General features: G+C 42.4%; 4 protein-coding genes across 5 annotated transcripts; 2 read left to right on the forward strand and 2 right to left on the reverse strand.

Moving 5' to 3' along the window:
* The first annotated feature begins 65,259 nt into the window (after positions 1-65,259).
* LOC115106750 (eukaryotic translation initiation factor 3 subunit L-like) lies at positions 65,260-89,324 on the forward strand. Of its 2 annotated transcripts, none has more exons than XM_029629780.2 (15): positions 65,260-65,368; positions 65,961-66,003; positions 66,238-66,448; positions 73,742-73,821; positions 77,231-77,292; positions 77,486-77,555; positions 77,665-77,738; positions 83,693-83,864; positions 84,094-84,248; positions 86,551-86,721; positions 87,635-87,768; positions 88,072-88,245; positions 88,432-88,621; positions 88,765-88,845; positions 89,087-89,324. In XM_029629780.2, exons 1-15 carry the CDS (start codon positions 65,339-65,341, stop codon positions 89,168-89,170), a joined length of 1,731 nt encoding a protein of 576 aa, XP_029485640.1. In that variant the 5' UTR covers positions 65,260-65,338; the 3' UTR covers positions 89,171-89,324. The 2 variants fall into 2 exon arrangements, with proteins under 2 accessions (XP_029485640.1, XP_064864129.1); XM_065008057.1 differs by having other exon boundaries at positions 77,231-77,286.
* Positions 89,325-113,884: 24,560 nt separating this feature from the next.
* Positions 113,885-692,338, reverse strand: LOC115107209 (cadherin-23-like). Its single transcript, XM_065008058.1, has 67 exons — positions 691,996-692,338; positions 629,131-629,228; positions 627,040-627,114; positions 570,059-570,201; positions 569,866-569,913; positions 569,128-569,220; positions 496,452-496,646; positions 496,026-496,154; positions 477,029-477,107; positions 429,473-429,585; positions 426,908-427,096; positions 399,869-400,018; positions 393,460-393,618; positions 368,712-368,776; positions 367,282-367,519; positions 361,915-362,020; positions 354,105-354,232; positions 334,900-334,972; positions 319,521-319,637; positions 312,774-312,886; positions 312,458-312,565; positions 301,632-301,821; positions 300,541-300,686; positions 299,903-300,122; positions 299,344-299,496; positions 299,021-299,134; positions 297,002-297,150; positions 293,491-293,551; positions 292,869-293,017; positions 289,034-289,169; positions 288,280-288,668; positions 287,877-287,978; positions 287,321-287,470; positions 287,079-287,207; positions 246,625-246,753; positions 223,895-224,122; positions 222,101-222,322; positions 208,893-209,012; positions 201,253-201,433; positions 200,864-200,997; positions 200,466-200,675; positions 199,334-199,441; positions 198,455-198,557; positions 190,506-190,631; positions 190,050-190,253; positions 187,265-187,723; positions 177,723-177,839; positions 177,210-177,434; positions 160,454-160,623; positions 159,482-159,619; positions 156,715-156,834; positions 155,251-155,428; positions 154,698-154,909; positions 154,286-154,480; positions 153,967-154,080; positions 152,827-152,956; positions 152,367-152,630; positions 152,091-152,252; positions 151,477-151,733; positions 151,244-151,341; positions 147,068-147,268; positions 143,810-143,850; positions 143,609-143,669; positions 143,253-143,382; positions 121,881-122,000; positions 121,581-121,691; positions 113,885-121,163 (listed from the first exon to the last, which is right to left on the reverse strand). Exons 2-67 carry the CDS (start codon positions 629,213-629,215, stop codon positions 120,816-120,818), a joined length of 10,110 nt encoding a protein of 3,369 aa, XP_064864130.1. The 5' UTR covers positions 629,216-629,228; positions 691,996-692,338; the 3' UTR covers positions 113,885-120,815.
* A 25,808-nt stretch (positions 692,339-718,146) lies between these two features.
* LOC115107210 (phospholipid phosphatase 4-like) lies at positions 718,147-864,978 on the forward strand. Its single transcript, XM_065008059.1, has 7 exons — positions 718,147-718,392; positions 780,625-780,733; positions 819,476-819,566; positions 846,555-846,618; positions 847,787-847,911; positions 857,855-858,025; positions 864,699-864,978. Exons 1-7 carry the CDS (start codon positions 718,304-718,306, stop codon positions 864,908-864,910), a joined length of 861 nt encoding a protein of 286 aa, XP_064864131.1. The 5' UTR covers positions 718,147-718,303; the 3' UTR covers positions 864,911-864,978.
* Positions 788,283-791,870, reverse strand: LOC135563958 (putative nuclease HARBI1). The gene is made up of 9 exons (XM_065008060.1): positions 790,997-791,870; positions 790,734-790,909; positions 790,582-790,643; positions 790,413-790,499; positions 790,042-790,325; positions 789,859-789,894; positions 789,207-789,760; positions 788,816-788,927; positions 788,283-788,721 (listed from the first exon to the last, which is right to left on the reverse strand). The coding sequence occupies exons 7-9, from the start codon at positions 789,273-789,275 to the stop codon at positions 788,363-788,365; spliced, it is 540 nt and encodes a 179-aa protein (XP_064864132.1). The 5' UTR covers positions 789,276-789,760; positions 789,859-789,894; positions 790,042-790,325; positions 790,413-790,499; positions 790,582-790,643; positions 790,734-790,909; positions 790,997-791,870; the 3' UTR covers positions 788,283-788,362.
* Positions 864,979-1,111,308: the final 246,330 nt, after the last annotated feature.

Consider the following 1,111,308-nt stretch of genomic DNA (forward strand, 5'->3'; position numbering starts at 1 on the left):
CTTTATATATTTCTATGATTAATCAACCTGATCTGAGAGCACTTTGTATTATTCTGTACATAAATTCATGAGACTACATTTAGTATGATAACACCCACCCGTAGCACACTTCGATCATCCCCAAAGCAAAAACCTCATTTGGCCGCCCTTTCCTTCCAGTTCTCTGCTGCCAGTGATAGGAACGAATTACAAAAATCGCTGAAGTTGGAGAATTTTATTTCCCTCACCAACTTTAAATATCAGCTATCTGAGCAGCTAACCGATCGCTGCAGCTGTACACAGGCCATCTGTAAATAGCCCACCCAATCTACCTACCTCATCCCCATATTGTTTTTATTTACTTTTCTGCTCTTTTGCACGCCAGTATCTCTACTTGCTCATCATCATCTGCTCATTTATCACTCCAGTGTTAATCTGCTAAATTGTAAATTTTCACTCCTATGGCCTATTTATTGCCTACCTCATGCCTTTGCACACACTGTATATAGACTTCCTTTTTTCCCTACTGTGTCATTGACTTGTTTATTGTGTTATTGGCTTGTTTATTCCATGTGTAACACTGTGTTGTTGTCTGTGGTGAAAGGTGAAATAAAAAAATTAAAAAATGTTTTTTTACATTTCACATTGTTTGTATTACTTTGGATGACCAGCACTCATTTCACATGTCACAAATTATCATTTGTATTATATGTAACAAATTGGCAAAATGTATGTGTTATGAATTCTAGCTAGGTGGCTAACATTAGTTAGCTAGGCTAGGGTTAGGTTTAAGGTTAGTGTTAAGGTTAGCTAAAACGACTAAGGTTAGGTGAATGAGTAAGTAAGTAGTTGAAAGTCGCTAATTAGCAAAAATGCTAAATGTTGTCCGTGCCTTTACAAAAATGAATTTGTTACGCCAAACTTCCCGTAAGTTTGTGGCAATTTTGCTGTAAACTAAATAGTGTCCCACTAGTGCTAAATCTATGGCAAAACTTTGGCAACAATATGTATGCCACTTGTGGCAAACAGTTCACCTGAGGTTTTTTTCTGGCAGAAAATTCTCTCAAGATTCAATTTGAAACAACATTTTATTGACACTAGTGGCAAATGGTTTACCAGGACTGTTTCTGGTGAACACGTGCGTTCCAAGACTAGTAACTGTTGACCAATCAAGGGGATTAGAAAAATCTGTTGGCAAATGGAAACCAAGTTATCTAGCCATTTACCTACCATAGTAGTCCAGTGAATGCCTAACTTATTAATTAATTATTTCCTGATAAACTTTAACATTTTATTAGCAAATTAAGCCTAGTTAGCAACGTCATGTTATATGAGATAGAGTGAAATACATTTTGGTGATACCAGTTTCAACCCTTCAGTGACACTGACTGGCTAGCACTTAGCTAGCTAATGTTAGCAATCATAATTTTGCACAATTAATGTGATGGGTAGCTGTCTATCTAATGATTTGCCTAACACTTATTTTTAGGTGAATAAGTTGCTGTCTTTTAAAAACAATATATACATGCATGTCAATATGCTAGTATCACGGTTTAGTAACATGTTAGCTAGCACAACAGCTAAGGTAGCAACAATGGATACTGTGGTGGAATTATTGTAATCAAAAGGAGAGACCAAGATTTTTTCAAAACGATCAACATTTATTATTTCATTACTGCAGTAATGGGGGTAGTCGGTAACCACCCCTGCAGGTGATCACTGAGAACTCAACGAGCTGGTTTGAGCCACAGCATTTTATAGCAAAGTCCATTCTCCTTCAGTCTACATAACACAGAACAGATATATTTATTTTTTTATTTTATTTATTTTTTATTTCACCTTTATTTAATCAGGTAGGCTAGTTGAGAACAAGTTCTCATTTGCAACTGCGACCTGGCCAAGATAAAGCATAGCAGTGTGAACAGACAACACAGAGTTACACATGGCGTAAACAATTAACAAGTCAATAACACAGTAGAAAAAAAATGGGCAGTCTATATACAATGTGTGCAAAAGGCATGAGGAGGTAGGCGAATAATACAATTTTGCAGATTAACACTGGGGTGATAAATGATCAGATGGTCATGTACAGGCAGAGATATTGGTGTGCAAAAGAGCAGAAAAGTAAATAAAACATTTAAAAAAAAACAGTATAAAAACAGTATGGGAATGAGGTAGGTGAAAATGGGTGGGCTATTTACCAATAGACTATGTACAGCTGCAGCGATCGGTTAGCTGCTCGGATAGCTGATGTTTGAAGTTGGTGAGGGAGATAAAAGTTTCCAACTTCAGCGATTTTTGCAGTTCGTTCCAGTCACAGGCAGCAGAGTACTGGAACGAAAGGCGGCCAAATGAGGTGTTGGCTTTAGGGATGATCAGTGAGATACACCTGCTGGAGCGCGTGCTACGGATGGGTGTTGCCATCGTGACCAGTGAACTGAGATAAGGCGGAGCTTTACCTAGCATGGACTTGTAGATGACCTGGAGCCAGTGGGTCTGGCGACGAATATGTAGCGAGGGCCAGCCGACTAGAGCATACAAGTCGCAGTGGTGGGTGGAATGTATATGGAATGGGTCACAAGGTTAAGATTTGTATTGAAGATACTATCTGCTGTGAATTATAAGTATCCGCTGTAACAAGACTTTTCATTGTGTAGAGACCAGTGTATGGCCCCCCAACTCCATACTGGAGCCATGTTTCCCTGGTACCGTATAGAACAGAAACATTAACTCATGCTCTGGAATGCGGTATTCCCAAAGACATCGTAAATCTCATGTCCGTGTTATCTCCCAGAGGCCCACTTTCAGTTCACCCAGTCACAAAAGAACAGTAATAACCCTCTATTCTGTTGCATAAAACAACCATTTGATGCAATAACAGTATAACATAAGCTTGTAATTTCCACCGTAATACCCTTTCCTACCTGTGGTATTGGAATAGGTTGTATTGGGAGAAGGATAGATCAACACCCTGGAGTGATAATTATTTGTGTGATTAAGTCATCTTCAAGATTGATTATGTTATCAAATGCCTGAATTATTCTCATAAATGTTGCCCATACATTTATTTTTGTAACGAGTATGTATTTTATTGCTTTAAACTAGTATCTACCTTAGCTCATCTTGATGATGTGTTGTTCATTCTCCCTTTCTAGAAGCAATCAGTTGCATGGCAAAAATACAGATTGAGGCCTTAACCTTTTTGGGATAGGGGGCAGCATTTTCACTTTTGGATGAATAGCGTGCCCAGAGTGAACTGCCTCCTACTCTGTCCCAGATGCTAATATATGCATATTATTATTAGTATTGGATATAAAACACTCTGAAGTTTCTAAAACTGTTTGAATGATGTCTGTGAGAATAACAAAACTCATATGGCAGGCGAAAACCTGAGAAAAATCCAACCAGGAAGTGGGACATCTGAGGTATGTAGTTTTTCAAAGCTTGGCCTACCAAATACACATTGAGATATGGATGAGGTTGCACTTCCTAGGGCTTCTACTAGAAGCCCTAGGAAGTGCCTGCGCCTCATGAAGATGGATTACTGGGCAGAACACGCTAACAACAAGTGGCTATTTGGACATAAATGACAGACTTTATGGAACAAATCAGTCATTTATTGTCGACCTGGGATTCCTGGGAGTGCCTTCTGATGAAGATCATCAAAGCTAAGTGAAGATTTATGGTGTCATTTCTAACTTTGTTGATTCCAAAATGCCGGATGTCCCTCTGTCTTGAGTTCTAAGCACCGTTCTCAGATTATGCTTTTTCCGTAAAGTTTTTTAAAAATCTGACACAGCGGTCGCATTAAGGAGAAGTCTCTTTAATTCTGTGAATAACACGTGTATCTTTTATCAATGTTTATTATTAGTATTTCTGCAAATCACCAGATGTTTTGGAATCAAAACGTTACTGCACGTAAGGTGCCAATGTAAACTGAGATTTTTGGATAAAAATATGCATTTTATCGAACAAAACATACATGTATTGTGTAACATGATGTCCTATGAGTGTCATCTGATGAAGATCAAAGGTTAGTGATACATTTTATCTATATATCTGCTTTTTGTGACTCCTATCTTTGGCTGGAAAAATGGCTGAGTGTTTTTTCGACCTGGCTATGACCTAACATTCATTTGTGGTGCTTTCACTGTAAAGCATTTTTTAAATCGGACACGATGGGTAGATTAACAAGATGTTTCTTTCATTTGCTGTAGTGGACTTGTTTATGTGTGAAAGTTACATATTTCTAAAAAATATTTTTGAATTTCGCTCGCTGCCTTTTCAGCGGAATGTTGTCGAGGGGTTCCGCTAGCTAGAAAGGTTAATCAAACTAAGGACAGAGAAATATGTGTGCTCCTGACAGGTCAATGCTTCTTGCATACATGGCTTTGATATGTAAGTTACAAAGGTTGGGTTGTTTGGATGACCCAATTGCTGGGTTGCAGGCATTGGGTCAATAGTTGGGTTGTTCCTGTTAATATACGGGGTTCAGGAAAATACAATACAGCTGCTTTTCATTGAGTCTCCCCATGTTCCAGGTGTATTGGGATTTTCTTGGTTTAAGAAACACAACCCCTTTATTGATTGGACCACAAGTTCAAACCTGGGTTGGTGTCCGTTTTGCCATTCCCATTGCCTCAAAGCAGAGCAGCCTTCCCTGAGACAGCCTCTTCAGGGTTTAAGTCAAGTGTCGGATTTCTCTACCGTCACCACAGTACCACGAACTCCTGAAGGTTTTCAGCAAGGCACGGGCTACTTCTCTTCCCCTGCATTGTCCTTAAGATTGTGCCATTGATTTCCTCCCAGGCACTACACCACATCGTGGTAGGTTAAATTCTCTATCTGGGCTGGAGACCAAGGCCATGGAGGAGTAATTAGAGGAGCCTCTGGCTACTGGGGTTGTCAGTCCGTCTGCTTCTCCTGCCGCGCAGGGTTTTTCTTTGTGGAGGAGGACAAGACCCTGCATCTGTGCCTCGACTACTGGGGTCTTCATGATATTATGATTAAGAACCATTACCCCCTACCACTCCTCTCCTCCACTTTTGAACCCCGCTAGGGGGCCACCGTTATTTCAAAGCTGGACCTTCGGAATGCCTACCACCTGGTTCAGATACGCGAAGGACATGAGTGGAAGACCGCATTCAACACAGCCAGCGGACATTATGAGTAGCAGGTCATGCCGTTTGGACTCACCAACACTGTCTTCCAGGCCCTGGTAAACGATGGGCTCCGGTACATGCTAATCCAGTTTGTGTTTGTATACCTTGACGACATCCGTTTTTTCCCCCCGGTCTACCCAAGATGTTCTGCATGTCAGACAGGTCAAATCAAATCAAATTGTATTTGTCACATACACATGGTTAGCAGATGTTAATGCGAGTGTAGCGAAATGCTTGTGCTTCTAGTTCCGACAATGCAGTGATAACCAACAAGTAATCTAACTAACAATTCCAAAACTACTGTCTTATACACAGTGTAAGGGGATAAGGAATATGTACATAAGGATATATGAATGAGTGATGGTACAGAGCAGCATACAGTAGATGGTATCGAGTACAGTATATACATATGAGATGAGTATGTAGACAAAGTAAACAAAGTGGCATAGTTAAAGTGGCTAGTGACATAAGGATGCAGTCGATGATCTAGAGTACAGTATATACGTATGCATATGAGATGAATAATGTAGGGTAAGTAACATTATATAAGGTAGCATTGTTTAAAGTGGCTAGTGATATATTTACATCATTTCCCATCAATTCCCATTATTAAAGTGGCTGGAGTTGGGTCAGTGTCAATGACAGTGTGTTGGCAGCAGCCACTCAATGTTAGTGGTGGCTGTTTAACAGTCTGATGGCCTTGAGATAGAAGCTGTTTTTCAGTCTCTCGGTCCCAGCTTTGATGCACCTGTACTGACCTCGCCTTCTGGATGATAGCGGGGTGAACAGGCAGTGGTTCGGGTGGTTGATGTCCTTGATGATCTTTATGGCCTTCCTGTAACATCGGGTGGTGTAGGTGTCCTGGAGGGCAGGTAGTTTGCCCCGGTGATGCGTTGTGCAGACCTCACTACCCTCTGGAGAGCCTTACGGTTGAGGGCGGAGCAGTTGCCGTACCAGGCGGTGATACAGCCCGCCAGGATGCTCTCGATTGTGCATCTGTAGAAGTTTGTGAGTGCTTTTGGTGACAAGCCAAATTTCTTCAGCCTCCTGAGGTTGAAGAGGCGCTGCTGCGCCTTCTTCACGACGCTGTCAGTGTGAGTGGACCAATTCAGTTTGTCTGTGATGTGTATGCCGAGGAACTTAAAACTTGCTACCCTCTCCACTACTGTTCCATCGATGTGGATAGGGGGGTGTTCCCTCTGCTGTTTCCTGAAGTCCACAATCATCTCCTTAGTTTTGTTGACGTTGAGTGTGAGGTTATTTTCCTGACACCACACTCCGAGGGCCCTCACCTCCTCCCTGTAGGCCGTCTCGTCGTTGTTGGTAATCAAGCCTACCACTGTTGTGTCGTCCGCAAACTTGATGATTGAGTTGGAGGCGTGCGTGGCCACGCAGTCGTGGGTGAACAGGGAGTACAGGAGAGGGCTCAGAACGCACCCTTGTGGGGCCCCCGTGTTGAGGATCAGCGGGGAGGTCCTTCAGCACCTCCTGGAGAACCAATTGTTCATAAAAGCAGAGAAGTTTAAGTTCCACCGCTCTACCATCTCCTTTCTGGGATATGTGATTGCTGAGGGAAATGTCCTGATGGATCCTGGAAAGGTGAAAACAGTGGTGGATTGGCTTCAACTCACATCCAGGGTGCAGTTGCAAAGTTTCCTAGGTTTTGCTAACTTCTACCGCCGTTTCATTCGGGGTTACAGCACTCACCTTTACCAAAGTACCGTTTGTTTACATGGTCTCCAGGTGTCAACAAAGCCTTTCGGGTTACATCGGGTCACATCGGGTCACAACAGCACCCATCCTCATCCATCCGGACCCATCCCGTCAATTTGTGGTTGAGGTTGATGCTTCTGATGTTGGATTGGGGGCCATCCTGTCCCAGCGATCTGCCCAGGACCAAAAGCTTCCTCCCTGTGCCTTCCTGTCCCATCGACTCAACTCTGCAGGAAGAAACTACGATGTGGGTAACCAAGAACTTCTGGTGGTCAAGATGACACTGGAGGAGTGGAGACACTGGCTGGAGGGAGCTGAATATCTGTTTTTGGTCTGGACCGACCAAAAGAATCTGGAATATCTCTGCACAGCCAAATGCCTTAATCCCACGCAGGCCCAGTGGGCTCTGTTATTTACTAGGTTCAATTTCACCATCTCCTACTGCCCAGGGTCCAAAAATGTGAAGCTGGCGGCTCTCTCCCGTCTATACAGTTCCTCTGCCATTCCCTCTGAATCTGAGACCATCCTCCCTGCCTCTTGTTTGAAGGCTGCTGTTTGGGGAATTGAGGCTCTGGTCCGCAAGGCTCGGCGTTCACAGTCGGACCCTGGGAGCTAACAGTCTGTTTGTACCTGATGCGGTCCGGTCTAAGGTCCTGGAATGGACTACCTCCTCCAGGCTTACCTGTTTTCCTGGTACTCGTCAGACCCTGGCCACATGCATGGTATGCGTGCAAAGCAAGACTCCGATGCAAGCTCCATCTAGCCACCTGCAGCAACTTAATGTCCCTCATCGCCCCTGGTCCCATATTTCTCTGGATTTCGTCATTGGGCTTCCTCCGTCATATGGCAACACCACCATTCAGATTCTCTAGGGCCGCCCATTTTATCTCTCTTCCTAAGTTACCTTCAGCCAAGGAGACGACCCAGCTTATGGTGCAGAACGTCTTCCGTATCCATGGACTCACAGTTGACGTTGTCTCAGTCCGGGGTCCTCGGTTCTCATCCCAATTCTGGAAGGCGTTCTGCAATCTTATTGGGTCGTCAGCCAGCCTGTCCTCTGGGTTTCATCCCCAATGAAGATATGGAGACAGTACTCCGTTGTCTGGTTGCCAGTAACCCCAACACCTGGAGTCAGCAACTGGTCTATGTGGAATATGTCAGGAACACTCTCCCTTGCTCGGCTACTGGACCATCCCCTTTCGAATGCTCCATGGGGTATCAGCCCCTTCAGTTCCCAGAGCAAGACGTTGAGGTCAATGTATCTTCAGCCCAGATGTTCATCCGCCGCAGTCGGCATACCTAGAAAAGGGCTAGGGCGGCTCTTCTCAAGACCACCTCCAGGTATCGTCAACAAGCGGACCACTACCAAACTCTGACTCCTCGCTATCGGATCGGGCAGAGGGTATGGCTGTCCACTTGGGTCCTACCCCTCCAGGTAGAATCCCGCAAACTTTCCCACCGTTTCATTGGTCCTTTCCCCATCTCTAGAGACATTAGTCCCACTGCTGTCCATCTGCTGTTGCCCCGTACTCTCAGCGTACACCCTACTTTAAGTTTCCAGGATTATACCCTTGCCTCACTTTCCTCTGTCTTCTGCTTTTAGGCCCATGCCTCCCCCCGTGTCATCGATGGCCAGCCAGTGTATACGGTGAGACGCCTCCTGAGGGTTCGACCACGGGGCAGGGGTTTCCAGTATCTTGGTTGACTGGGAGGGTTATGGCCCGGAGGAGAGGTGCTTGTTTCCCGGCTAAAAGACATCCTGGACCCGGCCCTCATCGCCAATTTTCACCGTCGACACCCCGGCCAGCCAGGTATGCGCCCAGGTAGGAAGCCAGGTGGTGTCCCTAGAGGGGGGATACTGTCACACCCTGATCTGTTTCACCTGTCCTTGTGATAGTCTCCACCCCCTCCAGGTGTCACTTATTTTCCCTGGTGTATTTATCCCTATGTTTCCTGTCTCTCTTTGTCAGTTCATCTTGTATGTTCAAGTCAACCAGCAGGGTTTTCCCGTGCTCCTGCAGTTCTATTCGCTTTTACTAGTCCTCCCAGTTTTGACCTTTGCCTGTTTTTCTGGACTCCATTCCCACCTGCCTGATCAGTCTGCCTGCCCTGACCTCAAGCCTGCCTGCCATTCAGTACTTCTGGAACTCTGAACTGGTTTTGACCTTATGACAAATGTCATGTAATTTCACAAATGTTGCCATGACTTATGCCATGATATCTGAGTGAGAGTGAGTGATACAATTAATGGGGGCCTCCTGGAGATCCGGGCCCCTGGGTAGGTGCCCTGCATGACCGGTCAGTATTCGGCCATGATTAATATAAGTTTAGATAGCTGGCTAGACTAATTTACCAATTACAAAATTGTTAGCTGACATGACTAATTGATTGACTGTCAGTGACTGACATAAAAGAGAAACCACTGATGCACAATCCAATTTCGAACTTGCATGGTGTGTATTCTACTATTATAACTCTCAACAGCACTCGACTGAGTTCCTGGGTCCCTTACGTCACTTATGCCTGAAGCCAGCCCTGCTACTACCATCCCTATTAAGGTTTCTGTTACAAATTCCCAGAGCCAGCAAAGTGGAAAAATTGTCCGTTCTGCCCTTGAGCAAGGCATGTTAACCAACAACAACTGCGCCCTTGGCGCCGAAGGCGTGGATGTCAATTTAAGGCAGCCCCCCCCCTCTCTGATTCAGAGGGGTTGAGTTAAATGAGGAAAACACATTTTGCTTGAATGCATTCAGTTGTGCAACAGACCCCCTTTCTCTTTTGCAGTGGAGGAGATAGACAAGGAAACACTCTTGCTTTTGTACGACTCACCTATAGCCTGAAGACATGAAAGACATACATGCAGTGACTATCCTATAAACACCACCTTTTTATACAGTTAAGAACAAATTCTTATTTACAACCACAGCATACCTCAGCCAACGCTGGGCCAATTGTGCGCCACTCTATGGGACTCCCAATCATGGCTGGATGTGATACAGCCTGGATTCAAACCAGATACTAAAGTGGTGCCTCTTAAACTGAGATGCAGTGTCTTAGTCCACTGCACCTCTTGGGAGCCCCAAAGTAATAGCTCCCGAGCACCTACCCCTTCTGAGTGTGGCTCTGCATGTGGGTGTTTGAGTGAGAAAGACATAGGAGAGCCAACCAGTAAAAGCACAGGCCCCTTCATTATTGACGCATTGTGCCAACAACATCAAAGAGCTATTCCAGACTGAGGCCTACCAACAGCCCTAAACATAACTAAAATGTAAGAAAAAAAGATGTAATATATAATCGTAGCCTACTCCGTCTCCTGTCTCCACTGTCTTATTCCAAATCCCCTGCAACACACAAATGCACACAAACACGTTCACATTGCTACTTGCTGAAATTTACTGGCATGAACATATCAAACAAATCAAAGTATATTTTATATTTGAGATTCTTCAAAGTAGCAATTTGCCTTGATGGCAGCTTTTCACACTGGAGAGACTTGAAAGGAGAGATTCTCATGAACACGAAGGTGTCGGTTGTTTTGCTCTACGACACACAGGCTTCAGGGGAGTTGTCTGGAGGCAACCCAGGACCGGGCTGTAAAAATGGCACAACATGCATAGGGATATCATGACCAAACATGGGTCTAAAAAGTATACAAAATCCCAGAGATTTCTTATACACTGAACAAAAATATAAATGCAACATGTAAAGTGCTGGTCCCATGTTTCATTAGCTGAAAAAAAATATCCCATAAATGTTCCATACTCACAAAAAGCTTATTTCTCTCAAATGTTGTTCACAAATTTGTTTACATCCCTGTTAGTGTGCATTTCTCCTTTGCCAAGTTAATCCATCCACCTGACAGGTGTGGCATATCAAGAGACTGATTAAATAGCATGATCATTACACAGGTGCACTTTGTGCTGGGGACAATAAAAGGCCACTCTAAAATGTGCAGTTTTGTCACACAACACATGGCAATTGTCATACTCACTGCAGGAATGTCCACCAAAGAGGTTGCCAGAAAGTGTAATTTTAATTGCTCTACCAACGTTGGTTTAGAGAATTTGGCAGTACGTCCAACCAGCCTCAAAACCACGTGTATGGCATCATGTGAGCGAGCGGTTTGCTGATGTCAACGTTGTGAACAGTGGCCCATGGTGCTGGTGGGGTTATGGTATGGGCAGGCATAAGCTATGGACAATGAAAACAATTCCATTTTATCGATGGCAATTTTAAAGCACAGAGAAACCGTGACGAGATCATGATGCCCATTGTCGTGCCATTCATCCACCGCCATCACCTCATGTTTCAGCATTATAATAGACAGCCCCATGTCACAAGGATCTGTATACAATTTCTGGAAGCTGAAAATGTCCCAGTTCTTCCATGGCCTGCATGCTCACCAGACATGTCACCAATTGATCATGTTTGGGATACTTTTGATCGTCGTGTACGACAGTGTGTTCCAGTTCCCAGCAACTTCGCCATTGAAGAGGAGTGGGACAACATTCCACAGGCCACAATCAACAGGCTGGTTAACTCTATGTGAAGGAGATGAGGCAAATGGTGAGGCAAATGGTGGTCACACCAGATACTGACTGGTTTTCTAATCCCCGCCCCTATCTTTTTTTTGTAACTCTGACCAACCAATGTATATCTGTATTTCAAGTCATGTGAAATCCATAGATTAGGGCCTAATGCATTTATTTCAATTGACTGGATTCCTTATCTGAACTGTAACTCAGTAACATCTTGGAAATTTGTTGCATGTTGCGTTTTATATTTTTGTTCAGTACACTTCAAAACCGTATTCCTTATGATGAAATGTTTGACTGTCTGCTTTGACATGTACAAATGTGTTATTCAATGCATTTCTATAGGCTATAGCAGTAAAGGACAAGATCAATGTTCCATAAAAATATCAGTATTTATAACATTTTTTCACCATCCTAAAACAATGCCATATGTGAGCTTAGTAGATATTGTGATCTGAAGGCTTAGAACTACCACCCTACCTTAAATTATTGGGCTTAAATTACTGTAATGTTGTAGTCTGGAATGCCTAATTTGCATATTATGTACCTAATTTGCATAATACCCGATTTTCATTTCATACATTTTACTTTTATTTGAATCATTTTAGTGTTCTACATCAGCCCTGGAAATGTCATAAAAATATGACCAACCTATCTTGAGATATTTGACAAAATGTGTTGAATTAAAATAAATCACAGGTGAATTGGTTCCATTATTAAAATGAATTATCTTTGACTTGTCTGTGGCCTTTTTATCTTAGCAATGATAGCACAGCAATCTCAGCAATGATAAATCCTATCCTCGTGAAATGAAGTGTTCTGTGTTCCCGAGAAGCTATAACTTGGAATACAAAGTATAAAACCAGACCCAAGTTTCATTTTGATATGATATGATGCTTACTGGACTGTATCACTCTTCGGAAGTAACACAGCAGTCTTCAGTTTTCCTCGACGAAGACACTTTCGAATAATCTGAAACAACCAGAAGCCCTGCGTTATACAACAATTACAAAGTATTTCCCCCCCCCAAAAATCTACTTATTTGTGACCAAGTAAACAAATTAGGCCTTTAAAAAAAACTTGGAAGGCACACTGGCTCCCCCATGTTTTGACATGTGCGTGAGTGAAGTCAAGCTTTCAATCTAAGATGATTTCTCGCCTTCCTTTTTTCCCCTCCCTCCACCTCTACTTTTTATTTTTCATGAAAAGCCCTAGTCTGAACAATGCCCCAAGGCCCCCCTGTCTCAACTCCAGTAAAGCCACACAAAGACCACAGGCAGTGGGGGCCCTTTACTTCCATTAATACCAGTCCAGTTCATAGCTATCACAGACCTGCATTCGCCCTTCCTGCATCTTACACCATGAAGGGGCGAGAAAAAACTGGGAATAAATTCAATTCCAAAAGGAAATGTGTTGCACTGAAAGAGAAAGAAATAATAAATACAGCTTAACTTGCAATTGATCAGGCCTACTTCCACAGTAATACAACAATGGCTAGAGTGTTGGGTAATCAGAACACTGAGTAACTATCATGACAGTTATCAATAAAAAGCACATGTTGCTGGGGTAAGAAATTGTCTGCAGTCCCATTTAATTTGTTACAGCAAATATACCCTTTGACTGCTTACTCATTCCTGGTTCATTAAACCCCACTGATTGGCCGACTGCTTCATTAGGTGATTGGGTTGGGAGGGAGACTGTTTCCCTGTGCACTCTCTCGCTCCTAAAAGGGAGTAAAAACACATCCATCCAACCATCCTTCACTTTAGAGGACAAATCTTGACAGTTGTGCCAAAACAGCAATCAGCAGATTGCCTTACTGCGCTGCCTCTCCTCGCCCAACCCGGGCCCAAGACAATGCTACTGTAGCCAATAAGCAAAGTGACAAACACTCACTCAATTAGAGGATAAGAAGAGGGGGATGGAGCGGAAGGGTAGAGCCAGCTCCATCTGAATTGATGCTAACATTATTACACAGACCTCCCCACTTAGACTGTCTGATCGCTAGCTGATGTGGAGGGAGACACTGGAGGAGATGCTAGCTATACACTGCTACTGCCAGACAGAAGAATAAGATGACCGAAAAGATGTTTGGCAAAGTGGGCTTACAGTCAAGATAAAGCATAACATTTTGAACAGATAAGAGGGTACAGACAGAACTATAGAACAGGTTCTGCCCTTTCCGAAATCTATATGTCAGCTTACATTTTAGTCTTTTAGGAGATCTCTTGTGTAGAGGTAGTTGCAGAGAGTCTAGACACAGCTGAGTCTATAGTTCGTGTAACGATTCTCATTGGTGGAAGGAGAGGAAGACCAAAATGCAGCGTGGTAAGTGTTCGTCATATTTTAATTGAACAAACTGAACACTACACAAAATAACAAAGAGAAAACGAGGTGAACAGACACTAAACAGAAATTAAACACCCACAACCAAAATGGGGAAAACAGGCTACCCAAGTATGATTCTCAATCAGAGGCAGGTGTCGTTCGTTGTCTCTGATTGAGAATCATACTTGGGTAGCCTGTTTTCCCCATTTTGGTTGTGGGTGTTTAATTTCTGTTTAGTGTCTGTTCACCTCGTTTTCTTTGTTATTTTGTGTAGTGTTCAGTTTACTGCCTACATACTAGGCCAAACGCATAGAAATATAACATCGGTTGGTCAGGGCGTGAGTCTAACAAAGAAATAAAAAATGAACTAAGGTCAGAACGTGAAAGTACCCCCCCCTGGACTCCGGCCGCAAAACCTGAACCTATAGGGGAGGGTCTGGGTGGGCGTCTGTCCGCGGTGGCGGCTCTGGTGCGGGACATGGACCCCACTCCACCATAGTCTTTGCCCGCTTAAGTGGTGCCTTTGGAGCGGCGACCCTCGCCGCCGACCTCGGACTGGGGACCATTGCATCGGGCCCCGAATAGATGGGAGACTCCGGCGGCGCTGGACAGGCGGGAGACTCCGGCAGCGTCGTAGTGAAGGGCGACTCCGGCAGCTCAGGACAGACGGGCGGCTCCAGCAGCTCAGGACAGACGGGCGGCTCTGGAGGGAGGAGACGGAGAGACAGCCTGGTGCGTGGGGCTGCCACAGGACCCACCAGGCTGGGGAGACCTACAGTAGGCCTGGTGCGTGGAGGAGGCACCGGATGGCTGTGGGGGAGCACTGGAGCTCTGGTGCGCAGCCTTGGCACCACTCCTCCAGGCTGGATGACCACTTTAGCCCGGAATCCAGAGTGCAGGCACAGGTTGAACCGGGCTGTGGGTAAGCACTGTAGATCTGGTGCATACCACTCGCACCTCTCCCTTAGGCTCAATGCCCACATTCGCCCGGCACAGGGGGAGCGCAGGCATAGGACGCACTGTACCCTCCCAGTGCCCCGGAGACACAGCATGCAGAGCCGGCGCAGGATACCCTGGGCCAAAACGGCGTACCGGAGACCAGACACGCTGAGCCGGCACAACACGCCCTGGCTGGATTTTTATTTATTTATTTATTTTACCTTTATTTAACTAGGCAAGTCAGTTAAGAACAAATTCTTATTTTCAATGATGGCCTAGGAACAGTGGGTTAACTGCCTGTTCAGGGGCAGAACGACAGATTTGTACCTTGTCAGCTCGGGGATTTGAACTTGCCATCCTTCCGGTTACTAGCCCAGCGCTCTAACCACTAGGCTACCCTGCCGCCCCACACTCGCATGGCACTTGCGGAGGGCTGGCCTATAGCGCACCAGGCTTTGAAAGCATACTTGCGACACCTTGCGCTTGACCTTATAACACGGTGCCTGACCAGTCCTTTGGCTCAGGTCTCCAACCGGCCTCCCCCTTCCCCCTGTGCCCAGGGTCCCATACCGTCTAAAATCTCCTCCCATGTCAATGAGTCCTCGAACACTGCTGCTCGATACCACGCTGCTTGGTCCTTGGTTGGTGGGTGTTTCTGTAACGCTTCTCATTAGTGGAACGAAAGGAGGACCAAAATGCAGCGTGGTAAATGTTCATCATATTTTCATTGAACAAACTGAACACTACACAAATTAACAACGAAGAGAAAACAAAACAGTTCTGCCAGGTGAACAGACACTAAACAAAAATTAAACACCCACAACCAAAATGGGGAAAATAGGCTACCTAAGTATGATTCTCAATCAGAGACAACGAACAACACCTGCCTCTGATTGAGAACCATACTAGGCCAAACACGAAAGAATAGACTACCCACCCCAACCAACCTAACACAAAGACATAAAAAAGGAACTAAGGTCAGAATGTGACAGTTTGGTGTATTTGGAGCAAGGATATGAGAAAAATCCTGGGTTTCTAAACCCTGTTAATAAATGCGGAGTTTGTAGGTATAGCTAAGAGGCTTTTATAACCCATTAGAGCTGGGTTTTGCTAAGGGCAACAGTTGCGTGAGTTAGTTAAACAACTTGATTGTTTTTTATACATTCAACCAGATGTAGAGGGGAGAATAGGAGACAAAATGTTGTAAACTACAAGCAAACCATTAACTCATGCTGTGTCAATTGACAGAGTCTGCAACACCACTAAGCAAGGGGCACCATCAAGCAAGCGGCACCACGAACACCAAGGAGCTCTCCAAACAAGTCAGGGAGAAGTACAGATCAGGGTTGGGTATAAAAAAAAAATATCCAAAACTTTGAGCATCCCACGGAGCACCATTAAATCCATTATTTAAAAAATGAAAGAATTTGGCACCACAACAAACCTGCCAAGAGAGGGCCGCCCACCAAATCTCATGGACCAGGCAAGGAGGGCTTTAAATCAGAGAGGCAACAAAGAGACCAAAGATAACCCTGAAGGAGCTGCAAAGCTTGGAGTAGCGGAGATTGGAGTATCTGTCCAAAGGACCATTTTAAGCCATACACTCCGCAGAGCTGGGCTTTACGGAAGAGTGGGCAGAAAAAATCCATTGCTTTAAGAAACAAATAAGCAAACACATTTGGTGTTTGAAAAAAGTCATGTGGGACACTCCCCAAACATATGGATGAAAGTACTCTGGTCAGATGTGACTAAAATGTTGCTTATGGACCATCAAGGAAAATGCTGTGTCTGGTGCAAACCCAACACCTCATACCCCCGGGAACACCACCCCCAATATCCATGGGGATATTTTTCCATTGGCAAGGACTGGGAAACTGGTCAGAATTGAAGGAATGATGGATGGCGCTAAATACAGGGAAATTCTTGAGGGAAACCTGTTTCAGTCTTCCAGAGATTTGAGCCTGGGACGGAGGTTCACCATTCAGCAGGACAATGACCCTAAGCATACTGCTAAAGAAACAGTCGAGTGGTTTAAGGGGAAACATTTAAATGTCTTGGAATGGCCTAGTCAAAGCCCAGACCTCAATCCAATTGAGAATTTGTGGTATGACTTAAACATTGCTATACACCAGCACAACCCATCCAACTTGAAGGAGCTGGAGCAGTTTTGCTTGAAGAATGGGCAAAAATCCCAGTGACTAGATGTGCCAAGTTTATAGAGACATACCCCAAGAGACTTGCAGCTGTAATTGCTGCAAAAGGAGGCTCTACAAACTATTGACTTTGGGTGGAGGTGAATAGTTATGCATGCTTAAGTTCAGTTTTGTCTTATTTCTTGTTTGTTTCACAATAAAAAGGATTTTGCATCTTCAAAGTGTTGTGGAAATCAATTGATACAAACCACACCAAAAATACATTTTAATTCCAGGTTGTAAGGCAATTAAAAAGGAAAATGCCAAGGGGGTTGAACACCTCCGCAAGCCACTGTATGTGAGAGTGGATTCTCAGCACTCGCCTGCATGAAAACTAAATACAGGCATAGACTGTGTGTGGAAAAGGATTTAAGACAGACTTTTTCCAATACCTCATTGCAGAGTTATGTGCATCCTTTCAAGCACACCCTTCTCATTAACCTTTGGGGAGTTATTCACAATTTGATTGAACAAAATGTTTTATATGTAAGTTGGCATATAAAGAGCAAAATTATTAATTATTATTATATTATTTGTGTCCTGGTCCTGTAAGAGCTCTGTCACTTCCCACGATCCCGGTTGTGACAAAAACTCACTCATTCTTATGGTTAATAAATGGATCGTATAGTGTGTGTGTGGCAGGCTTACAATAATGGCAAAAAACAACATTTGATTGTGTGTTGACTCTGGTGGTAGAAGGGGTACTCAGCTGTAGGTTGAATGTTTGAAGGGGTACGGGACTATAAAAAGTTTGGGAACCACTGCACTAAATAGTGAATAGAGTGCCATTTGGGACACAGACAATGTTTTCAGATTCTTGTATTTCGCTTTCGTCAATGTAGGTTATATCTTTTATTTTATTTAACTAGGAAAGTCAGTTAAGAATATATTCTTATTTACAATGACGGCCTACCCCGCCCAATGCTGGACGACGCTGGGCCAATTGTGCGTCCCAATCATGGCCGGATGCGATACTGCCTGGATGAAAATACCAATAGATGTAAATACATTTGACCATGCTTACCAGTCTATGGGTTAATTTTCATGATTATTATAATTAAATTGGTGCCTGTGTATTTTCGTTAGTCGTTATGATTCGTATTTATCACATGCACACAACATACAGATACAGAGCCTTAAGCGGAAAATCTGTCAGACAGCGCAGGGTTTACTGCTACCACTCCTGCTGGAGTGAAACATGCTTTGGTAAGCAATTGTAAATTAAATTGTGTGTGTTATAACTTGTAATTTTAAGCGCACTTCTCATTCGCCATTAATGTGCATATGATGGTAGGCAGGCTTCAGTGCGTCAAACATCACTTTGCAATTAGCTGAAGGGGGTATTTATTTTGAAAACATACAGTTGTGGCCAAAAATATTGGCACCCTTCCACATTTTTCAAATACCTTACAATTTTCCCAAAACATAAGTGGAAATTGACCTAAGTTTTTGGTCTCCAAAATGTTTTATTTCACTGTTAATAATTACAGAACCTTTGTTTTTGATTCGAAACTTAATATATCCATTTTAAATCAGAAAATGAATAGAAATGGCATTGACAAATTTATTGACACCCTAGACTTAATATTGGTAGCACAGCTTTTGGTCAAAATTTTACCTTTATTTTACTAGGCAAGTCAGTTAAGAACAAATTCTTATTTTCAATGACGGCCTAGTGGGTTAACTGCCTGTTCAGGGGCAGAACGACAGATTTGTACCTTGTCAGCTCGGGGATTCGAACTTGCACCCTTTCGGTTACTAGTCCATGCTCAAACCAATTAATATTATGGTGTTTCGATTCCAGGAAAAATGAAAAACGAAACCCTCAGGTAAATATGGCGCTGTACAATGTGACCGATCGGGAGTAGGCTACTAAGTGACTGCGAGTGAAAATAATCGTAAAATTTCCACACCCTAATTGTAGGCTTACCAATACCCAAACGGAGATTCAGTGAAAATAAAAATCAGATTGATTTATCAAGACCAGTCCCCATGCTTGTCTCGGAGCAGCGGTGCTGAAATAGTTGACCACACGCAGGTAAGGCTATTGCTTCAAATCATATTATAACAATTGGATGACTTTGGGTGTTCCAGTAAGCAAAAATGGGTTGCCTTCATTAGCCTACTTTATTCCAATATTTCTGTCATTCAGTGATATTTATTCCCAGAGTAATTATTTTCTATTCTTAAAAAAACTCCAGCACAGAGAAGAGAAATGATCCTTGAATAATTAAACATCTTGGTAAAATACTGTTAGACTTGGGGATTATGGTCACGGACAGTGCAATTCGCCTGTGTTATGCAGAACATGAAAGCCCAGGAAAATGAACAGGTACAGTAGGCTACAATAATAATGCTAGAAATAATGCTGAAATAAATCAACTGCTGGTCTTTACTGTGTGCTGCACATTTTTACATTGTATTCCATTTCCAGCAAGGCTATTCAAGCCATCGACTCACTGATGGTTGAAGATGAGCGATCAGCAAAGGAAATGTGTAATCTGCTAGCATTACGGCACAACATCAACATTGTTCTAATCACAGTCAGAAGACAGTTGAAGAAACTTGAGGGGACTAATGGAAATATATATTTCTTCCAGAACATTAACCGTGTGTGTTCTCGTTTTGTACTGTTCTGTAGTTTCGACTCAATGATTCGTCTGACAAACAAAGCACTTTGCGTCCTGCAGGCCCAGGCATGGTTCAAAGCTGGCGAGACATTCAATGACAAGAGATCTGCTGGATCCCATGTCAGAGAGGTGTTTTTGGGACCACATCGTGTCTATTGTCCTGCTAATAGCCCTTGTGAAAAACAAGTGTTTGAAAACATGTTATCTAATAACTAAGGGGCTTTTATATAATTATTATGCAGGGCTAGTAATACAAATTATTGGATAAGCGATCGGCTATCTGAACACACATTGCAGGCCATACTCGTTATTTCTCATCACTGGATTTGCGTTTCATGACGATTGAGCTAGGTCAGAACTTGTGGCTAGCTTGAGTCCATTTCATGACAGCGGTAAGTGATTGCGTGTGGGAATGACAAGTCAGTGGCTGACAGCACATAATCTGCTGCTGAATGACAGAGCTGCAGCATGTGGGTCGTGGAGTGATCTTCAAGAAAACTACAGAAAAAATATCCAGTAAACTGACGAAGCACACTGGCATCTCCTCCCACTCGCGCAGCTGCCAAACTGAGCTGAGATACTGCTGCTAAACAGAGATCGATAATTATACATTTACTCTGACACGTCACATCCCACTATTAACAGGTGGGTCGCGATCCATACTTTAAGGCTGATCTAGATTCATTGCTGGCCACTTCAGAACAGTCCAGTGTTTTGTCTTGAACCATTGCTGGGTGCTTTTTGAAGTGTGTTTGGGGTCATTGTCCTGCAGGATGACCCATGACCTTCGACAGAGACCCAGCTTTCTGACACTGTCTGACATAGTGCTCCAAAATGCCTTGGTATTCTCCCGATTTCATGATGCCATGCACACATTCAAGGCACCCAGTGCCAGAGGCAGCAAAGCAACACCAAAGCATCACTGAACCTCCTCCATGTTTGACTGTAAGGAAGGTGTTATTTTCTTGCTTTACCATAAAGCTCTAATCTGCCCACAGGACATTCTCCCAGAAGGATTTTGGCATGTTCAGGTGTGTGTTGGAAAATTGCAGTCTAGCTTTCTTATGTCTCTCTCTCCGCAGTGGGGTCCTCCTGGGTCACCTACCATATAACCCACCTTCATTGTGTTGGTGACAGATGGTGCGAGTTGAAACTGTCATACCTTGTGTCAGCTTGAATCTGTGGCAGTTGATCAAGGTACTTTCTCCAGCATTCGAACAATCCTTCACTGCAACCTTCCATCAAGTTCTCTTGTGGCCACATCCAGGGAGGTTGGCTACAGTGGCATGGGCCTTAATTTAAATTGATTGATAACATTATGTACGTTGGAAACAGGAACATCAAGGTCTCTGGAGATGGACTTGTGGCCTTGACATTGTCCATGCTTGGCTAATCTTGTCTGACCACAGATAATTCACTGTTTTTCTATCTTTTCTCCATGCTCATTGCAGTACACACAGTGACAAAACAGGAGAATGAGTCCTTTTCTCTATTCAAACTGGTTGAATTAGTGAGTTTTATATTGCACGCACCTGCAACTCACAATTCCAAAGTGAAGGAGAATCATCTGCTTGAAAACAAATTATTTAGGTGCCATTAATATTGTCCGGGCCATTTTAAGATTTCTTTGTGGATTAAGCTAACATTTAGTAAATTATTCAGATGCAAACCAAATATATACATATGTTGATATATGAGAAATAATTTCCCATTTCAAAAGTTTCCTGGAAGAAATTGTGCATTATTTGAAAAAGGTGCAAGGGTGCCAATATTTTTGTCCACGACTGTACTTAATTTTTGAAACCTGAACATTTTGCTATACTGTATATCATGAGGCATGATTAAACTTGCTCCAAAGTAGCCTCGCCAAAATACAACCAAACGTGGAGACGATTAGTCTATAGACTTCCATATGCCATTGAAGCCAGTACCCATTTCTCTCATGTTCTATTGGTTTTCAAATCAACTTTCTTTCATTGTCCAGTAGCCAAAAGGCACAATTCTAGTCAATTTAGCAACCCATGCTAGTTGTTGGATCTTCAGGCTCCCCTCTTTCAAAATGTCTCATGAAAACACTCATATGTAAGGTGTGCTTTTGACAAAGATGTTTCCCCAATAATTGCATTATTGTACTCACGTAGGCGATTGCCTTGTGCGCATTGCTGCACTTATAATGTGAAGAAAGAATAGTTTATCAAGATTTTAAGCTAAACATTCTGAACTGTTGCATCATCCTCATTGCTTAAAAACCTGTTGGGGCTAGGGGGCAGCATTTTCACTTTTGGATGAAAGGCATGCCCAGAGTAAACTGCCTCCTACTCTTTCCCAGATGGGAATATATGCATATTATTACTGGTGGATAGAAAACACTGAAGTTTCTAAAACTATTTGAATTATGTCTCTGAGTATAACAGAACTCATATGGCAGACAAAAACCTGAGAAGAAAGCCAAACAGGAAGTGAGAACTCAATTTTGAAAACAGTGCCATTTGATGTCCATCTTAGATATGGATGAGCATGAACTTCCTAGGGCTTCCACAAGATGTCACGGTCTTTAGATTCTGGTTTTATGATTCTACTATAAAGGAGGGGCTCATAATAGCTCTTTGAGTGGGTGGTCTGGCAGAAAGCCTCGGTCTCATTGCGCGCAGTCACGAGAGAGTGTTCTTGCGTTCCAATGCGTTTCTTCAGACAATGAAATTCTCCGGTTGGAACCTTATTGCTGATTAATGTCATTTGACTTGTTTCTACGACCTGTAACGGAACTTTGAGTTTTTGTCTGGAGTATTTGCTCGTGCTTTTTGAGGATTGAATGCTGGGCTGAACAAGCTAACAACAAGTGGCTAAATGGGCTTTTTGGAACTTTATGGAACAAAATCAGTCATTTATTGTCGAACTGGGATTCCTGGAACTGCCTTCTGATGAAGATATTCAAAGGTAAGTGAATATTTAGTGTTTTTTGTAGCGTCTCTTGACGCCAAAATGGCGGCTATTTCTTTGGGTTCTGATCGCCGTTCTCAGATTATTCTTTTTCCGTAAGGTTTTTATTTATTTATCTGACACAGCGGTTGCATAGAGGATACGTTTATCTTTAATTCTGTGAATAACACTTGCATCTCTTATCAATGTTTATTATATCTGCAAAATCACCGGATGTTTTGGAATCAAAACATTACTGCACCTAACGCGCCAATGTAAACTGAGATTATTATATATATATATATATATATATATATATATATATATATATATATATATATATATATGCACATTATTGAACAAAACACATGTATAACATGATGTCCTATGAGTGTCATCTAATGGAGATAATCAAAGGTTAGTGATTCATTTTATCTATATTTATGCTGTTGAGACTGAAAAATCGCTGTGTGTGTTTTTGAATTTGGTGGTCGCTGTAAAACAATTTAAAAATCGGACACGATGGGTAGATTAACAAGATGATTCTTTCATTTGCCGTATTGGACTTGTTAATGTGTGAAAGTTAAATATTTCTAAAGAATATTTTTTTCAGCTGAATGGGAAGGGGTGTTCCCTTTAGGAAACTCCTTGTGCCCCCTAGCCCCAACAGGTTAAAACAAAATGGAGCCTAAGTCTACCTGTTTTGTGAATTTGGGTTCTATTATCCCACAACTATCCCAGAAATGGTTTGGAATAGGCTATTTATTTCTTACACAGAATGACAAGCTGACCAATATAATAGATACACTTTTCTACTATGGTGATAGTAGATGTACTTAGACTAGTGTTTTTGCTGTTCATTACTCATCTTGTTGGCTGAGGAAAAGTAAATGTATTTGTATTTTGCGTATGCGCATCAGAATTCGGTAAGAAAGACACACTTTGTTGCATCCTAGAGTTCAATGATCAGTTAAAATGGATACCATAATCTAATTTTCTGAGCATTGTGGATCGACGCCCTGGCCAGGTTAAGCACCCAATGCACATGGGTCTGGTATATTTCTCAAACGTCTGGTAAGTCTCTATGGGGATACCACAGGGTTCAATTCTCGGGCAAAATCTTTTCTCTGCATATATCAACAATGTCGCTCTTGCTGCGGGTGATTCCCTGATCCACCTCTACGCAGACAACACCATTCTATATACATCTGGCCCTTCTTTGGACACTGTTAACAAACCTCCAAACGAGTTTCAATGCCATACAACACTCCTTCCGTGGCCTCCAACAACTATTAAACTAGTAAAACTAAATTGGCATCCTATTTCGCACCAAAGCCTCCTTCACCCACGCTGCCAAACATACCCTCGTAAAACTGACTATCCTACCGATCCTCGACATCAGTGATGTCATTTACAAAATAGCCTCCAACACTACTCAGCAAACTGGATACAGTCTAGCACAGTGCCATCCGTTTTGTCACCAAAGCCCCATATACCATCCACCACTGCGACCTGTATGCTCTCGTCGGCTGGCCCTCGCTACATATTCGTCGCCAGACCCACTGGCTCCAGGTCATCGATAACTCTATGCTAGGTAAAGCTCCACCTTATCTCAGCTCACGATAACAAAACCCACCCATAGCACACGCTCCAGCAGGTACTGTGGGGCAAAAAAGTATTTAGTCAGCCACTAATTGTGCAAGTTCTCCCACTTAAAAAGATGAGGCCTGTAATTTATCATAGGTATGGTTCTGGGATAAAAAAAATATGACAGACAAAATGAGAAAAAAAAATCCAGAAAATCACATTGTAGGATTTTTATGCATTTATTTGCAAATTATGGTGGGAAAAGTACTTGGTCACCTACAAACAAGCAAGATTTCTGGCTCTCACAGACCTGTAACTTCTTTAAGAGGCTCCTCTGTCCTCCACTCTTACCTGTATTAATGACATCTGTTTGAACTTGTTATCAGTATAAAAGACACCTGTCCACAACCTCAAACAGTCACACTCCAAATTCCACTATGGCCAAGACCAAAGAAACAAAAAATTGTAGACCTGCACCAGGCTGGAAAGACTGAATATGCAATAGGTAAGCAGCTTGGTTTGAAGAAATCAACTGTGGGAGCAATTATTAGGAAATGGAAGACATACAAGACCTCGATCTGGGGATCCACGCAAGATCTCACCCCGTGGGGTCAAAATGATCACAAGAACGGTGAGCAAAAATCCCAGAACCACACGGGGGGACCTAGTCAATGACCTGCAGAGAGCTGGGACCAAAGTAACAAAGTCTACCATCAGTAACACACTACGCCGCCAGGGACTCAAATCCTGCAGTGCCAGACATGTCCCCCTGCTTAAGCCAATACATGTCCAAGCCCGTCTTAAGTTTGCTAGAGAGCATTTGGATGATCCAGAAGATTGGGAGAATGTCATATGGTCAGATGAAACCAAAATAGAACTTTTTGGTAAAAACTCAACTCGTCGTCTGTGGAGAACAAAGAATGCTGAGTTGCATCCAAAGAACACCATACCTACTGTGAAGCATGGGGGTGGAAACATCATTCTTTGGGGCTGTTTTTCTGCAAAGGGACCAGGACGACTGATCCATGTAACGGAAAGAATGAATGGGGCCATGTATCGTTAGATTTTGAGTGAAAACCTCCTTCCATCAGCAAGGGCATTGAAGATGAAACATGGCTGGGTCTTTCAGCATGACAATGATCCCAAACACACCGCCTGGGCAACGAAGGAGTGGCTTCGTAAGAAGCATTTCAAGGTCCTGGAGTGGCCTAGCCAGTCTCCAGATCTCAACCCCATAGAAAATCTTTGGAGGGAGTTGAAAGTCTGTGTTGCCCAGCAACAGCCCCAAAACATCACTGCTCTAGAGGAGATCTGCATGGAGGAATGGGCCTAAATACCAGCAAGTGTGAGAAAACCTTGTGAAGACTTACAGAAAACGTTTGACCTCTGTCATTGCCAACAAAGGGTATATAACAAAGTATTGCGATAAACTTTTGTTATTGACCAAATATTTATTTTCCACCATAATTTGCAAAAAAATCCATTAAAATGTGATTTTCTGGATTTTTTTCTCATTTTGTCTGTCATAGTTGAAGTGAACCTATGATGAAAATTACAGGCCTCTCTCATCTTTTGAAGTGGGAGAACTTGCACAATTGGTGGCTGAATAAATACTTTTTTGCCCCACTGTATCTCACTGGTCATCCCGAAAGCCAAAACCTCATTTGGCCACCTTTCCTTCCAATTCTCTGCTGCCAATGACTGGAACGAATTGCAAAAATTGGACACTTATATCTCCCTCACTGACTTTAAACATCAGCTATTTTATCAGCTAACCGATCGCTGCAGCTGGGCACAGGTCATCTGTAAATAGCCCATCCAATCTACTGTAAGGGTGTGTGCTGGTGGCAGGGAAGTCAGCTGCAGGAGATCGAACTTGGTATAAAACGGAGCAGTTTAAGTGCTCAAAACTCAGAAAATCATAATATACAAAACATTACAAAAGGGTACAAACCCTTGCACACCAGAACAAATCTTGCACATAGCTTACAAACAATCACAGACAAGGACAAACAGAGGGTAAAATACACAACATGTAATGAATGGGATTGGAAACAGGTTTGACAAAAGAAAAGACAAAACCAAAGGAAAATGAAAAGAGGATCAGCGATGGCTAGAAGGTCAGCAACTTCGACCGCCGCCTGAACAAGTAGAGGGACCAACTTCGGTGGAAGTCGTGACATCTACCTACCTAATCCCCATATTGTTTTTGGTGGGGGTTTTTGCACACCATTATTTCTACTTGCACATCATCATCTGCACATTTATCACTCCAGTGTTAATTTGCTAAATTGTAATTACTTTGCTACTATGGCCTATTTATTGCCTTACCTCCTCACGCTATTTGCACACACTGTATATATATACTTTTTTTTATTGTGTTTTGACTGTACTTTTCTTTATTCCATGTGTAACTCTGTGATGTGATGTTGTTTGTGTCGCACTGCTTGGCTTTATTTTAGCCAGGTCACAGTTGTAAATGAGAACTTGTTCTGAACTGGCCTACCTGGTTAAATAAAGGTGAAATAAAAATGACATATATATATATATATATATAAAAATGCTGCCAGTCAAATGTCTGGCGCCACATTTTCCCAACAGAAACCCTGGTGTGCGAGTGTGTCCTACACCGGAAAATAAAAATCTAAAAAATATATATATATTTATTTGTCACATGCTTCGTATACAACAGGTGTAGAAGAACTAGTTTGTCTTATTTTACTAAATCAGAACGTATTATCCTAGGTGACCTAAATTATGATTCAGACAATCTAAAATACATCTGTAATGATCTAAATGTAACCCAGCAGGTGACTACGCCTACACGGCCCAACCCTAAAGATCCTTCAACTCTGATTGTAATATGTTTCTACTGGTGTCCTCACCCAGTAGAACCATTGCCCAGTTGTTTGTGTTAGAGATGTGAGAATACAAAAATCTAAGCCTCGTGTCATCACAAAGAGGAACTTTAAAACTTTACATGATCTTTTTTACACAATCTTTATTTTAGTGACCTTGATTGTACTTCAACTACTTCTGAGCCGGATTTAGATTGCAGCATTTTTGCAGTCTTCAATACTATTGTGGATGACCATGCTCACTTTAAAAAACTAAGGATTAAAGTTCAATCGAATGCCTGATCAATGGATACAAGATGCACCTGAGCTCAATTTCGAGTCTCATAGCAAAGGGTCTGAATTCTTATGTAAATGTATTATCTGTTCATTAAAAGAAAAGAAAAAATACTAAACCCGTTTTTGCTTTGTAATTATGGGATATTATGTGTAGATTGATGAGGGAGGGGGCATTTCCGGGTTGGAGCGAGCCGGTCGCATCCGCGCTTCGGTCTGCAGGTTGTATAACTTTCTCATTACATTTCATTACATTTCATTATAGTACAACGGTCTGATTTGTCTAATCTTAGCAATTTCTTCTTAGCTAGCTACATAGTCGTCGTTGTATCAAAGATAATTGCGTAATTATCGTATTTCGTCGTCTCCTATCTGCCCAACACGTTCACCGTCTACCGTAGCACTGTAGTAACTATCACACTCAACTGAACGACTTGATTAGTGTAGTATTAGCTAGCTACATAGTTGTCTTTGCGGTCTTCGTATCAAAGATAATTGTGTAGTTAGAGTGTGTAGTCTTAGAGTGATTATCTTAATTTACCGAGGTTAGCTAGCCAGCTATTTTGTCGTCCTTAACGTAGGAGACACTCCTAGCTAGCCAATAGCCAGCCAACGTCTACTGAATAGAACTTTCGCATTCCGGTCGCATTCCGCTTCGCTCCACAGGTAGTATCATATTTTCATTTCATTACAGTCCCAACGGTGTGATTTGTTTGATCGTAGCTAGCTACATAGCTAGCTACCTAGCCGTCTTTGTTTCAAAGATAATTGTGTAGTCTAGAGCGATTCTCTAGGTTAGCTAGCCAGCTATTGTCGTTCTCCTAACGCAACGTAACGTAACCAACACTGCTAGCTAGCCAGCTAGCCCCCGAAAAGCAGCATTGTAGAAACTTCACACTCAACGGAACGACTTGATTAGGGTAGTGTCAACAACACAGCTAGCCTACCTCAGCAGTATTGTATCATTTTAATCATTTTAGTCAATTAGATTCTTGCCACGTAAGCTTAACTTTCTGAACATTCGAGACGTGTAGTCCACTTGTCATTCCAATCTCCTCTGCATTAGCGTAGCCTCTTCTCTAGCCTGTCAACTATGTGTCTGTCTATCCCTGTTCTCTCCTCTCTGCACAGACCATTCAAACGCTCCACACCGCATGGCCGCGGCCACCCTAATCTGGTGGTCCCAGCGCGCACGACCCACGTGGAGTTCCAGGTCTCCGGTAGCCTCTGGAACTGCCGATCTGCGGCCAACAAGGCAGAGTTCATCTCAGCCTATGCCTCCCTCCAGTCCCTCGACTTCTTGGCTCTGACGGAAACATGGATCACCACAGACAACACCGCTACTCCTACTGCTCTCTCTTCGTCCGCCCACGTGCTCTCGCACACCCCGAGAGCTTCTGGTCAGCGGGGTGGTGGCACCGGGATCCTCATCTCTCCCAAGTGGTCATTCTCTCTTTCTCCCCTTACCCATCTGTCTATCGCCTCCTTTGAATTCCATGCTGTCACAGTTACCAGCCCTTTCAAGCTTAACATCCTTATCATTTATCGCCCTCCAGGTTCCTCGGAGAGTTCATCAATGAGCTTGATGCCTTGATAAGCTCCTTTCCTGAGGACGGCTCACCTCTCACAGTTCTGGGCGACTTTAACCTCCCCACGTCTACCTTTGACTCATTCCTCTCTGCCTCCTTCTTTCCACTCCTCTCCTCTTTTGACCTCACCCTCTCACCTTCCCCCTACTCACAAGGCAGGCAATACGCCGACCTCATCTTTACTAGATGCTGTTCCTCCACTAACCTCATTGCAACTCCCTCCAAGTCTCCGACCACTACCTTGTATCCTTTTCCCTCTCGCTCTCATCCAACACTTCCCACACTGCCCCTACTCGGATGGTATCGCGCCGTCCCAACCTTCGCTCTCTCTCCCCCGCTACTCTCTCCTCTTCCATCCTATCATCTCTTCCCTCTGCTCAAACCTTCTCCAACCTATCTCCTGATTCTGCCTCCTCAACCCTCCTCTCCTCCCTTTCTGCATCCTTTGACTCTCTATGTCCCCTATCCTCCAGGCCGGCTCGGTCCTCCCCTCCTGCTCCGTGGCTCGCAGACTCATTGCGAGCTCACAGAACAGGGCTCCGGGCAGCCGAGCGGAAATGGAGGAAAACTCGCCTCCCTGCGGACCTGGCATCCTTTCACTCCCTCCTCTCTACATTTTCCTCCTCTGTCTCTGCTGCTAAAGCCACTTTCTACCACTCTAAATTCCAAGCATCTGCCTCTAACCCTAGGAAGCTCTTTGCCACCTTCTCCTCCCTCTTGAATCCTCCTCCCCCCCCCTCCTCCCTCTCTGCAGATGACTTCGTCAACCATTTTGAAAAGAAGGTCGACGACATCCGATCCTCGTTTGCTAAGTCAAACGACACCGCTGGTTCTGCTCACACTGCCCTACCCTGTGCTCTGACCTCTTTCTCCCCTCTCTCCAGATGACATCTCGCGTCTTGTGACGGCCGGCCGCCCAACAACCTGCCCGCTTGACCCTATCCCCTCCTCTCTTCTCCAGACCATCTCCGGTGACCTTCTCCTTACCTCACCTCACCTCGCTCATCAACTCATCCCTGACCGCTGGCTACGCCCCTCCCGTCTTCAAGAGAGCGAGAGTTGCACCCCTTCTGAAAAACCTACACTCGATCCCTCCGATGTCAACAACTACAGACCAGTATCCCTTCTTTCTTTTCTCTCCAAAACTCTTGAATGTGCCGTCCTTGGCCAGCTCTCCCGCTATCTCTCTCAGAATGACCTTCTTGATCCAAATCAGTCAGGTTTCAAGACTAGTCATTCAACTGAGACTGCTCTTCTCTGTATCACGGAGGCGCTCCGCACTGCTAAAGCTAACTCTCTCTCCTCTGCTCTCATCCTTCTAGACCTATCGGCTGCCTTCGATACTGTGAACCATCAGATCCTCCTCTCCACCCTCTCCGAGTTGGGCATCTCCGGTGCGGACCACGCTTGGATTGCGTCCTACCTGACAGGTCGCTCCTACCAGGTGGCGTGGCGAGAATCCGTCTCCTCACCACTGGTGTCCCCCAGGGCTCTGTTCTAGGCCCTCTCCTATTCTCGCTATACACCAAGTCACTTGGCTCTGTCATAACCTCACATGGTCTCTCCTATCATTGCTATGCAGACGACACACAATTAATCTTCTCCTTTCCCCCTTCTGACGACCAGGTGGCGAATCGCATCTCTGCATGTCTGGCAGACATATCAGTGTGGATGACGGATCATCACCTCAAGCTGAACCTCGGCAAGACGGAGCTGCTCTTCCTCCCGGGAAGGACTGCCCGTTCCATGATCTCGCCATCACGGTTGACAACTCCATTGTGTCCTCGTCCCAGAGCGCTAAGAACCTTGGCGTGATCCTGACAACACCCTGTCGTTCTCAAATAACATCAAGGCGGTGGCCCGTTCCTGTAGGTTCATGCTCTACAACATCCGCAGAGTACGACCCTGCCTCACACAGGAAGCGGCGCAGGTCCTAATCCAGGCACTTGTCATCTCCCGTCTGGATTACTGCAACTCGCTGTTGGCTGGGCTCCCTGCCTGTGCCATTAAACCCCTACAACTCATCCAGAACGCCGCAGCCCGTCTGGTGTTCAACCTTCCCAAGTTCTCTCACGTCACCCCGCTCCTCCGCTCTCTCCACTGGCTTCCAGTTGAAGCTCGCATCCGCTACAAGACCATGGTGCTTGCCTACGGAGCTGTGAGGGGAACGGCACCTCAGTACCTCCAGGCTCTGATCAGGCCCTTACACCCAAACAAGGGCACTGCGTTCATCCACCTCTGGCCTGCTCGCCTCCCTACCACTGAGGAAGTACAGTTCCCGCTCAGCCCAGTCAAAACTGTTCGCTGCTCTGGCCCCCCAATGGTGGAACAAACTCCCTCACGACGCCAGGACAGCGGAGTCAATCACCACCTTCCGGAGACACCTGAAACCCCACCTCTTTAAGGAATACCTAGGATAGGATAAAGTAATCCTTCTCACCCCCCCTTAAAAGACCTAGATGCACTATTGTAAAGTGGCTGTTCCACTGGATGTCATAAGGTGAAAGCACCAATTTGTAAGTCGCTCTGGATAAGAGCGTCTGCTAAATGACTTAAATGTAAATGTAATGTAATGCATTTAATAAATTTTAGAATAACGCTGTAACGTAACAAAAGGTGGAAAAGGGCAAGGTGTCTGAATTACTTTCCGAATGCACTGTAAAACAATAGCATTATACCACTGCTGGTTATTTATGAGTAACTTGTAAAGTAATCCCTTGTCACTTTGCCTTTGGCTCTCCCTGCTGATTGGAAACAGAACTACAGCATAATGAAGGTCATACTGCAGAGAAGTGGTTGCATGCCAACAAACTCTAATTTCTCCTGAAGTGTGCTCTTGGATTTGAAAGGAATGGACTGTTATATGAAAACTTCCTCTAGGATGCCCATGCCTACACCAATCCAATGCTTTCACATTTGCTGGAATTAGTGAACAAGTGCAAACTTCAGATAGGAGAGATTATTGGTGTAGTTTCCACAAACCTCTTCCCAAATGTCGGAGCGCAGGGATGATTCCAGAGTTTCCCACTTGTAATTACGAGATTGAAGGTTGTATTTTTACAAGTTTCCAACATGTCATGAATGCGGCATTAGTCCTCCATGGTTAAATGCCTGAGCAGTAAGGGAGGGAGAGAAGAGGGAAGAGAGAGGGAGGAGAGAGTAGGAAAGGAAGAAGGAAAAGAGGGATGAGTTAGCAGTGAAGGAGGGAAAAGGAACGAGGGAAGAAAAATCACATCGCTCATTGCTTTAAGTGGACAGTTGGAGTCAGTTGGAGTGGCTGACGCAACAGAGCAACAGAGGGGGCTGCACTTTGCAGATTGCCTTACTTAGCGTCCTCATAGATTTAATAGGCCCTTTTTTAATTAATTAAATTGGACTAAGCCGTAAAACAGCTGCGACAGCTATTGATCGCCCCCAGAGAGCTCTCTCTCTCCCCCTCTCTTCCTTATTCCAAGAAATTATTTTGGGAATGAGCAGAGAAAGAAAAGCACTTAGATGGGACCGGGCATTTGTCTGGGTGATTAATAAAGAAGGGAGGGAGAACAGGGGGGGGGGGGGGGGACAGGGGAGTGGACCATCCATCTGGGAGTAAGAGCTAAATCAACTTCAACCACTTTCTTCGGTACTGTAACAGACCCATTAGGGAGATTCCTCCATCGTACCACCACCATGGCTGAAACCTGCCCCTAAACTTTGCCCCTGATGTAATTACAACCACAGAAATAGAACATCCAGAAAGACTCGGGATGGGAATGGGAATGTCTGTTCCATTCATTCTATTTCTATGATCACTTCAAAATGCCTGGAATCAAATGCCAAGTCACTAAACCAGTAATTTCTGGATTTTAATTGATTCCACCCATATTCAAACACTCAAAGGATGTGTCTCAGACGCAGTTGTCATGTGTCAGTGCTGCTGCTAACTGCAACAGAAGAAACATGCCAAAAGAGATATCTTGACATCATTGATAGTCATGGTCTATGAACACGGTCTTGTTTTCAAAACAACTACATGAATGTAGATGCTACCATGATTACAGATAGTCCTGAACTAATATCGAATAACGAGTGAGAAAAGGTACAGATTCACAAATATCATACCCCGCAAAAATGCTAACCTCCCCTGTTATTGTAATGGTAAGAGGTTAGCATATCTTGGGAGTATGAAAATGATGCGTCTCTAACATTCTCCCTTATAATTATTCATTCAGGATCATCCATAATCATGATGGCATCCACATTAATGTAAAACTATTTAGAAACATATTCTATTCTTATTTACAATAAAAGTGAATACAAAATTACACAATACATTATTTACCATGGGCACAAAATCATCTGAAACACAACCAAAACAAACAGCAAATGCATCCAACTGTCACGCCCTGACCTTAGAGATCCTTTTTATGTCTCCATTTGGTTTGGTCAGGGTTTGATTTGGGGTGGGTATTCTATGTTCCATTATTTGTATTTCTATGTTTTGGCCGGGTAAGGTTCTCAATCAGGGACAGCAGTCTATCGTTGTCTCTGATTGAGAACCATACTTAGGTAGCCCTTTTCCCACATGTCTTTGTGGGAAGTTGACTTTGTTTATGGCACATAGCGTTTAGCGGCACAGTTTGTTTTGTAGTGTTTATTGTTTTGTTCGTTGTCTTTTCTAAATAAAATAATATGTACGATCACCACGCTGCACCTTGGTCCAGTTCTTTCAACGGCCGTGACACCAACAAGTCCGTAGAGTCACAAGCTTGACAAAGTCATTGCGTGCCAATTGTATGCTAACTTTTTACTACATTAACACACATAAGTGAATACGTCCCAATACTTTTTCTCCCCTAAAATGGGCGCACTACGTACATGAAGTGCTGTAATTTCTGAACAGTTTACCCAAGATAGAAAATATCCAAAAATTAAAAGCTGACAGTCTGTAATTGAAACTGTATTTTTATTTATGGGGGGGATAAACATTTTCTCCCCAATTGGTAGTTACAGTCTTGTCCCATCACTGCAACTCCCGTACGGACTCAGGAGAGGTGAACATTGAGAGACATATTTCACGACCTTGCCAAGCCACACTGCTTCTTGACACACTGCCCACTTAACCCGCAAGTCAGCCGCACCAATGTGTCGGAGGAAACACCGTACAACTGTCGACCGAAGTCAGCGTGCACATGCCTGGCCCTCCACAAGTAGCCGCTAGAACGCGATGGGACGAGGACATATTGGTCGGCCAGACCCTCCCCTAACGCGGACAACGCTAGGCCAATTGTGCATCGCCTCATGAGTCTCCATGTCATGGCCATCTGTGAGACAGCCTCGGATCGAGATTAGCTTTAATATTGCAGATAGATTGTGGCTACTATTAGTGTAATTGTCTGCATCGTTTCCAATCCCCCATATATTTTTGGGGTAAATATAAAGTACATAAAATGCATTCGGAAAGTATTCAGACTTTTCCACATTTTGTTACGTTACAACCTTATTCTAAAATTGATTAAATACATTTTTTTCCTCAATCTACACACAATACCCCATAATGACATGTAAATGTATTAAAAATATAAAACTAACATTTATTTTTACTATTTTCTACATTGTAGAATAACAGTGAAGAAACTAGGAAACTAATCAAAAACTATGACATAACACCTGATGTAGTAACCGAAAAAGTGTTAACCAAATCAAAATATTTTTTACATTATGGATCCCCATTAGCTGCTGCCAAGTCAGTAAGGCAGTTTTTCCAATTTTAAAAACATTACAATACATTCAAAGATTTCACAACACGCTGTGTGCACTCAGGCCCCTACTCTACAACTACCACATATCTACAGTACTAAATCCATGTGAACGTATGTATAAGGCGTATGTTATCGTGTGTGTATGCATGCGTCTATACCCATGTTTGTTGCTTCACAGTACCCGCTGTTCAATACGTTTTTTTTTTTTTTTTTTTTCCCCCAATCGGTTTTATAAATCTGATTTTACTGCTTGCATCAGTTGCTTGATGTGGGTGGAATAGAGTTCCATGTAGTCATGGTTCTACTTAGTACTGTGCGCCTCCCATGATCTGTTCTGGACTTGGGGACTGTGAAGAGACCTCTTGTGGCATGTTTTGTGGGGTATTTTTTCTATTCACCTTTATTTAACCAGGTAGGCCAGTTAGGAACAAGTTCTCATTTACAACTGTGACCTGGCCAAGACAAAGCAAAGCAGTGCGACACAAAACAACAGAGTTATATGTGGGATAAACAAAAGTCCAGCAATAACACAATAGAAAAATCTATATACAGTGTGTGCAAATGGAGTAAGGAGGTAAGGCAATAAATAGGCCATAGTAGCGAAGTAATTACAATTTAGCAAATTAACACTGGAGTGATAGCTGTGCAGATGATGATGTGAAAGTAGAAATACTGGTGTGCAAAAGAGCAAAAAAAAGTAAATAAAAACAATATGGGGATGAGGTAGGTGGTTGGATTGGCTATTTACAGATGGCCTGTGTACAGCTGAAGCGATCGGTTAGCTGATGCTTAAAGTTAGTGAGGGAGAACTTCAGCAATTTTTACAATTCGTTCATTGGCAGCAGAGAACTGGAAAGAAGGCGACCAAATGAGGTGTTGGCTTTGGGGATGAACAGTGTGACATAACTGCTGGAGCGCGTGCAACGGGTGGGTGTTGTTATGGTGACCAGTGAGCTGAGATAAGGCGGCGCTTTACCAAGCAATGACTTAGATGACCTGGAGCCAGTGGGTCTGGAGACGAATATGTAGCGAGGGCCAGCCGACGAGAGCATACAGGTCGCAGTGGTGGATGGTATATGGGGCTTTGGTGACAAAAAGGATGGCACTGTGATGGACTGCATCCAGTTTGCTGAGTAGTGTTGGGAAGCTATTTTGTAAATGACATCACTGTTGAGGATCGGTAGGATAGTCAGTTTTACGAGGGTATGTTTGGCAGCGTGGGTGAAGGAGGCTTTGTTGCGAAATAGGAAGCCGATTCTAGATGACATTTTAGATTGGAGATGCTTAATGTGAGTCTGGAAGGAGAGTTTACGGTCTAGCCAGACACCTAGGTATTTGTAGTTGTCCACATATTCTAAGTCAGAATCGTCCAGAGTAGTGATGCAAGTCGGGCGGGCAGGTGCGGGCAGCGATCGGTTGAAGAGCATTAATTTAGTTTTACTAGTGTTTAAGAGCAGTTGGAGGCCACGTAAGGAGTGTCGTATGGCATTGAAGCTCATTTGGTGGTATCAAATCAAATGTATTTATAAAGCCTTCTTACATCAGCTGATATCTCAAAGTGCTGTACAGAAACCCAGCCTAAAACCCCAAACAGCAAGCAATGCAGGTGTAGAAACACTGTGGCTAGGAAAAACTCCCAAGAAAGGCCAGAACCTAGGAAGAAACCGAGAGTAACCAGGCTATGAGGGGTGGCCTGTCCTCTTCTGGCTGTGCCGGGTGGAGATGATAACAGAACATGGCCAAGATGTTCATAGGTGACCATCAGGGTGAAATAATAATAATCACAGTGGATGTTGAGGGTGAAATAGATCAGCACCTCAGGAGTAAATGTCAGTTGGCTTTTCATAGCTGATCATTCAGAGTATCTCTACCGCTCCTGCTGTCTCTAGAGAGTTGCAAACAGCAGGTCTGGGACAGGTTGCATGTCCGGTTAACAGGTCAGGATTCCATAGCCGCAGGCAGAACAGTTGAAACTGGAGGTGCAGCATGGCCACGTGGACTGGGGACAGCAAGTAGACAGGAGAAATACTCCAGATATAACAGACTGGCCCTAGCCCCCCCGACACATGAACTACTGCAGCATAAATACTGGAGGTGGGTCGGGAGACACTGTGGCCCCATCCGACAATACCCCCAGACAGGGCCAAATAGGCAGGATATAACCCCACCCACTTTGCCAAATTACAGCCCCCACACCACTAGAGGGATATCGTCAACCACCAACTTACCATCCTGAGACAAGGCAGAGTATAGCCCACAAAGATCTCCACCACGGCACAACTCAAGGGGTGGTGACAACCTAGACAGGAAGATCACGTCAATGACTCAACCCACTCAAGTGACGCACCCCTCCCAGGTACGGCATGGAAGAGCACCAGGAAGCCAGTAACTCAGCCCCTGCAACAGGGTTAGAGGCAGATAATCCCAGTGGAGAGAGGGGAACCGGCCAGGCAGAGACAGCAAGGGCGGTTCGTTGCTCCAGTGCCTTTCCGTTCACCTTTTTACTACTGGGCCAGACTACACTCAATCATAGGACCTGCTGAAGAGAGGAGTCTTCAATAAAGACTTAAAGGTTGAGACCGAGTCTGCATCTCTCATATGGGTAGGCAGACCATTCCATGAAAATGGAGCTCTACAGGATAAAGCCCTGCCTCCAGCTGTTTGTTTAGAAATTCTAGGGACAGTAAGGAGGCCTGCATCTTGTGACCTGCATCTTGTACATGTAGGTATGTACGGCAGGACCAAATTGGAAAGATAGGTAGGAGCAAGCCCATGTAATGTTTTGTAGGTTAGCAGTAAAACCTTGAAATCAGTCCTTACCTTAACAGCAAGCCAGTGTAGAGAGGCTAGCACTGGAGTAACATGATCAAATATTTTGGTTCTAGCCAAGATTCTAGCAGCCGTGTTTAGCACTAACTGAAGTTTATTTAGTGCTTTATCCAGGTAGCCAGAAAGTAGAGCATTGCTTTAGTCTAACCTAGAAGTGACAAAAGGTTTGTTAAGTGTCCAAAGGGCCAGATGTATACGGAATGGTGTCGTCTGCGTAGAGGTGCATCAAGGAACCACCTGCAGCAAAAGCGACATTGTTGATATATACAGAGAAAAGAGTCGGCCCGGGGATTGAATCCTGTGGTACCCCCATAGAGACTGCCAGAGGTCCGGACAACAGGCCCTCTGATTTGGCACACTGAACTCTATCTGAGAAGTGGTTGGTGAACCAGGCGAGCCAGTCATTTGAGAAACCAAGGCTGATGAGTCTGCCGATAAGAATACGGTGATTGACAGTGGAAAGCCTAGGCCAGGTCGATGAAGACGGCTACACAGTACTGTCTTTTATCGATGGTGGTTATATGATATCGTTTAGTACCTTGAGCGTGGCTGAGGTGCACCCATGACCAGGTCGGAAACTGAATTGCACAGCGGAGAGGGTACGGTGGGATTCGAAATGATCAGTGATCTGTTTGTTAACTTGACTTTCGAAGACTTTAGGAAGGCAGGGCAGGATGGATATAGCACTGTCTAACAGTTTGGGTCTAGAGTGTCACCCACTTTGAAGAGGTGGATGACCGCGGCAGCTTTCCAATCTTTCCAATTCTCGGACGATACGAAAGAGAGGTTGAACAGGCTAGTAATAGGGGTTGCAACAATGGCGGCAGATAATTTTAGAAAGAGAGGGTCCAGATTGTCTAGCCCTGCTGATTTATACGGGTCCAGGTTTTGCAGTTCTTTCAGAACATCTGCTCTCTGGATTTGGGTGATGGAGAAGCTGGGGAGGATAAGGCAAGTAGCTGCGGGGGGTGCAGAGCTGTTGGCCATGGTTGGGGTAGCCAGGAGGAAAGCATTGCCAGCCGTAAATTCTCGATTATCGTGGTGACAGTTTTTCCTAATCTCAGTGCAGTGGGCAGCTGGAAGGAGGTGCTCTTATTCTCCATGGACTTTACATTGTCCCAAAAGTTTTTGTAGTTAGAGCTACAGGATGCACATTTCTGCTTGAAAAAGCTAGCTTTTGCTTTCCTAACTGACTGTGGGTATTGGTTCCTGACTTCCCTGAAAATGTGCAAATGTGCAAATCGCAGGGACTATTCAATGCTAGTGCAGTACACCACGGGATGTTTCTGTGCTGGTCAAGGGCAGTCAAGTCTGGGGTGAACCAAGGGCTATATCTGTTCTTCGTTCTCTATTTTTTTTTCTGGGGCATGCTTATTTAAGATGGTGAGGAAAGCACTTTTAAAGAGCAACCAAGCATCCTCTACTGACGGGATGAGGTCAATATCCTTCCAGGATAAATAGGCCAGGTCCATTAGACAGGCCTGATCGCTGAATTGTTTTAGGGAGCGTTTGACAGTGATGGGGGGTGGAGATGGGGATGGTATTCTCTGTGTTAGGTTTGCACATTTTCCTTGATGGCCAAAAAGCTCAATTTGAGTCTCATCTGACCAGAGTACCTTCTTCCATATGTTTGGGGAGTGTCCCGCATGACTGTTGATTTAATTTATTTTTACAATGCCTTTTTTTCTTGCCACTCTTCCGTAAAGCCCAGCTTTGTGGAGTGTACGGCTTAAAGTGCTCCAATACTCCAATCTCCGCTGTGGAGCTTTGCAGCTCCTTCTGAGTTATTATTGATCTATTTGTTGCTTCTCTGATTAATGCTCTCTTTGCCTGGTCAGTGAGTTTGTTGGGTGGCCCTCTCTTGGCAGGTTTGTTATGGTGCTAAATTCATTCAATTTTTTAATAATGGATTTAATTGTGCTCCTTTTGGATGTTCAAAGTTTCTGATCTTTTTTTATAACCCATCCCTGACCTGTTTGGAGAGCTCTTTGGTCTTTATGTTGCTGCTTGCTTGGTGGTGCCCCTTGCTTAGTGGTGTTGTAGACTCTGGGGCCTTTCAGAACAGGTGTATATATACTGAGATCATGTGACACTTAAATAAAGTCCACCTGTGTGCAATCTAACTAACTATGTGACTTTTGAAAGTAATTGTTTGCACCAGATCTTATTTAGGGGCTTCATTACAAAGGGGGTGAATACATACAATGGGGCAAAAAAGTATTAAGTCATCCACCAATTGTGCAAGTTCTCCCACTTAAAAAGATGAGGCCTGTAATTTTCATCATAGGTACACTTCAACTATGACAGATGTAAAGCCATAACACATACGTTTTTCCAGCAGCAAACTATGATCGATAGTGTCAAAAGCACTGAAGTCTGACAAGACTGCCCCCACAATCATTTTATCATCAATTTCTCTCAGCCAATCATTAGTTATTTGTGTAAGTGCTTCGCTATAAGCGTGTTGGATGTCTGTTGTTAATTTGTTTACTGTGAAATAGCATTGTATCTGGTCAAACACTATTTTTTCCAAAAGTATACTAAGGGTTGGTAACAGGCTGATTGGTCAGCTATTTGAGTCAGTAAAGGGGGCTTTACTATTCTTGGGTAGTGGAATGACGTTAGCTTCCCTCCAGGCCAGAGGGCACACACTTTATAGCAGGCTTAAATTGAAGATGTTGCAAATAGGAGTGGCAATTTCGTCTGCTATTATCCTCAGTAATTTTCCATCCAGATTACCAGGCCCCGGTGGCTTGTCATTGTTGATAGAGGTGAGAAAATTGTCTTCCACACTGACTTTACGGAATTCAACAGTACAATTGTCTTTCATAATTTGGTCCGATATACTTGGATGTTTGTTGCTGACATGTCATCCCTAAGTCTACTAATCTTGCCAATGAAAAAGTCATTAAAGTAGTTGGCAATATCAGTGGGCTTTGTGATGAATGAGCCATCTGATTCAATGAATGCCTAGTTGGCTTTTTTCCCAACATTTAATTTAAGGTGCTCCAAAGCTTATTATCATTATTTATCTTTGTTTCATGGTATAGTTTATTTTTATTTAGTTTAGTCACATGGGGTAGCCTAGTGGTTAGAGCGTTGGACTAGTAACCGGAAGGTTGCAAGTTCAAACCCCCGAGCTGACAAGGTACAAATCTGTCGTTCTGCCCAGTCATTGAAAATAAGAATTTGTTCTTAACTTACTTGCCTGGTTAAATAAAGGTAAAATAAAAAATAAAAAATTGCAGTACGTTTGCTAATCAGTTGGGCTTCCAGACTTATTTGCGATAACTTTTGCCTCATGCCTCGCAACCATACAATTTTTGAATTCCTCATCATCCAAGGGGATTTAACAGTTTTTACAGTCATTTTCTTAATGGGTGCGTGCTTATTAGTAACTGGAATAAGCTATTTCATAAATGTGTCAAGCGCAGCGTCTTGTTGCTCCTCATTACACACCACAAAATGTCTTTACATCATCATCATCATCAACATATAAGCAGTAATCACTAACTTAGACTAAAATCACTGGCCACTTAAATAAATGGATCACTAGTCACTTTTAACAATGCCACTTCAATAATATTAACATATCTTACATGTACAGTATAATTGTCCTCCAATATTCCACCCGCTAAAAACTCCTCATCCCAGTTACTGGCTGACCGTCCCTGTACACATAGATCCTAGGGGCTGTAAGAGATAGGGCCCATCCTTTAAAAAGAGCACATGGTGCCAAACGACAGTACAGAATTAGATCCGCAGCCAACATCATTTTGAACGCCCTTGCCTCGGTTGTACTGAATCTAGTTATACATCTTAATTGATTTCCACAATTGATGAATAATATGCCTAATAATATAAGCAAATCTACGAAGGACTGTTATCCATAACAAGGGCCTGTAGTAAGAATTAAAAATGTTGAACAGATGTAGAGTGCATACACTCACTCACCCTACCCCTCCCAAACAAACACCTATGCCCCTCTCCCCTTCCACCCTTAGATTGACACACACACACAAATGTTCAACAGTAGTTCCATCACAGAGACCAACTCAAGAGAATACTGGATGTGTGAATGCATATAGAGTTTGGTTGTTTAAGAAAGCATGCCAAATTAACCAATATCTAGTCGTAGCTGATTTAGCTTGGATACCCCCCTACCTCCCAACACCCACACACGCTGGGCCCCCGTTGTGACACATCTGCCCAAGCACCTCTGTGCAGTCAGACCATTTGATTATCCTATGCCAAAACTTGAGTATAGAGCCAAAAGAAGAAGCAATGCTTCACTGTCCCAATAATTACAGAGGGCACTGTATATTATATATGATATTACACAGAACAAAAAGTTGCTGCAGGGGGTGCTGAGATGTTGGCCAGGGTAGGGGTAGCCAGGTGGAAAGTATGGCCAGCCGTGGAAAAACGCTTATTGAAATGATCGATTATCGTAAATTTATCGGTAGTGACAATGTTTCCTATCCTCAGTGCAGTGGGCAGCTGTGAGGAGGTACTCTCTCGGTCCCAGCTTTGATGCACCTGTACTGACCTCGTAATTCTGGAAGGTAGCGGGGTGAACAGGCAGTGGCTCGGGTGGTTGTTGTCCTTGATTATCTTTTTGGCCTTCCTGTGATATCGGGTCCTGTAGTTCTCCTGGAGTGCAGGTAGTTTGCCCCAGGTGATGAGTTGTGCAGACCTAACCCCCTCTGGAGAGCCCTGCGGTTGTGGGTGGTGCAGTTGCAGTACCAGGCGGTGATACAGCCCGACAGGATGCCCTCAATCTGTAAACGTTTGTGGGTTTTAGGTGACAAGCCAAATTTCTTCAGCCTCCTGAGGTTGAAGAGGTGCTGTTGCACCTTCTTCACCACACTGTCTGTGTGGGTGGACTGTGTCCGTGATAGGTACCCTGAGGAACTTTAAACTTTCTTCGTCCTCCACTGCTGTCCCGTCGATGTGGATAGGGGGGTGCTCCCTCTGCTGTTCCTGGGCCGTAACCTCGTCCTTTATTTTCTTTGTTACACCGTGCATGAACATGTCGAACAATGCTTCTGGGTTAAGGCACTCTCAGCCGCCAACGTGCAAAAATCCACCGCGTAGTCCGCCACCCTACAGGAGTCTTGACGTAGCTGGAGTAGCTAACAAGCAGCCTCTCTCCCAGACAACAGAGAATCAAACACCTTCCGAACTTCCATCACCAACTCCTCCAGACTGAGGCAGACGGCAGATTGTTGCTCCCACACCGTCGTGGCCCAGGCGAGTGCCCTACCAGACATCAGCGTTATGGTGTACACTATGCTTGAGCGGTCCAAGGGGAATGAAAAATGCTGCAGCTCGACAATGAGGGCGCACTGGGATAGAAAATTCCGTCAGGTTCCAGAATTTCAAGCGTAGCGCTCCGGAGGTAAGCAAGGTTCTCGGGACACTAGGGTAGGCTGGGAGATTACTGGTGTGACCCGCTGCCCAGTGTGGTATCCACAGGATTGCTCCAGCAATGTATCGAAAGCCTGGTCATGGTGTTCTGCCAGGGTATGGAGTCCCTCCATAAGACATTGAAGTAACTCCCCATTTCTTCCCATGGTGGCTCCTTGCAGGGAGACAACATTGTGGAGCTGGTATTAGTCTGCTGTGTCAGTCATGGCCAGTTCGTACTATCCCATTTTAGGGAAGACCCAGATGCAGACAGTGTCGAAGTAACATAAGTTTATTACTAGAACAGAGGGCAAGAAAAACAACAGGTCAAGGGCAGGCAGAGGTCAGTAATCCAGATCAGAGTCCAAAAGGTACAGAACGGCAGGCAGGCTCAGGGTCAAGGCAGGCAGAATGGTCAAAATCAGGTAAACTAGAAAACAGACAGGAGCAAGGGGGAAAACGCTGGTATCCTTGACGAACAAAACGAACTGGCAACAGACAAACAAAGAACACGGGTATAAATACACTGGGGAAGATGGGTGACACCTGGAGGGGGGTGGAGACCAGCACAAAGACAGGTTAAACAGATCAGGGTGTGACAAACTCAAGAGTTGGCATGCTGTGATAACAATTCTAAAATGCAATCCAGAAAGTAGCAGATGGAGATTCAATATTTAAAGATAGTAATTGAAGTCAGAACGACCGACGAGAACTTATCTTTTACGTATACAGAAACACCACCACCCTTAGATGTATGATCTGCATTAAAAAAATGATTAAAAAAAAAAAAGTATTTATGCATATTGGGTTTGAGTGGGAAAGGTCCATTTCAGACGGGGTCAAACTTTTCCGACCCGTGAAGACCTCTAATGAGAAATTCTAATTTCCTAGTCTTCTAAGCCTCTGGCCTAGTAGCCATCTGTTTTATTCTTTATCTTCTAACTCTCAAGATTTATGCCTAGAATAATGTATTCTGTTAATGACCTGAATGAGGTCACCACTGATTGAGGCCAAAATTACAGACCATGTAACCTACAATTAGCAAAATAGAAATCAATTGATTGAACATGACATTCATTTCAATATGTTTGAAATATATAAAGCGCATACTGAAAGTATTCAGACCCCTTGACTTTTTCCACATTTTGTTACGTTACAGCCTTATTCTAAAATTGAGTTATTTTGTGTAAAAAGTGATGTGGAAGGGCAAATAGTCATCTAACGACACAAGTACTTTTTCTAATTAATGCTTTTTTTTAACCTTTATTTAACTAGACAAGTCAGTTAAGAACAAATACTTACTTACAATGACAGCCTACTGGGGAACAGTGGGTTAACTGCCTTGTTCAGGGGCAGAATTACATACAGTATATTTACCTTGTCAGCTCAGGGATTTGATTCAACAACCTTCTGATAACTGGCCCAACAGTCTAACCACTAGGCTACCTGCCTACCCAGATGATCTCTGCTGGAAAGGGAAAAAAAGACTAAGAACTACAAGTCAAGAGTGAGGGAAAAACAGAGAGAGAGAGAAGGATGAGAGAAACATGAGGCCTGAGAACCAGGTATTTCTGATTTACACACACCCTCTGTCTCCTTTTCACATCCCCCTGGTCTGTCTGCAGCAGCTGCTGATGCCATGCTCTGTGCACGTCTGTCATAATTGGATGGCACGTTACACGTCTTCGCAGTGAGGTCCTCCGAGACCCATGGGCACCAGAAGCATACCAAACAACCAGGAATGGTGTATGTGTGGTGTGCATGTATGTGCACAATGACGCAGTGAGCGCTGTTCATTAGCATTAGCACACTAGCTCATTAGGGGACGTGACGGTGAGGCGGGCAGGCTGACTGAACCTCTCAGCAAGAGAGCTCTGGGGGACACTACTGTCACCACCAGGACACACACTGCTTGCTGCTGCTTCATCAGGACATGGGCTGTTTATGTTGCTGTACGCAATTGTTTATAGTTGGTGTCAAACCAAATGAATATGTGCCGGAATCTGGTGTAGTGGTAGTGCTGCCAGACCACACAATCCTCTATACGACATGGGTATGGAAACCCTCCCTGCGCCTTTATGTCTATATTCCTCTACCTATCTTTCCCTCTCATTCATGATTGTCCATCTCAAAGATAAAAATGTATTAACTTCTTCAATGACAATGGATCTATTAAAAAAAAGGTAGGCTATATAACATAGGCAATGCTTGACTGAACTTCTCTGCTGTAAAAGGTGCATAGAATGTCCATTATGGATCCAATGCTAATGCATATTAAAAAGTTTAACTGCACTGCAGAGTAGGGGAAAACATTTGTTTCAAAGTGGATGGAACTGCACTGCCACCATCAGAGGCATATTTCAGAAATGTATTTCATTATTTTAGGGACATTTTCAAACAGAATGACTACAACTGTAGATAAATTCTAATGTGCAAATACTTATGGTCAGTTTTAGTTAGTTTTATTCCCCCAGTGATTGTCCTCAAGTGTGACAACATAACAGACGATCAGAGATGAGTGATAAATCAACGTAATATATATATGTATATTTTTTACATACACACACTACCATTCAAAAGTTTGTGGTCACTTAAAAATGTTCTTATTTTTTAAAGAAAAGTCCATTGAAATAACATCAAATTGATCAGAAATACCATGTAGACATTGTTAATGTTGTAAATGACTTTTGTTGCTGGAAACGGATGATTATTAATGGAATATCTACATAGGTGTTTTTATTATTTTATCTTTATATAACCAGGTAGGCTAGTTGAGAACAAGTTCTCATTTGCAACTGCAACCTGGCCAAGATAACGCATAGCAGTGTGAACAGACAACAGAGTTACACATGGAGTAAACAATTAACAAGTCAATAACACAGTAGAAAAAAAAGTCTATATACATTGTGTGCAAAAGGCATGAGGTAGGCGAATAATTACAATTTTGCAGATTAACACTGGAGTGATAAATGATCAGATGGTCATGTACAGGCAGAGATATTGGTGTGCAAAAGAGCAGAAAAGTAAATAAATATAAACAGTATGGGGATGAGGTAGGTAAAATTGGGTGGGCTATTTACCAATAGACTATGTACAGCTGCAGCGATCGGTTAGCTGCTCAGATAGCAGATGTTTAAAGTTAGTGAGGGAGATAAGTCTCCAACTTCAACGATTTTTGCAATTCGTTCCAGTCACAGGCAGCAGAGAACTGGAACGAAAGGCGGCCAAATGAGGTGTTGGCTTTAGGGATGATCAGTGAGATACACCTGCTGGAGTGCGTGCTACAGGTGGGTGTGGCCATCGTGACCAGTGAACTGAGACAAGGCGGAGCTTTACCTAGCATGGACTTGTAGATGAACTGGAGCCAGTGGGTCTGGCGACGAATATGTAGCGAGGGCCAGCCGACTAGAGCATACAGGTCGCAGTGGTGGGTGGTATAAGGTGCTTTAGTAACAAAACGGATGGCACTGTGACAAACTGCATCCAGTTTGCTGAGTAGAATATTGGAAGCTATTTTGTAGATGACATCGCCGAAGTCGAGGATCGGTAGGATAGTCAGTTTTACTAGGGTAAGTTTGGCGACGTGAGTGAAGGAGGCTGTTGCGGAATAGAAAGCAGACTCTAGATTTGATTTTAGATTGGAGATGTTTGATATGAGTCTGGAAGGAGAGTTTACAGTCTAGCCAGACACCTAGGTACTTATAGATGTCCACATATTCTAGGTCGGGAACCATCCAGGGTGGTGATGCTGGTCAGGCGTGCGGGTGCAGGCAGCGAACGGTTGAAAAGCATGCATTTGGTTTTACTAGCGTTTAAGAGCAGAGGCCACGGAAGGAGTGTTGTATGGCATTGAAGCTCGTTTGGAGGTTAGATAGCACAGTGTCCAAGGACGGGCCGGAAGTATACAGAATGGTGTCGTCTGCGTAGAGGTGGATCAGGGAATCGCCCGCAGCAAGAGCAACATCATTGATATATACAGAGAAAAGAGTCGGCCCGAGAATTGAACCCTGTGGCATCCCCATAGAGACTGCCAGAGGACCGGACAGCATAACCTCCGATTTGACACACTGAACTCTGTCTGCAAAGTAGTTGGTGAACCAGACAAGGCAGTCATTAGAAAAACAGAGGCTACTGAGTCTGCCTATAAGAATATGGTGATTGACAGAGTCGAAAGCCTTGGCCAGGTCGATGAAGACGGCTGCACAGTACTGTCTTTTATCGATGGCGGTTATGATATCGTTTTAGTACCTTGAACGTGGCTGAGGTGCACCCGTTACCGGCTCGGAAACCAGATTGCACAGCGGAGAAGGTACGGTAAGATTCGAGATGGTCAGTGACCTGTTTGTTGACTTGGCATTCGAAGACCTTAGATAGGCAGGGCGGATATAGGTCTGTACCAGTTTGGGTCCAGGGTGTCTCCCCTTTCCAATCCTTGGGGGATCTCAGACGATATGAGAGGTTGAACAGGCTGGTAATAGGGGTTGCGACAATGGCGGCGGATAGTTTCAGAAATAGAGGGTCCAGATTGTCAAGCCCAGCTGATTTGTACGGGTCCAGGTTTTGCAGCTCTTTCAGAACATTTGCTATCTGGATTTGGGTGAAGGAGAACCTGGAGAGGCTTGGGCGAGTAGCTGCGGGGGGGGGGGGGGGGGGGGGCGAGTAGCTGTTGGCCGAGGTTGGAGTAGCCAGGAGGAAGGCATGGCCAGCCGTTGAGAAATGCTTGTTGAAGTTTTCGATAATCATGGATTTATCGGTGGTGACCGTGTTACCTAGCCTCAGTGCAGTGGGCAGCTGGGAGGAGGTGCTTTTGTTCTCCATGGACTTTAGTGTCCCAGAACTTTTTGGAGTTAGAGATACAGGATGTAAATTTCTGCTTGAAGAAGCTGGCCTTTGCTTTCCTGACTGACTGCGTGTATTGGTTCCTGACTTCCCTGAACAGTTGCATATTGCGGGGACTATTCGATGCTATTGCAGTCCGCCACAGGATGTTTTTGTGCTGGTCGAGGGCAGTCAGGTCTGGAGTGAACCAAGGGCTATATCTGTTCTTAGTTCTGCATTTTTTGAACGGAGCATGCTTATCTAAAATGGTGAGGAAGTTACTTTTAAAGAATGACCAGGCATCCTCTACTGACGGGATGAGGTCAATATCCTTCCAGGATACCCGGGCCAGGTCGATTAGAATGGCCTGCTCGCAGAAGTGCTTTAGGGAGCGTTTGACAGTGATGAGGGGTGGTCGTTTGACTGCGGATCCGTAGCGGATACAGGCAATGAGGCAGTGATCGCTGAGATCCTGGTTGAAGACAGCAGAGGTGTATTTGGAGGGCCAGTTGGTCAGGATGACGTCTATGAGGGTGCCCTTGTTTACAGATTTAGGGTTGTACCTGGTGGGTTCCTTGATGATTTGTTTGAGATTGAGGGCATCTAGCTTAGATTGTAGGACTACCGGGGTGTTAAGCATATCCCAGTTTAGGTCACCTAACAGAACAAACTCTGAAGCTAGATGGGGGTCGATCAATTCACAGATGGTGTCCAGGGCACAGCTGGGAGCTGAGGGGGGTCGGTAGCAGGCGGCAACAGTGAGAGACTTATTTCTGGAGAGTTCGAACTGTTTGGGTATGGACCTGGAAAGTATGACATTACTTTGCAGGCTCTCTCTGCAGTAGACTGCAACTCCTCCCCCTTGGGCAGTTCTATCTTGACAGAAAATGTATGGATATGTTGGGTATGGAAATCTCAGAATTTTTGGTGGCCTTCCTGAGCCAGGATTCAGACACGGCAAGGACATCAGGGTTAGCAGAGTGTGCTAAAGCAGTGAGTAAAACAAACTTAGGGAGGAGGCTTCTGATGTTGACATGCATGAAACCAAGCATTTTTCGATCACAGAAGTCAACAAATGAGGGTGTCTGGGGACATGCAGGGCCTGGGTTTACCTCCACATCACCCGCGGAACAGAGGAGTAGTATGAGGGTGCAGCTAAAGGCTATCAAAACTGGTCGCCTAGAGCGTTTGGGACAAAGAATAAAAGGAGCAGATTTCTGGGCATGGTAGAATATATTCAGGGCATAATGCGCAGACAGGGGTATGGTGGGGTGCGGGTACAGCGGAGGTAAGCCCAGGTACTGGGTGATGATAAGAGAGGTTGCATCTCTGGACATGCTGGTTGTAATGGGTGAGGTCACCGCATGTGTCGGAGGTGGGACAAATGAGGTTTCAGAGGTATGAAGAGTGGAACTAGGGGCTCCATTGTAAACTAAAACAATGATAACTAACCTGAACAACAGTATACAAGGCATATTGACATTTGAGAGAGACATACAGCGAGGCATACAGTAATCGCAGGTGTTGATTGGGAGAGCTAGCTAAACCAGTAGGTGAGACAACAGCTAATCAGCTAGCACAACAACAGCAGGTAAAATGGTGTTGACTAGGCAGAGAGGGTCGGATTAACTACACACAGAGCCTGAGTGCGGCTGGGGCCGACAGATAAAAACAATCACGGTACTCCATTCTGTTTGTTTAATGGACAGTCCAGCAGGCATCAGCTATGTAGCCAAGTGATCACAGTGTCCAGGGGGCAGCGGTAGATGGGACAGGGAAGCTAGACTGGCGAGTATTATTATTTAAAAAACTGGCTGGCTGTGCAGAAGGTAAAAGCCGCTAGCAGTGGCTAACAATGACTAAATAGCTTGTAGCTAGTTAGCTTCTGGAGGTTCTTGAATGTGTTCTAAAAATTAAAAAGAATAGCGATTCCGTATGACATTGGGTGAGGCAGGTTACCGTAAGGTATAATTGAATTAAAAATCAAAAAGAGATTGAAAATAAATATGGGTCCAGTGAGTAGTTGGGCTGGTTGGGGATGCGGCGATTGACAGTTAGCAGGCCAGTGCTAACAAGCTAACAGTTAGTAGGCCGGGGCTAAACAAGCTTGCAGTTAGTAGACCGGGGATAAACAAGCTTGCAGTTAGTAGACCGGGGATAAACAAGCTTGCAGTTAGTAGACCGGGGCTAAACAAGCTTGCAGTTAGTAGACCGGGGCTAAACAAGCTTGCAGTTAGTAGACCGCGGCTAAACAAGCTTGCAGTTAGTAGACCGGGGCAGGATAGCAGTTAGCAGGCCGAATTAGCAAGCAAGCAGATAGCAAGGGCTAGAAAGTTAGCCTTTGGGGGACGTCGATGGTGTGTATAGAGGCCCATTATCAGTAACCATCACTCCTGTGATCCAATGGCACAGTGTGTGAGCTAATCCAAGTTGATCATTCTAAAAGACTAATTGATCATTAGAAAACCCTTTTGCAATTATTGCTTTGATAAAGATGACATGTGAAGTTATTTGTCTAAAATTGGATTTGAGTAAAACCTAGACCTTGCTCTTAACTTTGTACGCCCAGAGAATTTCCCTAAAGGCAGTTACGCCCACTTCTTACACGGGGGGATAATACCTGTGAGTAAAGAATTTACAGATAAGACTAAGTGACCCCAGCTGCAGCCAAGATCTAGAAAGTCAACAAACCTAAAACGCAAGTTTGAAGACAAAGAAATATTTTTCCACCCAAGCTACGGATAAGTAGCTGTGTCTAAGCGGGTGAATTCAAGTCGAACCACCTAGCCTCCATCTCCCATCGATTCGTGGTATCTACAATGTCTCATTCCTAAGTTGTGAGCTCTGAGCTACAGAGCGGTCTGTCCTCAGAAGAGCCCTTCCAGAACAAGGGTGGGGGAACAGACTCCTAAGCCAAAAGGACCCTGACATCAGGAGGACGACCAGAGAGGTGCACTGGAGAAGTGAGTCATTGAGCAGCCTGAACGGTCCACGCTGAGAATCCACAGAGAACTTCCCCACATAATTACATCATTATATTCTGACCCATAAGAGCGGCAGTTTGGGGCAAGGCTAGGGTTAGAATAGCATAGCTGACAAAATTCACCCAAATGTATATTTCTCTCGTGTACTTTCTTTTCTCCCTCTTTGAAATCCCCATTTTGGGTAACACGCGCCATAGTGTATTGGCACGTTATACTAAGTTCTAATCAATAGCCTATAATGTGTATCTTATCATTTTATCTTTCTAGTAAATAAATATTCAACTAAGATTGGTGTGGTACGAACTCATTGGTGAGACCCGGGTCCGTGCAGATTCACGGACTATACGACGTTCAGAACGAGATTGTAGAGGTAACTGATTAATTAGAGGCTGTTGTAAAATCAATATTCTTTGAGTTAATTTGGGAAATAGAAACTCAATAAAAACTAGTTTTCCCATGGTGCCCCAGGTTAATGAGTTAATAATTAATTAACTTATTAACAGTTAATCACGCAATTAGAAACTTTTAATCATTCGATGAACAGTCGTCACATTAACTAATACAACGTCACGTCTACTTTCTTGTTACACGTCATAGCTCATCTTATTCACCAGATTTTGGACTGTATGAAGTTCAAAATGCTATTCAGAGCATGATGTGTCTTAATGCAGAACTATGTTTGGATTACTACCCACTTTCTGCATATGCTTTCTATAGAACAAGAGTAATTTCAATGAAATATAGCATAGTAGATGCTGAATAGGAAACAGAAGTGGTAGAAGTAGACAGTTCAAATAATACAAGTTTGTACAAAAATAGTTATATCGAGACCATGGTGAAAAATTTGTATTAAACGGTAGTCTTTTTTATCTTTAGTAGACATGGATGATCAAGATAGTGCTCTTGCATCATTTTTATATTATGTGCTGCCAAACTCATGTGGACATCAGTCAGTGCTGAATTCTCTTAAGACATTGGGTGTGGAAGAGCTGGAAGAAATGAGTATGTCCAGGAGGCAGATCTTCCCCATGTCCTGCGGCCAGTAGAAGCAAGGAAGCTTATAGGCCAAGTGAACGCTAAATATGAGTGCATCAGTTTATTACGTAAAGAACTCGTGATAAGTGTCATTAAAACATGGTATTATCAATATGTAAAATGTGTTAAGCATGGTGAGAAAATTAGAACATGGTACACAGCTTGATTCCCAGCCTCTTATTTTTATCCAAGGTGAAAAGGATAGTACTGAAAGGAATGATCCAACACCCAGAAGTGTGTCTGGTTGTCCCCAAACACCCCGCAGCAAGGATTGCTACTTTTTTTTTATACGTAAGTACATAAGAAAATGCTAAACGGGCTATACATTTACCGTGTAAAAAGTGCATATACACCCAAAACTTAAATGGGCTCTATGATTATGACGATACGATTGACAAGAAAATATTTTCAAGGTGGGTGTCAAGTCAGGTAATATTTGTCGAATTCAAATAGTTCAAATCATAAATTTTGGAATGCTTTTCAAGCTGTACTACCAATGATTTCAATCTACACAGACATTAGAAAGGTCTCATCTTGGCTCAGTTTCTCAGACTCTGATTTAGCCCTCCTATTCATAATGTCAAAAATGTAGTTTTATGGCTTTTATCAAATGTTTTATGTCATAATAATCATTATTTAAGCAAGCAGACATTTTGTAGCAAGATGTAGATGTTACAATGGGAGTTATGTTTGGATTAGAAACTCAGTGATGATAATGTATGTGGTGTCAGGGAGTAAAATGTGGAGTTAAGAGAGCACCAAATGTGTTTGTGCGCATTCTCTAGCCCCAGTAGACGGACAGCAGTGGACTGGCACTTCAGTTTTGTAATTCCTTGGAATCTAATGCCATCTGAGGTTACAAGAAAGCTGGAGAACAAGGAGCACCCAAATGGAAGGGAGTGATGTGATTTGCCTGATTGTAGGTGAAATTCTTACGGTTGGTCCAATGCCAGCAAATAAGCATTTGAGTGAGGTAGAAAGATGATGCTGACTTATCCTAAGGCATTCCAAGATGTTATCGAAGGTGAAATTGTTGGTAGTGGACACGACTCCTTCACTAAGCAGGTGCAGAGCAGAGCAGAGCTGATAACTTTAAGCGAGGGAACACCCCCCTATCCCTAAGAAGACAGTCAAGTGAGTCTGAGGATCCACCATCCAAGAGAATATGCCTGGATGTTTATGGCTGTATCAACTGGCGACCAGGACAGCTACCAGCCAATGAAACTACAGAAACGTACACAAGAAGAACTAAAGAAGATGTACAAAAACAGAAGCAAGGACAACAAGAGTATTGAAAAGAAAGTGGCAGCAACATTCTACTCCCAGAGGAAAGACATCATTTTTGGTATGGAGTCCTCTGACATTGCCCAAGAATGGCCATATCTACACGAGACCCATGGCATCAAGACTCATTTTAGAGAACTAACTGGTGTTGATCTCAATGAAGAGCAAGAGAAAGCCATAGCGAGCAAATGTGTAAGAATTGTGTCTTACTTCAAATCTCTCTCGTGAGTGGAGCAGCAAGATTGACAGTTTCTATATCTGACATTGTCTTGGCAAAGAGAAGCCAGAAGCCAACCTACCTGGGTCTGTTTTGCTGCTACTTAACTTCTTCAATGAAGAAGAGAACAAGATGTTCCTCAACGTTGATGAAACTTGCCTTCCATCGGAAATTGACAGTACAAAGCTGCCAAACACATCGTTGTTTGTGGTAAGACATATTTTGCATTTCCACTTTACATACCCAAGCGAAATCAGCAGTTTTCCTAAAGTGTATTATTTTGGAACCACGTACGTTTTACTTTAGTACACTGAATAGCATTAAAAGCTATTTTAAATTGGAAAACGTAGTTTGATTACCAATATTCTAATCTTTTGAAGGGTGTAAGACACTTGCATTTTCAAAAATGTTTAATGTTACGACGTTGTATTTTTTGTTGTCACCTTGAAATTTCACCTGATGTTGATCCCTGTACAGGGATTTCTTGCTCTCTCTGTGAGAGCAAGAAATCTTGCTTGTTTGTAGGTGACCAAATACTTATTTTCCAACATAATTTGCAAATAAATTCATTACAAATCCTACAATGTGATTTTCTGGATTTCTTTCTTCTCATTTTGTCTGTCATAGTTGAAGTGTACCTATGATGAAAATTACAGGCCTCTCATCTTTTTAAGTGGGAGAACTTGCACAATTGGTGGCTGACTGAATACTTTTTTGCCCCACTGTATGTGTGTTCAAAATAAACCTAATTATTTTATACTTCAGTATACTTATAATACAGGATTGAAATAGCATTTTAATACTCTTCAAATATATTCTTAATTTAAACTAATAGCTTATTTTAAGTGTACCGAAATACTATTTGTAATCTTCTATTAAAAGTATTGTGACTGTTACGGAGTCTAGTTGATAGGTAATCGACTAGCCGGACTGTTCCCCGGACTCCAGTTGTAGGGATTCGTACAATGCACAAACAAGGCTATTGAACCTGACATTGGTGTCTGTCGTTATTCCTTTATCTAACATATCATACTGAAACAGTGACCTGTCTTGCATATAACAATAAAGCAGGACAAATGGAAAAGGATCGAGACAAAAAGAACCAAGGGCAATTTAAAGTGGTTTAAATTAAATAAACAAGGCGTTGAATTTCCAAATAAGCAAGTCGACTTCTCTCTAACCATTAAGGGAAATAAAATAAACAGTAAACCAACATGCACTCTAAGCAACAAAAAGTAGACTTAACAAAAGCTATACTAATGAATAGGAGGAGAGGAGTTCGACTCCAGTCACGTTGTTGTGTGAGGCCCGAAGCTTCAAACGTCATTAGGCATGTGGTGTTGTAACTTTGATATCAAGCTTCTGGTTTACTGCATTGGATTGGTAGCTCTTTGAAAACTGAACTGGGCATCAGAGCTTGTTTTTTATATTCTTCCCATCACTACGTATTACTACTTAAATAGTATTCTAATGTACAACTTAAGGGGTTCCAAAATATTACAAGTATACAGCTTTTTTTCACTTGGGTAACAATGTGTCAGACCTGTGTGGGTGTGTGTGAGGGAGATAGAATAGGAGTTTGAGGGAGAGGGATAGAGCAGGATCAAAAGAGGGAGATGAAGTGGGCGAGGTTGCAGGAGGTAATGAGAGAGATGGGTAAAGAGAGGAAGAGTTTGAATGGAAGACAAACAGTGGTAAAACATTTCACCCATGGTCTGTTATTACCATAGGGAGTTCTCCTTTGACTGCTGAAAACTTCATGGTTTCTGTGGACCAGATCATCCTGAATGGCATTCTTACCTTCAACTATGCCCTAGTAATGAGGTTTGTGGCATATTATCATAAATTACCCCTCTGACCTGGCAGCAACATTGGAGTTCCTGCAGAAGTATGAATTCATCCCTTTATTACCCACTACAATTTAATTTGAAGTGACTGACTGTATATTTCTTCCAGAATGTATTTGTAGCACTTGGGAAAGTGGCGTGTAATGTTATATTGCACACCTATTGCAATAGACATTACTTTCTTTGCACACGTTATAACTAACTCTAGTCGTGTTGTCATCTAGGATGCCTTATTGTTAACTACAACTTTCAATTTCAATACAGAACCACACCAGTCCCTTATTGGCCAAAAGACATGTAGCATTTCAGGATAAACTTTCTATGCACCCAATATACTTTCTTGTGAAAAAACATTGTGAAACATTGTCGTTCCACTGTTACTTTATCTGTATCATAGATATTTTCTAATACTACATTGTAAGCATTCTAAATTAGATAAATAGATTTTTGCAGGTACATTTGTTTGTCCACAAATCAAATTATTGTATCTGAAGGGGTAGAGGACCACTGCTAGTGATTAAGAATGTATTTCTCTGATCTCAAACATTTCAGATAATGAATGGAGGGAGTAGCCTTGCGCACGCACACATACAGGCACTTAAATCCACCGACTGCAGCACACAGTCAAGAAACAGGCAGATGATTAAAAAAAACACTTGACAAAATGTTAGAACTGAAGGTTTTTACATTAGCATGTTGTAAATTGCTTTTAAGTGGATGTTTGACACAGTATATGTAAAGTTGGAGATCAATAAATGTTTTTTCACTAGGATCAATATACCTTGTCCTACACACATCTCCCATCCACCCCCCATATAGTTGTGGGTTAGAATGACAATAATAACTGGACCTAAATTTTATAACCAAAATGTAAAAATACTGATATTTTTTTGTAAAAAATAAACGTGCTTGTCCTCTTGCTCAGTTGTGCACCGGGGCCTCCCACTCCTCTTTCTATTCTGGTTTGAGCCAGTTTGCGTTGTTCTGTGAAGGGAGTAGTACACAGTTGTACGAGATCTTACGTTATTTATTATTTTTTTTACAATTTATAGCATGGAATAGCCTTCATTTCTCAGAGCAAGAATAGACTGAGAAGTTTCAGAAGAAAGTTTTGTTTCTGGTCATTTTGAGCCTGTAATCGAACCCACAAATGTTGATGCTCCAGATACCCAACTAGTCTAAAGAAGGCCAGTTTTATTGCTTCTTTAAAAATCAGGACAACAGTTTTCAGCTGTGCTAACATAATTGCAAAAGGGTTTTCTAATGATCAATTAGCCTTTTACAATAGTCATTTACAACATCAACAATGTTGACATGAAGTTGCCCTCTTTGGGTACAGCGAGCACCATCCCCCGCTCTCTGCTCCTAAAACCAGGCTGCTGTGGTCAGAGAGGTCGTAAATTCCTGAGGAGAGGATCTCCTCATGGCCACACAGTATAGAGATAGTGTGAGTTTTCATAGAGAACAAAGGAATTTCTTCCACCTCACAGAACTTGAGGTCCGAACATTTACGTTCCAGAGAAGGTATTAAAGATTGGTGAAGAATCCAGCAACAAACTGGTCCATTTGTACAACTTGGGGAAGCTCATGGGAGACGGTGCGGCCACATTACCATAACGCGGTTTATATAATAGCCTCAGATATAAGGTTTACGTCTAATTGTTGTATAAGATGAATGAGTGAGGATGATACTGTTTGTAAAATAATTGGGTAATGTGATTTTGGACTGTTTAATGAAGGAAACTCCAATTCACTTTTGAGTTGAACTAAATCAGAGGACCGCCCATGAGCCCAGTTAGGGTCAGGCATCCTGGAACAGCCCCTTTTCTGCAACTCCTGAATAAAACCCCAACTTTGAGAAACAATCAGTAGACCATGTTTTTCTCCATTACTAGGGGACAAAGGTTGCAGACCATTGCTGAATCTTTTAACCATACCACGTGGATCAACTCTTAGACTATCGATACCGACAGAATAAGAACAAGTCTTTGATATTAATTACTAGTCTGCAGCCAGGAATTCGGTATCATTGAACGCGAAGAACGACAACCGCCAAAACATTCATTCTATAACGAATGAATGTCACTCTGAACAATCCATCCTAACCAGGACACACAGAGAGACAGACAGAGACAGGAGAGACGGGGGACGGAAACGCTCCAACAGAAACTAACTTTTCAAGACGACACACTGAGCGTAAAAATATATATTGATTGCATATGTTCCCGAATGAGTGAGCGTTCATGTGCAAAGGGTTAGCATTTCAATTGTTATAATTATCAACTCTGTAGTGACTTCTCAGCTGACCCCTACTCCCCCTTTTGTCCACCAAGCCGCGATGCCGGTTTAGCCCACTAGGTCACATTCTCCCATCATTTCTTGTAACCATATTTACTTTGTTTGTGTGTGCACTTCTGTGATTATTTAGTTAGTTAATAAATAAATGCTTTAAGACAATTGATGTATGGATGACTCATAGTGAAGACTGGGTTCGTGCAGATATCCAACAATTTACCATGTTTGGAATGAGACTAACGTAAAGTAAATCATTTATTAATTCGAAGACTAATTGATCAGATATAAAATATCTGAAAAGTTATTAGGAAATTATAACTTTGTAATCTCAATATTTTCCTTGGTGCCTGACTTCCTAGTTAATTACAGTTACATGATTAAATCAGTTTAATCGCGTAATACTAATTAGAGAATCTTTGATAAATACTAAAAGTCTTTATTTAATGATAGTAAAGACACGACAATGTCTACATTGTATTTCTGATCAATTTGATATTATTTCAATGGACAAAAAAATGTGCTCCTCTTTAAAAAACAAGGACATTTCTAAGGGACCCCAAACTTTTGAACGGTAGTGTATATTCAGAGTAGGTTTTTGTAATATGACAATTATCTGTTTTTTAGCTATATTTTGGCATCAAATCAGGAGTCATTTCTGGGTTTAAGCTGTCTAATTCTCTACTTTCACAACTCATAACAGTTAAATTGACAGTAGTTTTTTGTAAAATTATGATTATAGTCGGTGTTCTACCTGTATTTTGTCATCAATTAAGGAGTTCTTTATGCTTTTTAGCTAGCCAATTCTTTATTTTCACAACCAATGCCAGGCTACCTGGGGAAACAGGTAGCCTAGTGGTTATAGTGTTGGACTATTAACCGAAAGGTTGCAAGATTGAATCCCCGCGCTGACAAGGTAAATAAATCTGTTCTACAAGGCAGTTTACCCACGGTTCCTAGGCTGTCATAGAAAATAATTATTTGTTCTTAACGGACTTGCCTAGTTATATAAAAAGGTAAAAAAAAAAGAAGAAAGATTCCAGTAAAAAAATAGGGGTTAATGTTGTAAAATTGCAGTCATATACTTTATTTGATGTAAGGTAAATCACAGTTTATGTACATTTTTTTGTCTGTAGTTTTACAGTCTATTTCTAGCACCCGTGCTGCCAGACCTTTACCGTGAACTAACAGGATTTTTCTTTATAGTGTGGTTCACTGTTTGATTCACTGTTCCGGGGCTAAACTGGGAAAAATATTCTCTGATTTTTATCCTACTTGTGTTCGACGTAAAACGGAACCAGCCACACTGTTTCATATGTTTTGGAACTGTCATAAACTGTCGGGTTTCTGGGAATTAATATTTAAATGTTTCTCTGATATATATGGCACTGTTATAGATCCGTCTCCCCTTAACAGCCGTTTTTGGAGTACCCCCGTTAAGAATTCAGTCAGTGCTTATACAAACAACTCTTTTAGCTAGACAGCTAATACTCCATAACTGGAAGATGGTAGTTCCCCTATCGTATAATTATTGGGTGGGAGATGTGTTGTGCTCTCTGAAATTAGAAAATAAAAAAATTGTATTCAATACACGTGGGAACACCAAACTGTTTTATGATACTTGGGCTCCATTCCAGCCTTTGAACATTCCAACCTCTGATGGCATTCTTATTAAAACAAAACTAAGTCTGAATTGACACTCCTGTGACTTACTGGCTGGAGGAGCATTTCTTTGTGGGTCTTTTGGGAGGACATTGTGGTTGGTGATGTGCTTATTGAATCAGACTTGTGGATGCCTTATTTCTCTTGTCCTGTAAGAGCCTAAAATGTGAGCTTGTTTTGACCAGTTTTTTTTATTTGTTTACACTTGCATTTCTCCAACTACAGATTGCCCTTTAATCTCTGTAACCTTCTGCCCAGTGTGTTTAACTTGTCTAACGGTATCATTATAGTATTCCTTTTTTTTCTTCCTCTAGTTGAGTATATTATTTAAATAGTTTATTGTGCGGTCTTATTAGGTGTGTAAAACTGAATAAACAGAGTTGCTTCAAGTTCCTTGGTGTCCACATCACCAAACTAACATGGTCAAAACACAACAAGACTGTCACGCCCCGGCCTTAGTTATCTTTGTTTTCTTTATTATTTTGGTTAGGTCAGGGTGTGACATGGGGGATTTATGTCTTGTCTAGGGGTTTTGTATGTTAATGGGGCTGTTTCCTTTCTAGGTAGTTTTGTATGTTTATGGGGCTGTTACCTGTCTAGGTAAATTGTATGTCTATGGTTGCCTAGATTGGTTCTCAATTAGAGGCAGCGGTCTACCGTTGTCTCTGATTGGGAACCATATTTAGGCAGCCATATTCTTTGGGTATTTTGTGGGTGATTTTTTCCTGTGTCAGTGTTTGTGCCACACGGGACTGTTTTCGGTTTTTACGTTTGTTTTGTAGTTGTGTTCATGTTTAGTGTCTCTTATTAAAGAACCATGAACTATAACAACGCTGCGTTTTGGTCCTGAAGGGTTGCATCACTGCCTGGTATGGCAACTGCTCGGTCTCCGACCACATGGCACTACAGAGGGAAGTGCGTACAGTACATCACCGGGGCCAAGCTTCCTGCTATCCAGGACCTCTATACCAAGCGGTGTCAGAGGAAGGCCCTAAAAATGGTCAAAGAATCCAGCCACCCTAGTCATAGACGGTTCTCTCTGCTACTGCACAGCAAGCGGTACCGGAGCACCAAGCCTAGGTCCAAGAGGCTTCTAAACAGCTTCTACCCCCAAGCCATAAGACTCCTGAACAACTAATCAAATGGCTACCCAGACTATGTGCCTTGCCACACACACACACGCTGCTGCTACTACTACTCTGTTATTATGTATGCATAGCCACTTTAATAACTACCTACAGTTGAAGTCGGAAGTTAACATACAGCATAAACTCAGTTTCACAATTGCTGACATTTAATCCTAGTAAACATTCCCTGTCTTGGGTCAGTTAGGATCACCACTTTCTTTTAAAGCTTGGTCGCAAATGTGTCTTCCAAATGGACAATGACCCCAAGCATACTTCCATAGAAAATCCCATAGAGAATTTGTGGGCAGAACTGAAAAAGCGTGTGCGAGCAAGGAGGCCTACAAACCTGACTCCATTACACCAGCTCTGTCAGGAGGAATGGGCCAAAATTCACCCAACTTATTGTGGGAAGGCTACCGAAAACATTTGACCCAAGTTAAACAGTTTAAGGGCAATGCTACCAAATACTAATTGAGTCTATGTAAACTTCTGACCCACTGGGAATGTGATAAAATAAATAAAAGCTGAACTAATTTTCTCCACTATTATTCTGACATTTCACATTCTTAACATGTCTTGAGATGTTGCTTCAATATATCCACAATTTTCCTACCTCATGATGCCATCTATTTAGTGAAGTGCACCAGTCCCTCCTGCAGCAAAGCACCCCCACAACATGATGCTGCCACCCCCGAGCTTCGCGGTTGGGATGGTATTCTTCGGCTTGCAAACGTCCCCCTTTTTCCTCCCAACATAACTATGGTCATTATGGCCAAACAGTTCTATTTTTGTTTCATCAGACCAGAGGACATTTCTCCAAAAAGCACGATCTTTGTCCCCATGTGCAGTTGCAAACCGTAGTCTGGCTTTTTTAATGGCGGTGTGGAGCAGTGGCTTCTTCCTTGCTGAGCGGCCTTTCAGGTTATGTCGATAAAGGACTCGTTTTACTGTGGATATAGATACTTTTGTACCCGTTTCCTCCAGCATCTTCACAAGGTCCTTTGCTGTTGTTCTGGGATTGATTTGCACTTTTCGCACCAAAGTGCATTAATCTCTAGGAGACAGAACGCGTCTCCTTCCTGAGCGGTATGGCGGCTGCGTGGTCCCATGGGGTTTATATTTGTGTACTATTGTTTGTACAGATGAACGTGGTACCTTCAGGCGTTTGGAAATTGCTCCCAAGGATGAACCATCCACAGGTACACCTCCAATTGACTCAAATTATGTCAATTAGCCTATCAGAAGCTTCTAAAGCAATGACATCATTTTCTGTAATTTTACAAGCCATTTAAAGGCACAGTCAAAACTTCTGTAAACGTCTGACCCATTGGAAATGTGATAGTGAATTATAAGTTAAATAATCTCTGTTAACAATTGTTGGAAAAATATCTTTAGTAATGCAAATGTCCTAACCAACTTGCCAAAACTATAGTTTGTTAACAATACATTTGTTGAGTGGTTGAAAAACGAGTTTTAATAATGACTCCAACCTAAGTGTATGTGTACTTTTGACTTCAACTGTACATGTACAGTACATAATTACCTTCGACACAGGTGCCCCCGCACATTGACACAATGACTCTGTACCTGTACATAGCCTCACTATTGTTATTTACTGCTGCTCTTTAATTATTTGTTATTCTTCTCATATTTTATTTTAGGTATTTTCTTAAAACTGCATTGTTGGTTAAGGGCTTGTAAAGTAAGCATTTCACTGTAAGGTTGTATTCGGCACACATGACAAATCAAATGTGATTTGATATTCAACAACAAAAAAACACTACCCCAAATAGAAGCACTTATGAGCTATGGAATCAAAGCTTCTGTTTGAAATCATCTGAAGGTGTTTTAAAATCGGCAGAAAAAGGCCAGTCAATATTATAGCTAAGACAGTAATATTTGTGTAAACTCTGCGCAGTTGTGTTCACTGAATAGGCTGTAACCACATTTCATGGGTGCACCATCCATAGTTTAGGCTGTAAAGTGAAATATGAATGTTCAATACAAACAATAGACTGACTTGGATGGTGATTTCCCACAGTCAAAGTCCTGCAATAAGCGCTAAGATGCTAATATTTGGGTAAACACTTGAGAATTGTCCCCTGTGGCTGTCACTGAGTAGGCTGATACCCCATTTCATGGGAGCACAATCCATAGGTCAGGCTGCACAGTGCAATATGTATGTTCAATACACACAATAGACTGACTGGAAAGGTGATTTCAAACAGCCAAAATCCTTCAATAAGCACTAGACAGTAATATTTGTGTAAACTCTACACATTTGTGTTCTCTGGGTGTCACTGAGTAGGTTGATACTCCATTGTGTGTACCATCCATAGTTCTGCTGTACACTGCAATATAAATGTTCAATACACACAATAGACTGACTGAGATGGTGATTTCACAGTTAAGTCCTGCAATAAGAGCTAAGGTGCTAATATTTGTGTAAACTCTACATAGTTGTGTTTTGTGTCAGTTTCAATGAAGGCATTAAGGCGATCCGCCGATTGCACTATTGTTGCTCAAGCAAAAGTAGTTCATGACACACACGTGCCTGTGCCTACCATGCAGGCATTTGGTACATGAAAAATGTGTGAAGTTTTATCACTCAGTGCACACCGATCATGTCGAAAGAAAGGCCTAATGGATATAATCTGTTTCATTTGAGACAAACTTTGTTAAATAAGCATAGACAAATAGGTTGTACTTAATATAATAGCGTAATACAAAGAAAAACAAAATACTGTCCATAAAGTGTTAAAATGTGTGTTTGTTTTTATTTAAGAAAAATGCCTAAATTGTCTGGATGTCTATGTCATAGAGTAGAGGAAAGAGTCATGTGCATTTAAATTCCATCTGACACATCGACAACTCACAATAAGAAATGCAAGGTTACAGCCAAGGGTAAATGTGTCTGCATAAGGTATACACCAAGTCACTTGGCTCTGTCATAACCTCACATGGTCTCTCCTATCATTGCTATGCAGACGACACACAATTAATCTTCTCCTTTCCCCCTTCTGATGACCAGGTGGCGAATCGCATCTCTGCATGTCTGGCAGACATATCAGTGTGGATGACGGATCACCACCTCAAGCTGAACCTCGGCAAGACGGAGCTGCTCTTCCTCCCGGGGAAGGACTGCCCGTTCCATGATCTCGCCATCACGGTTGACAACTCCATTGTGTCCTCCTCCCAGAGCGCTAAGAACCCTGTCGTTCTCAACTAACATCAAGGCGGTGGCCCGTTCCTGTAGGTTCATGCTCTACAACATCCGCAGAGTACGACCCTGCCTCACACAGGAAGCGGCGCAGGTCGTAATCCAGGCACTTGTCATCTCCCGTCTGGATTACTGCAACTCGCTGTTGGCTGGGCTCCCTGCCTGTGCCATTAAACCCCTACAACTCATCCAGAACGCCGCAGCCCGTCTGGTGTTCAACCTTCCCAAGTTCTCTCACGTCACCCCGCTCCTCCGCTCTCTCCACTGGCTTCCAGTTGAAGCTCGCATCCGCTACAAGACCATGGTGCTTGCCTACGGAGCTGTGAGGGGAACGGCACCTCAGTACCTCCAGGCTCTGATCAGGCCCTACACCCAAACAAGGGCACTGCGTTCATCCACCTCTGGCCTGCTCGCCTCCCTACCACTGAGGAAGTACAGTTCCCGCTCAGCCCAGTCAAAACTGTTCGCTGCTCTGGCCCCCCAATGGTGGAACAAACTCCCTCACGACGCCAGGACAGCGGAGTCAATCACCACCTTCCGGAGACACCTGAAACCCCACCTCTTTAAGGAATACCTAGGATAGGATAAAGTAATCCCTCTCACCCCCCCTTAAAAGATTTAGATGCACTATTGTAAAGTGGCTGTTCCACTGGATGTCATAAGGTGAATGCACCAATTTGTAAGTCGCTCTGGATAAGAGCGTCTGCTAAATGACTTAAATGTAAATGTAATAAGGCTACTAGTTACCATGCAACACAAGTCAGAATGTTACCCTGTCAATGCAAATTCATGCCACTAGGTGTCAAGTTAAGCAACCTGATTTGTAGGGCGCTTACCTGACCATAGATAGCAATAGTGATACAACACAGCAGGTCGGTGGCACCTTAATTGGGGAGGACGGGCTCATGGTAATGACTGGAGCGGAATAGTGGGATGGTATCAAATACATCAAACATGGTGTTCATGTATTTGATACCATTCCATTCACTCCGTTCCAGCCCTTTATGAGCCATTCTTATTTCAGCAGCCTCAAATGTAATATTTGTAGACACTAAGTCTATTTTTAGGCACCAACTCCGCCATGATTCGTTGGACAAAGCCTATGGGGAAATGAATGGAGTTTTGGGATAAATGCCGAGCTCCATTGCAACATTTCAAAATATATTTTAAACTAGTATCTAACAATAAAAACTTATACTGTCAATGCCTATAAAAATGTAGTGCATTCAGTATGCATATAAAAACACTGGACTATTGCATTTGAAAATATTTACATCAGACACTATTTAATATTATCAAATTATTCAGTTATATTCAGTTGTTAGCGTGGAAAGTTATTACAATCATCTTACTACTTTGATAGAGGACTCTTCTTTATATCTGTGCCATAGTGTCTGTGACATAGATAATAAACACAAGTTAAATAAATAATACAAATTAACTGTAAACATTATACTCACAAAAGTTCCAAAGGAATGAGTCATTCTCTATGCATAACATAACGGGTGCATCAAAGCAGGGAATGACGGAAAAACAGCTTCTATCTCAAGGCCATCAGACTGTTAAACAGCCATCACTAACAGAGAAACTGCTGCCTCTCATTGGTCACTTCAATAAATGGATCACTAGTCACTTTAATAATGTTTACACACCTAGCATTACTCATCTCATATGTATATTTTATACCATCTATTGCATCTTGCCAATGCTGCTCTGTCATTGCTCATCCATATATTTATATTTTCTTATTCCATTCCTTTACTTAGATTTGTGGTTATTAGGCAGTTGTTGTGGAATTGTTAGATTACATGTTAGATGTTGCTGCACTGTCGGAACTAGAAGCACAAGCATTTCGCTACACTCGCAATAACATATGCTAACCATGTGTATGTGACCAATACAATTTGATTTTAACTTATTTTCGGGCATAACAACCCCCGTGCCAATATATCCACCAAAAAACACTGGCTTCTCCGGCATTATCACTTAAATACGGTCAATCGATTCCACGCCAGTAGCTCATCTGATCCTAATTTCATTCCGCCACAATCCCAGCATGCTGCAGTCTACTATTTGTTCTAGTTGCAAATCCATTTCCGGTTCCTTTCCCCGCTAGCTGCGTGGCTTTGTTAAGCACACACTTTTGTACGAGATTGGAAATATCCTAACATGTCGTACCAAACCGAAGAAACCGAAGAAGTACATACCCATTTTATGTTCTACAGTTTATTTTAGGTTATAGCGCGGTAACCTAATGTTGGCTATCCTCACCGGCTCATTACGAAGTAGAGGACGCCACATTAACTAGCTAACTATAGTTGCTAACATTAGCGGCATAGCTACCAAAGTTAGCTAGGCGGTTGATTTGATTATATTTTTTTCACATACTCACAAACAATTGTTGCTTTTCATGTGCTTACTAGTGTTTGTTATGAATTAGCTAGTTAGCCAGTCATCCAGTTGGCGAAAACCACCTATTGTACCTTGCCTACGCAACGCGTAGCTAACGTTAACTCATGGGGGAGTAATGTCTGTCTTGCTTCTGAGTGATTAAAAAAAATATACCAGATACAAATATTTGCTGTTATCTCATTGAATAGCTTTCAGAAGAAAAATACCCGAAACGTTGGGCCGTAATTAGTTATTTAACTAGCTAAATATGTTGACATTTTAATTACCCTGGTTTCACCAACTAGGATTTGGACTTTTGACTGCTTTTGTTAGTTAAAGAGGAAAGTCTCAACATATGTCATGTTGATTTTAATTGACATACTTTTCCATCTCTCCACAGTATGACCCTTATTCCTACACAAATGATGATTATCTCCATACTGGTGAGTGTAGTTTTGTCTAGATATGAGTGCATAAACTACTCAAATGTCAGGCATGTGTTTGGTGTGTAGTCACTACATACGCCTCGCTCCATCAGTTAATTATACCACTAAGTAGACACCAAAAAAATAATCACATCAATGATTCTATGGTAGAAACTTATTGCACATATCCCACCATTATCGTTTCAGTGCAACACTATTCCTTAACCTCACCATTCCTCAATCTTCTTGCAGGTGACCCTAAAGCTGACCTGGCCTACGAGCGCCAGTACGAGCAGCAGACCTACCACGTCATCCCAGAGGTGATCAAGAACTTCCTGCAGTACTTCCACAAGACCATCTCAGACCTCATCGACCAGAAGGTGTACGAACTGCAGGCCAACCGTGTGTCGAGCGAGAGTATTGAGCAGAAGATCTACGAAATCCAAGATGTCTATGAGAACAGGTACTGTCTTTTCTGTAGTTATCGTAACATTAATACAGTGCTGTCCCTTGATAAAATAAATCTGATGGGTCTAAATGTTGTATTTTCCAAATAGACACATTCTGTTTTAATAAAATCAACTATATATGCATTCTGATGCTTTTAAGGGCACTTATGTTGAAATAAGACACAGATGACTCGAGGGAGCCAGAGATAAGGATAACCAGAAGAAAGAAACCTTACCGTAATCAAAATTCCATCCAGGTTTAAATGAATATGATACAATCCTAAAAAGTAACTTCTTATGCGAATACAAGCATTGCAGCCTGCAGGTAGAAAATATCCTGATTAAAAAATAAATTTCTTATAAAAAAATCACTATGGCTACAAATGGTCTGTCTGCAACAAACTTGAAACATATCAACTAACTTGAATCCGGTCGAAGCTCGCGCTAGCAAACTTGCAACATTGTATAACATATTGTGGGCCTTCAGTTCTCATTCCACACCAATGAGCTTGGGACAGACACAGCTGTTGGTTATTTGTGCAAGGGATAAGAAGTAATCAGGTAGGTGTTACATTTTTCCCTTTCATGCCGAGTGGTTAACGAAAGGGAGATTTTTAAAATACATTGAGGAACTATTGTCATTCTCAATGGATATAAAACATACTTTGTTGGCTTGCTGTTTAAGGTGAAAACATTACTTTGAGAAGCTCCACAGCTCATTGGTGGTGGTGTTAAGCCAGTCAGAAATGCTATCAGTTCCCCAAATGGGCACATTTCTATGCCTACATTGGCGTGCAGGCCTACTTTGCATAATCGGGTGCGCATCCTTACTCAACATTGACAGGAGAACTCCAAACAAAAGACAATGACTAAATTGACAAGTTGTAAATGGAAGGAAATAAACCAAAACTTGTTTCTCAATGGTAGCATAGGTTGTGGACTCAGCAAACAGTGTCCACTCCGACAATGAGAACGGTAAAAGACTGGAATAATATGTTGAATGCATTAACAGAAATGACCGTAACCAAACAAACATTGGAGATTTGATATTGGAATTAACGGTAAATGTACTAGTGATAGAGTGCATTCTGAAATTTCAGAGCCCTTAACTTATCATTGTTACGTAAAAATTGCCTTATTCTACACACAATACTCCATATTTACAAAGCAAAAACAGTTTTTAGAAACATTAGTGAATTTAACATACCTTATTTACATAAGTATTCAGGCCCTTTGCTATGAGACTTGAAATTGAGCTCAGGTGCATCCTGCTTCTATTGATTATCCTTCAGATGTTTCTACAACTTGATCTTCCATTTAAGAATGATTGAAACAGTTGTCTTTGGAACCTTAAATGCTGCAGAGAAGTTTTGGTACCCTTCCCCAGATCTGTGCCTCGACACAATCCTGTCTTAGAGATCTACAGACAATTCCTTCGACCTCATGGCTTGGTTTTTGCTCTGACATGCACTGTCAACTGTAGGGCCTTTATATAGAGAGGTGTGTGCCTTTCCAAGTCATGTCCAATCAATTGAATTTACCACTTGATTGGACTCCAATCAAGTTGTAGAAACATCTCAAAGATGATCAATGGAAACAGGATGCACCTGAGCTCAATTTTGAGTCATAGCAAAGGGCCTGAATACTTATGTAAAAAGGTATTTCTGTTATTTATTTGCTTACATTTCTAAAAAGCTTTGTCGTTATGTTTTTTTTAAATGTTTTACATCCATTTTAGAATAAGGCTAACAAAATGTGGAAAAAGTCAACGGGTCTGAATACTCCACGAATGCACTGTATATATGGGGGGAGGTTTTAGTGGGTGGAAGATTAGGACAATCCGAGGTTTACACAGTTGCAGCTACAGTATGCTTAACAGTGCAAATATTATAGTACAGCAATATGGACACTTAATCATCATGGGGCTTTTTAATGTTAAGTTTACCAACATTGGTTGTGGTATCATTATTGTAAGCGGGGAAATAAGCGTGTAACCAGTTAAAATTGTAATTGCTTAGCATATCATAAAAAATATATATTTTTTACCTGGCTAAAGTAATATAATATCTATTGTTTACAGGAAATATATATATTTTTTCTCATGGGCCAAAGAAACTCAAAAGGGGTGATTTAAAAATAAAAAAAATATCAAAAAAATGGATCCTTTAAAATATGCTATTGGATAAAAAACAGATCTGGCTAATTAATCTATCGGGGCAAATAATAATGATCCACACTGCTTTGAAAATGTATCTAATTAATCTATTGGGCTCACAAGCAGCAAATTAATCTGTTATTATGATGGGAGATTATAATACGGTTTTAAGTGCCGCAATGGATCGTAAAGGAAATCACACTACAAACCATCCACCTCAAGCACTTAAGGAGATTATGAATATCATAAATACTTTAGAACTAGTGGGTATATGGAGCCTGAAAAACCCTGACCTAGTAACATATACATGGAGGAGGCTTAATCAAGCTAGCCGTCGCGATTACTTCCAGGTCTCATTCTTGCATCCCATCAAGTTAAAGTATGATGGGATTGAATATGATCGGCCCACCATCTAATTGGCCTCCATGTAACTCTTAAAGAATTTCCACTTGGACGGGGATATTTTAAAATTAATCACAGCCTGCTGGTTGACAATTTGTTCTTAACTAAGACAAAATAATTCAGAATTCACTTTCTACACATCATGGGTACCACAGATTCTCTTATTGTATGGGATACTTTTAAATGTACATTTAGAGGCAATTCAATGCAATTCTCATTTCAAACAAAAGCCTACAAACAAGCAAGATTTCTGGCTCTCACAGACCTGTAACTTCTTCTTTAAGAGGCTCCTCTGTCCTCCGCTTCGTAAGAAGCATTTCATGGTCCTGGAGTGGCCTAGCCAGTCTCCAGAACTCAACCCCATAGAAAATCTTTGGAGGGAGTTGAAAGTCCGTGTTGCTCAGCAACAGCCCCAAAACATCACTGCTCTAGAGGAGATCTGCATGGAGGAATCGGCCAAAATACCAGCAACAGTGTGTGAAAACCTTGTGAAGACTTACAGAAAACATTTGACCTCTGCCATTGCCAACAAAAGGTATATAACAAAGTATTGAGAAACTTTTGTTATTGACCAAATACTTATTTTCCATCATAATTTGCAAATAAATTCATTAACAAACTGACCCTAGCCCCCCGACACATAAACTACTGCAGCATAAATACTGGAGGCTGAGACAGGGGTCAGGAGACACTGTGGCCCCATCCGATGAGACCCCCGGACAGGGCCAAACAGGAAGGATAATAACATCACCCACTTTGCCAAAGCTCTAAACAATATTGTGCTGCTGAGGTATAATAAATAGATATACCGTAATTTCCGGACTATAAGCCACTACTTTTTTCCCACGCTTTGAACCTCGCGGCTTATACAATGACGTGGCTAATTTGTGGATTTTCCCCGCTTTCACAAGATTCATGCCGCCAAAAAACTGAGCACTGTCACATAATGTGACGTAAATCGAGCGCGCTCAAACTTCCCATCATTCTTGATTATACGGTAGTCATTTTGTCACCCTCATCATGGCAGACACGGAGAAATGCATATGGTGCAGCTTTCAAGTTGAAGGCGAGCGATCTGGCTGTTGGAAACAGCAGCGTGAGGAACTGACTCAGTGCAAAAAGACAACAAAAGCTTTCAGAGGGAAGAAAAGCAGATGGCCCGAACTAGAAAATGAGCTTGAAGACTGGGTCAACACACAGAGAGCAGATGAGGTGTTTCAACTGTGCAGATCTGACTGAAAGCCAAAACAATTGCCACCGCAATGAAGTTTGAGGATTTTAGAGGTGGACCATCGTGGTGTCTCAGATTTATGATAGGTAAAGGCCTGTCCATCAGGGTTACGGACGAGTCTGTGTCAGCAGCTCCCTCCCGACTACGAGGAAAAAGTTTCAAACTTCCGGAAATTCACCGATGCAAAGATAGCGGAGCATTCCACAATATCATAAATATGGATGAGGTTCCTCTGATGTTTGACCTGCCTTTCACTCGGACTGTCAACAGGAAAGCCGAATCATCTGTCAAAGGATGGATGACGGAAGGTCTAATGTATGAATGGCATACAAAGTGAGAATCACTCTGAGAGCATCAGGTGACCACTTGCGCAATGTAGCCCCCTTACGGGTGTTCTTCAACAAACTACGTCACAATGCTGTAGACACCTTGGGGAATACAGAGAAAAAGTAATCTGGTTGATAGCCCATTCACTGCTCAATAGGGACGCATTGGAACGCAGTGCTTTCAAAACATTGAGCACTTCCGGATTGGATTTTTCTCAGGCTTTCGCCTGCAATATCAGTTCTGTTATACTCACAGACAATATTTTTACAGTTTTGGAAACTTTAGTATTTTCTATCCTAAGCTGTCAATTATATGCATATTCTAGCATCTTGTCCTGACAAAATATCACGTTTCCTACGGGAACGTTATTTTTCCAAAAATGAAAATACTGCCTTTTAGTCACGAGGTTAAAAGCCTATTTATTTTTGTAACAAGCCGTGTTTAGTTTAAAAGCCTATTTATTTTTGTTACAAGCCGGTGTTTCGTTTAAAGGCTGTGTAAAGTTAATTTGTTTCAATGTACCGGTAAACACCTGCGGCTTATAGACATGTGCGGCTTATTTATGTACAAAATACATATATTTTTTTTAATTCAGTGCGTGCGGCTTATATTCAGGTGTGCTTAATAGTCCAGAAATTACGGTGTGTATATATAGAGTACAGGGAAAATAAATAAAATATTATTTTAAACCTACTACATCTACTGTCTCTTTTATATTATGACATTTCAGCTAGATCTACTGTCTCTATTATATTACAACAGACCAGCTGTATCTACTGTCTCCATTTCACTTTGGCAATTGTTGTGGGTCTGCCCTCCCCTCAACAGCCTCAAATAGGCTATTTCATTTGGGGGTGGGGTGGGGCGGCACATTTCATGACATTACAGGTTTATATATTGCTACTAAAATGTTTCAAACAAGGGCATTAGCATGAGAAGAACTTACCAGTCCAAAACAGTGACATTGTTCCTCTTTTGCAGGCACGTTACAGATTATACACAGTGGCTAAAACGGTGTCCTCTCCGTTCCAAAAATATTCCTCCACTTGGGAATCGCTAAATTAATCCTCCTACAACAATCTGTCTCACTTTTCCGATCAATTTCTTCTAAAATTGTGTGTACATCTGTATATCTAGACTTAGATTTAGCTTTCCCTGACTTAGTCGCCATAATGATTGATATATAAACAGCTGAATCTGCGCGTTTACCAAAACAACTCGTGTGCGTAAAATGCGTAGCTCCTTCCGGGAATAAAACTCTCTAGCAAATGACTCTCTTTACGCTGGAGTTTACGACATGGGTTGGTCTTCCAACACACAACCATTTCATACTGCCGTTTAGCTCAGCTCATTGGCTATCTACCCAGCTAGATTTCAAGACGATCAGTGGTCATTGGGTTAAAATACAGTCAATCAACAAAACAGCGGGCAAATCATTGGTGCACAATGATGTCATTACTTGTTGTCTTCAAATCGGTTTCTTTCAGTCAATACGTCCCGCGAAATGGCCCATCAGGTTTGGTTGTGTTACAAACAAACCAGTTGATTGCAATGAAACCAAACATGACTGGAAAAGTCACGTTCTGTGTGGGTTATTTACCTGGAATGTGTCGTCGAAAATGGAATGAGACGGAATTCACGACACAAGCGGTTCACAAAATGTTTTGTGTTAGGCTATAAAAACGGATTTTATCAAACAAAAGATCATTCATTGTGTAACAATGAGCATTGGGCTTGCAAACGGACGAAGATCGTCAAAGGTAAATTATTTATTATTTATTTATGTGATTTTGTTATGCCTGTGCTGGTTGAAATTGTTGGTTTTTATGGGGCTCTATCCTCGGATAATCACGTCGCAGTAAATCCTTTTTTAAATCTGACAACGCAGTTGGATTAGCAAGATTCTAGGCTTTCTATACATGTGAGACACTTGTATTTTCATGAATGTTTTATATGACTATTAATGTAGCGATCACCGTATGTTGTGGAATTTCAGCCCGCTACCGGGTTCCGTGCTCAGAGAGGTTAAGCAATGGCTTTTTTCTGGCCACTCTTCCGTAATCACTAACCTTTGATCTTCATCAGATGACACTCCTAGGACTTCATGTTACACAATACATGTATGTTTTGTTCGATAAAGTTCATATTTATATCCCAAAATCTCAGTTTACATTGGTGCGGTATGTTCAGTTATGTTTTGCTTCCAAAACATCCGGTGATTTTGCAGAGAGCCATGTCAATTTACAGAAATACTCATAATTAACATTGGTAAAATACAAGTGTAATGCATGGATTTATAGATACATTTCTCCTTAATTAATGCAACGGCTGTGTCAGATTTCAAAAAAGCTTTACAGAAAAAGCACACCATGCAATAATCTGAGTATAGCGCTCAGAGACCAAAACAAGCCATACAGATACCCACCATGTTGTGGAGTCAACAGAAGTCAGAAATAGCATAACTATTCACTTACCTTTGATGATCTTCATCAGAATGCACTCCAAGGAATCCCAGTTGCACAAATGTTTGTTTTGTTCGATACAGTCCATTTCTGTCCAAATACATCCTTTTTGTTCGCGTTTAGTTCACAAATCCAAATTCACAAGGGGCACGCACTTAGTTCAGACGGCGTTTCTACGAACTGTAATGGAACTATGTCAAACGATGTATAGAATCAATCTTTAGTCTGTTTTTATCATAAATCTTCGATAATATTCCAACTGGACAATTCCTTTGTCTTTTAGAAAGGAAAAGGAACGCAGCTAACTCTCACGGGCGAGCGCGAGACTGAGCTCATTGCTTTTCTTCCAGACACCTGACTCAAACAGCGCTCATTCTCTCCCCCTTCACAGTAGAAGCCTGAAACAATGTCCTAAAGACTGTTGACATCTATTGGAAGCCTTAGGAAGTACAATCAGACCAAATTTCTCACTGTATATTGGATAGGCAAAGACTTGGAATAACTACAAACCTCAGATTTCCAACTTCCAGGAGAGTGCATTCTGAGAGAGATGTTTATTTTTAGCCACACTCCCCTTGTGCTGTGCCCACCCTGCGGCCATCTCGTGTGTTGTGTGTATATATGCTATTGCTCGGCCCAAAAAAGTTCTCAGTCAACTAATTGGGGTCTGTCATTTTGAAACGCTTAAGTTTAAAGTTGTAATTTTACACATTTTTCCCTCTCTCCTCAGCTGGAACAAGCTGACTGACCGCTTCTTCAAAACATCTCCCTGGCCAGAGGCTGAGGCCATCGCTTCCCTCGTTGGAAACGGTGAGTGCGCCAGTCTACTGCTGTTTCTCCTTCCAGTTTGGGCACAAGCCCGTTCAGATGATCGTGGACACGAGTGGTGGTAGTTAGTAGTACTAAGTAGAAGACATTATTATCTCTCCGGGGTTAATTGGTTTTGCAGCAGAATCATATCCAAAAAGACATCATACAAGAAGTGTGACACAAAATAACGTGGACCACACATTTATTTGTTACTCTAACTTCCGCGACGCATATAAGGCCCTGCCCCGCCCCCCTTTCGGAAAAGCTGACCACGACTCCATTTTGCTGATCCCTGCCTACAGGCAGAAACTAAAACAAGAGGCTCCCACGCTGAGGTCTGTCCAACGCTGGTCAGACCAAGCTGACTCCACACTCCAAGACTGCTTCCATCACGTGGACTGGGGCATGTTTCGTATTGCGTCAGATGGAAATATTGACGAATACGCTGATTCGGTGTGCGAGTTCATTAGAACGTGCGTCGAAGATGTCGTTCCCATAGCAACGATAAAAACATTCCCAAACCAGAAACCGTGGATTGATGGCAGCATTCGCGTGAAACTGAAAGCGCGAACCACTGCTTTTAATCAGGGCAAGGTGTCTGGTAATATGTCCGAATATAAACAATGCAGCTATTCCCTCCGCAAGGCTATTAAACAAGCTAAGCGTCAGTACAGAGACAAAGTGGAATCTCAATTCAATGGCTCAGACACAAGAGGCATGTGGCAGGGTCTACAGTCAATCACGGACTACAAGAAGAAACCCAGCCCAGTCACGGACCAGGATGTCTTGCTCCCAGGCAGACTAAATAACTTTTTGCCCGCTTTGAGGACAATACATTGCCACTGACACGGCCTGCAACGAAAACATGCGGTCTCTCCTTCACTGCAGCCGAGGTGAGTAAGACATTTAAACGTGTTAACCCTCGCAAGGCTGCAGGCCCAGACGGCATCCCCAGCCGCGCCCTCAGAGCATGCGCAGACCAGCTGGCCGGTGTGTTTACGGACATATTCAATCAATCCCTATACCAGTCTGCTGTTCCCACATGCTTCAAGAGGGCCACCATTGTTCCTGTTCCCAAGAAAGCTAAGGTAACTGAGCTAAACGACTACCGCCCCGTAGCACTCACTTCCGTCATCATGAAGTGCTTTGAGAGACTAGTCAAGGACCATATCACCTCCACCCTACCTGATACCCTAGACCCACTCCAATTTGCTTACCGCCCAAATAGGTCCACAGACGATGCAATCTCAACCACACTGCACACTGCCCTAACCCACCTGGACAAGAGGAATACCTATGTGAGAATGCTGTTCATCGACTACAGCTCGGCATTCAACACCATAGTACCCTCCAAGCTCGTCATCAAGCTCGAGACCCTGGGTCTCGGCCCCGCCCTGTGCAACTGGGTTCTGGACTTCCTGACGGGCCGCCCCCAGGTGGTGAGGGTAGGTAACATCTCCTCCCGCTGATCCTCAACACGGGGCCCCACAAGGGTGCGTTCTGAGCCCTCTCCTGTACTCCCTGTTCACCCACGACTGCGTGGCCATGCACGCCTCCAACTCAATCATCAAGTTTGCGGACGACACAACAGTGGTAGGCTTGATTACCAACAACGACGAGACGGCCTACAGGGAGGAGGTGAGGGCCCTCGGAGTGTGGTGTCAGGAAAATAACCTCACACTCAACGTCAACAAAACTAAGGAGATGATTGTGGACTTCAGGAAACAGCAGAGGGAACACCCCCTATCCACATCGATGGATCAGTAGTGGAGAGGGTAGCAAGTTTTAAGTTCCTCGGCATACACATCACAGACAAACTGAATTGGTCCACTCACACTGACAGCGTCGTGAAGAAGGCGCAGCAGCGCCTCTTCAACCTCAGGAGGCTGAAGAAATTCGGCTTGTCACCAAAAGCACTCACAAACTTCTACAGATGCACAATCGAGAGCATCCTGGCGGGCTGTATCACCGCCTGGTACGGCAACTGCTCCGCCCTCAACCGTAAGGCTCTCCAGAGGGTAGTGAGGTCTGCACAACGCATCACCGGGGCAAACTACCTGCCCTCCAGGACACCTACACCACCCGATGTTACAGGAAGGCCATAAAGATCATCAAGGACATCAACCACCCGAACCACTGCCTGTTCACCCCGCTATCATCCAGAAGGCGAGGTCAGTACAGGTGCATCAAAGCTGGGACCGAGAGACTGAAAAACAGCTTCTATCTCAAGGCCATCAGACTGTTAAACAGCCACCACTAACATTGAGTGGCTGCTGCCAACACACTGTCATTGACACTGACCCAACTCCAGCCACTTTAATAATGGGAAATGATGTAAATATATCACTAGCCACTTTAAACAATGCTACCTTATATAATGTTACTTACCCTACATTATTCATCTCATATGCATATGTATATACTGTACTCTAGATCATCGACTGCATTCTTATGTCACTAGCCACTTTAACTATGCCACTTTGTTTACTTTGTCTACATACTCATCTCATATGTATATACTGTACTCGATACCATCTACTGTATGCTGCTCTGTACCATCACTCATTCATATATCCTTATGTACATATTCCTTATCCCCTTACACTGTGTATAAGACAGTAGTTTTGGAATTGTTAGTTAGATTACTTGTTGGTTATCACTGCATTGTCGGAACTAGAAGCACAAGCATTTCGCTACACTCGCATTAACATCTGCTAACCATGTGTATGTGACAAATAAAATTTGATTTGATTTTGATTTGATTTATTGGACAAAGTTGCTGGAATGAACAAAATGTCAAGTTATAGTAGTGTGGCGTGCAATAGTAACATGCATCTTTAAAAAAAAAAAAATGCTATAGCAGCATGAGTGAATGTCTTTATTTGTTGTTTTGGCAACGGTGGACAGAGAAATATGGACCTGATGGTAGGAGTTTAAACTTTAAACAGGATGTCTAGTGTCCATTAGGGTGTTCTCTGCTTTCTTTAGAGCTGTTTGCTTTTAAAGTGGAGACTGTGGTTCACAAACTAGATTGCCGCCTCTGTAGAGTATTCATGTTGTTGCTGTTTTCCATTGACAATGAAGTGGGAAGAATGCATAGGTTAATGTTTGTCATGAGTCTTGCCTTGGAAGCGGAAAAAGCCATTTCTGCTCAATGGGCCAGCTGCACTCAAAATGGTCTGTATTGTAAAAATGTGTTATTTGGTTTTAATTTAGGGTTATGCATTAGGGTTTAAAGTGTGGTTAGGGTTAAAATCAGATTTTATGACTTTGTGCCAGCTGTTGACCACTGCAGAGCTGCCTCCAGGCCAAGATTCATTACAATAAATGCCAACAAGTGAAGAAGGCAAAGAATGTTGTGCCAGTCTATCTTGTTGCGCTTGCTCACTTTTGCTGTTGGCCCATTCAGATGCTGTGTTCCTGATCCTGTATAAGGAGTTGTACTACAGACACATCTATGCCAAAGTCAGTGTGAGTATCTATCCTGCCACAGAACCATTGTTTAACCCCTATCAGCTTTAAAATATAAATCTTACATCTCCTGTCCTGGATGGATTTAATCCAATGGATTTAATCCAATGGATTTACAGTGCACAGAACTATAATAATGTCACTACTTGAAAGACTTTACTTAAATAATGCTTTTGTGTTCTTTGACCATTAGGGAGGACCCACTCTCGACCAGAGATTTGAGTCTTACTACAATTACTGCAACCTCTTCAACTACATTCTAAGTAAGTTTGAGTACTAAATATTTGTTGTCTTAATATATTTTCATAATACACTGTGTTACATTGGACGTTTTCAATGCCTCAATAAGAAGGTATATATTGTTCTATATAGATGCAGATGGACCCGCCCCCTTGGAGCTACCCAACCAGTGGCTCTGGGACATTATTGATGAATTCATTTATCAGGTATGTTGCATGTGTATTAGTTTTTCAGCTTCAAAATGTACACTACCGTTCAAAAGTTTAGGGTCACTTAGAAATGTCCTTTTTTTGAGAAAAGGCTATTTTTTGTCCATTAAAATAACATCAAATTGATCGGAAATACAGTGTAGATGTTAATGTTGTAAATGACTACTGTAGCTGGAAATGGCAGAACATCTACATAGGTGTACAGTGTCCCGTTATTAGTAACCATCACGCCTGTTCCAATGGCACATTGTGTTAGCTACTCCAATTTTATCAGTTTAAAAGGCTAATTTGATCATTAGAAAACTCTTTTGCAATTGTGTTAGCACAGCTGGGAAACTGTTCTGATTATAGAAGCAATAAAACAGGCCTTCAGACTAGTTGAGTATCTGGAGCATTTGTAGGTTTGATTACAGGCTCAAAATGGCCAGAAACAAAGCACTTTCTTCGGAAACTCATCAGTCTATTCTTGTTCTGAGAAATGAAGGCTATTCCATGCGAGAAATTGCCAAGAAACTGAGGATTTCGTACAATGCTGTGTGCTACTCCCTTCACAGAACAGCGCAAACTGGCTCTAACCAGAATAGAACGAGTGGGAGGCCCCGGTGCACAACTGAGCAAGAGGACAAGTACATTAGTGTCTAGTTTGAGAAACAAACGCATCGCAAGTCCTCAACTGGCAGTTTCATAAAACAGTACCCGCACAACACATTTTGAGCCTGTTATCGAACCCACAATTGCTGATGCTCCAGATTCTCAACTAGTCTAAAGAAGGCCAGTTTTATTGCTTATTTAATCAGCACAAGTTTCCAGCTGTGCTAACATTACTGGAAAAGGGTTTTCTAATGATCAATTTGCCTTTTAAAATCGAATTTGGATTAGCTAACACAATGTGGACACAAGAGTGATGGTTGCTGATAATGGGCCTCTGTACACTTACATTTACATTTAAGTCATTTAGCAGACGCTCTTATCCAGAGCGACTTACAAATTGGTGCGTTCACCTTAAGACATCCAGTGGAACAGCCACTTTACAATAGTGCATCTAAATCTTTTAAGGGGGGGGGTGAGAAGGATTACTTTATCCTATCCTAGGTATTCCTGAAAGAGGTGGGGTTTCAGGTGTCTCCGGAAGGTGGTGATTGACTCCGCTGTCCTGGCGTCGTGAGGGAGTTTGTTCCACCATTGGGGGGCCAGAGCAGCGAACAGTTTTGACTGGGCTGCGCGGGAACTGTACTTCCTCAGTGGTAGGGAGGCGAGCAGGCCAGAGGTGGATGAACGCAGTGCCCTTGTTTGGGTGTAGGGCCTGATCAGAGCCTGGAGGTACTGAGGTGCCGTTCCCCTCACAGCTCCGTAGACAAGCACCATGGTCTTGTAGCGGATGCGAGCTTCAACTGGAAGCCAGTGGAGAGAGCGGAGGAGCGGGGTGACGTGAGAGAACTTGGGAAGGTTGAACACCAGACGGGCTGCGGCGTTCTGGATGAGTTGTAGGGGTTTAATGGCACAGGCAGGGAGCCCAGCCAACAGCGAGTTGCAGTAATCCAGACGGGAGATAACAAGTGCCTGGATTAGGACCTGCGCTGCTTCGTGTGTGAGGCAGGGTCGTACTCTGCGGATGTTGTAGAGCATGAACCTACAAGAACGGGCCACCGCCTTGATGTTAGTTGAGAACGACAGGGTGTTGTCCAGGATCACGCCAAGGTTCTTAGCGCTCTGGGAGGAGGACACAATGGAGTTGTCAACCTTGATGGCGAGATCATGGAACGGGCAGTCCTTCCCCGGGAGGAAGAGCAGCTCCGTCTTGCCGAGGTTCAGCTTGAGGTGGTGATCCGTCATCCACACTGATATGTCTGCCAGACATGCAGAGATGCGATTTGCCACCTGGTCATCAGAAGGGGGAAAGGAGAAGATTAATTGTGTGTCGTCTGCATAGCAATGATAGGAGAGACCATGTGAGGTTATGACAGAGCCAAGTGACTTGGTGTATAGCGAGAATAGGAGAGGGCCTAGAACAGAGCCCTGGGGACGCCAGTGGTGAGAGCGCGTGGTGAGGAGACAGATTCTCGCCACGCCACCTGGTAGGAGCGACCTGTCAGGTAGGACGCAATCCAAGCGTGGGCCGCGCCGGAGATGCCCAACTCGGAGAGGGTGGAGAGGAGGATCTGATGGTTCACAGTATCGAAGGCAGCCGATAGGTCTAGAAGGATGAGAGCAGAGGAGAGAGAGTTAGCTTTAGCAGTGCGGAGGGCCTCCGTGATACAGAGAAGAGCAGTCTCAGTTGAATGACTAGTCTTGAAACCTGACTGATTTGGATCAAGAAGGTCATTCTGAGAGAGATAGCGGGAGAGCTGGCCAAGGACGGCACGTTCAAGAGTTTTGGAGAGAAAAGAAAGAAGGGATACTGGTCTGTAGTTGTTGACATCGGAGGGATCGAGTGTAGGTTTTTTCAGAAGGGGTGCAACTCTCGCTCTCTTGAAGACAGAAGGGACGTAGCCAGCGGTCAGGGATGAGTTGATGAGCGAGGTGAGGTAAGGGAGAAGGTCTCTGGAAATGGTCTGGAGAAGAGAGGAGGGAATAGGGTCAAGCGGGCAGGTTGTTGGGCGGCCGGCCGTCACAAGACGCGAGATTTCATCTGGAGAGAGAGGGGAGAAAGAGGTCAGAGCACAGGGTAGGGCAGTGTGAGCAGAACCAGCGGTGTCGTTTGACTTAGCAAACGAGGATCGGATGTCGTCGACCTTCTTTTCAAAATGGTTGACGAAGTCGTCTGCAGAGAGGGAGTAGGGGGGGGGGGAGGATTCAGGAGGGAGGAGAAGGTGGCAAAGAGCTTCCTAGGGTTAGAGGCAGATGCTTGGACTTTAGAGTGGTAGAAAGTGGCTTTAGCAGCAGAGACAGAAGAGGAAAATGTAGAGAGGAGGGAGTGAAAGGATGCCAGGTCCGCAGGGAGGCGAGTTTTCCTCCATTTCCGCTCGGCTGCCCGGAGCCCTGTTCTGTGAGCTCGCAATGAGTCGTCGAGCCACGGAGCAGGAGGGGAGGACCGAGCCGGCCTGGAGGATAGGGGACATAGAGAATCAAGGGATGCAGAAAGGGAGGAGAGGAGGGTTGAGGAGGCAGAATCAGGAGATAGGTTGGAGAAGGTTTGAGCAGAGGGAAGAGATGATAGGATGGAAGAGGAGAGAGTAGCGGGGGGAGAGAGCGAAGATTGGGACGGCGCGATACCATCCGAGTAGGGGCAGTGTGGGAAGTGTTGGATGAGAGCAAGAGGGAAAAGGATACAAGGTAGTGGTCGGAGACTTGGAGGGGAGTTGCAGTGAGGTTAGTGGAAGAACAGCATCTAGTAAAGATGAGGTCGAGCGTATTGCCTGCCTTGTGAGTAGAGGGGGAAGGTGAGAGGGTGAGGTCAAAAGAGGAGAGGAGTGGAAAGAAGGAGGCAGAGAGGAATGAGTCAAAGGTAGACGTGGGGAGGTTAAAGTCGCCCAGAACTGTGAGAGGTGAGCCATCCTCAGGAAAGGAGCTTATCAAGGCATCAAGCTCATTGATGAACTCTCCGAGGAACCTGGAGGGCGATAAATGATAAGGATGTTAAGCTTGAAAGGGCTGGTAACTGTGACAGCATGGAATTCAAAGGAGGCGATAGACAGATGGGTAAGGGGAGAAAGAGAGAATGACCACTTGGGAGAGATGAGGATCCCGGTGCCACCACCCCGCTGACCAGAAGCTCTCGGGGTGTGCGAGAACACGTGGGCGGACGAAGAGAGAGCAGTAAGGAGTAGCAGTGTTATCTGTGGTGATCCATGTTTCCGTCAGTGCCAAGAAGTCGAGGGACTGGAGGGAGGCATAGGCTGAGATGAACTCTGCCTTGTTGGCCGCAGATCGGCAGTTCCAGAGGCTACCGGAGACCTGGAACTCCACGTGGGTCGTGCGCGCTGGGACCACCAGATTAGAGTGGCCACGCGGTGTGGAGCGTTTGTATGGTCTGTGTATGGTCTAGACAGACACATAGTTGACAGGCTACAGAAGAGGCTACGCTAATGCAAAGGAGATTGGAATGACAAATGGACTACACGTCTCGAATGTTCAGAAAGTTAAGCTTACGTAGCAGGAATCTTATTGACTAAAATAATTCAAATGATACAGTACTGCTGAAGTAGGCTAGCTGGCAGTGGCTGCGTTGTTGTTGTTCTATCTCTCTATAGTGCTGTTTCTTGTATTATGGTCTCTTGTTTCTTTAGAGGTTTCACTTTGTTGTCCTTTTTCTTTTCCTTTTTCTTCTGTCCTTATTTTGTCTTCCTTTCTTCTGTTAACCTGTTGCCTCTACTTGGGACGCTTGCGTCCCAACTAGAGCTCTGGAAATGCAAATGCGCTACGCTAAATGCTAATAGTATTAGTTAAAACTCAAAAGTTCATTAAAATACACATGCAGGGTATCAAATTAAAGCTACACTCGTTGTGAATCCAGGCAACAAGTCCGATTTTTAAAATGCTTTTCGGCGACAGCATGAGAAGCTATTATCTGATAGCATGCACCAATACACTACAACAGAAAAGCACAGCAGGGGACGTAAACAAAATAATTAGCATTTCGGCGTTACACAAACCGCACAATAAAATAGAAAACAGTCATTACCTTTCACCATCTTCTTTGTTGGCACTCCTAGATGTCCCATAAACACTATTGGGTCTTTATTTCGATTAAATCGGGCCATATAAAGCCAAGATATCGTTATATGTAGACTGTGTGATAAACAAAAAAACTGCGATTTCACAACGTAACGTCATTTTTAAAATTCAAAAAGTAGACGATAAACTTTCACAAAACACTTCGAAATACGTTTGTAATGCTACTTTAGGTATTAGTAAACGTTAATAAGCGATACAAATCATCCGTAGGCGATGTAAATATCATTAGCTGTCGTCTTGGAAAAAATTTCAGGAGAGAGCTCTTCCGGAATGATCTGGGCGGAGACCGGAGGTAAGCGGTGCCCCTCTTTCGGTTCAACCAAGAATCAAAGATGATTAAATTCACAAGATACTCGACAACATGGGGATGCTGTGGGAGTTGAATGCTCGGTCTTATCTAATTCGGCTCACTGTTAACAATTGCTGGAAGTGGCGCAAGGATATTTTATTTCCATTTTCTGTGATCAGGTTTTCCTGCGCTTTCCGATGTAACGCACGTTATGTAATAGCCACAGTCGTGATTTAACCAGTTTTAAAAACGTCCGAGGGTTTCCTATCCACACATTCTAACCATATGAACGTACTATATTCCTGGCATGAGTAGCAGGGCGCTGAAATGTTGCACGATTTTTAACAAAATGTTCAAAAAAGTAGAGGGTCGACTGAAGAGGTTAACTAGATATTTTTTGTTGTTATTCTTTGTAAGCTAGCTAGCTTCTTCCAGGAGAGTCCCTAGCAACAAGTAAACAATTCAGCTAGCAATTCAGCTAGCTAAGATAACTGTACAATTTTATGAAAAATAGTTACTTCTTCAAAAGCCTGTCTTTTTGGTTTGTTCCTTGTTTTGTCTTCTATTGAGTCTTGCAGTTTTCTCTTGATTTTTTCGATGTATTTCACTCTAAAAAAACATTTAAATCTCAATATATACAGGAGCTCATTTTTCAGCAGCTGCTCAATTTGGAACTCCGGAAAACACCTATGTAGATATTCCATAAAAAATCTGCTGTTTCCAGCTACAATAGTCACTTACAACATTACACATTTCTACACTGTATTTCTGATCAATTTGATGTTATTTTAATGGACCAACATTTTTGCTTTTCTTTCAAAAACAAGGACATTTCGAAGTGACCCCAAACTTGTGAACAGTAGTGTACTTTTCTGGCAATTTTTTAAATCTATGGCATTCATTTGGTACCCCTCTGTCTTGAAGCTGCTATGACACATGGAATTGTGACTGCATTTGAATAACAAGTTCACTCTTCTTCCCCAACCAGTTCCAGTCGTTCAGCCAGTATCGCTGCAAGACAGCCAAGAAGTCTGAGGAGGAGATTGAGTTCCTGAGGAACAACCCCAAGATCTGGAATGTCCACAGCGTTCTAAACGTGCTCCACTCGCTGGTGGACAAGAGCAACATCAACCGCCAGCTGGAGGTCTATACCAGTGGAGGTAAAGAAGTTACAGCTGTAGATGCATTGTATATGCATTGATATATTGTTGCTTATTGTTGTAACAATATATTGTTTGTGGTGATATATTATGACATAACGATATAGAATTTGTAGCAAAATATTTTGACATTTTCTTACACCACATTCTTCTCAGTGATCAATACTGAATGGTTGATGCAGTCCATGGTTCCTGTGCGACAGCTCTAACAGGTTGTGTTTTGTCGCAGGCGATCCAGAGAGTGTGGCTGGCGAGTATGGCCGTCATTCCCTATATAAGATGCTGGGGTACTTCAGCCTGGTGGGGCTGCTGAGGCTACATTCTCTGCTCGGGGACTACTACCAGGCCATCAAAGTCCTGGAGAACATCGAGCTCAACAAGAAGGTACACTGGCCACTGTATAGTAGTACTGTCGATGTTCGTACAGTACAGCTGAAGATGCATCTCCAAATCGAAGCAAATGTATTAGTCAGGTACACATATTATACAGATGTTATAATGGGAGTAGTGAAATGCTTACGTTCCTAGCTCCAACAGTGCAGTAATATCTAACAATAGGAAAGGAATATAGGAATATTAGAACGAGCAATGTCAGGGTTCGGAATATATGTATATGATGGTGTGTGTTATGGACAGTATATGAATCGAAAAGGTGTGCACAGCAGTAATTATATAGGATGAGCCTTAACTAGAATACAGATATATACATATCTAGGGTTTCTGTTTGGAAAATGTGGCGCTGGATAACGTGACCGTGAAGGTTTTAATTTTCCGGACTCATATGCACCCATAGGGTGTCCACCCTCGGTGCTCAGAATGACACAAATCACATTTAGAATATGGTAATGCATTTTAACAGAACAGGCAGCTCATGTAATGAAACAGCCAATAAAACATGTTCTAACATTTGTCAAAATACAATTCGCGGATGAACACCTTTCTAAAACAGCGCACATGAGAAAACGCCATTCTAAACAGTGTACCTGATAGCAGCTCCATATGTGACTGGTGAAAATCTCAGTTAAAATCTTAGAGGGGGAATCTAAAGATGCAACAACTAGGATGGGTTGCTAATAAGACTAGGATTGTGCCTTTGGATTCTGGACAAAGAAAGAAAGTTGATATGAAAACAAATATAACAGGACATAAATGGCATGGCTGGGGGTCAAATAGAGAAGTACAAGTACTTTTTAAATGTTGTCTTGTTTGGTGTGCTCCATATGAGCAATGAGATGGCTTGTTTCTCTGAGCACGCATAAGTACCTGGCCAATTGAAGGGAAATGTAGGAAAGGGTTTTTTAAACATCTATTGCGAATGATATATTAAAACTCTAGTTCCTCACAGTACACTATTTAAAAAATCGTTCCAACAAGCTCCCCCTCGATAATCACCACTCTGTGAAAGAGCTATACTACTAGGTGTACTACTGCATTGGCCTATAGGCTATGAGTTCTATGCGCTCATTTATTTAGCACCAATGGATCACGGTGTATCAATGTGTCTATATGGCAGAGGCTGGTAATCTTGAAATAGTTGACTTGACTTTTAGATATTTGTAATTCTAATTGAGATTTTTATGATTAACCACCTGGCAATGATTTGAGAAATGAACATGTTATTGAAATGATTCATGAAAACGTGCTGTTCCATGAAAACGTGCATATAAAAATCATAACTGGAAAGCAGAACGGTAGAAATGGTAGGATAAATTGTTATCTTCCCCAAACTTGAAACTCACATGCTGCCGATTAAGTCTATAAAATATTTGCCTCCACATTTCCGTAGTCGGATTTTGCCTATAGGCTACTTTGAAGCAAGGTAAGACATGCCTCATAATATGAAATAAGACATTCACGTTTCAAATAAAGTAAGTTTTTTTTAAACGCATACGGCCTCCAGCTCACATTGTAAAGTGGTGTGAGGCACACTTCAATTACCCGTTGAGAAGTCAAAATAGGCTCTGTATGCTGTGCGTGTCTGATAGTCATCATGCATCTTATTTATCAAAAAGCTAACAAAGATACACACAGAACAATGTAATTCCCCCCAAAAAATAAATATGCAAATTCATCTATAGACTGATAAGCATGACTGTCAAATGTGTTTTCCATCAACTGGTATTTCATCAATTAATAAAAAGCATTCTTAAACAGTTTTTTTCCCCTCCTGGTGATTTTGGCCGGCAACAGTTTAATTAAACGGCTTTTCATATTTAAAAAATTTGGCCAAGTGGTTAGAGCGTTGGGCCAGTAACCGAAAGGTTTCTGGATCATATCCCCGAGCTGTAAACATTATTAATTACTAAGCGACTATGACTATGTACATAGGGCAGCAGTCTCTAGCGTGCAGGGTTGAGTACCGGGTGGTAGCCGGCTACTAAGTTACTGAAGTTCAGGGCAGGGTACTGGTCTGAGGCCGGCTAGTAGTTACTATTTAACAGTCTGATGCCCTGGAGATAGAAGCTGCTTTTCAGTCTCGGGTCCCAGCTTTGATGCACCTGTACTGTCTCCGTATCTATCCCCAAATGCCCACTCTCTGATATTGACAGACCTACGAATTAAGGAGTGGGCCTTAACTGTTGAGACACCTCTATCCATATTTCTACTCCATATTTCTCTCTCCAATTGATTCCCTGTTTGCTCTAACCCACTCACTGCCCTCTACTTTATATTTAATCTCTCTTAGAGTATGTACTCTCGTGTGCCTGAGTGCCAGATCACCACCTACTACTATGTGGGCTTTGCCTACCTGATGATGAGGAGGTACCAGGATGCCATCCGTGTCTTTGCCAACATCCTACTCTACATCCAGAGGACCAGGAACATGTTTCAGAGGTCCACCTATAAATATGAGATGGTCAGTGACAATGTTTGTGCGCATGCATCTTCAGGACTGCCGCATAGAAGAAATGCCAGCCCGCGCAGATGTTGATATTGTTAGCAAATTATTGCCATGTTATAGCTATTTCTTTGTTCAGCCATGGGCGAGTGATTGCTTCCATCAATTACTTTCTTTGAAAAGTAAGTTTGGCAAGAGCTTTGTTTTTGTCTTAAAGGGGTATTTTGAGACACGCTTGAATTTGAAAATAAGCTAATAGGCAGAGGGTATAGCCTACATTCTGATTCTGTGTAAGGATAATAATAATGGTGTTTTTATTTTGTAAAGTACTTTCTTGCATCATAAAATTCCATTTCCAGTCACGTATTAGGCCCATGGTGTTAACACACCATTTTCTATTTTTAGACATGTGACTTGAGCTTTCAGACAACTAAACAGAAAAAGGTTTATGTCAAACCCTTCATAATGTTTTTACATCTAATAGAATAAGCCAACATTGAACACCATATAGGCCACTATAGGCTGAAATCAATAGCTATTGCCATATGAAAATGTTATGGGATGCATTTGATCCCTTGTTTTTGTTAGTAGGCCACTGATAGGCCTAATAGGCTCATATAGCCTCAGTAGTTTACTTGGCAAATGTCTAAAATTAACTGGAAGCGGGTACATCGTCCGTGTAAGTAAATGCACACAGGAAGTTGCACAGAATGCTCACAATGTTAAAGGTTCTGCTCACAAGACTTACAATGTTCTCAGTGATATATTTTTCTTAGGGGAATATTGGTCAGTGGGCCTAACTACATTACTGATTATGATTAACATCTCCCTCTCAGAACTGGGTGATGTTCATTAGTGCACATAATGGAAAACTTTTTAAAATGAAGACGACCCTGGTAATTGGTTGAGTCGCTTCTTCCTGCTCCTCCAGATCAGCAAGCAGAACGAGCAGATGCACGGGCTGTTGGCAATAGCCCTGACCATGTACCCCATGCGCATCGACGAAAGCATCCACACCCAGCTCAGGGAGAAGTATGGAGACAAGATGCTTCGCATGCAGAAGGGGTGAGTGAGAGAGAGTCTACACTTACTACCACACTGTGGGAACTCTAGGGGCTAGAGGAATGTATAGGCCCAAGACCTATGTGGAGATCTGACAGACAGGATTTGTTTGGTCTAAGCAATATAGTGAAACTTCCACCTGGATTATCAGAGGGCGAGGTGGAGCTATTACCATATTGCTTACTTACACCTGTCAAATCCACTCAGATTGCCACAGGTGCACAGGGTGTAAGGGTCTACAGTTCGATTTTGAATTGGGCCATAGTTGGTGTTTGAGACTTGACTGACATGACTTTGTGACCTCAGAGACCTGCAGGTGTTTGAGGAGCTCTTCAGCTTTGCCTGTCCCAAGTTCCTGTCCCCGGTGGTGCCCAACTACGATAATGTGCTCCCCAACTACCACAAGGAGCCCTTCCAGCAGCAGCTCAAGGTGTTCGCAGAGGAGGTGCAGCAACAGGCCCAGCTCTCTACCATCCGCAGGTAACGAGTTATCTCTGAGAGTCTGGTGAGCTGCTACAGTCAGTCAAGTTCAGCACCTCCCTGTTTCACTTCGTTTAAAAATATTTCTCCCTACTGAACATGACCCAGCTCTCTAGCATTGCTCTCTAACATGGTTCCTTGGTTTCCCCATCTAACCTCACACTGCTCCATTTCTCTGCTGTACAGTTTCTTGAAGCTCTACACCACCATGCCTGTGGCCAAGCTGGCAGGGTTCTTGGACATGACTGAGCAGGAGTTTCGCATCCAGCTTCTGGTCTTCAAACACAAGATGAAGAACCTCGTGTGGACCAGCGGCATCTCTGCCTTGGACGGAGAATTCCAGTCCGCCTCCGAGGTCGACTTCTACATCGACAAGGTGTGTGTGTGAGATGTCGTTACACAGAGCCCACTCACCTCGTTTTAGATTCTGTTTAATGTATTAACTCCGTCAATATGGAATTAACTCTTTGGACATAATGTAGTGAAGTAACCTGTATTCATTGTCTTATGTGCCTGCAGGACATGATCCACATCGCAGACACCAAGGTGGCCCGCCGCTATGGAGACTTCTTCATCAGACAGATCCACAAGTTTGAGGAGGTGAGAAATTATACATTTTCAAATTACATTACAGCAGAATTTCCAGGTAGCAACAGTCTGTTTACCTTTATCATAGTATTTCTGTTACATTGCAGACGTTTGCTTCTGTATTTAATTATATATTTTTAGGTCACAGAATAGGAACGTTAAAGGCTCCTATCTGCTATTGAATTTGGTTTATTCCAGTAAAAATGTAAAATAAATGTTTAGTCAGTTTGTACTTGTGTTATTCGCCATGCAGTTGAACAGAACGCTGAAGAAGATGGCCATGAGTGGAGCCAGCACCATTGCCACAGCCGCCACCACAACCACCCGGGCCACATGAGTCTGATCTCTGATTTACAGCCGCTAAATCTGGCCTACCTGGCTCTCTATTTCTTGGCTCTGTTGATCCTCCAACAGAACGATCGATAATGCTTTTTTAATTTAACAATAAAGGATGAAGTGGTGAGCTAAAAGCCATGTTTTGTTGGGTTGCACATGGAGTCATTGTGATAATTTATATTATCAAATGGGTGTACTGTGATTTTAGTACCCTCAAATAGTACAGTAGTTAATCAACTAAATCAGAACCACTAGATGGCAACATTTAGCTATCAAGTACCCTCAAATAGTACAGTAGTTAATCAACTAAATCAGAACCACTAGATGGCAACATTTAGCTATCAATATCTTTACTCAAGTGCCACCAGTTATTTATAGGACCTCAGAGTTTTGTATTCTATTTTATTTCAACTGCTATGAGATTAGATATTAATTTACACTGAACAAAAATATAAACACATGTACAATGTTGGTCCCATGTTTCATGACCTGAATTTTTTTTTTTTGTGCACATTTGTTTACATCCCTGTTAGTGAGCAATTCTTATTTACCAAGATAATCCAGCTACCTGACAGGTGTGGCATATTAAGGAGCTGATTAAACCCCATGATCATTACGCAGGTGCACCTTGTGCTGGGGACACTAAAATGTGCTTTGTCACACAACACAATGCCACAGATGTAAAGTTGAGGGAGTGTGCATTTGGCATTTTGACTGCAGCAATATACATCAAGAGATGTTGCCAGAGAATTGAATGTTAATTTTTCTACCATAAGCCGCCTCCATTTTAGGGAATTTGACAGTACGTCCAACCAGCCTTACAACCACGCCAGCCCAGGACCTCCACATCCGGCTTCTTCACCTGCGGAATCGTCTGCGAACAGCCACCTGGACGTTTGATGAAACCGAGTAGTTATGTTCCTAATAAAGCCCTTTTTGGTGGAAAAAACTAATTCTGATTGTTTGGGCCTGGCTCCCCAGTGGGTGGTCCTCCAACAATCTCAGGCCTACCAATGGCTGTGCCCCTGCCTAGTTATGTGAAGTCCATAGATTAGGGCTTCATTAATTCATTTCAATTGACCGATTTCCTTATATGAACTAACACAGTGAAATCGTTGCAATTGTCACATGTTGCGTTTATTTTTGTTCAGTGTATATAACACATTTCAACTATAAATTGTCATCCAATATCTTGAGCTGTGTATTGAGAGATTGTCAGCATTCACGATTTACAGCATTTTGTGTGCCCCCCCAATCTGTCAAAGGGTCAACGTCATGAAGATAGTCATTGACAGCTCAATCAGTAGAAGTAGTTACCAGCTCAACCTCCTTAGTGTTTGCCAGTGTCTTTAATACCCAGCCATTGTGCTCCAATGGTGAGAGTTGAGCCAACGTATCGAATTCCTATCAACCCACTGACCCTGGGGCGGAGGAAGTTGCATATGTTTTTTAGCACAGATCATCCAACATTAGTCTAGTGGTTAGAGCGTTGGGCAAGTAACCGAAAGGTTTCTGGATTTGAGTCCCCGAGCTGCCAAGGTAAATCTGTCATTCTGCCCCTGAACAAGGCACTTAACCCACTGTTCCCTGGTAGGCTGTCATTGTAAATAAGAATTTAACGGACTTGCCTCGTTAAATAAAGAAACATTCCGAAAACGTAGCGCAGGACTGGTGATAATGATTACCATAGAAAATGTACAAAATTAGAATATAAAAATAAATAAATGCTAAAAACACGACACTTAGATTCGGAAACGGTTGCTATACAAAAGGAAAACCGACAAATGTCTCAAGTACAATGTACACCTATTCCAGACATCTCTACTCTTCCCATTTTGGTAAAGCAGAATGTTTTTTAAACTTTTTTTTTCTCCGTACCATTTTCATTAAAGTCCAAGTCCCCTTTTAGGGGACCTGCATAGTTCTGGTATCTGTTCCGACCGACATTTATTAATTGATCTATGGACACTGTCGATTGAAATGGCTTGCGTTGAGCGTTAGTCCTGGTTCCTACAGACAGTAGAATCTTTTTTGAGCCTGTGACACATGGTGTGAACCCTGAAACCACTTGAAGCTGGGATGTCCCTCCTAGCACTTCATTCGCTCTTTTCTGACTGTCCAACTCCTGACTGAACCCTACATCACAGCCACTGACAAAGCACATGTCCGCAATCCTTGCAGCGGAGCGGAGAGTGGCTTCATCACTAGCACATTCAATCGATTTATAGCCATTAATCTGAAATAATTAATTGATTTTGAAGGGGAAAAAACATTGTCATAGTTGGACAATATTCATATGATAAGCGAGTTCAGGAAGCCAAGCTAGAGTGCTGAGACTTTCACGGCGATGGGGCAGACGTTTTGATCAAGAGACCTTTAGAAAATATGCACAACACTATAAACATGCAAAGATGTATTTTACAGTTAAGGTGAATTCTTATAGTTGGTCGTTTAATAAATTGATTGTACTATATTTAGAAAGCATGTCATTTCAACCCTTATTCATAGTTTTGTTGAATAGGTACTACAGAATATTTCATTTGTATCATATTTGGCTGTGTGCTGAGGCTGTTGTCCTGTTAAAATGGCGACGGAGAAGTGTCCTCTAAAGTGACTACACCTCAGCAATTTAACTATTTTTACCAGAAAGGTGAAATTTCTATATTTTCTAGTTACTAGTTATTGTTTATGGGCCTCTCATGATATAACTTTTGGGGATCACATTTTCAATGACATTTAATCGGTTTTAGGCTTAATCTTTGAATTTAATCTTAATATTTTTATAAACAAATTAAGCAAATGCTACTCATTTTGACCATGAACTAACTCTCTCTTTCTGGTGGCAGTGTCAAGTTTCTTTGTGGGTCAGCATGCCATCTTATGTTGCCCACAATTGGGTTTTCTTTATTTTTTTAAATATACTCCCACCCGTAGCCTCCTGGCAAGGAGGGCTAGAGCCAATCCGATGATTGTTTGAAAAATGTTCAAGACGATTGTGGGAGCTGTACTGTTATATTTCAGTGCAGCATTTGATATTGTTGACCATAACCTGTTGTTGAGAACTTATGTTAGGGCAGAGTTTGAAAAGCCATATCATTGATTCAGAGTTATCTATCAAATAGAACTGAGGGTTTATTTTATGGAAGCTTTTAATGTCAAACACGTAAAGTGTGGTCTACCCCAGGGCAGCTTTCTAGGCCCTATACTTTTTCCTATTTTTACCAATGGCCTGCCACTGGCATTAAACAAAGCATGTGTTTCCATGTCTGCTGATGATCTAACCATATATACATCTGCAACCACAGCTAATGAAGTCACTGAAAACCTGAACAAAAAGTTGCAGCCTGTTATGGAATGAGTGGCCAGTAATAAACTGGTCCTGAACATCTCTAAAACTAAGAGCATTATTATATTTGGTACAAATCATTCCCTAAGTTCTAGACCTCAGCTGAATCTGGTAATGAATGGTGTGGCTGTTGAACAAGTTGAGACTAAATTACTTGGTGTTACATTACTTGGTGTTACATTAGATCATGGTCAAAACATAAACAGTGCATTCGGAAAGTATTCAGACCCCTTGACTTTTTCCACATTTTGTTACATTACAGACTTTATTACATTAGACTTATTCTAAAATATATTCCTCATCAATCTACCCACAATACCACATTACTAAGCAAAAAAAAAAAATACAATCACATTTACGTACGTTTTCAGACCCTTTACTCAGTACTTTGTCGAAGCATCTTTGTCAGCAATTACAGCCTTGAGTCTTCTTGGGTATGACGCTACAAGCTTGGCACACCTGTATTTGGGGAGTTTCTCCCATTCTTCTCTGCAGATCCTCTCAAGCTCTGTCAGGTTTGATTGGGAGCGTTGCTGCAGATATGTTCAATTGGGTTCAAGTCTGGGCTCTGGCTGGGCCACTCAAGGACATTTAGAACCTTGTCCCGAAGCAGCTCCTGCCTTGGCTGTGTGCTTAGGCTGTTGTCCTGTTAAAATGGCGTCGGAGAAGGCAGACGTTTTACGTGCCCCCAACCAATTGTGTTTTTTTGTTTAATTTATTTGCGTTTAACTTTTTGATTTAAAAAATAATAATTTTAAAACGTATTTTGTACATAATAGACCGCTACCGTCTCTTATGACCGAAAATAACTTCTGGACATCAGGACTGCGATTACTCACCACGGACTGGCAGAATCCCTTTTTTCCGTTAAGGAGTCTGACGAGCCCGACGCGAACGATATACTGCTTTCTCAGGAACAGGCCCAGGTCCCTGTGATTTGCGTGAAGAGGAGGCTGCCTTCTGAGTATTCGTAGCCGATCGAATAAACCCCAACTTCCTTCCATTCTACTAGCAAACGTGCAGTCTTTGGTGAATAAAATAGATGACATACGCAGAAGATTAAACTACCAACGGGACATTCAACACTGTAGTATCTTATGCTTCACGGAGTCGTGCCTGAACGACAAACTATCAACATACAGTTGGCTGGTTATACGTTGCACCGGCAGGATAGAACATCGGCGTCTGGTAAGACGGGGTGGCGGACTGTATTTTTGTAAATAACAGCTGGTGCACGATATCTAAGGAAGTCTCAAAGTATTGCTGGACTGAGGTAGTGTGGTCTACAGCTTATGAAATGAGTTATCTGTATTTTTCGTAGCTGTTTACATACCACCACAGTCAGAGGCTGGCACTAAGACAGCATTGAATGAGCTGTACTCCGCCATAAGCAAACAAAAAAAACGCTCACCCCTGAGGTGGTGCTCCTAGTAGCCGGGGACTTTAATTCAGGGGGACTTAAATCTGTTTTACCAAATTCCTTTCAGCATGTTAAATGTGCAACCAAAAAACTGGACCCCTTTACTCCATACACAGATCCATACAAAGCTCTCCCTCGCCCTCCATTTGGCAAATCTGACCATAATTCTATCCTCCTAATTCCTGTTTACAAGCAAAAATTAAAGCAAGAATCACCAGCGACTAGATCAATAAAAAAGTGGTCAGATGAAGCTGATGCTAAGCTACAGGACTGTTTTACTAGCTCAGACTGAAATATGTTCCGGCATTGAAGAGTTCACCACATCAGTCATTGGCTTCATAATAAGTGCATCGATGACGTTGTTCCCACAGTCACCGTACGTACATAACTCAACCAGAAGCCATGGATTACAGGCAACATCCTCACTGAGCTAAAGGCTAGAACTGCCGCTTTCAAGGAGCGGGACTCTAACCCATTAGCTTATAAGAAATCCCGCTATACCCTCCAGTGAACCATCAAACAGGCAAAGCATCAATACAGGACTAAAATCTAATTGTACAACACCGGCTCTGACGCTCGTCGGATGTGGCATGGCTTGCAAACCATTACAGACTACAAAGAGAAGCACAGCCGAGAGCTGCCCAGTGACACGAGCCTACCAGACGAGCTAAACTACTTCTATGCTCGCTTCGAGGCAAATAACACTGAAACATGCATGAGAGCAACAGCTGTTCTGGAAGACTGTGTGATCACGCTCTCCGCAGCTGATTTGAGTAAAACCTTTAAACAGGTGAACATTTACAAGGCCGCAGGGCCAGACGGATTACCAGGACGTGTACTGAGAGCATGCGCTGACCAACTGGCAAGTGTCTTCACTGATATTTTCAACCCCTTCCTGTCGGAGTCTAATACCAACATGTTTTAAGCAGACCGCTATAGTGCCTGTGCCCAAGATCACTAAGGTAACCTGCCTAAATGACTACCGACCCGTAGCACTCACATCTGTAGCCATGAAGCGCTTTGAAAGGCTGGTCATGGCTCACATCAACACCATTATCCCAGAAACCCTAGACCCACTCCAATTTGCATGACGTCCCAACAGATCCACAGATGATGCAATCTCTATTGCACTCCACATTGCCCTTTCCCACAAAAGGAACACCTATGTGAGAATGCTGTTCATTGACTACAGCTCAGCGTTCAACACCATAGTGCCCTCAAAGCTCATCAATAAGCTAAGGACCCTGGTACTAAACACCTCTCTCTGCAACTGAATCCTGGACTTACTTACCTCCTGCCCCCAGATGGTAAGGGTAGGTAACAACACATCCACCACACTGATCCTCAACACAAGGGCCCCTCAGGGGTGCGGGCTCAGTCTACTCCTGTACTCCCTTTTCACTCATGACTGCACGGCCAGGCACAACACCAACACCATCATTAAGTTTGCCGTTGACACAACAGTGGTAGGCCTGATCACCGACAGCCTATAGGGAGGAGGTCAGAGACCTGGCCGTGTGGTGCCAGGACAACAACCTCTCCCTCAACATGATCAAGATAAAGGAGATGATTGTGGACTACAGGAAAAAGAGGACCATGCACGCCCCCATTCTCATCGACGGGGCTGCCGTGGAGCAGGTTGAGAGCTTCAAGTTCCTTGGTGTCCACATCACCAACAAACTAACATGGTCCAAGCACACCAAGACAGTCGTGAAGAGGGGACGACAAAACCTATTCCCCTTCAGGAGACTGAAAACATTTGGCATGGGTCCTCAGATCCTCAAAATGTTCTACAGCTGCACCATCGAGAGCATCCTGACTGATTGCATCACTGCCTGGTGTCGTGTCTTTACTATCATTAAATGGAAGACTTCGTTTTATCAAAGATTCTCTGTAATTAGTATTACGCGATTAGACTGATTAATCATGTAACTGTAATTACCTCATATCTGAGGCTATTATATAAACAGCGTTATGGTAATGTGGCCACACCGTCTCCCATGAGCTTCCCCAAGTTGTGACAAACAGACCAGTTCGTAGCTGGATTCTTCACCGATCTCTTATACTTTATACTAAATCAGGACCACTCAAATTAGTATAATATGTTACTTTTGGTATGGTTACATAAGACCGATTGGTTACTTAAGGCAAAAATGAAAGTGAATGTCTAGCAACCTAAAGATTGTGAGTTTGAAACTCAACACAAACAACTTTAGCATTTTTGATAATTAGCAACATTTCAACTACTTACTAATTTTTAGCTACTTTGCAAATACTTAGCATGTTAGATAAACTTAACTCTTCCCCTAAACTTAACCCCTAGCCTAGCTAACATTAGCCACCTAGCTAGAATTTGTAACGTATATTATTTTCAAATTAGCAAGATATATTGTTAGGTTCTTATTTTTCAGAGTAAATAACTCACGGACACTAGAGAAGCTTTAACCAAGTTTAATCTTTCCCAAAGGTTCTGTTCAGCTGAAATCAGACGGCAAAAGATTTCAGACATCACAGTTTATATGCATCCTACTTAAGACACTCCTCTTTCTCTCCAATCGTTACATTTTATGGCTCTCCACAGGAAAGAAGGTAACCAGATACCAACCCTGATTACTCCCTTAGGGGAGTAACCTCACTCCTCACCTCCTGACCTCAACCCATCCTTCACCTAATCCACAGATGTCCATCTGTCTTCCCTATATCAACACATCGCTCTCCTCCATCAAACACATTCCAACGCCTTCTGGCTTTTTACAAACTCTTTCTATTCAAGGCTTTGTCTCTCATTTATTTAATATCTCAATGTTCAAAGTTTAGCCAATTCCAACAATACATATGGCTCCTGAGTGGCGCAGCGGTCTAAGGCACTGCATCTCAGACCCTAGTTCGATCCTGGGCTGTATCACAACCGTCCGTGACCGGGAGTCGTATAGGGCGGCGCACAATTGGCCTAGCATTGTCCGGGTTAAGGGAGGGTTTGACCATGGTAGGCCGTCATTGTAAAATAAGAATAAGAATTTGTTCTTAACCGACTTGCCTAGTTAAATAAAAAAAATTATGTAATTTTTTTGAAATACATAACATACAGTTGTCAAAAGTTTTGAGAATGACAAAAACATTAATTTTCACAACGTTTGTTTGCTTCAGTGTCTTTAGATATTTTTGTCAGATGTTACTATGGAATACTGAAGTATAATTACAAGCATTTCACAAGTGTCAAAGGCTTTAATTGACAATTACATGAAGTTGATGCAAAGAGTCCATATTTGCAGTGTTGACCCTTCTTTTTCAAGACCTCTGCAATCCGCCCTGGCATGCTGTCAATTACCTTCTGGGCCACATGCTGACTGATGGCAGCCCATTCTTGCATAATCAATGTTTGGAGTTTGTCAGAATTTGTGGGTTTTTGTTTGTCCACCCACCTCTTGAGGATTGACCACAAGTTCTCAATGGGATTAAGGTCTGGGTGTGTTTCCTGGCCATGGACCCAACATATTGATGTTTTGTTCCCCGAGCCACTTAGTTATCACTTTTGCCTTACGGCAAGGTGCTCATGCTGGAAAAGGCATAGTTTGTCACCAAACTGTTCCTGGGTTGTTGGGAGAAGTTGCTCTCAGAGTATGTGTTGGTACCATTCTTTATTCATGGCTATGTTCTTATGCAAAATTGTGATGCAATCCTCCAATCCTGCAGCTGAATCAACTTTAGGAGACGGTCCTGGCGCTTGCTGGACTTTCTTGGGCACCCTGAAGCCTTCTTCACAACAAATGAACCGCTCTCCTTGAAGTTCTTGATGATCCGATAAATGGTTGATTTAGGTGCAATCTTACTGGCAGCAATATCCTTGCCTTTGAAGCCCTTTTTGTGCAAAGTGATAACGGCACATGTTTCCCTGCAGGTAACCATTGCTGACAAGAGGAAGAACAATGATTCCAAGCACCACCCTCCTTTTGAAAATTCCAGTCTGTTATTCAAACTCAATCAGCATGACAGAGTGATCTCCAGCCTTGTCCTCATCAACACTCACACCTGTGTTAACGAGAGAACCACTGACATGATGTCCGCTGGTCCTTTTGTGGCAGGGCAGAAATGCAGTGGAAATGTTTTTTGGGGATTCAGTTCATTTGCATGGCAATTAATTGCATTTCATCTGATCACTCTTCATAACATTCTGGACTATATGCAAATTGAAATCATACAAACTGAGGCAGCAGACTTTGTGAAAATGTATATTTGTGTCATTCTCAAAACTTTTGGCCACGACTGTACAGCTGTGTATCGTCCGCATAGCAATGAAAGTTAACATTACAGTCACTTGCGAAAGTATTCACCCCCCTTGGCTTTTTTCCTATTTTGTTGCCTTTACAACCTGGAATTAAAATAGATTTTTGGGGGGTTTGTATCATTTGATTTACACAACATGCCTACGACTTTGAAGATGCAAAAAAAAAATGAAACCTTGAGCGTGCATGACTATTCACACCCCCAAGTCAGTACTTTGTAGAGCCACCTTGTATAGCAATTACAGTTGCAAGTCTCTTGGGGTATGTCTCTATAAGCTTAGCACGTCTTGCCACTGGGATTTTTGTCATATTTTAATGCAAAACTGCTCCAGCTCCTTCAAGGTGGATGGGTTCTGCTGGTGTACAGCAATATTTAAGTCATACCACAGATTCTCAATTGGATTGAGGTCTGAGCATTGACTAGGCCATTCCAAGACATTTAAATGTTTCCCCTTAAACCACTTGTGTGTTGCTTTAGCAGTATGCTTAGGGTCATTGTCCTGCTGGAAGGTGAACCTCCGTCCCATTTTCAAATCTCTGGAAGCTTGAAACAGGTTTCCCTCAGGAATTTCCCTGTATTTAGTTTTGCCAAGAGGAATGGGCAAAAATCCAAGTGGCTAGATGTGCTAAGCTTATAGATACATACCCTAAGAGACTTGCAGCTGTAATTGCTGCAAAAGGTGGCACTACAAAGTATTGACTTTGGGGGGGGGGGTGAATAGTTGTGAATAGTTTCAGTTTTTTGTCTTATTTCTTGGTTGTTTCACGATATAAAATACTTTGCATCTTCAAAGTGGTAGGCATGTTGTGTAAATCAAATGATACAAACCCCACAAAAATCTATTTTAATTTCAGGTTGTAAGGCAACAAATAGGAAAAATGCCAAGAGGGGTGAATACTTACGCAAGCCACTGTAGATATTCCATTAGAATCAGCCATTTCCATCTACAATAGTCATTTACAACTTTAACTATGTCTGCACTGTATTTCTCATCAAATTGATGTTATTTTAATGGACAAACAATGTGCCTTCTTTCAAAAACAAGGACATTTCTAAGTGACCCCAAACTTGTGAACGGTAGTTTCCATATTAGCTCAATTACCTCGACTAACTGGTGCCCCCACACACTGACTCTGTACCGGTACCCCCAGTATATCGTCTCGCTATTGTTATTTTTCTGCTGCTCTTTAATGACTTGTTCCTTTTATTTGTTATTCTTTAAACTGCATTGTTGGTTAGGGGCTTGTAAGTAAGCATTTCACTAAGGTCTACCTACACCTGTTCTATTCGGCGCATGTGACTAATAATATTTGATTTGATATGTGTTCATATTTAAGTGACATTGGCATTTTAAAACATGTTCCAAGATCAAATAAATGCCCCCAATCTGAATCACTGTATATGGAATACATATTAGTGTAGAGCAAGAACTATTCTGGGTGCAACAGTAATAGTATTGTGAGGAATTCTCAGTAGGGTCTGTATAATGTATATACTGTATGGTGTAATTTCATGGGTCTCTGAATAATACGGAGTGTTGCTGGCCTTTTACTCCACCTATTCCATTGGTGGGCAAATCACATCATGTGTGCTTACTGCACTACAGAAAACCCACTAACTAAACAGTGCAAGGCATGCTCACTGAATTAAAGGGAAATACACTAAATGATCACTCTTAGATTTTTCCCAAAAGTCATCCCCTGATGTGGTTTAAGCATTGTTTTGAACACAGAAAATCAAATTTTGTCCATAGAAAAAGTCTAACATTTTTTACGGTGAAACCAGAAAAAAATTATCACATTCGAAACCAGGAAAAACAAAACGAAGAAAACGGAATTTGTGAATAAACTGAAGTAGGCAAAAAAAAATCAAAAACGATTTTAAAATCCATACCAAGCTTTTTGCTGTGCAATACTCCACTTTAGAGTGTGTGTCATCCTGCAGCACAGAATTTTGGGGGAAGTTGAGGTCAGGTCCAATATTGACTATGCACCCAATAGGGAAAGCGGTTTGGCCATCCTATAAATGTTTTAGTGAAATAATATATCAAATTTAGCAGACACTTTTATCCAAAGTGACGTACAGTCATGAGTGAATACATTTTTACGTATGGGTGGTCCCGGGAATCGAAACCAATATCCTGGCAATGCTCTACCAAGATGCATGACAGGGTTCTAAATGCTTTGTGAAGCCTACATTTTATATGATTTATAAGGCCTTTATTAAGTGGTGCTTATGCCACCCTTTTAAAAAGCAAACGTTTGTTATTTGACATTGTGGTTTGTCACATTGGACATTGGTGGTTATGTCACTGTTACGGTTTCTTCCGTCGAAAGAGAGTCGGACCAAAATGCTGCGTGGTTAATTCGATACATGTTTAATGAAGACAAAACACGATTAATACAAAACAACAAACGGAACTTGAAAACCTATACAGCCTATCTGGTGACTACAAACACAGAGACAGGAACAATCACCCACGAAACACTCAAAGAATATGGCTGCCTAAATATGGTTCCCAATCAGAGACAACGAGAATCACCTGCCTCTGATTGAGAACCGCCTCAGGCAACCATAGACTTTGCTAGAACACCCCACTAAGCCACAATCCCAAAACCTACGAAAACCCCCAATACACAAACACACCACAAAATAAACCCATGTCACACCTGACCAAATAAATAAAGAAAACACAAAATACTAAGACCAGGGCGTGACAGTCACAGTTATGCCACATTTATAAACCCTTTATAAAGCATGACATAGATGATTTGTAAAACATTTAAGTAGTGTTTATGAAGCCTTTATACGCTGCACGTCATTTAATGCGGGACTACTTTTGGTCCTCCATACAAATTGTTTTCTTTGGGGCAAATTCAATACAATACATTAATAAATATAAGTTTATGGGCAAGCATGAAATCCTTAAGGACTGGAGAATTTTTCAGGATAAAACAGAAACTGAATAGAGCTAAGCACAGGCAAAATCCTAGAGGAAAGCCTGGTTCAGTCTGCTTTCTTCCAGACACTGGGAAATGATTTCACCTTTCAGCAGAACAATAACAAGAAGTCAGTGAATGTTCCTGAGTGGCAGAGTTACAATTTTGACTTAAATCTGCCTGAAAATTAATGGAAATACCAGAAAATGGTTGTCTAGCAATGATCAACAGCCAATTTGACAGACCTTTAAGAATTTTGAGAAGAATAATGGGCAAATGTTGCACAATCCAGGTGTGGAACGCTATTAGAGACTAACCCAGAGACTTGCAGCTGCCAAAAGTGATTCTAACATTGTATTGACTCAGGGGGTTGAAAACGTATCGAATCAAGATTAATGAGGGTTTTAGGGTTTTAGTTTTCATGTTTTAATTTTTCTTCCACTTTGACATGATTTTTTTGTGTAGATCGTTGACAAAAAAAATGAAATTAAATCAATTTGAATCTCAATTGGTAACACAACAAAATGTGGAAAAGGTTAAGGGGTGTAAATACTTTCTGAAGGCACTGTAGGTGGTTAAAGGCAGAAAACGCAATAGACATTGTGTCATATTTGGATCTGTTGGTACAGTATGCGAATTGGAGTGGGTGCAGGGTGTCTGGGATGATGGTGTTGATGTGTGTCATGACCAGCCTTTCAAAGCATTTCATGGCTACCGATGTGAGTGCTGCGGGTCGATAGTCATTTAGACAGGTTACCTTGGCGTTCATGGGCCCAGGGACCATGATGGTCTGCTTGAAACAGACTGGGTCAGGACGAGGCTGAAAATGTCAGTGAAGAAACTTGCCAGCTGTTCAGTGCCTGCTCTGAATAAGCATCCTGGTAATCCGCCTGGCCCTGCGAATGCCAACCTTTAAAGGTCTTACTCACATTGGCTATGGAGAGCAGGATCACACAGTTGTCCAGAACAGTTGGCGCTCTCATGCATGGTGCAGATGTTGCCTGTAATCCATGGCTTCTGGTTGGGATATGTACATATGGACGCTGTGGGGAAGACATCATCAATGCACTTATTAATGAAGCTGCTGACTGAACATATTCCACTCTGTGATAAAGAAACAGTCCTGTAGCTTAGCTTCTGCTTCATTGAACCACTTCCGTATTGGTACTCCCGGTTTGGTGATCTTGAGTTTTTCCCCTCTGGTTGTACAGGTGACATGTTGGTAGAAATGAGGTAAGACGGACTTCAGTTTCTCTGCATTAAAATCACAGGCCACTATGTGAGCCACCTCTGGGTGAGCATTTTCTTGTTTGCTTATGGCCCTATACGGCTCATTGAGTGTGGTCTTGGTGCTAGCATTGGTTTGTGGAGATAAGTAGACAGCTATGAAAGGTAAATAGTATGGTCTACAGCAGGCTTAGGCAACCGTGGTCCTGGAGTACTGCAGGCACTTCATGTTTTTGATTTAACCAACCTGGAAGACCAGGTGTGTTGAATTTTTTCAATCACTGAACTGATCATTTAGCGCAGTTGGTCGGTCGTGATACCTAGTTAGAACAAAATCCTGCGCTACCTGTGGCACTTCAGGAACAGTGTTGCCTACCCCTGGTATACAGCTTATCATGAGGTATTCTAACTCAGGTGAGCAGAACTTTGAGACTGCCTTAATATTAGAGATCGCACACCAGCTGTTAACAGAAGAGACACACACCACCCCATCGAGTTCACCCGATGTTACCGTTCTGTCCTGCCAATGTACAGAAAAACCAGCTAGATTTATATTTTCCATGTCCTTCTTCAGCCACGACTCGGAGAAACATAGGATATCCCTGTTCTTCAGATCACGTTAATAGCATAGTTTCAAACAGAGCTCATCCAGTTTATTCTCCAGTGATTGCAAGTTCTCCGATAGAACAGAAGGCAGAGGCGGTTTATCCACTCCACTTATCCACGGTTTATCCCACACGTCGGCCTCTATAACACCGCATCTTCCTTCTTCGATTGTCGGGGGATTTGGGCCTGGTCCGGGATAAGCAGTATGTCATTTGCCTCCAACTCATTTAAGTATAAATCATCATCCAAATCGAGGTTAGCTCTTTTACGGTGAAGGGAAATTATGACATAAACATTAAGTACAAAAAATGTTAAGATCTAACTTCAGGGACAGATACAATGTTTTAATTGTAGGCCTATATGTGACCCGTTTCAGGAAACTAGGAGTATGCCTTGCGTCACTACTTCACAGGAGAGCCGTTTGAAAGTAAACTTGTCAAATTTGTATCAACATGTGTTTTGGGAAGAAATGTCTTCTGGAACATGTGAACTTTCATGTGCCTTTAATATCAAACTTGTATGCCATCTGTAAATACAAATCAAATTGTTAAATTACAGGCCTTGTTGGTTTAGCCACAGAAAAATACATATCTTCCCGCTAGCCATGATTGGCTGAGATAATGAGTGGGATGTACATGCCGAGAGATGAGTTTGGATTGGTCTGCCATATAGCACGCTTCTGCCTTTCAGCTGGTCAGTATGTCTAGGTAATCCTGTCTAACGCGGCTTAAAAAAATGTATTGCGAAGTAAAAATGCATAAGCCTAATGTCAAGTTAAAGTATACTGTTAGCTAGAGATACAGCTGTGTCTCTCCACTTTCTGGAGGGCCGAGCTTTGAAATCAGTGGAATTCAAGTACGATGGCTAAGGAGATGGAGAAGACACCTGTCTCCGGAGTTACATCTTCAAACTAAGGGCAACCATGGCATCCGACAGGAGACACGTCCATCCATGATGTATGTGGGTAAGATAGTTTAGCTAGCTACTTTTTCAGATATTACATGTTTCTAATTTTGACAAAGTGTTTTCATCATGTACAATATGTACATAAAGATATATGAATGAGAGATGGTACAGAACGGCATAGGCAAGATGCAGTAGATGGTATCGAGTACAGTATATACATATGAGATGAGTAATGTAGGGTATGTAAACAAAGTGGCATACATGTGATACATGTATTACATAAAGATGCAGTAGATGATATAGGGTACAGTATATACATATGAGATGAGTAATGTAGGGTATGTAAACATTATATTAAGTTGCATTGTTTAAAGTGGCTAGTGATATATTTTACATCAATTTCCATCAATTCCCATTATTAAAGTGGCTGGAGTTGGCAGTGTGTTGGCAGCAGCCACTCAATGTTAGTGGTGGCTGTTTAACAGTCTGATGGCCTTGAGATAGAATCTGTTTTTCAGTCTCTCTGTCCCTGCTTTGATGCACCTGTACTGACCTCGCCTTCTGGATGATAGCGGGGTGAACAGGCAGTGGCTCGGGTGGTTGTTGTCCTTGATGATCTTTATGGCCTTCCTGTGACATTGGGTGGTGTAGGTGTCCTGGAGGGCAGGTAGTTTGCCCCCGGTGATGCGTTGTGCAGACCTCACTACCCTCTGGAGAGCCTTGTGGTTGTGGGCGGAGTAGTTGCCATACCAGGCGGTCATACAGCCCGACAGGATGCACTCGATTGTGCATCTGTAGAAGTTTGTGAGTGCTTTTGGTGACAAGCCAAATTTCTTCAGCCTCCTGAGGTTGAAGGGGCGCTGCTGTGCCTTCTTCACGACGCTGTCTGTGTGGGTGTTCCAATTCAGTTTGTCCGTGATGTGTACGCCAAGGAACTTAAAACTTACTACCCTCTCCACTACTGTCCCATCGATGTGGATAGGGGGGTGTTCCCTCTGCTGTTTCCTGAAGTCCACAATCATCTCCTTTGTTTTGTTGACGTTGAGTGTGAGGTTATTTTCCTGAGACCACACTCCGAGGGCCCTCACCTCCTCCCTGTAGGCCGTCTCGTCATTGTTGGTAATCAAGCCTACCACTGTAGTGTCGTCTGCAAACTTGATGATTTGAGTTGGAGGCGTGCATGGCTACGCAGTCATGGGTGAACAGGGAGTACCGGAGAGGGCTCAGAAAGCACCCTTGTGGGGCCCCAGTGTTGAGGATCAGCGAGGGTGGAGATGTTGTTTCCTACCCTCACCACCCAGGGGCGTCCCATCAGAAAGTCCAGGACCAGTTGCACAGGGAGGGGTCGAGACCCAGGAGCTCGAGCTTAATGACGAGTTTGAAGGGTACTATGGTGTTAAATGCTGAGCTGTAGTCGATGAACAGCATTCTCACATTGGTATTCCTCTTGTCCAGATGGGTTAGGACAGTGTGGTTGAGATTGCATCGTCTGTGGACCTATTTGGGCGGTAAGCAAATTGGAGTGGGTCTAGGGTGTCAGGTAGGGTGGAGGTGATATGGTCCTTGACTAGTCTCTCAAAGCACTTCATGATGACGGAAGTGAGTGCCTAGCTTTCTTGGGAACAGGGACAATGGTGACCCTCTTGAAGCATGTGGGAACAGCAGACTGGGATAAGGATTGATTGAATATGTCCGTAAACACACCAGCCAGCTGGTCTGCGCATGCTCTGAGGACGCGGCTGGGGATGCCGTCTGGGCCTGCAGCCTTGCGAGGGTTAACACGTTTAAAAGTTTTCCTCACGTCAGCTGCAGTGACGGAGAGTCCGCAGATTTTGGTAGCAGGCCGTGTCAGTTGCACTGTATTGTCCTCAAAGCGGGCAAAAAAGTTATTTAGTCTGCCTGGTCTGTGACGGGGCTGGTTTTCTTTTTGTAATCCGTGATTGACTGAAGACCCTGCCACATACCTCTTGTGTCTGAGCCGTTGAATTGTGACTCTACTTTGTCTCTATACTGACGCTTAGCTTGTTTGATTGCCTTGTGGAGGGAATAGCTACACTGTTTGTATTCGGTCATGTTTCCGGTCACCTTTCCCTGGTTAAAAAGCAGTGGTTCGAGCTTTCAGTTTCACGCGAATGCTGCCATCAATCCATGGTTTCTGGTTTGGGAATGTTTTAATCGTTGCTATGGGAACAACATCAATGCACTTTCTAATGAACTCGCTCACCGAATCAGCGTATTCGTCAATGTTGTTGTTGGACGCAATGCGGAACATATCCCAATCCATGTGATTGAAGCAGTCTTGAAGCGTGGAATCAGATTGGTCGGACCAGCGTTGAACAGACCTGAGCGCGGGAGCTTCTTGTTTTAGTTTCTGTCTGTAGGCAGGAAGCAACAAAATGGAGTCGTGGTCAGCTTTTCCGAAAGGAGGGCAGGGACATATATGCGTCGCGGAAGTTAGAATAGCAATGATCCAAGGTTTTACCAGCCCTGGTTGCGCAATCGATATGCTGATACAATTTAGGGAGTCTTGTTTTCAGATTAGCCTTGTTAAAATACCCAGCTACAATGAATGTAGCCTCAGGATATGTGGTTTCCAGTTTGCAAAGAGTCAAATAAAGTTCGTTCAGAGCCATCGATGTGTCTGCTTGGGGGGGAATATATACGGCTGTGATTATGATCGAAGAGAGAATTCCCTAATCATTCGGACGACATTTGATTGTGAGGAATTCTAAGTCAGGTGAACAGAAGGACTTGAGTTCCTGTATGTTGTTGTGGTGACACCACGTCTTGTTAATCATAAGGCATACGCCCCCGCCCCTCTTACCAGAAAGATGTTTGTTTCTGTCGGAGCAATGCGTGAAGAAACCAGCTGACTGCACCGATTCCGTTAGCGTCTCTCGAATGAGCCATGTTTCCGTGAAGCAAAGAACGTTACAGTCTCTGATGTCCCTCTGGAATGCTACCCTTGCTCGGATTTCATCAACCTTGTTGTCAAGAGACTGGACATTGGCGAGTAGTATGCTAGGGAGTGGTGCGCGATGTGCCCGTCTCCGGAGCCTGACCAGAAGACCGCTACATTTTCCTCTTTTTCGACATCTTTGTTTTGGGTCGCTGGCTGGGATCCATTCCGTTGTCCTGGGTGGAAGGCAGGACACAGGATCCGCTTCGGGAAAGTCATATTCCTGGTCGTACTGATGGTGAGTTGACGTTGCTCTTATATTCAGTAGTTCTTCCCGACTGTATGTAATGAAACCTAAGATTACCTGGGGTACTAATGTAAGAAATAACACGTAAAAAAACTAAAAACTGCATAGTTTCCTAGGAACGCGAAGCGAGGCGGCCATCTCTGTCAGCGCCGGAAGTATACTATGTTAGTCACCATTGACTAACATGTTAGTCACCATTGACTAGCACAGTTAGTCACCATTGCTCTGGATAACATGAAAACAGCATAACCAGCTCTGCAAGGGTGAGTAAAATGGTCAGAGTGGGGTGTTCTCTCATTATGTGTCTGGAAGTAGCTAGCAAACTAGGCAATTATAGCCAGTTAGCTTGGGTGCTTGACTACCGTTGTGAGGTCAGAATGTTCGGATCAACCCTACTCATCGTCCAGAGTGTCCAGTGTGGGCTCTGAACCCTCAGAGAGGGAAATGCTCTGAATTCACAAACGGGCAATCTGACAGCACAGTTGCAGTCACCAACGCTCTGAATATCATAACAGCCTAACCAGCTCTGATAGGGCGAGTAATGTTCAGTGAGCTGTTCTCTCATATGTGTCTGGAAGTAGCAAGCAAGTTAGCTTGGGTGCTGGACTGCTGTTGTTAGTACAGACTGCTTGGATCAATCCTTAAAGAGATGGGTGGGGCTAAAGCTTAAGAGGGTGTGAACGATGCTGAATGGGTGTAGACAAAGAATGGGTGTAGACACACACACACAGTTTTTGAATCAGCAATAAGTACAGTGGATTGATTCTTCACATAGTCTGCGCCATCTGATGTGACAACGTAGCCATTTGTTTGTGGGGCACCGCCACTCACAACTGCTAACCTAACATAGCCACAGGGCGTCTGCAACCTGACAATTTGTCCAAGCGCCAATGGACTGAGCTGCCGTGCACTATGGTCATAGTACACTTTTCCCCTCATTCTCTGTTGTGTCAGAGCCTCCTTTACCGTGTCTCCATCACAGGGTGAAGCATCTCTGTGGTGTGGGAAGCATTGTCCCTAGTCCTCCTGGAAAACGGTCTCTACGCAGGTGATGGCAGGTCATTTTGGCAGGTAATTTTCAAGGATTAGAACACCTAACCTGACAGCATCTCAAGTTCTTTAATCACTTTCTCTTTCATTGCCACTGGCACTTTTCTGGGCACATAGACTGGGCATTACTCATTCAGTTTCATGTGAAAAACCACTGGTAGATTGCCAATCTCTTCTGTGTTAAATAGGTCACTATACTCCTGGAGCCTATTGCTTCAACATGTGCACATCAGGAGGTAGTTGTATGAGCCCCAATGCTATGCTGTCTGACAACCCAAGTAGTGGTTTCACTTCCTGTTCAACTACATTAAAGTTAAAGTTCCCTTGAGTGCAATGAAGGGTGGCTGTGTACAGATCATCTGCCCCCCATAGGCAGCCAGGTTAACTTTTTCAGCAGTATTAACAGACACAGAAGGTTCAATGTTCTCCAGCATTTGTTTCGATAACACATTGCACTTTGCACCAGTATCCATTTTCACTCTGAGCTTGGCTGCAGTGTAGTTTACTATTAGAGTAGTGAATATCTCCCCCTTGTTAGTAATCAGATCAACACGATGTATCCTCAGCTTCATTTTCAGGTTTACATTCCAGTTTATTCATTCTGCTGAAGTTCTGTGCTCTGGGCTGATATGAGCCAGGCTGATGTGCATTAGTATGGTATCTGTTACTGTTAGCATAGCTGCCTATTGGTTGCTGTTGTGCTCATTGTTGATTTGACCTGCAGCACTTGGCAAAAATATTAATCCTACCCGAGTTATTGCACCGTTTGTTAAATGCAAAACGTATGTTTCTATCAGGGGGGCGTGCACCATTACAGTTTGTACAGCGTTGACCTTGAACGGCAAAAACTTCTCCTCCCTCCTCAGTTCCTTTTTACTCCTTTCAGACTGCTCATTTAGCATGCACAGATTAACACTGACCCGAGATGGCATAGCAGTTCAGACGTCTTTTGTCCTCGTCTTGTCGTGTCTTGTATATATATATATGTACAACTTTTTTCACATACATTTTATTTTTATTTTCCATCAACTCATCTTCAAAACACTCTCCTGCAACCCGTCTCACCAATTTATATTTATAAATAAGTATTATTTACCTCAACTCTGCAATCCTCCAAGAAGCTAGCCAGAAACTCCAAGAAGCTAGCCAGAAACTAGCCAGAAGCTAGCCAGGAGCTAGCCAGAAGCTAGCCCAGAAGCTAATCAGAAGCTAGCCCAGAAGCTAATCAGAAGCTAGTTCAGAAGCTAGTTAGCTTCTTTACTGGCAAATCAAATCGTTAGTATTCAGCTAACCACGGTTTGTGGTCATCAGCTATCCTTTAGCTCGAAAATCTATCGCCAGTTTTGTACGGCGGAGCGCGGCTCGGAACATACCGGACCAATTTTTCTCTCCATGTCCCTGGATTTCAACTGGATTTCAACTGCTCTCTGGACATTCATACCCGGATCTCACAGCTATCTAGCTGCTATCCGTGTGACTCGGCTTTCGTCGATTCCGGAGCAAACATCAATTACTCCGGAGCTAACCAGCTCCGTCAATCACTCCTGAGTTCCATCAATCACTCCTGGGCTGCAGTCACCTATCCGGACCCGTTTTACTGCCTACGCGGAGCCCCACCGGGCCTTCACAACTGGACTGCCGACGTTATCTACCCGAAGGAGATCCGGCTGGCTCCTCCGTCGCGACATTACCTGAACGCTCATCTGCGGCCTGCTAACCGTTAGCTGTCTTACCGGCTGCTCTCAGAATAGACAATCGGACAATTTATTTATTTTTATTATTATTATGTTTCTTCTTGGGCCTCTATAACTATATCTATTGTTTTTATTTTTTTTGTTATTGTGTGATTTGGATTAATCCCCTCTACCACACGGAACCCCACTAATCTACTGACGGAACGCAAGAGGTGGCTAACAACAGACCTCCATCCTATGCTAGCTTGCTACCGATGGCCTGGCTAGCTGTCTAAATCGCCGTGACCCCCAACCAATCCTCTCCACTCACTGGACCCTTTTGATCACTCGACTAAGGATGCCTCTCCTTAATGTCAATATGTCTTGTCCATTGCTGTTCTGGTTAGTGTTTATTGGCTTATTTCACTGTAGAGCCTCTAGTCCTGCTCACTATACCTTATCCAACTTATTAGTTCCACCACCCACACATGCAATGACATCTCCTGGTTTCAATGATGTTTCTAGAGACAATATCTCTCTCTTCATCACTCAATACCTAGGTTTACCTCCACTGTATTCACATCCTACCATACCTTTGTCTGTACATTATACCTTGATGCTATTTTATCGCCCCCAGAAACCTCCTTTTACTCTCTGTTCCAGATGTTCTAGACGACCAATTCTTATTGCTTTTAGCCGCACCCTTATTCTTCTCCTCCTATGTTCCTCTGGCGATGTAGAGGTGAATCCAGGCCCTGCAGTGCCTAGCTCCACTCCTATTCCCCAGGCACTCTCTTTTGATGACTTCTGTAACCGTAATAGCCTTGGTTTCATGCATGTTAACATTAGAAGCCTCCTCCCTAAGTTTGTTCTATTCACTGCTTTAGCACACTCTGCCAACCCGGATGTTCTAGCTGTGTCTGAATCCTGGCTTAGGAAGACCACCAAAAATTCAGAAATTTTAATTCCAAACTACAACATTTTCAGACAAGATAGAACTGCCAAAGGGGGCGGTGTTGCAATCTACTGCAAAGATAGCCTGCAGAGTTCTGTCCTACTATCCAGGTCTGTACCCAAACAATTTGAACTTCTACTTTAAAAAATCCACCTCTCTAAAAACAAGTCTCTCACCGTTGCCGCCTGCTATAGACCACCCTCTGCCCCCAGCTGTGCTCTGGACACCATATGTGAACTGATTGCCCCCCATCTATCTTCAGAGCTCGTGCTGCTAGGCGACCTAAACTGGAACATGCTTAACACCCCAGCCATCCTACAATCTAAACTTGATGCCCTCAATCTCACACAAATTATCAATGAACCTACCAGGTACCCCCCCAAAGCCTTAAACACGGGCACCCTCATAGATATCATCCTAACCAACTTCCCCTCTAAATACACCTCTGCTGTCTTTAACCAAGATCTCAGCGATCACTGCCTCATTGCCTGCATCCGTAATGGGTCAGCGGTCAAACGACCTCCACTCATCACTGTAAAACGCTCCCTGAAACACTTCAGCGAGCAGGCCTTTCTAATCGACCTGGCCGGGGTATCCTGGAAGGATATTGATCTCATCCCGTCAGTAGAGGATGCCTGGATATTTTTTTAAAATGCCTTCCTAACCATCTTAAATAAACATGCCCCATTCAAGAAATTTAGAACCAGGAACAGATATAGCCCTTGGTTCTCCCCAGACCTGACTGCCCTTAACCAACACAAAAACATCCTATGGCGTTCTGCATTAGCATCGAACAGCCCCGTGATATGCAGCTGTTCAGGGAAGCTAGAAACCGTTATACACAGGCAGTTAGAAAAGCCAAGGCTAGCTTTTTCAAGCAGAAATTTGCTTCCTGCAACACTAACTCAAAAAGTTCTGGGACACTGTAAAGTCCATGGAGAATAAGAACACCTCCTCCCAGCTGCCCACTGCACTGAAGATAGGAAACACTGTCACCACTGATAAATCCACCATAATTGAGAATTTCAATAAGCATTTTTCTACGGCTGGCCATGCTTTCCACCTGGCTACTCCTACCCCGGTCAACAGCACTGCACCCCCAACAGCAACTCGCCCAAGCCTTCCCCATTTCTCCTTCTCCCAAATCGATTCAGCTGATGTTCTGAAAGAGCTGAAAAATCTGGACCCCTACAAATCAGCCGGGCTAGACAATCTGGACCCTTTCTTTCTAAAATTATCTGCCGAAATTGTTGCCACCCCTATTACTAGCCTGTTCAACCTCTCTTTCGTGTCGTCTGAGATTCCCAAAGATTGGAAAGCAGCTGCGGTCATCCCCCTCTTCAAAGGGGGGGACACTCTTGACCCAAACTGCTACAGACCTATATCTATCCTACCATGCCTTTCTAAGGTCTTCGAAAGCCAAGTCAACAAACAGATTACCGACCATTTCGAATCTCACCATACCTTCTCTGCTATGCAATCTGGTTTCAGAGCTGGTCATGGGTGCACCTCAGCCACGCTCAAGATCCTAAACGACATCTTAACCGCCATCGATAAGAAACATTACTGTGCAGCCGTATTCATTGATCTGGCCAAGGCTTTCGACTCTGTCAATCACCACATCCTCATCGGCAGACTCGACAGCCTTGGTTTCTCAAATGATTGCCTCGCCTGGTTCACCAACTACTTCTCTGATAGAGTTCAGTGTGTCAAATCGGAGGGTCTGCTGTCCGGACCTCTGGCAGTCTCTATGGGGGTGCCACAGGGTTCAATTCTTGGACCGACTATCTTCTCTGTATACATCAATGAGGTCGCTCTTGCTGCTGGTGAGTCTCTGATCTACCTCTACGCAGACGACACCATTCTGTATACTTCCGGCCCTTCTTTGGACACTGTGTGAACAACCCTCCAGGCAAGCTTCAATGCCATACAACTCTCCTTCCGTGGCCTCCAATTGCTCTTAAATACAATTAAAACTAAATGCATGCTCTTCAACCGATCGCTACCTGCACCTACCCGCCTGACCAACATCACTACTCTGGACGGCTCTGACTTAGAATACGTGGACAACTACAAATACTTAGGTGTCTGGTTAGACTGTAAACTCTCCTTCCAGACCCATATCAAACATCTCCAATCCAAAGTTAAATCTAGAATTGGCTTCCTATTTCGCAACAAAGCATCCTTCACTCATGCTGCCAAACATACCCTTGTAAAACTGACCATCCTACCAATCCTCGACTTTGGCGATGTCATTTACAAAATAGCCTCCAATACCCTACTCAACAAATTGGATGCAGTCTATCACAGTGCAATCCGTTTTGTCACCAAAGCCCCATATACTACCCACCATTGCGACTTGTACACTCTCGTTGGCTGGCCCTCGCTTCATACTCGTCGCCAAACCCACTGGCTCCATGTCATCTACAAGACCCTGCTAGGTAAAGTCCCCCCTTATCTCAGCTCGCTGGTCACCATAGCATCTCCCACCTGTAGCACACGCTCCAGCAGGTATATCTCTCTAGTCACCCCCAAAACCAATTCTTTCTTTGGCCGCCTCTCCTTCCAGTTCTCTGCTGCCAATGACTGGAACGAACTTCAAAAATCTCTGAAACTGGAAACACTTATCTCCCTCACTAGCTTTAAGCACCAACTGTCAGAGCATCTCACAGATTACTGCACCTGTACATAGCCCACCTATAATTTAGCCCAAACAACTACCTCTTTCCCAACTGTATTTAATTAATTAATTTATTTTTGCTCCTTTGCACCCCATTATTTTTATTTCTACTTTGCACATTCTTCCATTGCAAAACTACCATTCCAGTGTTTTATTGTGCTATATTGTATTTACTTTGCCACCATGGCCTTTTTTGCCTTTACCTCCCTTCTCACCTCATTTGCTCACATTGTATATAGACTTGGTTATACTGTATTATTGACTGTATGTTTGTTTTACTCCATGTGTAACTCTGTGTCGTTGTATCTGTCGAACTGCTTTGCTTTATCTTGGCCAGGTCGCAATTGTAAATGAGAACTTGTTCTCAACTTGCCTACCTGGTTACATAAAGGTGAAATAAAAAATAAACAGCTGATTCCAGTGTGAAATTTTTTTCATAGCAGTTTATTGTCACTTTGTTCTCTAACCAGTTCATCAGTTAGTGGACCAAATTCACATTTCTTTGCCAGTATTTTCAGCATAGATGTATAGGACTGAATAGATTCATCAGGTTTTCGGTTTGTAGAATTTAACGAGTCTGTCCATTATTACATTTTTCACTTGGAGACATACAGTAATCTGTTCAAACTTTGTCAACAATACCTCCTCATGATTCTCTTCCTCTGCAAAGACAAATGATTTTCCATGGTGTCCGGTCCAGCCAGGTTAAGTAGAGTGCACACTTGAACCTCTTTGTTTTGTCCGATAGACCCGCATTGCAGTAAATCCACCATTCCTTCTCAATTTTTTTCCAGTTGTCTGCAATGTTTTCATTGAAAACCAGCTGGTTGATACGGCGCAATCCCAATAATCCCACTGAGTGAGTCTGACAATGTTACTGCCGATGTACAAATATCCAATGTTAACTTTACCCTCTGCATTTCATACATATTATTAGGCTATTATCTACTGCCTAAAATAAACTTTTAACAAAATCTAATAATAAAAAGACAAAGTCATAACAGTTTTAGTTAAAAGCCCATCTTTTATTTATGAAGACTTTAACATCTCAGGGGTTAGGAGGGAGAACCGGGAGGGGGTTGTTAGGTCAGGTACAGTGCCTTCAGAAAGTATTCACACCCCTTGATTGAATTTAAAATAGATTAAATGGAGATGTTTTTGTCATTGGCCTACCCACAATTCCCCATATTGTGAAAGTGGAATTGTGTTAAAACATTTTTTTTAGCACATTATTTAAAAATATAAAGCTGAAATGTCTTGAGTCAATAAGTGTTCAACCCCTTTGTGGCAAGCCTAAATAAGTTCAGGAGTAAAAATGAGCTTAACCAGTCACATAATAAATTGCATGGACTCACTCTGTGTGCAATAATAGTGTTTAATGAGTTTTGTTTAATGAGTTTTGAGTGACTACCTCATCTCTATACCCCACACATATCTGTAAGGTCCCTCAGTCAAGTAGTGCATTTCAAACACAGATTCAACTGCAAAGACCAGGGAGGTTTTCCAATGCCTCGCAAAGAAGGGCACCTAGTGGTAGATGGTAAAAAAAAGAGCAAACATTGAATATCCCTTTTTATTTTTATTAATGTGTTTATTAACCTTTATTTAACTAGGCAAGTCAGTTAAGAACAAATTATTATTTACAATGACGGCCTACCCTTTGAGCATGTTGAAGTTATTAATTGCACTTTGGATGGTGTATCAATACACCCAGTCACTACAAAGATACAGGTGTCCTTCCTACGTCGGTTTCCGGAGAGGAAGGAAACCACTCAGGGATTTCACCATGAGGCCAATGTTGACTTTAAACAGCTACAAAGTTTAATGGCTGTGATAGGAGAAAACTGAGGATGGATCAACAACATTGTAGTTACTCCACAATACTAACCTAATTGAGTGAAAAGAAAGAAGTCTGTACAGAATAAAAGCATTCCAAAACATGCATCCTGTTTGCAACAAGGCACTAAAGCAATACTGAAAAAAATGTGGCAAAGCAATTAACTGTCCTGAATACAAAGTGTTATCTTTGGGGCAAATCCAATCCAATGCATTACTGAGAACCACTCTCCATATTTTCAAGCATATTGGTGGATCCATCATGTTATGGGTATGCTTGTAATAGTTACAGACTGGGGAGTTTTTTTAGGATAAAAAGAAATGGCATGGAGCTAAGCACAGGCAAAATCCTTGAGGAAAACCTGTTTGTCTGTTTTCCACCAGATACTGTGTTATATGTGCTCCCTCTCTGGCCTCTAGGTCACCAAGCTGCTCATTATGGTGCACACCTGTCACCATCATTACGTGCACCTGCGCATCATCAGACTCTTCCCTGATTACCTTCACAGTGGGGAGATCAAGTATTTAATACACTGCCGATTTTGCAGGTTTTCCTAATTACAAAGCATGTAGAGGTCTGTAATTTTTTTTTATCATAGGTACACTTCAACTGTGAGAGACGGAATCTAAAACAAAAATCCAGAAAATCACATTGTATGATTTTTAAGTAATTCATTAGCATTTTATTGCACGTCATCAGACTCACCTGGACTCCATCACTTCCCTGATTACCTTCCCTATATATGTCACTCCCTTTGGTTCCTTCCCCAGGCTTTATTCTTTCTGTTTCTTGTCTATGCGTTGTTCGTGTTTCTTGTTTTGTGTTATCATTTTGTTTATTCACTCCCTGAACTTGCTTCCCGACTCTCAGTGCACAACGTTACATACTGGGAGATGAATTCACCTTTCAGCAGGACAATAACCTAAAACAACACAAGGCCAAATCTACACTGGAGTTGTTCACCAAGAAGTCAGTGAATAATCCTGAGTGGCCGAGTTACAATTTTGACCTTATCTGATTGAAAATCAATGGCAACACTTGAAAATGGTTATCTAGCAATGATAAACAACTAATTTGACAGAGCTTGAAGAATTTTGAAAGAATGATGGTCAAATATTGTTCAATCCAGGTGTGCAAAGCTCTTAGACTTCCCCAGAAAGACTCCTAACATGTATTGGATAGGGGTGTCAATACTTATGTAAATGAGATACAGAACCAGTCAAAAGTTTGGACACATCTACTCATTCCAGGGTTTTTCTTCATTTTTAAAAATATTTTCTACATTGTAGAGTAATAGTGAAGGCATCAAAACTATGAAATAACACACATTGAATAATGTAGTAACCCAAAAAGTGTTAAATGTGAACCGTTTCAGGAAACTAGGCGTACGTCGCGGGTTTTCACACGAGCCATTTGAATGTAATATTATTTTATCAAAATGTTTTTTTTTTGGCAGAAATGCCTTCTGGAACATGTGAACTTTCATGTGCCTTAATAACAAACGTGTATGGAATCTTTAAATACTAATAAAATTGTTACATTTCAAGTATTGTTGGTTTAGCACAGAAAATGACAACCTTCCTGCTAGCCATGATTGGCTGAGATAATGAGTGGGATGGACATGCCGAGAGATGAGTTAGGATTGGTCTGCCACATAGCGCGCTTCTGTCTATTTGAGCTGGTCAGTATGTGTAGGTAATCCTGTCTGACGCAGCTTTAAAAATATATATAATGCTTAGTAGAACTGCAGAAGTGTTGTTCTCCACTTTCTGGAGGACTGAGTTTTGAAATCAGTGGAATTAGAGTATGATAGCTAAGGAAATGGAGAAAATACCTGTCTCCGGATTACATTTTCAAACTAAGGGCAACCAGGGCATCCGTGACAGGGAGAAGCGTTCAACCATGATGTATACAGGTAAGATAGTCTAGCTAGCTACATTTGAGGATATGACACATTTAAAATTTTGACTTTGTCTTTTAATTTCAAGTTAAAATGTATGGTTGGCTAGCTAGTTAACGTTAGCTGACTCGCTAGCAAACGTTACATTTATGATCTTATTATTCGTATCTCAGAGACATTTGCTTGGCTAGTTATAGCCTAATGTTAGCTGTTAGGGTAGTAACGCCATAAGTTGGGATTATGGTTCATTGTTTAGCTAGCTAGCTAGCTAGCTACATGTTTTAACAAAATACTCCATTTTGCAAGTGTCCATTTTATAGAATGTCATTGTGACAACTTAGCTTGGGTGCTTGACTGCTGCTGTTAGGACGTTTCTCATAAGTGAGAATACAAATGTATTAGCTTTCAAAGCAGAATTACTTTCCCGTTGTTCCTCAAATGCAGTGTATGATATACCATTTAATAGTTCCGTGTCTGCTTTTATCCAATGTAAAAAACACTTCAAAGTAGCCACACTGCCTTGATGACAGCTCTGCACACTCTTGGCATTCTCTCAAACAGCTTCATGAGGAATGCTTTTCCAACAGTCTTGAAGGAGTTCCTACATATGCTGAGCACTTGTTGGCTGCGGTCCAACTCATCCCAAACCATCTCAATTGAGTTGGGGTTTAATTGTGGACGCCAGGTCATCTGATGTGGCCCTTCATCACTTTCCTTCTTGGTCAAATAGCCCTTACACAGCCTGGATGTGTGTTTTGGGTTATTATCCTGTTGAGAAAAAAAAGTATAGTCCCACTAAGCTCAAACCAGATGGGTTGGCGTATCGCTGCAGAATGCTATGGTAGCCATGCTGGTTCAGTGTGCCTTGAATTCTACATAAATCACTGACAGTGTCACCAGCAAAGCACCATCACACTTCCTCCATGCTTCACGGTGGGAACCACACATGCAGAGATGATCCGTTCACCTACTCTGTGTCTCATAAAGACACGGCGGTTTAACCACAAATCTCAAATTTGGACTCATCAGACGAAAGGACAGATTCCGCCAGTCTAATGTCAGATTTCCATCGGTCTAATGTCCATTGTGGTGTCTTTTGCAGCAATTTGACCATGAAGGCCTGATTCACGCAGTCTTCTCTGAACAATTGATGTTGAGATATGTCTGTTACTTGAACTCTGTGAAGCATTTATTTGGGCTAAAATCTGAGGTGCAGTTAACTCTGCAGCAGAAGTAACTCTGGGTCTTCCTTTCTGTGGCGGTCCTCAGGAGAACCAGTTTCATCATAGCGCTTGATGGTTTTTGCGACTGCACTTGAAGAAAGTTCTTGAAATTTTCGGCAATGACTGACATTCATGTCTTGAAGTAATGATGGATTGTTGTTTCTCTTTGCTTATTTGAGCTGCTATTGCCATAATATGGACTTGGTCTTTTACCAAATAGGGCTATCTTCTGTATACCACCCCTACCTTGTCACAACACAACTAATTGGCTGAAATGCATTAAGACGGAAAGAAATTCAACAAATTAACTTTAACAAGGCACACCTGTTAATTGAAATGCATTCCAGGTGACTACCTCATGAAGCTGGTTAAGATAATTCCAAGAGTGTGCAAAGCTGTCATCAAGGCAAAGGGTGGCTACGTTGAAGAATCTCAAATATAAAATATATTTACATTTGTTTAACACTTTTTTGGATACTACATGATTCAATGTGTTATTTCATAGTTTTGATGTCTTCACTATTATTCTACAATGTAGAAAATGGTAAAAATAAAAACTCTTGAATGAGTAGTTGACTTGTACTGTATTTCTGTATTTCAATTTCAACAAATTTGCAAAAAATTCAAAAAAAAATGTTTGCACTTTGTCATTATCAGGACTTGTGTGTAGTTGGTGAGAGAAAAAAAATCCAATGAATCCATTTTGAATTCAGGCTGTAACAAAACAAAATGTGGGATAAATCAAGGGGTATGAATACTTTCTGTAAATTACCTGGCTTATCTAACGCCTCATGCAGCCTCCTCTCCTGCAATGCCAGGACATCCTGTAGAGGCCTGTGGATGCTTTCTGTCATTGACTACGAATTACTTTTAGATGGGTCAGGGGTCCCTTTTATAGGGCTGGAGGAGGAGCGAAATTATGCTGTAATGTCATTAACATGACACAATAGTATCCGTGCCAATCCAAACACAAAAACTGAAAAACCAAAACCCAGCTTAATATAAAGTGGTCTACCGGATGTAAAAGGACGGCATGCTTCTTTCGAGCCTGAAAATGAAGAAAATAAAATTGTAGGAGTAGTCCCTTTTGCAGTTTAGAATAATTAGCGTATTATAATATTAGATATTCTGAGAACATGGCAACCATGCTCTGTGTATGTTTGGTGGGACGACGTTGATTGAATATTCTAACCCTCAGAAAACTGGACACAGGAATGTCCTTGCAACATTCCCAATGAATGTGTCTTGAACATTCATATTGAATATTCTGAGAACATGCAAACTACGTTCTGGGAAAGTTCTGTTTGACATTAAAAAGGAATTAAACAGTCTTTGCACATCACTGGAACAGTCCTATGAAAACATTAGGTAATGGCAGTGGTGGAAAAAGTACCCAATTGTCATACTTGAGTTAAAGTAAAGATACCTTAATAGAACATGACTCAAGTAAAAGTGAAAATCACCCAGCAACATCCTACTTGAGTAAAAGTCTAAAATAATTTGGTTTTAAATATAATTAAGTATCCAAATTCCTTACATTAAGAAAACCAGACGGCACTTAAAAAAAAAACGTGGATAGCCAGGGGCACGCTCCAACACTCAGACATAATTTACAAATAAAGCATGTGTTTAGTCAGATCAGAGGCAGTAGGAATGACAAGGGATGTTCTCTTGATATAATTGTGTGAATTAGACAATTTTCCTGTCCTGATAAGCATTCAAAATGTAATGTACTTTTGGAAGTCAGGGAGAATGTATGGAGCAAAAAATACACACTTTAACTTCACTACATTACTAAAGAAAATTAAAAGTAAAGTACAGATATCCCCCCAAAAATGACTAAAGTAGTACTTTCAAGTATTTTTACTTAAGTACTTTACACCACTGGGTAATGATCTAATGAGACTCTTAACGGAATGTTCTCTAAAAGTGTGGGAATGTTGTTAGCTGGGCACCTGGATCTTAGCTGAATGTGTAAGAGACCAAATAATATCCTGCAAGAGATAAGCTGGCCATAATGTCCTATTTATCAAAATGTTTTATCTTAGAAGTCTTTCAGTTTGCTTTGCTATTTTATGTTCCAGGTCTTCAATTGACACACAGGCCTATGCATTTGATCCACCATCAGGCATTAAATGAAATTAAAATCCCTTACACATACCTTCCATGGCTCACAAAGATCTTCACTGGCATTTGAAGTTCCCAGACTATACACACACTCCACCTCCTCCAACCCCTGGCCCTCTGCCCGCTTTCCCAAATCTCTCCTGGCTGTATACTGGTCACAGTGGTCAGTGTCTGACACTCAGTCTATGAGGAGAGGATAGAGGAAGAGTCAGGGGGACAGGAGGACATTCCACTCAGTGGTGGATCTTCTCAGACCAGCGAGGCTAGTCATAACTCCGTGATCTCCAGCGGGCTCTGGGACAGTGTATCATCGACCTTGTTGTTGTGGTGCAGCGGCGTGGACTTGGCCGACTCAGTACGGGCATTGCGCTCGGTGTACAGCCCCCTGTCGGTGGCGTTAAGCGCCTCCATGGAGCGCGCCAGGGCCAGCTGGTTGTCCTCAGACAGACTGTTGAGGTCAGAGGTCAGGAGCGTGCCCATGCTGCCGTGAACAACGTGCACGCCGTCGGGTCCCCTCATCTCCATGGGGAGCTTGTGTTTGAAGCGCAGCGTACCCCAGCTGCCACCCATGCCCACTCGCTCATCCTCGTCATCATCCAGGTCACTCTGGATCAGCTGGGAGAGGAAAGAAGGTAGAGACATGGAAGAGAGGAATAGGCAGATTATATTACAGGGTAGAGGGTTGAAGGAAGTTGGGGAATAAGCAAAAAAGCAGCACCAATTGTCTCATTGAAATTAAGTAACATTGAAAGTCAGATGCAATAATGTTGAAAAGGTGCAGCAGTCAGAAATTAGCCTGAAAGGAATTCTGAGGGGAAAAACAGCAGTTAGCACTAGCAGTCGGTGGCAACATCCTATAGAGCAGTAGAGTGGGGTGGCAGTGGCCTACAGGAGTCATGCAAGCAGAGGCAGTGAGACGGAGAAGCGCCACTGGGGAAAACAGAGGAGTGATATAGCGCCCTCCAATGGCGGTGGCAGGGAGCAGGACAGCACACAGCAACAGGATTGGACCTGCTTCTTCTCACGTCCCACCTCTGTGACTGACGATTGGTCGCCTTGGATGGTCGACTTGGTGACCAGTCTGGCTGCAAAGAGCTTTTTGAGCCTCAGGTAGTCGTCCAGAACCACATTGAGCAATGTGCCCTAATAGGACAGCAGTTAGGGTCACAATCACAGTCAATCAAAATCACATTCACCGTCCCAATATGTTTAGATTACCGCACAGCACCTCAAAACCAATGGTTGTTTTACAAGCAGAAATATTAGTTCCCAACAGGAATGTGTGGTCACTGCCACCTGAGAGGACATATTGTGTGTTTGTGTGTCCCTTACCTTAACGGGCCCCTCTCTCATGATCTGGCCCAGCTTGGCGATGTTGTCATACTCCTGGATGGCTGCTCTCAGGTAACGGTCATCCTCAGGCTTGGCCTGAGGCTTGCGGCCAAATGTTCCCTGCAAGGTGTAATACACACACACAGTTCAGTGAAAGACAAATGCCTGGCCTAGGAGGGCAGCACTGGGGATACGAGAGACAAAGAGATCCAGAGCTGACTTTGGCTGGGATTCAATCAAATGTGTACTGTACTGTCGACATGCAGGCGATTTCCATGATGTTCGCTGAGATTGCATACACGGTAAACGCTGTGGATGTCAACTCAAGTGTAAGTTACCTTTAAAGTCAAGTGCAGTGCGCGTGTTGATAGTGATTTGATTGAATCACTGCCTGAGGGTCACTCGGAGGGCGGGAAAATGATGACTAATTGGAGCTCATGTAAACCTGAGACAAAATGTGGTGTCATCTTCCCTAGGACTATATACAGCGGGTACTGTGAAGCAACACAAACATAGGTACAGACACATGCATACACACACACGATAACATACGCATTATACACACACGTACACATGGATTTTGTATTGTAGATACAGTGGGGAGAACAAGTATTTGATACACTGCCGATTTTGCAGGTTTTCCAACAAAGCATGTCTGTAATTTTTATCATAGGCACACTTCAACTGTGAGAGACGGAATCTAAAACAAAAATCCAGAAAATCACATTGTATGATTTTTAAGTAGTTCATTTGCATTTTATTGCATGACATAAGTATTTGATACATCAGAAAACCATTTGATCATCATTTGATACATCAGAAAACCAATATTTGGTACAGAAAACTTTGTTTGCAATTACAGAGATCATACGTTTCCTGTAGTTCTTGACCAGCTTTGCACACACTGCAGCAGGGATTTTGGCCCACTCCTCCATACAGACCTTCTCCAGATCCTTCAGGTTTCGGGGCTGTCGCTGGGCAATACGGACTTTCAGCTCCCTCCAAAGATTTTCTATTGGGTTCAGGTCTGGAGACTGGCTAGGCCACTCCACGACCTTGAGATGCTTCTTACGGAGCCACTCCTTAGTTGCCCTGGCTGTGTGTTTCGGGTCATTGTCATGCTGGAAGACCCAGCCACGACCCATCTTCAATGCTCTTAATGAGGGAAGGAGGTTGTTGGCCAAGATCTTGCGATACATGGCCCCATCCATCCTCCCCTCAATACGGTGCAGTCGTGTCCCCTTTGCAGAAAAGCATCCCAAACGCATCCCAAACAAACTCCCTCACGACGCCAGGCCAGCGGAGTCAATCACCACCTTCCGGAGACACCTGAAACCCCACCTCTTTAAGGAATACCTAGGATAGTATAAAGTAATCCTTCTCACCCTCCCCCCCCTTAAAAGATTTAGATGCACTATTGTAAAGTGGCTGCTCCACTGGATGTCATAAGGTGAATGCACCAATTTGTAAGTCGCTCTGGATAAGAGCGTCTGCTAAATGACTTAAATGTAAATGTAAATGTAAATGTTTCCATCTCCATGCTTCATGGTTGGGATGGTGTTCTTGGGGTTGTACTCATTCTTCTTCCTCCAAACACGGCGAGTGGAGTTTAGACCAAAAAGCTCTATTTTTGTCTCATCAGACCACCTGACCTTCTCCCATTCCTCCTCTGGATCATCCAGATGGTCATTGGCAAACTTCAGACGGGCCTGGAAATGCGCTGGCTTGAGCAGGGGGACCTTGCGTGCGCGGCAGGATTTTAATCCATGACGGTGTAGTGTGTTACTAATGGTTTTCTTTGAGACTGTGGTCCCAGCTCTCTTCAGGTCATTGACCAAGTCCTGCCGTGTAGTTCTGGGCTGATCCCTCACCTTCCTCATGATCATTGATACCCCACGAGGTGAGATCTTGCATGGAGCCCCAGACCGTGGGTGATTGACCATCATCTTGAACTTCTTCCATTTTCTAATAATTGCGCCAACAAATCAAATCAAATGTATTTATATAGCCCTTCGTACATCAGCTGATATCTCAAAGTGCTGTACAGAAACCCAGCCTAAAACCCCAAACAGCAAGCAATGCAGGTGTAGAAGCACAGTTGTTGCCTTCTCACCAAGCTGCTTGCCTTTTGTCCTGTAGCCCATCCCAGCCTTGTGCAGGTCTACAATTTTATCACTGATGTCCTTACACTGCTCTCTGGTCTTGGCCATTGTGGAGAGGTTGGAGTCTGTTTGATTGAGTGTGTGGACAGGTGTCTTTTATACAGGTAACGAGTTCAAACAGGTGCAGTTAATACAGGTAATGAGTGGAGAAAGGGAGGGCTTCTTAACTTCTTATGGTATAGGCCAAAAGCCAGGGAAAATGCAGTGCGGCAAATTCAAATAAAATTATATGAAAATCAAACTTTCATTAAATCACACATGCAAGATACTAAATTAAAGCTACACTCGTTGTAGCCAACATGTCAGTAACTGAAAACCAGTGCCTAAGAAATATCATTTTCCAACAAGATCTCACTGAACAAAACCTAACTCACTGAACACTGAACTGAACAGACAGAGACCTAAAAAAAAAATACAATTCGGAACGGTTCGTCCTCTGGGTTTTGCCTGCTACATAAGTTCTGTTATACTCACAGACATGATTCAAACCATTTTAGAAACTTCAGAGTGTTTTCTATCCAAATCTACTAATACTATGTATATCTTAAATTCTTGGCATGAGTAGCAGGAAGTTGAAATTGGACACGCTATTTATCCAAAAGTGAGAGCTGGAATTCTTACTGGTTGGTTGGTGATCAAATACTTATGTCATGCAATAAAATGCAAATTAATTATTTAAAAATCATACAATGTGATTTTCTGGATTTTTGTTTGAGATTCTGTCTCTCACAGTTGAAGTGCACCTATGATAAAAATTACAGACCTCTACATGCTTCGTAAGTAGGAAAAGCTGCAGAATCGGCAGTGTATCAAATACTTGTTCTCCCCACTGTATGTGGTAATCTGTTGTGAATGCATTCTAATGTTTTTAACTTCTTTGGGATAGGAGGTGGTATTTTCACATCCGGATTAAAAGCGTGCCCAAAGTAAACTGCCAGCTACTCAGGCCCAGAAGCTAGGATATGCATATTGGTAGATTTGGATAGAAAACACTCTAAAGTTTCTAAAACTGTTAAAATAATGTCTGTGGGTATAACAGAACTGAAATGGCAGGCGAAACCCAGAGGACAACCCCCCCCCCCCACCCCCCAAAAAATTAATAAATAATCCTACCACTGATTTCAATGGCTGGCACTTTTACAGTCGTGCCCGATTGCAGTTCCTAGGGCTTCCACTGGATGTCAACAGTCTTTAGAAAGAGTTTCGGGCTGTTTTGGGGGGTAAATGAGGGAGAAGAAGTAGTTTTTCTAAGGGCTCGCATTTTGTCTGTAGTGTTTCCATGCGCATGGCCGAGAGAGCGCGTTCTTTTTGTTTATCTCCGGTAAAGACAATAACAATTCTCCGTCTTATATTGTATTGTTTATTTGCGTATTAGGGTACCTAAGGCTTGATTATAAACGTTGATTGACTTGTTTGGATAAATTTATTGGCAAAGTTTGGGATTAAATTTGTATGCATTTTGAAGGGGAGAAACCGAGTGGATTATTGACGGAAGCGCAACAGCTAAACTGAGTTTTTATGGATATAAAGAAGGACATTATCGAACAAAAGGACAATTTGTGATGTAACTGGGACCTTTTGGAGTGCCAACAGAAGAAGATCTTCAAAGGTCAGGCATATATCATATCACTATTTCTGACTTTCGTGTCGCAACTCCCCGGTTGAAAATGATTTGTCATGCATTTGTGTCCTGGACGCTGTCCTCAGATAATCGCATGGTTTGCTTTTGCCGTAAAGCATTTTAAAAATCTGACACCTTGGCTGGATTAACAACAAGTTAAGCTTTATTGTGAAGTATTGCACTTGTGATTTCATGAAAGTTTAATATTTATAGTAATTTAATTTGAATTTGGCACTCCGGATGTTGGCCAGGTGGGACGCTACCGTAAATACAAGTATACAGTGTTAGTAGCATAATACCTGGCTAGGCCAGAGGAGGGATTCACTTGTGTATCATTTTTCCTGTGTTTCCTGTGTTTTCCCAGCTAACAACAAACGCTTCCACAACTTTAGAGAATGTTCCCTTAAGAGTCTCATTACGTTTTCACAGGAATGTTACAGTGACATATAAGGACTGTTTCCAAGAGACCATTCCTTTAAAGTAAAACAGGACTTACCCAGAACATGATTCAAATTTTCTCAGAATATTCAATATTAATATTCTAGGCATGTTTCATGGGAACGTTGTAAGAACATTCCTGTGTCCAGTTTTCTGTGGGTTAGGATAATATTCTATCAACGTCCCACCAAACATACATGGTTGCCATTTTCTACGAATATACGATATTGATGTTCTAGACACGCTTCATTGGAACTTTGCAAGAACATTCCTGGGTATCAGACATCACCTGATGGTCCCAAAGAAACAGTCTCGAAGAAAACACCTAATTGTTTATCATTGCAAATCTCCCCTTGTTACTGTGGCCATGCCCATTTTAGGCTCTGATTGGTGAACCACTGATCCATTCACAGCTCTTTGTTTGTTGGCAATCTTAGGGACATTCACACAGAAACAATGTTTTAACAGTGTTTTCAACGTACATGATTACATTGTGCATGTTCATTTATATGATAATTATTATTCAGCATGTACTCCCCTGGGATTTGAACTCAGAACCTCTTGGTTCACAGCATTCTGAGCTTTCTGTTATGTCACCATGTTAGTGTCAGTTTATTGATTTGATTGACTTATTTAAAGCAATTTTAGGGATTTTTGTATACTTCTCTGATGTTGGTAAAACCCTGTTTTAATGTTACCCCTGAATCACTATGGTCAATAAAATAGTTTTTCTTGACTGTACTTTTAACAGAGCTGAGATTTACTTCAAAGTGCATTCACCTTATACCTACAGTATCCAGTAGTTTCAGATCTGCCTAGCAAGAAGGGTTTAGGGTTTGCTTCTCAACAGTGTCTAACTATACTTGCCCAATAAGCATATGCCCTAGGGATATCCCATATTGGGATAGTGCATAGGGCATTCGTCAATGGGTTTGAGACCTGCTAGGGGAGTCACACTACTCTCACGTTCTAAGCACTATAAGTCATTGTCATTATTTGGCAATAGATACAACACCCCTAACTGATCAAATAAAAAAACAGTTTCTCATTGAAATATGCTCACCTGTAGGATTGCCACTTAAATTGAAATTATTACCACATTTCCACTATCTCATAAACTGTCAGTAGTTAATTAATTTTATATAGTTTGAGCATCTCTCCATCGTCTTCTTGAAATCCACACCACATACCGTCATGACATTGTTCATTTAAAAATTTCACAAATCAAATGAAATTGATTTACATAGCCCTTCGTACATCAGCTGATATCTCAAAGTGCTGTACAGAAACCCTGCTTAAAACCCCAAACAGCAAGCAATGCAGGTGTAGAAGCACGGTGGCTAGGAAAAACTCCCTAGAAAGGCCAAAACCTAGGAGGAAACCTAGAGAGGAACCAGGCTATATGAGGGGGGCCCAGTCCTCTTCTGGCTGTGCCGGGTGGAGATTATAACAGAACATGGCAAGATGTTGAAATTTTCATAAAGGACCAACATGGTCAAATAATAATAATCAAAGTAGTTGTTGAGGGTGCAGCAAGTCAGCACCTCAGGAGAAAATTTCAGTTGGCTTTTCATAGCCGATCATTAAGAGTATCTCTACCACTCCTGCTGTCTCTAGAGAGTTGAAAACAGCAGGTCTGGTGAACTAGGGCTCAGGTCCTCCGAGAGAAAGAGAGAATTTAGAGAGAGCATACTTAAATTCACACAGGACACCGGATAAGACAGGAGAAGTACTCCAGATATAACAAACTCAAAAAGGATGTAGCAACTGCAGATTTCCCCTTTAATATATTGTCTTTCGTGATTTGTCCCACGTGATATTTATATTTGTTTCCACATTAAAACATGGAGATGGATCTCTGTGTTGTGTATCGTTTTGGTATAACTGGTGATGAACTTTAAATCCTTATTAATCATTAGTTGTAATAGAGAAATGAGGGGTGCCATAACCATTAACCTCTGGTGTAGCCCCTCGGCTATCTGTAGGAGGAAGTATATGGCGAGGGAAATTAAGCTTGGAATGTACTGAGTGTAGGGAAAGCGATCACGTGGCAGGCATTGACAAGGGGAGAGAGCCATGGATTAGTGATGAAGGGGGGTCGAGATCAGGTCAGGTCATGTTAAGGGAGAAATAAAAGTTTTTGGCCCGTATCACTCAGTGTCCTGCCTAGCAGTAAATTACAATATTTGTTCAGATGTGTAGGAGGAGACTCAGCCTAGAAGGAAGGGTTAAATATCAGTGCTTGTGTGAAAAGGTTCTTTGTCTAATGCATTGTCTAATGCAGCTGTATTGATCCTCTGGGAAGAATACACTTGCTTTAACTTTTTATTGCTGCAGGGGCAGTATTGAGTAGCTTGGATGAAAAGGTGCCCATTGTAAATGGCCAGCTCCTCAGTCTCAGTTGCTAATATATGCATATTATTATTAGTATTGAATAGAAAACACTCTGAAGTTTCCAAAATTGTCAAAATATAATCTGTGAGTATAACAGAACTGATATTGCAGGCGAAACCCTGAGGAAAAACAGGAAGTGGCTTTGATTTTGAAAACTCCATGTTCCATAGCCTCCCTTTGCTGGATTTAAAGGGATATGAACCAGATTCCTTTTCCTATCGCTTCCTCAAGGTGTCAACAGTCTTCAGATATAGTTTCAGGCTTTTATTTTGAAAAATTAGCCAGAACAATAACATCACGTCAAGTGGTCAGAGTTTTGCTCGCGCAACAGAATTTGGACAGCCATTGTTTTCCCCTCTCCTACTGTGAAAGACATTTGCGGTTGATATATTATCGATTATATATTTTAAAAACAACCTGAGGATTGATTATAAAAAAACTTTGACATGTTTCTGTGGACATTATGGAAACTATTTGGAATTTTCGTCTGCTTGTCGTGACTGCTCTTTCCTGTGGATTTCTGAACATAACGCGACAAACAAACGGAGGTATTTTGGATATAAAAAAACATCTTTATGGAACAAACGGAACATTTGTTGTTTAACTGGGAGTCTCGTGACTGAAAACATCCGAAGATCATCAAAGGTAAACAATTTCTTTGATTGCTTTTCTGATTTTCGTGACCGAGCTACCTGATGCTAAGTGTACTTAATGTTTTATCGTGCGATCGATGCGACTTACACAAACGCTTGGATTCCTTTCGCTGTAAAGCATAATTTCAAAATCTGACATGACAGGTGGATTAACAAAAAGCTAAACTGTGTTTTCCTATATTGCACTTGTGATTTCATGAATATAAATATTTATAGTAATATTTATTGTATGCGCTATGCTATTCAGCGGTTGTTGATGACACTTATCCCGATATCGGGATTGCAGCCATAACAAGTTAAGCTTTCATAGTGTCCGTCAAGTTTTTACTCTGAAAATTAGAACCAAACACTGGCAACATCATTGCTTAAATGGCAAATGAGAGAAAGTATGCTACTGTTAATATACACATTTCTAATATTCTGAGAATATGGCAACCATGTTCTAGGTACTGTGTGTTTCAGAATCAACGCTACAATTACATACATTTACATTTGAGTCATTTAGCTTTAATCCAGAGTGATTTACAGTTAGTGCATTCATCTTAAAATAGCGAGGTCAGACAACCACATATCACAGTCATTGTAAGTACATTTTTCTTCAATAAATATCAGCAAAGTCAGTGCTAGTTGGAACAGACAAGGTCATCTAATGCTCAATTGTGTTCTTTCCCGCTATTCATTACATTTACATTTAAGTCATTTAGCAGACGCTCTTATCCAGAGCGAAATTACAAATCATTCATTTTGATGCAGCCCATCCTCTTATCTGATTATCAAATCAAATGTTATTTGTTACATGCTTCGTAAACAACAATGAAATGCTTACTTACTGGCCCTTCCCAGCAATGCAGAGAGAAAAATAATAAAACAAGGAATAAATACACAATGATTAACGACTACATACACAGGGTACCAGTACCGAGTTGATGAGCAGGGGTACGAGGTAATTGAGGTAGATATGTACATATACAGTAGATAGGGGTAAAGTGTCTAGTCAACAGGATAGATAATAAACAGTAGCAAGCAGCGTGATGAGCCAAACGAGTGCAAAAAGGGTCAATGCAGATAGTCCGGGTAGCTATTTGGATAACTATTTGGCAGTCTTATGGCTTGGGGGTAGAAGCTGTTCAGAGCCCTGTTGGTTCCAGACTTGGTTTATCGGTAAACTTCCCATGAGGTAGTAGAGAGAACAGTCTATGACTGGGGTGGCTGGAGTCTTTGACAATTTTTAGGGCCTTCCTCTGACACCAGCTGGAATAGAGGTCCTGGATGGCAGGGAGCTCGGCCCCAATGATGTGTACTCGGCCGTACGCACTACCTTCTGTAGAGTTTGCAGTCAGATGCCAAGAAGTCGCCATACCAAATGGTGATGCAGCCAGTCACGATGCTCTGAATAGTGCAGCTATAGAACTTTTCAGCCTCCTGAGGAGGAAGAGGTGTTGTCTTGCCTTCTTCACAACTGTGTTGGTGTGTGTGGACCATGTTAATTCCTTGGTGATGTGGCCCCCGAGAAATTTGAAGCTTTCAACCTGCTCCACTAGAGCCCTGTTGATGTGGATGGGGGCGTGCTCTGCCAGCTCCTTTGTCTAGTTGACGTTGATGACCTCACTGACCTCCTCCCTATAGGCTGTTGCATTGTCTTCGGGGATCAGGCCTACCATTGTTATGTTGTTAGTATACTTATGTTCAGTCCCAGGGTCCTGAGCTTACTGATGAGCTTCGACACTATTGTGTTGAATGCTGAGCTATAGTCGATGAAAAGCATTCTCACATAGGTGTTCCTCTTGTCCAGGTGGGATAGTGCAGTAGAGATTGCGTGTGGATCTGATGGGGCGGTATGCGAATTGGAGTGGGTCAAGAGTGTCTGGGATGATGGCCTTTTAAATAATTTCATGGCTACAATTGTGAGTGCTATGGAGCGATAGTCATTTATACAGGTTACCTTGGCATTCTTGGGCACAGGGACTATGGTGGTCTGCTTGAAACATGTAGATATTACAGTCTTGGTCAGGTAGAGGTTGTAAATGTCAGTGAACACACATGACAGCTGGTCAACGCATGCTCTGGTAATTCGTCTGGCCCTGTGAGCTTGTAAATGTTAACCTGTTTAAATGTCTTCTCAAATCAAATCAAATCAAATCTTATTTGTCACATACACATGGTTAGCAGATGTTAATGCGAGTGTAGCGAAATGCTTGTGCTTCTAGTTCCGACAATGCAGTAATAACCAACAAGTAATCTAACTAACAATTCCAAAACTACTGTCTTATACACAGTGTAAGGGGATAATGAATATGTACATAAAGATATATGAATGAGTGATGGTACAGAGCAGCATAGGCAAGATACAGTAGATGGTATCGAGTACAGTATATACATATGAGATGAGTATGTAAACAAAGTGGCATAGTTAAAGTGGCTAGTGATACATGTATTACATAAGGATGCAGTAGATGATATAGAGTACAGTATATACGTATGCATATGTGATGAATAATGTAGGGTATGTAACATTATATTAGGTAGCATTGTTTAAAGTGGCTAGTGATATATTTTACATCATTTCCCATCAATTCCCATTATTAAAGTGGCTGGAGTTGTGTCAGTGTGTTGGCAGCAGCCACTCATTGTTAGTGGTGGCTGTTTAACAGTCTGATGGCCTTGAGATAGAAGCTGTTTTTCAGTCTCTCGGTCCCAGCTTTGATGCACCTGTACTGACCTCGCCTTCTGGATGATAGCGGGGTGAACAGGCAGTGGCTCGGGTGGTTGATGTCCTTGATGATCTTTATGGCCTTCCTGTAACATCGGGTGGTGTAGGTGTCCTGGAGGGCAGGTAGTTTGCCCCCGGTGATGCGTTGTGCAGACCTCACTACCCTCTGGAGAGCCTTACGGTTGTGGGCGGAGCAGTTGCCGTACCAGGCGGTGATACAGCCCGCCAGGATGCTCTCGATTGTGTATCTGTAGAAGTTTGTGAGTGCTTTTGGTGACAAGCTGAATTTCTTCAGCCTCCTGAGGTTGAAGAGGCGCTGCTGCGCCTTCTTCACGATGTTGTCTGTGTGAGTGGACCAATTCAGTTTGTCTGTGATGTGTATGCCGAGGAACTTAAAACTTACTACCCTCTCCACTACTTGTTCCATCGATGTGGATAGGGGGGTGTTCCCTCTGCTGTTTCCTGAAATCCACAATCATCTCCTTAATTTTGTTGACGTTGAGTGTGACGTTATTTTCCTGACACCACACTCCGAGGGCCCTCACCTCCTCCCTGTAGGCCGTCTCGTCGTTGTTGGTAATCAAGCCTAGCACTGTTGTGTCGTCCGCAAACTTGATGATTGAGTTGGAGGCGTGCGTGGCCACGCAGTCGTGGGTGAACAGGGAGTACAGGAGAGGGCTCAGAACGCACCCTTGTGGGGCCCCAGTGTTGAGGATCAGCGGGGTGGAGATGTTGTCGCCTACCCTCACCACCTGAGGGCGGCCCGTCAGGAAGTCCAGTACCCAGTTGCACAGGGCGGGGTCGAGACCCAGGGTCTCGAGCTTGATGACGAGCTTGGAGTGTACTATGGTGTTGAATGCCGAGCTGTAGTCGATGAACAGCATTCTCACATAGGTATTCCTCTTGTCCAGATGGGTTAGGGCAGTGTGCAGTGTGGTTGAGATTGCATCGTCTGTGGACCTATTTGGGCGGTAAGCAAATTGGAGTGGGTCTAGGGTGTCAGGTAGGGTGGAGGTGATATGGTCCTTGACTAGTTTCTCAAAGCACTTCATGATGACGGAAGTGAGTGCTACGGGGCGGTAGTCGTTTAGCTCAGTTACCTTAGCTTTCTTGGGAACAGGAACAATGGTGGCCCTCTTGAAGCATGTGAGAACAGCAGACTGGTATAGCGATTGATTGAATATGTCCGTAAACACACCGGCCAGCTGGTCTGCGCATGCTCTGAGGGCGCGGCTGGGGATGCCGTCTGGGCCTGCAGCCTTGCGAGGGTTAACACGTTTAAATATCTTACTCACCTCGGCTACAGTGAAGGAGAGTCCGCATGTTTTCGTTGCAGGCCGTGTCAGTGGCACTGTATTGTCCTCAAAGCGGGCAAAAAAATTATTTAGTCTGCCTGTGAGCAAGACATCCTGGTCCGTGATTGGGCTGGTTTTCTTCTTGTAGTCCGTGATTGACTGTAGACCCTGCCACATACCTCTTGTGTCTGAGCCGTTGAATTGAGATTCTACTTTGTCTCTGTACTGACGCTTAGCTTGTTTGATATCCTTGTGGAGGGAATAGCTGCACTGTTTGTATTCGGTCATGTTACCAGTCACCTTGCCCTGATTACAAGCAGTGGTTCGCGCTTTCAGTTTCACGCGAATGCTGCCATCAATCCACGGTTTCTGGTTAGGGAATGTTTTAATCGTTGCTATGGGAACGACATCTTCAACGCACGTTCTAATGAACTCGCACACCGAATCAGCGTATTCGTCAATGTTGTTATCTGACGCAATACGAAACATATCCCAGTCCACGTGATGGAAGCAGTCTTGGAGTGTGGAGTCAGCTTGGTCGGACCAGCGTTGAACAGACCTCAGCGTGGGAGCTTCTTTTTTTAGTTTCTGTCTGTAGGCAGGGATCAACAAAATGGAGTCGTGGTCAGCTTTTCCGAAAGGAGGGCGGGGCAGGGCCTTATATGCGTCGCGGAAGTTAGAGTAACAATGATCCAAGGTTTTTCCACCTCTGGTTGCGCAATCGATATGCTGATAAAATTTAGGGAGTCTTGTTTTCAGATTAGCCTTGTTAAAATCCCCAGCTACAATGAATGCAGCCTCCGGATAAACGGATTCCAGTTTGCAAAGAGTCAAATAAAGTTCGTTCAGAGCCATCGATGTGTCTGCTTGGGGGGGGATATATACGGCTGTGATTATAATCGAAGAGAATTCTCTTGGTAGATAATGTGGTCGACATTTGATTGTGAGGAATTCTAAATCAGGTGAACAGAAGGATTTGAGTTCCTGTATGTTTCTTTCATCACACCATGTCTCGTTAGCCATAAGGCATACGCCCCCGCCCCTCTTCTTACCAGAAAGATGTTTGTTTCTGTCGGCGCGATGCGTGGAGAAACCCGCTGGCTGCACCACCTCCGATAGCGTCTCTCCAGTGAGCCATGTTTCCGTGAAGCAAAGAATGTTACAGTCTCTGATGTCCCTCTGGAATGCTACCCTTGCTCGGATTTCATCAACCTTGTTGTCAAGAGACTGGACATTGGCGAGAAGAATGCTAGTGCATATCGGGTGCACGATATGCCCGTCTCCGGAGTCTGACCAGAAGACCGCCTCGTTTCCCTCTTTTACGGAGTCGTTTTTTGGGGTCGCCGCATAAGATCCATTCCGTTGTCCTTGTTGAAAGGCAGAACTCAGGGTCCGCGTCGCGAAAATCATATTCTTGGTCGTACTGATGGTGAGTTGACGCTGATCTTATATTCAGTAGTTCTTCTCGACTGTATGTAATGAAACCTAAGATGACCTGGGGTACTAATGTAAGAAATAACACGTAAAAAAACAAAAAACTGCATAGTTTCCTAGAAACGCGAAGCGAGGCGGCCATCTCTGTCGGCGCCGGAAGTGCTCTGGAGATCAGAACAGCGATCACTAACCTCGATTTGGATGGCAATTGACTAAAATGTGTAACACAACATAACACAACATTGTCATACAAACATATAAAACATGTCCACTAAAACACTAACATTGAACAGGAACTAAAATTGTTTTCCTAACCACACTGATACGAACACTTTAAGCGGCATTGCACTAATAATGGCGCTGACTAGGGAAATGTTCCAGATGTTCTGTTGTTAGTGCCAGTCTGCATGTTCAAACTAAAACAATATAACTAATAATGGCATCTTTATGCTTTCATTAATAAAATAATGATAAAAATACTTGGCGGAGAGTCAAGTCATATTTTTCAGATATACTGTAGGCCTACCTAGGTGACATGAGTCTCACTAGTGTTGAGTAATGTGCTGTTAAAAGTGGTGTAGGTATTATTTATTTAAAGAGCATATATGATTTGGAGCAATAGCCTACAACTATTTTAGCACTGTTTTGCGCTACTATGAGGCAAGCATGGGGACAGGTCTTGATAAATCAATGAGATGTATATTTGAACTGATTCTCCATTTGGGTATAGGTTAGACTAGAATTAGAAAATTAGGGTGTAGAAATGTTATGCTTTTAGTGTAATGTTTATTTAACTAGGCAAGTCGGTTAAGAACAAATACTTATTTATAAGGACAGCCTACTCCTTCCTCCCTGTTGGGGAATTGAACCCCAGTCTCCCGCGTGCCTGCAGGACACTGGATTCTTTCGCTAAATAGCCCAGTACTGTGCTCCCGACCGTCAATCCCAATGGAAAATAAGTTTTTTTTGTTTTCCTTGGAATAGAAACACCGTAATATTAATCATCTTAAGAGGTCATCTTAATGGGAGATTTTAACATTAATTATGAAGACAAGTGTTGTAGGAAAACGCTCAAACGGATCACTAATACCTTTGACCTTACACAGCTAGTTAAAGGGCCAACCAGGGTGACTTGTTGCTCTAAAACACAGATTGATTTGGTGTTCAGTAATAAACCAGAGAGAGTGACTAAATCATTCAATATGGTTACTGGGCTGTCTGATCATAATCTGACACTTATAGCCAGAAAGCTGTCTAAGAGCAGGTTTAACCTCTCTACTGTTAGAAAGCCGGATCAACTCAGAATACCTAAGAGTGAATTAAACTATTTTGAAAAAGCAATAATAAACTGGAATGATCTCTTGTCCTATACAGACGTGGAAGCTGATAGTCAGGTTTTTCTATCCACAATCCAGACTACAATAAATGGCTTCCTAAATAAAATAAAATCAAATCCAAACCTGGCCAAAAGAGCACTCTTCCTTGGCTAAATGGAGAAATCTGGAAATTGATGAAAGAACGAGATTATGCTCTAAAAATAGCCCTAAAATCTAAATTAGAGCATGACAGACGTAGGTTTACCATGTTGAGAAATAAGGTGATAAAAGAAATCAGACAGGCCAAGGCAAACTTTTTTATTAACATAATTGGTGAGGCGAAGGGAAATTCTAAATTGATATGGGAGAATCTAAAAAAGTTAACAGGGAAAGACCATAGTAACACTGCAAAAAGACTAGAAATCATGGTGAATAACAATCTAACACAGGATGCAGTTGAAATAGCAACAGCCTTCAATTCCTACTTTATTGACTCTGTCAGGTTACTGACACAGAACCCCTCCACTGATTTCTTGGGCTCAGTGCTAGTGAATGACACTCAACCTGTCTTCATCATAAGGTAGGTTTCTGAGTCAAAGGTGAACAAGGTGATTAGCTCACTAAAGAACTCTAAAGCCAAAGATGTGTTTGGGATGGACTCTACCTTTCTTAAAAACTACAAAGAGTCACTCATTGGCCCCATTACTAAGGTCACCAACACATCTATTGGTCTCGGTGTGTTTCCAAGGGTATGGAAGTCGGCCATAATAACGGCCATCTTTAAATCAGGCGACCCTGCTGACGTGAGTAACTACAGGCCCATTAGTATACTACCTGTGGTGTCAAAGGTTGTTGAAAAGTGTGTAGCAGAACAACTGATTGCCCACCTCAACAACAGCCCCTTCACATTACACTCCATGCAGTTTGGCTTCAGAGCGAAACACTCCACAGAAACGGCCAACTGCTTTCTTCTGGAAAATGTGAAGTCCAAGATGGACAAAGGGGGTGCTGTTGGGGCTGTGTTTCTGGACCTAAGGAAGGCTTTTGATACTGTTAACCATGAGATTCTCATCACAAAATTGTCCAAGTTCAACTTTTCCCCTGATGCCTTGAGATGGATGAAATCATACCTTGAAGGCAGAACTCAGTGTGTCAGAGTGAGCAATGAGCTGCCGCCCACTCGTAGCTATGATGTGGGCGTGCCCCAAGGGTCAATACTGGGGCCCCTCCTGTTCAGCCTGTACATTAATGATCTGCCTTCTGTCTGTACTGGGTCTGAAGTTCAAATGTATGCAGATGATACAGTGATATATGTGCATGCAAAGAGCAAACAACAAGCTGCACAAGAACTCACTACTGTAATGGTCCAGGTTACAAAGTGGCTCAGTGACTCGTGTTTGCATCTCAATGTGAAAAAAACTGTTTGCATGTTCTTCACAAAGAGGGCAACAGATGCTACTGAGCCAGATGTCTATGTGTCAGGGGAGAAGCTCCAGGTGGTATCCGATTTTAAGTACTTTGGCATCATACTGGATTCCAACCTCTCTTTTAAAAAGCATGTGAAAAAGGTAATTCAACTATCTAAATTCAATCTAGCTAATTTCCGATTTATACGAAATTGTTTGACTACAGAGGTAGCAAAACTGTACTTCAAATCTATGATACTCCCCCACTTAACATACTGCTTGACTAGTTGGGCCCAAGCTTGCTGTACAACATTAAAACCTATTCAGTCTGTCTACAAACAGGCTCTCAAAGTGCTTGATAGGAAGCCCAATAGCCATCATCATTGTCACATCCTTAGAAAGCATGAGCTCTTGAGTTGGGAAAATCTTGTGCAATACACCGACGCATGTCTTGTATTCAAGATCCTTAATGGCCTGGCTCCCCCTCCACTCAATATTTTTGTTAAACAGAAAACCCAGACATATGGCAGCAGATCCACAAGGTCTGCCATGAGAGGTGACTGTATAGTTCCCCTAAGGAAAAGCACCTTTAGTAAATCTGCATTCTCTGTAAGAGCTTCCCATGTCTGGAATACACTGCCATCAGACACACATAACTGCACCACATATCACACTTTCACAAAATGCTTGAAGACCTGGCTAAAGGTCAATCAGATTTGTGAACATGGTCCCTAGCTGTGTGTTGCCGCTTTCCATGTTGTCTGTTGTCTGTAGCTTGTGAGGTGTGGAAACACTTTGTTGCTTTTATGAATATTGTCTTGCTGCTTTTTGTTCTATGTTGCTCTGTCTGTATGCTATGTCTTGCTTGTCCTATGTTGCTATGTCTTGCTTGTTCTATGGTGCTATTGTCTATATTGTAATTGTTTTTAATAACCTGCCCAGGGACTGCGGTTGAAAATTAGCCGGCTGGCTAAAACCGGCACTTTTACTGAAACGTTGATTAATCTGCACTGTCCCTGTAAAAAAAAAAAAAAAAAAAAAAAAAATCAAATTAATCCCAAACTCTAAAAGTAATTGGAAAGGTAGATAAAAATTCTAGAGATTTTGTACATTTTGAAATGAGGCCGAGTATGAAAGTGAAGTATCAGGTTCTGACAGTAGAGAGCTGCTCGCAACCTATTGGCCATTGAGAACCCTTAATCTGAGGACCCCTTTCCCACCGACAAAGTCCCTCTGAAGATGCTGGTGGTGATGGAGGCAGACAAACAGTGGGTGAAGTACGGAGGGTCTGCGATTGTTGCAAGGCCGCCAGCCATTTCACCCTTCCTGGCCCTGCTGTTGAGTCCCAGTCCCAGTCTGGAGTGAGCCCCTTGCCATCTCCCTCTGAGGCTTAGTGCTTCAAACTGTTTGTGACAGAGGAGCTGGTGGGAGACATAGTGGAGGAGACCAATTGCTATGCCTTGGAACTACAGGAGAAGAGAGAATCAGGGGAAACTCGCTAAATGTGTGACAACCACAATTAGTTAAATGTACACCTTCCTGGTGAACTCCTTAAGGGAATACTGGCACACGGATCCTATGTTTGCAACTCCCTTCTTTGCCAAACTCTTTCCCCAAGACTGCTTCCTAGTTCTGCTGCAATGCCTGCATTTCATCAACAATGCTGTTGCCAACCTAAATTACACAAAATAACATTAGCATTTTGTAGGGTCTTTGTGCCATACAAGGACCTATGCAGTGACACGACCCTGATGGTTTGGAAGGGTAGGCTGGCATTCCGTAAATATATTCCCTACAAAGGCACAACTTTGGGGTCAAGTTCTTTATTATATACGACATGAAGACAGGATTTGTCCCGGACATTAAGACTACACAGGGTCCAACACTGACATCCTACATTATGAGGTGATAATAATGCTGGCTCCTCATCTCAAGAAGGGCCACACTTGGTATGTGGACAGTTGGTACAGCAGTCCCACACTCTTCCAGCATCTGCTCTCCAACAGCACATGGGCCTGTGGCACAATCCAGTTGAACAGGAAGGGGATGCCGGCATTCGGAAGCAGGAAGATGCAGAGGTGGAGTTCAAGGAGAACGGTCAACAGCTGGCACTAAAGTGGCATGACAAACGAGACATCAGTGTACTCTCCACTGTCCATACAGCAATCATGTTGGCAACTGGAATGTTGGACCACCTGACGGGAGAGAGAAAGATCAAACCAGACTGCGTGCTTGACTATAACCTAAAAATGGGGCATTGGATAAGGCGGACATGATAAACAGCTTTGTGGAATGTGCTCTGAAAACAAGTGGTACAAGAAAATATTTTTTCCATCTAATCGACACTGCTGTCCTCAATGACCACATAGTTCACCACCAGGTAATAGGTGAGACGATTACGGAACTATGTTTTTGTAATTTGACATACAAATCACATACAGTTCCAAAATGCAATTAAATGTACAATATCTCATCCACCTACCCCCTCATCATCCTCACCACTCCCTCTTCCTCCCCACTCCCTCTCCCCCATAGGTAAGGTGATTACCTACCAATAGCACAGAGAGAACCTCATGAGAAAGTTGCTGGAGGAGCATCACACCCTTCGGCGTTCATCAACTTGGGGCTGCAGACAATCCCCTACGCCTCAATGCACGGCAAGTCCCCCAAACTGCTGCTCAAGGGGTGGGGGGTGGGAATGCAGTTTTTATTGTTCAATCACTGAATATTGAAATATGGGTTATGCATATTAATGAGTTGTCAGTCTTTTCTTGTTCTTTTTTTCCCTCTAGTAAAACTCGTTTTTATTTTTGCTGTTCAGCCACTACCAATACTTCAATAAAATAGACAACCATTACATATATGCCTATGTCTTTTCTTGTTTTTTCTTCCAGTAAAATGTTGTGCTGTTCAAAGAGTATGTTGCCACCATACAAAAGCTGGCCTCTTTCTTTGGCAAGAAAGAAGTCCAATTCGAGTTATGATGTTGGCAAATAAGATTCAATAGTTTGTGTGTGCGGTTTCTGAAAGTACAGAATAAAGTGGAATTATTAGTAATTACAATGCAATATCAGGATATAGCAATAAAACAATATTACAATGAAGTAACATAATAACATTGCTATAAAAATAATCATTTGAATTAACAAAATCATAAATATGAATGATATAAGACACAGTAAAAAACAGTAACTGAAGAGCTCCAAAAGGGGGCAGGGCAGTGCAGAGAAGGGCTATGCTAAACAAGCCAAATTAATACACAGGCCATGGTCATGATGAAGCCTGGGCAGCTTCAAAGGATACAACAGAAGCTAATACAAGAATGTTGCTAGCTACATAAGCACAGAATACTTTATGTTCCATATATAGCTACATAAGGTGTGCTACAGAAGAAACAACATAACACGATATACAGAAACTATTATGCTAACATAATAAAGCACGCCACTTACTTTGATAGGAACACACAAATGTCCAAAATAGTTATTAGTAAGGAAAACAGCAATGAAGGCAATGGGGGCGCCAGCCGGAAAATGCACCAGGGGTAAAACATTCGGGAAGGTTCTGACTGGAGATGTGTAAATGCTTGCATACTTGACCTGGGGAAACACTGGGGGAGTGCTTGGGCTCTCATCAAAGAGAGAACTTTGTCCGGCTCAGCTAGCTAATATTCATCTTAAATTAAAATAGCATGCCTCAGATGTAAATTTTCTGGCACAGTGAAATGGGCTACTTCTTTGTGAATTAATGAGTAGGTGGAACGCACCTCATTTCAAACCGTTGTTTGAAATTAATACTGTTGGTTGAAAATAATTTGAAATTGACAAGTTCAAACATAGATAATTAGCAGGAAGATAATTGGTTTGAGGGCAGCATGGGTTAACTGTCCTGTTGCGTGACAATCAAATGTTGGAACAGTGAGCGCATTCTGACATCACGCTCATAAAAAAAACTCACGCTGGGGGGACCGCTAGAGATATTTGGATGTGAAAATATTAAGGGAATGCCCTGTGCAACGTAACTTAAACATTGTATGAATGTCATCACAACTGAGGATATTTTGTGCTTTGGGAACCTATATCTTGTAATGTACCCACACTTCTCCCACAACCTAATGAAATGTTCTGGGAACCTTTAAATAACTTAGAAAGGCTGTTCTGTCAACATTCTTGCAACATCGAAGGAATGTTTTGTGCACCCTGATACAAACATTGTCTGAATGTTAGCACAACTGGACAGTTTTAGTGTTTTTGGAACCAAAATCATGTCATATCCACACAAGGTTCCCACAACTTAAATACATGTTTTAGGAACTTTTAAAGACCATAACAAATGTGCTCTGGGAATGTTCTTGTAACATAAGGGGAATGTTTTTGCACCCTTATGCAAACATTGCACAATCATTCGTACAAATTGACAGATTATTTTGTGATGTCCCCGCAGTGTTTCCACCAGACTGTTCCCACAACCTAAAAAAACATTCTGGGAACCTTTAAAGAACAGACAAAATGTGTTCTGGGAACGTTCTAGCAACATGGCGAAAGTTTTATACAAACATTGCGTAATCATCAGCACGGCTGGACAGTTTTTGTGTTAGGAGAACATTTTTCACAACCTAATGAATGTTCTGGGAGCTTTCACAGAACCAATTGTGGTTTGCTGGGTGTACTCATAGAAATGCATGAACATACATAGATAGCAGTGGAGCCTCCTCAATGGAGGCAGGGGAGGACCATCCTCTTCAGTGAATTTCATAAAAATAAAAATGGTATAACATTATTAAAGTTATCCTAAAACTATACTGAATCTACAGTATTCACAGGTCACCAAATAATTGATTAAAACACACTATTTTGCAATGAAGGTCTACAGCCTCAAAGCACTCGGTAAGGTAGCACCATGGTGTAACCGGTGTATCCGGAGAACAGCTATCTGTCCTCTGGGTATATTGACTTCAAGTACAAAACCTAGGAGGCTCATGGTTCTCCTCCGCTACATAGACTTATACAGTAACTATGACAACTTCCAGAGGATGTCCTCCAACCTATCAGAGCTCTTGCAGCATGAACTGACATGTTGTCCACCCAATCAAAGGATCAGATAATAAATATAGTACTTAAAGCATAAGCTACAGCTAGCTAGCATTGGAGTGCATATAATGTGGTGGGTAGTTGACTCAAAGAGAGAAAGAGACAATAGTTGAACAGTTTTAAACACATTTATTTATTTACTAATTTTTTGCCAATAGGGCCCGCCGGTGTAACTGCTAAACTGCTTACTGACTCTATCATGACTGCATGATTGTAGCGGGTTTACTAACGCATTAGGTCTATTAGCTATGTTGACTATGACGTTACAAATAGCAAGTATGGTGACAACGATGTAGGCTGTGTTTAGCGGTTATAATATGGTTTTGCTTGGAAAGTTTTTTTCACCTGGTCTCATACAGCTGATGTGTTGTGCATTGAAGTCCACAAGCGAAGGCAAAAGGTAAGAGGAGGAGAGTGCATAGATGCGAGAAGGAATACAATATGGCTGCTATGAAAGTGAACTGTCTTTCCACGTGATCGGGGTGTATTCATTCCGCCAATTCTGTTGAAGGACATTTCTTAAATGGAAGCAAATGGAACGAAATGGCGATAAACATACCTGAATATGTCTAATAAAAATTATTGTTTGCAACTGTTGGACTTATGATTGCCCCCTAGATCAGCTAGATACAGGCAAGTGTGAAGGAGGTACTAAATGTGTCACTGTCTGTCCATTTGTCACCTCAACATTTTCTCTCAACCTGTGTGCACCAGGTTGTAAACTTTCATTCGTAGGCTAGGTTGTAGGGAAAAGTTGAGTATCATGTAGTAGCCTAAACCTATCAATGTTAAAATGGAATATGAATGAAATCTTAAACGGCACCGACCGCCGCTGTTTAATAGCTGTACTCACGTGAGTAGGCACGGGGCTGTTCCACAGGTCAGTGATCTCACTGAGGTTTTCCGGCAGGTCGTCTTCATGCTCTGCCTGGGCAGCTAGCTCCAGGTTCCGACAGAACGGGTCTAGCCACACAGGGTTCGCCCTGAGAGTCAACAACAGTCTTAGCTATAACCTTACCCAGCTAACACTTCATCAGTCTTATTAAATATTGTATACACAACTGTCAGATATTTAAGATCAGCACTGCATGTATCTGTGATCCTGCAAAAGGAATATGCCCACACATACATCATATCAATGACATGAGTCAAGTGCAATAAAGTACTGTAGGTTTTAAAATGCATAAACACTGTAATCTATTGTCTCACCCCTCAAATGAGTATTTATTGGTGTTGGGCAAATCCAGGATGTCCATGAGACCTTGCTTCCCTGGAAGACAGAAGATAAACAGGTGAATTATGAATTACAATCACGCACACACACACACACGTACACACACACAGCTAGTCAAACTAGTCTATAGTTTGCCACATCCTTGCAGGGACTTTCCCCTCGGTGCTGTCTCTCACCTGTGGATCCTGCTACAATGGCTTTCAGCTTCCTCTTGTGTCTGTAGCATAGAAAAACACACAGACAGGTGGTGAGATGTTCAACATCCTGACATAGCCATGTCAAAGTATCTATCATAGCCAGTTTGAAGTAACACCATTACAAATTCCATTGACATGAAAAACATGTTTATATATTTATTTATTTTATTTATCCGTTATTGTACCAGGTAAGTTGACTGAGAACACGTTCTCATTTGCAGCAACGACCTGGGGAATAGTTACAGGGGAGAGGAGGGGATGAATGAGCCAATTGTAAACTGGGGATTATTAGGTGACCGTGATGGTTTGAGGGCCAGATTGGGAATTTAGCCAGGATACCGGGGTTAACACCCCTACTCTTACGATAAGTGCCATGGGATCTTTAATGACCTCAGAGAGTCAGGACACCCGTTTAACATCCCATCCGAAAGACTGCACCCTACACAGGGCAGTGTCCCCAATCACTGCCCTGGGGCACTGGGATATATATTTTTTTAGACCAGAGGAAAGAGTGCCTCCTACTGGCCCTCCAACACCACTTCCAGCAGCATCTGGTCTCCCATCCAGGAACTGACCAGGACCATAGAGATGAAGTGAAAGAGCAATCTATACTTTGATACACAAGAACATATTGTAAAATGAAGTGGTTAAGTATGAGTAAGCTTATTGGATTGTATAAGTTAAAGTGGATCAGTATGCTATGTTTGACAATGAGGGTGAAAGGGTGACAGAGGGTGGTGCGAACAGCCCAGTATATCACTGGGGCCGAGCTCAATGCAATCCAGGACCTCTATATCAGGCGGTGTCAGAAGAAGGCCCAAAAAATTGCTAAAGACTCCAGCCACCCAAGCCATAGACTGTTCACTCTGCTACCGTCTGGAAAACTGTACCGGAGCATCGGCTCTCGGAACAACGGGCTCCAAGACACCTTCTACCCCCAAGCGATAAGACTGGGTACGATTAATTGACTATCTTGCACTGACCCTACGTACACTCACTAGACTATACAAACCATATACATTGACACTCCCACACAAAAGCCACACACATTCATGCACACTACATACGCCCACACACACATTGCACACACACGCAGACCAACACAACACAAACACACATACATACATATTACACACACACACACTTTTACACTCATCAATTGCTGCTGCTACTTTGTTATTTATTTTACTCTTATTATCTTTCCTGATGACTAGACACTTAACCCTGCCGTCATGTACATACAGTATCTACATCAAATACTTCATACCTCTGCACATTGATTTGTACTGGTAATCCCTGTATATACAGTTGAAGTCGGAGTTTACATACATCTTAGCCAAATACATTTAAACTCAGTTTTTCACAATTCCTGACATTTAATCCGGATAAAAATTCACTGTCTTGGGTCAGTTAGGATCACCACTTCATTTCAAGAATGTGAAATGTCAGAATAATAGTAGGAGAATGATTTATTTCAGCTTTTATTTCTTTCATCACATTCCCAGTGGGTCAGAAGTTTACATACGCCCAATTAGTATTTGGTAGCATTGCCTTTAAATTGTTTAACTTGGGTCAAACATTTCGGGTAGCCTTCCATAAGCTTCCCACAATAAATTGGTTGAATTTTGGCCCGTTCCTCCTGACCGAGCTGGTGTAACGGAGTCAGCCTCCTTGCTCGCACACGCTTTTTCAGTTCTGCCCACAGATTTTCTATGGGATTGAGGTCAGGCGTTTGTGATGGCCACTCCAATAGCTTGACTTTGTTGTCCTTAAGCCATTTTGCCACAACTTTGGACGCATGCTTGGGTCATTGTCCATTTGGAAGACCCATTTGGATATAGATACTTATGTACCTGTCTCCTCCAGCATCTTTACAAGATCCTTTGCTGTTGTTCTGGGATTGATTTGCACAAGCAGTACGATGGATGCGTGGTCCCATGGTGTTTATACTTGCATACTATTGTTTGTACAGATGCACGTGGTACCTTCAGGTGTTTGGAAATTGTGGAGGTCTACATCTTGGCTGATTTCTTTAGATGTTCTCATGATGTTAAGCAAAGAGTTTGATGGTAGGCATTGAAATACATCCACAGGTACACCTCCAATTGACTCAAATGATGTCAATTAGCCTATCAGATTCTTCTAAAGCCATGACATCATTTTATGGAATTTTCCAAGCTGTTTATAGCCCACAACCATAAGGCTCTCCAGAGGGTAGTGAGGTCTGCACAACGCATCACCGGGGGCAAACTACCTGCCCTCCAGGACACCTACACCACCCGATGTCACAAGAAGGCCAAAACGATCATCAAGGACAACAACCACCCGAGCAACTGCCTGTTCACCCCGCTATCATCCAGAATGCGAGGTCAGTACAGGTGCATCAAAGCTGGGACAGAGAGACTGAAAAACAGCTTCTATCTCAAGGCCATCAGACTGTTAAACAGCTATCACTAACATTGAGAATCTGCTAATAACATACTGACACAAATCTCTAGCCACTTTAAAAATTGGATGTAAAAAATGTATCACAAGTCACTTTAAACAATGCCACTTTATATAATGTTAACATATCCTACATGACAAATCTCATATGTATATACTGTACTCTATACCATCTACTGCATCTTGCCTATGCCGTTCGGCCATCGCTCATCCATATATTTAATGTACATATTCTTATTCATTCCTTTACACTTGTGTGTGTATAAGGTAGTCGTTGTGAAATTGTTAGATTATTTGTCAGATATTACTCCACGGTCGGAACTAGAAGCACAAGCATTTCACTACACTCGCATTAACATCTGCTAACCATGTGTGTATGACCAATAAAATTTGATTTGGTGTCAATTTCTGACCCACTGGAATTGTGACACAGTGAATTATAAGTGAAATAATCTGTCTGTTAACAATTATTGGAACAATTACTGGTGTCATCCACAAAGTAGATGTCCTAACCGACTTGCCTAAACTATTGTTTGTTAACGAGAAATTTGTTGAGGGGTTGAAAAACGAGTTTTAATGACTCCAACCTAAGGGTATGTAAACTTTAGACTTCAACTGTAGCGCCAATCTTGCGTATTTTATTTGATTCCTCTTGCGTTACAATTGTAATTTTTTTCTTTAACTCTGCATTGTTGGGAAGGGCTCGTTAGCTAGCATTTCACTGTAAATTCTACATTAATTGTGACATGTGACAAATAAAATTTGATTTGAATTACAGTGGGAGGCTCTTACACTGTGCGATAGTACCAGTTCATGAAGATGAATGACATGGCTGCCAAGAAGAGCAACACAGCTAAGATAATGATGGCCATCTGTAGCGTAGTGAGGTCATCAGGTGCTCTCCCGCTGACGGCAGGCTGGACATCCAGGATGTTGTAATTCCTGAAAAGGTTCTTCAGCTGTTCCTTGTTCTCATCAATCATCTGAATCACCCTGTCCATCACAAGACCAGGGAAGGGGAGACAATGGGCTCAGCACAAAGAGGAGTATACTTATACAACATGTTTTTTGTGTAGTAACAATGTAATGACATAGAAATATAATTACTATGATGGGTTCTGACTCCTAAACTTGAAATAATGAGTGCCATAGTCTGGTTTCTACACCATAAGTTAATGGTTATCTGAAGGAGGAATGTTATGGTGTGGCAATTAAGCTTGGAATGTACTGTGTAAAGGAAAGGCAATCACATTGTTGCAGTCACTGATAAGGTTGGAGAGAGGTGGTTTAGTGAGGAATGGGGGTCGAGGTCAGGTCACATTAAGGAACAGTTTACTGGCCACATCACTTGACTTCCTGCCTAGCAATAAAGATGTAATGTATAGAGGGAAGGAGGACACCACACCCAAATGGAATATATATACTGGGGCTGGTGGAAACATATATTTTATTTATTTTTATTGTACATATTTATTTTTATTTTTAATATTGCGAAAAGATTGTTGCTTCCATCAATGTAATTGTCTAAAACATTTCCAATCCCCCATGTCTTTTTTTGGTAAAAATATATATATACATATACATACAGTGGGGCAAAAAAAGTATTTAGTCAGCCACCAATTGTGCAAGTTCTCCACTTAAAACGATGAGAGAGGCCTGCCATTTTCATCATAGGTACACTTCAACTATGACAGACAAAATTAGAAAAAAAATCCTGAAAATCACATTGTAGGATTTTTAATTAATTAATTTGCAAATTATGGTGGAAATTTTGGTCATCTACAAACAAGCAAGATTTCTGGCTCTCACAGACCTCTAACTTCTTCTTTAAGAGGCTCCTCTGTCCTCCACTTGTTACCTGTATTAATGGCACCTGTTTGAACTTGTTATCAGTATAAAAGACACCTGTCCACAACCTCAAACAGTCACACTCCAAACTCCACTATGGCCAAGACCAAAGAGCTGTCAAAGGACAACAGAAACAAAATTGTAGACCTGCACCAGGCTGGGAAGACTGCATCTGCAATAGGTAAGCAGCTTTGTTTGAAGAAATCAACTGTGGGAGCAATTATTAGGAAATGGAAGACATACAAGACCACTGATAGACTCCCTCGATCTGGGACTCCACGCAAGATCTCACCCCGTGGGGTCAAAATGATCACAAGAACGGTGAGCAAAAATCCCAGAACCACACAGGGGGACCTAGTGAATGACCTGCAGACAGCTGGGACCAAAGTAACAAAGCCTACCATCAGTAACACACTACGCCGCCAGGGACTCAAATCCTGCAGTGCCAGACGTGTCCCCCTGCTTAAGCCAGTACATGTCCAGGCCCGTCTGAAGTTTGCTAGAGAGCATTTGGATGATCCAGAAGAAGATTGGGAGAAAGTCATATGGTCAGATGAAACCAAAATAGAACTTTTTGGTAAAAACTCAATTCGTCGTGTTTGGAGGACAAATAATGCTGAGTTGCATCCAAAGAACACCATACCTACTGTGAAGCATGGGGGTGGAAACATCATGCTTTTGGGCTGTTTTTCTGCAAAGGGACCAGGACGACTGATCCGTGTAAAGGAAAGAATGAATGGGGCCATGTATTGTGGGATTTTGAGTGAAAACCTCCTTCCACCAGCAAGGGCATTGAAGATTAAACGTGGCTGGGTCTTTCAGCATGACAATGATCCCAAACACACCTCCCGGGCAACAAAGGAGTGGCTTCGTAAGAAGCATTTCAAGGTCCTGGAGTGGCCTAGCCAGTCTCCAGATCTCAACCCCATAGAAAATCTTTGGAGGGAGTTGAAAGTCTGTGTTGCCCAGCAACAGCCACAAAACATCACTGCTCTAGAGGAAATCTGCATGGAGGAATGGGCCAAAATACCAGCAACAGTGTGTGAAAACCTTGTGAAGACTTACAGAAAACGTTTAACCTCTGTCATTGCCAACAAAGGGTACATAACAAAGTATTTTGTTATTGACCAAATGCTTATTTTCCACCATAATTTTCAAATAAATTCATTAAAAATCCTACAATGTGATTTTCTGGATTTTCTTTTCTCATTTTGTCTCTCATAGTTGAAGTGTACCTATGATGAATATTACAGGCCTCTCACATCTTTTTAAGTGGGAGAACTTGCACAATTGGTGGCTGACTAAATAATTTTTTGCCCCACTGTACATACTTTTAAATTTATTTTAAATTTTTAATATACCTGTATCAAACCTTTACCACCCTTCCCCAATTGGAGTAAACTAATATACAATAACACGTAGGCTTCTACCTTCAGTTTATACATATTATACACATTTTACAGACACAATCTATTTCACCATAGTTAGATTTAGTTTGTTTTTAGTCCTTCCTCTATTTCTGATGTCCATCCAGTTTGATTTATTTTTGTAACTGTGCTATTTCTCAACATTTCTGAACCTATATACATTTTACAAACCCCGTATGTTTTACATTGGTTATCTTGTTATTTGCCCCACCCTTCAGCTCCATTCAACCCCTCCCATCTATCTCTTAACATCATCCATTTTGGATTTGCCATATATTTTTTAAATGTGCTGTGATGCTTCACAAAAGTAATATTCTCATAGCTTCTACAGATTGTAAATTAAAGAGAAAAATGTTTGCTAAAATAATTATTATATTATTGATTGATTGACTATGGCTTTTCAAATCACCCAGTATTGCTATCTGCAGCGTTAGTTCTAGGCAAATGTCGCAATTCTTCAGCCATTCCTGGACTTGTGACCAAAAACGAGCTACAATATAGACAGTACCAAAATACATTGTCTAATGACTCTGCTTCCCCACAGCAAAATCGGCAGAGCTGGGAAGATTGTATCCCCCATATAACATTCTATTTTCTGCAAGAATTTTGTGTTTTAATTTAAATTGAAAAATTTGAAGTTTTGAATCTGGCGTTGTTTTGCGTGTCAATTCATAAACCATGTGCCATGGAATGGGTACATCGAAAATCTCTTCCCAACTATTTTGCAATTTTTCCCAACTATTTTGCAATTTATATGGCACAGCTGTCAATTTTTTGGTCCTTAAAATGAAATTGGTTTATGTTTTTATTTATCACACTTTTCTTTAACCATTTATGTAGGGCCGACAGACAATGATGCAATTAGTTGGTTGTATTTTGGGTAGAGCAGACATTTCCATATGTCTGTGTTAGCTGCATGTGTGACATAACTCCACCAGTCCTATTTATGATATAGTTCATAATATTATACTTTTTAAAAACATTTCATCGAATTTTTTAATTTTTTATCAATTAATATATTTGAGTTTAACCACAATATTTGTTGTATTATTTGTTCTGTCTTTTCAGGTGGATTAAACTGAAATTGCAACCAACTTTCTAAGGCTTGTTTGAAAAAAAACTATATTTTGGAGAATATTTCCTTTTCAAACAACCGAAAGTGAGCAGTTGTAATCTGAATAAAGTGAAAAAGGCCATTCTTGAACATGGGGTGAGACATTCCCACCAATCTACTAGAGAACCAGTTTGGATTTAAGTATAACGTTTGTATGACTGATGCCTTTAGTGAGAGGTCTAATGCTTTATTATGTAATAATTTCTGCCCTCCAAATTCATATTGGTTATATAACTAGGCCCTTTTAAGTTTGTCTTGCTTGCCATTCCTATATTTTTTGTTCATATAATTTAAAAAGCATGTCACTGGGTGTAGGCAAAACCATAAGCAAATAGGTAAACTGTGATATGACTAAATCAGGGTGTTTTGTCTTTGTTTGGAAACATGTTTTTGTCTTATGCAGCTATATGACCCAGTGGGTGAATAGACTTGGTTTGAGCATTACTAATCGTCTGTGAGTTTTTACTTGGTTCATTTAGAACCTACACTAAATATGGGAATGGGGACTGTCCGTTCTAGTAATTATATTTCTATAGGTAATAACATGATAATAAACTATACTGCCAGGCAGCAACTGACTTTTCCACATCCAGGATGCGGTTGGTGTGCTTGTTGACCACGTGTATGAGCACATCTGTCTGGGCAAAGTTCACTCTGCCCTTCTTGTCCACGTGGAACTGAGCAGAAACAGAAGAAGAGAATGACAAAGGGGGTTATGGGAGATACACATTTCATACGTAATTTTATACACATGCATGCACACACGCACACACATGCACACACACTCACACATCCCTCACACCCTTACCTACCTGCACATCGTCCGTGTTGACAATGGCTCCGGTGATGTTGGACAGCAGGTTGATAAACTCCTCCTGGAACTGTCGTACCCGCTCTGGTATCTCGTTGATGACGATCTTCACCCGCTGGTCGTCCCGCAGGATGTAGATGCCCACCATGGCGATGTCACTGTGGCCCGCCAGGTCCCGTGCCAACACCTCCACCACGAAGTAGCCCGGGTCGTAAGCCGTGAACAGGTCATAGGTACGGATGATCCCATCTGTCTCTCCTAAGGGTTATCAACAGGTTCAGGGTCAATTTCACTGTGATTCAAATCAATATTTAGAATTGAAACAAATATCCCCTATAGGTTATCAACATTGCTGGAGCCCAATTCCATTTAAATGATTTAGTCAATTCATCACCTTGATTGAAATATAATTGATCCCAACCTTGGTTATCAAGGAACAATAGGCATTGAAGGTTAACAACATGCCAGGGGCCAATTCCTTTTCAATTCAATTCATCTCCTCAATTCTGAAATGAAATTGAATTGATTCTAACATTGGTTATCAAGGATTAACAAGGGATACTATACAAACACAGAGTAGATAATAGTCATGCTTGGCAGTAGGCAGTGACTGACCTATGATGAAGCTGTTTCCTATGTCCTCAGTGTCATTGGACTGGAGTTTAATGTAGCGGATGGACAGGACATGGTACAGCACCAGACTGTTGTTCCCTACATCGTTGTCTATGGCCTGTACCCGAATCAGATCTGAGCCTACCTTGGCATCAGCAGCCACACCTGAGAGAGAGAAAGAGATAGAGAGAGGGGGAATAAAAGTGAGAGAATGCACATAGACACACAACCTCAACACACACACACACATTTACCCCTCCCACAGTTTATGTACTGTACCTGTAGTGTACTCTAGCTTGGTGAAGCGTGGTGGCTGGTCGTTGATGTCCTCCAGGTAGATTCTGACCTCCTGCAGGGTTGGGTCACGGCTGGGGTCAAGTGCTCTTCCCCAGGCTGACGTTTGACCCCGTGCAGGGGCCCAGTTCCTGTGGCTGGAGGCCTTGATGATGATGGAGTACACTGAGATGTCCTCACGATCCAGATCCTTCTTCACCTTCAGTACGCCCCCTGGGCTCAGGCCAAAGTTACCTTCAGTATCTCCCCCTATAAGGGCACGATTGGAAATCAGTGTTATGTCCATATTCAATAGACAGCAGCACCAACATGCAGCAACCAAAAATATATTTAATTATTCCGTATTAGTACTAATGGACTGATATTTCTGGATTGTCCGGTATGGATGAATCAGTGTGTTTATTTGTGTCTGTGTGTGTAGCGTAGTGTTGTCCTCTCCACAGACCTGCTATGAAGAAGTAGACTACAGCGTTTGAGCCTTCATCTGCGTCCACAGCTCCTGTCACGTTACCCACTACTGTCCCTGGAGTAGAGTGCTCTGCCACAGACAGAGTCTGGTACGGCAGGCTGCCTCGCTGAGAGTCAGTCAGTCAGTCAGTCAGTCAGTCAGTCAGGCAGGCAGGCAGGCAGGCAGGCAGGCAGGCAGGCAGGCAGGCAGGCAGACAGACAGACAGACAGACAGACAGATGAGCACACACACAGATACATGGCCCAGATGTAAGAAAAAATCGTCACACATGAAACAGAGACATTAGCCTTGTTTATACTTGGTTCTAACATGCATCTTCTGTCCTGATCATTTCCACTTTCAGATTATGCCCACATTTTCAGACAGGTGTAGAAGATTAAAAGACGCATTGTGATCCGATTGTGATCATGTCTTCCAGACCAGGCACGCTTTGTATCTGGATGTCTTAGAAGTGTCCTGTAGATGGATCTGGACAGTGAAACCATTTAAAACATCATAATCCTGCCTTCTAAAATCATTGACAGGTGGCACCATTTACATATGGCATCAATTTGGGTCTTAGAATAAATAAATACTATTTTGAAATAACAGCTGTCAAATAATTTGCATACAGGGAGGGATCAGTAACATGTGGCCAGAATGCGGACACAATGGACAGATATGAGACACATTGTAATACCATCTGTTGGCATTTTTCTGAAATTGTGGGCACAATCAGAATGTGGACAAGATCAGGACAAAGGACGCATGTTAGCGCTAGGTATAAAGAAAGCTATTGACTAATATACAAACACAGTACAAAAAACTACCAAATAAAACACAACCCTAATCACAGACAAACATCAAATATCTAGAGATTTAAAAAGGTGGTTTGATCACACAAAAGAAACATAAAAATACTTGGTATAGAAAAAATATTATGGTAAGTTATCAAATGGTAAGGTATAAACCCAGAGTTATACTTATAGCTGAGGAGTCCAGGGCTATGTTTCATTGCAATAAGATGAGTCTGAATTAGGGCAGACTGGCGGGAATCTTCCATGCATGAGACACCGCCCAGACTGACATCTTCCTTGCATGAGACACCGCCCAGCTCCCTAACTCTCCTCCACTCACCGGGGGCTTAAAGAAGACAGGCTCGTTGTCATCAATGTCCAACAGCGCAACCTGTAAGGGCTGGGTGGTCTCATAAGGCACGGGCTGACCCAGGTCATAGGCCACAACAATCAGCTGAGGGACAGAACACAGTCCTTAAGTCAGACATAAACAATACACATACACACATTCCTGTCTGGGCTGAATCCTGACATGAAATCCAGCAGGCCTACATTAAACTTGAATGCATATCTCCCATTGACATGAAGGTACATATATGATTCAAGTTAGCTACAAGTGCATATCTCAAGTTAGAATTGGGCCCAGTCACTCCACTCACACTGTGCAGGGCTTGCTTCTCTCGGTCCAGTTTGATGGCGGTGGTGATGACTCCTGTAATAGCATCAATGTGGAAGTTATCCCAGTCTCTGTTCCCAGCTCCTGTCTGGAGGAAGGCATAGCGCACCTCTCCATTCACCCCTTCATCCCCATCTGTCGCAAACACCTCATACACCAGCAGGCCTGGGGGCTGCTCCTACAAGGGGGAGGACAGACACATCATTGAGATTTTAGATATTCTGTTTGTATGCAACTGCAGAGAATTTTACAATAGCAATGTGTGTGTGTAGTGGAGCAACACATTCGTACTGTACATGCCCAAAAATAATTAATATGTTCTTCAATTATTGCTATCCTGCTAGGGACCACTAACAAACATCATACTGTAGTGCCACCAACACACACACACACACCTCCATGATGTGCATGATGGTGCCGTTGGTGGGCCTGACGAACATGGGCCTGTTGTCGTTGACGTCTATGATGATGATGTGTAAGGTGGCGGTGCCCCAGAGGGGTGGTCTTCCCTGGTCTGTAGCCACCACCGTCAAGTTAAAGTGCTCAAAGGACTGCAGCAGACGGAGAGAACGCACCAGACCTGTGTCAGCATCCAGAGAGAAGGCATCTGACAACACCATAGAGAGGGAGAGAGAGAAAATAGTGAGAGAATGTAACCAACAGTTAATCAAAGGCAGGGAGAAATTGAGACAAAACATGTAAATGTTAAACAGTGGGCATACAGGATTTTGTTCTAGCCCAGCACTAACACACTTGATTCAACTAATCAATTGGTCATGAAGATCATTATATGTTGAATTAGAGGTGTTAATGCTGGGCTGGAACAAAAGCCTCTCTCTCTCGCTCTCTCTGTGTGTGTGTGTGTGTGTGTGTGTGTTGTGTGTTGTGTGTTGTGTGTTGTGTGTGTTGTGTGTTGTGTGTGTGTGAGAGTGAGTGTAGGGCTCCAACCTGCCCCCGGGCCCTGCATGCTGTAAGAGAGCAGGCCGTTCTGCCCTTCGTCCAAGTCAGTGGCAGTCAGCGTGATCACAGACGTCCCACTGGGCTCGTTCTCAAATACACTGGTCTCAAAGGCCCGCTCTGAGAAACGCGGACGGAAGTCATTCACATCCAGAACGGTCACCAAGACCTGAGAGAGACAAAACAAATATTATGTGGTCCTGTGTAGATCAGTTGGTAAGAGTGTGGCTGGCGCAAGCAATACCAATGTTGTGGTGTCAGGCCCCACAGGGATCATAATAAACATACTACCAATGCTGTGATATATTTTGAATGTACACTACCGTTCAAAAGTTTGGGGTCACTTAGAAATGTCCTTGTTAAAGTATATTAGAGTGTCTAGTTTGAGAAACAGATGCCTCACAAGTCCTCAACTGGCAGCTTCATTAAATAGTACCCGCAAAACACCAGTCTCAACGTCAACAGTGAAGAGGTGACTCCGGGATGCTGGTCTTCTAGGCAGAGTTGCAAAGAAAAAGCCATATCTCAGACTGGCCAATAAAAAGAAAAGATTAAGATGGGAAAAAGAACACAGACACTGGACATAGGAACTCTGCCTTGAAGGCCAGCATCCCGGAGTCGCCTCTTCACTGTTGACATTGAGACTGGTGTTTTGCGGGTACTATTTAATGAAGCTGCCAGTTGAGGACTTGTGAGGTGTCTGTTTCTCAAACTAGACATTCTAATGTACTTGTCCTCTTGCTCAGTTGTGCACCGGGGCCTCCCACTCCTCTTTCTATTCTGGTTAGAGACAGTTTGCACTATTCTGTGAAGGGAGTAGTACACAGCGTTGTATGAGACCTTCAGTTTCTTGGCAATTTCTCGCATGGAATATTTCTCAGAACAAGAATAGACTGACGAGTTTCAGAAGAAAGTTCTTTGTTTCTGGCAATTTTGAGCCTGTAATTGAACCCACAAATGCTGATGCTCCAGATACTCAACTAGCGTAAAGAAGGCCAGTTGTATTGCTTCTTTAATCAGCACAACAATTTTCAGCTGTGCTAACATAATTGGAAAGGGGGTTTCTAATGATAAATTAGCCTTTTAAAATTATAATCTTGGATTAGCTAACACAACGTGCCATTGGAACACAGGAGTGATGGTTGCTAATAATCGGCCTCTGTACGTCTATGTAGATATTTCATAAAATATCTGCCGTTTCCAGCTACAATAGTCATTTACAACATTAACAATGTCTACACTGCATTTCTGATCAATTTGATCTTATTTTAATGGACAAAAATGTTTGTTTTTCTTTCAAAAACAAGGACATTTCTAAGTGACCCCAAACTTTTGAATGGTAGTGTACATTTACATTCACATTTTAGTCATTTAACAGACACTCTTATCCAGAGTGACTTACTGTCAGTGCATTCAGATAAGTTTACTTATGTTCTACTACAGTATGAATCCCACCTGAACAGAGTTCTCTCGTCGGTTGTTGGGGCTGCCGCCAGGGTTGTCCCTAGCGATGGCTGTCAGGGTGAAGTGGTCTTTAGTCTCTCTGTCCAGTGGAGACAGAATGTAGATGTCACCCTGAGAAGAGAAGGAGGAGGAGAAATATCATTATTAAAATAAAGTACAGTGAACGGGCCAGGAGGTGTAGTAAACTACGGAAGAGTATTAGGGGGCAAGTGAAGTTAAAAAATTAAATAAAGTTTATTTTTGCATGATAGTACTTTAAATTGTCAACACTGAGAATAGTGGGAATATTTAGAGAATAAAGTCTGAATTACATTTTTATAATAAAGTGGCAATATTTAGAGAATAAAGTGGCAATATTTAGAGAATAAAGTGGCAATATTTAGAGAATAAACGTGACATTTGATATTGAGAATAAAGTCGATTTTTTAAAATTAAGTCACAGTTATATTTCAAGATTAAAGCAGGGGATTTGGTAAATTGCATGTTTCCCTGGCTCCCTGTTGCTGTGCTCACCACCATTGAAATGCCTGCAGATAGGTGACCTTGTGAATCTATACCTTATAATTGGCCTAATAACAAGGACATCCTTTCTCTTTTAGCACATAATAACCATATGATTATAAGTAGGCCTATTAGGACCTGGAAGAGGTTGTGCCACAGATTTGGTTGAGAAGGAGGAACCACACGGACTCAGATAATATATATCATCCAAGTCTGTGTGGTTACATGCAGTACATAGGTATAGACAGGTCGGTTGTGTGTGTATGCAGGTGTGTGTGTGTGGGGGTGGGTCTAATACACTCGTTCAAACAGGTGTCACACACACGTACAATATCCTCAAACCAATACCATTCTAACGACCATCATGCATTGTCAGACTGTCAGACATTCAGTTGTTGTTTTGATACATGCCACCTCTGGGCAGCCGAACGTTCTAGGCAGCTGAGCGTGTTTCCGGACTGGTAAAAAGAGTCTGACAATGTGAGAGATCGTTTTGCATCGCCGGGTGCCATAGTTATGCCACATACTGTATGGTGCCACCAGTCTGCTTGCAGTTGTCAGTTATCGTCAGGTATGTGGATGATTTTATTCAGGAACGTTTCTTGGGCTACTTTGATGTGTCAAATGGGCGAGATGCACAGTCTGTTTGACTTTGTGAATTATGAGATTTAATTTAACTTCATGGAGAAACTCATTGCCCAAACCTACAATTAAGCACCTGTAATGGAATGGTGATCACCACTCCACTCATTGTTAACTCTCTCCTGACATGAACTATAGCCACGTCTCATGTGCCCACTCATCCACTGGCACGTTGAATGTTTCCTCTCCAAGCACTGTGAGTACCCCTATCAATTTTATCTCATTTACTAGTCTGAAGAGAGAGAAAGAGAGAGAGGAGTTTCTAATTGTTTTATTTTTTATATTGTTGATATTGATTTTGTTGATATTGTACTGCAGAGTCAATCACACACACACAAACACAATCATATTATTACACATCAATGTTTTTACTCCTTGCTTGGACTAATTCATTATAAGCTCCTTTTCTAACATTGTAGTGTATTGTGTTATTGTTTTTTGTCTTCTCAGTCAAATCCTGTCTTGCCCTCAGTGGAAGAGTTGAGCTCTTCTCCAACACCATTCATCCATGATGAGCCTGTCCTGCACTGAAGCCTAATTATATGTGTTATTGTTTTTACCATCAAGGTTCCACCAGCTCGTACCAGCGTTTTAATGAATACTTTCAAGTGATATCCCAAAATAAATTATATTTAATATGAACATCTCAACCCCTGTCCTGCACTGAAGTCAAGCCTCTGAACACCTCAACTCATGCGTCATACCCTCATTCAATCACTGATCCATTCCCAACACTCTGTAAGTAGCCCTCTCATTCCCCATAATATTGTACTATACATGTATTTTTTTATTTAACTAGGCAAGTCAGTTAAGAACAAATTATTATTTACAATGACGGCCTACCCCGGCCACACCCTAACCCGGACAATGCTGTGCGCCACCCTGTGGGACGCCAAATCACGGCCTGTTGTGATACAGCCTGGAATCGAACCAGGGTCTATAGTGATGCCACTAGCACTGAAATTCTATGCCTTAGACCGCTGCGCCACTCGGGAGTCTTTATTAAATGCTTTAGTTTAAAGTAATTCGTTTTGACGATTTTTGAAACACGCTTTGTCATCTCTGTGCATTCCATGCCTATATCGTGGATCTCCCATCCTCCTAAATGTTCAAGTCACAAACCTCCATTGGTATGTATAGGCACTCCATTATTATTTATCGCCTCCCAATGATATCTTCAGTGTGTACAGACAAACGGTTATTTTTAGCCTTCTGAACTCCTAATTCATTAGTTGTGTAATACGTCAACTTAGATGAGTTAGTTCATTTTCTTTGAAAAAGAAAGAGTACAAGAGAGAGTGAAAATGAAAGAGAGGAGAGTGTTTTGTGTGTGTATGTGTGTCTGTGTTTGTGTGTGTGTATGTATGTGTGTATGTACGTAAGTGCAGTGCTTGGATTGGACAGGTGCACACCGGTACTGAGTAACAGCACTCTACTGTTTGAGTACTGGTACTTCTTATAGAATATTGGCTTAAAAGTTCAGGCTCCTAAATATAAACAGTACTATCACTCAAAAATGAGTGTCAGCAACAATTTGTGAAGTGCATTGATACGTGAAGAAAAAAGTGAAGTCCACTTCATGCACTACAAAGTGTGTGTGTGTTTTAGAACTCACAGTGGAGGGAGTGATGCCAAACTTGCCCTCTCCATCTACTAGGCTGTACTCGATGACAGAGAAGAGGCCAGAGTCTGCATCTGTGGCTCTGACTCTCACTATGACCGTGCCCAAGTCAACATCCTCAAACACTGGCTTCTGCAAAGGGACATTAGCATACACACAGACACACACACAAACTGAACACCTTGATGTAATTGGCTCAGAACAGGGCAGCAAGGCTGGCCCTTGGATGTACACAGAGAGTTAAATTAATATTATGCTTGTCAATCTCTCCTGCCTCAAAGTGGAAGAGAGATTGACTTCATCACTACTTGTATTTGTGATAAGTATTGACATATTGAATGCACCAAGCTGTCTGTTTGAATTACTGGCACACAGCTCGGACACCCACGCAAACTCCACAAGACATGCCAACAGAGGTCTCTTCACAGTCCCCAAGTCCAGAACAGATCTTGGGAGGCGCACAGTACTACATAGAGCCATGACTACATGGAACTCTATTCCACATCAAGTAACTCATGCAAGCAGTAAAATTTGATGAAAAAAAAAATGATAAAAATACACCTTATGGAAAAGCGGGACTGGGAAGCAACACAGACATGTGGTAGTAGAGTAGGAGCCTGCGGGCACACACTTAATATGTTGTAAAATCTGTTGTAAATGTATTGTAATGTTTTTTTTTAAATTGTCTTAATTTTGCTGGACCCCAGGAAGATTAGCTGCTGCCTTAGCAGCATCTAATGGGATCCATAATAAATACAAATACAAATGTCACTTTGATGTCTTGACTAATCAAATTAAATCAACATTCATTTCACAAATACATGATACAATGTATTTTACAGAAAACAAAAAAAAGAGGACAAAAAAGGGGATGGGGCAGACCATCACAATAGAAATTATATCAAGTGAGTACTACTAATGGTGAAGCATTTTGCAGTGTTTGTTATGAATCAGTATTTTTGGTACCTGGTAAGAGGGTTGTGTAAAGATAGGGTTGTTATCATTGACATCTACTATACGCAGGTAGACAGGAAGCTCAGCCACTTTGGGTGGACTGCCGTGGTCCTGGGCTCTCACTGTGAAGTTCAGCCACTGCACCTGCTCAAAGTCCACCGTCCGGTAGGCTACGATCTTACCTGCACAACAACACAATGGTTACCACAACATTTCTCATCATAAATATACTAATAGAATGAATGATGTTTGCTTATAAAGGCTCATTACAGGCTTGGGCTCTATTATGTGTGTGTGTGGGTGCGGGTGTGTTTGTTTGTTTGTTTCAACTCTGGGTTCAATGTAAAACAGATTTTACATGATGCACAGTATGCTACATCCAATAATTTCATTATTTTTCATTGTCATGGCAATTCTGAATGACAGATGCAAAGTTTGCAGAATGTTTGCATTTTGAATGTTTGGTTGATAAAAAAATATATATATAGCTTCAATACCAAGCTATTCATTTTCATAATTCTATGAGGAATCAAAGCTCTGAGTAAATAAACCGCCTCTATCCTCCGTTCTACTAGCAAATTTACAGTCACTGGAGAAACTGGACAAGCTATGTTCGAGACATTACTATTAGTGGGACCTGAAGAACTGCAATATCCTATGTTTCTTAGAAACTTGGCTGAACAAGGACATGGATAATATACAACTAACTAGTTTTTCTATGCATCGGCAGGACAGAACAGCAGCGTCAGGTAAGGGGGTGGTGTGTGTCTCTTTGATAACCTCTTAAGAGGTGGCACTCCTAGTGGCTGATGATTTTAATTCAGGAAAACTGAAATCCATTTTACCTAATTTCTACCAGCATGTCACCTGTTCAATTACAGGCAACATCCACATTGAGCTAAAGGCTCAAGCTGCCACTTTCAAGGAGCGGGACACTAACCCGAACGCTTATAAGAAATTCCGCTATGCCCTCTGATGAACCATCAAACAGGCAAAGCATCAATACAGGACTAAGATCGAATCCTACCACAACGGATGTGACACTCGTCGGGACATGACAGGGTTTACAAACTATCACGGATTACAGAGGGCAACTCAGCCGTGAGCTGCCCAGTGAAATGAGTCTACCAGACCAGCTAACCCTAACCCTATCCCTGACCCAGTCTGTAATATCTACTGTACATGTTTCAAGCAGACTACCCTAATCCATGTGCCCAAGAACGCCAAGGTAACCTGTCTAAATTACTATCACCCCATAGCACTCACATCTGTAGCCATGAAATGCTTTGAAAGGCTGGTCATGGCTCACATCAACACCATCATCCCAGACACCCTGGACCCACTCCAATTCGCATACCACCCCAAAAGACCCACAGATTACGCAAATTATATTGCACTCCACACTTCCCTTTCCCACTTGGACAAAAGGAACACATCAATTAAAATTATATTAATTAATCAACACCATAGTGCTGTCCAAGCTCATTACTAACCCTGGGATGAACACCTCCCTCTGCAACTGGATCGTCAACAACATATCCTTCATGCTGACCCTCAACACAGGGGCACCTCAGTGGTGCATGCCCCCCTCCTGTACTCCCTGTTTACCCGTGAATGCATCGCCGCGTACTACTCCAATACCGTCATTAAGATTGCCAATGTCACGACAGTGGTAGGCCTGATCACTGTCAACGATGAGACAGCCTAAAGGGAGGTGGTCAGAGACATGGCAGTGTGGTGCCAGGACAACAACCTCTCCCTCAATTGTCACGCCCCAATTCACATCAACGGGGCTGAAGTGGAGCAGGTTGAGACCTTCAAATTCCTCGGTTTCCTCATCACTTACGACCTATCATAGTCCAAACACACCAACAGAGTCGGGAAGATGGCACAACAATGCCTATTCCCCCTCAGGAGCCTGAAAAGATTTTTCATGGGCCCTCAGATCCTCAAATTTCTACATATACACCATTGAGAGCATCTTTACTGGCTGCATCACCACTTGGTATGGCAACTGTTTGGCATCCGACTGCAAGGCGCTACAGAGGGTAGTGCATATGGCCCAGTATATCACTTGGGCTGAGCTCCCTGTCATCTAGTACCTCTATACCAGGCCAGAGGTATAGAGGTACAGAGGAAGGCCCTAAAAATTGTCAAAGACTCCAGCCACCCAAGTCATAGACCAGGGGTCTCCAACCCTGTTCCTGGAGAGCTACCGTTTTGTAGGTTTTCACTCCAATCCTAATCTAGCGTTCATAATTCTAATAATTAGGTGGTTGATAAGAAGAATCAGGTTAGTTTCAACTGCGGTTGGAACAGAATCCCACTGTAGGGTAGTTCTCCGGGAACAGGGTTGGAGAACCCTGTCGTAGACAATTCTCTCTGTTACCGCACAGCAAGCGGTACCAATACACCATGTCTGGAGCCAACAGGACCCTGAACAGCCATAAGACTGCTAAATAGTTAGTTAAATAGTTAACCAAATAGCTACCCAGACTACCTGCATTGAACCTTTTTGTACCAACATTTTTGACTCATCACATAAAGTATGCTGCTGGTATTGTTTACTATCTGTCTCTTTATTCCTAGTTATATGTACATATCTACCTCAATTACCTCGTAATCTTGCACATCACCTCATACTGATACCCCTTATCATTACACATTGTGTATCTATTATTACTTTTATTATGAAGTGTTTTACTTTTCTATTAATTTTCTATTTTCTTTCTCTGCATTGCTGGTAAGTGTCCGTAATTAAGTATTTCACTGATTGTTGTTTACAAAGCGTGTGGCAAATTGAATATCACAACACATCTGGGTGCATTTCTGTGAATTTCAACTCTGCCACTGTTAGTGGGTTCAATATGAAATTGATTTTACATGATACACAGTAGCTACTGTAAATACATAGACCATAGATAAGTGTTTCTTTTTCTGTAGTGTATTGGCTACATTCAAAGCCATTAATTAGAGATGGAAGATTCTGCGCTATATTTTCTTTATATGACACTACAAAATGATATGGCAGCCATATTAACAGTACATGCCGGGGTATATGAATACTATAGTACTACTAATACTATAGTATATGAAGGGTTTATTTTTTAATTTGTTAATTTCATCTTGTAGGCTATACATTCACAGCTAAAAGCTGAGTTTCATAGGCCTGCAGATAACAAGAAAGCATTTAAGTAGACATAACAATTAGGTAGACAAAACAAAGACATTGATTTTGATGGTGATGAAGCCAGCTTCGGAGAGTTCCTTCACAACATGTCGGAGACTGGTGCTTCTGGCAAATCACTAGAGTTAGATGAGTTGATGATGGTGAAGCCAGATATCGTGGAAAATTACAGAGTTAGTCATGCTATCCAGTGTTTTACTTTTTAAAGAATTGTCTCTTGTTATATGCTAATGCTTTTTCTAACCTGATACAAATTTGTCTTTGTGGGACTTAGTCATAAGACTGGGCGTATAGCTAAGGTCATTCATGTGACATCCCATTGCTATCTACAGAAAGTCACATGTATGGAAACTTGCAGAAAGAAGCACACAAAAAAAAAATCTGCACAGACAACTAATTGATTTTTACACACTATCTGTTGACTGCCGTGAATGCAAAGAGGATGTGCTTCTCTATAAAAGCTGAAAAGTGACAGTTTGTTGGGCATTAACTGCGCAACTGTTGAAGTGCATAGCTAACTGCTCCATTTTTGCAGTTAGCTATTATTAGAAAACCCTTTTGCAACTATGTTAGCACAGCTGAAAATTGTTGTGCTGATTAAAGAAGCAATAAAACTGTCCGTCTTTAGACATCAACAAGATGTTGATGTTGAGACTGGTGTTTTGAGGATACTATTTTATTGAAGCTGCCAGTTGAGGACTTGTGAGGTGTCTGCTTCTCAAACTAGACACTCTAATGTACATGTCCTCTTGCTCAGTTGTGCACCAAGGCCTCCCCACCCCTCTTTCAATTCTGGTTAGAGACAGTATGCGCTGTTCTCTGAAGGGAGTAGTACACAGCGCTGCTTCTCTAATCTGGACAACAGTTTTCAGCTGTGCTAACATAATTGCAAAAGGGTTTTAAAATGATCAATTAGCCTTTTAAAATGATAAACTTGGATTAGCTAACACAGCGTGCCATTGGAACAAAGGAGTGATGGTTGCTGATAATGGGCATCTGTACGCCTATGTAGATATTCCATATAAAATCAGTCATTTCCAGCTACAATAGTCATTTGCAACATTAACAATGTCTACACTGTATTTCTGATCAATTTGATGTTATTTTAATGGACAAAAAAATGTGCTTTTCTTTCAAAAACAAGGACCTTTCTAAATTACCCCAAACTTTTGAACGGTAGTGTAGGTAGAGCAAATCCCCTTATTGTATGGGACACTTTCAAATGTGCATTTAGAGACAGGTAGATACCAATAAAAACTATACCATAGAGGCACAGAATAAGTTAGAGGAAAAACAAAAAGTGCTGATGGAACTTATTCAAGAAAGATTTTGTGTAAGTTATTATAAAAATAAAGAAACTGGATGGAATATGGGTGAAAATGCAGCAAATTATTTTCTTATCATTAACATAGATTTGCTACCATAAATAACTCCCAAAAACGTGTTAGAAATGACAGAGTCCTCCACAATTCACCAAATTATATTTTGAAAGAGAAAGAAAAGGACTTTAAGCACATGTTTTCATTTTAGTCTCCTCCATCTCCACTAACTGAAGTTAATTGTAAGGATATTGTTATTAATAGTGTATAATTGACAGCTGTACAGAAAGACTCATGTGAAGGCCAAATTACAGAGGAACTTCTTGATGCAATTAAATACTTTAAGTTCGAGAAAATTCCAGGGCTGGATGGCATACTAGTTTAGGTATATCAAATATTTGTCCATGTACCCAGAGTTCCATTATTAGCATATTTATACCACTACTATAAAAATGTTACACTATCAGATACTCAGTAAGAAGGTCTGATTTCACTATTATTAGAACAGGACACAGGTGGAAAATATAAAGCTCCAGTCCGCCTAAAGGACTGGAGGCCCCTTACACCTCAGATGCAAAAATGTGATGTAAAAATTATAGTAAAATGCATAGCGCATAGAATTACAAAAGTATTGTCGGATGTTATTCATCCTTATCAGACAAGTGTTTTCACATGGGATGATACATTGGAGATAATATAAGAGAAGTACTGGAAACAATAGACCCCTATGAACATTTTGGGAAACCGGGCCTAGTGTCACACCCTGATCTGTTTCACCTGTCTTTCTGCTTGTCTCCACCCCCTCACTAGATGTCTCCCATTTGTCCCTATTATGTCCTGTGTATTTATACCTGCGTTTTCAGTTGCCAGTTCATCTTATCCCGTCAAGTCCTACCAGCGTGTTCGCCTGTTTTCTGTGCTCTAGTTTTGGTTTTTCTTAGTCTTCCAGTTCTGATCCTTGCCTGACTTGACCTACCACCTGTGGTCCAGTACGTGCCTGACTCTGATTTGGATTATGACCCTTTGCCTGCCTTGATTTACCTTTTGCCTGCCCCTTTAACTATAATAAACTCTGAGACTCATACTATCTGCCTACTGTGTCTGCATCTGGGTCTTAGCATGAGTCCTGATAGTATGAACTGACCACGGCTGGCCCCGCAGACTCAGACCCGCTCCACAATGCTGTCTCCTTCCAAGGAGCCACTATTGGAATACAACAAGGAGATACTGCCTTGCCTTATGGAGGGACTGCATACCCTGGCAGAATGCCATGACCATGCATTCAATACATTACTGGAGCAATTCTGAGTATTACCTACTAGGCAGTAAGCCTCAACACCACCAGCAGCGCTTCTTCCCAGCCTACCCCGGTGTCCCAAGAACCTCGCTTACCACCTCCGGAGAACTCCATTAGAGATTCTGGAACCTGCCGGGCCTTTCTCTCCCAGTGCTCCCTCATCTTCGAGCTGCAGCCTTCTTCGTTCCCCTCGGACTGCTCGACGATATAACACTGATGTCCGGGAGGGCTATGTCGGTGTGTGAGCAACAGTCCTCCGTTTGCGTCAGTCTGGAGGAGTTTGTGGCGGAGGTACGTAAAAGTCTTTGATTCTCTGTTGTCTGGGAGAGAGGCTGCTCGTAAGCTGCCCCAGCTATGTCCAGACTCCCGTAGTGTGGCAGACTACGCAGTGGATTTTTGCATGATGGTGGCTGAGAGTGCCTGGAACCCGGAAGCCCTGTTCGACATGTTCCTTCACTGATTATCGGAGGTGATTAAAGATGAGCTCACAGCCCAGGAGCTGCCCATGGACCTTGACTCCCTCATAGACTTGACCATCCGGATCAGTTGGCGGCTACAGGAACATAGGAGGGAAAGGAGTCTGTTCCCTGTCGCCCTCGATTTCCACCTCGCCCACGAGGAATCCCAGAAATCCCTGAAGTCTACATTTCCGAGTCAATCCGATGTCACCCGAGTTCTCTCGGGAATCACAGAGGGCTGCCGACTGCAACTGGTCAAGGATATATGATCTCCTGCTGACTAAACACCAAGAGCTGCCTGTATTGTGGAGCTACGGGACTTTTCTTATCTACCTGCCCGTTAAAAGACCAGGCTCATTAGTAGGTACGAGTACACTGGTGAGCTGTACTGGGAGTTTCCAATCCCTTACTACTTGTAAACCCCTCTATGCTACCCTGTTGTGGTGAGGCCAGTCCAAATCCATCCGAGTGCTCATTGACTACGGGGCCGATGAAAGCTTTATGGATACTACCCTGGTGCAACCACAGTGATAATTTGCAAATAAATTTATAAAAAATCCTACAATGTGATTTTCTGGATTTTTTTTCTCATTTTGTCTGTCATAGTTGAAGTGTACCTTTGATGAAAATTACAGGCCTCTCTCATCTTTTTAAGTGGGAGAACTTGCACAATTGGTGGCTGACTAAATACTTTTTTGCCCCACTGTATACATACCTATATAGACATACATACACACACATACCTATATAGACATACTTTTTTTAGAATATAGCTTTATTATTCCCCGCAAACCCTACCACTCTTCCCCAATTGGGAGTAAACTGATAAACAATAACACTTAGGCTTCTACCTTCAGTTTATACATATTATACACATTTTACAGACAATCTATTTTATGATAGTTATATTTTGTTTGTTTTTAGTCCTTCCTCTATTTCTGATGTCCATCCAGTTTGATTTTTTGTAACTGTTTCTGAACCTATATACATTTTACAGACCCCGTATGTTTTACATTGGTTATCTTGTTATTTGTCTAACCCTTCAGCTCCTCCCAACTATCTCTCAACATCATCCGTTTTGGATTTCTATTTGCCATATATTTTTCAACTGTACAATGATGCTTCACAAAAGTATTGAACCTTTCTATTCTCATAGCTTCTACAGATTGTAAATTAAAAATGAACATTTTTGCTAAAATGGTTCTCCAGCGTCTCCTGGAGAACCAGACTTTCGTGAAGGTGTAGAAATGTGAGTTCCATCGCTCACTGCAGGGAATATTCAGATGGACCCTGACAAGGTGAGAGTGGTGGTGGAATGGCCTCAACCCACATCGAGTGCAATTGCAACGTTTCCTGGGGTTTGTCGATTTCCACCGTCGTTTCGTTTGGGGTTACAGCACCCTTGATTCCCCCTTGTCTGCACTCACCTCTCCCAAGGTTCCGTTCATATGGTCTTACTCGATGTCAAGATGGCGTTGGAGTGGAGGCACTGGTTAGAAGGGGTGGAACAACCATTCTTGGTGTGGATGGACATAAGAACCTGGAATATCTCCGCACTGCCAAGCGCCTCAACTCCAGACAGGCGAGATGGGCCCTGTTATTTACTCGTTTCCATTTAATTTAATCTCCTACCGCCCGGGGTCCAAGAATGTGAAGCCTGTACAGCCCCACTACTACACCATCGGATCCAGAGACCATCCTCCCTACACTTCTTGTCTCGCGACTGCTATCATCTGGGGAATCGAGAGTCTGGTCCGCAAGGCACAGACTCTCGGCTAACCAGATGTTTATCCCGGACTCTGCCTAAGCTCCTGTTCTGGAATGGGCACATTCCTTGAAACTCACCCGTCATACTGGCTCCCGTCGGACCTTGGCTTTCGTCCAACAACGTTTTTGGTGGCCCACCATGGTTCCTGACGTCTCTGTGTTCGTTGCCAACTGTACTGTGTGTGCACAAAACAAGACTCTGCAGAAAGCTCCGGCTGACCTCCTCTGGCAACACTACCATCTGTACGGTGGTGGACAGGTTTTCCAAAGCTGCCTATATTATTCCCCTTCCTAAGTTGCCCTCAGCTAAGGAGACGGCCCAGCTCATGGTGCAGAACGTCTTCCAGATCCATGGACTTCCGGTTTACACGATCTCCGATGGCAAGTCCTCAGTTCTCGTCCTGGTTTTGGAAGGTCTTCTGGAAGGTCACCTTCATTGGGTCGTCGGCCAGCTTGTCCTCTGGTTCATCTCCAGTCTAACGGCCAGTCGGAGCAAGCCAATCAGGACCTGGAGACGACTCTTCTTTGCCTCGTCTCCACCAATCCCACCACCTGGAACCAGCAACTTGTTTGGGTGGAATATGCCCGCAACATCCTTCCCTGTACTGCTACAGGTCTCTCACCCTTTGAGAGTTCCCTGGGATATCAGCCCCCGCTTTTCCAAGAGAAAGAGGTCAGCATAGCCTCTGCCCAGAGAATAATCCATTGCTGTTGCCATATCTGGAAGAGAGCCCGGGTCGCTCTTCTCAAGACCACCTCCAGGTATCGACAATAGGCAGACTTCCACCAGACCCCAGCTCCCTGTTACCATCTTGGGATCTTCCCCTCCGGGTGGAGTCCAGAAAAATGTTCCCCCGTATTATCGGACCTTTCCCTATCGCTAAGATCCTTAGGCGCTCTGCTGTTCGCCTTCTGTTGCCCCGCACTCTCCGTATACATCCCACTTTCCATGTATCTAGAAATAACCCCTGTCTCACAGCCATTTGTCCCCATTATCTCCTGTGTATTTATACCTGCATTTTCTGTTTGTCTGTTGCCAGTTCGTCTTGTCCCATCAAGTTCTACCAGCGTGTGCCCGTGTTTCCTGTGCTCTAGTTTTTGGTTTTCTTGCCTGCCTTGACCTAGCGATTGTCCTGTACCTGCCTGATTCTGACTTGGAATAAATCTATGTATAGTAAACCCAGTTGTACAATAGTTATTAATGGCTACTTCTCAGAAAGTATAAAACTATCAAGAGGAGTGAAACAAGGTTTTCCTCTATCAGCATATCTATTTATTATGGCTGTTATTGCCGATTTGGACATATTTGTATAAAAGACTGAACATACTGAGCTCAATGTATATTTGTGTAAATATATGAAATATTAATGTACATGATGAAATATTAGGTACGTACCTTTATGATTTATATTTTCCTGAATGAGATATATTAATTTGTTACTGTAACTCAGTTTTTGTCCACCCCCCTCTTGCCCATTCATTGTATTGTGGTAAGTGTGTTAGGATAAAGGCAGGAAGTTGGGCCTTCGGGGGAGGGAGTCCTTGCTAGATGCGGGAGCGGTATAGTTTTTTGACCTTACAGACATACAGACATACAGACAGGTCATAATATGTATTTTCCATATCAAGTATTCTATGCTTTAAGTTGATTGGAGAATCATTTATTTGTTAGATATAAGAAGAATAAACATTTGTGTTGCACCATATCCTTGGATGTCATTGAATGTTTGGCCGTTTGGAAACCTTGAGTGTGGACTGTATGCGTACCAAACAACCCCGCTTCAGGCTTGGGCAGTGGCTATGGTAAAGACGAAAGGAAGCCACTACAATGGCCATTGAAATGTTAGCTATTGAAATTAGATACAATAATAATATCAAGGGGATAGAAATCCAGGGCTTAAAAACAAAGGTGTCATTGTATGCTGACGACTCATGTTTTCTTTTATATCCATACTTTGGATCCCTGCACAGCCTCATAGAGGATCTAGATAATTCCTCTAACCTCTCTGGATTACAACTGAGCCGAATTGTACCATAATACGTATTGGTCGAAGAAGAAGCAAATCTAATCACATTTTATTGGTCACATACACATGGTTAGCAGATGTTATTGCCAGTGTAGCGAAATGCTTGTGCATTTAGTTCCAACAGTGCAGCAATATCTAACAATTCCACAACAAATAGCTAATGGAATAAGGAATGGAATAAGAATAAAAAAATATAAATATATGGATGAGCAATGACAGAGCAGCATAGTCTAAGATGCAATATATAGTATAGAATACAGTATAGTCAAGTGAGATGAGTAATGCAAAATATGTAAAAATAGTTAAAGTGACATTATTTAGGTGACTAGTGTTCCATTTATTAAAGTGGACGATTATTTCAAGTCTGCATGTAGGCAGCAGCCTCTTTCTGCTAGTGATGGCTGTTTAACAGTCTGATGGCCTTGAGATAGAAGCTGTTTTTCAGTCTCTCGGGCCCAGCGTTCATGCACCTGTACTGGCCCCGCCTTCTGGATGGTAGCGGGGTGAACAGGCAGTGACTCAGGTGATTGTTGTCCTTGATGATCTTTTTGGCCTTCCTGTGACATCGGGTGCTGTAGGTGTCCTGGAGGGCAGGTTGTTTGCCCCATTGATGCGTTGTGCAGACCGCACCACCCTCTGGAGAGCCCTGCGGTTGTGGGCGGTGCAGTTGCCGTACCAGGTGGTTATATATATATTTTTTTTTTAATTCACCTTTATTTAACCAGGTAGGCAAGTTGAGAACAAGTTCTCATTTACAACTGTGACCTGGCCAAGATAAAGCAAAGCTGTTCGACGCATATAACAACACAGAGTTACACATGGAGCAAAACAAGCATACAGTCAATAATACAGTAGAAAAATAAGTATATTAAACCAAGTGAGCAAATGAGGTGAGATAAATAGGCCATGGTGGCGAAGTAATTACAATATAGCAATTAAAACACTGGAATGGTAGATTTGAGTGTGCAAAGTAAAAATATTGAGGTGCAAAATAAATAAATACTGTACAGTAGGGGAAGAGATAGTTGTTTCGGCTATTTATTGACGGGCTATGTCCAGGTGCAGTGATCTGTGAGCTGCTCTGACAGCTGGTGCATAAAGCTAGTGAGGAAGATAAGTGTTTCCAGTTTCAGAGATTTCTGTAGTTCGTTCCAGTCATTGGCAGCAGAGAACTGGAAGGAGAGGCAGCCAAAGAAAGAATTGATTTTGGGGGTGACCAGAGAGATATACCTGCTGGAGCACGTGCTGCAGGTGGGTGATGCTATGGTGACCAGCGAGCTGAGATAAGGGGGGACTTTACCTAGCAGGGTTTTGCAGATGACCTGGAGCCAGTGGTTTTGGCGACGAGTATGAAGCGAGTGTCACGACTTCCGCCGAGGTTGGCTCTCCTACCCGTTCGGGCGGTGCTCGGCGGTCGTCGTCACCGTCCTACTAGCCACTACCGATCCCTTTTCATTTATCTGTTGGTTTTGTCTGATTGGTTTCACCTGTGTGTTGTTTAGTTAATTAGTGTCTGTATATATTGTAGGTTGTCCCACCCTTGTTTTGTGCGGGATTGTTTATGTTGTCATTATTTTCGTCTATCGGTGTTTTTGTGTTTCTTATTCTCCGGTTACTCTGTTATCCTGTGTTGGATAATTTCACCCTGTGTGTGTTTGGGTTCACCGTGTTTGTTTTGTTCAACGGAGAATAAACTTTATATTGCTATCTGCTCTCTGCGCCTGATTCCACCCACCTTGATTAGACGTGAAAGAATCCCGCACCACCATGGAATCAGCAGGAGCAGCAGCGTCTCCTCTCCCATCGATGGAAGAGAGGGTCCTCCATCATACCAGCGTGCTTCACCGGATTGGTTCTGCTATGGACCAAATGATGGAGAGAATGGATCGATGGGAGAGGAGTGGCCTCCCCACCTCATCTCTAGCAACTCCTTCTCCAGCACCTCCTGTTTCTGCGACCACATCTGGCTCTGGGGCTCTTCGGCTGACACTCCCACGGGAGTTTGACGGATCGGCGGCTGGGTGCCAGGGTTTCCTCCTTCAGCTGGAACTATACCTGGCTACCGTGCGTCCTGCTCCCTCTGGAAAGGAGAGCGTGTGCGCCCTCGTCTCCTGCTTGACTGGGCGAGCCCTCGAGTGGGCCAACGCAGTGTGGAATGGTCCGGACTCGGCTAAGGATAATTACCCAGAGTTCACCCGCCGATTCCAAGCTGTTTTTGACCATCCACCCGAGGGTCGGGTGGCGGGTGAACGGCTGTTTCACCTGCGTCAGGAGACGAGGAGCGTACAGGATTTTGCCCTAGAGTTTAGGACTTTGGCAGCAGGAGCAGGATGGAACGACAGGGCCTTGATTGATCATTTTAGATGTAGTCTCAGTGAGGACGTCCGCAGGGAGCTGGCATGTCGGGACACCACATTCACACTGGATGGACTTATCGATCTGGCTATCCGTCTCGACAACCTGCTGGCTGCTCGCGGGCGTTCGGATCAGGTCCTGTCGTTTCCTATCCCCAGCCCCCCTGTTCCTATCCCTATGGAATTAGGAGGTACGGCTTCAAGGGGGACCAGAGGAGGAGTGTCCTCCTGCACCAGTTGTGGTCGACGAGGGCACACGTCCGACCGGTGCTGGAGGAACTCGTCTAGGAGTCGGGAGGACAGGCGGAACACTGCTCAATCACCCCAGGTGAGTAAGCACCAAACTCATTCAGAGCTTCCTGTCGGTCATGTGTTTCCATTGATTTCTTTCCCTGGGTTTTCCCCATCTTTACAGCATAAGGCGCTAGTCGATTCAGGCGCAGCTGGGAGTTTTATGGATCGTGGGCTTGCGTTAAGGCTAGGGATTCCCCTGGTGTCGTTAGATCGACCTTTCCCCGTGCACTCCTTAGATAGCCGGCCATTAGGGTCAGGAGTGATTAGGGAGGCTACGGTGCCACTGGACATGGTAACGCAGGGTGATCATAAGGAGCAGATTAGCCTGTTCCTTATAGATTCACCTGCGTTTCCAGTGGTGTTGGGGGTTCCCTGGTTAGCTCAACACAACCCGGTGATTTTCTGGCGACAGGGGGCTCTTAAGGGGTGGTCAGAGGAGTGTTCAGGTAGGTGTATAGGAGTTGCCGTTGGTGCAACTACGGTGGAGAGTCCAGACCAAGTTTCCACCGTGCGCATTCCCTCTGAATATGCCGATTTGGCTATCGCCTTCAGTAAAGGGAAGGCGACCCAATTACCACCTCATCGTCGAGAGGACTGCGTGATAAACCTTCTGGAAAACGCTGCACTTCCTAGGAGTCACGTGTACATATGTTTCCGAATCACTGGGACAGGGGTACATTCAGCCCTCCATATCACCCGTCTCCTCAAGCTTCTTTTTTGTGAAGAAGAAGGATGGAGGTCTGCGTCCGTGTATTGATTATAGAGGTCTAAATTCCATCACAGTGGGGTTTAGTTACCCACTACCTCTCATCGCTACGGCAATGGAATCATTTCACGGGGCGCGATTCTTCACAAAACTGGACCTGAGGAGCGAGTATAATCTGGTACGTATCCGGGGAGGAGATGAGTGGAAAACCGCATTTAGTACTACTTCTGGTCATTATGAGTACTGCGTCATGCCATACGGGTTGAAGAATTCTCCAGCCGTTTTCCAATCCTTCGTAGATGAGATTCTCCGAGACCTGCTCGGGCAGGGAGTGGTAGTGTACATTGATGACATCATGATCTATTCTGCCACACGCGCGGAGCATGTGTCTCTGGTGCGTAAAAATACTTGGGCGACTACTGGAGCATGACCTGTATTGCAAGGCGGAGAAATGTGAGTTTTTCAAACAGTCCGTTTCCTTCCTGGGGTATCGTATTTCCACCTCCGGGGTGGTGATGGAGGATGATCGCGTTACAGCCGTGCGTAATTGGCCGACTCCGACCACGGTGAAAGAAGTGCAGCGGTTTTTAGGGTTTGCCAATTACTACCGGAGGTTTATCCGGGGTTTTGGTCAGGTGGCTGCTCCCATCACCTCACTGCTGAAGGGAGGACCGGTGCGCTTGCGCTGGTCAGCAGAGGCGGGCAGAGCTTTCAGTCGTCTGAAGGAGCTGTTCACAAATGCGCCCGTGTTGGCGCATCCGGACCCCTCTTTAGCGTTCATAGTGGAGGTGGATGCGTCAGAGGCTGGGGTTGGAGCCGTGCTGTCCCAACGCTCGGGCGTGCCATCCAAACTCCGTCCGTGTGCTTTCTTTTCAAGCAAGCTTAGCCCAGCGGAGCGAAACTATGATGTGGGGGACCGGGAGTTGTTAGCTGTAGTCAAGGCTCTGAAGGTGTGGAGACATTGGCTTGAGGGGCTAAATACCCTTTTCTCATCTGGACTGACCATCGTAATCTCGAGTACATCCGGGAAGCTAAGAGACTAAATCCACGTCAGGCTAGATGGGCCATGTTTTTACTAGGTTCCAGTTTACCCTCACATATCGGCCAGGCTCCCAAAACACTAAAGCTGACGCACTGTCTCGCCTCTATGATACTGAGGAACGGTCAGTAGAGCCAACTCCCATCATTCCACCGTCATGTCTCGTGGCACCGGTGGTATGGGAGGTGGACGCTGAGATAGAGAGGGCCTCACGGTCAGAACCGGCTCCCCCTAACTGTCCTGTAGGGACCAAGTACGTGCCGAGGGTGGTCCGGGACAAGCTGATTAGGTGGGCTCATACTCTTCCCTCCTCGGGTCATCCTGGTATTAAGAGGACAGTGCAGAGTCTGAGAGGGAGATACTGGTGGCCCACACTGGCTAAAGACGTGAGATTTTATGTCTCCTCCTGCTCAGTGTGTGCTCAGAGCAAGGCTCCTCGGCACCTACCTAGAGGGAAATCCCCGCCCCCGTTCCACAACGGCCGTGGACACATTTATCGGTGGATTTTCTTACCGACCTTCCCCCGTCCCAGGGAAGTACTACGATCCTGGTCGTTGTGGATCGGTTTTCTAAGTCCTGTCGTCTCATTCCGTTGCCCGGTCTTCCTACGGCCCTGCAGACTGCTGAGGCTTTGTTGACCCATGTCTTCCGGCACTATGGGGTGCCTGAGGACATCGTCTCTGATCGGGGTCCCCAATTCACGTCCAGAGTGTGGAGGGCGTTTATGGAGAGACTGGGGGTCTCGGTTAGCTTAACCTCAGGTTTTCACCCCGAGAGTAATGGGCAGGTGGAGCGCGTTAACCAGGATGTGGGCAGGTTTCTGCGATCTTATTGCCGGGACCGGCCTGGTGAGTGGGCTAGGTATGTTCCATGGGCCGAACTAGCCCAGAACTCCTTACGCCACTCCTCTACTAACTTGTCTCCTTTTGAGTGTGTGTTAGGTTACCAGCCGGTCCTGGCTCCATGGCATCAGAGTCAGACCGAGGCTCCTGCGGTGGAGGAATGGGTACAGCGCTCCAAGGACACCTGGAAAGCCGTTCAGGACTCATTACGGTTAGCGGGAGAACGGCAGAAGAGGAGCGCTGACCAACACCGCAGTGAGACCCCCGTGTTTGCACCGGGGGACAGGGTCTGGCTCTCGACCCGAAACCTGTCTCTCCGCCTGCCCTGTCGGAAGCTGGGGCCACAGTGTGTGGGGCCGTTCAAAATCCTGAGGAGAATAAACGATGTGTGTTATAGGTTACAACTTCCTAGGTATTACCGTATTAACCCCTCGTTTCATGTGTCTCTCCTCAGGCCGGTGGTGGCTGGTCCCCTGCAAGAAGGTGAGGTGTCTGAGGTCCCTCCGCCCCCTCTGGACATCGAGGGGCCCCCGGCGTATACAGTTCGAGGCATTCTGGATTCGAGACGCCGGGTGGGGGGCCTACAGTACCTCGTGGACTGGGAGGGGTACGGCCCGGAGGAGAGATGCTGGGTTCCGGTGAGGGACATTTTGGACCCTTCTCTCCTGATAGATTTCCACCGCCTCCACCCGGATCGCCCAGCACCTCGTCCTCCGGGTCGTCCTCGAGGACGGTGGCGGCGCTGCGGGAGCCGCGCGTCAGGGGGGGTACTGTCACGACTTCCGCCGAGGTTGGCTCTCCTACCCGTTCGGGCGGTGCTCGGCGGTCGTCGTCACCGTCCTACTAGCCACTACCGATCCCTTTTCGTTTATCTGTTGGTTTTGTCTGATTGGTTTCACCTGTGTGTTGTTTAGTTAACTAGTGTCTGTATATATTGTAGGTTGTCCCACCCTTGTTTTGTGCGGGATTGTTTATGTTGTCATTATTTTCGTCTATCGGTGTTTTTGTGTTTCTTATTCTCCGGTTACTCTGTTATCCTGTGTTGGATAATTTCACCCTGTGTGTGTTTGGGTTCACCGTGTTTGTTTTGTTCAACGGAGAATAAACTTTATATCGCTATCTGCTCTCTGCGCCTGATTCCACCCACCTTGATTAGACGTGACAGCGAGGGCCAGCCAACGAGAGCGTACAGGTTGCAGTGGTGGGTAGTATATGGGGCTTTGGTGACAAAATGTATGGATGGCACTGTGATAGACTGCATCCAATTTGTTGAGTAGGGTGTTGGAGAAAACATTATACCAAAAGGCCAAAATCTATTGTTGAGGTTGCTTGGTGTTTGGACTAAGGTTGTATTTTTACAAGGGGTACAATTTCTGTTGTTCCGGTTACATTGTAAATCAAATATGTGTGTCTTAAAAAGTTATGATGTGCCCTTTTTGATTGAGATGTGTGTGTGTGTGTGTGTGTGTGTGTTATACCAGTTGATGGATCCTCCAGTCTGAGGTAGTCCCCTCTGGGAAGGTGTAGCAGCTGGTAGATGACCTGTCCGTTAGGGCCTTTGTCTGGGTCCACAGCTGACACGGACAGCAGAGTGGTGCCTGGCTGAGCACCTTCCAGAATCTTCTCTGAGAAGTTGGCCACTCCAAAGGGTCTGAACCGCGGGGCGTTGTCATTCACATCCAGCACGTTCACTATCAGTCTCGCTGTTAATGGTTGAGCGGTAATTGAGAGGGTTATTATTGTAATGAGACAGGAGAGATTAAGAGCATTGTCGTTCAACCTATTTTGAGTCTATTGTACTGATTGAGGTTTGTTTGTAAGGTAAGTATGCTTGTTTTTATCATGAGCTGCAGTAAGTCAATTCCTATCTACTTCTGTTAGTTTGACAAAGTGTTGAATCTTGAGAGACATATAGGGCCACAAAAAGGTGATGAAAAACCAAACAATTCTTTAAAAAAATAGAATTAAGGTGATTTTAGATGAAGACTCACCATTAGGTACGCTGACTGACATGTCAATGACATCACTGGCGTTGTCATGCACCGACACAAGAATCTCAAAGGTGGCCACCAGCTCTCTGTTGAGTGGGTTACGCACAAACACAGCACCTGTGGGAACACACATGCACAGGCACACATTCACAGTTCACATATACAAGCATATAACACAGACACACGCACGCATAGACACACATGCACAGACACACACACACACAGACACACAAGCACAGACACACACACACAGTTTACATACAGTTGACTTATACTGTATACCATGGGTGCCTGTCTGAAAGTGGGGGTGCAAAAAAAATATATAATCCTGCAAATCCGCGCTGTTTCTTCACAAGGGAATCCATATTTATGAACAGAACAAACAAAAAATGTTTAGGTTCTGCCACAATAAATTATACTGAAGTCGATAACTTTTTCTTCATCTAGGCCTATATGCCAACAGTGCACAACTAATTTATTATAACCATTACAGATAACACATCCCAATTGAATATATATTCAGTCAATAAAAAAATCAATACAAAAAAGTACATTTTAAGTGAAATTTTAGAAATTCTAAAGCTAATTTGACCCATGCACTAACAAGTTTCTTCAGTATAAGCAGCTTGACTACTGCTAGTGTACTGTAGCTTTATTCATCTACTGAACTTCAACAAAATATGTTTGTTGAACATTGTTCATTAAGAATTAAACCTCTGAAACAGCCTAAAAACAACCTCAGAGTAGATTTACCCCATTAATGTACTTGGTCATGTAAACTTGTTTTTTCATGTAAGACATCATGCCATTGCACTAATTTAAACATTATGGGGAGGTTATCCTGGACACAGATTGAGCATAGTCCTGGACTAAAAAATGGAAAAAATTATTTCTGGTCGAGGACTAGGTGTAATTTGTGTCCTCGAAACCGCTGCTTAACCCTACATTTGACCGAGCCAAATACATAAGTTTACTCTGATGGTAAATGGACAAGGTAACTTTTAAACATGTGTGACTCATTTCAGGGAACTAGGCGTATGTCCCGCATCACTACTTAACAGGAGAGCGATTTGAACGTAAACTTTTTTTTTGTCAGAAATGTCTTCTGGTACATGTGAACTTTCATATACCTTAATAACAAACGTGCATGCCATCTGCAAATACAATTATTAAATACGAGCCTAGTTGGTTTAGCCAAGGAAAAAGTCAGGAACCTTCCCGCTAGCCATGATTGGCTGAGATAATGGATGGGCTGGACATGCCAAGAGATGAGTTCAGATTGGTCTGCCATGTAGCATTCTTCTGTGTATAACATGAGCCGGTCATTATGTGTAGGTAATCCTTTCTAAAGTAGCTTTATTGGACAATATCCCGTAGTGGAACTGCAAAAGGGTTGCTCTCCACTTTATGGAGGACCAAGTTTTGAAATCTGTGGAATGCCCAGTGGAATTAGAATATGATAGTTAAGGAGATGGAGAAAATTCTGGCGTTTTGATTGCAAATATGCATAGGGAGTCGAAAAGAGAACACACAGAATGCTATTATATAAAACACCTGTCTCTGGATTACGTCTTCAAGCTAAGGGAAATGATGGCATCCGTAACCGGGAGAAGCGTCCATCCATGTATATGGGTAAGATAGTCTAGCTAGCTACATTTTCTGATATTACACATTTCTGATTTTGTCAGAAAGTCATTTTAATTTCAAGTTAAAGTGTACTGTTAGCTATCTAGCTAACGTTAGCTGGCTGGCTCGCTAGCTAACATTATGTGTATTATCTGTGTAGTAAAATGACTCGTATCTCAGAGCCATTATTATGGCTCATTGTTTAGCTAGCTAGCTACATGTCTAAACAAAAAACTCCACTACGCAATTAACCATTTCAATAGAATGTTCATGATGTCACTGTGACAACTGTCGATAGACATAGCTGGTAAATTAGCTCTGGATATTTTCTCCGATTTCAGAGCACTCGTGTCTGAGGGTGCCAGAGCGCAAAATAACTGACGAATTTATGAATTCTCAACACCGTTGAATATGACCGGTGTCAGTAAAAGTTGGCAAAAAAAGAGTATTTAAATTGTTGCCAGTAGCACAGTTACAGTCACCAATGCTACTTGATAACATCAACACAGCCAAACCAGCTCTGCTAGGATGAGTAAAATGGTCAGTGTGAGCTGTTTTCTTCTTTGTGTCTGAAAGTAGCTAGCAAGTTAGTCAACATTAGCCAGTTAGTTTTGGTGCTTGACTGCTGTTGTTAGGTCAGAATGCTCAGATCAAACCTAGTCTTCCACCAGAGAGTCTAACATTCATCTTGAAATCTTTGGTTGTTAAGTACATGGCCTCCCATGTGACCCTTAAAGAGATGAGTGGGGCTAAGGTATAGTGACAATTAGGCACGGTAGGCTTTTGGTTTCTCTCCCTCTAAAAAAAGAAATAAATAATTCTAAATAACAAACTGGCTTTATTTACCACAGTGTGAAAGAGTGATAGCTCCTCTATATGAAGTGAGTTTCTGAAACATTGAGTCCTTATTTGTTGATGTGAAGAAGAAACTGAATAAAAGAGTCCAGCAAGGATAGGGAGGGGAAAAAGGTCGCCCAAATTTTCAAGACCTGATCTACTATATTTATTTGTGAATTTTACTAGTGTATTTAGGCAATTTAATATATTTGTTCAGGCTTGGCCTATTTAGTAGGCAATTTCGCAGCATATTTCAAGCTATATTTGTCAGCGTAAAGTGACTCACTCATTCGTGGCTTTGGATCAAAATAAATAAGTACCAACATTCTTTCTGATAGTCTTTAAAATATAACTGTTTTGACCAAGGTAATCTGCTCATGTTGTGTGTGTTCATTTATTTGTGACATTGTGGTTACAATGAAGAATGTAAAAAAAAGAAAGAAAAAAAGATCCTATTCATAATGATAACCAGATGTGTGTTGCTTGTCATTTTATATTTTGAGGCAATACAAAGCATACACATACAAACATCAACGACATCACACCTTCCCAGACCCAGATCCTGTTTCCTGTATTTATTAGTCTGCATGTCTATTCAACATTTGGCTAAAAATAAACGGTTTATTTTTAGCGAGGAGAACAAGTATTTGATACACTGCCGATTTGCAGGTTTTCCTACTTACAAAGCATGTAGATGCCTGTAATTGTTATCATAGGTTCACTTCAACTGTGAGAAACAGAATCTAAAACAAAAATCCAGAAAATCACATTGTATGATTTTTAAGTAATTAATTAGAATGTTATTGAATGACATAAGTATTTGATACATCAGAAAAGCAGAACTTAATATTTGGTACAGAAAACTTTGTTTGCAATTACAAAGATCATACGTTTCCTGTAGTTCTTGACCAGGTTTGCACACACTGCAGCAGGGATTTTGGCCCACTCCTCCATACAGACCTTCTCAAGATCCTTCATGTTTCGGGGCTGTCGCTGTGCAATAGGACTTTCAGCTCCCTCCAAAGAGTTTCTATTGGGTTAAGGTCTGGAGACTGGCTAGGCCACTCCAGGACCTTGAGATGCTTCTTACGGAGCCACTCCTTAGTGTTTTGGGTCGTTTTCATGCCACGACCCATCTTCAATGCTCTTACTGAGGGAAGGAGGTTGTTGGCCAAGATCTCGCGATACATGGCCCCATCCATCCTCCCCTCAATACGGTGCAGTCGTCCTGTCCCCTTTGCAGAAAAGCATCCCCAAAGAATGATGTTTCCATGTCCATGCTTCACGGTTGAGATGGTGTTCTTGGGGTTGTACTCGTCCTTCTTCTTCCTCCAAACACGGCGAGTGGAGTTTAGACCTAAAAGCTCTATTTTTGACTCATCAGACCACATCACCTTCTCCCATTCCTCCTCTGGATCATCCAGATGGTCATTGGCTAACTTCAGACCGGCCTGGACATGCGCTGGCTTGAGCAGGGGGATTTTAATCCATGACGGCGTAGTGTGTTACTAATGGTTTTCTTTGAGACTGTGGTCCCAGCTCTCTTCAGGTCATTGACCAGGTCCTGCCATGTAGTTCTGGGCTGATCCCTCACCTTCCTCATGATCATTGATGCCCCACGAGGTGAGATATTGCATGGAGCCCCAGACCGAGGGTGAATGACCGTATCTTGAACTTCTTCCATTTTCTAATAATTGCACCAACAGTTGTTGCCTTCTCACCAAGCTGCTTGCCTTATTGTCCTGTAGCCCATCCCAGCCTTGTGCAGGTCTACAATTTTATCCCTGATGTCCTTACACAGCTTTCTTGTCTTGGCCATTGTGGAGAGGTTGGAGTCTGTTTGATTGAGTGTGTGGACAGGTGTCTTTTATACAGGTTACGAGTTCAAACAGGTGCAGTTAATACAGGTAATGAGTGGAGAACAGGAGGGGTTCTTAAAGAAAAACGAACAGGTCTGTGAGAGCCGGAATTCTTACTGGTTGGTAGGTGATCAAATACTTATGTCATGCAATAAAATGCAAAAAATCATACAATGTGATTTTCTGGATTTTTGTTTTAGATTCCGTCTCTCACAGATGAAGTGTACCTATGATAAAAATTACAGACCTCTACATGCTTTGTAAGTAGAAAAACCTGCAAAATCGGCAGTGTATGTCCCCACTGTATGTTTTCACAATGCAATGTGGCACATTGACAAGTCAAATTGCTTTAAAAACTTATTCGGAATCAGTGTTCCTTCCATGGGACGGTTGAGCTAATGTAGGCTATTGCGATTAGCATGAGGTTGTAAGTAACAAGAAAACTGACATTGGCAGAAAGCTTAAATTCTTGTTAATCTAACTGAACTGTCCAATTTACAGTAGCTATTACAGTGAAATAATACCATGCTATTGTTTGAGGAGAGTGCACAATTCTGAACATAAAGAGTTATTAATAAACAAATTAGACATATTTGGGCAGTCTTGATACATTTTTAACAGAATGTAATGGTTCTTTGGATCAGTCTAAAACATACACTGCTGTCGTCTAGTGGCCAAAATGTGTATTGCACCAGGGGCAGGAATAATACATTATGGCCTTTCTCTTGCATTTCAAAGATTATGGTACAAATAAGAATACAAAAGAACGGTTGGTTGTTTCTTTGTGTTATCTTTTCCCAGATCTATTGTGTTATATTCTCCTACATTCTTTTCACATTTCCACAAACTTCAAAGTGTTTCTCATCAAATGGTACCAAGAATTTGCATATCCTTGCTTCAGGGCCTGAGCTACAGGCAGTTAGATATTAGTATGTCATTTCAGGAAGATATATATATTTTTAAAGGGGCGGATCCTTAAGAGGTTTTAAGTAGCCTTCTAATATTAGACAACAAATAAATATACTAAAACAATAACTTCAAAATCAGTCCATTCATCACTGGATTTCTTCAAATTGCTGTGCAGGAAAACGATGTCTTCCACCATGCCTGGTCGCAGGCTCGCAGCTGGCTTCTCTCTGAAACCCACAAATCCATCTGAAGGTGACGCTTTATCCTCTGGAACCACACAATTACCAGGTGGACAGTAGGCCTCTTGAAGTGATAGAGGAAATCAACAAATCCACAAGTATTCTTTCATAATAAGCTGGCCTTATTTTATTTGCAGTTTTGAGCTGCACTGTCCCACTCCGTGGTGGATAACAGCCACTCTTCATTATGTAATGTGCTGTCAGGCACAATAATCCTATTTTTCCAAAATTGTCAGTCCACATGTCAAGCGTAATTGCGCCATTGTATTTACTCAACTCCGGGACCACCCTCCAGCTGATTTTTTTTGCCTGATGCAGGACTCTAGCGCAAAAGGAGAGATGCTGACTGAAACATTCACACCATTAATTTACAAAAGGATAGTCTAATAGCTCGGCTTGGTCTGAAAACTCCAAAAATGTCTGTCACAGTTTAGACTGCTGATAGATGCTGTGGCCAGTCTGTGTTGAGCTCTATTGTAAAGTGTAGCCTAATAGCCAAAAAAGAGCAAACTTTCAATGTACTCTAAAGATTTACATTTCTAACTCAATATCACAGACCACAGATCACAGGCCCCCTATTACAGAACAATCTGGTGGCATTGGTAGAGAGTCGGGCAGAGAATGGAGTGAAAGGGCATTGTACTGTAAGTATGCAACAATTTTGTGGGCCAAGTGTAAATGGTTTTAGCAGCCTTTCCAATAAATTGGAAAACAAAAGAAGCCATCCACCCTTGATGGGCTATCAGCAGGACAATAGACTCTTGCTGAGTTTAAGGACTTTAAATGTATTAATGGATGTTTGTGAGGCATGTCACTTCTCCCATCACTTTTGCATAGCCCACCAAATGCACTGTTTTCTAACCACATCGTGATGGATCCATAACGAATTACTATGGGAATAAATATAATTGAATGACAGAAATATTGGAATAAAGTAGGCTAATGCAATTGAAGGCAACAAATTGTTGCTTACTGAAACACCCAAAGTCATCCAATTGTTATAATAGGATTTGAAGCAATAGTCTACCTGCATTTGGTCAACTATTAAGGACCATTTCGTGTTGCTTTAGACAAGCATGGGGACAGGTCTTGATTAATCAATCACATTTTATTTTCACTGAATCTCCCTTTGGGTATTGATTAGCCTACAATTACGGTGTGGAAATGTTAGGATTAGTTTGCTCTTCACTCGCAGTCGCTTAGTAGTCTAGGCCTAATCCAGACTGGTCACGTTATACAATGCCATATTTTCCGAATGGAAACCCTGAGGCCAACATAGGCTACTGTAAAATGCATTCTAGTTTTTCTTGGAAGAGAAACACAATAATATTAATCAATTTAATTAACCTCTCTAGGATAGAGGGACGGTCGTGTCTCACTGGCCACAAGCCAGGGAAAATGCAGAGCGACAAATTCAAATAAATATAAAAGGCTTTTCGGCAAAAGCATAAGATGCTACTATCTGATGATAGCACAACAGTAAACAAAGAGAGTAGCATATTTCAACCCTGCAGGCGCTACACAAAACGCAGAAATAAAATATAAATCATGCCTTACCTTTGACGAGCTTCTTTTGTTGGCACTCCAAAATGTCCCATAAACATCACAAATGGTCCTTTTGTTCGATTAATTCCATCCATATATATCCAAAATGTGTTTGATCCAGAAAAAAACAGCTTCCAATTTGCGCAAAGTCACTACAAAATATCTCAAAAGTTACCTGTAAACTTTGCCAAAACATTTCAAAATATTTTTGTAATACAACTTTAGGTATTTTTAAACATTAATAATTGATCAAATTGAAGACGGGTCTATCTGTTTTCAATAGAGGACGAGAGGAAACTAACGCTACTTTTCAAGTCTTGCCCAACTCTCAACGGCGTTACCCTTTTCCAAGATGGCCGTACTTCTTCATTGCACAAAGGAATAACCTCAACCAAATTCCGAAGACTGGTGACATCCAGTGGAAGCGGTAGGAACTGCAAACAAGTGCCTAAGAAATATCGTTTCCCCATGAGAATCCATTGAACAGACAGTGACCTCAAAAATAAATCATTCTGAATGGTTAGTCCTCTGTTATACTCACAGACATGATTGAAACAGTTTTAGAAACTTCAGAGTGTTTTATACCCAAATCTACTAATAATATGCATATCTTATATTCTTGGCATGAGTAGCAGGATGTTGAAATTGGGCACGCTATTTATCCAAAAGTGAAAATGCTGCCCCCTATCCCAAAGAGGTTTTAAGCTACATTTCTAATAGTTTACAAACAAATTATAATCAATCCCATATAATCGGTTTTGTTGTGAAGAGGGCACAACAAAACCTATTCCCTCTCAAGAGGAGAAAAGATTTGGCATGGATCCTCAAAAGGTTCTACAGCTGTACCATCGAGAGCATCTTGACTGGTTGCATTACTGCCTGGTATGGCAACTGCTCAGCCTCCGATGGCAAGGCACTACAGAGGGTAGTGTGTACAGCTCACTGGAGCCAAGCTTCCTGCCATCCAGGACTAATGTACCAGGCGATGTCAGAGGAAGGCTCTAAAAATTTTCAAAGACTCCAGCCACCCTAGTCATAGACTGTTCTCTCTGCTACCGCATGGCAAGCGGTACTGGAGTGCCAAGTCTAGGTCCAAGAGGCTTCTAAACAGCTTCTAACCATAAGACTCCTGAACATCTAATCAAATGGCTACCCAGAATATTTGCATTGTCCCCCCTCTTTTACATCGCTGCTACTCTCTGTTGTTATCATCTGTCATCTAATTAGTGGATCACGGCGCCATCTGCTGACCATTTAGGGTATTGAGTTCTCAACCGGTGTGCAAAATTTAATTGACGGGGAAAATCTCACTTCAGCATGAATTGCTGGAATTACAATCTTCAAAAAGTCAGTAACCTTAGCAGTGTTAATTGCTTGTGGAAGCCTATGGCTGTACAATGGCATAGACTTGTTTTGGTAATTTAGCAAGCAAGACGCTCTTATTGCCCAAACCCTTATCACAGTCAAGACACACCTATTTTATAGTATAAAACATAATAAATAGAACAGAATATTTTTTCCAAATGAAAAAAGTTTGCAGTGCGTCTCGCGTCTGGAACAGTAATTCTCAAAGACTGATAATTTGAAACGCGGCTCAATTTTGTGAGTTTAAAGAAAATATTTCAGGGTTACAAACTAAAATCTGTCTTCTTTTCGATATACAGTCATTCGATTTAGTTTATTCTGCCTGTTCTTTGGAACGTTCTAAATGGACAATTCCATATTGAACACTGTATGGTGATGAATTACACCCACAACATCTGTTTGGTGAGGAGGCTTAATGATTCTGTTGAAAATATGCTCTTTCTTTATCAAACAAATGTTTTTGCATATGCTTAATGTGGAACCTATCTATGTTTAGGGGGGTTATAGCATAGCACTAGGCTAACCAATTCTAAATGGCACTAGGTGTTCGCAAGAAAATCGACCAGATGCAATTATTCCAAAACTGCAGCTCATTGCTGGAACACATAATTCCCAACATAACTTTTTATCCCATCCGTTAGATGTATTTCTGTAGGCCAAACGGGAGCTTGTGCGCGCAGGACATGTCAGTTAACAACAAATTCGTATTTACAATTACGGCCTACCCAGATGACACTGGGCCAATTGTGCGCCGCCCTATGGGACTCCCAATCACGGCTGGTTGTGATACAGCCTGCAATCGAACCAGGGTCTTAGACCTCTTTGCCACAAATTCCAATTAGTTTGTTTTTTGTGTGTAAGCTCAACTACAATCTGTTAATTATATAAAATTATATAAAATTGAATGATCTATTTCAATACAGATTAGCTCAAAACATTACTTATCATTGAAAATGACAAATTACCCAATATATCATGATACTTTTCTGGGGAAAAAAAGTGGGGGTGCAAAAACATACTATTTTGAAAGTGCAGCTGCTCCGTTTGCGACATTGTTCAGGCGCCACATATACACATATTTAGAAAAACATCCACACAATCTGACAGGCAACTCAGTAAAGATACAATACTAAACATGATCGACTGTCTGTTGACTACTAACCCGTGTGGAAATCGATGCCGAATGACTCTTGCAGCCCACCAACAGGGTTATTTCCATCATCCTTCGCCTCCACAGAGATGATGTAATATTCCAGCCGGGGTCGTAGGTCAGGGTCCTTCGCGGTGAGCGTTGCCACCACCACGCCCGGTGGTGTAGACTCGTTTATGTTAATAGTTGTCACGGGTTCCAGGAAACGTGGTCGTGAGTCGTTGACATCATCCAGGATGACCGACAGGGTAGCCGTGCCCGACAATGAGGGTGTGCCACGGTCAGTAGCCACGACAACCAGGCGGTAGGAGCCACGCTCCTCGCGGTCAAGGGTGGAGTTTCCCACCAGGACGGCACCAGAGAGGGAGTCAACTACGAAGCGGTCCTGGGCACCGCTCTCCAGCCGGTAAAGCAGCCAGGCATTAGAGCCTGAATCAGCATCACTGGCGGACAGCTGGGTCACCACCACACCTAGAACAGAGAGAAACGAAAGAATAGAGGACACAGAGGTTAGGATTGAAAACAAGGGGCATGTTTCCCAGACATAGATTAAGCCTAGTCCTGAACTAAAAATAATGTTCAGTGGAGAATCTCCATTTAAATAGATTTTTTTTGTGTAGGACTAGGCTTAAAAGGGAAATCTGCAGCTCAAAAAATAACAAAGCGGCACCCCGCCACTGTTTCAATACACAGTTGGGACTGGAGAAATGTAACCACTCTCAAATAGACAGAGCTATGGATGCAAGGGTTTACCATCCATGATATAGAAAGTATAGTTTGAGGCTATACAGTATTTATTTACAATTACATTGTTTACAAAAAATGGAGTAAAACAAGCTTATATTTCGCGTTCTGATGGAGTACGACAGTTGAACTAAGCCTGAGGCATTTCTAAGTTATATTCTCAAGAATCAATGGGTATATATCATTAATTAAAAAGTCAAAAAATCAATGTAGCAATGAATGTATTTGTGGATGTATCAAATCAAACTTTATTTGTCACATGCGCCGAATAGAACAAATGTAGACTTTACCGTGAAATGCTTACTTACAAGCTCTTAACCAACAGTGCAGTTCAAGAAGAAGAAAATATTTACCAAGCAGACTAAAATAAAATGTAATAATAAAAAGTAACATAATAAGAAGAAAAACTTAGGACACTAGAGAGGCCTTTCTACTGACTCTGAAAACCACCAAAAGAAATATGCCCAGGGTCCCTGCTCATCTGTGTGAGAATCCTGCATGGAAGCATGAGGACTGCAGATGTGGCCAGGGCAATAAATTGCAATGTCCGTACAGTGAGATTCCTAAGACAGTGCTACAGGGAGACAGGACGGACAGCCGATCTTCCTCGCAGTGGCAGACCATGTGTAACAACACCTGTACAGGATCAGTACATCCGAACGTCACACCTGTGGGACAGGTACAGGATGGCAACAACAACTTTCAGAGTTACACCAGCAACGCACAATCCCTCCATCAGTGCTCAGACTGTCCGCAATAGGCTGAGAGAGGCTGGACTGAGGGCTTGTAGGCCTGTTGTAAGGCAGGTCCTCACCATACATCACCGGCAACAACGTCGCCTATGGGTACAAACCCACCGTCACTGGACCAAACAGGACTGGCAAAAAGAGCTCTTCACTGATGAGTCATTGTTTTGTCTCACCAGGGGTGATGGTCGGATTCACGTTTGTTGTGGAAGGAATGAGTGTTACACCGAGGCCTGTACTCTAGAGCGGGATCGATTTGGAGGTGGTTGATCCGTCATGGTCTGGGACGGTGTGTCACAGCATCATCGGACTGAGCTTGTTGTCATTGCAGGCAATCTCAATGCTATGCGTTACAGGGAAGACATCCTCCTCCCTCATGTGCTACCCTTCCTGCATGCTCATCCTGACATGATCCTCAGCATGACAATGCCACTAGCCATACTGCTTGTTCTGTGTGTGATTTCCTGCAAGACAGGAATGTCAGTGTTCTGCTATGGCCAGCGAAGAGCACGATCTCAATCCCATTAAGCACGCCTGGGACCTGTTGGATTGGAGGGTGAGAGCTAGGGCCATTCCCCCAGAAATGCCTGGGAGGTCTTGGTGTCTTGGTGGAAGAGTTGGGTAACATCCCACAGCAAGAACTGGCAAATCTGGTGCAGTCCATGAGGAGGAAATGCACTGCAGTACTTTAATGCAGCTGGTGCCCACACCAGATACTGACTGTTACTTTTGATTTTGACCCCCCCCCCCCACCCCCTTTGTTCTGGGACACATTATTCAATTTCTGTTAGTCAGATATCTGTGAACTTGTTCAGTTTATGTTTCAGTTGTTGAAACGTGTTATGTTCATACAAATATCTACACATGTTAAGTTTGCTGGGGGAAAAAACACAGTTGACAGTTTTTATGCTGAGTTTATTTACATGCATGCATGCACGTACATACACATGCATGAATGCATGCATAGTCACACAGACACACATACACATGTTGTGTTCTTCTATCCTTGTGGGAACCTAAAATGTATTGCCATTCAAAATCATATTTCCCTAACCCCTAACTCTGAACCTAACCCAGAACGACAACATAACCCTAATCTTAACCTGTAACCAAATCCCATAATCCTAACCCCTAAATTTAAAAATAGCCTTTGTCCTCAAGGGGAAGCAGGAAATGTCCCCACGAGAGAGACATTTTCTTCTTTTACTATCTTTGTTGGGACTTTGGAGGACTTTAGGTCCCCATAAGGATTGAAGAACCAACCCACACACACCACCATCCATCCACCCACCCATCAACACACTCACCAGTGGGGCTGTTCTCAGGGAGGTGCACAGTGAGGCTGGGGGGGTTAAAGACAGGAGGGTTGTCGTTCTGGTCCATGATTGTCACAGTGAGGGGCACGCTGCTGTTGAGTCCTCCCACATCCTCCCCCACCAGGAGCAGCTCCACCCGCGGCTCCACAAACGCCTCGCGGTCCAACAGAGCCTTCTGTCGCACACGAACTACACCTGCAGGGGGGAACAGGGGAGAGGTACAAGCAGTAGGATAATTGGTGATGAAGTAAGCATGTCACTGTTAGTCTGCACCTGTTGTCTACGAAGAATGTGACAAATAAAATGTGATTTGAATTGAAAATGATGATTAATGATATGTGTGTGGGGTTGTGAGTGAGAGTGTGTGTATGTGTTTGAGTGTGCATGTATTATTGGTGTGTGATTAAGTGACCATTATGTGTGTATGTGTGTGCGTGCGTGTCAGACCTGTATCAGAGTCCACAGTGAAGAGGTCCAGTCTTGTTCCCAGCAGACGGTACCTGACCACAGCGTTGGGCCCAATGTCTTTGTCCTCAGCCAACACTGGTCCATTCAACACTGACACAGCACTGCCTGAGAGAGGATGGAGGAATGGATAGGGGGAGAAAGGGTGATGTTTAGGATGGCAGATTGGGAGAGGAAAGTTAAATACAAGAGTTGAGAAGGGAAGGGCAAGAATGGTTGATGAATGAAAGAGGAAAAGATCGAGATTGGAAGAGAGTGGGAAGAGAGAGAAGCATGAGTCATCGAAGCATAGACGAAAGCACATATAAAGACAAGAAAAGCGTAAGAGGTATTGAGGGCCACGCAAGGGATAGAGGTAGCAGAGGAATTAAACATTGTCAATTGAAACAGTAAGAGAGACCGAGCCAGTTAGCCAGCCAGCCAGCCAGAGCGACAGGGAGACAGACAGACATCCAGACAGACATCCAGACAGACATACAGTACCTTCAGAAAGTATTCACACCCCTTGACTTTGGACACATTTTGTTATGTTACAAAGTGGGATTCAAATTGATTTAATTGTCATTTTTTGTCAACGTTCCACATACAATACTCTGTCTACGATATTTTTATTTATTTATTCGCTATGATATGAGAAAACTGAGGATGGATCAACAACATCGACAGCCAATAGAAGCTCATCAGGAATGAGCTTCGATAGGCGCCTTCTTACATGTGTCTTTTCGGGTCAATCTTCTCCAGGTGAACCAGGGGCTTGAGCTGCTCAGCGAAAATGACAGTGAATAGAAGGAAGCTTGTAGAATGGTGCCGGAGGAGATGGCTGCTGTTTTACAATCCACTAACCAATTGTACTATTGTGTGTGTTATTTCGCGTTATTTATAACTTATTTAGTGCATAATGTTTCTGCCACGTGTCTTATGACCGATAAGAGCTTCTAGATATCAGGATATTGATTACTCACCCCGTACTGGAGAAATACTTTTTCTTTAATCTTTTGTGACTAGGAGGCAGTTTTATCATTTTTGGAAAAAAAAGCGTTCCTGTAGTAAACAGGATATTTTGTCAGGACAAGATGCTAGAATATGCATATAATTGACAGCTTAGGATAGAAAACACTCTAAAGTTCCCAAAACTAGAAATATTGTCTGTGAGTATAACAGAACTGATGTTGCAGGCAAAAGCCTGAGAAAAATCCAATCCGGAAGTGCCTCATGTTTTGAAAGCGCTGCGTTCCAATGCGTCCCTATTGAGCAGTGAATGGGCTATCAACCAGATTACTCTTTCTCCGTATTCCCGAAGGTGTCTACAGCATTGTGACATAGTTTTACGCATTTATGTTGAAGAATACCCGTAGGCGGCTACATTGCGCAAGTGGTCACCTGATGCTCCCAGAGAGATTCTCGCGTAAAATACAGAGGTAGCCATTACTCCAATCGGTCCTACTGAAAAACCAATTGTCCCGATGGATATATTATCGAATAGATATTTGAAAAACACTTTGAGGATGGTTATAAACAACGTTTGCTATGTTTCTGTCGATATTATGGAGCTAATTTGGAATATTTTTTGACGTTTTCGTGACTGCAATTTCAGGGCGATTTCTCAGCCAAACGTGAAGAACAAACGGAGCTATTTCGCCTACAAAAATAATATTTTTGGAAAAAAGGAACATTTGCTCTCTAACTGGGAGTCTCGTGAGTGAAAACATCCGAAGCTCATCAAAGGTAAACAATTTAAATTGATTGCTTTTCTGATTTCCGTGACCAAGTTACCTGCTGCTAGCTGGACAAAATGCTATGCTAGGCTATCGATAAACTTACACAAATGCTTGTCTAGCTTTGGCTGTAAAGCATATTTTGACAATCTGAGATGACAGGGTGATTAACAAAAGGCTAAGCTGTCTCTCAATATATTTCACTTGTGATTTTCATGAATAGGAATATTTTCTAGTAATATTTATGTCCGTTGCGTTATGCTAATTAGTGTCAGATGATGACAACGGTCCCGTTGTCACGGGATGGGGTGTCACTAGAGGTTAACGAGTCTGACGGGAAGGATTTACTTCAGACGCCCAAAAAGGCCCTCATCCCCGTCATTCGTAGGAGGAAGAGACGGACAAATGGACGACGAATGTCTGGGAGCCTTCTAAGGATTCTGCGGTGAGCAGGTACTCTCCCTTTACCATCGGTCCTATTAGCCAACGTACAATCAATGGAAAATAAATAGACAAACTATGATCACATAGTTTTGTAATTGAACAAAACTATGCTACATTTTATCTCTGGGACCCTCAGGATGACAAATCAGATCAAGATTACTCAATGTAAGTACATTATTTAACTTCAGAGGTGAATGTATCAAACCAGTCGCCGTGATACACATTTTTTTTGTTGTTGTGCTCTCTCCTCAAACAATATCATGGTATTTTTTCACTGTAATAGCTACTGTAAAATGTACAGTGCAGTTAGATTAACAAGAATTTAAGCTTTCCGCCCATATAAGACATGTCTATGTCCTGGGAAATTTTCTTGTTACTTACAAAGTCATGCTAATCACATTGGAGGTAAAAAAAAAACATTAGTGCACGTTAGCGCAACCGTCCCGGTCTTTGTGGTTGAATATGTGCTTGAAATTCACTTCTCGATTGAGGGACCTTACAGATAATTGTATGTGTGTGGTATAGATAGGGCTGTTGCGGTCATGAAATTTAGTCAGCCGGTGACTGTCAAGCAAATAACTGCCGGTCTCACAGTAATTGACTGTTAATTAACATAAACACATTTAGCATCTCCTGGCAGCCTACCATCCACTGATGAAGACCTTTGGAACATCTACTTTAAAAAGAAATCGAATAAATCCATGTAATATAGCCTACACTTTCACAATAAATCCATTAATTATTTTAGACGGTGTAAAGAAACATGAAATGAAAAAAATGTAGTCTATTTCAGAAGAACAGAATAGCATACTCTGAGTTATATTAGGCCCTGATCTGGCTATGCCATATGGCTGTGGCCTACACTAGTTAATATAGCTGACAAGATTTGCTTAGAATTCTCTGGCATTATTTTATATTATTTTATAGTATGAAGAATTGCACTTCACACTGCCCTCTCCCAACTGGACAAGAGGGGAAATAACTGCTTAGAATGCTGTTCATAGACTACAGCTCAGCGTTCAACAAAATAATCCCCTGTAAAATCATCACCAAGTTAGGGACCCTGCAACGGGATCCTGGACTTCCTGATGGGCTAACCCCAGGTGATGAGGGTAGGCAACAACACCTCCTCCATGCTGACCCTCAACACAGGGGACCCTCAGGGTTGTGTGCATAGTTCCCTCCTGTACTCCCTGTTTACACATGACTGCGTTCATCCACGACTCCAAAACTATCATCATGTTTGCTGACGACACAACGGTGGTAGGCCTGATCACCAATGGTGATGAGTCAGCTTACAGTGAGGAGGAAAGATACTTAGCAGTGTGGTACCAGAGAAAAAACCTCTCCCTCAACGTCAGTAAGACCAAGGAGCTAATCATGGACTATAGGAGAAAGAGGGGAGAGTTGATGTTACAGAGTGGGTCGAGAGCTTTATGTTCCTTAGTATCCATGTCACTAAGGGCCTAACATGCTACCCACACACCCACACAGTTGTGAAGAAGGCACGGCTGCGCCTCTTCCCACTCAGGAGGCTGAAAAGATTTGGCATGGGCCTTCGGATATTTAAAACGTTCTACAGCTGCACCATCGAGAGCATCTTCACAGGCTTCATCACTGCTTGATATGGCAAAGACACCGCCCTTGAGCGCAAAGCACTACAGAGTGTGGTGCGGACAGCCAAGTACATCACTGGGGTTGAGCTCCCTGCCATCCAGGACCTCTATACCAGGCGGTGTCAGAGGAAGGTCCGAAAAATGTCCAAACACTCCAGCCACCCATGTTCACTATGCTACGATCCGGCAAACAGTACCGGAGCATCGGCTCTCGGACCAATAGGCTCCGAGACAGCTTCTACCCGAAGGCATAAGACTGCTAAATAGCCAGACTGCTAAATACATTGAACAAAAAAATAAACGCAACATGCAAGTATTTTGAAGATTTTACTGAGTTACAGTTCATATAAGGAAAAGGGTCCATTTAAATTGATTTGTTAGGCCCTAATCTATGCATTTCACATGACTGGGAATACAGATATGCATATGTTGGTCACAGATACAGTACCTTAAAAAAGGTAGGGGCATGGATCAGAAAACCAGTCTGTATCTGGTGTGACTACCATTTGTGACATGCAGCGCGACACATCTCCTTTGCATACAGTTAATCAGGCTAATTGTGGACTGTAGAATGTTGTCCCACTCATCTTCAATGGCTGTGCAAAGTTGCTGGATATGGGTGGGTGGGAACTGCAAAAAGCAGTCGTGCACAGCAATCCTGAGCATCCCGAACATGCTCAATGGGTGACATGTCTGGTTAGTGTGCAGGCCATGGAAGAACTGGGACATTTTCAGCTTCCAGTAATGCCCATACCATAACCCCACCTACACCATGGGGCACTCTGTTCACAAAATTGACATCAGCAGACCTACTTGCCCACACAACGCCATTCACGTTGTCTGCCATCTGCACGGTACAGTTGAAACCGGGATTCATCTGTGAAGACTAAACTTTTCCCCTCATGCCAGTGGCCATTGAAGGTGAGCATTTGCCAGCTGAAGTTGGTTATGATGCCGAACTGCAGTCAGGTCAAGACCGTGGTGAGGATGACGAGCACACAGATGAGTTTCCTTGAGATGCTATCTGACAGTTTGTGCAAAAATTATATGGTTGTGCAAACCCACGGTTTCATCAGCTGTCTGTATGGCTGGTCTCAGACAATTCTGCAGGTGAAGAAGCCGGATGTGGAGGTCCTGTGCTGATATGGTTGCATGTGGTTTGCTGTTGTGAAGCCAGTTGGACGTACTGCCAAATTCTCTAAAACTACGTTAGAGGTGGCTTATGGTAGAGAAATTATAACATAGCATTTTCATTAGTTTGTTACTGTAGGCTATGTAAAAAATAAACACCAATTCAACTGTTCAATAAATTTAATTTGTGGAATTATATATATATATATATACAGTACCAGTCAAAAGTTTGGACACACCAACTCTTTCAAGGGTTTTTATTTCCTGCCTCACACAGGAAGCAGCGCAGGTCCTAATCCAGGCACTTGTCATCTCCCGTCTGGATTACTGCAACTCGCTGTTGGCTGGGCTCCCTGCCTGTGCCATTAAACCCCTACAACTCATCCAGAATGCCGCAGCCCGTCTGGTGTTCAACCTTCCCAAGTTCTCTCACGTCACCCCGCTCGTCCGCTCTCTCCACTGGCTTCCAGTTGAAGCTCGCATCCGCTACAAGACCATGGTGCTTGCCTACGGAGCTGTGAGGGGAACGGCACCTCAGTACCTCCAGGCTCTGATCAGGCCCTACACCCAAACAAGGGCACTGCGTTCATCCACCTCTGGCCTGCTCGCCTCCCTACCACTGAGGAAGTACAGTTCCCGCGCAGCCCAGTCAAAACTGTTCGCTGCTCTGGCCCCCAATGGTGGAACAAACTCCTCACGACGCCAGGACAGCGGAGTCAATCACCACCTTCCGGAGACACCTGAAACCCCACCTCTTTCAGGAATACCTAGGATAGGATAAAGTAATCCTTCTCACCCCCCTTAAAAGATTTAGATGCACTATTGTAAAGTGGCTGTTCCACTGGATGTCTTAAGGTGAACGCACCAATTTGTAAGTCGCTCTGGATAAGAGCGTCTGCTAAATGACTTAAATGTAATGTCAATGTTATTTGTTTTACTGTTTTCTACATTGTAGAATAAACTATGAAATAACACATATGGAATCATGTCGTAACCAAAAAAGTATTAAACAAATCAAAATATACTTTATATTTGAGATTCTTCAAAGTAACCACCCGTTGCCTTGATGACAGCTTTGAACACTCTTGGCATTCTCTCAACCAGCTTCATGGAATGCATTTCAATTAACAGGTGTGCCTTGTTAAAAACGTATTTCCTTCTTAATGCGTTTGTGCCAGTCAGTTGTGTTGTGACAAAGTAGGGGTGGTAGACAGAAGATATCCCTATTTGGTAAAATACCAAGTTCTTATTATGGCGAGAGCAGCTCAAATAAACAAATAGCAATGAGAGTCCATAAGACATGAAGGTCAGACAACACAGAAAATTGCAGTCGCAAAAACCATCAAGCCCAATGATGAAACTGTCTCTCACGAGGTCCGCCACAGGAAACGAAGACCCAGAGTTACCTCTGCTGCAAAGGATATGTTGAGTTACCAGCCTCAGTAATTGCAGCCCCAAATAAATGCTTCAGAGTTCAATTGACAAACACATCTGAACATCAACTGATCAGAGACTGAGTGAATCAGGCCTCCATGGTCGAATTGATGCAAAGAAACCACTACTAAAGGACAACAAAAATAAGAAGAGACTTGCTTGGGACAAGAAACAGGAGCAATGGGCATTAGACTGATGGAAATATACTTTGGTCTGATAAGTCCAAATTTGCGATTTTTGGTTCCAACCGCTGTGTCTTTGTGAGACGCAGAGTAGGTGAACGGGTGACCTTTGCATGTGTGGATCCCACCATGAAGCATGGAGGAGGTGGTGTGATGGTGTGGGGGTGCTTGCTGGTGACACTGTCTGATTTATTTAGAATTCAAGGCACACTTAACCAGCATGGATGGCTACCACAGCATTCTGCAGCTATACGCTATCCCATCAGGTTTGCTCTTAGTTGGACTGTGATTTGCTTTTCAAGAGGACAATAATCCAACAGACCTCCAGGCTGTGTAAGGGCTATTTGACCAAGAAGGAGAGTGATGGAGTGCTGCATCAGATGACCTGGCCTCCACATTCACCTGACCTCAAACCAATTGAGATGGTATGGGATGAATTGGACCGCAGATCGAAGGAAAAGCAGCCAACAAGTGCTCAGAATATGTGGGAACCCCTTCAAGACTGTTGAAAAAGCATTCCAGGTGAAGCTGGTTGAGAGAATGCAAAGAGCGCATGTAAAGAGTGTGCACAGCACTGAGATGCAGTCCCTTAGACAGCTGTGCCACTCAGGAGACCTACTTGATTTCATATATGTTATTTAGTAGTTTTGATGTCTTCACCATTATTCCGCAATGTAGGAAATAGTAAAAAATAAGTAGGAGTGTCCAAACTTTTGACTGGTACTATATATATATATATATTTTAAAAAAAACATATATATATGTTTTTTTTTAATTCCCCAACCACGAAGACAAACAGTCAGCAAAACACAATGAAATGAGGGAAACAGTACCCTAAAATCATTTTATGCGTCAAGAGTGCTTGATAAATAGTGAAAATCAGCACAAAGCAATAATGGCATTGCATGCGTCGATATTACAACAGTCAAAAATAGTCAATTATTGTCTGCTCATGCTTACACGGTCTGCGTTTTCACGCAATGTCATCCGTTGGATTTCATTTATTGGTTAGCCCTTGTCCTAGCAGTTGACACATCTTTGCCACTTTCCTTTGCTTGACACACTTCCCACAAAAAACATTTCTTGTAGGTGACATAGCTGTGCACAATTTGACTCGGGCAAAGGTTCATGTGGAATCTTTGCTGCTGCCTTGACCCTTGTATGTCTCTCACGTACCCCATATGCTAGACTCATGATGAAGTCTCTCCTGTAAAAAAATCTAAAAACAAAATTCCACTTTGACGTTATGGGGTAATATGTATAGATCAGTGACACAAAATCTCAGCCAGCCCTGTAGTCCTCCAGAAAGCTAGCCAGACAGTCAAGACAGTTCCCCCGCCAGCCAACCAAACGCACCGAGTGACAGATACAGAGAGAAAGTCAGAAAAACACACCAGTGAGGTTGGTACCTGAGGGGGAGTTCTCAGTGATCTCAGCCCGGTAGCTGGTCTGTGTGAATATGGGCCTGTTGTCATTATCATCCAGAACTGTGATCACCAGCATGTCTGAGTCCTAGAGAAAGGGATGGACGGAGAGAGAGAGTGATAGATTGGGGAGGGAGGGGTGAATTGGGTAGAATAGGACGGAGGGGCAGGGAACAAGGTGAGAAATGTTCTCAATCTAAAAGCAAATAGCTGTCATTCCATGCAATATTTGAGAGGCACATGTGTGCCATTGAATAATGCCATCTATGTAGAGCTGGGCAATATGGACAAAAATCCATATCACAATACTGGACAATACAGAGGATCAAACATTGCATTCACTCCACATTACTGGCCTGTATGATAAAGTGTAAAGAAGGAAGCCTGTGTTAAAAATCCACTCCAAGTCATCCATTGTTTGCAGCAAGGCCATTTAGTGACACTGCAAGACAACACGGCAAAGAAACACACTTTTTGACCTAAATTAAAAACGACAGGTTTGGGTCAAATCCAATACAATACAGGCATGAGTGAAACTGTCTGAATTTAAGTATTGTGGCGGCAGCATCATGTTAGGGGTATGCTTGTCAACGACAGGGCCTGGAAGTTTGTCAGGATCAAACTAAAAATGAAAAGAGCAAAGCCCAGGTAAAAAGTTGGAGGAAAACCCGCCTCAGTCTTCTGAGAACCTCAACCTCACCCTTTATTTTTCAGCAGGATGTTAATGTTAAAGCCAAAAACACACCAGAATGGCTTTCCAAGAGGTGTTGAGTGGTTCCTGAGTGGTCCAGTATCAGTCCTGACTTATTTGAGAGTGAGTGAGTGTGAGAGTGTGTGTGTGTGCTTGTGTGTGTGGAGCAGTACCCGGCGAGCGATGCGGGGATTCTCAGGGTTGTCTTTAACAGTGATGGTCAGTCTGTACTCCCCCACCCTTTCTCTGTCCAGAGGCCTGTTCACCTGCACCATCCCTGTCTGAGAGGGGGATAGAGAGATCATGGGGGAGTGATTACGCACAAGATGGAGGATAGACCTGACTTATCAATTATACCATATCCTTCTCTTTTCAATGTCTCTCTATAACCACGTTTCCATCCACAGTTTTTATGTGAGTTTTTAAGTCATACCGTATATATTTAAAATAATCACGACAGCAGAGATGGAAAAAGGAAGTTTGGTACAATTTAATAAATGGCGACAGATCATTTGTTTGTTCTACATGGTGGCATCTTTTTGTGTCTGTAAAATTCTCGCTCTCATCCATAATAATCTAATCATGTAGACTAGTCAACCCACATAGGCTACCAGCACTGTATCTGCGAGCTGTTGGCTAGAGCGCACATGCCAAGACACATTTACATTTACATTTAAGTCATTTAGCAAGACCAGAGTAGGCACATTTGCTACTTAATTCAACAGTTTTTGTGAAAAAACTATTGTTATTTTTTTATCCTTTATTTAACTAGGCAAATCAGTTAAAAACTATTATTTACAATGACGTCCTAGGAACAGTGAGTTAACTGCCTTGTTCAGGGCCTGAAGACAGACTTTTACCTTGTCAGGTCGGGTTTCAATCTAGCAACCTTTCGGTTACTGGCCCAACGCTCTAACCACTAGGCTACCTGCTGCCCCAAAATGTGATGGAAACACACCAAACTCTCAATTTTTATTTGGTACATGAACACTTAATTAAGTGAAAAATTACATTTTGTGCGCACTATGTTATCAAACGCTGATTTTCATCCGCAACATTTCCATTTGGTGGAAACCACTGGAGGGAAAATTAGCATATTTTCTTATTTTCTTGGGGATTTTAGAATATTCGCATGAAAGTCTGTCACCAATTGGATCCTGACTTTTTATAAATTTATTTTGTCTACATTTTCAGGACAAGCCCTTCTTCTCACTTCTCTATCCTTTCTGCCCCTTTTACTCCCTCCATTCCTCCCCCTCCCTTCCTGTCCCTCTCTCTCTCCCGATCTCTGTCTCTCTCTCTCACAGTGTCATTGATGTAGAAAGCTCCATCGTGGTTTCCGGCAGTGATGTTGTAGGTGAGCAGGGCATTGCGTCCACTGTCCATGTCTCGTGCTTGGACCGTGGTCACCAAGGTGTGGATGGACGCCCCCTCTCTCACACTGGTGTTGTGGGGCAGGTTCAACAGAATGGGGTCGTTGTCATTGATGTCCAGCACATGGACACCCACCACCACCTGGGAGATGGAGAGGACACAGGATAGTGTCACACTTGGTCTTAGTATGTGTGTGTGTGTGTGTTTGTGTGTGGACGCACACATGTGTTGTGTTCATATTAGTGTCTGAGCATGTCAGCAGGAAGCACCACAGGATCAGTGCATGTCTGTACGTGTTTGTGTTTCTGTGAACATGTGTATGAACATACAATGCTGATGCGTGGTGGGTTGCCCAGGTCTTTGGCCATGACAGTGATGTTGTAGAAGGGTGTGGTCTCTCTGTCCAGCTCCACATCTCTTCTCACACGCAGCTCTCCCTCCACTGGAGATACCACAAACTCATCTAACAGAGAAAGAGAGAGCAAGAGAGGGGAAGCATGATTAGTTTGTTACTAGCCTTATACTGCAAACACACACACACACAACACACACACACACACACACACACACACACACACACACACACACACACACACACACACACACACACACAAACAAACACACACGCACATGCACACACACATGGATAGTAGCTCACCTGCATATATACCCCACCCCCTCCCCCACAAAGACACACACACACAAACACCCTACTCACTCTGGGGGTCTCCGGCAGTGATGCTGTACTCCACTTTGCCGTTGAGCCCAGAGTCCTGGTCGATGGCCTTGAGGGTCCAGACCCGAGGCCCCGGCTGGCCCTCTGTTATCTCAAAGGGCCCCTCATAGGGCTTGGTGAATGTGGGGGTCACATCGTTCACATCCAGGACATTCACCAACACCTGGAAAAGACCGGTGGAAACAACCTGAATAGAGATCTTTATGGTCTATAACAGTGGTTCCTGAACTGTGGGGGTCGGCAGGGGGGGATCGGGGGTCCATATACAGTGGAAGTCGGAAGATTACATACACCTTAGCCAAATACATTTAAACTCAGTTTTTCACAATTCCTGACATTTAATCCTAGTAAAAAATCCATGTATTAGGTCTGTTAGGATAGCCCCTTCATTTTAAGATTGTGAAATATCAAAATAATAGTATAGAGAATGATTTAATTCAGCTTTTATTTATTTCATCACACTCCCAGTGGGTCAGAAGTTGACATACACTCAATTAGTATTTGGTAGCACAGCCTTTAAATTGTTTGACTTGGGTCAAACGTTTCGGGTAGCCTTCCACAAGATTCCTACAATAAGTTGGGGGAATTTTGGCCCATTCCTCCTGACCGAGCTGGTGTAACTGAGTCAGGTTTGTAGGCCTCCTACCTCCTGCTCACACATGATTTTTCAGTTCTGCCCACACATTTTCTATAGGATTGAGGTCAGGATTTTGTGATAGCCACTCCAATAGCTTGACTTTGTTGTCCTTAAGCCATTTTGACACCACTTTGGACGTATGCTTGAGGTCATTGTCTATTTAGAAGACCAATTTGCGAACAAGCTTTAACTTCCTGACTGATGTCTTGAGATGTTGCTTTAATATACCCAAATGATTTCCCTCCCTTATGATAACATCTATTTTGTGAAGTGCACCAGTACCTCCTGCAGCAAAGCGCCCCCACAACATGATGCTGCCACCCCCGTGCTTCACGGTTGGGATGGTGTTCTTCGGCTTGCAAGCTTCCCACTTTTTCCTCCAAACATAACGATGGTCATTATGGTCAAACAGTTCTATTTTATTTCATCAGACCAAAGGACATTTCTCCAAAAAGTACGATCTTTGTCCCTATGTGCAGTTGCAAACCATAGTCTGGCTTTTTTATGGTGGTTTTGGAGCAGTGGCTTCTTCCTTGCTGAGCGGCCTTTCAGGTTACGTCGATATATAAGACTCGTTTTACTGTGGATATAGATACTTTTGTACCTGTTTCCTCCAGCATCTTCACAAAGTTTGTTGCTGTTGTTCTGGGATTGATTTGCACTTTTCGCACGAAAGTACGTTCATCTCTAGGAGACAGAACGGGTGTCCTTCCAGAGCGGCAATTGTCACGCCCTGGCCATAGTTTGCTTTGTATGTTTATAGGTTTTGTTTGGTCAGGGTGTGATCTGAGTGGGCATTCTATGTTGTATGTCTAGTTTGTCTGTTTCTGTGTTTGGCCTGATATGGTTCTCAATTAGAGGCAGGTGTTAGTCGTTGTCTCTGATTGGGAACCATATTTTGGTCATTGTGGGTTGTGGGTGATTGTCTATGTTATGTTGCACGTTAGCACATTTTTTATATAGCGGTCACGTTCGTCTTATTTGTGTTTTTGTTTAAGTGTTCTTTGTCTTCTTCATTAAATAAAGAAGAATGTATTCTAACCACGCTGCGCTTTGGTCCACTCCATACGACGATCGTGACAGAATCACCCACCACAAAAGGACCAAGCGGCATGGTAACGGACAGCAGCAGCGGACGGAATTTCAGGACTCCTGGACATGGGAGGAGATTTTAAACGGAGAAGGACCCTGGGCACAGGCTGGGGAATATCGCCGCCCCAAAGCAGAACTGGAGGCAGCGAAAGCTGAGCACGGGCGATATGAGGAGGCAGCACGGCAGTGCGACAGGTACGAGAGGCAGCCCCAAAAAATATTTTTGGGGGAGGCACACGGAGAGTGTGGCTAAGCCAGGTAGCAGACCTGAGCTCACTCCTCGTGCTTATTATAAGCAGCGCGTTAGTGGTCAGGCACCGTGTTATGCGGTTAAGCGCGGTGTCGCCAGTATGTGCCGATAGCCCGGTGCGCTATAGGGCAGCCCCCCGAAAGTGTCATGCGAGTGTGGGCATCCAGCCAGGGTGTATGTTGCCAGGGTACCCTGCGCCGGCTCTGCGTGCTGTGTCTCCGTTCGTGCCGGGCAATTGTGGGAGTGGAGCCTACTACTCCACTCCCAATTGTGGGAGTGGAGTAGTAGGCACTAGATCTCCAGTGCTTACCCACAGCCCGGTTCAACCTGTGCCTGCACTCTGGAGGGTCCGGGCTAGAGTAGTTATCCAGCCTGGGGGAGTGGTGCCAAGGCTACGCACCAGAGCTCTAGTGCTCCCCCACAGCCCGGTCCTTCAGGTGGCTCCTCCTAACACCAAGCCTCCTGGAGGTCTCCCCAGGCTGTCTCTCTGTCTCCTCCCTACAGGTGCTCCCGTCTGTCCAGTGCCGTCAGAGACGCCAGTCTGTCCTGAGCTGTCAGAGCTGCCATTCTGTCCTGAGCTGATAGAGTCTCCCATCTGTCCAGCGCCGCCAGAGTCTCCCGTCTGTCCAGAGCCACCAGTCTGTCCTGAGCCGCCAGTCTGTCCTGGGCCTCCAGAGCCGTCAGTCAGCCAGGAGCGGCCAGTCAGCCAGGAGCCACCAGTAAGCCAGGAGCCGCCAGAGCCGCCAGTCAGCCAGGAGCCGCCAGAGCCGCCAGTCAGCCAGGAGCCGCCAGAGCCGTCAGCCAGCCAGGAGGCGCCAGAGCCGTCGGCCAGCCAGGAGCCGCCGGAGCCGTCGGCCAGTCCGGAGCTGCCCTTCAGTCCGAAGCTGCCCCTCAGTCCAGAGCTGCCCTTCAGTCCGGAGCTGCCCTTCAGTCCAGTGGGGCCCTTTAGTAGGGTTGCCAGTCCTAGGTTGGCGGCGAGGGTCGCCGTTCCTAGGAGGCTTCCTAGGTTCAGGTTTTGGCATTCTATATTGTATGTCTAGTTTGTCTGTTTCTGTGTTTGGCCTGATATGGTTCTCAATCAGAGGCAGGTGTTAGTTGTTGTCTCTGATTGGGAACCACATTTAGGTAGCCTGTTTTGTCATTGTGGGCTGTGGGTGATTGTCTATGTGTAGTGTTTGTGTCAGCACGATTGTTCATTAGCTTCACGGTTGTCACTTTGTTGTTTTGTAGTGTTTGGTTTTTCCATTAAAATGACGAACACTTACAACGCTGCGTATTGGTCCGATCCTTGATACACCTCTTCAGACGAAGAGGAGGAAATCCGTGACAGGTATGACGGCTGCATGGTCCCATGGTGTTTATACTTGCATACTATTGTTTGTACAGATGAACGTGGTACCTTCAGGTGTTTGGAAATTTCTCCCAAGGATAAACCAGACTTGTGGAGGTCTCCAATGGTTTTTCTGAGATCTTGGCTGCTTTCCTTTGAGTTTCCCATGATGTCAAGCAAAGAGGCACTGAGTTTGAAGGTAGTCCTTGAAATACATCCACAGGTACACGTCCAATTGTAGTGGTTGAAAAACAAGTTTTAATGACTCCAACCTAAGTGTATGGAAACTTCCGACTTCGACTGTATAGTATTATTATTATTATTTTGGGGGGATTGGGACTCAGTTCGGCTTTCAACTTGCTCTAAAATTGTGATAGTAGAAATAGCTGAAATTGTTTTCCTTTTGTCATGCCAGTCATACGTTAGAGAGTTATTTATAACTTGTCAGAAATGCCCAGATCAACTTGCCCATGAAAATTAGTTTAAAACTGCAAAATGTTCTCTGCACCCTATGATAAAATGTGTAGAATTGCAGGAAATATGCTTTGAACCTATAACATTTTCGCTTCACCAGCAAGAGGGGTGTAAACCGTTTGTGTCATGAACAATGCTTGAGCCCATAGAAATCGACATGGCATGGGCGGAGGGGAGGGGGGTGTTCCCCAATGCTGGAAGGCGGGAGAAAGTTTGGGAACTCCTGGTCTATACGTATGTCATTCACACGACGGTCCGGGTGCCTTGTAAGGATCAGTCGCCGAGAAGGTAATCTACCTTTATCATCGGTCCTATTAGCCAACGTACAATCAATCGATAATAAAATAGACAAACTACAGCACATATATCATACCAACTGAACATTAAAAACTGTAATATCTTATGTTTCACCGAGTAGTGGCTGAACGACACCATGTTTAACATACAGCTGGTGGGTTTTAAGCTTTTTCGGCAGAATGGAAACGCGCCCTCTGTATATTTGTAAACAACAGCCGGTGCACAAAATCGAAGGAAGTATCAAGGTTTTGCTCGCCTGAGGTAGAGTATCTCATGATAAGCTATAGACCACACTATATACCAAGAGAGATTTCATCTGTATTTTTAGTAGCTGTCTATATACCGCCGCAGACCGATGCTGGCACGTAAGACTGCACTCAATGAGCTGTATACGGACATAAGCAAACAGCAAAACGCTCATCCAGAGGTGGCGCTCCAATTGGCCGGGGACTGTAATGCAAAAAAACCTAATCTACCTACCAATCTCTACCAGCATGTTAAAACAAAGACTAGAACACCTTTAATCCACACACAGAGACGTGTACAAAACTCTCCTTCGATCCTCCATTTGGCAAATCTGACCAGAATTATATCCTCCTGATTTCTGCTTACAATGCAAAAACTATAGCAGGAAACACCAGTGACTCGGCAAATAAGAAAGTGGTCAGATGAAGCAGATGCTAAGTTACAGGACTGTTTTGCTAGCACAGACTGGAATATGTTCCGGGATTCTTCCGATGGCATTGAGGTGTACACCACATCAGTCACTGGCTTCATCAATAAGTGCATCGATGACGTTGTTGTGGCATGGGATTGCAAACCATTACACACTACAAAGGGAAGCACAGTCGCAAGCTGCCAAGTGACACGAACCTACCAGACGAGCTAAATTACTTCTATGCTCGCTTCGAGGTAAGTAACACTTAAACATGCATGGGAGCACCAGCTGTTCCGGATGACTGTGTGATCACGCTCTCCGTAAGACAATGTGAGTAAGAAGTTTAAACAGGTCAACATTCACAAGACCGAAGGGTCAGACAGATTACCACTATGTGTACTGCGAGCATGCGCTGACCAACTGGCAAGTGTCTTCACTGACATTTTCAACCAGTCCCTGACTGAGTCTGTAACACCAACATGTTTCAAGCAGACCAACATAATCCCTGTGCCCAACAAAACTAAGGTAGCCTGCCTAAATGACTGCTGACCTGTAGCACTCACATCTGTAGCCATGAAGTGCTTTGAAAGGCTGATCATGACTCACATCAACACCATTATCCCAGAAACACTAGACCCTCTCCAATTTGCATACTGCCCTAATAGATTCATAGATGATGCAACTCTATTGCAGTCAACACTGCCCTTCCCCACCTGGACAAAAATAACACCTATGTGAGAAGGCTATTCATTGAGTTACAGCTGAGCTTTCAACACCATAGTGCCCTCAAAGCTCATTGCGAAGCTAAGGACCCTACCTCTGCAACTGGAACCTGGACTTCTTGATGGGCCGCCCCCAGGTGGTAAGGGTAGGGAACAACACATCTGCCATACTGATCCTCACACGTGGGCCCTTCAGGGATGCGTGCTCAGTTCCCTCCTGTACTCCCTGTTCACTCATGACTACATGGCCACGCACGACTCCAACACTACCATCAAGTTTGCTGACGACACAACAGTGGTAGGCCTGATCAGCAACAACGATGAGACAGCCTATAGGGAGAAGGTCATAGACCTTTCCGTGTGGTGCCAGGACAACATTTTCTCCCTCAACGTGATCAAGACAAAGGAGATGATTGTAGACTACAGGAAAAGGAGGACCGAGCACGCCCCCATTCTCATCGACGGGGCTGAAGTAGAACAGGTTGAGAGTGTCAAGTTCCTTGGTGTCCACATCACCAACAAACTATCATGGTCCAAACACACTAGGACAGCCATGACGACAAAGCCTCTTCCCCCTCAGGAGACTGAAAACATTTGGCATGGGTCACCAGATCCTCAAAAGGTTCTACAGCTGCAACATCGAGAGCATCACTGCATCACTGCCTGGTATGGCAACTGCTCGTCCTCCGAACGCAAGGCTCTACAGAGGGTTGTGAGAATGGCCCAGTACATCACTGGGGCCATGCTTCCTGCCATCCAGGACCTCTATGCCAGGCTGTGTCAGAGGAAGGCCCTAAAAATAGTCAAAGACTCCAGCCACCCTAGTCTTATACTGTTCTCTCTGCTACTGCACGGCAAGTGGTACCGGAGCGCCAAGTCTGGGTCCAAAAGGCTTCTACCCCCAAGCTTCTACCCCCAAGCCATAAGACTCCTGAACAGCTAATCAAAGGGCTACACAGACCCCTCTTTTACGCTGCTGCTACTCTCTGTTTATAATCTATGCATAGTCACTTTATCTCTACCTACATGTACATATTACCTCAATTACCTCGACTAACCGATGTCCCCGCACATTGACTTTGTACTGGTACCCCCTGTATACAGCCTTGCTTGTTATTTTACTGCTGCTGAAAATTGTTACTTTTATTTTCTATTGATCATTTTTTTTCTTAAAACTTCTTGTATTTGGCGCATGTGACAAATAACATTTGATTTGATGTTTATGATGTGATTAAAGGGATAGTTAACTTTTTGGAAAACATTTTTGTGGTCATTCATTTGACTAAACCAAAACGCCTGCATATGCCACAGATTGCAAGTACAATATGATGTGTGTATAAACTACATTAACCTGTTAGGAATAATATGATGTTTCAATGCCAGAATAAATCAATTATCATGAGAGGGCCATGAACAGTACCTAGTAATGCTGCATACTGCTAGAAATCTCAGATGGTTAGCTTTTTCAAATCAAAAGATCCAGTAAATAGTATGAAAAATAGTAAATCTTATGAAAATATGATAGACCCTATTCCTGAAAAATGAGGGAATAGGGCCTGAATATTTTTTCTGATAATATACATACATTTACAATCAACTTTACAAATTACATCCTAAAAGATTTCAGCTGCCTTAGTACTGTAATAAATTATCATATAACATGGTTAGCACAAATGTACATTATTTATGGTTCACGGCTTTCATTCATTCTTGTGTCCCTCCCCTACTGAAACTCAGAGTTGGTTAGCCATTCTATGAATTCGTTACGATCTTAGCTTTCATATCCTATAAAAGTTGTATGTCTGTGATGAACACAATGTGGTTTTGTTTCACATCGACAAATAATGTTCACGTTTTTTAAATTAAACTAGATATAGAAAAACCAAATTGACGGACAGTCCAACCAGTGAAGGAAAGTGCAAGTAGGACTTCCCAGCTGTGGATATGAAACCCAATACCCCAGAGTCTTCAAAGGCAAACTCAAGCTGGGAAGCGTGGCTATCAGCCAAAACTGTTGCAAAGCGAATGGCTTTAAATAGGCTGATTTATAAGTAAATTACCTTGATAAAACAATTAAATTATAACTGCATGTTATGATGAACATGCAGTGTAAAAAGAGTTACTGTCATGTTGTGTGTGTATGTGTGTGTCATTGTCATCACCGTGGTGCTGGAAGTCAGGCGGAGGGCATGGATAGGACACTGGTCCGTTGCTGTGACGATAAGTGCGTAGTGTCCATTGCTGATCTCAAAGTCCAGCTCCTTCACTGCAACAATCCGTCCCTGGACACATACACATGCACAAAAAGACAAATACTTTAACACTCAATGCTATTCTAAATACTGTACACTCACATCCTACACATAGTACCAGACCTGGGTTCAAATACTACTTGAAATCTTTCAAATACTTTGAGCGGCTGCTCTTGAGGATAGGGAGACGCTAGCGTCTCAACTGGCCAATTCCCTGGGGAAATGCAGAGCGCCAGATTCAAATAAAATGTTATACAATTCAAAATTTCATGAAATCACACATGTAAGATACTCAATTAAAGCTACACTCGTTGTCAATCCAGCAAACATCTCAGATTTAAAAAATGCTTTTCGGCGAAAGCATAAGAAGCTATTATCTGATAGTATGCACCCATCTGACAGCAGTAGTAAACAAAAGAGCTAGCGTAGCAGGCGCTACACAAAACGCTGAAATAAAATATAAAATATGCATTACCTTTGACGAGCTTCTTTTGTTGGTACTCCAATATGTCCCATAAACATCACAATTGGTACTTTTTTTTCGATTAATTCCGTCCATGTATACCCAAAATGTCCATTTATAAAGCACGTTTGATCCAGAAAAAAACAGCTTTCCAAAACACAACGTCACTACAAAACATTTCAAAAGTTGCCTATAAACTTTGCCAAAATATTTCAGACTACTTTTGTAATACAACTTTAGGTATTTTTAAACGTTAATAATCAATCAAATTGTAGACTGGGCAATCTGTATTCAATACAGCAAGTAAACAACTCTCAACAGTGTAACCTTGTTCCAGCATGTGCTTCTTCTTCGTTGCACAAGTGATTAACCTCAACCAAATTCCAAAGACTTGGTGACATCCAGTTGAAGTCTTAGGAACTGTAAAATGGTCCCTATCAAATATCCCTTGGCAAAGACAACTGAGGGAACGGTCAGAGGCAAAAATAAAACATCTGAACAGTTAGTCCTCTGGGTTTTGCCTGCTACATGAGTTCTGTTTTAGTCACAGACATGATTGAACCAGTTTTAGAAACTTCAGAGTGTTTTCTATCCACACCTACTAATCATATGCATATCATATATTCCTGGCATGAGTAGCAGGAAGTTGAAATTGGGCACGCTATTTATCCAAAAGTGAAAATGCTGCCCCCTATACCTTAACAGGTTTTAACCTTCCTAGTGTCCCTGATGGGCAGGGTTAGCACTTCTGCAACAATTCTGATACTAAAAGATGGGCCGATGGGAAAATGAGTTTTTGTTTTGTTTATCTAAAACAATTTTTACAGAAAGTTCATAGTATTATCACATACAGTGGCAAGAAAAAGTATGTGAACCCTTTGGAATTACCTGTATTTCTGCATGAGTCATAACATTTGATCTGAACTTCATCTTGGTCACAACAATAGACAAACATAGTGTGCTTAAACTAAAAACACACAAATTGTGTTTTTCTTGTCTATTTTGAAAACATAATTTAAACATTCACAGTGTAGATAGGAAAAAGTATGTGAACCCCTAGGCTAATGACTTCTTCAAAAGCTAATTTGAGTCAGGAGTCAGCTAACCTTGGAGTCCAATCAATGATAATAAATTGGAGGTGTTGGTTAGAGCTGCCCTGCCAAACAACAACACTCACAAAATTAGAGTTTGCTATTCATAAGAATGTGAACAATGCTTCGAACAAAAGAGATCTTAGAAGACCTAAGACTAAGAATTGTCGATTTGCACACTGCTGGAAAGGGTTAGAAAAGTATCTCTAAAAACCTTAATGTTCATCAGTCCACAGTAGGACAAATTGTCTATAAAGTTCAGCACTGTTGCTATTCTCCCTAGGAATGGCCGTTCTGCAAAGACGACTGCAAGACCACAGTGCAGAATGCTCAATGAGTTTCAGAAGAATTCTAGAGTGTCAGCTAAAGACTTACAGAAATCTCTGGAACAAAATGCTCTGTGGACAGATAAAACTAAAGTTGAGTTGTTTGGAAGGAACACATAACCCTATGTGTGGAGAAAAAAAGGCACAGCACACCAACATCAAAATCACATCCCAACTGTAAAGTATGGTGGAGAGAGCATCATGGTTTGGGACTGCTTTGCTTGCTCAGGGTCTGGAAAGCGTGCTATAATCAACAGAAAAAATATATTCCCAAGTTTATCAAGACATTTTGCAGGAGAATCAAAGGCTATAGTGGCTAGCGGAAGTTTTCTCCCACCCTTGGCATTTTTCCTTTTTTCTAGCCTTACAACCTGGAATTAAAATAGATTTTGGGGGGGTTGTAATCATTTGTTTTACACAATATTCCTACCACCTTGAAGATGCTAAATATGTTTTATTGTGAAACAAACAAGAAATAAGGAAAAAAACTGAACTTGAGCGTCCATAACTATTCACCCCCCCAAAGTCAATACTTTGTAGATCCACCTTTTGCAGCAAACACAGCTGCAAGTATTTTGGTGTATGTCTCTATAAGCTTGGCACATATAGCCACTGGAATTTTTGACCATTCTTCAAGGCAAAACTGCTCCATCTCCTTCAAGTTGGATGGGTTCCTGCTGGTGTACAGCAATCTTTAAGTCCTACCACAGATTCTACACTGGATTGAGGTCTGGGCTTTGACTAGGCCATTCCAAGACATTTAATGTGTCCCCTTAAACCACTCAAGTTTTGCTTTATTAGTATGATTAGGGTCATTGTCATGCTGGAAGGTGAACCTCCGTCCCAGTCTCAAATCTCTGGAAGACCGAAACAGGTTTCCCTCTAGAATTTCCCTGTATTTAGTGCTATCCATTATTCCTTCAATTCTGACCAGTTTCCCAGGCCCTGCCGTTGAAAAACATTCCCACAGCATGATGCTGCCACGACAATGCTTCACTATGGGGATGTTGTTCTCGGGGTGATGAAAGGTTATGGGTTTGCACCAGACATAGCGTTTTTCTTGATGGCCAAAAAGCTCAATTTTAGTCTCATCTGACCAGAGAACCATCTTCCATATGTTTGGGGAGTCTCCCACATGCCTTTTGGCGAACACCAAATGTGTTTGCTTATTTTTAAATGTTCTTATTTTTTCTGATCAAGACAAAGAAGATGATTGTGGACTACAGGAAAAAGAGGACCGAGCATGCCCCATTCTCATCGACGGGGCTGCAGTGGAGCAGGTTGAGAGCTTCAAGCTCCTTGGTGTCCACATCACCAACAAACTAACATGGTCCACCGTGACAGTTGTGAATCGGGTACGACAAAACCTATTCCCCCCCAGGAGACTGAAAACATTTGGCATGGGTCCTCAGATCCTCAAAAGATTATACAGCTGCACCATCGAGAGCACTGGTTGCATCACTGCCTGGTATGGAAACTGCTTGTCCTCCGACCACATGGCACACAGACGGTAGAGTGAATGGCCCAGACCTCTATTCCAGGCGGTGTCAGAGGAAGGCCCTGAACATTTTCAAAGACTCCAGCCACCCTAGTCATAGACTGTTCTCTATGCTACCACACGGTAAGCGGTACCGGAGCGCCAATTCTAGGTCCAAGAGGCTTCTAAACAGTTTCTACTCCAAAGCCATAAGACTCCTGAACATCTAGTCAAATGGTTACCCAGACTATTCACAATTGCCCCCACCCCTCCACACCACTGCCACGCTCTGTTGTCATCTATGCATAGTCACTCTACCTACCTCAACTAACCGGTGTCCCCGAACATTGACTCTGTACCGGCACCCCCCTGTGTATATTGTTATTTTTTACTGCTTCTCTTTAATTACTTGTTACATTTATCTCTTATTCTTATCCATATTTTTTGAAACTGCACTGTCGGTTAGGGGCTCATAAATAAGCCTTTACATTTTTTAATTGTACCTTTATTTAACCAGGCAAGTCAGTTAAGAACACATTCTTATTTTCAATGACGGCCTGGGAACAGTGGGTTAACTGCCTGTTCAGGGGCAGAACGACAGATTTGTACCTTCAGCTCGGGGGTTTGAACTCGCAACCTTCCGGTTACTAGTCCAACGCTCTAACCACTACGCTGCCGCCCCTTTAACTGTAAGGTCTACACCTGTTGTATTCGGTGCATGTGACAAATAAAATTTGATTTGATTTGAAGCAATTACTTTTTTTCTGGCCACTCTTCCGTAAAGCCCAGCTCTGTGGGGTATACGGCTTACAGTGGTTCTATGGACAGATACTCCAATCCCCGCTGTGGAGCTTTGCGGCTCCTTCAGGGTTATCATTGGTCTCTTCGATGCCTCTCTGATTAATGCCCTCCTTGTCTGGTCAGTGAGTTTTTGATGGCGGCCCTCTCTTGGCAGGTTTGTTGTGGTGCCATATTCTTTAAATTTTTTAATAATGGATTTAACGGTGCTCCGTGGGATGTTCAAAGTTTCTGATATTGTTTTTATAAACCAACCCTGATCTGTACTTCTCCACAACTTTGTCCCTGTTTGGAGAGCTCCTTCATGGTGCCCCTTGCTACGTGGTGTTGCAGATTCTGGGGCCTTTCAGAACAGGTGTAGGTGCTTCTACACCTGCATTGCTTGTGGTTTTAGGCTGGGTTTCAGTACACCACTTTGATATATCAGCTGATGTAAGAAAGGCTATATAAATCTATTTGATTTGTGTATATATACTAAGATCATGTTACAGATCATGTGACACTTAGATTGCACACAGGTGAACTTTATTTAACTAATTGTGTGACTTCTGAAGGTAATTGGTTGCACCAGATCTTATTTAGGGGCTTCATAGCAAAGGGGGTGAATATATAAGCACGCGCCACTTTTCTGTTTTTTATTTGTTACATTTTTTTAAACAAGTAATTTTTTTCATTTCACTTCACCAATCTGGACTATTTTGTGTATGTCCATTACATTAAATCCAAAATAAAATCAATTTAAATTACAGGATGTAATGCAACAAAATAGGAAAAAATGCCAAGGGGGATGAATGCTTTTGCAAGGCACTGTATATGTCCGCCAATTGAAGCTCAACAGAAGTCGGGTGACGCAATAGGACAACGAACCAAAACACAGAGGTCAATCAACAAAGATTGGCTTCAACAGAAGGAAATACGCCTTCTGGAGTGACCCAGTCAGAGTCCTGAACTCAACCCGATTTAAAATGCTGTGGCATGACCTCGAGAGCGGTTCACACCAGATATCCTAAGAATATTGCTGAACTGAAACAATTTTGTAAAGACCAATGGTTCAAAATTCCTCCCGACCGTTGGACAGGTCTGATCCGCAACTGCAGAAAACGTTTGGTTAACTTTACTGCTGCCAAAGGAGGTCAACCAGTTATTAAATGCAAGGGTTCACATATTTTTTCCACCCTACACTGTGAATGTTTACACAGTGTGTTCAATAAAGACATGAAAACATATAATTGTTTGTGTGTTATTAGCTTAAGCAGACTGTGTTTGTCTAGTGTTGTGACATAGATGAAGATCAGATCAAATGTTATGGCCAATTTATGCAGAAATCCAGGTAATTCCAAAGGGTTCACATACTTTTTCTTGACACTGTATGACCGCCAAATACTTCTGGACATCAGATCGACATTTATTATTAACCTTGATTTAATTTCAAATCCGACTTTAACACCAACTCAGCTGTTCCCTTGTTCATACCGGACCCCATTCCTTTGTTTCATGGACTACCAAAACACTGCAGGCGTAGACACATGAGACGTGCCGGCATCCTGATGAGATTGAGACTAAGAGAATATCGACCAGCACCCCCCTCTGTTCTATTGGCAAATGTCCAGTCACTTGAGAAAAAGATGGATGAGCTTCGTTCCAGAGTTTCCTATCAGAGACTTGAAAATCTGTAATATTATATGCCTTGCAGAGACGTGGCTGGATGATTCTATGTACGTAGGACTCAGTGGTTTCTCCATGCAGCGACACGATCGGACGAACGCAGCCTCTGGCAAGTCCAAAAGGAGAGGGCTATGTCTCTTTATAAACAACAACTGGTGCGCAACTTCCAGTGCGAAGCAAATCTCAAGCTGTTTCTCACCTGATATAGAATACCAAGAGAGTTTTAGTCCGTAATCATCACTGCTGTATACATAACTCCACCACTTTGGCAGTCACCGAACTGTATTGGGCCATAAACAAACAAGAAACCTCTCACCCAGAAGCAGCATTTCTGGTGAACGAGACTAATACCAGAAGACTTAAAACCGTTCTCCCTCACTTCTACCAACACATCTCCTGCGCTACTATGGCTTCTAAAACTTTAGACCACTTATATTCCACTCCCAGAAATGCATAAGGCCCTCTCTCGTCCCCCCTTCGGCAAATCTGACCATGACTCTATTCTCCTGCTTCCTGTTAACAAACAACAAGCTCAAACAGGAAGTACCAATACAAAAGCGATCAGATGAAGCAGACACGAGACTACAAGACTGTTTTTCTAGTACAGACTGGGTAATTTTCCTGGATTCATCCTAGAGCATTGAGGAGTTTAACAAATCAGTCACAGGTGTCGTATCAAATCAATTAACTACATTTAATTCATCACGTAACAATCCAAGATGGTGCAGCAGTCAGACGTCTTTGACTTTGTCTTGTCCCGTGTATACATCTTTTTTATCTTCGTATATATTTTTTATATTTTTAACCTCAATTTCAAAATACTCTTCTGCAACCCGCCTCAACCAATATGGTATGGATCTGCTATTTTTTATATTTTAGAACCAGAACCCCCAACAGAAGCTAGCCAGCTAACTAGCCTAGCTACTAGCTAGTTGTCAGTTAGCCACTGCTAGTGGTCATCAGCTAGCCTCAGGCCGGTCAACTCCTGCCAGTCTGCACAGCGTGATTCAACCCAGAGCATATCGGACTGCTTTTTCTCTACCATATCTCCACATCTCCGGATTCCTATCGCAAGCCTGAACCTTTTCACCTTGATCATCGCAGCTAGCTAGCTGCTATCCGAGTGGCTACTCCTGGCTAACGTCTCTGTCCCGAAGCAAGCACCAGTTAGCCCCGAGCTAGGCCCATCTCCCGGCTAGCTGAAGCGGTCCATCAGCCAATACCTATTTTGCCAAATGGCCTGGACCCCTTTACTGCCTACATGGAGCCCCGACGATCCATCACGACTGGTCTGATGACGTAACCGTCCGAGGGGGTTTCAACAGACGCTTCCATCGCGACGTACCCCTAAGGCCCTTCTGCTAGCCCCGGCCCGCTAGCTGTCTGAATCGCCGTGTCTCCAGCTCGCCTAGCTACTCACTGGACTCTATGATCACTCGGCTACGGATGCCTCTCCCTTATGTCATTATGCCTTGTCCATTGCTGTTTTGGTTAGTGATTATTGTCTTATTTCACTGTAGAGCCTCCAGACATGCTCAATATACCTTAGCTAGTCCTTTTGTTCCACCTCCCACACATGCGGTGACCTTACCTGGTTTAAATGGTGTTTCTAGAGACAAAACCTCTCTCGTCTAGGTTTTGTCTAGGTTTACCTCCACTGTATTCACGTCCTAGCCTTGTCTGTACATTATGCCTTGAATCTATTCTTCCATGCCCAGAAACTTGCTCCTTTTACTCTCTGTTTTCCGAACGCACTAGACGACCAGTTCTTATAGCCTTTAAATGTGCACTTATCCTACTCCTCCTCTGTTTCTCTGGTGATGTAGAGGTTAATCCAGGCCCTGCTGCGCCTAGCTCCACTCCCATTCCCCAGGCACTCTCATTTGTTGACTTCTGTAACCGCAAAAGCCTTGGCTTCATGCATGTTTTATTCAATGCTTTAGCACACTCTGCCAACCTGGATGTCCTAGCCGTGTCTGAATCCTGGCTTAGGAAGTACACCAAAAATCCTGAAATTTCCATCCCTAACTATAACATTTTCTGCCAAGATAGAACTGCCAAAGGGGGTGGAGTTCAATCTACTACAGAGACAGTCTGCAGAGTTCTGTCATGCTGTCCAGGTCTGTGCCCAAACAGTTCAAGCTTCTACTTAAAAAAATTCACCATTCCCGCTTGTTATAGACCACCCTCAGCCCCCAGCTGTGCCCTGGGCACCATATGTGAATTGATTGCCCCCATCTATCTTCAGAGCTCCTACTGTTATGTGACCTAAACTGGGACATGCTTAACAACCCGGCTGTCCTACAATCTAAGCTAGATGCCCTCAATCTCACACAAATTACCAGGTACAACCCCAAATCCGTAACCATGGGCACCCTCTTAGATATCATCCTGACCAACTTGCCCTCTAAATACACCTCTGCTGTCTTCAACCAGGATCTCAGCAATCATTGCCGCATTGCCTGCGTGCTTAATGGGTGGCACTGCATGCGTAATCCACGGTGAAATGACCACCCCTCATCACTGTCAAACGCTCCCTAAAACACTTCAGCGAGCAGGCCTTTCTAATCGACCTGGCCCGGGTAACCTGGAAGGATATTGACCTCATCCCGTCAGTAAAGGATAACTGATTGCTCTTTAAAAGTGCTTTCCCTTCCATCTTAAATAAGCATGCCCCATTCAACAAAATGTAGAACTAAGAACAGATATACAGTGCCTTGCGAAAGTATTCGGCCCCCTTGAACTTTGCGACCTTTTGCCACATTTCAGGCTTCAAACATAAAGATATGTTTGACGTTCTGACCCTAGTTCTTGTGTTATTTCTTTGTTTTAGTTGGTCAGGACGTGAGTTGGGTGGGTATTCTATATTTTGTGTTTCTTGGTTGGGTTTCTTGTTTTCCCTGATATGGTTCTCAATCAGAGGCAGTTGTTAGTCATTGTCTCTGATTGGGAACCATATTTAGGTACCTGTTTTCTGTTTGTGGGTGGTTATTTTCAGTCTTTGTGTGTCTGCACCAGATAGAACTGTTTCGGTTGTCACTTTGTTGTTTTGTGTTTTTGAAGTGTTCAGTTTTCCATTAAAACGATGAACACTAACCACACTGCGCTTTGGTCCTCTCTATCTCCAGACGACTGCCGTTACAGAACCACCCACCAAAAAAGGACCAAGCAGTGTGGTAACAGGCAGCAGCAGCAGGAGCAGCGCGATAAGGAGGAATGGACATGGGAGGACATTCTAGATGGCAAGGGTTGCTACACATGGGAGGAGATTCTGGCTGGAAGGGATCGCCTCCCATGGGAACAGGTGGAGGCAGCCAGGAGAGCGGAGGCAGCAGCTAAAGGGAGCCAGCGCTTTGAGGGAACACGGCTGGCAAGAGAGCCTGAGAGGCAGCCCCAAAAATGTATTGGGGGTGGGCACACGGGGAGTGTGGCTAAGGCAGGTAGGAGACCTGCACCAACTCCCAGTGCTTATCGTGGACATAGAGGGCTTTGTGTCGGGCAGGCACCGTGTTATGCGGTGGAGCACACAGTGTCCCCGGTGCGTGAGCATAGCCCGGTGTGGTACATTCCAGCTCCTCGTATCGGCTGGGCATCGAGCCAGGTGCCATGAAGCCGGCTCTACGCATCTGGTCTCCAGTGCGTCTCCTCGGGCCGGCATATATGGCACCAGCCTTACATATGGCATCCCCGGTTCGCCAGCACAGCCCAGTGCTGGCTATTTCACCTCGCCGCACTGGCCTGGCTACGGGGAGCATTCAACCAGGTAAAGGTTGGGCAGGCTCGGTGCTCCAGATCTCCAGTGCGCCTTCTCGGTCCGGTCTATCCGGTGCCATCTCCACGCACCAGCCCTCCGGTGGCACCAGGCTTCCTGTGCGTCTCCAGAGCCTAGTACACCCTGTTCCTGCTCCTCGCACTCGCCCTGAGGTGCGTGTCCTTGGCCCAGTACCACCAGTGCCGGCATCACGCACCAGGCCACCAGTGCGCCTTCAGGGTCCAGTACTCCCTGTTCCTGCTCCTCGCACTCGCCCTGAGGTGCGTGTCCCCAGCCCGGTACCACCAGTGCCGGCGCCACGCACCAGGCCTACAGTGCGCCTCGTCTGTCCTGAGCCGCCAGAGTCTCCAGTCTGTCCTGAGCCGCCAGAGTCTCCCGTCTGTCCTGAGCCGCCAGAGTCTCCCGCCTGTCCTGAGCCGCCAGAGTCTCTCGCCTGTCCTGAGCCGCCAGAGTCTCCCGTCTGTCCTGAGCCGCCAGAGTCTCCCGCCTGTCCTGAGCCGCCAGAGTCTCCCGCCTGTCCTTAGCCGCCAGAGTCTCCCGTCTGTCCTGAGCCGCCAGAGTCTCCAGCCTGTCCTGAGCCGCCAGAGTCTCCCGTCTGTCCTGAGCCGCCATAGTCTCCCGTCTGTCCTTAGCCGCCAGAGTCTCCCGTCTGTCCTGAGCCGCCAGAGCCGCCAGTATGTCCTGAGCCGCCAGAGCCGCCAGTCTGTCCTGAGCCGCCAGAGCCGCCAGCCAGCCAGGAGCCGCCAGATCCGCCAGCTAGCCAGGACCCGCCAGAGCCTTCAGTCAGCCAGGAGCTGCCAGAGCCGCCTGTCACGCCGGCGATGCCGGAATTGCGCTTCAGTCCCGGAGCTGCAATTCAGTCCGGAGATGCCCCTCAGTCCGGAGCTGCCCCTCATTCCGGAGCTGCCCCTCAGTCCAGTGGGGCCCTTTAGTAGGGTTGCCAGTCCTAGATTGGCGGCGAGGGTCGCCGTTCCTAGGAGGCCACAGAAGCGGACTTAGACTACGGTGGAGTGGGGTCCACGTCCAGAGCCAGAGTCGCCACCGCGGACAGATGCCCACCCAGACCCTCCCCTATAGGAGGGGACTCGTTTGTCACTTTGTTGTTTTGTGTTTTTGAAGTGTTCAGTTTTCCATTAAAAAGATGAACACTAACCACGACTCGCTTTGGTCCTCTCTATCTCCAGACAACAACCGTTACACTCGTTCAATTTGCAAAGACAGGAAACTGTGAAAATATCACCCTAAATGTTGTTTCAATGAGTCAAATCACGTTTGTATGTATTCCTAGGAGATCCTAGAAGGTAACACGACTTCACTATATCATTAGGGGTGTAGTATATCCTATAGGACACCATATTTGGTCACAGAGTGACGCCTTCATGGCACGCCGATGAAGCGGGCGGTCATCACTTGAACGATTGTATCTTTGTCAATTAAGCGCTAATCGGGGTCAAACAAAGCTAGCTAGATAGCCAATGAGCTGTGATTTACGGGAGTATCTGGAAACCATGCATATGTCATAAAATGTAGCTACTAACCTTGTACGACAGCAGGCCTTTTCATTTTGGACAAAAATTATAACAATATTAAGAGTTATGAAGTTATGAAAACTAGTTATTTTGCAAATGTTGAACTTATAATATGGAAATAACACTTGAAAAGCTAAATCAAAGTATAGAGATTTGAAGATATTCTTGAAGGAAAATGTAATATGAATGGGAATGGCTCCTTCACGATTTGCCCAAATGTACCTGGGGACTTCACACTAAAAGTCTCGTAGTTCTCTCATACTTCAAGTTATCCATCCATCAACTTTGCACATACACTGCTGCCATCTTGTGGACTATCGGAATTACAACCAGAGTGATGGCTAGAACTGGCTAGAACCTTTCTCTTGCATTTCAAAGATGATGGTAGAAAAAGACCGGTTGGTTTTTTCTTTGTATTTTCTTCTACCAAATCAAATGTGTTAAATTCAAAATTACATTCAATTCACATTTCCAAAAACGTCAAAGTGTTTCATTTCAAATGCTACCAAGAATATGCATATCCTTGCTTCAGGGCCTCAGCTACAGGCAGTTAGATTTGGGTATGTCATTTAGGCAAAAAATAAATAAAAGGGGGCTATCCCTATAAGGGATAATGCCCGAGAAGCCAGTGTTTGGGGGACATATTGACACGATGTTTTTCACTTTTATACAACGGGTTACCAACATATTCAAAGAATTATTTACATATTTTCATTAACTTTATTTTGATGAATTTATTCATACTATTTCATCCTTCCACAAGATACAGTCCAGACACAAATATAGAGTTGCTACCCAAGCCGGCTGGTCATTCATTCTATTGGTTTGGTTGCCAGAGACTCGACCCAGTCATTCAGTCTTTTTGTTCTGTATCTTTGGAACAACCCAGTCGTTCATTCTAAATGTTCCATTGCCAAACTGTCTGGCAACGTTTTTATCTCTTGCTTGCTAGCTAGCCAACTATGGCTAACTTACAGTAACGTCAAACAGTGCATCTGTTTTCTAGTGACATTTAATTGGATAAACCCATAACAATGAGCTAATTGAGGCGTGATTTTGCCTGGTGTAGAAAACGTGCTCTCTCGTCAGGACATTGTTGTTCAGAGGATCTATCCAGAAACACAGCTAACACAATCACTTCAAACTTAAGCCGAAAAGACTTCAAACTAGCTGCACTTCATTTGACCTGTTTTTTATTTGTATATATCCATACAAATTATGCTGATTCATGATTTCAGCTAGCTGAGAAAAGATGCCTACCTGTCTGTCTCATCCCGACTCCCAACACGTTCATTACTATGGGAAAGCTGGGGATTGAATTTCAATATCGAAACAATGTTGCAAATGCCGGAGAGACAGACAGCAAGGTTTATACAAATCTCCGTTATTGAAAACTAAACTTTAGTCTAAAAGAAATGTGAGATAATGTCTAGATGCTTTTTATAGTGGAGATCAAATGTATAAATTACCTGGCTGGGCTGAAGTGACAGTGGATTGCGTAGTCACATGGAATAGAGTAAATTGGTATTTTAACGTCATCGATTTAGCTGGTGGTAAATGTGGAAGAGAAATCAGCTGGAATGCTGTTTTAACCAATAAGCATTCAGGATTACAACCAACCGTTGTATAAATCTAACTCAAATACCTCATACTCCTGCACATTGATCTGGTATATAGCACTCCCTGTATATAGCTCCATTCTTGTGTATTTTATTCCTTGTGTTACAACTTTTCTTTTTATTATTATTATTTTTAAACTCTGCATCATTGGGAAGGGGTCATAGACAAGCATTTCATGGTTAAGTCTAGATCTGTTGTATTCGGAACATGCGATGAATAACATTTAATTATATTTTTCTATTTCTTTGAATGCGCAAGGAAAGCGCAATCAATCACAGCTAAACTATCTGAAGGGTTTTCAAATAGTAGAAAAACCAAGGTCTGCACAGAACAAAGTAGGTTAGGTATCAGTGTAAAATATCTGTCCATATTCTTACGGTAGTGTGATTGATGTGGAAGGTGATGTCCAGGTTTCCGTGGTTGATGGCATATCGCAGGGTGCCATTGAGGCCCTCGTCTGGGTCGATGGCGGTTACCGTGGCAATAATGGCACCCACGGTGTTGGGGCCCTCGCTCAGCACCGTCACATACTCTTCCTCTGGAAACTCTGGCGCGTTGTCGTTCTCATCCACTATACGCACGTAGATGGTAGTCGATGACTGGTGATGAGACAGAAAAGGGTGTAGAAAAAGCATGCTGAGGGCACAAACTGTACATTATTGAAAAAAAATAAACTCCAGCACACAAATAATTTTGATACTCCATTTTTAAAAGATCTAGAGTACCAGTCAAAAAGTTGGACAAACCTACTCATTCAAGGGTTTTTCTTTATTTTTTCTACATTGTAGAATAATAGTGAAGACATCAAAACAATAGAATAACACATTTGGAATTATGTAGTAACGAAAAAAGTATTTTATATTTGAGGTTCTTCAAAGTAGCCACCCTTTGCCTTGATGATAGCGTTGCACACTCTTTGCATTCTCTCAACCAGCTTCATGAGGTAATCACCTGGAATGCATTTAAATTAAAAGGTGTGCCTTGTTAAAAGTTAATTTGTGGAATGTATGTTGCTGTGTTTGACCCAATCAGTTGTGTTGTGACAAGGTAAGGATGGTACACAGAATATAGCCCTATTTGGTAAAAGACCAAGTCCATATTATGGCAGGAACAGCTGAAATAAGCAAAGAGAAATGACAGTCCATCAGTACTTTAAGACATGAAGGTAAGTCAATTTGGAAAATTTCAAGAACTTTTAAAGTTTCTTCAAGTGCAGTCGCAAAAACTACCAAGCACTATGATGAAACTGGCTCTCATGAGGACCGCCACAGGAAAGGAAGACCCAAAGTTACGTCTGCTGCAGAGAATGAGTTCATAAGAGATACCAGCCTCAGAAATTTCAGCCGAAATAAATGCTTCACAGAGTTCAACTAACAGACACATCTCAACATGCTGCCACCACCGTGCTTTACGGTTGGGATGGTGTTCTTCGGCTTGCAAGCCTCCCACTTTTTCCTCCAAACATAATGATGGTCATTATGGCCAAACAGTTCTGTTTCATCAGACCAGAGGATATTTCTCCAAAATGTACGTCTCCTTCCTGAGCGGTATGACGGCTGCGTGGTCCCATGGTGTTTATACTTGCGTTCTATTGTTTGTAAAGATGAACGCGGGACCTTTTGCTCCCAAGTATCAACCAGAATTGTGGATGTCTACAATTTTTTTTCTGAGGTCTTGTATGATTTCTTTTGATTTCCCCATGATGTCAAGCAAAGAGGCACTGAGTTTGATGGTATACCTTGAAAAACATCCACAGGTACACCTCCAATGGACAAAAATGATGTCAATTAGCCTATAGGAAGCTTCTAAAGCCATCAAATAATTTTCGGGAATTTTCCAAGCTGTTTAAAGCCACAGTCAACGTAGTGTATGTAAACTTCTGACCAACGGGAATTGTGATACAGTAAATTACAAGAAGTTACAACAAGAAATTTGTGGCATGAAATTAGCTTTTAAACTGCACCAAAAATGTTTTTGTTACATGGAGAAATTCGTAGAATTGCAGGGAATTAGGGTCAAAATTCAAAACAACATCGACAGTGTCAAGTTGAGGGCCCCCAAAAAAATCTCTAAAATGTAGCCACGCCAACGGCGCTCATTACCACGCCCCCTGCCATGCTCACCACCTAAGCCTCTTTTTGATCCCGAAATAACCCTGCTCTCCGACTCACCGATAGTGACGGCGCGCCGTCGTCCTCCACCATCATGATCAGCCGGTACTCCTGCTGGCGCTCACGGTCAGGTGGGGATGGTCGTGTCACCATCTCACCGGTCATGCGGTCCATCCGGAAGGTGAGATCATTGTTACCCGAGGTGATGTAGTAGAAGAGCATGGCGTTGGGCCCGATGTCACGGTCTGTGGCCACCACGCGCAGGACGGACGTACCGCCTCCCACATTCTAGCAGGCAGACAGACAGACAGACAGACAGACAGACAGACAGACAGACAGACAGACAGACAGACAGACAGACAGACAGACAGACAGACAGACAGACAGACAGACAGACAGACAGACAGACAGACAGACAGACAGACAGACAGACAGACAATAACTTATCAGCATCCTGTGAGTAATACACAATCTTTTCTATGTACAGCAAATATTTGTTTTTAAAGCAGAGTGAAATTCTACTCTCCATTCATTGGGGGCTTGTATTCAGGCAGTACAGCATGAGAGGTTAGAAAGGGTAGGGGAACAGAATGGGCAAAAGTTGGTTGAAGGGATCGAACCTACAAGTGTTGGGGAGTAGCTCCACTACATGTAGTTCAACTACACTGAACAAAAATACAAATGCAACATGTAAAGTGTTGGTGTAAAGTGTTTCATGAACTGAAATAAAATATCCCAGAAATCTTCCATATGCACAACCATATTATTTCCTTATTTCTTTAAAATGTTGTTCTCAAATGTTGTTAGTAAGCATTTCTTCTTTGCCAAGATAATCCATGCACCTGACAGGTGTGGCATATCAAGAAGCATGAAACAGCATGATCATTTCACAGGTGCACCTTGTCCTGGGGACAATAAAAGATCACTCTAAAAGGTGCAGTTTTGACACACAATACAATGCCACAGATTTCTCAAGTGATGAGGGAGCGTGCAATTGACATGCTGACTGCAGGAATGTCCACCAGAGCTGTTACCAGAGAATGTAATGTTAGTTTCTCTACCATAAGAAGCCTTCAATGTCGTTTTAGAGAATTTGGCAGTACGTCCAACCGGCCTCACAACCTCTGACCATGTATAACCACGCCAGCCCAGGATCTCCACATCCAGCTTCTTCACCTGCGGGATCGACTGAGACCAGCCATTCAGACAGCTGATGAAACTGTGGGTTTGCACAACCGAAGAATTTCTGCAAAAACTGTCAGAAATCGTCTCAGTGAAGCTCGTCTGTGTGCTCGTCACCCTCACCAGTTTCTTGACTTGACAGCAGTCGGCATCTTGACTGACTTCAGTGGGTAAATGCTCACCTTCGATGGCCACTGGCAGACTGAAGATGTGTGTTCCTCACGGATTAATCCTGGTTTCAACTGTACCGGGCAGATGGCAGACAGCATGTGTCGAGTCGTGTGGGCGAGCGGTTTGCTGACGTCAACATTATGAAAAGAGTGTCCCATGAAGGCGGTGGGGTTGTGGTATGGACAGGCATAAGCTACGGAAAAGGAACACAATTGCATTTTATTGATGGCAATTTGAATGCACAGAGATACTGAGGCCCACTGTCATGCCATTCATCCGCCGCCACCACCTCATGTTTCAGCATGATAATGCAATCATGTCGCAATTCCGGGAAGCTGAACATTTTGCAGTTCTTCCATGGCCTGCATACTCACTAAACATGTCACCCATTGAGCATATTTGGGATGCTCTGGATCGACGTGCACGACAGCATGTTCCCGTTCACGCCAATATCCAGCAACATCACACAGCCATTGAAGAGGAGTGGGATAACATTCCACAGGCCACAATCAACAGTCTATGCGAAGGAGAAGTGTCGGGTATGAGGCAAATGGTGGTCACACCAGGTACTGACTGATTTTCTGATCAACCCCCATATTTTTTTAAGGTATATGTGACCAACAGGTGCATATCTGTATTCCCAGTTATGTGAAATCCATAGATTAGGGCCTAAGGAATTTATTTCAATTGGCTGATTTCCTTATATGAACTGTAAATTGTTGCATTTATATTTTTGTTCAGTGTAGTACTTTATCTACATTTCCAGTAGATTGGTGGTATTTTAACTAATTAGTGTTTTCAGCAACAGTTAATTACCTTTTAAAAACACAGTTGGACATCCCGTTCAGATAAGATTCAATTGAAGCAAACACAGACAAACGTTTTTTAAAATTTGAACTCTTACTTACATTAGTAGTCTGTGGGTGAACATGTGAATAATTGAGAGCTGTGTGTGTGTGTGTGTGTGTGTGTGTGTGTGTGTGTGTGTGTGCGATTGATGTGTGTGTGTGTGTGTGCGATTGAGTATGTGATTGATTGACTGACTTGTGTGTGTGACAAATTAACATTTGGTCTGTCATTTTACTGCAAGAAACAGTTCATTCTAAAGAAGTTAATATTATAATAGTGAGGCCTTACTGTCAGTGTCCAGATTTCAGTTACTGTCCCAAATATTAGGCTCTTGTTACTGTCTAAACTTCAAAGATGCGTAAACCAAGGGGTTTTACCACATGTTCTCTGCCATTTAGAGAACCACTATCAACTCCAGGGGAGATACTAATGGGTCAGATCCGCGGATCAGAAAAGCCCAAATAAGACTTGCTCTCTTTCAGATTGGATTTCATAGAAATCGCTGTGTGTCTTCCTGTAAGGAAACTTTTAGTAGGCTAATATACAAGCATGTTATATTTTCCATTAGTTTTTTAAAATGAAAAAAAAAAATCTACTTTGACATAACAATGTATTTTATCCAAAAATGACAATTAAAACCATTCTAACCCCACTTTTTAACAAAATGTTGTACCATATAGGCCTACCCATGGGAGTATAAGCTGATTGTGCACTTACTGTGGTCTTATGGTCTCATAGGCCTATTTACGATATTGATAGACAATGATGCACTGAATTCATTATCACACAGATGGTTTTGCCATGATTTGATTATCATTTTTTGATCATGTTTGCCAAGGACAAGTAGGGCTTAAGCAAATGGAAGCATGTTCTCCATCCATGCATGTATTAATAAATCAAATAAAATAAAATGTATTTATATAGCCCTTCGTACATCAGCTGATATCTCAAAGTGCTGTACAGAAACCCAGCTAGTGGAAAACATATTAACATAACATTTTTATAGATCGCTTTATACCTAGGCCGAAATATTTCACCTCTGATTGATTTTAGCGATACACGCAAGAGTGGCAGTTCTCCTGTAAACTCAGCAAAAATCGAACATAACAAGATTCAACAACTGAGACATAAACTGAACAAGTTCCACAGACATGTGACTAACAGAAATGGAATAATGTGTCCCTGAACAAAGGGGGGGTCAAAATCAAAAGTAACAGCCAGTATCTGGTGTAGCCACCAGCTGCATTAAGTACTGCAGTGCATCTCCTCCTCATGGACTGCACCAGATTTGCCAGTTCTTGATGTGGGATGTTACCCAAATCTTCTACCAAGACACCTGCAAGTTCCCAGACATTTCTGGGGGGAATGGCCCTAGCTCTCACCCTACAATCCAACAGGTCCCAGACGTGCTCAATGGGATTGAGATCCGGGCTCTTTGCTGGCAATGGCAGAACACTGATATTCTTGTCTCGCAGGAAATCACGCCCAGAACAAGCAGTATGGCTCGTGGCATTGTCAAGCTGAGGGTCATACCAGGATGAGCCTGCAGGAAGGGTACCACATGAGGGAGGAGGATGTCTTCCCTGTAACGCACAGCGTTGAGATTTCCTGCAATGATAACAAGCTCAGTCCGATGATGCTGTGACACACTGCCCCAGACCATGATGGACCCTCCACCTCTAAATCAATCCCACTCTAGAGTACAGGCCTCGTGTAACGCTCGTTCCTTCGACAATAGACGCAAATCCGACCATCACCCCTTGTGAGACAAAACAGCAACTCATCAGTGAAGAGCACTGTGTGCCAGTACTGTCTGGTCCAGCAACGGTGGGTTTGTGCCCATAGGCGACATTGTTGCCAATGATGTATGGTGAGGACCTGCCTTACAACAGGCCTACAAGCCCTCAGTCCAGCCTCTCTCAGCCTATTGCGGACAGTCTGAGCACTGATGGAGGGACTGTGCATTCCTTGTGTAACTCGGGAAGTTGTTGTTGCCATCCTGTACCTGTAGGGGTGATGTTCGGATGTACCGATCCTGTGCAGGTGTTGTTACACATGGTCTGTCACTGCGAGGATGATCAGCTGTCCGTCCTGTCTCCCTGTAGCGCTGTCTTAGGCGTCTCACAGTACGGACATTGCAATTTATTGGCTTGGCCACATCTGCAGTCCTCATGCCTCCTTGCAGCATGCCTAAGGCATGTTCACATAGATGAGCAGGGACCCTGGGCATCGTTCTTTTGATGTTTTTCAGTCAGTAGAAAGGCCTCTTTAGTGTCCTTAGTTTTCATAACTGTGACCTTAATTGCCTACCGTCTGTAAGCTTTTTATGTCTTAACGACTGTTCCACAGGTGCATGTTCATTAATGTTCATTAATTGTTTGTGGTTCATTGTTTGTGGTTCAACAAGCATGGGAAACAGTGTTTAATCCCTTTTCAATGAAGATCTGTGAAGTTATTTGGATTTTTCCGCATTATATTTGAAAGGCAAGGTTCTGAAAAAGGGACGTTTCTTTTTTTTACTGTTTATATGTCATGGATATATTTAAACTTATATTATTTTGTGTAATTTAACTTTCACATCAGTGGCAAACATTTGACCAGAACATTTTAAATGAGGTGGCCAATGTGGGGCACAGACCCAGATTAGAATTTTGAACTTTAACCTCTCTTGGGTAGGGGGCAGTATTTTGACGTCTGGATGAAAAGCGTGCCCAAAGTGACCTGCCTGTTACTCAGGGCCAGAAGCTAGGATATGCATATAATTGGTAGATTTGGATATAAACCCCTGTAACGTTTCTAAAACTGTTAAAATTATGTCTGTGAATATAACATAACTGATATGGCAGGCGAAACCCCAAGTACAAACCATCGCCAAAAAAAACAAATGTCAGCCTACCATTATTTTCAATGGCTTTCACTTTTATTATAAGGCCCAGATTGCAGTTCCTAGGGCTTCCACTAGATGTCAACTATCTTTAGAAAGAGTTTCAGGCATGTTTTTAGAAAAATGACCCAGAAATTGTAGTGTTTCTTAGGCGGCTCCGATTTTGGCTGTAGTGTTTCCAAGCACGTGTTGTTATTTTTCTCCGATAAAGACAATAACGATTCTCCGTCTTAAATTGTATCGTTTATTTACGATTTAGGGTACCTAACGTTTGATTAGAAACGTTGTTTGACCTGTTTGGAAAAGTTTATTAGTAACGTTTAGGATTCATTTTGTATGCATTTTGATGGAGGGAAACTGGGTGGATTATTGACTGAAGCGCGCCAGCTAAACTGAGTTTTTACGGATATAAAGGACATTATCAAACAAAAGGACCATTTGTGATGTAACTGGGAGCTTTTGGAGTGTCAACAGAAGAAGATCTTCAAAGGTAAGGCATTTTTTATATCGCTATTTCTGACTTTCGTGTCGCACCTGCCTGGTTGAAATATGTTTTTCATGTGTTTGTATGTGCGGCGCTGTCCTCAGGTAATCGCATGGTTTGCTTTCGCCGTAAAGCCTTATTGAAATATGACACAGCGTCTGGATTAACAAGAAGTTAAGCTTTATTTTGATGTATTACACTGGTGATTTTATGAAAGTTAAATATTTATAGTACTGTCTTTTCTATTTCGCGATCTGCAATTTCACCGGATGTTGGCCAGGTGGGACACTACCGTCCTACCTGCCCATAAGAAGTTAATCGATGCAAGGTGGATTTAATAAATATAATTATGATAGTTCCACGCATTAAATGCTTCAGCTTAGGTTTGGTACATTTCCCTGTTCAAATAAACCATAAATTAACATATTTTGGACTGGGGGGCAGTATTGCGTAGCTTGGATAATAAGGGGCCCAGAGTAAACTGCCTGCTACTCAGGCCTAAAAGCTAGAATATGCATATATTTAGTAAATTCGGATAGAACACACCCGGAAGTTTCTAAAACTGTTTGAATGATGTCTGTGAGTATAACAGAAATCATATGGCATTCAAAAAAACAGAGAAAAAATCCAACCAGGAAGTGGGAATTCTGAGGTTTGTAGGTTTTCAAGTCTTTTGCCTATCCAATATAAAGTGTCTTTGGGGTCATATTGCACTTCCTAAGGCTTCCACTAGATGTTAACAGTCTTTAGAACCTTGTTTCTACTGTAAAGGGGGAACAAATGAGTGCTGTTTGAGTCAGGTGTCTGGCAGAATGCCATGAGCTAAATCATGCACATGGCCACGAGAGGTACCTTCGTCCCTTTTCATTTGCAATTGCCAGGTTGAAACATTATTGAAGATTTATGATAAAAACATCCTAAAGATCGATTCTATACATCTTTGACATGTTTTTAACGAACTGTAATATAACTTTTTAAACTTTTCGCCGGAACTAACGATCGCGCATTGAGCATTTGGATTACTGGGCTAAACGCACGAACAAATAAGAGGTATTTGAACATACATTATGGACTTTATATCTAACAAAACAAACATTTATTGTGAAACTGGGATTCCTGGGAGTGCATTCCGATATAGATAATCAAAGGTAAGTGAATATTTCTAACGCTATTTCTGACTTTTCTGAGACCTCTCCTTCTTTGGAAAATGGCTGTATGTTTTTGTGGCTAGGTGCTGGCCTAACATAATCGCAAGGTGTGCTTTCGCCGTAAAGCCTTTTTGAAATCTGACACAGGGGTTGCATTAAGGAGAAGTGTATCTATAATTCCATGCTTAACACTTGCATCTTTTATCAATTTATCAGTTTATTATGAGTATTTCTGTAATTTGATGTGGCTCTCTGCACTTTCACCGGATGTTTCTTTGAGACAATGCATTTCTCAACATAACACACCAATTTCAAATGAGTTTTTTTGACATAAAGATTAACTTTATTGTCACTCATTTATTGTGTAACATGAAGTCCTGTGAGTGCCATCTGATGAAGATCATCAAAGGTTAGCGATTAAGTTAATCGCTATTTCTGACTTCTGTGAGCCCTCTCCTTGGCTGGAAAATGGCTGTATGGTTTTCTGTGACTAGGTGCTGACCTAACATAATCGTTTGGTGTGCTTTTGCCGTAAAGCTTTTTTGAAATCGGACACTGGCTGGATTTACAAGAAGTTTATCTTTAAAATGGTGTATAACACTTCTATATTTGAGGAATTTTAATTATGGGATTTCTGTTTTATTTTATTTGATGTCCTGCAATTTCACTGGCTGTTGGCGAGGTGGGACGCTACTGTCCCACATATCCCAGAGAAGTTACTTCCAAAAGTATTGTTATAATGATTGCATTCAAGGTCAGGATATTATTTATTGGTATAAGCATACAGCAGTAAATTAACTTGAAATGACCATCAGGAGTGTGAATTATACCGTGACATTTGGGGGTCACTTTTTTACTGGGACCTCCTATTGCACACATTTCTTTTAACTTCTTGGTGACAGGGGGCAGTATTTTCACGTCCGGATGAAATGCATGCCCAGATTCAACTGCCTGCTACTCATCCCTTTAAGATACGATATGCATAGTGTTAGTATATTTGGGTAGAAAACACTGAAGTTTCTAAAACTGTTTGAATCATGTCTGTGAGTATAACATATCTTATGTAGCAGGTGAAACCCAGAGGAAAAACCCTTCAGATATTTTTTTTTTTTTAGGTCATTCTCTTTTCAATTGTTTTCATTGGGAATCCAGATTTCTAAGGGAACTTCTTGCAGTTCCTACCGTTTCCACTGGATGTCACCAGTCTTTAGAAATTGGTTGTGGTTTTTCCTTTGTGTAATGAAGAAGTAGCCCTGTTCAAAACTAGGGTCACTTCAAGTGTACTGTTAGATAGAGGCGCATGACCAGAAAGGTAGTGTCAGTTTGTTTTCTTCCTGTATTGAACAAAGATTATCCCGTCTTCAATTTTATTGATTATTTACTTTAAAAAATACCTAAAGTTGTATAACAAAAGTAGTTTGAATGTTTTGGCAAAGTTTACAGGTAACTTTTGAGATATTTTGTAGTCACGTTGCGCAAGTTGGAACCGGTGTTTTTCTGGATCAAAAGCGCCAAATAAATTGACATTTTGGATATATATCGAAAGGCATGATTTATATTTTTATCTCTATGTTTTGTGTCGCGCCTGTAGGGTTGAAATATGTTTTCTCTCTTTGTTTACGGAGGTGCTACTCTCAGATAATAGCATTGTTTGCTTTCACCGAAAATCCATTTTGAAATCTGACACGTTGGCTGGATTCACAACACGTGTAGCTTTAATTTGGTATCTTACATGTGTGATTTCATGAAAGTTGGATTTTTATAGTAATTTATTTGAATTTGGCGCTCTGCATTTTCACTGGCTTTTGGCCAGGTGTGACGCTCGTGTCCCACACATCCCAAAGTTAATGGGGTTTTATAGTTAAGACATGTAGGCCAAATTTAACAAAGAAAATGCTTTACCGTTAACCTCTCTGAACCACCCATACCGGATCCGATATAATTATCATCAGCAACGCTGAATAGCATAGCGCCACAGTCAAATAATATTACTAGAAAATATTCATATTCATGAAATCACAAGTGCAATATTGCAAAACACAGCTTAGCCTTTTGTTAATCCAACTGTCATCTCAGATTTTGAAATTATGCTTTACAGTGAAAGCAATACAAGCGTGTGTAAGTTTATCGATCGATCCACAAAACAATAAGCACACTTAGCATCAGGTAACTTGGTCACGAAAATCAGAAAAGCAATCAAATTAATTGTTTACCTTTAATGATCTTCGGATGTTTTCACTCACGAGACTCCCAGTTAGACAACAAATGTTCCTTTTGTTCCATAAAGATACTTTTTATATCAAAATACCTCCGTTAGTTTGGTGCGTTATGCCCAGGAATCCACCGGAAAGAGCGGTCACAACAACGCAGACAAAAATTCCAAATTATATCCCTAATGTCCACAGAAACATGTCAGACGTTTTTTATAATCAATCCTCAGGGTGTTTTTCAAATATCTATTCGATAATATATCAACCGGGACAGTTGGCTTTTCACTAGGACCGGGAGTCTTTCTCTTTTGCACACAATTCACTCTGAGAGCCCCCACCTATCCACTTACGCAATGTGGTCGTTCACACTCATTCTTCAAAATAAAAGCATGAAACTATGTCTGAAAACTGTTGACACCTTGAGGAAGCGATAGGAAAAGGAATCTGGTTGATATCCCTTTAAATGGAGCAATGGGAGGCTATGGAACATGGAGTTTTCAAAATAGAAGTCACTTCCTGGTTTGATTTTTCTCGGGGTTTCGCCTGCAATATCAGTTCTGTTATACTCACAGACAATATTTTGACAGTTTTGGAAAGTTTAGAGTGTTTTCTATCCTAATCTGTCAATTATATGCATATTCTAGCATCTGGTCCTGAGAAATAGGCCGTTTACTTTGGGAACGTTATTTTTCCAAACATAAAAATAGTGCCCCCTAGCTTCAAGATGTTAAATGTGTCATGAACACAAACAGTCATGATGTTTCATCTGGTTGTCAAACAAATTCCTTTAAAAAGTAGGTTAACTTGGTTCCATGAGCATTTTTGTCTAATCCAAAATAAGTCCAGCATCCGGACAGTGCTCTGTGCACACACCATTTGATTGATCTATTAAACACCATAAGTGAAATGACCTTCAGCCCACAAAGTTACAGGTATTCATGGATGTAAAGGTAAGTGAGGCTTCCCAAAAAATGTTAACAATAAAAAAGAAACAAACGTAAACAATTATTTCTCATTTCTGTCTATCCGTGTTTCATAATTTTCATTCAATTCGCAAAGAGGGGTTAACTGTCAGTTAACCTCTTACCTCTACCTGGGACGCTTGCGTCCCAACTAGAGCTCTGGAAATGCAAATGCGCTACGCTAAATGCTAATAGTATTAGTTAAAACTCAAAAGTTCATTAAAATACACATGCAGGGTATCAAATTAAAGCTACACTCGTTGTGAATCCAGGCAACAAGTCAGATTTTTAAAATGCTTTTCGGCGACAGCATGAGAAGCTATTATCTGATAGCATGCACCAATACACTACAACAGAAAAGCACAGCAGGGGACGTAAACAAAATAATTAGCATTTCGGCGTTACACAAACCGCACAATAAAATAGAAAACAGTCATTACCTTTCACCATCTTCTTTGTTGGCACTCCTAGATGTCCCATAAACACTATTGGGTCTTTATTTCGATTAAATCGGGCCATATAAAGCCAAGATATCGTTATATGTAGACTGTGTGATAAACGAAAAAAACAGCGATTTCACAACGTAACGTCATTTTTAAAATTCAAAAAGTAGACGATAAACTTTCACAAAACACTTCGAAATACGTTTGTAATGCTACTTTAGGTATTAGTAAACGTTAATAAGCGATAAAAATCATCCGTAGGCGATGTAAATATCATTAGCTGTCGTCTTGGAAAAAAATTTCAGGAGAGAGCTCTTCCGGAATGATCAGGGCGGAGACCGGAGGTAAGCGGTGCCCCTCTTTCGGTTCAACCAAGAATCAAAGATGATTAAATTCACAAGATACTCGACAACATGGGGATGCTGTGGGAGTTGAATGCTCGGTCTTATCTAATTCGGCTCACTGTTAACAATTGCTGGAAGTGGCGCAAGGATATTTATTTCCATTTTCTGTGATCAGGTTTTCCTGCGCTTTCCGATGTAACGCACGTTATGTAATAGCCACAGTTGTGATTTAACCAGTTTTAAAAACGTCCGAGGGTTTCCTATCCACACATTCTAACCATATGAACGTACTATATTCCTGGCATGAGTAGCAGGGCGCTGAAATGTTGCGCGATTTTTAACAAAATGTTCAAAAAAGTAGAGGGTCGACTGAAGAGGTTAAAGTCACCAAAAATTAGAATATTATCTGCTATGACTACAAGGTCCGATAGGAATTCAGGGAACTCGATGAGGAACGCTGTGTATGGCCCAGGAGGCCTGTAAACAGTAGCTATAAAAAGTGATTGAGTAGGCTGCATAGATTTCATGACTAGAAGCTCAAAAGACGAAAACATCATTTTTTTGCAAATTTTAATTTGCTATCGTAAATTTTAGCAACATCTCCGCCTTTGCGGGATGCACTGGGGATATGGTCACTAGTGTAACCAGGTGGTGAGGCCTCATTTAACACAGTAAATTCATCAGGCTTAAGCCATGTTTCAGTCAGGCCAATCCCATCGAGATTATGATCAGTGATAAGTTCATTGACTATAACTGCCTTTGAATTTAGGGATCTAACATTAAGTAGCCCTATTTTGAGATGTGAGGTATCACGATCTCTTTCGATAATGGCAGGAATGGAGGAGGTCTTTACCCTAGTGAGATTGCTAAGGCGAACACCGCCATGTTTCGTTTTGCCCAACCTAGGTCAAGGCACAGACACGGTCTCAATGGGGATAGCTGAGCTGACTACACTGACTGTGCTAGTGGCAGACTCCACTAAGGTGGCAGGCTGGCTAACAACCTGCTGCCTGGCCTGCACCCTATTTCATTGTGGAGCTAGAGGAGTTAGAGCCATGTCTATGTTGGTAGATAAGATGAGAGCACCCCTCCAGCTAGGATGGAGTCCGTCACTCCTCAGCAGGCCATGCTTGGTTCTGTTTGTGGGTGAGTCCCAGAAAGAGGGCCAATTATCAACAAATTCTATCTTTTGTGAGGGGCAGAAAACAGTTTTCAACGAGTGATTGAGTTGTGAGACTCTGCTGTAGAGCTCATCACTCCCCCTAACTGGGAGGGGGCCAGAGACCCCTGTCAACCATGGTAACCATGCAAGGAAACACATACCGTCATCATTGCTTTGCACAAAAAGGGCATCACAGGCACAGATATTGCTGCCAGTAAGATTGCACCTAAATCAACCATTTATCGGATCATCAAGAACTTCAAGGAGAGCGGTTCAACTGTTGTGAAGAAGGCTTCAGGGTGCCCAATAAACTCCAGCAAGCAACCAGGACCGTCTCCTAAAGTTGATTCAGCTGCGGGATCGGGGCACCACCAGTACAGAGCTTGCTCAGGAATGGCAGCAGGCAGGTGTGAGTGCATCTGCACGCACAGTGAGGGGAAGACTTTTGGAGGATGGCTTGGTGTCAAGAAGGGCAGCAAAGAAGCCACTTCTCTCCAGGAAAAACATCAGGGACAGACTGATATTCTGCCAAAAGTCATATTCTCTGATGAATCCCCTTTCCGATTGTTTGGGGCATCCGGAAAAAAGCTTGTCCGGAGAAGACAGGGTGAGCGCTACCATCAGTCCTGTGTCATGCCAACAGTAAAGCATCCTGAGACCATTCATGTGTGGGGTTGCTTCTCAGCCAAGGGAGTGGGCTCACTCACAATTGTGCCTAAGAACACAGCCATGAATAAAGAATGGTACCAAAACATCCTCCGAGAGCAACTTCTCCCAACCATCCTGAAACAGTTTGGTGACGAACAATACCTTTTCCAGCATGATGGAGCACCTTGCCATAAGGAAAAAGTGATAACTAAGTGGCTCGGGGAACAAAACATCAATATTTTGGGTCCATGGCCAGGAAACTCCCCAGACATTAATCCCATTGAGAACTTGTGGTCAATCCTCAAGAGGTGGGTGGACAAACAAAAACTCACAAATTCTGACAAACTCCAAACATTGATTATGCAAGAATGGGATGCCATCAGTCAGGATGTGGCCCAGAAGTTATTTGACAGCATGCCAGAGCGGATTGCAGAGGTCTTGAAAAAGAAGGGTCAACACGGCAAATATTAACACTTTGCATCAACTTCATGTAATTGTCAATAAAAGCCTTTGAACTTATGAAATACTTGTAATTATACTTCAGTATTCCATAGTAACATCTGACAAAAATATCTAAAGACACTGAAGCAGCAAACTTTGTGGAAATTAATATTTGTGTCATTCTCAAAACTTTTGGCCACGACTGTATATTGGCCATATACCACAAACCCCTGAGGTGCCTTATTGCTATTATAAACTGGTTACTGATGTAATTAGAGAGGTAATAATACATGTTTTGTCATACCCATGGTATACAATCTGATATACAATGGCTGTCAGCCAATCAGCATTCAAGGATCAAACCACGCAGTTTATAATTGTTGTTATTTCCTCCAATAGGGACAGTCTCCCCTGATCACATCAAAGGTCCCCCGTAACCCCAGTTTTAACTAGTTGCTCCTACCCTCTACTTTTTTGAACATTTTGTTAAAAATCGCGCAACATTTCAGCGCCCTGCTACTCATGCCAGGAATATAGTACGTTCATATGGTTAGAATGTGTGTATAGGAAACCCTCGGACGTTTTTAAAACTGGTTAAATCACGACTGTGGCTATTACATAACGTGCGTTACATCGGAAAGCGCAGGAAAACCTGATCACAGAAAATGGAAATAAATATCATTGCGCCACTTCCAGCCATTGTTAACAGTGAGCCGAATTAGATAAGACCGAGCATTCAACTCCCACAGCATCCCCATGCAGTCGAGTATCTTGTGAATTTAATCCTCTTTGATTCTTGGTTGAACCGAAAGAGGGGCACGACGTACCTCCGGTCTCCGCCCAGATCATTCCGGAAGAGCTCTCTCCTGAAATTTTTCCAAGACGACAGCTAATGATATGTACATCGCCTACGGATGATTTTTATCGCTTATTAACGTTTACTAATACCTAAAGTAGCATTACAAACGTATTTCGAAGTGTTTTGTGAAAGTTTATCGTCTACTTTTTGAATTTTAAAAAATGACGTTACGTTGTGAAATCGCTGTTTTTTTTGTTTATCACACAGTCTACATATAACGATATCTTGGCTTTATATGGCCCGATTTAATCGAAATAAAGACCCAATAGTGTTTATGGGACATCTAGGAGTGCCAACAAAGAAGATGGTGAAAGGTAATGACTGTTTTCTATTTTATTGTGCGGTTTGTGTAACGCCGAAATGCTAATTATTTTGTTTACGTCCCCTGCTGTGCTTTTCTGTTGTAGTGTATTGGTGCATGCTATCAGATAATAGCTTCTCATGCTGTCGCCGAAAAGCATTTTAAAAATCGGACTTGTTGCCTGGATTCACAACGAGTGTAGCTTTAATTTGATACCCTGCATGTGTATTTTAATGAACTTTTGAGTTTTAACTAATACTATTAGCATTTAGCGTAGCGCATTTGCATTTCCAGAGCTCTAGTTGGGACGCAAGCGTCCCAAGTAGAGGCAACAGGTTAATATTCACATGGAAAAGTCCACAGACCCACTCCAAAAGGCTTTTGGAGCCATCATCGACTCAGTGGGTTTGTCCAACATGTCTCTGGACCTACTCAATGTCACAGTCAGACTCTGGACCTAATTCTGTCCCATGGAATAAATGTTGTGGATCTTAATGTTTTTCCTCATAATCCTGGACTATCGGACCACCATTTTATTATGTTTGCAATTGCAACAAATAATCTGCTCAGACCCCAACCAAGGAGTATCAAAAGTTGTGCTATAAATTCACAGACAACACAAAGATTCCTTGATGCCCTTCCAGACTCCCTCTGCCTACCCAAGGACGTCAGAGGACAAAAATCAGTTAACCACCTAACTGAAGAACTCAATTTAACGTTGCGCAATACCCTAGATGCAGTTGCACCCCTAAAAACTAAAAATATTTCTCATAAGAAACTAGCTCCCTGGTATACAGAAAATACCCGAGCTCTGAAGCAAGCTTCCAGAAAATTGGAACGGAAATGGCGCCACACCAAACTGGAAGCCTTCCGACTAGCTTGGAAAGACAGTACCGTGCAGTATCGAAGAGCCCTCACTGCTGCTCGATCATCCTATTTTTCCAACTTTATTGAGGAAAATAAGAACAATCCGAAATTTATTTTTGATACTGTCGCAAAGCTAACTAAGAAGCAGCATTCCCGAAGTGAGGATTGCTTTCACTTCAGAAGTAATAAATTCATGGAAAAGATCATGATTAGCAAATGACAGACTCCTCTTTAAATCTGCGTATTCCTTCAAAGCTCAGTTGTCCTGAGTCTGCACAACTCTGCCAGGACCTAGGATCAAGAGAGACACTCAAGTGTTTTAGTACTATATATCTTGACACAATGATGAAAATAATCATGTCCTCTAAACCTTCAAGTTGCACACTGGACCTTATTCCAACTAAACTACTGAAAGAGCTGCTTCCTGTGCTTGGCCCTCCTATGTTGAACATAATAAACGGCTCTCTATCCACCGGATGTGTACCGTAATAAAGTAGTGATAAAGCCTCTTTTGAAAAATCCAAACCTTGACCCAGAAAATATAAAAAACTATCGGCCTATATCGAATCTTCCATTCCTCTCAACATTTTTAGAAAAGGCTCACTCACTGCCTTCCTGAAGACAAACAATGTATACGAAATGCGTAAGTCTGGTTTTAGACCCCATCATAGCACTGAGACTGCACTTGTTAAGGTGGTAAATTACCTTGTAATGGCATCAGACCGAGGCTCTGCATCTGTCCTCGTGCTCCTTGACCTTAGTGCTGCTTTGATACCATCGATCACCACATTCTTTTGGAGAGATTGGAAACCCAAATTGGTCTACACGGACAAGTTCTGGCCTGGTTTAGATCTTATCTGTCGGAAAGATATCAGTTTGTCTCTGTGAATGGTTTGTCCTCTGACAAATCAACTGTAAATTTCGGTGTTCCTCAAGGTTCCGTTTTAGGACCACTATTGTTTTCACTATAAATTTTACCTTTGGGGATGTCATTCGAAAACATAATGTTAACTTTTACTGCCATGCGGATGACACACAGCTAGCTGTACATTTCAATGAAACATGGTGAAGCCCCAAAATTACCCTCGCTAGAAGTCTGTGTTTCAGACATAAGGAAGTGGATGGCTGCAAACTTTCTACTCTTAAACTCTGACAAAACAGAGATGCTTGTTCTAGGTCCCAAGAATCAAAGAGATCTTCTGTTGAATCTGACAATGAATCTTAATGGTTGTACAGTCATCTCAAATAAAACTGCGAAGGACCTCGGTGTTACTCTGGACCCTGATCTCTCTTTTGACAAACATATCAAGACTGCTTCAGGACAGCTTTTTTCCATCTACGTAACATTGCAAAAATCAGAAACTTTCTGTCCAAAAATTATGCAGAAATATTAATCCATGCTTTTGTTACTGCTAGGTTAGACTACTGCAATGCTCTACTTTCCGGCTATCCGGATAAAGCACTAAAAAACCTTCAGTTAGTGCTAAATACCGCTGCTAGAATCCTGACTAGAACCAAAATATTTGATCATATTACACCAGTGCTAGCCTCTCTACACTGGCTTCCTGTTAAGGCAAGGGAACATTTCAAGGTTTTACTGCTAACCTACAAAGCATTACATGGGCTTGCTCCTACCTATCTCTCTGATTTGGTCCTGCCGTACATACCTACACGTACGCTACGGTCACAAGACGCAGGCCTCCTAATTGTTCCTAGAATTTCTAAGCAAACAGCTGGAGGCAGGGCTTTCTCCTATAGAGCTCCATTTTTATGGAATGGTCTGCCTACCCATGTGAGAGACCCAGACATGGTCTCAACCTTAAAGTTTTTACTGAAGACTCATCTCTTCAGTGGGTCATATGATTGAGTGTAGTCTGGCCCAGGAGTGAAGGTGAATGGAAAGGCTCTGGAGCAACGAATCGCCCTTGCTGTCTCTGCCCGGCCGGTTCCCCTCTTTCCACTGGGATTCTCTGCCTCTAACCATATTACAGGGGTTGAGTCACTTGCTTACTGGTGCTCTTTCATGCCGTCCCTAGAAGGGGTGCGTCACTTGAGTGGTTTGAGTCACTGATGTGATATTCCTGTCTGGGTTGGCACCCCACCCTTGGGTTGTGCCATGGCGGAGATCTTTGTGGGCTATACTCGGCCTTGTCACAGGATGGTAAGTTGGTGGTTGAAGATATCCCTCTTGTGGTGTGGGGGCTGTGCTTTGGCAAAGTGCGTAGGGTTGTATCCTTCCTGTTTGGCCCTGTCCGGGGGTATCATCAGATGGGGCCACAGTGTCTCCTGACCCCTCCTGTCTCAGCCTCCAGTTTTTATGCTGCAGTAGTTTATGTGTCGGGTGGCTAGGGTCAGTATGTTATATCTGGAGTATTTCTCCTGTCTTATCCGGTGTCCTGTGTGAATTTTAAGTATGCTCTCTCTAATTCTCTCTTTCTCTCTCTCAGAGGAGGACCTAGGACCCTGCCTCAGGACTACCTGGCATGAGGACTCCTTGCTGTCCCCAGTCCACCTGACCGTGCTGCTGCTCCAGTTTCAACTGTTCTGCCTGCGGCTATGGGATTCTGACCTGTTCACCGGACGTGCTACCTGTCCCAAACATGCTGTTTTCAACTATCTAGAGACAGCAGGAGTGGTAGAGATACTCTTAATGATCGGCTATGAAAAGCCAACTGACATTTACTCCTGAGGTGCTGACTTGCTGCACCCTCGACAACTACTGTGATTATTATTATTTGACCATGCTGGTCATTTATGAACATTTGAACATCTTGGCAATGTTCTGTTATAATCTCCACCCGGCACAGCCAGAAGAGGACTGGCCACCCCTCATAGCCTGGTTCCTCTCTAGGTTTCTTTTTAGGTTTTGGCCTGTCTAGGGAGTGTTTCCTAGCCACCGTTCTTCTACACCTGCATTGCTTGCTGTTTGGGATTTTAGGCTGGTTTTCTGTACAGCACTTTGAGATATCAGCTGATGTATGAAGCCATATAAATACATTTGATTTGACTTGAAGAACAATAATTCCAAGCACCACCCTTTTGAATCTTCCAGTCTGTTATTCAAACTCAATCAGCATGACAGAGTGATGTCCAGCCGTGTCCTCGTCAACACTCAAACCTGTGTTAATGAGAGAATCACTGACATGATGTCAGCTCGTCCTTTGGAGGCAGGGCTGAAATGAAGTGGAAATGTTTTTGTGGGATTCAGTTCATTTGCATGGCAAATAGGTACTTTGCAATTAATTGCAATTCATCTGATCACTCTTCATAACATTCTGGAGTATATATAAATTGCCATCATACAAACTGAGGCAGCAGACTTGGTGAAAATGTATATTTTTGTCATTCTCAAAACTTTTGGCCATGACTGTACAGTGGTTCTCTTAGGGCTAGGTGTTCCGCTAGCAACTTCCGGTGAAACTGGAGGGCGCGCAATTCAAATAATCATAAAAATTATGGATATTAAACATGTATGTACATACAAGTGTCTATTATTGGTTGAAAGCTTATTCTTGTTAATCTAACTGCGCTGTTCGATTTACAGTAGCCATTACAGCGAAAGCATGCCATGCGGCGCCCCACATTAACCAGTTATGCATTAGGGGGCGCTATTCATTTTGGATGAAAAACGTTCCCGTTTTAAGCAAGATATTTTGTCACGAAAAGATTCTCGACTATGCATATAATTGACAGCTTTGGAAAGAAAACACTCTGACGTTTCCAAAACTGCAAAGATATTGTCTGTGAGTGCCACAGAACTGATGTTACAGGCGAAACCCAGATAAAAATCCAATCAGGAAGTGCCTCATTCCAATGACTCCTTATATGGCTGTGAATGAGCTACGAATGAGCTTACATTTTCCACGCATTCCCCAAGGTGTCTACGGCATTGTGACGTCTTTTTAGGCATTTCCATTGAAGAATGGCCGTAAGGGACCATATATAGCTTGTGGTCACATGGTGTCTCCCGCAGAAAATCTTGCGTAAAATACTGAGGTAGCCATTTTTCCAATCGCTTCTTATGAGAAACCAATTTCCTCAACGGATATATTATCGAATATATATGTTAAAAACAACCTGAGGATGGATCCTAAACAACGTTTGCCATGTGTCTGTCGATATTATGGAGCAAATTTTGAAAAAAGTTTGGCGTTATAGTTGCAGCATTTCCCGGTCGATTTCTCAGCCAAGTAGGATGAAGAAACGGGAGCTATTTCGCCTACAAAAATAATATTTTTGGAAAAAAGGAACATTTTCTATCTAACTGGGAGTCTCCTGAGTGAAAGCATCCGAAGTTCTTCATAGGCAAATGATTTAATTTGGTTGCTTTTCTTATATTCGTGAAAATGTTGCCTGCTGCCAGCAGAGCCTAGCATAGCATTATGCCATGATAAACTTACACAAATGCTTGTCTAGCGTTGGCTGTAACGCATATTTAGAAAATCTGAGATGACAGTGTTGTTAACAAAAGGCTAAGCTTGTGTTAGAATATGTTTATTTCATTTGCGATTTTCATGAATAGGAAAAGTTTCTAGGGGTATTTTTGTCCGCTGCGTTATGCTAATGCATTTGAGGCTATGATTACGATACCGGATCCGGGTTTGCTCGTCACAAGAGGTTAAAATATTTTTCCACCAGCGCAGGTTTCATAAATTCACAAATAGCGAATAAATATTTGCTTACTTTTTGACAATCTTCCTCTGATTTGTCATCCAAAGGGTACCAGCTATAAGATGTAGTGTCGTTTTGTTAGATAAAATCCTTCTTTATATCCCAAAGAGTCAGTTTAGTTGGCACCATCGATTTGAGTAATCCATTTGTTCAAGATTCAGAGAAAGGAAACTTTGTTAAAACAAGTCAAAATGTGTTTCTATTGACTCCTCAGATACCCTAAAATGTAATCAAACTATAATATTTCTCACGGAAAGAAGTATGTTCAATAGGAAACCATTATTAGCAGGTGCGTCTTGTCTTCATCGCGAGCCCAAACACGATTTTCCAAGAGTGTGTCCCAGTACCAAAACTCATATTTATTACTCATTTTGGAAGAAACAAGGCTGAAACCTTGAACATAGACTGCTGACACCCCGTGGAAGCCATAGGAATTGCATACTGGGAGCTGGATTTCATTATTTCCCTGTACTTATTTCCCTGTATTTATTTGGATTTTCTCCTACCATATCTACTGTATTATAGTCTCCTACATTATTTTAACATTTCTACAAACGTGAAAGTGTTTTCCTTCCAATGGTACCAATTATATGCATATCCTGGAAACAGGGCATGAGCGACAGGTAGTTTACTTTGGGCACGTCAGCCAGGCTGATATTGAACTAACAAGTTCCCATACTGCAGCACACCTTGCGGGCTGCCACATAATTCTATGGCATGTTATTTAATTGTCAGCCATTGTTACCATTAATGCTAGTTAGTGCTAGTTTGACCACCAGAGGGCATCTTTGAGGAACATTCGATCGCCTTCAATATTGGCTGTACTAGAGAATTTTTAACTCTTTTTTGTAAGAGCATAGTATATGGGATTTTAAGAAATGTAGCTTAGTTAATTTGATTAATATTATCGTGTTTCTATTCCAAGAAAATGAACAAATTAAACCCTCAGGGTTTCCGTGAGGATGGATTTGAAAATATGGCGCTGCACAATGTGACGGTATGGAGTAGGCTACAGTACTAAGAGCATAACATTTCCACACCCTAATGGTAGTCTAACAAATACCCAAACGGAGATTCAGTTTTTTTAATCATTCAAATCCTATTGCTTCTAACTTTTTAAATCAATAAGACCTACACCACTTTTAACAGCACATTACTCAACACTAGTGAGACTCATGCCGCCTACGGTAGGCCTACAGTACATTGTTTTTTAAATCAATGACATGACACACAGCCAATAATTAGATTTAGAGGATTGGAGGATTCTATATTAATATCTAAGGGGCATTTTTCGTTAGGGAAAATCTGATCTGTGAGAATATCTAAGGGGCTTTTATATCATTCCAAAATAATTAATAATAATAACAATAATAGTTGTTTTAAAAATAATGATATATTGGAGCTTATTTCGTTTTCAAATAACCTAAAGTCAGCGAGAAAAAGGCTATTCTTGAACATGGGGTGCGACATTCTTACTAATTTGTAAATAAAGCCAGTTTGTTATTTAGAATTACATATGAATGTTTTTAGAGGGAGAGAAACCAAAAGCCCACCGTTGACTCATGGGTCTCCCATTCGCGGACAGCACAGGTATCGAACCAGCATCTGTAGTGTCTTAGACTGCTGCGCCATTTGGGAGGCCCCATCCACAAAGTTTTTAATGCTGATCAATTTCCTTGCACAAAGTATCTATTGTCCTGCTAATAGCCCAAATTGGCACTGTACAACGTGACCGGTCGGGAGTATGCTACAGTACTACAGTAAGAGCAAAATAATCCTTACATTTCCACACCCTAATTGTAGTCTAAGTTTCTCTTAGAATAAAAACCTTAGTAAGTCATTTTTGTAAGTTTTAGTAAGTAATACTGACGGGTGTGCGAGTGCAGGACAGAGGAATAGCAATTCTTACACTATTGTTCAAAATTCAATCATCTTCTTCATCCACATCATTCAGATATTTGAAATTCAATTTTGAAGTCATACAAATTATCAGTTTATATTTGGTTTATGTTGCCCATTCATTGTCAGTTAGAGATACAGTAGCGCCTTGGGACCCAAAAGCATAATCAGTGCTCTAACTCCCCATTGTGCTGGTCTGGGGCAATGAAGTAGTGACGCAGGGTACCGTACTAAACCACAAATTACCTCTAAATCCCGCAGCATAATCGCAACACTTTTAGTTGAGCAACCACTGTACCATGGCGAAGGGTTGTATCCAGGCACTCTACATTGGGTCGCGCATAAAAACAGCCCTTAGCCGTGGTATATTGGCCATATACCACACCCGCTCTGGCCTTATTGCTTAAATATAGCATAATTGCATCCGTCAAACAGGTAAGTCTACCCCTTATTTCTTAAATAGGGCTCCAACAGAGCCCTCTTGTTGTTAGTAAATTAACTTTCAATACTGTCCCTATTGATTTTAGAAATAGGCAGAGATCCACACAGGAGTGGTGGCTGCATCTCAACTAGTCTGATCTTTTTTCTTATATAGTATTTCAAATATAAGTTGTTACAGTTATTTGTGATATACCTAATTTAGCTAAGTTTAATTAAATTGATTAAATGTCTTGGTCCATTAGTCATGCTAAGCATAGATCTTTTAAGGTAAGATAATTAGGTAATTAGGTGGGTGCTTCATTTTTTTCCAATTTGATGTTGTCTTGGTAAATTACATCATTAGTCATACTATCCCGTGTTTTACTGTTTAATTTTTTTTCTCTTGTTATATGCTAATGCTTTTTCTAACCTGATTACAACTTGTCTTTGTCGGACTTAGTCATAAGACTGGGCGTAATAAGATAGTATTTACATGTAGACATTCAGAAGACATTAATTATCAGATAATACATTGAAATATGACACATGATGTGTAAGTGTCACGTGAACACAATGTCTACATGACGTGTACATGTCATGTGTCAAGTACATGATGTGAACATGTCAGCAGTTTGACGCCTAAGAAAAAATGTGTCTCCATTGACAATCCATGTTATTATATGACGGTATCTTAGCTGCTTACTAAGATGTTAGGTAACTTGGTGATCAGTATCAGTATCTCCCATAGGCTCTTTCTTGGCCCAAATTAATCTCCATATGTGTGTCTGACTGTATATGTGATTGACTGGCTGACTGACTGATGTGTGTGTGATTGGGTGACTCACCTCGCTGATACTGACATTGTAGCCCACCTGTCTCTCAATGATGGGTGTGTTATCATTGATGTCCAGGATGTTGATGATTAGAGGGAGGTCTCTGTAGCGGGGAGGCACACCGCTGTCCATAGCACGCACCTGTCATAACACACACACACATGCACACACATCAGTCAGTCAATCACACACAAAGACAGACAGACGGATGGACAGACAGACAGACAGACAGACAGACAGACAGACAGACAGACAGACAGACAGACGTACACGTGCGTAAGACGCAACCATAGTTTTAGATTTATTCCTACCACTAAGCTGATGTTCATTGATTATTGATTTCCATTACCATAAGTATCTATCTATTTATCCTGTTACTGGTAACTATTACTTCTGTTTAGATGTACAGTGCATTCGGAAAGTATTCAGATCCCTTAACGTTTCTCAACATTTTGTTACGTTACAACCTTATTCTAAAAATGATTCAGTTGTTTTTTTTCCTTTATCAATCTACACACAATACCCCATAATGACAAAGCAAAAACAGGGTTATAAAAATAAAAACAGAAATGTCACATTTACCTTTACTCAGGACTCTGTTCAAGCACCGTTAGCAGCGATTACAGCCTCGAGTCTCCTTGGGTTTGACACTACAGGCTTGGCACACCTCAAGCTCTGTCAGGTTGGATGGGGAGCGTCGTGTCAGCTATTTTCAGGTCTCTCCAGAGATGTTCAATCGGTTTCAAGTCCAGGCTCTGGCTGGGCCACTCAAGGACAGTCAGAGACTTGTCCCAAAGCCATGCCTGTGTTGCCTCGGCCCAGTCTGAGGTCCCGAGCACTCTGGAGCAAGTTTTCATCAAGGATCTCTCTGTACCTTGCTCCATTCATCCTTCCATCAATCCTGACTAGTCTCCCAGTCCCTGCCGCTGAAAAACATCCCCACAGCACGATGCTGCCACCACCATGCTTTACCGTAGAGATTGTGCCAGGTTTCCTACAGATGTGACACTTGGCATTCAGGCCAAATAGTTCCATCTTGGTTTCGTCAGACCAGAGAATCTTGTTTCTCATTGTCTGAGAGTCTTTAGGTGCCTTTTGGAAAACTCCAAGTGGGCTTTTATGTGCCTTTTACTGAGGAGTGGCTTCCATCTGGCCACTCTACCATAAAGGCCTGTTTGGTGGAGTGCTGCAGAGATGGTTGTCCTTCTGGAAGGTTCTCCCATCTCCACAGAGGAACTCTAGAGCTCTGTCAGAGTGACCATTGGGTTCTTGGTTACCTCCCTGATTAAGACCCTTCTCCCCGATTGCTCAGTTTGGCCGGGCAGCCAACTCTAGGAAGAGTCTTGGTGGTTCAAAACTTCTTCCATTTAAGAATGATGGAGGCCACTGTGTTCCACTGTGTTCTTCTTCAATGCTGCAGAAATGTTTTGTTAAACTTCCCCAGATCTGTACCTCGACACAATCCTGTCTCGGAGATCTACAGACAATTCCTTCAATCTCATGGCTTGTTTTTTGCTCTGACATGCACTGTCAACCGCGGGACCTTATATAGACAGGTGTGTGCCTTTCCAAATCATGTCCAATCTATTGAATTTACCACATGTTGAATCCAATCAAGTTGTAGAACCATCTCAAGGATGATCAACGGAAGCAGGATGCACCTGAGCTCAATGTCGTGTCTCATAGCAAAGGGTCTGAATACTTATGTAAATGAGGTATTTCTGTTTTTAATACATTTGCAAGAAAATTCTAATAAACTTTTTGCTTTTTCATTATGGGGTATTGTGTAACGCAACTGTGGAAAAAGTCAAAGGGGTCTGAATACTTTCTGAATGCACTGTATGTATTACCATTGGCATATTACCATAAGTATTTATATATTCCTGCTACCAGTCACCTATCACCCCTACACTGACACTCTTGCACACACTCACACTAACACCCACACACTTTCACTTACACTCAACCCACACATACACCACTTATACTTCTGCCATACTGTTTAATATATATTATTATTATTATTAATCCTGCTACTCCTGAATTTTATCCTGACCCTGTATATACTGTGGCTTCCTATCTTGTTAATGTTGTTTTAACCCATTTATTAGTTATACTATTTGAGATTGATTACTGCACTGTTGGGTAGGGCTTGCAAGTTACGCATTTCTCCATACTTGTGCATGTGACAAATAAAACTTGAACTTGAACTATTAGGTTGTGATTGGCCAATGCATGTTAAATTTACCTTTTCCTCTCAATAGTCCATATTCCTGAACAAAATGTGGCACATCAGCTGAGAACTCTACACCCTAAATGGTCATCAGATGGTGCTGTGATCAGTTTGCTAGTGTTTTTTTTGCAAAAGGTGGGTTGAAAAATGTGCACTATCCCATAGGCAATGACACTTGAATCACAGAGAAAGATGAATTACGACCACTTGCATTTCAATATTCAAGAAAGGTGTAGTTGATGTAATTAAAACCAATATTTTATCAGCTATCTTTCCCATTCAAAAATGAAGGAAAACCAACTAATTACAAGGGGAAAGGCAATTGCTAATAAGGAGAAAGATAAACATGATTAGGATTATAGATCTTACAGTCTAAGTCAAAGTGAGAATGCAGCATTCCTTGATTGGTTATATATCTGATCTATGTTCAGGGCTGTGACTTTGTTCTCCTGTCTTGACTACTTGGCACCATTAGCAACCAGTAGGAAGCAGCACAAGATGTTAGTTAACTACATAGTGATAAAATCCTGACAATATTGACGCTCAATATATTTAGTTAAATTCTCAGCGATTTTCAAAATTTTATTCAAGGCCAGAACGCTTTAATTTTATGTTTCTGTTAGCTTTAGTTGTAGATCGGTCTCTAGCTAGCACCTAGGTTCCAGAGTTAAACATCCTTTCCCAGTGACCAACAACTAGGTAGAATAGCCATAGCTACCTTTCCAACCGGTGATGGCCACAGAGGAATGCCTCTGCTATCAGGAGTGTGCACAGAGGCAGGGACTGCTAGCAGAAATTGTGAGGCCCACCCCAGCATTGGCCCCCCCACAAGGACAGAGGGATACTTTCCACCTTCTTCAACATGCCAAATAAGAACTGTAGTAGGTAGCCCAGACCAGAGGGAGTGGGAGGACAGATGTCCATCAGGTTAGTTATTTAATTGAACTCATTACTTTTTTCACAAACTCATTTGCAGCTTCTAAGTTAGCTAACTTTAGCTAGAACCAGTCTAGCTAACTAGTGTTGGCAACTAGAATGGCAGCAGCCAGCTAACTAGCCACAGTAGCTAACTAGACTTGTTCTACCTAGGTAGCTGACTTATATCACCAGCTCAAGTTAATGTTACATTAATTCATTTCCATACGAATAGAAAGCTACATTGTGAAAAAGGTCATGAAACAATATAGCCAGCTACCAAACAAACATTCCCATACTGATGTAACGTTACTCAAATACCAGTCTGAAAAACCCATGGCGTTGTATATAGAGGCATGTTCATTCAATTTTTGTGCGGAGGATGTAGTCTACCTGGAAGGAATGTCACTTTTTATTTTTACCCATATAATCCTACCCATTCATTTTAGCAATCCCCCAGCCCCAGATATTACAACTGGAAATGGCAATGATGGTACAGCTGGGTAACATGCTATTAATGGTGCTTGACAGATATTGGTTTTGTTATTTGTGGACAATTACACCTTGCTGCCTACAGGCTGTGCCTGGAGTGGGCCCTGGGAAGGGAACCAAGTAGTGCTGCCGGTGTGTGGCACTACGAGGGGTTCCTGGAGGTTGAGGAGTCGCAAGGTATAATATATTAAATGTTTCATTTAAAACAGGCTTACTGCACATCCTTGTCATTATTCAATGCATTACTTCATTCGGGGGTTGTCTACATCACTTGCAGTTGAACAGGTTTAGAGGAGGGTTAATATATCAGAGGCCACAAAAGTTAAATGCATGCTTTATTCAGATACATGGTTGTCTCCAACTGCAGAGTTGTGCAGTGAACTACAGGTAGCCACTATTCATGGAGGGCAGATTAACCGTGAGGTAACCCTAATCCTACTGTGAAGAACAGGGGTACCTACAGGGAAGAAAATACAAACAGAGAGAAGAGTCAGGTGGCAATAAATTCTTTACACTGCACTAATTCCATGAATTGCATGAGGGAAAAAGGTCAGCTGATCTCACCTGTCATATGCAAAGCGTCGGTCCTTGTGATGGTCCCCAAACCAGTCACAGAGCCGCAGCGACACACTGACGTCAACCACCACATCCCTGTTTCTCTACAAAACCTGACCGGAGAGAGAGAGACACCTATCACATGCATGTACACTACCATTCAAAAGTTTGGGGTCACTTAGAAATGTCCTTGTTTTTAAAAGAAAAAGCACATTTGTTCATTGAAATAACATAAAATTGATCAGAAATACAGTGTAGACAATGTTAATGTTGTAAACGACTATTGTAGCTGGAAATGGAGGATTTTTAAAGGAATATCTATGTACATAGATGTACAGAGGCCCGTTATCAGCAACCATCACTCCTGTGTTCCAATGTCGTTAGCTAATCCAAGTTTATCATTTTAAAAGGCTACTAAAACCCTTTTCCAATTATGTTAGCACAGCTGAAAACTGCTGTTCTGATTAAAGAATCAATAAAACTGGCCTTTAGACGAGTTGAGTATCTGGAGCATCAGCATTTGTGGGGTCGATTACAGGCTCAAAATGGCTAGAAACAAAGACCTTTCTTCTGAAACTAGTCAGTGTATTCTTGTTCTGAGAAATGAAGGCTATTCCATGCGAGAAATTGCCAAGAAACTGAAGATCTCATACAATGCTGTGCATTACTCCCTTCACAGAACAGCGCAAACTGGCGCTGGGAAGCCCCGGTGCACAACTGAGCAAGAGGACAAGTACATTAGTGTGTCTAGTTTGAGAAACAGACACCTCACAAGTCCTCAACTGGCAGTTTCATTAAATAGTACCCGCAAAACACCAGTCCCAATGTCAACAGTGAAGAGAGCCCACACTTTTGAACGGCAGTGTACATTACCAACTTTAATAACTGAACGGTGTGAAATTAACACATGAACACCAGCCTTATGTGCTAAGCCCAAGGTAAACATTGGTTTGTCACACTTTTTCCCCAGCCCTATTGCAACAGTGCAGTAATCACTAACAAAATAAAAATAATAAAAAGGGTTAAAAAAATGATGAAACAAATTGCATTCTAAACTGAAGACAGTGATAGGTGACTATTGGAGTTAGATGTGTTAGCAGGGGCAAAAGTGTGTCACCAACCAGGAACTGAGGACTAGAGTTGAACAGCTAGGTCAAAGCAATGTATAGCCAAATATAAGTATTTCCGTCATATTTAGCTCGCTAAATAATTGTCTAGGTAGCGAATGTTATAACTTTCAGGACCTACAGTAGGGACCTACGCTGACAGGTAAAACTATTGGTAACATCAGTTGCAGGAGGACTGTAATGCTAATTTACAAGCCTGTAGTTGTTAATGGTACACAGATGACATCAGCAAAACAGCTTTTAATAAACCTGGATAGACAGGCATAGTTGAAATATACACATGTTGATTCTTATGATTGTAGTTCTGGCTTACCATGCTGAGCCTGCCACATCCAGTGCAAATTCATGGCCTCCTGCAGCCCCCGGCTCTTCTCTGAAAGCACAATCTCCTGAAATACCAAATAAAACAGGGAGTCAGACATGGTAGGTTACACATAAACCCTGTTTCTTTCCAAGACTCATTTTGAGGAGTATTGAGTCTAGTTGCATCTAATCCCCTTTATTCTTTATTTTAGAATATTCATACATAAAAATAAAGTATATTCAACAATTGGATCCTGGTCCGATAATCAAAATTATTGAGGTCTACTATCTGAGCAATTTATGTGCTCAGACTGTTGATAGCAAGAGCAGAGACTTTTACCCATCTACATTCAACATGAACAATACAACACAAACCTGTGTCTTCACCGTCCTTTGGTGGCTCAGCCTCCAGCCTCCACTGGAGATATAAAACCCATTAGGAAGAGCAGTTGCTGGTCATTTCATAAAGATATAGCTACATAGATAAAGAACAACAGATGACAACCTAAATAGGCTGTGTATTTAATGTGTATGTGTATTTAATCAAAGTATGGGCCCATGGTGGATCAGGGCAAAGATGAATACACCACTACAGCTGGGAAGAAATTAAACTTCAGGGTGTTGTTGTAGAAACCTTTAAACAACTGCGAGTCACAAACAGAAACAGCATGTCAAACTTAAGTATGGCATTGACCTCTAATTCAAAGCTCCCTAAAACCTAGCCACTGCGCTTTCGAGTGTGGACTTCTCAGAGTTCACACTCGTTGCTAACGTATACAGTGCCTTCAGAAAGTATTCGTATCGCTTTACTTATTCCACATTTTTTGTGTTACAGCCTGAATTCAAAATGGATTACATAAAAACCATTCACACCCCTTTTCCGTGACACTCCAAATTGAGCTCAGGTGCATCCAAATTCCCTTTATCATCCTTGAGACATAGCTACAACTTGACTGGAGTCCACCTGTGGCCAATTAAATTGTTTGGACATGATTCAGAAAGAAACACACCTGTTTTTATAAGGTCCCACAGTTGACAGTTGAGGTGTCATGTCAGAGGTGTTATGATGGAAAAGATGGTGGAAGCTGGTGTAGAGCATAAAAATAATGATGGGGAATCAAGGAGAATTGGAATGTTGTCCAAAATAATAGAAAAAGTGGCATACAGTGAAAAGAATGTCCCTTCTTATCTTATAGGAGTACGTTTTGTTATTGAGGTGCAGCTGATTAGTTTTAAGTTAGGTTTCCCTATTCATTTGGTATATCTAAACTGGTAGAGAGCGTGATCGGTTTGGTGAAGGTTGTGAGGATCACGAGAGGCGGGCTTGTTTAGATTTTTTGTTCTTCTGAGGATCGGAAGGAGTCTTCTGTTTTGTCTTTTCAGAACAGGGCACCCCTCAAGGGGGTAATATCTGTCATTTCCTGGGATGTTGCAGAGATTAAAAATATTCCTAGAGTGATTGATGCTCGTTGGATGAATCGTGTGGCAAATGAAGAAAAATTGAGAGTCTCGGTTCTTTTTTAAATTTTTATCTGGAATCTCTCCCTACTCAAGTGCAGTTGGGATTAATAAACTACCGAGTCAGGGCATTTGACCCAAGATCAATGCAGTGTGATCATTGTAAAGCTTTTGGACATGTTTCAAGTGTTTGCAGAAGGGAGAAGCCGAGATGTTGTGGAAAAGATTCTGTTGTCTTTTAAAAGTGATGAAAATGTGACAAGTTGCAATTGTGATGGGAACCATGAAGCCAAGTCTTTGTAATGCCCAACAAGGGTGAAAGGTGGCAAAAGTCAAGTCTGTCTAGAGCAGGTGCTGTTAAAAGGGTTGTGTTTGAATGGTACTCCTGAAGAGTCCATGGTGGTGGATAGGCCTTCACTGAAGGCTGCAGGGGTTGCCGTTCAACAGCAGGACCCAGATATGGTAAAGGTTAATAAGGTGGATTTTGTGGCCTTTATAGCTATGGTGATTAATGGCACTGCCAAGGTGGAGAAGAAGTTCAGATAGATGTCATTGTGGATGCGGCGTAACGGTTCCTGGGATTGAAATATTTTTGGCGGAGGAGTTGCATGGAGTATTGTCACAAGCCATATCACCCTCTCAGGTCATAGAGCCTGAGAAGGGATATATAGAGATTTGAAGGTAGGAACAACTGGGGGTTTTGATTTTGTCAATGTGATTTAACTTCTTGGATATAGGGGGCGCTATTTTAATTTTTGGATGAAAAACGTTCCCGTTTTAAACAAACACGAAAAGATGCTCGACTATGCATATAATTGACAGCTTTGGAAAGAAAACACTCTGGCGTTTCCAAAACTGCAAAGATATTGTCTGTGAATGCCACAGAACTGATGTTACAGGCGAAACCCAGATAAAAATCCAATCAGGAAGTGCCGCATTTTTTGAAACCGGCTCATGCCAATGACTCCTTATATGGCTGTGAATGGGCCACGAATGAGCTTAGGCTTTCTGTCGCTTCCCCAAGGTGTCGACAGCATTGTGACGTATTCATAGGCATATCATTGGAAGATTGACCATAAGAGACTACATCTACCAGGTGGTCGCTTGGTGTCCTCCGTTGCAATTATTGCGTAATCTCCAGCTGCAGTATTTTTCTGTTTGCTTCTGATGAGAAACCAACTGTCACGACTGATATATTATCGAATAGATGTGAAAAACACCTTGAGGATTGATTCTAAACAACGTTTGCCATGGTTCTGTCGATATTATGGAGCTAATTTGGAAAAAAGTTCGCCGTTGTAGTGACTGCATTTTCCGGTCTTTTTCTTAGCCAAACGTGATGAACCAAAACGGAGCTAATTCGCCAACACAAATAATCTTTTTGGAAAAAAATGAACATTTGCTATCTAATTGAGAGACTCGTCATTGAAATCATCCGTTCTTCAAAGATTCTTCAAAGATTTTATTTGAATGCTTTTCTTGTTTTTGTGAAAATGTTGCCTGCTGAATGCTACGCTTAATGCTATGCTAGGCTATCAATACTCTTACACAAATGCTTGTGTAGCTTTGGTTGAAAAGCATATTTTGAAAATCTGAGATGACAGTGTTGTTAACAAAAGGCTAAGCTTGTGTTTCAATATATTTATTTCATTTCATTTGCGATTTTCATGAATAGAAAAAGTTGCGTTATGCTAATGCATTATAGTTGAAGTATTTTTCTGTCGATTTCACAGCCAAGCAGGATGAACAAACGTGACGTTTTTCGCCTACAAAAATATTATTTTTGAAAAAAAGGAACATTTGCTATCTAACTGGGAGTCTCCTGAGTGAAAGCATCTGGAGTTCTTCAAAGGTAAATTATTTAATTTGGTTGCTTTCCTTATTTTTGTGAAAATGTTGCCTGCTGCCAGCACAGCCTAGCATAGCATTATGCCATGCTAAACTTACACAAATGCTTGTCTAGCGTTGGCTGTAACGCATATTTTGAAAATCTGAGATGACAGTGTTGTTAACAAAAGGCTTAGCTTGTGTTTGAATATATTTATTTCATTTCATTTGCGATTTTCATGAATGGGAAACGTTGCGTTATGGTAATGCGCTTGAGGCTATGATTACGCTCCCGGATACGGGATTGCTCGTCGCTAGAGGTTAATATTGTTTTATTTGGGGGAAATTAAGTTAGTTTTCCCTATCACGTATCGGTTTTCTTTACCTAGTTTTTTTTCAACCCTGTCCAGTTGGTGGAGGTAATACACTTTTTTGGGATGTAGTCTGCCACAAAACCCACATAAGAAGTGCATATCAGAAAATATATGAACTTCATGCCAAGGAACTGTCTGTAGATCTCCGAGATCTGTGATGAGGTAAAAGTTTCCAAGAGCACAGTGGTCTCCAAAAGCTTGCCGTCAGGGAGGTAATCAAGAACCCAATGACACCTCTGACAGAACTACAGAGTTCCTTGGCTGAGATGGGAGAACCTGCCAGAAGGACAACAGTCACTAAAGTCCTTCACCAATCTGGGAGATTGGCCAGGTCTGGCCATTTATGGGAGAATGGCCAGACGGAAGCTACTCTGGAGTTAAAATACACGACAGCACACCTGGAGTTTGGAAAAAGGCACGGGAAAGACTGAGAGCAAAATTTTCTGTGGTCTGATGAGACAAAAATGTAACTCTTTGCCCTGAATGCAAAGCGCAATGTCTGAAGAAAACCAAATAGAGCCGAGAACTTGCTTCATAGTGAAAATGACATTAGGGAGGGGGGGGGGGGGCAATGACTTCAAGCATACAGCCAAAGCAATGCTGGAATGGCTTCAGAACAAGAATGTGAAAGTCCTTGTGTAGCCCAGCCAAAGACCAGACTTGAATCCCACAAAAATATGTTGAAAGACTTGAAGAGCTTGAGAAAATCTGCAAGGAAGAATGAGAGAATCCAGATGTGCACAGCTGATATAGACATACCCAAGTCGACTCAAAGCTGTAGTCGCCACCAAAGATCTTTCTACAAAGTATTGACTCAGGCTTGTGAATACTTGTGTAAATTAGATGTGTTTAATTTTCAATAACTTTGCAAACATTTCTAAAAACATGGTTTCACTTTGTCATTATGGACTATTGTGTCTAGATGGGTGATTTAAATTTGTTTTAATCCATTTTGAATTCAGGCTATAACACAACACAATGTGGAAAAAGTCTAAGGCTATGAATACTTTCTGAAGGTACAGTATATACCGGATGACGAAACAGTCCCTTTAGGCTACAAGTCAGAATGTAGAATATATTCATGAGAACATACTCTACCTGTTGTCCATTGAGTTGCATCCTTATGCCGTTATAAATTAGATACAAAATATCCACAGGAAAGTATTATTAAACCAATTTTAAAACATCTCTCTCTGTAGTAAACGATAGGGAAGCCAACCGATGTCTCTGGCCTACACCATATGCATCGCACCAATAGGGTTAACCCACTTGTTGGGAATTGTAATATGGCTCATATATAAGGATAACTACAATGCTTTCTTTTGGATATTTTTTTAATAAAATGTCCTAATTTCCTGACAAAGTGGACAACTGGCAGAGTAAGTTCAAATGGCAGTTTATTCAGCATTCTGGTTATGCAAGGCACATTTTAAGAAAATTGCCATGGATATAATGGCAGATATATATACAGTGCCTTGCGAAAGTATTCGGCCCCTTTGAACTTTGCGACCTTTTGCCACGTTTCAGGCTTCAAACATAAAGATATAAAACTGTATTTTTTTGTGAAGAATCAACAACAAGTGGGACACAATCATGAAGTGGAACGACATTTATTGGATATTTCAAACTTTTTCAACAAATCAAAAACTGAAAAATTGGGCGTGCAAAATTATTCAGCCCCTTTACTTTCAGTGCAGCAAACTCTCTCCAGAGGTTCAGTGAGGATCTCTGAATGATCCAATGTTGACCTAAATGACTAATGATGATAAATACAATCCACCTGTGTGTAATCAAGTCTCCGTATAAATGTACCTGCACTGTGATAGTCTCAGAGGTCCGTTAAAAGCGCAGAGAGCATCATGAAGAACAAGGAAAACACCAGGCAGATACTGTTGTGAAGAAGTTTAAAGCCGGATTTGGATACAAAAAGATTTCCCAAGCTTTAAACATCCCAAGGAGCACTGTGCAAGCGATAATATTGAAATGGAAGGAGTATCAGACCACTGCAAATCTACCAAGACCTGGCCGTCCCTCTAAACTTTCAGCTCATACAAGGAGAAGACTGATCAGAGATGCAGCCAAGAGGCCCATGATCACTCTGGATGAACTGCAGAGATCTACAGCTGAGGTGGGAGACTCTGTCCATAGGACAACAATCAGTCGTATATTGCACAAATCTGGCCTTTATGGAAGAGTGGCAAGAAGAAAGCCATTTCTTAAAAGATATCCATAAAAAGTGTTGTTTAAAGTTTGCCACAAGCCACCTGGGAGACACACCAAACATGTGGAAGAAGGTGCTCTGGTCAGATGAAACCAAAATGGAACTTTTTGGCAACAATGCAAAACGTTATGTTTGGCGTAAAAGCAACACAGCTCATCACCCTGAACACACCATCCCCACTGTCAAACATGGTGGTGGCAGCATCATGGTTTGGGCCTGCTTTTCTTCAGCAGGGACAGAGAAGATGGTTAAAATTGATGGGAAGATGGATGGAGCCAAATACAGGACTATTCTGGAAGAGAATCTGATGGAGTCTGCAAAAGACCTGAGACTGGGACAGAGATTTGTCTTCCAACAAGACAATGATCCAAAACATAAAGCAAAATCTACAATGGAATGGTTCAAAAATAAACATATCCAGGTGTTAGAATGGCCAAGTCAAAGTCCAGACCTGAATCCAATCGAGAATCTGTGGAAAGAACTGTAAACTGCTGTTCACAAATGCTCTCCATCCAACCTCACTGAGCTCGAGCTGTTTTGCAAGGAGGAATGGGAAAAAATGTCAGTCTCTCGATGTGCAAAACTGATAGACATACCCCAAGCGACATACAGCTGTAATCGCAGCAAAAGGTGGCGCTACAAAGTATTAACTTAAGGGGGCTGAATAATTTTGCACGCCCAATTTTTCAGTTTTTGATTTGTTAAAAAAGTTTGAAATATCCAATAAATGTCGTTCCACTTCATGATTGTGTCCCACTTGTTGTTGATTCTTCACAGAAAAATACAGTTTTATATCTTTATGTTTGAAGCCTGAAATGTGGCAAAAGGTCGCAAAGTTCAAGGGGGCCGAATACTTTCGCAAGGCACTGTACATGCGGTGGCAGCGTAGCCTAGTGGTTAGGGCGTTGGACTAGTAACCGAAAGGTTACAAGTTCAAATCCCTAAGCTGACAAGGTACAACATCTGTTGTTCTGCCCCTCAACAAGGCACTTAACCCAGTGTTCCTAGGCTGCCATTGAAAATAATAATTTGTTAAAAAAGGTAAAAAATAAAGCTGACCTAATCTCACCAAGCTAGCTTGCTATTATTAGATCAGAAGACCATAACATTACTTACTGCACCTGCAATTTCTTGTTTACACCTGTATCAAGTAGGTAGTGCACTAGGGAAGAAAATAGCTCATTTTTGCTTATAAAAAAAGAACAGCTAGTTACCATTTTATCCCACGTCTGGCTTGGGCACGACCTCTCCAGCCCTTTGATGTATAATACAGTACGGTATAATGTAATCAGAAAGGTCTGACTGGCTGGCTATCTAGCTAACGTTAGCTACTCTTGACTCAAATCCACAAATTCACTGCCACTGTTGATTATAATGTCTCTCCCATTTAGGTAGCTAACTCGGCAACTAGCTAACTCGGTAGCTAAAACTTTGCAGCTAGCTAGCACATTAAGTTAGACAACAACATTAAAGTTACCTTTTTTTAAACTCCTGACATCTTCTTCGGGGCAAATCTTTATCCAAGCCAATTTTTGGAAATTGAGGTGCACCTCTGTAGCTAGGTTTCTTGTCGTGGTGGGGGTTTAAGTTTGAGCCACAGGATGAATCATCTAACGTAAACTCACTCACTTTTGTACATCGCCTTGGTCCGTACAATTGACATTATTTTAGCACCCCAAAAACATAATACTTCCAGATCAACTGTAATTTCAATACCATTGTAAAGCACAATTTCTCCGCTTTCCAACAGAATTCACGCTGAGACCTTCACGTGCCCGTTTCTGCATGATTCAAGAAGGCAATGAGCTCCTTCGGGTCTTTTTAAAAATTGCGGGTGGGGAAGCGAAACTAATGCGTGAGGGTGAGAAGGACAGGAAATGTATGGAAAAACTACTTTTTTTCACTCTATCTGTCCAACTTATCACCTTATTGCCTCTAAAATGTAAATAAAACACTATAAAGAGTTTATAGTGTCATTACATACCTATTTGAAGGTGTGTCGAATTGAGTTTAGGGTGGCGCTAAAGTGATCTTCAGAAGTAAACACTGTCTTTTGATAGTCTCGATCGCTTACAGTGATGACGCAAAAAATGACTTGGTATCCCTCCTTACCCCATCAATGTCCATTTCTTGTGTTTAAACGATGAGAGAAGTGCTACACCTGGTGGAGAGAGATTGTAAGACAGAAATATTTGCTTTATGCGTGCTGTACGTTATGGCATGACATGTCACGATGTAACGGAAGGTCCGTTTTTCAACTTTTCTCCAATACGATAGAGCCATTACCATGTCGATCAACACTTGAATAGAAACGTAGTTCACACCCAAGATTTTGAAGTCAACACAGTCAACACAGTCTCATTAGTTTTCTTTGTAGCCTCGTTTGAATGTCACTGTTGCGCACATTTGTACGGAATGTACTTTTTTGGTAAAAATTACTGCAATAACTGATGTTGGCTCCAGACTGTCCCTTGGATTGCAGCACATAGTCTACTGCTCAATGGAGGGAGTAGGCTATCTTGGTGACATACAGATTGTTACTGACAATCTAACAAGTAATTTTTCATTTAGGCTGATATCCTTCTCCAAGTAAAATCGAGTTGGGTGGAAACAATTGGCCACGTTAGATACTGCTGAAGGCATGTGATAGGCTACAGCTGCGGGAACCAACCATAGACATTGGGCGAGTTTGTTTTGCATGGCCCGGTGCCCCGGGTGGGTGGAGATTTTACTTATGGACCAATTTAATTGTCTAAAATCTACAAACTCCGCCTAACCAAGGCACCAGGCCATGCAAAGCGAACTTGTCCATTAAAATCAGGGAAGTAACTGACTTCGGCATTCACAACTATGTGAAGCGAGCCACAATAAGGATTAGCGACAATAGTGGAAAGTGCATTTCGCCTTCAAAATACAAGTCCCCAATTGAAAGTCATGCAAACGGAATAAACATTGCAATCATGCCATATTTGGACTAAATAAGGCTAAAAAAAAGGTGAGAATGTTGTTAAATAAATTAAACAAAAGACAATTGGTTAATTTGACACAAACACATAATAAATCAGTTGAAATCACTCTGTGGATATACTTACACTGAACAAAAATATAAATGCAACATATAAAGTGTTGGTCCCATATTTTTGGAGCTGAAAAAAAAAAATTATACTCACAAAAAGCTTATGTCTCTCAAATTGTGTGCACAAAGCCTGTTTACATTCCTGTTAGTGAGCTTTTCTCCTTTGCCAAGATAAGCCATACACTTTACAGGTAAGCCATCTTCTGACGAGGAGGAGTAGTAAGGATCGGAGGACCAATGCGCAGCGTGGTACGTGTTCATGCTCTTGATTAAAACAATCGAACACTGAAACAAAACAATAAACGATACGTGAAATAACCAAACCGAAATAGTTTCGTGTGGAACAAACACTGACAGGGAAATTAAACACCCACGAAACACAAGTGGGAAAAGGCTACCTAAGTATGATTCTCAATCAGAGACAACTAACGACACCTGCCTCTGATTGAGAACCAGACCAGGCCAAACGCAAAACACAACATAGAAAACGGAACATAGACAACCTACCCAACTCACGCCCTGACCATACTAAAACAAAGACATAACAAAGGAACTAAGGTCAGAACATGACATGTGGCATATGAAAAAGCTGATTAAAAAGCATGATCATGTCACAGGTGCACCCTATGCTGGGGGCAATAAAAGACCACTATAAAATATGCAGATTTGTCACACAACACAATGCGACAGATGTCTCAAGTTTTGAAGGAGCGTGCAATTGACATGCTGACTGCAGGCATGTCCAGCAGAGCTATTGCCAGATTGAATGTTAAATTCTGTACCATAAGCCACCTATGTTGTTTTAGAACATTTTGCAGTACGTCCAGCTGCCCTCACAACCGCAGACCGTGTGTAATTACGCCAACCCAGGACCTCCACATCCGGCTTCTTCATCCAGCTTCTTCACCTGCGGTATCGTCTGAGACCAGCCATCCGGACATCTGATGAAACTGTGGGTTTGCACAACCGAAGACGTTCTGCACAAGCTGTCAGAAACCCTCTCAGGAAAGCACATCTGTGTGCTTGGTCGCCCTAACCAGGGTTTTGACCTGACTGCAATTTGGCGTCGTAACATACTTCAGTGGGCTAATTCTCACCTAAGATGGGCACTGGCACGCTGGATAATTGAGCTCTTCAAGGCTTAATCCCGATTTCAACTGTACCGGGCAGATGACAGACAGAGTGTATGGTGTCATGTGGGCGAGCTGTTTGCTGATGTCAACGTTGTGAACAGAGTGCCCCGTGGTAGTAGTGGTGGGGTTATGGTATGGGCAGGTATAAGCTACAGACAACTAACACAACAGCATTTTATCGATGGCAATTTGAATACACAAATATACCGTGATGAGATTCTGAGGCCCATTGGAGTGCCATTCACCCGCCGCCATCACCTCATGTTTCAGCATCTGCGGAGGCTCCCCAAAGGAGGAAGGGGAGGACCATCCTCAGTGAATTTCATAAACACATTTAAATAGTAAAACATTAAAGTTGTCCTTTTTAGACAAAACTATACTAAATATAACCACACCACTAAATAATTTATTAAAACACACTATTTTGCAAAGAAGGTAGCCTCAACAGCACTCTGTAGGGTTGCACCATGGTATAGCCGGAGGACAGCTAGCTTTTGTCCTCCTCTGGGTACATTGACTTCAATACAAAACTTAGGAGGCTCATGGTTCCTTCCATAGACTTACACAGTAATTATAACAACTTCTGGAGGACATCCTCCAGCCTATCAGAGCTCTTGCAGCATAACAGATGCTTGGGTGTTGTCCACCCAATCAAAGGATCAGATAATTAATATAGTTCTGAAAGCATAAGTTACTGCTAGATCGCACTGCAGTGTAAAAAATGTGGTGAGTGGTTGACTCAAAGAGAGAGAAAGACAATAGTTGAACAATTTTGAAGAAATTAATTTCTTCCAAAAAGAAGGTGAAGCAAGAGAGAAATAGAGAAAGTGTAATTTTTTCAGTTTTACTTAGCTAGCAAATGCAGCTAGCTAGTTTAGCCTCCTGAAACACCCTGCTAAAACAGATGGATGCTATGTTAGCTAGCTGGCTATGACTTTCCAACACAACACTGGAACTCTTCTCTTCATGTCAAGGTAAGCTTTTGGTATTATTTCCACCAGGGCCCGCCGTTGTAACTGCTTACTGACTGTACACTGTGACGTTACTGCATGATTTTAGTGGGTTTACTAATCAGTTCTATTAGCTATGCTGACTATGATGTTACTTTAGCCAATATGGTGACAACAATGTAGGCTTTGTCTAGCGGTTTGGCTTGGAAAGGTTTTTTCGCATGGTCACATATAGCTGATGTGTTGTGCAGGAGGAGGAGAGCACATAGATGCGAGAAGGAATACAATGTTGCTACTATGAAAGTGAACTGGGTTTACATGTGATCAGGGGTGTATTTATTCTGCCGATTCTGTGTTCACCCTATATCAGCTAGATGCAGGCAAGAGTGTGCAAGGCGGTATTGTCTGTCCATGTGACACTTTCTGTCACTTCAAATTTGTCTCTCGACCTTTGTGCACCTACGTTGTAAACTTTCATTTATAGGCTAGGGAAAAAGGGTTTATTCGAATATCATGCAGTACTCAAATATAGTAGTGTCATGTAGTAGCCTAAACCTATCGCTGTTACATTGAACTGGGTGAATGGAATATGAATGAGAGTCATCTAATATGCTGTAATAGAAACAAGACCATGCTCATGAAAAAAATGGTCCTCATCTTAAACGGCACTGACCGCCACTATTCAGTATGATAAAGCACAGCCCCATGTCGCAAGGATCTGTACACAATTCCTGGAAGCTGAAAATATCCCAGTTCTTCCATGGCCTAAATACTCACCAGACATGCCACCCATTGAGCACATTTGGGATGCTCTGGATCGATGAGTATAACAGCGTGTTCCAATTCCCACAAATATCCAGCAACTTCGCACAGCCATTGAAGAGGAGTGGGAGAACATTCCACAGGCCACAATCAACAGCCTGATCAACTCTATGCGAAGGAGAACTATTGTGCTGCATGAGGCCATTTGTGGTCACACCAGAAACTGACTGGTTTCCTGATCCACACCCCTAGTTGTTGTTTTTTTAGGGGGGGGCATCTGTGACCAAAATAATGTATTGACATTCATATTGCAATATATAGCCTTACCTGTGGATCTTGGGTCCATGAAATGGGATATCAGATTACCCAGTGACACCAACAGATTACAATTCTGAATAGTATATAGAAATATTAGCATCGTAGCTCTTATTGCGGAACTCTGAAACCACTGTGAAATGAGCCACGCAAAAACAGCTGTCTGCCCCGAGCTCCCTGGCAAGGGAAACTGATGTCTTGGAATAGGCTAGTTGATACAATCAATGTTGCAAGTTCTCGTACCAGGAAGAAATTACATCTACTTTCACCCCTTGCTATAGGCCTATGTATTTTACTTAGCTGACAATGGTAGTTTTATAGGCCTACAGCTACATTGGCCTATAGGCTATCTCTGAGTTCCATGCACTCTGTAGCTGCCAAAGGCTGGTGGTCTTGCATTAGCTGCGTTTTAACTTTTAGATTTGTATAAGTTTTATTCAGATTTTTATGATTTAATCACATGACAATGAATTTGAGAAACAAAAACATTATTATTGAAATGAAACTGTTCCAAGAAAAAGCGCGTGCACACATAGGAGGTCCTGTGAAAACAGGAAATTGAAAAATCAAATGCCTGCCTAACTGTCTCAGTCTCCAGTATTTATGCTGCAGTAGTTTATGTGTCGGGGGGCTAGGGTCAGTTTGTTATATCTGGAGTACTTCTCCTGTCCTATTCGGTGTCCTGTGTGAATCTAAGTGTGTGTTCTCTAATTCTCTCCTTCTCTCTCTCTCTCTCTCTCTCTCTTTCTCCTAGGACCTGAGCCCTAGGACCATGCCCCAGGACTACCTGACATGATGACTCCTTGCTGTCCCCAGTCAACCTGGCCGTGCTGCTGCTCCAGTTTCAACTGTTCTGCCTTATTATTATTCGACCATGCTGGTCATTTATGAACATTTGAACATCTTGGCCATGTTCTGTTATAATCTCCACCCGGCACAGCCAGAAGAGGACTGGCCACCCCACATATGCTCTCTCTAATTCTCTCTTTCTTTCTCTCTCTCAGAGGACCTGAGCCCTAGGACAGTGCCCCAGGACTACCTGACATGATGACTCCTTGCTGTCCCCAGTCCACCTGACCGTGCTGCTGCTCCAGTTTCAACTGTTCTGCCTTATTATTATTCGACCATGCTGGTCATTTATGAACATTTGAACATATTGGCCATGTTCTGTTATAATCTCCACCCGGCACAGCCAGAAGAGGACTGGCCACCCCACATAGCCTGGTTCCTCTCTAGGTTTCTTCCTAGGTTTTGGCCTTTCTAGGGAGTTTTTCCTATCCACCGTGCTTCTACACCTGCATTGCTTGCTGTTTGGGGTTTTAGGCTGGGTTTCTGTACAGCACCTTGAGATATCAGCTGATGTACGAAGGGCTATATAAATACATTTGATTTGATTTGATTCGAATTAACGGATTCGTTCTGATGGCTTTCGCTGGACAATCGCTGGAAAATAAACTTGGTGAACTCAGAGCAAGGCTTCAATTGCACAAAGGACTTCAGGTAAGGGACGACCCCCATGAAATGGACAAAAATGAATGGCATCTTATTGGCATTGGGCCAACCCTATACACAATCGCAAATACTACTCAATTGGGTGGCAGTTGGTTTAAAACATATTGGAAGCGGAACATGTCAAATGCTGGGTGTAATAAACCAAAAATCCAAAAGGCGTCGAGCGCGCTCCACCGTAGGATTTTATATGCGGCATGGTCAGAAAGTCAGGTCTCAAGGGTGAAATATTCAATATCTTCCATATGTAGGAACCGTATGAACATACGTTTGTCTTATTTTATCGTGTTAAGGCTAGGCATAATACTGCCCCCTTTGGATGAATTGCGTGCCCATAGTAAACTGAATGAAAATCTGTCCAAAATTGCTAATATATGCATATAATAATAATCATTGGATAGGAAACACTCTAAAGCTTCTAAAACCGTTTGAATTATGTCTGTAAGTATAGCAGAACTCACAGGGCAGGCAATCTCCCAAACTAGTTTTGGAATACTGAAAGTTGGGGCAACTTTGACGTCATCGCCCCCACCCTTCCCAACCAGCTATGGATCTGGAGACACTTTTTATGTCTTCCACTAGATGTCCTCATTCAGTAGAGCGTTTAATTGTGCAAATCCCGGAGCTTTGACCCTTTGGGAGGCGAAAGAGTGGGTGTCGCGAGAAAATACATGTGCGTTAGGCCGCGAATTGAACACAGATCTTCCTCTGTTCCAGCTTGCCTGAGAAGAAGTATGATTGTCCGGTTGAATTGAGAATTGTTTTGTATGTTTATAACATCCTAAAGCTTGATTCTGCACTTAGTTTGACCAGTTTAGTCGACATATAATATGTAATTTTGAAGTTTTGATGCGCAACTGTTCGGGACCAGAAGTCATTTTGGATGCATTTCAGCTGAAAGTGGTAGCAGATGCTACTATAAGGAGACACGAACTGAAACAAAATGATGTATTGGGTAAGTATGACTCCTTCCACTACATTCTGATCAAAGACCATCAAAGGTAAGGGAATATTTATGTTGTAATTTTGTATTTCTGTTGACTCCAACATAGCGGAGAAATATTGCGTCTGAGCGCCGTCTCAGGTTATTGCATAGTCAACTAATTCTGTAACGTTAAAAACAAATCTGACACAGCGGTTGCATTCAAAACCAGTGTATCTTTCTAACTATATGTAAAACATTTATCTTTAGTCAAAGTTTATGATGAGTATTTCTGTTATCTGGCGTAGCTTTCTATAATTTCTCCGGACATTTTTGATAATTTTATGAACATGGCGTCAATGTAAACCGTGATTTATGGATATAAAATGCATATTATTGAACAAAACATAAATGTACTGTGTAAAATGTCATATGACTGTCATCTGATGAAGATTTTCAAAAGGTTAGTGAATGATTTATTTTTTAATCCTGCTTTTATAATTTTACATTTTCTGGGACAAAATGGCTGCCTCTTGTCTTTGTTTCGGTGGTGGTCTAATATAAATATGTGCTGTGTTTTCACCGTAAAACATTTAAAAAATCTGACATGCTGGGTAGATGAACAAGGTGTTTTATCTTTCATTTGAGGTATTGGACTTGTTAATGTGTGGAGGTTAAATATTTAGAAAGCTGAACGGGGGGGTGGGTGGCGGACCCTGAGAGGGATGCCTTGCTTTAACTGGATTTATGCGAGTTTGTCCATAAGGCCTAGAAGGTCTATTTGTCATGTTTGATCATAGGAAGTCAGAATGTGTCATTGGTGTTGATTCAGCATGTTCATTTCATAATGGGAAGTCCTTGGCAGTGGACACTGTCAACTTTCATAAGAGCATGTTCACACTGACAATATAGCATATACGTAATGGACACTGTACAATAGCTATATATTGGCAATGGACACTGTCCAACTGCAGTATAACGTGTTAAGACTGGCAATGTATTATGTGTATTGGACCCAGTCCATTAGCAATCTATTACAATGGGCATTTACCGTCACGAATTGCACATGCTCTAATATATTGCTGAAATGCCCAATTGTCTGGCTCATTGAACTCGAGATGGCCTAGCAGTGAGAGTGGTTCCTCTCCATCGCTCGTTATTGTTGATTTCAGCCTGTCATTAGGGCATGTTCAATTCGTGGTGGTAAATCCCTAATTAAATGTATTGGAAATGTACACTGTCCATTAGCAATACTTTACAATGGGCATTTACCATCACGAATTGGACATGCCCTAATATATTGCTGAAATGCCCAATTGTCTGGCTCGTTGATCTCGGGCTGGCCGAGTAGTGATAGTGGGTCCTCTCCATCTCTTGTTGGTGTTGATTTCAGCCTGTCCATTTGGTGATGGTAAATCACTGTTTAAACTTATAGGAAATAGATACTGCCCCTATGACCTAAAGTTAAGGCACTTCAAGTCTTTTAATGCAGTGTTTTTCACTGAGTGAACTGTTTTTTTCTTTTAGGGTCAATTTAACAACTTCCGGTTGTACCAGGAAGCTTAAAATTAACACGGGTAATCATAATAGTGGCCTGATGGAGTGTCATTGATGACAGATTGATACTATTTGCACGGTCGCTGCGGTCAGACCTAGCGAGCTACGATCAAGTGGGGCTACTCGTTAAACTTGGCACGACCTAGGGTCTATGGTGATGTCATTTGCCAACACTTTGAGTGTTGATTTCAGCCTGTCCACTTGGTGATGGTAAGTCACTGTTTAAACTTATTGGAAATGGATAGTCAGCCATTAAGTCAGCCATCCATCAGTCAATAAGATATCATACTGACACCAAACAGATACTTGTACATACTGATACCAAATCCACTTTGTCCAACTCTTTTAGAAGCCAACTATCATATATTTCAGAGCCGGCCCTAAATTCACAGCGCCTTCTGTTAAAACACGCAGTTACGTTCTAGCTGTGGGTCCAGTTCTGACATTATGTGTAGGCCTAGCTGAGGCGACCCCGAATCCCGAGTTTCGGCCCGAGCAGCGATGTTAATTAGTGCTGAAAATGCACTTTTTCCGGCGTTGCTATGGGTTCCCTGAAAGAGCTTTCGGACAGAGACTTGTAGATTCCGTCTCTATGGGCTGAGGCGGTTTCAATGCACCTAGTCTTGTGATTCTTGGACTTTTCTAAATGTTGTCATTATTGAGAAGTTAAAAGTGAATTGAAGATATTGCAAATGGACGAGGTTGTTTCCCGGCCTGTTTCTCAACCTTTTAGAGCCACATAAGTCATTGTGCACTCCCGACATAAGCTTTAGAACAGGTTTATAAAGTTTCAGAGTTCTAGGTCTGATGGTTCGAACGGCGGTAACTATTGCAGGCTCTGTGTGTCTGTAAGCCCCACACTGTGTCACCCCATCTTGGCTGTGTGTGTGTGAATACAGAAAATCACAAAAACCCGCCTTAACGCGCCTCAACTGGATCTATAACAAAATAAAACTTGTTTTAGCAAAAAAAAATGTTTTAGCATCATGAAATGTATGATTTCTCGTGAACTACGATAGATAAATGGCTGGTTCTATTCTTCTCTTCACCGTAGGTTTATATAATTTGACGTGACGTGAAGTGAGCTCAGTATTGCCATTTTCGACCTTTAATCCTACAAAATGTACATTTAAGAGCGTTGTGGCCTCGACGCTATCTTGTCTCTGGGTTAAAAGTACATTTAGCCACCCCTGTGCTCACTGAGTTTCGTCTTTGAAGTCTGTTCCGTTTACGAGAAACGGCCATGTCCATTTGGTTATGAAATGTTCATTTGCCATATACAGTCAGTTGCCATCTGGTGGAATTTCCGGTACAGCAGAAAAAAGTTTAACCTCATAGTCCGACCCATCCCGGATCCGGGATCGTGACTACAGCCTCAAGCTCATTACCATAACGCAACGTTAGCGATTTCTAAAAATCGCAAATGAAATGAAATAAATATGCCTGCTCTCAAGCTTATCCTTTTCTTAACAACACTGTCATCTCAGATTTTCAAAATATGCTTTTGAACCAGAGAAAATCAATCATTTGTGTAAGAGTGTTGATAGCTAGCTTAGCATTTAGCGTAGCATTTAGCACGCAACATATTCACAAAAACCAGCAAAGGAATCAAGTAAAATAATTTACCTTTGAAGAACTTCAGATGTTTCAATGAGGAGACTCTCAGTTACATAGCAGATGTCCAGTTTTTCCTGAAAGATTCTTTGTGTAGGACAAATCGCTCCGTTTTGTTACTATGCATTTGGCTACCGAAACTAACCGAAAATTCAGTCACCTACACGTCGAACTTTTTTCCGAATTACCTCCATAATATCGACTGAAACATGGCAAACGTTGTTTGAATCAATCCTCAAGGTGTTTTGTCATATATCTCTTCATTGAAATGCCGTTCGTGGAAGCATGCTTTCTTGTCAGAATCCCATGGAAAAATACCAGTAGCTGAGTTTTGCGCACCAATTTCCACGCAGGACACCGTGCGGACACTTGGCAATTGTAGTCTCTTATGGTCAATCTTCCAATGATATGCCTGCAAATACGTCACAATGCTCCAGACCCCTTGGGGAAACGATAGAAAGGCTCGGCTCATTCCTGTCGCATTCACAGCCATATAAGGAGATCATGGAAAACGTAGCATCGGAAATCCTGTTCATTTCCTGGTTGCTGAAACATCTTGGTTTTGCCTGAAGGTTTTGTTCTAGGGCACTCACAGTGAAAATCTTTGCAGTTCTGGAAACGTCAGAGTGTTTTCTTTCCAAAGCTATCAATTCCATGCATAGTCGAGCATCTTTTCGTGACAAAATATTGCGCTTAAAACGGGCACGTCTTTTTATCCAAAAATGAAATACTGCCCCTAGAGTCTTATGAGGTTAAATATATATATCTCAGAAACTGAGTGTCCTGGAAACATTATTTTTTGACTTCCCAGAAGACCAGGCCTTGGGGGGTGGCCTGAGGCCATCAGCCTATTTAAATAGCACCCGCAGATGTCTAGTAAGTGACCGTCCATTTGCTGCCACAAGAGTCCCTTATGTAGGGAATGCTGTGTCATTGTTTTTACTGAGACGTGTCTTACTGACAAAACATTTGACCCTGCTATTCAACCAGACGGCTTCCCCATATTACGAATGGATCAGACGGCGGCTTCTGGTAAGAGTCGGGGGGATGTGTAGGTTTGCTCATAAGCACTTCCCGGTGTTCTGAAGATGAAAACATCGGCAGCGCCTCTTCACCTGACCTGGAGTTTCTGATGCTAAAATGCCAACTCCACTATATGCCGATAAAATTCATGTGTGTTATTATCACACCTGTGTGCATATCGCCACAAGCAAACACCAAGGTGGCACTCAAGGATTTGTACAAGAATCATCTTGCCCGGAAGCCGTTTTTTATTGTCCCGGGTGACTTTAACTCTTTTGGGATAGGGGGCAGCATTTTCAATTTTGGATAAATAGCGTGCCCAGAGTGAACTGCCTCCTACTCTATCCCAGATGCTAATATATGCATATTATTAGTAGTATTGGATAGAAAACACTCTGAAGTTTATAAAACTGTTTGAATGATGTCTATGAGTATAACAGAACTCATATGGCAGGTGAAAACCTGAGAAAATTCCAACCAGGAAGTGGGACATCTGAGGTTTGTAGTTTTTCAAAGCTTGGCCTACCAAATACACAGTGTCTATGGCGTCAAGTTGCACTTCCTACGGCTTCCACTAGATGTCAACCGTCTTTAGAAACTTGAATGAGGATTCTACTATAAAGGAGGGGCTCATGAGACCTGTTTGAGTCAGTGGTCTGGCATAGTGCCTTGGTCTCATGACGCGCGCTCCCGACAGAGTTACCTCTCGTTCCAGTGCTTCTCTTCAGATAAAGGAATTCTCCAGTTGGAACATTATTGCTGTTTTATGTTAAAAACATCCTAAAGATTGATTCCATACATCGTTTGACATATTTCTAAAGGACTGTAACGGAACTTTTAGAGTTTTTGTCTGGATGAAGTGCCTGCACCTGGGCTGATTACTGGGCTGAACACGCTAACAACAAGTGGCTATTTGGACATAAATGATGGAACTTTATGGAACAAATCAGTAATTTATTGTCGAACTGGGATTCCTGGGAGTGCCTTCTGATGAAGATCATCAAAGGTAAGTGAAAATTTATGGTGTTATTTCTAACATCTGTTGACTCCAAAATGGCGGATATTTCTCTGGCTGGATTGGGCTCTGAGCACCGTTCTCAGATTATGCTTTTTCCGTAAAGTTTTTTTTAAATATGACACAGCGGTTGCATTAACCTCTTAAAGTCGACCCTCTACTTTTTTGAACATTCTGTTAAAAATCGCGCAACATTTCAGCGCCCTGCTACTCATGCCAGGAATATAGTATATGCATTTGCTTAGTCTGTGTGGATAGAAAACACTCAGACGTTTAAAAAACTGGTTAAATCACTGCTGTGGCTTTACCAGAACGGCATTTACATCGAAAAGCACAGGAAAAACTGATCACTGAAAATGGGAAAATATATCCATGCGCTACTTGAACCCATTGATAAACGTGAACCACAATTAATTGACTGAGGTTGCAGTACCTACAGCTTCCACACGGTGTCTAGAGTCTTGTCATTTCCCTTCGAGTTTTTTCTTGGTCAAACACATGCAGGACACCGTATCTCCTCCGGTCTAGGACCGGATATTTTCGTTGAGTTTCTAGCCGGACATTTTTCCAGACGGACAGCTAATGATCTTTACATCGCCTCCTGATGAATTTTATCGCTTATTAACGTTTACTAATACCTAAAGTTGCATTACAAACGTATTTCGAAGTGTTTTGTGAAAGTTTATCGTCGACTTTTTGAATTTAAAAAAATGACGTTACGTTTTGAAACGATGTTTTTTTCGTTTATCACACAGTCTACATATAACGATATCTAGGCTTTATATGGACCGATTTAATCGAAATAAAGACCCAAATAGTGTTTATGGGACATCTAGGAGTGCCAACAAAGAAGATGGTGAAAGGTAATGAACGTTTTCTATTTTATTGTGCGGTTTGTGTAACGCCGAAATGCTAATTATTTTGTTTACGTCCCCTGTGGGTCTTTTGGGGTGTTGCATGCTATCAGATAATAGCTTCTCAAGCTTTCGCCGAAAAGTATTTTAAAAATCTGACTTGTTGCCTGGATTCACAACGAGTGTAGCTTTAATTCGATACCCTGCATGTGTATTTTAATGAACTTTTGAGTTTTAACTAATACTATTAGCATTTAGCGTAGCGCATTTGCATTTCCAGAGCTCTAGTTGGGACGCAAGCGTCCCGAGTAGAAGCAACAGGTTAACTTGTTATGGCTGCAATCCCGATATCGGGATAAGTGTCATCAACAACCGCTGAATAGCATAGCGCTACATACAATATTACTATAAATATTTATATTCATGAAATCACAAGTGCATATAGGAAAACACAGCTTAGCCTTTTGTTAATCCACCTGTCATGTCAGTTTTTGAAATTATGCTTTACAGCGAAAGCAATCCAAGCGTTTGTGTAAATGTATCAATCGCACGATAAAACATTAAGTACACTTAGCATCAGGTAGCTCGGTCATGAAAATCAGAAAAGCAATCAAATTATTTGTTTACCTTTGATGATCTTCGGATGGTTTCACTCACGAGACTCCCAGTTACACAACAAATGTTCCTTTTGTTCCATAAAGATTATTTTTAGATCCAAACTACCTCTGTTTGTTTGTCGCGTTATGTTCAGAAATCCAGAGGAAAGAGCGATCACGACAACGCAGACAAATTCCAAATAGTTTCTATAATGTCCACAGAAACATGTCAAATGTTTTTTATAATCAATCCTCAGGTTGTTTTTAAACTATATAATCGATAATATATCAACCGCAAATGTCTTTCACAGTAGGAGAGGGAAAAGCAATACCTTTCCAAACTCTGTTGCACGAGCAAAACTCATGTGACCACTTGACGAGATGTTATCGTTCTGGCTCATTTTTCAAAATAAAAGCCTGAAACTATGTCTGAAGACTGTTAAACCCTTGAGGAAGCGATAGGAAAATTAATCTGGTTCATATCCCTTTAAATGGAGCAAAGGGAGGCTATGGAAGATGGAACATTCAAAATAGAAGCCACTTCCTGTTTTGATTTTCCTCAGGGTTTCGCCTGCAATATCAGTACTGTTATACTCACAGACAATATTTTGACAGTTTTGGAAACGTTAGAGTGTTTTCTATCCAATAATAATAATATGCATATATTAGGAACTGAGACTGAGGAGCTGGCCGTTTACAATGGGCACCTTTTCATCCAAACTACTCAATACTGCTCCTGCAGCCATAAAAAGTTAAGGAGACGTCTATCTTTAATTCTGTGAATAACAGTTTTATCTTTTATCAATATTTATTATGAGTATTTCTGCAAAATCACTGGATGTTTTGGAATCAAAACATTACTGCACATAAGGCGCCAATGTAAACTGAGATTGTTGGATATCAATATGCACATTATCTAACAAAACATACATGTATTGTGTAACATGATGTCCTATGAGTGTCATCTGATGAAGATCATCAAAGGTTAGGGATTAATTTGATCTATATTTCTGCTTTTTGTGACTCCTATCTTTGGCTGGAAAAATGGCTGTGTTATTTTGACTTGGCTATGACCTAACATAATCATATGTTGTGCTTTCGCTGTGAAGCATTTTTTAAATCAGACATGATGAGTAGATTAACAAGATGTTTATCTTTCATTTGCTGTATTGGACTTGTTAATGTGTGAAAGTTACATATTTCCCAAAAATATTTTTGAAGTTCGTGTGCTGCCTTTTCAGCGGAATGTTGTCGAGGGGTTCCGCGTGCAGAACACCTGCCCTAGAAAGGTTAACCAAGCCCATCTAAAACACATTTTCTCCAAGTAATCACCAACATGAATCTTTCCCCCCAAAGATGATCGGCCAATGTATACACAAAGCCATTCCCCTCTCACACTTCGGCCAATCAGATCTCTTTGTTCCTACTCCCCGCCTACAATCAGCAAGTTACCAACAAAGAAGATTAGTAAGGCGCTGGACAGAGGAGGCAGACTCAATGCTGTATGATTGTTTAGGAATACTGATTGGAATATTTTTTTTAATCCACCCAACCAGCACTCATCTAGCAATATTGAGGACTATACATTGTCAGTCACAGGCTTCATTAAGAAATGTGTTGGTGACGTTTTACCCTCAATAACAATCTGGACATACCCCAACGAAAACCCTGGAACCCCGATGACTCGTTGGCGTGTGACCCGTTCAAGGCAAGCAGGTACGAACTCCGCAAATCCATTAGGGACGCAAAAAGACAATACAGACTCAAACTTGAATTGATGTTCGACAATTCAGACTTGCGTCAAATGTGGCAAGGACTACACCCTGTCATAGACTACAAAGGAAAATCCAGATTTACGGTGCCCACCGAACCTCCCTCTCAGATGAGCTTAACACATTCTGTGCTTGCTTCAAGGCAGACAATACTGAGCCATCCATGAAGACTCTCCCTGCTCCGGATGACCAGGTTCTTTCGCTCTCAGAGGCTCACAAAACCACCGGCCCAGATGGCATCCCTGGCCGCATCCACAGAGTGTGTGTTGGCCAGTTGGCGGGCATTTTCTCGGACATCTTCAACCTGTCCCTGTCCCAGGCTGTATTCCCCACCTGGTTTAAGGAGACCACCATCGTCCCAGTGACCAAGAAAAACAAAGTGACATGCCCAAATTTCTATTGCCCAGTCACGCTCACCTTGTCATCATGAAGTGCTTCGAGAGGCTGGTCATGGCTCACATCAAGGTCAGCATGCCAGGCACACTGGGCCCAATCCAATTTGCCTACTGCACCAACAGGAAGATGCTGTCATAACTTGCTCTGTTGGGTGAGGATCATAGGCGCTAGATTTTCCTCCCCCACCAGTTTTATGACGGGTCGTAAATACCGTGTAGAAACTTTGCATTTGGCAGTATTAAGGGGAAATAAACCTTTTTGTTACAAGGAGATTCCTCCTTCCAAAACGGTAACATCAAAAGGTGGAATAATGAAACAATATTTCTGTATTCCAAACAATTAAATAAATTGTCAGTGGGCCCTTAAAGAACAAACCTGCCGAATTCAATACTAATTGATGATGTAACTAAGGACAGTAGATAAACATAGCTGTATCTCTGAATATGTACAGTGGGGCAAAAAAGTATTTAGTCAGCCACCAATTGTGCAAGTTCTCCCACTTCAAAAGATGAGAGAGGCCTGTAATTGTCATCATACGTACACTTCAACTATGACAGACAAAATGAGAAAAAAAATTCTCCAGAAAATCACATTGTAGGATTTTTAATGAATTTGTTTGCAAATTATGGTGGAAAATAAGTATTTGGTCAATAACAAAAGTTTATCTCAATATTTTGTTATATACCCTTTGTTGACAATGACAGAGGTCAAACGTTTTCTGTAAGTCTTCACAAGGTTTTCACACACTGTTGCTGGTATTTTAGCCCATTCCTCCATGCAGATCTCCTCTAGAGCAGTGATGTTTTGGGGCTGTTGCTGGGCAACACAGACTTTCAACTCCCTCCCATTTTCTATGTGGTTGAGATCTGGAGACTGACTAGGCCACTCCAGGACCTTGAAATGCTTCTTACGAAGCCACTCCTTCGTTGCCCGGGTGGTGTGTTTGGGATCATTGTCATGCTGAAAGACCCAGCCATGTTTAATCTTCAATGCCCTTGCTCATGGAAGGAGGTTTTCACTCAAAATCTAACGATACATGGCCCCAATCATTCTTTCCTTTACACGGATCAGTCGTCCTGGTCACTTTGCAGAAAAAGAGCCCCAAAGTTTGTTTCCACCCCCATGCTTCACAGTAGGAATGGTGTTCTTTGGAATGCAACTCAGCATTCTTTGTCCTCCAAACACGACGAGTTGAGTTTTTACCAAAAAGTTATATTTTGGTTTCATCTGACCATATGACATTCTCCCAATCTTCTTCTGGATCATCCAAATGCTTTCTAGCAAACTTCAGACGGGCCTGGACATGTACTGGCTTAAGCAGGGGGACACGTCTGGCACTGCAGGATTTGAGTCCCTGGCGGCGTAGTGTGTTACTGATGGTAGGCTTTGTTACTTTGGTCCCAACTCTCTGCTGGTCATTCACTAGGTCCTCCCTTGTGGTTCTGTGATTTTTGCTCACCGTTCTTGTGATAATTTTGACCCCACGGGGTGAGATCTTGGGAGATTATCAGTGGTCTTGTATGTCTTCATTTCCTAATAATTGCTCCCAAAGTTGATTTCTTCAAACCAAGCTGCTTACCTATTGCAGATTCAGTCTTCCCAGCCCGGTGCAGATCTACAATTTTGTTTCTGGTGTCCTTTGACAGCTCTTTGGTCTTGGCCATAGTGGAGTTTGGAGTGTGACTGTTTGAGGTTGTGGACAGGTGTCTTTTATACTGATAACAAGTTCAAACAGGTGCCATTAATACAGGTAATGAGTGGAGGACAGAGGAGCCTCTTAAAGCCAGAAATCTTGTTTGTTTGAAGGTGACCAAATACTTATTTTCCACCATAATTTGCAAATAAATTAATAAAAAATCCTACAATGTGATTTTCCGCATTTTTTTTCCTCATTTTGTTTGAAAATTACAGGCCTCTCTCATCTTTTTAAGGGGGAGAACTTGCACAATTGGTGGCTGACTAAATCCTTTTTTGCCCCACTGTATATTTCCTAGTAATCAGATTCACATCTAGATGTTGTGAAACTTGTATGATTAAATATTAAACTATTTGTGAGAAGATGTAATGTGATGTTAGCCTTCTAACTGTCTTAACCAAGTCAGTGGCCACGTCCACGTGAACACAGACATTACGACAAAACGGAGGGAACACCCCTTTTTCCCAGAATGCATAAAAATGAATCGTGACAAAATTTACATTAGACCATACAGCGTGAAGCGGTGGCTACATGGCTAAGAAATTATTTAAAACTAGAGACAAAGCAGGCAAATGGTGTGACCCGGACGTCATGAATGGTTAATAAACTTTGAAACACTGCAATGTTCTTGAGTTAAGAAGATAAAGACTACACAGGAATATTCCGTCTGTAGCTGTTGAAGTTATTTAGTCTGGTAAACGCGACCGAGAACCACCGGGTGGCACTCTGAAAGATCCAATTCAAAGGACTTTTCCATATCAAACGACCATTGGTACATCTGACATATCCATGTAACAGAGCTACAACTAAAAAATACTTTGATCTCTGGGGGAGAAACCAGAGACTTTCTATCGATTACTCCCCAGACGGATCAATTGTTTTCAATGGAAAGACAGCAAAGACATTCAAACGTAAATATGTACATTGCAATTATTTTGAATGAGCGGCCATCCATGTGCAAAGAATTCACATTTCCATGAGCATAGTTCTCCGCTGTATGTACACTACTGTTCAAAAGTTTGGGGTCATGACTATTGTAGCTGGAAATGGCACATTTCTTAATGGAATGTCTACATAGGCGTAGAGGCCTATAATCAGCTATGCTGCTAAAATTATTTTTTTGTGTCAATTGAACCAATTTTTGTCTTTTGTTTAATTTATATAACAACATTCCAACCTTGTTTAGCATTATCTAGTCCAAATATGGCATGATTCCACTATTTGTATCTGTTTGCTTCACTTTCAATGGGGAACCTTTATTTTGAAGGAGAACTGCAAATTCCATTATTGTGGCTATCTTCACATAGGTGTGAATGCCAAAGTCAGTTGCTTCCCGCAGCTGTAGCCTATCACATGCTGCCGGCAGTATCTAACGCGGCCAATAAATTTCACTCATCTCTATTTTATTTGGAGAAAAACAGCAGACTACACAAAACATTGATTGTAATATTGGTAGTAACAATCTGGATGCATACCCGGCTCCACGAGAGGGCTAAATGGGGCCCCACAGTTCAAACTTGTGCCCCCTCCGTTTCCATATAAAGCGTGAAAAAACAATTCTCATTCAAGGGCTTTTCTTATAATTTGACTATTTTATACATTGTAGAATAATAGTGAAGACATCAAAACAATTAAATAACACATACTGTATGGAATCAGGTAGTAATCTCTCAACCAGCTACAATGTAGAAAACAGTAAAAATATAGAAAAAACCTTTGAGTGGGCGTTATAAAACTTTTGTATGTGTATATATAATAAATGCAAAATAAATCCAAAATATACAGTGAGTATTCAGACCCCTTGAATTTTTCCACATTTTGTTAGGTTACAGCCCTAATCTAAAATGTATTTAATCATTTTCATTCCTCAGAAGTCTACACACAATACCCCATAATCACGAAGTGAATATTTTTCAAATATATTACAAATAAAAAAACATACATTTTTTACATAAGTATTCAGACCCTTTGTTATGAGACTCGAAATTGGGCTCATGTGCATCCTGTTTCCATTGATCATCATTGAGATGTTTCTACAACTTGATTAGAGTCCACCTGTGGTAAATCCAATTGATTGGACATGATTTGGATAGGCACACACCTGTCAAGATAAGGTCCAACAATTGACAGTGCATGTCAGAGCAAGAACCAAGCCATGAAGTCGAAGGAATTTTCCGTTGAGCTCGGAGACAGAATTGTGTCGAGGCATAGATCTGGCGAAGGAGTACCAAAAATGTTTTGCAGCATTTGAAGGTCCCAAAGAACACAGAAGCCTCCATCATTCTTAAATGCAAGAAGTTTGGCACCACCAAGACTATTCCTACAGCTGGCTGCATGGCCAAACTGAGCAATTGGAGGAGAAGGACCTTGGTCAGGGAGGTGACCAAGAACCCGATGGTCACTCTGACAGAGGTCTAGAGTTCCTCTGTGGAGATGGGAGAGCCTTCCAGAAGGACAACCATCTCTGCAGCACTCCACAAATCAGGCCTTTATGGTAGAGCGGCCAGATGGAAGCCACTCCTCAGTAAAACAGCCTGCTTGGAGTTTGCCAAAAGGCAGCTAAAGACTCTCAGACCATGAGAAACAAGATTCTCTGGTCTGATGAAACCAAGATTGCCAAGCGTCACATCTGGAGTAAACCTGGCACCATTCGTACGGTGAAGCGCGGTGGTGGTAGCATCATGCTGTGTGGGTGTTTTTCAGTGTAAGGGACTGGGAGATTAGTCAGGATCAAGCCAAAGATGAACGGAGCGAAGTACAGAGAGATCCTTGATGAAAACCTGTTCCAGAGTGCTCGGGAACTCAGACTGGGGCGAAGGTTCACCTTCCAAAAGGACAATGACCCTAAGCACACTGCCAAGACAACGCAACAGTGGCATCGGGACAAGTCTCTGAATGTCATTGAGTGGCCCAGCCGGAGCCTGGACTTGAACCTGATCGAACATCTCTGGAGAGACCTGAAAATTGCTGTGAAGCAACGCTCGCCACTAAACCAAACAGAGCTTGAGAGGATATGCAGAGAAGAATGGGAGAAACTCCCCAAATATAGGGAGTGCCAAGCTTGTAGCGTCATACCCAAGAAGACTTGAGAATGTAATTGCTGCCAAAGGTGCTTCAAGAAAGTACTGAATAAAGGGCCTGAAAAGTAATACGAATGTGATATTTCATTTATATCTTATATAAATTAGCAAACATTTCTAACAACCTGTTTTTGCTTTGTCATTTTAAGGTATTCTGTGTAGACTGATGAGGGGAAAAAACATGTTATCAATTTTAGAATAAGGCTGTCACCTAACAAAATGTGAAAAAAGTCAAGGGGTCTGATTAGTGTCTCGCAAAATAATTCATCCTCCTTGGCGTTTTTCCTATTTTTTTAAATTACAACCTGTAATTTAAATGGATTTTTATTTGGATATAATTTAATGGACATACACAAAATAGTCAAAATTGGTGAAGTGAAATTTTAAAAATACTTGTTTCATAAACTCCCTCCCCCCCTAAAAAACAAAAAAGTGGTGGGTGCATATGCATATGTAAAATAAAGTCCCCCTGTGTGCAATCTAAGTGTCACATGATCTGTCACATGATCTCAGTATATATACACCTGTTCTGAAAGGCTGCAGAGACAGCAACACCACTAAGCAAGGGGCACCAGCAAGCAAGGGGAACACCAAGCAAGCGGCACCATGAAGACCAAGGAGTGCTCCAAACAGGTCAGGGACAAAGTTGTGGAGAAGTACAGATCAGGGTTGGGTTATAAACAAATATCAGAAACTTTGAACATCCTACTGAGCACCATTAAATCCATTATTAAAAAATGGAAAGAATATGGCACAACAACAGACCTGCCAAGAGAGGGCCGCCCACCAAATCTCACGGACCAGGCAAGGAGAGCATTAATCAGAGAGGCAACAAAGAGACCAAAGATAACCCCGAAGGAGCTGCAAAGCGCCACAGTGGGGATTGGAGTATCTGTCCACAGAACCACTCTAAGCCGTACTACACTCCACAGAGCTGGGCTTTACTGAAGAGTGGCCAGAAAAAAGCCATTGCTTAAAGAAAAAAATAAGCAAACACGTTCGGTGTTCGCCAAAAGGTATGTGGGAGACTCCCTAAACATATGGAAGAAGGTACTCTGGTCAGATGAGACTAAAATTGAGCTTTTTGGCCATCAAGGAAAATGCTATGTCTGGCGCAAACCCAACGTCTCACATCTCCCTAGAACACCATCCCCACATTGAAGTATGGTGGTGGCAGCATCATCCTGTGGGAATATTTTTAATTTGCACTGGGAAACTGGTCAGAATTGAAGAAATGATGGATGGCGTTAAATACAGGGGAATTCTTGAGGGATACCTATTTCAGTCTTCCAGAGATTTGAGACTGGGACGGAGGTTCACCTTCCAGCAGGACAATGACCTTAAGCATACTGCTAAAGCAACACTCGCATGTTTTAAGGGGAAACATTTAAATGTCTTTGAATGACCTAGTCAAAGCCCATTCCTCAATCGAATTGAGAATCTCTGGTATGACTTAAAGAGTGTTGTACACCAGCTGAACCCATCCAACTTGAACGAGTTGGAGCAGTTTTGTCTTGAAGGATGGGCAAAAATCCCAGTGACTAGATGTTCCAAGCTTAAAGAGACATACCCCAAGAGACTTGCAGCTGTAATTGCTGCAAAAGGTGGGTCTACAAAGTATTGACTTTGGGGTGGGGCCTATAGTTTTGCACGCTCAAGGTTTATTTATTTGTCTTAGTTCTTGTTTGTTTTACAATAAAATGATTTTGCATATTCAAAGTGGTAGGCATGTTGTGTAAATCAAATGATACAAACCACCAAAAATATTTATTTTAATTCCAGGTTGTAAGGCAACAAAATAGGAAAAATGCCAGGAAAATGCCAAGGGGGTGAATACACTCGCACACTTTCCAAATGCACTTTCCAAATGCACTGTATGCTTGTTCTACTCAATTGTTTGTACAATTAATTAATTTTAAACAAACAAACACTGTTTATTTTAGCCTCTGAATATGGTTAAAATGGTATTTTTTGTATCCGTAGCTCTATTGGTGAATTTGAGGTTGTTACATTTCATTACCCATGTTCCTCAGAGTGGCACAGTGTTGGGTTTGTTATTGTTTTGAAGTCTAGATTGCCCCTTCAAGAACCAATGGGTATACGTCAAGATTCCCAGATTGCATGTGTGTCTTACATCAAAAATAAGTTTACATTACCAAGTACATTAACTTTTTATGGCTGCAGGGGCAGCCATAAAAAGTAGCTTGGATGAAAAGTAGCTTGGATGAAAGGTCCCATATCAAACGGCCTGCTCCTAGTTGCTAATATTTGCATATTATCATTAGTATTGGATAGAAAATACTCTGACGTTTCTAAAACTGTTTGAATTATGTATGTGAGTATAACAGAACTCATATAGCAGGCAAAAACCTGAGAAATTCCACTTCCTGTTTTTTTTCTGGAGGTGGCAGATTTTCAACCAAGGTCTCATTAAAATTACAGTGAGATATGGATGAGTTTTCATTTCCTACGCCTTCCACTAGATGTCAGCAGTCAATAAAACTTTGTCTGATGACTGTAATGTGAAGGGGGGTCGATTGACACAGGAAATAGTCACCACAGCCATGAGTGGACCATGTTTTCACCAGGCGCGTTCACAGATGAAGGACCTGCGTTCCATCGCTCATCTGAAGTCATTCTAATTCTCCAGTTGGAACCTTATTCAAGATATATGTAAACACCATTCTAAAGATTGATTCAGTACATCGTTTGACATGTTTCTACTGACTGTTACGGAACTTTTGGTCATTTCGAACAAATCAAGAATTTATTGTGGACCTGGGATTTATAGGACTGCATTCTGATGAAGTTCATCAAAGGTAAGGAAACATTTATCATGTATTTTCTGGTTTCTGTTGACTCCAACATGGAGGCTAATTTGGCTACTGTTCTGAGTGCTGTCTCAGATTATTGCATGGGATGCTTTTTCTGTGAACTTTAAAAGAAATCTGACACAGCGGTTGCATTGAGGAGAGGTATATCTATAATTCCATGTGTATAACTTGTATTATCATCTACATTTATGATGGGTATTTCTGTTGAAACGATGTGGCTATGCAAAATCACTTGATGTTTTTGGAACTAGTGAATCTAAATAGTCAATGTAAACTCAGATTTTTTTCTGTAAATATGAACTTTATCAAACAAAACATGCATGTATTGTGTAACATGAAGTCCTATGAGTGTCATCTGATGAAGATAATTGAAGGTTAGTGATTAATTTGATCTTTATTTATGCTTTTTTTGCTATATTTTGCTGGAAAATGGCTGTGCTTATTGTGGTTTGGTGGAGACCTAACATAATCTTTTGTAGTGCTTTTGCTGAAAAGCCTATTGGAAATCGTACACTTTGGTGGGATTAACAACGAGAATAGCTTTAAAATGATATAAGACATGTATGTTTTAGGAATTGTAATTATGAGATTTCTGTGGTTTGAATTTGGCGCCCTCACTGGTAGTTGTCATATCGATCCCGATATCAGGATTGCAGCCATAACAGGTTAATGGGATAAATCTACTCTAAGAGTATAAAGCGGTTTGAGAGAAGTTTGGAATCCTAATCAACCAATCCAATGTGAGTACATCTGTTGTTGAAGTACAGTAGATCAATAAACATACTGTCCTCTAGAAGGTATCTAAGCTGCGTATGCTGAAAAACAATGTTAATGCGTAGGTCAAATTAGCTTTGAATTTCCTATATTTTTCAGCTTTAGGCAATAGGTAATATTTCAATTAAAACAATGTTTGTATTAATAAACATATGGATATACAGTACACTGCAATGGGATTACTGTATGTTATGTGTACACAACGTATGGATGCACACCCACCGGCAAAACATTCATTTCAAAATGAAAACATGCTCATGTGCTTACATGCTGTATAATAATATTTGATATTCATCCTATGTAGCTTGAGCACATATAATTGTGATATGGTTCCTGACTGAGAAGCCAGAATGTGGCATTTTAACAGTAAGGGGTAGCATTCATTAGGCACTAAATGGAAGAAAATAGACTCAAACAGGAAGGGACAATCTCAAGTTGTCTAATAAGAAGCTATCATTTCATTTTCCACTACATAATGTTTTGCTACCTTGTGCCTTCATAGCTAGGTTTCCATCTAATTGGCGACAGATTGTCATGCAAATTTTGTAGAATCTGCATAAAGACATGAAAACTTAAGCGAAAGTAAATTCTTTGGAAACACTACTGGTGGATAAATGCGTAGTGCACACAAAATGTACTTTTTCCGCTTAAATTATCATGCACTGAATATATGTATTTCAATGCATTTCCATTGCATTTTCAACTCTACCGATAGTTTTGTCATAAAAACTGTTGCGCTGAATAGCAAATATGCCTTCTCTGGTCTTGACACGTGTGCTCTAGTCAACAGCTAGCAGTTACAGTACAGGTACAGTGGATGCTCCTTTAAAAGTTGCATCATACTACAGCACACCTTGAGGCTGATGCAGCATTCTGTGTCACATTTTTTCTGTTAATGGGAGTTAGTGCTAGTTTGACCACCAGAGGGCATCTTTGAGAAGCCTATTTGATACTCTTCCATATTGGCATTACCAGAGAATTTCATTTTTTTTTTAAATAACATAGTATATGGGATTGATTTGAAGAAATGTGGCTTAATTCATTTGATAAATATTCTGGTGTTTCTATTCCATGAAAAACTAAATACTCAGGGTTTCCATTAGGATGGAACGGAAAGTATGGCTCTATACAACGTGACGGTTGTAGGCTACAGCATTAAGGATTGGAGGATTGTAAATTGTTTGACTTCATTAGACTTCATTAGACATTGTGCATCAAAGCTGGGACCGAGAGACTGAAAAACAGCTTCTATCTCAAGGCCATCAGACTGTTAAACAGCCACCACTAACATTGAGTGGCTGCTGCCAACACACTGACACTGACTCAACTCAACTCCAGCCACTTTAATAATGGGAATTGATGGAAAATGATGTAAATATATCACTAGCCACTTTAAACAATGCTACCTTATATAATGTTACTTACCCTACATTATTCATCTCATATGCATACGTATATACTGTACTCTATATCATCGACTGCATCCTTATGTAATACATGTATCACTAGCCACTTTAACTATGCCACTTTGTTTACATACTCATCTCATATGTATATACTGTACTCGATACCATCTACTGTATCTTGCCTATGCTGCTCTGTACCATCACTCATTCATATATCCTTATGTACATATTCTTTATCCCTTTACACTGTGTATAAGACAGTAGTTTAGGAATTGTTAGTTAGATTACTTGTTGGTTATTACTGCATTGTCGGAACTAGAATCACAAGCATTTCGCTACACTCACATTAACATCTGCTAACCATGTGTATGTGACAAATACAATTTGATTTGATTTGATTTGATTTAGACAACTTTGTTCCAATATTTCTGTAAATCAGTCATATTTATTCCCATAGTAATTCGTTATCCATCCATAACTAAATCAACATCTGCATTTTTAAATATTATTTGTCATTACGAAAGCATAAAGATGCTGATGACAAATACAGTACTATAAGCCACCTGCATTTGTTTTTAGGCTATTGTGCAGTCCAACAAGTAAACATAGCCTACAATACATACTGTAGTAAACATGCGAAAGTGCCTAATTCCTTACATGAGAGAGAGCAGGCCATGTCTGTACTACAGAATTCGGGCATGTGGGAGACCGGGGTTCAATTCCCAGATGGAGAGGAAGGAGTAGGCTGTCCTTCTAAATAAGATGTGTTCTTAACTGATTCCATATGTGTTATTTCATAATTGGGATGTCTTCACTATTATTCTACAATATATAAAATAGTACAAACAAAGAGAAACCCTGGAATGAGTAGGTGTGTCTGAACTTTTGACTGGTACTTGCTTAATTAATTAGATTAATATTATGGTGTTTCTCTTCCAAGAAAAACTCTCTGTGTTTCTGTTACGATGGAACGGAAAATATGGCGCTGTACAATGTGACGGTCGGCAGTACAGTACTGGGCTATTTAGCGAAAGAATCCCTGTGTCATGTGGGCAGGGTACATGGGAGACCGGGTTTCAAAACCCCGATGGGGAGGAAGGAGTGGGCTAAGAATTTAAATAAGAATTTGTTCTTAACCAATTTGCCTAGTTAAATTCAATCTGGAGTGCCTGTGCTGGTTGTGCGGGTAGGCTAGTCTACATGAGATTATTATGGATAAGAGCAAGAATATTTGTATTTGTCAAATGGTAATCAAGCATTGATCATCATGTCACCAGAATAAGACCCTCAATATTTATCGGAAAAGATTATCAAGATCACCATGGACTTTCACCACCCTGTGAAGGTCATCGTAATTGATTTAATCTGTAGCCTAATAAACTGCATGGTTTCCAGAGTCGTAGTGGGAGGACCACACACTATATCATCACGTGACTCCAAGGTTCTTGTGATATGATGGCTAATATATCAATATTTGCTCACAAAGACATTTCCATCGCGATTTCTCGCATAATTAATTTTACCAACACAAAAAGATCACGTCAAACGAACACATGATCTGTCGGCATTTACAAAATTGTACCGAAATGCCTGTTTCCATCAGAGCTGTCATGATTTTTCTTTTTAAATGTTATCACTTTGGAAACATGGTTATAGAATCTGACCCAGGTGTCTAACCTTGAGCAGGTAGCGGTCAACAGACTCTCGGTCCAGAGGGGAGTTGACGTAGATCTCTCCATAGGTGTGGTTCACTGTCCGGATCTCAAACACATCCTGCATGTTCCCTGCCACCAGCCTGAAGTACACCTTAGAGAGCGAGACAAAGAGGAGGGGATGGAGTGAGTTGAAAGACAGCAGGGAGAGCAGGTGAAGAGCTTCTCCCTCTCTCTCTCTCTTCTCTTCTCTCTCTCTCTCCTCACCAGTCCATTTTTCCCGGCATCTTTGTCGCGCCCAAGCACCACAGCCACTCTCTTCCCGATGGGTGTGTTCTCTGGAATCTCCACCAATGAATCAGATGTGATATCAAACTCTGGACTGTTGTCATTCTCATCCTGTATGGTGATTGACACCTGTCACATGTATAGACAAAGCCAATTAGGGATTGGCATTGACAAGAGCGCTAAGATGCTACAAAGCTTTGAATTGAATTTGATTTACATGGTATGCTTTTGAAAAATAATAGAAAAATACTTTTGTGACATATACATACACTTCATTAAGCTTTGAATTAAAACTTTGAATTAAAACAGTAATCCTGAGCAACACCTACCTTCTGCAATTTCCCCATGAGATAGCAGTAACGAGGTGAAAATACAGATTGTCATTAACTGACCATTTCTACAACAAAACAGATAACAACATTGTGTCGCGGTTTATTATTGAAAACAGATGAGACCTGACAACCGGGAATTAAAAGCAACTACTGTCCAAACAAGAAGAAAAAGAAATTAAGAAAAAAAGAAGCGACTGCCATACCACAGTGGAGTCTTTATTGGGTCCCCCATCGTCAGCCACTACAGTCAGGGTGTAGAGGTCCCCCTTCTCCCTGTCCAGCAACCCTGTGACTGTGATACGGCCCTGAGGATGGACAGGGAGAAGGAGAGAGCAAGAGAGGGAGAAAGGAGTAAAACAAATTAACAAACAATCTGATTCATCCTAGTTTTAAATATATATGCTGAGCAGTGTATAGTATCCAACAGGGTTGGGTTTAAATTCCATTTCAATTCAGTCAATTCAAGAAGAATGCTTTCAAGGGAAAATCCTAATTGGATTTGCTTTTTACTTCCTGAATTGAAATGGAATTGACCTTAACCTAACTGTCCAATAAGAGTGAGACATGCTAATACGGTGTTACACCCCAGGCTGTCCACCGACTCACCGTGATACTGTCGACCTTGAAGAGGGCAAGGGCGGCTGGCGATGTGTCCGGGTCAAAGCGATACGACAGCTGGTTGAGGTTGTCCGCCGACTGTGCCTGCACCTGCACCACCTCCGTTCCTGTGGCAATGTTCTCCAGGAGTGACACCTCGTAGCCCGCAGAGAAGAACGCCACTGCCTCGTCCAGCTCATTAAGTAAGGTCACATAGACCATGCAGAAGCCACGGTGGAACGGTGGCGCCTGGTCGGTAGCCGACACGTTCATCAGGTAGCTGGTCTTGGTCTCGTAGTCTAGGTAGTCTACAGTGGTCACCAGGCCCGTGCTCACATCCACATCAAACTTACGGTCAGAGCCGGAGTCCAGGGCGTAGGCCACCGCCCCGCCGTCACCTGGATGAAGGAATGGCAGGATAGAGGGGAGGGGAGGAGAGGGAGAGACAGGGAAAATCATAGAGGGAAGGAGGTTGGGCAAAGGGAGGCAAAACAAGAGAGAGAAGACAAAAAATGATAAATGTAAAAACATTTTTTTAAGTATGTAGTCATGCATTGCTACACATACCGATCTATGTACTACAGTACCCATAATGCTCTGCACAGAATATTCTGTTTTATTTTAGTAAATAAGGCTAACATATTGTTGTTCTGTTTCCTTATCGATATACAGTGTACATTATAATGTATATATTATCAACAAAACCAGCTTGTACAGAGGGTTATGGGTACTATAGTACATCATGTTACACTACAACACTCACCAGTGTCGGGGTCTGTAGCTCGTACTACGATGACAGAGGTGCCAATGCCAGCGGTCTCCCTCAGACCCAGGCGGTTGTACTGCTGCTGGGTGAACACTGGTGCCTCGTCATTGGCATCCTCCACATACACTATCACCTGTAGTGGGAGACAGAGACACTGGGAGTCAGAGAGGTAGCTGGACAACTGCTCACAAGATGCTCACAGGTGTCCTCCTTACTGCCCACTACAGCCCTTTACCTTTTGCAAAAGACTCTACCCTAGCACTATACTGTATGTCCTGTCCCACACCCTCTTCTATCCCAATACACTACCTTCTCCTCTGTTATTTTCTAACTCCTGCCTCACATTCTCTCCTTTTTCATGCCCTATGTATGACCCTTACAGTCTCATCTTCTATGTTCTGCCATGTCCCCTCTATCTCTACTCCCTATATTTAGACCCAATCCTCCCTCTCCCCGCCTCACCCGTACAGATCTCCTCATCTTGCCTTGGTCACTTTTGTTGTTACACAAAATGAGTGCCTTTTGCATCCCGTTGATATTTTAAGACGAAATTGAGCACCAATATTGAATTTTAAAAGCCTGTTATATTAAATCAAGTGCCCTTAAAAAGACCTAAGGGCCGGGGGCTGGGTTTCTACTAAGCTAACATATGGAATTGTTTTAAGAGGGTCAACTCTTAGCCAAGAGAGACTGGCATGCATAGTATTAATATTAGGCCTCTGATTACAATGAAGAGCAAGATGTGCGGCTCTGTTCTGGGCCAGCTTCAGCTTAACTAGGTCTTCATATGCAGCACTTGACCATATATGATATATATAATCAAGATACCTTAAGATAAAACTAGAGCCAGCACGACTTGCTTTGTGGACAGTGGTGTCAAAAAAGAAGAGCATCTCTTATTACAGACTGATCTCTCCATGTCATTACAACCATTGAATCAAAATGTTTTGACCATGACAGTTTACAATCTAAGGTAACACCATGTAATTTAGTCTCCTCAACTTGTTCAACAGCCACACCATTCAGCTGATACAGCTGAGGTCGAGAACTTAGGGAATGATTTGTACCAAATACAATGTGTCTCATTTGGCCGACATCCCTTGTGTATTGATGACGCTGGCTGTAGAATATCTGATTTCCCCCAAGCTGATCATTGTCTCCAGCCGGCTCTGATCACGAAGTAATAAAACAGGCAGGGAGAGTGAACTCGTCTTTGGTGGTCGGCGAACCCTCAACTTTCTGACCCGAAGCCCTGCGTGGCATTGAATGTGCCACAATAGCATGCTGTAGTGGCAAAGTCAATATCCAAGCTTATAAACACAGGATCGCTACAGTTAATTGTTATTTGTGGTCTTAAACATTTTGAGTTAATTTTGAGTTAATTCTATGAGGGGGGAGGGGGGGGGTGTTACATTTATTTTACAGTGCAAGAGGAGGGTCACGTGAAAATATTTTCTACTTTGGGGAGGGGGGTGCATTTTGTTTTGAGATTTAACTGTCCCCCCCCCCAGTAAATTTTGATTAATAAATATTAATTATGGGGGTGGAAAACATTGTTGCACCTGATCCCAACACTTTCTCACTAAATTATACTTAACAGAAGTTTGCAGGCATGCTCTAATAATACACTTACATGGATCACAAGCAAATACAGCTCTAGACAGTTAGTTCACAGTGATAAGGCGCTGAATTCCTGACATCGATTGCCACTTGCGGTGTAAATTTGAATCCCCCATGGGGTGAAAAAAACTGCATTAATCACCGTGAAAAGGAAAATTAGAGGCTCAATTCAATCCAAACATTGCAGTATTTACACAGTAGGTATTTTTCCAACAGGTAAAAACTCACAGATTAGTCTTGGGTACTGTATAAAAACCTACAACTACTACCAGGGAGACCCCTCTCACAGATATGCTTTCACTTTCAGAATTAGAAGTGTGTGTTCACGGGATGAATATTGTAAATAAAGCATTTACCCCATGTGGGATTAGAATTCACAACCATTGAACTATGAACCAAATGTCTTAGTGGACTGCGCCACCAATCAATCAGTTGGATAAGATAACTAGTTGATATGATCACCATTATCATCCAATTCTAGTTACGATAGATGTAGCTATGGATATATACATATACAACTCATTCCCCACATGTTCTTTCTTTGTAAAAGCACATAGGTGTTTATAAAACGGTAAATAAACGTCGAATTTGGTCACATGGAAATGTGCCTTCCTGCCTTTTGAATTTTGTGTAACACAGTAGTCTAGTCAAGGAAGAATCAGGCAAAAATATTTTGGCACACTCCACTTAACAAGACCACTCTGGGAGCATGGACACCGCCTGGCATGTACATCCTGGATGGCTGGGAACTCGCCCCCAGTGATGCACTGGGTGGTGCAGTTGCCATTCCAGACTCTGATACAACCAATGCTCTCGATTGTGCAGTTGTAAAAGTTCCTGAAGATCTGTAGGGCCATGCCAAATCGTTTCAGCTTCCTGAGGGAGCAGAGGCACTGCTGTTCCTTCTTCATAACTGTGCTGGTGTGAGAGTGCATGTTAAGTCCTCAGTGATGTGGACGAAGAAGAACTTGAAACTCATCACCCTCTCCACTGTGTCCCTGTCGATGTGGATGGGGGTGTGCACCCCCATGTTTTCTGTAGTCCACGATCTGCTCCTTGGTCTTGCTGACGTTGAGTTAGAGGTTGTTGTCCTGGCACCACACTGCCAGGTCTCTGACCTCCTCTCTGTTGGCAAGGAATGTCAAACTCATTCCATGGAGGGCCAAGTTTCTGCTGTTTTTTCCTTTCAATTAAGACCTAGAAAACGAGGGGGAGTTCCTTACTAATCAGTGACCTTTTTATCAATCAAGCCAAGAGAGGAGTGAAACCTGCAGACACTCGGCCCTCCACGGAATGAGTTTGACACATTGGCTACAGGCTGTCTTTATACAGAGACTTGATTACACACAGGTGGATTGTATTTATCATCATTAGTCATTTAGGTCAACATTGGATCATTCAGAGATCCTCACTGAACTTCTGGAGAGAGTTTGCTGCACTGAAAGTAAAGGGGCTGAATAATTTAGCACGCCCAATTTTTCAGTTTTTGATTTGTTAAAAAAGTTTGAAATATCCAATAAATGTCGTTCCACTTCATGATTGTGTCCCACTTGTTGTTGATTCTTCACAAAAAAATACAGTTTTATATCTTTATGTTTGAAGCCTGAAATGTGGCAAAAGATCGCAAAGTTCAAGGGGGCCGAATACTTTCGCAAGGCACTGTATATACTGAGATAATGTGACAGATCATGTGACACTTAAATAAAGTCAACCTGTGTGCAATCTAACTAATTATGTGAGTTCTGAAGGTAATTGCACCATATCTTATTTAGGGGCTTCATAGCAAATGGGTGAATACTCTCACCACCTGGGGTCGGCCCGTCAGGAAGTCCAGGATCCAGTTCCAGAGGCATTTTTTTTACCAAGTTACACTTCTCAAAAGGTACCAAATTGGTAGAACGACCCAAGACTCCTCCAGCCCTATCCCCTCTCCCTTCCCCTGCCTTGTCCCCTCTCCTCCCCTCCCCTTCTCAACAGTATAGAGCTCCTCACCTCCAGCCCTGTTCCATCCTATGTTCTCTCCCCAGTCTCCCATTACCCTCCCCTGTCCCTTCCTCACTTACACGCAGCTCATTATCCTGCTCTGGTCACTGTTGTAGACCTCCATGTCCAGCCCTGTCCCCTCTCCCTCCCTCCCTTGATTGTTGTCTCTCATCGATCCCTGTCCACCCTCTCCATCTCCTCCCTCATTTATCCCTCCTACTCTCCTTACCCGTACGGAGCTCCTCATCCTGCCCTGGTCACTGTTGTAGGCTTCCACCTCCAGCACGTGGGAGCTGCTGCTCTCTCTGTCCAGAGCCCTTTGGCCCCGCATCACAAGCCCCGACAGCTCATTAATTCTGAACAGACCCTTACTGTTGTCTACACATGCAGAGAGAGATAGGGAGACACACACAGATAGAAACAGAGAGAGAGAGATTGGGGTGGAGAGAGAGACAGAGAGAGAGAGGGAGATGGGGGAGAGAGATAGTGAGAGGGGAAGAGAGAGACAGAGAGGGTTGAGAGTGATTGCATGCAGGATGGTCATGAGGGTATTGATATAAAGTACATTCAAATATTAATACTAGAAATCACCAACATTGTAAAATGAATCTATCCAAATCAAGTGTTAACCACTTGACACTGCATCTTTCAAATGAGTCATTGAGCAGTTAAATATCTAATACCGTATGACTTATACAAATAAAGTTATGATTATGCATGAAGGTTATAATTAGCGTGCAGTGTTGACAGTCTTTTGTGTTTAGTTGTTTGTGTGCAGTGAGGCCTGAGAGTAGGTGTGAAAAGTATCACCACATGGCAACTGGGAAAAGGATGGAAGAAGTTGTCCTCACCAGAGAGGATCCTGTACAGAACCCTGCCGTTCTCCCCCTGGTCTGAATCTGTGGCCTGCACCTGCAGACACAAACACATGTTAATAGCACAGACATATGCAGCCATTATACTCATTTACAACCACAGTGACTTGAAACCACACACCAATAGGCCTACATAGCTACAGTACATAAACATTTACACATATGTACACACACATACATGTGCGCGAACACAGGCATGCACACAGACACACACAGATACTGACATTCATATACACACACACATATTAATATGCAAGTGACCCACCCCTTCCAAATTCTGTGTAGTCCCATGGTTGACACAACAACTGCACCATGGCCCTGGCAACGAGTCCACAATGGAGATGTCTCTCTCTTTCTCCCACCTTCTCTCTCTCTCTTTCTCCCTTTCTCGCTCTCTTTCACTTCTCTCTCCCTCACTCTCAATCTCTCTAACTCACTCTCTTCGTCTCTTTCTCCCTCTCACACCCTCCCTACCCCATCTCTCTCTCTCCCTCTATCAGTCTACATCCTATCTCTTGTTCTCTCTCTCTCTCTCTCTCTGAAAGGCAGGCATGGAGCCAGAGCAGCCAAAGACAAAAACACATCAGAGACAGCATGGCTCAACAGAGATAACTAGTGAGGCATGCTGAGCTGAGTGGAATATACTGAATCCAACCATGACTTCTGACTGGAGTTCTGAACTAAAATAGACACAGAGATGTTGAAGCAAGATGAGACTGAGCAGACCCTGATCTTACCCTGCTTGTAGGACCTGTGGATATTCCTTGACAGATACGTGCACAAGCATGCATGCACACCCACACCCATACACAAAACATGTTCACAAACACACACACACACACACACACACACACACACACACACACACACACACACAAACACCCACCCACCCACCCACCCACCCACCCACCCTTCCTCTCTCTCTTGCTCCCTTGTGTGAAAAGAGGGGCCCTGTTTCAGTTTCATTAGCTTTATAAAGAGATTTAGAGTAGAAGAGAAAAAGGGGGGGGAGGGGTGAGACGGGGGAAAAGAGAGTAGAGGGTCAGATTGATGAGTAGGGTATTACACAGTGGACTGCACCACTTATAAAAGGGGTGCAAGAGCTTCCCAGTTTGTGTTACTAAGCCCAGATGTTGTAAATTTAAGCATTTGCAGTGTTAGTATTGGGATATAAATTTCTAAGCTCTTAGACGGTATTGGAAATGGACCATTGTTTTAGGCTCTCCCAGTGGAAAATAAAGAGACTATGTTTTGACCACTGTGCTGTTACCCCCTTGTCCTATCTGTCCCCTCTTCTTCTCTGTGCATTCCCTAACGCTCTCTTGAAAAGGCAGTGTGAGGGAGAAAAGGAATGTGGAAGCAAGGAAAAAGTTGACTCACAGATGCTGGATGTGACTGAAAAAGGTCAATTGTGTGTGTGTGTGTGTGTGTGTGTGTGTGTGTGTGTGTGTAAAATGTATGTGTGTGTGTGTGTGTGTGTGTGTGTGTGTGTGTGTGTGTGTGTAAAATGTATGTGTGTTTGCTGACATATGCTTATATGTGTTATGCCCACTTAGGTGAATGTGTGTTTGGGTCATGCATCTAAGTATGGAGTCACAGTCTGTGTGAGAGAGTAAGTGGATGTTGGACAGTGATGGATGTCTGAACTCTCTGGAGTTTGTGGTTTGTTTGTGGATGTGCGTATACTTTAATATATTTTGTATTCAATATTTTGCGTCTGAGAGTGTGTGTGTGTGAGTGTGAATGTGTGAGCGAGTGTGTGTTGGGTGTTGGTGACTAACGAGATGATGGCTGCTCTAGTGGCCTTTCCACACAGATTTGCTGGCATTTGGTCTGAAAACTAATTTCACGTCCCGATGTGTTTTCCCCTAAACCGACAAGGCACGTGTTGTCTCTACAGAATTAAAGACTATGACATTTGTCTGTGTTGCATCTCCTTCAGGGTATGATGGTAATAACCCCTCCTAAAAAAATCCTAAGTCAGCTTGGTTTAGCTTGGACAATAAGGCAAGACTTCCCATATCAAGAAAGCTGCTGTGGCACTCTGAAAGAGATTGGTGTACACGCACACACACACTCACACACAGACCGCACCCACACACACAGGTGTCCACACACTTCTCATCTAACCTCCTTTGTCATGACTTCTCTCCATTCCAGAACTTGGCGACTATGAACACCACCAGTGATCTAGCGGTCAACATCTCTTCCACCCTTTCTTTTACAAAATCACCACTACTTTTCAACCTATCCAGCCTGCCCACCTCCCTCTCTTCATCCCCCCTGCCATCAGAGCCTCACAACCCATTGCTGACCATCATGGTGGTGTTAGGCCTCTCCCTGCTCCTGGCTGTCTGTGCTATCTTCCTGGCCGTGTGTTGTGGGTCGTCAGCCCAGACAGAGGAGGACTCAGTTGGGGGTTGTAGTTCAGGCGAGTCCCTGGTCTGCGGGCCTTATCTGTCATCGGAGCCCCAGCTCAAGCTGTGGAAGTGACTGGGCTCTGTACAGCGGTCATTCACCTCCTCATTCAGACGACCGCCCCAGCGCAGGCCCGAGTGCAGCACCCACTGCTCCCCAACCAGACAGCAACCTGACCACAGCAGCTCACCCACCTTACCATGCCCTGCCTGTTTGACTATGTTACAGAGATATGACTACGCTCTGACCGTGAGATGAATGCAGGCCCGGTCATGGAGATGACCGCTTTGACTATAACTTGACCAAAGCACTTAGACTTGACCACAGTCCTGCATGTCCATGGATGTACTGCTAACTAAACAATGACACTAACTTCTGATCAAACCCCCACTTCAAGATAACCACATGGACTGGTGGAGTAAAGGTTGTTTGGGCCATGTTGTTAATGACAAGAGAAGCAGGTGCAAGCCCAAGGTTCTTCCAAAAGGGATAACAGCCTACGTGGATGATGTGAATTGTTTCGTACATTTTGATTGTTGTATTAGTTACAATCTTACAAAAAAAGGGTTCCAAAAGTGTTATTCGATTGTTCCCATGTAGAAACTTTTTGGGTTCCAAGTAGAACGCTCTGTTGAAAGGGTTCTACCTGGAACAAAATAGGGTTTTACGTGGAACCAAAAGGGTTCTACCTTGAACCAAAAAGGGTTATTCAAAGGGTTATCCTATGGGGACACCCAAAGAACCTGCTAAGGTTCTAGATAGCACCTTTTTTTCTAAGAGTGTAGAACAGTTTGTGTTATTATTTTATTGTATTAAAATGTAGTTTGTTTTAGAAAATAAAAAGCTTTCTCAAGTTTGATTTCCTTAAGTGCATAATATTGTGTGTGTGTGTAGGTATATCCATGTGTGTAACCATGTGTATGCTTGTGTGTACCGGTATACGTATGTCTATGTGTGCACGTGATTGTGTGTGTCTGTGTGCATGTATGCATGAGTGTGTGTGCGTGCGTACCTGCAATCATGTGCATGTGTATATATGTGCCGCGTGTGTGCCAGCCTGGCTGTGTACCTGCAGGATGCTGGATCCTATGGGGACATTCTCCAGTATGCTGGTCTCGTAGCTGTTCTGGAGGAAGATGGGTCTGTTGTCGTTCACGTCCAGTACTTCTACAAACACTGTGGCTGTGCCTGTCCTCCTGCTGCCTGCTGGACCATTGTCTGAGGGATACACACATTTACACATTACAAAACTAACACTGTGTGTCAGTCAGTTTGAGAGAAACTTGGTCGTGAACATACTTTGAATATGTGTATCAACAGTGGACTAATGAAGTAAGTAAGTCAAGATCTTTGCAATCTTTGCAAGTAAAACTAACTATAATCCAATCAATTGGTGGAATGGAATGAAATGGAACAAGTCACATCCTCTAGATTCCTCTGAGTTCCAATTGATGAAAAGTTGTCATGGAAAGATCATATTCAATTTGTCTGTAGCAAAGTGATGAAATGTGTTGGTATTATCAGAAAGATTAGTGGTTTGGTTAATCAGGCTTGCTTCCTAACACTCTACTATAGCTTAATTTACACATATCTCATTTACTGTAAAATTGTCTGGGCCAGTACATATGCCTCCTACCTACACAAATTACTCATCATACAAAGTAAATTTGCAAGGCTAGCCAACTCCTCTAATTACACAGCTCCATCTGCACCTTTGTTTAAGAAACTCAATATCTTGTCTATTTACGACATTTATGTATGCTAATTATCATTTTCATCTACAAATACTGTACCTCCCTGACAGTTTACCTTTCAATGGATTCTTCAGGGTTAATTCTGAAATCCATTAATATAAACACAAAACATTGCGATAACCTTCATCCTCTCCACTGCCTCACCTCACTGTAGTCAATTCTCTATCAGATATAGAGGTACCATACTCTGGAATTCTTATATTCACATTGCCAAAACCTCCTCATCCCTCAATAACTTCAAGCGAATACTCTGGGTTAGCCTCATGAACCAAACTACTCAGTAATCTCCTCCATATAGCCCAACTCTCACACACTCACATCCACACATAAACACATGCACACACACATTTAAACAAAACATATACTGTTTGTAATCTTTTGTGAACACTGATCGGTTCATTTGTACATTTATGATTAGTGAATTTTGTTATCTGTTTAAACAAACCTTTCTTTTGTTGTACTTATGTATTGTTTATTGTTTTTTTGTGGTGTAGTTTTTATACAAGCCCTTTGGCTTCCAAACACATCTGGACACTGTTTTTTATTGTTGTTTTTATCTGTATTGTTGTTTATCACCTATTTTATTTCGTGTAAATAAATGAAACCTTAATCATTAAAACCATACAATAGAAACCAAAAATGGACACAGTCTGAGCCTTTGTAAACCCCATTAAAAAAAAATCTGTATTGTTGTTTATCACTGAGTCTTTGTAAACCCCATTTTTTAGAACATACCAGTGGGATACTCAAAGTTCAGCCATGCTCAATCACTTCTGAAGTAGTTACATGAGTAGTCTCTTCTCTGAATCCCCCCCCCCCCTCTACATACATACTCACAGTGAGGAGTCTGAACGGCCCTATCAGCACACACAGGGTCATCCCAGAACAACTCAGATAAACTCAACAGTTTCAGCAACAACACGGAACCTCAGATGTTGGCTGCATCCCAAATGACATCCTATTCCTTAGAAAAGTCCACTACTTTTAACTAGAGCTTTATGTACCCTGGTCAAAAGTAGTGCACTAAATAGGGAATAGGTTGGCATGTGGGATGCAAGCCTTCTTGGTCTCTCTTTGATAAGATCATGAAAAGCAACGGTCTTTTTCACTAAGTACATTGCTGGGAGAAATTGCAAATTGCTAGGAGATTACACACGGAGTATGTGACTTTCTTTACTTCAATAGATTAACGATTATAAAAAGGAACAGAGACCGTTGCACAACAAGACTTGCATGCATCACTTCTCACTTCTCAATCTCACAGATGTACAAAAGGTCTAAATACACAGAGTAGAAAGAAAGATGAAAAATGCTCTTATCGGGCTAGGACTTACCGATAGCCTCTATGACCAGTGAGTATGTAGCCTGTGTCTCTCTGTCCAAGCCAACCACAGTCCGAACCACACCATCTCTGAAGCCAACACTGAATTTACCATCCTGGTTACCACCTGCAGAACATAACACACAGATGGTGGAGTTTTACATGTATATATCTCGGCTATTCACTTATACACATGAATGAACGCAAGTATGCATGCACACACACATACACATAAACAAGTAGTAGCACATTCACACAATACAACTCTACGTCTTGCCCAACCACTCACACACACACGCACACACAGTCTGCCATGGCCTTAGTTTGACCTCTGACCTGTGATGAAGTAGCTGAGCTCGGCGTTAAGGCCAGCGTCATTGTCGGAGCAGGTGAGGCGAGCCACCACATGGTCCCTGGGGACGCTCTCCTGCAGGGACACGTTGTACACCTTGGGGAAGAAGGTGGGGGTCTCGTCGTTGGCATCTAGGACTGAGGGACACAGAGTGACAGGCAAGCAGACAGACAGACAAAGAGAGACAGAGAGACACATTGTCTCTTGTAAAATAACTTTCATCATGCTCAATAGGCAGACACGACAAGCAACACATTTAACAGATGGTCATTCTTCTCCCAGCGCTTCTAAAATATATGCTTCTGACCAGCAGGTAGTGCTATACTAAGCAAAATACTGTCTTTAATCAATTTTTAATATGGTATAAAATTTAAATGTTGGACCAGCCATGACCTGTATTCACAAAGCGTCTCAAAGTAGGAGTGGTGATTAGAATCTGGTCCCCCCTGTCTTAGTCATTATGATCTGAAAGGCAAAACTGATCCTAGATCAGCACACATACTCTGAGACAGTAAGTGATTACAGGCCCTGATGCTTGCAAACCTGTGATGGTAAGGGTGCTGGTGGAGGTGCGTGGGTTCTGCCCTTGGTCGTACGCCACGATCCTCAGGTGGTACAGGCTAATCTGCTCGCGGTCCAGAGTTGCCGTTGAGTACAGCACACCTGTGGTGGTGTTGAGATAAAAATCAACGCGTGGCATGCCCACCAGTAGCCCCATGGTAACCATACCATTCTCCTCCTGATCAGGGTCCTCCACCTGGATCTGATGAAGGAGAGGAGATAGGAATTGAGAGAGAGAGAGAGAGAGAGAGAGAGAGAGAGAGGAGGAAGGGAGTGGAGAGGGAGAGAGAGAGAGAGAGAGAGAGAGAGAGAGAGAGAGAGAGAGGAGAGGAGGAGGAGCAGATGAAAGGATGGAAGGGAAGGAGAGGAGAGTAAAGGAAATGAGAGGAAAGGGGAGAAGGGAAGAGTAAGATGAGATGTGGGGATAAGAGATAGAGGGACAGAGCGGGACAAAGGTATGGAAGTGGTGGGGAGAATAGAAGTGAGAGGAGGACATGACAGACAGGGGAAAACAGAAACAAAGAAACTATTTAATTAGCCCTCACACACTTCCATCTGATTCATCTGATGCAATTACACAAGCATCTAACTCTAATGACATATTGTAATGGTGTACTGACCTTGAACACAGAGGATCCACTAGGCAGGCCCTCTGGCACCTCGGCCACAAAGGGCAGGTTAAGGAAGATGGGGTCATTGTCATTAAGGTCCAGCAAGTTGACGTACACCGTGGTGCTGACTGAGGAACGCAGTGGAGGTCTGCCAACTGGAGTGGGCGCCAGAGGTACAAACACAGCATTTACAGGAGCACAAAACTCCAATAAAAGTTTTACCAGAGGTGGCCTAGACTAGCTAGTGATAGCCAACTTAGCTTCAGCCGGCTGGTGTGCAACCGTGGCAAAGTTGGTTTGACATCGGATAGCCTTGGGCTAGTTAGGGACCATCAATAAATTACACAATGTAAATGAGACAAAGTTCATATTTAACTTTTTTGGGGCTTCATTAAATGCGTTTAATATTCTACAATTTATAGTTGGTTTGAGTTTTTTAAGTCACATAAATTTGGAGCCATTGTATTGCCAAAATATTGTGTAATTTACTGATGGTCCCTAATAGCCCCATGGGGATATCGAATGTGAACCAAATTGACCATGGTCATTACAATCGGGTCACATGCAGCTGCGCTCCGAATTGATGATTACTTTGGTGGTGCCAGCGGTGGGCATTTGGGCAGGATTGAAATAAACGGTGCCCTTCATTCCTTGACATAGCATTTTTGCCTATCATTTCGTAAATCTCAGTTTTGGACGAGAATGACTTTATAACCAAAATTATCCTATTTAATCTTTGTAGTCAATTTTGAAATTAGAATACATGTTTCTGACTCATATCGATGCCACATAAGCCTTTTTCTAAATGAGAAGTGGCTTTTTTGGGGCAGTTACTCTTTAAAGTAGAGACTCATATATGAACGCACAATGTAATTTAGATAGTACATGCTGAGAGACTGACAGACTCTTCAGCCTCAGTCAGTCAGTCAGTCAGTCAGTAAGTACACACACACACACACACACACACACACACACACACACACACACACACACACACACACACACACACACACACACACACACACACACACACACACACACAGAACAACCGACCAACCAACAGGCAGGCAGGCAGAGTTCTGGCCTGGTATGGGACTCACGATCGACAGCAGACACGATGATGGTCCTCATGAGCAGGATGTCTTTTGGGTTGGACCTCTCTCTGTCCAGCACGGCCCCGCTGGTCCTGATCTTGCCTGTGCTGCTGTTGATGGTGTAGAAGGGGTTCTCTGGGCTGATGCTGTACACCACTGTCCCATTGTCCCCAACATCTGGGTCTATCGCTAGCACCTGGAGGGATGTATGGGAGGGTGGGGGATGAGGGTGGAAGGGAAAGTGGGGAGAGGAGAGAGATGAGGGAAAGGAGGAGGGAGGGGAGAGAGGAGGAATGATGAAAGAAAGAAGGAATCTTAGTGGGGGAAAATCTGACAATCACTGCAACAGCACCGCACAACAACCTAATATCTAACGTGATAAGTAATGTATGGTACCAATTATATGCATATCCTGGCATCAGGGCCTGAGCAACAGGGAGTTTACTTTTGGGCACATCAATCATCATTCAGTCATAACAATTATGAAAAAAATTAGAAAGAGAGGAGCGAGAGAGGGAGAGAGAGAAAAAGAGAAAGAAAAAAATAGTGGACAGTAGTGGAAGGAGATTTAAGGGTGAGGGGAAACTTATTCATAGGTAGCCCCAAAGTCCATTTAAATTAATCAATCTAAGTCTTAGGAGAGAACATACAATTATAACATTAGCCTTGTCTACTGAACTGTGGCTTCCACTTACATAGATATCAGCAGGAAATATAATTTTGTTTTTTAATTAGGTTAAGTAACCTCATTAGAGATTAGATGACCAATTGTGTGTGTGAGTATGTGTGTGCATGTGTGTGGGAGGGGGGGGGGGGTTGAAAACCGTCTGACTGTGTGTGTGTGTGTGTGTGTGTGTGTGTGTGTGTGTGTGTGTGTGTGTGTGTGTGTGTGTGTTATAGGGCTCTAGCCTTTCCCCAGGGCACTGCGACTAAATTCATCTGCTCACTGCGCTCAGCAGGTGGCACACATCAACCCTTTGGTCAGAGGGGGGTAAGGGGGACGAGGGTGAGTACCGTCAGAGCACCAACGTAAGGGAAATCCAACACTATGAAAAAGTGCATCCAACAAAAGGGAAAAGTCTGCTGCCTCTGTTTGTATGATGGCAATTTGCATATAGTCCTGAATGTTATAAAGAGTGATTAGATTAATTGCAATTAATTGCAAAGTCCCTCTTTGCCATGCAAATGAACTGAATCCCCCAAAAACATTTTCACTGCATTTCAGCCTTGCTACAAAAGGACCAGCTGACATCATGTCAGTGATTCTCTCATTAACACAGGTGTGAGTGTTGATGAGAACAAGGCTAAAGATCACTCTGTCATGCTGATTCTTCTTTGGGTATTTTGTGGGTGATTGTCTTCTGTCTTTGTGTTGTCTTCTGTCTTTGTGTTGTCTTCTGTCTTTGTGTTGTCTTCTGTCTTTGTGTTGTCTTCTGTCTTTGTGTTGCAATCACCCACAAAATACCAAAGAACATGGTTGCCTAAATATGGTTCCCAATCAGAGACAACGACAGACAGCTGTCTCTAATTGAGAACCAATCTAGGCAACCATAGACATACAAAACTACCTAGAAAGGATCCAGCCCCATAAACATACGAAACCCCTAGACCAGAAAAAACACATAAATCCCCCATGTCACACCCTGACTTAACCAAAATAATAAAGAAAACCAAGATAACTAAGACCAGGGCGTGACAGTCCAAATAGAACAACTCAAGCTTCCTAGTAAAGGCCTCAAATTCCTCCACCTTGTCCGCGACTGTTTCCATGTTCCTTGTAACTGCAGATTGAACCCGTTCAAGTAACAGAATATGTCCATAAAAAAGCTGTGTGTTCAGCTTGCAGTTAACGATTCAATGTTTCTGCATCGGGCCCCTATATGGGGCGAGAAGGCCACTGAAAGTTCTATGCTTAGAATGTATTATGAACTAATCATATGTGTTAAACATGTTACATTTGTAGTGTAGGCCAATTAATTGTGCTAATATTATACACTTATTATGTTCTGGCCCGCAATCATCCAATTGTTATAATAGGATTTGAAGCAATAGCCCACCCGTGTGTGGTCAACTATACAGTTTTGCGCTGATTTGAGATAAGCATGGGGACTGGTCTTTTATCTTATTTTCACTGAGTCTCCATTTGGGTATTGGTTAGCCTACAATTAGAGTGGCTAGGACAGGCAAGCCCCAAACTATCGTGGAGGACTTAATTCTTCTTGCTGCCATGGATATGGCTGGGACAATGCTGGGGAAGAAGGCCCCCAAAACTATACAGACAATGACTTCATCAAACAACACTGTTTCACATAGCATCAGTGACATGGCTGTAACACATATAATTCACTGATTTGTATGAGAAGCAGTAATTGTTTCAAAACATGGCTGAGAAACATTTTGAAACATTTACTACTTCACAGACAGGCCAGTGAATTATATGCGTTATAGCTGGATGAGTCAACAGACGTGGCGGGCCTGACACGGATTCTGGTATATGTCCATTACATTTATGGGGGGGTCAAATAAGGAAGACATCCTCTTCTGGAAACCAGGACAACATGAGAGGATATTTTTAAAGTACTGCACAGCTTTGCGACATCAAATGGATTTTGGTGGTCAAAATGTTTTGGAATCTGTACTGATGGTGCAAAAGCCATGACAGGGAGACAGAGTGGAGTGGCAACACGTGTGTAAGCAGTTGCTCACGCAAAACATCAGTCACAGCGTCAACAGTGAAGCGGCGACTCCGTGTTGCTGGCCTTCTAAGTAGAGTTGCAAAGAAAAAGACGTATCTCAGACTGGCCAATAAAAATTAAATATTAAGATGGGCAAAAAACACAGACACTGGATAAGAGGAATTCTGCCTAGAAGGCCAGCATCCCAGAGTCGCCTCTTCACTGTTGACGTTGAGACTGATGTTTTGTGGGTACTATTTAATGAAGCTGCCAGTTGAGGACTTGTGAGGTGTCTGTTTCTCAAACTAGACACTCTAATGCAATTGTCCTCTTGCTCAGTTGTGCACCGGACCTCCCATTCCAATTTCTATTCCGGTTAGGGCTGTTCTGTGAAAGGAGTAGTCCACAGCGTTGCAGGAGATCTTAAGTTTCTTGGTAATTTCTCGCATGGACTATTTCTAAGAACAAGAATAGACTGACGAGTTTCAGAAGAAAGGTTTTTGTTTCTGGACATTTTGAGCCTGTAATCGAACCCACAAATGCAGATGATCCAGATACTCAACTAGTCTAAAGAAGGCCAGTTGTATTGCTTCTTTAATCAGCACAACCATTTTCAGCTATGCTAACATAATTGAAAAAGGGTTTTCTAATGATAAATTAGCCTTTTAAAATTATAAACTTGGATTAGCTAACACAACGTGCCATTGGAACACAGGAGTGATGGTTGCTGATAATGGGCCTCTGTATGTACTGTAGATATTCTATTGAAAATATGCCGTTTCAGCTACAATAGTCATTTACAACCTTAACAATGTCTACACTTGTCACGACTTCTGACGAAGTTGGTCCCTCTCCTTGTTCGGATGGCGTTCGGCGGTCGAAGTCGCCGACCTTCTAGCCACTGCTGACCCACTTTTCATTTTCCATTGATTTTGTCTTGTCTTCCATCACACCTGGTTCCAATTCCATCAATTACATGTTGTGTATTTAACCCTCTGTTCCCCCTCATGTCCTTGTCGGTAATTGTTTCTTGTAGTGCTTATGCACGGTATGCTGGTATTTACCCGGTTTTGTTTGACCCATTTATTGTAGTGTTCTGTTGACGGTGGTTTATGGATATTAAAACGACACCGTTGTCAATCCGTTTTCGCTCTCCTGCACCTGACTTCTCTGCCGCCAGTACGCACCTCACTACAACACTGTATTTCTGATCAATATGATGTTAATTTAATGGACAAAAGAATGTGCTTTTCTTTCTAAATCAAGGACATTTCTAAGTTGCCCCAACCATTTGAACGGTAGTGTACGTGAGAGTGGATTCTCGGCCCTCACTAGCATGAAAACGAAATACAGACACAGACTATATGTGGAAAATTATTTAAGACGGAGACTCTCTCCAATACAACCCAACATTGCAGATTTATGTGCATCCTTTCAAGCACACCCTTCTCATTAACCTGTGGTGAGTTATTCAATATTTTTTAATTAACACATAAGGTGTTATATGTAAGATGGCTAAATAAAAAGCAAAATTATTGATTATTATCATGTTGTTATTTGTCCCCTGGTCCTGTAAGAGCGCTTTGTCACTTCCCACGAGCCGGGTTGTGACATAACCTCACTCATTCTCATGTTTAATACATGTGTGTGTGTGGTAGACTTACGATGATGGCAAAAAAAAAACATTTGAGAGTGTGCTGACCCTGGCGCTAGAGGGGGTATGTAGCTGGAGGTTGAATGTTTGAAGGGGTACAGGACTTTTTTGGAAACCACTGCTCTGGTACAGCCAACACTACAAAAAGTCTAATGTTTCTCAAAGATGGCCTCTGGTGGTCAAACTAGCACTAAGTAGCATTAATAGCAACAATGGCTGACAATTAAATAACGTCTTATAGAATTCTGCTGCAGCCCGCAAGGTGTGTTGCAGTATGACACAACTTTTACAGAGAGAACCACTGTACTACCACGTGTTCTCTTTCTCTTCATCTCTCCATTTTCTCCAGTTCCACCATAATGGAGGGGGTGAAGAGAGAGGGAAAAGCAGAAAGATAAACATTTCATTGCCAACCACCAGTCTCTTTTCCTCTTCATCTCTCATTCCACTGGGATTACTTTTCTCTCTTCCCTACCAGCCCAGCAGCAGGGTAATTTGCAATGCATTTGACTGCAGGCTACATTTTAATTAGCAATCGGACTCCCTTAATTACACTGACCGGCACCTTGATAACAATGGACAATCAGGTGTTCAGCAGTGACAACACGTTGCCAAAGACACCAGCAGGTCAATGGGGGAGGGATAATAATGTGCCAATATATCCAACAAACACCGGCTTCTCGATCATTATCACTTTTATACAACGGGTTACCAACATAATAACATAATGATCAACATATTTTAATAAAAAAAAAACGTTATTTTGATAAATGTATTCATACTATTTCATCCTTCCACAAGATATAGTCCCGACACAAATCTAGGGTTGCTGGAGACACGACCCAATCTTTTGTTCTTTTTGTCCTGCATCTATAAACGCGACCCAGTCGTTCGGTCTAAATGTTCCATTGCCATACTGACTGGCAACGTTCTTATCCCTTCCTTGCTAGCTAGCCAACTAGAGCTAATTTACATTTACGTCAAAAAGTGCAGCCAGAATATCAGCAAAATAGCTGCACAACCACTTAAGCCTAGGGCTCTATACTGCCCCCGTTGGAGAAAGTGCGTGCCCATAGTAAACTGAAAATATTTTTTCCCAAAATTGCTAATATATGCATATAAAAAAATATTATTGAATAGAAAACACTCTAAAGTTTCTAAAACCGTTTAAATGATGTCTGTATGTAAAGCAGAACTCTCAGGAGAGCCATTCTCCCAAACACTCTGTCAACAATAGAAAAGTTAGGTCTACTTTGACGTCATCGCCAACACCCTTCCCAGGCAGCTACGGATCCAGGAACAGTCTCTATCAGTTCAGCCCGATGTCTGCTTTCAAATGGCGCGTTCACTGTGAGAATCGCACGAGCCCTGCACCTTTGGCGCGCGAAATTCCGCGTGTCCCTCTCAAAACCGGGCACTCTATTGCGCGCGGCCGATTTGGGGAACGGTCTTTTCCAAGATACACAAATTGAAGCCGGTTTGTCTGTTAGCGCTGTCCTTTGTTCTACATGCTAACAACAGCATAAAGCTCGATTTTGCACATCGTTTGACCAGTTTAATCGACATATAATATGTAAATTGGAAGTTTTGGTGCGCAAGAGTGCTGGACAAGAAGTCATTTTTGATGCATTTCAGCTGAAGCAGTTAGCATATGCTAATACAGGGACACGCAACGTGAAACCAAACGATTTATTGGGTAAGTATGACTCCTTCTACGTCTTCTGATGGAAGAACATCAAAGGTAAGGGAATATTTATGTGGTTATTTTGGGTTTCTGTGGACTCCAAACGTACTGCTAATATCGGAGCGCCGACTCCTAGTATAGCCAAGTGAACGATGTCTGTAACGTTAAAAATAAATGTAATACAGCGGTTGCATTAAGAAGAAGTGTATCTTTGTAAAAATATGTAGAACATGTATATTTAGTCATGTTTATTGCTTATTATCTGACGTTATCTGTCGGAGCTATCATCATTTCTCCTGACATTTGAGTAGCATGTTTTTTTTTTAAATGTCGTCAACCGAGATTTATGGATATTATATAGCATATTATTGAAAAAAAATTAAATGTACTGTGTAACATGTAATATTACTGTCATCTGATGAAGATTTTCAAAAGGTTAGTGAATTATTTATTTTTTAATCCTACTTTTAAATTTTATTTTTTCTGGGACAAAATGGCCGCCGCTTGCCTTTTGTTTCGGTGGTGATCTAATATAAATATGTGCTATGTTTTCGCCGTAAAACATTTTAGAAATCTGACTTGCTGGGTAGATAAACAACTTGTTTATCTTTCATTTGAGCTATTTTACTTGTTAATGTGTGGAGGTTAAATATTTTTAGGAATATTTTTTCGCATTGTGCGTTATGCTAATGAGCTTGAGCTGTAGTCACGATACCGTATCCGGCATTGGTGGACTATGAGGTTAAGCTGTTTTCTAGTTAGATTTATTTCAATATATCCATAACAATGAGCTTATGATGCGTGACTTTGCCTGGCAGAGAAAATGTGCTCTCTTGTTAAGACAATCCATGACATTCATTTGAGCTGATATTGATAAATCAATCCATACACTCTCTTTGTTATCCATCACAGCTGACATAGCTATAGCGACTTATTGTATGTCACATTTATCTGTACATTCCCCTGGATTGTGCATTGGTTGAAATATCTGTTGGAGTCTGTGCTACTACTTCTGCTGCCTTGCTTCAGCCTTTTGGGTGTTGATGGTGCTGCAGTGTTGTCTTTGTTTTCGGCCAGGATGTTGCTCCAGCGTTTTCTGTCTGTCAGTGACGGACGCCAGAAGCTATGGAGCGAACTTTCGCAACGATGCCCACTCACTGACATATTCTCCCTTGCTTACAAACCAGAATTGGACAGTTTCTGGACTGTCGTGGTCCTGATGCTGTGATTTGTGTATGTAGTTGTTCCCGCTGCAGTGCAGATCTTGGGTAGAAGTGGGTGGAGATAAAATGTAAGGGCATTCTCCGGGCATTTCAATAGATATTTCTCCAGTGATGCCACCGGGCATAGTGGGTTCACTGGCTGCTCGAACATACATCCCCTCTTGGACTCCATGTCCCTCTCCCTTGGGTCCAGATGATTCTTTGTGGCCTTGTTATATGCGAGAGTGGCGTATCTGAGAGCGAGAATGCATTGTTATAATATTGTTTTCCAGTAGCCTAATTACGTGTGCAACTTAGAAATAACACAACAAACAATATACCATAGACCGTTCTCATCTTTTTTTACAAGGAATGAGTTGGGCTTTAGTTGTCTGTTCCCCTCTTTGACCCAGATGTAACTGGAGGCCGAACCACACTTTCTGGACCAGAACCCTTGGTGTATCGGGATTCAAAGCCTGGGAGTTTTGGAGCTGGGCCATGTCCTTATCGGTGATGGGAGGGTGGCTGTTTGTGATATATTTTCCTTGCTTTAGCTGTTTGATTTTGAGATAATGTCTCGATGCTTTTTATAGTGGAGATGAAGTTTTCATTTCCTGGCAGGCTTGATGAGACAGTGGATTGCGCAGTGAGATGGAACAGAGTAAATGAACATTTCAACGTCATAGATTTAGCCGGAGGTAACTTGTGAAATAGACACCGGCTGGAATGCGGTTCTAACCAATCAGCATTCAGGATTAGACCCACCTGTTGTATAAATTATGGCAAGAACAGCTCAAACAATCAAAGAGAAACGATAGTCCATCATTACTTCAAGACATGAAGGTCAGTCAATACGAAACATTTCAAGAACTTTGAGTTCTTAAGTGCAGTTGCAAAAACCCTCAAGCTATCACGGGTGTCATTGGAAGTAGACCAGAGTGCAGGGTGGTGAGCGTACATTTCTCTTTCTATTTAAAATGTCGCCAACAAAACAAAAAACAACCATGAAGCTGTACATACCCTCTTGGAACTGTGCATGCACAGTCCATTTGCAAAATGATTCAACAGTGAAAAACATCACCAAATGGAAATGATGAAATCAACACAACGAGCGATGGAGAGGAACCACTATCACTGCCCGGCCATCCCGAGTTCATCAGGCCAGTCAATTTTACATTTCTGCAGTATTTTTGAGCTTGTCAAATTTGTGATGGTACATGGCAAATGGACTTAACATCCTGATTTGGCACTATCAAATCTTTCATATTGCATTTGGACATTTCTTTATGGCATTTGGCCCCCCAAAAAGTGACTTTTGACTTCCTATGAATAGGAAGTCTTCAAATTGCAAATGGACAAAACATATGCCTTATGGACAAGCAAAAAACAAATTATGATAATCAAATATGACAAAAGTATGTTCATTTTGCAGTGTTACACTTGGCATTTGCCATATGGCATTGGACACCGTGCATACTCCGTGTATATTGTTGTTTGTTGTTTGTATTGTTGTTTGTTGTATATTGTTGTTACAGTGCAAATATGTTCCCATTCATTTTTGTCAATTTCAGGGGGAAGTTCCCTTACAGGGCTAAGTGCCACTAACAAAGATAACTACCCACAATGAAAGGAGGGAAAAAGGGCTACCTAAGTATGATTCCCAATCAGAGACAAGGATAGACAGCTGTCCCCGATTGAGGACCATACCCGGCAAACACATAGAAACACAAATCATAGAAATAAAGGACATAGAATGCCCACCCAAATCACACCCTGACCAAACCAAAAAGAGACATAAAAAAAGGCTCTCTAAGGTCAGGGCGTGACACAAGCGCTATGATGAAACTGGCTCTCATGAGGACCGCCACAGGAAAGGAGGACCCAGAGTTACATCTGCTGCAGAGGATAAGTTCATTAGAGTTAAATGCACCTCCGATTGCTGCCCAAATAAATGCTTCATGGAGTTCAAGTAACAGACACATCTCAACATCAACTTTTCAGAGGAGACTGCGTGAATCCGGCCTTTTTGCTGCAAAGAAACCACTACTAAAGGACACCAATAAGAAGAAAATACTTGCTTTGGCCAAGAAACACCATCAATGGACATTAGACCAGTGGAAATCTGTCCTTTGGTCTGATGAGTCCACATTTGAGATGTTTGGTTCCAACCACTGTGTCTTTGTGAGACAATGAGGAGGTGAATGGATGATTTCCACATGTGTGGTTCCCACCGTGAAGCATGGAGGATGAGGTGTGATGGTGCTTTGCTGGTGACACTGCCAGTGATTTATTTAGAATTCAACATGGCTACCACAGGATTCTGCAGCCATATGCTGGTTTGCTTCCTCAGTTTTTCAACAGGACAATGACCCAACACACTTCCAGGCTGTGTAAGGGCTATTTGACCAAGAAGAAGAGTGATGCATCAGATGACCTGGCCTCCACAATCACCCAATTGAGATGGTTTGAGATGAGTTGGACAACAGAGTTATGGAAAAGCAGCCAACAGGTGCTCATCATATGTGGGAACTCATTCAAGACTGTTGGAAGAGCATTCCAGGTGAAGCTGGTTGAGAGAATGCCAAACGTGTGCAAAGCTGTCATCAAGGCAAAGGGTAGCTACTTTGAATAATCTAAAATCTCAAATATATTTTGATTTGTTTAACACTTTTTTGGTTACATAGTTTTGATGGTTTCACTATTATTCTACAATGTAAAAAAATATTAAAATAAAGAAAGACCCTTGAATGAGTAGGTGTGTCCAAATTTTTGACTGGTACTGTATGTCCAGGAGTTAATTTGCACTGTTGGACACTTGTTGTATTTTTCCACTTTACTGTCAGAACATAGCGGGTTAGGTATACATATATGCTCACTGCAATCAAGTCTTTCCGTTACCCAAAAGTACTACATGTAGAAATGTCACTCACCCCCAAATTCTAAACCTCATGTATTGTATGTCTCACAGTTGAGTTGTCGTCTTTCTGTTCGAGCACAGTAGGTTAGGCTGTATCAAGTATTTATTTGTCTGTCAGCAGACTCTGCACTACCTGTAGAAGTGTCTCTTTATCCCTTATCCATTTAGTATGTTTCCTCTGGATACACATTGTACAGCACAGTCAATTTATTTCCTCCAAAATACCCTGCAGTCATATCCAATCAAAGGTATAATAATTTAAATTTGTTTAAGGTTCCAATTTACTTTCACTTAACTAGGCAAGTCAGTTACGAACAAATTCTTATTTTCAATGACGGCCTAGGAACACTGGGTTAACTGCCTTGTTCAGGGGCAGGACAACATATTTTTACCTTGTCAGCTCAGGGATTCGATCTTGCAACCTTGCGGTTACTAGTCCAATGCTCTAACCCCTAGGCTACCTGCCAAACCACAGATGAAAGAGAACTGGAAAAATCCTATCCACAAAAAAGTGTAAAGTGGTTGAAAAATCTTACTTTCAATTGAATTGCTATGGACAAGGCAGCGGTCTGTCTGTCTCATGGAGTCTGCTCACCACAAAAAAAAACGTGCTAATTTCTTCATATCTACTGTACAAGCCATAGTTCATTTCTGGGGGTCAGGGCATCAAATGTCAAAGATCAAGGCAAGCTGAACTCACAGAGATGACGTCAGTGTCGATGGGGCTCATCTCCACCACGTTGGCGTGGTAGGGCTCGTCTCGCCACATGGGGGAATTGTCATTTATGTCCAGGATGGTGATGTTCACCTGGAGGGAGGAGTAGAAAGGGTTAATGACTGTTCTGAGTTCAGTTAAAGTCTTCAAGATAGAGAAGAGGGGGAGAGAGAGAGAAATGGAGAGACAGAAAGGGATAGAAAGAGAGAGAGAGAAAAAGAGAGAGAAAGAGAGAGAGAAGCATCTAAATGATCTGAGAGCAATAAGAAACAGGAAGATGTGTGAGAATGGAGGTGGTTACCGTGGCAATGCCAGTCTTTTGCAGTGGCCCCACCCCTCCATCCACAGCTCTGACAATCAGGATGTACTCTGACTTCAGCTCTCTGTCCAGTAAGGCTGTAGTGGTTATCTCTCCTGAAACACACAGGTAATGCATAGGTCAAACACACATCAGACACACCACAGCATGTACAGAAACACACAGACGCGCATGACTAGTCACATACAAACATGCACACTCGCTCTCTAGTGTAACGGGGTTAAGTGTTCTGCTAACAGCTTTGCTTCCTCAAACGGACCAACGGTTTGAGCAACCCAAAGGTACTGATTGGATGGCTCCATCCGCAACATTTCAAGCTAGCTGTGGAGTGAGCTTACGGCACGTTCTTAATTGCTTTGCACCACAGTGACTCAGTTCCTCATTTTACGATCGGATCCCCTGCCGCTTTTGGTTGCGCCCGGTTCCCAGAGGCAGCCAGCCAATGCATTGCTTTGGTCTGAAGTAACAGTTCTGCAGCACACACTACGCTCTCTCTCTCTTTCTCTTTGTAGTGTTCGCTGAGGAGGGGTAGCTACAGGGCTCAAAATTAATCGCCTGTCTGAGATGATTCAAAACAGACTCTGGATCCAAAATTCATAGAACCACTACATTATTTTTTTTAAAGCAATGAGGCTGATGCAACAGATCAGACCCTTTAGCTTAAATTGTTGATTAACTTCTTCATATTATAAGCGCAGAAATGCACACACGGCAGTAGGATATGCACGAATATTCCATAATGCAATTAGCGGGAACACACTGTTCTAAAAAGCGCACTGCACATGTGAGCGATTTTATGTGACAGAAATTAAAACATCTGTTACCAATGTAGAAAGAGGGGATATCTAAAAGACGCAAACATTAGCATGGGTTGCTAATATGACTAGGATTGCGTCTATAGCTGCTGGACAATGAAATTATGTTGATTTGAAAACCAATAGAATATGAAAGAAATCCTGGTTTCAATTGCGTAAGGAAGTGTTTATAAAATAAATCACCTTAACATTTCTATGACCTGATTTTGGCAAGGCTACTTTGAAACAAGGTAAGACATGCCTCATAAAATGAGGATGGAAGTGCAGGACATACAATTTTTGTGGGGAGTGCAGAGGATTTTAAGTAAATGAATGAATGGCTACATAGCTAGCTAGCTCACTACACTCTACAATTCATTATAGACTGGCACTATGTAGTCAGATAGCTACCTATTGCCAGAAAGTAAATAAATAGTTCAGCTAATAAAAACATAATCTAATTCATGTTAATAAGCATTATTATGGCCAGCCATCTTTGTCATATGATATTTTTTTACACCTTTATTTAATTAGGAAAGTAATTTAAGAACAAATTCTTATTTTCAATGACAGCCTAGGAACAGTGGGTTAACTGCCTGTTCAGGGGCAGAACGACAGATTTGTACCTTGTCAGCTCGGGGATTTGAACTTGCAACCTTTCGGTTACTAGACCAATGCTCTAACCACTAGGCTACCCTGCTGCCCCATAATGGTATTTGGTCATATGGCAGGATTCAAAGATAGGCAATAGAAAGAGTGATAGAGAGAGCACCACCCATGTTGAGGCAGGCAGAGGACTAATATGTAATCAGGTGAGAATTTGAGTTATAAGGCACTATCAGTTCAACTCCTCATCTTTGCTGACTGTAGCCCAAAACAGTTGTTGCCTGCCTTCTGATTTAATTTGGTTGTCATGGCAGGGGTCAGAGACAGTCAGTAGAGAGAGGGAGAGCACAACCATGTTGAGGCACAGGGAGAGCACAAACAGATCATCATGTGACAATTTGGAATTGTAGTTATAAGGCTGTCTGGTAAAGCACTTTGCACAGCAATTTATATCGCACACAGATTGGAACTATCGGTTCAACTTCTCATCTTTGCTGAGTGTAGCCCATTTGCTATAGCAAATGTTGTTGCCTGAATTTGGATTTAATTTGGTTGTCATGGAGGTAGAAGACATGGCTGTGCTTAACAATGGCGCAAAGCAGATTGAATTATGATGCCGTCTGTCATATCCACCGGCATCATAATTCAATCTGCTTTGCGCCAGCTAGCCAACGTCTACCGATTAGAACTCAACAACCCGGTCGCATTCCGCCTCGCTCCACAGGTAGTATCACATTTTCATTTCATTTCATTACAGTACAACGGTTTGATTTGTTTGATCGTAGCTAGCTACATAGCCGTCTCTGTATCAAAGATAATTGTGTAGTCTAGAGCGATTTTCTAGGTTACCTAGCCAGCTATTGTCGTTCTTTTAACGCAACGTAACGTAATCAACACTGCTAGCTAGCCAGCTAGCCCCCGAATCAACAACGCAGCCACTGCCAGCTAGCCTACAATGTCAACAACGCAGCCACTGCCAGCTAGCCTACTTCAGCAGTACTGTATCATTTTTAATCATTTTAGTCAATAAGATTCTTGCTACGTAAGCTCAACTTTCTGAACATTCGAGACGTGTAGTCCACTTGTCATTCCAATCTCCTTTGCATTAGCGTAGCCTCTTCTGTAGCCTGTCAACTATGTGTCTGTCTATCCCTGTTCTCTCCTCTCTGCACAGACCATACAAACGCTCCACACCGCGTGGCCGCGCCACCTAATCTGGTGGTCCCAGCGCGCATGACCCACGTGGAGTTCCAGGTCTCCGGTAGCCTCTGGAACTGCCGATCTGCGGCCAACAAGGCAGAGTTCATCTCAGCCTATGCCTCCCTCCAGTCCCTCGACTTCTTGGCACTGACGGAAACATGGATCACCACAGATAACACTGCTACTCCTACTGCTCTCTCTTCGTCCGCCCACGTGTTCTCGCACACCCCGAGAGCTTCTGGTCAGCGGGGTGGTGGCACCGGGATCCTCATCTCTCCCAAGTGGTCATTCTCTCTTTCTCCCCTTACCCATCTGTCTATCGCCTCCTTTGAATTCCATGCTGTCACAGTTACCAGCCCTTTCAAGCTTAACATCCTTATCATTTATCGCCCTCCAGGTTCCCTCGGAGAGTTCATCAATGAGCTTGATGCCTTGATAAGCTCCTTTCCTGAGGACGGCTCACCTCTCACAGTTCTGGGCGACTTTAACCTCCCCACGTCTACCTTTGACTCATTCCTCTCTGCCTCCTTCTTTCCACTCCTCTCCTCTTTTGACCTCTCCTTCTCACCTTCCCCCTACTCACAAGGCAGGCAATACGCTCGACCTCATCTTTACTAGATGCTGTTCTTCCACTAACCTCATTGCAACTCCCCTCCAAGTCTCCGACCACTACCTTGTATCCTTTTCCCTCTCGCTCTCATCCAACACTTCCCACACTGCCCCTACTCGGATGGTATCGCGCCGTCCCAACCTTCGCTCTCTCTCCCCCGCTACTCTCTCCTCTTCCATCCTATCATCTCTTCCCTCTGCTCAAACCTTCTCCAACCTATCTCCTGATTCTGCCTCCTCAACCCTCCTCTCCTCCCTTTCTGCATCCTTTGACTCTCTATGTCCCCTATCCTCCAGGCCGGCTCGGTCCTCCCCTCCCGCTCCGTGGCTCGACGACTCATTGCGAGCTCACAGAACAGGGCTCCGGGCAGCCGAGCGGAAATGGAGGAAAACTCGCCTCCCTGCGGACCTGGCATCCTTTCACTCCCTCCTCTCTACATTTTCCTCTTCTGTCGCTGCTGCTAAAGCCACTTTCTACCACTCTAAATTCCAAGCATCTGCCTCTAACCCTAGGAAGCTCTTTGCCACCTTCTCCTCCCTCCTGAATCCTCCCCCCCCCTCCCTCTCTGCAGATGACTTCGTCAACCATTTTGAAAAGAAGGTCGACGACATCCGATCCTCGTTTGCTAAGTCAAATGACACCGCTGGTTCTGCTCACACTGCCCTACCCTGTGCTCTGACCTCTTTCTCCCCTCTCTCTCCAGATGAAATCTTGCGTCTTGTGACGGCCGGCCGCCCAACAACCTGCCCGCTTGACCCTATCCCCTCCTCTCTTCTCCAGACCATTTCCGGAGACCTTCTCCCTTACCTCACCTCGCTCATCAACTCATCCCTGACCGCTGGCTACGTCCCTTCCGTCTTCAAGAGAGCGAGAGTTGCACCCCTTCTGAAAAAACCTACACTCGATCCCTCCGATGTCAACAACTACAGACCAGTATCCCTTCTTTCTTTTCTCTCCAAAACCCTTGAACGTGCCGTCCTTGGCCAGCTCTCCCGCTATCTCTCTCAGAATGACCTTCTTGATCCAAATCAGTCAGGTTTCAAGACTAGTCATTCAACTGAGACTGCTCTTCTCTGTATCACGGAGGCGCTCCGCACTGCTAAAGCTAACTCTCTCTCCTCTGCTCTCATCCTTCTAGACCTATCGGCTGCCTTCGATACTGTGAACCATCAGATCCTCCTCTCCCCCTCTCCGAGTTGGGCATCTCCGGCGCGGCCCACGCTTGGATTGCGTCCTACCTGACAGGTCGCTCCTACCAGGTGGCGTGGCGAGAATCCGTCTCCTCACCACGTGCTCTCACCACTGGTGTCCCCCAGGGCTCTGTTCTAGGCCCTCTCCTATTCTCGCTATACACCAAGTCACTTGGCTCTGTCATAACCTCACATGGTCTCTCCTATCATTGCTATGCAGACGACACACAATTAATCTTCTCCTTTCCCCCTTCTGATGACCAGGTGGCGAATCGCATCTCTGCATGTCTGGCAGACATATCAGTGTGGATGACGGATCACCACCTCAAGCTGAACCTCGGCAAGACGGAGATGCTCTTCCTCCCGGGGAAGGACTGCCCGTTCCATGATCTCGCCATCACGGTTGACAACTCCACTGTGTCCTCCTCCCAGAGCGCTAAGAACCTTGGCGTGATCCTGGACAACACCCTGTCGTTCTCAACTAACATCAAGGCGGTGGCCCGTTCCTGTAGGTTCATGCTCTACAACATCCGCAGAGTACGACCCTGCCTCACACAGGAAGCGGCGCAGGTCCTAATCCAGGCACTTGTCATCTCCCGTCTGGATTACTGCAACTCGCTGTTGGCTGGGCTCCCTGCCTGTGCCATTAAACCCCTACAACTCATCCAGAACGCCGCAGCCCGTCTGGTGTTCAACCTTCCCAAGTTCTCTCACGCGTCACCCCGCTCCTCCGCTCTCTCCACTGGCTTCCAGTTGAAGCTCGCATCTGCTACAAGACCATGGTGCTTGCCTACGGAGCTGTGAGGGGAACGGCACCTCAGTACCTCCAGGCTCTGATCAGGCCCTACACCCAAACAAGGGCACTGCGTTCATCCACCTCTGGCCTGCTCGCCTCCCTACCACTGAGGAAGTACAGTTCCCGCTCAGCCCAGTCAAAACTGTTCGCTGCTCTGGCCCCCCAATGGTGGAACAAACTCCCTCACGACGCCAGGACAGCGGAGTCAATCACCACCTTCCGGAGACACCTGAAACCCCACCTCTTTAAGGAATACCTAGGATAGGATAAAGTAATCCTTCTCACCCCCCTTAAAAGATTTAGATGCACTATTGTAAAGTGGCTGCTCCACTGGATGTCATAAGGTGAATGCACCAATTTGTAAGTCGCTCTGGATAAGAGCGTCTGCTAAATGACTTAAATGTAAATGTTAAATGTGAAGCTGGATACCAAAGATAGGAAAACAATATGCCCAAAATGTATTTGGTGCATTTAAGTGAATTGAGACTGTAGATCTGACCCCTTTCTGTTCCACTATTGGCCAGCTTTGTATAAGGTTGATTGTGAAGGACAATTTTTTTGCTACATATTTTTGTATGATACCATACTGGATTATTTTAAAGTATATTGCTTGATCCATATTGAAGAGTTATATTTTGACTCTCACTCATTATTTTATTAATTAATACTGCAATTAAATTGTGTAACCAATTAAGACATTTCTGGAGTCAGATTGCCTTTACTCCTTTTAAGTTAATTTGGTATAAGAAATTAGTTATTCAAGAACATACAAGTTACTAGCCAAGCGTGGTGAAGGGTACACCAATAGAATAATGGGTTTTGGCATATACTGGTTGATTGTTTATCAACAAAACTGAGATGTACGCAACTATGGGGAAAAACAGACAGGGTTGGCTTAGATGTTTGACCACTGTAAGCCATATTTCGTCTCCAAAGTTTATTGAAGACATGAATAGATTTGCACCATGAGCACTTGTTGTCTCTCAAATACATTGTTACAGTTGTTGGTTAGCTAGCTTAGCCATATTAGCATTGACGTAAAAAAAACACCTCAAAACAAGACATGGTATCAATAACAAGATGAAACAAGCTGAACCGAGCCACGTACAATTCCCCACATGGCAGTTTCTTGTCATTCTTGCTATCAATCTGGCCATCCAGAATCACAACAACACACAGACTACTGCCCCATGGAAACGCTCACAACGTTTTTGTGACGTTGTCAGCCAACCCATCTATTGACATGTAATTAAAGATGGAGTGTGGTGGTGACTTTCTGAACAGTTAACATTAAGAACACGGTTTTAAGTAATATAGAAAAAAATATGGGGTTTCAGTTGTGATTGGGGTATACTGACCAATTTATCAGGACATTTCTTGATACATTTTCCCCTCAAAATTCACCAGAAATAACAATTTCACAGCTGTTACCAAAACATCTGAGAGGGGTGTTGACACCGGAACCCATTGACCCTTACCACCACAATATCCAACACAAAGTTGCGCCTTGCACACACACGCAAACACACTCACCTGAGCGTGTGTTGAGGCGGAACTGGGAGGAGCCCTGTAGGGAGTAGATGAGTGAGGCCTGTCCAAACTCCCGGGAGGCGTCCAGATCAGTGGCATTCACAAACACAACCGTCGCCCCTGAGGAAGAGAGAGGAGTGAAGGAGTGAGTGAGAAAGAGGGGAAGAAAGAGGAAGGGATATCAAGAGTCAGGTGTACAAATATATATGAGGAGTGAAAGAGAGGGGGGATCAGTGAGAGAGGCATCTTTCAACCTCCACTCTCTCACACTCAGCTACACTGACAGAGAATGGCACTGAGTCGGTTTATGGATTAGTGGATTATCAGCAGCTTGTTTGGTATTATGGTCCATGCATGGAAGAGCCCTGATAAATATCCAGGGAAGGTGATGAGAGGCTAGGTCCAGAGCCCCATGGTTAGCTAGTTAAGTTAGCTCCACGGTCCATCCCCACAGTCCACTTTGCTTTCAAATTGGCACTTCAATGTGTGTGTGTGTGTCTGACACATTTGCCAAGCTCTGCAGCAGCTCTGGCGGACGAGGGAATAGTCACTTATCTCAATTCATCCAGTGATTGGAAACAAAACTATTGTATACTCTGATTACATGCATGAGAATGAATAGTGATAGTAATTTAACTGCACTGGCCTGCTAAGCACTTAAAAATAATATATAAAACTACATAAGAAAATATGAGACAAGAGGGGATAGTAATTTAACTGCACTGGCCCGCTAAGCACTTAAAAATAATATATAAAACTACATAAGAAAATATGAGACAAGAGGGGATATAAAAAACTACCCAAAGCAAAGAAAGGAATATCATTGAAACTCAAGGTAAAGGATAAGAAGTGATAGGGTGAGGTTTGGCCATTAAACTAGTCTATTATTATTGTACAAGGCCATTGTAATGATCTACAGTATGTCAAAGCTGTTTGAATTGAACGGAAGGAATGAATGGACACCCAGTTTTAGCCATTGACCTAAGTGTAACACCAGTCTGAAAATGTGACTTATTGTCCTTGTTTCCACCACTCCTGGCCTCTCTCCCAAAGCGCATTGGAGGATGGAGGAAGCAGGGTTTTTGAAGGGTAGTTTTTAGACACAACCCAGCTGTCTTCTGTGAGTGACTCCAACCGTAGATATATAATTGTTTATGTAATAAAGGGATTTAATTTGACTACGTAATGCATTCATGACATATAAAAGTATGTTTATTTCGGTGGGCAAGGGTGAAATAACTTGTAGTATTGGACACCATCTGGATGTCACCGTAACATGTCAATTAGCTAACGTAATGACAATCCATTGCAAAATAAATGCAAATGATCCATGCAACAGTATTGTATCAAGGTGGTTCCAACGTGAGTTTCTTCCCACCGGGCAGCTGTAGGCTGTCACATGTCGTTAGCAGGAGCTAACGTGTTCAACTTGTTCTTTCCCACTTGACTTCATTTTGAGTAGGCTAGCAGCCTACACGACAAATAACTTAATATAATATTAACGTATTACTTAACGTAATATTGGTAGAAACCATCTTGAAACCAGCTCGCGGCAACACAACAACACGGGGCACAGTGTCCTTCACTCTCGCTAAGCCAGAGGGAAGTAGCTAGATAGTGTATGCAATATTGGTAGGGAGAAATAGCTAGATAGTGTAGCCAATATCAGGCCAGGGTGACAGCTAAAGCACATTTATTGTAGTGATTTTCACTGAAAATGTGCAACTACGCCATTACTGTTTAGATTTTATTTAAAAAATAACCAACAAATTATTCTGAACACTCTCCCAAGTCCCAACTTGGGCAGACAAGTTTCAAATTCTCCCTGAAGTTTCTAGCTACAAGCATAAACTAGCTAGATTTGGAAGAGATCATCAGGACTACTGACTGAACTGATTGAAGTAAATCCGTTTGTATCCAATCGACTCTCACTGCAAGACATACATCATCAAATTGGGAACCAGGTGTGTCTGTATAACCTCCCCCGTTCAAAATCTGTCCACGATAAGCATACCGATAAGCAGACCACCTGCCTTCCCGCCTTTGGGACAATGACACCCATTGTTAGAGACTATCAAAAACAAATAAAATTATATTCGTCACATGCGCCGAATACAGCAGGTGTAGCCCTAACAGTGAAATGCTTACTTACAAGCCCATACCCAAAAAATTAAGAGGTGAATATAACAAATAATTAAAGAGCAGCAGTAAAAAAAACAATAGCTGGGCTATATACAGGGGGTACCGGTACAGAGTCAATGTGTGGGGGCACCGGTGTCGAGGTAATTGAGGTAATATGTACATTTAGGTAGAGTTATTAAAGTGACTATGCATAGATAATAACAGAGAGTAGCAGCAGCGTAGAAGAGGAGAATGGGCAATGCAAATAGTCTGGGTAGAAATTTGATTAGATGTTCAGGAGTCTTATGGCTTGGGGTTAGAATCTGTTTAGAAGCCTCTTGGACCTAGACTTGGCGCTCTGGTACCGCTTGCCGTGCGGTAGCAGGGAAAACAGTCTATGACTAGGGTGGCTGGAGTCTTTGACAACTTTTAGGGCCTTCCTCTGACATCGCCTGGTGTAGAGGTCCTGGATAGCAGGAAGCTTGTTGCCATACCAGGCAGTGATACAACCCGTCAGGATGCCTTCGATGGTGCAGCTGTAAAACCTTTTGAGGATCTGAGGACCCATGCCAAATCTTTTCAGTCTCCTGAGGGGGAATAGGTTTTGTCGTGCCATTTTCACGACTGTCTTGGTGAGCTTGGACCATGTTAGTTTGTTGGTGATGTGGACGCCAAGGAACATGAAGCTCTCAACCTGCTCTACTACAGCCCCGTCCATGAGAGTTTATTTGTTGTTTGTGTTCTAACAAATAAACTGCTCTCCCTTTCTCCTTTTAGAACTCTGAGTGGCCCTGAGGTAGGTCAGGAGACATAAGACAGATGCTCTGGTGATCAGCTGACCATCTTTTACAACTCTTACAACCATCTTTAACAGCCAGGAATGTGAAGTTTAGGAGAAGGGGAGTCTGGCCATGATACCCCAAAAGTGGCGCCAATAGCCCAGTGACATTTAAACACGTTTCTGAAAAATGTATCAAACTGAAGCATACTGGAACATTTCTTCCACATTTTTCTGTCATTAAAAGGCATGTTTAGAACCTACAGGATACATAGAGTTGAAGTCGGAAGTTTACATATACTTAGGTTGGAGTCATTAAAATTAGTTTTTCAACCACTCCACAAATTTCTTTTTAACAAACTATAGTTTTGGCAAGATGGTTAGGACATCTACTTTGTGCATGACACAAATCATTTTTCCAACAATAGTTTACAGACAGATTATTTCACTTATAATTCACTGTATCACTTCCAGTGGGTCAGACGTTTACATACACTGAGTTGACTGTGCTTTTAAAACCTCTTTGGGCTAGGGGGCAGTATTTTGACATCCGGATGAAAAGCGTGCCCAAAGTAAACTGCCTGTTACTCAGGCCCAGAAGCTGGGATATGCATATAATTGTTAGATTTGGATACAAAACACTCTAAAGTTTCTACAACTGTTAAAATAATGTCTGTGAGTATAAAATAAATTCAGCCTACCACTGTTTTCAATGGCTGTCATGTTTATTATGAGGGTAAATACTCCCAGATTGTAGTTCCTAGGGCTTCCACTAGATGTCAACAGTCTCTAGAAAGAGTTTCAGGCTTGTTTTTGGAAAAATTAGCTAGAATTGTAGTTTTTCTAAGTGGCACCCATTTTGGCTGTAGTGTTTTCATGCGCGTGGATGAGAGAATGTTCTTTGTTGTTTATCTCCGATGAAGACAATACCAATTCTCCGTCTTAAATTCTATCCTTTATTTACGTATTAGGGTACCTGAGGCTTGATTATGAATGTTGTTTGACTTGTTTGGAGAATTTTATTGGTAACGTTTCGGATTCATTTTGTATACATTTTGAATTAGGGAAACTGTTGGATTATTGAATAAACCGCGCCAGCTAAACTGAGTTTTTGTGGTTATAAAGAAGGACTTTATCGAACAAAAGGACAATTTGTGATGTAGCCGGGACCTTTTGGAGTGCCAACAGAAGAAGATAAGGCTTTTATTATAGTGCTATTTCTGACTTTCGTGACGCACCTGCCTGGTTGAAAAATGTTTTTCATGGTTTTGTGTGCGGGGCGCTGTCCTCAGATAATCGCATGGTTTGATTTCGCCGTAAAGCATTTTTTAAATCTGACACAGCAGCTGGATTAACAAGAAGTTAAGCTTTATTTTGATGTATGACACTTGTATTTTCATGAATGTTAAATATTTCTATTTCTGTCATTTTAATTTCGCGCTCTGCAATTTCACCGGATATGGTCGAGGTTGCTAGCGGAACGCCTGTGCCAGAAAGGTTCAATCTTGTATTACCATATCATTTTTGTACATAAGGGTGGCCATCACAAAGCCCTGACCTCAATCCCATAGAAAATGTGTGGGCAGAACTGAAAAAGCGTGTGAGAGCAAGGAGGCCTACAAATCTGACTCAGTTACACCAGCTCTGTCAGGAGGAATGGGACAAAATTCAGCCAACTTATTGTGGAAAGCTTGTGGAAGGCTACCTGAAACATTTGACCAAGTAAAATAATTTAATGCTACCAAATACTATTTGAGTGTGTGTAAACTTCTGACCCACTGGGAATGTGATGAAATAAATACAAGCTGAAATAAATCATTCTATCTACTGTTATTCTTACATTTCACACTCTTAAAAGAAAGTGATGATCCTAATTTACCTAATGCAGGGAATGTTTATTAGGATTAAATGTAGGGAATTGTGAAAAAACTGAGTTTAATTGTATTTGGGGTCACTTAGAAATGTGCTTGATATTGAAAGAAAGCAAATTTTTGGTCCATTAAAATAACATCAAATTGATCAGAACTGCAATGTTGTAAATTACTATTGCAGCTGGAAACGGCTGATTTTTAATGGAATATCTACATAGACGTACAGAGGCCCATTATCAGCAACTATCACGCCTGTGTTCCAATGGCACATTGTGTTAGCTTATCCAAGTTAATCATTTTAAAAGGCTAATTGATCACTAGAAAAATATTTTGCAAACTGAAAACTGCTGAAAACAGCTGGCAGCTTCATTAAACAGCTGGCATGAACTGTCAGCTTCATTAAATAGTAACCACAAAACACCAGTCTCAACTTCAACAGTGAAGAGGTGACTTCAGGATTCTGGCCTTCTAGGCAGAGTTGCAAAGAAAAAGCCATGTCTCAGACTGGCCAATAAAATTAAAATATTATGCTGTGTAAAAGAACACAGATACTGGACAGAGGTGAGAACCACTCACTGGCATCTGACTTTTTGAATACTTTATAGTCCAGCTATCTGTATCCTCTCACCTGTAAGCCCACAACAGTGACCAGTTCATCTGCCACCCTTACTGACAATATTTTTTACAAATTCTTTGAATAATGTGGCTAATACAGGTATACTTTATACTGACATTTTTGTTCTCTTTCCAATTTTCCACTTATTTTTAGCAGCTGGAAATGAACAGACGGGAATGATTAGTAGCATTACATGTAGAATATTTAATATTGTGAGCACTTTAAGATGTTGATTGATTATATTTCATCGGAAAATGTTGCTAATCAGGCCGATGTGGAGTCTGCTTACCAAACTTTTCTCACATCTTTCAATTCTGTATTTCACCACTGCTTACCCTTAATTAAACCATGTATGAGAGCAGCGGAAGGGTTCTGGAAACCTTGGCTTACCACCGGTCTAAATAATCCTCAGTAAAAAAAACGAGTTGTATAAAAAGTTTCTCACAAATTTACTCACCTACTTCGGATATCCATAAAAATATATTTTACTAACATATTCCAAGAATCCTTAAATAATACAACGTCAACTTGGACAATCATCAATCAACTGTTGAGTAAGAAAAAGGCATATTCAACTATCTCATCTCAATGTATTTTTGGAAATAAGACCTAGAGTGATCCTGATGTTATTTCATGTGAATTTAAATATTTTTCTGATGAATGTGGGTTCCTCTCTGTCAAAGAAATTTGAGAAAATGTAAAATCCCTTGGACATCCCTTGAATTACATTAAGATACATTTCCCTTCTATGTTTTAATTTGATCCTCGTGATGTGATGGAGGTTATTGGTAACTTAAAGATACATTATAAGACACACCTGTGCCCAACAAAGTGAAGGTAACCTGCCTGAATGACTACTACCCCTTAACACTCACGCTGAAAAGCTGGTCATGGCTCACATCTACATATACTCCCAGAAACCCAAGACCCACTCCAATTTGCACACCGTCCCAAAAGATCCACAGATGACACAATCTCAATCGCACTCCACACTGCCCTTTCCCAACTGGACAAAACAAACACCTATGTGAGAATACTGTTCATTGACTACAGTTCAACACCATAGTGCCTTCAAAACGCAACACTAAGTTAAGGAACATGGGCCTAAACACCTCCATCTGCAACTGAAACCTAGACTTCCTGATGGGTCGCCCCCAGGTGGTAAGGGTAGGTAACAACTCATCTGCCACATTGATCCTCAAAACAGGGGCCCCTCAGGGGTGTGTGCTCAGTCCCCTCCTGTACTCCCTATTCACTGATGAACGCATGGCAAGGTACGACTCCAACACCATCATTAAGTTTGCCTGATGACACAACAGTGGTAGGCCTGATCACCAACAATGATGAGACAGCCTATAGGGAGGAGGTCAGAGACCTGGCCGTGTGGTGCAAGAACAACAACCCCTCCCTCAAAGTGATCAACACAAAGGAGATGATTGTGCACTACAGGAAAAGGAGGACTGAGCATGCCCCCATTCTCATCGACGGGGCTGTAGTGGAGCAGGTTGAGAGCTTCAAGTTCCTTGGTGTTCACATAAACAATAAACTATAATGGTCCAAACACACCAAGACAGTCGTTAAGAGGGCACAACAAAACCTATTCCCCCTCAGAAGACTATTTTGCATGAGTCCTCAGATCCTCAAAAAGTTATACAGCTGCACTATCGAGAGCATCCTGACTGGTTGCATCACTGCCTGGTATGGCAACTGCTCTGCCTCCGTCTGCAAGGCATAACAGAGGGTAGTGTGTATGGCCCAGTACATCAGTGGGGCCAACCTTCCTGCCATCCAGGACCGTAAACCAGGCAGTGTCAGAGGAAGGCCCTAAAAATTGTCAAAGACTCCAGACTCCCTAATCATAGACTGTTCTCTCTGCTACCACATGGCAAGCGTTATCGTAGCGCCAAGTCTAGGTCCAAAAGACTTCTTAACAGCTTCTACCCCCAAGCCATAAGACTCCTGAACATCTAATCAAATGGCTACCCAGACTACCCCCCCCCCCTTTACGCTGCTGCTACTCTCTGTTTATCATCTATGCATACATGCATTTATTTACATATTACCTCAATTACCTCAGCTAACCAATGCCCCAGCACATTGACTCAGTTCCGGTACCCCCTGTATATAGCCTCACAATTTTTTTTTTTCTGCTGCTCTTTAATTATTTGGACCATTTTATTTGTACCATTTTTTTTACTTCTCTGTTTTTTACTTAACACTTATTTTTCTTAAAACTGCATTGTTGGTTAAGGGCTTGTAAGTAAACATTTCACTGTAGGTCTACACCTGTTGTATTCGGTGCATGTGACAAATGAGATTTGATTTGAACCCGTCAAATGTACGTTATTTGCTCTAGCGCCATTGTGTTAAGACTTGTTGTGTTTATAAAGGTTTGTAATGTGCAAAGGTGCAAAGGTCTCAAAATAATGAAATAACATTGTTAAAACCCTTTAGAGACCTTAGCGGTTGTCGACTGACTTTCTATAGCATCCGCAAACAGCCTTGTATTCCTAATAATAATAACCTGTGTCAATACCTTTCTAACAACATGTTGTCGTATTTGCGTGGCTGTTGTCATCAACCAGAAACAGGGTTTAATGAAATATGACATTTTAAACTTTTTTTTTCTTCACTTCAATAGTCAAAATGATGGCGCCGAAGCGGCAATAGCTTTTCACTGTATAAGAGACTGAGCAAAAATATGAACGCAAAAGGCAACAACTTCAAAGATTTTAGTGTGTTACAGTTCATATGCGGAAATCAGTCAATTGAAATAAATGTATTACACACTAATCTATGGATTTCACATGACTGGGAATACAGATACAGTATGTATCTGATGTGACCACCATTTGCACTATTTGCCTCATTCTTCAAAGTAGCCACCCTTTGCCTTGATGACAACTCTTGGCTTTCTCTCAACCAGACAAGGTAGGGGTGGTATACAGAGGATAGCCTTATTTGTTAAAAGACCAAGTCCATGTTATGGCAAGAACGGCTCAAATAAGCAAAGAGAAATGACAGTCAATATTTATTTTAAGACATGAAGGTCAGTCAATACATAACATTTCAAGAACTTTTAAAGTTTAAAGTGCAGTCGCAAAAACCATCAAGCGCTCTGATGAAACTGGCTCTCATGAGGATCACCACAGGAAAGGATGACCCAGAGTTACCTCTGCTGCAGATGATAAGTTCATTGGAGTTACCAGCAGCTCAGATTGCACCCAAAATAAATGCTTCACAGAGTTCAAATAACAGACACATCTCAACATCAACCGTTCATGGTTGAATTTATGAATATAAACCACTAGTAAAGTACATCAATAAGAAGAGACATGCTTGGGCAAAGAAACACGCGCAATGGACATTAGATTGGTGGAAATCTGTCCTTTGGTCTGATGAACCTACATTTGGGAGACTCAGAGTTGGTGAATGGAGGATCTCTGCATGTGTGGTTCCCATCGTGCATGTCTGGCAGACATATCAGTGTGGATGACGGATCACCACCTCAAGCTGAACCTCGGCAAGACGGAGCTGCTCTTCCTCCCGGGGAAGGACTGCCCGTTCCATGATCTCGCCATCACGGTTGACAACTCCATTGTGTCCTCCTCCCAGAGCGCTAAGAACCTTGGCGTGATCCTGGACAACACCCTGTCGTTCTCAACTAACATCAAGGCGGTGGCCCGTTCTTGTAGGTTCATGCTCTACAACATCCGCGGAGTACGACCCTGCCTCACACAGGAAGCGGCGCAGGTCCTAATCCAGGCACTTGTCATCTCCCGTCTGGATTACTGCAACTCGCTGTTGGCTGGGCTCCCTGCCTGTGCCATTAAACCCCTACAACTCATCCAGAACGCCGCAGCCCGTCTGGTGTTCAACCTTCCCAAGTTCTCTCACGTCACCCCGCTCCTCCGCTCTCTCCACTGGCTTCCAGTTGAAGCTCGCATCCGCTACAAGACCATGGTGCTTGTCTACGGAGCTGTGAGGGGAACGGCACCTCAGTACCTCCAGGCTCTGATCAGGCCCTACACCCAAACAAGGGCACTGCGTTCATCCACCTCTGGCCTGCTCGCCTCCCTACCACTGAGGAAGTACAGTTCCCGCGCAGCCCAGTCAAAACTGTTCGCTGCTCTGGCCCCCCAATGGTGGAACAAACTCCCTCACGACGCCAGGACAGCGGAGTCAATCACCACCTTCCGGAGACACCTGAAACCCCACCTCTTTCAGGAATACCTAGGATAGGATAAAGTAATCCTTCTCACCCCCCCCCTCTTAAAAGATTTAGATGCACTATTGTAAAGTGGCTGTTCCACTGGATGTCTTAAGGTGAACGCACCAATTTGTAAGTCGCTCTGGATAAGAGCGTCTGCTAAATGACTTAAATGTAAATGTAAATGTGAAGCATGGTGGAGGAAGTGTGATGGTATGGGGGTGCTTTGCTGGTGACACTGTCAGTGATTTATTTAGAACGTAAGGCACATTTAACCAGCATTGCTACCACAACATACTGCAGCTATATGCAATTCCATATGGTTTGTTCTTAGTGGGACTATCATTTGTTTTTCAACAGGACATTGACCCAACACACCTCCAGGCTGACCAAGAAGGAGATTGATGGAGTGTTGCATCAGATGACCTTGCCTCCACAATCACCCAACCTCAACCTAGTTGAGATGGTTTGGGATGAGTTGGACCCCTGAGTGATGGAAAAGCAGCCAACAAGTGCTCAGCATATGTGGGAACTCCTTCAAGAATGTTGTAAAAGCATTCCAGGTGAAGCAGGTTGAGAGAATAACAAGAGTGTGCAAAGCTGTCCTGAAGGCAAAGGGTGGTTACTTTGAAGAATGTCAAATATAATTTATTTTTTTAACACTTTTTTGGTTACTTTATGATTTCATGTGTTATTTCATAGTTTTGATGTCTGCATTTTTTTTCCCACAATGTAGAAAATAGTAGAAATAAAGTAAAACCCTTGAATGAGTAGGTATGTCCAAACTTTTGACTGGTACTATATATTAGGATAAATAGAATTGAAATGTATATCTCTTTATGGTAAGTGGTAAAATAACTATAGCCAGTTATATTTGTACTGGCTTAGCAGATAATAATAAAAGAGGATCGGTATTTACCTGGCTAAAAGAGAAGGAATATAAATATATACTGTTTTACGACAGGAAACTCATTCAACAACTTTGGAGATACTTTTCCCATGGGCAAAATAACTCAAAAGGGGTGATGATATTAATTAACAACAATTTTGATCCAAACCTGAAATTTGTCACAACAGATCCGCAATGAAGATGGATCCTTTAAATTATGTTATTGGACCATAAACAGATTTGGCTCATTAATCTATACAGTGCAAAGAATTATGATCCACGCTTCTTTAAAAATATATATAACAATTTATCAAGCCTACAAACAATAATCGACTCAATTATTATGGTGGGAAATTATAATACGGTTTTAAATAACTCAAAGGACCGTAAAGGAAACCACACAAGAACTATCATCCTCATGCACTTCCTTTTGTGTTACTTTCATGTTAATTAATGATGTGTTCCTAGTCCAAAATGACTGCCCCATTATAGCTGATTATAAATCCATAATAATACATATATTATCACCTGATGTTGTGTTAGATCTTTTTATCAACTTAAGTTCTTTAAGTTCTTAAGTTCAAAGTTTAACTTCTTAGAGCTAGACTATAACACAATTGATATGGTAGGTGAAATTCCAAAGAAAAACCAACCAGAAATATTTTGTTTTTGAGGTCCCAGGCTCTTATAATGGGAAGCTTTGGGTCCTATGCGATTCCAGCTCCGAGATGGCAATTCTTATGACTTCCACTAGATGTCAACAGTCTGTTTAAGGTTTCAGGCTTGTTTCTTCAAAAACGAGCAAGAATTTTGAGTGTTTGTACAAAGACTCCCAGGTACAATATCAGTCTGTTGGCGCGCGAGAAAGAGGACACGTGCTTACTAATTTTACTTTTCTATTGAACATACTTATTTCTTTATGAAATGTTATAGTTTATTTACATTTTAGGATACCTCAGGATTAAATAGAAACGTAGTTTGACTTGTTTAAACAAAGTTTTAGTGGTAGGTTTTTGGACCCCTTTGTCTGCATGTTGAGCGAGTGGATTAATGAAATCGATGGCGCCAACTAAACTAAACTGACTATTTGCGATATAAAGAACGATTTTATCTAACAAAACGACCATTCATGTTGTAGCTGGGACCCTTGGGATTGCAAACAGAGGAAGATTTTCAAAAGTAAGTGATTTATTTAATCGCTATTTGTGATTTTATGAAGCCTGTGCTGGTTGAAAAATACGTTGACGTGGGGCGCCGTCCTCAGACAATCGCATGGTATGCTTTCGCTGTAAAGCCTATTGTAAATCGGGCAGCACAGTTAGATTAAAAATAATTTTATATTTTAAATGATATAAGATACTTTTATGTTCAGAAATGTTAAATATGATGATTATTTATTTGAATTGCGGAGCCCTCCAATGTCCAGCGAGCGGGACACCTATCCCTAACAAGTTTTAACAAGGACTCTCTCCTCCTCACCAGTGTCATGATCAAACATTTGATAAAGAGCCTCACATACAGTATATCGTTTGGTCATTGTGCTGCCACAGAATGAATTGTGAGCAAGGCCTCAAAAAATCTTTACATAACAAAGCTACAAGACAAGTTCTATATATTATTGAAACAATTTTGCGATTGATTGTGAGAATACCAACAGGTATGGTTCCCGTGGGGGAAAGATTGGGGGTTGTCATGGAAGCCAAGAAGGGGGGTGAGGTGTGTGTGTGTGTGTGTGTGTGTGTGTGTGTGTGTGTGTGTGTGTGTGTGTGTGTGTGTGTGTGTGTGTGTGTGTGTGTGTTATTGTGCTCGAACACACATGCATGTGGGGGTCTGGGAGAGCAAGTGTATCCATCTGATGAATGGGCATGTGCCTGAACTCAATTTTATACACATATTGTTGTCACACCCATTTATTTCTAATGACTGGTCATTTTTGACTGGGAACACCACAGGTGTATAAAAGTTAAATAAAACAACCAAAATGTAATGAAAATCATCAAACTGTATGTTGTGTGTTCAGATGCCCTGTGTAGACAAAGTCATGGAATTCTATGACAATCAGATTAAATGAACTACATTTTTCAGAGAGAGAACTTGTAAATCGGTCCAATTTGACCAGAACACAGCAGGAGGGTTAAGGAAATCACAAATATTATGGATATTTTGGAACTAGTGCAAATATGGAGGCTTCAATATCCTGACTTAGTGAGATATACATGGCGGAGGCTCAATCAAGCTAGTTTTATTGGGTACTATCTTACGTCATTCTTGTTGGCACCAAAAATAAAACAAATACTTGATAGGGGACAGAATGCAGTAGGACTGTCAAATAAATGGCATATACAGTGTCTTTGAAAGAAATTCAGACCCCTTGTCTTCTTCCACATTTTGTTAGATTACAACCTTATTCTAAAATGGACTTTCATTGTTTTGAATACTAAATAAAAAAATACTTTTACATAAATATTTAGACCCTTTGCTATGAGACAAGAAATTGAGCTCAGGTGCATCCTGTTTACATTGATCATCCTTGATATGTTTCTACAACTTGATTGGAGTCCATCTCTGGTAAATTCAAGTGATTGCACATGATTTGGAAAGGCATACACCTGTCTATATAAGGTCCCACAGTTGACAGTGCATGTCAGAGCAAAAACCAAGCCACGAGGTCGAAGGAATTGTCCGTAGAGATCTGAGACAGGACTGTGTCGAGGCACAGATCTGGGGAAGGGTACCAAACATGATACCAAACATTGAAGGTCCCCAAGAACACAGTGCCATCCATCATTCTTAAATGGAAGAAGTTTGGAACCACCAAGACTATTCCTACAGCTGGCCAGCCAGCCAAACTGAGCAATCAGGGGAGAAGGGTCTTGGTCAGGGAGTTGACCAAGAACCCGGTGGTCACTCTGACAAGGTTCCAGAGCTCCTGTGTGAAGATGGGATAACCTTCCAGAAAGACAACCAGAACTGGATCTGCAGCACTCCACCAAGCAGGCCTTTATGGTAGAGTGGCCAGATGGAAGCCACATCTCAGTAAAAGGCACATGTCAGCCCGCTTGGAGTTTGCAAAAAGGCACTATGGTGAACCATGGAGGTGGCAGCATCATGCATGAAAATGTGATATTTCAGTTTTGGAATTTAATTTGCAAAAACTTCCCAACAATGTTTTTCTTTGTTATTATGGAGTATTGTGTGTAGATTGATGAGGGGAAAACAACTATTTAATACATTTTAGAACACAGAATTACAGAATTTCCACCATGGTGAGGATATTGGAAATTTAATCAGAGCCTATTGTATGACAAGAACCTTATACCAATCAGAGCCTATTGAATGACAACTTGTTTTTACCAAAGACAGAATAATTTAAAACATACTTTTTCTGACATAACATTCAGTTGAAGTCGCAAGTTTACATACACTTAGGTTGGAGTCCTTAATACTACTTTTTCAACCACTCCACCAATTTCTTGTTAACAAACTATAGTTTTGGCAAGTAGGTTAGGACATCTACTTTGTGCACGGTTAGGACATCTACTTTGTGCATTGAGCATAATCCAGATAGGTTAGAAAAATGATCTAGATCCTCTATAAGAATGTGCAGGGATTAAATTGTCGATTTAAAATAAAAAATGAATCATCAGCGTACATTGACACCTTTATTTTTAAGCCCTGGATTTCTGGCCCATTGATATTATTGTTGGATCTGATTTTAATAGCGAACATTGCGATGGCCATAATAAATAGATATGCTGATAGTGGACAACCTTGTTTTACTCCTCTTGACAGTTTAATACTTTCTGAGAATTAGCCATTATTTACTATTTTACACCTGGGGTTACTATACACGACTTTAACCCCCTAGAGTTGATTGATGCACCGGTGCGTCAATCCAAGTAACATAATACAAAAATCATGCACAAATCAACCGTATATATTTTGGGATGACATGCGTCCCATTATGCCTGGGGAAAACAAAACACTGTATTCCATACTAAGAACCTTATACCAACAGCAAAGCATGGTGGTGGTAGTGTGATGGTGTGTGGATGCTTTGGTGCCTCAGGACCTGGATGACTTTCCTTAATAGAAGGAACCAGAAATTCTGCTCTGTATCAGAGAATTTCTACAGGAAAATGTCAGGCCATCTTTCTGTGAGCTGAAGCTGAAGCGCAGCTGGGTCATGCAGCAGGCAAAGGCGGTACTATAGTTTTATACATGGAGACGCCAGGGGGTGGCCAAGGCTACTTCAGGGGGTCCATAGACCATGACAAAATTGGGAATTTAATTGTAATGGTTTGAATATGAGTCAAATCAATTAAAGAAAATTCACACTGAAATGTTTTCTCCTGTTTCCTTATTTCTCCTGGTTAGCCTATTGTCTCTGCAAAGGTTGTTGCATTGTAACTACAAAGTAATTAAAAATGTCACTTCACTTCACATTAAGTTGCTTGCTCCTGGGCAAGTACATTGTAAATACATGATTGTCCCTTTATCAACATTTTAATTACAGAGTTGATTGTTAAAAATTGTTACATTGTAAGTACTACTGTGTAATAGTAATAGGGGTAACTTATTGTAACATGTTACCATCTTTTCACATATTCACCAACACTGGTATGGCAAAGCACACATTTTGAGAACAGCCATAATGATGACACTACACTGTCATTGTAATGATGCAACAATTAAGATACCTAAATATGAGCTATTGCATAGCATGACTGCTCTATGGATATGCAATGGATATACATTAACCTTTAATAATGCGGTTGGGATCTGTTAAAACACGTTCATGAAACGCTTATATAAAAGTAATAAAAGCACTATAGTTATGTAGTCATAATAAATTGTTACCTAATAAAGTTATTTTATTTATATGACTCCAACTCACCTGCAATTATGTTCTCGGGGATCTTGACGAGGTAGGACGGCTTGCTGAACTTTGGCGGGTTGTCATTCTCATCCTATGGGAGAAGGCGAGCAAAGACATACAACAAAAAGTATAACACTTAAACACAATACACAAACACATTACGATATGTAGTCTGTTTCTTTGTGTGTATATGTATTGTGTGCAAGTCTATTTGTTTTAGCATTCTGAGTCTCTTGCTCAGTAGTAATAGTAGGATGTTGTTGATTTATTGTAGTTCTCTCTGGGGTCTGTATAGATTCTAGAGGGATAGTGTCTTTATCCAGCCATGAATATTTTGCTGTGACACTTCTCTGTTTCTTTATTATGGTTCTGATTACCAACATATTGTACTAGCAGGGATTTAGACACCCAGTTTACAGTGTTTGTGTGTGTATTTGTTAGTGTGTAGGTATACTATGTATTAATCTATTTGAAGAGTCTCTGATACAAGATGAGGTATGAATCCCAGCAGTAGCATCTGCATGTGACATAATGGGAGAATCCATGTGATGAGATGCACAGAGAGAGTGAAGTCCAGAGCTGTTCGGCTATCCCCGGGCACCGATGACGTGGATGTCGATTAAGGCAGCCACCCGCACCTCTCTGATTCAGAGGGGTTAGGTTAAATGCAGAATACAGATTTCAGTTGAATGCATTCAGTTGCACAACTGACTAAGTATCCCCCTTCGCTCTGTCTGTCTGTCTGTGTCTGTCTGTCATTCAGTGGAAGAGAGGGAGTCACACACACACACAAACCGACGACCACATGGGGTTATCACTGTGTGGAAGCATCACACACAGGGCTTTTGTAGTACAGCACAAGGGATAAATAGTAGCCTGAGTGCCAGTTGTCAGTGTTAACCTTCTATAGCACCTGCTACAGCAGGGGACACTCCAGAAATAGTGACAGATATGAAAGTGTTTGTGGTTAATTGTCTATGTAGCTATGGTTTATTAACTGTTTATGTACGGGGTTAAACACTTCTATATGTTTTTCTCGAATGTGTTTCTCTATGGAAAGATGTATGCAACCTGTCACTCCCTAACTTCTTGACCGGTGTTTTTGCTCACTGCAATGTACTGCTTGTTTCTACAACACTTCCTGTCAAGAACAGAGACACCGAAGCCCAGCCAGCCTAGCTAGCATGTAGTTTAAATGGAGGTAACTAACAAACGTTTTCAATGCTGCAGGAGCTGTGTTTATTTTGTTGTATTCTAGGACAATGTCGACCGTCTGGGCTTTCAATGTAGCAAATGTTTGCTTGCAGAGGACTAATCTTGGGAATTTAAATAACTGGCAAACTTACACAAGCTACTGGGGAATCTATGCCTGCCTACTTTCTCTTTCTCTTTTACTCCAGTAGCTCGATGCTGCTTACGCCAGTAGCTAGATGCTGCTCTGATCTGGTGGGAGTGTCGCCGCCGTCTTGTCTCTCCACAGCCGACTGGCCACTGCTCTGCAGGGATCCTCCCCAGAAAGATGTCTTCCCCTTCCCTGGAGAATGGAGTTAGTAGGTTGCTTCTGGATGACTTAGTAGATGATCCTATTCTTGACCCTACCAACCAGCCGTGTAGGCACTTCACTCGCAGTGGAATTCGAAAGCAGCGGCCTTTGGCAATAGGGGCCTCCTTTGCGACGAGAAGGCCGGAACGGATACAGACTTCAAAAATCTTGCCGCCCTGGATCCAGAGGTTTCGGCACCTTCATCCTTGGGGAATTCCACTTTGACATCGGATCCTGAGGTACCTGCATCCTTTGTTCTGTCTCCATCTCCGGTGGCTTCTACCTCAGGTTCAGATCTTCAGAGCTCCCCCTCATCGGATCGTGAGGGTGTATAAGACTCTGGCCCCTTCATTAGCCACGATGGATTCTATGGCTGGCTCGGCTCCATCGGGACGCACCTCCCATCGGAGCGGCCGGACCACCTCAGCCATTTCACCTGCTGTCGTCATCACCAGCTCTACGGTGAGAAACTATGTGCTATCCTGGAGCACGAATACAGGACATTACAAGGCTGCTTCCTACCATTCTACAACAACTGCCGGGGAATGACGCTGTCATAGTCCATGTGGGGTCAAACTACATTATAGGGGCTAGCTCGGAACTGCTAAAAATGAATTATAAAGAACTGATTTGAGCTCTGAAAGATTCCAAAAAGCGGTCAATTATTTCAGGCCTGTTACCATTGCTGGGCTGTGGCTGTGAAAGACTCAGCAAGCTACTGGCATTACACACCTGGCTAAAAGATTACTGTTGCTCTGTTGGAATTACGTTTATAGATAACTTTGACACCTTATGGAAACAGTTGACACTCTACAGGAATGACAGAGTCCATCCAAATCATCTTGGCTTCTGGACCATGTCCACGCATTTCAAGGTTGCATTGAAAAAGTTACTTGTCAGTGACCCAACCCAGATAATCCCTACCATTATGTTGCTGTGCTCATGAAAATGTACATTTTCCCAGGGGCATTGGCTGTCATAATGAAGTAACATCATTTATGTCCCTCTAACTCCCCTGAAAGCCTCTGCCAATCCTACAGCTAGTGTATACAGTACTCATGCACCTATGAACCTGAGTTATATGTTAGCACTGATGCTAGTTCACCAGAGTAGGAATATGTTTAGTAGGAAGACCATTGTGTGCAGCTCAGCTCAAACATACATATAATTGTCATGACTAATACCTCTGATAAGCCTCCTAGTAAAGCAATAGAAAATATTAAAATCTCCCACGAAGGTAAAAAAAATATAGCCCACATTAACATATGTAGCCTAAAAAACAAGGTTCATGGAATTAATAACTTGCTATTAACAGATAACATTCATATACTGACTCTCTGAAACTCACTCAGATAATAACTGATGATTCAGTGGCAGTAATACATGGTTTCAACATCTTCAGAAAATACAGGAATGCCAATGGTGGAGGTGTTGCCATTTATGTTCAGAGTCATATTCCTGTAAAGCTTAGATACGATCTCATATCAAATGCTATTAAAGAAATATGGCTACAGATTTTCACCTGCCTCACCTCAAGCCCATTCTTGTGGAAAGTTGCTGTAGACCAAGTGCTAACGGTCAGTATCTGGATAATATGTGTGAAATGCTTGATAATGTATGTGATATCATCAGAGGTATATTTTCTGGATAAGCTAAATATTGACTGGCCTTCATCAAGCGGCCCACTCAAGAAAAAGCTTCAAAATGTAACCAGTGCTTGCAACCTGGTTCAGCTTATCAGTCAACCTACCAGGTTATTTACAAATAGCACAGGAATGAAATTATCCACATGTATTGATCACATCTTTACTAATGCTGCAGAAATCTGCTCAAAAGCAGTATCCAAATCAAGCAGATATAGTGATCATAATATAGTAGCCATATCAATGAAAACCAAAGTTCCAAAGGCTGGGCCTAATATAAGAGGTCAAACAATACGTTTTGTAGTGATTCCTATATTGAGTATTTAGACAATAGTTGCTGTTCTGTGGTGTGTAATGAGGAATAACCTGACGCTGCACCTGAAACATTTCTGAAATTGCTGATTCCAGTTCCACATGCATCCATTAAGAAAATAACAAAAAAATGGTTAAATCCCCATGGATTGATGAGGAATTGAAAAATATTATGGTTGATTATTGGCAAACGTATTGTAACGTATTGTAAATTGAGAAATCAAGTGTCTAAACTTAACAAAAAGAAGAAGAAACTGCACTATGAAACAAAGATAAATGATATAAATAAAGAATGTCAGTAAAAATCTTTGGAGCAAGTTAAATTATATTTTGGCCCAAAAGGTAATCTCCGCTCCATCAATCATTGAATCAGATGGCTCATTCATCACAAAACCCACTGTTATTGCCAACTATTTTAATTATATTTTTAATTGTCAAGATTAGAAAATGTAGGCATGAAATGCCAACAACAAATTCTGAACCTACACATCCATACATAACCAAATTATGAAATACAAGCATTGTCATTTTGAATTCTTTAAAGTGAGTGTGGAATAGGTGAAACAAATATTGTTCTATCAACAATGAAAAGCCACCTGGGTCTGACAACTTGGATGGGAAATTCCTAAAAATGATAGCGGATTATATTGTCAGTCCCATTTGCCATTGTTTCAATCGAAGCCTACAGAAAAGTGTTTGCCCTCAGGCCTGGAGGGAGGCAAAAGTAATTCCGCTACTCAAGAATAGCAAAGCACGCTTAACCGGCTCAAACAGCTACAGTGGCTTGTGAAAGTATTCACCCTTGGCATTTTTCCTATTTTGTTGCCTTACAACCTGGAATTAAAATATATTTTGGGGGGGATTGTATCATTTGATTTACACAACATGCCTACCACTCTGAAGATACAAAATATTTTTTCTTGTGAAACAAACAAGAGCAAATACAAAAAAAAGAACTTGAGCGTGCATAACTATTCACCCCTCCAAAATCAATACTTGGTAGAGTCACGTTTTGCAGCAATTACACCTGCTAGTCCCTTGTGGTATGTCTCTATAAGCTTGGCACATCTAGTCACTGAGATTTTTGCCCATTCTTCAAGGCAAAACTGCTCCAGCTCCTTCAAGTTGGATGGGTTCTGCTGGTGTACAGCAATCTCTAAGTCAAACCACAGATTCTCAATTTGAATGAGGTCTGGGCTTTGACTAGGCCATTCCAAGACATTTAAATGTTTCCCCTTAAACCACGCAGGTGTTGCTTTAGCAGTTTGCTTAGGGTCATTGTCCTGCTGGATGGTGAACCTCTGTCCCAGTCTCAAATCTCTGGAAGACTGAAGCAGGTTTCCCTCAAGAATTTCTCTGTATTTAGAACAATCCATCATTCCTTCAATTCTGACCAGTTTCCCAGTCCCTGCAAATGAAAAGAAACGGGGGATGGTGTTCTCGGAGTGATGAGAGATGTTGGGTTTAAGCCAGACATAGCATTTTCCTTGATGCCCAAAAAAGGTCAATCTTAGTCTCATCTGACCAGAGTACATTCTTCCATGTTTGGGGAGTCTCCCACATGCCTTTGGCGAACACCAAACGTGTTTGCTCATTTTTTTCTTCCAGCAATGGCTTTTTTCTGGACACTCTTCCGTAAAGCCCAGCTCTGTAGAACGTACGGCTTGAAGTGGATCTATGGACATATACTCCAATCTCCTTCAGTGTTATCTTTGGTATCTTTGTTGCCTCTGATTAATACCGTCCTTGCCTGGTCCACGAGTTTTGTTGGGCGGCCCTCACTTGGCAGGTTTATTGTGGTGCCAAATTCTTTCAATTTTTTTTAGAATGGATTTAATGCTGCTCGTTGGGATGTTCAACGTTTCATATATTTTTTCATAACCCAACCCTGATCTGTACTTCTCCACAGCTTTGTCCCTGACATGTTTGGAGAGTTTCTTGGTCTTCATAGTGCCACTGGCTTGGTGGTGCCGCTTGCTTAGTGGTGTTGCAGACTCTGGGGCCTTTCAGAACAGGTGTATATATACTCAGATCCTGTGACACGTAAATAAAGTCCACTTGTGTGCAATTTATCCAATTATGTGACTTCTGAAGCTAATTGTTTGCCCCGGATCTTATTTATTGGCTTCATAGCAAAGGGGGTGAATACATATGCATGCACCACTTTTCCATTTTTCTATTTTTTTTAAATATTTTTTTTTTTTTTTAAATTTTACTACACCTATTTGGACTATTTTGTGTATATCCATTACATGAAATCAAAATAAATGTACATTTTAATTACAGGTTGTAATGCAACAAAATAGGAAACACAATTCTATATCACAGTAAAAAATGAACAACGGATTTTCAACATGCTTATAGGGAAGGGCATTCAACATGAATGACACTTAAACAAATGGGTGTTCTGCAATGGAAGCCTCTCCAACATAATCTAGGTAGAGTCAGGCATTCCCCAAAGCAGGTGTCTAGGCCCCTTACTTTTTTCAATATTTACAAATGACCTGCCACTGGCTCTGAGTAAAGCCTGTGTGTCTATGTATGCTAATGACTCAACACTATACACGTGAGCTACCGCAGCAAGTGATACCTCTGCAAAACGTAACAAAAGATCTGCAGTCTGTTTCAGAACAGGTGGCAAGAAATAGGTTAAACACGAAAAGCATTGTATTTGGGACAAATCATTCCCTAAACCCTGAACCTCAACTAAATCATGTAATGAATAATGTTGAAATTGAGCAAGTTGAGGAGACTAAAACTGCTTGGAGTAACCCTGGGTTGTAAATTGTCATGTTAAAAACCAATTGATGCAGTAGCTAAAATGGGGAGAGGTCTGTCCATAATAAACCCCTTTTCTGACTCCTTAACAACTCTATCAACAAGGCAGGTCCTACAGGCCCTATTATTGTGGTCAGGTGCCACAAAGGAGCGGAAGGGTAGCCTAGTGGTTAGAGCGTTGGACTTGTAAGGTTGCAAGTTCGAATCCCCAAGCTGACAATGTACAAAGGTACAAATCTGTCATTCTGCCCCTGAACGGGCAGTTAACACACAGTTAATTGAAAATAAGAGTTTGTTTTTAACTGACTTGCCTAGTTAAATAAAGGTAAAAATATAAAAAAGAGGGACTTAGGAAAATTTGAATTGCCCCCACTTAATGTATTATAACTACCTTAATAAAGGATAAGGGGCAGCATTTCCACTTTTGGATAAATAGCATGCACAATTTCAACTTCCTGCTAATCATGCCAGGGATATATATTATATGCATATGATTAGTAGGTGTGGATAGAAAACACTCTGAAGTTTCTAAAACTGGTTCAATCATGTCTGTGACTATAACAGAACTCATGTAGCAGGCAAAACCCTGAGGAAAAATTGTTCAGAATCTTTTTCTTTTTTCTCTGACCGTTCCCTCAGATGTTTTTGCAAAGGGAAATTTGATAGCGCCCATTTTACAGTTCCTACGACTTCCACATGATGTCACCAGTCTTTGGAATTGGGTTGGAGTTAATCATTGGTGCAACGAAGAAGAGGCACATCCTGGAACAACGTTACACTGTTGATAGTTACGCAAGAGGGAAAATGGTGCATGTTTTGTTTACTTGCTCTATTGAATACAGATTGCCCTGTCTACAATTTAAAAATACCTAAAGTTGTATTACAAAAGTAGTTTGAAATATTTTGGCAAGGTTTATAGGCATCTTTTGAAATGTTTTGTAGTGACGTTGTGTTTTGGAAAGCTGTTTTTTCCGGATCAAACCTGCTTTATAAATTGACATTTTGGGTATACAAAAAAAAGAACCAATTGTGATGTTTATGGGACATATTGGAGTGCCAACAAAGAAGCTCGTCAAAGGTAATGCATGTTTTATATTTTATTTCAGCGTTTTGTGTAGAGCCTGCTACGCTAGTTATTTTGTTTACAACTGGTTCAGGGGGGTGCATGCTATCAGATAATACCTTCTCATGCTTTCGCCGAAAAGCATTTTAAAAATCTGACATGTTGGCTGGATTTACAACGAGTGTAGCTTTAATTGAGTACCCTGTATGTGTGATTTAATAATTTTGCTGGACCAGGAAGAGTAGCTAATGGCAGCAGCTAATGGGGATCCATAATAAATACAATTACAAATGTTAAATATAAGAGTTAATGTAAGTCATTGCAACTAGCAATGACAGTTCCTGTCAGTTATTGTTGTCATAACTCTCCTGTGTCGACCTGAAGGATCAGGTGACAATGGGTCCGCTCTACAGCACGCTCTCTCTCGTAGACGGGGAGAGCAGGAAGTCGGCTGTTTTATGGCGGTCATAAAATACGCTGCCTTTATTCTTTGTAGTGTTCGAGATTGGAGGATAAACTTGAACACAGAGACACCTTTGAACATCAAAAGCTTGAATAATTAAACAATATTTTTGAGAATGTGGGAGTGGTCCGTAAACACTTAAGGGACAGTCATGACGAATGTGTTTCATTTGGTGATTTCATGAAGGACAAGAAACACTCATTACTGTGTCTTTGGTTTTGGTTGTGTACACTTGTTAATTATGGGGTTTACATCTAAATATTGTGAAACGTATGTGATTAAAACCTCTTACAGCTACCCCCCTACTTTGTGCAATTTCCACCTGGAGACATACCCAAACCTAACAGCCTGTAGCTCAGGCACAGAACAAAGGATATGCATATTGTTGGTACCATTTGAAAGAAAACAATAAATGTGAAAATGTGAATTGAATGTAGGAGAATATAACACAATATATATGGTTTAGATAAAACAGTGAAATAAAACAGACGTTTTTTATATGTACTTTGTATCATCATCTTTAAAATGAACAAGATAAAACAAACATTCAGATAGGATGATGGAGACAATTTCAGTGAGAAATATAAGAGGGCAACAGTACTTGTGCAAAGTTTCAGAATGATAACTTCCAAAATGAGTGTGCTACATGACATTTATCATGAAGTCACCCAGGTGTCCCACACAAGTAGCCCAAATGTACCCAAGTGGCCAAATTGGTGAAGGTATACATTTTGAAACAAATAACTATATACAAAATACCAAAATGGTATTCTAACACACCCCCCACAAAAAAATTCTGGAAAAAAAAAGAAAAAAAAGGACAAAAATATAATTATTGATTAAAAAATATATGAAAAAATATACATTTACAAAATAACATGGGTAACTATTTACACACTTCCAATATTTGGAAGACCCTCAGTCCTCTATCAAATCAAATCAATTTATATAGCCCCAGCCTAAAACCCCAAACAGCAAGAAATGCAGGTATAGAAGCACGGTGGCTAGGAAAAACTCACTAGAAAGGTAAAAACCTAGGAAGAAACCTAGAGGAACCAGGCTATGAGGGGTGGCCAGTCCTCTTCTGGCTGTGGCGGGTGGAGATCACAGTGGTTGTAGAGGGTGCAACAGGACAGCACCTCAAGAGTAAAAATGAACAGTTTAGGGTTCCATAGCCGCAGGCAGAACAGTTGAAACTGGAACAACAGCAAGGCCAGGTGGACTGGGGACAGCAAGGAGTCATCATGCCAGGTAGTCCTGACGCATGGTCCTAGGGCTCAGGTCCTCCTCCTCCGAGAGAGAGAATTAGAGAGAGCATACTTAAATTCACACAGGACACCGGACAAGACAGAAGAAGTACTCCAGATATAACAAACTGACCCTAGCCCCCCGACACAAACTACTGCAGCATAAATACTGGAGGCTGAGACAGGAGGGGTCAGGAGACACTGTGACCCCATCCGATGAGACCCCCGGACAGGGCCAAACAGAAAGGATATAACCCCACCCACTTCTGCTGTTAAGCAGAGGGTCACCAAGCATGTGGCGCAGGTGATGGGTGACTTAATTTAGCAAAAAACACAGCGACGCCTCCATGCTGTGCCCTTTTGGCCCTGAGGCACATCCATGCCTGCAGAAATACATTTGGGCAGATGAACACCACTTGTGGCAGGAGCTGGATGAACCAGCTTCAGTGGGGGATGGAAACCTTGGCCCTGGGGGCTGACAGTGTCACTGTGAAAGAAAATGTTCAGTTAGAATAGTTTCACATATGAGCCCTGTATCAACAGGTATAATAAACAGATATATATAGAGAGTTGAAGGTTGAATATATTAGGTTGAATATATTATTATATTATTATTACCTGCTAGATCTACTGTCTCTTTTATATGACATTTCAGCTAGATCTACTGTCTCTATTATATTATGACAGACCAGCTAGATCTACTGTCTTTATTATATTACTGTCTTTATTATATTACTGTCTTTATTATATTACAACAGACCAGCTGTATCTACGGTCTCCATTTCACTTTGGCCATTGATGTGGTCCTGCCCTCTCCTCAACAGCCTCAAATAGGCTATTTCATGTGGGTTGGGGTGGGGCGGCAGACTCACGCATCTCACATTTCATGATATTACATGTTTATATATTGCTTCTAAAATTTAACAAAAATCACAAATATTATTTTATACGATTAATTTCAAACAAGGGCATTAAGCATGATAAAGAACTTACCAGTCCAAAACTGTAGTCCAAACGATGTCCTCTCCCGTTCAAAAAATATTCCTCCACAATCGCTAAATGAATTGTCCTACTGAAATCTCTGTCTCACTTTCCCAATTTATTCTAAAATTGTGTGTACATCTGTATATCTAGACTTAGATTTTGCTTTCCCTGACTTAGTCACCATACTGGTTGATATCAGCTGAATCTGCGCGTTTACCAAACAATGCAGTGCGTAATATGTGTTTCTCCTTCCGGTATGAAACTTCAATAGCGAATGACTTTCTTTACGCTGCAGCTTACTACATAGGTTGGTCTTGCAACACATAAACATGACCTATTGCCGTTTACCTCAGCTCATTGGCTATCTACCCAGCTAGATTTCAAGACGATCAGTGGTCATTGGGTTAAAATACAGTCAATCAACGAAACAGCGGGCAAATCATTGGTGCACAATGATGTCATGACTTGTTCTTCAAATCGGTTTCTTTCAGTCAATACGTCTCGCGAAATGGCCCATCAGGTTTGATTGTGTTACAAACAAACCAGTTGATTGCAGTGAAACCAAACATGACTGGAAAAGTCACGTTCTGTGTGGGTCATTTACCTGGAATGTGTCGTCGAAAATGGAATGAGACAGAATTCATGACACAAGCCGTTCACAAAATGTTTCGTGTTAGGCTATAAAAACGGATTTTATCAAAGAAAAGATCATTCATTGTGGAACAATGAGCATTGGAATTGCAAACAGACGAAGATCGTCAAAGGTAAACAATTTATTTTGATGCAGTTTGTGATTATGTTACGCCTGTGCTGGTTAAAATTGTTGTTTTTTATGGGGCTCTGTGCTCAGATAATCGCATTGTATTATTTCGTAGTAAATCCTTTTTTAAATCTGACAACGCAGTTGGATTAGCAAGATTCTAGGCTTTCGATACATGTGAGACACTTGTATTTTCATGAATGTTTAATATGACTATTTATGTAGCGATCACCGTATGTTGTGGAATTTCAGCCCGCTAGCGGGTTCCGTGCACAGAGAGGTTAAACATTAAACTATTTGTGAAAAGATGTAATGTGATGTTAACCTTCTAAATGAGAAAATATGTGTTTTCATATTAAGTTAACTAAATCAGTGGCTATGCCCACGTGAGCATAGACATTACATCGGCTTCCTTTTCTCAGAAGTGTATAATACGACAAATTTCCTGGTTGAAAAAATCTTCTTAGGGATAGCTCCCTTTTACTCAATTTTCGCCTCAATGACATACCCAAATCTAACTGCCTATAGCTCAGGCCCTGAAGCAAGGATATGCATATTCTTGATACCATTTGAAAGGAAACACTGACGTTTGTGGAAATGTGAATTGAATGTAGGATAATATAACACAATAGATCTGGTAGAAGAAAATACAAAGAAAAAAACAACCTTTTTTTTCTCCCAGCCATCACTCTGCTTGTAATTCCGATGATGTCCACAAGATGGGAGCAGTGTATGTCCATTTCAGATGGTTAACTTGAAGTATGAGCGAGCTACAGGACATTTAGTGTGATGTCACCCAGGTACATATGGGCAAATCTTGAAAGAGACATTTGCATTCATATTAAATTTTTCTGCAAGAATATAGTAAAATCTGTATACTTGGACTGTGATTTATCTTTTCCAGTATTAATAGCCATATTATAAGTTCAACATTTGCAAAACAACCAGTTTTCATAACTTAATAACTGTGAATATTCATTTCATTTTTGTCCAAAAGTAAAAGGCATGCATGTCGCAAAAGGCAGGCACCTACATTTTCGAACAGACACAGGGTTTCCTGTGAAAGCCCAGCTCATTGGGTATCTAGATAGCTCCGTTTAACCCCGATTGGTGCTTATTTGACAAAGATAGAGTCGTTCAAGTGAAGACCGCCATGTCATCGGCGTGACATGAAGGCGCCGATCTCTGACAAAATATTGTGTCCTGTAGGATATACTACACCCTTAATGATATAGTGAAGTCTAGGATCTATAAGGAATACATATGAAGGTGATTTGACTCGTTGAAACAACGTTTAGGGTGAGATTTTCATAGATTCCTTTCTTTGCAAATTGAACGAGTGGAAATACAAAATCGATCGTGCATGCTCTATGGACCTTTTTAGGATATGACAAAAAAAATTATCTAACAAAACAACACTTCATGTTATCTCTGGGACCCTTTGGATGACGAATCAGAGCAAGATTTCAGAATGTAAGTATACATTTCACCTTCAGAATTGAATTTATCAAACCTATCGCGATGAAAAAAAGTGTTTTGTTGTTAGGCGCATTCCTCAAACAATAGCATGGCATTTTTTCGCAGTAATAACTCATGTAAATTGGACAGTGCAATTATAGTAACAACAATTTAATCTTTCAGCCGATTTAAAACACTTATTATATGTACCGACTAGTGTTATTTCTCTCAAATCTGCGATGGTGAAACAAAGCTCTGCATGATTTTACAACTGTCCCGTTGACGGGATGCCGATCCCTAAGAACTACAACTCTATAGGCCCAGGAGACCAGACAACGTGTAGTGTTGGCAACACGGCTGGAAATGGTTCAACTCTGAGACTATCGATCACTACAGAATAAGAGCAAATCCTAGATGTAGAATTACTAGTCTGCAGCTGGAAATTGCGTAAGTCTAGTACGAGAATACCGACAACCGCGGAAGCATCTATTCTATGCAACAACCATCTGTACGCCTGACGTACCATTACAACAGACACTATCCAGAGCTGCTAAGAAAATGCCAACTACGAAAGATATTGTGACTTCTGGGGAAGTTATCCAGAGACTCTCTGATGAACTGACTCTCCAGCAGACGGACCGGCGATTCCAACAGAGAAGACAACAACGACATACGGGCGTAAATATATACATTGGAATTAGTTATCAAATGAGGGGCCATTCATTGTGCAAAGGATTAGCATTTCAATTAATATAATGATCAACTGTGTGTAGTGAATCCATGTTGTCTTTCCAGCTTTTACCTGTATCCCACCCCTTTCCATTGTCTATTAAGCCGTCATACACATTTAGCCCACTAGGGACTTATCAATGCATTGTGTTAGTAACTGATAACTGTATTGTTTGATTATGTATTTCTGTGATTTGTTTAGTTAGATAGTAAATAAATCAATAAGCCAATTTGATTCATTATGGAGGCTAGGGAGGCTTGGGTTTGCGATGTTCAGTAATGAGAACTGATGAGGTAATAAAATACATTAATACAAGACTGTACTCAATAAGATATGAACATATTCTAAGAGTTATATTTGGGAATTGAGACTCTATAAACAACATATTCCTGTGGTGCCCCAACTTCCTAGGTAATTAAAGTTACATGATTAGTTTAATGACGTAATTAAATTACATATAGAGAATGATTTGATAAGCTGGTCTTCACATTTAATGATAGTCCAGGCACTACAGTGTATCTTACTGTAAGATACAACACTTACGCGAGTAGGGTGACGTTACCCCTAGATGGCAGTTTTGCATTTTCCCCGCTAATGGTCAAGGTCAGGATTGAGGAGGGGAAGCTGATCCTGGATCAGTAGCAAGGGGAAACTTCACCCCAGAGCAGTGTAGGCCGCTACACACACTTAAACAGAGTGACGTAGGGTCGTATACGGTCCGTTACAAAATTTGAGCAACACAAAAGTACGTAGAACTAAATGTAAAAACGATACTCCGTCACTGCTTTTGCGGAGTTGAGTGAAATGTTTAGGGCTCTTTAGATTGTACACAGAGATTTCCGGGTTGGAGCGAGCGGTCGCATCCGCACTTCAGTCCGCAGGTAGTATAACTTTTCATTACATTTCATTATAGTACAACGGTTTGATTTGTCTAATCTTAGCAATTTCTTCTTAGCTAGATATATAGCCGTCATTGTATCAAAGATAATTGCGTAATTATCGTATTTCGTCATCCTAACGTAGTCTACACTGCTATCTGCCCAGCAGCTAGCCAGCTAGCAAACGTCCACCGTCTACCGAATAGCAGCACTGTAGAAACTATCACACTCAACTGAACGACTTGATTAGTGTAGTGTTAGCTAGATACATAGTTGTCTTTGCTGTCTTCGTATCCAAGATAATTGTGTAGTTTAGAGTGTGTAGTTTTAGAGTGATTATCTTAATTTACCGAGGTTAGCTAGCCAGCTATTTGTCGTCCTTAACGTAGGAGACACTGCTAGCTAGCCAACAGCTAGCCAACGTCTACCGAATAGAACTTCCGCACTCAACAACCCGGTCGCATTCCGCTTCGCTCCACAGGTAGTATCACATTTTCATTTCATTTCATTACAGTACAACGGTTTGATTTGTTTGATCGTAGCTAGCTACATAGCTAGCTACATAGCCGTCTTTGTATCAAAGATAATTGTGTAGTCTAGAGCGATTTTCTAGGTTAGCTAGCCAGCTATTGTCGTTCTTTTAACGCAACGTAACGTAATCAACACTGCTAGCTAGCCAGCTAGCCCCGAATAGCAGCACTGTAGAAACTATCACACTCAACGGAACGACTTGATTAGTGTAGTGTCAACAACGCAGCCACTGCCAGCTAGCCTACAAAGTCAACAACGCAGCCACTGCCAGCTAGCCTACTTCAGCAGTACTGTATCATTTTAATCATTTTAGTCAATAAGATTCTTGCTACGTAAGCTTAACTTTCTGAACATTCGAGACGTGTAGTCCACTTGTCATTCCAATCTCCTTTGCATTAGCGTAGCCTCTTCTGTAGCCTGTCAACTATGTGTCTGTCTATCCCTGTTCTCTCCTCTCTGCACAGACCATACAAACGCTCCACACCGCGTGGCCGCGGCCACCTAATCTGGTGGTCCCAGCGCATGACCCACGTGGAGTTCCAGGTCTCCGGTAGCCTCTGGAACTGCCGATCTGCGGCCAACAAGGCAGAGTTCATCTCAGCCTATGCCTCCCTCCAGTCCCTCGACTTCTTGGCACTGGCGGAAACATGGATCACCACAGATAACACTGCTACTCCTACTGCTCTCTCTTCGTCCGCCCACGTGTTCTCGCACACCCCGAGAGCTTCTGGTCAGCGGGGTGGTGGCACCGGGATCCTCATCTCTCCCAAGTGGTCATTCTCTCTTTCTCCCCTTACCCATCTGTCTATCGCCTCCTTTGAATTCCATGCTGTCACAGTTACCAGCCCTTTCAAGCTTAACATCCTTATCATTTATCGCCCTCCAGGTTCCCTCGGAGAGTTCATCAAATGAGCTTGATGCCTTGATAAGCTCCTTTCCTGAGGACGGCTCACCTCTCACAGTTCTGGGCGACTTTAACCTCCCCACGTCTACCTTTGACTCATTCCTCTCTGCCTCCTTCTTTCCACTCCTCTCCTCTTTTGACCTCACCCTCTCACCTTCCCCCTACTCACAAGGCAGGCAATACGCTCGACCTCATCTTTACTAGATGCTGTTCTTCCACTAACCTCATTGCAACTCCCTCCAAGTCTCCGACCACTACCTTGTATCCTTTTCCCTCTCGCTCTCATCCAACACTTCCCACACTGCCCCTACTCGGATGGTATCGCGCCGTTCCAACCTTCGCTCTCTCTCCCCCGCTACTCTCTCCTCTTCCATCCTATCATCTCTTCCCGCTGCTCAAACCTTCTCCAACCTATCTCCTGATTCTGCCTCCTCAACCCTCCTCTCCTCCCTTTCTGCATCCTTTGACTCTCTATGTCCCCTATCCTCCAGGCCGGCTCGGTCCTCCCCTCCCGCTCCGTGGCTCGACGACTCATTGCGAGCTCACAGAACAGGGCTCCGGGCAGCCGAGCGGAAATGGAGAAAAACTCGCCTCCCTGCGGACCTGGCATCCTTTCACTCCCTCCTCTCTACATTTTCCTCTTCTGTCTCTGCTGCTAAAGCCACTTTCTACCACTCTAAATTCCAAGCATCTGCCTCTAACCCTAGGAAGCTCTTTGCCACCTTCTCCTCCCTCCTGAATCCTCCTCCCCTCCCCCTCCTCCCTCTCTGCAGATGACTTCGTCAACCATTTTGAAAAGAAGGTCGACGACATCCGATCCTCGTTTGCTAAGTCAAACGACACCGCTGGTTCTGCTCACACTGCCCTACCCTGTGCTCTGACCTCTTTCTCCCCTCTCTCTCCAGATGAAATCTCGCGTCTTGTGACGGCCGGCCGCCCAACAACCTGCCCGCTTGACCCTATCCCCTCCCCTCTTCTCCAGACCATTTCCGGAGACCTTCTCCCTTACCTCACCTCGCTCATCAACTCATCCCTGACCGCTGGCTACGTCCCTTCCATCTTCAAGAGAGCGAGAGTTGCACCCCTTCTGAAAAAACCTACACTCGATCCCTCCGATGTCAACAACTACAGACCAGTATCCCTTCTTTCTTTTCTCTCCAAAACTCTTGAACGTGCCGTCCTTGGCCAGCTCTCCCGCTATCTCTCTCAGAATGACCTTCTTGATCCAAATCAGTCAGGTTTCAAGACTAGTCATTCAACTGAGACTGCTCTTCTCTGTATCACGGAGGCGCTCCGCACTGCTAAAGCTAACTCTCTCTCCTCTGCTCTCATCCTTCTAGACCTATCGGCTGCCTTCGATACTGTGAACCATCAGATCCTCCTCTCCACCCTCTCCGAGTTGGGCATCTCCGGCGCGGCCCACGCTTGGATTGCGCCCTACCTGACAGGTCGCTCCTACCAGGTGGCGTGGCGAGAATCTGTCTCCTCACCACGTGCTCTCACCACTGGTGTCCCCCAGGGCTCTGTTCTAGGCCCTCTCCTATTCTCGCTATACACCAAGTCACTTGGCTCTGTCATAACCTCACATGGTCTCTCCTATCATTGCTATGCAGACGACACACAATTAATCTTCTCCTTTCCCCCTTCTGACGACCAGGTGGCGAATCGCATCTCTGCATGTCTGGCAGACATATCAGTGTGGATGACGGATCACCACCTCAAGCTGAACCTCGGCAAGACGGAGCTGCTCTTCCTCCCGGGAAGGACTGCCCGTTCCATGATCTCGCCATCACGGTTGACAACTCCATTGTGTCCTCCTCCCAGAGCGCTAAGAACCTTGGCGTGATCCTGGACAACACCCTGTCGTTCTCAAATAACATCAAGGCGGTGGCCCGTTCCTGTAGGTTCATGCTCTACAACATCCGCAGAGTACGACCCTGCCTCACACAGGAAGCGGCGCAGGTCCTAATCCAGGCACTTGTCATCTCCCGTCTGGATTACTGCAACTCGCTGTTGGCTGGGCTCCCTGCCTGTGCCATTAAACCCCTACAGCTCATCCAGAACGCCGCAGCCCGTCTGGTGTTCAACCTTCCCAAGTTCTCTCACGTCACCCCGCTCCTCCGCTCTCTCCACTGGCTTCCAGTTGAAGCTCGCATCCGCTACAAGACCATGGTGCTTGCCTACGGAGCTGTGAGGGGAACGGCACCTCAGTACCTCCAGGCTCTGATCAGGCCCTACACCCAAACAAGGGCACTGCGTTCATCCACCTCTGGCCTGCTCGCCTCCCTACCACTGAGGAAGTACAGTTCCCGCTCAGCCCAGTCAAAACTGTTCGCTGCTCTGGCCCCCCAATGGTGGAACAAACTCCCTCACGACGCCAGGACAGCGGAGTCAATCACCACCTTCCGGAGACACCTGAAACCCCACCTCTTTAAGGAATACCTAGGATAGGATAAAGTAATCCTTCTCACCCCCCTTAAAAGATTTAGATGCACTATTGTAAAGTGGCTGTTCCACTGGATGTCATAAGGTGAATGCACCAATTTGTAAGTCGCTCTGGATAAGAGCGTCTGCTAAATGACTTAAATGTAAATGTACTAATAGTTAACATATACTACGGAATCGGTGTCCCTAAACCAGGACGGTTGTTGCTCAATATCTCATAATGTGACTAAAAACCATTGTATACAACAGCCAACTTTCTGGGACATAGGAATATATATAGGCAGAAATCTTAAATTCGTGTTAATCTAACTACAGTGTCCAATTTGCAGTAGCTATTACAGAAAAGAAAGACAGTGCTATTGTTTGTGGAAATTGCGTAACAATTCATCACGGCAACTGGTTTGATACAATCACCTCTGAAGGTAAATACTGTACTTAGATTCCGTAATCTTGCTCTGATTTGTCATCCTGAGGGTCCCAGAGATAATATTGAGTGTAGTTTTGTATGAAAAATATCTATTTTTATATTCAAATGTAAAAACTGGGTTGTACAGTTTGACCCCACTGCTGTCTCTGGCTCCACACCCCGCCTACCCGCCCGGCAATCTAGATGTATGAAAGTTAGTGTATTTTCTGAAGGGAAGCTAATGATCCATCATGTATGACATAACCTGGAGTGTGTAAACTAAAAAAAAATATTACCAAAATGTATTATAAAAGTGGCAAATCTTTAATTAAAACTTTTTCCGTATTGGTGTCCCTGCCATGGATCGTTTGAGCTAAAGTAGGCTAATGAGATTAGCATGAGGTTGTAAGTAACAAGACAATTTCCCAGGACATCTGATATTGGCAGAAAGCTTAAACTCTTGTTAATCTAACTGCACTGTCCAATTTACAGTAGCTATTACAGTGAAAGAACAACATGCTATTGTTTGAGGAGAGTGCACAATTTTTAACATGGAAAAGTTATTAATAAACAAATTAGGCTAATTTGGGCAGCCTTGACACAACATTTTTTACAGAAATGCAATGGTTCATTGTGTCAGCCATCTAGTGGGCAAAATCAAAATTTCACCTGGCTGGAATGATATATTATGGCCTTTCTCTTGCATTTTAAAGATGATGGTACAAAAAGAATACAAATAATTTGATGTTATTTTCTTTGTATTATCTTTTCCCAGCTCTATTGTGTTATATACACTACTACATTCCTTTCACATTTCCATAAACTTCAAATGGTACCAAGAATATGCATATCCCTGCTTCAGGGCCTGCGCTACAGGCAGTTAGATTTGGGTATGTCATTTTAGGTGAAAATTGAAAAAAATAGCTATTCCTTAACCTGTTTGCAACAGTAGTACATGACAGGATTGGGATCAATTCAAAGTGAAGTCAGTGAGTGTTGGATGAAACCTACATGATTGTTGCATGCATGAGTGTTGGTTGAAACCATTAGAAAGCATAAAGTTGGGTGATGTACTGACAAACAGCTCAACGGTGACAGAGACACTGCTGTTAAGGGATGGGTTCCCGCCGTCTTTAGCCATCACAGTCAGGTAGATCATTCCTTCAGGGACCATCTCGTAGTCCAGAGGGCTGTTCACACTGATCACTGAGGACAGGACAGGACGAGAGAGAGAGAGATAATACAGCAACTTTATATTTTGGTTACATTAAAACAATGTACAACTCCTAATGTAGAATTGCTAATAATGTTAATTGGCAAACACCAAAATGAATGTGCTTCAATCTATAGCTAGAGGACTCCTGGAGTGATAAGTATAATTTCTGTCTTATCCGTTTTATCTGTTTATCTTTTTGCTAGCTAGGGCCATCTACTTTAAGTGGCTGTCTTCCCAGTAGCCTACTTGGTGTGTGAATTGCTGTCTGCTCGTGGAAACGATCTGTGTCTGCACAACATTATCTCACTACAGGTGTCCCCCAGAACTCGGTTCTAGGACCTCTCCTATTCTCTCTATACAATGTGTTGGGTTGTAATTTGAAATACATGCTACACCAGAATTACTAAGTAAGGGAAAAGGCAATCACATGGTTGCGGTCACTGATAAGGGTGGACAGCTGTGGATTAGAGAAGAATGGGGGCCGAGGTCAGGTCAGGTCTCATGAAAGGAGAAGAAACAGTTTATTACCCACATCACATAACTTCCTGCCTAGCAACAAATATGTAATGTTTAGAGAAAAGGAGACGACTCCACCTAAAGGGGGTATAAATACTTATGCTGGTGGGAACATGTCTTTGTCTTATGCAGCTGTGTGAAACAGTGGGTGAATAAACTTGGTTTCAGCTTTATTAGTCGTCCGTCAGTTTTTACTCTGTTTATTTAGAACCTAACAGTTGTAAATCGAGCAGGGTTCACCACGATTTACAGTTGAACTAGAGAGTCTGAATCAGTGTGTGCATTTTGTTTTTCACAAGTTCAGCAGGCTGTGAATTCTGCAAACAACGTTTCCATCATGGGCTATTAGCAGGACAATAGACTTGTCATACCTTTACAAAAGGATAGTCTAATAGCTCGGCTAGATGTGTGAAACAAATCATCCCGACTTAAAATGTATTAAGTGCTATAAAGTTTTACATTTCTAACTCCAAACCTTATGCAACCTGCACAATGTCGGATAAAGCATACAATATTTGTTCATCAACATGCTTCAACATGCTTTCGTTAATAAAATAATGAAAAAAAACACTTTCAAAATGCAGTTGTTTATTTCAACTATCAGCAGGAATATAGACTCTTGCTGAGTTTAGGGACTTGAAATGTATTAATGGATGTTTGTGAGGCATGTCACTTCTCTCATCTCTTTTGCATAGCGCACCAAATACACTGTTTTCTAACCACATCTGGATGGATCCATAACACATTACTATGGGAATATCACTGAATGACAGAGCATGGGGGCGAGTCTTGATTAATCAATCAGATTTTTATTTGGAAATGTTAGGAATATTTTGTTCTGATGCACATGGATCAGATTCAAACTTGGAAGACCGAGATTCAAGTCACTGAAGGCAGACCAGCAGAAAGATAAACATTCTCTGAGGGCAGAGATATGTGCGACAGCTGATGTATTGGTCCAGCGAGTCACTCGTCATTGTCAGAGCGAGTCAGGGTGAGAATGAAGCGTTGAAGAGGGAGCGGAATGAGATCCATGCCAGGCACACCTGTGAGCTCTGGAACTCCACATCATGTTTGCTCTTCACTCGCAGTCACTTAGTAGCCTAGGCCTACTCCCGACCGGTCACGTTGTACAGCACCATTATTTGGCTACTATACCCACCATACGGAGGAGCCCTGCTGATCCGTCTTCTGAACCGTCGCCTGAACGGAAACCCCAACAGATGCTAGCCAGCTAACTAGCTAGTAGTCAGCTAGCCACTGCTAGTGGTCATCAGCCACCTCTAACAGCGCGACTCAAACCAGAGAAAATCAGACTTATTTTTCTCCATATCTCCGGATTCCTACCGCAAGCTCTGAACCTTTTTTTCTTCACCTGGATCATCGCAGCTAGCTTGTGGCCACTCCTGGATAACGACACTGTCCCGAAGCAATAACCAATTAGCCTGGAGCTATTATTGCAAGCCCCATCTCCCGGCTAGCCAAACAGGTCCATCAGCCACTACTTGGGCTACAACACCTCTTTTAGCCAACTGGCTTGGACCCCCGCCGACTCATCACGACTGGAACACCGACATGATTCGCCCGATGGGGTTTTTCTCAACTGGCTCCGCCATCGCTTCGTCCCCTGAAATCCCACCCGCGAGCATGCTAGCCACGGCCTGCTAGCTGTCCAGAGCACATCGGACTGTTAGCTTAAGAGGTCCACCAGACAAATTATTTGGCAACTATACCTATTCTGCCAATTGAACTGGTTTACCACACAGAGCCCTGCAGATCTGTCTGCCGATGTCATAGCACGAGGGGGCCACAACAGACTTTCTTCCGTCACAACATCCTTCCAAGGCCCTTCTGTTAGCTTGCTAGCCCCGGCCCGCAAGCTGCCTGAAGCCACTCACTGGACTCCTATGATCACTCGGCTACGCATGCCTCTCGCTAATGTCAATATGCCTTGTCCATTGCTGTTTTGGTTAGTATTTATTGTCATATTTCACTGTAGAGCCTCTAGCACTGCTCAATACGCCTCATTTAACACTTTAGTTCCACCTACCACACATGCGGTGACATCACCTGGTTTAAATTATATTTCTAGGGACAATATCTCTTTCATCGTCACTCTATGCACAGGTTTACCCTCACTGTATCCACATCCTACCATACCTTTGTCTGTACATTATGTCTTGAATCTATTCTACAGTGCCCAGAAATCTGCTACTTTCACTCTCTGATCTGAACGTACTAGATGAACAGTCATTTTAGCCTTTAGCCGTACCCTTATCATACTCCGCCTTTGTTCCTCTGGTGATGTGGAGGTTAATCCAAGCCCTGCAGTGCCTAGCTCCACTCCCATTCCCCAGGCGCAATCATTTGCTGACTTCTGTAACCAAAATGCCTTAGTTTCATGCATATTAACATTAGAAGCCTCCTCCCTAAGTTTGTTTTATTCACTGCCCTAAGCACACTCTGCCAACCCGGATGTCCTAGCCGTGTCTGAACCCTGGCTCAGGAAGACCACCAAAAACCATGAAATGTACATCCCTAACTATAACATTTTCCGACAAGAGAGAACTGCCAGAGGGGGCGGTGATGCAATCTACTGCAGAGATACCCTGCAGAGTTCTGTCTTACTATCCAGGTCTGTACCCAAACAATTTGAGCTTCTGCTTTTAAAAATCCACCTTTCCAGAAACAAGTCTCTCACCGTTGCCACTTGCTATAGACCACCCTCTGCCTCCAGCTGTGGCCTGGACACTGTATGTGAACTGATTGCCCCCCATCTATCTTCAGAGCTAGTGCTTCTAGGTGACCTAAACTGGGACATGCTTAACACCCCGGCCATCCTACAATCTAAGCTTGATGCCCTCAATCTCTCACAAATTATCAATGAACCCACCAGGTACAACACCAAATTGGTAAACATGGGCACACTCATAGATATCATCATAACCAACTTGCCCTCCAAATACACCTGTTTTCAACCAAGATCTCAGAGATCACTGCCTCATTGACTGCATCCGTAATGGGTCTCCAGTCAAACGACCACCCCTCATCACTGTCAAACGCTCCCTAAAACACTTCAGCGTGCAGGCCTTCCTAATCGACCTGGCCCGGGTATCCTGGAAGGATATTGACCTCATCCCGTCAGTAGAGGATGCCTGGTCATTCTTTAAAAGTGCCTTCCTCACCATCTTAAATAAAGCATGCTCCTTTCAAAAAATGTAGAACAGGAACAAGTATAGCCCTTGGTTCTCTCCAGACCTGAATGCCCTTGACCAGCACAAGCACATCCTGTGGCATTGTGCATTAGCATTGAATAGCCTGATAGCATCGAATGATAGCATCGAATTAGCATGATATGCAACTTTTCAGGGAAGTCAGGAACAAATATACACAGGCAGTTAGGAAAGCTAAGGCTAACTTTTTCAAGCAGAAATTTGCATCCTGTAGCACAAACTCAAAGTTCTGGGACACTGTAAAGTCCATGGAGAATATGAGCACCTCCTCCCAGCTGCCCACTGCACTGAGGCTAGGAAACACTGTCACCACCGATAAATCCACTATAATTGAGCATTTCAAAAGGCATTTTTGTACGGCTGACCATGCTTTCCACCTGGCTACCCTTACCCCGGTCAACAGCCCTGCACTCCCCACAGCATCTCACCCAAGCGGCCCCATTTCCCCTTCACCCAAATCCAGATAGCTGATGTTCAGCCGAGCTAGACAATCTGGACCCTCTCTTTTTAAAATTATCTGCCGAAATTGTTGCAACCCCTACTACTAGCCTGTTCAACCTCTCATTCGTATCGTCTGAGATTCCCAAAACTCATCCAGAACGTCACAAGCCACCTGGTGTTCATCATTCCCAAGTTCTTCCATGTCACTCCTCTCCTCTGCACAATCTACTAGCTTCCAATCAAAGCTTGCATCCACTACAAGACCACTGTACTTGCCTATGGAGCAGCAAGAGGAACTGCCCCACCCTACCTTCATGCTATGCTCAAACCGTACACCCCAACCTGAGTACTCCGTTCTGCCACTTCTGGTCTCTTGGCTCTCCCAACCATACTAAGCCCAGTGAAAACAATTTTCTGTCCGTGCACCCCAATGATGGAACCAGCTTCCCCCTGAAGCTAGGACAGCAGAGTCCCTGCCCATCTTCCGAAAACCAACATCTTCAAATAGTATTTTAAATAAACCCACAGCTGAGAGCTGCTTTATTTAAGAAAAATGTACTTAGACTAACCACGTTTCCATCCACAGTTTTTATGTCAGTAAAGTCATACCATATAAAAAACAATCACCACAGCTGTGATGAAAACAGGCAGGTCTTCAGCAGAAATCGGGTCTTCTCCATGTTCGGGCGCCGCTCAGCGGTCTCTAGCTATCATCGATCCACTTTTAATTTTCCATGTGTTTTGTCTTGTTTTTCCTCACACCTGGTTTCAATTCCCTCCAACATTTGTTGTGTATTTAACCCTCTGCTCTCCCCATGTCTTTGTGTAGGATTGTTTATTGTAAGTGCTTGTGCACGTGTTGTTCGGTGCGTGACAGGTTTTTGTACCCAACTATTCTTGTTATTTTTATGCCGTGGGTTTTGCTATTAAACTGCTCTGGCTATTACCAAGTTCTGCTCTCATGCGTCTGACTTCCCCCTGCCACTGATTTACGCACCCCTTACACTTGGAGTCACACAATGATATGGTGTGTGGTCCTCCCACTACGACTTGGAAAGCAAGCAGTTTATTAGGCTACAGATGAAATAAGATGAACTCCACAGGATGGTGAAGTGCGCTTTGATCTTGATGCTCCTTTCCAATAAATATTGAGGGTCTTATTCTGCTGACATGATAGATTATTGACTGCCATTTGACAAATAAAAAATATTCTCGCTCTAATCGACAATAATTTCATCATACCAAGCTGTTGGCTGTTGGCTAGAGCATATATACCAAGACCAGACAGAGTAGGCACGTGTTATTTAGGGCGGCAGGGTAGCATAGTGGTTAGAGCGTTGGACTAGTAACCAAATCCTCGAGCTGACAAGGTACAAATCTGTCGTTTTGCACCTGAACAGGCAGTTAACCCACTGTTCCTAGACAGTCATTGAAAATAAGAATTTGTTCTAACTGACTTGCCTAGTTAACTAAAGGTAAATACAAATTAAAGGCAAAAGTTGTTGCGACAAAACTATTGTTAGAGTTAAAAATGAGATGGAAAACTATTGAAATTTAGATTTTTATTCGGAACATGAAAACTTACAGTGGGGCAAAAAAGTATTTAGTCACCCACTTAAAAAGATGAGAGAGGCGTGTCATTTTCATCATAGGTACACTTCTATGACAGACAAAATGAGAAATAAAATCCAGAAAATCACATTGTAGGATTTTAAATTGATTTACTTGCAAATTATGGTGGAAAATAAGTATTTGGTCACCTACAAACAAGCAAGACCTGTAACTTCTTCTTTAAGAGGCTCCTCTGTCCTCCACTCGTTACCTGTATTAATGGCACCTGTTTGAACTTGTTATCAGTATAAAAGACACCTGTCCACAACCTCAAACAGTCACACTCCAAACTCCACTATGGCCAAGACCAAAGAGCTGTCAAAGGACACCAGAGACAAAATTGTAGACCTGCACCAGGCTGGGAAGACTGAATCTGCAATAGGTAAACAGCTTGGTTTGTAGAAATCAACTGTGGGAGCTATTATTAGGAAATGGAAGATATACAAGACCACTGATAATCTTCCTCGATCTGGGGCTCCACGCAAGATCTCACCCCGTGGGGTCAAAATGATCACAAGAACGGTGAGCAAAAATCCCAGAACCACACGGGGGGACCTAGTGAATGACCTGTAGAGAGCTGGGACCAAAGTAACAAAGCCTACCATCAGTAACACACTACGCCGCCAGGGACTCAAATCCTGCAGTGCCAGACGTGTCTGAAGTATGCTAGAGAGCATTTGGATGATCCAGAAGAAGATTGGGAGAATGTCATATGGTCAGATGAAACCAAAATATAACTTTTTGGTAAAAACTCAACTCGTCGTGTTTAGAGGACAAAGAATGCTGAGTTGCATCCAAAGAACACCATACCTACTGTGAAGCATGGGGGTGGAAACATCATGCTTTGGGGCTGTTTTTCTGCAAAGGGACCAGGACGACTGATCCGTGTAAAGGAAATAATGAATGGGGCCATGTATCGTGAGATTTTGAGTGAAAACCTCCTTCCATCAGCAAGGGCATTGAAGATGAAACGTGGCTGGGTCTTTCAGCATGACATTGATCCCAAACACACCGCCCAGGCAACGAAGGAGTGGCTTCGTAAGAAGCATTTCAAGGTCCTGGAGTGGCCTAGCCAGTCTCCAGATCTCAACCCCATAGAAAATCTTTGGAGACAGTTGAAAGTCCATGTTGCCCAGCAACAGCCCCAAAACATCACTGCTCTAGAGGAGATCTGCATGGAGGAATGGGCCAAAATACCAGCAACAGTGTGTGAAAACCTTGTGAAGACTTACAGAAAACGTTTGACCTCTGTCATTGCCAACGAAGGGTATATAACAAAGTATTGAGATAAACTTTTGTTATTGACCAAATACTTATTTTCCACCATAATTTGCAAATAAATCCATTAAAAGTCCAACAATGTGATTTTCTGGAATTTTTTGTGTGTACCTATGATGAAAATTACAGGCCTCTCTCATCTTTCTAAGTGGGAGAACTTGCACAATTCGTGGCTGACTCAATACTTTTTTGCCCCACAGTGAATAATTGCATTTTGTGTGCACTACATCATCACGCACTGATTTTTATCCACAAGAAAATCAATTTGGTGGAAATACATCACGAGTGGGAACATTTTCATATTTTCTTCATGAGGATTCTAGAGTATTCACATTAAAATCTGTCCCAATTGGATGGAAGCCTAGATATGTGGTTGTCCCACCTAGACATCTTAGGATAAATGCACAAAGTGTATGTCGCTCTGGACAATGACCAAAATGTTAAATGTAAATGTGCATTATGGCCGGACAAAAATATAATTCGTAAAGGTTTTGTCGAAGGTATTGAGATTACTCAAAACAAGTATAAATTCAATGTGTGCATGTGTCTGTGTTTATTTGCGTGTATGCGTGTGCCTGTGTGTGTATGCTGACCTGCGTAGCCCTCCACCATGGTGATTCTGAAGTAACCACGGAACGCAGACACTGATGTGAGGGTGTAGGTCAGGAAGTTGTTAGGGGGAGAGTCCTCATCTGTTGCCTGAGAGAGAAAGATAGTGATTACAAGTTATTATTTTTAGAATTTTGTTATTACAATGTATTTAACTCAAGTGCAGTTGTAACATTGATGTGTTGGCAATATTTACTCAATGTTTGTCATGCCAATAAAGCCGTTTCTATTTAAATTTGACAGGGGGAAAAGAGAGGGGGGATAGAGGAAGAGGAGCGGTGGAGAGGAGAGGGCGAGGGGGAGGGGGTTTGGAGAGGGAGGTAGAGAAAGAGTGAGTGAGTGAGTGAGTGAGTGAGTGAGTGAGTGAGTGAGTGAGTGAGTGAGTGAGTGAGTGAGTGAGTGAGTGAGTGAGTGAGTGAGCGATAAAATTATTACACTTGAATGAGACAGACAATGTTTGTAGGAGTTTGGATGCACAGATGGTACAGTATCAGTGTTACAGTGTTAAAGCCTGTGGATAAGACAGCAGGCTGTCAGTAGTGTGTTATTGGGTAGATTAGAATTTAGGCTCATTATTAGCATACCAGTGTTAAAGATGAACTCTCAAACTTTGTATAATTTCAGCCAGTAGTTTTGAGAGTGGTGCTCACAAGCCAAAAGTGGTCCCTGTTTTATGTGTACTATGCCATCAAATTGTATACTACGTCATCAACTTTTTGGGGTGCAATTCGCATGATATGTTACGAATCCAATCTGAACTATACGTTACGTTGTTCTTAAGATCCTGGACTGCATATTTAATATTGAATGAACACCAGCGAAGCAGCAGAGCAAACAGGGAACAGCCAGAATTGTGAATGTCCCATGCCAATGTGTGTGTGTATCTCTATCCTCTCTCTCTCTCTCTCTCTCTCTCTCTCTCTCTCTCCAATTCTATATTAATCCAAACAACAATAACACTCAGAACTACAGCTGGAATGGATATAATATTAATCCTGAGGCATTAACAGTCATTGGAACTTCCTAGGGCCCATCTCTATACCTCTTAATCTAACTTGCTCACCTTCGCACCTCTCTCTCGCTCTCTCTTGCTCACTCTCTCTTCAAATACTTTATGATAAGGCATAACCATCCAACCAACTGAGAGGGGTGAAAGATAAACAAAGAGAGGAGGAGGAGGAAAAGAGAGGGAGAGGAAAGGAGAGACGGAAGCAGGGAAACAGAGACTCTGGGAGGCAAAGAAAATGCATTATTTGTACTGAGAAAGGGATGCTGTGTGTGGGGCTGAAAGGGAGAAAATATTTTGTGTGCTTTGTGTCACAGTATCCCCTTCCCGATCATCTCTCACTCCTTTCCTTTTGGGTTCACAGTACCGCTTACTCTCTCTCTCTTAGATTCAGGGTTTTCAGAGGTTTGGGGGTCTGGTCATTGGCAAATCCATAATCGCTGACACGCACAATTTCCACTTGCTGGCTTCCTTATTTCTCTCAGGCATCATATTAATAGCAAGTGTTTAAGGTTAGTTCCGTCTAATCAAATACAGCAAATAGACCGTTCAGTCTCAGCTCACATACACATTCCCGCACGTGCACACACACACACACACACACACACACACACACACACACACACACACACACACACACACACACACACACACACACACACACACACACACACACACACACACACACACACACACAGGGCAAATAAAGCACGGCGGGAGACCCTGAAACATGCTGAGCTGTGCCAAGTCCCAAATGCCATCCTACTCCCTATTTAGTGCACTACTTTTAACCAAGGTCAAAAGTAGTGCACTAAATAGGGAATAGGATGACCCAAAGGTAAAGCACTAAATGGGGAATAGGCTGAAAATGTACACTCGAATTTGAGCTCAGGTACATCCTGTTTCCATTGATCATCCATGAGATGTTTCTACAACTCAATTAGAGTCCACCTTGAGTAAATTCAAATGATTGGACATGATTTGAAAAGGCACACACCAGTCTATATTAGGTCCCACAGTTCAATTAAGAGTGCATGTCAGAGCAAAAACCAAGCCATGAGGTCTAAGGAATTGTCCGTAGAGCTCCGAGACAGGATTGTGTCGGGGTACAAATCTGGGGAATGTTACAAAATATGTTTGCAGCATTGAAGGTCCCTAAGAACACAGTGGCCTCCATCATTCTTAAATGAAAGAAGTTTGGCACCACCAAGCTGGCTGCCCGGCCAAACTGAGCAATCGGGGGAGAAGGGCCTTGGTCAGGGAGGTGACCAAAAATTTGATGGCCACTCTGACAGAGCTCTAGAGTTCCTCTGTGGAGATGGGAGAACCTTCCAGAAGGACTACCATCTCTGCAGGATTCCAACAATCAGGCCTTTATGGTAGTGTGGCCAGACGGAAGCCACTCCTTAGTAAAAGGTGCATGACAGCATGCTTGGAGTTTGCCAAAAGGCACCTAAAGGACTCTCAGACCACGAGAAACAAGATTCTCTGGTCTGATGAAACCAAGATCGAACTCTTTGGCCTGAATGCCAAGAGCCACATCTGGAGGAAACCGGGAACAATCCCTACGGTGAAGCATGGTGGTGGCAGCATCATGCTGTGGGATGTGGGATACTCCAGAGTGCTCAGGACCTTGGACTGGGGCGAAGGTTCACCTTCCAACAGGACAACGACCCTAAGCACACAGCCAAGACAACACAGAAGTCTCTGAATGTCCTTGAGTGGCCCAGCCAGAGCCCGGAATTGAACCCAATCGAACATCTCTGGAGAGAACTGAAAATTGCTGTGCAGCATCGCTCCCCATCCAACCTGACAGAGCTTAAGGAACTGCAGAAAAGAATGGGAAAAACTTCCATACAGATGTGCCAAACTTGCAGCGTCATACCCAAGTATACTCAATGCAGTAATCGCTGCCAAAGGTGCTTCAAGAAAGTACTGAGTAAAGTGTCTGAATACTTCCAGTGGTTGCTCCTATAAAAGTTTTGCGATTATGCTGTGGTATTTAGAGGTAATTTGTGGTTTAGTACTGTACCCTGCGTCACCACTTAATTGCTACAGACCAGGGCAAGGGGGAGTTAGAGCACTGACAGCCCCTGGGCGGCACAGTATTACTTACTAAAACTGTTGTTACACTGTTGTTACACTAGTTTTTATTATTTAATTGTGTTAGGATTATTTTGCTCTAGTGTAGCCCACTCCTGATCCATCACATTGTACAGCGCCTGAATGGTGCATCGGTCTAAGACACTGCATAGCCGTACAAGCAGTGTTGCTACAGATGCTGGTTCAATACCTGTGCTGGCCTTAACTGGGAGACCCCTGAGATGACTGTAGGTTTTGTTTTCTCCCCCTCTAAAAATATAAATAAAGAATTTGAAATAACAAACTAGCTTTATTTACAAATTAGTAACAATGTCTTACTCCATGTTCAAGAATTACCCTTTTCTCGCTCATTTTACGTGATTTGAAAACAAAAACATCTCCAAAAAATTATTTTTTACACAAAGCGATTATTATTATTTTTCTTGTTAATTTAGAATTATATAAAAGCCCCTTGGATATTCTCACAGATATGTTATTAACCCTGTTATTAGCAGGAGATTATATATTGGTCATATTGGTCATGGCTCCCGAGTGGCGCACAATGGGATTGCCTTGCAGTTCTCCAGCTGTTTCCACTGAAAGCGCGTGAGGTTCAAGGCACGAGAGTAGGGGGCATGGGATGGGCCGCAGAGCCGCGCACAGAAGACGGGACCTAGCCCATGGGGAAGGGAGGAGGCGGAAGGGAAAGGGGGGGGGTCCCCCGCCACACTGGGTAGCACAGAGCAACACTTTAAGGGGAATTGCACTAATAAAATGCTGACGAGGGAAACATTCCCACTGTTCTTAGTGCCAGTCTGCACATTCAAACTAAAACAATGTAACTAAGAGAGGCATCTTTCCGCTTTCGTTAATAAAATAATTATAAAAGTAGTCTTTCAAAATGCCGATGTTTATTTAGTTAAGGATCCATAACAAATTACGATGGAATAATTTTGATTCAATTTTTTTTATTTAATTAGGCAAGTCAGTTAAGAACAAATTCTTATTTTACAATGATGGCCTAGGAACAGTAGGTTAACTGCCTTGTTCAGGGGCAGAACAAAAGTTTTTTACCTTGTCAGCTCGGGGATTCGATCTTAGCAACCTTTCGGTTATTGGCCCAACTTTCTAACCACTTGGCTACCTGCCGCCCCAAATCACTGAATTACAGAAATATCCTCCAATCCTCTGTATGTAATTATTGACGGAGAGTCATGTCATATTTTTTTATATACTGTAGGCAACTTGAATCTCACTTGTGTTGAGTAAAATGCTGTTAAAAGTGCTTTAGGTCTTAATTATTTAAAGAGTATTTTGAAGTCAGAAGCAATAATATTTGAAGCAATAGCCTACAACTATTTAGCACCGTTTTGACACAGCTCTGAGACAAGCATGGTGACGGGTCTTGATAAATCAATTACATTTTTATTTTGACCGAATCTCCGTTTGGGTATTGGTTTGACTACAATTATACAATTAGAATAGAAACACCATAATATTAATACAATTAATGAGCAACATTTCTTAAAATTGTCCCATCTACTATGTTCTTACAAAAATGTTTTTTTTTCAATTATCTAGTACAGACACTATTGAAGACTATCAAATGCTTCTCAAAGATGCTCTCTGGTGGTCAAACTAGCACTAACTAGCATTAATGGTACCAGTGGTTAGCACTTAAATAATGTGCAATAGGATTCCGCGGCACCACGCAAGCTCCAGTGCCGCAAACTACAACTTTTAAAGGACAAACTGTGATATTTCCGGATTTTATTTGTAATAAATTAGCAAAAATGTCTGAAAACCTGTTTTTGCTTTGTCATTATGGGGAATTGTATGTAGATTGATGAGGGAAAACAACTATGTGATCAATTTTAGGTTAAGGCATAACAAAATGTAGATAAAGTTAAGGGTTCTGAATATTTTCCGAAGGCACAGTATGTGTGCATGGACACATGCGCACACACACACGCGCATGCACACACACATAGACAAGCTCCACTTAAACTGTGTATCTGAAATCGAAGAGGGCAATCGGCTTGGGTAAAAATGAAGAGAAAAATTACATCAAAGCAAAAGTCAACTTGATATGGGTCTCAGGGTGTATCCTTTGTGTCACAACTTAGACCTCCCCCTCCTCATCCTGCCCTTGTGTGTGTGTGTGTTTATGTCTATCTGTCTATCTATGTGTGTGTGTCCGTGTGTGCTTGTGTCCATCTGTCTATGTGTGTCTGTGTGGTTTTATGTGTGTGTCTTCACCTACCCTGACTCGGGCCACCTGTTGCGCGGCCTGTTCGTTCTCTCTCAGTGAGCCCATGTAGGCCTCCTTCTGGAAAAGGGGTGTGTTGTCATTGACATCCAGAACGTTGACCCACAGCCTGCCCGTGGTCTCCTCTCCACCCCCGTCCCGGGCCAGCACGGTCAGAGTGAATCGACGCATCAGCTCATAGTCCAGATTGCCCCACAGATGCACCCAGCCTGTCTCAGGGTCCAATGAAAACCTGGGGGAGAGGCATGTGACAGGACAATAACAATACACAGCATTCAACAAATTAGACTTATTTAAATTAACCTGTTAGTCCTATAGGGGCAGTATTTCATTTTTGGATAAAAAGACGTGCCCGTTTTAAGCGCAATATTTTGTCACGAAAAGATGCTCGAATATGCTTGGAATTGATAGCTTTGGAAAGAAGACAGTCTTACGTTTCCAGAAATGCAAAGATTTTCACTGTGAGTCCCTTAGAACAAATGTTTCGGGCAAAACCAAGATGTATGACCGACCAGGAAATGCACAGGATTTCTGAGGCTACGTTTTCCATGATCGCCTTATATGGCTGTGAATGCGACAGGAATGAACGGACTCTTTCTCTTGTTTCCCCAAGGTCTCTGCAGCATTGTGACGTATTTGTAGGCATATCATTGGAAGATTGACCATAAGAGACTACATTTACCAGGTGTCCCGCTAGGTGTCTGCGTGGCAATTGGTGCGCAAAAGTCAGGTCCCGGTATTTTTCCATTCAAATCTCAGAACAAACCAGGCTACAAGGACGATGCTTTCAATGGAGAGAAATATGACAAACCACCTTCAGGATTGATTCAAACAACGTTTTCCATGTTTCAGTCGATATTATGGAGTTAATTCGGAAAAAAGTTTGACATGTAGGTGACTGAATTTTCGGTTAGTTTCGGTAGCCATATGCATAGTAACAAAAGGGAACGATGTGTCCTACACAAGAATCTTTCAGGAAAAACTGGACATCTGCTATGTAACAGAGTCTCCTCATTGAAACATCTGAAGTTCTTCAAAGGTAAATTATTTTATTTGATTCCTTGGCTGGTTTTTGTGAATATGTTGCGTGCTAAATGCTAATGCTAACGCTAAGCTAGCTATCACCACTCTTACACAAATTAGTGATTTTCTCTGGTTCTAAAGCATATTTTGAAAATCTGAGACGACAGGATTGTTAAGAAAAGGATAAGCTTGAGAACAGGCATATTTATTTCGTTTCATTTGCGATTTTTAAAAATCGCTAACGTTGCGTTATGCTAATGAGCTTGAGGCTGTAGTAACGATACCGCATGCGGGATGGGGCGGACTAAGAGGTTAAAATACTATTCAATCATGCCCTTTGATAAAAGGTAGGAGAGTTCATTTATATGGTATCTCAGTCTGTGTATTTAGGTGTGTCTTACTGTTCAGGCTCATCACTGAAGTAATACCGCACTGTCCCAAACGTGCCAAAGTCACCGTCTATAGCCTGAGGAGAGGGAAGAAAGTGATATTATTCAATGTTTGTATGCATGTATGCAGATTGAAGTGAGAGGAGAAGGGAAAGGCACCAGCAGTCTTTGGGTGACAGTGACACACACAGGGACACATGACAGACCAAGGAACACATTTAAGCATAACACCCCACTGGATATTCAATGGATGGTCCTACAGTACACCCCCTAAAAACGCTAAGGCTGAATCCCAAATGACACCCAATTTCCTACATAGCGCTGTGTGAATAGGGTGCCATTTGACTGTGACGTTGGATTCCCTCAAAACAAGTAGAAGAACAAGAAATAAGTTGCAAATCAAATCACCACTATGCAAGTAGGGTGTTTACACTTTCTGGTGAAGCAACTGTGAATGCAAAAAAATATACATAACTTGGTATATAGCTGAGGGATGTGACCAAGAAATGTTACCTCTCTCCAATTCAGATTCACTGACAGTCCATGACATCCACATGCTAGTTAAAAAATATTTGGAAGCTATACATAGTTTCTTTGCATTATTTTTGTTTGTAAACAATTTAGTAATAAAATATATTTTTGGGCAATAGGCCATTTCGTGAAATAGTCCATGGCCGTCAGCACCCAGCGGTTTCCACTGTCTGTGGTGGGGAACGGCCCAACTACATCCACTCCCACCCTCTCCATGGGTGCCCCCACTGGGAACTGTTGAAGCTGAGCATGAGAGTGGCCTGGGGGGCCCTTTCTCGCTGTGCAGTTGTCACAGCGGCGACAAAAGTCCTCCACATCCCTCTTGTGCTGCCACCAGTAAAAGCCCTGACGGAGGCGGCGGAGTGTTTTTGTGACCCCAAAGTGTCCAGTCTCCACCCCCCCATGAGTACACTGGAGCACAGCCTCCCGCAATGCTTTTGGGACCACCAACTGCCATCTCTCCTCTCCCATAACTGACTCCTTCCATGTCCGCTGTAGCACGCCACCAGCCAGCTGCAGTCTCTCAAACTTTGACCACAACCCTTTGGTCGCGAGTGAGAGCGCTGTCACCTCTTCCCATGGTGGCCTCATCTGCGCCTCTACCCACAGTAGCACTGGCTGTAGGTCTGTGTCCCGTCCCTGCTGCTGCCCCCATTCAGCCACGTCGACAGTCTGCAGCTCACAGCAGACAGGGCCGCTCGCCCGACACACTGTGGCACAGACCCCCTCTGCACACAGCTCTCTCTCCCGTCACTCTCTCCGCTCACAGTGGCGGCAGCCGTCTGCAGTACAGGGCCGACGGGACGTGGCGTCGGCGTTGGAGTGGCGTGCCCCTGCCCTGTGCACCACTGCGAAGTCATACGGCTGAAGCTCCTCCAACCAGCGTGCCACCTGCCCCTCTGGCTCTCTGAACGACATGAGCCACTGGAGAGCAGAGTGGTCAGTCCTTACAGTAAAGGGCAGGCCACCCAGGTAGTACTTGAAGTGTTTGATGGAAGCCACAACAGCCAAGAGCTCCCGCCGGGTTTGTTTGTCAAATGTTTTTTCTGAAGTACGCCACCACTCTCTCCCCCTCTGGCCCCACCTAGGCCAGCACCCCACCCATGCCCACATTGCTCGCGTTTGTGTCCAGGATAAGCGGCAAGGTGACGTCAGGGGGGGCGAGCACGGGGGCCTCGATCAGTGCACGTTTCAGGGTGTTGAACGCCTCCTCACACTCCACTGTCCAAGTGAAAGCCTTGTCCTTCGGCAGCAGGCGGTTCAGGGGAGCAGTGAGAAGCCCCGTACAAACCTCCTGTAGTACGAGGCAAGGCCCAGGAAGCTCTTTAGCTGACGCTGGTCGGTGGGTGTGGGCCAGTCTCTGACAGCCCCCACCATGTCCTCCATGGTGCTGATCCCCTCCTTCCCCACTCGGTGACCCAAAAAGGACACCTCTCTCCTCATGAAGTGGCACTTCTCGGGGTGGAGCTTCAGACCTGCGGCAGCCACCCTCTCCAGCACACGCCGTAGCGCCCCCAGGGCTGCCATGGGCCAGGATGTCGTCGAGGTATACCAGACACTGCTGTCGGGGGATGCCATCCAGCACCCTGTCCATCAAATGCTCAAAAGTAACTGGGGCGTTGCACAGGCTGAAGCACAGGACCTTGAACTGCCAGTGTCCTCTGTTAGTGGAGAATGCAGCTTTGGCTCTGGCCTCTGGGGAGAGGGGTACCTGCCAGTAGCCACTGCGGAGGTCTAGTGAGGAAAACCAGGAGGATCCCCTAAACCAGGTCCAGCAACTCATCGATATGTGGTATGGGGTATGAGTTCTTCTTGGTTACCTCATTCAGCCACCTGTAGTCCGCACAGAACCTCAGCTTGCCACCCTTCTTCGGAACCATGACGACTGGCGCCGCCCAGGGGCTGTCTGAGGGCTCAATGAAGTCTGCCCGCTGCATCTCCAACACAGCCTTGTCTGCCGCCTCCTGGCATGCCAGCGGGATACGGCGGGGACGCATCTTGATGGGTCGAGCATCACCTGTGTTGATCTCATGCTGCACCAGATGAGTCTTCCTCACTCAGCGCAAAGCTGTCTCTGAATTCAAACAGCAACTGCCACCACCGTTCCTGCTTCTCGGGGTCAAGACCAACACAGTTCCTCCCCCATATCTCCCTCACTGCAGACAGTGTCCTCTCCTCTCCCATCTGGGGTAGCTGGGCTGGGAGGGGTGCGGCCCGGGCTCACAGAGGGCTGTGTCATGGAGGTAGCTGGGGGAATGTAACACACAGCCGTAGGTGACAGGGGGGCTGGGGGAAAGTCACACACAGATGTGGGGGAGCCATGAGTCTCTGCTGCTTTAACTGTTGGAGTAAAGGGTTTGTTGGGTTGCGTGAATGTGACATTAGGGGGGGCCATGTTGACTGCCGGCCCTCCCTGGAAGCTCAGTGGGCCCCCATTTAGGTATAACTGGCAGCCTGTGCTCGTAAGAAAGTCCAACCCCAGTATACAAGGGTCCTGCACAGCCTCCACCCACACAGGATGACGCACAGACCTGCCCCCTACTGTCAGAGTAATCCCTTCCCTTTCATGGGTGCCAGCTCACCTGTGACTGTGCGGAGCTGCATAGTTGTGGGCTCACACTGAGTCCAACCTGGCACAATATCTGGCCTCACCAGGGTTACTGTGGATCCAGTGTCCACCAGGGCAGAGCAGGGCACCCCCTCCACAGTGACCCGACAAAAGTCCCCAACACAGGTCCGGCCCACCATAACAACAGGCTCCATCCGCTTGCCCTCGTCTGCTTCTGGGGGAAGTAGAGCCTTGCTTCCCCGTCTGTGCCGGTGGGCTCCTCCTGAAGAAGATGGTGGTTGGGATGGAAAGCAAGGGGTCTGCACTACCTGGTCTATGTGGACCCCGAGCCGTTTCCCTGAGCTCTGGGGGACATGGGGCAATATCGGCGCAGATGGCCTGACTGGCCACAACCCCAGCAGACCCTGGAACCAGGGCGTGTGTTTTGTGTCATTTCAGCCACCCAATGCAGGCTTTTCAGTCTCCGGGCTGCTCTGCCCCCTAGCTCGCACAGAGGGTCTCTCTCCCTGCACCCCCACCAAAGCCCCAGCTGAAGCCCCAGCCCACACCAGCTCCCTCTCCAAAGCCATCTCCAAGGCTATCAGCAATGACTCAGGATGAGCTAGCTGGGTCTGTATGCGCAGCTCCGTAGGAGAGAGTGCCTGTATGAACTGGTCCCGTGCTAGAGAGGCTCTCAGTGTCATTAGCTAGCACCCGTAGAGGCTCTCCAGGCTGCCTGCGTCTATTACTCAGTTCGGAGCGCAGTAGCCCGGGCTGTACACAACTGTCCATAGCGCCTCCTCAGTGCTCCCACTAAAGCCCCATAATCATGTCTGTCCTCGGGGCTAATCAATATCAAACAGGCCAGAGCTTCATCCGTGAGGCATAAAGCCAACTGCAGTGCCCTTTCTTCATCCGACCACCCCCTAAAATGAGCTAACAGTTCAAACTGAGCATGAAAAGCTTCCCAATCCGCCTTACCGGAATCTTAACAGATACGGACGCAGCCGGTAACTGGGCGAAGCCATGTTTGTTTACACCCTGAGCCCCAGATTCCTCGTCCCGCCGCGTCGACGTCACCCCTTCGGTCCGCCCACTAGAATCCGCGCAAAACACAGTCGACGAAGGACTCATGCCCGCTTCAGCCCCCATCACTCTAACGTCCTCCCTCAAGCGGCCGCTGGGCTCCGACACCCTGGCGATCTCCTGGCCTGACTAGATCATAAAGGAACAATTGTCCAGACAGAGGATTGAGTTTACGAATTGACGGTTTATTAAACCAACTTTACACAGGCTACTGTTTGGCCGTAGCCCACGCCAAATAAATGAAAGATAACCCACAAGCCAATCGTGAACTTCTCTTGTGAAGCCCAGGCGAAAGAGAGAGAACAAAGGCTAAACCTGGTCTTAACTTCCAATGCTCCATCCCCCTGCCCAACCCCCCTCCACGCCACTCCGCCAACCGCCAGGATGCCCGGCATCAGAACATTCCAGGCATGTCGAACCCCGTGAACACTGGGTACTGGTAAGTACAACACAACCACCTACTAGCCTAACACATAACACACAGCTGTCTGTGCGGGTCGCTACAATACAATCATACTAGCAAAGTTAATGATCACAAGTCAGTCATAATGTGGCTAATAGTCTAGCCTATCTATTTATATATACATGTATTTAGCAAGCTAAAAACAGAGCTTAAGCTGTTGGGAGGACGTCATGTCATTATTTGACCGCGGTCAAGTCATTGGAGAAGTGGGTGAGTGACATTTTTTCCCCCCTCATATCGTTTATCGGTGGCTACAGCTAGAGATGCAGGTGTCATTTGGTTAGCTAGTTGATCAACCCTGCTCCTCCGCCAGAGCAGCGCATCCAGTGTCAACGCTCTGAATTTACGAACGACGCAGAGCGCACTCTGTCACACTGAAGTCAATTTACGAAAGCACCCTTAGTTGTCAATCAAATATATTTGGCAGCGATCAAATGGACGGGCAGGCAAGTTCCCATTCAGTTGCCAAAACGTGCGTTGGCAGGTAAACTGTAGGAAGAGCAGACTACTAATTCCTCCATTGTTTATCAGTGCAATTTTGAGGGCTAACTCACTGAAAAAGTTTGAGAGAGTTTATCTAATGTTCCCTAGTTAGATTTTGGCTCATCTTGCTCTTGCTAGCTTTAGTTGTTGATCTTGTTGTTGATGTGCATAACTGAGGGAGAGAGCCTACCTTTTCATGGTTGTTTGATCAATAGATAGGACTGTAAAGTTCCCAAATGTAAGAGCCTCCCCTGGTATTTACTTATTTGCAGAATACATCCACAGAATACATCCATTCAGGTGTATTTTGTGGCTTTTGGCTAATGTGTTCTATTGGCATAGTTGTGCTGTTGCTACTGCCTGAAAAAACAGTCCAGTTCGAAGTGAAATATGGAAGGCCCATGAGGCAAATGGCTTATTTGCATAAAGGCCTACTGTAGCTCTGATTGACTATGGCTCACCAGTCTGTGAAAACTCCGGGTCCTGGACTAGACAGATGTTTTTATTAGGTTTTATTTACTGCACCGTCTATTAATTTGTAAGGGATTTCCTCCTCCTCTTCCGAAGAGGAGAGGCGAAAAGGATCAGAGGACCAATATGCGGCGTGGTAAGTGTCCATGGTTCTTTTAATATGTAAATGTACACATGAACAACTGAATACAAAAACAAGAAACGTGAAAACCCAAAACAGTCCTATCTGGTGCAAACACAGAGACAGGAACAATCACCCACAAACACACAGTGAAACCCAGGCTACCTAAGTATGATTCTCAATCAGAGACAACAAATGACACCTGCCTCTGATTGAGAACCATACTAGGTCAAAACATAGAAATACCCAAATCATAGAAAAACAAACATAGACTGCCCACCCCAACTCACACCCTGACCATACTAAATAATGACAAAACAAAGGAAATAAAGGTCAGAACGTGACATAATTGCTCAAACGCATGGCCGCTTTCCCACTATAATGCTATAGAATTTTCACAAATGCCATACTATATGTCATTCCCAGACATTCTATGAATTTATGAGAATGTGAAAATGACCATATCTAAGTGCTCACTTATCAGAAGAAAAACAAATCTCATATTCTTCCTGGGGGTGTATATGAACAGATTTGATGTTGCTAAAATGCTGTCAGTTCTAATTTAAGTCTCCACTCCTACCTTCAATTCAAAAAATCCCAATTTAATTCATTGTTAGATTTTATTAAAAGGGGCCATCTCTGATTGCTATTTCAATTTGTGAGATTTTAAAATAATGACTTATACCGATTGATTCATGAAGAATATATAACTTTAATAACTATAAATGCCTCATGAGCCTAGTTCAACTGTCATACCCCACCAGAACCCCAAATAAGCTTGTTTTACTCAATTGTTTGTAACAATGCAATCGTAAACAAACACTGTTTTCTCAGTTCTCTCTCGCTCTCTCTCTCTCTGACCCTTTATTTGTTGGCAAGCATGCTAAGAGCATATCAAACCTCAACATAGATGTCTAGAAAGGTGGGAGAGTGACAGAGAGAGAGAGAGAGATAATTTAAGAGCCCCAGGACAGCAACACAATTAGACCCAACCAAATTATGATGAAGCAAAAAGATAACTATTTGACACACTGGAATGAATCAACCAAAAAACAGAGCAAATTGGAATGCTATATGGCCCAAAACCGAGATTACACAGTGGCAGAATACCTGGCCAATGTGACTAACTATGTACAGACTTAGTGAGCCTAGTCTTGCTATGTAGAGAAGTCGTCATAGGTAGACCTGGCTCTCGAGAGAAGACAGGCTATGTGCACACTGCCCACAAAATGAGATGGAATCTGAGCTTTCTAACCTCCAGCCAAATGTCTGACCACAGTAGAGATACATATTTCCCACAGATCACACCTACCCACAAAGAATTTGAAAAAAAAAATCTAACATTGATAAACTCCCATATCTGTTGTTTAGGCGAATACCGCAGTATGCAACCACAGCAGCAGATGTGTGGCCCACTGCCATGACTCTTGAAATGTGTGGAGGCAGGTAGCCTAGTGGTTAGAGCGTTTGACTAGTAACTGGAAGGTTGCAAGATAGATTCCCCGATCTGACAAGATAAAAATATGTCATTCTGCCCTTAAAAAGGCAGGTAACCCACTGTTCCTAGACCGTCATTGAAAATAAGAATTTGTTCTTAACTGACTTGCCTAGTTAAATAAAGGTTAAAAAATATATAATAATGTCTTTACCATTTTGAGACTTTTGAGTACTGTTAATTTCTAATATGTTTTTGTTAATGTTGTTTTGCGGCTTCTCACTTTTGTTCATTGTTCATTTCACTTGCTTTGGCAATGTAAACACTTTTTTTCCATGCCAATAAAGCCCCATTGAATTGATAGAGAGAGAAGTGTGTGTGTGTGTGAGATATATACATCTAAGTGATTGTGTTTGCGGTACCTCCACACAAATCCACCTGCTATTTGCTAAGTTGATCTACCCCTCAAAGAATCAAACATCTCAAGCGAGACCCTCCAACATAATCTCCAGTCATGATTGAACCCTTCCTCTAACGCTCTTGTCTTGCACTCTCCAGCCATTGACAGAGCATAAAATCCCACATTCACACTTCCTAGTTCTTCGTCCTCCGTTTGTGTAGGTCGGTTTCAAAATATTTGGAGGTGAAAGCTTCCACTCAGTGATGACAGAGAGTTAGAGAGGAACACAGATAATCAGGCCATACTATCTCAGGTCGAGGAGCGTTGCTTTTATGGCTTATATGACCTGGAATTTGAATTACAGTGCTCCTAAAGTTACTTTTCTGCCGGGCTCTGAGGAATGGGGGGTGTGGAAAGGGAAACCAATTATGGTCTACCAGGCCTGCTGTCAAGCAGACACTACCCTCTAAACACAAACAATCCCCTCTCCTCCCGGCGCTACACATCTAAACACCTCCACACAAACAGCAATTCACACGCACATGCACACACCATCATGTCCGTAATATAGAGTCAATAGCTTCGCAACTACGTAAAATGCACCAATACCAACATACGCATGCATGGGAGCGCACGCATACACACCAGTAAAGATGTCCAGTATCTGTCAAGCAGTGTGGTGGAGAGCACACAGCTGTGACGAAGATGCAGCCAACAGAGCAGTCCATCTTTCTCTCTCAAATTGAAATTCATATCCAAATTGAATATGCTTTAATGGCATGAATAACAAGGTCAATGTTGACAAAGCAAAGTGATACACACAAAGATGACAGTAACATTGACAGCAAAAAAAAATAGTAGCTATATTTAAAAACAAAAGATAATGGTCAACGTTTAGAATTGAAAAAATATATATATCTCTATCTATATATATCTTTCAATTTAAACATTGACCATTATTTTTTGTTTTTAAATATAGCTACTATTTTTATTGCTGTCAACGTTACTGTCATCTTTGTGTGTAAATACTGTACACTGCTCCAAAAAATAAAGGGAACACTAAAGTAACACATCCTAGATCTGAATGAAATATTCTTATTAAATACTTTTTTCTTTACATAGTTGAATGTGCTGACAACAAAATCACACAAAAATGATCAATGGAAATCAAATTTATCAACCCACTCTGGATTTGGAGTCACACTCAAAATTAAAGTGAAAACCACACTACAAGCTGATCCAACTTTGATGTAATGTCCTTAAAACAAGTCAAAATGAGGCTCAGTAGTGTGTGTGGCCTCCACGTGCCTGTATGACCTCCCTACAACGCCTGGGCATGCTCCTGATGAGGTGGCGGATGGTCTCCTGAGGGATCTCCTCCCAGACCTGGACTAAAGCATCCCCCAGTCCTGGACAGTCTGTGGTGGATGGAGCGAGACATGATGTCCCAGATGTGCTCAATTGGATTCAGGTCTGGGGAACGGGCGGGCCAGTCCATAGCATCAATATCTTCCTCTTGCAGGAACTGCTGACACACTCCAGCCACATGAGGTCTAGCATTGTCTTGCAGTAGGAGGAACCCAGTGCCAACCACATTAGCATATGGTCTCACAAGGGGTCTGAGGATCTCATCTTCGTACCTAATGGCAGTCAGGCTACCTCTGGCGAGCACATGGAGGGCTGTGCAGTCCCCCAAATAAATGCCACCCCACACCATGACTGACCCACCGCCAAACCGGTCATGGAGGATATTGCAGGCAGCAGAACGTTCTCCACGGCGTCTCCAGACTGTCACGTCTGTCACATGTGCTCAGTGTGAACCTGCTTTCATCTGTGAAGAGCACAGGGCGCCAGTGGTGAACACCAATCTTGGTGTTCTCTGGCAAATGCCAAACGTCCTGCACGGTTTTGGGCTGTAAGCACAACCCCCACCTGTGGATGTCGGCCCTCATACCACCCTCATGGAGTCTGTTTCTGACCATTTGAGCAGACACATGCACATTTGTGGCCTGCTGGAGGTCATTTTGCAGGCATCTGGCAGTGCTCCTCCTGCTCCTCCTTGCACAAAGGCGGAGGTAGCAGTCCTGCTGCTGGGTTGTTGCCCTCCTACGGCCTCCTCCACGTCTCCTGATGTACTGGCCTGTCTCCTGGTAGCGCCTCCATGCTCTGGACACTACGCTGACAGACACAGCAAACCATCTTGCCACAGCTCGCATTGATGTGCCATCCTGGATGAGCTGCACTACCTGAGCTACTTGTGTGGGTTGTAGACTCCGTCTCATGCTACCACTAGAGTGAAAGCACCGCCAGCATTCAAAAGTGATCAAAACATCAGCCAGGAAGCATAGGAACTGAGAAGTGGTCTGTGGTCACCACCTGCAGAACCACTCCTTTATTGGGGGTGTCTTGCTACTTGCCTATAATTTCCACCTGTTGTCTATTCAATTTGCACAACAGCATGTGAAATGTATTGTCAATCAGTGTTGCTTCCTAAGTGGACAGTTTGATTTCACAGAAGTGTGATTGACTTGGAGTTACATTGTGTTGTTTAAGTGTTCCCTTTATTTTTTTGAGCAGTGTATATATGTACACACACACACAGTTCCGGTCAAAAGTTTGGACACACCTACTCATTCCAGGGTTTTTATACATTTTTTGTATTTTCTACATTGTACAATTATAGTGAAGACATCAACACTATAAAATAACATATGAATCATGTATTAACCAAAAATGTGCCAAACAAATCAAAATTATATTTGAGATTCTTCAAAGTAGCCACCCTTTGCCTTGACAGCTTGGCATGACAGATTTAATTCTTGGCATTCTCTCAACCAGCTTCATGATGTAATCACCTGGAATGCATTTCAAAAATCTAATCAAATCAAATTTTATGTCAAATGCACAGAATACAACAGGTGTTACAGTGAAATTCTTACTTACAAGCCCTGAACTAACAATGCAGTTTTAAGATAAAAGAAGAAGAAATATTTCAAATAATTAAGGAGCAACAATAAAATAACAGAAGCTAGGCTATATACAGGAGGTTTCAGTACAGAGTCAATGTGCGGGGACACCGTACATCGAGGTAATATGTACATGTAGGTAGAGGTAAAGTGACTATGCATGGATAATAAAGAGAGCGTAGCAGCAGTGTAGAAATGGGGGGTGGGGTGGGTACAATGCAAACAGTCTGGGTAGCCATTTGATTAGCTGTTCAGGAGTCTTATGGCTTGGGGGTAGAAGCTGTCTTTTGGACCTAGACTTGGCGCTCTGCTACCGCTTGCCATGCGGTAGCAGAGAGAACAATCTATGACTAGGGTGGCTGGGGTCCTTGGCAATTTTTTGGGCCTTCCTCTTGGTATAGAGGATCTGGATGGCAGGAAGCTTGGCCCCAGTGATGTACTGGGCCGTACGCACTACGTTCTGTAGTGCCTCAGGTCAGAGGCGGAGCAGTTGCGACACCAGGCGGTGATGCAACCAGAGGCGGAGCAGTTGCAATACCAGGCGGTGATGCAACCAGAGGCGGAGCAGTTGCGATACCAGGCGGTGATGCAACCAGTCAGGATGCTCTCGATGGTGCAGATGTAGAACTTTTTGAGGATCTGAAGACCTGCGCCAAATCTTCTCAGTGAATAGGAGTTGTCGTGCCCTCTTTACGACTGTGTGTTTGGACCAGGTTAGTTTGTTGGTGATGTGGACACCAAGGAACTTGAAGTTCCCAACCTGCTCTACTACAACTCCATAGATGAGAATGGGGGCATGCTCGGTCCTCCGTCTTCTGTAGTCCACAACCATCTCCTTTTTGATCACGTTGAGAGAGAGGTTGTTATCCTGGCACCACACTGCCAGGTCTTTGACCTCCTCCCTATAGGCTGTCTCATCGTTATCGGTGATCACTGTTGTGTCGTCTGCAAACTTAATGATGGTGTTAGAGTCGTGCTTGGCCATGCAGTCGTGGGTGAACAGGGAGTACAGGAGGGGACTGAGCACCCCCCCTGAGGGGCCCCTGTGTTGAGGATCATCATGGCAGCGTGGCCCGTCTGGAAGTCCAGGATCCAGTTGCAAAGGAGGTGTTTAGTCCCAGGGTCCTTAGCTTAGTGATGAACTTTGAGGGCAATTGGGTGTTGAACACTGAGCTGTAGTCAATGAATAGCATTCTCACGTATGTGTTCCTTTTGGCCAGGTGGGAAAGGACAGTGTGGAGTGCAATAGAGATTGCAATAGAGATTGCATCATCTGTGGATCTGTTGAGCCGGTATGCAAATTGTAGTGGATCTAGGGTTTCTGGTATGATGGAGTTTATGTGAGCCATGACCAGCCTTTCATGACTACAGACAGGAGTGCCACAGGTTAGTAGTCATTTAGGAAGGTTACCTTGGTGTTCTTGGGCAAAGGGACTATGGTGGTCTGCTTGAAGCATGTTGGTATTACAGACTCGATCAGTGAGAGGTTGAAAATGTCAATGAAGACACTTGCCAGTTGATCAGCGCATGCTCGGAATACACGTCCAGGTAATCCGTCTAGCCTTGCGATCTTGTGAATGTGGACCTGTCTAAAGGTCTTACTCACATCAGCTACGGAGAGCTTGATCACACAGTCGTACGGAACAGCTGATGGTCTCATGCATGCTTCAGTGTTGCTTGCCTCAAAACGAGCATAGAGGTTATTTAGCTCGTCTGGTAGGTTTGTGTCACTGAGCAGCTTGCGTCTGTGCTTCCCTTTGCAGTCCATAATAGTTTGCAAGCCCTGCCACATCCGACGAGTGTCAGAGCCGGTGTAGTACGATTCAATCTTAGTTCTGTATTGACGCTTTGCCTGTTTGATGGTTCGTAGAAGGGTTTAGCTGGATTTCTTTTAAGCATCCGGGTAGAGTCCCGCTCAATGAAAGCGGCAGATCTACCCTTAAGCTCAGTGTGGATATTGCCTGTATTCCATGGCTTCTGGTTGGGGTACAGTCACTGTGGGGACAAAGTCATCGATACACTTATTGATGACGGCAGTGACTAATGCGGTGTACTCCACAATGCCATCGGAAGAATGCCAGAACATATTCTAGTCTGTGCAAGCAAAACAGTGCTGTAGCTTAGCATCTGCATCTGCATCCTCAGACCACTTCCTATTGAGTCAGTCACTGGTACTTCAATTAACAAGGTGTGCCTTGTTAAAAGTTAATTTGTGGAAATGTATTTCCTTTTTAATGCGTTTGAGCCAATCAGTTTTGTTGTTACAAGGTAGGGGTGGTATACAAAAGATAGCCCTATTTGGTAAAAGACCAAGTCCATATTATGGCAAGAACAGCTCAATTAAACAAAGAGAAACAACAGTCCATCATTAATTTAAGCCATGGATATCAGTCAATCCAGAAAATGTCAAGAACTTTGAAAGTTTCTTCAAGTGCAGTTGCAAAAACCATAAGGCGCTATGATGAAACTGGCTCTGATGAGGACTGCCACAGGAAAGGAAAATCAATAATTACCTCTGATGCAGAGGATAATTCATTAGAGTTACCAGCCTCAGAAATAATCAATTAACTGCACTTCAGATTGCACCTCACAGATTTCAAGTAACAGACACATCTCAACATCAACTGTTCAGGGGAGACTGTGTGAATCAGGCCTTCATGGTCAAATTACTGCAAAGAAACCACTACTAAAGGACACCAATTATCAGAAGAGACTTGCTTGGGCCAATAAACACAAGCAATGGACATTAAACTGGTGGAAATATGTCCTTTGGTCTGATGAGTCCTAATTTGTGATGTTTGGTTCCAACCTCCATGTATTTGTGAGACTCAGAGTAGGTGAATGGATGATCTCTGCATGTGTGGTTCCCACGGTGAAGCATGGAGGAGGAGGTGTGATGATGTGGGGTGCTTTGCTGGTGACACTGTCATTGATTTATTTAGATTTCAAGGCACACTTAACCAGCATGGCTACCACAGCATTTTGCACGCCATCCCATCTGGTTTCAGCTTAGTGGGACTATCATTTGTTTTTCAACACGACAATGACCCAAACCACACCTCCAGGCCGAGTAAGGGCTATTTGACCAAGAAGGAGAGTGATGGAGTGCTGCATCAGATGACCTGGCCTCCACAATCACCCGAACTCAATCCAATTGAGATGGTTTGGGATAAGTTGGACCGCAGAGTGAAGGAAAAGCAGCCAACAAGTGCTCAGCACATGTGAGAACTCCTTCTAAACTGTTGAAAAAGCATTCCAGGTGACTACCTCATGAAGCTGGTTGAGAGAATGCTAAACTGTCTAAAAGGCAAAGGGTGGCTACTTTGAAGAATATAAAATACATTTTGATTTTTTAAAAACTTTTTTGGTTACTACATGATTCCATATGTGTTATTTCATAGTTTTGATGTCTTCATAATAAAGAAAAAGCCTTGAATGAGTAGGTGTGTCCAAACTTTTGACTGGTACTGTGTGTGTGTTATATATATACACACACACAGTACCTGCTTGCACCAATCTCATGTAATTACAGTAAAATACTATAAAATACAAATCCTGCTTCTCTTAAATGAATTAAATTCATTAATTCATTACAATTAATTGTATAATATTTCTTAATGTAAAACATTTTACAGCATCCCTGCAGTAAAGCCTAATTACAGTATTAACCTAGCAACTCTGATGCCAGTATTTATAGCGGAAAGTACATTTTACAGTATAATATTTCCCATTCACCTGAAACAGGTATCTTCAGATGTACGAGTGATTTTCCTATTTCTAGAGAAGGAAGGGTAAAATACTGAAGGACTGGAGAGGAGAACAGGATAATAGGACAAAGAGTGAGGAGAAAATGGCAATTGTGAATAAATATTTTCCAAACACCCACTGTTTCTCTCAAACACATTGACAGGCCCTGAAATCCATTAGTACTACAATGGCTAAAGGAAAGAGAGGAACTGAAAATATGATTGGAGGCAATAAATAAGAAATGAAAGAATACAAACACACTCAAACCCATGGAAGAGAAAAAACAATGAGCAATTTTACTGATAGGAGATGCCAGTCTAAATTCTCCAGGGAGAGAAAGAGACAGATGGAGAGAAAGATAGAACCGGACAGAGACTTAATCACAATAATTATTGATAATGATAAGTAACACAGCAGCAGATGAATATTAAACAGTCTGTGTGTATTTCTGTGTGTGTGTGCATGCATGAATGTGTTTGTGTGTGCGTGGGTGTGGGGGGGGGGGGGGGGTGTGGGGGGGGGCAATGGAGAAATGCATTGGGTAAGGGCTGTACATACTTAAACCATAATCAGTTGAATCATAAATAATTGTCTAAACAAGGCATTTCAATAACATTTCAGGTGATTTTTAAAATCACTGTGAAAAGTGCCTTTCATTTGCATTGTATAAATGATTATATCTATTCGGCCTGACCACCACTCATTTTATTGTGTTACAAACTGGGATTAAAATTTATTTAACTTTCATTTTTTGTCAACAATCTACACAAAATACTCTAATGTCAAAGTGGTAGAAATATTTTTGTTTTGTTTGATAGAAATTAAATAACTAAAATATACTCGTTGCATAAGTATTCAATACAGTCAATACATGTTAGAAACACCTTTGGCAGCTATTCCAACTGTAAGTCTTCTTGGGTGAGTCTCTAATATTTTCATAATTCTTCAAGGTGTTGGGGATCATTGCTAACCAGAATAGAAAGAGGAGCCTAGAGTGTATAGTTTGAGAAACACATTAGAGGTCGACCGATTATGATTTGTCAACGCCGATACCGATTTATTGGAGGACCAAAAAAAAGCTGATAATTATTAATCGGCCGATTTTAAACTTTTATTTTATTTGTAATAATGACAATTCCAACAATAACTGAATGAACGCTTATTTTAACTTAATACATCAATAAAAATCAATTTAGCCTCAAATATAGAATGAAATTTGTTCAATTTGGTTTAAATAATGCAAAAACAAAGTGTTGAAGAAGAAAGTAAAAGTGCAATATGTGCCATGTAAGATAACTTTTAAGTTCCTTGCTCAGAACATGAGAACATATGAAAGCTGGTGGTTCCTTTTAACATGAGTCTTCAATATTCCCAGGTAAGAAGTTTTAGGTTGTAGTTATTATAATAATTATAGGACTATTTATCTCTATACCATTTGTATTTTATATACCTTTGACTATTGGATGTTCTTGTAGGCACTTTAGTATTGACAGTGTAACAGTATAGCTTCCGTCCCTCTCCTCGCTTCTACCTGGGAACACATCGACAACAGCCACCCTCGAAGCAGCGTTACCCATGCAGAGCAAGGGGAACAACCACTCCAGGTTTCAGAACGAGTGACGTTTGAAACGCTATTAGCGCTCACCCCGCTAACTAGCTAGCCATTTCACATCGGTTACAGCAGCCTAATCTCGGGAGCTAATAGGCTTGAAGTCATAAACAGTGCAATGCTTGAAACACTGTTGCAATATACCCTGACTCTGCGTGCAATGAACGCAAGAGAAGTGACACAATTTAACCTAGTTAAATATTGCCTGCTAATCTGGATTTATTTGAGCTAAATATGCAGGTTTAAAAATATATACTTGTGTATTGATTTTAAGAAAGGCATTGATGTTTATGTTTGGAGCAACAACAGTCCTTTTTCACGAATGTGCACCGCATCGATTACATGCAACGCAGGACAGGCTAGATAAACTAGTAATATCATCAACCATGTGTAGTTAACTAGTGATTATGATTGATTGTTTTTTATAAGATAAGTTTAATGTTAGCTCGCAACTTACCTTGGCTTCTTACTGCATTTGCGTAACATGCAGGCTCCTCGTGGAGTGCAATGTAAAGCAGGTGGTTAGAGCGTTGGACTAGTTAACCGTAAGGTTGCAAAATTGAATCCCCGATCTGACAAGGTAAAAATCTGTCCTTCTGCCCCTGAACAAGGCAGTTAACCCACCGTTCCCTGGCCGTCATTGAACATAAGAGTGTGTTCTTAACTGACTTGCCCAATTAAATAAAGGTGTAAAAAAGTGTCCAAAAATACAGATGTCTGATTGTTATGAAAACTTGAAATCGGCCCCAATTAATCGGCCATTCCGATTAATCGGTCAACCTCTAAAACAGACGCCTCACAAGTCCTCAATTGACAGCTTCATTAAATAGTACCCGCAAAACACCAGTCTCAATGAAAACAGTGAAGAGGCGACTCCGGGATGCTGACTCTGTCCAGAGTCTGTGTTCTTTTGCCCATCTTAATCTTTTATTTTTATTGGCCAGTCTGAGATATGGATTTTTCTTTGAACCTCTGCCTAGAAGGCCAGCATCCCAGAGTCGCGTCTTCACTAGACTAACAAGTTTCAGAAGAAAGGTCTTTATTTTTAGCCATTTTGAGCCTGTAATCGAACCCACAAATTCTGATAGTCCAGATACTCAACTAGTTGAAAGAAGGACAGTTTTATTGCTTCTTTTACCAGCACGCCATGATCAATTAGCCTTAGAAAATTATAAACTTGGATTAGCTAACACAACGTGTCATTGGAACACAGGAGTGATGGTTGCTGATAATGGGCCTCTGTACAACTATGTAGATATTCCATTAAAAATCAGCTGTTTCCAGCTACAAAAGTAATTTACAACATTATCAATGTCTACACTGTATTTCTGATCAATTTGATGTTATTTTAATGTACCAAAAATGTGCTTTTCTTTCAAAAACAGGGACATTTCTAAGTGACTCCAAACTTTTGAATGGTAGTGTATGTACGCACGTGAATCTTGTACAGGGCTTTACATGTACATTCACACATGCACTTGCACACACATGTGATGACTGTGTGATGCTGTCTGTTGGGCTCTAGCATGATGATTCTCTGCTCTGGCCATGTGCTGACTTTGAGGGAAGGCAGTGAATGATAAGGCAGGGTGACACAGGACTGTGTGTGTGTGTCAGCCATAAAGCTGTCCGAGCTCGAACAGGTATTTATGGACAGAGCCTGGAGGCGTGGGAGAAACATCTGTTTAGTCAGAGGAGATGGCCAGCCACTCTGTGTGTGTGTGTGTGTGTGTGTGGTGGGGGGGGGGGGGGGTGGGAGATAGTGATAGTGTGTGTGTCTCTGTCTGTCTTTCTTTCTGTGTGTGTCCCTACACACTGCAAACATCGCCAAGAAAACTTATCATGTAGTAGATTACCGGGGCGTACGTGTCACAAACTCAATTTCATGAGCACAGTCAATAAACAGTATAGATTTTCCACAGTATTCTTTTTGCACTTCTTGTATCTACTGTATCAGGTGTGTGTGTGTGTGTGTGTGTGTGTGTGTGTGTGTGTGTGTGTGTGTGTGTGTGTGTGTGTGTGTGTGTGTGAGTTACTGTCATTGAAATGAATGGTAATGAATAATAATCCAGAGTTATTATGTGGACTCTGTGCTGATACCTGGGTATGCATCCCAAATGAGCCCTGGTCAAAAAATAATGCATTTATGTAGGGAATAGGGTGTCATTTGGGACCCGTCCTAAGTAACCTTCTTCACTGCTAGGTCAGGATATAGATGATGGTGACCTCTGTCCTTGGTATGGATTAAACGTAGAGGATAAAGGCAGGGAGGTACTAGGATGCAGATGATGCACGCCCACGTATGTTTTTAGCTAGCTACAGTAGTAAAGTGTTGGTTCCATGTTTCATGAGCTGAAATAAAATATTCCAGAAATATTCCATACGTAAATGTTGTGTACAAATTTGTTTACATCCCTGTTAGTGAGCATGTATCCTTTGCCAAGATAATCCATCCACCTGAAAGGTGTGACATATCAAGATGCTTTAAACAGCATTTAAAAATATATATATATTTAACCTTTATTTAACCAGGAAGGGCTCATAGAGATTTGAAATATATTTTTCAAGAGCATCCTGGCCAAGATAGGCAGTACCAAGTCATTACACAATAACAGACAGCCAACATGAAAAACTACAGGTAATATAGTAAAAAAAAAAAAGAATTCACAAGAGTATAACAAAATCATAAAACAGCAAATTAAAAACATTGACAGGTCAGGGAATCAGCCTCAAAATCCTTCATCAATGATTTAAAAACACCAATTGGACAAGTTGTTCCAGTTTAAAAGTATTTTGTAAGGGGTTCCAAGCCTGATCATTTGACAGATGCACATTGTGCTGGGGACAAAAAAGGCCACTCTAAATGTGCAGTTTTGTCACACAACACAACACAAAGCCACAGTCTCAAGTTTTGAGGCAGTGTGCAATTGGCATGCTGACTGCAGGAATGTCTACCAGAGCTGTGCCAGAAAATGTAATGTTAATTTCTCTATCATAAACTGCCACCAACGTCATTTTAGAGAATTTGGCAGTACGTCCAGCTGGCCTCACTACCGCTGACCAAGTTTAACCACGCCAGCCCAGGATGTCCACATCTTACTTCTTCACCTGCGGGATCGTCTGAGACCAGCTGATGAAACTGTGGATTTGCACAGAAACTTGACCTGACTGCAGTTTGGCATTGTAACCAACTTCAGTGGGCAAATGCTCACCTTCGATGTCCACTGGCACGCTGGAGAAGTGTGCTCTTCAAGGATGAATCCCATTTTTAACTGTACCGGGCAGATGGCAGAGAGCAAGTAGGTGAGCGGTTTGCTGATGTCAACGTTGTGAACATAGTTCCCCAAGGTGGTGGCAGGGTTATGGTATGGGCAGGCATAAGCTACGGATAAGGAACACAATTGCATTTCATCTATGACAATTTGAATGCACAGAGATACTGTGACGAGACCCATTGTCGTGCCATTCATCTGCCGCCATCACCTCATGTTTCAGCATGATAATGCACGGCCCCATGTCGCAAGAATCTGTACACAATTCCTGAAAGCTGAAAAGGTCCCAGTTCTTCCATGGCCAGCATACTCACCAGACATGTCACCAATTGAGTATGTTTGGGATGCTATCGATCTACGTGTACGACAGCATGTTCCGGGTCCCGCAAATATCCAGAAACTTCGAATAGCCATTGAAGAGGAGTGGGACAACATTCCACAGGCCACAATCAACAGCCTGATCAACTCTACGGGAAGGATTTGTTTCGCCCTGCATAAGGCAAATGGTGGTCACAACCAGATACTGACTGGTTTTCTGATTCACGCCCCTACTTTTTTTTTAAAAGTTCTCTGCAACCAACAGCTGAATATCTGTATTTCCAGTCATGTGAAATCCATAGATTAGTGCCTAATACATTTATTTCAATTGACTGATTTCCTTATATGAACTGTAACTCAGTAAAATCCTTAAAATTGTTGCATGTTGCGTTTATATTTTCGTTCAGTGTACATTTAAAAAAGTACAATAAATCAATTGAATATACACCATCACAAAAAATCCATTATTTATTTTGATCATGTCTAAAGAAACATTATGATATGAAGAAAATGTATTTCAAAAGAACCGAATACAAGTTGGCCTACTGTATGTTATCTGGCTAAGCTCCATGCCATAGGCTGTAGGCTTGTTTCCTTATCTGAAAATATATGTTTATAAGTTCCATTCCATTATATTATATGATTTTATAGTAAGAAGAATATAATTGAACTTAGCTGAAATAAATAGAAAGGATATTTTTCCCATTCCTAAGCAAGTACGCATATGAAGTTGCTATGTAGCGTCAAAGTCATCATTTGAAACAGGTCCTATATGCTAGATTTAGAGTTATTTGTCAACTTTAGTTGTGACTGATACAAACATTAGAATGTCTTAGAAATCAAAACATATATGGTCTGCATGATGCAGACAATCAATGATTTGAGAAAGTGTGCGCTCTGTTCCTTGCCTCAGGCTGCACAGCTTTTCTCTTATCAAGTGATCATATTTTCACCCATCAGACTATTTTCAATTTAATCTTGTCTCTACTAATATGTAAAATATATTCAATTTAGAATGACCCATTATCAAATGGGCAGGAACAGGGGAAAAAAGGAATGTCATCTGTATGCACTTGAATAGTGAATGGAGGCTGCATGCTTTCCGCTTACCTCGGTTTTATAGTGGAGCATAAATAAATATGCTACACTATAAATATAAGAGCCCCTATTTCACTTCATGCATCAACCACTGTTTGAAGAGCATGCTCTTACTGCGCGACAGGTGATATTCCGCCCATGGGCTCTCCAAGCCTGTTTTTGCAGCTACCCAGTGTTTAATTTGGGAAACCAAGTGAAGGCTGTTTCGGACACATAGATAGTAACATATTTTCGCAACTAAACTTATTTCACTAAACTCATTGTATTCTTTTTTTTTGTACTCCTTGACGAAGGCCATGCAGCCGAAACGCGTCGGTTTAAAAAAAACGTTGTTTCTATTAAAGGCATTTTATTTAATTATATGAAGAGTGCCTTGGTCCTCCTTTCTTTTTGATGACCAATTTACCTCTTTTACCAAAGAGCACCTTCTATCTACCAACATTTACTATCATGTACCTTAGTAGCGCTTCCCTTCCTCCTCTTTCTACTATATTTCACTAAACTGTTGACAGCTCCTCAGCACGCTTGAAAAGGAATAAAGGAGATAGAGTAGGAGATGGAAATGCATGGTGGTGAGATATTCTGTATAGCTTAAGTTAGTGCCACCCAAGTAATAGTGAAAATTTAAAAAATTCCTTATTCAAAATCAAATACAAATTCACTATAATTGTAGGTGAACTGTGAGCCGTCCCCGCACAATCAAGGAACCAACAGCATCGACTAGAGCTACAGGACCAGTCAAAAGTTTGAACATACATACTCATTCAAGGGTTTTTCCTTATTTTTACTACTTTCTACATTATAAAATAGTGAAGACATCAAAACTATGAAATAACACATGTGCAATTATGTAGTGAGCACAAAAGTGTTAAACAAATTAAAATATATTTTATATTTGAGATTCTTCAAAGTAGCCACCCATTGCCTTGAGGACAGCTTTGCACACTTTTGGCATTCTCTCAACCAGCTTCATGAGGAATGCTTTTCCAACAGTCTTGAAGGACTTCCCACATATGTTCAAGTCCGGGCTCTGCCTGGGCCACTCAAGGACATTCAGAGACTTGTCCCGAAGCCACTCCTGCATTGTCTTGTCTGTGTGCTTAGGGTTGTTGTCCTGTTGTAAGGTGAACCTTACAAGTCTACCCCAGTCTTTTATTTTATTTTATTTCACCTTTATTTAACCAGGTAGGCAAGTTGAGAACAAGTTCTCATTTACAATTGCGACCTGGCCAAGATAAAGCAAAGCAGTTCGACAGATACAACGACACAGAGTTACACATGGAGTAAAACAAACATACAGTCAATAATACAGTATAAACAAGTCTATATACAATGTGAGCAAATGAGGTGAGAAGGGAGGTAAAGGCAAAAAAGGCTATGGTGGCAAAGTAAATACAATATAGCAAGTAAAACACTGGAATGGTAGTTTTGCAATGGAAGAATGTGCAAAGTAGAAATAAAAATAATGGGGTGCAAAGGAGCAAAATAAATAAATAAATTAAATACAGTTGGGAAAGAGGTAGTTGTTTGGGCTAAATTATAGGTGGACTATGTACAGGTGCAGTAATCTGTGAGCTGCTCTGACAGTTGGTGCTTAAAGCTAGTGAGGGAGATAAGTGTTTCCAGTTTCAGAGATTTTTGTAGTTCGTTCCAGTCATTGGCAGCAGAGAACTGGAAGGAGAGGCGGCCAAAGAAAGAATTGGTTTTGGGGGTGACTAGAGAGATATACCAGCTGGAGCGTGTGCTACAGGTGGGAGATGCTATGGTGACCAGCGAGCTGAGATAAGGGGGGACTTTACCTAGCAGGGTTTTGTAGATGACATGGAGCCAGTGGGTTTGGCGACGAGTATGAAGCGAGGGCCAGCCAACGAGAGCGTACAGGTCGCAATGGTGGGTAGTATATGGGGCTTTGGTGACAAAACGGATTGCACTGTGATAGACTGCATCCAATTTGTTGAGTAGGGTATTGGAGGCTATTTTGTAAATGACATCGCCAAAGTCGAGGATTGGTAGGATGGTCAGTTTTATAAGGGTATGTTTGGCAGCATGAGTGAAGGATACTTTGTTGCGAAATAGGAAGCCAATTCTAGATTTAACTTTGGATTGGAGATGTTTGATATGGGTTTGGAAGGAGAGTTTACAGTCTAACCAGACACCTAAGTATTTGTAGTTGTCCACGTATTCTAAGTCAGAGCCGTCCAGAGTAGTGATGTTGGTCAGGCGGGTAGGTGCAGGTAGCGATTGGTTGAAGAGCATGCATTTAGTTTTACTTGTATTTAAGAGCAATTGGAGGCCACGGAAGGAGAGTTGTATGGCATTGAAGCTTGCCTGGAGGGTTGTTAACACAGTGTCCAAAGAAGGGCCGGAAGTATACAGAATGGTGTCGTCTGCGTAGAGGTGGATCAGAGACTCACCAGCAGCAAGAGCGACCTCATTGATGTATACAGAGAAGAGAGTCGGTCCAAGAATTGAACCCTGTGGCACCCCCATAGAGACTGCCAGAGATCCAGACAGCAGACCCTCCGATTTGACACACTGAACTCTATCAGAGAAGTAGTTGGTGAACCAGGCGAGTCTAAGGCCCTGAGCACTCTGGAGCAGCTTTTCATCAAGGATATCTCTGTACTTTGCTTCGTTCCTCTTTCCCTTGATCCCAACTAGTCTCCCAGTCCCTGCTGCTGAAAGACATCCTCACAGCATGATGCTGCCACCACCATGCTTCACTGTAGGAATGGTGCCAGGTTTCCTACATATGTGACGCTTGGCATTCAGAGGAGTTGCTTACGTCTGGCCACTCTCTGGCCACTCTACCATAAAGGCCTGATTGGTGGAGTGCTCACCTCCACCACTCCACCAAAAGCACTCCATTGGTGGAGTGCTCACCTCCCTGACCAAGGCCCTTCTCTCCCGATTGCTCAGTTTGGCCAGGCGGACAGCTTTAGGAAGAGTCTTGGTGGTTCCAAACTTTTTTCATTTAAGAATGATGGAGGCCACTGTGTTCTTAGGGACCTTCAATGCCCCAGAAATGTTTTGGTACCATTTCCCCAGATCTGTGCCTCAACACAATCCTGTCTCTGAGCTCTACGGACAATTCCTTTGATCTCATGGCTTGGTTTTTGCTCTGACTTGCACTGTCAACTGTGGGACCTTATATAGACAAGTGTGTGCCTTTCCAAATCATGTCCAATCAATTGGATTTACCACAGGTGGACTCCAAAAACACTAACACAAGTTGTAGATACATCTCAAGGATGCTCAATGGAAGCAGGATGCACCTGAGTTCAATTTCAAGTCTTATAGCAAAGGGTCTGAGTGCTTATGTAAAAAGTTTGTTCACTTTTTTATTTTTATATTTTTCTAAAATTGATTAAAACCTGTTTTCGCTTTGTCATTAAGCTTACCTTGACTTGGAAGTGTCGTGTTGGATAGTCATAACCAGCTACCTAATATAGCATCCCTCTGTTTGAGCAGTGTGTTTGAGTAGGCTAAACTAACTGGCTGCATTTGCTAGCTAAGTAAGTGAAACTGATTGTGGAAAGAAAAAAAAAATCTCTTCCTCTCTTGCTTCTCCTTCATTTATAAAGAAATTAATTTGATCAAAACTGTTCAACTATTGTCTTTCTCTCTCTTTGAGTCAACTACTCACCATATTTCATGCACTGCAGTGCTAGCTACCTGTACCTTATGCTTTCAGTACTAGATTCATGCTCTGATCCTTTGATTGGGTGGACAACATGTCAGTTCAAGAGCTCTGATAGGTTGGAGGACGTCCCCCAGAAGTTTTCATAGTTACTGTGTAAGTCCATGGAAAGGGGTGAGAACCATGAGCCTCCTAGGTTTTGTATTGAAGTCAATGTTCCCAGAGAAGGACGGAAGCTAGCTGTCCTCTGGTTACACCATTGTGCTACCCAATAGAGTGCTGTTGAAGCAACTGTAGACCTTCATTGCAAAATAGTGTTTTAATAAAGTATTTGGTGACGTGATTATATTTAGTATAGTTTTATTTAAAATGAAAACTTTTTTAAGTTAACATTTAAAAAAAATGAAATTTACTGAGAAGGATGGTCCTCTCCTTGCTCCTCTGAGGAGTCTCCACTGCTAGGCAATGTGTGTTACAGCACAACAGACACCATACAACAGCATGAGACAGTGTGCTTCAGGGAGTATTTGTTACAGTGTGTTGTAGCTAGCGTGTTGCAGTGATAACCTTACCTGGATGCGTAGGAGGGAGGTTCCTCTGGGTGTATTCTCAGGCAGACTGATGTTATACAGGGATTTAAGGAAGATGGGCCGGTTGTCATTCTCATTGATCAGGTCAATGAAGATACGGGCAAAACCCACATGTTCTGACATGGACTCATTGGCATATAGCTGAAAAAGATAGAGTAGAGTCTCTGATTACTTGAACACATCAATGTTCTAGACATAGGGTAGGAAGGAAGTGGAGACGTCATAGAACATCAAAAAGTAAACATTATTGGAGACACCTGGGCAATTTTAGTACAGTGTTGCATTTGCCAGAAAATAGATCTGCGGTGGCTTATTAATGGTAAATAAGTTAATTGTTTTGCCCCACAGTCAGCCAATATGCTTAGCTAGTTAGCAATCATTTCTACACTATTTTGCTAACTACAGTTGTTTTTACATTTTACCATTGTGACATGCATCCATGCGTATCCACTTTCTATGCATATGCTCATGTACTTTGTTTTGAACTTAATTAACAGACTGAAATTAGTTTAAAACATGTCATACTTTAAACTTTATTCAGTTTTAAGGATCCAAAACACAATATCAAATGTTTTGGTAAATAGTGGTGGTGAAGTAACACAATATACATTTAAATGCTCAACCAAGTCTGCAGCACTGATTGCTGATTTTTAAAGTCTGAGCTAGACAGTGTCTTCTGCTATGGCATTGTCGCATAAGTGAAATTTTGCAGCATTATTCTTAGTTTGTATACAGTCATTACAGGGACAATCTCATGATCACATGAGAATAGAACCAAAACATACAGTACATTTCTCACAAGCCAATGATTGGCTGTCAGTACACATGTACTGTATGTACAGTATGTGTGTAACAAGCGGTCTGAGAGTCTGGGAAAACAAGTTCAGGGATTGAGTGTTTTAATAAATAAACGCAACTAAACACAAAATAAGAAACATAAACAACGCACAGACATGACACTGGAACAAAAACAATAATGCCTGGGGAAGGAACCGAAAGTAGTGACATATATAGTGAAGGTAATCAGGGAGGTGATGGAGTCCAGGTGAGTCTGGAGACGTGCGTAACGATGGTGACAGGTGCGCGCCATAACGAGCAGCCTGGTGACCTAGAGGCCGGAGAGGGAGCACACATGACAACGTGTTCCACCTGAGGTGGCATTAGTCAGATGATCCTATACTGTATTTATAGCTATACACTGTAAACCCCATTATGCTGTCATTACTGAAAACATTTGAGGAAGCCCATTGCACTTAAAATATATGAGAACAGTTACTTAAAGTGATTTTGTTATCATAACTCAAACTAATAGAGTCACTGTCACCCTGTAGGGGGTCCAAATTTGAGTTGAATCAGCTTGAACATTTTGTGTAACTACGGCATGCCTCCAATATAATTTCCCAGTGCTCCTTGCTTTTCGACTTTGAGTGAATTGTAGAGTTACCATAAAACGGCTGTATTTGTTCGGGACATAGATGTTGAATTCATTCATTTTCAGTCATGTGGCCTTCACCAAGTGAGGTTTTAGGCAAATGTTATCATTATAGTTACTCTTATGTTTAGCTTTACCCTAATACAGTGGCCTGAAACTCACAGTATACAGGCCAAATCAGGCATGCAAGTAGGGTTGCATTTCTTTCTTTTTATTCTTCAGTGCAATCTCAGAAAAAAAGGTGCTTAGTAGAACATAGAGAGTTTTTCGGCTTGTCCCCATAGGGCATGATCACCAACTGTTTTTGAGTCGAGATCACTAGAGTCAAAATACAAGCCGAGATCTAAATGTTTTATTTTTTTACATGACTTAACAACACAAGCCTATGCAACATTAACCTATTTAAAAACAGTACTGTAGTTATGAGTTGTGTGCAGTAGGCCGTAGGCCCAAAACATTATACCATAATTATTTTTGCTTGAATTGTCCTGCCAATACATTGATCTCAGACCAATATTTGAGGTAGGCTATACTATCACACTGGTAATAGATCAGTTGTTGTATTACTTGTGTATTACTGAGTGAGCATACATTTTAATAAATCACTTTTACATTTTTTGCTGGGCTTATAGAGCCTACATCTGATGGTCAGTCTCAGTGGAGGGGGAGGGCAGCAGACTGAGGGTCTGCCTCTCATCCCTCTGCTCTCTCTTTCCTCCACTGACACTGACCAAAAAGGAACACCGTTTTTCAGCTGATAGCGAAACTCGAGTACCACCACATTTTTTTCTGCCCAGTGCACAAATGAATGTTGTTACTCCTATGACCAGAGAAATTGAAAGCCTATCTATCCACTTCCCTACTCACTCATTGCAGCTGCAGTGCTGGTTGTAGTGCGTGTGGAAGTAGGGAGAACACACATTTTATGGCTTATAAAATTGTTGAAAGTTTTGACAATGCTGAGTAAGCTTAAACATCTCACTAACTTATTAAACAGCAGCTCTTTGCTGTATTCGTTGACAGTCTCTTTATAGTCATGGTTTTAAAAGTGCAGAAATTTCAGTATCAGGTTTGCTGTAGCTTTATTTTACACCTGCTACGTTGCTGCAGACATGGCCAGCATTTATACATTAAAACATTTGGAATGGTTCAAAATGGGAACACGCGCAGGCCAGCTGAATCGGGTGCGCCTGCCGCGAGACTAATCTAAAAAATAGGAATGAAAGGTTTATTGCTCGGAAATGTTTGGTGATCAACTAAGAATGCCTTGGAGATTGGTTGGTGACCACTGCCATAGAGGAATACTTTTTGGTGCTACTGTAGGTATAACCTTTTGCAGAGAGGATACTGCAAATGCATCCAACAACTTTGTAGAGACACAAGACTGATGTAGTCATTGCGTGCTATGAATATGGGACCAAATACTAAACTTTTGACAATTTTTATACACTTTAAGTGAATTTCTCACAATACTGTAATTATAGTATGACTTCAACAGGGGGGCCTAGATACACAAAGTGCTTTAATTTCTAAACAGTTAAACAGATATGTATGAAAATACCATCAAATATAAAATGACATTCTGTACTATCGCTTCATATGAAATATTTGATCTCAAATCCAAAATGCTGGAATAAAGAGCAACATTTTAACAAAGCAAATTTGAGGAAAACGCTACAGAAGTTCTATCAACACATTGACTGTAGTACTCACTTTGAAAAAACGCTCAACCCCTGTTACTCCCCCTTCCAGGATACCTACAAGGCCCTCCCCCACCCTCCCTTCTGCAATTCAGATCATGACTCCATTTTGCTCCTCCCTTCCTATAGGCATCTCAAACAGGAAGTACCCATGCTAAGGTCTATTCACCGCTGGTCTGACCAATCGGAATCCATTATTCAAGATTGTTTTGATCACGCAGACTGCGATATGTTCCGGGTAGCCTCTGAGAATAACATTGACATATACACAGACATGGTGACTGAGTTCACCAGGAAGTGTATAGGGGATGTTGTTCCCACTTTACCTATTAAAACCAACCCAAACCAGAAACTGTGGATAGATGGCCGTATTCGCGCAAAACTGAAAGTGCAAACCACCCCATTTAACCATGGCAAGGTTACTGAGGATATGGTTGAATTCAAACAGTGTAGTAGTTATTCCCTCCGTAAGGCAATCAAACAGGCAAAACGTTAGTACAGAGACAAAGTGGAGTTGCAATTCAACGGCTCAGACATGAGATGTATGTAGCAGGGTAAGCCATCTCCGTGGCTTGCTTGAGTAAGACGTTAAAGTGTGTTAACCCTCGCAAGACTGCCGGCCCATACGGCATCCCTAGCCGCGTCCTGAGAGCATGCGCATACCAGCTGGCTGGAGTGTTTTACGGACATATTCAATCTCTCCCTATCCCAGTCTGCTGTCCCCACTTGCTTCAAGATGTCCACCATTGTTCCTGTACCCAAGAAAGCAAAGGTAACTGAACTAAATTACTATCATCCCCTAGTACTCCTGTCATAGACCCACTTCAATTTGCATACCTCCCCAATAGATCCACAGACGATGCAATCGCCATCGCACTGCACATTGCCTTATCCCATCTGGACAAGAGGAATATCTATGTAAGAATGCTGTTCATTGACTATAGCTCAGCCTTCAACACCATAGTACCCTCCAAGCTCATCATTAAGCTCGGGGCCCTGAGTCTGGATCCCGCCCCGTGCAACTGGGTCCTGGACTTCCTGACAGGCTGCCCCCAGGTGTTAGGAAACAATACCTCCACTTCGCTGATCCTCAACACAGGGGGCCACAAGGGTGTGTGCTCAGCCCCCTCCTGTACTCCCTGTTCACCCATGACAGCGTGGCCACGCATGCCTCCAACTCAATCATCAAGTTTGCAAACAACACAACAGTAGTAGGCCTGATTACCAACAATGACGAAACAGTCTACAGGGAGGAAGTGAGGGCCCTGGCAGAGTGATGCCAGGTAAATAACCTCTCCCTCAATGTCAACAAAATTAAGGCGCTGATCGTGGACTTCAGGAAACAGCAGAGGGAGCACGCCCTTATCCACATTGACAGGACCGCAGTGGAGAAGGTGAAAAGCTTCAAGTTCCTTGGCATACACATCACTGACAATCTGAAATGGTTCACCCACACAGACAGTCTGGTGAAGAAGGCGGAACAGCACCTCTTCAACCTCATGAGGCTGAAGAAATTCGGCTTGGCCCCTAAAACCCTCACAAACCTTTACAGATGCACAATTGAGAGCATCCTGTCGGGCTGCATCACCGCCTGGTATGGCAACTGCACCGCCTGCAACCGCAGGGCTCTCCAGAGGGTGGTGCGGTCTGCCCAACGCATCACCAGGGGTACACTGTCCTCCAGCACCCGATGTCACAGGAAATCCAAAAAGATAATCAAGGACATCAACCACCCGAGCTACGGCCTGTTCACCCCGCTACCATCCAGAAGGTGAGGTCAGTACAGATGCATCAAAGCTGGTACAGAGAGAATTAAAAGCTATTTTTATCTCAAGGCTATCAGACTGTTTAATAGCCATCACTAGCCGGCTACCACCCGGTTACACTCTAAAAAAAATGATGGTTCTAACAAGTACCAGATAGGGGATCTTAGGCTTGTAACCATAGCATAATCTTTATGTGCTATAGTGAACTATTTTTTGAAGGTTCAATAAAGAACCATGCTCATAAGATTCTAATTGGTGCTATAAAGAACCTAAGAATCTATAAAGAACCATTTAAAAGAGTTGCTATATTGCACCAAAAAAAGGATTACACTATGGTTGCAACCCTTTTTGGGACAACATAGAACTTTAAAAATATATATTTATAGAACCCTTGTTATGGTTCTTTATATGAACCTTTTTATGGTTCTTTATGGTTGGTTCATAAAGAACCGTTGAAAGGTTCTCTGTAGAACCTATTGAAGAACCATACAGGGTTTTTTGTTCTGGTCAGCCATATTATATAGTTAAAAATCCAGCGGTCTAAGGCACTAAGTCTTCACTACAGCCCCGGGTTCGATCCCGGGCTGTGTCCCCATTGGCCAAGACCGGGAGACCCATGAGGCTTCGCACAATTGGCCCAGCGTCATCCGGGTTAGGTGCGGGTTTTGCCGGCCAGGATGTCTTTGTCGCTCTTGCGACTCCTGTGGCGAGCGCATGCACGCTGACACAGTTGTCAGTTGTACGGTGTTTCCTCCGACACATTTGTGCGGCTGGCTTCTGGATTAAGCGAGCAGTGTGTCAAGAAGCAGTGTGGCTTGGCAGGGCCGTGTTATGGAGGACGCATGGCTATCGACCTTCACCTCTCCCGAGTCCGTACAGGAGTTGCAGCGATGGGACAAGACTGCAACTACCAATTGGCTATCACAAAATTTGGGCGAAAAAGGGGTAAAAAACATATATAAAATACATCCAGAGATATTATTGTGTTAATTGACAAGTTGAAGTAAGCTACAGCTATAAAGATAATTGAGAATTACTGACTTATTAAGTCAACCACTCTCAATTGGCACAAGGCTCTTAAGTGATCATTTCACAAGACACTATCACTGGTAATGTATAATATGTAATGGCATAACACAACACATTCGATAAACTGGCCACTCTCATGGTTGCACAAAAATAGCTACATTTTAATTATCACTAAAAGAGCAAAGAATCCCTGCAAATAATCTCAACTCAAATGGTTATTTGAGTCATTAGTGTAAAAGTAAAAAAATGTATGTAGCAAACACCCCTTTAATCTGATTCCAGGGACACCCGCCCATAGTGTCTTTGCTTACTGTGCTCCATACAGTAGATGCCATGCTTGTTACAGTACATGTTACTGATAGTTTGTTTGTAACAGAGATAAAAACATGCCGTAAGCAAGTTTGCGTGCGTGTGTGCATTCGTGTCTGTGTGCGAGCATGCTTGTGTGTTCAGAGTGAACTTACAGAGAAGCTGTATCTTTGGATGTTCTCGTAGTCCAGAGGCACGTCCACCCTCACCCTGATGTCAGCACGGCCCTGCACCGCTGTGGGTGAAATGGTGAAGTGATCCGAGTTGTTCCCCGTTAGGAACACCTGAAACATACTGTTCACTCCCTAGAGGAGAGGATGGAGGGATGGAGTCACAAGGAAAAGATAATTAGATATTGGGTAAAGATTCAAAGGGATGAGAAGAAAAGCTGCGGTATGAGATGTGGGGCTGAATTACAAACTATGGATGGAAATGAGATCTTTTGTTAAATCCCTTATATTTGCACTAATGTGAAAACAGAAATGTTGATAAAGGGTAACTGTTCCTGGTAAAGAAAAGAGGTATGCAGTCCTGGTGCAAAAGCACAGATCATGCAATTAAACATCTGAATTAATCTATCATAAAATTATTAATACAGTACTATGGCAACAACATCTGTGGCAAAAAGTAATGACTATCCTCCTTAATCAGTCAAGTTGCAGATGCTGTGCAGTATCATACATTCAGCATATGTCCTCCTACAGACTAGCATTACTAGCATGTACACCAGGGGTGGGCAATAATAGCAATATCGACCAATTCGAATTGTTTTCATTTTATGGCTTTTCTAACAATTCTAGATACAAACTACAAACAAGTTTATGTTCAAGGGGCTAATAACAAAATATGTCAAATTACTTAAATATTGTAAAGGTGTATTATTGTTATTTTTGTATCACAAAGGGATTAAATGCATCATACATATATTAGAAAGTTCAGGAAAACATCAGGGAAGATCACTAAGTATCGATTGTGTTTCGTAGCATCGTGACGAAACAAGACACGTGCGTGTTCCTGAGAGTCTTAGCTTTCAGGAATGGGGTAATAAGAGCTAATAACTCCAACCAATCAAAAGCTAGATCCAGAAACCGCTGATATGGCGTACATCGAAGGTTACTCACGTAACCGCGGTTCTATGAACTAAGCGGCACATTCAGTGACAATTCTTCTTGTTGTTGCTAAATCCACCGTGGGCGCTGTTAATCGACATATGACTTATTTTGCCCACCTCTGGTGTACATACTACTAGCATGTACAAGAAAAAAACTTCATTGTGTGTGAGTGAGAAAATGTATTTGACTCTATTCTGAATTATTCTGGAAGCGCTCATTCGATGCCAGTCACACGCATGTATTCACCTCTTATTGGTTCCATCCAAGCGCATTTATTTTTTTATTATCTCTACATGTCACTTTGCTCCTCTATCATCTCTCAATATCTCACTACCTCTACGTGTAATATATATCATATTCTCTCTCTTCTCTGTGTCTTTGAGATGCAGGGTCAGAGATTAGATAGTATCTCAGAGTAGCAGCTCTAACTTCCCCAGACTGGTGGTCTCCACACACACACACACGCATGCATGCAAGCAAACACACACAAATACACGCACAGACCCCCAGACACCACTGTGAACGCATGGCACGGTAATGAACTGTGTCTCGTCACCCACAGCCAATTATAAAGGCCCCTTTTTCTATTTCTTCAGGAATCCATTTGCTTGTGATGACAGCGGGGAGAACGATTGATCCACAGAGAGAAAATAAGAGTTCTATAATCATTTAACCAGGAGTGTTCTCTTTTTTTGTGGAAAAAGACAAGAAGAAAAGAAAATGAACAAGGGACAGAAAAAATAAACCCATGGAAAGATGAATAAGTGAAGATTGGACCCCACTAATTGGACCTGAACATCAGACTGAAGGAGAGCCACTGGCTACTTCCCAAAATAGCACCCTATTCCCTACAGCAGTGGTTCCCAAACTTTTTATAGTGCCGTACCCCTTCAAACATTCAACCTTTAATGCAGGGAAACTGAAATCAGTTCTACCAAATTTCTATCAACATGTTAAATGTGCAACCAGAGGGAAACATTTCTAGATCACCTGTACTTCATACACAGAGACACGTACAAAGCTCTCCCTCGCCCTCCATTTGGTAAATCCGACCACAACTCTATCCTCCTGATTCCTGCTTACAAGCAAAAATTAAAGCAGGAAGCACCAGTGACAAAAAAGTGGTCAGATGAAGCAGATGCTAAACTACAGGACTATTTTGCTATCACATATGTTCCGATATTCTTCCGAAGGCATTGAGGAGTACACCACATCAGTCACTGGCTTTATCAATAAGTGCATCGAGGAAGTCGTCACCACAGTGACCCAACCAAAAGCCATGGATTACAGGCAACATTCGCACTGTGCTAACGGGTAGAGCTGCCGCTTTCAAGGTGCGGGACTCTAACCCGGAAGCTTACAAGAACTGCTGCTATGCCCTGCGACAAACCATCAAACAGGCAAAGCATCAATACAGGGCTAAGATTGAATCATACTGCACCGGCTCCGAAGCTCATCTTTGCAGGGCTTGCAAACTATTACAGACTACAAAGGGAAGCACAGCCACGAGCTGCCCAGTGACACGAGCCTACCAGACAATCTAAATCACTTATATGCTCACTTCAAAGCAAGTAACACTGAGGCATGCATGAGAGCATCAGCTGTTCCGGACGACTGTGTGATCACGCTCTCCGTAGCCGACGTGAGTAAGACCTTTAATCAGGTCAACATTCACAAGGCTGTGGGAACAGACAGATTACAAGGACGTGTGCTCCGGGCATGTGCTGACCAACTGGCAGGTGTCTTCACTGACATTTTCAACATGTCCCTGATTGAGTCTGTAATACCAACATGTTTCAAGCAGACCACCATAATCCCTGTGCCCAATAACACAAAGGCAACCTGCCTAAATGACTACAGACCCGTAGCACTCACGTCTGTAGCCATGAAGTGCTTTGATAGGTTGGTAATGGCTCACATGAACACCATTATCCCAGAAACCCTAGACCCACTCCAATTTGCATCCCGCCCAAACAGATCCACAGATGATGTAATCTCTATCGCACTCCACACTGCCCTTTCCCACCTGGACAAAAGGAACACTTATGTAAGAATGCTATTTAATTGACTACAGCTCAGCGTTCAACACCATAGTACCCTCAAAGCTCATCACTAAGCCAAGGATCCTGGGACTAAACACCTCCCTCTGCATCTGGATCCTGGACTTCCTAACGGGTCGTCCCCAGGTGGTGAGGGTAGGTAGCAACACATCTGCCACGCTTATCCTCAAAACTGGAGCTCCCCAGGGGTGCCCAGTCCCCTCCTGTAGTCCCTGTTCACCCACGACTGCATGGCCAGGCACGACTCCAACACCATCATTACATTTGCAGACGACAACAGTGGTGGGCCTGATCACCGACAACAACGAGACAACCTATAGGGAGGAGGTCAGAGACCTGGCCGGGTGGTGCCAGAATAACAACCTATCCCTCAACGTATCCAAGACTAAGGAGATGATTGTGGACTACAGGAAATGGAGGAGCGAGCACGCCCCCATTCTCATCGACGAGGCTGTAGTGGAGCAGGTTGAGAGCTTCAAGTTCCTTGGTGTCCACAACAACAACAACAAACTAGAATGGTCCAAACACACCAAGACAGTCGCGAAGAGGGCACAACAAAGCCTATTCCCCCTCTGCAAGCTAAAAAGATTTGGCATGGGTCCTGAGATCCTCAAAAGGTTCTACAGCTGCAACATCGAGAGCATGGTTGCATCACTGCCTGGTACGGCAATTGCTCTGCCCCTGACCGCAAAGCACTGCAGAGGGTAGTTCGCACGGCCCAGTACATCACTAGGGCTAAGCTGCCTGCCATCCAGGACCTCTACACCAGGCGGTGTCAGAGGAAGGCCCCAAAAGTTGTCAAAGACCCCAGCCACGCCAGTCATAGACTGTTCTCTCTTCAACCGCAAGGAAAGCGGTACCGGAGAGTCTAGGACAAAAAGGCTTCTCAACAGTTTTTACCCAAAGCCATAAGACTCCTGAACAGGTATTCAAATGGCTACCCGGACTATTTGCATTGTGTACCAACCCCCCGCTTTACCCCTCTTTAAAGCTGCTGCCTCTCTCTGTTTATCATACATACATAGTCACTTTCACTATACATTCATGTACATACTACCTCAATCAGCCTGACTAACCGGTGTCTGAAATGTAGCCTCGCTACTTTTATAGCCTCAATACTGTATATAGCCTGTCTTTTTACTGTTGTTTTATTGCTTTACTTGCCTACTGTTCACCTAATACCTTTTTTGCACCATTGGTTAGAGCCTGTAATTAAGCCTTTCACTGTAAGGTCTACACCTGTTGTATTCGGCGCACGTGACAAATACACTTTGATTTGACATCCAGCTGCGTACCCCCTCCAGCACCAGGGTCATCGCACTCTCAAATTGTATTTTTTGCCATCATTGTAAGCCTGCCACACACACACTACATAATACATTTATTAAACATAAGAATTAGTGTGAGTTTTTTCGATGAGGCTCTCTTGTTCAGATATCGGTAAGTGGACTGGAGGCAGGGTATCAAAGGGATAACGAATCCAGTTTCGGGAAAGTACCTGCGTAATTGCGCAACCAACTCACTCAGGTGCTTTGCTATATCACATTTAACATTATCCATAAACATGAGTTCATTTGCACACAAAAAAATCATACTATGATGAAAATACCTGTGTGTTGTCCTTGTTAATGCAGACAGAAGAGCTCCAAACTTCTTAATCATAGCCTCAATTTTTGTCCCGCACATTGAATATAGTTGCAGAGAGTCCCTGTAATCCTAGATTCAGATCATTCAGACAAGAAAAAACATCATCCAGATAGGCCAGTCGTGTGAGAAACTCATCATCACGCAAGCGGTCAGACAAGTGATAATTATGGTCAGTAAAGAAAACTTTAAGCTCGGCTTTCAATAAAAAAAAAACACGTCAATACTTTGCCCCTTGATAACCAGTGCATGTTGTAAAAGTGTTACCTGGTCAGTGCCCATATCATTGCATAATGCAGAAAATACACAAGAGTTCATGGGCCTTGCTTTAACAAAGTTGACCATTTTCACTGTAGTGTCCAAAATGTGTTTCAAGCTGTAAGGCATTTTCTTGGCAGCAACAGCCTCTTGTGGATGCTGCAGTGTACCCAAGTGGCATCGGGAGCAACTGCTTGCACGCGCGTTACCTATCCACTATGTCTCCCTGTCATGGCTTTTCTGCAATCAGTACAGATACCAACACATATTGACCACCAAATTCCATTTGATGTCACAAAGCTGTCCAGTACTTTAAAAATATCCTCTCCTGTTGTCCTGGTTTCCAGAAGAAGATGACTTCCTTAATTGACCACTCATAAACGTAGCGGACATACCAGGAGCTGTGCCCGCCACATCTGTTGACTCATCCAGCTGTAACGCATATAATTTACTGGCTTGCATGCAAACTAGTAATTGTTTCAAAACATCTCCTGCCATGTCACTGATGCGTCGTGAAACAGTGTTGTTTGATAAAGGCATTGTCTGTATAGTTTTTGGAGCCTTTTCCCCCAGCATTGTTCCAGACATATACACGGCAGCAGGAATAATTAAGTCCTCCACAATAGCATGGGGCTATCCTGTCCTAGCCACTCGGTAGCTCACCTATATAAGACACTTCTAGCCCCTTCTTATTAATTGTCTTGTCTTTACTATCATTAAATTGAAGACTTCGTTTTTATCAAAGATTCTCTGTAATTAGTATTACGCGATAAAACGGATTAATCATGTAACCGTAATTAACTAGGAAGTCCCAGCACCAAGGAAAATATTCAGATTACAAAGTTAGAATTTCCCAATATAACCTTTCAGATATTTTCATATCTGATCAATAGTCTGATTAATTAATTATTTATTTTACCTCACGTTAGTCTCATTCCAAACGTCATAAATTGTTGGTTATCTGCACGAATCCAGTCTTCACTATGAGTCATCCATACATCAATTGTCTTAAATCATTTATTTATTATTAACTAAGTAATTCACAGAAATGTGTGAACAAAACAAGTAAATATGGTTACAAGAAATGATAGGAGAATGTGCCCTAGTGGTCTAAACCAGCATGGCGGGTTGTTAGACAAAAGGGAAGTGGGGGTCGACTAAGAAGTCACTACAGAGTTAATAATTATAACAATTGAAATGCTAATCCTTTGCACATAAACGCTCACTCATTCGGGAACAATTACAATCAATATATATATTTACTGTCAGAGACGTGTGTATAGGTGGCAGGGAAGTCAGGCGCAGGAGAGTCAAACGGAGTGTAAAATGGGGTCTTTTAATAAATGTCCAAGTAACATGCTCCATAACACTAATAAGAAAAATGAATATAAACAAATATGGGTACGAAGACCCGTTGCGCACCTATACAAATAAACACTACACTGACGATAAACAATCTCTGACAAAGACATGAGGGGAAACAGAGAGTTAAATACACAACAGGTAATGGATAGGATTGAAAACAGGTGTGTGGGAAGACAAGACAAAACCAATGGAAAATAAAAAATGGATCGATGATGGCTAGAAGACCGGTGACGTCGACCGCCGAGCACCACCCGAACAAGGAGAGGCAACGACTTCGATAGAAGTCGTGACAGTACCCCCCCCCCCCCCCCCAGGTAGAGCCACGCGTCGACACCGGCCTCGGGGACGACCCGGAGGGCGAGGTGCAGGGCGATCAGGATGAAGACGGTGGAATTCAGCTCACAGATCACTGCACCTGTACATAGCCCATCTGTAAATAGCCCATCCAACTACCTCATCCCAATACTGTATTTATTTATTCATCTTGCTAATTTGACCCCCATTATCTCTATACCAGGCAGTGATGCAACCAGTCGATGGTGCAGCTGTAGAACCTTTTGAGGATCTGAGGACCCATGCCAAATCTTTTCCATCTCCTGAGGGGGAATAGGTTTTGTCGTGCCCTTTTCGCGACTGTCCTGGTGTGCTGGGACCATGTTAGTTTGTTGATGATTTGGACACCAAGGAACTTGAAGCTCTCAAACTGCTCCCCTACAGCCCTGTCGATGAGAATGGGGGCGTGCTCGGTCCTCTTTTTCCTGTAGTCCACAATTCTCCTTTGTCTTGATCACGTTGAGAGAGAGGTTATTGGCTTGGCACCACACGGCCAGGTCTCTGACCTCCTCCCTATATGCTGTCTCATCGTTGTTGGTGGTCAGGCCTACCACTGTTGTGTCTTCGGCAAACTTGATGATGGTGTTGTGCCTGACCATGCAGCCATGAGTGAACAGGGAGTACAGGAGAGGACTGAGCACGTACCCCCGAGGGGCCCCTGTGATGAGCATCAGCATGGCGAATGTGTTGTTACCTACCCTTACCACCTGGGGACGGTCCGTCAGGAAGTCCAGGATCCAGTTGCAGAGGGAGGTGTTTAGTCCCAGGGTCCTTAGCTTATTGATGAGCTTTCAGGGCACTATGGTGTTGAACATTGAGCAGTAGTCTATTAATAGCATCCTCACATAGGTGTTCCTTTTGTCCAGGTGGTAAAGGGCAGTGTGGAATGCAATAGAGATTGAATCATCTGTGGATCTGTTAGATCTGTGGATTTGCATACATATCTGTAGGTCTGTATGCAAATTGCGGGTCTAGGGTTTATGGGATAATGGTGTGAAGTGAGTAAGACCTTTAAACAGGTTAACAATCACAATGCCGCAGGCCAGATGGATTACCAGGATGCTAATTCAGAGCATGCACTGACCAGCTGACAAGTGTCTTCATTTACTTTTTCAATGTCTCTTTGACACCCAATCTGTAATACCAATATGTTTCAAGCAAACCACATAGTCCCTGAGCCTCAGAACGCCAAGGTAACCTGTCTAAATGACTACTGACCCATAGCACTCACATCTGTAGCCATGAAATGCTTGAAAGGCTGATCATGGCTCAACACCATCATACCTGAAACCCTGGACTCACTACAACTCTCATACTGTTCCAACAAATCCACAGATGACACAATCTCTATTGCACTGCACACTGCCCTTTCCCACCTGGACAAAAGGAACACCTTCGTGAGAATGCTTTTCATTGACTACAGCTCAGCATTTAACACAATAGGGCCACCCACAGATGGTGAGGGTAGGCAACAACACATCTTCCACCCTTACCCTCAACACGGGGGCCCCTCAGGGGTGCATGCTCCGTCCCCTTCTGTACTCCCTGTTCACCCATGATTGCATGGCCACGCATGACTCCAACACCATCATTAAGTTTGCTAACGACATGACAGTGGTAAGCCTGTCTGATGCCAGGACAACAACCTCTCCCAAAATGTGGGCAAGACAAAGGAGTTTATCGTGGACTACATGAAACGGAGGGTCGAACACGCACCCATTCACTTCATCTGGGCTGTTGTAGAGCTGATTGAGAACTCACCAATACAGTCGTGAAAAGGGTACGACAACACCTTTTCCCCATCAGGAGGCTGAAAAGATTTGGCGTGGGCCTTTAAATCCTCAAAGTTCTACAGCTGCACCATTGATTGAATCTTGGCTGGCTGCATCATCGCCTAGTATGGCAACTGCTCGGCAACTGCTCGGCATCCGACCGCATTGGCGCTAGAGAGGGTAGTGCGTACGGCCAAGTACATCACTGGCGCCAATCTCCCTGCCACCCTGGACCTCCATATGTGTAAGAGGAAGGCCATAACAATGGTCAAAGACTCCAGACACCCAAGTCGTAGACTATCCTCTCTGCTACCACGCGGCTTGCTGATGAAGGGTTGCTGATGAGATGGCCCAGTGGGGGCTGCATTCTGATGCACTCTACTGTAGATCAGGTTTAAATCCATCTCACTGATGTACTGTAGCTATGTGGCTGTTTGCCCTGAGCCCACATAGCTTATCCAATAAACCTAAACCACATGAGGTTGGTGGCACCTTAGTTGGGGAGAACGGACTCGTGGTAATGGCTGGAGCGGAATCAGTGGAATGGTATCAAATACATCAAACTTGGTTTTCAAGTGTTTGATGCCATTCCATTTGCTTAGTTCCGGCCATTATTATAAGCCGTGGTCCCCTCAGCAACCTCCTGTGACCTTAAAGCATCTATTGTGGAGATTTCACATGGGCACTGCTTGTATAGATTGAGGTATGCAGCATTTATGTGACACTGCCAACCTCTGCAAACACACACACACCTGTTTTGAGACTGCTAATAGCGGCACTCCTCTTATCTGCCAGATTTACCCATCAACTGATGAGGAGCTCCCATGGAATAGAGGTGATTTTCTTTGCCGTCCCTAGCCATCGCCATGCCGACAGGAGCAAAACACACTCCACGGCAAGAATAAACAAACCGGCAGCTGAATATGCCACTATCGCTCCCTTAGACACGTTGTCTCTCTTTCTCTCTGTCTCCCTCTGCCTCTCACTGTCTAACCCTCTGTCTAACCCTCTCTCTTTCTCTCTCCCGCTATCCTCATCCCTCATTTGTTTCCCTCAACCTCTCACTTTGCATCTTTCTCAGCCTCCCCCTCTCGTTCTGTATGTCTGCCTTATCATTCACTTCACCGCCTGCCTGTACTCCATTAGTTATGCTACTTTTCCCCTACCTTCTTCCCTCTTTACCACCCCATATACCCCCTCTCCTCCTCCTTCTCTCCCTCCTTCTCATTCTCTCTCCACTTCACTTGCAGTTATCTGTCAAATTCCATCCTGGCGGCTGTGGTGCTGGAATCAATCAGAGTTGACTAGCTTTCAGCTTATCTCAACCCAAGGTGATAGATTTTCCTTGTTAGCTATAATTTGATGCTCTATCCCATCTCTTCCAAAGCAAATTAAATTGTAGTTGAGTCGAATGGAGCTCCTAGTTTCAGGCTGCCGTGAGTGAGTGAGCAAATGTGTGTGTATGTAAGAAGACTGTGTGTTTGGGAGTTAGAAAGAGTGTGTCAAATCCAATCAAAGCTTATTTGTCACATGCGCCGAATAAAACGGGTGTAGACTTTACCATGAAATGGTTGCTAACGAGCCCTTCCCAACGATGCAGAGTTAAAAAATTATCATACAAATTAAACTAGTATCACAAGAGGAATAAAATACACAAGAATGGAGCTTTATACAGGTTGTACCAGTACTAAATCAATGTGCTGGGGTATGAGGTATTTGAGGGAGATACTGTATGAATATGAAGGCAGGGGAAAGTGATTAGGCATCAGCATAGATAAAGAGAGTAAAATAAAGAGCAGAGTAGCATCAGCATATGATGTGTTTATGTCATCAAGGCAGATGGTGGCCACTTGATTACTACATTATTCTATGCAGTGCCTTGAAAAAGTATTCATCCCTCTTGGCGTTTTTCCTATTTTGTTGCACTACAACCTGTAATTGATTTTTATTTGGATTTCATGTAATGAATATACACAAAATAGTCCAAATTGGTGAAGTGAAATAAAATACAATACTTGTTTAAAAAAATTATAAAACATGAAAAACGGGAAAGTGGTGCATGCATATGTATTCACCCCTTTTACTATGAAGCCCCTAAACAAGATCTGGTGCAACCAAGTACCTTCAGATGTCACATAATTAGTTAAATAAAGTCCACCTGTGTGCAATCTAAATGTCACATGATCTCAGTATATATACACCAGTATATATACACCTGTTCTGAAAGGCCCCAGAGTCTGCAACACCTCACCGCCGATGGCGTAGCAGTCAGACGTCTTGTCCTGTCGTGTCCATTGTATATATCGTTTTTACATATTTTTCTTCGCATACCTTTTAAAATATTTTGCTAAACCTCAACATCTAAATACTCTCCTGCAACCCACCTCACCCAATGTACCGTGGATCTGCTTTTTTTTTCTAAAGTATTTATATTTACTTTGGATCTGGAACCCCTCAACTGAAGCTAGCCAGCTAACTACCAGCTATCAGTCAGCAAACCATTGCTAGCGGTCATCAGCTAACCTTTAGCTCGGAAAGCTCTTGCCAGTTCGAACAACGCGACTCTAACCAGAACATAACGGACCTATTATTTTTATCCCCGGATTCCCACCGCAAACGGAACATTTTCATCTGGATCTTCACAACTAGCTAACCGCAACCCACATAACTACTCCTGGCTAGCGTTTCCATCCACTTAGCTTGAAGCTAGCCCGGACAGAGCTCCTGTGCTACCACCGAAGCATACTCCTGGGCTACAATATCCGGAACCCTTCTACAGCCAGTACGAGGCATGGAACCCCGCAGATCCCCTGCGACTGGAATACCGGCATAATCTGCCCGAGGACTCCGGCGCGACGCCCGCTGAAGGCCCATTATGCTAACCAGCTAGGCCTGCTTAGCTACCTAGAGCTACTTGGAACCCTATTAATTCCACGACCGGGCTATCGATGTAACCGCATTAAGAGGCATAAACAGACTTAAACCCATCGCGACGTCCCCCAAAGGCTAACTTTCTAGCCCTTGCTATCTGCTTGCTTGCTAATTCGGCCTGCTAACTGCTAGCCTGCCCCGGTCTACTAACTGCTAGCTTGTTTAGCCCCGGTCTGCTAACTGCTAGCTTGTTTAGCCCCGGCCTACTAACTGTTAGCCTGTTAGCACAGGCCTGCTAACTGTCTGAATCGCCGTGTCCCCAGCCAGCAATACCACTCACTGGACCCATATTTATTTTCAATCTCTTTACGATTTTTAATTCGATTATACCTTCCGGTAACCTGCCTCACCCAATGTGATACGGAATCGCTATTATTTTTAATTCAATGTGATACGGAATCGCTATTATTTTTAATTTTAGAACACATTCAAGAACCTCCAGAAGCTAACCAGCTCACTAGCTACAAGCTATTTAGTCATTGTTAGCCACTGCTAGCGGCTTTTACCTTCTGCACAGCCAGCCATTTTTTTTTTTTGCCTGGATAATACGCGCCAGTCTACCAGTATAAAACTGTCTCTCCACAACAACGCCGGATTCCTGCCGTAATCCCTGGACCACTACTTCTGATCTTCACAGCTAGCTTGCACCCAGTACCGAAGCTATTCCTGAGGCCCACTACCCGGCCTACTCAGTTGTTTACCCGAACCACACTCATACACTGCTAGAGCCCAATAATCCACCGGATCCTTGCTGTAAACTCTGGACCTTGGCTAACGCTACTGCCACAAAGCTAGCACCAGTTAGCCGTGAGCCAGGGCACATCTCCCTGCTAGCAGGCACATCTCCCTGCCAACCCCCCCTACCACCCCCGGGCTACTAACTTTAAACGCTGTGTCGCTAGCGTAGTGGTGGCTTCCCTGTCCCATCTACTGCTGCCCCCTGGACACTGTGATCACTTGGCTACATAGCTGATGCCTGCTGGACACTGTGATCACTTGGCTGCATAGCTGATGCCTGCTGGACTATCCATTAATCACGGTACTCCGTTCTGTTTGTTTATGTTTTTATCTGTGGGCCCCAGCCGCGAACTCAGGCTCTGTGTGTAGTTAATCCAACCCTCTCTGCCTAGTCAACGCCATTTTACCTGATGTTGTTATGCTAGCTGATTAGCTGTTGTCTCACCTGTTGTTTTAGCTAGCTCTCCCAATCAACACCTGCGATTACTGTATGCCTCGCTGTATTTCTCTCTCAAATGTCAATATGCCTTGTATACTGTTGTTCAGGTTAGTTAGCATTGTTTTAGTTTACAATGGAGCTCCTAGTTCCACTCTTCATGCCTCTGAATACCTCCTTTGTCCCACCTCCCATACATGTGGTGACATCACCCATTACAACCAGCATGTCCAGAGATACAACCTCTCTTATCATCACCCAGTGCCTGGGCTTAGCTCCGCTGTACCAGCACCCCACCATACCCCTGTCTGCGCATTATGCCCAGAAATCTACCATGCCCAGAAATCTGCTCCTTTTATTCTTTGTCCCCAACGCTCTAGGCGACCAGTTTTGATAGCCTTTAGCCGCACCCTCATACTACTCCTCCTCTATTCCGCGGGTGATGTGGAGGTAAACCCAGGCCCTGCATGTCCCAAGGCACCCTCATTAGTTGACTTCTGTGTTCGAAAAAACCTTGGTTTCATGCATGTCAACATCAGAAGCCTCCTCCCTAAGTTTGTTTGTTTTACTCACTGCTTTAGCACACTCTGCTAACCCTGATGTCCTTGCCGTGTCTGAATCCTGGCTTACGAAGGCCACCAAAGATTCTGAGATTTCCATAACCAACTATAACATTTTCCGTCAAGATAGAACTGCCAAAGGGGGAGGGGTTAGCCTGCAAAGTAATGTCATACTTTCCAGGTCCATACCCAAACAGTTCGAACTACTAATTTGAAAAATTAATCTCTCCAGAAATAAGTCTCTCACTGTTGCCGCCTACTACCGACCCCCCTCAGCTCCCAGCTGTGCCCTGACACCATTTGTGAATTGATCGCCCCCCATCTAGCTTCAGAGTTTTTTCTGTTAGGTGACCTAAACTGGGATACGCTTAACACCCCGGCAGTCCTACAATCTAAGCTAGATGCCCTCAATCTCACACAAATCATCAAGGAACCCACCAGGTACAACCCTAAATCTGTAAACAAGGGCACCCTCATAGACGTTATCCTGACCAACTGGCCCTCCAAATACACCTCCGCTGTCTTCAACCAGGATCTCAGCGATCACTGCCTCCTTGCCTGTATCCGCTATGAGTCCGCAGTCAAACGACCACCCCTCATCACTGTCAAACGCTCCCTAAAACACTTCTGCGAGCAGGCCTTTCTAATCGACCTGGCCCGGGTATCCTGGAAGGATATTGACCTCATCCCGTCAGTTGAGGATGCCTGGTCATTCTTTAAAAGTAACTTCCTCACCATTTTAGATAACATTTAACATTTACATTTAAGTCATTTAGCAGACGCTCTTATCCAGAGCGACTTACAAATTGGTGCATTCACCTTATGACATCCAGTGGAACAGCCACTTTACAATAGTGCATCTAAATCTTTTAAGGGGGGGGGGGGTGAGAAGGATTACTTTATCCTATCCTAGGTATTCCTTAAAGAGGTGGGGTTTCAGGTGTCTCCGGAAGGTGGTGATTGACTCCGCTGTCCTGGCGTCGTGAGGGAGTTTGTTCCACCATTGGGGGGCCAGAGCAGCGAACAGTTTTGAGTGGGCTGAGCGGGAACTGTACTTCCTCAGTGGTAGGGAGGCGAGCAGGCCAGAGGTGGATGAACTCAGTGCTCTTGTTTGGGTGTAGGGCCTGATCAGAGCCTGGAGGTACTGAGGTGCCGTTCCCCTCACAGCTCCGTAGGCAAGCACCATGGTCTTGTAGCGGATGCGAGCTTCAACTGGAAGCCAGTGGAGAGAGCGGAGGAGCGGGGTGACGTGAGAGAACTTGGGAAGGTTGAACACCAGACGGGCTGCGGCGTTCTGGATGAGTTGTAGGGGTTTAACGGCACAGGCAGGGAGCCCAGCCAACAGCGAGTTGCAGTAATCCAGACGGGAGATGACAAGTGCCTGGATTAGGACCTGCGCCGCTTCCTGTGTGAGGCAGGGTCGTACTCTGCGGATGTTGTAGAGCATGAACCTACAGGAACGGGCCACCGCCTTGATGTTATTTGAGAACGACAGGGTGTTGTCCAGGATCACGCCAAGGTTCTTAGCGCTCTGGGAGGAGGACACAATGGAGTTGTCAACCGTGATGGCGAGATCATGGAACGGGCAGTCCTTCCCCGGGAGGAAGAGCAGCTCCGTCTTGCCGAGGTTCAGCTTGAGGTGGTGATCCGTCATCCACACTGACATGTCTGCCAGACATGCAGAGATGCGATTCGCCACCTGGTCGTCAGAAGGGGGAAAGGAGAAGATTAATTGTGTGTCGTCTGCATAGCAATGATAGGAGAGACCATGTGAGGTTATGACAGAGCCAAGTGACTTGGTGTATAGCGAGAATAGGAGAGGGCCTAGAACAGAGCCCTGGGGGACACCAGTGGTGAGAGCACGTGGTGAGGAGACAGGTTCTCGCCACGCCACCTGGTAGGAGCGACCTGTCAGGTAGGACGCAATCCAAGCGTGGGCCGCGCCGGAGATGCCCAACTCGGAGAGGGTGGAGAGGAGGATCTGATGGTTCACAGTATCGAAGGCAGCCGATAGGTCTAGAAGGATGAGAGCAGAGGAGAGAGAGTTAGCTTTAGCAGTGCGGAGCGCCTCCGTGATACAGAGAAGAGCAGTCTCAGTTGAATGACTAGTCTTGAAACCTGACTGATTTGGATCAAGAAGGTCATTCTGAGAGAGATAGCGGGAGAGCTGGCCAAGGACGGCACGTTCAAGAGTTTTGGAGAGAAAAGAAAGAAGGGATACTGGTCTGTAGTTGTTGACATTGGAGGGATCGAGTGTAGGTTTTTTCAGAAGGGGTGCAACTCTCGCTCTCTTGAGGACGGAAGGGACGTAGCCAGCGGTCAGGGATGAGTTGATGAGCGAGGTGAGGTAAGGGAGAAGGTCTCCGGAAATGGTCTGGAGAAGAGAGGAGGGGATAGGGTCAAGCGGGCAGGTTGTTGGGCGGCCGGCCGTCACAAGACGCGAGATTTCATCTGGAGAGAGAGGGGAGAAAGAGGTCAGAGCACAGGGTAGGGCAGTGTGAGCAGAACCAGCAGTGTCGTTTGACTTAGCAAACGAGGATCGGATGTCGTCGACCTTCTTTTCAAAATGGTTGACGAAGTCATCTGCAGAGAGGGAGGAGGGGGGGGGGAGGGGAGGATTCAGGAGGGAGGAGAAGGTGGCAAAGAGCTTCCTAGGGTTAGAGGCAGATGCTTGGAATTTAGAGTGGTAGAAAGTGGCTTTAGCAGCAGCGACAGAAGAGGAAAATGTAGAGAGGAGGGAGTGAAAGGATGCCAGGTCCGCAGGGAGGCGAGTTTTCCTCCATTTCCGCTCGGCTGCCCGGAGCCCTGTTCTGTGAGCTCGCAATGAGTCGTCGAGCCACGGAGCGGGAGGGGAGGACCGAGCCGGCCTGGAGGATAGGGGACATAGAGAGTCAAAGGATGCAGAAGGGAGGAGTTGAGGGTTGAGGAGGCAGAATCAGGAGATAGGTTGGAGAAGGTTTGAGCAGAGGGAAGAGATGATAGGATGGAAGAGGAGAGAGTAGCGGGGGGAGAGAGAGCGAAGGTTGGGACGGCGCGATACCATCCGAGTAGGGGCAGTGTGGGAAGTGTTGGATGAGAGCGAGAGGGAAAAGGATACAAGGTAGTGGTCGGAGACTTGGAGGGGAGTTGCAATGAGGTTAGTGGAAGAACAGCATCTAGTAAAGATGAGGTTGAGCGTATTGCCTGCCTTGTGAGTAGGGGGGGAAGGTGAGAGGGTGAGGTCAAAAGAGGAGAGGAGTGGAAAGAAGGAGGCAGAGAGGAATGAGTCAAAGGTAGACGTGGGGAGGTTAAAGTCGCCCAGAACTGTGAGAGGTGAGCCGTCCTCAGGAAAGGAGCTTATCAAGGCATCAAGCTCATTGATGAACTCTCCGAGGGAACCTGGAGGGCGATAAATGATAAGGATGTTAAGCTTGAAAGGGCTGGTAACTGTGACAGCATGGAATTCAAAGGAGGCGATAGACAGATGGGTAAGGGGAAAAAGAGAGAATGACCACTTGGGAGAGATGAGGATCCCGGTGCCACCACCCCGCTGACCAGAAGCTCTCGGGGTGTGCGAGAACACGTGGGCGGACGAAGAGAGAGCAGTAGGAGTAGCAGTGTTATCTGTGGTGATCCATGTTTCCGTCAGTGCCAAGAAGTCGAGGGACTGGAGGGAGGCATAGGTTGAGATGAACTCTGCCTTGTTGGCCGCAGATCGGCAGTTCCAGAGGCTACCGGAGACCTGGAACTCCACGTGGGTCGTGCGCGCTGGGACCACCAGATTAGGATGGCCGCGGCCACGCGGTGTGGAGCGTTTGTATGGTCTGTGCAGAGAGGAAAGAACAGGGATAGACAGACACATAGTTGACAGGCTACAGAAGAGGCTACGCTAATGCAAAGGAGATTGGAATGACAAGTGGACTACACGTCTCGATTGTGCAGAAAGTTAAGCTAACGTAGCAAGAATCTTATTGACTAAAATGATTAAAATGATACAGTACTGCTGAAGTAGGCTAGCTGGCAGTGGCTGCGTTGTTGACACTACACTAATCAAGTCGTTCCGTTGAGTGGAATAGTTTCTACAGTGCTGCTATTCGGGGGCTAGCTGGCTAGCTAGCAGTGTTGATTACGTTACGTTGCGTTAAAAGAACGACAATAGCTGGCTAGCTAACCTAGAAAATCGCTCTAGACTACACAATTATCTTTGATACAAAGACGGCTATGTAGCTAGCTATGTAGCTAGCTACGATCAAACAAATCAAACCATTGTACTGTAATGAAATGAGATGAAAATGTGATACTACCTGTGGAGCGAAGCGGAATGTGACCGGGTTGTTGAGTGCGGAAGTTCTATTCGGTAGACGTTGGCTAGCTGTTGGCTAGCTAGCAGTGTCTCCCAAGTTAAGGACGACAAATAGCTGGCTAGCTAACCTCGGTAAATTAAGATAATCACTCTAAAACTACACACTCTAAACTACACAATTATCTTGGATACGAAGACAGCAAAGACAACTATGTAGCTAGCTAACACTACACTAATCAAGTCGTTCAGTTGAGTGTAGTAGTTTCTACAGTGCTGCTATTCGGTAGACGGTGGACGTTTGCTAGCTGGCTAGCTGCTGGGCAGATAGCAGTGTAGACTACGTTAGGACGACGAAATACGATAATTACGCGATTATCTTTGATACAATGATGGCTATGTAGCTAGCTAAGAAGAAATTGCTAAGATTAGACAAATCAAACCGTTGTACTATAATGAAATGTAATGAAATGTAATGAAAAAGTTATACTACCTGCGGACTGAAGTGCGGATGCGACCGCTCGCTCCAACCCGGAAGTACAAAACATAAGCATGCTCCGTTCAAAAAATGCAGAACTAAAAACAGATATAGCCCTTGGTTCACTCCAGACCTGACTGCCCTCGACCAGCACAAAAACATCCTGTGGCGGACTGCAATAGCATTGAATAGTCCCCGCAATATGCAACTGTTCAGGGAAGTCAGGAACCAATACACGCAGTCAGTCAGGAAAGCGAAGGCCAGCTTCTTCAAGCAGAAAGTTCTGGAACACTGTAAAATCCATGGAGAACAAGAGCACCTCCTCCCAGCTGCCCACTGCACTGAGGCTTGGTAACACGGTCACCACCGATAAATCCATGATTATCGAAAACTTCAACAAGCATTTCTCAACGGCTGGCCATGCCTTCCTCCTGGCTACTCCATACGCTCCATTCCCTGATCCACCTCTACGCAGACGACACCATCCTGTATACTTCTGGCCCTTCCTTGGACACTGTGCTATCTATCCTCCAAATGAGCTTCAATGCCATACAACACTCCTTCCAACTGCTCTTAAACGCTAGTAAAACCAAATGCATGCTTTTCAACCGTTCGCTGCCTGCACCCGCATGCCAGACTAGCATCATCACCCTGGATGGTTCCCGACCTAGAATATGTGGACATCTATAAGTACCTAGGTGTCTGGCTAGACTGTAAACTCTCCTTCCAGACTCATATCAAACATCTCCAATCTAAAATCAAATCTAGAGTCTGCTTTCTATTCCGTAACAAAGCCTCCTTCACTCACGCCGCCAAACTTACCCTAGTAAAACTGACTATCCTACCGATCCTCGACTTCGCCGATGTCATCTACAACATAGCTTCCAATACTCTACTCAGCAAACTGGATACAGTTTATCACAGTGCCATCCGTTTTGGTACTAAAGCATCTTATACCACCCACCACTGCGACCTGTATGCTCTAGTCGGCTGGCCCTCGTTACATATTCGTCGCCAGACCCACTGGCTCCAGGTCATCTACAAGTCCATGCTAGGTAAAGCTCCGCCTTATCTCAGTTCACTTGTCACGATGGCAACGCCCACCCGTAGCACGCGCTCCAGCAGGTATATCTCACTGATCATCCCTAAAGCCAACACCTCATTTGGCCGCCTTTCGTTCCAGTTCTCTGCTGCCTGTGACTGGAACGAATTGCAAAAATCACTGAAGTTGGAGACTTATCTCCCTCACCAACTTCAAACATCTGCTATCTGAGCAGCTAACCGATTGCTGCAGCTGTACATAGTCCATCGGTAAATAGCCCACCCAATTGACCTACCTCATCCCCATACTGTTTATATTTATTTACTTTTCTGCTCTTTTGCACACCAGTATCTCTACCTGTACATGACCATCTGATCATTTATCACTCCAGTGTTAATCTGCAAAATTGTAATTATTCGCCTACCTCCTCATGCCTTTTGCACACCATGTATATAGACTCTTTTTTTATTTTTTTATTTATTTTTCTACTGTGTTAATTGTTTACTCCATGTGTAATTCTGTGTTGTTGTCTGTTGACACTGCTATGCTTTATGTTGGCCAGGTCGCAGTTGTAAATGAGAACTTGTTCTCAACTAGCCTACCTGGTTAAATAAAGGTGAAATAAAAATACAAATTAAATTTAAAAACCACCACTAAGCAAGGGGTACCACCAAGCAAGCGGCATCATGAAGACCAAGGAGCTCCCCAAACAGGTCAGGAACAAAGTTGTGGGGAAATACAGATCAGGGTTGGGTTCTAAAAAAAAAATAGCAGAAACTTTGAATATCCTACGGAGCACCGTTAAATCCATTATTAAAAAATGGAAAGAATATGGCACCACAACAAACCTGCCAAGAGAGGGCCTCCCACCAAAACTCACAGACAAGCCAAGGAGGGCATTAATCAGAGAGGCAACAAAGAGACTAAAGATAACCTTGAAGGAGCTGCAAAACTCCACAGCAGAAATTGGAGTATCTGTCCATAGAACCACTTTAAGCCGTACACTCCCGCAGAGATGGGCTTTATGGAAGAGTGTCCAGAAAAAAATATGCACGCTCAAGTTTTCAGTTTTTTTGTCTTATTTCTTGTTTGTTTCACAATAAAACATATTTTGCATCTTCAAAGTGATAGGCATGTTGTGTAAATCAAATGATACAAACCCCCCCAAAAATATACTTTAATTCCAGGTTGTAAGGCAACAAAATAGGAAAAATGCAAGGGGGTGAATACTTTCGCAAGCCACTGTACACATTCATTACTATGGGACAGCTGAAACACTGTTGCAATGTCAGAGACAGATCGCAAGGTTTATACAAATCTCCACTGTTGAAAACAAAATGTTAGTCTAAATGAAATGTGAGATAATAATTTGCCTGGCTGTGCTGATGAGACAGTGGATTGCGCAGGCAGATGGAATAGAGTAAATAGGCTTTTTAACATCATAGATTTAGCCGGTGGTAATTTGTGGAGCAGACACCGGCTGGAATGTGCTTTAAACCAATCAGCATCAGGATTAGACCCACCCGTTGTCTAATGATTTATTAATTGATCTTATGCTACTCAAATAGAAATAACTTAAATGTGTACTTATTGCACCCGTTACTGAAATGGTTGTTCTATTTTAAATGTTTAAGGCACTCTCATACCTTAGTCTTCTCAACTCTGGCAGTCATTCTGAATGTAGGTTGCGGGTGAATAACAATTCTAAATGTTGGTTATCCCCACTCTTGCTGGATTCCAATAGGAATTACACATCACGTTGCAAGCCATCATAATGTGACCTGCAGGCCTGATGTGGTCTGTAAACAAGGATTTTCAGGCCACTTTATTAGGGTAGAACTAGGTCATTAAAAGAAGACCTCCTAAACTATATTCAGTTGGGAACTCACTTGGTGAAGGCCACTGGACTGAATATTGAATGAATTCTACAACCATCTCTCTGTCACTAGCAAACACAGTCATGGGTGGTACTGGTAACTCTAAAATTCACTCAAAAGGCACCCTGGAAAATATGCAAATAAGGTTCAACACCCTACAGCAGGGCTTTTCAAATCTGGTCCTGGAGGGCCCAAACATTTTTGGTTTGGGATTTTTGTATGGTTTATCAAAGAACCATCCCATGTATTGGTTGTTCAGACGGGTTGGTTGTTCAGAAACAAAACCGATGTGTGCACAACTATGGAGCAAAACAGACACCATTGACTGGTAACAACATGTAAACTGTATCTAGTCTCCAAATGTTTATTGAAAACATAAATACATTTGCACAATGAGCACTTGTCTCTCAAATACATCGCTACAGTTGTTGGTTAGCTACTATAGCAAATGTTTGCCATATTAGCACAGACATGACATCAGATTCATGACTTCGACTGGCTGAGAAACGCTGCCTGCCGGTCTGTCTCGTCCTGACCCCCGACCCCTACACATTCATTACTATGGGACAGCTGGAGATGGAATTTTTAATATTGAAACAATGTTGTAAATGTCAGAGAGACATGGATTACAAGCAACATTTGCACTGAGCTAAAGGCTAGAGCTGCTGCTTTCAAGGAGCGGGACTCTAACCCATAAGCTTATAGGAAATCCCGCTATGCCCTCTGACAAACCATCAAACAGTTAAAGCATCAATATAGGACTAAGATCGAATCATACTACAACGGCTTCGACACTCGTTGGATGTGGCAGGGCTTGCAACCTATTACAGACTGCAAAGGGAAGCACAGCCGAGAGCTGCCCAGTGACATGAGCCTACCAGAGGAGCTAAATAACTTCTATGCTCGCTTCGAGGTATGTAACACAGAAACATGCATGAGAACATCAGCTGTTCTGGACGACTGTGTGATCATGCTCTCTGCAGCCAGTGAGTAAGACCTTTAAACAGATCAATATTCACAAGGCTGCTGGCCAGACGGATGACCAGTGTCTTCATTGACATGTTCAACCTCTCCCTGTCTGAGTCTGTAATACCAGTATGTTTCAAGCAGACCACCATAGTCCCTGTGCCCACGGACACGAAGTTAACCTCCCTAAATAACTACCGAGCTGTAGCACTCATGTCTGTAGCCGTGAAATGCTTTGAAAGGCTGATTATAGCTCACATCAACACCATTATCCCAGAAATCCTAGACCCACTCCAATTTGCATCAATAGATCCACAGATGATGCAATCTCAAACGCACTCCACACTGCCCTTTCCCACCTGGACAAAAATAACACCTACGTATGTGAGGATGCTGTCCATCAACTACAGCTCAGCTTTCAACACCATAGTCCCCTCCAAGCTAGGACCCTGGGACTGAACACCTCTCTCTGCAACTGGATCCTGAATTTCCTTATGGGCCGATGCCAGGTGGTGAGGATTGGCAACAGTATCTCCGCCACGCTGACCCTAAACACGGGGGCCCCTCAGGCGTGTGTGCTTAGTCCCCTCCTGTACTCCTTGTTCACCCATGACTGTGTGGCCACTCATGACTCCAACATCATCAAGTTTGCTGACGACACGACGGTGGAAGGTCTGATCACCGGTGACAATGAGACAGCCTATAGGAAGGAGGTCAGTCACCTTACAGTGTGGTGCTGGAATAACAACCTCATCCTCGACGTCAATAAGACCAAGGAGCTGATCTTGGACTACAGGAAATGGGGGGGGGGGCGAGCACACCCCTATCCACATCGACGGGGCTGCAGTGGAGTGGGTCGATAGCTTCACGTTCCTCTGTGTCCAAATCACTAAGGACTTAAAATGGTCCACACACACACGTTCACAGTCATGAAGAAGGCGCGATAGAGCCTCTTCATCCTCAGGAGATTGAAAAGGTTTGGCATGGGCCCTCAAATCTTCAAAAACTCTATAGCTGTACCATTGAGAGCATATTGGCTGGCTATATCACTGCTTAGTATGAAAATAACACCACCCTCGATCGCATGGAGCTACTGATGGTGGTGTGGACAGACCAGTACATCACTGAGGCCGAGCTCTATATCAGGCGGTGTGAAAGGAAGGCCCCAAATCGTTAAAGACTCCATCCACCCAAGCCATAGACTGTTCTCTCTGCTTCTGCACGGCAAGCGGTACCGATGCATCATGTCTGACACCAACAGGAACAGCTTCTATCTCCAAGCTATAAGACTGCTAAATAGCTAACTAAATAGCTAACAAAATTACTTCATGGCCTATCTCAGTTGACCCTTTTATATTAATTTTGTCTCTACAGAGGTTCCTCCTTTAAAAGTTGTGTCATACTGCAGCACACCTTGTTGGCAGCAATATAATTGCTATATAATTGTCAGCCATTTTTACGTTAATGCAAGTTTGACATCCACGGGGCAACTTTAAGAAGCATTTGATAGTCTCCCATATTGGCATTATTAAATCATTTAAAACCTTTTTTTGTAATACATGGGATTGATTTTAAGAAATGTGGCTTTAATTAATTTGATTAATATTATGGTGTTTCTATTCCGAGGAAAAACAAAAACGAAAACCTCAGGGTTTCCGTTAGGATGGAATGGAAAATACTGTGCTGTACAATGTGACGATCGGTAGTAGTCTACAGCATAACAGAGGAATATCTAAGGGGCATAACATTTCCACACCCTAATTGTAGTGTAAGCAATACTAATTTTGCCTACAGTAGGCCTACGGTATATAAATAAATAAAAATTCCAATGACATGACTCTCCAGCAATAATTGAACATTTTAGTTTCTCCATGCTTGTCTCAGAGCAGCGCGAAACGGTGCTGAAATAGACGTAATCTGAATAAAGGCCAAAATAATATTTCTGAAGGCCAAAATATAGCCCTGCTAACAGTGACACTGTACAACGTGACCATGTTTGTTTGAAAGAGTATTTTCCAGTTAGCAGCAATTTGTTTGCCTTCATTAGACAACTATGTTCCAGTATTTCTGTAATTCAGTGATATTTATTCCCATAGTAATTCGTTATGGATCCATAACTAAATAAACATCTGCATTTTGAAAGAGTATTTTTATCATTATTTTATTAATGAAAGCACAAAGATGCCATTATTAGCTAATTTGCTTTAGCTTGAATGGGCAGACTGGCACTAAGAACAGAACAGCGGGAACGTTTCCCAAGTCAGCGACATATTTAGTGCAATGCCCCTTAAATATTTTGGAAATGATTTCGCTTTCAAATCACGTAAAATTAGCGAGAAAAAGGCAATTTTTGAACATGGGGTGAGATATTGCTACTAATTTGTAAATAAAGCCAGTTTGCTATATATATACAGTGGGGCAAAAAAGTATTTAGTCAGCCACCAATTGTGCAAGTTCTCCCACTTAAAAAGATGAGAGAGGCCTGTAATTTTCATCATAGGTACACTTCAACTATGACAGACAAAATGAGAAAGACAAAATGAGAAAAACAAATCCAGAAAATCACATTGTAGGATTTTTAATGAATTTATTTGCAAATTATGGTGGAAAATAAGTATTTGCTCACCTACAAACAAGCAAGATTTCTGTCTCTCACAGACCTGTAACATCTTATTTAAGAGGCTCCTCTGTCCTCCACTGGTTACCTGTATTAATGGCACCTGTTTGAACTTGTTATCAGTATAAAAGACACCTGTCCACAACCTCAAACAGTCACACTCCAAACTCCACTATGGCCAAGACCAAAGAGCTGTCAAAGGACACCAGAAACAAAATTGTAGACATGCACCAGGCTGGGAAGACTGAATCTGCAATAGGTAAACAGCTTGGTTTGAAGAAATCAACTGTGGGAGCAATTATTAGGAAATGGAAGACATATAAGATCACTGATAATCTCCCTCTGGGGCTCCACGCAAGATCTCACCCCGTGGGGTCAAATGATCACAAGAACGGTGAGCGAAAATCCCAGAACCACACGGGGGGACCTAGTGGATGACCTGTATAGATCTGGGACCAAAGTAACAAAGCCTACCATCAGTAACATACTAAGCCGCCAGGGACTCAAATCCTGCAGTGCCAGACGTGTCCCCCTGCTTAAGCCAGTACATGTCCAGGCCCGTCTGAAGTTTCCTAGAGAGCATTTGGATGGTCCAGAAGAAGATTGGGAGAATGTCATATGGTCAGATGAAACCACAATAGAACTTTTTGGTAAAAACTCAACTCGTCGTGTTTGCAGGACAAAGAATGCTGAGTTGCATCCAAAGAACACCATACCTACTGTGTAGCATGGGGGTGGAAACATCATGCTCTGGGGCTGTTTTTCTGCAAAGGGACCAGGACGACTGATCCGTGTAAAGGAAAGAATGAATGGGGCCATGTATCGTGAGATTTTGAGTGAAAACCTCCTTCCATCAGCAAGGGCATTGAAGATGAAACGTGGCTGGGTATTTCAGCATGACAATGATCCCAAACACACCACCCGGGCAACAAAGGAGTGGCTTCGTAAGAAGCATTTCAAGGTCCTGGAGTGGCCTAGCCAGTCTCCAGATCTCAACCCAATAGAAAATCTTTGGAGGGAGTTGAAAGTCCGTGTTGCCCAGCAACAGCCCCAAAACATCACTGCTCTAGAGGAGATCTGCATGGAGGGATGGGCCAAAATACCAGCAACAGTGTGTGAAAACCTTGTGAAGACTTACAGAAAACGTTTGACCTCTGTCATTGCCAACAAAGGGTATATAACAAAGTATTGAGTTAAACTTTTGTTATTGACCAAATACTTATTTTCCACCGTAATTTGCAAATAAATTCATTAAAAATCCTACAATGTGATTTTCTGGATTTTTTAAAATAATTTTGTCTGTCATAGTTGAAGTGTACCTATGATGAAAATTACAGGACTCTCATCTTTTTAAGTGGGAGAACCTGCACAATTGGTGGCTGACTAAATACTTTTTTGCCCTACTGTAATTATTTATTTATGTTTTTAGAGGGAGAAAAACCAACAAACCTACAATCATCTGATGGGTCTCCCAGTCGAGGACAACACAGGTATTGAACCAGCATCTGTAGCAACACAGCTGGCCACTCAGGCGCTGTACAATGTGATTGGTTGGGAGTGGCCTACAGCACTACAGTAAGAGCCTAACAAAATATAATAATACAAACCTTAGTGAAACAACAGTTTTAGTAAGTAATTCTGAAGTCGTGCACAATTATCTGTTTCTATTTAGGTTTGTCGGCCATTCATTGTCAAAAACACAGTAGGACCCAAAAGCATAATCAGTGCTCTAACTCCCCCTTGCGCTGGTCTGGAGCAATGAATTGGTGATGCAGGGTACCGTACTGAACCACAAATTACCTCTAAATCCCGCAGAGTAAGCTCACAACTTTTAAAGGACGAACCACTCACAGGGCCCTATAGACACTCTTACAGGGACCTAATAGACACTCACAGGGCCCTATAGACTGACACTCCAACACACACATAAACACTCACTCAATTTGCTCACACACACACATTATGCACATACATTTATACTTTCTCTACACAAATGCACACCCACTCACAAACAATCATCACATTAGCTGCTGCTACTCTGTTTATCGTATATCCAGAAGCTTAGTCACCTTACCCCTACACATATCTACCTGTATCACTCCAGTATCCTTGCACATTGTAAATAAGGTATTGGAACTGACTGACGCTTTATATAATTTAGTATGCTTCCTTTTTCATTTTTTTTTCTTATTTCTTGTGTTTTTGTTCTACCTTATGTTATTTTTAGTATTATATTGTTATTGATTACTGCATTGTTGGGTTCAGAGCTTGCAAGAAAGGCATTTCACTGTACTTGTGCATGTGACATTAAAATGTGAAACTTTTTAAGAAGTTTAAAATGTGAAAATTTTAAGAAGATACAACGAGCTGAAACAAGCTACCTACGATTCCATGCAAGGCAGCTTCTAGTCATTGTTGCTAGCTATCTGACGGTTCAAAATCATAACAAAGCACACCTTCCGTCCACATCGTGATGTGCGCATCATTTTTGGGATGTTGTTAGCCAACCCGTCTATGTTTCTTCAGAGACCCTATAAAATGGGTTCCCCTAGCATTGCTCTCAAGATCCTTATTTGGTAGCATCTTGCACCTTGACTTTTGTGTACAGTGAATGCTGTCATGTCAGGTCTATTGACAGGTCTTATCACTGTCACTTCCATGTCAAACTGTCAAATATAGTGATACCCTTTATTTTAAGGAATGTATGATTGGTGATGGTGACCCACCTCATCCTTGTCCTCAGCCTGGATGAAGAGGGGTAGGGCGAAACCCACCTGGGCCAGCTCAGTGATACGCACTCGGTACTCGGAGCTGTTGAACTTGGGCGCGTTGTCGTTCTTGTCAATCAGCAGTATGGTGAAGTTGGTCATCACCGAGGCATCCGTCGGGGTACGGTCATCATTCAACTCCGTGCCCTGAGGGACGAATGGAGGAGGAGAAAGGGGGAGAGGGAGGGAGGTAGGGAAGGAAGGAAGGAAGGAAGAGGGGAGTATGGAAGGAGGACGGGCAGAGAAGGCAGGCAGATAAGTAGAAGTACAATCATTAATTTCCAATGTGAACGAGAGACCTAGAGAGAAAGATAGAGATAGTATGTGGTAGGGAAAGGGAAAGGGGAAATTCATATCTTATAAATATATTCGATTTTTGGGGGGAATATTTTCTTTATTTTGGTCTATGAATTTTCTCCTGGTTTGCTGTAATGGTTGATTTCAATTATGAATAAAGATCAAGGTTGGAATATATTATCCAAAAAGATTTGATGGAATTCCCTGCTCTCATCATATTACCAACGTTCTTAGAACGTCGGTCGGTCGCACGGTCGCACGGTCGGTCGCACGCACGCTCGCACGCACGCACGCACGCACGCACGCACGCACGCACGCACGCACGCACACACACACACACACACACACACACACACACACACACACACACACGCCAAAATAATGGATACGTAAGTAAATGAGGGATACAAAGTATATTAAAAGCAAGTGCTTCCACACAGGTGTGGTTCCTGAGTTAATTAAGCAATTAACATCCCATCATGCTTAGGGTCATGAATAAAAATGCTGGGCAGGCCATTGTGTTACCTACCATGGCTATGCCCCCATAGGATGAAAATGCCCCCATCCACAGGACACGAGTGGTCACTGAATGGTTTGATGAGCATGAAAACGATGTAAATGATATACCATTGCCATCTCAGTCACCAGATCACAACCCAATCGAACACTAATGGGAGATTCTGGAGCTGTGCCTGAGACAGTGTTTTCCACAACTATCAACAAAACACCAAATTATGGAATTTGTCATGGAAGAATGGTGTCACACCCATCCAATAGAGTTCTAGACACTTGCAGAATTCATGCCAAGGTGCATTATGTTACAGGAGTCACCTATACCATGACATTTGAAATCCTTAAATTAATAAAACAACTTTAGAATGTTGTGTTTATGTACGGCGCATTGAGATACTGCTGCTTTAAAATATATATATATATTTAACTTTTATTTAATTAGGCAAGTCAGTTAAGAACAAATTCTCATTTACAATGACGGGCTACCCCGGCCAAACCCAGACAAAGCTGTGCCAATTGTGTACCGGCCTATGGATTCAAAGGAGGGACTGTAGTAACGCCTTAGACCGCTGCTCCCGAGTGCATTGTTCACTATAGCCTACAGTTCTGAGGATGAACAAAGTGATTGCTTTATTTTCTTTTTATTTCATGGGATATGGGTTGCGTTTCACATGAAAAGGCATTTTACTATCATTGCTAGCATATTTAGTCCTCCGGTCAGCCCTGACAACAGTATTCGATTTTCCCCACTGCAAATAGTGATTACCCTACAAGCATGCACCAACAGAGGGTCCACAAGACCTGACAGAGATCAATGCAAAACACTACCCAGAAAACCTTTTTTGAAACAGAATCAGTTCTATGACGAACATTAGACTTCTGTTTTACTGTTGCTGTTAGCCTAGGCTACTGTTAGCCAAACGCTACCCCTATAGCACCCTGAAAAAAACTGCACTCTCTCTGTCTGATGTTGTGGCATTTCGCATCATTCTGATTTGTAAAGCGAATAGAGTATTATTATTTATTTTTTAATATTCGGATAACCACCCCGAAAATATTATTTTATTGTGAAATCATTTCAAATAAGTCATCTCTAACACACACACATGTTTGAAACACAAAAACATCTTTCAGTTTGTCTAATCATGAATATTTTTGTACAGGTCATCTATCTATTTGTGAGTCTAAAGCAGACTACAGGTTCTGGAGGAAAGCAGTCATCAACTAGCCTCGTACTACCACACTGATCTCGCGAGCTTAGATACATATGTTTTGTGAAACATATTTTTGTAAGCTCGCGAGATCAGTGTGGTAGTACGAGGCTAGTCATCAACATTCACTCTGACAAAACTGGCCTTTCACCAGAAGTCCCTCCACCTGCTCCCCACTCTGAAATTGATAAGAACATCTATTCCTTCATCATCCCAGGTTGTTCCCAAGGAAGACTAGCTGTTCTCTGTCATAACATGCCTCAGGTTTGGGTGATGAAATGCACAACTGGAAGAATACCTCACCTCCCAACGCCTTGAATTAAGTATTGATGATGTATTCTATACTGTACCAGCATACTGTATTCAGAATATATGTACTGTGTGTAACTGTGAGGGTTTACAACTAAATAAAATGTAGAGTTGGTAGTGTGCTATATATGCTTAGTTTGGGTCTCTCATTACTCTCAGGCCTAAACACAAACACAGACACAGACGGACAGACCTTGACGGTTAGAGTGAATCCGGATGAGTAGAGGGGGTTCTCTCTGTCCAGCTGTCCATTCACAGTCAAAGAGCCACTGATGTAGGCCAGAGCAAATATGCTGTTGGTGTTGCCTGGAGGAATGAGAGGAGAGGCGGAAAGAGGGAAAGGAGAGAGGGAGAGTGAGGGAGAGAGGTGAGAAGATAGGAAAGGGAGGCGAGAGAGAAGAATATTAATGTAGATGGTGAGAGAGGAGGGAATTGATGGGAGAGAGAGGAGAGGGAGAGAGAGAGAGAGTCAGTGATCCTCATCAGGTAAATTATTAAACATGCCTATTAGGTAGAGGTATCCATAGGACTAGTAGGACAGGTGGAGGTGCTCTATGAAGTGTTTGTGTGTGTGTGACGGAGTGTCTTATATAATACAGTGGCTGGCCCATGCTATAGTACTATCTCTCTACCAGTCCAGGGCTCCCCTCTGACCTCTGTCCACCTGCATCTTTTTATCTAATTTGTCAGTCTGCTCTCTGCTCTTCACCTCTACTTCCTCCATCAGCCTCTTAATTTCTTCCATGGTCCTGTGTGGGTCAGTTGGTAAAGCATGGCGCTTACAACCCTATGGTTGTGGGTTTGATTCCATATGGAAATGTATGCATGCACTACTGTAAGTCGCTTTGGCTAAAAGTATCTGCTAAATGTTCAAAAGTAGTGCACTATGTAGGGAATAGGGTGCTTACTTAGGACTCATTGCATTGTGTGTTGACTGCTTTCAATCCACTAGAACAATTTCAGTGTGTGTGTATCTTCCACAAACTGTATCTCTCTTTCTCTCTAGCTCTCTCGTTCACACTGGAAATTAATTATTGCACTTATCCGCCTGCCTTCTCTGCCCATCCTCCTTCCATACTATCCAATCTCCCCCTTTTTATACTAATTAGCAAACCAAAATTGGTTATGTGAAAGTTTTCATACCACAAAAACTCACCTGTCGTGCTTATGATTATAGAATATTTGTATAAAACATTTGCCTGATGTTGCAAGAATGTTCCTGGAAATAACATTTAATCTCTCTTTAAAGGTTCCCAGATTGTTTCATTAGGTTGTAGGAACAGTTTGGTGAGAACATTGTAGGGACATGACAAAATATATATTCCCAAAACACAAAAACTACCCAGTTGTGTGGATGATTCTATGATTCTAAAAAGCATTCAACTTCAACAACATTCAACAATGTTCCCAGACAGGGCCGGTCCTGGAATTTCTGTCACCCTAGGCGAGACAAGAAATTGCCGCCCCTACAATAATAGTCCCGGTAAGCAAAATGACATTGAAATGACGTCTAAAATACGTATTTTTCCAGACGTTGAAAAGTTAGGTTCATTTTCGGTTCTGAATGAAAGTTGAAAATATGTCATTTATAGACGTCTATGATTTGTTTAGATTTGGTCCGGACCAAACAACTATGTCCGTGGAAATACAGGCTGGTCTGGACTGCACCAAAAAAATAAGTCCAAAAAGCGTTAGCATTGGTCCGTGCTTACTGAGGACTTACTGAGGACAGAAGTTGCCCAGGACAATTTTTTCAGACCCACCCTTCAGCTTTTTGCTAGAATTAATGGTGGGGAGAACACTTTGTTATTGGCGCTTTAATGTTGCAAAAATATTATTGTGACATTCACTAAGGTTGCACAGAACATCCCCATAATGTTCAACAAGTTCAAAATGTATTTTTTCATGATGTTCATAGCACATTCGTTTTTGGTTTAACATAATATCCCATTAATGTTCACGCAATATGCACTTGACAATATCTTGGAGTTATTCAGAACATTTCAATAACATTTAGAAAATGTTGTATACTGAACAAAACTATAAACACAACATGTAGTGTTGGTCCCATGTTTCATGAGCTAAAATAAAATATCCCTGTTTTCCATATGCACAAAAAGCGTATTTCTCTAAAATGCACAAATTTCTTCACATCCCTGTTAGATAGCATTTCTCCTTTGCCAAGGTAACCCATCCAACCTGACAGGTGTGGCATATCAAGAAGCTGATTAAACAGCATGATCATTACACTGGTATACCTGGGGACAATAAAAATGTGCAGTTTTTTCACACAACACAATGCCACAGATGTTTTGAGGGTGCATGCAATTGGCATGCTGACAGCAGGAATGTTAATTTATCTACCATAAGCTGCCTCCAACATCGTTTAATTTGGCAGTATGTCCAACCGGCCTCACAATCGCAGACCATGTGTAACCATGCCAGCCCAAGACCTCCCCATCACCTAATCATACAAACGCAACCATACTTTTAACACTTCATATGTGGAGTTTGAACCTGCAATGTTTGGTTCCCACCCCAGGGCTTTTATCCTCTGCACCACCAGGGAAGCTTAGACAGGGAAATAATGTTAACATGGTTCTTCACTATCACTTCACCCATCCTCTTTATATGCTACATACTTCTGGGCCCATATTTACATTTACATTACATTTAAGTCATTTAGCAGACGCTCTTATCCAGAGCGACTTACAAATTGGTGCGTTCACCTTAAGACATCCAGTGGAACAGCCACTTTACAATAGTGCATCTAAATCTTTTAAGGGGGGGTGAGAAGGATTACTTTATCCTATCCTAGGTATTCCTGAAAGAGGTGGGGTTTCAGGTGTCTCCGGAAGGTGGTGATTGACTCCGCTGTCCTGGCGTCGTGAGGGAGTTTGTTCCACCATTGGGGGGCCAGAGCAGCGAACAGTTTTGACTGGGCTGCGCGGGAACTGTACTTCCTCAGTGGTAGGGAGGCGAGCAGGCCAGAAGTGGATGAACTTGTTTGGGTGTAGGGCCTGATCAGAGCCTGGAGGTACTGAGGTGCCGTTCCCCTCACAGCTCCGTAGGCAAGCACCATGGTCTTGTAGCGGATGCGAGCTTCAACTGGAAGCCTTACAAAAAAAAAAACTGGAATATTTACAAGGTATCCAAGACTATGAGTGCTGATCTAGGATCACTTTTGTTTTTCAGATCATGAACGTTGTATAATCATCCACACAACTGGACAGTTTTTTTTTGGGAAACATATTTTGTGATGTCCCCACAATGTTCCAACTTGACTGTTGCCATAACCTAATGAAACATTCTGGGAACCTTTAAGGAACAGACAAAATGTGTTCTGGTAACATTCTAGCAACATCATACAAATATTTTATACAAACATTGTATACTCATCAGCACGACTGGACAGTTTTTTAATTTTGGTTTGCTGGGAAAACATGAATGGTACATTGTGTTATTCCGTTACCTGGAAACCGAATGAAAACTTTGGGGGAATGTTACGTGGTGGTTGTTGCAGATATTGTGCACAACAATTTAGTAAATGTTAGGACAACGTTGCAATATTTCATTTAAAACTTTTTTAAGAAACAATTAATTGTTATCAAAAACATTCTGTGAATGTTATAAAATCAAATGAGATATTTGTCACATGCACCGAATACAACAGGTATAGACCATACCGTGAAATGCTTACTTACAAGTTTATTTATTTTATTTATTTCACCTTTATTTAACTTAATCGGGATAGGGGGCAGCATTTTCACTTTTGGATAAATAGTATGCCCAAATTCAACTTCCTGCTACTCATCCCCAGAATAGAAGATATGCATAGTATTAGTAGATTTGGATAGAAAACACTCAGAAACTTCTAAAACTGTTTGAATCATGTCTGTGAGTATAACATAACTTATGCTGCAGGCAAAACCCACAGGACAAACCATTCAGATATGTATTTTATGTTCACTGTCTCTTCAATGAGTTTTCATTGGGAAACTAGATTTCTAAGGGACTTCTTTGCAGTTCCGATTCCACTGGATGTCACCAGTCTTTAAAAATTGGTTGAGGTTATTCCTTTGTGTAATGAAGAAGTATGGCCATCTTGAATGAGTGTCATTTGGAGTATACTTTTTGAGAGAGGCTCTTGACTCGAAAAGTAGTATCAGTTTGTTGTCTTCCTGTATTGAACACAGATAGTCCCATCTTCAATTTGATTGATTATTAACGTTTAAAAATACCTAAAGTTGTATTACAAAAGTAGTTTGAAATGTTTTGGCAAAGTTTACAGGTAACATTTGAGATATTTTGTAGTGACGTTGCGCAAATTGGAAGCTGTGTTTTTCTGGATCAAACGCGCCAAATAAATGGACATTTTGGATATATATCGACGGGAATGAATCGAACAAAAGGACCATTTGTGATGTTTACGGGACATATTGGAGTGCCAAAAAAGAAGCTCGTCAAAGGTAAGGCATGATTTATATTTTATTTCTGTGTTTTCTGTTTCTCTCTTTGTTTACTGTTTTGCTATCATTAGATAATAGCATCTTATGCTTTTGCAGAAAAGTCTTTTCGAAATCTGACATGTCTTCTGGATTCACAACAAGTGTAGCTTTAATTGGTATCGTATATGTTTGATGTAATGAAAGTTTGAATTTTATAGTATTTTATTTTAGTTTGGCGCTCTGCATTTTCCCTGACTCTTGGCCAAGTGGGACGCAAGCGTCCCGCCTATCCCAGAGGTTTATTTAACCAGGTAGGCTAGGCCAAGATAAAGCAAAGCAGTTCGACACATACAACAGCACAGAGTTACACATGGAATAAGCAAACATACAGTCAATAATACAGTAAAAAAAAGTACATATACAGTGTGTGCAAATGAGGTAAGATAAGTGAGGTAAGGCAATAGATATGCCATGGTGGCAAATTAATTACAATATACCAATTAAACACTGGAGTGATAGATGTGCAGAAGATGAATGTGCAAGTAGAGATACTGGTGTGCAAATGAGCAAGGTGAATACATTAAATACAGTATTGGGATGAGGTAGTTGGATGGGCTATTTACAGATGGGCTATGTACAGGTGCAGTGATCTGTGAGCTGCTCTGACAGCTGGTGCTTAAAGCTAGTGAGGGAGATAAGAGTCTCCAGCTTCAGTGATTTTTGCAGTTCGTTCCAGTCATTGGCAGCAGAAGACTGGAAGGAAAGGCGGCCAAAGGAGGAATTAACTTTGGGGGTGACCAGTGAGATATGCCTGCTTTCCAATGCCTGCTGGAGCGCATGCTACAGGTGGGTGCTGCTATGGTGACCAGTGAGCTGAGATGTATTTATTTCACCTTTATTTAACCAGGTAGGCAAGTTGAGAACAAGTTCTCATTTACAATTGCGACCTGGCCAAGATAAAGCAAAGCAGTTCGACAGATACAACGACACAGAGTTACACATGGAGTAAAACAAACATACAGTCAATAATACAGTATAAACAAGTCTATATACAATGTGAGCAAATGAGGTGAGAAGGGAGGTAAAGGCAAAAAAGGCCATGGTGGCAAAGTAAATACAATATAGCAAGTAAAACACTGGAATGGTAGTTTTGCAATGGAAGAATGTGCAAAGTAGAAATAAAAATAATGGGGTGCAAATGAGCAAAATAAATTAATTAATTAAATACAGTTGGGAAAGAGGTAGTTGTTTGGGCTAAATTATAGGTGGGCTATGTACAGGTGCAGTAATCTGTAAGATAAGGTGGGGCTTTACCTAGCAAAGACTTGTAGATGACCTGGAGCCAGTGGGTTTGGTGACGAGTATGAAGCATTGGCCTGCCAACGAGAGCGTACAAGTTGCAGTGGTGGGTAGTATATGGGACTTTGGTGACAAAACGGATGGCACTTCTGCAATGTCATCTACAAAATAGCCTCCAACACTCTCCTCAACAAATTGGATGGAGTCCAGTTTGTTGAGTAGAGTGTTGGAGGCTATTTTGTAGATGACATTGCCGAAGTCGAGGATTGATAGGATGGTCAGTTTTACGAGGGTATGTTTGGCAGCATGACTGAAGGATGCTTTGTTGGGAAATAGTAAGCCAATTCTAGATTTAATTTTGGATTGGAAATGCTTAATGTGAGTCTGGAAGAAGGGTTTACAGTCTAGACAGACACCTAGGTATTTGTAGTTGTCCAAATATTCTAAGTCAGAACGTCCAGAGTAGTGATGCTGGACGGGCGGGCAGGTGCGGGCATTTAGTTTTACTTGTATTTAAGAGCAGGTGGAGGCCACGGAAGGAGAGTTGTATGGCATTGATGCTCGTCTGGAGGTTAGTTAGCACAGTGTTCAAAGAAGGGCCAGAAGTATATAGAATGGTGTTGTCTGCATAGAGGTGGATCAGAGAATCACCAGCAGCAAGAGCGACATTATTTATGTATACAGAGAAGAGAGTCGGCCTGATAATTGAACCCTGTGGCACCCCCATAGACTGCCAGAGGTCTGGACAACAAGCCTTCCGATTTGACACACTGAACTCTATCAGAGAAGTAGTTGGTGAACCATGCGAGGCAGTCATTTGAGAAACCAAGGCTGTTGAGTCTGCTGATAAGAATGTGGTGATTGACAGAGTCGAAAGCCTCGGCCAGGTCGATGAATATGGCTGCTCAGTAATGTCTCTTATCGATGACGGTTATGATATCGTTTAGGACCTCGAGCATGGCTGAGGTGCACCCATGACCAGTTCGGAAACCAGATTGCATAGCGGAGAAGGTACGGTGGGATTTGAAATGGTTGGTGATCTGTTTGTTGACTTGGCTTTCGAAGACCTTAGAAAGGCAGGGTAGGATAGATATAGGTCTGTAGCAGTTTGGGTCTAGAGTGTCTCCCCCTTTAAAGCGGGGGATGATCGTGGCAGCTTTCCAATCTTTGGGAATCTCAGACGATACGAAAGAGATGTTGAACAGGCTAGTAATAGCGGTTGCAACAATTGCGGCAGATCATTTTAGAAAGAGAGGGTCCAGATTGTCTAGCCAGGCTGATTCGTTGGGGTCCAGATTTTGCAGCTCTTGCAGAACATCAGGTATCTGGATTTAGGTGAAGGAGAAAAGGGGAAGCTTGGGCGAGTTTCTGTGGGGGGTGCAGGGCAGTTGACCGGGGTTGGGGTAGCCAGGTGGAAAGCATGGCCAGCCATAGAAAAATGCTTCTTGAAATTCTCAATTATAGTGGATTTATCGGTGGTGACAATGTTTCCTAGCCTCAATGCAGTGGGCAGCATGGAAGAGGTGCTCTTATTCTCCATGGACTTTACAGTGTCCCAGAACTTTTTTGAGTTTGTGCTACAGGATGCAAATTTCTGTTTGAAAAAGCTAGCCTTAGCTTTTCTAACTGCCTGTGCAAATTGGTTCCTAACTTCCCTGAAAAGTTGCATATCAGGGGGCTATTCGGTGCTAATGCAGTACGCCACCGGATATTTTTGTGCTGGTCAAGGGCAGTCAGGTCTGGAGTGAACCAAGTCCTTAACCTCTTGAAACTCTGGGGGCTGTATTTCATTTTTGGATGAAAAACGTTCCCGTTTTAAACAAGATATTTTGTCACGAAAAGATGCTTGACTATGCATATAATTGACAGCTTTGGAAAGAAGACACTCTGACGTTTCCAAAACACAGAACTGATGTTACAGGCGAAACCCAGATAAAAATCAGATCAGGAAGTGCCGCATTTTTTGAAACCGCCTCATGCCAATGACTCCTTATATGGCTGTGAATGAGCTACGAATGAGCTTAGGTTTTCCACGCATTCCCCAAGGTGTCTACAGCATTGTGACGTCTTTTTAGGCATTTCCATTGGACAATAGCTGTAAGGGACCATATTTAGCGAGTGGTCACATGGTGTCTCCCGGAGAAAATCTTGCGTAAAATACTGAGGTAGCCATTTTTCCAATCGCTTCTTATGAGAAACCAATTGCCTTGACGGATATATTATCGAATATATATGTTAAAAACACCTTGAGGATGGATCCTAAACAACGTTTGCCGTGTTTCTGTCGATATTATGGAGCAAATTTAGAAAAATGTTTGGCGTTATAGTTGAAGTATTTTTCGGTCGATTTCTCAGCCAAGCATGATGAACAAACGGGAGCTTTTTCGCCTACAAAAATATTATTTTTGGAAAAAAGGAACATTTGCTATCTAACTGGGAGTCTCCTGAGTGAAAGCATCTGAAGTTCTTCAAAGGTAAATTATTTAATTTGGTTGTTTTTCTTATTTTCGTGAAAATGTTGCCTGCTGCCAGCAGAGCCTAGCAAAGCATTATGAAATGATAAACTTACACAAATGCTTGTCTAGCGTTGGCTGTAACGCATATTTTGAAAATCTGAGATGACAGTGTTGTTAACAAAAGGCTAAGCTTGTGTTTGAATATATTTATTTCATTTCATTTGCGATTTTCATGAATAGGAAAAGTTGCGTTATGCTAATGCGCTTGAGGCTATGATTACGATCCCGGATACGGGTTTGCTCATCGCAAGAGGTTTTAACACGCCCCCCTCAAAGAGAGAGACGCAGCTTAATGTGAGCTCTCACATTTTCAACATGTTTTTTACAAAAGGATAGATTTGGAGTTAGATAAACTTGGATTTTTCAGAAGCTACATATGCAGGATGCTACCCTCCACAGCATGGCCTTTGCTCCAGATCAAAACTCCAAACCTACAACTTCATTTTGACCAAAATTTACCGGAGAGATTACTGCTTCCAAGGTGTTATTTTTTCAAGCTATGAGAGTGATCCAGCCAACAAACAGCAGAGACCTGAGGACACCATTCCAACCTTGAAATGAACCAGATACAAATTCAATTAGAACTAAGGTGTGAAGTAAAACAAGTGTCAGGAGTCTTTGAAGCGTCCTCTGAAGCCCCCTCCTGCTGTTCCAAGACCATTCACTGGCATTTTCTACAAGAAATCAGCCTCCAGAAATAAAAGCTTCTCCCAAGTGGGTGTGACACCTACTCCAATTGCCTGCTGCCCTTCTGCTTGGATACCACCTGGCGATCTGTTCACCGTCTGCCCTGGCCTGTCTCCCCCTGTCTGGTAATGGTACATCCATTACCATTATAAATCAGCACTGCAGAGCTCTCCCTGTACTATGCCGTGCCTTGATTTTATTACTGTTGATGATATCTGGAAATGTGCATGTACACCCTGGCCCATCTACAGTTGCTAGCCCCAATTCTGCTGTCGTAAAAGCCTGGGTTTTCTGCACGTTAAAACTAGAAGTGTATTAAAAAAATGGATCAATTGAAAGTGTTGGTTCACAGCTCCAATCCAGATGTGTTGGTCTTTACTGAGACATGGTTAAGAAAGAGTGTTTTGAGTACTGATGTTAACTTTTCTGGTTCTAACCTTTTTTCGCAAAGACAGATCTTCCAAAGGTGGGAGAGTGGCAATCTTTACCAAGGATTACCTTCAGAGCTCGGATGTTTCCACCATGTCTGTCCCCAAACAATTGCATTTGCTGGTTTTAAGCATTAAACTTTCAAATAGCTCTTTGTTGACTGTTGCTGGGTGCTATCGTCCTCCATCAGCACCGGCTTGTACCCTACCTGCCCTAAGCTCTCTCCTGGCCCCTTACACTAAGTCTGAATTTGTCCTGCTTGGTGACCTAAACTGGGACATGCTTAAACCACCTGACCAAGTCCTAAAGCAATGGGACTCCCTATATCTTTCTCAGATTATCACCTATCCCACAAGGTATGACTCCAAACACCCAGAAAAGGCTACTCTCCTCGATGTTATCCTCACAAATAATCCTGATAGGTATCAGTCTGGTGTTTTCTGTAATAACCTTAGTAATCACTGTTTTACAGCCTGTGTTCGTAATGGCTGCTTAGTGAAACGACCTGTCCTGATTTGTCATAGACGCTTGCTAAAAAACTTTAATGAGCAAGCCTCCCTTCATGAACTGGCCTCTGTAAAATGGTATAACATCAGCTTGATCCCCTCTGTTGAAGACGTTTGGACCTTCGTTTTTGATATTTTCAGCGGTATTGTGAAAAAAACATGCACCCATAAAGAAAATGAGAATTAAAAACAGGTTCAGCCCCTGGTTCGACCGTGATCTTGCAGAGTTGCTCCACCTCAAGAATTGTTTGGCGAAATGCTCGGCACACGCATACTCAAGTTGACTGGCTATCATTCAGGCAAATGAGAAATAAGTGCACTCAGGCTATCCGGAAGGCCAAAGTTAGTTACTTTAAGGAGCAGTTCTCTCTCTGTGGGTCTAATCCCAATAAGTTCTGGAAAACGGTTAAAGACCTGGAGAATAAACCCTCCTCCCCTCAGCTGCCCATGTCCCTTAATGTTGATGATGTGGTTGTTACTGACAAGACATGGCTGAGCTTTTCAATTACCACTTCATTAAGTCAGGATTCCTATCTGACTCAGCCATGCCTCCTTGCCCGTTCAACATTTCCTCATCTCCCACCCCTTCTAATGCGACTATCGCGATGCTTCTCCCTATTTTTCCCCTGCTCCGCTACAAACTTTCTCCCTGCAGGCAGTCACTGAGTCTGAGGTGCTAAAGGAGTTCCTTAAACTTGACCTCAAAAAACATCTGGGTCAGAGGTCAGATGGTGTAGACCCTTTCTTCTGTAAGGTTGCTGCCACTATCATCGCAATATACACTATCAGTGTATAAAGTCATAAAATCTGCTGTCTCAGCCACTGCATGTCACCAAGGGAGTACCCCAAGGCTCAATCCTAGGCCCCACACTCTTCTCAATTTACATCAACAGCATAGCTCATGCAGTAGGAAGCTCTCTCATCCATTTATATGCAGATGATACAGTCTTATACTCAGCTGACTTCTCCACGGATTTTGTGTTAAATGCTCTACAACAAAGCTGTTTCCGTGTCCTAAAAGCTTTCTCTACCCTTAACCTTGTTCTGAACAGCTCCAAAACAAAGGTCATGTGGTTTGTTAAGAAGAATGCCCCTCTTCCCACAGGTGTTATTTACTACCTCTGAGGGTTTAGAGCTTGAGGTAGGCACCTTATACAAGTACTTGGGAGTATGGCTAGACGGTGCACTGTACTTCTCTCAGCACATATCAAAGATGCTGGCTAAAGTTAAATATAGACTTGGTTTCCTCTATCGTAATCGCTCCTCTTTCACCACAGCTGCCAAACTGACCCTGATTCAGATGACCATCCTACACATGCTAGATTATGGAGACATAATTTATAGATCGGCAGGTAAGGGTGCTCTCGAGCGGCTAGATGTTCTTTACCATTCAGCCATCAGATTTGCCACCAATGCTCCTTATATAAGACACATCACTGCACTCTATACTCCTCTGTAAACTGGTAATCTCTGTACACCCGTCGCAAGACCCACCGGTTGATGCTTATTTGTAAAACCATCTTAGGCCTCATCCCCCCCTATCTGAGATATCTGCTGCAGCCCTCATCCTCCACATACAACACCCGTTCTGCCAGTCACATTCTGTTAAATGTCCCCAAAGCACACATATCCCTGGGTCACTCCTCTTTTCATTTCGCTGCAGCTAGCGACTTGAACAAGCCGCAACAAACACTCAAACTGGACAGTTTTATCTCAATCTCTTCATTCAAAGACTCAATCATGGACACTCTTACTGACAGTTGTGGCTGCTTTGTGTGATGTATTGTTGTCTCTATCTTCTTGACCTTTGTGCTGTTGACTATGCCCAATCATGTTTGTCCCATGATTTGTGCTGCTACCATGCTGTGTTGTCATGTGTTGCTATCTTGCTATGTGGTTTTCTTAGGTCTCTCTTCATGTAGTGTTGTCTCTCTTGTTGTGATGTGTGTTTTGTCCTATATTGTATTTATTTATTTATTTTAATCCCAGGCCCCTGTCCCCGCTGGAGGCCTTTTGCTTTTTGGTAGGCTGTCATTGGAAATATGAATTTGTTCTTAAATGACTTGCCTAGTTAAATAAAGGTTAAATAAAATCAAACAAATTATCTAACAATGCAGTTCATGTAATAGTTAATATAGTATTTACTAAATAAACATACATAACAAAAATGACATAACATAACGAGGCTAAATACAGGGGGTACCGGTACAGAGTCAAAGTGCGGGGGTACAGGTTAGTCGATGTAATTTATAAAGTGACTATGCATAGATAATAAACAGTGAGTAGCAGCAGTGTGAAAACAAAGATGGGGGGTGGTCAATGTAAATAGTCTGGGTGGCCATTTTATTAATTGTTCAGCAGTCTTATGCCTTGGGGGTAAAAGCTGTTAAGGAGCCTTTTGATCCTAGACTTGGTGCTCTGGTAGCGATTGCCGTGTGGTAGCAGAGAGAACAGTCTATGACTTGGGTGACTGAGGTCTTTGACCATTTTTGGTGCCTTCCTCTGACACAGCCTAGTATATACAGTAGGTCCTGTATGTCAGAAAGCTTGGTGAATACTTTTGCAAGGCACTGTATATTCTGTTCTACCCTCAGAATTGACAGAAGACCCCATGGTCCTGGCTGTTGCTGTGTGCTGATTGACCAGCAGGAGTGGGTAGTGGTGGAAATGGTGAGGGCCAGGAATGACATACGGCTGTCTGAAATAAAGCAAGTCATTGAGAGGAACGATGACACCTTTGCTAATGTGGCATCCATCAGCCTATCAACAACCAGGAGCAGAGGGTTCTGGACTGGGGAGGAGATACTGGAAGGAAAGGGACCCTGGGCCAGGCTGGGGAATATCGCCGCCCCAAGGAAGATCTGGAGGCAGCGAGAGCTGAGCGGCGGCGATATGAGGTAAGGCAGCGCAACAGGCACGAGAGGCAGCCCTGGGGGGGGTGGCACACGGGGAGATTGACGGAGTCAGGCAATAGATCTGAGCTTACCGGAAGAAGCGCAGTACTGGTCAGGCACTGTGTTATGCGGTCAAGCGCACGGTGTCGCCAGTACGCGCTCATAGCCCTTTTCGGCCCAGGGTATCCGGCGCTGCGTGCTGTGTCTCTGGGGTGATGGGAGGGTGCAGTTTGCCCTATGCCTGCGCTCCGCCCGTGCCAGGAGAATGTGGGCATTGAGCCTAAGGGAGAGGTGGGAGTGGTATGCACCAGATCTCCAGTGCTCACCCACAGCCCGGTTCAGCCTGTGCCTGCACTCTCGAGGGTCTGGACTAAAGGGGTCATCCAGCCTGGAGGAGTGGTGCCAAGGCTGTGCACCAGAGCTCCAGTGCTCCACCACAGCCCGGTCCATCCGGTGCTGCCTCCGTGCACCAGGCCTCCTGTAGGTCTCCCCAGCTTGGTGGGTCCTGTGGCAGCCCCACGCACCAGGCTGTCTCTCCGTCTCCTCCCTCCAGGTTCTCCCGCCTGTCCACACTTCCAGAGTCTCCCTCCTGTCCGGAGCCGCCAGAGCCGCCCGTCAGTCAGGAGCCGCCGGAGCCGCCCGTCAGTCAGGAGTCGCCCTTCACTCCGGCGCCGCCGGAGTCTCCTGCCTGTCTGGCACTGACGGAGTCTCCCGTCTATTCGGGGCCCGCTGCAAGGGTCCCCAGACCGAGGTCGGCGGCGAGGGTCGCCGCACCTAGGGCGCCACCTAGGTGGGCCAAGACTAAGGTGGGGTCCACGTCCCACTCCAGAGTCGCCACCGCGGACAGATGCCCACCCAGACCCTCCCCTATGGGTGTAGGTTTTGCGGCACATCCTGATCTTAGTTCCTTTCTATTTTAGTTTGATCAGGGCGTGAGTTGGGGTGGGCATTCTATGTTTTGTGTTCTATGTTTTCTATTTCTATGTGTTTGGCCTGGTATGGTTCCCAATCAGAGGCAGCTGGCAATCGTTGTCTCTGATTGAGAACCATACTTAGGCTGCCTGACTTCCCACTATGGGTTGTGGGTAGTTATTTTCTGTTTAGTGTTTTTGATGCACCTTACAGAACTGTCCGTGTGCCGGTTTGTTGTTTTTGTTCAATAGTCATCTTTATTAAAATTATTATGAATCAATACCACGCTGCACTTTGGTCCTCTTCTCCTTCTCCCAACGACATTCGTTACATGGTAGTTCAAACGACAAAATTGAAAAGATGTCTTTATGTTGTTTTGGTAAACCAATGTTCTCATTACATTTCACAATAACTGTATATGATAAAAAATATAATTAAAAAAATGCTTAATCCCTATGAGGATGGAACTGGCATAGGGGTAAATAGGTATGATTGAAATACCACAACATATCAATATAGTAGGCTATGTTACTGTATCACAAATCAAGCCTCATTGACTTGATATGTTCTGTAGACAAGCAAGGAAACATGCATTGTTGAGAGAAGAGCTATTGAAATTCTCAACATGTGTTCGCTATGAGTGAGAGAAAGACTAAGTGCATTGAATCGCGAAAGTGGAAAATCTACATGTGTAGTCATTATGGAGGGGATTGTTTGAGAAAGAAACCCCAAAATCTGGTTCAATCAAGTGTGTGACAAGTGGATGACAATGACTCTCTCAAATTGTCTCCCAAATGGCACCCTGTTCCGTATATAGTGCACTACACAAAAGTAGTGCACTACGGAATAGTGCGATTTAGGATGCAGTCAATGACTCTCACAGCAATGAGCTTTGGAGGACAGCATACAGTGTTAAATTAGTATTACTTTGAGGTGTAGGCTTACGGGCATATCATAATGATTATCCCCTGAATGAGACATGAGTCCCCCTAAATGCAATGAAGTCAATCTTTGGGCGGTGTTTCTAAATAATGCTAATTCAACCATTCTCCTATTTGTTTCAAATTCAATTTGTACTGCTACAGTGGTAAATACTAAAATAAAAGCTTATTCCAAATTAAACGAACACCCCTACCTCTGTGTGTTTAATTACTGCTGTGGGCTAAATCAGGGTCTTATTAAACAAATATACTTTGAAACATATGTATATGCCTCACACACATGGTTATGGGCTTAAAGAAAATACCTGTACCATATCAGTTATAGAGTTGAAGTGTATTCAATTTTGAGTTTGCACCCCCATTTTACACTTTATATTCATCACAGAAGACAGAAATATAACAAAACTGTTTGACATTGAAAGACCGGATTTTCAGGTAATAAGAAAAGGTTAGTTAATTATGAAAAATATTAATAACATTCAATCAATGATGCCACATTTGACTACAGGAAAGGGCTACACAATGTTTTCCTATGTCATCCTAGGACAGACAGTCCCATATCTCAACCCCTTTTCCGGTGTCCCAACTTTTGCTTTCTACAAAAAAGGTCATTTTATCAGCAAGACACATAAATTAATGGAGGATACGGGCGTGTAGACCCAATGACAATCGCTGAATATCATTACACTTTTTTGTTGTTTTGTAACAGTTGTCTCTTTCCATTCAATCAAATGGTGCAAGTGCACTGTTTGGATGCTGACAAACATGCGCAGGTAGCCTACTTTTTTAAGTGATTTGTTTGACAATAAGATGAAAACATCATGACTGGTTGTGTTCATACCAAATTTATCGGTAAAGGTAACACTTTACCTTAAGTGTACATTAATATGTAACTAAATAGTAATACATGTATTTATAACACTGTAATAAGGGTTTAGCAGGGTTTAGCAGTATAGGTTATTACACAAGTGAAACAAGGACATGTAATTACACATCAGCTTTTCAGAGGTTATTCGATATGTGTAATGTGTACTCATGACATATGTGTACTCATTATTTATTTATATGTAATTACAAGATGTATTGTTCCAAATGTAACATGTTCTGTAATTACACTTACACTAGCAGTCTCCTGTGTAGCACCATGATAACAATGCATCCTAATATTTAACCTTGTTACATGTAAACTATATAAGTCACTACCATCAAAATAAGCTAGGCTAGGAGTCCCTCGGCTGTTGTAACAATGCACACCCTATCATTAACTACAGCTTCAGTTATCTTATTTCCATATTATTTGGCTTGGAGGATGTACATTATTAAATTTAAGAGCAATTGTATTTACAATGTATATGCATGTAACTATAATGTACCTACCCAGGAGCAAGCAGCTTCAAGTAATAGTGAAACACGATAGTGTAAACCTTTTTATTACAAACATTGGGAAAATACACGTCAACGTAGAATAAATGTTGTTACAGCACCTGTAAGTGTAATTACAATGTACTTTCAATGCAATTACATATTTACCGAGATGTCTGACCTTACAGATTAGAATGGTCTTGACAAAACATTTACTCTTAGGGGTGCATGCTAGGAGTGAAAATATTACAGCGGATACACTAATCGGATGTCTTTGAAGAGTTGAGAGAGTTTTCCTTTCTTAATTTCTCTACCCAACCAGTACATCCACTCAATAAAATGGAGATGCTTCAAACTGGCCTTTAGCCTCCAGACCTGCCCCTTTATTGTCTGCCATGCTCTTTCAATGTGTTGTGTGTGACTTCATGTGTGAGGATCCACAAAGTTGTTAGTGTGGTTGGCTCTCTGGTGATTGTAACCCAACCTATTCAGAGACCCGACATGCCCTCCAGCAGTCATTCAGAATGTTGGAACTCTTCGCACATGTCGCATGATGATAGGTATTAAGGTTGCCTGTGAACGGTTTTCCACCATTTTAAGAACTGGTTGTGTTTGACTTCCATCATCCCAAACATCCTACCCTGTCTTCTCCACGTTGGCCCCATACTTCTACGATTGTACTGAAAGATAGGAACAAGTGCATATCATTATTTTGTGATAGGTCAGTTGGCCAGTGGTTAGTCACGCCTTGAAATGGTGGAGGATTAGTAAATCCATGGGAACTGGCATAATGTCAGTTATGACACAAGCTAAGGACTGATGGGTGAAGTTATATAATGTTAAAACATGATCCTAGTTTCGTCACTGAAGATGTGTCCCAAGAGCACTGAGAGATGTACTGTATTTATTAAATAATTCAGTATATGAAATGGTCAGGCCCTCTATTTCTTTATCCATATCAGTATATCTATTGAGAAGGCAACTGATTGAAAAAGGCAACTGATTACCATAAGTTAAATATATCAACAAATTACCTCTCAGTTCCCAAGTCAAGATAATGAATACTACTACATCAAAATGGATAACCTTTCTATACCGTTCCCTTGTGTGAGAACTTGGATTTATCTATCACCACCAATCTCCGTAGAGAACTTGCCCCTATTTGTAAACCCTTCCTCTGCTTGAACCTCCTCAGGGCTTTGTTGCAGACCTTCAATAATGACAGGTAAGACAGATGTTAGTGATATGAGAAGACTTGTGTGTCCCAGGAAAGCAGGACCCTCAACCTCTATAGGAGGGGCTGACACTGACACTGTTCCTGTCTCATGTGGAAATACACTTTAATGGAAGTTGTCACAAAATAACTGAGTTTGACTGTTATTGCTATTTGCACTGTAATGCATTTTAATATTTGATAAAACATTCAGCCTAGTCATCAAAACATGATTTTAAAAATTCCAACAAATTAAGTTATAATTGACAGATTGATTATAAAATTGTTGTTAGTTATAGCTATAAAAACAGTACCATGCTGCATTTCCTGGCCTGCCACCAAATCAAATCAAATTGTATTAGTCACATGCGCCGAATACAACAGCTTACATTGAAATGCTTACTTACGAGCCCCTAAACTGGTTGTACCGGCAGGATAAAACAGAGGTGTCTGGTAAGGCAAGGGGCGGCGGTGCCCCTAGTCTTACCAGACACCTCTGTTTTATCCTGCCGGTACAATGTATAACCAGCCAGCTGTATGTTGATATTGTCGTCGTTCAGCCACGACTCCTTGAAGCATAAGATGTTACAGTCTTTAATGTCCCGTTGGTAGTTTAATCTTCCCTGTAACTCGTCCATTTTATTGTCCAAAGATCTCAGAACGCAGCATGTTTTCCGGCCTCTCCTTCTCCGCCTCCTCTTCACGCAGATCACTGGGGCCGGGGCCTGTTCCCGAGGGTGACGTATTATCCTACACCTCGGGCTTGTCAGGGCCGTGAAAGAAGAAAAAGGATTCTGCTAATCCGTGGTGAGTAATTGCAGTCCTGATGTCTAGAAGTTATTTTTGGTCACAAGAGACGGTAGCGGCAACATTACTACAAAATGAGTAAAACAATACGTTTCAAACAACGCAGATAAACAAACAAAAAACACAATCGTTTGGGGGTAGGTAAAACATCTGCCTTCTACTCCGGCGCCACCACGACAAGTAACCTAAATTCCTGTGGTAAACACTGTTTGGAATGGTTGGCAAAGCAAGCTAAATGTTGAAAATCTTGGAGTGCCCCTTTAAGCTGTCCAGTAAATAATGTATGGAATATCCCAAAAGCCTGTGAGCTAAAATTTCCTCAGAGTGAATACAGGTAAACAAAACTGGTGGCTTTTTTCAGAGTCAAAATTACTCATAATTCTGTGTTGATCGACAACTGTAACAATGACAATGCACCTCTCATCTTTCTCAGGCTTTTTGCCATTCGTGTCAGGGTATTAGAGCTCAGTGCAAGGCCATCCTCTATCATATCAACTTGCCTCAAGTGTAGCCCCTGTGCAAATCTGCAATATTGTAACAAAGAAATAACAAATCAGATCAATAGTATATGACAATAGAAACCCAAATATTGTTTTAATGAAATTAAACCCATGGTAGGCCCCAGACTTAACCCATTGAGACCCAGCTGTTGGTAACAACCTTAACTTGCCCTTAAACCACATTCTCTTCAGCCTGGAGAGACCTGCGTGCCATACCTTGTTCCATTTCTGTACTAACCTATGCCATGGAACACTACTCAACATGTAATTACTTAGAAAAGAGCTACATTTCCGGACAGGGATAAAAAATATTGAGTGGTAGGCTGTAGGCCAAAATATGGAAAAGGATAGCTTTCAGCATCAAACGTACTACATGTAAAGCCCTATACAAGGTATTATGCAAATTGCAGTACATTTCTCTGCAATACTTGCACCTTTCTAACATGTATATCTTCAAACGTACATGAATGTGCCGGTGAAGCATAGGAAATAAATGTGAAAGTGTTGTTGCTCTCAGAGAAAAGGGGAACTTTATTAACCACGTACAGCACAGCAATACATGTCAAGATAACATACAGTAGCATACCTTGATTTCAGTTCTCCCACCTCTTTTTCACCCATGCAGGTGACAGCTGCACCTCCAGCTCAAACTCATTCAAATTGATCTTGAAAAGACATGAGATGAAGTACTACATTAACCAAAACATGAGCAAAGTAGAGTTGTGGGAACTTCTGTAGAAAGCTATAGCCTCCTGATTGCTCATTGCTAATTGGGTAGACTGCCACATACTTTATCAAATTGGAGCGCCAAAGTAAAACAGTAACGAGTGCAGCTTACCATTACTTTCACCATAGCAGGTTATGTGCAATTAAAATAGCTAGACTAGACCCATTCAGACTGTAACCGTTTTAGTAGAAACTAATATTGCATAGAATGAATGCTATGGAGAACTATAAGAAAAGAGAAGTGTTGGGACCAGCACCACTGTGGAAAATAGGAATGTAGGCCACCGCATTACTAACGTTGGCCATAGCAAGTGCCAGTGCATAGTGTAGTGGCAAGAGAGCTAACTATGGCCACATCTTACTTAAAAACTTTTTTTACAGCATTTCTCATGCTGTGTTAAATGCTTGGTATTGTCATCCAACCTTGCAACAGTTTGAATACAAACCCTGGTATTTACAACAGGTAGCTAGCTAGCTAGCTAACTAGGCAAATGTCAAATATGAAGTTGTCACTAAACATCAAGCAAGTGACCATGTATGTAATGTTGCTGTTTGAACAGTTATAACTTCTAGTCTTACTAAAGCATGTAGATGGCTAAAGGTATGGAAGGCAGCAGGCTGAAGATCTGTTTTCAAAGATGTAATGTTACGCTGAAATAGTCGTGATTATTTTAAGAAGAACAAAAACGACTTACATTTGAACACCACTGCAAAAGCTTTGCTATTCTCCATCTTCCAAGTTGTTTTGTTGTTTACTTGAAGAGATCTAGCTTTCAAAACTCGCAAAATTGTGCAGCAAATTTGACTAAATGATAAGATGAAATGAGTATAACATCCTGGCATTTAAAGCATACTCAATTTAAATTGTCAAACTATAAAATGCTATTTTTTCCGCATACTCGCAGAATTTTTCCGCATATTTAGGACGCAAGTATGTGTATTTGGACACGACCAGTGACTTGAAGACATTTTTTTTAGCACATAATGTCAAAATAGGCCATCACCACTGAAATATATTCTTCTTGTTTTACGGTAGATGAAACGGCCAAACTGCATCTGCATGCCAACCATATCCATTTGACCTCGCTCAGTTTCATGAGAATATCAATTTATGGGAAAATGCATTTAGATCTTCGTGAATGATGTACTGTAAGTAACTAGCCTACTCTTTGAGCGAGTTTCAGAGCAGATGATGTTAAAACATGCTACAGACTACCTGTACTGTTTAAATCAAAGCACATGTATCCTATAGCGCACGCACGCTGTTGAGTTTTGGCCGCATCATGAGAAACCTTTACGGATATGGATAATGTGGATTATATTAAATTGACATTTTGTAGGAGGTTGATGCATTTTTCGTTAGAACTTTAGAGGACTTAAAGCCAACCAACAAAGCAGAGTTGGGAGATGAGAGTGACCAAAGAAACCTTTAACAATCTCATTGACCGTTGTTTACAATGTGCATTGTACAAACAACGCGCAGTAGCCTAGGAAATGTTGTACAGTTGTACAATGCGCAGTAGCCTAGGAAATGTGTGAACCCCCCCATTGCAGTAGTGCCTTTGTTTGTCTGCAGAGAACATGTACAGAAGATGTATACAATGTATACAATGAATTGCCTTCATTTCAATGTTGAACTAGGCTACACGGGTCGCAAACCATAGCACAACCTTCCGAAACAGTTAGATTGGAGCAGGATAACTTATGAATTGCCTATAATAGGATACAGTATATAGATTAGAAAATGTAGCCTAGGTTTTAGAAACAGTTGCTCTCTTCTCACCCAGCAGACTATTCTCAAAGGCGCAAAGGCAGGAGTGCATATCGAGCTTAGTGACCAGATCATTATTGATCACTGAACCATAATTATTTAAATATCTGTTATAAAAGACATTTAACAATTTAAAAAAAAATGCTATTAAAGTATTGCACATGAATGTAACCAAGTAAATTGACTAAATCATCTACTATGAATGCATCATTGTCAGAACAATAATAGGCTATAGAGGTTTCATTGATCATTTTCGTATTTCAGATAGGACTGATTTAGGTGGCTACTGGCTATATTTCTCAAGATAGCTGTGACATCACACTGCTTTCAATATTATGGGAGGAAGATGTTCTGGCGAAAAATGATAAATGATAAAATGGTATACAGACAGTTGGCAACGAGCACTGTGCCCTCCAAAGGGATAATGTGAGTGCATCAGGGTCACAAGGTTTGAACCACTCCACTTTGGGGGTCACAGGGAAAAAGTTTGAGAACCACTGTAGCAGTCCCCACTCTGAATGAGTGACTCGACTGCCCCCTCATGGAGAAAAAAAGAATGCAGGTTGATGTAAATCACAAGGCCATTTTCATTCTATTTACATTTTCCTGCTGAGGAACAAAAGCATGATCAACTGAAGATGTCAGATCTGCAATCAGATAGATTGGAGGATACAGAGACGCAGGTTCTGTACAAGGTAAAGCATTGGTAAACTCTTTTGAGTTTTTGCACGTTGCTCTCAGTATAGCTCAACTGAACATTTTACCACATCTTTTTAGATAACTTCTGGGGCCGTAGATAGAGTAGAGAATGCTGAGTATGTGGGGCTGCCTGCATGGGCCTCATCTGGGCTTTCAGACTGGCCAGACTGGCAGTCATCACTGAGCTGTACTGTGCATCCCCCTGACCAAGACTGTTTGATCACAGCTGTGTGTGAGACTGTGTGTGTGTGTGTTTCTATAAATAATGGGGCCAATGTGTGACATTGGGATCAATATTTCAAAATGGTTAGAAACAAAAAATAAAAAATAAGATAAAATTGAATTTATGCAAATTGCCCATAACTCCACCTACATAACAACAGAGGCCTTGGACGATACATCCTTTAAGCAGAGTTCATGCAGACATTGTCAAGTCAAATTTAAGGATTTTCAGATACTTTTTCAAGCACTTAATTGTACTTTTCAAGGACCTCATTGTTATATAATTGTATAATTGATATAATTGTGCATATAGGGCCTAATATAGAACCCTCCCTCCCCCAAAAAGCATGTGAAAAGTGTCAACAACAAAAAAAGTGGGCCAGGCCTTGCCAATGCATTGATGTGAAAAGTATTATTACATTCTAAATTTGTGAGAATAATATGGACATTGCCTGACTAAATAGATTGGATGCATGCATGTCAATTTTTCTGTAGCCTATGTAGCCGATGCAGGCACACATAATAAAGTCGTTAATAGCGGTAGCATTAATCTCACCATTTGAATCTCACCATGGCTGTTGTTATAATGAGAAAGTGACCAAACAACAGGTTCCTTTTAAATGGAAGGATTTGTATGGAAGCCAAGTTGAAGCCATCTTTAGATGTTGTAGTCCTCATAATAACTGCACATGGTTGTACCGCAACAGGGTAGCATAACACCCTTGAATTGAAGCGGTGGGAAACAAGCAAAGTGGCCACATCTCTCACAAAAACGGATAAAGACTTATATCACAGATAATTATAAGGAAGCAGGAAAATGTATAAATTGGCTACAATAATTAGAGTAACTTTTTACGCACCAAATTGAGGAAATGTCTACTTTTCAAGGTGGTCCTTTTTCAGTACTTGATTGTCTGAGCTCCAAATTCAAATAGTAGGCTACTTCAAGCCCCCTGTAGTGTTTAAAATTGAAGATCTAACATGGAAAACGTATTTCATTACCAGATTATATTGTGAATAAGCACACCAGGCTATGTAATTTGTTGTCATTATATCCAGAATAAATAATAGGAATAGCATTGGGTGTTGCGCCAATAGTCTATCCTACACAATTGTGTACAGTAGACTCGGTGTCCACTGACACACAAAAACATATGAAAACATGAACTGATTACATTGATTGTTTCTCTGTTAAATCTAATGAAACCTTACTGTAAATCAAGCAGACAACAACAGATGATCAACATCAATTCGCTAGGGAAATTAGATTCAACGTGGATTCAGGCACAACTGTCTTCACCGGCGTAACGAATGAGATACCAAAATATTCTGGACATTCCTCGCAAACACCTTTTTTGCAGCACTAGTGTTGTTGTTGTATCGCATGCACTATCACAACAGTTGTACGTCACTTGACAGTCATTTGGAAAAATACTTCCTGGATCTGAAAATATATTGGCGTAACTAATCAGCTGGACACCAAATGTCCATTGAAGTATTATGCAGAATTATTGAAGAACCATATTAACATGTTAACTTCTAAAAGCTAGGGGTAGAATTTTCACTTTTGGATAAATAGCGTGCCCAATTTCAACTTCCTGCTACTCATGCCAAGAATATAAGATATGCATATTATTCATAGATTTGGATAGAAAACACTCTGAAGTTTCTAAAACTGTTTGAATCATGTCTGTGAGTATAACAGAACTTATGTAGCAGGCGAAACCCCGAGGACTAACTGTTGAGAAATTTGTCTTTGTCATAGGATATTTCATAGGAACCTATTTTCAGTTTCTACCGCTTCCACTGGATGTCGCCAGTCTTTGAAATTTGGTTAAGGTTATTCCTTTGTGCAATGAAGAAGTAGGCCAACTCGGAACTGGGGACACTTTTGTGAGTTGCGCAAGACGTGAAAAGCAGCGCTGGTTTGTTATCTTTCCTGTATTGAATACAGATTGCCCAGTCTACAATTTGATCGATTATTAACGTTTAAAAATACCTAACGTTGTATTACAAAAGTAGTTTGAAATATTTTGGCAAAGTTTCTAGGCAATTTTTTAAATATTTTGTAGTGACGTTGCGTTTTTGTAAGCTGTTTTTTTCTGGATCAAACGCGCTTTATAAATGGACATTTCGGATATATATGGACGGAATTAATCGAACAAAAGGACCAATTGTGATGTATATGGGACATATTGGAGTGCCAACAAAAGAAGCTCGTCAAAGGTAATGCATGCTTTATATTTTATTTCAGCGTTTTGTGTAGCGCCTGCAGGGTTGTAATATGCTAGCCCCTTTGTTCACTGCTGGTGTAGACGGTGCAGGCTATCAGATAATAGCTTCTTATGCTTTCGCCGAAAAGCTTTTTTTAAATCTGACATGTTGGCTGGATTCACAGTGAGTGTAGCTTTAATTGAGTATCTTACATGTGTGATTTTAATGAAAGTTTGAATTTTATAGCATTTTATTTGAATCTGGCACTCTGCATTTCCCCTGGCAATTGGCCAGTTGAGACATTTGCGTCCCGCCTATCCTTAAGAGGTTTTAATGACAGTTTATTTTTATTTATTTAACCAGGAATGTTAGTTGAGAACAAGTTGTCATTTACAACTGCGGCCTGGCCAAGATAAAGCAGAGTAGTCACAAACAACAACACAGAGTTACACTTGGAATAAACAAACATACAGTCAATAATACAATAGAAAAAGTATATATACAGTGTGTGCAAATGAGGTAAGATAAGGGAGATAAGGCAATAAATAGGCCATAGTGGCGAAATAATTACAATATAGCAATTAAACACTGGAGTGATAGATATGCAGAAGATTAATCTGCAAGTGGAGATACTGGGGTGCAAAGGAGCAAAATAAATAACAGTATGGGGATGAGGTAGTTGGATGGGCTATTTACAGATGGGCTATGTACAGGTGCAGTGATCTGTGAACTGCTCTGACAGCTGGTTCTTAAAGTTAGTGAGGGAGATATGAGTCTCCAGCTTCAGGGATTTTTGCAGTTCGTTCTAGTCAATGGCAGCAGATCGATTTAGGTTTTAAATATCAAGTTATGGTGACTCTTTCGGTTAGAAGCATTCGATTTGGCAATGCATACATCATTTTGGATATATGTGCACATGAAAACTGATTTTACCCCTTTACATAAGGAGACACAAAATGTTACGTAGTTACACTGCATTTCTGAGATCTCTATACAAAACAATGTCCAACAGCTAGATCCAGGATTCTTACAGGGTTCAAGTTCAATGTCTAATTTAATTGAGTAATGCTTAATATATGATATAACTATTACTTACATTTCCATAAATGCAAGGACAGAAAAGTAATGTTTTATGTCACACAATTTGTTTCATCTCAATGTGATCCATCATAATAAGAACTTGAATGCTCCAAAAGTGTCCAAAAATGTATATCCATCCATCTCCACACTGATTTATGTTGGGAAATGTAAATATTTTTGATCAATATCAGTTTTGTACTATTAATTCTAAATGTAATTGCTGATTTTTTTTATTTTAAATATTCATCAATTGGAAAGCCTCATTACCCCCCTTAATAACAAACTGGATGACTCAACTATCTAGCTACATACCGTTGGATTTTGTATATTAGAAATTAAACAAAAACCAGAAGTGTGACTAAATGTGTTCTTCACTTTCCAACCCTAATCTCTGCCATTACGTATTCATACACTGTAAAAAGCAATTGCCTACGGGCCTCCCGAGTGGCACGGTGGTCAAAGGCACTGCATCGCAGTACTAGCTGTGCCACTAGAGATTCTGGTTTGAGTTCAGGCTCTTTCGCAGCGGCCGTGACCGGGGGACCCATGGGGCGGCGCACAATTGGCCCAGCATCGTCTGGGTTCGGGGAGGGTTTGGCCAGTAGGCATGTCCTTGTCCCATCATGCACTAGCGATTTCTGTGGAGGGCCGGGTGCAGTGCACGCTGACACGTTCGCCAGGTGTACCTTCCGACACATTGGTGCGGCTGGCTTCCGGGTTAAATGGGCATTGTGTCAAGAAGCAGTGCGGCTGGGTTGGGTTGTGTTTCGACCTTCGCCTCTCCCGAGTCCGTATAGGAGATGCAGCAATGAGACAAGACTGTAACTACCAATTCAATACCACAAAATTGGGGAGAAAAGGGTTTAAAAAAAGTAATTGTCTAACTCATTAAAGCAATTGAGTAATGGTTACACAAACATCTCCACCTACCTGTAGAACTCAAATAATATAAGTGGTACACACTATGATGTCAATCAGATGTTGTTATCACTTATATTATTTTTGAGTATTGTGAACAAATATGAGGTTGAGTAAATATAATTATTTATCTGTGTTCTGCTAATCTAAAGTTATAGTTTTTACAAGTTATACTTTTTTTTAAAGTCAATCTAACATTTATTAAATAAGTTGTTATTTCTTGATTCTATTATGTTTAATGTCTTTACTTAAAATAATAAAGTAGTAAATATACAAATAAAAACACTTTATTTATCTGTGTTGTGCTGATATAGAATTATTACGGTTTTGCAAGTTATGAATACTTAATAGTGCCACGTGCATTGTTTTTTGAGGATTGTGGGTAATTAAAAAAATGTGGACTTTAGGATCCTATTACACAATGGCGTATGTATGTTTGGAGAAAAGTATATTTCTAAAATTGTATTAAGAAGTTTGTAGTGCTACGAGGTGTAATTGATCATGATGATCGGACATCAAAACTGTCAAGCAAATTGTCAATGATGATTAAAGCCAGTCACACCAACATCAAGGTTAATGCAGAGTATTTACCAGATACAGTGCCTTGCAAAAGTATTCATCCCCCTTGGTGTTTTTCCTATTTTCTTGCATTACAACATGTAACTTAAATTGATTTGATTTGGATTTCATGTAATGGACATACACAGAATAGTCCAAATTGGCAAAGTTAAATGAAAAAACAACTTGTTTCAAAAAATTTAAAAAAAAAGATAAACAGAAAAATAGTGTGTGCATATGTATTCACCCCTTTGCTATGAATCCACTAAATAAAATATGGTGCTACCAATTACCTTCAGAAGTCACATAATTAGTTAAATAAAGTCCACCTGTGTGCAATCTAAGTGTCACATGATCTGTCACATGACCTCAGTATATATACACCTGTTCTGAAAGGCCCCAGAGTCTGCAACACCACTAAGCAAGGGGCACCGCCAAGCAAGCAGCACCATGAAGACTAAGGAGCGCTCCAAACAGGTCAAGGACAAGGTTGTGGAGAAGTACAGATCAGGGTTGGGCTATAAAAAAATATTTGAAACTTTGAACATCCCACGGAGCACCATTAAATCCATTATAAAAAAAATGGAAACAATATGGCACCCACCAAAACTCATGGACCAGGCAAGGAGGGCATAAATCAAAGAGGCAACAAAGAGACCAAAGATAACCCCGAAGGAGCGAGCTGCAAAGCTACGCAGCGGAGATTGGAGTATCTGTCCATAGAACCACTTTAAGCCATAACCTCCACAGAGCTGGTCTTTACAGAAGAGTGACCAGAAAAAAAGCCATTGCTTAAAGAAAAAATAAGCAAACACATTTGGTGTTCGCCATAGGCATGTGGGAGACTCCCCAAACATATGGAATCAGGTACTCTGGTCAGATGAGACTAAAATTGGGCTTTTTGGCCATCAAAGAAAATGCTATGTCTGGTGCAAACCCAACACCTCTCATCAGCCCGATAACACCATCCCCACAGTGGAGCACGGTGGTGGCAGTATCATGCTGTGAGGATGTTTTTCATCGGCAGGGACTGAGAAACTGGTCAGAATTTAAGGAATGCTGGATTGAGCTAAATACAGGGAAATTCTTGAGGGAAACCTGTTTCAGTCTTCCAGAGATTTGAGACTGGGACGGAGCTTCACCTTCCAGCAGGACAATGACCCTAAGCATACTGCTAAAGCAACACTCAAGTGGTTTAAGGGGAAACATTGAAATGTCTTCGAATGGCCTAGTCAAAGCCCAGACATCAATCCAATTGAGAATATGTGGTATGATTGCTGTACACCAGCGGAACCCATCCAACTTGAAGAAGCTGGAGCAGTTTTGCCTTGAAGAATAGGCAAAACTCCCAGTGGCTAGATGTGCCAAGCTTATAGAGACATACCCCAAAATACTTGCAGCTGTAAGTGCTGCAAAAGGTGGCTCTACAAAGTACTGACTTTGGGGGGGTTATGTACGCTCAAGTTTTCAGCTTTTTTACCTTATTTGTTGTTTGTTTCACAATAAAACATATTTTGCATCTTCAAAGTGTACAACCCCCCCAAAAAAACTATTTTAATTCCAGGTTGTAAGGCAACAAAATTGGAAAAATGCCAAAGGGGGTGAATACTTTCGCAAGCCACTGTAAAGTCAAGTTAGGATGTGTGAAAAAGTTACCACGGGAAAAACATCCTTCATTCTCTATTTCTAATTAAATCAATTTTTATTTGTCACATGCGCCGAATGCAACAGGTGTGGAGCTTGTAGGTAAATGTAGGTAAATGGGAAAGTGACAATGTATTTACAATAAACAGCAAGTAGCATCAGTGTAAAAACAACGGACGGGGGTGTAAATAGTATGGGTGGCCATTTGATTAATTGTTCACCTATCTTATGACTTAGGGGAAGAAGCTGTTAAGGAGCCTCTTGGACCTAGACTTGGCACTCCGGTACCGCTTGCCGTGCGGTAGCAGAGAGAACAGTCTATGACTTGGGTGACTGGAGTCTTTGATACTTTTTTGGGCCTTCCTCTGACATGCCTAGTATAGAGGTCCTGGATGTCAGGAAGCTTGGCCCCAGTGATTTACTGGGCTGTAAGCACTACCCTCTGTAGCGCCTTACCGTCAGATGCCGAGCAGTTGCCATACCAGGCGGTGACGCAACCGGTCAGGATGCTCTCGAAGGTGCATCTGTATAACTTTTTGAGAAACTGGGGACCCATGCCAAATCTTTTCAGTCTCCTGAGGGGGAAAAGGAGTTGTCGTGCCCTCATCATGACTTTCTTGGTGTGTTTGGACTATGATAGTTTGTTGGTGATGTGGACACCAAGGAACTTGAATCTCTCGACCCGCTCTACTACAGCCCTGGCTGTAATTATTTAAAAAACACTATTCAGATGAATGAAAGATGCATATTTTGCATATATTCACAGATAAAATGACACTTAAAATAAAAATGACGCAAGACATAAAAAAGCCTCTTTTATAAGTCTGACTATAAGACCTAGAAACTCTGTGTGGAATAATGTAAATGTAAGTGCTTTGAAGATTGAGACACATTAATTGGAGCACAGGAAACATGTAATCTCGAGAAAATGGCCAATAAAGATAAACTAATGCAATTAAAATGTACTTTCCATAAAAATGACCATTTATGTCACATGAAATAATCTCTTATTCATATATCACTTCTAAACTGACAAATAAACATAAAAAAATACCTTTTACAAATGCATTAGCATATTGAAAACATTTGTTTCAAGCAATAGAGGATATGCTTTGAATACTGGTCTGTTGGGCAAATCTTCAGTTTTGGACAAATTCTCATATCACTTTGCTCAATTTGTCACATACAAGGCTGGTGGCTGGTGAAATGTGCAGAACGTTAATCAGCTATGCTTACCACATTTGTAAGGCCCTCTTTGAGTTGCTGGTGCCGCTTTACTTTCTTGACATGGGACCTGCGCCTACGCTTGGCACACTCCATTGAAGCAGCATCAGCTCTCATAACACGCCTCGTGTCCTCCTCTCTGATTGCTTCCAGCATCACCAAAGTGCTGTCAAGCCACAATTTGTCCATCACATATGATATAGCAGTGGCTCCCTCATAGAAAGTGGCTACTGCCATACTGGCTGCTCCGTCAATACGGCTTTTGCCCATGAAGACAGTTTTGGGGCATCATATTACACAATGAGTTCAGACATTCATTTGCATTCTGGGTTCCTACGTGCTGCATTCTATTGAGGAGGTTATCACTTGACATCCTATGACATAGAGGTACCATTTTCTGTTCAACCTCTCTATTAAAAAAGGTATGGCCTCCTTGGTTTTTGTGACTGGGTGGATCTTCACCATTTTCTAGGGCTCGCTGGTACCAGCACCAAGATCTACCATGATTAGGAATTTCGTCTGTTGATATGGAATGGACAAGACCAGCCCAGATAGCATTCTTCATGCCCTCTACATCACCCTGGTTATCAAGAATTGCACCCCATGTAGTTTTGCAGACTCTTACATTTTTGTGCAGTGAGTTTCCCTACACCTCTCCCCCCAAGGGTTTCTCTGAACTAAGTTTACGAAGTGCTGTTCTTGTGGGCATGATTGATGCATTCTAGTTTCCATATCTCAAGGCCTGGGTAGGGATCTAGTTTGACAACTGCTTGTATGCAGTACTGTCACCATCTGAGAGCATCTCGGTGTAACGAAGGTGGTGGTGACTGACTGATCTGGCCCACATGCATTTAACTGCGTCCTGCTCCATTGCTTTGTTCAAACCTGAGAAGTTTTGAGCAGTCTTCTGCATGTGAATCCTTCCTTTCCCTGAACTACTCCTCAGTAATTCCACTTTTCCTTTTCATCACACATGCACGGCAGTATGAAGACAACAACTCATAGTCTATCACTAGACCTGTTATAATGTCTATGCACACACCTATCCGTAGTTATAAGTGAATCCTCTCTTGCGCCAAGTGCCATCAAAGGATACATGAATGTCTATGATGGCATCCTCATCCTCCTTCAGCAACTCTGCTAGATCTGGGTCTATATCTGCGTATGCTATTCTGATTAGCTTTCCAGCACTCTCAATTGACTGTTGCGTTCTCTGAATCTCTGCAACTAAAGTGTGTGTGTGGACTAAATATCAGCATGTTACCCTATGTAAATATTAGCAAATCAGCATGAATTTACTAATTTCTAAGTAATCACAGTAGGCTACAGCCCTATGACACTGTAGGCCATGTGACATGTTCCCTCCCACTGTTTATTAACTTTGAATACATTTGCTGGAGCAAGGAAATACATATTATTTATACACAGCAAGTCACCTGACAATAATGGGCTACTCTCCCTTTTTATTTATTTGTCACTCTCCTCTCGTGTATCTGATATGTAAATAGCCCACCCATTTTTACCTACCTCATCCCCATACTGTTTTTATTTATTTACTTTTCTGCTCTTTTGCACACCAATATCTCTACCTGTACATGACCATCTGATCATTTATCACTCCAGTGTTAATCTGCAAAATTGTAATTATTCGCCTACCTCCTCATGCCTTTTGCACACAATGTATATAGACTCCCCCCCCCTTTTTTTCTCTACTGTGTTATTGACTTGTTAATTGTTTACTCCATGTGTAACTCTGTGTTGTCTGTTCACACTGCTATGCTTTATCTTGGCCAGGTCGCAGTTGCAAATGAGAACTTGTTCTCAACTAGCCTACCTGGTTAAATAAAGGTTAAATAAATAAATAAATAAAAATGAGCTGAGACACAAGGAAGGAATCCCTGGGACTTTGCTTATTTTCTTTAGAGCTGAATAACCACGTTCAAATGTGTGGGCTAGAAGAATCATCCTCACATTTATATAAAATACCACATCTACCCAGGAGCACTCCTGCAGCCTGGAGGAAGTGTAAACACTCCTCCTAAATGCATCATGACCACCTTCACAGTGTGCATATTCTATCATGACAGAATTACAGAATCCCTGGATGGTGGGGTCTATGGTGATTTTCCATCCAGTGTTTAGACACTTGGGGCAAACAAGTTGTTTTATTTGTGACATGTGGAATAAAAGCCACTGTTGGCTGGCTGCTGTCTGGTTGATCGCTGCTAGCTGTCATCTTCATCTCAACTAATTTGCATCTCGACGCGATTCAGGCAGCTACCTCCTATTCCTCCTCTACCTGTACTGCCACTGCCTCGATCAGCTGATCAGGTTAATTTGTTATTTTATTGAGTGCTTTTCTTGCATTAGCTAACAGAGATCGCCTATATTTATTCACATTCTGTAGATATATGTTTCGAGATTTGCTCATTTTGTCTCTCTTTACGGGAATTCTTTGTGGGAGATTTCAAACAAGGAAGTGCTGAGGCATTTTTACCAATCAGGTTGCCGGAAAGGACCTTTAAATGCCAGTAACCAATCGTATATCAGGAAATTACTAATCTTTCAGCACGAAGAACTACGTCTATATTGCCATGTATGGACCAGCTCACAATATGCTCTGGAAAACAAGCTTTTGAATTATATATAATTCAACATGGAGAGTTTTAAAAATAATCGTTGAAGTTCTACATGAAACACACCAACAATGACATTTATGCTAGGTGTAGTTGACAGAGTTGGGATACAATTATACAAATCGAGTATTTATATACATATTTGCCAAATTATTTGTACATGTATGAAAGTATGGACATTATATTAGCAAAATTTCCCAAAATCTGAAAATTCATAGACGCAAGCAAAATCACAATTTGTGCCTGTGGTGCCTGGCCTTAAAACAGGTTTTTTGATGCAAGTGGTTATATTAATTTGGGATCTATCGCATCCCACAACTGTCCCAAACTATGTCTGAAATGTTTATTTCCAGCAGAATAGAATAGGTCCCCTTTTGTACTATGGGGATAGTAGATTGACATAGGCTAGTGCTTTTGCTGTTTGTTAGTCCTACTCATCTTGTGTAGGCATGGGCTACAGGGAGTTTCCATATACCAGTCATTTACAATAACGAAGGGAAGACAACAATTGCAATCTTCAGGAGAAAAAAATGATTATTGGGACGTACTGTATTTTCTGGCTAAAAACAAATCAACAGCAGGAACATGAGTGAGCCTCAGATCTAAGGTCTAGTCAAAGGGTCATGGGGTCCTGATGGGGTCAGGGAGTGGGCACTGGGTAGTCACTATTAATACAAACTCTTTCTTAGCTGGGTGTGTCTTAGTTGGGTGTGTGCACGCACGCACGCGCACACACACACCCAACCAACCAACCAACCAACAATAACAGATCCAGAGCTCACAGGGTGTCACTATCTACTGTAAGCATCACGTCCCAGCTTAGCCCTCCGATGGTGAGAGAGAGGGAGGATATCCTGATCCCAGGTCCCCAGTTCATTAGCATAAATCAACTCTGCAGTTAAAACCTTTTATCTTAATTACTGTACTAATGAGACGAGTCCCAAAGGACTAAGTCACACCCTCTGACGACAGTCGAGGAGATGAGAAGTAGGTGTCTTACACAAGCACACAGGCATACACACCTGCATGCGTGTGCACGCAAGCACACAAAGAACACACACACACACACACCAAATTGCATCATCCTCCCACCTTAAACTCTGAGAACTGCATCATTATCCTTCACTATCCATTATCTATGAAAATGATAATGATTTGATTTGATCAACCCTACAGGATCCATCTCCATAAGGGAGCGCCATAACTCACGATTTCCCTCTGCCAAAAGGACTAGACACACTATCTAATTAATGCATTTTTAATGCTCTGCTCTTCTTCAACACAAAAGAGCATCGCCTAGCTGTAACAGTGAGTGGTTAGTTATAAAACCAGAGGCCACTGTGTTTGTTTTCATGGTGGCTTTGTAAGAAGTGGACTGGAATGGGATTTAGGCTTTCTGTCCATTCTGTGTGTGTCCGTGTGCCTGTATGTGTTTGTGTGTGAGTGTGTGTGTGTTTGGTCAGTGCCTTGTCTCTGTAAGTGAAAGGGGCAGAGTGACTGGTTAAGGTCAGCCAGTGACTCAGCAAATTGTCAAGGGATGGGCATCTCTATCACTAAGAAGTGTGCCACACTGCCACCCTGACTCAACCAGTGCCAGTACACATTATTAACCAACTGGCACTGCCATGGGCAGCATTGGGCACCCATGTAATGTGCTACCATCATGGCTGGTGACCCTCTTAGGGGACACTCAGAGTTTAGCCAGGGCATACCAGGGCACAGGGGGTGGCTGTTGGGCAATGTGGTTTGCATACAAGAAAGACCAATTCTCTGCATGACTTTCTATCTATCCCACTCTTCATTTCTATTAATTTACTGTACGATATGCATCCTCTATTTTCTCATTGGTTGAAACTAGTTGCAGTATGTGTCCGTCCTGCTGTAACCTAGCTAGCAACCTGTACTATTAGCATATTCAACAGCGTTTAAGAAATATATTACCTTCAAAAGTGTGTTATCTTGTGATCAAGCCATCAATGTTTTGTTATTATTGGTGTGGTAAAAATGTTAGCTAACGGGTTAGCAATTACCATTTTTTACATTTCAGTAGAAATACTACTACTATCAGCTTTTTGATAAGCCGCTAAGTAAAACAATATGTTCTGTATTATCGGCATACTGTCCCCAGTTATTGGCCACCTTACTATTTTGTTCAATAACAATGTATATTATTTTAATTTAGTTAAATAAATGAGACACCAATCTCGTATCCGAAGTGTTTACTAGATAGTTGACTGGTTGGCTAGTCTTCTGGTAAGAAAAAAATTACTTGCCTATCAACTTTTCATTGCGTAGTCCGGTGCACCCTCCTGTGGACTCTTAAAAAATGGTTCTTCACCAACATATTCAGTGTTGTAACCAAATAATTTATCATCATTTGTTTTACAGATTAATTTTATGTTTTGAGAAAATAGATAAGTTTAATACTAAAATATAAATGAGTATGAGTAATTTACATCAAATGAAACTTTAATTTCAGTCATGTGCATTGACATAAACAATTAAAACACTGTTGGAGTTTGTGTTGCAGAGATGTAGATGGGAAAGTAAAGGAATACATACTAATGGGTTGGATGGGTTGAATAAATATATATCATATTTTAGACATGTATTTAGTTTTTACAAATAAATAATTTAATATGAAAACAAACAAAACAAACAATTCAATCTCGACCTCCATCCCCAAATTGTCACAAAATCACAATTAAAATCCCGCTCCACCGCCACCTCTGGTTCGCACTGCACACACCTGCAGTGAAACCAGTGCTGGCAGAAGTCACAGCACACCCAAGAACACATCAAATTTATTGACATGGTTTTGCAAAATGTAGAAGTACTACAGCAACAATAATTGATAAAACTGAGAGAGAGAAAAACAAACAGAGGTGGCCGGGGGAGCGTTTCACTTCCTTTTCTGTGCTGCAGTTGAGAGAAAAAGTAGTGTTAGAGAGAGGACGTTTCATGAAAAGCCATTTCAACTTTTTTACATCAATACCTCTGGAGGAAGCTGCAGAAGTTTTGGAGGAGGTGGACATGCCATGAGGTTGGTGCTATGGACAGTAGATAAAACGTTTTTAAAAAAGTAAAGAGAGAAAAAAAGTTTCAACATTGCATTTTTATAAAACACATAACAAACAGTCATTTCTCTGGAATTTAACATGTGTCGTGGTGGTGGTGGACGAAACCGCCGACGATGGCTTGGAGGAGCTGGTGTTTGTAATGGTGGGGTTGAGGGGCAGATGATGGTGTGGCCGGTAGAGTAGGAACGTGGCCTTCTTCTGTAGCTGTGGACTCCGGCGGCTCCTACAGGTGTTGCACACTGGGAGGCATTAGCAGCGGAGATGCATTTGTCAGGAGTGGTTCCAGTGGGGGATCCAGCAGAGGCGGTTTCGTCAATGGTCTCATCCATGGCAGCCCTCTCCTGTGCCCTCTATGTTCCGAGGGCTGCCCAACGCTCTATGCTATGCTAAGACCTCTATGCTTTATGCTAGCCCTCTCCTTCTAACCTCTCTCCTGCCACTGGCGCGTGTATTCCTCCCCGGTAAGGCATGTGGCATCCATAGGGAGTCTTCTGTATCAGTCTAGCCGATACTTCAGGACATTAAGGATATGTCCCAGGTCCTTTGCCATCAGCTCTTCTAGAGCTAGGGATGAAGCTCAGACTGGAGCAGGGACTGAGGGTCCTCCTGTGGTCGCTGGGGAGGAGGTGCTGATGGACGGCGCAGTGCTGCTGGTTCCAGGAGTAGTGGAGGTGCTGATGGATGGCACAGTGCTGCCGGTTCTAGGAGGCGCGGTGGTGGGACCCGGTAGAAACAGAGGCGGCATTAAACGGGACCCTTCAATGGCCGAAAGGTCAAAAGGGTCAAAACCAGTCCACCACATAACGCATGTCCTTGCAGTGCTGGTAGGAAACGACTCCGGCGCCGACTGAGATGGCCGCCTCGCTTCGCGTTCCTAGGAAACTATGCAGTTTTTAGTTTTTTTTACGTGTTATTTCTTACATTAGTACCCCAGGTCATCTTAGGTTTCATTACATACAGTCGAGAAGAACTACTGAATATAAGATCAGCGTCAACTCACCATCAGTACGACCAAGAATATGTTTTCCGCGACGCGGATCCTGTGTTCTGCCTTACAAACAGGACAACGGAATGGATCGCATGCAGCGACCCAAGGAAACGACTCCGAAAAAGAGGGAAACGAGGCGGTGTTCTGGTCAGACTCCGAAAAAGGGCACATCGCGCACCACTCCCCAGCATTCTTCTTGCCAATGTCCAGTCTCTTGACAACAAGGTTGACGAAATCCGAGCAAGGGTAGCATTCCAGAGGGACATCAGAGACTGCAACGTTCTCTGCTTCACGGAAACATGGCTTACTGGGAAGACGCTATCCGATGCGGTGCAGCCAACGGGTTTCTCCACGCATCGCGCCGACAGAAACAAACATCTTTCTGGTAAGAAGAGTGGCGGGGGCGTATGCCTCATGACTAACGAGACATGGTGTGATGAAGGAAACATACAGGAACTCAAATCCTTCTGTTCACCTGATTTAGAATTCCTCACAATCAAATGTAGACCGCATTACCTTCCAAGAGAATTCTCTTCGATTATAATCACAGCCGTATATATCCCCCAAGCAGACACATCGATGGCTCTGAACGAACTTTATTTAACTCTTTGCAAACTGGAAACCATTTATCCGGAGGCTGCATTCATTGTAGCTGGGATTTTAACAAAGCTAATCTGAAAACAAGACTCCCTAAATTTTATCAGCATATCGATTGCGCAACCAGGGGTGGTAAAACCTTGGATCATTGTTACTCTAACTTCCGCGACGCATATAAGGCCCTGCCCCGCCCCCCTTTCGGAAAAGCTGACCACGACTCCATTTTGCTGATCCCTGCCTACAGGCAGAAACTAAAACAAGAGGCTCCCACGCTGAGGTCTGTCCAACGCTGGTCAGACAAAGCTGACTCCACACTCCAAGACTGCTTCCATCACGTGGACTGGGACATGTTTCGTATTGCGTCAGATGGAAATATTGACGAATACGCTGATTCGGTGTGCGAGTTCATTAGAACGTGCGTCGAAGATGTCGTTCCATAGCAACGATAAAAACATTCCCAAACCAGAAACCGTGGATTGATGGCAGCATTCGCGTGAAACTGAAAGCGCGAACCACTGCTTTTAATCAGGGCAAGGTGTCTGGTAACATGTCCGAATATAAACAATGCAGCTATTCCCTCCGCAAGGCTATTAAACAAGCTAAGCGTCAGTACAGAGACAAAGTGGAATCTCAATTCAATGGCTCAGACACAAGAGGCACGTGGCAGGGTCTACAGTCAATCACGGACTACAAGAAGAAACCCAGCCCAGTCACGGACCAGGATGTCTTGCTCCCAGGCAGACTAAATAACTTTTTTGCCCGCTTTGAGGACAATACAGTGCCACTGACACGGCCTGCAACGAAAACATGCGGTCTCTCCTTCACTGCAGCCGAGGTGAGTAAGACATTTAAACGTGTTAACCCTCGCAAGGCTGCAGGCCCAGAAGGCATCCCCAGCCGCGCCCTCAGAGCATGCGCAGACCAGCTGGCCGGTGTGTTTACGGACATATTCAATCAATCCCTATACCAGTCTGCTGTTCCCACATGCTTCAAGAGGGCCACCATTGTTCCTGTTCCCAAGAAAGCTAAGGTAACTGAGCTAAACGACTACCGCCCGTAGCACTCACTTCCGTCATCATGAAGTGCTTTGAGAGACTAGTCAAGGACCATATCACCTCCACCCTACCTGACACCCTAGACCCACTCCAATTTGCTTACCGCCCAAATAGGTCCACAGACGATGCAATCTCAACCACACTGCACACTGCCCTAACCCACCTGGACAAGAGGAATACCTATGTGAGAATGCTGTTCATCGACTACAGCTCGGCATTCAACACCATAGTACCCTCCAAGCTCGTCATCAAGCTCGAGACCCTGGGTCTCGACCCGCCCTGTGCAACTGGGTACTGGACTTCCTGACGGGCCGCCCCAGGTGGTGAGGGTAGGCAACAACATCTCCTCCCCGCTGATCCTCAACACGGGGCCCCACAAGTGCGTTCTGAGCCCTCTCCTGTACTCCCTGTTCACCCACGACTGCGTGGCCACGCACGCCTCCAACTCAATCATCAAGTTTGCGGACGACACAACAGTGGTAGGCTTGATTACCAACAACGACGAGACGGCCTACAGGGAGGAGGTGAGGGCCCTCGGAGTGTGGTGTCAGGAAAATAACCTCACACTCAACGTCAACAAAACTAAGGAGATGATTGTGGACTTCAGGAAACAGCAGAGGGAACACCCCCTATCCACATCGATGGAACAGTAGTGGAGAGGGTAGCAAGTTTTAAGTTCCTCGGCATACACATCACAGACAAACTGAATTGGTCCACTCACACTGACAGCGTCGTGAAGAAGGCGCAGTAGCGCCTCTTCAACCTCAGGAGGCTGAAGAAATTCGGCTTGTCACCAAAAGCACTCACAAACTTCTACAGATGCACAATCGAGAGCATCCTGGCGGGCTGTATCACCGCCTGGTACGGCAACTGCTCCGCCCTCAACCGTAAGGCTCTCAGAGGGTAGTGAGGTCTGCACAACGCATCACCGGGGCAAACTACCTGCCCTCCAGGACACCTACACCACCCGATGTTACAGGAAGGCCATAAAGATCATCAAGGACATCAACCACCCGAACCACTGCCTGTTCACCCCGCTATCATCCAGAAGGCGAGGTCAGTACAGGTGCATCAAAGCTGGGACCGAGAGACTGAAAAACGGCTTCTATCTCAAGGCCATCAGACTGTTAAACAGCCACCACTAACATTGAGTGGCTGCTGCCAACAGACTGTCATTGACACTGACCCAACTCCAGCCACTTTAATAATGGGAATTGATGGGAAATGATGTAAATCACTAGCCACTTTAAACAATGCTACCTTATATAATGTTACTTACCCTACATTATTCATCTCATATGCATACGTATATACTGTACTCTAGATCATCGACTGCATCCTTATGTCACTAGCCACTTTAACTATGCCACTTTGTTTACTTTGTCTACATACTCATCTCATATGTATATACTGTACTCGATACCATCTACTGTATGCTGCTCTGTACCATCACTCATTCATATATCCTTATGTACATATTCCTTATCCCCTTACACTGTGTATAAGACAGTAGTTTTGGAATTGTTAGTTAGATTACTTGTTGGTTATCACTGCATTGTCGGAACTAGAAGCACAAGCATTTCGCTACACTCGCATTAACATCTGCTAACCATGTGTATGTGACAAATAAAATTTGATTTGATTTGGTACGGGTAGTGGAATACTATGGCAAATTCTGGTTTCTTTACCACGTAGGAGTGGTCAAAATGGTCTCCAGCTACCTTGGAGAACTCATCCTGTAAAGGGCCAAAGTATGCCATGTCCAGCTGCTGCAGGACATGGGTGCAGTGTGGTGGAAGACAAAGAAGCATAGCCCCTTCCCTTAGTGCCGCCGCGAGCACATCCGTGTCCATGTGGCTCTTGTATCCATCAAAGAGGACAAGGAGAGGGTGCTCCTTCACTGCATGCTTAATTAAGTGCTGAAACCACTTCCTGAACAGGTCCCCGTCAATGTAATCACTGTTTGACCGTCCATACATGCTTTGGGGGGGCTTTCCAGTGTGTAGTGGCCACTGGGGAAACACTTTGGGGTAGATGATAAATGGGGAGATGTCCTCCCCAGCTGCTTTGAAGCAGGCCAGCGCTGTTATGTGCTCCTTGGTCCCCAGAGCCTGCTGGTACATGTGGTTTGCGCCCAGGGAAGAAAGCACTTTGTGCCTGCTCTGGTCGTTGTTACAAAATCCAGACTCATCGCAGTTATAGATTTGTCTGGGTTTCTCCCTCAACCCACTCTCCTCCAAGTGCTTTTCATAAGAAGTGAAGAAGATGTCTATCGTCGAACGTGTGGCACACTCAGCTCTCCCCCTGTCCAGGGTGTCCAGCCTCCTCATGCTCAGCTTCTTGTGAGTCCTTCTAAATATTTCCCACCACCTCTTCTCAAGTGGTGGGATTGTTTCCCCTGGGTGCCCGAAACTTACAATAGAATAGAATATAAACGTATCCATCCAGGATGAAAATGATTGTTTTGGCATCACCATACACATCCAAATTTACATCACACACATTGAGAACAGTCAGTCCAGCATTCTACATGCATAAACAAATAGAACCCCAAATACCTGCGTATTTCATCAGCCTCTGTCTGGTGAAGGGGAACCCATTGGCTGGCGTTGTAGATACAGTACTGCACCAGCGAACTTTCATCCTCTGGTGCAAGCAATGTGGGTGGTCCACCGCGACAACCATGGATTACCCGGCCTCCCAGCCTGTCCGCCAGGGTCTGCCGAGGTACGCCATGCACCTTGGTAGATAATAAAATAAAACTGTTACTAGCAGATAAAATTCATATAGACGTGGTAATCTCCTAAAAACAAAAGATGCCTAACCTTGGCAGCCTGGCGGATAGCCATCCCTGCCCCGCAGTCCTCCATGGCGTGGAACATGTCCATCTCACTCCACTGCTTCCTCTTGGCTTTCTCCATGCTGTGGTGGTAAATACATGTAGCTAAATAACTTGGCATATTATACACATTCTAGAAAGATAGCTCAATCTGAATATGTATAAACATTTACATGTCAAAGTTAAGGCATTGAAAGGTGATGAACGATTTTACAATAATTGAAAGTGTAACTATGTTTTTTGTTTGATGTTATCTGAAACAAATACTGTCCCAATTAGTTTAATATTGATGCATAGTTGTGGGTTGGTAACATTTGACTAAATACTGCCTCTACGCAGCTGTTGTAAGATGAAAAAAAGTTTTAGTGATATGTATTATCTAACACTAAAAATGATTTACCTTTTTGCTTACTTAGCAGTTATATCAACATTTAGCAACCAAGCTAGCAACATTAGCAAATGTGTTAGCTATATTTCAGAGGTAAAAAGTTAAATGATGTGTGGTCTGTCGCGCAGTCAAATTGTACAATATACAGCGTGTCCCACAAAATGTGTATTCATATTACTTTTTAGAAAACTCTCAAAACCTAACTTAACTTACATAAATTGCAATACAAATCGGTGGTCAGCTAGCTAGAAGGGTGTCTTTAGTCGCAAAACTTACCGTTATTTTCCAGTCCATTTAAATCTTTAGCTCGAGGTGATTTAGTCCTCCAACCGCTAGAAAGTGTCCGAAGGTAGGGGGTGTCCGATGTTGGGGGGAAATTAGCTATACTGATTTGCAGTTACTTTTGTAATATACAGTATAGTTGATGAAACTGTCTTCTATTTCTCTGTCCACTGTGGTCTAAGAGGCTAAAGAACCGGTCCCAGCCACCCTAACCCACACAACTCGGTTTGAGTCACACAACAAAAAAACATAAAGTAGGTCTCCTAGCATTACAGCACAATACAGACTGACTGGAAATAGTCATTTTCAGCTGCAGTACATACTGTACAGTATGTGGAAGATAGTTCTGTTTGAAGTTTCTGTACTTTGTGGGATACAAAGACATGAAGCACATCACCGAGGATGCACGTACGCTCACTCGCTCGCTCACTCGCTCACTCACTCACTCACTCACTCACTCACTCACTCACTCACTCACTCACTCACTCACTCACTCACTCACTCACTCACTCACTCACGTATGTTGATTTACAGGATATTATGTCTCTGTCTGTCTAACTTTGGTGGGGCCCTAAAGGTATTGTAACACAACTTAGTCGTGGGTTGGTAAAATGTAATGTCTCTGACACACATCACACCATGTGCGCAGGCAGACAGGCACAGACTCACACACACACACACGTTACATGATACTATGCCTTTACATGTTTGTAATGTATCTCTCTATCAGAGGAAGCTGGTGAAAGGAGCTATAGAAGGATGGGCTCATCGTAATGGCTGAAATGGTTTCCATGTGTGATGTGTTTGATACCGTTCAATTTATTACATTCCAGCCATTACAATGAGTCCGTCCTCCTATAGCTCCTCCCACCAGTGTCTTCTGTTCTCTATCACTCCCCATTTCCTGTGAAAAGTGTCGTAACACGATAACTCATAACGCATTTATGGGTGGAAGAAACCAGACAAATGGATTTGTTGTTCACTTTAGACTGTTAATAAGCTTCCTGAACTGACACTGGTCCTTTCCTATCATCGGTAAACATGCCCAGTCAAAAAAATTAGAGAGAGATACTACGAACTTATCCAATAATATAGTAAATGCTAATTTGTGGTTTCCTTTACAACATGTTTTGCTACAGTGTCCTAATACAACCCAGGCAGAGGTGGTATAGCAGCCAAACTCCCTGATGTATGATCTTTATTGATTATATGAACGTATTGAATGGTGTGTGTTTGAATCAGCCTTGTGTATTATTCTCTATGATTATCACCAGAAAATAGGTAATGTGACAAAATCTGTATGCGGCGTTGGAATTCTACTTTGACTCTGGTGCTCACTTTATAAATCATGATATTTTGATCAACTATGAATTAAATTGACATATTTTAGCAGAAAGCTACAAAAAAATGGCAAGAGTTCATCTACACTCAGTGCTTGACCATATACATTTGACGAAATACAAAAAAAAAAATGTATATCACTGCACGTCTTGCTATGCTGCTATCAAGATTTCAAGTTAAATTGTTGAAGTGATCGTAGATTCACCACCAGAATGTTGGCTAATAAGCCACCGTTAGCTAACTTGAGCGTAGGGCAGAGATGTTCTCTCTTACCGTGATCTCGGTCTCCCTCTCTCGCTTTTTTGTTTTGGTGAAAGTAAAATAAAAACATTGAATACATTTAAACCTCAGGTCCTCAGGAACAATTGCATTTAGAATGAAGTATCTTTTACCCCTCTTCTGACCAATTAGTCTGTATTATTGTAAGTATACACAACACACACACACACACACACACACACACACACACACACACACACACACACACACACACCTACCATCATTCACTTCCAGAAGTTTACTCGAAATATGAGTTTATCCCTTCACTTCATTTTGTTATAAACATCTTTGATCTGACAGACGTTTACGTGAAACCCAGAATGCATTGTATGATGTCAACAAACATGTCAACAAGCTGTCTTCATCATAATCAGTACATCATTCACAAAATTATTTTACACACATATGTGTCCTTTACAATCTATGCAGGAATCGGAATGCATGATCTGTCACCAGACCTTGAAAACATGCACATAAAGCAGTAAATCAATCAATTATTACCTCACAAACTATAATGATTCATTGATACAAGTGGCGGGTGGCGGCAGTCAATTACGTAACCTCTGACACTCACTCAGAGCCACTCAGTCTTGTTTATGTATGTAGCTAGTGGGCTAAGCCATAGCATTAGCAATGTCTTTCAAAAGGAGACAATTTACAAATGAGTAAATTCTGACAATGAGTCTGAGTATGAAAGTGAGGAATCCCTGAATCAGAGGCCCCCTGACCACCGATGATGTTCCAGGTCCCCCTGAAGATGCTGGTGGTGATGGAGGCAGGCCAACAGTGGGTCTGCGGTAGCTGGAAGGCCGCTAGCCATTTCACCCCTCCTGCAAAGCCCCTTGCCATCTCCTTCTGCAGCAGAGTGATTCAAGCTGTTTCTGACAGAGGAGCTAATGGAAGACATAGTGAAGGAGACCGATTGCTTGGAGCTACAGGAGAAGAGAGAGCCAAAGTGACGTGTGCGACATGAAGACAGGATTTGTCCAGAACATTAAAGTCAACACAGTGTTGACCATTGAGCTCCAACATTATACATTGTGCTCAAGCACTATTGAGCACCTCTGTAGCAATTACTGACTGACTGACTTGACAAGTGACCTCACATGTTACTGTGCCTTTAGCAGTGGAGTTTCCTCAGAGGAGGAAGGGGAAGAGCATCCTCCTCAGTAAATTTCATTCAAATAAATATAGTGTTACCTTCGAAAAAAGTTGTTATTTTTTGACAAAACAATACAAAACAATACAACATATGTAATCAAATAATTGATGACAACACACTGTTTTGCAATGAAGGTCTACGGTTACCTCTGGGGCAGCAGGTAGCCTAGTGGTTAGAGCGTTAGGTCAGTAACTGAAAGGTTGCTGGAGCGAATCCCCAAGCTGACAAGGTAAAAATCTGTCATTGAACAAGGCAGTTAACCCACTGTTCCCCGGTAGGCCGTCATTGTAAATAAGAATTTGTTCTTAACTGACTTGCCTGGATAAATAAAGGTTAAATAAAATAAATAAATAAATAAACAGCACTCTGAAGGTGGAGCTGTTCTGTAATTCTCTGGGTACATTGACTTCAATACAAAACCTAGGAGGCTCATGGTTCTCATCTCCTTCCATAGACTTACACATTAATTACTGTATGAAAACTTCCAGAGGACATGCTCAAAATGTATCAGAGCTTTTGCAGCATGAACTGGCATGTTTTCCACCCACTCAAAGGATCAGAGAATGCACCGAACAAATTAAATAAAAGATCCCAGAAATGTTCCACACACACAAAAAGCGTATTGCTCTCAAATGTTGTGCACACATTTGTTACATCCCTGTTAGTAGGCATTGCTCCTTTGCCAAAAATAATCCATCCACGTGACAGGTGTGGCATATCAATAAGCTGATTAACCTGTTACTCCTACCCCCTACTTTTCAGCGCCCTGCTACTCATGCCAGGAATATAGTATATGCATATGATTAGTATGTGTGGATAGAAAACACTCAGACGTTTATAAAACTGGTTAAATCACGGCTGTGACTATAACAGAACGTGCGTTTCATCGAAAAGTGCAGGAAAATCTGATCCCTGAAAATGGAAAAATATATCCATGCGCGACTTGAACCCATTGATAAAGGTGAACCACATTTAATGGGGCTGAGCTTGCAATTACCTACAGCTTCCACTCGATGTCTAGAGTCTTGTCATTTGCCTACTCTTTGTTTCTTGGTCAAACAGATGCAAGGCAGCGCAGTTCTTCAGGTCTCGGACCGGATATTTTGGTTGAGATTTACCCAGACATTATTTCCAGACGGACAGCTATACAATATACTTCGTCTTGTGATTAATTTGATCGCTTATTAACTTCTTGCTCCTACCCTCTACTTTTTTGAACATTTTGTTAAAAATCGCGCAACATTTCAGCGCCCTGCTACTCATGCCAGGAATATAGTACGTTCATATGGTTAGAATGTGTGGATAGGAAACACTCGGACGTTTTTAAAACTGGTTAAATCACGACTGTGGCTATAACATAACGTGCGTTACATCGGAAAGCGCAGGAAAACCTGATTACAGAAAATGGAAATAAATATCCTTGCGCCACTTCCAGCAATTGTTCACAGTGAGCCGAATTAGATAAGACCGAGCATTCAACTCCCACAGCATCCCCATGTTGTCTAGAGTCTTGTGAATTGAATCATCTTTGATTCTTGGTTGAACCGAAACAGGGGAACCACTTACCTCCAGTCTCCGCCCAGATCATTTTGAAGAGCTCTCTCGTGAAATTTTTTCCAAGACGACAGCTAATGATTTTTACATCGCCTCCTGATGATTTTTATCGCTTATTAACGTTTACTAATACCTAAAGTTGCATTACAAAAGTATTTTGAAGTGTTTTGTGAAAGTTTATCGTCGACTTTTTTAATTTAAAAAAATGACGTTACGTTATAAGACGCTATTTTTTTTAGTTTATCACACAGTCTTCATAGATCGATATCTAGGCTATATATGGACCGATTTAATCGAAAAAAAGACCCAATAGTGATTATGGGACATCTAGGAGTGCCAACAAAGAAGATGGTCAAAGGTCATTTGTTTGCGGTTTGTGTAGCGCCGACTATGCTAATTATTTTGTTTACGTCCCCTGCGGGTCTTTTGGGGTGTTACATGCTATCAGATAATAGCTTCTCATGCTTTCGCCGAAAAGCATTTAAAAAATCTGACTTGTTGCCTGGATTCACAACGAGTGTAGCTTTAATTCAATACCCTGCATGTGTATTTTAATGAACGTTTGAGTTTTAACTAGTACTATTAGCATTTAGCGTAGCGCATTTGCATTTCCAGATCTCTAGATGGGACGCCTGCGTGCCAGGTAGGAGCAAGAGGTTAAACAGTTTGATCATTACACAGGTGCACCTTGTGCAGGGGAAAATAAAATGCCACTCTAAAATACAGTGCAGTTTTGTTACACAACACAATGCCACAGATGTTTAAAGCTTTGAGCGAGTGATACATTTGCATGCTGACTGCAGCAATGTCCACAAGAGCTGTTGCTAGAGAATTTAATGTTAATTTCTCTACCATAAGCCGCCTCCAACGTCGCTTTAGAGAATTTGGCAGTACGTATAACTGGCCTCACAACCGCAGACCACGTGTAACCACGCCAGCCCAGGACCTCCACATCCGGCTTCTGCACCTGCGGGATCGTCTGGGATCGTCTGGGATCGTCTGCAACCCAGACAGCGGATGAAACTGTGGTTTTGCACAACCGAAGAATTTCTGCAGAAACTGTCAGAAACCGTCTCAGGGAAGCTCCTCGTTCTCACCAGGATCTACACCCCTACCTTTTTCGTTAAGATATCTGTGATCAAGAGATGCATATCTGTATTCCCAGGAATGTGAAATGCATAGATTAGGGCCTAATGAATTTATTTTAATTGACTGATTTCCTTTCCTGAACTGTATGTTGTGTTTATATTTTTGTTCAGTACATATGCACTGAGTGTACAAAACATTTGGAACAGTTCCTAATATTAAGTTGCAGCCCCGGTTTGCCCTCAGAACAGCCTCAATTTGTCGGGGCATGGACTCTGCAAAATGTCAAAATTATTCCACAGGGATGCTGGCCCATGTTGACCTCAATGCTTCTCGCAGTTGTATCAAGTTGAGAGAGACAAAAAGCGAGGCATAAAGACAAAAATCCACCCCTTCATCTACACTGATTGAAGTGGATTTAACAGGTGGCATCAGTAAGGGATCATACACACACGCTGTATTCACCTGGTCAGCGGAAAGATTTAATTTAACATGTTCATATTATTGTATAACCCCTGAAAAAGTCCTGTTGATAGGACATTCCTATCTTGAGATATTTGAGTTGATATTTGTTAATCTTAGTCCACCTGTGTCATTGTGGTGCCATTTTTGGAAAAGGCTTTGCCTTTGACCTGTGCATTATGTCCTGCGACACTTTGACCCAGAATACTGACACAAACATTGTAATATCTCAGCAATGGTAAGGCCTGCAGACATGAAACAAAGAACACTGTGCTTCTGATAGTATTGTATGTTGTATGATCTGGTATGATCAGTTCAACTCTAAAAGCAATGTTTAGTTTACAACCCTAACACCCAATAATAAGCAGTGAGTGAGTGAGTGAGTGTGTGAGTGTGATGGGGATTGATTAACTAATTGATTGTGACAGACCTGAGATGATGGTGTAGCCGATGCCTCTCGGTCTCCCCAGATCCTGGTCAATGGCTCTTATCTTGCGCACCTCATAGCCCTGTGGACATACACACATAGGAAAAAAGAGGTTTAGAGCACTTATTATCTTGTAGACACTATAGTAAGCACAACCTCTCATCCCCTTAGACTCTGCCACACCAAGACACTCCTCAGACACACACACACAGACACACACACACACACACACACACACACACACACACACACACACACACACACACACACACACACACACCTACCTATCATTTCAAAACTCTCCAGCTGAGCAGATGAGGTTGCAACTCATGAAAAAAAAGTAGAGAATGAGAACGAGAGAGAGAGGGGTGAAGAAAAAAAAGCTTTTTGAAAAGTCTTCGATCCGCAGTGTTCTCGGCCTCCGCGCCTCAATCCGACAAGGTGGTGGTGCTTAAAAACATCTCTCCATCCCTCTCTCTCTTTCTCCCTTTCCTTCTCTCTCACATTCTCTCTCGCTACCTTTGCTAAGCCGACCAGAAAACACCCCCCCCCCTCTTCTCTTTCCATCCCTCTCTCCCTCTCTGCCTCCCATTGATCCAGCAAATTGTGTCTGAGGCATGTTTATGCTCCAATTCTGCCAAAGCATCTTTTGTCATTGACTAATTACAGCAGAATCAATTAAAGGTATTTTAGATAGGAGCGATCACTACCAGAGACAGAGGGAAGAGAGATGGAGATGGGAGAGGGTAGGTAGAGACGGAGAGAGAAAGTGAGCGAGAGAGAGAGATGGAGAGAGCTGAAGTAATATGAGCAATATTCTCCTGCTGTCCACACAAGTGAAACATGTTCAATCAACCGGCATTTAAACCCCCTACCCTTCACCCTCTCTCACCATTCCTCCCTCCCTCTCAGCTCTCACCTCCTCTCCTCTCTGTTTCTGTTTCCCTTATCCTTGTACAATGCTACCTTACACCCTCCCCACCCCCACCACCCCAAAATACCCCCCCTCTCCCTCTCTCTTTCCTTTCAGCTCACCAGTTTGACAGCCAAATTGTCTTTGTCCCAGAAAGGGTTTAAATGGCATCTCTGACAACACAAATCCATAACAGCCAAAAAAGCTGTCCCTATGCTGTTCTTTGACAAATACGTTTCAATCTCAACCTGCCATCAAAGTTTTGTATGGATGTTTTGTGGAATGAGAGAGACAGAAAGGGATAGAGGGAGAGAGAGGGATAGGGAGAGATGGAAGGAGTGAGAGATAGAAAGAAAGAAAGAGAGAAAACAAGAGAGCTGGAGAGGGAAAAAGAAAGACAAGGAGAGGGAGGGATGGCATTTGAAAAATGACCTATGACAGGGCTACGTGTTTGATATCTGTTTACGTGAAAATGTCACCAGCCTTGAGGATAGTTGACACCCACTCAGTCAGTCAAGCCCGGTGGCTTATCACAGGCAAACACTAGCAAACTGAAAATAACAGATGCCTGTTAGAATATGATCTGAGGGCAGGAGTGTGTCAGAATAGCACATTTACAGTATCGTGGCACTAACCATGCCTTGCAAAAGTATTAATCTCCCTTCACGTTTTTCCTATTTTGTTGCATTACAACTTGTAATTTAAATGCATTTTTATTTGGATTTCATGTGACATACACAAAATAGTCCAAAGTGAAATGAAAAGAAATTACTTGTTTCAAGAAATTCACGGAGAAGTGGAGCATGCATATGTATTCACCTCCTTTGCTATGAATCCTCAAAATAAGATCTGGTGCAACCAATTACCTTCAGAAGTCACATTATTAGTTAAATAAAGTCCACATGTGTGCAATCTGTGTCACATGATCTCAGTATATAAACTCAGCAAAAAAAACAAGAAATGTCCCTTTTTCATGATCGTGTCTTTCAAAGATAATTCTTAAAAATCCTAATAGATCTTCATTTTTATCTTCATTTTTATAAAAAATAATAATAAATAAGATGGCGAAGTAATGCAGACGTGTTTTGTCGTCCTCTCGTGTACTTTGTATTTTTCGTCTTTTTTTGTATATATTTACATTTTATTTTCAATCTCTTTTCCAGTTTTAAATTAAATATACCTTCCGGTAACCTGCCTCACCCAATGTGATACGGAACCGCAATTTTTTTTTCTCCCTTATAGCCAGAACCTCCATCAGAGGCTAGCCCATCAGCAGTTAACCAGATAATTATCTACCAGCTATTTAGTCATTGTTAGCCACTGCTAGCAGCCTTTACCTTCCGCACAGACACCAGCTCTTTTTTTAGCCTGGATAATACTTGCCAGCCTACCAGTATCTGACTGTTTTCTCCACTACAACGCCGAACTCCCACCGTAAACCCTGGACCATTACTCCTGATCATCACAGCTAGCTAGTTGCCATCGAGTGACCCAGCCCCGAAGCTAGCCCTGAGCCAGGCCCACCTCCTGGCGTACTCAGTGGTCACCCGGACTCTCCCCATACTCGGCTAGAATCCACTGCTCCACCGGTTCCCTGACGTAAGCTCTGGACCTTTGCATCGGATCATTGCTGCTAGCTAGCTGCTACTGAGTGGCTATAGCAGCTAATGCCCTTGCCCCGGCGCTAGCACCAGTTGACCGCGAGCGACGCGCTTCTCCCGGCTAGCAAACAAAATTACTACAACTACAATACCTCTGTCACCATCTGGCTTGGACCCTTTGACGACACGGTGCCCCGCCATACTACCACAACTGGTCTGCCGACGAAACTCCATCCGCTGTGCCTTCAACCCGGCCTTTGCCGGACGTCGGAGCAGACGCTTCTACTTACCCCGGCCTGCTAACTTTAAACGCTGTGTCTCCCCCATTCTAGCGTAGTAACAACTACTCTTCGGCTTCCCATCTCCGTCTATTGCTGTTCACTGGACCCTATGATCAGTTGGCTACATAGCTGATGCCTGCTGGACTGTTCATTAATCACGGTACTCCATTTTGTTTACATTTGTTTATCTGTCGGCCCCTGCCGCGAACTCAGGCCATGTGTGTAGTTAACCGACCCTCTTTACCCACTCATCGCCATTTAACCTGTTGTTGTTGTCTTAGCTGATTAGCTTTTGTTGTCTTACACGTTGTTGTCTTAGATAGCTCTCCCAATCAACACCTGTGATTGCTTTATACCTGCACTTTTTGTCTCTCTCAAATGTCAATATGCCTTGTATACTGTTTAGTTTAGGATTTTTATCATTGTTTTAGTTTACTCCGGAGCCCCTAGTCCCACTCAACATGCCTCAGATACCTCCTTTGTCCCACCTCCCACACATGACGTGACCTCACCCAGCATAACTAGTGCCAATCTCTCTTATCATCAATCGGTGCCTGGGTTTAGCTCCACTGTACCCGCACCCCACCATACCCCTGTCTGTACATTATGACCTGAATCTATTCTACCACACCCAGAAATCTGCTCCTTTTATTCTCTGTCCCCAATGCACTAGACGACCAGTTTTGATAGTCTTTAGCCGTACCCTCATCCTACTCCTCCTCTGTTCCTCGGGTGATGTGGAGATTAACCCAGGCCCTGCGTGTCCCCAGGCACTCTCATTTGTTGACTTCTGTAACCAAAAAAGCTGTGGTTTCATGCAGGTTAACATAAGAAGCCTCCTCCCTGAAATTGTTTTATTCACTGCTCTAACACACTCTGTCAACCCGGATGTCCTAGTCGTGTCTGAATCCTGGCTCAGGAAGACCACCAAAAACCCTGAAATTTACATCCCTAACGCTAACATTTTCCGACAAGATAGAACTTCCAAAGGGGGCGGTGATGCAATCTACTGCAGAGATAGCCTGCAGAGTTCTGTCTTACTATCCAGGTCTGTACCCAACAATTTGAGCTTCTACTTTTAAAAATCCACCTTTCCAGAAACAAGTCTCTCACCTTTGCCGCTTGCTATAGACCACCCTCTGCCCTCAGCTGTGCCCTGGACACCATATGGGAACTGATTGCCCCATCTATCTTCAGGCAGTGGAAATGTTTTTGGGGGATTCAGTTGATTTGCATGGCAAAGAGGGACTTTGCAATTATTTGCAATTCATCTGATCACTCTTCATAACATTCTGGATTATTTGCAAATTGCCATCATACAAACTGAGGCAGCAGACTTTGTGAAAATTAATATTTGTCATTCTCAAACCTTTTGGCCACACCTGTACAAGTCTCTGCTAGGTAAAGCTCCGCCTTAACTCAGCTCACTGGTCACCATAGCAGCACCCACCCGTAGCACACGCTCCAACAGGTATGTCTCACTGGTCAGCCCCAAAGCCAATTCCTCCTTTGGCTGCCTTTCCTTCCAGTTCTCTGCTGCCAATGGCTGGAACGAACTGCAAAAATCACTGAAGCTGGAAGCCATATCTGTTTAACATAACATATTTAAAATAATCCATCTACCTTGAGGATCTGTTTGGACAATTTGCACATTTGGATCAAAATTACTGTTAATTAATTTCATCACTCCTTTAGAATGTCTTTGCCCATGGGGGAAAAAATGTAGTTTCTTATCCTGGCATCATTCACAAGTGAAAATATATAATTCACAAGTGAAAGGCTAATATTGTCACCCATCAGATTATTCTTGATTTATTAATCTTGTCTTTACATATACTAAATAATATATGTGTGAAATTTATTTTGATTTAGAATGGACCATTATCATGCAACTGTCTCGAAACAGGGGCAGCGGGAAAAAATACATAATCTTGATGCATTTAAATAGCGAATGGAGGACGCTTTTCCCGTGGTTGAGTTTCATGCCAGCCATGTTGTAAAGATAAACAATGTGCTTAATATTAGGAAAGTTGAGAATTAAATATAGATGGCCTAGCCTATAGAAAGCTGATGGGATCCTCCTCTTTTTATTATTGGCCATCACTCTGTTTTCTAGCGCAACTGCATAACCTATAGAAATGTTGCGCAACATGAGCTCATGGGCTCTAAAGAAGTGCTGGATTAGATTTTCGAATACATTTGCATTGATGTCAGAGTGATTGGGACAATAGAGTGCTGAGTACCAGGCAGTTAGCAAGTTTGGTAGGCTACTAATTGTAATGGCTGCTTTCAACTCACACCCTCAAACACCTAGATGCCCTGAGCGCGCAGCTCACTCTCCAGATCCCAATCACCTGAATTCTAATCACCTGTTCACACACTATTTAGTTCAGTTCTTTGCACCCCATCACTGTGAGGTATTGTTTGTTTTGTGACACACGTCTTACAGAGCTCTGTTTTTCCCTGTGATTTACTCCTCCCGTTTTTGCCTGCTTCACAAGCGATGCCTTTTGCCTATTCCCTTTCTGTACTTTTATCTACCTATTGCCTGATATCCCGGACTACGTTATTGGTCTTTCCCTGCCTGTACTGTTGCCCTTTTGGACCCCTGTGTATGACCTTCTGCATGCCCCTGGACCCAGCTACATGCCTCCTCATGTGGTCCTTTGCAATGAACACCTGCTGCGCCCTGCGCTTGGAACCAGCTCTCTGTCTCCCCTCGTGTTCATTACACAAATGACCATCAGCAGCATCAAAGATTGGAGAAGGCTATTTACCGTGACTAAACGGACACATGGAATTTGACTGCCTTCATGACTCATAACCACCAGTGTGGAGTTAATAGTCACCGCAACAGCCCTAGTGGTGGATCTTGGATGATATGAGGCTATTTTGCTTATACATTTTTGCCACAAGTGGATCTTCCAGCAAGACAATAACCCCAAGCACACATGAAAATACAGAAATAAATGGTTAATTGACCACAAAATCTAAATATTGCAATGGCCATCACTGACTCTGGACTTGAACCCCATTGAAACCCTGTGGTTAGAATTGAAGGATATCAAAATATGGAAAGATTATGTAAGGAGGAATGGTCTAAGATCCCTCCCAATGTGTTCTCCAATGTCATATAACATTTTAAGGAAATGTCTCAAAGTCAATGTCAATATCTTTTTTTTTGGGGGGGGGGTTTGCAGGATTTAGTTCCAACTCTATTCTAAACACGTCTAATTTGACTAATCAGCTACTACTCCGGACTTTGATCAGCTGAATCAGGTGTGTTAGTGTAGGGTGTAGAAAAAGCCAAACACACCCAGTAGCTCTTCATGAAGACAGAAAACTCTGTTAGCCACATTTTCTCTCTGCCCCCACTCCTTTCTCTCTCTCTCTCCCTCCCTTCTTCCTCAACCCTCTTTCACTTACTCTCTCTTTCTCCCACATACCTTATTTCTTCCTCTTCTCTCTCCTCCGTCTCTTCCCACTACCGCTCCCCCTGACCTTCGTTGTGACAGCTGATTTATCGGAGAGTCGGGGAGACACCAGGCGTCGCCTCAGTCATACCCAGTTAATATGCATTGAAATTTAGCACTTGACATTTCACTACCGCACTGCATAGATGGTACTAGGAGAGCAAGGCGAGCAGCGCAATTAGAAAGGGGATAGAGAGGGGGACTGAGGAAGACAAGATGAAGGGGGAGTGAGGGAGGGGACAGAAATAGGGGGAGTAAGAGAAGGCAAGAGAGAGGGATGGGGTAGTGCAGTTAGAGAGGAGAGAGGAGAGAGGTCTCCCAAATTGACTCTGGATTTTCAGACATTGCCAAAATATATGTGATAAAGTAACTATTTGTCCACACTGCCTCCAACACGTAGCAGATATTTCTTTGTTAATTTTATCAAGTTTATCAGGGCTCACACAAAGACCATGTAGTACTTTGAGTTGGAACTCCATTGTTTGATTACATGTAGTAGCTTTATATTGTGTTTTCCATACATTCCCCCAACTCTTCTCTGATATATGCACCTGTAATTCACCCTACCAAGAGTTCTTAAGATTATCTAAAGATAATATTAGAATGTTAATGATATTGTGATAAAAGTTTGAAACAGTCCCAATGTTTTCCCCTTGATAAAATAATTTGGCTCAGTAATTTTTTGTAACAATCCTTTTTTAACAATCAATTTTTTTACTCTGCATTGCTGGGAATTGGCTCGGGAGTAAGCGTTTCCTGACAAAGTCTACACTTCTTGTATTCGGCGCAAGTGACCAAAATTGTATTTCATTTTTGATTAGAATTGCCTTACTTGAATGTACCTATAAACATTTCTTTGGGATAAAATGAATTTCTCCTAGATTTTTTGAAATTATTTAAGAATGGAGCCTTTCAACAGTTGAGACTCTAGGAAGCAGGAAGGAGAGCAGGGTTGTGGAATGTAGGTGAGTGTCTAGGAATGTCATTAATCAGTTTATATTGGTGTTGAACGTCAATGTATGAGTGATAATTTGATTTGGTTTAATGCTCACAACAGAAATAGGGTCTGCTGTAAAGTGTAGACAACGTAAAGGCATTGTAGCACAATATTGATTCTCAATTTTAAGCCATGACAAATCGTTTGGTTGTTGAATCCATGACGCCATGTGTTTAAGTTGCGCAGCCCAGAAATACAATTTAAGGTTAGGAAGGCCAAGCCTACCCAATAATTTGGACAGCTGCAGTTTTTATAACTCATACAAGCCTTGTTATTTTTGCCCTAAAAATGTGCCTATTGCTGTACTTAGGCAAGTTTTTAGAGGAAGCATTGAAAACAGATAAAGCAGTCTTGGTAAGATATTCATTTTCACTGGAGAGACTCGACCTGCACCTAGATCTTCAGTGATTTTACTAATCACAGGGGGAAGGGGGGTTACAGCCTGATGTAGCACCATATTCACCCATTAATTTAAATATATTTGGAATTGTTGTCTCAGCCTCTGTGGCATCATCTGCATATAGAGATATATTGTGTTCTTTTGGCCCCACCTGCAGACCATGAATGTTTATCGCACTTTGAATAGCTTTCATCAGAGTTTCTATACTAAGGGCAAATAAAAGTGGCGAGAGAAAATCTCCTTGACGATTTCCACGTTGTAGCAAAAAAGAATGCAACATATCCATATTTGTTCTAACATGGACTTTGGACTTTCATATATCAACTCTATTTCAAAAAGCGCTCCCCAAACAAAACCAAACTAATTTAATGTTGGTAACAGAAAAAAAGTGTAACTTTTGTTGTTGGGTGTAACTTTCCGCAAATGTCAATAAACCCCTGGGCAAGATGTAACTTTGCCCAGTACAGTTCTGATATCGAGAGTATATTGTTCAGCTGCATCCTTTTTCAGTTGCAGTGCAAGAAGTTTCCCTGGTTTGTCTCCCTGAGTATAGGCCTAGTATAGAACCCTCAGCTTTATAAGTAAGAAGCGTAATAAGCTCTCCGTTCGCTGCAGTCAACTGAATTAGTGTTCCTTGTTTCGTTTGTCTTTCCTCTAATGGGAAGATTTCTCTCTCAATCTTCTTTTGTTTTTTTAAACATACTTTTTTGAACAGATATGAAGAGGTTATAATTTGACTCCTAAAATAAGCCTAGGCACTCTCCCATAAAAGTGGCGGGCTGATACCTTCCGTTGATTTAAATTGACAAAATGTTCAGCTTAAATAACCTTTTGAAAACAAGTTTCTCCAAGAAGAGAAGCATTTAGCCTCCACATGTATGTACCAGAAAGTCAATCGTTTAACTTTCGTTTTAGGGATACAGGACTATGATACGAGATGGTAATGTTATTAATAATACCGTTTTCTACCTGATGAGCTAAGATCTGAGGGATAAGAAAAAAGTAAATCCTAGAGTAAGTGCCATAGGGATTAAGATGTTGGGTATCATTTTTAATGTTGGGTGTAACTTTCTGCAAATTTTAATAAACCCCTGTTCTTCACAGAGAAATGTAACTGCTCTAGACATTTTGAATATGGGACCATTTTATATCCATGTGTGGATATAAAATGCAATTAAAGTCACTTCCAACTACACAATGTGTATTTGACTGCTTTGCGATCTCTAAGAAACATCTAATAATAAATTGTGGGGAATCATAATTTGGTGCATATACTGTATATTAGCAAAAGTTAAATGAATGCCAAATAATGGGCACTGAATAATAACAAACTGACCCTCTGAATGAGTTATCTTATTTTTCAATGTAAAAGACGTCAGGAGAGAAAAAAGTTGGACCTACCCATTCCCATTTAAGCTTTTTGTGCTCGTTATCTGATAAGTGAGTCTCCTGGAGGAGAGCGATATAACAATCCATTTGTTTTAGCTGTGTCAATATTGTTTTCCATTTGACCACATGTATAAGCACTTCACATTATACATCTGAATGTTATTAAGTGACGTCATTGTCAGTATAAAGTGTAAATATCAATCACTACAGTCCTTGATTTGAATGCACCTTTTCCTTGTACCCATAACTGCAGAAAGAAATGCTATTTTGTTTCTCAACAAACAAAACAGAGCAACAAACACACAGAGGAACAACAAGAAAATCGACACTAAAGGAGACTGAACAGTGAAATTAAAAGAAAAACACAGGGTGGTGTTGTGTTCTTTAAACAAAGGGGGGATCCTCACAACACTCAGGAGAGGGGCAAATGTGGAAACAAAGTGACATTTCAGGCTATATTATAGCATATCTGACTTCAAATTCCACTTCAGCGACCTATCGTTTCAGGGTAGCAAGGATGCAAAAAAAAAAGAGAGGAGCCCGTAAATGGACCGGCATGGATGAAACATTCAATAAACTCATATATAGCCAATAGCATATTAAATGTGGTTCTAACTCAAATAATATTATAAGAAAATGTATAATAATATGCAGGCAGGCAAAGTGGCACTCATTCCAAAGCAGGTTGTCCTAAACACTACATTTTAAATGTTGGAAATTAAATGTAATCCAAAAGCATTGCCTAAATCAGTAAATAATAATCAATAATCAATAAAGGGTCAGCAATTTTAGGATAATATTTACAGTAACCTACACTTGGGTAGCCTATAGCACAGAGAAAAGGGGAATGATGAAAGTAGGCTGTACCGTTTTTTTCTAGTTTATATAAAATACCATCCAGACAAGCTGTAAGGTTACAGATTGCTGAATTAGTCCAGCAATAAGGTCCCAAATATTAGCATAAACCCAAATAGTTCCTAGTCCTTATGAACAAGGGGTCGCTTTAGTAGTCAATGTGGATTGGAAAATGTTCCGCGGTAGATTTAGGCTACTGCTTGGGCCTTGAGTCCTTCTGACTGGCCCAACAGTTTGCCACATACTGTACTGTAGTCTGTATATTTTTTGGACCCTTTCCTCAAATCTGGAAGGTGGTGTAATCCCAACGGAGCGCAGGAAGGACTCGGCATCAGGCACAGAAGATGTGGGTCTTGCTCTCATGGGTGACACGCAGCTTCGCAGGGAACATCAGAGAGTATGTGATGTTTTGGCTGCCAATTCTCAATTGATCACGTTATAATCTTTTATTTTCTGCAACAGCTCAGCAGTATAGTTTCATGTTTAAAGTTTCAAATAATAGCCATTGAAGATAGATGTACGTTTGTCCTTGTAGAATGTTCTCCCTTGGTTTATCGACAGCTGCATTATCTCGTTTCATTTAAAAGCGTCTGATGATAGTGCTTGACCTCTGTGTTTCCTTCACTCCGGGCCTGCTCTAAGGTGCAGGCGTGACTCTGTGGGCCTTCAATGACCAGAGGTGTAGCAGCCTCGATTTCCAAGACCTCGCTCAGCATCTTGTCCATAAATGTAGACATTTTCTGCCCCCTTTCTACATTGGTTTCGACCACAAAAATGAGATGAACCTCCACCATCTCGGTCTCTGTTTCAGCTGTAATGGCAATCTCTACCACCTTGAGGAGTTGGGGGTCGGTGAACGGCTTAACCACGGTGAAAATATATTCTGTTTGATGCTGTGTTTCTCTTGAATACTTATCCCTACTCATTTACAGTCCGATTTAAAGGTCAAATATGTACTTTTAACTTGTGAAAGTTAATTTAGGCAGAAATCCACAGCCTTCCCCCCAGAATACCAAAACCAAACATAACTATGTAATCGGTAGCTTATCAATAGTTTGTTGATAGTAGGAAAATGTATTTCCAAGTACATTCTAAAATACATTAAATGATTGCACATTTTGCTGTGTTACAGCCTGAATTCAAATTATATATAAAAACAATTCTTTACACACAACACCCCATAGTGAGGACATATAAAAATAAACATGTTTTTGCAAATGTATTGAAAATGAAATACAGAAATAGCAAATATACTTAAGTATTCACACCCCCTGAATACTTTGTAGAAGCACCTAAGTCTCTAATAGCTTTCCACACCTGGATTCTGCAACATTTGCCCATTTTTCTTTTCAAAATTATTCAAGCTCTGTCAAATTGGTTGTTGATCATTGCTAGACAACTATTTCCAGGTCTTGACATAGATTTTCAAGTAGATTTAAGTCAAACATTTTACTCAACCAGGAACATACACTGTCTTCTTGGTAAGTAACTCCAGTGTAGATTTGTCCTGTGTTTTAGAGTATTGTCCCGCTCAAATGTGAATGAATCTCCCAGTGCCTGGTGGAAAGCAGATTGAATCAGATTTTTTTTATCCTGAAAAACTCCCCAGTACATAATGATAACAAGCATACCAATAACATGATGCAGCCACCACTCTGCTTGGAAATATGGAGAGTGGTACTTAGTAATGTGTTGTATTGGATTTGCCTCAACATAATATGTTGTATTCATGACAAAAAGTGAATTGCTTTGCCTCATTTTTGCAATATTACTAATGCCTTGTTGCAAACAAGATGCATGTTTTGGAAATAATTGTATTCTGTACAGGCATCCTTCTTTTCACTCGGTCAATTTAGGTTAGTATTGTGGAGTAGCTACAATGTTGTTGATCCATCCTCAGTTTTCTCCTTTCATAGCCATTAAACTCTATAACTGTTTTAAAGTCACAATTGGCCTCATGGTGAAATACCTAAGTGGCTTCCTTCCTCTCTGGCAAATGAGTCAGGAAGTAAGCCTGTGTCTTTGTAGTGACTGGGTGTATTGATACACCATCATTTCACCATGCTCACCCATCTACCAATAGATGACCTTCTTTGCGAGGCATTTGAAAACATACCTGGTCTTTGTGGTTAAATCTGTGTTTGACATTCACTGCTCGACTGAGGGACCTTACAGAGAATTGTATATGTGGGATACAGAGATTAGGAAGTATTTCTTTTTAAATTATGTTAAACACTAGTTGCACACAGTGAGTCAGTGCAATTTATGTGACTTGTTAAGCAAATGTCTCCTCCTGAACGTATTTAGTCTTGCCAAAACAAAGGGATTGAATACTTATTGACAGTAGACATTTCAGGTTTTCATTTTTAAATAACTTGCAAACTTTAAAAAAAAACATCATTACACTTTAACATTATAGGTATTATGAGATCCAAAAATCTGAATTGGATCCATTTCAAATTCAATCTGAAACACAACACAATGTGGAAAAAGTACTTTCTGAAGCCACATTAACCTGTTGCTTCTACCCGGGACGCTTGCGTCCCAACTAGAGCTCTGGAAATGCAAATGCGCTACGCTAAATGCTAATAGTATTAGTTAAAACTCAAAAGTTCATTAAAATACACATGCAGGGTATCGAATTAAAGCTACACTCGTTGTGAATCCAGGCAACAAGTCAGATTTTTAAAATGCTTTTCGGCGAAAGCATGAGAAGCTATTATCTGATAGCATGCAACACCCCAAAAGACCCACAGGGGACGTAAACAAAATAATTAGCATTTCGGCGTTACACAAACCGCACAATAAAATAGAAAACATTCATTACCTTTCACCATCTTCTTTGTTGGCACTCCTAGATGTCCCATAAACACTATTTGGGTCTTTATTTCGATTAAATCGGTCCATATAAAGCCTAGATATCGTTATATGTAGACTGTGTGATAAACGAAAAAAACATCGTTTCAAAACGTAACGTCATTTTTTAAAATTCAAAAAGTCGACGATAAACTTTCACAAAACACTTCGAAATACGTTTGTAATGCAACTTTAGGTATTAGTAAACGTTAATAAGCGATAAAATTCATCAGGAGGCGATGTAAAGATTATTAGCTGTCCGTCTGGAAAAATGTCCGGCTAGAAACTCAACGAAAATATCCGGTCCTAGACCGGATTAGATACGGTGTCCTGTATGTGTTTGACCAAGAAAAAACTTGAAGGGAAATGACAAGACTCTAGACACCCTGTGGAAGCTGTAGGTACTGCAACCTCAGTCAATTAATTGTGGTTCACGTTTATCAATGGGTTCAAGTAGCGCATGGATATATTTTCCCCATTTTCAGTGATCAGTTTTTCCTGTGCTTTTCAATGTAAATGCCGTTCTGGTAAAGCCACAGCAGTGATTTAACCAGTTTTTTAAACGTCTGAGTGTTTTCTATCCACACAGACTAAGCAAATGCATATACTATATTCCTGGCATGAGTAGCAGGGCGCTGAAATGTTGCGCGATTTTTAACAGAATGTTCAAAAAAGTAGAGGGTCGACTGAAGAGGTTAACTGTTATGACAATCCATCTCATGGGAGGCCAAAAAGCACTGAGACAAAGCCTTCTTGTCACGTTCTGACCTTTATTCCTTTGTTTTGTCTTCATTTAGTATGGTCAGGGCGTGAGTTGGGGTGGGCAGTCTGTGTTAGTTTTTCTATATTTTCTATTTCTGTGTTTGGCCTGATATGGTTCTCAATCAGAGGCAGCTGTCTATCTGTCCCTGATTGAGAACCATATTTAGGTAGCCTGTTTTCCTTTGTGTTTTGTGGGTGTTTATTTTTAGTCTTTGTGTGTCTGCACCAGAAAGAACTGTTTCGGTTGTCACTTTGTTGTTTTGTATTTTTGAAGTCTTCAGTTTCTTATTTTAAAGATGAACACTAACCACGCTGAGCTTTGGTCCTCTCCTTCTTCCACCGACGACAACCCTTACAGAACCACCCACCAAGAAAGGACCAAGCAGCGTGGTAACAGGCAGCAGCAGGAGAGGCAGCGATACCTGGAGAGATGGACTTGGGAGGAGATTCTGGACGGCAAAGGACCCAGGTCTCAGCCAGGGGAATATCGCCGTTCCAAAGCAGAGCTGGAGGCAGCGAAAGCAGAGAGGCGCCGGTATGAGGAGGCAGCACGGCAGCGCGGCTGGAAGCCCGAGAGGCAGCCCCAAAAATGTATTGGGGGGGACACACGGGGAGTGTGGTGAGTTCAGGTAGGAGACCTGTGCCAACTTCCAGTGCTTACCGGAGAGCGAGAGGGACCGGACAGGCACAGTGTTATGCGGTGGAGCGCACGGTGTCCCCGGTGCCTGTGCATAGCCCGGTGCAGTACATTCCAGCTCCTCGTATCGGCCGGGCTAGAGTGGGCATCGAGCCAGGTGCCATGAAGCCGGCTCTACGCATCTGGTCTCCAGTGCGTCTCCTTGGGCCGGCGTACATGGCACCAGCCTTATGCATGGTGTCCCTGGTTCGCCAGCACAGCCCAGTGCGGGCTATTCCACCTCGCTGCACTGGCCTGGCTACGGGGAGCATTCAACCAGGTAAGGTTGGTCAGGCTCGGTGCTCAAGAGCAACCCCCCGCACCAGGGTGTTTCTCCGTCTTCTCCCTACATGTGCTCCCGCCTGCCCAGCGCTGTCAGAGTCTCCCGTCTGTCCTGAGCCGCCAAGAGTCTCCAGTCTGTCCTGAGCCGCCAGAGTCTCCAGTCTGTCCTGAGCCGCCAGAGTCTCCCGTCTGTCCTGAGCCGCCAAAGCCGGCAGTCTGTCCTGAGCCGGCAGTCTGTCCTGAGCCGCCAGTCTGTCCTGAGCCGCCAGTCTGTCCTGAGCCGCCAGAGCCGCTAGTCTGTCCTGAGCCGCCAGAACAGCCAGTCTGTCCTGAGCCGCCAGTCTGTCCTGAGCCGCCAGAGCCGCTAGTCTGTCCTGAGCCGCCAGAACAGCCAGTCTGTCCTGAGCCGCCAGTCTGTCCTGAGCCGCAAGAGCCGCCAGTCTGTCCTGAGCCGCCAGAGCCGCCAGTCTGTCCTGAGCCGCCAGAGCCGCCAGTCTGTCCTGAGCCGCCAGAGCCGCCAGTCTGTCCTGAGCCGCCAGAGCCGCCAGTCTGTCCTGAGCCGCCAGTCAGCCAGGAGCCGCCAGAGCCACCAGTCAGCCAGGAGCCGCCAGCCAGCCAGGAGCCTCCAGAGCCGTCAGCCAGCCAGGAGCTTCCAGAGTCGTTAGCCAGCTAGGAGCTTCCAGAGCCGTCAGTCAGCCAGGAGCTGCCAGAGCCGTCAGTCAGCCAGGCGATGCCAGAATCGCCCTTCACTCCGGAGCTGCCGGAGTCTCCCGCTGTCCGCCGCTGCCGGAGTCTCCCGCCTGTCCGGCACTGCCGGAGTCTCCCGTCCATTCAGGACCCATTTCTAGGGTCCCCAGTCCGAGGTTGGCGGCGAGGGTCGCCGCTCGTAAGAGGCCATGGAGGCGGCCAATGAGGCGGAGAAAAACTGTGGTGAAGTGGGGTCCACGTCCCGCGCCAGAACCGCCACCGCGGACAGACGCCCACCCAGACAATCCCAAATAGGTTCAGGTTTTGCAGCCGGAGTCCGCACCTTTGGGGGGGAGGGGGGGGGGGGACTGTCACGTTCTGACCTTTATTCCTTTGTTTTGTCTTTATTTAGTATGGTCAGGGCGTGAGTTGGGGTGGGCAGTCTATGTTTTTCTATATTTTCTATTTCTGTGTTTGGCCTGATATGGTTCTCAGTCAGAGGCAGCTGTCTATCGTTGTACCTGATTGAGAACCATATTTAGGTAGCCTGTTTTCCTTTGTGTTTTGTGGGTGGTTATTTTTAGTCTTTGTGTGTCTGCACCAGAGAACTGTTTCGGTTGTCACTTTGTTGTTTTGTATTTTTGAAGTGTTCAGTTTCTTAAAGATAAACACTAACGACGCTGTACTTTGGTCCTCTCCTTCTTCCACCGACGACAACGCTTACACTTCTAATAGTCTTCTAATATATTTTGTCAAAATGCTTTTTATTGTACTTGACACATACCAAAACCATACCAAAAGCAAAAACCTAAAAATTCCTTCTAAACATAACACTTTGTATTCATGACAAAAAGTTATTTGCTTTGCCACAAATTTTTAAAATACTACTAGTGCCTTGTTGCAAACTGGATGCACATTTCGAAAATATTTGTATTCTGTACAGGCTTCCTTCTTTTCACTCTGTCAATTAGGTTACTATTGTGGAGTAACTACAATGTTGTTGATCCGTCCTCAGTTTTCTCCAATCACAGTCAAAAATATGCTACCGTGCTACAATATATTTTGTCAAAATGCTTTTTTATTGTTCTTGACACATACCAAAACCATACCAAAAGCACTAATACACATTTAAATGTGTTTAAATGAATAGAAAAATCACGACACACATGATATACTATCGGACACAGTGAGTCTCTGTAGTGACTCCATGCTTGACGAGATCAACAACGGGCAGAACTTAACGTGTACCGGGTCGTTTCTCAAAATGAGTACCATTTGCAAAATGATATCCCTTTAATATATTACGTAGACATTATGCACCAATATTGCATTTTAAAGCCTGTTATATGAAATGAAGTGCCCTTTAATATAGACCAAATGGAGAATTCAATAAATATAATTTTCAATATGAATAAACACTTGCCAAAGTGCCAACATTTTGACATGTCCCTCCGTGCAACCTCTGTGGGTCCATGTCATGTGGTTAATTATTTTTTGTGTTAAAATGGAGCAAAACAGACCATTTAATAAAAATAAATAAATAATATTGTTTTGTATATGAAAACAAATAATGATTTCGATTTTGTATACGAAAACAAATAACGATGGGGGCAAGTAGTTTGGGTAGCCATTTGATTAGGTGTTCAAAAGTCTTATGGCTTGGGGGTAGAAGCTGTTTAGAAGCCTCTTGGACCTAGACTTGGTGGTCCGGTACTGCTTTCCATGAGGTAGCAGAGAAAACAGTCTATGACTAGGGTGGCTGGAGTCTTTGACAATTTTTAGGGCCTTCCTCTGACACCGCCTGGTATAGAGGTCAGGATACACCCCTGAGGGGCACCCGTGTTAAGGATCAGCGTGGTGGATGTGTTGTTACCTACCCTTACCACCTGGGGCAGTCCGTCAGGAAGTCCAGGATCCAGTTGCAGAGGGAGGTGTTTAGACCCAGGGTCCTTAGCTTAGTGGCAGGAAGCATGGCCCCAGTGATGTATTGGGCCGTACGCACTACCCTCTCTAGTGCCTTGCTGTCGGAGGCCGAGCAGTTGCCACACCAGGCAGTGATGCAACCAGTCATGCTCTCGATGATGCAGCTGTAGAACCTTTTGAGGATCTGAGAACCCATGACAAATATTTTCAGTCTCCTGAGGGGGGATAGGTTTTGTCGTGCCCTTTTCACAACTGTCTTGGTGTGCTTGGACCATGTTAGTTTGTTGGTGATGTGGACACCAAGTAACCTGAAGCTCTCAACCTGCTCCACTACAGCCCCATCGATGAGAATGGGGGTGTGCTCGGTCCTCCTTTTCCTGTAGTTCACAATCATCTCCTTAGTCTTGGTCATGTAGAGGGAGACGTTGTTTGCCTGGCATCACATGGCCAGGTCTCTGACCACCTCCCTATATGCTGTCTCATCGTTGTTGGTGATCAGGCCTACCACTGTTGTGTCATCGGCAAACTTAATGATGGTGTTGGAGTCGTGTCTGGCCGTGCAGTCACGAGTGAACAGGGATTACAGGAGGGGACTGAGCACGCACCCCTGAGGGATCCCTGTGCTAAGGATCAGCGCAGGCATTCCACATTTAACCTCACGCACGTGAAAATCGAAATATCAAGTTATTTGGTTTCATATACAAAAACAAGATAATTATTTGGTTTCATATGCAAAAAAACAAGCAATTTTTCTGTTTTTCACATTGCTGATTCCTCCTTTTTAACACAAAAAATGAATCACACGTACACGGACCTCTGTGTGTTCAAGGGAGATTTTAACCCACTAACCCCCTAAAATACTCCAAGTTTGCACCATCATTGTAAAGCCCTAGTTATTGTGTTGCTTTGACAGTTATTTTTGAAGATTATTATTTATTTCATGTGATTAGCGATTGATTTATGTATTTCCCTCATTTTAAGCTCCATCCTGTTACTTGAATTGAACTCTCGTTTTAATATGATGAAACTATTCATTTTTAAATATTTATTTCCAAAGACATTGAAACATTGAAAATCTGATCAAATCTGTAAAAGCAGGTTCTACTCTTTTTGAAAATGTTTAAAAAAAGAGTAGAAAACTGAATGAAAAACTGAATGGGTCGAGCCTAACACGTCAACCCTGTTACTCATCGATAGACAGGCTATAAATGTTTTAACAATTTAAAAAAATGTGTGAATCTTGCATTTACCCTGCCTGTTGTACACAAGCTTCCATTCCACCCGCCATAAGGTAATTCATGGCTGATTTAACTAGTAATTACCACTTGATTACGAACGCACCATAACACCGCTAACCATCCACTGTAAAGCCGTACATACATATCACTCACACGAAGCACAAGACCGACACTTTGACACTCAATCCTTTTCATTATTTAATTAAGCTGAAGAGAGCACTTACTAATAGTCTTTTTTTTGTACCTCTTTAGATAGGAAAACTTGATTTGTATTATATTGAACATGTGCTCTTATGACAGAATGTAAACATTTGGTGAAATCGTAGGTCATTATTTGACACACCATCACAATTGAAATTATATCACTGCAAAAGTGTTGGCTTGGTGGCACAAAAAATGCTCTCTATTCATCAATACGTAAAGAGTAATTTAAGAAGCAGAATTAGGAACTACTTTTGCAACCCTGTAAACTAGATGTAATGGCTATGCATTTCTGAAATATTGTCAGACATTACATGCATTTGAGCAAATATGCAAATGTGTCTACATGTATTTGAAAAACATTTTTAGGTGAAGTTAAATATATTGAAATGTATTTTCCATACGGGGAAGCGAAGGAGGAGATGGAGAAGTAATGTAAAGGGGGGTGAGACTTAGCATTACTGACCGGTGGGACGTCCTCCCCTATGTTGGTGCTGTAGGGTAGGTTGGTAAAGATGGGGTCCATGTCCTGAACATCAGTGATGGTGATGGCTAAATTAGATAGACTGGACAGAGGGCGAGTCTTATCCTGGTCCTGAGGGAGAGAACAGACACACACAAGCATGGTCACCCCTGGGTCAATGTTCATTGGGAAGAAAACAGACATAAACCTGGACTTGCTCCTTTTCTTTTAAAGTTTTTAAACCTTAGCCCTACTGAACAAAATCCTGACTTCACAACAATATACCAACATTTCCATGCCATTCTCAGTTGAATTGTATTTATTTACACTAACCACAACAAAATAAAATAGACATTAGACAAGATGGTTATGCTTGTTACTTCATAAAATCAATGTTTAAGTTTGTTTGTATTTTGTGTATCCCCTCACCGTGGCATTGACGGTGAGCTGGTAGGCCGATGTCGTCTCATAATCCAGAGCCCTGGTGACAGTGACTGTACCACGGGCTCCATCGATGGAGAAAAAGGAAGAGGGGGGCTGGAAAGAGAAGAGCACACTGCCCCCCGTGCCTTGGTCTGGGTCTGTGGCATTCACCTGGTAGACTGAGGTGCCCACTGGAGTGTTCTGGAACACAGAGAAAGACAGGCACACAGGTTGGCATGAAGTCATATTTCTATAGTTTGAGGGGTTATTTAAAAGGTGGATGGCTATGTAGAAACAATGGATGGAGACAGATTACTGTTCTGCACATTTAAAGGGGGGCTGAACTTCCTGATTTGGCCTCAGTTATCAGCTTGCTCATTAAGAAATGCTAGTGGCCATGACTGAAGGCAAACGAGAGTTGTCTTGGGGGTGTAGTTTGATGTGGATGTTTCTTGGGTGTGTCTTTGCCATTTAATCACAACAAACAAGTGCAGTTGTGAGTAGTGACAGTGAGGTAAGCTAAGCTAGCTTTGATATGTAGAGAAGTATAGAAGATGAGGACTTCTCCCCAGATGATCTGTTAATTCAGTTCTATGTGTAGGCTAAAGCCTGCACTGACCTTGTGTTTAGCCAACCTGACAGCAGCTAGCTAGCATAACTTGGGTATAGCTGCAGCTGGCTAGCCTATCTAGCCAGCTGATACTTATCTGTCAAAGCACAGTTATACCATGATAGCAAGAACCACTGTCTGGAATGTGTTTCATGAGACACTCGTTCTTCACACCTTGCTACCAAAAAATAGCTTGCAACTTGAAGTTTCATCACGCCATGTAAAGACGCGTTACCGTGGAAAATATATCAACTGCTAGTTGAATGCCCGGTTTTCAGTCAGCTCAGCTGTCCTACAACACATTATCTAACTGGCTAGTTTTTCTCATCTCTCTTTATGTCCACTGTAAGAACTTTCCCGGGGCACACATCCCAGAACTACTAATATCCAAACAGGAGTAGGCTACATGTGGAGCAGGCTGGCATTCATTGAGATGACTCATGTACTGGAGGCAGTTCTGCAGAGAGGTCACTAGCTGGAACATGAAATATGACATTTTAAACATAACAGTAACCCTAAACTCTAACCTTAACCACACTGCTAACCTAACCCTAACCTTACATTTTTGTTTTCTAAGTTCTGCATCCATGGCAAGACTCAATACAATAAATGCCAACCTGCACATATGGACATTGTACAAATGCCATCCAGCTTGAGTTTAGATACATTTATTAACAAAAATCCAATGGGTGTGTTCAAGTTACAAAGACAAAACATTTCCTGATGTAAATATAATATTGATGTGCTTATAAAGACAGCATGCTAACACTTCACCTAGCAAATGAAAATAAGTTGTGTATCGAGTACAACTTCAGCTGTCTTACCAGAACTAGAATGACATTCTATGTCTATTGTCTATTCTAAAGATTTGGCTCGCTCCCTGTTGCTTTGCACATTTGCTCTGACTTCGGGCGGTGCATGTTCCCGGTTGCCTCAACTCGGGTGCAGATCTGATATGCAGGGGATCCCCTTCCTCAGGAGTGGAGAATACACTCCTGGGTGGTTTCCCAGATATAGGAGCGGTTTGGCAGAGCCAACGTAGGTCTTTACGCATCAACTGTTGGGAGAGTTGGCTCTAGTAACAGACGCTCTGGTGCACCAGTGGCCTCGGACCCTCCTTTATGTGTTTCCGCCAGTGGTTCTGATTCAGCCGATGTTGGATAGGGTGCGCCGGGAGGGCTTATCATTAATTATTGTGGCTCCCCGTTGACCCAGGCAGTCTTGGTTCGCCTTTTAGATGGAGACCCATGGCAACTCCAGTTGCGCAGGGACCTGTTGTCCCAGGCACATGGAAAGATTTGGCACGAGAGGCCGGAGATTTGATTCCGATGGGCCTGGCCACTGAGAGGGCCAATCTGATGACTAGGGGTTTACCTTCGAATGTTAATGCTACCAATCTTGTCTGCAAAGGGCGCCCTCCATGAGAGGGCTGTATGCGTATAAGCGTTTGAGCTCTGGTGCCAAGAGAAGGGGCTTGTTCATTTTCAGTGCTTTGTGAGGGACATCCTTATGTTCTTACAGGTGCTTTTCGAGCAGGGACACGCATTCTGCACATTAAAAGTGTACATGGCCATTATCTTAGCATGTCATGTGGGAATTGACAGAACCACACCTGAGGCACATCCCCTAGTGGTGCAGTTCTTGAAAGGTGTATGTGGTCTCAGACTGGTATCTAAACCTATTGCACCAACATGGGACATGGCAATGTTTTTGGAGACGCTGGGTGTGGCCCCCTTTGAGCCTCTGAAGTCAGTGGATCTGAAGATCCTCTCCTACAAAATATCCCTGCTCATTACTTTGGCCTCGGCTAAACATGTTGGGGACCTCCACGCGTTACCCATACACACGTCCTGTACTCAGTTCGCCCTGGGCGACTAAGGTGACATTGAGTCCAAATGTAGCCTTCACTCCGAAAGTCATGGCTATATCTACAGGTCCTTAGCTTTGAGCTATTTCCCTTTCAACCTCTTCCTTTGCTTCTGAAAAGCAACAGAGGTTTTTGCCCTGTTTCCGGTACGAGCTTTGCACACGTACATTGAACGAACCCGAGATATCCAGTTATGTAACCAGCTATTTGTCTGTTCTGCTAATCCAAGTAGCGGCAGGGCGCTCTCTAAGCAGGGCGCTCTCTCCCTGGCATTTAGCAACCAGGAGCAAGGTTTACCTAGCTGTGTATGTGCTCACTCCACCAGAGGTCTGGCAGCATCTTGGGCATTGTTTAAAGGGTTGACTATAGGAGATATGTGCTGGGGCGAGTTGGGCATCACCACAAACTTTTGTGTGGTTTTATCGCTTGGATGTCACTTCTCTAAGTGTGCTTACAGCTGGGACAGGGGAAAGTAACTTGGCAGCGTGCCGTGTCCGCAATACCCAGATCACCGCATCAGGCAGGGTTTGGTCTGGGTGGTCTGTTGTGGGTCATTATGACTATAACTACTGTTCCCTGGAACCAGGGAAACAAGGTCCAACACCTGTTTGGCCCCGCACTGCCCGTTCCTGGGCTTGGTGAAGGGTGGTATTAAATTGAAGGAATGAGTCCATGCCTCACGCGTATCAGCTGTGGAAGGCAGGGCTTCGTATGAGGCATGGATTTTATTGGCCTTGTCAGGTACCATTGTAGATCCTTCAACCGAAGTTGCGAGAGTGCGACTCACCATAGTATGTTATCCCTCGTTTAACATTACGTTTTAGACTAAACTGACTTCATGAACAAATGATCCTATTTACACGTTGTAGTCAATTTTGACAATATAATAAATGTTTCTGACTCGTATCGATGCCACATAGGCCTTTTTCAAAAGGAAAATGTGTTTTTAGGGGCAGTTTCTCTTTAATGATGAACAGTATCCCAACTAGTTCCTGTTTCTTATCAACTAAACAACTAACCTCATATCAGTCTCATTCTGAACATCGTAATATTCTATAAATCTGCACAAACCCCAGTCTACATGATGACTCAGCTTACACAAATTGGCGTAATTATTTATTTACTAACTAACAAAATAATCACACAGAAATACACACACACACACAGTATAGGTTGAATTGATTACCAACATAATGTAATGAAAAGTCCCTAATGGACGAACCCGATATGACAGCTTATTACACAATGAATGGGGTGGGTTAAGAAAGAGCGGGAGAAGTTTCTGTCTATAGGCTGGTAGCAACAAAATGGAGTCATGGTTAGATTTGCCAAAGGGAGGGCGGGGGAGAGCTTTGTATGCATCGTGGAACTTAGAGTAGCAATGGTCCAGAATGCTACCAGCTCGTGTCGCGCATTCAATATGCTGATAGAATTTAGGAAGGCTTGTTCTCAGATTAGCTTTGTTAAAATACCCAGCTACAATAAATGCAGCCTCAGGATATATGGTTTCCAGTTTACATAGAGTCCAGTGAAGTTCTTTCAGGGTCGTCTAGGTATCTGCTTGTGGGGGATTTACACAGCTGTGACTATAATTGAAGAGAACTCTCTTGGTAGATAATGCGGTGGACATTTGATTGTAAAGAATTCTAGGTCTAGGTGAACAAGAGGACTTGAGTTCCTGTATGTTGTTTTGTTTACACCATGAGTCGTTAATCATCAGGCATACACCCCCGCCCTTCTTCTTACCTGAGAGATTTGTTTCTGTCATCACGATGCATGAAGAAACCGGGTGGCTGTACTGACTCTGACAACATATCCCGAGTGAGCCATGTTTCTGTGAAACAGAGAATGCTACAATCTCTGATGTCTCTCTGGAAGGCAACTCATGCCCTAATTTCTAGAGATTGTCTAGAGATTGGACATTGGCGAGTAATATGCTCGGAAGCGGTGGATGGTGTGCTCGCCTTCTAAGTCTGACCAGTAGGCCACTCCTGCGGTGACCGCGTTGTTTTGGGTCGGCCTCTGGGATAAGATCCCATGTCCAGGGTGGAGGTCCAAACAAAGGATCCGCTTTGGGAAAGTCATATTCCTGGTCGTAATGTTGTTAATTTGACGTCGCTTTTATATCCAATAGTTCTTCCCGTCGGTATGTAATAACACTTGAGGTTTTCTGGGCTAACAATGCAAAAAATAATACATAATAAAACAAATTACTAAGGGTTTCCTAAGGACATGAAATCTCTGTCAGCGCCATTCTGTAGGATCATCATAGCGCTTGATGGTTTTTGCTACTGCACTTGAAGAAATGTTCAAAGTTCTTGACATTTTCCACATTGACTGACCTTCATGTCTTAAAGTAATGATGGACTGTCATTTCTATTTGCTTAGTTGAGCTGTTGTTGCATTGATATAGACCTTGTCTTTTACCAAATAGGGCTTCTCTGTATACCACCCCTACCTTGTCACAACACAACTGATTGGCTCCAATGTGTTAAGAAGAAAATAAATTCCACAAATTACCTTCTAACAAGGCACACCTGTTAATTGAAATGCATTCCAGGTGACAACCTCATGAAGCTGGTTGAGAAAATGCCAAGAGTGTGCAAAGTTGTCATCAAGGCAAAGGGTGGCTACTTTGAAGAATTTCAAATCTAAAATATATTTTGATTTGTTGAACACTTTTGGTTACTATATGGTTTTGATGTCTTCACAACTATTCTACAATGTAGAAAATAGTAAAAAATAAATAAAAACCCTTGATTGAGCAAGTGTGTCCAAACTTTTGACTGGTACTGTAGAAACACTCGATTTTCACATATGTTGAAGTCGGGGTGGTGCTGAATATAAGGAATATATAACCCGTGATAAGAAAAATGATCTGCTATGCAGGTGTTGGTTATTTACATGATATGTTGGATGTATAACTTCGAATGAACTTTCAAATCGGGGAGCGCTGCTTGTATGGTCATTCACTAAGCCACACCCATCCCACCTGCATTCCTAGCCACTGTAGGAATAAACACAAACACTCCCCTGTCGATGCAAAGGAGTTTGTCAGCAAACTTGTAAAACATGTTCATTCATTGGAATTATATCTTACACTGAAACATAGGCAAATATATCCAAACTCCCAAATACAATAGAAACAAAGAAACCCACACAAGCACGCACAGACACATCCACACACACACGCATAGGTTCCTGGTCAGGAGCAGTAGATCGTGACCACATAGGGGAGAAGGGTATATGTGAACACCCCTAAATATATATGTGGCTTTCTTTGTCTGTCTGCTGTGTTGCACCTCCCACCAGAGGGTGTGTGTTTCTGTGTATGCTACTCAGCCCATATCAGTTGTACTACAAGGGTATGCGGGAGGCCAAGGACAATTGTCCAGGAAACCCAACAACACACATGCACGCACACACTCTATCAGTGGTCGTTTGGGTGTGCTGTGAGGCCAAGGTTCATTGCCCAGTGAACACAACAGCATAACACATGTAAAAGAAGCTGACTGGCTGCCTTTGTCTACATCCTCTGACATCACTGCCTCTCACTCCACCTTACCCGGCCAGCATCTCACTATATATCTCTCTGTCTCTCTCTCCTTCTCCCAAACTCTCTCTCTTTCTCTCAGTTACACACACACACACCGATGTGCGTACTCCCTCTCTCTTTAAGTCCTACATCCCTCCCTCGTGTCCTCTTGCAGGAAGGCAGGCATGCATCAGTAGTACTGATGACACATCTGTCTCACTGGATTAAGGTGCCTGTCACCTATTGAGAGAGGGATGGAAATATTATATATATATATATATATATATATATATATATACAAACAGTGGGGCAAAAAAGTATTTAGTCAGCCACCAATTGTGCAAGTTCTCCCATTTTCATCATAGGTACACTTCAACTATGACAGACAAAATGAGGGAAAGAAAATCACATTGTAGGATTTTTAATGAATTTATTTGCAAATTATGGTGGAAAATAAGTATTTGGTCACCTACAAACAAGCAAGATTTCTGGCTCTCACAGACCTGTAACTTATTCTTTAAGAGGCTCCTCTGTCCTCCACTCGTTACCTGTATTAACCTCTTGAACCTCTGGGGGCAGTATTTCATTTTTGGATGAAAAACGTTCCCGTTTTAAACAAGATATTTTGTCACGAAAAGATGCTCGACTATGCATATAATTGACAGCTTGGAAAGAAAATAATCTGACGTTTCCAAAACTGCAAAGATATTGTCTGTGAGTGCCACAGAACTAATGCTACAGGCGAAACCAAGATGAAATTTCATACAGGAAGTGAGCCAGATTTTTGAGGCGCTGTGTTCCAATGTCTCCTTATATGGCTGTGAATGCGCAAGGAATGAGCCTACACTTTCTGTGTTTTCCCCAAGGTGTTTGCAGCATTGTAACGTATTTGTAGGCATATCATTGGAAAATTGACCATAAGAGACTACATTTACCAGGTGTCCGCTCGGTGTCCTCCGTCGAAACTATTGCGTAATCTCCAGGTGCGTGCATTGTTCCATTTTGAACAGAGGAGAAACCAAACTGCCATGAGTGACCTATCATCGAATAGATATGTGAAAAACACCTTGAGGATTGATTCTAAACAATGTTTGCCATGTTTCTGTCGATATTATGGAGTTAATTTTGAAAAAAGTTTGCGTTGTAATGACTGAATTTTCAGTTTTTTTTCTTAGCCAAACGTGATGAACAAAACGGAGCGATTTCTCCTACACAAATAATATTTTGGGAAAAACGGAACATTTGCTATCTAACTGAGAGTCTCCTCATTGAAAACATCCGAAGTTCTTCAAAGGTAAATGATTTTATTTGAATGCTGTTCTTGTTTTTGTGAAAATATTGCCTGCTGAATGCTAGGCTTAATGCTATGCTAGCTATCAATATTCTTACACAAATGCTTGTGTAGCTATGGTTGAAAAGCATTTTTTGAAAATCTGAGATGACAGTGTTTTTAACAAAAGGCTAAGCTTGTGAGCCAATATATTTATTTAATTTCATTTGCGATTTTCATGAATAGTTAACATTGCGTTATGGTAATGAGCTTGAGGCTATAATTACGCTCCCGGATACGGGATTGCTCGTCGCAACAGGTTAATGGCACCTGTTTGAACTTGTTATCAGTATAAAAGACACCTGTCCACAATCTCAAACAGTCACACTCCAAACTCCACTATGGCCAAGACCAAAGAGCTGTCAATGGACACCAGAAACAAAATTGTGGACCTGCACCAGGCTGGGAAGACTGAATCTGCAATAGGTAAGCAGCTTGTTTTGAAGAAATCAACTGTGGGAGCAATTATTAGGAAATGGAAGACATACAAGACCACTGATAATATCCCTCGATCTGGGGCTCCATGCAAGATCTCACCACGTGGGGTCAAAATGATAACAAGAACGGTGAGCAAAAATCCTAGAACCACACGGGGGGACCTAGTGAATGACCTGCAGAGAGCTGGGACCAAAGTAACAAAGCCTACCATCAGTAACACACTACGCCGCCAGGGACTCAAATCCTGCAGTGCCAGGCGTGTCCCCCTGCTTAAGCCATTACATGTCCAGGCCCGTCTGAAGTTTGCTAGAGAGCATTTGGATGATCCAGAAGAAGATTGGGAGAATGTCATATGGTCAGATGAAACCAAAATATAACTTTTTGGTAAAAACTCAACTCGTCGTGTTTGGAGGACAAAGAATGCTGAGTTGCATCCGAAGAACACCATACCTACTGTGAAGCATGGGGGTGGAAACATCATGCTTTGAGGCTGTTTTTCTGCAAAGGGACCAGGACGACTGATCCGTGTAAAGGAACGAATGAATGGGGCCATGTATCGTGAGATTTTGAGTGAAAACCTCCTTCCATCAGCAAAAGCATTGAAGATGAAATGTGGCTGGGTCTTTCAGCATGACAATGATCCCAAACACACTTCCCAGGCAACAAAAGAGTGGCTTCGTAAGAAGCATTTCAAGGTCCTGGAGTGGCCTAGCCAGTCTCCAGATCTCAACCCTATAGAAAATCTTTGCAGGGAGTTGAAAGTCCGTGTTGCCCAGCAACAGCCCCAAAACATCACTGCTCTAGAGTAGATCTGCATGGAGGAATGGGCCAAAATACCAGCAACAGTTCGTGACAACCTTGTGAAGACTTGCAGAAAACGTTTGACCTCTGTCATTGCCAACAAAGGGTATATAACAAAGTATTGAGATAAACTTTTGTTATTGACCAAATACTTACTTCCACCATAATTTGCAAATAAATTCATTAAAAATCCTACAATGTGATTTTCTGGATTTGTTTTTCTTTCATTTTGTCTGTCATAAGTGTACCTATGATCGAAATTACAGGCCTCTCTCATCTTTTTAAGTGGGAGAACTTGCACAATTGGTGCCTGACTAAATCCTTTTTTGCCCCACTGTGTATATATATATATATATGAGACAGAGATGTGTAAGAGAGAGAGGAAGAGGTAGAGAGAAATAAATAAGGGGGAAAAAAGATGAATGGTGGTAGTGGGGGGATTAACTCCTACTCTGAAAGTAAGGGAGGACTTTTTTAGATGTCATCGGGCATCGAATCCGCAGGATCAATCAATCATGATTTAGTAAATCCACCCTCCACACAGGGAGAATCAATCCATCAACAGTGATCCCATAAAACAACTTCACAATGCAAATACAACAACAAATGCCATATCTTACAGATCCCCTAACACATCAACATATTTTTGCTTTGTCATTACACATGATGCAGCTGAAGTAAGTAGCAGGCAAGCCACATTTCGACATGGCCACTGTGAGTGTCCCAAATGTGTTCAGAGTACTTGCATGGAGTGTTTAGATATATTTGAGAGAGTGTGATCATTCATATTTGTGGAGTGCAAGTGACTGTTAAGGGAGCGTGGAGTGTGTACGAGATATGGGGATATCCTTTTCCCTTCCTAAAGCCTGACAGTCTGTCTCTATCTCTCTCCACACAGCAGCCTGTAAACAATGTCTCATTAACACAACTGCCGCTGCGGCTCAGTAAATAACCACAACACACACATCAGTCAACATGTACTTTCAGAGCTGGGAGTGGCACAGTGAATAGTTCAGTAGTGCAGAGCTGAGCACAATTGTCCAGCTAAGTTGTGTGGAAGTACTTATGTAAGAGAGAGAAAAAATTCATGCCTCTAATAACCATGAGAAATCTGTAATACAAAAGGGGCTTCCATTTATATTTTAACTGGCCTGGCTGCTCTATAATGTGTAATAGGGCCTAAAGCCCCTTTCTTTTCAACCAGCCTCCCCCTCTACTCGACCTCAGCCGCTCTAGATGTAGCAGCAAAATACTACTTTCTCCCCACCCACTTATAGAGAGGTGGGGAATTCTCGAGACTCCATGTCTCCATTCTAGTCTAGGTAGGATGGTGGAGAGTCCATTGGGAGTGGGAGCTGTCTGGCTGAATAACTTTAGGAAATCCAGCCAACTTGACACAACTGTGGGAAGCATTGGAGTCAACATGGGCCAGCATCCCTGTGGAACGCTTACAACACATTGTAGAGTCCATGCTACAATGAAATGAGACTGTTCTGAGGACAAAAGGAAGGGGTCTATGCTCAGTGTAATATATATATATATTTAAACATACACAGTTGATGTTGGAAGTTTACATACACTTAGCTTGAAGTCATTAAAACTCGTTTCTCAACCACTCCCAAAATGAATTGTTAACAAACTATAGTTTTGGCAAGTCGGTTAGGACATCTACTTTGTAGATTGTTTACAGACAGATTATTTCACTTATAATTCACTATATCACTATTCCAGTGGGTCATAAGTTAACATACACAAAGTTGACTGTGCCTTTAAACAGCTTGTACAATTCCAGAAAATAATGTCAAAGCTTTAGAAGCCTCTGATAGGCTAATTGACATAATTTGAGTCAATTGGAGGTGTACCTGTGGATGTATTTCAAGGCCTACCTTCAAACTCAGTGCATCTTTGCTTGGGAGCAATTTCCAAACGCCTGAAGGTACCATGTTCATCTGTACAAACAATATTACGCAAGTATCAACACCATGGAACTACGCAGCTGTCATACCGCTCCGGAAGGAGTCCATTCTGTCTCCTAGAGATGAACGTACTTTGGTGCGAAAAGTGCAAATCAAGTTGGAGTTTTAATGACTCTAAGTGTATGTAAATATCTGACTTCAACTGTATATTTATATATTTGCACGCTCGCACACACACTGTGTACAAAACATTAGAACTGACTCAATTCGTCGGGGCATTGACTCTAAAAGGTTTCAAAAGTGTTCCATTGGGATGCTGGCCCATGTTGACTGCAATGCTTCCCACAGTTGTGTCAAGTTGGCTGGATGTCCTTTGGGTGGTGGACCATTCTTGATACACACTGGAAACTGTTGAGTTAAAAACCCATCAGCGTTGCAGTTCTTGACGCACTCAAACCAGTGCACCTGGCACTTACTACCTTATCCCATTCATTTAAATATTTTGTGTTGCCCATTCACGCTCTGAATGGCACACATACTGTACATAATCTTGGTGGTTCCAAACTTATTCCATTTAGGAATGATGGAGGCCACTGTGTTCTTGGGGACCTTTAATAATGCTGCAGACATTTTTTGGTACTCTTCCCCAGATCTGTGCCTCGACACAATCCTGTCTCAGAGCTCTACAGACAATTCCTTTGACTTCATGGCTTGGTTTTTGCTCTGACACGCACTGTCAACTGCATGTCAAATTTGCTAACATTTCTAAAAACCTGTTTTTGCTTTATCATTATGTGGTATTGTGTGTAGATTGATGAGGAGATTTTTTTCTCATCCATTTTAGAATAAGGCTGTAACGTAAAAGTCAAGGGGTCTGAATACTTTTTCTGAATGCAATGTATGTTTCAAGACAGACCAGAGAAATTACCATTCTAGTCTACCAAAAACGTGTTATGCATCGAGAGATAATACAACCCAATGAGCTGTCATTTCTGATGAAGCACCTAAGATATGTAATAGTGAATGGAGGTTATACGAGGATAAATGCTTTTCAACAAACCCGCTTTGGTTCGTGTGGATCAATTTGGGTAAGCAAGTCCCGAAATGAGAAAACATTTTGGAAAACAGTTTAATATGTGTTCATCAAAGAGAGGGGTGATAATGAGAACACTGGGTGGCATCCTTACCTTTTTTTTATAAAAATGAAATTAGTGCTGTATTCACATCTCTCCCAAATGAACCTTTGTGAACAGCTGTATTAATAATAATTTTGAGCAACAGTGGACCTAATTGATTCAAGCATCTTAAATAGACTTCAGGAGGAATATCATCCCATCCAGGTGATTTGCCTTTATTCTTGTTTTTCAATGCCCTTTTGAGTAAATGTAGAGAGATTTAGGCTCCCAGCAAGCCGGCTTCCTCAGTTGAGAGAAGAGGAGTAATTTTATCTTTAAATAAGGACTCGATCTGGCCTGTTGTGGAGACACAATCAGAAGTGTACAATTCTTTATAGAAACTGAAAAATATTTGGTTGATTAATTTGGGTTCTGATGGTAATTCATCTGATTCAGATTCAATAGTTGCAAGGTCCACTAATTGATCATTACTACGAAGCCTGTTAGCCAGCAGACGACTGGGTCGATTACCATGTAAGTAATGGTTGAGTCTATCTCAATGGATAGCAAATTCTGCTCTCTGTCTGATCAATAGATTTAGTTCTGTCTTGACTTTGAAGACAATAGTCACTACCTGGTCTGAAAAAAATAGTTTGAGAATGCTCTAACATCGTTTAACAACTTATCCCAGTCTTTATTTGTGATTCATTCATTCGACGGAAATGCAGTTTTAAATAAACCTTTATATCGCATAATATCCGAGGATCATCGACTGAACTTTTGTAAATCATTATGAATTCTTTAAATTATGTTTGAAGTTGTTCACAGAAAGTATGACTTTGTAGTAAGGAAACATTAAAGCACCATCTTGTGGTTCATTTAGGAGATTCTGAAATGTGAATATGGCAGTAATAAGCATGATAATAGGCTCATATGTAAATTTTCTTGATTAAAGAAAATAGAGTAGATAATAGTACGAAATCGATTCGGGACAATGCTTTGTGCCTGTTTGAATATAAAATGCCCTACTTTTTGCCTTAGGGTCATGAGCTCACCTGTGGATTGTAGTTGGTCTTTTTAGATTTGTCCCACATGTCCAGAATGGCATTTATGTCTGTCCAAATAAGCAGATGGAATAAAGTTAATTCTAACAATATCCTTTTCAAAAAATTAAAACCGTAGGAATTTGGAGCATACACATTAATAAAGGCAGTTTTCTTTCCATAATGGATACATTTAAGGAAAGTGATTCAGCCTTGGTCTTTGCCTTTACCAAGGATGGTGATTTTGAGTTTCTTATTTATCATCATGGTTACACCTTTAGTTTTGTTTGGGGCTGAAGGAAAAAACAGCCAGTTTGTATAAATTGTTCTCTATTTTACAGTGCCAGTCAAAAGTTTGGACACACCTACTCATTCAAGGGTTTTTCTTTATTTTTTTACTGTTTTCTACATTGTAGAATAATAGTGAAGACATCAAAACTATGAAATAACACATATGGAATCACGTAGTAACCAAAAAAGTGTGAAACAAATCAAAATATATTTTACGTTTAAGATTCTTCACAGTAGTCACCCTTTGCTTTGATGACAGCTTTGCACACTTTTGGAATTCTCTCAACCAGCTTCACGTGGAATTATTTTCCAACAGTCTTGAAGGAGTTCCCATGTATGCTGAGCACTTGTTGGCTGCTTGTCCTTCACTCTGTGGTCAGACTCATCTCAAACCATTTCAATTTGGTTGAGGTCACGGGATTATGGAGGCCAGGTCATCTGATGCAGTACTCCATCACTCTCCTTTTTGGTCAAATAGACCTTACACAGCCTGGAGGTGTGATGGGTCATTGTCATGTTGAAAAACAAATTATAGTCCTACTAAGCACAAACTAGATGGGATGGCATATCGCTGCAGAATGCTGTGGTAGCCATGCTGGTTAAGTGTGCCTTAATTTCTAAATAAATCAGACAGTGTCATCAGCAAAGCACCCCCACACCATCACAACTCCTACTCTATGCTTCATGGTGGGAACCACACATGCACAGATCATCCGTTCACCTACTCTGGGTCTCACAAAGACACCTCGGTTGGAACCAAAAATCTAAAATTTGGATTCATTAGACCAAAGGACAGATTTCCACCGGTTTATGTACTTTGCTCGTGTTTCTTGGCCCAAACAAGTTTCTTCTTATTATTGGTGTCCTTTAATAGTGGTTTCTTAGCAGCAATTCGACCATGAAGGCCTGATTCACACAGTCTCTAATGAACTTATCCTCTGCAGCAGAGGTAACTCTGGGTCTTCCTTTCCGGTGGCGGTCCTCATTGATAGCCAATTTCACCTGTTGGTTTTTGCGACTGCAGTTGGAAGTTCTTGAAATTTTCCGGATTGACTGACCTTCATGTCTTAAAGTAATGGACTGTCATTTGTCTTTGACTATTTGAGCTGTTCTTGCCATAATATGGACTTGTTTTTTTACCAAAGAGGGCTATCTTCAGTATACCAACCCTAATTTGTGACAACACAACGGATTGGCTGAAACTCAAGGCACACCTGTTAATTTAAATGCATTCCAGGTGACCACCTCATAAAGCTGTTTGAGAGAATGCTAAGACTGTGCAAAGGGTGGCTACTTTGAAGAATCTCAAATATACAATATTTATTTAACACTTTTTTGGTTACTACATAGTTTATGTCTTCACTATGATTCTACAATGTAGAAAATAGTACAAATATAGAAAAATCCTGGAATGAGTAGGTGTGTCCAAACATTTGACTAGTGCTGTATGTTTTCCATTTTGGAACAGGTGTGTTTCTTGGAGTATTGCTATATCAAATCATATTAATATATGATATTACATAAAATCATACATATCAACATGGTTATTGCTAGAATGTCAAGCCAGCTGGAACGGTTGATAGGAATATTAAGGCCTTTCAAATTCTACAAGTGAATAGCTAGTGTTGCCCTTGTTTTGCTAAAATGTAACTGTCATCTTCACAGTTGATAAGCCTATGGATGTAAAATTAAAAGCAGGATCCATTGTGAAACAAAACCATTGGTCACTCCCCACCCAGAAGACCTCTATAAATCATTCACCCTTCCCTGCCCCCTTCCCCAGCCCCCCTGTTCCCCCCTCCCTATACTTTAATAACAGGGTTGTAGCATAACAGCGAGTGGCAGCCTTACATATGAAATGTGTATCTCAGTTGGTAGAACATGGCACTTGCAACACCAGGGTTGTGGGTTTTATTCCCACAGGGGACCAGTACGAAAAAGTATGAAAATGTATGTACTGACTACTGTAAGTTGCTCTGGATAAAAGCGTCTGCTAAATGACAAAAATGTAAATGTAAATTAAATCTCTTTTAAGCAGCATATTCTTGGTCTTCAAAAATAAATAATAAAGTAGTAATAGTGTTCCTTGTACCCACACAATATTGTCTTATGCTGAGGGCAGCATCATAGCCATAGGCTAGGATATATGATTGTGCATGGATAGCATACCTGAATAATGAGCCAGTCATGGCTTGCCTTCGTGTGTGTTGGGTTTGATATGCTTCTCGAAGAAGTCTTGAGCTTCCTTGGCAGTTGAAAATGTGTGTGTTGTGTTCTGGAAGGTCAAGATGAGTTGTGCTGGGTGGATGAAGCCGCATCTCAGATTAACTTGCTTAGCTGGGATCTCACCTCATTGTAGGTCTCTTTCTGTTTTAGTAGTTCGGCACTCATGTCTGGGTAGATGCTGATCCTCTTACCTGTATATGTCAGCCCCATAGATTCCACTACAAGGTGAACAATTCGCAGTTTGACTTCAAAAAGCTACAGATCCGTAGAATCATACAGCAAGAGCCGTTCCGAAGAGGACACGTGTGGCGCGCAATGTTAATCAGTGGCATGGGAACTAGCTTCTCCTGCTCAAATAGTTCATAGAAAAGATTTCTCATGAAAGAAGTCCTGTGACCGGCACATTGAATTTATGGGAAAGATTTTCAAGGGGTTCTGTTATTTTCTTTTGGAGTTTGATTGTCCTTTCCAGGTCATGGAGTCGCACCTCTGTCGCATTGGCTGTCTTCCCCAGACTTTCCACCTTGGTTGCATAGGGATTCACTTTAGCAGTGAGCACTGACAATAATACATTTACCGGTTTTAATTGTAAGTCAAGGGCAGAGGTCCTGTAATCTCCTCACAAACAATCTCTCGTATAGTAGCGGCCTGCTCTTTCTGTTGTCTGGTGTTGAGAGACGCCATTTTCCCACAGTTGAATTGTAGACGGAACAATTTTAGCTGCTGGAATGTAATAGACCTGCTAGTTATTTCTTGTCACACAAAGAATGTCCCACACCTTTATATGATGTTTAGTATTGACAGGATTTAGGAAACAAGTCTGTTAATTCATAGTAATTTGCAAAAGAATGCCACGGAATGGAGACGTGTTTCAATGCATGCCATTGGAACCGGAATCTTTTCTTGAGCTTCACAATCAATTTGAGATACTTTCGGAAGATTTGGACATGATGTCCGAAAAATGCTGTTATCGGGTCCATGACTTAATTGGGATTTGTGCCACAAATGCTAACATTTTTGCATTTGGAAACTGGCAGGTAAATAAAATCAAATTTAATTGAATAAATGCAATACATTTTAACTAGGCAAGTCAGTTAATTAAGAACAAATTCTTATTTACAATGAAGGCCTGCTGTCATACCTATTCCATAGACTGCTTACAGTATAAGGAAACCAATGGTTCATTTTGTAATTTGGGTGAACTGAGTTCCACATGAATTAGCTCATCTCCTCTTTAATTATTTTAAGGATTTCAGCACACATGGACAGAGCAGTGCAGACGTGAGTGGGAGTTGTTGTGATCAGGATAATACTGGAACTTCCTTTATTTGCTAAGCAGAATAATGCACTCCTTTGTGGTCCTCTGTGATGCACTTGGTAGAGCACAGCGCTTACAACGCCAGGACTGTGAGTTTGATTCCTACTGGGACCACCCATTTGAAAATGTATGCACGCATGACTGTAAGACTCATTGGATAAGTGTCTGCTAAATGGCATATATTATAACATTATATACACTGTAAAAAAAGTGCTTTATAAACAAATCTAAATAAATAAAGTAATTATCACCACCTACATCGTTAGCCAGCTATTCTCAGAGTGCACTCACTGACAATTAGACACAGCAGTTCATTCCACTTACGAAAAGCACAATGTCTGTTATTGCTTATATTGAAAGAATAAAGAACACTGAACACACGTCGTTGCAGTCACCCTCTCATTTGATGTGCTGTTATTTTATGCATGTGCAGAATGTTAAAAAGGTGTAATTTGCGCAGGCGGTGTCTGGATGTGAGGTTTACAAAGGGACTGAAGGGGCTGTGGACAGGGGTGTCCCGCTGGGCGCCTGTACAGAGGTACTGAGGTCCAACTGCTGGCCACAATGGAGCCATGATTACACCTATGTTGACTAAGGGGCCTCGCCTCTCCCGCCATCTCGCTACCTCCTGTTCTCCTGCTCTCAACTGCCCTCCGCTTTTCAGCCAGCGGGGCTGTGATTGTGTCAGTTCTCTCATACTCCTTCACTCTCTTCTTACATTTTCTCACTCCTTTTCTCACACCTTCCAGAGCTACAATTTGTCTCACTGCTGAAGGTATTATTGGGTTTGAAGGAAGGAACTGAGATAAAAAAAAAAGGGATTGTGAAGGTGAGAGTAAAGTAAGGGTCAGGCTAAATGGAAATGGTTGGAGCTGTCACGACTTCCGCCGAAGTCGGGTCCTCTCCTTGTTAGGGCGGCGCTCGGCGTTGACGGTCTTCTAGCCATCATCGATCCACTTTTCATTTTCCATGTGTTTTGTCTTGTTTTTCCTCACACCTGGTTTCACTTCCCTCAATTACTTGTTGTATATTTAACCCTCTGTTCCCCCCCGTGTCTTTGTGTGGGATTGTTTATAGTAAGTGCATGTGCACGTTTTCTCTGGTGCACGATGGGTTTTGTACCCATTTGTTTGTTGTTCGGGTTTCCTGTGGTTTTATGAATAAAACTGCTCCGTTGATTACCCAGGTTTGCTCTCATGCGCCTGACTTCCCGGCCGTCAGTTACGCACTCACTTACAGAATCCCACAACCACTAATGGAGTCAGCAGGAGCAGGTGCCCCTGGTATAGGGGTGGAGGAGTGTGTCCGGGAGCACGCGGCGATGCTCCACCATCTAGGCACCGCCATGGACCGCGTTGTCCAAACAATGGACCGCTGGGAGAGACAGGGAGTACTTCGGCGCCTCCACCAGCACAACCGGGGTCTCCACTACTCGCCCCCCCTTCTCCTGGTCCCAGTGAGATTTGTCTCGCGCTTCCCGGGGAATTACAACAGGAAGGCTGCACGCTGCCAGGGGTTCCTGTTGCAGCTCAACCTATACCTGGGAACCGTCCACCTGGCTCTTTCGGGCCACGAGAGGGTGTCTGCCATTGTCTCGTGCCTCTCTGGGAAAGCCCTGGAGTGGGCAAACGCCGTGTGGGGAGAGGGAGATGCGGCGTTGGACCATTTCGAGGAGTTCATCCGCCGCTTCTGGGCAGTCTTCGACCGCCCGCCCGAGGGTAGAGCGGCGGGTGAGCGCCTCTTCCATCTGAAAAGGAGATGAGGAGCGCCCAGGAGTTCGCCCTGGAGCCTCTGACCCTGGCCCCCGGTGCGGCATGGAACGACAGGGCCCTGATCGAACATTATCGTTGCAGTTTGCACAAGGACGTCCGTTGGGAGATGGCCTGCAGAAACACCACCCTCACCTTCGACCAGAGAAGGTCCACCAGTCCATCCGGCTGGATAACCTGCTGGCTACCTGCGGACGTTCAGATCGGGATCTGCTGGTTCCGTGGCCGCAGAGGTCACACAAAATGTAAGTATTTGTATGTTACGTTTTCTGGGCTTTCTCTGCATTCCCAGCATAAGGCGCTTGTCGATTCAGGCGCGGCTGGGAATTTTCTAGATAGATCGTTCGCCCATAGTTTAGGGATCCCCATTGTTCCCGTGACTGTGCCCTTTCCCATTCACTCCTTAGATAGTCGACCATTGGGGTCAGTGTTGATTAGGGAGGCCACCACTCCTCTGGGCATGGTGACGCAAGGAGAGAATTAGTCTCTTCCTCATGGACTCTCCTGCGTTTCCCGTGGTGCTAGGCCTACCCTGGTTAGCTTGTCATGACCCCACTGTTTCTTGGCAACGGAGGGCTCTCACGGTGTGGTCGCGAGAGTGCTCGTGGAGGTGTTTAAGGGTTTCCGTTGGTGCCACTACGGTGGAAAGTCCAGACCAGGTCTCCACCGTGCGCATTCCCCCTGAATATGCCGATTTGGCTCTCGCCTTCTCCAAAAAGAAGGCGACTCAATTACCACCCCATCGACGGGGCGATTGTGTGATAAATCTCCTAGTAGACGCTGCAATTCCCAGGAGTCACGTGTATCCCCTCTCACAGGCGGAGACGGCGGCTATAGAGACATATGTCTCCGAATCCCTGCATCAGGGGTACATTCGGTCCTCCACTTCCCCCGCCTCTTCAAGTTTATTTTTTGTAAAGAAGAAGGAGGGAGGTCTGCGCCTGTGTATTGACTACCGAGGCCTGAATCAGATCACGGTGAGGTACAGTTACCCGCTACCCCTTATTGTCACGGCGATTGAGTCAATGCATGGGGCGCACATCTTTACCAAACTAGATCTCAGGAGTGCTTACAAACTGGTGCATATCCGGGAGGGAGACGAGTGGAAGACGGAGCTCAGTACGACCTCAGGGCATTATGAGTACCTCGTCATGCCGTATGGGTTGATGAATGCTCCATCAGTCTTCCAAGCCTTTGTAGACAAGATTTGCAAGGACCTGCATGGGCAGGGTGTAATGGTGTATATTGATGACATTCTGATATACTCCGCTACACGCGCCGAGCATGTGTTGCTGGTGTGCAGGGTACTTGGTCGACTGTTGGAGCATGACCTGTACATCAAGGCTGAGAAATGCCTGTTCTTCCAACAGTCCGTCTCCTTCCAAGGGTACCGCATTTCCATCTCGGGGGTGGAGATGGAGAGTGACCGCATTTCAGCCGTGGGTAATTGGCCGACCCCCACCACGGTAAAGGAAGTGCAGCGGTTCCTCGGTTTTCCAATTACTACCGGAGGTTAATCTTGGGTTTTGGTCAGGTAGCGGCTCCCATTACCTCACTGCTGAAGGGGGGCCCGGTTTATTTGCAGTGGTCGGCTGAGGCGGACAGGGCTTTTGGTCACCTGGGGGCTCTGTTTACCTTGGCTCCCAGGCTGGCCCATCCGGATTCCTCTTTGGCGTTCATAGTGGAGGTAGACGCGTCTGAGGCTGGGATAGGAGCCGTGCTCTCTCAGTGCTCATGTACGCCACCGAAGCTCCGCCCCGGTGCCTTCTTTTCAAAGAAGCTCAGCCCGGCAGAGCGTAACTATGACGTGGGGGACCGGGAGCTGTTGGCTGTGGTCAAGGCTCTGAAGGCGTGGAAACATTGGCTTGAGGGGGCTAAACACCCCTTGTCATCTGGACTGACCACCTCAATCTGGAGTACATCCGGGCAGCGAGGAGACTGACATTTTCACCCGTTTTGTCTTTTCCCTTTCTTACAGACCAGGTTCCCAAAACGTGAAGGCAGACGCACTGTTCCAACTGTATGACACAGAGGAGCGGCCCATGGATCCCACTCCCATACTCCCCACCTTCTGCCTGGTGGCGCGGTAGTGTGGGAGCCGGATGCAGACATAAAGCAGGCATTATGTGCAGAGCCCGCTCCCCTCCAGTGTCCCGCTGGGCGTCTGTACGTGCCGTCTGCTGTCCGTGACCGGTTGATCTATTGGGCCCACATGTCACCCTCCTCTGGGCATCCTGGGATCGGTTGGACAGTGTGCCGTTTAGTTGAGAAGCACTGGTGGCCTACCTTGGCCAAGGACATGAGGGTTTATGTTTCCTCCTGCTTGGTGTGCGCCCAGTGTAAGGCTCCTAGGCACCTGCCCAGAGGGAAACTACACTCCTTACCCGTTCCACAGCGGCCTTGGTCGCATCTGTCGGTGGATTTTCTTATCGTCCTCCCCCCTCACAGGGAAACACCACGATCCTGGTCGTTGTGGATTGGTTATCTAAGTCCTGCCGTCTCCTCCCTCTTCCCGGTCTCCCTACGACCCTACAGACTGCGGAGGCCTTGTTAAGGCACTTCTTCTGGCACTACGGGGTGCCTGAGGATATAGTGTCTGATCGAGGTCCCCAGTTTACTTGGAGGGTCTGGAAGGCGTTTAACCTGTTAGTCCTATAGGGGCAGTATTTCATTTTTGGATAAAAAGACGTGCCCGTTTTAAGCGCAATATTTTGTCACGAAAAGATGCTCGAATATGCTTGGAATTGATAGCTTTGGAAAGAAGACAGTCTTACGTTTCCAGAAATGCAAAGATTTTCACTGTGAGTCCCTTAGAACAAATGTTTCGGGCAAAACCAAGATGTATGACCAACCAGGAAATGCACAGGATTTCTGAGGCTACGTTTTCCATGATCGCCTTATATGGCTGTGAATGCGACAGGAATAAACGGACTCTTTCTCTTGTTTCCCCAAGGTCTCTGCAGCATTGTGACGTATTTGTAGGCATATCATTGGAAGATTGACCATAAGAGACTACATTTACCAGGTGTCCCGCTAGGTGTCTGCGTGCCAATTGGTGCGCAAAAGTCAGGTCCCGGTATTTTTCCATTCAAATCTCAGAACAAACCAGGCTACAAGGACGGTGCTTTCAATGGAGAGAAATATGACAAACCACCTTCAGGATTGATTCAAACAACGTTTTCCATGTTTCAGTCGATATTATGGAGTTAATTCGGAAAAAAGTTCGACATGTAGGTGACTGAATTTTCGGTTAGTTTCGGTAGCCATATGCATAGTAACAAAAGGGAACGATGTGTCCTACACAAGAATCTTTCAGGAAAAACTGGACATCTGCTATGTAACAGAGTCTCCTCATTGAAACATCTGAAGTTCTTCAAAGGTAAATTATTTTATTTGATTCCTTGGCTGGTTTTTGTGAATATGTTGCGTGCTAAATGCTAATGCTAACGCTAAGCTAGCTATCACCACTCTTACACAAATTAGTGATTTTCTCTGGTTCTAAAGCATATTTTGAAAATCTGAGACGACAGGAGAAAAGGCTAAGCTTGAGAACAGGCATATTTATTTCGTTTCATTTGCGATTTTTAAAAATCGCTAACGTTGCATTATGCTAATGAGCTTGAGGCTGTAGTAACGATACCGCATGCGGGATGGGGCGGACTAAGAGGTTATGGAACATCTGGGGGTCTCGTCAGCCTTACCTCGGGGTTTCATCCCGAGAGTAAAGGGCAGGTGGAGAGAGTGAACCAGGATGTGGGGAGGTTTCTGCGATCATATTGCCAGAATCGGCTGGGGGAGTGGGCAGCCTTTGTGCCCTGGGCCGAGATGGCTCAGAACTCGCTCCTCCACTCCTCCACTAACCTCTCCCCCCTTACAGTGCGTACTGGGGTACCAGCCGGTTCTGGCGCCTTGGCATCAGAGTCAGACCGAGGCTCCTGCGGTGGATGACTGGTTCAGGCGCACAGAGGAGACATGTGACGCCGCCCATGTTCAACTCCAGCGGGCCGTGCCCGCCGCCAGAAAACCAGCGCAGACCGCCACCGCAGTGAGGCCCCGGTGCCGGGTCTGGCTCTCGACCTGGAACCTGCCCCTCCGCCTGCCCTGCCGGAAGCTGGGTCCATTTTTGTGGGGCCATTTAAAATCCTAAGGAGAGTGAACGAGGTTTGTTATAGGTTACAGCTCCCCCTGATTACCGTATTAAACCCTCGTTCCATGTGTCTCTCCTTAGGCCGGTGGTGGTTGGCCCGCTCCAGGAGTCTGAGGTGCAGGACGTTCCTCCGCCCCCTCTGGACATTGAGGGGGCCCCGGCGTACTCCGTTCGCTCTATACTGGATTCGCGGTGTCGGGCAAGGGTCCTTCAGTACCTTGTGGAGTGGGAGGGGTACTGGTCGGAGGAGAGGTGCTGGGTTCCAGTGAAGGACGTGTTGGGCCCTTCAATGCTGCGGGTGTTCCACCGTCTCCATCCGGATTGCCCTGCGCCTCGTCCTCCGGGTCGTCCCTGAGGCCAGCGTCGGCGCGTGTCTGGGGGGATGGGGTACTGTCACGACTTCCACCGAAGTCCGGTCCTCTGCTTGTTTGGGCGGCGCTCTGCATCGCCAGTCTACTAGCCATCATCAATCCACTTTTCATTTTCCATGTGTTTTGTCTTGTTTTCCCTCACACCTGGTTTCAATTCCCTCAAATACTTGTTGTATATTTAACCCTTTGTTCCCCCCTTGTCTTTGTGTGGGATTGTTTATTGTACGTGCATGTGCACGTTTTCTCTGGTGCGCGATGGGTTTTGCTCTCCTGCGCCTGACTTCCCTGCCGCCAGTTATGCACTCCCTTATTGGATGGAGCCTTTATTGTTAACTAAGGTCAAATGCTGTATGCAACAAAGGTTAAGCTGTATGCTTTGTTTCTTGATGAATTTGGCTTAGAAATACACTAACAAATAACTGGAATTAACATGGCAATTTTGGATATTTTCAACAGTAAAATACTGTGAAATGTTTTACTGCAGCATAATGGAGGTTGTTGTGTATTGTGGTTGGGGGAATCCATAGTTTTTTCGAACGATACTGTAATTCCATTCCACGGAATACAGTATCATACCGTATTTGTGAGCTCCAAAAATCTTTTGACCGTTAGTGAGTGCATGGAATTGTTGTTTCTGGGTCAGTAACATATTTTTAGGGGTGCCTTGTTAGAGGCTATATTTGTTGCACCCATTACTGAGAGTGTTGTAACAATTTAACTTGTGGTGCCCTATCAATTTAAAATGTAGGGGACAGATTGGAGTAGCAGAAAGTCTTAAAACTATGGTTGAGCATTTTGCTATGTCCTTTTGGTCTGTGTTGCACTGGAGTCGCTGCCAGTTTGGAATCATTTTAAGTCCTCTAGAAGTGGTAGTGATATAAAATACCAACTATTCATTGATATGCTGTAATGTGTTACCTAGCAGTCAACTTGCTTGAACCAATTCCATAACATTAATTTAATTATAGCGAAATACAAACCTCAATCCCCTCAATGAATTTCAATAACTTTTTTTACAGTATAATACAGTCAATTATATGGTAGTGTACTGTGTCATTACACAGTACTTGTTGTGAAATTGTATTTAGATAACTGTAGGTGTACTCCAATATGAACTACAGTAACTTACTTGCCTTTTAGCTACTGTCAAATTCATGGCAATCCCTAACAGTGTGCCAATAGCATAGTAATACAAAAAAGACACTGGTTAGGCTGTTAGAGCTAAATGGTCGCTGCTGAGGTACTAGTTATAGTAGGTTATACAAGGTTACAAGAGCTAATAAGAGATGATGTACTGTACTGGCAGACGAGATACAGGTACAGTACTGATTAGGAATAATTACTGTAAGAGTCTCACCCTCTAGTTTCTGCCTGAGATCCTGAAACAGATGCAGCTACCCCAGGTACCCTTCAATTAATCACTGAAGCGAGACAATTAGCTATATTTCACCTCTGAAATGAGCTGATCAATAATTCAGTATGTTACTAAATTGTGTCTAAATGTCCTTCATCCGGAGGGCCGTCACTATAAATTGTCAAAATTAATAAGAAATTACTTACCCACTGTAAGAAGATTGGATGGAGTGTGTGTATGTACAGTATGCATGCGTGTGTGTGTGTGTGTGTGTGCCTTCGTGCATGTGTGTGTGGACATGTTTAACTATACTTGTGGGGACAAGAATAATAAACAAACTCAAATTTGACCAACAGGGAACATTTTGTTAGTTCCCACAAGGTCAAATGCTATTTCTAGGGGTTTAGGGTTAAGGTTATAATTAGTGTTAGGGTAAGAATAAGTTTAGGGTTAAGGTTAGGTTTCGGGGTTAAAGTTAGGGTAAGGGTTAGAGTTAGGGATTAGGGAAAATAGGATTTTGAATGGGACTGAATTTTGTGTGCCCACAAGATTAGTTGTAAAAGACTGTGTGTGTGCATGTCTCGGGTAATACAGACACTTAGGTTCAGATTTGAGGATGCAGATACTCTGTCTCAGCCAGCCCAACCGTCTAAGAGAGGTCAACCAATCAGGAGCAGCAGTTAAATAAATCAAATAGGCAAATAGTGGAGGCGAGAGGAGGGAGCAGTAGAGAGAGCGAAAGGAAAAAGGCGGAAGCGGGGCATTCACATTCACACTGCATCCCATTTTCAATTATCTTATTTTTTACATTTTAATTTTCTATTTTATTTTCCTCCTCCCTCCACTCTCTTATTGTACCTCGGAGCTGGTGGCCAGAGTGAGGTGAGGAGAGGAGTGAGATAATGAGAAAGATATGTTAAATGAAGTGAGAGTGGGTTCCATCCTGTCTTTATGAGACTAATGGAATATTCTCCACAAGTGTCTGCTAAAGAGAAAAGAACCAGGAAAGAAAGAGAAGGGGGGGTTAGAGGGGTTATCGAGATTCTATATATTTCCATATATTTCTTAGTTTTAGACAATTTCTTAGTCGTTTTCTTTGCTCTGTGAAGTCTAGAATTAAAGCATTGGGTGTTTTGGAAATGCATTGCAATCGCTCTAAAGGTTGGGTAGACTGGTCAGTTTGCGTGTGACTGTAGTGCTCCGTCTTCCGTCTAGCTAGCCTCTCCCAATAAATTAATGACATCCGCAAGGCTGTCTTTTTCATTGTTCCCTCTCCTTGGCTAGGGAGCCAGGCAGCTTGCCTTTATTTTAAGTTTGAACTACTGCACCTAAGGATGTCAATCACCACCTTCCGGAGACACCTGAAACCCCACCTCTTTCAGGAATACCTAGGATAGGATAAAGTAATCCTTCTCACCCCCCCCCCTTAAAAGATTTAGATGCACTATTGTAAAGTGGCTGTTCCACTGGATGTCTTAAGGTGAACGCACCAATTTGTAAGTCGCTCTGGATAAGAGCGTCTGCTAAATGACTTAAATGTTAAATGATGTCCACTCTCACTTGCAAATTCCAAAGCTAGTTTGACCTATGCACTAACAAGGATTTTCAGCATAAACAGCTTGACTACTGCTAGATTACTGTAGCTTTATTGATATACTGTACTTCAAAAACAGATGTACTCACATTAGATGGGTTGATTAGGATTCAAATCTTCTCTTAAACAGCCTAATACATACTTTTACAGTAGGTTGATCCCATTAATGAGGTTGATCATGTAAACATCATCCCATTCCACTCATTTAAACATTATGGTGAGATTTTACAGACACAGATTAAGCCTAGTCCTGGACTAAAAAGCAAGATCAATGGACAATATCCAGTCAAATCATTTATTGTCCAGGACTAGGTGTCATCTCTGTCTGCGAAACCGCTCCTTAACCCTACATTTGGCCTAACCTAATACATAAACCTACTCGGATGGGAAATGGATGGGAAATGGACAAGGTAGTTGACAGCTAATGAACATATTTTGAAGGTTTATGCTCCTGTTATAAACAATGGGTTATGATAAGGTAAGACAGTTACGCTATGCTCTTGAGACATTTATACATTATAGTATTTTATTTTTATTTATTTTTTACTCCCCAATTTCGTGGTATCCAATTGTTTTAGTAGCTACAATCTTGTCTCATCGCTACAACTCCCGTACGGGCTCGGGAGAGACGAAGGCTGAAAGTCATGCGTCCTCCGATACACAACCCAACCAAGCCGCACTGCTTCTTCACACAGTGCGCATCCAACCCGGAAGCCAGCCGCACCAACGTGTCGGAGGAAACACTGTGCACCTGGAAACCTTGGTTAGCGCTCACTGCGCCCGGCCCGCCACAGGAGTCGCTGGTGCGCGATGAGACAAGGACATCCCTACCGGCCAAGCCCTCCCTAACCCGGACGACACTAGGCCAATTGTGCGTCCCCCCACGGACCTCCCGGTCGCGGCCGGTTACGACAGAGCCTGGGCGCGAATCCAGAGTCTCTGATGGCACAGCTGGCGCTGCAGTACAGCACCCTTAACCACTGTGCCACTCGGGGGGCCCATATGTTATAGTATTTAAAGCAGTGGTGGCACCACAGGTTCAAAAGTGTTGTGGCAAAATGTGTACTTGTCTTTTTGGGGCCTGGACTTATTCCTGACCTTATGACCTGGACAGAAAAGCTCTGGGTCCTATTTGTAAGCTATGCCAAAGTCCAACTAACTATTTTTCTCACTGGCCCAGATATGGTGTAGTTTTTTATGGATTAAGGTCATTCATGGCCTATAAATTGGCATTAGAGATGCACAATATATTGGTGAACATATCGGAATCGGACAATATTAGCTAAAAATGCCGACATAGGTATCGGCTGATGTCTAGTTTAACACCCCGATGTGCAAAACCGATAAATACCTATATAATGTACACTACCGTTCAAAAGTTTCGGGTCACTTAGCTTAGAAATGTCCGTGTTTTTGAAAGAAAAGCATATTTTTTGTCAATGAAAATAACATCAAATTGTTCAGAAATACAGTGTATACATTCTTAAGGTTGTAAATGACTATTGTAGCTGTAAGCAGTAGATTGAAGAAAAAAATGGAATATCTACATAGGCGTACAGAGGCCCATTATCAGCAACCATCACTCTCCTGTGTTCCAATTGCATGTTGTGTTAGCTAATCCAAGTTTATAATTTTAAAAGGCTAATTGATAATAAGAAAACCCTTTTGCCATTATGTTAACACAGCTGAAAACTTTTTTTCTGATTAAAGAAGCAATAAAACTGTCCTTCTTTAGACTAGTTGAGTATCTAGAGCAACAGCATTTGTGGGTTCGATTACAGGCTCAAAATGGCGAGAAACAAATAACTTTCTTCTGAAACTCGTTACTCTATTCTTGTTCTGAAAATTTAAGGCTATTCCATGTGAGAAATTGCCAAGAAACTGCAGATCTCGTACAATGCTTTGTACTACTCCCTTCACAGAACAGTGCAAACTGGCCCTAACCAGAATATACAGTGGGTCAAAAAAATAATATAATTTAGTATAATAGTATAATTTGAGGTTGCGGACAGGTGTCAAACAGGTTCAAACAGGTGCCATTAATACAGGTAACGAGTGGAGGACAGAGGAGCCTCTTAAAAAGAAGTTACAGGTCTGTGAGAGCCAGAAATCTTGCTTGTTTGTAGGTGTCCAAATACTTATTTTCCACCATAATTTGCAAATAAATTCATAAAAAAATCCTACAATGTGATTTTCTGGATTTTTTTTCTCATTTTGTCTGTCATAGTTGAAGTGTACCTATGATGCAAATTACAGGCCTCTCTCTTTTTAAGTGGGAGAACTTGCACAATTGGTGGCTGACTAAATACTTTTTTGCCCCAATGTAAAGAGTGGCCTCGGTGCACAACTGACAAAAAGGACAAGAACATTAGAGTGTTTAGTTTGAGAAACAGACGCGCACAAGTCCTCAACTGGCAGCTTCATTAAAAAGCAACCGCAAAACACCAGACTCAACAACAACAGTGAAGAGGCAACTCAGGAATGCTGGCCTTCTAGGCAGAGTTGCAAAGAAAAAGCCATATATCAGACCGGCCAATAAGAATAAAATATTAAGATGGGAAAAAGAACACAGACATTGGACAGAGGACATCTGCCTAGAAGGCCAGCATCCCTGAGTCGCCTCTTCACTGTTGACGTTGAGACTGGTGTTTTGCAGGTACTATTTAATGAAGCTGCCAGTTGAGGGCTTGATGGGTGCTTATTGGTGTTATAAGTGGAGCTATGTGTTAATTGCTTTGCTCAAGGGCACATCGTTCGATTCTTCACCTTGTTGGTTTGCGGATTCAACTTTGGGGGTATCTGTTCTTTACTTGACTATTTATATTTTTGGCAACTTTTACTTCACTACATTCTGAATGAAAATAATGTACTTTTTACTCCATAAATTTTCCCTGACACCCAAAGGTACTTGTTACATTTGGACAGTAAAATTGTCATATTCACACACTTATCAAGACAACATCCCTGGTCATCCCTACTGCATCTGATCTGGCAGACTAAACACAAATGCTTTGTTTTTACAATTATGTCTGAGTGTCGGAGTGTGCCCTTGGCTATCCATCAACAAAAAATTGTACCATCTGGTTTGCTTAATATAAAAAATGTACAATGATTTCTACTTTTACTTTTGATACTTAAGTATTTTTAAAACCAAAAACTTCTAGATTTTTACTCAAGTAGTATTTTACTGGGTGGCTTTTACTTGAGTCATTTTCTAGTTTACTTTTGAAAATCAGTTTCACGATCTTTAATTTTACCTAAGTATGACAATGTAGTACTTTTTCCACCACTGGATGGGTGCTTCTTTTTGCTCAAGACAGCTTGCGTGTGCTGTGTGAAAGTATCAACTTCTATACTGCTCGAGTGCTCGGAAATATGTAATTTGCGGGAGCATAGGTGGTGCTTGAATGAACGGCCAGTCATATTTCTCAAATACAAATAGCATAACTTTTTTTGCATGTAGTCTTCAAATGGTTTTCAAATTGTAGACTGCGACAGTGCAGGTAAATGTTAAACTAAGAACTGACGCGGTCGGTGTTGCTGCTTTCTTTGAAAGTGGAGAGAATTACAGTACTCGGCAAATGTGGCCTCCCCACATGTTTTCCGGTGGCCCTGATTTAAATGGTCAATCTCTGATTGCTTCATATTTAAAAACAATTTTTACTTTTAAATGATTTACACACACCCATTGATTCTTCAAGAATATAAATTATATAGTAAAAGCCTCATGAACTTATTAGACCAATTGTCATCCCCAGAACCCAAAACATTTACTTGTTCAACTCAATTGTTGGTAAACAATTTTATTGGGGGTGGCAGGGTAGCCTTTTACCTGACAAGGTACAAATCTGTCGTTCTGCCCCTGAACAGGCAGTTAACCCACTGTTCCTAGGCCGTCATTGAAAATAAGAATTTGTTCTTAACTGACTTGCCTAGTTAAATAAAGGTAAAAATAAAAAAAAAAACACGGTTTAAGCCTCTGAATATGGTTAACATTGTAATTTTGTATCCATCGCTCTATCTATGAATTTGAGAGTGGTTACATTCAACCACACATTCAGATGTGTGTATTAGGTAGTTGTTGGGGAATTGTAAGATTACTTGTTAGATATTACTGCACTGTCGGAACTAGAAGCACAAGCATTTCGCTACCCTCGCATTAACACCTGCTAACCATGTGGATGTGACCAATAAAATTTGATTAGATTTTGATTTGACATGTTTCAACCAGAACATAATGAAAAGGATTTGAAACAAAGAGTTGTATTTGTGGTATTTATCTTGAAGCTCAGCTACAGTCGATGCTAACAGCAATAGGGCAGATGACAAGTATGGTTGCTAGCGAAGTAATTTTGCCTGCAAGCCACCTAGCTAGCTGGCTAACTTTAGTTTATCAACTGAAACCCATACTGCATATTGCAGGCTAGCATACTATTGTGTTAAAAATAGTTATGTTTGCTAACTTAGGTAGCTAGTTAGTCTACCTAGCTAAAGTTAGCCAAATATATGACAAAAAAATAGAGAATGTTATAGAATCGGAGATCTATTGTATTTCAATAGTAAAATATCTTCTCTTTTTAATCATAGATATGGCTACTAAACAGAAAGTGATAATGTTACTTCCAGCCACCTAAACATAGGCTTACCATAAAACATTAGAACATGACTGGAATTGGCTAGTTACTTATCCTGGCACCTGCTAACTTATTACTATGTGCCAGGCCTCCTGTTTATAACTTATTAGAAAATGTGTACCATCAGCAACTCCAAGTATAATATGTACTGAAAAAAATATATAAATGCAACAATAAAGATTTTACAGTTCATATACAGTTTACAGTTTACAGTTCATATAAGGAAATCAGTCATTTTAAATAAATAAATTAGGCCCTATTCGATGAATATCAGGTGACTGGGAATACAGATTGGTGTAATCTGTTGGTTACAGATACCTAAAAAAAGATATCCACCAATCAATATCTGGTGTGAACACCATGTGTCGTGCTGCATGAGGCAAATTTCCTTCGCATGGAGTTGATACGGCTATTGATTGTAGCCTGTGGAATGTTGGCCTACTACTTTTGAATGGCTGTGCAAAGTTGCTGGATATTGACGGGAACTGGAACACGCTGTCATACACGTTGATCTAGAGCATTCCAAACATGCTCAATGGGTGACGTCTAGTGAGTATGCAGGCCATAGACATTTTCAGCTTCCAGGAATTGTGTACAGATCCTTGCAACATGGGGCCATGCATTATAATGCTGAAACATGAGGTTATGGCGGCGGATGAATGGCACGACAATGGGCCTCAGGATCTTGCCCCGGAATCTATGTGCATTCAAATTGCCATTGATTAAATGCAATGGTGTTCGTTGTCCGTAGTTTATGCCTGCCACCACCATGGGGCACTCTTCTCACTACCTTGACATCAGCAATGCTCGCCCACACGCCGCCTTACACGTGGTCTGAGTTGTGAGGTCGGTTGGACATACTGCCAAATTCTCTAAAATGGCACTGGAGGTGGGTTATGATAGATAAATTAACATTCAATTCTCAGGTAATAGCTCTGGTAGACGTTCCTGCAGTCGTCATGCCAATTGCACGCTCCCTCAAAACTTGAGACATCTATGGCATTGTGTTGTTTGACAAAACTGCACATTTTAGAGCTGCTTTTTATTGTTCCCCAGCACAAGGTGCACCTGTGTAATGATCATGCTGTTCAATCAGCGTCCCGATATGCCACATCTGTTAGGTGGATGGATTATCTTGATAAATGATAAATGCTCATTAACAGGGATGTAAACACATTTTTACACAACCTTTTTGAGAAATACTATTTTTGTGCGTATGGAACATTTCTGGGATATTTTATTTCAGTTCATGAAACATGGGACCAATACTTTACATGTTGTGTTTATATTTTTGTTCAGTGTATTATACAAATAAATTGAATTGGATTGAAAATGGTGAAAAATGTGCCAATTTCAATATTCAACATAGAAATGTTACCAAAGATTATTTACAGAAACTTGTTACAAATGACAGTCATCCACGATTCACCAAATGATATTTTGAAATAGGAAGCAATGTACTTTAATAATTAGTACCCCCTATTTTCAGTCTCCTCCATTTCCACTAACTGAAGTTAACTGTAAGGATTTTTTCCCTAATACTAGTGTAAAAGTAACAGCTGTACAGAATGACTTGTGTGAAGGCCAAATTGCAATTAAAGCCTTTAGGCCAGGGCTGGATGGCATACCAGTTGAGGTAACTGAAGGTGCTTCAACAAAGTACTGAAATTTGGGTCTGAATACGTATGTAAATATATTAAAGTGTTTTATTTAATGATACATTTGCAAACATTTCTAAAAGCCTTTAAATGTTGTGTAAATCAATTAATACAACCACCCCCCCCCCCCCCCCAAAAAATGTATTCCAGGTTGTAAGGCAACAAAATAGGAAAAATGCCAACAGGATTAATACTTTCGCAAGCCACTGTATTACCCCCTTGCGTAGTGCAATCAATATGCTGATAGCCTTGTTCTCAAATTTGCATTTTCTATATCCCCAGCTAAAATAAATTCAGCCTCAGGATATATGGTTTCCAGTTTAGTGAAGTGTATTGAGGGTCATCTTGATGTCTGCTTGAGGGGGAATGTACACTACTGTGACGACAACTGACGAGAATTCACTTGGAAGGTAATATGGCCGGCATTTGATTGTGAGGAATTCTAGGTCGGGGTGAGCAGAAGGACTTGAGTTCCTGTATGTTGTTATGATTATACCATCAGTCGTTAATCATGAAGCATACAACCCCACCCTTCCTCTTCCCAGAGAGGTGTTTATCTCTGTCGGTGCGATGCATGGAGAAGCCCGGTGGCTGAACCGATTCGGACAACATATCCCGAGAGAGCTAGGTTTCCATGAAACAGAGAAATGTTACAATCTCTGCTAACTTGCTGGAATATTGTCTACCTTGTTGTCGAGACTGGACATTGGCGAGTAGTATACTCGGGAGCGGTGGGCGATGTGCACGTCTATGGAGCGTGAACAGGAGGCCGCTTTGTCTGCCTCTTCTGCGGCGCCGTTGTCTTGGGTCGGCTTCTGGGATTAGAGCCATTATCCTGGGTGGTGGCCCAAACAGAGGATCCGCTTCGTGAAAGTCGTATTCCTGGTTGTAATCTTGGTAATTTGACGTCACTCCTATATCTAATGGTTCTTCCCGGCTGTTTTCTAAAAAGACTTAAGAAATAATACCCCAAAAAAACAAATACTGCTAAGTTTCCTAAGGACTCAAATCGAAGCAACCATCTCTGTCGGCGCCATCTTGTATGATTCCTGCTTCTACCTGGATTATGTTGGAAAGGCTTCCATTAAAAGAACACCCTCTGTGTTATGTTAGACAAGTAACTCATCATCCACATTATAGCAGGGGGTGTAAAGTCACAACAAATCGTTTTTCCAGCAGCAGACTATGATCGATAATGTCAAAAGCTGCACTGAATTCTAACAAGACAACCCCACAATCATTGTATCATAAATTTCTCTCAGCCAATCATTAGTCAAATGTGTAAGTGCTGTTCTTGTTGAGTGTCCTTCCCTATAAGCATGCTGAAATTATTTTGTCAATTTGTTTACTGTGAAATTGTGTTGTATCTGGTCAAACACCATTTTTTTCAGAAGTTTACTAAGGGTTGGTAACAGGCTCCCGCTAAAGTCATTTTAGTAGGCTTAAATGAAGACGTGGGAAATAGCAGTGGCAATATCGTCCACTATTATCCTCAGTAATTTTCCATCCAGATAGTCAGACCCCGGTGACTTGTCATTGTTGATAGACAACAATACATTTTTCACCACTTCGACACTGACTTTATGGAATTCAAAAGTATAATTATTGTCTTTCATAATTTGGTTAGATATACTTGGATGTGTAGTGTCAGCGTTTGTTGCTGGCATGTCATCCCTAAGTTTTCTTATCTTGTCAATTAAACAGTAATTAAAGTAGTTAAAGTAGGGTTTTGAGCCATACATGAGCCATCAGATTCAATGAATGATGGAGCCGAGTTGGCTTTTTTCCCTAAAATGTAGGGTGCCTCAAAGCTTGTTACTATCAGTCTTAATATAATTTCTTTGTTTCATAGTTTAGTTTTATTTAGCTTAGTCACATGATTCATTTGCCAATCAGTTGGGCTGCCGGACTTATTTTCAATAGCTTGTTGCATCATCCCTCTCAAACATACGATATGAAAAATTATAAAAGTATGTTTGTTAAGATAGATTATTTTATCCCTCCTAAAATCACATTCCTATCTCCAATCAACTGTTCATAGTGATTTGCCATGCCCCGAATCAGGTCAGAGAACATGTCAGACTGATGGAACAATCCCCTTTTGATGAGAGTGCATAAAAAGCTTTGGTAACGAAATTAACATTAGACCAGAAACTCGTGGAGCAGTAGCTACATGTTTCAACTGCAGCTCACGTATAAAGTGGTTTTAATCAACCTATCAACACAAGGAGGAAGAGGCCACAAACACCCCTCTCAGACATTCACTGGTATGACTGATTAGCTGTCCTATGTCAGATAGAGGAAAGTGAATCAGCGAGGGACCATCCTACTATGCTTCAAACCATCCCATCCTGCTACGAGTCTCAAATCACCGTATTCTCCGACTACCATCTTCCAATGAGAATCGTCGACACATCTGGCTGTCCTCCAAAGTGAACAACAGTAGAAGAGGGAGGTCTGGAACACTACAAGCATGCCGCTGAAAGGCCAACCCAACTCCTTCCTAAGAAGGCCTGGTTCCGACAGACAAGACCACTCAAAAGTAAATACATTCATGATTTCTTATTCCATAGGGGCGGTGGTTCGTGTGCAAAGTATACACTTAATTGAAGAATAGTTATAGAATGTGTCCACGATATGTTTCTCTCCCTCTTTTCCCCCCTCTCCATCTCTGTATAATAAGCCGTCATATTGTCAGTCCGCTAGGGACTTTCTTGTCATGTATTAAGTGTGTATGTTATCCTGCTTTCTCATTTTAGTTAGCTAGTAAATAAATAATTAAACCAACTGGTGTAGTACTGAATCATGGGCAAGGCTGAGGTTCTTGCAGATGCATGAGGTTACGACTTTTCAGAACGATGACATGATAAGAGAACTATACATATACCTTAGAGTTTCATTTTGGAGATGGTAAGTCTTTAAAAAAACCTCTTCTGTGGTGCCCCAAATCCTAATTAGTTAATTGTTACCTGATTAATTTAATCGGGTAACAATTAAACAAAGTTTGTGGATTAAATAAATGAAAGTAAAGTCACGACATACTTTTACCATAAAACATTCTTGTTAAATACAGAGTTCTCTTTTTGTGTTAGCATTCAACATTGTACACTGCCCTGTATTTTAGATTTTGACAAATAAACATTCTTTGGATATATCTGAATGTCTAAAATCTGTTTGATGCTATAGAGCACTGTACAGCTTATACATATCTTCTGTGAATCCATAAAATAAAACAAATTTAGAGGATACAAAAAATATTCATATTTATTTGATGGTCCTTTATCCGTGTTTGGTACATTGGCAATGGTGTTTGGCATGGTGGGCTGTGGAAGCAGAGTGCTTGTGACGAATGGTCTTGTCCCGTCTGTGGTGTACGGCCAGCTGGATAAGACTGCCGGAAGTGGTGTAGGGCTTGTGTAGACCTTAATCACCAAAGTTTGGACCTCTTGCAGAAGATTTGCTGGTACTGCACATCTCCTGGAAAGACATGATTCTGGTGTTACCATTTTACACTTTATGTGGAAGGGACCGAGGGCAACACACCTTTGTTGGTAAAGGACCTAAATGTAGTAAAGGGTCCTAAATGTTTAGAGACAGACTAGTGTATTGTTTAGGGACAATGAGGGGCATTATAACTGCTTTTAAGAGAACAGATCAGTCAACAAAGTGAATGGGCTGGGGGGCAGCAGAAAGTGTAAAAAGTCATAGGAAGGCAGTTTTTACACAGTAAAAACAAAACGGGTAGACTAAATTGACTACCGTAATTGCTGGACTATTAAGCGCACCTGAATATAAACCGCACCCACAATTATAAAAAAATATGTATTTTGTACATAAATAAGCCGCACATGTCTATAAGCCGCAGGTGCCTACCGGTACATTGAAACAAATTAACTTTACACAGCCTTTAAACGAAACACGGCGTTGTAACAAAAATAAATAGGCTTTAACGAAACACGGCTTGTAACAAAAATAAATAGGCTTTAACGAAACACGGCTTGTAACAAAAATAAATAGGCTTTAACGAAACACGGCTTGTAACAAAAATTGAAACAGTAGCCTACCAAGAAAGTCATTGGTCACTATCTTCCTCCTCCTGTGCACTGAAACCGCTGAAGTCATCTCCTTCGGTGTCGGAGTTGAATAGCCTCAGAATTGCTTCATCCGATGTTGGATCGTTTTCATTGTTGCTCTCGTCACTTTCATCCGGAGGCAAATACCCCGCTGAGCTCATGCTGCCCCTTCAACATGCAGCAGTCCAGCCTTTCGAAACCCGTTGATGATAGTGGATTTTTTGACAATGCTCCACACTGTCAGGACCCACTGGCAGACTTGACCATAAGATGCTCTTCGCCTGCGGCCCGTTTTAGTGAAGGATTTCTCCCCACTTGTCATCCAAGCCTCCCACTGAACAAGGAGCGCCACCTTAAATGCACGATTTACACTGATGTCGAGTGGCTGCAAATACTTTGGGCCATCTGCTTTTCTTCCCTCTGAAAGCTTTTGTTTTCTTTTTGCACTGAGTCAGTTCCTCACGCTGCTGTTTCCAACGTCTTATCATCGACTCATGAAGGCCAAGCTCCCATGCAGCAGCTCTATTTCCTTTTCCAACAGCCAGATCGATCGCCTTCAACTTGAAAGCTGCATCATATGCATTTCTCCGTGTCTTTGCCATGACGAGGGTGACAAAATTACTACCGTAATTAGAATGATGGGAAGCTTGAGCACGCTCAATTTACATCACATTATGTGACGGTGCTCAGTTTTTTGGCGGCATGAATCTTGTGAAAGCGGGAAAAATCCATAAATTAGCCGCGTCATTGTATAAACCACGAGGTTCAAAGTGTGGGAATAAAGTAGCGGCTTAGAGTCCGGAAATTACGGTACATGGTCTGGAAGGTAATCTGTGGTCCGCAGGCTACATCTAAACACCATAATACAAACCCATAAAAACACTACACAATTCATGCTTACTGAAAATATAACTATTTTAGCTGTCAGCTTGTAAATATTTTTGCCAACTTACCTTCACAACTTGTGCAGAGCTAGAGGTTTGGAAACACATGCTGGTGGAATCAGATTATGTATCACCTACAACAAAACACACAGAAATACACAATTTAACAACCCCACTAATTGTATTGACATCTTTTAGACTGGCTAGCTTAGCACACCTAACATAGCTATTTCAATATTGTCAGCTTGCTGTTAAATTGTCAGCAAGACTGCTAGCCAGCTAAGAACCAACTAACAAACCAATAAACAATGTATACACATTCATCAGTACAACCAGCACACCTAGAGTGAGTTAGCTATATCGACAATTCTAATTTAGCAACGTAGTGTTTTCCAGACAAAGGTGGAATAGAATGCTGCCAGATTGAATTACTCTTACTTTCTAATGTCAGTCAAATATTGAATGAACAAACATGTTTACTCTGCAGAAGGTAGCTACCAGTCTAGCAGTGACTATCATGGTGAAATTGATTGACGGTATGCAACCAAATGATAGCAAGCTACTGTATATGATTTAACTGAGAGTTATACAAGACTGTAATGTTATCTAGCTAATTTACATAGTCCAGCTAAAGTTACGTTACCTCTAATAGAGAATCTTCAGTTTTGTTATGAAGGGAGAAAATGATGGTATCGCATTACTTCTCCAGCTGTCGTCAAAATGGATTCTCCATCCATTTAGCCTGAAAATCCCTCTGGTAATCTTTGGTCACCGTAAGCATCATTCTTGATGCAGTGGCTTGCGAAAGTATTCACCCCCTTGGCATTTTTCCTATTTTGTTGCCTTTACAACCTGGAATTAAAATAGATTTTTGGGAGGGGGTTTGTATAATAAAAATATTTTATTGTGAAACAAACATGAAAAAAGACAAACAAACTGAAAACATGAGCATGCATAACTATTCACCACCCAAAAGTAAATACTATGTAAAGCCACCTTTTGCGGCAATTACAGCTGCAAGTCTCTTGGGGTATGCCTCTGTAAGCTTGGCACATCTAGCCACTGGGATTTTTTTTGCCCATTCTTCAATTCTCCAGCTCCTTCAAGTTGGAAGGGTTCAGCTGGTGTACAGCAATATTTAAGTCATCTCAGAGATCTCAGAGAAATGCAAATGAATTACTTAAAAATCATACAATGTGATTTTCTGGATTTTTATTTTAGATTCCATCTCTCACAGTTGAAGTGTACCTATGATAAAAATTACAGACCTCTACATGCTTTGTAAGTAGGGAAACCTGCAAAAACGGCGGTGTATCAAATACTTGTTCTCCCCACTGTATGTATTCCACCTCCAACGACACTCTCTATCGTGCTCAATTTTGTCTCTCTTTTTATCCCCCTCTACTCTCTTCATCTCCCCTTGTCCATGCTCTCCGGCCAGGCTGAGCGATGGGTGATTTTCTGGAGATACTCAGCCAAGCAAAATGATTCCACACTAACTGACAGCAAGGGGAGCCACTGTGTGTGCATGTGTGCACGTATGCTCATGCTCATTTGTGTGTGTATGCTAGACTGTGTGTGTATTTACGACGTACATCGGCCTATTTGTGAGATGGGTTTCTATCAGCCGCGAGAGAGAAAGAAATAGCATCTTTATCTCTTCATTAGCCTCCTCCCACCTCCTGCCTGTATCATCCTCTTCATTGCTGGCTGCCTCCCAAGAGCCTTTCCTGTTTATTTAAGTGTAAAGGAAATCAAGTCCAGTCGCTCTATAGGGAATGGGAAAGAGAGAAACAGACAGGCCTATGGCTCAGGGTTGATCCCACTGGAAGAGGACAAGGACGGGTCAGCTGAATGGTGTCAGAATATAAATGACAAGATAGTTATAATACTGTTATTGTATCAAATGGTTGTTTTATGCAACAGAAATAAGGGTTTTTAGAACACTCATCTGTGTGTGTGGACTGAAAGTAGGCCTCTGGAAGATTTAATGCTGCTTTGGGTGATAAACCTAACAAGACCGCATTCCATAGCATGAGGTGTTTCTGTTCTACAAGGTACCAGGGAGAGATGGCTCGGGGCCAGACCCTGGTTTCTACACAATTAGAACTGTCTTTACAGCAGATACTGTCTGATGTGAATTATTAGTAACCTTGTGACCCATTCCATACATATGTTGTTTGTCATGAACATCCAGGAGGATGGACTTTGATATAAAATGCTTTGGCTCAAATCCGCTCGTTGGGCTCTCAACGAATCACCTACAAGGGGGGGGGGAATCGTTGACAAGCTCCATTACTGCAGTTATTAAATAATAAAGTTTACATGTTTGGAAGAAATGTAAAAGTCTCTCCTTTTGATTACGATAATTCCACAACATTTTATTTTCTCCAGAAACTCCTGAGCACCTGTGCTGCTGTATAAAACTCTTCTTTTGTGGCAGACACTGAGAAGACGGGGCTAGAGAGTGGAGATGGAAGTTGTTCCTTCTCTCGCTCTTTCTCTCTCTCCCATTTCATAAAGTTCCTGACGAACAGTGCTGACGTTGCAAAGGTAGTTGGTAGTAGTGAGTAGTGAGTGTTGCAACTCAGGACAGATGATTTTATGCGCTATGCGCTTCAGCACTCGGCGGTCCAGTTCTGTGAGCTTGTGTGGCATACCACTTTGCAGCTGAGCCATTGTTGCTCCCAGACGTTTCCACTTCATAATAACACTTACATTTGACCGGGGAAGGTCTAGCAGGGCAGAAATTTGACCAACTGACTTGTTGGAAAGGTGGCATCCTATGACATTGCCACATTGATAGTCACAGAGCTCTTCAGTAAGGTCATTATACTATGGTCATTATCGCTATGCAATCTGGTTACCGAGCTGGTCATGGGTGCACCTCAGCCACGCTCAAGGTCCTAAGCGATATATTAACCGCCATTGATAAGAAACAATACTGTGCAGCTCTATTCATTGACCTGGCCAAGGCTTTCGACTCTGTCAATCCCCACATCCTCATCGGCAGACTCGATAGCCTTGGTTTCTCAAATGTTTGCTTCGCCTGGTTCACCAACTACTTCTCTGATAGAGTTCAGTGTGTCAAATCGGAGGGCCTGTTGTCCGGGCCTCTGGCAGTCTCTTTGGGGGTGCCACAGGGTTCAATTCTTGGACCGACTCTCTTCTCTGTATACATCAATGATGTCTATCTTGCTGCTGGTGAGTCTCTGATCCATCTCTACGCAGACAACACCATTCTGTATACTTCTGGCCCTTCTTTGGACACTTAACAACCCTCCAGACGAGCTTCAATACCATACAACTCTCCTTCCGTGGCCTCCAATTGCTCTTAAATACAAGTAAAACTAAATGCATGCTCTTCCACCGATCGCTGCCTGCACCTGCCCGCCTGTAAACATCACTACTCTGGACTGTTCTGACTTAGAATATGTGGACAACTACAAATACCTAGGTGTCTGGTTAGACTGTAAACTCTCCTTCCAGACTCACATCAAACATCTCCAATCCAAAGTTAAATCTAGAATTAGCTTCCTATTTTGCAACAAAGCATCCTTCACTCATGCTGCCAAACATACCCTTGTAAAACTGACCATCCTACCGATCCTCGACTTCGGCGATGTCATTTACAAAATAGCCTCCAATACCCTACTCAACAAATTGGATGCAGTCTATCACAGTGCCATCCGTTTTGTCACCAAAGCACCATATACTACCCACCACTGCGACCTGTACGCTCTCGTCGCCAAACCCACTGGCTCCAGGTCATCTACAAGACCCTGCTAGGTAAAGTCCCCCCTTATCCCAGCTCACTGGTCACCATAGCAGCACCAACCTGTAGCACGCGCTCCAGCAGGTATATCTCTCTGGTCACCCCGAAAACCAATTTTTCCTTTGGCCGCCTCTCCTTCCAGTTTTCTGCTGCCAATGACTGTAAAGAACTACAAACATCTCTGAAACTGGAAACACTTATCTCCCTCACTAGCTTTAAGCACCAGCTGTCAGAGCAGCTCACAGATTACTGCACCTGTACATAGCCCACCTATAATTTAGCCCAAACAACTACCTCTCCCTACTGTATTTATTTATTTATTTTTGCTCCTTTGCACCCCATTATTTATATCTCTACTTTGCACATTCTTCCACTGCAAATCTACCATTCCGGTGTTTTACTTGCTATATTGTATTTACTTCACCGCCATGACCTTTTTTTGCCTTTACCTCCCTTAACTCACCTCATTTGCTCACATTGTATATAGACTTATTTTTCTACTGTATTATTGACTGGATGTTGGTTTTACTCCATGTGTAACTCTGTGTTGTTGTATGTGTCGAACTGCTTTGCTTTATCTTGGCCAGGTCGCAATTGCAAATGAGAACTTGTTCCCAACTTGCCAACCTGCTTAAATAAAGGTGAAATAAATGTAAAATATACACCTGTCAGCAAAAGGTGTGGCTGAAATAGCAGAATCTACTAATTTGAAGGGGTGTCCACATACTTTTGTATATATAGTGTATGTCTCTCTTTTTCAAATTCCACTCAACTTCTTCTTTTTCTTCAGAATAAAATGCAAATGAGAGCCGAGCCGATTATTATATAAACGGATGTTGCCTAGGGGGCTACACACTTTGGCTTTACTTATTTATTTCATCATATTTTCCTCAGTTTTCTATAAAAACAGAGACTTTAATCAGTCCAGCACTTTGGTCTTATAAAGACATCAGGGAATCAGGGACAGTTTGTGTGTGTGAGAGAGAGTGAGTATGTGTGTACGAAGGGAAGGGAAATGGGTGCATGTGTGTGTGTGCATGCGTGTGAAAGAGATGTTCGGGAGAGGCAGCAAGAGACAGGTGTAGGTACGCAGTGGAGAAAGAGAGATGTTCTCAATAATGAGCTTCGTCAACCAATTTACCCTCATTAGTGTCATGTTAACGGCTGCTGTGCATTGTTCAATAAGCTGAAGGTGCAGGCTGTACGTGAATGAGCTCATGTCGTTTATCTGTTACGAGGCATATAATACAATCACCTACAAAAGAAGCGTCTTTAGATTTGGGCTCGTATTCACCAAGGGCGCTTTCATACCCCTAATGATCTGGATTTTGGAGCGTTTGGTACCCTGAGCTGCACTGTAAAGCATGCGTGAAACGCAAACTAACCCTGGCTGTATTGAATCCTGGACATGCATGAGTAGTGGGTCCAAGACCCAGGACCAGAGTACCAGGTACTGTGACGTGGCAGCACGAGTCGCGTAGAACTCTTTTGCCTATTGTGTACAATCTAGCTTGCTAACTTCATGTAGAATGTCCGTCTTGCTAATCACACCCTGAAACGGTTATTTTCAGGTCTTGTGAAGGCAAAATGTATTCTGTAGAATTCTCAAATGCTCCTGAAAACCGAAACCGGGTACCAAGTTTCATATGTGAAAAAGCCCTAAGTCTCAGAGTAGGAGTGCTGATTTAGGATTTGCTTTGCATTTTAGATCATAATAAATAAGATTACTTGGACTGGTTGCAAAACTTCGTGTAATTTACCAAAGTTACATGATTGTAAAGACACTATGGAAATTAACAAGCAATTTCGGAAATCTATGAAAACTTTCAGAATTGATATTTGAACGATCCCTAGACGGGGACCTGATCCTTGATCAGCTTTTTAAAAACTAGAGTTCTCAAGACTATTCTATCAGCTCCATTTGACATGCCATTCTGATGCAGCCTGATTTCTGTGTTTGTTTTTCATTTGAATTCAGAAGGAGTCAACTCAGTCAAGTTTTGGTAAAGAGCTGAGGGGATGGGAACCAGAGAAATGTAACCACTCTCCAATTCATAAACAAAGCTATTGATGCAAGGAAGGACCATCCATTAGATCGCAAATATTTGTTTTATCAAACAATATAAATAAACCAGTTACCACTGTTAAACTAAGCCCATGAGGCATTTATAAGTTTTATGCTTCAAGAATAAATGGTTCTTGCCGATCTTGCCTATGCCGTTCTGTACCATCACTCATTCATATATATGTATGTACATATTCTTTATCCCTTTACACTTGTGTGTATAAGGTAGTAGTTGTGGAATTGTTAGGTTAGATTACTCGTTGGTTATTACTGCATTGTCGGAACTAGAAGCACAAACATTTCGCTACACTCGCATTAACATCTGCTAACCATGTGTATGTGACAAATAACATTTGATGGTTATTGCGAAGTGTGGCCAAGATGTCCAGTCTAGTGGATTTAGGGCTGAAAGCATCAAGTGCCCCGAGTAGGAGTAGGGGTGTTGATTTAGGAGCTGTTTTGCCTTTTAGAACACAATGAATACGATTACAGGGGGTGGGACTCATAATCTGAGACGTTTGATACATACAGCCTATAAACCCAGCCATTCGCCCTCTCCCACAGAGCTGTAGTGGCAATGCAGTGTCTCAGTGTGGTGTCTAAGGCTGAGATATTTCTCAGCAAGACCTCTGTACTGAATAAAGAGCTCTGTCACAAGGTGCCCCATTGTGTCACTAAGACCATACTAAGGCAATCTCAACAGTTTCAAAGGGGATTCAGTCCATTCACAGGTGTTGTTCTTGAAAATCCTCCAAGTAACCCTGTCATATATAACCCTCTCCTATTTCTCAGTCCTTCTTTCTCTGCCCTTTATCCTGAAGTCTACAGTGCATCGCCTGGATCACTCTTCTTTTTCTCTCTCAGTCCTATACACACACACACACACACACACACACACACACACACACACACACACACACACACAGGAATTACCCTGGGTACAGTCTAAGAAGCAATAGTGTACTGTATACGCACATAGGCTTCAACTAGGTGACGGGTACATGGACATCAACACATGGACAACGCACACACAAATGCATACACACACAAGGACCCCCCGCACACACTCCTGACGCATGTCTCCTGTGAGATGGTCTGTGCCGTGACCCTCAGAGCCTATGATTTCCCATTATTCCAAATTGGAGAGGGTCACAGGTAATTCCTCAGAGGAGCGTGTGTGTGTTCATCACCTGTCCTTAGGGACCACACACAAGCCTGTACGCACACACACACACACACACACACACGAGACATACACTCACTCATGTACACTCACATGTACAAATACACAGACACACACGCGCACAAATGCACACACACTCAGGGATTTATCCTGGGTACAGTCTAAGAAGCAATGTACCGTCCTGTATACAGTCGTGGCCAAAAGTTTTGGGAATGACACAAATATTAATTTTCAAAGTCTGCTGCCTCAGTTTGTATGATGGCAATTTGCATATACTCCAGAATGTTATGAAGAGTGATTAGATGAATTGCAATGAACTACAAAGTCCCTCTTTGCCATGCAAATGAACTGAGTCCCCAAAATACATTACATTTCAGCCCTGCCACAAAAGGACCAGCTGACATGTCAGTGATTATCTCGTTAACACAGGTGTGAGTGTTGACGAGGACAAGGCTGGAGATCACTCAATCACTCAGTTCATCTCAGCCTATGCCTCCCTCCAGTCCCTCGACTTCTTGGCACTGACGGAAACATGGATCACCACAGATAACACTGCTACTCCTACTGCTCTCTCTTCGTCCGCCCACGTGTTCTCGCACACCCCGAGAGCTTCTGGTCAGCGGGGTGGTGGCACCAGGATCCTCATCTCTCCCAAGTGGTCATTCTCTCTTTTTCCCCTTACCCATCTGTCTATCGCCTCCTTTGAATTCCATGCTGTCACAGTTACCAGCCCTTTCAAGCTTAACATCCTTATCATTTATCGCCCTCCAGGTTCCCTCGGAGAGTTCATCAATGAGCTTGATGCCTTGATAAGCTCCTTTCCTGAGGACGGCTCACCTCTCACAGTTCTGGGCGACTTTAACCTTCCCACGTCTACCTTTGACTCATTCCTCTCTGCCTCCTTCTTTCCACTCCTCTCCTCTTTTGACCTCACCCTCTCACCTTCCCCCTTTACTCACAAGGCAGGCAATACGCTCGACCTCATCTTTACTAGATGCTGTTCTTCCACTAACCTCACTGCAACTCCCCTCCAAGTCTCCGACCACTACCTTGTATCCTTTTCCCTCTCGCTCTCATCCAACACTTCCCACACTGCCCCTGCTCGGATGGTATCGCGCCGTCCCAATCTTCGCTCTCTCTCCCCCGCTACTCTCTCCTCTTCCATCCTATCATCTCTTCCCTCTGCTCAAACCTTCTCCAACCTATCTCCTGATTCTGCCTCCTCAACCCTCCTCTCCTCCCTTTCTGCATCCCTTGATTCTCTATGTCCCCTATCCTCCAGGCCGGCTCGGTCCTTCCCTCCTGCTCCGTGGCTCGACGACTCATTGCGAGCTCACAGAACAGGGCTCCGGGCAGCCGAGCGGAAATGGAGGAAAACTCGCCTCCCTGCGGACCTGGCATCCTTTCACTCCCTCCTCTCTACATTTTCCTGTTCTGTCTCTGCTGCTAAAGCCACTTTCTACCACTCTAAAGTCCAAGCATCTGCCTCTAACCCTAGGAAGCTCTTTGCCACCTTCTCCTCCCTCCTGAATCCTCCTCCCCCTCCCTCCTCCCTCTCTGCAGATGACTTCGTCAACCATTTTGAAAAGAAGGTCGACGACATCCGATCCTCGTTTGCTAAGTCAAACGACACTGCTGGTTCTGCTCACACTGCCCTACCCTGTGCTCTGACCTCTTTCTCCCCTCTCTCTCCAGATGAAATCTCGCGTCTTGTGACGGCCGGCCGCCCAACAACCTGCCCGCTTGACCCTATTCCCTCCTCTCTTCTCCAGACCATTTCCGGAGACCTTCTCCCTTACCTCACCTCGCTCATAAACTCATCCCTGACCGCTGGCTACGTCCCTTCTGTCTTCAAGAGAGCGAGAGTTGCACCCCTTCTGAAAAACCTACACTCGATCCCTCCGATGTCAACAACTACAGACCAGTATCCCTTCTTTCTTTTCTCTCCAAAACTCTTGAACGTGCCGTCCTTGGCCAGCTCTCCCGCTATCTCTCTCAGAATGACCTTCTTGATCCAAATCAGTCAGGTTTCAAGACTAGTCATTCAACTGAGACTGCTCTTCTCTGTATCACGGAGGCCCTCCGCACTGCTAAAGCTAACTCTCCTCTGCTCTCATCCTTCTAGACCTATCGGCTGCCTTCGATACTGTGAACCATCAGATCCTCCTCTCCACCCTCTCCGAGTTGGGCATCTCCGGCGCGGCCCACGCTTGGATTGCGTCCTACCTGACAGGTCGCTCCTACCAGGTGGCGTGGCGAGAATCTGTCTCCTCACCACGCTCTCACCACTGGCGTCCCCAGGGCTCTGTTCTAGGCCCTCTCCTATTCTCGCTATACACCAAGTCACTTGGCTCTGTCATAACCTCACATGGTCTCTACTATCATTGCTATGCAGACGACACACAATTAATCTTCTCCTTTCCCCCTTCTGATGACCAGGTGGCGAATCGCATCTCTGCATGTCTGGCAGACATATCAGTGTGGATGACGGATCACCACCTCAAGCTGAACCTCGGCAAGACGGAGCTGCTCTTCCTCCCGGGGAAGGACTGCCCGTTCCATGATCTCGCCATCACGGTTGACAACTCCATTGTGTCCTCCTCCCAGAGCGCTAAGAACCTTGGCGTGATCCTGGACAACACCCTGTCGTTCTCAACTAACATCAAGGCGGTGGCCCGTTCTTGTAGGTTCATGCTCTGCTCCTCAACCGTAAGGCTCTCCAGAGGGTAGTGAGGTCTGCACAACGCATCACCGGGGGCAAACTACCTGCCCTCCAGGACACCTACACCACCCGATGTTACAGGAAGGCCATAAAGATCATCAAGGACATCAACCACCCGAACCACTGCCTGTTCACCCCGCTATCATCCAGAAGGCGAGGTCAGTACAGGTGCATCAAAGCTGGGACCGAGAGACTGAAAAACAGCTTCTATCTCAAGGCCATCAGACTGTTAAACAGCCACCACTAACATTGAGTGGCTGCTGCCAACACACTGTCATTGACACTGACCCAACTCCAGCCACTTTAATAATAATAATAATAATGTAAATATATCACTAGCCACTTTAAACAATGCTACCTTATATAATGTTACTTACCCTACATTATTCATCTCATATGCATATGTATATACTGTACTCTAGATCATCGACTGCATTCTTATGTCACTAGCCACTTTAACTATGCCACTTTGTTTACTTTGTCTACATACTCATCTCATATGTATATACTGTACTCGATACCATCTACTGTATGCTGCTCTGTACCATCACTCATTCATATATCCTTATGTACATATTCCTTATCCCCTTACACTGTGTACAAGACAGTAGTTTTGGAATTGTTAGTTAGATTACTTGTTGGTTATCACTGCATTGTCGGAACTAGAAGCACAAGCATTTCGCTACACTCGCATTAACATCTGCTAACCATGTGTATGTGACAAATAAAATTTGATTTGATTTGATTTAACATCCGCAGAGTACGACCCTGCCTCACACAGGAAGCAGCGCAGGTCCTAATCCAGGCACTTGTCATCTCCCGTCTGGATTACTGCAACTCGCTGTTGGCTGGGCTCCCTGCCTGTGCCATTAAACCCCTACAACTCATCCAGAACGCCGCAGCCCGTCTGGTGTTCAACCTTCCCAAGTTCTCTCACGTCACCCCGCTCCTCCGCTCTCTCCACTGGCTTCCAGTTGAAGCTCGCATCCGCTACAAGACCATGGTGCTTGCCTACGGAGCTGTGAGGGGAACGGCACCTCAGTACCTCCAGGCTCTGATCAGGCCCTACACCCAAACAAGGGCACTGCGTTCATCCACCTCTGGCCTGCTCGCCTCCCTACCACTGAGGAAGTACAGTTCCCGCGCAGCCCAGTCAAAACTGTTCGCTGCTCTGGCCCCCCAATGGTGGAACAAACTCCCTCACGACGCCAGGACAGCGGAGTCAATCACCACCTTCCGGAGACACCTGAAACCCCACCTCTTTCAGGAATACCTAGGATAGGATAAAGTAATCCTTCTCACCCCCCCCCTTAAAAGATTTAGATGCACTATTGTAAAGTGGCTGTTCCACTGGATGTCTTAAGGTGAACGCACCAATTTGTAAGTCGCTCTGGATAAGAGCGTCTGCTAAATGACTTAAATGTAAATGTAAATGTAATCACTCAGTCATGCTGATTGAGTTCAAATAACAGACTGGAAGCTTCAAAAGGAGGGTGGTGCTTGGAACCATTGTTCTTCCTCTGTCAGCAATGGTTACCTGCAAGGAAAAACGTGCAGTCATCATTGCTTTGCACAAAAAGGGCTTCACAGGCAAGGATATTGCTGCCAGTAAGATTGCACCTAAATCAACCATTTATCGGATCATCAAGAACTTCAAGGAGAGCGGTTCAATTGTTGTGAAGAAGGCTTCAGGGTGCCCAAAAAAGTCCATCAAGCGCCAGGACCATCTCCTAAAGTTGATTGAGCTCCGGGATCGGGGCACCACCAGTACAGAGCTTACTCAGGAATGACAGCAGGCAGGTGTGAGTGCATCTGCACGCACAGTGAGGCGAAGACCAGGACGGCCTGGTGTCAAGTAGGGCAGCAAAGAAGCCACTTCTCTCCAGTAAAAACATCAGGGACAGACTGATATTCTGCAAAAGGTACAGGGATTGGACTGCTGAGGACTGGGGTAAAGTACTTTTCTCTGATTGTTTGGGGCATCTGGAAAAAATCTTGTCCGAAGAAGACAAGGTGAACGCTACCATCAGTCCCATGTCATGCCAACAGTAAAGCATCCTGAGACCATTCTCAGCCAAGGGAGTGGGCTCACTCACAATTTTGCCTAAGAATACAGCCATGAATAAAGAATGGTACCAACACATCCTCCGAGAGTAACTTCTCCCAACCATCCAGGAACAGTTTGGTGTCAAACAATGCCTTTTCCAGCATGATGGAGCACCTTGCCATAAGGCAAAAGTGATAACTAAGTGGCTCGGGGAACTAAACATCGATATTTTGGGTCCATGGCCAGGAAACTCCCCAGACCTTAATCCCATTGAGAACTTGTGATCAATCCTCAAGAGGCGGGTGGACAAACAAATTGTGGATCCCACAAATTCGGACAAACTCCAAGCTTTGATTATGCAAGAATGGGCTGCCATAAGTCAGGATGTGGCCCAAAGGTTAATTGACAGCATGCCAGGGCGGGTTGCAAAGGCCTTGAAAAAGACGGGTCAACACTGCAAATATTGACTATTTGCATCAACTTCATGTAATTGTCAATAAAAGCCTTTGACACTTATGAAATGCTTGTAATTATACTTCAGTATTCCATAGTAACGTCTGACAAAAATGTCTGAAGACACACAAGCAGCAAACCTAGTGGTAATTAATATTTGTGTCATTCTCTAAACTTTTGGCCACGAATGTACATACTAAGGCTTCAACCAGCTGACAGGTACATGGACATCAAACACACATGGATACGGGCATGAATACATGCCAATACACATACATACACGCAAATGCTTACACACAAAGTCACACAAACGCACACACCTGACGCCTGTCTCCTGTGTGATGGTGTGTGTGGTGACCCTCAGAGCCTGTGATTTCCCATGCATTATTCCAGCACCTAGAGAGGGGCACAAGTAGTCCCTCAGAGGAGCATGTGTTCACCATGCCTGTCACCTTTTCTTTTTTAGTAGTTTAATATATCTCGAAATGTACACTACCGGTCAAAAGTTTAAGAACACCTACTCATTCAAGGGTTTTCTTTATTTTTACTATTTTCTACATTGTAGAATAATAGTGAAGACATCAAAACTGTGAAATAACACACATGGAATCATGTAGTAACCAAAAGAAGTGCTAAACATATCAAATAACCACACTTGATGACAACTTTGCACACTGTTGGCATTCTCTCAACCAGCTTCACCGGAAATGCATTTCAATTAACAGGTGTTCCTTCTTATAAGTTAATTTGTGGAATTTCTTTCCTTCTTAATGCGTTTGAGCCAATCAGATGTGTTGTGATAAGGTAGGGGGGTACACAGAAGATATCACTATTTGGTAAAAGACCAAGTCAATATTATGGAAAGAACAGCTCAAATAAGCTAAGAGAAATGACAGTCCATTACTTTGCGGAAAATTTCATGAACTTTGATAGTTTCTTCAAGTGCATTTGCAAAACTATCTAGCGCTATGATGAAACTGGCTCTCAGGAGGACCACCACAGGAAAGGAAGACCCAGAGTTCCCTCTGCTGCAAGAGGATAAGTTCATTAGCGTTACCAGCCTCAGAAATTGCAGCCCAAATAAATGTTTCACAGAGTTCAAGTAACAGACACATCTCAACATCAGCTGTTCAGAGTAGACTGTGTGAATCAGGCCTTCATGGTCGAATTGCTGCAAAGAAACAACTACTAAAGGACACCAGTAAGAACTTGCTTGGGCCAAGAAACACAAGCAATGGACATTAGACCGGTGGAAATGTGTCCTTTGTTCTGGAGCCCAAATTTGAGATTTTTTGTTCCAACCTCCGCTTCTTTGTGAGATGCGATGGGGGTGAATGGATGATCTCCGCATGTGTGGTTCCCACCATAAAGCATGGAGGAGGTGGTGTTATGGTGTGGGGGTGCTTTGCTGGTGACACTGTCTGTGATTTATTTAGATTTCAAAGCACATTTAACCAGCATGGCTAGCACCGCATACTGCAGCGATACGCCATCCCATCTGGTTTGGGCTTAAAGGGACTATTATTTGTTTTTCAACAGGACAATGACCCAACATATCTCCAGGCTGTGTAAGGGCTATTTTACAAAGAAGGAGAGTGATGGAGTGCTGATCAGATGATCGGTCTTCCTCAATCCCCCGACCTCAACCCATTTGAGATGGTTTGAGATGAGTTGGACCGCAGAATGAAGGAAAAGCAGCCAACAAGTGCTCAGCATATGTGGGAACTCCTTGAAGACTGTTGGAAAAGCATTCTAGGTGAAGCTGGTTGAGAGAATGCCAAGACTGTGCAAAGCTGTCATCAAGGCAACAGGTGACTATTTGAAGAATCTCAAATTTAAAATATATTTAGACTTTTTTTGGTTACTACATGATGCCATATTTGTTATTTCATAGTTTTGATGTCTTCGCTATTAATCTACAATGTAGGAAATAGTAAAAATAAAGAAAAACCCTTGAATGAGTAGGTGTTCTAAAACTTTTGCCCGGTAGTGTATAGATGAAAGATGAATTTGCCATTTGGATCAATTCAAAGTTATACAAATGAAGGTTTCACGAGTTATAAGTACAGCAGCTATGTTTACAAATTGCATGGCAGAATTCTCCAGGTAATTATGACGCATAGGCCTATTGATAATGTTTCTTGCACACATTCTATCTGTCCCTCTGATCCATTCATGACTATAGCAACACATCAACAATACATATGTAGCAATATATCCCTCTCAATACAAACAAGACTAATAAATGAGAGTTGAGTGATACAGAATAAACATGTCATTTAGCTGACAAATGCATGACCTAATGGTTAATAATATTATCTCCTGGCTGTCAGTCTGTCTGTGTGACAGCTGACAATACACAGGAGCGCAGATTTGAAAACACTGGTGGGTCTGTCTTTACAAAGTTGCTTTGATGTTGCTAGTTTGAGTTTCTGAATAAAAAAAACAGAATTGTGGGCAATTTACATTTTTTAATTCAGCAAAGGATTGAGAATATCTTCCTAGTGCAACACTTGCTAGTTGGACCATATTTCAGACTTCTCAGCACGATCAGTGCCAGCAGCATGCTGGACACTATGGATGATAATCACAAAAGCCAGCTCTGTCTTCTGGTAAGTGAAGCAAGCTAGCTAGCTAATTTAGCTGGCTAGAAAACAGATCCACCCACACATTGCTTGCAAATGTGTATAGCCTACCGGTGGGTGATTAGCCTACAGCCAAATAAAAGTTTGTGCACTTGCAAACTTTGCTGGAGTTGCTGCTTGGTCTCATAGACTAGACCTAGCCAGGTAAATGTAGATCCGGTACTCAAAATTAGTATGGTTACTTAAGTATGGTGGTGGTTGGTTGGAGTGGATGGGTAGGCAGGCACATAACGCAAACGTTTACCAACCCAAAGGTTGCGAGTTCGAATCTCATGATAGACAACATTTTAGCTAATTAGCAACTTTTCAACTACTTAGCATATTAGTTAACCATTCCCCTAACCTTAACCCTTTTAGCTAACCCATCCCCTTTGTAACATATCATAAATGTAGCAAATTTGTAACATAATACAAATTGTAATTCCTAACACCAACGGTATGTGGACACCTGTTCTACGAACATTTCATTCAAAAATCATGGGCATTAATATGGAGTTGGTCCCCCCTTTGCTGCTATAACAGCCACTTTTCTGGGAAGGCTTTCCACTAGATGTTGGAACATTGCTGCGGGGACTTGCTTCCATTCAGACACGAGCATGGGTTTTGATGTCAGGGCTCTGTGCAGGCCAGTCAATCTCGACAAACCATTTCTGTATGCACCTTACTTTGTGCACAGGGGTATTGCCATGCTGAAACAGGAAAGGGCCTTCCCCAAACTGTTGTCACAAAGTTGGAAGCACAGAATCGTCTAGAATGTAATTGTATGCTGTAGCGTTAAGATTTCCCTTCACTGGAACTAAGGGACCATGCCTGAACCATGAAAAACAGCCCCAGACCATTATTCCTCCTCCAACAAACTTTAAAGTTGGCACTATGCATTGGTGCAGGCAGCGTTCTCCTGGTATCTGCCAAAACAAGATTTGTCCATCGGATTGTCAGATGGTAAAGCGTGATTCATCACTACAGAGAACGCATTTCCACTGCTCCCGAGTCCAATGGAGGCGAGCTTTACACCGTTCCAGCCAACGCTTGGCATTGCGCATGGTGATCTTAGGCTTGTTTGCGGCTGCTCGGCAACGGCAACCCATTTGATGAAGCTCCTGACGAACAGTTCTTGTGTTGACGTTGCTTCTAGAGGCAGTTTGGAAATTGGTAGTGAGTGTTGCAACCAATGACTTTTATAGCTGACTCCACTTGCAAATTACAATTTTTATACAGTAGAGTAACCTACATGCTTGTTGTAGGCTACAAGCAACTGAGAACACTAGCTGCCTGATACTGACTGATCGACGGATGGCTGGCACAGCAGCCGCTTGAGAACTCTCAGATAGAGCACGTTATTGTTATTACATTACATCTTGCCTAGGTTTGTTTTGTTGCCCTGTCATTTTTGATATTTCATAATATCTGGCTTTAATCTAAATAATTACCTTGATGAATAAACCAGATATTGATTAATCTGACCATTTACTAAAAGCACATTGATTTATTGCATATGTGTGGCTATCGATGGTATCCCATTGTGTGATTGTTGATCACCTGTAAAGAGGAAAGTAACAGAGTTTGAGTTGGAGCACTAACAATTGGTTTGGCACTGAAAGCTTTTGTTGTGCGTCTCCTGTTATATACATTTATCTATTCATGCATTGAGTAATCTAAAGTTGCAAGCGCAAGGTGATAATGTTTAATAATTAACACGTTAATGTGAATCAAAATAAATGTGAATGGTTACCTTTTATTTCCTTGTTGATTGAAGAGGGTTATGTCTTGTTTCCTGATCAAAGTTTGACAATCAAAAGTGTGCATATTATTTCATTGTACGGGGTTATGCGGAAGTTGCTAATTCTCAGGGTGGGGTAAATCATTAAGTTTGCTGATGACACAACAGCCTGATCACCAACAATGATGAGACATCCTATAGGGAGCAGGTTAGAGACCTGGCAGTGTGATGCCAGGACAACAACCTCTCCCTCAATGTGAGCAAGACAAAGGAGCTGATTGTTGACTAAAGGAAGAGGGCCGAACAGGCCCCAGTTAACATCGACAGGGCTGTAGTAGAGCGGGATGAGAGTTGTTCAAGTTCCTTGGTGTCCACATCATCAATGAAAATCATGGTCCAAACACACCAAGACAGTCATGAAGAGGGCACGACAAAACATTTTCCCCCTCAGGAGACTTAAAAAATGTGGCATGGGTCCCCAGATCCTCAAAAAGTTCACCAGCTGCACTATCGAGAGCATCCTGACCAGTTGCATCACCGCCTCGTCCAGGACCTAAAGTTGAAGTCGGAGGTTTACATACACCTCAGCCAAATTCATTTAAACTCAGTTTTTCACAATTCCTGACATTTAATCCTAATAAAAATGCCATGTCTTAGGTCAGTTAGGATCATCACTTTATTTTAAGAATGTGACATGTCGGAATAATAGTAGAGATAATTATTTAATTCATATTTTAAATCTTTCAACATCATTCCCAGTTTACATACATAGTTTATTATTTTGTAGCATTGCCTTTAAAATTGTTTAACTTGGGTCAAATGTTTCGGGCAGCCTTCCACAAGCTTCCCAAAATAAGTTGGGTGAATATTGGCTAATTCTTCCTGACAGAGCTGATGTAACTGGGTCCGGTTTGTAGGCTTCCTTGCTCACACATGCTTTTTCAGTTCTGCACACAAATTGTCTATGTGATTGAGGTCAGGGCTTTTCCAAGACCTTGAGTTTCTTGTCCTTAAGCCATTTTGCCACAACTTTGGAAGTATGCTTGGGGGTCATTGTCCATTTGGAAGACCCCTTTCCAAACAAGCTTTAACTGATGTCTTGAGATGTTTCTCCAATATATCCACATCATTTTCCTCCCTCATGATGCCATTTATTTTGAGAAGTGCACTAGTCCCTCCTGCAGAAAAGCACCCACACAACATGAGGCTGCCAGCCCCATGCTTCACGGTTGGGATAGTGTTATTTGGCTTGCAAGCCTCCCCCTTTTTCCTCCAAACATAACAATGGTCATTGTGGCCAAACAGCTCTATTGTTGTTTACCGTAATTTCCGGACTATAAGCCGCTACTTTATTCCCACACTTTGAACCTCGCGTTTTATACAATGACGCGGCTAATTTATGGATTTTTCCCGCTTTCACAAGATTCATGCCGCCAAAAAACTATCATCAACGGGTTTCGAAAGGCTGGACTGCTGCGTGTTGAAGGGGCAGCATGAGCTCAGCAAGGTATTTGCCTCCGGATGAAAGTGACGAGAGCGACAATGAAAACGATCCAACATCGGATGAAGCAATTGTGAGGCTATTCAACTCCGACACCGAAGGAGATGACTTCAGTGGTTTCAGTGCACAGGAGGAGGAAGATAGTGACCAATGACTTTACTGGTAGGCTACTGTTTAATTTTTGTTACAAGCCGTGTTTCGTTAAAGCCTATTTATTTTTGTTACAAGCAGTGTTTCGTTAAAGCCTATTTTCACTTTTCATTTTCACTTTTGGATGAATAGCGTTCCCAGAGTGAACTGCATATATGCATATTATTAATAGTATTGGACAGAAAACACTCTGAAGTTTCTAAAACTGTTTGAATGATGTCTGAGTATAACAGAACTCATATGGCAGGTGAAAACCTAAGAAATCCAACCAGGAAGTGGGACATCTGAGGTTTGTAGTTTTTCAAAGCTTGGCCTACCGAATACACATTGAGATATGGATGAGGTTGCACTTCCTAGGGCTTCCACTAGATGTCAACCGTCTTTAGAAACTGGTTTGAGGATTCTACTATAAAGGAGGGGCTCGTGAGACCTCTTTGCGTCAGTGGTCTGGCAGAGAGCCTCGGTCTCATGATGCGCGCACCCGACAGAGTTACCTCTCGTTCCAGTTCTTTTCTGAAGACAAAGGAATTCTCCGGTTGGAACATTATTGATGTTTTATGTTAAAAATCCTAATGATTGAATCCATACATCGTTTGACATGTTTCTAAAGGACTGTAACGGAACTTTTCAAGTTTTTGTCTGGATGAAGTGCCTGCGCCTCATGAAGATGGATTACTGGGCTGAACACGCTAACAACAAGTGGCGATTTGGACATAAATGATGGACTTCATGGAACAAATCAGTCATTTATTGTTGACCTGGGATTCCTGGGAGTACCTTCTAATGAAGATTATCAAAGGTAAGTGAAAATTTATGGTGTTGTTTCCAACTTTCTTGATTCCAAAATGGCGGATATTCCTCTGGCTGTTTTGGGTTCTGAGCGCCATTCTCAGATTATGCTTTTTCCGTAAAGTTTTTTAAAAATCTGACACAGTGGTTGCATTAAGGAGAAGTCTATCTTTAATTCTGTGAATAACACTTGTATCTTTTATAAATGTTTATTATTTGTATTTCAGAAAAATCACTGGATGTTTTGGAATCAAAACATTACTGCACGTAAGGCGCCAATGTAAACTGAGATTTTTGGATATAAATATGCACATTATAGAACAAAACATACATGTATTGTGTAACATGAGTGTCATCTGATGAAGATCATCAAAGGTTAGTGATTAATTGTATCTATATTTCTGCTTTTTGTGACTCCTATCTTTGGCTGAATAAATGGCTGTTATTTTGACTTGGCTTTGACCTAACATAGTCATATGTGGTGCTTTCGCTGTAAAGCATGTTTGAAATCGGACACGATGGGTAGATGTGAAAGTGACATATTTCTAAAAAATACTTTTGAATTACGCGCGCTGCCTTTTCAGCGGAATGTTGTCGAGGGGTTACGCTAGATAGGTTAAAACAAAATACTTTTTGACTCAAGTAGAACATTACTGGGTGGCTTTTGCTTTTAATTGAGTCATTTTCTATTAAGGTATCTTTACTTTTACTCAAGTATGACAATTGAGTACTTTATCCACCACTGAATATTCATTAGTTGGACTCTCCTGAAAAAAGACAGTTACTAATACAACTGTTTCTGATGTCAGTGTGACTTTCCCAACATCAATTAAATCCCATCTCAAGCATATGGTTTGAAACCCCTCCACCTCTGACCATGTCTCTGTTTTACTCCTTCTCTCCAATGTTCCCTCTTCTCCATCACTCCTTTAACCCACCTTTTCTCTAAGCCAACTCCTGGGGGGAAAGAAGGCAAGCGAGGGAAAGGGGAGAGGGGAGGCTGAGAGCACAACTCAATTATACATCAAAGCACTTATAGTCAGGAAGGGACACTAGGGAGGGAAGGGGATGAGGGTAGAGGGGCTAAGTTGGTGTTAGGGAGGACGGTAATGTAGTATTAAGACTAACCAAAGGGCCTAGTGACCATTGAAGGGGACATCGCAGCTTGAAAAGAGGGTTCGGATACTGTAGGAAAAGTGGCAAAAATGTAAGACATTTTGCTTGCATGTCAACCACACCTGACTCCAAAACACAACGGGTAAATACACACGCGATCACGTGCACACACACACACACACACACACACACGCATGAACCATGTTGATGTACGGACGTGGACCAATATGTTTTTCCCACCAAATGGGATGACGCAGAAAAGACACAGCCACTAAACAGCTGATTGATTGAAATGACAATGGCTGGGAACATTTGCAGCAAACATTTGTCAACATTTGGGTTTATAATTGAGTGGTTAAACATCTGTTTCATCTGTTTGTTTTTTATGTTTGTAATGTCTGATGAGGATGGAGGTGATGATGGTGCTGCTGGTGGTGTGTGTGAGAGTTTGTTATGCCAAGGTTAGCTAAAACTTAACTAAACAGTAGTAGTGATAACAGAGGTAGTTACACAGCCCTGGTTACATTAACCAACACCTGCAATAATTATGGAATGTTCGATAGTCCAGGGATTCCCAAACTGTTTAACTTGTGGCCCCCCTTCCAGATTGGGGAACATCCTGTGCCCCCTCTGTGCACCTGCCACATCTATTTCTATGGGCACAAGCACTGATCATGACACAAACTGTTCACACCCCTCTTGTTGGTAGAGCATTTTGCAGGGCTTATTTCCTGCAATTCTACACATTTTGTTATGATGTGCAACTAATATTTTGCAGTTTTAAAGCACATTTTCTTGCAAATCCTTCAATTTTGCCATGTCTAATGTGTATTCATGTGATAATTGATGGACAGAAAAATTACAACAATATCTAAAGTTTAAGAAACCTAAATATATATTTTTTAGCTGACATGGGCGAGTTGATCTGGACATTTTAAATTAAGAGATAATTAGTTATAAATAGCTTTCTATGGTATGCAATGATTAAAATGACAAGAGGAACTGATAATGCACTACCCAATTTCAAAATTGCACCTTGTGCTTTCTACTATTACAACTTTCAAGATGAAGTTTAAAGCCGGACTTTCCTTTATACAGTATATATATATATATATGGTGCACCCCAATAGTTTGGGAACCATCTTAGTCCACTTAATTATTTTTTCCAATTCTCTTTAATTTCCACTGTTCCTAACGTAAATGAGTCATGCACTGTAGGGCATACCGTCATACCTCCAGAGAGCTCAGAGTACAGTGGGTTGAGATTCAGCATTCACTGTGATCAAGACCAGACCAGACCAGACAGACAGACAGACAGAGCTCATTCCTCGCTGAATTTCTCTCTCTGCCTTCCCCCTCTCATTGATGGACAGTCAGATGCCTGCCTGCCTCTGACAAAGACATTTTCACACACGCAAACAAGGTGCTCTTCATGCTCAGTGGGATAAAGTAAACGATGGGGAGCTAAAGAGAGGGAAAGGGTGATTTACCTTTAAAACCGGCAGCATACACACACGCATGCGCACCCACACACCTCCGAGTCTATACTTAACATTCTTGAATGTCAGCAGACACATACAGTTTGGACAACCTCCTGGATTGGAAACGATGTACGAGCAGTAAACGATTGTGCAATGATGGTAGTCTTTGACATGTCACTCACTCAAATAGCCATTTTGGTCTGAAACGATTAATTAGGGACTGACTGGAACAAACACAGCAGGGTTGTGTGTAACTTAGTCCCAAAACAAGAGTAGAACCAGCTCCCCTGCAATTACTCTATGATTTGACTATTAGATGTTAAATGTTAAAAAAAATATATATTTAAAAAATTGAATAGTTTCACCATATTAAAACAACAGTTCAGATCACGTAATAAGGTTGACCTTAAAATGAGGGACAGAGGAAAATTAATCAATAATCACTTAAAATAAATAATCTTCAGAAATGACTTTGTCAAAGCAACAAAATAACTAAGTCTTCACAATTTGAAATCTTTTAACTTGGCTTCCGGAGGTTGGGTTGAGGTGGCAGCGTGGTAGGCACAGCTTGTCCAATAAATGAATCATAAAAACTGATTAGCTGATAACTGCGAAACAAACATTCTGGATAATATAGAGAACGTTAACTACTGATTTATCAGCATCTTGATATGCTCGAAAAAGAATCAGACACATTGAAGCAAAGAAAGAAAATACCTTTCCTCGAACTCTGCGAACAAAACTGAAGGGAAGCCACCATCTAAAATGTCAAAAGTAACATTGGAGGGGGACGTTTTTATAACTACAGTGCCTTGTAAAAATATTCATCCCCCTTGGCGTTTTTCCTATTGTCTTAAATCTGTAATTTAAATAGATTTGTATTTGGATATCATGTAATGGACATACACAAAATAGTCCAAATTGGTGAAGTAAAATTTTAAAAATAACTTATTTAAAAAAAATGTAAAAAATTAAACGTAAAGGAGGTGAGTGTATATGTATTCACCCCCTTTGCTATGAAGTCCATAAATAAGATCTGGTGCAACCAATTACCTTCAGATAATTAGTTAAATAAAGTCCATTATGTGCAATCTAAGTGTCACATGATCTGTCACATGATCTCGGTATATACACACCTGTTCTGAAAGGCCCCAGAGCAAAATGTGTTGCTACAGATGCAGGTTTGACACCCGGGCCAGCCACCACCCGGAAGACCCATATGTAATTATTGGCGGTCACGATATACTGTGGGTGACACGAGTCTCACTAGCGTTGAGTAATGCGCTGTTAAATGTGGTGTAGGACTTTTTTATTTAAAGAGTATATTGAAGTTAGAAGCAATAGGATTTGAAGCAATAGCTGTGGTCAACTATTTTAGCATTGTTTCGTGCTGATATATGACAAGCATGGGGACTGGTCTTGAGATTTTTATTTTCACTGAATCTCCATTTGGGTATTGGTTAGACTACAATAATACAATTAGGGTGTAGAAATGTTATGTGCTTAGTACTGTAGCCTACTCCTGACGTTGTACAGCACCACATTTTCCGTTGCATCTTAATGGAAACCATGAGGGTTTTCATTTTTCTTGGACTAGAAACACCATAATATTAATCCAAAGAATTAAGCAACATTTGTTAAAATCAGTCCCATATACTATGTTCTAACAAAAAAGTTTAAGACTTTCAAATGCTTCTCAAAGATGCCCTCTGGTGGTCAAACTAGCACTATCTAGCTTTAATGGTAAAAATGGCTGACAATTAAATAATGTGCCATAGAATTCTGCGGCATCATGCAACTTTTAAAGGACGAACCACTGTAATCATCATGGTGCTTTTTAAGGGTAAATTTAGAAACATTGGTTGTGGTAAGTATAATTGAAACTTGGGTATCATTATGGTAAGTGCGGAAATAAGTTAGCCAGTTACAATTGTAAATGCTTAGCAGATCATTCAAAAAATATACATTTTTACCTCACTTTACAAATATAAATGAGGTTGGGTGTGAAAAGGCACGGGAGGGAGAAATATATTTTTGTCATGGGCAAAGAAACTCAGAAGGGGTAATTTATACTAATTAATAAAAAGGTTGATCTAATTGTGCAAACAGATCTTCAAGGAAGATGGATTCCTTTAAATATGCTATTTGACCAAAACAGATCTGGCGAATTAATCTATATGGGCCAAATAATGATGACACACTTTTTTTAAATATATATAATCTACTGAGCTCACAAGCAACAAATATATCATGGTGGGAGATTATAATATGGTGTTAAGTACCTCAATGCAAGGAAAACACAATGCAAACTATCACCCTCTAGCATTTAAGGAGTTCACAAATATGGTTACATTAGAACTAGTGTATATTTGGAGGCTGAAAAACCCTGACCTGGTGATATATACATGGAGCAGGCTTAATCAAGCTAGCTGTCGTGATTACTTACGGTTTTCATTCTTGCTAGCCTCAAAAATTAAAAAAAAAAAGTATTAATAGGAGACCGAATGCTATCGGACCACCATCTAAATGGCCTTCATATGACTCTTACAGAATTTCCACATGGACGGGGATATTGGAAATTTAATCAAAGCAATTTGTTTTAACGAAGACAAAATAATTCACTTTTTTTCTGCAAAACATAGGTACCATTTATATACCATTTATTGTACCATAGGTACCATTTAGATACCATTTATTGTATGGGACACCTTTACATGTACCTTTAGAGGACATTCAATACAATACTCACCATTAAAATTAAAGCAGTTTAGGACAAAAGAGATTAGACCAATAAAGGAAATAGATAACAGCACATGTAGTTGGTAATGGAAACTGTACATAGCGGCACAAACTAGGTCAGAGGAAAACAAAAATAATTGGAGGTATTCAAGAACGATTATTCAAGAACGATCAAGTGTAATGTATTACAAAAATAAAGCAAATTGGATGTAAAATTGTGCAAAAACAAAATCAGTGAATCTTCAACATAGAAATGCTACCAAAAATAATTTACATAAACTTACATAAATGACAGTTATCCATGATTCACCAAATTATATTTTGAAAAAGGAAGCAAAATATTTTAATCATATGTTTTATTTTCAGTCTCCTTCATTTCCGACTGAATGATGTAAACTGTAAGGATTTCTTTCTTAATAATAATCATGTAAAATTAACAAATGTACAGCAAGACCTGTGTGAAGGCCAACTTGACATTTTTGAGGGAATTAAATACTTTCAGTCTGGAAAAACACCAGGGCTTTATGGTATACCAGTAGAGGTATTTCAGACCTTATTTGATGTACTCAAAGATTCATTATAAGCATGTTTTAATTACTCCTATAAAAATGGTAGACTTTCAGATACTCAACAAGGTCCGATTGTACTGTATTACTACTAAAGAAATCCAAAACGCGTGTTCAGGTCCAGCCGAACGTCGGACGAAAAGTTCAAAAAGTTATATTTCAGGTCGTAAAAACGTGTCAAACTAAGTATAGAATCAATCTTTAGGATGTTTTATCATAAATCTTCAATAATCTCATTCGCCCTCACTTCACAGTAGAAGCCTCAAAGTTCTAAAGACTGTTGGCATCTAGTGGAAGCAATATGACCCCATTTAAACTGTATATTGGAATGGCAAAGAGTTGAAAAACTTCAAACCTCCCACTTCCTGGTTGGATTTTTCTCAGGTTTTCGCCTGCCATATGAGTTCTGTTATACTCACAGACATCATTCAAACAGTTTTAGAAACTTCAGTGTGTTTTCTATCCAAATATACTACTACATGCCAGTCTCTGTCACAATATTTGTTTTAAGAAACATTTGTGTTGAAAATCCCAAATTGTTTCAACTTACACACAGCTCATGAGACACACAATTTTACCCCACCAAACATGCAACCAGGGGTGTGTTCATAGTCCCGAAATGGAGAACAAATTCAAGAAAGCGTACGGTATTATATAGAGCCATTATTGCATGGAACTTCGTTCCATCTCATATTGCTGAAATGAACAGCAAACCTTGTTTCAAAAAACAGTTAATGCAACACCTCACGGCACAACGCCTCTCCCCTACTTGACCTAGATAGTTTGTGTGTATGTATTGATATGTGTAATGAATACTCATGGAGAAAAAAGTGTAGATTCACGTGCAGAGCGTGGCAGACGTTTATTAAGCCTTCGCAGAAGGCAGGAATCGTTGTCACAGGCTAGCAATGATCAAACACAGGTAGACAGTCAAAAACAAGCAATACCTCAGAAACATACAAACAGAAAGATCTGAAAAAATAGAGAATTGATGAGACCAGGTGAGAAACAAACAAATTAAAAACAGGGCTACGTTCCAGAACACAAAGAAAAAGAACAGAAGGTTGACTAAGAAAAGAAAAGCAGAGCCTTACAATATGTAGGCTACATGTGCATTTTTTATTTATTTTTATTGATGTAGTTCTGTCCTTGAGCTGTTCTTGTCTATTAATATTCTGTATTATGACATGTTTTGTGTGGACACCAGGAAGAGTAGCTGCTGCTTTTGCACAGCTAATGGAGATCCTAATAAAATTCCAAAAAAATACAACAAAGATATATTGCGGATAATATTTCACAATTACTTGAAACAATTGAAAATTATGAGACCTCCAATATACCAAGCCTAACATTCATAGCAGATTTTGAAAATGCATTTGATAAAATATGACTAGAATTTTTACAGAGATCTGCAGTTTCTTGGAAATTTCTCGCATGGAATAGCATTCATTTCCCAGAACAAGAATAGACTGACGAGTTTCAGAAGAAAGGTCTTTGTTTCTGGCCATTTTGAGCCTGTAATCAAACCCACAAATGCTGATTTTCCAGATACTCATCAATTAATTACATGTGTATTTAACGCTCTGTTCCCCCGCATGTCCTTGTCGGTGATTGTTTATTGTAAGTGCTTGTGCACGCCTGTCCTGGTGTGAGTCGGGTTATGTACCCATTATTTGATTGTTCAGTTTTCCAGAAAATGATGTCATGGCTTTAGAAGCTTCTGATAGGCTAATTGACATCATTTGAGTCAATTGGAGGTGTACCTGTAGCTGTATTTAAAGGCCTACCTTCAAACTCAGTGCCTCTTTGCTTGACATCATAGGAAAATCAAAAGAAATCAGCCAAGACCTCAGAAAAAAAATTGTAGACCTACAACAAGTTTGGCTAAACCTTGGGAGCAATATCCAAAAACCTAAAAGGTACCACGTTCATCTGTACAAAAAATTGTACGCAAGTATAAACACCATGGGACTATGCAGCCGTCATACCGCTCAGGAAGGAGTCACGTTCTATCTCCTAGAGATGAACATACTTTGGTGCGAAAAGTGCAAATCAATTCCAGAACAACAGCAAAGGACCTTGTGAAGATGCTGGAGGAAACAGGTACAAAAGTATTTATATCCACAGTAAAACTTGTCTTATATCGCCATAACCTGAAAGGCAGCTCAGCAAGGAAGAAGCCACTGGTCCAAAACCTCCATAAAAAAGCCATACTCCGATTTGCCACTAAACATGGGGACAAAGATCGTACTTTTTGGAGAAATGTCCTCTGGTTAGAGCAAAAATAGATCCGTTTGGCCATAATGACTATCGTTATGTTTGGAGGAAAAAAGGGGAGGCTTGCAAGCCGAAGAACACCATCCCAACCGCGAAGCATGGTGAAAGGGGTGCGTGTTGGTGACAGGGAAGTCAGGCGCAGGAGAACAAACTTTGTAAAAACAGAGTTGTTTAATAAATGCTGCTAAAACTCCAAAAACCAAAATGTACAAAATAACAAAAATGAGTAAAAAAAAAAAACTGTCGCACACCAACATAATACATAACATACAATCAAACAATCTCCGTCAAGGACATGAAGGAAAAAAGAGAGTTAAATACACATGTAATTGATGGGATTGGAACCAGGTGTGAAGGAAGACTAGACAAAACCAATGGCAAATGAAAAATGTATCAGTGATGGGTAGAAGGCTGGTGACGTCGACCGCCGAACACCGCCCAAACAAGGAGAGGGAGAGACTTCAGCGGAAGTTGTGACACATGGGGGTGGAAGAATCATGTTGTGGGGGTGCTTTGCTGTAGGAGGGACTGCTGGACTTCACAAAATAGATGGTAGCATGAGGGAGGAAAATTATGTGGATATATTGAAGAAACATCTCAAGACATCAGTTAAAGTTTGGTCGCAAATGGGTCTTCCAAATGGACAATGAGCCCAAGCATACTTCCAAAGTTGTGGCAAAATGGCTTAAGCACAGCAAAGTCAAGGTATTGGAGCGGCCATCACAAAGCCCTGACCTCAATCCCATAGAAAATGTATGTGCAGAACTGTAAAAGCATGTACGAGCAAGGAGGCCTACAAACCAGCTCTGTCAAGAGGAATGGGCCAAAATTCACCCAATTTATTGTGGGAAGCTTGTGGAAGGAACATTTGACCAAAGTTAAACGATTTAAAGGCAATGCTACCAAATACTAATTGAGTGTATGTAAACTTCTGACCCACTGGGAATGTGATGAAAGAAATAAAAGCTGAAATTAATCACTCGCTCTACAATTATTCTGACATTTCACATTCTTAAAATACAGTGTTAATCCTAATTTTTACTAGGATTAAATGTCAGGAATTGTGAAAAATTGAGTATAAATGTATTTGGCTAAAGTGTATGTAAACTTCCGACTTCAACTGTATGTAGCAGAAAAGCTGTGTGTCCTCAGAAGAGGGGGAGTGGTGAATGGGTTAATAAATAAAAATAAGTCTTCACAATGATCGTGAAACTTTCAGAAATAGGGATTAAGTGGGTTAAAATCTTCCTAGAAGTCCAACAGGGTTGACGGAGGGACATGTCAAAATACCGAATTTTTGCACTTTAGCAAAGCCTTTATTCAGATTAACAATCAGATATTTAAAAAATTCTCCATATGGTCTATATTACGAACACTTCACTTATTAATATAACATGATTTTAATATTCAATATTAGTGCACAATTTCTAAATAAAATAACAAACAACGCAAAGGGCACTCTTTGCGTGGAATGACCCAGAAATCAACACGGATGGAAACAAACGACAATAGACACACATGCCCATGCACACATGACGCAAGTACATACACACACGTCCAAGTCTATATTTTAGTGTCAAGTTACGGTAATAGATTGAACAATGGAGAAATGACGTCTCCGCACAACACTTAAATCAGAAACGATCACCTTAATACATTGACAGACAAAATGGTTGTTTGGAGCTTATTTTATTTTTGTGTGTGTTCCAAAGGTTCAGACACACTGAAAAAAAATGTAAGGCAATCAGATAAAGTGCATTCAAACTCAAAAATGAGCTCAGGTGCATCCTGTTTCCATTGATCATCCTTGAGTTGTTTCTACAACTTGATTGGAGTCCACCTGTGGTACATTCAATTAATTAGACATGATTTGGAAAGGCACACACCTGTCTATATAACATCCCACAGTTGACTGTGCATGTCAGAGCAAAAACCAAGCCATGACGTCGAAAGGAATTGTCTGCAGAGCTCCGAGACAGGATTGTGTCGAAGCACATATCTGGGGAAGGATACTACAAAAAAATGTTTGCAGCATTGAAGGTCCCTAAGAACACAGTGGCCTCTATCATTCTTAAATGGAAGACGTTTAGAACCACCAAGACTCTTCCTACAGCTGGCCGCCCGGCCAAACTGAGCAATTGGGTGAGAAGGGCCTTCGTCAGGGAGGTGACCAAGAACCTGATGGTAACTCTAACAGAGCACCTCTGTGGAGATGGGAGAACCTTCCAGAAGCACAACAATTTCTGCAGCACTCCACCAATCAGGCCTTTATGGTAGAGTGGCCAGACGGAAGGAACTCCTCTGTAAAAGGCACATGAGAGCCCGCTTGGAGTTTGCCGAAAGGCACTCTTAAGACCCTCAGACCATGAGAAACACGATTCTCTGTTCTGACGAAACCAAGATTGAACTCTTTGGCCTGAATGCCAAGCGTCACATCTGGAGGAAACTTGCCACCATCCCTATGGTGAAGCATGGTGGTGGCATTCTGTGGGGATGTTTTTCAGCGGCAGGGACTGGGAGACTAGTCAGGATCAAGGGAAAGATGAACGAAGCAAAGAACAGAGAGATCCTTGATGAAAGCCTGCTCAGGACCTCATACTGGGGTGAAGGTTGACCTTCCAACAGGACAAAGACCCTAAGCACACAGCCAAGTCAATGCAGGAGTGGCTTTGGGACAAATCTCTGAATGTCCTTGAGTGTCTCAGCCAGAGCCCGGACTTGAACTCAATCGAATATTTCAGTTTACTATAAAATACTCCAGTACTTACTATAGAATTCCGTAGTATACTGTAGAATACTATAGTAAATACTGTCCATTCAGACCCCAGTCCTACCTACCTACAGGTTATAGACAATTTGCTATTTAGTATTTCTCCTGTAGGTTTCCTCAAGGAAAAAGCCTCCACTTCTATGTCAAAGATAATAAAACAAAAACACAATTGTAAATACGACAGTAATTTCCACAAAACACTACAGTAAATACTACAATCTGCAAAAACACTACATGAATTACTAGTTGTATCACTAATTTCTTCCAGGTGTGTCACACTACTATGGCTGACCTAATAAAACACATTTTCATTTATAAAAACATTGTTTATATATATATATATTATATATACTGCAGTAGTCATACTATAGTTAACTGTAAATAATACAGTATTAATTTGTGTTTTTGAAGATTTTAGCACATAAGCTCAAATGATTGTCCTTTTAAAGTCCACATAACACTGCGTAAGCAATTGGTTAAGTTGGATTTTTTATAGACCAAATGTATAAGATGAAATAGGTATCACACATAGTAGACATCAAGATATCAAGTGTTGAGCATTAATCAATGCTCTCAGATATATGCATAGGGACAGATGGAGAGAGACCTCTAGACATTAATATAACGTAAGCCTTGAAAATAAAAGTTCCACCAAAACTAATCTCAACTATAGGGTGGATCTCATATTGACTACTTTCCATTCAACCTTCCTCCTCCCTCCGTCTATTCCTCATTTACACTCTCTTTCTCTATCCATCCATCCATCCTCTCTCTCAATCTATCCTTCCTTCCACCCTTCTCTCCATGGCTCTTGGTATTAGTGTCACCCAGTCACTTCTCACTAACCACCCCATTCAATTTCATCTTTCGGAGACGATACAGAAACCATTACGCATAGAGCAAATCACAGTAATGTGTGTGTGCGTGCTATGGTATATGTGGTGGGAGTGTTTGATTGTTAAGGCAGTTATAATAACAACAGTACAAACCATTTCTTTATGCCGACATTAATTACTTAGTTTAACAGATTCTTAAATTAATAGGATTTTTTCAGAATGTCATTGCTTATAGGTCATATGTAAAATAATGGTTTTAATACAATTAATGTAATATGTGTATAATAACTTCAGGCAGGATAATGTGATACACAGAGGTGTAAATTATTAGGGCTTAAGTTATGCTTTCATAATAATTTGAATTGTACAAAGAGAAAGAGAAAAAGGGACTAGATCACATGAATTCTACTTTATAGTGACACAGGGCACATCAAATAGTGGCTCTAAACATCTCATTCACAGGCATAATGAACACTCTCTGATACACTTTGCCAAACCAATCTGAGAGATCAGTGTGTGCGTGCATGTGTCTGTCTGCCTGCCTGTCTGCGTGCCTGTCTGTCTGTCTGCCTGCCAACCATGCTCCCTGCCCCAGCCCAACCCTCCAGCCATCCTTCGAACCTCTTGTGATTTCAACATCATTGTGACATCAATGTAACATAAATGAAATATCAGCTCACATGGATGCTGTGGCAGTCAGTACAGTGTAGTATAGCTAGATGGATACTGCACAGGTATGATGACCTGACCACTCTCAAGCTTTGATCCTGTTTGACTTTCTATGGTCTATCATTGTTTAAGTAACTTGTGTCCTCCATTGAATAGATTGATTAAAACGGACATTCCCATTCAAGTCAATTCCTTGATTACATTTACTGTAAATTCAGGTGGCCATATTGAGTGCACCCATATTCTAGTCATTATATTTCTAGGGTGTGGCCTGTCCACCCTAAATAGCAGCCAATGTAAGAGCTATCAGCACCGTGAGGGACACTGAGATAGGGCTGATAGAAAATACAGAAATAGGCTGAGGACGGATTTTCCTTCACATGCTGCCTGAGTGTGTGTGTGTGTGTGTGTGTGTGTGGGGGGGGGGGGGGGGGGGGGAGGTAAACAGATAAGCTCAATGTTAGCTATACAGCAGTGCAGTGGATGCCTGCTTGTCTGTCTGCCTGTTTGCCAATATATTCAATCCATCTGTATAGTGCCTTTCAGGGCCAGACTTGGCATGGCTGTACTATCTCCCTCTGCATCACTGTTGCCTTATCTGTGTTCAATATTCTACAACACGATAAATAAATAATTGATGAGTTATGGCGTTGGTAATATAAGCAGAGCGAGATATAGTACATAAAAGGTAGACATTTTTGGGGGTTTGTGTGTGAGCACGTGCCTGTCTGTCCATGCATTCACCACTCTGTATGTCCATTACTCCATCTGTCTGTCTAACTATACAGTATAAAGTCATGAATGGGAGAGAGTGGAATTCAAAGAAAGAAAGAGGGGAAGTCAGAAAGAAAGAAAAAAGAAAAGACAGACAGAGCAGGAGAAATAGTGTGTTTGTGGGATCGGGGTGGGTCTGGGGTGAACAGCAGGACACAGAAAACACTGGGTGAGTCTCAGAAAAGTCATTAGTAGTGGCATTTGATGGTGGCGGCGTGTCAATGACACAGAGACTAGCTCGCAGTGGGAGAGGGTTTTAGGGCCAGGAAGCATGGGAGTAAAGGCTGGGGAATGGATTGGGACTCCCTGGGGCGACTGGTGTTATTAAAAACTGTTCAACTAGTGAGTTATACATACAGACACAAACATGCACAAAAGCACACAATAAAGCATGCACACACAAACGGACAGACAGAGAGACACACAGACTACATTTCAAATATACACGTCTAACGTACATTGTACTTTAAGGTGTGTTATGCTAAATTTAGATCAAGAATCATAGGGCTGAAAGACAGTATTACCACCTTTCTTGGGCTCATACCAAATAGTAAACTGATAGGGATACAACTTACTCTAAAATGTGAAAAACAAAAAAAACACAGTATGCAGCACTCCTGCACTATTACCACCATTACATTAAATGGGGAATTTGGCTGAGGCCCATCTGTTGTTTTAGTCGAACATTGTGTTTGGGTAATATTCTTTGCATGTGTCCCAAACGGCACCTTATGTCCTATATAGTGCACTACTTTTGACCAGAACCCTATGGGAGGATCTGATGGGCCATAATCAAAAGTAGTGTACTAAATAGGGAATAGGGTGCCATTTGAGACACATTAGGTCTCATTTATATTTGAGCCATTTATAGCAGACACTCTTATCCAGAGCAACGTACAGTTATCTCGGTCTCCACACACTGTGCCATGGCTGCTTGCTGTAAATCTGTCCAGCTCATTAGCACTGACACAGGGAATGCTAGCTGCCCACCTGCTCCCCTTCACACTCTTTATAGCACCACAAATTAAACCCACAATTACGGTACGCATGCCAGCGCACGCGCGCACACACTCCTCTTTTACAACTCCTCAATTACACACACTCCTCTCGTCTTTACTACTCTACACCTACCCATCCACTGGTCACATTGAGCTGTTTTCTGTATTCCTGTTTTCTAACTTTCCCACTCCCTCTTCCAGCTCTTTCCCATTCCTTCCATTGTTACTTTTTTCCTCAATGTCCTCCTCTGTCTCTGTATATGTATCTCTCTACATACCACATCTCTCTCTCTCTCTCACTCCCATCTCTTTCCACTCCTTTCTGTTATTTTTCCTCTCCGTCAAACTAGCTCCGTCTCTGTCCATCCCCCCCCTTCTCTGCCTGTCTGTTTTTCTCTGCATTCAACTTCAGGAACTAGCTTATCGTCTCAGAGTTGCTGATGGAAGTCATAATCTGTGATTGGCCGGCTACTGTGGCACATACGGTGAGTGACAGGTTGATGGAGTGATGTCGCAGCGTATTTGCTTTGCCCAACGGAGGTCACCGGAAGTCACAGAGGTAATGAGGCCATAAAAATGCAGAGGACAGAAAGTTGGAGGAGGAAGAGGATGAGAGGGAGGGAGGGAGGGAGGGGATGGAGGAAACAAGATAGAACAGGGAACGAAGTCACAACACCCTCACTGCATCATCTCGTCCTCGGCTTCCCCATGGCTTAGTACTGAGTATTCGGTGAGCTACAGCTGGTGCCCGGAGTACATGTATCATACACAAACATGGCCTCAGATAATGTTCATGAATTGCCTGGCTGGGACAGTAGAAATGTGAAAAGAAGAGTGGAAACACTCTTATGGATGCATAGTGACACTTCAGTAAACAGGCATTTGCCATGGTTTATCATTAAATAAATCATGGCTTGGAAAACGATTTTAGGCAATCAGCATCCAAGACCGGAACAGTCTATCAAAATGTTGTTATGCTGTACCTACAGCAAGGACAACCTGCCTTGCCTGCCCTAAAGGCCTCTATCTATTCAAAGGTATAATTACAGCAATTTCTGGGCTCCCGAGTGGCGCAGTGGTCTAAGGCACCGTATCTCAGCGCAAGCTGCGTCACTACAATCCCTGATTCATATCCAGGCTGTATCACATCTGGCTGTGATTGGGAGTCCCATAGGGAGGCACACAATTGGCCCAGCATTGTCTGGGGTAGGCAGTCATTGTAAATAATCATTTGTTCTTAACTGAGTTGCCTAATTAAATAAAGGTTCAAATACAAAATGTAAGCTTAGCAGCTCTTTGTAACTAGAACCCCGAGAACCTCAAATAATGCAGAGAAAACCCTGAATGAACCCTCAGACAATCCTGAGCGAACCCTGAAAAAACACAGAGAGACCTGAGACAACTCTTCATTCCACTCCTAGGAGAAGGTAACGGGGGCAGGGTAAACAGCCCCTCTTTCTCTGAATTTATTTGCTTGACTTTATGGATTGAAGAGGGGAAAAATCCCAGTGGCTTTGAAGATTTGGAGAAGACTGGAGATAGGCTATGCACTCAATATAAACACAACACGATATATGTGTGTGCGTGGCTGAGATAGATTTCAGCCTCTGTTTGAAGTTCCAGACTTCAACATTCTACTCTACTCTGGCAATTACTTCATATCAACAATCAGATGGGGGAGAGGGCAAAAAGAAGGGAGGGGGAGAGAGGAAGGGAGAGGGGGATTTTGAGAGAGCGAGAAGGGGGGTGAGCCTGCCCCCCTCCCTCTCCTCCTTCGGACCAGAGAGTGAGGGAAACTGTAATAGGGAGAGAGAGACTAACAGAGGGAGAGGGAGAGAGGGAGAGAATGAGAGGTGGGAGAGAGAGACTGAAATAGGAGGGAGAGACTTAGTGGAGGTAGTAGCCGGAGAGAGAGAAAGAAAAGCTGTAATGGGAGTGATTGAGGACCACTGCAGATGGAGAGTTTTTTGTTATATTTGTATGGCAATTTGAATGACTTTCTCCATATATGAGAAAGAAGAGGACTCCCAAACCAGTGGTTGGTTATCATGCAGGCCATTTGCACTGCCAAGTTGTTGTAAAGTTGCATGTCTGATAAGTCAACCAATTATAGACATTGACTCAAAGATTCTCACTGTCTGTGTATTATATCGAGCAAGAGAAACTATGCTTTTTCTCATAAATCAGTAAAAAATTGTCACACACACATAACACAAGACTTCTTGGTTCAGTTTTACATTTCCCCCAGCAAAGGTTAAGGTTAGGATTGTAAAGAGGGAAACTGATCCTAGATCTATACCAAGGGGAGGCTTCATCCCGCAGTGACTGCAGAGGACAATGGTAGTGTTCCCCACAAGGACAGTGGGACAAGTTAGGGAGGGCAGTTATATACAGTAGCTTTTACACATTCCATATACATGACTGTAGCCTACCTCTGCAATGTGTACTGTGTATGGCTGGCCATGGAAAGTAGGGGAGTTGTCATTCACATCTCCTATCTGAATATTCACTGTGTCTTTGACCACCTGCGAAAGCACAAGAGGTCCTAATGTTTAATACACAAACACACAGACCGAGAGAAACACACACACAATACACTTATTCTATGTACAGAATGAGGGTGGTGTCTTAACCCATAGGAATGTGTTGGTTGAAATGTCATTGTGTTTTAGTGCATCAGGGAGAGGTGTGGCAGTGGTTAGAGTGTTGGACTAGTAACCGAGAGGTTGCAAGATCAAATCCCTGAGCTGACAAGGTAAAAATCTGTCGTTCTGCTCCCGAACAAGGCAGTTAACCCACTGTTCCTAGGCCGTCATTAAAAATAATAATTTGTTCTTAACTGACTTGCCTAATTAAATGAAGGTAATGTACAAAATCAGAACAGTACATGTTAGACAGGTGTCAGAGTGAGTAACATACACAATCAATCAACTCCCTGACACATACAAATATTACACACACTCTATGCATAGAATGAGTTTATGAATTTAGTGTCTTAACCATTACCCATAGGGTTGTGTAGGTTGAAATGTCAGTGTGTTTTAGCATTTGAACGTTGCATGTGAGACAGGTGTCAGAGTGAATAATAGTTGGTCAGGTGGAGTTGTATCCACAGTGTGTGAGCTGCTTGACATCCAGGATGTGTAACAGTGTTGACTCTTGGCTCTTACCCCTTGGCTGTCACTCACAAAGAACTCCACCTGCATCTCTGACTTGGTCTGGAAGAGATGGAGAGAGATGTCAGCAAAACCCTTCATAAGGGAGGGAGGAAGTGTGGGGAGGGAATGGAGACAGGGTGTGTGTGTTTGTGTGGGTGTGCACATGCACGTGTGGGTGGTTGTGTGTGTGCCTGTGTCTTCTAACCTCGCGGTCCAAGGGCTGTCGTAGCCACACTACTCCACTGTCTCTCTCCACTGCAAAGTACCTCATGGCCTCCTCTCCCACTACCCCGAAAATGAGGGGCTCCTGGTCTGGGTCTCCCGCCTGCAGCTGGGTTACTGATGTGCCTGACATGCATAGGAGAAGACAGGGGTAATAGGTCAATCCCAGGAAACATTGGTTGTGTCCAAAATGGCACCCTATTCTCTATTCCGTGCATTGCTTTGGGTGAAATGGCACCCTATTCCACATTTGGCTCTCTAATCTCCATTTAGTGCACTACTTTCTTGGCCGGCTGCACTATAAATAGGGAATAGGGTTCCATTTCGGCTGCAACATTAATATATCAAGAAACAAAAAAGGCAGCCAGCTGTATTACTCCTTGCTATGCCATAATTCGTGAAAATGGAGGATGGGGGCTAAAGGTTCTTTATGGTAGATTTAAACTGAGGTTCTGGTAGAGTGACAAGTCACCCACACGAAGAACATGGAGGGCCATTAAGAGGTTAAAGTGTTGCTGTGTAGTGTATTTACCAGCATGAAACACACACACACACACATTCACACACACGCACTAACACACATGCAAACACAGGCAGGCAAGCACACACAAGCACAGGCACGCTAACATTTAGTATCCTCTCCATCGCCTCGCTCTCTCTCCATTAGACTACTGTAGAGTTGAAGCCAAACTAAATCAAGCCTGTCACTTCCAGGCCCCGGCTGATAACACAAAGACCAATTAGGCGCCACAATCACCCCCCCCCCTCTTTTTATTAATATAACCCATTTTCACCATGAAAGGGAGGCAAAAATTACTAATTAATCTTACAATTTATGAACCCTTCTCATTGCATCTAATGAGATTTATGCAAATTATGCTGCTTTCAATATGAATTTGGTTGAAGACCGTGCAAATTAAGCACTTTCTCACACTCATCAATAATAACTGCGTAAGTCACCCTATCCCGCGCACTCTCCCTCTCGCTCTCCTCCATTGAAAAGGAAATGTCCACTGCATGTGGAAATACATGGCTCAAATGGGACCCTAGTCCCAAATAGCACCCTATTCACTATATAGTGCACAACTTCAAAAGTAGTGCACTACATAGGGAACAGGGTGTCATTTGAGATACAGTTATGAGTGTAAGAAATTGTACGTTCATGCCAGGATCCTGTCTCTACAAGCCACAGTAATGTGGAAGATTAATTAGGGATTGCCCCCTTTAAAAAAAAAAGACATGCACACACTGCCTGTAGCAAGGATATGCATATTCTTGGTACCATTTGAAAGGAAACACTTTGAAGTGTGGAAATGTGGATTGAATGTAGGAAAATATAACACAATAGATGTGATAGAACAAAATACAAAGAAAAAACTTTTTTTTGCATTTTTTTTCTACCACCATCTTTGAAATGCAACAGAAACGTCCCAAATCTAGCGATCACTCTGGTTGTAATTCCGATGGTGCCCACAAGAGGGCAGCAGTGTATGTGCAAAGTTTCAGACTGATAACTTGAAGTATGAGCAAGCTACATGCCATTTAGTGTGAAGTCACCCAGGTGTCCTTCACGACTTGCCCAAATGTACATTTACATTACATTTTTTCTGCAAGAATATCGTCATATGTATACTTGGACTTTGATTTAGCTTTTCCAGTATTAGTAGCGATATTGTAAGTTCAACATTAGCAAAACACCCAGTTTTCATAACTCTCCATATTCTTGCAATTTTTGTCCAAAAGGAAAAGGCTTGCTGTCGCACAAGGTTAGTAGCAAATTTGTGAGACAGTATGCTGAAACCCTGTATCTAACGTAAAGCCCAGCTCATTGGCAATCGAGCTAGCTTTGTTTGACCCCGATTGGTGCTTGTTTGACAAAGTTAGTCAATCAAGTGACGACCGCCTGTGTCATCGGCGCACCATGAAGGCGCTCTCTGACCAAATTTGGTGTCCTATAGGATATACTACACTCCTAATGATATAGTGAAATCTGGTTATGTTCTAGGATCGCTGAGGAATAAATACGAATGTAATTTGACTGGTTGAAACAACGTTTAGGGATAGATTTTCATAGATTATTTTCTTTGCAAATTGAACGAGTGGAAATACAAAAATCGATCGTGCATGCTATATGGAACTTTTTAGGACGTGAAAAATGATTTAATCTAACAAAACGACACTTGTCGTGTTTTGTTATGTCATGTTATCTCTGGGAACCTTGGGATGATAAATCAGAAGATATCAGAATGTAAGTACACATTTCACCTTCAGAGGTGAATTGCAATTCGTTCCAGTCACAGGCAGCAGAGAACTGGAAGGAAAGGAGGGCAAATGAGGTGTTGGCTTTAGGGATGATCAGTGAGATACACCTGCTGGAGCGGGTGCTACAGGTGGGTGTTGCCATCGTGACCAGTGAACTGAGATAAGGCGGAGCTTTACCTAGCATGGACTTGTAGATGACCTGGAGCCAGTGGGTCTGGCGACGAATATGTAGCGAGGACCAGCCGACTAGGGCATACAGGTCGCAGTGGTGGGTGGTATAAGGTGCTTTAATAACAAAACATATGGCACTATGATAAACTGCATCCAGTTTGCTGAGTAGAGTATTGGAAGCTATTTTGTAGATGACATCGCCGAAGTCGAGGATCGGTAGGATAGTCAGTTTTACTAGGGTAAGTTCGGTGGCGTGGGTGAAGGAGACTTTGTTGCGGAATAGAAAGCCGACTCTAGATTTGATTTTAGATTGGAGATGTTTGATATGAGTCTGGAAGGAGAGTTTACAGTCTAGCCAGACACCTAGGTACTTATAGATGTCCACATATTCAAGGTTGGAACCATCCAGGGTGGTGATGCTAGTCGGGCGTGCGGGTGCAGGCAGTGAACGGTTGAAAAGCATGCATTTGGTTTTACTTGCGTTGAAGAGCAGTTGGAGGCCACGGAAGGAGTGTTGTATGGCATTGAAGCTCGTTTGGAGGTTAGATAGCACAGTGTCCAAGGAAGGGCCAGTAGTATACAGAATGGTGTCGTCTGCGTATAGGTGGATCAGGGAATCGCTCGCAGCAAGAGCAACATCATTGATATATACAGAGAAAAGAGTCGGCCCGAGATTTGAACCCTGTGGCACCCCCATAGAAACTGCCAGAGGACCGGACAACATGCCCTCCGATTTGACACACTGAACTCATCTGCGAAGTAGTTGTTGAACCAGGCAAGGCAGTAATTAGAAAAACCGAGGCTACCGAGTCTGCCGATAAGAATATGGTGATTGACAGTTCGAAATCCTTGGCCAGGTCGATGAAGATGGCTGCACAGTACTGTCTTTTATCGATGGTGGTTATGATATCGTTTAGTACCTTGAGCGTGGCTGAGGTGCACCTGTGACCAGCTCGGAAACCAGATTGCACAGCGGGAGAAGGTACGGTGATGGTCAGTGATCTGTTTGTTGACTAGGCTTTCGAAGACCTTAGATAGGCAGGGCAGGATGGATATAGGTCTGTAACAGTTTGGGTCCAGGGTGTCTCCCCCTTTGAAGAGGGGGATGACTGCGGCAGCTTTCCAACCCTTGGGGATCTCAGATGATATGAAAGGGAGGTTGAACAGGCTGGTAATAGGGGTTGCGACAATGGCGGCGGATAGTTTCAGAAATAGAGGGTCCAGATTGTCAAGACCAGCTGATTTGTATGGGTCCAGGTTTTGCAGCTCTTTCAGAACATCTGCTATCTGGATTTGGGTAAAGGAGAAGCAGGGGCGGAGCTGTTGGCCGAGGTTGGAGTAGCCAGGAGGAAGGCATGGCCAGCCGTTGAGAAATGCTTGTTGAAGTCCCGTTGGCGGAACGCCTATCCCCAACTCCTACATAGGGAAAGAGAGTGTGATTGAGTGTAGAACATTAAGTGTAGAGGGCTTTTTGCTGCGAGTAGAAGTGAAATTGTGTATGAGTGGGAGGTCTCATGTGTGCTCGTCTAGGCTAAAGGATGTATTCATTGATTTGAGTATTATGTGCATGTATGACTGCACAGGAATGTACATGTGTGTGTTGACATTCACTCGAGTGGTGTGTGTGTTTGTGTGTGTTTGCTGGTTCCATAATACTCAACTTGAAACTCAGTTCCATAACACGGTCATAATCTTTTCATAATATGGTCATAATACTGTCATTACCCATATATGCTGCTGTTGTGAAATATATTGCATCATTTTATAGCTGGTTATGACACTTACATAAGTGTCAAAACCCACATTTATTCAAATGTTTTCTCTGCCAAGAAGTTTCCTTTCAATTAAAAGTTTGTTTCTTAAGTCCTTCGTTGTTGCTGTAATGAATTCTTTATCATATCATATTAAAAACGTGTAGAAAATACACTTTATGACACTGTCAAGAAGCATTATGACCATCATAATCATATAAGCTAGATAGGCCTATCATGTAAACTCAGCAAAAAAGAAACGTCCCTATTTCTTTCAAAGATTATTTTTATGAATTCAAATATCTTCACAGATCTTCCTTGTAAAGGGTTTAAACACTGTTTCGCATGCTTGTTCAATAAACCATAAACAATTAATGAACATGCACCTGTAACGATCGTTACATAAATAAGTGGACCAATATCCCACAACGTAGGTGGGAAAAGGAACACACTAAGTATGATCCCCAATTAGAGGCAACGAATGTCCGCTGCCTCCAATTGGGAACCATACTCACACACCAACATAGAACTATAATAACTAGAAACCCCGCTAGTCACGCTCTGACCTATTACACCATAGAGAACCCCAAGGGCTCTCTATGGTCAGGGCATGACAGCACCCGTGGAACGGTCGTCAATTTAAGACAATAACAGCATATAGACGGTAGGCAATTAAGGTCACAGTTATGAAAACCTAGGACACTAAAGAGGCCTCTCTACCGACTCTGAAAAACACCACAAACGAAAGATGCCCAGGGTCCCTGCTCATCTGTGTGAACGTGTCTTAGGCATGCTGCAAAGAGGACTGCAGATGTGGCCAGGGCAATAAATTGCCATGTCCATACTGTGATGCCTAAGACAGCGCCACAGGGAGACAGGACAGAAAGCTGATCGTCCTCGCAGTGGCAGACCACGTGTAACAACACCTGCACAGGATCGGTACATCCGAACATCACACCTGCGGGACAGGTACAAGATGTACCAGGAACGCACAATCCCTCCATCAGTGCTCAGACTGTCCGCAATAGGCTGAGAGAGGCTGGACTGAGGGCTTGTAGGCCTGTTGTAAGACAGGTCCGCACCAGACATCACCGGCAACAACGTCGCCTATTGGCACAAACCCACCGTCACTGGACCAGACAGGACTGGCAAATCGGAGGGCCTGTTGTCCAGACCTCTGGCAGTCTCTATGGTGGTGCCACAGGGTTAAATTCTAGGCCCGACTCTTCTCTCTATACATCAATGATGTCGCTCTTGCTGCTGGTGATTCTCTGATCCACCTCTATAAAGACGACACCATTCTCTATACTTCTGGCACTTCTTTGGACACTGTGCTAACTAACCTTCAGATGAACTTCAATGCCATACAACTCTCCTTCCGGGGCATCCAACTGCTGTTAAATGCAAGTAAAACTAAATGCATGCTCTTCAACCGATCGCTGCCCACATCTGCCCGCCCGCCCGTCCAGCATGACCTAGAATATGTGGACAACTACAAATACCTAGGTGTCTGGTTAGACTGTAAACTCTCCTTCCAGACCCACATTAAGCATCTCCGATCCAAAATTAAATTGAGAATCGGCTTCCTATTTCGCAACAAAGCATCCTTCACTCATGTTGCCAAACATACCCTCGTAAAACTGACTATCCTACCGATTCTCGACATCGGCGATGTCATTTACAAAATAGCCTCCAACACAAATTGGATGCAGTCTATCACAGTGCCATCCATTTAGTCACCAAAGCCCCATATACTACCCACCACTGCGACCTGCATACACTCTTTGGCTTGCCCTCGCTTCATACTGGTCGCCAAACCCACTGGTTCCAGGTCATCTACAACATTTACATTTACATTTAAGTCATTTAGCAGACGCTCTTAACCAGAGCGACTTACAAATTGGTGCATTCACCTTATGACATCCAGTGGAACAGTAGTGCATCTAAATCTTTTAAGGGGGGGGGGGGTGAGAGGGATTACTTTATCCTATCCTAGGTATTCCTTAAAGAGGTGGGGTTTCAGGTGTCTCCGGAAGGTGGTGATTGACTCCGCTGTCCTGGCGTCGTGAGGGAGTTTGTTCCACCATTGGGGGGCCAGAGCAGCGAACAGTTTTGACTGGGCTGAGCGGGAACTGTACTTCCTCAGTGGTAGGGAGGCGAGCAGGCCAGAGGTGGATGAACGCAGTGCCCTTGTTTGGGTGTAGGGCCTGATCAGAGCCTGGAGGTACTGAGGTGCCGTTCCCCTCACAGCTCCGTAGGCAAGCACCATGGTCTTGTAGCGGATGCGAGCTTCAACTGGAAGCCAGTAGAGAGAGCGGAGGAGCGGGGTGACGTGAGAGAACTTGGGAAGGTTGAACACCAGACGGGCTGCGGCGTTCTGGATGAGTTGTAGGGGTTTAATGGCACAGGCAGGGAGCCCAGCCAACAGCGAGTTGCAGTAATCCAGACGGGAGATGACGAGTGCCTGGATTAGGACCTGCGCCGCTTCCTGTGTGAGGCAGGGTCGTACTCTGCAGATGTTGTAGAGCATGAACCTACAGGAACGGGCCACCGCCTTGATGTTAGTTGAGAACGACAGGGTGTTGTCCAGGATCACGCCAAGGTTCTTAGCGCTCTGGGAGGAGGACACAATGGAGTTGTCAACCGTGATGGCGAGATCATGGAACGGGCAGTCCTTCCCGGGAGGAAGAGCAGCTCCATCTTGCCGAGGTTCAGCTTGAGGTGGTGATCCGTCATCCACACTGATATGTCTGCCAGACATGCAGAGATGCGATTCGCCACCTGATCATCAGAAGGGGGAAAGGAGAAGATTAATTGTGTGTCGTCTGCATAGCAATGATAGGAGAGACCATGTGAGGTTATGACAGAGCCAAGTGACTTGGTGTATAGCGAGAATAGGAGAGGGCCTAGAACAGAGCCCTGGGGGACACCAGTGGTGAGAGCACGTGGTGTGGAGACGGGTTCTCGCCACGCCACCTGGTAGGAGCGACCTGTCAGGTAGGACGCAATCCAAGCGTGGGCCGCGCCGGAGATGCCCAACTCGGAGAGGGTGGAGAGGAGGATCTGATGGTTCACAGTATCGAAGGCAGCCGATAGGTCTAGAAGGATGAGAGCAGAGGAGAGAGAGTTAGCTTTAGCAGTGCGGAGCGCCTCCGTGATACAGAGAAGAGCAGTCTCAGTTGAATGACTAGTCTTGAAACCTGACTGATTTGGATCAAGAAGGTCATTCTGAGAGAGATAGCGGGAGAGCTGGCCAAGGACGGCACGTTCAAGAGTTTTGGAGAGAAAAGAAAGAAGGGATACTGGTCTGTAGTTGTTGACATCGGAGGGATCGAGTGTAGGTTTTTTCAGAAGGGGTGCAACTCTCGCTCTCTTGAAGACGGAAGGGACGTAGCCAGCGGTCAGGGATGAGTTGATGAGCGAGGTGAGGTAAGGGAGGAGGTCTCCGGAAATGGTCTGGAGAAGAGAGGAGGGGATAGGGTCAAGCGGGCAGGTTGTTGGGCGGCCGGCCGTCACAAGACGCAAGATTTCATCTGGAGAGAGAGGGGAGAAAGAGGTCAGAGCACAGGGTAGGGCAGTGTGAGCAGAACCAGCGGTGTCGTTTGACTTAGCAAACGAGGATCGGATGTCGTCGACCTTCTTTTCAAAATGGTTGACGAAGTCATCTGCAGAGAGGGAGGAGGATTCAGGAGGGAGGAGAAGGTGGCAAAGAGCTTCCTAGGGTTAGAGGCAGATGCTTGGAATTTAGAGTGGTAGAAAGTGGCTTTAGCAGCAGAGAGAGAAGAGGAAAATGTAGAGAGGAGGGAGTGAAAGGATGCCAGGTCCGCAGGGAGGCGAGTTTTCCTCCATTTCCGCTCGGCTGCATCTAATGCGAGAGGGAAAATCTAACAATTAGCGGCGTGAGATAACGATTATTAGAGTTCTTTACTGACACAACCGGAAAATAAGATTTTAACTAGGGCCTTACAAACCCTGGGCTTATAGTTGTTAGGTTAGACCTAAAAATCTGATTCAAAAGTCAAAACTATTGGTAAGATTTCCATAAAAGAGCTAAACTTAATCGTGAGAAACGCACCCGCCCGAGATTAAGACGGGATATTAAATAAGGTACTGGGAAATAGGACGGTAATCTTGTAAAAATATTGATCATCGTTCCTATTGAACTAATACTACTGAAATATCCAAATAAAAACACACATAGTCAGACAGAATAGTAACTAGAAGTAACTAAGTAACGGTAAATTACAAATTTATAGAACTGCACGCACATAGAATTTAAAATTATATAGAAGGGCATAGATAAGTGTTTAAAGACCATAGCTACTAGTAACGGTAAGGATTAAGAATGGGGAGAAATGCCTCGAAAGAAGCCCCAGAACTGACGGGAGATCGAGCGATGTATGTATGGGGGGTCTTTCCCGGTTTTTAGTAGTCAGTGTTCTTGATAGTGAAAAGTGATCGTGTGGGTGAGTTAAATGTCAGATTGAACAAAGTATCCAGCGGAGAGACGGAACAAGTGACCCCATAGATATATAGATCTTGGTAATAGACACTGCAGGTTGGTGGTCTTTATTTAGATTATGGGGAACAATTGAGTTGCTTTTCCGTTGGTCATTTTCAATCAACTCTACAGATTAAGCTATATTTGGGGCAATATTTTAGTTCAAAGTCCTATAGGAACAGGGATTACTGTATATTACTGCAGTGATCGCTGTATACGGGTGAAAACTAGTATCAGATTGAACGACGAGTGGACGGAGACTCTTGAGACTCGGTCTATTGGTCTTCGGTCAACCCTACAAGTAGGCTGATTTGGAGCGGCAATCTTAGCAAAAGTCCTAAAGGAACAGTAATGTATTGTATACGGGTGAGACTTAATGTCAGACTTTGGTAGATGAGGATTCCAATAAAAGAGATATTAACCATAAAGTGTTAAATATTGGAATTACTAGGCGTAAGTAAATAAGGATTCCAATAAAGAGAAATTAACATAAAGGGTTGAAGATTGGAATTATTAGGGGGGGCAGGAATTTATTATAATGGGTAGTAACCCTTCTAAACTGCTTTCTGCAAAGACGGAAGATTACCGTTATATGAAACAAAAAGATAGAAGGAATGTAGATTTCTGTCCTAAATGGGAAAAAAGGTATGGTTTTGACGGACGCCTAGATGTCGAAAAGTTAGAATCCCTTCTAAAACAGATACAAAGGGAGCGAGATTAATGAGAATCCTAAACTGAGAGAAAACGTTGGGCGTTTAAATTTGGGCTATTTTCTGTTGTCTAGATGTCGGAGTAACAAATACAATTAACTGTGAAAATTGGTATATTTGCGGAGAGTCTCAGTCAAATTCCATTGTGCTGGTAGGGGAGTGGTGAGCGCGGCAGTCTCACCAACGGTAATCCACGGTTCGGTTCCCGTTTAACTAAAATTGATTTTAGATCGTAATTGACCTATTTGCATGTTTTGCCTGAAAAATACGGTCGCCAGTGTTTGCAAAAGATATAACTGAACGGATATTTTGTGTTCTAGATAGAATTGATAAAAGAAGTCATTAAAAATAACGGCGAGACAATTTCGATGTAAAACGCTATTTCGCCCAAAATGATCTGGTGGAATAATGTATTGAGATGGGAGTCGTAATTAAATAGATGTATCATAGAAGAGAGTTACCTAAAGTTAAATGGAGGGGATAACGGAGAGATACAATACAATTCCAGCCTGCCTGGATGTTATGGCTATTTATGAATCAATTGACATGAGAAGTTAAACACAAAAACATGGTACGTTTGATGTTAGGGTATAGTAAATTGAGAAGTTCGGTTGGGTTTACTCTGATGATTAGAATTTAAAACTGAACTCAATCTGAATAGGGAATATATATTTTACAAAGGCGGGCAGATGTGTCTATAGCCAAGCAACGGAATTGCTAGACACTCAAATGGGGCTATATAGTGCAACGCTTTGGACTATAAATTAGGTAAGAATAGTTTAATCGTAAGAAGTTCTGATTGTTTTTCTGATTATTGATTTTTGGTTAAGGTAACACCAGTGAATTTGAACAAAAAGTAACGTATTCTAAAAATGATCTGATTTCCGTTCTCGTTGCGGGGAACAAATGAATAGTCTTATCTTAAAGGGACAGAGCACGGTAATCACAGTGGTTTGAGTGTATGACAGTGGAAAAAATATTGTGGGACGACAATTCGAAGAGAGAAAAATAAGTTACATGATACATCAAGAGATTTAAAACGAACAACGTGAAGGGATCATAAGAATTATTGGGTGTCGTTGTAGGAGTAAATGTTTGGGTTAAGGGGATTTCCCTGTTCCCAGAGACAAGGCATTTTTAAGGCGAGCACTCACTAATGCTGGTCTGAGTTTGTAATTAGACAAGTGAATAACGTATTGGGAATAGAGTTGTAATTAAAATACTAAGTCAAAGACGAGACAGGTATTTAGAGCAAAATGGATTCTAAATGATAACAAAGAGACAATTATGATTTATGCCCATCGAAAAGATTTTATAAAATTGGCGAATTTAGAGATGTTGGTTGGGGTGGTAAATTATAATTCAGGATTAGAACAGATGTGATAAATTAGGTTTGGTTAATCGAACAAGAATTATTTACAATCCATTTGAAGTCGATACGAATTGGCAGGTTGAGCGCTTGATGATGACGTCACTAGCGAGACACTTTTGTCACCAGGGACTGGGAATAATGGAGCAAACTGTATGGCTGTTAGTGTGTGTATCGAGGCTTCGAGTAACCTTTCAGAAGTTGAGATAAAAGTGTTTTGTTTATTTGTTTATTGGTTATAGTCAATTTTAGGGTTTGATTTAACTTAGTTGAACAGTGTGTTCTGGCGGGTTTTAGATAGAACTCTTTGTTCCGGAACGGATGAGAGTTAACCAAGATAAGTAAATTAAAGGAGCCATGAGAGAATGCGAATGCATATTTATTAAATATCGGGGATTAAATTACGTATTCCTTACACTGTGAAATGTACGACATTTGCGGCAGAGAGAAAAAGTAATGCATTGGATAATAATGTTATCGGGTTAATTGTATCTAAAGGTAGCATGGTCATTTAAGTAAACATATCCGTAGACGATGTTTAAAACTTATGATTAATGATTTGAGTCAAAGGGGGATTATCATTAGGTTTTAGTTATAGTTCACTTATTGAGTTTCTGATTCGAGGTAGCATTAGTGAATAATAGTTAGGGGTGTGGTTTCTCACTTTTAGAGGCCTCCTGGGATTATAATTTTGGGGGAGAGAGCAGCTTTAAACGACCAAATTGAAAAAGGTCTGCAAATTATATATATATAAAACAACTGTTAGAACGATTTGTTTTAGTGCAAGGAGATTTTAAAGAGGCACACTCACATATGGAACCTTATGAGATGTTTTTTTTATGGGTTTGAATTATACAGGTGACTATTTCTATTGTAAGGATAAAAGGGATCTTTATGTCTAATATGGTATGGCCTTTTGACCTTATCATGACTGGCTTCTGAGGTCTGATCAGCCTCAGGGGAGAGTCATTTGTATAATGAATGCAGTCATATTCAGTTACTAGTTTTAAGGTAAATTCATTAGAAATGAAGCAGTTTTGGTTGAGGGTTTAGAATTACTGTTTGAACCGCAAATGAGAAAGTGGTTCAGGATTCTGTCTTATAACATTAGCTGTGAAGTTTTTTGAATGGGCTATTAGGGAGTTGGTATTGTAACAGAGAGAAAGTCATATTCATCATTGAGAATAAATAGGGGAAGATAACATATTTTGAGCCAACAGGGCAGGGAAGGAATTGAGGTATTTTTGTTTGATTTTAACACCCGTGTACAGGAGTGTCAAAAGACGGGGGACATTACCTGTGTAATGGGGAGGGTGTCCGTATGGGGATTACATGATAACCAACTTGGGACAGTTCTGGGACTGGAGAAGAGGATATCCTTATGGCATAGGGAATCCCACAAAGGTGGATAGGTTTCCCATGATATGGGGGAAACCTGGGAGTACTGTTGAACTTTGTAAAGGTGATGAAATCCTACTAACCATCAAAACTATTAAGCTCTCTGATGCAGGCACTTACACCCCCGGACTACAAAGGACCGGGACAGACACGGTGGGTGTGTTTTCTATTAAGGTACTGCCAAAACCAGAGTTCCCACACGAACCAGGGCCAGACACACTCCTCTACCACCCCTGGACCGAACCTGCCACCACTGTGTTAAAAATCTCATTCAGGTAATTAATGTTAGACTATTCAGCTATTGATCAATTAGGCACGGAGACTGGTTTTGATGGTAGGGACAATTTGTGGCTGTCTTATACAGAATAGACTTGCTTAGAATATGCTTCTTGCTAGTCAGGGGGGAGTCTGCAAGATGTTCGGTGAACAATGTTGTACGTATATCCCTAATAACACCAGTCCAGATGGTAGTATATCTAAGGGCCTTAATGGGCTTGATGGGCTATCTGCTGAGATGAGGACCATGGCGGGGGTAGAGGAGTCTGACTGTCCACCTGGTTGGGAGCCTGGTTTGGTAAGTATACTGGTATGGTGGTTACTGGATTTCTGACCCTAATTCTTGTATTATTTGTTATTGATGTGATGTGCTGCTTGCATCATACCGTGTTTTAAGAAGTCTGTTACAGATGTGGTGAAGGCTTCAGGCACGATGCCTTTGCTTGATGTTCCAGTTGGAGAGGCTGAGGTGAAGCATGCTTTCAGGGGAGGATAAGACTGACTGAGGATGACCCATGTATGTTTGTTCTCCCTGTCGTGAAGGGTGGCATGGTGCCCAACCTGGTGCTGGATAAGAATAGCTGAGAGGACCAGATGGGTTATAAGAATGCTTTGTTCTGCTTTACTCTGTTATCCATGACCAAAGTTTTATTCCACACTTTGCAAACAAATATTAAATCCATGTTATTGTCAGATAGAATACTGAGGGTCCCAAAGGAGAGGGCTTGTTAGTGTAGGAAGGATTTTTAATATGGTTAGAATTTATTAGATAAGTTTTTAAATAGTATTATATTTAACAGGAATATAGGACATCTATGATGATTTAGGATTATTGTTAGGATTAAGATAGATTGATTAAGGACTTTAGAGAAAAGCCACTCATAGACATGTTCTTTCTAAAAGAAAATCCAGTTTAGAAAGACAAACAGTGAGGCATGTAGTTCAAATTTGGGAATGTGAAAAACAGCCACGGGCAAGCAGAAGAGCCCTCCCCCGCACTGCAGAGACCTTGAAGGTTGGAGAGCAGAGAAGTTTTAGAAGGGGGGCCAGGACGAGCAAAGATAACATAGTGGGTAGATAAGTTACTGAGTGGAGACAAAAGTGAGAATTGGACATGTGGAAAATGAAAGGGACACTCCGAAATGGAATTTCAGACATAAGGATAATTCACTAAATCTTATCTAAGTCATTGTATAAGAATAAGGCAAGGTTGTTACCTGGGCAGAGCCAGGTAACAAAAGGGGGATGGGTAAATAGTGTTCTAGAATAGGATGTGACCTACGGGATAATTAACTAATATTAATAATAATACTAATTAATAATACTATTATTTTTTTTTAGCTAATTGGTTTGACGAATAAGAATAATAAGATTGTTTTATTAACCAAACCTGTTTGTCCAAGAGTTATGCACTACAGGTGAACTACAGGTGAAGACACTCAATCCAGTCCCATGGGCCACCCGGATTCAAATCGCACTGCGGGGGGGTAAGATACATATTTCACTGTCGAACAATAAACAGTGTTCGGGAGGAGAACTGGAATTAACAGAATTCCGGGGGCCATCTCTCGAATGAAGTAACCCTCCCTGTCCTGTCACCCCTGTTTTTGTTCATAGAAGTGAAGATGTGTCTGGCTCTTGCTAAGTGATGTGTTCTCGGGGAAAGGGTGGGGTTTCACATGGAAGCTGTTCGTCTGAGCTGTCTTATCGTGGGTGACATATTCCTGATACAGCACGTCCTACTAGATATGCGGAGAGTGGTAATTTGACCCATGGTTTAGACGGTGAGGATTTTGTTCCAAAAGAGAAGAGATATCAGTGCAGGTTCCCATATTGATCGTGGGGACAGGTCATAGCTCACACTGAAAGGGATGGCTACGTAAACCCATACACTCAATTTGGGATCAGGTGGAGTATAGTAAGGGTTGGCGTTTTGGACTGTGTTCCCGAGCAAAGGAAGTATTGTATAAAGGTGCGAATTAACATTAAGGCGGTCAATACTCAGGACCTCGGGTTATGGTATGTGGGCTTCGACCAGTTAAGTTATAGAGGTGGAGACTGGGTTTGGGGAGTCCAACTTATGGTTGGAATGGATTCAATATACGGCCAGATCAGTGGCTAAAGAAGAATGTTATGCCTGTGCGAACGCTAAACCCCAGTTAACAACTATCCCTTTTCCACTGAACGGAATTAATTCCCCTAAGGGAATGGCATGTATGGTAAAGCTGTTCATGAAAGCAGGAATGCCAAATAATGACAGTTGTATTGATTTGCACTATTTATATCCCCAGGAACCAAGTTGGTACAGAGAATATGACCACTGACGAGACCATGTCTGAATTGACAGGCTGGTTGAACTCTGGGGATTTCAATAAAATAAAATGGGCCAGTGTCGACATCTGGTGGTTGTGCGGGGGAATGAGTTTGTGATCAGTATTGCCGACTGATTGGACTGGTTAGGAATGCCTTTTACACTCATACAACACCAAGACATGAAGTTAGCCAAACGAGAGAGAAGAGATGCTCCATCTGGGTCTTTTGGCGAAAGAGTATATATTGATAACATTGGGGTTCCACGAGGTGTGCCGGATGAGTTCAAGGCAAGAAATCAGATACTAGCAGGATTAGAGTGGTCTACTCTCAAATAAGAATGTAGACTGGATTAATTATAGTTACCAGAAGGGTTATTAAAGGGTTTGTAGAACAGACTGAAGCAACCAGCTGGAAGACCTGACAGAATAGAATTGCATTAGATAAAAGGAGGAAGTGGGCGTGGTAATCAGGACCGTGTCTTACATCCCAGGTAGCACAGCTCCGGACGAATCAGTGCCCGAAGCTGTTTTGACCACCCTGGCTCACGGGTTGGCAGAAACTCTGGGGTGGATACTTCTCTGAACTAAATTGGGTTGACAGTATTTATGGAAAAATGTGGTGTTATGGGCCACCTTAACCGGTGTGACTGTGTTAGTCTTGTACGTACGTGGTTGATTGCGTGTATGTATGAAAGTTATTGTTTCCAGGACTCTGGAGAGATCAATGACACTACAGATGGTGCATTATGGGCCGATTCCAGGTTCTGACCCATGGAGGATTGAAGGCATGTCTACAGAGGAAGTGGACGAATCTGGATCTGTCATTTGTGGGGAATTTATGTTTGATAAGAATAGTGTTGAGATGAAGGGGAATTAGATTGTAATTTGTTTCAATGATTAAACTGTTTTTTAATAAAGATTGTAAAAAGAAAAAGATCCTGAAAGAGGATTTATGATTCTGATGTAGGTTTAAAAACAGTTGGAGTTAAGGTTGGATTTGATTGATGAAATGTGAAGAGTTGGATAAACATTTATAATTGATTTGTTGATTATGTGTCTATTCATATGATAATCTGATAAACCTCTATAAAAAGGTTAGTTAAGTTCGTTTATACTTTCATTTTTTATGATTAAATAAAACTAGATGTAGAATTGAATGTATAATATTTGATCAAAGGGAGGATTGTTAGAGGAAATTATAGTTTAGATGATTAATTATGTATACATTATTGATTAGAACCATTTATTCTAATAATATTATGTTATGATTTGAAAAGTATGAGTTTTTAGTTGAGCTGTTACTGAAAATGTAAGCAGAATGAATTAATTGTCTGTGTCTCCTGGGGAGTTTAAGAAGGAGGGATAAGTTAGTTTTTCAAACAGATAAGAATGTTTTGGTTGGATTCCATTAGTGGAGAGAAGTATATCCTTTAGACAGGTTGGAATGTAGTTTATGAGGGGAGTGAAACTATCTCCAGGACTGAATACTACACCATTGTAAGGCTGGGAGAGGGTGATGACGTCATTTTATGTTCTCTTTCTTTAAAATGTAATGTTCTTTGTATTTTGGGTCAGTACTCTCTCGTAATAAACGCTGTTACTTTTGGCTTTTAAGACTGGTCTCATTCTACTTCATGCATAATTAATGAACTTACAATTCATTAATGAATTAGAAATGAGTGCGAATTGGTTTTGGCAATTAAAGCATAAAGGAATTTAGAATTCCTCTATCAGTTACACTGTTTAGATCGAACGTGCAGACATTTTTTTTTCAACGAATGTTTTATGTAGGATACTACATTTTTGACCAGTTGCAATAGTAAGTAGACCTAATAAAGCCTCATAGCCTACCTCAGCAAGTTAAGTAATTTTATATAGGTCTAGGCTCCGAAGAAATAGACTCCAATTAAGATCTCTTGTTGTTTGTATAGTCAAATTAAAGAGAAGATTATTGTTTAAATTAATTGCTCGACTGGTGTAGGTTCTCTCCATCTGGTGTGCAACATTTGCATAACAAGCCTGCTATATTTTCAGCACCATTCAACCCCGGCCAATGAAGGCCTACCCCGGCCAAATCCGCTGGGACAATTGTGCGCCGTCATATGGCACTCCCAGTCACGGTCGGATGTGATACAGCCTGATTTTGAAAAGTTTAACCTCTTAGTCCGCCCCATCCCGCATGCGGTATCGTTACTACAGCCTCAAGCTCATTAGCATAACGCAACGTTAGCGATTTTTAAAAATCGCAAATGAAACGAAATAAATATGCCTGTTCTCAAGCTTATCCTTTTCTTAACAATCCTGTCGTCTCAGATTTTCAAAATATGCTTTAGAACCAGAGAAAATCACTAATTTGTGTACGAGTGGTGATAGCTAGCTTAGCGTTAGCATTAGCATTTAGCACGCAACATATTCACAAAAACCAGCCAAGGAATCAAATAAAATAATTTACCTTTGAAGAACTTCAGATGTTTCAATGAGGAGACTCTCAGTTACATAGCAGATGTCCAGTTTTTCCTGAAAGATTATTGTGTAGGACACATCGTTCCCTTTTGTTACTATGCATATGGCTACCGAAACTAACCGAAAATTCAGTCACCTACATGTCGAACTTTTTTCCGAATTAACTCCATAATATCGACTGAAACATGGAAAACGTTGTTTGAATCAATCCTGAAGGTGGTTTGTCATATTTCTCTCCATTGAAAGCACCGTCCTTGTAGCCTGGTTTGTTCTGAGATTTGAATGGAAAAATACCGGGACCTGACTTTTGCGCACCAATTGCCACGCAGACACCTAGCGGGACACCTGGTAAATGTAGTCTCTTATGGTCAATCTTCCAATGATATGCCTACAAATACGTCACAATGCTGCAGAGACCTTGGGGAAACAAGAGAAAGAGTCCGTTCATTCCTGTCGCATTCACAGCCATATAAGGCGATCATGGAAAACGTAGCCTCAGAAATCCTGTGCATTTCCTGGTCGGTCATACATCTTGGTTTTGCCCGAAACATTTGTTCTAAGGGACTCACAGTGAAAATCTTTGCATTTCTGGAAACGTAAGACTGTCTTCTTTCCAAAGCTATCAATTCCAAGCATATTCGAGACAAAATATTGCGCTTAAAACGGGCACGTCTTTTTATCCAAAAATGAAATACTGCCCCTATAGGACTAACAGGTTAAAACTCATTTTTCAACCACTCCACAAATGTCTTGTTATGAAAGTATAGTTTTGGCACGTCGGTTAGGACATCTACTTTGTGCATGACACAAGTAATTGTTTACAGACAGATTAATTCACTGTATCACAAATCCAGTGGGTCAGAAGTTTACATACACTATGTTGACTGTGCCTTTAAACAGCTTGGAAAATTTAAGAAAATGATTTATTTCATGCCTTTAGAAGCTTCTGATGGGCTAATTGACATAACTTGAGTCAACTTGAGTCAATTAGAAGTGCACCTGTGGATGTATTTCAAGGCCTACCTTCATACTCAGTGCCTCTTTGCTTGACATCATGGGAAAATAAAAATAAATCAGCCAAGACCACAGAAAAAAAAATTGTAGACCTCCACACGTCCGGTTCATCCTTGGGAGCAATTTCAAAACGCCTGGAGGTACCACGTTCATCTGAACGAACAATAGTATGCAAGTATAAACACCATGGGACTACGCAGCCGTGATACAGCTCAGGAAGGAGACGCGTTCTGTATCCTAGAGATGAACGTACTTTGGTGCGAAAAGTGCAAATCAATTCCAGAACAACAGCAAAAGGACCTTGTGAAGATGCTGGAGGAAACAGGTAAAAAAGTATCTATATTCACAGTAAAACGAGTCCAATATCGACATAACCTGAAAGTCTGCTCAGCAAGGAAGAAGCCACTGCTCCAAAACCGTCATAAAAAAGCCAGACTACGGTTTGCAACTGCACATGGGGACAAAGATCGTACTTTTTGGAGAAATGTCCTCTGCTCTGATTAAATAAAAATACACTGCTCAAAAAAATAAAGGGAACACTAAAATAACACATCCTAGATCTGAATGAATAAAATACGCTTATAAAATAGTTTTTTCTTTACATAGTTGAATGTGCTGACAACAAAATCACACAAAAATGATCAATGGAAATCAAATGTATCAACCCATGGAGGTCTGGATTTGGAGTCACACTACAGGCTGATCCAACTTTGATATAATGTCCGTAAAACAAGTCAAAATGAGGCTCAGTAGTGTGTGTGGCCTCCACGTGCCTGTATGACCTCCCTACAATGCCTGGGCATGCTCCTGATGAGGTGGCGGATGGTCTCCTGAGGGATCTCCTCCCAGACCTGGACTAAAGCATCCACCAACTCCTGGACAGTCTGTGGTGCAATGTGGTGTTGGTGGATGGAGCGAGACATGAAGTCCCAGATGTGCTCAATTGGATTCAGGTCTGGGGAACGGGCGAGCCAGTCCATAGCATCAATGCCTTCCTCTTGCAGGAACTACTGACACACTCCAGCCACATGAGGTCTAGCATTGTCTTGCAGTAGGAGGAACCCAGTGCCAACCACACCAGCATATGGTCTCACAAGGGGTCTGAGGATCTCATCTCCGTACCTAATGTCAGTCAGACTACCTCTGGCGAGGACATGGAGGGCTGTGCGGCCCCCCCAAAGAAATGCCACCCCACACCATGACTGACCCACCGCCAAACCGGTCATGCTGGAGGATGTTGCAGGCAGCAGAACGTTCTCCACGGCGTCTCCAGACTGTCACGTCTGTCACATGTGCTCAGTGTGAACCTGCTTTCATCTGTGAAGAGCACAGTGCGCCAGTGGTGAATTTGCCAATCTTGGTGTTCTCTGGCAAATGCCAAATGTCCTGCACGGTTTTGGGCTGTAAGCACAACCCCCACCTGTGGACGTTGGACCCTCATACCACCCTCATGGAGTCTGTTTCTGACCGTTTGAGCAGAAACATGCACATTTGTGGCCTGCTGGAGGTCATTTTGCAGGGCTCTGGCAGTGCTCCTCCTTGCACAACGGCGGAGGTAGCAGTCCTGCTTCTGGGTTGTTGCCCTCCTACGGCCTCCTCCACGTCTCCTGATGTACTGGCCTGTCTCCTGGTAGCGCCTCCATGCTCTGGACACTACGCTGACAGACACAGCAAACCTTCAAGCCACATCTCGCATTGATGTTCCATCCTGGATGAGCTGCACTACCTGAGCCACTTGTGTGGGTTGTAGACTCCGTCTAATGCTACCACTAGAGTGAAAGCACCGCCAGCATTCAAAAGTGACCAGAACATCAGCCAGGAAGCATAGGAACTGAGAAGTGGTCTGTGGTCCCCACCTGCAGAACCACTCCTTTATTGGGGGTGTCTTGCTAAATGCCTATAATTTCCACCTGTTGGCTATTCCATTTGCACAACAGCATGTGACATTTATTGTCAATCAGTGTTGCTTCCTAAGTGGACAGTTTGATTTCACAGAAGTGTGATTGACTATGAGTTACATTGTGTTTTTTAAGTGTTCTCTATTTTTTTGAGCAGTGTATAACTGTTTGGCCATAATGACCATCGTTATTTTTGGAGGAAAAAGGGGGAGGATTGCAAGCCGAAAGAAAACCATCCCAACAGTGAAGAACGGGGGTGGAAGAATCATGTTGTGGGGGTGCTTTGCTGCAGGAGGGACTGGTCCACTTCACAAAATAGATGGCATCATGAGGCGGGAAATTATGTGGATATATTGAAGCAACATCTCAAGATATCAGTCAGAAAGTTAAAGCTTGGTCGCAAATGGGTCTTCCAAATGGACAATGACCCCCAAGCATACTTCTAAAGTTGTGGCAAAATGGCTTAAGGACAACAGAGTCAAGGTCTTGAAGTGGCCATCACAAAGCCCTGACCTCAATCACATAGACAATTTGTGGTAAGAACTGAAAAATCATGTGCGAGCAAGGGTACCTACAAACCTGACTCAGTTACACCAGCTCGGTCAGGAGGAATGGGCCAAAATTCACCCAACTTAGTGTGGGAAGCTTATGGAAGGCTACCAGAAATGTTTGATCCAAGTTAAACATTTTAAATGCAATGCTACCAAATACTAATTGAGTGTATGTAATCTTCTGACCCACTGGACAAGTGATGAAAGAAATAAAAGCTCAAATAAAATAATTTTCTCTACTATTATTCTGACATTTCACATTCTTAAAATAAAGTGGTGAAAACCTCCTTCCATCAGCAAGGGCATTGAAGATGAAACGTGGCTGGGTCTTTCAGCATGACAATGATCCCAAACACACCGCCCGGGCAACGAAGGAGTGGTTCGTAAGAAGCATTTCAAGGTCCTGGAGTGGCCTAGCCAGTCTCCAGATCTCAACCCCATAGAAAATCTGTGGAGGGAATTGAAAGTCTGTGTTGCCCAGCAACAGCCCCAAAACATTACTGCTCTAGAGGAGATCTGCATGGAGGAATGGGCCAAAATACCAGCAAAAGTGTGTGAAAACCTTGTGAAGACTTGCAGAAAATGTTTGACCTCTGTCTTTACCAACAAAGTGTATATAACAAAGTATTGAGATAAACTTTTGTTATTGTCCACCATAATTTGCAAATAAATTCATAAAAAAATCCTACAATGTGATTTTCTGCATTTTTTTTCTCATTTTGTCTGTCACAGTTGAAGTGTACCTATAATGAAAATTACAGGCCTCTCATCTATTTAAGTGGGAGAACTTGCACAATTGGCGGCTGACTAAATACTTTTTTGCCCCACTGTACATGCAGACACAGCACCATTCACAGAATGGAGTTTGAGATACCTGGTATTGGATATGACAGAAAAAAAACTTGCAAAATAGCGATTTCCGTGAATTAACTTTATGACAAAAAAAAATATGCACAATCGTTTGTCTCTACATTAACTAACATATTCCTCTAAATTGTAAATTTTTTGCTTGACTCGATATGACTTTATAACTACTTAGATTTACCTCCCCATAATGTTTTGTCAGCCATCTTTGCTGAAGAAAGCCACAAGGGAGGGGTGGCTCCGTGTCAAATTAGTCTTTGGAACCACTCGATATGATTGGTCATATAAAAACATTGGGACCCAAATGCATAATGAGTGCCTTTGTGGTGGCCTGGAGGTATGAAGCGGTGATGCTGGGTACCTCTAAGTCCTGTGGTGTAAGCTCTTAACTATTAAAGGAGGAACCACTATCTCCTCATTTGAATTCCATGCAGACACCGTCACTTGTCCACTCAAGCTTAACATTGTTGTCATCTATCACCCACCAGCTGCCCTTGGAGAGTTCCTCAATGAGATTGACACCCTGATAAACTAATTTACCGACACTGGTTCACCACTCATCATACTGGGCAACTTTAACCTCCTGACTCCTGTAATTTTTTTTCCATCTCTTTCTTTAAACTCCTTACCTCTTTTGACCTCACCCTTTCCCAGTCACCTCCTACTCACAAGGAAATTGATCTAATCTTCACAAGAGGCTGTTGTTCGCCTACTAATCTCAATGCTACCCCCTCCATGTCTCTGATCACTACTTAGTTTCCTTTTCTCGCCATCTCTCCTCCAACCCTACCCACTCAGTCCCTAACCAGATGGTCAATCTTATTGTCTCTTCCTTCTGCTAAATTCTTCTCCCTCCTATCTCCTGACTCTGCCTCTTCAACCCTACTCTCCTCCCTTTCCGCATCATTTGACCCTTACTGGTCCCTTTCATCCCGGCCGTCATGACCTTCCCCTCCCGCTCCTTGGCATTGAGTTAGAGATCTGCTTCCTGAACCGAGTCCGATGGGCCTCGACATTATACAATCGGGTTAGGGCATGGGTTTTCGTCAATAACTAGTGTAACAGGGTTATATTGGTGATTCCCCTTGCCAATGGGTTTTTGGTTTGTGTTTTGTCTTGCCTTCACCTACTCAACATGGCATCTATTTGGCTGATTTGCGAAGCTTGCTTATGAGAGGGGATGTTCCAGTTAGAACCGTCCCAGTGAACAAGCACCAAACCAGCGGTAAGTTGTTGGTTGCAAAGCACTGTACGTCAAAAGTGATTTTTATACTCCCAAGTGATGATTTAAATGTACAATTTATATCAATGTGTTTGTAAATGTTATTTGAACATCACGCATAAGATGCAGCGTTTTTTGGAGAATATTTGTTGTGCATTTTGTTGTAAAGAATTCCCGCCAGTACTAGCTAGCAACTTACTGTGTCTGGTGGGGGGGTTCATATATTTTGTACAGTGCGTGAGTGCAGAGTTGGATGGTGAGCCGTGCATTGCACGACGTGCAATTTTGTGATGTTCCTATCGGAATAAATCTCCATGACTGCTGCTACACGTTGGAGTTCCGTGTCGATGACTGATTGTACACAACGCAAGCAGAGTACTGTTACACTAGGTTACGGGCAGGGCTCAGGCATTTTGAAGCTGAGCCATTTACTTGTGCTCTGCTGTGCAGTACATTCATATCTCTGTCAGAAGTGCTTGAACCTCGTCAAATATAACACAGGAGAGATTATTTCACAGAAAATAATAATGTTCCTTGAGTTTTGTCAGAGTTTAAAGTGACAAAAAGTAGCTAACTGCTCCCTCATGTCTCATCATTGAGCATAGCAGCCCAGGCGGAACCATTGCTATGGATACTCACAGACCCAGAGCCACCATGAGCAGAGTGCGCAGGGACCACTGGCTGCCTCCCCTCTGACATCTAGATGAGTCGCTCCCCTCCTCAAAAAAACAACAAATCGACCCCTCTGACGTTAAAAACTACAGGCCGGTATGCCTTTTTTCTTTTCTATCCAAAACATTTGAGCATGATTTCTCTGACCAATTCTCTCATTATCTCTCTCAGAATATTCTTCTTGACCCTAACCAGTCAGGTTTCAATGAGGTTCATTCCACTGAGACAGAGGCTTGCCGCTCTGCCAAAGCTGACTCTCTCCTCTGTTCTCATCCTCCTAGATATATCCACTGCCTTCGACACCGTGAACCACCTGGTGTCCCCCAGGGCTCAGTTCTAGGCTCTCCCCTCTTTTCCCTTAACACTAAGTCACTCAGTTAAAGCTCTTCGCTGTCCTGGCACCCCAATCGTGGAACAACCTTCCCCAGGAAGTCAGGACAGCCGAGTTCCTATCCATCTTCTGAAAGCCTTTTGAAACCCTACCTCTTTGAGAAGTATCTCAAACAACTCTCACAGTGCCCATGCTAGGAAGGGGAGGGGAATCTGAGGTCTGTGTATTTGTGTGTGTGTGTGTGTGTGTGCCTGTATGTGTGCCTGCTTTCGTGTGTGTACAGTATGTCTGTTTATTTCAGGGTTATTTCAAAGTAGTCTGTAAACAAGACAGGGGGAATTCTCTAGAGGCTAAACTGGAGTAGGATAGTTACTACCAGGTAATAGAGAGGACAGCTGAGCACTGAACACCATGAGCTACACCTGGCCTTTATAAATACTTGATGGGCTGTCTTGAGCGGAGGTAGTGTCAGTGCTGATCTGTCATGTAATCCATGAGTTGATGATTCTGTGTGTGTGTGTGTGTCACTGTCGATCATGTTACTACACCTTCTCCACTGACGATTGTCCTTGCATTATTTCTAACACCAAGGACAACAAACTAAGGAGTTAGTGATCAATCTAGTTGGTGAGTGTGTGTGTAAGTGTGTTTGTGCGTGCGTGTGCATGTGTATGAGCGCACACAACATGGCTTGTTAAAGTAAATGCATGCTACAGTAAATCACACATATGGATAATTGGCTGTGTCAATCAGGGGACATGGCTGTTGCTCAAGATGTGTGTTTCCTCTCTGTGTTAATGCATGCACCACCAACTCTGCTACGAACGCTGATTCACTCATTCACTAAACATATGGACACTGTACTCGGACAATGTCCATGTCAGAAAGATATAGTATATCATACCACATGATTGTTGAATACTCTATTCTGATTGGCTAAAAGGGCATTCTAAAGTGGGTATTAATACTAGATATACGGAGAGTAGGAAAATATATTGGAAATCTCTTGATGTAGTTCCAACAATAGGCGCCTTACTACCGTTTTAAATCACTGCACCATGCAGACCTTACTTGCTACAACGTTACAGAAAGCTAAACCAACAACCACACAAACTAAAATTGCTTACATTGTAAATGCAGGTCTGACGAGGAAAAACATAACTAGATAGCTATCATTCATGTTTGTGCAGATGTCTTTTTTTGCAGCATCAGCAGGTGTGTTGCATCTATGTTGCAGTAGTGGTGCTAGTGCTGTCAAATACTCCCACATGTTTCTCGTTTAACCAGCTGTTTTCAGCTTCTGGTATTGTTGAATTTGGTTGTCATATTGGCAGATTGGCTAGCAACAATATATTTAGTAGCTAGGTTCTAGCATAGTGTTTGATTATCAATGCAATCTCCTCCCGTCATGAACAGTATCATGATGAGACAACAACTTTTCTTTGCCAGGTGAAATCTTCTTCAACATTGTTATAGGTGCATGTATCCAAATAAATTACCTGGCTAAACATTTACCTGGCATGACAAACAATCCACTGCCGCCTTGTTGCCAATTTACTTACAAAGAGTGGCTTGTTAGTGTTTGTGTGTGTGAGTCCTCCTTTTCTAACATAACAACTGTTTAGTGCAGGCAGGAGGTACGGTGGCTCCCGTAGGACATAAGGTGAGTCAAAAGGAGCACACAACAATAATATTGTTTATATGGATTCTCCTTAAAATTATGTTAGCATGTGCTACGCAGCATATGTGAATTGACGCTCTCTATTCTCGCACGTAAATTTTAACACAGTCGATGATGTATATCTGTGTGCTTTCGGGAGAGACAGTAAAGCCAGTCCCCAGGGAAGTCAATTAGAAAAGAAGGACATAATGCAGCCAGCTTTACAAAAGGACCTATGGCACAAATAATTGTGTTGTGTGTGTGTGTGTGTGTGTGTGTGTGTGAGTACCTAAATGCCACCCAAGCACGCACAGAAGCAAGCATACACACACACAGTGATCTCCAAAAGTATATTTTTTGGGGGCTCTGTACTCTAGCACATTGGATATGAAATTATACATTGACAATGAGGTTAAAATGACTGTCAGCTTAAATTTCATCTTCATCTATATCGGGTGACCCGTTTAGAAATGACAGAAAAGGTATTGGGACAAATTCACTTATAAATGTATTAAAATATAAACATGTTACATCAAGCTTGTGACTCTTTGTTGGATGAGTTTGCTGTTTATTTTGGTTGTTTCATAAAAATGCTGCAGAATAGAACTAAATGTTAAATAATGTATGGTGTAATTTCAGAGTCACTTTTATTGTAAATAAGAATAGAATACGTTTTTAAACGCTTCTACATTAATGTGGATACTACCATGATTAATGTAGAAGTGTTATGTTCTGTTCAGGTAATCCTGCAGGTCCACTGCAGGGGGCTTGCCCCAACCATAGTCCTGGTCTTCTTACTGCAAGGCCTCTACCAGGGTGTCAAAAGAGGGTTGGATCATTCGGAAGTGGGGCTTGAGGTCCAGGTTGTCCAAATAAACTTCAAGGATAGGCACATTGGGATTTAGCACACAGTAGGGTCCTCTGCCACCAGACTGTGATGAGAAAAGGCAACTTTACCAAACTGAAACAAAATAAATAGCTTTCATATTATTTGATGTAGGCCTAGGCGTGTGTGTACATTATTGAATGTAGGCTATAGGCCTGTAGGCTACAATAAATTACACTTGCTATGACAGGCATTCATGTTCTAATATTATAGTCCAACTAGATGTATAAAATTGAGAATGAATTTGGCTACATACAGACCAGTAGAGTGTGTAATAATTGACAACGCGGCATACTTATTACATTTGCGTTTTGGTAGAGGAGAATACAGCGCCTCAACAGCGCCCTCTGTTACAAGCCACCTGTGTTCTCTTATTTCCAGTCCTCTGAAGTCAACTGGCAGTTGATCATTATCACTAGCACAACAAATACAGCTTCCATGAAAACAAATAAATGGCTAATAACGACAGACTACAAGTTGTGGTGAGTTGCCACCACCGGTAACATTAAGATGTGTGTGGTATGTTTTTAGACATTTTTGCAACAAAAAATAAATGAAAAATAAACTTAAAATACACATTTTACAAATGACCGCAACACTTTACCTCTTGAAGCTAGGGGGCACTATTTTTACGTTTGGAAAAATAACGTTCCCAAAGTAAATGGCCTATTACTCAGGACCAGATGCTAGAATATGCATATAATTGTCAGATTAGGATAGAAAACTCTAAAGTTTCCAACACTGTCAAAATATTGTCTGTGAGTATAACAGAACTGATATTGCAGGCGAAACCCTGAGGAAAATCCAATCAGGAAGTGCCTCTTATTTTGAAACCTCTGTGTTCCTATGCATGCCTATCACCCATTTAAAGGAATATCAACCAGATTCCTTTTTCTGTGGCTTCCCTAAGGTGTCAGTCTTTAGACAGTTTCAGGCTTTTATTTAGAAAAATGAGCATGAAGGATCACATTAAGTAAGTTGAGAGGTGGGGGCTCTGAGTGAGTGTGCGCAATTGAGTAACGCCGCCATTGTTCCTCCCGCTGTTATGGAAAAAGCTACACACTCGGTTGATATATATTTTAAAAACTACCTGAGGAATGAATAAAAAAAACGTTTGACATGTTTCTGTGGAGATTATGAAGACTATTTGGAATTTCCGTCTGCGTTGTCATGACCGCTCTTTCCTGTGGATTTCTGAACATAACGCGACAAACAAACGTCGGTATTTATGGTATAAAAATAACATTTGCTGTGTAACTAGGAGTCTTGTGAGTGAAAACATCCGAAGATCAAAAGTAAACAGTTATTTTGATTGATTTTCTGATTTGTGACCAAGCTTCCTGATGCTAAGTGTACATAATGCTATGCTAGGCTATCGATAAACTTACAAACGCTTGGATAGCTTTCGCTGTAAAGCATAATTTCTAAATCTGAGACAAAAGGCTAAGCTGTGTTTCGCAATATTGCACTTGTGATTTCATGAATATGAATATTTTTTTGTAATATTATTTGACTGTTGCTCTATGCTATTCAGGGGTTGCTGACAAATGATCCCGCTACAGGGATGGGTAGCGTCAAGAAGTTTTAACAAAGAGCTTCAGGTAGTTTCAGACAAATCAAATTTGGGACAAATCATTCACAAAACCCTAACTAAAATCTTGGAATTAATAATGTGGAAATTGAGCAAATTGAGGTGACTGAACTGCTTGGTGTAACCCTGGATTGTAAACTGTCAAAACATATTGATACAGCAGTAGCTAAGATGGGTAGAATTATGTCCATAATAAATCACTACTACTTTTTAACAGCACTATCAACCAGGCAGGTCCTAAAGTCCCTAGTTTGTTGTCAGGTGCGACAAAGAGGGAGCCTTGTTCTAAGGAACAAGGCAGCACGGCTGGCCCTTGGATGTACACAGAGAGCTAACATTAATATATCAATCGCTGCTGGCTCAAAGTGGATGAGAGATTGACTTCATCAGTACTTGTGTTTGTGAGAGGTATTAACATGTTGAATGCACCGAGCCGTCTGCTTGAACTACAGGCAAACAGCTCGGACACCCAAGCATACCCAATTAGACATTACACCAGAGGTCTCTTCATAGTCCCCAGAACAAATTATGAGATGCACACAGTACGACATAGAGCCATGACTACATGGAACTGTATTCCACATTAAGTAACTCATGCAAGCAGTACATTTAGATAAAAAAACAGATAAAAATACACCTAATGCAACAGAGGGGACTTTGAAGCAACACAAACACAGGCACAGACACATGTATACACACACGATTACATACTTACTATACCCACATACATATGGATTTTGTGTTATAGATATGTATTGTGAAATCTGTTGTGAAAAAAATGTATAACGGCCTTAATTATGCTGGACCCCTTGGCAGCGGCTAATGGGGATCCATAATAAATATGAATACAAATGTTTTAGCATATTTTCAGTGTGGAACCTGTCCATGTTAAGGGGGGTAAACAATTCTAAATGCCACTAGCTGTTCGCAAACTAGGGTCGTCACTAACAATAGTTACCACAGCCACAAAATCATAAACACTGCTTGTTTCCACAATTTCGCTTCTTAAAATCTTATTTTAAACCTAACAACACTGTTAACCTTATGCCTAACCCTAACCTTAAATTAATACCAATTTCGACTTTGTGGTTGTGGTAACTTGTTGGAACACATACAGTGCATTCGGAAAGTATTCAGACCCTTCACAGTTTGTTCCATTATAGCCTTATTCTAAAATTGATTTTTTTTAAATGCTCATCAATCTACACACTAACCCATAATGACAAAGCAAAAACAGGTTAGGAGATATTTTTTGCAAATGTATTACAAATAAAAACAGAAATACCTTATTTACTTAAGTATTGAGACCCTTTGCTGTGAGACTCGAAATTGAGCTCAGATACATCCTGTTTCCATTGATCATCCTTGCGATGTTGGAGTCCACCTGTGGTAAATTCAAGTGATTGGACAAGATTTGTAAAGACACCCACCTGCCTATAAAATGGTCCAACAGTTGACAGTGCATGTCAGGGCAAAAACCAAGCCATGAGGTCGAAGAAATTGTCTGTAGAGCTCTGAAACAGGATTGTGTCGAGGCAGAGAACCAAAAAATGTCTGTAGCATTGAAGGTCCCCAAGAACACAGTGGCCTCCATCAGTCTTAAATAAAGAAGTCTGGAACCACCAAGACTCTTCCTAGATTCCCGGCCAAACTGAGCAATCAGGGGAGGAGGGCCTTGATTAGGAAGGTAACCAAGAACCCAATTGCCACTCTGACAGAGCTCCAGAGTTCCTCTGTGGAGATGAGAGAACCTTCCAGAAGGACAACCATCTCTGCAACACTCCACCAATCAGGCCTTTATGGTAGAGTGGCCTGACGGAAGCAACTCCTCAGTAAAAGGCCCAGCTGGGACTCAGACCATGAGAAACAAGATTCTCTGGTCTGATGAAACCAAGATTGAACTCTTTGCCCTGAGTGCCAAGCGTCACGTCTGGAATAAACCGTAACCATCCCTACGGTGAAGCATGGTGGTGGCAGCATCATGCTGTGGGGATATTTTCAGCAGCAAGGACTGTGAGACTAGACAAGATTGAGGGAAAGATGAACTGAGCAAAGTACAGAGAGACTCGATGAAAACCTTCTGCAGAGCGCTCAGGAGCTCAGACTGGGGCGAATGTTCACCTTCCAACAGGACAACGACCCTAGGTCGGTCGGACAGCTGGTCATTATCTCTGTAGACAGACTGACCATCACATCTCTGTCTTTCCCACCTCTCTCACTCTCTTTCCTGTCTATTTCCTTTTTTCAAACATTGCTGCTGCTGCTTCCTGAAGCATCCCATCCATCTGTTGCAATCCCTCCCCCTCTCCCTTCTCTCCTCCTTTCTGCCAATCTCTCCCTTCATCTCTCTGTATGTCCATCGGTTACGTTTCCAATTTTACTCTATCATTCTCGTTCTCTTTCTCTACAGTTCAACTCATTCTGCACACTTTCACACACACACACACACACACACACACACTAGTGTCTCTTTGAGGTGATGTTATCACTAACCACACTTACACAGGCAGACAGGATAGTAGTGACCCACTGTCCCCAGAGAGAAAGAGAGGGAGGAAGAGAGAGGAGATGGATACAGAGAGAAATAGAGAGAGTGCAAGAGAATGACAGATAGATATGGATGAAGAAGGGCAGGCTGGGTCTAGTGGTTACTCTCTGAGGAGAGGAGCTGATGCCGCCAGAAGATTTGCTCAACAGTTGACCAGCTGATACCCGCAATGCAGACAAGCTAGAGTGAGGCTACGCTCGGGAGGTGTGTGTGCACGCACACTAGTAGCGTTCAATCAGTGACATCACTCGCTCTGAGACCAAGGGCTTTTGTGGAGCGATAGGTAACGATGCTTCCTTGGGTGGCAGTTGACAACGTGTTCAGAGTGTCCCGGTTTGAGCCCAGTTTGGGGCAAGGATGCAAACAACACTTAAATGCAATGCAGACCAATATAAGTGCAGACAAGCATTTTAAATTCTGGATTTTGCAGAATATCTAAGCCTCCATGATGTAAAAGGAAGAAAAACCCTGAGATACCAGTCTGGAAATTGAAAGAGGAAGGCACCTTAAATCATGGCTGCCAAAAGATCGGAGACTACGTAGAAACTTTATAGGACGTAGAAACTGAGAGGTACTTCCTGTGTTCCTGACCAAAATATTACATCATAGGGGAAAAACTACAGACATTTAGAAAAATATATACCAAACTTTAGACAGATCCCTGATTTACATTAACTTACCATCCTGTTGGAGAGGATGAAAAGCCAGCTAAGCTGGAAACTAAATTTGTCACCCTGTGCCACCAGCCTGATTCCTACAAATAGACTGATTTCGGACGCTTAAAAATGTTCCCAGAACGTTGATATATGCCTTCCTCTGCGCTCACAAAAAAGAAAGATACACAATTGCCCAGCACTGGACGCTAACTCATGATGCTCGGAGCCAGAGCGCGCTAATGATACTTGATGGTAATAGCGCAGTGCGTCATTTTTGTTTTAAGCCTTCTCCAAACCATTGCCCTAACCTTAAAACTTCTTCAGGATAGGGGGCAGCATTTCCATTTTTGGATAAATAGCGTGCACAATTTCAACTTCCTGCTAATCATGCCAGGAATATATTATATGCATATGATTAGTAGGTGTGGATAGAAAACACTGAAGTTTCTAAAACTGCTTCAATCATGTCTGACTATAACAGAACTTATGTAGCAGGCAAAACCCAGAGGAAAAACTGTTCAGATTATTTTTTCCCTCTGACCATTCCCTCAGTTGTCTTTGCCAAGGGAAATTTGATAGCGCCCATTGTACAGTTCCTACGACTTCCACAGGATGTCACCAGTCTTTGGAATTGGGTTAGAGTTAATCATTGGTGCAACGAAGAAGAGGCACATCCTGGAACAACGTTACAATGCTGATAGTTACGCAAGAGGGAAAATGGTGCATGTTTTGTTTACAGTTAACCCACTGTTCCTAGGCCGTCATTGAAAATAAGAATTTGTTCTTAACTGACTTGCCTAGTAAAATAAAGGTACAATTTAAAATTTAAAAAATTAAAAATAAAATAACTTGCTCTATTGAATACAGATTGCCCCGTCTACAATTTGATCAATTATTAATGTTTAAAAATACCTAAAGTTGTATTACAACTGAAATATTTTGGAAAAGTTTATAGGCAACTTTTGAAATGTTTTATAGTGACGTTGTTTTGGAAAGCTGTTTTTTCCGGATCAAACCTGCTTTATAAATGGACATTTTGGGTATACATGGATGGAATTTAAATCGGAAAAAAGGACCAATTGTGATGTTAATGGGACATATTGGAGTGCCAACAAAGAAGCTCGTCAAAGGTAATGCATGTTTTATATTTTATTTCAGCGCTTTGTGTAGCGCCTGCTACGCTAGTTCTTTTGTTTACAACTGGTTCAGGTGGGTGCATGCTCCCAGATAATACCTTCTCATGCTTTTGCCGAAAAGCATTTTAAAAATCTGACATTTTGGCTGGATTCACAACGAGTGTAGCTTTAATTGAGTACCCTGCATGTGTAATTTAATGAAAGTTTGAGTTTTATTGCGTTTTATTTGAATTTGGCGCAAAGCAATTTCCGAGGCTATTGGCCACTTGAGACGCTAGCGTCTCACTATCCCCAAGAGGTTAACCACTGAATTAACATCTAAACTTAACCTTTTGAGTTGTTTCTGTTTTAACCCTGTAACCACGCAGAATTAATGCATAAAAAAATAGACGTTCATCCATAATACGTCAAAAACTATGAGATCTTGTTACATCCACAACAGAGAGAGATGGGTTACACTTCATGGTTGTTGGTGTTTTGTTTATTTGAATTATTTTATCTCATGTATGTACTCTAAATACACATTAAAGCTGCAATATGTACCTTTTGGGGCGAGCTGACAAAATTCATATACAAATGTGAGTTATGGATATGTCATTCTCATTGAAAGCAAGTCCAAAGGAAAAACCTCAACCAATTTCTAGACTGTTGACATCCAGTGGAAGCGGTAGGAACTGCAAGAAGGTCCCTTAGAAATCTGGATTCCCAATGAAAACTTGAAAAGAGGGTGACCTCAATCTGAATGGTTTGTCCTCGGGGTTTCGCCTGCTAAATAAGTTATGTTATACTCACAGACATGATTCAAACAGTTTTAGAAAATTCCAAGTTTTCTATCCAAATCTACTAATAATATGCATATCTTATATTCTGGTGATGAGTAGCAGGCAGTTGAATTTGGGCATACTTTTCATCCAAAATTCCAAATGCTGCCCCCTATCCTAGAGAAGTTACCTAGGCAAGTCAGTTAAGAACAAATTCTTATTCACAAGGACAGCCTACTCCTTCCTCCCCATTGGGGAAATGAACCACGGTCTCCCGCGTGCCCGCGCATGACATTGGGATTATTTAGCTAAATAGCCCAGTACTGTAGCCTACTCCCGACCGTCACGTTGTACAGCTCCATAATTTCCATTCCAGCCTAACAGAAACCCAGGTTTTTTCGGTTTTCTTGGAATATAAACACCATATTATTAATCCTAAACTCTGAAAGTAGTTGGAAAGGTAGATACAAATGATTAGTGACATTGTGGTTACAATAAAGAATGTAACCAAGATGCTATAATTTTATTTACATTAGTGATGGACAGCTGGTGGCATTTTGTAAACAGGCTTTCAAACACTTGTAGCCAGATTATCAGGACAATAGACTTGTTATAGCCGGGTTACTGTATGTGTGAACAACCCCCTACCTGCAATGTATTCAATGCTTAATTACTGTTATATTTCAAACTCAAAACAGCGGTACAGTGTTTCTTCATCAAAACAGCGGTGTACAGTATTTCTTCATCAACAACTTTATGATTTTGTTCATAAAATAACTTGAAGACATTCAAACTGTAGATGGTTATTTAAACTACATTTTAGTTGCACTTCCACCCTGCATCACGACCACGTGTAAAAACCTTGCTAAGATGATCAATGTATTTGTTGCATTGTAGTATTGTCAATTTCTCTAGCCAAAACATCTTGATGGCCTCAAAGGTTTGGACAAAACAACTCATTCCACAGTTTCTTTATTTTTGAAATATTTTCTACATTGTAGAATAATAGTGAAGACATCACAACTATGAAATAACACACATGAAATCAGAACAAATTCTTATTTACAAGGACAGCCAACTCCTTCCTCCCCGTCAGGGAACTGAACCCGGGTCTACCAAGTGCCCGCACGACACAGGGATCCTTTAGCTAAATAGCCCAGCACTGTAGCCTAATCCCGACCGTCACGTTGTACAGTGCCATATTGTCTGTTCCATCCTAACGGAAACCCTGAGGGTTTTTTGTTTTTCTTGGAGTAGAAACACTATAATATTAATTACATTATTTTAGCAAAATTTCTTAAAATCAGTCACATATACTATGTTTTACCAAAAAAGTGTTTAAATTCTCTAGTACAGCCGCTATTGAAGGCTATCAAATGCTTCTCAAAGATGCCCTCTGGTGGTCAAACTAGCACTAACTAGCATGAATGGTACCAGTGGATGGCACGTGTCATACAATTCTGCGCCACCATGCAAAGCTGTGCTGCAGTACGCTGGAAATTTTAAAGGACGAACCACTGTACACCTGGTACAAGAAAAACATAACCTCAACAAAAGCATCTGCAGCACACGTGTATCGTACTGACCTAGATGTGATGTTTTCCATTTGACTACTTTCCTTGAAGTGATCATTATACATGTTGATTCATCTTTTACTGTATACAGGATTATGTAACCATGTACATCCTCCTTTATATTCTCTTTGGGATTTGCTATTTGATTTTTAATTACATGCATTACTTTTCTCAGCTTTTCATATGGACGATATTGATATTGAGTTTTGATATTTTTGTCTTAAGATCATAAATACTGTGCAAATGATCCATGAACATACGGTTGAAGTGTGAAGTTTACATACACTTAGGTTGGAGTCATTAAAACTCTTTCAACCCACTCCACAAATTTCTTGTTAACAAACTATAGTTTTGGCAAGTCGGTTTGGAAATCTACTTTGTGCATGACACAAGTAATTTTTCCAACAATTTGTTACAGAAATATAATTTCATTCAATGTATCACAATTCCAGTGGGTCAGAAGTTTACATACGCTAAGTTGACTGTGCCTTTAAACAGCTTGGAAAATTCCAGAAAATGATGTCATGGCTTTAGAAGCTTCTGATAGGCTAATTTACATAATGTGTGTCAATTGGAGGTGTACCTGTGGATGTATTTCCAGGCCTACCTCAAACTCAGTGCCTCTTTGCTTGATATCCTGGGAAAATCAAAAGATATCAGCCAAAACCACAGAAGAAAAATTGTAGGCCTCCACAAGTTTGGGTCATCCTTGGGAGCAATTTCCAAACACCTGAAGGTATCACGTTCATCTGTACAAACAATAGTATGCAAGTATAAACACCATGGGACCACGCAGCAGTCAAACTGTTGAGGAAGGAGACGCATTCTGTCTCCTGGAGATGAACATACTTTGGTGTGAAAAGTGCAAATCAATTCCAGGACAACAGCAAAGGACCCCTGGAGGAAACAGGTACAGAAGTATCTATATCCACAGTAAAATGAGTTCTATATCGACATAACCTGAAAGGCCGCTCAGCAAGGAAGAAGCCACTGCTCCATGACCCGCCGTAAAAATCCAGACTACGGTTTGCAACTGCACATGGGGACAAAGATCGTACTTTTTGGAGAAATGTCCTCTGGTCTGATGAAACAAAAATATAACTGTTTGGCCATTATGACCATTGTTATGTTTGGAGGGAAAAGGGGGAAGCTTGCAAGCCGAAGAACACCATCCCAACCATGAAGCACGGGGGTAGCATCATGTTGTGGGGGTGCTTTGCTGCAGGAGGGACTGGTGCACTTCACTAAATAGATGGCATCATGAGGCAGATAAATGATGTGGATATATTGAAGCAACATCTCAAGACATCAGTCAGGAAGTTAAAGCTTAGTCGCAAATGAGTCTTCCAAATGGACAATGACATCAAGCATACTTCTAAAGTTGTGGCAAAATGGCTTAAGGACAACAAAGTCAAGGTATTGGAGTGGCCATCACAAAGCCCTTACTTCAATCCAATAGAACATGTGTGTGCAGAACTGAAAAAGTGTGTGCGAGCAAGGAGGCCTACAAACCTGACTCAGTTACACCAGCTCGGTCAGGAGGAATGGGCCAAAATTCACCCAACTTATTGTGGGAAACTTATGGAAGGATACCTGAAACATTTGACCCAAGTTAAACAATTTAAAGATAATGCTACCAAATACCAATTGACTGTATGTAAACTTTTACCCACTGGGAATGTCATGAAAGAAATAAAAAGGTTGAAATTGATCATTCTCTCTACTATTATTCTGACATTTCACATTCTTAAAATAAAGTGGTGATCCTAACTGACCTAAAACAGGGAATTTTTACGAGGATTAAATGTCAGAAATTGTGAAAAACTGAGTTTAAATGTATTTGGCTAAGGTGTATGTAAACTTCCGACTTCAACTTTAGCTTAGTTGTCCATATTACTACATACTACATCATGATTTTTATTTTGTATTTTTATTTTGGGGGTTACTGTGTGGTTCAGTGTAAATGATGTGCACCATGTTGTAAATAAGTCTGTGTTTGAGTGTAACAGTACACTACAGTGACTCCAATTTGATATGGGGAGAGATTAACTTCCCCACCCCACTTAATTCTGTACCATAATTAATTATCTTGTGTTCTTAAATGGGGTTAGAGTTAGGCTTTTATTAGGTGTATAAATCCATGTTTACTAAACTAAAAGCTGATACCACTCACTGGGCATAAACCATGAGACATATACAGCAAGAATCGCCAGAGCAGAGTAAGAAAGTAGCATTTTCTAACCAAATGTTGTGATCTGCTCTGTGCACGCACACGTGCTTGCGCATACACACGTAATTACCCAGCAGAGGGGTTAATCTACCAGATCAGGGCAACGTGGATTAAAAGATGAGTGCTTAATCAAAGACTGCACTCTCCCTAATTACACATTGCATTTCCTCTCACAATGAACACAATTAACAACTACTTAAAATAGAGGTGTAACCCCCAGGTAAGCACATTATCCCCCCGCACTTGTGCCCTCCACACACGCAAAAACACACACGTCATCTGTGTGTGAAGATACTTTTAAAACATCTGTTTGTGTCATGAAAATCACAAGGCTGTGATTTAAGTAACTCTGTGAGAACTGATTCATTGGGGAAAAAACATGTCCCTGAAATAAGAAACTCTTCAGGAGAACATTTATACTAAAGCAACCTGGTGTTTGACAAACAACCTAGACTTCAGCTTTTTGTTTTCAGACACCATGCCTCTAAAGTTTATTCCCAAACACCATGACAACCTGTGAACACTACCACTATACTGTACATGTGAAACGTCTTCGATGGAGACAAAGGAACTTCTTTACATGCCCCAACCAACTCGCTCAGAGGGTGCTCGGCCGGTGAAGGAGCAAAGAGGAGACGCTTCAGCCTCAGATCAAATATCCAAGTAGTGAAGGATGTTCCTTCATAAATACAAATGGGCCCCATCTGGCTGAGGCTGGCTAGGGCCAGGACTAGAAGCAGCAGGATGGTGGATGCAGCCTAGTTACTGATCCTCTGCCCAGGAGGAGAGGGGAGAGGACAGTGAGGAAATGGTGGGTAAGGATGGTGGGGTAGGTAGGGGCCATACACAAAGGAAAACAATGCTCCTGTACGCCACTCACACACACACGTCTGATCATGAAGACGTCTGAAGAACATGATCTACCCGTGCCTGTTGTGTTTGTGGCCAGTGTGTGTGTCAGGCCATCACAAGGGCCACGGGACAGGGTATCGGCTGACACCCCGTCCTCACCTGGCCCAACACTGTTGCATCATCACCAGGACACACAGCAAACTGCATGGTACCTTAAACAGACCAATCAGAGCTATTGCGGATACCTGATCGTCAAGGATCAAGTAATACAGAGTCCCTTCTCAAAGTCGGTAAATCTATTGAATCCTTTGGTCCTGTGCGGCTTAGTAAGTAGAGCATGGCACTTGCAATGCTAGGGTCGTGGGTTTGAATCCCGCTCGGGCCACCCATAGAAAAATATCTGCACACATGAGTTGCTTTGAACAAAAGTGTCTGCTAAATTTAATATCATATAATTTGTCTGTCAGACTGTATACTGCACATTAAATGTATTTAACCTTTATTTAACTAGGCAAGTCAGTTAAGAAGGGGAACAGCGGGTAGAACGTCAGATTTTTACCTTGTCAGCTCAGGGATTCGATCCAGCAACCTTTTGGTTACCATTCCAATGCTCTAACCACTAGGCTACCTGCCACCCAAAAGAAAGGAGGATTTCAAAAAGTATGGCTCTTTAGATACAGATAAAAAGATGCACACAATGTAGCCTACCCATAAACATTCAGCTTTCATGATATTAAGGTAATGTACAGTAAAGTGCAATATTATAATGATACACATTTCTCACTCTCTGTGCACAAACTTAGGCCTAACTAAACCTCAAGAAGGCTTACAGGGAATACATTTATAATTATTTAAAATATGCCCGTTATGCATATTTTTGTCATTCGGAGTGATTAGTATGCTCAACCAGTACATTAATTTGACAAATTCTTCAAAAACTAATGAGACAAATTTCTTTGTTTTGAGTGTGGGGATTTGGGGCATACGAACTTTGCGTATCCACATAAAGCCCGTAGACAAGGTGAGGGTACAAGCGCTAGTGGGGGAAATCAAGGTCAACGTGCAGGGGGTAAGGAGATGCTTCTGCCACAGAAGCTGGGCCTAGTCATGCCAGGGAAGGTGGTGTAGATGAGGCTGGGCCTAGTCAGGCTATGGATGATGGGGTAGCGGAGGCTGGGTATAGTCAGGCTATGAATGGTGGTGTAGTGGAGGCTGGGTCTAGTCAGGCTAGAGATGGTGGGGTAGCTGAGGCTGGGTCTTGTCAGGCTAGAGATGGTGGGATAGTTGAGGCTGGGCGGTGTAGATGATTCTGGGCCTAGTCATATTATGGAGGGTCGTGTAGATGATGCTGGGTCTAGTCAGGTTATTCTAGTGGATGAGGAGAGTATAGTGGGGAAGTGTAAGAGATTGGGGGGGAGGAGGAAGGTGTCAAGCGGAAAAGGAAAAAGGATGTGGACAAAGGCACCATGGAAAGTTTGCCTGTTGCTGTGGGTGATGCCCTGACCAGAGAGGAAGGGCAGGTGGTCAGGGTGGGAGATAGAGATGAGGAGGAAAGTGAGTCTGAGGAAGAGGATGAGGAGTTATTTTTTTCAGACTCCTCTTCAATGGGCCCAGAGCTGACAGCCAGTCAAGCAGAGGGGTCTAAGTACACGTTGAGAGAATTGATAAGGTTCCTGAATGAGACTAAGGGGAAAAAAAGTTAATCTGATTCTAGAAAGTTTGTAAGATCAGTACAACATGCTATGAAAAATGAGGGGCATGGTGTCCTCTCACCCAGGAAACGGTTTAGGTTGAGAAAGTGGGTCACAACAGTGCGTAAAGGTTTACCTTCAGACACTGTTTAGATGTATATTTCCTTTCTGACACTGGGGCTTTTTGAGCTGTGCTATTGGTCTCTTTCTCTGCTGGCTTTTCTCCCACTTCTTATGGAGACTCTTCGGGTAGGCTTGCTCAATGTAAATGGCGCCAGAGATTGTGTTGGGTGAATATGTAAAAAAAAAAAAAGTACAGGTGTTGTTTCTGCAGGAGATGCATAGTGATGTGTTGAATGAAGTCGATTGGGGGCTCTGGTGGAAAGGGGAAAGTGTGTTGAGCCATGGGACAAATCTTAGTGCAGGGGTGGCAGTCCTTTTTGCACCGGGGCTGTCTGTAAAACTTTGCTCCTCAAAGGAGGTGTGTAAAGGTAGGCTGCTTGTTGTTAAAGCAGAAATTAACAACATGGGTTTTGTCTTTATAAATGTGCATGTGCCTAAAACAGGGATAGGAAGAGGGGTTCTATTTGGGAGTCTTAAACAGGTAGCCTCTGAGGAGACGCTGGTGGTCAAGAGGGGACTGGAACTGTACAATGGATTTACAAAAGACAGAAATGGGGAAAGAGCCTCATTCAGTGTCAGTGGGAGTGTTAAGTGTGAGCGGACCACGTAATTGGGCGTCACTCTAAAGCGGGAAGGTGGAATAAACGAGTCAGGAGTAGGTTTTCTTGATTGAACACAGTTCTCTATTGAGGGCATTTGGTCAACACAAACACTCCAACATAATCAATGAAAATCTTCCAAGGAAAAACATACATCTTCTTCAGATGAAACAGGAACACAATAGGATTATCTTTAAACTACAACAAAAAGTCACGGGATTGTCACCGTCTTAGTGGTTCTTCCTGGATAGCTCCTCTCTCTCGGTGGCCATCTTCCAGAGATAGTTCTCGCCCCCCTCTCTCTGCTGGTTCCATTCTCTCTCTTATAGGGGAAGGAGAGTAATGTCATTAGTACCGTCAGCTGTGCTTAATTGCCTCTGGTTACCTTGTCTCCCATGCCTTGTTGGGCTACTATCCATGAGCCCAGCCTGCCCTCTAATGATGTCCCTTATGTGGAAGGACCACCAATCAGTTCAACCTAGTGGATGTTTGGAGAACTAAACATCCAAACACAAGACAGTATACATGGGTGAAGGTTTTTGGGGCTAGGGTGAGTGCAGCACGACTTGATCGGTTTTACATGTCTAGGAATCAGAGCAATAGGCTGCTGGGCGCTACCATACACCCGCTGGGGTTTTCGGATCATCACATAACCATGGCTCGGCTGTCTATTTCACCAGGGCACCGGCAGGCATCTTATTGGAAGTTCAATGTAAAGTTTTCCAGACCTTTTGGGAAAGGTGAGGGCAGCGAAGAGAGGAGTATGAGTCTGAGTCAATGGTGGGATGTGGGGAAAGTCCAAATTCAGCTTTTCTTTCAACAGTACACAGCTCTCTCATCCTCAGAGGCTAGGAGAGTATTGGGGGAACTAGAGCGTTGTATTAGTGAGATAGAGGTAGAGATGGTGGGGAAAGGCAATGTAGGCCTCCAGGCTAATTTAGCCGAATTACGTAGGGACCTGGACAGTTTTTTCCAGGTTAAAGCAAAGGGAGCACTTGTAAGAACTAGGTTCTCCATGCTCAAAGAGATGGATGCTCCCAGCACCTTCTTCTTTGGTTTGGAAAGACAGAGCGGTGAAGCCAAAGGTATGCATTGTCTACGGCTGTCTGATGGGCGGGTGACCTCTGTGGTGGGTGAGATGCGGGAGCTTTATACTGAATTGTATAGGGCAGAAGTGTGTGTGATCAAATGTGTGCTCAAGTCTTGTTCGCAGGACTCCCTAAGCTCTCTCTGGCACAGAGGGATGAAATGTGCATTCCTCTGTTGTCCCATGAACTGGCAGAGGCCGTAACCCAGATGTCCCCCTGTCGTGCACCAGGGGTGGATGGACTCCCAGTGGAGTTTTCTAAAAAATAATTGGACAGGATTTATTTTGCGTGTTGCGTGAATGCGTCGAGGTAGGAGAGTTGCCGATGAGCTGCCGTCGGGCGGCTCTGACTCTCCTGCCCAAAAAAGGGGACTTGTGTGAACTTAAGAACTGGAGGCCTGTGGCATTACTCTGTGCGGACTACAAGATATTTGCCAAAGTCCTCTCTAACAGACTGAAGTCCCATCTGGACTCGATCGTACATAAGGACCAAACATATTGTGTACCGGGAAGCTCAATCACAGACAACTTGTTGTTAATTAGGGACATGTTGGACTTGTCGAGAGGTTCTAATGTGAACTTTGGACTGGTCTCTGTAGATCAAGATAAGGCTTTTGGTAGAGTGGACCATGAGTATCTGTTTAATGTGATGTCTATGCTTGGGTTTGGGAAGAGTTTTTTGACATGTGTGAAGCTGTTGTATGCTGGGGCATCATGTATGGTCAAGGTGGGCTCAGTAAGCCAGTCTGGGTGAGACGGGGCATTAGACAAGGATGCCCTCTATCTGGGCAGTTATACACATTAGCCAGGAGAGCTTAAAGTGTTGGGGGTGTACCAGGGCTCGGAGAACTGGGTAAGGAAGAACTGGGAGGGGCTGTCACAGGCAGTGGTGACAAGACTGGCCAGGTGGAGGTGGCTCCTGTCCCAAGTGTCATATAGAGGGAGGGTGCTGATAATTAACAACCTGGTAGCATCTTCCCTGTGGCATAAACTGGCTGTCCTGAAACCCCCTGCCGGTCTGTTCGCAGACCTGCAACGCAAGCTGGTGGACTTCTTCTGGTCGGGCCATCACTGGCTGAAGGCAGCAGTGTTGTACATGACCGTTCATGAAGGAGGACAGGGCCTGGTGGAACTGGAGAGCAGGATGGCTGATTTCAGGCTAAAGGCAGTAGAGAGACTGCTGTACCATGCTGATGTTGGCTGGAGGGAGCCAGAATGCGTGCTGCTGAGGAGGATTAGGGTTGGACCGGCAGCTGTTCCTCATGAAGCTGGAGAGGCTGAGTACAGCAGGTCTTTACTCTGCAATGCTGAGGGCCTGGCAGCTGTTAAGGCCCATACGAGAAGGGGGTGTGGAGCCTGGGCTATGGGAGGAGCCTATCTTCCACAACCCAGCCATCCCTTTGAGATCGGTTCAGTCGGCCACCCTGCAGAGGCAACTGATGGCAGGGGGTTTACAAAGGCTGGGTGACCTGAGACTGCTGGGAGAGGAGGGGTGGAAAACCCCGGGAAGTCTTGGCACAACAAACAGGAATAACATCTCTTAGGCTGCTGGAGAGATTCCTGGAGGAGGTCCAGGAGGCACTGTCTGAGCCGGTAAGGGGGATGTTTGAGCGGCCAAAGGGAGAGGGGCCACCAATGTTACCACCACTGCAGGTGACGGCAGAGACTGGAGACTGGCAAGGGGGTCTGGAGGATTCTGAGCCTGGGGGAGTTTGAGGATGTCAGAGGTAAAGCCCTCTACAACCTCTGTGTTAAGGTTAGGAACATTAGGAGCCTAACAGGAGTGAAGGCACATTAGTGGCAGGGGGTATGTGGGGTGGAGAGTATGGTGGGTTTTAGGTGGAGGTGGCTCTACAAACCCCAGGTACCAAAGAGGTCAGGGGACCTTCATGGAGCCCTGGCCACTAACAGCTGGTTGGCACGGGTTGAGCCGGGAATCGGACAGGGATGTCTTTTCTGTCAAATGAAAGACACTGTGATTCATGTGTTTTCTGTGTGCACCAGGTTAATGCCTTTAATGTCTCTGTTGGAATGTCTGTGTGAGAGGTTGGGGGTGGTTTTTACTGTTGGGATGTTCATAATGGGATACAGGTATTCGAGTAAGGAGAAAGCCAAATGTGTTTTGTTGAACTTTCTGTTTGCTCAGGCAAAGTTAGATATTTGGCTAACAAGGAGGAACAGGGTCAAAGGTGGGGGGATAACAGACTCTTTACTAGTGTTTAATGGGGATGGTCTCTGCGAGCCTCAGGGTTGAGTTTGTGTTCTATAAAATGTGTAGAGATGTTTGAGGATATGTGGTGTGTTGGGGGTGCTGTCTGTATAGCTGGGGAATATGTTTTGGATATACAGTTATAGGAGTGGGTAAAGTGATGTTGGTTTGTATCATGTGGTGGATAAAGATATGTAAATGACCTCTCTCTCTCTCTCTCTCTCTCTCAAAATATAGCCTTCACAAAAACCAGAAATAAAGATTAATTTTATCACTAACCTTGAATTATCTTCATCAGATGACACTCATAGGACTTCATGTTACACAATACATGCATGTTTTGTTTGATAAAGTTCATATTTATATAAAAAAAATCTGAGTTTACATTGGCTCGTTAGATTCACTAGTTCCAAAAACATCAAGTGATTTTGCATAGCTACATCATTCAACAGAAATACTCATCATAAATGTAGATGATAATATAGTTATACACATGGAACTATAGATATAATTCTCCTTAATGTAACCGCTGTGTCAGATTTCAAAAAAACTTCCCGGAAAAAAAATGCATGCAATAATCTGAGACGGCGCTCAATTTAAAAACACCACAGCCGCAAAGATGGCGTCAACATAAACAATTAATTACATGATAAATATTCCCTTACCTTTGATGATCTACATCAGAAAGCACTCCAGGAATCCCAGGTCCACAATAAATGTTTGTTTTGTTTGAAAATGTCCGTTATTTATGTCCAAATACCTTCTTTTGTTAGAGCGTTTGGTATACATATCCAAACGCTAATTCTGGTCAGAGTTATATTGGACAAATACTTCAAAAAGTGATATTACCAGTCGAAGAAACATTTCAAACTAAGTACAGATTCAATCATTAGGATGTTTTTAACATATAGCTTCAATAAAGTTCCAACCGGAGTATTCCTTCTTGTCTTCGTGAGCAATGGAACGCAAGTGGGATCACAAAATGGCTGCTTGATAGACAGCTGATATATTCTGCTCTCATTCACTCCCACAACAACATAGAAGCCTCATTATAATTTATATTGATGGTTGACATCTAGTGGAACTCCTAGGCAGTGCAACATCATTCATATCTCAAGGGGATTTCATTGGTGAATACATACAAGCTCAGATTTCTGAAATCGTGTTTTGATTTCAACTCAGGATTTTGTCTGCCAATATGAGTTCTGTTATACTCACAGACATCATTCAAACAGTTTTAGAAACTTCAGTGTTTTCTATCCAATACTAATACTAATTTGCAAATATTAGCAACTATGACTGAGGAGCAGGCCATTTGATATGGGCACCTTTTCATCCAAGCTACTCAATACTGCCCCTGCAGCCATAAAAAATGTTAACCCACCGTTCCTAGGCCATCATTGAAAAGAAGAATGTGTTCTTAACTGACTTGCCTAGTTAAATAAAGATTAAATAAAAGGTGTAAAAAAAAAATGCCAAATCGGTGTTCAAAAATACCGATTTCCGATTGTTATGAAAACTTGAAATCGGCCCTAATTAAATCGGCCATTCCGATTAATCGGTCAACCTCTAATACAAATATATACAGTATATAAAGCAAATGAATCCAATATATACTGAACAAAAATTACAGTTACAGTTCATATCAGGAAATCAGTTTATTGAAATGAATTAATTAGACCCTAATCTATGGATTTCAGATGACTGGGAATACAGAAATGCATCTGTTGGTCACAAAAAAAGAAGAAGAAAACCAGTCAGTATCTAGTGTGACCACCATTTGCCTCATGCAGCTCGACATGAGTTCTAATTTACAATGTTTATTTGGTTACGCCAATTTCTGTAAATGCATTTAATATATTAGTATTACAGTCTTATTGTTGTCATTGTAGGAATGGAAACATTGTTTGCAGAGCGCACAACCATAGTCTACATTTGAGGAAAAGGGTTTTGCTTAATGTAACGAATGTCATTGGGAGAAGGAGAAGAGGACCAAGGTGCAGTGTGGTAAGTATTCATAATACGTTTAATAAATACAAACACTTGAACAAAAACAACACACGAACAGTTCTGCAAGGTGCAATACACAAAACAGAAAATAACTACCCACAAACACAGGTGGGAACAGGCTACCTAAGTATGGTTCTCAATCAGAGACAACGATTGACAGCTGCCTCTGATTGGGAACCATGCCAGGCCAAACACATAGAAATACAACACACAGAACAAAACATAGAATGAAAAAACATAGAATGCCCGCCCTGACCAAACCAAAATAGAGACATAAAAAGGAACTAAGGTCAGTTAATGATGGAGCGCTCTAGTCAATATTGAGTAAGGACACGCACCTGATTACGCATAGAAGTAGGCCTGGACTACCTGGCCTGCACGCATATGTAAGCTTATGAAAGGAGATCTGATACTATTTCTGATTGTCTTAACTCACCATCACCAGCTTCTCAAAGTAATGTTTTCTTAGCCTCAAACAGTAAGTAAACAAAGTCTGTTTTTACATCCATTGAGAATAACAATGTTGAGGAACAACAAGTTCCTCAACATAGCCTATTTAAAAAATATTTCCTGCTGTCTCCCTTTCGATAACAACTCAGCATGAGAGGGGAAAAAATGTAATGCTCTGATCAGGTTTATAATGTCATAAAATAGGACTACCTGATGACTTCATATCCCTTGCGCAAATAACCAACAGAATATTTTATACAATGTTGCAATTTTGTCCACACCAGCTTCTGGGCCTGACCAAGTTAATAGTTGATACAATGTTTAAGTTCCTTGCAGACAGGCCATGTGGCAGGTAGCCTGGCGGGTAAAAGTGTTGGGCCAGTAACCAAATGGTAGCTGGGTTGAATTCCCAAACTGATAAGGAAAAAATATGTTGTTCTGCACCTGGGCAAGGCAGTTAAACCACTGTTCCCCGGGCACCAATGACATGGATGTTGATTAAGGCAGCCCCCAGCACCTCTCTGATTCAGAGGGGTTTGGTTAAATGCAGAAAACATATTTCATTTGAATGCATTCAGTTGTACAACTGCCTAGGTATCCCACTTTCCTTTAGCCAATGTGATTTATAGGATATTTATTTTCATCAGGATATTTTCTACCTGTGGGCTGCAATGTTTTTATTTGTTGGCTTTATGTAGGCTATTTTTACATATAGGCAATGGCAATAGAAGCTACTTTTAGATTTGTATCATTTTCATTTATATAGAATTTTGATGAACCACATGGCATTGATTTTGAGACATGAATACTTTTTATTATAAATTAAATGAAACTGTTCCATGAAAATGTGCATATGAAAATCACAACTGGCACACAGGTCAGTAGAAATGGTTGCCGACCGCTGGTCTAGCCTATTACCGGCAACTTCAGGAGCATAAAGCCAGAATAAGCGAAGGCCAGCAACAGCGGGAGGGGTCGGGTCAGGAACAGGTTTTTGTCTTCTTGTTAGGCTCCGTCTTTAGTAATTTGTATGTCTTCATTTTTAATCACAGTGCTTAAGCATCAGACAAGCTCAGTAGCCTACATATAGTTGATTTTATTCAAAGTGTGTGTATATATATGGAAAAATATGCATTTTAAAAGTTCGACCAATCGATTGGTTGAAAGAACAGACGACTTTCGGTTCGACTAAGTTTTTTTTCCAGGACTTCCCAAACATGCTCAATGGGTGACATGTCTGGTGCGTATTCAAGCCATGGTAGAACTGATACATTTTCAGCTTCCAGGAATTGTGAACAGATCCTTGTGTCATGGGGCCGTGCATTATCATGCTGAAACATGATATGATGGCGACGGATGAATGGCACGACAATGGGCCTCAGGATCTTGTCACGGTATCTCTGTGAATTCAAATTGCAATAGATAAAATGCAATTGTGTTTGTTGTCCATAGCTTATGCCTGCCCATACCATAACCCCACTGCCACCATGGAGCAATCTGTTTTCAACGTTGGCATCAGCAAACCGCTTGCCAACATGACACCATACACGTGGTCTGCGGTTGCGAGGCCAGTTGGACATTCCTGCAGTCAGCATGCCAATTGCATATTCCCTCAAAATCATCTTTGACATTGTGTTGTGTGTCAGAGTTGCCTGGCATTGTCCTTAACACAATGTGCACCTGTATCATGGTCATGCTGTTTAATCAGCCTCTTGTTTTGCCACACCTGTAAAGTGGATGGATTATCTTGGCAAAGGACAAATGTTTACTAACAGGGATGTAAATACATTTGTGCACAACATTTTAGAGAAAATGCCTTTTGTGCGTATGGAACATTTCTTGGATCTTTTATTTCAGCTCATGAAACATTGGACCAACACTTTACATGTTGCGTTATATTTTTGTTCAGTGTATATTTTTTTAAATTCAAAGCCTCTTGAGAGACCTGGCTAGATGTGAAAACCATTGCCTGCATCCCAAATGGTACTCTATTCCTTATACAGTGCCTTCAAAAGGTATTCATACCCCTTGGATTTTGTGTCACTGGCATAATGTCAAAAAATGAAAAGCTGTAATGTCTTGAGTCAATAAGTATTCAACCCCTTTGTTATGCCAAGTCTAAAAACGTTCAGGAGTAAAAACTTGCTTAACAAATCAGATAATAAATTGCATGGACTCAGTGGAGGCTCCTCAGAGGAGGAAGGGGAGGACCATCCTCCTCAGTGAATTTCATAAAAATGTACATTTAAAAAGTTATCCTTTTCAGATAAAACTATGCTAAATATAACCACGTCACCAAATAATTCATTATAGCACACTCTTGCAAATGTCTACAGTAGCCTCAAAAGCACTCAGTAGGGTAGCGCCATGGTGTAGCCAGGGGACAGCTAGCTTCCTTCCTCCTCAGAGTACATTGACTTCAATACAAACGTAGGAAGTTCATGGTTCTCACCCCCTTACATAGTAATTGTGACAACTTCCAGAGGACGTCCTCCTACATATCAGAGCTCTTGCAGCATGAACTGACATGCTGTCCACTCAATCAAAGGATCAGAGAATTAACTGAAAGCATAAGTTACAGCTAGCTGGCACTGCAGTGCATAAAATGTGGTGAGTAGTTGACTCAAAGAGAGAGAAAGAAAAATAGTTGAACAGTTTTTAACAAATTAGTTTCTTCCTAAATGAAGGAGAAACAAGAGCGAAAGAGATGTTGTAAATTTTTTCACTTTCAGTTTCACTTACTTAGCTAGCAAATGTACCTCGTTATTTTAGCTAGCTGCATTTGCTCAAACAGAGTGATGCTATGTTAGCTAGCTGGCTATGACCATCCAACACAACACTGGAACTCTTCCAAGTCAAGGTAAGCTTTTGGTTTGACTCATTTCTTGCCACAGGGGCCCGCCAGTAAACTAATTGTAGCGGGTTTACTAACACGTTAGTTATATTAGCTATGCTGACTATGACGCTACTTTAGCTAATATGGTGACAATAATCTAGGCTGTGCGTAGCGGTTTGGCTTGTAAAGTTTTATTTTCCTGGTCACATACAGCTGATGTGTTGTGCATTGACGTGCTAGGAAACTGAACTGTGTGTTTACGCGTGATCAGGGGTGTATTCAGTCCGCCGATTCTGCTGAATAAAAGTTTCTGAAACAGAAGCAAACGAAACTAAATGGGGATAAACATATCTGAATTTGTCCAATGGAAACTCTCATTTCCAACTGTTGGACTAATGATTAGACCCAATGTCAGCTAGATGCAGGCAAGAGTGTGCAAGGCGGTATTGAATGTCACTGTCTGTCCATGTGTCACTCTCTGTCACATCAAATTTGTCTCTTGACCTGTGTGCACCTACGTTCTAAACTTTCATTCATAGGCTAGGTTGTAGATGGGAATAGGTAAAATTCTAGTATCATGTAGTAGCCTAAACCTATCACTGTTACATTTAACTGTGTGAATGGAATATGAATGACAGTCATCCAATAAGGCCATGCTCATGAAAAAAAATGTCCCTCCCTCATCTGAAAAGGCACTGACCGCCATTTGTGTGCAATAACAGTGTTTAACATTTTTGAATGACTACCTCATCTCTGTACCCAACACATACAATTATCTGTAAGGTCCCTCAGTCGAGCAGTGAGATGCAACCACAAAGACCAGGGGGGTTTTCCAATGGCTCACAAAGAAAGACACCCATTGGTAGATGGGTAAAAAAATAAGCAGACATTGAATATCCCTTTGAGCATGGTGAAGTTACTAATTACACTTTGGATGGTGTATCAATACACCCAGTCACTACAAAGATACCAGCGTCCTTCCTAACTCAGTTGCCGGAGAGGAAGGAAACCACTTAAGGATTTCCCCATGGTGGCTTTAAAACAGTTACAGAGTTTAATGGCTGTGATAGGATAAGCCTGAGGATGGATCAATAACATTGTAGTTATTCCAGAATACTAACCTAATTGACAGAGTGAAAACTGCAAAAAAGGGTGCAAAGAAATTAACATTTTTGTCCAAAATACAAAGCTTTACTGTATGTTTGGGGCAAATCCAACACAACACATTACTGAGTGAGTACCACTCTTCATATTTTCAAGCATGGTGGTGGCTGCATCATGTTATGAGTATGCTTGTCATCGGCAAGGACTAGGAAGTTTTTTAGAATACAAAGAAACGGAAAGGGGCCTCCCGAGTGTTGCAGTGGTCTAAGGCACTACATCGCAGTGTTAGAGGCGTCACTACAGATCCGGGTTCGATCCCGGGCTGTGTCGCAGCCGGCCGCGACTGGTAGACCCATGAGGAGGCACACAATTGGCCCAGCATTTCCGGGTTATTGGAGGCTTTGGCCGGCTAGTATGTCCTTGTCCCATTGTGCTCTAGTGACTCCTTGTGGTGGCCGAGTGCATGTACGCTGACTTCGGTCGCCAGCTGGACGGTGTTTCCTCCGACACATTGGTGCGGCTGGCTTCCGGGTTAAGCGAGCAGTGCGGCTTGGTGGGGACGTGTTTCGGAGGACGCATGGCTCTTGACTTTCACATCTCCCGAGTCCGTACGGAAGTTGTGGCAGAAGAATCAGAATTAGTTGGGTAACATAGGTAAGATGTCTTATGTGATATACTTGTTATTAGAATGTATCCCTTCGGACTCTGGTGTTGGCAATTGCAGTTCTTCCTTCAGCTGTGGCTCAGTCACCTGGGGCCCAGAGAGGGGAGAGGTCAGACTTGTCTTTCACATGTCCCTGGTGCTATGCAGAATATCAAAAAGGGAAGAAGACAGGAGGGAACATTGTCTTCATATGTCAATGTGTCTTTACCTATTCTTAAACCATGTGAAGGGATGGCGTGATTAATGGGGAACCAATTACTTCTCTCCACAATGTCTGTGCGCCAGTCACTCCCTCCTTTGGCATTGGGGGATGTGTGTGGTAGTGTCTGGAACCATTGTATGTCATCTCTGATGTTGCACTTATCCTGGGATAGGGTATGACCTAGAGGCTTACTCCCCTCAGTGAGCTTGTCCAGGAGTGGGGTCAAGAAGGGGTTTTACTTGAGATGGGAGTATTGACAATTGTTGACAATTGATTTATGCCATTGGATCAGTTGGTGTTTTTGTGCTATGAAGGACCAGGAACGAGATTGGAACCTCATTTTAGGAGCCAAACTGAAAGATAATCTGGCCACGGGATACTCCTTTCTCATTTAAAAAGTCTAACCTTGTGACCCGTTCAAAACATCTGTGGTTTGTTATGTCGACTAGGGGGTGGATCTTTGCGATAAAAGATCTCACTAGCCTTTGTGTTGTGGCTCTCAGCGAATCAAAGAGACGGTGGTTCGTCGACAAGCCATCGCTATTGCTAAGCTCTCACTATTAAATATTTAGTTTAAGTATAACTCTGACTTGTGTGATAAGTTTGTCGCTCCTCATTTGATAATAAAGAAATTAACCACCACAGAGTTCAGTGATGGGTCAAGACTGTAACTACCAATTGGATATCACAAAATTGGGGAGAAAAGGTAAAGTACCACAAAAAAAGGCTAAAAATAAGAAAGAAGTGGAATAGAGCTAAGCACAGGCAAAATCTTTGAGCAAAACCTGGTTCAATCTGCTTTCCAACAGACATTGGGAGACAAATTCCCCTTTCAGCAAGACAATAACCTAAAACACAAGACCAAATATACACTGGAATTGTTTACCAAGGCGATATTGAATGTTCCTGAGTGGCATAGTTACAGAATTGACTTAAATTGGCTTGAAAATCTATAGCAAGACTTGAAATGCGGTCTAGCAACCAACTTGACAGAGCTTGAAGAATTTGTTAAAGAATAATTGTATAATCCAGGTGCGAAAAGCTCTAAAATATCAGAAATATTCATATCTGTAATCGCTGCCAAAGGTGATGTATTGACTCAGGGGGTTGAATACTTATTTAATCAAGATATATTAGTGTTTCATCTTTCATATTTTTTTTTTTACAAATGTTAGAATTTTTCTTCCACTTTAACATTAAAGAATTTAGTGTAGGTCATTGACAAAAAAATTACAATTAAATCCATTTTAATCCCACTTTGTAACACAACAAAATGTGAAAAAAGTCAAGGGCTGGGACTACTTTTGACCAGAACCATTTGGGACGCAGACATCGACTCAAGAAACCACTGAGTCCTTACTCACGTTTACAGTACAACACTTGACACAGTTCATCCATGTATACAGGTAAGAGTCATTTTCAGATATTATACTTTTTCAAATTGTGTCAGTCATTTTCATTTTCATGTACAATATACCATTGTGTACCTCTGAGTCTCTACTTTTATCCAATGGAAAAAACAACATTTCAAATGTTGCTGCATAAAACCGAATCAAGCCCGTCGGTCATATGTGACCGACTGCCTTGATTTGGTCTTATGAAGCAAAATTTGAACATTTATTTTTTACATTGGATAAACGTAGAGACTCAGAGCTACAAAACGGTATATCATACACTACAGTTGAGGAACAATGGGAAACTGAATCTGCTTTGAAAGTTGATAAACTTGTAAAGCCACTTTTGAGAAAATGGCCCTTGAATAATTGGGTAGACCTACTGGAGAGCTCTTCAGCATTCAGCATCGTTCACACCCTCTTAAGCCTTAGCCCCACCCATTTATTTAAGGTTTCACATGTGAGGCCATGTGATAAACAGAGTGAGTAGTTTAGTAAACAACCAAATATTTCAAAACTAAAAGTGGTAAAAGTAGTAGCCTACAATAAGGAAAAACTCTAGGTAAAAATACACTTGATCTAGTTCTAGTCATCTTGTTCTTCACATTTGAGTCGCTGGTAAACACACACTATATAAAATAAAATCTAAGTTTACTTGTCACATGCACAGGAAACAGGATTCAAAGGTACAGTGAAATGGTTACTTGCATAGTAGCAATATCAAAAACAGAATGTGCCCAGATAAATATGTTATAATGGTTAGATGAAGCGTACATGACAAACTTGGCTAAATTGATGGGTCATGTGAAGAAAATGCTATAAAAAAAACAGCCACATCTAGCTAAGTGGATAGGTCACTATTGTCTAGACATGTACACATGTTCATTAAATACAATAGATGGCCTTAATCACCCCCCAGACACACCTGGAGAATAATTTAGTGAAGTGGAGTCCTTTGTTAAGACATGTTTAGCTAGCTAAACAATAAACCGGCAAAATCCCAACTCATACTGCTACCAATAGTAAGACTGGCATAGCTGTAGTATGAATCTGCAGGTACCTTGCAAAAGTATTAATCTCCCTTGGTGTTGTTCCTATATTGTTGCATTACACCCTATAATTTAAATGTATTTAATGTAATGGACATACACAAAATAGTCCAAATTGGTGAAGTGAAATGAAATTTTAAAAATAAAAAATAAAAAAAATAAATAAAAAAAAGGAAAAGTGGCACGTGCATATGTATTCACCCCTTTGCTATGAAGCCCATAAATAAGATATGGTGAAACCAATTACCTTCAGAAGTCACATAATTAGTTAGATTGCACACAGGTGGACTTTAGTTAAGTGTCACAGGCCCCAGAGTCTGCAACATCACTAAGCAAGGGGCACCACCAAGCAAGTGGCACCAATACACCAAGGAGCTCTCCAAACTGCTCAGGGACAAAGTTGTGGAGAAATACAGATCAGGGTTGGGTTAAAAAAAAATCTGAAACTTTGAACATCCCACCGAGCACCATTAAATGCATTATTAAAAATGCAAAGAATATGGCACCTCAACAAACCTGTCAAGAGAGGGCCGCCCACCAAAACTCATGGAACAGGCAAGGAGGGCATTAATCAGAGAGGCAACAAAGAGATCAAAGATAAGCCTGAAGGAGCTGCAAAGCTCTATATGTCCATAGAACCATTTTAGAACCATTTTAACCCGTACACTCCACAGAGAGTGGCAAGAAAAAAAGCCATTGCTTAAGGAAAAAAATAATAACACATTTGGTGTTTGCCAAAAGGCATGTGGGAGACTCCCCAAACATTTGGAAGAAGGTACTCTGGTCAGATGAGACTAAAATTGAGCTTTTTGGCCATAAAGGAAAAGGCTATGTCTGGGGCAAACCCAACACTTCACATCACCCTGAGAACCTCATCCCAACAGTGAAGCATGGTGGTGGAAGCATCATGCTGTGGGGATGTTTTTCATCGGCAGAAACTGGTCAGAATTGATGGAATGATGGATGGCGCTAAATACAGGGGAATTATTGAGGGAAACCTGTTTCAGTCTTCCAGAGATTTGAGACTGGGACGGAGGTTCCCCCTCCAGCAGGACAATGACCCTAAACATACTGCTAAAGCAACACTTGAGTGATATAAGAGGAAACATTTGAATGTCTTGGAATGGCCTCGTCAAAGCCCAGACCAGATTGCTATACACCAGCGGAACCCATCCAACTTGAAGGAGCTGGAGCAGTTTTTCCTTGAAGAATGGGCAAAAATCTCAGTGGCTAGATGTGCCACGCTGATAGAGACATACCCCAAGAGACTTGCAGCTGTAATTGCTGCAAAAGGTGGCTCTACAAAGTATTGACTTTGGGGGGGTTGAATTAATGCAAGCTCAAATTCTATTTTTTGTTATATTTCTTGTTCGTTTCACAATAAAAAAAAATGTTATCTTCAAAGTGGTAGGCATGTTGTGTAAATCAAATGATATAAACCCCCCAGTCCCAAAAATCTATTTTAATTCCAGGTTGTAAGGCAACAAAATAGGAAAAATGCCAAGAGTGTGAATACTTTCGCAAGCTATTGTAGCTGAAGAGCTAACCAACTACGTTCAATGTTAGCTAGCTAACATTAGGCTTTAACATTTCTGGCGCAAGCGTTCTGCTAGAGACCCACCTCGACAGCATCCGGTGAAATTGCAGAGCGCCAAATTCAAAATACAGAAATAGTCATAATAAACATCCATAAAAAATACAATCGCTGTACATCGGATTAAAGATGAACTTCTTGTTAATCCAGCCGCTTTGTCAGATTTCAAAAAGGCTTTACGGCGAAAGCATACCATGTGATTATTTGAGGACAGTGCCCTGCTTACAAAAGCATACAAACATTTTACAACCAAAATAGCGAGAATAGCGATAAAATGTAAAATTTACCTTTGAAGATCTTCATATGGTTGCAGTCACAAGAGTCTCAGCTACACAATAAATGCTTGTTTTGTTCTATAAAGTCCCTGTTTATATCCCAAAAACTCAGTTTTGTTGGCGTGTGTTGTTCAGTTATACACTGGCTCAAAGGCGGCCAAAAGATGCAGATGAATACATCCTAATAGTACCGGTAAAGTTCATCGAAACATGTCAAACGATGTTTATAATTAATCCTCAGGTTGTCAATTATCTAAATATTCGGACAACCTGACAATAGAGTATTGAATAGAAAGGAAAAACAATGAAGACCGCGCACTCGTTCATGTGCAAAACCAGCAGAAAACAAGCTTGAAACAATGTCTAAAGACTGTTGACATCTAGTGGAAGCCATAGGCTTCAACTGCAATCTGGGACCTAACCCATTAGATACTCTATGGGCATCCAATTGAAAATAATCATAAAAAAATCCCACTTCCCGGGTTGGATTTTCCTCAGGTTTTCACATGCCATATCAGTTCTATTATACTCACCAGACATTATTTTAACAGTTCTGGAAACTGTGTTTCTATCCAAAACTACCAATCTATCCAAATCTACCAATTGAATGCATATCCTAGCTTCTGGGCCTGAGTAACAGGCAGTTTACATTGGGCACGTTCTCATCCAGACGAAATACTGCCCCCAAGCCATTCGAAGTTTTAACTAGCAATGCAAATATTTTCTGATTTGAATAATATTATCACACAGATAATAAATGTCATGTTTGCTAGCAAGGCAGCAATCTAACGGTCACTAGCTAGCTAACAGTACGCTTTAACTTTCAATGAAAATTACTTTGACAAAATTAGGAATGTATGATATCGGAAAATATAGCTAGACTTTTACCCGTATACATGAATGAACGCTAGCGTCCCATCTGGCCAACATCCAGTGAGGTTGTAGAGCGCCAAATTCAATTACAGAAATGCTAATTATAAATATTCAGAAAACAAAACATATTTTACATAGGTTTAAAGATTAACTTCTTGTTAAACCAACCATAATGTCATATTTATAAAATACTTTTCGGCGAAAGCATACCTAGCCCAGAACATAGCCCAGTTGACAAATTATTACAAACACTAACCAGCCAAGCAGAAGCGTTACAAAACTCAGAAGTAGAGATACAATTATTCCCTTATCTTTGATGATCTTCATATGGTGGCAATCAGAAGACATTCATTTACTCAATAAATGTTCCTTTTGTTCGATGAAGTCTCTTTATATCCAAAAATCTCAGTTTTGGTAGCGCGTTTTCTTCAGTAATCCACAGGCTCAAACTCAGTCAAAACAATCAGACATAAAATCCAAATTGTATCCATAAAGTTCATAGAAACATGTCAAACGATGTTTATATTCCATTCTCAGGTAGTTTTTTAGCCTAAATGATCTATAATATTTCAACCGGACAATGATGTTGTCAATATAAAAGGTAAACAAGAAATGCACATGCGCCTGAAAAAGCTCTGCGACGCGTTAGGGTCCACTCGTTCAGACTGTCTTACTCCCTCAGTCTTACTCCCTCATTTATAAGAATACAAGCCTGAAACGATTTCTAAAGACTGTTGACATCTGGTGGAAGGCGGATTCTGGTGGAACTGCAAATGTAGTCCTAAATCAATGGATACTGTAATGGCGTTGAATAGAAAACTACAAAAATAACAAAAAAAGTACTTCCTGAATGGATTTTCGCAGGTTTTCGCCTGCTAAATCAGTTATGTTATACTCACAGACACTATTTTGAAATGTTAGTGTTTTCTATCCAAATCTACCAGTTATTGGCATATCATATCTTCTGGGCCCGAGTAGCAGGCCGTTTAATTTGGGCATGCTTTTCATCCAAAATTCTGAATGCTGCCCCCTACCCTAGAGGGGTTAATGTTCTATATTGCTCTGGTCCTCCATATCTCTGTAAATGAAAACTGGACCGTCTGCTGACACACAAATCAAATATGGTCACACACATTAAGACTCACCGACTGGTGTGTTCTCGTAGATGAGAAGATAGGAGTGGAAAAAGTAGTTCTGGAAGCGTGGAGGCTGGTTGGAGGCTGTGGAAGAGGAGAGAAAGAGAGAAGAGTGGGATTAGGTTAGGCACTATAGGGTCTTGTGATATCCCTATACAGAAATAATAAATGTTTAAGTACCTGGAGGCATAGGCATACACTGCAGGAATACGGATATGTGTGTGTGCGTGCTTGCGTACATCTATGATTTTAACAAAGCAAATTTGAGAACAAGGCTACCTAAATTCTGTCAACATGTCGATTGCGGCACTCATGCGGACAATACACTGGCCGCTACTTTAACTTCCGCGATGCATACAAGGCCCTCCCCCACCTTCACTTCGGCAAATCAGACAACGAATCCATTTTGCTCCTACCGTCCTATAGGCAGAAACTCAAACAGGATGTACCTGCGACTAGAACCATTCAACGCTGGTCCGACCAATCGGAATTCACGCTTCAATTATTTTGATCACGCGGACTGGGAAATGTTCCAGACAGCTTCAGAGAATAACATCGATGTATACGCGGACTCTGTGAATGAGTTTATTAGGAAGTGCAGAAACCATCAATAGATGGCGGCTTTCGTGCAAAACTGAAAGCGTGAACCACCGCATTTACACAACATCGACGGGAAAGTAGTGGAGAAGGCGGAAAGTTTTAAGTTCCTTGCCGTGCACATCACAGACAAACGTTAATGGGCCACCCATACAGACAGTGTGGTGAAGAAGGTGCAACAGCTCCTCTTCAACCTCAGGATGCTGAATACATTTGTTTTGTCACCTAAAAACCTGACAAACTTTTACAGATGCACAATATCACTGCACCACCCTCAACCGCAAGGCACTCCAGAGGGTGGTGTGGTCTGCACAACACATCACCGGGGGGGAAACTACCTGTCTTCCTGGACACCTACAACTAGTGATGTCACAGGAAGGACAAAAAGTGCCTGTTCACCCTGCTGCCATCCAGAAGGCGAGGTCAGTACAGGTGCATCAAAGCTGGGACCGAGAGACTGAAAAACAGCTTCTATCTAAAGGCTATCAGACTGTTAAATAGCAATCACTAACTCAGAGAGGCTGCTGACTAAATACAGACTGAAATCATTGACACTTTAATAAATGGATCACTAGTCACGTTAAATGACGACACTTTAACAATGATTAAGTATCCTACATTACTCATATCATGTATATACTGTATCTTATACCATCTATTACATCTGCCTATGCTGCTCGGCCATCGCTCATCCATATACAGTGGGGCAAAAAAGTATTTAGTCAGCCACCAATTGTGCATGTTCTCCCAATTAAAAAGATGAGAGAGGTCTGTAATTTTCATCATCAACTATGACAGACAAAATTAGAATAAGAAATCCAGAAAATCACATTCTGGATTTTTTATGAAATTATTTGCAAATTATGGTGGAAAATAAGTATTTGGTCAATAACAAAAGTTTATCTCAATACTTTGTTATATACCATTTGTTGGCAATGACAGAGGTCAAACGTTTTCTGTAAGTCTTCACAAGGTTTTCACACACTGTTGCTGGTATTTTGGCCCATTCCTCCATGCAGATCTCCTCTAGAGCAGTGATGTTTTGGGGCTGTTGCTGGGCAACATGATGTTGTGGATTTATATTTTCGCCTGAAGATCTTTTCCTTTTTTCTTTATTAAATCACAGTCTCTAGTACTGCTGTGTCTGCCTCACCTTCTGGGTTCTGCCGACTATTAGTGGCTCAGTTTACTAAGTGACTGTTTCTCACACCGGAGACCTGAGTTCGTAACCGGGTCCTGACAGTTCAGGCAGACAAATTGTTCAAGATGGATCACCAGGTATAGATGAAGAAAGCTAGACTAAAGAGACAAGAAGTGATAAGAGGGATTGGCGATTGATAGATATGTAAAACAAAACAAAAATAATTATAAGGGAGGAAAATTTGGGTTTTGAGAAGAGGAGAGGGAGGAGAACAAAGGGAATGTAGGAGTGGAATGTGATTTCATGGAAGGATATGAGAGAGGGATAACATGGAGAGTAAGTAGTAAGTAGTGGGGACTCACCTTCGCAAAAGGAGTTTAGGATGAAGAAGGATAGGAGAAGCTTGGCCACCGTCATCCTGCCACCGAAACCCACACTCCACGACATTGCCTGCTCCACACTGCAACATACACACACATAGGACACATTCAGTGTGTGTGTGTGTGTTTTAAGAAAATGCAAATTTTCTAGAGTGAAAATGTACATTTATGACTGTAAGTACTGTTCTCTGAAGGAGGGAAATGAAGTACAAATTTGTAAGTCGCTCTGGATAAGAGCGTCTGCTAAATTACTTAAATGTAAATGTAAACACAGCTATGGGGAATTTGCACGCAAGGGCCCTCTACTGAAGAACATTAGAATCACGCCTGACACGGCCAATGAACACCAAGCCCCGCCTTCCAAAGGTGATAAACCCGAGGTATGGATTAATTCATTCAAATCAGTACTGCTCTTGTTCAAGCCTCTTAATATAGGAAAGAGGAGCCAACTGAAGAGTCCAACAGAATATTTATTATTGCTCCCATCTGTCACATGCACCTATGTTAGCTTTTTCAAAAGCTCTAAAACTGGCAAATATTATGTTCAAAGTAGTCCAACCTACAGGATAAACCAACAGACCACTCCAATAACATTTTCAGTAATGGTTCCAGAAGATTTTTTTAGTTTCTATGGATGTGATATGTTGTTTATCTACCTGAATGCACTGACTGTAAATCACTCTGGATTAGAACGAATCATAGATGTCTAGGCTGTTTCACAAGTTTGAACATCACAGTACAGTAAGGCATAGTTTAGTACAGTAGAGTACGATATGGTATGTTACGGTACAGGACAGTAGAGTTGATTTAATAGAATAGACTACAGTACACTAGAGTATAGTATAGTTTAATTCCGGACATCTGTGGACGTTGGAATATATCATTATCCAACACATCCATGATTTTTATCGAGAAGTCAAATGAATCTATCAGGTAACTCCATCAGTCCAAAACCTTCACTCAGACTAAAAACGAGTTTAAACTAGGCTTGGTTATACTAGATTTCACGACAACTTTAGCTTTCCTTTCTTGCAGTCAGTTTCAAACAGAACATCCACTTCCGCCATTGCTCCGACCCAGATCTAAGAAAAGACCTTCACAATGATGCTTGCAATCTGATGGCTACGAACCCTTGTCAATCGTTACTGCCAAACAACACATCTAGACAGTGGCGGTTTTAGCATATAAATCTTGGTAAGCACTTTGAATTCAGAACATGGGCGTTCTCACAGTATTCTCCCTGTACACCAAGTTAGAACCGTAGGATAAATAACAGGGGAATATAAGCAGACAATGAAAGCTTTTACAATATTTGATGATGACATTTCCCTTAATTTGTGACTAGGGGGCAGTATTTTCATTTTTGGAAAAATAATGTTCCCGTAGTAAAGAGGATATTTTGTCAGGACAATATGCTAGAATATGCATATAATTGACAGCTTAGGATAGAAAACACTCAAAATTTTCCAAAACTGTAAAAATATTGTCTGTGAGTATAACAGAACTGATATTGCAGGCGAAAGCCTGAGAAAAATCCAATCCAGAAGTGACTCATCTTTTGAAAGCTCTGCGTTCCAATGCGTCCCTATTGAGCAGTGAATGGGCTATCAACCAGATTACTTTTTCTCCATATTCCCCAAGGTGTCTACAGCATTGTGACGTAGTTTTACGCATTTATGTTGAAGAATACCCGTAAGAGGCTACATTGTGCAACTGGTCACCTGATGGCTCCCAGAGTGATTCTCAAATACAGAGGTAGCCATTATTCCAATCGGTCCTACTGAAAAACCAATTGTCCCGGTGGATATATTATCGAATAGATATTTGAAAAACACCTTGAGGATTGATTATAAACAACGTTTCTGTCGATATTATGGAGCTAATTTTGAATATTTTTCCGCATTTTCGTGACTGCAATTTCCGGCCGATTTCTGAGCCAAACGTGAAGAACAAACGGAGCTATTTCGCCTACAAAAATAATATTTTTGGAAAAAAGGAACATTGGCTATCTAACTGGGAGTCTCGTGAGTGAAAACATCCGAAGCTCATCAAAGGTAAACAATTTAATTTGATTGCTTTTCTGATTTCCGTGATCAAGTTACCTGCTGCTAGCTGGACAAAATGCTATGCTAGGCTATCGATAAACTTACACAAATGCTTGTCTAGCTTTGGCTGTAAAGCATATTTTGAAAATCTGAGATGACAGGGTGATTAACAAAAGGCTAAGCTGTGTCTCAATGTATTTCACTTGTGATTTTGAATATAAATATTTTCTAGGAATATTTAAGTCCGTTGCGTTATGCTAATTAGTGTCAGTCGATGATTACGCTCCCGCACGCGGGATGGGGAGTCACTAGAGATTAAACAGGCTTTAGGCTGCATGTGCACCACCAAGTCAGAACAGTAGTTATGATGGGAAGAGGGACCAAATTCTTAGGGTGAGCTACTGGGTAACTAATAGCTTACTACACAACATACAATTAGTATTACTTTATACTTTTCTCCCTGCCATATTACATAATTTATGCAGCAGCATACAATACATATTTTTGGACCGCTGTGCTGTGCTCACTTGAACAGAAAGGTGGTCCTTCTTGAGGCCAAACTTTGTCGTCAAATTCTGGCATTCTCTGGATTTATGGGGTTTTCAAGAGAACTGGGAACTCAACAACAACAAAAATAGTTCAATCATGATGTCAGTGATCTTCAGGTCAGAGCTCTAGAAAGAGGCCCGAGATCTCAACTTGGAATTATGAGTTGGATGACCGTTCAAAACTTATTTTCCCAGTTGGAGCTTGTTTCTTTACAAGTTTCCAGTTGTCTTGAATGCACTAAGGTCTGAGATGTCCAAGTTCCGAGTTTCTAGATGTTTTGAGCGCGGCAGAAGGAATGCTGGTTTGACAGCATGGCCAATGTATTCAACCTTTTCTGGCCAATATGTATTAGGTGTGAATGTTTATCCTTTTAAGCTTGGAAAAGAGACCAGACTTGGACCACACATCCTCTCCACCAAATAGTAGGCAGGGGAAGCAAAATAGTGGTTGCTTTGCGACGCTCACAGTTAGCCACTGATTCCTTCCAAACCACTCATTGTTGAATATGCAATTTCCAACCTGTTGTTTAATGTTTAGGTCCAATGGCCGATGGCCAATGAGCACCGATACATTTAATCTATAATTTATCTTCATATGTTTTAGATTAACTAACTTCAAAGTAATGACTCGGGACGTCGGGTTTGATATGAAAGCTTCTTTTAGTAATAATACTTGTTCACGTTACATTTAACAACTTTAGATTCTACAGAGCAATGCAGGTAAGATGCTAGCGGAAAATCAGCTTAATCACTTTGCACCTGCACATAACTGGCGCGTTATCTCTCTCATTCCTGTCGCAAGGCATTCTGGAACTTGTAGTCAAAAGCGTAATTCAATACTAACCAATACAATTGCATATGTAAATAACTGTAAAGAAATATCTTTAGATACAGCTCCATGAATTAACCTCTTGCTCCTACCTGACATGCAGGTGTCCCATCTAGACATCTGGAAATGCAAATGCGCTACGCTAAATGCTAATAGTACTAGTTAAAACTCAAACGTTCATTAAAATACACATGCAGGGTATTGAATTAAAGCTAGACTCGTTGTGAATCCAGGCAACAAGTCAGATTTTTAAAATGCTTTTCGGCGAAAGCATGAGAAGCTATTATCTGATAGCATGTAACACCCCAAAAGACCCGCAGGGGACGTAAACAAAATAATTAGCATAGTCGGCGCTACACAAAACACACAAATAAAATATAAAACATTCATTACCTTTGACTAGACTCGTTGTGAATCCAGGCAACAAGTCAGATTTTTAAAATGCTTTTCGGCGAAAGCATGAGAAGCTATTATCTGATAGCATGTAACACCCCAAAAGACCCGCAGGGGACGTAAACAAAATAATTAGCATAGTCGGCGCTACACAAAACGCACAAATAAAATATAAAACATTCATTACCTTTGACCATCTTCTTTGTTGGCACTCCTAGATGTCCCATAAACATCACTATTGGGTCTTTTTTCGTTTAAATCGGTCCATATATAGCCTAGATATCAATCTATGAAGACTGTAATCAAGGAAAAAAATTGTTTTATAACGCGGTCATTTTTTTAAATTAAAAAAGTCGACGATAAACTTTCACAAAACACTTCGAAATAATTTTGTAATGCAACTTTAGGTATTAGTAAACGTTAATAAGCGATCAAATTGATCACGAGGCGATGTATATTCTATAGCTGTACGTCTGGAAATAATGTCCGGGTAAAATCTCAACCAAAATATCCGGTCGGAGACCGGAAGAAAGGCTCTGCCTTGCGTCAGTTTGACCAAGAAAAAAATACTAGGCAAATGACAAGACTGTTGACATCGTGTGGAAGCTGTAGGTATTGCAACCTCGGCCCCATTTAATGTGGTTCACCTATATCAATTGGTTGAAGTGGCGCATGGATATATTTTTCCATTTTCAGTGATCAGATTTTCCTGCACTTTTCGATGAAACGCACGTTCTGTTATAGTCACAGCCGTGATTTAACCAGTTTTATAAACGTCTGAGTGTTTTCTATCCACACATACTAATCATATGCACATACTATATTCCTGGCATGAGTAGCAGGGCTCTGAAATGTTGCACGATTTTTAACAGAATGTTCGAAAAAGTAGGGGGTAGGAGTAACAGGTTAACTTAAACATTAACTCTGTAACACATTAAAGTTACAACAATATGACAAGATTGTTGAGTCATGATGATGACTACTTGTCTAGCTAAGATTTTGAAAGTATGATGTTGACATGATCAGTCCAATCAAAGCTACAGTTGATATAACATTATTTGACAGACATATCTGTCTGGACAGGGGAAGGAAATAACAGGTGATTGAGTCCAGGTGAGTCCAAATGATCGCTGATGCACGTGACGAATGAAGCAGGTGTGCGTAATGATGGTGGCAAGAGTGAGTAATGCTGGGGAGCAGGTGTGACAGTACTCCCCCCTCCCCTAGGGGGCAACACCCGGCGTCCCACCTGGGTGGGCCTGACGGGCTGGCCGAGGCACGGGCGCTGGGCAAGCCGGCTGGGGGTAAAATCTTGACCAGCTGGCAGAGGCGTGGTAGCCTGGCGAGCCGGCTGAGGTGTAAAACACTGGCGATCTGGCTGAGGCCTGACGTGGGATGGGTGCCTGCCGAGCCATCCAGGGCAAGGAAACCTCTCGAGCCAGTTAGGAATTCCGATGAGCTGGCTTAGGCACCCCTGGTTCTATCGGCGGCAGCCCCTGGACCCGATGTCACCACTAACCGAAACGCCAGCACTCCCTGATGCGCCGTTTGATGGCTTCCGCATTCTGTAAGGACCGCTGCTGAAGTCGGGAAGCAGGTACGGGGAGTCAAATATTTAATGAGGAACAAGACAGGAACAGTGTCAGCACATGGGTAACAAAACGGCATACGAATGTTAATGCGGAAGCGGGGAACAGAGTTGGGGGACAGACAGATATAGGGAAGGAAATAACAGGTGATTGAGTCCAGGTGAGTCCAAATGATTGCTGATGCATGTGACGAGGGAATCAGGTGTGTGTAATGATGGTGGCAGGAGTGTGTAATGCTGTGGAGCCCGGCGCCCTCGAGCTCCAGGGAGAAGTGCGGGAGCAGGCGTGACACTGACTACGAATGGATGGGGAATTTAACATGAACTGCTCATTTACACACTCTTTAATGCCTCATAATCAGGATATCTAGGTGTTAATGACCTCGTGAAACTCACTGTCTGTCTGGCAAAATATTTAAATAAAGAAGGGAAGTGTTAATTATATTTAGAGAGAGAGCTTATCTGTTAGCACAGCGTCATTAGGCCAACTGTAAGGTTGATATTAATTAGGCATAATCACACTTAATGAGGAGGGCATAATTAAGCTTCTTGCTAATTGCAGTGTTTGTTTACTGGTATTTACTGTTAATGTCACCGAGTTGAGTGTTGAGTCTAGTGGGGTGCCACAAGGGAACATGACTCGACACTTACATTCTATCCACATCTCATCTCAAGGACTGGGGTGTATTTCATTTGTGCACATCGTAGAAGACTGTTGCAAAACATTTTGCAACTAACATGAGTTTATTTTTCAAGTAGATACCTCCCTGTTTCGGCCTGTTTGTTTCCTTTTGGTTTCCAGTGGATACACCCCTGATACACTGTATGTTAGGGAGATGTCACACTCCCTAAATCTGGATTTTACTTCTTACCCTTCAAATAACATGTGTAAATGTATAGCTTAATATCCATTAATAATGAACACAAGGCAAGGTCAAGGAAGAACAAATGATGTTATTCTGGGTAAAAAAATATATTTTCAACTTGTCCTCTCTATATTATGGTCAACACAAAAAAAGTTAAAACAACATGAACATGACAGCATAAACCTGTGCTGCCCCTGGGCAATGTTCAGTTACCAAACATTGAATATTCAAATAGATACACTACATGACCAAAAGTATGTGGACACCTGCTCGTCGAACATCTCATTCCAAAATCATGGGCATTAATATGGTCTTGGTCCCCTTTGCTGCTATAACAGCCTCCACTCTTCTGGGAAGGCTTTCCACAAGATGTTTTAACACAGCTGCAGGGACTTTCATTCAGCCACGAGCATTAGTGAGGTCGGCACGAATGTTGAGATATTAGGCCTGGCTCGCAGTCGGCGTTCCAATTCATGCCAAAGGTGTTTGATGGGGTTGAGGTCAGGGCTCTGTGCAGGCCAGTCAAGTTCTTCCACACCGATCTCAAAAAACCATATCTATATGCATCTCGCTTTGTACATGGGGGCATTGTCATACTGAAACAGGAAAAGGCATTCCCAAAACTGTTGCCCCAAAGTTGGAGGCACAGAATCGTCTACAATGTCATTGTACACTGTAGCGTTAAGACTTCCCATCACTGGAGCTAAAGGGCCTAGCCCAAACCTTTTGTATATACATTATATATGTGTACTGATCAAACATGTGACTCACCACCTCGATTCTGTCTTACGTTGCAAAATGTGAAATGGTGTTTTTTTACATTGGATAAAAGTAGAGACTCAGGGCTACAAAATGGTATCTCATACACTGCATTTGAGGAACAATGGGAAAATAATTCTGCTTGTAAACTCACTTTTGAGAAAATCGCCTTTGAATGTTTTGGTATCTGATGAAGAGCTCTTCTTTGTCTACACCCATTCAGTATCGTTCACACCCTCTTAAGCATTAGCCCCACCCATCTCGTTTCACTCGAAGCGCACACTTGACACTCTGACCGATGATTTGTTTACCTCTCGATAACATGAAAACAGCCTAACCAACTCTGCAGTGTCAACAATGCCTAACATTAGTCTCTAACTAGAAAAGCAAACCGCTCTGGGAAACGAATAATAACGTGCGCTAGGGAGCCAGCCAGCTAACATTAGCTAGTTAACGGAACACTTTAACTTAATACATATAGCTAGCTAGCTAGGTAAACAATTAACCTACCTAGGTAAACAGCGTTTAAAATCACACACATCACGTAACATTAGCTAATGAGCCAGTCAGCTAACATTAGCTAGTTAAACAACAATGAACAAAGTGCCAACAATGCCTAACATTAGACTCTAACTAGAAAAGCAAACAGCTCTGGGAAACAAATAATAGCGTCCACTAGGGAGCCAGCCAGCTAACGTTAGCTAGCTAACAGTACACTTTAGCTTAAGACATATAGCGAGCTAGCTAGGTAAAATAATTTACCTAAACAACGTTTAAGATCAGACGTCACGTAACGTTAGCTAACGAGCCAGCCAGCTAATGTTAGCTAGTTAAACAACAATAAACAAAGTGCCAACAATGTCACAGTGGTGGGAATTAACCAACAAGGTCCAATGTTAGCTAGCTAACATTAGGCTCTAACTAGAAAATAAAATGGCTCTGGGAACCAAATGGAGCCAGCCAGCTAACATTAGCTAGTTAGCTAACAGTACACTTTAGCTTGAAATGAAACCACTTTCTGTCAAAATTAGAAATGTTTAATATCAGAAAATGTAGCTAGCTATCTTAACTGAATACGTCATGCAGTATGGACGCGTCTCCCTGTCAGGAGTGCCATACCACGGTTGCCCTTATTTTGAAGATGTTATCCGGAGACAGGTGTTTCCTCCATCTCTTCAGCTATCATACTCTAATTCCACTGATTTGAAAACTTGATCCTCCAGGAAGTGGAGAGCAACATTTATGCAGCTCTACTACACAATACATTTTTAAAAGGCCGCGTTCGACAGGATTACCAACACAGATTGACGAGCTCAAATAGACAGAAGCCTTTAATATGGCAGACCAATCTCAACTCCTCCCTTGGCATGTCCAGCCCACTCATTATATCAGCCAATCATGGCTAGTGGGAAGGTTGCCTTAACCAACAAGGCTAGTAATTTAACAATTTTATTCATATTTACAGATGGCATACAAGTTTGTATTAATGCACATGAAAGTTCATGTTTGAGAAGGCATTTTCTGCCACCAAAAAATAGTATATATAATAGTATATATAATAGGATATTTTTTTTTTATATTCATGTTCAAACGGCTCTTTTGTGAAGTCGTGACATGCGACAAAAGCATATTTTCCTGAATCGGGTCACAAGTATAAACGCAACATGAAACAATTTAAACTATTTTACTGAGTTACAGTTCATATAAGGAAATCAGTCAATTGAAATATATGCATTAGGCCCTAATCTATGGATTTGACATGACTGGGCAGGGGCACAGCCATGGGTGTACCTGGGAGGGCATAGGTTGGACACACTGCCAAATTCTCTAAAACAATGTTGGAGGCAGCTTATGGTAGAGTAATAAACATTACATTATCTGGCAACAGCTCTGGTGGACATTCCTGCAGTCAGCATGCCAATTGCACACATCCTCAAAATTTGACACATCTGTGGCATTGTGTTGAGTGACAAAACTACACATTTTAGAGTAACCTTTTATTGTCCCCAGCACAGGGTGCACCTGTGTAATGATCATATTTAATCAGCTTCTTGATAACCCATCCACCTGACAGGTATGGCATATCTTTGCAGACAATGCTCACTAAAATAGAAAAACAATATTTTGTGCGTAATACACTTTTCTGGGATCTTTTATTTCAGCTAATGAAACATGAGACTAACACTTTTGTCATAACTCTCCTGTGAGGATCCAATGATCAGCTTGGCAATGGTTGACAAATAACCTGGCCCTCTCTCACCCACAGAAGAGGGGAGGGGGGTGCTGGGCCGCTTTTTGACACCTCACACCTGGTCGTAAATGTTATGCAGCAGAGGACTCTCTGGCTCTCTAGTATCAGCTAAAGGAATATCTTTGTTCACAGACTTTTGCCCACCCTAAACTCTAACATCCAAAAAGTGGATAATGGAACAATAATTCTATCATAAATTATGTGGGAAATGGTCATTGGGTCCTAAAGAATAATAAGGTCATATTGTTTGTCATTTTGTGATGTTATTAAAAACTGTATGAACCAAATACTGTAACTTAGGAAGGAAACCCCCTTTAGTTGTCAAGTTTTGACAGATTAAAGTATTTTTGTTAAGATATTATTGCGATTTTGATTTTCTAATGAGATAAGTGTGTGAGTCAGTGAGCGAGTGAGGCCCGTCAGTGGACAGCTCAGACAATGCCGAAACCCTACCTGACTTCTCAGAGATCGGGCCTTTCATAATTGATTACACTTACACACACACCCTTCTCTCTCTCTCTCTCTCTCTCTCTCTTTCCTAACCTAACAAGGCCTCACTTGTCTGTTAAATGAATTTGCTTACAATTCCATTTCCAGCGTGTATCTTTTTTTGCATTATTCCCCTCTAACCCACTTTGTTTTGCTTCACACTGTATTTACTCTAAGGCTGAGTGATAATGGCCAAAATATTATATCATGGTATTTTTTTTAAATGATGTATTTTACGTTTTTTTAATGCTGTTCATTTCAACTTCAACCCACAAAAAAGTAATAATCTTCATCAATTTCTGCATTTGAGATCATTACGTAGGGCTACCACGTAGGCCTGCATGATATGGGCAAGCAATTTGGGCCTTATTTTTAACCAAATGTTGCAATTTGAATTGTGATTTAGAGCAAAACACATGGGATAACTGTTGGAATCATGGAAATAGAATGTCTATTCTAATTATATAGTTAGAATATAATAGTGGGCACTTTTAATAGTGTTGTTTGACATGACAACGAATGAAAATGCCAGGGAGGAATTCTTTTGACAGGGTAAGATAGGTGTGTCCTAGGGGACCCTGTACTCTTTGGCTACATTGACTGATTTCTCTTAGCTACTTCATGTAGCTAACATATTCTTGGTTTGCGTATTCCTCTAATTTAGAAGATACTGTTGCACAAACAACATGCTGATTTAGGTCTACACCATCACTGGTATTATCAGGCTGTATAGCTAGTTGCTCTTACTCAGTACATGTATTAGCTAGCAATTAGCATTAGCGGCTAACAATCAGTGTCTAACAAGATTTAGGAACAACTTGCTAAAAGAAAAGACAAGACAAACTAGCTGTTTGCAGATGTAAGAAACACAAACTAATAGTGTAATTATAGAATGCTAATAGATGTATATTAAAAGGCTAAGTGACAACTGCATCGTTGTCATCAACATTGTTGCATATGCTGCATTGACCATGCAGACTGAACGCAAGTGTCTCGTGGTCGAGGAACAACTAATGCGCTCCTTGAGTGACAGGAACTGGGGCTAGGTCTGTGTGGAAAGCGGCATGGAGAGAGAGAGTGAAGAGAGACGACTCAAGTAGCGATTTTTAAACTACGTATAAAAATGGTTGTTACACACTCCGTATCACATTTAACAAACCAAACTTTAAAATACCGTTATAAAAGGTAAAGTAAAAACCCAAACCGGTCCGTGCATCAATACAGGTATATCGCAAAAAACGGTATACCGCCCAGTCCTAATTTATTCCCTTCAGTACAAAGGAGAGGCAGAGAGGGAAACCAGCCTGTCTCTCAGGAATCCAACAGCAAAGCTGGAAGGTATAATCCAAAGGTAAATAAACAGCCTAAAAACCTGTGTGAAATACAGTAAAATAAACATGCAGTTCCCATTCAGTCTCTGGTATGCTGTTTGAGATACGGCACACGGTGGATTCAATTCAGCCAAATAAAGAGAAATGTTCAGGTGAGGCAAAAAGAGACCGGAAAGGTAGAGAAGATAATAGTAGTGGTGTGTCAGTGCACGTGTGTCAGTGCAAATGGGGACATTTGTTTTCATTTGGTTTCCTGTTTCCTCAGCATTATTGCAGATAGCGTTCAACACCCTTGTCTCCTCTCCACTGCGGTTTCTTGTAGCCCTCTATAGCCTTTCTCTCCTTCTCTCTTACCCTCTTTACATCCTTTCCCTGCTGTGCCCTGGAGACCCTAGATACCCTGCTCTCCACCATCTCTCTCTCCTCATACCCTCTACCTCCCCCTATCCCAGCCTCTTTCACTTCCCCCTTTCCCTCCATTCCCTGCTGGGCCCTGGGTCCCTCTTCTCCCCCTCTCTCCCCCATGGCTGTGGTCCTGTAGCAGGGGAGATTATGTCCACTCAGTGGGTGCACAGAGAGGGCCTTAGCATCACGCCTCAGTGTGTGTGCGTGCAAGTGCGTGTGATTGTGTGTGCGTGTCTGTGTGTGCAGAGGAATGCTCCACACAGAACCTGAGTGACCCGGGGAGCAGTTCATGTGTTATATAATCTCCTACTTCAGCAGTGCTTATCAGTAAAGAATAAAATGCCTGAGGCAGTATTAGCTGCAAATCCTGGAGCAATGTTAAACTGATCCAATCTACCCAAACACAAATTAGTGCTATAAAGCAGTGGAAGTAAATAATGATAGACTCATTAGAGCTGTGTTAAAGGTGCAATAAGCAGAAATCCGCCATTTCCTGGTTGCTAAAATTCTAATAGTTTGTGACAAAACAAGCAATGTATAGTGTAGGTAATCATTGTACCATCTAAACCGCAGTGAAATATATTTTCAATAAACCAAAATATTGTATTTTCAGCTGTTTGAAGATGGCGTACAAAACCAAAAGTAAAAGACCCAAAAACAAAAAACTTGGGCCTCCTGAGTGGCGCAGTGGTCTAAGGCACTGCATCGCAGTGCTAGCTGTGTCACTAGAGATCCACTAGAGATCCTGGTTTGAGGCACAATTGGCCCAGCGTCGCCCGGTAGGGGAGGGTTTGGCCGACAGGGATGTCCTTGTCCCATTGAGCTCTAGCGACTCCTGTGGCGGGCCGGGCGCATAAACGCATAGACTGTAACTACTAATTGGATACCCTGAAATTGGGGAGAAAAGGGAGTAAAATAATTTACGGAAAAAAGAATGGGATGCATAGAAATAGCGCACAGAACAGTTTCACTGCTTCAAAGTCTTGCTTTCAATGAGAAAGACATATATATTCCATATTTAGTGCTCTACATTTGACCAGGGCCCAAAGGGTGTAGCCATGGTGTAGAGCAGGAATAGTCAATAACAACACACTTCCAGACCAGTGTTTATCATTACTTAAAAACACAAAGGGGTCTGATTGCGTTTAAATGGTAAGCTATTCCCTATGTAGTGCACTACTTTTGACCAGGGTCCATAAGGCTCTGGTCAAAAGTAGTGCCCTATGTAGGGAATACGGTGAATTCGGGACATAACCCATGTGGTTCAATGGGACCTGGATTAAAGCAGCATTTAAAAGCATAGTTATATGTTTCATATGTGGACACAAACAATCATCTAATTTCTATTTTTGGCAAAACAAAAGAGTGCTCTATAGCTTTGACACAACGTTGTCCTAACCCAATCAATCACTCACATACTGAAAGGCGCACCAACAAAACACACAAAATGACACACACCTCTGCTACCACAGTCTCATCACTAATCCCCCTCCCAAACGTTAAGGACATCTCTGAGATGATGGATGGATGAGTGGATAAGACTCACCCCTGTACAGGTTTGGTTCTACAAGGCACAGACCGAATAAGGCAAAAGATAGAGTCCTGCAGAAGACTTAGAGAGCAGTGAGGCGGGCCCCAACGCTACACACTGTCCTCTCTACCGCAGCTTCCCACCCCCCTCATCCCCATTGTCACTATCCATATCTCAATCTCCCTGTCTCTCTCTCTTTCCCTGACTCCCTCTGTCAAAGTCACTGCTCATCTCCTGGTCTCTCACCACCACCCACCCCCTCACTTGCTCCCTCTTCTCCTCCGCTCCTCTTTCCATCTCCAGGCATGTCTCTTCCTCTCTTGCTTCCCTTCACTTTTCACCTCTCTTGGACAATCTTTCCCTCTTTCCATCCGTTGGCTCTGTCTGTTCCTGGTATTGTCTGCGTCGGGTCTCATCTCGTTCCCTTTCGCTTCAATACACTAATACACTGGGTTACTGGAGAGTAAAAAAAGAGTACTATTAAAGCACTACTACCGTGGAAAGCAATCCACAACCTCATTGCAACCCATGGCACATTACAACGCATTTCCCCCAATTCCAACACGGTGCTATTTAAGAGTTTCTCACAAACTCACATGATGGTTCAAGACCAAGTTCCATACTACCCATACACTCAGTGCAAATCATTTTTACCGTGGAAGTGTAAAGTTAAGCCATTCTAAAGTCCACTGTAACACAAAGAACACATTTTCAAATGACTCATAATCACTACTACTTCACATTGAAATAGTAGAATAGTTCAGCCGATTTAGCCCATGTAGTACTATACATAAAAATGTTATATGAGCGACATAAAATCTACTACACTATTTCACTGTAACATTAGGTCTTCAATTAAAGTCAGGATAGGCTACACCGCAGAAACGAGTCACTCCTGGTAATTTGGCTAATAACCAGAGCCCATTAAAATTGCTTTATAGTTTTCTCCTGCTTTCAGCCCACAAAAATGTACTACTGTTTAATTACTGGGGGCAAAGTTTTGGGATATTTTCTCGTTTATCTCTTGGTAATGTGTGATTAAGACCAAAAAAGTATTGTAAAGTGAAGCGTAATAATATCTGGACCCTCTGGGTTGGTTCCAGAGAGGCCCCCTTGTCCAACAGTATCTCTCTGACTCCCACCCGGCCCACAGCACCAGATACTATTGATTACATGACAATTGTGTCTGACTTAACTTAACCTTGGTGACAACCAATGTCCCTTCTAAGCTGCGCGCAAGCACAGCCACACACTTGTTCCAGCACTGTCACACAGAAGAAATACTATGCGGAGCAGAGATGCAAGAGATTGAACTTCACTGAGTTCGCCCCATTAGTTTCCACTATATAGATATTTTTTTCTATGACCAAATCAACATTATATCATCCCCTTTTCTATGTAACAAACCAAAACAAATCTAACTTTGCAAGATTGAGTCTGTGATTTTGTTGTAGGCAGAGCCAAAGCGAAACAGAGTATAAATATCTTGGCAGGGCTAGCCCACAAGCGGTCTTTCAATCACATCACCCCTGAGTGAATGCGCTTTTCAGATCAGTTCAGATCAGAGTGCGGAATGTGCACATTTGCTGATATTCTTTGCTAGTTAGCAAGTTATTAGCCCAGTTATTGATAAGTATAGGTCAGCAATGAGGAGTTACTACTTCCTACAAGGCTACATTTCAGGCTGTCTTTGAAAAGCATGTCAGGTAAAACGCTTTAATGTCTTAATTAAAGGGGCAGTGTTGTAATTTAAGACAGGCTTGAATATGCAAATAAGCCAATAGACAGAGGGATAGTCTACATTATCTAATTCTCTGTATGGTAATAATAATACATTTTATTTTGTAAAGTGGTTTCTTGCATCATACAACATAATACAATAAAATTTAAAGTCACATATTTGGCCCATAGTGTTACAGACCATGTAAAACATTCATTAATGTCAAGCTCTTCATAATGTAAAAACTTTTTAAAAGTCTCATGCAATGTAGGCCTGCAATGAACACCACATATAGGCTACCGTATCATAGAAATCAAAGCTATTTCCATGTGAAAATGTTATGGGATTTGCTACATAGTTTTTGTTTGGTAGGCTTACATTATGCTCAAATAGCCACAATAGCCTATTGGCTACTGTCTAAAACTGTGAGGGTACAGCCTCAGAGTTCACTATAAATGATAATGTTTCCGCTCACAATACCAAAGATTAGCTCAGTACACCCCAAAATTTGAGGGAACAATGTTGAAAACCCCTTTCGAAGCCAGCGCCAGCCAGGGCTCTGGCTGTAGCCTGGAGCCTCCTGGGCAGATCTGTGGATTATCACATCAATCAATGATAGATAGATACATACGTCTCTCCCCTGCTTGCCATGAAAAAAATAATTGCTCATTAGCCGAGTGATCCAAAAGTGATTAGGGGACGTTTGGCTGTGTCAGGGATAGAGGGAGGGAGGAAAGGAGGGAGGAAGGATGGCGAGACATCGTTGCTCTGATGAGCTGAGTAATGCCATCTCTCTTATATTTTAATCTGTGTAGTCTCACTCCAGTGGGGATAGAAAGGCTGTCGCCTGCCTCAGCATTCCTGAGTACTGTATGACAACAGTGGGATGATACGAGGGCATCTGGATCGTACTGTAGGTACAGTGGTTTGCGAAAATATTCCCCCCTTGGCATTTTTCCTATTTTGTTGCATTACAACCTGGAATTGAAATTGATTTTTTGGGGGTTTGTATCATTTCATTTACACAGCATGCCTACCACTTTAAAGATGCAAAATATGTTTTATTATGAAACAAACAACAACTTAGACAAAAACACTGAAAACTTGAGCGTGCATAACAATTCACCCCCCCACCCCCAAAAGTCAATACTTTGAAGAGCCACCTTTTGCAGCAATTACAACTGCAAGTCTCTTGGGGTATGTCTCAAGCTTGGCACATCTGGCCACTGGGATTTTTGACCATTCTTCAAGGCAAAACTGCTCCAGCTACTTCAAGCTGCATGGGTTCCGCTGGTGTACAGCAATCTTTGAGTCATACCACAGATTCTCAATTGGATTGATGTCTGGGCTTTGACTAGGCCATTCCAATACATTTTCCCCCTTAAACCACTTGAGTATTGCTTTAGCAGTATGCTTAGGGTCATTGTCCTGCTGGAAGGTGAACCTCTGTCCCAGCCTCAAATCTCTGGAAGACAAACATGTTTCCCTCAAGAATTTTGCTGTATTTAAGGCCACCCATCATTCCTTCAATTCTGACCAGTTTCTAAGTCCCTGCCGATGAAAAACACCCCCACAGCATGATGCTGCCACCACCATGCTTCACAGTGGGGATATTGTTCTTGGGTAATGGAAGGTGTTGGCTTTGCGCCAGACATAGCATTTTCCTTGATGGCCAAAACGCTACATTTTAGTCTCATCTGACCAGAGTACCTTCTTCCATGTGTTTGGGGAGTCTCCCACATGCCTATTGGTGAACACCAAGCGTGTTAGCTTATTTTTTTCTTTAAGCAATGACTTTTTTTCTGCCACTCTTCCGTAAAGCCCAGCTCTGTGGAATGTATGACTTAAAGTGGTTCTATGGACGATACTCCAATCTCCGCTGTGGAGCTTTGCAGCTCCTTCAGGGTTATCGTTGGTCTCTTTGTTGCCCCTCTGATTTAATGCCCTCCTTGCCTGGTCCGTGAGTGTTGGTGGGCGGCCCTCTCATGGCATGTTTGTTGTGGTGCCATATTATTTAAATGTTTTAATCATGGATTAAACTCCCCTTCATGTTTCTTCACTCATGTAATTCAGAATGACATGTTTGAAATCATACTTTGTAAGGCGTGAAACCCTATTTCATAGCACACTGCAGTCCAGTGTATAACATACACTACCGTTCAAAAGTTTGGGGTCAAATAGAAATGTCCCTGTTTTTAAAAGAATAGCAAATGTTTTGCACATTAAAATAACAGCAAATTGATCAGAAACACAGTGTAGACATTGTTAATGTTGTAAATTACTATTGTAGCTGGAAACAGCTGATTGTTAATGGAATATCTACATAGTTGTACAGGGGCCCATTATCAGCAACCATCAATCCTGTGTTCCAATGGCACGTTGTGTTAGCTAATCCAAGTTTATAATTTTAATTGATCATTAGAAAACTCTTTTGCAATTATGTTAGCACAGCTGAAAACTGTAGTGCTGATTAAAGAAGCAATAAAACTGATCGTCTTTAGACTAGTTGGGTATCTGGTGCATCAGCGTTTGTGGGTTCGATTACAGGCTCAAAATGGTCAGAAAGACCTTTCTTCTGAAACTCATCAGTCACATAAGCCAGAGTACACAGAGGAGATGGAGGGGTGAGGGTGGGCACAGGATAGAGTCCAAGATAAACTCTCCTCTCCTCGGCTCCAGTAGCTTCCTGAGGCCCATTTGATCCTGCAGGATGGCGTGGGACGGACAGCTCCAAAACAGGCCGTGAGAGGGGGGCTGAAGGTTTAGGGGTTGGGGAGAAACCGGGACCTGGGGAGAGGGTAATTAACGGGACAGGATGGGAGCGCTGCAAGGGGTTGCGCCTGTTCCCCCTCGCCCTGTCAGTATCGCTCAGCAGTCGCCTCCCCCGCCACCCGCCACCCATCGTCCTGTGTGTTCTAGCCTTCTAGCTCTGTCAGAGTGCAGAACCCACACACAGTTCCCACAATAAATACTCCAATAGATGCCTTCTTCTTCTTCTACTACTGACTGCTCCCACTGAGAAACAGTGAGTCACAGTGGGTTGAGCCAGTCAACAGTACTTGTCAGGTGAATACTTGAGTGTTTGCTGTATCTGTAAATGGGACGCAGACAGTAGCTAAGTTTCCATCCATTTGTCGCAAGATTTCCAAGCGAATAATGAAGACCCTATTTAATTTTTACATTTTATTTTACATTTTAGTCATTTAGCACACTCTTATCCAGAGCTACTTACAGTTAATGCATTTAACTTAAGGTAGCTAGGTGAGACAACCACATATCACAGTTGTAATTAAGTACATTTTTCTCTCAAAAAATCAGCAAAGAGCTAATACAGTACATTTTTATACATTTTTGTGGAAGATGCAGACTAGACTGACTGAGACGTCTTATTTAAGATACTCTTTGAAGAGGTAAGGTTTCAGACGTTTTTGGAAGGTGGGCAGGGACACCGCTGTCCTAGCATCAGGGGGAAACTGGTTCCACCATTGGAGTGCCAGGACAGATAAGAGCTTTGACTGGACTGAGCGGGTGCTGACCTCCCGTAGGGGTGGGATGGAAAAAAGACCAGAGGTGGCAGACCGGAGTGGTTGGGTTGGGATATAGGGTTTGAGCATAGCCTGAAGGTAGGGAGGGGCAGTTCATCCTGCTGCTCAGTAGGCAATCACCATGGTCTTATAGTGGATGCGAGCTTTGACTGAAAGCTAGAGGGCTGTGCAGAGGAGCAGGGGAAGGTTGGGAAGGTTGAACACCATACTGACTGAGGCGTTCTGGATAAGATGCAGGGGTTTGATGGCACAAGTGGTGGCCACCATGATGGAGAGGTTTTGGATTGGGCAGGCCTTCCCTGGATGTGGTGGGCAAACATCCAAGCTGAGATGTCTTCCAGGCATGCAGAGAGATGTCACAACCTGGGTGTCAGAAGGGGAAATGAGAAAAGTAGTTGAGCGTCATCTGCATAGCAATGATAGGAGAGACCATGTGAGGATATGACAGAGCTGAGTGACTTAGTTTAGAGAGAAAAGAGAAGAGGGCCTAGAACCGAGCCCTGGGGGACACCAGTAGTGAGAGCATGTGGTGCAGACACAGATCCAGGAGCTTGAAATGCATGGCCCTGAGAGGGTGGACAGGAGGATCTGATGGTTCACAGTCTCGAAGGCAGTGGATTGATCTAGGAGGATGAAAACCGAGGAGAGCTCTGGCAGTGAGGAGAGACTCTGTGACACAGAGGGGAGTGGTCTCGGTTGAGTGATTGTTCTGAGAGATAACGAGAGAGTTGGTCCGAAAGAACGGTCTGTCGTTTTTGATTTGGGGAGCGATTCTGGACATCTTGAAGTCAGAAGCGACGCAACCAGTGGTCAAGGATGAGTTGATGAGGGAAGTGAGAAATGGGAGAACGTCTCCAGAGATGGTTGTCGGTCAGGTTGTCGGTCGGCCCGGGCATCACTAGTTGCAGGAGTTCTGTGTGAGTTGGACCAGTGGACTCAAAAGGCTGTGTGAATGAGGAGTGGCTGTCGTCAACCAAAGGATGTGGAAAGGGAGGAGAATAGGGTCGAAGAGGCAGAGTGAGAAGAAAGGAGAGAGAGGGATATAGCAGAAAGGATAGATGATAGGATAGAAAAGGAGTGAGTAATGGAAGAGAAAGAGAGTTAAGATTGCGACGACACATGAGCACCGTCTGCGTCGGTGCTCAGTGGGTGCAGTTTTGTCACACAACACAATGCCACAGATGTCTCACGTAGAGGGAGCATGCAATAAGCACGCTGACTGCATGAATGTCCACCAGAGCTGTTGCCAGAGAATTTTATGTTAATTTCTCTACCATAAGCCGCCTCCAACATCATTTTAGTGAATTTAGCATTACATCCAACCGGCCTCACAACCACAGAGCAATGGTAACAATACTCGCCCAGGACCTCCACGTCCAGTTCTTCACCTGTGGGATCGTCTGAGACCAGCCAACCGGTCTGTACTAAAGCCCTTTTGTGGGGAAAAAAAACTCAATCCGATTGGCTGGGCCTGGCTCCCAAGTGGGTGGGCCTGGGAGGGCATGGGCCCACCCATGGCTGCACCCCTGCCCAGTCATGTGAAATCCATATATATATATATTTTGTTCTTTACTGACTTGCCTAGTAAAAAAAATAATATAGTAAAGTCAGGGGCAGAATGACAGATTTGTACCTTGTCAGCTCAGGGATTTGACCTTTTGGTTATTAGTCCAACGCTCTAACCACTAGGCTACCCTTAAATGTACTGGTTTCTTTTTGAACTGTAACTATATGAACTGTAAAAATTGCAAGAACAGATCACTCTGGAGTCAGATGTAAACAGAATGTGTAATTTAGCCTATCAAACATAAAAACGATGTTTCAAATGCAAATTAGGCAGGTCTGATGCCGGAAAAGAAAGGAAATTCTTGCCTACTTCACCCAGATTTTATTTTAGCAAAAAAATGTAGTGTGCAGTTCCAATAGTTAGCTGCACCACTACATGGCAACTACCACCTAGCTACTGCAAAACGTAGTTAAATTACTAGTTGAACTACATGTAGTTCACTACTCCCCAACACATCCTATCACTGTGCAAGGTTTCACTCTGATACTCTGACACACTCAATAGGAAGAGCAATAGTTGCAAATCCTGGACCGGCGCCAGCTTTTGGACATATGAACTAAACGTGCTAGCAAAAGTAGCTAATCTGACACTAGTAATGGACATTATCGAACAAAACAAAGATTTATTGCAGAACTAGGATTCCTGGAACTGCATTCTGATGAAAGATCATCAAAGGTAAGGGAATATTTATGATGTAATTTCATATTTCTGTTCAAATCAAATCAAATCAAATTGACTCCAACATGGCGGAGAAATGTTGTGTATTTCTAATCTGTCTCAGATTATTGCATGGTATGCTTTTTTCATAAAGTTTTTTTTAAATCTGACACAGCGGTTGCATTAAGAACAAGTGTATCTTTAATCATATGTAAAACATGTATCTTTCATCAAAGTTTATGATGAGTATTTCTGTTATATGACGTGGCTCTCTGTAATTACTCCGGATATTTTGGAGGCATTTCTGAACATGGCGCCAATGTAAACCGAGATTTGTGGATATAAATATGCAGATTATCGAACAAAACACAAATGTATTGTGTAACATGATGTCCTAGGAGTGTCAGCTGATGAAGATTATCAAAGGTTAGTGATTAATTTTCTCTCTATTTCTGCTTTTGTGACTATCTTTGGCTGGGAAAAATGCCTGTGTGTTTTTTTGGTTTTGGTGGTGATCTAACATAAATATATGTTGTGTTTTCACTGTAAAACATTATAAAAATCGGACACGGTGGGTAGATTAACAAGATGTTTATCTTTCATTTGCTGTATTGGACTTGTGTGAAAGTTAAATATTAAAAAAAAAAAAATTTGAATTTCCCGCGCTGCCTTTTCAGCGGAATGTTGGGGGGGTTCCACTAGCGGAACCAGTGTCATAGACAAGTTAAAACAGGCCTGAAGGCAATAGCAAAATTCTTTGTAAGGTTTTCCAATGTCGATAAAACCAAATACTCTAGACAAGGGTGACAATTTTTTGGTCAGTGAAATTGATTATGCGTCAATTGCGGTGGAAACACATCAAATATTGATATAAAAACGTGGGCCATATGTGCAAACATTAGAAAAAGTTCAAGTTTTAGATCACGTTTTAAGCATCAGCCAATTAAAATTGAAGACGCATTGCACTTGATCAAAGGATAGATGTTCACTGTTCCCATCATACAGCATAAGGCTAAATGTACCAGGTTAACATTACGAGGAGGCCGGGATTATTTCCTGTAACAAATTCCGCAACAGCCCATCAAAGATCTTAAACTTTTTTTCCACAAACCAATGGCATTTCTTAAAATTGATCAACAAGGCCACGAAGTGGATGATTATAATAATGCATAATAAAATGTTGGCCTATACGCATCTATGTAATAAAGCATACAGTAGCGATTATTATTTATGCAGTAGTGCCAGTGACCTAATGGTATGTGATGGCCTGCAAGAGGGACTCCAACAAGAAGTTCCTCATTAAATGTATTCGGAATTTTCATTTATAAGGTTTTGGCTGCACTTCCCTTCTTTTCAACCAAAAGGTTGCCGAGTTCCCAATGTGTTATCACTATGCTTTCAACCATCTTAACCCTTTGACACATACCAACAAATGGGTGTGATCATTGGCCCCTGCAGCATACGCTCAAACCGGTGTGATTAGAATGCTTATTTAGAATGTCCAGTTTCGAGTGACGCAACAGTCAGCATTTGAACTGGCCACACTGTTTTTTCACTGAAACACTTTGCACAAACACAGTCCTTACAAAGTTATGTCCTGAATGGAAACTATTTATTTTTGGATGCAATGTTCAGACATTCACAAAAGTAGCGACAGCATAACACAATCATCCAAACCGGAAATTGTAGGCTACATTAGTCCTAGCGCTAACTGAGGAAAGATTGACATAACACGTATTTAGCAAACTCTTGGCAGACAGAAACCACAATTTGAATTAGCTAATAGCAATTACTATGTACAATTCATCACAAGGGTGAGCTCACCATTGATCTAAAGAATTGAGTAAAATACTTTATAAAAATCGAAAGTAATCCGATGATGAATAGTTTGTGCACGCCACCACATTGTCAACCAGTATGCATGTGAAGGGGGTGTATCGTCTACGATCATTCACTTTCCTTCATTCACTTCCGGAAGTTTACTTGAAAGATGAGTGAACCATTCCTTCACCTCATCATAACATCTTTGGTCTAACAGACGTTTACGTGACACCCAGAATGAATAGTATAAAGTCAACAAACATGGCGCCACACATAGCTGGAAAATAGCTTAGCATTAGCTCATCATAATCAGTACAACCTTCAAAAAAGTATTTTACACACATCATTACAATCTATGCAATGATCGGAATGCATGATTTGTCACCAGTGCTTTGGAACCTGTGAATAAAACTGTAAATACATTATGCTACAGTAGAAATGACAACACGATATACAGAAAATAAGGCACTTACTTTGTTAGGAATGCAAAGTTATTACAAAGGAACACAGTTATTATTTGTAAGGAAAACAACAATGAAGGCAATGAGCGTGCCATCCAGAAAATGTGCCAGGGGGAAAAAGTTTGCGCAACACTGCACAAATATCTGCATACTTGATCTGCGGAAACACTGAGGAAGTTCTTGGGTTCTCCTTGAAGAGGGAAGTTTGTCCGGGCTCAGTAAAGCCTCAAACATCAATTGTCTGCAACAGTGAAATGGGCTACATCTATGTGAATTAATGAGGAGGCGGAAAACACCTAAATTCAAACTATTTTAGGTAATTAAAAACTTGTTAAAAAATAATTTGAAATGGTCAAGTTTTAACATAGCCTATAGATAATTAGTAGAGTGTTAATCGTCCTGTTGCGTAACAATAACATTTTGGAACAGTGAGTGCATTCTGACATCACGTGCAATAAACAACTCACGCTAGAGCAAACGTTAACCTCTTGAATCTAGGGGGCACTATTTTCATTTTTGGAAAAATAACGTCCCCAAAGTAAACGGCTATTTTGTCAGGACAAGATGCTAGAATATGCATATAATTGACAGCTTAGGATAGAAAACACTAAAAGTTTCCAAAACTGTAAAAATATTGTCTGAGTATAACAGAACTGATATTGCAGGCGAAAGCCTGAGAAAAATCCAATCAGGAAGGGACTCTTATTTAGAAAGCACTGCGTCCCTATTGAGCAGTGAATGAGATATCAACCATATTCCTTTTTCTATGGATTCCCTAATGTGTCTAGTGTCACAATACATAGTTTCAGGATTTTATTCTGAAAAATCTGTCCCGGTTTATATATTATCGAATAGATATTTGAAGAACACCTTGAGGATTGATTATAAACAACGTTTGCCATGTTTCTGTCGATATTATGGAGCTAATTTGGAATATTTTCGGCGTTGTAGTGACCGCAATTTCCGGTCGATTTCTCAGCCATGAAAATACAAGTGTCTCACATGTTTCGAAAGCCTAGAATCTTGCTAATCCAACTGCGTTGTCAGATTTAAAAAAGGATTTACTGCGAAAGAATACGATGCGATTATCTGAGCATAGAGCCCCATAAAAAATGTAAAAATTAACCAGCACAGGAGTAACAGTCACAAACTGCATTAAAATAAATTGTTTACCTTTGACGATCTTCGTCTGTTTGCAATTCCAATGCTCAATGTTACACAATGAATGATCTTTTGTTTGATACAATCTGTTTTTATAGCCTAACACGAAACATTTTGTGAACCGCTTGTGTCGTGAATTCCGTCCCACACAGAACGTGACTTTTCCAGTCATGTTTGGTTTCACTGCAATCAACTGGTTTGTTTGTAACACAATCAAACCTGATGGGCCATTTCGCAGGACGTATTGACTGAAAAAAATCGATTTGAAGACAACAAGTCATGACATCATTGTGCACCAATGATTTGCCCGCTGTTTCGTTGATTGGATGTCTTTTAACCCAATGACCACTGATCGTCTTGAAATCTAGCTGGGTAGATAGCCAATGAGCTGAGCTAAACGGCAATACGCCATGTTTATGTGTTGTAAGACCAACCCATGTAGTAAACTCCAGCATAACGATAGTCATGCGCTATTGAAGTTTCATACCGGAAGGAGAAGCACATATTACGCACTGCATTGTTTGGTGAACGCGCAGATTCAGCTGTTTATATATCAATCATTATGGCGACTAAGTCAGGGAAAGCTAAATCTAAGTCTAGATATACAGATGTACACACAATTTTAGAATAAATTGATTGGGAAGGTGAGACAGAGATGGTAGGAGGACGCTTCATTTAGCGATTGTGGAGGAATATTTTTTGAACGGGAGAGGACATCGTTTGGACTACAGTTTTGGACTGGTAAGTTCTTTATCATGCTTAATGCCCTTGTTTGAAATTAATCATATAAAATAATATTTGTGATTTTTGTTAAATTTTAGAAGCAATATATAAACATGTAATATCATGAAATGTGAGATGCGTGTGTCTGCCGCCCCACCCCACATGAAATAGCCTATTTGAGGCTGTTGAGGAGAGGGCAGGACCACATCAATGGCCAAAGTGAAATGGAGACCGTAGATACAGCTGGTCTGTTGTAATATAATAAAGACAGTAATATAATAAAGACAGTAATATAATAAAGACAGTAGATCTAGCTGGTCTGTCATAATATAATAGAGACAGTAGATATAGCTGAAATGTCATATAAAAGAGACAGTAGATCTAGCAGGTAATGATAATATAATAATATATTCAACCTAATATATTCAACCTTCAACTCTCTATATATATCTGTTTATTATACCTGTTGATACAGGGCTCATATGTGAAACTATTCTAACTGAACATTTTCTTTCACAGTGACACTGACTCCGAATGGGAGTCTTATCCGGTGTCCTATATGAATTTAAGTTTGCTCTCTCTAATTCTGTCTTTCCCTCTCTCTGAGGACCTGAGCCCTAGGATCATGCGTCAGGACTACCTGGCATGATGACTCCTTGCTGTCCCCAGTCCACCTGGCCTTGCCGCTGTTCCAGTTTCAACTGTTCTGCCTGCGGCTATGGAACCCTAAACTGTTCATTTTACTCTTGAGGTGCTGTCCTGTTGCTCCCTCTACAACCACTGTGATCTCCACCCAGCACAGCCAGAAGAGGACTGGCCACCCCCCATAGCCTGGTTCCTCTCTAGGTTTCTTCCTAGGTTTTTGCCTCTCTAGGGAGTTTTTCCTAGCCACCGTGCTTCTACACCTGCATTGCTTGCTGTTTGGGGTTTTAGGCTGGGGCTATATCAATAGATTTGATTTGATAGGGGACTGAGGGTCTTCCAAATATTTAAAGTGTGTAAATAGTTACCCATGTTATTTTGTAAATGTATATATATTTTTTTTTTCATATATTTTTAAATCAATAATTATGTTGTTGCCCTTCTTTTTTCTTTTCTTTTTTTTTGGAGGGGGTGTGTTAGAATACCATTTTGGTATTTTGTGTATAGTTATTTGTTTCAAAATGTATACCTTCACCAATTTGGCCACATTTGGGCTACTTGTGTGGGACACCTGGGTGACTTCATGATAAATGTCATGTAGCACACTCATTTTGGAAGTTATCATTCTGAAACTTTGCACAAGTACTGTTGCCCTCTTACAGAAATCGTCCCCATCATCACCCATGAAATTGTCCCCATTATCCTACCTGAATGTTTGTTTTATCTTGTTCATTTTAAAGATGATACAAAAAAAAATGTATGTTTTTCTTCATTGTTTTATCTAAACCAGATCTAGTGTGTTATATTAATAAGGCCCACGCTTGGATTGCGTCCTACCTGACAGGTCGCTCCTCTCAGGTGGCGTGGCGAGAATCTGTCTCCTCACCACGCACTCTCACCACTGGCGTCCCCCAGGGCTCTGTTCTAGGCACTCTCCTATTCTCGCTATACACCAAGTCACTTGGCTCTGTCATAACCTCACATGGTCTCTCCTATCATTGCTATGCAGACGACACACAATTAATCTTCTCCTTTCCCCCTTCTGATGACCAGGTGGCGAATCGCATCTCTGCATGTCTGGCAGACATATCAGTGTGGATGACGGATCACCACCTCAAGCTGAACCTCGGCAAGACGGAGCTGCTCTTCCTCCCGGGGAAGGACTGCCCGTTCCATGATCTCGCCATCACGGTTGACAACTCCATTGTGTCCTCCTCCCAGAGCGCTAAGAACCTTGGCGTGATCCTGGACAACACCCTGTCGTTCTCAACTAACATCAAGGCGGTGGCCCGTTCTTGTAGGTTCATGCTCTACAACATCCGCAGAGTACGACCCTGCCTCACACAGGAAGCAGCGCAGGTCCTAATCCAGGCACTTGTCATCTCCCGTCTGGATTACTGCAACTCGCTGTTGGCTGGGCTCCCTGCCTGTGCCATAAAACCCCTACAACTCATCCAGAACGCCGCAGCCCGTCTGGTGTTCAACCTTCCCAAGTTCTCTCACGTCACCCCGCTCCTCCGCTCTCTCCACTGGCTTCCAGTTGAAGCTCGCATCCGCTACAAGACCATGGTGCTTGCCTACGGAGCTGTGAGGGGAACGGCACCTCAGTACCTCCAGGCTCTGATCAGGCCCTACACCCAAACAAGGGCACTGCGTTCATCCACCTCTGGCCTGCTCGCCTCCCTACCACTGAGGAAGTACAGTTCCCGCGCAGCCCAGCCAAAACTGTTCGCTGCTCTGGCCCCCCAATGGTGGAACAAACTCCCTCACGACAGCGGAGTCAATCACCACCTTCCGGAGACACCTGAAACCCCACCTCTTTCAGGAATACCTAGGATAGGATAAAGTAATCCTTCTCACCCCCCCCCCTTAAAAGATTTAGATGCACTATTGTAAAGTGGCTGTTCCACTGGATGTCTTAAGGTGAACGCACCAATTTGTAAGTCGCTCTGGATAAGAGCGTCTGCTAAATGACTTAAATGTAAATGTAAATATTCTCCTACATTCAATTCACATGTACACACACTTCAGAGTGTTTTCTTTCAAATGGTACCAAGAATATGCATATCCTTGGTTCTGTGCCTGAGCTACAGGCTGTTAGACTTGGGTATGTCTTCAGGCGGAAATTGAACAAAGTAGGGGGGAGCTGTAAGAGGTTAAAGTGACTATGCATATATGATGAATAGAGAGTAGGAGTAGCATAAAGAGGGGTTGGAGGGTGGTGAGCGGGACACAATGCAGATAGCCCGGTTAGCCAATGTGTGGGAGCACTGCTTGGTCGGCCCAATTGAGGTAATATGCACATGAATGTATAGTTAGTGACTATGCTTATACGATAAACAGAAAGTAGAAGCAGCATAAAAAAGAGGGGTTGGAGGGGGCACACAATGGAAATAGTCCGGGTAGCCATTTGATTACCTGTTCAGGAGTCTTATGGCTTGGGGGTAAAAACTGTTGAGAAGCCTTTTTACCCTAGACTTTGCACTCCGGTACCGCTTGCCATGCGGTAGTAGAGAGAACAATCTATGACTGGGGTGGCTGGGGTCTTTGACAGTTTTTAGGGCCTTCCTCTGACACCGCCTGGTGTAGAGGTCCTGGATGACAGGCAGCTTAGACTCAATGATGTACTGGGCCATACGCACTACCCTCTGTAGTGCCTTGCGGTCAGAGGTCGAGCAATTGCCGTACCAGGTAGTGATTGCAACCATGCTATCGGTGTTGCAGCTGTAGAACCTTTTAATGATCTCAGGACCCATGCCAAATATTTTTAGTTTCTTAGGGGGAATAGGCTTTGTCGTACCCTCTTCACGACTGTCTTGGTGTGTTTGGAAAATTCTAGTTAATTGTTGATGTGGACACCAAGGAACTTGAAGCTCTCAACCTGCTCCACCTCAGCCCCGTTGAAGAGAATGGGGGCGTGCTTGGTCCTCTTTTTCCTGTAGTCCACAATCATCTCCTTAGTCTTGGTTACGTTGAGGGACAGATTGTTATTCTAGCACCACCCGGCCAGGTCTCTGACCTCCTCCCTATAGGCTCTCGTCATTGTCGGTGACGTCTGCAAACGTAATGATGGTGTAAGAGTCATTCCTGGCCATGCAGTCGTGGGTGAACAGGGAGTACAGGAGGGGACTGAGAACGCACCCCTGGGGAGCTCCAGTGTTGAGGATCAGCGTGGCAGATGTGTTGCTACCTTCCCTCTCCACCTGGGGGCGGCCCGTCAGGAAGTCCAGGATCCAGTTGCAGAAGGAGGAGTTTAGTCCCAGGTTCCTTAGCTTAGTGATGAGCTTTGAGGGTACTATGGTGTTGAATGCTGAGCTGTAGTCAATTAAATAGCATTCTTACATAAGTGTTTATTTTGTCCAGGTGGGAAAGGGCAGTGTGGAGGGCAAAAGAGATTGCATCATCTTTGGATCTGTTTGGGCGGTGTGCAAATTGGAGTGGGTCTAGGGTTTCTCGGATAATTACCATCCTTTCAAAGAACTTCATGGCTACAGATTTGAGTGCCATGGCTCTGTAGTCATTTAGGCAGGTTGCCTATGTGTCCTTGGGCACAGGGACTATGGTGGTCTGCTTGAAACATGTTGGTATTACAGACTCAATCAGGGACATTTTGAAAATGTCAGTGAAGACACCTGCCAGTTCACGTACTGCTAATCCATCTGGCCCTGCAGCCTTGTGAATGTTGACCTGTTTAAAGGTCTTACTCACGTCGGCTACGGAGAGCGTGATCACACAGTCGTCCAGACCAGCTGATGCTCTCATGCAGCTCACGGCTGTGCTTCCCCTTGTAGTCTGTAATAGTTTGCAAGCCCTGCCAAATAAGACAAGCGTCGGAGCCGGTGTGCTATGATTCAATCTTAGCGCTGTATTGAAGCTTTGCCTGTTTGATAGTTCATCGCAGGGCATAGCAGGATTTCTTGTAAGCTTCCGGGTTAGAGTCCCGCACCTTGAAAGCGGCAGCTCTACCCTTTAGCTCAGTGCAAATGTAATCCATGGCTTCTGGTTGAGGTATGCACGTACAGTCACTGTGGGGACGACGTCCTCGATGCACTTATTGACAAAGCCAGTGACTGATGTGGTGTACTCAATGCCATCGGCAGAATCCCGGAACATGTTCCAGTCTGTGATAGCAAAACAGTCCTGTAGGTTAGTATCTGCTTCATCTGACCACTTTTTTATAGACCGAGTCACTAGTTCTTCCTGCTTTTTGCTTGTAAGGAGGAATCAGGAGGACAGAGTTGTGGTCGGATCTACCAAATGGAGGGCGAGGGAGAGTTTAGTGCGCGTCTCTGTGTGTGGAGTACAGGTGATCTAGAATTTTTTTCCCTCTGGTTGCACATTTAACATGTTGATGAAAATTTGGTAGAACTGATTTAAGTCTCCTTGCATTAAAGTCTCCGGCCACTAGGAGCGCCGCCTCTGGGTGTGTGGTTTAATGTTTGCTTATTTCCTTATACAGCTGACTGAGTGCGGTCTTAGTGCCAGCGTCTGTCTGTGGTGGTAAATAAACAGTCACGAAAAGTATAGCTGAAACCTCTAGGCAAGTAGTGTGGTCTGCAATTTATCACAATATACTCTACTTCAGGCGAGCAAAATCGAGAGACTTCCTTAGATTTTATGCACCAGCTGCTGTTTGCAAATATGCGCCATTTTACATAGTATTCTCTCTGGCATGCAATCTGGTTTCCACTCAGGTTATGCATGCGTCACTACAACCTTAAAGGTCCGAAATGATGTCACCATTGCCCTTGATTCTAAGCAATGTTGTGCTGCTATTTTTTATTGACTTGTCCAAAGCTTTGATATGGTAGACCATGCCATTCTTGTGGGCCGACTAAGGAGTATTGTTGTCTCTGAGGGGTCTTTGGCCTGGTTTGCTAATTACCTCTCTCAAAGAAAGCAGTGTATAAAGTCAGAACACCTTTTCCCCCTCAGGAGACTGAAACTATTTGGCATAGGACTCCAGGTCCTCAAAAAGTTCTAAAGCTGCACCATCGAGAGCATCCTGACCGGTTGCATCCCTGCCTGGAACGGCAACTGCTCAGTATCAGAACGTAAGCCGCTGCAGAGGGTGGTGAGTATGGCCCAATACATCACTGGGGCAAAGCTTCCTGCCATCCAGGATCTAAACTCAGCAAAAAAAGTCACTGTCAACTATGTTTATTTTCAGCAAACTTAAAATGTGTAAATATTTGTATGAGCATAACACGATTCAACAACTGAGACATAAACTGAACATGTTCCACAGACATGTGACTAAAATACATTGAATAATAATGTCCCTGAACAAATTGGGAGTGGAAATCAAAACTAACAGTCAGAATCTGGTGTGGCCACCAGCTGCATTAACCTGTTGCTTCTACCCGGGACGCTTGCGTCCCAACTAGAGCTCTGGAAATGCAAATGCGCTACGCTAAATGCTAATAGTATTAGTTAAAACTCAAAAGTTCATTAAAATACACATGCAGGGTATCGAATTAAAGCTACACTCGTTGTGAATCCAGGCAACAAGTCAGATTTTTAAAATGCTTTTCGGCGAAAGCATGAGAAGCTATTATCTGATAGCATGCAACACCCCAAAAGACCCACAGGGGACGTAAACAAAATAATTAGCATTTCGGCGTTACACAAACCGCACAATAAAATAGAAAACATTCATTACCTTTCACCATCTTCTTTGTTGGCACTCCTAGATGTCCCATAAACACTATTTGGGTCTTTATTTCAATTAAATCGGTCCATATAAAGCCTAGATATCGTTATATGTAGACTGTGTGATAAACGAAAAAAACATAGTTTCAAAACGTAACGTCATTTTTTTAAATTCAAAAAGTCGACGATAAACTTTCACAAAACACTTCGAAATAGGTTTGTAATGCAACTTTAGGTATTAGTAAACGTTAATAAGCGATAAAATTCATCAGGAGGCGATGTAAAGATCATTAGCTGTCCGTCTGGAAAAATGTCCGGCTAGAAACTCAACGAAAATATCCGGTCCTAGACCGGATTAGATACGGTGTCCTGTATGTGTTTGACCAAGAAAAAACTCAATGGGAAATGACAAGACTCTAGACACCCTGTGGAAGCTGTAGGTACTGCAACCTCAGTCAATTAATTGTGGTTCACGTTTATCAATGGGTTCAAGTAGCGCATGGATATATTTTCCCCATTTTCAGTGATCAGTTTTTCCTGTGCTTTTCGATGTAAATGCCGTTCTGGTAAAGCCACAGCAGTGATTTAACCAGTTTTTTAAACGTCTGAGTGTTTTCTATACACACAGACTAAGCAAATGCATATACTATATTCCTGGCATGAGTAGCAGGGCGCTGAAATGTTGCGCGATTTTTAACAGAATGTTCAAAAAAGTAGAGGGTCGACTGAAGAGGTTAAGTACTGCAGTGCATCTACTCCTCATGGACTGCACCCGATGTGCCAGTTCTTGCTGTGAGATGTTGCACCACTCTTCCACCAAGGCACCTGCAAGTTACCGGACATTTCTGAGGGGGAATAGCCCTATCCTTCACCCTCCGATCCAACAGGTACCAGACATGCTCAAGGGGATTGAGATCCGGACTCTTCGCTGGCCATGGCAGAACACTGACATTCCTGTCTTGCAGGAAATCACGCACAGAACGAGCAGTATGGTTGGTGGCATTGTCATGCTGGAGGGTCATGTCAGGATGAGCCTGCAGGAAGGGTACCACATGAGGGAGGAGGATGTCTTCCCTGTAACGCACAGCATTGAGATTGGGCCGTAGGGAGAACGGGCAGAGGGAGGAGATGACAGGACTTAGAAAAATGATCCACAACGACCAGGATCGTGGTGTTACGTGACCAAGGCCGTTGTGGAACGGGTAAGGGATGTAGCTTACCTCTGGGCAGGTGTCTAGGATCCTTACACTGAGCACACACCGAGCAGGAGGAAACATAAACCCTCACGTCCTGAGCCAAGGTGGGCCACCAGTACATCCCAGTCAGACAGCGCACCGTCTGACCGATCCCCGGATGACCAGAGGAGGGTGATGTGCGGGCCCTATAGATCAACTGGTCATGGACAGCAGACGGAACGTACTGACGCCCGACGGGACACTGGAGCGGAGCGGGCTCTGTATGCAATGCCTGCTCAATGTCCGCGTCCAGCTCCCACAAGACCGGCACTACCAGGCAGGAGGCCGGGAGAATGGGAGTCTGATCCATGGGCCGCTCCTCTGTGTCATACAGCCGGGACAGTGCGTCTGCCTTCACATTCTGGGAACCTGGTCTGTAGTACAGGGTAAACACAAAACGGGTAAAGAACATGGCCCACCTTGCCTGACGAGGATTCAGTCTCCTAGCTGCCCGGATGTACTCCAGGTTGCGGTGGTCAGTCCAGATGACGAAAGGGTGTTAACCCCCTGAAGCCAATGTCTCCACGCCTTCAAAGCCTTAACCACAGCCAACAGCTCCCAGTCCCCCACCTCATAGTTCTGCTGAGCCTCTTCGAGAAGAAAGCACAGGGGCGGAGATTCGGTGGCGTGCCCGAGCGCTGAGAGAACACAGCTCCGATCCCAGCCTCGGACGCGTCCACCTCCACTATGAATGCCAAAGAGGGATCAGGATGGGCCAGCACGGGAGCCAAGGTAAACAGAGCTCTTCGGTGCCCAAAAGCCCAGTCCGCCTCAACCGACCACTGCAGACATACAGGACCCCCCTTCAGCAGTGAGGTAATGGGAGCAGCCACCTGGCCAAAACCCCGGATAAATCTCCGGTAGTAATTAGCAAACCAATCAAATTGCTGCACCTCCTTTACCGTGGTGGGAGTCGGCCAATTACGTATGGCTGCAATGCGGTCTCTCTCCATCTCCACCCCTGACGTGGAAATGCGATACCCTAGTAAGGAGACAGCCTGCTGAAAGAACAGGCATTTCTCAGCTTTGACGTACAGGTCACGCTCCAACAGTCGTCCAAGTACTTTGCACACCAAGGACACATGCTCGGTGAGTGTAGCGGAGTATATCAGAATGTCATCGATATACGCCACTAAACCCTGCCCGTGCAGGTCCCTGAAAATCTAGTCTTCGAAGGATTGGAAGACTGATGGAGAATTCATCAACACGTACGGCACGACGAGGTACTCATAATGCCCTGAGGTGGTACTAAACGCAGTCTTCCACTCGTCTCTCTCCCGGATACGCACCAGATTGTACACACCCCTGAGATCCAGTTTAGTGAAGAAGCACACCCCGTGCATTGACTCAATCGCCGTGGCGATAACAGGTAGCGGGTAACTGTACTTCACCGTTATCTGATTTAGACCTCTACAATCAATGCAAGTGCGCATCTCCATCCTTCTTCTTCACAAAAAAGAAACTTGAGGAGGCGGGTGAAGTGGAGGAGTGAATGTACCCCTGACGCAGGGATTCGGAGACATATGTCTCCATAGCTACAGTCTCCGCTTACGACAGGGGATACACGTGACTCCTGGGAAGTGCAGCGTCTACCAGGAGATTTATCGCACAATCCCCCCATCGATGGGGTGGTAATTGAGTCGCCTTCTTTTTACAGAAGGCGAGAGCCAAATCGGCATAGTCGGGGGGAATGCGCAAGGTGGAGACCTGGTCTGGACTTTCCACCATGGTAGCACCAACGGAAACCCCTACACACCTCCCCGAGCACTCTCGCGACCACCCCGTGAGAGCCATCTGTAGCCAGGAAATGATGGGGTTATGACAAGCCAGCCAGGGAAGGCCTAGTACCACGGGAAACGCAGGAGAGTCAATGAGAAATAAACTGATTCTCTCCTCGTGACCCCCCTGCGTCTCCATGGCCAGGGAGATGGTGGCTTCCCTGATTAGCCTGGACCCTAATGGTTGACTATCCAGTTCGTGAACCGGGAAAGGTCTATCCACAGGAATAATGGGGACCCCTAAACTAAGAGCTAACGCACTGTCGATAAAATTCCCAGCTGCGCCTGAATCGACGAGCTCCTTATGCTGGGAATGCGGGGAGAACTCAGGGAAACAAACCAGTACAAACAGGTGGACAACAGAGGACTCTGGATGAGAGTGTTACAGACTCACCTGGGGTGACGCCAGAGTGCTCTGCTGCTGCCTCGACTCCCAGAGGGACCAACCCGGCACCGACCGGCAGTGTGGCCTCTGCGGCCACAGATTTTGCACGTGTAGGCCCCTCCTCCTGCCTCCCTACGCGCAGCCCCTCTCAACTCCATGGGCATCGGAGCGGGAGTGCTGGGAGATGGGGAGCCCCCTCAGGACATCCATGGATGACCAGCAGGTTATCCAACCAGATGGACAGATCCACCAGTTGGTCAAAGGTGATGGTGGCATCCCTGCAGGCCAAATCCCGTCGGACGTCCTCACGCAGGCTGCATCGATAGTGGTCGATCAAGGCCCTGTCGTTCCATCCTGCTCCCACTGCTCTACCTTCGGGCGGATGGTCAAAGATGGCCCGGAAGCGGCAGATGAACTCCTCGAAATGGTCCAAAGCCGCGTCTTCCTCTCTCCACACGGCGTTTGCCCACTCCAGAGCTCTCCCCGAGAGGCATGAGACGAGGGCGGATACTCTCTCCCTTCCTGAGGGAGCTGGGTGAGCCAGGTATAGGTCCAGGTGTAAAAGGAACCCCTGGCACTGTGCGGCCGTCCCATCAGTCTCCCTGGGAAGGGAGAGACGCATCCCACTGGACCTGGATCCGGACGGGACGGGTAGAGGTAACCCCGGTTGCACTGGTCGAGGCGCTGGAGAGACTTCCTGTCTTTCCCAGCGGTCCATGGTCTGGACAACGCAATCCATCAAGGCACTGAGATGATGTAGCATTGCCGCGTGTTCCTGGACGCGCTCCTCGACTCCTCTGACCAGGGTACCTGCTCCTGCTGACTCCATGGTAGGTGTACAATTCTGTCAAATGTTTGCGTACTGGTGGCAAAGTCAGGTGCAGGAGAGCAGAGATTTGTGAACAGGCGCACACTTTATTTATTTATTTAAGTGCAAAACACGCAAAACAGTCACAAGGATTATGTTTCACAATAAACATCTTTGCGAAAAATAACATGAAAAAAAAAATCCAGTCTTGCGCGTCAACAATACACACAACACAAACAGTCTTACACAAAGACATGATGGGGAACAGAGGAATAAATACATGTAGATTGATTGGGGAATGAAAACCAGGTGTGCAGGGAACAAGACAAAACAAATGGATACATGAAAAATGGAGCAGCGATGGCTAGAAAGCCGGTGACGTCGACCGCTGAATGCCGCACGAACAAGGAGAGGAGCTGACTTCGGCCGAAGTCGTGACAATTGTACACGTTCTGCCTGTGGACATCTGTTCTACAATGTGCCAGCAGAGCATGATACCCTTTGTTGGCATAATTGAGGCAGAGAGTACCCCTGGCATACCTCTTTTTATTCACTGTATTGAAAAAAGTTAGAACGAGGGAAAGTGTGTGGTGTTCGTTTCACCTCTATAGTGGCATCCAGCTTAAGCCAGTCCAAGCACCAGCTACACTGATTTCACAAGCAATGCCTCATTTTCACCTAATTCTCTCAATCTGAAAATTAACCACATACTGTAGAGGGAAAACATTAGTTCACAGATAGTTCGTTAGCTAACATTTCACACAGATTGCCAGGGTCCCATAAGCAAATAACGCGTTAATAACTTGAGGAACGGCAAAGAGTCGTATAACGTTACCAGTTAATACTATAGCGAACTAGTTAGGTTACTGACGTTAGCTCATCTGATGTTGTAACGTTAGCTGTCTGACTTTATTAGCCAGCTAATTTTCACACCATAAACTCAATTATTTGATCAGTTAAGTTGGCTAATGCTCATCATTTCTCTGGCTATATAACAGATCATTTGATCCAGCTAGCAAGATTACATTTTTTCACAAGTTCTCATTTACAACTGTGACCTGGCCAAGATAAAGCAAAGCAGTGCGACACAAACAACAACACAGTGTTACACATGGAGTAAACAAACATACAGTCAATAACACAATAGAGAGAAAAAAGTATATATACAGTGTGTGCAAATGAGGTAAGATAAGGGAGGTAAGGCAATAAATAGGCCATAGTGGCGAAATAATTACAATTTAGCAATTAAACACTGGAGTGATAGATGTGCAGAAGATGAATGTGCAAGTAAAGGTACAGGAGCACAAAGGAGCAAAAAAATAACAGTATGGGGATGAGGTAGTTGTATGGGCTATTTACAGGTGCAGTGATCTGTGAGCTGCTCTGACAGCTGGTGCTTAAAATTAGTGAGGGAGATATGGGTCTCCAGCTTCAGTGATTTTTGAAATTTGTTCCAGTCATCGGCAGCAGAGAACTGGAAGGAAAGGCAGCCAAAGAGGAATTGGCTTTGGGGGTGACCAGTGAAATATACCTGCTGGAGCACGTGCTACGAGTGAGTGCTGCTATGGTGACCAGTGAGCTGAGATAGGGCGGGGCTTTACCTAGCAAAGATTGATAGATGACCTGGAACCGGTGGGTTTGGCGACGAATATGAAGCGAGGGCCAGCCAATGAGAGCATACAGGTCACAGTGGTGGGTAGTATATGGGGCTTTGATGACATAAAGATGGCACTGTGATAGACTGCATCCAATTTGCTGAGTAGAGTGGAGTGTTGAGTGAGATACTTAACAATGCTTGGTCCTCCACACTTTCTCCCTCACCTCAGACTTTCCAAATGCCAGTTGTTTTTCAAGTTACAGCTCATGAAGTACACTTCATCACCTTTTCACCCCTGTCTCCCTGGTCAGGCTTTTCACCTACCTCTTCGTCATTGTTCAGAGGGGGCACTGCTGTAAGTTAACTGCTCTTCCACTCTCCCGTTGTCTTTCCAGAGTGAGCGCTGATGATGTAACTAGCAAATTGGTTGTCTGTTCTCTCTTCAGTCGCGTGCTGCATTCTGTTGTTATGTGAAAGATTGCCTGAGCCTTGGCTACAGCCAGTATTGGTCCAAACGCGCATCACTCGTTCGCATACAGCCAGCAGTCATCCAAAGCCCCAACCCCTCTCGCCCAAACTTTTCTCATCGGATCTACACAAATGACATAGGTCACCATTTTTGGATTCAAAACGCTATCCCTGTATTGCATCCCCGTATTGTATTCTTATCGTGTATTTTACATTTGAAAATCTGACGTTGTTTCAAAAGAGACAAACCTTGTATAAAATATGTTGAATTTGTACATGTTCAAAATTGGTTACCATGTTGACATAATTCTGTGGTTGAAATTTTACACTCAAAACAATAGTTTACATTGATTACTTTCCAAAGTCAAATGTATTTTACACATAGATTCCACGTCACAATACATTGACAGATTGATTTAACCAGTTTGTGCCCAGGGAGATGTAGCCTTTGATCACCTGCAACACGTCAAGATGTTTAATTGGCTGATGCTTAAACTTAAACTTTTTTTGATGTTCGCAAGTATGGCCCCATCATGTCGCAGTATACTTGAAGTCATGCGATGATATAGTATGTTACGTTGTACTACCACCACAACGTACTTTGTACTACCACGACAACGTACATTGTACTACCACCACAACATGCAACATGAAAAAGCATGCAGAGTTTATAGGCACCTAAATCAAATGACATTTGTTGTTGATTTCACATTTGTTGACAACTGAAACAAATGTAAAACTAAACGTTGAACTGACGTCTGCTCAGTGGGGAGTACTTTTGTTTGTCTACCATTTCACAAAAAACTAACTTTTTCTCATTCGTAAAGGCCCATGATAGCGATTATTTACACAAAGCAGAGACAAGAAAATATAGACCCACTCAACAAGGTTCCCCTTGACATGCTTGTTGTGCGAAGTATACCAAACATCATTATTGATGTCATTACTAAATTGCTCTGCTCTCCATAACCCTCTGCCTTACTTCAATTAACACAACACCAATACTGTACATCTAAACACAGCACTTAAAATACCTGCCAGAGGGCTGTGTGTGTATATCAGACAACATAAACACAACTGTGTCAGAGTGCAGCAAATTAATTAATCTATTTGTACGTATCCCTAAAGGCACCCTAATTCCTTATGTAGTGCACTACTTTTGACTAGGGCCCATGGAGAAAGGTAATGCACTAAATAAGAAATAGGGTGCCTTTGTGGACACAACCTTTGTCTCTTTCTATTAGGGCCTCCCCGGTCTATTCGATCAAGTGCATGTAGCTGTGTAGTGTGCAGTCTATATCAGTCTCACAATCAACAGATAAAAATAGCCAATTTATGGGGGGATTGCAACTCAGTATAAGGAAGGTGTTCTCAATGTGTTGTACACTCAGTGTATATCTATAGTCTATATCTAGGCAAAAGGTCAATCTATTTGGATCATAGACTAGGTGGACTACTTGACATAGACAATTACTTCTAGAGAGTGTGCCATGAAGGCTTTCAACCTGCTTCTATTTGAGGGCACGTGGATTTGGATGCATCCCTATTTTGACCAGGACTCTGTTCCCTTTATACTCCACTACTTTTAAAAGTAGTGCACTATAAAAGGGAACAGAGCACAATAAAGGGAAAAGGGTGCCATTTGGGATGAAACACTATACTCCACCATCCTCTCTCTCAGAAAGGGTGACTTCCAAGAGCAGCCAGAGCAGCCAGGAAAAACAGAGGAAGAGAGGGATGGAGAGAGGTTGAGAAAGAGAGAGGAAGGCTCGGGAAGATGGGTCTACTCAGCAAATCGTATTACAGGTGGCCCTGCAGGTTTAGATGGGCAACCTGTAATACGATTGGCTGAGCACACCCATCTTCTGAGCCCTCCTCTCTCCTTCTCAACCTCTTTCCCATTGTTCTGCCTGGTTGCCCTGCTTGATTTAATGACCTCACACAGCTGGGCCAGAGAGAGGGAGGTAGATAGAGGGAGAGAGAGAACGGGATGGGTTTACACTTGGCCACACAATGGACAGTCATGGTCTGGGGCAGTTCCAAGGCGGTTCCAAGAGCAATTTCCAATGCATTCCTCATGTCTCTATACCTGGCACCACCAGCATAGGAGCTCACACCAAATGTCGTCACACATCCCACCACATGCATCTAAAGAAGTGTCAATTAGGCCTAGATAACAATGTTTGTCAACCAAGTTTGTGGGGTGAGAGGAACCTCTAATCTCTTTCCTTCCTCCCTCCTCTCTTTCCTTCCTCCCACCTTTCTGTCCTTACTTCTTCTGTTTTGCATCATCTTTCTCTGTCCCTCTCTTTTACGACACTCTCCCGTTATTCCATGTTTTTTCCTCGTTATACAGTATTCCCTACCATGCTCCCTCCCCTATTACTCTTAGAACAGCACTGTGGAGTCACTGTATCTGCAATTCATTGCTACTATATCCCTCATATTGCTTTTCATTTGAGCCTGTCACTCACAGAGCCTGTCAGATATGGGCCCCTTCATTTCAAATTATATTTTTCTCCCCCTCTCGTATTCTGGGTGGATTCAGGGAGAGTGACAGACACTCCGAGAGAGAGCGACTGTGTCAGACGTTTGCCGTTTCCACACTGCAGGAGCAAAAGCGAGGGAGAGAGTGAAATGATAACCCCAAATAGTGTTGGAGATGGTTGTCTTCTGTGACTGTATGCCCCCTCAGTATAGGGTGGCAGTAACACAATAAGACTTGGAATTCCAACTCCAACATTTCATGGCCAACCACCGTACTGAAGGTTGCGACCCCAAAGCAGAGGGCTGTTACAGGCCATAAGTTCAGTGCAATATCGTTCAGCACATTGGCCCAGCAATCAGTGTTCATTTATTCAACAAAAAAAGTGAATAAAATATTCGTCAAACACCTATTTTTCAGTGGCAATTGACGAGACTATAACTGACTAAACAAAAATTATTTTTCATTTCAGTTGACTAAAACGAGACAATTCTCTGTGAGTAAAATCTGACTACTAAGTGGACTGGACAAGAGTTTTTGGAGAGATTGAATGCTTTTCAATGATGAGCACAATGAATATTAGCAGCACAGATATGCAGAGCAGTTCTATTCATTAGTGGGAAGGACACATCATACCCAGCACACACAGCCTACATCAGCTGGTGAGCTCCAGGTGAGGAAGGGATGAGTGTGGGCAGACAGGCTTCACTTCGGCTCCGCCTTTGATTATACACATTGAGCAGGCGACTGTCTTGCTTCCCCGTAGCTAAGCAGTCACCACCAGCCTTCTAGTTAGCTACCCTTTGCCTGGTTAAGAAACACAAGCTGCTTTACAAAATTAAAAACGATAGCAGCATTGGATGTAATAGTAAAACAACAGTCTAGCTATGTTTTTCTCTCCCTTGAGAATATAAAAAAGATTATATAAAAGAGTATATAGATTACCATTCAACAGAAACTACACATAATACCAGCTAATACGTTTTTTCTTTCTATTGTGCATTTGTGGGTCGCATTTTACATTCATAAGTCATGTTACAGTCCTGTTACCTCATGAGCTAGCTATAGCTAAACCTCGGATGCATTCAGCAAGACGCAATGTCTTGGAATGTTCAGATAGAAATATGCTATGTAGAACAAACATGCCTCTCTGACATTTTGAATAAGGAATAACGATGACTCTATTCGTGGAATTTCTATCTGCAACATTTTGCAACTGAACGTGGCTCTGGTAACATTACCAGGAGCTTATATGCAAACATTTGGTGGCACAGAAAGCAAGGAAAAATTATAGCAAACAATTTATTGACAAAATTCCTCTTGCCACTACACTATATCTGGCTGGGTAAATAACCTTACTTTGAATTAATGTGGACCCAGTGACTCAGACTTGAGCACTTGGACCAGGACTCGAGCTCTGGGACTCAGACTCCAGCCATAGGGCTCCCAAGTGGTGCAGTGGTCTAAGGCACTGTATCTCAGTGCTAGAGGTGTCTCTACAGACCCTGGTTCGATTCCAGGCTGTATAACAACTGGCCATGATTGGAAGTTCCCATAGGGCAGCGCACAATTGGCCCAGCGTTGTTAGGGTTTGGCCTGGGTATGCCGTCATTGTAAATAAGAATTTGTTCTTAATTGACTTGCCTAGTTAAATAAAGGTTTAAAAAATTCAAAAAAATAGGGGCTCGTGACTTGACCGTTGGTCACTCAGAATTGAGCACAGGAGACTTCGGACTCGATTCTGACTCGAGGTTTAGTGACTCTACTACATCAACGAGGCTAAAAAGTAATTAGCCCCTGTTCTACTTTTGGACATCAATGTGGCTACAGCGTCTGTGGAATGTTGATAACAATGGCAATGACACAACCAATAGTTTGCGGCACCATCTATTGATTGTGCTACTTGTTTTTTTAATGTAATGTGCAATATCTATGTAGGGGAATTAGTCATTTACAAGGCCAGATAATTCTTAATTGTTTGTGTTTCTTCAATTAGAAAGAGAATAGAATGTTAGGCAGAAAAATATGTTGGTAGGTCAAGGCTGTGTACACTGAACAAAAATATAAATGCAACATGTAAATTGTTGGTCCCATGTTTCATGAGCTGAAATAAGATATACCAGATATTTTACACACTCACATTGAGCTTTTTACTCTCAAATTCTGTGCACAAATCTGTTTACACCCCTGTTAGTGAGTATATCTCCTGTCAAGATAATCCATCCACATGACAGGTTTGATCATATCAATAAGCTGATTAAACAGCATGATCATTACACAGCTGCACATTCTGCTGGGGACAATAAAAGGCCACTCTAAAATGAGCAGTTTTGCCACAGATGTCTCCAAGTTTTGAGGCAGCGTGCAATTGGCATGCTGACTGCAGGAATGTCCATCAGAGCTGTTGCCAGAGGACTGAATGTTAATTGTTCTACCATAATCCGCCTCCAATGTCATTTTAGAGAATTTGGCAGTACGTCCAACCAGCCACCGAGCCTCACAACCGCAGACCTTGTGTATGCATTGTGTGTGCGAGCAGTTTGTTGATGTCAACGTTGTGAACAGAGTGCCCCATGGTGGCGGTGGGGTTATGTTATGGGCTGGCATAAGCTACGGTCAATGAACACAATTTCATTTTCACAATTTGAATGCACAGAAACACTGTGACGAGATCCTGAGGCCCATTGACGTGCCATTCATCCACCGCCATCACCTCATGTTTCAGCATGATAATGCACGGCCCCATACTCAGACATGCCACCCATTGAGCATGTTTGGGATGCTCTGGATTGATATGTATGATAGAGTGTTCCAGTTCCGCCAATATCCAGTAACTTCCCACTGCCAATGAGGAGTGGGACAACATTCCACAGGCCACAATCAACAGCCTGATCAACTCTATGCGAAGGGGATGTGTCGCGCTGTATGAGGCAAATGGTGGTCACGCCAGATACGGACTGGATTTCTGATCCATGCCCCTACCTTTTTTTCAAGGTGTCTGTGACAATATGTATTCCCAGTCATGTGAAATCCATAGATTAGGGCCTAAGTTATTTATTTCAATTGACTGATTTCCTTGCATGTTGCGTTTATATTTTAGTTCAGTATACTTTTGTGCACATGGAAGTCAGTGATTTATGTTTACTATATGTAATTGAGACAATATTAACATGTGACTGAAGTGAAAAAAAGCATTTAGTTGACCAAATTGGCCCACTGTTTTTGAAATTTTGACAATAAGACTAAATCATTATTCAAAAGTAAAAAAATGTGACTAAGACCTAATGATCATTTAGTTAAAATGACTGACTAGATCTACCTTTTTTAAAGAACACTGCCAGCAATACAGAAGTTAAAAGGCTTTGATACAGAGAAAAATTAGATACCATATAGCAGGGGCAGTGGTGTAAAGTACTTAGGTAAAAAATACTGTTAAGTACTAACAGACAAGCCTACCAGATGAGTTAAATTACTTCTGTGCTGGCTTCAAGCCAAGTAACACTGAAACATGCATGAGAGCATTAGCTGTTCCAGATGACTGTGCGATCACGCTTTCCATAGACGATGTGAGTAAGACCTTTAAAACAGGTCAACATTCACAAGGCCGTAGGGCCAGATGGATTACCAGGACGTGTACTCCGAGTATGCGCTGACCAACTGGCGTGTATCTTCACTGACATTTTCAACCTGTCCCTGACTGAGTCTAATACCAACATGTTTCAAGCAGACCACCATAGTCCCTGTGCCCAAGAACACTAAGGTAACCTGCCTAAATTAATACCGACCGTAGCACTCATGTCTGTAGCCATGAAGTGCTATGAAAGGATGGTTATGGCTCACATCAACACCATCATCCCAGAAACCCTAGACCCACTCCAATTTGCATACCGCTCCCACAGATCCACAGATGATGCAATCTCTACTGCACTCAACACTGCCCTTTCACACCTGGACAAAAGGAACACCAATGTGAGAATGCTATTCATTGACTTACAGCTCAGCGTTCGATTCTATAGTGCCCTCAAAGCTAATCACTAAGCTAAGGAGCCTGGGACTAAACACCTCCCTCTGCAACTGGTCCTGGACGGACTGCCCCTAGGTGGTAGGGGTAGGTAACAACACATCCGCCACACGGATCCTCAACACGGGTGCCCCTCAGGGGTACGTGCTCAGTACCTGTTAGAGGAATTCTAAATTCCTATATGTTTTGTAGCCAAAACCAAATTCGCACTCTCTCTATTTCATTAATGAGTTGTAAATTCATTAATTATGCATGAAATAGATCGAGACCAGTCTTAAAAGTCAGGTAACAGCGTTTAATTCAAGTGAGTACTGGGTACATACACATTTTACCACAGGTTATAAACTGAAACTAACATCAAGGCGGTGGCCCGTTCCTGTAGGTTCATGCTCTACAACATCCGCAGAGTACGACCCTGCCTCACACAGGAAGCGGCGCAGGTCCTAATCCAGGCACTTGTCATCTCCCGTCTGGATTACTGCAACTCGCTGTTGGCTGGGCTCCCTGCCTGTGCCATTAAACCCCTACAACTCATCCAGAACGCCGCAGCCCGTCTGGTGTTCAACCTTCCCAAGTTCTCTCACGTCACCCCGCTCCTCTGCTCCCTCCACTGGCTTCCAGTTGAAGCTCGCATCCGCTACAAGACCATGGTGCTTGCCTACGGAGCTGTGAGGGGAACGGCACCTCAGTACCTCCAGGCTCTGATCAGGCCCTACACCCAAACAAGGGCACTGCGTTCATCCACCTCTGGCCTGCTCGCCTCCCTACCACTGAGGAAGTACAGTTCCCGCTCAGCCCAGTCAAAACTGTTCGCTGCTCTGGCCCCCAATGGTGGAACAAACTCCCTCACGACGCCAGGACAGCGGAGTCAATCACCACCTTCCGGAGACACCTGAAACCCCACCTCTTTAAGGAATACCTAGGATAGGATAAAGTAATCCCTCTCACCCCCCCCTCCCCCTTAAAAGATTTAGATGCACTACTGTTCCACTGGATGTCATAAGGTGAATGCACCAATTTGTAAGTCGCTCTGGATAAGAGCGTCTGCTAAATGACTTAAATGTAAATGTTAAATGAAAAATGACATCAGCGTTTCCTAAATGTTCTATCTCTTCATGACACCGGTAGAGGCCCTATAGTTCTCGAGCCTTCCCTCCTCTCCTAAAGCCAAGGTCAGTCACTGTAAATCAGCATTCTAGACAGTCTGGAGATAGTTCATTCATTTGTACAAAGGAACAGACCTTCATTGTTACTAAACTCGTGACTATATTATATACAATTGGGAATGGTAGCAAGAGAGAAAATTCATTATGTACAGTACATAATAGCATTTGGACTAGTCAGTCCTGATTGAAATGTATACATAATTAATAATTTCAACTATAATTTCCTCCAACAGTACCCTCCTGTAATCCCTGTTCACTCATGACTGCATGGCAGGCACAACCTCAACACCGTCATCAAGTTTGCCGATGACACAACAGTGGTAGGCCTCGTCATGACACTCTCTCCTTGGTGAGGATCAAAGTGCCAGATCAGCTTGGAACATGGCTGACAGATAGCCCTAATGAGGTCACAAGAGCGTGTCTGTGTGATGGAACCGAGTGCTTAAAAGGACACGCTAAGAATTAACATATGAGACCACACAGCATGGAGCGGTGGCTACACGGCTGAAAATGGTAAGACCAAGCAGATGGACGGTGTAAGCCAGATGTCAAGAATGGTTAAAACTACAAGACCAAAAAAGCGTGAGGATGTGGTCCATACGTTGAAATGGTGAGAAGCTCTGAAACTCTCAACACAAGTGAAGAAGGTAAAAGACCAGAACATTCAGTCTGCAGCTGTGCATGTAAAGTAGTCTAGGACATTTGTACCAAAAGACACGAGGGTGAACAACATATCCCTCTCACCACCATGTGGTACATCTGAAGTACCTACTCAAACGAACACTCCAAGACCAGAGAAGCTCTACTACAAAGGGCAGGTCAACAGAGAGACGACAAAGACATCTACGCATAAATAAATACATTGCATATCTTATCCGAATGAGCAGTCATTCATGTGCAAAGTATTCATATTCTTTTGAGTGTAGCTTCCAAATGTATGTACAATACGTTGACTCTCTTAATCTCTCCCTCTCGTGTGTATGTTTATGTATTTCTGTGTAATTTAGTTAGTTAGTAAATAAATAATTAAGACAATTTGTGTATTGCTGAATCATCAATTAGGTTAAGGTTCTTGCAGATATCCAAGAATTATGCGACGATCAGAATGAGACTGATGAAGTAATGTCACGTTCTGACCTTAGTTCTTTTGTTAGGTCTTTGTTTTAGTATTTGTCGTTTTGTTTTGTTCAGTGTTCAATTACTTTATTAAAAAAAGATGAACACTTACCACCCTGCGCATTGGTCCTCACCTTCTTCCACCGACGACCGTTACAGGTAATAATTAATAATTGACTGTTATTGATGTAAGAGATATTAATATATCTTTAGAGTTTAAGTCGGGAGATAGTCACTTGTTAACCTCTCTGCGCACGGAGCCCGCTAGCGGGCTGAAATTCCACAACCTACAGTGATCGCTACATAAAGTCATATTAAACATTCATGAAAATAGAAGTGTCTCATGTATCGAAAGTCTAGAATCTTGCTAATCCAACTGCATTGTCAGATTTTAAAAAGGATATACTGCGAAAGAATACGATGCGATTATCTGAGCATAGAGCCCCATAAAAATAAATGTAACCAGCACAGGCGTAACATAATCACAAACTAAATTAAAATAAATAGTTTACCTTTGACGATCTTCGTCTGTTTGCAATTCCAATGCTCATTGTTACACAATAAATTAGCTTTTGTTTGATAAAATATTTTTTTATAGCCTAACACGAAACATTTTGTGAACTGCTTGTGTCGTGAATTCCGTCTCATTCCATTTTCGACGACACATTCCAGGTAAATAACCCACACAGAACGTGACTTTTCCAGTCAGGTTTGGTTTCACTGCAATCAACTCGTTTGTTTGTAACACAATCAAACCTGATGGGCCATTTCGCGGGACGTATTGACTGAAAGAAACCGATTTGAAAACAACAAGTAATGACATCATTGTGCACCAATGATTTGCCCACTGTTTCGCTGATTGACTGTCTTTCAACCCAATGACCACTGATCGTCTTGAAATCTAGCTGGGTAGATAGCAAATGAGCTGAGCTAAACGGCAATACGCCATGTTTATGTGTTGTAAGACCAACCCATGTAGTAAGCTTCAGCGTAAAGTGAGTCATTCGCTATTGAAGTTTCATACCGTAAGGAGCTACGCATATTACGCACTGCATTGTTTGGTGAACGTGCAGATTCAGCTGTTTATATATCAATCATTATGGCGACTAAGTCAGGGAAAGCTAAATCTAAGTCTAGATATACAGATGTACACACAATTTTAGAATAAATTGATTGGGAAGGTGAGACAGAGATGGTAGGAGGACGCTTCATTTAGCGATTGTGGAGGAATATTTTTTGAACGGGAGAGGACATCGTTTTGGACTGGTAAGTTCTTATCATGCTAATGCCCTTGGTTGTAATTAATAATCTAAAATATTATTTATGATTTATTTATTTATTTTAGAAGCAATATATAAACATGTAATATCATGAAATGTGAGATGCGCGTGTCTGCCGCCCCACCCCAACCCAAATGAAATAGCCTATTTGAGGCTGTTGAGAGGGCAGGACCACATCAATGGCCAAAGTGAAATGGAGACCGTAGATACAGCTGGTCTGTTGTAATATAATAAAGACAGTAGATCAAGCTGGTCTGTCATAATATAATAGAGACAGTAGATCTAGCTTTTTACTTCCGGCGCCGACAGAGATGGCCGCCTCGCTTCGCGTTCCTAGGAAACTATGCAGTTTTTTGTTTTTTTACGTGTTATTTCTTACATTAGTACCCCAGGTCATCTTAGGTTTCATTACATACAGTCGAGAAGAACTACTGAATATAAGATCAGCGTCAACTCACCATCAGTAAGACCAAGAATATGATTTTCGCGACGCGGATCCTGTGTTCTGCCTTTCAACCAGGACAACGGAATGGATCCCAGCCGGCGACCCCAAAAAAAAACGACTCCGTAAAAGAGGGAAACGAGGCGGTCTTCTGGTCAGACTCCGGAGACGGGGACATCGTGCACCACTCCCTAGCATTCTTCTCGACAATGTCCAGTCTCTTGACAACAAGGTTGATGAAATCCGAGCAAGGGTAGCATTCCAGAGGGACATCAGAGACTGTAACGTTCTTTGCTTCACGGAAACATGGCTCACTGGAGAGACACTATCGGAGGCGGTGCAGCCAGCGCGTTTCTCCACGCATCGCGCAGACAGAAACAAACATCTTTCTGGTAAGAATAGAGGCGGGGGCGTATGCCTTATGGCTAACGAGACGTGGTGTGATCAAAGAAACATACAGGAACTCAAATCCTTCTGTTCACCTGATTTAGAATTCCTCACAATCAAATGTCGACAGCATTATCTACCAAGAGAATTATCTTCGATTATAATCACAGCCGTATATATTCCCCCCCAAGCAGACACATCGATGGCTCTGAACAAACTTTATTTGACTCTTTGCAAACTGGAATCCATTTATCCGGAGGCTGCATTCATTGTAGCTGGGGATTTTAACAAGGCTAATCTGAAAACAAGACTCCCTAAATTTTATCAGCATATCGATTGCGCAACCAGGGCTGGAAAAACCTTGGATCATTGTTACTCTAACTTCCGCGACGCATATAAGGCCCTGCCCCGCCCTCCTTTCGGAAAAGCTGACCACGACTCCATTTTGTTGATCCCTGCCTACAGACAGAAACTAAAACAAGAAGCTCCCACGCTGAGGTCTGTCCAACACTGGTCCGACCAAGCTGATTCCACACTCCAAGACTGCTTCCATCACGTGGACTGGGATATGTTTTTTATTGCGTCAGATAGCAACATTGAAGAATACGCTGATTCGGTGTGAGAGTTCATTAGAACGTGCGTTGAAGATGTCGTTCCCATAGCAACGATTAAAACATTCCCTAACCAGAAACCGTGGATTGATGGCAGCATTCGCGTGAAACTGAAAGCGCGAACCACTGCTTTTAATCAGGCCAAGGTGACTGGTAACATGACCGAATACAAACAGTGCAGCTATTCCCTCCGCAAGGCTATCAAACAAGCTAAGCGTCAGTATAGAGACAAAGTAGAGTCACAATTCAACGGCTCAGACACAAGAGGTATGTGGCAGGGTCTACAGTCAATCACGGACTACAAGAAGAAATCCAGCCCAGTCACGGACCAGGATGTCTTGCTCCCAGGCAGACTAAATAACTTTTTTGCCCGCTTTGAGGACAATACAGTGCCACTGACACGGCCTGCAACGAAAACATGCGGACTCTCCTTCACTGCAGCCGAGGTGAGTAAAACATTTAAACGTGTTAACCCTCGCAAGGCTGCAGGCCCAGACGGCATCCCCAGCCGCGCCCTCAGAGCATGCGCAGACCAGGGTCTCGACCCCGCCCTGTGCAACTGGGTACTGGACTTCCTGACGGGCCGCCCCCAGGTGGTGAGGGTAGGCAACAACATCTCCACCCCGCTGATCCTCAACACTGGGACGTTCTGAGCCCTCTCCTGTACTCCCTGTTCACCCACGACTGCGTGGCCACGCACGCCTCCAACTCAATCATCAAGTTTGCGGACGACACAACAGTGGTAGGCTTGATTACCAACAACGACGAGACGGCCTACAGGGAGGAGGTGAGGGCCCTCGGAGTGTGGTGTCAGGACAATAACCTCACACTCAACGTCAACAAAACTAAGGAGATGATTGTGGACTTCAGGAAACAGCAGAGGGAACACCTCCCTATCCACATCGATGGAACAGTAGTGGAGAGGGTAGCAAGTTTTAAGTTCCTCGGCATACACATCACAGACAAACTGAATTGGTCCACTCACACAGACAGCATTGTGAAGAAGGCGCAGCAGCGCCTCTTCAACCTCAGGAGGCTGAAGAAATTCGGCTTGTAACCAAAAGCACACAAACTTCTACAGATGCACAATCGAGAGCATCCTGGCGGGCTGTATCACCGCCTGGTACGGCAACTGCTCCGCCCACAACCGTAAGGCTCTCCAGAGGGTAGTGAGGTCTGCACAACGCATCACCGGGGGCAAACTACCTGCCCTCCAGGACACCTACATCAAGGACAACAACCACCCGAGCCACTGCCTCTTCACCCCGCTATCATCCAGAAGGCGAGGTCAGTACTGGTGCATCAAAGCTGGGACCGAGACTGAAAAACAGCTTCTATCTCAAGGCCATCAGACTGTTAAACAGCCACCACTTACATTGAGTGGCTGCTGCCAACACACTGACACTGACTCAACTCCAGCCACTTTAATAATGGGAATTGATGGGAAATGATGTAAAATATATCACTAGCCACTTTAAACAATGCTACCTAATATAATGTTACATACCCTACATTATTCATCTCATATGCATACGTATATACTGTACTCTATATCATCTACTGCATCCTTATGTAATACATGTATCACTAGCCACTTTAACTATGCCACTTTGTTTACATACTCATCTCATATGTATATACTGTACTCGATACCATCTACTGTATCTTGCCTATGCTGCTCTGTACCATCACTCATTCATATATATTTATGTACATATTCTTTATCCCCTTACACTGTGTATAAGACAGTAGTTTTGGAATTGTTAGTTAGATTACTTGTTGGTTATTACTGCATTGTCGAAACTAGAAGCACAAGCATTTCGCTACACTCGCATTAACATCTGCTAACCATGTGTATGTGACAAATCAAATTTGATTTGATTTGATTTGAAATGTCATAATATAAAAGAGACAGTAGATCTAGCAGGTCATAATAATACACTGCTCAAAAAAAGGGAACACTTAAACAACACAATGTAACTCCAAGTCAATCACACTTCTGTGAAATCAAACTGTCCACTTAGGAAGCAACACTGATTGACAATAAATTTCACATGCTGTTGTGCAAATGGAATAGCCAACAGGTGGAAATTATAGGCAATTAGCAAGACACCCCAATAAAGGAGTGGTTCTGCAGGTGGGGACCACAGACCACTTCTCAGTTCCTTTGCTTCCTGGCTGATGTTTTGATCACTTTTGAATGCTGATGGTGCTTTCACTCTAGTGGTAGCATGAGACGGAGTCTACACCCCACACAAGTGTCTCAGCTAAGTGCAGCTCATCCAGGATGGCACATCAATGCGAGCTGTGGCAAGAAGGTTTGCTGTGTCTGTCAGCGTAGTGTCCAGAGCATGGAGGCGCTACCAGGAGGCAGGCCAGTACATCAGGAGACGTGGAGGAGGCCATAGGAGGGCAACAACCCAATAGCAGGACCGCTACCTCCGCCTTTGTGCAAGGAGAAGCGGGAGGAGCACTGCCAGAGCCCTGTAAAATGACCTCCAGCAGGCCACAAATGTGCATGTCTGCTCAAATGGTCAGAAACAGACTCCATGAGGGTGGTATGCGGGCCCGATGTCCACAGGTGGGGGTTGTGCTTACAGCCCAACACCGTGCAGGACGTTTGGCATTTGCCAGAGAACACCAAGATTGGCAAATTCGCCACTGGCGCCCTGTGCTCTTCAGATGAAAGCAGGTTCACACTGAGCACAGACGTGACAGTCTGGAGACGCCGTGGAGAACGTTCTGCTGCCTGCAAGATCCTCCAGCATGACCGGTTTGACAAGGTAGCCTAGTGGGGTAGCCTAGTGGTGAGAGCGTTGGACTAGTAACCGGAAAGTTGCAAGTTCAAACCCCCGAGCTGATAAGGTACAAATCTGTCGTTCTGCCCCTGAACAGGCAGTTAACCCACTGTTCCTCGGCCGTCATTGAAAATAAGAATTTGTTCTTAACTGACTTGCCTAGTTAAATAAAGGTAAAATAAATTGGCGGTGGGTCAGTCATGGTGTGGGGTGGCATTTATTTGGGGGGCCGCACAGCCCTCCATGTGCTCGCCAGAGGTAGCCTGACTGCCATTAGGTACCGAGATGAGATCCTCAGACCCCTTGTGAGACCATATGCTGGTACGGTTGGCCCTGGGTTCCTCCTAATGCAAGACAATGCTAGACCTCATGTGGCTGGAGTGTGTCAGTAGTTCCTGCAAGAGGAAGGCATTGATGCTATGGACTGGCCCCCCCGTTCCCCAGACTTGAATCCAATTGAGCACATCTGGGACATCATGTCTCGCTTTAGTCCAGGTCTGGGAGGAGATCCCTCAGGAGACCATCCGCCACCTAATCAGGAGCATGCCCAGGCGTTGTAGGGAGGTCATACAGGCACGTGGAGGCCACACACACTACTGAGCCTCATTTTGACTTGTTTTAAGGACATTGCATCAACGTTGGATCAGCCTGTAGTGTGGTTTTCCACTTTAATTTTGAGTGTGACTCTAAATCCAGACCTCCATGGGTTGATAAATTTGATTTCCATTGATCATTTTTGTTGTCAGCACATTCAACTATGTAAAGAAAAAACTATTTAATAAGAATATTTCATTCATTCAGATCTAGGATGTTTTATTTTAGTGTTCCCCTTATTTTTTGGAGCAGTGTATATTCAACCTTATGTTCCCTGTACTCTCTTTATATATCTGTTTATTATACCTGTTGATCCAGGGCTCATATGTGAAACTATTCTAACTGAACATCACTTATCCGGTGTCCTGTGTGAATTTAAGTATGCTCTCTCTAATTCTCTCAGAGGAGGAGGACCTGAGCCCTAGGACCATGAGTCAGGACTACCTGGCATGATGACTCCTTGCTGTCCCCAGTCCACCTGGCCTTGCCGCTAATCCAGTTTCAACGGTTCTGCCTGCGGCTATGGAACCCTAAACTGTTCATTTTTACTCTTGAGGTGCTGTCCTGTTGCACCCTCTACAAGCACTGATCGCCACCCGGCACAGCCAGAAGAGTAAATGTATACAGTGGGGCAAAAAAGTATTTAGTCAGCCACCAATTGTGCAAGTTCTCCCACTTAAAAAGATGAGAGACCTGTATTTTTCATCATAGGTACACTTCAACTATGACAGACAAAATGAGGGAAAAAAATCCAGAAAATCACATTGTAGGCTTTTTTATGAATTTATTTGCAAATTATTGTAACGGCGTTCTTCGTTTGTGGAAAGAGAGTCGGACCGAAATGCAGCGTGTAGGTTACTCATGTTACTTTAATGAAGAAAAACGTGATACATGAAATAACTATACAATACAACAAACGGAACGTGACACTATTACAGCCTATCTGGTGAAGACACAAAGACAGGGACAATCACCCACGAAATACAACGCGAACTCAGGCTACCTAAATACGGTTCCCAATCCGAGACAACGAGAAGCACCTGACTCTTAATTGAGAACCGCCTCAGGCAGCCCAGCCTAACAACACCCCTACTCAACCGCAATCCCACTAATACAAAACCCCAATACGAAATACAACACATAAACCCATGTCACACCCTGGCCTGACCAACTCTATAACTAAAACACAAAACACTATGACCAAGGCGTGACAATTATGGTGAAAAATAAGTATTTGAAAGTGATGATGATGTCGAGGTGAGTGAAATAAGTAAATAGATACAAGTTTGGTGTTGAGGAATAGCTCTCAGATTATCAAATCACTTGGTTAGTCCAGAAGAAGTGTTGTGTGGCTTTGAAGCTCGTTTGGAGGTTAGATAGCACAGTGTCCAATGAAGGGCCAGAAGTATACAGAATGGTGTCGTCTGCATAGAGGTGGATCAGGGAATCGCTCGCAGCAAGAGCAACATCATTGATATATACAGAGAAAAGAGTCGGCCCGAGAATTGAACCCTGTGGCACCCCCATAGAAACTGCCAGAGGACCGGACAACATGCCCTCCGATTTGACACACTGAACTCTTGTCTGCAAAGTAGTTGGTGAACCAGGTAAGGCAGTCATTAGAAAAACCGAGGCTACTGAGTCTGCCGATAAGAATATGGTGATTGACAGAGTCGAAAGCCTTGGCCAGGTCGATGAAGACGGCTGCACAGTACTGTCTTTTATCGATGGCGGTTATGATATCGTTTAGTACCTTGAGTGTGGCTGAGGTGCACTCGTGACCGGCTCGGAAACCAGATTGCACAGCGGAGAAGGTACGGTGGGATTCGAGATGGTCAGTGATCTGTTTGTTGACTAGGCTTTCAAATACCTTAGAAAGGCAGGGCAGGATGGATATAGGTCTGTAACAGTTTGGGTCCAGGGTCTCCCCCTTTGAAGAGGGGGATGACTGCGGCAGCTTTTGTGGAGCGATGGGTAACGATACTTCGTGGGTGACTGTTGTTGATGTGTGCAGAGGGTCCCTGGTTCGCATCCGGGTATTGGCGAGGGGACGGTCTAAAGTTATACTGTTACACATAGCACAAGTAATTTTTCCAACAATTGTTTACAGACAGATTATTGCAGATTATTACACAAGTATAAACACCATGGGACCACGCAGCCGTCGTACCACTCAGCAAGGAGTCACGTTCTGTCTCCTAGAAATTAACGTACTTTAGTGCGAAAAGTGAAAATCTATCCCAGAACAACAGCAAAGAACCTTGTGAAGATGCTGGTGGAAACAGATACAAAAGTATCTATATCCACAGTAAAAACGAGTCCTATATCGACATAACCTGAAAGGCCGCTCAGCAAGGAAGAAGCCACTGCTCCACACCCACCATTAAAAAGCCAGACTACGGTTTGCAACTGCACATGGGGACAAAGATCGTACTTTTTGGAGAAATGTCCTCTGCTCTGATGAAAAAAAAATAGAACTGTTTTCCATTATGACCATCGTTATGTTTGGAGGAAAAAGGGGGAAGCATGCAAACCGAAGAACACCATTTCAACCGTGAAGCACGGGGCTGGCAGCATCATGTTGTGGGGCTGCTTTGCTGCAAGAGGGACTGGTGCACTTCACAAAATAGATGGCATCACAAGGAAGGTAAATCACGTGGATATATTGAAGAAACATCTCAAGACATCAGTCAGGAAGTTAAAGCTTGGTCGCAAATGGGTCTTCCAAATGGACAATGACCCCAAGCATACTTCCAAAGTTGTGGCAAAATGGCTTAAGGACAACAAAGTCAAGCTATTGGAGTGGCCATCACAAAGCGCTGAACTCAATCCTATAGAACATTTGTGGGCAGAACTGAAAAAGCGTGTGCGAGCAAGGGAGGCCTACAAACCTGACTCAGTTACACTAGCTCTGTCAGGAGGAGTGGGCCAAAATTCACCCAACTTATTGTGGGAAGCTTATGGAAGGATACCTGAAAAGTTTGACACAAGTTAAACAATTTAAAGGCAATACTACCAAATACTAATTGAGTGCATGTAAACTTCTGACCCACTGGGAATGTGATGAAAAAAATAAAAGCTGAAAAAAAATCCCTCTACTATTATTCTGACATTTCACATTCTTAAAATAAAGTTGTGATCCTAACTGACCTAAGACAGGGAATTTTTACTAGGATTAAATGTCAGGAATTGTGAAAAACAATTAACAGAATTAAAGTGGCACTGTGAGGAATTCTAAATTCTATACAAATGCTGTAAAAACAATATTTCTTGTTATTTAAAAAATATAAAAAGATCTTGATAGGACAATTAATCCCCACACCATGCAATGCCAATTTTGCAATTTGAACAGGAATTGCAATCAGTTGTGCATCAACATTGTTCGTCAGTCCGTCTTCAATATGAACTTTGCATTTTAGGCTGTGCTTTTGGGTAACAAATTAATTGCTTATTATAGGGAATCGTTGTCCTATTTTTTAAATATATAGAAATATAGTTTTTAAAGCTTTTGTTAAGCTGGTCATTTAAAAAGAAAGTAGTAGAGGCGGAATTCTACACAGTGCACATTTAATATAATGAATGTTGTAAAAAGAGCTGACACCACTGAATGATAGATGAGGCTTTACATGGTTCTCCCCCTCATTTTTAGTGTTGGATGACCATGGGCCTTTGCTGCACTATAGCGGACAATCAATAGCTTTTTGCAAATAGGAAAAGATCAGATCATGTTTTACCTCAACGAAGAACGCATTCTATCTAGACCTAGTAGCAATCATGACGTGCTTAAGGACCATGCTTGTTTACTGGTGCAACACTCTTGACCACTAGGCTACCTGCCACCCCACTTGCCTGCATCAATATGCACCAGTACATTTGCAGACATATTTATTTTTTAGAATATACCCCCTTTTCTCCCCAATTTCGTGGTATCCAATTGTTAGTAGTTACTATCTTGTCTCATCGCTACAACTCCCGTACGGGCTCGGGAGAGACGAAGGTCGAAAGCCATGCGTCCTCCGAAACAACCCAACCAAGCCGCACTGCTTCTTAACACAGCGCGCATCCAACCCGGAAGCCAGCCGCACCAATGTGTTGGAGGAAACACTGTGCACCTGGCGACCTGTTTTGCATATTCTGTGCCCGGCCCACCACAGGAGTCGCTAGTGCGCGATGAGACAAGGATATCCCTACCGGCCCTCTGTAACCCAGACGACGCTAGGCCAATTGTGCATCACCCCATGGGCCTCCCGGTCTCTGGTGGCACAGCTAGCACTGCGATGCAGTGCCCTAGACCACTGCGCCACCTCATTTGCAGAGAGTTTGACAGAAAAATTGTATTGAAGGATGTTCTTGAAGATTGGTACAGCAAAAGTGCATGGGGCTGAAAAACAGTCTTCTTCGTTACAACAACTAATTGGTGTGTTTTTGTTTTACTCACAGTAGTTGAGTTAATTCCTCAGACAATGATGCTGTTATCTGCCTAAATCTTACAAATCTCAGTTTTGGGAAGACTTAAGTTACCCTATTTTTACATGTGACATTCAGTCTACAAACTACAACCATCTTTTGTAGTTTGTCCAAAGTTTTCATAACTGTGACCTTAATTGCCTACTGTCTGTAAGCTGTTAGTGCCTTAACGACCGTTCCACAGGTGTATGTTCATTAATTATTTATGGTTCATTGAACAAGCATGGAAAACAGTGTTTAAACCCTTTACAATGAAGCTCTGTGAAGTTATTTGAATTTTTATGAATTGTCTTTGAAAGACAGGGTCCTGAAAAAGGGACATTTCTTTTTTTTGCTGAGATTAGTTATCATAACTGTTACTAGTTGCGTGGCCTTTTTGAAGCTCAGAGCACTTAACATGTCACGTTATCCTAGCTTAGACAATTATGTTATGTAAACTTTAAATGTAGTTATGATAACTATACTACTAGTTACAATAACTTAATTGAAAGTTGACTTAACAAAATGTACAAATGGTTGTTATACTGACATGATGAAGTGGATGTAAATGTTTTTTATTTGTCAACATAATAAATGTTACTTTAGCTATGATAACTCAACAATTACTGTTGACGTAATAAATGATTAAGTTTATTTAAATAACAATAGTAAGTTACACTGAAAAATGAAGCAGTGGACATAACTCTATTTGCCAACAATAATGTAGCTTAAGTTATTAGAACTCCACATTTATTGTGAACATAAAAGGTTTAAGTTAACAATAATAATAATAATAATAATATCAAATTCAACTAACGAACATCAAATTAACCATCTATTGTTAGTGAAAATAAAGGTAATAAAAGCTAGGATAACGTGAAATGTGAAGTACTCTGAGCTTGAAAAAGACCATGCAACTAGATCACTGGAAATAATTAAGTTGAAACAAATAATTTTTTACAGTGTAGCAATGCAGTTTGCACTGCGATGCAGTGTCTTAGACTGCTGCGCCACTCAGGATGCCCCATCAACAAAGTTTTTATTGCTGATCAACTGCCTTGCACAAAGTATCAAAATACAGAGAGGTGTTGGTAAGCGTATATTGTCCTGATAATAGCCCATAATGACCGTGTGTGTTTGAAAGAGTATTTTCCAAAAAGAAACTATTTGTTTACCTTCATTAGCCTACCTTGTTCCAATATTTCTGTCATTCAGTGATATTTATTCCCATAGTAATTTGTTATGGCTCCATAACTAAATAAACATCTGCATTTTTAAAGTATTTTTATAATTATTTTATTTATGAAAGCATAAAGATGCTGATGTAGAAATACAGTACTGTATGCTTTATCTGACATTTTGCGGTTGCATGAGGTCGCCCACACGCACGTTAAACATTTGGATAATAAAACATTTAAAGCAATTTGAAGATAGAAGCCGCCTGCATTTGGTTATTAGGCTACTGTGCAGTCTGACAAGTAAATATAGCCTACTGTACATACTGCAGTAAACATGGTAAAGTGCCTAATTCCTTACATAAGGGAGAGCAGGCCATGTCCAGACATTCTCGGTGACCTCAAGTACTCATTAACTCGTCTTTAATGCTTTTTTGGGTTGCATTAGTCATGGACAGTACTAGTGTTTGAAAACCTGTTTTCAAAATGCCTCCAGCTGTCCATCACTACTGTAGATAAAATTGTTTACATGCTGTTTACATTCTTTATTGTAACCACAATGTCACAAATAATTTGTATCTACCTTTCCAAATACTTTGAGTATGGGATTTACACGTGCGCTTTTCATGTCATTTTTCGTTAAATCCAGTTCGGATTTAAGTATAACTTCTGACTGACGACTTTAGTGAGAGGTCTAATGCTCCAATATTTGATCATGTCTGCCCTCCAAATTCATATTTAAGGGGCATTTTTCGCGCCATTATTAGTTACACTGTTTTAGTTTGAATGTTCAGACAGGCACTAAGAACAGCGGGAACGTTTCCCTAGTCAGCACCATTATTAATGCAATGCTGCTTAAAGTGTTGCTCTGTGCTACCCAGTGGGGCAGGGTGGGGGGGGGGGGGGGGTCACCCTCCGTACCCCTTCCTCCTTCTCCCTTCTCGCTTCTCCATGGGCTAAGTCCGTATTCTGTGCGCTGCTCTGCGACCGTCCCGTGCCTCCTGCCCTGAAAAGTGTGCGCCTACAGCTATCTCAGTGGATAAAGCAGAACTGTAAGGCCATCCCATTGTGCGCCACCTGGGAGCCATGACCAATATACAGTGGGGCAAAAAAGTATTTAGTCAGCCACCAATTGTGCAAGTTCTCCCACTTAAAAATGTGAGAGAGGCCTGTAATTTTCATCATAATTACTATGACAGACAAAATGAGAAAAAAAAATCAAGAAAATCACATTGTAGGATTTTTAATGAATTTATTTGCAAATTATAGAAGGAGGTTTTCACTCAAAATCTCACGATACATAAGAATTTTGGTTCCAACCGCCGTGTCTTTGTGAGACGCAGAGTAGGTGAACGGATGACCCCCGCATCTGTGATTCCCACCGTGAAGCATGGAGGAGGAGGTGGTGTGATGGTATGGGGGTAACTTGCTGGTGACACTGTCTGTGATTTATTTAGAATTCAAGGCACACTTAAACCAGCATGGCTACCACAGCATTCTGCAGCAAAACACGTGAGAAAAAAATAAAAAAAATGGATTCGATTTTTTTTACTTAAGAAGTTTTTGGGGGTATTTATATTTTTGGAAACTTTTACTTTTACTCCACTACATTCCTAAAGAAAATAATGTACTTTTTACTCCTTTTTCCATGATACCCAAAAGTACTTGTTACATTTTGAATGCTTAGCAGGACAGGGAAATTGTCTAATTCACTCACTTAGAGAACATCCCATGTGTTCCATCGCAAACTGTCATAAACAAATCTCACGAGTATCCGACACTGCAAGCTACCAGCTGCTATATAATCAACACAACATTGACATCATCTTAAAAACCCAAACCTAACACAATATCTGCCAATGAATTTCCAGGAATATTGACCCAGTCTGTCTGTGTGGTGCGAGCATTTGTCTATCACTCCGTGTGTAGCCAGTTGACATGATAACCCTCGTGGGTTGACAAAAATAATTTCCCAAAAACCTTCTCAATTAAATGTTAACTGCAAAGTATATCATGAGTAAGTACACCACTTGTCCAAAGTTTTAGAACACCTACTCATTCAAAGGTTTTTCTTTATTTTACTATTTTCTACATTGTAAAATAATAGTGAAGACAAATGTGTTAAACAAATCAAAATATATTTTATATTTGAGATCCTTCAAATAGCCACCCTTTGCCTTGATGACAGCTTTGTACACACTTGACATTTTCAAAAACCAGCTTCATGAGGTAGTCACCTGGAATGCATTTCAATCAACAGGTGTGCCCTGTTAAAAGTTAATTTGTGGAATTTCTTTCCTTTTTAATTAATGCATTTGAGCCAATCAGTTGTGTTGTGACAAGGTAGGGGAGGTATACAGAAGATATCACTATTTGGTAAAAGACCAAGTCCATATTATGGCAAGAACAGCTCAAATAAGACATGAAGGTTAGTCAATACGGAACATTTCAAGAACTTTGAAAGTTTCTTTAAGTGCAGTCCAAAAACCATCAAGCGCTATGACGAAACTGGCTCTCATGCTGCAGAGGATAAGTTCATTAGAGTTACCAGCCTCAGATATTGCAGCCCAAATAAACGCTTCACAGAGTTGAAGTAACAGACACATCTCAACATCAACTGTTCAGAGGAAACTGTGTGAGTCGGGGCTTTGTGGTCAAATTGCTGCAAAGAAACCACTACTAAAGGACACCAATAAGAAGAAGAGACTTGCTTGGGCCAAGAAACACGAACAATGGACAATAAACCGGTGGAATTTTTTCTTTGGGTCTAGAGTTCAAATTTTAGATTTTTTGTGTGACGCAGTGTGGGTAAACGGATGATCTTTGCATGTGTATTTCCCACCGTAAAGCATGGAGGAGGAGGTGTTATGGTGTGGGGGTGCTTTGATGGTGATAATGTCTGTGATTTCTTTTGAATTTAAGGCACACTTAGCCAGCATGGCTACCACAGTATTCTGCAGCAATACACCATCCCATCTGGATTGGGCTTAGTGGGACTATCATTTGTTTTTCAACAGGGCAATGACCCAACACACCTCCAGGCTGTGTAAGGGCTATTTGACCAAGAAGGAGAGTGATGGAGTGCTTCATAAGATGACCTGGCCTCCACAATCCCCCGTCCTCAACCAAATTAAGATGGTTTGGACCGCAAAGTGAAGGAAAAGCAGCCAACAAGTGCTCAGCACTTTAAGGACCTCCTTAAAGACCGCTGGAAAAGCATTCCAGGTGAAGCTGGTTGAGAGAATGCCAAGAGTGTGAAAAGCTGTCATCAAGGCAAAGGATGGCTACTTTGAAGAATCTCAAATATATTTTGATTTGCTTGACACTTTTTTGGTTACTACATGATTCAATGTGTTATTTCATAGTTTTCATGTATTCACTAATATTCTACAATGTAGAAAATAGTTTTTTAAAAAATAAGAAAAACCCTTGAATAAGTAGGTGTTCGAAAACTTTTGACTGGTAGTGTATGTCATTTGTATCTATTATTTGTTATTAGCTCATTTTGCCATGAAATGAGCAGCACCAGTACAGAACCATCACTTGACAAGCAGATTAGACAGCACATTCCTTACTAACTAGATGTGCAATTAAAGGGCCAGATGCACAATTAAAAGGGGAATTACACCAAAAAGAAATGTTCATTTTCTTCCAGGCCTAAAATAAATGGTCTTCTGATGTGATTTAACCATTGACATCAACTCAGAAAAACCCATTTCATTATGAACAGTTGTAATTTTGAGAGTGAAAAAATAAATAAAACTGAGAACTTAATTTGGGAAAATATAAAACATAATTTAGGGGTAAAAATCACTGATTTTATAGGGGCCCCCTTAGAGTTGATTATTAACCATTATTTTACCAAGTACAGTATATTGACAGAAAATATAGTACACTACTTTCTCTTGTACACTAAGGAACTGGGGAAGAGTTTCAGAGGAGAGAAGAGAAGAATGTGCCTATTTGAAAGCTAGAATATAATTAATAGCTCACGACATGTTTCGTTTTTAAAAGTAGCTCTCATTGCTAGAAAAGGTTGGAGACCTCTGCCCTATAGGCACTTTACATGCTCAGCATGTTGCATGAAATCCCTCTTGGATGGCTAAAGTTGGATAGTGGTTTAAAAACTGAAAGAAAGAAACAGTCTTGTTTTTATTTTCTACCCTGCAAATTACAGGGAGTGATTGAGGTTATCCGGAGTTTACAAACTATTACCATAATCATATCACTAGATAGCACCAGCACCACCTGGCCCTCGGAAACCGTGTAGTCAGCTCATCCGACAATGTGCCGCATTAGTGGAGCTGATCCAAGGCCAGGGGCAAATTACAGAGTCGAAGCTTAACCTCGCGCGACAATGGCACAGCAGTGGGTTCAGGCAACACATAAATAAATAACGGCGCGAGCGCGATACGGCGCTTACCAGCAGGTGCACCTTTTAAATCTTCGGAGCTACCTGAGACAAGTCCACGCACCTGATAACCCCGAAGCTGAATGCACAAGACAGTATTTGATTCTATTTAGTTAGTGTCATTGCCCGTAAATGTGTAATAGTCTTGCTTGCGTTGGCTACAGTTTAGAATGTGATATAGCCTAAAGAATTGCAATACATCCCGACAAACATATTCAATTTTTCTGGAATCACGATGTGCATATATACCTTTTCCCAGACGCCCTATGTGAAACCAGCCATACAGGCTAGGCTGAGGTCTTTTTTCAAATAGGCTACGTTTGTGATAAGTTTAACTAATTCCCGTCTGTGCGAAACATATAGTAGCCTATATCGACTGAAGTGTTCGTCCTACTTGGCATTGGCTGTATGTGCACTTATAAATAAGACCCTGCTAGATATTGAACACGGCATGTTTGCTAGATAGTAGCCGGAGCAAATCCAGCAATAAACAGCCTAGTATGCTAGTAGCCTAAAAACTATACTCAACTAAACTCAATCGGTTAAGTGAAAAGTAAAAAACATAAAAGGCTCACTTCGTCCATGCAATGTGCTCATCGCTCTACCGCTATTGCACCACCAAATGTAAAAAATCATATATTATATATCATCCAATCTTACCTGCCTCGTCCGTGTCCGTCTTGGGTTGAATGATTTTAGATTCTGTCAAATGTCCTGCTGTGATGCGTCACTAAGGCTATAGTATAGGTAGGTTAGTTTTTTTTTTTTTCTCCCTTTCTCTCGCTCTTCAATTCTCTTCTCTTCTTCTCTCCCGCTCACGACAACACTTTTTCCATCTCCAGTCGAAAAGGTCGGCTCCTGACTTTGGCTGTTCACTTCAACTTCACCTCAGCATAGGCTACAGCTAAATCCGACCCTGGTGTTAATGTCTATGATACGGAAACGAGCAAATGCTCTTTTCAGCGCGAACTTGCCTTTGACTATTTTCCGGTTCCAACTCCCGGTGTCGCTTATCCTTGCTGTAGCATAATATAACAACTGGATGCAGTGCCGGCAATGGTCGTTTGGGTTAGAGGCTTTTTTGCAGTTTTATTGCTAAATTCCTGCAGTTCTACCCATTTTGCCATGGGGTGGAGACCATTTTTTGCCATTTCAAAGCAAATGTTCTGCAATTCTACACATTTTGCCAATATTTATGCCATGTTAATGATATCTGATTGACAGTGGCTAACAAAATCAATGGGGAATTTGGCCATGATTAGGCTCCTAAAATGATAGCTGGCTAGACTAATTTACCAAAAAACAAATGTGTTAGCTGACATGACTAATTGAGTGACTGGCAGTGACCAAAATAACAAGAGAAAAACTGAAATTGCAATGATTAATTACATCAAGCTTGTGGATTTGCTGTTTGTTTTGGTTGTGTTTCAGGTTATTTTGTGCCCAATAGAAATGAATGGTAAATCATGTATTATTTCATTTTGGAGTCACTTTTATTGTAAATAAGAATAATCTTTCTAAAGGCTTCTACATTAATGTGGGTGCTAACATGATTTCAGATAATCCTGAATGATTCGTGAACAATGATGAGTGAGAACGTTACATAGGCATACATATCCTAACCCCCTTAACCTCCCCTGTAATTGTAATGGTCAGAGGTTAGCATGTCTGGGGGGTATGATATTTGTGTGTCTGTATTTTTTGCACTCATCATTATTCACAATTCATTCAGGGCTATCTGTAATCATGGTAGCATCCCCTAGATCTAGAAACATATTATATTCTTATTTACAATAAAAGTGACTCCAAAATTACACAATACATTATTTACCATTTATTTATATTGGTCCTGGGTCTCCAGTTTGCAAAAGAAAAGGTTGAAGTACCCTGGTCTATTCAACGACTGTATAGTATTTCCATCTAGTGTATAAAACAAGTATTGCGACTTTGAAACAATTTGATGGGCCTAATTTAACAATCAATGCATGAAAAACTAGTGATGCATATAGGCTATGTTCTACAATTTGATGTGTAATTTAGTATGTTATAATTTATAAGTGCACATTTCTGATCACATGAAAGCACCACACATTAAAGTAATATTCATAGGCTTATGTTTGGTTAAGAGAGCTGAAATTAGACTCACTTAATGTCACCCTTCTGATCACAAAAACAAATAGGCATTCCAAAACTTTTGAGCCCAATAACAAACATTATTGGGCCCTTAAACTTGATAACAAAATGCCTGTCTTGTGTGCTAATTTATAATCCCCTATGGCCAAATTCAAATAAACAAACTACCGTGCTTTAAAATTATATTTTATAAATTGTAAAAACATGTTTTTTTAACAGCAAAACAACACATGCATTCTCTCTCAAAGTAATGTCTTAACTTATTAATCAATATAGGCCTACTATTTAGTGACACATTGTGTGCTGTTTTAATGAAGACAAGTGCCTGAAGGTTTTGCAACTGTATGGTTTCTCTCCCCTGTGAATCCTTTGGATTCCATAGTCACCAAATCTTTGGCTACAGTCACCTTCTCATGTTTCTTGAGGTAAGCAGACAAAGTGAAGCTATTTTCACAATGCTTACACTGGAAAGGCTTCTCATGCATTCTGAGCTTATTCGCTGCCACAGTGTGAGCAACAATAGGGTTTCTCTCCCGAGTGTGCACTGATGTGTCCTGAAGTATCATACTGCTTTGAAACTCTTGTAGCATTGTGTAGCACACTGTAGCACACTGAGCAGCTGTAAGGCCTCTCTCCAGATTGAATCCACCATGTCATTTGAAAGGCTCAGAGTTTATTTTATTTAACTAAGTCAGTTAAGAACAAATCCTTATTTTCAATGATGGCCTAGGAACAGTGGGTTAACTGCCTTGTTCAGGGGCAGAATGACAGATTTTTATGTTGTCAGCTTGGGGATTCGATCTTTCGGGTACTAGTCAACGCTAACCTCTTAAGACTCTAGGGGCAGTATTTCATTTTTGGATAAAAAAGACGTGCCCGTTTTAAGCGCAATATTTTGTCACGAAAAGATGCTCGACTATGCATGGAATTGATAGCTTTGGAAAGAAAACACTCTGACGTTTCCAGAACTGCAAAGATTTTCACTGTGAGTGCCCTAGAACAAAAACTTCAGGCAAAACCAAGATGTTTCTGCACCCAGGAAATGAACAGGATTTCTGAGGCTACGTTTTGCATTATCTCCTTATATGGCTGTGAATGCGACAGGAATGAGCCTACCCTTTCTATCGTTTCCCCAAGGGGTCTGGAGCATTGTGACGTATTTGCAGGCATATCATTGGAAGATTGACCATAAGAGACTACATTTGCCAAGTGTCGGCACGGTGTCCTGCGTTGAAATTGGTGCGCAAAACTCAGCTGCTGGTATTTTTCCATGGGGGTTTTGAGAAAAACCATGCTTTCACGAACGGCATATCAATGAAGAGATATTTGACAAAACACCTTCAGGATTGATTCAAACAACGTTGGCCATGTTTCGGTCGATATTATGGAGTTAATTCGGAAAAAAGTTTGACGTTTTGGTGACTGAATTTTCGGTTCGTTTCGGTAGCCAAATGTGTAGTTACAAAACGGAGCGATTTGACCTACACAAAGAATCTTTCAGGAAAAACTGTACATCTGCTATGTAACTGAGAGTCTCCTCATTGAAACATCTGAAGTTCTTCAAAGGTAAATTATTTTATTTGATTCCTTTGCTGGTTTTTGTGAATATGTTGCGTGCTAAATGCTACGCTAAATGCTAAGCTAGCCATCAACACTCTTACACAAATGATTGATTTTCTATGGTTCAAAAGCATATTTTGAAAACCTGAGATGACAGTGTTGTTAAGAAAAGGCTTAGCTTGAGAGCAGGCATATTGATTTCATTTCATTTGCGATTTTTAGAAATCGTTAACGTTGCGTTATGGTAATGAGCTTGAGGCTGTAGTCACGATACCGGATCCGGGATGGGTCGGACTAGGCTACCTGCCACGCCAGGGTGACTGAATGCCTTCCCATAGTCAGTGCAGCTGTACGGCCTTACTCCAGAGTGCACCGGTTTATAGTAGACTTTCAGTTTATAAACGCTCTTCCTACATTGGTTACAACAATTCTTCTTCAGTAGCATATTGTTTGAGCCTGTGTGAAGTAGGATGTGAAATCTGAAACCACTTGAAGCTGGGATGTCCCTCCTACCATTGCATTTGCTCTTCCGACTGTCCATCAACTCCTGGCTGAACCCTATGTCACAGCCACTGACAAAGCACATGCCTGCATCATCACGGTAGCACATTCAGAGATCGGTTTATAGCCATTAATCTAAATTAATTTATAGATTTTAAACACAAAAAACACTGTCATAGACAGACAATATTAATATGAGATGAAAGAAGAGCTCATAATAAGTTCAGGAATCCAAACTAGAGCTCTGTGAAACATTTACAGCGATGTGGGCAGACGTTTTGATCAAGAGAGACCTTTAGAAAATATGCACATTTTCTCTAACACTAAACATAAAAATACGTGTGTCTCAAGGTCCTGGAGTGGCCTAGCCAGTCTCCAGTCCTGAACCCAATAGAAAATCTTTGGAGGGAGCTGAAAGTCCGTATTGCCCAGCGACAGCCCCGAAACCTGAAGGATCTGGAGAAGGTCTGTATGGAAGAGTGGGCCAAAATCCCTGCTGCAGTGTGTGCAAACCTGGTCAAGAACTACAGGAAACATATGATCTCTGTAATTGCAAACAAAGGTTTCTGTACCAAATATTAAGTTCTGCTTTTCTGATGTATCAAATACTTATATCATGCAATAAAATGCAAATTAATTACTTAAAAATCATACAATGTGATTTTCTGGGTTTTTGTTTTAGATTCTGTCTCTCACAGTTGAAGTGTACCTATGATAACAATTACAGACCTCTACATGCTTTGTAAGTAGGAAAACCTGAAAAATCATCAGTGTTTCAAATACTTGTTCTCCCCACTGTAAGTCATTTCAAGCCTTATTCATACTGTTTTGTTGAAGGAAAAACATGATAACATTTTTCATATTTGTACTGTGTACTTGAGCTTGTGTCCTCAAAAGTGACTACACCTCAGCATTTTATGATTTTTTTTTACCGGAAAGGTGAGATTTTAACGTTTCTTGGGGTATGCATACTAGTTATTATTTAAGGAACTCTCATGACAAATAATTACTTTTGGGGATTACGTAGATTACATTTTGTCACGTGTGCTCCCTTTCTGGCCGAGGTCAGCAGGCTGCTTGTTTATGGCGCACACCTGTCACCAGCATGCACATTTGCGCATAATGACACTCACATGGGCTCCATAACCTCATTGATTACCTGCCCTTTATATGTCACTCACTTTGGTTTCTTCCCCAGTCGTCATTGTTTCTGTTGCTGTTTGTGTTTCTTGTTTTGGTCATTTATTTATTAAATGTATTCACTCCCTGAACTTGCTTCCCAACTCTCAGCGTACATCGTTACACATTTTCAATTATATTTAGTTACAGTTAACTGGTTTTAAGGAAGTGGGAAAAAGGTATATCAATGTTGCTCTCTGAATCCATGCTAACGGCCTCTGATAGGTTTGTTTTTATCTTTCTTTACAGAATGCTAAATTGACACTGCTGATAAGTGTCTTAAAACTGTGGCTTCACCTCCAATGCAGAATGTGACCAATATTCACCGTCCTCGTCAGAGCAATAGCCTAAGTGAAAGGTTATACTAGTGTGAAATAATGGTCTCCTGTAGTTGGGACCAAAGCACAGAGATGAAAAAAGAGCTTTCTTGAAATCAATCTCCGCTGACTGGGTAAAGCTTAGCTAACCTGTGTTTGTGAATTGTGTCAAAGGCTTCATTGCTGATTAGCTGTGGCTTACTATTTTTCCCCTTGTGTCGATGTGTATAAGATGTCTTACCTCTTCTTTCTCTGCAACTTGTATATTTTCCACCTTTGAAATTACTTGCCTCTGAGAATGTGTCTATTTTATAATTTCCTAAAGCCCAACCTCTCACCTGTCGGGAATTTGATGAATTTGTCTTTCATTTAATGATTGTTCCTTGATTGAGGTTTGAAATCCCACAAGCAGATGTGTGGGATGGCATCCCTGGGTTTGTGCAACGGATATGAGGATTATTGTGTCATTCCGTTAGTATATTTTCTTAAAATAAACACAACATTTAGAAGTGTTTTAAAACTTATCAAAACAGATATCCATTTACTTCCTTCATCTTTTCATCTCTTTGTCTGCATCCCAAATGAAATAACTGAGAGTGGGGGAAGTTTAGCCTTTTTTTGCATTCAGAATCACTCTGTCAAGGGAAATATAGTATTCTTTAAAAAAGTATATACATATATTTCAGGATGTTGTGTATCCCTGGAAATAATCAGAATCCATGAGAACATTACAGTATTGAAAACATAGCTTGTCCAAAAAAGGTGGTCTCTTGGCACAACTTGCCCCAGGTATGGGGTAAATTGAACCATGGGACAGGGTAAGTTAAGGGAGCTACAAATGTCTGTACTCAATGAAGTATGTGACCGACTGGCTGAAATCGGTCTTATGTAGCAAAATTTGCAATGGTGTTTTTTACATTGGATAAAAGTAGTGACTCAGAGCTACAAAATGGTATGCCATACACTGCATTTGAGGAACAATGGGAAAGTAATTATGTTTTGGAAGTTGATAAACTTGTAAACTCACTTTTGAGAAAATGGCCTTTGAATGTTTTTGGTATCTACTGGAGAGCTCTCCTTTGTCTAGACCCATTTAGCATTGTTCACACAAGATTAGGGAGGTAAGGCAATAAATAGGCCGTAGTGGCGAAGTAATTACAATATTGCAATTAACACTGGTGCGACAGATGTGCAGAACAATGTGCAAGTCGAGATACTGGTGTGCAAAGGAGCAAAACAAATTACAAAATAATAAATAAATGACAATATGGGGATGAGTTGGATGGTCTATGTACAGGTGCAATGATCTGTGAGCTTCAGTGACAGCTGATGCTTAAAATTAGTGAGGGAGACATGAGTCTCCATCTTCAGTGATTTTTGCAATTCGTTCCAGTCATTGGCAGCAGAGAACTGGAAGGAAAGGCAGCCAAAGGAGGAATTGGTTTTGGGGAGACCAGTGAAATATACCTGCTGGAGCGCATGTGCTACGGGTGGGTGCTGCTATGGTGACCAGTGAGCTGAGATATGGTGGGGCTTTACCTAGTAAAGACTTATTGTCACGACTTCCGCAGAAGTCGGTCCCTCTCCTTGTTCGGGCGGCATTCAGCGGTCGACGTCACCGGCTTTCTAGCTGCTGCCGATCCACTTTTCCTTTTCCATTTGTTTTATCTTTGTTTCACACACACCTGTTGTCAATCCCACAATCACTTGTTCATTATTTAACCCTCTGTTCCCCACATGGTTTTTGTGAGTGATTGTTTATTGTAATTTTGGTCCGTCTGTGTGTGCTCAAGATGTTACTTTGTATATTTGTCTTTTTTTGAGTAAAGCATGTTTTTTACTCATATCTGCTGTCCTGCGCCTGACTCTCTCACCAGCAACGCACAGGACTCATTACACTTATAGATGAACTGGAGCCAGTGGGTTTGGCGACGAATATGAAGCGAGGGCCAGCCAACGAGAGCATACAGGTCGCAGTGGTGGGTAGAATACGGGGCTTTGGTGACAAAACGGGTGGCACTGTGATTACTCAGCAAATTGATGCAGTCTGAGTGTTGGAGGCTATTTTGTAAATTACATCGCTAGGATCGGTAGGATAGTCAGTTTTACGAGGGTATGTTTGGCAGCATGAGTGAAGGATGCTTTGTTGCGAAATTGGAAGCTGATTCTAGATTTAATTTGGGATTGGAGATTCTTAATGTGAGTCAGGAAGGAGAGTTTACAGTCTAACCAGACACCTAGGTATTTGTAGTTGTCCACATATTCTAAGTCAGAACCTTTCAGAGTAAATGGGCGGGCTGGTGAGGGCAGCGATCGTTTGAAGAGCATGCATTTGGTTTTACTTGCATTTAAGAGCAGTTGGAGGCCACGGAAGGAGAGTTGGATGGCATTGAAGGTGGGTCACACCTTGTGCCCTTATAAGTTTATTACCCACGCCACTTAACTTCCTGCCTAGTGTTGGAAAATTTCCAGTACCTATACTGTTTTCTTTGAAGTAGAAAGTAGAATCAATATGACGTTAAATATTAGACATGTGTAAGCAGAATGAAGGCTGAGCCCATGTCAATGTACAAAGCTGGATCAACATTCAATTAACCACTAGACATGTAAAAACAGAACGTAAGCAGAATCCATATGGATGAGGCAAGGTAGACCAACACAGACTTGACTGGTCTGGGCCATATCTGATCTTGTGAAGGCTACTGGACATGCACATGGGTTAATCATAGTATACAAGAAAACCAAAGTCTGATAACATGACAATTCCCACTCTCTCTTCACCTGACTCTATGCCTTCTGGATACTTTTCTGCTGGATTCCACAAAAATTAAAGCACTAAAAAGCCTCCTCATGCTGGCCCCAGGTTCCGAAAGGTGTTCCCAAGCATTGTCATTTTCGCTTTTTTCCCCATCTCCTCCATTGCCACCTGAAAGGCAAGTGTGCATCCCTAATCAAAGCTACATCCTCTTGAGATAACTCAGCACTGTATATTCTTTCACATCATTGCTTTCAAAATGTTTTTCAGAGTACAATTACGCCAACATCTATCCACTTTTATATGATGCATTAACCAATAAAGCAGCTAACCCAACTATGAAGTTTAAAGTGTCTCCCAGACCCAACCCATCTGCATGTCTACAGTGGACTCTAGTCTCTCTCTCTCTCTCTCTCTCTCGCTTTAGCTCCGCTTCCTCTGTCATGGTGTCTTCAAGCTCACCCATTATGCATCTGGACCTCACGTCACGTGCACTATGCACCCACCGAGGAGAGACATGACGATCTTTACCGCTGCAGGTGCTATAAGGAGTAGTGGGTATGGACCAGATCTCCACAGCAGTCAAGTTCCATCCCACTTCACATCCCTATGTAAACATTCTGTCTCAAACACCTCGCATCCTGCTACAGATACATTTGCACATACAGTATATCATTCTATCTAACCCATACCACTCTAGTCACTACACCTAATGCACTTCTACAGTTATAAACATTCTCAAATCAATTAGTCAATATACATCAGTCCCTCTGGAACAATGATCACTGTTATGTTCCACGAAACCTAAAAACATATTGACTTGAAAGAGAAAAAAAGTACATGTTTAATAACTTCACGCAACCCTTGATGCAAATTAAACTGGGGAAAGAACAGTCCTTCCATTACGTTTTCTGCCCATGTTATGCTGGTCTCCATGCCCTCTCCTTCATTTTCATCCTTGTGTGTTATCGCAAAACACAGACTATGAGCCTTGTATGCAATTAATTGTACCGTGTCATCCAGCCATCTCTATATATCAATGCAATTCAACATTACAATTCTGATGACATGGTAAAACAAAAGAGAACAAAAAAACCTTCATGGTTGACCCAAGCTTTCATTCAGTGAGTTCTCTAACAACCTCCGTCTCGGAGGATACTTAGAGATAAGGTTTCTAGAGCCTTCCTAGACCTAATCAATTTTAGCAGTGCCCCCACTCCTCAAAGTTTGAAAGCAACCATCTCTCGCTGTATCTGAATCATAACTTAAACATTTTATAAATTATCCAACCCAAATTTAGACAGACAGTCATTAGTGCTTATTTTGAGCCTATGACTCGAATTCCAGCTTCTCAACTTAGTACACATCCCGATTAGAATGTACATTTGAAAACGGAAGCTTTTATTGCCGGTAATAACTTATTCTCGTTTACAGCCCCCCTGTGTTCCTGTCATGAGTAGCCTGGTAGTGAAAGATCAGTATCTCAATGCATCCCTAGTCTAAATTGTTCGCCGTGTGTAGAACATCCCCCGTCCTTCTCCCGGCACTTATCATTCTAGCGTGTCTTTTTTAGATATCATTTACAGTTCATCTTCCCAATGGCACATGTAACTCTTGCCTGTCCCATTTGATGGCCCTTGATAATTTCCCGATTTCAATATCCAAATAGATACCTCCGTTTCTACCACGTACACATATCTCTCACCTGAGCTGTTCTCTCACTCCACACATGCTCTCAGCACTCCTGCCAACTGCATCCTGGTTTATGGTTCCGACCCAGATAGAAGTGATAAAAGTCACTGTCGCATTGCACACCTTTGTCGCTCTCTCTTCAGTCTGTTTAGGGACGGTTTTGAGGTTCACACACACTGTTTGTGGTCAAATTATTCCTACCATGCATAAAGACACAATCTGACGTCACCTTCCATGATAACCTCAACAAAAAAAGATCAGAACAACAGTTCAATTATTTTCTGTTTCAGGAAATCCAAACAAGCATTGACTCTACTGTGGGGCAAAAAAGTATTTAGTCAGCCACCAATTGTGCAAGTTCTCCCACTTAAAAAGATGAGAGAGGCCTGTACTTTTCATCATAGGTACACCAACTATGACAGACAAAAAGAGAAAATTCCAGAAAATCACATTGTAGGATTTTTTATGAATTTATTAAAAGTTTCTCAATACTTTGTTATATAGCCTTTGTTGGCAATGACAGAGGACAAACGATTTCTGTAAGTCTTCACAAGGTTTTCACACACTGTTGGTGGTATTTTGGCCCATTCCTCCATGCAGATCTCCTCTAGAGCAATGATGTTTTGGGGCTGTTGCTGGGCAACACAGACTTTCAACTCCCTCCAAAGATTTTCTATGGGGTTGAGATCTGGAGACTGGCTAGGCCACTCCAGGACCTTGAAATGCTTCTTACGAAGCCACTCCTTCATTGCCCGGGCGGTGTGTTTGGGATCATTGTCATGCTGAAAGACCCAGCCACGTTTCATCTTCAATGCCCTTGCTGATGGAACCGTTAAATTGCGTGAACCATAGGTCTAAAACACACATGAACAGACTTCACTTATTTGGAACTCCGTTTATGACCTAATCCAGATACTTTTATACTTAAAACTGCCGAAAATCACTAACTGCTCTCCCCAATACCACAGTCTCCAGGGACATTCTAACAAGAGAATGAAACCCCCTCTTCTGGAAAAGAAAGTGTACATTTTGTTAGCATTCACTATGCACTAGCATTCACATTCCTCACTAACCCACTAACTAGAAACCTATTTCAGAATAAGACCACATAACATTCCTCATGAGATAAAAAAAAAACAAGGCTTTCTGCGTTTCCAAGGAGTGTTTGGCCAGATCATTTAAAATGGTTACCTTTAGAATCCATTCCCCTGGCATTTTGCCTAGATTCTTCAACCCAAAATACGTTTTCCTGTGGCAAATGTAGCCAATTTCTCATCATCCTCTGGAGAGCCTTGCGGTTAAGGGCGGTGAAGTTGCTGTACCAGGCGGTGATACAGGGCATCTGAAATGTTTGTGAGTGTTTTAGGTGACAAGTCACATTTCTTCAGCCTCCTGCGGTTGAGGAGGCACTGTTGTGCCTTCTTCACCATGCTGTCTGTGTGGGTGGAACATTTCAGTTTGTCATTGATGTGTACGCCAAGGAACATAACTTTCCACCTTCTCCACTACTGTCCCGTTGATGTGGATGCTCCCTCTGCTGGTTCCTGAAGTCCACGATCATCTCCTTTGTTTTGTTGACGTTGAATGAGAGGTTATTTTCCTGACAACACACTCAGAGGACCCTCACCTCCTCCATGTAGGCCATCTCATCGTTGGTGGTAATCAAGCCTACCACTATCGTGTCGTCTGCAAACTTGATGATTGAGTTGGAAGCGTGCATGGCCACCCAGTCATGGGTGAATAGGGAGTACAGCAGAGGGCTGAGAATGCACCCTTGTGGGACCCCGGTGTTGAGGATCAGCGGGGTGGTGATGTTGTTTCCCACCTTCACCACCAGGGGGCGGCCCGTCAGAACGTCCAGGACCCAGTTGCACAGGGCGGGGTCGAGACCCAGGGTCTCGAGCTTAATGACGAGTTTGGCGGGTACTATGGTATTAAATGCTGAGCAGTGGTCAATGATCAGAATTCTTACATAGGTATTCCTCTTGTCCAGATGGGATAGGGCAGTGTGCAGTGTGGTGGTGATTGCGATTGCATCATCAGTGGACCTATTGGCGCGGTAAGCAAATTGGAGTGTGGCCAATTCAATTCTTTGGACATGATTTAAAAAGAAACACACCTGTCTATACTGTGCCTTGCAAAAGTTTTCATCCCCCTTGGCATTTTTCCTATTTTGTTGCATTACAACCTGTAATTTAAATAGATTTTAATGTGGATTTCATGTAATGGACATACACAAAATTGGTGAAGTGAAATGAAAAATATAACTTAATTCAAAATATTCTAAAAAATAAAAAACGGAAAAGTGGTGTGTGCTATGAAGCCCCTACATAAGATCTGGTGCAACCAATTACCTTCAGAAGTCACATAATAGTTAAATAAAGTCCACCTGTGTGCAATCTAAGTGTCACATTATCTGTCACATGATCTCACTATATTTACACCTGTTCTGAAAGGCCCCAGAGCCTGCAATACCACCAAGCAAGCGGCACCATGAAGACCAAGGAGCTCTCCAAACAGGTTAGGGACAAAGTTGTGGAGAAATACAGATCAGGGATTGGTTATAAAAAAAATCAGAAACGCTGAACATCCCATGGAGCACCATTAAATCAATTATTAAAAAATGGAAAGAATATGGCACCAGAACAAACCTGCCAAGAGAGGGCCGTCCACCAAAACTCACAGACCAGGCAAGGAGGGCATTAATCAGAGGCAACAAAGATAACCCTGAAGGAGCTGCAAAGCTCCACAGCGGAGATTGGAGTATCTGTCCATAGAACCACTTTAAGTAGTACAAATCAAATCAAATGTTATTTGTCACATACACATGGTTAGCAGATGTTAATGCGAGTGTAGCGAAATGCTTGTGCTTCTAGTTCCAAAAATGCAGTAATAACCAACGAGTAATCTAACCTAACATTTCCACAACTACTACCTTATACACACAAGTGTAAAGGGATAAATAATATGTACATAAAGATATATGAATGAGTGATGGTACAGAACGGCATAGGCAAGATGTAGTAGATGGTATCGAGCACAGTATATACATATGAGATGAGTAATGTAGGGTATGTAAACATAAAAGTGGCATAGTTTAAAGTGGATAGTGATACATGTATTACATAAAGATGGCAAGATTGCAGTAGATGACAGAGTACAGTATATACATATTAGATGAGTAATGTAGGGTATGTAAACATTATATTAAGGGGAAACATTTATATGTCTTGGAATGGCCTCGTCAAAGCCCAGACCTCAATCCAACTGAGAATCTGTGGTATGACTTAAAGATTGCTGTACACCAGCGGGAACCCATCCAACTTGAAGGAGCTGGAGCAGTTTTGCCTTGAAGAATCCCAGTGGCTAGATGTGTCAAGCTTATAGAGACATACCCCAAGAGACTTGCAACTGCAATTGCTGCAAAAGGTGGCTCTACAAAGTATTGACTTTGGGGGGGGTGAATAGTTATGCATGCTCAAGTTTTCCGTTTTTTGTCTCATTTCTTGTTCGTTTCACAAAAAAAAATGTGGTAGGCATGTTGTGTAAATCAAATGGAACAAACCCCCCCAAAAAGTAAGGAAACAAAATAGGAAAAATGCCAAGGGGGTGAATACTTTTGCAAGCCACTGTATATGCTCCCACAGTTGACAGAGCATGTCAGAGCAAAAACTATACCACGAAATCCAATGAACTGTCCATCGCTCTCTGACATAGAACTGTGATGAGGCATGCAGTACTACTCAAAAGTGTGAACACACCTACTCATTTTAGGGGTTCTTAATTTTTACTATTTTCTACATTGTAGAATAATAGTGAAGACATAAAAACGATGAAATAACACATATGGAATCATATAGTAACCAAAAACGTGTTAACCTGTTGAACCTATGGGGGCGCTGTGTCATTATTGGATAAAAAGACGTGCCCGTTTTAAGCGCAATATTTTGTCACGAAAAGATGCTCGACTAGACAGCCTTGGAAAGACACAACTCTGACGTCTCCAAAACTGCAAAGATATTATCTGTGCGTGCCCCAGAACTAATGCAACAGGCGAAACCAAGATGAAGTTTCATACAGGAAATGCCCCGGATTCTGAAGGTGCTGTCTCCTTATATGGCTGTGAATGCACCAGGAATGAGCCTGCGCTTTCTGTCTATTCCCCGAGGTGTCTGCAGCATTGTGACGTGTTTGTAGGCATATCATTGGAAGATTGACCATAAGAGACTACATTTACCTGGTGTCCCGCCCGGTGTCCTGTGTGCGTAATCTGTAGGTCCATGCGCGTTCCATTTCTTCAGAATTGAAAGTAAACTGCCACGATGGATTTTATCGTCGATAGATATGTGAAAAACACCTTGAGGATTGATTCTAAACATCGTTTGCCAAGTTTCTGTCGATATTATGGAGTTAATTTGGAAAAAAGTTTGCGTTTTAATGACTTTTTTTTTTTTTTTCTTACCCAAACGCGATGAACAAAACAGAGCGATTAGTCGACAAATAATATTTTTTGTAAAAACGGAACATTTGCTATCTAACAGAGTCTCCTCATTGAAAACATCTGAAGTTCTTCAAAGGTAAATGATTTTATTTGAATGCTTTTCAGTTTTTTTGTGTAAATGTTGCCTGCTGAATGCTAGGCTTAATGCAATGCTAGGCTATCAATACTCTTACACAAATGCTTGTTTAGCTATGGTTCAAAAGCATATTTTGAAAATCTGAGATGACAGTGTTGTTAACAAAAGGCTAAGCTTGAGAGCAAATAGATTAATTTCATTTCATTTTCGATTTTCATGAATAGTTAACGTTGTGTTATGCTAATGAGCTTGCTGATAGATTTACACAATCCTGGATACAGGGTTTTTTTCGTAGCTAAACGTGACGCAGAAAACGGAGCGATTTGTCCTAAACAAATAATCTTTCAGGAAAAACTGAACATTTGCTATCTGAGAGTCTCCTCATTGAAAACATCTGAAGTTCTTCAAAGGTAAATTATTTTATTTGAATGCTTTTCTGTTTTTTTGTGTAAATGTTGCCTGCTGAATGCTAATGCTAAATGCTACGCTAAATGCTACGTTAGCCATCAATACTGTTACACAAATGCTTGTTTTGCAATGGTTGAGAAGCATATTTTGAAAATCTGAGATGACAGTGTTGTTAACAAAAGGCTAAGCTTGAGAGCAAATAGATTCATTTAATTTCATTTGCGATTTTTACATTTACATTTAAGTCATTTAGCAGACGCTCTTATCCAGAGCGACTTACAAATTGGTGCATTCACCTTATGACATCCAGTGTAACAGCCACTTTACAATAGTGCATCTAAATCTTTTAAGGGGGGTGAGAAGGATTACTTTATCCTATCCTAGGTATTCCTTAAAGAGGTGGGGTTTCAGGTGTCTCCGGAAGGTGGTGATTGACTCCGCTGTCCTGGCGTCGTGAGGGAGTTTGTTCCACCATTGGGGGGCCAGAGCAGCGAACAGTTTTGACTGGGCTGAGCGGGAACTGTACTTCCTCAGTGGTAGGGAGGCGAGCAGGCCAGAGGTGGATGAACGCAGTGCCCTTGTTTGGGTGTAGGGCCTGATCAGAGCCTGGAGGTACTGAGGTGCCGTTCCCCTCACAGCTCCGTAGGCAAGCACCATGGTCTTGTAGCGGATGCGAGCTTCAACTGGAAGCCAGTGGAGAGAGCGGAGGAGCGGGGTGACGTGAGAGAACTTGGGAAGGTTGAACACCAGACGGGCTGCGGCGTTCTGGATGAGTTGTAGGGGTTTAATGGCACAGGCAGGGAGCCCAGCCAACAGCGAGTTGCAGTAATCCAGACGGGAGATGACAAGTGCCTGGATTAGGACCTGCGCCGCTTCCTGTGTGAGGCAGGGTCGTACTCTGCGGATGTTGTAGAGCATGAACCTACAGGAACGGGCCACCGCCTTGATGTTATTTGAGAACGACAGGGTGTTGTCCAGGATCACGCCAAGGTTCTTAGCGCTCTGGGAGGAGGACACAATGGAGTTGTCAACCGTGATGGCGAGATCATGGAACGGGCAGTCCTTCCCTGGGAGGAAGAGCAGCTCTGTCTTGCCGAGGTTCAGCTTGAGGTGGTGATCCGTCATCCACACTGATATGTCTGCCAGACATGCAGAGATGCGATTCGCCACCTGGTCATCAGAAGGGGGAAAGGAGAAGATTAATTGTGTGTCGTCTGCATAGCAATGATAGGAGAGACCATGTGAGGTTATGACAGAGCCAAGTGACTTGGTGTATAGCGAGAATAGGAGAGGGCCTAGAACAGAGCCCTGGGGGACACCAGTGGTGAGAGCACGTGGTGAGGAGACAGATTCTCGCCACGCCACCTGGTAGGAGCGACCTGTCAGGTAGGACGCAATCCAAGCGTGGGCCGCGCCGGAGATGCCCAACTCGGAGAGGGTGGAGAGGAGGATCTGATGGTTCACAGTATCGAAGGCAGCCGATAGGTCTAGAAGGATGAGAGCAGAGGAGAGAGAGTTAGCTTTAGCAGTGCGGAGCGCCTCCGTGATACAGAGAAGACCAGTCTTCATGAATAGTTAACGTTGTGTTATGGTAATGAGCTAAACAAATGAGAGTAGCGACCCTTTTTCTTGATGACAGCTTTGCACACTCTTGGTATTCTCTCAACCAGCTTCACCTGGAATGCTTTTCCAATGTTCTTGAAGGAGTTCTAGCATATGCCGAGCACTTGTTGGCTGCTTTTCCTTCGCTTTTCCTTCACTCTGCTGTCCAAAATATCCCACACCATCTCAATTGGATTGAGGTTGGGTGATTGTAGGGGCCAGGTTATCTGATGCAGCACTCCATCACTGACTTTTTTGATAAAATAGCCATTACACTGCCTGGATGTCCTGTTGAAAAACAAATGATAGTCCCACTAAGCGCAAACCAGATGGGATGGCGTATTACTGCAGAATTCTGTGGTAGCCATGCTGGTTAAAACCTCTTGGGGATAGTGAGACGCTAGCGTCAGCGTCTCAAATGGCCAATTGCCCCGGGAAATGCAGAGCGCCAAATTCAAATAAAACACTTTAAAACTCAAACTTTCATTAAATCACACATGCAGGATACTCAATTAAAGCTACACTCGTTGTGAATCCAGCCAACATGTCAGATTTAAAAAATGCTTTTCGGCGAAAGCATGAGAAGCTATTATCTGATAGCATGCACCCACCTGAACCAGCTGTAAACAAAAGAACTAGCGTAGCAGGCGCTACACAAAACGCTGAAATAAAATATAAAACATGCATTACCTTTGACAAGCTTCTTTGTTGGCACTCCAATATGTCCCATAAACATCACAATTGGTCCTTTTTTTCCCCGATTAATTCCGTCCATGTATACCCAAAATGTCCATTTATAAAGCAGGTTTGATCCGGAAAAAAACAGCTTGCCAAAACACAACGTCACTACAAAACATTTCAAAAGTTGCCTATAACCTTTTCCAAAATATTTCAAACTACTTTTGTAATACAACTTTAGTTATTTTTAAACGTTAATAATCGATCAAATTGTAGACGGGGCAATCTGTATTCAATAGAGCAAGTAAACAAAACATGCACCTTTTTTCCTCTTGCGTAACTCTCAACAGTGTAATGTTGTTCCAGGATGTGCTTCTTCTTCGTTGCACCAATGATTAACTTCAACCCAATTCCAAAGACTGGTGACATCCTGTGGAAGTCGTAGGAACTGTAAAATGGTCGCTATCAAATATCCCTTGGCAAAGACAATTGAGGGAACGGTCAGAGGCAACAAAAAATCAAAAATCGGAACAGTTTTTCCTCATGGTTTTGCCTGCTACATAAGTTCTGTTATAGTCACAGACATGATTGAACCAGTTTTAGAAACTTCAGAGTGTTTTCTATCCACACATACTAATCAAATGCATATAATATATTCCTGGCATGAGTAGCAGGAAGTTGAAATTGTGCACGCTATTTATCCAAAAGTGGAAATGCTGCCCCCTATCCCTAAGAAGTTATAACCTGTTAGGGCTACTAGTTCCCCTTTGGGAACTCACCCCACCCCCCCTGAGCTGTAATGTGGCGCAGGGAACGCAAGAAATAATCCTAAAAATATTTAACCTCCACAGAATCGCTTGAAAAATGGCTCAAATGAAAGATAAAGAAGTTATTTATCTACCCAGCAAGTCAGATTTCTAAAATGTTTTACGGCGAAAACATAGCACATATTTATGTCCAACCACCACTGCATACATACTTCATTAGCTTAGCCAAGTAGGAAAAAATATGCAATCAACAAACGCAGGATTAAAAGAAAAATAATTTCACTAACCTTTTGAAATCTTCATCAGATGACAGTAATATAACATGTTACACAGTACATTCATTTTTTTCAATAATATGCAATATATATCCATAAATATCTGTTTACAATTATGCATCGTTCAAAAATGCTACTCCAATGTCAGGAGAAATAAATAGCTCCGGCAGATAACGTCAGCAAACAAGGAATACACATCATAAACTTTGACTAAATATGCATGTTTTACATATGTATGGCAAGATAAACTTCTTCTAAATGCAATTGCTATGTTACAATTATTTTTAACGTTACATTTGGCGTTTACTAGGCTATAATAGAGAGTCGGCGCTCTCAGTTAGCATGCTGACTCCTCTATCATGGAGTCGGCAGAAACCCAAAATGAAGACGTAAATATTCCCTTACCATGGCTGTTCTTGCTTCAGAAGACGTGGAAGGGTTAATACTCACCAAGTTAGCGTTCAGTTTGCAAGTCTGTGTCTTTCCGTTCTCAAACTAGACACTTTTCGGTCGAAATGTATGCAAATTTCAAGTGGCTGCGCACCAAAACGTCGAAAGTATACATTATATTTCGAGTAAACTTATCAAACTATGTTTATAATTAAGCCTTAGCATGTTATAAAGGTCTACAGCAATCGTGAGGGCGAACAGATTAGCACACGTTGTTCAGTCTGTCCTGGGAGAAAGAGAGAAATCTTCAGTCTCCCATTGGTGAATTTTTTTGTGCGTCACCGGGACGTTTGGTCACGCTGAACGTCTCGTGAGCACGTGATTCTCGCAGTTACAGGCCTCATCGAAAGCAGGCTTCACGCTGAAGACATAGAACGTGTTTCCATGGTTATAGCTCTTTGGGAAGTGTGTAAACAATGACGTCAAAGTGAGGGCAACTTTTCCCATTACAAGAGAGACTTTGGGAGAATGCATGCCCTGAGAGTTCTGCTTTAGCTAGAGACAAAATTTAAACGGTTTTATAAGCTTTAGAGTGTTTCCTATTCGATAACAATTTTTAATTGCATATATTAGCAACTTTTGACAAAAATTTATCATGGTTTATATGGGTGCCGAATTCCTCCAGAAGGGGCAGTATTCAGGGCTAGCCCTAACATCCTTCAACATAGTGTAAAAGCATGTGCATGCATTTCTCAGCATTGCCCGAGTGTCAGTTATGTAAAGGAAAAGAGAAACAAAAAAATAAACCTCAGAAACCCTTATAACGTCGTTCTCAATATGACACCTAAACAACTCTAACAACTATTTGGTCATATGTGAAAAAACCTCTTAGAGGATTAAGGGCATGTTCCGTGGACTCTTGTAACTGGAAAACCCTATAACTTATGTCTAAGCAAACAGAAATTCTGAAGGTCCAACATTATTTATCATTCAGCCTATGTGTATACTCTAAACATATTAATAAGGGGCAGTCCCCCTTTTTGCACATGGCACAGAAAATTGAGTCAGCATATTCGATAGACAATGACTTGAAAAACTACAAACCTCAGATTTCCCACTTCCTGGTGGATTTCTTCTCAGGTTTTCGCCTGCCATTTGGGTTCTGTTATACTCACAGACATCATTCAAGAGTGTTTGCTATCCAAATCTACTATTTATATGCATATTCTAGCTTTTCGGGCCTGAGTAGCAGGAAGTTTACTCTGGGCACCTTATTATCCAAGCTACTCAATACTGCCCCCCAGTCCCAAAGAAGTTCAATTGTATTGTTTATTTGCGTATTAGGGTACCTAAGGATTGATTATAAACGTTGATTGACTTGTTTGGATAAGTTTATTGGTATTGTTTGGGATTCATTTTGTATGCATTGACCGATGGAAACCGAGTGGATTATTGACTGGAGCGTGCCAGCTAAACTGAGTTATGGATATAAAGAAGAAATGTATTGAACAAAAGGACCATTTGTAATGTAACATACCTTTGAGTGCCAACAGAAGAAGATCTTCAAATGTAAGGAATATATTATATCGCAATTTCTGACTTAAGTGTCGCAACTCCCTGGTTAAATGATTTGTCATGCATTTGTGTGCTGGACGCTGTTCTCAGATAATCACATGGTTTGCTTTCGCCGTAAAGCCTTTTTGAAATCTGACACCTTGGCTGGATTAACAACAAGTTAAGCTTTATTTTTATGTATTACACTTGTGATTTCATGAAAGTTTAATATTTATAGTAATTTAATTTGAGTTTGGCACTGCCATTTCACCGGAAGTTATAAAAGGGTTTCTGAGGTTTATTTTTTTGTTTCTCTTTTCCTTTACATAACTGACACTCGGGCAATGCTGAGAAATGCATGCACATGCTTTTACACTATGTTGAAGGATGATTGGCATGAGGGATCTTTTAATTCTTTTTTAGCTATGTGAGGTATATTTTTGGTCCTGCCTCAGTACGAATGAGAAAGGGGTGTGCTGAGGTGCTTTCCTTCTCACTTGTACTGAGTTGAATTTGGAAGTGTGTGTGGCTTTTTTAGTCCCAGAAGAGGGATATATTGAGAATTTTCCAGAACATGTGTGACCATTATACATTTCAGGATAGTCAGCAAAACTAGTGCTCTCTGTATGCGCTCTGGGTCATTAGACATGCACCTGTCTGGCGAGTGGACATGACTGGTTATTTATGTAACAGGTCTCTGGCCTAATATATACTGGTGATATGGTTAAACCTCTTGGGTATTTTGTGTCCGTGTTCTTTTTCTATCTTAATCTTTTATTTTTATTGGCCAGTCTGAGTTATGGCTTTTTCTTTGCAACTCTACCTAGAAGGCCAGCATCCCGGAGTCACCTCTTCACTGTTGACGTTGAGACTGGTGTTTTGCGGTTACTATTTAATGAAGCTGCCAGTCGAGGACTTGTGAGGAGTCTGTTTCTCAAACTAGACACTCTAATGTACTCGTCCTCTTGCTCAGTTGTGCACCGTGGCCTCCCACTCCTCTTTTCATTTTCAATGCCCTGGCTGAGGGAAGGAGGTTCTCACCCAAGATTTGACGGTACATGGCCCCGTCCATCGTCCCTTTGATGCCTGTCCCCTTAGCAGAAAACCACCCCCAAAGCATAATGTTTCCACCTCCATGTTTGATGGTGGGGATTGTGTTCTTGGGGTCATAGGCAGCATTCCTCCTCCTCCAAACACGGCAAGTTGAGTTGATGCCAAAGAGCTCCATTTTGGTCTCATCTGACCACAACACTTTCACCCAGTTGTCCTCTGAATCATTCAGATGTTCATTGGCAAACTTCAGACGAGCATGTGCTTTCTTGAGCAGGGAGACCTTGCGGAAACTGCAGGATTTCAGTCCTTCACAGCGTAGTGTGTTACCAATTGTTTTCTTGGTGACTATGGTCCCAGCTGCCTTGAGATCATTGACAAGATCCTCCCATGTAGTTCTGGGCTGATTCCTCACGGTTCTCATGATCATTGCAACTCCACAAGGTGAGATCTTGCATGGAGCCCTAGGACGGGGGAGATTGACAGTTCTTTTGTGTTTCTTCCATTTGCGAATAATTGCACCAGCGGTTGTCACCTTCTCACCAAGCTGCTTGGCGATGGTCTTGTAGCCCATTCCAGCCTTGTGTAGGTCTACAATCTTGTCCCTGACATCTGTCACGGTGCTGACTTTTGCCCGTCGCCTGCAGCAAAAGCCTCTATCCCGTCCTCTGGCTAGGCAGAGTACTTTAGGATTTTAGTTACTTCAGTGTAACAAGGGCCTAGCCGTGTGGTCCTACCAACCCTTCTATTTATTCGTACTGGCCCTTCGTGTGAGTTGGGTTTGTTCCTTCGTTCACATTGTCACTCCCTTATTTCCCGGTCTAGTGTGGGGCCTTGGATAGATAAGTACTTTATGTTTATAGATTCTTCCTATACTCCCTTACCTTGTGCCTTCCTCTCTATATATCAATACCTAATAACTAATCTTCCGTTAGTTATTATGCTCGTCAGCTAGTAGTCACTTGGAAACTAGTATTAGATGTTTGACTTTTCCAAAGATATATTATTGTCCACACAATGAAATATTATTTAGTGCAATCACTTTAACCTATAACCAGGGTCACTTTCCGTTCAGTGAGATTGTCAGAGGCGTTTGCTCTCCAGATCGTTACTCTGGCCTAGTTGTCAAAGTTTTATTAAGTCACTGTTTTTTGTCTTATACACGTTATTACAGTTAAATGGTTATACAGTCCTAATACATCAATAATGCTCAATCAATCCTTAATGCGTTATGCTATGCCAGATAATATTGCAAATATAATCAGCTTAACTGAGTATCTCTTAATATTGCCAAATTCTTTATAGTAACACTTAATGCTTCCTCCTACCTAGTGTTCGACCAATGTATTCTTAATCCTTCTGCTTTCTATGAGTCTTACTGGCATGATGTTATCTCCCACCTATGTAAACCTCTGGCACCCCAAAGATGGAACTAATTCTTTTTTCAGGAGTTTTCAACGTTTCTTAAGGCTTCTTCTTAGACCTTCAATAAGGATCTATTTGCAAATAAGCCTTGAGTGGAAAAGTCTCTCCCTTTTAGCTCGCGTTCTCTTACTCTTTCTAGGTGGGGCGATCTTCCAGTAGTTTAAATACGTTTCGAAATACACCAGTCAACTTTTAGCTCGTACAGAAATGTTTAAGTAGTCAAACCAGGTAGAGTATAGTAAAAAGTAATTTACCTTGCCAAACGATTCTCTGATGTTTAAATCATAATGGTATGAGGATCGTGCCTTAGGTACTGATTTCTCCTTCTTTTATACTCCCTTAGAGACTTAGTTTGGGGAGAGCCGCTTGGGAGTGCAATTCACATTGCTTGGGAGTGCAATTCACATTGCCTGGGAGTGCAATTCACTTTGCCTGGGAGTGCCATTCACTTTGCCTGGGAGTGCCATTCACTTTGCCTGGGAGTGGAACTCACTTTGCCTGGGAGTGCAAAACACTTTGCCTGGGAGTGCAACTCACTTTGCCTGGGAGTGCAACCCACTTTGCCTGGGAGTGCAACCCACTTTGCCTAGGAGTGCAACCCACTTTGCCTGTGAGTGCAACTCACTTTGCCTGTGAGTGCAACCCACTTTGCCTGTGAGTGCAACCCACTTTGCCTGTGAGTGCAACCCACTTTGCCTGTGAGTGCAACCCACTTTGCCTGTGAGTGCAACCCACTTTGCCTGTGAGTGCAACCCACTTTGCCTGTGAGTGCAACTCACTTTGCCTGTGAGTGCAACCCACTTTGCCTGTGAGTGCAAAAGTCATTATTACTCAATCCAGTTTTAGGTCTCTCAGCACGGATGCCCATAAATCTTCTTCCGTTGACATGTTGGCTTTATGGAGGTGTTCATACCACTCCTCCTCAGCACCTACGTAGGTTGATTCTTGTTTCATCTCCAGTTCTATTGGATCTTGTTCTTTTGGCTCCCCCTGCTGGTTGTCTTCTGTCCTTGCAGTCTCTTCCTGTAGTTCCCAGTCTAAGAGTGGTCCCAGAGTCCACTGATGTGGTTCTAATTCTGGACTGACCACTGGGGGAGGAGTCCGATCTCTTTTAGTTTTTGCTACACATCCTTGGAGAGCTCTTTGGTCTTGGCCATGGTGGAGAGTTTGGAATCTGATTAATTGCTTCTGTGGACAGGTGTCTTTTTATACAGGTAACAAACTGAGATTAGGAGCACTCCGTTTAAGAGTGTGCTCCTAATGTCAGCTCGTTACCCGTATAAAAGACACCTGGGAGCCAGAAATCTTTCTGATTGAGAGGGGGTCAAATACTTCTTTCCCTCATTAAAATGCAACTCTATAACATTTTTGACATGCGTTTTTCTGGATTTATTTTATTATTTTGTCTCTCACTGTTCAAATAAAACGGTGGGCAAACGTACAAAATCAGCAGGGGATCAAATACTTTTTTCCCTCACTGTATACGCTGAACTATGCTCAACTCTCCAGCTTTCTAGAAGCTTTGTCTTCACACAGCCACAATGTAACGCCTCTCATCGAAGGAGTGGACCAAAGCGCTGCGTGGAAAGTGTTCATGATTTTTATTTTCAAAAAACACTAAAACAAAATAACAAAAGTGAAAATGAAAGCGCACAGTTCTGTCAAGAAAAAACACTAAACAGAAAACAAGATTCCACAAAACCCAAAAGGATAATGACAATTTATATATGATCCCCAATCAGAGACAACGATAGACTCTGATTGGGAACCACACACGGCCAAAAACATTCCCACCCTGACCCAACCAAACATAGAGAATAAAAAGGATCTCTAAGGTCGGGGCGTGACACACATTGCAATGATAAAACTGGAGGGGACATGACCCCCAGTCCACTCCAGTAAAGTTGTGCCCCTGCGTAAAGTAGTAAACACATGGTCTTTACTAGTTAACATCACCAAAAAGTCATACTTATTGCTAAATCCAGCCCATTTCTACAATTTCTCTTCTTAAAATTTGATTTTAAACCTTAACCAAACTGCTAACCTTATGCCTATCCCTAACCCAGGGTTCGCTTGAGGTGCTTAACAGTACTTGAATTTGGCACTCTTGAAATAAAATCATAAAATGTTACACAGTATATATATATATATGAAAAATGTATTGTTTTTGCCAATTCATTTCAAGACAGACTACCAAGTTTTATTTCGTCACCTGTTTCACACTCTGGTTGCAAGGCGAGGTTGCTCATTCCACCCACACTGCTACTGAGCCAGGCAGGTATAGAACTGACTGAATAGTTTCCCCCAAACACCACATCGATAACAAAAATGCAAGGCAAATGTAGATTAGATCCTGCCTGGCAGGATGTTGATGTTTATGAATGGGCTTGTCACACCCTGACCATAGTTTGCTTTGTATGTTTCTATGTTTTGTTTGGTCAGGGTTTGATCTGAGTGGGCATTCTATGTTGCATGTCTAGTTTGTCTATTTCTATGTTTGGCCTGATATGGTTCTCAATCAGAGGCAGGTGTCAGTCATTGTTTCTGATTGGGAACCATATTTAGGTAGCCTATTTGGTGTTGGGTTTTGTGGGTGATTGTTCCTGTCTCTGTGTTAGTTTGCACAAGAATAGGCTGTTTTGGTTTTCCACGTTTGTTGTTTCGTATTATGTTCATGTTTAGTTGTCTTATTAAAAAACATGAATAGTAACCACGCTGCATTTTGGTCCTCCTCTCCTTCAACTCAAGAAAACCGTTTACAGGGCTTTGTAAAAAAACTAAATAAATACAAATAACAAAAACACAAAGTAACAATGAGGCTATATACAGGGGGTACTGGTACCGAGCCAATGTTTAGGGGTACAGGTTAGTCTAGGTGATTGAGGAAACATGTACATGTAGGTAGGGGTAAAGTGACTATGCATTGATAAAAAGCAGCGAGTATCAGCAGCATAAAAAATGGTCTATTAACCCTGCTAACCTTAAATTAAATCATTTTTGCCAATTTTGAGAGTGTGGCTGTGGACTCTGACTGTGGGTGTGTTGTCCAGTAGAAACCAAAACATGCGCAGAAGCTTCGGGACATTTAGTCAGGGAAAACCTTAAATGGTTGAGAATTTTGCCATGTCCTTATGGTCTGTTTCGCCCTGTAGTCACTGCCAGTTTGGAAGTTTTTGACATGGCCTCTAAAAGTGTAAGTCATATTAACACCAAATATTCATTAATATGCTGTAATGTATAAACACTTTACCTAGCAGCCAACCTGCTTGTACCAATCCCATGAAATTACAGTAAAATACTTGGAAATACAAGTCCCTCCCCTCAATGAATTTCATTCATTCATGCATTAAACAAATGTTACAGTGTAATACAGTACATTTTACGGTATTGTATAGTGTCATTACGCAGTACTTGCTTTGATACTGAATTTATATTAAAGTATGTATACTGTAATATGAAATACATAATTTTACTTGCCACTGAGCTGTCTGTAAGTTAGTCAAATTCAAGGCAACCCCTTTACAGTGTAGCCACCTTGGTTATCCGATAAACCAGTTTAAAAAGTCACCTGCTCCTTCTGGTAGAGTGAGGGTATGAGAAACAGAGGGAGAAAAAGGGGGAGAGCGAGAGTTCACGTGTTCGCTCAACTCCCCACATGCACTTTGTGCCACTCAGCATCATGTCCCTGTTCACTTTCTTCCTCCTGTATTCCCCTTGTCTCCTCCTCTCACCATCTCCCGCCTTTCAGGAGAGTCTGCCTCCCTCCCTCGATGCTCTTATAGTTTTGTGCCCTACGTTCTCTCCCGTCTCTCACCTAACTGGGTAATTGATGGAACGGAGAAAGGAGACTTTCATGCAATGAAGTAGTATTTTTCATCAGACGAGGTGCAGTAAGGAGAATTCTCTTGCGACATCAGACAGTGGAGCCTTAGCAGCGAGGAGGGGAGGGAAGATTCTGTTTCAGGTAATTGAGTCGCGACAGATGGGCACGACGACTGGTTGCCGACGCGCCTGACACCGAAAAAGCCCCAGTCAAGAGAGGGATTATTTTATAGACTGACCACTCCTGCTTGTCAATTCTACCTGGCGGATTGTCTCAAGAATCATGAATATGTCACCCCACGACCTGAGGAAAAATATACGAGAGCTGGCATTAGAGATTGGCATACGGGTTCTTCTTTTCGGAGTTTTTGTGTAAGTACACCATTCATATGCAAGGAGTGCGATAGTAAAAAAATGTGTATTCACATTTCAACTCTCATTTTGATAAACAAATGTGTATTCCTCCTCAAAACATGAGTCCATTGAGTAGTCTTACCACTGCTCTCCTTCCGGAGCTCTTAAAATGGCTGAGGATACAGTAGCGATCTTTCAGTTCCACTTGTATTATCCATCGATCGTGTTAAAGATTTATGACTCAAAGTCAGTTAGGCAGGACCATACATCTAATGCTCCTATGACCAGTTCTGAGCTTCGATTTCTATTCAGTGATTATGTCCCCATCCATAATTTTAGATTGAGATAAGCGATGGACCATGATATGCTTCAAACATAGAAACAATGTTATTTATCATCACGTAAGTGTGGTTCGTTGTAGAATGTAAAGTCTCATAGCTGTTACTTCATTATTAGTCCTATAATGAATTATGTGGTTGACTGGGCGATTGCAATGCAAAGGAGACTTGTCGCTTGAGCGTATGCCACAGTGCTGAAAGGACAGCTCCTCGTCTTCCCTCATATTTTAGCACCATGGAGACAGCCTCTTTCCAAAGCTGGTTCCACTGACTGTTAACATGTTGCTTTAACAAATTGATTAATTAGTTTCATTGAATTTCATCATGTTGCAACGACAAAGGGCAATTAGGCTACATTCAACCCCATTTGAGGCTGGTGTGTGTTTGTGAGAGAGAATTTTCATGCATGGTAGCGCTTTAGAGTAAATATTTTTAAACATGTTTAGCATAAATGGGTACTATGGATATAAAAAATTAAAAAAGAATTGAGGAAACCCACATGCAACATTGTAATGAGTACTTCATTGTACTTGTCTACAGGACTCTAACCTGAATTGCAACAGCCCACATCTACTCTTATTTCATCTTATTTGATAATTTTCTGCTTGAAATTATCCCTGTTGCCTCAGGTTTGGTCTCTAATGACTCACCTAGCAGTGTCCATCTGTCATTCAGGCGGAAATTAAATGACATCTCAGGTTTGGAGATTTTAGCCTAAGCAACTACGTCTGTCTGTCTGGGTCTATTATTAATCTCTCTCCTTGGGGGAGCTAGCCTTCCTCATCTGCATCCCAAAAGGCACCCTATTCCCTATTGAAAGGGAATAGGGCCCTAGTCACAAGTAGTGCACTATATAGGGAATAGGGTGCCATTTGGGAAATAACCCATGTATGCTGTCATCCTGAAGACTCATGTTCATTTATAAGATCTCCAACTATCAGATTCTACAGTGATTGGGGCTATGTTAGCAACATTCGGTTGAAGAGGTTTGACTAACGGTATATAATGAAATAATGTGGTAATGCGGTTATGCAGGCTTAATTTGACAGCAGAAGTCGATGCGTATTAGCCGAGTTTTCAAGGGTCTTGGTAGAGAGCATCCTGGAGGCATACTTCTGTTACTCCTTGTTACTTGATGTGCTGTTTGTGTATTTGTGTGTGTGCATGTGTGTGCCTTGTGTTTTTGTGTCATAGAGACTGAACCATCCAACCCACTTTTTGATTCAATTATTAATTGACTGTTCTTCCCGGTCGACATTATCACATGGCTTCATATATTATTTAACTTGGGCAACCCCTGTGGTCCAAAGTCCAGACTTGTATAATTCGAATGAATCCAATTTTACAAGCTATTGCCTCTTAGTATGAGATGGATAAGCCTAATAGACTCTTTTGTTACTACAGATGGGGCTCTGTATGTCTATTTTCTGCTGGAAAAAAATAAAGGCTTTCTGTTTTTCTGAGTATATCTTGAGAATTCAGTTAAATCACATTCACACACAAATATGCGTATACAAACACACACACAGGATATATTATTTAGTGGCCCTCAGCCTGCATCTCTGTAAATGTCCCTCCATCTAGAACCTGTTATTTTAAGAGTAGTGAAAAGTGCCATTTGGGGTTGCAGGCCCCATTATTAATCACTTCAGCAACACAAGCCAGCGGGCAGTAAAAGTCCATGATTCAGTTAATAATGTATTTACTGTACGAGGGACAAGGAAAGTGGACATGCACATCGCTCACATTAGATAGGAAAAATAGTTTTAAACTTTCTTGGTCTCCTGGGGATAGTTTTTCTAACGCTATAGTAGCATTTTTGCAAAATGTGTAGCTCAAATTAGAACTTTTATATTTGAACATGTACCAAGGGATTCAAATTAAATAAATGGATAGAATAAAACATGTACGGTACAATGAATCTTTGATCAGTGATCACAAATTGATTAAGAGGAAATGCATGCATGCTGTGTTCCTCTTGTTTTTTGAAAGTGATAGATTGCACCAATGCATCATAAAGAGGGATTTATTGTCCACGCAAAGCATTTGTAAGATGGACGATGACATAACATGGATAATTTTCCTGTTTTCTGTTTTCTGGCTCAAGCCTCCAGTCTCCCTGACAAGAGCCATGTGGAGTGAGTGTGAGGTCTGACTGCCAGTGAAATTTGTAGATGGACTCTGTCTTGGCTACTGCCAAACAGTGATGGCCAGCAGTAATCATATCGGTACATACCTTAAGAATACCTGTGTTTCTGGGAAACCTTGTCTGTCCTGCTCTCCTTCTGGTTCAAGCCTCCAGAGTTATTCCTGACCAGAGCCTTGTGAAGAGTAAGGTCTTTTACTTTATTTTATTTAACCAGGAAGTCCCATTAAGGTCAGAATACCTCTTTCCCTAGGGAGACCTTGGTCTGGGAGTGTGTCAGCCTTGTGGAGAGTGTATGAGGTCTAACTAGCAGTCGAGCTTGGCCCTTGCCTGTGACCCGGTTAGTTCCATATACACTCTTCGAAAAAACGGTTATTTGAGGAGGGATAAGGTTCTACCAAGAACCATTTTCATCTGAAGAACCCTTTTTGGAAGACAATGGTTCTTTTTTAGGCAAAGAGTTCAACATTTTTCATCCTTTTTGGATTCTAGGTAGAAACCTTCTGAATCTGAATAAGCTTTATCGTATATTTTGCCTGAGCATGAATGTTTACCTCAGTGTTTAAACTGTCATTTCAGGAGTTTGAGAAATATATATGGGAATATTTATGCATGTATCTGGTATTCCTTAGTGTTGATGTTTCAGTTTAACATCTCGTGTTGATTTAGGAGTTCAATTCAACACTCTGTAAAATAACCATTGCATTAGTGTCAATAACCAGAGTTGAGTGTGACTGTCATTTTTCCTTTGTGTGGTGTAAAACACTCAACTATTGCGTAATTATCATATTTCTCAGCTATTGCAGGTTAATGTTCAGAATTTTTTCAATGTTTGTTTTTGCATGCATATTGATTGGTTGCTTAAATTTATGCTACATATTTTTTATAAACTAATCCAATCTGTTAGTAGTTGTAGTTATTGTAGCTCTTACTGAGTTGTCCTAGTTTAGATAATTTAGGTAGTCCCATTAATCAATATTCCTAATCCCGGGTCATTCTGAATGCAGATTGTGGGTGATTTAAATGTTCCAATTGTTGGATATTCTCACTCTGGCAATAGGACTTTCACATCACTTTGGAAGCCAGCATAATGTGAACTGCAGGCCTGATGTGGCCTGTAAACCAGGGGTTTCCTAACACCACTGTTAGGGTGTAACTAGGCCCTCAAAGGCTGTATGATATATGCAATGTATTGTTATAAAGAATTACATTTTAAAGGCTAGTGTTGACCAGTCATCTAGGGTTCTAGGAAGAACCCATCAAGGGTTCTTGGTAGGACCTGACTATTTATATTGATTTGTTTTTACACTGCTGCTAATCGCTGTTTATTATCTATTCAGTCACTTTACCCCTACTTTCATGTACAAATGACCTCGATAACCTGTACCCTCGCACATTGACTTGGTTCCGGTACCCCCTGTATAAAGCCTTGTTATTGTTATTTTTTGTGTTACTTCTTATTTTTTCCTTTAGTTTATTTAGAAAATATTTTCTTAATTCTATTTCTTGAACTGCATTGTTTAAGGGCTTGTAAAGTAAGCATTTCACGGTACAATTTTATTTGATCTACATTAATAAAAGGTCAAATAAACAGCACAAAGTAGCTGAGAGCTTCTGTGTACTGAGAACTGCTCTGTTCAGTAGTATCCTACAGTGAATGGATTTTCATAAAATGCTGCAGATGCAGAGTGATAACAAATTGTTACATTTGAGTGTATTTGTAGTAGTGCAAGGAGGACCATATCCATGGATACAAGGGGAGTCAGAATTAGCCCTCAAGTGTCCTTGATCTTGATGTGTGTGTTACAATGACCTCCTTGCTGGGTTTTGGGATGGGGCTATGTTGAAAGCCAACTTAAGACCTCTTCCACAGGATTTGGGCTCCCAGTATTTGTCCATGCGTATCTGCAGGAAGTGCTCCATCAGGTCATTCCTGAATTATATATTGATGTCATGTAGCCACATAGATAGCAGCCATGTAGTGATACTGAACACAAAAACAGTCTGTCATCCAGGCTGAAACCTTCCAAAGCATTCAGACTAACTCTGTTTTACCCTTAGCTCTATAGCTGACCATTTTTTTTACCACAATACCAATGTTCTTTCTTCTGTACTGAAATTCCAAATACTGTACCACTTGGCACATACATCTCTCCAACGTCGGTCCGATGTATACATGATACATCAAGCCGATGTAGTGTGCAAGATGGCGGCGAGATGTTGGCATTAGATCGCATTCGCCTTTCAGCTGCTGTTTGGACGATGCACGTCAGAGCTGCATGCTGCCTGGCCGCTCTACATACAACATAAAAAACAACCTTTATTTGACTTCAATCCAACAGCAAATAATGTTTCACTACACGATTTGAATTACCCTTACCAAATGAGTAGATTATTAGCTAAATTATACTGGCAAAATTTTTAAAAACAATATGCTTTACTTGACTATAGGTGAATTTGTTTGTGGGTAAAATGAAGAGAGAAGTGTAATGGCTCTCGTCGAAAGGAGTGGACCAAAGCGCAGCGTGGAAAGTGTTAATGATATTTAGATTTTTTTTAAACACAAACAAAATAACCAAAGTGAAAACGAAAGCACACAGTTCTGTCGGGTACAGACACTAAACAGAAAACAAGATCCCACAAATCCTAAAAAGAAAATGACAACTTTATATATGATCCCCAATCAGAGACAACGATAGACAGATGCCTCTGATTGGGAACCACAAATAGAAAACAGACTTTCCCACCCGAGCCACACACTGACCTAACCAAACATAGAGAATAATAAGGATCTCTAAGGTCAGGACGTGACAAGAAGATTCAAGTTAATGACAAGTTTATTAGGATACTGCTATAGCATCAAGCTCTTAAAATAACTCCAGCACAGAGAAGAGAAACAAGGAACAGAGAAACATAAGCATCACATTTAATAAAAATATTGCTTATGCAGAGGGTGTGTAGTTGGTTCGATAAAGATGGAAGTAAGGTTTTATTATAGGCTAAGAGCAGTGAATATGTTAATATAGTTACAAAAAAAACTAACGTTTGAGTCCAAGAACTCATACAATAAATGTAATAATTTTTGTCTACGTACAAATAAATAGCAATATACCAAATTATATTGGCAAAACATCTGTAAAGAGGCCTAGACAACTCGCAAAATTAAGAATTCCTTTGAACTTATATTCTCCAAGCAGTCCTATGGTTAAGAACGAGATGACCGGCACAGGCAAATTAGTAAACTTAAATGCGCACTTTAAACAGGCACATCAATAATTGTTTTAGACAAAGTACAATAGACAGGATTCAACATGATAACCTAACAACAATTTCTACAGTGACTCAGGGCTCTAAATAATAGGCATCCCGCCATCCCGGGTAAGATAAAAAAATATGTAATGGGCTGTTCAAAACAGACTGGGCCAATTCTGAGATGATATATACAAACATTGTCATTAAAAAGCCACGCCCACAGGGCAGATACAAACGATCAAAATGTTTATTATTTATTCACACTATAAACGCAGCAATTACACACTGCAGATGGCTATACACGCGGATGTTAAAAAAATGCAACAGGCGGGGAAACACCTTCCCCAAAGTGCACCGGCGCCTCATGCGAGTGGTTTAATGTGACCGGGATACAGATATTTGTGAGAAATGTAAAAAGAGGTAAGACCTACGTTACGGATGTAGTTATCCTGTGTGTGTGTATCCTGTGTGTGTTTCTTTTCTCTCCTTCTCCCCTCACAGGTGAAAACCATCACTCCCCAATCAGTCAACAATCAATCATCAATCAGAAGACACACCTCCTCCTATTTCCTACCCTATCACAGTTCCTTCCCCATGGTTTAAAAACCCCATCATTTGTTTGCTCTGGAGCAATCTCTAGCTCAATCTCTCTGTAAATGCCATGTCTGTAGGTCTCTGTGTTTCACTCTCGCTTTGTGTCTTAACCTCTCGTTTGTTTAAAGCACCTCCATAGCACTTTGTCATCACCTGTGAGTATTGTCTTTGGTTATGGTTTTTGTTTGTTGCTGGTGGGAAAAGGGGGAAACCAAGACAAGTCGCCCATGGGCATACACTGCCCGTAGGTGAACTTTGTTAAAAACACTAGTTAGAACTGGGCGGACCACCCACTGTATTTTTGGTTAGTTAGCTGTTGTTAAAGTAGGCTAGTCTAGCTTAGGGGTGTTTTTGAATACTTATTGTTTCTTTCCTTGGGTCCAGCTCAGCCCCTTTTCCTGCTCCCCCCATTACCGTGTGTTTATAAATAAGCCTAGAGTTTGACGGTAGATTTCTGTTGTCGTGGTTATTTCGTGCACACTTTTACTTTGTCACAATAATAATTTGCATGAGTTATGTTACGGGTCTCATTACCATCCTCCCTAGACTGTCGGGCCAAAAGGGATTCGTAACAACCTAACAACTAGTCCAGATACTGTACTTCCTCCGCTCAGATTGCAAGGTGTGTGATGTGCAATTGGCCTCTTAGGCCTCACTCCCCCCTATCTGAGAAATCTACTGCAGCCCTCATCCTCCACATACAACTCCCGTTCTGCCAGTCACATTTTGTTAAAGGTCCCCAAAGCAAACACATCCCTGGGTCGCTCATCTTTTCAGTTTGCTGCAGCTAGCGACTGGAACAAGCTGCAACAAACACTCATAAAATCATGGACGCTCTTACTGACAGTTGAGGCTGCTTTGCGTGATGTATTGTTGTCTCTACCTTCTTGCCCTTTGTGCCGTTGTCTGTGCCCAACAATGTTTGTACCCTGTTTTGTGCTGCTACCATGTTGCCATACATTTCTGCCATGCTATGTTGTCATCTTAGGTCGCTCTTTATTTAGTGTTGTCAAATCAAATCAAATCAAATTTTATTTGTCACATACACATGGTTAGCAGATGTTAATGCGAGTGTAGCGAAATGCTTGTGCTTCTAGTTCCGACAATGCAGTGATAACCAACAAGTAATCTAACTAACAATTCCAAAACTACTGTCTTATACACAGTGTAAGGGGATAAGGAATATGTACATAAGGATATATGAATGAGTGATGGTACAGAGCAGCATACAGTAGATGGTATCGAGTACAGTATATACATATGAGATGAGTATGTAGACAAAGTAAACAAAGTGGCATAGTTAAAGTGGCTAGTGACATAAGAATGCAGTCGATGATCTAGAGTACAGTATATACATATGCATATGAGATGAATAGTGTAGGGTAAGTAACATTATATAAGGTAGCATTGTTTAAAGTGGCTAGTGATATATTTACATTTCCCATCAATTCCCATTATTAAAGTGGCTGGAGTTGGGTCAGTGTCAATGACAGTGTGTTGGCAGCAGCCACTCAATGTTAGTGATTGCTGTTTAACAGTCTGATGGCCTTGAGATAGAAGCTGTTTTTCAGTCTCTCGGTCCCAGCTTTGATGCACCTGTACTGACCTCGCCTTCTGGATGATAGCGGGGTGAACAGGCAGTGGTTCGGGTGGTTGATGATCTTTATGGCCTTCCTGTAACATCGGGTGGTGTAGGTGTCCTGGAGGGCAGGTAGTTTGCCCCCGGTGATGCGTTGTGCAGACCTCACTACCCTCTGGAGAGCCTTACGGTTGAGGGCGGAGCAGTTGCCGTACCAGGCGGTGATACAGCCCGCCAGGATGCTCTCGATTGTGCATCTGTAGAAGTTTGTGAGTGCTTTTGGTGACAAGCCGAATTTCTTCAGCCTCCTGAGGTTGAAGAGGCGCTGCTGCGCCTTCTTCACGACGCTGTCAGTGTGAGTGGACCAATTCAGTTTGTCTGTGATGTGTATGCCGAGGAACTTAAACTTGCTACCCTCTCCACTACTGATCCATCGATGTAGATAGGGGGGTGTTCCCTCTGCTGTTTCCTGAAGTCCACAATCATCTCCTTAGTTTTGTTGACGTTGAGTGTGAGGTTATTTTCCTGACACCACACTCCGAGGGCCCTCACCTCCTCCCTGTAGGCCGTCTCGTCGTTGTTGGTAATCAAGCCTACCACTGTTGTGTCGTCCGCAAACTTGATGATTGAGTTGGAGGCGTGCATGGCCACGCAGTCGTGGGTGAACAGGGAGTACAGGAGAGGGCTCAGAACGCACCCTTGTGGGGCCCCCGTGTTGAGGATCAGCGGGGAGGAGATGTTGTTGCCTACCCTCACCACCTGTGGGCGGCCCGTCAGGAAGTCCAGTACCCAGTTGCACAGGGCGGGGTCGAGACCCAGGGTCTCGAGCTTGATGACTAGCTTGGAGGGTACTATGGTATTGAATGCCGAGCTGTAGTCGATGAACAGCATTCTCACATAGGTTTTCCTCTTGTCCAGGTGGGTTAGGGCAGTGTACATTTCTGCCATGCTATGTTGTCATCTTAGGTCGCTCTTTATTTAGTGTTGTCTCTCTTGTTGTGATGTGTGTTTGTCGTATATTTCTATTTAATCCCAGCCCCCATCCCCGCAGGAGGCCTTTTGCCGTTTGGTTAGCCAAAATCAATGTAAATGAGAATTTGTTAACTGACTTGCCTAGTTAAAATGTTTTGGCACTGCCCTTTCTCTCGGTTTTTGTAACCATTTGATCTTAACAACCCTGCCTTGCCTATGTCGACAGATTCAAGACGATAATGTTAGTCAATAGTGCCCTCCGAGCAAGTTGGTAGGGGCAAGGTGTTCGTTTGGGATTCAACAACATTCTCCTGGCAGACTTGAAATGACAGCCTGTTTGAGAGAGGGAGACAAACAATAACTTATTGAAGATGGGTATATGAGAAGCTCCATCTCTGCTGTTGCTTGATCAGTAGGCCTACCTTTAACCACTTTCTTGTTCTGCTTTCTCTTCCACTAGTCTACTGGGGCTTATTCGCCTCCCTTTTGCTCTGTCTTGGCTCAGCCCGAGACAATTTTGAATGTGTTTCTCTAAATCAGCCTCTGTCATTTCTAACAGAGCTGCATTTATAAGAACTGACACTAGAAGGGAAAACATTAAGCAAAAAACTGTCAGTACATTTCTATTTAACAAGCGTGATGATGGGCTGCATCCCAACACTTTTCCAAAAGTATTAATTTGTACACTCCTTCTCGTGGTTTTTAAATGCATTGAATTGTTGTGGGTGGAGGGATTGATTGATTTAATTAATTTGACAATTAAAAAAGTACACGAGAGAATACAGTAGACGGCACACGTCAAACGTGAGATTTATGTCATGGGTCACATGTGTATGCCCATAATTTCCTGACAGGATGTTCTCACGTGCTCTAGTGAGTGCCCATTCGGTTCTCACGCTTTAGAGTGAGTGTTTATTTAAGCATATAGTGCGTCTGTCCCTTTGAAGCTGTCATGATGATTGATGTGTAGGGACCTCGTTGAACTGGGGGATGTGTGTGAACATTTCAAATGTTATACCGAGATGGCATAGCAGTTCAGACGTCTTTTGTCCTCGTCTTGTCGTGTCCTATATATATATATATATATATATATATATATATATATATATATATATTTACAACTTTTTTCACGTACATTTTATTTTTATTTTCCATCAACTCATCTTCAAAACACTCTCCTGCAACCCGCCTCACCAATTTATATTTATAAATAAGTATTATTTACCTCAAATCTGCTATCCTCCAAGAAGCTAGCCAGAAGATGTTCAGAAGCTAGCTAGCTTCTTTACTGGCAACTCGTTAGTATTCAGCTAACCACGGTTTGTGGTCATCAGCTATCCTTTAGCTCAAATCTATCGCCAGTTTTGTACGGCGCGGCTCGGAACGGAACATACCGGACCAATTTTTCTCTCCATGTCCCTGGATTTCAACTGCTCTCTGGACACTCATTCCCGGATCTCACAGCTAGCTGGCTGCTATCCGTGTGTCTATCTGCTTTCGTCGATTCCGGAGCAAACATCAATTACTCCGGAGCTAGCCAGCTCCGTCAATCACTCCTGAGCTCCGTCAATCACTCCTGGGCTGCAGTCACCTATCCGGACCCGTTTTACTGCCTACGCGGAGCCCCACCGGGCCTTCACAACTGGACTGCCGACTTTATCTACCCGAAGGAGATCCGGCTGGCTCCTCCGTCGCGACGTTACCTGAACGCCCATCTGCGGCCTGCTAACCGTTAGCTGTCTTACCGGCTGCTCTCAGAATAGACAATCGGACAATTTATTTATTTGTATTATTATTATGTTTCTTCTTGGGCCTCTATAACTATATCTATTGTTTTTATTTTTTTGTTCTGTGATTTGGACTAATCCCCTCTACCACACGGAACCCCACTAATCTACTGACGGAACGCAAGAGGTGGCTAACAACAGACCTCCATCCTATGCTAGCTTGCTACCGATGGCCTGGCTAGCTGTCTAAATCACCGTGACCCCCAAACCAACCTCTCCACTCCCTGGACCCTTTTGATCACTCGACTAAGGATGCCTCTCCTTAATGTCAATATGTCTTGTCCATTGCTGTTCTGGTTAGTGTTTATTGGCTTATTTCACTGTAGAGCCTCTAGTCCTGCTCACTATACCTTATCCAACTTATTAGTTCCACCACCCACACATGCAATGACATCTCCTGGTTTCAATGATGTTTCTAGAGACAATATCTCTCTCTTCATCACTCAATACCTAGGTTTACCTCCACTGTATTCACATCCTACCATACCTTTGTCTGTACATTATACCTTGATGCTATTTTATCGTCCCCAGAAACCTCCTTTTACTCTCTGTTCCAGATGTTCTAGACAACCAATTCTTATTGCTTTTAGCCGTACCCTTATTCTTCTCCTCCTATGTTCCTCTGGCGATGTAGAGGTGAATCCAGGCCCTGCAGTGCCTAGCTCCACTCCTATTCCCCAGGCGCTCTCTTTTGATGACTTCTGTAACCGTAATAGCCTTGGTTTCATGCATGTTAACATTAGAAGCCTCCTCCCTAAGTTTGTTCTATTCACTGCTTTAGCACACTCTGCCAACCCGGATGTTCTAGCTGTGTCTGAATCCTGGCTTAGGAAGACCACCAAAAATTCAGAAATTTTAATTCCAAACTACAAAATTTTCAGGCAAGATAGAACTGCCAAAGGGGGCGGTGTTGCAATCTACTGCAAAGAGAGCCTGCAGAGTTCTGTCCTACTATCCAGGTCTGTACCCAAACAATTTGAACTTCTACTTTTAAAAATCCACCTCTCTAAAAACAAGTCTCTCACTGTTGCCGCCTGCTATAGACCACCCTCTGCCCCCAGCTGTGCTCTGGACACCATATGTGAACTGATTGCCCCCCATCTATCTTCAGAGCTTGTGCTGCTAGGCGACCTAAACTGGAACATGCTTAACACCCCAGCCATCCTACAATCTAAACTTGATGCCCTCAATCTCACACAAATTATCAATGAACCTACCAGGTACCCCCCCAAAGCCTTAAACACGGGCACCCTCATAGATATCATCCTAACCAACTTCCCCTCTAAATACACCTCTGCTGTCTTCAACCAAGATCTCAGCGATCACTGCCTCATTGCCTGCATCCGTAATGGGTCAGCGGTCAAACGACCTCCACTCATCACTGTAAAACGATCCCTGAAACACTTCAGCGAGCAGGCCTTTCTAATCGACTTGGCCGGGGTATCCTGGAAGGATATTGATCTCATCCCGTCAGTAGAGGATGCCTAGATATTTTTTAAAAATGCCTTCCTAACAATCTTAAATAAACATGCCCCATTCAAGAAATTTAGAACCAGGAAGAGATATAGCCCTTGGTTCTCCCCAGACCTGACTGCCCTTAACCAACACAAAAACATCCTATGGCGTTCTGCATTAGCATCGAACAGCCCCCGTGATATGCAGCTGTTCAGGGAAGCTAGAAACCGTTATACACAGGCAGTTAGAAAAGCCAAGGCTAGCTTTTTCAAGCAGAAATTTGCTTCCTGCAACACTAACTCAAAAAAGTTCTGGGACACTGTAAAGTCCATGGATAATAAGAACATTTACATTTACATTTAAGTCATTTAGCAGACGCTCTTATCCAGAGCGACTTACAAATTGGTGCTTTCACCTTATGACATCCAGTGGAACAGCCACTTTACAATAGTGCATCTAGGTCTTTTAAGGGGGGAGAAGGATTACTTTATCCTATCCTAGGTATTCCTTAAAGAGGTGGGGTTTCAGGTGTCTCCGGAAGGTGGTGATTGACTCCGCTGTCCTGGCGTCGTGAGGAGTTTGTTCCACCATTGGGGGGCCAGAGCAGCGAACAGTTTTGACTGGGCTGAGCGGGAACTGTACTTCCTCAGTGGTAGGGAGGCGAGCAGGCCAGAGGTGGATGAACGCAGTGCCCTTGTTTGGGTGTAGGGCCTGATCAGAGCCTGGAGGTAGTGAGGTGCCGTTCCCCTCACAGCTCCGTAGGCAAGCACCATGGTCTTGTAGCGGATGCGAGCTTCAACTGGAAGCCAGTGGAGAGAGCGGAGGAGCGGGGTGACGTGAGAGAACTTGGGAAGGTTGAACACCAGACGGGCTGCGGCATTCTGGATGAGTTGTAGGGTTTAATGGCACAGGCAGGGAGCCCAGCCAACAGCGAGTTGCAGTAATCCAGACGGGAGATGACAAGTGCCTGGATTAGGACCTGCGCCGCTTCCTGTGTGAGGCAGGGTCGTACTCTGCGGATGTTGTAGAGCATGAACCTACAGGAACGGGCCACCGCCTTGATGTTATTTGAGAACGACAGGGTGTTGTCCAGGATCACGCCAAGGTTCTTAGCGCTCTGGGACGAGGACACAATGGAGTTGTCAACCGTGATGGCGAGATCATGGAGCGGGCAGTCCTTCCCGGGAGGAAGAGCAGCTCCGTCTTGCCGAGGTTCAGCTTGAGGTGATGATCCGTCATCCACACTGATATGTCTGCCAGACATGCAGAGATGCGATTCGCCACCTGGTCGTCAGAAGGGGAAAGGAGAAGATTAATTGTGTGTCGTCTGCATAGCAATGATAGGAGAGACCATGTGAGGTTATGACAGAGCCAAGTGACTTGGTGTATAGCGAGAATAGGAGAGGGCCTAGAACAGAGCCCTGGGGGACACCAGTGGTGAGAGCACGTGGTGTGGAGACGGATTCTCGCCACGCCACCTGGTAGGAGCGACCTGTCAGGTAGGACGCAATCCAAGCGTGGGCCGCGCCGGAGATGCCCAACTCGGAGAGGGTGGAGAGGAGGATCTGATGGTTCACAGTATCGAAGGCAGCCGATAGGTCTAGAAGGATGAGAGCAGAGGAGAGAGAGTTAGCTTTAGCAGTGCGGAGCGCCTCCGTGATACAGAGAAGAGCAGTCTCAGTTGAATGACTAGTCTTGAAACCTGACTGATTTGGATCAAGAAGGTCATTCTGAGAGAGATAGCGGGAGAGCTGGCCAAGGATGGCACGTTCAAGAGTTTTGGAGAGAAAAGAAAGAAGGGATACTGGTCTGTAGTTGTTGACATCGGAGGGATCGAGTGTAGGTTTTTTCAGAAGGGTGCAACTCTCGCTCTCTTGAAGACGGGAGGGACGTAGCCAGCGGTCAGGGATGAGTTGATGAGCGAGGTGAGGTAAGGGAGAAGGTCACCGGAGATGGTCTGGAGAAGAGAGGAGGGGATAGGGTCAAGCGGGCAGGTTGTTGGGCGGCCGGCCGTCACAAGACGTGAGATGTCATCTGGAGAGAGAGGGGAGAAAGAGGTCAGAGCACAGGGTAGGGCAGTGTGAGCAGAACCAGCGGTGTCGTTTGACTTAGCAAACGAGGATCGGATGTCGTCGACCTTCTTTTCAAAATGGTTGACGAAGTCATCTGCAGAGAGGGAGGAGGGGGGAGGGGGAGGAGGATTCAAGAGGGAGGAGAAGGTGGCAAAGAGCTTCCTAGGGTTAGAGGCAGATGCTTGGAATTTAGAGTGGTAGAAAGTGGCTTTAGCAGCAGAGACAGAGGAGGAAAATGTAGAGAGGAGGGAGTGAAAGGATGCCAGGTCTGCAGGGAGGCGAGTTTTCCTCCATTTCCGCTCGGCTGCCCGGAGCCCTGTTCTGTGAGCTCGCAATGAGTCGTCGAGCCACGGAGCGGGAGGGAGGACCGAGCCGGCCTGGAGGATAGGGGACATAGAGAGTCAAAGGATGCAGAAAGGGAGGAGAGGAGGGTTGAGGAGGCAGAATCAGGAGATGGGTTGGAGAAGGTTTGAGCAGAGGGAAGAGATGATAGGATGGAAGAGGAGAGAGTAGCGGGGGAGAGAGAGCGAAGGTTGGGACGGCGCGATACCATCCGAGTAGGGGCAGTGTGGGAAGTGTTGGATGAGAGCGAGAGGGAAAAGGATACAAGGTAGTGGTCGGAGACTTGGAGGGGAGTTGCAGTGAGGTTAGTGGAGGAACAGCATCTAGTAAAGATGAGGTCGAGCGTATTGCCTGCCTTGTGAGTAGGGGGGGAAGGTGAGAGGGTGAGGTCAAAAGAGGAGAGGAGTGGAAAGAAGGAGGCAGAGAGGAATGAGTCAAAGGTAGACGTGGGGAGGTTAAAGTCGCCCAGAACTGTGAGAGGTGAGCCGTCCTCAGGAAAGGAGCTTATCAAGGCATCAAGCTCATTGATGAACTCTCCGAGGGAACCTGGAGGGCGATAAATGATAAGGATGTTAAGCTTGAAAGGGCTGGTAACTGTGACAGCATGGAATTCAAAGGAGGCGATAGACAGATGGGTAAGGGGAGAAAGAGAGAATGACCACTTGGGAGAGATGAGGATCCCGGTGCCACCACCCCGCTGACCAGAAGCTCTCGGGGTGTGCGAGAGCACGTGGGCGGACGAAGAGAGAGCAGTAGGAGTAGCGGTGTTGTCTGTGGTGATCCATGTTTCCGTCAGAGCCAAGAAGTCGAGGGACTGGAGGGAGACATAGGCTGAGATGAACTCTGCCTTGTTGGCCGCAGATCGGCAGTTCCAGAGGCTACCGGAGACCTGGAACTCCACGTGGGTCGTGCGCGCTGGGACCACCAGATTAGGGTGGCTGCGGCCATGCGGTGTGGAGCGTTTGTATGGTCTGTGCAGAGAGGAGAGAACAGGGATAGACAGACACATAGTTGACAGAACACCTCCTCCCAGCTGCCCACTGCACTGAAGATAGGAAACACTGTCACCACTGATAAATCCACCATAATTGAGTATTTCAATAAGCATTTTTCTACGGCTGGCCATGTTTTCCACCTGGCTACTCCTACCCCGGTCAACAGTACTGCACCCCCAACAGCAACTCGCCCAAGCCTTCCCCATTTCTCCTTCTCCCAAATCCATTCAGCTGATGTTCTGAAAGAGCTGAAAAATCTGGACCCCTACAAATCAGCCGGGCTAGACAATCTGGACCCTTTCTTTCTAAAATTATCTGCCGAAATTGTTGCCACCCCTATTACTAGCCTGTTCAACCTCTCTTTCGTGTCGTCTGAGATTCCCAAAGATTGGAAAGCAGCTGCGGTCATCCCCCTCTTCAAAGACGGGGACACTCTTGACCCAAACTGCTACAGACCTATATCTATCCTACCATGCCTTTTCTAAGGTCTTCGAAAGCCAAGTCAACAAACAGATTACCGACCATTTCGAATCTCACCATACCTTCTCTGCTATGCAATCTGGTTTCAGAGCTGGTCATGGGTGCACCTCAGCCACGCTCAAGATCCTAAACAATATCTTAACCGCCATCGATAAGAAACATTACTGTGCAGCCGTATTCATTGATCTGGCCAAGGCTTTCGACTCTGTCAACCACCACATCCTCATCGGCAGACTCGACAGCCTTGGTTTCTCAAATGATTGCCTCGCCTGGTTCACCAACTACTTCTCTGATAGAGTTCAGTGTGTCAAATCGGAGGGTCTGCTGTCTGGATCTCTGGCAGTCTCTATGGGGGTGCCACAGGGTTCAATTCTTGGACCGACTCTCTTCTCTGTATACATCAATGAGGTCGCTCTTGCTGCTGGTGAGTCTCTGATCCACCTCTACGCAGACGACACCATTCTGTATACTTCCGGCCCTTCTTTGGACACTGTGTTAACAACCCTCCAGGCAAGCTTCAATGCCATACAACTCTCCTTCCGTGGCCTCCAATTGCTCTTAAATACAAGTAAAACTAAATGCATGCTCTTCAACCGATCGCTACCTGCACCTACCCGCCTGTCCAACATCACTACTCTGGACGGCTCTGACTTAGAATACGTGGACAACTACAAATACTTAGGTGTCTGGTTAGACTGTAAACTCTCCTTCCAGACCCATATCAAACCTCTCCAATCCAAAGTTAAATCTAGAATTGGCTTCCTATTTCGCAACAAAGCATCCTTCACTCATGCTGCCAAACATACCCTTGTAAAACTGACCATCCTACCAATCCTCGACTTTGGCGATGTCATTTACAAAATAGCCTCCAATACCCTACTCGACAAATTGGATGCAGTCTATCACAGTGCAATCCGTTTTGTCACAAGCCCCATATACTACCCACGATTGCGACCTGTACGCTCTCGTTGGCTGGCCCTCGCTTCATACTCGTCGCCAAACCCACTGGCTCCATGTCATCTACAAGACCCTGCTAGGTAAAGTCCCCCCTTATCTCAGCTCGCTGGTCACCATAGCATCTCCCACCTGTAGCACACGCTCCAGCAGGTATATCTCTCTGGTCACCCCCAAAACCAATTCTTTCTTTGGCCGCCTCTCCTTCCAGTTCTCTGCTGCCAATGACTGGAACGAACTACAAAAATCTGAAACTGGAAACACTTATCACCCTCACTAGCTTTAAGCACCAACTGTCAGAGCATCTTACAGATTACTGCACCTGTACATAGCCCACCTATAATTTAGCCCAAACAACTACCTCTTTCCCAACTGTATTTTATTTATTTATTTTGCTCCTTTGCACCCCATTATTTTTATTTCTACTTTGCACATTCTTCCATTGCAAAACTACCATTCCAGTGTTTTACTTGCTATATTGTATTTACTTTGCCACCATGGCCTTTTTTGCCTTTACCTCCCTTCTCACCTAATTTGCTCACATTGTATATAGACTTGTTTATACTGTATTATTGACTGTATGTTTGTTTTACTCCATGTGTAACTCTGTGTCGTTGTATGTGTCGAACTGCTTTGCTTTATCTTGGCCAGGTCGCAATTGTAAATGAGAACTTGTTCTCAACTTGCCTACCTGGTTAAATAAATAAAAATGTTACGGCCCCCACCCTGTTGTAGTGACCTCAGGGCTGTTGTCTATGAAACAGGAATGTCCGGGGGTATTGGGGGGCAGACTCATTATAAATAAACCCCAGAACACCACAAGCGAACACGACAAACCACTAAAGAAATTAAAAATTGATTTTGTGATCAGTGACACACACGTGATGAATGTAACAACGGGAGCAGGACCTCGGTTGAAACAGAGAAAGGTCAGAGTATAAAGCATCAATATACAGTGCACCAAAAAAGCAGTTTCTAAATATGTATGGAATCCAAATACTGCCCGCAACTGCGCTGAAAGATCAAGCGATGTCTAATGGACAGCTATGGGGTTATCTGTTTGATTACCCAGCCTGTAGAGTGAAACTCTATACCGTAGCCGAAGAATATACAGACCAGACTTTAGGAGTGGACTACAGGCTTGAAGACTGGCAGGTGTTTCGCAAGGTGGTGTGTTCCGAACAGAGTTATCATAAAGGGGTATAGCTTGTTCACGGGCTACGAGACCCATTGGGTAGGTGCACCTGAGTCCTCAGGAAGAATATTTCATAGGGTGAAAATACAAAGAAAGATTGGACTTCCATGTGGGTGCGTGGAGTTCTATATCAGCAACGAGAAAATCCGCAATGGCAACAACAGGGATGGTGGCCTGACTGGGGATTTTAGGTTGCATATGCTTATTCCTTTTAAAAGTTGGGATATAATGGAATTGAACATGTTAGTTAGTGGATGCTCTTTTTGTACAGAGCCATCAATGGCAGATGTTCCTCTTGCTGCGGGCGATTCCCTGATCCACCTCTACGCAGACGACACCATTATCTATACTTTCGGCCCGTCATTGGACACTGTGCTATCTAACCTCCAAACGAGCTTCAATGCCATACAACACTCCTTAATGGCCTCCAACTGCTCTTAAACGCTAGTAAAACCAAATGCATGCTTTTCAACCGATCGCTGCCTGCACCCGCATGCCCGACTAGCATCACCACCCTGGATGGTTCCGACCTTGAATATGTGGACATCTATAAGTACCTAGGTGTCTGGCTAGACTGTAAACTCTCCTTCCAGACTCACATCAAACATCTCCAATCGAAAATCAAATCAAGAGTCGGCTTTCTATTCCGCAACAAAGCCTCCTTCACTCACGCCGCCAAGCTTACCCTAGTAAAACTGACTATCCTACCGATCCTCGACTTCGGCGATGTCATGTACAACATAGCTTCCAACACTCTACTCAGCAAACTGGATGCAGTCTATCACAGTGCCATCCGTTTTGCCACTAAAGCACCTTATACCACCCACCACTGTGACTTGTATGCTCTAGTCGGCTGGCCCTCGCTACATATTCGTCGCCAGACCCACTGGCTCCAGGTCATCTACAAGTCCATGCTAGGTAAAGCTCCGCCTTATCTCAGTTCACTGGTCACGATGGCAACGCCCATCCGTAGCACGCGCTCCAGCAGGTGTATCTCACTGATCATCCCTAAAGCCAACACCTCATTTGGCCGCCTTTCGTTCCAGTACTCTGCTGCCTGTGACTGGAACGAATTGCAAAATTCGCTGAAGTTGGAGACTTTTATCTCCCTCACCAACTTCAAACATCAGCTATCTGAGCACCTAACCGATCGCTGCAGCTCTACATAGTCTATTGGTACAGTGCCTTGCGAAAGTATTCGGCCCCCTTGAACTTTGCGACCTTTTGCCACATTTCAGGCTTCAAACATAAAGATATAAAACTGTATTTTTTTGTGAAGAATCAACAACAAGTGGGACACAATCATGAAGTGGAACGACATTTATTGGATATTTCAAACTTTTTTAACAAATCAAAAACTGAAAAATTGGGCGTGCAAAATTATTCAGCCCCTTTACTTTCAGTGCAGCAAACTCTCTCCAGAAGTTCAGTGAGGATCTCTGAATGATCCAATGTTGACCTAAATGACTAATGATGATAAATACAATCCACCTGTGTGTAATCAAGTCTCCGTATAAATGCACCTGCACTGTGATAGTCTCAGAGGTCCGTTAAAAGCGCAGAGAGCATCACTTAAATGTAAATGTAATGAAGAACAAGGAACACACCAGGCAGGTCCGAGATACTGTTGTGAAGAAGTTTAAAGCCGGATTTGGATACAAAAACATTTCCCAAGCTTTAAACATCCCAAGGAGCACTGTGCAAGCGATAATATTGAAATGGAAGGAGTATCAGACCACTGCAAATCTACCAAGACCTGGCCGTCCCTCTAAACTTTCAGCTCATACAAGGAGAAGACTGATCAGAGATGCAGCCAAGAGGCCCATGATCACTCTGGATGAACTGCAGAGATCTACAGCTGAGGTGGGAGACTCTGTCCATAGGACAACAATCAGTCGTATATTGCACAAATCTGGCCTTTATGGAAGAGTGGCAAGAAGAAAGCCATTTCTTAAAAGATATCCATAAAAAGTGTTGTTTAAAGTTTGCCACAAGCCACCTGGGAGACACACCAAACATGTGGAAGAAGGTGCTCTGGTCAGATGAAACCAAAATTGAACTTTTTGGCAACAATGCAAAACGTTATGTTTGGTGTAAAAGCAACACAGCTCATCACCCTGAACACCTCATCCCCACTGTCAAACATGGTGGTGGCAGCATCATGGTTTGGGCCTGCTTTTCTTCAGCAGGGACAGGGAAGATGGTTAAAATTGATGGGAAGATGGATGGAGCCAAATACAGGACCATTCTGGAAGAAAACCTGATGGAGTCTGCAAAAGACCTGAGACTGGGAAGGAGATTTGTCTTCCAACAAGACAATGATCCAAAACATAAAGCAAAATTTACAATGGAATGGTTCAAAAATAAACATATCCAGGTGTTAGAATGGCCAAGTCAAAGTCCAGACCTGAATCCAATCGAGAATCTGTGGAAAGAACTGAAAACTGCTGTTCACAAATGCTCTCCATCCAACCTCACTGAGCTCGAGCTGTTTTGCAAGGAGGAATGGGAAAAAATTTCAGTCTCTCGATGTGCAAAACTGATAGACATACCCCAAGCGACTTACAGCTGTAATCGCAGCAAAAGGTGGCGCTACAAAGTATTAACTTAAGGGGGATGAATCATTTTGCACGCCCAATTTTTCAGTTTTTGATTTGTTAAAAAAGTTTGAAATATCCAATAAATGTTGTTTCACTTCATGATTGTGTCCCACTTGTTGTTGATTCTTCACAAAAAAATACAGTTTTATATCTATGTTTGAAGCCTGAAATGTGGCAAAAGGTCGCAAAGTTCAAGGGGGCCGAATACTTTCGCAAGGCACTGTAAATAGCCCACCCATTTTCACCTACCTCATCCCCATACTGTTTTTATTTATTTACTTTTCTGCTCTTTTGCACACCAATATCTCTACCTGTACATGACCATCTGATCATTTATCACTCCAGTGTTAATCTGCAAAATTGTAATTATTCGCCTACCTCCTCATGCCTTTTGCACACATTGTATATAGACTCCCCCTTTTTCCTACTGTGTTATTGACTTGTTAATTGTTTACTCCATGTGTAACTCTGTGTTGTCTGTTCACACTGCTATGCTTTATCTTGGCCAGGTCGCAGTTGCAAATGAGAACTTGTTCTCAACTAGCCTACCTTTTTATATAAAGGTGAAATAAAAAAATTACTTTGGATATTTGAGGCATTTCTGAACATGGCGCCAATGTAAACTGAGATTTGTGAATATAAATATGCACATTATTGAACAAAACATAAGTGTATTGTGTAACATGATGTCCTATGAGTGTCATCTGATAAAGATTATCAAAGGTTAGTGATTCATTTATCTCTATTTCTGCTTTTGTGACTATCTTTGGCTGTGAAAAATGGCTGTTTTTTTTTTTGGATTTGGTGGTGACCTAACGTAAATATATGTTGTGTTTTCACTGGAAAACATTTTAAAAATTGGACACGGTGTGTAGATTAACAAGAATTTGCTGTATTGTACTTGTTAATGTGCGAAAGTGAAATATTTCAAAAAATATATTTTTGAATTTCCCGCGCTGCCTTTTCAGCGGAATTTTGGGGGGAGTTCCGCTAGCAGAATGTGTGTCCTGGACAGGTTAAACCACCCAGATACTTGTTAAGAGGGGCGTTCCAATCGCCCTGTTTGATTACATAGACCACAGAGTCTGTGTCATGATAAAGAACACGCCTCTGCAACTATTCCATGAGCGTGTACAGTTCAAGTCGACCATAGGCCATGGTAAATGCTGCAAGAAACACATTTCCATTACCCAGGGGTAGAACCCACTTCTTGTTACATCTCCATTGCACCAGGGCAATGTCTTGACTCGAATGAAAAATGTGAAATTTCGTATTGGTCCGAAAAAACATTCTCCAAATTCTTTGGAGTCTTTAATGATTGACGTTGTTAGCATATTGCTTCTCTGGGAAAGTTTGCACCAAAACGAGTTTTAAAAAGTTTTATTTTGGTTTTGTTGACCTCTTTTCTGTCAGGGTCAAGAAGTATGCCTTCTCTGTCGTGATAGTCCTGAATGGACTTGCTTTGCTCTCTTGATCTGTGAACGATGCAGAATACCCCGGAGCCATTTGCTTCCATCTCAAGAAGGTCTTAATGTACTCTTTAACCTCTTACCTCTACCTGGGACACTTGCGTCCCAACTAGAGCTCTGGAAATGCAAATGCGCTACGCTAAATGCTAATAGTATTAGTTAAAACTCAAAAGTTCATTAAAATACACATGCAGGGTATCAAATTAAAGCTACACTCGTTGTGAATCCAGGCAACAAGTCAGATTTTTAAAATGCTTTTCGGCGACAGCATGAGAAGCTATTATCTGATAGCATGCACCAATACACTACAACAGAAAAGCACAGCAGGGGACGTAAACAAAATAATTAGCATTTCGGCGTTACACAAACCGCACAATAAAATAGAAAACAGTCATTACCTTTCACCATCTTCTTTGTTGGCACTCCTAGATGTCCCATAAACACTATTGGGTCTTTATTTCGATTAAATCAGGCCATATAAAGCCAAGATATCGTTATATGTAGACTGTGTGATAAACGAAAAACAGCGATTTCACAACGTAACGTCATTTTTTTAAATTCAAAAAGTAGACGATAAACTTTCACAAAACACTTCGAAATACGTTTGTAATGCAACTTTAGGTATTAGTAAACGTTAATAAGCGATAAAAATCATCCGTAGGCGATGTAAATATCATTAGCTGTCGTCTTGGAAAAAATTTCAGGAGAGAGCTCTTCCGGAATGATCTGGGCGGAGACCGGAGGTACGTCGTGCCCCTCTTTCGGTTCAACCAAGAATCAAAGAGGATTAAATTCACAAGATACTCGACTGCATGGGGATGCTGTGGGAGTTGAATGCTCGGTCTTATCTAATTCGGCTCACTGTTAACAATTGCGGTAGTGGCGCAAGGATATTTATTTCCATTTTCTGTGATCAGGTTTTCCTGCGCTTTCCGATGTAACGCACGTTACGTAATAGCCACAGTCGTGATTTAACCAGTTTTAAAAACGTCCGAGGGTTTCCTATACACACATTCTAACCATATGAACGTACTATATTCCTGGCATGAGTAGCAGGGCGCTGAAATGTTGCGCGATTTTTAACAAAATGTTCAAAAAAGTAGAGGGTCGACTGAAGAGGTTAAAAAGAGTTTCTGATTTCCTGGAAAAGTTACACACTTCAAAGATTTTGGCAACACAATACCCCATCTCTAGAGCCTTAGAGAATTCAAAGGTGACCAATACACCTGTCATGGCTCTTTCTTGATCTGAATGATCACAAGGCTTTTCCTAGTTGTTGTTTTTACTGCAGGTGCGACAACGGGGAGAGAAGTTTTCCTTGAGGTCCCTTGAAAGGCAACACCGGCAGAAACAAACCCCGGGGAGGGTAAACAGTTGCTTTAACCTCTTAGAACTACCCCTCCCGGATCCAGGAGAATTGTCATCAACTGACATTAATTAGCATAACGCAACAGACAAAAAATATTACTAGAAAATATTCATATTCATGAAATCACAAGTGAAATATAGTGAAACACAGCTTAGCCTTTTGTTGATCACCCTGTCATCTCAGATTTTGAAATTATGCTTTACAACCAAAGCAAGACAAGCATTTGTGTAAGTTTATCGATAGCCTAGCATAGCATTATGTCCAGCTGATTTTTATAATCAACCCTCAAGGTGTTTTTCAAATATATATTCGATAATATATCAACTGGGACAGTTGGCTTCCCAGTAGGAGCGAGAGGCACAATGGCCGCCTTTGTCTATTACGCACAAATCACTCTGAGAGCCACCAGCTGACCACTGACGCAATGTTGTCTTCACGCTTATTTTTCAAAATAAAAGCCTGAAAATGTCTTGTGACACTAGACACACTAGGGAAGCCATGAAAAAGGAATCTGGTTGATATCCCATTCACTGCTCAATAGGGATGCATAAGAGTCCCTTCCTGATTGGATTTTTCTCAGGCTTTCGCCTGCAATATTACTTCTGTTATACTCACAGACAATATTTTTACAGTTTTAGAAACGTTAGTGTTTTCTATCCTAAGCTGTCAATTATATGCATATTCTAGCATCTTGTCCTGACAAAATAGCCCGTTTACCCTGGGAACGTTATTTTTCCAAAAATGAAAATAGTGCCCCCTAGAGAGGTTAATCAGACCAAAATATTTTTGGGGTAAGTCAAAGTCACGGTGAATAATTTCAGGATGCCCCATAGGATAGCATGAGGAACTCATTACATGAGGATAAAGGGATGTAAAATCTACATATCCTATTGTCTCGTCGGGTTGCGCTACATCCCGCAATGTTAAAGCATTGGTACGGCCTCCATTACGAGGCCTGTTGTAATTCCAGCGGTTCTGGTGTGTCAAAGCTGGAAAGGAAAGGTCGAACATGAGGATCAGACTTTTTGAGTTCGGTCCACTCATGCATCACAATCACTTTCAATCCGTAAGTAACCTGTAAAGATTCCAATTTGTCTTGGAACTCCTGGTACATATCCCCAAATGTATTTTGGGTTAGGACACACATGGGGCACCAAGCAAGATTTACAACCGTGGAAGAAACAACCGTTGTACTCAAACACTGTCTCACCACCGTCAATCTGTGTGTATCCATCTACGTGATACGGCCCAAACGCCTTCTCCCCACTATTCAAAGCATGTTGAATAAAAATGTTTTTATCCTGGGCCAAGTACTCCAACCATTGAATGGACCCGCTAGAGTAAGACTTGAATAGGCGTCGGTAGTTATCAGGTGATGGAATAGCTATAGATGCTGGAGGTAAAAAGTGTGTACAATAGGTTTTCATGCATGCCGATGCAATAGTTGTACAACTCCAGGGGTCAATGTCGGCATCTTTGATTACCTCTTCTCTGAATCGGAGGCATCCTTCATGAAGTATAACTACATCGTTGTCACAGTACGACTCCATCTCTTTGTGGAAATCAAAAGTGCTGTGACATACTGTCTCGTACCATGTCATGAAGCTCTCGCTCTTTGGGAGACATTTGATCACACCCATACATTTCGGGGCTGAAATAAGATTCAATATAATGTAGATTCTCCTCAGATGTGAAGAAATTAGGAAACTAACCTTTCACAGAGTTTATAAAACCCAAGGCCTCAGGCATTTGAGCCAATTCCTGGATAAGAAACTTAAACTGTCAATGTATCCCTGGTTGAAGGATTTACAAAGGTATTTTTTCACTTACTAATCATGAAACAGAAACATATCACATTAATGGTTGAAGTTACCCACTATGATGTCCTTCACTGGTATTGTCTTGATGCCAATCTTCTGTCCTCTCCCGCACCAATTTAATTGGGTGGCTAGGTCAGATCCGAAAACCTTCCCGCACACCCACCACACTGTCTTATTTACATCATTACCCCCAGTTATGGATAACTTTGAGATCTGTTAATGTTAATACAGGAAATTATATTGCCCTTCAAGTCTGCCTGTTATACTTTCAGAACATACTAGTTCAGGTCTTACCAGATGTGTCTGCACACTAATACAGTTCCAACCCAGCACTAACACCTGACTCAACTAATCAACCCTTCATTTAGGTTGAATCAGGTGTGTTTGGAGGTAGGCTCGAACAGCCTTTCTTAACCCATTCCCCGGGCGCTGCAGCCATTTCAAATGTATTGTATTCCAACACTGCACACCTTAACTGCTGCTGAATGTACTAGTGTTAGGTTATATCAAATATATGGAACAACTGATGGACCCTGACTGGGTCGAGAAAAAGGCTGTGCTAGAACACAAAGGTTAATAAGAAGTATAAACTGGGTGGTTCGAGCCCTTAATATTGATTGGCTGAAAGCCGTGGTATATCACACCATATACCATGGGTATAACAAAATATGTATTTTTACTGCTCTAATTAAGTTGATAGCGAGTTCATAAAATCAATAAGGCACCTTGGGGGTTTGTGATATATGGCCAATATACCAAGGTTAAGGGCTGTATCCAGGCTGTACTCAGCGATGCGTTATGCATAAGAAAAGCCCTTCGTCGTGGTACAGTTGAAGTCGGAAGTTTACATACACCTTAGACAAATACATTTAAACTCAGTTTTTCACAATTCCTGGCATTTAGTCCAAGTAAAAATTCCCTGTCATAGGTCAGTTAGGATCACCACTTTATTTTAAGAATAATAGTACAAAGAATGATCCATTTCAGCTTTTATTTCTTTCATCACATTCCCAGTGGGTCAGAAGTTTACAGACACTCAATTAGTATTTGGTAGCATTGCCTTTAAATTGTTTAACTTGGGTCAAACATTTCGGATAGCCTTCCACAACCTTCCCACAATACATTGGGTGAATTTTGGCCTGACAAAGCTGGTGTAACTGAGTCAGGTTTGTAGGCCTCCTTGCTCGCACACTTTTTCAGTTCTCCCAACAAATGTTATATAGGGTTGAGGTCAGGACATTGTGATGGCTACTCCAATACCTTGACTTTGTAGTCCTTAACTTCTTGCGTCGAGCAATCCCGTATCCGGAGCGTAATCATAGCCTCAAGCTCATTACCATAACGCAACGTTAACTATTCATGAAAATTGCAAATGATATGAAATAAATATATTGGCTCACAAGCTTAGCCTTTTGTTAACAACACTGTCGTCTCAGATTTTCAAAATATGCTTTTCAACCATAGCTACACAAGCATTTGTGTAAGAGTATTGATAGCTAGCATAGCATTAAGCCTAGCATTCAGCAGGCAAAATTTTCACAAAAACAAGAAAAGCATTCAAATAAAATAATTTACCTTTGAAGAACTTCGGATGTTTTCAATGAGGAGACTCTCAGTTAGATAGCAAATGTTCAGTTTTTCCCAAAATATTATTTTTGTAAGGAGAAATCGCTCCGTTTTGTTCATCACGTTTGGCTAAGAAAAAACCCCGAAAATTCAGTCATTACAACGCCGAACTTTTTTCCAAATTAACTCCATAATATCGACAGAAACATGGCAAACGTTGTTTAGAATCAATCCTCGAGGTGTTTTTCACATATCTATTCAATGATAAGTAATTCGTGGCAGTTGGGTTTCTCCTCTGAAGCAAATGGAAAAATAAACGCAGCTGGAGATTACGCAATAATTCCAACGGAGGACACCAACCGGAGCACCTGGTAAATGTAGTCTCTTATGGTCAATCTTCCAATGATATGCCTACAAATACGTCACAATGCTGCAGACACCTTGGGGAAACGACAGAAAGTGTAGGCTCATTCCTTGCGCATTCACAGCCATATAAGGAGACATTGGAACACAGTGCCTTCAAAATCTGGGGCATTTCCTGTTTGAAATTTCATCTTGGTTTCACCTGTAGCATCAGTTCTGTGGCACTCACAGATAATACCTTTGCAGTTTTGGAAAAGTGTTTTCTTTCCAAAGCTGTCAATTATATGCATAGTCGAGCATATTTTCGTGACAAAATATCTTGTTTAAAACAGGAATGGTTTTTTTATCCAAAAATTAAAAGAGCGCCCCCTATATCGAAGAAGTTAAGCCATTTTGCCACAACTTTGGAAGAATGCTTGGGGTCATTGTCCATTTGGAAGACCCATTTGCAACCAAGCTTAAACTACCTGACTGACGTCTTGAGATGTTGCTTCGATATATCCACATAATTTTCCTATCTCATGATGCCATCTATTTTGTTAAGTGCACCAGTCCCCCCTGCAGCAAAGCACCCCCACAACATGATTCTTCCAGCCCCGTGCTTCACTGTCGGGATGGTGTTCCACAGCTTTTCTCTCCAAACATAACATTGATCATTATGGTCAAACAGTTCTATTTTTGTTTCATCAGACCAGAGGACATTTCTACAAAAAGTAGTTGCAAACCGTAGTGCAGTTGCAAACCGTAGTCTGTCTTTTTTACGGCGGTTTTGGCGCTGTGACTTCTTCCTTGCTGAGCGTCCTTTCAGGTTACCTCGATAGAGGACTTGTTTTATTGTGGATATAGATACTTTTTTTTTACCTGTTTCCTCCAGCATCTTCACAAGGTCCTTTGCTGTTGTTCTGGGATTGATTTAGCACTTTTCACACCAAAGTACTTTCATCACCAGGAGACAGAGTGTCTCCTTCCTGAGTGGTATGACGCCTGCAGGGTTTAATGGTGTTTATACTAGTATACTGTTTGTACAGATGAACGTGGTATCTTCAGGCGTTTGGAAATTGCTCCCAAGGATGAACCAGACTTGTGGAGGTCTTCTATTTTTTTCTGAGGTCTTGGCTGATTTTCTTTAGATTTTCCCCCATAATGTCAAGCAAAGAGGCACTGAGTTTTAAGGTAGGCCTTGAAATACATCCACAGGTACACCTCCAATTGACTCAAATTATGTTAATTGTCTAAACTTGTGAAACTTGTATGCGGCAACAAGAGACCCATTTGCACATTTTGAGGTATGCTTGATCCCGTTTGGTGAGTGTGGCCTGATTTAATATGGGTGTGGTCATTAGAAATAGCAAAACGTGTTCAGCACACCATACACAATCGCCCTGTGGTCGTTCAGTACGGTACTGTTACTGTTGAAATAAACTCTCTCCGCACATCTGGTCTAATCAGAATCAGAGTATTTCTTTGAATATCCCATGTCTTACATTTGGCATACACGTAAAGATGGCCTCTTGGATTCGACACATCCATTGTCTCTTAGCCTGAAGATGAAATTGAAAGTATTTGTGGATGTGTTCGGGGTTCACGCTGTTACAACATGTTAGGTATGGAACCAAAAAAGCTCAAGTTTTGGTTAAATGTTTTTCAGATCTATGGATGGCCAAGCGAGGTGGGTGCTCGCAATACCATTAACCTTCAGGAACAGGTTTGAATGACCAAGGGTTGGAATCAGAGGGATGATGGTCGCTATTTGAAGGAATGGAGAGAAGAGAGAGAGAGAGAAAAACACATGAATACATATAGAATACCTACTGGAAGCAAGCCTATATCCTGCCAGTGATTATATTATTTTAGTTTAATGGAAATCATTATATGATATGATATAGAGGACAAAGTGAAAGTATATGGAGCAGCAGGCAGGGCTAGTTTTGAATAACCCTTCATGTGCACTACACCCACTTACATTAGAAGACTACATGAATACAGAGGTTACATCCCAAATGGTAACATATTCCCTACATAGTAATCTACTTTAGACCAGCAACCTATAGACCCTGGTCAAAAAATGTGTACTATACGGAGAATAGGGAAGAACAGAAAGATAGTAATCTGTGATGGATAACATTGTGTGAGCAGGAGACTCGTTGTCTCATCTGCTTGGGGTTTCCCCTCAAACTGAGACATTTTGATCGATCTCGCCGGAACCTAATGTAGCTACGGTTAGCTAGCTAGTTATTCAATGGAATGAACGATGACAATATGAGCTTGTCATGCGGCCCTGCATGGTGAGTAAATTCAATAACTAGCAACAATAACTGCTCTCCAGTCCAAAATGTTAGATATCTGACGTTACCAATGTTAGCTAGCAACCGTCCTTAATTTAACGTTAATGTTACCATTACAACTCCATCAAATAGTTTGTTAGCTAGCTACCGCGTTAGATTAATTTGCAGCTATAGCTAAACTATAGCGATAGCTAACGCGTTACCTACAGGCGACCGACGGCACCGTAACATTATCTAGCTAGCTACAATAGGGGATATAATGTTAATGTTAGTCAGCATTTAAATAAGCATGCCCCATAAAAAAAATTGAACAAGGAACAGATATAGCCCTTGGTTCACTCCAGACCTCAATGCCCTTTACCAGCACAAAAACATCCTGTGGCTTTCTGCATTAGCATTGAATAGCCCCCACGATATGCAACTTTTCAGGAAGTTAGGAACCAATCAATACATCAGTCCCCCCCCCAAAACCAATTCCTCCTTTGGCCGCCTTTCCTTCCAGTTCTATGCTACCAATGACTGGTACGAATTGCAAAAATCACTGAAGCTGGAGACTCCTATCTCCCTCACTAACTTTAAGCACCAGCTGTCAGAGCAGCTCACAGCACCTATACATAGCCCATCTGTAAATCCAACTACCTCATCCCCATACTGTTATTTTTTTGTTCCTTTGCACCCCAGTATCTTTACTTGCACATTTATTTTCTGCACATCTATCACTCCAGTGTTTAATTGCTAAATTGTAATTATTTCGCCACTATGGCCTATTTATTGCCTTACCTTCCTTATCTTACCTCATTTGCACACACTATATATATAATTTTCTATTTTGTTATTGACTGTATGTTTGTTTATTCCATGTTTAACATTGTGTTGTTTGTGTCGTACTGCTTTGCTTTATCTTGGCCAGGTCGCAGTTGTAAATGAGAACTTGTTATCAACTGGCCTATCTGGTTAAAGGTGAAATTAACAAAGTTAAATTCAGTGATAATTAGATGTAATAATAATAGATAATTACTTAATTTGACATTATCCTCTTCAGCTTCAACGAGTAGATTACGTTACTGTCAACAGGCAAACCAATGTTCAAATAATTCTGAGCCTTGCCAGTGTGCGCACACTAGGTATAAATAATTTGCTATGATCCATATAACGTTAATTTCTCGCACGAGCTTTGATCATGGCTGTACTGATCTTTTTCTCATGGTCTTCTATTTACCTGTAGATAACATCCCTCAATTATTAATATTTATTTGATTTATTTATTTTATTGGAATTATATGAATGGATCTTTTGAAGTGGTGGCTGCATGCATACTTGGTCAGTTTGTAATTCAAGCCTATTTTGTAAAATTGCTTTATTAACCCTCGTCCAGAGCTCCCCATTTATTGATTGCATTTCTTCCTTCATCAAATCCCCCAATGTAGGCCTATACCCGAGTCCACTTATTATAGAGAACAACATCTTTGATTTCTAAATGTAGCCAACTGTTTACTGATTAGTTCAATTCATTTGAAGCAATTTGGCAACAACCCCCCCCGTTCAGCTGAAAAGGTGGCGCAGGGAATGCAAAAATATTCTTTCTAAATATTTAACCTCCACACATTAACAATTCCAATACCTCAAATGAAAGCTAATGTGTCAGATTTTTTAAATGTTTTACAGCGAAAACACAACATATATTTATGTTAGACCACCACCAAACCAAAGAAAAAAACACAAAAGCAGGATTAGAAATAAAATCAATAACTAACCTCTTGAAAATCTTCATCAGATGACAGTCATATGACATTTTACACAGTACATTTGTTTTGTTCGGTAATATGCATTTTATATCCACAAATCTCAGTTTACATTGACGCCATGTTCAGAAATTCCTCCAAAATATCCGGAGGAATTATAGAAAGGTACGCCAGATAACAGAAATGCTCATCATAAACTTTGACTAAAGATACATGTTCTACATATAATTAAAGATACACTGGTTCTTAACTTCTTGCGTCGAGCCATCCCGGATCCGGGAGCTCATTACCATAACGCAACGTTAACTATTCATGAAAATCGCAAATGAAATGAAATTAATCTATTTGCTCTCAAGTTTAGCCTTTTGTTAACAACACTGTCATCTCAGATTTTCAAAATATGCTTCTCAACCATTGCAAAACAAGCATTTGTGTAACAGTATTGATGGCTAACGTAGCATTTAGCGTTAGCATTCAGCAGGCAACATTTTCACAAAAACCAGAAAAGCATTCAAATAAAATCATTTACCTTTGAAGAACTTCGGATGTTTTCAATGAGGAGACTCTCAGATAGCAAATGTTCAGTTTTTCCTGAAAGATTATTTGTTTAGGACAAATCGCTCCGTTTTCTGCGTCACGTTTAGCTACGAAAAAAACCCTGTATCCAGAATTGTGTAAATCTATCCGCAAGCTCATTAGCATAACACAACGTTAACTATTCATGAAAATCGCAAATGAAATGAAATTAATCTATTTGCTCTCAAGCTTAGCCTTTTGTTAACAACACTGTCATCTCAGATTTTCAAAATATGCTTTTGAACCATAGCTAAACAAGCATTTGTGTAACAGTATTGATAGCCTAGCATCGTATTATGCCTCTCTTTCACCATGCAACATTTTCCACAAAAACCAGAAAAGAATTCAAATAAAATCATTTACCTTTGAAGAACTTCAGATGTTTTCAATGAGGAGACTCTGTTAGATAGCAAATGTTCCGTTTTTACAAAAAATATTATTTGTGTCAACTAATCGCTCCGTTTTGTTCATCACATTTGGGAGGGAAAAAAAAATATATATATTAAGTCATTAAAACTCCATAATATCGACAGAAACATGGCAAACCGATGTTTAGAATCAATCCTCAAGGTGTTTTTCACATATCTATCGACGATAAAATCCATCGTGGCAGTTTACTTTCTCTTCTGAAGAAATACAGATTACGCACACAGGACACCGGGCGGGACACCAGGTAAATGTAGTCTCTTATGGTCAATCTTCCAATGATATGCCTACAAACACGTCACAATGCTGCAGACACCTCGGGGAATAGACAGAAAGTGCGGGCTCATTCCTGGCGCATTCACAGCCATATAAGGAGACATTGGAACACAGCGCCTTCAGAATCTGGGGCATTTCCTGTATGAAACTTCATCTTGGTTTCGCCTGTTGCATTAGTTCTGGGGCACTCACCGATAATATCTTTGCAGTTTTGGAGACGTCAGAGTTTTGTCTTTCCAAGGCTGTCAATTCCATGCATAGTCGAGCATCTTTTCGTGACAAAATATTGCGCTTAAAACGGGCACGTCTTTTTATCCAATAATGACATAGCGCCCCCATAGGTTGAACAGGTTAATGCAACCGCTGTGTCAGATTGTTTTTAAACGTTACGAAAAAAGCCTAACATTGCAATAATCTGAGACGGCGCTCAGACGTAACAATATTTCTCCGCCATGTTGGAGTCAACAGAAATACGAAATTACATCATAAATATTCCCTTACCTTTGATGATCTTTCATCAGAATGTAGTCCAAGGAGTCCTAGTTCCACAATAAATCGTTTTGTTCCAAAATGTCCAATACAGTGTCCAAGTAGCAGCATTTGCTATCACTTTCAGCTCACGTGCCAAAAAACTGACTTCTGGTCCAGGATAACTTGCATGAAAACTTCCGAAAGATATATTCCAGGTCGAAAAAACTGGTCAAACTAACTACAGAATAAATCTTCAGGATGTTATAATCATATATCCAATTAACTTCCAACCGGATCATTCGTTTTCATCTGGGGCTGATTGGAACAGCCGTAGCACTCACAGAGAAATGTGACAAAATGGCATTCTCTTGCCACACCGACTATTTTCCCTCCCATTAGGTCAAAGTTTACAGCAAAGGCTCCATTACACTTTCTACTGAATGAGGACATCTAGTGCAAGGCGTAGGAAGTGTTGAAGATCCATAACTTGTTGGGAAGGGAGGGGGCGATGACGTCAAAGTTGCCCCAACTTTCAGAATTTCAAAACTTGTTTGGAAGATTGCCTGTCCTATGAGTTCTGTTATACTCACATACATAATTCAAACAGTTTTAGAAACTTCAGAGTGTTTTCTATCCAATAGTAATATGCATATATTTGCAATTTAGGACAGAGTTTGATGCAGTTCACTATGGGCACGCAATTTATCCAAAGTGAAAATACTGCCCCCTATCCTCAACAAGTAAATAGATGAATACATTTGTGATTGAAATGGATAGATGGAGGGATGAAGAAAGGGAGGGAGGGATAGATGGATAAATGGACAAACATTGTATGAATGAAGGAATGGATGGGTGGGTGGCTGATGGATGGATGAACTATAGAATTAAGTAACTAATTTAATAGGATCTCTGTGGAATGAACACTGGCATTTCTGATGAGCGACTCTTTCAACCCGAAATTGATTACTGTAACAAATAGCTTCATGTTAGTTAATTAAAAAAATAGTTTAGCCTTTTCCAGAACTTACATTTTGAAGTAAGGCACATTTTCCTAAAGTTGATGAACAGAGAGGTGAACAAATTCAGGGCTAATCCCAAACGACATTGGAGTTTATCCTTCTAAAACAGACCTCAGATCAGTGATAATCATTCACCTCGCTCCTGGCGGCTCTGTCAGAAATAGCCCGAGTACAGAGACATCAAGTGTCTAAGCTTCTGGGGATAAAACAATGGTAAAATGAGGTCTCAGCGTTAGAGTTTTGAAATGGAGTGCATTGTTCATGTTTGTCTAGCTTGCACTTTGAATTATGCATCTCCTTGTACTCCAGTTCAGGGAAATCTATTTACAGGGGTCTGTCTGTAGTGCTGAGTCATCGAAGTCCATTGTTCTTGCTTTCCTAGAAAGGTTATGTAAGCAACAAGGAAGCCTCTTATATAGGAATACACTGTTATGGTTCTGCCTCGGGCAAGAGAAGAGCCCTATTATGATTGTCAACGTTTCTAATATGGTTTTTCCCATTCTCGCTCCACATTTTCCACTACCGTTGATGTCACAGATTGGCTATGACTGCCATGCAGACGTCACATCTCTCCGACAGGTGTAATCTCATCCTATTTGACAAAAGGTTTGGATTTCCATTAAGCTGCAAGATCCATTCCCATAAAAATGACAAGTCTTAAGGACATCAGCTGTGTGCAGTAGATCACCTGCTGAATGTCAATGAATGGTTGCGATTCAAAATGTATAATCGTCTGAAAATGCATAGAAAATTAAAACCAATGTTTTGAGATCAGAAGTAATATGACTGCCACCTGCTTGCTGCTTTTAACCGTTCGTCGGCACGGTCTGTTTTCAAATCAAATCACATTTTATAAGTCACATGCTCCAAATACAACGGGTGACCTTACGAGCCCCTACCGGACTGTGCAGTTTCAAAAAATACAAACAAGAATAAAAGTAACAAGTAATTAAAGAGCAGCAGCAGTAAAAAAAAATATATATATACAGGGGAGTGCTGGTTCAGAGTCAATGTGCGGGGGCACTGGTTAGTTGAGGTAGTATGTACATGTAGGTAGAGTTAATTAAAGTGACTATGCATAGATGACAGAGAGTGGCAGTGGTGTGGAGAGGGGGGGAGAGGGGGAGCAATGCGAATAGTCTGGGTAGCCATTTCTCTAGATGTTCAGGAGTCTTAGGGCTTGGGGTAGAAGCTGTTTAGAAGCCTCTTTGGACCTAGACTTGGTGCTCCGGTACCGGTTACGTGTGGTAGAAGGGAGAACAGTCTATGACTAGGGTGGCTGGAGTCTTTGACAATTTTTAGGGCCTTCCTCTGACACTGCCTGGTATAGAGGTCCTGGATGGCAAGAAGCTTGGCCCCAGTGATGTACTGGGCAGTTCACACTACCCTCTGCAGTGCTTTGCGGTCGGAGGCCGAGCAGTTGCCATACCAGGCAGTGGTGCAGCTGTAGAACCTTTTGAGGATCTGAGGACCCATGCAAAATATTTTCAGTCTCCTGAGGGGGAATCGGTTTTGTCGTGCCCACTTCACAACTGTCATGGACCATGTTAGTGATGTGGACACCAAGGAACTCTCAACCTGCTCCACTGCAGCGCCGTCGATGAGAATGGGGTCGTGATCGGCCTTCTTTTCCTGTAGTCCACAGTTGTGAAGTGGGCACGACGAAACCGATTCCCCCTCAGGAGACTGAAAATATTTGGCATGGGTCCTCGAAAGGTTCTACACTACCGTTGATGTAACTTATAAAATGTGATTTGATTTGAAAACAGACCGTTCCGATGAACGGTTAAAAGCAGCAAGCAGGTGGCAGTCATCTCCTTTGTCTTGATCACGTTGAGGGAGAGGTTGTTGACCTGGCACCACATGGCCAGGTCTCTGACCCCCTCCCTAAGGGCTCATTGTCATTGTTTTCGGTGATCAGGCCTACCACTGTTGTGTCATCGGCAAAAGTAATGATGGTATTGTAGTCGTGCCTGGCCGTGCAGTCATGAGTGAACAGGGATTACAGAAGGGGCTGAGCACTCTTTGAAAATTGGAGTGGGTCTAGGGTTTCTGGGATGATGTTGATGTGAGCAATGACCAGCCTTTCAAAGCACTTCATTGCTACAGACGTTAGTGCTACGGGTCGGAAGTCATTTAGGCAGGTTACCTTAGTGTTCTTGGGCACAGGCACTATGGTGGTCTGCTTAAAACGTATTGCTATTACAGACTCAGATAGGGAGAGGTTGAAAATGTCAGTGAAGACACTTGCTAGTTGGTCAGCGCATGCACGCAGTACACGTCCTGGTAATCCGTCTGGCCCTGTGGCCTTGTGAATGTTGACCTGTCTAAAGGTCTTACTCATATCGGATGCGGAGAGCGTGATCACACAGTCTTCCGGTACAGCTGGTGCTCTCATGCCTGTTTCAGTGTTATTTGCCTTGAAGAGAGCATAGAAGTAGAGCATGATCACACAGTCTTCCGGTACAGCTGGTGCTCTCATGCCTGTTTCAGTGTTATTTGCCTCGAAGCGAGCATAGAAGTAGTTTAGCGCATCTGGTTGACTCGTGTCACTGGGCAGCTCTCAGCTGTGCTTCCCTTTGTAGTTTGTAATGGTTTCCAGGCCCTGCCACATCTGCCGAATATCAGAGCAGTGTAGTACGACTCGATCTTAGCCCTGAATTGATGCTTTGCCTGTTTGATGGTTCATCGGAAGCTGCCTGTAATCCATCGCTTATGGTTGGGGTATGTACGTATGGTAACTGTGGGGACAATGTCATCGATGCACTTATTGATTTAGCCAATGACAGATGTGGTGTACTCCTCAATTCCATTGGAAGAATCCCAGAACATTTTCCAGTCTGTGCAAGCAAAAAAGTCCTGTAGCTTAGCATCTGCTTCATCTGACCATTTTTTCTATTGATCGAGTCACTGGTGCTTCCTGCTTTAGTTTTTGCTTGTAAGCAGGAATCAGGAGGATGGAATTATGGTCAGATTTGCCAAATGGAGGGTGAGGGACAGCTTTGTACGCATCTCTCTGTGTGGAGTATAGGTGGTCCAGAGTTATTTACCACCCGCCTGCTTAACCTGGAAGACAGCCGCCCCAATGTCTCGGAGTACTGACGACTGAGGTCAGTGTTCAACTGACGACTGAGGTCAGCCTGCAGGCACCCAGCCCGCCAAAAGGAGACGCTAGAGTGCGATGAGCCAAGTAAAGCCCCCACAGCCAAACCCTCCCTTAACCTGGACGACGCTGGGCCAATTGTGCGCTGCCCGATCAAGGCCGGTTGTTACACAGCCCAAGATCGAACCCGGGTCTGTAGTGATGCCTCTAGCACTGAAATGCAGTGCCATTTGGGAGGCCCATCACTTGTAGCTTTAGCTAATTTTGTTCACCTTGATGATCTGACCTGTTCCTTCTTTTAGCGTAATGTATAATTTATCAACACAGCTGTGCAATACCATTTGAATAATGCCCCCTGTTCCTTTTGGATGTAGAGGCCTAGTGGTGATCTGCGTGTGTACATGGGTTTACATCAGAGGAGGCTGGAAATATAGGAGAACATGCTTATTTTAATGAATGGAATGGCATCAAACACATGGTTTCAAACCATTCCATTACAATGTGCCAGTCCTCATATATCTCTGCCCACCAGCCACCACTGGTTTACATACCTGTAGTATGCACATAAATGTGTGTGCGCACCTGCTTGCATGTTTACATATGGATTATGGCAGATTTGATGGCGAGCCAGACACAGAGACAGTCAGACACACAACTGAAACAGAATGAGCCTTTGAAACTTAAGGACACAAATTGTGCCGGATTAGGGCGTTCTGCTTGTCTGATGCACTCCAAAAAAAATTTAGTTGCCTGGCTGAAGCATGATTTGATTAACCAGCATGGTCATTTCACTGTCTCTGAGGAGTGAGAGAGACTGATGTGTGAATGGAGTCTGAACATGGCTGAGAGATGGAAAGATAAGATTTGGATACAGTTGCGGATAAAGAGGTGAAGAGATGGAAAAAATAAATGTTGCAAGAGATTTAGAGATAGATATGATGTAGAGATAGATGTAGTAGAAATGATAGATAGACAGTGGTGTCCTGGCTGTGAGAGATATGTGCCTGATAAGAGCAGAATGAGAGCGTGTGGTCTGCCTATCACCTGAGGACTCCAGGACAGCCAGGGATCCCCTGCCAGCACCATCTGACAGTGACACCAGGAAGCGCTTGGTATGCCTCTGCTCTCTATTCCTCCATATGCTTCTTATCACTCAATGCCTCTCTATATTAATACAACAACAAAACATTTCACTGAAATATTATCTTTTGTCTGAAGCCGAAGAAGACACAGAATTCAAAAGCTAATTTCACCTATACACTAACAAGGCTTCATAAGCAGCCTGACTACTGCTAGAGTGCTGTTGCTTTATTAACTTTGACGATCTTCCTCTGTTTGCAATCCCAATGCTCATTGTTACACAATGAATGGTCTTTTGTTTGATAAAATCAATTTTTATAGCCTAACACAAAACATTTTGTGAACCGCTTGTGTCGTGAATCCCGTCTCATTCCATTTTCGACTACATCCGCAGAGTACGACCCTGCCTCACACAGGAAGCAGCGCAGGTCCTAATCCAGGCACTTGTCATCTCCCGTCTGGATTAATGCAACTCGCTGTTGGCTGGGCTCCCTGCCTGTGCCATTAAACCCCTACAACTCATCCAGAACGCCGCAGCCCGTCTGGTGTTCAACCTTCCCAAGTTCTCTCACGTCACCCCGCTCCTCCGCTCTCTCCACTGGCTTCCAGTTGAAGCTCGCATCCGCTACAAGACCATGGTGCTTGCCTACGGAGCTGTGAGGGGAACGGCACCTCAGTACCTCCAGGCTCTGATCAGGCCCTACACCCAAACAAGGGCACTGCGTTCATCCACCTCTGGCCTGCTCGCCTCCCTACCACTGAGGAATTACAGTTCCCGCGCAGCCCAGTCAAAACTGTTCGCTGCTCTGGCCCCCCAATGGTGGAACAAACTCCCTCACGACGCCAGGACAGCGGAGTCAATCACCACCTTCCGGAGACACCTGAAACCCCACCTCTTTCAGGAATACCTAGGATAGGATAAAGTAATCCTTCTCACCCCCTCCCCCCTTAAAAGATTTAGATGCACTATTGTAAAGTGGCTGTTTCACTGGATGTCTTAAGGTGAACGCACCAATTTGTAAGTCGCTCTGGATAAGAGCGTCTGCTAAATGACTTAAATGTAAATGTAAATGTACACATTTGAGGTAAATACACACACAAAACGTGACTTTTCCAGTCATGTTTAGTTTCATTGCAATCAACTGGTTTGTTTGTTACACAACCAAACCTGATGGGTCATTTCGCGGGACGTATTGACTGAAATAAACCAATTTGAAGACAACAAGTACTGACATCATTGTGCACCAATGATTTGCCCGCTGTTTCGTTGATTGACCGTATTTTAACCCATTGACCACTGATCGTCTTAAAATCTAGCTGGGTAGATAGCCAATGGGCTGAGGTAAACGGCAATATGTAATGTTTGTGTTGGAAGACCAACCCATGTAGTAAACTCCGGTGTAAGAGGTTCATTCGCCATTGACGATTCATACCGGATGGAGCCACGCATGTTGCACGCAGCATTGTTTTGGTAAATCTGTCACGAATCCCGCTTCCTGAGCCTGTGTTTCTGTCCTGGAGTGTGTTACCGGTGTCCTGGAACGCACCCTGTCTGGTTGCCGGGGCGAATTAGCTTGTTGGGAGATCGATGTTCACCCGTACCTGTATCCCATCAGTAAAGGAGCTGCCCGCTCCTCCACCCGGAACTATCTACCTCCACGTTCTCATTGATTAATAAATATTCACCATCTTTATACTCACCTTGTCCTGGTCTGCTTCTGGGTCCAAATCTGGTAAACCCTGACAGAACGATCCGGCCAGTGATGGACCCAGCGGACCTGGACTCTGTTTGCCATACAATTACCCAGCAGGAGAAGATGTTGGGACAACACAACACGGCGCTACACGAGATAGCGGGTTCAATCCGGAACTTATCGGATAGATTAACGAGTATCCAGGATCAGCTCAGGTTGCCGGCGGATCATTCACCACCTGTTTCACCCATATCACCTGCCGATTCGGGAGCGGGTTCCTTCCGTGAGCCCAAGGTTCCGACACCGGAGAAGTACGAGGGAGATCTGGGAGGATGCCGTTCATTTCTTTTACAGTGTGGGTTAGTTTTTGATCTGCAGCCCTACTCTTACGCCACAGATAAGGCTAGGATAGCTATTGTTATTGAGTTGCTGCGTGGTAGAGCTCTGGAATGGGCTTCAGCTGTTTGGGAACGACGGGACACATGCATGACGTCATACCATCGTTTCACGGCAGAGATGAGAGCTTTTTGACCATCCAGTCCGAGGTAAGGACGCAGCTAAACGTTTGTTCTCTCTTCGCCAAGGAGCTCGCAGTGTGGCAGACTTTGTGATAGAATTCAGGACATTGGCTGTGGAGAGTGGTTGGAATGAGGAATCACTACAAGCGTTTTTTTTACCAGGGGTTGTCGGAGCAACTCAAGGACGAGCTGATCTCCTATCCAGAGCCTAGTGACCTAGATAGTTTGGTCACCTTAGCTATTCGGGTAGATAATAGAGTCCGAGAGAGAAGAAGGGAGAAGCAGTGGGGTCCATCTAATCAATCTGAGACTCTGTTACCATTCGGGTCAGGAAGTGGACCAGAACGGGTTGATCATTTTCCCTCACACGGGATTAGTGGAGGAGTCCTGCCGCCAGATCCTGAACCTATGCAAGTGGGGCGGCACGGGTTACCTAAGGACGAGCGCAACGTAGAAGTGAGACCAACAGCTGCCTCTACTGTGGTAGCTCAGGACATTACATCTCCGTTTGTCCTCAGCGCCCGTTAAACTGCTCGGCTCGTTAAGTTTGGGAGGTTTGTTAGCGAGCCAGTTTCAACCTCTCAAGAGCCCTGTCAGACCTCGTTTTCCTGCTACCCTCATAAATAAGAATCAGAGTTTAGCGATTAACGCTTTCATCGATTCAGGTGCCGATGACAGCTTCATTGATGCCGACTTAGTGGAACAGCTGGGGCTTTCCAAGGAGCAATTACCGGAAGCCATTGAAGCAACCACTCTGAACGGCAGTAGTCTGGCACGGATCACGATGAGAACTGAACCGGTTAAGATGTTGTTGTCGGGGAATCATTCAGAGGTTATTTCTTTTTTCATTTTGCCTTTCCCCCCATGTTCCTCTGGTTCTTGGATACCCCTGGCTAAGAGAACACAATCCTTCGTTCGATTGGGTGACTGGTAAGGTAACTAGTTGGAGCATTGAGTGCCATGCTAACTGCCTCAGGACTGCCTGTTCTCATGCTGTCCCCAGTCGGATCAGTGAGTCTGCTCCTCCTGATTTGTCCCTGGTTCCTGAAACATATCACGAGTTTGGTGAGGTGTTCAGTAAGCAGAAAGCTCAGTCACTTCCTCCCCACCGACCTTATGATTGTACAATTAAGCTGTTCCCTGGAGCTGCCTTTCCCAAGGGACGGTTATACAGTATTTCTCGACCTGAGCGGGAAGCCCTGGAGACATACATAAAGGAGTCTCTTGCTGCAGGTCTCATTCGTCCCTCGTCATCACCCCTGGGAGCTGATTTTTTTTTTGTGAGTAAGAAGGATGGCTCTCTTCGACCGTGTATTGATTATCGGGGGTTGAATGATATTACGGTCAAGAACAAGTACCCCTTGCCTTTGATGAGCTCCGCTTTCGATTCTTTACAGGGTGCTACTGTGTTTACGAAGCTTGATCTACGCAATGCGTATCATCTGGTTCGGATCAAAGAGGGGGACGAGTGGTTGACTGGATTCAATACACCTATGGGACATTTCGAGTACCAGGTGATGCCGTTTGGACTTTCAAACGCTCCAGCAGTGTTCCAAAGTTTGGTGAATGACGTGCTGAGGGATATGATCGCTCTGTTTGTGTTCGTTTATCTGCATGACATCCTGATTTTCTCTAAGGAGCTTTCCAGCCACATCCAGCATGTTAAGCAGGTCCTGCAGCGGTTATTGGAGAACCGTCTGTTTGTGAAGGCAGAGAAGTGTGATTTTCACGCCCACACTACATCCTTCCTCGGGTACATCATCTCCAGGGGTGAGATCAAGATGGACCAAGAGAAGGTTCGGGATTGGGCCCGGCCCGGTACGAGATTGCAGCTCCAGAGATTCCTGGGATTTGCGAACTTCTATCGGAGGTTTATCCGTGATTACAGCCGGGTGGCCGCCCCTTTAACTGCTCTGACGTCTTGCACCAGAATTTTCTGTTGGACTCCTGAGGCAGACCGAGCATTTCTGAACTTGAAGAGCCGATTCACCAACGCGCCGATTCTCTCTCAACCTGACACTTCCCGTCAGTTTGTTGTTGAGGTGGACGCGTCTGATGTGGGGGTGGGCGCCATCCTGTCCCAGCGTAGCTCCACTGACGGTAAACTCCATCCCTGCGCTTTCTACTCTTGTCGTCTTTCACCAGCTGAGAGAAACTATGTGGGTAACCGGGAGCTTCTCGCTGTGAAGCTTGCCTTGGAGGAGTGGCGTCACTGGTTGCAGGGAGCGGAGCAACCGTTTGTGGTCTGGACTGACCACAAGAATCTGGCTTACGTGCAATCGGCTAAACGTCTCAACTCCCGTCAGGCCAGGTGGACGCTTCAATTTTTCTCTGACGTTCCAACCTGGGTCGAAGAACGGCAAAGCGGACGCCTTGTCCCGGATGTTCTCCAAGACAGATGAGAGTGGGGCCAAGACTGAGACGATTCTTCCCCAGAACCTTGTCGTGGGAGCCGTTACATGGAGGATTGAGGAGGATGTGATGGCGGCCCTTCGGACGCAGCCCGGCCCCGGTAACGGTCCACCCGGTCGGTTGTTCGTGCCTGAGTCGGTCCGTTCTGCTGTTCTTCAGTGGTCCCACGCCAGCAAGATAGATTGTCACCCTGGCGTTGCTCGGACTATGGCGCTACTGCGCAGACGATTTTGGTGGCCTGCCATGGGAGAAGATACCCGAAGGTTTGTTGCCGCATGTCCTGTTTGTGCTCAGAACAAAAGTACCAATCGGCCCAGCTCTGGGCTTCTTCACCCCCTACCTATTCCTCGGCGACCTTGGTCGCATCTGGCCCTGGATTTTGTCACTGGATTGCCCCCTTCTGTTGGGAACACGGTCATTCTGACCATTGTGGACAGATTCAGGAAGTTTGCTCATTTTGTCCCTCTCTCCAAGCTTCCATCTGCCACGGAGACATCCGAGATCCTGGTTAGGGAGGTTTTCAGGGTCCACGGATTGCCCAGTGACATTGTTTCTGACCGTGGTCCTTAGTTTACCTCTGCTGTCTGGAGATCCTTCTGTTTGGCCATTGGAGCTACAGTCAGTCTCACTTCTGGATTTCACCCACAATCTAATGGTCAGGCGGAGAGAGCCAACCAGAAGATGGAGTCCACGCTGCGTTGTCTTGTCTCGTCTGATCCCACCTCTTGGTCATCTCAATTACCCTGGGTCGAGTATGCCCATAATACCCTTCCTTCATCTGCCACTGGGATGTCCCCCTTCCAATGCCTGTACGGATACCAACCTCCCTTGTTTCCTTCTCAGGAGAGGGATCTTTCGGTTCCTTCTGTCCAGGCCCACATTCGTCGTTGCCACCGGACCTGGCATCAGGCCAGGAAGGTCCTCCTTAGAGTTTCTGACCGGTATCAGATCCAGGCGAATCGTCGTCGTATTCCTGCTCCCGCTTATACCATCGGAGATAAGGTTTGGTTGGCTACACGGGATCTTCCTCTACGGACTGAGTCGAGGAAACTGTCACCAAAGTTCATTGGTCCGTTTGTGGTGGAGAGAATCATTAACCCTGTTGTGGTCCGACTCAAATTGCCGGCAACGCTTCGTGTACACCCCACCTTTCATGTCTCCTGCCTCAAGCCGGTTCTCCTCAGTCCTCTGTTGCCCCCTCCTCCTCGTCCTCCTCCTCCTCGGATGATCGGAGGTGGTCCTGCCTACACGGTGCGCCGCATAATGGATTCCAGATGGCGGGGTCGAGGTTTCCAATATCTCGTGGATTGGGAAGGATATGGTCCAGAGGAGAGGAGTTGGATTCCTCGGCGTCAGATCCTTGATGACGACCTGCTTCGTGACTTCTACTGCCTCCACCCTGGCGCTCCAGGTAGTCCGCCCGGTGGCGTTCGTCGGAGGGGGGGTACTGTCACGAATCCCGCTTCCTGAGCCTGTGTTTGCCTGTGTTTCTGTCCTGGAGTGTGTTACCGGTGTCCTGGAACGCACCCTGTCTGGTTGCCGGGGCGAATTAGCTTGTTGGGAGATCGATGTTCACCCGCACCTGTATCCCATCAGTAATCTGCACACCTGTCCTGATCATCACCTCTCCCCTTCAAAAGCTCTGACCTGACATCCATTCCCTGTCGGATCGTTAGCCATGAACAGTATGTTGTGCCCACGAACCAGCCTCCAGTTTATAGAGTTTGTTTTTGTTTTATTGTTTTGTACGTCTTGCTTGCCTTTAACCTGTTAAGACTCTAGGGGCAGTAATTCATTTTTGGATAAAAAGACGTGCCCGTTTTAAGCGCAATATTTTGTCACGAAAAGATGCTCGAATATGCTTGGAATTGATAGTTTTGGAAAGAAGACAGTCTTACGTTTCCAGAAATGCAAAGATTTTCACTGTGAGTCCCTTAGAACAAATGCTTCGGGCAAAACCAAGATGTATGACCGACCAGGAAATGCACAGGATTTCTGAGGCTACGTTTTCCATGATCGCCTTATATGGCTGTGAATGCGACAGGAATGAACGGACTCTTTCTCTTGTTTCCCCAAGGTCTTTGCAGCATTGTGACGTATTTGTAGGGATATCATTGGAAGATTGACCATAAGGGACTACATTTACCAGGTGTCCCGCTTGGTGTCTGCGTGGCAATCGGTGCGCAAAAGTCAGGTCCCGGTATTTTTCCATTCAAATCTCAGAACAAACCAGGCTACAAGGACGGTGCTTTCAATGGAGAGAAATATGACAAACCACCTTCAGGATTGATTCAAACAACGTTTTCCATGTTTCAGTCGATATTATGGAGTTAATTCGGAAAAAGTTCGACATGTAGGTGACTGAATTTTCGGTTAGTTTCGGTAGCCATATGCATAGTAACAAAAGGTAACGATGTGTCCTACACAAGAATCTTTCAGGAAAAACTGGACATCTGCTATGTAACAGAGTCTCCTCATTGAAACATCTGAAGTTCTTCAAAGGTAAATTATTTTATTTGATTCCTTGGCTGGTTTTTGTGAATATGTTGCGTGCTAAATGCTAACGCTAATGCTAAGCTAGCTATCACCACTCTTACACAAATTAGTGATTTTCTCTGGTTCTAAAGCATATTTTGAAAATCTGAGACGACAGGATTGTTAAGAAAAGGATAAGCTTGAGAACAGGCATATTTATTACATTTCATTTGCGATTTTTAGAAATCGCTAACGTTGCGTTATGCTAATGAGCTTGAGGCTGTAGTTACGCTACCGCATACGGGTTTGGTCGGACTATGAGGTTAACTTACCGCCGTTTGTTTTGTCTACAGCCATTCACCCGGAACCCATACCCCATCCCTGTCTGCTCGTCGCCAGTGTGTTGTTATCCATTGGATCTGCCTATCCACTCCCATCAACCCACCTCCGCTGCCCGCTCCTCCACCCGGAACTATCTACCTCCACGTTCTCATTGATTAATAAATATTCACCATCTTTATACTCACCTTGTCCTGGTCTGCTTCTGCAATCCAATTCTGGTAAACCCTGACAAAATCGCAAGTCTAGATATACAGATGTACACACAATTTTAGAAGAAATTGATCGAGGACGATTCCCAAATGGAAGAATATTTTTTCAACGGAGAGGACATTGTTTTGGACTAGTAAGTTCTTCTCATGCTAATGCCGTTGTTTGAAATGAAATAGCCTATTTGAGGCTGTTGAGGGGAGGGCAGGCCCACAACAATGGCCAAAGTGAAATGGAGACAGTAGATATAGCTGGTCTGTCATATTATAATAGAGACAGTAGATCTTGCTGAAATGTCATAATATAAATGAGACAGTAGATCTAGCAGGTATTTAATGATATATTCAACCTCATGTTCCCTGTACTCTATATATACAGTATATGTCACTCCCTTTGGTTCTTTCCACAGGCGTTACTGTTCTGTTTCAGTTTTATGTCTGTGCGTTGTTCATGTGTTTTTGATTTGAATTACAGTTGAAGTCGGAAGTTTACATACACCTTAGCCAAATATATATTTAAGCTCAATTTTCACAATTCCTGGCATTTAATCCTAGTAAAAAGTCCATGTCTTAGGTCAGTAAGGATCACCACTTTATTTTAAGAATGTAAAAATGTCAGAATCATAATAGAGTGATTTATTTCAGCTTTTATTTCTTTCATCACATTCCCAGTGGGTCAGATGATTACATACACAATCAGTATTTGGTAGCATTGCCTTTGAATTGTTTAACTTGGGTCAAATGTTTCAGGTAGCCGTCCACAAGTTGGGTGAATTTTGTCACGTTGTAACTGAATCAGGTTTGTAGGCCTCCTTGCTCGCACACACACTTTCAGTTCTGCCCACATATTTTTGATAGGAATGAGGTCAGGGCTTTGATGGCCACTCCAATAGCTTGACGTTGTGTCCGTAAGCCATTTTGCCACAACTTTGGAAGTATGCTTGGGGTCATTGGTGTCATTGTCCATTTGGAAGACCCATTTGCGACCAAGCTTTAACTTCCTGACTGATGTTTTGAGATGTTGCTTCAAAATATCCACGTAATTTTCCTTTCTCGTGATGCCATCTATTTTGTTTAGTAACTAGTAACTCCTCTTAATGACTATCCCCTCTTGCATTTAACCACTGTTATCTTCTTGCCTTGCACTAATTTTAGTTTAGTTTCACATTAGGGCATGGAAACTTTAGAGCCATAGCAATGGTTAAAAAAATAAACAGTCATGTCTACTCCCCAGACAGGTGCACGTAATGGTGTCTAATGACACAGATGCACATATAGAGTGCATTATTCTTGCTGACTCCTCTGGAATGAACACACATGTTCTAGAAAATTCGCAATGGGCATAACCAACCATAGCAACAGTAAATATTAGGCCATAGCACTGTAACAGAAATAAACAGTCATGTCCACTCCCCAGACATGTGCATGTCTAATGGTGTCTAATGACACAGATACACATATAAAGTGCACTATTCTCGCTAACTCCTCAGAAATGAACACACATGTTCTGGAAATTTCGCAATATAACCCTCCTCTAAAGCTTAAGTCCCAAACATTCAAGTATGTACCTGTATAAGTGAGATGGGAAGCACCTATGTTTCCAAGGAGACAACCTGCCACTCTTAATCCTTAGCAACTTCCTTTCACCTCGACGGCTGTTGGTGTTGCTAGGAACACTTTGTAGGGACCCTCTCGCTCCACTTCCTCCGGAAAACACTTGGATGTAGACCTGGTCCCCTGGGATCACCGCACTTGGAACCTCTGGTCCTTGTTCAGGTTGTTGCCTTTTTTTCCGTGAGGTTTTCAAACTCAGAGACTTATGGCCTCTGTTCTATGATTACACCATATACAATCTTAATTACATCTCTCATCACACCTCCACTTTCTCCTTCTGGTTCCTATGAGAGTGATAGCATAAGACTTGGAAAGCAATGAAAAACACAAAACATAACACTTTTAACAATGAGGTAAGCTATGCATAATTATATACAGTTGAAGTCGGAAGTTTACATACACTTATGTTGGAGTCATTTAAAACTCATTTTCAACCATTCCACACATTGTTAACAATAAAACTATAGCTTTGGCAAGTCGGTTAGGATATCTACTTTGTGCATGACACAAGTGATTTTTAGATAAATTGTTTTACAGACAGATTAATTCACTGTATCACAATTCCAGTGGGTCAGAAGTTTACATACACTAAGTTGACTGTACCTTTTAAACAGCTTGGAAACTTCCAGCAAATTATGTCATGGCTTTAGAAGGTTCTGATAGGCTAATTGACATCATTTGAGTCAATTGGAGGTGTACCTGTGGATGTATTTCAAGGCCTACCTTCAAACTCAGTGCCTCTTTGCTTGACATCATGGGAAAATCAAAAGAAATCAGCCAAGACCTCAGAAGAAAAATTGTAGACCTCCACAAGTTTGGTTCATCCCTGGGAGTAATTTCCAAATGCCTGAAGGTACCACGTTCATCTGTACAAACAATGTTCACAAGTATAAACACCATGGGACCACGCAGCTGTCATACCACTCAGGAAGGAGACACATTCTGTCTTTCAGAGATGAACGTAGTTTGGTGCGAAAGTGCTAATCAATCCCAAAACAACAATGGACATTGTGAAGATTCTGGAGGAAACAGGTACAAAAGTATCGATATCCACAGTAAAACGAGTCCTATATTGACATAACCTGAAAGGCCGCTCAGCAAGGAAGAAGCCACTGCTCAAAACTACCGTAAAAAAGCCAGACTACAGTTTGCAACTGCATATGCGGACAAAGATCGTACTTTCTGGTCTGGAACTCTTTGGCCATAATGACTATTGTTATATTTGAAGGAAAAAGGGGGATGCTTGCAATTTGAAGAACACAATCTCAACTGTGAAACACGGGGGTGGTAGCATCATGTTGTGGGGGTGCTTTGCTGCAGGAGGGACTGGTGCACTTAACAAAATAGATGGCATCATGGGTGTGTAAGTATATTTCTCATAATGTGAAGGGACATCCACAGGCAGCTTTATGAGTGTTACTAACGGTTGAGTGTTGCGTTCAGAGGGAATTGGAGCTCTGGAACTGTTCCAGTCAGGTAGAGATTAGAGATGTGTTGTGAGTGTGGGGAATGGAACTGTCAGTGCAGAGGATGGTGCTAAAAGGGAGATCCTTTACCTACCCAAATGTACTCTCTCATCTATGTCTACACTCTCCCTTTCTCCTTAATCTCTTGCTCAATCTTTCACGCTTCCTCACTGTCATTCCATGCTCTTTTTCTCTCTCCTTTACTCCAACTATGCCATGTTGCCGCCCTATTGCTCCCTTCTCTGAGTGAAGGCAAGATGAATGAGAAAAGGAGCTGCATGGTGAAACAATAGAAGCGACCCTCCATCCCCAGTCCCGTTACTCGAAACCCCAAGACCCCAGCCCGGAGTGACAGCCACTCAAGTGGTTGTTTGTGTGTGTGTGTGTGTTTACATGAGTGTATGTTTGTGTGCGTCCAAGCGTGTGTGTGAGACAGTGCTGGGCTGCTCTAGGCAGAGCTGGCCACATTGTTGTCAGAGCCTCTGGGTCTGCCTGTCAGACCAAGCACTTGTCCTGATGGCTCCTTGGGGGTTCACGTCAGCACATGCTGCAGACTGTCTCTCTTGTACAGCTTTTGTTTGAGAAGTGCTGATGATTTAGTTATCAATATGGCCTAAGAATTACCTTTCCAGGTGACTGATTATTAATTGTCGTTGTAATGTGTGATTTTTAGTGTTGGCATTATACGTAAGAATTTGTATGAGGAAATCTGGAAAAATCTGAAAGCATTTTTAATATAGGAACATTGTGCTTCGTGCAGAGGCAAAGTCCTGGGCTGTTATCGCCTCCAGCGACGTGTTTGGTTTTCACTCTGCAGACTGACTCAGTGGCAGATCAAGTAATGTAGTGTTTACAGACGGCTAGCAGCGGAAGCTTCTGTAGCCTGTTCTCCTTGATTAACCAAATCTAAACTATTCGGTTTCACCAAAATAATGTTTCCAGTCAAGAGGCATATTCAGTGTCTCTAGGAACAATACTTACAATTGAATATGTCCTTCGCTATCAAATAAGCTTTTAAAACATGTTCTTATCCAGGGTCTCCCATTTTCCGCCTGTGGGCTGTCAATGTAGTCCATTCTAGATCATGCAGTCATATGAGAGTAAGCTAGTAAACAATGTAATCTCCCACTTCTACCAGCGGAAAATGGGAGACTGGTTAAAAACTTGTTTAAAACGCTGATATAATATAATAGGGAATCAACTAAAAGTATTGAAAATGTATTATTTGCCTAAGTTTATTGTAAGATATGAACAGATTATGCAACGAAAATGCCCATCTGTGTGTGTGCTGTGTACGCGCCTACCACTTTGTGTAGCAGTTAGCGATGATGCTGTCTTTTGGTAGATGGAAAGGCTTTCCCAAAAACCTTCTCTATTAAATGAAGAAAATGGACAATGATCTCAAGCATACTTCCAAAGTTGTGGCAAAATGGCTTAAGGACAACAAAGTCAAGGTATTGGAGTGGCCATCACAAAACCCTGACCTCAATTCAATAGAAAATTTGTGGGCAGAACTGAAAAGCAAGTGCAAGCAAGGAAGCCAACAAACCTGACTCAGTTACACCAGCTCTGTCAGGAGGAATGGGCCAAAATTCACCCAATTTATTGTGGGAAGCTTATGGAAGGCTACCCGAAACGTTTGACACAAGTTAAACAATTTAAAGGCAATGCTACCAAATACTAATTGAGTGTATGTAAACTTCTGACCGACTGGGAATGTGAAGTAAGAAATAAAAGCTGAAATGAATCGATCTCTACTATTATTCTGACATTTCACATTCATAAAATAAAAGGTGGTGATTAACTGACCTAAAACATGGGATTTTTTACTGGGATTAAATGTCAGGAATTGTGAAAAACTGAGTTTAAATGTATTTGGCTGAGGTGTATGTAAAATTTCAGCTGCAACTGTATGTACAAAGTCAATGAAATAGATGACCACACTGCAATGACCACACTATCATCTAAAAACAAGAAGAAACTGATCCAGTGGGCACACTATAACCAATACTTGCAGTTACGTCATGCTGATTGCACTCAGGATTTGGCGTAAGCAGCATGATCCATGCTGGTGTCAACAGTACAGGCTGGTGAAAGCGGTGTACTGGTATGGGCAATGTTTTCCTGCCACACTTTAGGTCCCTTGATCCAATATATCAAAAAAACATTTGAGACCTTGTAGAATCCATTCCTTTAAATATTCAGGCTGTTCTGGAGGCACAATTTGGCTCAGTTTTCAGCACCAACCAGCTCTAATTCTTCAATGTTTGAGGGGTACCCTCCGCCAACTGCTATTTTCATATCTTGCCATACATTTTGGATGTGATTCAGATCTGGCCACTTCAGATCAGTCCAGTATCTCTTCTTGAACCATTCCTTGTGTGTTTGGGGTTGTTGTCCTGCTGGAAGACCAACAACCTTCAATGGAGACCCAGTTTATGGACGGTGGGTTGGAAATTTGACTCAAACACCTATATCTACTAACTTCATGATGCCTTGCACACGTTCAAGGCCCCCAGTACTAGAGGTAGCAAAGCAACCCCACAGCATTATCAAACATCCCACATATGATTGTGGGGATGGTGTTCTTTTCATTGAATGCTAATTTGGACGTCTATAAACACAGCGCTGAACTGTATTGCCAAAGAGCTCTAATTTTGTTTCATGGCACTGCCTACAGTAAGTAAACAGTGTTGGCTAATCATTAGCCACAAATAGAAAATGCTATAGTACCTTGTTCCATTTTTTTTAATTGCATGAGAAATCAACTCTGCAAAAAAAGAAAGGACCCTGTATTAAAAAATCCATATAACTTCACAGATCTTCATTGTAAAGGGTTTAAACACTGTTTCCCATGCTTGTTTAATAAACCATTAACCTGTTGCGTCGAGCAATCCCGTATCCGGGAGCGTAATTATAGCCTCAAGCTCAATACCATAACGCAACGTTAACTATTCATGAAAATCGCAAATGAAATTAAATAAATATATTGGCTCACAAGCTTAGCCTTTTGTTAACAACACTGTCATCTCAGATTTTCAAAATATGCTTTTAAACCATAGCTACACAAACATTTGTGTAAGAGTATTGATAGCTAGCATAGCATTAAGCCCAGCATTCAGCAGGCAACATTTTCACAAAAACAAGAAAAGCATTCAAATAAAATCATTTACCTTTGAAGAACTTCGGATGTTTTCAATAAGGAGACTCTCAGTTAGATAGCAAATGTTCCGTTTTTATTTGTGTAGGAGAAATCACTCCGTTTTGTTCATCACGTTTGGCTAAGAAAAACCCCCGAAAATTCAGTCATTACAACGCCAAACTTTTTTTCCAAATTAACTCCATAATATCGACAGAAACATGGCAAACGTTGTTTAGAATCAATCCTCAAGGTGTTTTTCACATATCTATTCAATGATAAGTCATTCGTGGCAGTTTGGTTTCTCCTCTGAAGCAAATGGTAAAATACACTCAGCTGGAGATTACGCAATAATTGCAACGGAGGACACCAACCGGAGCACCTGGTAAATGTAGTCTCTTATGGTCAATCTTCCAATGATATGCCTACAAATACATCACAATGCTGCAGACACCTTGGGGAAACGACAAAAAGTGTAGGCTCATTCCTTGCGCATTCACAGCCATATAAGAAGACATTGGAACGAAGCGCATTCAAAATCTGGGGCATTTCCTGTTTGAAATTTCATCTTGGTTTCGCCTGTAGCATCAGTTCTGTGGCACTCACAGATAATATCTTTGCAGATTTGGAAACGTGTGTGTTCCTTCCAAAGCTGTCAATTATATGCATAGTCGAGCATCTTTTCGTGACAAAATATCTTGTTTAAAACGGGAACGTTTTTTTATCCAAAAATTAAAAGAGCGCCCCCTATATCGAAGAAGTTAATGAACATGCACCTGTGGAGCGGTCGTTAAGACACTAACAGCTTACAGCCGGTAGGCAATTAACTTGTTGAGGATAGGGGGCAGTATTTTCACTTTGGATTAATTGCGTGCCCATAGTGAACTGCATCCTACTCTGTCCTAGATTGCTAATATATGCATATTATTATTACTATTGGATAGAAAACACTCTGAAGTTTCTAAAACTGTTTGAATTATGTCTGTGAGTATAACAGAACTCATGGGTCAGGCAATCTTCCAAACAAGAAGTGAAATTCTGAATGTGGGTCAACTTTGACGTCATCGCCCCCTCCTTTCCCAACAAGATATGGATCTGGAGTACTTCCTACGCCTTCCACTAGATGTCCTCATTCAGTAGAAAGTGGAATGGAGCTTTTGCTGTGAACTTTGACCGAATGGGAGGGGAAATAGTCACTGTCCTGACAGAATGCCATTTTCCTGTGGTGCATTTCTCTGTGGGTGCTACCGTCATTTCATTTGGCTGTAGCTGAAAACGTGTAGGGCCTAACTATCAGGCCCTACACCCAAACAAGGGCACTGCGTTCATCCACCTCTGGCCTGCTCGCCTCCCTACCACTGAGGAAGTACAGTTCCCGCTCAGCCCAGTCAAAACTGTTCGCTGCTCTGGCCCCCCAATGGTGGAACAAACTCCCTCACGACACCAGGACAGCGGAGTCAATCACCACCTTCCGGAGACACCTGAAACCCCACCTCTTTTAGGAATACCTAGGATAGGATAAAGTAATCCTTCCCACCCCCCCCCCCCTTAAAAGATTTAGATGCACTATTGTAAAGTGGCAGTTCCACTGGATGTCATAAGGTGAACGCACCAATTTGTAAGTCGCTCTGGATAAGAGCGTCTGCTAAATTACTTAAATGTAAATGTAAATGTAATGATCCGGTTGGAACGTTATTGGATATATACGAAAATAACATCCTGAAGATTGATGCTCTACTTAGTTTGACCAGTTTATTCGACCTGGAATATATATTTTTGAAGTTTTCGTGCGAGTTGTCCAGGACCGGCGTCAGCTTCTGGGCACGTGAGCTGAAAGTGGTAGCAAATGCAGCTAATTGGACACTAGTATTGGACATTATGGAACAAAACAACGATTTATTGTGGAATTAGGACTCCTTGCACTGCATTCTGATGAATGATCATCAAAGGTAAGGGAATATTTATGATGTAATTTCGTATTTCTCTTGACTCCAACATGGTGGAGAAATACTTTTAGGTCTGAGCATGGTAGGCTTTTTTCGTAACGTTTAAAAAAAATCTGACACAGCGGTTGCATTAAGAACCAGTGTATCTTTAATTATATGTAGAACATGTATCTTTAGGCAAAGTTTATGATGAGTATTTCTATTATCTGGCGTCGCTTTCTATAATTCCTCCGGATATTTTGGAGGCATTTCTGAACATGGCGTCAATGTAAACCGAGATTTGTGGATATAAATATGCATATTATCGAACAAAACATAAATATATTGTGTAACATGTCATATGAGTGTCATCTCATGAAGATTCTTAGAGCTACCCCCTACTTTTTTACATTTCCGCCTGAAGACATACCCAAATCTAACTGCCTGTAGCTCTGGCCCAGAAGCAAGGATATGCATATTCTTGGTACCATTTGAAAGAAAACTCTGGAGTTTGTGTAAATGTGAATTGAATGTAGGAGAATATAATACAATAGATCTGGTTTAGATAATACAATGGATACAATTTTTTATTGTTGTATCATCTTTAAAATGAACAAGATAAAACAAACATTCAGATAGGATGATGGGGACAATTTCAGTGAAAAATATGAGGGCAACAGTACTTGTGCAACGTTTCAGAAAGATAACTTCCAAAATGAGTGTGCTACATGACATTTATCAAGAAGTCACCCAGGTGTCCAACACAAGTAGCCCAAATGTACCCGAGTGGCCAAATTGGTGAAGGTATACATTTTGAAACAAATAACTATATATAAAATGCCAAAATGGTATTCCAACACAACCCCCCCAAAAATGGAGAACAAAAAAGAACAAAAAAATACATTTACAAAATAATATGGGTAACTATTTACACACTTTCAATATTTGGAAGACCCTCAGTCCTCTATCAAATCAAATAGATGTATATAAAATCAAATTTATTTACATCAGCTAATATCTCAAAGAGCTGTACAGAAACCCAGCCTAAAACCCCAAACACCAAGCAATGCAGGTGTAGAAGCATGGTGGCTAGGAAAAACTCCCTAGAAAGGCCAAAACCTAGGAAGAAACCTAGAGAGGAACCAGGCTATGAGGGGTGGCCAGTCCTCTTCTGGCTGTGCCGGGTGGAGATTATAACAGAACATGGCTGAGATTTTCAAAAGTTCAAATAATAATAATCACAGTAGTAGTAGAGGATGCAACAGGACAGTACCTCAGTTTAGGGTTCCATAGCCGCAGGCAGAACAGTTGAAACTGGAACAGCATCAAGGCCAGGTGGACTGGGGACAGCAAGGAGTCATCATGCCAGGTAGTCCTGACGCATGGTCCTCGGGCTCAGGTCCTCCTCCGAGAGAGAGAATTAGAGAGAGCATACTTAAATTCACACAGGACACCGGATAAGACAGAAGAAGTAGTCCAGATATAACAATCCGACCCTAGCCCCCCGACACAAACTACTGCAGCATAAATACTGGAGACTGAGACAGGAGGGGTCAGGAGACACTGTGTCCCCATCCGATGAGACCCCCAGACAGGGCCAAACAGGAAGGATATAACATCACCCACTTTGCCAAAGCTCTACACAATATTATGCTGCTGAGGTATATTAAACAGATATACTGTATATATATCAAATCAAATCAAATTTTATTTGTCACATACACATGGTTAGCAGATGTTAATGCGAGTGTAGCGAAATGCTTGTGCTTCTAGTTCCGACAATGCAGTAATAACCAACAAGTAATCTAACTAACAATTCCAAAACTACTGTCTTATACACAGTGTAAGGGGATAAAGAATATGTACATGAGGATATATGAATGAGTGATGGTACAGAGCAGCATAGGCAAGATACAGTAGATGGTATCGAGTACAGTATATACATATGAGATGAGTACGTAAACAAAGTGGCATAGTTAAAGTGGCTAGTGATACATGTATTACATAAGGATGCAGTCGATGATATAGAGTACAGTATATATGTATGCATATGAGATGAATAATGTAGGGTAAGTAACATTATATAAGGTAGCATTGTTTAAAGTGGCTAGTGATATATTTACATCATTTCCCATCAATTCCCATTATTAGTGGCTGCAGTTGAGTCAGTGTCAGTGTCAGTGTGTTGGCAGCAGCCACTCAATGTTAGTGGTGGCTGTTTAACAGTCTGATGGCCTTGAGATAGAAGCTGTTTTTCAGTCTCTCGATCCCAGCTTTGATGCACCTGTACTGACCTCGCCTTCTGGATGATAGCGGGGTGAACAGGCAGTGGCTCGGGTGGTTGATGTCCTTGATGATCTTTATGGCCTTCCTGTAACATCGGGTGGTGTAGGTGTCCTGGAGGGCAGGTAGTTTGCCCCCGGTGATGCGTTGTGCAGACCTCACTACCCTCTGGAGAGCCTTACGGTTGAGGGCGGAGCAGTTGCCGTACCAGGCGGTGATACAGCCCGCCAGGATGCTCTCGATTGTGCATCTGTAGAAGTTTGTGAGTGCTTTTGGTGACAAGCCGAATTTCTTCAGCCTCCTGAGGTTGAAGAGGCGCTGCTGTGCCTTCTTCACGATGCTGTCTGTGTGAGTGGACCAATTCAGTTTGTCTGTGATGTGTATACCGAGGAACTTAAAACTTGCTACCCTCTCCACTACTGCTCCATCGATGTGGATAGGGGGGTGTTCCCTCTGCTGTTTCCTGAAGTCCACAATCATCTCCTTAGTTTTGTTGACGTTGAGTGTGAGATTATTTTCCTGACACCACACTCCGAGGGCCCTCACCTCCTCCCTGTAGGCTGTCTCGTCGTTGTTGGTAATCAAGCCTACCACTGTTGTGTCGTCCGCAAACTTGATGATTGAGTTGGAGGCGTGCGTGGCCACGCAGTCGTGGGTGAACAGGGAGTACAGGAGAGGGCTCAGAATGCACCCTTGTGGGGCCCCAGTGTTGAGGATCAGCGGGGAAGAGATGTTGTTGCCTACCCTCACCACCTGGGGCAGCCCGTCAGGAAGTCCAATACCCAGTTGCACAGGGCGGGGTCGAGACCCAGGGTCTCGAGCTTGATGACGAGCTTGGAGGGTACTATGGTGTTGAATGCCGAGCTGTAGTCGATGAACAGCATTCTCGCATAGGTATTCCTCTTGTCCAGATGGGTTAGTGCAGTGTGCAATGTGGTTGAGATTGCATCGTCTGTGGACCTATTTGGGCGGTAAGCAAATTGGAGTAGGTCTAGGGTGTCAGGTAGGGTGGAGGTGATATGGTCCTTGACTAGTCTCTCAAAGCACTTCATGATGACGGAAGTGAGTGCTACGGGTCGGTAGTCATTTAGCTCAGTTACCTTAGCTTTCTTGGGAACAGGAACAATGGTGGCCCTCTTGAAGCATGTGGGAACAGCAGACTGGTATAGGGATTGATTGAATATGTCTGTAAACACACCGGCCAGCTGGTCTGCGCATGCTCTGAGGGCGCGGCTGGGGATGCCGTCTGGGCCTGCAGCCTTGTGAGGGTTAACACGTTTAAATGTCTTACTCACCTCGGCTGCAGTGAAGGAGAGACCGCATGTTTTCGTTGCAGGCCGTGTCAGTGGCACTGTATTGTCCTCAAAGCGGGCAAAAAAGTTATTTAGTCTGCCTGGGAGCAAGACATCCTGGTCCGTGACTGGGCTGGATTTCTTCTTGTAGTCCGTGATTGACTGTAGACCCTGCCACATGCCTCTTGTGTCTGAGCCGTTGAATTGAGATTATACTTTGTCTCTGTACTGACGCTTAGCTTGTTTGATAGCCTTGCGGAGGGAATAGCTGCACTGTTTGTATTCGGTCATGTTACCAGACACCTTGCCCTGATTAAAAGCAGTGGTTCGCGCTTTCAGTTTCACGCGAATGCTGCCATCAATCCACGGTTTCTGGTTAGGGAATGTTTTAATCATTGCTATGGGAACGACATCTTCAACGCACGTTCTAATGAACTCGCACACCGAATCAGCGTATTCGTCAATATTGTTATCTGACGCAATACGAAACATATCCCAGTCCACGTGATGGAAGCAGTCTTGGAGTGTGGAGTCAGCTTGGTCGGACCAGCGTTGGACAGACCTCAGCGTGGGAGCCTCTTGTTTTAGTTTCTGTCTGTAGGCAGGGATCAACAAAATGGAATCGTGGTCAGCTTTTCCGAAAGGGGGGCGGGGCAGGGCCTTATATGCGTCGTGGACGTTAGAGTAACAATGATCCAAGGTTTTTCCACCCCTGGTTGCGCAATCGATATGCTGATAAAATTTAGGGAGTCTTGTTTTCAGATTAGCCGTGTTAAAATCCCCAGCTACAATGAATGCAGCCTCCGGATAAATGGTTTCCAGTTTGCAAAGAGTTAAATAAAGTTTGTTCAGAGCCATCGATGTGTCTGCTTGGGGGGGGATATATACGGCTGTGATTATAATCGAAGAGAATTCTCTTGGAAGATAATGCGGTCTACATTTGATTGTGAGGAATTCTAAATCAGGTGAACAGAAGGATTTGAGTTCCTGTATGTTTCTTTGATCACACCACGTCTCGTTAGCCATAAGGCATACGCCCCCGCCCCTATTCTTACCAGAAAGATGTTTGTTTCTGCGCGATGCGTGGAGAAACCCGCTGGCTGCACCGCCTCCGATAGCGTCTCTCCAGTGAGCCATGTTTCCGTGAAGCAAAGAACGTTACAGTCTCTGATGTCCCTCTGGAATGCTACCCTTGCTCGGATTTCATCAACCTTGTTGTCAAGAGACTGGACATTGGCAAGAAGAATGCTAGGGAGTGGTGCACGGTGTGCCCGTCTCCGGAGTCTGACCAGAAGACCGCCTCGTTTCCCTCTTTTTCGGAGTCATTTTTTTGGGTCGCTGCATGCGATCCATTCCGTTGTTCTGTTTGAAAGGCAGAACACAGGATGCGTCGCGAAAAACATATTCTTGGTCGTACTGATGGTGAGTTGACGCTGATCTTATATTCAGTAGTTCTTCTCGACTGTATGTAATGAAACCTAAGATGACCTGGGGTACTAATGTAAGAAATAACACGTATATAGAGTACAGGGATACAGGTTGAATATATGATTCTAGACCTGCTACATCTACTGTCTCTATTATATTATGACAGACCAGCTAGATCTACTGTCTTTATTGTATCACAACTGACCAGCTGTATCTACAGTCTCCATTTCACTTTGGCCATTGTTGTGGGCCTCCCCTCCCCTCAACAGCCTCAAATAGGCTATTTCATGTGGGTTGGGATGGGGCGGCAGACACACGCATCTCACATTTCATGACATTACATGTTTATATATTTCTTCTAAAATTAAAATAAATCACAAATAATATTTTAGATGATTAATTTCAAACAAGGGCTTTAGCATGTGAAGAACTTACCAGTCCAAAACATGTCCTCTCCGTTCAAAAAATATTCCTCCACTTGGAAATCGCTAAATGAATCGTCCTACAACACTCTCTCTCATTTTTCCGATCAATTACTTCTAAAATTGTGTGTACATCTGTATATCTAGACTTCGATTTAGCTTTCCCTGACTTAGTCGCCATACTTATTGATTTATAAACAGCTGAATCTGCGCGTTTACCAAACAATGCTGTGCGTAATATGCGTAGGTCCTTCCGGTATAAAACTTCAATAGCAATGACTCTCTTTACGCCGGAGTTTACTACATGGGTTGGTCTTCCAACACATAACCATTGCATATTGCCATTTACCTCAGCTCATAGGCTATCTACCCAGCTAGATTTCAAGACAATCAGTGGTCATTGGGTTAAAATACAGTCAATCAACGAAACAGTTGTCATATCATTGGTGCACAATGATGTCATTACTTGTTGTCTTCAAATCGGTTTCTTTCAGTCAATATGTCCTGCGAAATGGCCCATCAGGTTTGATTGTGTTACAAACAAACCAGTTGATTGCAATGAAACCAAACTTGACTAGAAAAGTCACGTTTTGTGTGGGTATTTACCCTCGAATATGTCGTCAAATGGAATGAGACGGAATTCACGACACAAGCGGTTCACAAAATGTTTCTTGTTAGGCTATAAAAACGGATTTTATCAAACAAAAGATCATTCATTGTGTAACAATGAGCATTGGGATTGCAAACAGATGAAGATTGTCAAAGGTAAACTATTTATTTTAATGCAGTTTGATTTTGTTAGCCTCTGCTGGTTGAAATAGTTTTTTTTATGGGGCTCTATCCTCAGATAATCGCATTGTATTCTTTCGCGGTAAATCCTTTTTTAAATCTGACAACACAGTTGGATTAGCAAGATTCTAGGCTTTCGATACATGTGAGACACTTGTATTTTCATGAATGTTTAATATGACTATTTATGTAGCGATCACCGTATGTTGTGGTATTTCAGCCCGCTACCAGGTTCCGTGTGCAGACTGGTGGCCACACCAGATACTGACTGTTATTTTTGATTTTGACTCCCCCCTTTTTCAGGGATACAATGTTCATGAAATCACAAGTGAAATAAAGTGAAACAGAGCATAGCCTTTTGTTGATCACCCTGTCATCTCAGATTTTGAAATTATGCTTTACAGCCAAAGCAAGACAAGCATTTGTGTAAGTTTATCGATAGCCTAGCATAGCATAATGTCCAGTTAGCAGCAGGAAGCTTGGTCAGTAGTTTTGAAGGTAGTGCTCACGAGCCAAAATGGGTCCAAATATACTGTATATAACTTTTTGTAATTTGTATGATGTTAAAAATTCCAATTCATACAATATGTTACAAATGTGTAAGTGTTTAAGATCGCAGATGGCATCTTTAACTGTTGACCTCTTGAAACTAGGGGGCACTATTTTCATTTTTGAAAAATAACGTTCCCAAAGTAAACAGGCTATTTTTCTGGACCAGATAATAGAATATGCATATAATTGACAGCTTAGGATAGAAAACACTCTAAAGTTTCCAAAACTGTAAAAATATTGTCTGTGAGTATAACAGAACTGATGTTGCAGGCGAAAGCCTGAGAAAAATCCAATCAGGAAGTGAGTCTTATTTAGAAACCCCCTATTGAGCAGTGAAAGTGACGTCAACTAGATTCCCTTTTCTATGGCTTCCCTAATGTATCTAGTGTCACAATCCATAGTTTCAGGCTTTTATTTTGAAAAATGAGCGTGAGCGACAACATTGCGTCAGTGGTCAGCTGGTAGCTTTCAGTGATATGTGCGTAATAGACAAATGCAGCGATTGTTTGTCTTGCTCCTACTAAGAAGCCAACTGACCCGGTTGATATATTATCGAATAAATATTTGAAAAACACCTTGAGGGTTGATTATAAAAAACGTTTGCCATGTTTCTGTCGATATTATGGATCTAATTTGGAATATTTTTGGCGTTGTCGTGACCGCAGTTTCCGGTGGATTTCTCAACCAAACGTGAAGAACAAACGGAGGTATTTCAGGCAATAAAAATAATCTTTATGGAACAAAATGAACATTTGCTGTCTAACTGGGAGTCTCGTCAGTGAAAACATCCGAAGACCATCAAAGGTAAACAGTTAATTTGATTGCTTTTCTGATTTTCGTTACCAAGCTTCCTGCTGCTAACTGGACATTATGCTATGCTAGGCTATCGATAAACTTACACAAATGCTTGTCTTGCTTTGGCATAATTTCAAAATCTGAGATGACAGGGTGATTAATAAAAGGCTAAGCTGTGTTTCACTTTATTTCACATGTGATTTAATGAATATTAATATTTTCGAGTAATATTTTTTGTCCGTTGCGTTATGCTAATTAGTGTCAGTTGATGAAAATTCTCCGGGATCCGGGATGGGTTGTTCCAAGAGGTTAAGTGTAAAAACGTGTTAAGTCCAGTAGCAAAAATCCTCTTCAATGTTCTAAACATAGTGTTGGAGTGCTAGTTTGCTGTCCAAACCATCAAAGAATAACTTAAATCATAGTATTACTGTAACTAGATCCTTGTGGTCCTGTAGAACATGAGGCTTGCATCACCAGGATTGTGGGTTTGATTCCAGCTGGGGCCACCCATACGAAAATGAACGTATTGTGAAAGACAGGGCTAATGCGGCGGATTTGTGTCGCTTCCTCAGATTCACAGAGTTCCTGGAGCCCTTTGAGAGAGTGATCCAGCCAGAGGAGCTGTGGCTCTACAAAAATCCCTTGGTGGAGTCGGACCACATCCCCAAGAGGGTCATGTTCGTAAGTGACACAGACACACACTAACCACAAGGCCACTGAGTTTGTTATTTCATGTATTAATGCTATCTTGATGAGAATGATGTTATACTTCAAGGGAACACCCCCCTGAAATTGACATTTTTCACATTGCAAATGTAACACAAGTGAAGACCCAAGAGTAACATTTAGAAAATGTATCACCCCCTTAAAGTGCTTTCTGGACCATTTTTCGAAATGTTTTCGATTATTATTATTTTTTATTTAAACACGTTTTTTTGTCAATTGCACATGAACTGTATGAACATACTTTTGTCAAATTTTATTATCTTTTAAACATTTTTTAAAAACTTATCCATAAGACAAATGTTTTGTCCATTTGCAATTTGATTTCATAGGAAGTCAAAAGTCAAAGTCAAAATTCACTTTTTAATTTATTTACCAAATGCCATAAGAAATGTCCAAATGCAATATGAATTATTTGAAAGTTTCCAAATCAGGATGTTATGTCCATTTGCCATGTACGATCATAGGAAGTCTGTTTACACACCCATAAGTCAGTGAACCATGTCCAAAAGGCCTTTATACTGCCCAAATGATATATAGCACTATGTTACACCATGAATCAACCTAGATGGTCTATTTGTCATGTATGATGAGACAAACAAGAAAAACAGCACATAAAAATGTTTGGAAGACTGCCGATTGGTACAGTCCTAAATATATGTGTGTGTGTAACATTGAAGGAAATATATGAGCCATCCACACCTCCATATGGCTATATGGCCAAACTTCTACAGATGCACAATCGAGAGCATCCTGGCGGGCTGTATCACCGCCTGGTACGGCAACTGCTCCGCCCTCAACCGTAAGGCTCTCCAGAGGGTAGTGAGGTCTGCACAACGCATCACCGGGGGCAAACTACCTGCCCTCCAGGACACCTACACCACCCGATGTTACAGGAAGGCCATAAAGATCATCAAGGACATCAACCACCCAAACCACTGCCTGTTCACCCCGCTATCATCCAGAAGGCGAGGTCAGTACAGGTGCATCAAAGCTGGGACCGAGAGACTGAAAAACAGCTTCTATCTCAAGGCCATCAGACTGTTAAACAGCAATCACTAACATTGAGTGGCTGCTGCCAACACACTGTCATTGACACTGACCCAACTCCAGCCACTTTAATAATGGGAATTGATGGGAAATGATGTAAATATATCACTAGCCACTTTAAACAATGCTACCTTATATAATGTTACTTACCCTACACTATTCATCTCATATGCATATGTATATACTGTACTCTAGATCATCGACTGCATTCTTATGTCACTAGCCACTTTAACTATGCCACTTTGTTTACTTTGTCTACATACTCATCTCATATGTATATACTGTACTCGATACCATCTACTGTATGCTGCTCTGTACCATCACTCATTCATATATCCTTATGTACATATTCCTTATCCCCTTACACTGTGTATAAGACAGTAGTTTTGGAATTGTTAGTTAGATTACTTGTTGGTTATCACTGCATTGTCGGAACTAGAAGCACAAGCATTTCGCTACACTCGCATTAACATCTGCTAACCATGTGTATGTGACAAATAAAATTTGATTTGATTTGATTTCTCCCTTCGTTTGTAACGATTTTTTGAAAAACATCCAAAATGACAAGGGGCACCCCCTATTGGATGGGCACGGGTGGGGGTTGCTCCCTACCCAACCGTGGACCCCTTGCCTCCCTTTAGGCATTAAAACCATTTTAAAAATGTGCTTCTGGTAACACATTCCAATCACCAGGTGCACAGCTGTCCATTTGCAATATGTTTCAATGGGCAATTACCATCACGAATTTGACATGCTCAAAAATACTGCAGAAATGCAAAATTGACTGGACCGATGAAATCGGGATGGCCGGGCAGTGATTCTGGTTCCACTCCATCGCTTGTTGGTGTTAATTTCAGAATGTCATTTTGGTGATGGTTCCTTACATACCTTAAGGGAAGATTTCGGCAGTAGCTGTATGGTTAGTGAGAAAGTCCATATTGCAAATGTACGGTCCCTTACTAGACGTCCGAAATCGTTTGTAAAATTCGCGGACGGCGTCGGGCCGAGCTGCAGGGCCGGACCTACCAGGAAGTCATCAAATGAACTTTGTCGGACATTCGGTTTCCGTTTTACAAAAATAATAAGATTTTGGTCATTTTTCCGCTGTCCCGGAAATTCCCACAAGAGGGCATAAGCAATCATATTGCTATTGGACAAAACATCACGATTCACGACGGGGCCTTATCTCGAAAACTGAAAATATTTAGAAGCCGAAACTCGGTGAGCGTAGGTTTGGCATAATGGGCAGTTGGCCCCGAACAAGATGGTGTCTAGGCCTCAACGGTTTTTGAGTTATGGCCATTTATCTGGGATTAAAGGTCCAAAATGAAAATAGAGAAATTATTTTTCCACTTCACGTCAAAGTCAAGGAGCCTCCGGTGTCAATAAAAAAAGAACCAGCCATTTATCTATCGTCATTTAATAGAAATCGTAGAACGACAGATTGGTGATGTTCACGGATAGGTGTTTTTTTTTCAACGGTTACAGATCCAGTTGCAGGGTGTTCTTACGAATCGTTTTAAAGTGTGCTGCAGAGCTCTGCGAGATTTCTGTGATTTTCTATGATTTTCACACACTCACTAAACCCTCTGTAAATAACTCAGTTCTTAACGTACAGACTTAAAACTCAGGATTCTGTAAAGGCATACCCCAATCATGATATGAGTTTATTTATAGCTTCCTGTGCCAACCGGAAGTGGCTTAAATGGTGTCACAGTGGCAGTTTCCAAGGGTTAAAAAGGTCAGATCTTTTCAAAACTTCATATGTGTGATTAGGCAACCCCCATAAACTGTAAGTCAGTCATTTCTCCCAACAGATGTCAAAGAAAAGCTCTCTCTCACACACACACACAGCAAGGATGGAGTGACAAAGTGCGGTGCTTAAAGACACACAAAGCCTACGATGGCATTTCCATATTCTCTAGGCCGTGCCGAGTTCAACAAGATGCCCCGCTTGACCGTAGCTCGCTCGGTCTAAGCACAGCGACCATTAGAAAAGTAGGCCCAAAATGAAGGCTGGCCCTCAATGTCATTTGCTTTTGGGTGACAGTGAGAGAACCGTTAAGGTGAGAAGCACAATTCGACCTCAGGAACGTACCTGAGGTCCTCCCGATCCGTGCAAGCCTAACCTTGACCGTGTGGCATTAACCCTTAACAGTTAAAAGAAGGTGTTTACATCAAAGAGTTTGCATTGACTTCTCTCCCCATAGGAATACATTGCCTGCACCTCTAAATTCAACCTGAAGCCTATGTGGGTTATGAATGCCTAATGAACCTGTCTTCTATGACAGTCCATCAGACCACTATGAGGTCTACCTGTGTCGATTCTAAGCTTCCTGGAGCAAACGGAAGTGGTTAAATTGACCCAAAAGGTGTTTTGATGTACATAACCTTCAAAGGTGAAAATGACTACATTCAACCCTGTGTAGATCGTAGATCAGCCAATTCTTAACTTAAAGGCTTAAAACTCAGGATTCTGTAAGTGTCTATGTCAATCAAGACATGTGTTTACTTATAGCTTCCTGTGCCTACCGGAAGTGCCTTTAATTGGGTCACACTGTCTGTTTTGAAGGGTTAAAAAAGTCACATCTTTCCTAAACTTCATATGTGTGACTAGGTAACCCTCATGACCTGTAAATCAGTCATTTCTCCCAACAGATGTCAAAGAAAAGCTCTCACACGCACACACAGCAAGGATGGAGTTAAAAAGTGCGGTGCTTAAAGACACAGAGAGCAGGCAATGGCATTACCACAATCTCTAGGCCGTGCCGAGTTTAACGAGATATCCCGCTTGACCGTAGCTCGCTCTGTCTAAGCGCAGCGACCATTAGAAAAGTAGGCCCAAAATGAAGCCTGCCCCACAACGTCATTTGCTTTTGGGTGACAGTGAGAGAACCGTTAGGGTGAGAAGCACAATTCGACCTCAGGTACGTTCCTAAGGTCCTCCCGATCCGTGCAAGCCTAACCTTGACCATGTGGCATTAACCCTTAATAGTTAAAAGAAGGTGTTTACTTCAAAGAGTTTGCATTGACTTCTCTCCCCATAGGAATACATTGCCTGCACCCCTAAATTCAACCTGAAGCCTATGTGGGTTATGAATGTCGTATGAACCTGTCTTCGATGGCAATCCATCAGGCCACTACGAGGTCTACCTGTGTTGATTCTAAGCTTCCTGGTCCAACCGGAAGTGGTTAAAATCACCCTAAAAGTGTTTTGCCATACCCTGCCTGCAGTTTGATAGACATAGTGCATTCAACCCTGTATAAATCAGTCAATTCTTAGCGTAAGGACTTAAAACTCAGGATTCTGTAAAAGCATACCCCAGTGAGGATATGTGTTGACTTATAGCTTCCTGTGCCTCTTGGGCTGTTTCGAGGGGTTAAAAAAGTCCGATCTTTCCAAAACTTCATATATGTGATTAGGCAACCCCCATGAACTGTAAATCAGTAATTTTTCCCATAAAATTTCAAAGGAAAACTAAATCACACACAAACACAGCTTGGAAGGAGGGACCCATTGGGGTGCATACACTGCCTGCATTAGTTAACCTTGTTGGAACTTTTAAAGAACCGTCAGACCTAGAGTTCCGAAACTTTAGAATCCTGTTCTAGACCTCGGGTCGATAGTGCGTGGTGAGTTACGTGGCTCTAGACGGATCTCGGACCGATTAACAGCTTCGTACATTTGCAATGACTTCAATTCATTTTGACCATTACGAAAATGGCGACATTTAGAAATGTCTCAGAGACACAAGACTAGGTGCATTGCGACCGTCTCGGCCCATATAGACAGACCCCAACGTTTCTGTCCGATAGCTCATTCAAGGACCCCGTAGCAAGTCATAGAAAAAAGTTGATTTTCAGCACCAATTAGGGTTTTGCTCGGACACCAAATGACCGATTGAGCCGAAACTTGGGATTCGGGGTCGCCTCAGCTAGGCCTACACGTAACATAAGAAATGGACCCGCAGCTAGAACGTAACTATGTGTTTTATGTTTTTTTATGGTTTGAACCGAAGGTGTTGTGAATTTTGGGCCAGCTCTGAAGTATGTGATAGTTGGCTACTAAACGAGTTGGAAAAAGTGGGTTTGGTGTCAGTTTGTATCAGTTTGGTGTCAGAATGATATCTAATTGACTGATGGACAGTGACTTGCTGGTGACTCTTGTCCAGTTGCAATATGTTTAAACAGTGAGGTACCATCACCAAAGTGACATTCTGAAATCAACCCTAACGAGCCATTGAGATGAACCAGAATCACTGCCCAGCCATCCCGAGTTCATCGGGCCAGTCAATTTCACATTCCTGCAGGATTTTTATAGCATTACAAATTCGTGATGGTACCTGTCCATTGAACCATATTGCAAATGCACAGTGACTTTGCAAAAGTAAGAAAACATAAACAAATGGACATAATGAAATCACCTTATTTTTATTTTTGGGTTACCAGTTGCACAACAATGCATGTGCATTTGCAATATGATTCTATAGTGAAAAAACATCACCAAATGGACATGATGAAATCAACACAACGAGTGATGGAAAGGTACAACTATCACTGCTCGGCCATCCTGTGTTCATCAGGCCAGTCAATTTTGCATTTTTGAGCATGTCAAATTTCATATGGTAAATGCCCATTGAACCATATTGCAAATGCACGTGCACTTGCAATATGATTGTATAGTGAAAAAACATCACCAAATGGACATGATGAAATCAACACAACGAGTGATGGAAAGGAACAACTATCACTGCCCGGGCATTAATATCAGAATGACCGGTAAATGCATTTACAACCATATTTTTATTTTTGGGTTACCAGGTGCCTATTTTCAATCACCAGTTGCACAACAATGCGTATCCATCAGAATATTTTAAACAGTCCATAAAGCACTCAGGACGGCCCCCATAGATAGAGGGCCGTAGTAGGGTACTCCCATAGCGGGCATGGACAATAGGAGTCCCGGTAAATGCATTTACAACAATATTTTTATTTTTGGGTTACCAGTTGCACAACAATGCACGTGCATTTGCAATATGATTCTATAGTGAAAAAAACATCACCAAATGGACATGATGAAGTCAAAGCAACGAGCGATGGAAATGAGCAACTATCACTGCCAGGCCATCCTGTGTTCATCAGGCCAGTCAATTTTGCATTTCTGCAGGATTTTTGAGCATGTCAAATTTCATATGGTAAATGCCCATTGAACCATATTGCAAATGCACGCGCACTTGCAATATGATTCAACAGTGAAAAAACATCACAAAATGGACATGATGAAATCAACACAACGAGTGATGGAAAGGAACAACTATCACTGCCCGGCCATCCTGTTCCCATAGTGGGCATTAATATCAGAATGACCGATAAATGCATTTACAACCATAATATTATTTTTGGGTTACCAGGGGCCTGTTGCACAAAACTAGGATAAGGGATTAAGCCAGGATATCTTGGTGATCCTGGCTCAATTGATCCGTAATCCGGTTGCACTAAAGATGGATAGGGGGCAGGAGGATATGTTATGGTATAAATTACCATGGAGATTTATTCTGTGGAGCTAGCCTGCTCCAGACCAGGCTAAATTCCAGGATCTATTTAATCTCATCCCTAATGTCAGTCAGCAGTCACCACAAATGGAAACCAATAGTTATTTCACTGCTCACTATACATTGTTATCACATATAACTAGACCCACTGTTATTATTTAAACGTTTGTGATCATTAATTTCAATGATTTTGGATAAAAAATGATTTTTAGATGATGTTGCTATCATTAGATAATTTACAGTTTCCCATAGACTATAAGGCTATATATAAAATGATAGAATATTAGGGCCACAGAGGGGAAAAAAACACAAGTCATAATATTGTAACCAGTTGTTTTAAAGGAGGACAGTTGTTAAAATGACAGATGTGGGGCATTTCGTGAAATTGTACTTCAGTATGGTTTCATAAACAAAGACATGCTGATGTGCCAGAATATTAAGTATCACATTGTCATAAGTATCAAAACTGTAAAAACAATATGTAGCTTTTCTGCAGAAAGAACCAGCCTCATAAATTTATGACTTTATCCTTTTTCTTCAGTGTGGCCCTAGTACTCTGTCATATAAACAAATACACATTCCATATGAATATAAAAACACAATGTGTAACATTATGTTCCTTTATTGAATAAGGACAAAACAAAGCAGGTAAACCATCAGCTCCTTTCGAAACTGAAGTCACAGTGACTCTACAAGATGGAAAGCACAGAATCCAAGCATATTATACAAAATGATACATACACATTCAAAGGTCTGTATATAACACACCCTGCATGTCTGCACACTAAAATAAATGCAGGACAAATCCATACACATCAACTGAACAGACAAATGAATGGATGCAGTAGCCTCCTGCAGCCTTGTATTACACACAGTATACCGCACAAACATCATAAGAGGCCAAATTCGTCAAAAACGAACCCAAAAAAAACCAAATTCCTCTGCCACCGCAGGACATATTTAACCAAAATTCAAAGCACACATACTAACTAAAATAATTCAACACATATTGGTCCCTCAGCAGCCGACCACTGTCGTCATCAGGGAAGATTGCCGGATTGTCCCAGTCCATGGCTGGTGGCACTCTGGGGGCCCTCTCCTTCCTCAGGCAGGCCACATTGTGGAGGACAGCACAAGCCACAGTAATATCACATGCCCTAACAGGGCTGACCCTTAATTTGTGAAGGCAGTGAAAGCGTGCCTTCAGGAGGCCAATGGTCATTTCAACTCTGGCCCTGGCATGGTTGTAGGCCTGCTGTGCTTCCTGGGGGTCTGTGAAAGGTGTCAGGAGAAAAGGCTGGCAGCCATACCCCCTGTCTCCCAGCAACACACCAGAGAATTCACCTGTCAACACAAAATCTCATCATTACTACCTCATAAACACAGTGATATTCTTGACACAGCCATGATGTTTATAAATAGGGGTTGTGTTGCTTACCTTGTGATAGGCACTGATAGATTTCAGAGGCCCGAAAGATTCTGGAGTCATGGACTGAGCCAGGCCATTTTGCCACAACATTGCTGATCACACAGTCAGCATTGCAGACCATCTGAAATCATAAGATGAGGAATATTACACCAATCAATGCACATCACTGGCAATGCAGAGTGTTCGTCAATGGACAATATCAAAAAGTTATGTTCACCTGAACATTAATGCTGTGAAAGGATTTCCTATTCACAAAATCGGCCTCATGGGCACCTGAGGGGCTTTTATCTTATGTGTGTGCAGTCCACTGCACCAATGACATTGGGGAAACCTGTCACACAAAGTAATGAGTATCCTACTATGTGTTAACAGTTGTCCTGTAATTTGTAGATCCTCTTACCTGCAATCCTATAGAACTCCTCTTTGATGTCACAGAGTCTTCTGTGGCCAGGGAAGGAGATGAAGACATCTGCTAATGCTTTGATAGCCAGACACACACTCCTTATTGTGCGGCAAATTGTGGCCTTGTTCAGCTGTTCTGCATCCCCCACTGAGTACAGGAAGGCTCCACTAGCAAAAAGCGCAAGGCCACACAAACCATTTGCTCCACACTCAGTGCATGGCTCCGTGCAGTGCGGTGCTTAATCCTGGGACCCAGTAGTCTGCATAGATACCTGATGCCATCTGCAGAAAACCTGTATCTTTCATATAGATGGTCATCAGGGAAGGCCAGTGGGTCCAACCGGTCCCTGAAGACCCTTTCTCGCCTGAAGGCTCTCCTCAGCACAAGTGCTTCTTCATCCACCACATCTCGCACGAATGGGCATGCCATTGTCAGAGCAGAAAGGAACACACAATTTTGGGCCTTCATATAGGCTAGTGGCCACACCTGGTGCTGGGGGGGTGGGCAAAAGAGGGCGATGCCTTATAACGATGACTTGGTTGTACTGATTGCTGGGAAAATAAAAAAAACCTTAGAAAGATGCCACCGTCCTGTGTGCTCACAATAAGAGCTCATATGTCATGGCTCACTTGACTTTACGAGAATATACCTAATTTTTATTTTGAGCTGTGTCATCTTCTTGGAGCTGGGGGAGGAAAGAAAAATAATGATTAATACATTTACATTTACATTTACATTTAAGTCATTTAGCAGACGCTCTTATCCAGAGCGACTTACAAACTTACATTTGTGTTACAGTTAGCATACAGTGTACATTGAAGGCATATCTCACCTCCCTCTCAAGTTTTTTTATTTCAAGGTCCAGTTTCCTAATTGTCCTCTTTTTTATTTCGGACTCCAGTGCAAGATTTTCCATCTTTTTCTTCTTGTACTGAATGTCTATGTCTGCCAGTTCTATTTGGCGCCGGAGGTGGTTGCCATACAACTTTCTGATAGCCTGTGAGCTCTGTGAACACAATACAATTAGCGCAGCTGGAATTTGGCAGGATGTGGTGTCCTTTTATTAATACGCACTATGTTGCCAGGCTGGTTTTCCCACTGTATAGCATCTGGGTCCTGTAAAAGAAATTAGATTTTTTGATTTTGATGAGGACTCCTCACCATTGTAGAGTAAATAGTACTTTCACAGTCTTAACATGATACCTCATGCCTTCTGGAATCCAGAGAGATGGTCTCCTCCTCATCATCGTCTCCATCATGTGCTGTTGCTGCTGCACTGGGGCCTTCACCCTATCACATTTAATCGGATTCATATTGAAGCTAGTAGACAAGACATGCCAGGCCTACAGTATGCCTTTGATGGAGTACTCACTGGATCAGCATCGTCTGGTGCTTGTGCTGGTGGCTCTAACAGGAACACAGTGCTGCCAGGCACTGCAAGGCAATAGGTAAACCAAAGTCAGACAGTCCAAATTGATTCAATATGAATGTGGTTGTATCCCATGTAGAGATGGAAGGACATACCTTGAATGAAGCGGGTGGCATCTTGGGAGGAACCTATGCTCGTCTCTTTCCCCCAGGGATCCCCTCTAAGACGGGCCTGCCTTTATTTAGCTCCAAGGCCATGTCCTCTGCTGGGGTAAGGTCAGCCTTTGGTGACCCACCACCCGTGCCTTGTCTGTGGGTATTCTTTTTCACTGCTAAAACAGTACAGACAATGTGTGAGCAGGCACCTTCTGGGTACAATATATGCTTGTGCTTTGTTAAATATTAGTCAGGGACCATACCATTCTGCAGAATGTTCTTGTATTTGATTTTGACCTGCTGCCATGTCCGTTTTGGCCCGTTCATGTTTAATCTACACACACACACACACACACACACACACACACACACACACACACACACACACACACACACACACACACACACACACACACACACACACACACACACACACACACACACACACACACACACACACACACACACATTTAATGGAGTCACACTGCAAAAAATTACTTGGTATTTTTGTCTTGTTTTCAGTAAAAATATCAAAAAATGTATCATAGCTTTATACAGTGTGATGGAGTTACTTTACACAATTTCACTCATATCTGCAGTGCATTTCAATTAAAAATGTAACCGTTTCATAATTACAGTACTACTGCATTTTTGGAGATGTGAATTAAATATTTGAATTGTAATTGTGATGTTTCAGCGGAGCGGTGAGTGTGTAATTGTGCACTACTTACGCATTCAGGCGGTCTGCAATACTTTGCCACGCTTTTTCTCTTTGCTTTATCACTGTGGCGGTGTTGCCTTTCTTCTTAATTATATCTTTTACCTCCTCGTATGCCTCCATGAGGATTTGTGCTTCCGACGGGGAAAAGTACGCGGCTCTAGTTGCCATGGTAAATCAGTTAATCTGTGATCTGTGGCGGGGTCTATTTGAGTGAGCCGTGAGCGCGCACCTATCCAGGATTGGTTTCACCTGGCTTAATGAATCCGTGTCTGCTCATCCTGGCTTGGTCTTTGTGCAACCAATTAAGCCTGGACGCACATGTTTTGGCTTCATTGAGCTCAGCTGAGTCATTTATCCCGGATGTCTTAATTCTACTTTTGTGCAACAGGCCCCAGGTGCCTATTTTCAATCACCAGTTGCACAACAATGCGTATCCATCAGAATATTTAAAACAGTCCATAAAGCAATCAGGACGGCCCTCATAGATAGAGGGCCGTAGTAGGGTACTCCCATAGCGGGCATGGACAATAGGAGTTCCGGTAAATGCATTTACAACCATATTTTTATTTTTGGGTTACCAGTTGCACAACAATGCACGTGCATTTGCAATATGATTCTATAGTGATGAAATCAACACAACGAGTGATGGAAAGGTACAACTATCACTGCTCGGCCATCCTGTGTTCATCAGGCCATTCAATTTTGCATTCCTGCAGGATTTTTATAGCATGACAAAATCGTGATGGTACATGCCCATTGAACCATATTGCAAATGCACAGTGACTTTGCAAAAGTGAGAAAACATAAACAAATGGACATGATGAAATCAACACAACGAGTGATGGAAAGGTACAACTATCACTGCTCGGCCATCCTGTGTTCATCAGGCCAGTCAATTTTGCATTTTTGAGCATGTCAAATTTCATATGGTAAATGCCCATATGCAAATGCACGTGCATTTGCAATATGATTCTATAGTGAAAAAAACATCACCAAATGGACATGATGAAATCAACACAACGAGTGATGGAAAGGAACAACTATCACTGCCCGGCCATCCCGAGTTCATCAGGCCAGTCAATTTTGCATTTCTGCAGGATTTTTGAGCATGTCAAATTTCTTATGGCCAACCCCAAAAAAGTGACTTTTGACTTTGACTTTTGACTTCCTATGAAATCATATTGTAAATGGACAAATCATATTCCTTATGCACAAGTAAAACATTTTTTTTTAAATTATGATAATACAATACAACTAAAGTATGTTGATACAGTTCTTATACATGTGTAATTGACACAAAATTTGAAAGAATTTCAAAAAACGGTCCAGAAAGCACTTTTTTAAGGATGTGTGAAGTTTTTTACAAAATTTTGACATTTTTGACTTTTGACTTCCTATGAAATCATATTGAAAATGGACAAAACATATTACTTATGCGCATGTCAAAAAAAAATAAAAAAAAAAAAAATATTATTTGTGTCGACTAATCGCTCCGTTTTGTTCATCGCGTTTGGGTAAGGAAAAAAATAAAATAATAAGTCATTAAAACGTGAACTTTTTTCCAAATTAACTCCATAATATCGACAGAAACATGGCAAACCGTGTTTAGAATCAATCCTCAAGGTGTTTTTCACATATCTATCGACGATAAAATCTATCGTGGCATTTTACTATCTGTTCTGAAGAAATGGAACGCGCATGGACCTACAGATTACGCACACAGGACACCGGGCGGGACACCAGGTAAATGTAGTCTCTTATGGTCAATCTTCCAATGATATGCCTACAAACACGTCACAATGCTGCAGACACCTCGGGGAATACACAGAAAGCGCAGGCTCATTCCTGGCGCATTCACAGCCATATAAGGAGACATTGGAACACAGCGCCTTCAGAATCTGGGGCATTTCCTGTATGAAACTTCATCTTGGTTTCGCCTGTTGCATTAGTTCTGGGGCACGCACAGATAATATCTTTGCAGTTTTGGAGACGTCAGAGTTGTGTCTTTCCAAGGCTGTCAATTCCATGCATAGTCGAGAATCTTTTCGTGACAAAATATTGCGCTTAACCTGTTGCTTCTACTCGGGACGCTTGCGTCCCAACTAGAGCTCTGGAAATGCAAATGCACTACGCTAAATGCTAATAGTATTAGTTAAAACTCAAAAGTTCATTAAAATACACATGCAGGGTATCGAATTAAAGCTACACTCGTTGTGAATCCAGGCAACAAGTCAGATTTTTAAAATGCTTTTCGGCGAAAGCATGAGAAGCTATTATCTGATAGCATGCAACACCCCAAAAGACCCACAGGGGACGTAAACAAAATAATTAGCATTTCGGCGTTACACAAACCGCACAATAAAATAGAAAACATTCATTACCTTTCACCATCTTCTTTGTTGGCACTCCTAGATGTCCCATAAACACTATTTGGGTCTTTATTTAAATTAAATCGGTCCATATAAAGCCTAGATATCGTTATATGTAGACTGTGTGATAAACGAAAAAAACATCGTTTCAAAACGTAACGTCATTTTTTTTAATTCAAAAAGTCGACGATAAACTTTCACAAAACACTTCGAAATACGTTTGTAATGCAACTTTAGGTATTAGTAAACGTTAATAAGCGATAAAATTCATCAGGAGGCGATGTAAAGATCATTAGCTGTCATCTTGGAAAAATGTCCGGCTAGAAACTCAACGAAAATATCCGGTCCTAGACCGGAGGAGATACGGTGTCCTGCATGTGTTTGACCAAGAAAAAACTCGAAGGGAAATGACAAGACTCTAGACACCGTGTGGAAGCTGTAGGTACTGCAACCTCAGTCAATTAATAGTGGTTCACCTTTATCAATGGGATCAAGTAGCGCATGGATATATTTTCCCATTTTCAGTGATCAGTTTTTCCTGTGCTTTTCGATGTAAATGCCGTTCTGGTAAAGCCACAGCAGTGATTTAACCAGTTTTTTAAACGTCTGAGTGTTTTCTATCCACACAGACTAAGCAAATGCATATACTATATTCCTGGCATGAGTAGCAGGGCGCTGAAATGTTGCGCGATTTTTAACAGAATGTTCAAAAAAGTAGAGGGTCGACTTAAGAGGTTAAAACGGGCACGTCTTTTCATCCAATAATGACACAGCGCCCCCATAGGTTCAAGAGGTTAATCGGTGCAGAATATCATTTTTTCCCATGCCTTGCTACGGGGTCCTTGAATGAGCTATCGGACAGAAACGTTGGGGTCTGTCTCTATGGGTCGAGCCGGTTTCAATGCATCTAGTCTTGCAACTATGGGACTTTTCTAAATGATGTCATTTTCGTAATGGTCAAAATGAATTGAAGTTATTGCAAATGTACAAGGCTGTTTCTCGGTTCGAGGACCTTCTAGAGCCACATAACTCACCATGCACTATCAACCTGAGCTCTAGAACAGGTTTCTAAAGTTTCAGAGCTCTAGGTCTGATTGTTCTTTAAAACCTCTTAAGGATAGTGTGCAGCATTTCCACTTTTGGATTAATAGCGTGCACAATTTCAACTTCCTGCTACTCATGCCAGGAATATATAATATGCATATGATTAGTAGGTGTGGATAGTTTCTAAAACTGGTTCAATCATGTCTGTGACTATAACAGAACTTATGTAGCAGGCAAATCCCAGAGGAAAAACTGTTCCGATTTTTATTAATTTTTTGCCTCTGACCGTTCCCTCAGTTGTCTTTGCCAAGGGATATTTGATAGCGACCATTTTACAGTTCCTACGACTTTCCACAGGATGTCACCAGTCTTTGGAATTGGGTTGAAGTTAATCATTGGTGCAACGAAGAAGAAGGACATTCTAGAACAACGTTACGCTGTTGAAAGATACGCAAGAGGAAAAATGGTGCATGTTTTGTTTACTTGCTCTATTGAATACAGATTGCCCCGTCTACAAATTGATCGATTATTAACGTTTAAAAATAACTAAAGTTGTATTACAAAAGTAGTTTGAAATATTTTGGAAAAGGTTATAGGCAACTTTTGAAATGTTTTGTAGTGACGTTGTGTTTTGGCAAGCTGTTTTTTTACGGATCAAACCTGCTTTATAAATTGACATTTTGGGTATACATGGATGGAATTAATAGAAAAAAAGGACCAATTGTGATGTTTATGGGACATATTGGAGTGCCAACAACGAAGCTCGTCAAAGGTAATGCATGTTTTATATTTTATTTCAGCATTTTGTTTTGCTACGCTAGTTCTTTTGTTTACAGCTGGTTCAGGTGGGTGCATGCTATCAGATAATAGCTTCTCATGCTTTCGCCGAAAAGCATTTTGAAAATCTGACATGTTGGCAGGATTTACAACGAGTGTAGCTTTAATAGTTCGAACAAAGGTAACTATTGCAGGCTCTGTGTGTCTCTAAGCCCCACACTGTGTCCCTCTGTCCTAGCTGTGTGTGTGTGTGAGAGTTTTTCTTGGAAATTTGACATCTACTAAGGGACCGTACATTTGCAATATGGAGTTTCTCATCAACCATACGGCAAATGTCAAAATGTTTCCTTCATGTATGTAAGGTCATGTAGAAACAATTATTTGTATTTTTATTATTTTATTATTATTTTAGCTAGCTAAGAGTACAGAAACTTGAAATGAAAATGACTGACAAAATTTGAAATGTGTAATATCTAGCTAGCTAGACTCTTACCCATATACAATGATGGACGCTTCTCCCTCTGTCACAGATGCCATGGTTGCCCTTAGTTTGAGATGTAATCCGGAGACGGGTGTTTAGGTCTGCATATTTGCAAACAAACACCAGAATATTCTCCATCTCCTCAGTTATCATACTCTAATTCCATTGATTTCAAGTGGAGAGCAACACTTACACAGTTCTACTACGTGACATCTTTAACCCACTGCAAATTGAGTCCTAAGTCAATGGATGCTGTAATGGCATTGAATAGAAAACTACAAAACCAAAAAAAGAAATACTTCCTGAATGGATTTTTCTCAGGTTTTCTCCTGCCAAATCAGTTATGTTATACTCACAGACACTATTTTAACTGTTTTGGAAACTTTATAGTGTTTTCTATCCAAATCTACCAGTTACATGCATATCATATCTTCTGGGCCCGAGTAGCAGGCCATTTAATTTGGGCATGCTTTTCATCCAAAATTCTGAATGCTGCCCCTACCCTAGAGAAGTTCAAATTAAGCACATTAATCCGCTTTAGAAGGGGTGTAATAGAGCCTAACTGGCATACATAAGCAACGTGTGAGTTTCAAGTTTGGGGAACAATTTACCTTAAAACCTCTTGAAGCTAGGGGGCACTATCTTTATTTTTGGAAAAATAACGTTCCCAAAGTAAATGGCCTATTTCTCAGGGCCAGATGCTAGAATATGCATATAATTGACAGCTTAGGATAGAAAACATTCTAAAGTTTCCAAAACTGTAAAAGTATTGTCTGTGAGTATAACAGAACTGATATTGCAGGCGAAATCTTGTGAAAAATCCAATCAGGAAGTGACTCTTATTTTGAAACCCCAGTCTTTCTATGCATCCCTATTGCCCATTGAAAGGGATATCAACCAAATTCCTTTTTCTGTGGCTTCCCTAAGGTGTCTACAGCCTTTAGACGTAGTTTCAGGCCTTTATTTTGAAGAATGAGCTTAAACGTCCACATTGCGTAATTGGTCAGTTGTTGGCTCTCAGTGTGATTTTTGCGCTAAACAGAGGTAGCCATTTTTCCTCCCGGTCCTAGTGAAAAGCCAACTGTCCCGGTTGATATATTATTGAATAGATATTTGAAAAACACCTTGAGGATTGATTATAAAAAACTTTTGCCGTGTTTCTGTCAATATTATGGATATAATTTGGAATTTTTGCCTGCGTTGACATGACCGCTATTTCCGGTGGATTCCTAGGCATAACGCATCAAACTAACGGAGGTATTTGGATATAAAAAATATCTTTATGGAACAAAAGGAACATTTGCTGTCTAACTGGGAGTCTCGTGAGTGGAAACATCCGAAGCTCATCAAAGGTAAACGATTCATTTGATTGCTTTTCTGATTTGCGTGACCAAGTTACCTGCCGCTAGGTCTACACCAAAAACAGCAGCCTATGTCAAACTACTATCCCCCATAGTATAAAAGTTGACCTGTTCTGTGCGCTAAATAAATATTTCAAAACATAGTCTGGGACACTTGTGGGATGCAATAGATCCCAAATGAATACAACCAGTAGCATCAAAACACCTTTTATTACGCAATGTGGATTACATAACAGATCAAAATGTTTAGCTTAAAATGTTGATAAACTATTAGGCTATTTCTTCACATTATAAGCACAGCAATGTGCACATCGCACATTAAAACAAATGTTCCATTCGCAGAAAAACACCATTATCAAAAGTGACCGCAAATGCGATTATGCATGTAATGCTTTATTATAAAAGGTGCATTTAAGCCTGATGATTGTCATGTAAGTATAAAAGCTGCTTTCTTGTAAAAAAAAAAAAGCTTAAGGTAGTGGAATGGGATAATGTCTTAGTGTTGTGTGTGTGTGAAGAAATCATTATTTTAACTTGTATGCAGTACAATTCACATTTTGTGAGCAACTCCTCTAAGAGTAGGAATCAGGCTGTTTGAGAGGGTTTGAATCCTACGAAAGCTGCCTATACATTGTTTGAAGTACTATATAGGCAACATAGTTACTGTTGCAGGCCAAAGCGGTGTGCTGGAAAACCTTTGTATATCATTGGTGAAGTAGGCATTGTGGTGCTTGTGAATTTCCTTTCAATTTCAAAGTTTTATATTTGGGTCAAATTACCCTTACCTAGAGATGTGTCTGAAGGCCCATGGCGACAGAATCCACAATAGTCCATTAGTTACTTCTGGCTACAGCTTAGAGTTAGCATATTCGCATTGTCAGTTCTCAGGAGTGGAAAGAGCCGATCCGATGTTAGTAAAGCTGCACTGCAAGCCGCAACTTCTTCAAAAACACTTCACACTAGCGTCACTATGCAAAGAACCTGTCCACGTTTTCTTCGTCACGAGAATGGGGTTACTTTTGCAATAAAATGTGAATTGTCGAATGCTCTGATAATGCTCTGATAATTCCTATGCTTCCCTGTCAGTTTTGTCCACGTCGAACACTGTGTCAAATACCCTATTTTCAGACTCCTAATTATCATTACACCTCTGAAGACTCTAGCCACTTCCATGCCAGTCGGAAGAACTTAATCACATATCATAATGCTACAAGAAGGAGGGGAAGAGGGTTTGTTTCTGTGTGGAATACTCAAGTGAAGATTTTTTGTCTAGATGTAAGATCTCTAATCTGTTCTTTTTGATCGTGGCCTATTGGAGATTGCATGGTTGTGTGCTCGATTTTATAAACCTGTCCGCAACGAGTGTTGCTGTAATGTCAGAATCCACTCATTTGAAAGAGTGTCCACAAACTTTTGTATATATGGTGTAACTCCCATCTGAAGCAATGTTTTATGCTAAGCTGTTGCCAAAAACAGCTTAAGCTGTCAGTTATTTTTGATAAATAAATCTCATTAGATGCCAAATTATACTGTTTTGATAGTTATTTAAAGGAGATGTTTACCCAAAATCCAGGAACCTCAAAGTGATTCCATATATTGAAACTAATTCCGTGGAGTTTGCCCTCCCTCCTCGCACTTCCTGTAGTGCTGTTCTGAAACAGCTGCAAAAACGGGACATGTGACTCATGATGTTGCTGGATGCAAGCCTCGCTCTGCTCTGTTGACAGTGAATTCATCATTCAGAAATCTGAAAACTGTGGACAAACTCGTTGTTTTAGTGAAAGCGTATGGCCGAAACAGCTATTTTTGTCAAATGTACTATTTGTTTTAAGTCAGAAAATATGTACTTTTTCACCTCAAACATTAGCAATTATATCATTATTTTATGTAGCCGACTGCCACAGCAGTGGAGATCGGTCACAACTGCGCATAAAGACGTCACAATATGCCCTAATATGGAGAATGATGACACATATTCAAGTTTTTTTAGGGAGAGAAGGAGCTGGTGCTGGTGTCCGTCCCCTGCCTGAATGTTACACACTAAATCAAGTGAAGAAGGCACAACAATTCCACTGTTTTCTGATAAATGATAAGAAGAGATGCAGAATATGGTGAGTAGCAATTCGGAATAGTAAATACGATGTAAATACTACTGTATTTCCATGGACTGGATTTAGCGCAGTGCTAAAATACAAATATTCGTTTGAGAAGAGAAAGTGACAAAGCAAGTATGCAGTTGTACTGTTTGTAGCCTAGCCTGATTATTGAAGTTCATGGTGTTTTTATTGTCTATTACCATTGCACCATATTGTGTAGAAATATACAGCGCATTCTTAAATGATTCATACCCCTTGACTTACTCCACAGCCTGAATTTAAAAAAAAATATCTCACCCATCTACACACAATACCCTATAATGACAAAGTAAAAAAAAATTTTGGGGGGGAATGTTTGCAAATGTATAAAACATGTAATACAGAAATATCTAATTTACATACAGTACCAGTCAAAAGTTAGAACACACCTACAGTGGTTTTGCCACGGGAGCTTGCACCACGGGACTTAGAGTTACCCAGCATCATGGCTTAAGTTCTCCAGACCACTACAAGGGGGAGTTAGAGTATTCATTATGCATTTGGGTCCCAAGGTTTTTATATGACCAATCATATCGAGTGGTTCCAATGACGAATTTGAGACGAGCCAGCCATCACTGGGGCTTTCTTCAACAAAGATGGCTGACAAAACATTACAGTGGAACCAAATGTAAGTAGTTATAAAGTCATAACGAGTCAAGCAAAAATGTACAATTGAAAGGAATATGTGAGTTAACATGCTAAATAGCAATTTCCGTATATTATCTGACTAGCTAACATTAGCCAGCTAGCTAGCTGGTGTTATGAAAGGAGAATGAATTTATATTTCGTGTTGTTTAATGTTTTAGGGACTCCTGAGAACCAGCAAACCAGGCTCTCGTCTTGTGAAACAGTGGATATAAAGAATCTAGCTAGCTAAAGCATTTACTGCAAATTTAATGTACAATTGTGTAAGCTTGGCTAGCTAACTATTTACTTGCTCATTGTGTAGTGGAGGATAAAAATAACTGTATGCCTATGGATGCTACAGTATGTAGCCGGTCTGTGTATGGACCCTAAAACTTTAGGTTCTGACCTAATATTCATACCATTCTATGAACCTCAGTTATCATAGTTGTTGTATCAACTTCAAGTCTGAATGGCATTAATAAAGCCTATGGATAGAGTAGAATATAATAACTCTATTGTGCCAAGGATGCAAGTCCTATATACATGGACTGTTGTTATTAACACGCATGAGATTCCCACATTGTAGCCTGTACATTTAATATATTCACTGATTATATACTCTTGGCAAATAAAGGTGCAGTTCAGGTATTCATCTCTGAGACATTCTTTTCAGTCATATCAAACTCCATTATTTGAATGATGGGGTCTGTTACTGTGTTTGGTTTTTGTTTTCTGCTGCCAGAAGTTTTACTTTAATTTGTACATGCTGTTAAGATGTTTTATTTGAAATGCTCTTGGATATAAATGTCAGGAAACGATCTCAAGAAGCTGTCAGTTTTTAAGGCTGTCACATTAGTCTAGTGGAATGTGAACATCTCCGGCACACGCGCAAAAGGGACATGGAATTTAAGCATTTGATGCTGAAACATGCATAAAAGCCACGGTGTGGCATCTGAGATCCAACTAGATTTCTCAAGTTTATCATTCACCCTTCTCCTCCAATGCCTGAGGTGTCACTAATTCTCTATCGTAAAAACACCCTTTTTCAACTCTCCTCTATGTCTACAGACCCACACGGTATGTACATCATCGTATCAGGGAACATTCATTCTTTACCTGTCACCCTATTGAACGTCTATGGCTCTAACATTGACTACCCACATTTCTTTCGTAATGTTCTTGATTTGCTCCCAGACCTTAGTTCCACTAATCTAATAATTGGAGGCAATTGAAATTGTTACCTTGATCCATATTTTGAGAAACTGTCTACACGTACCCCTTCAAATATCACCTCTGTCCATGTTCTAAATAATCTAATCAAATCCAGGAATCTAGTGGACATCTGGAGACTGCAACATCCCACAGACAGACTATTCATTCGACTCTCATTTTCACAAGTCTTATTCTAGAATCGACTACTTCCTAATAGATTCCATACACCATAGTCCAATTATGTTGCCCCTCAATCTTTCTTCACCAAAACAGAATTACAGTTGGTGTTTTAACCCCTCCTTGCTCACTGACCAAGCATTCATTGACCCCATGACAGCCAAGTTGAATGAGTTCCTCAAGAAAAATGACACAGGAGTGGTATCTGATTCTACACCATGGGAAACTTTTAAGGTGGTTATGAGAGGTCATATTTCATGAGTCACTGACCATCTCGAATCCCACCGTACCTTCTCCGCTGTGCAATCTGGTTTCCGAGCCGGTAACTGGTGCACCACAGCCACGTTCAAGGTACTAAACGATATCATAACCGCCATCGATAAAAGACAGTACTGTAAACTCTCCTTCCAGTCTCATATCAAACATCTCCAATCTAAAATCAAATCTAGAGTCGGCTTTCTATTCCGCAACAAAGCCTCCTTCACTCACGCCGCCAAACTTACCCTAGTAAAACTGACTATCCTACCGATCCTCGACTTCGGCGATGTCATCTACAAAATAGCTTCCAACACTCTACTCAGCAAACTGGATGCAGTTTATCACAGTGCCATCCGTTTTGTTACTAAAGCACCTTATACCACCCACCACTGTGACCTGTATGCTCTAGTCGGCTGGCCCTCGCTACATATTCGTCGCCAGACCCACTGGCTCCAGGTCATCTACAAGTCCATGCTAGGTAAAGCTCCGCCTTATCTCAGTTCACTGGTCACGATGGCAACACCCACCCGTAGCACGCGCTCCAGCAGGTGTATCTCACTGATCACCCCTAAAGCCAACAACTCATTTGGCCGCCTTTCGTTCCAGTTCTCTGCTGCATGTGACTGGAACGAATTGCAAAAATCGCTGAAGTTGGAGACTTTTATCTCCCTCACCAACTTCAAACATCTGCTATCTGAGCAGCTAACCGATCGCTGCAGCTGTACATAGTCTATCGGTAAATAGCCCACCCAATTTTACCTACCTCTTCCCCATACTGTTTATATTTATTTACTTTTCTGCTCTTTTGCACACCAATATCTCTACATGTACATGACCATCTGGTCATTTATCACTCCAGTGTTAATCTGCAAAATTGTAATTACTCGCCTACCTCCTCATGCCTTTTGCACACAATGTATATAGACTCTCTTTTTTTTCTACTGTGTTATTGACTTGTTAATTGTTTACTCCATGTGTAACTCTGTGTTGTTGTCTGTTCACACTGCTATGCTTTATCTTGGCTAGGTCGCAGTTGCAAAGGAGAACTTGTTCTCAACTAGCCTACCTGGTTAAATAAAATAAAATACAAATACAAATAAAAAAAGGAAATCGCAGGCGGTTGAAGGAGATAGAAAAAAAACTTCCAGTTTGAGGAGACATACAGAACTAGGTTGACTACAACAATATTGTAACGGCATTCCTCCTCCTCTTCTGAGGAAGAGTAGCGAGAAGGATCGGAGGACCAATGCGCAGCGTGGTAAGTGTCCATAACATTTATTTTAAGACATAAACTGAACACTATGAAATACAAAACAATAAACGTGAACATGAACGAAAACCGAAACGGTACCGTGTGGCAACAAACACTCACACGGAAACAAACACCCACAACTCAAAAGTGAAACCCAGGCTACCTAAGTATGATTCTCAATCAGAGACAACTAAAGACACCTGCCTCTGATTGAGAACCATACTAGGCTGAACTCAAAACCCCAACATAGAAAAACACACAGACTGCCCACCCCAACTCACGCCCTGACCATACTAAATAAAGACAAAACAAAGGTACGTGACAAATATTTTGAAATTAGAATATGAATACAATTCTATTCTTGGTTCACAGGTCAATAACCAAAAACAATTTGAACCAGGGGACAAATCAGAAAGGTTGCTGGATAGACAACTTAAGGGTGCACAAACAAATAGAGCAATCCATAAAATACAGTCTAAGGCGGGCACTTTGCTGACAGATCCTTAAAAGATAAACAACTGCATTAAATAATTTTACTGTTTTATTCTTCCAGATAGGATGCTTCTGGTTCTTTTTTTTTTTTTTTAATTCATTGAATATTTGAAACATACAAGCTGCTCTACAACTACATCATACCAGTCATCCAACAGATTCCCATTCAGAGCAACACACAGAAGCATCCAGGGTTAATGCCTTGCTCAAGGGCACGTTGACAGATCTACCACCAGGCCAAAAAACGTTAACCCGAACCCTCCAAGATCCCCCCCCCCCCCCCCCACAGTTCCCCAATAGCTGTCCCTCAACCATTCGAGACACCTCCCACAGCCCCCCTCAGATTAAAAATAAAAAATACAATTAATTCCATTCCCCACCCCCAAGAACTCCCCAATGCACCAACAACCAAGAGAATGAAGTAAAGAGAAAAAAAGTAAAAGACAGAAGAAAACAGCAAACAACAATGCAAAAAAAATATAAAACAAAATAATACATTTAAAACAAAGAACATCAAGGACAACTAAAATCATAACAGCAATGCCAACTGTATATGTTTGTGTGCATGCCTGGCACTATTACATATATGTGCGTGTTCTTCAGTTGTCAACATCCTGGTCCTCAAATGAAACGGGTATACTTTCCTATTTATGCTATTTTTATTCCTCCTCCAGTCTTCATGCTTTAAATTGGGCAGACAGACCAGTTCCCTACCTCCTCCCGCTGTCACCTGCCTCCTCCATTTTTGGGGTAATGCTGTAATCAATTGGTTGTACTCTTGGATTGAGCATGAAATTGAAATTGTAGCCAGCTCTGCAATGCTTGTTTGAAAAAGAGAGATACTTTGAAAAAAGTATCATATTCAATTAATGTAATCTGCACAAAGGCATAAGGCCATTTTTAACAATGGATGAGCTTTTCTTAGTAATCTACTTGAGAACCATTTAGGGTTCAAATAAAACTTGTATGAGTAAAGCTTTTATATTTAATCATCTCAACCCACCCACTTCGAATTCATTATATAGATAAACACGTTTCATTTTGTCTGGTTTAGCGTCTCAGATAAAGCAAAATATTCTTTGCTCATATGATTTGAAAAATGAACCATCAGAAGTAGGCAGCGCCAAAAGTAAGTGAGTGACTGAGATATGGTTGCAGGATCTTGTCTATCTTTAAAAGTTTTCTATTGAAATTCTTGAAATTCATTGTGGAGAGCTTATTTAGATATTCGGTGATATGAATACTGAGTATGTCTACTTCACCATCAGCCCATTTTATAGGTAAACAGCAGGATAATGTAGAGGTTGTATTTTTTAAAGATCCAATACTTACTATTGTAAATGTATCATAATTCGGTTTTAGTCCAGAGAGTACAGAAAAGTTATCTAGATCTTCAATGAGACAGGGATCTAGCTTGTGGACTTAATATAAAACTTCAGTAATCGGCATACATGGACACCATTGTTTTGTTATTGGATCTGATCTTAATAGCTAGCATTTCAATGGCCATGCTGAATAGATATGGTGACAGCGGACACCCTTGTTTTAACTCCTTTTGAAACAAATAACTATATACAAAATGCCAAAATGGTATTCTAACACACCCCCCCCAAAAATGGAGAAAGAAATAAGGGAAAAAATAGGAAGAAAAAAATAAATACATTTACAAAATAACATGGGTAACTATTTACACACTTTCAATATTTGGTAGACCCTCAGTCCTCTATCAAATGTATTTATATAGCCCTTTGTACATCAGCTAATATCTCAAAGTGCTGTACAGAAACCCAGCCTAAAACCCCAAACACCAAGCAATGCAGGTGTAGAAGCACGGTGGCTAGGAAAAACTCCTTAGAAAGGCCAAAACCTAGGAAGAAACCTAGACCGGAACCAGGCTATGAGGGGTGGCCAGTCCTCTTCTGGCTGTGCCGGGTGGAGATTACAACAGAACATGGCCGAGATTTTCAAACATTCATAGATGACCAGCAGGGTCAAATAATAATATTCACAGTAGTTGTAGAGGATGCAACAGGACAGCACCTCAAGAGTAAATATGAACAGTTTAGGGTTCCATAGCCGCAGGCAGAACAGTTGAAACTGGAACAGCAGCAAGGCCAGGTGGACTGGGGACAGCAAGGAGTCATCATGCCAGGTAGTCCTGAGGGCTCAGGTCCTCCTCCGAGAGAGAGAGAATTAGAGAGAGCATACTTAAATTCACACAGGACACCGGATAAGACAGAAGAAGTACGTCAGATATAACAAACTGACCCTAGCCCCCCGACACAAACTACTGCAGCATAAATACTGGAGGCTGAGACAGGAGGGGTCAGGAGACACTGTGGCCCCATCCGATGAGACCCCCGGACAGGGCCAAACAGGCAGGATATAACCCCACCCACTTTGCCAAAGCTCTACACAATATTGTGCTACTGATGCCAGGTGCCATAGCAGTCTCTTTCTGCTGTAAAGCAGAGGGTCACCAAGCATGTGGCGCAGGTGATGGGCGACTTAATTTAGCAAAGAACACAGCGACGCCTCCATGCTGTGCCCTTTTGGCCCTGAGGCACATCCATGCCTGCAGAAATACATTTGGGCAGATGAACACCACTTGTGGCAGGAGCTGGATGAACCAGCTTCAGTGGGGGATGGACACCTTGGCCCTGGGGGCTGCCATTCGGAGTCAGTGTCACTGTGAAAGGTAATGTTCAGTTAGAATAGTTTCACATATGAGCTCTGTATCAACAGGTATATATATATATATATATATATATATATATATATATATATATATATGAGTACAGGGAACATGATGTTGAATATATTATGACAGACCAGCTAGATCTACTGTCTTTATTATATTACAACAGACCATCTGTATCTACTGTCTCCATTTCATTTTGGCCATTGTTGTGGGCCTGCCCTCCCCTCAACAGCCTCAAATAGGCTATTTCATGTTGGTTGGGGTTGTCAGAGTCGTGTGCATAGGTTGCAGGGAAGTCAGGCGCAGGAGAGTCAAATGGAGTGTAAATTGAGTATTTTAATATAAGTCACACTTAAGAGGTTAACATGCTCCAAACACTAAATACGTACATACATAAATTAATATGGGTACGAGGACTCGTCGCGCACCTATACAACATAAAACAATCTCTGACAAAGACATGAGGGGAAACAGAGGGTTAAATACACAACAGGTAATGAATGGGATTGAAAACAGGTGTGTGGGAAGACAAGACAAAACCAATGGAAAATGAAAAATGGATCAATGATGGCTCAAAGGCCGGTAACGTCAGCCGCCGAGCACCGCCCAAACAAGGAGAGGCAACGACTTCGGGAGAAGTCGTGACAGTGGTGGGGCGGCAGACACACGCATCTCACACTTCATGACATTACACGTTTATACTGTATATTGCTTCTAAAATAAAATAAAAATCACAATTAACATTTTATATTATTAATTTCAAACAAGGGCATTAGCATGAGAAGAACTTACCAGTCCAAAACGATGTCCTCTCCCGTTCCAAAAATATTCCTCCACTTGGGAATCGCTAAATGAATCGTCATACAACCATCTCTGTCTCACTTTCCCGATCAATTTATTGTGTGTACATCTGTATATCTAGACTTAGATTTAGCTTTCCCTGACTTAGTCGCCATAATGATTGATATATAAACAGCTGAATATGCGAAACAACGCTGTGCGTAATATGTGTTGCTCCTTCCGGTATGAAACTTCAATAGCGAATTACTATCTTTATGCCGGAGTTTACTACATGGGTTGTTCTTGCAACACATAAACATGACCTATTGCCGTTTAGCTCAGCTCATTGGCTATCTACCCAGCTAGATTTCAAGACTATCAGTGGTCATTGGGTTAAAATACAGTCAATCAACGAAACAGCGGGCAAATCATTGGTGCACAATGATGTCATTACTTGTTGTCTTCAAATCGGTTTCTTTCAGTCAATACGCCCCGTGAAATGACCCATCAGGTTTGGTTGTGTTACAAACAAACCAGTTGATTGCAGTGAAACCAAACATGACTGGAAAAGTCACGTTCTGTGTGGGTATTTACCTCGAATGTGTCGTCGAAAATGGAATGAGATGGAATTCACGACACAAGCGGTCCACAAAATGTTTTGTGTTAGGCTATAAAAACGGATTTTATCAAACAAAAGATCATTCATTGGGATTGCAAAGAGACGAAGATCGTCAAAGATAAACGATTTATTTTAATGCAGTTTGTGATTATGATATGCCTGTGCTGGTTGAAATTGTTTTTTTTAATGGAGCTCTATCCTCAGATAATCACATCGTATTCTTTCGCAGGAAATTCTTTTTTAAATCTGACAACGCAGTTGGATTAGCAAGATTCTAGGCTTTCGATACATGTGAGACACTTGTATTTTCATGAATGTTTAATATGACTATTTATGTAGCGATCACCGTATGTTGTGGAATTTCAGCCCGCTACCGGGTTCCGTGCTCAGAGAGGTTAAGGGCACGGTGATGATAGTTTGTAGAATATTTACCTTTACGATCCATAACACTGTGTTATAGTCTCATACCATAATGATTAGATCATTTGTTGCCTGTAAGTTCAATAAATTGGAATTAATGTTTACGAAGAAGTATGGATCATCCTGATTTGGACCAAATAGATTAATGAGCCAAATCTAATTTTCATCCACTTTCATATTTAATAGGATACACCTTCCTTGCGAATCATTCCTGACTATTTGCACATTCATATCAACATTTTTGTTAATTAATATACTCACACCCTTTGAGTTCCTTTGTCCATGACAGAAAATATCACCACCCCATTCCTTTTTCCACGCAACCCCCATTCCTTTTTCCACGTAACTTCATCTAAGAACGTAGAGTGAGTTTCCTATAAACAGTATGTATATGTTATATTCCCTTTCTTTTAGTCATGTAAAGACTGACCTTTTTTATAATCAGTTAAACCATTAAAATTATAACTGGCTATACTTATTTCACCCCTTACCATAACTAGACACTATTCTCAGTCTAAATTTACCATAATTAGTGCTTATGAAATTACTGCCATCAGAGGTTTTAATGACGGTCAAAACTAGAGCTTTCAAATGTCTGATACTTAGAATTTAAAAAATAGGTTCTAGCAATATTTGTTTTATTCCCTTGCCTGTTTGCCAATGCCACAGATGTTAGAAAATTAAGACAAGATATTATGTGTGTAGTAATTCTGAGTAGGTTAATGTGTATGATATAGGAGGTGATTTAGTGAGAGTGTGTACGATGCCTATAAGAGTCTATAAGAGACTATAATGTGTGATGTCCAAATAAATGTGTGATGTCCAAATGTGTGATGTCCATATAAATAATATCTCTGCTAATTTGCATGGTTGACCGTCTATGTGTGTAACATGTAGTGTGTATAACGTTAATGTTCATAATGATAATTGTAATCCATATCGTATCACCATCATAGTTGCATCATAATTACCTTTAACATAATTGAAAACCACATCCCAGCATTTCCAAAGCAATTGACGTTTTCACACGATCTGAAAGATACCTTGCATTACACTACAGTACAAATGTATTCCGTAGAATATATTATTATTCCCCAATGCCCCTATTCTGATATCTTCCCCTTGCTTGTTGTAAACATTTATAAACTTGTAGAGAAATACATAAAAAAGATAGACAAACAATAAACATATTAAGCTCACTTCCCCTGCTTTTGATCAGCTCCTTTTGTTGGTAGTGTTCAAATTTGCGATGATCGGTCAGGGACCCTTGGTCTTGTTACTCCGAGCTCCAACTCTGTTTACTCGGTGGAAAGCCACCTTGTTTACAGTCTCTGTAGGAAGTTTCAAGGCAGATTGCATGAATTCTCTGATCGCTCCCTCGGGATTATTGGATGCGTCCTCAGGAATCCCAGAAAACAATAGATTTTCACGGATCCCAAGACTTTGTATGTCTAGTAGCGACTCCTGAGTAGACAATCCATGTTGGAATCGTGTATTTTTACCTTGGCTGTGAGTGTCTTGTTTTCTCTTTGGAGCATGACAATTTCACCCTGGCTGAACTCTAAACTCCCCCCTCAGCCCTGCTACCTCTACACACAACTTTTCCAGTGTTGCATGGATTCCAGCCAGAGCCCCTACTTCAATGGTAAGTAAATCGTCCTTGTCTGTAGATGAATCCGTTTTTTTTTGTTGTGTTAAAGTTATTTTGTGAGGTTGTCGGATCTTTCCATGATGGAGTATGTTGTTCCTCCATAGCGTAAATCTGTTGGTACTCGTCGATTTCCCTCAGGATTTCCTTAGTATCCAGGTTGGCTCTACAGCAACCAGTTGTTTAAAAAAATGTAACAATGAATCTTTCCCACGATGACAACATGTGTCTGTCGTACAACCAGCTTGCACTCACAGAATTCACGCAATAAAAGGAACACAAACTTGCAGTCCCAGCCGTAAAGGCTAACCGTTTCGTGAAATCCTTAGCAACAAAACTTTAGTTGTGATTAAAATCAATTGAATGAAAATGTTTTCATATAAACAACAAACCGAGTGTAGACAGTACAATATTATGTTGTGCGCTCCGATGACGTATCTGATGCTTCTGGTTCTGATGTATCAGCCTACTTTGATTCTATCAGCCTGCCAAAACCTGATGATTACACCAAAAAATAATTGAACTCAAATGTCACAACAGTGGAAGTAATCGAGGCAATAAAAGCTTTCCCAACTGGAAAGGCTGCAGGCCCGGATGGTTTTGGCTGTGAATTTAATAAAACCTTCAGTGAAGCTCTCGCTCCCCTCTTACTCAGGATGATCACTGATTCAACAGAAAATAATATTTCGCCAAAATCATTGTATGAAGCCAATGTGGCTTCGAGGCAATAGATCCTGCAATATATAAACCAATAGCATTGCTTAATTTTGCAAAAAAATATCACTAAAGTGCTTGCTAATAGGTTGAACAAACACGTAACAACCATTATTCACCCGGATCAGACAGGGTTTATTCCCGGCAGATTCGCTTTGTCCAATGTGCACAGGCTGCTGAACATTAATTATGCAAATCAGGGGAAGCGCTCCAAGGCGGCTGTTATATCGCTAGATGCTCAAAAAGCATTTGACCAAATAGAATGGTACTCCGTGCGAAACACTCACTCGATTTGGATTTGGCGACTCATTTATCACCTGGGTCAAAATACTCTACACCTGCCAAACATCCTCTATTCTGACAGCGACAAATCTAGTCCCTTTGAACTGCATAGATGTGGCCAACAGGGTTGCCCACTCAGTCCTCTGCTCTTCGCTGTTGCCCTTGAATCGCTAGCAATTCAAATAAGGGATCATCCTAATATCCAAGGTCTTAAAGTAGGAAACATAGAAAGTCGTATTTCGTTATATGCAGACGATGTACTTTAATACCTCTCGGACCCAGTAGCCTCTGTCCCTCAACTACCAGACTTAATTCATTTGGCAAACTATCTGGCTATTCAATAAATTGAGGAAAAAGTGATCTCATGTGTATCGCTGATAATTTTACAACAAGTGAGCTAGAGAGGATACCGTTTAAAGTGCTCCATAACCATTTAACTTACTTGGGACTAAAAATACCTATAAATCCAAAGATCATCTTCAAGCTGAACAACAATGAACTGGTTGCAAAGCTAAAACAAAACATAGACAGCTGGAGAATATTGCCTCTTTCTATGATGGGGCACATTAACGCCATAAAAATGTTTTTTTCTTCCAAGTGTCCTTTATCTTTGCCAGAATCTCCCAATTTCTCTTACCTAATAATTTGTTAAGACTTTGGACTCGACAATCATGTCATTTGTCTGGAGTTTCAAAAACCACAGTATTTGTAAAGCCCACTTGCAATATCCCATGGAATGCGGCTGCTTAGGCCTACCCATCTTTAAGCATTATCACTGGTCTACCAATGACAGGGCATTATCGTACTGGCAACTGGGTTTCCCTGATAAGTTGAACATTGTTTCCCCCCTGTGGCTAAAAGTGGAACTCAAGTCTGTCACGAATTCCTCTCTTCCAGCCTTGCATTTCTCCAAAGCAGAGTTCCCAAACAAACTGACAGGCGACAACTTTGCTTTGAGAAATTCTTTAAGAATTTTAAACCTGATTAAGCTTTAATTTGGTGTATTGAACTTGTGAATGTACAAAAGTATTAAATATAGCGGTACCCCTAGCCGTTAAGCATGTTTGTAAGGTGCCTGATACGTCTGTATACACGCGATATGCTTTAATCATTATTTTGTTCCATCTCTGTCTGATAAGGTGTTTTTTGAAAGGAGGGAGAAGGAAGTGGCCACAATTGAAGACTTATACATAGATAAGAAATTAGCATCATTCATCCAATTAAAGAATACTTTCAATCTTTTCAATTTTTTCCGTTACTTACAAGTCAGACTATATCAAAGGGAACATTTTAAATGCTGACACCCTCCCTATACAACATTCGTTTTATGACTTGCTACAGTGCCCTCCGATTCAAAACACCTCATCTCAGAGTTTGTCTCTTTTTTCTCCAACTACACAGATGGACATCTACATCATTTTTCCAAAAATTGTTTCCTAGAGATGAACGTACTTTGGTATAAAATGTGAAAATCAATCCCAGAACAACAGCAAAGGTGCTGGAGGAACCTGGAGAAAACAGGTACAAAAGTATATATATCCACAGTAAAACTAGTTCTATATCCACATACCCTGAACGGCCACTCAGCAAGGAAGAAGCCACTGCTCAAAAACTGCCATAAAAAAAGCCAGACTACGGTTTGCAACTGCATATGGGGACAAAGATTGTACTTTTTGGAGAAATGTCCTCTGGTCTGATGAAACAAAATTAGAAATGTTTGGCCATAATGACTATCGTTATGTTTGGAGGAAAAATGTGGAGGCTTGCAAGCCGAGGAACACCATCCCAACTGTGACGCAAGGGGGTGGCAGCATCATGTTGTGCGGGTGCTTTGCTGCAGGAGGGACTGGTGCACTTCACAAAATAGATGGCTCATGAGGTGGGAAAATGATGTGGATATGTTGAAGCAACATCGCAAGACATTAGTCAGGAAGTTAAAGCTTGGTCTTCCAAATGGACAATGACCCCAAGCATAATTCCAAATTTGTGGCAAAATGGCTTAACTTCTTTGGGGTAGGGGGCAGTATTGGGTAGCTTGGATGAAAAACGTGCCCTAAATAAGCTGCCTGCTACTCAGCCGTAAAAGCTAGAACCTCAGATTTCCCACTTCCTGGTTGGATATTTCTCAGGTTTTCGCCTGCCATATGAGTTCTGTTATACTCACAGACATCATTCAAACAGTTTTTGAAATGTCAGAGTGTTTCCTATCCAAATCTACTAATGATATGCACATATTAACTTCTGGGCCTGAGTAGCAAGCAGTTTATTCTGGGCACACTTTTCATCCGAACTTGGAAACAGTGCTTCCCAGCCATAAGAAATTAAGGATAACAAAGTCAAGGTATTGGAGTGGCCATCACAAATTATTGTGGGACGCTTGTGGAAGGCTACCCGAAACGTTTGACCCAAGTTAAAGAATTTAACGGCAATGCTACCAAATACTAATTTAGTGTATGTAAACTTCTGACCCACTGGGAATGTGATGGAAGAAATATATCATTCTCTCTACTATTATTCTGACATTTCACATTCTTAAAATAAAGTGGTGATCCTAACTGACCTTAAACAAGGAATTTTTATTCGGATTAAATATCAGGAATTGTGATAAACTGATATTAAATGTATTTGGCTAAGGTGTATGTAAATGTCAGACTTCAACTGTATATAAAACATTTAAATCTTAAAAAAATACATAACTGTCCATTTAGCCTAACTGGGAATTTGGAAAAAAATGTCAAGGACACAATAGTTTGGGTAGCAAAATCCTAAAGGTTACAAAAGCAAACTAACTGCTCCTTGTCATCATTACGTTTCTCAATTTCTGTAAGAATTCTAGTCACATTCAAATTCTCTGCAGCACAAACATTCCTCATTGTCAGCATTGGAGCGCAATTTCCACAACTGCATCACCAGTCTGTGTTGATTCTGGGGATGGGTTGGAGCTGTGGTCCAGCTACTGCTGCAGCTTCAGTGGCTAGTGAAGCAGTGGCCACCTGAGGCTCAATTTGCCTAAGTTCTTCACCCGAATACTTACATGCTGACCAGACCGGACACGTCGCGTGTGCGAGCGTTGCAAAGTAAATTTAGAAATCTATGTTATTCAATTATTGCACCCACACTGCTCGCGCGCGCCAACGATCTTCTGTGATGCCAGGGTCTAAAATAGAACTCCTTTCTATTTCTGATGCAGATTGCACTGAAAGTCCTGCCTCTCCCATCTCCTCATTGGGTTATAGAAGCAGGTACCCACGTGCCATCTCCTCATTGGTTATACCCACGTGGGTGATTGACGCTTCTTGTTCATGGGTAAAATGGATGGAGTCCTGCATCTTTGCATCGATTACAGAGGACTGAACCGGATTACGACCAAGAATCGTTACCCCCTACCCCTGATGTCCTCTGCATTGGAGTTGGCCCAAGTGGCCCAATTCTTCACCAATCTGGACCTCCGTAACGTTTACAATCTGGTGAGAATTAGGGAGGGAGATATTTGGGAAACTGCCTTTAACACACCTAATCACTATGAGTATTTAGTCATGCCCTTCATATTATGGAACTCACCAGTAGTCTTTCATGCATTGGTCAATGACAGTCTTAGGGATATGTTGAATCGGTTTGTGTTTGTTATTTCAAAGATATCCGGATCTTCTTCAAATCGCTTCCAGAACACACATTGCACTTCCGCCAAGTACTGAGAAGCTTCCTGCAGTGCCAACTATATGTCCCGATAGAGAAGTGTGATTTCCAAGTATAACAATTGTCCTTCCTGGGTCACAATATCTCTACCGTAGGCATGCAAATAGACCCCGTAAAGGTTGAGGTGGTCGCCGACTGGCCCCGTCCCACCTCACTCAAGCAGGTCCAGCGGTTCCTGAGGTTTGCCCATTTTTACAGGTGTTTTATACGCAACTTTGGTGAAGGTGGCAGTGCCTCGCACGGTCCTAAACTGTAAGTCCCAGAGCTGTTTTTGCTGTACTCCCGAGGCTGACAGGGCATTCATGGAGTTCAAGAGACATTTCATCTCTGGACCCATCCTCATTCATCCTGATCCTACTCGTCCCTTTGTGGTAGAGGTGGACACCTTGGACACTGGAGAAGATTCACAGCGGAACGAGGATGACAAGAAACTACACCCATGCTCCATTCTCTCCAAACTGTTTTCGCTTGGAACCCAAATACGATGTAGGCAACCGGGAGCTCTTGGCTGTTAAGTGAGCCCTTGAGGGGTTGAGACACTGGTTGGAGAGGATAACTCATCCGTTTGTGATCTGGACAGACCACAAGAACTTGGTCTCCATTCAAGAAGCCAATAGTTTTTTTTTAACAGTTTCGTTTTCATACTAGCCTATCGCCCGGGATCCAAGAATGAGAAAGCAGATGCCTTGTCCTGCCAACACGATGTCTCTAACGAGGAGAGGGCCTCCGAGCCCATCATCCCCAGCTCCTGCATTGTTGCCCCTGTGATATGGAGTATTGAGACCATGGTCCGACAAGCCCAGACCCAAGAACCTGACCCCGGCGGGGGACCCACTACCAGCCCGTTCCCGAGTTCTACAATGGGGACAGTCCTCTAAATGAACTGGTCATCCAGGGGTTAATCGGACACTGGAGTTCCTGAGGCAGAAATTCTGGTGGCCCAAAATAATTGAGGATGTGAGATCCTTTATTGCGACCTGTTCCACCTCTGCCCAAAGCAAGTCTTCCCAATGCGGGGCCACAATGTGGGATTTGCTCCAACCTCTGCCCATCCCCAGCTGGCCCTGGTCCCACCTGTCCTAAGACTTTATCACAGGGGTACCTCCATCCCAAGGGCTTACCACTATCCCAGTGGTCGTTGATAGGTTTTCCAAGGCAGCCCATTTCATTGCCTTACCCAAGGTTCTCTCAATGAAGGAGACCGCTGATCTCATGATTACCCATGTATTTCGACTACATGGACTTCCCCAGGACATTGTCTCGGATCGTGGGTCCCAGTTCGTCGTACTGTATTGGAAAGCCTTCTGCTCCATGCTCGGGGTCAGTGAGTCTCTCCTCGGGTGGGATTCCACCCAGAGTCGAATTGGCAAATGGAGCGGGCCAACCAAGAGCTAAAGAAGTTCCTCCGCTGTTTTGTCTCCACCCAGGCCAGCAACTGATGCCAGTTCTTCGTGTGGGCGGAGTATGCTCACAACACACTGCCGAACTCATCCACTGGACTGTGACCCCCTGATCCCTGAACAAGAGACCGAAGCGAGGGTGCCGTCAGCCGAGGCGTTCATTCGAAGATGTCGCCGCACTTTGATCAGAGTGCGATCCGTCTTGCTCCGCTTATCTGCCCAACACCAGGCACACCGGCACTGAAGGCCTCTTCGGCTCCTCTGACCGGATCAACGGGTGTGGCTGTTCACCCGTGATCTTCTCAACTTTTTTGGGACTTGGGGGCAGTATCGAGTAGCTTGGATAAAAAGGTGCCCAGAGTAAACTGCCTGCTACTCAGTCTTAAAAGCTAGAATATGCATATAGTAGATATGGATAGAAAACACTCTGAGTTTCAAGTTTCTAAAACTGTTTGAATGATGTCTGTGAGTATAACAGAACTCATATGGCAGGCAAAAACCTGAGAAAAAATCCAACCAGGAAGTGGGAAATTTGAGGTTTGTAGTTTTTCAAGTCATTGCCTATCGAATATACAGTGTCTATGGGGTCATATTGCACTTCCTACGGCTTCCACTAGATGTCAACAGTCTTTAGAACCTTGTTTGACGCTTCTACTGTGAATGAGGGGGGAATGGGAGCTGAATGAGTCAGGTGTCTGGCGTCTCACAGCGCTGTCTTAGGCGTCTCACTGTACGGACATTGCAATGTATTGCCCTGGCCACCTCTGCAGTCCTCATGCCTCCTTGCAGCATGCCTAAGGCACATTCATGCTGATGAGCTGGGACCCTGGGCATCTTTCTTTTGGTGTTTTTCAGCAGAAAGGCCTCATTAGAAAGTCAGAGTCAGTAGAAAGGCCTCATTAGTGTCCTAAGTTTTCATAACTGTGACCTTAATTGCCTACCGTCTGTAAGCTGTTAGTTCACCATGCACCATTCCACAGTGCAAGTTCTTTAATTGTTTATGGCATGGGAAACAGTGTTTAAACCCTTTACAGTGAAGATCTGTGATGTTACTTTGATTTTTACTAATTATCTTTGAAAGATGTTCCTGAAAAAGGGATGTTTCTTTTTTGCTGAGTTTATAATATATGAGTGATGGTAAAATACCATAATCCAATTGGTACAATATTATATCACTGGAAATTCATGCTTAGTGTTTAATTTACAGTGTTATAATGTGTGTTACTGGTGAATTCTGTCCTTTGGTGGGAAAATTTCGCAATTTAATTTAGTCAACACATTCACAAATGGTGCTGTGATCACAGTTTTGAAGTTTCATAACTAACTAGCAGCACAAGCAAACATTGTTGTGCAAATTTCTCTTGATCTATCATCAACATCAATAATCTCTGCAATCCTCCTGCCATTGAGATTTAGATTTTGTCTCTGGATTTTATTAAAGCGACATCACATAGAATTGGAAAACCAGATACTGCGATGATTGGCTTTCTACCTTCTTTTTTTGGTTTTGCTCCTCACCTGATTGGATAAAGGCAGCGGTGGCCGTGTGACATTTGCATTAAGTTGAGCAGAGCTGAACCTTTCTACCGCTCCGCCAGCATGGTTCTCGCTGCTCACCTTCCCACAATCACCGCACATTTCTCTGCGTGCCCTCTTTGAAAATGAATGAGTGCAGAACGTCTCTTACCTAAGCTGCATCTGGTGAAAATGGGCTGTATAATAGATGCATAGTTAAACCAAAATTCAGAGAAGAAGTTGTGTATCCCTTTAAAGTGTATCTCTGAATGCTTCAGAACATTATTTGTTCTATAATCTTGCAATTTGTCAGTACAACTTTCCAATGTTACACATTTGTATTTGTATACATTTTTGGGGAAAAGTAAAGGCAGGCATCCATTAAACATTTAATTACATTTCTATGGCCTTAGTGTATTTAGCAAAAGTGTTGTTTGGCAAACAAATTCAGTTTAGTGGGCTGTGTTAACTGTTTTTCAAAAGTGAACCATCAAACAATCAAGAAAAACTGGAACTGCAGTCCATTAAATTTAGTTCCTTTTATAATGCGCCACTCATAAAGATTGGCGACAGGTGTCACAAACGTAATGCCCAAGTATCTCTGTCAATGACAAGGTGCAATAAAACGTCAGTGAATGAAAGATTGCCTTCAGAGGGGTCAATACACAGTGTGTGCATTGCAAATGGAACCCTGTTCGTTATATAGTACATTATTTTATGGGCCTGGTCAAAAATAGTGGCCCATATTAAGTGGATAGTGTGCCATTTGGGACGCAAATGGTATCTCAGGGAAAGTGTTTGCATCTCTGATGACAGACACTAGCTCTCTTTAAGGTCATCCATCTGAGCATGTCCCTGAACTGAGGAAAATATATCTGGAAATTAAAATAGGCAGGATGGAATATATTATTTTCTCCTCCTTGATGTCATGAGCGCTAATATCTTTGGCATTTGCCAGGATCTACAACTATAAAAGTACAGAGCCTCAGGCTCACATCCTAAAATGCATGCACTCAGGCACACACAAAACCCAAGTACGCAAGCACGGATGAATGCTTACACGCCTTATCTTTCTAGGAACTCTTATTCCTCTTGGTAACTGAGGGTAACCTCTTATTAAGAAATGTCAATTATGTTTTAATGTTCTCTATCTCTCCCTAAAAATCTCTCCTTAATCACGATGACATCCTGAAATACTTTCCAACGAACCCTCAAACTTTCCCATAGCAAGCAGCGGCATATTGCTGTTCCCCGATATACACTGAAGAAGGTTCAAACCATAAAGGGGAGCCTTCTGTAAAAAGCAAGAAAGACTGTAATAAAAAACACTCTCAAATACATTTTTTAAAATTGTCATGACAAAATTACACATTTGTGTTGACAAAGCAACAATACACACTCTCTGCTTCTCCCTCTATCACTTTTGTGCTGCACCCAGACCGGACTATGTCTATCCTGTACCTATTCCATAGTTATCCATCATCCCAGAATTTAAAGAGCCCTACTCAGTCTGTCCTCTCATAGACCTGCTATGATCTCCCTGGTGAGGTTATTATTGGCAGAGAGCGATAGTCATTTTGACACAGATTGCTAAACTGATACGATGAATGAGATTCGAAGGTCCAAGGATCTCTATCTCAAGGGAAATTAAATGCGCTGTGCACATCAATGTGCTACACATCTTAAGAAACAAACACAACCCCCCCCCCCCCCCCACTGCAGAACCTGAAGGATTATTGATTTGGGGCCGAAAGTAATGAACACATTATGAGGCAGAAATAATTACTTGGGAGCTGCGATGGACCAAGTCTCCTATGAAATTACAGCCACTGAACACCAAACAGAACTATCCCTTTAGTGCAGGAGACTCCAGAGCACAATAAAGAACCTTGTTTGTGGCAGCTCATTTATCAATATTTGGAATAAAACTCTCCATTGAAGATATCACACTGCACACTCCCAGTGGAAAGATTCTTTGTGAAATGATTAAGAGTTTCTGTAATTGACAGCAATGTGTGTTGTATGTGTCTAGATTGTGTTTTCTTCTTGTTTTCTTCCCAGGCGATTTCATTTCTCACTCCGTTGGCTGTGATATTTGTGGTGAAGATCATTCAGCGGACAGATAAGACAGAAATCAAGGAGGCGTGTCTAGGTATGTATTGTATGGACCCTTACGTTGACTCATCCTTTTATTGTTATCAACAGTGCTTGAATTGAGGGGCTATGTCAGGGTATGCCCTACCTCTTGTTAAAGAAAAGGGCAAAAGCATACCTCTTGTTACTTTCAGATTTTGAAGGGGCAAATATGTATCTTGATTATATGAAGCAATCTATAATGACTCTGCGATGATTTAGGCTAGAAACAAGTGCAAATTCCACAAGAGAGACGTGATTCTGATGCACATGAGGATATTGTTCGTCTTTGTGACATTCAGTGGCTAAGCTACAACATTCTATAGTTAAGGAGTCAAAAAAAGACTGCTTGGTAAGTAGTCTATTGTGTGACTCATGATGCACATGAGGATATTGTTCATCTTTATGACATTCAGCGGCTGAGCTACAACATTCTATAGTCAAGGAGTCAAAAAAAGACTGCTTGGGAAGTAGCTCAGCTGCTGAATGTGAATAATTTTCTGAGAAATATGTAAATGATAAATAATGGGTCAAATGAATTACAATATTACAACATACAGTATTTCTTAGCGGATAAACATTTGTGAAAATATTCTCCTTTATTTTCCCTATCAATATTATCATGAAAAAGCCTGAACAAAACATGCCATGCGTCAAGTTACACTATGTAGAGTTACAGAAAATAAGCTTTAAACAAACAAAAAAATCCTCAATAAACAATCATTAAAGTAGGCTCAAGTGCAGTCTCCTGACAGCATTTTTGCCTCCAACTATGACTCACTCACATTTACCACACATCTGTTTAATTTATTTGGTCTTTCACAATAGCTAATGTTAGTCAGTAGAACAATTCCTATTCCTTAAAATGGGCTAAACTATAGGGTAATTAGTGTGCTTGTTTTTCCATACTTTGTACATTATTCCACTTTTTCTCAGTTTGCCAGTGCAACTATTTATTTGAAGTCTGAAATGCATAGTTGTGCATTTGAAAATGCATTTACTGCAGATATGCATTTTTGCAGGCATTTTCATGTAAGCTATATTATCTGGTGACATAAAGTTATTTCTAATAGCATAATGTTTTTTAACCTACCAAAATATGAGCAATCTTTTTGTCGGGTAAACATTTATTCCTGATCACATTCCACCTTCTGACGTAAAGATATGCTACTTTTTAGGCTTTACGTTATTAGTTTGGTATTTTTTCATGGTTCAAGGCCAATTTTGAATAAAGAGCCATGGTCACTTTTAGGTGGAAGGAGCCACATTAGCAGGTCAGATTAAATTGTCATGTGAGGCATACAGCATGTTTTATGCTAAGACAATAACACAAGCTCTTAAAAAACTGACCAGCTAAATTAAGACAGTGGTGAATAAACAAAGTAATACGGTTTACAGCTATATTTATTTGTGCTCATTACACAACAGGTAAAGTATTCGCAAGCCTTACAGCCTGGAATTAAAATTTATTTTTGGGGGGCTTGTATCATTTGATTTACACAACATGCCAACTACATTGTAGAGGCAAAATATGTTTTTATTGTGAAACAAACAAGGAATAAAACAAAAAAACTGAAAACTTGAGAGTGTATAACTATTCACTCCCCCACCAAAGTCACCTTTTGCAGCAATTACAGCAGCAAGTCTCTTGGGGTATGTCTCTATAAGCTTGGCACATCTAGTCACTGGGATTTTTGCCCAGTCATCGAGGCAAAACTGCTCCAGCTCCTTCAAGTTGGCTGGTGTACAGCAATCTTTAAGTCATACCACAGATTCTCAATTGGATTGGGGTCTGGGCTTTGACAAGGCAATTCCAAGACATTTAAATGTTTCCCCTTAAACCACTCGGGTGTTGCTTTAGCAGTATGCTTAGGGTCATTGTCCTGCTGGAAGGTGAACCTCCATCCCAGTCTCAAATCTCTGGAAGACTGAAACAGGTTTCCCTCAAGAATTTTCCTGTATTTAGCACCATCCATCATTCATTCAATTCTGACCAATTTCCCAGTCCTTGCCAATGAAAAACATCCCCACAGCATGATGCTGCCACCACCATGCTTTCACTGTGGGGATGGTGTTCTCGGGTGATGAGAGGTGTTGGGTTTGTGCCAGACATAGCATTTTCATTGATGGCCAAAAAGCTACATTTTTGTCTCATCTGACCAGATGTTTGGGTACTTTCCCACATGCCTTTTGGCGAACACCAAACGTGTTTGCTTATTTTTTTCTTTAAGCAATGGCTTTTTTCTGGCCACTCTTCCATAAAGCTAAGCTATGTGGAGTGTACGGCTTTAAGTGGTTCTATGGACGGACACTCCAATCTCCGTTGTGGAGCATTGTAGCTCCTTCAGGGTTATCTTTGGTCTCTTTGTTGCCTCTCTGATTAATGCCCTCCTTGCCTGGTCCGTGAGTTTTGGTGGACGGCCCTCTCCTGGCAGGTTTGTTGTGGTGCCATATTCTTTCCATTTTTTTATAATGGATTTAACGGTGCTCCGTGGGATGTTCAAAGATTATGATATTTTTTAGAACCCAACCCTGATCTATACTTCTCCATAACTTTGTCCCTGACCTTTTTGGAGAGCTCCTTGGTCTTCATGGTACCGCTTGCTTGGTGGTGCCCCTTGCTTTGTGGTTCTGCAGACTCTGGGGCATTTCAGAACAGGTGTATATATACTTAGATTGCACACAGGTGGACTTTATTTCACTATTTATGTGACTTCTGAAGGTAATTGGTTGCACCAGATCCTAATTAGGGTCTTCATAGCAAAGGGGGTGAATACATATGCATGCAACACTTTTCAGTTTAAAATTATTATTATTAATATTTTTAAGCAAGTAATTTTTTTCATTTCACTTCATCAATTTGGACTATTTTGTGTATGTCCATTACATGAAATCAAAATTAAAATCCATTTAAATTACAGGTTGTAATGCAACAAGTAGGAAAAACACCAGGGGGATGAATACTTTTGCAAGGCACTGTAACCATTACCACAGGCAAGAACACAGTCTAGACCAGGTATGATGGTTGCATAACGAGATTCTGATATCATCAAGGAAAAAAAAAAAAACTCAACTCGTCGTGTTTGGAGGACAAAGAATGCTAAGTTGCATCCTAAGAATACCATACCTACTGTGAAGCATGGGGGTGGAAACATCATGCTTTGGGTCTGTTTTTCTGCAAAGGGACCAGGACGACTGATCTGTGTAAAGGAAAGAATGAATGGGGCCATGTATCGTGAGATTTTGAGTGAAAACCTCCTTCCATCAGCAAGGGCATTGAAGATTAAACGTGGCTGGGTCTTTCAGCATGACAATGATCCCAAACACACCGCCCGAGCAAAGAAGGAGTGGCTTCGTAAGAAGCATTTCAAGGTCCTGGAGTGGCCTAGGCAGGCTCCAGATCTCAACCCCACAGAAAATCTTTGGAGGGAGTTGAAAGTCCGTGTTGCCCAGCAACAGCCCCAAAACATCACTGCTCTAGAGGAGATCTTTATGGAGGAATGGGCCAAAATACCAGCAACATTGTGTGAAAACCTTGTGAAGACTTACAGAAAACGTTTGACCTCTGTCATTGCCAACAAAGGGTATAATATTGCCTAAAATAGAATAAAGTATTGAGATAACCTTTTGTTATTGACCAAATACTTATTTTCCACCATAATTTGCAAATAAATTCATTAAAAATCCTACAATGTGATTTTCTGGATTTTTCTTCTAATTTTGTCTGTCATAGTTGAAGTGTACCTATGATGAAGATTACAGGCCTCTCTCATCATTTTAAGTGGGAGAACTTGCACAATTGGTGGCTGACTACATACTTTTTTATCCCACTGTATGTGGCTGACGCAGACACACAACATCCAGGAATAGCTGCATTTATTTTGTTTATTTCACCTTTATTTAACTAGGTAGGCCAGTTGAGAACAAGTTCTAATTTACAACTGCGACCTGGCCAAGATAAAGCAAAGCAGTGCAACAAAATCAAACAACACAGAGTTTAACATAAACAACCGTACAGTCAATAACACAATAGAAAAAAATATATGTAGAGTGTGTGCAATAGTAGAAGAGTAGGGAAGTAGGCAATAAATAGGCCATTGAGGTGAAAAAAATACAATTTAGCATTAACACTGGAGTGATGGATGTGTAGATGATGATGTGGAAATAGAGATACTGGGGTGCAAAAGAGCAGGAGGGTAAGTAATAATATGGGGGTGAGGTAGTTGGGTGTGGTATTTACAGATAGGCTATGTACAAATCCCCATAGAAGACTGCCAGAGGTCCGGACAACAGGCCCTCCGATTGGACACACTGAACTCTGTCTGAGAAGTATATGGTGAACCAGGCGAGGCAGTCATTTGAGAAGCCAAGGCTATTGAGTCTCCCAATAAGAATGCGGTGATTGACAGAGTCGAAAGCCTTGGTCAGGTCGATGAAGACGGCTGCACAGTTCTGTCTTTTATCAATGGCGGATAGGATATCGTTTAGGACCTTGAGCGTGGCTGAGGTGCACGCATATGACCAGCTTGGGAACCAGATTGCATAGTGGAGAAGGTATGGTGGGATTCGAAATGTTCAATGATCTGTTTGTTAACTTGACTTTCGAAGAGTTGAGAAAGGCAGGGCAGGATGGATATACGTCTATAACAGTTTGGGTCTAGAGTGTCTCCCCCTTTGAAGAGGGGGATGACCATGGCAGCTTTCCAATCTTTGGGGATCTCAGACGATACGAAAGAGAGATTGAACAGGCTAGTAATAGGGTTGCAACAATTCCTGTGGATAATTTTAGCAAGAGATGGTCCAGATTGTCTAGCCCAGCTGATTTGTAGGGATCCAGATTTTTTTGCTCTTTCAGAACATCAGCTGTCTGGATTTGGATGAAGGAGAAGCACGTGGGGCTTGGGCAAGTTGCTACAGAGGGTGCTGAGATGTTGGCCGGGTTAGGGGTAGCCAGGTGGAAAGCATTGCCAGCCGTACAAAAATGCTTATTGAAATGTATACTGTCTACTCTCATAAAATTTGGTTCACTTAAATTAAATTCCAAAGATCAGTCAACAGAATTATTGCCACTTAAATTCACTTTCCAAGAGCTCTTACCACAACTCACTTAAAAACCAGGAATCATTTACAGTTATATCAAGAACACATTTTCAAATTTTGTACATTACTGCCACAAGTAGCAGAAAACGGTATTGTTGGAAATCAGTCATAACTTATTCAGTCAGTAGCTTAGTTATAATGTTAAATCCTATCTACTTTCTGTTATGAAACAAAACACTTCAGTTAATCACCAGCCTATTGAATTTGACTGGGAAGACAAAAAAACAATAACACAACACACTACACAGTTAGACAAAAGAGTTAAGAATGAGTTAGTCCAAGTAAGGAGTAAAATCATGAATGTGTAATAATGTGTTTGTTAATGTGATTGACTCTACACACAGTAATGAGAGAAAATTGATAGAGGTACTCACAGTTCTTGTAGAGGAAACATACAATGTGACAGTGGATGAGTGGACACTTGAGACATGGCTTCAGTTCATGTCATGAAAGAGTTGACAATGGGAGTGGAGTGTTCATCACTTCTTAAGTCAGGGAACAGGAGGGGACTTAGCTGGCCCTTCCAGACTCCCTCCACCTACCCAATGACATCGGAGTACAAAAATCGGTTAACCTGCTAACTGAGGAACTCAATTTAACCTTGCGTAATACCCTAGATGCAGTCACACCCCTAATAACAAAAAAACATTTGTCATAAGAAACTAGCTCCCTGGTATACGGAATAGCCGAGCCTAAAGCAAGCTTCCAGAAAATTGGAACGGATGTGGCACTCCACCAAACTGGAAGTCTTCCAGCTAGCTTGGAAAGACAGTACCGTGCAATATCAAAGATCCCTCACTGCTGCTCAATCATTTTTCCAACTTAATTGATTAGAATAAGAACAATCCCAAATGTATTTTTGATACTGTTGCAAAGCTAACTATATAGCATTCCTCAAGAGAGGATGGCTTTCACTTCAGCAGTGATACATTCATGAAATTCTTTGACGAAAAGATCATGATCATTAGAAAGCAAATTACTCCTCTTTAAATCTATGTATTTCTCCAAAGCTCATTTGTCCTGAGTCTGCACAACTCTGCCAGGACCTAGGATCAAGGGAGATACTCAAGATTTTTTATGAAACTTTTTTCATGAAACTAGTGATGGCCTCTTCAAGGACCCTAATTCCAACTAAACTACTGAAAGAGCTGCTTCCTGTGCTTGGCCCTCCTATGTCGACAGTAATACACGGATCCCTATCCACCGGATGTGTACCAAACTCACTAAAACTGGCATTAATAAAGCCTCTCTTGAAAAAGCCAAATCTTTACCCAGAAAATATTAAAAACTAAGATCTCCAATTTCTCCATTTTTTTGTTAAGCTGTTGCAGTAACTCACTGCCTTCCTGAAGACAATGTATACAAAACGTTTCAGTCTGGTTTTAGACCCCATCATAGCACTGAGAACGCACTCGTGAAGTTGCTAAATTATCTTTTAATGGCTTCAGACCAAGGCTCTGCACCTGTCCTCGTACTCCTAGACCTTAATGCTGCTTTTGACACCATCGATCATGACATTCTTTTGGAGAGATTGGAAACCTGAATTGGTCTACACGGACAGGTTCTAGCCTGATTTAGATCTTATCTGTCGGAAAGACTGTCAGTTTGTCTCTGTTGATGGTTTGTCCTCAAATGTAAGTGTGTTCCTCTATGTGTGTTTCGATGTTCCTCTATGTTCAGTTTTAGGACCACTATTGTATTCACTATATATTTTACCTCTTGGTGATATCATTCGGAAACACAATGTTGACTTTCACTGCTGTGTGGATGACAGACAGCTGTACTTTTTAGATGAAACATGGTGAAGCCCACAAATTGCCCTCCCTGGAAGCCTGAGTTTCAGACATAAGGCAGTGGATGGCGGCAAATGTTTTACTTTTAAAATCCGACAAAACAGAGATGCTAGTTCTTAGGTCACAAGAAACAAAGAGATCTTTTGTTGGATCTGACAATTAATCTTGATGGTTGTACAGTCGTCTCAAATAAAAATGTGAAGGTCCTCGGTATTACTCTCTATTTCAAGGACAGCTTGTGTACATCATCGTAACATTGCAAAAATATGAAACCTTCTGTCCAGAAAAGTTAATCCATGCTTTTGTCACTTCTAGATTACCACTACTACTACTACTGCAATGCTCTACTTTCCGGCTACCCAGATAAAGTCTAAATAAACTTCAGTTAGTGCTAAACACGGCTGCTAGAATCTTGACTGAAAGTCAAACATTTATTCATATTTTTCCAGTGCTAGCCTCTCTACACTGGCGTCTTGTAAAGGCTAGGGCTGATTTCAAGGTTTTACTGCTAACCTACAAAGCCTTACATGGGCTTGCTTCTACCTATCTCTGATTTGGTCCTGCATACCTACTGTATATAGTACGCTATGGTAACAAGATGCAGGCCTCCGTATTGTCCCTAGAATTTCTGAGCAAACAGCTGGAGGCAGGGCTGTCTCCTATAGAGCAACATGTTTATGGAATGGTCTGCTTATCCACATGAGACGCAGACTCGGTCTCAACCTTTAAGTATTTATTGAAGACTCATCTCTTCAGGAGGTCCTATGATTGTGTGTATTCTGGCCCAGGGGTGTGAAGCTGAACGGAAAGGCACTGGACCAACGAACCGCCCTTGCTGTCTCTGCCTGGCCAGCTCCCCTCTCTCAACCCGGGATTCTCTGCCTCTAACCCTATTACGGGGGCTGAGTCACTGGCTTATTTGTGCTCTTCCATCTCGTCCCTAGGAGGGTGCGTCACTTGAGTGGGTTGAGTCACTGACGTGATCTTCCTGTCCGGGTTTGGCGCCCCCCACGGGTGTGTGCCGTGGGGGAGATTTTCGTGGGCTATACTCAACCATGTCTCAGTGTAGTACATTGGTGGTTTGAAGATATCCCTCTAGTGGTGTGGGGGCTGTGCTTTGGCAAAGTGGGTGGGGTTATATCCTGCCTGTTTTGCCCTGTCCAGGGTTATTGTCGGATGAGGCCACAGTGTCTCCCGACCCTTCCTGTCTCAGCCTCCAGTATTTATTCTGCAATAGTTTGTGTCGGGGGCTAGGGTCAGTCTGTTATGTCTGGAGTATTGCTCCTGTGTCCTGTGTGAATTTAAGTATGCTCCCTCTAATTCTCTCCCTTTCCCTCCCCTCCCGGAGGACCTGAGCCCTGGAACCATGCCTCAGGACTACCTGGTTGTGGTGCTGCTACAGTTTCAACTGTTCTGCCTGCAGCTATGGAACCCTGACCTGTTCACCAGACGTGCTACCTTGTCCCGGACATGCTGTTTTCGACTCTCTCTACCGCACCTGCTGTCTCTATCTCTCAATGCTAGGCTATGAAAAGCCAACTGACATTTAGTCCTGAGGTACTGACCTATACAACCTTTGTCATCATTACTATTAATTGACCCTGCCGGTCATCTATGAACGTTTGAACATCTTGGCTATGTACTGTTATAATCTCAACCTGGCACAGCCAGAAGAGGACTGGCCACCCCTCAGAGCCTGGTTCCCCTCTAGGATTCTCCCTAGGTTCCTGCCTTTCTAGGGAGTTTTTCCTAGCCACCGTGCTACAACATTTGCATTTCTAGCTCTCTGGGGTTTTAGGCTGGGTTTCTGTATAGCTATTGAAGGAATTTAATTCCTCTGTTTTAATTCCCAATTAAAATTAAACACTCTGTCAATTCATAAGAATTTGTATGACCCTTATTTTATAGAAATAGACAGAGCCCGGTCTAAAGTCAAATAGCAGCCTTTATTCACCAGAGTACTGAACACGATACAGGTTACCACAGGTTATAAACTGAAAATGACGTCATTAGTTCCAGCACCAACCCGTGCCATCTCCGTTCCAGTACAAAGGCTGTATCTCAAGCCTTCCCACATCCGTCTCCCTACCAATTTAATATAATTTATGAGTCAAGGTTTTCTCGTGTAGATGAGCATTTTAGCCAGTCTGATTCATTTGTACCAAGGAACAGACAGTCATTGTTCTAACTCTTAACCACATTCACACACATTATATTCAGTACTGGGATCAAGAAAGAAAATTCATACATATACAGTAAGATAATAGTATTCTGATTAGTACATGTACAGTAACATAGTAGTATTCTGATTAGTACATCCTGATTAAAATGTATACATAATTAGTCATTATAGATACAAATTCCCTTAACAATAGCACTTTGTGACATCGGCTAATGTAAAAAGGGCTTTATAAAGACAATTGATTGATTGATTGAAATACAAATAGCAGATACATTTCACAAATGAAATCGTAGGTTTGAACAAGTTTGTCCATGAAGTTAAACAGAGACTGTGCATCTCGTCCACTTGACACATCAAAGTAGCCCAAGAAGCATTCCTGAATAAAGCCCCAATCATCCACATACCGGACGATAACTGACCCCCAACGATTTAGAACTTTAAAAAAGGCTGGTAAACAGACTCATGTTGACTTTGCATGAGAGTTATCTTCACAGTTTAATCGCTGGTGTTCCACCTCTGCGGTTATGACTTTCCAGGGGCTCTGCGATCTGATTGTGCTAGAGCAATTTAAAGATGCAATCCCTGATCATATAGCCACGTACAAACGAAAGTGAGACTGTCTCTGAAGCTGCGGTCTTGGCGGATGAGTATGTTTTGAAAAGTGGCTTTGCAGAGCCCCGTTATCAGAATGAGTGGTGGCTGTTGTTTCTCTGTTAGGAAGAAACAACCCAGTGCCAGTGAAGATCCTGAGGTACACAGGTAATTGATTTGAACACTGTCAGTTCGATTGCATAAACTGATGTTGGATTCTGAACCGGTGAAAAGTGAGGTTGTCGTAGGGATGGGTCCTCCATTGCCTATTGAGGGTATCAACATTATCCTTGGGAATAACTTGGCTGGTGAGTGTGTATGGTCTGTAATGTCTCCATCTCTAGTGGTTTCCTGTAAGCTGTCATTTGTAGGGATTCCCGATGAGAGCGCGCAGAGTTTCTCAGAGGTGTTCCCTGCATGCTTGGTGATTCGTTCCATGATCTGTGATGACCTGGTCACTGCGCCGGCTAATGATGATGTTACAAAGAAATCTGCCACTACTTTCCCTGTTATCCCGATATCTGTGTCCCGCTCTGATCAAATCAAGGAGCAACGGACTGACCCCACATTAGAAGAGTTTCTTGACAAAATTGTGCCTGTGGAACAGTTGGGAGATGTCACCCATGTTATTTTCTCCAGGTTGATGTCCTGATGAGAAAGTGGGTGTCTCATAGTAGTAGTTTTGTGGGGAGGCTATTAGTCAGGTTTTTGGACCAGTTAACCTTTGTGAGTTGGTGCTGAACACTTCCCATGACGATGTTGCTGGACATCTGTGCATGAGGAAAACTTACAATCACATGAGACATTTCTTTTGGCCTAGGTTAAAGAGAGATGTTTCTGCGTTCATCAAAACCTGTTACACCTGTCAATTAATGGGTAAACCTAATCAAGCTATTACGCCGGTACCACTGTTTCCTATTCCGGTAGTCAGCCAACATTTTGAGTATCTGATTATCGACTGTGTTGGCCCTCTGCCTCGCTATAAGAATGGTATTAGTTACCTGTTCACTGTGAAGGCAGACCACCAGGTTTCCTGCTGCTTATCCTCTCCGGTCTATTATGACTAAGTCTGTGTTAAAAGCTTTGAACTCTGTTTATCTCGCTGTTTGGAATCCCCAAGGTTATTCAAAGTGACCAATGTTCTAATTTCCCCTCTAATCTGTTTGGTCAGGTTCTCCAACAGCTCCATATTAACCACAATTTGGCTAGCGCCTATCACGTGCAGAGTCAAGCAGCGCTGGAATGTTTCCATCAACTCTTAAATCTTTATTAAGTGCTTATTGTATGGAGATGGATAAGGATTGGGAGGAGGGGTTGCCTTGGTTACTGCTAGTTGCCAGGGAGGTTTCAAAAGAGAGCACAGGTTTCAGTCCAAATTACCTTGTGTTCGGACATGCGGTGCTCCAGGATGACCGGAAGTCTCCCGAGCCACCTCAATCCCTGTTATTTTATGTGTGTTGCTCTAGCATTTCCGACGATGCCTGTACACTGCTGGATGTTTTGGACAACCTTCTCACTCATCTAACTGCTGATAGGCGACACGAGTTGGTCGGTCTGATTCGTAATTTTACAGTTTTGTTTTCTGATACACCTAAAATGGTCAGTTGAAGCAGATGCTAAGCTACAGGACTTTATTGCTAGCACAGACTGGAATATGTCCCGGGATTCTTCCGATGGCATTGAGGAGTACCCCACATCAGTCACTGGCTTCATCAATGAAGTCATCCCCACAGTGACTGTAAGTACAGTTGAAGACAGAGGTTTACAGACACTTAGGTTGGAGTCATTAAAACCTGTTTTTCAACCACTCCACAAGTTTCTTGTTAACAAACTACGGTTTTGGCAAGTCGGTTAGGACATCTACTTTGTTCATGACACAAGTCATTTTTCCAACAATTGTTTACAGACAGATTATGTCACTATCACAATTCCAGTGGGTGAGAAGCTTACATACACTGTTGACTGTGCCTTTAAATAGCTTGGAATATTCCAGAAAATGATGTCATGGTTTTAGAAGCTTCTGATAGGCTAATTGACATAATTTGACAAAATTGGAGGTGTACCTGTGGATGTATATCAAGGCCTACTTTTAAACTCAACACCTCTTTGCTTGACATCATGGGAAAATCTAAAGAAATCAGAAAAGACCTCAGAAAAAACGTTTGTAGACCTCCACAAGTCTGGTTCATCATTGGGAGCAATTTTCAAATGCCTGAAGGTACCAAGTTCATCTGTACAAACAATAGTACGCAAGTCTCAACACCATGGGACCACGCAGCTGTCACACTGAGGAAGGAGACGCGTTCTGTATCCTAGAGATAAACGTACTTTGGTGCGAAAAGTGCAAATCAATCCCAGAACAACAGCAATGGACTTTGTGAAGATGCTGGATGAAACAGGTACAAACGTATCTATATTCACATTAAAATGAGTCCTATATCAACATAACCTGAAATGCCGCTCAGCAAGGCAGAAGTCACTGCTCAAAACCCGCCAAAAAAAGACAGACTACGGTTTTTAAGAAATGTCTTCTGGTCTGATGAAACGAAAATAGAACTGTTTGGCCATAATGACCATCGTTTTGTTTGAAGGAAAAAGGGGGAGGATTGCAAGCCGAAGAACATCATCCCAACCATAAAGCACGGTGGTGGCAACATCATGTTGTGGGATTGCTTTGCTGCAGAAGGGACCGGTGCACTTCGCAAAATAGACTGCATCATGAGGTAGGAAAATGATGTGGATATATTGAAGCAACATCTCAAGACAGTCTTCCAAATGGACAATGACCCCAAGCATACTTCCAAAGTTGTGACAAAATGGCTTAAGGACAACAAAGTAAAGGTATTGGAGTGGCCATCAAAAAGCCTTGACCTCAATCCAATAGAACATTTGTGGGCAGAACTGAAAAAGCGTGTGCGAGCAAGGAGGCCTACAAAACTGACTCAGTTACACCAGCTCTGTCAGGAGGAAGGAGCCAAAATTCACCCAACTTATTGTAGGAAGCATGTGGAAGGCTACCCGAAACGTTTGACCCAAGTTAAACAATTTAAAGGCAATGCTACCAAAAACTAATTGAACGAGTGTATGTAAACTTCTGACCCACTGGGAATGTCATGAAAGAAATAAAAGCTGAAATAAATCCTTCTCTCTACTATTATTCTGACATTTCACATTCTTAAAAAAAAGTGGTGATCCTAACTGACCTAAAACAGAGAATTTTTACTAGGATTCATTTCTCACAGCGGAAATCCCATTAATGGGATTGATATGACAACAGCCAGTGAAAGTGCAGGGCGCCAAATTCAAACAACAGAAATCCCATAATTAAAATTCCTCAAACATACAAGTATTATACACCATTTTAAAGATAAACGTGTTGTTAATCCCACCAGTGTCCAATTTCACAAAGGCTTTACGACGAAAGCATACCATATGATTATGTTAGGTCAGCACCTAGTCACAGAAAAACACAGCCATTTTTCCAGCCAAAGAGAGGAGTCACAAAAGCAGAAATAGATATTAAATTAATCACTAACCTTTGATGATCTTCATCAGATGACACGCATAGGGTTTCATGTTACACAATACATGTACGTTTTGCTTGATAAAGTTCACATTTAAATCCAAAAACCTCCATTTACATTGGCACCGTTATGTTCAGTAATGTTTTGCTTCCAAAACATCTGGTGATTTTGCAGAGAGCCACATCAATTTACAGAATTACTCATAATAAACATTGATTAAAGATACAAGTGTTGTGCATGGAATTATAGAAACACTTCTCCTTAATGCAACTGCTGTGTCAGATTTTTAAAAAAGCTTAACGGAAAAAGCACACCATGCAATAATCTGAGTACTGTGCTCAGAGACCAAAACAAACCATACAGATACGCGCCATGTTGTGGAGTCAATAGAAGTATGAAATAGCGTTATAAATATTCACTTACCTTTGATGATCTTCATCAGAATGCACTCCCAGGAATCCCAGTTCCACAATAAATGTTTGTTTTGTTCGATAAAGTCCACCATTTATGTCCAACTCCTTTTTGTTCGTGCTTTTGGTTCACAAATCCAAATTCACAAGGGGCAGGCACTTAGTTCAGACAACAGTTCCATTACAGTTTGTAGAAACATGTGAAACGATGTTTAGAATCAATCTTTAGGATGTTTTTATCTTAACCTCTTGAACCTCCGGGGGCAGTATTTCATTTTTGGATGAAAAACGTTCCCGTTTTAAACAAGATATTTTGTCACGAAAAGATGCTCGACTATGCATATAATTGACAGCTTTGGAAAGAAAACACTCTGACGTTTCCAAAACTGCAAAGATATTGTCTGTGAGTGCCACAGAACTAATGCTACAGGCAAAACCAAGATGAAATTTCATATAGGAAGTGAGCCAGATTCTGAATGCGCTGTGTTCCAATGTCTCCTTATATGGCTGTGAATGCGCAAGGAATGAGCCTACACTTTCTGTCGTTTCCCCAAGGTGTCTGCAGCATTGTGACGTATTTGTAGGCATATCATTGGAAAATTGACCATAAGAGACTACAATTACCAGATGTCCGCTGTGTCCTCCGTCGAAACTATTGCGTAATCTCCAGGTGCGTGCATTTTTCCATTTTGTTCAGAGGAGAAACCAAACTGCCACGAGTGACTTATCATCGAATAGATATGTGAAAAACACCTTGAGGTTTGATTCTAAACAACGGTTGCCATGTTTCTGTCGATATTATGGAGTTAATTTGGAAAAAAGTTCGCCGTTGTAATGACTGAATTTTCGGGGGTTTTTCTTAGCCAAACGTGATGAACAAAACGGAGCGATTTCTCCTACACAAATAATATTTTGGGAAAAACTGAACATTTGCTATCTAACTGAGAGTCTCCTCATTGAAAACATCCGAAGTTCTTCAAAGGTAAATGATTTTATTTGAATGCTTTTCTTGTTTTTGTGAAAATGTTGCCTGCTGAATGCTAGGCTTATTGCTATGCTAGCTATCAATACTCTTACACAAATGCTTGTGTAGCTATGGTTGAAAAGCATTTTTTGAAAATCTGAGATGCAGGGTTGTTAACAAAAGGCTAAGCTTGTGAGCCAATATATTTATTTCATTTCATTTGCGATTTTCATGAATAGTTAACGTTGCGTTATGGTAATGAGCTTGAGGCTATAATTACGCTCCCGGATACGGGTTTTGTTCTTAGCCAAACTTGATGAACAAAACGGAGCGATTTCTCCTACACAAATAATGTTTTTGGAAAAACTGAACATTTGCTATCTAACTGAGAGTCTCATCATTGAAAACATCCGAAGTTCTTCAAAGGTAAATGATTTTATTTGAATGCTTTTCTTGTTTTTGTGAAAATGTTGCCTGCTGAATGCTAGGCTTATTGCTATGCTAGCTATCAATACTCTTACACAAATGCTTGTGTAGCTATGGTTGAAAAGCATTTTTTTTAAATCTGAGATGCAGAGTTGTTAACAAAAGGCTAAGCTTGTGAGCCAATATATTTATTTCATTTCATTTGCGATTTTCATGAATAGTTAACCTCTTGCCTCTACTTGGGACGCTTGCGTCCCAACTAGAGCTCTGGAAATGCAAATGTGCTACGCTAAATGCTAATAGTATTAGTTAAAACTCAAAAGTTCATTAAAATACACATGCAGGGTATCAAATTAAAGCTACACTCGTTGTGAATCCAGGCAACAAGTCAGATTTTTAAAATGCTTTTCGGCGACAGCATGAGAAGCTATTATCTGATAGCATGCACCAATACACTACAACAGAAAAGCACAGCAGGGGACGTAAACAAAATAATTAGCATTTCGGCGTTACACAAACCGCACAATAAAATAGAAAACAGTCATTACCTTTCACCATCTTCTTTGTTGGCACTCCTAGATGTCCCATAAACACTATTGGGTCTTTATTTCGATTAAATCGGGCCATATAAAGCCAAGATATCGTTATATGTAGACTGTGTGATAAACGAAAAAAACAGCGATTTCACAACGTAACGTCATTTTTTAAAATTCAAAAAGTAGACGATAAACTTTCACAAAACACTTCGAAATACGTTTGTAATGCTACTTTAGGTATTAGTAAACGTTAATAAGCGATACAAATCATCCGTAGGCGATGTAAATATCATTAGCTGTCATCTTGGAAAAAAATTCAGGAGAGAGCTCTTCCGGAATGATCTGGGCGGAGACCGGAGGTAAGTCGTGCCCCTCTTTCGGTTCAACCAAGAATCAATGATGATTCAATTCACAAGACTCTAGACAACATGGGGATGCTGTGGGAGTTGAATGCTCGGTCTTATCTAATTCCGCTCACTGTTAACAATTGCTTGAAGTGGCGCAAGGATATTTATTTCCATTTTCTGTGATCAGGTTTTCCTGCGCTTTCCGATGTAACGCACGTTATGTAATAGCCACAGTCGTGATTTAACCAGTTTTAAAAACGTCCGAGGGTTTCCTATCCACACATTCTAACCATATGAATGTACTATATTCCTGGCATGAGTAGCAGGGCGCTGAAATGTTGCGCGATTTTTAACAAAATGTTCAAAAAAGTAGAGGGTCGACTAAAGAGGTTAACGTTGCGTTATGGTAATGAGCTTGAGGCTATAATTACGCTCCCGGATACGGGATTGCTCGTCGCAAAAGGTTAAATCTTCAATAATATTCCAACCGGACAATTCCTTTGTCTTTAGAAAGCAAAAAGGAACGCAGCTAACTCTCACTGAGCGCATGGCTTTCTGCCAGACACCTGAGTCAAACAGCTCTTACTCTCCCCCCCTTCACAGTAGAAGCCTGAAATAAGGTTCTAAAGACTGTTGACATCTAGTGGAAGCTTTAGGAATACAATCGGACCAAATTTTCTTCTGTATATTGGATAGGCAAAGACTTGACAACCTACAAACTTCAGATTTCCCACTTCCTGGTTCGATTTTTTTTTCTCAGGTTTTTGCCTGCCATATGAGTTCTGTTATACTCACAGACATCATTCAAACAGTTTTAGAAACTTCAGTGTTTTCCATCCAAATATACTAATAATATGCATATCTTAGCTTCTGGGCCTGAGTAGCAGACAGTTTACTCTGGTTACCTTATTCATCCAAGCTTCTCAATACTGCCCCCCAGCAATAAGAAGTAAAATGTCAGGAATTGTGAGAAACTGAGTTTTTAAATGTATTTGGCTAAGTTGTATGTATGTAAATTTATGACTTCAACTGTATTAACCCCAACCAGATGCCACGGATTACAGGCAACATCTGCACTGAGATATAGTAGAGCTGCCGCTTTCAAGGAGCGGGAGAAGTTTATATAATATCCCGCTATGTCCTCCAACGAACCATCAAACAGGCAAAGCGTCAATATAGGACTAAGATAGAATTCTCTCTCTCTCTCTCTCTCTCTAAAAGCATTCAATGCAGTTATTTGCTGTGCTTTCAATTAAGTTATGCCGTCCTGTTCTGATATAACTGATGCTATAGCAGAATCAACACCAACCTCCTCAAGAGCAGCCATAGACAGCGCCCACTACAGTTTATTCTCGTTGTCGTCATCAATTTAACCCTCTCCACAGATTATCAGAGGACGGTGATTGGTCCGTTCATTTGATGGAAGGAGAGGGAGGGCTCAAATGGTTTGAATCTGGACGAGGCCAGACTGTAGCAAAACATAATGTGAGCACTCGAGATTAGGAAAGTTCGTACAAGGCTAGCCTTCCTTCAACTCTCAACAAGCCACTCTTCATGACTAGATCAAGCCTGAAGACCGTGCTGTTTCTCTTCAGATTTGTGCCTCTTTCCAAATCAGCCATTTCCTCTGAAATGTAGGATTGCTTTCTCAGCCTGCATCATCTAGTCCGCAGAGAGACTTTGGCCACTCAGTGATGTCTTGAATGTCTTCATCTGTTCTTCAACTTTTTCTTTGTTCTTACTGTTCTTGGGTTATTTTATTTTATCACTTGCTGCAGTGTCGTCTTGACTTTCAGCTTCCAAGCTGCTGCCCTTTTCAAATTACTCCACTATGAAAAGTGTTCAATTAGTTGACTTTTAGGGTTATTTTCTTATTTCACCACTATGCAATTAACAGTGATGTCTTTACGTCAGGAAGAACAGGAAGGCCCTCACACTGTTTATGCTCCCAATTCACCGCTTCATTGACATTTAGATCCGAAACAGAGTGCTCGCATCCCAAAATATATTTTTCACCTCACTTGACCATTACGCACGTGACGCATGCTGGGTGTGGAAACAATTAAATTAACTTTTGCACATAGTCAATAATAATTAATCACAGAGGTACATATGGTCATAAAGGACTATATAATTACAAATTGGTCTAAGTTTCTTTACCTCAGGGTCATCAAAAGGAATTGGGGCTCAGGTCCTCTGGCATCTCTAGTCTCTACTGAGACTCCACCCTCAGCAGAAAGTCTGGACCTTCAATCCATCTCCTGGATTTCAGGAAAGATTATTCAGTTTTGCAACGTGACGCATTCAACTGGATTGACTTTGGAGCTCTCATTCCGCCACTGAATAATCAAACCTCTGATGACTGAGACTTTTTGCCAAAAATATGTGGAACATTCTTGTTTTGATGGCTATATAGCACAACACAGATGTGCTTTCAGTCCAGAAGACTGATTATTCCAGTTCAATCTAAAACTGATTTCAACATTGTATCAACACGTAATGCAAGTTCTTCTGCTGCAAGCTCTCGGGGAATGGTCATTTGCTTTAGTAGGGCTACTCTCTGTTTGCCCATGAATGTAATATTTTAATTTACTTTACCTTTATTTTACCAGGAAGTCATACTGAGACTAAGGTCTATTTTACAAATGAGCCCTGAATGATATACAGTGCATTCAGAAAATATTTAGACCACTTCCTTTTTCCACATTTTGTTACATTACAACCTTATTCTTAAATGGATTAAATACAAAGAAATCCTCATCAATCTACACACAAAACCCCATGACGAAGCAAAAACAGATTTGACATTTTTGCACATTGATATAAAATAAAAACAGATACCCTATTTACATAATTATTCAGACCCTTTGCTATGAGACTCTTTTCATTGATCATCCATGAGATCATCCATGAGATCTTTTTACAACTTGATTGGAGTCCCCCTTTTGTAAATTCTATTGATTCGATATTATTTGAAAAGGCACACACCTGTCTATATGAGGCCCCACAGTTTGACAGTACATGTCAGAGCAAAAACCAAGCAATGAGGTCAAAGGAACTGTCCCCAGATCTGTCAAGGCACAGATCTGGGGAAGGGTACCAAGAACACAGTGGCCTCCATCATTCCCAAATGGAGGAAGTTTGGGTCTATCTCCAAGCCATAATACTCCTGAACAGCTAATCAAATGACTATTTGCATTGACCCCCTCTTTTATGCTGCTGCTACTATCTGTTTATTATCTATGCATAGTCACTTTAACTCTACCTACATGTAAATATTACCTCCACCAAATGGTGCCTCCGTACATTGATTCTGTTCCGGTATCCCCTGTATCCCCTCGCTACTGTTATTTTAACGCTGCTCTTTAATTATTTGTTACTTTTATTTGATATTTTTACGAAACACTTGTTTTTTTAAACTGCATTGTTGGTTAAGGGCTTGTAAGTAAGCATTTCACGATAAGGTCTACAGCTGGCGCATGTGACAAATAACATTTGATTTGAAGACAGCGCAGGAGTGGCTTCAGGACAAGTTTCTGACTGTCCTTGAGTGGCCCAGCCAGATTCCGGACTTGAACATCTATGTAGAGACCTGGAAATAGCTGTTCAGCGATGCTTCCCATCCAACCTGACAGATATTGCGAGGATCTGCAGAGAATAATGGGAGAAACTCCCCAAATACAGATGTGCCAAGCTTGTAACGTCATTCCCAACAAGACTCGAGGCTGTAATTGCTGCCAGAGGTGCTTCAACAAAGTACTGAGTAAAGGGTTTGAATACTTATGTAAATGTGATACGTTTTTAAAAAATATATAAATTAGCAAAAATGTCTAGTAACCTGTTTTTGCTTTGCATTATGGGGTATTGTGTGTAGATTGAGAGAAAAAAATAATTTAATCATTTTTAAAATAAGACTGTAACGTAACAAAATGTGGAAAAAGTCAAGGGGTCTGAATACTTTCCGAAGGCACCCATTGGTTCTTAGAGGGGCATTCTGCAGTTCAAACAACAACTAAGCCAGTACCTCGCCACTATTTTGGTAAAAATCTGAAGAATGGGGGTGTGGAGAACTGTAACCACTCTCTAATTAATCGATAGCTGTGGATACAAACTGACAATTTCCACCATAAGTCTAAACAGTGTTTAAAATAGCATAGAACAAACATCTATTTTGGGTTCTGATTGGGTTTGACAATTGACTAAACTCAAGAGGCATTTCTTATATAAGAAATATGTCTCAAGAATCAATGGGTGTGTGTAAAAGTAAAGAAATGTATGAAGTAATCAAAGATTGACACTTTAAATAACTATAACTTATACATGTATTTTTATTTTATTTAACCAGTTAGGCCAGTTGAGAACAAGTTCTCATTTACAACTGTGAGCTGGACAAGATAAAGTAAAGCAGTGCGAAAAAAACAACACAGAGTTACACATAGACAAACGTACAGTCAATAGCACAATATAACAATCTATGTACAGTGTGTGCAAAATGTAGAAGATTTAGGTAGGTAAGGCAATAAATACTCAATAGAGGCGAAATAATTACAATTTAGTGTCAGCGTCATGTGTATAGGTGGCAGGGAAGTCAGGCGCAGGAGAGTCAAAATGAAGTGTAAATGGAGTCTTTTAATAAATGTCAACAGAACATGCTCCATAACACTAAAACGTACAGACATGAAAAAACATGGGTACGAGGACCCGTCGCGCACCAACACAACAAAATGACAACACTGACAATTAAACAATCTCTGACAAAGACATGAGAGGAAACAGAGGGTTAAATACACAACAGGTAATGAATGGGATTGAAAACAGGTGTGTGGGAAGACAAGACAAAACCAATGGAAAATGAAAAATGGATCAATGATGGCTAGAAGACCGGTGACGTCGAACGCCGAGCACCGCCCGAACAAGGAGAGGCAACGACTTCGGCAGAAGTCGTGACAGTACCCCCTGCTCCAGCAGCGCGTCGACACCGGCCTCGGGGACGACCCGGAGGGCGAGGTGCAGGGCGATCCGGATGGAGACGGTGGAATTATGATAACATGGAAGGATCTAACACGTCCTCCACCGGAACCCAGCATCTCTCCTCCAGCCCGTAACCCTCCCAGTCCACGAGGTACTGAAGGCCCCTCGCCCGACGTCTCAAATCCAAAATGGATCGAACAGAGTACGCCGGGACCCCCTCGATGTCTAGAGGAGGTGGAGGAACATCACGCACTTCAGCCTCCTGGAGGGGGCCAGCCACTACCGGCCTGAGGAGAGACACATGGAACGAGGGGTTAATACGGTAATTAGTGGGCAGTTGTAACCTATAACATACCTCGTTCACTCTCCTCAGGACTTTAAACAGCCCCACAAACCGCGGACCCAGCTTCCGGCAGAGCAGGCGGAGGGGCAGGTTTCGGGTCGAGAGCCAGACCCTGTCCCCTGGTGCGAACACTGGGGTCTTACTGCGGCGACGGTCTGCGCCAATTTTCTGGCGCCTTATGGCGCGCTGAAGGTGGACGTGGGCTGCCTCCCAGGTTTCCTCAGCGCGCCGAAACCAATTGTCCACCGCAGGAGCCTCGGTCTGGCTCTGATGCCAAGGAGCCAGAACCGGCTGATACCCTAATACACATTGAAAAGGGGTAAGGTTAGTGGAGGAGTGACGTAGTGAGTTCTGAGCCATTTCTGCCCAGGGCACGAACTTCGCCCACTCCCCCGGCCGATCCTGGCAATAAGACCGCAGAAACCTACCCACATCCTGGTTAACTCCCTCCACCTGCCCATTACTCTCGGGGTGAAAACCTGAGGTAAGACAAACCGAGATCCCCAGACGCTCCATGAACGCCTTCCAGACCCTTGATGTGAACTGGGGACCCCGATCAGACAGCATATCCTCAGGCACCCCATAGTGCCGGAAAACGTGTGTAAACAGGGCCTCTGCAGTTTGTAAGGCCGTAGGAAGACCGGGCAAAGGGAGGAGACGACAGGACTTAGAAAACCGATCCACAACGACCAGGATCGTGGTGTAACCCTGTGAAGGTGGAAGATCAGTCAAAAAATCCACCAACAGGTGCGACCACGGCCGTTGAGGAACGGGTAGAGGTTGTAGCTTACCTCTGGGCAGGTGTCTAGGAGCCTTGCACTGAGCGCACACCGAGCAGGAAGAAACATAAATCCTCACGTACTTAGCTAAAGTGGGCCACCAGTACCTCCCATCAAGACAGAGCATCGTCCGACCTATCCCAGGATGACCAGAGGACGGTGACGTGTGAGCCCAATAGATCAATCGGTCGCGGACAGCAGACGGAACGTACAGACGACCAGCTGGACACTCCGGGGGAGAGGGCTCTGCACGTGACGCCCGCTCAATGTCCGCGTCCAGCTCCCACACTACAGGCGCCACCAAACACGAAGCTGGGAGTATGGGAGTGGGATCCATGGATCGCTCCTCTGTGTCATACAGCCGAGACAATGCGTCTGCCTTAACGTTCTGGGAGCCTGGTCTGTAAGAAAGAGTAAACCCAAAACGAGTGAAAAACATGGCCCACCTTGCCTGGCGAGGATTCAGTCTCTTTGCCTGCAGGATGTACTCCAGATTGCAGTGGTCAGTCCAGATGAGAAAAGGGTGTTTAGCCCCCTCAAGCCAATGCCTCCACACCTTCAAGGCTTCTACGACAGCTAACAGCTCTCGGTTCCCCACATCATAGTTTCGCTCCGCTGGGCTGAGCTTCTTCGAAAAAAGAAAGCACAGGGGCGAAGCTTCAGTGACGTACCCGAACGCTGAGAGAGCACTGCTCCTATCCCAGCTTCGGATGCGTCCACCTCCACTATGAATGGCAAAGAGGGATCCGGATGAGCCAACACAGGCACCGAGGTAAACAGAGTCTTCAGGTGCCCAAAAGCCCTGTTCGCCTCAGCCGACCACTGCAAGCGCACCGGGCCCCCCTTTAGCAGTGAGGTAATGGGAGCAGCCACCTGACCAAAACCCTGGATAAACCTCCGGTAGTAATTGGCAAACCCTAAAAAACGCTGCACCTCCTTTACCGTGGTTGGAGTCGGCCAATTACGCATGGCTGTAATGCGGTCGCTCTCCATCTCCACTCCTGAAGTGGAAATCCGATACCCTAGGAAGGAGATGGATTGTTGGAAGAACAAGCATTTCTCAGCCTTGACATATAGATCATGCTCCAACAGGCGACCAAGCACCCTGCGCACCAGGGATACATGCTCGGCGCGTGTAGCGGAGTATATCAGAATATCATCGATATACACCACTACACCCTGCCCGTGCAGGTCCCTGAAGATCTCATCTACAAATGATTGGAAAACTGACGGAGCATTCATCAACCCATATGGCATGACAAGGTATTCATAATGACCTGAGGTGGTGCTAAATGCCGTCTTCCACTCATCACCCTTCCGAATATGCACCAGATTGTACGCACTCCTGAGATCCAATTTTGTGAAAAAGCATGCCCTGTGCATTAACTCAATAACCGTATTGATCAGAGGTAGCGGGTAACTATATTTCACTGTGATTTTATATAGACCTCGATAATCAATGCACGGGCGTAAACCCCCATCCTTTTTTTTCACAAAAAAGAAACTCGAAGAGACGGGTGAAATGGATGGCTGAATGAACCCCTGATGCAGGGATTCAGAGACGTATGTCTCCATAGCCTCCGTCTCCGCTTGCGACAGGGGATACACGTGACTCTTGGGATATGCAGCGTCTACCAGGAGATCTATCGCACAATCCCCCCGTCGATGGGGTGGTAATTGAATCGCCTTCTTTTTACAGAAGGCGAGAGCCAAATCGGCATATTCGGGGGGAATGCGCACGGTGGAGACCTGGTCTGGACTTTCCACCGTAGTAGCACCAACGGAAACCCCTAAACACCTACCTGAGCACTCTTACGACCACCCCGTGAGAGCCCTCTGTGGCCAAGAAACAGTGGGGTTATGACAAGCTAACCAGGGTAGGCCTAGCACCACAGAATACCCTCCTGCGTTATCATACACAAAGGTGCGGTTACCTCCCTGATAAACCCTGACCCTAATGCTCGACTATCTAAGGCATGAATAGGGAAAGGCATATCCACAGAAACAATAGGGATCCCTAAACTATGAGAAAAACTTTTATTAATGAAATTCCCAGCCGCACCTGAATCTACTAGCGCCTTATACTGGGAATGCATGGAAAAATCAGGAAAAGAGACCGAGACAAACATTAGTGCAACAGAGGGCTCTGGATGAGAATGGTGCCCTGCCTGCCTTCTCTATTCCCAGAGGAACCAACCCGGCACCGACCAGCAGTGTGCCCTCTGCGACCATGAATGGTGCTCGAGCGGGAAGCGCACCATCCCTCCCAATTCCATATTTTCGGGAGAGAGGGTGCGGGAGGATGGAACAACCAGACCCCGATCTAGACGTCCACGAGTAGCCAGCATGTTGTCCAGCCTGATGGACATGTCCACCAACTGGTCGAAGGTGAGGGTGGTGTATCTACAGGCCAGCTCCCGACGGACGTCCTCTCGTAGACTACAACGGTAATGGTCGATCAGGGCCCTGTCGCTCCATCCAGCGCCGGCAGCCAAGGTCCTAAACTCCAAAGCAAACTCCTGTTAAATACACAACAGGTAATGCATGGGATTGAAAACAGGTGTGTGGGAAGATAAGACAAAACCAATGGAAAATGAAAAATGGATCAATGATGGCTAGAAGACCGGTGACGACGAACGCCGAGCACCGCCCGAACAAGGAGAGACATTTAGCATAACACTGGAGTGATAGATGTGCAGATGATGATGTGCAAGTAGAGATACTGGGGTGCAAAAGAGCTAAAAGATAAATAACAATATGTGGATGAGCTAGTTTGGTGTGCTATTTAAAGATTTGCTGTGTACAGGTACAGTGATCGGTAAGCTGCTCTGACAGCTGATGCTTGAATTTAGAGAGGGACATATATGTCTCCAGCTTCAATGATTTTTGCAATTTGTTCCAGTCATTGGCAGCAGAGAACTGGAATGAAAGGCGGCCAAAGGAAGTGTTGGCTTTGGGGATGACCAGTGAAATGTACCTGCTTGGAGCGGGTGTTGCTATGGTGACCAGTGAGCTGAGATAAGGTGGGGCTTTACCTAGCAAAGACTTATTAGATGACCTTGAGCCAGTGGGTTTGGCAATGAAAATGTAGTGAGGGCCAGCCAATGAGAGCGTACAGGTCGCAGTGGTAGGTAGTATATTGGTGACAAAACGGCTGGCACTGTGATAGACTACATCCAGTTTGCTGGGTAGAGTGTTGGAGGCTATTTTGTAAATGACATCGCCAAAGTCAAGGATTAGTAGGACAGTCAGTTTTATGAAGGTATGTTCAGCAGCATGAGTGAAGGAGACCTTGTTGCGAAATAGGCAGCCGATTATAGATTTAATTTTGGATTGGAGATGCTTAATGTGTGCGTCTGGAATACGTGTTTACAGACACCAGGTATTTGTAGTTGTCCACATATTCTATTCACATATCCTAGATATTTGTAGTTGTCCACATATAAGTTAGAACTGTCCAGAGCTTTTGACAGTGATGAGGGGTGGTCGTTTGACCTTGACCCATTACGGACGCAGACAATTAAGCAGTGATCGCTGAGATCCTGGTTGAAGACAAAGACAGCAGTGGTGTATTTAGAGGGCAAGTTGGTTAGGATAATATCTAAGAGGGTGCCCATGGTTACGGATTTAGGGTTGTACCTGGTAGGTTCCTTAATAATTTGTGTGAGATTGAGGGCATCTAGCTTAGATTGTAGGACTGCCGGGGTGTTAAGCATATCCCAGTTTAGGTCACCTAACAGTACGAACTCTGAAGCTAGATGGGGGGCGATCAATTCACATATATGATGTCCAGGGCACAGCTGGGGGCTGAAGGGGGTCTATATCAAGCGGCAACAGTGAGAGACTTTTTTCTGTACAGGTGGATTATTCAAAGTAGAAGCTCAAATTGTTTGGGCACAGACTTGGATAGTATGACAGAACTCTGCAGGCTATCTCTGCAGTAGATTGCAACTCTGCCACCTTTGGTAGGACTATCTTGTCTGAAAATGTTGTAGATAGGGATGGAAATTTCTAAACTTCCTAAACCAGGATTCAGATACGGCTTGGACATCCAGATTGGCGGAGTGTACTAAAGCAGTGAATAAAACAAACTCAGGAAGGAGGCTTCTGATGTTAACATGCATGAAGCCAAGGCTTTTACGGTTACAGAAGTCAACAAATGAGAGCTCCTGGGGAATAGGAGTGGTGCTGGGAGCTGCAGGGCCTGGAGGAACAGACTAGGTCTAGGATAAGGGTATGGCTAAAGGCTATAAGAACTGGTCCTCTAGTGCGTGGAAGAATAGATTCAAGGCATAATGTACAGACAAGGGTATGGTGGGATGTGGGTACAGTGGAGGTAAACCTAGGCATTGAGTGACGATGAGAGAGGTTTTGTCTCTAGAGGCACCAGTTAAACCAAGTGAGGTCACCGCATCGGTGGGGGGTGGGACAAAAGGGATATCTAAGGCATGTTGGACAGGGCTGGGAGCTCTACAGTGAAATAAGACAAAAATAACTAACCAGAAATGCCTCGAGCAATTCTGTTTTTTATTTTAACCTTTGTTTAATTAGAAAAGTCAGTTAAGAACAAATTCTTATTTTAACCCAAACCCTATCATAACCCAAAATATAAGGCTGCATTACGCCATTGTTTATAACAAGAACATAAATCATGTATAGCTTCAAAATATGTTCAAAAACTGTCAACTACCTTCTACATGTCCCATCTGAGTAGGTTTATGTATTAGGCTAGGTCAAATGTAAGGTTAAGGAGTGGTTTCACGGAATGTGGCTGGAGATTTTCCATTGATCTTGCTTTTTTTGTCCAGGATTAGCCTTCATCTTTGTACATGAAAACATCTACATAATGTCTAAGGACAGTAATGGGGTAAACCTACTTCTCCATCAAAAGCCTTATTAGTGCATAAGTCAAATTAGCTTTTGAATTTCCTGTCTTTTTTGGCTTCAGACATATTTCACTTAAATAATATTAAGAAAAAAACTTTTAAGAGTCAGTGGGTATGAATCATTAATAAATAAATTGTTTTTCTCTGTCCTACAGCTGTCTCACTTGCTCTGGCTTTGAATGGAGTCTTCACAAACACTATCAAGTTGATAGTTGGCAGGTAAATAAATAATGCAATACACTAACTAGACTCAAACACTATACATGTTGGGAAAAGGTTTGATTATATGTCAAGTAGAGTACTGTACCTTATCTTGATTGATTGCATAACATTCAGTTATGCTGGGTGTCATTTTCAAAATGTAACTAAATGCCTTTTTCGTGTATTTGTCACGACTTCTGCGGAGGTCGGTTCCTCTCCTTGTTCGTGGCGGTGTCACCGGTCTTCTAGCCATCGCCAATCCATTTTTCATGTTCCATTTGTTTTGTCTTGTTTTCGCACACACCTGGTTTCAATTAACTAATTACATGTTGTATATTTTCCCTCTGTTTCCCCCCTCCTTGTCTGGAATTGTTTATTTGTAAGTACTCGTGCTATGTGTTACTGGTGCGCTACGTGTTTTGTACCCATGTGTATGTTGTTTTGTATGCTAAACGGCTCCGGCTACTCACCAAGTTCTGCTCTGCGTTTGACATCCCTGCCACCAGTTTACGCACCCCTTACAGTATTGAAAGTTAACTTCAGGTGGCATAAGCAATAACAAACCTCTTTCTCTTCAGGATCCGACCCTTATTTTCAATTTATGCCTAAAATTACAAAACCGAATCTAATTGCCTGAAGCTCAGGACCTGATGCAAGGATATGCATATTCTTGACACAATTTGAAAGGAAACACTTTGAAGTTTGTGGAAATGTGAAATTAATGTAGGAGAATATCACACATTAAATCTGGGTAAAAGATAAAGATGCATATTTTTTTATCTTTGAAATGCAAGGGAAAGGTCACAATGTACGAATCAAGGTTAGGTGCAGTGTATGTGCAATGTTTTAGACTGATTCAATGAACCATTGCAATTCTGTTCAAAATGTTGTATCAATACTGCCCAAATGTGCCTAATTGGTTTATTAATATTCTTGCACAGTAAAAGCTATTGTAAATTGGACAATGCAGTTAGATTAACAAGAATTTAAGCTTTCTTCCCATATCAGATACTGTATGTCTATGTCCTGGGAAATGTTCTTGTTATTTACAACGTCATGTTAATCACATTTGCCTACATTAGCGCAACCGTCCCGTGGAGTGGGGTGGTTGGGGTGGGGGCACCGATCCCGAAGAGGTTAATTAAGAGAGTGATTGATTTAAGTGTATTTTTTCCATTCTCTACAGGCCCAGGCCAGACTACTATCAGCGCTGTTTCCCAGATGGACAGGTGAATATTAAGATGCTGTGCACCGGAGAACCAGACCTAGTGTCAGAGGGACGCAAGAGTTTCCCTAGCAGCCACTCCTCCTGTGAGTACCCGTCAGTCACCAGCCACAACACTGAAACCTCTAAAATTAAGGTCCCCATATTTTGGGACCCTATTTGATTTTTAAACTCAATTCAATCTGGTATGAGAACAGTAGCCCCATCCTGCAAAATCAGAGGGTCTGCCGAAAGCTGAGTATCTTGGTTATTGATCTGTACCTTAAATTCTTTGGTGTGACTTACGAGCATATATGGGGCATAAAAATGTATAACTAGATTCCGGTTAGCATTGCACAGCATAAATGAAATAAACCCAGAATAGGTTGATTTCACACCGAAAGCCGGGACTCCACAGATCATGAGGATGTCTCATTTTCCTGCCTGTAACCTACCATTATTGATCACCTGCCCCGAAATTTCAAATGTTTATTTTACACGTTTTCACCAAACATCTTACAAGGTAAGCTTAGATTTGAGCTATAGCTACATGGGAGTAGAAAATTAATCCTTAGCTTGGTAGGAACAAATCGCAATGTTCCTATTGCAATGTTATCTGATTATGTATAACTTGATGAAAACGTCCCGTGATCACACCTGACAGCACTTACTAAAACATCTGCCAATTTCAAGTTGTTAGGTCTATCAACACCATTTTTTCTGATATTGTTCACATGTTGTGGAAGCCATCTGATGTGTTTCCAGCTCTAGGCATCAATAATTCACTTACAGCTTGTCAATTGAAAGATTACTTTCAAAATAAAAAAACATAAAAAATTGTTATTTTGTGTGTGTTTGATCTTGTGTGTTCTGAACTATGTACCTCCTATCTTCTGATAATTTCTTCCTAATTTTCCAGATGTCTTCTTTCCAAATATACCACGTTTCGGAATGTCAGAATCATGTAACTACACATGAATAGCAATTACTTTTAGGTATTTCTTTTTAGCTGGAAATCAACATTTTGACATTACATTTAAGTTAATCAGTATGTTTTAGGGATCCGCTTGAGCCAGTCGAGGCACATAAGGCTGTGGTGGTCATTTAATTTTGTCAGACGATTATTGTCATGCAAAATACTAAGGGTCTCGCGGTAATTTAATACACGTTTATCTTCTCCAGTTGTCAACGCATATACATACCGCTGATACAGGCCTACATTCTGTTTTCTGGCTATGTGCCATGCCATAGGCTGTAGGCTTGTTCATTTAGATATGGCTATTTTTTATTTATTTTTTATTTAAAAAAATGTAACCTTCTATTTAACTAGGCAAATCAATTAAGAACCAATTCTTATTTATTTATTTATTTTTATTGTACCTTTATTTTACTAGGCAAGTCAGTTAAGAACAAATTCTTATTTTCAATGACGGCCTAGGAACAGTGGGTTGACTGCCTGTTCAGGGGCAGAACGACAGATTTGTACCTTGTCAGCACGGGGATTCAAACTTGCAACCTTTTGGTTACTAGTCCAACGCTCTAACCACTAGGCTACTCTGCCGCCCCATTTACACGGTACTATCTCTATTTTTGAGGTATGATGTTTTTACACAGCTGCAACTTCATTTGGTCGCTATAAGACTATGCTGTCTTTGCTTTTGATTAATTCTCACCACTGAAAAACGATGCAGAATTATATATTATATAATTATATTTCCTTATATTCACTGTCTGGACATGTTGTGGATAAGACAATGACTGTGATATTTTTTCACATGATACTTCACTACAACCATCAGAGGTTGCATGTTCAAACTCTGACATCAGTCTTATAACAACAAAACATTATTGTACCTAAGAAGTTTTCAAAAGGAATCCCTGAGATAGTATTCAGTCATCACTTAAAGGCCATGCACATTATACACTTCATCTCTTTACCATAAAACTGGCCAAAATGGTATTGGTTGTAGTAAAAGGCTATTTTAGTGACAAGCCAGTTTTAGTCACAGGCCATGCTGCAGCAGGAGACTGTAGTTGATGTTGTTTATGTGGACTCTTCCCTATGTGATTTTTTAAAAACGATATATATATATATATATATATATATATATATAATACATTTCCTGTTAAAAAATAATAACATACAATTCTAAGCTATGAGTAAATGTCTACTTGTTCATTGTTTGTATTTTGATATAGTATAATGCAACTGAATTGAACACTATCAGGGGTGTGGCTGGGTAATATTAATACGAATTTGCATCAGGTCACTTCTCGTAGGATTCTGACACGACACCGGCAGTGTACTGATTGTACTGGGGTGACAGGCAACCTAGTGGTTAGAGTGTTTGGCCAGTAACCAAAAGGTTGCTGGATTGAATCCCGAGCTGACAAGGTAAAATTATGTTCTGTCCCTGAATAAGGCAGTTTAACCCACTGTTCCCTGGTAGGCTGGCATTGTAAATAATAATTTGTTCTTAACTGATTAGCCTAGTTACATAATTATTTTGTAAAAATCTGGGCAGTCATTAAATATATTGAGCTGAGCCCGGCAACCGGTCTCTGGCTGATTTAAATCAGGTCCGGCAAACCGGATTGGGCCGAGTCCACTTTGCTAGCTGGGCCCCTATGGGCTCTGGTCAAAAGAAGTGCACTATAGGAAATAGGGTGCCATAGTTGGCATTATTCCTGACTAGAAGCATTCACAGGATTATTAGATAATTGGAGAGGAAAAAACCTTCCATTTCATTAGGCTTTCATTAGACATTCCCAACTGGACATACCCAACTCGCTAATGACCATCAAGTTCCCAATGGCCTGCTCCTCAGGGCTCTATTGTTCCTCTAACCACTCTGACATCAATACAAATTCAATCGAAAATCACATCAAAGACATCATCAAAACAGTATCTTGCTTTTAAAATTTACGTCACTGTGATTGATCAATTTGAAGAAAGACGTTGGATGCCATGGTCATTGTGGATGCATATGGATAAGCCTAATACAAAAAATGTAACCTTCTATTTAACTAGGCAAATCAATTAAGAACCAATTCTTATTTATTTATTTATTTTTATTTTACCTTTATTTTACTAGGCAAGTCAGTTAAGAACAAATTCTTATTTTCAATGACGGCCTAGGAACAGTGGGTTGACTGCCTGTTCAGGGGCAGAAATTGATAGCACTTTCTAAGGTGATGATTGATTCAAAACACCCATACACATAATGGAGATTAAAACTTAATTAAAATAAGGATTGTGCCGTTATACAATACATAGTTTCCCGCTTTATTACACATGGCAGAATAAAAATAAAAATAAAAGGATTTAAGATGTCTTTGGTACATAATTGGTCTATTCTATACTCCAAAATTAAACACATTCTAGTAATCACTTTTGAGTGTGGACTGTAATTATTATGAGTATTGGATGGATTGGTTACCTTATCCTACGTTCCAAACTTTATATCCAACTTCTTTGAAGTTGAGACAGACAGGGCGGACATTTTCAACACTGAGACCGCGGCCCCAGTGTCCAGCAAAAATGTAATTGTATGTTTATTTACTAAAATATCAATAAGGGGGTTTTGGGTAGACAAAGGTGGTCCATTTTAGCATATTACAGGTTCCTTCTGTTCTTCATTGTTTTCTTCATTAGTTTCTTATTCTGTTTCTGCCTCATTCTATGGTTGGTAGCACACTCATCCTCGTCCAAATGGGTTGTTCGCCTGCACACCCACAGGTGGGGACGGCCACTCTCCTTGGACTTTTCCTGATCCAGGACAGTGCCTTGAAAGATGCCCTGCCTTCCCACAGTTGTAATAGCTCCAGTCTCTCCCTCTGTCAGCTCCAGGGCCCACTCCAGGACAGTGTCTTGAAAGATGCACTACCTTCCCACAGTTGTAGCAACTCCAGTCTCTCACTCTGTCAGCTCCAGCAGCTGTCACCATTTTCTCTATGTCCTTTTCCTCCCCCAGAGAAGAAGTCCAGCTGTACCTTCTTTAGTGTCTTTCCATCCTTACTTTCATTTCCTTCAACTGTCTTTCCGCATGAGTGATATATGGCTTTACATCAGACAGTGGTTTTGTTTCCCATGCAAATACAAGTTGTTGTTTACATCTGTCTTCAGAGCTTGTCTCTTTTTTTTCTTCTTCTTCTTCCTCTCTCTTCTCTGGTTCCACTTGCTGTAGCATCTTACAGATTTATATTTTGCATTTTCTGCTTTCTCTTTCCCACTTTCTGAAATCGTCCCACTTCACTTTTCTTGTGTTTTCTTTCAAGTTGGCCTCTCACAGACTCACCTACCAATTTATTTGCTATTACACTACACAACCCTTTTGGTTTCTAGCAAAGATCCCTCATCCTACTCTTACTATTTCCATTTTCCATACTCAAACCCTTTGTATAACTCTTTAGAAAAAAACGTCATCCCACACTCACACAACTCTCACACCGGGGCTAAACCCCTGTTCAGTTAATTAGTCAAACACACAATACTCTCATTCACTTAGTACAATTTCCAAACACACTCAGTAATCCCCCTTATTACTTGTTGTTACCTCCTATGCATACATATGTGTCTTCTGTGGTAACTCTATAGTCTCCATAGTCACCATAGTCTCCACTGAGCATCAATATTCCCAATAGCATCCCTAGTCCCTATAGTTATAGCATCTATAGTCCCTCAGCATCTACCGTCCCTCTGAATCCATAGTATAATAGTTTATATAGTTATAAATGCTATGGTCTCCATACATGCTGCTTCTTCTAAATAAATGTCAAAAATAGCACCTCATGCTATTACCAGACCATGTAGACACGTCTCATATAAACGCCTACAGACAACTGTCAGTAGGGTCTCTCCTTCCCTCACTCTAGCCTTCTCCTAAGACTAGTTCTAGCCTTCTTCTAGATCTTTTTGTTCAATTTTATTTGTTTTACATTTTTTTATTTATTATTATACAAATTCATTTAAATGTACTTATTGAAATTCAGTAGCTGTTTCACTCAGAGGTTTACAGATCAGGTATCTTCCCCCGGGCAGCTCACAGTAAAATAATAATCTGAGCGGTTCCACATCGTCTTTGGTCAGACAGGAATTTCCCTTTTGCATGCCTTCACACGGAATGCACCATCGGTGTTCCCCCACAGAACTTCACTGGGATGCTCCACAAGTGGAATCCCTGATACCTTCGTGACGCCAAGATTCTAGAGGAAATTCAACACCAAGGACACCTGAAGTCAATATTAAATAAATCACTCTATTTTGTCAGCAAGCTGAAAGGTTCCAACAAGCGTGATGCACTATAGTGAACGTCTGTCAGCAGCTCTCTGTGCGTTCCCTTCAGTTCTCTTATAAACTGCTTACACAGAAATATTTGCATGACTTATATTACTCATCATTAACGTTGGATCATGCATGTGACTGACCAATACCTCACAAAGGCTTCCTCTCTCCAAGTTGAGACTTTAAAACTGACATACCTCGGTTCTAAAGCAACGTTCTGGGCGTACTGCCAAGTTGCTTATCAGTGATATTGAGAATTCCTCCATACACGATCAGTCAGTCACCTGCATGGACCATCTAAGTGGTTATTAGAAAGGTAGCATCGATTTGATACACAAAGCATTGATTTGAAACACAAACAGAAAAAATGTCCCTCAGTACTTTACACCCTACAGAAAAGACAGTGGTTGAGGTGTTGCTGTCAATATTCAGAACCACATTCCTGTAAAGATTAGAGATGGCCCTAGCCCTCACCCTGACGTTCCAACAGGTCCCAGATGTGCTCAATTGAGATCCAGGCTCATCGCTGGCCATGGCAGAACGCTGACATTCCTGTCTTGCAGGAAACCACACACAGAACGAGCAGTATGGCTGGTGGCATTGTCATGCTGTGGAGGGTCATGTCTGGATGAGCCTGCAGGAAGGGTACCACATGAGGGGGTAGGATGTCTTCCCTGTAACGCACAGCATTGAGATTGCCTCCAATGACAACAAGCTCAGTCCGATGATGCTGTGACACACTGCCCCAGACCATGACGGACCCTCCACCTCCAAATCTATCCCGCTCCAGAGTACAGTGTAATGCTCATTCCTACAAACCCTCAGTACAGCTTCTCTCTTTCTATTGCAGACAGTCTGAGCACTGATGGATTGTGCATTCCTGGTGTAACTCAGGCAGTTGTTGTTGCCATCCTGTCCCGCAGGTGTGATGTCCGGCTGTACCAATCCTGTATAGGTGTTATTACATATGGTCTTACACTGAGAGGACGATCAGCTGTCCGTCTTGTCTCCTTTTAGCGCTGTCTTAGGCGTCTCACAGTACAGATATTGCAATTTATTACCCTGGCCACATCTGCAGTCCTCATGCCTCCTTGCAGCATGCCTAAGGTATGTTCACACAGATGAGCAGGGACCCTGGGGATCTTTATTTTGGTGTTATTCAGTCAGTAGAAAGGCCTCTTTAGAGTCTTAAGATTTCATAACTGTGGCCTACCGTCTGTAAGCTGTTAGTGTCTTAACGACCGTTCCACAGGTGTATGTTCATGAACCTTTCTGGGATATGTGGGACACTAGCGCCAAATTAAAATAAATTACTATAAAAATCACACTTTCATTAAATCACACATGCAAGATAGCAAATTAAAGCTACACTTGTTGTGAATCCAGCCAACATGTTTGATTTCAAAAAGGGTTTTTGGCGAAAGCAAACGATGCTATTATCTGAGGATAGCACCATAGTAAACAGAGAGAAACCATATTTCAACCCTGTGGACGCAGAAATAAAAATATAATTCATGCCTTAATTAGAAGCCTCTCCAACATAATCCAGGTAGAATCAGGAATTCCCCAGGGCAGCTATCCAGGCCCCTTACTTTTAAAAATCATTACTAACAACATGTCACTGGCATTGAGTAAAGCCTATGTATGGGGATGACTCACCACTATACACGTAAGCTACTACAGCAACTGAAATGACTGCTGCAGTTAGTTTCAGAATGAGTGTCTCTTCATCCACCTCTGGCCTGCTCGCCTCCCTACCACTGAGGAAGTACAGTTCCCGCTCAGCCCAGTCAAAACTGTTCGCTGCTCTGGCCCCCCAATGGTGGAACAAACTCCCTCACGACGCCAGGACAGCGGAGTCAATCACCACCTTCCGGAGACACCTGAAACCCCACCTCTTTAAGGAATACCTAGGATAGGATAAAGTAATCCTTCTCACTCCCCCCTTAAAAGATTTAGATGCACTATTGTAAAGTGACTGTTCCACTGGATGTCATAAGGTGAACGCACCAATTTGTAAGTCGCTCTGGATAAGAGCGTCTGCTAAATGACTTAAATGTAAATGTAAATGAATAAGTTAGTCCTAAATATTTAAACATCTAACAGTGCTGTAATTTGGGACATATCATTCACTCAACCCTAAACCTCAACTAAATCTTGTAATAAATAATGTGGGAATTGAGCATGTTGAGATGACTAAACTGCTTGGAGTAACCCTGGATTGTAAAACTGTTATTGTAAAAAATATATTGACACAACAGTAGCTAAAATAGGGAGAAGTCTGTCCATAATAAAGAGCTGTTCTACTTTCTTAACAGCACCTATCAACAAGGCAGGCCCTACAGGCTCTAGTTTTGCCGCGCCTGGACTACTGTTCAGTCGTGTGGTCAGGTGCCACAAAGATGGACTTAGGATAATTGGAATTTGCCCAGAACAGGGCAGCACGGCTGGCCCTTGGATGTACACATAGAGCAAACATATGCATGGCTCAAAATAGAGGGGAGATTGACTTCATCACATCTTGTATTTGTGAGAGGACATCTTGAAAGCACAGAGCTCTATCTATTTAAATTACTAGCACACAGCACAGACATCCATGCATACCCCACAAGACATGCCACCAGAGGTCTCTTAACAATCCCCAAGTCCTGACCAGACTATGGGAGGCGCACAGTACTACATAGAGCAATGACTACATGGAACTCTATTCCACATCAGGTAACTGATGCAAGCAGTATAATATGATTTTAAAAAACAGATAAAAATACACCTTATTCAATAGCGGGGACTTTGAAGAAACACAAACATAGGCACAGATACATGCATACACACACATGATAACATACACACTACACACACATGGATTTTGTGTTGTCGTGGAATATAGTGTGTTGTGAATTCTGGGATAAATGTCTTGTAATGTTTTTAAATTGTATAGACTACCGGTCAAAAGTTTTAGAACACCTGCTCATTCAAGGGGTATCTCTTTATTTGTACTATTTGTACTACAATGTATAATAATAGTGAAGTCATCAAAACACTGAAATTACACATATGGAATCATGTAGTAATCAAAAAGATATCAAAATATATTTTATGTTTGAGATTCTTCAAATAGCCACCCCTTGCCCTGATGACAGCTTTGCACACTGTTGGCATTCTTCTCAACCAGCTTCACATGGAATGGTTTTCCAACAATCATTATGCTGAGCATTTTTGGCTGCTTTTTCTTCACTCTGTGGTCCAATTCATCCCAAATTATCTCAATTGTGTTGAGGTTGGGTGATTGTGGAGGCCAAGTCATCTGATGCAGCTCTCCATCACGCTCCTTCTTGGTCAAATAGCCCTTACACAACCTGGAGGTGTGTTTTGGGTCATCCTGTTGAAAAACAAATGATAGTCCCACTAAGCCCAAACCAGATGAGATGGAGTATCGCTACCTCCTCCTCCATGCTATAACGGTGGGTAATACACATGCGGAGATCATCCGTTCACCCACAATGCGTCTCACAAAGCCACGGCGGTTGGAGCCAAATATCTCCATTGGTCGTGTTTCTTGGCACGGTGTCCTTTAGTAGTGGTTTCTTTGCAGCAATTCGACCTCGAAGGCCTGATTCACGCAGTTTCCTCTGAACAGTTGATGTTGAGTTGTGTCTGTTACTAAACTATGTGAAGCATTTTATTTGGGCTGCAATTTCTGAGGTGCAGTTTACTGTAATGAACGTATCCTCTGCAGCAGGGGAAATTTAGGGTCTTCCATTCCTTTAGCGGTCCTCATGAGAACTAGTTTTATCATAGCAGTTGATGGTTCAACTGTACTTTGGAGAAACTTTCAAAGTTCTTGAAATTTTCCGTATTGGCTGACCTTCATGTCTTAAAGTAATGATGGACTGTCATTTCTCTTTGTTTATTTGAGCTGTTCTTGCCATAATATGGACTTGATCTTTCACCAAATTAGGGCTATCTTCTGTATACTTCCCCTACCTTATCACAACACAACTGATTGGCTCAAAGGCATGAAGAAGGAAAGAAATTCCACAATTGAACTTTTAAGAAAGCACACCTGTTAATTGAAATGCATTCCAGGTGACTACCTCATGAAGCTATTTGAGAGCATGCCAAGAGTGTGCAAAGTTGTCATCAAGGCAAAGGGTGGCAATTTGAAGAATATCAAATATAAAAACACTTTTTTCATTGCTAAATGCTTCTATATGTGTTATTTCATGCCTTTTGATGCCTTCACTTTTATTGTAAAAATATAGAAATATCCTTAAATGAGTAGGTGATCTAAATCTTTTGACCGGTAGTTTTACTGTCTCAATTTTGCTGGACCGCTGGAAGAGTAGCTTCTGCCTTTTACAATGTTTCAACCTGGTGTTTTACATCTTTCTTCAAATTGATCATCACAGTGAGGTGAGTTTCAAAAGTACAATAGGCCCAAGTGTTTGATGTGATTTTTGATTGCATTTGCATTGTTGTCAGAGTGGTTAGGACCTGATGGTAGTTAGCAAGTTGTGTACTACCAAAGCATGTCCAGAGTGCATAAAAGGAGATTACTGTGACTCAACGATCACGTGGGTCATGACTGATGATTGCGGTAATATGGTCACCGCAGCAGCCCCATTTGTAACATATTTATGTAGTGTTTATGAAGGTTTTATGGGGCACTTATACATTGCACATCATATAAAGCGGGGCCTCCAATGTTATGATATAATTAAAAGTGGAATACGTTTTTGTCTCTCCCTCTTTCCCCCATCCCTCAGTTGCGTTCTCTGGCTTGGGCTTCACCTCCTTCTATCTGGCTGGGAAGCTGCAGTGCTTCACAGACGGGGGCCGCGGGTGCAGCTGGCGTCTGTGTGCCATGTTGCTGCCTCTCTACAGTGCTTTGATGATCGCCCTGTCCCGCACCTGCGACTACAAACACCACTGGCAAGGTCGGTTATGGCCACATCCAAATAAATCAGCAGATATGCCATTTAGGTCTAGGAGTTTTTTCTGATCACATGACTTAATGGCTGTTCAATTCAGCTACCTTTATTATCATACATGCAGAAATTAATTTGGTCTTCACCAGGGTTGTAACATTATGGTAATTTTCCCCAAATTCCCTGGTTTTCCAGAAATCCTGGTTGGAGGATCCGTGGACCTCCTGCATATTCTTTGCTAATTATAGGAATCTTTGAACTAGGATTTCTGGAAAACCGGGGAATTGCAAACCTATCATCACGATGTACATAGAAGACATTAAAAAAACAATCCCCATGAATGTAGGCCTATATAAAATGTGTATTGTGTGACATCAAAGTGGTATTTATTATAATCCTCAATGTTTCATCTTTTCAGAACACATCGACTTTAGGGATTTTCCTCACTCAGACAACAATAAATGTGCAAAAGTAGGCAATTAGCGGAAGGGATGGGGGCAACTTCTTGTAGCCCGTAGTGCTCAAGTTTAAAATGTCTGTCAGTCAGTCACTTCTATGAAGTGGAGAACCAGATCTCTGATGTCATGTATAGCATGTTACTGTCCAGCCACTGCATTTCAATTTTGGCACCTATTCAATGACAACATGCTACTTCAACCCTTATGGGATAACAGCGGCTGCGATTGGAAAGGTTTATGGTCTTTATGATGGAGTTCAGACTTCTTTTGAAATGTTTAACCCGTATGTAGTCTTAACATTCTGTGGCATGGAAAATCGTGGCATGGAAAATCGCCATTCCACTCTCTGCATCCCAGAGACTACAGGTATCCCAGACCTTATACACCTGCTAAGATTATTAGCCCTATGTAGGCACGCAGGTCAATCTCATCCATCCTTTTCTAGTTGTCTCCATATTTACAGAAACCCTCCAAATTTGTTATCTCCAGGATGATTTTTTTGATGGCTGGTGTGATGAATGTTGAGGCGATGTCCTGGATATGGGCAACTGCATGTATTGTGGGCCCTGGGGTCATCCTTATGACATTTTTTACTGCCATCCTGCCCTGGTTGTCATATGGTGACAAGGACCATGTTATTTTGCTGTTCTTTGACAAAAATGTCTCTCTTTCAGCTTGGAGGATTTCTTCTTCATCATCTGAAGATGATGCATCGTGCTCTGGGTTGTAATTCTTCCCCATCTTCTTGAGATGTTTATCTATGGAGATTGCATGGCTGTGTGCTCGATTTTATACACCTGTCAGCAATGGGTGTGGCTGAAAATAGCCGAATCTACTAATTTGAATGGGTGTCCACATACACTATATTTACACAAGTATCTTGAACATCCATAATGTTTCTTGATGTGATGGATATTTATGTATCATATCTACGCTTCAGAAGCTAGGAAAATAAAACCAGTCAGAAGTTTGGACACACCTACTCATTCCAGGTGACAGCTTTGCACACTCTTGGCATTCTCTCAACCAGCTTTGTGAGGTAGTCACTTAGAATGCATTTCAATTAGCAGGTGCACCTTGTTAAAAGTTAATTTGTGGAATTGTTTTCCTTCTTAATGCGTTTGAGCCTGTCACGTTCTTTCAAAATCGAACCCAGAAGCAGACCAGGACAAGGAGAGTAGGAAGAAGGTGAGTATTTATTTACAAGTGAATGTGAATGGGTAGATATATCCAGGTGGCGTAGCGGGCAGCGGTGGTGAGCTGATGGGAGTAAATAGGTGGATCCAATGGGGTAGCGGAATCCTCCGACGACCAGGCGGGAATGGGGTAAATTATCCGGGTGAGTAACTGAAGACAGAACAAACGGAGGTAAGTTTAAGGCAAGCAATACGTAAAAAACAACAAAACAAATTCTATCCAACTTGAGGCTGATACTATGGCACAACATACTGTTCATGGCTAACGATCCGGCAGGGAATGGATGTCAGGTCCGGGCTTATGAAGAGGAGAGATGATGATCAGGACCAGGTGTGCAGATAGCTGATGGGATACAGGTGCGGGTAATCAGAACTCCCAACTGGCTACATTGCCCGGCAACCAGACAGGGTGCGTTCCAGGACGCCGGAAAAAACACTCCAGGACAGAACACAGGCAAAAAACAGACTCAGGAAACGGGATTCGTGACAGAGCCAATCAGTTGCCCTGTGACAAGGAAGGGGTGGTATACAGAAGATACAGAAGAAGCCCCATTTGGCAAAATACCAAGTCCATATTATGTAAAGAAGAACTCAAATAAGCAATGGGAAACAACACTCCATCATTTCTTTAAGTGCAATCGCAAAAACCATTAAGCTCTATGATGAAGCTGGCTCTCATGAGGACCACCACAGTAAAGGGAAGACGCAGAGTTACCTCTGCTGCAGAGGATACGTTCAGTAGAGTTACCAGCCTCAGAAATTGCAGCCCAAATAAATTATTCACAGAGTTCCAGAAACAGACACATCTTAACATCAACTTTTAAGAGGTGACTGAGTGAATCAGGCCTTCGAGGTCGAATTGAAACCACTACTAAATGGACACCAAAAAGAAGAAGAGACTTGTGTGGGCCAAGAAACAAACCTGTCCTATTGTCAAATTTTAGATTTTTGGTTCCAACCGCCGTGTCTTTGTGAGACACAGAGTAGGTGAACGGATGATCTCCAAATGTGTGGTTCCCACCGTAAAGCGTGGAGGAGGAGGTATGACAGTGTGGGGGTGCTTTGCTGGTGAGTCTGTCAGTGATTTATTTAAAATTCAAGGCACACAACCAGTGTCTTGAACATTCTGTAGCGTTCTGTAGCGATTTGCCATCCCATCGGGTTTGCGTTTAGTGGGACTATCACACAGGTTGTGTAAGGGCTATTTGACTAAGAAGGAGAGTGATGGAGTGCTTCATTATGTCCTGGCCTCCATAATCACCTGACCTCAACCCAATTGAGATGGTTTGGGATGAGTGAAGGAAAGGCAGCCAACAAGTGCTCAGCATATGTTGGAAAAGCATTCCTCATGAAGCTGGTTGAGAGAATGCCAAGAGTGTGCAAAGCTGTCCTCAAGGAAGATAGCCCCAAGTAGTTGGCTACTTTGAAGAATTAAATTAAATTATATATTTAGATTTGTTTAACACTTTCTTTAGTTACGACATGATTCCATAGGAGTTATTTCCTAGTTTTGATGTCTTCACTATTATTCTACTATGTAGAAAACAGTAAAAATAAAAGAAAAACCGTGGAATGAGTAGGTCTAAACTTTTGACTGGTACCTTATGCTGAAATGCATTTCTCTTGCATGAGAGTACTATTGTTTTTTTAGATAGAATGATGAGAATAGTTTGTTTTTAATCAACAATCTGTGAATAGTCCTGGAGTGTCTTTTTTCATATGAAAGCCACCCAAAATATACTGACATAATCCAGCGTCAAGAAAAGGCAGTATAGGCAGATGGAAATTGTCTCATTTCCATATTTAGTCACAATATTTCAGAAAAATGTTATACACATTTTTTTTTTGTATTTATGTCTACTTACAACTGGTAATTGTTTATTTTGATATACACAGTACAGAACATTAGGAACACCTGCTCTTTCCATGAGGCTGACCAAGTGAAAGCTATGATCCCGTATTCATTTCACCTGCTAAATCCACAATTAGTGTAGATGAAGGGGAGGACACAGGTTTAAAGAAGGATTTTTAAGCCTTGATATAAATGAGACATGTATTTGTGGCATTCAGAGGGTGAATGGACAAGACAAAAAATATTTAAGTACCTTTTAACAAACTATGGTAGTAAGTGTTAGGCGCACCATTTTAAGTGTGTCAAGAACAGCAACGCTGCTGGGTTTTTCACACTCAACAAGAATGTATCAAGAATGGTCCACTATCCAAAGGACATCCAGCCAACTTGACACAATTGTGGGAAGCATTGAAGTCAACATGGGCCAGCATCCCTGTGGAACTCTTTCGACACCTTAAAGAGTCCATGCCATGACAAATGGAGGTAGTTCTGAGGACAAAAGGGGGTGCAACACAATATTAAGGTGTTCCTAATGTTTTGTACACTGTGTATAAATCAAATCAAATTTTATTGGTCACATACACATGGTTAGCAGATGTTAATGTGAGTGTAGCATCATGCTTGTGCTTCTAGTTCCGACCATGCAGTAATATCTATCAAGTAATCTAACAATTTCTCAACAACTGCCTGTTACACAAGTTTAAACGAATGAATAAGAATATGCACATATAAATATATGTATGAGCGATGGCCGAACGGCATATACAGTACAGTATATACATATGATATGAGTAATGTAGGGTGTGTAAACATTATATAAAGTGGCATTGTTTAAAGTGACTAGTGATACATTTATTACATCCAATTTTTTATTATTAAAGTGGCTACAGATTTGAATCAGTATGTTGGCAGCAGCCACTCAATGTTAGTGATGGCTGTTTAAACAGTCTGATGGCCTTGAGATAGAAGCTGTTTTTCAGTCTCTCTGTCCCAGCTTTGATGCACCTGTACTGACCTCGCCTTCTGGATAATAGCATGGTGAACAGGCAGTGGCTCGGGTGGTTTTGCCCTTGATGATATTTTTGGCCTTCCTGTGACATTGGGTGGTGAAGGTGGGCAGGTAGTTTGCACCCTGTGATGCGTTGTGCAGACGTCACTACCCTCTGGAGATCCTTAAGGTTGTGGGCCGGAGCAGTTGCCGTAGCAGGTGGTGATACAGCACGACAGGATGCTCTCGATTGTGCACCTGTAAAATTTTGTGAGTGTTTATTGTTGTGCCTTCTTTACCATGCTGTCTGTGTGGGTGGACCATTTCAGTTTGTCTGTGATGTGCACGCCTAGGAACTTAATCTTTCCACCTTCTCAATTACTGTCCCGTCGATGTGGACAGGGGGGTGCTCCCTCTGCTGTTTCCTGAAGTCCACGATCATCTCATTTGTTTTGTTGATGTTGAGTGTGAGGTTATTTTCCTGACACCACACTCCGAGGGCCCTCACCTCCTCCCTGTAGGTCGTCTCGTCGTTGTTGGTAATCAAGCCTACCACTGTAGTGTCATCTGCAAACCTGATGATTGAGTTGGAGGCGTGCATGGCCACGCAGTCATGGGTGAACAGGGAGTACAGGAAAGGGCTGAGAACACACCCTAGTGGGGCCCCAGTGTTGAGGATCAGCGGGGTGGAGATGTTGTTTCCTACCCTCACCACCGGGGGCATCCCGTCAGAAAGTCCAGGACCCAGTTGCACAGGGCGGCGTTGAGATCCAGGGTCTCGAGCTTAATGACGAGTTTGGAGGGTTCTATGGTGTTAAATGCTGAGCTGTGGTCGATGACCAGCGTTCTTACATAGGTATTCCTCTTTTCCAGATGGGTTAGGGCAGTGTGATTGCGTAGTCTGTGGACCTATTGGGGTGGTAAGCTAATTCATTTTCTCCAGCAGGACAGATAAATGTTTCCAAAATCTTTGAGTCTAGTTCAGCCGGTCCAACTACTGCACAAGCCAGTCATTCTCTCTACAACACTTTTGCCTTTTTTTCCAGATCATTGATCATGAGAAGGCAATGATTTTGCATGTTATAGGGTTGTGGTCACTGTGAGGTGACATGTTCTCAGCTATGGTGACAAAGTGACAGAGATGGTTTGTCCAAACCAGGGACATGTTGAGACTCAGCCAGCACCAGTAATGAAGTCAACACAATGTCAGACCAACATCAGCCCAATATTAGCCCAACATTCACAAGACCTGAAACAAATTGTTACCCTGCACCAATCCAACATGTTATTCTCACAGAGAAAACTCAAACCCTTCCACTTGTTTTTCCTAATGTCTACCAGCAAGACTCTAGGAATACATCCCTGAAGTCTGTTTTTGAGCATTTGCAAATGCCTCACGTGTTTCACCTCCATGACCATGCCACCACCGTTTTTCCTAGCTACTGATAAACTAAATTATCTGACATTTCTAATATAGCCAGCCCCAGCAGTGACGTCAGCCCAACATTCACGAAAGCTGTACAGCCTAGTGCAGTCAAAAACATGATTTTCCTGTGTTTTATATATATTTCCATACTTTGAGGTTGGAATAATACTGTGAAATTGTGAAAATTATGATAATGCCCTTTTAGTGTAAGAGCTGTTTGAAAAGACTGCCTGAAATTTCTGCCTCTTTTGGTGGGATGGAGTTTTGATTTTCCTGCTTGTTTATATTTGACCATTTTATTTAAAAAACAATCAACGTAAGGTACTTACTGAGAAATGATTTAATATTGAGAAAAAAACGGCTGCATTGGACCTTGAAACAAACTGCTCCCAGCACCTATCTAGACCAAACTCAAAGGCTGACCTTTCCTCTTGTTTTCATATCTGTCTACCTGCAATACCTCTCTGAAGTCTGTTGTTGGGCTGTAACTAATTCAACATGAGTGTCCCACCATTTTTCTTAGCTATTTATAATCTAAATTAGCTGACATTTCCAATATCACCAATAATGAAGTAACATATCAATAATTAATGCACTGTATAAATAACTAAGTACTCAAGTTAATTTCCTATTGTAGATTTCTGAGATATACTGTAGGTAAGTTAGACCCAAGGTAAGAGTGTCGAACTAATAATACCAATGTCTGCGAAGTGGCATATATTATATGTACAGTATTAATATATTATTACTATTATTCCCTAGATGCCTTTGTTGGAGGGGTGATCGGCCTGCTTTTTGCCTACATCTGCTACCGACAGCACTACCCTCCGTTCCTGCACATGGACTGCCACCTGCCTTATGCCAGTCTGGACAAAGCCCCCCACCTCATTTCTGCCCAGGGCGATCCTCGGGTCCTGCCCACTGAGAACGCCACCAGCCTGCCTCTGAAGGGAATGACGGAGGGGCCTGTATGACTCCTGCCCACCCCTACCTCCAGACACAGTCTCTAACCCCACCCTCACCCCAGGACCACCCAACCCGCTCCCCCTCTCACTAACTGTAGATGACTAGCTAGCACTTACATATACCAGTGGACAGTGCTGTACCCCCCTCCCTCCCCCTCTCAGTCTTTCTCCCTGTCTCTCACCTCCCTCCATCCTCACCCTTTGTTTGTTTTGCCTGCCGGAATCAGCACCCTTTCAGTGGTCTTTATTTAGAGAGGCTGTGTATGTATGGCATCTGGGAATATAGGACAACACTGCTGGAGCAAAAAGGCAAAGCCCTAACCCAACATTAAACTGCTAGGATGTTCATTACAAGTGGTTGCTCAACATTTTATTTACTGCTCACTTTAGTAGAATGGAGTTAGCTGGTATAGCGGTTGGTATCAATTTGATGTAGAGTTGGATGGAAAGCAGAGCGCCTGGTGGTAAATCCCATTAAATGTCACAGCTCCCCAATTTGATTTATTAGATATCTAATCGCTTTGTCAGTGATGGAATTCACACTACAAAATCTGATAGTTCAAACATTTCTAACGTTGAGAGAACACATCAACTATAATGGCCAGATGTATGGTCACTAATGTTGTCCAAACTGTATTCTACTTTTATTCAATTAGCCTTGGTCTTACACCCACGGACGTTGTTTTTGCATTGTTCACATCTCTCCTACTGCTGGTTTTCCATGGAAACATAATGATAAATATAACACCAATAGGTCATTATCAATAAAACGTCACAATACCGATTGATTTGGCTGCTGGGGGGGGGGGGGGGGGGGGAAGACTCCCAGTTCTGCTAAAACCATTGACAACTATGTGCCGTTTTCAAGGAATTGTTAAATAAATGTTATTGCTATTTGTTTTTAATATCACACTTAGCTCTATCATCAGAGTTTTACAGCAATCGGTAAACATAATTTCAACAACATCAAGGGCTCCCAAGTGGCACAGCGGTCTAAGGCACTGTTTGATTCCAGGCTGTATCACAACTGGCCGTGATTGGGAGTCCCATAGGACTGCGCACAATTGGCCCAGAGTCGTCCGGGTTAGGGTTTAGCCGGGGTAGGTTGTCATTGTAAATAAGAATTTGTTCTTAACTGAATTGCCTAGTTAACCTTTATTTAAGTTAAATAAAATAAAATGTATGTATTTTCAGACACGTGAGGGTAGCCAGATCCATTTGGCATTTAGCTAAATAGCTAAAGCAAACAACGTGTCATTTAGCTATCTTCATCGGAGATTAGGCTTTTGGAAAGAGCTTGACATCACGCTGGTAAAGTTGTCAGTCGGACTACTGTCATCACCACTATAGAAGGAAAGCAAAATCAAACAATATTTGGAAATAGCCACCTAATTTATCCCCTGAAAGTTATTTTGTTAACTAGCCATATTGACGTGATTTGTTATTAGTTAGCTAGCCAATTTAATGTGGTCCCATCAATCAATATAGCCTATCATGTCTATCAGCAGCAAACGTGATTAAACATTATTTAAAAGGGATAATGTTAGCAAAGTAGGCCTAAGTTAGTTGGTGAAAAAGTACATTAGGTCTACTTACCGCTATGTTTAGCCAAATGTACAAAAAATCTGTAGCTTACAAAATAAACATTATCAGCTAACAGTAACATTACATCGGCATATGCACCCATCTGCTGCTTGACAGGCAGACGCCACAAACCATGGGAAACTAACCTCATTACTCGTCAGGTATAATTAACTTTTAATTTATATCACTCAAATATTGAGAGATATCGTGAGTCTACCCTTACATACACTATATATACAAAAGTATGTGGACACAAGTGGCTGACAGGTGTATAAAACTGAGCACACAGCCATACAATCTCTGTAGACAAATATTGGCCAATGTGGTACCGTCATAGGATGCCACCTTTCCAAAAAGTCAGTTCGTCAAATTTCTGCCCTGCTAGAGCTGCCCCGATCAACTGATTCGTTTTAAGTCTAATATTGCGGGTAATGGAATCGCCAATGACTAGGGTTTTCAATTTGTGAAGTGGAAACGTCTAGGAGCAACAATGGCTCAGCCACGAAGTGGTAGGCCACACAAGCTCACAGAATGGCACCACCAATTGCTGAAGCGAGTAAAAATAATCTGTTCTGTCGCAACACTCACTACTGAGTTCCAAACTGAAGTTTGACGGTCGAATGTGGGTTCGGCAGATGCCAGGAGGACGATACCTGCCCGAATGCATAGTTCCAACTGTAAAGTTTGGTGGAGGAGGAATAATGGTCTAATACTCTTGTGGCTGAATATGGAAGCAAGTTCCCACAGCAATGTTCCAACATCAAGTAGAAAGCTTTTCCAGAAGAGTGAAGGCTGTAAAAGCAGCAAAAGGGGGACTAGCCCAACTTAATGGCCAGGATTTTGGAATGAGATGTTCGACGAGCAGTTGTCCAAGTACTTTTGGTCATGTAGTGTATTTAAAATTACATGATCAATTTATGTTTAATGATCATGAAAAGCATGCAGGTACTTGCTGTAGGTTTATAACTCTAATGATAAACTAAATGTGCACAATTGTTCTGAATGGAGTAATTTGATATTTGCTCTTCAGGAGGTGATGATATTACAATCAAATAGTTAACATTTATTTAACAATCCCTTGAAAACAACATGCAGTTGTCAATGGTTTTAGTGGAGCTGTGGGTCTCCTTGCTCCCCAGCAGGCAAATCGAACACTCAACACCTTATTGTGATGTTTATTGATAACAAGCTTTACATTCATGACGAGAAGCACCTTTTGATGACAAAGCTAATCTTATTCCCAGTTCTGTTTCTTTCTCTTTTCTCAATTGTCTCATTCTGTCTGTGTTTCTTAATTAACATCCAGTTGCTCTATTTTTCACAAATTGTTCTCGTCATATTTCATCCCTCCATGACACTTCTCACTTTTCTTTCTCTCTCTCTCTCCCTCCATCTCCACCTGCTCCCTTTCTTGCACACTCTCTCACTTAGTAATATCTCCCTCTTGCCCTGGCTTATTTCTGGCCACGATTCCGTAAAGCCCAGTTCTGTGGAGTGTACGGCTTAAAGTTGTTCTATAGAAAGATACTCTAATCTCCGCTGTGGAGCTTTGTAGCTTCTTCAGGGTTATCTTTTGTCTCTTTGTTGCCTCTCTGATTCAATCCCTCCTTGCCTGGTCCGTGAGTTTTGGTGTGCGGCCCTCTCTTGGCAGGTTTGTTGTGGTGCCATTTTTTTTCCATTTTCTAATAAAGGATTTAATGGTGCTCTGTGGGATGTTCAAAGTTTCGGATATGTTTTTCTAACCCAACCCTGATCTGTACTTCTCCACAACTTCGTCCCTGACCTGTTTGGAGAGCTCCTTGGTCTTGGTGGTGCCCCTTGCTTAGTGGTGTTGCAGACTCTGGGGCCTTTCAGAACAAGTGTATGTATACTGAGATCATGTGACAGATCATGTGACACTTAGATTGCACACAAGGTGGACTTTATTCAACTAATTATGTGTCTTCTGAAGGCAATTGATGGCACCAGATCTTATTTAGGGGCTTCATAGCAAAGGGGGTGAATATATATGCATGCACCACTTTTTTAATTTGTTTTATTATCTTTTTAAACAAGTTATTATTTTTTTCATTTTACATCACCAATTTGGACTATTTTGTGTATGTCCATTACATTAAATCCAAATAAAAATGTATTTAAATTACAGGGTGTAATACAACAAAATAGGAAAAACACCAAGGGGGATGAATTTGTTTGCAAGGCACGGTGAGCCTGTGTGCCAGATTGTGTGTGTTGAAAGAGTCCACCAGCATGTTGGACTTGGACTTTGCTTTTTGTCCAATAACATTACAACACAAAGCTAACCAATTTAGGCATGAGCCTATCCTTAAGTCCCATGATGGATAGGACTGTGTATAGGTGCTAAACAGTGGACACCATCAGCCAATCCATGTGGAGGTCTGAGCACGTCTTGATGCTAGTCATCAGCCATGCTAGATGTTGACCCAGCTAATGCACAACAGTCTAGAACTTTTCTGTAACATCAAGTTCGTCTTTGCACCACTGATTGCATTGAACGTTTTTGCAGGTATGAGTATCCTTGATTGAGGACTTTTAAGACCTAAAGCATTTTAGTCACAAGTTACAATTTGTTGATGCTGCTGGGAGCATTGTCATGACATATCAGAAATGTGTTTGGATTGTTAAAGTGATGTATGGACTATGGACTGCCTGTTGGAGCCACAAAGTACTGCAACTTATTTTCTTAATGTAACATTTATTATTTGCAGCAAAAAAGTCTGTGGCTTGAAAATATATATATCAAGTTGGAAAAAGTAGGTAACTGAAAGTAGTGATTGTGGATAAATATTCAAGGGTGGAATTGCTGTTAATGAGAGTAGAATTATGTTTTCACCAACATTTTATTTATAAATTACTTCTAATCTGAATTTTGTATTTAAAAAAAATCATTTTCATTTTGAAAAGGTAACCAAACTGATGTTGAATAGCCATCTATGTGGAAAAAAATATAATTATTGACCATGGCATGAAAATACTATTGTATATGGATAAGCATGTCTGGCCTTGAGAGCACTCTGAAAATGTGTTTTCCTGTTTATATACTTTATGTGCAACAATGGACCATCTGCCGATGTGTGAAAATCATCTATGAACAGAGATCGGAAAAATATGCTCATGTGCGCTTCTTTTGTTTATAAGTGGGACTGTACAGACCTTCCATTTGTGGCTAAGGAAGCTTTTAGTGTTACAACATCAACAAGCTGCCATTTTGAAAACAGAGAGAAACCCCAAAGTTTTAGGATGTTAATAGAAACTATACTTGGTGATTTTATAATATATAGTGCCTAAGGAAAGTATTCAAAGCCCTTGACTTTTTACACATTTTGTTTCGTTACAGCCTTATTCTAAAAATGTTTAAATCTTTTTTTCCCCTCATCAATCTACACACAATACCCCATAACGGAAATATCACATTTACATAACTCTTCAGACCCTTTACAGCAATTACAGCCTCAAGTCTTCTTTGGTATGACACTACAAGCTTAGCACACCTGTATTTGGGGAGTTTCTCCCATTCTTCTCTGCAGATCCTCTCAAGCTCTGTCAGGTTGGATGGGGAGCGTTGTTGCACAGCTATTTTCAGGTCTCTCCAGAGATGTTCGAACAGGTTCAAGTCCGTGCTCTGGCTGGGCCACTTAACGACATTCAGAGACTTGTCCCGAAGACACTCACTCCTGCTTTGTCTTGGCTGTGTGCTTAGGGTCGTTGTCCCTGACCAAGGCCATTTTTCCCCGATTGCTCAGTTTGGCCGGGACGGCCAGCTCTAGGAAGTGTCTTGGTGGTTCAAAACCTCTTCCATTTAAGAATGATGGAGGCCACTGTGTTCTAGGGGACCTTCAATGCTGCAGAAATGTTTTGTTATCCTTCCCCAGATCTTGGCCTCAACACAATCCTGTTCCGCGCTCTACAGACAATTCCTTCAACCTCAGGGCTTGATTTTTAATCTGACATGCACTGTCAACTGAGGGACCTTATATAGACAAGTGTGTGCCTTTCCAAATCATGTCCAATCAATTGAATTTGCCACAGGTGGACTCCAATCAAGTTGTAGAAACATCTCAAGGATGATCAATGGAAACAGGATGCACCTGAGTTAAAATCTGAGGCTCATAGCAAAGGGTCTGAATACTTATGTAAATAAGGTATTTCTGTTTTTTGTTTATAATAAATGTGACAAAATACATCTAAAACCTGTTTTCACTTTGTCATTATGGGGTATTGTGTGAAGATGTGGAAAAAGTCAAGGGGTCTGAATACTTTTCAAAGGTACTGAATATTATTACAATATATTATACTATATCATTTGCAACTGAACAATTGTATACTGCATGTCCACATTTGAAATAGAATTTGTTCTTGTCAGTTCTAACCTGGTTAGATATGTTATAATATTTTTCAATGGACTCACTGTCAGATGAGAAGGTAGAACTGAAGAATACTTGTGTGTGTTAATCTCTGTTCTCAGTGAAGGTGTGTGTGTGTGTGTTGTGTTCTACATCAGTACAGCTGCCCTCTTATTTGGGGTGTTTCCAATAAACATGACAACATGCTCATGAATGTGGTCTCTTAGATTTTGTGTTCACATGTCAAGTGTAAAATGTAGGAATTTTTGCAGTGTGTTGTGGAATGGGTGTGAGTATACTTCAGAAGTATTTGTGTAAGTGGCATGTGTAAGTGGCATGAGTAGTGAGTGAGGCAGGGCAGGTACAGTGGCTTACGAAAGTATTCACTGCCCTTTTCCTATTTTGTTGCCTTACAAATTGGAATTAAAATTTATTTTGGGGGGGGGTTTGTATCATTTGATTTACACAACACTTTGAAGATGCAAGATATTTTTATTGTGAAACAAACAGGAAATAAGACAAAAAAAGAACTTTTGAGCGTGCATAACTATTCACCCCCCCAAAGTCAATACTTTGTAGAGCTACCTTTTGCAGAAATTACAGCTGCAAGTCTCTTGGGGTATGTCTCTATAAGCTTGGCACATCTAGTCACTGGGATTTTTGCCCATTCTTCAAGGCAAAACTGCACCAGTTCCTTCAAGTTGGATGGGTTCCGCTGGTGTACAGCAATCTTTAGGTCATACCACAGATTCTCAACTGAATTGAGGTCTGGGATTTGACTTGGCCATTCCAAGACATTTAAATGTTTCCCCTTAAACCACTCAAGTGTTGTTTTAACAGTATGTTTAGGGTCATTGTCTAGCTGGAGGTGAACCTCAGTCCCAGTCTCAAATCTCTGGAAGACTGAAACAGGTTCCCTCAAGAATTTCCCTGTATTTAGTGCCATCCATCATTCATTAAATTCTGACCAGTTTCCCAGTCCCTGCAGATGGATGTTGTTCTCGGGTGGTGAGAGGTGTTGGGTTTGCGCCAGACATAGCATTTTCCTTGATGGCCAAAAAGCTCAATTTTAGTCTCATCTGACAAGAGTACTATCTTCCATATGTTTGGAGAGTCTCTCACATGCCTTTTGGCGAACACCAAATGTGTTTGCTTATTTTTTTCTTTAAGCAATGGCTTTTTTTCTGGACACTCTTCCATAAAGCCCAGTTCTGTGGAGTGTACGGCTTAAAGTGGTTATTTGGAAAGATACTCCAATCTCCGCTGTGGAGCTTTGTAGCTCCTTCAAGGTTATCTTTTGTCTGTTTGTTGCCTCTCTGATTAAATCCCTCCTTGCCTGGTCCATGAGTTTTGGTGGGTGGCCCTCTCTTGGCAGGTTTGTTGTGGTGCCATATTCTTTCCATTTTTTAATAATGGATTTAACGGTGCTCAAAGTTTCAGATATTTTTATAAACAATCCCTGATCTATACTTCTCCACAACTTTGTCCCTAACCTGTTTGGAGAGCTCCTTGGTCTTCATGGTGCCACTTGCTTGCTGGGTCCCCTTGCTTAGTGGTGTTGCAGACTCTGGGGCCTTTCAGAACAGGTGTATATATACTGAGATCATGTATATATATATATATATACATATCATTTGACACTTAGATTGCACACGTGTAATTTATTTGACTAATTATGTGACTTCTGAAGGTAATTGGTTGCAGCTGATCTTAATTAGGGGCTTCATGGCAAAGGGGGTGAAAACATATGCATCCACCACCTTTCTGTTTTTTTTTTTTTTTCACTTCACAAATTTGGACTATTTTGTGTATGTCCATTACATGAAATCCAAATAAAAATTAATTTAAATTGGGTTGTAATGCAACAGAATAGTGCAGAGGACTATGGCATGAAGAGTGCTTGTGTTTGTGCTTGTGTTTTGTCACAGCAACTACAGTGTTTTCATACAAGTGGATTTCCTCCAGATATCCTTCATGATTTCCAGTAGAGTTTTCTATGTGTCTACAAGATTTGATAAGAAAGAAGTGTTTCTCATTGGAACAATTGAGCATTGCTTGTTACCTTATGAGAACAGTGACAAAGTTGATCGACCTCAGCCTATGCCTAAGAGAAAATCTTACATTGCTTAGGCTTCTTCTTGCAATAATTGGCTCCGAGGTACCAGAGGATGAGAGATCTTGGGAGATTAAGTGTCGCTGAAGCATTTGTTAAAAAAACATCCTTGCCTGGAGGAGTCTGGCTCCAAAAGTGGCTGTGATGGATGGAGAGACAGCTTGGTGTTCAAAATGGCCAATTTTAGACGCAAACTCAGCAAGTCATGGTGTCCAGAAGTGAAAGTTAACAGTGGCAAGAGAAGTAAAAGTAGCCCAGATGGCAACTCGCCACATTGAAAGATAAAGCGACCTCGACGAGCAGAAGTAAACTTTCTCCCACAGCTTCCACAAGGTGAAACTGAAGAAAGTCTGGAAAGGTTGAGGGTTTTCCTTGTGGAGGAGTTGGAGGAAACAGACCAAGACAAGATTGACTTATCAAGTTGGATGGGTCAACAGCAGCATGTGTAGGACCTTTGCATTGAGATGTAAAGAGATTGTTACATATCCAGAGAGAAGCAGGGAAAGACTGGAAGAAATGGACAGGAGACAGCTGACATTCTGAATTAGTACAGCCAGCTATATAAATTAAATCAGTAAGCCAAATGTAAAGCAAATTCATTGATTGAAATATTACATTTTAAGATCAGTGATAACCTTACACAGATATTTAGTTCATGTTTTTCTGTAGCAACCATGTGATGTGAACACCGATCGTTGTCCTCAGATGTCTTCCAGAAATATTCCAAGAGGATGACTCTGGAGTGTTCATAACATACCTTAAGGGAACATTTTGACGCTTGCCATATGGTTAGTGAGAAAGTCCATATTGCAAATGTATGGTCGATTACTAGACGTCCGAAAACGTTTGTAAAATTCGCGGACGGCGTCGGGCGTGCGGCAGGGCCGGATCTACCAGGAAGTCATCAAACAAACTCTCTCGGACATTCGGTTTCTGTTTTATAAAATATTTTGGTCATTTTTCTGCTGTCCCTGTAAATCCCACAAGAGGGCGAAAGGAATCATATTCCAAATGTAACAAAACATCACGAATCACGACATGTCCTTATCTCCTAAAGGGAAAAGACTTCGAAGACGAAACTTGGTGAGCATGGGTTTGGCATAATGGGCAGTTGGCCCTGAACAAGATGGCGTCTAGGCCTCAATGGTTTTTGAGTTATGGCCATTTTTGGAGGTTTAAAGGTCCAAAATGAAAATAGAGCAATAATTTTTCCACTTCACGTCAAAGTAAAGGAACCTACGGTGTCAATAAAAAAATAACCAGCCATTTATCTATCGTCATTTAAGAGAAATCGTACAATGTCAAATTGGTGATGTTCAAAAATAGTAAAAAAACAAAAACAAAAAACAGTTACAGATCCAGTTGCAGCGTGTTCATACTAATATTTTTAAAATGTGCTTCGGAGCTCTGCGAGATTTCTGTGATTTTCTGAAATAACACACACTCACTAAACCCTCCGTAAATAAGTCAGTTCTTAACGTAAAGACTTAAAACTCAAAATTCTATAATTGCCTACTCCAAGGAGGATATCTGTTCACTTTAAGCTTCCTGTGTAAACCGGAAGTGCCTTAAAATGGTGTCATAGATGCTGTTTCGAAGGGTTAAAAAGGTCAGATCTTTTCAAAACTTCATATGTGTGATTAGGCAAGCTCTCACACACACACACACACACACACACACACACACACACACACACACACACACACACACACACACACACACACACACACACACACAGCAAGGATGGAGTGACAAAGTGCGGTGCTTAAAAACACACAGAGCCTGCAATGGCATTTCCATATTCTCAAGGCCATGCCGAGTTCAACGAGATGCCACGCTTGACCGTAGCTCGCTCTGAGTGCAGCGACCATGAAAAATTAGGCCCAAAATGAAGCCTGGCCCTAAATGTCATTTGCTTTTGGGTGACAGTGAGAGAATCATTAGGGTGAGAAGCACAATTCGACCTCGGGTACGTTCCTGTGAGATCCTCCCGATCTGTGCAAGCCTAACCTTGACCGTGTGGCATTAACCCTTAACAGTTAATCAGGTTTTTTTGATCTCACAGATTACAATGACATCTCTCCCCATAGAAATACATTGCCTGCTCCTCTAAAGTCAACCTGAAGCCTATGTGGGTTATGAATGCCTTATGAACCTGTCTTCACTATGAGGTCTACATGTGTCGATTCCAAGCTTCCTGAAGCAACCGGAAGTGGTTAAAATCACCCTAAAAGTGTTTTTCCATACTCAACCAGCAGTTTGTGATAAATAGTGCATTCAACCCTGTGTAAATCGGTCAGTTCTTAACGTAAACACTTAAAACTCAGGATTCTGTAAAGGCATACCCCAATCAGGATATGTGTTTACGTATAGCTTCCTGTGCCAACCGGAAATGCCTTAAATGGTGTCATAGTGGCTGTTACGAAGGGTTAAAAAGGTCAGATCTTTTCAAAACTTCATATGTGTGATTAGGCAACCCCCATGAACTGTAAATCAGTCATTTCTCCCATGAAATGTGCAAGAAAAACACACACACACACACACACACACAGCTAGGACAGAGGGACAAAGTGTGGTGCGTAGAGACAGACAGTGCCTGCAATAGATACCTTTGTTCAAGCTAAAAAAGAACCGTCAGACCTAGCATTCTGAAACTGGATCAGGCCCTTAATCAAATGTTTTTCAATGTAATCCCTACAGAGAAGGAGAGAGGCGACCAACGACCAGATGTACAACATGTCTAAGAATAGGAGTGCTGATCTAGGATCAAGTCCGCCCTGCCCAGAGTTCTCATCAGGCCTGAAGCCTGAGCCCAGATCTGAAGCCCGAGCCCAGATCCGGTCCGACGTCACAGAATTAAATGAGCACGAACCCCCCCCCCCCCCCCTTGGTGTTGAGAACAGTGCGGTAGAGGCAGGCATCAATGGAAGGCATGTATCAAATTATTTCTTACACTGAAACTCAGTCATATTCAACCTAGATCAGGGGTTTTCAAACTTTTTGGGACCGGGGACTCCTTGTGATAGTAAATTCATCAGGGACCCCTCATTATCAGAACATAATTCGAGTGCAATAAAAATAGCATAAAATGAGTTTTACTATGAGGTCTGCAGTGCATGGCTGAAAGAACCAAGTCTCTGTAGCAGCTAATATCCTGCAATTCTACACATTTTGCCATGAGGCAGAGATAAAACTTTGCAGTTTCAAAGCTTAAATTAGTGAAATTCCCCACAAAAAGTAAATGGAGGGACTAGTATTGAGTTGAAAAAAAATGCATAATTGGTGGAGTACTGTGGATACCAAATCAATGATTTATACACTAGATGACTGATAGGAGGTACTGTGTTTACATTTACATTTACATTTAAGTCATTTAGCAGACACTCTTATCCAGAGCGACTTACAAATTGGTGCGTTCACCTTAAGACATCCAGTGGAACAGCCACTTTACAATAGTCCATCTAAATCTTTTAAGGGGGGTGAGAAGGATTACTTTATCCTATCCTAGGTATTCCTGAAAGAGGTAATGGTTATAATTTTTATAAAGATTATAATTTTAGAATACATTAACTTCCTACTTAAATTAAACAGTGTCTCCTAACTATAACCACTCAACAATAATCAGAAACTGTCAAAAGGTTTCTCATACCTTTACTTCAAATGTCCCACTGCCTGCTCGCTTTCAACAGCAGCTAATCTTTTTTTATAATCTCAAGGCTCAATCACTCTATTCATCATTTATCCTTGTACCTTCTATTACAAAATTATTGCATCATTAGAGTGCTATCAAAAAACCCACTAATAACATACTACCATTCACATACTGTCAACACTCATTATTAAGTTTACATCAATCGTCCTTATCAATGTTTTTATCACTGTCACACATCGTAAGGTTTAGAAAATAAAAGAAACCAAACATTGATAATTCCCTATTTACTAGAAAAATAAAATGTTTACATGTAGTCTATCCTAACAATATTACTCTATATTTGTATACCAACCTCTGCTTCACACTCATTAAACGTGTGTTTTAAGATGAACCTGTAATGTGCCAAATGTAGAAAATTCATCAAACAATTCAAAATTCTTACTTTCCAATTTACTTACTATCCTTTGTCACCTTCACTAGACTACAACTCTCCCATTAACTCCGAAAGCCCTCTACAATCTCTACTTTGTCTCGCCGTCTAACATTGTTACCAGGTGAACATAAAAAATTTAAAATAGTCAAAACAAACACCTGTTCACAGGGAGGCCACCTTTAATTGCTCTGTTATCTCTTCCTCCCTTTCGTCAATTCAATAAATATATTTTAAAATAAAACAAGTGTCAAGTTTAAAACCCCTAGGTTTTCCTGAGTCATGTTCTTTCTTGATTCGCCGGTTGTACTTTAATGTATAATACGTTGTGACCCTGCTCTACCACATACAGTTGAAGTTTACAGTCCACATGCTGAAATGGTTAAGAAATATACAAAACTAAAGACCAGAGAGAATGGATCTGTAGCTATGTTAAAATGGCTACCACTCTATAGGCCAGGGAGACAGACAGCGTGAGATGAGATGTATGGAATGGCTAGACACTCTGAAACATTCTCGAGTGAAGAAGATGAAGACTACACAGGAACATTCAGTCTGCAGCTGTTTAAATACTTTAGTCTCGTAACCTCGACCGAGAACCACCGGGTGGTACTCTGAAAGATACATTCTAAAGAACATCAAACAACAATTGGTATGTCTGACGTAAACCATTATAACACAGCTCCAACTACGAAAGACTTTGATCTCTGTTGGACAAACCAGAGACTTTCTGTTGAAATACTTCCCAGACGGATCGAGTGTATGCTCGTTAAAGTACATAGTATACAGTATGTTAGTATGGGTATTTGAATACGGCTGTATGCTCGCTTCGATTTTGACCGTACGCTGACTAAGATAAGCAGAGTAAGGTGTTTGTATTACTAATTCCATACTCTGCTTTTTGCCATAATCAGTTTAATATCGAATTAGTTGTCAAAGTTAGCTAGCCAGCTAGTGCTATAGCTGGACTGCTCGGACGAGACGTGAACCCAGGGAATTAGTGGAAACCAAGACTGTTCTCCGGGCTGGTTTGGCATTTTTTGTAGCAGCGTTTAGGAGAACTTAAGCAGCAGTTTAGAGGATTATGTTTCCTGAGGCTATGGTCTTGGGAGAGGGGCTAGTGAAATTTGGGCAGTTTGATAGGTATAAAGGTACCCGGATTCGGTAGTAAAAAGGAGGCACCAAATTAAATAAGGCCTTGACATTTTTTGTCATATGGTATATGGTTTACCACACACACACACAACTTACTGGTTATGAATATGGAGCAGTGCAGAGGTATCTTATTAAAGGGGCACACACACATGGAATCTTTTCTGAGTTTTAATTGACCATGTGAATTATTTTGTTAAGACATGTACTGGAAACTTACTGGAAACCTGGGAAATATGAAATGTTTTACTGTTTTTTTAAATTAGTTAGTCTAATATAGAAGTAACACTTATTTGAAGGGTTTGAATGACCTCTTTCCTGACTTTATAGTGTGGTTTGATAGCCCTCACTGGAATGCTGAGAGACATTGGATGATGAGTTAAGGTAATTTATAGTGATAATTACAGAGAAGGTTATAATTAATAGTTGTGTGGTTTGGATCATAAGATGGATAGTCCTGTCTCTAGTCTATTTTTCTATTTCTTGAATCAAGTTATGGGTACACTTTCTTTATGAGTTAATATGGTAGTGATTCTAATTCGATTTTGTTATTTACTTTTTTTGTTTTATTTCTTAAATCAGTAGTGGTGTTGTTTTTACGCATTTGTCACTATTGTGAGTCGTGTCAAAATGGGGGAATTACCAGTCTTTTGAGGGTTTTGGATTAAAGTTTACACACCTTGAGTGATATGCATGTATATATTCAGTGATATGAAGGAGTGTATTGATGCATTGTTTGTTTGTTTTGTTTTGATAAATCTCACCAGATTGGGTCTGCTGGATGATCGGGATCATTTCCTGCTCCTTATGACTCTGCGATGAGGTTGACAGTGTTGTAAGGGGAGTATAGCTCAATTGAAAAGTTGTTTCAGCAGAATGTGATGTTATTTTTCTTTGAAATGTGCTTTAGAGATTTGCATTAGGAATATTAGTAGTAGTAATAATTTGTCATACAGTAGATATTTGTTTGGCTTTCTTGAATGCTTGTCTGGATCTCCTCAGAGATGCATGAACTGAATTGTTCTGATCTGTCCTTTTTGAGGTTATGGTGGAGATGGTATCTAGATGTATAGGAGTGATAATTTGACCAAACGGTGTGGACCTCAATCCGTTCCAATACTTCTCATTTTACTGGTATACAGGTTGGCAAATGTTGTTGTGGGTTTCAGGTGAGACATTGGGACATTATCGTGGGCTATCCATTTTGAACTGTGAAGCTATCTGAAGAAGATAAATGAAGAAATGCCAGAAGATTGAGTGCCGGAGATGGGAGGGGGTTGGTCAACTGTACCTGTAATTGATTTATACTTGCCGGAAATTGATATTGTGGGCTATCAAGTTGATGAGGTCTACACTGCTAAATTTATAGGGATTTAGGCTAAGAATGCATTGAGATACTGATCTGTAATTATAACCCTGATAAGGAATTTAATACTAGAACTATGAGATGAATATATTGTATGTTAATATAAATGTACATTCTGCCAATGTTGATGTGTGTTAAATTGAGGGTTTTTGATTTTGGGCGATAAAACCAATGTGAATCACTGAGCAATGCCATTCCGGATTTTGGTTGGATAGTTAATTGGGTTTAACCTCTCTAGGGGGTGTGGGACGCTACCGAGCAAAAAAACACAAAAGTCAGAAATAGCAATACAATTAATCACTTACCTTTGATGATCTTCGTATGGTTGCACTCATAAGACTCCCAGTTACACAATAAATGTTGGTTTTGTTCGATAAAGTCCCTCTTTATATCCAAAAACCTCAGTTTTGTTGGCGCGTTTTGTTCAGTAATATAATGGCTCAAAGGCAATCACAACAGGCAGACAAAAAAATCTAAATACTATCAGTATAGTTCGTAGAAACATGTCAAACAATGTTTATAATCAATCCTCAGGTTGTTTTTAGTCATAATATTTCAACCGGACAATAGCTTCGTCAATATAAAAGAAAAGAGGTGCACTCTCGGTCGCGCGTAGCAAACAGCTCTGGGGACTTCTCACTATCCACTGACTCAGAGTGGTCTTACTCCCTCATTTTTCAGACTACAAGCCTGAAACAATTTCTAAAGACTGCAGTTCTTATGGCTTCCACTAGATGTCAACAATCTAGGTCCTAACCATTGACATACTGTATAGGCAAGCAAGAGAAAAGCACCCACAAAGATATCCCACTTTGTGGATGGATTTTACTCAGGTTTTCACCTGCCATATCGGTTCTGTTATACTCCGACATTATTTTAACAGTTTGAAACTTTAGTGTTTTCTATCCAAATCTACCAATTATATGCATATCCTAGCTTCTGGGCCTGAGTAACAGGCAGTTTACTTTGGGAACGCTTTTCATCCAGAAGTGAAAATAGTGCCCCGTACCCTAGTGAGGTTAAATACAGATTGTTTGAAGAAATGACCAAGTCTCTCTCAGTACTGAATTTCCACGACAGTACACACTCACAAAAACAATATACTGCATTCTTCTTTCAGACTAAATCTGTCTTTTACACACAAAGTAAAACACACACACACACAAAACATACTGCATTCTGTCTTTCATACACAACATTTACAACACTGTTCTTCTCTTCCCTTGTTCACTCTATCCCTCTCCCCCTCTCTCCCAGCCTCCACTCTGCCTGTCAATGGAGGATGGATATGTCACCTCTCCCTTCCCTCTCTCCATTTCTCCCTCTCACCATCACTCTGTCCCATTTTTACACCAATCTGAGCACTTCTCCCCAATCCCCCGCTCTCTTTCTCCCTCTCTCCATACCCACTTTTTCCCCCTCTCCATCAGTCTCGTATCTCAACAACAACACCATTCCCTCTCCAATCATCCTCTGCAATCAGCAGCCTTTCTCCTCTCCTGACTCTGAGCACTCCATTTCTAAGGCAGACCAGGCCATACAGTGAATTGCAGTTCTAATAGCAAGCCATGTAGAGGACAGTATGCATACAGGGGAGAGAACAAGTATTTGATAACCTGCTAAATCGGCAGTGTTTCCTACTTACAAAGCATGTAGAGGGCTGTAATTTTTATCATAGGTACACTTCAACTGTGAGAGACGGAATCTAAAACAAAAATCCAGAAAATCACATTGTATGATTTTTAAGTAATTAATTTGCATTTTATTGCATGACATAAGTATTTGATACATCATAAAAGCAGAACTTAATATCTGGTACAGAAACCTGTGTTTGCAATTACAGAGATAATACGTTTCCTGTAGTTCTTGACCTGGTTTGCACACACTGCAGCAGGGATTTTGGCCCACTCCTCCATACAGACCTTCTCCAGATCCTTCAGGTTTTGGGGCTGTTGCTGGGTAATACGGACTTTCAGCTCCCTCCAAAGATTTTCTATTGGGTTCAGGTCTGGAGACTGGCTAGGCCACTCCAGGACCTTGAGATGCTTCTTACGGAGCGACTCCTTAGTTGCCCTGGCTGTGTGTTTCGGGTCGTTGTCATGCTGGAAGACCCAGCCACGACCCATCTTCAATGCTCTTAATGAGGGAAGGAGGTTGTTGGCCATGATCTCGCGATACATGGCCCCATCCATCCTCCCCTCAATACGGTGCAGTCATCCTGTCCCCTTTGCAGATAAGCATCCCCAAAGAATGATGTTTCCACCTCCATGCTTCACGGTTGGGATGGTGTTCTTGGGGTTGTACTCATCCTTCTTCCTCCAAACACGGCGAGTGGAGTTTAGACCAAAAAGCTATATTTTTGTCTCATCAGACCACATGACCTTCTCCCATTCTTCCTCTGGATCATCCAGATGGTCATTGGCAAAATTCAGATGGGCCTGGACATGCGCTGGCTTGAGCAGGGGGACCTTGCGTGCGCTGCAGGATTTTAATCCATGACAGCGTAGTGTGTTACTGATGGTTTTCTTTGAGACTGTGGTCCCAGCTCTCTTCAGGTCATTGACCAGGTCCTGCCTTGTAGTTCTGGGCTGATCCCTCACCTCATGATCATTGACTCCCCACAAGGTGAGATCTTGCATGGAGCCCCAGACCGAGGGTGGTTGACCATCATCTTGAACTTCTTCAATTTTTTTATAATTGCGCCAACAGTTGTTGCCTTCTCACCAAGCTGCTTGCCTATTGTCCTGTAGCCCATCCCAGCCTTGTGCAGGTCTACAATTTTACCCCTGATGTCCTTACAGATCTCTCTGGTCTTGGCCATTGTGGAGAGGTTGGAGTCTGTTTGATTGAGTGTGTGGACAGGTGTCTTTTATTCAGGTAACGCGTTCAAACAGGTGCAGTTAATACAGGTAATGAGTGGAGCACAGGTGGGCTTCTTAAAGAAAAAGGTCTGTAAGAGCGTACTGGTTGGTAGGTGATCAAATACTTATGCCATGCAATAAAATGCAAATTAATTACTTAAAAATCATACAATGTGATTTTCTGGATTTTTGTTTTAGATTCCGTCTCTCACCGTTGAAGTGTACCGATAAAAATTAGACGTCTACATGCTTTGTAAGTAGGAAAACCTGCAAAATCGACAGTGTATAAAATACTTTTTCTCCCCACTGTATGTGTCCCTCTATGAAATCATCCTCACTAGTCTGTAGTGCATGGCCACCATTCTTTACCTGATGAAAGGTATAAATAATGACCATGTTTATGCCTCTTATTTAGAGCTGCGATGAATGAGAAATTTTATGGAAATAATCAATCAATCCTTATCCCAGTCTGCTGTTCCCACATGCTTCAAGAGGGCCACCATTGTCCCTGTTCCCAAGAAAGCCAAGGTAACTGAGCTAAATGACTACCGCCCCGTCATCATGAGGTGCTTTGAGAGACTAGTGAAGGACAATTTCACCTCCACCCTACCTGACACCCTAGACCCACTCCAATTTGCTTACCGCCCAAATAGGTCCACAGACGACGCAATCGCAACCACACTGCCCTAACCCATCTGGACAAGAGGACTACCTATGTGAGAATGCTGTTCATCGACTACAGCTCAGCATTTAACACCATAGTACTCTCCAAACTCGTCGTCAAGCTCGAGACCCTGGGTCTCGACGTCTCCTTGTGCAACTGGGTACTGGACATCCTGACGGGCCGCCCCCAGGTGGTGAGGGTAGGTAACAACATCTCCACCCCGCTGATCCTCAACACTGGGGCCCCACAAGGGTGCGTTCTGAGCCCTCTCCTGTACTCCCTGTTCACCCACGACTGCGTGGCCATGCACCCCTCCAACTCAATCATCAAGTTTGCGGACGACACTACAGTGGTAGGCTTGATTACCAACAACGACGTGACGGCCTACAGGGACGAGGTGAGGGCCCTCGGAGTGTGGTGTCAGGAAAATAACCTCACACTCAACATCAACAAAACAAATGAGATGATTGTGGACTTCAGGAAACAGCAGAAGGAGCACACCCCTATCCACATCGATGGGACAGTAGTGGAGAGGGTAGTAAGTTTTAAATTCCTCGGCTTACACATCCGGGACAAACTGAATTGGTCCACCCACACAGACAGCGTCGTGAAGAAGGCGCAGCAGGGCCTCTTCAACCTCAGGAGGCTGAAGACATTTGGCTCGTCACCAAAAGCACACAAACTTCTACAGATGCACAATCGAGAGCATCCTGTCAGGCTGTATCACCGCCTGATACGGCAACTGCTCCGCCCACAACCATAAGGCTCTCCAGAGTGTAGTGAGGTCTGCACAACGCATCACCGGGGGCAAACTACCTGCCCTCCAGGAAACCTACGCCACCCTATGTCACAGGAAGGCCATAAAGATCATCAAGAACAACAACCACCCGAGCCACTGCCTGTTCACCCCGCTTATCATCCAGAATGCGAGGTCAGTACAGGTGCATCAAAGCAGGGACCGAGAGACTGAGAAACAGCTTCTATCTCAAGGCCATCAGACTGTTAAACATCCACCACTTACATTGAGTGGCTGCTGCCAACACACTGACTCAACTCCAGCCACTTTAATAATGGGAAATGATGGAAAATATATCACTAGCACCTTTAAACAATGCTACTTAATATAATGTTTACATACCCTACATTACTCATCTCATATGTATATATTGTACTCTACTGCATCTTGCCTATGCCGTTCTGTAACATCACTCATTCATATATCTTTATGTCCATATTCTTTATCCCTTTACACTTGTGTGTATAAGGTAGTAGTTTTGTAATTGTTAGGTTAGATTACTCGTTGGTTATTACTGCATTGTCGGAACTAGAAGCACAAGCATTTCGCTACACTCGCATTAACCTGTTGTGACTAGGTGGCAGTATTTTCATTTTTGGAAAAATAACATACCCAAAGTAAACGGGATATTTTTGTCAGGACAAGATGCTAGAATATGCATATAATTGACAGCTTAGGATAGGAAACACTCAAAAGTTTCCAAAACTGTAAAAATATTGTCTGTGAGTATAACAGAACTGATATTGCAGGCGAAAGCCTGAGAAAAATCCAATCCGGAAGTGCCTCATGTTTTGAAAGCTCTGCGTTCCAATGCGTCCCTATTGAGCAGTGAATGGGCTATCAACCATATTACTTTTTCAACGTATTCCCCAAGGTGTCTACAGCATTGTGACATAGTTTTACGCATTTATGTTGAAGAATACCCGTAAGCGGCTACATTATGTAAGTGGTCACCTGATGGCTCTCAGAGTGATTCTCGCGTAAAATACAGAGGTAGCCATTTTTCCAATCGGTCCTACTGAAAAACCAATTGTCCCGGTGGATATGTTATTGAAAAGATGTTTGAAAAACACCTTGAGGATTGATATTAAACAACGTTTGCCATGTTTCTGTCGATATTATAGAGCTAATTTGAAATATTTTTTGGCGTTTTCGTGACCGCAATTTCCAGTCGATTTCTCAGCCAAACGTGAAGAACAAACGGAGCTATTTCGCCTACAAAAATAATATTTTTGAAAAAAAGGACCATTAGCTATCTAACTGGGAGTCTCGTGAGTGAAAACATCCGAAGCTCATCAAAGGTAAACAATTTAATTTGATTGCTTTTCTGATTTTCGTGACCAAGTTACCTGCTGCTAGCTGGACATAATGCTATGCTAGGCTATCGATAAACTTACACAAATGCTTGTCTTCCTTTGGCTGCAAAGCATATTTTGAAAATCTGAGATGACAGGGTGAGTAACAAAAGGCTAAGCGGTGTCTCAACATATTTCACTTGTGATTTTCATGAATAGGAATATTTTCTAGTAATATTTATGTCCGTTGCGTTATGCTAATTATAGTGTCAGTCGATGATTACGCTCCCGGATCCGGGATGGGGTGCCACTAACATCTGCTAACCATGTGTATGTGACAAATTTGATTTGCTTGGTATGCCAATAGCGCCACCCTCAAACGAATTGCGCTACAGAGTGTTGTGCGGACATTCTAGTACCTCACTGGGGCCTCGCTCCATGACGTCTATATCAGGCAGTATGAAAAGAAGGCCTGGAAAATTGTCAATGACCCCAACCACCCAAGCCATAGAATATTTTCTCTGCTGCTTCACGGCAAGAGGTACCGGTCCATCAAGTCTGACACCAATAGGCTCTGGGACACAACTGATACATCTCTAACCAAATAGCTAAATGGACCGAGTTTACCTTGTATCTTTATTGGCCTTTTATTTCAGTATCTATAGGTATTCACAGGACGCTACACACACACACACACACACACTGTTACTCCAATAGAAACACCCACTCCATAATTCTCACTCATACTTAATATGGAAATTCAGTGGCAAGAAAAATGTGTGTGAGCCTTTTGGAATACCTGGATTTCTGCATAAATTGGTCATCAAATTTGACCTGATCTGCATCTAAGTCACAATAGACAAACATAATGTGCTTAACCTGTTGCTTCTACCCGGGACGCTTGCGTCCCAACTAGAGCTCTGGAAATGCAAATGCGCTACGCTAAATGCTAATAGTATTAGTTAAAACTCAAAAGTTCATTAAAATACACATGCAGGGTATCGAATTAAAGCTACACTCGTTGTGAATCCAGGCAACAAGTCAGATTTTTAAAATGCTTTTCGGCGAAAGCATGAGAAGCTATTATCTGATAGCATGCAACACCCCAAAAGACCCACAGGGGACGTAAACAAAATAATTAGCATTTCGGCGTTACACAAACCGCACAATAAAATAGAAAACATTCATTACCTTTCACCATCTTCTTTGTTGGCACTCCTAGATTTCCCATAAACACTATTTGGGTCTTTATTTCGATTAAATTGGTCCATATAAAGCCTAGATATCGTTATATGTAGACTGTGTGATAAACGAAAAAAACATTGTTTCAAAACGTAACGTCATTTTTTTAAATTCAAAAAGTTGACGATAAACTTTCACAAAACACTTCGAAATACGTTTGTAATGCAACTTTAGGTATTAGTAAACGTTAATAAGCGATAAAATTCATCAGGAGGCGATGTAAAGATCATTAGCTGTCCGTCTGGAAAAATGTCCGACTAGAAACTCAACGAAAATATCCGGTCCTAGACCGGATTAGATACGGTGTCCTGTATGTGTTTGACCAAGAAAAAACTCGAAGGGAAATGACAAGACTCTAGACACCCTGTGGAAGCTGTAGGTACTGCAACCTCAGTCAATTAATTGTGGTTCACGTTTATCAATGGGTTCAAGTAGCGCATGGATATATTTTCCCCATTTTCAGTGATCAGTTTTTCCTGTGCTTTTCGATGTAAATGCAGTTCTGGTAAAGCCACAGCAGTGATTTAACCAGTTTTTTAAACGTCTGAGTGTTTTCTATCCACACAGACTAAGCAAATGCATATACTATATTCCTGGCATGAGTAGCAGGGCGCTGAAATGTTGCGCGATTTTTAACAGAATGTTCAAAAAAGTAGAGGGTCGACTGAAGAGGTTAAACTAATAACACACATTTTTGTATTTTTCTTATTTATATTGAATACATCATTTAAACATTCACAGTGTAGGTTGGAAAAAGTATGTGAACCCCTAATGACTTCTCCAAAAGCTAATTGGAGCCGCGAGTTAGTTAACCTGGAGTCCAATCAATGAGATGAGATTGGAGATGTTAGTTAAATAATCCCCCTCCTCACCTCGACCTGCCCTCTCCACCAGCTCGGATTTTGCTGATAGCTACTTTATTGAGGAAAAGTCTACGTACTGTGCCAGTGATATGTGGTTGTCCTCCCACCTAGCTATCTTAAGTGTCTGCTAAATGAGAAAAATTTAAATATTGAGATGAATGAGATGCAAGGCTACTCTCTCACACAGTCACACACATTATCTGTGCATGTGCACGGGTTGGCTTCATGCTCCACAAGACCAAAACAATGGATTAGTTGAGCCTCGCACTTCAAAGCTCTTGGTTATTGCGTATATTGACCTACTATGCTGTTAATTTTCTGCTTCTACGTCTTATCGCTGAGTCTACCTTTAAAGTATTTACCTACAGTGGGGCAAAAAATTATTTAGTCAGCCACCAATTGTGCAAGTTCTCCCACTTAAAAAGATGAGGGAGGCCTGTAATTTTCATCATAGGTACACTTCAACTATGACAGACAAAATTAGATTTTTTTTGTCCAGAAAATCACATTGTAGGATTTGTAATGAATTTATTTGCAGATTATGGTGGAAAATAAGTATTTGGTCAATAACAAAAGTTTAACTCAATACTTTGTTATATACCCTTTGTTGGCAATGACAGAGGTCAAACGTTTTCTGTAAGTCTTCACAAGGTTTTCACACACTGGTATTTGTTGCTGGTATTTTGGCCCATTCCTCCATGCAGATATCCTCTAGAGCAGTGATGTTTTGGGGCTGTAGCTGGGCAACACGGACTTTCAACTCCCTCCAAAGATTTTCTATGGGGTTGAGATCTGGAGACTGGCTAGGACACTCCAGGACCTTGAAATGCTTCATACGAAGCCACTCCTTCTTTGCCCGGGCGGTGTGTTTGGGATCATTGTCATGCTGAAAGACCCAGCCACGTTTAATCTTCAATGCCCTTGCTGATGGAAGGAGGTTTTCACTCAAAATCTCACAGTACATGGCCCCATTCATTCTTTGCTTTACACGGCTCAGTTGTTCTGGTCCCTTTGCAGAAAAACAGACCCAAAGCATGATGTTTCCACCCCCATGCTTCACAGTAGGTATGGTGTTCTTAGGATGCAACTCAGCATTCTTTGTCCTCCAAACACGACGAGTTTAGTTTTTACCAAAAAGTTATATTTTGGTTTCATCTGACCATATGACATTCTCCCAATCTTCTTCTGGATCATCCAAATGCTCTCTAGCAAACTTCAGACGGGCCTGGACATGTACTGGCTTAAGCAGGGGGACACGTCTGGCACTGCAGGATTTGAGTCCCTGGCGGCGTAGTGTGTTACTGATGGTAGGCTTTGTTACTTTGGTCCCAGCTCTCTGCAGGTCATTCACTAGGTCCCCCTGTGTGGTTCTGGGATTTTTGCTCACCGTTCTTGTTATCATTTTGATACCACGGGGTGAGATCTTGCGTGGAGCCCCAGATCGAGGGAGATTATCAGTGGTCTTGTATGTCTTCCATTTCCTAATAATTGCTCCCACAGTTGATTTCTTCAAACCAAGCTGCTTACCTATTCCAGATTCAGTCTCCCCAGCCTGGTGCAGGTCTACAATTTTGTTTCTGGTGAGCTTTGACAGCTCTTTGGTCTTCGCCATAGTGGAGTTTGGAGTGTGACTGTTTGAGGTTGTGGACAGGTGTCTTTTATACTGATAACAAGTTCAAACAGGTGCCATTAATACAGGTAACGAGTGGAGGACAGAGTAGCCTCTTAAAGAAGAAGTTACAGGTCTGTGAGAGCCAGAAATATTGCTTGTTTGTAGGTGACCAAATACTTATTTTCCACCATAATTTGCAAATAAATTCATTAAAAATCCTACAATGTGATTTTCCGGATTTTTTTTCTCATTTTGCCAATTGATGTGTACCTATGATGAAAATTACAGGCCTCTCTCATCTTTTTAAGTGGGAGAACTTGTACAATTGGTGGCTGACTAAATACTTTTTTGCCCCACTGTATGTCTTGAGTTTCTGTCTCTTTCTGAACACATGAGGGCACTGTTGCACTATGAGAGGCAAACTGAGTGGAAAAGCATTGTATCAAACTGCCATGGACAGACTGGATAGCATACTTTTTGGAAGCCCTTTAAATCTTAATTATAGACCAAGTACATCAAAACAAATGTTAATTCATTCATTAGATGATCTTGCTGTAGTTGAGTTGATTGACCCCCCCACAAACACATTTCGAAATAATTATTGTTCCTCTTCCTGACAAGTGCAGAGCTGAACACAATGTCAAGTGTGTACTGTTTCCTTCTCTATCTCGCTATCCCCTTTTCTATTTTCCTCTCCTTACCTAAATGTATTCAGTCACGCGCATTCTGTTGCCTCTTTCTTGTGAAATGTAACAAAGAAGAAAAACAGTCCAAAACAGAAGGTCTTTTGCCAACACAAACTGCCTAAATGTGTGCTATTTTTTTAATGCTTTAATGAATGAGTGGCTGGGTATGGTCCCATCCGTTACACCTGGGCTTAGTCCCAAATTCCCTATATAGTGCACTATATAAATGACACCCTATTCTCTACAAAGTAGTACAATTTGTAGGGAATAGGGTGCCATTTGGGATACACTCCTGGAACATCATGCTGTAGGGCCAAACGGGTATGGGCCTAAGCCACAGCTAATCTATTCTCTCCTCTGTTCCTCTGTACCCTCAGCCAACCAGACTGGTCCTGTATTTACCCGACATCCCCGGTACACCATCCCACAGCATTATTCAGTACTGCTTAGATCCATCTCGCATCCCTCTACCACCCTGGATGTGGTCCTTCTTTCACTTTCTTTCTTTCTCGCTCTTTCCTTCTTTCTCTCCCTTTATGCTGTCCCCCTTTGCCCGAGGACAACTGTAAAGCACAGAGCCCACTCCTGCACCAAACAACACCTTGAAATGGTTTTGTGTTTTTCTTAGTTGGTTTCCTGGAAGACTTGTTCAGTTCCAGAAATCAAAAGTAAGAATATTACACCCTTCCTCCCTCTCCTCTTCTTTTCCTCCTCTCCCAATTCACCTTTCCATGCCTCTATCTTTCTACAAAGACTAGCAGATCCAATAATTCAAGTATAATTTGCTCAGCTGTATACAGTTATAGTGCCAGACATCATGTATTTACAGTATTTTTTCAATACTTTCTCAGACAAATCAAGGCAATTTAATGTCTGCCATGACCATTACCATGGTGAATGCAGTGTTACAAAGATGATTAATCAACAACCCTGATTGATACCCTAGTGTTAAAGCATGTTCAATCATCTATACAAGTGGTGATTGATCCAATAGGCCCTCAGGTGGTGACTTGCTGAGGAATATAAAAGTAGCTCTCTGCAACTGAGGCATACTCTGTACTGCAGTAAAATATGGTTGGACCCTCTCTTAGGGGGAGATTGTCTCACTACTGGTGGTGACAGACAGCTTTATCCAGGTAACACAGGTCTAAGCCTGCTTCCCCCTGCAGAAAATGTATTATTCCTCTGAGTTTTTTAAGTATTTCTTGTATTTTCCTTTTATTTCCTTCTGCAGCTTGGGTGTCATTTTGGCATCCTTACCCCTTCTACAATATATATAGAAATGTATGTGGACACCCCTTTCAAATTAGTGGATGAGGCTACTTCAGTCACACCTGTTGCTGACATGTGTATAACATTGAGCACAGACCCATGCATTCTCCATAAAAAACATTGGCAGTAGAATGGCCTTACTGAAGAGCTCAGTGACTTTAAACGTGGCACTGTAAGATTACACCTTTCCAACAAGTCAGATCTTCACATTTCTGCCCTGCTAGAACTGCCCTGGTCAACTGTAAGTGCTGTCATTGTGAAGCATATCAGCACAATAACTGTTAGTCGGGATCTCCATGAAATGGGTTTCCATGGCCGAGCAGCCAGACACAAGCTTAAGATCACCATGCGCAATGCCAAGCGTCGGTTGCCAAGCTCGCCGCATTTGGACTCTGGAGCAGTGGAAACGCATTCTCTGGAGTGATAAATCCCACTTCACCATCTGGCAGTCCCACGGACAAATCTGGGTTTAGCGGATGCCAGGAGAACGCCAACTGTAAAGTTTGGTCGAGGAGGAATAATAGTCTGGGGCTGGTTCAGGCTAGGCCCCTTAGTTCTAGTGAAGGGAAATCTTAACGCTGCAGTATACAATGAAATTCTACACAACTCTGTGCTTCCAACTTTGTGGCAACAGTTTGGGGAAGGCCCTTTTCTGTTTCAGCATGACAATGCCCTCGAGCACAAAGAGAGGTCCATACAGAAATGGTTTGTCAAGATCGGTGTGGAAGAACTTGACTGGCCTGCACAGAACCCTGACTTCAACCCCATCAAACACCTCTGGGATGAATTGGAACGTTGACTGCGAGCCATCGCCCAACATTAGTGTCCAACCTCACTAATGCTCTTGTGCCTGAATGTAAGCAAGTCCCTGCAGCAATGTTCCAACATCTAGTAGAAAGCCTTCCCAGAAGTGTGGAAGATGTAATAGCAACAAAGGGGGTACCATCTCCATATTATTATATTTTATTTTATTTAACTAGGCAAGTCAGTTAAGAACAAATTCTTATTTACAATGACGGCTTACCCAGGCCAAACCCTGATGAAGCTAGGCCAATTGTGCGCCGCCCTATGGTACTCCCAATCACGGCCGGATGTGATTCAGCCTAGATTCGAACCAGGGACTGTAGTGACACCCCTTGCACTAAGATGCAGTGCCTTTGACCGCTGCGCCACTCGGGAGCTCATCTTAATGCCCATGATTTTGTATTTCATTTTCAATAAACTGGCAAAAATATCTTTTTTTTTGTTGCTCTTTCATTATGAGGTATTGTGTGAATTTTTATTTATTTAATCCATTTTTATTTCAGGCTGGGTTGGGGGCACTGCAGATGGCTGTACTGATCCACTAATACAGGAGTAGTTGGCCCAGTACACAACTTTTTTTAACATTTTTTTTTCAGGTGGTGCACCCTCAGCGCCCCTGACTTTTCTCCTCTGAATGACTGTTCCACAGCTGCTTCTTCTATTCATCTGCAGTGCTTGGCAGTGCTGGTGGCTGCAGGTAATGTTTATGTTGGAGCTATTCAGGCCCCAGTCTTATCTGATGCCATTTAAATTCTGAATGTCACAGTGCTCGGCGGACCATAGCCTCCCCTTACCACCACACCACAGTCCTTCCTGACTGAAAATAGAGTGGGATGAGGAGAAAAGAGAGAGAGGCAAAGCATAGGGGAGCAAGCTACAGGATTTCTGGAACATTACCATGTGATGACATACTGTTATCAACTCCCTGTAATGACTTGCGGACAAGATAATCTTTTAAAAAGCTTGTGCCGTCTTTAAAACAACTCCTTTGTGTCTTCCACGCCTGTATACTGCGGTGGAGACCGTTATTTGCAAAAGCACAATGGGGACACAATGGGGACATTGTAGTGGGAGTGTGGTACTGCATGTGTTGATTACTGTAGCATATTGTTTCTTGTTCCAGTATAATGCTCTTGTTTCTACCATGTTAATCCCCTGAGAATGGTCTGTGTGTGGCGTTGACACAGGGTTAGTAGAGAACAAGGATATACAAACAGACAAGAGCAGACCATAGGCTCTGACTAGAAACACTAGAGGAAAGTGAACCAGACAGAGGAGGTGCTATACTTTTATTGTCTTGTCCTTACTGATACTGAATGGTAGATTTCTCATGTAAAAGGTTGTTTTGAGTGTTTCGCACTCTTCATGTGATTATGCGGTCTGTGCTGTGCCATGGCAGAGAACGCCCCCAAGAGCTAATTGTCACTATCCTTGGGGAGAGGAGGGGGGGACATGGATAATTATGAAGGAAATAGCTTCTTATGGACTCTGCAATAAGCAGTGCTGGGCACACGACCGAAGAGTTGGGGGTATTGTATATTCCCTTTCAGGGTAGATTGGAGGGAAAAGGGGGATGGAGGGGATTGCAAGGGATAGCCATTCTGCAGTAGACATATTTCCTGTGCGTCTGTGTACTTGTTTTCCTGCCTTTTCAGGTCCCCAAAGTCCTAACAATTCACTTGGTGTTAGGGTTTGGTTGAGGGTTTTTGGGGTTAAAGTTAGGTTAAGGGGTAGGGTTAACATTTCACAAAAATAAGTGCAACCAAGCACTTGTGTATGTGTGTGCATAACTGAGCACCACTCTCATTACATTGGCCTCTTTCCGGTGTTGGTGCCGAGTAGATCTCCTACAATGAGGGGGGACTCTAGCAGAGTAGTGTGTTTGTTTCTAGTCAAACGGAGTGTTTTCTCTCTGTACAGCAGGGCAGACACATCATCGCTGCGTGAAGAGAGGACGCTGGAGGCACATGAATGGTGAGCTGGTCTATGTACACACCACTGGAGGTTGGCGGCACCTTAATTGTGGAGGACGGGCACGTGGTAATGGCTGGAGCAGAATAAATGGAAAGGTATCAACACCAAACACATGGCTTCCTGTTTACATGTGATCGTGTATATGCATACGTGTCTACATGTGTGAATGCGAGTGTGTGTGTGTGTGTGTGTGTGTGTGTGTGTGTGTGTGTGTGTGTGTGTGTGTGTGTGTGTGTGTGTGTGTGTGTGTGTGTGTGTGTGTGTGTGTGTGTACGTGTAGGTACAAGTCCCTAGTCAAAATCCTGCATGATTAATGAAAGGGGAACCAAAAAAAATATGTTTCTCTTGTTTAGCTGCAAAGGCAGGCCTACAAAGACAGGAAAGAGTGATGGGTCTTCTCTGCGCAGAAAATTGGCCAGTCTTAACTAGTTTTGATTTTTCATTGTAAGATGCATAGTATTTATTCAGGAGTTAAATTAACACTCCGTTGTCGCGTTCTGACCTTAGTTATTTTATTATGTCTTTGTTTTAGTATGGTCACCACCAAAGGACCAAGCAGAGTGGTGATGAGAGGCAGCGATACCTGGAGAACTGGACTTGGGAGGAGATATTGGATTGCAAAGGACCCTGGGCACAAGCTGGGGAATACGCCGCCCCAAGGCAGAGCTGGAGGCAGTGAAAGCGGAGAGGCGAAGGTATGAGGAGGCAGCACGGCAGTGCGGCTGGAAGCCCGAGAGGCAGCCCAAACAAATTCTTGGGTGGTGGAACATGGGGAGTGTGGCGAAGTCAGATAGGAGATCTGCTCCAAATCCCTGTGCTTACCACGGAGATAGAGGGACCGGGCAGGCACCGTTTTATGCTGTGAGGCGCACGGTGTCCCCGGTGCACGTGTATAGCCCGGTGCGGTACATACCAGAGCCTCGTATCGGCCGGGCTAGAATGGGCATCGAGCCAGGTGCCATGAAGCCGTCTCATCGCATCTGGTCTCCAGTGCGTCTCCTCGGGCCGGGGTATATGGCACCAGCCCTATGCATGGTGTCCCCTGTTCGCCAGCACAGCCCAGTGCGGGCTATTCCACCTCGCTGCACTGGCCTGGCTACGGGGAGCATTCAGCCAGGTAGGGTTGGCATGCTCGGTGCTCAAGACCTGCAGTGCACCTCCACGGTTCGGTCTATCCGGCGCCGACTCCACGCACCAGCCCTCCGGTGGCAGCCCCCCGCACCAGGCTGTCTCTCCGTCTCCTCCCTACAGGTTCTCCGCCTGTCCAGCGCTGTCAGAGTCTTCCTCGTGCCCTGCACTGCCAGAGTCTCCAGTCTGTCCGGAGCTGCCAGAGTCTCCCGTCTGTCCGGAGCTGCCAGAGTCTCCCGTCTGTCCGGAGCTGCCAGAGTCTCCCGTCTGTCCGGAGCTGCCAGAGTCGCCCGTCTGTCCTGAGCTGCCAGAGTCGCCCGTCTGTCCTGAGCTGCCAGAGTCGCCCGTCTGTCCTGAGCTGCCAGAGTCGCCCGTCTGTCCGGAGCTGCCTGAGCCGGCAGTCAGCCAGGAGCTGCCAGAGCCGGCAGTCAGCCAGGAGCTGCCAGAGCCGGCAGTCAGCCAGGAGCCGTGTCTTGGTTCCCCAGTCCGAGGTCAGCGGCGAGGGTTCGCCACGTTAAAGAGGCCACGGACTATGGTGGAGTGGGATATAAAATAACCACAGTGTTGGTGTCAATAACCAGAGTTGAATCAAAACCATTGCCATCATTATCATATTTCACCGTATTCTCCATTTCAAATTCCTTTTAAGATGGATTTGTTTCAATATCTATGTATTTGCATGTACATTGATTGAATCATTAATCTTCTGCTACTCAAATATAAATAACATATATTTTTCAATACTACTCCAATCTCATACTTATTGAACATGTTACTATTCCCCCTCAGGAGACTGAAAAGATTTGTCTTGGGTCCTCAGATCATCAAAAATTATACAGCTGCACCATCCATGACTGGTTGAATCACTGCCTGGTATGGCAACTGCTCGGCCTTTGACAGTAAGGCACTACAGAGGGTAGTGCGTACGGCCCAGTACATCAGTGGGGCCAAGTTTCATGCCATCCAGGACCTCTATACCAGGCGGTGTCAGAGGAAGGCCCTAGAAATTGTCAAAGACTCCAACCACCCTAGCCACCACATCGCAAACCCGGCTCTAACCACAATAGAAAGAGGAGTGGGAGGCCCCGGTGCACAACTTAGCAAGAGGACAAGTACATTAGAGTGTGTAGTTTGAGAAACAGACGTCTCACAAGTCCTCAACTGGCAGCTCAACTGACCGGTACCACCGAACATTGACTCGGTACCGATACCCACGGTATATAGACTCATTATTGTTATTTGTGACCGACCGGCTCAAATCGGTCTTATGTTTTTATATTAGATAAAAGTAGAGACCCAGAGGTACAGAATGGTATATCATACACTACAATTGAGGAACAATGGGAAAGTAATATTGCTTTGAAAGTTGATAAACTTGTAAACTCACTTTTGACAAAATGCCTTTGAATGTTTTGGTAGAGCCCTTCTTTGTCTACACCCATTCAGCAGTGTTCACACCCTCTTAAGCTTTAGCTGCACCAATCTCTTTAAGGGTTGATCCAAATGTGCTAACAGCAGTCAAGCACCCAAGCTAACTTGCAAGCTACTTCCAGACATCTAAGTGAGAGAAAACAGCTCACTGAACGTTACTCGCCCTAGCAGAGCTGGTTAAGGTGTTATGTTATCCAGTTGGTGACTGCAACTGTGCTGTCAGATTGTCTGTTCGTAATTTCAGAGTGTTTCGCGTTCAGACTGCACACCGGACGCTCTGGCCGATTAGCAAGGTTGATCCGAACATTAAGGCCTCACAACAGCAGTCAAGCATCCAAGTTAACTGGCTAACATTGGCTAACTTGCTAGCTACTTCCAGACACATAATGAGAGAACACCCCACTCTGACCATTTTACTTGCCCTAGAAGAGCTGATTAGGCTGCTTTCATGTTATCCAGAGATTTCATGTGAGAGACTCGGTCTCAACCTTTAACCTGTTGCTTCTACTCGGGACGCTTGCGTCCCAACTAGAGCTCTGGAAATGCAAATGCGCTACGCTAAATGCTAATAGTATTAGTTAAAACTCAAAAGTTCATTAAAATACACATGCAGGGTATCGAATTAAAGCTACACTCGTTGTGAATCCAGGCAACAAGTCAGATTTTTAAAATGCTTTTCGGCGAAAGCATGAGAAGCTATTATCTGATAGCATGCAACACCCCAAAAGACCCACAGGGGACGTAAACAAAATAATTCGCATTTCGGCGTTACACAAACCGCACAATAAAATAGAAAACATTCATTACCTTTCACCATCTTCTTTGTTGGCACTCCTAGATGTCCCATAAACACTATTTGGGTCTTTATTTCGATTAAATCGGTCCATATAAAGCCTAGATATCGTTATATGTAGACTGTGTGATAAACGAAAAAAACATTGTTTCAAAACGTAACGTCATTTTTAAAATTCAAAAAGTCGACGATAAACTTTCACAAAACACTTCGAAATACGTTTGTAATGCAACTTTAGGTATTAGTAAACGTTAATAAGCGATAAAATTCATCAGGAGGCGATGTAAAGATCATTAGCTGTCCGTCTGGAAAAATGTCCGGCTAGAAACTCAACGAAAATATCCGGTCCTAGACCGGAGGAGATACGGTGTCCTGCATGTGTTTGACCAAGAAAAAACTTGAAGGGAAATGACAAGACTCTAGACACCGTGTGGAAGCTGTAGGTACTGCAACCTCAGTCAATTAATTGTGGTTCACCTTTATCAATGGGTTCAAGTGGCGCATGGATATATTTTCCCATTTTCAGTGATCAGTTTTTCCTGTGCTTTCGATGTAAATGCCGTTCTGGTAAAGCCACAGCAGTGATTTAACCAGTTTTTTAAACGTCTGAGTGTTTTCTATCCACACAGACTAAGCAAATGCATATACTATATTCCTGGCATGAGTAGCAGGGCGCTGAAATGTTGCGCGATTTTTAACAGAATGTTCAAAAAAGTAGAGGGTCGACTTAAGAGGTTAAGTCTTTACTGAAGACCTATCTCTTCAGTGGGTCATATGATTGAGTGTAGTCTGGCCCAGGAGTGTGAAGGTGAACGGAAAGGCTCTGGAGCAACGAACCGCCCTTGCTGTCTCTGCCTGGCCGGTTCCCCTCTTTCCACTGGGATTCTCTGCCTCTAACCCTATTACAGGGGCTGAGTCACTGGCTTACTGGTGCTCTTTCATGCCGTCCCTAGGAGGGGTGCGTCACTTGAGTGGGTTGAGTCACTGATGTGATCTTCCTGTCTGGGTTGGCGTCCCCCCCTTGGGTTGTGCCGTGGCGGAGAACTTTGTGGGCTATACTCGGCCTTGTCTCAGGATGGTAAGTTGGTGGTTGAAGATATCCCTCTAGTGGTGTGGGGGCTGTGCTTTGGCAAAGTGGGTGGGGTTATATCCTTCCTGTTTGGCCCTGTCCGGGGGTGTCCTCGGATGGAGCCACAGTGTCTCCTGACCCCTCCTGTCTCAGCCTCCAGTATTTATGCTGCAGTAGTTTATGTGTCGGGGGGCTAGGGTCAGTTTGTTATATCTGGAGTACTTCTCCTGTCCTATCCGGTGTCCTGTCTGAATTTAATTATGCTCTCTCTAATTCTCACTTTCTCTCTTTCTTTCTCTCTCTCGGAGGACCTGAGCCCTAGGCCCATGCCTCATGACTACCTGACATGATGACTCCTTGCTGTCCCCAGTCCACCTGGCCGTGCTGCTGCTCCAGTTTCAACTGTTCTGCCTTTGATTATTATTATTTGACCATGCTGGTCATTTATGAACAGTTGAACAAATGTAGCTAGCTAGACTATCTTACCCATATACATAATTCATGGTTGGATGCGTCTCCTGTCGGACGCCATGTTTGCCTTAGTTTGAAGTCGTAATCCAGAGGCAGGTGTTTTCTCCATCTCCTTAGCTATCATACTCAAATTTCCCTGATTTCAAAACTCAGTCCTCCAGAAAGTGGAGCTCAACACTTATGCAGTTTTAATACATGATACCTTTCAAAACAATCTGCGCTAGACAGGATTACGGCTCGTAATTTAACAATTTTATTCGTATTTACAGAAGGCATACAAGTTTTTTATTAAGGGATATGAAAGTTCACGTTTCAGTAGGCATTTCTGTCCATCACAAAAAATTATGTTCAAACGGCTCTCCTGTGAAGTAGTGACCCGCAACATATGCCTAGTTTCCGGGAAACGGGTGTCAGGGAAATTCTAGAGGAAGAGAGACACTGTAAATTCTTCCAACAACAGCTTTATTATAAGATTTGCAATAACGAAGGAATCAACATCACCAAGAATGGTTCAGAGTTGAAAACATAACTTCATTGGGATAGGGGGACAGAATTTTCACTTTTGGATGAAAAGCGTGCCTAGAGTAAACTGCCTGCTACTCCAGTCCCAGATGCTAATATATGCATATTATTAGTAGTATTGGATAGAAAACACTCTGATGTTTCTAAACTGTTTGAATGACGTCTGTGAGTATAACAGAACTCATATGGCAGGCGAAAACCTCAGAAAAATCCAAACAGGAAGTGGGACATCTGAGGTTTGTAGTTTTCCAAAGCTTAGCCTACCGACTATACATTGAGATATGGATGAGGTTGCACCCCCTGGGGCTTCAACTAGATGTCAACCATCTTTAGAAACTGGTTTGAGGATTATACTCTAAAGGAGGGGCTCATGAGACCTCTTTGAGTCACTGGTCGCTCCCGACAGAGTTACCTCTCGTTCCAATGCTTTTCTGAAGACAAAGGAATTCTCCGGTTGGAACATTATTGATGTTTTATGTTAAAAACATCCTAACGATTGATTCCATACACCGTTTGACATGTTTCTAAAGAACTGTAACGGAACTTTTCGAGTTTTTGTCTGGATGAAGTGCCTGCGCCTCATGAAGATGGATTAAACCTCTTGGGGATAGGGCTGAATTACTGCCCCCTTTGGAGGAAGTGCGTGCCCATAGTAAACAGAAAAAAAATCTGTCCAAAATTGCTAATATATGCATATAATAATTATTATTGAATAGAAAACACTGTAAAGCTTCTAAAACCGTTTAAATTATGTCTGTATGTAAAGCAGAACTCTCAGGGCAGCCATTCTCCCAAACTCTCTCTTGTCAACAGAAAAGTTGGGCCAACTTTGACGTCATCGCCCCCACCCTTCCCAACCAGCTACGGATCTGGGAACAGTTTCTATGTCTTCAGGTGTTGTATTCTATGTCTGCTTTCAATGGGGCGTTCATTGTGAGAATCGCGCCCGCCCTCGTCCTTTGGCGGGCTAAAACGTTCGGGTCACGCGAAAATACATGCACTTTCATGCGCGCGTCTGAATTGGAGCTCTCTTTTTTTCCAGGAAACACCAATTGATGTCGGTTTGTCTGTTCGAGCTGATAATTGTTTTACACGTTTAAAAAATCCTAAAGCTTGATTCTGCACTTAGTTTAACCAGTTTAGTCGACATATAATATGTAATTTTGAAGTTTTGATGCGCAAAAGTGCGGGACCAGAAGTAATTTTGGGTGCATTTCAGCTGAAGCTGTTAGCATATGCTAATACAGAGACACACAACTTGAAACCAAACGATGTATTGGGTAAGTACGACTCCTTCCATGTCTTCTGATCGAAGAACATCAAAGGTAAGGGAATATTTATGTGGTTATTTTGGGTTTCTGTGGACTCCAAACGTAGAGGAGACATACTGCTAATATCTGAGCGCCGTCTCATATTATAGCCTAAGTGAACGAATTCTGTAACGTTAAAAATAAATGTAACACAGCGGTTGCATTAATAAGAAGTGTATCTTTGTAACTATATGTAGAACATGTATATTTAGTCAAAGTTTATGATGTGTATTGCTTGTTATCTGATGTTATCTGTCGGAGCTATCATCATTTCTCCGGACATTTGAGTAGCATTTTTTGAAAATGTCGTCATTGTAAACAGAGATTTATGGATATAAATCGCATATTATTGAAAAAAACATAAATATACTGTGTAACATGTCCTATTACTGTCATCTGATGAAGATTTTCAAAAGGTTAGTGAATTATTTTTCTTTTAATCCTGCTTTTGTTGATTGCATATTTTGTTCAACATGGCTATTCATATTAGCTGTGTCTTTGGTGGTGGTTTGACATAAATATGTGCTATGTTTTCGCCGTAAAACATTTTAGAAATCTGACTTGCTGGGTAGATGAACAAGGTGTTTATCTTTCATTTGAGCTATTGGACTTGTTAATGTGTGGAGGTTAAATATTTCTAAGAATATTTTTGCATTTTGCGTTATGGTAATGAGCTTGAGGCTGTAGTCACGATACCGGATCCGGGATGGCTCGCCGCAAGAAGTTAAAGTCTGCACAGACAACCAGTTACCTTTTACACACTTTCTGCTGACTGGCACGTACACGGAAAGGTGTTGTATTTTGTCTCTAAAACAGAGACCTGGCTATGTTTGTTAACCTCTCTGGGAGTGGATCCCTGTTCCGCTAGCGGAACCCCTCGTCAACAGCCAGTGGAATTGCAGGGCGCCAAAATCAAACAACAGAAATCTCATAAATCAAATTTCTCAAACATACAACTATTAGGCACCATTTTAAAGATAACATTCTTGTTAATCCAGCCACAGTGTCTGATTTCAAAAAGGCTTTACAGCGAAAGCTCCACAAATGATTATGTTAGGTCACCACCAAGTCACAGAAATACACAGACATTTTTCCAGCCAAAGAGAGGAGTCACAAAAAGCAGAAATATAGATAAAATGAATCACTAATCTTTGATGATCTTCATCACGACACTCGTAGGACTTCATGTTACACAATACATGTACGTTTTGTTCAGATGACACTCAAGTTACACAATACATGTTTGTTTTGTTTTATAATGTGCATATTTATATCCAAAAATCTCAGTTTACATTGGCGCCTTACGTACAGTAATGTTTTGATTCCAAAACATCCGGTGATTTTGCAGAAATAATCATAATAAACATTGACAAAAGATACAAGTATGATTCACAGAATTAAAGATAGACTTCTCCTTAATGCAACCGCTGTGTCAGATTTCGATTTTTTTAATGGAAAAAGCATAATCTGAGAACAGCGCTCAGAACCCAAAACGGCCAGAGGAATATCCGCCATTTTGGAATCAACAAAGTTAGAACCAACACCATAAATATTCACTTATCTTAGATGTTCTTCATCAGAAGGCACTCCCAGGAATCCCAGTTTGACAATAAATTACAGATTTTTTCCATAAAGTTCCATAATTTATGTCCAAAGAGCCACTTGTTGTTAGCATGTTAAGATACCACGAGGTTGATAGACGGTTTAGCCCTCGGACTAACTGCATTCACAACAACAAACATTATATTGTACCCCTTTCTGCAAGGTTCCATACTTTCTGTAGATAGTAAACCCCCAGGATTTCACATGCTGCGGTTTCACCCAAACGTCTCTTAGCTGTAAAGCCGAGTTAAATGACTATGTCACACCAAGACAAGTGTGTATCAGGTTAGAAAAAACACTAACATATAACAAGATTCTTTAAGCAGTAAAACACATTTTTATTACTTTTTTACTTTAGTTTATTTAGTAAACTAATTTTCCTTAAAACTTCATTGTTGGTTAAGGGATTTTAAGTAAGCATTTCACGGTAAGGCACCTGTTGTATTCGGCGCATGTGACAAATACAATTTGATTTGTTCCAGTTTAGATGCTTTAAGTAGTCTCATATCTTTATCTGTCCAACTCTGGCATTCATTTTGGATGCCGGTTGCGGGTGAATTTTTTATCCAAACTTTGGATATCCCCACTTTGGCTGGTTCCAATAGAAATTACACATCGCTTTGCAAGCCAGTATAATGTGACTTGCAGGCCTGATGTGGTCTGACACCATTAGTTCAGGCCAGTATTTGGGTAAAACTTGAAATAAAGCCCTATGAAATATTTATTTAAGTTGAATGATAACATATTCGCTTACGATCTCAGTTGATTAAGGCCACATAACTAAAAATGAATGAATGTCTAACGGTGTAAATAAGTTGATTTTAAATTCCTGGATAAAACAAGTAATTCAACAATTCTATCCATTTTGCCATGGGGTTTTCCTACTGTGTATTTACATATGATGTGCACTGAACCTATCACCCAGAATAAAGCACACTGCGTAATGATAAACTGCATCTAATGGCTCCAATACAGTGGCAGCTGCATTCATATAGACGATGTTACCATAGTCAATAACCGGAATGAATGTTGACTAAAGGGTTGATTTTCTGCTATTTATGAAAATAAGGGAGGATCCCCCAGAAATGGACAAAAATGAATGTGAACATATTGGCACCATACGAAACATATACATGATGTCCAATACCGCTCAAATGGACGGCATTTCATTCAAAGCTTATGACAAATGTCATATGACAACTGCCAAGTGTCACACAGCAAAAATCCAATAGATGGCGAGCACGCTCCACAATACATTTTCATATTGCAAATGCACATCAAGTCAAGACACAAGGGTCAAATTTAGAAAAAGTGAAAAAAAAATGTTTTTTTTTGTTGTCAATTATACATGTATAAGAACTGTATGAACATACTTTTGTCATTTTTTAAACTCCATAAGTAATATGTTATGTCCATTTGCAATATGATTTCATAGGAAGTCAATAGTCGAAGTCAAAAGTCAGTGAACCATTGCCAAATGCCATAAGAAATGTCCAAATGGAATATGAAAGTATGGAAAGTGCCAAATCAGGATGTTGTGTCCATTTGCAATATGATTTCATAGGAAGTCAAAAGTCTAAATCAAAAGTCAGTGAACCCTTGCCAAATGCAATATAAAAGTATTGAAAGTGCCAATAAGCATGTTTTTGTCCATTTGCCATGTACGATCATAGGAAATCGGTTTCCAAACCCAAAAGTCAGTGAACCATGTCCAAATGGTATGTATTCTGCCTAAATGGTATATAGCACTATGTTAAGCCATGAATCAACCTTGATGGTCTATTTGTCAAGTATGATGAGGGAGAAGTGGGACCCCTTGCACCCCCCTAAAGGCAATGTGTTCCTGGTAACCCATTCCAATCACCAGGCGCACGGCTGTCCATATGTTTCAATGGGCATTTACCATTACGAATTTGACATGCTCAAAAATACTGCAGGAATTCGAAATTGACTGGCCCGATGAACTCGGCATGACCGGGCAGTGATTCTGGTTCCTCTCCATCACTCTTTGGTGTTGATTTCAGAATGTCAATTTGGTGATGGTCTATCACTGTTTAAGCATATTGCAAATGGACAAAAGTCAGCCAGCAAGTCAGCGTCCGTCAGTCAATTAGATATCATTCTGACACCAAAAAGATACAAACTGACACAGCACCCAATTTTTCCAACTCGTTTAGAATCCAACTATCGCATATTTCAGAGCAGGCCCAAAATTCACAGCGCCTTCTGTTTAACTCATCAACATACCAAATTATTATTATTTTATGTAATTCACTTAGTAGGATAGTCCTCCCATTCCTCCTCTGAGGAGAATTATATTATGTTCATCTAACGTTCGTTGTTTGAGGGAGACCAAGTCGCAGGGGAGGTTAAACAAATCAAAATATATTTCATATTTGAGATTCTTCAAATAGCCACCCTTTGCTTTGATGACAGCTTTGCACACTCTTGAAATTCTCTCAACCAGCTTCACCTGGAATGCTTTTCCAACAGTCTTCAAGGAGTTCCCACATATGCTGAGCACTTGTTGGCTGTTTTTCCTTCACTCTGTGGTCCGACTCATCCCAAACCATCACAATAAGGTTAATCGGGGGATTGTGGAGGCCCGGTCATGTGATGCAGCACTCCATCACTCTCCTTCTTGGTAAAATAGTCCTTACACAGCCTGGAGTTGGGTAATTGTCCTGTTGAAAAACAAATGATAGTCCCACTAAGCGTATCGCTGCATAATACTGTGGTAGCCATGCTGGTTAAGTGTGCCTTGAATTCAATTTAAATCACAGACATTGTCACCAGCAATGCACCCCCGCCCCATAATACCTCCTCCTCCATGCTTTATGGTGGGAAATACACATGCAGAGATCATCAGTTCACCCACACGGCAGTTGGAGCCAAAAATCTCCAATTTGAACTCCTGACTAAAGGACGAATTTCCACTGGTCTAATGTCCATTGCTCGTGTTTCTTGGCCCAAGCAAGTCTCTTTTTCTTATTGGTGTCCTTTAGTAGTGTTTTCCTTGCAGTAATTCGACCATGAATGCCTGATTCACACAGTCTCCTCTGAACAGCTGATGTTGAGATGTGTCTGCTCCTTGAGCTCTGAAGCATTTATTTGGGGTGCAATTTCTGAGGCTGGTAACTCTGCGTACTGTATCCTCTGCAGCAGAGTTAACTCTGGGTCTTCCTTTCCTGTGGCGGTCCTCAAGAGAGCCAGTTTCACCATAGCGCTTGATGGTTTTGCGACTGCACTTTAATTAAGAAACTTTCAATTTAAAAAAAGTGTCCATATTGACCCACCTTCGTGTCTTAAAGTAATGATGTTTTAAGATCTCTAAAAATATATCCACAGTTTCGGCCCCCATCAGTTTCTCTGGCAGGCTATTCCAGAGGCTAGAGACATAATAACTAAAAGCTGCCTCTTCCATGCCTCTTGGTCCTAGGCTTTGGGATAGTTAAAAGTCCAGTGCCAGAGGACCTGAGGGACCTACTGGATACATAACTTAAAAGCATGTCTGACATGTATTGGGGTGCACAATCGTGGATTGATTGAAAACCAAAAGAATCTTAAAGACAGGAGAGAATTAAAGTAGTCAAGCCTGCTTGTAATAAAAGCATGGATGAGTCTCTCTGTATCAGCCTGAGAGAAATGGCCGCACCTCTGCAATGTTCCTCAGGTGGTAAAAAGCTATTTTGGTCACATTCCTAATGTGTGATTCGAAATTGAGTTCAGAATCTAAAATAACACCCAGGTTTTTTACCTTGTGTTTTAACTTTATTGCCCGTGAATTAAAATGTGCAGCTCGCTGTGCTTCGGCTCCAACAATAAGTACCTCGGTTTGTCTTGAATTAGCTAGAAGAAGTTGTGAGCCATCCAAGTATTTAAATCACTAATACAGTCTAATCATTTATCCGGGGAGCTAAAATCCTCTGGTAAGACAAAAATGCAAAGCGGAGAAAATCAATGGTGTGTTTTCTGATAATGCTGCCAAGGGATAACACACTGTATTCAGTGTATTCGTAAAATATTCAGACCCCTGGACTTTTTCCACATTTTCTTACGTTACAGCCCTATTCTAAAATAATAAATAAAATCTCAATCTTACAAACAATAACCCAAATTAATTAAAAAACAAAATATATATATATCCCATTTATATAAGTATTCAGACCCTTTATTCAGTACTTTGTTGAAGCATTTTTGGCAGGAATTACAGCCTCGATTCTTATTGTGTTTGACGCTACAAGCTTGGCACGCCTATATTTGGGGTGTTTCTCCCATTCTTCTCTGCAGATCCTCTCAAGCTCTGTCAGGTTGGATGGGGGGCGTCGCTGCACAGCTATTTTCAGGTTTCTCCAGAGATGTTCGATAATATTCAAGTATAATATAAGTTATTTCTGTTTTTAATACATTTTCAAAATTGTCTAAAAACCTGTTTTTGCATTGTCATTATGGGTTAATGTGTGTAGATTGATGAGGATCCTTTTTTTCAATTAATCACTTTTAGAATAAAATGTGGAACATTTCGAAAAAGTTAAGACGTCTGAATACACTGTACATCTGGAAGCAGTCTCTAAGGTGCAGGGTAGAGTACCAGGTGGTAGCCAGCTAGTAACAGTGACTAAGTTCCGGGCAGGGTACTTTTGGTGACTATTTAACAGTCTGGTGGCCTGGAGATAGAAGCTGTTTTTCAGTCTCTCGGTCCCAGCTTTGATGCACCTGTACTGTCTCCTTCTTCTAGATTGTAACGGGGAGAACAGGCCATTTTTTATTTATTTTTATTTTACCTTTATTTAACCAGGCAAGTCAGTTAAGAACAAATTCTTATTTTCAATGACGGCCTAGGAACAGTGGGTTAACTGCCTGTTCAGGGGCAGAACGACAGATTTGTACCTTGTCAGCTCGGGGGTTTGAACTTGCAACCTTCCGGTTACTAGTCCAACGCTCTAACCACTAGGCTACCCTGCCATGGCTCGGGTGGCTGAAGTCCTTGATGATCTTTTTGGCTTTCCTGTGGCACCAGGTGCAGTAGACATCCTGGAGGGCAGGCAGTGTGACCCCGGTGATACTTTGGGCTGACCTCACCACCCTCTGGAGAGCACTGAGGTTGTGGATGCTGCAATTGCTGTACCAGGTCGGTGATACAGTCCAACAGGATGCGCTCAATGGTATAGAATCAATCAATCAATGTAGAAGCTTGTTAGGGTCTTAAGGGCCAAGTAAAATGTATTCAGCTTCCTGAGATTGAAGAGGTGCTGTTGTGACTTCACCACACTATCTGTGTGAATGGACCATTTCAGGTTGTCAGTGATGTGTACTTCGAGGAACTTGAAGCTTTTTACCCTCTCCAATGCAGCCCTGTCGATGTGGATGGGGGCGTGTTCTCTCTGCTGTCTCCTGAAGTCCAGAGTCAGCTCCTTCACTTTGTTGACTTTGAGGGAGAGGTTATTTTCCTGGCACCACTCCGCCAGGCCCCTCATCTCATCCCTGTAGGCCTAATCGACATTGGAGGTAATCAGCGTTGTGTCATCTGCAAACTTGATGATTGCGTTGGAGATGTGCGTGGCCAAGCAGTCATGGGTGAACAGGGAGTACAGGAGGGGGCTGAGCATACACCCTTGTGGGGCCCCCGTGTTAATGATCAGCGAGCAGAGGTGTTGCTGCCTACCTTCACCACCTGGGGTCGGCCGGTCAGGAAGTCCAGGACCCAGTTGCACAGGGCAGGGTTCAGTCCCAGTGCCCAGAGCTTAGTGTTGAGCTTGCAGGGCACTATAGCGTTGAAGGCCGAGCTGTAGTCAATGCATAGCGTTCTTACATAGTTATTTGTCTTGGGATAGTGCAGTGTTCAGTGCGATGGGATAGTGCAGTGTTCAGTGCGATGGCAATTGTGGCATCCATGGATCTGTTGGGCGGTCTGCAAATTGTGGTGTGTCTAGGGTGTCAGGTAAGGGGGTGATAAATATGATCCTTAACTTCAGAATGACAGTAATGAGTGCTACATAATAATAGTAATTTAGTTCAGTTACTTTCGCTTTCTTGGTTACAGGAACAATGATGGACATCTTGAAGCAAGTGGGGACAACAGACTGTGATAGAAAGAGATTAATTATGTTCGTAAACACTCCAGTCAGTTGGTCGCAGCTTGGGACGCCGTCTTGGTCGGAGGGTTAACACACTTAAATATCAGTGGAGCCAGCTGAACGGAGGACGGCTCATAATAATGGCTGGAACGGAGCGAATGGAATGGCATCACATCAAACACATGGAAACCATGTGTTTGATACCATTCCGCTCCACCATTACCACGGGTCCATCCACCTCAATTAAGGTGCCATCAAACTCCTGTTGCGAAGAAGAATTTTAGCTTGCCTGGGAGCAAGATCAATAAAATCAGAGCAACATCTGAGCAATAACATTGCTAAATATGTGTATGCTACCAATAACATCCAACATTTGATTGGATTTTATTTGAGATATCGGTGGCTGGCTTTCCGAATCCCTTCCGTGACTGTCTGGAATGTGCCAAATGGTGGAAAATGCCTCAACCAAGATTTTAGACCATGTTAGTTGACAACTATTTAAAAAAAATAGTTTTCTGTTATTAAAAGAGACAAATTCTTGTCTCCTATTATTTAAAAAGATCTCTCATGGTTGAAATTCTCCAAATCATATCTCCTATCAGTCCTTTACTATGATGGTAGATATTTCCTCATGTTAATGACCAATGTTGGAGTCCATGCCACATACGTCTGAGTCGTTCAATTGCGACTCCACTTTGTCCCTGCACTGTCGTTTTGCCTGTTTGCACAGCTGGTCTGCTTGTACACATCAATGTTCCCAGTCACCTTGCATTGGTTTTATACAATGGTTTGCGCTTTCAGTTTTCCATCTATCTACGTTTTTTGGATTGGATAAGTTCTAATAGTCAGTGGGAATAACATCCTCTATGCACTTCCTGATTAACTCAGTCACCAAGTCAGTGTGTACGTCAATACTATTCTCAGATGCAAACCGGAACATATCCCAGTCAACGTGATCAAAACAATCTTTAAGCATCTCTGTGTGTGTGTTCAGTGACTGAGTCCGATGCCAGGAGACCATTACAGTGCCCCTGTCATGTCCTATTTACTTTATTTGTCATTAATAGGCTGTGTATTTGCAATGAGAAGCACATTCAGTCTGAGAAAAGAAATGCTTGTTTAATCTAAAATCGCATTGAATCAGTTCCCGTTCATCTTGTCTTGAGACTTTTCCGTAGCCCGCCACATGGACAGGGAGAGATATGGCAGTGCATGCGATGCAGTATATATCTGCAAACAAACGCAACCAGCTTGTCAAATCGACAGACCTATGTCTTCTCATATTCACACGTCTTTGTGTGCATACACACACTCACACACAATAGACACTCGCATGCAATTGCACACAAACAAGTCGCACACACACACACTCTACTGTACGCACAATTGTCAAAAGTATATGGTTCATTCCTCTTGCGTAGTGGAGGCTGTACAAAATATGCACAGCATGGGACAGTTCCTCCTTATAGGTCCAAGCCTCTATAGGGGGAGGATTACAGATGCATTATAAAACAAAGTGTGAAATCAGTTAGCTCTTAAAGCAGCCAGATAATTTGAAGACCTTTCATTTTCAGGAGCCTTGCTCAACTCCTTGTGTAAACGTTGTACTACACAAGACAAACACATTTCACTATAATGGATGGGTTTACTAGTCTCAGCTTGAAGAGTTGCTCTTGGGATTTGATTACGAGGATGTGGCACTCTACTTTTGCTTGGGTTGCAATAAAAAAGAAAGCAGCACATTGTGGTACCAAAGGTTTACAGTACACCAATAAGCACTCAATAATAAAGATTCATATGTGAAGATGCTTTATAGATAGATAATGCCACATCATACATATTAATTCTTTATGTTACAACATGGTACAGCTCCAAGTGTAACTGAACACTGGGCACAGATGTCAATTCAACTTCTATTCCACATTGGTCAAACATAATTTAATAAAAATTATGTGGAAACAATGTTGATTCAAACAGTGTGTGTCTAGTTGCTGAGTTCAATTGGTGACCCCACTCCTAAGCTTAAAATGCCTCCACCCATGCCATCGAATTGCTAGTTTCTAGGTGGTGGAGCTGGCTATGTTGTTGTCAAGAGAGTGGTCACGTGTTTTTCAAAGGCAGAGGATGCGAGATCAATCCCAATAGTTGGCTCGTGAGCAAGAAAGACATACTATTAAGCAAGCAGTGTGACGTCCGTCACTCAAACATTTAGCTACTGTTGGGTTCGGAGAATATGAAATATACTTATTCGTGTCACTGAGGGAGAGAGGGTAATGTATAACGTTAACATTATGTCAGTATATGTTATTGTTAGCAATCAGGGATCCTATGGGAGGGATCCTCTGGAAGTAGAAGAGACAGTCTGGTACCAGTCACCATGACAGCCACGAGTTTGAGTGAGCACTTTGGGGCAGAGGTCAGATGAAGTGAGGAATAACAGATATCACTAAGGTTATGTCTTGCAACAGAGATGCATTGGCTGTTCAGATGTGTAGGAGGAGACAGGGTTAAATATCAGTGCTTGTGTGAATATGTCTTTGTCGGTTCAGCTGTTCGATCCTTTGGGATGAATACATTTGGTTTAAGTGCCCATCGAGTTCTTACTGGGGTTCCAAATATCAAACACTACATAAGAGCAGAATCCAAGGCACTGATCATTTACTGGCCCTCTAGCGCACCCCAACTCTCAACATATGGAAGAAGTAGCCCTGCCTCTGGCCACGGTGGCAGCCTTTGTAAAGCTGAGGCTGAAGCTGAGGCTATGGCGGTCAGTACAGCTGTACAAGCACAGAGGCCCCGGCATGGCTGTTACTCATTAAGGGTATTTCCTCATTCCCTGCAGTAAAATGTATCATGTGACTAGCCTGGGTTCCATCACAACTCACACCTCCTCCTCCATCCCTCCTTCTCTCTGACAGGGCGGATCTGGGGGAATGATAGATAATGTTTCTCCATGCTCAGCCCTTGGCCTCTGTTTATTTGTGCAGGGCTGGGACCAGCATGAGGCTGTCATTCCTCTCCGGCAAGTCTCGTGTGGGGGTGCTGTGTGGTTGGATGTGTGGGGATGTAGGAGGGCTGTGGGATGGTTGTTTGGGCAGGCGATTGTTGATATGAAGGCTTAAGTAACTAGCTACATAACTATTGTCCCAGGCCGGGTCAGGGTGCTGGGGAGGGAGGGCCTATTCAGTAAAAATCATGATATTGATTTTTGTGCATAAAATAAGAATTACGTAAAGACCCTTCCCAACTTGAATTTTAAAAATGAAGTTAAACAACCACAAGGTAATGAAAAACAATGACATTTCACCCCTAGTAATTGTACTTGCAACCCTAACTGAAAAATGACCATGCAGCATGAGGTATAATACTCTTGCACTCTTCTCTGACCACAGCCCAGCCTAAAATAATGCAGTACTGCTCTTCTCTGACAACCCAATTTACACAGACACACAGAGACTCAGAATGACTGGCTCCTGCAGGCCTGATAACATCTTGGCGCCACAGGACCACTGACATTACGTGGCAGAGTGGGCGGGAGAGAGAGTAACTGTCAAACATCCTCAACTAAACAGATTACTCCACCTCCCTCCTCCTCAACCTCTATCATTCACTGATGGAGTGGGGTTATCAGGCCAGACACCTCCTGGAGTCCAGCCTGGGAGTCAAATCAAATCTGCACTGCATGTACATTCCATACTGCACATGCCCATACAAAGACACATTCTGGAGGAGTGGGCTGTTACAGTGGTGTGACCAAACCAAGGTTGCTAGTAAGTTAGAAGCAGTATTCTCCAGCGCATCTGTTTTTTCTTTATGAATGGGGTTTTTAATGAATTTATTTGCAAATTATGGTGGAAAATAAGTATTTGGTCACCTACAAACAAGCAAGATTTCTGGCTCTCACAGACCTGTAACTTCTTCTTTAAGAGGCTCCTCTGTCCTCCACTCGTTACCTGTATTAATGGCACCTGTTTGAACTTGTTATCAGTATAAAAGACACCTGTCCACAACCTCAAACAGTCACACTCCAAACTCCACTATGGCCAAGACCAAAGAGCTGTCAAAGAACACCAGAAACAAAATTGTAGACCTGAACCAGGCTGGGAAGACTGAATCTGCAATAGGTAAGCAGCTTGGTTTGAAGAAATCAAGCAATTATTAGGAAATGGAAGACATACAAGACCACTGATAATCTCCCTCGATCTGGGGTTCCACGCAAGATATCTCCCCGTGGGGTCAAGATGATCACAAGAACGGTGAGCAAAAATCCCAGAACCACACGGGGGGACCTAGTGAATGACCTGCAGAGAGCTGGGACCAAAGTAAGAAAGCCTACCATCAGTAACACACTACGCCGCCAGGGACTCAAATCCTGCAGTGCCAGACGTGTCCCCCTGCTTAAGCCAGTACATGTCCAGGCCCGTCTGAAGTTTGCTAGAGAGTATTTGGATGATCCACAAGAAGATTGGGAGAATGTCATATAGTCAGATGAAACCAAAATATAACTTTTTGGTATAAGCTCAACTCGTCGTGTTTGGAGGACAAAGAATGCTGAGTTGCATCCTAAGAACACCATTCCTACTGTGAAGCATGGGGGTGGAAACATCATGCTTTGGGCTGTTTTTCTGCAAAGGGACCAGAACGACTGATCCGTGTAAAGGAAAGAATGAATGGGGCCATGTATCGTGAGATTTTGAGTGAAAATCTCCTTCCATCAGCAAAGGCATTGAAGATGAAACGTGGCTGGGTCTTTCAGCATGACAATGATCCCAAACACACCGCCCGGGCAACGAAGGAGTGGCTTTGTAAGAAGCATTTCAAGGTCCTGGAGTGGCCTAGCCAGTCTCCAGATCTCAACCCCATAGAAAATCTTTGGAGGGAGTTGAAAGTCTGTGTTGCTCAGCAACAGCCCCAAAACATTACTGCTCTAGAGGAGATCTGCATTGAGGAATGGGCCAAAATACCAGCAACAGTGTGTGAAAATCTTGTGAAGACTTACAGAAAACGTTTGACCTCTGTCATTGCCAACAAAGGGTATATAACAAAGTATTGAGATAAACTTTTGTTATTGACCAAATACTTATTTTCCACCATCATTTGCAAATAAATTCATAAAAAATCCTACAATGTGATTTTCTGGAGAAAAAAAATCTCATTTTGTCTGTCATAGTTGAAGTGTACCTATGATGAAAATTACAGGCCTCTCTAATCTTTTGAAGTGGGAGAACTTGCACAATTGGTGGCTGACTAAATACTTTTTTGCCCCACTGTATGTGTTACAAATCAGCCTTTACTTAAATCATGTTTCTGACTATTTAATAGACTAATGTGTAGTCATCGATGTCTCAGGAGCAGGAGTGGTAAACACTGTTGAAGTATATTGTAATTAGTATAGTATAATTGTAATACATACATGCAGACACAGCATCATTCAAATAATTGAGTTTGATATGACTGAAAAATAATGTCTCAGAGATTCATACCTGAACCGCACCTTTATTTGCCAAGGAAGAGTAAATGATCAGGGAATATATTCAATATTCAGGCTACAATGTGGGGGATCTCATGTGTGGTAATAACTACAGTACATGTATATAGGACTTGCATCCTTGGCACAATAAAGTTATTATATTTTACTCTATCCACAGGCTTCATTAATGCCATTCAGACTTGAAGTTGATACAACAGCTATGATAGTGGAGGTTCATAGATTGGTATGAATATTAGTTCAGAACCTAACGTTTTAGGGTCCATACACAGATCGGCTACATACTGTAGCTAGCTACACATCAATAGGCATAGTTATTTTTATCCTCAATTTTCATAAATTAACTTCATGACAAAACAAAAAAATATACACAAATGTTTGTCTCTACAATAACATATTCCTCTCAATTGTACATTTTTTTCCTGGCTCGTTATAACTACTAACATTTGGTTCCACCGTAATGTTTTGTAAGCCATCTTCACACAGGGATGGGTGGCTCGTGTCAAATTCGTCATTGGAATCACTCGATATGATAGGACACATAAAAACCTTGGAACCCAAATGCATAATGAGTGCTCTAAATCCCCCTTATGGTGGTCTGGAGAAATTAAGCCATGACGATAAGTACCTCTAAGTCCCGCGGTGTAAGCTCACAACTTTTAAAGGAGGAACCACTGTAAATATTTGATCAGATGATACATTTTGCGTATGGTCTCCTAGAAACAAGGGTGGCTAAGCTTACACATTTGGCTCAATTTGCCCCACTCTCCTCTACGTTGACTGAGTGGCAGATACTGTTCTCAGCCTCTATAGCCACACCCACATGGAGTGTTACCCCTTGAACTATGGTTACGGTTCACATATGACTGCCACACTGAATGAACAAATAAATAAAGATTTATTTTCAGTTTTTTGGGGAAGGATGGTAATTACATACAAACATTTGAGACATTACTGTATTCTGGTCTGACATTCAAAGGAAAACAAGAAAATATTAGACTTCGTCAGAATATTTCCAGTCAATAACAAGGTTTCCATTCAACCTACAGTGCCAGTCAAAAGTTTGAACACACCTACTCGTTCCAGGGTTTTTCTTATTTTTGTTACTATTATCTAAATTGTAGAATAACAGTGAAGACATCAAACTATGCAATAACACATAGAACCATGTAGTAACCAAAAAAGTGTTAAATCAAAATATTTTTCGAATTTGAGATTCTTCAAAGTAGCCACCCTTTGCCTTCATGACAGCTTTGCACACTCTTGGCATTCTCTCAACCAGCTTCACGAGGTAGTCACCTGGAATGCATTTTAATTAAGAGTTTTGTCTTGTTAAAAATGAATTTGTGGAATATCTTTCCTTCTTAATGTTTTTGAGCCAATCAGTTGTTTTGTGACAAGGGTGGTATGAAGAAGAAACCCTATTTGGTAAAAGACCAAGACCATATTTTAGCAAGAACAGCTCAAATAAGCAAAGAGAAATGACAGTCCATCATTACTTTAAGACATGAAGGTCAGTCAACAGGGAAAAGTGCAAGAACTTTTAAAGTTTCTTCAAGTGCAGTTGCAAAAAACCATCAAGCGCTATGATGAAACTGGCTCTCATAAGGACTGCCACAGGAAAGGAAGACACAGAGTTACCTCTGCTGCAGAGGACAAGTTCATTAGAGTTACCAGCCTCGGAAATTGCAGCCCAAATAAATGCTTCACAGAGTTCAAGTAACAGAAACATCTCAAAATCATCTGTTCAGAGGAGACTGCATGAATCAGGCCTTCATGGTCGAATTGCTGCAAAGTTAACACCAATAAAGGACACCAATAAGAAGAAGAGAATTGCTTGGGCCAAGAAACATGAGCAATAGACATTAGACTGGTGGAAATCTGTCCTTTGGTCTGATGAGTACAAATTTGAGATTTTTGTTTCCAACCGCTGTGTCTTTATGAGACGCAGAATAGGTTAGCGGATGATCTCCGAATGTGTAGTTCCCATCGTGAAGCATGGAGGATGAGGTGTGATGGTGCTTTGCTGGTGACACTGTCGATGATTTAAATAGAATTCAAGGCACACAAAACCTGTTGAGTGTAGTAGGAGGCAGTATTTTGATGCTTGGATGAAAAACATACCCAAATCAAACTGCCTATTTCTCAGGCCAAGAATCTAGAATATGAATATACTTGTCAGATTATGATAGAAAACACTCTAAAGTTTCTAAAACTGTCAAAATATTGTCTGTGAGTATAACAGAACTGATATTGTAGGCGAAAACCCTAGGAAAATCCAACCAGGAAGTGCTGTTTTTCCTGAAACCTCTGTTCCATTGCATTCCTCCATTTAAAGGGATATCAACGTCAAAAACGTTTGACATGTCTCTACGAGCTTTACAGATACTATTTGGAATTTTCGTCTACCCGTCATGACCTGCACGAGCCTGTGGATTTTTGAACAAAACTCGCCAACCAAATGGAGGTTTTTGGATATAGAAATAATCGAACAAAAGGGACATTTATTGTGTAACTAGGAGTCTCGTGAGTACAAACATCCGAAGATCATCAAAGGTAAGCGATTCATTTTATTGCTTTTCTGACTTTCGTGACCAATCTACTTTGCTCCATTCCTCCTGACAGAGCTGGTGTAACTGAGTCAGGTTTGTAGGCCTCCCTTGCTCACACAAGCTTTTTCACTTCTGCCCACACATGTTCTATAGGATTGAGATCAGTGCTTTGTGATGGCCACTCCAATACCTTGACTTTGTTGTCCTTAAGTCATTTTGCCACAACTTTGGAAGTATGCTTGGGGTCATTGTCCCTTTGGAAGACCCATTTGCGACCAAACCTATTATTTGTGACCAAACCTACCCAGTAGTTAGCTTTTATCGCCCATACCTAGTATTGTGTATAATGTATGGTCCTGATTTTTGCTCTGCAGTCCAAGATAAAGATGGATGTAGTTTCTTCTGGACAATAAGCATGCTAAATCAGTATTCTCAACTGAATGTCTAGCAAGGGAGAAAGGTTGAGTAAAAGTTTGCTAAAATGATGTCATTATATACAGTAGTTGGTTCTAGAGATCGACCGATTAATCGGAATGGCCGATGACAATCGGAAATCTGTATTTCTGGGCTCCGATTTTGCCAAATTTTTTAATTTTAAATTTTTTAAAATGTTTTATATACCTTTATTTAACTAGGCAAGTCAGGTAAGAACACTTTCTTATTTTCAATGATGGCCTAGGAACGGTGGGTTAACTGCCTTGTTCAGGGGCAGAACGACAGATTTTCACCTTGTCAGCTCGGGGGATCCATACTTGCAACCAACCAACAATGATTTTGCAGAAATACTAATAATAAACATTGATAAAAAGATACTAGTATTATTCACAGAATTAAAGATAGTCTTCTCCTTACTGCAACTGCCGTGTCAGATTTTCTTTTTTTTACGGAAAAAGCATAATCTGAGAACGGCGCTCAGAACCCAAAACAGCCAGAGGAATAGCCGCCATGTGTTCAGCCCAGTAATCCATCTTCACGAGGCGCCAGCATTTCATCTAGACAAAAACTCGAAAAGTTCCGTTACAGTCCTTTAGAAACATGTCAAACGATGTTCATCCAAACACCAAAATACTGCCCCCTACACTCAACAGGTTAACCAGCATTCTGCTGCGATAAGCCATCCCATCTGGTTTGCGCTTAGTGGGACAATCATTTATCTTTCAACAGGACAATGAACCAACACATTTCCAGGCTGTGTAAGGGCTATTTAACCAAGAAGGAGACTGATGGAGTGCTGCATCAGATGACCCGACCTCCACAATCACCCAACCTCAACCCAATTGTTTGGTATGAGTTGGACCGTGGAGTGAAGGAAAAGCAGCTAACAAGTGCTCAACGTATGTGGGAACTCCTTCAAGACTGTTGGAAAAGCATTCCAGGTGAAACTGGTTGAGAGTAGGCCAAGAGTGTGCAAGCCGTCATCATGGCAAAGGGTGGCTTCTTTGAAGATTCTCTAAAATATATTTAGATTTGTTTAATGCTTTTTTGGTTACATGTTTCCATATGTTTTATGTCATAGTTCTGATACTTCATCATTATTCTACAATGTAGAAAATAGCTAAATAAAGAAAAATCATTGAAAGATAAGGTGTGTCCCAACCTTTGACTGGGACTGTACATCGGATAAAAAATGTCACGACATGCCTGATGGAAACATCAAATTTTTGAGTAAACTTTCCATATATTGACAAAACAAAATATGCTAGACAAGCTGGATATTTTTGTGTCTGTGAAATAAATTATGCAAGAAATGGTTTTATAAACAAATATTGATGTAACTACAACTAGGGAAAGCATGCCTTTATTAAGCTACAGATGAAATAAATGATCTGATTGTCATGGCCGTCAAAAGAAGTGGCCCAAAAAGTGCAGTGTGGTGAGCGTACATTTTCCTTTTATTTATTTATTTTTTTACCTTTATTTTACTAGGCAAGTCAGTTAAGAACAAATTCTTATTTTCAATGACGGCCTAGGAACAGTGTGTTAACTGCCTGTTCAGGGGCAGAACGACAGACCTTGTCAGCTCGGGGATTCGAACTTGCAACCTTTCGGTTACTAGTCCAACACTCTAACCACTAGGCTACCCTGCCGCCCCAACATAACAACAAACGAAGAAACAACCATGAAGCTTACAGGGCTATAGTGCCACTAACAAAAGTAAACTATCCAAAGTGAAAGGAGGGAAAAAGGGCTACCTATATATGATTCCCAATCAGAGACAAAGAGACAAAGCTGTCCCTGATTGAGAATCATACCCGGCCAAAACATAGAAATAAAGAAACAGAAAACAAAGCATAGAATGCCCACCTCACAGCACACCCTGACCTAACCAAATAGAGAAATAAAACGGCTCTCTGAGGTCAGGGTGTGACACTGATGAACTTCACAGGGTGGTTAAAGTGCAAAAAACTTGATGCTCCTTTCCAATAAATGAATCCTACAGACAAAGAACCATATATGCGATATACATTAAAAAAATCATTATTGGACACCCTTTTTCTATAGTGAACCGGTTTCACAAGCTTTCCACGCGCTAATTAACAATCATTTTAAATTTAAAGATAGGCTCTCGTGGAATAACCGTTTATGTGCACCACTCAGAATGGACGGACAAATGCACAACCTTTCTGTTGCTGATGAAAATCGCAGAAATGTGGGAAAGAAACGTAAAACAAAACTAAAAGAATGGAAAGACAGGCAAAGGAAGATCTTACGGGATGCGGGAAAACCCTATATACAAATCGTAAGGGTCAAGAAAAAACTGGGAAAAGCTGTCCAAAAGAGGTATGTGGAAGAACCGTATATCAAACAATCAAGCTAGCTAGCTATAGAGTACAGTAACTAACATGTATGTTGTGGGTTGTCTAATTTGTAACTATAGAGAAAACATATTAGCTAAAGTTCGTTGGCTACTAACTCATACATTATCGTTACAAATGTTATTGCTAGATTATAGAAGAAACATAGCTAGCTACTTTTTCTCCATCCACCGGATGATTTGACATGGCTACAGTAGCTAGCTAGTTACACTGTATCCTGCAGGGAAGAGCGTGTTCCACGACGTGCAGAAAGGATTGTGGAAAGTTGACTGATGAGCGCAAGCTGCATCTGTTCAACAGTTTCTACACTGTCCCATACGAGAAACAACAAGCGTTGATTCTCTCCGGCTTAGAACAGGTTAGAAATAAGACAAAACATCTATTATTATAATAGCTATATTGAACACTTGCATAGTTTAACTTTGACAGTAATAATACGTACATTAACATTAACTCTAAAAGTGCTGTTACACAATGGTGCAATACAAACTCATTCTGTGTATAGATTGGGAGTGTGTGAAAGATGGAGGTCCTGATCAAGCAATATCCTGAATGTGCTACAGTATATTAAATTCTGAATTCATCATTGTCAATTTTTATTGCAGCATGAGGTGAAACGGAGACGTAAACCTGAGGATCCAAAGGAGAACAAACGACGGAAACAAACATTCAAATACCATGTACAGCAAGCAGGCCAGAGATTGAATATGTGCAAGGTTACTTTCATGTCTGTGTTCCAGCTAACCAACAGTCGTCTTCAGGCAAGTGAAAATATGAATTAATGTCTATATGAATATCAATTACAAACATATTGTATTCTCTGTACTAGTTTTTAATAACCTGCTAATTGAAATGTAATTGTTTTAGTCAGGTTATTCAGGAAAAGTTAACAGAGGCAGGTGAGGTTGCAGGGTCTCCAGATCAGGCTACTGAGGCTAGGTCTCCTTTAGAAGATGGAAGAGGGAAGCATAGCAATAGGTAACTAGTTTTTAATAACCTGCTAATTGAAATGTAATTGTTTTAGTCAGCCTGGATTATTTCACTATAGCAGTGCTCTAAACATTAACATAGAGTATCAAATGGATGAATAGCGAATTCTGAAACAAAAATATAAAAATGTTTATTACTTTTAAACAAAATTATTGTAACTAAGCTGTCCAACTACCACCTGAGCATTGAGGACTGAGTGCCGATTACCTCCCCCCTCCCACCGGACAGCACTGGCCTAATTCTCGCCGCCCTACAAGACCCCCCGGCCACAAACGGCAATGGCGTGACCGGCGTGACTGAATTTGTTGCGAATGTACCGACTCTACAAAGAGAAGAATATTACATAATCTGCAAAATTCTGGGTTTATAGGGACATGTTCAAACAGCAGAGTCTCAATTTCGGCCAACCCAGGAGTGACACCTGTGGCAAATGTGACGCATTCTTCATTAAGATGTCAGCAGGGAACATCTGAAGAGGAGAAGAGGAAGATTGCAGTTGAAAGTGAGTTGCACCATCGAAAAGGCCTGCACACAGCTTCAAAGTGACACTGAGTGGGCTAAAGCCAATGCTGACTGCCATGTCATTTCTGTGGATCTACAGTGGGTGATGTACACCCCTAATCTGACCCACTCCAATGTCTACTACTAGCGGCAGCTGTCAAATTTTAACTTTTACATCCAGGAACTTGGAAAAGAAGATCCTGCATACATGTGTGTTTGGCATGAGGGGATTGCACACCGAGGGTCCATTGAGGTGGCAAGCTGCATAATGAAGACCAAATTCACGCCACTCACCAAACCAGAGGTGCGCAAGTTGATCATCTTCAGTGACAGATGCTGTGGGCAGAATAACAACTGGCGGATGCTCAATCTGATGTCGATGCTCGTCTCTATGGGTTGCTTTACCCAAGTTGAGCAGAAGTTCATGGTCTCTGGTCATTCTTTTCTTCCTTGTGATCGATCTTTTGCCACCATCGAGAAGAGGCGCAAGGTGTCAGTCCTTCATACACCTGATGATGTTTCAAAGATGATACTTGAAGCACAACCAGCAAAACCATTCAAGATGATGAGGATGCAATGTGAAGACTTCAGGCACCTCCCAGATTCTGTCCTCAAGCGACCAGCTGGACTACAGATCACCTCAGTGAGGTGGTTAAATGTCACAGGTATTGCACAGAGAATAGTTTACTAACATGCAACATGTTGTTCTAACAATAAAATATCCTAATGCTTGACTGTCAAAGTTGTTTATTGATGTCAGGAACTTAAAATGTTTCTGTTCTAATTTCAGTTGAGGATCCTTGGAATCTGTACACCAGACAGAGCCACAGTCTATATGAGGGATGGAAATCGTGGCTGATCTCCAAACCAAAACAAGGAGCTACACCTCAACCTCCCTATTTTGCAAGCCACTACCCTAGAGCATATGAGAGTCCTCTGCCCATAAAAAAAACAAGTACCAAGATCTGATGACCATGCTCAACTACTTGCCAGCTGCTGCACGCTCTTTTTATGAATCACTGCAGAGTGAATAATTTGTTGTTAAACCAAGCTACATAATTAACCGTTTTTTTTCTGTGAGTTTATGATCCCCTGAACCTGTATACTGTAGTATGTTGAATCTGTATACATTTCAGAAGACATGTCACCCATATTGTAGGAAATTAAATGTATAGTAGGTGTTTTCTATGTGAATCAATTTGTGTATGATTTGAACCAGCACAATATATTGAATTAATTTAATTTTAAGATGTTGTTCCTAGTGTAGAAAATGTTATGTACAATGTGTTCTGTTGAGAATTATTTTGTGTGTGATCATTTGAACGTTTTTTAATCTGAATTAATTAAAAACAAATAAGTCGTTACATACAGTATGTGAGTATTCATTTGATCTTGATTTTTATTTTTATTCATTACAATATACAGTACGTCTCTCTGTCACCACATTTAGCATTAACTCTAAGCAGTTAATACTTATTTACTGCCATCACCTCAGTACAGAAGGACATTTCTGGCCTTTAGCATGGGTTTAACGCTGATCATAGTGTTAAACACAAAGATAATTTTTTTCTGAACGTTTTGTAATATTGGCTTTAGGGACCTGCATATTGGCACATCACATTGATCCATATTTGATATTTACAAGTTGTGCTTGTTTTGATTGAATTAATTTAATTGTATTCTATTTTTGTAGTTCTATGGTATGTTCACATTGAGGGCTTCATTTTAAATGAGACTAAGATTTCATGACTCAACTTTTAAGAAAAGTCATCAGTGCTAAAGTTGATAGACCACCTTTAAATGAACCTCCATACAAATTAATTAACTACATATTGCATTTAAGTTATTTACATGAAGGGCATCTGTACTTGAAAGTACTTAAAACATCATATCAGGTGTTAAAAAAAGACATCTTACAAGAGTCATGCAAAATGTCACATATACTGTTCTTCCACAAACTGAAATCATCACTGGAGATATACTGTTCTTCCACATTATAAAAATTAAAACGGCAGTAAAAAAAAGTATTTTTTGAAATAACAAAAAAATATAAATTGTTGTTGGAAGATATGGGTATGGTGAATAATTTGTCAACCATAAAACACCTAATGTGGTACACACAATTAATAATATAAAAATAACTGATGATCTTAAAATGGAAAAATTGTCACATATATGGTTCTTCGTCTGTAGGATTCAAATATTGAGTGTCTTATTCTGGTGACATGATGATGAATGATTTGCTGCTATTTGACAAATAAAAATTATTTTGCTCTTTTGTCCATAATAATCTCATCATGAAGGCTATACCTGCACTGTATATGGCAGCTGTTGGGTAGAGTGCACGTGCTATGCATTCGCTATATAAAACATTTTGGGTGACAAAAACATCAGTAGAGTTAAAAATGTGATGGAAACACAATGGGAATTTAACAGCAAAAGTAATTTATCTGCACTACATCATCACACACAGCCTTTTATTCACAACAAGTCAATTTGATGTAAACAAATCTCTGGTGCAAAAATGCACATATTGTTCGATGCAGATTTTAGAATATTCACATAAAAATCTGTCGCCAATTGGATGGAAACCTAGCTAATGAGAATAAATATCACAGCAAATCTTTTTAATAGAGAGAGCCAAAGAGAACTATATTTTTTACCTTTATTTAACTAAGCAAGTCAGTTAAGAACTCATTCTTATATACAATGACGGCCTACCCCGGCCAAACCTTCCCTTAACCCGGACAATGCTAGGACAATTGTGTGCCGCCCTATGGGACTCCTGATCAATGCCGGTTGTGATACAGCCTGGGATCGAACCAGGGTCTGTGTTGACGCCTCTAGCAGTGCGATGTAGTGCCTTATACCGCTGCGCCACTCGGGAGCAAAACTTCAAGACAGGCTCAACTTTTCAGGAGACGGCTAGACTGAAGAATACATGGGGCACCAGGCCCCGTATTGGCAAAGGATCTCAGAGATGGATTGCTGATCTAGGTTTGACTTTTGGACTATGATGTATGAACAGGGTGAACCTGATCTTAGATTAACATTCCTACTCTGGAGACGCTTTATAAATAATGGCCCAGAACCCTGACCCTCTGTTCCTCACCCAACGACAGACTGGAGGCCATTGCAACTTGATTATAAACCTATTGCTGTAGTTATCCACTCATCCACTGACAAATTCATAGCCACTAGGGGACCCTGTCAGTGTTTCCTATTATTAAACACACATGTTCAAAAAACAAGGAGAGACAGAAAGCAAAGTAAAACCATATCAGCCAAATCAAACACCTTCCATTTAAAACCATCCGGTACATCTCCATTTTGTGAAAAATAATAATTGTTCTGTGAAATTCAGCATTGAGAGGATGTAATAGTAGTGCTTACCACAACAGAAAATACTGGGGTCTCTGCAAAAACCACAGAACTTATAAGATCCTCTTAGGGCTAGGGGGCAGTGTTCGGAAGTTTGGATAAATGACATGCCCAAAGTAAACTGCCTGTTACTTGGGCCCAGAAGCTAGGATATGCATATATTTGGTAGCATTGGATAGAAAACACTCTGACGTTTCTAAAACTGTTAAGATAATGTCTGTGAGTATAATATAACTGATATAAGAATAGAGTTTTGGGATAACACCAAAAATAAGGTCTGAAGTTAACACAGGCCTAGCTCTTAATATGTTAATTTGTTCTATGAGATATCAGTCAGCTAACATGACCATTATGAAGCCTTGTTTTTTGTGGTTTTTAAAATGTAAAATTATTACATAAATGCTTCAAAATTCACAAATTGATGTTAGCTGATGAAGATTCTCATAGAACAAAACATATAAGATCTCCTAAGCCTGTTTACCATAGACCTTATTTTATGTCATTATCCAAAAAGCCTAATTTTCCTACAGGCTTTGTCCAACAACCGTGGCGAAGTTAGTGCCTACAAAAATATACTATTGCTGCCAAAGACATCTACAGTATATCTAAGATGTTTTCCTTCTAGACCCATACATTGACTGGGAGAGTGAAGTGATGACCTATGAGGCCTCAGAAAGAGGACTTATAGTCCCCAAGTTTGAATGCCCACTCTCTGAGCTAGAAATGACAGCGCTTCTGTCAGTGGTTGACCCCCTATCCCCTTCAGAGTCACACGGACGTGATCTATATGTCCAACACCCGCTGCAATCATATTAATAAATGAAATACTCCAACAGGCTCTTTATTTCAGCAATCAGTCACAAGTACCCCTGGTGCACGGTTCAATTATTTACCCATTTAAACAAAACAAAAATAATATAATTCACAGGAGCAAAAAGCTGCACAGAATGCCATAAGTGATAAGGGTTGCAGTTGCTACATACCTTTTTTGATTACATTAGTTATGTACCAATGGATTCTTAAAGACTAACAATAAATGCTTCATTAATTCACCTACTATCTTACCCCCATCTGAATCCAAAAAGGTTGTGTCACTCAAATTCTTATAAACAAAGTAAATGTAAAGAAACACTATATAGCTTCAAAACATTGTTAAAACTGTAATTTGGATATCATTGATGGCCAGTCCTTGCATACATAGCTCGGTGTACGTACTGGCAAGGGGTTATATTACTCCCGAGCCCTCCCTCATCTTTTTACCGAAACGGGGAGAACACTGTTTAAACTGTTGACTGCCCCTCTAAGACACATTCCAGGATTATTTGTTTGCCCACGAAAAAATTCTAAACCATGATGTTCGTGATTATATCAAAGTTGAACTTGAATATGGATTGTTGGAAATGTCTCCCAATGATCTCTCTCTCGCTATATATGAACACAAAACCAAACTACATAGTCAGGATAGAGGCAAGTAGAAGTGCTTGAGTGTGGCAACAGTAGACTAGCCCAAAGCCTGTGTCACTAGTGGCTATGCAAGCCTCAAGTGCGACGCAGGACTCCCCAAATTCAGTGTAGTGCCCTGGCAGACGGATTGACTGGAAACAAGTAGATGACCTCGGGAGATCTTCACACACCATCTCCAAATCTCCTGTGAGGATCTCCCATCCCGTCCAGAACTTAAAGAGTTACACGAGTATCGTTGATGCTAAAAGAGAAGAAAATATAAAAATGACTTCTGTACTGTATGGGTATTGCAATAATGCTGAGCAGTAAAGGTGAATTACTGAAAGGCCCCTACTGAGGACATGAAACAAAAATAGTAGGCTTGCTCAAAGCAGTCTTGTTTGACACAAAGTTTTTCATTGAACACTAACAGGCTCTAAATTGTTCATTGAAATAATTATACCCTAGTCCCCATAAGATGTTTTAGACATATTCCCTCTAATAAATAACTAAACCCTTGTTCATCCTTAGAACTAAATGATACTTATGCAAGAGGACCATGTCTCTCTCTATTGTGGGTGAGAGAAATCCGAGATCAACGGAAAGCTAACAAGCTGGAAATCCACAGGGAGTAGGATGTATGTTGTGAGATAGTCACGTGTAGACATTTTTGAAAGTTCAAACAGCTTGTTACTTTTCCACTATTCCACATTGTGGAAATCAAAGTAAAATAAGAAATTTAATGACAACAGTTATTTTGCTTTCCGCAAGCACAATAACTATCGAACTAGCCTTTTGGAGCCCAGGTGCACAATACTTGGGATAGAAAAAGGACAATAATAGGCAGATGTGACAATACCGGTCTCAACAAATAGCCAGAGGTATCTCACAATGTGACACCTCATTTGGACAGGGACGCTTCATCATCCTCTTCATCCTTATTTTCTGTCAACCTAGGGCAGATACTGTCGTCAAAGATGATCTAGTTTAAACAAATGAATAGATAAACATAGGATAAGTCCAGAGACAAACATAAATACAGAAATGATTAATACTAACAGGGTAACTGCATTAGACTGGTTGAATTAAAATAAGTTTTTTCAAACATACTCCACAGTTCCAGTTTAATTCATTGGAGAATGAAGAGATGTGTTCAACATTTGAGATTTACTGAATGTATGAAATGCAGAAGCACGTAGAGGCAGTTAATGCTTTATACTAAACAAGTACGCTTCATGAATAACCGTTTTGAAATATCAAAAGGAACATTGACCTTTTGATAACATGTGGCATTAGGTTGTTAGCGCAGGGCTGCAGGGAGTGGTAGTGTACATCGATGACATCTTTATCTATTCTGCCACACGCGTGGCGCATGTGTCTCTGGTGCGTAAGGTACTTGGGCGACTGCTGGAGCATGAGCTGTATTACAAGGCGGAGAAATGTGAGTTTTTCAAACAGGCCGTTTCCTTCCTGGGTTATCGTATTTCCACCTCCGGGGTGGTGATGGAGGATGACCGTGTTACAGCTGTGCGTAATTGGCCGACTCCGACCACGGTGAAAGAAGTGCAGCGGTTTTTAGGGTTTGCCAATTACTACCGGAGGTTTATCAGGGGTTTTGGTCAGGTGGCTGCTCCCATCACCTCACTGCTGAAGGGAGGACCGGTGCGCTTGCGTTGGTCAGCAGAGGCGGGCAGAGCTTTCAGTCGTTTGAAGGAGCTGTTCACCAATGCGCCAGTGTTGGCGCATCCGGACGCGTCCGAGGCGGGGGTCGGGGCCGTGCTGTCCCAGCGCTCGGGCGTGCCACCCAAGCTCCGCCCTTGTGCCTTCTTTTCGAGAAAGCTCGGTCCAGCGGAGCGAAACTATGACGTGGGGGGACTGGGAGTTGTTACCTGTAGTCAAGGCTCTGAAGGTGTGGAGACATTGGCTTGAGGGGGCGAAACACACTTTTCTCATCTGGACTGACCATCGTAATCTCGAGTATATCCGGGCAGCGAGGAGACTAAATCCACGTCAGGCTAGATGGGCCATGTTTTTCACCAGGTTTCGGTTTACCATCTCATACTGGCCAGGCTCCCAAAACACCAAAGCCGACGCGCTGTCCAGCCTCTATGATACCGAGGAGCGGTCCGTTGAGCCAACTCCCATCATTCCACCTTCATGTCTCGTGGCACCGGTGGTATGGGAGGTGGACGCGGAGATAGAGAGGGCCTCACGGTTAGAGCCGGCCCCCCCTAACTGTCCAGCCGGGACTCAGTACGTGCCGAGGGGGGTCCGGGATAAGCTGATCCGGTGGGCTCATACTCTCCCCTCCTCGGGACATCCTGGCATCGAGAGGACAGTGCGGAGTCTTAGAGGGAGATACTGGTGGCCCACGCTGGCTAAGGATGTGAGATTTTATGTCTCCTCCTGCTCAGTGTGCGCTCAGAGCAAGGCTCCTCGGCACCTGCCTAGAGGGACGTTACAACCCCTCCCCGTTCCACAACGGCCATGGACACACTTATCGGTGGACTTTCTTACCGACCTTCCCCCGTCCCAGGGAAGTACTACGATCCTGGTCGTTGTGGATCGGTTTTCTAAGTCCTGTCGTCTCATCCCATTGCCCGGTCTCCCTACGGCCCTGTAGACTGCGGAGGCCTTGTTTACCCATGTCTTCCGGCACTATGGGGTGCCTGAGGACATTGTTTCTGATCGGGGTCCCCAAATTCAAGTCCAGACTGTGGAGGGCGTTTATGGAAAGACTGGGGGTCTCGGTCAGCTTAACCTGAGGTTTTCACCCCGAGAGTAATGGGCAGGTAGAGCGCGTAAACCAGGATGTGGGCAGGTTTCTGCGGTCCTATTGCCGGGACCGGCCTGGTGAGTGAGCACGGTATGTTCCTTGGGCTGAACTCGCTCAGAACTCCCTACGCCACTCCTCAACTAACTTGTCCCCTTTTGAGTGTGTGTTAGGTTACCAGCCGGTCCTGGCCCCAAGGCATCAGAGCCAGACCGAGGCTCCTGCGGTTGAGGAATGGGTACAGCGCTCCAAGGACACCTGGAAAGCCAGCTAAGGTTAGCGGGAGAACGGCAGAAGAGGAGCGCTGACCAGCACCTCAGTGAGGCCCCCGTGTTTGCACCGGGGGACAGGGTCTGGCTCTCGACCCGAAACCTGCCCCTCCGCCTGCCCTGTCGGAAGCTGGGGCCGCAGTGTGTGGGGCCGTTCAAAGTCCTGAGGAGAATTAACGAGGTGTGTTACAGGTTACAACTTCCTAGGTATTACCGTATTAAACCCCTCGTTTCATGTGTCTCTCCTCAGGCCGGTGGTGGCTGGTCCCCCTACCTCGTGGACTGGGAGGGGTACGGTCCGGAGGAGAGATGCTGGGTTCCGGTGGGGGACATTTTGAACCCTTCTCTCCTGAGAGATTTCCACCGCCTCCACCCGGATCGCCCGGCGCCTCGTCCTCCGGGTCGTCCTCGATATGTAGTAGTTTACATATAGTCCCTATATGTAGTAGTTTGACCCGCTCTTGTTTTGTGCGGGATTGTTTTGTTACTCTGTTGGTTGTGGTTTTCATGTTTGTATTCTCCAGACTGTTTGGTCCTGTGTTTGGCCTGGTCTGTTTTATGCGCCCTGTTTGTTGGCGTGACCGTTTTTTGGCCGGAGAATAAATCATGATTTACTGAACCCTGCTCTCTGCGCCTGATTCCAACCCACCACTCCTAGTAGGCTGTGACACGATTAGACATTTCAAACGAATCTCTCTTCACAAAACTTAAATAAAAGCAGGAATAAGGTACAGTATACATAACTAGATAAAAAAAAATAAGCTAGGGAAACAGTCACTATCGTTCAAATAATGATCTCTGGAAAAGGTTGATTACCGGATGCTGTAGTAGACGGTTTTACAGCCATTTTCTGTTCTTAGCTGTGAGACCAGGGAGGTCCCAAATGTCAGCCAAACACCTGATTGCAGCCTTTTGGTCTTCAGACAGCTGTATCACCCTCCAGCTTCAGCAAATAAACATATGCCAAGAATGACTTACATTAACTTTAATTTGTAGAGATAATAATTCCAGAATGATGATATAACTACATCTTTTATTGTAATACATAGAAGCTCAATTGTTTTCCGTTGCTCAACATCAGGACAATCCTCCAACGCAATGGTTGTAGTCTTAATGGTGCCCCCCAACAGCAAATATATGAATGCGGGACTGATTCCTGCCAGAGCAGGACCACCATGAAGGAGTGAGTGCCCATCCAGCCAGCAATCAGATAGAGATCACTGTCTAGCAGGAGCTGCAATGTGCAGGGAATCAGGTGGTCTTTTGTCCTTTGAAGAGTATGATGACATCTGAATTACCTGGATAAAATAGAAGTACAGTGCATGGCGGAACATGGAGACCCACCCATGATGAGTGTACAAATGTGTTGGTCACATATCTGCAGAAATGCTGATGTACCTGCACTCAGGAACACATTGTTTTTTCAAATGATCAATTATTGCGAAGCTCAGTGTCGCCATGTAGCCTCAAAATTCAAAAAGGCTCACACATCTGATCAATCTTGTTCCAGGTGCAGGTAACAATGAGATCTGGAAATAAAAGAAAAACCTGCACACTGCTCTTGCTAGTATCACTTTTTTTATTAAAGCTTATTGGCCTTCATCAGAGCCTGTCCCAGAGGCAGACACGTAAGCTTAAATACATTTTAAAAAGCAGCAATACCAGCAAGAGCAGTGTGTGGAGTTCTCCTTTCTTTCAACAGAACTATAGCCTAAAATCATGTGGAAGCCTGTTTGCAAAGTATTCACAGCGAAACTTATGAAGGGTTTATTGACCCAGTCTCTGACGGCAGCATCCCCTTTTGAATGGTAGTATACATGTATATATGAATCTATTGAGCTCCCTAGCAACAAAATAATCTATTATTATGGTGGGAGATTATAATACGGTTTTATGTACCTCAATGGATCGGAAACGAAATCATTCTACAAACTATCATCCTCAAGCACTTAAGGAGATTACAAAGATCATGGATACATTACAACTCGTGGATATATGGAGGTTGAAAAACCCTGACCTAGTGAGATATACATAGAGGAGGCTTAATCAAGCTAGCCGTCTTGATGAATTCCTAGTCTCGTTTTTGCTGGCATCAAAAGTAAAAATTAAAATAAAATAAAAAAATATTAATAGGAGACCAAATGCGATCGGACCACCATCTAATTGGCCTCCATATACAGTGACTTGCGAAACTATTCACCCCCTTGGCATTTTTTGTTGCCTTACAACAATATGTTGCCTATATTGTTGCCTTACAACCTGGATTTAAAATAGATTTTTGGGTGGTTTGTATCATTTAATTTACACTGGTTTGGCAGGTTTGTTGTGGTGCCATATTCTTTCCGTTTTTAATGACGGAGTTAACGGTTCTCCGTGGGATGTTCAAAGTTTCGGATATTTTTTTATACCCCAACCCTGATCTGTACTTCTCCGCAACTTTGTCCCTGACCTGTTTGGTGAGCTCCTTGGTCTTCATGGTGCCACTTCCTTGTGGTGCCCCTTACTTAGTGGTGTTGCAGAGTCTGGGGCCTTTCAGAACAGGTGTATATATACTGAGCTCATGTGACAGATCATGTGACACTTAAATAAAGTCCACCTGTGTGCAATCTAACTAATTATGTGACTTCTGAAGATAATTGGTTGCACCAGATCTTATTTAGGGGCTTCATAGCAAAAGGGTTGAATACATATGCACGCACCACTTTTCCGTTATTTTTTCATTTCACTTCACCAATTTGGACTATTTTGTCTCCATTACATGAAATTAAAATTAAAATCTATTTAAATTACAGGTTGTAATGCAACAAAATAAGAAAAACGCCAAGGGGGATGAATACTTTTGCAAGGCACTGTAACTCTTACAGAATTGCCACGGGGATATTGAACATTTAATCAAAGCCTATTGAATGACAATATGGTCTTAACTAAGACAAAAATAATTCATAATTTACTTTTTTTGTACAGATCCCCTTATTGTATGGGATACTTTCAAATACACTTTTAGAGGCCATTCAATCCAATACTCATCATTAAAACAAAAGCAGTTTAGGTGTCACGTTCTGACCTTAGTTCCTTTATTTTGTCTTTTGTTTTAGTACGATCAGAGCGTGAGTTGGGTGGGTTGTCTATGTTAGTTTGTCTATGATTTTCTATTTCTGTGTTTGGCCTGGTATGGTTCTCAATCAGAGGCAGCTGTCAATCGTTGTCCCTGATTGAGAACCATATTTAGGTAGCCTGTTTTCCATTGTGTTTTGTGGGTGGTTATTTTCTGTTTAGTGTTGGTTTGCACCTTACAGGACTGTTCGTTGGTTGTTTATTGTTTTGTTTTCAGTGTTCATTCAAATATTTAAAATATGAACACTTACCACGCTGCGCATTGGTCCTCCTCTCCTTCCACAGACGACAAGCGTTACATTAGGTCAAAAGAGATTAGACTAATAAAGGAAATAGAGAAAGTAACAGCGCAGGTAGATGGTAATGGAAACTGTACTATAGAGGCACAAAATAGGTTGGAGGAAAAACAAAAAGAACTGGAGGTACTTATTCAAGAACGATCAAAAATAAAGCGAATTGGATGGAAAATGGGGAAAAATGCTCCTCAGAAATTCAGAAATTCTACCAAAAATAATGTACAGAAACTCGTTACAAATTATGTAGTTATCCATGATACAACCAAATTATATTTTGAAAGAGGAAGCAAAATATTTTAAGCATGTTTTCTTTTCAGTCTCCTCCATTTCCACTGAATGTTGTTATCTGTCAGGATTTCTTTCCTCACAATAATAATAATGTAAAATGAACACATTTACAGAAAGACCAGTGTGAAGGCCAACTTACAGAAGAGGAACTTTGAGGTAATAAAATCTTTTCAGTCTGGAAATCCACCAAGGCTTGATGGTATACCAGTAGAGGTACAGTATATGAAGGCAAAAAAGGCATTTTTCAACAAAGGATGAGCTTTTCTAAATAATCTACTGGAGAACCATTTTGTGTTTAAGTATAATGTATGTATGAGTGAAGCTTTTAGTGAGAGGTTTAAAGCTTTAATATTTAATAATTTTAGAACCCAAACTCGTATTCATTATATAAAAAGGCATGTTTAATTCTGCAACCAAGAAGTAACCAAGTATTGCACTCACCAATCAAACCGAGATGCCAGTGCAACCAAGAAGTTACCAAGAATTAACCAATGAGGATATAGCTATGGCGGGACCTTTAAACACTAGAAGAGGACCATGGAAAAATAAATTTCCTCTCAGGTAATTCTTCTGAAGTAACGTTAGCTACAATTTATTGTTGTCTGCTGTTTTCATTAATCATCAATCGGAATATCTAGCAGGTAAGATCAGTGTATTAGGCTACTGTAATATGTTAGCACAGTTAACACGATTTACAGTGTAGTAACGCTACCTAACATGTTAGTAAACTGGTGTTTTGACACTGACACAGGTTGTCAAAGTAACGTCCGATGACTTTGAGCATTAAAATAGTCTGATAACCCCACTATTTCCATACTAAACTGGAGTTATTATTTGCATTTTACCGTAGCTATATAAACAAAGTGTGATTTTATAGCTAATAGTTGTGTTTTGTCACACAAACATCATCAAACCTCTCCTTTTCTATTTTAAGTAATTTAGCTAATTGGAATAGACATAGCTATGGGGCAAATACTGTCTTGATATCAAATAGGCTAGGGTCGTCGTGTTAATTATGAACCGAAAGGCACTAGCGATATCCTATGCTCTTGTCACGACTTCTACCGAAGGTAACTCCTCTCCCTGTTCGGTCGGCGCTCGGCGTCGCCGGTCTACTAGTAGCTACCGATCCCTTTTTCTTTTTCTGGTTGTTTTGTCTGTGTTCCTTTTCACACCTGGTTTTCAATTGCTTTGATTTCTGTGGGTATATAGGGCACCTGTTACCTGCCGTAATTCGTGCAGGATTAGACTTGTGTGCATTGCGCTCGATTGTATTTGATGTTTGTTGTTTTTTTCGCTATTACGCACGCACGTGTATGTAAAGTGTCGGAACTGTGTTTGTTCCTCCGTGTGTTTGCACGAGTTTCTGAGTACATATCGGAATCTCTGGGGCAGGTTTTCATTCAGCCCTCCATCTCACCTGCCTCCTCGAGTTTCTTTTTTGTGAAGAAGAAGGAGGGTGGTCTGCGTCCGTGCATCGACTATAGAGGTCTAAATTCCATCACGGTGGGGTATAGTTACCCGCTACCTCTCATTGCCACGGCGATTGAGTCATTTCTCGGAGCACGGTTTTTCACAAAACTGGATCTCAGGAGTGCATATAACTTGGTGCGTATCCGGAAGGGAGATGAGTGGAAGACGGCGTTTAGTACCACATCCGGCCATTATGAGTACCTCGTCATGCCGTACGGGTTGAAGAATGCTCCAACAGTCTTCCAATCTTTTGTGGATGAGATTCTCAGGGACCTGCACGGTCAGGGTGTGGTGGTTTACATCGATGATATTCTGGTCTACTCCGCTACACGGGCCGCGCATGTGTCTCTGGTGCGCAGGGTACTTGGGCGACTGTTGGAGCATGACCTGTACGTCAAGGATGAGAAATGCTCGTTCTTCCAACAGGCCGTCTCCTTCCTTGGATATCGCATTTCCACATCGGGGTTGGTGATGGAGGATGACCGCATTGCAGCCGTGCGTAATTGGCCGACTCCAACCACGGTAAAGGAGGTGCAGCGGTTCTTAGGGTTTGCCAACTACTACCGGAGGTTTATCCGGGGTTTTGGGCAGGTGGCTGCGCCCATTACGTCACTGCTGAAGGGGGGGCTGACGCGTCTGGGATGGTCGGCTGAGGCGGATAGGGATTTTGGTCGCCTGAAGGCTCTTTTTACCTCGGCTCCCTTGCTGGCGCATCCGGACCCCTCTTTGGCATTTATAGTGGAGGTGGACGCATCCGAGGCTGGGGTTGGAGCCGTGCTCTCCCAGCGCTCGGGTGCGCCATCGAAGCTCCGCCCCTGTGCTTTCTTTTCTCGGAAGCTCAGCCCGGCGGAGCGAAACTATGACGTGGGGGATCGGGAGCTGCTAGCTGTTGTCAGAGCCCTGAAGGTGTGGAGACATTGGCTTGAGGGGGCCCAACACCCTTTCCTCATCTGGACTGACCACCGTAATCTAGAGTACATTCGGGCAGCGAGGAGACTGAACCCTCGTCAGGCAAGGTGGGACATGTTTTTCACCCGATTTAGGTTTACCATCTCCTATAGACCAGGCTCCCAGAACACTAAGGCAGACGCACTGTCCCGACTATATGATACGGAGGAGCGGGCCATTGATCCTGCGCCCATCCTCCCGGCTTCTTGTCTAGTGGCACCTGTAAGGTGGGAGGTGGATGCAGACATTGAGCGAGCATCGCGTGTTGAGCCCACTCCACCACAGTGTCCAACAGGACGGGTGTATGTTCCGCTGGAGGTTAGAGACAGGTTCATTTGGTGGGCTCACACATCCCCCTCCTCTGGTCACCCGGGGATCGGGAGCACGGTGCGATGTCTTAGTGGGAAGTACTGGTGACCCACTTTAGCCAAGGACGTGAGGGTTTATGTGTCCTCCTGCTCAGTGTGCGCTCAGTGCAAGGCTCCTAGGCACCTGCCCAGAGGGAAGTTACATCCCCTTCCCGTTCCACAGCGGCCTTGGTCACACCTGTCGGTTGACTTCTTGACCGATCTGCCACCGTCACAGGGCAACACCACGATCCTGGTCGTTGTGGATCGGTTTTCTAAGTCCTGTCGTCTCCTCCCTTTGCCCGGTCTCCCTACGGCCCTACAGATGGCGGAGGCCCTGTTTACTCACGTCTTCCGGTACTACGGGGTGCCTGAGGATATTGTTTCTGATCGGGGTCCCCAGTTCACGTCCAGGGTGTGGAAGGCGTTCATGGAACGTTTGGGGGTCTCGGTCAGCCTGACCTCTGGGTTTCACCCCGAGAGTAATGGGCAGGTGGAAAGAGTGAACCAGGATGTGGGTAGGTTTCTGCGGTCGTATTGCCAGGACCGGCCAGGGGAGTGGGCGAAGTACATCCCCTGGGCGGAGATGGCCCAGAACTCACTCCCCCACTCCTCTACGAACCTGTCGCCCTTCCAATGTGTGTTGGGCTATCAGCCGGTCCTGGTACCATGGCATCAGAGCCAGACCGAGGCTCCTGCGGTGGACGATTGGGTGAAACGCTCAAGGGAAACCTGGGAGGCCGCCCACGGGTACCTTAAACGGGCCGAAGGGCGGCAGAAGGCCAGTGCCGACCGCACACCGGGGGACCGGTTCTGGCTCTCGACCCGAAGCCTGCCCCTCCACCTGCCCTGCCGGAAGCTGGGTCCGCGGTTTGTGGGGCCATTCAAAGTCCTGAGGAGAATAAACGAGGTGTGTTATACGTTACAGCTCCCCCCATATTACCGTATTAACCCCTCGTTTCATGTGTCTCTCCTCAGGCCGGTGGTGGCTGGTCCACATCAAGAAGATGAGGTGCGGGAGGTCCCTCCGCCCCCCCTGTACAGTCCGGAGGAGAGATGCTGGGTGCCGGTGGTGGACGTACTGGATCCACCTATGCTAAGGGAGTTTCACCGCCTCCATCCGGATCGCCCTGCGCCTCGTCCTCCGGGTCGACCTCGAGGCCGGCGTCGCCGCGCGTCAGGGGGGGGGGGGGGGGGTACTGTCACGACTTCTACCGAAGGTAACTCCTCTCCATGTTCGGGCGGCGCTCGGCATCGCCGGTCTACTAGTCGCTACCGATCCCTTTTTCTTTTTCTGGTTGTTTTGTCTATGTTCCTTTTCACACCTGGTTTTCAATTGCTTTGATTTCTGTGGGTATATAGGGCACCTGTTACCTGCCGTAATTCGTGCAGGATTAGACTTGTGTGTATTGCGCTCGATTGTATTTGATGTTTGTTGTTTTTTTCGCTATTACGCACGTGTATGTAAAGTGTCCGTGTGTTTGCACGAGTTTCTGAGTATTCGAGAGCGTAATTTTGGGATTTTTGTCTGAGCCTGACTCCTACACCTCTCACCAAGACGCATGTTATCACAGCTCTTTCTTATGCTGGTGTGTCTGTTGTGGTAGAAATGTCCTTTAGCAAGAAGCTAAAGATAACATAAGTAGCTAGAGTTTATATACTTAATTGTATTGTTCCATCTATTAATCCAGTCTGTGGTTAAAATGTGTATAATTTATGCTTATTTTATTTTCACAGCAGACATGGAGCCCAGGTTCAGAAAACTGACATATCGAAGCCTTGTCTTAACAGACAATAAGGATTCCAGGATTTACAGGACAAAAACTACTAAAAGAGCGTGGAGCAGGGCTGGGCTGTACTGCTCAGAGGTGGCAACCCAGCAAGCCAGGCACATTTGCTGGGTCAGCATGAGATGCAGTTGGGCCTTTATAAGGAGCAGTCCTTCAAGTGGGTGGTTAAAAATGTGCTGGGCTGGGTATTTTGTGGCATCAATGCAGAAAGAATCTGCCTCTCAGCTAGTTTGGAGTGATTTCAAGAACCATGCTATGAATAAGATGGCTTTCAAGGATACATGGAGCTCTTCCCTGAGGGCCGGGATGCTATCAGGATTAAGTCCAACAAAAAGACATCCTCCACCATCCAGCCATCCTTCAACACCCATGTGTATTTCAGGAATCTGTTGGCCCAGACAACTTCAGAGGTTATGGTGCAATCCAGGACTTTGCTGATTACCTGGTCACACACCGTTTTCATGGCCCTCAGCATGCAAGAATGCACCCTTATTAGCAACCTGTGGAATGCTCTGGGGGACAATGACTTAATTAAATCTGAACACAAAAGCCCTTAGCTGAATGCTTTAATTACATTTGACCAATTCATGTCAGTCTTTGAATGCTACATTACCTGAACAATTTTATTTTGATGTGTGCATATTGTAAATTCTTATTAGGTCCACTGATTTCAAACAATTGGCGAGTATGCCTACAGTTGTCCATCTCACGTTTCTGCAATTCTGTGTATCTTCAGTAAGGCTATTTTATTGATTTACCATCAAAACAAAAGTGAAAATTAAGATTTGATGTTAAAGACACAGTAGCGCCTTGGGACCCAAAAGCATAATCAGTGCTCTAACTCCCCCTTGAAATGGTCTGGAGCAATGAAGTAGTGACGTAGTACTAAACCACAAATTACCTCCAAATCCCGCAGCATAATCGTAAAACTTTTAGTTGAGCAACCACTGTACTCTTGTTTTTATATTTCTGTTTTTTGCATTTGTTTTGTTCATAATAATAATAATAATAATAATAATAAAAATATCAAATATATAGCGGTCAAGTATCCAAGCTAACTTGCTAGCAGCTTCCAGACACAAATGAGAGAACAGCTCACTGAACATTACTCGCCATAGCAGAGCTGGTTAGGCTGTTATGTTATCCAGAGCAGTGGCAGTTCTAGCTTGAATGGCTTGGAACAACACAAAAATAATCATAACATTTAAAACTATATAAATATATATAAAAAAATAAGACTCATACATTTCAAAAAGAAGTATGTGTTGATTTGGCACTCAAGCATCAATACATCCCCCAACACTGTCAATTAAGAGTGAAGAATAATATAAAACCAAACAATTTGGCACAAACCAGAAAAAAATGCAACAATGTCTGTGAAGCTATATATTCACAGTATTATGAATGAATTGTGGTTTATTTGGTAGCATTTCGTAGTGTGATTAATTTTACTAATGCAATTTGTAAAAACAGAGGTAAGCTATTTGATAGATTCCCCTGCACCCCCTACCTCAGGCTTCCAGTGGGAAAACCTGAGGTCAACCTACCCCCGCCCCCATCCCTATCTCGAACTTCTGAGTGGGAGACCTTCCCAGGCAGTAGTCTGCCTAGGTCACAAACTAGAATCAGGGCGCCCACTCTGACAAGGTTTATCGACCCACCGTCCCACACAGTGCCTTGATATCTTTGACGTGACGTGCAAAATGAGTGATAGAAAACCGATTGCGCAAATGTTACCATTCCAATTTTTTTTTCTGCGGGTGCCCAGGGCCGCCCCACTAAGATGCCGTCCTGGGCAGCTGCCCATGTCACCTATACCTAAATCTGCCACTGATCCAGAGCATTGGTGACTCCAACTGTGCTGTCAGATTGTTCTCTCATTTTGTGTCTGGAAGTAGCTAGCAAGCTAGCCAGTTAGCTTGGTGCTTAACTGCCGTTTCGCTCTCCATGTATTCAGAGTGCACACTGGATGCTCTTGCCGATGAGTAGGATCGATCCGACTCATCGGCAGACAAGCACCCAAGCTAACTGGCTAGCTACTTCCAGACACAACCTCTTTTGACGCGTGAACCGCTAGCGAGACACCTACGACAACATCCTGTGAAATTGCAGAGCGCGAAATTCAAAATACAAAAATCATAAAATTCAACATTCATGACAATACACGTGTCATATATCATTTAAAATATTAATTTATTTTTAATCCAACCACGTTGTCAGATTTCAAAAAGGCTTTATGGCGAAATCATACCATGCGATTATCTGAGGACAGCGCCCCACACCAAAATACTTTTTCAACCAGCACAGGCGTCACAAAATCACAAACAGCGATTAAATAAATCACTTACCTTTGAAGATCTTCCTCTGTTTGCAATCCCAAGGGTCCCAGCTATACAATGAATGGTCTTTTTGTTAGATAAGTCCTTCTTCATATCCAAAAAAGTAAGTTTAGTTGGCGCCAATGATCTCAGTAATCCATGCGTTTAACATGCATACAAACAAATCCAAACAGTTACTGGTAAAGTTAGTCCAAACAAGTCAAACGATGTTTCTAATTAGTCCTTAGGTACTCTAATATCTAAATAAATGATTAAATTTGTGACGGAGAATAGTATGTTCAATAGGGAAGATAAATAACGAAGAGTACGCACCTCATTCACGCGCCAACAAGACTACTTTTCTAATGCTCATTTTTCAAAAAACAAGTCTGAAACCTTTTCTAAAGACTGTTGACATCTAGTGGAAGCAATAGGAACTGCAACCTGGGTCCTATCTATTTGTATATCCCATAGGCTAGCACAGAAATGGCATGTGACCTCAAAAAAGGTCACCTGGCATATCAGTTCTGTTATACACAGACATTATTTTAACAGTTTTAGAAACTTCAGCGGGTTTTCTATCCCAGGCTACCAAGTAAATGCATATCCTAGCTTCTGGGCCTGTTTACTTTGGGCACGTCAGTCATCTGAAATTCCGAACAAAAACTAGTCTCCAAAACAGGATAATGAGAGAACACCCCACTCTGACCATTTTACTCGCCCTAGCAGAGCTGGTGAAACTGTGCTGCTGGCAACAATTTATTGACAGTTTTTTTGCATCCATATTCATCAACTGGTGCTGAGTGATCGTAAATTGATCAAATATTCTGTGCTCGGTCACACTCAGACCAGAGTGCTCTGAAATCGGAGTAGATGGCCAGACTGAATTTATGAACGCACCCGGAATGGTTACTTGCATAGTGGAGTCTTTTTTAAGACATGTACCTAGATAGATAGCTAAACAATTAACCATAATCACAACTCATGACATTACTGCCCTACATGACTCTGCAGGTAGCTAACCAATGTCTATCAACAGTTGTCGCAGTGGTATTCTATTGAAATGGATACTTGCATCGTGGAGTCTTTTGTTAACTTCGAGATAAGGGGCGCTCTTTTAATTTTTGGATAAAAAACGTTCCCGTTTTAAACAAGATATTTTGTCACGAAAAGATGCTCGACTATGCATGTAATTGACAGATTTGGAAAGAAAAAACTCTGACGTTTCCAAAACTGCAAAGATATTATCTGTGAGTGCCCCAGAACTAATGCTACAGGTGAAACCAAGATTACATTTCATACAGGAAATGGTCCAGATTTTGAATGCCCTGTGTTCCAATGTCTCCTTATATGGCTGTGAATGCGCCAGGAATGAGCCTGCACTTTCTGTCGTTTCCCCAAGGTGTCTGCAGCATTGTGACGTATTTGTAGGCATATCATTGGAAGATTGACCATAAGAGACTACATTTACCAGGTGTCCGCCCGGTGTCCTCTGTCGAAATTATTGCGTAATCTCCAGCTCCATGCGCGTTCCATTTTCTTTAGAGGAGAAAGTCAACTGCCACGAATGATTAATCATCGATAGATATGTGAAAAACACCTTGAGAATTGATTCTAAACAACGTTTGCCATGTTTCTGTCGATATTATGGAGTTAATTTGGAAAAAAATTTCGGGGTTTTCTTACCCAAACGTGATGAACAAAACGGAGCGATTTGTCCTACACAAATAATCTTTTTGGAAAAACTGAACATTTGCTATCTAACAGAGTCTCCTCATTGAAAACATCTGAAGTTCTTCAAAGGTAAATGATTTTATTTGAATGCTTTCTTGTTTTTGTGAAAATGTTGCATGCTGAATGCTAGGCTTAATGCTATGCTAGGCTATCAATACTCTTACACAAATGCTTGTTTAGCTATGGTTCAAAAGCATATTTTGAAAATCTGAGATGACAGTGTTGTTAACAAAATGCTAAGCTTGAGAGGAAATATATTTATTTCATTTCATTTGCGATTTTCATGAATAGTTAACGTTGCGTTATGGTAATGAGCTTGAGGCTATAAATAGGATCCCGGATATGGGATTGCTCGTCGCAACAGGTTAAGATATGTAGCTAGGTAGCTAGCTAAACAATTAACCATAATCCCAACTCAGTCAAGTAACCAAGCTAACTTGTTTCAATGTTAGTTAGCCAAGCAAATGGGTCTGAGATACGAATAGTAAGATCAAACACGTACCACAACTCAAGACGATACTACCCTGCTAGCAAACGTTTTTGCATAACTCTAGCCAAACAAAAACCTTTTTCTAAATATTAGGCCAGCAAACACGTTCCTCATTTACATTACATTTACATTTAAGTCATTTAGCAGACGCTCTTATCCAGAGCGACTTACAAATTGGTGCTTTCACCTTATGACATCCAGTGGAACAGCCACTTTACAATAGTGCATCTAGGTCTTTTAAGGGGGGGGGGGGGTGAGAAGGATTACTTTATCCTCACACGCTATAATGAAAAAACATACGTTTTCTGGAGAGTGCTGATGATGTCGCCCACTGTATGTACTTTCGGTCGCCTGATTGAGTCCAGACACAATGCATCCCTGACAACCTCCTGTAGTGGTCGGCCAGATCTGAACACAATCAGACCACAAAGCGACTTTTGTGCATCTAGACTCATCTTTTCAATGCGATCTTCGTATTCTGATAGCAGAAGTGTCAAGTGTAGACACAACTCAAGACGCTAACACACATCCACATCATACCACAAAACTACTGCTGCAGGAAAGAGAAGAACTTATTGACCAGGTCTCTCACAAAACAGATTTTATTACCGAGGCCTCTGTGGCCAGTCATCCCTCTGGCTAGTGCCACTGGTTAGTGTCCTGGTTTTCCAGGATTCTTCTGGAACGCTCCTTGTTCCCGGGCCTGTCAGGGAATTACACTCCACAGTGCTGGGGGAGATGAGGTGGAGTATGACACACACACATGCACACGTGAGATGAATTCGCTTCCTCTTCATTAACACCTCTCTGATTTATATGGCACCTACAGTAATCTCCAGCCCTCGGACACACCCTCTCCTCTCTTGCTCACATGTTACATCAAGGGAAGACTATTATTTCTCAACTCCTTTGTTAAAATCCCTTATGAGATCGAATATTGTCTTGGATGAATGAAGTCCGTAAAGCTCCCTAGTGATTCATTCAACATGCACAAAACAGACAACATTTTGATCCCACTGCATAGGATCTTCGTTAGGTCAACTTGAGACAGTGTACGGCACAGCTGTTTAAATAGTGGAAAGTACTTTTTCCAGCAAAAGAGTCTGCACCATTCATGTGACTTTTTAAAACAAAAAATGTCTCACTTTTATTTATTTTTCCTCGCTCCCTCTCAAGTGGGTATGGGATAAAGAAAAAGTCATACAAAGTTGAGTAGGGTAGAATGCTCTCAAACTGGCATTGAGCGAAATTCTAGCAATTAATAGATCAATGCAACTTTTTGAGAAATTGAAAATAAGTGGTTTCATATGGAATGTATGTGTGTGTGTGTGTGTGTGTGTGTGTGTATGATATGTGTTTAGGTAACCCAGGACAGGGCCGTGTCTTGGTTTGTCAGTGTTTCCAGCGGCCACGGTAATGGCTGGACTGTGCTTCATCACGATGGTGAAGCCCTGGTGCGCAGTGAACCCGTCCAAGGAAAACACATTGAAGGTGTGTGTACGTGTGTGTGCGCACACACAGGGCCTTCTCTCACCCACAATAGTAAGCCTCAGTGGGGCTAGAGCTGATACATGGCAGGGCCCACTGTGGCAAACAGGGCCAGGCTGCCTCTCCTCTGAAAAATGTGCTTACACAGGATGGGTATTGGTGATGTAGGCAGTGCGCAGGTCTCATACAAAACTATAACAATATACTGTATGAAAATAACTGTTTTGTAAGTGGCATTGCAGTCATAGTGTGAGGATCGATGCTGGAGACAGGAAGCAGGTACAGGGAGAACATTTCATGAACAACGGCCATGAACAGGACAGGACTAACGTCTGGATGGGAAAAATAACGGCACCACACAGGGAACAACCGGGGGAGCAGACAATTATAGACGGGGCAATCAACAACGGGAAGGAGTCCAGGTGCATCCAATAAGTGCTGCTGTGCTTAATGATGGTAACAGGTGTGCGTAATGAATGGCTGGCAAACTCGAGCGACAGAGAGCAGGAGCAGGCGTGACATAGTGAGAATTTACATATTCACTATCATCATATCACAGTTATGTATTGTAATACAGTATCTATCAACATTGCAGTTTTTTAGGTCATATTATGCCATGTCCAACAATACCACCCCCCTCCCCAACACACACACACACCATCCAACCAGCCACGTGTGGGAGTGAGCCCACAGCACAACATGCCTCGTGATATTTGCTGAACTCTTAACTCACCTGATGGCCTCCCTGCCTGAACATCACAGGAACCGGAGCAGCCATTCAGTGGCCTGCTTCTGCCGAGCAGGAACCGCACACTCCGAGATGGAGAGAACTCCTAATTGACCCAAATGGGTGCAATCAGAGCCAATAAGAGATAAGGACTGGGACTTTTTGCCAGGGTAGCGATAACATTGTGCCTGTGGTTTCCAGGAGAAATATGGCACTATTGACCAAACAGAGAGCAGGTGTGCAAGGACTCATGAATCATGAATCATTCTCCTCTACCCAGGTGTATGTACTTCTCATGACATGAACCTACAGTCCACTCCACTTCAGGGCTGGCCTTGCCTCAACCTGAGCAAACACACACCTGGATGGCTGTACTCTTTGTGCTTCCTTATGCTTTTATATACCTGAGGAAACAATTTGTCTTTCTGTGGTTGGTTGGAGTGTATCTATAGGGGAATACATTAAAGCTACAGTCTGGGATATGGGAATCTAACCCATCTAACCCATCCCAAAATTGTATACAAAATAAGTGGCGGGGCAGTCATTTTGCTTTAATGAATGTTTTAAATGTATACATTTAAAAACATAAATTGTAAATGTATGATGTATACATAAATTATGTCGCTCTCGCTGCTGATGATTCTTTGATCCACCTCTATGTAGACGACACCATTCTGAAAACATCTGTCCGTTCATTGGACACTGTGTAAACTAACCACCAGATGAGCTTCAATGCCATTTCAACTCTCCTTCCGTGGCCTCCAACTGCTCTTAAATACAAGTAAAACTAAATGCATGCTCTTCAACCGTTCGCTGCCCGCACATGCCCGCCCGTCCAGCATCACTACTCTGGACGGTTCTGATTTAGAATATGTGGACAATTACAAATACCTAGGTGTCTGGTTAGACTGTAAACTCTCGGTCAAGTCTCATATTAAACATCTCCAATCCAAAATTAAATCTAGATTCGGTTTCCTATTTCGCAACAAAGAATCCTTCAATCATGCTGCCAAACATACCCTCGTAAAACTGACCATCCTACCGATCCTCAACTTCAGCGATGTCATTTACAAAATAGCCTCCAACACTCTACTCAACAAATTGGATGCAGTCTATCACAGTGCCATGCGTTTTGTCACCAAAGCCCCATATACTACCCACCACTGCGACCTGTATGCTCTCGTTGGCTGGCCCTCGCTTCAAATTCATCGCCAAACCCACTGGATCCAGGTCATCTACAAGTCTCTGCTAGGTAAAGCCCGCCTTATCTCAGCTCACTGGTCACCATAGCAGCACCCACCCGTAGCACGTGCTCCAGCAGGTATATCTCACTGGTCACCCCCAAAGCCAATTCTTTCTTTGGCCGCCTCTCCTTCCAGTTCTCTGCTGCCAATGACTGGAACGAACTGCAAAAATCTCTGAAGCTGGACTCTTACCCCCCTCACTAACCTCTTATGGCTGCATCCCTTGTTATCAATTTCCGCCTGAAGACATACCCTAATCTAACTGCCTGTAGCTCAGCCACAGAGGCAAGGATATGCATATTCTTGGTATCATTTGAATGGAAACATTCTGAAGTTTGTGGAAATGTTAATTGAATGTAGGAGAATATAACACAGTAGATCTGGTGGAAGAAAAGAGAAAGAAAGAACATATATTTTCTGTTTTTTGTTGTTGTAGCATCATATTTCACACGTACTAGAATAGCCACACAGTCAGATAGGATGCTGGAGATAATTTTGATGGATAACACAAGAGGGCAACTGTAGGTGTGCAAAGTTGCAGACTGATAACTTCAGGAATGGGTGAGCTACATGACATTTAGCATGAAGTCACCCAGGTGTCCCACACAAGTTGCCCAAATGTACCCAAGTGGCCAAATTGGTGAAATGACCTATAACTATATACAACAGTGGAAATAACTATATACAACGTATCAAAAAGCAATTCTAACACACACAAAAAAAACATGTTAAAAAAAATATTAGAAAAAAATATATTTAAAAAACAGTACACCCTTTGGAAGTCCTCTACACAATATTTTGCTGCCTCTGCCATGTCCCATAGCAGTCTCTTTCTGATGTAAAGCAGAGGCAAACTGAACAAGTGGTGCAGTTCATGCGACACAGAACACAACGACGCCTCCATGCTGTGCCCTTTAGGCCCTGAGGCACAGTCATGCCTGCAGGGTAGCCTAGTGGTTAGAGCGTTGGGCTAGTAACCGAGTTGACAAGGTACAAATCTGTCGTTCTGCCCCTGAACAGGCAGTTAACCCATTGTTCCTAGGCCGTCATTGAAAATAAGAATTTGTTCTTAACTGACTTGCCTAGTTAAATAAAGGTAAAATTAAAAATAAAAATACAATAAAATGAACTGTGGCATATGAACACCACTGGAGGCAGGACTAGAGGGGGCAGAGGTAGAGCGGGCAGCTTGGCACCGGGGGCTCCCAGTCGGAGTCGCTATCACTGTGAAAGAAAACATTTAAAAAATATTTGTATTGTTTGAGCCTTTTATCATCACATAAAATAAACATATATGTATTGCATAGAGCAGAGGGAACAGTTACTAAGGTGAAGTGCTGTTCCATTCAACTCTGGCCATTGTTGTGGGCCTGCCCTCCCCTGAACAGCACCCAATGGATATTTCATATGGAAACGGAGAGGAGTAGCAGGCGCAGTGGCCATGTGTGTGTTTGCTGTTCTACTCCATTCCATTTGAATACAAAATTGGAATATATATATATCATATATATATCTGACATGGAATATATATATATATATATATATATATATATACACACACATACAAATATACACACACACTGTCACGTTCTGATCATAGTTCTTGTGTGTTTTCCTTGTTTTAGTGTTGGTCAGGACATGAGCTGGGTGGGCATTCTATGTTTGTGTGTCTAGTTTGTCTATTTCTATGTTTGGCCTGATATGGTTCTCAATCAGAGGCAGGTGTTAGTCATTGTCTCTGATTGGGAACCATATTTAGGTAGCCTGTTTTGTGTTGGGTTTTGTGGGTGGTTGTTTCCTGTCTTTGTGTTCGCTGCACCAGATAGGACTGTTTCGGTTTTGCCACGTTTTTATTATTAAAAAACATGAACTCTAATCACGCTGCATTTTGGTCCTCTCCTTCGACGGAAGAAAGCCGTTACACACACACCCAAACAGACCAACACACACACACAAACAAACCACACATTTCATTGCAAATTGCAAAATATATATATATATTTTTTTTAAATACAAATATATATATATATTTACATTTCATAAAACGGCATTAGCACTTGCCAGTCCAGAAGTACGTCCTGTCCTTGCAGAAACAGCTCCTCAGTTCCTGTTTGAATCATAACACTCAAAGATTCCTCAAACAAAAAATCTGTCTCATTTTCACTTTAGACTTTGACTTCGTTTTTCCTGATTTATTCGCCATGATGTCTTCAATGAAATCGTTGAAAATACAACTTTCTGAAATACTGCTGCGCGTAACAAGCGTCACAGCAACTCCTTTGATAGTCAAGGCGAGAATGGAGTTCCCTACGTGTGCATTTACAAACAAGGAATGGTGGTCCAACCCAAAACCATTACATACTGGCGTTTACCTCAGCTCATTGGCTATCTACCCAGCTAGATTTCAAGAAGATCAGTGGTCATTGGGCAGAAATACAGTCAATCAACGAAGCTTTGCTAAAATTATTGGTGCACAAGGTAGTCAATGCTCTTTGTCTTCAAATCAGTTCACTTTGGTCAATACTCCCCGCAAAAAAACAATGATGTTTGGCTGTGTTGCAAACATCCAGAGGACTGCACTGAAACCAACCATGACTAGATAAACAATTGTTTACCGTGTGTAATTTCGTCGAATGCTCCGTAAAAAATTGATAGAGATGGAATTCACGGCGCAAACGTGTTACAAAATGTTTCGATTTAGGGTATAAAAATGGATTTTATCAAAGTGCCGTTTTGGCACACATTGTGTTACCAAATCCAAGTTTATCATTTTAAAAGGCTAATTGATCATTGGAAAACCCTTTTGCAATTATGTTAGCACAGCTGAAAACTGTTGTGTTGATTAACCTCTCTAGTTGCAAAGAAAAAGCCATATCTCAGGCTGGCCAATAAAAATTAAAAGATTAAGATTGGCAAAAGAACACAGACAGGACAGAGGAACTCTGCCTAGAAGGCCAGCATCCCGGAGTCGCCTCTTCACTGTTAACGTTGAGACTGGTGTTTTGTGGGAACTATTTAACCTCTTACCTCTACCTGGGACGCTTGCGTCCCAACTAGAGCTCTGGAAATGCAAATGTGCTACGCTAAATGCTAATAGTATTAGTTAAAACTCAAAAGTTCATTAAAATACACATGCAGGGTATCAAATTAAAGCTACACTCGTTGTGAATCCAGGCAACAAGTCAGATTTTTAAAATGCTTTTCGGCGACAGCATGAGAAGCTATTATCTGATAGCATGCACCAATACACTACAACAGAAAAGCACAGCAGGGGACGTAAACAAAATAATTAGCATTTCGGCGTTACACAAACCGCACAATAAAATAGAAAACAGTCATTACCTTTCACCATCTTCTTTGTTGGCACTCCTAGATGTCCCATAAACACTATTGGGTCTTTATTTCGATTAAATCGGGCCATATAAAGCCAAGATATCGTTATATGTAGACTGTGTGATAAACGAAAAAAACAGCGATTTCACAACGTAACGTCATTTTTTAAAATTCAAAAAGTAGACGATAAACTTTCACAAAACACTTCGAAATACGTTTGTAATGCTACTTTAGGTATTAGTAAACGTTAATAAGCGATAAAAATCAACCGTAGGCGATGTACATATCAATAGCTGTCGTCTTGGAAAAAATTTCAGGAGAGAGCTCTTCCGGAATGATCTGGGCGGAGACCGGAGGTACGTCGTGCCCCTCTTTCGGTTCAACCAAGAATCAAAGAGGATTAAATTCACAAGATACTCGACTGCATGGGGATGCTGTGGGAGTTGAATGCTCGGTCTTATCTAATTCGGCTCACTGTTAACAATTGCTGGAAGTGGCGCAAGGATATTTATTTCCATTTTCTGTGATCAGGTTTTCCTGCGCTTTCCGATGTAACGCACGTTATGTAATAGCCACAGTCGTGATTTAACCAGTTTTAAAAACGTCCGAGGGTTTCCTATACACACATTCTAACCATATGAACGTACTATATTCCTGGCATGAGTAGCAGGGCGCTGAAATGTTGCGCGATTTTTAACAAAATGTTCAAAAAAGTAGAGGGTAGGAGCAAGAAGTTAATGAAGCTGCCAGTTGAGGACATGAGGCATCTTTTTCTCAAACTAGACACTCTGATGTACTTGTCTTCTTGCTCAGTTGTGCACCGGGGCCTCCCACTCTTCTTTCTATTCTGGTTAGAGCCAGTTTGCGCTGTTCTGTGAAGGGAGTAGTACACAGCTTTGTACGAGATCGTCAGTTTCTTGGCAATTTCTAGCCTTCATTTCTCAGAACAAGAATAGACTGACAAGTTTCAGAAGAAAGTGCTTTGTTTCTGGCCATTGTGAGCCTGTAATCGAACCCACAAATGTTGATGTTCCAGATACTCAACTAGTCTAAAGAAGGCCATTTTTTTGTTTCTATAATCAGGACAACAGCTTTCAGCTGTGTTAACATACTTGCAAAAGGGTTTTCTAATGATCAATTAGCCTTTTAAAATTATAAACTTGGATTAGCTAACACAATGTGCTATTGGAACACAGGAGTAATGGTTGCTGATAATGGGCCTCTGAATGCTTATGTAGATATTCCATTTAAAAAATCTGTTGTTTCCAGCTACAATAGTAATTTTCTACATTTACTATGTCTACACTGTATTTCTGATCAATTTGATGTAATTTTAATGGACCAAAAAAATGTACTATTCTTTCAAAAACAAGAAAATGTCTAAGTGACCCCAAACTTTTGAACAGTAGTGTACATAGTAATGCAAGCAAGGCATGGATTTTAGTGATATGAGGCTTGTGGTGGATGGAGGTAGTTTGTTGTTGGTAAGATAATCGGTAATACTGTACTGTACTCTACTAATTGGGTAAATCGCAATACTCTGCCTTGCCTACCCCCTGAGACTGTGCTGGACACTAATTGCACACCCTCTGCAGCCTGCCCCGTATCTGAGACAATTATTTTTATTTCACAAACAACATACCGTTAATGTTTGGCTCCGGATGGCCTAATTTGTTTTGATAAAGAGCCATACATGTTTATCCCTATAACCCTCTTGGCAAGCAGCGGCTCACATTAATACTTTCCAGAAGGCAGAAAACCAATAAAATTATGTTCACAAATTCCCATCTAGCATTGTACACAAAGGCAGGGAAAAGGAAATTAAAAAGCACAATGATAAAAAAAACAGTATGAAAGTATTGGTACATGAATTCTATTCTCTCTTTGTATAATTTATTTTAACTTTTTGTTCCACCACATAATGTCTTTGCCATGAATCTACATGTAAATGCTGAATGAGTGATTGATTTTGAGATTGTGTTTCTACAGAGACAGAGTGACTCTCGCTCATAAAAGTGTGAGAAAAGCATACATTGAGTAAAACTGTAAAACTGAAGAGGACATAGACTGTCAAACAGAATGAGTGTGTGGGGTGGGGGGTGCATTTACGCACGAGCATGTACAATACCCTTACACCCTGTACACCCCTGTGTGTCTCCATGTATGCCTGCACCTTGTATTTATGTCCACAATGCACAGTAGGATTGAGTGATTGTTACGTTTTTTAAAGCTTTTCAAACACCACAATAAATAGACTGTCAATCTCAACAAACAGAAAATACATCCCTCCCTACCTTCTACACTTACCCAGTATAGAAGGTTTGGCTTGACAATCTCTGAATTTCATTAAACTTGTTGGTGTTTTGAAACATGTCTCTTTCCATTCATCAATTGGCCGTGCACAGTTTGGATTGATTGAAATTAATTTGTCAGTAAAAAAACTAACATATACACAAATATTTTTTGAAGTGACCGGGATTGCACAATAAATTCAGGGACTTATTTCCATTGTGGTACCTATTTTCCTACATAAATACATTTACAATTACATAGATACAGATGCATTACAGAGATAGAGATGAAAAAAAGTACAATTCATACAAGCTTACTTACTTATTGTCCCCATGGGGAAATTTTGTTGCAGTGTCATGTACACGTTTAAAGTGCTGTTTAAATACGAAACAAAATTGACAATACAACTTTCATAACAGTTACATACCAATAAAACATTATTTTTTTTAAAGACTAGCCTGCTGGCCTTCCTGAGTCGATAGGAATATTAGCCTGAGCTATTTAGGAGGGATATCACACCTGGCACAAATTATATTGTCTAGTTCTGTTTTTCCTGCTGGGGGGTGCCCTATACCTATGCCCAGACGGTAGTAGTTCAATGTCTGGGTACAGGGGGTGGCTTGGGTCTAAAATTATTTTGTGAGCCTTACGGAGGGCCTTGACCTTAAAGATCTCATTCAGGCCTGTCTGTTTGTCTCCAAGTACCTTGCTTGCTGTGGTGATAATCCTTCTCAGCATATTTCTCTGGCTGACAGTAGCGTTGCCAAACCAACAAACAATACAAAAGGTTAAAATACTCTCAATGAAAGATTTGTAAAACAGAGTCAGTATAGTACAGTCTACATTAAAAGATCCCAGCAATTTGAGAATGTACAGTCTCTGTTGGCTCTTTTTGTATATCAGGTCTGAACATTTACTCCACTGAAGCTTATTGTCCAAGAGGACACCCAGGTATTTGTATTCCTCTACAATCTCTATATTCTGACCTCTGATAGATGTTGCAGAGGTAGGTGTTGTACACTTCCTGAAGTCTATGCATATCTCTTTGATCTTGTAGGTATTGAGGACCAAGAGTGATTCCTCACACCACTCTACAGTCATTTAGGACCGGGCCATGATGTTCCTTGTCATCATGCATCAGGCTGATCATGGCTTTTTTGGCTGGTAGCTTATTCTTTAGATGTTTGGGGGGATGCTGTTGAACCATGATGTGCAGGCATAATCTTTGTGGCACTGCACTACTGCACTAGCTAAGTTTCCATCCAATTGGCAACAGATTTTCATGAGAATATTCTAAAATCGTCTTGAAAACAATTTACCAATTCAGAGTTTCCTTTAGGAAAGTTTGGCACAGGACCACATGACAAGGAAGATTTTAATTTACCAGAAATTTACCAAACATCCGTATGCATTCAGATCTGACCTGGCACAGCCAGCCATCAATAAACAGCCTATAAAAATTGAAAACAGCCTAAAACAATTTACAAAAAGACTATACATTGTGTTTCGATGTGTAGCATAGCCTATTTTATTTAGAGTTTACAGTCTATAACCAGACACCTAGGTATTTGTAGTTATCCACATATTCTAAGTCAGAGCCGTCCAGAGTAGTGATGCTGGACATGAGGGGCAGGTGCGCCAGTGATCGGTTGAAGAGCATGCATTTAGTTTTACTTGCATTTAAGAGCAGTTGGAGGCCACGGAAGGAGAGTTGTATGGCATTGAAGCTCATCTGGAGGTTAGTTAACACAGTGTCCAACGAAGGGCCAGAAGAATACAGAATAGTGTCGTCTGCGTAGAGGTCGATCAGAGACATCATTGATGTATACAGAGAAGAGAGTCGGCCCGGGATTTGAACCCTGTGGCATCCCCATAGAGACTGCTAGAGGTCCAGACAACAGGCCCTCCGATTTGACACACTAAACTATATCAGAGAAGTAGTTGGTGAACCAGGCTTGGCAATAACTTGAGAAACCAAGGCTGTTGAGTCTGCCAATAAGAATGTGGTGACTGACAGAGTCGAAAGCCTTGGCCAGGTCGATGAAGATGGCTGCACAGTAATGTCTCTTATCGATGGCGGTTATGATATCATTTAGGACCTTGAGCTTGGCTGAGATGCACCCATGACCAGATTGAAACCAGATTGTATAGCAGAGAAGGTAAGGTGGGATTCGAACTTGGCTTTGGAAGACTTTAGAAAGGCAGGCTAGGCTAGATATAGGTCTGTGGCAGTTTGGGTCTAGAGTGTATCCCCCTTTGAAGAGGGGGATGACCGCGGCAGCTTTCCAATCTTTGGGAATCTCAGACGATAAGAAAGAGTTTGAACAGGCTAGTGATAGGGGTTGCAACAATTTCGGCAGATAATTTTTGAAAGAGAGGGTCCAGATTGTCTAGCTTGGCTGATTTGTACGGGTCCAGATTTTGCAGCTCTTTCAGAACATCAGCTATCTGGATTTGGGTGAAGGAGAAATCGGGTAGGCTTGGGCGAGTTGCTGTGGGGAGTGCAGGGCAGTTGACCGGGGTAGAGGTTTCCAAGTGGAAAGCATGGCCAGCCATAGAAAATGCTTATTGAAATTCTCAATTACAGTGGATTTATTGGTGGTGACAGTGTTTCCTAGCCTCAGTGCAGTGGGCAGGTAGGAGGAGGTGCTCTTATTCTTCATCAACTTTACAGTGTCCCAGAACTTTTTTGAGTTCGTGCTACAGGATACAAATTTCTGCTTGATAAAGCTAACCTTAGCTTTCCTAACTGCCTATGTATATTGGTTCCTAACTTTCCTGAAAAGTTGCACATCACGGGGGCTATTCGATGCTAATGCGGAATGCCACAGGATGTTTTTGTGCTGGTCAAGGGCAGTCAGGTCTGGAGAGAGTGCTATATCTGTTCCTGGTTCAACATTTTCTGAAAGGAGCAAGCTTATTTAAGATGGTGAGGAAGGCACTTTTAAAGAATGACCAGCCATCCTCTACTGACGGGATGAGGTCAATATTCTTCCAGGATACCCAGGACATGTCGATTAGAAAGGCCTGCTCACTGAAGTGTTTAAAGGAGCATTTCACAGTGATGAGGGGTGGTCGTTTGACCGTGGACCCATTACGGATGCAGGCAATGAGGCAGTGATTGCTGAGATCTTGAAAACAGCAGAGGTGTATTTGGAGGGCAAGTTGGTTAGGATGATATCTATGAGGGTGCCCATGTTTATAGATTTGGGGTTGTGCCTGATAGGTTCATTGATAATTTGTGTGAGACTGAGGGCATCAAGCTTAGATTATAGGATGGCCGGGATGTTAATTAATAATGCATGTTCCAGTTTAGGTCACCTAGCAGCACGAGCTCTGAAGATAAATGGGGGGAAATCAGTTCACATATGGTGTCCAGGGCACAGCTGGGGGCAGAGGGTGGCCTATAGCAAGTGGCAACGTTGAGAGACTTGTCGCTGGAAAGGTGGATTTTTAAAAGTAGAAGCTCGAATTGTTTGGGTACAGACCTGGATAGTAAAGACAGAACTCTGCATGCTATCGCTACAGTAGATTGCAACTCCTCCCCCTTTGGCAGTTCTATCTTGTCGGAAAATGTTATAGTTAGGGATGAAAATTTCTGGGTTTTTGGTTGTCTTCCTGAGCTAGGATTCAGATACGGCTAGGACATCCGGGTTGGCAGACTGTGCTAGGTCAGTGAATTAAATGTAATGTAATGTAATGTAATAAAACAAACTTGGGAGGGGCGTCTCATGTTAACATGCATGAAACCAAGGCTTTTACGGTTACAGAAGTCAACAAATGAGATCACCTGGGGAGTAGGAGTGGAGCTAGGCACTGCCGGTCCTGGATTAACCTCCACATCACCAGAGGAACAGAGGAGGAGTAAGATAATGGTTTGCCTAAAGGCTAAAAGAACTGTACGCCTAGTACGTTCAGAACAGAGAATAAAATAAACAGATTTCTGGGCGGGGTAGAAAAGATTCAAGGCATAATGTACAGAATACAGTGGGGGTAAACCTGTGCATAGAGTGGCGATGAAAGAGAAATTGTCTCTAGGAATATCATTTAAACTATTTTTATTTTTGGAAAAATAACATTCCCAAAGTAAACTGCCTATTTCTCAGGACCAGATGCTAGAATATGCATATAATTGACAGGATAGAAAACACTCTAAAATTTCCAAAACTGTAAAAATATTGTCTGTGAGTATAACAGAACTGATATTGCAGAGAAAATCCTGAGAAAAATCCAATCAGGAAGTGACTCTAATTTTGAAACCCGTCTTTCTATGCATCCCTATTGCCAATTGAAAGGGATATCAACTAGATTCCTTTTTCTGTGGCTTCCCTGAGGTGTCTACAGCCTTTAGACGTAGTTTCAGGCCTTTACTTTGAAGAATGAGCGTAAACGACTACATTGCGTCAGTGGCCAGCTGAGGGCTCTTTGAGTGATTCTTGTGTAAAAGACAGAGGTAGTCATTCCTCTCGCTCCTACTGAAAAGCCAATTGTCCCGGTTGATATATTATCGAATAGATATTTGAAAAACACATTGAGGATTGATTTTAAAAAATGTTTGCCATGTTTCTGTCGATATTATGGACAAAATTTGGGGGAAAAATTTGGCGTTGTCGTGACCGCTATTTCCGGTGGAATTCTCAACATAAGGTGACCATCAAAAGGAGGTATTTTGGGTATAAAAATAATCTTTATGGAACAAAAGGAACATTTTCTGTCTAACTGGGAGTCTCGTCAGTGAAAACATCCGAAGATCATCAAAGGTAAACGGTTAATTTGATTGCTTTTCTGATTTTCGTGACCAAGCTTCCTGCTGCTAACTAGACATAATGCTATGCTAGGCTATTGATAAACTTATACAAACGCTTGTCTTACTTTGGCTGTAAAGCATAATGACAAAATATGAGATGACAGGGTGATTAACAAAAGGCTAAGCTGTGTTTCCACTATATTTCACTTGTGATTTCATGAATATGAATATTTTCTAGTAATATTTTTTGAACGTTGCGCTATGCTAATTAGTGTAGTTGATGACAATTCTCCCGGATCCGGGATGGATAGTTCCACGATGGGAAAGGAAGGTGCTTGGCAGAACAAGGGGACAGGACAGCCCCCACTTGGACGTCAGAGGCGTCGACCTCCACCACGAACTGACTGGACAGTTTCGGATGGAGCTGTAGTGGGATGGGAGCTGGGAGCTTTAGTGAATCACTGTTTGAGGTCTGAGAATGCCCGGTCAGCTGCTGGGGACCATATGAACAGAACTTTGGGAGAGGTGAGCGCAAAGGGTTCTGTAACGCCGGACGAAATGACGGTAGAAGGAAACGTTGCAGCTGTACTCTGGATGTGGGTTGAGGCCAATCCACCACCACTCTCACCTTGCCAGGGTCAATCTAAATATTCCCTGCACCGATGACGTATCCTAGGAAAGAGATAGTGGAGCGATGGAACACACATTTCTCCACCTTCAAGATAAGCTGGCTCTCCAGGAGACGTTTTGAAGGTCCAAATTGGAGAAGATGACCGCCCCCTGGAGAGGCTCGAAAGCTGAGATGATTGGTAGCGGGAAGCGTTTTTTAACCGTAATGTCATTAAGACCCCAGTAGTCGATACATGGATGCATAATCCCTGCAGCAAGAGTTCTCAATATACCCTTTCATCACTGTGTTCTCCGGACCCGACAGGGAATAAAGTCGCCTCCAAGGCAGTGCGGTGCCCGGGAGAAGGTCGATAGCACAGTCGTAGGGCCGATGAAGAGGAAGAGATGTGGCACAGGCAGAGTTGAAAACCTCCCGTAAATCCTGGTTCTCTGTGGGAACAGAGGAGAGATCCAAGGCTTTACCCAAGCCAGTAGGGAGAAATCCAGGGGCAGGCTGTGCCGACTTCAGACAATGTGGATGGCAAAATTGACTCCAACCCATGATGGAATCCGTAGCCCAGTCGATTAGGGGATTGTGCCTCTGGAGCCATGAAAACCCCAAAACCATGGGTACCTAAACTCCAGGAGCAGAAACTGCATAGACTCACTGTGGTTGCATGACACAAGCAGGTGGATAGGAACCTTATTGTGGGTGACTCTGCCAATAGAGCGCTGGATGGGCGCTCTGACATCCATTGGGATGGAAAGGGGTTGAGTGGAGATAACCAGCTCCATCCATACAACTCTCGACGGCCCCAGAGTCAATGAGCACCCGGATGGATTTGGATTAGCCTCACCACAACAGGTTAGCATAGAGGGTGTTACAAGTATTGAGAGATTGGATACTCCCCGTACGGCTCACCAGTGTACTCATACCTACTGATGAGCCTGGTCTTTTAATGTGTAGGTAGATAAGAAATGTCCCGTAGCTCCACAATACAGACAGCTCTTGTTGTTTAATCTGCGTAAGCACCCAGCTGGAGACAACCTAGCCCTGCCCAGTTGCATGGGCTCCGGAGGAGGCGAGTCGACAGCCCTCAGTGAATTACGAGAGACCTCGGGTGACATCGGATTCACTCGGAAATGTAGACTTCGGGGATTTCCGGAATTCCTCGGACGTAAGGTGGAAATCGAGGACGAGCAAAGGCGATAGGAAACAGACTCCCTCCTATGTTCCCGTAGCCGCACATCAATCCGAATGGTCAGGGCTATGAGGGAGTCGAGGTTCATGGGCAGCTCCCAGGCTGCGAGCTCGTCTTTAATCACCTCCAATAATCCATGAAGGAACGTGTCGAACAGGGCTTCTGGATTCCAGGCATGTGCGGAAATCCACCGGTAAGTCTGCCACACTTCGGGAGTCTTGACATAGCTGGAGCAGCTTACGAGCTGACTCTCTCCCGGACAACGGCGAATCATACACGTTTCTTACCTCCGCCACAAACTCCTCCACACTGAGGCAAATGGTGGACTGTTGCTCCCACACCGCTGTAGCCTAGGCAGGCGCCATCTCGGACATCAGCTTTATGAGGTACGCTAGCAGTCCGATGGGGAACGAAGAAGGCTGCAGCTCGTAGATGAGGGAGCACTAGGAGAGAAAAGCCCTGCAGGTTCCAGAATCTCCAGCGTAGCGCTCCGGAGGAGGTACACAAGGTTCTCGGGACACTGGGTTAGGTTGGGGAAAAGCGCCGCTGGTGGCGGGATTGCTGAGAGTCTTTACTGTTGTGGCTTGCTGCCAAGTAGGGAATCTGCGGAATTGCTCCAGTAATGTATTGATTGCATGGTCATGGTGTTCTGCCAGGGTATGGAGTCCCTCCATAAGGCTTTTCAGTAACTCCTCGTGTCTTCCAACGGTGGCTACTTACTATCACTGCTCAGGCTAAGACCCAGATGCAGACACAGGAGGAGAATAGTATGAGAGTTGATTACAGTACAAGTGGCAGGCCAAAGCTAAGTCAGGGCAGGCAAAGAGTCCTAATCAAAATCAGAGTCAGGCAGGTACAGGATGGCAGGGCAAGGCAGGCAAAGGGTCGCAATTCGCAGTAAGGCAGGCAATCACTAGGGCAAGGCAGGCAAATGGGAGACACCTGGTGGGGGAGGAGACATGCACAAGACAGGTGAAACAGATCAGGGTGAGACACCATCTCCCTCTTACACTTTTTTCTCTGTATCCAGTCAGATCTCCCTCTTACACGTTTTACTCCTTATATAGTCAGATTATGGCAATTGTCTCATGCTTCCGATTGGTGTTATGGTTATGTCTTGCTGCTCTGGTATACTTAGATTGATCAGGAGTCAGCAAAGATGGACTCTAGCCAGCCACCTAAGCAGGAGTCAGTCTGGAGGCTCTGCAGCCAGAATGCCTGCAGATAAGGTGGCCCCAGAACCTGCTAAACATCTTAGAGACTTAGGTCTGCAGCCATAGTCCTCTCCCCTCCTGGGCACACAGACACAGACAGGAATGCACACCCACCTTCCTCGCCACACCACTCCCTGTCACAGAGAGATGGAGGTCCCAAATGGAAAGCAATCAAGATCCCAGCCCTTTTTAGCCTCTTATCTGTTTTCTTCCCTCTTTTTCATCTCCACTGTCTCTCTCTGTCTTGTTCCTTTGTGTGAGGCTTATTTGCAGTGGTAGTGTACACCACAGGAGCCTGCTGAGGGGAGAATGGCTCATAATAATGTCTGGAATTGAGTGAATTGAATTTTATCAAACACATAGAAACCATGGTTTGATGTGTTTGACACCATTCCATTTATTCCGTTCCAGCCATTACTATGAGCCCATCCTCCCCCATTAAGGTAAGGCAACTGCCAAAATAAAGAAAACACCAATATAAAGTGTCATAATAGAACATTGGGCCACCATCAGCCAGAACAGCTTCAGTGCACCTTGGCATAGATTCTACAAGTGTCTGGAACTCTATTGGATGGATGCGACACCATTTCTCCTTTGCCAAGATAATCCATCCACCTGACAGGTGTGGCATATCAAAAAGCTGATGGTGGCGGTGGGGTTATGGTATGGGCAGGCATAAGCTATGGACAATAAACACAATTGCATTTTATTGACGGAAAGTTAAATGCACAGAGATATCATGACGAAATCCTGAGGCACATTGTCATGCCATTCATCCGCCTCCATCACCTCATGTTTCAGCATGATAATGCATGGCTCGATGTCACAAGGTTCTGTACTCAATTCCTGGAAGCTGAAAATGTCGGAGTTCTTCCATCGCCTGCATACTCAGTGAACAAACATGTCATCTGTAGAGCATGTGTGGGATGCTTTGGATTGACTTGTATAACACATGTTCCCGTCCCCGCCAATATCCAGCAACTTCGCACAGCCATTGAAGAGGAGTCGGACAACATTCCACAGGCCACAATCAACAGCCTGATCAACTCTATGCAAAGGAGATGTGTCGTGCTGCATGAGGCAAATGGTGGTCACACCAGAAACTGACTGGTTTTCTGATCCACGCCCCTACTTTTTGTTTAGGGTATCTGTGACCAACAGATGTATATCTGTATTCCCAGTAATGTGAAATCCATAGATTAGTACCTAATGAATGTATTTAAATTGACTGATTTCCTTATATGAACTGTAACTGTAAATGTTGCATGTTAAGTTTATATTTTTGTTCAGTGTATATTTAATACATCAAAATGTACTTAAGTATAAGTAGAATCCCTGAGCTTTAATAATATAAGTATTTATTATACTAAGAGCTCAGAAAGTGACATTACAAAGTGAAATTATGATTCTGGACCATAAAAAAATATATCAGTTTGTCTCTGTGAATGGTTTGTCCTCTGACAAATCAGCTCTAAATTTCGGTGTTCCTCGAGGTTCTGTTTTAGGACCACTATTGTTTTCACTATATATTTTACCTCTTGGGGATGTCATTCGAAAACATAATGTTAACTTTCACTGCTATGCGGATGACTCACAGCTGTACATTTCAATGAAACATGGTGAAGTCACAGAATTGCCCTCGCTAGAAGCCTGTGTTTCAGACATAAGGAAGTGGATGGCTAAAAACGTTCTACTTTTAAACTCGGACAAAACAGAGATGCTTGTTCTAGGTCCCAAGAAACAAAGGGATCTTCTGTTGAATCCGACAATTAATCTTTATGGATGTACAGTCTTCTCAAATAAAACTGTGAAGGACCTCAGCGTTACTCTGGACCCTGATCTCTCTTTTGACGAACATATCAAGACTGTTTCAAGGACAGCTTTTTTCCATCTACGTAACATTGCAAAAATCAGAAACGTTGTGTCCATAACTGATGCAGAAAAATGTATCCATGGTTTTGTTACTTCTGGGTTAGACTACAGCAAAGCTCTATTTTCGGGCTACCTGGATAAAGCACTAAATAAACTTCAGTTAGTGCTAAATACGGCTGCTAGAATCCTGACTAGAAACAAAAAATGTGATCATATTACTCCAGTGCTAGCCTCCCTACACTGGCTTCCTGTTAAAGGCAAGGGCTGATTTCAAGGTTTTACTGCTAACCTACACAGCATTACATGGGCTTGCTCTTACCTATCTTTCTGATTTGGTCCTGCTGAACATAGCTACACATACGCTCCTCAGTCCCAGTTGCTAATATATGCATATTATTATTAATTGGATAGAAAACACTCTGAATGATGTCTGTGAGTATAACAGAACTCATATGGCAGGCAAAAACCTGAGAAGAAATCCAAACAGGAAGTGGAAAATCTGAGGTTGGTCGATATTCAACCCAGCCCCTATAGAATCCACAGTGGGATATGGATAAAGTTGCACTTCCTAGAGCTTCCACTAGATGTCAACCGTCTTTAGAAACTTGAATGAGGCTTCTACTGTGTTGTGGAGCCGGATGGGAGCTCATTGAGTCAGTGGTCTGGCAGAGAGCCAGGTCCTGGTCATGTGCATTACACATGATAGCAACCTGCGTTCCATGGCTTCTCTGCAGACATAGGAATTCTTCAGTTGGAACTTTATTGAAGATTTATGATAACAGCATCCTAAAGATTGATTCTATACTTAGTTTGACAAGTTTCTTCGACCTGTAATATAATTTTTGACGTTTTCGTCCGACATTTGGGTGGACCTGCACGACCGTTTAGATTTGTGTACTAAACGCGCTAACAAAAGTAGCTACTTGGACATAAATAATGGACATTATCAAACAAATCATGCATTTATTGTGGAACTAGGATTCATGGGAGTGCATTCTGATGAAGATCGTCAAAGGTAAGGGAATATTTATAATGTAATTTCTTGTTTATGTTGACTCCAACATGGCGGATAATTTGATTTCTTTTCTGAGCGCCGTCTCAGATTATTGCATGGTTTGCTTTTTCCATAAGGTTTTTTTTAAATCTGACACAGAGGTTGCAGAGGTATATCTATATTTCCATGTCTAACAATTGTATTTATCGACATTTATAATGAGTACTTCTGTAAAATGATATGGCTCTCTGCAATATCACCGGATGTTTTTGGAACTAGTGAACGTAACATGCCAATGTATACTGAGATTTTGTTAAATAATTATGAACTTTACAAACAAAACATATATGTATTGTGTAACATTAAGTCCTATGAATGTCATCAGATGAAGATCATCAAAGGTTAATGATTAATTTTATCTCTATTTGTGCATTTTGTGACTCCTCTCTTTGGCTGGAAAAATGGCTGGGTTTTTCTGTGAGTTGGTGGTCACCTAACATAATTGTTTGTGGTGCTTTCGCTGTAAAGCCTATTTGAAATCGGACACTGTGGTGGGATTAACAACAAGATTACCTTTAAAACAGTATAAAATACATGTATGTTTGAGGAATTTGAATTATGAGGTTTCAGATGATCTTCATCTGATGACATTCATAGGACTTCATGTTACACAATATTTTATCAAAATATGAGTTTACATTGGCGCATTACATTCACTAGTTCCAAAAACATCCAGTGATTTTGCATAGCCACATCATTCAACATAAATACTTCATCACAAATGTAGATGATAATGCAAGTTATACACATGGAATTATAGATATACCTCTCCTTAATGCAACCGCTGTGTCTGATTTCAAAAAAACTTTACGGAATAAGCAAACCATGCAATAACAGACGGCGCTCAGAAGAAATAGTCACAATAGCCGCCGTGTTGGCGTCAACATAAACAACAAATGACATGATAAATATTCCCTTACCTTTGATGATATTTATCAGAAAGCACTCCAGGAATCCCAGGTCCACAATAAATGTTTGTTATTTAAGTTCGATAATGTACGTTATTTATGTCCAAATACCTCCGTTTGTTAACGCATTTGGTATACATATCCAAACGCTCATTCTGGTCAGCGTTACGTCGGACAAAATCTTCAAAATGTTATATTACAGGTCGAAGAAACATTTCACACTAAGTACAGAATCAATCATTAGGATGTTTTTAACATATAGCTTCAATAAAGTTCCAACCGGAGTATTCCTTTGTGTCTTGATGAGCAATGGAACGCAAGTGGATAACATGCGGAATGAGCGTGATCAGAAAATTCCTGACTGCCAGTCACCTGATAGATTCTGCTCTCATTCAGTCCCACAACACAGTAGAAGTCTCATTCACATTTCTATAGATGGTTGACATCTAGTGGAACCCCTAGGAAGTGCAACATCATTAATATCTCAAGGGGATTTCATTGGGAACTGTGGTGAACACATACGAAGCTCGGATTTCTCACTTCCTGTTTTGATTTCTCCTCAGGATTTTGCCTGCCATACTCACAGACATCATTCAAACAGTTTTCGAAATTTTAGAGTGTTTTCTATCCGATACTACTAATAATATGCATATAATAGCAACTGAGACTGAGGAGCAGGCCGTTTACTTTGGGCAACTTATTCATCGAAGCTACTCAATACTGCCGCCAGCCATAAGAAGTTAAAGGCACAGTCAACTTAGTGTATGTAAACTTCTGATCCATTGGAAATGTGATACAGTGAATTATAAGTGAAATAATCTGTCAGTAAACAATTGTTGGAAAAAATTACTTGTGTCATGCACAAAGTAGATGTCCTAACCGACTTGCCAAAACTTTAGTTTGTTAACAAAAATTTGTGGAATGGTTGAAAAACGAGTTTTAATGACTCCAAACTAGATGTATATAAACTTCCAATTCCAACTGTAATTCCTCTGTTGAAATCAGGTTGTTGAGTAGTCTAACATTGCTGAATTAGCTAGTGAAAGTGAATCTGGATGAAAAAAACTCTCTCTCTCTCTCTGCTTCTTCTTAATTTAAGAAATACATTTGTTCATACAGTGCCTTGCGAAAGTATTCGGCCCCCTTGAACTTTGCGACCTTTTGCCACATTTCAGGCTTCAAACATAAAGATATAAAACTGTATTTTTTTGTGAAGAATCAACAACAAGTGGGACACAATCATGAAGTGGAACGACATTTATTGGATATTTCAAACTTTTTTAACAAATCAAAAACTGAAAAATTGGGCGTGCAAAATTATTCAGCCCCTTTACTTTCAGTGCAGCAAACTCTCTCCAGAAGTTCAGTGAGGATCTCTGAATGATCCAATGTTGACCTAAATGACTAATGATGATAAATACAATCCACCTGTGTGTAATCAAGTCTCCGTATAAATGCACCTGCACTGTGATAGTCTCAGAGGTCCGTTAAAAGCACAGAGAGCATCATGAAGAACAAGGAACACACCAGGCAGGTCCGAGATACTGTTGTGAAGAAGTTTAAAGCCGGATTTGGATACAAAAAGATTTCCCAAGCTTTAAACATCCCAAGGAGCACTGTGCAAGCGATAATATTGAAATGGAAGGAGTATCAGACCACTGCAAATCTACCAAGACCTGGCCGTCCCTCTAAAATTTCAGTTCATACAAGGAGAAGACTGATCAGAGATGCAGCCAAGAGGCCCATGATCACTCTGGATGAACTGCAGAGATCTACAGCTGAGGTGGGAGACTCTGTGCATAGGACAACAATCAGTCGTATATTGCACAAATCTGGCCTTTATGGAAGAGTGGCAAGAAGAATGCCATTTCTTAAAGATATCCATAAAAAGTGTTGTTTAAAGTTTGCCACAAGCCACCTGGGAGACACACCAAACATGTGGAAGAAGGTGCTCTGGTCAGATGAAACCAAAATGGAACTTTTTGGCAACAATGCAAAACGTTATGTTTGGCGTAAAAGCAACACAGCTCATCACCCTGAACACCTCATCCCCACTGTCAAACATGGTGGTGGCAGCATCATGGTTTGGGCCTGCTTTTCGTCAGCAGGGACAGGGAAGATGGTTAAAATTGATGGGAAGATGGATGGAGCCAAATACAGGACCATTCTGGAAGAAAACCTGATGGAGTCTGCAAAAGACCTGAGACTGGGACGGAGATTTGTCTTCCAACAAGACAATGATCCAAAACATAAAGCAAAATCTACAATGGAATGGTTCAAAAATAAACATATCCAGGTGTTAGAATGGCCAAGTCAAAGTCCAGACCTGAATCCAATCGAGAATCTGTGGAAAGAACTGAAAACTGCTGTTCACAAATGCTCTCCATCCAACCTCACTGAGCTCGAGCTGTTTTGCAAGGAGGAATGGGGAAAAAATTCAGTCTCTCGATGTGCAAAACTGATAGAGACATACCCCAAGCGACTTACAGCTGTAATCGCAGAAAAAGGTGGCGCTACAAAGTATTAACTTAAGGGGGCTGAATAATTTTGCACACCCAATTTTTCAGTTTTTGATTTGTTAAAAAAGTTTGAAATATCCAATAAATGTCGTTTCACTTCATGATTGTGTCCCACTTGTTGTTGATTCTTCACAAAAAAATACAGTTTTATATCTTTATGTTTGAAGCCTGAAATGTGGCAAAAGGTCGCAAAGTTCAAGGGGGCCGAATACTTTCGCAAGGCACTGTAACTGTTCAACTAATGTCTTTCTCTCTCTTTGAGTCAATTACCCGCTACATGTTATGCACTGCATTGCTAGCTAGCTGTAGGTTATGCTTTCAGTGCTAGATTCATTCTCTGATCCTTTGATTGGATGGACAACATGTCAGTTCATTCTGCAAGAGCTGTGATAGGTTGGAGGACGTCCTCTGGAAGTCATCATAATACTGTGTAAGTTGATGGAAGGGGGTGAGAACCCTAAGTCTCTTAGGTTTTGTATTGAAGTCAATGTACACAGTGAAACCATACAGAGTGTTGTTGAGGTTACTATAGACAGTGTGTTTTAAATTAATTATTTGGTTATGTGAATATATTTTGTATACTTTTATGTAAAAAAGGATAACATTCACTATTTTTATGAAATTCACTGAGTAGGATGGTCCTCCCCTTCCTCCTCTGAGGAGCCTCCTCTGGCACACACACTCATGGGGTGGAGGTGAAGAATTATTAGAGGAAGGGGATGTACGGAAGAATCTTGGTGAGTTATAGACGGGAAATGAAGAAGTCTAAACTAAACACTTCCAGCATCCGTGTTCCTGGGGTTTTCCTGAGCGGAATCCGTCTGTCACTGTATCGTGGCGCCTGTCTCCGAGGTGACATTAGAGGGTCTGGCTCTTGTCTTTGGCTGTGTCCAATTAGGCCCTGGTCAGAAGTAGTGCACTATATATGGAGTAGGGTGCCATGTGAGATGTAGCCTTGGGTTCTCTGGTCCTGGCTTTTTCTCAGTCAGGGAGGGATGTTGTGTTTATCAGTCAGGGAGGGATGTTGTGTTTACACAGGGTGGACGACCTCAGTTACTGTGCATGTGGGCATACACATGCACACTAACAAGCATACACAGATGCATGCAAACGAACACACACACACACACAGAAAGTAAGATGTCCCATGACCCAGAATCAACCCAGTCAATGGGCCCTTATCTCAACACCGTTTAATTAAAGGTTTTGAGATGACACCTGTGACCTGAGTAAAGATTCTTCCCTTACCTGGTCTTGTGGGACACCTGTGAAGTTACAGGGGCTGTGTGTGTGTGTGTGTGTGTGTGTGTGTGTGTGTGTGTGTGTGTGTGTGTGTGTGTGTGTGTGTGTGTGTGTGTGTGTGTGTGTGTGTGTGCATAGCGTGGAGGCCATGCACAGTCTCCCCTTCCAGAAAAACCACATGATGTCACTTGTGGAAAATTACATGGTTTTTCTGTAAGGGTCTCCAGACCAGACAGAACGAGAGCAGAGAGGGCTGCTTCCCCTTGGCAGACCCAGGAAACTTAATGAACAGTGATGACAGATAAACTATGAGAACTGGACATGCCATTCATTTATTAAACTTCTTAATTCTGTCTTTGAGAGAAAGGTGACCTTCAGAGTGTGTGGACAGTGACACGTGCACAGATATTGTGTATGTGTGTGCATGCGTGCTTGCGCCTGTGCATGCGTAACAGTGTGTTTTTTTGTGTGCATCAGTGAATGTCTGTTGGAATGAAAAAATGAATGCGTATACTTGTGTATGTCTACAAAGAGCGTGTGAAAGAGAGAGAGAATGACAAATGTAAATCAACACGATTAAAGCTGCACTATGCAGAAATTGCGCCGTCAGACATCAAACATGCAGAAGGACAATATAAGAGGAAGGTGGAATCCTATTACACCAGCACCAAAGCTCGTCGTATGTGGCAGGGCTTGCAGATGATTACAAAGCAAAACTCAAGATGGCGCCAATAGTCCCTCCTAGTCCCTAGGAAACTAAGCAGTATTTAGATTTTTTTATGTGTTATTTCTTACATTGTTAGCCCAGACAATCTCAAGATGTTATTACATTCAGCCGGGAAGCACTATTGGATATCAGAGCGACCAGGAATACGACTTTCCCGAAGTCGATCCTTGTTCGCACCACCATCCAGGACATTGGATCTAATTCCAGAAGCCGACACAAAAACAATGTCGCCGCAGAAGAGACGGAGCAGCCTCCTGGTCAGACTTCGAATGTGTGCACACCACCCACCGCTTCAGAGTATATTACCCGCCAATATTACCTCTAGACAACAAGGTAAACACAATTAGGACAAGGGTTGCTTCCCAGAGAGGCGTCAGAGATTGTAACATTCTCTGTTTCATGGTAACATGGCTTTCTCGGGATATGTTGTCGGAGTCGGTACAACCACCTGGGATTCTTCATGCAACAGAAATAAGCATCTCTTCTCTAAGGGCAGAAGAAGGGCGGGGGTAAATGCGTCATGATTAACGACTCGTGGTGTAATCGAAAACATACAGGAACTCAAGTCCTTTTGTTGACCTAGCATTCCTTACAATTAAATGCCAACCATATTAGCTCCCAAGAGAATTCTTGTCAGTCATCGTCACAGCCGGAAGTCGGAAGTTAACATACATTTAAACTCAGTTTCACATTTCCTGACATGTAAATCCTCGTAAAAAATCCCTGTTAGGGGATTACCACTTTATTTTAAGAATGTGAAATGTCCATTACTCCGGACAGACCTGGTGTAACTGATTTGTAGGCCTCCTTGCTCACAAACACCTTTCCAGTTCTGCCCACAAATTTTCTATGGGACTGAGGTCAGGGCTTAGTGATGGCCACTCCAATACCTTGTCTGTGTTGTCCTTAAGCCATTTTGCCACAACTTTGGAAGTATGCTTTGGGATCATTGTCCATTTGGAAGACCCATCTGCGACCAAGCTTAAACTTCCTGACTGATGTCTTGAGATGTTGCTTCAACATATCCACTTAATTCTTCTTCCTCATGATGTCATCTATTTTGTGAAGTGCACCAGTCCCTCCCGGAGCAAAGCACCCCCACAACATGATGCTGCCAGCCCCGTACTTCACGGTTAGGATGGTGTTCTTCGGCTTGCAAGCATCCCCCTTTTTCCTCAAGACATTGATTTGCACTTTTCGCAAAAAAGTATGTTCCTCTCTAGAAGACAGAACGCGTCTCCTTCCTGAGCGGTTGACAGCTGCATGGTCCCATGGTGTTTATACTTACATACTATTGTTTGTACAGATGAATGTGGTACCTTCAGTCATTTGGAAATGGCTCGCAAGGATGAACTAGACATGGGGCCAAAATACCAGCAACAGTGTGTGAAAACCTTGTGAAGACTTACAGAAAACGTTTGACATCTGTCATTGCCAACAAAGGGTATATAACAAAGTATTGAGATAAACTTTTGTTATTGACCAAATACTTATTTTCCACCATAATTTGCAAATAAATTCATTAAAAATCCTACAATGTGATTTTCTGGATTTTATTTTCTCATTTTGTCTTTCATAGTTGAAGTGTACCTATGATGAAAATTACAGGCCTCTCTCATCTTTTTAAGTGGGAGAACATGCACAATTGGTGGCTGACTAAATACTTTTTTGCCCCACTGTATGTGAATGTAAACTTCCGACTTCAACTGTATATCCCCCCACAAGCCGATACCACGACGGTCCTCAAGGAACTTCACTGGACTCTATGCAAACTGGAAACCATTTATCTTATGGCTGTATTTATTTAAAATCGAATCAAATTTATTTTAGCTGGGGATTTTATCAAAGCAAATTTGAGGACACAGCTACCTTTTTTCTCTCAGAATATTGGTTGTAGCACTCGTGCGGGCAATGCACTGGATCACTGCTACTCTAACTTCCGCGATGCATACAAGGCCCTCCCTTCAGCAAATCTGACCACGACTCCATTTTGCTCCTACTGTCCTACAGGCAGAAACTCAAACAGGATATTCCCGTGACAAGAACTAATAAACGCTGTTCAAGATGGTTTTGATTACTGGAAACCATTTATCCTACTGGGAAATGTTCCGGACAGCCTCAGAGAATAACATTGATTTATTCGCTGATTCGGGGGAGTGAGTTTATAAGGAAGTGCATTGTAGATGTTGTAGCCACTGTGACTATTAAAACCTACCCTAACCAGAAACTGTGGATAGATGGCGGTATACGCGCAAAACTGAAAGCGCAAACCACCTCATTTAACCATGGAAAGATGAGTGGGAATATGCCCGAATATAAACAGTGTAGTTATTCAAACAAGCGAAATGTCGGTATAGGGACAAAGTGGAGTCACAATTCAACGTCTCAGACATGAGAGGTATGTGCCAGGGTCGACAGGCAATTCCGAACTACAAAAATAAATTCAGCCATGTCACGGACACCGATGTCTTGCTTCCAGACAAACTCAACACCTTCTTTGCCCGCTTTGAGGATAATACAGTGCCACCGACGCGGCCCGCTACCGAGGACTGTGGGCTCTCCTTCTCCGTGGCCGACGTGAGCAACACATTTAAACGTGTTTACTCTCGCAAGGCTGCTGACCCAGATGGCATCCCTAGCTGGCATGCTTTGAGAACGCGCCCTGGTATTCCTTCTGTCCTGGGGGCCTTGCGAGTATAAACCTATTTCAAAGTTTTACTCACATCGGCCACAGAGCTCGAGGTCACAGACACCTGGAACAACAGGGTCTTTCTTGCAAGACTCATTGTTGTATTCCTGTCACGGTATTGGAATGGCCATCACAAAGCCCTGACCTCAATACTATAGAACATTTGTGGGCAGAACTGAAAAAGCGTGTGCGAGCAAGGAGGCCTACAAACCTGACTCAGTTACACCAGCCCTGTCAGCAGTAATGGGCCAAAATTCACCCAACTTATTGTGGGAAGCTTGTGGAAGGCTACCCGAAATGTTTGAACCAAGTTACAGTTTTTTCCATCTGCTTACACACAAAATCTTTTCATGTCACACGATTTTTGAAACCTCTCACTCAAAGTGCAAAAATACACACCAAATATCCAAAACCATAAGCTATTTCTCAGCCTTTGACTCAGTTGTCAATTGCATAAAACACTTTTTTCAAAACACTACACACAATTCTCTACCTAAAACACAAAAATCGAACAGGAAGTGACTTGCTTTCCTTTTCCAAACACAACCAATCAAAATGCTACACTTATTCACCAGGTCACACACACTCCTCACATGTGCAAACACTAATAGCTTAACTGATCACGAACCAATCACTGCTTTCCTGTAGTATTGGCCTATAAATAGGTCAAAGGTTACTTGTTTTGAACAATGGAGGCCAACAATGGACAGAGAGCAAGAGGAGTAGGAGGGAGAGGAAGAAGAGGACGAGGGCAAAGAAGAGAAGGAAGGAGAGCCATCTTTGATGAGATTAGGGCAACACTTGTTGATCATGTGATCAACCACGGTTTGACCGTGAGAGAGGCTGGACTGAGAGTCCAGCACAACTTGAGTCGATTTACAGTGGCGTCCATAATTCGAACCTTCAGAAATGAGAACAGGTATGCAACTATCTAATGACTATTTTAGCATTACAGTAATGTACTGTAAAATACGTATGACTGCATAGTATTGCATACACATTTGTAACTCTAAGCCATCCATTTACTGTACTGCATTGAATGAATGAGGTTGGTTATCATGCTGTACTAAAAAATGTTGTACATTGTTTACAGTTCCTATGCTGAACACATACTGTGTTTGAATTCTGTACAGAGTGGAGAGGCAAAGACATGATGGAGGACGAGGACAGATGTACAAGAGAATGCAATTATAAATATGGTTTTGGCCAACAATGCAATTAGGATTCGAGAGATAAGAGAGCATATCTTGAATAATGACACCATATTTAACAACATCAATGATGTAAGCCTGTCGACCATACAACGCATCCTCCAACGGCACCGAGTGACGATGAAACAACTTTACAAGGTGCCGTTTGAGAGAAACTCTAACAGAGTCAAGAATATGCGACATGACTTTGTAGATGTATGTATGCAACACTAATTCCAGTACTTCAGACATACCATATTTACTCATCTGTATATCCTTTTGTCTGTTACAGAGAGTATTGGAGTTGGATGCCCATGTAATTGGCTTCAACCTCACCAAAACCAGGTGCCGCGGAAGAAATGTAATAGGACCGAGGGCAGCGTGTGGGTAATATAACTATGTGTGCTGCCATCACTCAAATGGGGTCACTCAAACACCGGCCATATGCTCACTTTTCTGGATGCAATTTACACAATGCTTGTCCCTGATCCAGATCAGGAGCCTGCTAGATTTGTGGTTTTATGGGACAATGTTAATGTTCACCGGGGGGGGGGGGTTCTGATCCAAAACTGGTTTGCCACCCATCCACAATTTGTAGTTTTGTACCTACCCCCATATTCACCTTTCTAAATCCCATAGAGGAATTCTTCTCAGCCTGGCACTGGAAAGTGTATGATCGCCAACCCTATGCCCGCATACCGCTTCTCCAGACAATGGAGGACGCATGTGGGGACATAGAGGTTGCCTCTGTCCAAGGTTGGATACGCCATGGTAGGAGATACTTCCTTCGATGTTTGGCAAGAGAAAACGTATCTCGTGATGTGGACAAAGTATTGTGGCCAGACCCAGGCCGGAAAAGAGATAAAGCGTAGCTTATCACTGGTGACTGCCCCCCCCTACCAATTCCTGGACTGCAGTGTTACATTTTGAAGATGTGAAGCATTTTGCATTTTGTGTGTGCAGTTTTGGGAATTGTGTGTAGAGTTTTGAAAAATGGAGACGGTTTTGAAATCCGCGTGTAAGCAGTTGAAAAAACTGTAAACAAATTAAAGACAATGCTACCAAATACTAATTGAGTGTATGTAAACTTCTGACCCACTGGGAATGTGATGAAAGAAATAAAAGCTGAAATAAATCATTCTCTCTACTATTATTCTGGCATTTCACATTCTGAAAATAAAGTGGTGATCCTAACATACCTTAAGGGAAGATTTCGGCAGTAGCTGTATGGTTAGTGAGAAAGTCCATATTGCAAATGTACGGTCCCTAACTAGACGTCCGAAATCGTTTGTAAAATTCGCGGACGGCGTCGGGCCGAGCGGCAGGGCCGGACCTACCAGGAAGTCATCAAATGAACTTTGTCGGACATTCGGTTTCCGTTTTACAAAAATAATACGATTTTGGTCATTTTTCCGCTGTCCCGGAAATTCCCACAAGAGGGCATAAGCAATCATATTGCTATTGGACAAAACATCACGATTCACGACGGGGCCTTATCTCGAAAACTGAAAATATTTAGAAGCCGAAACTCGGTGAGCGTAGGTTTGGCATAATGGGCAGTGGGCCCCGAACAAGATGGCGTCTAGGCCTCAACGGTTTTTGAGTTATGGCCATTTATCTGGGATTAAAGGTCCAAAATGAAAATAGAGAAATTATTTTTCCACTTCACGTCAAAGTCAAGGAGCCTCCGGTGTCAATAAAAAAAGAACCAGCCATTTATCTATCGTCATTTAAGAGAAATCGTACAACGACAGATTGGTGATGTTCACGGATAGGTGTTTTTTTTTCAACGGTTACAGATCCAGTTGCAGGGTGTTCTTACAAATCTTTTTAAAGTGTGCTGCGGAGCTCTGCGAGATTTCTGTGATTTTCTATGATTTTCTGAAATAACACACTCACTAAACCCTCCGTAAATAACTCCGTTCTTAACGTAAAGACTTAAAACTCAGGATTCTGTAAAGGCATACCCCAATCATGATAGGAGTTTATTTATAGCTTCCTGTGCCAACCGGAAGTGCCTTAAATGGTGTCACAGTGGCAGTTTCCAAGGGTTAAAAAGGTCAGATCTTTTCAAAACTTCATATGTGTGATTAGGCAACCCCCATAAACTGTAAGTCAGTCATTTCTCCCAACAGATGTCAAAGAAAAGCTCTCTCTCACAGACACACAGAAACACACACACAGCAAGGATGGAGTGACAAAGTGCGGTGATTAAAGACACACAAAGCCTACAATGGCATTTCCATAATCCCTAGGCTGTGCCGAGTTCAACGAGATATCCCGCTTGACCGTAGCTCGCTCGGTCTAAGCGCAGCGACCATGAGAAAAGTAGGCCCAAAACTAAGCCTAGCCCTAAATGTCATTTGTTTTGGGTGACAGTGAGAGAACTGTTAGGGTGAGAAGCACAATTCGACCTCAGGTACGTTCCTAAGGTCCTCCCGATCCGTGCAAGCCTAACCTTGACCCTGTGGCATTAACCCTTAACCTCTTGCTCCTACCTGACACGCAGGCGTCCCATCTAGACATCTGGAAATGCAAATGTGCTACGCTAAATGCTAATAGCACTCGTTAAAACTCAAACGTTCATTAAAATACACATGCAGGGTATTGAATTAAAGCTACACTCGTTGTGAATCCAGGCAACAAGTCAGATTTTTAAAATGCTTTTCGGCGAAAGCATGAGAGGCTATTATCTGATAGCATGTAACACCCCAAAAGACCCGCAGGGGACGTAAACAAAATAATTAGCATAGTCGGCGCTACACAAACCGCACAAATAAAATATAAAACATTCATTACCTTTGACCATCTTCTTTGTTGGCACTCCTAGATGTCCCATAAACATCACTATTGGGTCTTTTTTTCCGATTAAATCGGTCCATATATAGCCTAGATATCGATCTATGAAGACTGTGTGATCAAGGAAAAAAACATTGTTTTTTAACGCAACGTCATTTTTTAAAATTAAAAAAGTCGACGATAAACTTTCACAAAACACTTCGAAATACTTTTCTAATGCAACTTTAGGTATTAGTAAACGTTAATAAGCGATCAAATTAATCACGAGGCGATGTATATTCTATAGCAGTACGTCTGGAAATAATGTCCGGGTAAATCTCAACCAAAATATCCGGTCGGAGACCTGAAGAAATGGGCTGTCTCTTCTTCGTTTGACCAAGAAACAAAGCCTAGGCAAATGACAAGACTGTTGACATCGTGTGGAAGCTGTAGGTATTGCAATCTCGGCCCCATTTAATGTGGTTCACCTTTATCAATCGGAAGTGGCGCATTGATATATTTTTCCATTTTCAGTGATCAGATTTTCCTGCACTTTTCGATGAAATGCACGTTCTGTTATAGTCACAGCCGTGATTTAAGTTTTATAGTTTCTTTTTCAGTTTTATAAACGTCTGAGTGTTTTCTATCCACACATACTAATCATATGCATATACTATATTCCTGGCATGAGTAGCAGGGCGCTGAAATGTTGCGCGATTTTTAACAGAATGTTCGAAAAAGTAGGGGGTAGGAGTAACAGGTTAACAGTTAAAAGAAGGTGTTTACATCAAAGAGTTTGCATTGACTTCTCTCCCCATAGGAATACATTGCCTGCACCTCTAAATTCAACCTGAAGCCTATGTGGGTTATGAATGCCTAATGAACCTGTCTTCTATGACAGTCCATTAGACCACTATGAGGTCTACCTGTGTCGATTCTAAGCTTCCTGGAGCAAACGGAAGTGGTTAAATTGACCCAAAAGGTGTTTTGATGTACATAACCTTCAAAGGTGAAAATGACTAAATTCAACCCTGTGTAGATCGTAGATCAGTCAATTCTTAACTTAAAGACTTAAAACTCAGGATTCTGTAAGTGTCTATGTCAATCAAGACATGTGTTTACTTATAGCTTCCTGTGCCAACCGGAAGTGCTTTTAATTGGGTCACACTGTCTGTTTTGAAGGGTTAAAAAAGTCACATCTTTCCTAAACTTCATATGTGTGACTGGGTAACCCTCATGAACTGTAAATCAGTCATTTCTCCCAACAGATGTCAAAGAAAAGCTCTCACACGCACACACAGCAAGGATGGAGTTAAAAAGTGCGGTGCTTAAAGACACAGAGAGCAGGCAATGGCATTACCATAATCTCTAGGCCGTGCCGAGTTCAACGAGATATCCCGCTTGACCGTAGCTCGCTCGGTCTAAGCGCAGCGACCATTAGAAAAGTAGGCCCAAAATGAAGCCTGCACCACCACGTCATTTGCTTTTGGGTGACAGTGAGAGAACCGTTAGGGTGAGAAGCACAATTCGACCTCAGGTACGTTCCTAAGGTCCTCCCGATCCGTGCAAGCCTAACCTTGACCGTGTGGCATTAACCCTTAATAGTTAAAAGAAGGTGTTTACTTCAAAGAGTTTGCATTGACTTCTCTCCCCATAGGAATACATTGCCTGCACCCCTAAATTCAACCTGAAGCCTATGTGGGTTATGAATGTCGTATGAACCTGTCTTCGATGACAGTCCATCAGGCCACTACGAGGTCTACCTGTGTTGATTCTAAGCTTCCTGGACCAACCGGAAGTGGTTAAAATCACCCTAAAAGTGTTTTTTCCATACCCTGCCTGCAGTTTGATAGACATAGTGCATTCAACCCTGTGTAAATCAGTCAATTCTTAGCGTAAGGACTTAAAACTCAGGATTCTGTAAAAGCATACCCCAGTGAGGATATGTGTTGACTTATAGCTTCCTGTGCCAACCGGAAGTGCCATAATTGGTGTCTCTTGGGCTGTTTCGAGGGGTTAAAAAAGTCAGATCTTTCCAAAACTTCATATATGTGATTAGGCAACCCTCATGGGGGTTGCCTAATCACATATATGAAGTTTTGGAAAGATCAGACTTTTTTAACCCCTCGAAACAAATCAGTCATTTTTCCCATAAAATTTCAAAGGAAAACTAAATCACACACACACACAGCTTGGAAGGAGGGACCCATTGGGGTGCGTAGAGACATACACTGCCTGCATTAGTTAACCTTGTTGGAACTTTTAAAGAACCGTCAGACCTAGAGTTCCGAATCTTTAGAATCCTGTTCTAGACCTCAGGTCGATAGTGCGTGGTGAGTTACGTGGCTCTAGACGGTTCTCGGACCGATTAACAGCTTCGTACATTTGCAATGACTTCAATTCATTTTGACCATTACGAAAATGGCGACATTTAATTTTGGGCCAGCTCTGAAGTATGTGATAGTTGGCTACTAAACGAGTTGGAAAAAGTGGGTTTGGTGTCAGTTTGTATCAGTTTGGTGTCAAAATGATATCTAATTGACTGATGGACGGTGACTTGCTGGTGACTCTTGTCCAGTTGCAATATGTTTAAACAGTGAGGTACCATCACCAAAGTGACATTCTGAAATCAACCCTAACGAGCCATTGAGATGAACCAGAATCACTGCCCAGCTATCCCGAGTTCATCAGGCCAGTCAATTTCACATTCCTGCAGGATTTATATAGCATGACAAATTCGTGATGGTACCTGTCCATTGAACCATATTGCAAATGCACAGTGACTTTGCAAAAGTAAGAAAACAAATGGACATAATGAAATCACCTTATTTTTATTTTTGAATTACCAGTTGCACAACAATGCACGTGCATTTGCAATATGATTCAACAGTGAAAAAACATCACCAAATGGACATGATGAAGTCAACACAACGAGCGATGGAAAGGAGCAACTATCACTGCCAGGCCATCCTGTGTTCCCATAGCGGGCATTAATATCAGAATGACCGGTAAATGCATTTACAACCATATTTTTATTTTTGGGTTACCAGGTGCCTATTTTCAATCACCAGTTGCACAACAATGCGTATCCATCAGAATATTTTAAACAGTCCATAAAGCACTCAGGACGGCCCCCATAGATAGAGGGCCATAGTAGGGTACTCCCATAGCGGGCATGGACAATAGGAGTCCCGGTAAATGCATTTACAACTATATTTTTATTTTTGGGTTACCAGTTGCACAACAATGCACGTGCATTTGCAATATGATTATATAGTGAAAAAACGTCACGAAATGTTCATGATGAAGTCAACGCAACGAGCGATGGAAAGGAGCAACTATCACTGCCAGGCCATCCTGTGTTCATCAGGCCAGTCAATTTTGCATTCCTGCAGGATTTTTATAGCATGACAAAATCGTGATGGTACATGCCCATTGAACCATATTGCAAATGCACAGTGACTTTGCAAAAGTGAGAAAACATAAACAAATGGACATGATGAAATCAACACAACGAGTGATGGAAAGGTAGAACTATCACTGCTCGGCCATCCTGTGTTCATCAGGCCAGTCAATTTTGCATTTTTGAGCATGTCAAATTTCATATGGTAAATGCCCATTGAAACATATTGCAAATGCACGTGCATTTGGCCCCCAAAAAAGTGACTTTTGACTTTGACTTTTGACTTCCTATGAAATCATATTGTAAATGGACAAATCATATTCCTTATGCACAAGTAAAAAAAAAAAAAAAAAAATTATGATAATACAATACAACTAAAGTATGTTGATACAGTTCTTATACGTGTGTAATTGACACAAAATTTGAAAGAATTTCGAAAACGGTCCAGAAAGCACTTGTGTGAAGTTTTTTACAAAATTTTGACATTTTTGACTTTTGACTTCCTATGAAATCATATTGAAAATGGACAAAACATATTACTTATGCGCATGTCAAAAAATATATATATATGATAATAAAATTGGACAAAAGTATATTCATACAGTTCTTACACGTGTAATTGACAAAAAAAAACGAAAGAATTTCGAAAAACGGTCCAGAAAGCACTTTTTTAAGGGGTGATAAGTTGACAAAAAAAATCATTTTTTCAAAATTTTGCTTTTGGACGTTGACTTGGGTTACATTTCCAATATGAAAAACCATGGTGGAGCGGATTCGCCACCTGTTGAATTTTTAAAGTGTTACAACTGGCAATTGCCATATGGCATTTGCAATACACTTTGCATGAATCAACGCCGAATTGGGTGGTATTGGACAATGTGTATATGGTTTGTCCGATGCCAATGACTTCCCATTCATTTTTGTCCAATACAGGGGGGTAATTCCCTTACTGACCTTAGACAGGGAATTTGTACTAGTATTACAGTTTTTCTCAATTGCTAAAACACAATTTCTGAAACCTTGCTCCATTTCCTGAAAACATTAAACACAAAACCTCATCTTCAAGCACTATTTACATAGCCTCTGACTCTTCTCGCAAAATGAAACATTCACCTCAAAACAGTTTTACCTGTGTTCAAAATCAAACACTGCTCTCAAATCATAAACCAAGTGCTCAAAATGATATACATTCTCAAGCAGTCAGTAAACAATTCCCCGAAAAATAGAAAACCTATTCTTCAAAACACAATTCTCAGGGAGAAGTACATTTTTAATCTAATTTTTTATTTATTTTTCTGTCATTGTCTTTTGATGAATGAAAACAGGTTCTATCAAAGAAGCTCAAAATTGATCAGAAATTACTACTCTGCTTTGCTCTTTGCAATTTTGTTTTTGTTTTTTTCTCCTCCTTGTACCACTATTTTTACAGTACTGTACCCTGCATCTCACAAACTTGTCCTTTGTCTCTGTGATACTGTAATTCTTGTTCTTTGTTGATATGAACCTGCAACCAGTCAAAATCTATTGAGCAGTCAGTACTGTTAATAAATGGAAAGCACAATGTTCAGGGCCATACAATTTGTCCATTGTACAGTATACAGCCTACAATGCACTGTACTACAGTATACAATACTAAAAGGGACAAAAATCAAAGGAGTAAACGTGATCAATGTGCTTCTTCTTGTCTTTGGGCTGGGTCAGGCCAGAGCACTTTGTCGACATCACAAGCAAGAAAAACTCCTCAATCGGATTCAGGAAACGCGAATATGGAGGGAGGTACAAGTTCATAAACTGCCCATTGATGTTAAACCATTCCCTTACCTGAGCAGCTCGTTGGAAACTGACATTGTCCCACACTATCACATAGGTGGGAATGGGATTCTCATTTAGCTCTTGAACCTGCTGCTCAAGTAAAATATATCTTAGCTTGGCAATATATCTTAGAAGGTGTTGGGTGTTATATGGCCCGTGTGTAACATGGTGATGTAGAACACCATGGTTGCTGATAGCAGCACAGATTGTGACATTGCCACCTCGTTAACCAGGGACTTCAACAATGGCCTGCTGTCCAAATGTTTCGGCCTCTCCTTCTCCTCTTTGTTAGATTGAAGCCTGCTTCATCAACAAAGATGAACTCATGGGGTCTGTCCAAGGATTCCAAGTGTAGAAATACAATATACAATATACTTTATGTAGGATTTTGTAAGTCGTACAGAGACAGTACAATTAGGCTTCTGATTCATATACATTGTATGTACTGAAGAGTAATGTCATTCACATAGTATGTGTTAGTACTGTAGACAATCTGAATTACAGTAAATGTTCCTGAATGTACACTAACTTGCACATACTGAGCTCGCAGTTCTTTCACCCTTGGTGAGTTGTGCTCAAAAGGTACTCTGTATACTTGTTTCATTCGCATCCTGTTACGATGGAGGACACGGTCAACTGTGGAAATGCTCACACTGTTGATTCCTTGGAATTATCTTGAAGGACCATGCCAACTGTAACGGCCTCTTGCTCCCGAGTGAATATAGCTGTCCTTCCACCTGCATGTGGCAGCCATACAATTCTACAAAAAGTAGTTGAGCAGTTACAAAACATATTCATGCAGTACAATACATAGAGTGATTAACTTTACAAATGTCTATTGAAACCGCTGCATATAGTGTAGCACAGTAAATTTGCAATTACAAAAATACAGTAGTACACTACCTGTTCTCCTCTCTGAATGTCCTTACTATGGTCGACACAGAAAATCGGCTCAAATTGGGTTGCACTCTAAGTCCTGCTTCCCTCATTGTCAGTCCATGGACAAGAACATGGTCTTTAACTGTTGCTCGAATTTCATCAGATATTTGCACTCTTTGTCTTCCTCTTCCTCTTCGTCCTCCTCTTCGTCGCCCACCTCGCATACGCCCTCGCACATTGTTTCTTCTATCCATTCTCAGGCTTTCTCCTTCCCACCTTCAACAACCTGTTTGCTCTCTGAACTGCTTGGTTGTATAGCATCATTTGAAAGAGGTTAAATCAATTTTGAGTGGTTGTGTTCAATCAATGACATGTATTGTCTATTCGTATTTGATTGTTGCCACTTGTGTTTACCAGTATGGATGACATGTGCATTAGAGTGCAGAATGTGTTTTGAGAATGAAAATGTGTTTAGAGTTTTGCTGAGAAGTCTAAGTGAGATCTGCAAATTGTGTTTTACCATGTGAAATGGTTTAAGGTATTGACAACAGAGTGCATAATTAGGTAAATGAGACCAGGCAACTGAGAACTTTGTTCAGCCAATGGGTTTTAGTGTTTTAGTAATTGAGAGAAACTGTAAACGTCAGGAATTGTGAAACTGATTTTAAATGTACTTGGCTAAGGTGTATGTAAACTTCCGACTTCAACTGTAGCGCCATTCTTGTGTAGGTTATTCCTTGTGTTACTATTTTTTGTTTTTAACAATTGTTTAACTCTGCATCATTGGAAAGGGCTCGTAAGCAATCAATTCACAGTAAAGTCTACACCTGTTGTATTCAGCACGTGATAAATAAAAGGTTATTTGATTATTTAGAATAGTATTTGGTCATGTGGCCAACTCTACCTCTACTCACAGTTCTCCCTCCAATTCCTCCGCGGAAGAGGAGACTAAGTATTTGAAAAATTTCGAGTATTTGAACCCAGGGCTGCTCTACGGACACACTGTAAAGGTGTTAGAGTGGTATGTAAAGGTGTTAATGTGGCAAGTAAAATTCTGTATTATACATTACAGTTACCTACTGTAATATATAGTATCAGTCAAATGTTTGGACACACCTACTCATTCAAGGGTTTTTCTTTATTTGAACTTTTTTCTATATATATTAAAACGAATAAACGTCCTCTGTCAACTGCGTTTATTGGAGATTCTTCAAAGTAGCCACCCTTTACCTAGATGACAGCATTGCACATTCTTGGCATTCTCTCAACCAACTTCAATAGGAATGCTCTAATGCTCTTCCAAACAGTCTTGAATGAGATCCCACTTATGCTGAGCACTTGTTGGCTGCTTTTCCTTCACTCTGCGGTCCAACTCATCCCAAACCATCTCAATTGGGTTGAGGTCGGGTGATTGTGGAGGCCAGGTCATCTGATGCAGCACTCCATCCTCAGTCAAATAGCACTTACACAGCCTGGAGGTGTGTTTTGGGTCACTGTCCCGTTGAAAAACAAATGATAGTGGGACAAAGCACAAACCAGATGGGATGGCGTATCACTGCAGAATATTGTGGTAGCCATGCTGGTTAAGTGTTCCTTGAATTATAAATAAATTACAGACAGTGTCACCAGCAAAGCACCCCCCACACATTCACACCTCCATGCTTCACGGTGGGAACCACACATGCAGAGATCATCTGTTCACCTACTCTGCGTCTCACAAAGACACGACGGTTGGAACCAAAAATCTCAAATTTGTACTCATCAGACCAAAGGAGAGATTTCCACCAGTCTAATGTCCATTGCTTGTGTTTCTTGTCCCAAGCAAGTCTCTTCTTCTTATTGGTGTCCTTTAGTAGTTGTTTATTTGCAGCAATTTGACCATGAAGGCCTGAGTCATGCAGTCTCCTCTGAACAGTTGATGTTACGTGTCTGTTATTTGAACTCTGTGAATTTGGGTTGCAATCTGAGGGGCAGTTAACTCTAATGAACTTATCCTCTGCAGCAGAGGTAACTCTGGGTCTTCCTTTCCTCTGGCGGTCCTCATGATTACGAGTTTCATCATAGTGGTTTTTGCAACTGCAATTTTCAGGATCGACTGACCTTCATGTCTTAAAATACACATTAAATACACATTATACATTAAGGAAAGAAATTCCACAAATGTACTTTTAACAAGGCACACCTGTTAATTTAAATGCATTCCAGGTGACTACCTCAAGAAGCTGTTTGGGAGAATGCCAAGTGCGTAAAGCTGCCATCAAGGCAAAGGGTGGCTACTTTGAAGAATTTCAAATATAACACTTTTTTGGTTACTACATGATTCCATATGTGTTATTTCATAGTTTATGTCTTCACTATTATTCTAAAATGTTGAAAATATTAAAAATAAATAAAAACCCTGGATTAGTACATGTCCAAACTTTTGACTGGTTCCGTAAATATGGTATTAAAGCAAGTACTGTGTAATGACACACAGTACAATACCGTAAAATGTACTATCGTACTGTAAAAAAGATTGGTAATGCTATCGTAATGAATGAATTCAATTCATTGAGGGGAGGGGTTTGTATTTCACAGTATTTTACTATGATTACAAGGGTTTGGTGCAGGCAGGTTAGCTGTTAGGTAAAGTGCTGCAACATATTAATTCATATTAGGCATTTCATATCACTTGCGTCTCTAGAGAACTTAATAAAGGCTTCAACACTGGCTGAAACTACACGGAAAAAACAGGCCAAAAGTTCCATTTGGACATTGGGTTGTTGGGACAGTAAAGTCAGCAGACAGGCAGCCAGGATGGGGTGAAAATGGATGCCTGGGAGGTCACGGATGTTTTGATTAGGTGTGTATTGTGTGTGTGATCCCACTAATGTTTGTTCTCCTATTCACCATGGGGTTTAGAAACAGGCCCTCCGCAGACCAGGTGTATTATTTTTAACAGTGTGTAATTGTCCTCTACAATAACTGTGGGCCCTGTTTGCTCTGGCAGCCTCAAGCAGTGACTGTGTGTGCGTGTGTGTGTGTGTAGAGCTGAGGCCCAGTGCAATCGAGCTATGAGTTATTTACATACTGTATCTCCTCTCACTCTCACCACAGCCTGGTGCCAAGATCTACGAGGGCGGAGGGAGGGCATACAGATATTTACTAGGCGTTTCTTTCTGATAAATTTCTCTCTAACCCCACGCTCTCTACATCCCAGCTCTCTTTCTCCTTTTTCTCCCCACCTTTAAAACCTCTTTGGGCTAGACATGCCGCTAGCAACCCACCTCGACAACTTCCTGTGAAATTGCAGAGCGCGAAATTCAAAAATACTAAATTCATAATATTAAAATACAATGTCATACATCATTTTAAAGCTTAACTTCTTGTTAACCTTTCTAGGGCTCGACAACATTCCACTGAAAAGGCAGCGTGCGAAATTCAAAAATATTTTTGGGAAATATGTCACTTTCACACATCAACCTCTCTAGGGTAGGGGGCAGCATTCGGAATTTTGGATAAAAAGCATGCCCAAATTTAATGGCCTGCTACTCGGGCCCAGAAGAAATGATATGCATATAACTGGTGGATTTGGATAGAAAACACTCTAAAGCTTCCAAAACTGTTAAAATAGTGTCTGTGAGTATAACAGATCTGATTTGGCAGGCGAAAACCTGAGAAAATTTCAGGAAAATTCAGGAAGTAGTTTTTTTTTGTTGTTGTAGTTTTCTATTCAATTCCATTACAGTATCCATTGACTTAGGACTCCATTTGCAGTTTCTATGCCTTCCACTAGATGTCAACAGTCTTTATATTGACAACGTTATTGTCCGGTTGAAATATAATAGATCATTTAGGCTAAAAAACAACCTGAGGATTGAATATAAACATCGTTTGACATGTTTCTATGAACTTTATGGCTACAATTTAGATTTTTTTGTCTGATTGTTTTGACTGAGTTTGAGCCTGTGGATTACTGAAGAAAACGCACTAACAAAATGGAGGTGTTTGGATATAAAGAGACTTCATCGAACAAAAGGAACATTTATTGAGTAAATGAATGTCTTCTGATTAACACCATATGAAGATCATCAAATGTAAGGGATTAATTGTATCTCTATTTCTGAGTTTTGTAATGCTTCTGCTTGGCTGGTTACTGTTTGTAATAATTTGTCAACTGAGCTATGTTCTGGGCTAGGTATGTTCTAAGCTAGGTATGCTTTCGCCGAAAAGCATTTTATAAATATGACACTGTGGTTGGTTTAACAAGAAGTTAACCTTTAAACCTTTGTAAAATATGTTTTGTTTACTGAATTTTTACAATGAGCATTTCTGTAATTGAATTTGGCGCTCTGCAACCTCACTGGATGTTGGCCAGATGGGCACATACCCTAGAGAGGTTAAAACCTTTTGGGGATAGGGGGCAGCATTTTCACTTTTGGATGAATAGCGTGCCCAGACTGAACTGCCTGCTACTCTGTCCCAGATGCTAATATATGCATAGTATTATTAGTATTGGATAGAAAACACTCTGAAGTTTCTAAAACAGTTTGAATGATATCTGTGAGTATAACATAACTCATATGGCAGGCAAAAACCTGAGAAAGAATCCAAACAGGAAGTGAGAAATCAATTTTCAAAACAGTGCCTATTGAAATCCCAGTGAGATATGAATGAGCATGCACTTCCTAGGGCTTCCACTAGATGTCACCGTCTTTAGAAACTGGTTTGAGGATTCTACTATAAAGAATAGCTCTTTGAGTGAGTGGTCTGGCAGAGAGCCTCGGTCTCATGACGCACACTCCCGACAGAGTTTGCTTTCGTTCCAATGCTTTTTTTCAGACAATGAAATTCTCCAGTCATCTATTGTCGAACTGGGATTCCTGGGAGTGCCTTCTGATGAAGATCATCAAAGGTAAGTTAATATTTATAGTGTTTTTTTCTAGCTTCTGTTGACGACAAAATGGCAGATATTCCTCTGGCTGTTTTGGGTTCTGAGTGCCGTTCTCAGATTATGCTTTTTCCATAAAGTTTTTAAAAAATCTGACACAGCGGTTGAATAGAGGTTAAGTCTATATTTAATTCTGTGAACAACACTTGCATCTTTTATCAATGTTTATTATGAGTATTTCTGCAAAATCACCAGATGTTTTGGAATCAAAACATTACTGCACGTAAGACGCCAATGTAAACTGAGATTTTTGGATATAAATATGTACATTATCGAACAAAACATACATGTATTGTGTAAGATGGTTGGTGATTTGGTAAATTGGTGATTAATTGTATCTATATTTCTGCTTTTTGTGACTCCTATCTTTGACTGGAAAATGGCTTTGTGTGTTTTTGCGACTTGACTCTGATAATCATATGTTGTGCTTTAGCTGTAAAGCAGTTTTTAAATCGGACACTATGGGTAGATTAACAAGATGTTTATCTTTCATTTGCTGTATTGGACTTGTTAATCCAGCCGTGTCGTCAGATTTCAAAAAGGCTTTATGGCGAAAACACACCATGCGAATATCTGAAAGAGCCCTGCATACAAAAGCATTAAAAACATTTTCCAACCAAGCAGATGCATCACGAAAGTCAGAAATAGCGATTAAATTAATCCCTTACATTTGAAGATCTTCATCTGGTTGCAATCACAAGGGTCCCAGTTACATAACAAATGGTCCTTTTGTTCGATAAAGTCCTTCTTTATATCCCCCAAAAAGTTTTTTTGGCACGCTTCATTCAATAATCCACCTGTTTCCACTCGTTCAGAATGCATATAAAATGAATCCCAAACGTTACCAATAAACTTGGTCCAAACATGTCAAACAACATTCCTAATCAATCCTCAAGTACCCTAATATGTAAATAAACTATCAAATTTAAGACGAAAAATAGTATATTCAATACCGGAGATAAACCAAGTGCGCGCCCTCACCGGAGCGCGTCACAAACTTTGTCCAACCAAGCAGATAAATAGCGATAAAATAAATCGCCCACCTTTGAAGATCTTCATCTTTTTTTTCTTCTGACGAAGAGGAGTAGTAGGAAGGATCGGAGGACCAATGCGCAGGGTGGTAAGTGTTCATCTTGTTTATTTGCCTGAACACTAAAATACAAAATAACAACGTGAATAAACGAAACAAACAAAACAGTCTGGTGTGGAACAAACACCGACAAGGAAAATAATCACCCACAACTCAAAAGTGAAACCAGGCTACCTAAGTATGGTTCTCAATCAGGCAACAACATCTCCTCCCCGCTGATCCTCAACACGGGGGCCCCACAAGGGTGCGTTCTGAGCCCTCTCCTGTACTCCCTGTTCACCCACGACTGCGTGGCCACGCACGCCTCCAACTCAATCATCAAGTTTGCGGACGACACAACAGTGGTAGGCTTGATTACCAACAACGACGAGACGGCCTACAGGGAGGAGGTGAGGGCCCTCGGAGTGTGGTGTCAGGAAAATAACCTCACACTCAACGTCAACAAAACTAAGGAGATGATTGTGGACTTCAGGAAACAGCAGAGGGAACACCCCCCTATCCACATCGATGGAACAGTAGTGGAGAGGGTAGCAAGTTTAAGTTCCTCGGCATACACATCACAGACAAACTGAATTGGTCCACTCACACTGACAGCGTCGTGAAGAAGGCGCAGCAGCGCCTCTTCAACCTCAGGAGGCTGAAGAAATTCGGCTTGTCACCAAAAGCACTCACAAACTTCTACAGATGCACAATCGAGAGCATCCTGGCGGGCTGTATCACCGCCTGGTACGGCAACTGCTCCGCCCTCAACCGTAAGGCTCTCCAGAGGGTAGTGAGGTCTGCACAACGCATCACCGGGGGCAAACTACCTGCCCTCCAGGACACCTACACCACCCGATGTTACAGGAAGGCCATAAAGATCATCAAGGACATCAACCACCCGAACCACTGCCTGTTCACCCCGCTATCATCCAGAAGGCGAGGTCAGTACAGGTGCATCAAAGCTGGGACTGAGAGACTGAAAAACAGCTTCTATCTCAAGGCTATCAGACTGTTAAACAGCCACCATTGAGTGGCTGCTGCCAACACACTGTCATTGACACTGACCCAACTCCAGCCACTTTAATAATGGGAATTGATGGGAAATGATGTAAATATATCACTAGCCACTTTAAACAATGCTACCTTATATAATGTTACTTACCCTACATTATTCATCTCATATGCATACGTATATACTGTACTCTACATCATCGACTGCATCCTTATGTAATACATGTATCACTAGCCACTTTAACTATGCCACTTTGTTTACTTTGTCTACATACTCATCTCATATGTATATACTGTACTCGATACCATCTACTGTATGCTGCTCTGTACCATCACTCACTCATATATCCTTATGTACATATTCTTTATCCCCTTACACTGTGTATAAGACAGTAGTTTTAGAATTGTTAGTTAGATTACTTGTTGGTTATCACTGCATTGTCGGAACTAGAAGCACAAGCATTTCGCTACACTCGCATTAACATCTGCTAACCATGTGTATGTGACAAATAAAATTTGATTTGATTTGATTTGATTCGATTGACAGCTGCCTCTGATTGAGAACAATAGCAGGCCAAACACAGAAATCCCAAATTATAGAAAAAGGAACATAGACTGCCCACCCCAACTCACGCCCTGACCATACTAAAACAAAGACAAAACAAAGGAACGTAGGTCAGAACGTGACACCATGCACCTACAAGATAGCTCAGATGAGAGAATGCATTTTTGAATGTTGAAAGTAAAACACAACAGTAGATGTAACGGTATCAAATGTAAAGTACCTGTCAAAAGTTGACACACCTACTCATTCCAGGGTATTTCTTTATTTTTATTTTTACATCACAACTATGGAATAACACATATGGAATCATGTAGTAACCAAATCAAAATATATTTATATTTGAGATTCCTCAAAGTAGTCACCCTTTGCCTTGATGACAGCTTTGCATACTCTTGGCATTCTCTCAACCACCTTCATGGGGAATGCTTTTCCAACAGTCTTGAATGAGTTCCCACATACAGTATGCTGAGCACTTGTTGGCTGCTTTTCCTTCACACTGTGGTCCAACTTATCCCAATCCATCTCAATTGGGTTGATGTAGGGTGATTGTGGAGGCCAAGTCATCTGCTGCAGCACTCCGTCACTTTACTTCTTGGTCAAATATCCCTTACACAGCCTGGAGGTGTGTTGGGTCATTGTCCCGTTGAAAAACAAATGATAGTGGGACAAACTCTAAACCAGATGGGATGGAGTATCCCTGCAGAATGCTGTCATAGACATTCTGGTTAAATGTTTCTTGAATTCTAAATAAATCACAGACAGTGTCACCAGAAAAGCACCCCCGCTCCATCACACCTCATCCTGCATGCTTCACGGTGGGAACCACACATGCGGAGATCATCCGTTCATCTACTCTGCATCTCACAAAGACACAGTTGGAACCGAAATAGACTCAGACCAAGGGACAGATTTCCACAGGTCTAATGTCCATTGTTTGTGTTTCTTGGCCCAAGCAAGTCTCTTCATATTGGTGTCCTCTAGTAGTGATTTCTTAGAAGCAATTTTACCATGAAGGTCTGATTCACGCAGTCTCCTCTGAACAGTTGATGTTGAGATGTGTTGAGATGCATTTATTTGGGCTGCAATCTGAGCAGTTAACGCGAATAAACTTATCCTCTGCAGCAGAGGTACTCGGAGTCCCCCTTTCCTGTAGCGGTCCTCATGAGAGCCAGTTTCATCATAGCACTTGAATGGTTTTGCAACTGCACTTAGTCTAAATAGTCATGATCATTTTAAGGAGAACAAAAACGACTTACTGTGAGGATCGATGTTGGAGACAAGAAGCAGGTACAGGGAGTGAATATTTAATAAACAACGGACGTAGAACAGGAACAATGAAAATAATGACATCAATGCTGACATAGGGAACAAACTGAGGAGCAGACAAATATAGAAGGGTAATCAACAAATTAATGGAGTCCAGGTGAGTCCAATATTGCGCAACTGCGAGTAATGATGGTAACAGGTGTGCGTAATGAAGGGCAGCCTGGCCCCCTTGAGCGCCAGAGAGAGAGAGAGCGGGAGCAGGTGTGACACTTACATTTGAACACCACCGCAAAAGTTTCGCTCTTTGCCATCAGTTGTTTTGTTGTTTAGAGATCTAGCTATCAAAACCAGTGGTGGAAAAAGTATCACATTTTCATACTTATAAAAGTAAAGACAATTTAAAAGAAAATGGCTCAAGTAAAAGTGAAAGTCCCCCATTAAATACTACTTGAGTAAAAGTCTAAAATATTTGTTTTTAAATGTAGTATCAAAAGTAAAAGTATAAATCATTTAAAATGTATTATATTAAGCAAACCAGACAACACGATTTTCAAGTTTTTTAAATTAATGGATAGCTAGGGGCACAGTTCAACACACAAAATTCACAAACAAAGCATTTGTGTTTAATGAATCTGCCAGATCAGAGAAAGTAGGAATGACCAGGGATGTTCTCTAGATAAGTGCGTGAATTAGACAATTTTCCTGTCCTACTAAGCATTCAAAATGTAACAAGTACTTTTGGGTGTCAGGGAAAATGTAAGGAGTAGAAAGTACATTATTTTCTTTAGGAATGTAGTGGAATAAAAGTAAAAGTTGTCAAAAATATAAATAGTAAAGTACAGATAAGTAGTACTTTACATCACTGATCAAAACTCACAGTCCCCTCTTCCAATGCATTGTGGCTGTGAAATGTTTGTGTACAGTTAATTCTACTAGATGAAAAGCCAAAATGAGTATGACTTCCGGGCATTTAAAGTACATACTATTTTCGGAAAATGTCACATACGATTAAACTCATTTTTTTTGCATACTGAAACGGCCTACTATTTAGCACGCAAGTGTGGGTATTCGGACACAGCCATTTTTATCATCACCATTATATCAGTACTACAACTACCGTCATCATTACTACTACTACTACCACCTCTATCATAATTAAACTGCTACCATTACTATCACACCTACTACCCTTACAACTACTACTTGGAATAATAATAAATGTTACTACTTAGTATGCAGATGTAATTATTCAGTCTCTCTCTCTCCTTCTACCTACCTCCTCACCTCTACTCCACACCTCTCCCTTACTCTCCCTCCCTCTCTCCAAGGTGTTACCCTGACAGGGAATTTGGCTGGTACATACCTGCCCTGCTGCTTAAGGTGAATCAGTGCACAGTACCCAGTGTTTTTGTGCCTGAGGGGGGTGATATCCCTGCACAGGCTCTAGCGGAGGGCTGGAGGAGGAGGGGTGTGGAGGGCGGTGAAGTGCCGCCCCGGGCTCCAGCACATAGAAGCTTAACCCGGGCGGAGTTTGACTGACAGCTTTTTAAGCCATAGGCCCTGGAGTTGGACCAGGTGTGTGTGACAGAGGCGAAGCTCCCACACGATGAGGCCCATATTAGGAGCCAATGTCTGGGGGAGGGAGAGGACGGAGACAGCCCAGCCAAATCTAATCACATTTTATTTGTCACATGCGCCGATTACAACAGGTGTAGAACTTACCGTGAAATGCTTACTTACAAGTCCTTAACCAACAATGCAGTTCAAGAAAGAGTTAAGAAATTATTTACTAAATAAACTAAAGTACAAAATAAAATAAAAAGTGACACAATAAAGTAACATTATCAAGGCTATATACAGGGGTTACCGGTACCGAGTCAATGTGCGAGGGTACAGGTTAGTCAAGATAATTTGTACACGTAGATAGGGGTAAAGTGACTATGCATAGATGACAAACAGCGAGTATCATCAGCGGTGGGGGGGTCAACATAAATAGTCCGGGTGGCCATTTGATTAATTGTTCAGCAGTCTTATGGCTTGGGGGTAGAAGCTGTTTTAAGGAGCCTTTTGGTCCTAGACTTGGTGCTCAGGTACTGCTTGCCATGCAGTAGCAGAGAAAACAGTCTATGAGGGTGCATTGAGTCCTTGACAATTTTTTGGGCCTTCATCTGACACCACCTAGTAGATAGGTCCTGGATGGCAGGAATCTTGGCCCCAGTGATGTACTGGGTCGTACGCACTACCCTCTGTAGTGCCTTACGGTCAGATGCCGAGCTGTTGCCATACCAAGCAGTGATGCAATGCAAACGGTCAGGATACTCTCGATGGTGCAGCTGTATAACCTTTTGGGGGTGTTTGAGAGGTTCTCAATAACTGCGTGGAAAGACAAGTGGATTTATCTGGTGCTCAAATTAATGGAGAACACCCCATGGCATATCATGTACCTGCTTTCTCTGGATTTAGGAGCTGTCTCTCAAGTCAAGTTAACTGAATATGATTTGTCCAGGAAAATCCTCTCTTCCACAATGCAGAGAAACAGGGTTGTTGCGCCAATCAAGGCCCCTGACTAGACATGACTTCCTGTCAACAGCAACATAAGGAAACGGATGGCAGCACAGTGGTATGCATTTACTACTACAGACCCGGTCAGGCATCTGTTTAGCTGCCACAGCTGAATGTGTTTTGGTATTTGTCGGGAGCCTTGAAAAACATTCTGCATGAGGCACAACCACATACCCTCTGTCACCTCCGCTCATGCTAGACTCTGTGGCACCATGTACTAGTCATTGAGATCTTTGCTATGGCATTGATTCATGGGTAATGTAGTTTTCTTTGACATGTTTGGTACTACAGGTTCAGTTAGAAGTCAGATGTGAGTCTTTTTGATGACCTCTGGTTCACATCAGCACGCATTGTTTTGAACAGTCCTCTCAATCTAATCCAGGTAACCTGGGGTAACAACAGCTGTGGCGGTGTGCAAACAGAAGGTCAAAGGTTGCACCTCAATTAAGCAATTTAATGCTTAGCCTGGGAAAGAAATAGCCGACGAGGCTGGGACGCAATCATTGAAAACCAAATTATTAAGTCAGAGCCACAAGAACATAGCTTACTTGCGGCGTTGTATATAGCTTGCTGAAAGAGAAAGCAGTGGAGCACACTATGAACTGATCCTCAAGTTGGTAGTAACACCTATGGTGTATTCAGGATGGACCAGACTCTTTTTGGTTACCACATTTAACTGCTGAAGGGTAGTTGGGGATACAATGCGAGCACACCCAGACATGCTTCAGACCAGCGTGAATAAAAAGGGAGGTACTCAACTAACTGCTTCATTGAATTAATTGACTTTCATATGGTTTGAAATGTGAGGAATGGCTTAAGTCTAACCTGTACCCCTGCATATTGACTTGGTACCGGTACCCCCTGTATATAACCTCGTTATTGTTATTTTATTGTGTTACTTTTTATTTTTTATTTTTGTAAATATTTTCTTACCTCTTATTTTCTGATATCTGCATTGTTAGTTAAGGGCTTGTAAGTAAGCTTTTCATGGTAAGTGTCACAACTTCCGCCGAAGTTGGCCCCTCTCCTTGTTCGGGCGGCGTTCGGCGGTCGACGTCACCGGCTTTCTAGCCATCGCCGCTCCATTTTTCTATTATCCATTTGTTTTGTCTTGTTCCATTCACAGCTGGTTTGCATTCCCCAATCACACTAGATGTATTTATTCCTCTGTTCCCCCTCGTGTCTTTGTGTGAAATTATTTGTGTGTTACGTGTTGTACACACTAGGCAGAGCTCCGTAATCTGGTCAGAGTCAGGGAGGTACAGGACTGCAGGCAGCCTCGGGGTTAGAACCGGGAAAAACTAGGAAACAGAACTTGTGAAACAGGAAGACGGGAAAGCACGCTGGTAAGCCCCAAAAAGACGAACTGGCAGTACAGTACACAGGTACAAATACACAGGGGATAATGGGACAGATGGGCAACACCTGGAGGGGGTGGAAACAAGCACAAAGATGAAACAGATTAGTGTGCGACACTTTCGCAGTCAAAAAGCAAGCCGAGCTCTACTGCTCAGACTTTTTTAAACATGACTTAAAAAATGTAACATTAACCTAAAAAAACTGTTATGTAGGAATGAGGTTTGTGTAGTAGGCCTAATACATTATTGCAGTATATTGGCTATATGCCTGGCCTGCCAATATTGTTATTATCAGACCATATTATAATTCAAAACTCAAGCTTTGATAACAAAATAGATCAATTGGTGTAGCACTTGTGAGGCACAGCTGAGCATAAATTGACATAATTTGCAAATAATTACATGTTTTATTTTACTGGACCTGGACCTGCATCATTTTATAGTACCTGCATCTGATGAGCATAGTGCTTTCAAGAAAACTGCGGGGGGGGGGGAGCGATGTGAAATCAGTGATCTTCAGGTTTGAAAGTTGGAGCTTTCCAACTTGGAATTCCGAGATGGATGACCGTTCAAATCGATTTTTACCAGTTGGATCTTGTTCTTTTCAGAGTTTCTAGTTGTCTTGAAGTCGGAAGTCGAAGAGTTACGAGTTGTTTTGAACATGGCATTAGTCTCAGCAGAGGGAGGGAAAAAGCAGCAGAGGGCCTCTCAAAGTCCCTGCTCTCTCCTTCTTTTCCTCTGGTGAGACTGACCAGAGAGAGGGGACACCGTCTTCCACCTGATGGTGAAACTCGACCAGAGAAAGTTAAATATTCCTCGTTTCTAAAATAGAAATGACAAGCTACTACTAATAATAATAACAATGGAGGGCTATAGGGAGAGGCGTGTTTCGTAATAGTGTTAAATAAAAACATTGACAGCGCTGAATAAAAATGTAGACATGAAGTCACTCATAAAACAGCAGCGCTTTGCTCTATTCTTTTATCATAGTTTTAAAAGTTATTAAATCTCATGTAGGCTAGTATCAAACTTTGCTGTGGCCAGGGTCGTGATTTCAGATTGGTTCAGATTGGTCAGCGCAGTAGGCTTATACGGAACCCAATCTGGCTGCGTGCGTGCGCCATCATGCATAAATGTATTTTGTCCCCCTACACCAAACGCGATCACGACACACAGATTAAAATATCACAACAAACTCTGAACTAATTATATTAATTTGGGGACAGGTGAAAAAGCATTAAACATTTATGGCAATTTAGCTACCTAGCTTGCACTTGCTAGCTAATTTGTCCTATTTATCTAGTTTGCTGTTGCTAGCTAATTTGTCCTATTTATCTAGCTTGCTGTTGCTAGCTAATTTGTCCTGGGATATAAACATTGAGTTGTTATTTTACCTGAAATGCACAAGGTCCTCTACTCCACTAATTAATCCACACATAAAATGGTCAACCGAATCGTTTCTAGTCATCCCTCCCCCATCCAGGCTTTTACTTCTCTTGACTTTATATTGCGATTGGCAACTTTCAGAAATAAGGTGCATTACTGCCACTGGCCTCGTTCGTCTTTCAGTCACCCACGTGGGTATAACCAGAGGAGATGGCATGTGGATACCTGCTTCTATAAACCAATGAGGAGATGGGAGAGGCAGGACTTGCAGCGCGATCTGCGTCAGAAATAGAACTGACTTCTATTTTAGCCCTTGGCAACGGAGACGCTCGTTGGCACGTGCGAGCAGTGTGGGTGCAATATTTGAATAATATAGATTTCAACATTTATTTTGCACGCGACGCAGTCAGCCTGTTTGCCACAGATCTCCCGGTCCACCAGGTAGGCGGTGTTTGTCATTTCAAACAAATTAAATGGTTCAAAATGGGAACACTTTGTTCACCTGTGCGCAGGGCTCCTGAATCAAAGTGCACCTACCGCCAACAGCGCAACACTATGTTACCACCTAGTACTCTACCCTGCACCTTAAAACTAATGCCCTATATACATAGTTGTTGAACACTGGTCACTTTAATAATGTTAGCATACTTTTACCCACGTTTACCCACTTTATATATATATATACTGAATTCTAGTCATGGCTCATCCTATATAACACAGCTTTTCTATTCATATACTGTCCATACTGTCTATAAACATAATATACAGTGCCTTCAGAGAGTGTTCACACATCACTTTTTCCATATTTTGTTGTGTCAGAGTCTAAATTAAATACATTTTAAATTCAGATTTTCTGTCACTGGCCTACACACAACACCCCATAATGTCTACGTGGAATTATGTTTTAAACTTGTTGAGGATAGTGGGCAGTATTTTCACTTTGGATGAATTGCGTGCCCATAGTGAACTGCATCCTACTCTGTCCTAGATTGCTAATATATGCATAGTATTATTACTATTGGATAGAAAACACTCTGAAGTTTCTAAAACTGTTTGAATTATGTATGTGAGTATAACATAACTCATAGGGCAGGCAATCTTCCCAACAAGAAGGGAAATTCTGAATGTGGGTCAACTTTGAAGTCCTCGTCCCCTCCTTTCCCAACAAGATATGGAGCTGGTAGCACTTCCTACGCCTCATTCAGTAGAAAGTGGAATGGAGCTTTTGGTGTGAACTTTGACCGAATCGGAGGGGAAATAGTCACTGTCCCAACAGAATTCCATTTTCCTGTGACGCATTTCTCTGTGGGTGCCACCGTCGTTCCATTTGGCTGCAGCTGAAAACGTATGATCCGGTTGGAACGTTATTGGATATATATGAAAATAACATCCTGAAGATTGATTCTCTACTTAGTTTGACCAGTTTATTTGACCTGGAATATATCTTTTTGAAGTTTTCGTGCGAGTTGTCTTGGACCAGCGTCAGTTTTTGGGCACGTGAGCTGAAAGTGGTAGCAAATGCAGCTAATTGGACACTAGTATTGGACATTATGGAACAAAACAATGATTTATTGTGGAACTAGGACTCCTTGCACTGCATTCTGATGAAAGATCATCAAAGGTAAGGAAATATTTATGATGTAATTTCGCATTTCTGTTGACTCCAACATGGCGGAGAAATACTTTTACGTCTGAGCGATGTCTCAGATTATTGCATGGTAGGCTTTTTCCGTAACGTTTAAAAAAATCTGACACAGCGGTTGCATTTAACCTGTTGCTTCTACCCGGGACGCTTGCGTCCCAACTAGAGCTCTGGAAATGCAAATGCGCTACGCTAAATGCTAATAGTATTAGTTAAAACTCAAAAGTTCATTAAAATACACATGCAGGGTATCGAATTAAAGCTACACTCGTTGTGAATCCAGGCAACAAGTCAGATTTTTAAAATGCTTTTCGGCGAAAGCATGAGAAGCTATTATCTGATAGCATGCAACACCCCAAAAGACCCACAGGGGACGTAAACAAAATAATTAGCATTTCGGCGTTACACAAACCGCACAATAAAATAGAAAACATTCATTACCTTTCACCATCTTCTTTGTTGGCACTCCTAGATGTCCCATAAACACTATTTGGGTCTTTATTTCGATTAAATCGGTCCATATAAAGCCTAGATATCGTTATATGTAGACTGTGTGATAAACGAAAAAAACATAGTTTCAAAACGTAACGTCATTTTTAAAATTCAAAAGTCGACGATAAACTTTCACAAAACACTTCGAAATATGTTTGTAATGCAACTTTAGGTATTAGTAAACGTTAATAAGCGATAAAATTCATCAGGAGGCGATGTAAAGATCATTAGCTGTCCGTCTGGAAAAATGTCCGGCTAGAAACTCAACGAAAATATCCGGTCCTAGACCGGATTAGATACGGTGTCCTGTATGTGTTTGACCAAGAAAAAACTCGAAGGGAAATGACAAGACTCTAGACACCCTGTGGAAGCTGTAGGTACTGCAACCTCAGTCAATTAATTGTGGTTCACGTTTATCAATGGGTTCAAGTAGCGCATGGATATATTTTCCCCATTTTCAGTGATCAGTTTTTCCTGTGCTTTTCGATGTAAATGCCGTTCTGGTAAAGCCACAGCAGTGATTTAACCAGTTTTTTAAACGTCTGAGTGTTTTCTATCCACACAGACTAAGCAAATGCAAATACTATATTCCTGGCATGAGTAGCAGGGCGCTGAAATGTTGCGCGATTTTTAACAGAATGTTCAAAAAAGTAGAGGGTCGACTGAAGAGGTTAAGAACCAGTGTTTCTTTAATTATATGTAGAACATGTATCTTTAGTCAAAGTTTATGAGGATTTCTGTTACCTGGCGTAGCTTTCTATAATTCCTCCGGATATTTTGGAGGCATTTCTGAACATGGCGTCAATGTAAACCGAGATCTGTGGATATAAATATGCATATTATCGAATAAAACATAAATGTATTGTGTAACATGTCATATGACTGTTATCTGATGAAGATTTTCAAAAGGTTAGTGATTCATTTTATCTCTAATCCTGCTTTTGTGACTCTATCTTTGGCTGGAAAAAATGGCTGCCTTTTTCCTTTGATTTGGTGGTGGTCTAACATAAATATATGTTGTGTTTTCGCTGTAAAACATTTTAAAAATCGGGACACGATGGGTAGATGAACAAGATGTTTATCTTTCATTTGAGGTATTGGATGTGTGAAAGTTAAATATTTCTAAAGAATATTTTCGAATTCCCTGTGCCACCTTTTCATCTGAATGGGGGGGTGGAGTTCCCCTCTTGCCATAATTTTAAGAGATTTTTTATCAATTAAAAATGAAAATAGGAAATGTTTTGAGTCAATAAGTATTCAACCCCTTTGTTATGACAAGCCTAAATAAGTTCAGGAGTAAATCATTTCTTAACAAGTCACATAAATTGCATGGAATAATAGTTTTGTCACACCCTGATCTGTTTCACCTGTCTTTGTGCTTGTTTCACCTGTCTTTGTGCTTGTCTCCACCCCTCCAGGTGTCACCCATCTTCCCCATTATCCCCTGTTTATTCATACCTGTGTTCTCTGTTTGTCTGTTGCCAGTTTGTCTTGTCATGTCAGGTCTTACCAGCGTCTTACCGCCTTCCTGTTTCTCTAGTTGTGTTTCCTAGTTTTTCCCGGTTCTGACCACGAGCCTGCCTGCCATCCTGTACCTGTCTGACTCTGACCTGATTACAAACCTCTGCCTGCTCTGACACCGTACCTGCCTGCCGTCCTGTACCTATCTGACTCTGACCTGATTACAAACCTCTGCTTGCCCTCGACCTGCCCCTTGCTTGCCCCGTGTTTACAATAAATAATCTGAGAACTGTATTATCAGCCTCCCGTGTCTGCATCTGGGTCATATCCTGAGTTGTGATAAATTTACCATTATTTTTAATGATTATCTCATCTCTGTACCCAACACATACAATTATATGTAAGGTCCCTCAGTCAAGCAATGCATTTCAAACACAGATTCAACCACAAATACCAATAAGGTTTTCCAATGCCTCGCAAAGAAGTGCACCAATTGGTAAAAAAAGAAGACACTGAATATCCTTTAAAGCATGGTGAAGTTATTTGTTACACTTTTGATAGTGTGTCAATACGCGCAGTCACTACAAAAATGCAGGTGTCCTTTCTAATTCAGTTGCCAGAGAGGAAGAAAACCGCTCAGGGATTTCACCATGAGGCCAATGGTGACTTTAAAACATGTTACAGAGTTTAATGGCTGCGATAGGAGAACTCAGTATGGATCAACAACATTGTAGTTACTCCACAATACTAACTTAACTGACAGAGTGAAAAGATGGAAGCCTGTACAGAATAAAAATATTCCAAAACATGCATCATGTTTACAATGGCACTGAAGTAATACTGCAAAAAAATGTGTCAAAACAATTCACTTTTTCTCCTGAATACAAAGTCTTATGTTGGGGTCAAATCCAATACAACTCATGACTGAGTACCATTCTCCATATTTTCAAGCATAGTGGTGGCTGCATCATGTTACGGGTATGCTTGCAATTGTTATGGACTGGAGAGTTTTTCAGGACAAAAAAATTAAAGGAATGGAGCGAAGAACAGGCTAAATTCTAGAGGAAACCTGGTTCTGTTTGCTTTCCACCAGACACTGGGAGATTAATTCACATTTCAGCAGGACAATAACCTAAAACACAAGGCCAAATCTCCACTGGAGTTGTTTACCAAAGAGACTGTTAATGTTCCTGAGTGGCCGAGTTACAGTTTGACATAAATCTACTTGAAAAACTATCGCAAGACCTGAAAGTGGTTGCTTAGCAATGATAAATAACACATTTGACAGTGCTTGAAAAATTCAAAAAAATTATAATGGGCAAATGTTGCACAATTCAGGTGTGGAAAGCTCTTAGAAACTTACCCAGAAAGACTTACAGCTGTAATCGATGCCAAAGGTTATTCTACAAAGTATTGAATCAGGGGTGTAAATACTTATGTAAAAGAGATATCTGTATTTAATTTTAAATAAATATACAAACAATTCTAAAAACATGTTTTCAGTCTAATACAACAAAATGTGGAATAAGTCAAGGGGTATGAATACTTTCTGAAGGCACTGTGTGTGAGTATATATATGCACAGTTGAAGTCGGAGGTTTACATAAACTTAGGATGGAGCCATTAAAACTTGCTTTTCCACTACTCCACAAATATCTTGTTAACAAACTATAGTTTTGGCAAGTCGGTTAGGACATCTACTTTGTGAATGACACAAGTAATTTTTACAACAATTGTTTACAGACAGATTATTTGACTTATAATTCATTGTATCACAATTTCAGTGGGACAGAAGTTACATACACTAAGTTGATTGTACCAGCTTGGAAAATTCCCGAAAATGATGTCATGGCTTAAGAAGCTACTGATAGGCTAATTGACATCATTTGAGTTCATTGGAGGTGTACCTGTGGATGTATTTCAAGGCCTAGAGAAAACAGGTAAAAAGTGTCTATATCCACCTTAGTCAAATACATTTATACTCAGTTTGTCATGATTCCTGACATTTAATCAGAGTAAAAATTTCCTGATTTAGGTCAGTTAGGATCACCACTTTATTTTAAGAATGTGAAATGTCAGAATAATAGAGATAATTATTTATTTTAGCTTTTACTTCTTTCATCACATTCTTAACATACATTCAATTAGTATTTGCTAGCATTGCCTTTAACTTGGGTCAAACGTTACAGGTAGCCTTCCACAAGCTTCCCACAATAAGTTGGGTGAATTTTGGCCCATTCCTGCTGACAGAGCTGGTGTAACTGAGTCAGGTGTGTAGGCCTCCTTGCTGCCTCGAGCTTTTTCAGTTCTGCCAACACATGTTCTATAGATTTGAGGTCAGGGCATTCTGATGGCCACTCCAATACCTTGACTTTGTTGTCCTTTAGCAATTTTACCACAACTTTGGAAGTATGCTAGGGGTCATTGTCCTTTTCGAAGACGGTTTGCAACCAAGCTTTAATTTCCACATAATTTTCCAACCTCATGATGCCATCTATTTTGTGAAATGCACCAGTCCATCCTGCAGCAAAGGACCCCCACAACATGATGCTGCCACCCTCGAGCTTCACGGTTGGGATAGTGTTCTTCGGCTTGCAATCCTCCCCCTTTTTCATCCAAACATAACGATGGTTATTATTGTAACAGTTCTCTTCTTCCTCTTCCTCTGAAGAAGAGGTGTAGCAGGGATCGGACCAAGACGCAGCGTGGTTATAATTCATGGTTTCTTTTAATAACGAAACTATACATGAAATGGACTACAAAACAAGAAACATGAAAACCCGAAACAGTCCCGTGTGGTACAAACACTGACACAGGAGACAACCACCCACAAAACCCAACACAAAACAGGCTACGTAAATATGGTTCCCAATCAGAGACAATGACTAACACCTGCCTCTGATTGAGAACCATATCAGGGCAAACATAGAAATAGACAAACCAGACACACAACATAGAATGCCCACCCAGCTCACGTCCTGACCAACACTAAAACAAGGAAAACACACAAGAACGATGGTCAGAACTTGACAACTATGGCCAAACAGTTCTATTTTTGTTTCAAAAGACCAGAGGACATTTCTACAAAAAGTACAATCTTTGTCCCCATGTGCAGTTGCAAACCTTAGTCTTGCTTTTTTATGGTGGTTTTGGAGCAGTGGCTTCTTCCTTGCTGAGCGGCCTTCAGGTTATGTCGATATAGGACTCGTTATACTGTCGATATAGATACATTTGTATTTGTTTCCTCCAGCATCTTCACAAGGTTTTTTGCTGTTGTTCTGGGATTGATTTGTACTTTTCTCACCAAAGTATGTTAATCTCTAAGAGACGGAACACGTCTCCTTCCTGAGTGGTATGACGCCTGTGGGGTCCCATGGTGTTTATACTTGCATACTATTGTTTGTACAGATGAACGTGGTACCTTCAGGTGTTTGGAAATTCCTCCCAAGGATGAGCCAGACTTGTGGAGGTCGACAAAAAAAAATCTGAGGTCTTGGCTGATTTCTTTTAATTTTCCCATGATGTGAAGCAAAGAGGCTCTGAGATTGAAGGTAGGCCTTGAAATACATCCAAAGGTACACCTCCAAATGACTCAAATGATGTCAGTTAGCCTATCAGAAGCTTCTAAAGCCATGACATAATTTTCTGGAATTTTCAGAGCTGTTTAAAGGCACAGTCAACTTAGTGTATGTAAACTTCTGACCCACCCACTGGAATTGTGATGTCGTGAATTTTAAGTGGAATAATGTGTTTGTAAACAATTGTTGAAAAACTGACTTGTTTCATGCACAAAGTTGATGCCCAAACAGTCTTGCCAAAACTATAGTTTGTCAACAAGAAATTTGTGGAGTGGTTGAAAAACAAGTTTTAATGACTCCAACGTAAGTGTATGTAATCTTCCGACTTCAACTGTATATATATACACACTGAACAAACACTATACCTCCTCCCTCATGTGGTACCCTTTCTGCAGGCTCATCCTGACATGACACTCCAGCATGACAATGTCACCAGTCATACTGCTCGTTCTGCCATGGCCAGCGAAGAGCCCGGATCTCAATCCCATTGAGCATGTCTGGGACCTGTTGGATCAGAAGGTGAGAGCTAGGGCCATTCCCCCCATAAATGTCCAGGAACTTGCAGGTGCCTTGGTGGAAGAGTGGGGTAACATCTGGAAAATCTGGTGCAGTCCATGAGGAGGAGATGCACTGCAGTACTTAATGCAGCTCGTGGCCAGACCAGATACTGACTGTTACTTCTCATTTTGACCCCCCCTTTGTTCAGGGACACATTATTTCATTTCTGTTAGTCACATGTCTGTGGAACTTGTTCAGTTTATGTCTCAGTTGTTGAATCTTGTTGTTCTTACAAAAATGTACACATGTTAAGTTTGCTAAAAAATTAACGCAGTTGACAGTGAGATGAAGTTTATTTTTTTGCTGAGTTTATATTGATTTGTTTAACACTCTTTGGTTGCTACATGATTCCATATGTGTTATTTCATAGATTTGATGCCGTCACTATTAATGAAGAAAAACCCTTGAATGACTAGGTGTGTCCAAACTTTTGACTGGTACTGTACATGTAAAAACATATATAAAATGTTTCCTGATCTTTCTTATATTGCTCAGATAGAGGACAGACACTTCAGAACAAACTTCATTCCTTTTTTGGGGGGGACAGTTATTCAATGGGCTTGTAATCAAATATATAGTACATTTAGTATATGTTGTTTTATACTTCAGGCTGTCTTAAACTTCTAAATCAAATAGCTAAATGATCTAGACAGGGCATAGACTTTAGAGAGTTATTAAACAGCATGATCATTATACAGGTGCACCTTGTGTTGGGGACAATAAAAGGCCACATTAAAATGTGCAGTTTTTTCACACAACACTATGCCACAGGTGTCTCAAGTTGAGAGAGCATGCAAATGGCATGCTGACTACAGGATTGTCCACCAGAGCTGTTGCCAGAGATTTTAATGTTCATTTCTCTACCATAAGCCGCCTCCAACCGGCCTCACAACTACAGACCATGTGTAACCACGCCAGTCCAGCAGTGGCGGTCAGTGCCGTTTATGATGAGGAAGGACATTTTTTATTTTATTTATTTTTTTATTTTATTGCTGTAACAAGTTGGATTCCATTCAATGTAACATCAATAGGTTTAGGCCACTACATGATACACAAATGTTCTCTACACCCATCATGAGGTTGCTACAACCTAGCCTATGAATGAAAGTTTACAACGTAGGTGCACACAGGTAGAGAAAAACATTTGAGATGACATACAGTGACATATGGACAGACAGTGACAAATTCAATACCGCCTTGCACACTCTTGCCTGCATCTAGCTTATCTAGGGTGTAATCATTAGTCCAAAAGTTGCAAACAATAGTTTCTATTGGACAAATTCAGGCATTTTCATTATCCCTGTTTCATTTGCTTCCGTTTAAGAAAATTTTTTCAACAGAATTGGCGGAATGAATACACCCCTGATCACAGTTCACTTTCATAGCAGCCACGTTGTAGTCATTCTAGCCTCTATGCACTCTCCTCCTCTCACCGTTCCCTTCGTTTGTGAACTTCAATAAATAACACATTAGCTGTATGTGAACAGGCAAAAAAATCTTTACAGGCCAAGCAAGGTCATAACTGCTAACAAGCAGCCTATATCGTTGTCCCCATATTAGCTAAACTAACGTCCTAGTCAACATAGCTAATAGAACTAATGCATTAGTAAACCTTTTAAAAATGCCTAACAATCTTAAATAAACATGCCCCATTCAAGAAAATTAGAACCAGGAACAGATATAGCCCTTGGTTCTCCCCAGACCTGACTGCCCTTAACCAACACAAAAACATCCTATGGCGTTCTGCATTAGCATCGAACAGCCCCCGTGATATGCAGCTGTTCAGGGAAGCTAGAAACCGTTATACACAGGCAGTTAGAAAAGCCAAGGCTAGCTTTTTCAAGCAGAAATTTGCTTCCTGCAACACTAACTCTAAAAAGTTCTGGGACACTGTAAAGTCCATGGAGAATAAGAACACCTCCTCCCAGCTGCCCACTGCACTGAAGATAGGAAACACTGTCACCACTGATAAATCCACCATAATTGAGAATTTCAATAAGCATTTTTCTACGGCTGGCCATGCTTTCCACCTGGCAACTCCTACCCCGGTCAACAGCACTGCACCCCCAACAGCAACTCGCCCAAGCCTTCCCCATTTCTCCTTCTCCCAAATCCATTCAGCTGAAGTTCTGAAAGAGCTGAAAAATCTGGACCCCTACAAATCAGCCAGGCTAGACAATCTGGACCCTTTCTTTCTAAAATTATCTGCCGAAATTGTTGCCACCCTATTACTAGCCTGTTCAACCTCTCTTCGTGTCATCTGAGATTCCCAAAGATTGAAAGCAGCTGCGGTCATCCCCCTCTTCAAAGGGGGACACTCTTGACCCAAACTGCTACAGACCTATATCTATCCTACCATGCCTTTCTAAGGTCTTCAAAAGCCAAGTCAACAAACAGATTACCGACCATTTCGAATCTCACCATACCTTCTCTGCTATGAAATCTGGTTTCAGAGCTGGTCATGGGTGCACCTCAGCCACGCTCAAGGTCCTAAACGATATCTTAACCGCCATCGATAAGAAACATTACTGTGCAGCCGTATTCATTGATCTGGCCAAGGCTTTCTACTCTGTCAACCACCACATCCTCATCGGCAGACTCGACAGCCTTGGTTTCTCAAATGATTGCCTCGCCTGGTTCACCAACTACTTCTCTGATAGAGTTCAGTGTGTCAAATCGGAGGGTCTGCTGTCCGGACCTCTGGCAGTCTCTATGGGGGTGCCACAGGGTTCAATTCTTGGACCGACTCTCTTCTCTGTATACATCAATGAGGTCGCTCTTGCTGCTGGTGAGTCTCTGATCCACCTCTACGCAGACGACACCATTCTGTATACTTCCGGCCCTTCTTTGGACACTGTGTTAACAACCCTCCAGGCAAGCTTCAATGCCATACAACTCTCCTTCCGTGGCCTCCAATTGCTCTTAAATACAAGTAAAACTAAATGCATGCTCTTCAACCGATCGCTACCTGCACCTACCCGCCTGTCCAACATCACTACTCTGGACGGCTCTGACTTAGAATACGTGGACAACTACAAATACTTAGGTGTCTGGTTAGACTGTAAACTCTCCTTCCAGACCCATATCAAACATCTCCAATCCAAAGTTAAATCTAGAATTGGCTTCCTATTTCGCAACAAAGCATCCTTCACTCATGCTGCCAAACATACCCTTGTAAAATTGACCATCCTACCAATCCTCGACTTTGGCGATGTCATTTACAAAATAGCCTCCAATACCCTACTCAACAAATTGGATGCAGTCTATCACAGTGCAATCCGTTTTGTCACCAAAGCCCCATATACTACCCACCATTGCGACCTGTACGCTCTCGTTGGCTGGCCCTCGCTTCATACTCGTCGCCAAACCCACTGGCTCCATGTCATCTACAAGACCCTGCTAGGTAAAGTCCCCCCTTATCTCAGCTCGCTGGTCACCATAGCATCTCCCACCTGTAGCACACGCTCCAGCAGGTATATCTCTCTAGTTACCCCCAAAACCAATTCTTTCTTTGGCCGCCTCTCCTTCCAGTTCTCTGCTGCCAATGACTGGAACGAACTACAAAAATCTCTTAAATTGGAAACACTTATCACCCTCACTAGCTTTAACCTCTTAAGTCGACCCTCTACTTTTTTGAACATTCTGTTAAAAATCGCGCAACATTTCAGCGCCCTGCTACTCATGCCAGGAATATAGTATATGCATTTGCTTAGTCTGTGTGGATAGAAAACACTCAGACGTTTAAAAAACTGGTTAAATCACTGCTGTGGCTTTACCAGAACGGCATTTACATCGAAAAGCACAGGAAAAACTGATCACTGAAAATGGGAAAATATATCCATGCGCTACTTGATCCCATTGATAAAGGTGAACCACAATTAATTGACTGAGGTTACAGTACCTACAGCTTCCACACGGTGTCTAGAGTCTTGTCATTTCCCTTCGAGTTTTTTCTTGGTCAAACACATGCAGGACATCAGATCTAATCCGGTCTAGGACCGGATATTTTCGTTGAGTTTCTAGCCGGACATTTTTCCAGACGGACAGCTAATGATCTTTACATCGCCTCCTGATGAATTTTATCGCTTATTAACGTTTACTAATACCTAAAGTTGCATTACAAACGTATTTGAAGTGTTTTGTGAAAGTTTATCGTCGACTTTTTGAATTTAAAAAAATTACGTTACGTTTTGAAACAATGTTTTTTCGTTTATCACACAGTCTACATATAACGATATCTAGGCTTTATATGGACCGATTTAATCGAAATAAAGACCCAAATAGTGTTTATGGGACATCTAGGAGTGCCAACAAAGAAGATGGTGAAAGGTAATGAATGTTTTCTATTTTATTGTGCGGTTTGTGTAACGCCGAAATGCTAATTATTTTGTTTACGTCCCCTGTGGGTCTTTTGGGGTGTTGCATGCTATCAGATAATAGCTTCTCATGCTTTCGCCGAAAAGCATTTGAAAAATCTGACTTGTTGCCTGGATTCACAACGAGTGTAGCTTTAATTCGATACCCTGCATGTGTATTTTAATGAACTTTTGAGTTTTAACTAATACTATTAGCATTTAGCGTAGCGCATTTGCATTTCCAGAGCTCTAGTTGGGACGCAAGCGTCCCGAGTAGAAGCAACAGGTTAAGCACCAACTGTCAGAGCATTTTACAGATTACTGCACCTGTACATAGCCCACCTATAATTTAGCCCAAACAACTACCTCTTTCCCAACTGTATTTAATTAATTAATTTATTTTGCTCCTTTGCACCCCATTATTTTTATTTCTACTTTGCACATTCTTCCATTGCAAAACTACCATTCCAGTGTTTTACTTGCTATATTGTATTTACTTTGCCACCATGGCCTTTTTTGCCTTTACCTCCCTTCTCACCTAATTTGCTCACATTGTATATAGACTTGTTTTTTTTACTGTATTATTGACTGTATGTTTGTTTTACTCCATGTGTAACTCTGTGTCGTTGTATGTGTCGAATCTGCTTTGCTTTATCTTGGCCAGGTCGCAATTGTAAATGAGAACTTGTTCTCAACTTGCTTACCTGGTTAAATAAAGGTGAAATAAAAAATAAAATAAAAAAACCTGCTACAGTCATGCAGTAATGTTAGTGTATAGTCAGTAAGCAGTTACACTTGCGTGCCCCAGTGGCAATATATTAATAAAACCAAAAGCTTACGTTGAATTGGAAGAGTTCCAGTGTTGTGTTGGATAGTCATAGCCAGCTAGCTAACATAGCATCCCTCTGTTTGAGCAACTAAACTAGCCAGCTGCATTTGCTAGTTCAGTGAAACTGAAAGTGAAAAAAATGAGAAAATCTCTCTCTTGATTCTCCTTAATTTAAAGAAATTCAACTGTTCAACTATTGTCTTTCTTTCTCTTTGAGTCTGCTACTCACCACATTTTATGCAGTACTGTATCATTTTAATCATTTTAGTCAATTAGATTCTTGCTACGTAAGCTTAACTTTCTGAACATTCGAGACGTGTAGTCCACTTGTCATTCCAATCTCCTCTGCATTAGCGTAGCCTCTTCTCTAGCCTGTCAACTATGTGTCTGTCTATCCCTGTTCTCTCCTCTCTGCACAGACCATACAAACGCTCCACACCGCATGGCCGCGGCCACCCTAATCTGGTGGTCCCAGCGCGCACGACCCACGTGGAGTTCCAGGTCTCCGGTAGCCTCTGGAACTGCCGATCTGCGGCCAACAAGGCAGAGTTCATCTCAGCCTATGCCTCCCTCCAGTCCCTCGACTTCTTGGCTCTGACGGAAACATGGATCACCACAGACAACACCGCTACTCCTACTGCTCTCTCTTCGTCCGCCCACGTGCTCTCGCACACCCCGAGAGCTTCTGGTCAGCGGGGTGGTGGCACCGGGATCCTCATCTCTCCCAAGTGGTCATTCTCTCTTTCTCCCCTTACCCATCTGTCTATCGCCTCCTTTGAATTCCATGCTGTCACAGTTACCAGCCCTTTCAAGCTTAACATCCTTATCATTTATCGCCCTCCAGGTTCCCTCGGAGAGTTCATCAATGAGCTTGATGCCTTGATAAGCTCCTTTCCTGAGGACGGCTCACCTCTCACAGTTCTGGGCGACTTTAACCTCCCCACGTCTACCTTTGACTCATTCCTCTCTGCCTCCTTCTTTCCACTCCTCTCCTCTTTTGACCTCACCCTCTCACCTTCCCCCTACTCACAAGGCAGGCAATACGCTCGACCTCATCTTTACTAGATGCTGTTCCTCCACTAACCTCATTGCAACTCCCCTCCAAGTCTCCGACCACTACCTTGTATCCTTTTCCCTCTCGCTCTCATCCAACACTTCCCACACTGCCCCTACTCGGATGGTATCGCGCCGTCCCAACCTTCGCTCTCTCTCCCCGCTACTCTCTCCTCTTCCATCCTATCATCTCTTCCCTCTGCTCAAACCTTCTCCAACCTATCTCCTGATTCTGCCTCCTCAACCCTCCTCTCCTCCCTTTCTGCATCCTTTGACTCTCTATGTCCCCTATCCTCCAGGCCGGCTCGGTCCTCCCCTCCCGCTCCGTGGCTCGACGACTCATTGCGAGCTCACAGAACAGGGCTCCGGGCAGCCGAGCGGAAATGGAGGAAAACTCGCCTCCCTGCGGACCTGGCATCCTTTCACTCCCTCCTCTCTACATTTTCCTCCTCTGTCTCTGCTGCTAAAGCCACTTTCTACCACTCTAAATTCCAAGCATCTGCCTCTAACCCTAGGAAGCTCTTTGCCACCTTCTCCTCCCTCTTGAATCCTCCTCCCCCCCTCCTCCCTCTCTGCAGATGACTTCGTCAACCATTTTGTAAAGAAGGTCGACGACATCCAATCCTCGTTTGCTAAGTCAAACGACACCGCTGGTTCTGCTCACACTGCCCTACCCTGTGCTCTGACCTCTTTCTCCCCTCTCTCTCCAGATGACATCTCGCGACTTGTGACGGCCGGCCGCCCAACAACCTGCCCGCTTGACCCTATCCCATCCTCTCTTCTCCAGACCATCTCCGGTGACCTTCTCCCTTACCTCACCTCGCTCATCAACTCATCCCTGACCGCTGGCTACGTCCCTCCCGTCTTCAAGAGAGCGAGAGTTGCACCCTTCTGAAAAAACCTACACTCGATCCCTCCGATGTCAACAACTACAGACCAGTATCCCTTCTTTCTTTTCTCTCCAAAACTCTTGAACGTGCCGTCCTTGGCCAGCTCTCCCGCTATCTCTCTCAGAATGACCTTCTTGATCCAAATCAGTCAGGTTTCAAGACTAGTCATTCAACTGAGACTGCTCTTCTCTGTATCACGGAGGCGCTCCGCACTGCTAAAGCTAACTCTCTCTCCTCTGCTCTCATCCTTCTAGACCTATCGGCTGCCTTCGATACTGTGAACCATCAGATCCTCCTCTCCACCCTCTCCGAGTTGGGCATCTCCGCGCGGCCCACGCTTGGATTGCGTCCTACCTGACAGGTCGCTCCTACCAGGTGGCGTGGCGAGAATCCGTCTCCTCACCACGTGCTCTCACCACTGGTGTCCCCCAGGGCTCTGTTCTAGGCCCTCTCCTATTCTCGCTATACACCAAGTCACTTGGCTCTGTCATAACCTCACATGGTCTCTCCTATCATTGCTATGCAGACGACACACAATTAATCTTCTCCTTTCCCCTTCTGACGACCAGGTGGCGAATCGCATCTCTGCATGTCTGGCAGACATATCAGTGTGGATGACGGATCATCACCTCAAGCTGAACCTCGGCAAGACGGAGCTGCTCTTCCTCCCGGGAAGGACTGCCCGTTCCATGATCTCGCCATCACGGTTGACAACTCCATTGTGTCCTCGTCCCAGAGCGCTAAGAACCTTGGCGTGATCCTGGACAACACCCTGTCGTTCTCAAATAACATCAAGGCGGTGGCCCGTTCCTGTAGGTTCATGCTCTACAACATCCGCAGAGTACGACCCTGCCTCACACAGGAAGCGGCGCAGGTCCTAATCCAGGCACTTGTCATCTCCCGTCTGGATTACTGCAACTCGCTGTTGGCTGGGCTCCTGCCTGTGCCATTAAACCCCTACAACTCATCCAGAACGCCGCAGCCCGTCTGGTGTTCAACCTTCCCAAGTTCTCTCGCGTCACCCCGCTCCTCCGCTCTCTCCACTGGCTTCCAGTTGAAGCTCGCATCCGCTACAAGACCATGGTGCTTGCCTACGGAGCTGTGAGGGGAACGGCACCTCAGTACCTCCAGGCTCTGATCAGGCCCTACACCCAAACAAGGGCACTGCGTTCATCCACCTCTGGCCTGCTCGCCTCCCTACCACTGAGGAAGTACAGTTCCCGCTCAGCCCAGTCAAAACTGTTCGCTGCTCTGGCCCCCCAATGGTGGAACAAACTCCCTCACGACGCCAGGACAGCGGAGTCAATCACCACCTTCCGGAGACACCTGAAACCCCACCTCTTTAAGGAATACCTAGGATAGGATAAAGTAATCCTTCTCCCCCTCCCCCCTTAAAAGACCTAGATGCACTATTGTAAAGTGGCTGTTCCACTGGATGTCATAAGGTGAAAGCACCAATTTGTAAGTCGCTCTGGATAAGAGCGTCTGCTAAATGACTTAAATGTAAATGTAAATGTAAATGCACTGCAGTGCTAGCTAGCTGTAGCTTATGCTTTCAGTACTAGATTAATTATTTGATCCTTTGATTGAGTGGACAATATATCAGTTCATACTGCAAGAGCTCTGATAGTATGGAGGACGTCCTCTGGAAGTTGTCATAATTACTGTGTAAGTCTATGGAAGTGGGTGAGAACCAAGAGCCTCCTAGGTTTTGTGTTGAATTAAATATACCAAGAGGAGGATGGAAGCTAGCTGTCCTCTGGCTAAACCATGGTACTACCCTACAGAGTGCTGTTGAGGCTGCTGTAGACCGTGTGTTTTAATCAATTATTTGGTGACTTGAATATATTTAGTATAGTTTTATCTAAAATTGATTACTTTTTCAATGTTTTACCATTTTTATTTTTATGTAATTCACTGAAGAGAATGATCACCCCTTCTTCCTCTGAGGAACCTCCACCTCTGAGGAGCCACCCGGACAGCTGATGAAACTGTGGGTTTGCACAAGCAACGTATTTCGGCACAAACTGTCAGAAACCATCTCAGGGAAGCTCATCTGCGTACTTGTTGTCCATACCAGGGTTCTTGACCTGACTGTAGTTCGGCGTCGTAACCGACTTCAGGGGGAAAATGCTCACCTTCGATGGCCACTGGCTAGCTGGAGAAGTGTGCTCTTTGTGGATGAATCCCGGTTTCAACAATACTGTGTGTATATCATTGTCTGGGTGAGCGATTTGCTTATGTCAACGTTGTGAACAGAGTGCCCCATGGTGGCGTTGAGGTTTTAGTATCGGCAGGCATAAGCTATGGAAAACAAACACAATTGCATTTTATCGATGGCAATTTGAATGCACAGAGATACCATGACGAGATCCTAACACCATCACCTCAAATGTCCCAGTTCTTCCATGGCCTGCATATTCACCAAACATGTCACCCATTGAGCACGTTTGGGATGCTCTGGATCGACATGTTCGACAGCGTATTCCAGTTCCTGCCAATATCCAGCAACTTCGCACAGCCATTGAAGCGGAGTGGGACAAAATTCCACAGGCCACAATCAACAACCTGATCAACTATATGCACATGAGGCAAATGGTGTTTTTTTTATTGCTAGGTATTACTGCACTAGAAACACAAGCTGCACCTGCGATAACACTTGAAATCTGTGTACGTGACCAATAAACTGATTTAATGTTGTCATTGAGGGACGAATGAACAGTGGGAAGAATTGTCTATTGAATGCCTTGTTTATTTTATTTTATTATTTAAATCCACAGTGTTTGTTCAGTACCTTGTGCTTTTTATTTGCAGGCTGCACTGTGGGGGCATGGTAGAGGTGGGCAGGCACAGGGTCTGCATTCTGGGGGTAATGTGTGTTATAAGCTCATACCTCTCTCTTCACTCTCTCTGACTCCTCTCTTTCTCTCTCTGCCTCTCTCTTTCCCTGTCTCTCTCACTCCCTCTTTGCCCCCACCCCTCCCTATCTGTTGAGGGGTTTGATGTTGTGAGTGCGGCTGTCTGCCAAGGCGCTCCCCATGATTAGGGAAACGACTGCTGTATTTATGTAATGTTAGCATAGCTATTATTAAAAAAGCTATTTTTTTTTATCCAATTTTGACTTTGCAGCTGGCCTATCTAAGGGGAAATCGCTCAGTTCTGCCCCTAGGGCAACACTCATGACAAGAAACATCGACCTGCATTTAAATTAGGGGGAAGAGAGAGTAATGTATAATACTCATACATTCCACAAATCCAGTGTTTTTCCCCTGCTTGCTCTCAGACTCAAAAACAATGGGACATTGTCACCAGAGAAAAGAAAAGCCTTGTTGAATGTGTTACTGCCTTCTTTTTTTCTTCCTTTCATTTCATTCATCTTCTCCTTCTCTCCCATTCACCCCTTTTTCTGCACTCACTTTTTCCTTATTTGTCTTATATGAATGCATATTCATGCCGGACAATTTCAGAATGGCGGGGCCCAGGATGATTTCTGAACTGTGTGAGCGAGTGTGTGACCTGCTGCACAGTGGGCCCTTTGTGTAGGGCCCTGGTTTATAACACCTCCACTCTCCTCTGCCGCGCTGCTTTTACAGTATCCCCTTTCTCCTCACCACTACTCCCTCCCTATTCCACCACACCAGCCCAGCCCAGAAACACTTTCATGCACAGACATCAAACTGCTGCTTGGTTTTTATTGTAGGCAGGGATCACTAAATCTTTCCACAGAGGGAAGCATGTCGTGTACTTTTCTCTCCCTCTGTGCTCTAAATCCTGAGCTTTCACTGCAGGGAAAGGCAACATACAGTACAAAGTACATACACAAATGCAATAGCTTTGTTCTGGGCGTCCACAATAGTGTATTTTCCTGTGGTATGTAGGGCGGCTATATGTAGGACCAGATGTTTGGAAGAATAAGTCAACAAGTCAAAACCATTATAATCCTTATACTGTGCTACCATCATAGCTTTCATTTTCTCTTTTCTTTATCGTGCTGTAGTTAACTTACTCAGTCCCTGTCAGCAACATACACTTTAATCTCTAGTAGTGGCGGGTGAATTAAAAGTTATATGGACGTTTTAATGAAGCCAATGGGATTACGTATTTATTTACGAAGAGGATATTTGTCATTGTTTTTGTTGTTTCCTGAAATTCATGAGGTAGACCATCCTCTTCTTTCTCCCTTGAGGAGCCTTCCATGGTATCTTCCATGATTGATGATTGTGGACTTCAGGAAACAGCAGAGGGAACACCCCCCTATCCACATCGATGGAACAGTAGTGGAGAGGGTAGCAAGTTTTAAGTTCCTCGGCATACACATCACAGACAAACTGAATTGGTCCACTCACACAGACAGCATCGTGAAGAAGGCGCAGCAGCGCCTCTTCAACCTCAGGAGGCTGAAGAAATTCGGCTTGTCACCAAAAGCACTCACAAACTTCTACAGATGCACAATCGAGAGCATCCTGGCGGGCTGTATCACCGCCTGGTACGGCAACTGCTCCGCCCTCAACCGTAAGGCTCTCCAGAGGGTAGTGAGGTCTGCACAACGCATCACCGGGGGCAAACTACCTGCCCTCCAGGACACCTACACCACCCGATGTTACAGGAAGGCCATAAAGATCATCAAGTACATCAACCACCCGAGCCACTGCCTGTTCACCCCGCTATCATCCAGAAGGCGAGGTCAGGACATGTGCATCAAAGCTGGGACCGAGAGACTGAAAAACAGCTTCTATCTCAAGGCCATCAGACTGTTAAACAGCCACCACTAACATTGAGTGGCTGCTGCCAACACACTGACATTGACACTGACTCAACTCCAGCCACTTTAATAATGGGAATTGATGGGAAATTATGTAAATATATCACTAGCCACTTTAAACAATGCTACCTTATATAATGTTACTTACCCTACATTATTCATCTCATATGCATACGTATATACTGTACTCTATATCATCGACTGCATCCTTATGTAATACATGTATCACTAGCCACTTTAACTATGCCACTTTGTTTACATACTCATCTCATATGTATATACTGTACTCGATACCATCTACTGTATGCTGCCCTGTACCATCACTCATTCATATATCCTTATGTACATATTCTTTATCCCCTTACACTGTGTATAAGACAGTAGTTTTGGAATTGTTAGTTAGATTACTTGTTGGTTATTACTGCATTGTTGGAACTAGAAGCACAAGCATTTCGCTACACTCGCATTAACATCTGCTAACCATGTGTATGTGACAAATACAATTTGATTTGATTTGATTTGTCCTCTACTCCCTCCATCCATACCTCTTTTCTCTGCCTCCTTCCTTTCCCTCTCTCTTTCACCACCTTTCTCTAAAAGAGACATGCAGTGCATCTCTATTAGCAGCAGACAGTAGCACCACCACTTCTAGGTCAACATCTGGTGCACAGAGATTACAGTACTCACAGTTCATGGTGCTATGTGTTAACACCGGTTAGAAGAAAATAGGGCACTCCATATAGTCTTTTTCTCTGTTTTTGTCACTGAGAAATGTAAATGAGGAATGTAAAGTGTAAATGTTTCTTGAAGGCTTTTAGTCCAACAGAATGTAGTGTGGTCATAGTTATTATGGCTAGCTACACATGATGACGGCTCCTTTTACATACTTTCTTCAGACCCCCATTCAGACGCATTGAGAGCACCATCAATATCGCCACCTTTTTTATTTTCCTACATTAAAAAATGCTGTGTTGTTTGGATGACCCAACTGCTGGGTTGCAGGCATTCAGGTAACTTAGTCAGGTTGTTTTCTTTAAAAGAGCAGGGTTGGGTTGTTGATTGTGGGTTATTGGTGCTGGGTTTTTGAGATATGAGTGGCGTGGCTTTCAGATAGTTCTTTGTAACCACCCATCAGGATTAAATGTCATCCCTTTTTATCTGTTCTGCTAAGGTTGACATTTTTGTAGCTTCAATTAGGTTTACAGAAGTGCATAGGTTCCCTAAAGGCCTATGCAGATCCCAGTGTTGGGATAGATACCACCTTAATATAATATGCACAAAATAATCATATTATTCAATTAAGAATTTGGTTTGTTTTGGAAAATTGTAGTTTGTACTATGTACGTTTAACATGATGAACAGAAATGTAATTTACTCTCACGGTTGGCCAATAAAATCTGAAAGCAACACCTCCTCCAATTGTAAATAACCTAAGGATTATATTAACAAAGACCCAGCTGCTAGGTCAAACCAGTAGGAAATTAAAAAATACCTGACAGTTAAATTAACCCATGTTTGGGAAATCCCAACAACCCAACATATTGAAACTTTTGTTTTGATTAGATTAGTACAGATTTTCTCAGGGGACCCCACATGGGACCCTGACCCCAAGTTTGGGAACCACTGTACTAACCTCTTTCTCTGCTTGCTTACTCTCTGTCTCCTTTGCTCCCTCCTGCATGCATTCCAGCCTGCTTCATGCCTCGATCACACCGACAGCGTCATTGCATTTTGGTGTACCAGAAGCACATTAATTTCCAATGGAATGCTGCATTTGTGTTGCAATATTGCGTTGTAGAGGCAGTGGGTTCTGTGTGGTGCTTAAGTTGGATTTATCAAACATATGTGTCAAACTGTATGCATAGATGGCTTGACAAAAATGGTAGTTTAATTTTTGTTGAACACATATTCAGATGATACTGCGTAACATTTTGCACAAAGACGCTGTTGGTATGATCAAGGTGTCAGACTCACCACTGAGCACCACATCACTGTCTATCTCAGTAGCCTACTCTCTGTAAAGCAAAGTTGTCATGAGAACTTAATAATTGCTGAGGTACACTCCATTTAACGTTAGCTTCTTACTTACATCCTTCTAACTGGAAAATACTAGCCAGAACCCTTCAACATTACTGCAATAGAAGTCTCTGCCGGCACCTAGCCATCTGGCTGACTGAAATACAGAATCTATCAGCTTATTATACAACGGGTGGGTCTAATCCTGCATGATGATTGGTTAAAACCACATTCCAGCCGGTGTCTATTCCACAAGTTACCACCAGGCTAAATATATGACATTAAAATGCCTATTAACTCCGTTCCATCTGACTGCGCAATCCACTGTCTCATCAGCCCAGCCAGGCACTTTATAAACTTGATCTCCACTATAAAAGCATCTAGACATTATCTCACATTTATTTTAGACAAACATTTAGTTTTCAACAGCTGACATTTGCAACATTGTTTCAATATTCAAAATGTTGCCTTATTAGCTCATTGTTAAGTATCTATCCAAATAAATGTCACTAGAAAACAGCTTAAACAAATGCAGCTACTTTCCTTTTATTCTGGCAGTAAGTTAGCCTTAGTTGTCTAGCTAGCAAGCAAGGCATGAGAACGTTGCCAGCAAACATTTAAAACGACTGGGTCACGTCCATAGACACGGAACAAAAAGTATGAACGACCAGCCGGCTTGGGTAGCAACTCTAAATTTGTGTAGGGACTATATCTTGTAGATGGATGAAATATTCTGAATAAATGTATCAAAATACATCTTTAATGAAAATATGTCAATCATTATTTGAATAAACTAACAGTCAAACAATGCCTAACACCCGTACCAATATATTCTCCAAACACCGGCGGGATTATCACTTAACTATTTACCAGTTGTTCAATCATCCTCTGACAGTCAGTTTTTGTTTGGGGGATGTCTGTAGACATGGCAGGAGTCACGGGACATTTTAAAAATGCCTTTTGTCCGGCACCTCACACACACACACTCTAAGCATGATCCAGAGGGGTTGGGTTAAATGCAGAAGACACATTTCAGTTGAAGGCATTCAGTTGTACAACTGACTAGGTATCCCCCTTTCCTTTCCCTTTAGCTCCCTACTTGAGCCGACTCCGTGCCGCAAGAGGGCGGAGTTAGCCGTTTGAGAGAGTGGTGAATGTGCTGCTAAAAAGGCAAATCGGGGGACACAGGTGAGCATAAATATACAATCCCTGTTCATGATTCCACTCGTTCACAAAGAGGCAAGCATGATTAGAACTCACAATCAGATCAAGAATATAAGCATTCTGAACTTTGATCTACGCTGGGAGAAATATTTAGATGTTGACCCGTAATTCATTTTCTTTATTGTGTACATATAATTTTATTATAGCCCCAAGCTCAGTGTTGCCTGTAGCCTGTAACAGAACACACAGCTCAACATGCAGCCACAACCAGCCAGCTGAACAGAGAGAAATGAAAAAGCTAACAAATAGCTAATAAGCAGAGGGGAGGAATGTGAGAGAGAGGTCAGTGGGAAGATTGACAGCAATTATTAAAAGTGGTGGGGACTCTCTCTCTCTCTCTCATTCTTCTCAGTTTGAATGCTCTCTCTCTCTTTCTCGCCCTCCATCATGGTATGTTGGATATGAGTGATAGGCACTCTGCGCAGGTATAGTGGGAAGAGGGGGAGAACAATACCCACTCTGTGCAAAGGGCGTGCCCCCCTGGGAGGGAGAAGCAGGGGCAGGATGGGACAGAACATATCTCAAGAGGAACATCTTGAGGTGGAGGTGTGCTGGGTGGGGGTGCAGGCGGTGGGGGTGGGGGGTGGCGGGGTGTACTCCAACTCCCCCATTTCCTCCTTAGACTATTTTCATTTCTGTTTCTTCTCTGCCCCCCTTTTCTTCCCTAGGTCCACGGAGCCTTGGACTGTTGTTTACGAGGCGATATAAATTCCTTCTCAAATATGAAATGTCAACAAAAGCCAGGAAAAGGGCCAGAAATTACAACTGTGGCGTTTTCAGAGTAACAAAAATGGATATAAATATGAACATAAGAAATGTGATCTGAGTGAATGTTTTAGCCTGCATGTATTCCCTCTCAATCTATCTCTCCCCATACCTCTCTCTCTCCCCTCCCTCTTTCCCCTCTCTCTCTCCCTCCCTAACTAACCCCCCCTCTCTCCCTCTGTTATCTCCCACAGACTGACACCAAGAAAAGTGACAGTTCTTTATGGAAGCCCTCCCACCTTTAGACAATCATTCTCTCTCTCTCTGTCTGTTGTTCCCTTTCTCTCCTGTTCTCTTCTTTTTCGTGATAGTAAACAGTCAACAGTGGTTGAATCGGTGTCATCGCTGAGTGAACTAGGCCAGCCAAGTACTGCTACAGGTCATCAGGTTTGCAAGGCAGAGAGTGAGAAAGCAATTAAGTAGTTGCTAAATAAAGACTGAGAATAGATGGGAACAGGATGAAAACAACTTAAGTGCATGCCAAATGGCAGCCTATTTACTATACACATAAAAATAAGAGTCCTGCCGTTGGGTGTTATTTGCATATTTCCCAAGGTGCCTTTCGAGTGAATTTTAGAGTTAACAGTACCACCCATGACTGTGTTTGCTAGTGACATTGTTGTTGCATGCATTCATTCATTCCAGATACGGTGCCTTCAGTAATTTAGTGGATATGTCAACATTCAAATGTAATTATTTAAGCTATGACAATACAAAATAGTCCTGTGTGGCTCAACTGGAGAGAGCATGGTGCCAGAGTTGTGGGTTTGATTCCCACGGAGATCAGTACGAGATAATGTTTTCACTCATTACTGTAAGTCAGTCTGGACAAGAAGGTCTACTGAATGACTCAAATGTAACATATTTCGTAAGGCTTTCTTTCTTACTTATACCCTGAAACTCTTAGGCTTGCAAAGTGATGGGAGGAGTAAGTTATGTGACTACCTTAATCACCTAAACTGGAACAACCATTTCAGTAATGGGTTCAACAAGTCCAAGTAACAGATTGGAACAGTTTAGAAAAATGTATATAATTTGTATTTGTGTAACATAATATTAATTAATCAATCAATGTACATGCAAAAACGTAGATATTGAAACAAACAAATCTAAAAACCAACCTGCAATAGAGCATGCTGGGAAATATGATCATGACTGCGGTGGTTTTGGTTCAACTCTGGTATTAACACCAACATCAGTTATTTTACGCCACTGAGTGTTAATTGAACTCTTCACAGTGTTAATGTAACTCTTGAATCAACACTAGAAATGTTTAACAAAAAAGTCAACACTGACCAATTTACTGCGTGCTATGAAAGAGACATCTCCTATAAGGTATGAAGGTAAGACCCAGATGCAGACCACGTCGAATAAACAATAGTTTAATATCCCAACAAGGGTAGGCAATAGACAGGTCAAGGCAGGCAGGGGTCAGTAAACCAGAGGTGGGGCAACAGTACCGGGCGGCAGGCAGGGTCAGGGTAAGGTAGAGGTCGGTAATCCAGAGGGTGCAAAGGAACAGGTTGGCAGGCAGGCTCAGGGGCAGGCAGAGTGGTCAGGCAGGTGGGCTCAGAGTCAGGACAGGCAAGGGTCAAAACCAGGAGGGTGAGAAAAGAGAAACTGGAAAAAGCAGGAGCTGAACAACAAAATTCTGGTAGGCATGACCAAACAAGATGAACTGGCAACAGACAAACAGAGAACCCAGGTCTAAATACACAGGGGATAATGGGGAAGATGGGCGACACCTGGAGGGAGGTAGAGACAATCACAAAGACAGGTGAAACAGATCAGGGTGTGACAGTACTGAGGGCCGCAGTCGGAGACCATGTCCACGGTCATTCCATGGATCTGGAAGACGTGCTGCACCATGAGCTGGGCCTTCTCCTTGGCAGAGGGAAACTTGGGGAGAGGAATGAAATGGGTGGCCTTGGAAAAGGGATCCACCATGGTCAGGATGGCGGTGTTGCCATCAGACAGGGGAGACCCATGACAAAGTCCAGGGAGATGTGAGACCAGGAGCGATGAGGGATGGGAATAGGTTGGAGGAGGCCATGGTAGACGACCAAAAGTGTTGTCGCAGGAAGACCAGTTGAGAACAAGTTCTCATTTACAACTGCAACCTGGCCAAGATAAAGCATAGCAGTGTGAACAGACAGCAACACAGAGTTACACATGGAGTTGTCACGAACCTCGCCGAAGATGGTGCCTCTTCCTGTTCGGGCGGTGCTCGGCGGTCGTCGTCGCCGGCCTATTAGCTGCCATCGATTCCCTTTTCGTTTGTTTCTGGTTATTGGGTAATTGTGTACACCTGTTTTGTGTTAGTGTTTGTTTGTAGGCTACTAGGCCCGCTGGGTATTTGTGCGGGCTTGTTCTTTTGTTACTCTGTTGGATGGTGTTTCTTCGGACTATTTTGGTCCTGTTGTTTGGGCTGGTAAATTGTATGCGCCCTGTGTGTTGGCGTGACCGTTTTGTTGTGCCGGTGAATAAATTTGACAATCTACTGAACCCTGCTCTCTGCGCCTGATTCCACCCACCACTCCTAGTTTATCGTAACAGGAGTAAACAATAACCAAGTCAATAACTCAGTAGAAACTCAGTAGAAAAAAAGAAAAAATGAGTCTATATACATTGTGTGCAAAAGGCATGAGGTAGGCGAATAATTACAATTAACAGATTAACACTGGAGTGATAAATGATCAGATGGTCATGTGCAGGTAGAGATACTGGTGTGCAAAAGAGCAGAAAAGTAAATAAATAAAAACAGTATGGGGAAGAGGTAGGTAAATTGGGTGGGTTATTTACCGATGGACTATGTACAGCTGCAGCGATCGGTTAGATGCTCAGATAGCAGATGTTTAAAACCTGTTAGGGCTACTAGTTCCCCTTTGGGAACTCACCCCACCCCCCCTGAGCTGTAATGTGGCGCAGGGAACGCAAGAAATAATCCTAAAAATATTTAACCTCCACAGAATCGCTTGAAAAATGGCTCAAATGAAAGATAAAGAAGTTATTTATCTACCCAGCAAGTCAGATTTCTAAAATGTTTTACGGCGAAAACATAGCACATATTTATGTCCAACCACCACTGCATACATACTTCATTAGCTTAGCCAAGTAGGAAAAAATATGCAATCAACAAACGCAGGATTAAAAGAAAAATAATTTCACTAACCTTTTGAAATCTTCATCAGATGACAGTAATATAACATGTTACACAGTACATTCATTTTTTTCAATAATATGCAATATATATCCATAAATCTCTGTTTACAATTATGCATCGTTCAAAAAATGCTACTCCAATGTCAGGAGAAATAAATAGCTCCGGCAGATAACGTCAGCAAACAAGGAATACACATCATAAACTTTGACTAAATATGCATGTTTTACATATGTATGGCAAGATAAACTTCTTCTAAATGCAATTGCTATGTTACAATTATTTTTAACGTTACATTTGGCGTTTACTAGGCTATAATAGAGAGTCGGCGCTCTCAGTTAGCATGCTGACTCCTCTATCATGGAGTCGGCAGAAACCCAAAATGAAGACGTAAATATTCCCTTACCATGGCTGTTCTTGCTTCAGAAGACGTGGAAGGGTTAATACTCACCAAGTTAGCGTTCAGTTTGCAAGTCTGTGTCTTTCCGTTCTCAAACTAGACACTTTTCGGTCGAAATGTATGCAAATTTCAAGTGGCTGCGCACCAAAACGTCGAAAGTATACATTATATTTCGAGTAAACTTGTCAAACTATGTTTATAATTAAGCCTTAGCATGTTATAAAGGTCTACAGCAATCGTGAGGGCGAACAGATTAGCACACGTTGTTCAGTCTGTCCTGGGAGAAAGAGAGAGAAATCTTCAGTCTCCCATTGGTGAAACTTTTTTTGTGCGTCACCGGGACGTTTGGTCACGCTGAACGTCTCGTGAGCACGTGATTCTCGCAGTTACAGGCCTCATCGAAAGCAGGCTTCACGCTGAAGACATAGAACGTGTTTCCATGGTTATAGCTCTTTGGGAAGTGTGTAAACAATGACGTCAAAGTGATGGCAACTTTTCCCATTACAAGAGAGACTTTGGGAGAATGCATGCCCTGAGAGTTCTGCTTTAGCTAGAGACAAAATTTAAACGGTTTTATAAGCTTTAGAGTGTTTCCTATTCGATAACAATTTTTAATTGCATATATTAGCAACTTTTGACAAAAATTTATCATGGTTTATATGGGTGCCGAATTCCTCCAGAAGGGGCAGTATTCAGGGCTAGCCCTAGTTGGTGAAGGAGATAAAAGTCTCCAACTTCAACGATTTTTCCAATTCATTCCAGTCACAGACAGCAGAGAACTGGAAGGAAAGGCGGCCATATGAGGTGTTGGCTTTAGGGATGATCAGTGAGATACACCTGCTGGAGCGCGTGCTACGGGTGGGTGTTGCCATCGTGACCAGTGAACTGAGATAAGGCAGAGCTTTACCTAGCATGGACTTGTATATGACCTGGAGCCAGTGGGTCTGGCGACGAATATGTAGCGAGGGCCAGCCGACTAGAGCATACAGGTCGCAGTGGTGGGTGGTATAAGGTGCTTTAGTAACAAAACGGATGGCACTGTGATAAACTGCATCCAGTTTGCTGAGTAGAGTATTGGAAGCCATTTTGTAGATGACATCACCGAAGTCGAGGATCGGTAGGATAGTCAGTTTTACTAGGGTAAGTTTGGCAGCGTGAGTGAAGGAGGCTTTGTTGCGAAATAGAAAGCCGATTCTAGATTTGATTTTGGATTGGAGATGTTTGATATGAGTCTGGAAGGAGAGTTTACAATCTAGCCAGACACCTAGGTACTTATAGATGTCCACATATTCTAGGTTGGAACCATCCAGGGTGGTGATGCTAGTCTGGCGTGCGGGTGCAGGCAGCGAATGGTTGAAAAGCATGCATTTGGTTTTACTAGTGTTTAAGAGTAGTTGGAGGCCATGGAAGGAGTGTTGTATGGCGTTGAAGCTCATTTGGAGGTTAGATAGCACAGTGTCCAAGGAAAGGCCAGAAGTATACAGAATGGTGTCATCTGCGTAGAGGTGGATCAGGGAATCGCCCGCAGCAAGAGCAACATCATTGATATATACAGAGAAAAGAGTCGGCCTGAGAATTGAACCCTGGGGTTAAAGTGGCGAGACAGGGCATCCAGCTCAACATTCCTGAACCCCGGCCGGTAGGAGAGGAAAAAGTTGAACCGTGTAACCAGCAGGACCCATCTTGCCTGCCTGGAGTTGAGGAGCTTGGTGGTGCGGAGATACTCCAGGTTTTTGTGGTCAGTCCAGACAATGAACGAATTTTCCACCCCATTGAGCCAGTGCCTCCATTGCCATCTTCACGACGAGAAGCTCCCGATTCCCCACATCATAATTCCTCTCCATGGCGATGAGGCGGTGGGAGAAAAAGGCGCAGGGATGCAGCTTAAGGTTCAGGGCAGAACGTTGGGACAGAACAGCCCCCACTCTGAGTTACGAAGCGTCGGCCTCCACCACAAACTGACGGGAAGGGTTTGGATGAGCCAGGGTTGGAGCCGTGGTGAAGTGGTGTTTCAGGTACCGGAACGCCCGGTCCGCAACGGTGGACCACATGAACGGAATCTTGGTAGAGGTGAGGGCAGATAAAGCAGCGATAAAAGTTGGCGTACCCCAGGAAGCACTGCAGCTTCACCCTGGAGGTAGGGTGAGGCCAGTCCACCACCGCTTTCACCTACTCGGAATCCATCTTGACGCTCCCAGCAGAGATGATGTACAGTTAAAGTCGGAAGTTTACATACACCATAGCCAAATACATTTAAACTCAGTTTGTCACAATCCCTATCATTTAATCCTAGTAAAAATTCCCTGTTTTAGGTCAGTTAGGATCACCACTTTATTTTAGGAATGTGAAATTACAGAATAATAGATAATAGTAAAGATAATTATTTATTTCAGCTTTTATTTCTTTCATCACATTCCCAGTGGGTCAAAAGTTAACATATCCTCAATAAGCATTGCGCTTAAATTGTTTAACTTGGGTCAAACGTTTTGGGTAGACTAACACAAGCTTCCCACAATAAGTTGGGTGAATTTTGGCCCATTCCTCCTGATAGAGCTGGTGTAACTGAGTCAGGTTTGCAGACATCAATGCTCTCACAAGCTTTTTCAGTTCTGCCCACACATTTTCTATAGGATTGAGGTCAGAGCTTTGTGATGGCCACTCCAATACCTTGAATTTGTTGTCCTTAAGCCATTTTGCCACAACTTTGGAAATATGCTTGGGGTCATTGTCCATTTGGAAGATCCGTTTGCGACCAAACTTTAACTTTCTGACTGATGTCTTGAGAGGTTTCTTCAATATATCCACATAATTTTCCTCCCTCAAAATGCCATCTATTTTGTGAATTCCCCCAGTCCCTCCTGCAGCAAAGCACCCCAACAACATGATGCTGCCATCCCCGTGCTTCACGGTTGGGATGGTGTTCTTCAGCTTGCAAGCCTCCCTCCTTTTCCTCCAAACATAACGATGGTCATTATGGTCAAACAGTTTTATTTTTTTTCATCAGACCAGAGGACATTTCTACAAAAAGGATCTTTGTTCCCATGTGCAGTTGCAAACCGTAGTCTGGCTTTTTTATGGCGGTTTTGGAGCATTGGCTTCTTCCTTGCTGAGCGACCTTCAGGTTATGTCAATATAGGACTCAAAGGTAAACAATTTAATTTGATTGCTTTTCTGATTTCCGTGACAATGTTGCCTACTGCTACAAGGCAAAATGCTTTGCTAGGCTATTATAAACTTACACAAATGCTTGTCTAGCGTTGGCTGTAAAGCATATTTTGAAAATCTGAGATAACAGGGTGATTATCAAAAGGCTAAGCTGTGTCTCAATATATTTCATTTGTGATTTTCATGAATAGGAATATTTTCTAGGGATATTTATGTCTGCTGTGTTATGCTAATTCGTTTCAGGCGATGATTATGCTCCCGCATGCGGGTTTGGGAGTCGCTAAAGGATAAGCAGCTGGAGCAGCTTTATATGTATTTTTAATTGTGTAATAAATCAAATCAAAAACTAAAGAAAAGTGACAAACTATTTCCGTCATGACAAGAACAATCTAGGACACTCAGAAAAGCAAAGTTTCACAATTTATGAATTGGTGTGGTTCAGATTACTTTCATGGATTGGTGCCATGTCGCAGGTCATTGGGGAGGGTAGTAGTAAGTGAGATGATAATTACTGTTTGTTGTACACAGGTCAAAGTGCTGGAGAAGTATGGCGTGTTGATTCGATTGGTACATCCGGTGGTGGTGTTCTGTGTGTAAAATGGCACAAGTGGCTCTCATTCAGCATAGACACGCTGCAGGGCCCTGGTACAACTCCGCACAATGGCCCACAATTCCCTGGGAGGTTCTCAGGTGGATCACCTTTCCCATACCGCTCTGCTCCACTTACCTGAGGACCCAGCAGAGCTGTACCAACCTGCTCCCGAGTTACACACACACAGACAAGCACACAGATGTGAACACACACACACATTAATTACACATTATTAACATAAATATACCATATACTGTAACTGTCTGGAAATCCCTACTTTTGCAAGCACACAGTAACATGAACATACACTTATTGTGCATCCAAATGTGTAAAAATACAATCTGTACCATGCTGTAGGGTAACCTTTTTCACACAAAACATGTGCCAATCAGCCCTACATCTTAGACGTCTCTCCATGGAGCCAATCAGAAGCCTTCCCTCTCTCCACATGCTCAGGGAACACACTCTCAGATTGCTGAGGAGATTGGAGCTTTTCCAAGACAGCTCAGAAACCCAACAACAAACATCGCTCAGATACACACGCTATCCCATTAAACCCTTCTCCTGTTCTAGGTCGAGTCCGAAATGGCACCCTATTCCGTACAGCAGGAGTACTCAACTTTTACCGTACGAGGTCCGGAGCCTCCCCGTTTCATCTTATCATGAATTGCACACACCTGGTGTGAAAAATGCAGTGGAACTGGCTTCGAGGTCCAAAGTTGAGTTTGAGGGCCCTATAGTGTATTACTTTTGACCCAGGCAGGGAATCTCAGCCATGAGAGGACAGAAGTATCCCATAACAGTACCCAGAAAGACTGGATGTAAATGTGATGAATATACTTACCTCAAAATGTATTTACTTCAAAATTGAGTAAATCGATCAGTTATTGCTTTGAAATTACGCTATAATTGTATAGCTCAATCATTATCCTCTACTAATAAAGTTGTCCTCTGAAGTGGGATGGTTTTCAAACAATGAAGAAAAGAATAATTGACGTAATAAAGCCTCTTACAAACATGGTCTCTTCTTTGCTTTCTTGAGTAAGGCAGGTCCAAAATGCAGGTGTTTCAGCCTAGCTCAGTGCTTTCTTTGTTGATGGTGTTATGCAGATGAGTGAGGACCCAACAGCGATTCAACAGAAACAGTCTTTTAATGTCCAAACAGGGAAAACATAAATCCTCAATCGTTACAGGAGATGTCCAAACAGGGAAAACATAAATCCTCTATCTTTGCAGGAGAGTCCTCCTTCTAGTAGTAGAGGAGAATTGCAGGGCTAGCGGCAACAGACTGCAGGTCCCTCAGGGTAGGCGCGGGCCGTAGAGGACAAAGACACCTGCTCACACGTAGCATCTAATAAAGAGGCAGATTACGACAGGACGGGACAAGGGCAAAGCAAACAAGAATCCGACAAGGACAGAAGCAGAAACAGAGAGAGAAATAGAGACTTAATCAGAGGGCAAAAGAGGAGACAGGTGTGAGAGAGTAAACGAGGTCGTTAGGAGAATGGGGAACAGCTGGGAGCAGGAACGGAACGAAAGAGAGAGAGAAAGATAGTAACCTAATACGACCAGCAGGGGGAAACGAAGAGAAGAGAAAGCACAGGGACAAGATATAACATGACAGTACCCCCCCACTCACCGAGCGCCTCCTGGCGCACTCGAGGAGGAAACCTGGCGGCAACGGAGGAAATCACCGATCAGCGAACGGTCCAGCACGTCCCGAGATGGAACCCAACTCCTTTCCTCAGGACCGTACCGGAAAACGATGAAGAGGGAATCATTGTGCTATTATTATTCTTTTAAATGAGACACGGGTAGAGAACTGTAAGAGTTAGAGCTATCAGGACCAAACAGGCCAGGAGAGTGACAACTTGGGGCAGACTGAGACACAGCAAGGCTTCGTCCATAAAACAGCCCTCCGCCCCAGAGTCTATCAAGGCACTGCAGGAAGCTGCCGAACCGGTCCAGCGTAGATGGACCGACAAGGTAGTACAGGATCTTGAAGGAGAGACCTGAGTAGTAGCGCTCACCAGTAGCCCTCCGCTTACTGATGAGCTCTGGCCTTTTACTGGACATGACATGACAAAATGACCAGCGGAACCGCAATAGAGACAGAGGCGGTTGGTAATTCTCCGTTCCCTCTCCTTAGTCGAGATGCGAATACCCCCCAGCTGCATGGGCTCAGCACCTGAGCCAGTGGAGGAAGATGGTCGTGATGCGGAGAGGGGGGAAACGGATAACGCGAGCTCTCTTCCACGAGCTCGGTGACGAAGATCTACCCGTCGTTCTATACGAATAGCGAGTTCAATCAAAGAATCCACGCTGGAAGGAACCTCCCGGGAGAGAATCTCATCCTTTACCTCCGCGTGGAGACCCTCCAGAAAACGAGCGAGCAACGCCGGCTCGTTCCAGTCACTGGAGGCAGCAAGAGTGCGAAACTCTATAGAGTAGTCCGTTATGGATCGATTCCCTTGACATAGGGAAGACAAGGCCCTGGAAGCTTCTTTCCCAAAAACTGAACGATCAAAAACCCGTATCATCTCCTCCTTAAAGTTCTGATACTGGTTAGTACACTCAGCCCTTGCCTCCCAGATTGCCGTGCCCCACTCACGAGCCCGTCCAGTAAGGAGAGATATGACGTAGGCGATACGAGCTGTACCCCTGGAGTACGTGTTGGGCTGGAGAGAGAACACAATATCACACTGGGTGAGGAACGAGCGGCATTCAGTGGGCTCCCCAGAGTAACACGGTGGGTTATTAATTCTGGGCTCCGGAGACTCGGAAGCCCTGGAAGTAGCCGGTGGATCGAGGCGGAGATTGTGAATATGTTTCGAGAGGTCGGAGACTTGGGCGGCCAGGGTCTCAACGGCATGTCGAGCAGCAGACAATTCCTGCTCGTGTCTGCCTAGCATTGCTCCCTGGATCTCGACGGCTGAGTAGAGAGGATCCGAAGTCGCTGGGTCCATTCTTGGTCGGATTCTTCTGTTATGCAGATGAGTGAGGACCCAACAGCGATTCAACAGAAACAGTCTTTTAATGTCCAAACAGGGAAAACATAAATCCTCAATCGTTACAGGAGATGTCCAAACAGGGAAAACATAAATCCTCTATCTTTGCAGGAGAGTCCTCCTTCTAGTAGTAGAGGAGAATTGCAGGGCTAGCGGCAACAGACTGCAGGTCCCTCAGGGTAGGCGCGGGCCGTAGAGGACAAAGACACCTGCTCACACGTAGCATCTAATAAAGAGGCAGATTACGACAGGACGGGACAAGGGCAAAGCAAACAAGAATCCGACAAGGACAGAAGCAGAAACAGAGAGAGAAATAGAGACTTAATCAGAGGGCAAAAGAGGAGACAGGTGTGAGAGAGTAAACGAGGTCGTTAGGAGAATGGGGAACAGCTGGGAGCAGGAACGGAACGAAAGAGAGAGAGAAAGATAGTAACCTAATACGACCAGCAGGGGGAAACGAAGAGAAGAGAAAGCACAGGGACAAGATATAACATGACAGATGGGGCAGCCAGCGGGAAAAACACGGAATCTAGGGGTCAGTAATGATCCCTAGTTGCTCCATGATTGGCTCAGTGTTCTGTCAGTCATGGGGACACTATGTCACCACAAAATCTACAGGGGGAGGTCAAAAATTTAAGCCCCTTATAGGTACTGCCATATATTTACATTAGAAGTGCCCATCCAAGAAGGCTCAATGTCATAGGCCACAGATAAAATTACATCAAATAACGTTATATCTACCTTAGCTTTGACTGGACTCATCACGTCAACATCATACTTTCAAAATCTTAGCTAGCAAGTTAGACAAGCAGTCATCATCCTGAATCAAGTCGACAATCTACAGGCAAATCCTTGTCATATGTGACTCATTTCAGGAAACTAGGCGCACGTCGCACATCACTACTTCTTCACAGGAGCAGCATTTGAGCGTAAACATGCATTTTTTTATCAAAATGCATTCTTGGGCAGAAATGCATTCTGGAACATGTGAACTTTCATGTGCCTTAATAACACACTTATATTCCATCCATAAATATGAATAAAATGGTTAAGTTACAAGCCTAGTTGGTTTACCCATGGAAAAAGACAGAAAACTTCCCACTAGCCATGATTGGCTGAGATAATATATTGGCCGGACATGCCGGGATATCAGTTTGGATTGGTCTGTCATGTAGCCCGTCTGTAACGTGATCTGTTCAGTATGTGTTGACACTACTTCCGTTTTTAAAACATATAACGTTAGCCACCGAGAACTACAACATTTTTGCTACTTTTTTCAACAACATTGATGCCCTGAATTTAGCAGGCGCTATCGACAGATAAGTATGAAAAAGTGATGGGCTACTTTCTGCACATGCCACAGTCAGTGTGAACCGGAGTGATTTGACACAAAGCTGGCCAAACAAGATGTAGCTAGAAACAAAACTGAGTTAAATGCCTCAAGTCTGCCGTAAAGTGTTCATCCCATTGTATACGGGTAAGATTCTAGCTACATTTTCCAGATATATTTCTAATTTTGTCAGAAAGTCATTTTATTGCAAATTAAAGCATACTGTTAGTTGGCTAGCAAACGTTAGCTTGCTGGCTCGCTAGCTAACGTTACGTGTATGATCTGTGTAGTTATTCGAATTAGAAATTCCATTTGCATTGCAAGTTTTAGCCTAATGTTAGCTAGTTAACATTGGCACCTAGTTTGTTAGCTTTATCTACCTGCAGATTCATACTACAGCTATGACAATGTTTGTATTGGTAGTAGTATGAGTTGAGGTTATGCTGGTTCATTGTATAGCTAGCTAGCAAGTTACGTGTTTAAAACCTGTTGGGGATCTGTTGAGTCCCAATTGGGAACTTTCCCTCCCACGTTCAGCTGGAATGTGGCGCATGGAACGCAAAAATATTCTTAAAAATATTTAACCTCCACACATTAACAAGTCCAATAGCTCAAATGAAAGATAAACAACTTGTTTATCTACCCAGCAAGTCAGATTTCTAAAATGTTTTACGGCGAAAACATAGCACATATTTATGTCAAACCACCACCGAAGACTCAGCTAATTTGCATAGCCAAGTTGAACAAAATATGCAATCAACAAACGCAGGATTAAAAGAAAAATAAGTTCACTAACCTTTTGAAATCTTCATCAGATGACAGTAATATAACATGTTACACAGTACATTTATGTTTTTTTCAATAATATGCTATATATATCCATAAATCTCTGTTTACAATGACGCATTGTTCAAAAAATGCTACTCAAATGTCCTGAGAAATGACGATAGATCCGGCAGATAACGTCAGCTAACAAGGAATACACATCATAAACTTTGACTAAATATGCATGTTCTACATATATATAGAAAGATACACTTCTTCTAAATGCAATCGCTGTGTACATTTATTTTTAACGTTACAGATTTCGTTCACTAGGCTATAATATGAGTCGGCGCTCAGAAATTAGCATTATGGCTCCTCTATCTTGGAGTCCACAGAAACCCAAATTTACCACATAAATATTCCCTTACCTTTGCTGTTCTTCCATCAGAAGACCTGGAAGGAATTATACTTACCAAAAACAGCGTTTAGTTTTGAAGTCTGTGTCTTTCGGTTATCAAACACGACATATTTCGGTTGAAATGCAGCCAAAAGTCAAGTGGATGCGCACCAAAACGTTGAAATTACATATTATATGTCGACTAAACTTGTGAAACTATGTTCATAATCAAGCTTTAGCATGTTATAAAGGTGCACAACAATCCTGAGGACGAACAGAAACACACGCATCGTTTAATCAATCTTGGAAAAAAGACATCACCGGAGGAGAGCGCACATGAGAGTAACCTGTTTTTTCGCGTGACCGAAAGGTTTCGGCCCGCCAAAACTCTCGTGAGCGCGCAGACATCGCGCTGAAGACATAGAAACTGTTCCCAGGTCTGTAGGTGCTTGGGAAGGGTGGGGGCGATGACGTCAAAGTTGGGCCAACTTTTATGATGACAAGAGAGAGTTTGGTAGAATGACTGCCCTGAGAGTTCTGCTTTACATACAGACATAATTTAAACGGTTTTAGAAGCTTTAGAGTGTTTTCTATTCAATAATATTTTTTTATATGCATGTATTAGCAATTTCTGACAGCTTTTTTTTCTGTTTACTATGGGCACGCAATTCCTCCAAAGGGGGCAGTAGACAGCCCTATCTTTAATTACCCTCTTAAGTCGACCCTCTACTTTTTTGAACATTCTGTTAAAAATCGGCCAACATTTCAGCGCCCTGCTACTCATGCCAGGAATATAGTATATGCATTTGCTTAGTCTGTGTGGATAGAAAACACTCAGACGTTTATAAAACTGGTTAAATCACTGCTGTGGCTTTACCAGAACGGCATTTACATCGAAAAGCACAGGAAAAACTGATCACTGAAAATGGGAAAATATATCCATGCGCTACTTGAACCCATTGATAAAGGTGAACCACAATTAATTGACTGAGGTGGCAGTACCTACAGCTTCCACACGGTGTCTAGAGTCTTGTCATTTCCCTTCGAGTTTTTTCTTGGTCAAACACATGCAGGGCACCGTATCTCCTCAGGTCTAGGGACCGGATATTTTCGTTGAGTTTCTAGCCGGACATTTTTCCAGACGGACAGCTAATGATCTTTACATCGCCTCCTGATGAATTTTATCGCTTATTAACGTTTACTAATACCTAAAGTTGCATTACAAACGTATTTCGAAGTGTTTTGTGAAAGTTTATCATCGACTTTTTGAATTTTAAAAAATGACGTTACGTTTTGAAACGATGTTTTTTTCGTTTATCACACAGTCTACATATAACGATATCTAGGCTTTATATGGACCGATTTAATCGAAATAAAGACCCAAATAGTGTTTATGGGACATCTAGGAGTGCCAACAAAGAAGATGGTGAAAGGTAATGAATGTTTTCTATTTTATTGTGCGGTTTGTGTAACGCCGAAATGCTAATTATTTTGTTTACGTCCCCTGTGGGTCTTTTGGGGTGTTACATGCTATCAGATAATAGCTTCTCATGCTTTCGCCGAAAAGCATTTTAAAAATCTGACTTGTTGCCTGGATTCACAACGAGTGTAGCTTTAATTCGATACCCTGCATGTGTATTTTAATGAACTTTTGAGTTTTAACTAATACTATTAGCATTTAGCGTAGCGCATTTGCATTTCCAGAGCTCTAGTTGGGACGCAAGCGTCCCGAGTAGAAGCAAGAGGTTAAACAAAAGACTCAATTTCGGCCGGATTATTATATGTCCTATCAAATTAGCAGGTGTGTCTGGGGGTGATTACGGCCATTGATTGTATTTCATGAACATGTGCAAATTTTTAGACAATAGTGACCCATCCACTTAACTAGATGTGGGTGATGGGTGGTTATAGCATTTCCTTCACATCAATTGAGACAAGTGTGTCAGGTAAGCGTCATCTAATAACCATACAATATTTAAGAAAATATTTTTATCTGGACACGGTAAGTCACATATGAAGACAAATGATTGATAAAATGTATCGGTGCTCATCGGCCATAAACGTTACACAACAAGTTGGAAATTCAACAAATTCAATGAATCAGTGACTAACTGCAAACGTTGCAAAGCAAACACTAGCCTGCTATTCAGTGGAGTGGGAGTGTGGTTTGGGTTTAACTTTTTCATACGGAAATCCCAAATATCTCTAACAGTTGCCCCAGCGTGAGTTGTTTTATGCACATGGTATCAGAATGCACTCACTGTTCCAAAATGTGATTGTTAGACAACAGGACAGTTAACACACGCTGCCTGTTACTTATCTATAGGCTATGTTGCAATTTGTCAATTTCAAATGATTTTCTAAAAAGTTGTATCTTCTAACAACAGTTTGAATTGAGGTGTGTTCCGCCTCCTCATTAATTCACATAGAAGTAGACCATTTCAGGGTTGCGGACAATTTATGTTTGAAACTTTACTGAGCCTGACAAACTACTCTCTTTGAGGAGAGTTCACTCCATTCACCAAGGTTTCCGCAGATCAAGTATGCAAACACATGCGCAGTTTTGCACGAATTGACACAAGTTCTGGCTCACATTGCTTTCCTTTATGTTTTTGTCACTGTAAGGGGTGCTCAACTGGTGGCAGGGAAGTCAAACGCAGGAGAGCAGAACTTGGTGAATAGCCGGAGCAGTTTAATATATAAAACTAAAGGCATACAAAACAACAAACACATGGGTACAAAACCCGTAGCGCACCAGTAACACATAGCACGAGTACTTACAAATAAACAATTCCCGACAAAGACATGTGGAGATCCCCGATCCCCCGGTGCGAACACTGGGGTCTCACTGCGGTGACGGTCTGCGCCAACTGTCTGGCGCAGCACGGCGTGCTGAAGATGGACATAGGCGGCGTCCCATGTTTCTTCCGCACGCCAGAACCAGTCATCCACCGCAGGAGCCTCGGTCTGACTCTAATGCAAATACTGACTCTAACGGCTGATACCCCAATACACACTGGAGAGGAGAGAGGTTAGTAGAGGAGTGGCGGCGCGAGATCTGGGCCATCTCTGCCCAGAGCACGAACGCTGCCCACTTCCCCGGCCGGTCCTGGCAATAAGACCTCAGAAACCTACCCACATCCTGGTTAACTCTCTCCACCTGCCCATTACTCTCAGGGTGAAAACCTGAGGTAAGGCTGACCGAGACCCCCAGACGTTCCATGAACGCCCTCCATGAACGCCCTCGCACACTGAGCAGGAGGAAACATAAACCCTCACATCCTAAGCCAAAGTGGGCCACCAGTACTTCCCACTAAGACAGCGCACCGTTCGACCGATCCCAGGATGACCAGAGGAGGGTGACGTGTGGGCCCAATAGATCAGCCAGTCGTAGACGGAACATACAGATGCCCAGCTGGACACTGAGGGGGAGCGGGCTCTGCACATGATGCCCGCTCAATGTCCGCGTCCAGCTCCCACACTACCGGCGCCACCAAGCAAGAGTCGGGGAGTATGGGAGTAGGATCCATGGGCCGCTCCTCTGTGTCATACTGCCGGGACAGTGCGTCTGCCTTAACGTTCTGGGAAGCTGGTCTGTACGAAAGGGTGAAAACAAAACGTGTGAAAAACATGGCCCACCTTGCCTGGCGAGGGTTCAGTCTCCTCGCTGCCCGGATATACTCCAGATTGCAGTGGTCAGTCCAGATGAGAAAAGGGTGTTTAGCCCCCTCAAGCCAATGTCTCCATGCCTTCAAGGCCTTGACTACAGCCAACAGCTCCGCGTCCCTCAAGTCATAGTTTTGTTCCGCCGGGCTGAGCCTCTTTGAGAAGAGGGCACAGGGGCGTTGCTTTGGTGGTGTACCCGAGCGCTCAGAGAGCACGGCTCCTATCCCAGTCTCGGACCCGTCTACCTCCACTATGAACGCCAAAGAGGGATCCGGATGGGCCAGCATGGGCGCCGAGTTAAACAGAGCCCTTAGTTGCCCAAAAGCCCTGTCCGCCTCAACTGACCACTGCAGACTTACAGGACCCCCCTTCAGCAGTGAGGTAATGGGAGCAGCCACCTGACCAAAACCCCTGATTAATCTCCGGTAGTAATTGGCATACCCTAAAAATCGCTGCACCTCCTTTACCGTGGTGGGAGTCGGCCAATTACACATGGCTGAAATGCGGTCACTCTCCATCTCCACCCCAGATGTGGAAATGCGATACCCTAGGAAGGAGATGGCTTGCTGAAAGTACAGGCATTTCTCAGCTTTGACGTACAGGTCATGCTCCAACAGTCGTCCAAGTACACTGCGCACCAAAGACACATGTAGCGTATACTCCACTACACCCTGCCCGTTCAGGTCACTTAAAATCTCGTCTACAAAGGATTGGAAGACTGATGGAGCATAGGTGGTCGGGAATTCTGTAAGGGGTGCGTAACTGGTGGTAGGGAAGTCAAACGCAGGAGAGCAGAACTTGGTGAAAAGCCGGAGCAGTTTAATATATAAAACTAACGGCATACAAAACAACAAACACATGGGTACAAAACCCGTAGCGCACCAGTAACACATAGCACGAGTACTTACAAATAAACAATTCCCGACAAAGACATGTGGAGAAACAGAGGGATATATACAACATGTAATTAGGGAATTGAAACCAGGTGTGTGTGAAAACAAGACAAAACAAACGGAACATGAAAAAAGGATTGGCGATGGCTAGAAGACCGTTGACTTCGACCGCCGAACACCGCCCGAACAAGGAGAGGAACCGACTTCGGTAGAAGTCGTGACAGTTACAAATATGTATATTGTGTTGTCTGTATATTGTGTTGTCGTTTCTACTGTAGCATATGTATGTACACTACTGGTCAAAAATTTTAGAACACCTATTCATTCAAGTAAAAAAAAAAAACGATTTTCTACATTGTAGAATAATAGTGAAGACATCAAAACTATGAAATAACACATATGGACTCATGTAGTAACCAAAAAAGTGTTTAGCAAATTAAAATATATTTTAAATTTGAGATTCTTCAAACAGCCAACCTTTGCCTTGATGACAGCTTTGCACATTCTTGACATTCTCTCAACCAGCTCACCTGGAATGCTTTTCCAACAGTCTTGAAGGAGTTCCCACATATGCTGAGCACTTGTTGGCTTCTTTTCCTTCACGCTGTGGTCCAACTCATCCCAAACCATCTCAATTGGGTTGAGGTCAGGGGATTGTGGAGGCCGGTCACCTGATGCAGCACTCCATCACTCTCCTTCTTGGTAAAATAGCCGTTACACAACCTGGTGGTGTGTTGTCTTGTTGAAAAACAAATGATAGTCCAAATTAGTCCAAACCAGATGGGATGTCGTATTACTGCAGAATGCTGTTGTAACCATGCTGGTTAACTGTGAATTGATTCTAAATAAATGACTGACAGTGTCACCAGCAAAGTACCCCCACACCATAACACCTCCTCCTCCATGCTTTATGGTGGGAAATACACATGCAGAGATCATCCGTTCACCCACACCGCCTCTCACAAAGACACAGCCGTTCGATCCAAAAATTCCACCGGTCTAATGTCCATTGCTCATGTTTCTTGGCCCAAGCAACTCTCTTCTTCTTGTTGGTGTACTTTAGTGGTGGTTTCTTTGCAGCGATTCGACCATGAAGGCCTGATTCACAGTCTCCTCTGAACAGTTGATGTTGAGATGTGTCTGTTACTTGAACTCTTGAACTTATTTGGGCTGCAATTTCTGAGGCCGTTAACTCTAATGAAATCCTCTGCAGCAGAGGTAACTCTGGATCTTCCATTCCTGTGGTGGTCCTTTATGAGAGCCGGATTCATCCTAGCGCTTGATAGTTTTTGCGACTGCACTTGAATACATTTTCAAAGTTCTTGAAATCTTCCTTATTGACTGACCTTCATGTCTTAAAGTAATGATGGACTGTTGTTTCTCTTTGCTTATTTGAGCTGTTCTTGCCACACTATGACTTGGTCTTTTACCAAATAGGCCTAGTTTCTGTATACCACCCCTACCTTGTCACAACACAACTGGTTGGCTCAAATACATTAAGAAGGAAACAAAGCACACCTGTTAATTGAAATGCATTCTAGGTGACTACCTCATGAAGCTGGTTGAGAGAGTGTTCTGTTTATCCCCCTACCTTGTCACAACTGTGGTAGAAATATTACAAGATTATGTTTAATACTGTTTATGCATCGAATGGTTGTTTTTGAAATAGCATAGGGTTCTTAGAACTCTCTCATCTGTGTATGTGAACTGAGAGGAGTCTCCGAAGTTTGGTCTGGCAATTTTTACTTAAACCGGAGTCACTACCAGGATTTGGCCAAGATATGCTCATTTTAGATTGCTATAGATTGTGCTATAGGAAAGGAAATAGTAATTATTATGCTACAAGTTATGTCGACATTCCTTCTTAATTCCCTTTAACGTTATGGGAAAAGGGTTTATGGTGGCTCCAGGGGAGTTTACATTTCAGAAGTGAAACAAATCTTAAGAATTTCGGACAGGCAGACAGCTAGGCTTATATTAACCTGGCTGTACTAAACTAAATGCTAGGCTAGAAGCAAGGGGAAATAATGTGCAAGATAAAATAGATGATTCGGACAGCAACGTGAACATGATGAAATTCTTAAGAAGGCGCAGTGAGAATTTAGATGGAACTGTTAGCAGGTATTAGCTATGTTTCCATTAACTTTTGTCTCAACATTTTATAAAGTTTTCCTGCTGGGGTGCATTTCCATTTAACTATCTTGTGTCAATTAAAAACAGCTGGACTTAATGACGTCACAGCTAAAAAAAAAAGTACAATTTGCAAAACCCAGCAGTGTTCAATAAAAATGTAGTGGTTCCATTACCCATTTAGGAAAATTGCGCATTAATAAATTGGTGAACGCCTATATGCCATCCCACCTGTCTGTGTCATGTCTCAGGTAGCCCGTGAAAGCCAGCATGGATAGAGTGCAATAATTGACATATTCTAATCATTCTCATATGGCAACCTTTTCAATTTTTTCAATTTTACCTTTATTTAACTAGGCAAGTCAGTTAAGAACAAATTCTTATTTTCAATGACGGCCTAGGAACAGTGGGTTAATGACAGATTTGTACATTGTCAGCTCTTGTCAGCTCGGGGATTCAAACATGAAACCTTTCGGTTACTGGTACAACGCTCTAACCACTAGGCTACCTTGCCGCCCCAACCTATCACCATGGTGAAATTCAGGCATTTTTGAAAGTCAGGACAATCCTGACCTTATAGTTGAAAAAACATATATTTTACAAGCAGTAGGCATTTAGAACTACAGGAAATGTATGATCTCTGTAATTGCAAACAAAGGTTTCTGTACCAAATATTTGGTTCTGCTTTTCTGATGTATCAAATACTTATGTCATGCAATAAAATGAAAATTAATTACTTAAAAATCATACAATGTGATTTTATGGAGTTTTGTTTTAGATTCCGTCTCTCACAGTTGAAGTGAACCTATGATAAAAATGACAGACCTCTACATGCTTTGTAAGTAGGGAAACCTGCAAAATCGGCAGTGTATCAAATACTTGTTCTCCCCACTGTATGTGCTCAAATCATGACAAATATTAGTTGTACTAACAGAATAGGCCAATTTAAAGGCTAGAAAGGCAAGGAAAGGCTATGGATTGTGGCATGTTTGAAATTTGTGGGTGAGATTGAAAATTAGCTAGCTCAGCATATTGATAGGAACACTAACAAGTCATTTCTGGGTCACGGATTTGGGATAATTTCAAAATAAAAGTCCCCCATGTCATAGTAGAAAAGTGTCAAAAACATATTTAAAAACCTTGTTCCCTATGTAGTTATAATGTTGCATCCTAATGCAATGTTGTGCACTATGCAAAACATTTTGAATTGATATCACACTTTTATTTTGTAACACTTCAAAAGTCAGTCATCTGTCATCTACAAGTTCTCCTCTAACCAGTGATTTTTCAAATTATTCCCACATTCCTTGTGGTTTTTGAGCTGTTTTACTTAACAGGACGTGCAACCTGATTTCCCCCCACTCGCTCTATTGATCACAATGTGATGTCGATATACAGAATTGATTGACAAAACAGTGTTGCGTTTCCTTTTCTGTTTTGTTGACCCCCGCATCAAAATCCAACACCCTGAAATGTAGCAGGCTGTCCTCTATCCAGCGATGTAAAAAATACCTCCAGTTCCAAGTGGTTTTTGAGTTGTTAGTTTCAACAGCATATACAGTGCCTTCAGAAAGTATTCATATCCCTTGACTTGTTGCACATTTTGTGGTTATACATCCTGAATTCAAAATGGATCAAATAAATGTTTTTTCTCACCCATCTACACTCGATACCCCAATATGACAAAGTGAAAACATGTATAGAAAATGAAATACAGAAATATCTCATTTATATAAGTATTCACACCACTGAGTCAATACATGTTAGAAGCTATGAATCTGTCTGGTTAAGTCTCTAATACCTTTGCACACCTGGATTGTAAAATATTTGCACATTATTATTTTTAGAATTCTTCAAGCTCTGGCAAATTGGTTGTTGGTCATTGCTAGACAGCCCTTATCAAGTCTTGACATATATTGGGCGTTCACATTCTTAAAATAAAGTGGGGATCCTAACTGACAGTGATTTTTTACTCAGATTAAATGTCTAGAATTGTGAAAATCTGAGTCTAAATGAATTTGGCTAAGGTGTATGTAAACCTCTGACTTCAACTGTATGCACGCACCACTTTTCTGTTTTGAATGTTTAAAAAAAAAATTAAACAAGTTTTTTTTTTTTTTCCACTTCCCCAATTTGGAATATGTTGTGTATGTCCATTACATGATATCCAAATTAAAATCTATTTAAATTACAGGTTGTAATGCAACAAAATAGGAAAAACGCCAAGGGGGATGAATACCTTTGCAAGGCACTGTATGTCTGTGTCTGAGCCCTGCCTGCAGCTGTATGTGCTAATGGTACGCAGGCTCTCATCATTCTCTCTCTCTCTCTCTCGCCCTCGCCCTCGCTCTCTCTCTCTCTCTCTCTCTCTCTCTCTCTCTCTCTCCCACAAGTGTACTGTCTCTTTTTGGAGGGTCACACAGGGATACAACGTAAAATCCTTGAGATGCATTATGTGTAACTCTAACAAAGTTTCGAAACATTCTCCCATAGACATCTATGCATGTGAGGTTCAAACACATTTCCCAAATTTTGGATTTGACCCAGAGAGAGAAAGCATTGGGGAATTTTGACCCTGACCACCCAGGGCCACACTAAATTGCAGTTCAATTGCACAACGTCTCCACATAAAACAATGCACAACAAACAAACCCCCCAAAAATTCTAAACATGCAAAGCTATGTGTTAAACAGGACGAATTGACAACACACTGAACGGCAACATTTGCAGAAAGTCTGAAGATCATCCATGCTTATAAATAATGCTGTTGTCAATTAATATAGTTGGTGGAGTCATACTGACAGACCCCTTAGGCATAAATCACAGCTTGAATATGTGATAAAGGATGCATGTGTTTTGTGGTATCAATAAAAGTTTTTTGGCGCTGAGCAGACCTGGGTTTAAATTGAATCTTTTTTTTTTCAAATACTTTTAGCATTTGCTTTAGTCTGCATGGAGTGCCATATGGGCAGGGTTTGCACTTTGCAACTCTTCCATTAGTTATATTACATCAGGCAAGCTCAATCAAGCCCAGATACATACTTTTAAATGATTTCAAATAGTATTTGAACCCAGGTCCTGCTTTCAGTATAGGCCTCCCCTTTCATTCTCTAAAGTTCCTGTGGCAACACTTGTTATCAAATGAGAGACTTTCACTCAGAGCTAACAGAAAAACAGTTTGTATGCTGGTTAGTGGAAGACACACAAAGCTGAATTATGAAAAAGACACAAAAACATGGCTTGGTAAGTAAAAGGCCTTTCATTGAACAAAGGTTTTATCAATAGAGGGTATTTTCAAGAGACTGAGGAGGCAGGGAAGTGAAGTGAACTAAGCTTCACTCTGATCAGGATATTGTTAGTTTATCTTAACCCAATCCAGCCATATCCCTTATCAAGATCGAGGAGATCAGTTTTAACTTAGTCCCTATTCCCATTACGAGATGCGAAGGAGAGTCTGAGGAGCGGGATGGCGAAAGAGAATTCTACTTTTCAATTGACATTACATCTTTGCCTTTACCTTTCATTGTGGCTGGCAACTCTACATTCTTGGTCCGCAGCTCAAATTGACAGGAGCCATCAGCCAGTAAGCACAAACTATTCAATAATGACAAACGTTTCTTCTAAAATATATCTTCAATATTGCAACAATACATAAGCATGTATGTGCAGACAATGGGGTTTATTTTCTCATCTGTATACATTTTTATTTTTTATTTTATTTAACCTTTATATATCAAGGCAAGTCAGTTAAAATAACAAATTATTATTTACTTATTTACAATGACGGCCTAAACACAGCTGATATATCACAGTGCTGTACAGAAACCCAGCCTACAACCCCAAACAGCAATGCAGGTGTAGAAGCACGGTGGCTAGGAAAAACTCCCTAGAAAGACCAAAACCTAGGAAGAAACCTAGAGAGGAACCAGGCTATGAGGGGTGGCCAGTCCTCCTCTGGCTGTGCCGGGTGGAGATTATAACAGAACATGGCCAAGATGTTCAAATATTCATAAATGACCAGCATGGTCAAATAATAATAATCACAGTAGTTGTCGAGGGTGCAGCAAGTCAGCACCTCAGGAGTAATTGTCAGTTGGCTTTTCATAGCCGGTCATTAAGAGTATCTCTACCGCTCCTGCTGTCTCTAGACAGGTGGACTGGGGACAGCAAGGAGTCATCATGCCTAGGGCTCATGTCCCACGAGAGAGAGAAAGAAAGAGAGAAAGAGAGAATTAGAGAGAGCATACTTAAATTCACGCAGGACAATGAATAAGACAGGAGAAGTACTCCAGATATAATAAACTTACCCTAGCCCCCCTCGACACAAACTACTGCAGCATAAATACTGGAGGCTGGGACAGGAGGGGTCAGGAGACACTGTGGCCCCATCCAATGATAGCCCCGGACAGGGCCAAACAGGAAGGATATAACCCCACCCACTTTGCCAAAGCACAGCCCCCACACCACCAGAGGAATTTCTTCAACCACCAACTTACCATCCCGAGACAAGGCCGAGTATAGCTCACAAAGATCTCCGCCACGGCACAACCCAAGGGGGGGGCGCCAACCCAAACAGGAAGATCACGTCAGTGACTCAACCCACTCAAGTGACGCATCCCTCCTAGGGACGGCATGAAAAAGCACCAGTAAGCCAGAGCCCCTGTAATAGGGTTAGAGGCAGAGAATACCAGTGGAGAGAGGGGAACCGGCCAGGCAGAGACAGCAAGGGCGGTTCGTTGCTCCAGAGCCTTTCCGTTCACCTTCACACTCCAGGGCCAGACTACACTCAATCATAAGACCCTCTGAAGAGATGAGTATTCAGTAAAGACTTAAAGGTTGAGACCGAGTCTGCGTCTCTTACATGGATAGGCAGGCTATTCCATAAAAATGGAGCTCGAAAGGAGAAATCCCTGCCTCCAGCTGTTTGCTTAGAAATTCTAGGGACAATTAGGAGGCCTGCGTCTTGTGATCGTAGCGTATGTGTAGGTATGTACGGCAGGACCAAATCGGAAATATAGGTAGGAGCAAGCCCATGTAATGCTTTGTATGTTAGCAGTAAAACCTTGAAATCAGCCCTTGCCTTGACAGGAAGCCAGTGTAAGGAGGCTAGCACTGGAGTAATATGATCAAAGTTTTTGGTTCTAGCAGCCGTATTTAGCACTAACTGAAGTTTATTCAGTGCTTTATCTAGGTAGCTGGAAAGTAGAGCATTGCAGTAGTCTAACCTAGAAGTAACAAAAGCATGGATGAATTTTTCTGCATCATTTTTGGACAGAACGTTTCTGATTTATGCAATGTTACGTAGATGAAAAAAAGCTGTCCTTGAAACAGTCTTGATATGTTCGTCAAAAGAGAGATCATGGTCCAGAGTAACGCCGAGGTCCTTCACAGTTTTATTTGAGATTACTGTACAACCATTAAGATTAATTGTCAGATTCAACAGAAGATCTCTTTGTTTCTTGGGACCGAGAACAAGCACCTCTGTTTTGTCCGAGTTTAAAAGTAGAAAGTTTGCAGCCATCCACTTCCTTATGTCTGAAACACAGACTTCTAGCGAGGGCAATTTTGGGGCTTCACCATGTTTCATTGAGATGTACAGCTGTGTGTCATCCGCATAGCAGTGAAAGTTAACATTTTGTTTTCGAATGACATCCCCAAGAGGTAAAATATATAGTGAAAACAATAGTGGTACTAAAATGGAAGTGGTGATTCGAGGAACCCTGGAGTTCCTCAATGAACCAGATTCGAGGAACCCTGGAGTTGCAATGGTTCATATTTGCACCTTCGGTTAGTTGAGGGATTCGTGGAGGAACCTTTAATGGTTCAATGTAGAAACGGGAACCTGGAGGAACCCTGGAGTGGTGGCGAGGCTTAATAGGAGTGTGGATTTAAGATCTTTTTTGGGGGGGTCACTTGGTACAGTAATTGTCATTGTTTTTCATCGGTTCTATTGTCATCACATATTAAGGGTGAACACTGACAGTTTTGTATCTTTAATTAGGCTAAGTTCCTCCAGAGCCTATGCAAATCCCAACGTTGAATTTTATTACTACATTCCCACCCCTTGACGTTTTTCACATTTTGTTGTGTTAAAGTAGGATTCAAATGTATTTAATTGTCATTTTAAGTCAACGATCTACACTAAATACTCTGTTATATCAGTGTGGTGCCACAACAACTTCTCCCTCAATGTCAGCAAGACCAAGAAGCTGATCGTGGATGACAGGAAACAAGGGGGCTAGCACACCCCCATCCACATCGACAGGGCGGCAGTGGAGCAGGTGGACAGCTTCAAGTTCATCGGTGTCCAAATCACTATAGACTTAAAATGGTTCAAACACACACGCACATTCGTTAAGAAGGCGCGACAGTGCCTCTTCCCCCTCAGGAAGTTGAAAAAGTTTGGAATGGGCCCTCAAATCCTGAAAAGGTTCTACAGCTGTACCATTGAGAGCATACTGACTGGTTGCATCACTGCTTGATATGGCAATAGCACCGCCCTCGATCATATGGAGCTATAGAGGGCCCAATACATTACTGGGGCCGAGCTCCCTTACATCCAGGACCTATATCAGGCGGTGTGAATAGAAGTCCCAGAAAATCGTCAAAAACCCAAACCACACACACCATAGACTATTTTCTCTGCTGCCGCACGGCAAGAGGTAACACTACATAGAGTCCGAAACCAACAAGCTCTTGAACAGCTTCTATCCCCAAGCAACACGACTGATATATAGCTAACAAAATGGGTACATGGACTGATTTTAGCTTGTTTTCTTATTGACCTTTTAGTTCAGTATTTGCACTGTCTCTATGCAAGCTCACAGGGCCCTACACTCTCACACACACTGTCACTCCAACACACACACAAACACCCCCTCCATCATTTGCTTACTCACACATAGTATGCACATACATTTATACTGACTCTACACACCCGCACATGTTTCTACAACTTGATTGGAGTCCACCTGTGGTATATTCAATTGATTGGACACAATTTGTCCCACAGTTGACCGTGCATGTCAGTTGACCGTGCATGTCAGAGCAAAAACCAAGCCATGAGGTCAAAGGAATTGTCATTTATGAGGCATTGTGTGAGGATTGATGAGGGAAAAAACGTGTACGGCTGTAATGTAACAAAATGTGGAAAAAGTCAAGGGGTCTGAATACATTACGAATGCACTGTATAGTATGCTTACTTACCTAGTGTATTTCATATTCTTTATTCTCGTGTTTTCTTTCTTTAATACATTGTTATTGATTATTGCATTGTTTGGCTTTGAGTTTGCAAGAAAGGCATTTCACTGTACGTGTGCATGTGACATTAAAACTTGAAACTATTACTACTTCTTTGTGACAGGGGGCAGTATTTTCACGTCCAGATGAATTTTGTGTCCAAAGTAAAGATTTGGATAGAAAACAGTCTGAAGTTTCCAAAACTGTTTGAATTATGTCTGTGAGTATAACATAACTTATTTGGCAGGCAAAAACCCGAGGACAAACGGTTCAGATTATTTATTTTTTGAGGTCACTCTCTTTTCAATGGGTTTTAATATTTCATTGGGAATCCAGATTTCTAATCGACTTTCCTGCAGTTCCTATCACTTCCACTGGATGTCAACAGTCTTTAGAAATTGGTTGAGGTTTCTCCTTTGAGAAATGAAGAAGTAACACTGTTCAGAATGAGGCTCCAGTCTAGTGTCCTCTTTGTTAGAGGCGCGTGACCTGAAAAGCACGCTCCACTTTGTTTTCCTCCGGTATTGAACACAGATCATCCCGTGTTCAATTGTATCGAATATTTACGTAAAAAATACCTAAAGTTGTATTAGGAAAGTAATTTGGACAAAGCTTACAGCTGACTTATGAGACATTTTGCAGTCATGTTGCACAACTTGGAACCAGTGATTTTTCTGGATCAAAAGCACCAAATAGATTGACATTTTGGATATATATCGACAGAATTAATCAAACAAATTGGACCATTTGTTGTGTTTATGGGACATATTGGAGTGCCAACAGAAGAAGCTCATCAAAGGTAAGGCATGAAATATATCTTTATTTCTGTGTTTTGTGTTGCGCCTGCAGGGTTGAAATATGCTTTTCTCTCTTTGTTTACTGGGGTAATAGCATTGATAATAGCATTGTTTGCTTTCACCGAAAAGCCTTTTTGAAATCTGACACGTTGGCTGGATTCACAACAAGTGTAGCTTTAATTTGCTATCTTACATGTGTGATTACATGAAAGTTAGATGTTTAAAGTAATTTATTTGAATTTGGCACTCTGCATTTTCACTGGCTTTTGGCCAGGTGGGACGCTAGTGTCCCACATATCCCGAGAGGTTAACTTCCTGACTTATTTCTTGAGATGTTGCTTCAATATATCCACATAATTTTCCTACCTCATGATGCTATCTATTTTGTGAAGTGCACCAGTCCCTCCTGCAGCAAAGCACCCCCACAACATGATGCTGCCACCCCCGTGCTTCAAGGTTGGGATGGTGTCCTTCAGCTTGCAAGCCTTCCCCTTTTTCCTCCAAAGATAATGGCCAAACAGTTCTATTTTTGTTTCATCAGCCCAGAGGACATTTCTCCAAAAAGTATGATCTTTGTCCCCATAGTCTAGCTTTTTTTTATGGCGGTTTTGGAGCAGTGGCTTCTTCCTTGCTGAGCGGCCTTTCAGGTTATGTCAATATAGGACTCGTTTTACTGTGGATATAGATACTTTTGTACCTGTTTCTTCCAGCATCTTCACAAGGTCCTTTGCTGTTGTTCTGGGATTGATTTGCACTTTTCGCACCAAAGTACATTCATCTCTAGCAGACGTCTCCTTCCTGAGCGGTATGCCGGCTGCGTGATCCCATGGTGTTTATACTTGCGTGCTAATGTTTGTACCGATGAACGTGGTACCTTCAGGCGTTTGTTTATTGCTCCCAAGGATGAACCAGACTGGTGGAGGTCTACAATTATTTTTTCTGAGGTCTTGGATTTCTTTGATTTTCTCATGATGTCAAGCAAAGTTTAAAGGTAGGCCTTGAAATACATCCACATGTACACCTCCAATTGACTCAAATTATGTCAATTAGCCTATCAGAAGTTTCTAAAGCCATGACATCATTTTCTGGAATTTTCCAAGCTGTTTATTAAAGGCACGGTCAACTTAGTGTATGTAAACTTCTGACCCACTGGAATTGTGATACAGTTGAATTATAAGAGAAATAATCTTTCTGGAAACAGTTGTTGGAAAAATGTACTTGTCATGCACAAAGTAGATGTCCTAACCGACTTGCCAAAACTATAGTTTAACATGTTTTAATGACTCCAACCTAAGTGTATGTAAACTTCCGATTTCAACTGTAGCTCTGAATCCACGATATGACTTTTCAACAACAGGTTATGTTAAATAATATCAAAAGCTACACTGAAATCTTAAAGTACAAAGATGAGTCTATGACAGTAGGAGTGAAGTTTTTGGAGGACCCTTGCCTTTTGGCTGATCCATTTGTGGTTTCAGGGTGGGTGAAAACAGTGTTGGGTGCTTTGGAATCGGTGAGGGTAACCAGAAGTGGTCTTGTGATAATTGTTTGTGTTTCTGCTGGTAAGAAGGAGAAGGCGCTCTGCGTTAAACGTATGGGGGAAAGAAATGTGAATTGTTTTGCTCTCAATTAATGGACACCATTGAAAGGAGTGATTACTAGGGTAGCAGTACATTTAAAATTTGACCAACTGAAGGGGATTCCCAGTTTTGTGATGCTCGTCATTAGGTGCGACGCAGACAGGGTGGCGTTAGTGGTGAAACAGAAGAGTCATTGTCTGTTCTTTTGAGTTTCAATGTTGAGTCTTTGCCTGACAAGTGATGTTAGTGTATAAATAAGTTATCCTATACAAGCTTTTGTGCCAAATACATTAAGTTGTTACTGGTGTCAAGCTTATGGGCATGTGGCAGCAGTGTGTAGGAGGGAGGTTCCTAGGTGTGATAATTGTGCAGAAGGGCATGAGACAAAGGAATGTGTAGCACTGGGGAAAGTAGTGTAATGTGTTAATTGTAGAGGTGCCCATGGGGCTGGGGATCAGGAATGTCCTGTGTAAGAGAGGCAGGTTGAGGTTTCCAGGGTTAGAGTAGTGCAGATGTTGTCACATGCTGAGGCAGTGAAGAAATTAGAGGATGATGGGTCAACGGGGAGAGATCCTGAGAGGAGTGGTGTGAGTAGTAGATCTGTACCAGTACAGAGGTATAGGCCAACAAGTAATAGATATTTCAGTAAGATTGGATTTGTATCATTTATAGCAATGGTTATCAACTGTACAGCAGGGATGGAACATAAGAAAATTGAGATTGTGGTGTCAGCTGCAGAGAGGCATTTGGGTGTGCGAGAATTGACAACAGAAGAGTTACAGGGTGTGTTAAGTGGTGGTGTCCCATCCTTTCAGGTTGTTGGCCTGAAGTAGGACTAAATAGTTTTAAACCTAAATGTTTATGGCCTAGTGGAGTAGGGTGGTGTTATTTTAAATTATGTATATATATATATATTCATATATACAGTGGGGAGAACAAGTATTTGATAACCTGCAAAACCGGCAGTGTTTCCTACTAACAAAGCATGTAGAGGTCTGTAATTTTTATCATAGGTACACTTCAACTGTGAGAGACTGAATCTAAAACAAAAATCCAGAAAATCACATTGTATGATTTTTAAGTAATTCATTAGCATTTTATTATGTAGCCTATCTCTGTATGGACTCTAAAACTTTAGGTTCTGAACTAATATTCATACCAATCTATGTACCTCAGCTATCATAGTTGTTCAAGTCTGAATGGCATTAACTTAAAGTCTGAATGGCATTAATGAAGCCTATGGATAGAATAGAATATAATAACTTTATTGTGCCAAGGATGCAAGTCCTATATATATGTACTGTAGTTATTACCATGCGTGAGATTCCCACAGTGTAGCCTGTACATTGAATATAGTTGATCATGTAGCTGATCATGTACTTTTCCTTGTCAAATAAAGGTGCAGTTCAGGTATGAATCTCTGAAACATTCTTTTTCAGTTATATCAAACTCCATTATTTGAATGATGCTGTGTCTGCATGTATGCATTACAATTATACACTTCAACAGTGTTTACCACTCCTGCTCCGGGACATCAATGATTACACATTGTAACTATGCAATAGACTAGAAACATGATTGATTTGTAATTCATATATACAGAAAAAACTATGCATATCGAACTCCCTTCACCTGCATTAATCTTAGGACACATGATAGTATTTCAACCAGTGGAGAATGTGAAACGCTTTATTGAAAGAAGTTCATTATCCAGGTGTTATAAATACATAAACACATTATTATATTACAAATACAAGTTCAATCTGTACCTCAGTGCACATATGGTGTGCATTATAAAACGAGGAAGACAGACAGGGTGGGTAGAGAGGTGTAGAAGACAGAAAGGGAAAGATGTAAATTGCAGTGCTGCCCTAATATTTTCTCAGTTCATCACAATTGCGGTGTCTCCTAACCAGCCTTGGGCCCCCAGTTGGTCCTAAGGTTATCTTAAGAGCGGGTGAGGTGGCGATGACTGGACTGGCTTCCTCTCTCACATCAAAACATGCCTGCAGCTGAGAGGCAGATGGATAGAGAGAGAGCATGATTAAGACTATTTTTTTTATTCTAACATGGTCAGTCATCATAATCAGGAGGTGAAAAACTGACCTTGGATCATTAACTCTGGGACTACTACATCTCTGTCTGTATTTCAATGTAAAGCATCCCTTAAATACTTCCTGTTGACCGGACCAAGTGACATCTCACCTATGATTATGCTGTGCCCTCTGTCAGCCATTTCAGATGTGGGAGTGGTTCACCAAAACAGCTGATATAACCTAGAGGATTTAGGGAGAAGGGGGAGAGGGATGAAGTGAAGAAGAGAGACTGTTATTGTGTGTGTTTTTTAAATATTTTTTTTTTTACCTTTATTTAACCAGGCAAGTCAGTTAAGAACAAATTCTTATTTTCAATGACGGCCTAGGAACAGTGTGTGTGTGTGTGGTCTCAACTGGTGTCCACATTAAGTTGCTACAGAGTACTTTATGCTGAAAAACAGACACATGGGGACAAACGATAGAAGATACTGTATGTGAAGCAGACACCTATCGGAGTGTACCTGAAACATTTAAATATAGAGGGCTATGTGTCTCACCACTTGATTATTGCAAGGCTAACCCCCTGGGAAATCATGACTTAGCAGCAACAGATAGTCCAGTGAAAATGGCTGTGTTTATGTAGTGTAAATCTGAAAATTTGCAGCTGGCATCTTAAGTTTAAAAAAAAATTAATGCATGTGAGACAGGTTCCATATACAACAAGACAGGCAGAGATGGAGAGAAAAAGAACAAAGAGCAATTTAATTACCTCTGGTTATGGACACTTTTGCCAGCAATAAAGCTTCCACGGGCTGTCCCTCGGACAGTGAACATCTGGCAATATCTACATTTTCGACCCCTTGATCAGCTTGCTCTCTGAAAGTAAAGAAAACAGCTTATTGTTTTATAGATATGAAAACAATAACTGAGATATGACTGTTCAATCTAAAGCTGCAGATGTCATTTTCAGGATATGTCAATAAGCCCAGTGCTACTATCTTCGTAGGTGTCCGCTATGAGTTCCTTTGTGTCAGAAAAAAGTTGCTTTCAGAACAATTATTTCTGATTGAAAAAAAAGAAGGTTTTGCTCTCAACAAAAAGACAGAAATGTACCTCCATAGCAAAACAATTTGCCTGTGAATAACCACACCTTCATACAAACGTGCTACTGTATGCAGAATTCTTGACGCACAACCGAAGATGCTGCCATATCCTGCCAGAACGCCCACAAGCGAGCCACTCAGGAGCAGAATAATGACGCGTGGAAGAGGAAAGGAATGAGATGGGAACAATAATTTGTTGCAATTTGGGGAGGGGGGCTAATAGCTGAACAATAGACTATTCAACCTTTACTAAACAATTGTCTAATAGCCGAGCTATGTGTGAAAATTCCCCCTCCTATCACAGACCAGATTTGCCCTAACAACCAAGGGGTAGCTTGCTACTCAATGTAATAAACGAATGACTTTTCAAATAAGTTACCTTACACGTCATGTTGGCTGACAATTTGTTAGCTACACTGTCCTTACGAACCACATAGCATATCATTACAACAGTATGTGCCGGTATGTTAGCTAGCTACCTAACGTTAGTAGTTATACATCAAACTTGCCAGTATATTAACTATAGGCTATCTAACTACCCAACATTTATTTGACTTGATTATTCCCACCATTCTTAGCTTAGCTAAATGGTATAGCCGTTGTGCTTTCTCAATGGACATTTGGGTGCTTTCATAAATTCGCTCTGGCTATCTATAGGCTTGACAATAGAAAGAGTCAAAATTCACCCAAGGCTGGAAAATGGCTTAAGAAGGTTGGCTAAACAGGAACACTAGCGCAAGCCCATAGCAAATTAATGGAATCAAACGTTTGCAGAGCCTGTTTTGACTGGAGTGATGCTTAGAATTCCATTTAAAAAATGTATCCCTTTTTATTTTAATACTAAAATCTGTTCGTCGGAGGAAACTGGAAAACTGGTTCTCCTTCTCCGTGGCTGACCTAAGACATTTAAACATGTTAACCCTCGCAAGGCTGCCGGCTCAGACGGCATCCCTAGCCGCAACCTCAGAGCATGCGCAGACCCGCTGGCAAGGGTGTTTACGGACATATTCATTCTCTCCCTATCCCAGTCTACTGTCCCCACATGCTTCAAGATGTCCACTATTGTTCCTGTACCCAAGAAAGCAAAGGTAACTGAACTAAATGGCTATTGCCCCGTAGCACTCACTTCAGTCATGAAGTGCTATGAGACTAGTCAAGCATCATATCACCTTACCTGACACCCTAGACCACTTCAATTTGCTTACCGCCCAAATAGATCCACAGACGATGCAATTGCCGTCACACTGCCCTATCCCATCTGGACAAGAGGAATACCTATGTAAGAATGCTGTTCATTGACTATAGCTCAGCATTCAACACCATAGTAACCTCCAAGCTTATCACTAAGCTTGAGACCCTGGGTCTGAACCCCGTCCTGCGCAACTGGGTCCTAGACTTACTGACGGTTTGACCCCAGGCGGTGAAGGTAGGAAAAAAACAACACTTTGCTGATACTCAACACTGGGGCCCCACAAGGATGCGTGCTCGGCTCCCTCCTGTACTCCCTATTCACCCATCAAATCAAATCAAATGTATTTATATAGCCCTTCGTACATCAGCTGATATCTCAAAGTGCTGTACAGAAACCCAGCCTAAAACCCCAAACAGCAAGCAATGCAGGTGTAGAAGCACGGTGGCTAGGAAAAACTCCCTAGAAAGGCCAAAACCTAGGAAGAAACCTAGAGAGGAACCAGGCTATGTGGGGTGGCCAGTCCTCTTCTGGCTGTGACGGGTGGAGATTATAACAGAACATGGCCAAGATGTTCAAATGTTCATAAATGACCAGCATGGTCAAATAATAATAAGGCAGAACAGTTGAAACTGGAGCAGCAGCACGGCCAGGTGGACTGGGGACAGCAAGGAGTCATCATGTCAGGTAGTCCTGGGGCATGGACCATGATAGTCCATGACTGTGTGGCCTCGCAGGCCTCCAACTCAATCAAGTTTGCAGATGACACAACAGTAGTAGGCCTGATTACCAACAATGGGGAGAAGGTGAGGGCCCTGGGAGTGTGGTGCCAGGAAAATAGCCTCTCACCAGTGGTCTTTTCACAGTCCCCAAATCCAGAACAAATTAAAGAAAGAGTACAGTATTATATAGAGCCCTAATTGCATGGAACTTCCATTTCATATTGCTCAAATAAACAGCAAACCTGGTTTCAAAAAACAAGCAACACCTTGCAGCACAACACCTCTCCCCTATTTGACCTAGAGAGTTTGTGTGTATGCACTGACATGTAGGCTATGTGTGCCTTTAAAAAAAATGTTTGTAGTTCTGTCTTTGTCTTTTTCACCATTCTTGTCTATTGATGTTCTGTATTATGTTTAGTGTTTTGTCTGGACCCCAGGAAGATTAGCTGCTGCTTCTGCAACAACTAATGGGGATCCTAATAAAATACCCCAAAAAAGACCAAAACCCAATGTCAACAAAACAAAGGAGTTGATCGTGGACTTTAACAGCAGAGGGACACCCCCCTATCTACATCGATGGGACCACAGTGGAGCAGGTGGAAAGCTTCAAATTCCTCGGCGTACACATCACGGACAATCTGAAATGGTCCACCCAGACAGGCAGTGTGGTGAAGAAGGCGCAACAGCACCTCTTCAACATCAGGAGGCTGAAGACATTTGTCTTGGCACCTGAAAACCTCAAACTTTTACAGATGCACAATTAAAAGCGTCCTGTCAGGCTGTATCACCGCCTGGTACGGCAACTGCACCAGCCTTTAACCGCTGGACTTCCAGAGGGTGGTGCGGTCTGCCAGCGCATCACCTGGGGCAAACTACCTGCCTTTCAGGACACCTACAGCACCAGATGTCACAGGAAGGACAAACAGATCATCAAGGACAACAACCAACCAAGCCACTGCCTGTTCACCCCACTATCATCCAGAAGGCGAGGTCAGTACAGGTGCATCAAAGCTGGGAGCAAGAGACTGAAAAACAGCTTATATCTCAAGGCCCTCAGACTGTTCATTTCTGTTAAATAACCATCACTAGCACATTAGAGGCTGCTGCCCTAGACTTGGCCACTTTAATAATGTTTACATATTTTGCATTACTCATCCCTGACTTTGCTCAGGCAATATTTATATATTCTTAAATCCTTTACTTTAGATTTGTGTGTATTGTTGTGAAATGATTAGATATTACTGTTAGATATTACTGCACTGTTAGAGCTAGAAACACAAGCTTTCACTACACCTACAATTACATCTGATAAACACCTGTATTGTGACAATTAACATTTGATTTGATGCTCTAAGCCATTGCTGCCCCTTGCAACATTGTAAGTACAACATCATCTTTCTAATCAGATATTGAGTGGAATGTACTGGTGCCCAACCCATATTTGTCAGCAGTGCATGGTACCCTACACCATCATTTCAAATGGTAGGACATTTACATTTACATTTACATTTAAGTCATTTAGCAGACGCTCTTATCCAGAGACATGTGTCCTGTTAAAGCTGAAGAAGGACAATAACGTAGTATGCCTATTAACAGCAACATATGATTTAATAGTTAATTTTACCTAAATTAATTTATGTTAATTGATATATAAATCGTATAAAAAATATAGAATTTTACGTGATGAAGTTCAAACTATAGCCTACTAAGATAGGCATCTGGCACAATTCTGATTGATATAGGTTATGAGCAGTGGATTGGTCTGAACAACTTTAGTAGGCCTAATGATTTTATTGTGAGTAATGAGAAAACATAATACGGAGGCAAATTCCTACATCAGTGGATCTGCGTGAGGGGTGTCATGAAGAATTAGGGCGTTTTGAAAGGGCTGATACAGCGTTAACTATTTAGGCCGTGCAGGGCTCCTGTTACCATTTGTAACAGGGAATAACTTATTATATTGCAGACTGACCTTCGAATAGGCTACGCAATATAGGGCTATTTGCGATAGTAAGCTTATCTTCATATAGGCCTATAATGGGCTTGGTGAAGCTATAGATTCAAATACATATAGGCCTACTTGTATGTCATCATAGACATATAAACTATCACCTTACCTGCATTCTTTCTGTAGGCTACCACTGCAAAATATTAACATGCGGCATGTTTTGCGACAGGTGCGTGTATCTGCTTGGGTTCTGTGGGCTACTTAACAGAGGGATGTATTTTCTGAAGGTGAAAGCCAAATCATGGCACAGGTGCTCGATTTAGATAGGTATTGAGAATTCCGTGCATAATTGTCTTGCTCATCAGAAATATGCTCTGCCGAAGACCATGGTAGTAGAGGTTCGGTTATGTATTACATTTTTATTTCACCTTTATTTAACCAGGTAGGCTAGTTGAGAACAAGTTCTCATTTACAACTGCGACCTGGCCAAGATAGTAAAGCATAGCAGTGTGAACAGACAACAACACAGAGTCACACATGGAGTAAACAATAAACGAGTCAATAACACAGTATAAAATAAAATAAAAAAGAGAGTCTATATACATTGTGTGCAAAAGGCATGAGGAGGTAGGCAAATAATTACAATTTTGCAGATTAGCACTGGAGTGATAAATGATCAGATGGTCATGTGCAGGTAGAGATACTGGTGTGCAAAAGAGCAGAAAAGTAAATAGATAAAAACGGTATGGGGATGAGGTAGGTAAATAGGGTGGGGTATTTACCGATGGACTATGTACAGCTGCAGCGATCGGTTAGCTGCTCAGATAGCAGATGTTTAAAGTTAGTGAGGGAGATAAAAGTCTCCAACTTCAAAGATTTTTGCAATTCGTTCCAGTCACAGGCAGCAGAGAACTGGAATGAAAGGTGGCCAAATTAGGTGTTGGCTTTAGGGATGATCAGTGAGATACACCTGCTGGAGCGCGTGCTACGGGTGGGTGTTGCCATCGTGACCAGTGAACTGAGATAAGGCGGAGCTTTACCTAGCATGGACTTGTAGATGACCTGGAGCCAGTGGGTCTGGCGACGAATATGTAGCGAGGACCAGCCGACTAGAGCATACAGGTCGCAGTGGTGGGTGGTATAAGGTGCTTTAGTGACAAAACGGATGGCACTGTGATAAACTGCATCCAGTTTGCTGAGTAGAGTGTTGGAAGCTACAGATGTAGATGACATCGCCGAAGTCGAGGATCGGTAGGATAGTCAGTTTTACTAGGGTAAGTTTGGCGGCGTGAGTGAAGGAGGCTTTGTTGCAGAATATAAAGCCGACTCTAGATTTGATTTTAGATTGGAGATGTTTGATATGAGTCTGGAAGGAGAGTTTACAGTCTAGCCAGACACCTAGGTACTTATAGATGTCCACATATTCTAGGTCGGAACCATCCAGGGTGGTGATGCTAGTCGGGCGTGCGGGTGCAGGCAGCGAACGGTTGAAAAGCATGCATTTGGTTTTACTAGCGTTTAAGAGCAGTTGGAGGCCACACAAGGAGTGTTGTATGGCACTGAAGCTCGTTTGGTGGTTAGATAGCACAGTGTCCAAGGAAGGGCCAGAAGTATACAGAATGGTGTCCTCTGCGTAGAGGTGGATCAGGGAATCGCCCGCAGCAGGAGCAACATCATTGATATATACAGAGAAAAGAGTCGGCCCGAGAATTTAACCCCATAGAGACTGCCAGAGAACCGGACAACATGCCCTTCGATTTGACACACTGAACTCTGTCTGCAAAGTAGTTGGTGAACCAGGCAAGGCAGTCATTAGAAAAACCGGGGCTACTGAGTCTGCCGATAAGAATATGGTGATTGCTTTTGGCTTTTGAGTCGAAAGCCTTGGCCTGGTCGATGAAGACGGTTGCACAGTACTGTCTTTTATCGATGGCGGTTATGATATCGTTTAGTACCTTGAGCGGGCTGAGGTGCACCCGTGATCGGCTCAGAAACCAGATTGCACAGCGGAGAAGGTACAGTGGGATTCGAGATGGTCAGTAATCTGTTTGTTGACTTGGCTTTCGAAGACCTTAGATAGGCAGGGCAGGATGGATATAGATCTGTAACAGTTTGGGTCCAGGGTGTCTTCCCTTTGAAGAGGGGGATGACTGTGGTAGCTTTCCAATCCTTGGGGATCTCAGACGATATGAAAGAGAGGTTGAACAGGCTGGAAATAGGGGTTGCGACAATGGCGGTGGATAGTTTCAGAAATAGAGGGTCCAGATTGCCAAGCCCAGCTGATTTGTACGGGTCCAGGTTTTGTAGCTCTTTCAGAACATCTGCTATCTGGATTTGGGTAAAGGAGAAGCTGAGGAGGCTTGGGCGAGTAGCTGCGCGGGGGGGTGGGGGGGGGGCTGTAGGCCGAGGTTGGAGTAGCCAGGAGGATGGCATGGCCACCCGTTGAGAAATGCTTGTTGAAGTTTGATTATCATGGATTAATCGGTGGTGACCGTGTTACTAATCTCAGTGCAGTGGGCAGCTGGGAGGAGGTGCTCTTGTTCTCCATGGACTTTATAGTGTCCCAGAACCTTTTGGAGTTAGAGCTACAGGAATAATGGGTATAGGGGTTGAATGGTCATTTAAAGGGTGTAGAATGTTTAAATAGTATATTTACGAGGTTCTCCAATATCAATATAAAACAGTTTTTTAAAACATTTACATACATACACTTATTTTCTGCCATGAAACTCTATACACCCATAGAAAATCTTCTGTTTTGATAAGCCATGTCTGGTCATGGAATGTTTTTGGTAGCTCAGACTTGTGGCTTGGTCGAAAATATATTTGGCGTGTATGGTGAAGAAATTACAAGATTATGTGATAATGCTGTTATTTTATCAAATGGTTGTTTCATGCAACAGAATAAGGGGTTATTAGAATGCTCATCTGTATAAGAGAATACACAGAGAATACACGGCTTGTCATTTCTGGTCACAACTTGCAGACTTGTTTACGTGTTGCTGTGCGTTTTGTTGCCAAGCTTACTTTGCTACCTGACAACTTTACGGTTTTTACTTTTTAATTACCGCTTATATTTTTAGTTATTCCCTCACTCAACTTTTTTTTCATTCAACTTTTTCACTCTGGACGCCCAGCTTCAGATACAATCGTTAGGCAAGGGTAATTTCAGTGTAGGAAAGGATGAAACAGCATCTGTGCCACCAGTAAGTACAGATAGTAACATTAGTAAAAAATCCCCTCGCACGGTCCCCGCAGCCGGACAACTTTCTCATGGCTTCTGGAAGGAAATGCTGTAGGAATGCTCAACCGGTGTCGTTCATTCAGAGGACAGAAACTTTCAACCGGTTTTCCCCATTAAGTAGCGAGTCGGAATCTGAGGCCGAGCCTTCTCTTGTCCTTACCCCCCTCGTTACGGGGTCTGAGATGCCGAAGCTTCCCACCATTAGCTCTGACAAATTGAAAACCCTAGTCATTGGCGACTCCATTACCCGCAGTATTAGACTTAAAACGAATCATCCAGCGATCATACACTGTTTACCAGGGGGCAGGGCTACCGACGTTAAATATAATCTGAAGATGGTGCTGGCTAAAGCTAAAACTGGCGAGTGTAGAGAGTATAGAGATATTGTTATCCACGTCGGCACCAATGATGTTAGGATGAAACAGTCAGAGGTCACCAAGCGCAACATAGCTTCAGCATGTAAATCAGCTAGAAAGATGTGTCGGCATCGAGAAATTATCTCTGGCCCCCTCCCAGTTAGGGGGAGTGATGAGCTATAGAGCAGAGTCTCACAACTCAATCGCTGGTTGAAAACTGTTTTCTGCACCTCCCAAAAGATAGAATTTGTAGATAATTGACCCTCTTTCTGGGACTCACCCACAAACAGGACCAAGCCTGGCCTGCTGAGGAGTGACGGACTCCATCCTAGCTGGAGGGGTGCTCTCATCTTATCTACCAACATAGACAGGGCTCTAACCCCTCTAGCTCCACAAGGAAATAGGGTGCAGGCCAGGCAGCAGGCTGTTAGCCAGCCTGACAGCTTAGTGGTGTCTGCCACTAGCACAGTCAGTGTAGTCAGCTCAGCTATCCCCATTGAGACCGTGTCTGTGCCTCGACCTAGGTTGGGCAAAACTAAACATGGCGGTGTTCGCCTTAGCAATCTCACTAGGATAAATACCTCCTCCATTCCTGCCATTATTGAAATAGATCGTGATACCTCACATCTAAAAATAGGGCTACTTAATGTTAGATCCCTCACTTGATCAGTGAACTAATCACTGATCATAATCTTGATGTGATTGGCCTGACTGAAACATGGCTTAAGCCTGATGAATTTACTGTGTTATAAATGAGGCCTCACCTCCTGGTTACACTAGTGACCATATCCCCCATGCATCCCGCAAAGGCGGGGTGTTGCTAACATTTACAATAGCAAATTTCAATTTCAATTTTTTTTTGTTGCGTTTTCGTCATTTGAACTTCTAGTCATGAAATCGATGCACCAAAATTGCCCTTGCTAGAAGCCTGTGTTTAAGACATAAGGAAGTGGATGGCTGCAAACTTTTTTTTTTTTTTTCTACTTTTAACCTTTCTAGGGCAAGCGTTCCGCTAGCGGAACCCCTCCACAACATTCCGCTGAAAAAGCAGCGTGCGAAATTCAAAAATATGTTTTAGAAATATGTAACTTTCCCACATTAACAAGTCCAATATAGCAAATGAAAGATAAACATCTTGTTAATCTACCCATCGTGTCTGATTTCAAAAATGCTTTACAGTGAAAGCACAAGATATGATTATGTTAGGTCATAGCCAAGTCCAAAAAACACACGGCCATTTTTCCAGCCAAGTCACAAAAAGCAGAAATATAGATCAAATTAATCACTAACCTTTGATGATCTTCATCAGATAACACTCATAGGACATCATGTTACACAATACATGTATGTTTTGTTCGATAATGTGCATATTTATATTCAAAAATCTCAGTTTACAAGCTTTGAAAAACTACAAACCTCAGATGTCCCACTTCCTGGTTGGATTTTTGTCAGGTTTTCACCTACCATTTGAGTTCTGTTACACTCACAGACATCATTCAAACAGTTTTAGAAACTTCAGACTGTTTTCTATCCAATACTACTAATAATAATATGAATATATTAGCATCTGGGACAGAGTAGGAGGCAGTTTGCTCTGGGCACGCTCTTCATCCAAAAGGGACAATGCTGCCCCCTATCCCAAAAAGGTTAAACTCGGACAAAACAGAGATCCTTGTTCTAGGTCCCCTGAAACAAAGAGATCTTCTGTTGAATCTGACAATGAATCTTGATGGTTGTACAGTCGTCTCAAATAAAACTGTGAAGGACCTCGGCGTTACTCTGGACCCTGATCTCTCTTTTGACGAACATATCAAGACTGTTTCAAGGACAGCTTTTTTCCATCTACATAACATTGCAAAAATCTGAAACTTTCTGTCCAAAAATGATGCAAAAAAATGTATCCATGCTTTTGTTACATCTAGGTTAGACTACTGCAAAGCTCTACTTTCGGGCTACCTGGATAAAGCACTAAATAAACTTCAGTTAGTGCTAAATACGGCTGCTACCAAAAAAATGTGATCATATTACTCCTGTGCTAGCCTCCCTACACTGGCTTCCTGTTAACTTGTTATGGCTGCAATCCCGATATCGGGATCGATATGACAACTACCAGTGAAAATAGAGGGCGCCAAATTCAAACCACAGAAATCTCATAATTACAATTCCTAAAATATACATGTGTCTTTTATCATTATAAAGCTATTCTCGTTGTTAATCCCACCAAAGTGTCTGATTTCAAATAGGCTTTTCAGCGAAAGCACTACAAACAATTATGTTAGGTCTCCACCGAACCACAATAAGCACAGCCATTTTCCCACAAAATAAAGCATTCACAAAAAGCATAAATAAAGATAAAATTAATCACTAACCTTGAATTATCTTCAACAGATGACACTCATAGGACTTCATGTACATGCATGTTTTGTTTGATAAAGTTCATATTTATGTAAAACAAATCGGAGTTTACATTGGCACGTTAGATTCGCTAGATGCATAGCCACATCGTTTCAACAGAAATACTCATCATAAATGTAGATGATAAAACAAGTTATACAAATGGAATTATAGATATACCTCTCCTTAATGCAACTGCTGTGTCAGATTTCAAAAAAGGTTTACAGAAAAAGCAACCCATGCAATAATCTGAGACGGCACTCAGAACAGTAGCCAAATTAGCCTCCATGTTGGAGTCAACAGAAACCAGAAAATACATGATAAATGTTTCCTTACCTTTGATGAACTTCCTCAGAATGCAGTCCTAAAAATCGCAGGTCCATAATAAATGCTTGATTCGTTCGAAAATGTCCATTATTTATGTCCAATTAACTACTTTGGTTAGCGCGTTTGGTAAAGAATTCACAAAGCGCGTCCACTATAACGTGACGAAATGTCCAAAAGTTCCGTAACAGTCAGTAGAAACATGTCAAACGATGTACTGAATCAATCTTTAGAATGTTGTTTACATATATCTTGAATAACGTTCCAACCGGAGAATTAGAATTACTTCAGATGAGCGGTGGAACGCAAGTCCTTCCCCTGTGAACACGCCTGGCGAAAGCATGGTCCACTCATGGCTGTGGTGACTGTGTCAATCGACCTGTCACGACTCCGACCGAAGGTGGTTCCCCTTCCCGTTCGGTGGCGCTCGGCGGTCGTCGTCGCCGGCCACTGATTATTTTCTCCCCCTCCTTATGTGTTTATTGAGTACACCTGTTTTGAGTTGGTTATAATTAGTGAGGCTTTATTAGTCAGCCTGGTTCTTTGTGCGGGATTGATTATTGTAACCCTGGTGTTTCCATTAGATGTACATGTTTGTGTATTTAGTGCTAGACTGTTTTCGTTTCCCTGTGTCTGGGGCATTTGGTTTGAGCACCCGTAAGTGGGGGGACCGTAGTTCTCCGTGTGTGCATTAAAGAAGCACTTTATTGAACTCTGCTTTCCTGCGCCTGATTTCACCCTCACGACACCCAGGACCTTACACGGCCCACCTTCACATTAGAGTCATCAGACAAAGTTCTGTTGACTGCTGACATCTAGTGGAATGCGTAGGAAGTGAGAACTCATCCATATCTCGCTGTAATTTCAATGAGACCTTGGTTGACAATATGCCACCTCCAGAAAGAAAAAAAACAGGAAGTGGAATTTCTCAGGTTTTTGCCTGCTATGAGTTCTGTTATACTCACAGACATAATTCAAACAGTTTTAGAAACTTCAGAGTGTTTTCTATCCAATACTGATAATATTATGCAAATATTAGCAACTATGACTGAGAAGCAGGCCATTTGATTAGGGCACCTTTCATCCAAGCTACTCAATACTGCCCCTGCAGCCATAAGTCAAGGGCTGATTTCAAAGTTTCACTGCTTACCTACAAAGCATTACATGGGCTTGCTCCTACCTATCTTTCCAATTTGGTCCTGCCGTACATACCTACACGTACGCTATGATCACAAGACGCAGGCCTCCTAATTGTCCCTAGAATTTCTAAGCAAACAGCTGGAGGCAGGGCTTTCTCCTATAGAGCTCCATTTTTATGGAATGGTCTGCCTACCCATGTGAGAGACGTAGACTCGGTCTCAACCTTTAACCAGTTGGATATAGGGGACGCTACCCCTTAAGGCTACCCCTGACTACTGCCCCTTCTGGAGGAATTCGGTACCCATATAAAACATGATACATTTTTGTCAAAAGTTGCTAATATATGCATATAAAAAATATTATCGAATAGAAAACACTCTAAAGCTTCTAAAACCGTTTAAATTTTGTCTCTATGTAAAGCAGAAGTGTCAGGGCATGCATTCTCCCAAAGTCTCTCTTGTAATGAAAAAAGTTGCCACCACTTTGACGTCATCGTATACGCACTTACCAAGCAGTTATAACCATGGGAACAGTTTCTACGTCTTCAGCGCGAAGCCTGCTTTCGATGAGGCGTGTAACTGTGAGAATCGCGCGCTCACGAGACGTTCAGCGTGCGGAAAGGTCTCGGTCACGCCCAAAAAAAGTTTACCCAATGTGCGCTCTGAAGTTTTTCTCTCTTTTCCTCAGGAACGATTGAACAACGTGTGTGTGTCTGTTCGCCCTCACGATTGCTGTAGACCTTTATAACATGTTAAGGCTTAATTATGAACATAGTTTGACAAGTTTACTCGACATATAATGTATACTTTCAACGTTTTGGTGCGCATCCACTATAAATGTGCATACATTTCGACCGAAATGTGGCTAGTTTGAGAACCGAAAGACACAGACTTGAAAACTGAACGCTAACTTGGTGAGTATTAACCCTTCCAGGTCTTTTGATGGAAGAACAGCAACGGTAAGGGAATATTTATGTGTTAATTTTGGGTTTCTGTCGACTCCAAGATAGAGGAGTCATTATGCTAATATGGGAGCGCCGACTCCCTATTATAGCCTAGTGAACGCAAAATGTAACGTTAAAAATAAATGTAACACAGCGATTGCATTTAGAAGAAGTGTATCTTGCCATACATATGTAAAACATGCATATTTAGTCAAAGTTTATGATGTGTATTCCTTGTTAGCTGACGTTATCTGCCGGAGCTATTTCATTTCTCCTGACATTGCAGTAGCATTTTTGAACGATGCATAATTGTAAACAGAGATTTATGGATATATATTGCAGATTATTGAAAAAAAAATGAATGTACTGTGTAACATGTTATATTACTGTCATCTGATGAAGATTTCAAAAGGTTAGTGAAATGATTTTTCTTTTAATCCTGCGTTTGTTGATTGCATATTTTTTCCTACTTGACTATGCTAATGAGGTATGTCTGCAGTGGTGGTTGGACATAAATATGTGCTATGTTTTCGCCGTAAAACATTTTAGAAATCTGACTTGCTGGGGAGATAAACAACTTGTTTATCTTTCATTTGAGCCATTTTTCTTGCTAATCTGTGGAGGTTAAATATTTTTAGGATTATTTCTTACGTTCCCTGCGCCACATTACAGCTCAGGGGGTGTGGGCGGGGTTCCCAAAGTGGAACTATGGCCCCAAAAGGTTAATTTTGGGATGAAAAACGTTCCCGTTTTAAACAAGATATTTTGTCTCGAAAAGATGCTTGACTATGCATATAATTGACAGCTTTGGAAAGAAAACACTCTGATGTTTCCAAAACTGCAAAGATATTGTCTGTGAGTGCTACAGAATTGATGTTACAGGCGAAACCCAGATAAAAATCCAATCAGGAAGTGCCGCATTTTTTTAAACCGCCTCATGCCAATGACTGGCTGTGAATGAGCTACGAATGAGCTTACGTTTTCCACGCATTCCCCAAGGTGTCTACGGCATTGTGACGTCGTTTTAGGCATTTCCATTGGATAATAGCTGTAAGGGACCATATTTGTATAACGGTATTTATTAGAGAGGGGTAAAGAATGATTTTGTTCGGGCGCCAGGCAGGTATTAACCATGCCGAAAGGAAAAGAGTAGAATAGAGAGAGTACCACTACCAGACCCACACACATCAGCAGAAGAGACTGCCTAGAGTGTAGCCTGTTTACCAGATAGCCAGTGGAGAGAAAAGAGAATACACACCATATAAAACCCACATCACAGCACAGGGGTAACCCCAACAAGAATACCTCATACAATGATAATAATACTAATAATGGCAGAGCAATTTAACAGCAATTTCATACAAGAACGAACCCAGTCATCAGAGGATTTGCAATATTCTGTATTATTTTGTAGTGGATGAGTGCAGAGGGTATGAATGTGGGGGGGTGTTCATCGACACAACAAAGGCCTTAAAAATGTCCACAGTCTTCTCGGCCACATGTCATTAGTACACCTCACCTCAATACAGTTCACATAACACTACAACTTGCAAGCAACCTCCCTTTTAACTAAAATGTCCATCCAAATACTTCTGGCAGGGCAATAATAGTCCAGCTCTAATGAACTTCAATGGGAAGTGCATTTGAAAAATAGAGAGTCTGTTGCAGGGTAAAGCACTGGAACGAGAGGTCCGGTGGTTTGTTGGTTTGTATGTTAAAGCTTCGCAACAATGTTGCTACTAATCCATGCGATCCATAACGGGCGCGGTCCCAAACAAAAACAACCACGATTCCAATTTGTAAGTCGCTCTGGATAAGAGCGTCTGCTAAATGACTTAAATGTTAAATGTAAATGTAAATCTAAAGCGATCACACCGATGATTGAGTTAAATACTTTATAAACTACAAACGCTGAAAACAAACAAAACTTCTGCAGCACAGCACACACAATCAATTGTCGCGCCACCCAAGAGCCCCTCCCCAAAGAGCTGAATGAGCTCTCTTTATTTACTCCTTCCTTACTGCTCATGCGCTCTTAAAGTGGCAGTGAACAGTGAAGGCTCCGTGCAGATTTCGCCACACTCCTCCCCCCATGAAAAAACAATGCCTGTAGAAACAAAGAGGATGCAGGCTTTGACAAGTTCATGTTCCTGCTACACAAAACCAGGGAAGTCCTCCTCATCAGAGTCCTCCACGAAGAGGTCCTGCAGGTGTTGCTTTTGCCTGCGATCCAGCTCTTCTGCCGTAGGGTCGCAGGGCTTTAGGTCAACAACATGCACTGTCCTGACATCTTCCCCAGTGTCCTCCAAACAGACCAAGTAGTTCTCTGGTCCCAACTGCTGCACTACACGGTATGGACCTTTCCATCTCGAAGCTAGCTAGGCAGTGAACTTCTTACATGCCTTTGACAGATGATGTGAACGTACCCAGACACGAGACTGGGGTGGAAAACACACGTCTCGTCTATGTTTGTCATAGTTTCTCAGCTGTCGTTGTTTTGCTTTGGTTTTGCTGGCCTCCACTCTGGCTAGCAAGGTGTGGTGGTGTTGTACGGCATCAAACGATGGGCAGTCAGGTGAAACATTCGAACTTTGCAAGACCCTGTCCATCTGACCTTTTAGTGGTCTTCCCAGGTGGAGTTCGGCGGGAGTGACCCCAGAAGTCTCCTGCACGGCAGAGTTCAGTACAAAGCGAAATTCTGGAAGATGCTGATCCCCCAAGAATGAAGCAATCATCCCCTTCAGGGTTCGGTTTACCCTCTCGGTCAGGTTGGTCTGAGGATGGTAAGGCTGTGGTCAGCTTGGCAATTACACCCCAGTAGGTACAGAGCTCTTTGTATATTCCTGATATGAACTGCGGACCTCGGTCAGAGAGGATTTGGTCGGGAATTCCGAATCTGGTAAAAACCTCCCTTCACAGAATTAGAGCAATGGCTGATGCAGTGGCTTTGCGGAGGGGAAACAATTCCACCCAGTGTGTGTAGTAGTCAACTACCACCAATAAAAATTAATTCTGTGTCCCCCGGCTGGGAGGAAAAGGTCCCATGAGGTCAATTCCCAACATTTCATTTGGATGGTTCACCACGGTCTGCTGCATTTTCCCGGCAGGTCTGCCAATGTCTGGTTTGTATTTCTGGCAGACTTCACACTGCTGTACAAACTTCCGGGTATCAACCCACATGCCCGGCCAGTAAACCACCTCTTGGAGTCTTCGATAAGTTTTAAAAACTCCAAGATGGCCACTCATGGGATTGGCATGATAAACTTGGATTATCTGGTCACACAATGTAGAGGGAATGAAGATGCGATAATGGGTGCTGTGTATTCCATCTCCTCTTGGAGTTTTTCGATACACTTTATCCTGAATTATGCTATACTTATCATTGAAGCGACTCTTGGAGTCTTCTTCCGACAGACTCTTGTGGATCGCCATGATGGCAGCATCCTTCTGCTGTGCTCTCCATACACTCTCATCATCCAGAGGAAAGGAATCATCCAGACATTTAGTGGTAGTATAAGTACTGCACAAGGGAGGACAAACATTGGCAGTCTCTGTAATCCGAGAAAGGGCATCTGGTACAACGTTCAGTTTTCCTTTGCGATACTCAATGATGAAGTCAAACTTCTGCAGTCTGATAGACAAGTGAATAAGACGGCTGTTGGTCTTGCCTGATGCCAGAACCCACTGCAGAGCAGCATGGTCTGTGACAACGGTGAAGATCTTTGCCTCCAAGTAGTAGCTCCATTTCTCCAAAGCCCAGACCACAGCGAGGCACTCCCTTTCAGTCGTTGAATAATTCCTCTCGGCTGAATTAAGGGTGTGACTTGCATAGGCAAGAACTTCTTCTGTTCCAAGTCCTGTTTGTTGAGCCAAGACTGCTCCAAGTCCTGTTTGACTTGCATCCGTGTACACAATGAAATGAGCATTCAGGTTAGGATGTCCAAGCACTGGAGGAGTAATTAGACTGTTTTTGAGTGCTTCAAATGCACTTTGGCATGCAGGGGTCCATTGGAATTTCACACCTTTCTTATTCTGTGGTACCATCCATCCATACCCAGAAACCGCTGAACAACCTTGAGAGATGTGGGAATTGGGAATTCCTGCACGGCTGCAACTTTGGCTGGATCGGCATGGATACCTTCAGCATTAACCGCATGACCAATGAACTTGAGTTCTGGCAGACAGAAACGACACTTCTTCAAGTTCATGGCAGCCTTTAGTCTGTCAAAGACGGATCCACGACAGAGGAGGAGTAGATTATGATGTCATCCAGATACACAAGACCATTTCTACCCCTCAAATCTCCCAGGACAGTCTCCATCAACCGTTGGAAGGTTGCTGGAGCATTCGTCAACCCAAAAGTGGCTATTGGTAGGTGTCAATGGATCCCGCTAGTCAGGACAAGACTGCCTTTGTCACCCCTGCTGGTTTGTACTCCTTCAAAGTCATGCCTTTTGGGTTGTTCATTGAGAATTGCCAGTTTGGCGGGGGACAGCCTGTAAGGACGCTACAGAATTGGCTCCCAAACAGGGACTTGAAGAGAAATACCCATTTCTCCCGGAGAAGATCTCGTGTAAAATACTGAGGTAGCCATTTTTCCAATCACTTCTTATGAGAAAACAATTGCCTCGACGGATATATTAGCGAATATATATGTTAAAAACACCTTGAGGATGGATCCTAAACAACGTTTGCCGTGTTTCTGTCGATATTATGGAGCAAATTTTGAAAAAGGTTTGGCGTTATAGTTGAAGTATTTTTCGGTCGATTTCTCAGCCAAAACTGATGAACAAACGGGAGCTTTTTCGCCTACAAAAATATTATTTTTGGAAAAAAGGAACATTTGCTATCTAACTGGAAGTCTCCTGAGTGAAAGCATCTGATGTTCTTCAAAGGTCAATTATCTAATTTGGTTGCTTTTCTTATTTTCGTGAAAATGTTGCCTGCTGCCAGCAGAGCCTAGCATAGCATTATGCCATGCTAAACTTACACAAATGCTTGTTTAGCATTGGTTGTAACGCATATTTTGAAAATCTGAAATGACAGTGTTGTTAACAAAAGGCTAAGCTTGTGTTTGAATATATTTATTTCATTTCATTTGCGATTTTCATGAATAGGAAAAGTTGCGTTATGCTAATGTGTTTGAGGCTATGATTACGCTCCCGGATACGGGTATGCTAGTCGCCTTTACTAAAGACTCATCTCTTCAGTGGGTCATATGATTGAGTGTAGTCTGGCCCAGGAGTGTGAAGGTGGACGGGAAGGCTCTAGAGCAACGAACCGCCCTTGCTGTCTCTGCCTGGCCGGTTCCCCTCTCTCCACTGGGATTCTCTGTCTCTAACCCTAGGAGGGGTGCGTCACTTGGGTGGGTTGAGTCACTGACGTGATCTTCCTGCCTGGTTTGGCGCCCCCCTTGAGTTGTGCCGTTGCAGAGATCTTTGTGGGCTATACTCGGCCTTGTCTCAGGATGGTACGTTGGTGCTTGAAGATATCCCTCTAGTGGTGTGGGGGCTGTGATTTGGCAAAGTGGGTGGGGTTATATTATTTCTGTTGGCCCTGTCCGGGGGTATCATCGGATGGGGCCACAGTGTCTCCTGACCCTTGCTGTCCCCAGTCCACCTGGTCGTGCTGCTGCTCATGTTTCAACTGTTCTATGGAACCCTGACCTGTTCACCGGATGTGCTACTAGTCCTAGACCTGCTGTTTTCAACTCTCTAGAGACAACTGGAGCGGAAGAGATACTCTTAATGATCGGCTATGAAAATCCAACTGACATTTACTCTTGAGGTGCTGACTTGCTGCACCCTCGACAACTACTGTAATTATTATTTGACCATACTGGTAATTTATGAACATTAGAACATTTTGGCCATGTTCTGTTATAATCTCCACCCTGCACAGCCAGAAGAGGACTGGCCACCCCTCATAGCCTGGTTCCTCTCTAGGTTCCTTCCTAGGTTTTGGCCTTTCTACCGTGCTTTTTTGTACCGCATTTTGAGATATCAGCTGATGTAAGAAGGGCTATATAAATACATTTGATTTGATATGTGTTCTACTGAGAATGGGCTTCTGGAAAATGTACGATGTCTTTGGGTGATTCCGCATTCTAGAGTATGAGTTAATGTTTCTGTTCTATAAGGTACCAGGGAGAGATAACTCCAAGGCCAGACCTTGGTCTCTCATACAAATCTTAACCTTGTGACCCATTCCATACAACTGTTGTTTGTCATGTAGCCTGAAGGGGTTGTCACTTGGCTATAAAAGACCTTTGTATTGTTGTCTCAGGGCTATCACCGAATCATCTGAGGGTGATTTGTCGACCAGCCATCATTATCGTAGAGCACTCAATCGATTCACTTTATATATAGTGGGGCAAAAAAGTATTTAGTCAACCACCAATGGTGCAAGTTCTCCCACTTAAAAAGATGAAAGAGGCCTGTAATTTTCATCGTAGGTACACTTCAGCTATGACAGACAAAATGAGGGGAAAAGAGCCAGAAAATCACATTGTAGGATTTTTTATGAATTTATTTGCAAATTATGGTGGAAAATAAGTATTTGGTCAATAACAAAAGTTTCTCAATACTTTGTTATGTACCCTTTGTTGGCAATGACAGAGGTCAAACGTTTTCTGTAAGTCTTCACAGGGTTTTCACACACTGTTGCTGGTATTTTGGCCCATTCCTCCATGCAGATCTCCTCTAGAGCAGTGATGTTTTGGGGCTATTGCTGGGCAACACAGACGTTCAACTCCCTCCAAAGATTTTCTATGGGGTTGAGAACTGGAGACTGGCTAGGCCACTCCAGGACCTTGAAATGCTTCTTACGAAGCCACTCCTTCGTTGCCCGGGCGGTGTGTTTGGGATCATTGTCATGCTGAAAGACTCAGCCACGTTTCATCTTCAATGCCCTTGCTGATGGAAGGAGGTTTTCACTCAAAATCTCACGATACATGGCCCCATTTATTCTTTCCTTTACATGGGTCAGTCATCCTGGTCCCCTTGCAGAAAACAGCCCCAAAGCATGATGTTTCCACCATCATGCTTCACAGTAGGTATGGTGTTCTTTGGATGCAACTCAGTATTCTTTGTCCTCCAAACACGACGAGTTGAGTTTTTACCAAAAAGTTCGATTTTCGTTTCATTTGACCATATGACATTCTCCCAATCTTCTTCTGGATCATCCAAATGCTCTCTAGCAAACTTCAGACGGGCCTGGACATGTACTGGCTTAAGCAGGGGGACACGTCTGGCACTGAGTCCCTGGCGGCGTAGTGTGTTACTGATGGTAGGCTTTGTTACTTTGGTCCCAGCTCTCTGCAGGTCATTCACTAGGTCCCCCCGTGTGGATTTTTGCTCACCGTTCTTGTGATAATTTTGACCCAACGGGGTGAGATCTTGTGTGGAGCCCCAGATGGAGGGAGATTATCGGTGGTCTTGTATGTCTTTAATTTCCTAATAATTGCTCCCACAGTTGATTTCTTCAAACCAAGCTGCTTACCTATTGCAGATTCAGTCTTCCCAGCCTGGTGCAGGTCTACAATTTTGTTTCTGTTGTCCTTTGACAGTTCTTTGGTCTTGGCCATAGTGGAGTTTGGAGTGTGACTGTTTGAGGTTGTGGACAGGTGTCTTTTATACTGATAACAAGTTCAAACAGGTGCCATTAATACAGGTAACGAGTGGAGGACAGAGGAGCCTCTTAAAGAAGAAGTTACAGGTCTGTGAGAGCCAGAAATCTTGCTTGTTTGTAGGTGACCAAATACTTATTTTCCATCATAATTTGCAAATAAATTCATAAAAAATCCTACAATGTGATTTTCTGTATTTTTTTTCTCATGTGGTCTGTCATAGTTGAAGTGTACCTATGATGAAAATTACAGGCCTCTCATCTTTTTAAGTGGGAGAACTTGCACAATTGGTGGCTGACTAAATACTTTTCTGCCCCACTGTATGTGTGTTTTATTGACCTGCTTCCTAATTAATAAGGGAATAAAGATTTAGCTTAAGTATAACTCTAACTTGTGTGATACGTTTGTCTCTCCATGGGGTGCTCAGTAGCCCCCCAAAAGGTGCAATTTTTCCAAACATCAAAAACATGACAATATCCAAACATAATTTGACATGGTTTGTTAACGTCTTGAACCTAGGGGGCACTATTTTTATGTTTGGAAAAATAACGTTCCCAAAGTAAACGGCCCATTTCTCAGGACCAGATGCTAGAATATGCATAGAATTGATTAACAGATTAGGATAGAAAACACTCTAAAGTTTCCAAAACTGTCAAAATATTGTCTGTGAGTATAACAGAACTGATATTGCAGGCGAAACCGTGAGGGAAATCAAACCAGGAAGTGGCTTCTATTTTGAAAACTCCATGTTCCATAGCCTGCCTTCGCTCCTTTTAACTTCTTGCGTCGAGCCATGCCGGATCCGGTAGCGTAATCATAGCCTCAAGCTCAATACCATAACGCAACGTTAACTATTCATGAAAATCGCAAATGAAATGAAATCAATATGCTAGCTCTCATGCTTAGCCTTTTGTTAACAACACTGTCATCTCAGATTTTCAAAAATATGATTCTCTACCATAGCAAACTAGCATTTAGCATTTAGCGTTAGCATTAGCAGGCAACATTTTCGCAAAAACCAGCAAAAACATTCAATAAATCATTTACCTTTGAAGAACTTCTGATATTTTCAATGAGGAGACTCTCAGTTAGATAGAAAATGTTCAGTTTTTCCTGAAAGATTTTTTGTGCAGGAGAAATCGGTCTGTTTGGTGCGTCACGTTTGGCTACCAAAAAAAAACGAAAATTCAGTTATCCAAACGCCAAACTTTTTTCAAAATTAACTCCATAATATCGACTGAAACATGGCAAACGTTGTTTAGAACCAATCCTCAAGGTGTTTTTCACATATCTCTTCAATGATGTATCGTTCCTGGAAGTATCCTTCTCCTTCTGTATCGCAAGGTAAAATGAATACCACTGGGAATTACGCACCAATTTAGACAAAGGCCACCGGACGGCCCCCTGGCAAATGTAGTCTCTTATGGCCAATCTTCCAATGATATGCCTACAAATACGCCACAATGCTGCAGACATCTTGGAAGAACGGCAGAGCGCATAAGCTCGTTCACAGCATATTCACAGCCATATAAGGAGACGTTAGTAAACACAGCGTCAAAAATCCTGTTCATTTCCTGTTTGAAGTTTCATCTTGGTTTCGCCTGTAGCATTAGTTCTGGGGCACTCACAGATAATATCTTTGCAGTTTTGGAAACGTCAGAGTTTTGTCTTTCCAAGGCTGTTAATTCCATGCATAGTCGAGCATCTTTTCGTGACAAAATATTGCGCTTAAAACGGGCACGTCTTTTTATCCAATAATGACATAGCGCCCCCATAGGTTGAAGAGGTTAAAGGGATATCAACCAGATTCCTTTTCCTATCGCTTCCTCAAGGTGTCAACAGTCTTTAGACATAGTTTCAGGCTTATATTTTTAAAAATGAGCGAGAGAGATAACATTGAGTCATTGTATGGCCGGGTGCCAGCAGAGTTTGGGCAGCCATTGCCTTTCCCTCTCCTACTGAATAAGACAGTTGCTGTTGATATATTATCGATTATATATTTTAAGACATCTACTTTGTGTATGACACAAGTAATTTTTCCAACAATTGTTTAAAACAGCCACTGAAAGTGCAGGGTGCCAAATTCAAAACAACAGGAATCTCATAATTAAAAGTCCTCAAACATACATGTATCTTATACCGTTTTAAAGGTATTCTTGTTGTTAATCCCACCACAGTGTCTGATTTCAAATAGGATTTACGGCGAAAGCACCACAAACGATTGTTAATTCACTGTATTACGATTCCAGTTGACTGTGCTTTTAAACAGCTTGGAAAATTCCATAAAACAATGTCATGCCTTTAGAAGCTTCTGATGTACTAATTGACATAATTTCAGTCAATTGGAGGTGTACCTGTGGATGTATCCGTCCTTGGCCAGCTCTCCCGCTATCTCTCTCAGAATGACCTTCTTGATCCAAATCAGTCAGGTTTCAAGACTAGTCATTCAACTGAGACTGCTCTTCTCTGTATCACGGAGGCCCTCCGCACTGCTAAAGCTAACTCTCTCTCCTCTGCTCTCATCCTTCTAGACCTATCGGCTGCCTTCGATACTGTGAACCATCAGATCCTCCTCTCCACCCTCTCCGAGTTGGGCATCTCCGGCGCGGCCCACGCTTGGATTGCGTCCTACCTGACAGGTCGCTCCTACCAGCTGGCGTGGCGAGAATCTGTCTCCTCACCACGCGCTCTCACCACTGGCGTCCCCCAGGGCTCTGTTCTAGGCCCTCTCCTATTCTCGCTATACACCAAGTCACTTGGCTCTGTCATAACCTCACATGGTCTCTCCTATCATTGCTATGCAGACGACACACAATTAATCTTCTCCTTTCCCCCTTCTGATGACCAGGTGGCGAATCGCATCTCTGCATGTCTGGCAGACATATCAGTGTGGATGACGGATCACCACCTCAAGCTGAACCTCGGCAAGACGGAGCTGCTCTTCCTCCCGGGAAGGACTGCCCGTTCCATGATCTCGCCATCACGGTTGACAACTCCATTGTGTCCTCCTCCCAGAGCGCTAAGAACCTTGGCGTGATCCTGGACAACACCCTGTCGTTCTCAACTAACATCAAGGCGGTGGCCCGTTCTTGTAGGTTCATGCTCTACAACATCCGCAGAGTACGACCCTGCCTCACACAGGAAGCAGCGCAGGTCCTAATCCAGGCACTTGTCATCTCCCGTCTGGATTACTGCAACTCGCTGTTGGCTGGGCTCCCTGCCTGTGCCATTAAACCCCTACAACTCATCCAGAACGCCGCAGCCCGTCTGGTGTTCAACCTTCCCAAGTTCTCTCACGTCACCCCGCTCCTCCGCTCTCTCCACTGGCTTCCAGTTGAAGCTCGCATCCGCTACAAGACCATGGTGCTTGCCTACGGAGCTGTGAGGGGAACGGCACCTCAGTACCTCCAGGCTCTGATCAGGCCCTACACCCAAACAAGGGCACTGCGTTCATCCACCTCTGGCCTGCTCGCCTCCCTACCACTGAGGAAGTACAGTTCCCGCGCAGCCCAGTCAAAACTGTTCGCTGCTCTGGCCCCCCAATGGTGGAACAAACTCCCTCACGACGCCAGGACAGCGGAGTCAATCACCACCTTCCGGAGACACCTGAAACCCCACCTCTTTCAGGAATACCTAGGATAGGATAAAGTAATCCTTCTCACCCCCTTGAAAGATTTAGATGCACTATTGTAAAGTGGCTGTTCCACTGGATGTCTTAAGGTGAACGCACCAATTTGTAAGTCGCTCTGGATAAGAGCGTCTGCTAAATGACTTAAATGTAAATGTAAATGTATTTCAAGGCTTACCTTCAAACTCAGTGCCTCTTTGCTTGACATCATGGGGAAATCAAAAGAAATCAGCAAGACCTCCGAAAAAAAATTGTAGAGCTCTACAAGTCTGGTTCACCCTTGGGAGCAATTTCCAAATGCCTGAAGGTACCATGTTTATCTGTACAAACAATAGTACACAAGTATAAACACCATGGGACTATGCAGCCTTCATACTGCTCAGGAAGGAGACTCGTTCTGTCTCCTAGAGATGAACGTACTTCGGTGTTGAAAAGTGCAGATCAATCCCAGAACAGCAGCAAAGAACCCTGTGAAGATGCTGGAGGAAACAGGTACAAAAGTATCTATATCCACAGTAAAACGAGTCCTATATCGACATAACCTGAAAGGCCGCTCAGCAAGGAAGAAGCCACTGCTCCAAAATCGCCATAAAAAGCCAGACTACGGTTTGCAACTGCTCATGGGGACAAAGACTTTTTGGAGAAATGTCCTCTGATCTGATGAAACAAAAATTGAACTCCTTGGCCATAATGACCATCGTTACGTTTGGAGGAAAAAGGGGGAGGCTTGCAAGCCGAAGAACACCATCCCAACCAGTGAGGCACGGGTGTGGCAGCATCATGTTGTGGGGGTGCTTTGCTGCAGGAGGGACTGGTGCACTTCACAAAATAGATGACATCATGAGGTAGGAAAATTACATGGATATATTGAAGCAACATCTCAAGACATCCGTCAGGAAGTTAAAGCTTCCAAATGGACAAAGACCCCAAGCACACTTCCAAAGTTGTGGCAAAATGGCTTAAGGACAACAAAGTCAAGGTAATTGAAGTGGCCATTCACAAAGCCCAACCTCCATCCTGTAGAATATTTGTGGGCAGAACTGAAAATGCGTGTGCGAGCAAGGAGGCCTTACAAACCTGACTCAGTTACACTAGCTCTGTCAGGAGGAATGGCCAAAATTCACCCAACTTATTTTGGGACGCTTATGGAAGGCTACCCGAAACGTTTAACCCAAGTTAAACAATTTAAAGGCAATGCTACCAAATACTAATTGAGTGTATGTAAACTTCTGATGCACTGGGAATGCGATGAAATAAATAAAAGCTGAAATAAATCACTACTATTATTCTGATATTTTACATTCTTAAAATAAAGTGGTGATCCAAACTGATCTAAGAAAGGGAATTTTTACAAGGATTAAATGTCAGGAATTGTGAAAGACTGAGTTTCAATATATTTGGCTAAGGGGTATGTAAACTTCTGACTTCAACTGTAAATACACTTGGGGTACTGGGGAAGATGGGTGATACCTGGAGGGGGGTGGAGACAAGCACAAAGATAGGTGAAACAGATCAGGATGTGACAGGCTTGCCATAACAAAGGGGTTGAATAGTTATTGACTCAAGACATTTCAGCTTTTCATTTTTAATTAAAGTGATTTTTTAAAATTTATATTTCCACTTTGACATTATGGGGTATTGTATGTAGGCCAATGACCAAACATTGCATTTTTCATTTATTTATTTTTACATTATATTAGAATATGTAATATTCATACATTTTCAAAGAAAGTTTACATTTGCAAACAACATGATGAACAGGAATGACATTTGGATAAAAGGGTGGCCAAAAATAATAATAATTCATCCCCCTTGGCGTTTTTCCTATTTTGTTGCATTACAACCTGTAATTTAAAATGATTTTTATTTAGAGTTCATGCAGTGGACATACACAAAACAGTCCAAATTGGGAAAGTGAAATTTAAAAAATGTCTTGTTTAAAAAAATAAAATAAAAACTTCAACGGAAAAGAGTTGCGTGCATATGTATTCACCCCCTTCGCAACGAAGCCCCTAAATAAGATCTGGTGCAACCAATTACCTTCAGAAGTCACATAATTGATTAAATAAAGTCCACCTGTGTGCAATCTAAGTGTCACATGATCTCAGTATATATACACCTGTTCTGAAAGGCCCCAGAGTCTGCAACAACACTAAGCAAGGGGCACCACCAAGCAAGCGCCACCATGAAGACCAAGGTGCGCTCCAAACAGATCAGGGACAAAGTTGTGTTGAAGTACAGATCAGGATTGGGTTATAAAAAATTATCACAAACCGTTAAATCCATTATAAAAAATTTAAATAATATGGCATCACAACAAACCTGCCAAGAGAGGACTGCCCACCAAAACTCACAGACCAGGCAAGGAGGGCATTAATCAGAAGCAACAAAGATAAACCTGAAGGAGTTGCAAAGCTCCACAGCGGAGATTGGAGTATCTGTCCATAGAACCCACACTCCACAGAGCTGGGTTTTATTGAAGAGTGGCCAGAAAAAGCCATTGCTTCAAGAAAAAAGTAAGCCAACATATTTGGTGTTTGCCAAAAGGCACGTGGGAGACTCCCCAAACATATGGAAGAAGGTGCTCTGGTCAGATGAGACTAAAATTGAGCTTTTTGGCCATCAAGGAAAATGCTATGTCTGGCGCAAACCCAACACCTCAGTGAAGCATGGTGGTGGCAGCATAATGCTGTGAGGAAGTTTTTCATCGGCAGGGACTGGGAAACTAGTCAGAATTGAAAGATGTCGCTAAATACAGGGAAGTTCTTGAGTGGGGACGCCAAGCTTGGACGCCAGGATTCAACTGGAACTGTTCCGCCGGTGGGCTCTTCCAGGCACCTTTACATCAAATACATTTTTAAATGTCGACAATACTATTCGGATCAGGTGTTATGGCTCATACCGATCAGTAAGGTCATTCTATGAGAGGTAGACATTACATCACAGAGGTGAGAGAGAGATGAGAACACCTCTCTAAACTACACTTCTCCTCTTCATCCCTTACTTTTCTCCCAGGGACCTAAGACCCATCCTCACATTTATCACACCATCCATCAACAATAACTACAGACCTTTCCCCTTTTCTTTAGTAATGGAAGGTCTTCTCTCTAACCTCAAACAGACCCTCCTTTCTCATTACATACTGCATTTTCACCTCCCATGAGTACACACTCACACACATGCGCACTCTCGCTTTCTGTCACTCTTACAATGCCTCAAAGTCCTTCTCATCCACATTCCTGCCTTGGTGGTTATTGCGATGATTACAGAGCCCATATTAATTTTCCACCCCTCCTCACACCTCCTCACCCCTGACAATCGTTCCCACTCACAACACTGGTCAGTCTAAAATGGGCTTATTGTTCCTGGCCCTTGGAGATGACTATTCATGGGTTGCACCTACGTAACTTGTTCATGTTGTTGCCATTGTTATCTACATTCTACAGATGCCGCAGCATATTGATGGTTAATGCTTAGTCTTAACTGGGGCTAATGACTGTTTCGTCAAAATTACACTATAGTGGCCTGGAAATGATGACATTGCAAGTAGGCAAATAATTAGTCAAAAAATAACTTTATCATCATGATGTTGTCAAGTTTACTTTAAAGTCAGACAGAAATAGTTAGCAACACTAACGTTAGCTAGCTAAAATTTCAGTGATCTTCCCTCTGATTAGCTAACGTAAACTCACGTAAGCTCGTACATCGCCTTGTTCCGTACAATTGCCCTTATTTTAGCGCCCCAAAAACGTAACGTACTTCCAGATCAACTGTAATGTCAATACCATTGTAAAGCACAATTTCTCCCCTTTCCAACAGAATCAATTACATGTCCTAAACGCTGCCTGTTTCTGCATAGTTCAAGCAAGCAATGAGCCCTGTCGGGTCTTTTTAAAAATGGCGGGTGGGTAAGCTAAACTAATGTGTATAGTTAAAAGGAGAGATCACGTGTGGGAAAATAGCTTTTTTTCACTCGATCTGTCCAACTTATCACCTTATCGTCTCTAAAATGTAAATTAAACACTATAAAGAGTTTTTATAAAATGTGTCATTACATACCTATTTGAAGCTTTGTCGAATTTTAATCGGGTTTTTAGGGTGGTGCTAAAGTGATCTTAGAAGTAAACAACAGCTTTGAGAATGATGATCGCATGCGATGATGACGGAAAAAATGACTAAGTATTCCCCCCTTACTCCCGTCACTGTCCATTTCTTGTTTTTAAAGGATGAGAGAAGTGCTACACCTGGTGGAGAGAGATTGTAAGACAGAAAAAGTTGCTTTATGCGTGCTGTATGTTACCACATGACACGTCCCGATGTAACGGAGGGTCCGTTTTTTCAACTTTTCTCCAATACTGTAGAGTCATTATCATGTCGATCAACGCTTGAATAGAAACCTAGTTCACACCCCCGATTTTGAAGTCAACACAGTCACTACAGTCCCATTCGTTTTCTTTGTAGCCTCGTTTGAATGTTGCGGTTGCGCACATTTGTACGGAATGGGGTGAGTTTACGTTAGCTATCTTAAGTTATACTGCATCTAAAATCAATCTTGCTACATCACAGTGACGACAAAAGCTTGTCATGTTAATTATTTGCTTCAAGAAATGCATTTTAGACAATCTTCAACAGCACCTATTGAGACTGTAGAATGCTCAACTGGGCATCAGTCCTAAAACGAATGTTCAAAACAATATTGTGAGGAAACGTGAATAGGAGATCATTGTTGTCCTCTGTGGTTCTAACCCACTGGGCAAACACTGGTTGAATCAACGTTGTGTCCATGTCATTTAAATTAAATGTGCCCAGTGGGAAGTGTATGGCTGCATCCCAAATGGCATCCTATTCCATTTTTAGCACAATACATTTGACCAGGGCCCATATAATATAGTTCTCCTCTAAGGTCACTGGACCTTGTTGTCATTTTCTCATATTCAGCCAAAGTGGGTGAGGAAAGCTCTCTTTTTTTTGGTAATTCCAGGTGGAGTAACTTTTTAAATGCATCTAAAATAGGATGGTGATGTCTTTTGTCTGACTAGTTCAACTTTAATTTCAGTGGAGAATTTCCATTGAGTATGCTTTTTAGTGCAGGTCTGAGCTTAATCAGTGTATGGGAAACAAACCTTAAACATTTTATGTATTTATAAATGGATGCAGATCTGAGAACAATGATAAATAAAATAAATCCCACAAGATGATTACGCTCAAACGAAACAAAGACACACACAATGACATCACCTGAGAAACTAAAATGAGACTAAACAACTGTAATTTGTAATAAATGAACTCCTTCACTCAATGTATACTGTTTAGAGAATCCTTCTGCATTGTTTTGAGTTGAGAAATCATCATAAAAGTGATTTATTTATTTTATTTTCTGGAAGTAAACATTTATCTATTCAACAAAACCAAATTCCATTAGAGGAATAAACAAATATATTCCTCTCTGTAACAGGCGCTTGTGAAATTAAACAATGCAGTGCTGAAAAAGGGGTTCAAGTAAGTGCCACCATATGGTTGATGCCGAGAGGTTGCACTCGACTGGTGGTGTGTTCCACAACTGCTGTCTTTATCTGACAACAGTTTATTTCTCATCCTTTTCATACTTCAGGCTCAAACTCCAATATGGGTTTCTCATCAAAACATCTGCCGGAGGCTTGAATGCTGTTTGTAATTTGTCTTCTGGTGTCAGATTTTAATGGGTGTGTAGGGTCGAGGGTGGGAGTTGCGGATCGGACCGGGAGGGTTGTTGGGGATAAGGACCTAGGGTCTCTGTTTAGAGCATTCAGTACGTTGAAGGGGGCACAGACTCCAATATGACCTCTCAGATGGTGGGAGAATTAGAGCAGGTGGGGCAGTGCTAGGTGCCGTCATGCATCACACACAAGGCTATACACTCATAGAAATAGACTGGTCCCATTACCTGTTCCGGAGTGTGTGTATGGCACTGTACTGCCTGCAACCAAGAGGCTGGGGAATGGGGAGGCCCTTCTCTCCTCCACTGTGTGTGTAACTCCTGAGTTCTGAGCGGCTGATTATATTGACCAATGGTTTCGATGTTTGTCTGTGGCTGGAAGAATGACAACTTGAGCCCTGGAGTGGCCTAGCCAGTCTCCATACCTGAACCCAATGGAAAATCTTTGGAAGGAGCTGGAAGTCTGTATTGCCCAGCGACAGCCCTGAAACCTGAAGGATCTGGAGAAGGTCTGTATGGAGGAGTGGGCCAAAATCCCTGCTGCAGTGTGTGCAAACCTGGTCAAGAACTACAGGAAACGTATGATCTCTGTAATTGCAGACACAGGTTTCTGTACCAAATATTAAGTTCTGCTTTTCTGATGTATCAAATACTTATGTCATGCAATGAAATGCAAATTAATTACTTAAAAATCATACAATGTCATTTTCTGGATATTTGTTTTAGATTCTGTCTCTCACAGTTGAAGTGTACCTATGGTAAAAATTACAGACCTCTACATGCTTTGTAAGTAGGAAAACCTGCAAAATTGGCAGTGTTTCAAATACTTGTTCTCCCCACTGTATATCCACAGTAAAACGAGTCCTATATCGACAAACCTGAAAGGCCGCTCAGCAAGGAAGAAGCCACTGCTCCAAAACCGCCATAAAAAAGCCAGATTACGATTTGCAACTGCACATGGGAACAATGATTGTACTTTTTGGAGAAATGTCCTCTGGTCTGATGAAACAAAAATAGAACTGTTTGGCCATAATGACCATCGTTTTTGGAGGAAAAAGGGGGAGGCTTGCAAGCCAAAGAACAGCATCCCAGCCGTGAAGCACAGGGGTGGCAGCATTATGTTGTGGGGGTGCTTTGCTGCAGGAGGGACTGGTGCACTTCAAAAAATAGATTGCATCACGAGGAAGGGAAATTATGTGGATATATTGAAGCAACATTTCAAGACATCAGTCCGGAAGTTAAAGCTCGATCACAAATGGTTCTTCCAAATGAACAATGACCCAAGCATACTACCAAAGTTGTGGTAAAATGGCTTAAGGTCAACAAAGATAAAGTATTGGAGTGGGCATCACAAAGCCCTGACTTCATCCTATAGAAAATGTGTGGGCAGAACTGAAAATAAGCATATGCGAGCAAGGAGGCCTACAAACCTGACTCAGTTACACCAGCTCTGTCAGGAGGAATGGGCCAAAATTCACCCAACTTATTGTGGGAAGCTTGTGGAAGGCTACGCAAAATGTTTGACCCAAGTTAAAGGCAATGATACCAAATACTAATTGAGTGTATGCAAACGTCTGACCGTCTGGGAATTTGATGAAAGAAATAAAAGCTGAAATAAATCATTCTGTCTACTATTATTATGTCACTTTCTTAAAATAACGTGGTGATCCTAACTGACCTAAGACATGGAATTTTTACTAGGATTAAATGTCATGAATTGTGAAAACTAGATGTTACCATTTTTGGGGGGCCTGTCCATGTATTTGCAATTGTGAACACTTTGAAGAGTGCATGGGTGTTGGTGTGTGTGATATATTGAGAGAGGAGAAGAGAAGGTAGAATCAAGTGAAGGGATGAGAGAGAGCGATTAAGACAGAGAAAGGAGACGGAGAGAGAGAGAGAGTGCAAGCGAGAGAGGAAGGAGTTGGATTAAAGAGTTTCACATTTACCAGGGTAGCTCTCTCTGGAGATGCTTTCTTGTCACTTGGACTAAGCACTAGCCCTAAAGGACTTCTAAATCCCACTGAAAACTCCCAGAACCCACCACTCCACTCTGACAGTCATAAACCCTTTTTTACAAGGTGTCATGAAATAAAACTGAGGGAGAAAAGAGAAAGAAAAAAATATCTAAGTATCCCTCTTTTCTCTCTCGTTTAAGTGTCCCCCCTTCCTCGCTCTCTCTGTCTCAACACACATGCAAGCACGCAGGCACGCCCCCACTGCCCCCTCCCCCCTGGGTTAGGTCTTTACAGTTGGTTGAGAGGGGGGCAGGTGGGGATGTTGACGTGGTTGGTTGGTTGGTCAGCCGGTCCCTGTCTGCCATCAGTTGACAGGGGAAGCTCTAGCAGGTCATAAATTTGATGAACTGACTTGTTAAGGTGGCATACTATGACAGTGCCACGTTGACAGTCACTGAGCTCTTCAGTAAGGCTGTTCTACTGCCATTGTTTGTCTATGGAGATTGCATGGCTGTGTGCTCGATGTTATACACCTGTCAGCAATGGGTGTGGCTGAAATAGCCATGTCCACTCATTTGAAGGGGTGTCCACATACTTTTGTATATATGGTGTATATTTGCCTCAACGTAATCTGATTGTTAAATATTTAACAAACTTTGTATTTTGGTGGGATGTGCTATCGACATAAAATGTAAGACAACATTACGTAGTATAATAATACAATGTTCAACTGCATTATTTACATCTAGGGTTTAAGAAAACAATGCTGGTTAAACATCTGAACACAATTAGTAATGGGGTTAGTTTTGTAAAAAGCAATACAATAAAGTAACATGTGTTCATTATGGCAAATCCAACATAGAAGTTTTCATCTATTTGTTTGAATTATGTCTCCAGAGAAACCTAGAGTGAAATAAAGGTCCTATTTATCAAATTACCATAGGCGTAATTAGGTGTATTTTCGCTGGAGTCAAAATGACCCCAAAGGACTCAGGGATAAGAATTTCCTTCCAAATAGACATCAGGATTGTAACATACTGTTTCATGGAAACATGGCTCTCTCGGGATATACTGTCCATTCAGCCAGTTGGGTTCTCAGTTCATTGCGCAGACAGGAATAAATATCTCTGGGAAGAAGGGCAGGGGGTGTATGTTTCATGGTTAATTACTCATGGTGTGATTGTGATAACATGCAGGAACGCAAGTCCTTTTGTTCACCCGACCTAGAATACCTCATCCAAATGCCGACCGTATTACCTCCCAAGAGAATTATCTTCGGTTATAGTCACAGCCGTGTATATTACCCCTCAAGCCAATACCACGATGGCCCTCAAAGATCTTCACTGGACTTTATGTAAACTGGAAATCGCATATCTTGAGGCCGCATTTATTGTAGCTGGGGATTTTAACAAAGCAAATTTGAGGAAAACGTTACCGAACACATTGACTGTAGTAATCCACTAAAACACTCAACCACTGATACTTCAACTTCCGGGATGCCTACAAGGCCCTCCCGTCAGCAAATCTGATCACGACTCGATTTTGCTCCTCCCTTCCTATAGGCAGAAACTCAAACAGGAAGTACCCGTGCTAAGGACTATTCAATGCTGGTCTGACCAATCGGAATCCACGCTTCAAGATTGTTTTAATCACGCGGACTGGGATATGTAGCCTCAGAAAACAACAGACACATATGCTGATACAGTGACTGAGTTTATCAGGAAGTGTATAGGAGATGTTGTACCCACTGTGACTATTAAAACCTACCCTAACCAGAAACTGTGGATAGATGGCAGCATTCGCGCAAAACTGAAAGTGCTAACCATCGCATTTAACCATGGCAAGGTGACTGGGAATATGTCCAAATACAAACAGTGTAGATATTCCCTCCGTAAGGCAATCAAACAGGCAAAACATCAGTGTGGAGTCGCAATTCAACGGCTCAGACACAAGAAGTATGTGGCAGGGTCTACAGAAAATCACAGACTACAAAGGAAAACCAGCCACGTCGTGGACCCCGACGCCTTGCTTCTGGACAAGCTAAACTTCTTTGCCCACTTTGAGGATAACACTGTGCTACCGACTCAGCACGCTACAAAGGACTGTGGGCTCGCCTTCTCTGTGGCCGACATGAGCAAGACATTTAAACGTGTCAACCCTCACAAGGCTGCCGGCCCAGACGGCATCCCTAGCCGCTTTCTCAGAGCATGCGTAGACCAGCAGGCTGGAGTCTTTATGGACATATTCAATCTCAACCCTATCCCAGTCTATTGTCCCCACATGCTTCAAGATGGCCACCATTGTTCCTGTACCCATGAAAGTAAAGGTAACTGAACTAAATGACTATCGCCATGTAGCACTCACTTCTGTCATAATGAAGTGCTTCAGAGACTAGTCAAGGATCATATCACCTCTGCCTTAACTGACACCCTAGACCCACTTAAATGTTCTTACCGCCCCAACAGATCCACAGACAATGTAATCGCCATCACACTGCACACAGCCCTATCCCATCTGGGCAAGAGGAATACCTATATAAGAATGCTGTTCATTGACTCTAGCGCATCATTCAACACCATTGTACCCTCAGAGCTCATCATTAAGTTCGAGGCCCTGCGTCTGAACCCCGCCTTGTGCAACTGGGACGTGGACTTCCTGATGGGCTGCCCCCAGGTGGTGAAGGTAGGAAACAATACCTCCACTTCGCTGATCTTCAACACTGAGGCCACACAAGGATGTGTGCTCAGCCCCCTCTTGTACTTCCTGTTCACCCATGACTGCGTGGCCACGCAAGCCTCAAACTCAATCATCAAGTTTGCAGATGACATAACAGTAGGCCTGATTACCAACAATGACGAGACAGCCTACAGCGAGGTGGTGCGGGCCCTGGGAGTGTGGTGCCAGGAAAATAACCTCTCACCTAACGTCAACAAAACAAAGGAGCTGATCGTGGACTTCCTATCCACATTGACAAGATCGCAGCGGAGAAGGTGGACAGCTTCAAGTTCGTTGGCGTACATATCACAGACAACCCGAAATGGTCCACCCAAAGAGAGTGTGGTGAAGGCGCAACAGCGCCTCTTCAACCACAGGAGGCTGAAGAAATTTGGCTTGGCACCTAAAACCCTCAAACTTTTAAAGATGCACAATTGAGAGCATCCTGTTGTTCTGTATCACCCCCTGGTAGGGCAACTGCACCGCCCGCAACCGTGGTGCTCTCCAGAGAGTGGTGCGGTCTGCCCAACGCATCATTGGGGACAAACTACCTGCCCTACAGGACACCTACAGCACCCCTTGATGTCACAGGAAAGCCAAAAAGATCATCAAGGACAACAACCATAGGAAGGCCAAAAAGATCATCAAGGACAACAACCACCCGATCCACTACCTGTTCACCCTGCTATCATCCAGAAGGGGAGGTCAATAGAGGTGCGTCAAAGCTGGGACCGAGAGACTGAAAAATAGCTTCTATCTCAAGGCCATCAGACTGTTAAATAGCTAGCACATTAGAGGCTGCTTCCCTAAATACATAGACTTGAAATCATTGGCCACTTTAATAATTGGAACACTAGTCACTTTAATAATGTTTGCATATTTTTGCGTTACTCATCTCATATGTATATACTGTATTCTGTCCTATTCTACTGTCTGTGCCGCTCTGACATTGCTCATCCAAATATTTATATATTCTTAATTCCATTCCTTAACTTTAGATAGTATGTATTGTTAGATATTACTGCACTGTTAGAGCTAGAATCACAAGCATTTCGCTACAACTGCAATATATGCTATACACGTGTATATGACAAATACAATTTGATTTGATTAAGACCTGTCATTTCATCACTGGCAGGACTGAGTTCCTATCATAAGCTTCACTGACTGCAATGTGACATATTGCACAATTGATGATGTATGTCTTTGAATATCAGACATTTTCCATCACCAATGTAACTTCTTGAAAAGTGTTGTTTGCAGCATCAGTGGATATAATACCTTACAAATTGAATCTGATAACCTTTTACATGTTACATATGTTAATTTGTGTAACATTATGTTCTTGTAAGTACAAATACCCTTCTATAGAAATCAGTCCCTAGTCACAGATTTAACATCTGAGATCATAAGTCACAACTCCCGGGTCAGGTTCTACCGGACATTATGTAATTTGATGTAAACAGACATCAATCACAGACAACACCCACACAAACCTAATTTAAAGAGTCTTAATTATCATAACTAAAGCCCACAACCACAGGAGAACAACCTAATTACCAACCCCCAAATCAGTCCCCCACAAATCGGATGTTTACAACCAAATTACCTAATTTGATTTACTTCCGGACACTCCCCCCTCATAAATCACAAGGTGTGAAATACAGTTTGGACAATCAATGATGTCACTCTAACTAGCTAGCCATTTCACAGCTACATAGAGAGAGGTTTTGTTAACTCAACCATGATTTGGCAATGGGCAACAATATTAATTATTTTAAAACTAGAATGAATCGTTCATTCATTCAACAAGTTATGGTTAGCCTGACATAAGTGTTTCTTGCTTGCCTTAAATAAATTAAAAGATCGTAATGCTTGACTTTCTCTCATTCTATCTTCTGTTTGTTTTCTTCTACCCTCTCTCTCTTCTAGGATTCAGGACAAAGGCTCTGCTCCCAAGAACAGGATAAAGTATGGAGTCCATTCCAGAAGAGAGGGACTGAGCTTAGTGATGTTTTTGCGTGACAGAGGTTAAATTAAAAACATTTTGTCCTATAATTTGTTTGGCTTGGGTTGTCTCCAAGAATTCCAGGGAGTTAGGCAAAGTCCACAGAATGGCTGTGTGTTTCTTCCCTCTTCACTTTACAGTGTTCTGTTCGAGTTCTCAGCTAGTCTTAGGATCCACTTCACTACTTCTCTAATGGTCTTGTACATGTGTTTTCAAAGTCAAGACAGTGGGCCTCCACTCAGAGAACATCAAGACAACTGCACCACTATGGGCCAAGGTCAAAAGTAGTGCACTATATAGGGAATAGGGTGCCATTTGGGAAGCAGCCCTAATTGTGTTTGCAGCATTTCTCGACCAAGTGGTGCGCAGATAATTGAGCTCCTCAGCTCGCCCACAATGTTGACATCCAAGGCAAGCATTAAATAAAAAATTATAAATCACATTTGATGATACTGAATCTTCCCACTTGCTTTTGTAATATTCAGATGTGGGATATAGCAGCAGACAGCCAAATGGAGGAACCTGAGTTAAAACGAGTCACCGAACATAATCATTCCCCTGCCATGTCATATTGAGTTGTTTTTTTAAACTTTATTTTACCGAACCAAAACTCAGAATGCATGCCCATACCTTGCATAGAACGTATTGGAACATCACCTTTGTATGGTTACAGAAATACAATTCATGAATTCGAAATGTGTGTATGGGTCAGGTTCTATTTTGTTGCCTGTGTTTGTATCATTTGATTTACACAACATGCCTGCCACTTTGAAGATGCAACATATTTTGTAATGTGAAACAAACAAGAAATAACAAAAAACAGAACTTGAGCGTGCATAACTAATCACCCCCCCAATAATCAATACTTTGTAGAGCCACCTTTTGCAGCAATTACAGCTGCAAGTCTCTTGGGGTATGTCTCTATAAGCTTGGTACATCTAGTCACTGGGATTTTTGCCCATTCTTCAACGCAAAACTGCTCCAGCTCCTTCAACTTGGATGGGTTCCACTGGTGTATAGCAAGCTTCAAGTCATAGCACAGATTCTCAATTGGATTGAGGTCTGGGCTTCGACTAGGCCATTCCAAGACATTTAAATGTTTCCCCCTAAACCACTTGAGTGTTGCTTTAGCAGTATGCTTAGGGTCATTGTCCTGCTGGAAGGTGAACCTCCGTTCCAATCTAAAATCTCTGGAAGAATTTCCCTATATTTAGCACCATCCATCATTCCTTCAATTCTGACCAGTTTCCCAGTCCCTGCCTATGAAAACATCCCCACAGCATGATGCTGCCACCAATATGCTTCACTGTGAGGGTGGTGTTCTCGGGGTGATGAGAGGTGTTGGGTTTGCACCAGACATTTTCCTTGATGGCCAAAAAGCTACATTTTAGTCTCGTCTGACCAGAGTACCTTCTTCCATATGTTTGGGGAGTCTCCCACATGCCTTTTGGCGAACATCAAATGTGTTTGCTTATTTTTAAGCAATAGCTTTTTTTCTGGCCACTCTTCCATAAGCCCAGCTCTGTGGAGTGTACGCCTTAGTGGTTCTATGGACAAATACTTGAATCTCCGCTATGGAGCTTTGCAGCTCCTTCAGCATTATCTTTGGTTTCTTTGTTGCTTTTCTTGATTAATTCCCTCGTTGCCTGGTCCGTGAGTTTTGGTGGGCGGCCCTCTCTTGGCAGGTTTGTTGTGGTGACATAATCTTTCAACTTTTTTAATAATGGATTTAACGGTGCTCCGTGGGATGTTCAAAGATTCAGATATTTTATTATAACCCAACCCTTATTTGTACTTCTCCACAACTTTGTCCCCGACCTGTTTGGAGAGCTCCTTGGTCTTCATGGTGCCGCTTGCTTGGTGGTGCCCCTTGCTTCGTGGTGTTGCAGACTCTGGGGCCTTTCAGAACAGGTGTATATATATACTGACAGATCATGTGACACTTATATTTGACTTCATTTAATCAATTGTGTGACTTCTGAAGGTAATTGGTTGCACCAGATCTTATTTAGGGGCTTCATAGCAAAGTGGTTGAATACATACGCACGCACCAGTTTTCCGTTTAAAAAAAAAAAATTAAGCAAATATTTTTAAATTTTCATTTCATCCAATTTAGACAATTTTGTCTATGTCCGTTACATGAAATCCAAATAAAAATTCATTTAAATTAAAGGTTGTAATGCAACAAAATAGGAAATACACCAAGGGGGATGAATACTTTACAAGGCACTGTAAGTTCCGCGTGGAGCATTCTCGAAGTCTGGAACCCTCCCATGGGAATGGAAATGCAGGGTTGAAGGACTGGAGGATTGGATTCGGTGTGGACGGACCTGCTCAGGGAGGGCCAACCCATCACCCCCTTGGCCCAGATGGTGGCTCCGCTGGTGCCAGCGGAGGGGGTCTGAGCACCTGGCCTCTGGCCTAGAACCACAACCTCTGATGGAGTTGAGCTGGCCAGAGTATAACCCTGCACAAAGTACCTTTTCAGGGGCCCGTTCACCCTCTCTCCCCTCAGCCAGGGTCCAGTCACCTCATAAAGCCTGGGAGGGAATGCTTTCAGTGCAGAAAAATGGGCTGAGGTTCAGGATTTCACATTCATATTTTCCCCCCTAACTCTCTGGCTGAAGGGCCACAGACACTTAAATGAAAATATGGATATGCTGTAAGATGTATGTTTGAATACTGTACAACAATGTTTAGAAAAGAGAACCTCTGTTCCTAATGGTTTGTGCAAATAAACATACTCTTTCATTACTACAGCAGCTTTGCTTTACTTTGCATACACACACATTTGAGACATATGTAGTAGTCATGTTTAACCTTTATTTAAGTAGGCAAGTCAGTTAAGAACAAATTCTTATTTACAATGACGGTCTATCCTGGCCAAACCCTAACCCGGACGACGCTGGGCCAATTGTGCGCCGCCCAATCACGGCTGGTTGTGGTACAGCCTGGAATCGAACCAGGGTCTGTAGTGAGACCTCTAACACTGAGATGCAGTGCCTTAGACTGCTGCAGCACTCAGGAGCCCTTAACATGGATCTTATTAATAACCTTAAAATAAATGTTATCTCTAAGCATAGCTTCCAGCGCTGCTTGCACTGTTTGCTTTTTTACATGTCAGAACTACTGTATTGATCTCTCCCAACCCTTCATTGTCTATGATTTTAAAAAGTAACATTCCACAAAGTTACACATCTTGACTCTTGGCAAGAAAGGGAGAGATGGAGAGAGAGAGAGAGAGAGAGAATGAAGTGAAGAGCTTGAAGGTGAGCATTTAAGTCAAACTGTAATTACCTCTTGCCTGGGCAAGACAGAGCGGGTTTCAGTTGGAGCAGGGCGGGCGGGTAGGTACTGAGGGAACGCTTTGCTTTAATTACCTCCTCCCTACTGTATATAGTTTGTGTGTCCCAAATTGCACCCTATTCCCTTTATAGTGCACTACTTTTGACCAAGGCCCATAGGCCAAGCCATAGGGCTCTGATCAAAAGCTGTGCACCATATAGGGAAATGGGTGGCATTTGGAACGCAGGCCAAGACATTCAGAGGCATTCTCTTTACCTGCCCTCAAAATAATCAGCAACACACAACTACCCTGGGAAAGAAGAAACAGTACCTAGGCTTTCAGGGGACAGAGCGAGAGAGAGAGAGAACTTTGAAACATATTTGAAATTGACTGGGAGAAAGAGACGCCTATGTTAAATGAGCAGCTATAGTATTGAGAGAAACACTGGGCTGCTTGTTAGCTTGGAAAAAAGAGATGTATGTAGGAGGGTTATACACCGTGATTTATATCCCACATCTATCACCATGGCATTGTTATGGCAAGCAATCATTTGGATTATAGAAACAGTCAGCCTGACAAAGCTGGGGGCAAACCCCCACACACAATGAAGCATTTGAGCATGTGCAAACACCTCACTAACTGCTGATCCACTCCTCCTTGTTTCTATAGTCCCCTTTTCATTTTCCTCCATTTTAAACTTGCCTTACGTTATTCATTTGCCTTTCTAGTCATGTGTATACATCATTTCACTGTTAATTTAATTTCAAATAATTTGTCATAGGCTACTTCTACACTTAGTTGAACAACGTATATACAAAAGTTACCAGTCAAAGGTTTGGACACACCTACTCATTCAAGGGTTTTATCTTTATTTTTATTTTCTTTCACCTTTATTTAACCAGGAAAGCCAGTTGAGTTCTCATTTACAACTGCAACCTGGCCAAGATAGAGCAAAGCAGTGTGTAACGGCATTCTTCCTCCTCTTCCGAGGAGGAGTAGCGAGAAGGATCGGAGGACCAATGCGCAGCGTGGTAAATGTCCATAACGTTTATTTTAGGACATAAACTGAACACTATGAAATACAAAACAATAAATGTGAACGAAAATCGAAACAGTACCGTGTGGCAACAAACACTCATACGGAAACAAACACCCACAACTCAAAAGTGGAACCCAGGCTATGTTTATCAATCAGGGACAACGATTGACAGCTGCCTCTGATTGAGAACCATACTAGGCCGAACTCAAAACCCCAACATAGAAAAACACACATAGACTGCCCACCCAACTCACGCCCTGACCAACTAAAACAAAGACAAAACAAAGGAACTAAGGTCAGAACGTGACCCAAACAACGCAGAGTTACACATGGAATAAACAAACGTACAGTCAATAACACAATAGGAAAATAAATCTATATACAGCGTGTGCAAATGAAGTAAGATTAGGGAGGTAAGGCAATAAATAGGCCGTAGTGGCAAAGTATTTTAGCAATTAAATACTGGAGTGATAGATGTGCAGAAGATGAATGTGCAAGTAGAGATACTGGGGTGCAAAGGAGCAAAAAAGAAATAAAAATAATTAACAATATGGAGATGAGGTAGATGGATGGCCTATTTACATATGGGCTATGTACAAGTGCAGTGATCGGTAAGCGGCTCTGACAGCTGATGCTTAACGCTAGTGAGGGAGATATGAGTCTCCAGTTTCAGTGATTTATGATTCGTTCCAGGTATTGGCAGCAGAGAACTGGAAGGAAAGGCATCCAAACGAGGAATAGGCTTTGGGGGTGACCAGTGAAATATACCTGCTGGAGCACGTGCTACGGGTGGGTGCTGCTATGGTGACCAGTGAGCTGAGATAAGGTGGGGCTTTACCTAGCAAAGACTTATGGGTGACCTGGAGCCAGTGGGTTTGGCGATGAATTTGAAGCAAGGGCCAGCCAACGAGAGCATACAGATCGCAGTGGTGGGTAGTATATGGGGTGGCAGGGTAGCCTAGTGGTTAGAGTGTTGGACTAGTAACCAAAAGATTGCAAGTTCAAATCTCCGAGCTGACAAGGTGCAAATCTATCGTTCTACCCCTGAACAGGCAGTTAACCCACTGTTCTGAGGCCATCATTGAAAATAGGAATTTGTTCTTAACTGACTTGCCTAGTTATTAAATAAAGGTAAAACAAATGGGGCTTTGGTGACAAAATGGATGGCACTGTGATAGACTTCATCCAATTTGCTGAGTTGAGTAGAGTGATCCTCGCCGAAGTCAAGGATCGGTAGGATAGTCAGTTTTACAAGGGTATGTTTGGCAGCATGAGTGAAGGATGCTTTGTTGCAAAATAGGAAGCCGATTCTAGATTTAATTTTGGATCGGAGATGCATAAAACTTGTTGAGGATAGGGGGCAGTATTTTCACTTTGGATGAATTGCGTGCCCATAGTGAACTGCATCCTACTCTGTCCTAGATTGCTAATATATGCATATTATTATTACTATTGGATAGAAAACACTCTGAAGTTTCTAAAACTGTTTGAATTATGTCTGTGAGTATAACAGAACTCATAGTGCAGGCAATCTTCCAAACAAGAAGTGAAATTCTGAATGTGGGTCAACTTTGACATCGCCCCCTCCTTTCCCAACAATATATGGACATGGTAGCACTTCTATCGGCATCCACTAGATGTCCTCATTGAGTAGAAAGTGGAATGGAGCTTTTGGTGTGAACTTTGACCGAATGGGAAATAGTCACTGTCCCGACAGAATTACATTTTCCTGTGGCGCATTTCTCTGTGGGTGCCACCGTCGTTCCATTTGGCTGCAGCTGAAAACGTATGATCCGGTTGGAACGTTATTGGATATATATGAAAATAACATCCTGAAGATTGATTCTCTACTTAGTTTGACCAGTTTTTTCAACCTGGAATATATCTTTTTGAAGTTTTCGTGCGAGTTGTCTTGGACCAACGTCAGTTTTTGGGCACGTGAGCTGAAAGTGGTAGCAAATGCAGCTAATTGGACACTAGTATTGGACATTATGGAACAAAACAACGATTTGTGGAACTAGGACTCCTTGCACTGCATTCTGATGAAAGATCATCAAAGAAAGGTAAGGGAATATTTATGATGTAATTTCGTATTTCTGTTGACTCCAACATGGCGGAGAAATACTTTTACGTCTGAGCGCTGTCTCAGATTATTGCATGGTAAGGCTTTTTCCGTAACGTTTTAAAAAAATCTGACACAGCGGTTGCATTAACCTCTTACCTCTACCTGGGACGCTTGCGTCCCAACTAGAGCTCTGGAAATGCAAATGTGCTACGCTAAATGCTAATAGTATTAGTTAAAACTCAAAAGTTCATTAAAATACACATGCAGGGTATCAAATTAAAGCTACACTCGTTGTGAATCCAGGCAACAAGTCAGATTTTTAAAATGCTTTTCGGCGACAGCATGAGAAGCTATTATCTGATAGCATGCACCAATACACTACAACAGAAAAGCACAGCAGGGGACGTAAACAAAATAATTAGCATTTCGGCGTTACACAAACCGCACAATAAAATAGAAAACAGTCATTACCTTTCACCATCTTCTTTGTTGGCACTCCTAGATGTCCCATAAACACTATTGGGTCTTTATTTCAATTAAATCGGGCCATATAAAGCCAAGATATCGTTATATGTAGACTGTGTGATAAACGAAAAAAACAGCGATTTCACAACGTAACGTCATTTTTTAAAATTCAAAAAGTAGACGATAAACTTTCACAAAACACTTCGAAATACGTTTGTAATGCTACTTTAGGTATTAGTAAACGTTAATAAGCGATAAAATTCATCCGTAGGCGATGTACATATCATTAGCTGTCGTCTTGGAAAAAATTTCAGGAGAGAGCTCTTCCGGAATGATCTGGGCGGAGACCGGAGGTACGTCGTGCCCCTCTTTCGGTTCAACCAAGAATCAAAGAGGATTAAATTCACAAGATACTTGACTACATGGGGATGCTGTGGGAGTTGAATGCTCGGTCTTATCTAATTCGGCTCACTGTTAACAATTGCTGGAAGTGGCGCAAGGATATTTATTTCAATTTTCTGTGATCAGGTTTTCCTGCGCTTTCCGATGTAACGCATGGTTATGTAATAGCCACAGTCGTGATTTAACCAGTTTTAAAAACGTCCGAGGGTTTCCTATACACACATTCTAACCATATGAACGTACTATATTCCTGGCATGAGTAGCAGGGCGCTGAAATGTTGTGCGATTTTTAACAAAATTTTCAAAAAAGTAGAGGGTAGGAGCAAGAAGTTAAGAACCAATGTATCTTTAATTATATGTAGAACATGTATCTTTAGTCAAAGTTTATGATGAGTATTTCTGTTATCTGGCATAGCTTTCTATAATTCCTCCGGATATTTTGGAGGCATTTCTGAACATGGCGTCAATGTAAACCGAGATTTGTGGATATAAATATGCATATTATCGAACAAAACATAAATGTATTGTGTAACATGTCATATGAGTGTCATCTGATGAAGATTTTCAAAAGGTTAGTGACTCATTTTATCTCTAATCCTGCTTTTGTGACTCTATCTTTGGTTGGAAAAATGGCTGCGTTTTTCCTTTGATTTTGTCGGTGGTCTAACATAAATATATGTTGTGTTTTCGCTGTAAAACATTTTAAAAAATCGGACATGATGGGTAGATGAACAAGATGTTTATCTTTCATTTGCTGTATTGGACTTGTTTATGTGTGCAAGTTAAATATTTCTAAAGAATATTTTTGAATTCCCTGCGCCACCTTTTCAGCTGAATGGGGGAGTTCCCCTCGGGGATCGCCTTGCCATAACAGGTTTGTGAGTCTGGAAGGAGAGTTTACAGTCAAACCAGACACCTAGGTATTTGTAATTTTCCAGAGTGGTGATGCTGGACGGGCGGGCAGGTGGGGGCAGCGATCGGTTGAACAGCATGGATTTAGTTTTACTTGCATTTAAGAGCAGTTGGAGGCCACGGAAGGAGAGTTGTATGGCTTTGAAGCTCGTCTGGAGGTTGGTTAACAGTGTCCAAAGAAGGTCCAGAAGTATACAGAATGGTGTCTTTTGCGTAGAGGTGGATCAGAGAATCACCAGCAGCAAGAGCGACATCATTGATGTATACAGAGAAGAGTTGGCCCGAGAATTGAACCCCCATAGAGACTGCCAGATGTCCGCACAACAGGCCCGCCTATTTGACACACTGAACTCTATCTGAGAAGTAGTTGGTGAACCAGGCGATGCAGTAATTTGAGAAACCAAGGCTGTTGAGTTTACCGATAAGTATACTATTTTCTACATTATAGAATAATAGTGAAGACATAAAAACTATGAAATAACACATATGGAATCATGTAGTAACCAAAAAAAGTGCTCAAATCAAAATATATTTTATAATTTATTTGAGATTCTTCAAAGTAGCCACCCTTTGCCTTGATGAACCCTTTGCACAATAAATCAAAGGTAACTGAACTAAATGACTATCGCCCTGTAGCACTGACTTCTGTCATCATGAAGTGCTTTGAGAGACGAGTCAAGGATCATATCACCTCCACGTGTCACCCTAGACCCACTTCAATTTGCTAACCGCCCCAATAGGTACACAGACAATGCAATCGCCATCTCATTACACACTGCCTTATCCCATCTGGAAAAGAGGAATACCTATGTAAGAATGCTGTTCATTGACTATAGCTTGGCATTCAACACCATAGTTGTCACGTCCTGACCTTAGTTCCTTATTTATGTCTCTATTTTAGTTTTGTCAGGGCGTGAGTTGGGGTGGGCATTCTATGTTTTGCTTCTGTGTGTTATATTTCTAGGTGTTTGGCATGGTATGGTTCCCAATCAGAGGCAGCTGTCAATCGTTGTCTCTGATTGAGAACCATACTTAAGCAGCCTGTTTTCCCACTATGGGTTGTGAGTAGTTTTCCGTTTTAGTGTTTGCACCATACGGGACTGTTTCGGTTTTCATTTATTCTCTTGTTATTTTGTATTTGGTGTTCAGTTAATTAAAGGAAATATGAACACGTACCACGCTGCGCTTTGGTCTACTCCTTCTTCCTCAGACAAACATCGTTACAATAGTTCCCTCAAAGCTCATAATTTAAACTCGAGGCCCTGGGTCTGAACCCTGCCCTGTGCAACTGGGTGTTGGGGCCGGATTCATGAAACAATACTTGCGAAAAAATTTAAGGATCTGCTTAATGAACAAAAAAAGAAGTTCATTAGATAGTTCGTAAATGCAATTCCTCAAAATGTTCTTAGGCATTCATAAATCTTTCTTAAGAACTAAATATCTTCTTATGTGGCATTAGTGACGTGCTTGAAACCAATAAATAAGTCTATGTGACAGGGATGATAGGATTTGGCCCACAATAAAAGTGTTGATATTTACATTTTATTACGTGAGCAACTTCCGGGTTGGAGCGAGCGGTCGCATCTGCACTCGGTCCGCAGGTAGTATTACATTTCATTACATTTCATTATAGTACAACGGTTTGATTTGTCTAATCTTAGCAATTTTTCTTCTTAGCTAGCTACATAGTCGTCTTTGTATCATAGATAATTGCGTAATTATCGTATTTCGTCGTCCTAACGCAGTCTACACCGCCCTGCAGCTAGCTAGCTAGCTAACGTCTACCGTTAGCTAGTCCACCGTCTACCGATTAGCAGCACAACTTACACTCAACTGAACGACTTGATTAGTGTAGTGTTAGCTAGCTACATAGTTGTCTTTGCTGTCTTCGTATCCAAGATAATTGTGTAGTTTAGAGTGTGTAGTCTTAGAGTGATTATCTTAATTTACCGAGGTTAGCTAGCCAGCTATTCGTCGTCCTTAATGTAACAGAACTTCCGCACTCAACAATCCGGTCGCATTTCGCTTCACTCCACAGGTAGTATCACATTTTTCATTTCATTACAGTACAACGGCTTGATTTGTTTGATCGTAGCTAGCTACATAGCTAGCTACATAGCCGTCTTTGTATCAAAGATAATTGTGTAGTCTTGAGCGATTTCCTAGGTTAGCTAGCCAGCTATTGTTGTTCTTTTAACGCAACGTAACGTAAATCAACACTGCTAGCTAGCCAGCTAGCCCCGAATAGCAGCACAGTAGAAACCATTACACTCAACGGAACGACTTGATTAGTGTAGTGTCAACAACGCAGACACTGCCAGCTAGCCTACATAGTCAACAACGCAGCCTCTGCCAGCTAGCCTACTTCAGCAGTACTGTATCATTTTAATCATTTTAGTCAATAAGATTCTTGCTACGTAAGCTTAACTTTCTGAACACTCGAGACGTGTAGTCCACTTGTCATTCCAATCTCCTTTGCATTAGCGTAGCCTCTTGTGTAGCCTGTCAACTATGTGTCTGTCTATCCCTGTTCTCTCCTCTCTGCACAGACCATACAAACGCTCCACACTGCGTGGCCGCGGCCACCCTAATCTGGTGGTCCCAGCGTGCACGACCCACGTGGAGTTCCAGGTCTCCGGTAGCCTCTGGAACTGCCGATCTGCGGCCAACAAGGCAGAGTTCATCTCAGCCTATGCCTCCCTCCAGTCCCTCGACTTCTTGGCACTGACGGAAACATGGGTCACCACAGACAACACTGCTACTCCTACTGCTCTCTCTTCGTCTGCCCACGTGTTCTCGCACACCCCGAGAGCTTCTGGTCAGCGGGGTGGTGGCACCGGGATCCTCATCTCTCCCAAGTGGTCATTCTCTCTTTCTCCCCTTACCCATCTGTCTATCGCCTCCTTTGAATTCCATGCTGTCACAGTTACCAGCCCTTTCAAGCTTAACATCCTTATCATTTATCGCCCTCCAGGTTCCCTCGGAGAGTTCATCAATGAGCTTGATGCCTTGATAAGCTCCTTTCCTGAGGACAACTCACCTCTCACAGTTCTGGGCGACTTTAACCTCCCCACGTCTACCTTTGACTCATTCCTCTCTGCCTCCTTCTTTCCACTCCTCTCTTCTTTTGACCTCACCCTTTCACCTTCCCCCCCTACTCACAAGGCAGGAAATACGCTCGACCTCATCTTTACTAGATGCTGTTCTTCCACTAACCTCATTGCAACTCCCCTCCAAGTCTCCGACCACTACCTTGTATCCTTCTCCCTCTCGCTCTCATCCAACACTTCCCACACTGCCCCTACTCGGATGGTATCGCGCCGTCCCAACCTTCGCTCTCTCCCCCGCTACTCTCTCCTCTTCCATCCTATCATCTCTTCCCTCTGCTCAAACCTTCTCCAACCTATCTCCTGATTCTGCCTCCTCAACCCTCCTCTCCTCCCTTTCTGCATCCTTTGACTCTCTATGTCCCCTATCCTCCAGGCCGGCTCGGTCCTCCCCTCCCGCCTCCGTGGCTCAACGACTCATTGCGAGCTCACAGAACAGGGCTCCGGGCAGCCGAGCGGAAATGGAGGAAAACTCGCCTCCCTGCGGACCTGACATCCTTTCACTCCCTCCTCTCTACATTTTCTCTTCTCTCTCTGCTGCTAAAGCCACTTTCTACCACTCTAAATTCCAAGCATCTGCCTCTAACCCTAGGAAGCTCTTTGCAACCTTCTCCTCCCTCCTGAATCCTTCTCCCCTCCCCCCTCCTCCCTCTCTGCAGATGACTTCGTCAACCATTTTGAAAAGAAGGTCGACGACATCCGATCCTCGTTTGCTAAGTCAAACGACACCGCTGGTTCTGCTCACACTGCCCTACCCTGTGCTCTGACCTCTTTCTCCCCCTCTCTCCAGATGAAATCTCGCGTCTTGTGACGGCCGGCCGCCCAACAACCTGCCCGCTTGACCCTATCCCCTCCTCTCTTCTCCAGACCATTTCCGGAGACCTTCTCCCTTACCTCACCTCGCTCATCAACTCATCCCTGACCGCTGGCTACGTCCCTTCCGTCTTCAAGAGAGCGAGAGTTGCACCCCTTCTGAAAAAACCTACACTCGATCCCTCCGATGTCAACAACTACAGACCAGTATCCCTTCTTTCTTTTCTCTCCAAAACCCTTGAACGTGCCGTCCTTGGCCAGCTCTCCCGCTATCTCTCTCAGAATGAACTTCTTGATCCAAATCAGTCAGGTTTCAAGACTTGTCATTCAACTGAGACTGCTCTTCTCTGTATCACGGAGGCGCTCCGCACTGCTAAAGCTAACTCTCTCTCCTCTGCTCTCATCCTTCTAGACCTATCGGCTGCCTTCGATACTGTGAACCATCAGATCCTCCTCTCCACCCTCTCCGAGTTGGGCATCTCCGGCGCGGCCCACGCTTGGATTGCGTCCTACCTGACAGGTCGCTCCTACCAGGTGGCGTGGCGAGAATCCGTCTCCACACCACGTGCTCTCACCACTGGCGTCCCCCAGGGCTCTGTTGTCCTCTCCTATTCTCGCTATACACCAAGTCACTTGGCTCTGTCATAACCTCACATGGTCTCTCCTATCATTGCTATGCAGACGACACACAATTAATCTTCTCCTTTCCCCCTTCTGATGATCAGGTGGCGAATCGCATCTCTGCATGTCTGGCAGACATATCAGTGTGGATGACGGATCACCACCTCAAGCTGAACCTCGGCAAGACGGAGCTGCTCTTCCTCCCGGGGAAGGACTGCCCGTTCCATGATCTCGCCATCACGGTTGACAACTCCATTGTGTCCTCCTCCCAGAGCGCTAAGAACCTTGGCGTGATCCTGGACAACACCCTGTCGTTCTCAACTAACATCAAGGCGGTGGCCCGTTCCTGTAGGTTCATGCTCTTCAACATCCGCAGAGTACGACCCTGCCTCACACAGGAAGCGGCGCAGGTCCTAATCCAGGCACTCGTCATCTCCCGTCTGGATTACTGCAACTCGCTGTTGGCTGGGCTCCCTGCCTGTGCCATTAAACCCCTACAACTCATCCAGAACGCCGCAGCCCGTCTGGTGTTCAACCTTCCCAAGTTCTCTCACGTCACCCTGCTCCTCCGCTCTCTCCACTGGCTTCCAGTTGAAGCTCGCATCCGCTACAAGACCATGGTGCTTGCCTACGGAGCTGTGAGGGGAACGGCACCTCAGTACCTCCAGGCTCTGATCAGGCCCTACACCCAAACAAGGGCACTGCGTTCATCCACCTCTGGCCTGCTCGCCTCCCTACCACTGAGGAAGTACAGTTCCCGCTCAGCCCAGTCAAAACCGTTCGCTGCTCTGGCCCCCCAATGGTGGAACAAACTCCCTCACGACGCCAGGACAGCGGAGTCAATCACCACCTTCCGGAGACACCTGAAACCCCACCTCTTTAAGGAATACCTAGGATAGGATAAAGTAATCCCTCTCAACCCCCTTAAAAGATTTAGATGCACTACTGTTCCACTGGATGTCATAAGGTGAATGCACCAATTTGTTAGTCGCTCTGGATAAGAGCGTCTGCTAAATGACTTAAATGTAAATGTAATTACATGTATGTTTTTGCTTTGTCTCGAATATTTTTTATTTATTTGGCTCGCAAACCTTTTACACACAAATGAAAAAAATATACACTGCTCAAAAAAATAAAGGGAACACTTAAACAACACAATGTAACTCCAAGTCAATCACACTTCTATGAAATCAAACTGTCTACTTAGGAAGCAACACTGATTGACAATAAATTTCACATGCTGTTGTGAAAATGGAATAGACAACAGGTGGAAAATATAGGCAATTAGTAAGACACCCCCAATAAAGGAGTGGTTCTGCAGGCGGTGACCACAGACCACTTCTCAGTTTCTATGCTTCCTGGCTGATGTTTTGGTCGCTTTTCAATACTGGCGGTGCTTTCACTCTAGTGGTAGCATGAGACGGAGTCTACAACCCACACAAGTGGCTCAGGTGCAGCTCATCCAGGATGGCACATCAATGCGAGCTGTGGCAAGAAGGTTTGCTGTGTCTTTCAGCGTAATGTGCAGAGCATGGAGGCGCTACCAGGAGACAAGCCAGTACATCAGGAGACGTGGAGGAGGCAGTAGGAGGGCAACAACCCAAGAGCAGGACCGCTACCTCTGCCTTTGTGCAGGGAGGAGCAGGAGGAGCTCTGCCAGAGCCCTGCAAAATGACCTCCAGCAGGCCACAAATGTGCATGTGTCTGCTCAAAAGGTCAGAAACAGACTCCATGAGGGTGGTATGAGGGCCCGACGTCCACAGGTGGGGGTTGTGCTTACAGCCCAACACTGTGCAGGACGTTTTTCATTTGCCAGAAACACCAAGATTGGCAAATTCTCCACTGGCGCCCTGTGCTCTTCACAGATAAAAGCAGGTTCACACTGAGCACATGTGACAGACGTGACAGTCTGGAGACGCCGTGGAGAACGTTCTGCTGCCTGCAACATCCTCCAGCATGACCGGTTTGGCGGTGGGTCAGTCATGGTGTGGGGTGGCATTTCTTTGGGGGGCCGCACAGCCCCCCATGTGCTCGCCAGAGGTAGCCTGACTGCCATTAGGTACCGAGATGAGATCCTCAGACCCCTTGTGACACCATATGCTGGTGCGGTTGGCCCTGGGTTCCTCCTAATGCAAGACAATGCTAGACCTCATGTGGCTGGAGTGTGTCAGCAGTTCCTGCAAGAGGAAGGCATTGATGCTATGGACTGGCCTGCCCGTTCCCCAGACCTGAATCCAATTGAGCACATCTGGGACATCATGTCATTCTCCATCCACCAATGCCACGTTGCACCACAGACTGTCCAGGAGTTGGCGGATGCTTTAGTCCAGGTTTGGGAGGAGATCCCTCAGGAGACCATCCGCCACCTCATCAGGAGCATACCCAGGCGTTGTAGGGAGGTCATACAGGTACGTGGAGGCCACACACACTACTGAGCCTCATTTTGACTTGTTTTAAGGACATTACATCAAAGTTGGATCAGCCTGTAGTGTGGTTTTCCACTTTAATTTTGAGTGTGACTCCAAATCCAGACCTCCAAGGGTTGATAAATTTGATTTCCATTGATAATTTTTGTGTGATTTTGTTGTCAGCACATTCAATTATGTCAAGAAAAAAGTATTTAATAAGAACATTTCATTCATTCAGATCTAGGATGTTTTATTTTAGTGTTCCCTTTATTTTTATAACCATCACTCATGTATATGTATATTATAACCATCACTCATGTTAGCTACTGTACATCAAACAAAAAATGGATAACCAAGGAAAGCGCAATAAAAACTTCAGTAAACAAGAGCTTGAAGTGATGGTGGAAGAAATAGCAGCCAGGAAAAAGTTGCTGTTGGGGACCGTTGATAACTGCAGGTTCACTGCAGAGACCAAAAAGAGAGGATGGGCGAGAGTGGCCGAGGGACAGTGACGCCGTAAAAAATAAGTGTTCATTCATGTGGACCAGCTTGAGGAGAAGGTGTCATCCATCATATCCATCATATGGTGGTAGAGGGGCTGCGCGACTGGTAAGTTAGCTAACGTTAACATCATTAGCTAAGTTTGCCAAATTCTTCTTTGCAAATTGACGCGCTAGCTATTTAACACTTCTAGAATATTAATATATTGTTAATTACTAGCTAGCTAGATAATGCGTGTTAAATTTGTATTCTTGCTGTATTTAAATATCTGGTAGCCAACTGTTTCTGTGGCGCAAGAAAACATTATTGGTTACAAAAGTAGCCATTCGTCTCAAGGTGAGGGTTTAGCTGTCCTGAAGTTAAGTAAATCCCATTTCTTTTAAGAAAAACCTTAACATTTCCAATAACATTTCCAATAACTCTGAGGAATAGCAACTTTGCTTAACTTTCTTCTTAAATCTATAGTCTATAGAAAAAATGCCAGTTAAGAAGACATTTCTTAAGGTTGTGAATCCTCAACACTGGGGCCATAGAAGGATGCATGCTCTGCCCCCTTCTGGTAGAGGGGGGTGTTACCTCTCCTTTGTTTTGTTGGGTGAGAGGTTACTTTCCTGGCACCACACTCACAGGGCCCTCACCTCCTCGCTGTAGGCTGTCTCGTCATTGTTAGAAATCAGGTCTACTAAAGTGTCTTCTGCAAACTTGATGATTGAGTTGGAGGCGTGCGTGTCCATGCAGTCATGGGTGAACAGGGAGTACAGGAGGGGGCTGAGCACGCATCCTTGTGGGGCCCCAGTGTTGAGGATCAGTGAAGTAGAGTTGTTGTTTCCTACCTTCTCCATCTGGGGCGGGCCATCAGGAAGTCCAGGACCCAGTTGGACAGGGCAGGGTTCAGAACCAGGGCCTCAAGCTTAAATGATGAGCTTTGAGGGATAGGGCACTGTGAAAAAAAATGTGGCAAAGAAATTAACTTCATGTCCTGGATACAAACATTATGTTTGGGGCAAATCAAAACACACCACTGAGTACCACTCTTTATATTTTTAAGCATGGTGGAGGCTGCATCATGTTGTGGGTATGCTTGTCATAGGAAAGGACTGGGGAGTTATGGATAAAAAATAAACGTAATAGAGCTAAACACAGGCAAAATCCTGAAGGAAAACCTGGCTTAGTCTGCTTTTCAACAGACAATGGGAGACAAATTCACTTTTCAGCGGGAAAATAACCTAAAACACAAGGCCAAATAAACACTGTTCCTGGGTGGCCTAGTTACAGTTTTGACTTAAACCTGCTTGAAAATGGCTGTGATCAACAACCAACTTGACAGAACTAGAATTTGTAAAATAATATTGTACAAATTAAGGTGTGCAAAGCTGAGACATGCTCACAGCTGTAATCGCTGCCAAAGGTGATTCTAACACATATGGACGTAGGTGTGTGAATAATTATGTAAATGGCAATATCTGTATTTCATATTCAATAAATGTGCAAGCATTTATAAAAACTTGTTTATCATTATGGGGTATTGTGAGTAGAAGGTGAGAAAAATATTGAATCCATTTTGAATTCATGCTGTAACAACAAAATGGGGAATAAGTCAAGGGGTATGAATACTTTCTGAAGGCACTCTATTTAGGTGCTGACAGACTGAACAAAAATATGAAACGCAACATGCAACAATTTCAAAAGATTTTACTGAGTTAGTTCATAAGGGCATAAGTCAATTGAAATAAATCCATTACCTCTAAGCTATGTATTTCGCATAACTGGGAATACAGACGTGCATCTGTTGGTCACAGATACCTTAAAAAAAAGATGTGGGCGTGGATCAGAAAACCAGTCAGTATATGGTGTGACCACCAATTGCCTCATGCAGCGCAACATCTCCTTTGCATAGAGTTGATCAGGTTGTTGATTGTGGCCTGTGGAATGTTGTCCCACTCTTCAATGGCTGTACGAAGTTGCTGGATACCGGAATACGCTTTCGTACACGTCTATCCAGAGCATGGGTGCTCAATGGGTGACATGTCTGGTGAGTATGCAGGCCATGGAAGAGCTGGGACATTTATAGCTTCCAGGAATTGTGTACAGATCCTGGGGGTTGTGTATTATCATGCTGAAACATGAGATGATAGTGGCTGAATGGCACGACAATGGGCCTTAGAATCTCGTCAAGGCATCTCTGTGCATTCAAATTGCCAATGATAAAATGCAATTATGTTCCTTGTCCGTAGCTTATGCCTGCCCATAACATAACGCCCCCACCACGGGGCACTCTGTTCACAACTTTGTCATCAGGAAACCGCTAGCCCACACAACACCATGCATGCTGTCTGCCATCTGCCCGATACAGTTGAATCCGGGATTCATCCTTAAAGAGCACACATCTGCAGCAAGCCAGCGCCCAACGAAGAAGAGCATTTGCCCACTGAAGTCGGTTACGATGCCGACTTGCAATCAGGTCAAGACCCTGGGGAGGACAACGAACACGCAGATGAGCTTCCCTCAAATGGTTTCTGACAGATTGTGTAGAAATTATTAGGTTCTGCAAACCCACAGTTTCATCAGGTGTCCGGTTGGCTGCAGTCAGACAATGCCGCAGGTGAAGAAGCTAGATGTAGATATCCTGGGCTGGCGTGATTACACGTGGTCTGCGATTGTGAGGCAGGGAAGACTTACTGCCAAATTCTCTAAAACGAAGTTGGAGGCGCGTTATGGTAGAGAAATTAACACAAAATTTGTGCAAAAAAAATGCGAGAAATAAGCTTTATGGAATATTTCAGGGATTTGGGATTTTAGCTCATGGGACCAACACTTTACATGTTGCATTTATATTTTTGTTCAGTATATTTTCATGGAGATTATTATTTTACTTCAAACTGTATAGTTCTACACCTGTCTTGTTTCCATTTGTGAGTTTTCTAAGTTCTCAAGTGATACCAAAGACCGCAGCTGATGAAACTGTAAGGCCTTTTAGTCTTCTGAATTACAACTGCTCCGTCACAATTGTGCCATTAGCAAATGTAACGGAGGACCCCAATTGGCAACAAACCACACACATGCACTCTCCCACAATCACAGTCGATTTGTTTACCCTTCCATGAAGAACCAGACACGGTGCCTTGCAAACCCTAAAACAACTAGAGCCCTCCCTTCCTTCTGTAGCCATTGACCCAGCGTTGAACCAGTCATTATCTTCTCTTCAATACAAATGGTATGTTTGAGCATGCAGGCATGACGGATAGATCATACGGCAGTCCCATTGGTCAACTGTTATATGTAGTGCATTCGGAATGTATTCAGACCCCTTGACTTTTTCCACATTGTGTTATGTTACAGCCTGATTCAAAAATGTATTAAATCGTTTTTTCCCCTCAACAATCTACACACAATACTCCATAATGACAAAGAAAAAACAGGTTTAGAAATGTTTGCAAATGTATAAAAAGTCTTACGTAAGTATACAGACCCTTTACTCAGTACTTTGTTGAAGCGCGTTTGGCAGTGATTACAGCCTTGAGTCTTCTTGGGTATGATGCTACAAGCTTGAAACACCTGTATTTGGGGAGTTTGTCCCATTCTTCTCTGCAGATCCTCTCAAGCTCTGTCAGGTTGGATGGGGAGTGTTGCTGCACAGCTACAGTATTTTCACCTCTCTCCAGAGATGTATGATTGAGTTCACGTCCGGGCTCTGGCTGGGCCACTCAAGGACATTCAGAGAGTTATCCCGAAGCCACACCTGCATTGTCTTGGCTGTGTGCTTAGGGTTGTTGTCCTTTTGGAAGGTGAACCTTCACCCCAGTCTGAGGTCCTGAGCAGGTTTTCATCAAGGATCGCAGTGTACTTTGCTCCATTCATCTTTCCCTGGATCCTGACTAGTCACCCAGTCCCCACAGCATGATGCTGGCACCACGCTTCACCGTAGGGATGGTTCCAGGTTTCCTCCAGACGTGACGCTTGGCATTCAGTCCAAAAGAGTTCAATCTTGCTTTCATCAGACCAGAGAATCTTGTTTCTCATGGTCAGAGTCCTTTAGGTGCCTTTTGGCAAATTCCAAGCGGGCTGTCATATGCCTTTTACTGAGGAGTGGCTTCCGTCTGGCTACTACCATACAAGCCTAATTGGTGGAGTGCTGCAAAGATGGTTGTCCTTCTGGAAGGTTCTCCCATCTCCACAGAGGAAGAACTCTGTCAGAGTGCCAATCGGGTTCTTGGTCACCTCCCTGACCAAGGCCATTCTCCCCGATTGCTCAGTTTGGCTGGGCGGCCAGCTAGGTGGTTCCAAACTTCTTCCATTTAATTTGGGCTGCAATCCCGTTAATGGGATGATATGACAACAGCCAGTGAAAGTGCAGTGCTCCAAATTCAAAACAACAGAAATCTCATAAGTCCTCAAACATAGATGTATCTTATACCGTTTTAAAGGTAGTCTTGCTGTTAATCCCACCACAGTGTCCGATTTCAAATAGGCTTTACAGCGAAAGCACCACAAACGATTATGTTAGGTCACCACCAAACCACAATAAAAACAGCCATTTTCCCAGCCAAAGAGAGGAGTCACAAAAAGCACAAATAGAGATAAAATGAATCACTGACATGAATCACTAACCTTTGATGATCTTCATCACTCATAGGACTTCATGTTACACAATACATGTATGTTTTGTTTGAAAAAGTTCATATTTATATAAAAAAGTCTGAGTTTACATTGGCGCATTACATTCACTAATTCCAAAAACATCCAGTGATTTTGCATAGCCACATCGATTCAACAGAAATACTCATCATAAATGTAGATGATAATACAAGTTATACACATGGAATTATAGATATACCTGTCCTTAATGCAACAGCTGTGTCAGATTAAAAAAAAAACTTTACGAAAAAAGCAAACCATGCAATAATCTGAGATGGCGCTCAGAACAATGAAGTCAAATTAGCCTCCATGTTGTATTCACCATAAATGACATGCTAAATATTCCCTTACCTTTGATGATCTTCATCAGAATGCACTCTCAGGAATCCCAGGTCCACAATAAATGCTTGATTTGTTCGATTATATCCAAGTAGCTACTTTTGTTAGCGCGTTTGGTACAGGTAGAAGAAACATTTCAAACTAAGTACAGAATCAATCATTAGGATGTTATCATAAATCTTCAATAAAGTTCCAACCGGAGAATTCCTTTGTGTCTTGAGGAGGAACGGAATGCAGGAAGATGTCATGCGGTATGCGCGTGACCTGGAACTGGCTCTCTGCCAGTAGTCTGACTCATTCCCCTCTCATTCAGTCCCACAACACAGTAGAAACCTCATTCAAATTTCTAGAGACCGTTGACATATAGTGGAAGCCCTAGGAAGTGCATCTTCATTCATATCCCAAGGGGATTTCAATAGGGAATGGGTTGAATATATACCGACCTCAGATTTCTCACTTCCTGTTTGGATTTGTTCTCAGGTTTTTTCCTGCATATGAGTTCTGTTATACTCTTCAGAGTGTTTTCTATCCAATATGAATAATAATATGCATATATTAGCAACTGAAACTGAGGAGCAGGCCGTTTACTCTGGGCACCTTTCATCCAAACTACTCAATAGTGCCCCTGCAGCCATAAGAAGTTAAGAATGGAGGCCCCATGTTCTTGGGGACCTTCAATGCTGCAGAAATGTTTTGGTATCCTTCCCCAGATCTGTGCCTCGACACAATCCTGTCTCAGAGCTCTATGGAATATTCCATCGACCTCATGGCTTGGTTTTTGCTCTGACGTACGCTGTCAACTGTGGGACCTTATTTAGACAGTTGTGTGCCTTTCCAAATCATGTCCAATCAATTGAATTTACCACAGGTGGTATTTTACAATGTTCAATGAGTGTTTCTTATTGGACAAGTCCAGGTTGTCCCTGTCACGACTTCCACCGAAGTCTGTTCTTCCCCTTGTTCCGGCGGAGCTCGACTGGTTTTGTACCCATTTGTTTGTTTTTCTGGTTTCCGGTCGTTTTATGAATAAAACTGCTCCGTTGATTACCCAGTAATCGCCTGACTTCCCTGTCACCAGTTACACACTCCCTTACAGTCCCTTCCTATTTCAGTCTGCTTTGTTCCATTTGGTGCCTAATGAACACAGCCAAGCTCCTGAACAAAGTCTCTCTAAGGGGTGAAATTCAGACCCAAATGATGTTTGTGTAAATGGAACTTACTTCCCTTTTCATGCACTTCTCTACGTGTATACTGACCTTGAAGTTAAGCATGGGCCAGTGTCAGAAAGGTACACGTATGGGTATGGAGATCAAATAAATGGAGGTGTGTCTACAGTAGTGGCGAAAAAGTTTTGAGAATGACACAAATATTAATTTCCACAAAGTTTGTTGCTTCAGAGACTCGATATTTGTCAGATGTTACTATGGAATACTGACATATAATTACAAGCATTTCACAAGTGTCAAAGGCTTTAATTGACAATTACATGAAGTTGATGCAAAGAGTCAATATTTGCAGTGTTGACCCTTCTTTTTCATAACGTCTGCAATCCGCCCTGGCATGCTGTCAATTAACTTCTGGGCCAAATACTGACTGATGGCAGCCAATTCTTGCATAATCAATGCTTGGAGTTTGTCAGAATTTGTGAGTTTTTGTTTGTCCACCTGCCTCTTGAGGATTGACCACAAGTTCTCAATGGAATTAAGGTCTGGGGAGTTTCCTGGCCTTGGACCCAAAATATCGATGTTTTGATCCCCGAGCCACTTAGTTATCACTTTTGCCTTATGGCAAGGTGCTCCATCATGCTGGAAAACACATTGTTCGTCACCAAACTGTTCCTGGATGGTTGGGTGAAGTTGCTCTCAGAGGATGTGTTGGTACCATTCTTTATTCATGGCTGTGTTAGGCAAAATTGTGAGTGAGCCCACTCCCTTAGCTGAGAAGCAAACCCACACATGAATGGTCTCAGGATGCTTTACTGTTGGCATGACACAGGACTGATGGTAGCGCTCACCTTGGAAAGGGGAAAGGGGATTCCGCAGAGGAAATAACTTTACCTCAGTCCTCAGCAGTCCAATACCTGTACCTTTTGCAGAAAGTGGCTTCTTTGCTGCCCTTCTTGACACCAGGCCATCCTCCAAAAGTCTTCGCCTCACTGTGCGTGCAGATGCACTCACAACTGCGTGCTGACATTCCTGAGCAAGCTCTGTACAGGTGGTGCTCTGATCCCACAGCTGAATCAACTTTAGGAGACGGTCCTGGCTAGAGGTCGACATATTATGATTTTTCAACGCCGATACCGATACCGACTATTGGAGACCAAAAAAAGCCGATACCGATTAATCGGCCGTTTTTTGAAATGTATTTTTAATAATGACAATTACAACAATACTGAATGAACACTTATTTTAACATAATATAATACATCAAATAAATAATGAAACATGTTTAATTTGGTTTAAATAATGCAAAAACAAAGTGTTGGAGAAGAAAGTAAAAGTGCAGTATGTGCCATGTAAGAAAGCTAACGTTTAAGTTCCTTGCTCAGAACATATGAAAGCTGGTGGTTCCTTTTAACATGAGTCTTAAATATTCCCAGGTAAGAAGTTTTAGGTTGTTGTTATTATAGGAATTATAGGACTATTTATCTCTATACCATTTCTATTTCATTAACCTCTGACTATTGGATGTTCTTATAGGCACTTTAGTATTGCCAGTGTAACAGTATAGCTTCTGTCAACAGTATAGCTTCTGTCCCTCTCCTCGCTCCTCCCTGGGCTCGAACCAGGAACACAACGACAACAGCCAACCTCGATGCAGCGTTACCCATGCAGAGCAAGGGGAACAACCACTCCAAGTTTCAGAGTGAGTGACATTTGAAACGCTATTAGTGTGCACCACGCGATCTAGCTAGCCATTTCATATCAGTTACACCAGCCTAATTTTGGGAGTTGATAAGCTTGAAGTCATAAACAGCGCAATGCTTGACGCACAACGAAGGGCTGCTGGCAAAACGCACGAAAGTGCTGTTTGAATGAATGCTTATGAGCCTGCTGCTGCCTACCACAGCTCAGTCAGACTGCTCTATCAAATCATATACTTAGTTATAACATAACACACAGAAATATGAGCCTTAGGTCATTAATATGGTCGAATCCGGAAACTATTATCTCGAAAACAAAACGTTTATTCTTTCAGTGAAATACGGAACCGTTCCTGTTACATTGCACAACCTTCAAAATTACGTAAAATTCTGGCAAATAAGGGCGGCCCAAACTGTTGCATATACACTGACTCTGCATGCAATGAACGCAAGAGAAGTGACACAATTTCACCTGGTTATTATTGCCTGCTAACCTGGATTTGATGTTCATGGTTAGGTACACATTGGAGCAACGATACGCACCGCATCGATTATATTCAACGCAGGACACATTAGATAAACTAGTAATATCATCAACCATGTGTAGTTAACTAGTGATTATGATTGATTGTTTTTTATAAGATAAGTTTAATGCTAGCTAGAAACTTACCTTGGCTTACTGCATTCGCGTAACAGGCAGTCTCCTCATGGAGTGCAATGAGAGGCAGGTGGTTAGAGCGTTGGACTAGTTAACTGTAAGGTTGCAAGATTGAATCCCCCGAGCTGACAAGGTGAAAATATATCGTACTGCCCCTGAACGAGGTAGTTAAACCCACCGTTCCCAGGCCGTCATTGAAAATAGAATGTGTTCTTAACTGACTTGCCTAGTTAAATAAAGATTAAATAAAAGGTGTAAAAAAATATATATATATATTTAAATTGGCCAAATCAGTGTCCAAAAATACCGATTTCCGATTGTTATGAAAACTTGAAATCGGCCATTCCGATTAATCGGTCGACCTCTAGTCCTGGCGCTTGCTGGACTTTCTTGGGCGCCCTGAAGCCTTCGTCACACCAATTGAACCGCTCTCCTTGAAGTTCTTGATGATCTGATAAATGGTTGATTTAGGTGCCATCTTACTGGCAGCAATATCCTTGCCTGTGAAGCCCTTTTTTGTGCAAAGCAACAGCACGTGTTTCCTTGCAGGTAACCATGTTTGACAGAGGAAGAACAATGATTCCAAACAATGACGCCTTTTGAAGCTTCCAGTCTGTTATTCGGACTCAATCAGCATGACAGAGTGATCTCCAGCCTTGTCCTTGTCAACACTCACAACTGTGTTAACAAGAGAATCCCTGACATGTCTGCTGGTCCTTTTGTGGCAGGGCTGAAATGCAGTGGAAATGTTCTGTGGGGATTCAATTCATTTGCATGGCAAAGAGGGACTTTTCAAGTATTTGCAATTCATCTGATCACTCTTCATAACATTCTGGAGTATACGCAAATTGCCATCATACAAACTGAGGCAGCAGACTTTGTGAAAATGTATATTTTTGTCATTCTCAAAACTTTTGGCCATGACTGTACCGATACCACAGGAAGTTGGTGGCACCTTAATTAAGGAGAATGGGATGGTGGTAATGACTGGAATGGTATCAATACATGGTTTCCTGGTATCAATACATGGTTTCCTGGTATTTGATGCCATTCCATTTGCGCGGTTCTGGACATTATTATGTGCCATTCTCCCCTCAGCAGCCTCCTGTGACAGATATGCCATATTCTGACCTTAACTTAATTCCCTAATAATTCCACATTCACGTGCAAGGGAACCATGAATAACGTAGAGCGAACCTGATGATTCCAAGCTGAAAAAGCATCTACTTTATTTTTTTCCGATAGAAAAAACAGAATTCTCCATGCACTGTATTTTATACATTGATAAGAACTACAAAATACAAAATTACAACATAAATATTCCCTTACCTTTGATGATCTTTCATCAGAATGTAGTGCAAGGAGTCCTAGTTCAACAATAAATCGTTTTGTTTCATAACGTTCAATTCTAGTGTCCAAGTAGCAGCATTTGCTATTACCTTTCAGCTCACATGGCCAAAAAATGACTTCTGGTCCAGGATAACTTTGCATGAAAACTTCCAAAACTTCCAAACGACATATTACAGGTCGAAGAAACTGGTCAAACTAAGTGCAGAATCAATCTTCAGGATGTTATCATCATATATATCCAATAGCATTCCAACTGGATCATTCGTTTTCATCTGGGGCTGATTGGAACAGCCGAAGCACTCAAAGACAAACGCGCCACAACAAAATGGCATTATTTTGCGACACCAACTACTTTCCTTCCCATTAGGTCAAAGTTCCCAGCAAATGCTCCATTACACTTTCTACTGAATGAGGACATCTAGTGGAAGACGTAGGAAGTGTTTCCAGATCCATAACTTGTTGGGAAGGGAGGGGGCGATGACGTCAAAGTTGCCCCAACTTTCAGGATTTCAAAACTTGTTTGGAAGATTGCCTGCCCTGTGAGTTCTGTTATACTCACAGACATAATTTAAACGGTTTTAGAAACTTCAGAGGGTTTTCCATCCAATATTAATAATAATATGCATATATTAGCAATTTAGGACAGATTTTGATGCAGTTCACTATGGGCACGCAATTCATCCAAAGTGGAAATACTGCCCCCTATCTGTAAGTGAGTAATCCGTTTGGAGAAGAGATTGTAAATACACATAGCAATTGTTTTTAGATTATTTTCCATTATGATCTCTGGAGACAAATGGGAAACCAGTCATATGAAAGCAAACTGATAATCATATCAATATGACGTATTGTGACCCCTTTTCCACATTGAAGTAGGCTATAAATAGCTGTGCCGTTTTTAACTGTATGCCCTCATAATTTGCAGGGGTAAAATTCTGAGACCC

This window comes from Oncorhynchus nerka, linkage group LG23, assembly GCF_034236695.1.
Source record: "Oncorhynchus nerka isolate Pitt River linkage group LG23, Oner_Uvic_2.0, whole genome shotgun sequence".
Taxonomy (NCBI): Eukaryota; Metazoa; Chordata; class Actinopteri; order Salmoniformes; family Salmonidae; genus Oncorhynchus; species Oncorhynchus nerka.

Excerpts from the sequence above, each read along its gene's own strand:
- LOC115106750 (XM_029629780.2), top strand. The coding sequence starts at position 65,339 with ATGTCGTACCAAACCGAAGAAACCGAAGAA. Across the intron at positions 73,822-77,230 it reads CGCTTCCCTCGTTGGAAACG|ATGCTGTGTTCCTGATCCTG; the intron begins GTGAGTGCGCCA and ends TGGCCCATTCAG. Across the intron at positions 77,293-77,485 it reads ACATCTATGCCAAAGTCAGT|GGAGGACCCACTCTCGACCA; the intron begins GTGAGTATCTAT and ends TTTGACCATTAG.
- LOC115107209 (XM_065008058.1), bottom strand. The coding sequence starts at position 629,215 with ATGTCGTGGAGTGTGGGTTTCGGTGGCAGGATGACGGTGGCCAAGCTT. Across the intron at positions 299,135-299,343 it reads GCTCAGCTACTTCATCACAG|GTGGTAACCAGGATGGTAAA; the intron begins GTCAGAGGTCAA and ends TATGTTCTGCAG. Across the intron at positions 200,676-200,863 it reads ACCCACCACGCATCAGCATT|GTGGTGGTGGGTGTCCATGT; the intron begins GTATGTTCATAC and ends TCCATCTCCCAG.
- LOC115107210 (XM_065008059.1), top strand. The coding sequence starts at position 718,304 with ATGAATATGTCACCCCACGACCTGAGGAAAAATATACGAGAGCTGGCA. Across the intron at positions 819,567-846,554 it reads AATCAAGGAGGCGTGTCTAG|CTGTCTCACTTGCTCTGGCT; the intron begins GTATGTATTGTA and ends TCTGTCCTACAG. Across the intron at positions 858,026-864,698 it reads CTACAAACACCACTGGCAAG|ATGCCTTTGTTGGAGGGGTG; the intron begins GTCGGTTATGGC and ends ATTATTCCCTAG.
- LOC135563958 (XM_065008060.1), bottom strand. The coding sequence starts at position 789,275 with ATGTCTTCATCTCCTTCCCTGGCCACAGAAGACTCTGTGACATCAAAG. Across the intron at positions 788,928-789,206 it reads GGAGTTCTATAGGATTGCAG|ATGGTCTGCAATGCTGACTG; the intron begins GTAAGAGGATCT and ends TTATGATTTCAG. Across the intron at positions 788,722-788,815 it reads CTATCAGTGCCTATCACAAG|GTGAATTCTCTGGTGTGTTG; the intron begins GTAAGCAACACA and ends TTGTGTTGACAG.